Here is a 998,630-nt window from a genome sequence, read left to right as displayed (position 1 = left end):
CACCCAGTGCTCATCCCATCAAGTGCCCCCCTCAGTGCCTGTCACCCAGTCACCCCCACCCCCCGCCCACCTCCCTTTTCACCACCCCTTGTTCATTTCCCAGAGTTAGGAGTCTCTCATGTTCTGTCTCCCTCTCTGATATTTCCCACTCATTTTTTTCTCCTTTCCTCTTTATTCCCTTTCACTATTTTTTATATTCCCCATACGTTTTTTATTTTTTAAAAAATATTTTATTTATTTATTCATGAGAGTCACAGAGAGAAAGAGAGAGGCAGAGACACAGGCAGAGGGAGAAGCAGGCTCCATGAAGGGAGCCTGATGTGGGACTCGATCCCGGGTCTCCAGGATCAGGCCCTGGGCTGAAGGCAGCACTGAACTGCTGAGCCACCCGGGGTGCCCTGTTTTATTTTTTAAAGATTTATTTATTTATTTTAGAGGGAGTGTGTGTATGCGTGAATGGGAGTGGGAGGGGCAGTGCCAAGCTAAGAGCCTAAGGCAGACTCAATCCCAGAACCCTGAGATTATAACCTAAGTGGAAATCAAGAGTTGGCAGCTTAACCGACTGAGACACCTAGTACCCCTGTTTTGTTTTAGAGCTTTTAAGCACCATTTTTCTAGCTATTTTGCACAACTCTCAAGGTTTTTACTTAAAAATTTTTTTAAATTAAAAACAGTTTTAAGGTGATCTCTACACCCGACATGAGGCTTGAACCCACAACCCCAAGATCAAGAGTTGTTCACTCTACTGACTGAGCCAGACAGGTGCCCTCCAGGATTTTTGCTTTCAAAAATTGAACATTGATTATCAGACTTATTTAGCCATGTTTAAACTTTCCCCAATTACATATTTTTTTTATAGTTAAGTAGCTCTGATAAACTTCATCACAAAAAAATAAAATATCAACACAAGTCAAGAACTAGCCCATTTTGTTGGTTTTTCTTGAGAAGACCGTAGAGATTTATTTTTTCAATTCATTGAAATTGTTTTTTGGTTACGAAAGAAACATGTGCTTTTTATAAAAGTTGCAGACAATGCTGAAATTATGGAGTCAAAAGTGAGGGTGCCTCTTCAAATTTCCATTCTACTTGTAGCATTGACATTACCTGGGAACTTGTTAGAAACACTGATTTGGGGGGCCCCACTCAATCCTACTGAATTAGAATTTCTGGGGATAGGATCCAGCAATCTGTGTTTTAACAAGCCCTCCAAATGATTCTTGTGCATGCTGAATTTTCACATCTATAGTATAGCTTCCTAACTGGTGTGCTTCAATATATGGTTGACCTTTGAACAACATGGGCTTGAACTGTCCAGGTCCACTTACATGTGAATTTTTTTTCAATAAATATGGTAAATACTGTACGTGTATTTCTATGCCTTATGATTTTTAAAAAAGGTTTTATTTATTTATTAATGAGAGAGAGAGAGAGAGAGAGAGAGAGGCAGAGACACAGACAGGGATAAGCAGGCTCCATGCTGGGAGCTTGATGTGGGACTCGATTCCGGAACTCCAGGAACACACCCTGGTCCGAAGGCAGGCGCTAAACCACTGAGCCACGCAGGGATCCCCTGCCTTATGATTTTTAAAAATAATATTTTCTTTTCTCTAGCTTACTTTGTTATAAGAATACAGTATGTAATACATATCACATACAAAATGTGTGAATCGACTCTATGTTATCAGTGAGGTTTGGCAACAGTAGGCTATTGGTAGTTAAGTTTTTGGAGAGTTATACTTGGATTTTCAACTGCATAGAGGTCAGTGCCCCAAACCCTCTGTTGTTCAAAGGGTCAGCTTCAGCCTTTGGGCAGCCCACATGGGACCTGGAATGGTGTGAGGCCCAGGCTGTTTGCCCCTCATGTAAACAACCTCATCATTTTAATCCAATGTTGCATAATAACTCGGAGATTTAGAGATGAATTATATATATGATTCTTACACACAGAAATCATATTTTATTCTTAGTTTCAATCTTCTCTATATACCGACTATCGCAACATATAAAATAGCCACTCAGTAATTGTTCGAGTGACAATAAATATCTGTTTCAGGATTCCAGAGAAAGGGAGGTGGATGCTCTGGCTGGGATAGCAGGGGAAGGTATTATTGAGCATCTAAGTTGAACCTTGAGGGCTGGGTTGAGTTTTGCTGGGAAGAGTTGAGAGGGGGGAATTTGTGGTGGAGGTGCCACAGAGTACAAATGAGAAAGCAAAAAAGAACATGTGGTTTTTGAAGAACTGTGAAAATAGAGTATGTATTATGTAATTGACCTAGACATAACAATCTATTGTCTGCTCCAAGACCTCAGAGGCCTTCTATGAGTGACCAGATGCTTGGTCAGAAAGGAACATTTCAGTGTGCATCCCCCATTTCTGCTCAGCTGCCATTGTCATGACCCAAAGCCTTGATGAGGACACACCTGGTCCTCTGCTGTCCATCCTGTTCCAGTGGTTTATGCTCTCCATTTCATTCTATTGAGCTAACAACTTGGCCAGCCAGAGAAACCAATGAGACCACACATACTCCTCTTGGGTCTAGCACAGTTTCAACCCAACAACTTTTTGAGATTTTCACCAAGGCTCTAAAACAAAACCTCTACGGAGAAGTCAAAAGTTGTGTTTGCCATCACTCTGTTGTATATTCCAGGGCTCAGTGGGCTGGTGTTAACTCAGAGCTGCTGCATTCAACAGAATATAGTGAAGTGGATGAGAGCAACAGGAGAGATCATAAATGGGCCAAAATATAGGCCAGAACCCTGAGCATCTGTGTTTGCCTCTTTCACTTCCCCAAATTCCATAGAAATGACAGGAAAAATATGAAAACAAAAATAAATTTGTAGTATCAGAGGGAATCAGAAAAGATGGCATCAGCTGACTATAAGATGAGAAATTTCTGTTCTGTGTACAGGACATGGGTCAGCTTGATGGCAAAATAAGGAGGCTGAAAAACCTGTTTCCTCATGTAGATGAAGGAGATCATTGAAAAAATATTTTCTCAGCAGCACACAAAGATCAGAGTCAGTGGTGTTGAGAAAAGAAGCTATGACCTTGTCAGTCCCCATTTCAGGGAAGGTGATTATGGGGTTTGCCCCAGGATAAAGCAACAAGCACAGTTCTCTAAGTAAAGAAGGATATTTGGTGTGGGAGTCCTCCACAGGGGATGATGGACCCAAGAGAGGGCTGGACAGTGCCCAGGACAACTTCTGGTCAAAGACAAGAAAGAAGTCCCACCTCACACCCTAGAAACAAAGTTTTCTGACAATCTCAGTGAAAGCCTGACTAGTCCCACCCCTTCTTCCTCCTCACTCACTAGAATCAGGGCCCCTATCATCAGAATCTGTATTCATAACCAGGGAATTAGGGATATCCACTTCTGCTGAGAAAAAAGAGAGGCACCCCAAAAGGAGTGAAATTTACCAAGGTACAGGTCCATCAGTTAGCCTGCCTACCTTTTTTACCTGCCCTCCTAAAATGGTTATCTCTAAGTGAGGTCCTTCCTAAGACCACTTGCATAAGAATCACCTGGAGTGCTTGACTAAACTGTGTACATCTATGCCCTACCCAGTCCCAAATGATGGAGTGAAAGAATCTTTTCTATACTGCAAACCTCCAAAGATTAGTTTTAGTAGAGAGAATGAGACATAGTGTGAATGTATATTTAATCCCTTTAGAGTTATAATGATTCCCTGCTATAATCATGGTCTTAGGTTTCTTCTACTAGTGTTTATTAGTATGAAGGATATTTGGTTACCAATCAGTTTTCCCCCTATAACTCCTTATGGCAAATTACCCAAAAAGTAAGCATAGGTTTTAAACTTTTTTTAAAAAAAGATTTTATATATTCATGAGAGAGAGACACACACACACAGAGGCAGAGACATAGGCAGAGGGAGAAGCAGGCTCCATGCAGGGGAGCCCAGTGTGGGCTTGATCCCGGGACTCCAGGATCACGCCTTGAGCTGAAGGCAGATGCTTAACCACTGAGCCACCCAGGCATTTCTAAACTTTTTTGAATTAAGAAATATTTTGTTTAGAATTCAGTACTTTCTTAAGAATTTTGAGACAGTTTGACTGTCAATTGTAAATTGACTACAATTTACTAATTATAAATGCAAATATGCTTGAATAGATATAAATGTAAAATTGATAATCACTCCAACTTTATTTTAAATATTTATTTATTTGAGAGAGAGAGAATGAAAGAAAGAGAGCACATGCACGTACTCAGTAGGGGAAGGGGAGGGGGAGAGGGAGAAACTTAAGCACACTCCCCGCTGAGCATGGAGCCGCATGCAGGGCTCAATCTCACCACCCATATTCAGTCCAACTTTAAATGTTTTTCTTAAAACCCTTTAACTTTAATAAGAGGAAGTTATATCTGTTGAGAGAAAACATCCAAAATGTAGAAATAAGGCAGAAGGATGATTATAGGGAGATCCTCTGGTATTATTTGGAAGATTGTCCAAAATGCCCACCCCAGGGTTCCTGGGAATGTCCTCTTCAGTGGTGTTCTACTTACTACTGAGGGGCCCCTGACTTTGTGAAATTATGTTAACTTGCAAATTTTTATCTGACATAGATATAAATGATTTTTGTCCAGTAGAAAAGATAATCCTCAGAGCCCCAGTGTGGCTCAGTTGATCAAGCGTTTAACTATTGATTTCAACTCAGGTCAGGATCTCAGGGTCATGAAACAGCCTTATGTCAGGCTCTGCACTGGGCCTGAAGTCTGCTTAAGATTCTCTCCCTCTCCCTCTGCCCTTCCCACCAAAAAAAGAAAAAAATAAGAAAAAAATAAGAAAAAAAAAGATAATCCCCAGAATTACAGTTTTATTTCCTATAGGATACTAATCTATTTTTTTCTGATTTAACATTTCAGAATGCCATCCTCAATTAACTATGTAAATCTCTGTTCCTCAGGTGATCTTTGACTCAGTTTTATGGTTCCCTTGTTAAATGGGTTAAGTACATTTCAGTCTATGTTTGAATGAGTTTGAATGTTTTTAGCTTTTAAAAAATTCAGTTTCACTTAGAAAAAAACCCCACAGAATCCAAATTTCAGCAATACGTATAGTGTCTTTTTCCTTTTAAAGTTTAAGGAAAGTTATATCAGATACTCTTTATTAATGCATTGCTTTTATAACCAGAACAGAAAGAACAGTAATTGTTACTTTTTGAAAGATAATTCAGGCCAAGAAAATCTCAGGAGGTAGTTGAGACAAGAGAAGTGGAGGTGGGGTGACTGACACCTAGTATCTCATCTCTTCAAGCAAGGCTTCTTTTCCTGACATCAGCAGGGACCTCATGCAGTTCTGAACTTCCAAATCATAGGGGTTAGCACAGACAAGCCGCCCCTTCTTGGTACGGAAGCTGGGGAGCAAGACAGAGAAAGATTACAAAGGAGTGTTCAGCAAGTGGGGATGGAAAGCCCCATCCTCCCTAGCCCTGGGATCTCTCACTTGGACCAGACTGTTCTTTTTTGTCTCTGCTGCAGGGGATTAGGGCACTTCTTCTCTGAGACCCTGCCTCAGCCACTGATGGGCATTTCCTTGGGCAGCCTTTCTTCTGCTCTCTTCATCTATTCCCCACTTCCCTTTTCACTGGGAGAATCTCCTATCTGATGCCCTGCAGGATCCTACTAAGGACACAAGCCTCCCATGACCTGGCAGGATCTAGAGGGTAGGACTTTTCTAAACATCCGTCCATCAGGTCTTCCCTCCCAAGCCCATGGTTGGTGAGCTTGGCACTTACATGATACCTGGCCGGGAGCACCCACTGCTTGTTTTGAAAAAATCTTGCATGTTTTCACATCGGATTTTTCGTGGGGTGAGATTGGGGCAGCAGTCAGCGGGACGGTGAATGCCTGCTGCAGGGGGAAAGAGCCATTTCAGGACTGGGAAGGAAGACTAGATCCTTTTCCTCCAAAGTCCTGGGGAGGGCGAGCTCTACGTCTGAGGACACCCCGGCAAGGCCGTAACAGGACTATGACTGTTTCTGATAGAAGAGGAAGCATCTGATGCCTGCAGGAGGCATCAGTGAGCACCTCTGCCCCCAGTGAGCCAACTCTAGAGACAGCTGGGTGGAATAGAGGTCCCCTCTAACAGCCCATCCCGATCTCCTTTGGGACATTTACCACCTTCAGGACCCTCTCCACCTTCCCCCTACCCCTGCCCTATAAATGAGGTGTTTTGAAGCCTTTCAGCAGATCTGTGCAGCTGCTGCTTTTAAACATAGTCTATAATATAGCATATACGTTTACCTTCCAGCTGTATTAAGGGTTCATGCTGTTGTTTCGCCACCATGGATTCTATTTGGAAGAAACAGACGAGGGGAGAGAAATCACTGAGGCAGCATTGACTCAGTGTCTCTACCAGTCTCATGCCTCAGTCCCATTCCCTGCTAGGGAGGTGATGATGCTGGACCATTGGACACCTGTCTGGGTTCTAGGTCTGCCTCCAGGCCTGTTTTCTTTCTTAGGGCCCTGATATGTTTCAGGGAACTCTTGAAACTGTTTGAGATATGAAACCATCCTATTGGGTTTGAAATACAAAAAGCAAACTATAAATCTGATATGAATAAATCAGTTGAATAGGTACATAATGTGATACATCCTACAGTACTTCCTATACATTTCTGGAATCCACAGGACTCAGGAAACAGAAGAATTTTTTGTTAACTGATTTGGTCGTACAATGTTACCCAAAGTGAAATGAGGCTCTTCACAATCTTTATGTATCCCAGGAGTATGATTATTTGTGTTTGCTGCAGGAATACTACTGCAGCAAACACAAATGTATGATTGACGTACACTTCTTAGACTCTGCCAGCAATAGCAGGTATGTGTTATCTTTTAAAAAATGTCATTTATTTTATTGAAAAGGTAAAATATACACAACAATCACAATTTTAAGCATTTTTAAAGGTGTACAGTTCAGTAGCATTAAGCGTGTTCACATATTGCGCAACCACCACCACAATCCATCCACAGAACGTTTTTCATCTTGCAAAACTGAAACTCTGTACCCATTAAGCAATAACTCCCATTTTGCCCTCCCCCAACCCCTGGGCCACCACCATTCTTCTTTCTGTCGCTGAATTTGATTACTTTAAATGCTTCATATTCAGTATTTGTCCTTTTCTACTGGTTTCTCTCAACTAATATAATGTCTTCAACATTCATCATTTTCATAGCATATGTCAGAATTCCTTCCTTTTTAAGGCTGAACAATATATGTATATATCCCACTTAAAAAATCTTTTGGGGCACCTGGGTGCTCAGTTGGTTAAGTGTCTGCCTTCAGCTCAGGTCATGATCCTGGGGTCCTGGGATCGAGGCCTGCATTGGGCTCCTTGCTCAGTGGGGAGTCGGCTTTTCCCTCTGCCTGCTGCTCCCCTGGCTTGTGCTCTCTCTCTCTCTATCTGACAAATAAAGTCTTTGAAAATATTTTTAAAGTAACCTATTCATTTTTTTTTTTTAAAGATTTTTAATTTATTTATTCATGAGAGAGAGAGAGAGAGAGGCAGAGACACAGGCAGAGGGAGAAGCAGGCTCCATGCACCGGGAGCCTGACGTGGGATTCGATCCCGGGTCTCCAGGATCGCGCCCTGGGCCAAAGGCAGGCGCTAAACCGCTGCGCCACCCAGGGATCCCTAAAGTAACCTATTCATATGTTGATGGATACTTGGGTTGTTCTCACCTTTTGGCTATTATGAATAATGCTGTGGTTAGCATGGGTATACACATATCTCTTCATGTATCTGCTTTCCCTTCTTTTGGGTATATATCCTCAGTGGGACTGCTGGATCATATTATATTACCTTTAAAAAAAACCTGAATGCTTCTGCATTCCAAAACATATCCAGCCTCAAAGTTTTGGATAAGGGAGTGTGGATCTGCATTATGCTAATTAGGAAAACACAACTTTTAGCTCATTTATTATATAGTTACACATGAATTCTATTTAAGGAGGCATGTGTGTATACTTGATATGCGTGCTATGTTGTGTGCAAGGCTTGCAAAATAAAATCTTAAGTGGCCTTGCCTTTCCATAGCAGCTTCCTAACCATCTCGAACCCTCATTCCATCACTTAATAGCTGTATAATCTCAAGCAAGTTGTCTAAGGCTTACTTATTTATAAAGTGAGAATAATAATATAACATGCAGAACTATACAAGTTGTTGATAGTCTACCCCACAGGGTTGTTGGGAGGATCTAATGTATTAAGTCCATAAAACACTTAGAACAGTGCCTGTTTGGCCATAGGAAATACTAGGTATTTATCTGTTAAATAAATAGAACAGTTAAATGGACTTGGGTGAGGCACTTTCCTGGCTTATTCCATTTCCTCTCTAAAGTGATAATTTTATACCAAAATTGTAAAATTCTATGCTTCTTTCTGCAAGTTTACAATTGTACTATAGTTCTTTTGATTTAGCACTTAACAGTTCTATGTCAGCTGCAGGAAGGTTGGTCAAATAATTCTGGTCATGAAAAGGGAGAGAGTTACTTCCCCAAGGAGGACCAGGCATTTGTACACAGTTTTCCCCAGGGACCAAAGCCTGTAGAGAGAGGTCTATATCCTATTACTGCTTCTTTTCAAACAAGTGCCCAATTCACATTCATGTCTGGGACAGGGAACAATCTCAGGAGGACAAAGGTGTCCTTCTGCATCTCCTCTCCAGAGTTACCACGGACCTTGCCACCAGTGGGAAGGCTTGCTGAACTTACCATGAAGGTCCTGGATCTGGGACCCAAGGGCAGTAGCAAGAAGGAAGAAGGAGAGGGCAGCTATGAAGATCTTCATCTTCCCCGTAGAAGGCAGAGCTGGTCTGAGGAGTCCTGGCTCTCAGCTCGCTGACTCTCTGGGATCCCAGTTCTGCCCTTGTATTTATAAGAGAGGAGGATCAGGAAGTTACAGGGCAGAGGTTCAGAATGCTGTCCTTTGGCTATACAATAGACAACATGCTATTTCTGAAAAAGGGAACAAGGCTGGGAATGCAACAGGAAGTAGAGGGCAAAGGAGACTTCATGCTTTCCCAACTGCCCAATGGATATAGGCAGAGAGAGAGAGAGAGAGAGAGAGAGAGAGAGAGAGAGAGTTTCATGAAGAACCCTTCCTCTAGGAGGTTAATTTCATCCTCTAAGTCAGAGTGTTTTCCTCCAGAGCTAAGCACCTTCAAATGCAGGGATAGCCTGTAAACCAGTCATATGATTCCTTACACAGACTTCTGATTCTTGACTCTTCTCTTTGTTTCACACCCCACATCCAATCCATTAATAAATACTGTTGTCTCTACTTGCAAAAACATATCTAGAATCTCATTATTCCTCAGCTCCTCCCCACTGGGAGTTTTTTTGAAGAGCCTTATGAATATATCTCAGAATATTTTGCTTGAGGGAAGAGACGGGAAGCATTTATCTCCTGGCTTTTATTCCCCGGGAGACTTTTAAAATACGGCAACAGATTTTTACACACTCCTCTCACCCAGGGTGTGTGTGTATGGGGTCTCTGTTCTCTGCCCTTGAAATGGAGAGGGGCTTGTGGCTGGTTCAATCAATAGCATATGCCATGTGAGCTCTGAGACTAGGTTGTAAAGAGCCATGAACTTCAACCCTGGTCACTGGAACACTCACTCTTGGAGTTGTGAGTCACCAAGTAAGAAGACTGACTAGTTTGAGGCACCTGTGCTTTGAGGAATGCCAAACCACAGGCAGCATTCTGATAGATAACCCCAAATGAGCATAGCCCTCAGTCATCCCAGCCTAGGTGCCAGACATAGGCATGAGAATGCCTCCAGATCTACACTGTTCAATGTAGCAGTTACTAGCCACATGTGGCTACTGAGCACTTTAAATGAGGCTACTCCAAATTGAGATGTTCTGAAAGTATAAACTATGTACCAGGTTTTAAAGAGTTAATTATGTACACCCCTCCCCATGTAAAATAGATGCATAAGTTTTTAGGTTGATTATATGTTGACATGAAAATATTTTGGCTATATTATGTTAAAGAAAATATATTAATTTCATCTGTTGCCTTTTGCTTTTTTTTAAACATGGCAACTAAAAAATTTAAGATTATGTACGTGACTCAGATGGTATTTCTATTGGATAGCACTGTTTTAGGATTCCCTAGCCATTTGAGTCCTTCCTTGCTTTTTGTGTCTCCTCGGCTGAGGCCTCGGACATCATGGAGCAGAGACAAACCATCCCTGCTCTGCCCTCTCTGAATTTCTGACCCATAGAATTTGTGAGTAGAACAAAATAGTTGTCATTTTATACCATTAAACTTTGAGTGGTTTGTGACACAGCAATAGATGATGGGGACACCCTTCATCGGCCACCAGTGGATCACAGATGTTTCCTCACAGTCCTTGTTAGCTCTTGCATTGTGTGTTATGTTCTTGCAGAGGCTCCACACCTCAGGATCAGGGAAGCCCCTGGTCAGGAAGCTAGAGTTCTAGAATGCAGGCTGAGGTAAGACACCTGCAGGAAGCTTATCTAAATCTAAGAATAGTGAGGACTGAACAGTGGCTGAGATAAGCAGTGGGATAAAAGGACACGAAGTAGTATGTGATACAGTCCACCCTGTGCTTCCCTCCAATGTGTTTGTCTCTTTATTATGTTGAATCTGTCACAAAGCCTTCAAGATGGTTGTATTAGTTCTTTCAGGATCAGTGGAATCCATCCTATCTACACGTACTAATGCATCTCCTCTGCCTCCATCTATCCCAGGGTTCCTGTGAAGCCGAATCCAATCTAATCCAGCAGAGCTTGATGTTGCAGGGTGGAAACCACAAATAAACCACCAATCACTATGAATCATGAGGAGAGGGGCTAATCCTACAACAACCCCTTGGTTTCTGTCTGTTCTAGGTGTTAGGGACATAGCATCATCTATCGGCCTTTGGTTCAGTGGATATACTGCATTCTGGAGAGTCTCAACCCTGAATTTGTTGTCTCCTTAGCAAAATTATTAACTCCTCACCATTCTCTTGGTCTGGCTTCTTCTGCATGATTAAATATATGCTACTGCCTGTGGATCTTCTATGCCCACTGACTCACATTACTTGCTACAAAATGGGTTCCCTTGGCCTGAGACAATGTTGTATAAATACCATCTCATCAGGCATTCTGTAAGTCTTTGGATGTCTAAGGCAGGTTGGGTTTGAGGACCCAGAGAGGACCTGCAAGATCAGCAAGAACATCCTTGGCTTTGCATAGGATAGAAACCAAATGCAAGCCAAGAGGAAGTGAGAGCAGAGTTTATTGAAGACATAGAGAGAGCAGTTACAGACAGAGTGTCTGGGAGATTCAGAAAGGAAAGATGAATAGTTTCATTCATCTTGGTGTCTGGGGTTTTTACTCAGTATGGGTGGTCTGGTGTACGTGTCCTCTCAGGCATTCAGGAATTGGTCAACACAAGGAAGAGTGCACAGGTATCCCCATAAGTCCTTAACTCCTTATACCTTGGAGCCAGGGGTCTTGGTGTCAAGGTATCTGGAGTCTTGGAAAACACACATGATGACCTTTCCCAGTAATTCTTAGATGTTATCTATCATGCGGAGAGACTCCAAAAAAATCATTAACTCCTTGACCTTTACAAGGACAACATATATTATTTGAACTATAAGGCATGTGTAAAGGGTGGGGGTGTACATCCTAGCAAAAACAGAAGCAGGAAAGGAGCAAAAAAAGCAGTCATTTATGGGGTTCCTTGTTTCCCTGTCTCAATTGTGCTGGCAAAAGCATTACTGGTACAGAAAGAAAATCCCTATGTGAAATGAGTGACAGTTCTGCTAAGGGTGGATTGTCCTGTCTTGCAGGATGGCAAGGGTCCAAGATAATCAATAGGTTACCAAATGGCTCTATTTTCTCTTTGAGGGTAGGTGCTGTGTTGAAACTTGGTATCTAGATGTCAGCAGGATGGTCATGCTGGTCGTGAGGGACTGGTACTCACTGTTGAAGCTCTTCTTGCTCTGTCCTTTGTCCATGTGAGTAAAGCATTGTTCCATCTGGTGCTGTGTAAATAGTGTTTTTCATGGCAACCCTGACATCTACAAACCATGTAGTACACATTCTGAAATTACTGCTCCTTGTGGTAAGACGGCAGGTATCACTTGCTAAACACATCCCAGCTTTCAAAGCTCCAAGAGAGGCACTACTTTTTAAGACCCAGGCAGGAGGGGACTCTGCCCTAGATCCCATGCTTTTGAGGACTCCTCATTCACAGATGCACACATAAAACAAATTTGTCAGAGAACACAAAGTTCTCTGTCTCTTGAGAGGTGGTGCTTAGGGCTGGCTCAACAGGAGCTGCAACTCTCAACATCCATTCTTGTGACACACACACACACACACACACACACACGCACACACTTCATGCCTTAAGGTTAAATGATCCTCTACCTCTCTTTTCCTATGTCCTTTAAATGGGACACACCCAAGTTTCAAGGCTATGAAGGCTTGTGGGTGGTGCCACTGCCAGCAAGGACGTAGACATTCCTTTAGATCATGGGAAGATTTGAACTGTAGGAGCTGTAAGGTCAGAAGAAAGATAAACCAATTCGCTTGTCAAAATCTTTCCTCTCAGAAGCAATGCCATATTCTTGCATTCCTGGGTGGCTTCCATATAATACTTGGTGTTCGTTTTCTTGCATCTTTTTGTGTTCCAATCTGGCAGATAAACTACCAGATTAGGGCTGTACCTGTAATAATTTCACAAGGTTGCAATATTAAGCAGTTCTTTTTACTTTTAAATTTGTTAGCTCATTTATAATATTTAATATTGGCATAGCTGATGTGGGGACCTCCTTATGGATTCTTGCCGTGGGCCCTACAAATGTTAGGGGCAGTCCTGACCCACAGGGGCATGGTGGCTGGTGAGAACACTCTCTGGGCTACCCACCTTCCTCACATCTTTACTATAAATTTCTGCAATTGGAAAGAATCTCTGGATGCCTCTTCCTTGTGTACAGTCTTAAACATTCTCACTATTGCATCGGAAAATCTTTCTCCTTAAGTAATAAGGAGAATAACTGATCTTACCAACTTATTTTCTTTCTCCTTTGTTTGTAAGTCTGAACCCAGGTTCTCCTTAGGGAAATAAAAATTTAAACAATATTCCCTTAAAGAACATAGCGAAAGTCTATTCTATGTTGAAAAATTGAAACTGCTCCATCATCATTATTAAGTGGTTTGGTGTCTCTGAGATAGGTATCTTCTGACTGTTTCCTATATGCCTTGGTGATATCAAGTCAAGTAAAGAGATTTCAATTGGGGACCAAGCACTTCTATGAACTCTAGCTCAGAGATTAGGTCTTGGTTTAAAAATTTGACTTATTCTTTCTTTAGTAGATTATTTATAAAAATGGCTGTAATAATTCCTCCCACCCAATATGCTTGCACTTGGAGAGTTTCTTCCTATACTGACTCTGATCTTGGCTATGTGACTCATTTTGATAAATGGAATAATAGAAAATGTGATGCAGAGACTTGAAAAGAAGCCAGTCTGAAAAGACCAGTTTCCTTTCTGAGGGATTGCCCCTTCTCTAAGACCCTAGACAGTGTCTTCCTTAGTGATTCACGTGTCCCTCAGCCAGCTCCCGTCTTCATCTTTTCCCTCCTGGACTCAGGCCTCTCTACTCTCTACTGACACCTTCTGACAGGTGTTCAGAAGTCTACACTTCCCCTGGAAAGTACCTACTCGAGTCTCCCCTTACCAGAACTTGCTGGCTTCTTACCCCACCACTGGAGGGTAACTGCTTCAGGGAAGAAAGGACAGGTCGTTTTTTTCTTTTTCAAAGTTTTTATTTATTTATTCATGAGAGACACACAGAGAGAGGCAGAAACATAGGCAGAAGGAGAAGCAGGCTTCCTGCGGGAGCCTGATGCAGGACTTGATCCCAGGACCCCAGGATCACGCCGTGAGCTGAAGGCAGATGCTTAACCACTGAGCCACACAGGTGTCCCAAGAAAGGACAGATCTTAAAAGAACTTGTCACAAACCATGTGGGATTTTCTAAGAGACAGAAGAGAGACCATATGGTCTCCGTTTATTAATTCCTTACTATGGGCTGGGCTGGAACTAGGGTATGGTGAGTGAAGCATAGGTTTGGGGCACAAAATTTAAGAGGGCACCAAAATTTGATAAGTTGAGATAAATCATATTTTAATAAAATATTTTGAAAATCAAAATTAATCCTGGGGCACCTGCATGGCATAATCAGTTGGGTTTCCAACTCTTGGTTTCAGCTCAGGTTGTGAGATCTGGGGTCATGAGATCGAGCTCTGTGTTGGGCTCCATGCTCAGTGCAGTCTGCTTGAGACTCTTTCCCTATTCTTTTGGCCCCCTTCCCTCCTTGTTCTCTTTCTCTCTCTCTGATAAATAAATAAATCTAAAAAAAAAAAAAAGAAAAATTAATGCCAAAAAATCTACAGTGAATAAAAAAATAAAAATTTTAAATAAAGACAGGATTAGCAACAATACTATGCTACACCATATTGGAACCTGAGGCAAAAAGAAAAATTAGTGGGAGCTTCCTGTTATTCACCCACTCATTGATCGATCGATCCATCCACTCATCCATCTGTTCATCTTTATAATACATATTAACTAAGTGCCTACAATGTGTCCAGCCTTCTGCTTGGCACCAAGAATACCATGGAGAGCCAAAAGATCATGTCCCTGCTCTGGAGACCAACATTAAATAATCACACAAATAAATGTATACTTACACATTGTAATAAGCGACACATTGGAAAGGGATATATTGTTTCTCTGAGAAGAGAACATCTGAACTGAGAACTATAAAATGAGCAATGTTAACTAGGTTGAAAAGCAAGGAAAAGAGAAATACAGGTAAGAAAAATAGCTTATGCAAAAATCCTGAGGCACAAAATCCTAGCACATGTCAGGAACTGAATTGGCTGGAGTCCTGAGAGCAGGAGAAAGGAGTACTTCATAGGGCTGGAGAAGGATACAGGAGTTAGATTACACAGGGCACACACAGGCCATCTTGTGGATATGAGGTTTAATCTGAGGCCAGTAGGAAGGCTTTGGTGTGTTTTAGGCAGGGAAAGCATCATTGATTTTACACTTTGGTGAGATCACTCTGATGGTCTGTGAAGAATGGATTCAGGGAGCCCAGGGTAAAGAAACCAGTGACAAGACCACCACTGTTCCAGTCCTCCAGTTGGAAATGATCAGGGCTGGGCTCAGTTGCATCCATGAGAATAAAGAGGAGACATTCTCCTAAAGATGGGGGGAGAATTGCTGGGACCCCCGCTCATTTGCCAAAGTGGGGTGGGGGTTGGGGACCAGAGGCTTCTCATGCAGTGAGGGGCCCTGGAGGAGGAGCAATTCTACATTCCCAGAGAGGCAAGACCCATGTCTCAGTTCCTTCAGAGCTTATCATGCAGATACCAGATGGGAACAGCCACACCCAGCTGTGGCTTTGTGCTAAATCAGGCAGCCCATCCTCTTAGAGCATGTCCAATAAGTCCCATGACTTCAGTGACAGCCTCACTGAGTCTGGATGTCCCCATCCATAAGTGGGATTGGTAAACCTTCACCACAGGATTGTGGAGGGCATCAAATGAGATGTCTGAAGACTACCTTGTACAATTCCTAGCACATAGTAGGTACTCCACAAATCTATGTGCCTTTTATCCCTCCTGTGATCACCCTGTCCCTCCTCCCTGGTGAGCTAGGTGGCAATGGGCTATCAGTGGGATTACAAGTCTCAGGTTTCTGTTAGCACCCTTGAATGTCTGCCTCCCTTTTCAAGCCATATTACCTGTTTAGCCCTGCAACATCACACCTTTACTGTGCCCCATTCTCTCCTGTCCTCCCTTCCATCCTTCCTGGAAGGTGTGAGTGACCCCAAATCTTGGAAGCCACCAGCTGTTCCCTACCTCATGTCTGATTCCTGATTTCTGGTTTTGGCCTTTCAAAACCTGTTAAAGCCTTGGTTAGTCATTCACACTTTAGTATGAAAAGAGACTTAGCTGATTTGAGGATGGCACCCGAGGAGTATATAATTGAGGACACTGAGAAACTAAGGACTGGGGCTGTAGGGATGCCCTAAAGAGGCCTAAATAGGGAAGCTGAGGGACATGGAGATAGATTCTACTGATTTCCTAATTTTGCCCTTTACCAGATTGGCAACTGCCCTCCTCTTCCAAAAGACATGAAAAAAGGTGGTAAATACCACTCATCTGGGCATGATGCCGCCTTGATGCAGATTCACAAACAAGGTTCACTGTAATTTTTAACCTTTGAACCCACATTGAAAGTATCAAAGGTAGGAGGGAGTGGGAGATTAGGGAAGAAGGTTTCAGAGAAGCTGTAGTAATGCTGAAAATTTTACTTCTCATAGGGAAGGCTGGAGATTTTTTTTTTAATTGGAGTTCAATTTGCCAACATATAGCATAACACCCAGTGTGTTTTTTTCTCTCTATCTAATGTTGGAAAGAGGGGCTTCAACCAGATGACTCGGGAGTTTGGGGGATGCAGTGGACAGCTGTCTGACTCCAGTCCAGAAAATCTGTAGGAAGGGAGATGGTCTAGCCGGCTGCTTTGAAGGTAGCACAAGGGAGAGTTGTTGCATTGGATGGCTTGTTTGGGGCAAAGAGTATGTGTTTCCCTTGGGCCAGGCATAAGCCTTCAGCCAGAGGAAGTGCCAGTGTCAGAGGATCACCTGGAAGGAAGAATAGGCCTCTGCAAAGTGAAGGGGTTAACATGATATTTTCAGGGCCGAGAAGGAAAAAGCATCCAGCACAGACAAAGAAGCACTTGACTGGACAAGGGAGCGGCAGGTGACAGGTCCCAGAGGGAGGTAGGTGGATGGTGGGCATTGTCAGAGAAAGGGTCTGCTTCAAATTCCTGTCAAGTCCAGTGCATCAGGGCTAGAGGTCCAGGGGAGACCAGTCAAATAGGAACTTCCTAGTTCCTCTCACCTTTTATTTCTATAGAAATAAAATTCACATACCCTAAAATTCATCCTTTTAAATCTAGTGGGTTTTTTTTGTTGTTGTTGTTGTTTTTGTTTTGTTTTGTTTTGTTTTGTATATTCACAGGATTGTACAACCATTGCCATTATCTAGTTCTTGGACATTTCATTCACCCCTGTTGGGAGTAAAATATTTTCCTCTACCAATTTATGTCGGTGATCAGGAGCCTGTGAATTAATTGACAAAAGGCAGATTAACAGGAAAAATTTATTATGCCTAGGGGAGTACTTTATATATAGAGAAGCTCCCCCACATAGCTAGGGGTAAAAGTTTATATACCAGCTTAAGGGGTGGGGAGAGGCTAGAGATTCAAGGGATGGAAAGATCTAAAGAGGGTCATTTACACAGGTTGTTTTGTTTTGTTTGTTTTGCTTTTTAATGTGCCTCTGGAGGTGGGATTTGTGGCAGCTGATGCTGATAAAGCTCTGCTTTAGTCAGAAACAGACTTTCAGATAAGATTTCTTTCTGCATCTGTTGTAGCTCAGATGTTTTCATTTTGAAATAATCTTTTTTTCAGGAGAGATCACTACCAATACCAAGGAAATACAAACGATTTAAAAAACCTATTATGAGCAGCTATATGCCAATAAATTAGGCAATCTAGAAGAAATGGACACATTTCTGGAAAACCACAAACTACCAAAACTGGAACAAGAAGAAATAGAAAAACTGAACCAGGGAGGAAATTGAAGCAGTCATCAAAAACCTCCCAAGACACAAAAGTCCAGGGCCAGATGGCTTCCCAGGGGAATTCTATCAAACGTTTAAAGAAGAAACCATACCTATTCTACTAAAGCTGTTCGGAAAGATAGAAAGAGATGGAATACTTCCAAACTCGTTCTATGAGGCCAGCATCACCTTAATTCCAAAACCAAAGATCCCACCTAAAAAGAGAATTATAGACCAATATCCCTGATGAACACAGATGCAAAAATTCTCAACAAGATACTAGCCAATAGGATCCAACAATACATTAAGAAGATTATTCACCATGACTAAGTGGAATTTATCCCCGGGATGCAAGGCTGGTTCAACACTCATAATGTTGATCTATCAATGTGATAGATCATATCAACCAGAGAAAACACAAGAACCATAGGATCCTCTCAATAGATGTAGAGAAAGCATTTGACAAAATACAGCATCCATTCCTGATCAAAACTCTTCAGAGTATAGGGATAGAGCATTTTAAAAGCCATCTATGAAAAGCCCACAGCAAATATCATTCTCAGTGGGGAAACCCTGGGAGCCTTTCCCCTAAGATCAGCAACACGACAGGGATGTCCACTCTCACCATTGCTATTCAAATAGTACTAGAAGTCCTAGCCTCAGCAATCAGGCAACAAAAGGAAATAAAGGCATTCAAATTTGCAAAGAAGAAGTAAAACTCTCCCTCTTTGCAGATGACGTGATACTGTACATAGAAAACCCAAAAGACTCCACCCCAAGATCGCTAGAACTCATACAGCAATTCGGCAGTGTGGCAGGATACAAAATCAATGCCCAGAAATCAGTGGCATGTCGATACACTAACAATGAGACTGAAGAAAGAGAAATTAAGGAGTGAAATCCATTTACAATTGTACCCAAAAGCATAAGATACTTAGGAATAAACCTAACCAAAGAAGTAAAGAATCTATACCCTAAACACTACAGAACATTTCTGAAAGAAATTGGGGAAGACACAAAGAGATGGAAAAATATTTCATGCTCATGGATTGGAAGAATTAATACTGTGAAAATGTCAATGCTACCCAGGGCAATTTACACATTTAACGCAATCCCTATCAAAATACTATGGACTTTCTTCAGAGAGTTGGAACAAATCAACTTAAGATTTGTGTGGAATCAGAAAAGACCCCAAATAGCCAGGGGAATATTAAAAAAGAAAACCATAGCTGGGAGCATCACAATGCCAGATTTCAGGTTGTGCTACAAAGCTGTGGTCATCAAGACAATGTGGTACTGGCACAAAAACAGACACATAGATCACTGGAACAGAATAGAGAATCTGGACCCTCAACTTTATGGTCAACTAATGTTCGACAAAGCAGGAAAAACTACCCACTGGAAAAAAGACAGGCTCTTCAATAAATGGTGCTGGGAAAATTGGACAGCCACATGCAGAAGAATGAAACTAGACCACTCTCTTACACCATACACAAAGATAAACTCAAAATGGATGAAAGATCTAAATGTGAGACAAGAATCCATCAGAATCCTAGAGGAGAACACAGGCAACACCCTTTTTGAACTTAGCCACAGCAACTTCTGGCAAGATACATCCATGAAGGCAAGAGAAACAAAAGCAAAAATGAATTATTGGGACTTCATCAAGATAAGAAGCTTCTGCACAGCAAAAGAAACAGTCAACAAAACTAAAAGACAACCTGCGGAATGGGAGAAGATATTTGCAAATGACCTATCAGATAAAGGGCTAGTATCCATGATCTATAAAGAACTTATTAAACTCAATAGCAAAGAAACAAACAATCCAATCATGAAATGGGCAAAAGACATGAACAGAAATCTCACAGAGGAAGACCTAGACATGGCCAACACGCACATGAGAAAATGCTCTGCATCACTGGCCATCAGGGAAATACAAATCAAAACCACAATGAGATACCACCTCACACCAGGGAGAATGGTGAAAATTAACAAGACAGGAAACAACAAATGTTGGAGAGGATGTAGAGAAAGGGGAACCCTCTTGCACTGTTGGTGGCAATGTGAACTGGTGCAGCCACTCTGGAAAACTGTGTGGAGGTTCCTCAAAGTCTTAAAAATAGAACTGCCCTACGACCCAGCAATTGCACTGCTGGGGACTTACCCCAAGGACACAGATGCAGTGAAACACTGGAACACCTGCACCCCAATGTTTCTAGCAGCAATGTCCACAATAGCCAAACTGTGGAAGGAGCCTCGGTGTCCACTGACAGATGAATGGATAAAGAAGATGTGGTCTATGTATACAATGGAATATTACTCAGCCATTAGAAACGACAAATACCCACCATTTGCTTCGACGTGGATGGAACTGGAGGGTATTATGCTGAGTGAAATAAGTCAATCGGAGAAGGACAAACATTATATGGTCTCATTCATTTGGGGTATATAAAAATTAGTAAAAGGGAATAAAGGGAAAGGAGAGAAAATGAGTGAAAATATCAGTGAGGGTGGCAAATCATGATAGACACCTAACTCTGGGAAATGAACAAGGTGTAGGGGAAGGGGAGGTGTGCGGGGGTGTGGGGGTGACTGGGTGACGGGCACTGAGGGGGGCACTTGGCGGGATGAGCACTGGGTGTTATATTATACTTTGACATACGAACTCCAATAAAAAATAAATTAGAAAAAGAATCTTTTTTCTTTAAAGATTGATTTTATTTATTTATTTAGGAAACAGTTAAGCAAAACTTAGCAGAAATCCCCTGTGATCCCACAATCAGATTTTTAAAAAAAGATTTTATTTACTTATTTGTGAGAGACACACAGAGAGAGGCAGAGACACAGGCAGAGGGAGAAGCGGGCTCCCTGTGGGGAGCAGGATGTGAGACTCGATCCTACGACCCTGGGATCACGACCTGAACCGAAGGCAGACATTCAACCACTGAGCCACCCAGGCTCACATTTTTTTAAAAAGCTGTATTTATTTAGTTTTAGAGAGAGAGAGAGAGAGAGAGAGCACATGCATGAGCCAGGGCAGGGGCAAAGAGAGAGGGAGAGGGAAAAGCCCAAGAAGACTCCCCACTGAGTGCAGATCCCCTTACAGGACTCGATCCAGGACCCCAAGATCATAACTGGAGCCAAAATTAAAAGTCAGACGCCCAACTGACTGAGCCACCCAGATGCCCCTACAGTAATCTTTCTTGAAAGAATCAGAAATGCAAGGACAGGGGACGTCTAAGGACTGGGTGGGAAAGCCCTTTGTCCCTGACTACAAGCTTTCCACCTGCAAGGGGCGGAAGGGTGTTATTAAGGCAAGATGGAAGTGAAACTTTCTAAATTGTAGTCATTTATTTGTTACTATGTTTCGGGACTTAAGTGACTGAAGAATGGTTTGTATTATTTGAGAGGAACTAGGAAAATCATGGAGACTGTCATTTTATCCAGGAGCAGAGGACAAACCGGCCCCTAGAGTTCAAGACTGAGCAGGAGACTGCTGGGTGATTTGCTCCCCAAAGATGTCCCCATTCAAGGTATCCATGACACACAGGGGCTCTGATCTGTGGGTATCCTGGGAGTGCTCAGCAGGTGCCTCCTCGAAGGCTGCTCCTGGGCATGTGCTGGACACAGAAGCCCCTTTAAAGTTCCCTGAGACCCTTTCTTGGGGCTTACAGAGCCTCAGGCAGACCTGTTCTCCTCCTACCAAACTTTTCCTAACTGCTCCCTCCCTTCCCCCAACATTTGCCACAGTGCTTCCTGTCTTTGGACCTCTGGAGGCTCAAGGAGGAACAGAGCCAAGTCCCTGACTCATCCAGCTTCATCCCTGCCCAGGAACTGGGTTTTCTCTGACCTTTTGATAATCATGCCCTTTCAGCTAAAAGTAACCAACTTCTTGACACATAGTTGGATTATTGCTTCTGCTTTTTTGCAAAGCTGTAGAGTAAAACAGGGTGTAGAGAGGAGGCATGAAGCTGGATTTTATGATCTGGGCCTTTTCCCTTGGCAGCCAAGCAGGATTCAGGGAGAAGGACCCTGCTCTATAATAGCCGCCCTACCTGCAGCTGGAAGGAGTATGGTGACTGGACACATAGAGAAGAGTACTGCACAGTTCCTGTGGCTGGTTTAATGTTAGTTGGGGCTGGAGTTTACAAAATGTCCTCAAGTCTCTGCCGTATCAGCAGGGAGGGACAGAGGACATCATTACAACCCTTTGAGTTAGGTACGGTCACATTTTAAATTTTTATTTATTTATGATAGTCACAGAGAGAGAGAGAGAGAGAGGCAGAGACACAGGCAGAGGGAGAAGCAGGCTCCATGCATCGGGAGCCCGATGTGGGACTCGATCCCGGGTCTCCAGGATCGCGCCCTGGGCCAAAGGCAGGTGCCAAACCGCTGCGCCACCCAGGGATCCCCGTACGGTCACATTTTATAGGGAAGAAGACTTCAACGTTGGGAGATTAACTTGTTCTTGATCCAAAAAGGAAAAAAAAAAAGAGTAAGTGGCATAGTTAAAACAAGCCAGGATGTCTGGCTCCTCAGCTGGTTATTTGAATTTCTTCATTGACATTACTAGCTGGGTGGCATCAGGCAAGTCACTTAACCTCTCCGAATCTCAGTTTCCATGCTTATAAGTGGGATGATGATTCCTGTTTTGGCAAATTGTTGAGATGATCAAAGTAAAGTAGCTTGCGCAGTGTCTTAATATGGTACATATTCACTGGAGGCTTTCTTAATACCATTACCTGGTGCATTCTCCTAAGGGCCCCACTGTGTGGTTTCCAGCAGATAGAGGAGCCTGATGTCATGGTCTCTTCTCTGGCTTTTCCCCAGTCCTTCTTGAGTGTATTCCTTTTCTCCTTGGCATAGACTCAGGGCACCATCCTTCATTCCCTATTTATCATTCCGCTCTATGTGACAGCACGAAACATTCCTGGCCAAATCACTTGACCCCTCACCAGCTTGCCCCTCTGCAGCCCTCCCTGGACCCCTGGGCTGGGAGGAATGTGAAGACTAGTACCCGAGGAGCTTTTTCCTTAGAAGTTACTAGAGGCAGGCCGGCAGGTGCTCTCCTACCACCACTGCTTTGGAGACATTAAAGCAGCTGAGGTCAGAGCACTAATAAGAAAAGTAGATACTCACTTTCTCACTTTCTCCCTCCTACCCTCCCTCCCTTCTTCTTTTCCCTCCTTGCCTCTGTTAACATCAGACGTTAACCCGGGGGACACCTGGGTGGCTCAGCGGTTGAGCGTCTGCCTTTGGCTCAGGTCATGATCCTGGGGTCCTCGGATCAAGTTCTGCATCAGGCTCCCTGCATGGAGCCTGCTTCTCCCTCTGCCCGTGTCTCTGCCCCCCTCTCTCTCTCTCTGTCTCTCATGAATAAATAAATAAAATCTTAAAAAAAAAGGTTAATGTGGAATTAATCCTGCCCCTCAGTTCATGACCCCTCACCAGCATCAGCTGATCCAGGTGACTATAGAATTTTATTTCTTTTCTTCTTTTATCTGATAAGTCTGTGTCTACTCCCCTTCCCCTATGTGATCTCACACTGATGTACTCAACATGTACCTTTGTTTAGATGTGTATTCTTGGGATCCCTGGGTGGCTCAGCGGTTTGGCGCCTGCCTTTGGCCCAGGGCGCGATCCTGGAGTCCCGGGATCGAGTCCTGCGTCAGGCTCCTGGCATGGAGCCTGCTTCTTCCTCTACCTGTGTCTTTGCCCCTCTCTCTGTCTCTCATGAATAAATAAATAAAATCTTAAAAAGAAGATGTGTATTCTTGAACACTAAATAATAATGCTTTGTGTGTGTGATTTTACTGTACATAGATGATGAAGTGTGGTAAATTGCAATCCCTGTGTCCCCTTTTAAACAACTCAGCAGCAGCTAGATTGAAATTCAGTGCATTGATTTTTACTGCTGCCCACTTTCCTTTGGATGCGTACATTCTTCTGTTCTCCTGTGTTGTTTCTAATTTCTTACCACCTCAAATTGCATTTGATGGCCATCCTGTTACAAGTGTGCCATGGGACCTTTGGAAGAGTTTCTCAGAGGTTTAGATACAGAAATGGTCCTCTGGCCCATCTAAATCTATTAAGTGCCAATATAATTTCCAAAGTTTTCTTTTGTCCACTTTGATATTTTGTTTCAAAACTTCTCTATAGGCTGATAAAATTTCAATAAAAATATGGGAAAAATCAGCTCCCCTTTCTTACTTAATATTAAGATATCAAAAAAGTCAAGGAAAATATACCAAGCATTGCTTTATCCATGTAATTCAAGTGGATCTATTTCTAGAGGCCAAGAACATTAGTGTAAGGTCCAAACAGAAATCCCATTTGTTCAGATGATTGTCTCTGGTGATATTGTACTGGGGATGATGAGGCATCATCCACTGACCGATTTATTGAATCACTGATTTGTGTACTCTTAGCCATTCAGACCTTTAACAGGTAGGTACTGTGAGCCTATGATGCTGTTGATACAGTGCCCAGCAATGTGGGCTGGGGGCAGGAAAGTTGGGGTTGTTTGAAATATGTAAAAATCTTCTCCTAGATGCTTGCCTGTTTCAATACCCAAAAAGGGCCTGGTAGGACCAAGTCTCAAGGACCTGGAATTCATTCTTTTGACATGTGATCATCAAGGAAGACAACACAGTCTCTGTGGGACAATAGGAACCTAACTTTAATAGGTGCCAATTAGCCAACACAGATGGCCTAATCACAGAAAAGCACCTTTACAAATTCAGGAATAATTTGATGTGCTGGTCACATCCCAAAAAGCTACCTCCCTCTGAGATCCTTTAAGATTTTTCTTAGCTCATCCCAGCCCTTAAGAATCTTCCTGCCTTTTGTTTCAGTGGGGGGTGGGGGAGAGTTAAGCTCATTCTCTCTTCCCTACTGCAACAGTCTTGAATAAAATCTTGCCTGCTTGTTTGATTTTGTCTAGGGCCAATTTTTGCTTTGACACTGCAAATCCCAGTGATGGGGGTGGGTAGGACAAAGGCATCTGCTGATAGTTGCTTGCTGATGCATCTTCAGAACTCCCACCCATATCTCACTCCTGCTTTCCCCACCTGTCACTAAGAGCCTCCACTGCTGCTTCCTCCTGGGTGTGTCCTGGGTTCTGGCTTCTTCTGCTGTTTTATCTGTTTATAGCACTCGGTTCATTTTCCATCTTCCAGAAATTCAATGAAAACTCTAGACTATTAGTCTTTCTGCCATGAACTCCTCTTTGTTTCCTTCAAAATTATTATTTCAGTGGGGTTTGGACAGGAGGAATTCTAAAGTTAGGAGTTTTATCTGCCACTTTGAGCTAAACATGCCATTAATTTCCATCCTGGCTCCAAGTGTTCTTTCTCTTTGTAAAGAGATCTTTGAGTCCAAATTCCTACCCAGCTAACAAGAACCTATCAAAAACATCAGAAAAAGCAAACAATTACCTATCTCTCCAAGTAATGAGATAAACTAATAGCAAAAGAAAATGACAATGTGAAATTCAGTTTGCAATGCTCTTCTCAAAAAAAAAAAAAATCCAATGTATTAACCTCCATAAAGCAAAAAGTAGTCCAAACCCTCAATGTGATCCCAATTTGTCCTCATTTGATGAGTCACTGGTGAAGTACTAGAGCCACCTGCAGGTCATTTACCCACTTACTCATTTCTTCCTTCCTTAGTAGTTGTTGAGTAAGAGGGTGGGAAGACATTGTATAGCAAGAGACTTATGGAGGAAAAACTTATAGCAGTCCCCTAAACCCTCCTTGTCCCATGGAGAAGCATTATTGGACCAGTCACCATTGGGTGCAACATGGGGAGGGCTCCTGGAGAGATATTCTGTTGAGTTGTTTCACCTAATATAGGGAAGTTAGAAGGGGGCAGAAAGAACCAACTGGTCATGCATAGTGGGAGCCTGAACTGGTTTTGCAGGAGAGAAGAACATCTGGAGCTTAGATGCCAGTTGTTCAGGGACATTTGCATACTGGCATAGGTATTTTATCCCAGAAAATAAATATTTATCCTAGAAAGTAAATATTTTGAATGTTGTGGGCCACACAAAGCCTCTGTCACATCTGTCCGGCTCTGTACTTGTACAGCAAAAGCAGCCATGAACAATATGTAAATATATGGGCATGACTGTGTTCCAATAGAACTTCATTTGCAAAAACAGATGGCAGGCTGGATTTGGCTCCTAACCCGTAACCTAGAATTCTGGTATAATCTAGCTAATTCTTTAGAGTAAAGGTGAGGGTGGAGAGATGCTTCCTAGGCCATCAGCAAAGGGTTTGCCACTCCTAATTCACCTATCCAATACTACTTGGTCTCATGGAACCAACAGTCTTGTGATGGAGAGAAACATTAAGGAAATAATCATGTATAATAAATATATAATTAAAAAGTATGATAAGAGGGACGCCTGGGTGGCTCAACGATTGAGCAACTGCCGTTGACTTAGGGCTTGATCCTGGGGTCCAGGATTGAGTCCCATATTGGGTTCCTGCAGAGAGCCTGCATCTCTGCCTCTTTCTCTCTCTCTCATGAATGAATAAATAAAATCTTTTAAAAAAGAATATGATAAGAGCTGTGAAGGATTAGTTATAGGGTTTTATGAAACAGTATCATTGGAGACCAAACTTATACTCCAGGTTAATGCAAGTCCACTCTAAGGAAAGATTGGTTAACTGAGACCTAAAGGATGAGTAGGAGCTGGCCAGCTAAGGGTGGATGGAATGAAAACCTTAGGAGAGGGAATGAATAACATATGCAAAATCCCTGGGACAAAAATGAGGATAGAGCATTTGAGGTAACAAAAGAAAATCAGTGTAGCTGGAGCACTGAGACAAGGTAGAAAGTGGCTTAGGGGCAGCCCAGGTGGCTCAGCGGTTTAGCGCCGCCTTCAGCCCAGGGCCTGATCTTGGAGACCCGGGATTGAGTCCCACATTAGGCTCCCTGCATGGAGCCTGCTTCTCCCTCTGCCTGCGTCTCTGCTTCTCATTCTCTCTCTCTCTGTCTCTCATGAATAAATAAATAAAATATTTTTTAAAAAAAGATAGTGGCTCTTAAAAAAAAAAAAAGATAGTGGCTCAGGATGGGTCTCAGGAGAAAGGCAGGGGCCCTATTATGGGGACACCTGGCAGGACATGTAAGTATATTGGATTTTTTTTTTTCTGTTTTTTGTTTTTTTTTAGTATATTGGATTTTATTCTAGTTATAATGGTAAGTTCTTAGAGGGTTTTCAGGTGGCTGCAGTGGAGAATGGAGAGGATGGGGGAAGAATGGAAGTGGGGAGTCCAAGGGGAGCATATTGTGTTCATCAGGGCAAGAGATAAGATGACTTCTGTTGGTGTGAGTTGGTTCATGTCTGCAGGTGGAGTTCTGTGTTGGAAGCTGTTTGAGGTTCCTTTGATATTTATGTGTTTATTTTTAAGTTTATTTTAGAGCATGCATGATTGTGAGTGGGGCAAGGGGCAGGGGGAGTGAGAGAAGGAGAGAATCTCTAGTAGACTTCATGCTGAGCTCAGAACCTCACCCAGGGCTTGATCCCGCAATCTTGATATCATGACCTGAGCCAAAATCAAGAGTCAGAGTCACCAACTGAGCTTCTTAGGAGCCCCTCCTTTGATTTTTAAATAGATATTAGTTCAGTAGAACAACAAATTAAAAAATTAGTTTCCCATCAGCCATTTGCTTCACTCATCCTACTTATAAAGTTAGCAAAATTTAAGAGGCCCTTGCATAATGCTTAATGAAGTGGAATAGACTGCCCTTAAACAATCGATCTCATTTATCAACTTTGTTGATGAAATATTTGTAGACAATTTAAGCTGCTCTTAATATATTGAACTTTTTAAAGTACTCTACATGCCTGATCTAACACTCAGAACCTTCTGAAGTACTTCACTCCTGTAAAAATAACAAATTAAGCCTATAGATAAGGAAAATAAAGTGTGTTAAACATTCCAATATTCTCCACTAACTTAGGCAAATTCTCTTTTATCTCTCAACTCAGAATCACAAGTACAAAATAAGTGATTCAATTACACACTTTATTTTGCAGTCACAAGGATAATCTGTCATGGACTCTAATTCACTCTATTAAAAATATAAACACTTGAATTTCCATATAATATAGGTGATTCCAATGATTACAAACACATTCTTAATCTTTGTAGTATTGAGTTTACAGCTTCCTATCTATGTTTGATTTTAACCATTCTGTGGCTTACCCACTAGGGTACAGTGTTATTATCTTAAACATATTGAGATTAATAGATCAGTTTTTTATGGTATTCACCAAATCACCATCCCAGCAGCAGGGAGTTTGCTTATTGGCCAAAAAAGACTTGAGACCTGGGCCTGCACACTATAAGGATGATTCCACTCCACCATGACTGGGTATGTAGAACTCTATACAATAGGAGGGTTGGAGTCCACTTTATTTTTTTTTAAACTATTTATTTATTTATTTGAGAGAGAAAGGGCACAGAAGGAGAGGGAGAAAAAGACTCCCTGCCGAGCAGAGAGACCAATGCAGGACTCCATTCCAGGACCCTGACATCAAAAACTGAGCCAAAGGCAGATGCTTCACGACTCAGCCATTCAGGTTCCCCTGAGATTTAGACATTCTTGAATATATGAAGGATAAGTATACTTGAGGAGGATCCATAAATCACTGCTCAAATGTGAATGGTGAAAATTTTCTTGCTAGCTTCCCCCAAAGTGTCCTGAGGCCTCTTGAAAGAGTAACTTTGCTTTGGGGAAAGGGAAATATTCATATGCAGGAACACTACTGAACTGAATTATTCAGTTGATTCAATGCAATCAAGATTTGTCTCTCAAAAAGTCCACTTCCTTTAAAATGGATTGGTGGCTTCTAGGTTCTAATTTTATCCTCAAATGATTCTTTTGCGTTACTTGTGTAGACAGAAGCCAGCACCTTTACTGAGAGTATAGCAAACATTCCTCATGGCCAAGCTAGATTTTGTAATTTCTTTCATTCGTTAGGACATTTATGACCATCCTCTCTGCCTCTGAAGATGCTTCAAAACCTGTGATCTGTGTGGATAGAATTTTGTATCCTTGTATCCCCTGCTAAGGTTATGGCTGACTTTCTTCAGCAACTTTATAGTTGAATTCTGAATTTTCTTTCTTTCTTTTTTTAATTCTGAATTTTCATGATCATCCTGACCGGGCACCATTCTCAGATGCGTGATTGGATTCTATATACCTGCCAAATCCTCATCTGCTTCTGAGACACATCATGAGGTCTTGTGGATAAGGGCTTGGATTAGGGTGGTGGTGGAGGAGCTAAAGTAGATGGATTTGAGAGGGATTTTGGCAGAATGAAGGAATTTATTAATGGATTGGATGGGGGCAGGTATGAGGGTGAGTTGTTTTAAGGATGACTTCCTGTTTTCAGCTTAAGTAGTTTGGAGAATGGAGATTCTATTTCCTGAGGAGGGAAGCTTGAAGAAGAAGCACATCCCATGGCAGTTATAGTTCCAATTCACAGGACACTCAGTATCCATCTCAGCTCCCTGCAGGGGCAAGCATCCCAGATAACTAAGGAGAATGGCATCTGAATGGCAGAATGAATTGCCATTGTTCTCTACTTTCTGGAACCTCTTCTGTGAAGGTCATCAGTGGTTATCCTCCAGCTGGGAAGAAGTGCTTTTCAAGATGGGGGAGTTCCAAAAATTCCCTCCTGGAGGCCATATCCTCTTTAGGCTTGTTTATGAGCCTAAATGACCCCATCCATCCATCCATCCATCCACCCACCCATCATTCCATCCATTCAACAGTGCCTACGCTTACCAGGTCCTCTCTAGGCACTGAGAGTAGAGCAGTGAATAAATATTTTAAAAATTCTGCCTTCATGAAGCTTACGTTCTAATTATAAGAAAACAGATAAACAACAACAAAAAACCCAAACAAAATAAACAAACAAAAGTATATAGTATAATGCAAGCTGGTAAGTACTATGGAAGTAGTGACAAGTGGGGAAGGAGGATAAGGAATTGTGTGTGTGTGTAGAAATATTATAGGATGTTCAAGGAAGGCTTTCCTGATAAGGTGGTATTTGAGCATGACTTAAAGGAAGCTTACCAGATGGAGGAGAAGGATGCTAGCAGAGGAAAAGGCATTAAACCCTGGAGCTGGATCCTGCCTGTTGTGTTTGGGGAACCACATGAAAGGTGTTGAAGCGGAGTGGAGGAAGCTAGGAAAAAGTAGGAGCTGAGGTCAGGTGGTGTGGGGGCTGGTGGGCAAATCATGCAGGATCTTTTAGGTATTGTAAAGACTTTGACTCTGGAGTGGGAAACCATGGGGGGTGGTTTGAGCAGGAGAATGGAGTGATCTGACATATGTTTGAAAGGATCATTGAGTGTTCTGTTGAGATTACAAGCATGGAGACTCTTAAGAGGCTACTCTGGTCATCTTGGTGAAAGACAGTGAGTGGTGGAGTAACAGCAGAGATGGCAGCAAGTGCTCAGGTTTTGGATGTATGAAGAACAAGATACATGAGGTAGGAAAGAAAGAGCAGAATCACAGATGACCATTGGATTTTGTTAAGAACCATTGGAAGGATCTTGCTACCATTTACTGAGGATGGGGATGGAAAGACAAAGAAGGAGCAAATTTGGGGACATTCAGGAGTTCAGTTTGGAGGACCTAATTTTGAGAAGCTATTAGACTCCTAAGTGGAGATGCTTGGGCTAGAGGAGTATAAATTTGGAACCTGTCAGCATATAGGGGAGTATGGAAGTTATAAGTCTGGCTGAGATCACCTAAAGAGAGGGATGGATCAAGAAGAATTAGGAAGACTGTGCTCGAAATGGACTTTATAGTAAAACAGGAGTAATGAGCTTGACACCACAGGGAAGTGGGGATGGTTAAATGATGTTGTGTATGTAGAGCACTTTGTACAGTTCTTGACACATAGTAGGTGCTTCTCTAAGCTCCTTCCTTCCCTCCTGTAGGCATACAGGAGGTTCATTTTGGTTCATTTTGCTGGGGGTCAGATGGCTGTGCTTACCTATAGGGCTATGAGTCCCATACCTTTGCATCTCCGCTGCTCAACCTCCATCTGCAGCCTATTTGACTGATGTGGTCCTCCAACATCAGGGCATCACTGGCCCTCTACCCCTGCACTCCTTCCCAACCTTCCCAACCTTCCCAAAGACCCCAGGTCCTCTGTACCTCCTCACCGATTTTTGTCCCTTTGACTTTGAGATTTGAACTCCCTCAAAGTTTTGACCACATTTTAGTGTGAATGGAGGTGTGAAGAACTGTTTTCCAGATGGGATTTGAGTGAGAGTAAGCCCAGGCACATTAGGGCTCTAGGGATTGGAATTTGGAAGAGCGAGGAGTAGTAAAGTGAGGAAATGGGACTTGATGGGGGAATGTGAAGACACATAAGATAGACTGTTGATTTCCTAACTTCGCCCCTGACAGTAGATGGCCCTCCATACCCTACCACCAAACCCACAGATGTAGAGAGATCGCTGACCTATGGTGTCAAGTAGGATCCTTCTTTCACAGGAGTTTAGGATTGAGGCAGCAAGCTGTAGTATGTCTTCCCCAAAACTTGAGTTTTGGGGCATGGGTTGAACAACATCAGTGTCCCTGAGCCCCTTCTCTGGTTGGTGTCTGGTGAAGCATGGCCAGATTGGCATCACCCTCAGCATCCCCCAGAGCAGAGCTGAGTACCTCCCACCCTACCTCCTGTTTCCTCCTTGTGCCCCACGGAGGACTGGCTCTGTCTTTAACTGGGGTGGTGGTGGGGGCATGCTCAAATGTCCAAAGTCACTTCCACACCAGGCATCAGGGATGAGGGTCAAGGGAACACTGAAGAGACTGCAGGACCTCAGGGTTTGGGCTGAGTGAGTTTGAGTACAGAGAACAGGTGTTACTTAAACTAGGTATTGAGGGGATAGAGAAGTAAATGTTTAGATGACAGAGGTTTGGAGAAGAGCTTTCAAGGAAGGATGAACTGCATCTTTCCCAGCCTGGGTGATGGGAATGATGAGGTGTGTTATGTGTGCACCTCAACTCTGTACTTTACAAGCAAACAAACTGTTTGTCTATATTTTTATGTATGTAAGGCCCCGAACTAGGGATCACTTGTCATCAGTACTCCTGATTCTAACTCTGCTCCCATCATCCCATTATTTAAATTATTTTGTTCATATGGAAGAGTCTAGAACAGCACCTGATACATAGTAAATATTGTAGAAGTGTCTGTAAAATAAAAGAAATAACCAGCTGTCTGCGAGAGAACCAATTCAAACCACCAGGTTTCCTTTCTGTGGCATGGCTTTATTTCAACAACTGGCTGCCTGCAAAGGGAAGACAGATGCTGTCTGGGGGCCACAGACACCTGAGTGTCCTCAGGTCCCAGAGGGAAGTGTCAAAGCAAAGCTTCAGGAAAGGGCAAAATTCGTCAGAGAATGGGAGCACAGAAAACATGAAAGAGCTTCAGGTTGGGGCAGGATAACTCCCAGAGACATTCTGGGGCTGAGAGAGTTGGGGAGGAAAGGGGCTCTGTGGCCTCTTCTCAAGCTCCCTCAGCCATGCTGGCCCCACTGCTTCCAGATCACTTTGGCAGAGAGTCTAGGTGTCTGATGTACTCCTGCACCCAGGCAACATTGGGGTTGGCACAGATCTGTCTGCCCTTATGGGTAAGGAAACTGTGGATCAAGAAGGAGAAAGGAGAAACTGAGTCAGCAGGCAGAGAGGAGCCCATTCTCCACCCAGCTTGAGCTTTCCCACCTCCCTCTCTGCTGGATGTTGGCCACTCACAGAAAGAAGGACACTCCCACTCTCTGTTGCCGCCCCCCCCCCAGCCTCCCAGCCCAGAGACTCAGTGAAGACCCCACTACCAGCTCTCATGTCCCCCCTGGCGGCCAGGCTCATGCTGGATAGTCCCCAGGCTGCGGCTCAGCTGTTTCTTCCTCTGTTCCTCCCACTTCTTACATACTCCCATCCCTATTTCTCTCCCTATTTCTCTCTCCCAGGCCCTACTGGTTCTCACATTTGCACCCCCTTCCACCGTCAGTGTGGCCCAACTTACATGATCCCTGGGGTGAGGCAATGGTCACCGGTTCTCTGATAACCTTCCACAAACCGGAGTGAGACTCTCCGTGAGATGAAGGTCAAACAGCATGGACTGATTGTTAATTCATTAACTAGTTCTGCAAGGAAGAGGGCCATGTGATGCTGAAAGCTTCTCCACAAGGAAGCATAGACCTGTATCTCTATCAGCCAGAGTATCAGAGGAGGAAACCAGAGAACCTTGGAAGGAGTAAGGCCTGGCCTCTCCCTGGCAGCAATTCCTCCTCCCCCTTTTAAATTCTCCTCCTCTAGGGGTGCCTGGCTGGCTTGGTCAGTAGGGCATGTGACTCTTGATCTCAGGGTAGTGAATTAGGGCCCCATGTTGGGTGTAGAGATTACTTAAAAAAAAAATAAAACCTCTCTTCCTTCCTCACTGCTGGCTCTTCCTGACTTCTCTCTGACCTTTCCCCCAGGGTGGGATGTGACTCTGGTTGAAGTGTTTCAAATTTCTGACAGTCTTCAGGATTTGGGAATAAGAAATCAGAATTCCTGGCAATTCTTAACTCATAAATTATTCAAGTTTTCTTTCTTTTAAAATCGAGATATAATTGACAATATAATATTGTATTTGTTTTAGGTGTACTGTTTATTTTCTATAACGTTTTCATGTTTCTAAATAATAATGCATGACCATATTCTAAGCAATGAATCACTTTTCTGTGATATGGTTCTACTGAAAGTTTTATAGATTTTCTGTAAAAAAAAAAAAAGGTAATGAATGGTGTCTCTAAGGGTTATGACAAGATTATATGTTCAGAGACGCCTGGGTGGCTCAGTGGTTGAGCATCTGCCTTTGGCTCAGGGTATGATCCCAGGATTCCGGGATCCAGGATGGAGTCCCACTTCAGCCTCCTTCTGCGGAGCCTATTTCTCCCTCTACCTAGGTCTCTGGCTCTCTCTCTCTGTCTCTCACGAATAAATATGTAAAATCTTTAAAAAAGATTATATATTCAATAACATGTGGAATGTTCTCTGGCAGATACAGCCAATAACAGAAAATATGGCAAAAGGGAAATGACACAAAATAAATGGCCAAGAAAAAAATTATTTAAAAACTGAAAAAATACTATAGATGTTTAATATTTAAGATATTTAAAAGTGATCAAAAATGAATTTTTAAAAAACAGAAAGCATTAATTACCCATTTGTAGTCTTTGTTATTGTGTTATAACAAATATTGCAAATGTAGAAACACTTTTTTCCATTTTGCATTCTGTTGGTCAAATTGTTCAAAATATGTCCAAGTTCATCTTTAAGTTGGGTGTTAGAGTCTATAATCCTTCATACAAGCTCATTTTCTTTTTTAACAATGGGCATATCTTGTCTTCTTGTACTGACTTGGTTTTTTTTTATTCAAGTTAATATTGCTTTTGCCAATTTAGATTTTATGTACGAATTAGCAAATGTTTCTGGTTCCACATCCCAGCAGCCAATGACATGTACATGTCTGACATTTACATGTTCTTCTGCCAAAGCATTTATAAGGAACTAGAACCTATAACAATTATTCAAACATTGGGTAATGTCAATGAGTATTATTGTTCAAATAACAGAATATTCACATCTCCTAGCAGGAATCACAGTTAAAATTGCCCATTTAAGGATGTATTTTGCTTTTAAAACTTGTTTCTTGAACTACCGCTCATATGATTTGTGTTAAGTGTACTTGCAACATGGCTATAACTCTGAGCTGTCAGGTTGTCTCCGAGCATGTCTCCCCACATGCTTCTGTCCTGGTTTTCCAAAATACTGATCTTACCTTTAAATTCCAACTGTCCTGTGTTTCCTGCTTTTGCTCTATGTGTCAGTGGATTCCTTTATTTATTTTTTGAAGATTTTATTTATTCATGAGAGACAGAGAGAGAGAGAGAAAGAAAGAGAGAGACAGAGACAGAAGCAGGCTCCATGCAGAGTGCCCGATGTGGGACTCTATCCCGGGACTCCAGGATCGTGCCCTGGGCTGAAGGCAGACGCTAAACCACTGAGCCACCTAGGGATCCCCAATGTGGATTCCTTTAAATCAGTAACACCTTCATAGTGATTGTTAAGCTTTAATTCTTGCAAGAGAATTCTACTTTTCCACATTTTCCCAATTTTTCAAATGAGTTTTCTTAGGGCTTGGGCTTTGGAAAAATATAATTTCATGCTTCTCAGACATGCTGAGAAGGAGTTGCCATGTGGAATTGCCAATGGATGCCCAGGATGGGCTACAGGAGGGCAGGACTGGTCCACTCCATAGGAGAGGGTCCTCCTTCAAGGTCTTGTGATGCTATAAGGAACAGAGCCTTGACTATATTCAGGAAAGCTACATTTGTCCTTGTTTCTGTTCCTGAAAGCTATGTGACTACAGATAGGACACCCACCCTTTCTGAACCTGTGTCCTTAAAACAGCAAATATCAAGGGGGCAAGTACTGTGTATTGATTTATACATTGATGATTGTTAAAATCAGGGCCTCATTACCCATGCGTAACAGATAAAGAGCCTGAGGTTCAGGAGGTCTGAAAGAGACAAGGAAGGTTCACAAACTGCCTGGTGTTATAGAGCTTCTAGACTGAGGCTCCCTGGGAGCAGAGACAGTATCTGTAGTCCAGCACATTTACAGAAAGGGTGGCAAGAGTAGGCTTTTAGAATATTTTTGTTGAATGAATGAATGAACGAATGAATTCAACTTAGATCTACATCTCCTTGATTGTAAAGCCAGCTATTTCTCCATTTTGTGTCGCTGCTCTCTGAAGAATTAAAAAGAAGCGCTATTCACTGAGTCTTGGCCATAGGCCTGATGTGTGGCGTAGTTTCAGATGTGGCTTATCTTCATTCCTCACAACAACCTTTTTGAGAAAGTATCACTCATCCCATCTGTAGATGAGAAGGCCTACGATGATAACGGGAATTATAGGAAAGCATTACGGAGCTCTAGAGCTAGCTGTTGTCAAAATTCCTGAAAAACTGGCCATCATTTCTAGGGCTATCAGGGATGCAAATCAGAGTCCTAAGACTGAGTGTATCTCTGTCTTTGAGTTTGGTTGAACTTAATCTCCAGAGAGCAGTTTCCTGGGGAATCTCCCCCCAGAGTCCCGCTGTTCCATCTTCTCCCCTGCAGAGAGGCAACCATGTCTGTTTAGGGTGGAAAGCGCAGTGAGCTGGACACCTGGAGTCTAGCTGTGCCTTTTTCAATCACTTGATGCTACTGCTCAGAGTATCGCACAAATATTTATTAAGAGCTTACTATATGCCAGGAGCAGCTCTATGCCATAGACACACTAGACAAATTTTAAAGGAAGAGGGGGAAGGCTGATATGGGAGTCTCAGGCTCAACCCCAAAGGCCAGGCAGACAGCAGGTGCACATGGTGCTGTCAGTGGGGGCTTCTAAGACCTGGAAGTGCACCCCCGTCTAAAGGGATGGCACCCACCACATCAGTCCCAGTGAAAGCTTGTGGAAACTCAGGCTCATGTCTGCTTGGTCTTCCATATTTGCAAAAGAAACAAATACAGATTTTTAAATGTTGGTGACCAATCAGCATGTTGTAAAACCCTATCTAAGCCATGAAGACAGTTTGATCCTTTTCAGGTTCCTCTGTCCCAGCCTACGCTTATGCGTGGGCTCCCGTGTATCTGCAATAGGGAGCTTCTGCTTATGCGTGGGCTCCCGTGTATCTGCAATAGGGCGCTTCTTTCTGCTGAATCCCCAGGGCCAGGGGGGCTGTATTCAGAGGTAGGTTTTCCTTTCCCCAGAGGAGGCAGAAACGAGTCCCAACAGGAATGGGGAGAGACCCTTGGTAAAGATACTGTTTTGCAGGGACCCGCAGGTAGCCTATTCTGGACCACCCCTATCTCCTTCCCATAGCCTCCTGCCTCCAGTCACTGTGCTATCTCTATTCAGAGGAATAAGAGTAACAGGTCTCACCTTCATTGGCCTCAGAGTGGAGGGCAGCAAGAATGAGGAGGAAGATCAGGGCAATGAGGCTGACCTTCATCCTTCTGGGGGCTGACCGGCTGTAGGAGCAAGATGGGGCTGAAGACTCCTGGGTTCTCTGACTCTTTGAAATCTGGGCTCTGACCCCTTCTTTATAAGAGATTGCTGGTGAGGAAGTCACGAGATAGAACAACCCAAGATTGCATGACAGTTTTGTTTCTTTGGAATTGTGACTGATGATATATCTAAAATATGAGAGCTGAGTCAATGTATTCAAAGAGAATTAGAAAGTAGTGAATAATCCCAGAATTCACATTTGGCTTGCATTTTAAGGGTAGTGGTGGGGGAGGCCCAGAGGCAAAGGGATTTGGGGTAGAAACTGCCCTCCTTTTCTGCTCCTTTGCAGGGAGCCTAGTGAAGCCTCCTTGATGGTGAGCCCTGTGGACCATGAGTTCAGGGGCCCAGGTGACTGTCAGGGATCCCTGAGGCTTAGGGATTCCAGGACCTATCAAGATAAAGGTGTGGGGGCCCTGTGGTGTGTCCATCTCCAGCACCAGGCTTGGACTCACGTCTGATGGGGACAGAAAGTGGGGAGCTGAATTTGGAGGGGACCCTGAGGTGGCTGGGCCTCACTAGCCAGGGTTAGACTGGAATCCCTCACTTAGGGTGAGCTGGGGGCCCTGTCCTCTGCCCAGCACAGTGAGCTTGAGTCAATCCTTAGCAACCAAGGAAGGTGTACATGGCTTTCTGCTCAGCCAGGGCTGCCTCCAGGACTGAGGCTGAGGGATATGTTCCTTCTGGGTCAAACTGGGGGAGCCAGGGGCAGGGCAATGTATTCCACATTATACAATCATATCTTGTTACCCTTGAGTTTGTGCTGCATGGTCCTTGCACAGGGGCATCACAGTGGTTTGTCTGGTATTGGGAAGTAGGGTGGCCAACCATCCCGGTTTGCCTGGGACTAAGGGTGTTCCTGGGATGTGCTAACCCAGGGATGAGCTGGTCACTCTACTGGGAGGTCAGGAAAATGTGGCTCTCCCCTACCTCCACTCCTACCAAAATCAGATTAAGCATCTGTGGATTTTTTTTTCAATTTTTTTTATTATGGTAAAACGTATATAACATAATATTTGCCATTGTGAACACTTTTAAGTATGTTGTTCATAGTAGTAAGTACACTCATATATTGTGCAATAATTACCACCATCCAACCACAGAACTTTTTTTTTTATCTTGCAAAACTGAAGCTCTACACCCATCAAACAATAACTCCCCTCTCCTTCTCCCCAGCCACTGGCAATCGCCATTTTACTCTCTGTCTCCATGATTTTGACTACTCTAGGTACCTCATGTATTAGTGGAATCATACAGTATTTCTTTTTGATGACTGGCTTATTTCACCTAGCATAATGTCCTCAAGGATTATCCATTTTGTTGCACATGCTATAATTTCCTTTCTAAGGCTGAATAACCTTCCATTGTGTGGATATACCACATTTTGCTTTTCCATTCATCTATTGATGGACATTTGGGCTGCTTCCACCTTTTAGCTATTGTGAATAATGTTGCTGTGAAACAGTGTGTACACATGTCTCTTTGAGACCCTGTTTTCAATTCTTTGGGGCATATACCCAGAAGTGGAATTGCTGGATCATATAGTAAATCTATTTTTAATGTTTTGAGGAAATCCATTCTATTTTCCACAGCCTTTGTACCATTTTATATTCTTATCATCAACACACAAGACTTCCAATTTCTCTATATCTTTGCCAACATTTGTTATTTCTCTCTCTCTCTCTCTGTGTGTGTGTGCATGTGTGTTTTATGGTAGCCATACTAATGGATGTGGGGTGGTATCTCACTGTGGTTTTGATTTAAGCATCTGTGTTTTTTTTTTATCAGTTTTATACAAGGGGGTTTCAGGTAAGTGCTTGCAAAGAAAATGTTCCCCTTCTAAAAAGAAAAATTTAAATCCTTGTTCCAATGCAAAGAATAGGAGATTTTGATCTAATGAGAAATATTGTTTTTAGTTTCTGGAGTTTACCACTTTCAAGTTAGGAAACTTTCAAGTAATTTTCTTTAGCTTTTAAGGCTTCACATAGCTACTGAAAGGAATATGTAACATGGATAATCTAAGTGAGTGAGATCTTCCTTATGTGTCCATATTGAGACCTTTCTCAGGGCCAATGATCATTTATTTAGTAGATGTTTTTTTTTTTATTTATTTTTTTATTTATTTATGATAGTCACACAGAGAGAGAGAGAGAGGCAGAGACACAGGCAGAAGGAGAAGCAGGCTCCATGCACCGGGAGCCCGACGTGGGATTCGATCCCGGGTCTCCAGGATCGCGCCCTGGGCCAAAGGCAGGCGCCAAACCGCTGCGCCACCCAGGGATCCCTATTTAGTAGATGTTAATTGAACTTTCATTTTGTGCCAGGCACTTTCTAGGCTTATGGGATATGAGGCAAACAAGAAAGGCAAGTCCCTTGCTCTTCAGGTCCTCAAATGCTGGGATGGAGGGGGGGCAGTCAGACAAAGTAGTAGGAGATGGAGGAAAATAGCAAAGAAAGTAAAGCAGAGTGAGGTGATGGAGCATGAGGGTTGGGTGCTGGTAGTTTGGTAAGCAGGCTGGGAACCTGGTATTCAGAGGCTATGTCATTTCAGCTGGGACCTGCTTGTTGAGAAGGAGCCAGACTTGCACAGATCAGGAGCAAGAACATCCTGGGGAGAGGGAACAGCAAGGGCCAAAGCCCTGAGATGGGAATGGGCTTGATGCATTGGGAAGACAGGCAGAAGAGCAGGTGACAAGGATGAAGGAGTGAGGGTGAGTGATGGAGATGAAGTCCATTGTCCAGGTCCTTTGGGTCCTGTGTCTTGGCAGTTTGCATCCTATTTCACTTCTGTCCCATCCATGTGGGCACTGCAGGTAATGAGAGATCAAGCCAGCATGGCTCATATTCCCACGAGCCTTTGGTCGCTATATCCTGAAGAGCACATGAGTGTGTTCAACACGAACACGTGAAGACTTTAGTCTCTCTCCTTTAGGTGGGTGCAAAGGGTCCCAGCTGCCTGCTTTCTCCCAACAAATCAAGAGCATTAGTAGGGAGCAGTAATCTCCTTATTTCTTGTAAGTTCAGAGAGGGGAGGCATCCAGATGGATACCTCCGATGGCTGTCTCTACTGTGCTCTACTGCATGTGCATAGGAGAGGGGCAGGTGACAGGCAGTGGCCCTTGGTTAGCACATCAGATGGTGACGGTGAGGGGATGTAGGGGATACACATGGGCAGGGGGATGGAAGAAGCTGACTCATACAATTTCTTGGATCTCTATCCCAATTCTTGGCCTTCTGAAACTAAGTTACTGGTGACACTGAGTCATCCGCCTCCTCTGCTTTGGTAAGCAATGTACACCCTTCTCCTGCTTGACTGACTGCTTCCCCTATTCAAAGGATCAGGGCTAGATTAGGGGAGAGGGACTTGGGGAGGATTAAGGCTCCAAGGTTTTTCTCTTTTTGATAAAGTTGTTTTTGTTTTACACATTGGAACGTACAACAATGGTGTAACTCGCGATAGACTGTACATAAGTTTCCTGAATTTTACCGTTTTCCCAGCTATTCCCAGGGCACTTTTGTCAAATGCTGAAAATCAGAGCCTTTTTCCTACAGCTCTTTTCAGTCACACTTTTCTGAGATGTTCATTGCTACCAGGGAAGGAAGTGAGGCAGGTCCAGCTGGACTTGCCCTAGCTACACCCATGCTGACTTGCAGTGAGCATTTCCTTTTTAAAGTGCCAACAAAGGGTTTTTTTTTTCCCTTTTTCCAAGAACTGCATAGGGATAGAATCTTGCCCAGAACAGAAATGGTTGATCACTCTTAACTACATCCATCTTCCCCTCCCCCCCTTTTGGGAAAGTCGGCTGTTGTTTGTTTGCTTGTCTTCAATATTCTACAAGCTCTCTGCCTCCTAAGATTCCACAACATCTACTGTATGTTCTCAGCTGCTAGAAAGGACTTCATGCAAGCCAAGGATGAAACTTCATACAATCTACCTACCCATCTTGGGCTTTGACATTTTCTTATTTATGGAAATTATGCCCTTTCTAGACTGTAATGGGAAGAGAAGGGACAAATAAAAACCAGAGACCAAGAGTTCTGCTTTATCTCTTCCACCTGTTCAGTTAACACTCTTTGTTCATTTATTAATTCGTGTACTCATTCATGTATTCTGTAAATAATTCTTGAATGCATACTATGAGCTGAGCACTCTCCAGGAACTAGAGATTTAGCCATGAACAAGTCACACAGAGTCTTCTGCAAATGTAAGCAAGCAATAGGCCATTGGCACTTTTTTCCTTAAAACAAAGCAAAATAGGGGAACCTGGGTGGCTCACTGGTTGAGGGTCCAACTCTTGATTTTAGCTCAGGGTCATGAGATTGAGCCCCCTGTCAGGCTCTATGCTCAGCATAGTGCCTGCTTTAAGATTGTCTCTGTCTCTCCCTCGGCCTCTCCACCTGCTCCTTTGCTCTCTCTCTCAAATAAATAAATAAACAAACAAACAAATAAATAAATAAATAAATAAATTTTTAAAAACAAAAGTTTTCATCATGATTCATCATTAAAAAAACAATATAGGGATTCCCCGTATAATCTGATTTTTAAAGTTTTATAATTATTTTTACTTATTGAGTAGTATAAAATATGGAGCGAGAATAAAGAGACACAATACAGGGACACCTGGGTGGCTCAGTCAGTTAAGTGTCTGCCTTCAGCTCAGGTCATGATCACAGGGTCCTGGGATCGAGACCCTCAGTTGAGCAGCCTGCTTATCCCTCTCCCTTTGCCCCTCTCCCTGCTCATGTTTGCGTGTGTGCTCTCTCTCTCTCTTTCAAATAAACTCTTTAAAAAAGAGAGAGACACACAATACAACAAACATCACTGCACCTGGCATCCTGAGGGCCCCTCTGCAATTCCATCCTCTGCCTTTCTTCCTCTGAGTGATCTCTCTTCCAAATATTGTTTATACTGCACTCTGGCTTTTCTTATTGTTTCACCATGCATATTTGAATCTTAAACAATGTATTTTTAGTTTTGTCTGTTTTTGAACTTTATGTGAATAGGATCATTATATGCATTCTTGCACAGTTTTTTTTCTCTCCACAGGATGCTTCTGACATTCCCATGCTGCTCTGGGGAGGTGTCATACATTTACTTTCACTCCGGGGACATTTCAGTGAATGAGTATACACAGTGTTAATATGTTTTCATGTGGCTCCTTTTATGTTTGCTAATGCCACCAGGGCTGCCACCTTTCCTGGCATACTTGTACAAGGGTATTTGTGGAAGGTATCCAGGAGTGGGGTGTTGAGTCTTTGGCTATGTACACTTTTACTGTATGAGATGACAACAGTACTTTTCAAAATAATAAGACCAGTTCACAGCAGTGTTCCAAATAGCCTCCCCAAAATTGATACTTCTAAAATTTAATGTTTATTTTTTTAAGATTTTATTTATTTACTCATGAGAGACACAGAGAGAGAGAGGGAGAGACATAGGCAGAAGGAGAAGCAGGCTCCCTGTGGGGAATCCAATGCAGGACTTGATTCCAAGACCTGGGACTCGATCATAACCTAAGCCAAAGGCAGATGCTCAATCACTGAACCACCCAGGTGCCCCTGGGCATTTTCTATATATCTTATTGCTGTAGGTTTCTAATTAAATTCCACTATGCTCAGAGAATATATTTCCACTTCTGTAAGCAAATTTCAGGGCTTTTCTTTTTTTTTTTTAATTGGTTTCAGGGGTAGAATTTAGTGATTCATTGGTTGCATATAACACCCAGTGCTCATTCCGTCAAGTGCCTCCTTAGGGCCCATCACCCAGTTAACCCTTCTCCCCACCTACCTCCCCTCCTACAACCTTCAGTTTGTTTCCTAGAGTTCTGCGTCTCTTATGGTTTGCCTGCCTCTCTATTTTCGTCTTATTTTATTTTTCCTTCCCTTCCCCTACGTTCATCTGTTTTGTTTCTGAAATTCCACATATGAGTGAAACTGCATAGTATTTGTCTTTGACTAACTTATTTCGCTTAGCATAGTACCCTCTGGTTCCACCCATGTCATTGCAAATGGCAATATTTCATTCTTTTTGATGGCTGAGTAGTATTCCACTGCATATATATATACCATATCTTCTTTATCCATTTATTTGTTGATGGACATTTGGGCTTTTCCATAGTTCAGCTATTGTGGACATTGCTGCTATACACTATGGGGTGCATGTGTCCCTTTGAATCACTATGTGTATATCCTTTGGGTAAATGCCCAGTAAGCAATTGCTAGGTCATAGGACAGCTCTAATATTAAATTTTGAGGATCCTCCATACTGTTTTCCAGAGTGGCTGTACCAGCTTGCATTCCCAACAGTGTGAAAGGGTTCCTCTTTCTCCTCACTCTTGCCAACATCTGTTGTTTGCTGATTTGCTAATTTTAGCCATTCTGATAGGTGTGACGTAATATCTCCTTGTGGCTTTGATTTGTATTTCCCTGATTCAGGCCTTCTTCAAAGTAAAGTGCCATATGTATTGTATTTATATTAACTAATGTGTATCAAACTGTGGTAACATTTAGTACATTCTTATTTCCTTTTTGTGTGTCACGGATAAGGTATTTCAGTATTGTGCCTCAACTCCATCTTCCCCAAGCCCTGTGGTTTTTATTGCATGATTTTGCAGAGTGCAGTGGTTTTTGAGAATGCATACATCATGGTCTTGCAGAACTGACTGTACCACAATTTGTTCATCCACTCACCATTTGATGGACATTTGTGTTATATTTTGAATAAAGTTTGAGAGGATATATATATTTTTAAGTTGGCTCCATGGTCAACATGGGGCTTGAACTCAGAACCCTGGGATCAAGAATCACATGTTCTATCAACTAAGCCATCCAGGTGTCCCTGTTTGGGGATATTTTAAATAAAACTGTTATAAAGATTTGTGTACAAGTCTTTGGATATAGATATGAATACTGTGAAAAACCAGAGGGAGCAAATGTAAAGATCCTGAATCTTGTGGATAAAGCCTTGACCATGCCTTCATATAGGAGAAGTTGGTGAGAAGCTCACTCTTCATTTGCACTCCAAGTTCCCCTGGCTCCCTATTGTATTCAGTGCCACCAGGACCCCCTCTGGATGGACATTTATATTTAATTCTAATATAATTGTCAGGAAGGATAATGGAGGAAAAAGAAAACTTTAATTTCTTTTAGAAGCAAAATTATAGAGTTCAATACACTTAGGTATGTAATATGTCTGCTATTTTCTTACACTTTTTTCTTTATATATGAAGAATATTAATCCTTATATAAATTGTGTGTATCTTTTCTAAAATTGAAGAAACAGAGGCGCTTGGGTGGCTCAGTTGGTTAAGTGTCCGACTCTTGATTTCAGCTCAGGTCATGATCTCAAGGTCATGAGATTGAGCCCTGTGTCAGGCTCTGCACTCAGCTGAGAGTCTGCTGGAAGATCCTCTCCCTATCCCTCCACCCTTTACCCTGCTTGCATGAGGGCACTCTTTTGCTCCCTAAAATAAATAAATCTTTAAAAGATAAATAGATAAAATTGAAGAAGTAGTTATGGATTCCCTATGTAAGTTGTAGACTTCTGGTGTAATCCTATGAGTAATGATCCTCCTTTATTTTTCCAGCATTAGGCGGTGTCACTGCTCTGTGTTGTCTTGGAATTTTCTGTGTCATTTAACAAGGTGTCAACTGCGATTTATCCTGCTGCAAAGTTGTTGTCTCATTCAAAAAAGACCATGCCATAGGCTCCCTCCAGCCAAGATAACTCCTGATTATGGTAGGACTAGCCCTCTACCTCTCCCCTCTCCCCATCACTCTGTTCTATTGAGGCAGGAGATTGGAGAGAAGGGACAGGAGAGATCATTGCCCAAAGCAGGGAGTATTATAATTTTACTACTCCCCTAAAAGTGGATGAGAAGATTCCAAAGGAAATACTTGTAGAAATTGGGGATGCCATCAAGGAAAGAGAGAGTCTTCTCACTATTTAGTTAGAGTCTACCTAGATAGTATATTTGTGGCTGTGCTCTGAGTATATCTGAGTAGGGAAAGGGAGACAGGTGGCAAGCAGAGAGACTGCCTGTACTCTGACTTTTGGCTTGATAAGCATTAAGCAAAGTGAAGGTGCAGTAACAGGGAGAGGGACTTGAATCATCTTGCTTTTGCACACTCACGATGATGATCTCCTGGTTAGCTGGACCCAGAGTGCCCATATCACAGAACAGGGAATTCTGGGTTAGGTCTGTTCCAGGCACAATAACCTGGAGAGACAGGGGTCTGATGGTTAAGAACACGGGACATGAATATCTCAACACAGCTAACTGATGGCCATGGAGGAGTTAACCTAACCTCCCTGAACTTCTGTTTTCGTATCTATCAATTGACACAATAACAGAATAGGAATCACAGTAGTATTCTGAGGACAAATGAGCCAATGCATGGAAGTTCTTAACTAATATTAAATTCAATAAATGTAAGTTATTCTTAAGAAACCTCGATTTATTTAAAAAATGCAGAGATGCACATAAAAGAATGTCCTCTTCTTTTGTTTATGTCAAGCCCTGATTTTATTTCAGAGAATATATTTCTGATTTTGTTTTTAGAGAATGTAGTTTATAGTTTAATCTAAACATATATTTCAGCTCTGACTTTTCTGATTGATAATCTCTGTTGTAAGGTGAGGTGTCCTTACAGATTAAGTGGCATGTTTTCTTTTTCCGTCTTTTCTCACTTCTTCAATTTTCTTAAACTTCCCCTTTCATCTCTCCCAATTGATATTATGGATGTTCTAGAAAACAAACAACATGATGGTTAGAAGGTGTAGGCTTTCTTTTAAACAAATGAAATCATCTTTGATATTCACAAGGTTAAAAAGATGCAAAGACCAAATATTTGTTGAGAAATGAGGATATAGGGGTGCCTGGGTGGCTCTGTCAGTTAAGCATGTGCCTTCAGCTCAGGCCATGATCTCTCCATCATGGGACTGAGCCCATAAGCTCCTTGCTTAGTGGGGAGTATGCTCCTGCCTCTGTCCCTCCCCTCCCCTCCCCTCTGCTTGTGCTCTCTCTGTCTCTCTCTCAAATAAATAAATAAATATCTTTTAAAAATGAGTATTTAAAAATTCTTATTTGTTGATGGATTTGGTCAAATATCTAAAGACAAAATTTAGTACAATCATGTAACATCACCTTGAACGACCATGAACTATGTGATTTCTTAGAATACTCAATAGAAAACACAATTCAAAATAAAAATCAAGAAGAAATAATTAAAATAAATTAAAATTTAAGTATGGAAAGCTCTAGAGTTTGGTTAGTGGAAGGTGGTGTTTAGACCCATAAAAGGAATAGCTCCTGGGGTCCTAAGTGCTGTTCTTCTGGCTTAGTCCCTGCTCCTCAACCTACTGATTGATTTGGCTCTTTCTTTTTAGAACCCTCAGATTTAGCTCCAAGTTCATGATGGACCCAGGCATCACTGGAGTTGGCATAGACTGGTTGTTCTCTTTTAGTTTAGAAGCTAAATGGATAGAGAAGACAGAAGGATTAAGGAGGACATAGCCAGCAGGAAAACTTCTGGGAGCCGAGTGGCCTTTCCATTCCTCTTTCTGACTTGACATCTTAGGGTCTGTCACTTTCTTTCTTTCTTTCTTTTTTTTTTTTAAGATTTTATTTATTTATTCTTGAGAGACACACAGAGAGAGGCAGAGACACAGGCAGAGGGAGAAGCAGGCTCCATGCAGGGAGCCCAACGTGGGACTCGATCCCAGGACCCCAGGACCACGCCCTGAGCCAAGGGTAGATGCTCAGAGGGTCTGTCACTTTCTCAGCAATCAACTCTCATACTTGAGGACACCCATTTTCCTTGACTATCTCATGGGGATCTCCCTCTATAGCTTCCCTCCTGCTGTCACTTCTTCCCCTCTCTTCTGCACTTGGCCAACTTCACCTGGCTCCTTGCTGGCCACTGATTGGTTCAGAAAACAGCTGAGGGTCTCTTTTGTACTTATGATGGGCCAGAGATCTGGGTATTCTCAGGATGGTGCCCAGTCTACCACCCTATACCAACGGAGGCTGCTCTTTCCCCCAGGGCCTCCCCAGTTTCTCATCAGGAGTGAGCAGGATTGCCCTTACTTGTCACTGGGCTCAGAACACCAGCTGTCAGTTTCCTAAGAGTCAGAGGTAAAATCTTGAGGGATCCTCTAATGGGTGTAAGAGAAGCAGCAGGAGGCTGGGGAGTTGACATCAGCTGTAGGAGAAGGCACAGCAAGAGACTGATTCATTTAAAAGCCAAAGAAGATAAACTTCCCCAAAATAAGTCAAAAAGAACTAGAAAGTTATAGCATTTCTAATGTTGAGGAACTCAAATGAACTGGGACATTGTGCTTTTTTCCTAGAAATCTCTGTCTCTCTCTTTCTCAATTTTTGTTTTTATTCTATAAGGAACTTAAAATGTCTTATCTGGCCTTCTGCCTTTTTAAAAAATATTTTGTTTATTTAGTCACAAGAAACACAGAGAGAGGCAGAGACACAGGCAGAGGGAGAAGCAGGCTCCCTGAAGGGAGCCTGAGTCAGGACTCGATTCCAGGACCCCAGGATCACAACCTGAGCTAAAGGCAGATGCTCAACCACTGAGCCACCTAGGTGCCCCTGGCCTCCTGCCTTTTTTAGAAGGGGAATTCATCTAGCCTGGCTTGTCACAATAGAACAGAGATCAAACTGGGATATCTTTTATGTCACCAAAACAACTGTGCTTTTGAGAATAGCTGACATGAATCTAGACTTATCTGCACCAATGGGAAGTAAATAGACCTGGAGCATGACTCTTGCTAACTTATTCAGTGAATTTGGCCTCAATTAGTTTATCTATAAAGTAGAACTTACCTCATTTGCACTCTCTCTCTCTCTCTCTGAACTACTTGGTAGAATATGATAGACTGGACCCTTTTCAAAGAGAGACTAGAGTCATTCAAATCCCCATGTTGAGTGCTCTAGTTTCACTTGAGTGATCTTTGTCATCAGGACATTTTTGATGTAGTCTCACTTGGGACCGGAGAGGGTAACATCTGGAAAAGGCAGAAGGGATGATTGACATGGTATTGAGAAGATCTGGGAACAAAGGGTCATGGTGAGTCTTCAATGCCTCCATGATGCTGGGGAGGCAGGAGATTCTGAGATCAAGCACCAGCAGAGCTAAGACAAGACTTAGGTACTTGCAGCTGTCACCGGGTTCAACCCATTACCCCTTCTCTTTAGAGAAATCCCCATGTTATTGCAAGATGGAAACAAGGGAGTGATGGGAGAGGAAAATTTTCATGAGAGTGTTGGTGTTGTGCTGTGAGTTGCACAACTCAGGGTTTGCAATGACCTTTATTTAATACAGGGGTTCATCTCTTCAAAGGTAGCTCAATTTCTCTATCAGGAAACTGTTTGCTAGTTCATTGAAATTGTTCTGAAAAAATTATTTCTATAGTTAGTGGGTGGCCAGGAGTTGGTATTATCACGGGCCTGCTTGCAAAGACAGATGTATCTGTAAACTGTGGGCTGTTTCTCTCCCAGAGAGCAAAAGGTGCTCATGCTATTTCACAACTGCTCTGACCACACAGATGTGGTATGTTATGATGCCACAAGCAGTCGTAATAATCTAGCCCTAATCACCTCTGTGCTGGAAGGTCCATTTCTAGGATGACTACCTCAGTCACATGTCTGGCACCTGGGCTGATTGAAAGATAGGGTCAGCTTGGACAGGGGCTGTCTATATGTGGCCCTTCCAGGACGGCAGTTCCAAGATGACTTCCTGGTGAACAAGGTGGAAGCTGCATGGCCCTCTACAACCTAGCCACAGAAGAAGTTATATTACATCTTCTACACTGTAATGGAAGCAATCACAAGTCTGTCCAGACTCAACAAGAAAGGACTTAGATCCCACCTCTCATGAGAGGAATGTCAGAGAAGTTGTGGCTACATTTAAAAACCTCTATGATATCATTTTATCTGTAAATATTTGTATTAGCTTCTTATTGCTGCTATTATAAATTACCACAAACTCATTTAAAACAACACATTTGGGATCCCTGGGTGGCGCAGCGGTTTGGCGCCTGCCTTTGGCCCAGGGCGCGATCCTGGAGACCCAGGATCGAATCCCACGTCGGGCTCCCGGTGCGTGGAGCCTGCTTCTCCCTCTGCCTGTGTCTCTGCCTCTCTCTCTCTCTCTGATGACTATCATAAAATAAATAAAATTTAAAAAAAAACACATTTATTTTTGTATAGTTCCAGAGGTCAGAGTCCCGAAATGGGTCCCAAGATGTATGTAGGGCTGTATTCCTTTTTGGGGGCTCTATGGGAGAATCCATTTTCTTGTCTTTTTTTGGCTTCTAGAAGCTGCCCACATTCCTTGAATGTAGCCAGCAATGGCTGCTCAAGTCTTTCTCATGTTGTGTCACTCTGACACTGACCTTCTTGCCCCCCCTTATAAGAATCCCTGGAGTTATATAATCAGATAATCTAGGGTAATCTCCCCATCTCAGAGTTAGTGGATAGAAATCTTGATTCCTCCAGGCTGTATATCATAACATGTTCACAGCTTTCAGGGACTAAGATGTGGACATCTTTGTGGGCGTGGGGGAAGGATGATACTATTTTACCTACTTCACTATTTTAGTCTAAATCTTTAAAAATAAGGATTAAAAACCCCCACAGTCAACAATACCATGGTCCATTTGTTGTCTGTATATTCTCTTCACTGAAATGTTCTTTATGCTTTTCACTCATTTTTAAATTGGATTGTTTGTTTATTTACTGTTGAGTTTTGAGAGTTCTTTACATATTCCAAATACAAGTCCTTTGCCAAATCCCTGCTTTACAGATATTTTCTCTCATTCTGTAAATGTCTTTCACCTTGTTGACAGGGTCTTTGGAACAGCAAAACTATAAAATTTAGAGGAAGTCCAATTTATCAAAATTTCCTTTTATGTGTTATAATTTTGGTGTAAAATCTAAAAACTCTTTGCCTAGTCTTAGGTCCTGAAGATTTTCTCCTATGTTTTTTTCCTAAAAGATTTATAGGTTTATGTTTTATGTTTAGGTCCATGATCCATTTTGAGTTAATTTTTGTGTAAGGTGTTAGGTTGAGGTCAAGGTCATGTTTTTTGGTCTATGGATGTTCAGTTGCTCCAGTACCACTTGTTAAAAGGCTATACTTCCTCCGTTATTTCTTCCATAAATGTTTGACAGAACTTGCTTATGGAACCAGCAAGGTATGAAGATTTTTTTCCCCAAAGGATTTTAATTACTGATTTAATTCATTAATAAAAATAGGACCATTCATATTTTTCATATCTTCTTGTTACATAGTCTTCTTGTATCAATAAATTATATTTCTGAGAAGAGATAAAAGGGATTATATTCCAAAGGAATAGCAAAATTTAGCAAGCATGCCCCAGCCTGACCTAAGGAAGTGCCTTGGGTTTGGATTTTGAGAGTTCTTTTGAGGGAGCTGGAACACAAGACTGGATAAGAAGAGCTTATTGATTTGGGAGTATTCTTTCTGGGTACAGGTTGTAACTACCTGGCAAGGATCCCAGGGGTTGGTAAAAATTTGCTGCCAGGAAAGCTCCAGAAGCCTGGAAAAAGCAATGGATCTTTCTGAGTGAAGTTAAAATATCTGACTTGCCATGACAGATGGAGGAGAAAGGGATGAAGAGGTTCATGGAAGTGAGCATGCTGGAATGGATATATTATGTGAGGCTGGAAGACACACCAGATTATGTTCCATGGGAAATCCCAGAGAACACACTATTTACCAAAGCCATCAGGATTCACTGGTGAGAGGAGCACCAACATCTCTAAAAAGATCAGTGGTATCTCTTCTCTGTAGGCTAGGGCTGATGGTAGGAGTGGCTGACATTAAACTTGGCCCATTGATAGCATAAGGGTGATGTCTTCCCTCTTTGAATCTTCAAAATCATACCTTTCATCAGTTTTGTAAAAATTTTGGCCATTTATAACTTCAGATATATCTCCTGTCTTTTCTCCTTTCTCTCACTTTGGGATTCCAGAAAACCAGACAGCAGACACCTTTTCATATTCTCTTTTGTGTTTTCTATGCTTCTATTTTTCCTTGCTTCATTTTGATATGTTTTAACTTTACCAACATTTCTTCTGTTGTGTGTAATCTACTCTGAATTTTTATTTCAGTTATTGCATTTTTCAGTTCTGGAATTTATTTTTGACTTTTACAAATTTGCAGTGATACTCATTACAGTTTTTAGTGCCTTGCTAAAAAGTTCAAGCTTTGTTTGTCAAGCATTTGTCGCATAACAACTGGGATTTTTATTTATTTGTTTGTTTATTTATTTATTTATTTATTTATTTATTTATTTATTTATTTATGATAGTCACACAGAGAGAGAGAGAGAGAGAGGCAGAGACACAGGCAGAGGGAGCCCGTCGTGGGAGCCATGCACCGGGAGCCCGTCGTGGGATTCGATCCCGGGTCTCCAAGATCGCGCCCCAGGCCAAAGGCAGGCGCCAAACCGCTGCGCCACCCAGGGATCCCTTTTTTTTTTTATTATTTATTTCAGAGTTTGAGATTTTCTAGGCCATTGCAGGTGTCCGAAGCTGACCCCCTGTCTGTTGAGGAACTGGATCACTTCTAATTTACTCTTACTTCTAAGGCATCAGCCCAGACAGAGGATGGTATCCTAAGTTCCTTTCCCTGGGACAGCTCTGGATTCTCCGTTTTTCTCTACCCCATCCAGGCCGTGAAATGTTCAGATTACCTCCCCAGCAACTTCTTCCGAATTGCAAACATCTTTAGTCTAGAAGAGGTCTCTAATGTCAGGCTCACATCTATGAATTTCTGTCTTTTCTGGGATCTTAGACCAACAATTCCTTACTTCTTGTTTGCCTAGTATAGGATGCTCTCGTATCAGGGAATTGTGCATTCCTGGTAAATCTTTTTCAGGGAGAACATGGCACATTGAGAGACTATTTCCTAGAGGCTAATTAAGAGTGTGGGACTTGCTCTGGTCTGCAGGTTTGATTGTAACATTACTAGCTGTGTGACCTTGGGCAAGTTTCTTAACTGTACCAAGACTCTGTTTCCTCATATGTCAAAGAGAGATAAGCAGTATATGCAACACAATGATATTTTGAAGACTAGACAATGTATGTAAATTCCTTGGTACAGACTGTGGTTCGTAGTGAATCCTCAAAAACTGTTAGTCTTTATTCTTAAGAAAGGTGAACTTATGAAAATGCATAAATGTGCATGATAGAATGTCTTGCTTTGTTGTTCATTTAAGTGGTGGATTTCCCTGATGCATATAAATTTGCATTTCTTTTGAATGCTTTGCTTATTCTTCAGCCCTATAAGGGTTGTACCACCAGCATAAAGCGTGGCATCATTAGAATGACATTCATTCTTCCCTTCCTACTCATATGCTCCTAATCATTCCCTTCCATTCTTTCCAACCAATGAAACTGATTTGTCAGAGAAACCAAACCAAATCAAAGAATAGACAAAACTCCAAGATTCACTTAAGAGAACAAAAAGAGTCTTTATTATTCTGATATATGTAACAGAATGAAGAGCTCATAAAAACTCAATATGCATCTATTGATGAATTTGGCCCAGTTTCTACTCAGAGACAGGAACATGGTCATTCATTATCACCCCGAATATGGCAATCACTGTATGATTGACTGGGAAGGGGCTAGAGGATAAGAGGGTGTCATATGATTGCTCAGAGAAAAACACCAAATAATAAAGCAATTCATAATATTTAAATAGCTTTACTAAAGTTTCTAGAATGTGGTTAGAAGAAGAGAAAGGGAATTTCTGGGGTTTTAGAGACAGTTCTCTGGTTCAGGTCCCTGCTGCTCAATGTACCCATACCTCTAATGGGACCACTTGGATTCTCCTCCAGGTCCCTGATATATTCCTGGACTCAGGCACTGCTGGGGTTGACATAGAAATACCGGCCCTGTTTAGTGACAAAGCTGTGGAGAAGGCAGAAGTACTGTATGGAGAATGAGTAAGGATATTCTTGACCACCTGTGCCTTTTCATCTTCATCCCTGTGGGCAGCTTAGGGCTGGTCCACCTTATCAAGGCATCATTTCCCAAGCCTCCGGGACTGCTGGTTCTTCCCTGAGTGATTTATTGAGGTAACCTCAGGCTGCTTCCTTTTGCTGTCTCTTTCTTACTTCTCTTCCCTCTACTTCTGGGCCTTCATCCTCCCTGGCTCCCTGCAGGCCCCGTCCCATGTCAGGAAACAGCTCAGTGCTCTCTCTCTGCATACACAAAAGGCCCCTAGAGAGCCAGGCCTTCTCAGGACAACTCCTTATCTACCAGCTGGAGCATCCCTGATCTGATTCCTGCGGACACTCCCAACTCCCAAGTCCTGTGTCTCCCTAGGGGTAGGCAGGAGGAATGACACTTACATGACACCATATTTGGGGCACTAGCTGCTGCTTAAAATAGGCAACCACAAAGTTGTGGGGGATCTGCTGAGACATGTAGGCAGAGCAGCAGGGGGAATATGGTGTGAACCCTATTATTGAGGGAACAAAAGCAGCAGAAGTTGCTCAGCAGCACAGGCAAACCCGAAAGAACGTGGAAGAAGTGGAGAGAGAGAGAGCATGGCTCAAGAGTTCAGGCTTGAGAGGAAAAGAAACCGGAAATAATTTGACTTTTTTGTTTGTTTGTTTCTCATTAATTTCCCTCATCTTGTCTCTGGTTTTGTCTATTTTGGGCTCCATCTTACTCTACTGGGAACCAGCCTATAGAGAGTCTACTCCCTCCTCCTAACTTCCTTTGAGGAAAATATTTTTTTGAATCCATTAAATTATACAGAGACAGAGTGAAAGTAGGAACAGTTTTTTATAACTCTTGGGAATCGCTGAAGTGATTCTAAAACTTAACCAGCAGTAATAGGATCTAAATAGACCTAGCTTCTACTGCATGTTAATAACCCAATAAACTAAGCTTTAGTGATCTCATCTGAAAAATGAGGTCCTCACTCCCACTCTGCAGCCCAGAACAATAAACCCCTTTTGAATCTTCTTGAAAAAAAACAACCATGTCATTCTGAAAGCCCACTTGAGGCTAATTTCACATTGGGGTTCTCAGGCCACAGTGCTAGGAAGATGGGTACTGACTTCTGGCCAGAGAGTAGGGAACATCTGTTGAAGGCAAGTGGACAACAGAGTCACCTTGTGCATAGGAGCAGAGGGCCATGGTGCAGAAGAGGGCAAAGATGGTAGCCACAAGAACCCTTAGGATGCTGGACAGGTGGACAAGTGTGGGTAGAGCTGAGATGGGACTTGGGAACTCAATATTGCTGGATTCCTTCTGGGATCTGAACTGTCTCTCTTCCTTTCTCTATGGAGCCCTGGGCCATGGGAACATAGAGATTAGAGGTGCCTGAGCAAGAAATTTAAGTATGGTGTCATCATAGGAGTTGTACAACCCAGGGTTGCCTGTACTTGTAAGAGAAGTTTAGGGTGCACATTAGAATGTTTGAATTGCTGATTTGATTGGGGTGCTTGAGAGGAAGTCATTTCTCCAGATGGATGACTAGCCTCCTTCCATAAAGCAGAGTGTTCTGATGGACTTCCACAGTAATTCTGACTGTATAAAGGTGACAGGGATAAGAATGACATTCAGTCTCAAGCAGTATAAGCCAACCTTGGCTTATACTATGTATATACACATGCATTTTTATGCCTATACATATATTGTATATATACATATGCATATATACAATTACATCCTAAGAAAAGAACAGAATTGGAAAGCTTAGAGGCACAAGATGGTAAAAATAAGGATTAGCTTTCCAGTAATTGGTCTATTTATCAAATATTCATCATAGACCTACAGTGAAGTCCGGATTTAATACTGGATGAAGGTCAGCAGCCTTACAAATGTTCATACTCTTTCTTTTTTTTTTTTTAAATTTTTGTTTATTTATGATAGTCACACAGAGAGAGAGAAGGAGAGGCAGAGACACAGGCAGAAGGAGAAGCAGGCTCCATGCACCGGGAGCCCGACGTGGGATTCGATCCTGGGTCTCCAGGATCACGCCCTGGGCCAAAGGCAGGCACTAAACCGCTGCGCCACCCAGGGATCCCTGTTCATACTCTTTCAACCAGAAGTGACTTCTCAGAATCTATCCTATGGAACTGAACTGACAAATGGGAAAATTTTTAGGGACAATGTTATTTGGTGTCGCTTCTCTATAATCAAATAATTGATGCCAAATGACATACTCTACAGTGTTAGAATAATAAAGTTAATCCACTGATGGATTAACATAGAATGACATGAAAAGGGATCCCTGGGTGGCGCAGCGGTTTGGCGCCTGCCTTTGGCCCAGGGCACAATCCTGGAGACCTGGGATCGAATCCCACGTCGGGCTCCCGGTGCATGGAGCCTGCTTCTCCCTCTGCCTGTGTCTCTGCCTCTCTCTCTCTCTCTCTCTCTCTCTCTGTGACTATCATAAATAAATAAAAATTTAAAAAAATGACATGAAAATACTTGATTTTTACTATTAAATATTAAAAGGACAGATGCAAAATGTCATATGTAATTTTATTCCAAACATCCTGGGAAGAAAAAAAAAAAAAACTAGAAAGAAAGAAAACCCTCTGCCTCTGTCTGTCTGCCCCTCAGTCCATGTCCCATGGGTTGTCTCTCTTCCTCATGACCTGCTTCTCTCTGGGAAGGAGGAATGATTATTTTTTTTTATTGGAGTTCAATTTGCCAACATATAGCATATCACCCAGTGCTCATCCTGTCAAGTGCCCCCCTCAGTGCCCGTCACCCAGGCACCCCAACCCTCCGCCCACCTCCCTTTCCACCACCCCTTGTTCATTTCCCAGAGTTAGGAGTCTCTCATATTCTATCACCCTCACTGATATTTTCACTCATTTTCTCTCCTTTCCCCTTTATTCCCTTTCACTATTTTTTATATTCCCCAAATGAATGAGACCATATGTTTGTCTTTCTCTGATTGACTTCTTTCACTCAGTGTAATACAGAAGGAATGACTCTGACATTACACGGGGAGGGGAATGCTGGTGGTCAGTGTCATCATGATTATCAACAAACCTGGGACAGATCTGGAGGGAAAGAAGAGAAAAAGCAGTTAACAATGTGGTGTCTAATCTCAGCATGAGGGAGCAGCAATCAAGTGTCTGAGAAAAGCCAGGTCAACTTCTTCCACCTCTGAGGGGCCCACTGGGAGGTTGATGGATGTGTCATTGCTCAGAGCTTCAGAATAAGGCACAAAAGGAATGAAGGGAACTATTTCTCATTTATCTCAAATTTTTGTTTTGAATCTCTGTCTTATTCTCAGTCTCTAGCTCCCTCTTGAGGAAGTATCACTGTGGATCCTGAGTGGGTTGTATGTTCTAAAGGAGGAGGACTATTCCCTGAGACGGGATCCTTGTCTCTGCAGGAGGAACAGTGACCTTGCTTCTGACCGGTCTTTACTGTGTATGTGTGTGTGGAGGGGGGCTGTTTTTTTTTTCAAGATTTATTTATTCATCTATTCATGAGAGACACACAGAGAGAAGCAGAGACACAGGCAGAGGGAGAAGCAGGCTCCCTGTAAGGACCCCGAGGCGGGACTCTATCCTAGGATCCCGGGATCACACCCTGAGCTAAAGGCAGATCCTCAACCGCTGAGCCACCCAGGAACCCCTTTACTGTGTGTTTTAAAATGATAATAACACACAAAACTTTTGACCTGTAACTTAAAGATGATAAATGTTAGGCAATAATATTTTCTCTGTAAGCTTTTAAAATTATTTTTGCAGATCATAGCTTGTTTTATTTTGCTATAAACTTAACAGTATCTTTTAAAAATATTTTATTTATTTATTTGGGTTATGTATAGAGAGAGCACAAGCAGGAGTGGGGGGAGTGGGAAAAGGAGAAGCAGACTCTCTGATGAGCACGGAACCTGAGGCAGAGCTTGATCCCAGAATCCTGGGATCATGACCCGAGCTGAAGGCAGATGCTTAACCAACTGAGCCACCCGGGATCTCCTAAAATTAACAATATTAAATGATTTATATTCTTAGGGGGGGAAAAGGAAGTATGGTTATTGGACCCATGGGCCCTTGTTTCACCTCTTTTGGGGAAATTTCATCTGGTCTACAGAGTTTTTTTCCTGAAGACCTCATCTTCTGTAAGTCACCCAAAGAGTGGAGCTCCTTGGGAGAATGGAGGGAAACCTGCCATTTGGCTCATCCTAGGAACCAAATAGACCTGGATCTGCATCTTGTTAAAGACAGAGTCAGGCCTCAATTTTCCCAGCTACAAGTGGGTGTTACCTAGCCTTCCTCTGCCTCTCAGATCCAGAGATTAGGACAGATAAAACTTCTTGGGAGACAACCTAGAACATTCTGAAACCTTCTGTGAAGTTCTTTGCTTTCATTTAGAGACTCTCTAGCTATTGGACAGAGGTGATATAGTTTAGGCATCTGTCCAGAGCATAGTTTAAGCATCTGTCCAGAGCATTGAGACACATCTCTAACAAGATGTGGAATAAGAAAGGATAAGTGTTGAGAGTCTTGTGGTATGGACAAGACCATGAACTGAGGGACATGTGAGGAGATGGTTGACAAGGGCAGCTGTAGAGACCTTAATAATGTTGGGTGTGGAGGAGTGTGGGCAAAGCCAAGGTAGGACTGGGCATTCACTGCTGTCTATATCCTTCTGGGGTCCGAACCACTCCTTGTCCCTTTATAGGCAACTCTGGAGCATGGGGAGCCAGAGGCTAGGATGGCCAGAGGAGAAGCTGTTGCATGGTGTCATGTTATGAGTCACATATGACACCTATCAGTCTCATATGCTGGGGTGCCTTGGGTTACACATGAAGGTTCGGTGTACACAAGAATAGCTCATTTGCTTACTTGTTGGGACAGATTGTGTGGGAACGTTTTGGACAGTGGCAGGAGGTGAGATGATGTTTCTGTTGGAGCTCTAAGTGCATGGAGAAATCTGAAGATTAATGAATCCTCCCACAGAGCAGATCTGATGCTCTGCTACAGCTCTTCTAACCACATAGGCTGACACCTGTGGTGATGCTTTAGCATCCTGGGCACACGAGTCACACTTAAACCACACCCTGGGTGAAAAGGACCATGAGATCATGTTGATCAGAATGCTTCTAAGGAAATGATTAACTAGTGAGGGGGAAACCAGGAGTTGTTACCAGGGGACCAGACATAGCTGGTTCCTTCTACCAAAACAGATCTGACTATGAACTACACCATTCTCTTTCCCATCCACAAAGCAGACACATCGAATGTTTTTCACTGGTGTTTTTACTGTACAGATGTGATGTACATAATGATGCCACCAAGTCCTGAGTAGCCCAATCTATATCTGATCTGGACCCAGGTGGACGGAATGGAATTGGGGAACGTACAGCAAGAGTGACAAAATCTGCTTTTTAGTCACTGTTTCATTCACCAAATCTTCACATGTCTCTATCACATGCCACCACTGAGTTTCACAATAGGGAATAAAAATGAACACATATTGGGTATGGGGTATCTATATAGATTGGGAGCCTTAAGTATCCTTACTTTTGGGCCCTGAAAGCCAATAGCTGGGAAAATATCCTATAGAAATAATCTCACTTATGAAAGTTTTATGGATGTAGATGTTTGGTACAGTTTATTTATAAAATAATTGAAAACTAAATTAAAACTAGAACTGGTCCAAATGTGCTATAATAGTACATGATCATGTTGATGGACCAGGACCATGGTTGGATAAATTAGTCAGCTCTTAAAAATACTGGAACTATCTGGAAAGTCTTCCAATGGTAAGTGTAAATAATAGAAATACGAAATTACATTCATATCCTGTTTACAGTAATGCCCCTCCACCCCCAGACATACAGTAAAAAGAAGTAAGAAAGCAAGTAAGGAAATAGAACTATCATAAGACTAGAAAAAGATGCGCTTGAAAGAAATAAACCAAAATGTTAATAGTGGTTAGGTTTTTGGGTAGCAACATTTTTCCTACCTTCCAGGAAAGAAATTTTACTCAAATTATGCTTCAGAATTCACATATGCCACAATGAGACAGGAAGAATGTAGAAGCAAACCACTCACATCCTTACTGGCATTTCTCCTGCTGCTTACCTAGTTTTCAGAAATAAAGTAAGTTTTAATCTTTTCTATTTTATGTATTTTTAAAATTAGCTTTTGCAGGGGTGCCTGGCTGGCTCAGGTGGAAGAGCATGCAACTCTTGATCTCGGGGGTGTGAGTTTGAACTCCACATTGGGTGTAGAGATTACTTAAATAAAAGTAGCTTTTGGGCACCTGGGTGGCTCAGTGGCTGAGCATCTGCCTTTGGCTCAGGTCCTGATCCTGGGGTCCTGGAATGGAGTTCTACATCGGGCTCCTCGAAGGGAGCCTGCATCTCCCTCTGCGTCTCTCATGAATGAATCGATAAAATCTTTAAAAACAAATAAAAATAAAACAAAAGTAGCTTTTGCTACTTTTGGGGGGTAATCTATAGTTCACATTACAAGTCAAATTAAAAAAACCAATTTGAATTGAAAACACTAGTAATGTTGCTTTTTCTCTATTATGAGACTCTCTTCTGTGCCTGTGGAGAAGACTTTGTAAAGACTTGATGCCTGAGCAGCAGCAGCCATTTTGTAACCATGAAGTGACAAATCCCCTAAAGAAAAGCCAACAAAATGTTGGGGGATGGGGAAACAGTTTAAGAAGAGTCCTTGATGATGTCATTGAGTTACCAGTCAAACCCTGGAAATGCCATCTTGACTTTGTAATAAGGGAACAGGAAATGTTCTAGGATTTGAGGAACAAGGACTTCCTTTGAAAATTTCTTCACCTTCTCAGTTTTTAAGGGCTAATTATTGTTACAAGAGGTAAATATACCATAATTGATTTAATTGTATTAATTTTAATAAATTTTACTTTTGTTTTTTCACTTTTTAAAAAAATTACTCATTTCTTTTGTAGGTCTTTTTTTTTTTTTTTTTTTTTTTTTAAGTAGGCTCCATGCCCAGCATGAGGCCCAACATAGGGCTGGAACTCATGACCCTGAGATCAGGACCTGAGCTGAGATCAAGTCCAATGCTCAACCGACCAAGCCACCCAGGTATCCCGTAGGTCCTTTTAAAATTGTTACAAGTAAGCTGTGACAAACACCATCATGCATACAACTTTTTTCATCTTTCTCATTCTACCCATAGGATAGACCCCTGGCAGAGTACTTTGTTGGTCAAAGGGTAACAACCGTTTAAAGGTCATCATTGACATTAGCCTCCAGTTAGCCCGACTAACCCAGGAACCAGCTGTTTTGTGTGGGTCTCAGCCCTTTGATAGTGATTCTGTGAAACGCCCAGGGTAGGCACTGCTTGTGGTAAGCCCCCCAGACATTTCCCGGACTGGAGCCAATGTTGTGACCCCACTGGCCTTTGTGGTTCTTATTATGATTGTGAGGCTTGCACCTCAGCAGCAACTGTCAGGGAAATTTTAAAATACAAGGGGTACATGGCATGCCTGAGAGAGCCATCCAGTGAGGTCACCGGTAGTGAGAGAGGGAGAGCATAGACCTGGCATTCTGCCTTTACTGGGGTGAAGTGTAGGGTGCCTGGGGCTTTGTGAGTTTACTGTTGGTAAATGTTAAACATATGAACAGAAATTAGAACGCAGAAAGGAAAAGCAGAGTCGCTCAAGCAGCCAGTTGTAGAGGTTACTCAGGCCTTTCTCAAAGGGGAAATTTATGGGTGAGGCAGCCTGGCTCTTTATCTAGCAGTATCGCTGGCGATACGTCTTTGAAATGGATGCCTCAGCAATCAAAAGCTGACATGACCATCAAAAGAGCTCATTGCCAGGCATGGACACCGCACAGCATACAGCAGGGATTCGTGTTTGATGATGGAGCCGAAGTCTGAAAAGCCCGTCTCAGTCTCGCCCCTTGAGTAGCTGGGGTGCTTCCCCAATTCTGCTTTCTGCACTCGGGGTGTGTGTCAGCTTGGGGTATGCTCCTCAAGACTCCATGGCATTATCATCTGTGTCGCCTCGATGCCATTTGAACAGCTGGGGAGCATATCAGAAGGCTCTGCGGCAGAAATGCTTGGTCTCAGACCTGCTCTTGTGAGAAGGCACCAGCTAACCGGGTCACACCAGCATCTCACCTCCTCTCACTGTAGAAACCAGTTCCCCCTCAAATAGGCAACTGAGCCATTGTTGCAAATAGCCTGAACTTTTGCGGCGACCCCAATCTCGCCTGCCTTATGCAACTCACAGCATGACACTAACACCAGTGATTTTAAATATCCCTCCTTGGTTTCCTCAACTTTCTATCTTCTATTGCCCTGAGGCTGCCTGTAAAGAGAGGACATGGCTTAGACCCCAGAAGGAGGTAGCAGCCTCACGTCCCCAGTTCTAGCCCCACTTGGGCCACCTCTTGAGCTCACTTCTGTTGCCCAGCACCATGGAGGTCTCCACGGCTGCCCTGGCTGTCCTGCTTCTCATCGCTGCGCTCTGTTCCCAGACCTGCTCTTCCACTTGTGAGTCTGTTCTCCCTTCTTTCTTTTGCCTTGTGTTCTCCTCTCTGGCCATGGCTTGGACCACAATGCCAAAGTCTTGTGCCTGAGCCCCTCCAAGTAGAGAACTTCAGAGAGATTTCAGAGACTATTTCCTGAGGACGGTTTTCTCTCCCATGGTGTTTAGCCATTCTGTCGTTCAGCTCTGGGAGAGAGTGGGAGGAAGGCCCATTGTAAGGATGGAAAAATGGATGCCCAACTGGGATTTTGAAAAGAGGTAGAATCTGTGTCCAACTGGCTCCCAGGAGCGTGGCCTTTGCTCCCCTCATGAATTCCAGATGGAACTGCCCAGTGGGAGGGAGTAGTTACTCCAGAAAGGGAATAGTTCATCCAGAAAGCTAAATTCCCAGTGGGGAGACATGGAGACCCCTCCAAACCAAGACAGACAGAAAAGGACAAACTCTGAAAGAGAGACACAGAAATAAAAACGTCGAGGAAAAGAAGAAATGCCAGCTTCCTTCAGGATTGCTGTGTCTCCACATCCCCACCTCTGTGCAGGGCTCTCTCCTCCCAGTTCTTCCTGACCCTCAGGGAGTGGCTGGCTTGCCCTTTCTTCTGAATAGTGACTTAGGATCTTTCTGTCCTGTTTCCCTCAGTTGGTGCTGACACTCCGACCTCCTGCTGCTTCTCCTATATCTCCCGGCAGATTCCTCGAAAATTTGTGGTGGACTATTATGAGACCAGCAGCCAGTGCTCCAAGCCCGGTGTCATGTAAGGCCCAATCTTCCTGGGGAAGGAGATGGGAGGGCTGGGGTGAGGCATCTCCTTTGGAGGACTCAGCCTTCTGAGACCCATCCGAGCACAGGATACCAGGCGAGGGCACTGTCATGTTCTTTGACCTGCTCTGATGCCTGTGGGGAGTCCATCCTGGAGGAACTGCTTCTGCTGTGGAGGGGACAGCAGGAAGTTGGCTTTCTGAGTGGAGCCTCATATGAGACACAGAGAAGGTTATGAACCCCAACATTGAAGGTACATCTTATGAACATGTGGACATACCCTGAGAGGTCTGAGGCAGAGAAAGATGGAGGGGTCACAGTGGGCCCAGGATTCCCCTGCCGGATTCCTCAGTGTGTGACCCTTCCACGCCTCTCCACAGCTTCCAAACCAAAAGAGGCCAGCAGATCTGTGCTGACCCCGGGAAGGCCTGGGTCCAGAAGTATATCACCAACTTGGAGCTGAATGCCTGAGCGACCTGGAAGCTACGAGGAAGGCGTTACATCCATGTACAGCTGGGGAGCAGGCACCTGAGCCAGCGTGATGACCTTGGAAGTCCAGAGGGCACCTCTTCTATGGGTCCCACCTCCACCCTCATCCCAGCCATACTTCGCAGCCCTCTTTAGCTTTCATTTTTGTTTATGTATCTTATTTAACTTTTGTAATTTATTTCCGTTGTTGAATTGTGTGATGTAATAAATACTTTCTCTGGCTTCTCATAGCATCCTCTTCACCTGCCCCTCCTTTAGGTCTCCTCACACTCAATATGTGGGTCTATCAGCAGGATTAGCTCTCTCTTCCAACAGTTATCATGTATATCAAATAACAAGTGCTCATGGAACGGTTTTTGCCCATCACTACCTTTAAAAATACTGAAGGCACTTAGATTTAGATGGAAGGTCAACCAGCCTTTTCCTTGTGATGACTCCACTGATTTTGTTTTGCCAATTAATCAGAACCATAGGCTGAGAGAATCCTGGGAGAAGAGTAGAGACATCTGAAGAGGATCAGAAAGCACAAGAAAGGGACAGAGAGCTATCACAGTGGTGCTAGACACTTGCTGGAGATCCTTTCCTGGAAAGTTGCAACTGACACACTTTTATTTTATCAGCAAGTCACAATTCATACGATCTAGGAAATTTTTCTACTTAAATGAATGCAGATGATGCATACTGTGATGCAAATTTATACACACAAGTTCATTTTCATAAGTGAAGCTTTCCTCAGAATGATGGCTAACATTTTTTGAGGGTTTAGCAAACTCTGAATGCTTGGATGCTTATGTTAGTGACAGTCTAGCAAACCTGCCTGCAGTCTGGCAAGGACCCCATGTCTGCCACTTGGCTGAGAGCCCCGGACAGCTTCTCAGGTATTCTGTGTGCTGCTTTCTGGGAGAATATTCTCCATAACTATATCTGAGGTGAGGCTTGGAGCTACAGAGTTAGCAAATAAAGATACAGAATAAGTGATTTTTTAGTATAAGTATGTCCCATGCAATATTTGGGATATACTTATAAAAATCCTTTGTTGTGTGTCTGAAATTCAAATTTAACTGGGAATCCTGTATTTTATTTGAGAATCCCACTGAGGGTGAATACTTTTATAGAGGCTGGCTATTTCTTGTTGGAGGTGGGTGCCTAAGGATTGGCTTAAGGGCAGAGCAGTGCTTTTCAACCTTGAATTCACATTAGATCATTTGGGAAAGTCTTAAACACTCCAGTGCCAGGACATCACCTCCAAAGTTATGATTTTCAGTTCAGGTTTAGTTAGGTGGGGACTGGGCATCAGTAATTTTGAAACCCCCAAAGTGATGTAATGCACAGTCAGTTTGAGAATCACTGTTGGGTTTAGTCATAGGCTGTTTTGGCCAGCCTTAAGATGTCAGAGGCAATACAGCTGCTTTCTAATTTTCAAGGCTTCTGATCCAGTTTTGGTCACTTCTATTGAATGGTTAATTAGAAGCAGAAAATCTGTCAGCTAATGTCACTTCTAGAAGCTGGTTCGGAAGGCCTGTCTCATAGCACAGTGATGCTTCGCTGGTCACGGTCACACTGGGCACCCGTTTAACGGCCACGCCCCCTCTCCCAGGCCACTGACTGCTGTCCCCACAGTGCCCTCTGTTGCTGAAATGATGCCATGGACACAGGGGTCACTGTAATCAGCTCCCTGCCTCTGGCTGCATCCCAGCTGTGTCTTCTCCAAGAACTTGATTGCTCATTTTGTCCACAAGATAACTATTTAAAGGGGGGGGAGGTCTGCAGAGAGGGTGGATCCAGCTGTTTCTGGACCCTACTTTTACATTCCTCCTAGTCTTCCTTCTTAGCATTTCTGCTCATGCTAACATTACCTTGCCGTGGAGAATTCTGCTTTTCCAGTTTGCAGGCTCCAGGTCATTGGTGTGCAAATCAGCTTGGAATGCAGGCAGCAAGCAAAAAAGGGCTTTTCTTAAGAAAACTATTTTTTCCCCCTCACTATCAGACAAGCCAATTTCAAAGTGAGCTCATCTCTTTCTTAGTGGGCCTTACTGATTTATGCAAGAATTAGTCTTCAACATCCTGAATTTTCCTTTTTGATGCAACCTTGCTAGGCAGATGGCCTTACTAAGAATACATAACAGGCCATGGAGGTAACCAGCTGTTAGACTAGGTGGAGGTGTCCTCACTGGCTTTGCCCTCAGCCAATTACACTTTGTGGGGTGTGCTATTTACAACACTGTAGTCTGTATCAGTTAGGGATACTTTGAGTTATTGTACCAGGAAAAACTGATTCAAGCTGACTTAAGGGATAAAGGAAACATGATAGCTCATGTAACTGAAGCTTCAAGAAGTAGATTAGCTTCAAGCAAAGCTTGACCCAAAGTTTTGGAGGTTTGGTCCTCAAGTATGATGATAAACCATGTTTCTTTCTGAATTTCTGATATCCCTTCAATCTGAGAGCTTCATCCTAGGACATCCCACTGTAAAATGAGTCACTTTGCTTGTAGGCACTACAGGCTTTATGAGTTACCCCCTTGAGACTCCTTCATTTTACAAGTTACCCCTCAAGACCCCTTCACTGGGCTTCAAGAGGATGAGAGATAATGACTTTACCTCCACAAAGGTGGAGCCCACTAGGCTGGCCTCTCTCTTTCCTCTCTCTCTCTCTTTCTCTTTCACTACCCCCTGAGAATTAGCAAATAATATGGTTCATCAGGGAACTATGTAGACAGAGGACCTGAGAGAGGCAGACAGTGAAAAAGACAGAGAGATGCTCTGAGAGAGAGAGAGAGAGAGAAAGAAAGAGAGAAAGAGAGAGGGAGAGGGAGAAGAAGAGGAAGAGAGGAGTGATGGAGCTGTGTTCCCACTACAATGGACTGAGTTTTCCATTGGATTCCTAGAAATAAGACAGCTGGACTGAAGAATATGTACTTTAAAAAATTTGATAGGAACTATGTTATTTCTCTTTAAAAACCCAATCAAAATTCCACTTTTTGATACTAAAAAAATAGTTTAAAACAAAATGAAGTAAGTACACCTTATCAAAAAATTAATATACATTTGCATTTCTATAAGTATGTTGAATTCCTCCCTCTTGAATTTTACAACAGACACCCTGGCTTAGTCTACCTTTCTTAAAAACATGACCTAGGGCGGAAGTCAGCAAATTTTTCTATAAAAGGTCAGAGAGTGAATGTTTTTGACTTTGTAGGCATACAGTCTCAGTTGAAACTATCAATTCTGCCACAGTGGTGGGAAAGCAGCCACAGACACTATGTAATAGAAAGAAACTTTATTTACAGAACCTGGCATCATAGTGGATTTGTTTTGAGGACTATAGCTTTCTAACCCTGATCTAGGCAATTAGTCTGATAAATAATTTGGCATTCAAGATAGAAGTATTGTTGAATATATTGGCTGATTGTTTTTCCCCTCTCTAATGTCAGCCACTGCTTTTGTGGAGCATAGATTCTAGAAAATGGATATCTAGGTAACATGTCTATTGATACATGCAGCTTACTAAGAAATGAGTGGTAAATCCTTATTGACGAATTCACTGGTTTTTGTCTTCTGTCTGCATGTAAATCACTTGAGGATTTGGTAAAAGTCTGGGTCTCCAGATCTAAACTCAAGAAATTCTATTGTCAGCATTTTAAACAACCATCCCTGGTGGTTCCAGGGTGCTCTGAGAAATGCTATCACAGGTTTTATTTATTAGATGGTTGACCATGGGCGAGTTGTTTTAACTCTCTGAGCCAAAATTCCCTCTTCTGTCAAATGGAAACCTTGGTGAAATTGTTAGGATTTAAAGGACAATGCATAATTCTTTTTTTTTTTTTTTTTAGATTTTATTTATTTACTCATGAGAGACACACACACACAGAGACAGAGACACAGGCAGAGGGAGAAGCAGGCTCCATGCAGGCAGCCTGATGTGGGACTTGATCCTGGGTCTCCAGGATCATGACCTGGGCCAAAGGCAGACGCTCAACCGCTGAGCCACTGAGATGTCCCAACAATGCATAATTCTTAAGAAAGCTTGATGCATTAAAAAAAAACTTAAATGCTTAGTGTATATGAAGAATGAATATGCCTAGTACATATACATTATATGCTAGGTACATAATATTTTATAATCATTGCTTTCTAAAATGTTTTATTTTTAACTTTCAAGAATATGTAGATACAAATATTACTGTCATTTCCTTTCTGCTGACTTCACCTCTTCAGATCCTCTTACTCTCTGCCCCTAATCATTTTTCTAACCAGAACTTTGTCACAAAACAAAACCAATTGAATCACCCCAAGGACTGGTTTGCTTTTAAGAAATTCCATTATTTCATGCAGCTGAACATAGAAGTGGTAAATAGCATTCTATAAATATTTGTTGGTTGATGGTTTTGAAACAATTTCCCCTGGAAAAAACTAAACATAAGCATTCATCTACACACTTAAGTATGTGTCAACCGCTGAGTGATTGGAGGGGCGCTGGGGCGTGGTGAAGAGAGTTGCAGGATCTGTCCCTGCAGTCAGTCAAGAATGCATGGAAATATATTACAAACATGAGTATAAATAAATTTAAATTTACATCAAGGAGAAGCCCAGAGTGTAACTGCTTGACAATCAGCACATAGCACAGATAGCTTCAGGAGTGGAAGAAGTATTCCCTGGGCTCAGGTCCCTGCTCCCTAATCTGCCCACAGATGTAATTGGTTTCTTGTTGCTTCTAGGTCACTTAGCGATTCAGCCCCATGGTCAGTAATGGGCTTGGCCCCAGGACTCTGTGGAGCTGGCACAGACCTCCTGTCCTGTTTGGTGGGAAGCTGTGAAGAGGGATGGAATTATAAAAGCTGAGGAGTCAGCAGGAGAATTCCTGGTGCCACATTGCTTCTGCTGACCTCTCTGCCTTGGGAAGCTCAGAGTCTGGCTACTTCCTTGGGACTATTTCCCCACCTCAGATTCCTAGACTTTTCCTCAATGACTGAGGGAGTCTCTTCAGGAAGTCTCTGCCTGGGGCAGTTTTCCCCTGGCTCCCAAATCCTAGGCCAGGTTATAGAACACCCCCATGGCTTCTCCTCATGTCCTGCCACTGAATAGGACCTTGAGGCTCTGGATTTCCTAGAATGGCTCTCATCCACCTGCTGATGCCTTTGAACCCAAAGTCCTACTGGCTCCATTCTGGCATGTCCTGCCTCTCCTGGACAAGAGGACCAGCCATTATGTGGCTCTGGCTACTGGTCTTCTAATAGACATCTACCATTTTGCTAGGGATCTGCTGGGGGACATAGAAAAAGCAGCAGATCCTTGGGGGCCTTTGTCTACTCTAAGGAAAGGAGCTGCCTGAGCCTGAATCATTTTTCATCAGAATAAGTGAGCCAGCTCCTTCTGCCCAATGATAAAGTCAGAAGAAAGAAGATGGAGATAGCATTGTTCAGTAGTAGGAAGCTTCTATCTCTTATTTTTTTCTGAGTTTTTATCTTGTCCTTTAATTTGAGTTGTGTTCCTCTGTCTCCTCACTTTGCTGGACTCTGTGTTTCTGCATATCAGATGAAGCAGCTACCTCTTGAGGGAGTGGCATGTAGGAGATGAAACTTAGAGTTCAACTTCACCCCAGTTCTTGGTATCTCTTGAACCATTGTGATTGCTCAAGCAACCTGTTTTATTTTTGATAGCTCCCAGTTGTTGGAGGTGTGCCAAGACCTGTCAGCATCCCAGCATCTGCACCAGCCTCAAGCTTCAGGCTGATGGGAAGCCAGGGCGAGGAACCAGGTTCTTCACAGAGAGAGAGGATATGTGTCAGTTGCTGTTTGTGCAATGCCCTGGGGTGGTAGCCTGCTATCCCTGATTGGTAGTTTCTGATGTTACAGTCCCATGGGACCCAGAAATGCACCATAAAAACTGAGGCACCAGATGTGTATGAAAGTTCCCCTCCCAAACATACTGCTGCTGTGGAGTGAGGCAGAGGGAGAGCACAAAAATAGTACCTCAATCTGGGAGAGAATCTCCACAGGCCCTGCAGTCTGGGTGCTTCACCAGATTCCTTAATTTACTCAGAACTTTGGGTCTCGAGTCCCATTAGTTTTCAAAGCCAGATGTTTGGGGGCTCGTCTCTCAGGTGAAGTTCTTAACAGTTGGGGTGCCTGATGTGGGGTAGGGTCCCTTGGCTCCTCAGGGAGATGCTCCTGACTGAGCATCACAGTATGGGGGTAAGAGGGGGAGGAGGGAGGGTTATTGTGAGAGCACCGCTCTGTCTTTCCAACCCACCTCCATGGGGTTCTTTTTTCATTTGCTCATGTAAAGTGGCTGCTCAGCTAGTTTTCTGGTATTTTTCAGAGGAAATTGTCCCCATGTAGCTGTAGACTCAGTGTATCTGTGGGAGGAGATGAGTTCACGATTCTTCTATGGCACCATCTTGGATGGACCACCTCCTCTATCTCAAGCTTTTTGTCTAGTCTTAAGTTTGGTCTCTACCTCCCTCTGCAGGGAATGCAGGTAATGGAACAGTCTGGTGCTCGTTCCAGTGTTACTGGGGAAAATAAGAAATTTTTCCAGCAAGAGACTGCCTCTGCAAATACCACCTATAAGGTGGTACTGGGGTCGGTTTGTTACTCAGTTGATCCCTGGGAAGCCATTGAAACTGGATTCTGCCTCTTGTTGAACACCTACTCAGTTTTACCCTTCTCAAAATAAGACAAGTCCCCATCATGCCCTCCAGATACATAGACTAGAATGCTATAACTCCTTTGGAAAGAATAGCCATCTGAACAGATAATGCATGGCATTTTGAAAACCTCTTGTGAAGCTCTCTATTTCACTTGGGTATCATAGGACTTTGGCGTTGTGGTCTGACCCCAGCAGAGAATGGACAACAATAGGAAATGGCAGGAGACTCCTGAAAGGTAGCCTCAGAACAGAGGGCCGTGGTGAGGAGGATAGTGGAGGCCCAAGAGGGTGGGCCAGAATGAGACTCAACTTTCTTTTGGGGTCCCCTATTCTTTCAACATGTAAGCTCTGGACCTTGGGGAGATGGAAACTTAGGGTGATGAGAGAGGAAGTTTTTAAGCACAGTGTTGTCTTGTTGCCTTGTACATACAAGAGGGGTCTTGGGTAACCACAAGGCTCAGGGTATTTGCAAGAAGGGTTCAAGTGTTCAATTGACAAGGGCTGTTTATGGGGAAGTGGTTTCCACAGTAAGAGGAGGTGAGATGTTGGTGTCATCCCAGGACCACATTTAGCTGGGTCCTTTTCATTAGAGCTCTGTAGTCATAGTTTCCCCCAGCAAGGCAGAAACTTCTGTGTGATTCCATAGCTGTTCTTACTGATAGGCGTGACATGCAACAATGCCATGAATATTGACCAGCACACCCGGGCAGAAAGAGCTGTATTAGCAAAGCCTGGGCTTCAGAAGCAATTGAACATGCAGGCAGTCTTTCAGACACTGCTCATTCTAGAGAGATTCATCGAGGGCCCAAAATGTACAAGGCAAACAGCATAAGGACATGTTGGACATGGGCACTGAGGCACATAAAGAACCTTAAAATGACCTTTGCCTTTGACCTTGATAATCTATGGCTCAGAATGAATTATCCTATGTAGACGATCCTTCCTATGTAGATGAATTCAAATATGGAAAGAATATTTATACATTAGAACATTTGGTCTCTCAAAACCACAATGAGTTACCACCTCACACCAGTGAGAATGGTGAAAATTAACAAGGCAGGAAACAACAAATGTTGGAGAGGATGTGGAGAAAGGGGAACCCCCTTGCACTGTTGGTGGCAATGTGAACTGGTACAGCCACTCTGGAAAACTGTGTGGAGGCTCCTTAAAAAGTTAAAAATAGATCTGCCCTACGACCCAGCAATTGCACTGCTGGGGATTTACCCCAAAAATACAGAAGCAGTGAAACGCCGGGACACCTGCACCCCGATATTTATAGCAGCAATGTCCACAATAGCCAAACTGTGGAAGGAGCCTCGGTGTCCATCGAAAGATGAATGGATAAAGAAGATGTGGTCTATGTATACAATGGAATATTACTCAGCCATTAGAGATGACAAATACCCACCATTTGCTTCGACGTGGATGGAACTGGAGGGTATTATGCTGAGTGAAATAAGTCAATCGGAAAAGGACAAACATTATATGGTCACTTTCATTTGGGGAATATAAAAATTAGTGAAAGGGAATAAAGGGAAAGGAGAGAAAATGAGTGGAAATATCAGTGAGGATGACAAAACATGAGAGACACCTGACTCTGGGAAATGAACAAGGGATAGTGGAAGGGGAGGTGAGGGGGGGTTGGGGTGACTGGATGATGGGCACTGAGGGGGGCACTTGGCGGGATGAGCACTGGGTGTTATGCTATATGTTGGCAAATTGAACTCCAATAAAAATTTTTTTAAAAATTAACTTCAGCGGAAAAAAAAAGAACATTTGGTCTCCACCATATTGATAGCAATTTAAATTTGGACCCAATTTAAATCACCTACAGTATGGAAATAATAAGAAAAGTCATGGTATCTTCACTTGATTTGTTGTTAGGGAGGCTTTACAAACCATGCAATGTCATGGGAAATGCTTATGTTATGATAAGTTAAAACAAAACAAAACAAAATGTAAGTTGCCTTATTTTAATCAGGACCCACTCGGTATGTGGGGATGTGGTCAACTCCATGTGATATTTTTTGCAATTGCTGTTCCCAGAAAGGAAGGAGAATAGAAGAAAGGAGTAAGTATGAGGTATCTCCCGTCATCTGTGCTTTTGTCCATCTAATATTAAAGTACTCTCTTCTCTTCCTCACTACAGGCAAGCTCAGTAATGTTAGCTCATTTTTCAGGGAGTTTGCTCATTTCCCTGTCCTCAGGCTTCTGTTTCTATGAAGCAGGGTTGGTGGTGCCTGTGGTAGGGCCAGTTCTACCCCACTTAGTATGTCCTAGAGTGGACATAGAGCCTTAGTTTTTGGTGGTTGTTTTGGCATCGTGAAGAGCTTAATGTCTCTTTAGCCTCAGATTTGAGCAATAGCCAATTACAAGGCAACAGGAAGTACACAAGTCAACATGCTTTTACAAATAAAGTCATTCAAGAAGATGGAAGACTAACGGTTTCTAACCCAGAGACCAAAGGAGATGAAGCATTTATCACCTACAAAGAGTTAGTGCCTTTTAGATAATAGGAAAAAAGTCCACTGGAAAAGGACATATTACAGTGAACATGTGTTTTTGCTGACCAGCATCCCTCCTGATACCAGAAACCTACGTTTCCTCTGGGAAGCCACACTTAAGCCTAATTCTCAGACTTTAAGATTATGTGACACTCATGCACTTCACAGATCCAGGAATGCGTTGATTGGCTTAAACAAATCAATGGAACACAACCCTAGAGCCACAGTGATTGATTACAAATTGGGTTTCTGACTTAAGGATGGGTCAAATGGGAAAGAACCTAGTGATTTTCTTCAATGGGAACACAGACAATGAGCAAGGATTCATGTAATGCTGGGAGGTACAAGCAGCCATCCTGGGATCCGACATGGATGGGAGGTCAGGGAAGAAAATAGGACCTGAGGGATACCGTAGGGCTGCCACATGCAGCCTTGCCTGGAGCCAGTGCCCTTTAGTCTTGGGGTCACAAAGCTCATTTATTCAAGCCTCTTTGAATTAGATTAGTTTGCTCGCTTACTCCCTTCAAACTATCGGCATCCTGAGAAATGCAGAGACCTATGTCTGTGCAGAGATTGAGAGTCTTTTAACAGTCACAGCCCCTAACTGAAGTGTGGGATCGACTGAACTGAACAAGTAGGAGGATATTTGCCAAGGATCTCATTAAATGGAAGTGGCATTTAAATTTTGTGTGCATTGTGAAAATGCCTTGTGAAAATAGATTGCTGGGCTCCACCCTCTAAAGGGAGGAGAAGGGGCTGCTTAGGACTTGTATTTTTAATATGTTCCCAGGTGATATTCATGCTGTTTTCTGAGCACCACCTTTTGAGAACCACCCCTACGTGGTATTGCTACTGGTTGAACTGAGCCCTATCGTCTCTTGGTGCTAAGACTGTGTGCCAAATACTAAGTCTGCAACAGTGAGGAGTTTGATAGGAAAGCATCTTAAGTATCGGAATATAATAGCTACTTCTTGCATCCATCAGTGAGCTACTTTAGGAAAGAGTTTAGACAATTTTGATATGGCCTTATCTGAAATCAGAAAAGGAGAACAATTCAACTTTGTTATGAAAGGCTTTTTCAACCTGCCAACTGAGAGCCAGTCATCTGGAGTTTCTACTTAAAGCTAAAGTTAGTGCAAGCAGAGGCAGGGAGGTAAGAAACTTCACAGGAGAGAAATCTGGGGTCTAACTGCACCCCTCAACCCCCTCCCCACCTTCTCTTATGAAATTTTTATCTCCCTCACTTAACGAGGACAGTCAGCTTTGTGTGAAGGTGCAGGGAGGCCAGGGTTTGGGGCGAGATATCAGATATTCGTCACTTCCCTACGTTGCCCCACCTCTGCAGGGGCGATGTGGAGGCAGAGGTCTGTCCCCAACAAGCTGGGAGTCAGAGGTATAGGGGTGGGACTCAGGACTGAAGCCTGTGCTAGGAAGCTCACATTCTCACCCCCAAGTTAACATGCAAAATGTATGACTGGACAAACTCTCTGCTCTGCTCTTAGACAATCCATGGAATTGATCAGAAGCAGAGAGATTCAAAACCTCCAATCGTTAGAAGGGTGTTACCTTGCCAAAGAAACCACAAGACCAGCCAGAAATGGCTGTTGATTGCTCAATGCCCAAAGCAAAGGCCAAGCCCCTAGCTCATGCAGACAGGAGAAGGCTGCCCCCAGTGAAGGGTTCCTCCCCAGTGCATATCTCAGACAAATCCAGGGAGGACCTTCCCTAGGGCGGCCAACCAGAGAGGCTGACCAAGGAGCTCAGTCACATCTTACTGCTCTGCGATGCACCATATGCTAATTAGCAATGCTATTCCTGTTCTCCACTTTCCAGCACAGGGGTCCTTGTACTATTTATGCTGTTCACAATGTTTGTGTTTAGGGAAAGTTGGACATGGTTAAGCTTCTTATTTGGGTTTGGGTCACTGGACCTTGAGAAATCACTCAGTGTAAATAAGCAGATTTTGTTTGTCTCAAGACTCTGGACACCAATAGAGAAAAGTGACAGTTTCTCTGCTTCTTTGGAGACAAGGGCTGTTCCTCCCATTCTCCTGATAGTATCTACACTCTTACCATGGCTGTGGCTGGTAATGGTGTTAAGGGAATGGGGCGACTTGTAATAGAAGGGGACTGTAAAATGTTGCCTGAGAGGAGTTGTGTGTGTGTGTGTGTGTGTGTGTGTGTGTGATATGAAAGTCCCAGGGAAATGACTTGTCACATTGCCCTCATTATATAAAAGCCATGATGGCATTCAAGCTGTTATGACTGGCAACGATGAGCTCTGTCTTATGTGCCAGTTCAGAGTCACCAGAAAGTTATTCCAATGGATGGAGTATCATCACCCATCAGTGGGTAGGGTCAAATGAGAGAGGCAAAGTAAGCAATGCATCCTCATTGAAAAAGAAACAAAAGAGAAGTGCAGAAAATAAAAAGGAGAAGTGTCCATGACAAAATTAAATAATAGTCTTCTTTTCCTCTAAGAAACCACAGTTAGCTACTTGACATATATATTTCCAAATATTTGCTCTTGTAAATATACATGTGTATACGGCTTTAAAGAATGAAACAGGAGTAATATTATTCTAACATACAGTTCTGTAGCATGCATGTAGAGTATATATGCCTATACTTCATGTAAACACAGACACTTTTTGCACCTAACATGACGCATACTTTCCATAGATATGGATGTGTGTTACTCTTTTTACTGATTGCAGAGGTTTCCATTGACCGGCATCTCAATCCTCTATTGACTTAATCCTCTGCTGATGGTTGTTTCCATTAGTTTGCTATTTGCAAACTGTGCTGCAAAGAATATTCTTCTGCCTACGTATTCCTGTTCTTAGTAGTGTTGCTACAAAATACATTCCTAGAAATGGAATCCTGGCAAATGGCAGCTAGATCAAATACTACGTGCATTTTAATGTTTGCTTCATAGTAGCATTTAATTGTACTCTAAAGAATTTGATCACTGTAATTCTAAACCAGTTTTGGATCAAAAATTAGATTATTCTAAACAAAATGAAAAATCATGGCTCACAGAATTAACACATGCTTGGTTTTGGCACAGCCTTTTGAATTTCCCTTCTGCGGAAGGGGATCTGGCTCAGTATACATTTCTTATAGTTATAACTATGACTGAATAACCCATCTATTAAATAGCTCAGCTTTCACAGTGAACTTAGAAACTGGCATATAGTATAAATCTATAGCCCCACATATGGGCTGGTTGTCTTTTCCTCCTCTAACATTAGCCATTTACTCTGTAGGGCATGGAATCTACAGAAATAATGTATGCTATCCCTGTAACTGTATGCAGATATACACTGCATTTGGAAAAAAGCAGTGAATCATACTGACTATTGCCGTGGTCCTCAGCTGTTAAACATGCATGTTGAACACCTGATGAGGTTGTAGAACTATCAATTCCCAGGCCCACACCTAAAGATTCTGATATGAATGTCCTAACCAATCATGGCGTGTGATTTGAGGACAAGTGGATGATATTTGGGGACATAACTTTGCTAGTGTTTAAGGGTCTGTAGTTACATCAAAGTCTAGTTTTAGAACTCAGTTGTACCATTTACTTGCTGTGTGCTCTCAACCAAGTTACTTACCCTCTCTGAGCCTGGCTGAAGTTTACTCTTGAATCACATGAGGATATTAATAAGTATTTAAACTGTACTGTTTCATTGTGAAGATCAAATGGACCCTACTTAAAAAACACGCAGCCTGAAGTAGGTCTCAATATGTTAGTAATTGTTATTAAGAAAGCTTGATTTATTATAAATAAATCTATTTATTATTATTTACTATTATTTATTATAAATAAATAAATGACACTCTTCTTACTAATATCCATAGTAAACTTTCCTGAAGCATGTATATTATGATTTGATTTATGAAATATTGATAATTTCAATGATCCAGAAAAGTGGCTCCATTATAAAGCAGAGTATCTCTGGGCTAGCTACTCTTTTATCTTTCCCAATTCCCTCCTTTTCACACCTGCCTATTTTTTGCCTATTATTCCTTCTGACCAGCGATTCTGACTTTGCAGACAAAACCAAACTCAATACCAGTTTTCAAAGGACTACCTTTATTATTTCTCTAGGCTGAACACAGCATTGAACAGAAACATCTTAATACACACGTCAGTCTGGTGGCTTGCATGCCACTTCTGCCTAGAATAAACCAGGACAGTCACTCAATTGACACCAATCCACAGTGCAAATGAAGGGACCAGGGGAGGACAGTGAAGAAGGTATCTTGGGGTCTCTCGGAGCAAATGGTCCCAGTATGACATTGAAAATAAATAACAAAAATTAAATAGTATAAATAAGTTGAAATTTAAGTTAGAAAGAGTCCCTGAGTGTGGCTGTTTGGCAACAACCAACCCACAGGAGAGGTAGCTGTGGAGGTTAGAGGGGTGTTTCCAAGGCTCGGACTTCTGCTCCCCAGTCAGCCCACTGAGGTCACTGGGTTCTCCAAGCTTCCAGGCCACTCAGGCTTTCAGCTTCAGATCGGCCACATATTCCTGGACCCAGGCCTCACTGGGGTTGGCACAGGCCTGGCGGCCTTTTCTGGTTTCGAAGCTATGGAGAGAAGTGGAAGGATTATATACCAAGGAATCCAGCAAGAGGATGCTGAGTCCACTGTGGCCCCTCGCCCCACTCTCTGTCCTGGTCAGCTGGGGGCATACCTACTTTCTCAGAGACTCTCTGCCCACCTCAGTCTAGAGAGCAGCTCTCACTGACTTGGGGTGGTGGGGGTGCATCCAGGGGACCCTGCTGTCAACTCCTTTATTTCTCTCTTCCTTCTGGGCTGGATCAACCCTCTCTGACTTTGCAAGCCCCTGGCAGGTCAGGTCACACCTCAGAGACTGGGGTCCTACATACCTCATAGGCCCCAGAGGGCTGTGCCATTCCAGGATGGCACCCCAGGCCAGTCTTTGCCCTTGGGTGCTGCTCCCATTGTAGACCCTCCCTGCCTCCCCAGAGCTGGGCAGGAAGACTGGCACTTACATAATACCGGGCTTGGAGCATTGGCTGCTGGTCTCAAAGCAGTCGACTATGAACTTGCGTGGAATCTGCTTGGAGACGTAGGAGAAGCAGCAGGCTATTGGGGTGTCAGCACCAACTGTGGAGGAAGAGAGAGAAGGAGCCTGAGTCACAGTTTGGAAGGAAAAATGAGATTGGATCCCTGAGAAGGTGAGAAAGACTTGGAGGAAAACTTCGCTCGGAGTGCAGGCTGGGGGACAGGATCACTGGAGGGCACTGGGCATCTTTGCCTAGAAATATGCCTGTCTCTGTCCTGGTTTCTGTCTGTGTCTTCTTTCTCCTTGACTTTTTGTCATGGGCTGTCTTTCTTGATGTGATCCAAACATCTAAGCAGACTGCTCTTGTCTCATCTCGCCCCTGGAAATTTTGCCTGGTTCAAGAAGTCCTGTCTTGCAAACAAAAAACCTTGGACATCTCTCTTATGACATCCAGGGGACAGTGCTCTGGGGAGGTCTAGGGTGAGTGAGGGGAAGAATGACCCCACCGGGAGGTCACTAGGCTTGGATTGAGCCTCTTGCAGACTCATTTGTTTAGGGTCCCTATTTTTCCATCTGTAAAATGGGACTGTAACTCCCCTACCTCACCCTGGCTCTCAGATCTGGGGCCTGGGAAAGCTAAGATCCCTTTATGAAGATGAAAATAAAAGTCTTGAAGAGAAAGGCCACGATGTTTTCTAGCCCTCTGAGAAGCTCCCTATTTTCTCCTGGGGGCTCCCAACGCCATGAGACAGAAATGGATGTGGTCCGGCTGTGGGGACAGAGCATGGGGACATGTGCAGCAACAACAGAGACTCACATGGTGCAGAGAAGACCTGGCTGCAGAGGGACATGGTGCAGAGGAGGACGGCGAGGGCAGCCCCGGGGACCTTCATGACGCTGAGCTGTGGATGGAGCAAGGGCTTGCTTGTCTGCAGAGGTGGGCCTGGGCGCTTGCTGCTGCCTGTGTCCTTCTGGAGAGTGAACAGATCTCCCCTGCTCTTTATAGGCAGCCCTGGTGGAAGGGGAAATGGAATCTGGGGGTGTGGAGGGAAATTTTTAAGCACAGTGGTGTTGTCACGCTGAGTGTTGCACAACTCAGGGTCCCAGGGTACCACAGGAGTTCAGGATATCCAAGAATAGCTTCTCTGAGTTATAAGTTTCAGCCTGAGACCCATGACTTGTTCTGGTTTCTTGTGAGGAAATGGTTTCCCCCGTGAGCAGGAGGAGAGAGCTATGTGTTGACCCAAGGCTATTCTTAGCCGGTCCCTTCCCATAAGACCTGATCTATACACAAACTCACCAGCCCTGTCCTTTCCACAGAGCTGACACTTCTGTGCTTCCTCAGCTATTCTAACCACACAGATGGGGTAGATGTGGTGATGCAGAGGATGGCACATACCTGCCTTAGATGCAAGGAACTGAACCAAGGGATCCTCACTAGGGGACTTGGAGGCATGAGATCACATCTCCATTGTTCATCCTGTCATCAGACAGTGACCGAGTGACTCGAAGCTCTGGATTAACACCAGATGAGGATCAGAAAGACACATTAGATGTGGGTGTTCACATGTCAGGAGCCTAAAAAATATTTATACCTTATAACCTAGGAGATGCATTTTTGGAAAGAGTTCTGAAGAAACAAACCCAAATACAGAGGCATTGTTAAACATAAAGATATCAGACTCAGCATCATTTAGGATTCTAAAATAAGAAAACCTAAATTCTCCTTTATTAGGGAATTATAAAGTAAACGCCTGATTGTTTATTATTAAGCCCTTAAATGGAATGAAGTGAAATCGTGTAAATGTATCATAACAACAGTTATAAAAAAAAGTAAGATGAAAAATTGTACAAGATGAAGAATTATATATATATATATATATATATATATATATGCATCCACACATGAATGGCAAATATTGTAACTATATATATATATATATATATATATACACATATATATACATATATATGTAAACACTAGGCATGGAAAAAATAAAAAGCATTGGGAATAAATGTCTCAAAGAACCAATAGTAGCTATATTTGTTTCTATGGTCTACAGGTGATTAATTTTTTTGTGATTAATTTTTTTGTTTTCCCCTTTTTCTAGATTAAAAAAAAATTTTTTTTTTAAATGAGAATGTTGGGATCCCTGGGTGGCTCAGCGTTAAGCACCTGCCTTTGGTCGGGCACCCTGCGTGGAGCCTGCTTCTCTTTCTGCCTGTGTCTCTGCCTCTCTGTCTCTCTTTCTCTCTGTCTCTCATAAATAGATAAATAAAATCTTTAAAAAAAATGAGAATGTTTTACCTTCCTGATTAGCTTACCAATTTATGAACATGTTTTATTTATTTATTTTTAAAGATTTTATTTATTTATTCATGAGAGACACAGAGAGAGAGAGAGAGAGAGAGACATTTCCCCACATTTTGTTTTAAAACATTCACAACATTACCATTTGGAAAGTAGGTTGCTATCAATTGTCTAATTTGAAAGAAATTTTTGATATATGAAAGTTTCTGTTCAATGGTGTTTGCTAAAATGAAGTCTTGATTTCCATTTCTCTGAACTATTTTAAGGAACCTGTGTGATACTTACATAAATAATAGCAAATTCAAAGCAGTTTTCTTATTCTTTTTTAAAAAAGACTTTAAACATTTATTTATTCCTGAGAGACAGAGAGAGAGAGAGAGAGAGAGAGAGAGGCAGAGACACAGGCAGAGGGAGAAGCAGGCTCCTTGTGGGAAGCCTGAGATGGGACTTGATCCCAGGACTCCAGGATCATGCCCTGAGCCGAAGGCAGACGCTCAACTGCTGAGCCACCCAGGTGACCCTCTCTCTTATGCTTTTTAATTCATAATTTCAGTGATGTGAAAGGCTCTCCTTTTCAGCCAGATCTACATATTTTTCTTTTCTATCTTTTATGATCTTATTATTAGTGTTTAATAAACATAATTCACAAATTCACATTTGGACTCTAGATACTCTCAGTCTGATAGGAATGGGTAGAGCATATAAACAGGTAACCACAGCACTTAGCAGAAAGTGCTAAGATTCCTAGGAGGGAGAAATGACCTCCTTCAAGAGAATTTGGGGAAGGCTTCACAGACGAGATGGAGCTTTGCTTGCGTGTTAAAAGGTACACAGGTTTCAAACTCATATAAATGGAGGGTGGGGTTGGCAGGAGAGGTCAAGCCAGCGTAGTCAAAGGTGTGGACTTGCCAGTTCAGAGGGAGGAGTGAGTAGGTCAGTGTAGCTGCATAGTGGTGGGACAAACAGGGATGAGGAAGCTAAATTGGGGGTCAAACAAGGAGATCTTTGAAGTCCCCTCAAAAGGGGCTAGCACAGTGGTGGAAATAAGATATAAGCAAAGTGAGATCATATCTTAGGAATCCTGCCCTTCTTGGGTCTGTAGGGTTCCTGCTCTTAAAACGCATGGGCTCTCTTCTCATCCCATTCCTAGGATTGCTAATGCTGGTTCTGAGAGAGGCAAAGGCAGGATCAAGGACAATGGCAGGTTACCCTGGGGCTTCAGCATCCAAGTGTCTTCCTTTGTTCCTGTCAATTCCATAAAAGGAGTCTATCACTAGTTTCAGTGGAAACTCTAGATCACAGACCGTGCCTCCTCCTCAGCCCGCCCCCTTTGCCTTAGCTCTCAGCTGACACCCTGAACTGCACTCCCTCAGTTCACTTCTTGGGGAACCCCCTTCACATTTGTGATTCAGTTTCTGAGAGTTGGATGCTATGAGTTGGGAGGGCCAGAAAAAGGAACTGGAAACTGCTGAATCAACCCCTTGGCTAATAATGGACCTTATTATATCCTCTTCTATAATTACAGAACCTGCCACACTGCATTGTAATTAGTTACTTATGCAATTTTTCTCTCCAGAAATTTAGACCATGTCCTGTTAATTTTAAACCAAATTCATATCATGGCTTGTTGGTTAATTTAAACCAAATGCTAGCCCGTGATGATTATAGCAGGATGAATTGTCTGCCATTATAGCTATTCCTTATATTTTTGTTCTTTTTAATAAAGGTGCTTTACTGAATATAAAATTTTATCTTAGTGTTTATATATTTGTAAGCCTCTCCATATCAACCCTCAAATCAGAAAATAGCCCTTTGTTGTATGTGCTTTTATTGGATTGGAAAATAATATACTTGTGTGCAAAGTATGTCTTAATATGTATATGTTGAATGACTAATATAAGGGGATCTTCAGGTGGCTTTGTTGGTTGGGTGGGCCTTAGAAATTTCTTTTTTTTTTTTTTTTTTTGCCTTAGAAATTTCTTAGGTGGGGGCACCTAGGTGGCTCAATGGTTGAGTGTCTGCCTTTGGCTCAGGTTGTAATCTTGGAGTCCCGGGATCGAGTTCCGCTTCTCCCTCTGCCTGTATCTCTGCCTCTCTCTGTGTGTCTCTCACAAATAAATAAATGAAATCTTTTCTATTTTTATTTTTTTAAGATTTTATTTATTTATTCATGACAGAAAGAGAGAGGGAGAAGCAGAGACACAGGCAGAGGCAGAAGCAGGCTCCACGTGAAGAGCCTAATGTGGGACTCGATTCCAGGACTCCGGGATCATTCTGAGTTGAAGGCAGAAGCTCAACAGCTGAGCCACCCAGGGATCCCTGAAATCTTGTTGAAAGAAAGAAAGAAAGAAAGAAAGAAAGAAAGAAAGAAAGAAAGAAAGAAAAGAAAAAGAAAGAAAGAAAGAAAGAAAGAGAAAGAAAGAAAGAAAGAAAGAAGAAAGAAAGAAAGAAAGAAAGAAAGAAAGAAAGAAAGAAAGAAAGAAAGAAAGAAAGAAAGGAAGAAAGGAGAAATTTCCCAGGTGGTAAATTGGTGTTCTCAGGTGACTTTCCCGGGATCACACAGATGATATTGGTCAGTTTTATGATTCACTGTCTGTTAATTGGCAGGTTATCTCCAGTGATAACCACAATGCCTGACATATAGTAGAGCTTAATACGTATTTGGTGAATGAATGAATACAGTGCTAATTTGACTAACAGTGTGTGTTATGCCCAAAGTCCCAATGTGGAGTTGAAAGACTAACAGGAAGGAAAAAATCAGAAAGGTCCTGATGTCGAAGTCTTTATCTTTGGTAGTAGAGCACCCAAAATCTCTTAGTGATGACAGAAAGTAGCTAGCAGTCAGCATGGTGGATCTTGCAGTTTGGAGGGGGCTTACATTGTGTCCTAGCTTCCCTGGCTCATTCTAGCCTCTTTGAGGTCCCACCCCTGTCCACCAGAGTATCCTAGCCATGAGTACAAGGTATTTGGGCAGAACAATTCATGTTCTGCAACATCACTGGCTGTCCTGCTCTGCTCACATCCTCACTGCTTCCCATGCCCTGGACCTGCTGGATTGGTTTTCCTCCAGTTTCCAGCTCTGTGGCTCCGCTTCCTTGGGCATCAGTTCCAGCTCAAGGGAAATGATGGGCTGGCTGGCAATGATAACTTATTTGACCCAGCCTTGGCTCCCTTTTTTTCAGGCGTGGCCCTACCTTTCAGGTAGGCGGAAACTATGTCCTGGAGGCCCCTTTATAGCATTCTAGAGACACAATGTCTCGTTGATGCAGCCCCTTCTTTCTGCAGCCTGGCCCTTTGCAATCTTGAGTTCTTCATGTCATTCTCCTCTGGCCATTTGTATGTGCAATAGATCAGGGCATACCTCTTGGTATTGGATTAGATTCATCCTTGTGCCCCTGCTCCCCCTTCTATGTTCTTGACTCAGTAAAAACCATCCTCACCTATGAAGCTTCCATGCTAGAAACCTGGGAATCACCCTGACTCCTCCCTCCCCCTCATCTGCATCTATTGCATATTTGAAATGAAGTAGATCTCCTTCTCACTGTTCCTACTGCCACTGCCTGGGGTCCAACCCTCATCATTTCTTGCCATGACAGCTGTAAGAGTGTCCTGTCAACTGTGTTTCCTTCTAGTTTTGCCTCTCTTTGATCTGTCCCATCACATGGCACCCGAAGTGATTTTGCTAAAGTTCAAATCATTGTCTATCTCTGTCTGTTGAAAATGTTTCAAATACTCTGCATGGTTTCCAGCATGGAATGGAAGCTTTCCCTCTGTGAACTGACCCCTGCCTCCCTCTTTGGTCTGTCTCTTGCCACCTTCAGACTTCCTGGAAATTTAGTCAGCCCTCTGAACGACATGTAATTCTTTAAAAGTTCAGGCCTCTTTTCTGCTTTCTATGAATAAGGTGTCAGCTCATCCTGGGAGATCACAGGGCGGAGTGAAACCCTAGAAGCATGGGTATGTCCCATGACAGCAGTGGAGATTAACATTTAGAACAAATAAGGAAAGTCATTATTTAATTAATTCCCTTACTTTTCTAAGGAAAAGAGAAATCCATGGACTCCACTGTTCAAAGACATGCAGAATGCAAAACTGAGAGACATTCTATATCGCAATAACAACTCTGGTTTGTAAGCTTCTAACATAAATTTATAATAAGCCCATTTCCCTTTTATGATTTACTTATGCTTTGGAACCAGACTTCCTTGGCGTCATTTCCAAATCTAACATGTGTTAGCTGTGTATTCTTCTGTAGGCTACTTACCTCTCTGTGTTTCAGTTTCCTTGTGTGTGAAAGGGGATAATAGTACGTACCTCAGAGGACTCCTAGGAGGGTAAAATACATTAGCATCTATGAAAGGCTGTGAATAGCTTTTTCCTGTAAGCACTATGTTAGTGTTAGTTACTATTATCATTTTTACTGAAATATACCAGTCAATCTATTTTATGTATTAAAAAAAGCACAGGTCTCGGGCAGCCTGGGTGGCTCAGCAGTTTAGCGCCGCCTTCAGTCCAGGGCCTGATCCTGGAGACCTGGGATGGAGTCCCACATCCGCTTCCTGTAAGGAGCCTGCTTCCTCCTCTACCTGTGTCTCTGCCTCTCTTTCTCTTTCTGTGTCTCTCATAAATAAATAAAATCTTAAAAAAAAATTTAAAAAGCACAGGTCTCTTGTTCTTTGCCTAGTTAACCCTGGCCCTATACTCTTTGCCTGGCTAATCTTTCTTCAGATCTCAGCTAAATTTATAATAGAGAAAAGTTAGAACAACCTGAATGGGCTGACCTAAGTAACAGAATGGTTAATTATACATTTAAAAATAAAATTTTGGTATATTCACGGAATGAAATATCACACATGCCAATTTTGAATAACTTTAGTGTTTTTAATGACATAGAAGAATATAAAGTAACAAAAATAAGATATACTAATATACTAGTTCAAGAAAGAGTAGTAAGTGACAATAGTAAAATATAAAAACATGTACAGAATGTTGAGTCATTTTTATTTTCTTATTTATGCTTTCCTATATTTTCTAATTTTTGTACAGTGACTATGTATATTTTCTATGAAAAAAAACAAAACAAAACAAAACTCAGGCATTATCTTTTTTGACATTTCACCACCACCTTCCAAAACATGTATCCCAATGCTTGAAATAGTGCCCAGAATATAGTAGACCCTCAGTAAAGTTTTATTGAATTATTTTTCTCTCTTGTTGGATATTCTCTGTGACCAAACTGGAAAGAGCTTGAAACAGATATAAAGGGGCACCTGGGTGGCTCAGTGGTTGAGTATGTGCCTTCAGGTCAGGTCCTGGGGTTCCGGGATCAAGTCCTGTATCAGGCTCCCCATGAGGAGCCTGCTTCTCCCTCTGCCTATGTCTCTGGCTTTCTGACTGTGTCTTGCATGAGGAAGAAAGGAAAGAAAGAAAGAAAGAAAGAAAGAAAGAAAGAAAGAAAGAAAGAAAGAAAGAAAGAAAGAAAGAAAGAAAGAAAGAAGAAGAAGAAAGGAAGGAAGGAAGGAAGGAAGGAAGGAAGGAAGGAAGGAAGGAAGGAATAAAAGCACTGTTTGAAGGAAGAGTGATGCTTCCTAAAGAATACTGGAAGTTTTCCAAACACTGATGAGCCTTTAACCTTCTCTCAGGAATTTAACAACTGTAAATTCACTGACCTCCATCCTTGACAGCAAAGAGCAGGCAGTGGTGGGTGAAGAAGACTCATTTCCTCTTTAAGAAGAATGAGGCTGCTGGCTTGAGGGGTGGAGTGTGATTGTCTCTGATGAACTGCTTCAATTAGCAACATGTCCTATGGACTCCATCCTGAACCCCGTGCTTTGGACAATTTTGTACTTGTTTCTTCAATCTACAATCCAGTTTCTGCTCTCATTTCCCCCAAGTGACTTGGTTATAACATTGGCAAGACCAAATAATTTATCCTAATTGGTTTATTATGCTGGCAAAGTGACCATCCAGCTCATTTTGGCTTTCCAGTCTCAACACTTGCTCACAAGAAATTCTCTAGTTTTGGGCATTACACATGCTAGTGGCTAGCACTCTTGGCCCTGACACTCAATGGTCTCCCCAATGCTCATGCACCTCTGCACTTTCCTTCTAGGAGGGCACAAAATGTCAGGATTTGACCACTTCTGTTTCCTGCTCCTCAGAAGTTTTGTAATCTCTTTGGAGAGTTTGGTATCTTCTGAGACTTCCTGTATTTGCAATATCAGAGGTCATACCTGTAGAGGAAGTCTGGTTATCTCTGAACCAGGACTTGGAAGACTTGAGTCTTGACATACATCCTGTGTGACCTTGATTAATAAGTCTTTGAACTTCTCTGAATTTGTATTCCTAATCTGTACAATGCCAAAACATATAGAGATCAAATAAAACCATGGAGGTGGATATGCTGGGGGAAATCAGAAGTACTAGGACCTTTGAATGTTCATATTACTGCTGTGGCTAGTGGTCCTGTTTGCAGCCTGGGGAGTCTGGGAGAACAAAAATGAGGAGAAAACAGATGTGAAAGTGACCAAAATGGAATAATGAGCACAGTGCCAGTCAAGGGTATAGAAGGGGAAACCTTAATGTTACCACGAGTAAGGGGAAGTGAAGGGCTTTCCTGCTCAAGAGTGAGGAGATGACCACAGAATGTGTATGGAGCTCCTGGGACCATGGTTGACTCTTGCTACCACTTCTCACAACCTTAAGCTGGAAAGAATTGAGTCTAGAATAGTATCCTTGATGATAAAACTACTGGGTCTATGGGTTGAGGGCAGAAGAAGGAAGAAAATTATCCCATTAAAGCTGGGGAGTCACACTTTGGATAGAATTTTTCAAAATAATCAGTTTATTCTTACTTCATTTAACTAAATGGAATTCATATCCTGAGTCCATGTTATCTGTCACAACCCCTCCCATTAAAACCTCTGGGCATATATTAAGCAAATGTTTATTGAACACCTACTGTTTTCACAGAGATAAGCATGACATGGTTTCTATATCAAGGTGCTCCTTTTTAGTGAGGGAGACAAACAAATAGATATGTTATAGGTGATAAGATGGAGGGAGCTCTGGAGGCTTCCTCTAGGAGCATGGAGAGAGATTCAGAGTTTAGTTGGAAGAGGGGTCAGGGAGGGTTATCTAAAGACAATGAGCACTTTTTTTGTAGTGTATTTGGGAGGGATTTGTTCTTATTCTCTATTGACTATCACTTAGAAATAGCTTCAATGTATGAATCTCAGAGGCCATTGATTCAGCTTAACATGTTGACAGAAGCCTTGGTACTTTTGGTGTGGAATTTCACTGGTGTGAACACAGCATTATTGGTGAGACCTTCACAAACAAAACATTTTATCTCTATGAACCAAAGATCAAACCAAGGCTAAGAAGCCAAAGTCAACAGTCAAACTCATTGTGTGGCTCAATGCAGATTAATTATCCATTTTTATATATCATCATTCTCCTATTGTTCCAGAGCAGACACCTTCATAATCCCTCCACAGGTTGAAGATCAGCACACCCCACTCATTTAGACAGAGGACTCCATGTCAAGTGCTCCTTCTTAGTGCATGGTGGGGTTTAGATTTGACTGGGAACCATTCATTGACAGTCAAGGAATGGCCTTCTCTGACATTTTGTTTCTACCTCTGATGTGATACTTACTTTATTCCATCTCATGGCATTGTTATTTCTGTCACTGTCAATACCATCACTAGCCTAAGAACTCTTTGAGGGTATATTTGGGGTTTCACTCAGTTTTGTCTGCCCTGACAAACAGCAGATGACTACTCAACTGAGTTGGATGGAAATGCCATGAAAACAAAGTCTATAGATTGAGGGGAACATAAGACACATCCTTCCTCCCTTAAAGCAAGGTGCTTAATGCATGAACATGAAACTCCATCAACCAGGAGAGGCCATGAGAGATACTAGCATAGGTGATACAGGGATCACAGAAACTTAGAGCTGGGGATGGAGGTCTTGGTAAATATTGGAACATTTGGAGCAAGACTTACACAAAGAAAAGGGTAAGGACAGGAGAGAGGAGAGAAGTACAGTTTGTGTGTGTAGGTGGAATATGGGTGGGGGGAGTGATAAGGTAGGATGACATTGAACTTTATTTGTAGCCTGAAGCACTCCAAAATGCTCCTCTCATCTCTCCTAGCCCACATTTCTACAGCACCCAGGAGGCCTGGCTCTCTCCTTTCCCTCTTCACTCTTCTTTCTCAAGGCAGAGGCAGATAGCCACGTGAGGCTGGGGGTGAGAAAATGGGTCAGTGTGGATGAGCTAATGGTGGATAGAGATCTTGACCAACCACTCTAATTGCCCCCACGTGTCCCACCCCACGCACTACTGTATTCCTGGTTGACTTTATTCTAGGTCAACAGCAGTGCCCAACCAGGTAGGGCTTTCCATGAATGTAAGGAATACCCTATGGATGGCTGGGGAACACCCACGTGCTTATACTACACATTTTATCCATAACATGGTTAAGCCCATTGCTAGGTATATCCAATCCCAATTTTACACTAGAGGAACATTTTTTATTTGAGTCTTCCAAACTTGATTCTTCCTTTTTCTCTTTTTCTATTATCAGTCCAAGTAAACATACCAACTTCTTTATTTCTTTTCTGTTCCCTTCTTGTTCTAGAACAGACTGACCCAAACTCCTTTCCTGATTTCAGCCCTAATAAGATGGGTCTTTGTGTGTGGCATAGGCCCTAGTGGTCAACATTTTCTCTCTTTGTGGTCATATTCTATATTTGTACTGAGGCAACCAGGTAGAAAGAAAATGGATTTTAGAATCAGATGACTCTTAGTTCAAATCTTGGCACTGCCCCTTAACCAACCACGTGTCCTGGAGATAATGAATTCTCCTGTGTGGTCCTCATTGCCCCAAGGGAATAATCATAGTCCTGCTCATGGGTATGGTAGGGTTAGATGTCATGTGTATGTGGAAGCTTGCCCAGTGCCTGGTCCTTAGTAAATCTCCAATAAGTAGAAGTTATAGATGTTCCTCAGGTGCCCTGCTGGGTCTTTCTGCACATTCAATGCTGGACTCTCTCTTTACACCTAAGGAAATGTACAGGGCACTAAGGTCACTCAGCTCAGTAGAAGAAGGCCCAAGAATGGGACATGGATTCCTGGCTACCCCTTCCTTCTTAAGGCCAGGCTTGCAGCAGCTTTGGAAAAACATGAAGCCTCAAGTTTCTGGAGGTGCCAACCACTGAGAACAGTACGCTTCTCATCTACAAGCCTCTTTTGGCAGATGTGAAGATTTCATCCTTCCTCTCTATAGTCTTGATCACTGTCTTTGGTGTACCACTTCCCTCTATGACGCAGCCCACTTCTTCTCCACTACCCCCCTTTCCTCCCGTGATGACATCGCCCTGGGGAAGAGAAGCTGTGAAGGGCTGCTCTCTGTCAGCTAGCTTCAGTTTCCTTATTGGCACCATGACATCATCTCTACCTTGGAAATTCCATTTGCCCTCCTGTGCCTCCATATCTGTTTGAGGCCTCAGAGTTCCTATAAAGAGGAGTTCCCAAGTCAGTTTCAGCACAGAACACAGTTGGGCTCTGAAGCTTCACTGTTCTTCAGTCTCAGCTCCTGAAAAGCCTCTCCTCTGCCGAGACCATGAAGCTCTGTGTGACCGTCCTTTCTCTCCTTGTGCTAGTGGCTGCCTTCTGCTCCCCGGCGCTCTCAGCACCAAGTAAGTGGCCACTCTTCCAGCTGCTACTTCTAGAGTCATGGTGTAGATAGTGCTGGCTTTTCTAGCTGGGTCTGATCTAACGGTGGCATCTAGGGACAAAAGGGAGATGGGAAGATTTCCAAATAGCCTGCTGTTAAATGTAGAATCTAATAGACATTCAGTAGGAGTCAAGTTCCTATTTTCTTAAGAAATAGCAACCAGTAGACTCATTTAAGCAAGTTCCTGCCTCTTTCTGTGCCTTGGTTTCCCCATCTATAAAATGAAGGGAGTTAGACACAAGCCCTGAGACTCAGTCCAGTTCCAATCTTCCAAAATTCTTTTGTGACTTTCTCTTATGATCTTCTATTCAGAATAATACTCCTACTTAGGGTGAGTGGGATTGGAAAAAAAAGACCATATTTTGGGATCCAGTAGTCCTACAGAGATGGCCACTGAATATCTATTGATTAGAAACCAAAATTAACAAGTCATAGAGCTTCTATCTCACCCCTGCCTTTCTTTCCAGTGGGTTCAGATCCTCCTACTGCCTGCTGCTTCTCTTACACCCTGCGGAAGATTCCTCGCAACTTTGTGGCAGATTACTTTGAGACCAGCAGCCTCTGCTCCCAGCCAGCTGTGGTGTGAGTATCAACCCTGGGTCTGTTCTAGGAGGCAGGGGTGAGGGCAGGATTAGAAAATGGGGCCTACTGGCAGAAGATGGAAGCAAACAGTAGGGAGACAGGTCTCAGGGCTGAAGCCCTTCCAGAAATCAGTGAGGATCAAGCCATGAAATTACCTGTTGAGTCTGGAGGAGGTTGGGTGGGGGCCAAGGGAAGGCAAGGGGACTTTTGGGGGAGGAATTTAGCCAGAGGCCAGGAAACCAGGGAAACTAAAAAAGATGACAGGAGATGTGCTTAGAAACTGTGCTTAGAAAAACATGCAGAAAAGTCATTGCTAGGGGCAATAGAGACTGAGTAGGGTGATGTATTCATTTTGATTGCAAAACTCATTTGTTCCTAATCTGAGCAACCCAAGAGGTGGAGCTAAATCCAGAGTAGAAGTTGCAAGGAGTCCAGTTTTAGCACCACCCCAGGAAGTTTTCCCATCTATTAGAGCTATCCAACATATACCATGGTCAAGCAGAGGAAGATACCTACCACAGGCAAGGTCCCATGGGATTCTAATCTGTCTATTCCTTGTTCCACAGATTCCAAACCAGAAGGGGCAGACAAGTCTGTGCTAATCCCAGCGAGCCCTGGGTCCAGGAATACATGGATGATCTGGAACTGAACTGAGCTGCTCCAGGTCAAGGTGCAGGAGGTCTCCAGGGAAGGTCACCTGAGCCCAATGCTTCTCATGAGACGCACCTTCTCCACACTCATGACTCTTCTCAGTAGACTGTTCCTTTTCTTAATTTAATCGTATTATGTGTTGTGTTATTGTATTTGAACTTATTTCTATTATTTGTTTTGCCAAAGGACACTTACTTGTCCCCCATGGGGATAGTCTACCATCATTGTTTCTCTGCTATTGTAGATATATGAATAATGCAACTGATTCCATATGTTTTCAAAATAAAATTTCTAAAAAATTATAGACAATTTCTTTGCATTTTAATTTGACTTGAGGTGAAGGGAATTGCCTCATATTATGACTGGGACAAACTACAGTTTCCAAACACAATAAGGACAAGCAATTACTGAGTACTTAATATGGGCTAATATGGGGCAGCCCGGGTGGCTCAGTGGTTTAGCGTCACCTTCGGCCCAGGGTGTAGTTCTGGAGACCCAGGATCGAGTCCCACATCGGGCTCCCTGCATGGAGCCTGCTTCTTCCACTGCCCGTGTCTCTGCCTCTCTCTTTCTCTGTGTCTCTCATGAATAAATAAATTTTAAAAAAAGAAGGATGGAGTCCCATCCTTCTAAAAAAATATATGGGCTAATATGTCTAAAGATATGATATCACTCAACAATTTCAATGGGATTTTAAAACCCTTATGAAGTAGGAACTGGTTATCTCCAATTTTACAGATGAGGAAACAGAGGCACAGAGATTATGTGACTTGCTAAACCTTATGGATCTGCTGGGGTAGTAGCATCATGGAAGGACGATCCAAAAGGATAGCTATATGCTAAGAGGTAACATATCAATATTCTGTAGGAAAGTTGTGAATAGCAGTAGCAGCAGCACAATGTAGAAGGCGGAAGTGGTTCAGAGTCAGAAAAGTGGGCCTGCATGACTTATTATTGGCATACCATTAGGAAAGTCATCTTGCCTTACTGGACCTCGATTTTCACACCTAGACAGTGAGAGTTTCAAAGGGCTATTGTAAGGTGACATGTACATTACCCATTGTGGGGGCCTGACATTTGGAAGATTCTTTCCTTCTCTGAGCCTCAGCATTCTCACTTAAAATGGGCATGGTGCCCATCCTCCTAGGGTCATCATGTAGATTAGCTTAGTTAGTGAATAAGCTCTCTAAAGGCCAACACAAATATGAAATGTTATCATGAGAACAGAAGAGTGAATATCAGATCTAGTTCTGGATGGTGGCAGGAGTAACCTAGAGCCACAGCTTATTTCCTTAATTCATCCTCAGAACTTCTTCTTACAGGGGTGCCTGGGTGGCTCAGTCGGTTGGGCATCTGACTTTTGATCTCAGAGTTTTGTCTCTTCCTCTCTCTCTCTCTGTCTCTTATGAATAAATAAAATCTTTTAAAAAAATTCTCGTACATGGGTCAGAGAGAACATGGGTCTGGAATAGAATTACATGTATGATCAAGTCTTGATTCATGGGACTTAGAATTTTAGTCTATTAAAAGTTCAGGGACCCTCTCAGACCATCTGGTCCAACTCATTTTTTTGGAAACCGAGAGCCAGGGACTGAGAAGTGACTTACTAGAGGCAATTCAGCAAGTGTGTCACAGATGACTTTAGCTAATTCCAAATCCCAGGTAAATCCCTTTTCCATACTCCTGGTGACATTCCTTTGTGCCCCCCCCCCCCAACACACACAAAGGAATGATCCATTGTGTAAGTAGGGTGAAGAGGGGCTGACCTTGAAAATCGCTTGAGTGTTCTTGGCCCAATGCAAAAGCAGAACTGAGACAATGTACCTTTCCGGAGCCAACAAAAAATTCCCTTCCTTGTTCTGCACTTAGCCACCCTCATCATCCCAGAGCCTGATGGGGCTTGGCTTTTGCTTTTCATCTTCCCACATCTGAAGTGTCCAGTGTATTAGCCACTAGCCACAAGTGGCTCAGTAATTGCTCATCCTTATTGTGTTTGGAAACTGTAGTTTGTCCCAGTCATAAACAGGAAATAACATTTAAAATTCATTTCCTCAGTAGCACTAGTCACAATCCATGTGCTCATTAGCTACATATGCTTCATGGCTGCCATGTTGGACAGTGAAGATATAAAGCATTTCCACCATCACAGAAAGTTCCATTGAATGGCACTGTCCTAAAGACACAGAACCTAAAATAGTGAAGGGACGGGGTGTTGGAAGTAGGCTGGAAAGCAGGGTGTGGACTTTGGTGAAAGATACATATACTCTGTTCTGAGGAAAGTGGTTGGGAGAGAAAATGGATAATCCCCGGGCCTAAGACAAGGTATAGATCACCATAGTAGGCTGAATAATGGCCATGAAGATGTCCACATCCTAATCCCCAGAACCTGTGAGGATTGCCTTATACAGCAAAAAGGACTTTGCAGATATGATCAAGTAAAGGATCTTGAGGTGGAGAGATTTTCCTGGATTATCTGGCTGGACCCTAAAGTGTAGTTATAAATATCCTTATAAGAAGAGATAGAGGGAGATTTGATTACAGAGAGAAGAAGGCAATATGACGACCAATGCTATGCCATCGACTTCGATAATGGAGGAAGAGTGCAGGAGCCAAGGAATGCGAGACTGCCATTCTAGAAGCTGGAAAAAACAATGAAATGTCTTTTCTCCTAGAGCCTCTAGATGGAGTGCAGCCCTGTTGATAACCCTGATTTCAGCTTAGTGAAAGAGATTTGATTTCTGAACTCCAGAACTTTAAGAGAATAAATGTGTGTTGTTTTAGGGCACCAAGTTTGTATTAATTTGTTATAGAAGAAATAGAAAACAAATACAATCACCAACTGATTGGTTGGTCACCCCTTCCTCAGTGTGGAAGGAAATGGAACATTCTAGAAAGTGAGACAAACTTCCCTACAGGAGAAACCCAAGGTGAAGTGGGCACATTCCAAGGGAATGGACTATAATGAAGTGAGGCATCTCAAGAGGAGGGTCTGCTCCTAAGCAGGAGGGTCTGCAGCTAAGTACAAAGCTGAGGCTTCACCAAGGGTACAAACCCATGAGTCAAGCTAAGAGGAAGCCTGACTCTTCTTGGGGGCCTTTAAGGGGGTGGGGGTCGGTGATCTTGGATTCTTCTCAGAAGGAGTCCATCCTCTCCTTTGTCTAATGAAGCGTGGAGGAGAGCCACAGCTTGTCTCTGGTTTCACCATTAGAGAGGGCTGGGGTAGAGCTAGAATCTGGGTCTCCTTGCTCACATGAAGCCCTTTGCCCCACATGTCCCTGGCTCTGAGCAAATTGGAAGGGAGGAATTCAGCATCTCAGAGACCAGAGTGCCAGGGAAGCCTGCAGGAGACCTGAATACCCTCGCGAAGAAATCCTTCAGTCAGGAATTCCCGACGACAGAGTGGAATCCTTGTGGTGGGGCAATGTGGAACTTCACCTGTTGCACAACAAGACACTTGTTCTTCCTTTTTCCTTTTCTTTATGAAACTTCCTTTTTTAGATTGAGGCCAGGATGTTGGTATCTGATTTTCCACGTACTTCTCCAGGTTTCTGGGTGGAGACTAGAACCTGAACAGATGAAGCAGGATAGGAAATGAGAGCTACAGTTTGTGGAGCAACTTCTGGAAAAAACATAGCCCTGTGTTTTTCTATTCTCTTTCAATATTTGCATCCCCCATCTCCCTCCCCAGTTGGGGGGAGAGGGGCTCTGTTTCTTCATGTTCTGATTCATGAAATTCTACATTCTCACCCCCATCTCACTCCAACCCAGAGCCTTCCACCATGTTCCCATGACATAGGCATTTTCCTCCTAGGAGACCAGGAGCTGACCCAGCAGAAACAGTGACCTAGGATATAAGTTGAGCCACAAATAGTGGAAGAAACCACAGTTTTTCCTGGCGGCTGAGCCCAGCGGCCACATGATTGTTCTGAGCTGCTTTCCACACACACCCTTCACAGACCTGAGGGACGTGTCCTCTCTCCCTTTTCCACCTGCCCCCCCATCTAAACACATCTCTTCTTGGGCTCCCATTGAGTCCAGGCAGACGGGAAAATGTTAAAAGATGTAGGAATTAAGAGAAAAAATTGTGAATGCATTTTTCTACATTTTAAAGTTTCATTTTTAGAATATGAAAATTGTATGAAATACAGACATTCAGAAGAAAAGAGAAAATCACCTTTTTTTTTTTTTTTTTTTTGCAGGGGAGGACAGGCTTGATCCCAACAGGATGGTCTGGGGACTCCCTTCTTCTTCTTCTTCTTCTTCTTCTTCTTCTTCTTCTTCTTCTTCTTCTTCTCCTTCTCCTTCTCCTTCTCCTTCTCCTTCTTCTTCTTCTTCTTCTTCTTCTTCTTCTTCTTCTTCTGATTTTATTTATTTATTTTAGAGCAAGAGAGAGCAGGGGGAGGGGCAGAAGGAGAGGGAGAGAGAGAATCCCAAGCAGACTCCACGCTGAGCACAGAGGCTGACATGGGGCTCGATCTCAGGACCCTGAGATCATGACCTGAGCCAAACTCAAGAGTTTGATGCTTAACCGACTGAGCCAATCAAGTGCCCCTACATACCTGGTTTATAAAGTTCTTGTCAGCTGTACAACTTTAATCGCAGCATAAAACACTTCCTTGAGCTTTGAATATGCTACCTTCTCTTTCCTTTACTCAATTCCCTATACAAAGGGTTGCTAGAAACATCCTTGGTAAATTTCTTTTTTTTTTTTTTTATTGGAGTTCAATTTGCCAACATATAGCATAACACCCAGTGCTCATCCCATCAAGTGCCCCCCTCAGTGCCTTGGTAAACTTCATAAGCCTCCTTACAGCCGGGGATACTTGTAAATGTCAAAGTCTCAGGCTTTGAGGTACAAAAAAATGTTACCTTTTTTTCCCCATAATTGAACCCAACCCTCCAGTGCCCCTTCCTTTTAGTGGTAGAAAATGTAATCTGACTACAAGGTACACATTATTACTTCCTGATGTTTTTTCCTCCAGTTGAGAATCCTTCCTGAGGCATACTTCTTCCTATTCTCTCCTCCCCTTCTTCCCAGGGTCCATCTTCATTCTGAAGGGCTACCGTGTGATCAGGCTCACCACACAGGAAGGCGCAGGAATCTTGCTTCTTGTTGTCCGTTGGCCTCTGCTGGCATCTAGAGAAGTGCATCTCAGCCTTCTGGTCATTGGGCATCTGGCCCTCTGTCATGTCACTTGTCCTGCCATGGCCTCCAGGGTCAGTCCTTATAACTCTGTCCTTTCTGTCTCACTCTAAGCTTCTCTGAGCCCACAGGGCTTGGGACTTCTCGGAAAGGCTGTCAACCTTCTTGGACTGTGCCTCTTTCTTGCTCCTCTACCCCTAGTCCAGCCACTTCCTGGGAAGCACTGGGAAGGTCATTCTCAGATGGCTAATTTTAGGCTCATGCTTTTCACTATATTCTGCTAATAGTGCCTATCTTGTTTTCTCTCCCAGTGTATGGAAAACTAGCTCTTAAATCATGAACTTAAGAAATACATCTATTATTTATGATATTAACCCTATTCCCAGTTTCCTTTGGGCCTTGCCTTGCAAACACCTTCCCCCCCAACACAAACCTTTTTCTCTCAGAAAGCCCAGATCTTGAAATGGAAAGTCCGTGCTTTCAGAACTATTATGTCAATTAGAGTTTTAAGAAAAACCCACCAAGGAACTTAATGAACTTGTCTCTAAACTGTGTCCACTCTCCCTGGAAGGCACTGAGTCTAGGTTATAATCCACTGTGTGTCCCACAAGGAAATAGGAGTGAGTATAAGGAAATGGGGGAGAGGGAAGATACCTTGTTAATTCCTCAAAATATGGTACTTAAAGTACCACGGACAGACATACAGGCCTGCCTGTATTAAGGGGATTGTAAGGGGATTTCCTTGGCCAGATCTGTATTGGATCCATGCCATCTGACTTTAAATGTCATCATCTCTGACCTAGCCAAGTCTCGTGCTTTATAACAAAATGTCCTGGTGTTCACCCTTGGCTTGTCATGCCATAGGACAAAGCTGCAATATGAGCAAGATCTGGGACTGGTGGGCTGAGCATGCAGTTAGGTGTTTGAAGGATCTGGCAGGGATGAGAAATGACTCTTTGGGACATGGAATTCCAGGAAAAATGGACTTCCAGCCAACTTAGGATTCTAGATATAGATGCTGTACCCCAAGGTCTCACATGCCATCCTGAAAAGAAAAAAACACACCAAGGAATAAAACCCTGATGGCTATAGGTGTAAAGGATAGTTTTTGCAGACTGAAGAAATCTGAGAATTCCCAATATCTAGACTCAGTTTTCTCCTTTAATTTCTTATGTATGTCTGACAGCTTCTGCAGACACCTGGCCCTTTCAAGTGGTAATAATATGTCACAAGGACTTGCCAAATACCCAGATTTCTGATCATCACTAGAGTAGTAGAAAGAAGCTTTACATATGGACATTGTTTTTTTTTTTTTTTCCACAAAGAAATAAGGTTTTATCAGGTAAGTGATGTGTTCCTCACTTCACGTGCATGAAAGACACCTGGGAAGCTTTTCTGGACCCCACCATTGGAGATTCCACAGCAGTGGGTCTGAGGTGGGCTTGGATATTTGCAAGGCATGGACTTTGAGTCTCAGACTCTTCATTCGTGACATGGGGATGCCAATGGAAGTAACCTCACAAGCTTGTGAGGCTTTGGTGAGAGGATGGGTGTGAAGAACAAGCACAGGGCCGGACATACTGTGCTTAAGTATGACATACTGTCATACTTAAAAAAGGTCAAGTACTCCCATTATTATGGAAGAGGCTCTCCTTAGCAACCTCACAGCTGCCAACATTGACATGTGTGCTTGTGCAGAACTGTCACAGGTAATCATTATCCTTTGCTTCTTTCTGGAAACTTGGAATAGTAAACACCAGATTATATTGTCTTATGCAATTTCTGTTAATTAAATTTCTTTACATAACTGTGGTGAGACTTACCTCCTCTACATTCCCAATTGGGCTGCATACAATGGGGAGTATGGGAATACACAGCTTGAACTAGTCCATTAGAATCTAAACTTGAGGAGGAACCTGGGTGGCTCAGTTGGTTAAGTTTCCAACTCTTGATTTTAGCTCAGGTCATGATCTCAGGGTCATGAGATCGAGCCCTGAATCAGCTCTGTGCTCAGCATAGAGTCTGTTTGGGATTTTCTCTCTCTCTCTCCTTCTGCCCCTCCCCTTGCTCATGCTCTGTCTGTCAAATATAAAAGCAAGTAAAATTTTTTTACAAATTTAACTTGAGGAAGTAAGATTAAAAATGTATTGGGTCACTTTGGGAGGAATTGTCTCTTTCACTGTAGGAGAAAGTGTAAGTCTTACAGTCTTTTTGAAGGACAATGTGACAATATCTTCCAATGCTAGAGTGGATGCATCCTTTTATTTCCATGTTAAGGCATCTCTTCTGGGGGAAATACTGACATGCATAAACAAAGAAATATATACAAAGTACATGATGCATGTACACAGCAATTTGTTTATAATAATAATAATAAAACCCCACCAAAACCCATCTAAATGTTCAACAATTGAATCTTGGTTAAATAAATTATGAACTATTCATTAATGGAATTTTAGATAATAGTTATTTTAGAAAAGGAAAAAAAAGATATCTGGATAGCTCTCTAAGACATCATGTTAAGTTGAAGAAAGCAAAATAACACATATATGTACATACATATAATACATATTTCTATAAAGAAAATGATATGTTTGTATATACACATATATGTGTATGTAAAAGCATAGAAAAAGACCTTAGAAAAATAAACAACAGGGCAGCCCGGGTGGCTCAGCGGTTTAGCGCCGCCTTCCGCCCAGGGTGGGATCCTGGAGACCCGGGATCAAGTCCCACGTCTGGCTCCCTGCATGGAGCCTGCTTCTCCCTCTGCCTGTGTCTCTGCCTCTCTCTCTCATTCTGTCCCTCACGGATAAATAAATAAAACCTTTAAAAAAAAAAAAAAAGAAAAATAAACAACAAACTGCTAACATTTGTGTATCTCCTGGAAGGTTACTATTCTGGATATATCTGTATTTTTGAATTATTGATCATAAGAATTAGTGCATGTGTTTGTTGCATAAAAATGAACTTTTAAAGATTATGTTGGTAGATGATGAGTCACGTCCAGGTCTCACTTTTAGAGGAGACACTTTAGAGAGTGTCCTCCCCTTGCCAACAGCGTACTGGAGGCTTCCACTGCAAGTTCCTTGGGGCTGTCTGGCCTGGCTCCACTCACTCATCCAGGCCATGCTACTCAGCAGCCTGGAATCTGGCCAGCCTCATTTGGTTTGGATTTGGGCTTGCCCTGCCTGTGCTCTGCACTACCTGGGTGCACTGCCTGGGTGCCATGTACTGAGCTGCCCTGCCTTCTCCAGGTTCCCTTATCCCTCCTTCATACCTTAGAGTCATTGCTGGTGTTGGTGCCCATTTTTGTATCCAAAGATTCTGAGATGCTGGGTGTGAGCTAACTACCTGGGTTATTCAGAGCCCTCCTCTTCTGGGTTTGCTTACTATTTCTCTGCTCATAGGGTAGCTTGTCCAGGCCTCCCCAGAGGCGGTCATGAGGTGGTTGTCCCAGCTCTGACCACCAAGGACAAAGCAGGCTTTGTCTTTGCTCCCATGGTCATTGGGGTTTTAACCCTGCACTCCATTCTCTGAGATTCTGTAACTGAAGAGGAAAGAGGGTGGGCCTCTTACTCAGGCTCCTATGAACACTTAGTACTCTCCTCTTATAGTTCAGCTCAGCCTGCTCACCTGCAAGCCCTGTTTCTGGGAACCTCTGCTTACAGAGCAGGGGAGGTCAAAGATCATCAGTCATCAGGATGGATCTTGTCTCTCAACCCCCAAGGGCTTGGCCAGCTGTGATTTTTGAACATTGATTTTTCCTTGCAAGAGTGACTTCACTACCACCTGTTGCTACCTTTGTGGTTAAGGGGTGGCCCACATTTCATACCTGCTCAGGGATCTCAGCCCCTAGAGGAGGCTCCAAAGCATACATTTAACCATCTCCCCCACAAAGAGCATGTATCCATATCTGGATCCCTGGATGCCCCAGATGGGCCCTGACAAACAATACTTCATGCTCTCATAGTTCAAGGTCTCACTCTGAAATCTAAATTTCACAATCGTTTTCTTTGGCCACAGTTCCTAAGAGCACCAGGAAAACCAGTGCCAAGTTGCAATAGAACAATGAGCAAAGGGCTAAGAGGTGTCCCTAAACTTTCCTGTTTGTCACTTGCATCTTTAAGAAACCACCCCGTAAAAAAAAAAAAAAAAACCACCCCGTAACTGGAGGGAAATCAGCTATGAAACAGAACGAAGGAACTAAAGCTTCTGAGGGTGTTCCCTAGAGAGCTTTCTTTTTCTGCAGACCAGTCTTGCTCTACTGCCTCCCGCCCCACTCTCCTTTCTGCTGACACTGACCGTATAAACTAGGACCAGGCTCTGTGTGTGCATCACATCGAAGGCGACATGATGAAGGGTGCAGTCTTTGTTCTGGTGGCTTTCATCACTGTGGGGATGGAGTTGGCCTGTGCTTGGAAACCTTTGAGAAGTGAAGATGCTGAGGGGATCCTACTTAAGAACAGAGAAGACTCAGAGCCCAGCTTCCAACCCAGGAATGATTTGGCACAGAAGCAGGCGGTGTGTCTGCTATAGAATGGAGATTTGGCATTCATCAGATCTGTTTCCTTTGACCTACAGGAACAATCACCCTGCATTTCTCATTTTTCTTATCAGATTGGGATGGGTCTGATTAGAAGTTGGGCTTCTCTCTAGTTAGGAGATGTATCCTGGATGGGGACTCCAATGAGGAGTAGCTCTGGATGAACACAGGGTATGTGTGAGGTAGGGAGATGGCTGTCTGTGATCATAGATTTTCTAATCAGGTGGAAAAAGAGGGTTATGTCAGTACAGCACAGGTTTCTTGCCTGCTGGGACTCTGAAGGCTTTGGAGCAGGGAAAACATTCTCCCTAGGACCAGGCTGTAAAATGCGGGCCTAAGAGTGAGCATGTACATTGAAGGAGACGTCAGGAACATGAAGGAAGAACTGGAAGAGGTGGGAGTCCCACCAGGCATGAGGGCTTCAGACCTCCAGCATCAGTTCTCTGTCTTAGGAACCATTACAGACCCCACAGAAACCATTGTATGTTGCAGAGCAAGAAAGACCCAGCATCTGTCCAGAGGTGCCTAAAGAATTCTCTGGAATTTGTGCTGAATTGTGCTTGGGAGGTCTATCGTGTCGTAAGGGCATGAAATGCTGCAGCAATGGATGTGGTCATGTCTACAAGTATCTTGTCCCCCAATTAAGTATAAATCAGTCAAGAGCTGTCCAAGGGGATGGACAACTCCCCAGTGGACTTTGCTGGGGTAGACAGATGCTCACATGTCCATCGCACACAGATGTCTGGATAACTCCAAGAGAAAGAGGCTGAGTACCTATTCCAGAACAGCCCCGAGGGGCTCAAGTGGGACAAGTCATCCTGAGTCTACAACCACAGGTCATTATTAACCAAGGGTTCCTCACCCTTCTTCCCCTCCCCTGGCAAAGAGGCTTAACTATTCCCAGAAAATGGGTGATCTTGGGAGGAGGAGGGAAAGGACAGGGAATCACAATTTATTGAGTATCTCCTGTGTCAAGCAAGCATTGTGCTAAAGTTGAGATAAAAAGGTAAACACAACCAGGTCAGGGAGACAAACCCATATAAAGTATTATAATCCAGAAGTACTTGTGCTTTGTACAGATTTCTACTAAGTTCCACGGCAGCAAAGGAAGGAGTTAGTGTCTTTGCCTGGGGAGTTGGACAATTTGTCAGAGAGTGAAGAATATCTACAGGAGAGCTTTAAGGATGCATAAAGTTTGCCAGAGGAAGGATGTTCAGATGATGGGAAAAGTGTGGGTTCTCTGTTGGGGATGGGAAAGTGATATGGTAGGTAGAAGTTGCAGCATCTCAGGGGGATAGTAGAGGGTCATCTGAGCCAGTGTCTAAAGAGGAATGAGCAGCCTGCTGAAGAGTTTGGAAAACTGGTAGTGGTTGCTCAGCAGAGGAAATGTCATGATCAAATTTGTATTTTAGAAGAGTGGCTCCGGTGTCCATATGAAAGATAGACAGGATGTTTATTAAGCATGTCTGGATACCAGCCCCAGAAGATTTCTCATGGATCCATGAATCCGATGCTTGGCAGAACAAGACTCTCCCACAATCCATTCCTGGCTATTACCTATCCCTGGAATTACAGCCCTAGAAGAAGAATATCTAAAGTACTAGAGCGACTGCTTTCTAAAGAGCTTGTGTCCAAAATAAACTGTAACTGTGGCATTATTCAGGGTGTGTTATCCTTCCTTTTTGGGCATCATGGTGGACTCCCTGTAGGTTAGGAGGTCCCTAAGTGTGTACTGGCAGTGAGCTCGTAACTAAGAGGCACTCAGAATACCAATAGATCAGGGGCAAGGTCCTCCCAGATAGTTCCTTTCCTTCTTCTGTGTCTATGACTCCAGACCGAGCAAGTGGCATGAGAATATTTTCTCCAGCATCCGATGAGTACAAATTTGGCCAGGCAAAAAAAATTAATGACCAGGTAGCAGCACATCACAACCCTATTGGAGCGGCCTTCATTAGGGCAAGACTCACAAGGGGCATGGCCAGGGGCAAGTGTGGAAATATTATTCCATTCTAAGGCAACACACTAATATCTAGCAGGACTAGGTGCCTAAACCCAGGAGAGTGACCCCGACTCTTGAGATGTGGGGCTTTGAGTGATGTGAGTCAGGAAGTGCCATCTCTTGCCTGGAGTGATGAAGGGTAAGGATACAGTTAGGAGGTAGGCTTTGCGGGTAGAGCCTTTGATTCAGGTTACCTGAAGCAGAGGATAAACCTAGATCTCCCAAAAAAGCCCTGACATAAATGATGTTCTAAGTTGAAAAGTATAAAGTTCTCTGATTTTGTTAATATTTATAATTTAAATTGTCTTCATTTTTCTTTATTTTTGTCTGTATTATCCCTCAATTTCTGAGAGAAAAATGATAAAATTTCCAACTAAAATTGTTCATTCATGTATTTCTTATACTTCTCTATCAGTTGTCTCTTTGTATATATTTCAGGTAAAATGTTTAGAAGCATATATGTCCATGATCATAATTATCTTCTTAATCCATTATTCCTTTTAATACTAAATAATATATTTTCCCTCATATATTCAACAGTAAAAGCTATTCACCAAATATCAAGATTGATAATTCAGCATTCCTTTAGTTCATATTTGCCCAGTAAAATTTTCCTATCTCCTTATTTTACTATTTAAATTTTTTCATATGTTTCTTAAAGCAATATATTGATTGATTATTCTCATTTTTATCCAGTTGGAGTGGTCTTTTGATCACTAAGTTTAACCAATTTATATTTATGACCCTCACTGTTAAATTAAGACCTGTTTCTGTCACTATCTTTCATATTTCCTATTTACTATATTTTCTTATTGTTTTTGTTTTTCTTTACCATTTCTATTAGCTGGACTAGATTCCCATATGCCAAATGGAAGCCATACTTCTATTTTTATTCTTCTGGAATTTACCCTTGAAGATTTTAAAAACTTATTACTATTTTCACCTTTTTAAGAACAAGGCAATTACCATAATGTGCCCTCATTTCTCTTTGGACTTGTGTTCTCAACCCCATTCCTCTGAGTAACCAAGCAGATATCACATAGAATTTTAGTTCTGGATTCTATGCTTGTACTTTAAGAAATTGTCATTTCTTTTGATACTAGCCAAATTTAGTAGGTCCTGATCTTTCCCCCTCTTTTCTTGCTAAAATATTTCCTTTAGTGTGTTTTCAAAAAGGGTCTTTTTGAAAGGTCTTTTTGGAAGGGTACAGCTCATCTGGCTGCTAGGGGTATTAACGTGTAAGGAGCCTTTCCTACTTGGTGAGGAATGTGTCTAGAGAAAGAACAGAAGAACCAGTAGTGAGAACTTTGGGGCCCTGTGAGATCAAAGACGTTAAGGCATCTCTTGAAATTACAGGCCTTACCATACAAATGGACCAAATGTTTTTTGCCTGGCTTCTTTCTGCTGGGACCCACTTCTACCCTATTGTTAGAATCTCTTGGTTCATAGGGGAAAAAAACTCACAGCGAATTTTCATGACCAATAATGTCCACAGTATGCACTGAAGCCTGATTTGCTTCTAAACAATAAGCTGATGTTCAACTAACACGGGCGTGAGGGGACATGCCTGAGTGTAGGGAGGATTCCTACGTGGAAGAACTGGTGGTTTAGGTGGTAGAGGACGATGTTACAGTGTAAATAGGACCTGAACAGCATCCAGTCTCATCTCTTTTGAAGTAGGTGCCTGACCAGAACTGCCCATAGGAACCTATGGCATCTGTGTTAACATGCACCCAGAAGATGAATCTTGTCCCATGGGACAGAAATGCTGTGGCCATGGCTGTGGCCATGTGTACAGTGTTGTCCCTAAAGTGAGTACAAGCCAGTTTCAGAGATGTCCCCAGGCGAAAATGCTGCCCTGGTCTTCCTTAGGATAACTGTGGGAGAAGCAGAATTGTCCTACTTACTCTAGGATTTCAGGCTACCTTATCTGAACTCTTCTGTTGTCCTGACTTCCCTGAAGAAAACCATGCTGAGCAGTTGAGTTCAGAAGAGGCAGCTTGATCCTGGGTACACAGAGGGTGAATTTTTCTTAGGGCTTAGCCCAGATGTCAGTACAGCTTCCCAACTCCTGCGCACTTTCAGCTTATCTCAGGCTGGCAATAGGGCAAGTGTTTGGGAGATATGGGGAGAGAAAAGGGACCAGCATTCGTTGAATAGCTGTCTTGTGTTACATTCCTGAATGCAAAGCTAAATCTGGCAATGTCACTCTTTTCAAATGCTTTCAGTCCAGTCAGGGAGGTAGAACCACAAAACAAATGAAAAACTATGGAACAAGGGAACAAAGTTCTGAGGAAGCCAGGAAGGAGTCAGCATCTTTATCAAGAGGCGTCAACAGCATCTTCAGAAAATAGGTAATAGTCTGAACTAGATTTTGATAGAGAGCAGGATTTAACAGAAAGAAAAGGAGGACAAGGTATGCAGAGGGAGCAGTGAGACTTGGCCTCAGATGTTCCAAAATGATGGAGGTTTAGAGCACAGGAGTGGAGACTTGCTATGGGTAGTGGCAGGGAGAAATCTACAAAAGGAGGATCAAGACAGATTCTGGAACATCTTAAACATATCTTAAACACTTAAGCCCCTGCACAGAGTGTGAATGGGGCTCTAGGATAGGTTTTTAAGCAGAGGAAGAGTCCTGACAAATCTGTGTTTTCTGTCAGTAGCAATGATGATCATGTTGAGGGAAGGAAACACCTTGACAAAAGGTTCTGGCCACCTCCCTGGAAGATTCCTCACATATCTTCCAAGCCATAGAAGTGCAGGCTCTTCCACAAGGCTTTCATGATTGTTCTTCATCTTTGGAACTACAACCCTGAGAGAAATGCTATATTTTAATTGTTCAAGCTTTGAAGTTTCCAGGGGTAAAGCTTTATACAGAAAATCCTTATCTGAAAATCCCTAATCCAGAACAAGGATACTATTATGCTGGCATTATCCAATCTGAATTTTTCACTATTTAAAGTTTCTAAGGGGTCCCTTCTGGACTAGTGGCATCATAAGTAGCATAAAATACTAAGATGCTTGCATGTGGAGCCCTGAAAATAATTCTGGGGTTTCTAAGAGGACAAGGTGAAATGTCTCTCTCAGGTTCCTTCCTCTGTCTTTTATGACTACTGGTATTACTCTAGAGTCTCTAAGTGTGAGTGGTTCTACAAGTGTTTGTTCTGGGGACCAGTAGAACTCTTAGCCCAGTCTCCTCAGGGAAGGAGGTAGATATAGGGTAGACTTAATGAGCACCAAGTCTGAGCTCAGGGACTGACTGAAGAGAATGAGCAAAGTCAAACCTTCCTAAATCAAATTTGGGCCTTCCAGAAAAGGCAAAGACAAGAGTTTGAGTTGACAACACAATGGCTCTAGAACCTGGATGTGATCCCCCTGTTTACTCCTGACAAGGATTCTGACTGGCCCTGCGGGAACTTGGGGTCTCTTCCTGTGGCCCTCCTTGCTGACTCTGGCTTTTGCCACTTAGACTGGATTTTCTTTCTTTCTTTCTTTCTTTCTTTCTTTCTTTCTTTCTTTCTTTCTTTCAAGATTTTATTTATTCATGAGAGAGAGAGAGAGAGAGAGAACGAGAGAGAGAGAGAGGCAGAGAGGCAGAGACACAGGCAGAGGGAGAAGCAGGCTCCATGCAGGGAGCCCGATGTGGGACTTGATCCCGGGTCTCCAGGATCGGGCCCTGGGCTGAAGGCGGGTGTTAAACCTCTGAGCCACCCAGGCTGCCCTAGACTGGATTTTCACATTCTGTCCAGCCTTCCAGGGCATCTGACCCTGAACAGCTCTTGGTTTGCACTTTGCCACACCTGACTGAGCAGCCTGAAGGGATTCAGCAGGGGCCAAGGCCATGGGAAAGTGTCAGTAAGGAGGAAAGGTAGACAAATGAAATAATATCTGAAAGCAAGTTTGGAGTTTTTTCTCTGAAAACACATTTTCAAACTCTTTCTTCAAATATATTTATTTTTAAACTACCCCAAAATTGAGAGGTAATGACAACTTTGATTTTATTTGTTTTTAGATAGTCTAGATCAGGGACTAGCCACCTAAAGCCCATAGGCCATCGGGTTCTGTAGATAGCCCATGAGCTATGACTGGTCTTTACACTTTACATGAATTATACCTAGTGATATGTAAAATTATATGGAATTCAAATTTTAGTATCTGTGAAGTTTTATTTGAATACTTACATTTATACATTGTCTCTGGCTGTTCTTGCCTGGTGGCATCAGAATTCAGTAGTTGTGACAGAAAAAATGACCTGCAAAGCCTAAAGTACTTACTATCTGCCCTTTACAGAAGATATTTGTTGACCTTTGGTCTAGATCCAAAAAATGAAGAAAGACATTATTTCAGAAAACTATGGTTTACAATATAACACAAATGAATTCACAGATTCACAGATTTTCTAGCTCTGGTAGCATGTTTTAATCCTTCCCTTCCCCTTGCAAAAAGATTTAAACAAAAATATAAAAAAAAGCAATTATGTCTGAATAATAGTCCAGTGTGTGTGTGTGTGACCTTTTCTTTATTCATTCATCTGTAGACAGACATTTGACTATTATGAGTAACGCCACAGTGAACATAGATGAGCAGATAGCTCTTAGAGATACTTTTTCCCTTTCTTTTGAGTATATATTCAGAATTAGGATCGCTGGAATATGGTAGCTCTATTTTAATTTTTTGAGGAACCTCCATACTGTTTTCCATAGTGGCCATACCAATTTACATTCCCACCAGCAGTGCTCAAGGATTTCTTTTTTCCACATCCTCTCTCACACTTGTTGTCTTTTTCTGTTTATTTCTTTTTTGATAATAGACCTTCTAATGGGTGTGAGGCAATATCTAATTGTGGTTTTGGTCTGTATTTCCCTGATGACTAGTCATACTGGGCCCTTTTAAAGTACCTGTTGGCCATTTGTATGTCTACCTTTGAAAAATGTCTATTCAGGTCAGATGATTATCATTTTCCTCCTTATACACTTCCAAAATTTTCAAAATTTATACAATGATTATTTGTAAAATTAAAAAAGTGTTTAAAAGGTTATGTTTATATTATCTCATATTTTTTATTTCATTCTAGTTAACACCGACAAAATAAAGAGATCTGCTGTACAAAAGACGTCTCTTCCATGAATATGAAACAAATCTAAAACAACACCAGAGAGCTCTTGACATAATTGTATCCCCGTAGACTGAATACTAATGTCCACAGCACTAAGGAAATGGAAATCAGATGACACAAATATTACATTACTTGCACCAACCAATGTTACAATGTTATAAGCTGATGGGAAATAAATGCCCAGAGTAAACACAGAGGGAGAAATTTCAAATGCAAGTACAATATAGCAATCCATCTACTATTTCTGCAGGACTAAGGTATGAATCATTCCAACTCTGCAGAGAGAATGCAAAAATCCACAATTCTTGCTTTCTCCCTGCCAAACTGTGTTCTACCAACGTGTATCAGAGGAAGGACATGCGGGTGCCTGTGACTGAGGGTAAATTCCTGATGAATAGACATTCATGGAACTATGTGTACCCTTCAGAAAAAGACTTCTGGAGTGCCTTGCTGGCTCAGTTGGTGGAGCGTGGGACTCTTGATCTCTGGGTCGTGACTTCAAGCCCCACATCGGGTGTGGAGCCTACTTTAAAAAAAAAAAGACTCCTGATTTTAGGAAATGCAAGCTTTTAATTGCCCATCTCTGCAATTAATATAAGATTATATGACATATGGTAAAACAAGGAACAGAAATAAAGAGGATAGAAAAAAAGTTGTATAATCAGGAGATCAAAAAACAGCTCAGGTATGTATCTTGAAATTAACCATATATGTATCAGTCCAAATATACATTCCAAATGATCTTGACATTAATTCAAGCATTAACTTAAAATATTTTCAAAATATTCTTGTCTACACAGGGAGAAAGAAGCAGAGATTGAGAGAGAGAGAGAGAGAGAGAGAGAGAGAGAGAGAGACAGACTATCTCTAGAGGGAAACCCAAGAAATTACAATAGTGGTCCCTCTGGAGAGAGAACAGGGTGGAAGTGCCTGAAAGTCAGGGATGGAGAGAGAAATTATTCTTCATTGTAAATCTTTATGTTTAAATTCATGCATTTACATTCTTCCTTAAACTACAAATATAACCTACAGAGGTCCAACTCCACTTACACCAGAAAGGAGATTATCAAGACAGAATGTGTACTCTGACCCTCCTTTTTCTCCCTGAGAGCAGGAGATAAAACTGCCATATGAAAGGTACCCTCCTTATACGTAAGAAGGAAGACATTCTCATCATCAGAGAGTAGAAAATGTGGGAAATCTGTACAAAACTCGTGAACTAACCCTTGTCGTCCTAGTCACCTTCTTGCCATTTCTAACCTCAGCTTAAACCCCTTTGTCATGTCAATTCTTGACAAATTTATTGTTTCTATGGTATAAGAGCTTCCTGCTCTGGTCACTTCGGGTCTTCATCCTCTTGTGAAGGCTCCCATTTACATGTAAAGATTTTAGGAAAGTTTGTATGCTTTTTCCCATGAATCTGTCATATGTCAGTTTAGTTCTTAGGTCCAGCCAGAGGCCCAAAAGGATGGGGAGAATATTTCCTCCCCTGCACATCCTATATCCAGCCTCCCCTCTCTTCAGCATGGTCGGGCTCGACGTGACCTAAGCTGCACGGCCATACATTCCACAAAGTCAGCCTCCCAAGATATGAGTATTCCCACCAGCAGCTATGCAGGAGACAGCGCAAGTCCATAGGCAAGAGCTGAGTGAACAAGGTAAAGTCATCAAGATCATAATGTAATTGTGAAATATGGACTTTTAATTCATTTTATGGATGTTTTATAAAAGCTGGTGACAGGGGAAGAAAATCATCCTATCTAGGCATGGCTCCCCTTGCCCCCCTATAAATAACAACAAGAGACTGATTCACAAGAAAGAAGTGTTGACCAGCGGTCTCTCAGGTGGTATAGCCAAGTGAAAAACTTCAGTGAATGAGTGGAGTTAAGGAATTTGGGAGGCAGTGGTAGAGAATGTCAGCTCCTCCTTACCCTGGCCCCCTGCAACATGACGGGTTCACCTGAGTCCTGCTGGGGATGAGCAGTAGACAAAAGGGCAAGGCAGGTGATATGGAGGAAAGAGCACGACCTGAGAATTTGGAAAGAACTAGTTTATCTCCTATCCACCCCTGCAACTAAATTCCTCAGTAATTCTGAACACAGTGAGCTATGTCTGAGTCCTGATCTGTGGATGGGAGGTGCTCTATATGATACCCACGCTACTCTGTGTTCTTTCATTTGCTCACGTGGCAGCCCTTAATCTTTAGTGGTTTTGTCTGTTGAATGGGGAATTCTATTACTGTTGGTGCAAAGAGCTTGTTAGAGAAGGCGGCACACACAGGTGTGTGTTATCCTGGGCCAGTTGCCTGAGGGATTCAGTTTCCAGAGACACACTCTGGCCAAGCTCCGTGGGCATGAAGGAGGTCAGTCTCCTTCAGCTCTGCTTCACCTTCACAGAACCAAGGCTTTAAACAACAGCATGGACTGGATATCTTCTCTAGGCATGGAACTAGAGTTTCCCTGAGGCCCAAGAGATCACAGGTAACAGCTGCCTGCTAATCTCAGGAGGATAGAAATGAAAACAGAGAAACCTGGGGCTTTCGGATTCTGTGGTCACCCAGATTTGGAGAACCATATACATTAAGGGAAGATAGTTAACACTCACCATACATAGGCCGGTGCACACGTATCATCTCACTTTATTCTCACTACCAACTTTAGAATATCTTTATAAACTTTACAGTATCTTTATAAATCTTACTATCATGATTTTACAGATGAATAGGCAAAGAGGCCAAGAAGTTAGATGTCTTGCCCAATGCTACACTCCTAGTGAGTGGAGTTGCCCAATGCTACACTCCTAGTGAGTGGAGTGGCCAATCTTCCCATCCAGAAGAAATCTTGGCTTTTAGGTAAATGCTCCCTGTCTTTTCTGCTCTGATACTCTGTCCCAACGAGAGAAGATGTTCATTTCACTGGCAGCCTTCTTGTGGGCAGGTGTTAAAGTCTCAATAGAAAGGCATGTATGGGTTGCGTATGTATGTTTTGTATTTAATGCAAGGACACAAGAGAAGGTAGAGGGGCATTGCCTGAATCTTTGCTCTTTCCACACTGTCATTAGCAATGGGCTATATAAGCTTAAAAAACAAAGTTTGCTCGGAGTCCTTTGTGATGCCCACCTGTTCACCCACATTTATAATTTCAAAAAGGATTTATTTTGTAGTTATTAACTTTTTAAAAAATTTTAAGTATAATTAACATACAGTATTATGTTAGTTTCAGGTATACAGTATAATGGTTCAACAATACTACACATCATTCAGTGCTCATCATAAGTGTACTCTTAATCCCCTTCATTATTTCACCCATCCCCCTGCCCACCTCTGTCCTGGCAGCCACCAGTTTGTTCTCTGTATTTAAGAGTGTTTTTTGTCTGTTTGTCTCTTTATTTTGTTCACTTGTTTTGTTTCTTAAATTCCACATAGGAATGAATTCATATGGTATTTGTCTTTCTCTGACTTATTTCACTTAGCATTATGCCTTCTAGATCCATCCATGTTGTTGCAAATGTTAAGAGTTTGTTTCTTTTTGTGGCTGTGTGTGTGTGTGTATCACGTCTGTTTTATCCATTCATTTATCTATGGACACTTGGGTTGCTTCCTTATCTTGGGTATTGTAAATAATTTGCAATAAGCATAGGGGTGCATATATCTTTTCCAATCACTTATTTATTTGTTTGTTTGTTTATTTATTTATTTATTTTCTGTTTTCGTTTTCTTTGGGTAAATAGTCAGTAGTGGAATTACTGGATCCTATGGTAATTTTAATTTTTTCTGAGCAACTTCCATACTGTTTTCCATAGTGGCTATACTAGTTTGCATTTTCACCAACAGTGTCAGAAGGTCCTTTTTTCTCTGCATTCTCACCAACACTTGTGTAGGATGGCTGACAACACTGACTCCATCTTTGGCCTGCTATCTTATTCATGCCAGCACAATGACCTCCCTCAGGGCTATGTGTTCTAAGCCCATTGGAGGTTAATGTATGCCATGAATGGAATGAAGGAAGGCTTGACTGATCTTCCCTGAAATGGTGCATAGAAGGCACCACTTTAGATAACTAGTAGAGCGCTCTGACACATAGATGGTCACTATAGATAACGACCCTGTGACCTTACCACCATCCCCTTGTTCTATAATTGCTGTGGCATAAGGTCCAGACTGGGCAGAGGAAAGCTGCATGGCACCTGCATTGTTGCCCACCTGACTACCCACCTCTCTCCACCCTTTACCCTGCCCTGGTCAATAAGTTACCCTGAGTAAAACTTTGTGTAAATTTTATGGAGTGGCTTGCTTTGTTTTTTTTTGTCTCAAAGTGTCCTCTCAGTTTGGAGGATACTTCATTGTCCCTCCTCCACCTTCTAACAACTTATTTCTTGTGTTTTTGATTTTAGCCATTCTGACAGGTGTGAAGTAACAATCTCATTGTAGGGTTAATTTGCATTTCCCTGATGATGAGTGAGGAGTGTCTTTACATGTGTCTGCTAGCCAAATCTGTATGTTTTCTTTGGAAAACTGTCTATTCAGGTCCTCTGCCTATTTTTTAATTGGATAATTTGGGGTTTTGGTGTGTGTGTTTAAGTTTTATAAGTTCTTTATATATTTTGGTTATTAATCCCATATTATATATATCATTTGCAAATATCTTCTACCATTCAGTAGGTTGCCTTTTTATTTTATTGATGGTTTCCTTCAGTGTGCAGAAGCTTTTTATTTTGGTATAGTTCCAATAGTTTAATTTTGCTTTCCCCCCCCCTCACCAGATGAGACATATCTAGAAAAATGTTTCTATTTAAATGTCAAAGGAGTTACTACCTATGTTTTCTTCTAGGAATTTTATGGTTTCAGGTCTCACATTCAAGTCTTTAACCCATTTTGAATTTATTTTTGTGTATGGTATAAGAAAATGGTCTGGTTTCATTCTTTTAAATATAGCTGACCAGATTTCCCAACACCATTTATTGAAGAGATTGTCTTTTTTCCATTGTATATTCTTGCCTTTTTTTTTTAAAGATTTTATTTATTTATTTATTCATGATAATCACAGAGAGAGAGAGAGAGAGGCAGCAACACAGGCAGAGGGAGAAGCAGGCTCCATGCACCGGGAGCCCGACGTGGGATTCGATCCCGGGTCTCCAGGATCACGCCCTGGGCCAAAGGCAGGCGCCAAACCGCTGCGCCACCCAGGGATCCCTATTCTTGCCTTTTTTGTCATAGATTAATTGACCATAAAACCATGAGTTTATTTCTGGTCTCTATTCTATTCCATTGATCTATGTGTATATTTTTGTGCCAGTTCCATACAGTTTTGATTACTAGACCTTTGTAAGTATATCTTGAAATCTGGGACTGTGATACCTCCAGCACTTTCTAATTGGCCAAAGCTTTACACCATCTTTGGAGTCTCTGCCACTCCCCACAGCCTATACATGTCATCTCCTGACCACCCATCACTCCTCAATCCTGTGTATGAAGTATGGTTGACTCCACCTGACAAAGCAGAAATGTGTGTGTTACAGGTTCACAGGATTCTGAGGCTCTGATTCCAGTCTGGCTGGGTAGCTGTGAGTCTCTCCCTTCATATTTTGTCCGTACATCCTTTAGAAATGAAAGCCATCTAAGAAACCCATGCTGGAAAAGATTTTTTTCAAGTACTCCTTACCGTGTGATTATTTGATTTGCCTCTTTGGAATGCCAAGTTTCTGAGTATGTCAAAGCAGAACATTTCATATCACAGGCACAAGTTGTAGGAAAGGGTAGCTTTGGGCTTCCTTGGGCTGCTCCCCTTGCTCTGGTTTTGACTATTGGAAAGTCTGTGAACATGTTGTAGGAAGGTATCATCTGGGAGGCAGCATCTTTCAAATTTGTTTCTTTAATTCCAAATGAACTCTTGACTTTGAGGGGAAAAAAAATCACAGATCCTGAAAGGGCCTTAATCTCAGTGGAATGAACCCAAAGCCTTATTCTCTTAGAAGCTATAACCACTCACTGCAAAGTGATTGAGAAAATGGAAAACAATTGCCCATAGAACCAATAAACCCATAAAAACCAGTCTAACACTGCACTTAATAGCTCCCTGCAGTTTACACAGAAGATTGGCTTATTTTCAGCTTCTTGCCCCTACTCCCAAATAATCATTTCACCAAACCTTCATGTGTAAGGCATATGTACAGTATAAGCTGTTTGGAGAGGCTGTGGAGATTGTTAGTGGCCCCAGTTGGGAGCGCTGGATACAGACTTGGAAAACATATTTCATTTCAAAACAACTTTCTCGGTGAGGTAGATACTCTGAGCACAGACCCTACAGGACATGTGAGAAAGTCCACATTTTCTGTTTTAATCTGAGATTGTTTACTTAAGCTCTGTTTGTAAGGACAAATGGGACTTCTAATTAATGAGCTCTTTAGGTTTGGTTAGCTTCTACTGAAAAAATACCCTTCAAATGTGCAAAGATAGGCTAAGAACCAAGACTATATCCCTAATTATGTAAGTATACTTATTATGGCAAGGGGAATGGTGGGTGGATGAGCCATTCTGGGAACTTGAAATGGAAAATCCCAGTGTGGTGTGTTTTATTTATCAAATGTGAAACAGGCTTTAATGTTACATAGCTTAGACTTTTACTTTTGACACTTATGAGAAACTCCTTGAACATAATTCTCAAAGGCGCCAGGAAATTTTGTGTCAGATAACCAGACACTGATGAGGAAATTGGCTGACAACTTTTCTAGCTATACATTGATTTGTGTTTTTATCTCTCCAAAGAGGCATCTGAACTAGGCAGAAAATTCTCCCTCCATAATGAAACAGAATAAAGGAGCCAGATTACTATGTGGGTATCAGAAGTTACTCAGTACCATTCATATACCCAGCACAGCTCAGCCACATTCCCTCATGATGGAAGGTGATAAACTGGGTTGGATTCTGTGTGTGTGCATCACTCTGCCTGCCAGCATGAGGCTAAGCATCACCTTTATCCCGGGGGCTTTCTTTTTGGGGAGGGTAAAGGTGCCTGGGCTCACAGACTTGGTACAGCAGGTCAGTCTGCTGAGGGCTTTCCAGCAGCCAGCCTTGGGGAAGATTAAGAAAGGTAACAGAGGGGCACCTGGGTGGATCAGTGGTTGAGCATCTGCCTTTGGCTCAGGTCGTGATCCTGGGGTCCTGGGATCAAGTCCCACATCAGACTTCCCCAAGAGGAGCCTGCTTCTTCCTCTGCCTATGTCTCTCCCTCTCTCTGTCTCTCATGAATAAATAAATAAACAGAATCTTAAAAAATAAGAGGTAACCCAACCTTAACCTGAGACTGGTTTTCCTATGTGAAGCTCACAGAATGAGGTACTATCTCTACAGCAGTAGTAAAAACTTCTCAGTTATGAGTTTTTGTTCATTGTATCCATATGGATGTTCTCTTTCTGAGCTTCTTTGTAGGTTGAGTAAATTTTATTGCAGTTGTCGTCATTGGGGACAGAATAGGGATCTCTTCCTGTGAGGAGGTATGGGTTTCTTTTGAGCCTTGACTCTAGAACGATGATAATGTATTACAGGGACACCACGATCTGAAAGGATAAGAAATGCTACATTAAATGTGTGTACTGGTTTACAGGGTTGCTGGCTGAGAAATGAGTGGAAGGACACTGGTGATCTGCTTGTGGGTGAACGATAGGCCCCCAGTCCTCATCTCAAGCAAAAAGAACACCCACCCACTCTACACGCAGAAGTCTTCGGAAGTCCTGGGGAAGAGCTGTTGGTTGCAAATGGCAGGAGAGCTGGAATTGTCCTACCTAACACAGGACATGGGAAGGAATAAAGAACCCTCCTCATAGGGAGGGATGCAGCTGCTTCCAACTGCTTGACTAGAGACATAGGACCACACTCTTGGATTCCCAAGGCACTGATTAAAAATCCTAGACATGAGACCCTTCTGGCAGGTTGGGGTAAAGGATGGAGAATAAAAATTAGAGTAAGGAAGCATTTATTGATTGCTGGTAGCCACCAAGACACCATGCTTGGTGTTGGAATAAGAACACATACAAGGCAAGTTCAGCAAGATAGACCCATGTAAGCCATTATAATATAACCTGCCTGATGCTATGGCAGAGATTTGTGCAAAGTTCTACAGGAGCAGAAAGGGAAATTATTAGCTCTTGCCCAGGAAGTTGGGAAAATGTTTAGGTGGTGCCAAGTACATGAGCTGGAAGCTGAGGGGTGAGGTTGAGGTCACCAGGTGGTGGGGGAGCCAGGTGAATCATCCAGGCAGCAGGACCAGCATGCAATAGCCTTGGAGGTAGGGAGGGCTGGGGTTGGAGCACTGGGGGAAGTAGGATACCAGTATAGGGGGATTGGAGGAGGCTTTAACAGGAGCTCCAGGCCAATTCTAGAGGGACTTCATTGCCATGCCAAGCAAGGTGGATAGGAATCCACTGGGCGTAGTCAAGTCAGCAAAGTGCCATGACCAAATTTGTATTTTTTAAATTTATTTTATTTATTTTTTCACTACAGCAATATATTTCATAGTCTTTATCCTGAAAATACTGTTGACATTTTGGAGAAGATAAAAAGCCCTGCATTAAACGTGTTCACATATATTTATGACACTCTAAGCAAAACAAGAAACTCTATATTGCCCAGAAATCATTTTAAGCCTCATTTCAAAGCATCTAATGAGAACACATTCAACAACCATCACAGGATCACTCATGGTGATGCTTTTTTTTTTCTGGTTGTTTTTTTTTTTTTTTTTTTTTTTTTAGTTAATGCTTTGAGGCTGGATATGATATTTCTACAGATTTCTACAAATATACCACAGCAGTTTTCCAGGTTATGTTGCATCAGGCTTTCTGGATTAGTCAGCATCTTAAAGAATAAGTGCAAGTTCCCCTCCCCAAACCACCCCCCAAGCTAAAGCATGTTATAGTGCTGTATTTTAGATTCAAACAATGCAACATTTAAAAAAAAATCAATTATACACCTCTGGAACCATTTGACAACCAAACTGTAACACTCTAAAGATTATCACAACTTTGAACTGAAATGGCACCATCCATATCATCAACCGCTCTCCCTTCTTTTGTCTTTTTTAACTATTTAAAATATAGTGTGACATATATAAAAATTAAACTTTTGTTTATTCACTCAAGCTACTATTACTATATATACTGTCTTATAAATTAATTTTGGATTAAAAACCAGTTAAAATATCGTGAATTAAAATATTTTTCAGTGGTGGGGAAATGAACATGAAAACGATACCACCTGATGTGCAAGAACTTTTTTATTAATAATAAACAGCTTTTCTTCTTACACAAATTTTATTCCTTTCAAATTAAATTAGTAACCTATTTAGTGATGGAAAAAAAATACCCTTGGTGCTTACTAACTAGATTTTCTTAACTGATTGGGATTAAAAGCAAAAAAACATATGCCACATCAGAAACATGTTGACATAATCAAAGGAAACAGTGTTTACAAAAAAGGAGTCACTATAAATAAGTGAATGGTATTTGTGAATGTAAAGCTATATTTTGTTGCTTACAGCTAGTATCATTTTAGACATATTGGGACTTACAGAAAGTGAAACTCAAACCTTAGTATATCTGTTAAAGACCAAAAACAAAACAAAACAAAACAAAACAAAAAACCCAGTTATGTCCACATTGGGGAAGAATAAATAGCAAACTCACAGGGCAGGGTTTTGTATCTAGCTCTACTGTGAAAGATAATCACTCTTTAGCTTAAAAAGGCTCCCCTGCTGTCTTGATTATAAATCGAGACACAGGAAAGTTTACTTGAGCCTGAGTCCCTACTATGAATTAATTGTAAAGATGTGTGAAATCAAAACATATATTCATTTACTGATAGATATTGTCTTAACTGAAAGCTGGCAATCTTGAAACAAAGAAATGCTTATTTCCGACAAGTGTAAACACAAATCTTAATGAAAAGATTTTCTAATTTTTCCTCTTAACTCATACATTAACCAGCAATAGATCTCTGTAGTACCACAAGAACTATTCAAAATTAACATGCATATATCCAAAAAACCTGTTCTAAAGCCCAAAGCAAAGCAAAAAAAAAAAAAAAAAGATAAATCAATAGGAAGATTGTCTACTTATATCTCACTCATTAATCTTCTATTCATGTGACTACCTCCAAATCTTAGAAATAAACTTTCATAATTACCAAAATCAACAAAAATAATTAAATGATCTGTAGGTATTGTTTTTTTTTTTTTTAAATAACCGCACACTAGTATTACACTGGTGCTTTGAACGTGGATAACGCTTAAGGGTAGCTCCAAATATCATTAAAATATATCCGGACCAGTTGCAATCCATGAAACAAGAGCGAATACAACATTAACATAAACCTTAACGAAAATATTCAGGACTCTACAGAACAAATTTGCAGAATAATGGATAATTACCTTGTGTGAGCTGGCCAGGGGAGCTCAGATGGTTGCCTCCATATAAAAACTTCTCAGAAGGCTTTATGTTCTCGAGTCCCTCCCTCACTTGCAGACAGCAAGTTAGCCACCTGTGCATATCCCGGGTTGGGTGCCGAGCTTCCTCAGTGGCCTGGAGGAAGGCCCCTCCGTCAGAGAACGATCTAGAAAGAAAGTGCCCTGGCGTTTGTGCTCACGCGTACTGGTACTGGCATGTTAGGGTGTGTGTGTGTGTGAGGACCTATACGTGTGTAGGCCCCTGAAATGTTGCAAAGGCCTGGTTTCCTGGTTTCTAATTGGTGCACCATCCCTTCTGGCCTGGTCACCATCAGGAGCAGTGCACAATTCTATTCCATCGGAAGAGAAGGCCGATGGATGCCTTCATTTCGGGGCATCTTCAAGAGGCGGCAATTAGAAGATCAACATACTAGGGCCCACGGTTTTTGGTTTTACAGTAAATAAAAAACTTTTTTTTCTTTAGAGAAACAAGCCTTTGAGTTTAAAAACCAAAGGGTCTGTGGCTTTCAAAAATCTTTAATTTTTTTTTAAATTTTTATTTATTTATGATAGTCACAGAGAGAGAGAGAGAGAGGCAGAGACATAGGCAGAGGGAGAAACAGGCTCCATGCACTGGGAGCCCGATGTGGGATTCGATCCCGGGTCTCCAGGATCACGCCCTGGGCCAAAGGCAGGCGCTAAACCGCTGCGCCACCCAGGGATCCCAAATCTTTAATTTTTAAGGAAAAAACAAAAAAACAAAAAACAAAAAACCACCCCACCCCAGTTCACCTGCGAACAAACAGCAATTGCGCTTATGCTATGCGTTATGCGAACAAGACACACATATACACTGGGGTACACCCGTAGACGTGGAACAGGGAAAATCTTTCCAAGGGCTCGGCCCCCCGAGATCTCCCCCCTCCCCCAGCAGGAGCGTTAGGAGGAGGCTGCAGACATGTTGGGGGTCCAGCCCATCTGATAGGCCCTCTCCAAGGTCCTCTTGCAGTCCTGCAGCACGGTGCTGAAGGTGATGTGGGGGTACTGCTGCACCAGCTGCTCCACCGTCACTTCGTTGACTTTATTGCATCTCATCAGCCCCAGATATCTCAGAGATTTGCTGCTCTGTGCAATCAGGGTGGCTCCTTGGTCTGTAATTTCTTTACACCATCCGACATCCACAGTCTCTATCGTCATGCTGTACCGGCCGATGGCAATCAGTGCATAATCTGTGATTTTACAGGACACCAAATACAGCTCTTTCAGGTTTTGTCCTTCCTTTGCAATGACCTCCACACACCTGTCATTTATGATCCAGTTCAGACAGAGATTGAGAGAGCTAAGATTTTTGCACCTCTTGACAATTTCCATCACAGTTTCATTATCCAGTTCAGTGACAGGACGTAGGTCCAAGCTGGAAAGATTTCGTAGCTTGGTTAGGTGAATGACTCCTTTCGAAGTAACTGAACAACCCATGAAGCCAACATACTGAAGTTCAGGACAGTGGTCAGCGAATGCTTTCACCGACTGATCTGTTACTAATTTGTTTTCCTGCATGTATATTCTTTGTAATTTCAGACAGCCCTTAGCTATGACGATCATGCCTTCATCTGAGATCTTGTAACACTGGCCGAAATGAATATCTTTGAGTTCTCTGCACTTTGATCCCAGCTGTTTGAGTCCTTCATCAGTAAGTTTGTCCTGGTTGCCTACATGAACTTTCTGAAGTAAAGGCCGGTGAGAGGCAACCGCAATAATAGAAGTGTCAGAAAGCTGTTTACACCTGTAGGCTGTATACCTAAGAAGTCCAGGACACTTAAATGCTAGAACACATACGCCAGTATCAGACATACTGCGACAATCAGAAATGTTGATTTCAATTATATCCTGACTTCTTGATGCAATTTTTTCCAATGATTCATCAGTGACCTTGAGCAGGATGGACGGTGGCAGCTGGTTGATGTCCGAGGTTTCGGGGGGCGGATCCCTGTGACAATCGCAGGGGTTGGGGGGGGCTCCCGGCGGTTGGCGTCGCAGCAGTCGTGCTGCTGCTGCTGCTGGGCGGCCGAGGGGGCGCGGGGGCGCTGGGGTCCCCCGGGGGCGCGGGGGCCTCGGGGGGCGCGGGGGCCGCGGGGCAGCAGGCGGCGTCGGGGGGCCGCGGCGGCTAGGCGCCCCCCCCCCGCCGCGGGCCCTCCGTGCGCCCCTCCGTGCCCGCCGCGCCCGCCGTGCCCGCCGCCGTGGCCCCCGCAGCGGGGCTGCTTGCAGGGCGTGCAGGCCGGGAGCCCGGGAGCCCGGCGCCCTTGCGCTTGCACACGGTGTCGGCAGCCGGCGGCGGGCACGGCGGGGGAGGAGGGCCCAGCCAGGAGGAGGCCCCGGCCGCGGCACTCCCAGGCGGCGGCCAGCCCCAGCTCGCGGCCTATTTTATTTTTTAAAAAGATTTATTTATTTGAGAGAGAGAGGGAGCGTGAGCATGCATGATTGAGGAGAAGGGGAGAGGGAGAGAGGGAGGGAGAGGAGAAAATCTTAAGTAGGCTCCCCCCTAAGCACTGAGCCCTATACCTGGCTCTATCTCATAATCTTGAAATCATTACCTGAGCTGAAATCAAGAGTCGGATGTTTAACTGACTGAGCCACCCTGGTGCCCACCAAATTCGTATTTTAGAACAGCATCTCTGGTGGTAGTGAGTGATTGATGAGACCCTGTCTCCCTTGTGCAGTAACTCATCCCAGAAAACTCTTCTGGAAGACTCCAGAATAAGGGGAGTGTGTGCCCAGAATAAGGGGAGGCTCAGCCACAGTCCTTTACTAACTGCTCCTTTCTCTACATCTGCACCATTGCACTGGATGGAAATATACAATAAATGTTTGATTTCTGAAGGTTTCAGGTTGCATTCCTGGTAGTTCCTTTTATAGAACATTTATTCTGAATACACTCTTGCTTGATGCTATCCATCCTGGGTCATGTGACTAATTAAGGTGTGTATGGGAGTTCCTATAATCAGCAGCATCTCAGTGAAGATATACTGAGTTCCATGCGGGCAGAGTTCTTCCTTCAGGTGATGGAGATGCCAACAGGGCAAAGAAGACATCCTGCCTTCCAGTCCCTTCTTGTTGACATCTTCTAAGCCAGGCTACTTGCACTCATTTGGGTCTACTTTCCTGGCCAAAGGCAAAGAGAATCCTTCTCTCTGCACAGGTATTATCAGTGTAGCTCCTTCTAGGCTGTGACTGTAGACTGTGTCCTTATACGAGTCATCTGGCCAAGTAAATCAGCAGACTTTGAATAAAGCCGATGTAACAATGTAGGTGGGCCTTATCAGTTGAAGGCTATAAAAGAAAAAAATCCCCCCCAAAACAAGGAATTCTGCCTTCAGACTGCCTTTGGACTCAAGATGCAACATCAATTCTTCTTTATGCCAGATTCTTTCCTCTTGAGCCCAAGAAGAAAGAGCCTCTTAACTCCAATATGGGCGATGTTGAGATCTACAGATCAGTAGGCCATATAATTAGTTGAAATTCTAGAAGGTGAATGCTCTGGGGATAAAGGAAGTCAATAGGTCATGGCAGAGATAGTTAAGAATACTTTAACTGAGAATACAATTTCATTTTGAGTGTAAAGGAAACAACATCCCCCTAGCCAGGCACTCATACCATTAAGTGCCTTAGCTAAGACTTGAAATCGATCTCTCTACTACTCCACCTTGGCTATAGCACCCCACTACAAAACAAATAATTGACTCTAATTCAGTGCTTGAAGGGCAGTTCTGGTCACTGCTCTTCCACCAGGGAAACCCCAAGAAGGCGAGAGGCTTAGGGACTGACACCTAAACTGTAGGTCCTGAGTTCTCCCTTGTTCTGGGGTTGGGTGTTTTATAAGGACATGTCGAGAAAACCAGGTAGTGAATGACTGTCCTGCATTAGCTCACTGACTGTGAGCTACAGTTTGATACTTTCTGAAAACCTGGAACTTTAAGCAAGTTCTATAAGAATTTGGTTCTTGTGGCCTTGCAGATGCTGGTTTTGGAGTGGCTGGGATATCTCAGAAGTATGAGCCACACAGAGCCCCTGGGGTAGAGGTTTTCTCCAGCTAGTGATTGGAACAGGGCTGATTGGTGGTTTGTGAAGCTGTGCAAGGTCACTTAAGTACATGCTGCTTCCCTTCTTTCCCCTGGATTTGGCAGTCTTAGTGTGGAGCCTGGTGCCCTCAGATCTTGGATTTGTTCTCCTTTACTTTTCTAGCACAATGGTTAGAACAGATGTACAACTTCATGTCTCAGGCCCCACAGCCTGGGTGGGGAGATGAAGTCACATTCGCATGTATGCTCATGTTTTCAGGGCTGCTGTGATGCCTAACTCCAGGGTCAGCCAGGACATTGTAGTCCATGGGAATAGCGCCCCCTGGTGCTGTGTCCTGTGCCAGCTCCACAGCCCCGCATGGGTCCACGCTTTGCTTACTGATCAACCTTCTGCTGGTTCCTTTATGCCTCCTCTGCCTCCTCTGCCTCCCTAGCTTCCCCGATATTTCCAGGGATGTCTCTCCTTTGAACACGGATAAGCCTCTAATGTTCTACTGTTCTGACTTCTCAGTCCTGATCTGACCCTTTGCAAGGCCATGTGAATGTGGAACTCACCAGCCACTCCTGGCCCCAGGGCTCCATCTCCTGATTGCAATATTTTTCCTCAAAACCTACAATCCTGGGGCACCTGAGTGGCTCAGATCATGATCCCGGGGCTCTGGGATCAAGTCCCACATCAGGCTTACCATAGAGAGCCTGCCTCTCCTCTCTGTGTCTCTCATGAAGAAATAAATGTAAAATCTAGAAGAGAAAACAAACCTATAATCCTAGTCCGATCATGAGGAAAACGTCGGACAAATACATATTGGCAGATGTTCTACAAAATATCAAGCCAGAGTAGATTAGGGTGATGTCACATACCAGAGTAAGGAATAGTAACAAATAAATGCCACATGGTACCCAGGACTGGATCCTGGACCTTAAAAACGACATTAGTGGGAAAATTGTGAAAGTCAAATAAATTCTGTACTTTGGTTAATAGCACTTTTGTAATAGCAATTCTGTACTCTTGGCTAATAGCAATATTGATTCTTTTAGGGTTTTTTTTTTTTTTTAAGATTTCGTTTACCTATTTGTGAGAGACATGGAGAGAGAGAGAGAGGCAGAGACATAGGCAGAGGGAGAAGGAGGCTCCTCGAGGGGAGCCTGATGTGGGACTCGATCCCAGGACCCCGGGATCACACTCTGAGCTGAAGGCAGACGCTCAATCACTGAGCCACCCAGGCATCCCTGAATTTTTAGTTTTGACAAAACTACCGTGGTTATATATGAATTAATAATAGAAGACCAGGTGAGAGGTATACAGGAATTCTCTGTACTATCTCTGTTGTACAGTTGACAACTTCAATGAAATGGCCAAATTCCTTGAAAGACACAAATTGTCTGTGCCAGTTATTGATTTATTGCCTCTTGGCTCCAAATTCACCCTTTTAGGCTATTCCGTGGAAATGGATCTGGGCCCTTTAAACAGTTTTTCCTTTGCCAGTCAGCACTGAAGCTTCACCAGCAGATGGCACTAGCGAGATATGTCAGGAGGGAGAGTTTTGCTTCCTGTAGCATCTGGAGCTTTTGCAGCACTCAGCTTCTGCTGTGCTGGCAGCTTCTCAAGCTTTCAGCTCCTGCTGTGCACAGAGACAGCAGCACCCAATAGCCAGCAGCTTCTGCACCCACACCATGGTTATGTAGCCAAGGACCTCCAAACCCCGTAATGCAGGTGGTTCCCCCAGGGCTCTGCTCTTGCAGTGCTCAGCAGCCAGTAGCACCCAGCAGCCAGACTCTTCCCTTGATACTATTTCTTGGGCAGCATGGGAGCCAAGAGCCTCTGCTGATACATCTCCGGTGAAGAGCTTTCCTGAAGTGCCTCCTCAGTATCAAAAATGCACTATGACGCTCAGGCTGAGGTCCCAATGCAGAGACAAAGCATTATAGAAAAAAAGTCGTGAAATATGAAGCCAAAAATATCTGAGTTTGAATCCTGCTTAGGAGCTCTGTATCTATCCTTGAACAAACTAATCTTGTTGCACCTCAGGTGTGGTGCTTAATAAATAAAATACCTTGCACACACTTGTTTTTGAGTAACTGCTCCTCCTCCCTATCTGTATCATTTTCTCTCCCCTTCCCTCCTCCTCTCTCTCTGGTAGATGTCTTTATTATCCTGAGAAGATAGTCCCCTTGTCTCAAAGAACTTGTCTGGAAAACACACGTGGTCTGTGTTGTTTTGTTGAGTCTTTTTTCCACCAAAGTCAGCTACTTTGCAAGCCTGAGGTTCAAGGTTCCGAGATGCCGATGATGGCCTTGAATTCTGGCCTGGCTCACTGTCCAGGAGGGTGTAAATCTCAGCTCCTTTGACATTGCTGCATTATCACCAAATGATGTCTTCAACTAGCTACCTGAAGTTCGGTGTCCTCCTCCCTGGCAGTCCTCCCTGCCTTCAGCACAGAGCTCCAGAGAGTCAGTAAGTCCAGGCAAAGACCAGCCCCCCACCCATCTCAGAACAAGAGTCACAAAGTGAGAAATCCAGGGCTGGGTATGTGCAGTATAAAAGAGGGGACAGAAATGAAGATGGATAAACATGGAGAACAGTCCAGATCAGGAGATACTGGGGCACATTTAACTGTCACCACCCATCATCGTGCTGGTATCTCTGTGCCTCCCTACCTTCCTCCACTCTTTCTGCCACAGCCAGCCGCTCCAACTGCACTCTCTAGGCCTTTACCTCCTGCTCTGACCCCGCTCCATCAGTTACTGCATCTCTCCACTAGCTTCTACCTACAAACAGATATATCTTCTTGTTCTTTTTTTTTTTTTTTAGATTTTATTTAAATTCAAGTTAGTTAACATATAGTGTATTATTGGCCTCAGGGGTAGAATGCAGTGATTCATCCGTTGCATAGAACACCTAATGCTCATTCCATCAAAGTGCCCTCCTTGATGCCCGTCACCTGATACATCTTCTCATTTCTGAGAAATCATTTTTCTGATTTGAAGCCTGCCTCTGTCTTCTGTGTCTTTCTTCCTCACCACCAATCACTCCTGAGCCCTTACAGGGTAACTTCAGCCCACCTCCAGCATCATTACAATCACCACCAATTACCTCCCCCCACCATACACACACTGCTTCCAATGGCACCTATAACTTCCTGGTGGACTATCTAATAATTTTCCGGAACTGTCAACTTCCTTGATATCTCTGCAGTATCTGACATTGTTCAGGATCCTTTCATTCCTGAAACTCTCCTGTGATCTAACTCTCTGTGCTTTTTCTCTTCTCTGTCTTCTGCTTTCTCTTCTTCCTCTTTGTACTGTCTGAAACTTATGGGCTCACAGCCAAAGATGATTTCTCTGGCTGCCTTAGCACACCCCACCTCTACGGTGCAATCAGTTACCAGACCTTGTCAACATTTATTCTTTGAACATTTCCTTTACATCCTTTCTATATCCACTGCTACCACCCTGATTACCTACCCAGACCATCGCAATCCTCCCCTTTTTCTCTGTCCCATAAAATATGTGTTGTGTATTGAATTCCAGCCAGTTCTATACATAAATGAGAGATTGTGCTTCCTACAGTGCAGCTCCAATCAGGCTACTGTTTTCCTAAAAATGCAAATGTCTCATCTGACAACTTCCCTCCCCACTTTCTGCCTCCAACCCTTGAAAATCTCATTTACATGGTTATTTCCAGGACAAATGTAATTGGCCTACTCAGTTGTCCTGACTAGAGCAGTATTTCTCGAACTTTTATATGACAAGGATCACCTGAATTTCAGCTGAGTCTTTTTTGATCATGAAAGTATTTGTGTGGAGCAGTGCTCCCAAGACCAGGACTATGGTGGATCAGGAGGACAGGCATCGGCAACGGGAGTGGCCATGTGTGCTCACCAGCCCTGGAAAGAGGTGAGGGTAAGAGCCCTGCCTGATTTCCTCAGTCCAGTGGGATCATGTGCTTGGTCCTCAATCTTTCCAGAAATGTGTTAAATAGTAATGAACTCTTTTTTTAAAAATATTTTATTTATTTATTCATGAGAGACACAGAGAGAGAGAGAGGGGCAGAGACACAGGCAGAGGGAGAAGCAGGCTCCACGCAGGGAGCCTGATGCGGGACTCGATCCTGGGATTCCAGGATCATGCTCTGGGCTGAAGGCAGGCACTAAACTGCTGAGCCACCCAGGGATCCCAGTAATGAACTCTTGAGTATGGATTTGAAAGTTTCTATCACAGAATGTAAGTAAAACCAGGTTCTTTGGACCCCTCTGCCACAATTCCCATGGCATTCAGCCACTCTCAATTTTTTTCAGGATGGGACTTGTTTTTTTATGAATGACTTTCAGGCACCGGGTGGCTCAGTCAGTTAAGTCCTCAACTCTTGATTTTGGCTCAGGACGTGATGGTGAGATCCAGCAAGGGCTGCTCAGCATGGAGTCTGCCTAAGACCTCCCTCTCCCTCTGCCTCCCCCCTGCTTGCGTGCACTCTCTCTCTCTCTCTCTGTAAATAAATAAATAAAATCTTTTTCTTAAAATTAACTTCCATCGCTCCCAAATACATATTTATGGTTGAAAAACAAGACTCTATAGCCTAAACTGTGTAAACAAATATACAAACAGCACCCACAATATAATTCCAGCCCAGAGAAACATTATTGTTCATCTTGTAATGTATATCTTTCCACAGTTAGTTTGTGAGTACAAACACTTCGTTTGCTCATTAAAATATTTTGAACATCCCTCAACATATTTTATTTTTAAACTTTTTATTATGGTAAATATTAAACACAAAACAGACAGAAGAGTTTTTGTTCCCTAGTTTTGGGATAGTTTTACTTTCCCTAGTTTTAGGATAGACCCTGTAGCCCTTACCCAGCTTCAACCATTATCAATGTGTGATCATTCTCTCATCTCTAATCCTGCTTGCTTCTCCTCATCCCATGTTATTCTGAAGCAAATTTGAGACATTATTTCTTTACATATTATTTCTGTATGTATCTCTAAAAGATGGGAACTCCTTTTAATTGAATGGTTTATCCTTTTTGTTATTATTTACTGGTATAGTTTTATACTCTATTTGTTTATATGGCCTTTTACTAGTTTATTTCACTCATTTATATAATCTCTCCCTCTATCTCTTTTTCTCTCTTTTACTGTATGTCTTGTATTCAAAAAGGTTTATATTTTTGTTGTAATAGTTACCTTATAGCAAGACTTTTAAATATTACCCTTGGTCCCTACACTTTTTGGATTATTATCCATAGGTGTCCTACTATGAATATTAGTAATAACAAACTTTCCTTTTCTCCTTCTTCCTCACTCCCCAACCCCCTGCAGCTGATTTGAAGTAATATTTTTTTCATTCTCATTTAATCATTCTAAGATACTCATCACATTTACTCTACTTTTTATATGTTCTTTCCATCCTCCCCAATTTTTGATAGGTATATTATGTTTACATTGTCAAAGTGTATAGCTAGTTCACAGACTTTCTCCACAGATCATTATTCAGTATAATTCTGTAAATACATATTCTATGGTTTTAATAGTCCCCATTTTGATATCTCTCCAGTTACTTTGGTCCGTTGAAGATTAATCTCTGGTAGATTCCTCAGAAAGTCAGAGGGGAGCAGTATCCCCCACACACCTCGTTGCTTCCTGTGGATTTCTGCACAGATACAGACACCTTACTGGTCTGATAAATGGTAGTGGTTTGTTCCCATTTGTCCACTCATGTTTTGAAGTTTGAGGGGATACCTTGTTTCCTAGTTTTGTTGTCTCTGTGTTTTGAATTTTGCTTTGTGTGTGTGTGTGTGTGTGTGTGTGTGTGTGTGTTGTGGGAAGATTTTAGAAGATTCAGAAATTATGTCAACCAATTAAAACCACCTTCCCAGAATTTGACATTATTTTTTAACAACTTACAACTTTTTCTTTTGTGAAGTGTGTGTGTTGTGTTCAGTCTTTTTGCCCATTTTTCTATTGATTTGTAAGGGATTCTGGATACAATCATTTTGGTTATTTTTCTATTGCTTTGTAAGGGATTCTGGACACAAGCTGTAATACAAACGTGTTAGCATTTTTTTCCAATGTGACTTTGCTTTTCACTCTCTTAATGGTGTCATTCAATGAAGAAAAGTGCTTAATTTTAATGAAATCCCATTTATCTATCTATTTATATGGTCAGTAATGTTTTTATAATAGTTAGGAAATTAAGAAATATTTGCTTCTCCCAAGACCATGAAGCTATTTACTATAGTGTCTTCAACAAGCTTTATTGCTTTACTTTTCACTTAGGTCCCTGATCCAACTGAAACAGATTTTTGTCTGGTGTGAGGTAGGAGACAGGACCTGTTCTTTCATATGAATAATCCACTTAATCTAGCCATATTTGCTGAAAATACTTTTTCCTGCTGTATTACAGTGGCTCCTTTGCCATAAGTCAGGAGACTTGTACATATAGCTTCACACTGGTCTGTCTGTCTTACACCAATACCACACTGTCTCATTTACTGCCGCCTATAATAGTAAATCTTGATAAATAATGGCCAAGTCTTGCAGCTCTGTTTAGGATTGTCTTGATTATTCTTGATTTTTTTGGAGCTTTCATATAAGTTTTAGAATCAATTTATTATGAATCAGCTTTCCATGCATTTTTATGAAAAATCTTTTTAAGATTTTGACTGGGATTGCATTATATTTCAGTTTGAGGGAAACTGACATCTTTATCATTGTAAGCCTTCTAACCCATAAACATGGCATATCCCTCCATTTATTTACACATTTTCCATTTTTCCCCTTAGTAATATGTATTTTCCTGCACATGTTAGATTTATTCCTAGGTAATTGACAGTTTTTGAATAATATTGTAAAGGCACTTAAAATCATTATTTTGGAATTGTAAGACTCCAAAGCTTTGAACTGAGCTTTTCCTCTTATCAGGCATCTGTGAGCACCAGTGCAGAGAAGTCAGGGGCTGTGAGAAGGGAAAATAGTGCATCAGGAGGATCATGATCACATCTGCTCCCCACCGTCAAATAGGTAAGTCCTGACTTCCTCCACCCTGCCTGTTCCAGGAGAATGAGAAGTTTGGTGCTATCTGAACTTTCACAGTTGTGTGGTCACCCAGAAATGTGGGAGAAATACAACTGAATGCTGAAGCCTCCCTGCGTTCTTGCCCTTTGGAGGTAATGGTTGGTCCTGAGGCCCTTCATCCCAACATTTTCAAGTATGAGAATCCTGAAAATTTTTTCGTCTTTCTCAAGGAATATATACCAGAAAGTATAGAACAAATTGATGGCAAAAAAATGTGCCTATAATCTCATTACCAGGAAATAAATGTGTGTGTGTGTGTATATGTGTATATATTTTCAAGGGGTATGGTACCCAAAGATCATGGCATCACACTCCAAAAACACTTTTAAGCTTTCTTTTTTTGTTGTTTCTACACTTAATACATAGTGAACAGTTTTTCATGTCCATGGAAGTATTTCCACAACTCTTTCCCCACGGGCTTCAAACTGTTTTCATTGTGAATATAGCACATTTTGCTTACTAATTCTGGCTAATGCACTTATAGGCTTATATTTGCTATCAGAGGATTCTCCTGGAACTAAATCTGTCTGTGTATATGTGGTTATTTCCTTAGGAAATGTTCCTTAAGTATTATTGCTGACTCCAAGGTCATACATTTTTTTTAAGCCAAAGATACATTGCCAATTTGATTTTGTAAGGATGCATTGTCTTTTTCAAAAAATTCAATAAACTTCAAAATGCTGGATGTATTTTAAATTTTCTCTACTTGACAATAATCCTTTCATGAGAATTTATTATTTTAAACCAGATGCAGTTTTAAAAGTTTCAATTATGTTTATGAAATATTTTTTTAGGGAGTGTTTCAATAATCCTTTGCCATTAGTTGGTATCCCTAGAGTGGGAAAAGAGTGAAAAAATGCATACTTGACAACTTCTCCATGGAAAGTCTTTTCAATACACTGTTTTGTTTCATCTTGAGAGCTTTAGGTATAAGAGATGTAAGTATTCATCTCACATCCATTTTACAGATGAGGAAACTGAGGAATGAACCAAATCCTTTTTCCTTTTGCTCACCTTGCCATGATTTCTCTCTACCCTCTTTTAAGTCACTTGGATCACGTTGCAAACAGTGACATGGGAGTCAATCATACCTCACCGTGTCCCTATTCGTGCTAATTATTGGTATCCTTCTACCTCTCCATGCAGGGCAAAGCCTGAGTACCTGGCTCAGGAGCAAAACCTGGGATGACATTAGTCTCTATTGTGCCATCTGTCAGCTATCACTGTCCAGCACACGACCTACCCAATCATACATGGCAGTACCGGCTGGAGCTGATGAAGTGGAAATATCCATATATCTCACACTTTTGCATTTGATCTTTATAACACCTTCCCAAAGTAAATCTTATTACCTGTATTTCAAGTGCTGAAACTGGATCTCAGATTATGTGCTTATCTTGTATCAGGAAGTTCATACATGACAAAGCCGGTCTCTTCACATCCAAAGCACATGATGCTACCTCCTGAATGAAGTAATAATGAGGGGACACTAGCCACATGGTTCCGCATTTTCCTCCAAACCAGTGAAACCATAAGAAAAAATACCCAGCATCTTTGCATAGAGTGGCCACAAGTGTGTGTTCTGGTGTTGAGGTGGCTGGCCACACTCTGACTCATTCTCATGGCCAAGCTCCCCACTTAGGACTGCTCCTTCCTGCTCAGACCCATCTTTTCCTCTTCTCTGTGAAGCCCAACCAGACAAAGCAGTCTCTGTCCTGTGGGATTTCCCATTTCTGCCTAGTAGACTGGGCTTCCCCCCTACTTCTCTCCCTTTCCCTAGGCAAGACCCATACAGCCCCATCATGAGGAGATGAGACAGGCCAGGGGGGCTGCTGACTGGAGGCAGCTAATCTTGGGGCTGTCATCATTGTTCTGGTTCATGGGAGAGCATAGCTACTAGCTCCACAGAACCTTGGCAGCAGTGTAGTGTACTGAGGTTTGAAGTCATGCAGACCCCATTCTGACCCAGGCCCCTCGTCTTCCTAGCTCTGAAGTTTCGTACAAGTTACCTACCCTAAAATAGGAATAATAGTTCATGCCCCACAGAGTTGTTCTAAGGATTAAACAAGATTGTGCTACTAAAGGGCCCAGTGCCTGGCATATACAAGTGCTTAATAAAAATAATAGCCAAGAAACAGGTGAGGGGTTGGTGCTAAATATGCACCTTGCTTGAGGTTCTCTTGGTCAATAGGGAACATTAACATCATGTGAAGATAAAGATCCAGAAGTCCGGAGTCAGACAGACATTGTTTGGCTTTAGGCTTTGCCACTTATTGGCTGTGGGACCACATGGTGACCTTGCCTCTCCTCTCTGTGGACCCATAGACAAGTCTTTATTAAAGACAATGTCTTTAGGTATATATTTCCAAATTGTACATAAAGACCCTTTGAAAATACCAGAAACACTAAGACACTCATAAGATTGCTAAACTTTTAATATCCAACACACCTAAGAACATCATGACTAATGGATTCAGTAAAGCCACTGAATGGAAACTTGTGTTATTATTTACAGCAGTCCATACTTATATTTGAACAGAATAACATATTTACTCATTTTATGGACAAAATATGGGTGACATAAGGGCTTACTAAGCCCATGCATACCCCTGTTGCCTGATTCTGCATGACATGCAAGGCTTAGGAAACTGGCCCCCCAAGAGCTCAGGCTGTACCTCTCTCCCTGGCTCTGGGTCCCAACTCTGGCTTTCCTGGGTGCTTGTGATGGAACTGAAGTTTGACGGTCAGCCTAGGTCTTGGACCTTCTCAAATCCTGTTATACTTTGAAATCTCATTGGCAGCCAGGGACTTAGAAAAGATGAAAACCTCAAAGGTCTCTCCCTTAAGTGGATAAACCAAAGGCTTTTTTTTTTCCCTTTCCCTTGTCCTTGCCAGGGTTTATGCCCATCCTATTCCCAGAATAAACAGAGTCTCATTAGGTTTTCATGCCTACAATTGTCACCTAGTTTGTACAAAGGGACAGCTTGGTTCCAGACAGGAAATCCATAGCCTCAAATCTATAGAGGGTGAGAAATTCACATGGGAACAGCCTGTGTTGGAGTTCAGAAAGTCATGACAGTCTGGATGGAGACCACAACTAGGTCAAATGACACTTCTGTAAGAATCCGGAAAAGGCTCCTTCCAGCAGAGTCCAATGGGTGCTTAGTTTGGTAAACAGACAACACCTTTATCCTACTATGGAAAAAGTACACCTCCTCTAGATGGAGGCTGTGTCTGGGTGTTGGACTTCAGGAATGAAGTCAGGGAATGAAGTCCCATTTATCCTGTCACCAGACATAATTGTGCAGTGCACCACCTATAAAACCATACATGGCAGCCCTGGTTAGAGTGGATGAGATGGAAGTATGGGTGCCTTCATTCCTCATTACATCTTTTTGAAGTCATAGTGTCATGCTCATTTCAGAGACATGGGAATCAGGGCTCAGGAAGGTAATTTGATCTGTTAATAAACGGCAAAGCTGGTCTCTTTAACTGGAAAAGCCAGATCGCTTTCTATCACACTATACAGCCTCTTTGCATAAAACCTTTTAAGAGCCACCATTTCCCCACTTCTGTATCTTTCTTCATTCATTTCATCAAGGCACAGGAACTTCAAGAACAGACAACCCAGCATCTTTGCATATAGTGTGTTCTGTTCTTTTTTCTGAAAGACCCAGCTAGAGTAAGCAAGCCCTGAACCAGTGGTATTTCCTCTCTGACTGGCTGGCTGGCTGGCTGGACTTCCTCCACAACTCCCCTCCCTTCCTTTGTCGGGGAGGCCAGCTATTCCTGGGGCTACCTACATTGCTCTGGCTCATGGGGGGAACAGGATTGCTAGCTCCATGGAGACTTGGCAGCCATAGTGAAGAGGCTTCTTTGCAAATCTTTCTTTGGGAAACCGACTTAGTTCAGATTCTAAGTCTGACTTTTCCTAGCTCTGTGGTCTCATATCCATTGCTCAAAGCTCCCAGAGCTTTAGTTTATGTAAATTGGGATTAAGAATACCTACTTCCCAGGAATCTTGTGACAAACAAATGAGACCATGGCACAATGACAAGTATGAAATGGTAGAAAAAATTCCCTGGGAGCTTAGGAGCCAAATATGCCCCATTTCTGAAGACACCTTTTATCAAGAGGAAACATCACTCCATGAGATGGTGAGAAACCAGAATGTCTGGAGTCCCACAAATCTCAAATTGCATCCCTGTCTAGCCACAGCCCTTTCTTCTTATTACCTTGGTCTCTGGGTCTGCAGACCCATTGACAAGCCTCCATTCAAACCCAGGGCCTGTGCACCTATAAGTGTTTAGATTTGTATTTTCAAATTGGCCCAGGAAGACTGTTACATGCAAAAAAATGAGAGGCAATCCACAGGGTAGTAGTAGAACCCCTTTGACTCAATGATGCTATTAAACAGCTTTGTATTTTATTAGTTACAACAGATTCCACATGTGTTTGACAAATAGTAGCATGTCCTTAACTTGACAATATTTGATCCCTAGGAAGATTTACCAACCTCATGCAATAACTACTTCCCCAAAAGACACAGTCACTGTGGGAAGAAACACCAAGTTCTGAGCTCCTGCTATTTGCCAGGCAGATTCTGAGATTATTGATTTTAAATCTCAGTTACCCTGCAGAGCAGTTGATAATATCACTGTTACACAAATGGAGAAACTGAGGCTCACTGCAGTTAAATGACTCAGCCATGGCCACGTAGATAGGGTCTACATAGGGTCTGTGAAAAAATGAAATTAGCACAGGCCCTCTGGTAGGGGCCTTCATTTGTATGCATTAACATATACCAATTCTCTCTACAAAGTATCCCATTTTTTTAATTTAAAAATTTCTTTTGGTTTTATTTATTTATTCATGAGAGATTGAGAGAGAGAGAGCGAGAGAGAGGCAGAGGGAGAAGCAGGCTCCATACAGGGAGCCCGACGTGGGACTCAATCCCAGGTCTCCAGGATCACGCCCTGGGCTGAAGGCGGCGCTAAACCGGCGCTAAACCACTGAGCCAGCCGGGCTGCCCTCCACATCATTCTTTTTCGGTTATATGATTACTAATGAGTGACTTTTTTTTTTTTAAAGATTTTATTTATTTATTCATGAGAGACACAGAGAGAGAGGCAGAGACATAGGCAGAGGGAGAAGCAGGCTCCATGCAGGGAGCCCGACCTGGAACTCAATCCCCGGATCTGGGATCACGCCCTGAGCCAAAGGCAGACAGATGCTCAACCGCTGAGCCACCCAGGCGTCCTAATGAGTGACTTTCTTATAATTCATTTACCTAATGCCCTTTTGACAGTCATTTCATTTACTTTACATTTTCTGCTATTGTGTAGATCGCTGTAATGAATGTGATTTTATATTTTTGTGCACCTGTGGAAATGGTTCCTTGAGAATAAATTCCTAGGAGAGAAATTATAAGGTCAAAAGTTATGAATATTTGTTTTCATAAATTCCCTCTTCCTTCCTACCATCTTCTTCCTTCCTTTTTCCCCTACTCCTTCATCCTCATTAACTGAAAGAAAAACTTTCCCCTTTGCTATGGGATGAGAATGCATACCATGTCCTGCACATTCTCTGTACTCAGATCTCTGAACCCTGCTCTTATGTGTGAAGGGACACATCTGAAATTTTGAAAACCTTCCTTAGAAAGAAAGAAAGAAAGCAAGCAAACCTTCCTTCTTGGTCAGAGTCCACTGTTGTCTCATTTGAAACTCATTGCTGAGTCCTGGCCTAGTATTCCAGGTGGCTGTGTCCTCCCCATGAAGTGGAGGCTGCCTTTGACTCAATGAGTGTGTGGGGCAGCCAGAAACTGGGAAGAATCAGAAAAAAAGAGATACATCCTTCTGCATGTGGCTGTCCAATTTTCCCAGCACCATTTATTGAAGAGACTGTCTTTCTTCCAGTGGATAGTCTTTCCTCCTTTATCAAATATTAGTTGACCATAAAGTTCAGGGTCTACTTCAGGGTTCTCTATTCTGTTCCATTGATCTATGTGTCTGTTTTTGTGCCAGTACCACACTGTCTTGATGACCACAACTTTGTAGTACAACCTGAAATCTGGCATTGTGATGCCCCCAGCTATGGTTTTCTTTTTTAAAATTCCCCTGGCTATTTGGGGTCTTTTCTGATTCCACACAAATCTTAAAATAATTTGTTCTAACTCTCTGAAGAAAGTCCATAGTATTTTGATAGGGATTGCATTAAACATATAAATTGCCCTGGGTAACATTGACATTTTCACAATATTAATTCTTCCAATCCATGAGCACGGAATATTTTTCCATCTCTTTGTGTCTTCCTCAATTTCTTTCAGAAGTGTTCTATAGTTTTTAGGGTATAGGTCCTTTACCTCTTTGGTGTATAGAAATGCCATTGATTTCTGGGCATTGATTTTGTATCCTGCCACGCTGCCAAATTGCTGTATGAGTTCTAGCAATCTTGGGGTAGAGGCTTTTGGGTTTTCTATGTAGAGTATCATGTCATCGGTGAAGAGGGAGAGTTTGACTTCTTCTTTGCCAATTTGAATGCCTTTAATGTCTACAATAGCCAAACTGTGGAAGGAGCCTCAGTGTCCATCAAAAGACAAATGGATAAAGAAGATGTGGTCTATATATACAATGGAATATTACTCAGCCATTAGAAACGACAAATACCCAGCATTTGCTTCAACGTGGAGGGACCTGGAGGGAATTATGCTGAGTGAAGTGAGTCAGGCAGAAGGACAAACATTATATGATCTCATTCATTCGGGGAATATAAAAAATAGTGAAAGGGAATAAAGGGGAAAGGAGAGAAAATGAGTGGGAAATATCAGAGAGGGTGACAAACCATGAGAGACACCTAACTCTGGGAAACAAAAAAGGGGTGGTGGAAAGGGAGGTGGGTGGGGGGTGGGGGTGACTGGGTGATGGGCACTGAGGGGGACACTTGATGGGATGAGCACTGGGTGATATGCTATATGTTGGCAAGTTGAACTCCAGTAAAAAATATGTTAAAAAATTATTAAATTGAATACATTTCTTCATTTAGTTGACTTACTTTATTCTATGCCACCAAATGGAATACACCATGTCGCCTCAATAGATCACCTTCTAGTGGACATTCCAGGAGGGGGGTGTTGCTTTGTTGTTCTGTTTATTGCTGCTATTCTAAGCGATGCCTCAGTGATAATTCTTGCTAAATCTTTTTTTTTTAAGATTCTATTTATTTATTCATGAGAGACACACACACACACAGAGAGAGAGAGAGAGGCAGAGACACAGGCAGAGGGAAAAACAGGCTCCATGCAGGAAGCATGATGTGGGACTCGATCCCAGGACTCCAGGATCACCATTCTTGCTAAATCTTGTGACCCTCCTTATTATGTCCACGTGAAGAAACTGCAGCTCCTCAGATTTAAGCGGTCTACAAATCACACTGGTGGCTGGGAACACAGACAATGAATGAGTTAGGATGTATTCCAGGTCTGTGCTTGGCCGAGTGGGAAGCACGGGGCTCTGGAACCTTCCCATCCCACCTTCACCACTCACCCATGTGGGGCTCAGGTCAAGTTACTTCATCTTGGATTCTTTGTCTGCAAAATGGGGTGAAGCCTATCTCTGAGGGGTGTGGTGAGGACCACAGGAGCTAAGGTAATAATGTATTTGGCCCCAACCCTCGCCCATAATTTGTAAGGAAAATGACCTGTAGGGAAAAGAAGGAGGTAACAGAAAACATTGTAACATCACATGGGATTTTGACTTGATTTCAAAATGTTGTCCTGACACTTAGGAAGTGCATTTAATTTATATAATCCTTCATTTTCTTATCTCTGAGCCCCAGAAAATTATATCTCAGTGACTGCATTTCATGAGGATTAAATGAAACCTGTGAGTATATGTGGAATAAGCATCCAGCGAAGCATAAGTACTCAGGAAACAAGTGACTGCCAGGGTGTGGGCTGCTCTGTAGCAGAACTCAGGGGAGCTAGGGTGAGCAGAATGAGTCTAAGGGTCCTCTCCTCCCTGCCACTTCCCCCCTAAATAAGGAAATTTAATTCATGTCGCCCAGGAGAAGGAAATGAAACAAAAATTGGGAAAGGAGCAGATGTGACTCTCAGGTGACACAGTGTTTATTTGATATGGCTCAGCCTCAACTGTCAAATTACTGTATTTGATTTGTGTAAGAAACTCCCCATTCCAAACCAGAAAACTATCCTGGAGAAGAAACAGACTCTTCAGGAAGCCAGTGTTTGTCCACTGGCTCAGCTGACAGGATGGTGACAGAGATGATCTCTTTCCTTCTGGAAATCATACAGGAGATGAGCTCATTCACCGAATGTTCTTGCAGACCAGAGAATAAATCATGTAAGTTATACCATCCTGTAGACAGGAACCCGGAGCAGGCAGTCTAGGGCCTGAACTCCCCTCCTGTCAGGCCTGATCCTGGCCTGAGGCCTTACAGCCAGGCTCACTGAAGCAAAGCTTGCCCCCACATTAGCCTGGTTTCCCAAAGCCACGGATACCGGTGTCTCAGCTGGTGGACAGAGTCAAGGATGTTGCCTCCCCCTACAGGTGGCCGGGGTTTGGCGCAGCTTCCCTTTCTCATGTTTTTCTACTGGAGCACAAAGCAGAGTTGGCCCCACTCCGAATCCCCTTGGAAGGCTTTGGTTGCATATTCTCTTTAGTTTGTCTTGCTCTTTGATGGGCACCCTATTCCCATCTCCCTGGCCACCTTTCTGCACAATTCTCTACATAGTGCATCAGAACATTTTGAGAAGTCCTTTGGCAAGCTGCACCCCACGGCCCCCAGTTTACCCTCAACCAGTGCCCCAGACCAAACCTTTGGTCCCTCTGAATGATTTTCTTTCTTGTTCAATATGATTTCTTAATCTGTGAGCCATTAATAATTAAGGTCTTGATCCTGATATGATATATGACTCTAAAGCACAAGTTGCAAACTCGGCCAAGCCACTTAGATGGGAGGAGATACTGCTTTGAACCTAAAGGATGCTGGTTACAATGGCCACTCAGGCCCCTCAAGCATGCCATTGGCCTCGCTGCCAGAGAAGGGACTAGGCTGTGCTTCTGCTGTGGCCAGGATGACGGAGGGATCTCGTCCTAGATCTGGTGACTTTAATACCTTCGTCACAGTCCTTGATTTTACAGCTTCAATGATACAAGGTGGCTTTTGCTCAAATTAGCCTTTGATCAAGTACTCCTCTGCCATTCTAAGTATGTGGTGCATTTTCTCACTGACCCCAAGAAAGGGAAGAGAAGGCAATGAAGTTTGCCATGTGTCAGACTTCAGACACTGGAAAGACCTGGTGTTGGCTCCTGCCACTACATCTGGAATGGTGTCACAAACAGCAAGAGATCTCAGGAGGCACCAGGGCTCAGGGGGCTGAGCAGCAGCACTGTCTCCTTGGTGACAGAGGCCCTAACTGGGAACCACACTGGGTATCATGCCACCCTACGACACCCAGGAGGGAAGAAGCCACCTTTGTAGATGCAAAGGTGGGAGTCATGAAGGCATCAGATGCCTGGGAGGTCAGGGATGATATGATTCCTCAACTGTTTATGAGTTTCTGCCTTGAAGGCTCACTGGTCACCTCCCTGCAAAAAAGCCCAGTTGTTATGCCTCCCAAAAGACACTCAGATGTATATGGTCCCAGCAGAACCAATCCGAGCTGAATCCATATGGGTGTGTGTCGTGTGTCTTCTCCTTCTGTTTTCCTGCTGATCAACGCATTGGCCAAAAAGCTGAAGCTTATTTCTCTGAATTTTCCTCATTTTTAAATTTTTGTGTTTTTTTCTTTATTAAAGTTACACTTTTCTTGCAAGAGCTAAACCAAAAGGGATAACTCTGCCTACACTCTTACCCTCTTGAAATAATCGCCATTAGTAGCTGGGTGAACATTATTTCAATTTCTTCTATAAGTATGCCGATTTAGACTTATTTTCACATTATGTCCTATTTCACATCATATTACATTATGTACTATATACTGTTTATAAGCAGGCCTGCTTCCAGATATCTGCGTCTGAGTTGCCTTTGTATTCACTGGGTCTTTTCTGATGTCAGGAGCCTACGTGGCTCTCTGCCAAGGCAACCAGGAGTGTGAGGGCTGGAGAACAGTCTATCAGGAGGGGATATGGTCCAATCTACTTCTCAGCTCTGCCCGGATCCCCAAGCCCCACGTAACCCAGGGAGACTTGCTTAGCTCTGCCCACACTTCTCTTTCTTGGGTGGTTAATCCCCATGGTCTCTGCTTTCAGGCTTGTCATTTCTGAGGGATTAGCATGACATGGCACTGTGTGTCTCTACTTTCTGAGCACAGAAACCTCTTCTTTTACTTCATTATACAAGTAATGCATGCCCATATAGAAATACTACTAATAAAAAAGAAATTATCCATCATCCTACCACCTGGACAACCATGTTAACATTTATTTTTTTTTAATTTTTATTTATTTATGATAGTCACAGAGAGAGAGAGAGAGGCAGAGACACAGGCAGAGGGAGAAGCAGGCTCCATGCACCAGGAGCCCGATGTGGGATTCGATCCTAAGTCTCCAGGATCGCGCCCTAGGCCAAAGGCAGGCGCCAAACCGCTGCGCCACCTAGGGATCCCCCATGTTAACATTTAAATAAAAGTTTCCATAATTCACAAATGTGTACACACACACACACTTTTGCAGATTTCACAATGCATAGAGGTTTATTTGTGGTTACTGTGCTAAGCACTGGAAGGATAATTAAGGAGAGGTCTGTGTCCTTAAAGATCTTATAGTAATAGAAACATATAAACAAGCCAACAAAAATCTAGGAAATGAACATGTATTTATGATTTTCACAAATGTGATGTCATCCCTAATCAATAAATCATCCCTAATCAATAAATACAGTTCTACCATATGTTTTAAATGGCTTTATTGTGTTAGTATATAGGTATGCCTTATTTTCCACACCTTGTCCTGCTACACTTAGAAATTCTGTCATTTGAGGCTAAAGTTCTGTAACAAGTACAAGACAAATGTCCTTGAGTGAAATAATATTTCTTTTTTTTAAAAGATTTTATTTATTCATGAGAGACACAGAGAGAAAGGCAGAGACACAGGCAGAGGGAGAAACAGGCTCCCTGCAAGGAGCCTGATGCAGGACTCCATTCCAGGACCCCGGGATCACGCCCGGAGCCAAAGGCAGACACTTTACTGCTGAGCCACCCAGGTGTCCTGAAATCATATTTCTTTAGGAGAAATTCCTAAAAGTGGCATTGCCAAACGTCCAATTGAAAGTTTTGATGTATGTTGTAAATGCCTTCGTTAGGCATTTACACCCCACATATTTGTAACTTAGTAGACAAATGTCTGCTAACATTTTATGTGTGTATTTAGGTATATTATTGATGTTTTTCTGTTTATATTTGTAAAAACACGGAGAAAATTCTGGAAGGAGTAGAATCAGAAACAGTGGATACCTCCTGGGAAGTGGACTTGGTGGGTTCGGGAAAGGGAGACTGACTTTTTACTTTATATAGTTGAGTGTTTTTTGTCTTTTAAAAATGAAAATATATTATGAATATTGGCCCACCAGTAACTTTCCACAGCACTGACCCCAGTGCACTGGTAGGAAGCAGCTGCTTCCCTGGGCAGCATCATGTGCCATTTAGACCTCAGCAACATTGCAAGCCACCGTCAGGTGAGATGGTACTACTGTTAAAACCCAACCCTACAGGTCCCCTCTTAATCTCTCAAAGTTAATATGAATAAATATTATATATTATAATAGTGCAAACTATGCAGATATCTATATATTTTGAATTGAACAAAAGTTTAAACAAATAACAGCCCCCCCCTGCTCTCCTGCCAGGCTTGACAGTTCTCATTTTCTGGTGGTAGGTCTCTGTGTGGAATAGTGCCAAGGACACTGGGACTGTGGGGTTGACTGGCCATGTGTCAGTAGCCGATGCAGCCACGTCTGTGTGCCAGCCCAAGACAATGGTAAGAGCAACACATCCTGTTTGCATACCTTAGACTGACTGGAGGCCTAGTCCTGCCCAGACAATGGCTTCAGGCCCAACATGTGCGTGCACACAATAACACACACACACACACACACACACACACACACACAAGTTGGCTGCAAGGGGGCCAGTGTTACCTCTGTGAAAATTAGAAACGATGTCCCTTCTCCCAGGTCTAGAAGACTATGAAGACAGATAAATAAAATCTTGCTTAGAAGTATTTGTAAACCTTGAAAAACCTGGAAGTAGTCTTAAAACAAAAATGAAAAATCAGTAAGTTACCAAATTATTCCTCAGCAAGGGCCAGAAGGAACATGGGTATGAACAAGTTAGCCTATATCTCACACCCAAACAGAGGTCTGTTCAATCACTCCACCAATCTTCATACCTGCCCAGGCTGATTCTTGCCTGCTGTGGCTGGAAGTTGCTATTTTACCAGAGACACATGTAGCTTGAACATCACCTCATGCTGGAGTCCTCCGAGCAGGGCACTAGGAACCGAAAGCCAGCACACCCCACAGTGAATGATCTCAGGAGCCAGTAGGATGGATGGTCCAGTGACTAGTCTGGAGAATAATGCCCAAGGCAGTGATAACTGAATTGCTCTTCTAGTCACCATTCCTGTGCTCCACAGAGATTGTAAAGAATAGCCTCTTAGCTTTGGGGGTTTAACACCCAACTGGGGATAAGACATGCATTTAGAAAAGGAAAATATTTTATATAATATATCAGGTGTTAGATTTTTTTCTCTAAGTTATTTCCTTATCCTTACAAATAGCCCCAGGAGTGAATAATCTGAGCCTCTAATCCTTGAAGAAACCTGCTGAGACTAATTGCCAAGGATGTAGTAGATTATTATTAGGATGTAGTAGAGCCTGCTTTTAGATCCAGATCCTGGTGGCTCCAAAACACCCTCTTTTTTTCCTATACTTCCTCCAGAAATTATAATTAGGATGTGTATTATCTGGCAACCAACCAATTTGAAAGCATGTATACTCCTTACTCTCCCGTGAAGGGAAGCACTGATAGTATCGGGGCCTTAGGAATAGAACTGGAGGGTTTCTTAACATGGTTAGTGACTTGTTATGGGATCTTGATTAACATTTGGGAGACCGAGAGTTTGAAAGACCTGGACCGATTATGCAGTCTCTCTGTACCAAGTTAATTAAATAGTTCCTAAAATAGAGGCTATGGGTCTTGGGTCCTCCTAAAACTTTGAGAGATTAAGAGGGGACCTGTAGGGTTGGGTTTTAACAGTAGTACCATCTCACCTGACGGTGGCTTACAATGTTGCTGAGGTCTAAATGGCACATGATGCTGCCCAGGGAAGCAGCTGCTTCCTACCAGTGCACTGGGGTCGGTGCTGTGGAAAGTTACTGGCGGGCCAGAAATCTGTGCATATTTCAAATAGGTCCAAATCTAAAATATGTATCATCCTACCCCTTTTCTCTTTTTCATTGAGCTTCACTTTCTCAGTTTCATGAAATCCCAGGGCTCACAAATATTCCCTCTACTATGCCAATACAATGCATGATAGTATAGCCCCAAAGTCCTCGAGCCCCACCCCCATCCCACCACAGCCTGTAGGAAGAAATAAAGTTACATCTAAATGACAACATGGGCTGATACTCCTTAAATGCAGTAAGAATGTAGTATTTCATAACAGCTGTACCACCACCATTATTCACAAAATATCAATAGTGACTTCAAGAAATTAGAAATCTCAAAAAGTGGCCAGCCTCTCTGTTTAGCAGTGCAGTGTGGATGGGGAGAGAGGAGCTGGGGGCAGGAAAGGCTGGACAGGAGAAAGAGATCAAACTGGTTTGTCAAAAGGGATGTGACTGATTAGAATTCACATTACATTAATTAGTTATTACAACAAATAAACTCCCAAGACTTATGGGCTTACTTCAACTGAGGTTTACTCCCTTATGGTGTGAAATCTAAAATGTGTATTCTTGAACAACAGACAGCTTTTTTCTGAGTGGTAATTTGGGGACCAAGCACCTTCCATCTTGATTCACCAATCTCAATACTTGGCTTCCAAGATCATTTGTCTATGTGCTCAGGCTAGCAAGTGGAAGAAAGGAATGCAGGGTTGCGCATGGTAGGAAGGGAGGGGAAGTTGGGCGCCTCACCCTAGAGGTAGTGCATATCACTTCTGTTCACATTCTGTTGCCTAGAACTCAATCACATGGCCATAGCTAACTGTGGGGGAAGGTGGGAACTGTAATGTACTGTTCTCAAGAAGAAGACATGAGTCTACCTGCTGCTCCTGTGGAGGTTGGCCTTCCTGACTGTGGCCAAGGCTGCATAGTACTTAGACATTCCACAGAGCCATCCTTATAAGAAGAATGTTCTTCCAAACAGTTTTTCAAAAGGAAAAACAAAAATGTCTACATAAAAGCTGGATCAACATTTCTGAGAAGCTGTAATAAAAGAAGGCTTGAGGATTCTATGTAAGGTGGAAGGAGGGAAAAAGTTGTTATACTCAGATATGGGGTTTTTCCTGCACCTGAACATGGTAGGAGGCGTTTTTACCTAAGGGAATCTCTACTTGTTAGCATTTCAGATAGCATGACCAGATGAGGAATTCTAAATAATTCTATGAAGACTGGGGGAGAAGTAGAGAGGTTCCCTGTTCATAGACCAGGCTCTGAGCCCTGCAATATTAATTTTTGGATCTAACATCTGGTGAATAGCTATGTGTAAGGAAAAGGCATAACTGTGTGTGGAGGAGAGAGCTTAGGATTTAGATCAGGAGGACCTGAGTAATTAGGAAGTTACTGGAGAGGGCCTTCTCTTCATATGTAATGGCAATAATTGTGGAGAGTACTTTTATTTTTTATTTAATTATTTTTATTTTTTTTTACTTTTTGTTTTTAAGGGGGAGATAGAATGCATATATATAGTAGTTTAAAGATAAATTTATATATACTATTTAAAATAGATATCTATAATATCCAATTTGTATATGTGTATGTTTGTAAAATCTGGCATACAGAGGTGCTCAGTAAGTACCTATTCCCTTTCAGTCCACTCTCTTTCCTTCTGCCATTCACAGTGGCCTCTCTTCTAGGGCACCTGGCTGGCTCTTGTGGAAGAGTTTGCCACCCTTGATCTTAGGGTCATGTGTTCAAGTACCACGTGGGGTGTAGAGATTACTTAAACAAATAAAACTTAGAATAAAAGTGGCCTCTGTTCTTTAACAGTCTTGATTATTAGGTGGAAACTATTTTACTTGGGCTCAGAGAGCTTGTTTGAAGATACACCATTACTCAATATTAAACATGGATCTGTATAATCCTGAAAGGTCAGCTGCCCACATCAGGGCTTAAGCTTCCAAATACCTGTATCTTGACTCAGGTTCCACACCCTGGCCCATCTCAGTGGGAGGAAGGGTAAGGACATCAGCCTCTCTCTGCCCATCTGCATTGTCATCAAAGGAGACTCCACATAGCAATATGGCATGAGGGTGTCCTCTTCCTTGCAGCCCTCCCCACTCTCAGCATAGAGCTTCAGGGTCTGCCCTCCAAACTTGCAAGGTGATTGGCAAATCCAATCAGCCACTGCTTGCCAATGCGAGAACAAGGAAATGGATAGAAGGATGCGGGTACAAAGATGAGCAGGAGGGGAAGGGAGTGGGGAAGGCAGGGGCACAAGGCATTGTATGGGAAGAGGAAGCCCAGGGTGGCATCTCAAGTGCCACCTCCATCTCTACTCACATGCTGTCCTCTTTTCCAGAGCTCCTTTGCAAGGGGCCTCTTCTGCTCCTGCATTCACTGGTATTCACCCCGGCATCTTGCTGCCCACATAGCAATGCTCAAGAGCACTGGTAATATAGAATTCACTTCATTTAAAGAAGCATACACCTGTGTCTGTGTAAAGGAGAAGTGCTCACGTCCAAGGGGTTTCAAAAGGGGGTTGGGAGGTACTTGTGAGCTTCCTGCTCTAGCAACAGCTCTTAGCAATGAGGAGCCTTTCATCCCACAAAGATGGAATGACTTAACCAAGGTCACACAATCTGAGGTGTAAACCTAAGTACATTTAGTTATAAGCAAGAATTCCTTTTTAGAAGTGCCTGGGTGGCTCCATTGGTTAAGGGGCTATCTTCAGCTCAGGTCAGGATCTCAAGGTCCTGGAATGGAGCCTCCTGTCCAGCTCACTGCTCAGCAGGAAGTCTGCTTCTCCCTCTCCTGTTGCCCCTCCCCCACCACTTGTGTGGTCACACTCTCTTTCTTAAATAAATAGATAAAATCTTAAAAATAAAAGAACTTCTTTTTAAATAACACTGACACTGATTCTGAAAATAGCTATAATTATAAGGTGCTTGCTGTCTTCCAGATATGGTGCTGAATTATAAACATAATTCTCATTGAATTCTCATCCCAACACTGTGGGGCAGGTAGTATTCTTATGCTCGCTTTACAGGGGAGGAAACAGAGCCTCCCAAGGGTTCAGTAACTTGTCCCTGGTCACATAGCTACTGAGTGGGAATCAGGGTATAACCCCTGAGCTCAGACTCTTGCCTGCTACATGATCTAGATTTGACACAGCACAAAGAGGACACATGTTTAGCATTCTTCTGAGGATCAGATGTTATCCTCTCCAGGTCACCTCCACCTTGGTCTCACGCTCTAATTGAATAGCTCAGGGAGCAGCAGAGCTGGTATTTGGAGCAGGTGAATGTTCACTAGGCATTGCTGATAATGAGCTCCTTGTCCTGCAAAGGCTCTTATCTGGAGCAAGGACTCTTTGGATGGGGACAGTACCTTCTAAGGTACTATGCTCTTTACCACTTTGAGGAGAAATGATATAAGATTATGACTTAATTGACCCTCATTAGGCAAAACTTGGTCACATGCTACGTTTCCTGACCTTCAGATGGGAATCATGAGCCCACATACAGTTGTTGAATGGATAGTAATATCAGTTAAGTCTTGCAGTCTCTTCATGGTTCAGCATAAAATATGGACAGGTTCTGATTCCCCTTTCTTTTGTGATATTTCCTTAATGAGCTGGTACATTTTTGCATGGGCTGTCTATAAGTGCCCTGCTATTGGGAATAGAAAGCCGTACATTCCTTTTCTTTCTTTCTTCCTTTCTCTTTCTTTCTTTCTTTCTTTCTTTCTTTCTTTCTTTCTTTCTTTCTTTCTTTCTTTCTTTCTTTCTATGCTGTCTATTCATGAGAGACAGAGAGACAAAGACATAGGCAGAGGGAGAAAAAGGATCCTTGTGGGGAGCCTGATGCAGGACTCAGTCCTAGGACCCTGGGATCACAACCCAAGCAGAAGCCACCCAGGCACCCCCATGCATTCCCCTTCATAGAAATTAATTATAATGGTAGCTGCCAGTTTTGAGGACTGTGCCAGAAGTAGATATATGTACATATATGTTTATTTAATTTGCCCACCAAGCCAATGAGGTAGGAATTATAGTGCCTGCTTTACAGATGAGGAAGTGAGGCTCAGAAAGGGAAATTAATTTTCCCAAGGTGTTATAGCTACCAAGTAGTGGAGCCAGAGGCAAACTGGATCTGTTGCACCCTGGAGTCCTCACATTTATGCATTGGGCTATACTCGTATCAGCCTTAGTGAACAGCCAGAAATAAGGATCATATTGCTGTTCCTCAACTCTCTTAAAATCAAAGTTACAGTTTTAGGTGGATGAGTCCTACCTTTAACCTGACTGGGCATCAGAATCCACTGTAGCAAAGCAGTTGTGCTCTGCTAATGAAACCTTAGCACCAGGCCTATTGCCATGTCTTCAAAACCCATTTACCTGTGTCCCACAAAGAAGTCAAAGTTATTTTCTAGGAACTTGGACCTGGCCTGACAGTAATGTGTACCGGTTAAGAGCAGTCTTTGGCGTTTGATCTTAGTTCTGCTGTATTATTTTGGGTATGTTACTAAACCTCTGTGATTTCATTTTCTCACCTGTAAAAGGGAAGTAATAGTGCTCGTCTGTATTGGAAACTATATGGGGTATCTTCCTAATTACAATGGCTCCCTCAATTGTCCCCCCTGAACACACACACATAGGGCCCTCAGGAACTTTGTTTGTATCATCAACAATCTGACCATCAAATTCTCTCCTGCAGCATTCTAAATGTGGGATTGAAAATATCTAGTACTTTTTGGATTGACTTTAAACTTAGGGTTCCAAAGTGGTCACATTTCCTCCAATATATGGCTTGAGAAGCAGGAAGAATCATGGGTGGGGAACCCTTTGAAGGTTGCTGATTTTTTTTTGGGGGGGTGGCAGATTGGGAGCACAATCAAGTTTAAATGCAAACGTCACTCCCCTTGATAGGCCTGGGGGACATTTGCTCAAAATTTGCTTATATAAACAGATTATTTTCTTCGTTTCATACTAGCATGTGTGCTGTTGAATGTTTACCTCTCCCTTTGTAAGAGTAAGTCCACCTTGTTCATACCACATCTCCAGCATTTATACAGGGTGTGATACAGAGTAAGAGATCAATAAGGCTTTTTCCAAAAAAACGTTAAAGCAATTTTTTCATTCACTAATATTAATATTTGCCCACGAACACACCCAGGAAATGACCACATGGAAGGATTCAAATGAAAGTTTATCAAGCTGCAATACCATGTCTGTCCTGCTATTAGTGCCTTTATGGGGCTTCCATTCGGGCAATGAAAAGGTGCACAATGGGTGCTATTCAGACCCATTCTCAACCCCATGCACCAAAACCCCTTCCACTCTCCCACTCTTCTCTCTCCCAACCTTTAGTAAAAACTCCCATTCATTTCTCATTGTCTCTACTATGTGTTCATTTAATGATCATTGAGCAAAGTAAATGCTTATCACTGAGCACAGAAGACAAAATATACATAGGATGACTCCCTCATCCTAGCCATCAGGATATTCACAGAAGAGATATGTAAAAATAATAATAATTAATTGTAATGTAGTGTGCTAAGTGCTATGATCAGACAAGTATAAAGTTACCCCTCCCAGGGTTGAGGAGGGTTTTAGCAGTGATGTTTGCGCTAAGCCTGGCAAGACGTGGCAGGAAAAGAAAGGGAAAAGGTGTTCCAAGTTCAAAGAACAGAGTATGATGTACTGGCAAGGGGCAGCAACCAGAGCAGCCCAGAGTGCCAGGGTGAAGAGGAAGGAAGGAGGCAGGGAAGCCAGCTAGGGCTGCATTGCCAAGGCCCTATTCAGCTCTGAGTAACCCAAAGGACAAACAAAGCATGTGCTTAGGGCACTGGCAAAACAAGGCACCCAAAGTAAAATCAGGGAAAAAAGGACATCTAAAAGGAAACAGGCTTAATTTCAACATACTTTTGAGTTTCATTGAAATTTCAAAATTATTTCAAAATATTTTTTTATTTCAAAGTTAAGCATTTTTTAAAAATTGGAATTGCACATGGAGAACATCATTATAGTTTTTTCAGTGTTTAGGACCTCTTAAATGTTTCTCTCTGGCTCTGACTCTGTTATAGAAATTGGACACCAACCAACTTCAGCTTTGGGATAGGCAGGATTGAGTTGAGGCAGTTGGCAAAATTGCTTTGTGAATAACCTGTAACTGTATTTCTTAACCTACATGGGGTTACTAGCAGTTTATGATGTCAGTTCTTTGCCCAAAGGACCTCTCACTGGTGTCATTTCAGGAACTGTGACAGAGGAAGCATGATAGGGAGGGTCTCTTTCTGTAGCCCTAGAATTAAAAACCAGGGCCCCAGGTAAAATGTCAAGGACTCTACTTGAAGTGATGGGGATTGAAAAGAAGTCAACCCTCTCCCTAGAGCTATAAGAATCTGCAAACTAATCCTGCCATTCCCAAGCAGCCAGTCATCCTTATACGACATCAAATAAGACATCTTATGGGACACAATATTCATGGTCAGAAGTTACATGTGCCTCTGCCCCTACTGCCACTGGGGAGGAAGGAGGGCGTATTCCTCCAAATAAACCAAGGGGAGTATAGGTTTCAGAAAATCACTTATGTAGCTTAAGAACACTTACAAGAAGGGGGAAATGAAATCTCACTCCCAGATGGTTGGTTGCTGTAGCTACCCTGCCCTTCCTCCCTTCTACCCGAGTGCTGCCTGATGAGAGACATCTTGTATGTTGAGAGTTAGGGTTCTCATAAAAGAAGGTGAACAAGATAAAATGAAATCCTATGTCAAGAAAAGGACATATATAGGCAAAGACAACCACAGCTGCCTAAATCAGACCAACCCAGAAAACTAACGGGGCCTCATTCCCACTAGCCGGTGACCTAGGAGCATCCCTGCCGGTTCTCCTCACTCTCTGTCCTCAATACCAGAGACTCTAGGTCCCAGAGCCGGCGGGGGGGGGGGGGGGGGGGGGGGAGAAGTGAAATAGGGGGCTGCACCCTTGCCAATATCCAGTTCTTAATTGTAAATTCTATAAGGGTGTATTCCGTGCCTAGCATGTGCCTGGCCCAGAGGAGACATTTACTTGTGTTGAAAAAGGAATGAGTGGATAAAGTACATGATAAGAGTCAGTGGTCACCCTCACCCACTGCACCCCTTTCTCTGTCACTCACAGCTTTCCTGCTTTAGGAGACTCTTACTCATCTGCCAGAGAAGGGTGTTCCTTTGGCTCAGAGACTATCTTGGGCAACAATGAGGCCTTACTCAGGAGACCTACTGGTGTGAGTTCTTCAGAAGTAGTTTCTGGGCAGGGCTTAGGTTCTCATCCCTAGTCCCACCCCTGGCCTTGTGTTCCGGCTCAGTGGGTGGAGGAGCATAAATTTCAGCTGTTCTCAGTCTTGCTGCCTTTTTACCGAAGACTTCCGACAGCAACATGAAGTTGGGGGGCTTCCTCCTTCTGGTGATGCTTCTCACCCTCAGCTCAGAGGTACAGGAGCTCCAGGCTGCGGTAAGACCATTGAGACTTCTAGGTGAGTCTGGGCAGAAGGCAAGATACTTGAGTCCAGGAGCCACCTTGACTGCTGTACCTCTCTCCTTCTGTCTCCATTATTCCCCCTCCTTTTCTTGGCTGGTTCCTGTGGCTGGACTCGCCACTCTTCCCTTTTGCTCCCCCATCAGCCACCTGCCATCTTCCCCAGTGTCTCTTTCCCCCCTGGATTTCTTGGTCTCTTGCTACAAATAGATCAGATCACTAAAGAACACATTTTCTTAATCATGTTAAATGTGAATCATCTCATTCTACACTTTTCCCTTTACTACCAACATTCTCAAGGGAGCAGTCTTAACTCTCTGCCCTTACTACTCCACAACTCATTCCTTTACCCCTTGAAGACTGAGTGTCACCATTCCTGTCCCCAGCAATCTCCAGGAATTTCACTCCCAAGATCTGCTGGCAAATCTGCAAATCTCTTGGCTCTCCTCAGCAGTGAAAATCTGTAACTCCCTCAATCCTTAAACTTTCTTCTCTCCTGGATTATCTTCACTGTAGCCCCCTTCTTCTCCCTAAAGATTCTTGGATTCAACTCTTAACTCCTCTCTCTCCCTTGCTGTCCTCCCCCCACTTTAAACCAGTTGCCAAATACCATCCGTTCTTTGAAATTGTTTCTTGCGTGTGCTCCTTCCTCTCCATTCCCCTTTGCCACACAGCAAGTCCGGCCCTGACTACCCCATGCTTGGGCCAACACAGTAGTTTCCTGATAGCACTTCCTGGTCCTTGATTGCTTCTCAGGTTTGCTTGCTCACTGAATCCTGGTCCATTCTGTGTCCTCACACCAGAATAGTCTTCTTAAGTGAACTGCAGGCATATCCCTCCCTTGGCCTACCAAATGAAACCCAAACTCCTCAGGTCCTCAAAATCTGGCCCTGGTAACTTTATGTCCTGCCTCCTTTTCCTGCCTGACTTCCAACTGCCCCCTTATCCTTATCCCACCTTGCATTTATTTGCCAGTCCTCCTGTATTCCTTGTATTTTAGACAGAGGAATGAGGAGATGAGGCACCAGGGTGCCATATTTAAGGAGGTGGTCACTCTCAGGGTTGTACAAATGCTTCCTTAAACTAGGTGCCTTGCACACATCTTCCCACTCCAGGCCCTGTTACATTTCCCCTTGTGAACTTTTTCTAGTAATTCTTTTCTCTTCTACAAGACTCTACCACCACTACCCGCCTCAATTCTGCCTTAAAAAGATTCCTATACTTCAAGACTCACCTTTTCTGGTTTATCTAATTGGAAGTAATGTCCTCTCTCTTCTGAGCCCCTTTTCCTTTGCATGAAACCTCTCAGGACACTTGTCACATACTGCCTTGTTTTTAATATTTTGAATACAAGTCTTCTCTCCATTGTTAGATTCTAAGCTGCTCTACTTTATATCTTTATATTTTCTGAATAACTTAGCTCTATGCTGTGTGCATAGTAAGAAATGAACAGATTTAATGAATGACCAAACTATTATGAGTGAGGACAAAATCTGCAATCTTTTCACCAATACATAACAACAGAGAATAAAAGCATGGAGGTGTTGTATTGACTTTCTCTGAGGTCTGCAAGTATATTGTAGACATTCCACCAGGCCCCCTTCTTACAGTCTTACACTGCTGGTCATCACAGCATTCTTTTCCTTCTGAGCCTGGACAAGGTATCCCAGCCTTCTCAACGTAGCATCGGATAGTCATCTCTACTGATCAGAGTTGACACTGGAGAATGAATTTCATTTTCCCTGCTGGATCCAAGAGCTCCATTTTACAAATGAGGAAACAAAAACCCAGAGAAGTCCAGACACAAAATCAGGTAGAGAAACTCCTGATATTGGTTGAGTAGAAGCAAAAGCACAAGCACAACAGAAGCACAGCATACGTTTGTCCAGAGCTCTGCATACATTTAACTAGAAGTTCTTGTGGAGTCTTAACCAGCTTCTTGGACCTACTTCACTGGTTCTTAAAGACTATCTTTGAGGCTCTGGGAACCTGGGGGGCTTCCACTCAGGTCAGGAATGACTCCTTGAAATTGGGAGATGTGCTCTTCATGTTAGGGTCTATTTCATCATGTGGGACAGCAGAGGGAACTTGGCCTCGGGCCAGGCAGGTCACGATTTAATTCCACTTCTGTAACTACTAATAGGGGGGATTCACCTCGGTGCACCCCAGCTGCCACAACTGTAAGTCAGATTCATCCTGCAGGGTGACTGCAGGGCACCCTTGACGACATTTGGTGAATATGTTTCCTGTCTTCTGTCCCTTTTCCTGCAGAGGAGTGAAGTAAGGACATATGAATGGGCTTCTTTACACTTCTCTTCTGCAAACACAGTTATTCTCTTCTTTAAAATAGGCCTTCCTTTATTGTGAGAATGTGAATGCATTGTTTTTACCTAAAATATAGAAGATGTTAATGAGTATTGTTCTGTGAGTAATCATTTACAAATTCCCTTATTTACTGAACTAAAAGACAAAAGTGGAACTGGTTCTTTCAATCAGTCCTCTCTGATAACTGTGCTTAAAGCAGGGTCATTTTCAGCTGGTCTGTTCTGACATAGGAACCTGCGTTGAGCTCTGCACAAATGACGAGGATTGTGATCTAGGAGAGCACTGTGTCAGCAATGGGTGTGGCCACATCTGTGCTCCAGCCTAAGGACAGGTAAAAACATCAGGCCCTTCCCTTCTTCCTCAAACCTCATCCAAGCTAGATAGGTTGGCTGTGATGGGACTTTCCAGAAGTGGGTGGGACAGAAGCCTGTCTCTGTGCCCTCTCCCTCTTATACCTTTCCCAAGAAAAGGAAGTATCTGTCACTGGATGGTGGCTTCCAAACCTTTAAAATAATTTCATTACCCAGTATATCCAGGACAGAACTCAGACTATTTATTTGAACAAAAAGAATATAAAAATCAGTCACATTATCCCCTACTCCCAAATGATGTCTGCTTAATACTTTGGTGCATATTTTATTTTTTAATTTTTTAAAAGATTTTATTTATTTATTTTATTTATTTATTTTATTTATTTATTCATGAGAGACACAGAGAAAGGCAGAGACACAGGCAGAGGGAGAAGCAAGCTCCCTGCAGGGAGCCTGATGTGGGACTCGATCCCAGGATTCCAGGATCATGCCCTGGGAGGAAGGCTCAACAGCTGAGCCAACCCAGGCGTTCCTGGTGCATATTTTAAACACACATGCAAATATATAATACATAAATTGAAATGAGATAATCTTGTGTCTATTTTGATTTCTTAATTATTTCACTTAGAAATAGTTGGTGAACGATCTTTAACACCAATCTTCTATACCATCACCTTTAACAGCCTTATAGAATTCCATCATATATGCTCATATACTTAGTAATCTCCACTAATACACATTTAATATGTTTATTGTTTATGTTATTAACATGGTTATAATGAATACTAAATTGATGTACATGCCCTTAGTAATTTCCTTGGGATAAATTCCAAGAATTATAATTTATGACCAAAGACTATGTTCATTTTAAGCCTCTGATGCACACTGCCAGATGGACCTAGGAGAATCCCTCTTCTGTAGAAATATTTCAGGATTTTCACATGATAGTTTCTTTATTTTCAGTAGCCATCCAATGAAAAAAAATGCACAATGAAAAGTTATCATGATTCAGTCTTGATTATAAATTAAATTGTATTTATTAACTAATGTAATATTAACACAAGAGAATCAACATAAACTTTAAGTTACCCATTTGTGTTTAGAAGGTACTATCTATCCAATCCATCCACAACATTTGGGATGCTTTTGGCCTTGCTGGCTCTTTGTAGGTGCTTATTGATTCCAAGAACTGGGAACTGTCACCTCAATTGCCTTCTGTAATTTCAGGTCCCCAAAACAGCAGGTCTCATGTATAATTTTTTGGTCCATTTTTCAGATGAAGATTTATCTTAAGGCTCATCCTTCTCTAATAATTTCTCATCGCTTCCTATCTTCAAAGATATGACCAGAACTCCTTGACCAGGAAGACAGTTGAAAATGGGGGCGTGTGTGTGGAGATTACAAGAGATGTGTTGGGGAAAGGAAAAAGAGTCATTTCTTTTAATAAATCATCATTGTTAAAAGCACCCACACTGCTTGCATTGTTATTTGATTAAGGGTGATGATAAAGTAGAGGACAGAGTGGGAGACAGATGACATTTATCAAACACTTGGTATGCAACTGTGTTATATTCTCCACAAGCATCAACTAATTTATCCTTACAACTACCTTGTGACTATGCTTTTCATCAATGCCATTTTACATATAAGGATGCTGGGGCTTGGAGAGATTAAATAATTTGTTCAAAGTTATATGGTAGATAAGTTTCAGGGCCTTACCTCTAATCCTGTGTCAAACTCCAGGGCCTATGCATTATAGCGTCGTAGTTAGGAGCTCTGGCTCTGAATTTCAAACTCAGATCCACTACACAATTGTGTGACTTTCAGCAAGTGTCCTAACCTTTCTGTGCTTCAGTTTTCTGATCTGTATAACAATATATACCTCATAGAACTACAAGGACAAAAGAAGTTAGTTCATGTAAAGTACTTGGCATAGTGCCTGATACAGAAAACATTCAATAATGTTAACTACAATTGTTATGGTTATTATCACATAGTTGGGCTGATGGCCTTAGTGCTAATTTTATAGGACTCTAGAACAGAAGTCTAGGAAAATCCTCCTTCCTAGCCTATCCTAGTTCAGCTGGATCCTGAAAGCCAGCCCCTCTCTTCTGGTTTTCCCCATTATAAAACATGGGTGGTAAAGATAGAGATGCAGTAAAACAATGGGGCACCTGCACCCCAATGTTTATAGCAGCAATGTCCACAATAGCCAAACTGTGGAAGGAACTTCGGTATCCATTGAAAGATGAATGGATAAAGAAGATGTTATATATATATATATATATATATATATATATATATATATGTAATGATGTTATTGTGTTATATATATAACATTTATTTTTTTATATATAACATTTATATGTTATACATATTATGTTATATATGTAACTATATATATATATATATATATATATATATACACACACACACACAATGGAATATTACTCAGCCATTAGAAACGACAAATACCCATCATTTGCTTCGACGTGGATGGAACTGGAGGGTATTATGCTGAGTGAAGTAAGTCAATTGGAGAAGGACAAACATTATATGATCTCATTCATTTGGGGAATATAAAAAATAGTGAAAGGGAATAAAGGGGAAAGGAGAGAAAATGAGTGGGAAATATCAGTGAGGGTGACAGAACATGAGAGACACCTAACTCTGGGAAATGAACAAGGGATAGTGGAAAGGGAGGTGGGCGGGGAGGTGGGGCGACTGGGTGACGGGCACTGAAGGGGGAACTTGACAGGATGAGCACTGGGTGTTATGCTATATGTTGGCAAATTGAACTCCAATAAAAAAATATACAAAAAAAAAAAACCCATGGGAGGTAAAAATAGACTTACAATTTCTTGTCTATGTTCTTCACAATCACAACTGGCCTGGGTTGTAGTCTGAATTTGGCCAATTTACTGCCTGTGTGGCCCTTGACAAACCATATTTTCTTTCTTTAAGACATCTAAACTTTTCTTATCTGTAAAAAGGGGGAAATAACAGTATCTATCTGATTTGGAAGCTAAGATTTATAGAACCCAATAGTTTACAAAGTATTTTCACAAAGATCCCATTTGATTTCCACATCAACCAACAGATGAGAAATAGGAGGCTCTGAATAAATGGTGAATTTATTCAGTCTTCTTGCAAGTATTGGGAGGTGTCTACCATGACTCAAGTGCTGTGCTAGCATTGGGGATACAATAGGAACCAGATAGACAATTTGTATGCCTTCACAAATTTCACACTCTAGAGGAAGAAACAGATAATATAATAATAAAGAAGATAACTATACATTATGGTAAATTTTCTCAAGGAAATAAACAAAGATGAGAATTAGAAGGGGAAGGAGGTAAAGCCTACTTCAGTTAAAATAATCCCGACTCTAATGAGGTGATTAAAATAGTCTTGACAGAGTTCCAAAACATGAAAGAGGTGATATTCCAGAATAAGGCTCCAAATCACCTTATGTGCAGAATTTATAAAAGGAAATTGGCCGTGAACATGCTTAACATCTTTAAAGCCCCAAGGTCACTGTAGGATTAAAAAATATTGAGAATGAGGAGGAGTCAGCAAAAACAAGAGGGCAGTCCATCGTCTTTGTACTGCTTGCGAACGTGCTAAGCACGTACACTTTCTTCCAGCACCCAGGCCAGTATTGAGATTGGTTCTCTGTATGAAGGAAACAACTTCTTTACCTCAATTACTCGTGCCCAGTTTGAAGAATTAAATGCTGACCTATTCCATGGCACCCTGGACCCTGTAGAGAAAGCTCTTCAGGATGCCAAGCTGGACAAGTCTCAGATCCATGATATTTTCCTGGTGGGTGATTCTACCCATATCCCCAAGATTCAGAAACTTCTGCAAGATTTCTTCAATGGAAAGGAACTGAATAAGAGTATCAACCCTGATGAGGCTGTTGCTTATGGTGCAGCTGTCCAGGCAGCCATTCTTTCTGGTGACAAATCTGAAAATGTTCAAGACTTGCTGCTATTGGATGTCACCCCACTTTCTCTTGGCATTGAAACTGCTGGAGGAGTCATGATTGTGCTCATCAAGCACAATATTACCATTCCTACCAAACAGACACAAACCTTTACTACCTACTCTGACAACCAGCCTGGTGTGCTTATTCAGGTCTATGAAAGTGAGCATGCTATGACCAAGGATAATAACCTACTTGGCAAGTTTGAATTCACAGGCATACCTCCTGCCCCTGTGGCATTCCTCAGATTGAAGTCACTTTTGATATTGATGCTAATGGTATCCTCAATGTGTCTGCTGTGCATAAGAGCACAGGAAAAGAGAACAAGATTACCATCACTAATGACAAGGGCCACTTGAGCAAGGAGGACATTGAGCGCATGGTCCAGGAAGCTGAGAAGTACAAAGCTGAAGATGAGAAGCAGTGAGACGAGGTGTCTTTCAAGAATTCACTTGAGTCTTATGCATTCAACATGAAAGCAACTATTGAAGATGAAAAACTTCAGGGCAAAATCAATGACGAAGATAAACAGAAGATTCTTGACAAGTGCAAAGAAATCATCAACTGGCTTGATAAGAACCAGACTGCAGAGAAGGAAGAATTTGAACATCAGCAGAAAGAGCTGGAGAAAGTCTGCAACCCCATCATTACGAAGCTATATCAGAGTGCAGGAGGCATGCCGGAAGGAATGCCTGGAGGCTTTCCTGGTGGTGGAGCTCCTTTCTCTGGTGGTGCCTCCTCTGGGCCTACTACCATTGAAGAAGTTGAATAAGTCAACCTGATGACCGGTCTAGCATTGTTCCACACATTTGAAGGACCCAAATTTGTAGCAAATTCCATGGCAGTTTTAAAGTCAAGCTTCTATAGTAAATATACTGGGCATTCTTGATATGTGAATATGGAATATGTGCACAGAGAAAGGAAATAAACATTGCACTTTATAAGCACTGTATTGTTAAGTGGAAAATGCAATGTCTAAATAAAACTGCATTTAAAATTGGCACCAAAAGAGAGAGAGAGAGAGAGAAAATGAGGAGGAGTTAGGATGTGTGAGGAGATTTTTTTGGAAGAACTTTCGCCAAGGTTTAAGTTCCACAGTTTAGGAGTGGCTATCATTTAAATATGAGCCAATGAAGAGGGGCTCTCAGGGCTTCCCCCTAGAGCTTGATAAATGTTTTCTTCAGTTGGTGTCACTAAAGGGTAGGAATGTTCATTTCTTTGTCTGCCATCTGCAAGGGTATATTCCATCAGAACTCAACAGAATGGTATCGTTATACTTACAATATCTGGGTCATTTAGTCCTGAGTAACAGTATATGTGGGCTATCCACGTTACAAACTAAGATAAGCCACACTGAACCCAGATCTTTCCACAGTCTACGTCACATCACCTCCACTGTGGTAATGACACAGGTCTCACATCCTTCTAACACAATGTGTTGGAAATATCTTGTGCACTGCTTCAAATACTCTTGGCCTTACACTCTCATTTTAATCAATCCCTACAGCAACCAGTTTCTGTCAGGCATCTACTAGTTTAGCACAAGGTAACTTGTCAGAGACTTGCCTTGGACTTGTACCCTATACCTCTCACTTTTGCCTCAGGGCTTCTTCGTGCAACAAGAAACTCCTGCAGGAACCACCACCCCCAATGCATGCTCAAATAAGAAGCACTGGAGAACTGATGCTTGGTGGGGTAATGCTTGACAACAGAATTCGAAGAATTCAAAGACTAACAGTTATATGCTTCTATCTCCATTCCTCAGGAGGGGACTTCTTAGAAAACGGCCAATTCAATAGTACATATAGGTACCGATTCCCCTTTCTTCCCTGTTCATTCCTGAATAAATCACTCATACATCAACATCATCTAAGGTTCAGCTTTGGGAGAAATCAAACTAACACATCGTGATTAGGTTTCAGCTCCTGATCTTCTCTGAGCAAATGTTTGAATATCACAAATACACACGTTCCCAAGAATATGCAATAATATACAAGCACAATGGAATCTAAATCCAAACAAAAAATTAATATCTCTCCCCAAAGAAGTCTAAAGTCTTCAGACAACAAGCTCTTCTATAGCCTGCCACCAACTGTGACTGCCAAACAAAGTGTTTTAGTCTCAGGATAAAACATGCACATTCAGGTGACTTCAAGGTTTTCCCTAAGAACCATTGATAAGAATCTGCTTTATATTTGCATAATTCAAAGGCCCAAGAGATGACCAAGTGTAAATTTTATGCCTTCACCTCTTGGGTGACTAAAAACCGTTAACAGCTTTTATTTTATTTTTAAAATATTTTATTTATTTATTCATGAGAGACACAGAGAGAGAGAGAGAGACAAAGACAGAGACACAGGCAGAGGGAGAGGGAGAAGCAGGCTCCATGCAGGGAGCCCGATGTGGTACTTGCTACTCAGGACTCAATCCCGGGATCCCGCCCTGGGCCAAAGGCAAGCGCTAAACCACTGAGCCACCCAGGGATCCCCTTTTACAGCTTTTAAAATGGCTATTTCTTTTCCAGTTTTTTGCTTTTAAGAATACAGGAAATCTCGGGGTGTCCAATCTCAACCAGGTCAAACCTTTGCAGGTTATATTTTTACATGACTTGGTTTGAACTTCAAATGACTTGTGTGGTGAAGCGCAAGATCTAAAGGAGGATGCACAGCCAGCTGCAATGAATACTGGGAAATGTACCCCTTATTCGGGGTGCTTTTGTGCCCAAGAATCAAGGGCTCTCACAAGATATGAGAAGAGGCCAAGGATGTCGTAGAACTAGCACTTTCTGCTATTGCCACCAACAGCAGCCCTTCTCCAACTCCAACCCGCCTGAAACGCTAGTACTACTAAATAGGCCTGTCAGCCCTTCCCAGGAACACACTTCCTAGGAGGACAGGGCTCCACTTTTCAGTCGGGGCTCAAAAACAAGTGGGAGATGAAAAAGCCTCCCAGCTAATTCCGCACAACCATTTGCAAAGCATCCCGGAGAGAATCCCGGGTCTTTCAATAGGAGCCTGGCCTAAAGAAGTAGTTCCGGAGCCGGCGCGCGGAGGCGGGGATGCCCCGGAAGTAGTTCTCTGTTGTCCTACGTAGGCAAGATGGCGGCGGTACAAGTGGCCGGCTCCCTCCCGGGTGAGCCGACGCGGGAGGTGCCCCGAGAGCCACCACCGCCGGAGCAGAGCAGTGGGTTCCGCTGCTTGTCGGCCAGGCTCTGCGCCCTGCGCCCGGATGACAGCAGCTCCGCCCGGACCGAGATCCACCTGCTCTTCGACCAGCTCATCTCTGAGAACTACAGCGAGGGCGGCGGCGTGACCCCCGAGGTAGGCGCTGTGCCGGGTGGGGCGGCCTCGTCCCGCCTGCCGCTCCCGTCCCGCCCGTCCCGTCCGTCCCGCGCCTGCTGCTCGTCCCGCCTGCCGCTCCCGGCTTTTCCCAGCCGCGCTTCGCGTTACTTAGTTCTAGGCTCGTTTGTTCCCCACCCCGGACCGTGGCAGCCTCTGCCCTCCTGTCTCTGGAAGATCCTGCAGTGCTTGGCAAACTCGCATCCTGCAAAACCCCGCTTGATGACTTCTCTGATAACACCGCAGGTGTCATCCCTAGTCCCACCTTCCGGTCCCCCAGCTCCACTCTTTGCGTACAAAATACTTTGTATATAGGGACGCATGGTGGCTTAGTGGTTGAGCATCTGCCTTCCGTCCAGGGTGTGATCCCGGGATCGAGTCCCGCCTGGGGCTCCCTGCGGGGATCCTGCTTCTCCCTCTGCCTGTGTCTCCGCCTCTCTCTTGCTCTGTCTCTCTGAATAAATAAATAAGGTCTTTAAGAAAAACAAAACCCCAAATACTTCTACCATATATAAAGGGACCATATATATAAGTATATAAGTCAGTATATAAGTATATAATAAGTATTATATCATATATATAAGTATATAAAATCCACTTCTACCATTTCGTGTACTGTCCCGTGTACGATTCTGGGAATCTTACAGTGTGGGTATTATTAGATCTACTTTACTGATAAAAATACTGAGGCACATAAAGATCCAATGTCATACTGCTGGCAAAAAGGCAGAGGTAAAATTGGAGCCTAAGGCCGTCACATGGTCCCTACCATTTTCTGTTCCTTCGTGCTAGCTCTTCCCTCTCAACCTCGTCTTTAGAAGTACTCTGACTCTGCGTAAAAGTAATAGTCACACACATCAGGCCTTGGATACTACTTACTGAACTCCCAGAACTCTTGATTCAGTCATACCACTGCCTCTGGTGCTCACAGGCACCTCAAACCTGACAGTTCCTAAAAATGAGTTACACTGTCTTGTAGGCACATTGTATCCATAACCCATCCCATCCCCCAACGGAAACCTGCGGAGTTCGCCAAGTCACAGTGGCACAAACACTGGTGCTTGCCCTTTGTCCCTCCCAGATCTATCCAAGTCGAGTTTTTCAGATTCTATCTCATAAATATTTCTCATCCCCTTTTCTGTGTTCCCATTGTCAGGGCCTTAAGCCTTCAGACAAGAGGACTCTTTCCTGAACCTTTCCACTGATCTCCTCAAACTTCTCTTCTGGTTCCTCCTGTCTAGCCCTCCTCCAAACCATTCTTTGCTCTGCTGCTTAGAGTGATCTTTTCTTTCGTGGGGTGGGGGGGGGAATTCTGATTAGAAAGGCAAAATTCAGATTTGGGAAGATCTTCAGTACATATTGGTAGATGGTCAGAGCAAGGTCCAGAATGGTTCATTGCAGCATGACACCAATATAGGGTAAGGAGCACGTTGAACAGAATATGTACGGTTATCGATGTAAAGGGTTCAAAACAATGAATGGAAGAGTTTACAACAAAATGATAGTGTGTGTCACTAGGTGGTGGAGTGGAATTAAAGGGGTACTTGGGAACTTTTGCTTTATTGGTATAATTTGATATTTTTATATCAAAAAATATGTGCATTTCCAGTATCCTGTCACTTCTTTTGTGCCCTGTGTGCAGTCATTTTAAACCTGCTATTCCTCAAGCATCTACTAGTGTTTCACACCTACTGGTATTCTAGGTCTTTGCACACCATTCCCTTTGCTTGCAGTGTCTTTTATTGCTTTGTCTGGCAGATTTTAATCATCCTTCAGATCATTCGAGATTATGCTTTAAAATCACTTCTGTGGGCTCCTGGGTGACACAGTGGGCTAAATATCTGACTCTTAGTTTTGGCTTAGGTCATGATCTCAGGGTCCTGGGATTGAGCCCCACATCGGGCTCTGTGCTCAGTGCAGTCTGCTTGGGATTCTCTCTCCCTCTCTCTCTCTCTGCTGTCTCTCCTCTCTCTCTCTAAAATAAATAAATGCTTGTGCTGTCTCTCTGTCTCTCTCTAAAATAAATAAATCTTTTTTAAAAAGCACCTCTGTAAGACCTCTCTAATTACCATTTCCCCACAGAGTTTGCACTTAATTCCTTCAGCATTTAATTCACTTTAATTATTTGTGAGTATTTCTGTCTCCCTCATTATGAGCTCTTTAAGATTCAGGAATATGCTTGTTCACCTTTGGAGCCCAAAGATCTAGCATGCTACCTAACACATAGTAGGTGCTCCAAACCGTTTAGTTCAATAAATATCAGTGGACGAATGAATAGTGTGATTTACAAATAGGTGGCCCCCCCTTTTTTAGAATTACCTAGTTTTACAATAAATTTATACAAGTGTCATTTCTGATTTTTCCCACTACCATTGAAAATATGGTTTACTTACTTTTTCTTTTTTAAGATAGAATGAATGAGTTCTATTTTTTTAATTAAAATTTTTTTAAAATTCCCATATAGTTAACATAGTATTATATTAATTTTGGGTGTACAATACAGTGATTCAACAATTCCATACATCACCTGGTACTCTTCACAAGTGCACTCCTTAATCCCTATCACATATTTCACCCATCCCCCTATCCATCTCCCCTCTAGTAACCATTAGTTTATTTCTATAATTAAGAGTCTGTTTCATGGTTTGTCTCTCTTTTTTTCCCTTTGCTTGTTTTGTTTCTTCAATTCACAGATGAGTGAAATCATACGGTGTTTGCTTTTCTCTGACTGACTTATTCTGCTTAGCATAATACTGTCTAGCCCCATCCACAACATTGCAAATGGCAAGATTTCATTCTTTTTTATGGCTGAATAATAGTCCTTTTTTTTTTTTAAGATTTTATTTATTTATTCATGACAAACATAGAAAGAGAGAGGCAGAGACACAGGCAGAGGGAGAAGCAGGCCCCACGTAGGGAGCCTGATGTGGGACTCGATCCCAGGTCCCCAGGATCACACCCCTGGCGGAAGGCGGCGCTAAACCGCTGGGCCACCGGGGCTGCTCTCCATTGTGTATATAAACCACATCTTTATCCATTTATGGACATTTGGGCTGCTTCCATACTTTGGCTATTCTAAATAATGCTGCTATAAACAGGGATGCATGTATCCTTTTGAATTAGTGTTTTTTTTTTATCCTTTGGGTAAATAGCCAGTAGTGCAATTGCTGGATCTTAGGGTGGTTCTATTTTTAATTTTTTGAGGAGCTTCTGTACTGTTTTCCAAGTGTCTGTGCCAGTTTGCATCCCCATCTACAGTGCATGAGGGCTCCTTTTTCTCCACATCCTCACTAACACTTGTTGTTTCTTGTGTTTTTTATTTTAGCCATTCTGACATGGCTAAAATGTGTGCAGTGTGCAGTGATGTGTGCAGTGATGTCTCATTGTAGTTTTGATTTGCATTTCCCTAATAATGAGTGATGTTCAGCATCTTTTCATGCATTTATTTGCTACCTTTTGGTATTTTTAACTTCAATGTGTGCTTTTACATTCTAGAACCCTTTCTTTGGTTATTTAATTGCACTCTCTACATATGTAGAGGCTGGAGTCTTTAGCCTGATAACCATATTGAGTCTTTTACTTTTTTAGCACATCCTATTTCTGTGGTATCATTTAATTTTTTTTCCTACTTTCTGCTGCAGATTTCATCTTTCCTCATTTTGAATGTGAACGTTCACTTTCATTTTTCCATTTGGCCATGTTGGGTGGGGGGGTGGGGGGGCTGGTTCTTCAATTGATTGATAGGCATATTGCCTTTTCATTGTCTTTTTTTTTTTTTTTTTGGTAGGATGTCAGTACTCTTCTTGTCCAAGCTTGCCGACTGGTGCCTCTTAATCAGAATCATCTTGTTAGCAAAGTGTCTCAACTTATCCACCATTTACTTAACAGATTACAGGTAATCATTGTATGACTTTAGAATTCATCATGAATTAACCCTTCGAAATACTACATCTGTATTAGATATGATAGGCTAATCTTTTGAGAAACTAAAAAAAAACAATTCCTTACTAAGAATGATACTAAATAAAATTCTGACCCAAAAAATATGCTGTACAATTCTAGAAGTTTGTCCATTAGAGGTGTCTCTTTCTGTTTGTTTCAGGAAACCAATATCACTGAGGCCCCCAGGTTTTAGGATTTTTTATGGAAGATGTATCTGACCAAGACATATCTAAGAATAATTTGAAACAATCCCCTACTCCTTTCCTTCTGATATTTATTCCCCTTTCCCAAAGGTACCATTTTTGTGGTCTACTTTTGCTTATCATAAAACATAAGAAGTAGCTTGAGAACAAGAGGACACTAGATAAAAGACCCTTGTTATTTATATCAAGATCTGTACTGTAATTCCCCTTTCTCCAAAACCTTTTTAAATAAATCCTAAATAAATCTCATCAGAAATTACAGCTGTTATCCTACCATAAGATACCCCATGAGTATGTGAATATAGTTAGCACAAAACTTACAGTTAGCATGATGCAATCTAGAATTCTTTTGGCTGCAAGAAACAGAAAAGCCAATCTAGAATACCTTAAAAAAATTTTTTTTTAATTCTCTCATCTCATAACCCCCAAAAGAGGCACTCTAAGGGGGAACTGAGTAATGAGAAACTTCCTGATATTTTCCATTTGCTATCAGTGTCTGGGTCATCCTCAGCTAGCATCTCTCATAGTCAGGATGGCTGCCTCAGTTCCTGGAATCCCATGTGAAATAAATAACACCCCACAGAAGCAAAAGAACAATTTATTTTGTGTCCCTTTGATTTAAGAACGAGGCACCTTGTCCTCCACACTATCCATCAGACCTCCCCTGATATCTGGCTGGGGAGACCTAGGTCATATGAGAACCCCTCTATACCCGCCTGTTCAGGGGAATGATATTACCATGAGTGGCTTAAACCAGGGGTCAACTTGTCTGCACATTGGAATCACCTGAGGGCTTAAGTTCCCTAGATGATTACAATGTGCAGCTCAACTCTTATATCAGGGTTTCTTAATCTCAGCATCATTAATATTTTGGATCAGATGATTCTTAGTTGTGGGGGGCTTAGTTGTGCATTGTAGGTTTTTAGCAGCATCCCTGACTTCTCAGTAGGCTTCTAATTTTAGAAGCCAGTAGCATGCCTCCAATTGTGACAGTCAAAAATGTCTACAGTCATGGCCAAATGGGCAAAAAAATCTTATTTCCCTCAGAAATAACATCGCCCCTGTTAGAGAATCATTGTCTTAGCTAATTGGAATTTACCGTCAGGTCTCATGTGTGAGAGATGAGCATTCAAATAAAATCAGTACTCTGCCAGCAAGAGAGAGCAGATGTAGGTAAACAATGTCTGCTATGTCTCCTAAATGAGATGAGGCTATTTTCAAGTTTAGAATTTTTCACACTGATATGGTGGCTTCTGAATGTTTATTATTCTCAGGTATATTAGTACTTTGTAATACTGGCAGTTGGAAAAATTCCTGATCACATATACCTACAGCCCTTAACCAACTTTCTAGCTTTTGATGACATTTTATCTCAATTATTCATGAATTGATACTTTGATTAGCTGACATTGCCCCAAAAGGATTATAAATTCCTTGAGGACAAGGATATGCCATCTCTTCCTGCTGTATTTCCCATATCATAGTGAGACATAGTAGCTATTTAGCAGACATAGCATTTACATGTAGAAGACAATTTCATTGGCTTGAGTCTTATATGTATGGATTTATAGCTGCCAGTGTCCGGTTAGCTCAAGGAAAATTTACAAGGACTTTGCTAGATTCTACTTTGAGTGGAAGGAGTAAAGGGGAGGAAATGAGCAAGGCCCTGGGCCAAGGAGAAGGCCTTGTCTTGATCAAACTTTCAAGGCCTTTAGAGTTGATCTTTTTGACCTCAAAAAGATGGACACATGTGCTCTCTTTCATAGCCTGATTTAGATGAGCATACGTGTCTGAAAGAATTAAAATATTTTTTTACAAGTTAGATTATGCATATTTTTTCCTCTCCTGATAGGTGATTGTGGATGAACAGAACCTGGATTTCCTGCTGGCATATGCTATTTCTGCTCTTCAGCAGTGTAGTTCCTGGACACACATGGAAATTCTTCAAGCCCTGGCAGCTCTGGTTTACTGCAATGGCTCAAAATGTCAAAAGGTAGTTTAAACTGTGTTCTTTCTTTCCTTCAAAAGTTAGGAACACAGGCTCTGAACCTGTGCTGAGGTTTCTATCCTGTCATTCAAGAAATATGTGACCTTGAGCAACCTTTACTCAACCACTGTGAGCCTCATTTCTTCATCTATACAGTAGTTCCTCTGAGGATGAAGTAAGACAATCCTTGCAAAGTGCTTGGCATTCGGTAAATATTATTACCATTATTATTAAATCGTGTTATTATCATTACCCTTCAGCTATGCGCCTACAACTAAAGAGCTTCAGCAATTACCTGGGCTGGGAGTGGTGATCCCCACTGGTGTTTTGGGGGCACATCTTTGCATGCCCATCTGGAAGATTTACCTGGCAGCTAGTCTTTTGGTACTTAACTGCCCTTTAGTTTAAAAAATGGCATGTCTAAAGAGTAATATTTTTCTAGAAGTTTTCTTTGACCAACATTAGCTATTATTTTGTTTTAGTATCTCCCAGACTTGCTAGGCAAGAGCGGGATTTTGATGAAGTTGAGTGACTTGGCTCAGCCCGACCCTGAAGTTAGGAGAGCTGCAGTGCACTGTATGGCAAACTTATGTCTCAGGTATGTGGATCCAGTCACATCACCCAGCTGTAATAAGGTAGAGCCTCTCATGGATCCTTTATAGGTAGTTCAATCTGTCTGAAGCCAAAGCCAACTTAGAAAAATTACCTACTTTGTGTTTCCTGTGTTCCTTGCTAATAATATCATCATATATTGTTTATTTTTTAATTTTAATATTGCTGATAAAAAAGATAAAGGAAAAACAGACTAGGACTTTATCCCTAAAATAGGGTAAAAGTAGTCCATGTGCAATATGTCAAGGTTTTGTTTTCTTCTGATATAACTTTTAACCATATTAAGTCTTTTAGAATATAGTTGTATAAAGTTAAGCTTTGGTGAGGCCTCTGTCAAGGTCAGTTTCTTCTAAGAAATTGGAGCTAATCCCAGCCACCAAGTTGTAGATTCATGCCATGAAAAATCTTGTCCTAGGCTCAGGCCGGCCTAGGACAGCCGGCTCAGCTGAGTGACTCTAGCTTGACAGGACCTGTCTGCATTATTTCCCTTTAAGCACTGAAAAAAACTAAAAAAGATTTCTTTCTCTATAATTCTTCCACTATAGACCTGTAACTTTTCCCTTTGGATACATACTGCTCTTCCTCCTTCTTATTTATTCCATCCTTGTTCTGTCCCATAGCCATAGTTAATCACCCAAAGTGAATAGTCTTCCTTAATACAGTTTCATACAAGGGTGTATTCCAGCTCCATTGGTTGGTATTACTGCTGTTTTTAATTCTTACTCTTTGCAAGCCCCATTAAAGGAGACTATGTTTGAGTCACTTTTTCTATGTGTGTTTTAGTGTGCCAGGACAGCCATACTTGGAGGAGCCCTACCCAAATATCTGCTTCCAGGCTTTCTTGACCACTTTACAGTCTCCAAAATCATCTGATATGGATGATATCACGTTTTGCATGGTAGGTGGGGCTACTACTGATCCTTGTGAATGTTACAGAGATGTCTAGAAGCAGCAGTAGAACAGAAGCTGTTACTAAAAAGTATAATTTGGTTGCTGAATTAGTTTTGTCTAGAGATAATAGGCATACATGGAATATTTAAAACTTCCAAAGATGGACATCGTATCTTTCAAAGTTAAGTTATAAGACAGTTTCTGTTTGGCAGCCTTGGTGGCTCAGCGGTTTGGCGCCGCCTTCAGCCCAGGGCATGATCTTGGAGACCCAGGATTGAGTCCCACATCGGGCTCCCTGCATGGAGCCTGCTTTTCCCTCTGCCTGTGTCTCTGGCTCTCTCTCTCTCTCTCTCTCTCTCTATGTCTCTCATGCATAAATAAAATCTTAAAAAAAAAAAAAAAAGTTTATTTTGTTTTGCAGTTCTGGATTCTTAAAAGTATTTTTTTCTCCTGACTATAAAAGCAATATAATTTTAGACTAGTAACTTTTTTTTTATTTGTTTATTTTTTTAGAGAGAGAGAAAGAGAGAATACAACAGGGCGCAGAGGGCAGAAGGAGAGGGAGTGAGAGAATCCCAAGCAGGCTCCACACACCCAGTGTGTAGCTTGATGTGGGGCTCAATCTCAACCCCGAGATTAGGACCTGAGCTAAAATCAAGAGTCTAATGCTTAACTGACTGAGCACTCAGGCACCTCTAGTAACTATCTATCCTTTTGATGGTAGGGAAAGGAGTAGATTTCAACAGTATCTGCAATAGTATTTCTTTTTAAAAGTTTTGATGCAAATATGACAATGTATTACCATGTTTTAAGTTCAGGGTGACACATAGCAGAAATTACAGATCTTTGACACTGAAAGTTCCTCATAGCTCCATGCTCAGATATAACCACCTGGAACAACAATTTGTTCTGCAAGTCCCCAAATATTTTTTTTCTCTATGTAAATGAGCATATTTTATAATTTTCAGGTGGGGTCATATTAAATATGCTGTTTTACAACTCTCCTTTTTAAAGTTAATATTTCTTGGGCATCTTTTCCATACATGTTGATGTACCTCATGCTTTCTAACTGCTGTCGCTGGGAGACCTTGGGCAAGTTACTGAACTTCTTGAGCCTCCATCCCTTCTCTCTGAAATGGGACAAATGATGCAATTTCCTTGTGGGGTCCTATGAGCAGTATATGAAACACAGCATTTAAAGTGCTTGGCAGATGCTTGCTGATACTGTGGTTGAATTTCCCATGTAGAGAGGAGGGTCAGCTTCTTACACCATCATTGTTGTAACCGATGGAAATGGAATTTCTTCAGTGTTTCTACTATTTCAGAAAAAAGGCTATGGTTCACATCCTCTCCATGGGGGGAGTATTTCTTAAGGATGGTATTTCTCAATGAGAATGCTGAGTCAGAAGGTCAGTCTGGATCAGAATTGCCCTCTAGAAATCTTCTCCCACATACATGCCTTTGCCTTTAAGATCTAATGAGGTTCCTGCATCAGAGAGCTTCCCCGCTTCCCATCTCCACTGCCACTTTCTCATCCCTGTCACCGTCTTCCCACTACACACCTGTTTTTTTTTTTCTTGCTCACCATTTGTACATGCTAGCTTAAGAACATGTACGATAAGACCACTCTTCTTTGGTGAAAGCACTCTATATTTCTAGAAAATAATTAGTAGTAGCTCATCAGATCTCTCTCCTCTGGATCTTCATTCTTTTTTCCTCCTTTTGAATGTGTTTTTTTTTTTTTTTTTTTTTTGTCATCTAGAGACTTTCTCCTCTAGCCTCAGTGATGGTAGAAAGTTGATCCCTAGATAACCACATTTCCTTTACCTTTAAACTCATCCTCTTCTTTCCCCTAGTTGTTACAAAATGCATTAAAAGGCATACAGTCTCTTCTAAATGGGGGTAAGATGAAACTGACACAGACTGAGGAACTTGGAGCTCTTCTGGCTGTGCTAAAGGTAAGGCATTGCCCTTTAAACCCAAGTCCTCATTATGGCAAGTGTCTATCCTACTTTATACCCTGGCTGTAAAGACCACTTTATATCATCACTCCAGTATTTTAGGAAAGATCATTCAAATGTTATATTTTAGGAGAGATCATTCAAATGTTCATATACAAGCATACTTAAAATTAAGAACTGAAAAACAGTTTTAACTAAATGTTTCAAAATTCTAAAACTTTACTTATGAATCTTAACTTAGGAAAAGAATAGGTTATGTAGATAATTTAATTTCAGATCGTCTCAAACCTGTTTGTACTTGAAAGAAGAAACCAGGGCTTCCCTTTGGCTCTTGCCCCATGCAGTAGGCAAACCAGTCAAGTTGGCGTCAGTAGGCTGCATGCTTTGGCTTCTGAGCCTGCCGGTCAGTGGGAAGGTCAGATCAGCCTCTTTGGGGACCCACGTTTCAGTTCAGTCAGGAAGCGGCCTCGGGTCAAAGCCATCCATGTATGATAACCTAGCTTGATCGTGACTAAAACTTCAAATCTTTACCTGTCCAATCTCCCAGATAGACAGACAGCTAGGTCTAGACACAGATAAGTGAAATAATGATAGATTGGTTAAAAATTATAGATAGACCACAAAGAATTGGATAAAACAGGTTGGATAAATTTAAAAATTAATAATTAACCCATCCTCTCCATGGGGGGAGTATTTCTTAAGGATGGTATTTCTCAATGAGAATGCTGAGTCATTTTCTTCTTTCCTCATGTTGGGGACATACTCAGTAGTAAACTATAAGTAAATAAACTAAAATCAAACTTCACCTAATCTAGACAGACCAGATCCATCCAGATGAGACTAAACTTTTCTATAAGCCCTGAACCTCCAAAGTATCAATTTTCTATCCATTTTAGTTTCCTAAATATGCTTCTACACATTAATCTGTTCATTGATGTGATGTAGAACATGGTGAATCATTCTATTTTATGATTAGTTTTATGTGTGTGTTTTCTTAATCATCATTATTAGAAGTCTATGTTTCATGGACTCCCGGGACTAAACATAGAGCTGCCCACGGTCTTATACCCCACTCCACTTCCTCAGTATGATGGGCGACCACCTGTCAGACCACAACAATCTGAATCTAGCGCTTCCGGACCAACTGCGGTATGCTTCTGTCTGCTTAGATTTAAATTGTAGATTGTCTTTAATTGCTTGTTATATGTGTTTTCTGTGATTTGTAACACGACTTGTGCCAAAGGCTCCCTTTGAATTTGGCTTCAGTTTAGAGTTTTTAGCATAGTAAATTTAAATTCATCAGACTGCTGAAAATACCAGTTAGAGCGTATTATACTTCTAAGATGCCTAAACAGTGTAGCAGCCATAACAGTGGACATTCACTTTATACCCAAAGCTGCATATCCTTCGTTCCCCAAATGCTTAAGACTATAGGCAAACCAACGTTTTCTCTAAAAGGCTAATTGGTGGGATCCCTGGGTGGCGCAGCGGTTTGGCGCCTGCCTTTGGCCCAGGGCGGGATCCTGGAGACCCGGGATCGAATCCCACGTCGGGCTCCCGGTGCATGGAGCCTGCTTCTCCCTCTGCCTGTGTCTCTGCCTCTCTCTCTCTCTGTGTGACTATCATAAATAAATAAAAATTTATTAAATAAAATAAAATAAAATAAAAGGCTAATTGGTAAATATTGTAGGTCTCTGTTACAAATGCCAAACTGCCCAGCCTGTCCATATAGCTGCCATCTCCCTCATGTTCCCACTGGAGAACCTAGAGCATAAAGAGATAATACTGGCCATGGGATTACATCTAGAAATGTATCAGGTATTACCTATAAAATGCCTGTAATTAGAAATTCTTTCATTCATTGACTTAGGCAACATTAACTGAACATCGCATTAAGGATATAGACTCTGCTTTTTGGAGTTTGGGAAAGAAGAAGTGGATAAATAAACAATGCAGTATTGTGATTTCTTTCATCAGAATATTCACAGGGTACTCTGGGATCACATTCAGGGCACCCAATCCAAATAGAGGCTTAAGAGGGGGCTTTTTAAGTTTGGCAGGCAGACTGAGACTTAAGAATGAATAGACTAAATAAATAAAATCTTAAAAAAAAAAAAAAAAAAAAAGAATGAATAGACTACAAAAAGGAGTCAGGCTTCCTGCATGGAGCCTGTTTCTTCTGTCTCTGCCTCTCTCTCTCTCTCTCTCTCTCTCTCTCTCTGTGTGTGTGTGTGTGTGTGTGTGTCTCATGAATAAATAAATAAAATCTTAAAAAAAAATACAAAAAGGAAGGAGAGTATTTTATTTGGAGGGAACAGAAGGTACGTAAGCATAAAGATCAACACAGCCCATTTGTTAACCAGTAGGCTAGAGTGTCAGGTGCGTGCATGGAAGGCTGGGACACGTGGTAGCAGAGGCCATATCATAAGGGTCTTACACAGTACGCTAAGGAGTTTTTATCTTACACATGGTGGAAACAAAGACTCTTGTATAGGGGAGTGAGGTGATCAGATACACATCTTAGAAAAATCACTACAGTAACAAGTAAAAGGGTTTGAGTCTAGAGCCATGTTAATAATCCAGAAGAGAAGGGATGAGGACCTTCCTTACTCAAAGTCAGGGACCTTGAGAATTCAGAGGGTAGCACAAAGATACATGGAAAGGAAATAGGAGAAAGGGAAAAAACCCTGGCTTTTACTTAGTATCTATAAAGCCCCAGTGCCCTAACACATGCATTGTATATGGTGGATAAGCATCTCTCTACTACATCTAGTGTGGCGCTTGCTATGTATCTTATCTGGGAGAACTGAGAAAATTGTCACTCAGGTCGTTTTCTATTCTTTAATTCTCTTGTGGCTGAATGCTTCCACAACTATGCAGGAAAGGTGCCCTTAACCTCATACTTACAGATGAGGAAGGTTAGGCTGAATGGAAGGCTAAGTGATTTGCACAGAGTGACAGGGAGAATATAAACTCGGGCCGCATGCATGGCCCTGGTGCGTGTACTTTATGCCTTGTTTCCTATGGCCCAGTAGGGTGTGTGCATAAGCGCTTTACTACAGGAATTAAGTGCCACTTTTTTCTCTTCTCCTCTTTTCTTCTTTCCTCATATTGGGGACATACTCAGTAATTATCAAGTGGGAAAGGTACCAGTAGCTGTCATATATATTTTTTCATTTGCTCCTAAAATCAGAATAAAAAGAAAAAATCAAAAGTAAAATCGAAGAAAATCCAGCAAGGAGAAGAGGAAGAGGAAGAATCCAGCGGTGAAAAAGAAGTAGCCCGTGTTCCTAGCTCGGGCAGAGAGCACGTGCATGAAGGGAAGGCTCCCTGTTCCTCCCCCCTTGGAGGCCAGAGTTTGCCGGTGGAGGGAAGCGCTGCAGGAAAAGACCGAGTCTCCCCGCCGTTCCGTTCTGCCAGTTGGAAAAGGGTCAGCAGTAGTGAGTCTGACTATTCTGATGCTGAAGGAGGCATGCAGAGTAAAATGAGGTAGTAGTATTTGGTTATGTTGTTATGCTTTATAATCTGTGTTGCTTCTAAGTTTATAACTTTGTTTAAAAACCTGGCCGGGGGATCCCTGGGTGGCGTAGCGGTTTGGCACCTGCCTTTGGCCCAGGGCGCGATCCTGGAGACCCGGGATCGAATCCCATGTCGGGCTCCCGGTGCATGGAGCCTGCTTCTCCCTCTGCCTATGTCTCTGCCTATCTCTCTCTCGCTGTGTGTGACTATCATAAATAAAAATTAAAAACAAAAAAAAAAAAAAAAACCTGACCGGTAGGGATTCCTGGATGGCTCAGTGGTTTGGTGCCTGCCTTTGGCCCAGGGCACGATCCTGGAGTCCCGGGATCGAGTCCCTCGTTGGGCTTCCGGCATGGAGCCTGCTTCTCCCTCTGCCTGTGTCTCTGCCTCTCTCTCTCTCTCTCTCTCTCTCTGTCTATCATGAATAAATAAATAATAAATCTTTAAAAAAACAAAAAACAAAAACCTGATCGGTATGTGGGATTTAACTTGAAGATTCGTTTATATGGGGCTTTGCCTTACTCTGCGTTTTGCTGTGTATCCTTCATCCGCTTTGTGCATGTGGTTCCTCTGCCTGGAATTTCCTTTCACTCTGTGTGCCTTCTTGCCATGTTAACCACTACTCCTCTTCAGTGTGAGCTCAGCAGTCACATCCTCTGAGAAGTCTTTTTGGACAGTCTCCCGTGTTCCTAGCCCTCCCGTGTTCCTCCCTACCCCCTGCCCAATTCCGGCTTATTTTTTTGACCCTTTGACTTATCCCTGCCTTAGTGTTAATCACAGTGTGCTGCAGTTATCTCTTTAACTGTCTTGTTTCTCCCACTCATGAGCTTATCAGGGGCAGGGGTGGCTTTATGTCTGCTGGCCTCAGCCCAATGCCTGGCACATCCTTAAGTACTCCAGGCATGTTTGCTGGATGACTAGATGCTCTGCAGTGTTTTATATCTAGCAGTAGTTTCCTGATGTCAAACTGTTGCCCTTTTTCTATTCTTGACTTTATTAACTTGTTATATAAACTGTTTTAACATGTTTTGATTAGGTATTTTGAAAAAATCATTTTTTTATTACCATTGCTGGCATCTATACCTTAGGGTTTATTCAGAATGTTGAGTTTTCAATGTATCATTTGAGTTGGCTGGAATAAATAGCCTTTCATGTCTATATTTTTTAAACTTAATATTAAAAGACTTTTTTCTTCCTTCTCTTGGGCAGGTCTTACCAAGCCAAAGTTCGCCAGGGAGCATTAGCTTGTTTTCTTTCTACTATAAAATCAATAGAAAAAAAAGTTCTCTATGGCTACTGGTCAGCCTTTGTACCTGATACACCTGAGCTTGGCAGCCCTCAGTCCGTGTCCTTGATGACTCTTACATTAAAAGATCCTTCTCCGAAGGTAAGAGCATTTAAATTCTCAGTATGATACTAGGAAGAAGAACTTTACACATCTTTTTTATTTTCTCTGCCTTACCTGGTCTCATCTGAATATAGCTGTCTTTAATACCAACCCAAGTCCTGTGTGGAGAATCAGTGGACAGGGAGGAGGATGGGAAGTGGGCCCATGTGAATAACAGGTTGAGAAAGATCATAGTGAGATGGCCTCCTGCCCAGGGCTTGCTTAAAGCCTTAGCACACTGAGTTAGAACTTCAGTGTCCAAAAAAAAAGAAAAAGAAAAAAAGAAAAGAACTTCAGTGTCCCTTTTGAGCTACACTGAAGCAGCTGTGTGCATCCTTCCCTTTGATGAAAATGTTGATTGCCATGGTATTTGTACTAGGAAAGAATAAAAAGCAACTTAAGTATTTAGTGGAATATCTTGGTCTGTAGTGGTTATGAAGGATATGGAAAGCTTAGAAAAATGTTTATGATGGGAAACATAAGAAAACTTTTAGATGACCCTTCAAATGCTCTTAAAGGGTGAAGAAAAAATAAATGGGCTTCAGTTGTACACAAAAAAATTTGCAAATACCCAATATCCTGAGTAGTTAAAAGCAGCAGAAATTTTTCCGATTGACTGAATCAATAGCAAATGAGGACCTGGGAGGAAAAAGGGAAATGAATCGGTGGCAAATAAGTCAGTAATGAAGCCATTCTAGTAATTGAAAGGAAAACTACCATAAAAGTTAAAAGTACATATATTTGAAGAGCCTTCAGCTGAGGGGAGCTGCTGGCAGTAGCCGAGGAGATGGTGCTGTGGAGCAAGTAGCAGGCCAACTAAACCACCAGCTAAGGGTGCAGCTCCCCAGCTAAGGGGATGTGAGACATGTGAATATGGGGTATGAGTACAGAGAGTTTATGGAGTCAGATCTCATGAAAGTGGATTAAAATCAGTTTCATGATGTTTATATATCTTTATTTATTTATTTTTTTAATTTTTATTTATGATAGTCACAGAGAGAGAGAGAGGCAGAGACACAGGCAGAGGGAGAAGCAGGCTCCATGCACCGGGAGCCTGATGTGGGATTCGATCCCGGGTCTTCAGGATCACGCCCTGGGCCAAAGGCAGGCGCCAAACCGCTGCGCCACCCAGGGATCCCTGTTTATATATCTTTATAGTTCTAAATGTTTACATTTGACTTAGAGTGTCATTAGAAATTTTACATACTGCAAAATACTCCTTGATTTGAGTATCTTTCAGATATGTTCTTGCTTTTTAGCTTTGGTGAATGCAAGGAATGTGGTAAGAAGAAAAGTTATAGAACTATAAAACTTCCTCCTAAAGATGTCCTAGATCCAGTACAAAAGCCACATGAAGGCCCTAGAGAAATGGAAAAGAGTCATCATCCTTAAAAAGTATTAAAGAAGGTTGAAGTAATGATTAGAGTTTGTGGGTTGGTTCAGTGTAATGGCAAGTGAAATGATTGTAATCAGCAACTTTGTAGCAGATTTTAGGTTACAAAGGTGTAAATAAGTGTGACAGTCATGGTCCACAGTGAGGCTTAGCTTCTGCATATTTCTGTAGACTGTCCATGTGCACCAAGACATATACTAGAAGAAAGTATATACTAGAGAGGCTTTTTACAAAGACTCCTAGAAAGCTATGTGCAAAAATAAAAAGATGTAAATGGAATGGAGCAGCATTCTGCATTGATCAGAGCTAGATTAAAAGGTACAGCCTTGTGTAAAGGCTGAATGGTCATCTGCTCAAAGGCTCATTGTAAGTGTAGAGTTGGGTGCCTGAAGTTTCTCTTAGCCAAGATGAAATGTGACAAAACAATAGCACATCTTGTTGAAGTGCAGTAATGATACGACCAAGGGTAGATTCACTTGAAAGCACAGTTTTCACTGGTAACACCGAGAAACTTTCCAGAGAGAAATGGACAGAAGAAGAGGGGACTGGACTCTTCCATTCAAAACACTGACAATAGATTATTTTCAGGAAGTTGCAGTATGAGATGCTACAGTGATTAATTGCAAAGGAGAAAACTTACGTATTTCTTTTAGGCTTTGGCAGCAGGGCAGTACTTGGGAAATGGTCACATTTTTATATGTTGGAAATGTGTTTCAGAAAGCACATCCTGTATGCCAGACAGCACGGAGCAAATTATCAGTAAAAATGCCATGATTAATTTATAGATTTCTTCTATGTAAATCCCTGAGGTGTTACAAAAAAGATTATGTATATCAAGATTTGATCTAAGGAACAAACTGTGGGACATACTTTCCTCTTGGTACCTTGAGAATTACCCTGATTTTCAAATACCATGATGATTATTTTTCTTTCTTTTTTTTTTTTTTTTTAAAGATTTTATTTATTTATTCATGATAGTCACAGAGAGAGAGAGAGAGAGACAGAGAGAGAAGCAGAGCGAGAAGCAGGCTCCATGCACCGGGAGTCCGATGTGGGATTCGATCCCAGGTCTCCAGGATCGCGCCCTGGGCCAAAGGCAGGCGCCAAACCGCTGCGCCACCCAGGGATCCCGATGATTATTTTTCTTTTGGAGAGCTATGAAATGTGGAAACAAAATCTAGAGTAATAGCATAACTATGAAAGGGAATAAAGCAAGTTTTTAAATATCATGAACTAGTAGGTAATCAGGTTTTCTCTCATAAGGCCAACCAAGAACAGATGACCTTGGCTTGGATATCTCCAGATCTAGAGACACTGATGTAGTGTTCAAATGCCTCCACCCTAAAGGCAACCAACTTTGGGAATACACTCCAATAAAATTAACCTTGAATATGGGTGCAGAATAAGCAATCCTGGGATGAAACCAAACAAGGGAATAGCCAGGTGTATCAAAACCTCACTGCTATCCACTCCCAGAAAGATTGAGACCAAACATAAAAAAAGGAAAACATAAGGATTGACTGAGCTACCTTAGCAAATATTTCTGCCTTACACATTAGTAGCAAAAAGAGGGAAAGTGCTTTCCTGTTTCATTACCTTTGAACAAGACTGCCTGTCCAAAGAAGTGAAACTACCCACTGGTGAAACAGAGCACACTGACATTTATCACATTGAAAAGACCTCAACCATCATTGTTAATATTCTGACAATAAAAACTTAACAAAATGAACTCTCTGGAGAGCTGCACCTCTTATGGTTTGTTTGCACATCAGTAGTTTCTGCTGAAAGTGCTGATCAGAACTGATAAATAGTATATTAAATATTGATATAAGACCCAGTGAAGCAGAACTTGATTCAGTGTCATAAATAGCATTTTTTTTTAGCAAGAAAGATATATTAAACAAGGTTTAAAGGAAATTAGAACTAAGAGAAGTAGAATTTGATATAAGATCACATTTTTTTACATAGATTTCATACCTCAGTGATATATTTCAGTGACATTACTTTTGTTTTCATTTTTGAGCATTAATTCATCTCTCTCCACAACTTGGTTTTTAATTGTAATTGATTTGTGAGCTGTTTGGGGAATCATGGTTTTTATTTTTATTTTTTTTTTTTTTTATTTTTTTTTATTTTTTAATTTTTTTTGGAATCATGGTTTTTAATTGCCATCTAAAGAAATGGAAGTTTAGCATAACATCTATCTTTTTCAGTTCAGATCAGCCATCCAATCAGGTGTTGGGAAACTATGTTTTTGTAAGACCCATGAGCTAAGAATAGTTTTATGCTTTTAAATGGTTTTTAGGGACGCCTGGGTGGCTTAGTGGTTGAGTGTCTGCCTTCAGCTCAGATCGTGATTCTGGGGTCCTGGGATCAAGTCCCGCATCATAAAAATTATATGAAATTCAGATTTCATTGTCCATAGTAAAACTTTATTAGAACATAGTCCGATTTATTCTTCATTTAATGTCTCTGCTACTATGGCTGGGTGGTTGCAACAGAGACTTTTAGGCTTACAAGGTCTAAAATGTCTAAAATATAAAGTATGTGCTGCTGGTCCTTTGCAGAAAATGTTTGCCAGCCCTGATCTAAGTAATTTTTGAGTCAGCTGACTTGTGACTTGTGCATGAGTTCTTTCTCGCTGTCTCTCTCTGTCTCACACACACACACACACACACACACACACAGAGGCACACAATTTCTTAATACATTGTCAACTTCCTAACTTCAGCAATGATGCTTAATTCTGGAGACTCATATTGCTATACTATAAATTTATTCTCAAAGCAGTCAATTTTCAGTTTTTTGTTTGTAAGTCCACTCTACAAAAGGCATGCAAAAGTGACTTATTTCTTGTTACTTGGAGGTGATATAGTTGATGTTTTTCTGGAAAACCTTTTTACACCAAAGTTAGATATGCTTCATGACGAGCACATACTTAGATTCGAATTATAATGTTGATTCTTCATTTTAAAAATATCTGACAGTGTTTAATTGGCATTTTGGGGGTACAGTATTACATTATTAGCCCTGCATTTATCACCTACGTTACATTTTGGTTAAATTGGCTTTCTTTTTATTTCATTTTTTTCTTTCATGCTTTTTAAGACCACAGAATCATCGAGTACAAATTGAAAGTCATCTTTTAACATTATAAACACAGTCTTAACTCCAGTGAGCCTTTTCCTGACAAGCACAGCAGACCATTGACAAAGGGGCACATACTTTCCTCTCTATCCCTCAGGTTATAGTTAATGATTTTCCTTTATTTGCTTATCAAAGACTCTCACTGCAGGCAGCGTTTGTTTTGATTCCTATGAATGTTTCTGAAAAGTTGGATCACTAATGATGCCCACTAAGATGAATGTACATAAAGTTCCTGATACTCTCTTTAATTAACTTTTTTAATTGTAAAAAATGGATGCATCAGGAAAGCAGAGAAAGCAGCGTGTTTAATGTAAAACAGACTCCATACTCATGTATTTTTTTTTCTACCCCATGAGTATTTCACTGTCTCTTTTCACTTGGCCTTATGCTTGAATGAAGTAGCCTCTAATCTTTAAGTTATTCGTACATTCATGATTTCAGGTTTTCATACTGTGGTGTAGCTTAGACTTATTCCTTACCATAAGAAAACCTAACAGCAATGTAATGGAAGTGCAAGTGGCCTAGTTCATGGCTACTGTTAGGACCTGCTAGATAACCCTACTGCCTCTGTTTTCCTACATGATTGGAAATACTTTGAAAATTAAAAACAAAAATAGGAAGAAGGGGATTTGACTCGTGATCAGTAACTGATTGGGATCATCCTGAAATTTCAGACACGTGCATGTGCTCTGCAAGTTTTATCTGCTATCTTGGAAGGCTCAAAGCAATTTCTTTCTGTTGCTGAAGATACCAGTGATCACAGAAGGGCTTTCACGCCCTTCTCCGTAATGATTGCATCCAGCATTAGAGAATTGCACAGATGTCTTTTGTTAGCTCTGGTGGCCGAATCATCCTCACAGACCCTTACTCAAATAATTAAGGTAAGCGTGCCAAGTTACCCATAGGTTCTGGAGGGTTTTCTCTGCTCAGTTTTGCATAATGTTTTATACTTTCCAAAAGTAATTTGACTTAAGAATGTAACTAAGTAGTAATTTTACTTAAAAGATATCCTATTTGGAAGTCTAACTGGTGATTTTATTTAAAGCTACCCTATTTATTTAAAGCTATCCTGTTGTGCCTACTTATTTGATCTTACCCATAATTTCTATATGTCCAAATAAATGATTTACTAAAATACTCCTATTTTTAGTATTAAGTTGTACCAATGAGAACATAAGTACTATTCCCCTAAAAAAAAGGACAAAAAAGAGAAAAACTGATTTTCAAATGAATATGAAGACTTTGCTTTTTAAATTAAATGCTATAAAGTTTTGTGTCTCTGCTCTGGCTTAATCAGACCTATTGATAGGCTATTCTTTATTTTGCAGTGCCTTGCAAATTTAGTGTCAAATTCACCTTATAACCGTCTGAAACTCAGCCTGTTGACCAAAGTCTGGAACCAGATAAAGCCTTATATCCGCCACAAAGGTTGGTGGTAGTTTAAAATCAATTGCTTTTTTATATCCATCAAATGTAGATTGTTAGTTTAAAAAATATTTAAGGCATTTTTATAGCTCTAAGATATCTCTACTTGTTCTCATGTTTTGGGGAAATCAGCTATTGCTAGAAACCCACTTTTGACCACTGAGCCCCAGTGGACACCACTGGAAGGAAAAGAGAGAATTAACTGTAAGGATTACTAGTTCTTTACTACTTCGGTACAGTGACTTTAGAATTAGGGGTGAGGCAAGTGTGGGGTGTGGGAGCAGGCTCTGATATATAATGCACAGTTCATGTCCTTCAGGCAAAAGTAAGGATGGATAGGGGTGACCAGTTGGTTAAGCATCCAACTCTTGATTTTGACTCAGGTCAGGATCTCAGGGTCACTATGCTGGGGCGGGGGGGGGGGGGGCGGCTGGGGGAGTGCAGTCTGCACTCAGTGGGGAGTCTTCTTGGAATTCTCTCTCCCTCTGCCTCTCCCCCCACTTGTGCGTATGTGCTCTCTCTCTAAAATAAATATTTAGAAAAAAAAGGATGGATAGTCACATAGACATCATCTTTTTAGAAAAAAAAAAAAACTGGAATATAAAACCTAACTTCTTTAACATTGTCTCCTCTGAATTTCAGATAAAATTCTAGAACCTCAAATCCCCACTGACACAATCTTATTTCTTATTATTTCCTGGCTTACTCCCACACATAATATATATATGCTATAATACTTGCATGGAGAACATTTGTTTTTCTTTTGGTTGCAAGCTTTAGGATCAGACCATATTCCAGTAAGTTAAGTTTTTCGGTGAGAATTCTGGTACTTGAAGGAGGTGGTAATGTTTCTGTGACATCATGGAAGAGCTAGTGGACCTGGAGTCAGGCTGAGGGTCTGCAGCCCATATCTGTTTTGCCATCTCATAATTGCAGCTATCAGAACCCTTGTTTCCTCCTAAGAGGAAGAAGTAGACCCACCTCATATAAGATATTTATAAGGCTTAAATGAGTTAATGATGTGTAAACTAAGTCCAATTCACTTGTTTCCCCAATGTGTAAAAGGGGACCCAGAAAGGTAAGTCTTGCCTTGGGGTCTCTTATCATGTCAGTGGCAGAAGTAAGATGGAAACAATCCACGTCTTTGGGCTTAGTCCCTTGCTCTTTCACTGCACCAGCTTTTCTCTATCTGTAAACTGAGAGCAGTAGGTCATGTCTCAAAAGTCCTTTCCAGCTTTGCGTAGTGGCAGTATCATAGCCAATGAGGTTTATCCGAGGCGCAATTATTGCTAATCAAAAGTCCCTTCCAAGTATCTGGCTTGATCTTCCAATATTTTTATTTTTAAAATAGTCAAACCCCCAGAAATCTGAAAGAATAGTATAGTGAACATCAGCCTACATCTACCTAGATTTCACAGTTAACATTTGTTATGTTGGCTTTGCCTCCATCCACATATATGCATCTGTGTATGTGTATGCATATACGTGTATAAATATCTATATTTTTGAACCATTTGAAAGTCAGTTACAGACACGATATTTCATCCTAAATATCTCAGCATGAACCTTTTTTTTTTAAGAATAAAGACAATCTCCAAAAAAACACACCACTATTCTCGCACCTAAGAAAATTACATTGGTTCCATGCACCTAAGAAAATTATACTGGTTCCATAATACTGTCTGGTATCTACTCCACGTTCAGATTTCCCCATGTCTCAAAAAGTCTTTTCCTCGACTTTTTTCTTTCTTTTTTTTTTAAAGATTTTATTTATTCATGAGAGACACAGAGAGAGGCAGAAACATAGGCAGAGGGAGAAGCACACTCCCTATAGGGAGCCTGTTGTGGGACTCGATCCCAGAACCCCAGAACCCCAGGATCATGACCTGAGCCAAAGGCAGATACTCAATTACTAAGCCACCCAGGTGCCCCGTTTCCTCATTTTTTGTAAGCACTTGAGTTCATTCTGGGTGTATGCATTACATATCATTATCATGTCACTCTAGTCTCTTCTAACCTAGAACAGTCTCGTCACCCCTTTCTTTCTTTCGCCACGTTGATTTACGGATGAGTCCCAGACAGTTGTCTTCCAGCACGTTTCACATGCTCAGTTTCTTTACAGTGTTGTTGAACTTCTGTTTGTGTCCCATGTATTTCTCTAAGCTGGAAGTTAGGGCTAGGGATTTAATTAGATATAGGTTAACCAAGGATGTCCTAGTTCTCCATTGCCTGCGGTGGTAATTACAATCTCTATGATAGCTGTTTCCACAGTGATAGTGATTCCCACTAACTTTGACAGATGTGAATGTTCGAGTGTCAAGCTTCACTCTTTTGGGAGCCATAGTCTCCACTCACGCACCTTTACCTGAAGTCCAGCTGCTTTTACAGCAACCCTGTTCTTCCGGACTCAACAATAGCAATTCAGCGACTCCCCACCTCAGCACTCCTGACTGGTGGAAGAAGGCCCCCTCAGGACCCTTTCTGGAAGAAGCATCAGTTAGCTCCCCAAAGGGGACTTCAGAGCCCTGCTGGCTCATCCGACTCTGCATTTCCACTGTTGTATTGCCCAAGGAGGATTCCTGTTCAGGTAGCGATGCTGGCTGTGCGGCAGGAAGCACCTATGAACCATCCCCTATGCGGCTGGAGGCCTTACAGGTAGGAGGTTTCAGCTCCTCATTTCTGAAATGGAAGAAATAATTCTGCCTTCAAAGGATGCTGGATTGTGAGAAGTGAGTCCATGAAAATAATGTAAAATGGAGCCACAGGGCAGAGGTGTTAGGGGAAGTTGTATTTTAGGTGTGAGTGCTCTATTATTTTGTTTTGGGTGGAGGTTGGGAGAAGACTTGGTTGTAAATATCAGATGCATTCCTTTTTGTTGTAAGCCATTTTAATCACCTCTGTTTTTATGTGACAGGTGGGTATGCTAGATGATACAGTAATTTTTTTTTTAAGATTTTATTTATTTATTCATGAGACAGAGAGAGAGATTGGCAGAGACATAGGCAGAGGGAGAAGCGGTCTCCATGCAGGGAGCTCGATGTAGAACTTGTTCTCAGTACTCCGGGCTCACGCCCCAAGCCAAAGGCAGATGCTCAACTGCTGAGCCACCCAGGCGTCCCATGTTGATACAGTAATTCTGAAAGAAATTGTACAGTTCATCTTTGATTTCTGCAGCTTTAAGTAAATCTGTAACTCTCCATAATTTCTCTTTCATCTTTTGTCTGCTTAGAGACTACAAAATAAATGCTCCTTCAAAGGAAGAGAACAATCTTAGGTTAATGTACTCGCTTCTTCTGTACTCAGCTGTGATCTAAGACACGGGTTTGGTTCTGCACTCTCCTGCTAATTGTTGGATTGATATTAAACATGCCCTTTAGCCTTTAACTTTTGCAGCCTTAGCTCCTTCAATTGAAGTATTCAGTTAGCCCTTGCCTCAGAATTGTTCCCAGCTTCATTAATATCGACAATCTTAATGAAACACATTTCATAAATTATAAAGCATCATGGAATTATATGATATAGTGAATTGATTTTAGTTGTAAAGATTCTGGTGGTTCATTTCATTTAACATTAGATCACTGCCCCTGGTTAAGTGTGAGTGATTTCTGAAACCTTAAAGCACTTTTCTGGATATTGTGGCCCCACATTGCATTCAGGTCTTGGCGTGTATTCTCTTTGCAGGTGTTAGCTCATCTGGCTAGGGGCTACTTTTCAATGGCTCAAGTGTACTTAATGGAGCTTGGAGAGGTGATTTGCAAGTGCATGGGGGAAGCAGATCCATCCATTCAGCTTCATGGAGCAAAGGTAACTTTTGTGAAAAGTCTCCTTTTTTCTTCTCTTCCTTTATGTTGTTCCCTCTGCTACATGTCTCTGTATTCTGAGGTTTTTATAGAGGTTTCAGGTAGGGAAAGTCATACATTCCTTTATTTTCAGCTCTAATATAAACCCAAAGAATTCATTTGACAATATACTAACAATATATATCTGGTGATTTTTTTCCTGAAAGAAAGCCTCTGACATAGGAATTGCTAAGATAAGAAAGAAAATTCAGTTGGAAATTAATTTCCCCTTGATTTGAGGTCATCTCCAAACAAGTGAGGTTTCCTACCTCCATGCTTCTAATACTGGGCTTTGATAATCTATTTCCTTTACCTCGGCAGCTTCTGGAAGAACTGGGTACAGGCTTAATACAACAGTATAAACCAGACTCTTCCATAGCATCTGATCAGAGAGTGCCAGTCAGCTTGGTAAGTACATGTCAGTTCACAGTTTTCTCCTTTCTTAGTACTTCAGTCAGATTTGAGGCTTAGTGATAAAGTGAAGGAAACAGTATAGTTTCTTCCACTGTCAAAAACTAGTTTATAATCTGTGATGACATGATACTAGCATAAATAGGATTTATTTGGGCTTCGGTTTATTTGCATTTCAGTGTGTGGTCAGATTATGTGTAATAGAGAGCCAGCAATTGAAACATCAATATTTCTTCTGCATAAAACCTAATTTGGTTGTTCATCCTGCCCAAGAGGCAGACTGAAATAATGGGAAGAGCCAAGGATTTGGAATCAGAAGGCATGAGATCAAATGTAGGGAGCACCATTAATGGATGTATGAGCATAGTTTCCTCATAAAGAGGAATAATAATCTTTAACTCCTGGGGCTGTTGGAAGATTGAAATGTAAAGATGCTGGCACATAGTAGGTGCTTGATAGATTTCCATTCCCTTAACTCCCTCACCACTGCACCCCCCTAGTTCCTATTAAAGTCCTGTGATCTGAGGTTGTTTCTGCTGCCCCCACACTGGCAGGCCTTTAGAAGAGGAATATGTGGACCTCTTAAAAGTGATGGCTTTTCCTCCTGTCCTCCTCGTCCTGCCTGTTCTCTTCCCTTTGCAATTTCCATCATCCTTGCAAGGAATTAGGGATACCTAGCCCTAGTCCTTTCATGAGACTGCCATAAAACTGAAATGTCACCATTCACAGGAGGTGAGTTGAACTTTGCTCAGACAGACCTGAGTTTGCATCCAGATGTCCCCCTCCTGCTCGTCAAGTGACTTTAGGCGAGACTCATCTGTTCACACTTGGGTATCGTTTCATCCATTAAAAAAAGATACAGAGACCCCAGGTTGAGCGTCTGCCTTTGGCTCAGGGTGTGATCCTGGGGTCTGGCATCAAGTGCCACGTCAGGCTCCCTGCATGGAGCCTGCTTCTCCCTCTGCCTGTGTCTCTGCCTCTCTGTCTCTCTCATGAAAGAATAAATGAAATCTTAAAAAAAAAAAAAAGAAAAGATACACTTTCTATATTACTTGTCAATTGCTGAGTAGTAGATTATACAAAACATTTAGCAGCTTAAAACAATATATATCCTCTTACATGGTTTCTGTGACACAGGAATTGGGAGTAGCTTAACTCAGGTCTCTCTGAGGTTGCCGTCAGGATCCCAGGAGGGGCTGCAGTTACCTGAACTTGACAGAGGTTCGAGGATCTTCACCATGGCTCACTTATTTATACCTAGCAAATTAGTGCTGCCTTTTGGTGGTGGGCCTCACTTCCTCCTCCCCATGAGGACCTCTCCAGAGGACTGCATGAGTGTCTTCTTGATACAGTGGCTGGCTTTCCCTGCCAGAGAAACAAGAGAATCAAGAGCAAGACAGAAGCTACAGTGTTTTTATGACCGTGCTTTGGATATTTCATTGTCATTTCCATAGCACCCTACTGGATACACAGGTCAGCCCTAGCCACTGTGCAGGCAAAGGGCCACCTCCTTAACATAGGAGGTGAGAATCACTGTGAGCCATCATACCTGTCCAAAGTCTTCTGGTTTGGGGTGAGAAAGGCCCAAATTGGATTTTTAGGAGCTGGGATTTAGGGGAGAACAGAACTGTGCTGTGGGATACATGGTAAAACTCAGGACTAAATCCATGGGGCAGAAAGTAGAGATACCAAACCACAGATAGGTTTGCAAATGCACGTGAATCCCCAGGTTTTTAGAACGCATGGGAAAGAAAGTGTTCTAGGTATCTTTGGAGGCCTCTTGAGAGCCTTAGAGTGGAGCTCATTCCTCAAAGTGCTCACAACAGAGCCCCCTGTTCAGTTAAAGAGTTGCCATTATGCATCAGGCCCCAGGTGAGGAACTTCACACACAGCATTACATTTTACTCTCACCTAGACTCTGCCAAGTAGACAGCTTCACCCTGTTCTACTGAAGAGGAACTGACAATGAGACAGGTTCAGTGACTTGTCCAAGGTTGCAGAGATGGGATGTAGCCACTGAAGGATCCAGCCCCAGCTCTGCCTCTGGATCCTGCGTTCTTTGGGCTCTGGTACCAGCCTCTGGGCTCTGTGGGACCCTGATGCCATCCCTTCACACCTCAGTTTCCTTGTGTGAAAGTAGAGATAATGACTCTACTTCATTTAATTGTGCTGAGGACTGCGGTGGATAGATGTGTGTGAGACACTGAGGGCAGCGCCTGGCATATGAGATGCTCTCTGGAAAACTTGAGGGGCCATGGCTGCTGCTGTTACCGCCATCCTTTACCCCCTTTGTCATGATTGTCTTCTCTGGCCGCCTGACAGTAGCAGACCATTTTCTGGTCATTAAAGTAGAAGGAGGCAGTCATTGTTTTCTGAAGTTCCTTCCATTGCTGTAGAAGAAGGACTAGCAGAAGCACTTAAAAGAAGCCACTACTTTATAGAAGGATATTTCATTACTACAGCCCCCTGTGGCAGTCTGCATTGAGTTGGTTCCATTGTTGGTTCATGGTGGCGGTTTTAACTGTGGCCCTGTTCCAGGTGGTGATGTTCTGGACTATGATGCTGAACGGCCCTCTGCCTAGAGCCCTGCAGAATTCCGAGCACCCAACTCTGCAAGCGAGCGCCTGTGACGCTCTGTCTTCTATCCTGCCCGAGGCCTTCAGCAGCCTGCCGGTAAACTGAGGAGTGCTTGCTCAGCCCTGAGTGCCCACCCTCCCCCCACCCTGCCCCAGCATCAGAGCTTCTGTTTGATTCAGATTCTTTTTCATTATGAGTCAGTATTGAACAGGCTCTCTGAGAAAGGGGGGCTCAGTCTACTTGAGTCTGGGGTGAGGGCAGTGGTACAACTTAAAGTCTTAATGTCCTGGGAAGAGCCTTTCCTCCCTGTGCTTAGAGGGTGGGTGGTAGAAGGCAGGCGAGAGGCTTGGAAGTCAGAGACATTTCAGAAAAGCTTTCAAAGCCAAAAGTTAAGACCTGGATATAAATCTGTACTCTTATTCTCTGCCTCTCTGATGATCTTAACTTCTGTAAAACTGAGTTTTATCATCTGTAAAGTGGGCACAATGTGAGGAATGACATGAAGTGTGTGACCATACTTGGCTGGTGCCCACTGTACAGGGTATGCAGGCTGCTCCCCTTCTTTAGTCCCTGGTGGCATTTGTGTCTGTTCTAGCTTATGAAGGAGGAGAATGCACTGACCGTTCACATAGTGGTAAAGGTTACTGGTCACAGATGCTGTGTGTGCCCAGCACCAAGCAGGCATTCACCTCATGCCTGGGTCCAAAATGAATCTCTGTACTCTGCCAAGGTCATTTCAAGATCTCAGTTGTGTTCAGCTCCTGAATACAAACTCAGACACAGACGTGTCACATTCACCTGTTGAGGACAGTGGCTCATAGTTCTTCTGGTTTCACTTTTCCTTTGCCAATCTTTCTCACTGCAGAGTGACAGGCAGATTCTGTGCATCACCATGCTGCTTGGGCTGAACGACAGCAAGAACCGATTAGTGAAAGCTGCGACCTCGCGGGCCCTTGGAGTCTACGTGCTTTTCCCTTGCCTCAGACAGGTCAGAGGGAGCCTGTACCACCCTCTGTGCCTCTCATGGGCCAGAGTCATACTGGTTTGGGTGGATAGAGAGCTCTTGAGTGAGACAGTAAACTATGTTACATTGCTTTTGATCTGGTTTCTTTAATCGCTACTAAAACATGGTAGTGCCTGTAGTTCATTTATTTCCAATTACTTAGCACATTACCCCAGACTAAGAGAGAAGGGAAAAAGAGAAATGGGACATTACCTTGTGATAGTAATAATTTAGAAAGCCGATAAAGTTTTTACTAAGAAAGAAAGAAATTTCTCTTTCACTCTGTGACATTTATCTCTCTGAGAAGTGTGTAATAAATAGGGTGTATTTTAGAAATATATTTCATTGTCAGCATCATTTCCCAAGGTAGAAATCAGTGTAAGCCCAGAATTCACAGATAACGGTCACAGACCAGGTTGTAAGATGTTCCACAAGAGCAAAATCCATAGGCTCCTTGAATGTTCGTGGCATATCCTGAAATCATGGAAGACCCTCCCTTGGGGTTTTTAGTAGATGTCCAAATTGTAACATAGTAGAAGAGTAAATTGAGTAAATAAATTTTGATTTTCAAATAGAGATTTGTGGTAAAGGCTTATATCTTTCTCTGAAAATGAATTTCAGAATTTTCAAGGCAGCATTGTGAGCTCATAAAGTAACTACAGTGTTTTATCTTCTAGGATGTCATATTTGTTGCAGACACAGCAAATGCAATATTGATGTCACTTCAAGACAAATCTCTGAATGTCCGGGCCAAAGCAGCCTGGTCCTTGGGCAACCTGACAGACACTCTGATTGTCAACATGTAGGTGACTCAGCTCACTTCTCCCTCAGTGACCTCTGAGGCTTAGGTCCCTAGGAGGATATCTTACCTCTACTATAAAAGAACTAACAGTAATTCTCCCATGTTGTATATCAGTCTTCCTGCTTTGTTTTATATTTCTTCAAGTAATAAGATTAGGAAGTTATCCTTTATGTATGTTTGTGTATGTATATATATTTAATACTGTATGCTAAAATAAGTAATATATCCACATTATAAAAATGTGGAAAATATAAAAGTAGAAATTCAAAACCATAGTATGGCTGCATTTTAAGTGTCAAATTTATAATTTTTTAAAGTAATGTATTCACAGGTTAAAAAAAAATTGAAACAGTACAAAGGGGGTATTCATTATGAAGCCTTTCTCCTAACTCACTCCCCTCCCTAGAGGCAACTGTTGTTCCTCATATACTAGCATCCTGCTGTTCATTGCTTAGCTCTCACATATGATGTGTATAAGCATTCTCCTGACTCTTTTTTTTCTCCTCTTTATAAATGTTAATTACTATTACACAGCCATTACTGCACAGTGATTATTTAACCGTTTCCTTGTTATCGAACTATTTGCATTATTTTAGGGTTTGATATGCAGTGAACATTTTTGTGCACAATATCTTTATTTTGAGATACACCTTTTGGTCACATTCCTAGATGTGGACCTACTAGGTCAAAAGGTATAAACTAAGTTCTTGGTGTAATCTAAACAGATTTTTTGAGCTGTCTTCCCAAATTTTTTATAGTTATACTAAGTGAATGTATGTGTATATGTGTATACTTAACTGGGTTTTACCATTTAACATGTTTTGCCTGCTTTGGATGGAACAGGGAGACACCAGACCCAAGTTTCCAGGAAGAGTTCTCTGGTCTCCTGCTCTTGAAGATGTTGCGATCAGCTATAGAAGCATCCAGGGATAAAGACAAGGTAGATTCACAGCAAAACCTAGTGCTTCTCAGGTGGATACGTACTATATTATAGTTTTATCCCACCAAGTTTATCCCTGTTCAGAGGAGATTGAGAGAGTACTTGGTATGATGTGGCCTACTCTACCTTGCATAGTATCTTTTGTTTCCTGTCTCCTGAAAAATATCAGTGCTTTTGTAATACTACTCTGTGATCTCTCCATGTTTGTTTTAATATGATCTATTTTTGTTTTGTTTTGTTTTTTTCCAAAAAGTCTTTAAGTGTCAGGTTAGAAAGATGAGCAGCCCTTGGCTTTAATAAGTTGAAAGTATAAAAATGGGCTTTAGGGCGAGTCAGACATGGTTCAAAATCTGGCTTGCCCTGTAATGGCTGGGTGATGTTTGGTGTATTATTTAACTTCTGTGAAGGTCAGTTTCCTTATCTTGAACATGGAAGTCATGACCTCTACCTCGGTGGCCCCAGAGATGCCTTGTGTCAAAGCACCTAGCATAGGTGCTGACCCATACTGAGTGCTTAATTTAGCACAGTGATTCTGAAACTGGGAAGCCCTGTGTGGGACTAATTTGTTCAGAATTTCTGAGATTAGGGCCTGGGAATTAGTTTTTGAAAAAGAAAGCTCCCCAGATGATTCTAGTAGGCCGCAAAGGTTGAGACTTGGGAAAATTACCAGACAAGAATTTTGAAGCCTGGCCTCTCCTCACCTTGCTGCAAGCTAGATTTGTCCTCTTGCCCCTGGGCTTTCCATGCCATCTCTGCAAAATTAGGACAGACCTCTCTAAAGTCTAATCTAAAGATACCAGTGAGGACCTATGGAGAACTTCACCTTTCTGATGGTATAGGCTGTTCACCATGCAAGTCATTTCAAGAAGCTACAGCTTTATAGGCTGCTTGTCTCGTTGCTTTAAGATGTCCAAGACTTCCTGGGTTTTTTAAAGCTGAAATTATACTTTCTGTAACATCTCTTTGGCAAAGCAGATTTCTAATGCTTTTTTTTTTTTTTTTTTTTTTTTACATTTTATTGTAGGTAAAAAGCAATGCAGTCCGGGCCCTTGGAAATTTGCTTCATTTTTTACAACCATCTCATATAGAAAAGCCCAGGTTTGCTGAAATCATTGAGGAGTCTATCCAGGCCCTGATTTCTACTGTTCTAATTGAGGCTGCCATGAAAGTCCGATGGAATGCCTGTTATGCAATGGGGAATGTCTTTAAAAATCCTGCTCTTCCATTAGGTAAGAAAGTCTCAAACGAACTTCAAAAGGGGAGGGGGAAGTGGGTGGGGGGTGGAGGTGACTGGGTGATGGGCACTGAGGTGGGCACTTGACAGGATGAGCACTGGGTGTTATTCTATATGTTGGCAAATTGAACACCAATAAAAAATAAATTTATAAAAAAATAAAAAAAATAAGTAACCATTTAAAAAAAAAAAGAAAGTCTCCCTTTTCTCTCTGGTGGAGAACCCTAGGACAACACACACCAGCCTACATTGTTATTAAAGATATTCCTTAATATGTTACTTATAACAGTATTAGAAAACAATGGAAATGTTCTGAACACCTAAGTTTAGGGGAATGGTTGAGGTAAATCATAGTGTATATATTCAAAGGAATCTCTTAGAATTATGATTACAAAAAGTTTTTGATAATCTTGGAAAGTACTTCTGATGTTAAGCAAATTAAAACAGGATGTGAAATTGTTTCTACAGCTTGATCTCAATAAATGGGTAGAAAAAAGACTGAAAGAAAATTAGCGTAATTATTAACAGCAATTGCCTCTGGAGGGGACAATGAGTAGGATTTTTTTCTGCTTTCACTTACAAGAGTGTATGTTGTTTTAACAACAGGGGGTAAAAATGAAGGAGAAAAAGTGGCAAAGTATAAAGGGTGGAATTTGGAAATCCCGTGTGAGCCCTTGGAACTGAAGTGGGCTGCTGCATTGTAGGAAGCCATCTAAGTAATGACTTGCTATGTGTCGTGATAGACCATCAGTGGCTAATAGCTGCTTAGGCAGATGGGTTGTGGCTTCTAAATCCCTTCACTTTCCTTACCAGCATTTGCCTTATATGTTTGTCTCAGATAAGGTTTAAAACAAGGTAAGTTCCTGGAGAAGTTAAATCCATCCTGGGCCAGTAGAGCATGCATCAGGTTAGGGAAATCTGGCCCTCCTCCCCTTTACTGCCAAGAGCTCACAGCCAGGGAGCACCTGGCTGGCTCAGTCAGAAAAGCATGTGACTCTTGACTCTTGATCTTGAAATTGTGAGTTCAAGCCCCACATTGGGTGTAGAGATTACATACATAAACAAATAAACTTAATTAAAAAAAAGAAGAGAGAGAGCTAGCTTTCAACCTAGCACTAATGGAGAAGTAGCTTCTTAGCTTTTCCATGGAGGAAATAGCCTAACATGAAATAGCCTTTGGAGTTGGAGCTCATTAAGGTAGGTGTCTGCTTGCATGTCTTTAAAGGCAACAAAGAAAGGGGGAGGAGGTGCTAAGAGAGTTAAGGAAGCTGAAATCTATTCTTTTGCCCATCTTGAGGAATAAGAATACCCCCCAAAATGGAGTGATAGCTCTGATGGAGGAAGAAAGCAGGCTAATCTGAGACCACCAAGAAGGGAGAGACGACAGAAATCTGGGCATCATGTTCTCAGAATTAAGACAGTTGCAGGTTTTGTTAATGTGAGTTCTCTGTTCCCCAGTCACTTCCTAAATAGTATTTTCTTTTTTTTTTTTTTTTAAAGATTTATTTATTTATTTATTTATGATAGACATAAAGAGAAAGAGAGGCAGAGATACAGGAGGAGGGAGAAGGAGGCTCCATGCCGGGAGCCAGACGCGGGACTCGATCCCGGGACTCCAGGATCGCGCCCTGGGCCAAAGGCAGGCGCCAAACCGCTGAGCCACCCAGGGATCCCTTTCTCTTTTTCAATAAAATGCATGACTTGCTATGTTCAGAGCAGTGTCTGGATGCTAATCTGGGTAATGAAATGCTCTTTTGTCAGCATGAACAAGGCTGGCGTAACAGTTGTGCAGTGTACACAGTGCTGAGAAGCATCCGACTGAGAGAACAGGTGGGGCTACAATTCAGTCTATGCTCCTCCCATCAAGCCTTATGCCCTCAGGACAGCCTCTTCCCACAGAAGAAGCCTTTTTCACAGTTGCCAAACTCCCCATTTAGAGTAACAGAGGCCCCGAGCATGCAGCAGGGTTGTTTAGGGAAATGAGAAGTTTGGGAATCAGTACTTGGCCCCTTTGTCAGAATCCCATAGTCAGCACTGATCACCCTAATCTATAAGGTTAGTGTGAGAATTAAGTGAAAACAGTGATTAGCTTGAGCACTAGTGTGTGTGCTTCCTCTGCCCCTCTCTTTCTCCCCTGTTTATTTTTAAGCCTTCATTTGTTTCAATGCCAGTGGATTCTTTCTAGGAACAGCCCCGTGGACCTCCCAGGCCTATAACGCCCTGACGTCAGTTGTGACATCATGCAAGAACTTCAAAGTACGCATCAGATCTGCCACTGCCCTTTCCATCCCAAGCAAGAGAGAGCACTATGGGTCTGTTGACCAATACGTTCAGATCTGGAATGCATTGGTCACTGCCTTACAAAAGAGTGAAGACACCACAGACTTTTTGGAATTCAAGTACTGTGCCAGCCTACGGACCCAAATCTGCCAGGCACTGATTCACCTGTTGAGCTTGGCCAGTGCCTCAGACCTGCCCTGCATCAGAGAAACCCTTGAATTGAATGGGGACATGGTGCAGTCCTTTATCCTACAGTTTTTAAAATCAGGAACAGAGGGAGAGGACACTGGAGCACCCCACAACTTGCATGAAAGAGACCAGCTGGTCAGAACAGCCTTGGAGCACATAAGCAGTATCCAGGCACTGGCTGGCAACACAGCCAAGAGGGCCATCATGGGCTTTTTAGAAGATATCCTCACCATTTACTGTGACTTGTCTGGATCACAAGTAGCGCTCCCAGGATTAACAACAGATCGGTGAATAGTCCACCATACTTCCAAGTGTCAAGTGGTAATAGAAAGACCCAAGCTTGAGTATCAGATATGTAGGATTTAAGTTTAGGGATAGAAACAACCCACTTGCTTTTATTTAGAATAGGCCTAAATTTTTCTTGAATGGCTCAACCACTTTAGAGAGTGGTTCCATGGCACTGGCCACAGTCCAGATTGTTGGAGCCTCTGACCTGTGCCGCCGGAGCCAGAAGACAGAGTTGAGTGTGGGCCAAGCAGACTGGGCGGTTATGAAGCGCATTTAGCCTCAGAAAATAGAGACAAAAAGCAAAAGAATTTAGGAATGAGAATGTTGTGTGTTGTGTCTCTGTGAATTGTTTTTCTTTTATAATAAACTAATGAAAAATAGTGTGCTTAATCTCCTCTGTTTTCAGATCAAGTTGCATTTATAGAAAGCTTCCCGCAGAGCTGATGTTCAGCCAGTTTGCATTGGTGTAGCTGCTTCAGTCGCTAAAATACTGCAAAGTTCCTTACAGGTTGGTAACAGCTACTGCACTGAGCTCCCCAGGACCAACCCCAGAAGCCCCCCCCGCCCCTGCCTCCCTGCAATCCACTTAACAGAAGAGGATCCTGGCTTGCAGAGGCTGCCAGCACAGGCCCCTGTCTGTTGCATCCTGGCTGTAACGCTGACCTCTCTCCATTGCCTGACATCCCTGAGGAGACTGTGGTCCCCGGTACTAACTTTATGGTGGTTCTGCCACCTCTGAATGTTTGCCTTAAAAAAGAATTATTTAATTTAGATGATTAGAAAGAGAGGTTTTTAAATTGTATTTTGATAATGTCTAAGCAGTTATAAAAGTCACTTCTCAGTGAAGAATTATTTACATTTGAATTTACATTCATTTCTTAGCCTCCAACAGTATGTTAGAATTGATTTCAGATAGGAATTTAGATAATATAACGGAACCAGTCAAAATGATTCCATACTTATATCTGACCTGGGATACATAAGAATCAAGATGCATAGAACAGGTTTTGGCAATACATTATTTAACTATTGTTATTTAGCTTAAAATACTATATTTTAGGGCATACATATGTCCTTAGCATTTCTCCTTTGCCCCTAGAGAGTTGCTGTCTTCCCTCTGCTGTGTTCTTGGTTGCTCAGGAAATACTCCGGCAGTTTGGGAAAAAGAGTAGTCCAGAAACTGAAGGCCCGCTTTTCCATTGGTAGAGTACCAACCGGTTTCCAAAGAATTAGAACACAGGTACAGTAGAAACACCCCTATAGCACATTCTTTAAATGTGCTTTTCTTTGGAGATGACTCTAGACACGAATTGTTACAGAGACTGGAGACTGAGTTGAACCTGTACTAATCTTAGGATGAATCTTGGAACTCGTTTACTTATCACTTCCATAAAAGCAAAAATGTAGCATAGCCACTATTTGGGGGTAGGGGAGCTCTCACTGGTGAATTTCTTGATAAAATATTTGTGAAAAGACTTTGAATGGTTTGATTTGATGATTTGCTTTTTGTTTATCTTAAATCTCATTTTTTTTTAAAAAAACCTTTCACTTCAGAAAAGGTTTCCAGATCTCTGAAAACATATGTTAGGATGTCTGTATGGAGGGAAAGACCAAGGGTAAGCTGCTAGAAATCCAGGTGTCTGGGGTACAGCTCCTCTCTGGACGGGATGCTGATTCTCACTGTAGCAATATGGGAGGACCCCAGAGGCCAGAACTTCCTCAATGCCCTGGACTGGGGCCTCAGAAAAGCCGCCATTGTGAAGGGAAGCCACACAGCCAATGAAGAGTTAGAACTGAGTCTGAGGCAGAAAAATAGGAGGTCCAGCTCCAATTCCGAATTCTAATTCAGAATGCCAAATTCTGAACTTTCTTTTGATATTTAAAAGAAAAAAAAATTGGAGAAGGGGTCATTAGGTACAGATGGCTAGAGCCTTTGTTTAATAAACTGACCGCATTAGGACACCTCACTTACTTTTGAACCTTTTCTGTGATCACTGAAAGAAACTCCCTAATTTCTATCCACTTTTAGAACTTGAGGAAGGTACATGTTATAACCTCTCCTGTGGTGTTAGTTAACAGGAAAGCAGTGATTATAGGGCAGCAGAAACCTCCCATGGAATACCAGGGCAAGGGCTTCTTTGAGTCTGACATTTGTGCATGAATACAGACCCTGAGCAGACTCACTGTCTTTCCAATATAAGAGCTCTGTGAGTTATAGCTACTCTAGTTCATTTGGCCTTCACTTCATTAATACAGTGTAGTGGTTAAAAGCTTAGGCTTAGATCCTGGCTCTGCTGCTTTCTATCTGTGACCATCTTGTACCTTAGTTTTCTCATCTGTAAAATAGGGATAATAGTGCCTACCTCATAAGGATGTTCTAATGATTAAGTGAGTTAATACACAGAAAGTTCTTAGAATAGCTTCTGGTACTCAATAAACGTCAGATATTTATTTTCCTTGAATTTTCAGAGCACTAGACAGAAATACTGTCAACACACCATGAACCTCTCGTGATGACAAATAGCTGGATTCTCCTGACTGCTCCTTCAGGTGAGGTGTTACCTGGGATGCCTTGGGAAGCTGAACCTAGCAGTATGAAGAGGTACTCTACCCCAGGACCTGGGTAGCCTGCCAGACACAGCCCTGCATCTTGCCCCTACAGGTCGCCTTGGACAAGGGAAAGGACGAGATGTGTGGGAGGCCACATACCTAACAGAACCTTCCCGAGTTCTGCCTCTTGACCCATCGCTGCGGGCCAGTCAGAAATTATAGACCCAGTTTCCAAAAGCTTTGGAATTATACCTGGGTTTTAAAGAACAACTGCAACTTAATAACCACATCTGTGGGCAAGTTATTTGACCTCTCATCTGTAAACTGGGGATAGCAGTACCTCAGAGTTTAAGGAGTATGTCACATGGTACATGGAAAGCATCCAGCTTGGAGTTGGCACAGAGCAGGTGTTCAATAAAAAATGGTGCCCTCCTGGGTGTTATGCTATATGTTGGCAAATCAGACTCCAATAAAAAAATATAAAAAAAGAGAGAGAGAGAGAGAGAGAGAGAAAGAAAGAAAGAAAGAAAGAAAGAAAGAAAGAAAGAAAGAAAGAAAGAAAGAAAGAAAGAAGGAAAGAAAGAAGAAGAAAAAAGAAAGAAAGAAATGGTGCCCTCATTACACTTTTCTTTGACATCTTTCCTGGGCTTGAATGTCTGTCTCATTAGAGAAAGATCATTGGAGTGGGATCTTGAAGAAGCATATGTCTACTACTAAAAGTACAAACTTTGAGTCTTCAGGTCAAAACTAAAGAGATCTTCAGCTCCAGTGGACAAGGAAATTATCTTAGTGTTGGGGCCAGTGTCTCAGATACTTAACATTCATTTGCCTTTCCTGTACAGCACACCCAAGGACCACAGCATGGCCACTAGAAACAGCAGCACAAATGCAGTTGGGGGTGGTGGTGGTAGTGGTGGTGGTGGTGGTAGTACAACCCCTCTATAGTTAGGATTCAAAGCAGCAGCAGCTTGGATCATTTGCAGAAGCCTTTCCTTGTGAATTACTGCTTTGCAATTGATTCCATGACCAACTAGGATTTACTGTAGGAATGCAGACATTTTTTCAATGAGCAGTTCAATTAATAAAGTGTTATCACATTAACATGTCAAGTAAGAAAAAACCCCAATAGCCATTTTTATGGATTGTGAAAGCATTTGATAAAGTTTAATTTCCTTTTCTGATCAAAATTCTTTTTAAAGGGACACCTAGGTGGTTCAGTGGTTGAGCATCTATCTGCCTTTGGCTCTGGACGTGATCCTGGGGTCCTGGGATCAAGTCCTGCATCAGGCTCCCCACAGGGAGCCTGCTTCTCCCTCTGCCTGTGTCTGCCTCTCTCTGTGTGTCTCTCATGAGTAAATGAATAAAATATTTTTTTAAAATTCTTTTTAAAAAATTAAGATAATTGTTAACATCATAAAATATACTTCTCTTTTCAGTGTCTTTCCTTAAAAAGTCAGCAATGACAAGCAAGCCTGTCATCACAACTATTACCTAATGCTATACAAGATTCAATGGCCAAGGAGGGGATTAAACCAACAATAGAGTTTTCCAAAAAAAATTTTCAAAGAGAGTTTCTGAATTATCATTATTTATAGAACAGTCTGAGACCCTGAATTCACAAATCACTATTTGCAGAAAGTCAAGATAATCAGCTCAGAAAATAATAGAACTAATAAAAGTTCTTAAATCCTTAAGGTAGCTGTTTACAATTTGCCCAAATCAATGGTTCTTCCGTATGTCAGGCCATAATTGGATGCAATTTTTTATGTCAGAAAATATTCCATTCACACTAGTAACTAAAAGTAATATGTATCTAGGAATAAATTTAAACAAAGCCAATGCAAAGATTTTGTGAAAAAATAAAAAATGTTCAAAGGTCACAAAAGCAGACATTAAAAAGAGAAGGTATACCATGTTCTAGATTAAAGGATTCAATATTATAAAAGACCATTTCTCTTCAAACCTATAAATTTAAATTTCCATCAAAATCAAAATAAGATTGTTTTTGAATGACGAAACCATTCTCAATCTCATCTAGAAAAGTGAATGCAAAAATCCAAACCTAGGAATCAGGCTTTTAGCCACCAGGCTGTGGGAGAAAAGAATTTCTCCCTAAATTAGTGTGCCTCATGGAAACACCCCAGCCTTTGTAAACCCACGCCCCTGTTTGTGAAATAAAAATTCAACTCTCATTCGAGGCCTTCTCCGTCCTGTCCCTCCCACTGGATGCAGCTGTAGAGTGCGGACTAAATGCGTGGAACAGCTATCCCAAGGGGAAGGAGTAAATAGGGAACATCTGGGGGCGGGGACAGGCAAACTCCGAGCACCAGCAGACTGGCACTAAGTTTGCCATTTCCCCCTATGGTCTCCCCTGGCTTAGACCCCAAGCACACAGAAACCTGGACTTGCAGACCAGATGCAGATCACAAGAGAGAAGGTCTCTGTTTCCTCCTCTAGGAAAGGCAAAGAAGGCCGCATTGGTCATGGTCATCAGTCAGAGCGAGTGGGGAAACCCTGTTTGATGTTGCTTCTTACACCAGCCCCTTGACAAGCCCGCTCAGCAGGGGTTCTTGCAGCTAGGCTGTTGCCTAAAACTCCTGGGAGGGAACTCTTCTCTGTCCAGAGGAAGTGCAGCCCTAGCCTCAAGGGAGTGATGGCCATTGCTTTCTCTCTCCCTCTAGGTTTTCTTATCTGACCTCTTAATATGATAATATTTTGTTAATAGAACTTTGACACCAAAGGGAAATTTGAAACTTTGGGAATGAAAGAAGAACAACAGAAATGGAAACCATGTGGGTAAATATAATCAACTAGTTCCCTCGGGGACACCTAGGTGGCTCAATGGTTAAGCCTCTGCCTTGTAGGGCATGATCCTGGGGTCCAGGATCAAGTCCCACATCGGGCTGTTTGCAGGGAGCCTGCTTCTCCCTCTGCCTATGTCTCTGCCTCTCCCTCTCATGAATAAATAAATCTTTTTTAAAAAATCAACTATTTCCCTCATCTCGAGCCTTTTATAACATATTTTCAATGAAAGTGAAACAATGTCTGTTGGAGTTTTCGTAAATGTAGGAATAGTACGTATGAAAATTTTAAGAGGTAGGGTATTGGGATCTGTATAGTAGTAATAAGATTTCTACACTTCACTCGAAGCGATAAAATATTAATCCTAAATAGATTATGAAAAGTTAAGTGTTTTTGCAATCCCTAAGGACACCATATTTAAAAATTACACAAAAAGATAGTAAAAAAACTAGATTACTTGAAATACAAAAAAAAAATTCAGTTAAGACAGGAAAAGAGAAAACAGGAATGAAAAACATAGGGAACAAATAGAAAACAACAAAATGGAGTAGCCCTATATCTAAATATGTCAACAATTGAATTCAAAAGGTCTAAATTATACCAGTTAAAAGAGATTGTCAGGATGTTTAAAAAAAAAAAAAAAAGGCCCTTAATACCTAACTATTCACTTTATAAGAGGTCCATTTTTTTAAAGATTTTATTTATTTATTTATAAAAATTCTATTTATTTTTTCATGAGAGACACACAGAGAGAGGCAGAGACAAAGGCAGAGGGAGAAGCAGGCTCCCTGCAGGGAGCCCAATGTGGGACTCCATCCCAGGATCCTGGGATCATGCCCGAAGGCTCAACCACTGAGCCACCCAGGCATCCCAGAAACCCATTTTTAGTAAATAGTGTAGGTTAAAAATAAAAGAACAACAAAAAAAGAAACTATACCATGCATATATTAATCAAGGGAAAGCTGGAGTAGCTATGTTAATATCAGACAAAATTGACTTCAGAGCAAGGGTATTTACCGGTGATAAAGAAGGACACTATAGAATGACAAGGTCAACAAAGAAGACACAATAATCCTAAATGGCTGTATACCTAACAATAAACGTTCAAACTACATAAAGCAAAAACTGGTAGCATTGCAAAGAGAGATGGTGAATCAGCCTACAATTATAGTTGGAGACTTCAATACTTCTTTCTCAGTAACCAATATAAATAGACTATATTCTGGATCGTAAAATGAATCTCAAGAAATTTCAAAGAATTAAAATTATATACACAATGTGATCTCTGCCCACAAAAGGAATTAAACCAGAAATCAATAACTGGGGGGAAAAAAACAATCTATAAGCACTTGGACATGAACATACTTCTAAGTAATCCCTGAGTCAAAGGGGGAAGTCTCAGAGGGTATTAGAAGATTAGAAAAATAGTTTAAAAGTGAACAAGAAAATACAACATGTCAAAATGTACAGATACAGCTAAAGCAGGGCTTTGATGGAAATTTGCAGCATTAGGAAAGAAATTAGGGTGGAAGAAAGGTCTCAAATCAATAATCTCAATTTCAAACTTAAGCTATAGAAAAAGAAAAACCTAAAGCAAGCAGAAGAAAGAATATTATGCTGAGTAAAGGAAGCCACTTTCACAATGCTACATACTGCATGATGCTGTTTACATGGCACTATGAAAAAGGCAAAACCAGACTCAGGAAAAACAAATCAGTGTTTGCTAAGGTTTGGGAGAGACAAAACATTCAATGGCAGGGAAGCATGAAGGAGTGTTCTGGGGTTGATGGAACTGTTTGGAATCCTTACTGTGGTGGTGGTTACATAAGTCTATATGGAAATTCATGGAACATATACTCCCTCAAAAGTCTATAATAATGATAATTTTTAAAAATCTCCCTTTCTCGATGTCTTTCTCAATGTACAGACTGTGTCTGTTTACACTAGGTACCCATAGCCAACAAGGTGCCAGATATAATAGCACTCAGTATATTTTTTAAATGAATAAGAAGCATTCCTTCAGAAATGACTCCGTGTACTCAAAAGATGGGGTCCAACATGCCTAACTGATAATGGTAATAGCTAATGTTTATTGGCTGCTTTTAATTTCAAGTACAGAAAAGATCCTAGATGTGTTATCCTATTGCATTTATAACGTAGACCATCTTATAATATACAAGAATACATCCTGTAGGCATTTTTATTACTTAAAAATTCAATTCTTGGGGCACCTGCGTGGCTCAGTGGTTGAGCCTTCAGCTCAGGTCATGATCCTGGGGTCCTGAGATTGAGGTCCTGCTTCGGGCTCCTGGCGAGAAGCCTGCTTTTCCGTCTCTCTATGTCTCTGCCTCTCTCTGCCTCTGTATCTCATGAATAAATAAATAAAATCTTTTTTAAAAAAACTTTATTTTTGGTTCTTTGATTCTCTTGGCAAATGTTCTTAAAAATACAAACAGCAGTGCCTCTTTGCAGGTAAATTATGGCAAGGCAGGAGAATGGCCAGCAGATGGAGACAGAGAACACAAAGTTATTAGACTCTGGGCTCACTTCTCAGGCTCAGGAGCCATAGCACCTGGATTCCAGGTAGCTCTCAGCAGAACAGTGAATCGCAAACCTGGCTGCATTGGAATCATCTCAGGGACTTTAAAGTTCATAGGATCTGGGTTTAGCGGTCTTGGGTGCCCTCTTGCCAATTAGCGGGTTTTTTTTTTTTCCAATTAGCAGGTTTAAAATCTGCACAAGTGTTTCTAACTACAGCAAAGTTCGAGAGCCACTACCCAAGCACGAGCAGTAACAGTGTGTCTCCAGCTGGCGAGTTTCAGACTCATCTGGAGAACTTGTGAAAAACAGAGACTCTGGTTGGGCTGTTGTAGTCTTCACTCTTTTGAGAAGCAGTGCGTACTGAAATGATGACATATTAAACTAATGGAGTTAAATATACAACCAGGGCTAAATCTGATATCATCTCATACTAAATTCTAATGTATCAGTACCTTTAGGCATCGAATGTTTAAGAAAAATCTTATAGGGGATAAATTTGTTATTGAAAAAAAATCCCCGCTAACCATGAACTTCATTTTTCGTCTGAGTTGGCTGGGACTATCTTCAGGACACAGGCAGAGATCTCCTCTCCAGAGAAGCACAAGTTTCCGTCAGGTCCTAGGAGCATGAGTAGTCATATCTGGTCATTTCGTGGTGGGGCATTAGGAAAAAGTTGAGCTCCTTGGGCAACTGGACTTTCAGTCCTCATGAGGTATGCTCCTCAGGTTTGTTTTCACTTTCTTTCACCAAGTGTTTAAATTATTTTAATATCGGAGCCAGCATAGATTAATTTTCTAAGTAACATCTATCTCTTTTCCATATTATAAAAGCAATGAATCTTTATGGTAGAACTGTTTTAAAGATTTCATTTATTCATTTGAAGGAAAGAGTGAGAGAAAGCTAGAACTGGTGGGGGGGAAGGGAAAAGGGAGAGAGAAAAGCAGACTCTCTGATGAGCGGGGAGCCCTACGTGGGGCTCAATCCCAGGATCCTGGAATCATAACCTGAGCCAAAGGCAGACACTTTACCAACTGAGCTACTCAGGTGCCCTTCACTGTAGAATTTTTGCAAAAAAACCCAATAAGTTATGTAAGTAAAAATGACTGGTGATGATTACTATTATCATTTTGGTATATTTCATGTTAGACCTATAATGATACATGCATGTGGGAGTATGAGTATGTGCCATCCACATGGACTCACATGAGCACTCTTCCATATGTATGTGGGAAATCAGTCTACAAAACTCTGATCATAACCTGTGTAGCTTTTGGTAGCCTGCTATCTTACCTCTCATGAGCATTAAATGCTCTCCTAAAACATGATTTTAATGACTCAATAGGCGTCCACAGTATACCAATACATCACATTTTAACCATTTCTTGCTGGATATTGTTTTCCAATTGTTTGTTGGTTTACATGTAACTCTTTACCAGATGTTAGATTTTATTTGGATGTGTGATTTGAGGCAGAGATGTAACTTTATGTCTTTCCAATCATCTCTCTATTGCTGCTTTAATAATCAAACCATCCGTCCCCTGGGTATGATGTACCTCCTTGCGCAGATCCTACCTGCTTATGTCCCTGCAGGGCTGTGGTATGCTTCCCAGTCCATTGCCTGCTCTGCCCCTTTCTCTGAGTGCTAGTCAGTGTATTGACAGACAAGGTGACCAGTGGGGTGGTGGTCACTTTGGGAATGAGACTGATGCTAGAATGGGGACGACCTGTAGGGCTCTACCATTCCAGGAGGCTGCCTGAATATTGGATATCATTAGCTTCAATCACTGTCTACCCATATAACCATCAGTCCCCTCTGACCACGAGTCCCTAAGCCCAGGCCCTTAGGGACTATAACGACAGCCTCCAAAGAGGGTGCTCCCACCACTAGCAGGTTCTGTAGGTCTCCCCCCCTTTCTCTTTCTCGCTGCTCAGCTCATTCTCCACACTGCTGCTCACTGAGCTCTTCACATGGCATGGTTGCCTCCCAACGCCAGCGTGTGCACCAGCCACATGGGCTCCATGCATGTGCAGTCCTTTGGTCCCCAAGCTCCCTCCCAACTCTTCAGGCTCTGCCTGCCAAACCCCCCTACCTACTTCAGGTCCCAACAGACACACCCTTTCCTCCGGGCCATCTTCCCTGAGCACCTGTGACATGGGGTGTTGGCTATGCTCAGCTCAGAGGGTTGTTACAGGACGAAATGAAGTGATCTAGCCCCTAGCAGAGAGCCAAGCACTAACAAGACATAAATGAATGCTAGCTAATATCACAGGGTTTTTTTTTGTTTTTTTTTTTTTTTTTTTACGATTTTAATTTATTTACTTGAGAAAGAGCATGAGCAGGGGAGGGAGGGGCAGAGGGAGAAGCAGACTCCCTGCTGAGCAGGGAGCCCCATGTGGGACTCCATTCCAGGACCCCAGGATCATGACCCAAGCCCAAGGCAGACACTTAACTGAGCCATGCAGGTGCCCTATCCCCTAGCCACGCAGGTGTTTATTATGATCCTTATCATGTCACTCGCCACACTGTATTACAATTGCCCTCTTACTTGGCCGTCTTCCCACCAGACTGAGCAACTTGAGAGTTAGCATTATGTCTTATCCACCTTTTTATCTCTCCCACCAAGCCCTGGGCCAGACACAGAGCAGGCACTCGGCAAGTGCCTGTGTGAAGGAAGTGTGAAAAATCCGTTTCACAGATGAGCAAACTGAGTCCCACAGGGGGCAGAATGACTTGCCTCAAATGATGCTGCCAGTACGGGGCAGAGCAGGAATTGAATTCAGGATTTGGAGACTCTCTGTCCAGTGCCATTCCCTAAGTAGCTGCTGTTACCTTGAGGTCAGATATAGAAGAAATGAAAATACAGAGAGGAGTCATTTTCCAGCTTGTGACTTTTTTGCTGTGTTTGATTCTGACCTTCCCGACAATGGTTTTCCTGATAATTTGGGCACTCAAGGAAAGACCTTCATACAGCCTTGCTGTCAGGAGGGTGAGCTGTGACATTGGAGCTGACAGCAGCCCTTCTGGATCATCCAGTCTACCCTCACCTCTTCACCCCAAGGTAAACCAAGACCCTGAGAAGGAAGTCAGTCACCCACAGTCGCACAGCAGAGCTGGACTCCCTTTGCAGTGCTCCTCTTATCCATGGGAAGTAAAGTGTCATCAGCTTGGCTGAGCAGCGGAAAGGAGCTCAGTTATTTACAGGGCAAATGCTCCTTGGAAGCCTCCAGCACAAGCAGTGGATCCCTGCAGCCTGCAGCCTTCAGCAGGCCTTCCTGAGGTGGCACAGCCCAGGCCAACAGAGGAGAGAGAGGAAAGCTCAGTGGGCAGAGGGCACACAGTCTGGACCCCACCCAGAGGGATGGTTATAATCTCTACCCTGCCAACTGTTGATGGGCCATGCTCTTTATAGCTTCTTCAAGAGGAGAAAACGATTACCTTCTCCAGCCCGAAGATTTATGGCTAAAGAAGGGACAAGGGACATTCCACTCCATTCGGGCCCTTTGAAAGTAGATTTATATGATTTATCTCTAGGTGGGGGCATTATGCCTTTAGCTGCAGAAGGACTGTCACTCCCAGTCCCCCCTTTCCTGTCAACACCTCCTGGCACCAGGCCCACAGCTAGAAGAATGGAGCACGTTAGGGCCAGGTGGAGAAATGTGGAGGGACGTGGCCACAGTGTGGAAGCACACGTGCAACTCACTGGTCTAGGGAGGTGTAGTGGGCAGGGCCCACTGGCTGCCCCAGGATTAATGTTGAGACTTGGAAGAGGACGGTCAGGCAACTGGTAGGATTGCCTACCTGGCTCTCGTCCCTCCAGAGACCAGTAGGCATCCTCTCCCTCACTCATCACCCTTCCCCACCCACCAAACAAACCCACCTGCTGTGTGTCAGGCAGCTGCAGCTTGAGGATACAAAGATGGATGATATACTGGCTCTGGCCCAGAGGAGCTCACAAACAGGCCAATAAGCACAATGTTACAGTCAATATGGGAGAGAGGGCCCAGACAATACCCCAGGGAGAGCAGAGACTAGCCAGTGAAGGGGGACCCGTCAGTCCAAAGGCAAGGAGGTGTGGCAAGGGGCCACCAGAGTCAGAGAGGGGAAGAAGACAGGACAGGGTGGTAGGTGGAATGAGGTCACAGAAATGCATCCTGGGGAGCTGGGATTTTGCTGAGGGCCACAGGGAGCCATAAGGGGGGTTTCAAGAAGAGTGCAGGTGACACATCAGATTTGCACTAAGGTGGCAGCATGAAGCATGGGTTAGAGGTGCTGTGGCTATCACATTTGGCGGTGCCTATAATCACCTGGGAGCTGTAAAGGGGCTCATACCTGGGTCCCCCACCCCCATTGAGGCTGCTGTAATGAGTCTGGGGTGTGGCTTGGGCATTGGGGTGTTGAAACTCCTCCCTGTGAATCTGACGTACAGCTGAGGGTGACCTACTGGAGAGAAATCCCAGGTAGGAGGCATTGTAGTCATCCAGGTTAGAAGTGGTCAGGCACTTTCTAGAGATGCAGGAGAACACATGTTCAAGAGGGAGAACCATAGCCTATGGTGGTTGTTGATGTGGCTTCTTAGAGGAAAGGGAGAGTCTGGCAGTTCTTCAAAAGACTGAACATCGAGTTACCATATGTCCTAGCAACTTAGATCTATACTCAAGAGAAACGAAAACATACATTCACACAAAAACTTGATCCAAATGTCCATCGACTAATGAATGGATAAGATGAAATGCATGCAATGAAGTGTTATCCAATACGGAGGAATAAAGTACGAATACTACAACATGAATGAACCTCAAAAACATTAATGCTAACTGAAGAAAGTCACAAAAAAACACATATGATCCCATGTATGGGACAGGTTCAGAAGAGGTGCATGTAGAATAATCTACATTAAAATCTACAATCTGCAGAAGACAGATTATTGGCTGCATAGGGCTGGGGTGCTGGGGAGACTAGGAGCTAATGGCTAGGGGCTATGGGGTTTTGGGGGAGAGGTAAGGAAAATGTTCTGAAATTAATGATGGTCACATGATGGGTACCCACCTGATTAGGAAAGCTATCGAATTGTACACTTCCAAGTGGATGAATTATATGGTATGCAGATTATACCTCAATAAAGCTATCAGAGGGAGAAAGAGAAGGTACCCGGCCTGGCTAACTCTTTGCAGAAGAAAGTATGGGTTTGCAGACAAAGCATGGGCTTTCCAGTGTACTGGGGCTCTTCCATCCACTGGCTGTGCGACCTAGGAAAAATTACTTGGCTTCTCTGAGCCTCACTTTACTCATCTATGAATTGAAAAGGGAAAAATACATATGGCATACATATAAATGTGCAATACCTGGCACCTACTAGAGGTACAACAAGTGTCGTATCCCTTTCCTGCTCAAAGGATGGTGTAGGGAATAAAAAGCCCCTTCTCAGTAAGGCCTTCCCTGGCCATCCATATCCAAAATGTGAGCCCCCACTGTGCCATCCCCACCTTGCTCATGTCCCCTTTTCTTCCTTATTGCTTATCATTATCTTACATTTTTCTTATCTGGTTTATTGTCTCTCTCCCTCACTAGAACGACTATGCCTCCAGGTAGGGGGTTTGTGTCTAGATGGTTTCCTAATACATGCCTGAAGCCTAGAACAATGCCAGCAAGTGAATTTTTGTTGAATGCATGGAAGTGCTCTGGCTATTGTGTTACCAGGTTTTGTCTCTTCCACACCTCTGAGGCCAGGGTAGTGCACGCATGGTAAGCCTGCAGCTGTTAGAGAGCCCCAGCAGGAAACAGTCTGAGCAGAGGCCATGGGGCAGGGTGGACAAGGGAAAAGACTGTAGTGGGAGGCATGGAGCAGCTAACACAGTCAAGAGCTGCTGGGTAATAATGCGAGAGTCTTCTGGGTTCTTCCACACAACACAGTAAAGGAACACAACGGAGTAATGCTCCTGTCTCGTTCTCCACCTTACCCCTGGCACAGAGGTGAATTCTCCTCCCTCATAAACCAGCTGAGTCCATAAGAAAGAAATCCACGAAGTGTTAATAGTAGGGCCCTCAGAATCCATTCCCTGTCTTACAATGCTCTATCTCTGTGTTCCCCACTTCCTTGGTTTTGTGGTTGTTGTTTTTTTTAATATTTTATTTATGAGAGACACAGAGAGACAGGCAGAGGGAGAAGCAGGCTCCATGCAGGGAGCCTGATGTGGGACTCGATCCCAGGTCTCCAGGATCATGCCCTGGGCTGAAGGAGGCACTAAACCACTAAGTCACCCGGGCCACCCACTTCCTTGGTTTCTTAAGACTGTATTGGTTTCCACCGGCTCGAGCTCCATGACCAATGCACTCACATGGCATCCTCTTCCCAAGCTCTGAGCTTGATTTCATATTCACCCTCTAGTTTTATGCACCCAACTCTTGACTAAGAGGCACCCTGCACCCTGATCCCAATCCCCTGCCGGGGACAGTGGAACAGAACACAGGCCTGGGGTCAGGTGGCCTTGGGTTCAAATCCTGAGTCCACACATCACTAGCTGTGCCACCTTGGTCAATTTATCTGAGCCTCGGTTTCTCATTTGTGCGTTACAAGGGTAAACATTATCTTGCACAGTTGCTGTCAGCTGTGATTCTTAAAGCGTGTTCTTTGGAACATCCATCAGATGAGATGTGTGAGAAAGAGTTCTGATGTCAGGGGAGTCTGGCAAATGCTGACTCTCATCACATCCCCACCTGGAGGATTCTTGAATAACATTAGATCAACCAAGCTCCGAGAAAGCTGTGAAAGAATCTGTTTAACTTTGATCAACACAGGCTCTTCCAAGCAACAGAAAAGTATGTGTTTTGCAAGGAACACATACTAGCCTCCTGCCGAGCCAGGGTTCTCTGTAATGTACTTTGGGGAAAGCTGTTTTGGAGGATTCAGTGAGATGCTATACACATGGCTCCCAGCACAGCTGTGGCACATGCACAGAGGACACCAAGCAAGAATGAGCAGGGTCCTCTACACGTTTCTCCCTAAAGTCAGCAGTGTTTATTCCAACTTTTCCCAGCTCAGCGACAAAAGAGCATTTTAAACTGTTGCAACAAGTCATTTTCCAGAAAACTGTGTTGTTGATCCCTTTACACAAAAGGAGAATCACATTAGTTAATGACGTACTTTTGAAACTAAAATATGGGCACTCACAAGCCTAGATTTGAAGAACACTCGCTCTCAGATTCCTGGGGAGTGACTGGTCATACCTGTACCTGTAGGAGGTGGTGAAGTTGGGTAACTTAACCAAAGTGGCAGAGGCTGAGGCTCTTTCCAGTAACGACCCCACCTTGCACATGCAAACCAGAGTGCGTCCCACTGAATGTGGGTTCAGATCTAAGTACCTTCAGGCCCCATCTTTTTGGAAAAAGTCTGGCAATATATATGCCCCAAAGCCTTAAAAATCTTCCCACCTAGGAATGCCACTTCTGGAATTACAGTAAGGAAATCATCCAAAATGCAGCCGAAGTGATATGCATAGAGATACTCATCACAACATTTGAATGGTCAAAAGTGGAAACAATCCAAGTGCCCAACAGTTGGGGAATGGTTAAATCCACTGTGGGGCTTTTCTGTGTTAAATACCTGACAGCCATTTAAAAGAATGTGTATAGGGATCCCTGGGTGGCTCAGCGGTTTAGCGCCTGCTTTCAGCCCAGAATGTGATCCTGGAGTCCCGGGATTGAGTCCTGCATCGGGTTCCCTGCATGGAGCCTGCTTCTCCCGCTCTCTCTCTCTCTCTCATGAATAAATAAAATATTAATAAGTAATGTATAAAGTTTAGAAGGATATTGGGACACACATGTACTGTAACACTAGGGAAATACAATTGGCTACAGAAATAAAATACATACATGGTAGTAACAGCTGCATTGGTGCACCAAGGAAGAAAAACTTACCAGTGCATTAGGAGTGGTGACTTGAGAGACAATGCATGGATTTTCATTCTGTATGTTTTTCTATATTTTCTCCTTTTGTTCCACATGTTTTTCTATATTTCCAAGTTTTATACAGTAGTGATCAGGAAAAGGTAATCATTTATTTATTTTTATTTATTTATTTTTATTTATTTATTTAAAAAAAGAGGAGCTCCTGGCTGGCTCAGTGGGTTAAGCATCCGACTCGATCTCAGTTCGGTCTTGATCTCAGGGTTGTAAGTTCAAGCCCTGCGTTGGGCTCCATGCTGGGTATGGTGCCTACTTTAAAAAGAGAGATAGAGAGACCTGAAGCTGAGTTACCTACTAAATCTAAATGAAGCACTATTGTGAAGTTCAGAGGAACCCCCCCCTCATCTTACATTGGGGAATGCCTCCCTCCAGTGTTTCTAAACTCCAGGAAGCATCTGCTCTATGTTGTCATAAAGGGCATTACCTTATACATTATTACTTAATATTTTTATAGAAATTAACTGGTTTAACCTAAATGCATGTATTTTAAATTTTTCACTGCTCTAAATAGGAACATAATATCCCTTTCCATTAATTATCCACAAAAAAAATGCAATTTAGCAAAATACCATTACCAAATTCTAGACTGGCAAAGTTTTCTGAGCCTCAGCCATTTTGAATCTGTTTAATAAAAAGTGGGGGTCAGAAGAGAATGTTGCCAGGGAGGAAGGGTTAGCAAAGATTTGAATATTAAGATGTCTTAACCCAACAATACACCCCTTAAAGGAATCAGAAAGATCAAAAGATAATTGAACATGATTTTCACACTAGAGGTTTTGATTCATGTTTAATGATTTGTGCATGTATCACCCAAACTGCCTACTCTGCCCCACTCTGGGAGGACAGGCTGTACATTACTCTAGAACTTGGGGCTGAGGGAGCGGGTGTTTCCTGAGTCTGTGGTCACTCACCCAGCTGGCTTTCCACTCAAAGGCAGGTGTTCCTACCATCAATGTAGGAACCTTTCCTCCTACCATTCCAAAGTCCTGCTCTTATTCAAGACCTTGGTGTTACCATCATAAACTTGCTGCAGCTGTGCCAGTTCTGATCTGAAACAGGCCAGGCAAATTTAAAAGGGGCAAAAAGACACCACCAGTGTTGGAAAGTGGTGGAGGCCAGAGAAAAGCTTAGTGAACTTAAATTCACTCATTATACAGATCAGGAAACAGAGGCCCGACAGAAGGAAGGGGCTGATGATCAGTGACCGAATTGGGATAAAATCCAGGCACCTGAACCCCAGTCCAATGTCACCTCTCCTCTATACTCCACCTTAAATTTGCTCAGAACCAAAATCACTGTTGACTTTTAGCATGAGAGGTTTGCCTACTTTGGAATCTCTTTCTGGCTGCAGGATCAGACACTATAATCAGACCAAAAAGAAGAGAAAAAGTCTTCCTGCAGGTGTTTCTCTTCAGGTCCCTTAAATGCCAATGACCCCACTCCTCTTCTGACTAATACCCAGCTGTGGGCTTGCTTGGCTCAAGGAAGAATTATGGATCTCTGAGCTTCACCAGGAGGTAGGGACCCTATAGCACTCCTTTGACCTACATCTAAAGAGACTTTCCATTTGCTAGTGTTCTTGGTCCAACCACCTCATTTTTTTTAGAAAAGGCTGAGTCCCTGGGAGGAAAAATAACTCGCTTTAGATCACCCAGCTAGTAAGCAGCAGTGCTAAGACTGGAATAGGAGTCCCAAGGCCAGTGTTCATTTTAAAAATAAATTTTTTAAAATAAAATTCACTTGTAAACTTGGGCAAGCAGAACTATTATGCCAATAGGACCCTAAACAAAATTCATTTATTCAATCCATTCATTCAACAGATACTGATTGAATAGGAGAGGCCAATATATATTGACCAGGGATACATAGCATAACTGCCTGGCAGTACTAAGGAGCCTCTTGGGGTTTGAGGTTGTGAATTTAGTGTGTGAGCCACCAGCACGATTGCATGTTTGTCTCCAACCTGGTTCAGCTACATGGGGTTAGGCGTGAAGTGAGCTGAGTCAGATCTAACCAAGATTGTGGCTTTGCCAAAGGACCGTGATGAGGTGAAGGGCTCAGAGAGAGAGTTGAAGGTACACAAGGAAGGGGTTAAGGTAATAGAGGATTTAAAAGTGAATTTTATTTTAAAAACCTTTTATTTTTTTTAACTTTGCAAAAATGAATTTTGAAGCCAGGCTGTGATGCTGGTTCAGGCTGAAGTGGAGAGAGTATCATCTTGCCCAGAAGCTGTCTTGAGGCGGGTTTTACCTGGGCTCATTCAGCTTGTTGGGGGAGGTTCTACTTGACTTAAATTGTTGTTTGACCAGTGCTCAACCTGCGAGCTTCAGGACCTTCCTTCCTCTGGAAGGAGCCTTTTGAGACCAATCCCGGGGTCAGTCCAAAGCTCAGGAGCAGCAACTCAACTTATAAAGCCCTTTTATAGCATTACCTTGCATAAGTAAAGAGTTGACTTCCTATTTCTGGAAAGGACATACTTGTTCTCAAGGCTGCCTATGTCCTGGGTGGAAAACACAACCGTTCCTCTCCCGATGCTGTTTGGAAACAGCAGGGCAGTTTGCATCCTTCAACCACAAAAGCCAACCGTGTGCCAAAGCTGCAATACAAGCCACGCTCGGTTTTGTATCCCGTCTGTCCCCTACCTCATCACAGTACTTACCGAGAGCCTGGCCTCCTTTCCACTCATTGTAGGTACCCATGCAGGTTTTCATTGATGTCAGCAGTGGTAATGATTAAGTGGAAACACCCCACCCCATTCAAACGTCTCCCTTTCCCGGCCGCTCCCCATTCTGAGTGAAAGTGCAGGTGCCATCCGGCATTTCTCCTAGAACTGCAGCTAGAGAGTGCAAATGAGGTGAACCTGTAGAAAATAAGTCCTTTTGACTCGAATCATGCCACCACCCTTTCAGCGCCCCCGACGTTGGCCTCTGCCCCACTCAGAAGCGGCAGGCCGTGGAAGAGCCCAGAACAGATCTTGCAACCACCAAGTGGTACTACAATTCTAGATCACGTTCTAACTGACATAGGATTTAGGGGAAGGGGCAAGCAAGGATGATGCCCTCACCCACTTTAAGGTCCCAATGTTCTGGGTTACATTTGACAAGAGGACATCCACACAGGGAAGAACAGGTGCCAACTGCTTAAAAAACAAACAAACAAACAAACAATAAAAGGTCAGTAAGGCACCCCACCCCCTACTCTCACATTCTTAGTCCCTACAAGAGATTTTAAAAAGAAAAGCCCAGGAAATTCCAAGCACGAATACCTCCCCAGATAAGACAGAAATGGAAGAACACAAAACTTTTTAAAGTAAGCATTTTGATCTTCATGCAAACATGGAGTTAATCTTGGGGCAGCTGAGCACAATTACACAGATGAATTCATTGTGTGAAATGGTCATTGAGCGTCGAGAATGTTAGCGCCGGTTCAGAGTCCAAGCTCTGTAGGGGTCATACCTGAATCTGCTGAGCTGAGCACACGAAAACCTCAGTGTGCATTCAGGCTTGACCACTCTTTTTAATTTATTTCAGAGTCGCTCACAGGGTGGCTTCAGGAAATGCAAATCTTGAACGTCCATAGTGGTGTCTGAGGACATGCAGGGTTTTTATGTGTGTTAAGCTGCAAATATAAATAAAAAAATCTTTGGGCCTGTATTTACATATATTATTATCTTGAGATAATAGTATGATTTTTATAATCTTTATACTCTTCAAGTCGGCTCTTATTTGTACAGAGAGGATACAAGCTGGCTCCAGGTCCATCTCAAATTCTCCAGGAGTCCTGGGGTACTTCCCTCCTAGACCCTGGGCCTCCATACACCTATAAACTGAGGAGTTTGGACCACATGGTCTGGCTCTTAGTTCTGAGGCTACAATTCAGTGGAATTTGGAAATACCACTTTATCTCTAGGATTTTATTTTTTGCAAGCTGAATATACTTTTATAAGGTAAAATGCATATGACTCTATAGCGTGATTGGCCTCCCAAGCCCACAGACTTAGGGCCACGGTTGGAAAGAACTCAAATCTTTGTTTTTAACACCTGTCCCTGTTCCATCCAAAAAAAAAAAAAAAAATTCTAAATTCATCAGGTATCACTGGCCACAGCGAATGTGCAAAATTCAGCACTACAAAGGAAGTACATTTCTGAGCGTTTCCTTCTATATCTATTACAGCGAAATATGTGTGCTGAAAGAGGCCTTAGCAAGCATGGAGGCCCAGAGAGGTTAATCAACTTGCCCAGGATCACACAGCAGGAAGGGAAAGAGGAGCAAAACTTAAGTCTCTTCTCCCGGCCTGGTCAGGACTCCTACAGAAATGCTCAGGGGGTCAGAAATGCTCACCTTTTTGATTTCTCTCTCCATGTTTACCCACATCCTTCACAGGGCACGGAAATGTTGAATTTTGTTTTTTAGAGTTAGAGCTTGGTGAAACTCACTAGAGAAGTGGATACTGATGAAAAACTCACAGTTGCCTAATCAGTAGGAGAGTTTCACAAAAGAAATGAAAAGCCCACAAAACAAGGGCTTTGTTTGGAGCTGCCCCTTCCTTATCCCCAGAAGCGCAGTAACTAGGAGACAAGAGAAGGAAAGGCAGCCCGGACCCCTCAGGAGCCAAGCAGGAGCAGCCTCAGCTGGAGATGTCTGTGCCCACCTCCTAAGTTTGAATCAGAACAGGGCCCTGGCGTGCCAGTGGAGCCTGGGCCTTCGGAAAACAAGTTGGGGTAAAACCAAGCCTGGGTATGTCCCACAATGTCTCCTGATCTTTCATCTTTGGAAAAGGGACCCCCATTTCCAGCATTCTCAAATGCTTGAGCTGCCAACACATTTGTCTGCCAAAGTCAGGGCTCGTGCACAAAGCACCATGCCCCTACTCAAACACACTTGAATTTGGGGATCGTGTCTGCTCCGTGTCCTCTGGGAAGGGAAGGCAGGGCCGGGAGGCAAGGAAAGGAACTGTCAGCTGGAGCTGCGGAACTTCTGTTGAGTCTCGGAGAAGCCGGCATGGCTTGGAGGATAGCACACCACCAGAAGAGCCCAGCTTCGTGGCTGCCAACCTGTCTGACCCTGGGCAGGAAACGTCTCCTGTTTCCTCATCTGTGAGTTGGGGAGGATCACACCTCATGAAAGCATTGCTGTGGGGATAAAAGGAGAAGGTTCTTTTCCTTCACCCCTTTTCTTAGCAGGCTCTCTATTGAGAGATGCTGTCATTTATTTGCTGAGCACTCATTAGCTCATCTTATCCTCACAACTGAAAGCGTTTCACCAAGAACGACCTAGAAAGATACAGTATCCAAAGTAGGATGCCCCTTTGACACCCAACCCTCCCGTACCCCAAACCGATTACCTCCATCACTTATGAAGCAGCCATGTGGCATGTGGTTCACTGTGCATTCTATGGTGTCTGTCAGATGGGCTTCCATCCTCCCTTACTTCCATTCCCAGTGTCCTCTCCTGTGCATGATGCTTATCTCTAACCCTCGTAAATAGGAAGAACAGCTTCCCATATCTGAAAGAGGAGGAGCCATGCTGGCCTCGGCCAGATTCCGTGTTTTAACCCTACACACCCACTTCTTGCCTTCCCCATACACACAGCCACCCAGTTTGCTTATACCATCTTCATACTGGACACGGTTAGCCACCAGCAAGGTTTGGGCGCAGAAGAAAGTACCTGTCAGGTGTCAACCTGGCTCCGCCACTCACTGCCAGTCCACCTTCTCTAAGCCTCAGTTTCCCCATTGGCAAAAGTGCTTCTCAAGGGCCACTCCAGCTCAAATCCTCTGTCTCTAGCGTGTGATGAGAGTTTTCTTCCACCTGAAAATGCTGCTTTTCCTAGCTCCCAAAGGTAACAAGGACCCTTCCACCCATTCTAGGTAGTTCGGACTTGCTTTAAAAAGATCTTTTTTTCCCAGGTTTCTGAGGCCCCCTGCCACTCAGAAGCCAAAATTAGCCCAATGTCAGCAGCTAAAAGCAAATCAGATCAAAAAGCATCCCTGTGTCTCATCTGAACACAATTTCTGCTTTGAACCTTATGCCAAGTCTAGGGCTTATCAGCCAGAGTGTGCATGATTACCATATGAAAGAACTCTCTTGGATCATATTTAAAAGAATCCTCTTTTCAATTTAGATAAGAAAAACACCCAGCCCTCCAGAAAATACATATAAATTCCTCTCTAAATGTCCAAACAGATTTATGCCCATAGAAGATGTAATTATCTCCTTCTAGGATAAAGGAATCTTCCAGCTATAAGGGAGAGCCAAGAAGTCAGAACGTTCTGCTTGAGATTGCAGCAGGGCCACCACAGAAGGTTGTCCAAGTTGTTCACTGCACAAGAGTGCTCCACTGATGAGGGGGAGGGAAAGTGACTTAAGTCCAGCCTGTACATCACCAGTCGAGCCTGGTGCCCAGTGCAAAATTATGTCAAAGTGAGGCGCATGTACGTTTATAATTCAGCAAGGGCACTGTACATGCTAGTAGGCAGCCCCCAGTATAAAGAAACAGGTCTTTCTTCTACTTATAAATACATGATCTCCCAAAGGCTCATAGCAAGAGTGGATAGCAGAAAAGTAGAAGTGAAAGCTGGGTCGTGGGGTAGGGGTAAGGAGAAGTTCCTATTGGAGACTATGTTGGTGTCTGGAGGGGCTTATTCCCTCAATGCCTCTCAGCTGGCGTCCAAAAGAGCATGGTTCTAAGACAATCCAGTAAGAGACTATTCCCTGCTTCTCTGTGTCCTTTAAACTCATTTAAAGTCCAGTCTGGCCTTCTCTGGCCTCCCAGCCTATGCCAGAGTGCCTGTTGCAGGGTTTCTGAGCAGCTTCACTTTTCCTTTCTAACATTCACATTGCACTTTGCAATAACACGTGTGTGGGTGATGTGATTTGCCTCTGCCTCCCAACTAGTCTGTAAGCGGTGTGAGGGTAGACCGTGGTCGGTTTTGTCTTATATCCCTAAGACCGTGTCTGGGACACAAGGCAGGAGCTATGAGTGGATGGAAACAGTATGAACTAAAGGGCATGGGTCTTGCACTTCTGCATCCTTTTCTGCCTAGGGGGGGTTTGGGCACAGTGACATGGGTCTCCATGACCTAACCCCTATGCCCAGGCCCAGGGGACACAGACTAAACAAGAGATACACAATCCTGGCCTGGCATCCAAAACACATGTGAAGGCTAATAAAACACATCTTCTCAAGCCCTGCTCCAAGAGATTCGGGCATCTAGGATTTGTATTTTTGACAAGGTCCTCCAGGCAATGCTGAATTGCCTATCAGGATTGGGAACCCATAGACATTGCTGCGATATATATATAAGGAACCTAAACACCAGAGAGAAGGAGCCCAGGGTCTAACCTGAGGGTTCATGGGAGGTTTTCTGTTGGAAGTGATGCCTCAGCCAGCAAATATGAGCTATGTGAAGAAAGGAGAGAAGGGCATTCTGGGTTGAAGGAACCACATGAACAAAAACAGAAATGGGATACTGCAAGGGCTGTACTTCTCAGGGAAGGGCAGGGAGATTGAGTCAAAATGACAAGGACTGGGCTCCTGGTGGGCAATCACACATAAATCACCCACATTTCAGCTGGACTCCCAGAACACTTTGGGTGGGAAGTCCGCATTTCAGCATCCCCACTTTTAATCTGGCCTCTTTCTTATTTTTGGTTCCATTTACCGTCTTGCTTTTTCTTATCTTCTTTCTCTAGTAAGACTATATATAGCCTCATGAAATAGCCTTCTGAACCCTGTGCCATCAAGGCCGTATTGCCAGGGGTTTCCTTGATAAATAGACTTGACTTCAGAATTCCAAACTGTCCTGGCTAGAAATACAAGCCTCCTAAAGCTGGCAAAACAGCAGCATCTGCAGATAACATCTATAGCTGTGCGCGTCCCATGTTGCAAGAAAGTGTCCTTATACTTGATACAAAAGCAATGTCTGGAGTATGACGTTCGGGACCCAGGAATTCATTTCTATCTTTTTTTTTAAAGATTTTATTTATTTATTCATGAGAGACACACACAGAGAGAGGCAGAGACACAGGCAGGGAGCCCGACATGGGACTCCATCCCGGGTCTCCAGGATCACACCCTGGGCTGAAGGTGGCGCTAAACCGCTGAGCCACCAGGGCTGCCCTCATTTCTATCTTTTTGGGGCCCAGAATGGGATGGTCATGTTGGGAGTGACAGAGGGGATGCATGTGGGATGGGAGGGTAGATCCTCAAAGACCTGCCTTCACTTTAAGTGGAGTGGGAGCAGTCAATGAGCTAGGTGTTTCAGGCTGTAGGAACCATCTCTTACCACACAGCCCACTCCAGACTCCCAGCTCTCCTTCCACATCTTTCCATTGCCTCCTGTCTCCTTACTTGTCCCCTCCTGCCCTCCCCTCCCATACAGTTTAGCCAACGGGGCTGGGCTGCATTGGCAGGCTAATATTCCCTTCTAACTGGACTTTTCCAATAAGCTCAAATGTGTCTGGACAGGATTTCTAAGACCAGTGAGTATGCTACAGAGAGGAGAGTCCTTGGCACAGTTTCCCTCTCTTTTTTTGTCCAGGCAGCCTCTAGGAACTGGTGTGGATCTGAGGTTCTCAGCCTCTGCACCAAGGTGCAGACCAGGCGTCTTCTGAGCAATGCCCCATGCCACAGTTCAGTGCCACCCCACCGAAGCCTGAACTATCTTGTCTGCTATCCAGTTATAAATTAATCTCCTGTTATCAGTGATTAACTTATTCAAGCCATAGGAGCTGCTGAACCAAAACAGCCCCTTGGGGTGAAAGAGTCTCTAACATCGTGTGGCGTGTGGATCTGCCTGTGACCCTCATCACTCTGGCCCTTGTGCTGTGTCAGCAGGGGAGCAGGGACAGCCAGGACAGGGGTCCTGCTCCGGGCACTGCCGTTCTGGAGTGCTCACCGGATTCCTCCGAGTGGAGATCCTCATAGCAAACTTCTAGGTTTTGTTTTCTTTGTGTGTTTGTCTGCAGAGAAGGCTTTAAAAATGGGGTTGGGCGGGCATATTCTCTGGGGGGTAGGGAACATATGTCGTGTGAATCCAACCACCTGAGACTAATATGGAAGAAAAGGGAGCCAAACTCTGGAATGTGCTGGATGTTGTAGAGACTAAGGATCATCTCTTAGAACATAACTTGTTGTAGCAGGAAGAAACCTTGGAGGTGGGATCCCTGGGTGGCGCAGCGGTTTGGTGCCTGCCTTTGGCCCAGGGCGCGATCCTGGAGACCCGGGATCGAATCCCACGTCGGGCTCCCGGTGCATGGAGCCTGCTTCTCCCTCTGCCTATGTCTCTGCCTCTCTCTCTCTCTCTGTATGACTATCATAAAAAAAAAAAAAAAATTAAAAAAAAAAAGAAACCTTGGAGGTGACTGGTTCCAACTTCCTATTCTATGGCACCAAGAGAGAGGGCTTGAATCACCCAAGATCACACCATAGAGCCAGGGGGAGAGAAAGAACAAATGTCAAGTTGTGTTTACATGTCAGATAAAGGCTTTCTTCACCACTCTGGGGATAGGGGACATACAACTCTCTTTGGGTAAAAGGCCAGGCGATCCTTCCATATACCACTTTTAGCACTTGAAAGTCTCAAAAGTAAAGTCTCTCTGTGGTGGTGTTTTGTTTTGTTTTGTTTTTTTCCTGAGTAATCCAGGCAGACTTGGTTTCACTTCTTAGTCTTAGGGCTTCTCACAGCAGTTTAAAAACGATGTCTTTACTTATCGCTGTGGCCATCCCCCTGTAACCCATAGCCCCAGTTTAACCAAAAGAAACACAAAAACAGACAAACTCCAACTGAGGGACATTCTGCAAAGAACCTGACCAGTACCCCTCAAAAAAAAAAAATGATCCTTGCTATGGGGCCTGTAGACCTTGGTAATATGATGCTACGTAAAAGAAGCCAGACACAAAGACCACATAGCCAGACACAAAATTAGAGACAGAGAAGCTCCTGTGCATTTGTACCTTCTCTGTAAAACAAATCAGGCCTCTGCGGATATACTGAGGATGAGAGATCCCATCCTTAAAATATCCCAAGCTTTAAAATGAAATCTGATTTCAAAGTCCATCTCTTACTAAGTCTTCAGCACTGTAAATGTACTACTTAAAAGTAATGCCATGGGATACATAACACAAGATTCAATAGAACGAGAAGGAGAAAAAGAGAAGGAGGAAGGGGAAAGGGGGCACGAGAAAGGGGTAAGGCACAGGCATTGGTATTTTTAAAAACACCCCGAGTGATTCCAGCGTGCAGCCAGTGGCTCATTGGATGGTACCGGTTCCCTTTGGCACCTAACCCCATACCCCTGGTAAACAGTAAACAGGAAATACTTGTTTCTCTGTGTCTCCGTATGGGCCCAGTTGGGTTTAGTAAAATTGCACCAGCCTGACTTATGTCTTACTAGATATTGCTGGCAGCCACGTGCTTATTGTAAAACAATTACTAGGAGCGCTGGAAGCCCCAATAGATCAAGGACAAGGCTGCACGTTCTCATTTATGTGTTAATGGGGGAGCCCAAGGCCTCAGGTGGGTGAGTGTTGCCCTTTAAACACTGGATGACTTACAAGGAATTTCAGATATTTGCTGGACACTTTAAGCTGTTGATTTGGTCACAGGCACTACATCGAAAGAAAGAAAGGAAGAAAGGAAGGAAAAAGAAAGGAAGAAAGGAAAAAGAAAGAAAAATTTCAAGAATCTTACAAATGAAAGCAGAGTTGTTTCTTTACGGTGTTCTCGCATAGCTGTTTTCAAGTGATTTCCTGGTTTTTTTCCCCCCGTTGGTGTGGCCACTAGATGGCACACAGTACAAAACATTAGCCCTGATGGGGCTGCATTTATTCTCTCTGCAAAGGGAATCCCAGGGAGGGGTGCCAGACGAAGCAAATAAAAATGGAAGACTCCCAATTAAACTTAATTTCAGACAAACATGTATTTCATGGGACACCACATTTACACTGAAAAATAACTTGCCGTTTATCTGAAATTCAAATTTAAACAGGTGTTCTGTATTTTATCTGGCAATCTCAATCAGAGGGGACTTTAGGGAATAAGTAGATAATCCAGTGGCTCTCAGCATCTCCAGATACTAGAATTTTTGGTGGCATGCTTGAAGGAATCAAAGATTCAGAGCAACAAGAAACAAGCCAGCAATTATTATAACACAATCACAATTATAGGGTAACAGAGTTTTCTGTCCAAACCCCCTGACAGTTAACCCTTTACTCCTTGGTTTACCTAAGCCATTGTGTGAGTCCAGCTATCCCTGCCCTGATCACATCTCAAGTAATCAAAGCAAGTCCTGGAATACTCCAGCAATCACTCTTGCTTTCTCAGCAATGGCTTGAGTGTGACTTTGCCCAATGCCTCCTTGCTCTTAAAGTAAGCTGGACCTACATTACTTTGAGAAATAGGATCAATGTTCAGTTTGACAGAGAATGGCATAAATAACCATGTGTAAGAAAAGCAAATGTTACATGTTGAACAAAATTTGGTGGCATACATGTAAAGGTTGGTGCTGTGCCTCCTGTTAAGCTGACATCCCTCATGGAGATGACCCTCATTGGCCAGCCTCACGTTCAATCCCTCATGGAGAAGAAAAAGCAGAAACACCAGCATCCTGAGCTCTTTCTTGATGCGAATTGGCGAATCTCCCTACTTGACCACGAGCTTTCTCCAGGAAAGGACTATACTTATAGCTTCCTGCACAGAGAAACCTGAAAGCTAACCTCAATCTCAGGGCTCTGTACCTCAGATCAGTGTTGTACTCAACACACTTTTTAGACAGATTGGTTGCCCCAGTTTTGTGGTCCAAGTTCTGTCTACCTGTGGGACAACTGGGTCCTGAGAAGGAGAAAAAGGCAGAAAGAAGGGAAAGAGAAAAGCAAAAGTTAGCAATAGTTTAAAAAGTTAACCTGAAAGATGACCCAGCTAGAACCCACTGTGATAACTGACTTCTTTCTACTGAGTGGGGAGAGGAAGGCCTGGTGGTCAGAAATCCTAACCCACTGTTAGGATCTTGATTCTTTCTCCTGCAGAATGAATGCTTATAGTAGGAGATATGTGAGAGAACACAATCCAGTCTCTTTTTTCTCCCCACCCCAACTTCCCCTAGATCTATTTCTTTCTAACACCTTTATTGAGCTCTGATTCACACATCTCAAGTGTAAAATCAATGGGTTTTGATATATTCACAGAGTTGTGCAACCAACAGTACAATCAATTTTACAATGTTTTCATCATCCCAAAAAGAAACCCTACACCCATTAGTGGCCACTCTGCATTACTCCCCAGCCACCACCCCCAGCCCTAAGCAACCACTAACCTGCTTTGATCCCTATAAATTGGCCTACTCTGGACATTTCATATACGTGGAATCATATAGTATGTGGTCTTTTGTGTCTGGCTTTTATCACTGAGTGTAATGTCAAGATTCATCCAGGTTGTAGCATGTGTCAGTACTTCATTCTTTTTTCTGCTAATTAATATTTCCATTGTAAGGATATACCATATTCTATGTAACCATTTATCAGTTGATGGACATTTGGGTTGTTTTTGCTTTTTGGCTATTATGAATAAGGCTGCTGTGAACCTTCGTGTACCAGTTCACAATCCATTCTGTGACTCTGCTCCAGGTCTTGTAAACACATTGAGAAGGATCAACTCTCTTGCTTCTAGAAACTCAGTTACAGTAGAGCAGCCCCATGGGGATGCTGCCTCCACCATAAGAACAAAAAAAGAATATTCGTTTAACTGGGGGAGAGGAAACACCTGTTGGGGCTGCTGAAGACCTCTTTTGGGCAGACTTTTGACAAGTTATGTGAGTTCTTGGGCTCAGAGGAGTTTAGAGAAGATTACAAGGTTTTCCATCTGCAGAATGGGTACATGATCCCTTTGCCTCCTCCAGACAGTCTATAACTACCACATCTACACCTAAGAAAATTTGGGTCATAAAGTAACATCATGGTTAGATAGTTTTGTAAGAATGATCAGACAATGATATGTTTGGGAAATTCTTACCTTCTGAGATATCCTGAATGCCTTAGGTGAACACATGGATAAGCATGAAAAAGAAAAGAGCCTGCATTTTTCAGATTTTCCCCCACCACCCTCAAGGCATAACGGTCCTTGAGAGGAAGCCGAGCACTCCTTCTTGGGAGGGGAGGGGAGGAATCAATCATGAAGTGAGTCATCCTTACTCCCCTGCTGAGAGGCTCTTACCCTGGGAACTGTGCACATCTGCATGGATTCATTCCACACAACTTACGGAGCACTTTCTGTGTGCCAAGTGCTGCAGATAAAAATACCTCATCACTTTGCAAGTGAGGAAATTGAGACTCAGAGTTCCCAAGATAACATAGTAAATGATGTAGCTGAGATTTTACCCAAGTCTGACCACAGAGAAGCCATCATAGAAACTTCAACAACTTCAATCAGTTCCAGGGCACCTGAGTGACTCAGCTGGTGAAGTGTCTGACTCTTGATCTCAGCTCAGGTCTTGCTGTCAGCATCATGAGTTCAAGCCCTGCATTGGGCTCCATGCTGGGTATGAAACCTACATTTAAAAAAGTGGGGAATCCCTGGGTGGCTCAGCGGTTTAGCACTTGCCTTCAGCCCAGGGCGTGACCCTGGAGTCCTGGGATCAAGTCCCACATCAGGCTCCTTGCATGGAGCCTGCTTCTCCCTCTGCCTGTGTCTCTGCCTCTCTCTCTCTCTGTCTCTTTCTCTCTCTCTGTCTCTGTCTTTCATGAATAAATAACAAATCTTTTTTTTTTTAAAGTGCATTCCCTACCCTCAAGATTAGAATCTAGGAGGAGAACAGATAAATAAGAAAATGCAAGGAGACAGAGTGATACTAGAGGTGAGAAGCATAAGAAATCATGGGGTAAAACCAAGGGCACTGAAGCCAATGATGGATAGGAGAGCATGAGTTTTCCCCCAAGAAGATGAAGTTTGCAAGACAAGGAAGAAATCTTCCAGAGAAAGGCAGGGAAAAGGGGCTTGCTTCTAGAGAGAGAGAGAGAGAGAGCAGCAGCAGCAGCTACAAAGGCTTCATGGTGGCAGGGAGCTTTAAGAAGTCTGTTAAAAGATCAGTGATTGGAGGAGAGGGTATGAGTGGCCATCCAGAGTGGTGACAGATGGTCAGAGGTCACTAACAAAGGGCCTTTTATATCACACTGAAAGTTGGATTTTATTCTGAAACTTACAGGGAGCCATTTAAGGCTTTTAAACTGAGAAGGGAGGTAATCTAAAATTTTACTGAGGGGCACCTGGCTGGCTCAGTGGTTGAGTGTTTGCCTTTGGCTCAGGGCATAGTCCCAGGGTCCTGGGATTGAGCCCCAACTCCAGCCCCTCCACGAGCCTGCTTCTCCCTCTGCCTGTGTCTCTGCCTTTCTCTGTGTGTCTCTCATGAATAAATAAACAAGGTCTTTGAAAAAAATAAAATAAAATTTTACCAAGTTTACTTGTGGAAAATGGATTAGAAGGAGCACAGGTAAAAGCTAAAAATACTCAAAACCTCTTCCAAACCTGCTCCATGCCGAGCCACCTGTTGTCCAGGAGAGATGCCCTGCTCTCACAGGGGCACTGGCTTCACTATCCTCCTGGTTAGGCTCCTACCTCTTCTTGCCCTCACCCCACTGGAGTAGACCACCATGTAAAAACCCTAAGGAGAGTTGCTTCGTAGATAAGGTTTCTGGATTCTTGTAAGTCTGAAATGTCTTCATTCTGCCCTCACTCTTAATGGAAAGAATTCCAGGTTGAAAAACAGTTCCCTTCCAAACTTTGCATGGCTTTGTCATCTTGTGGTGACACCAGTCCGGTTGTCCTTCCTTTAATTTCCCATTTGAAAGAATCATCTGTGCTTCACATCCTCTTAGACATCATCCTTTGGTTGTACTGGCCTTCTTGTAGTTTCTTTGACTATCAAGCTCGCATATTCTTGCTCCTTTCCTCTTCCTGAAATTTCCTTCCCCAACTCTGCTCACGGCTGGTGTCATTTCATTCAGGTCCGAGTTCAAGTGTCTGCTCTCAGAGAGGCGTCCCTTTAGCAACCTAGCGAGACTAGTAAACACTAGATGTGCCAAAAATATTTATCGCATTAATTTAAAATAGTTATTTATAATTAGGATTCTTTGGGAATATTTCAGAAGGTAGGTAGTATTTGGACTAGACCAAATTCACAATCGAATTCATTTTTGGCTATTTGTATGGAAAAAAGGTGAATTTCAAATCCCTACTTCATATAATACATAGAAATGTATTCAGATTTATTTATTCAGATTCCTTATAAATCTGAGTGTAAAAGAAAAACTAGTAAATAGAATAAAACAAAAAGTCGTCATCACCTTAGAGGATGGCAGATTCTTGAATAGGACACTAAAATAAAACAGTAAATTGGGTCACCTGGGTAGCACAGTTGGTTAAGCATCCAAATCTTGGTTTCAGCCCAGGTCATGATCTCAGGGTTGTAAGATTGAGCCCTGCTTTGCACGGGCTCCACGCTCAGCAGGGAATCTGCTTAAAACTTTCTCTCCCTTTCCCTCTGCCCCTCCTCCCAGTTCTCTTGCTCTTGCAAATAAATAAATCAATATTTAAAAATAAAACCCAGTAAACTCGACTAGATTAAAATTTTAAAACTTCTATTCATCAAAAGACATCATTAAGACAGTGAAAAGGCAAGTGAGAAAAGATATTTACAATATACAGTACTCAGACTCATTTTCAGAATAAAGAACTTTCACAATTAATAAGAAAAAAGGAAGACAACACAATGGAAGAATGAGCAAAATATTTAAACAGACATTGCCCAAAAGAAGATATCCAAGCAGCCAATAAATGTATGAAAATAGTGCACAATTTCACTGTTCCCCAAAGATGCAAATTAAAGGCACAATGCAATACCACTACACCTTCACTGCCTCAGTCTATATGTGCTGCTATAACAAAACACCGTAGACAGAGTGGCTTATAGACAGCAGACAATCATTTCTCATAGTTCTGGAGGCTGGGAAGTCCCACAAGGTGGGCGTGTATGGTGAGGACGCACTTTCTGTTTCATAGATTGTGCTTTCTAGCTGTAACATTGACAAAGGATCTCTCTGGGGCCTTTTATAAGGGCACCAATCCATCATCATCTCCTAAAGCCCTCATCATCTATATACATCAAATTCGGGATTAGGTTTCAACATCTGAATTTGATGGGATGTATTCAAACCATATTCACCAAACATAGCTGAAATGAAAAAGAGAAACAGTGCCAAATGTGGGCAAGTGGTGGTATCTCCTAGGGCTCTCATATTCTGTGGTGGGTGTATATTTATCAACCCCTTTGGAAGTAGCACTTGAAGCTAAATATATACATACTTATGGCTTAGCAATCCTACTCCTGGGTAAATACCAATAGAATTGTGTGCATATATCCATCAAATGATCTTTAACAAAAGTATGCTCACAGCAGAACTATTAGTAATAGCTGAAAGCGGGAAACTGCCAAAATCTCCCTCAACAGTGGAATGGATAAATAAATTGTGATATAGTCATAAAATGGAGTACTATTTAGCAATGCTAATAAATAAACTATTATTACATGTGAAAACATGAATGAACCTCATAAACATATATTTAGTAAAAGAAGCGATACACAAAAGATTTTATATTTTTTTATTCCATTTATATAAAATTCAAAAAACAGGCAAAACTAATCTATGAGTTTAAAGTCAAGGTATTAGTTATCATTGCTTTCTACTGGGTGTTGGTGGGGAATGAGGGACTGGATAGCAGTGGGAGAGGGCACCCAGGGGATTTCTGGAGTGCTGATGTTTTAGCTTTTTATCTAGATGCTGGTCAGGTAGGTGTATTCAGTTTGTGAAAATGCATCAATGTGTACACTTAGGATTTGTGCACTTAACTGTATGCATGTTATATTTAAATTAAATGTCAAAAAATTGTTGTGGTGATTAACTAAGTTAATAAATTACTAAGTTCAGTGACTATTATGTGGCAAACACCCACTATATGTTGACTTAAATTTCATAGCATAGTGACCAGTGACCATATAAGTCAAAGTGAGATACTCATTTAGCAGCACAAAAAGTAGATTTAAAAAACTGGGTCATGGGGGTGCCTGGGTAGCTCAGTCGGTTAAATGTCTGACTCTTGGTTTCAACTTGGATCATGATCTCAGGCTCATGCTGAGTGTGGAGTCTGCTAAAGATTCTCTCTCTCTGGGGATCCCTGGTGGCTCAGTGGTTTAGCGCCTGCCTTCGGCCCAGGGCATGATCCTGGAGTCCCAGGATCAAGTCCCATGTCAGGTTCCCTACATGGAGCCTGCTTCTCCCTCTGTCTGTGTCTCTGCATCTCTCTCTCTCTCTCTCTGTCTCTCTGTCTCTCATGAATAAATAAATAAAATCTTTAAAAAAAAAAAAGATTCTCTCTCTCCTTTTCTCTCTCCCCCTCACCTCCTCTCTTAAAAAAAAATGACTAGGTCACGCCCAGTAGGATGGCTATCATCAAAAACAAAAACAAACCAAAAAACTAGAAAATAAGTGTTGGCAAGGACGTGGAGAAATTGGAAATCTTGTACAATGCTGATGGTAATGTAAAATGGTGCGGCCATTGTGGAAAGTGGATGGCAGATTCTCAAAAATTTTTAATGGAATTAGCAAATGGCCCAGCAATTTCACTTCTGAGTATATACTTGAAAGAACTGAAAACAGGAACTTGAACAGAAATTTGTACACCAAAATGCAAAGCATCATGGTTCACAGTCACCAAAAGCTAGAAATAACACCACCAGTGGATGTCCCCCAGTGGATGAATGGATAAACAAAATGTGGTACATACAGACAATGGAATAGTATTCAGCCTTAAAAATGAATGAAATGTTGACACCTACTACAGCATGGATGAATCTTGAAGATGCTGTGCTAAGTGAGATAAGCAAGACACAAAAGGATAAATATTATTACCAAAAAAAAGCCCTTTCTGCACTGCTGTGCAATATTGTCTTTGTCATAAATTAGTATGTTAAGTGACCTATATATGTCAGTCTATTTTCACACTCTTCCTTTACCTATTTGTCTATCCTTGCGTCAAAAACCACACTGTTTTAAGGGCTGTAGCCTTATAATATATCATGTTATATGGTAGTGTGACCCTTCTAGCTCTGTTCTTTGACATTATCTTGGCCTTTTATATTTCCTATATATTTTAGGTTCATTCTGCTTATCAACTTCCATTTTTAAAAAATATTTATTAGAGAGAGAAGGAGTGGGGGAGGGGCAGAGAGGGAGAAGCAGACTCCCCTGCTGAGCAGAAAGCCCGACTTAAGGCTTGAGGCTTGTGGCTGGATCCCAGGACCCCAGGATCACTACCTGAGCTGAAAGCAGACACTTAACCAACTGAGCCCCCAGGTGCCCCTCAATTTCCAGTTTTAAAAAAAATGCTGGGAGTTTGATTGGAGTTACGTGAAATCTATTCATCGATTTAAGGAGAAGAGCCAGCCTTTCAAGGAGGAACTATTATTACCTCCATTATTGAAATGAGAAAACTAAGATTTGGAGAGAGTCCGTTACTGGCCCAAGGTCACACAGCCAGGGTTCAAATCCAGCGCTGCACTTTTGTACCTCTGATTTCAGAGCTTTTGCATCAAACTGTTCCTTCCAAGTAGACTGAAGTATTTCTACAACTTCTGTCACGACTCGGACATTAAGCCTCGAGGATGGAGATGAGGCCACCCATGTTTGTATCTCCTCAGCTCCTAATCCGTGCCCAGGACCAGAGTGCTCAGTAAATATCCATTACGTGGTTTGTTAAATCAGTGAATGAGTAAGGGGATGAATCGCTAGCTTCTGAGAACACAACTGAATGCTGACAGCTAAATGTATTTGTATTTACCCCTTAGATACAAACACCTGAAACAAACAAGCAAAGAAAGCTAACACCAACCAAACAAAATTTTGTTTTGTTACATTTTAACTCCCAAGTGCCTAAGTCTTACCACAGTAAATTAGACCCAATGTGGAATTCTATCCCTGAAGGTGACATCCAAGGGCATGTGTTGGCTGGGAAGGTCCTTCATCCCTAACATCCACCTAACTGCTGGAGATTTCCTCCAGACCTCCATCCAGCGTGTTATCACTCTGATCCAGCTGCCAGGACCCAGTTGTCACAGCTACAGAGGCCATGTGATCAGTGTTGCTGGGTGGAAGGGGAGTTTGTAGGATATGGACTGCTCTGCATCCACTTCTCCTCCTGAACAGCAGTCTTGTTTCCTTTATTGGAATGATCTCTTCTGCACCAAGCATAGTCTTGTGGGGCCTACCTATCCCCAGGTGGGCAAGTGACCCACGCCTGACCAGTCTGATGTTCATTGCCTGGGAATAGGATCTTGAGCAGAGAGCAAACAAGCAGGGACTGGCTGCAGCAGTGCCCAGGCAGCTCCTCCAAGGGGATCACTGTTGACATTCCTCAACCATAATCCCCGGGCTCCAGTCAGTTCTCTGAGCCCCCAGTGGCCTTCCAATACATTTCTCTTCTTCTTAAGTTAGGTTGAGTCACAACCAAAAGAATCCTAACTGATACAGAATCTAATACTAGAAGTGGGCTGATACAAGGCTAAACTGAGATGTTTGGATGAAGGAGAGAATTTTTTTTTAAGATTTTATTCATCTATTCATGAGAGACACAGAGAGAAGCAGAGACATAGGCAGAGGGAGAAGCAGGCTCCCTGTAGGGAGCCCGATAAGGGACTTGATCCTAGGACCTAAGGATCACGACCTGAGCCAAAGGCAGACGCTCAACCACGGAACCACCCAGATGTCCCAGAAAGAATTGATGCAAGAATTTAGCGGTCCTTTTTTATGTTCTATAACCCTGTTACCTGTTAAGCCTTGAGACTCATACTATGTGCTTCCTGAGTCTTTAACAATAAAAGATATTGTAAGAAAATTTCAAATTTTGGAGTGTGCTAGTAACTTTTTCAGCAAGGTCTTCCAAGAATGATTAAACTGAACCTGATCCATCTAAAAGTAAGAGAGGGGAAAAAAATACAGATTCACTAAGAGTTGCCTTTTTGCCAATGGTTTGTAGTTACAATTGTCTGCGAGTCTGAGAAAATCTCAATTCTCTACCCTCAAATCAAAGTTAGCAGAAGAAAGTTATTTAGAAGAAGAAGTGAGAAGAAGTTCTGTAGTTGGACCAGAGACATAAAGCAGAAAGTAAGATTAAGGCCTGGGAGAGACCCCTTCCCAGGTACCTCCTGTGATGCCTGGAACAAAGAAGTCAATGCACCCTTTGGGGAGGTGCAACAGGAGGTAGCCAGGGAGCAGCAAAGAAGAGCAGTTAGTCTCCACTAGGACTGTGGAACCAGCCTGCCTGTGTGTGCGTCGCTGCTCCACCACTTGGGAACAGATTCTTTACTGCCCCATGACCCTTGTTTGCAAAGGGGGGGGACAGCTCCTGTCTCATACGGTTGCTGTGAGGCTTAAGTCTACATAAAGCCTTTAGAACAGTGCCCACCCCATAGTAAGCAATCAGTAAAGGTTGCTCCTATTATTTTTGTTGTTATTGTGAGGAAAGGGGTACTTCTATGAGTCATTCCCACCTAGCTTGTTGTTTTAGATGATTCTCAAGTAGAGGCCAAGATAGAAATTAAAGCCTAGCCAGAGCATCTGGGCCTATTGCCAGGCCATGGCTGTCCTAGACAGGTCTAGTTCAAAGACTAAGACATGATAAGATGCCAGACTCTCGTTACTATCCATGGCATTAGCAAATAGTAGCAAATAAACCAAGATCCCATTTGATTTTTAAGGGCATCATTTTGCCAGAGAAACCTCAGACCTGGTCCACATGGTCTACGATAATGATTTCTACTCCTGAGCTCATAGCAGTAGGAAGAGAGCTGTTAAAACAGTGTAGCCCCCAAAAAGGCCATCCTCCTCCATGGACTTGTCATATGTCCATGAAAGACAACAAAGAAGGGATTTTCCCAAAGAGACGGGCAGGGGCCACAGAGGGCAAAGGGCAAAGGGAAGCCTTCTGGAGGACAGCACTGGGGAGGATAGATGCTTGGTGCTAAGGAAGGATGTCCATGTGATTTCTGGCAGGGAATGACGTGGTGACTGCCGAGAGTTGTATCCTCTCCTTTCCTTTTCCAAATGAGAACTTTTAATGCAATTACCCTGTTCTCCCTCCATTACTGCTTATTGACTGTATCAGTGGGGATTCAATTTACCATTTAGCCTCACTGGACTGTAGAGGACCATAGCAGCTCCCCACACGAGGACCACAAATCACCCAGAGAACCAGACCACACGAAGTCCTGGCTTGTCTCTTTGGGAAAAAGAGGTTGACTGTGTTTGTTTAGAGAGTGGAGTTTTTGAAGATATATTTATAGGGATACAGGCAAGTGTGGGTATTGGTCATTTCAAGGGCATGGGCTGTACTGGTTGGATGTTTGTGCAACTCAGCATTTACTCACTCTTCTTCTGATAAAGTGACCCCTCCAAATGTGGTTTGGTTAGCATCATGATCCTGCCTCCAGATCTAGGGATGGTCTGTGATTCTCTTCAGCCAGTCAGCATATCTGATCCCGTGGCTATGTGAAGAGAACCAATGAAATTGGACACATATGCTAAGTCTGGAAAAAGAAGAGTCCTTCCCATCTCTCCCTTCATCTCTTTAATGGAAGTTGGAGGAGAGGACCTACCTTCTTCTGGATGCTGTCTTGTCAAGATGTGAGACGGGTGATCACTGTGGGTGATGGGAAAAGGATGGGATCCATCCTTTTCAGTTACGTAACTCAGTTGTGGTTTAAGGCAGTTTGAATTAGGTTTTTTTGTCACTTACAGCATAAGGAGTTCTAACAAGTGCACTAGCAGAGTTAGTGCTTTTATCTTTTAATAAGAAGAACTGTTATTTATCCAGAGCTGTATGGTTTACAAAGCATTTGCACAGACAATTCTCTTGATTTTGTCATCTCCTCTGCGGGGTAGGCAGACTGTGCATTATCATCTTTCTCGTACTACATGAGGAGACTGGGGTGGAGGGATCCTACTTTGCCCAAAGACACCCAGCCAGTAATTGGAGGAGCTGGGGCTCGATCCCAGGTGTGACTCCAGGAAAAAGTCTCCTGTTGCAACAGGGTTGCACAGAAGCCATCACAAAACACAGCAAGTCAGAAGAGATATAGACACACATCCAACCCACCTGATTTCTAACTTAGCCTCAGATTCTCAATCTCAGTGCCTGGGTTTCAAATCCTGAGCCCCAGTACAGCTGCTTCTGCGGGAGGGGAAGTGACTCCATTTGAGATATCTCTGGTGCAGTCAAGCGAGAGGTCATTTTCCCTTGTGGTTTCATTGATTTTTATGAGGAGGGAGTCTGTGATCTTAGTTGGAAATATTTATGCTTTAAGGAGAGAAATTTAGGGGGCTCAGTGATATCTGTAGGCCAGTCACTCCCAAGGACCTTCTTAATTTGGTGATTCCTCCCCGTGGGCCCCCTCCCTCTGTCTGTGTTCCAGGGCGGGATTGAGCAGCCAACGTATTTATGAGACTGGCACTCCAGAGCCCACGTGGAGGAGTAAATCACAAGTGAATGCACCGCCGGGATGGGGCAGCCTCCCTTGTCCTGGCGGCACTTCAAAGCTTCCTGAGCCATCCCTAAGAACAGCCCGTCTCAGGAGAGCTCCGTGCAACCCTCTGATGACTCTGGCCCCATATTCTCCAAGATGTGCAGGCTCTCCGTCCTTTATGTCTACACCCCTCTCCGGCGGTTAGCCATGCCTGTTGGCAGAAGGAGACACTGGGGCACAGGGAGGCTGAGGTTGGAAACTTAACAGGAGCTGGGCCCATCCTCCAGATGTCGGTCTGGGGTTTCATCTACCTGTGCTACAGACCTGAAGGGCCAGGACTTGTCTTGTCCCTCTGGGTAATCCCCATCTCTAGCACATATCCAGTAATAGCTAGCATTCGGTACCTTTTTGCAGGAGAGAGTGGACAATTTTGCTGTCCCAGTGTTTATGCCAAATTTTATTAAAGCCCAGTTTGAATTTCCAATTCATTTAGACCACAGAGAACAAAGAATTTAAGATTCTCATCAACACTGCATATGTCCAAACTGATTCCTTAGTGATTTCTTAGGCACCAAATAAAAACATTTGATGTTAGTATAATTGCTTTGTTGTTAATAGACAGCAACCCATGACACTGGCCTAGCTATGCCCATCTCAGAGATGAAGAAACTGATACACGGAGAGGCTGGGTAATTTACCAAAGTCCCGCAGTTAAGTGACAAAGACAGGACTAAAACCCGGGTCTTTTCATTCAGAGTCCAGTATTCTTCTCACCCAAGGGTGTGTTTTTGTCCTGGCCTTCTGAGGGGCGCTGGAGAGGCTTCTGTGGAAGAAGATGGAACGAAGGAGGAGAAATCTCTGACTTTGAGGAAATGAAGCAGGAAAATGAGGGTTGCCTATGCTTATCCCATTTCCTGAGCACCTGCTGCACACCAGCCTCATGCTTCCAGGGGAAGACTGCCAAGGGAGTGGAAGCTTCCAGAGCCTCCCTAATGCAGATCTTCCCAAGAGCTTAGGGTAATGGGTGCCATCAGTTCACTACATGGAAGTATTTGAAACTCTAAGCTCATATATTAAGTATCTGATGGAGGTTTTCCAAATTTGACAACAACCCTGAAAAGGTGCCTGACATGTTGAATAATGAGTTGTAAAACTGAATAATACACTTTCAATAATCAAAATCAAATTTTGATCAGCCATGCTAAGAAAAGACCAAATTATCTCTCTCCTCTGGCTGGAAGATATATTTTTTTTAGGATTTTGTTCTTAAGTAATCTCTAGACCCAACGTGGGGCTTGAACTCATGACCCCAATATCAAGAGTTGCATGCTCTACCAACTCAGCCAGCCAGGCGCCCCTGACTATGGAAAATATTGCAAAATCTTTGTCATGTTGACAAGTGATCAAAAAGTATGCAGTTAAAATGTAGGAAAGAATGTATTTTAAAGAGGTATGGTTAGGTGACTTTTTTAATTGTCATTTTTCTGAATTTTGTGATATTTGTGGTATTTACCAGCTTTTAAAATGTTTGGGGTTTTTGACATTTCTAATTCTAAATAAATGTTCATTTTGTGCCTAATTTATCCTTGTAATTTTGCATTCTCCTTTCATAAAGAGGGCCCTGTCAAGTTGTGAAGGTGTCAGGCCCTATGCAATTTGAGTCTGTCCCTGCTTGGGTCATCTCATTTAAATTATAATAACTCTTTGGAAGAATTATTATTGTTATTTTCATTTTACAGATGAAGAAACTAAGGTTTAGAGATGATCATTTTGCCCCAGATCCCAGAAAATGGAAGAGATCAAAGCCTGGTTTCAAACTCAGATTTGTCTCAAAGCCCTTGCTCTTCCTCCTACGTTCCTATCTGAACCAACTCATTTGTGGAAACTCCTTGCCAATCCAGCCACTTTAATGCTTTGGGAATCCATGGTTTTAAAGTGTGTACACAAACCCTTTGATTCTTTTCCCTCCCTAACTCCCCTCCCCTAGAGGGCAGGGTGGACTTTCTTCTAACAAATAGAATATGGAAGAAACAATGGTGCCTGGTGGGGTCTTAAACTGCGCTGTGGCTTCCTTCTTGCTTTCTCTCTCTTGGATCGCTTACCACAGGGGGAAGCTAACTATTGTGTCAGGAAGACACTCAAGAAGCCCTACAGAGAGGTCCTCAGGTGAGAAATAGGCCTCCAGTCAACAGATATGTGATGAGCTATCTTGGAAGCAAACGCTCCAAGCCCCAGGCAAGCCTTCAGATTACTGTGGTCCAGCCAACATCTTTACCACAGTCTCATGGGAGACCCTGATCCATGAAAGGAGGAATCCAGCCTGAAAGCCAAATGCCCACAGCCCTGATGGGCCCTCGTGTTCACCTACTAGGTGTGGAGACAGCTGCACTGTATCCTCTGTGACCAGAAACTCGATCTGCATGTGGTGGGCCAATCCCATGAGGTCTGTGGACACCCCAAGAACAAAAAACACCTGGTCTGAGGAAAGGGGACAACTGCAGAGGCTTTGAGTGGCCACTCCACGTGTCCCAGAGGAACTCTCGTGCCTAGGCTACTCCCTTGTGTGGGGACACCCACAGGGCTCTGTGGATGCAGATTTGACAGTGACGTGGGGATGCAGGAACTACCCTGTGGGGTCTTTTGGGGGATCCAATCCTGACCCAAAGTGAGGGACATTATAGGAAGGATGCCAACACATGCATTTTCTGGCTTGTCCGGTGGCCCCTATCTGAAAGTCTTCTCTGTGCCCTCCCATTTCCTTCTTGTCAGATCAGGGGTTCCCAGCTGGGTACACCTCTCCCTGCAGGGTCTTCAGGTCCTCACTTGCTAATAGTGAGCAAAGGGGGAATCAAGTCTCCTTGATTTGTCATTGGCATTCCCAGGATATGGGGTTTTTGATGCCAAAATGGGGACAATCCTGGGCAAATGGGAGAGTTGGTCACCTGCTGTCTTTTAAATAAGCAGGAAGCCTGATAAACCCGGATGGTTGTTTTAAATAAAAAATTAATGATAATATTTATTATTCACCTTCAAGAGAGCTTATCTTAACAATAAATAAAGCCTTTTTGTACTGCATTTCTTCAGGAAAGTCCATACCTCTTTCAGTAGGAGGAAATGGAAGGGAAAAAGAAAACAGAGTTCTGTTTCCTAGACTTGTCCTCTCTTTCTTAAAGTTCAGTTCTTCTTCTTTTAGAAGTGCTTTCTTTAGAAGCACTTGCAAATGATAACTCACCTGAAAAACTGTGCTTTTCTATAAAAACAAGTAAGGTGAGAGGTTAAGTTGTCCTGGGAATAAACATGCATACAAGCAAGAAAGCTATTTAATTTAAAATGCTAGCTATTTAATTTAAAATGTCTTCACAGGACATCTAATTTTTACAGGCTTGCCCTCTTCTTGACTATTCAGTATCAGCCTACAAAATCCATCGGGCAAGAAAAGTAATTTTTTTTTTTTAAGTGCTTAGCGTAATTTCTATCAGGAGTCTCCACTGTATCATGGTGGTGGGAATTCCATCCTAGCCAATTCTGGAGTCCTCAACTTTTCTTCAAGGTTGCATCTGAATTCAGGTTTGGGAGACCTAACATATCGCTGAGGTACAGGGCAAGGATCAGGGCAACTGCTCATACTATGAGCAAATTCTTACTGAGCACCTGTGCTACGTCAGACACTAAGTGCTTTATGCATTCTCTCTTTTGATCTCAGATCAGTATTGATCTGCACCATTTTAATGCCCATTTTACACATGAGGCACAGAGAAAAGACTTACCCAGGTAGTAAGAGGCAGAGCTGAGATTTGAAACGTAACAGCCTGGTTCTAGAGGCAACCCACCTAAGGTCATTCATTTAACAAATATTGATCAATCACCTATTACCTGACCCAGACCCACAGGCTGGAGCAGTGAATTAAATCGAACAGACACCACCCCCTCCACCCCCCCATCAAGGAGTTCCCATCCTGGTCTCTATGCCCCGCTGCCTCTTTGCAGCAGCCGTGAGACATCCACATCCCAATGCTGATCCCCTAGGCAGCCTTTCTCCTTGTTCCCATTCTAGAGGACCCTTCAGACCTAGGGACCCTCTTTTTACTTCCATACCCCTCCTAGGGAGATGAGCATTCATTGTGCTGTGTGCACCGTGCTGGCCAGAGGGGGACTTTGCAGGGCTAAGACCTCTTCTATGTGCAACTGCTTTCAAACCCAGGGCATTGGGCTCTCTCACCATGTTAATGCCCAGGGAACAAGTCAACAAGTCCAGGGCCATGTCAGGCACCTCTGACCTGCACACCTGCTATCTGATCGCACAACTTGCCAGACATCTAGCTCAAAGGAGGAACAAGGTCCGGTGCTCCATTTCTCAGGGGGTCTAGCACACCTCTTTCCTCCCCCTATCTCCTTTCCTAGAGGCAGGAAAACTGGCTCTAACTCACCTGGTTTGCTCTACATGCTGAGTTTCTTCACAGCCACAGATTTTTGAGTTTCAAAACCCTAAAGCCTTCTTTGCTCTCTACAGAAAATGCCTCCAACTGGCTGTGTGTGACTGATTCCAAGTGGCAGAGGGGTCAAACAGGGAATAACAGAAATATCAAGGGGAATGAAACCACCAGTCAATGTTGCATGACATTTCTGCCTATCATAATTTCTGCATATCAGGCCCTGTAAATAAATACTTTTCATGCATTATTAATGTTCACAATAGCTCTGACACACACCTCTTTGTGCCTCAGTTTACTCACTTGTAAAGTAGGAATAAAAATAGTACCCACTTCATAGGTGGCTGAGAAGAATGAGCAAAAAAGTTTCCAAGTGCCCTGAATGATTTCTGGCAAAGAGAAAGTGCCGCATAAAATGTTAGTCATTAATATTATTGTAATAATTTCTTGTCATGTTCATTTTGCCCTTTACACACATTATAGGGCGAGGACGTATTTTAAAAGCGTGTGTCTCTATCCTTCGCACGTGCCAGGGTCTGGCACATATTCAGTATATGCTGAATTTTAATTGAATGAACAAAATGTTGTGCTTTGTGTTCTGTCTCTTAAAAAAATCAGATTTGCTGTGGTTAAGTCACTTGACTTCCCCCTGCCTTCCACCCTCCACCATCCCTTGTAGGAGATTGTATTTCTTAGAGTTGTCAGAGCTGGAAAAGACCTGGGAGATCCTGTGGTCTAACCTCAGTTTACAGAGAAGGGTTTTGAGCCCCAGGAAGGGAAAGGGAAGTGCCTGTGGTCACTCGGTTAGTACCAAAGGAAGGAGTTATAATCCAGCAGACTGGAGAAGTCTAACCACATCTTGTTCATGGCCATTCTCTGACAAATAGAGCTCATCCCTTCCTTGTACTCATTACTCACTGACAACACTTCATGGACACCCACCCTATTACATGCCTCAGGGGGGCCTGGATGACTCAGTTGGTAGAGCATGCAACCCTTGATCTTGGAGTCAGGAGTTCGAGGCCCATGTTGGGTGTGGAACCCACCTCTTAAAAAAATAAATAAAATATTTTTTAAAAAAATGGATAGAGGCCTCAGTGCTACCTAGGTCAGGGTTTAAATCCCAGGTGCATCATTTCGAGGTGCACCTTAATTTACCTTTTAGATAAACTAAGCCTTCATTTTGTTGGTTTCTAATGGGGGTAATAATAGTGTGTAGGAGCTCTGTGAGGGTGAGATGAGCTAATGTGTTAATGTCTCTAGCACATCATAGAAATGCTTGTTTCCTCCCTGTCTTCCCCACCCCCTGTTCTGATAGCAAACCAGAGAAATGGAAGACAGGACCCTTCTTCCAGGAGGCTATCATCAAAGATATCACCGTATATCTTTCCAAGAATGAAGAAGCTGGAGCAGAGTTGAGCTGAAGGGAACATCAGTGCAGGTGGAAAGTTAATAGGGGATGTCTTACAGAAGAGGCAATCCTATAGTTCCAAAAGAGAGAAATAAGGTGGATGGCCAGAGGGCAGCATAAAGTTTATCCAGTGTGCTTTCCTGAGAGACCATCTGTATAAAGTAGCCTTCCCTCACTCTCTCCTGCATACCCTATCTTTTTTTATCCACGGCACTTACATTGCTGGCTCACGCATTCATGTTTCTGGAGTGGTCTGCATTCCCAACTAGAATGTATGCTCCGTGAGAACAGAGACTTCTGTCTTATGTTCAGCGCTCCAGATCCTAGAACAACATCTAACGTATAATAGCTGTTCAGAAAATATTTGTTGAATGAGTAAGGAGTGACAAGTTACAAAGGTGGGAACTGAACTATCTTGGGAGGAAAGGAAAGAGTCTATGTTTAAACTATTGAGAAATACCGTGGATGGTGGTAAGGTACTCAGTGCTGAGACGTGATCACTTCCTATGGCAAAGGGTGACCTGTGCTGTGGAGCTGGTGGAGTAGCTTCGCTCTCTAGAAGGCCCACATTCCTGACCTTTGGCCAGCTCCTCTCACTCTCCTACCAGCTGGTGAGCCTAGAGAGATAACCTCCCCCCTGCCCAAGACTCCAGGTGCCTTCAGGTTAGCCCTTTACGCAGGGGTCATCTGTAGTCACTGCATTTGACTTGGCTGAGTGTTGGCCCAGTGAGAGCAAAGCGTTGGAAAGACCAGATCCTCAGAACCCACAAAGAACATAACCGAATCACCAAGCATCTTGTTTGTGTTGGGGGGTGAGGTAAACTCTAGGAGCCTTCACCCATAAAACTGTCTGCAGTATTGAAAACATGCTTCATAAAAACTCCCTGGTGACCAGGAATGTACCCTTCTCACGTGGGATGGAAACTAAAAACATCTCGAAAACCTGAATTACGGCGGCTCGCCTAGTTTTGCTGGTGTACAGCAGGGGGCGCGGTTGCTACAAATGTTAGTAGTTAAACATTGACTCCCTTATAACCTGATTACCAGCTCACCGTGTTTACAGCTTTGCACAGACACTTGGCCCTGGTTCTTAACACTGAATAGTTAACAGGTGTGCCAGGAGAAGAACCTGGCTTACTCAAACCGTTTGAAGGATAACACTCTCCTGGTTGGCATCCTCTTGACCATAACTAGTTCTCTTTTTACAAAAATGTTTTCATCTGTATCCGTTCTCACCAGGTAAGATAAGCTTTCCTCCCAAAGAGCTTATTTATCCCAAGGATTAATGTTTGGTGCCCTGAGAATCCCTGGGTTAGAAGAATGCCCTGCTGCCCGAAATGAGGAGGCCTAAGTCCCGCCCACTGGCTCGAAGAAAATCTGGACAATACTTCTGGATCAAGCCCAGTCCTCCCAAGAACTGACCTTATTAGGGCTGCAAGGGAAGTTGTCTGGGGAAACTGCTCCTTGGCTTCCCTTGGAAGTGATACACAGTCATTGGAAGAAGAAGGCTGTCCCCTGGAGATCCCAAAATCTCATGGGTGCATGAGAGCTTCTGAAGGCCAGCTGTGGCAGGGATGGTCACCTGTTTAGGGACCGGACCACAGATTTGCATTTCTAAGAGTGCAGAGCTTACAGAATAAGGAGTGAACAAAGGGTGCCCTCCTTACCTCCAACCCTTCACCCTCTCCTAAAGCAACAAGCAAGCCCCCAAGGCTGGCTCAGCTTCACCAGATCCTGCTTGGATGGCCTTGGGATGCTTAAGTCGCCACATGAGTCAGGAGAGTACCAAGACTGGGGACATGCAGATACTTTGCTCTTTTCTGGAGTCTTGGACCTTCACTGTTTCCAACAAGCTTGCGCCTAGTTCTTCTAGCAAAGGAGGGCAGTGAGCTCCCAAGAAGTTCTAGTGCTCCTCATGGCTCAAGGACATGGAGACCCCACATCCAGGCCGACTCGGGATCTTAGGACCAAGCAAAGGGAGCAGCCAGGAGGTCCCTTCTGGCCCCTCACCTCCCTCTCCCTTCTTCCACACGACTCCAGAGGATGGAGGTGCCAGAGAGAGAGAGGCTGGGAAACAAAGGTGGCTTTCACCCAGAGCCAGCTGAAAAGGGACAACTGTGGCAGGATCTGCAGCCCTGAAGCAGGGTGCCGTCCTGTGACTCTGAGCTCAAAAATGTGTGAAATTTCTTTTTGCTGGGTATTGTACATCAAGCGGAACCTGTTCTCAGAGAAACATTCCATTTCACAGACCCTAATGGCTTTCCTCTGTGCTGATGCATTAATGAGGCTCCGGCTCGTTCTAATCAGAAGGAAGCCATGCAGATAATTGCCTGAATTTTTAATTCAGGGTTATGATAGGGGAATCAAAGTCACACTGCAGTTGCTGAGGCTGCCTCTAGTTCCGGGCCATTGACTTTTGCAATTTTCTTTGATTTCCCCCCCTCCGTCTCTTTTTCCCCGCCCCCACTGAGTCTCTCTCTCTCTCTCTTTCTCTCTCTCTCTCTCTCTCTCTCTCTCAGGCTTGGTAGAGACTGACAGTTTCGGGGTGGGGCAGGGTGGAGGAATAGGGACAGCCCTTGGGGTCTCCTGTACAGTCTCTCTTCCTCCTCCTTCACTTTTTAAATCCCCACCCCCACCCCATGAAAGAGTGGATGCGGCCTGCACCTGTCACCCCAGGGCTGGTTCTGGGAGAGTGCTCTGCAACTAGCCCCCCCACTCAGGGTCTCCATGCCCGTAAGCAAAGACAGGAAATTTGCCCCAGGAGAGGATCTCCCTTGGCAATTTACTTCTCATTTCATTTCAGTTCTTTGGGGGCAGGGGAGAGAAATGGAAAAGCAACAGGGGAAGAAACCAGGTGACCGGAGCAGCTAGCTCAGTGTCTTCCAGTTCCCTGCACAGGTGATTGCTCTAGGTTGGTGCTGGGACCAAGGGCAGATGAGAAGCTGGCGGGATCCACATGCGGGGTTTTTCCTAAATTACCTATCCCCCGACCTAGCAATCACTGAGAGCTAGAATTTCAAAGAATTTGCAGAACTCTGAGAACTTACAGGTGGTGGAAAGAGGTGAATTCAAACTGGTTGTAATGATACGCCACCAACCAGCACATAAACAAGAAACCAGACGCTGGTACCGAAAGAGGCCCGCTGATGTTGGCCACTTTTTCCAGTCTCCTGGACCTTGGAGTGACAGAGAATTTGCCAGGGCGAGAGTCAGCCTTTCTGGCTCAACTCCAACCAGGCAAGCTGGCTTTTCCAGGAGAGCGACTGTTCCTCCAAGGGAAAGCTCTTCCAGCACCTCTTGGGCTGTCGATAGCAACACTTAGAAGTACACGTTTATACTTCAAGCCAGTAGTAGTAGTAGAGTGGGTCTTCCCCTTCCAGACTGGGCAGCTGAAGCGCTGGGCACCAGTCATGTGCCTCTAAGAGCAGAATCTATTTCCACATCTCTGATTCTTTGTAGGTTCCGGATTCCTCCATTTGGGAGAAAGATAAGGCACTTGGGCTGTGACTGAGCATCTTCTAGCCAACAAAAGACTTGATGCCATCTTGTTCCACTTAATCCTGCCAAGTGCCTTGTGAAGGAGAGGTGACTGCCTCGACTTTACAGATCAGGAAAATCAGGTTCACTGGAGAGAAACAGAAATGGTACCCCCATCTGTACCTCACCTTCCAGTGGAAGCTTTCTTCTGTAGAATCCTGAAGTGTCTTTAAAGATGCGTTCTCGGGGCTTGGGTGATGCTATTGCTAACACAGTCTTTCCAACTGCTGGCTGCAGCCTTCCGAAATTATAAGGAGCAGTTGCCTTTAATATGCTGGTGGAATTTGCCCTCCATGAGGTTTTTGTTTCCTCAATAAAATCTCACCTCATGCTTGAATAGCACCTCTCTCCCAAGAATGCCAAAGCAACTGTAAATATGCTCTGCAGTCATCCAAACACTAAGTGATAAAGGGGAGAAGACTGAACTCCTTAAGAACATTCCATCTCTGTCCAGCTTGTGATATTTTAAGATGCTACAGAGTGTCTCAAAGGATGTTTGTGAACTTCTGTTGAACTAATGCGAAGTCACTGTCTATTTCTTTTAATCAAATGAGCACACAAACAGAAAAGACTTGTGCTTTGGGACACCTGTAGGCAGAGTTAGGGTCTCACTTATTCATCCAGTCAGCAAACTGGTGGGATATGCGTACCTATTATTTGCCAGGCACTGAGGTCACTGAGATGAAAGATGGAGTCCTGCCCTCCTGGAGGCCACAATTTATGGGGTAGATGGAAGAGTAAAAAATTTCCGTGCCGTGTAGGGGTTATGGCAGAGGGAATTAACAATATCCTATGAGCACTAAAAGGAAATCCTGAATTCAAGCTAATAAGATGATGGTGAAACTACAACAAAATTGAGAGAAACAGCATAATCCCTTTTTCCTGATCCCATTCTAAACTTTGGTCTCTTCCCATCTCAAGAACCATCTTTCTCTTAGTGCCTGGGAGACGCAGGCCACCCCCTAGGTCCTGTGCATTCCAGCTTCAGTCCTGTGAACTTGAGAGTTAATGATTAAACTGGGCATTGGTGCCATGGCTTCCTTGGGGTAAACTGGGCTGCTCAGTCCTGGAAACTACCAAGTTCCTGGCTCTGCCCCAGCCCAGGATAGGCTAGAGACAGATCCAGTCCCTATACCCACATGCAGCTCATTTTCAAAGCTGGCTGTGGTCTCAACGTGCAGTCACGAAGCCTCCTGTTAGAAGGATGGAGTGCTGTGGTATAGTAGAAAGGGAGGTGGAAAAGAAGAGAGGGGTCTTGGGTACAAATCCTGGTTGTGTTGACTAATCAGCTGAGTGACCTTCAGACAGTCTCCTTACCTTTCCTGGGTTTCACGTTCCCCCTCCATAACAGAAGGTTGGACCAGCATGTGCCTCACTCTCTCCCATCTGCCTGCCTTTGCACATGTTGTTACCTTTGCCTGGTACACCCTTCCTGGCACTCTTGCCTTCCTACTCATCCTTCAGCTTACTCACCCTTACTCAGCCTTCAGCCTTCCTCAGGAAGCCTTCCTCTCCCTGCAGGCCAAGCTGGGTGTCCCTCTCTTAATTCCCTTTGTCATGACACTCAGCCTTATTATTGCTTTGTTTTCTCCCTTCCCCTCCCCCAAGGAGACCATGAACTTCCTGAAGACAGAAGCTGTAGTTTATCTATTTTTGTATCCCCGACACATTGCACAGTGCCTGGTATCAAGTGTATGTTCAGAAATGTCAGCTTTCATCCAATTAGAGTCACTGTGATTTGTGAACTTGTTTCTGCCATTTTGCTTCGTGTTTTCCTTTTTTTATCTTTACTTTTTATTTTCTCTCTCTCTCTCTCTTTTTTTTTTTTTTTTTTGGTTCTATGAAATTGACTGTATTTTCCTTATTTGTTTGGAGGCTTCACATTGTTTTCCTTATTTTAGTGGGAAACTTTAAATTTTAACATAAAGTCCTGTATTAATAACTATAAAGTTAATAATACCTCTGATCTCTTTTCCCTAAATACAAAAACTTTATAACACTTTAACTTGTCGTTCCCCATCCCTATTGTGTCTTAGTACTTTAATTTTATTTTATTTTTAGACCCATCAAAATTACTTTTTAAAAAAGATTTTATTTATTCATGAGAGACACACAGAGAGAGGCAGAGACACAGACAGAGGGAGAAGCAGGCTCCTTAAGGGAAGCCTGATGCAGGACCCGATCCCCAGACCCCAGGATCATGACCTGAGCCAAAGGCAGATGCTCAACCACTGAGCCCACCAAGATGCCCTCAAAATTACTTTAAAAAAGTTTATAGCCAGTGGTTATTAAGATATAACAGTATATATAACAATTTAAATATTTAATTTATCTTGTCTTGCTTCTTGCAACATTACTCCTTCCACCTGGGCTCGGTTCTCTTCTTGAAGCACATCCTTTAGTAACCCTCTTACAAAGGGTTTGTGTCAGTCTGTCTTTGCCTGAAAATACTATTAAATACTATTTTGAATGCTAAATACTAACTAGTATTTTAGCTGGGTCAAATAGAAATTTCCATCAATGCTTAATCTTCCTGTGCATTTTGAAGACTATTTCCACTGTGTTCTGGTGTCTTTGGTTGCTGATGAAAGATCTTGTTCAGTCTGCCATTCTTGATTAGGAAGTGTTTGTATTTATCTCTGGTAGCTTCTAATGTTTTTGTGGGGTTTTTTGTGTTTTGTTCTGTATTATTTCTGCAGCTTTATTATGCTGATGTATCTGAGTATATAGTAATTTGGTTTATCTTGCATGGGACTCCTAAGGACTCATATCTCTTTTCAAATTTGGAAGCTGGGATCTCCTTAAATACTGCCATTTTTACATTTGCTCCAGACACTCTTTAAAATCTCTACTAAAAGTATGCCGGAACTTTCCATTCTATATTTTATATCTCCTAGTCTCCTTCCATGATGTGTCTATTTATCCAGGTTTCATTTCAGATGACTTCCTTAGATCTGTATTTTGTATCCCCAATTCTCTATTTGTAGCTATCTTATCATCCAGCTGACCCATTAAGTTTTAGGTTTCAATTATTGTATTTTTCATTTTTCAAAATTCCACTTTTTCAGATTATTCATTTTTAGTATGCCATTCTTGACCTTTTACCTCTATAAGTATTTTAAACACATATTTTATGATCTCTTTCAGAATGTCCTATTATCTACACTTTTGTGGGTACTAAGGTTCCTTCTTGTTTCTGTTAACTCTCCTTCATGGCACTTCCTAGCATAGTTTGTAACTTTCCTTCATGGCACTTCCTAGCATAGTTTGTAACTTTCATCATGGGCTCATCTTCAGAAAGGATTATGTTTTGTGCAGTTTTATACATGCCTCTCCTAGGGTTCTGGTGATTTGACTGGTTTAAACTGGTTCTTACACTTTCTCACCTGGATATTGTAAATCCAGACTCCATAATGACCTATGACACAAGCTTTGGCTTACAATTTTTCACAGGTGCCTCTTTTCCCACCTACAGTCCCAGGAGGGTATTAAGGCTCCTTGTAAATTCCCTGGGTGGGGAGCAGCTTTCTCATCCCATTCATGAACAGGGGAACCCTTAGAATCCACCCCACTTGCTCATGTCTCCCTGTCTTCAGAGTTTCTGTTCCGTGCCCATTTAGTATTGAAATGTAACCTTGGGCACTTAGCACCTGTCTCTGAATCTGAGACCCCTAACAGTCATCAGGGTCTGAGCGCTTACTGAGCACTCCAGCTTTGAATCCTCTTCTTTCTTACAAACTCAACAATGTATTTGGAAAAATAATTTTTTGTTCTACTTAATCCAGATTGTCTATGAATTTTTAGAGAAACAAATCCATGCCAGCCTGTCTCATTAACCAGAAGTCTCCAGAAACTTCTTTATGATGAATGAATGAATGAATGAATAATATCCAAAGTTTCTTCATGTCAAAAGTTTGTCATTTGAAGTGTACTCAGAGGAGAAGCTTAACATCAGAAATAGAAACCCAAGTACCCTGTGCATCTTTCCATATCTCTCTGTGGAAATGGACAAAGAGTCTGACTCCAGTTGATGCATGTTTTAGCACATAAACTAAGATTTGCTCCCAGTTACCTTTGGTGATAACAGACAGAAAATTTGCCTAGCTTTTTTGTTCTTTAAAATGGAAGTGATTCTATTCACCCAATTTGTGGAGTATTAAAAGACCATCTTAAAGAGCTTTACAAATAAAATTCTATGTATTCTAATTTATTCCCAACAAGGCTAACAGTCATGTGTCTAGGAACTTCCCTGAAAAGTTCTTCCTCATGGGATTGGAAATACTCAAGTCTTGGGGCACCTGGTGAACCCCTTCAGTGGAGCAGCTGACTCTTGATCTCAGAGTCATGAGTTTGAGCCCCATGTTGGGTGTAGAGCTTACTTTTAAAAAAAATACAGAAATGCCCAGGTCTTACTGGAGGGAGACTAAGACATGGTCCTCAGGAAATTCCCACTCATGCCTGAGCAACTGAAGGAAATACTTTCTAGTATCTGCCTATCTAGGATGAAGACAAGATAATAATTTGCTACATCATAGGATTTTGTGTATTCTGCCTTGAAACTGCCAAGAGAAGGCTATGTTTCTCCTCCCCAGGGTATGCTTGTCTTGCCCATGAAAATCATCACTGTTTGGTTCAATGCTACAAACGTTTATTGAGCTCTTGGTCTGGACCCCACAGCAGGCCACATCATGAGAGCACAGAGATGAACAGGATGAGTCCCCTGCCCTTCTAATCCTAACAGTCTGGATAATACTGAGCATGGATGGGAAATAAGAGTTTTTCCGTGATTTTTAAAATTCATTTTCCTTTATTTTATTTTAATTTCATTTATTCACCTACCTAGAATCTTTGACCTGGATCCAGTCTACAGGCAGTTGAGGCCCAAGGCTCTTAAACTGCTTGCTAACAATTGCTCACTGAAATAATGGCAAAAGAAATGATAGTAGCACTGGTAGGACCCATGTCTCTTGATTCTCCCTGCCATCCACTCGGCAAATATCTCTTCTCCTATTCAGGGCTTTGCTGACTTTAATGTGCCATGATCCACCAGGCAGCTTTTTAAAATGCAGATCTTGCCTGGGGAGACATGGGCTGGGGCCTGAGGTTCTGCCTTTCTAACAGGGTCCCTGGTGGTGATGCCAGGAGAGCTGACATAGACCACACTCTGACCAGCGAGGGTCTAATACAAGCCAAATACTGTGCTGATGTACACAGGCCATGGGAGGTGAGGGGTTGGAAAAGACCAAAAAGTTTAAGAAAGAAAGACCTAGCTTCTCAAAGCTCAGAGCTCAGAAGCTATTGGGAACTACAGACAAGAAATACCGGGTGGTTGTGAGGATCTGTCTGTGCACACAGCACCTTAGATGTATAGGGAAAAGGAGGAGCCAATAATTTCCCTGGGTTAACCACAGAGAAAGAACTCTAATATATTTACTTGCAGGGCAGTCACTTCCATCTCTGGTGACTAATGCCAAGGATATTTTTTTCCCAAAGTCTTCAAGCAACACTCTCAAGGCAGCCTCCCTCAGCCATGCTCACTCAGGAGCCCAGGGACCCCCTCCTCTCTCATACCCCAGATGCCACTGCAGCTTTTGTGCCATAACCAGAACAGATCATTCAGTCCAATGTCATTGGTGCAGATGTCAGCCCCTCTGGCTCCTCTGAGCCCACCTACTTTATAGAAACTGTCCTAGACAGGCTGTGGATGGCTGAATTCTTCGGATGGTGTTTGGAAGAGGGAGGAAATGTGGTAAGGGCTGACCATCTATTTGGTTGTTTGTATTTACACCTTTAGCTGGTGGCATTCTAGAGCAAGAGCCTCTCCACTCTGCTACTCTGACTCCACAAAACTATTGGGACTTTTTTCTTAAGGGGGGAGGGGAATGGGGAGAAAAAAACTTGTTCCAGTAATCATCTCATCTATATTTAATTACATGGCCCTGGGCATTTTTCTCTCACTGGCAATGAAAGTGGCCCATAAACAATGTCTAGGGCCCCCAGGCCATAGTCACTTCCTACAAGAGAAACTCAGAGGGGCTCCCCTGAGCCAGCCCATGACTGCCTGGGGACTCAGAGTCTGCACTGTTCCCCACTGCGATGGGCACGCCACCTCTGGCAGTGAGTTCCCCAAGTGGCTCTTCAAGGAGGGCCAGGAAAGATACAAACATGAGGGAGGAAGGAAATTCCTTGAAGGGGCCCCTCCATTTTGTTGCCAAGAAAGATGCAAAGGGCCCAGCTCTCCAGCCCTGTATATTGAATGCTTTCTTTCTTAAAGATTAACAGGGGAAAAGCAGCTAAACTGAGCGGAGTGCCACAAAGTCCACAGGCCTTGAGTGCATGGTCAGAGGCAGAGCACAAAGGTGCTGCGTCAACCTTCACCATGCATGTGGGGGGTCGGGGCCCACTTCCAGAGACAAGGACCTGAGCAGTTGCCAAAATCAACCCCCTCATTTACAAATGGTGAGACTAAGGCCCAGCTAAAGGAAAGGATGCCCCAAAGTCACTGTCCAAATACCCCTAGGGTATTTTTTTAATTTTTTTTTTAAGATTTATTTATTTATTTATTCATGAGAAACAGAGAGAGAGAGAGAGAGAGGCAGAGACACAGGCAGAGGGAGAAGCAGGCTCCATGCAAGGAGCCCGACGTGGGACTCGATCCCAGGTCTCCAGGATCTCACCCTGGGCTGCAGGCGGCGCTAAACCGCTGCGCCACCGGGGCTGCTCTCCTAGGGTATTTTAAATGCACTTATTAAAATATACAGATACAAAAAAATAAAAAATAAAAAATAAATAAAATAAAATATACAGATACATTCTTTTATTAAAATCCCTTGGCACTTTGTTGTGGCTCCTGCATGGCTCAGTTGGTTGAGCCTCCAACTCTTGATTTCAGCTCAGGTCATGATTTCAGGATCATGGGATCGAATCCCACCTTGGTCTCACCGCTCAGTGGTAGTCTGCTTCTCTCTCCCTCTGCTCCTCCCTCCCCACTTGTTCTCTCACTCTCTCAAATGAATTTAAGATTTTATTTATTTATTCATGAGAGACAGAGACATAGAGGAAGAAGCAGGCTCCCTGCAGGGGAGCCTGATGGGGAACTAGATCTCAGGAACCCAGGATCACCACCTGAGCCAAAGGCAGATGCTCCTCCTCACTGAAAGATAATATTGAGGTGCCCCTCAAATAAATAAATTTTATTTATTAAAAAATATTTATTTGAGTGGGAGGGAGCATGTGGAAAGAGGCGCAGAAGGAGAGAGAGAATCTCAAGCAGACTCCCCGCTGAGAGCGGAGCCCAGAGCCCCATGTGGGTTTATAATCTCATGACCCTGAGATTATGATCTGAACTGAAATCAAGACTCCACCCACTTAACTGACTGAACAATCCAGGTGCCCTAAATAAATATATCTTTAAAAAAATAGTAATCCTGGGACTCCTGGGTGGCACAGTGGTTGGGCTTCTGCCTTCAGCTCAGGGTGTGATCCCAGGCCCGGAGACCAAGTCCCGCATTAGGCTCCCTGCATGGAGCCTGCTTCTCCCTCTGTCTGTCTCTGCCTCTCTCTGTGTTCCCTCATGAAAAAATAGAATCTTTAAAGAAAAAAAAAAAATCTCTCGGCACATTGTCATCCAGAACTTCAGAGCAGTTTATGAAAGCTCAAAAGCTGTATAAAGGAAAGTCAACTTTAACTTTCTCTGATACTATTAGGACACCCTGAATTCGTCTGAGGGAAAAAAGTACCAAATTCATGAAAAATGCATAAAACCATGTAAGTCAGGGATAGGCAAACTACAGCCTGGTCTTTCATATATCCTGTAAGTTGAGAGTGGTCTGTACATTTTTTTGAATGCCTGAAAAAAAAAGGAAGGAAAAATAACATTTCATGACATGTGAAAAATCACATGAAATTCAAATTTCAGTGTCCATAAGTAAAATGTTATTGGTATATAGCCACATTCATTCGTTTACATATTAACCATGGCTGCTTTTGCACTACACCGGCAGGGTCCAGTAGTCAGACAGACAATAGAGCGCTCAAAGCCAAAAATATTTACCATCTTGCTTTTTACAGAGAGAGCTTGCAGGCCCTTTAAGTAGAGAAGAAAGATTTGGAGCAGGATTTTGGAAGTGATCCCAGGTTGTGCCATGTAAAGCTGAAAACTTGCAAGGGGGAATATATTACTCATGAAGAAAACTCCCTGGCAACTCAGAGGACTATGTGTTGAGAGGGCAAAAAATATCCCCCTGTGTATAGAAAATTGGGGTCATGTCTCTGTGAGTTCTCTCTTCTGCACCTTCCCCACGATCAACAAGCTGTATTAGCCCCAAAGGTCCCCATTAGAGCCTTCTGCTGGTTCCCCTGACATGTCCCTTTAAGACCATTGCACTTCCTGTGTAGGTGTCACAGATATTCCTCCAACCTGAGACCCTTTGCAGTAGGGTGTTAAGAATCGACAATCAGAAACGAAGATGTCCAGATCAGGGATTTGTGTTTTGATCTGTTATTAATGGTAATAGAAGAGAAATGAAAGTTATCCTTAAAGCCTTTAGAATGTCCTCTGGGGTGCTGCCCCTGACTCCCTTGGGAAGACTTAACGACAGCTACCTCTGAGTGCCTTTGGACCTTGAGCTACGCTTAGCTTGCATTGCAGGTACCATATTGCATTGTAAGTGGTTATTTGGATTATCTGTCTCCAGGGAGACAGGGACCTGATCTTTTCATCTCTGGATCCCCTTGGACCTGGGACCATACCTGGACCATATCGTAGATATATTAGTGTGCTAGGGCTTCTTCTATAATGAAATATCACAGACTGAGTAGCTTAAGGGACAGAAGTTAATTTTCTCACAGTTCTGGAGACTAGAAGCTGGATATCAGTGTGTCAGCAGGTTTGGTTTCTCCCGAGGCCTCTTCTTGGCTTTAGACAGCTGCCTCCTGCCTGTGTCTTCACGTGGCCCATTCTCTGTGTGCACATGTTCCATGTTCCAGGTGACACTTCCTCTTCTTTTAAGGGAACCTTCCCTATTGGATTAAGATCCCATTCTTAGGACCTCATTTAACCGTAATTACCTCTTTAAAAGCCCTAACTCCAAATATAGTCATCTTGGGAGTTAGAGCCTCAATATGTGAATTGGGAGGGAGCATGATTTAATCCATAACATTGGGTGCCTAATAAATAATTTTTTGGAAAGAAGGAAGGAAGGATGGATCCTGAGCACCAAAACATTGACAAACGGTAGGGCATGATACAAACGTAATTAGAATGTCATGCAGGAGAAAAAAACATCCTCTCTTTAACTTCCTCTCTCCTCCTGAAACTGACTCACAAGCCACCAGACACCAATTTTGTTGAGTTTCATGTGCTGAACAAGAGAGAAGACCCTTTGCTATTCTGGTCTCCCCATGACTCTTGACCTTGAAGCAACAGACAGACTCTATAGACTCTACAGTCATCTCAGGTTCTTAGGCCACTAAGAAATATGTTTTACATCATAACCTGTTATGTATGTTTCACAAAACAATGACATTACTTTGCATTACAATCTGGCATTTTTAATTATATTCTTTTAAAAAATTTCTCTTCATGAGCCAATAAATTGATTTTATGACCCACTAAGGGCTCAGGAGCCAGTTTGAAACATATGCTATTTTCCTTATAAAAGAAAGCAGAGAAGGGCTCCTTTTTCCCCTCAGTTATCCACCTTCCATGGAACACTTAACATTTTACAGAAGAGTTCTACAGATGTCTTCTCATTAGACCTTACAACAATCCTGAGAGGTACATTTTATAACATGAAAAAAATGAAGGTTAGAAAGTCTTTTTTTTTTTAAGGTCTATTTATTTAGAGAGAGAGAGAGACAGAGACACAGAGGGAGAAGCAGGCTCCATGCAGGGAGCCCGACATGGGACTCGATCCTGGGTCTCCAGGATCACACCCCGGGCTGCAGGCAGTGCTAAACCGCTGGGCCACCCGGGCTGCCCTGAATGTTAGAAATTCTAATGGGATTTGAACCCATGTTCTCTGACTCCTGTTCAAAACTCACGTATCATCCTGTTCCATTTTGTCAAAAAGGGAAATATTTGCCCATTTTTTCTATATACTGATTTGACTATTGACTATTCTTACATTACTTTCTTACATTACTTTCTAATATAAGAAAGTTTTATTTATTTTTTTAAAGATTTTATTTATTCATAGACACACAGAGAGAGGCAGAGACACAGGGAGAGGGAGAAGCAGGCTCCATGCAGGGAACTTGACATGGGACTCGATCCTGGGGCTCCAGCATCACGCCCTGGGCTGAAGGAAGCGCCAAACCGCTATAAGAAAGTTTTAAATGTGGGGGTCATTTGATTCCTAGTTAGATTAGAGCGGTTTTCAATTTTTTTTATAAAGTTGCAACATTTTTATAAAACCTGAGTAAAAATATTTTTTCAGATTATAAAAAAAAAGAAATAAATTACATAAAATTTGAAAAAATACAGAGAAGTTGAAAAAAAGAAAATCACCCAAAATCTGAATACCTAGAGAAAAGCATGTCATTTCAGTATTTCCTTCTAGTTTTTTTTTCTCTATACACAGCTATATTTTCATTACTTAATTGATATCGTGCTTGATTTTATCACTGAACATTATCCCAGAAGTCTTTTCCACATTATTTCAAATTCTCATATTTTTAATGGCCACAAAAACACTTTGTGATGTGAATGTGCCACGATTTACTTCACCATCCCCTTCCTGTCTGACAACTGTTGGACAGTCGGTTTGTTTCCAGTTATCATCTTTGTAAATCAAAGTTAAGAAATATTCACCTAAGTACTTTTCAGTGCCCAAGTGTTTCTCCTGGATCAATTCCAACATTCACTAAATCTTTTCTGGAAATAAGAGGTAGATGTGGATTTCTGCAGGGGTTACATGACCGTACAGCTAGATGATGGACAGAGCAGAGTCATGCCCTCCAACTGGGAAACCAGAGAATCTTAACACTTCAAAATGAAAAATAAGAAGACCCTGGGCCAAGGGCTATATTCTCATCATCAAGGAGTCTCCAAGGACGAAGGCCTCAGGGTTTGGAGAAGGGAAAGTGATTTGCCTCAAATGACACAGTGAGATGATGAGAGAACCAAGCCCTGGATCAAGCAATTCTCCACTTTGTGTGCTCCTCACCCCCCAGGAGAGGTGTGGTACGAATCATAAAGTATAAATGAGAATATCACAGCACTGAATGTCACGCCCTCCAAATGGGAAAATAGTACTCGAGCACTCCAGTTTACTGTTTGGCTAAGTGGGATATAAAAACCAGCAAAGCAACAGCTTCGACATATCATACAAATCAAGAAGACATGAGTGGAGCAATTTGTTTTTAACAGTTTAATAAACTCTCTAAGATAAGAACTCTCGGTGTTAACCATAAATGCAAGACTTAGGCAGAAGTTTTGTTTTAGGCTTTAAACTAGAAATAAATTTGGGAAGAGTCACATTTTAATATCAAATACTTTGAGCTTTCCCAAAGCACAAGCTTTAAGGAACACCCAGATGGCAACTCTCTGCCTTTGATTAGTCTGTAACTATGCCCAGCCTGATTCCCATCACCTCCATCCCATCTTGCAAAGTCCTGACTTCCATCATCCACTTACTGCAGCATCTTGGTTGCTTAGAGAACCTGCCTATTGCTGAGCTGCATGACTAACATTATTCATCCCCACACCTCCTTTGGCTGCTGCTTTAAGACAAATACAGGTTACGTTGCCAACAACCATGTGAATTGGTGTCAGCTTTCTTAGAAGGCAAATTGGCATCACATATCAAAAGCCACAAAAACTCTTGGGCAAACTAATCCCACTCCTGGGACTCTTCCCCAAAAGAGAAGTTAAAAAGGAGAAGGACATTTGTCACAAATGTCCCTCGTAGTGTTAGAACTATCCAACAATAAGGTAAACAACAGCACATCTCTGTTGACAGCTGCCTTTTACTGAAGAAATTCTCTGACAGGTCTCGACATGTTTCTAAAACCTCACAGCAGCTGTACCAAGGATGTGGTGACCGAGGCACAGAGCACAAGGTGGTCACTGAATCCAGGTCACATGGCTGGCAAATGGCAGAACCAAAGCTTGAACCAAAGACTCTGGGACTGTTCCACTCATCCCTAGGATTGCTTAGGACCAAGACCCTGGAGCAGCCAGTCTCAGGAAGGAGCCACGATGCAGCAGCCCCCATGATAAGCATGAAGACACTGCAGCAGGGTAGAAAAGGCCTTCCTGAAATAACAGTAAGGGGAAAAGAGGAGCACTCCAAATTAACCCCTGCGGTGTGATTATAATTTTCATTAAAAATGTGGGTAAAAACGGAAAGCAGTCACATAGAAAAATAGTTGAGCTAGCATTCAGGGGGAAACATGGCTGGGTGCTTTATTCTATTTATAGTTCCTTGAATGTTACAGCAATGTCTAAGCAGCAGGCCTCAGAAATTTAAAAAAAAAAATTTTTTTTAAAACACAAAACACAAGACCTGCCTCGACCACTGATTTGGGGTTAAACGAGTGCACAGGGATGTTTTTCTCTGTCCCCTACCTTTGAGTAACTCCTCCACCCTGCCAGCTCTCTCTCTCGGTTTCATGATGCCTGCTCCATGCTGAAACCACAACTTCCCCCCTGGGGATTGCTGAGCACCCAGCAGGGAATCACAAGTAGGTCTTTTTTCAGCAGAGGTGAGAGAGTATTGGAATATGACATCATTATTCAAATGGTAAAGAAGAGAGGGAGAGCACCAAACAAATTCACATGCCAAGGAGAAAACCAGTGGGCTTTTATGGCTCTGTTTATGGGAAGTGCCTTGCCTACTGAAAGATCAGGAGCTGACGTGTCTGGTGGCACTGGAGCATTGCATGAAATTGCAAAAATAGAATCCTATAAAAATTCATAAGCTCATGAAACACCCACTTGACTTACAGGTTAGGGGTATAGTGGCCAGGATTTCGGCAGGTCTTGGGGAAAAAGGAAGCATGATAGCTGCATCTGAAGCACCAGCACGTCCCTGCACGTCGCTGCCCTAGGCCCTTCTTAATAACTAATATGCAGGGGGGCACCAGGGTGGCTCAACCCGTTAAAGCCTCTGTCTTCAGCTCGGGTCATAATCTCGGTCTCCTGGGGTTGAATCTTGTGTGGGGCTCCCTGTTCAACGGGAGCTTCTCCCTCTCCTCCCCATTGGTGTTCTCTGTCGCTGTTTCTGTCTGTCTGTCTCTCTCTCAAATAAAATCTTAAAAAAAAAAAAAAAAACCTAATATGCATGAGGGCTTCCCAAATATATGCATTGGGTGGAACACCTCTTGTTTTAACTGATTGAATCCTACAGTAGATACTACTGGTTTATCTTTGCAGAGGAGGAAACAGATTTTTAAGAACTTAGAAAAACTTGCCCAGCTGAGATTCAAGGCCAATGCCACTGGACACCTAGCCCTGGCCTGTGCGGCCTCTCAGTTTGCCACCCTGTCCAAAGGCTCTTGATCCATTCTTATCAATGGCCCTGTATGGCACCGACTACTGCATCCTTTATGTGGAGGACACTGCCTTTCCTTTGGGGCACAGGAAGCACTGCACCAGACAGAGGCCCCCTCCCCTGGGTGAAAGTTCAGATTCGAATGATCTGAAAGTTCACTGGGCTTCCTGCCTTTTCAGGAAGAGAAAGAAACAACGTGTCCTGTGATCAAGAGTGTGCCCTTTGGAACAAAATGGATCCAGGTTTGTATCCTGGCTTCCACATTTAGTAACTCGAATGAGTCACGGAGTGCCAGCGAGCCTCAATTCTCTCACCTGTGAATAGGGGCCCATTTGCAGATAACAAAGAGTGTGGTCCAGCACAGTGCTGGGCATGTGGTGGAAGGATTTTCCCCCTGGTTCATAATCTGTCCCTTAATGATCCTAGAGGAACTTTGAATGTCCCCTTCTTCAGTGAAACTGCTGTGAAAGAATTGGTCAGTGCCCTCGATGACAAGGCACCAATGACCTGCAGTGCCCCTCGGCTGCTACCTGTGGCCATTGTGTTTCCCTTTGTACTGATGCTACCGAGCTCTGTCTTATTGGCCCACTGATGGGATTTCTCTTTCTCTGATAGGAGTCCTCTCCTTTCCGACTCTCCATTCTCTGATCTCTAAGACATTAATCTTTGTTGTACCTAGTTGTTGGTGTCCTTGTTTTGCTTTTCTTTCCAAGTTCACTAGATGCTACATGTCTTTCTTGTCCACACTGTATTTGGCACACCCAATAGTCTGCACACTTTGCAAGGGCTCTCTCGCCCTTTTATCCCCCGGGGTCCAAGCACTATACCTGGCATATAGCTGGTGCTCAATGATTGTGTGATAAATGAATGAACAAACAAATGATTAGCAGGGACTTAACGTGGCCTGAGAATGGGTCATCCTACAAATGTATACAGAACACCTGCTGTTGGCTATAGGAGGAGAGTCACAAGACGGAAGATCTGCTAGGCTCCCTGGGAGTCAGGTGAACTATGACAGCTTCTCTGTTACGTATTTTATATATTCATTTAATCCTAAAGAAATCCTACACATGTGAGTGGACACTCCACTTTATTTTATTTTTTTTTAAAGATTTTATTTATTTATTGATGAGAGACACAGAGAGAGACAGAGGCAGAGACACAGGCAGAGGGAGAAGCAGGCCCCATGCAGGGAGTCCCGACATGGGACTCGATCCTGGGACTCCGGGATCATGCCCTGGACTGAAGGTGGACTAAACTGCTGAGCCACCCGGGCTGCCTGACACTCCATTTTATAGATAAGACTAACTCACCTGGCTACCCGGCTCTCCCTGACTCCAAAGCCAATATCACCTCCTGATGCTGGAAGACCATTTAGCATAGTGGTCAAGTGCATGGGCTCTGGCGTCAGGCAATCTGGACTCATTTCCTGACTTGCCTCTTACTAGCAGTGGGAATTCTGACAAATCATGGACCCCGCCAAGGCTTAGTCTGTCAAGTAGGGATAACAATAGTTTCTACTTCAAGGGTTGTTGTGAGAATTAAATGAGACAATTTAAGTGATTTCCCATGAGCAAAGCACACAGCAAATCTTTGACAGCAGCAGTAGCAGCAACAGCGATATTAGTAGTGGTGCGGGTGGTGACAGCGGTGGTATGAACAGTGGTAGTAGTGGTGAGAGCAGTAGCAATGGTAGTGGTAGTGGTGTTAATAGAGGTTGTAGCTGCAGTGTTGGTGGTGGTAGTAGTATCAGGGTAATCTTAATTTTAATGTACCCAGAAGTCAAGGTCGTAATTTAAGGAGGTCAAAAGGGCTTGTCAACCTGATGTGCCTCCACACAAAACTAGAAGACTAAGTCAAGTGCAGAAGTAGAAGAATCGATTTGAAATCCAGCACCTATATGCTCAGGGCTAGTTGTCCTCATGCCCTAGATAGCAGAACAGGGGAGCTGCAGTTCCCAGGAATAACCACAAGGTGGAGCAGCGATTTGCGCCCAATGTCTGAACCCCACTTAGGACAAAATAACTGGGTGAGGACCTGGGAGTATGAGTTGGCTCCCCAAGCTTTAGAGGTGATTTTTGTCCCTGTCATTTAAGACAGACCTCAGGAAGGCACAGTTAAACACAGGAAAGCAGGAAGGGCAGGGACAAAGTGGGAACAGAGCAAAAGGGCTGACCATGAACAGTGGTTCTCTATCCACCTGACTGATAATGTTGTGACAAGGTTTGCTTGTGCCTCTCCCTCCCAGCTGGGGTGGAAGCATACAGGCCACAGGTTACAAGCAGTTCCCCTTTCTTTCTCACTCATCTAGACTCTATTAGGTGAGTTGGAGAACTGCTGGTCTGGGCCATCCTTGGTGGCAGGAGGATGAGGGGAGTTTAAAAGGTCTTGAAGGCATAATTAAGGAAACTCCTTACACCTGGAGGCCTAGAGTGGGGCAGAAGGCTAAGTGTGGGCAAGATGGGCCAGGGTTCAAATTCTGCCTCTACACTATAGCTATGTGACCTTGGGCAAGGGAATATTAGTACCAACCTGGTGGAGTCGTTGTGCAGATTAAATGAGACAATACCTGTCAAGTGCTTGGCATGTGCCCGGTAGTAAGCACAGTAACTGCCCAAAGAAGGGCAGCTATTATTTTACTATTACTATTATGTTGGTATGATGATGGAAAAGATTGCTATGACGTCCACTCCCACAATCCTATCGAGGTCATACAGTCTCACATGCCAATGGCATCGTATTTTACTCAGTTTGTATCGCATGTGATAGAACTGACTTCCCAATGAGAGCCCAAGGCCCCTGAGGGTAGGACTCAAAAACACCGATGTCTCTTGACCATTCCACAGGGTAGTTGAGTGATCAAGAATCTTGTCCATTGGTCAGTTGTGAAACTGATAACCTACAGGTTTTCCAGCATGGCACCTAAGGAGGCAATCCGACAACCGTTTGCTAAGCACCTGCTGTATGCCAAGAACACTAGGATTGTCTGCTTTGAGGAGAATGTCCTGAGCATTCCTTTTCTCTCATTGCCAAACTGTGGCTCTGGGGGAGTCCATGTACCTCTTCCCCCTGGACAGAAACACTGGCATGGAACAGAAGGAACAGTACAAAAAACTAACTTAGTTCAGTGCATTTAGGCCTTTGTTTTTCAAGGTCATAAGGCCACTTCCTCAGGGACTAGATGAAGCTGATGTGTAAGTTACTGTGACATTGAAGGAAAGGAAGGCAGAGCTGAAAGTCCTACTTACATAAACTCAAGAGAATCTGAAGGGGCAAAGGTTCATTCTAAATATCTTCTCTGGCCTCCTAAGTTCTCCTCGGCCTCATTGCTCTTTCTGCCTTACTGGTCTCTGTTTCCTCAACTGGAAAATGAGAGTATGTGACCAGCAGGTCACAAGGTCATTTGAGGACCCTGGACGTAGCCCCGGGTAGAAGCTCAAGGTGGGAGAGCTCTGGCCCCTTTCCAGTCACCAACTCTCCATGTGACCAGGGGTCATTCTCTGCTTTGCACCTCAGCTTCTCAGTGTGCAAATGACCTCTGAAGTCTCTCTAGATGACCTCTGGGGACCACTCTAGCTGGGTGTCTGATGCTACTTCTAAGGTTATTCCCAGATTTGCCTGCTCTGTTCTCACCCCTGATTCAACAGTGTTGGGGGCTTGAGTAGTAGGTGAGTTTCACTTCTTCCTCTCAATGGCGAGTAACTTTCATGATGACATATGTCTCCAGAGACAGTCTCGGGACTCTTCAGGTAGGTGGAGGCAAACATGACTGTCCCTTGACATGAGGGGTAGGGTTGATTGGGTTGCTGTTGTTCTTGGAGAACCATGACCCTCCTTGTGTGGCTGTTTCCTCATTCTTAAAATGGGAGCATATGCTTTGTTTTTAATCAGCAACATTATCCCTAAAGAAATTTTGAATGGCAATTCTATCATTAAATATCTCAAACCTTGATAAGTGACTTCTTTCTTTGCAAGTTATAAAATGAACAGTCTTGCCTCTCCTCCTTTGCTCCTGTCCTCTCTTCAATCCAGAAATCCAGAGGCTATTTTGAGGGTGTTCACTTGCCCCTGTAGAGAGGGGGGAAAGCCAGGCATCATTATGGGCTTTCTCCCTTGCCCTGATTCATCCTCATCTTGTTACTGGCTGCACATTTTCCCATATGACCAGGCACCTCACAATAATTAATATTCAATAAGCTGAATGATTTGACTTTCACCAGCTGGGTGACTCCTAAAAATGAGAATGTTGTACATGAACGCACTATCTTCTGGAGGAGTTCAGGATGGCACTGGAGTAAGTGTCTCTCGTTAAATTCACAGAATGTGGGGTTAGGTCAGAAGCCACCATGACTGCAGCACATCTCCCAAACAAGCCTCTTTGGAGAACTTCTTAGGTAGAAGCTGGGTTCAGGTGAAGAGGCTGAGATAAATGAACCATACCTCAGAAGAATGGCCAGGAGATTGTGGTAAAAATGCTGTGTTCCGCAGATCACAAAAAGATGAGGCCCAGCAGGGCTGAAATTCAAATACTGTCAGGGACCAGAGAAGTTTCATTCATTCATTCATTAAAAAAAAAAAAAAAAAAAAAAAAAAAACATCATTGAGACCTACTAAGTGCTAAGCATTGCTCTAGATGCTGGAGAAGATGAGAAGTCAGTAGAGACTTGAGGGAGATGAAGGGTAAGCTGTAAAGGTATCTGGGGAAAGAGTGTCCCAGGGCAGGGAAACAACAAGTGCAAAGGTCCTTAGGCAGGAATGTGCAAGGTGTGTTCCATGAACGGTGAGGAGGCTCAAGTACCTCGTGCAGGGCTTTTGCTCTGAATGAGAAAGGATGCCATTGAGTTCTTGTTTGGGGCACGAGCTTTGTGGAAAGATGGAGTCGCCATTCATGGAATTGGGAGAGATTGCAGAAAAGGCAAGGTTGGGGAAGGAAGTAGGAAGCTGTGTATAAACAATAAAGGGAGCGACCTGTGGCTTGCCCCTCCCTTGCCTCATCTTGGGGAAGTTGGTATCCAAAAATTTTACAAAACAAGTCCACCACAGAGTGCCGCACAAGCGATATTGTGCAGTGGGGAAAGCCCTGGTTTTTTTGAGTCAGCGCACCTGGTTTCCAGCCCCACATTTGCCACCCTCTAGCCAAGGGATTCGGGGCTCATCACTTAAGCACTCTGTGCTCCGACCTACTTATCTTCATAATCTGGCTGTAGAGATGTGCTTTATAAAATGCAAAACATCACCCCCAGAGGTGGAGGTACAGTTCCGGGACAATGGGCTCTGAAACTGAGGGGAGCTGGATTTGGAGCCTCTTGCTATAAATATGATGTGTGTAAAAGGGGGATAACACTGCCCACCTTACAAGATTGCAATGAGGATTCCTAAGTCAAAGTTTTTAAAACATCTCACAGAGAGCCTGGCCCTCTGCCAGCCTGGCCCAGTGACTGCAACTAAGACGTTCTCTCAACAGACAGGACTGAAGACAAGGACCTTCGAGATCATTTTGCTCAATCTCCTCATCTCAAAACTAATACCAGAGCTCAGAGAGGGCTAGTGATCTCCCGAAGTGATCCAGCAAGAGAGTAGCAGAGCTAGGGCTGGTAGCCAGTGTTCCCAACTGGTAGGTTGGTTTTCCAGGGTACCTCTCCTGGATGAATGAAAGCAGTGGTGAAATCAGAATCTTTTTCTCGGCTTGGACCCTTTCTGGTCTCCTCAGTGGGCTGGCTCATCCAGCCTGACAAAGTTTCCGAGGGCTTCCTGGGAGTGACAACAGGACAGAGCAGGGGTTCTTGAATGGTCCTTTTGAGCCTCTTGGATTTCTCTGGGGCCCACAGTGTTTGCACTGGTCTAGACATTTTCCACCAAACCTCCCGGCAAATATTTGAGGGCCTCGATACAATGCCACACAAATAACCATATCTAAAGCTCTCCCTCAGGTAAACAGCCTGAAGTCCTTACTCAGCCAGCAGTGATCAGAGGAAAAAAAACAAAACCAAAACTTGGCAGCTCCTCAAAACAGTTTTTAGAAAGTAAACCTCAGAGACCACCTAAAAGGTGACACATTTTTGTTGTGGCTAAAGTCCCAATTGTTTTGTATACCATTCATTGAAAACACTGTGTGTGTGTGTGTGTGTGTGTGTGTGTGTGTGTGTGTTTAAACAGCTTTTCCTTGATACGGAAAAAATTCCCTGTGGTAGCAAATGCTGTTTTAAAAAATAACTTCTGACCTTCAAAAACCAGTGTATATGCCTCTTGTTTGGTCCCAAGTATCAAGTGTAGAACATTTAATAATCTCTTTATCTGACAATGGTAGGAAAAGGCTTTAGAATCAGAGTAAATGGACAAACTTCTTTGCTCTGGAATGATGAGATGGATCCCATAATAAGTTTCCTGTCATTGGCAGAGGGGGGAGAAAAAGGTACTATTCCTCACACATTAGCCAATCTAGCAGTAACCCTCAAGCATCTTTGGACAGGGAGATGCGGAGAAAGTCACGTGAAATCTCAGGAATCATGGTTAAAGTTTAGACCAGAGAAGCCACAGTGGGTCCACTACCCCCGACCTTCGAAGTGTCTTCATACAATCATCCTTTCTTCTGCTCTACATTCACACCTGGTAAATTGAGACTCCTAGTATCTAAAACCATCTACGTTATTTATCTCAGCTCATCATGGGTTAATCAGATCAACTACCCATTGGTAATCAGTAAGCAAGTTCTTTGCAGATGCAAGGAATGAAATTACTTATTTAATGTATTCTTACGATAATAGCAACTAATGTGACATTGCTGTGCATTATCTAATTTAATCTTCACTAAAACCATGAATTTACACTATATTAACCTCATTTTACCCATGTAGAACCTAGGTCCTAACTAGAACCCTATTCTAGTTTAAATACGAAAGCCTCTTTAGAAATAATGGATAGAATTTCAGAATTATAAAAGCCCTAAAAGATCATATGATCTTAATGTAGTGTCTTGTATGTTTATTATCATCACTGATACTTGACTAATAGAACTTTATAAGCTATAAATAGGATCACACTATAAAAATGTTTGAAACCTTTTTTTCACTTCATGTATTGAGATATCTTTAAATCAATAAATAAGGATGAAGAAGTATCAACAGCACTGAGTTTAACGAAACTGATGTTTTCTCATTTTGCTTTAATTTCTGTAATAATTAGGGATCCCTGGGTGGCGCAGCGGTTTGGCGCCTGCCTTTGGCCCAGGGCGCGATCCTGGAGACCCGGGATCGAATCCCACATCGGGCTCCCGGTGCATGGAGCCTGCTTCTCCCTCTGCCTGTGTCTCTGCCTCTCTCTCTCTCTGTGACTATCATGAATAAATAAATAAAATCTTAAAAAAAAAAATTTCTGTAATAATTATATATTATGAGGAACAAAAAAAGCAAGTTATTTCCATTCCCAAAAAAACAAAATAAGATTCCAGTACTGTATCAGCCTGTGTGGCAGGACATTGGCACAAATCCGTTGATACAAAAAAATCAGTAACAATCATTTGCACCTGTTTAGAGCTTTACGGTTTGCAAAGCACGTTTACAAACCTTAAATCCTCATGCTAATCTTGTAAGATTTACCTTAATCCTCATACTAATCTCACATGATATGCAATATAATGCCAACTTTCTGGACAAGGAAACTGAGGCTCAAAGAGTTTTTTTTTTTTTTTTTTTTTTTTTTTTTATTTATTTATGATAGTTACAGAGAGAGAGAGAGGCAGAGACACAGGCAGAGGGAGAAGCAGGCTCCATGCACCGGGAGCCCGATGTGGGATTCGATCCCGGGTCTCCAGAATCGCGCCCTGGGCCAAAGGCAGGCGCCAAACCGCTGCGCCACCCAGGGATCCCTCAAAGAGTTTATAATATGCATGACTCAAGGTTACACAAAACCATAAGGTAGACGTTGGACTCAGGTCTCTTGATGCCAAGTGGAGCACATATTCCACTCCCCCAGTATCTTTCTTTTTTATTTTTTTTCCCTAAAGACTTTATTTATTTACTTGAGGGAGGAGAGAGAGACAGAGAGAGAGAGAGAGGCAATGAGCAGGGGGAGGGGAAGAGGGAGAAGCAGTCTCCCTGCTGAGCAGGGAGCCCAACACAGGGCTCAGTTCCAGGACCCTGGGATTATGACCTGAGCTGAAAACAGACACTTAACCCACTGAGCGACCCGAGCACCCCCTATGGTTACCTATCCATGTAACCTGGGTCCTAAGTATTTTCTGGATTCTGCTCTGTCACCTGTTCTTAAAAGTTCACATTATGAGTTTTCACTCTGAGGATCTATTGTTTTGAAAAGGACATCTATATATTAAAGCTTCTCTTGACTGCTGAAAAGATAAAGGTAGTGCCTTCTTAATCACTTGTTCTTAGCCAGCCCCTCTGTGGAAAGATGTACTCACATTGCAAGTACAACCATATCACCTCCCAGGGGGTGCTACCTCCCTCCCTTGCTGTGGACTTCCTTGAGCCCTGACTGTTCGCAGAGCCCAGGTCATAGAGGAAGCTACCAGAGAACAACCACAGTCAGCCTTTATTGTATGTTTTCCATGTGCTAAGCATCTGCCACACTTCTTCTTAAGTCCTGACAATAATAGCATACCCATTTTCATGCCAAGAAACCAAGATTCGGGAAGGTAAAGTCACTAGCCCATGGTCATAGACAGTAAAGGGTGGAATGGAAATTCATACCCAGCCATGTGTTCCCCACTGCCCATGTGCTTCCTCTTGGTGGAGGAGTGAGTACACAGTGGAAAAGAAGGAATCAGAAATCCTATTTTGGTTTTTAAAAGTATACAACTTGATCATTTGTAAATGTACAGTTCAGCAGTATTAACTATATTCACACTCTTGTGCAACCATCACCACTGTCCATCTCTAGAATTTTTTTCACCTTGCAAAACTGAAACGCTACACCCATTAAACACTAACTCCCCATCCCTCCCACCCCTGCAAACATCATTCTACTTTGTCTCTATGAATTTGACTATAGTCAGTATCTCATACAAGTGGAGTAATACAGCATTTGTCTTCTGTGACTCACTTATGTCACTCAGCATAATGTCCTCAAGGTTCATCTATGTTATAGCATGTGTCCGTATTTCCTTCCTTTGTAAGGCTGAATAATATTCCATGGTATGTACATAGCACATTTTGCCTATCCATCTATCCATTGATGGACACTTGGGTTGCTTCCCCCTTTTGGCTGTTGGGGATAATGCTGCTGTGAAGATGGATGTACAAATGTCTCGTTGAGACCCTGATTTTGATTCTTTGGGGTATAAATCTAGAAGTGGAATTGTTGGATCATACGGTTATGTTTGTAAGTTTTATAATTTAAAAAATAAGTGTCTTTTTTTAAGTGAACACTCACATAGATTAAAAAATGTTTAATAATGAGGCATGAATGACAATAGTGAATAAAGATGATGGGCTTAGGGGTCCCTGAGGTCATCACGGACTCTAGGAGACCTTTTGGGTTGTATGATTCCTGAGGGCAGAGGCCAGTTTTGCAGCTTCATGCTTCACCCCACCTCATGCCCAGCACCATGCCTGTCTTCTCATGGATGCATAATATAAATGGACTAAAGGAATGACTTGCCCAGAGCATCTAGGCAAGTGGCAGATTTTCCCAAATGTAACAAAAAGACTGCATGGGGGCACCTAGGTGGTTCAGTGGTTGAGTGTCTGCCTTTGGCTCAGGGTGTGATCCCTAGGTCCTGGGTTTGAGTTCCACATCAGGCTCCCTGTAGGGAGCATGCTTCTCCTCTGCCTGTGTCTCTGCCTCTCTCTCTCTGTGTCTCTCATGAATAAATAAAATCTTTAAAAAAAAAGGACTGCCTGGAAGCAGTGACCTTGTGACAATGGAGGACAGGACTCTGTCACCTGCTTACTCTGTGCATGGACCTTGGGCACTCAACTCCTTGGGCCTTCGTTACCTTGTATCATCACAGGATTATTGTGAAAATTTGCCATTCATTTATTCAACAAATATTGCATGCCTCCTGGCCCAGGGCTAGATCAAATTTGAAATAAGCTTTTGATGAGCATTGCTTGAGTTTTCATTTTGTGTAAGTTTGTATGGTGGTTTTGTATTCTTTGATTAGTTCTACACTCAAGTACCTTGTCTAGTTCCATTGTCTTCAAAGCAAGACTCTAAAAAGAAAGTGCTCAGAGCTCTCTGGGAGCTTCCAACATGACTTTCTTCCATTAGCTCTATAAACCAGAAGATTGTCCACCCTGTCCTGCAGGAGCCAACCCTAGATCAGGAGCTTCTGGGAAACTGTGCATTCTTCTGCTCTCTGAAGAACCCATCAGCTTGCCCAATGCATAACAAGCACCTCCAGCTACAAGGAGAAGTTAAGGAGGTGTGCGGGACAGTGATGGGAAAAGTCAACCTCTCCATCACTCCTGACACCACTGCTAAGTGAAGGCCACAGAAGGGAACTGACCATAGGGTAAGCGAGAAGGACCAGAAAATAACACCCACTTCATTAGCTGGTGATTCTGAATGTGGGCAAAAGGGCCAAGGTCCAGCCTATGAACTGTGACAGGATGTTCTTACAACGCTATGAGGTCTGGGCAAAGGCCGGCCTGAGAACATCCATGCCGTCTCTATCCAGTGGCATCTTGGGGACATTTTGCCTTTACCCTTTACCTGTCCGCCTCCCCCACACCTACCTTCCTTCCTTTCTCTTTTCCTTCTTTCCTTCCTTCCTCTTTCCTTCTTTCCCTCCCTTTTATCTTTCCTCCTTTCCCTTTAAAATTGTATCAGTCTTCTCTCTTTTTCTCACTATCCTCCTCTTCTTCCTTTGAATCTTTCTCTCATCCTATGCCTCCAATCAATTTCCCCTTTTTTTTCCAAATCTTAAAAAATTCCTGAGAGGCAGACATCTGGTGATCTCTAGCCAGGCTTTCCCTATTTTAAAATAAAATTTAAAAATAAAATTAAAAAAATAAAATAAAATAATAGAATAATAGAATAGAATAGAATAGAATAGAATAGAATAGAATGTAGCACTCTAATGCATTGGAACAGGGGTCCCAGAGCAGAGCATGCAGGGTAGTACATTGCAGGGATGGGATGAAAACATGAAGTCTTGCTTTCATGTTTGTGTTAACTCCTGCGGTCTTTTTAATGTTCCTATTTGCTTTGTAATGAGCATGAAGTATTAGTAGAGTAGTGCATGTAGTGAGCATATGAATTGCTTAATACCAATAATAGGATTGAGGTGCTTGAATTTTTTTAGTTTAATTGAGAGGAATAATCGGGAGAACCATGTACAGATGACTGCTTTAAAGAAATTCCTCTTGAGGTACCTGGGGGGCTCAGTGGTTGAGCATCTGCCTTTGGATCAGGTCATGGTCCCGGGGTCCTGGGAGGAGTCCCGCATCAGGCTCCCTGCAGGGATCCTGCTTCTGCCTCTGCCTATGTCTCTGCCTCTCTCTGTGTGTCTCTGATGAATAATTAAATAAAATCTTAAAAAAAAAAACATCTTAACAACTAACACTTTATTCAACTCATTCCTATTAACAGTCACTGCCTCTGACTGCACTCAGAGGGCATTTCTGGGCAGCCAGGGCCTGAGCTGAGAGGGTGCTGCCAAAGCTGAGAAACTACACGGAGCCCGATTTTTAGCTCTATGCCACTTACTTGAAAAGTCTTCCCTGGGAAGACCTCTCATTACCAAGTGTCTCCCGCATACCCTTTCACTTTGCTGCCCTTTGATCTTTCTCCATTGGGGCCCTCCCGAGACCTGTGTTGCACCTGCTCATTGTTGGTTGTGCTGTCAGTCTCCCGCCCCCGCAGGAGAAATGTGCCCCCACACAGACAGGTACCAGCAGGCAAACAAAGTGCCACCAATGCCGGTGAGACCCAACACAGCTTGAGGGCATTCCCTGAGAAACAGGGTCATGGATCGGCTCTCTTTTCTGTTGTATCATTATCAGTCTTCTGAAGGCTAATTTCACAGAAACTGTGCTGTGTAATGACACTGAGTTAGAAGATTCTCTGACTCCCTGGCCGGTCTGAACGCCTTAAGGGTAGGAGCTATGCCTTTGACATCTTTTAACTCCCAGCAGTTCACGTAGAGTAAGCTCTTGATAGACGCTTGCTGAATGAATAAGTGAATGTGGTCCGGGCCTTGGACAGGCAGAGAGGTGGAATCGGTTAGTAAGCAAGCGCTTTCCGGAGGGCCAGTCGCATACTGGGCTCATTCTCAACGCCACTGAGCAGCCCGCAAGGGTTAGAAAGTTCTTGTTTTTGTTTTTTTCTTTTTTTCAATTTTATAAATATTTTTAAAAATACATAAAAATACAACATCCAATGTCTGAATAAATATATTTAACAAGTTGCAAGATAATACCTTATTTTACACAAAATTTTCAGCTTTAGAAATCTTGTTAAATAACTTCATTGTTGTTATATATTTCATTTTTGTCTTTTTGTAACAAAATAAAAACTCTGAAATTACATAGAAAAAAGACAAAATAAAAAAAAAAGAAAAAAAAAAAGAAAAAAAAAAAAAAGAAAAAAGACAAAATATTTTTGTCAAGGGATAAGATAGTCCACTGAAAACTTATTCACAATTCCACTGTTCCATTAATAAACATTAAAATATTTGCATAGTTGTGTGCTCAAAAATCCTATAAAAAGTGGAAGACTTATTACAACTGTAGTTTTCAGTCAACTACACTTCCTTTCACAATTTATTTTGTCCCATTTACACCTTTAAGCCTGGGCACACTGCTGAACATACACTTTGGCAGTTCTAAATAGCAAGTGCTTCCACAAAATTAAAAAACAACAATAAAAAAAAAAAACACAACATAAACCCCCTACACACCAAGTGTTCAAATACATCTTAGTGAAAGTGCAGCAGACACTATTCAGCTGGATAATATTTTGATGTTTTTCATGTACACTTGCTTATCTATGATTTCTATAACAGTTGAAAGCTTTATTATACAAATTCAGATTTGCTAAGTGCCCTTTTTCTATCTTCACAAAAAAATGAAAAAATATTTAAGAGGAAAAATTATGACAAACATGGCAGGCTGCCTAACCTTCAATTATTAATCAGCTTACTTTTTGCAACAGAAAAAAGAAAAGAGGGGGGAATAGATACAGTCCAGCCTGGAAAGGTATACAGGATATATTTAGCAATGTCAAACCAGTTGAGTGCTTTCTGTGGTTGTATTTCAGGGTTTTGGGATTTATGTCCATGGCAGCAAACTGCTGGGAAGGCAGAGAAACTTTCTAACCCCAGAAAGTCCTGTAGTTTTAGATACTTGCGATCCACTTAGAGGAGATGAAGCAGAATCACTTAGTGCCTCTGAAGAGCTAAAAGTGCCTTCATGCTTCCAACAAACGCATAAATGGCAGGTTAAATGAGAGAAGGTAAGACTCCGATGGTCAGCCCAGTTCATGAGTGCTGACAACCTAGTAAGTGCTGACATGGCCTTAGGACCTGGCAACACAAAGATAAATAAAAATGCAACCCTCCCTCTGAGGAGCCCCTGCTGCCCCATCTAGACAGCTGCTGAGGTCATTTCAACCACATGGACAAAGAGCTGAGAGGCACAGAGGATACCAGAAGCAGAAAGAACCAACAAATAGCCCAGGGTTCCAAATCTTGGCACTGTTGACTTTGGGGGTCAGATAATTCTTTGTTGAAGAGGCTGTCCTGTGCATTACAGGGTGTTTGGCAGCATCCTGGTCTCTACCCTCCAGATGCTATAGCAGCCTCTAGCTGTGACAATACAAAACCTCTTTAGACTACTGACATGGTGGGGCTTGGTGCAAAATGAAAACGGGGGAAGTTTCGTTCAAAAAAGCAGGGGGAAGAAGTGTTATTAAAGATACTAAAATAGGGCACCTGGGTGGCTCAGTGGTTGAGCATCTACCTTTGGTTCAGGTGATCCTAGAGTCCTGGGATCAAGTCCCACATTGGGCTCCCCAATGTCCCATTGAGCCTGCTTCCCCCTCTTTGGCCTGTGTCTCTGCCACTCTCTGTGTGTCTCTCATGAATAAATAAATAAAATCTTTTTTTAAAAAATAAAAATACTAAAATATAAAGATTTTCAATTCTTCAGTGATCTATTCTCTTTCCTCCCCTCCCCATTTTTATTTGCTACTTCACATCACATTTCCTGGGGAACAGAGGTGCTAGTAGGGACTGCTCTGTGACTTAGTGTGCACACATGTACTCAGCCCACCAGCTGTCAGTTTCCCTCTGAGCAGCCACCGGCCCAGAGCACTGTGCCCCAGCTCAGAGCATGGAAATCAAGCCACCCATGTGCCCTTCCCCCTGCTGCTGCTCCAGGTCATCGCAGATGGGCAACTCCCAGAGGTGCCACAACGATGTGGGTTGGTGAAGGCCTGTCCTAGGCGTCTGCCTAATACTCCATGGCACTGCCAGCTTGTGTCAGGGGTGGCCACTGTGTCATGCCCCGCCCCCAGACACCATAGAGCTGCAGCAGCCTATTCCAACCTCCTCGTGCCCATAGGTCCCCAAAAGGCACAGAGGGCAGCAACAGCTGCCTGGTGGGACTGGGGGAGAGAGGCCTGGTGGGCCGGGACATCGGGTTGTACAGGAGCTAGAGTGAAAATTCCATCTCAGAAAGTCAGGGAGGCGACAGGATCTGGTGAGCTGAGGCTCCAAGCCCTGGGAGGCAGGCAAGCTCCAGGTCCAGCAGTCCTCACTTACAAATAGAAATTTTTAAGATTACTAAGAATTTTAGGACAGTGACTAGAGAGCATTAAACCCGAAGCACATTCCATCCACGAAGCCAGCCCTGCCAGACAATGACAGATCTCCCCTAGGCGTCCAGACCAGCCTCAATTGGGAACCACTGAATTCATTCCCAGGTTAGTGGGGTTTCCTAAGGGAGTGAGCCCTCGGCTGGTCCCAGAAGGTTGGGGGCGGGGAGCGGGAATCGCTGGAAGGGATAGGACAAATCAGGAAAGCTTCCTGTGGCTCAGGAATTTTAAAACAAGTTTGCAGGGAAGTTGCAAAATCTGGTTTGGGCTTTAAGCCTTTGCTCAGCACTTCTTTCTGCCTGAAATGTTCTCTGACTTCTTGTTGTCGAAATCCTACTTGTCCTTCCAGGGTTTTGAGCCCCCATAGAACTTTGTCGGTTCCCCTAAATTCCCCCAAATTATCAGCCCTCGCTTCTGTTAATTAATTGTGCCAGACGGTTTACATATATTCTCTTTCCTGCTAAATCCTACCCTGTTTCCTTTTTTATAGAAGAGGAAACTGAGGTCAGAGTGGCACCTTACCCAAGGTCACACCTAGGAAGTGGCAGAGACAGATTTCGAACCCAGATCAGCCTGACTGTAAGCCCATGCGGATTCCCCTGCGGCGTCTGCCTGCCCCTTGGCGAGTACCCGTGCTGGAAGCCAGACAGTGCTGCTTTGATTTTCAGCTTGGTAGGGGCAACAACAGGCTCTCTGCAGCTCAACCTCTGGGAGCATCAGCTGAGAACACTGGAAGTAGGAATGATAATACTGTCTCCCGGGGCTGTTACAAAGCGCAAAGGAGAAGTTTTCTGTAAAGCAGTCAGCACAGTGTCTATTAGTAAGCCTGCTCCGTACTAACTGGAAATGGGAGGGTTTCCACATCTCTATTTCCCACTATATAAACAACTCCTTTAGAGCAGGTACTGAATCTTGCTCCTCTCAGCGGCAGGACACCCACTGCAGAGCCTGGCATGTAGTGAGTGCCCAGTAAATGTTTGCCAAATTGACTCAGCAACCCTGCAGCGCTCTTTACCCCCAGGCCTACGAGCAGGGACAATGTCTAGTCACCAGAGCATTAAAGGGTACCATCCCTTAGCGTGGGGCCCCAGTGATCACTCTCATGCCCAAGGTGCATTGCATGGATGGCACTCCTGCCCTAACACAGCAGGCAAAGCAAGCACGGGGCCCACCACGGGAGCAGAGGAGACGAGGCGGTGGGGGTGCAGGGAGGCACAGGGTAAGACCAAGTGGGTAGCAAGACCAGCCTGATGCCTTTCCCGGCACCTTTTCAGCTTTTCCATCCCTCAAGCATGACATCAGGAGTGGAAATGGGAGTCTCCAGTCGGGTCTTACTCCTGGGTTTTGTACCCGCTCCCGGGCTGCACTCCATGCTCATCTTGTCGTTATACAAACACGGTGTTGTGGAGGAAACACTGGCATCCGGATTCAGAAGACCTGGGTCAAGAGATTGTGCTTCTGGCATCTTCGGGCCTCATTTTTCCTTTCTGAGCCTCAGCTTCCTCATCTGTGAAATGCAAAGAGTAATGCCTGCCTTGCCTGCTTTATGGGACTATTGTTTGGATCAAATGAAAGGAGAGAGCTCTTTGCACACCATAAAACCCTGTTCAAATATTAAAGTTCTTCACGTGGCAGAGATCTCCTTGGACAGGAAAGACTGACCTGTGTCTCTCACACACACAATCACAAGATCTCTCTCTGTGCCGAGACTGGTCGGGGTGCTTCTGTGTGTTCCCTCCCCTGTCTGGGTGGCTAGGGGGCTTGGAAGCTGCCAGAAAGAGCCAGGATGGAGGCACCTAACATAGGATTAGGCAGTCTGCCATTCAAGTCCCACGTTCCGTTCCTTAACTATTTGTGGGTCACTGGGCCAATCCTTCCCTCCCAGAGTGTCCATTTGTTCATCATTAAAGTGGGGATGATGCTGCCTGTCTCATAGGTTTGTGAGAAGCGAAGAGGACAATATAGCAAAGCACTTCACTAACACTTACTTGAATATTAATCTGAAAACAGATTCCAAGAAATTTTAGTAAAGATTATTACGCTTTTTTATTTTTTCCCTTTCTAAATACCATATCCTAGCCCACATCGTTTATCCAACAAATATTTATGGAGTACCTGCTGGGTGCTGGGCTCACTGCCAATCACTTTTCATGGCTGTGGGAGGAGGAGGAATAGATTATTACTCTGGGGTGAAGGCTCTCCATGCTTAGGTGTAGTATTTATTAGTTTAATATCGTACTAGGTTGCTAGTTTTTAATTTAATCTTTTACAAGGTACTGGGAACACCCTATTTCTAAAAATGACCCTGTAAAAGGGTGTGTGTTGTTGAATTGAAATGAGAGAAATCTCCTCTACCCTTAGGAGTTTCCCTGACGAAGATCATCTGATAGCATGTTTGGGAAATAAAAGCACAGAGCTGAAAGGGATTTCTAGAAAGAAAGCTGAGGGCTGGTAGGATATGAGATCTTCCCATATCCATTTGTTATTAGCTCACAGCTCTCCCCAGATGACTTCACACGTAGCAAACACTTGGTAGGATTTGTCAAGGAACTCAAACCAGAAGCTGCGCATATTTGGGGTGGGGGGGGGGGCAGGGAAAGAGAGGCAGGAAGGCCATGAGTCATGTCCTCTGACTGAGGAAGTACTTGTCTTGTTGGTAAGTCCTGCTTGTGCCAGCTCCCATATGAGGTGTTCTCCTGTGTCATCTAATTTAATTCTTCCATTAGCCCTATAAGGTATAAATTCCATTATTATCACCATCTATATACAGTGATAATATAAAGGCTCAAAGAAATTAAGTAACTTGCCCAAAGCCATACCCCTACCCCTACTCCCTCACCCCACCCCAGAGAGCAGCTGGTCTGTTTGGCTCCAATGCTATGATTTCTTCTGTGCAATGTGCTGTATCTCTTGGGAAAGTCATTTCCTCTTCCTGAATCTGCTTCCCCAACCTGAAAATATGACACGGGATGACTACAAGATCTCTTCAGATCTTTGGATTTCTACTTGCAGAAGTGCTTTATCCAAGGGTTGACAAACTGTGGCCCGCAGGCCAAATCCAACCAGCCAGTTTGTGGGGTTTTTTTAAAAAGTATTTTATTTATTTATACACGAGAGAACAAAGGCACAGACACAGGCAGAGGGAGAAGCAGGCTCCCTGTGGGGAGTCCAATGCAGGACTTGATCCCAGGGCCCGGGGATCACGCCCTGAACCAAAGGTAAATGCTCATCCACTGAGCCACCCAGGTGCTCCCAACCAGTTGTTTTTATAAATAGTTTCATCAGAACACAGCCACTCATAGTAATTTATGTCTCATCTGTAACAGCAGATCTGAGTAGTTGTGACAGAGACCATAAGGCCACAAAGCCTAAAGTATTTACTGTCTGGCCCTTTATAGAAAAAGTTTGCCAGCCCCTGGAAGATACCTATCTGTAGATTTTAACAGTGAGAAACTGTACATGGTGAATGGAAAAGAATCCCTAGGGCCACACAAGAATTGTAAAGAGTTGGGGAGCAGTGAGACTTCCATTGTTTATTTGTTACACTCTGCAATCATTTATTTTACTTTTCACTAGGTTATAACTTACAACAACATGCACAAGTCCTAGATGTGTGGCCTGATGCTGTGACCACCATTCCCATGTCAAGATAGAGAACTTTCCTAGCACACCAGAAAGCCCCCTCATTGCCTATCCCTGTGAATGCATTCCCCAGAGCAACCTCAGTGTTACCCTCTATGACCATAGATTGCTTCTTCTGTTTAATTTCATGTAAATGGAATCACACAGTGCTTATACCCTTTTGTGTCTGGGAATGGCATTTAGTTTTATTTATTTTTATTTAAAATTTTATTTATTGGGGATCCCTGGGTGGCTCAGTGGTTTGGTGCCTGCCTTTGGCCCAGGAGTCCCGGGATCGAGTCCTGACGTCAGGCTCCCAGATTTAATATATCTTTAAAAAAAATAAAACAAAATTTTATTTATTTATTCATGAGAGACACACAGAGAGAGAGAGGCAGAGACACAGGCAGAGGGAGAAGCAGACTCCATGCAGGGAGCCCAAAGCGGGACTCGATCCCAGGTCTCCAGGACCACACCCTGAGCTGAAGGCGACACTAAACAGCTGAGCCACCCGGGCTGTCCTGGTATTTAGTTTTAAACTACAACTTCATTGCTGACAATTTGGAAAATTGAGCAGTACACATAAGGAAACAAAGATCTTCCTTCTTGGTGTCATCCAGAGATGATCACTTGTTCATTTATTCAATTGGTATTTTATTGAACAGATGCTTTGTATCAGGCATTTCTCCTGGCATTGAGGAGGAAGACATGAGATAGTCCCTGTCCTCAAGGAAACTCCTGTCTGTGGTGCAGTTTTTCAAGGGCTGCTCAAAAGTCCCATAGCTTAGCATTGAACAGAGGTCTAGACCGAGCTCTTAAGCCAGCTGCCCAAAGGCCTGGAAATGGACACCCTGGTAGTATGGAACCATTAAAAATGTCAAGTCAAAGAGCTAGGGAATTCAAATGGTCATATGTACTAACTGGTCTTTTTTTTCTCTTAAGAAATGCTTTTATGAATAAGAGAATTCATGAGATTATTGAAGAGAAATCTTCTCATTTTGCGGAGGCATTTTATTTTCTTTGAATTAATAAGTAGCATCTCAATGTCCATTTTTTAGCATAAAATTTATTGGGGTCCAGTGGGAAATGTGCTATTTCCTCCTGGTTGGGTGCAGTGAAGCCCACATGGAATAGTCTGATAATCTTCTCATTCCACTATCGCAGAGCATCGTAAGAACTTAGAATTTAGACATGATTCCAAGATTAGACTTTCATTGAACTTTTTGAGACCTTAGAAAAAAAATTATTATGGGAAATTTGAAACATACAAATAGAAGAGTACAATACCCCATATATGTCATCATTTAGTGTCAGAGATTATAAACAGTTAGCCAGTTGTGTTTCATGTATTCCCTCACATTTTATGGGGTGAGGGTGCTAACTGGCCATTTCTCAAAGGCAGAATCATAAGCCCAGAGAAGGGTGCTCACTAAAGCCGTTAGGAAGGTGAAGAGCCCTCCAGAAAGGAGTATTGTATCCAGAACTAGGATCTTAGGCTCTAATCCTACAGTCTAGAATGTTCTCTAGGCTGTGACAGTGCTAACAGTAAGGCCCCCACACTCCTTAAGACCAGGATAGAACAGTACTTATGTTTTACTCTAGATGTGATTTCATTTTAAGGCCTTCTAGAGACTGCCAGTTCAATGGGTGAGCCTTAGAGAGTGGAATGGCACAGGGTGGAGAGGACCAGGCTCTCGCTGCTATAAGCAAAGCAGCATGTGGGAAGTGGGGGGAAGATGGTGTGCCCAAGAGCGGGAAAAGAATATCACTTATGCTATGAAGTTACAGGAGAGTTGAGTCCACTGGAACCACGTTTGCCATTCTGTGGAATTTCCAAGATAGTGCTCAGAAGGTCTTCATAGAGTAATAAGTCAACTGAATTTTAAATGATCTTACACCAGGGCCTGCACTTCGCCCAGCAAATCTTGGGATTTGACCTGCAGGTGCATCATTTGAGTAGAAGAACTTAATATAACCTCTTTAAAATCAGTAACTCTTTAAAAAAAAAGCTGGGAATGAAAGATCCCAAAGAGATCAGCTGCCTGACTTCTTTGCCTGTTTTCATGGTGTGCTGCTTCTTTCTAAACATGAGCGAGCTGGTCATCCTCGGAAACCTGCAGTTACTTACTCATTTAATCCTCATACAAAACCCAGCAGGGTGTATTGTTATCATTTTTCACATAAGAAAACTGAGGGTCAGAATGATTATGTAAAGTGCCCAAATCCCAGTGCTGGTTCAGCAGATCTGAGACTCACATTTAGATCTGTTTGATTTCAGCATCTACCATCTATTTCTCTTCTGTGCATCCTTCGCTTCTGCCTCCTAGAAGCCCAGATTTCAGCTTCCCATCTCCCAAACAGTAAAAGTTGGAGACTTCCCTTCCATCCTAAAGCCCTGCTCACAAGTCCTGAGCCTCACCCCAGCCCCTCACTTATTCCAGGAGCTGTGAACCACTGCCTCAAAGGGCCCTTTTTTTTTTTTTTTAATTTATTCATGAGAGACAGAGAGAGAGGCAGAGACATAGGCAGAGGGAGAAGCAGGCTCCCTGTGGGGAGCCTGATGTAGGACTAGATCCCAGGACCCCGGGATCATGGCCTGAGCCAAAGGCAGACGCTCAAAGACTGAGCTACCCAGGTGTCCCCTCAAAGTGTCCTCTGTTTTATTTTCCGACCTTTAAAGGGAGGCGACTATATCAGTTCATCACCATTTTATCCCGGGGGGGGGGGGGGGAGCATAAACCCAGAGTATTTCAACTGTACTCGTTTCCCTATTTGGGAGAAATTTAACCAAAGGGTTTGAGGAGAGGAGAGAATTCATTTAATTAGCATTTATGACCCACATCCTGAATGACTGTCTGCTGAGATACTTTTCTTTTTAAACGTCCATATGGGGAGGTAGGTATTGGATCTGCTCTCAGACCTATAGTTGCCGTTACTTAGTGAGCACCCATATTATACCAGGCAGCACATTCAAGGTAGGTCTGAGCAGGAGCATTATAGGACGTTGCTGGATATAGTCAGATAAACTGAAATATGTACCTGGACACTCATGGAACGGTTTCCCTATTAAAGTAAAACTTCTTATAGGTTCACATTGTTGGATTGGGGTAGAGGGGAAAGCATAGGCTTGCTAACACCTGAATTTTGAGAGATAAGGAAGCTTGAGTCAGACTTGGCACTCAGTAGCTGGAACTACAAATCAAAGCTTTGCTGTTGCAAGGGAAGTGATTGCTGGTTTTTTAATGGGTTTTCCCAGCTAAACACAGAAACTGATCTTCATCACACTTGACTGCTTCTATCTTGAGAGCAAGTAAGAGACAGAGAAAAAGAGATTGTTCTCCAGGGGTATTTACTCTGAACACTTCATTATCCTGGTTGAGGGGAGCTTGGTAGGCAGAGAATGTTCTCCCATTGGACAGAATTGTGAGGGACAAGGATCTGCCTTATGTCACAACAAACTAAACGACAATAGGATGAAACGAAGGGCCCTCATTTCCATGAACTTATTTCCTCTTTTTCAAGGAAAGAGCCTGAGATAACGTAAACCTCCCTCAAGGCTCCCTGCACACAATCAACCCCTTCCTTCTGGCTCCCAGCACATATCCCAGGAAAGCACAGCAGACCCAGCCTTTAAAAGAGGCAGCCTCAGGATGCCTGGGTGGCTCAGTGGTTAAGCATCTGCCTTTGGCTCAGGTCAAGATTCTGTGGTGCTGGGATAGTCCTGCATCAGGATCCCCGCGGCGAGCCTGCTTCTCCCTCTGCCTATGTCTCTGCCTCTGTGTGTCTCACGAATAAATAAAATCTCAAAAAATAAAGTAGAAATAAAAGAGGCAGCCTCACTCCTTAGCAGCCAAACTTGGATCAGACACACCTGGAGCTTCAGCTCACACACACCTAGATTTGATCCAGAACCAAGTGCATGAGAACTGCTGACCTTTCCTCCCTCTCGCTGAAATTCCTCTTTTCCCAGAACTAGCCCCAACTTCCTCCTAATTGTCTTTTAAAGGTGGGAATGGTAGAATTTGATTAGAAGCTCCTTTGCAAATTCCTGCTGATTCTGAATTTTTGTCCCTAATCTCCCAGTCCCTCCAAGCCCAGCTCTGGATCCGGGATTCTGAGAAGCCGAGCCCCAGGGGGTGGGGGTGGGTAGATTTTCCCCCTGGGAACTGGCTTCCTCCCCTTCCTAGACTGAAAAGCATGAACACCAATTATTAAACCAAGGGTTTCACAGGTGGTCTCGATGGATGTATACAACGTCCCTCCCCCCTGCACTGTTGGCATCAGTATTTCACGGATGAGAAAACTGAGGCTTAGAGAGGGTCGGGGGGTCCTCTGCTCCAGGACCTATGGGTCTGTGAAAGGTGGATACTGAAAAGTCCCTTGCCCTGTTCTTCTGCGGGTCAGGGCCAGCCTGTAGGTCCAGGGGCTCCGGAGGCCTCCTCTTCCCCCACTGCGCCCCGAGGAGATGCAGGTGAAACTCCCAGGGAGCTGAAAGGTTCTGACTTCCTTCCTGACTCGGGCCAAGGTGGCAAAAAAAACAAAAACAAAAACAAAAAACAAAAACAAAAACAAAAAACAACCACCTCCGTTCCCTCAGCGGCTTCGTGGGCGCCCGCTCCCTCCCGCCACTGCTGCGGTGACCTCGCGTCGCTGAGCGCCGTCCTTGGCCCCGGGAGCCGCGGCGTCCTGGAGCTGCGAATAAGCCAGAAGGCAGCGGGCCGGGGACACGCGGCTCCAGCCAGCCAGCCAGCTGCAGGCCGCGCTCCGCTTTCACTTGTTCGCAGGGAGGCCCGGCAATTGTAGTTCTGCCGGGAAAGCGGAGGCGCTTTGATATTCTGGGTTTAAACAGGAGAGCGCGGCCCAGGCGGCCAGCTCCCCCGCGGCCCGGCCGGCCAGGTGCCAGTGCAGCCCCGGCTGCTGGGGGAGCTCAGCTTTGGCTACTCCCCTGACCATAAATTAGTGGACGCCTCCTCCCAAAGGTTCTCCAGGCCTTTTCTCGCTCGCCTACGCTCTAGGGGCCAGCAGTTCTGCAAATCCAAACCTCCAGATTCGTCTGGTGAGGGCCTGGGGTCTGCAGAACAGTAGCCCGGATCGAACTAAATGGGGTCGCAGCGATCCACACTCACCCCGCCTGACACCCCCGCTCCCCCTGAGTCTCCGCGCCCATTCCCCAGGGGTCAGCTTCTCCTCGCCTGGCTGGCTCTCCCTGCCCACCACCTGCGTCGGCTGGGATGCGTCAGAAAGCCTCTACTCTTCTTATCCTCCTCTATCTCCTTCTTCCCGGGGCACCCCAACGTCCTCCAGCTCTCACCTGCACCCCCGAAGTGCAGTTTCTTCTCTACAGACTAAAAGTGGACTCGCGGCGGGTGGAAAAGCCCCGGAGCCTCCCGCACTAGGCTGCGAGCTACTTGCTTACCAAGTCCAAAGGTCAGCTAAAGTTTGGCTGATAAAGAGAATCAGTACAAGAAGATCTTCAGCCCCCCAGCGTGAGTACCATGGACCCTGGCAAGCCCCGCTCCCGGCCCGGGTCTCCAGCTCTCCACGTCTGCCCCTCACGCTCTCCCTCTCTCGCTTTTCCCCCCTCCCCACGACCATTTGCATCTTGCCGAAAGCCGGGCCCTCCCCACTAATTTGCATATCTTATATGGCCTAATGGTGGCGATCATGGCAAGTTAGAAGTTTTCTGACTCCTCTCGGAGGAGACTCCGGGACCCCGGGGAGTAACAGGTGTCTGGAGGCTGAAGGGTGGAGGGGTTCCTGGACTTGGGGTTCGCTCGTGCAACTCCCCTCCACCCTCCTCTCTCGCACTCACCCACCCCCTCACCCCCTTTTTCTTCTGTCCTTGGAAAATGGTGTCCAAGCTCACGTCGCTCCAGCAAGAACTCCTGAGCGCCCTGCTGAGCTCCGGGGTCACCAAAGAGGTGTTGGTCCAGGCCTTAGAGGAGTTGCTGCCATCCCCGAGTTTCGGGGTGAAGCTGGAGACGCTGCCCCTGTCCCCCGGGAACGGGGCCGACCCCGACACCAAGCCAGTCTTCCATACTCTCACCAACGGCCACGCCAAGGGCCGCTTGTCTGGGGACGAGGGTTCCGAGGACGGAGACGACTATGACACCCCTCCCATCCTCAAGGAGCTGCAGGCGCTCAACACCGAGGAGGCGGCGGAGCAGCGGGCGGAGGTGGACCGGATGCTCAGGTAGGTGCGGACCAGGCTGGGGAGCGCGCGCCCCAGGCCCTGGAACCGGCGCTGTGCCTTAGCTCGGCGGCGGCCGGCCCTGTTTCCCACCGGGAGAGTCCCCCGGCGGGCGCGCCGCTTCTCTCCCAACACCTGGACCCTCCCAGTATCGCAGTCGGAGGGCCCTGAATCCCGAAGCTCCATCTACCCCTGCCCAGGCCAGCGCCCGGGACCCGAAGGGCCCTCCGGGCCTGGGAGAACCCGAGCGGCGGAGCCCTTGGCGGAAGGTGTGCGCGCGCGAGAAGGTGGAGTGGGTGCGGTGACCCCCAGGCGGCGGCCCGGGATTCGGGGCCCGGACCGTGCACGGCCCAGGAGGAGCGCTTCTCCCGCGCGCCGCCTCTCGCGTCCCGGGAAACGCGGGCCGGCCTTGGGCGCAGCGTCCTGCAGTTCTCTGCGGACCGACTGGAGGGTTCTGGGGCCCGGGTCCCGGGTCCCGGGGGCGGGGGCGGGGGCGGGGGGCGAGCCCTCTTGGCGGGCACTCGGGTCTGCAGCGCCCCTGCAAGGCCCCAGGACTATCCGGAATCCCCAGAGCGGGTTTAGGTTTGCAAAAGAAAATGTTTGAGTGTTGCAGGGCCGCGGTGGACCCGCACGGGGCAAACGGATCGCGTATCCGAGCAAGCCGGGGGCAAATTCGGCTAAGACCGCCTTCGCAGCGGATTTGGTCGCGGTCTGAGAAAGGAGGGCGTTTCCAGATGTGGCGGCCGACGACCCGGCGTCCTCGGGGGAATGCTGGCCGGCGGGCGGCTCCGGGATCCTTTGCTGGGCCTCACCGACCGGCCTAGGGCTTTGACAGCTGGTTACTGATTATCCAGGGAGCCGAGCGGTTTCCTTAGACCACACGTCGCTCCCGGTCACTTTGGGACCGAGTCCCTCGCGAGGCCTCGGACACCTGAGCGCCGAGGTTTCAGGGCAGGGGCTGGGAACCTCCAGGGGCGCCCCGACTCCGGCCGCCCCGGTCGTACGGCCGCAGCAGCAGTGCGGGGCGGGATGTGACCTTGCATTTGAATTTGCCATCTGGGGACCCAGAGGCTTACTCTCTAGCAAAGACAATCGGGGATTTCTAGATTATCCTACCCCCACCCCCACCCCCGCCCCTAAGTATTTTGCTATTCGTAGCTTTGAGGTTCTTCTCTCGCCTTCCCCGCGCGGCGGCGGCCTCTCCCCCGCCGGGGTGCGGGCGCAGGAAGGCGAGGGGTCGGCCGCGGGGCGCCCGGGGCTCCAGGGCGGCCTGGAGGCTGAGCAGGGCCGGGCGGTCCAACCGAGCCCCCGCCGCCTGCCACGGGAAGCCCGCGGGGCCAGGCCCATCCACCTGGCCGCCGGCGCCCGCCTTCCAGCGCGGGTTCTGGGAGGTTCCGCGCCGCGCGAGGCAGGACCCAGGGCCCCCTCCGCGCTGCGCGCCCCGCGCCGGGCCGGACGCAGCAGAGATGTAACATAAACGGCAGCACGTGGAGTTAGGGTGTTATTAATTTATTTCTATAAATCATCAACAGAAAGATACACAAAGAGTCGTGATTAGGTTGAAAAGAGAGGCAGGTTATTCATTGGTGAAGTTGTAAACGCAGCTTAGAGGGGGAAGGAAGTCCAAAAGCCGACGTGGGTCTGCTCGCCGCTGCCCTCGCGCGCGCCGGGTGCTGCGGGGCCCCGGGGCGCTCCCCGCCAGACCCCCTGGCGCCTAGCCCGAGCTGCCCGGGCCGCCCCGGGGCCGTGCACACCTGCAGGCCCCGCCTGAGCCTCGGGCCTCGGGCCCGTGCCCTCCGCCCAGCACCTGGCTCCAGTGGGGCCGGGAGGGAGGCCAGGGGCCGAGCCCCTCACCCCGGTGGAGCGGAGCGGTAGAGACGCGGGCCGGACCCAGGGTTTTCCCCCCTCTTTGCCGGGCGGATGCCGCCTTCCCTCCCCCACCTCCCCACTTCGGGAGTGCTCAGACTTTATTAAAAGTAATTTTTCAAGAAATTGCTAGCGGTGCCCAGGTCACTGCACGGTCGGCCCCATGAGCGCGTACTCCTGAGCACTCCCCTTTCTGGCCCACCTCATTCCCCTAAAGCGGAAAGAAAAGAACAGAAGTGTCTTTTCGGGCTGCCTGGACACTAGTCTACGTCCTAGAAGGGAAGGTCGGTCGGGGACTGCGAGCTGCCCGGTGGCCCGGGGCTGCGAGGCGGGTGCGCCCGGGCGTCTGCAAAGGAAGGAAGCCCGAGTTGAGGTGCTGGAAGGAAGGCTGGGCCAGCTGTGCGGGGGTCCGGGGCTCTCCTGCTCCAGGGCGGCGAAGTCCCTGAAAAGGAGCGCGCTGGGCCCACTCCTGGCACCGGGGTCGGGCGTTTGACACCTGCGCTCGGAGGGCGCTGGCCGCTCGCATTCCTCGGGATCCGTGTGATTTGTCCGGGTTTGCAGCCTCTCAATATAATCTGTATTTTCAAATGAACAAACGGAACCAGCTCTCTGGGGTCTTCCGGGTGCATACAGGTGAATTCTGTGGTCAGAGAGCCGTAAAGGTGTAGCTACGCCATCTTACCCGACTCTTGTCATTAAATGCGGGCTGAAAGGCTTGCGAGAGTTTGTAGGGTTTCCCTGGGTGTTTCCCCCACCCCCTTTACCTTCCCAGTTGTGAAGCTAATTATTCTTTCCACAGAACCATCTACTCTTAGAACAGTATACTATTTTGTTAGGTTTCTTAGACACACGAAATGAACACACTAAAGAAATTTAAACAAGAGAAAAAGTCAAAGAATTTGTTAAACCGGTATTAACTTTGAAAATCCAAACACTTTTTTTTTTTTTAACTTTCGAAGCTATTGTTTGTATCCGTTGAAAGTATTTTTCCACCCTAAAAATATCTATGGAAATATTCACCAGAAGTAAGCTTTAAAACCATCGCTGACGTTCCTACAGATGTGTGCACTACGTGGATATTTTCCATGTGTGAAACTGGATTGCGTTTTCTCATTTTTTATCTTCGTTAGTTCATTATGTTTCATTACTTGGATGTATCTTTATACATATTTCAGAAATGTATTCACATATATATAATTAATCTTAAAAGTTTGTCTTTCCCGAAAACATCTCTACCAAAGCCTGTGATCTCACGAATTTATTATCAAAGGCTTGTTAAAATAACCACAGTTATTCAAATGCCTATAAAATGTTTACTGAATTTTTAAATTCATTAAACAAAAATCAATTTTATTTGCCATATGACAGATACTATTTAGAAATGACAATTTCATTTGCAACAGTATATCTGTTTTGTCCTTTCCTTTACACATTCTTTATTGTTCCATATGAAACTAATTTTTCCCTTTATTTTTTTTCATGTTCTATCATCAGGCTGTTATATACATTAGCATATAGTAAAGAGGTGCTGGGTCTTTTTTAAAAGTTAAATATATAGCTGTATTAAACAATTATAATATGTGGTTGTATTGTATTAATGCTTTTGTTCTATGCTATGCCTCATTTTTAAAAATTTCTCATTTTAAGTTACATCTCTCACTTTTAAATCACCTATTTAATAAGCAAGAAAAGATATTGGCAAACTTGAAAACATTTTAAATAAAATTCAAAGGCCTTAGTACATTGCTGTAAAGAAGCTTTTTGCATACCTGTGTTTCTGAGAAATATAAAGTGTAAGCAAGTTCCTACCCCACACTTGAAATTTATGAGAAACATTGTCTTCCACATACATTTCTTCCCTGGTATGGTAAGGTCAGAATATAGGAAACCATGGCATTTGGGATGGTTAATATATCTTATTCAGAAATTGAAATTACTCATTTCCATTATGTTTTATCTGGGAGGTGGGGCTGTGGAGGCTTTTTTACCTTGTTTTTTTAACTTGCCTCACCTCACTGGAGCAACTCTTCACTCCGGGAGGAACATCATTGTATTCCTTAAAACTTTTCTGAAACTCTAAAAACTGTTTAACATTTGGCTGAGAAATCCTCCTTGCTTCTCAGGAGATGGACACAAATGTTTCACTCCAATTTTATAAGACAAGAAACCAAGACACCCACTCAAAAGGGGACTAATGTGGAAGAGAGTAGGATTCAGAACTGATGCTGCCCTCTGTCATTGTAGGATCAGCTAGCCCAGCCCCAAGCTAATGGCATCTCTACTTTCCAGAAGGCCTCTTGCCTTCAAGTCCCTCACTTTCCAGAAAAATGAAGGAAAGTAAAATAAAACAGGAGCTTTCCTTCTTAATGAGAGTGTTGGTAGTGCTTTCCCATCCCTGAAGATGGGAAGTCATCATCATCTTTACCCTCCTGATCTCAGATGAGAAGGACAGAGCCTACTGTATAGGAGCTTTCATCTCCCTTTTATTTAGGTTCTGTTTTGGCCTCACCTCTCTCCCAAGGATGTAGCTTGGACAGCTGGAGAAATAGGTGAAGATCAGAGTTTTGCACAAAGTTTAGGTAAAAGCCCTAAAAAGAGAATATTTCTCCCCAAGCCTCTTCCACCAGAATCCTAACCATCTGCTTATCTGTCTAGTGAGGACCCCTGGAGGGCTGCCAAAATGATCAAGGGCTACATGCAGCAACACAACATCCCCCAGAGGGAAGTGGTCGATGTCACAGGTCTCAACCAGTCCCACCTCTCTCAGCATCTCAACAAGGGCACCCCCATGAAGACCCAGAAGCGTGCAGCCCTCTACACCTGGTACGTCCGAAAGCAACGAGAGATTCTCCGACGTAAGTGCTTTAATCCCCCTTTGACCTCAACCCAGAGTGACCTTTGCCCTAACTCTGCAACCTGTGGGACGCCTCAGTTTCCTCTTCATCAAGAAGGCCTGCGTAGCACTTGGCAAATATAAGGAAGCTGGCAGGTGGATTTGGTTATCATAGTTATTGTACAATGGGCTGACGTCTATCATTTTCTTCTCCCATGGTCCCTTACTACCCATCCAGCTGCCTCGACAAGTCCTTTAGAGTCTGCGGTGTATCTTGAATTTTCTGGTGTCTGCTTCTAATATCCTTCTCTTTGAAGCCAAGTGGGGAACAGTGGAATATTGTCCCCAAAGTAAGCCAAGCAGCTCCCCTTGATATGACTGCAGATCGGAGTTTCCAAGGAAGACATTTTGTAGCAATCGATACCCATTGATCACTCTTACTGTTCTTTTCCTCCCCTCTGCAGAGTGTACAAAATAGAAGATATTTGTATATGGAGATATATTGAGAACTCAACCCTGTTACTGGGGTGGAGGGTGTACTTGCATCCTGAAGCAATTTAAAGTGATTGCTCACATTGATCAAAATCAGTAGTTTTGAGACTTCAGCCAATGATCCTGATGATGAAGCTGCTCTGGCTAAGGCAGGACCCAGTAGAAGAGTCTGCATTTGCAATTCTGACCAATTAATAATTGTCATTCCCACTTCCATCCCCAAATTTCCATTTTGTCCCAAAATTTCTTCCACTCAGTAATAGCAAGAGATTTTTGTGTTGAAGTGTAGGGAAGTTTCAGCTGCATTTGAGTGATGTGTTGGTTTTATTTTAGGAAATTATACTTCAACATTATCCTGTAATTCTTTTGATCTGACCCTTCTCCCAGGAAAATTTTGCATGAGCTTCCACTCATCTCATATACTATCCCCTGGGTCGTGGGATCCTCTTGTCTTTGTCAAGATATTAATTTCCACCACTTTCTGGGTTGGATTTTTTTCCCTCTCACTGGAGGGCTGCTTTAAAAAATCATTCCTGTTTTCTGCCATACACTGCTCTGAAGTGATTGTTTGAGTATTTATTGTCTCAGTGTCCGTGGGCCAGAAAGGCCTTGGAAAGGAAAGTGGAAGGAAAGTTTTTGGACATCCTTCTCATGTGGTGGCTGTTCGTTAGTGCATTAAATGAATCTACAGATTAGAAGCAAAGCCTCAGCTCTTTGCTGCATAGGAGAAGAGGCCCCCTTTAAACTCTGGGTTGATTCACCATCCAAGGTGGCCACATTCTTAAGAATTTGTGTTTCTGACATGAAGCAACTCTCTGTAATTCCTGGAAGGTCTGAGAACATTCTCAGAAGCCACAGTCTCCAAAAGCCAGAGAACATGGGCCTGCTCTCACTCCAATCCAAGCCTCGTGTGGCATCTCCAGTTTGAACTGCTTCCCTGTGTTCAGTGGAAATTCTCTCAGAAAGGAGAGGAATACAGGAAAGGCCAGCTAGAAGCCATAGAAAAAGATACACGTCCCAGAAAGTTTCTCAAGATGCTTGAGAAGAGATAGTTTACAAAAATATATGACAGTCCCTGCAAGAGATTTTTAAAATTACCATTATTATCATTTTAAAGCCATACAAGACATAAACCTTAAGAAATATTCCTTCATTCTGTAAATATTATTTGAACACCTATTAGGTGCCAAACACTATTCTGGGCTGTGAGATGCACAGGCTTTTTCTACAAGTACTTACCACCTAATGGGGGAGATGACATGTTTGAGTAAATAATGACAGCTGCTTTCTAAGAGCTGTTATAAAGATGTACACAAGAGGCAGCAGAGGAATTGCTAAATGGCCTGAAGAGATCACAGAGGGCTTCTTAGAGGAGGGAACGTTGGAACCAATTCTTGAAGGATGAATACAAGACACTCAAGCATGGGATAAAAATTAGCAAGTGAGATGGAATGTGTAGGAGAAAGGGGGGAGAATTTTAAAAGAGGACATAAATTTTCTCGAAAAACTAAAAATGGTAATATCAGTGATAATATTTGTGGGCCCATCTATACATAGAGAATCTGCTTGTCCAAGCTGGCTCCCGAGCCTATAAAGAGGTTGCTGAAACCAGCTTCTCCAAGTTAATTTTTGTAGGCAGCAAATGTTTTCTGTCTCCCTGCTTCCCTCTGTTAATCTAGAAGGTGAGGAGAGGTGGTGGTGGCTGGAGGATGAGACGAATTCTAGTTCTTTAAAACTTGAGGGGCTAGGACCCTGAGGTGGGCAGAACCTGGATATTTCCAGGCACCTACAGTCAAGTCATCCTGGCCTATCCTGGTATATGCTGGGTCCTGAACATCATGCAGGCTGCCTCGTCGGAGGGCGGCCAGCAGACAGAGGCAGCCTTACACTCCAGGCAGCCATGAGTGAGCCTCACACCCACCACAGACAGAACCTGAGTCAGTTTTTTGTTTGTTTGTTTGTTTGTTTGTTTTTAGTCAGTTTTATTACCTTCACCCAAGTCAGACTTTTAAGGTTTTGTGGATGTATTGTTTGGCTTTGGTTTTTAGCAAGAAGTGATGCATAGGCTGCTGATAAGTAGCCCCAGTGTCTGTAGGCTGGGCCCATGTCTGGCCTGTGCCCCACATCCATGTGACTTTGGGCAAGTCACATAACCAGTGTGAACCTCAATCAGCTATAAGATGGAGAAGACAATACTTCTTGCATGGAGAGGGTGTGAGAATTAGATGGAAGGATATGGTCAGGGGACCTTGTATGATACCTCCCCTCGGTATAGGTTCATTGTCATTACAGAGCCTCATGTGGGTCCTGGGTCCTTGGGATTATCCATAAAGCTTTGGCTCTTACTCAGGGTGATGCCACAGGGAGGAGGGAAGACCCTGAGACAGACCTCCTCTGAGCAGGGAGCTTCTTTCTCTCCCTCTTACTGTCCCTAAGATAACTGTAGGAGCTGGTGGCCATGGAGACCAAATGACATAAGACGTGTGAAAGCACTTTGAAAAACATGGCCTCCCTAGGAATTTGGGTCCCCATCATCATCCTGACTAAAAGTAGATGTTCTGAAAGACTACTGAATGAGTACTAGGTTTTCATCCGGTCCCATCCCACAGGCAGGGAAGCTGCAAGAGGGAGCAGTTAGGTGACACGGCTGGGGTCCTCCATTAGTCAACTGAAGCAGTGGCTTCCTGCCAATAGATCTAGAAGAGACTGTCTCAGGATATCTAAAAGAGTTGTTGGGAATCAGTGAACACAGAGCCGTAAGTGGCCTGAGAATCATCCAAATCGAAGGCCCCAGTGACATAGTCCATCCGTCAAGGAGACTGCTTAGAATTTGGCCCATCAGCAACCAGTTCACACAAAGCCCAGCACCGCCTGTAACTGAGTCCTCAGTCCAGGCTGGTTAGAGGCCCACTGTTTGAGGATGGACCAAAGTGGAAATGGATCTTAAGATTGGTAGTAAGTTCCCCATCACTGGAGGTCCCTGTGGTAGGGTGTCATAGAGGGGATTCCAGCATTAAATAGTGGCCCAACTATGAACCTTGGAGAATTTTGGATCAAGTTGCCTCTGAGACCTGTAGGAGTAACTCCAAGAACCAAGAAAGAAAAACATCAAGGTCCAGAAGATAGGAACCAGGAGTTAGGAAATGAAGTTGCTATGTGTCCTTGCTCAGCAAGGTGGTTGGCCTCTATGCTTATTCATCTGTAAAATGGAACTAATGACTCTAAACCCTGCTTTGTGTAGATACAAGGAAGACAATAACAAAGTTCTCTTATCCCACAAGTAAATATCAGATCTCATTTAAACCATATGAGCTAGGGTATCCCCACAGGGTGAACTGCCACCTTTCTTCCATTCGTTCAACAAAAAATATATTGAGGGTCACTATATACCTGGATCCTGGGAATTGGAAGGACAGGGAGCAGCACTTCATCTACATTTACTTTTGTCCAACTCATGAAATGCCATTGCTAGAAAGGTCCTGTGTTTGCAGTCTTCTGCATTTGCCATCTTTCAGAAGTGTAGGCAAATCTGTTAAGACCTTTCCCTCACCAGCTGTTCCCCTCATAAATGAACCCCCTGGATACACATACACACACACACACACACACACACACACACACACACACACACCATTGCCTTTGAAGTTATCTGAAACCAGAGAGCTTCTTTTCTTTCTATTATAAAACTTCACTTATATTTATTTCAAAGTAATAGTGAACAGGTTTTGGGTCTTGGGTGTTTCTAAGAACATAACATCATAATGTAGATACCTAGGATACATGAGGAGAGAGGGGAAGTGGGGAGAGCCTATTTTAGTCTCTAAATATTTTGTCTAAGTGAAAATTTACCTTTGAGCCTTTACCTCTAGACCCAAGACATGGTTGAGCTCATCCTCTTGGACACCAAAATGCAAGAGTTCAGGATTCCAGAGGGTTGCTTCATGTCTGAGGGCCAGTGAGCCAACGAAAACACGTTGCCACTAAAACAATGGTTGGCCACATTTGAGCTCCTTCAAACAGAGAAAAGGGTTGGCTTTGGTGGAGCAAACTGAGGTGGGCAGTGAGGGGACCTGTGGTGGGCTTTCCCCCTCTGTACTCGCACACACATACAACAACTGCCGATGGCAAAACTTAGGGGAGGGGAATAGCGGTGTTTTTGTCTGTCTGTCTGTCTGTCTGTCTGCCAAGTGAAGGCTACAGACCCTATCAAATCTACTCCTTTCTCTTTTCAGAATTCAACCAGACAGTCCAGAGTTCTGGAAATATGACAGACAAAAGCAGTCAGGATCAGCTGCTGTTTCTCTTTCCAGAGTTCAGTCAACAGAGCCAGGGGCCTGGGCAGTCCGATGACGCCTGCTCTGAGCCCGCCAACAAGAAGATGCGTCGCAACCGGTTCAAATGGGGGCCCGCATCCCAGCAAATCTTGTACCAGGCCTACGACCGGCAAAAGAACCCCAGCAAGGAAGAGAGGGAGGCCTTAGTGGAGGAGTGCAACAGGTAACACCACCAGAAGCTCACTTGAGCAGGTGGGCAAGCACATGGACCTGAAATCCATCCCTTCAATCCAGGGATACTGACGTACTGGTTATCCAGCTAAGTGTGGCTACAGCAGGGTTTCCCAAAGTGTGTTCTATGGCACCCTGACATCAAGTTATTTTTTTTTTAAAGATTTTATTTATTTATTCATGAGAGACATACACAGAGAGAGAGGCAGAGACACAGGCAGAGGGAGAAACAGGCTTCATGCAGGGAGCCCGACACGGAACTCGATCCCGGGTGTCCAGGATCAGGCCCTGGGCTGAAGGCGGCGCTAAACCGCTGAGCCACCTGGGCTGCCCCTGACTTCAAATTATTAACAAATAAGTTTGAGAAATACCAGGTGCATGCTTCCTCTTGGAGAGTCATGACGTATATTAGCATATTAAAGACTCTGAGGAGACCTAGAGTCTAGAAACTTTCTTAGCTTTATTGATTGTTAGGCATGGAATCTTTTTTTCTGGGGGGATACTTATACTATGAACTGTTATTGAAGGCAAGATACTTTGGAGAAGCCTGATTTAAAATATGATGCCAGTGGAAATAGCATCATATGTTTGACTTCCGTGTAGACCAGGAAGAAACCGTCCCTTGGTCATAGACTGGCTCTGGCTTTGACCAATCATTGTACAACCATTGATCCAAAAGGAAACTTGACAGAAAAGAACTGGTCAGATCTATCCAATCCATTCTGCTCACACTGCTTATTGTTCTTTTAGTATCTGAACAACTATATGTAATTTTAAAGAAAAGTATTAGAAATCCTTCAGATATCTTTTTTTCCCCTCTTCATTCCTGCCGTCTTCCCTGGCTCCAGCATTGTCTTTGACTTGTTGCAAAGCCTGATCTTAAAAAAAAATAAAGCAAAGGAGGTGCCTGGGGGTGCTCAGGGAGTTAAGCGTCCACCTCTTAATTTTGGCTCAGGGTCATGAGATCGAGACCCATGTCAGGCTCCTTGCTGGGTGTGGAGCCTGCTTGAGGTTCTCACTCTCCCACTCCTCTGCCCCTCCTGCTTTGCTTGTGGGAAGGCTTGTACACATGCATGTGCCGCCCCTCACCCTCAGAAAATAAATAAACAAAAAAATAAAAAGTCTCTGGCCAAGACCTATGGGCTATCTGTCCATCTCTGGGCTAGATTGGCTCTGACAACAGAAGGATATTGGAGATGATACATAGATAGATAGATAGATAGATAGATAGATAGATAGATAGATAGATAGATGTTGGCTAGGGAGGTGAGGCCAGGAAAGGACATGTCACAGAGTCCCCAAGCTGTGCTCTGTCCCATTGCTAATGAGAAGCCCCCCAGCTCCCAGTGGTGTCTGAGTCCCTCTCACACCTGACACTGGGGTTTTACCAGCAATGAAGATACCTCTGTGTATCTTCCTTTCACCTCACCCAGCCTGTCCTCTGAAGAGGATTCCTGTGGCACAGATAAGGAATGTGGTTTCCCTGGCACCCTTTTGGGGGGTATCCAAACCCCAAACAACCAGAAGTCCCTCTGAAGGGATTCAGACAGAGCTAGTGAAGAACTTCACCTTTTGTAGGTTGAGAAGAGATTAATAGCAACATAAGGTGTCAAGAAGCCCAGTCTGGACCTTCTCTCTGCATTACCTGCCTCTTGACTGCTCTCTTCTTGTCAGGAGCCACACCAGAGGCCTCAGCCCCTCACTACTGGGGCCATAGAGCCCGTGTGGCCCTTGTGTTTGGCCCCTCACTCCAGCCATGTCATCAGGGAACTACTAGGCGAGACTTCTCTCAGGACAGGCTTTTCCCCAGGCCCCAACTCTGTCCTTGGCCTCTTTGCCCTCCTGAGCAACACCACTGAGATTGTGTGTCTGGGGCCAAACACCAGCAAGCCTCCCCCTGGCCACCCTCACTCACCCTCTCCCCCCTGTCCATCCTCAGGGCAGAGTGTTTGCAGCGAGGTGTCTCCCCTTCCAAAGCCCACGGCCTGGGCTCCAACCTGGTCACTGAGGTCCGTGTCTACAACTGGTTTGCAAACCGCAGGAAGGAGGAGGCATTCCGGCAGAAGCTGGCCATGGATGCCTACAGCTCCAACCAGACGCACAATCTGAACCCCCTGCTCTCCCATGGCTCTCCCCACCACCAGCCCAGCACCTCTCCTCCAAATAAACTGTCAGGTAAGCCCGGCCCAGGCCCCACTGCCTCGGCAACCCGACCATCCTGTTTCTCCCCACAGGGCTCATCTGGGTCAGGATTTTTCAGAGGGGGAAATGGTGGGATGGTGCTAGGGATGGCCCCCTCCTATTGCCAGAATGTTCTGGTGAAAATAGTGTGTGGTCGTGGTCACATTTCCTCTGAGTCCTTGCTCAGCTTTCAGGGAGCCTCTCTCCCCAGGCTTCTCTAGTTGCCTCTCTTCTCCCTGTGTGGCTGCTGACTCAGCAAGTCAGTGCAATTGTCAGTTTAGACGGAGAGGTTGCCTTATTAACATGCCAGGTCCAAACTGCAGGCAGAGGGGTCACCTCCACCCCACCCACAACCCACCCCACGGCTCTGTCCAACCTCAGCAGGAAGAGCCCAGAGGTCTCTGGGGAAGGGCCACTCTATTGACAGTCTTTGCTTGTTGGCTTCAGTGCTCTTCCAGAGTTAGAAGTCAGTCACTTAAAATCTTTGCGGTGATGAGCTGGCCAAAACTGATCGAGTACCTATGGTGTGCTACTGTGTGCTGGGCCCCAGCCTGGATTAGGTGTCTCTGCTGTGGGGTGTGGGCTTGTCAGGATGGAAGCCTACATCTTCACTGTGGGAAAACACCCCTAGATGCTGAGTAGTGCATCGGGCATAGTCTGAGGGTGAGCACTTCTCCCCCCAGGGCTTTGCCCTTTCTGGAAAGCTGGCTTCCCAGAATGGGTATGCTTGTTGAGGCTGGCTTGGTGCCCGTGTAGGAGTATGGCATGGTCTCCCACCTGCTCTGGGGAAGGACTCGCAAAAGGAGAACCAAGTCCCATTTGCAACTCAGGGTTCCGAAGCCTGTTGCCCTCCTTGCCTGCTGGTTGCTCTTCTGCCGGGAGAGGCCTGAGGTCGGAAGCTGGCCTAATTATTGGGGGACCCAGGCTGAGCATTTGTTCCACACTGTGTTCCCACAGCGTGACTGCTTTCAGGGTCTCTGGGAGTCTGAAACTGTCCAGCATGAAGCATGGGTCAGGGCTGGATCCCACTCCCACAGAAGGGAAGGGCTCAGCCACATGGGGAGAAAGTTCAGGTTATTCTTGAGAGGCAGAGAAGCCCCCAACAATCACTAGCCTGTTGGCAGAATAACTCCGTTTCTTCTTGGAAATTCAAAACAGGGTTCTGAAGGCAGTGGTGAACGGTTCAGAGCAGGACTGGGGCACTTGCCGCCCGCGGTGATCCACGGAGCTGGATCTGGAGCTGCGGGGGGGCGTGGCTGGGGCAAGGGGCATTATTGAGAAGACAATGGCTATTGTGCTGGGACCTGTGATCTCCACACCAAAGTCAGGGAGCCTGTAAGCCAAACAAAGACCAGGCAGCTTTCTGACAAGCTGGGGTTGTGGTGAGGTCACCACGGGGTCGTTAGCACAGGCCTTCTGTATACCGACAGGAGACCCACAGAGGGGCTGGAGGAGCAGAGGCAGGTAGTGGAAACTGAGCGAGTGGGTGCAAAATACAGCTTGAGAGCCATCTGATCGGAGTCTGGGAAGGCATGGCCCCCTTGAAGTGAGTTTTCAGGGGTCCATTCCATGATTTTAAAACTCATGGAATGCTAGAACTGGGAGGAGCTTCAAAGAAGGAAACTGAGGCCCAAAAGAAGCAATGACTTGCCAAAGGTAACAGTGATGGTGGCTGATGTGGCTAGAACTCAGGCCTGCTGACCCCCGCTCAGTGCAGCATGGATGCTTTTGTGTCCGAGCCCACAGGAGCTTCTTGTCTCCTTGGGAAGACATCGTGCTGGCACGGAGGGCCCAGGACCATCTAGGGCCCAAGGCTGTCTTCTGGGGCTTCATGGGTCTTTGTAGAGACTCGAATTTATGGAGCAATAATTATGGGACACTGCATATGTTCAGTGGCTGCCTTCCCCTCTGCCTGAATTTCTACTCGGGGCTCATCAAGATAGTCCTTGTCCCCATCCGGAGAGTGGATTCTCCAGACTCGGCTTTGAATCCTGCACCTAGCCAGCCAGGTTGATCGCTGTAACTACAGCATGACCCAGTCACAACGCTTCTCCCGGTCTGGCTTTCCCGTCTGTAAAACAAAGCAACAGGACCTACCTCATCAGGCCCACGTGAGGATTAAATGAGAGAATGTGTAAACACCATCTTTCCCAATAAGCTGTGACGACTATTATTATTGCTCTCGTTATTACGAGCAGCAGCAGAAAGAAAGGCAGCAGAAATCTATTTCCTTCTAACTTTCACACCCTGGGGCATTATCCCCAAGAGGTGATGACATATTCCCCGGGCCCAGGACTGGCCTGGGCCCTGGGGTGCAGGGTGCTGGGAGGAGTGACTGTTGTCCCCTCTCAGGCCCCCAGGTGGGCTCCTAGGGAATGCACCCAGGGCTAGGCAGACAGCAGGCTGGAGCCCCACACTGGGATGGTGCACTTCTATCATGGGTCCTGCGACCAAGATACGGTCTCTAGCCAAGCCCAAGATGTACCTGGATGCAGAAAACAAAAAGAGCTCTGTGATGGCCAAGGAGAGTGCAACACCCAGAGTCAGCATTGGCACCAGCACCCTCTAAGGCTAAGTCGGGGAAACGAGTACCCAGGCCCGTTCCCTCACACTCCCTCCGCTCCGCACACAGCCTCTGAGCCTGGAGGACCAGAGTCACCTTAGAGACAAATCTTTCCCTTGAACCTTCTTCCTGGAGAGGAGAGCATCCCGTCTCTAACGAGCCCCTTCTCTCCCAGCCACTCTCGGGGCGTTGTGGCCCACTCGCCCACAGTGACCACAGTGTGACCCTGGCGCTGGAATGTCCGGCACAATAGGAGTGGCAGGAGGAACACTTTGCCTCTGTCAGCGGCTGATTGGTTACAAGGCGTCCTACAAACACACCGTCAGCAGAATCAGCTGTTTTCAGCGCTGCCCCTCCCGGCTTTACAATCACACACCAGCATGCAGCCCGGGGTTGTCATGGCTTTGTCTCCCTTATGCATGCTTAATTGACAATTAAGTTGGGGCTTTGAACCAGCCTGGCTGCCGCTGATGGGCCTTCATCTTTCCAGTGAGTGTCACAGGGGCACCCTTTGTTTGCTCTTCTTGGGGGCCTGAAGTTACTGTAGCAGGCTGCAGGCAGCCATTTATCTTCAGCCTGGAAGGCCTTTATCTGCGCCACCCCCCCATTCCAGCTCTGGCCAGCAGGAGCTGTCCCTGGTTATAGGCCCCATGACAGCCCATTCTCAGGCCATTGAGTCCACCCGGAGTGATGGCCCCTACCTCCATTCTGGAGCGGAATCAAGAGAAAGGCCCCCAAAAGGTCAGAGAGCAGGGCTATGGCGAGGAAGGAGACTGGTTGGAGACAGGTGCTTGTATTGATTGGCCCAGGGAGGAGAAGAAGGAAGTTGGCGTGGAATGGAAGTGGGGGTAGCCTTGGCCCAAGCCTCGGGATCCAGCCGCGTGAGCCACGCGGCCTTGCTCACCCTACCCTTTACTCCGGTCTGCCGCAAACTCACCTAGCCACCCTGTGCCAGCCAGGGAGGGGCAGCAGGTCTTCATCAGCCTTCACCCACCCCACACATAGTGTCCTCACTCTCGTATCATCTTTTGAGGAAGAGATTGAGGCTCATTGTTCCGGAAAGAATGAGAGGCATAGAGGTGAGAGGAAGCCCTTCCAGAAGAATCTTTGGCTACCCTGACCTACAGCCTCCTTAAGTGGGGACATTTATTTCTATGGCTGCTTACTTCTGCTTCTCTTCAAACTCTATTCCCCCCTCTCCAAGCCCAGTGGATTTGATTGCCCTGACAGACCAGAGCTTGAAACCCAGAGAATCCTGCCGCCCATGTCCCCCTTGGCCCCTTTCACATGTCCTTCCAAGTCACCCACAAGAATCTAAGCCAGGGTTATAGACAAACCAAACTCTGGGCCAGGATATCTGTGTGGTTCCTGCTGTTTTCCCTGATGCTGAAATCTGGAGGACCCCCAGGATGTCTCCAAGGTGCCCCATGGAAGCGTCAGAGCTACGCATGAATAACTATAACGTCCAGTGTTGATTCAGTATTTCCCAAGTCCCAGGCCCTGGGCTGAGCAACCCACATACATCATCTTATTTAATCCTCATGGCAACTTTGTAAGGGTAGAAACCTGTGTCCCTGTACCCCCACTCTACGATCAAGGAAGGGGAGAGATTTAGAATGCACATGATTTGCCCAAGTTCATGTAGTTAGTAGGTGGCAGAGACAGGTTTTGAACTGTCACATGCTGACCATCTCTCTGCTTTAGGCAGATGCTAAGAACATTGCAGGCATGGAAACCAACACAGACACACAATACCCCCACAATCCCTTCTTCTGCCACATTCTTATTGCTCCCCTCTGAATGACAAAAAGGCCAAGGATGGGGGTCTCAAAGTCTGGCTAGTTTACTGCTTCCCCTCCCCCCTTCCCCCCCACCAACTGTTGCCCCTGACCAAGGAAGCTTCTGCACCCTGCCCAGGAGAGAAATTCAAGCCTCCTCTTTCACGACCCCATCCCCATCTGGGCAGGGATTTGAACTGCCCTTGCAGTCGGCACTGTCTGGGGCACTAAATGCCTTAACAACTTAATGGGGCTTCAGAGACAGCAAAGGCACCTCAGCTCACCTCTGGAGCTCCGCCCCCTCCCTGGGCCGCAGACGAGGGGCGGGGGTTTATGAGGGCGGCTGTAAAAATATTCATCTCCACGGCAAAGGTCCCCATAGTAAATAAACCCTATTGTCCCTAAGTAGCAGATTATTTCAGTTTAGAAAAGAAACAAGTCCTGCCTTGAAACATCTGGTATTTTCGGAAATGCTTTTGTACTGGCTTGGAGTTCAGCCTTATACCGGGCTCCAGTGTTCCCCTTCCTAAGGACTTTATCTGACAGCCATTTATTTTATCTGCTAAATTTGAAGGTCATTTTATCTTATGGTACCACCCTATCGGCTGCCACTAGATTGAGGAAGACAATCAGGATATTAATGAGATTAAGAGGCCCAGCCTTCAGAGGATTCTGCTGGCAACCTCCTCCTGATAGTGGACCAACCCTGGTCTGCATACAAAGAAACCTGGCTGGTGGGGCTCAGAGGCTCTGCACAAAAGGGCCAGGAGATACTGGAGTGCTATCGCTCTAGGCAGCCCCGTTGGCCATGCCTAATCCCCCTGAAGGACCCTTAGATGATTCAAGGACTCCTTGTTGCCTCCAGTCAGCTCTGAGGAGGAAGGAAGCTGCCTGCAAGCACAGAGCCCCAGCCAGCAGGTTCCTGAAGAAGTGCCCTTGGAATCTGTTTGTTGAAGGTTTTTTTTTTTTTTTTTTTAAGATTTTATTTATTTGAATGAGAGAGAGCACAAGCAGGAGGAGCAGCAGGCAGAGGGAGAGGGAGAAGCAGACTCCCTGCTGAGCAGGGAGCCCTATGTGAGGCTGAGGCTCGAGGCTTGACCCCAAGACTCAGATCATGAGCTGAGCCAAAGGCAGATGCTTAACCAGCTGGGCCACCCAGGTGCCCCTGTTTGTTGCAGGTTTGATGGGAACTGACAGGAACTTGGAGGGAATTAAGTACCAAAGGTGAGGAGAGCGCCCAAAATCTGTGCAAGGGTTTTCGAAGTGAACTTCTTGATGGGAAGGCACAAGATCTGGCATTTTGCCTCTACCCACTTTTCAAGGAGAAGTACAAGCACAAATGGGGAAGATATATCTATATGAATGAAACAGCCCCAAAATAACATCAAATGAAGCATTGCGGTTGTGGTTATCATCCTAGTGGTCATGGAAACTGTTGTTATTGGGGTTAGCAAACTTCTGTAAAGAGCCAGGTAGTAAATATCTTAGGCTTTTTAGGCCATAGAGTCTTCTTTTTCCTACTTGACTCTGCCTTTGTAGAATAAAAGCAGCCATGGACCATATGTAAATGAGTGAATGTCGCTGTCTTCCGGTAAAACCTTATTTATGGGACTGAAATTTGAATTTCCAATAATTTTCAAACATCACAAAATAGTCTTTTTTCCCCCAAGCATTAAAAAATGTAAAAACCAAGCTGAGCTAATGGGTCCTACAAAAACAGGCTGCTTTGGCCTGTGGGCCACAGTTTGCTGACCCCTCACTTCTAAGATAACGGTTCCCAAACCTTGGCACACTTTAGAATCAACTAGGGAGCTTCTAAGAATCCCAATGCCCAGGCTGTTCCATAGACGCCTGACCATCAATAACCATGACATGTAAGACACACTGAAGATCATCTGGGGAAATGCTTTCATGAATCCAGTGGGCATAGCAACAAAATCATAGCTGTGCAGGCAGACCACTATTCCAGCCTCAACTGGCCACTCACTAGCTGTGTGACCCTGGGCAAATCTCTGGGATCACTAAGCCCCAGTTTCTCAATTTGTAAAATGGGGACACCAACTCATGCAGGTGCTACAAGGATTAAATGAGATAATGTATGTAAAGCGCCCTGGATATAGCAGGTGCTCACAGATGATAGCTATTACCATTCCTTACAGAGCCTTATTTGGGGGGCTTTCCCTCCCCCCTTTCCCCTCCATTCCTCTTGGAGCTTTCTTTCAATGCTGACTTTTAGAGAATTTGAGCGTTTCCAATGGATACTCATCTTGGTGTTTGCAGCAGACTAAGGCTGGCTTCTGGTAGCATATTGAGTGTAAGGCCCTTTGTCATTCTTCCAGTGAGGCCTGCCCTGTGACATGCATAACACATTTCCAGTGCCATATCCAGTACTCTAGGCATTTAGTGCAAATGCACTAAATGGTGAGAGCGGGGAAGTGCCAAGAATTGTGGGGAGGGGTGGGGGCTCATGACCATGTAGCAGGAGGTCAGGTTCATAAGATGACCCTGAATTTCCTGGAGGGCATTTTTCACCTTTAATTTAAGGAGGCGTGAGCACCCTGCTTGTTAGTAATTAGCCCTGGGAACCTGCCAATTAGAGGGGGGTGTGGCCCATTCTTGGTGTAAGCCCAATCTGAGAGGCTTAATGGCCTTTGTTCTTAGGAGGGAAGCTCCCCCAAACCTCAAGCAAAAAGAGCAGTAGGAAGGGGAGGGTGAGCACAACCCCTGCGATGAATGTGGGAAAACCTCAGAAGCTCCAAGGGCTGATTTCCTGGAAGCTACTTCCCTCAACCTGTGAGCCTCCGTCCGCCTTACACCTCTTCCTGTTGCCCTCTGCTCTGGCTGCAGCAGCCCCACAAAGGCACAACCGTATGGGTTTAGCCATGTAGGTGTCAACCAACCATCTCTACTGCTTTCAGGAAGTCAAGAACCAACTTTCTTAGGACCCATAGTCGTGTCCTTCCCAGGTTGGAGGAACACCATGCAGATATCTTTTAGGGTTTAATGACTCTCCAGAGGGAAGTCTGCATCTCCTGAGGCAAGCTGGTTATAAGTAACCCCGTACCTGGACCATGCTCAGAAGGGTGTATCTGGGGGGTAGCACCCCAGACAGGCTAGGGCTTAATCTGTGGTTCTTTTACCATCCGGTGGTTAGTCTCTTTGAACCTCAATGTCTTCATCTATGAAATAGGGATCATAATACCTATCTCCTGAGGGCTGTCAAGAGGCTGAAGTATGGTCACTGGCCCAATGCCAAAGCACAGTGCCTGACAAGGAAGGTCTTGAGGCATTGGCTCAGGAGCCCTCAGAGCCTTGAGAGGGAGGAAGGGCTTTGGGTTTCCCTGGGTTCTTAACGGGGGTGTGGCTTGCAGTTTCACCCTGGAAGTTTCCCTTTATAGGAATTCTGCTTCTCATTTGAGACATCAGAAACCATGAAATCCAAGAATTGGCAAGACCTGTGTTTCTCACCTCTCCTTCTTAGGCCACATAAAAGGCATCTAGGGAACGCATTAAAAACACCTGTGTCTCCCCTACCCACACTTTTTTAGAATCAAAACCTGGCATGGGGGGGTGGGGTCAGGCCCAGGAACTTACAACAAGTCCCTAAGAGATTTGGAGGTACGGCCAGGGCTAGCTACCACTAGGCTAGATGGAACAGGAGGGTCCTACAGGGGTTGATGATTATCCCGATGGCCCTCTGCTGAACCAGGAGAGGTAAGGCAGCTGAGGGAAGGGCTCTGGACTCAGCTTCAGGAAATCAGAGCCGGGAACGAGCAGAGGTGACCTTGGGCCAATCACTTAACTTCTCAGGGATTCTGGCAAATGAGGGCATTGGACCTTTCAGCTCTGGCAGGTTATTATTTGGAGATTGTGTGTAGTAGCAAGTCTTGGGGCCTGGGACTCTGCTGCTTGAAGTAGCAGAGGGAGGTTGGCCATTGTGATATCTTATTGTTAAGTTCATCATCTGTCTCTCTCATCGCTCCTTCCCCACTTCAGGAACTGTGTGCTGTTACAATCCTTCCACCTTTATTAGGGACCATTAGAGCTTTACAGCACCAGCAGATTGGGTGGGGCCAGTCACAATAAACAGATTTATAATGGGTGTAAATGAGACACCTATCGCTGCTAGAGGTTAACACTTTCAGGGCCTTTGAGTGGCAGCTTGCATGCCCAGGCCTTCTGGCCCTGACCACTGCAGGGAGCCTCTTCCTGGTCAGCACCTATTGGACCAGGTTGGTGATAAAGCCCAGTAAGTTCTTGCTCAGTAAACCTCTGAATGACATCTCCCATTCGTGTAACGTCGATTTGCACAGTGGGCACAAAATAGCTGCTTAATTTATCTCAAGATGGTTTACAAATGGAAACAGAACAAGCCACCGCCCCCTTCTGGAGAATCCTACTGCCAAGTGAAGTCTAGGGTTTGCATCCCTAAGTGGCAAAGAAAGAGAAACCAAGTAAGTCGGTTCTCTCTGTGAGGAAAGTAGTTCCTCAAGTCTCTAGAACTGTGTATGCATTCTGAATGGTGGAATTCCAGGCTGTACCAATATCTAAGCCCAAACGCTTTCTTCACCACACTGTCTCCAGTCGCACAGCTGGCGCCTGGCACATGGTAGACGTCCCATGGATCTGAGCACTGATGAGATCTATTATAGACGGCTTCTTGTCCAAAAGCTTAATGCACAAATCTGCTGTTTTATAATCTGCCATTCAGTTTTAGAGTTAAACTGAGCAGGGAATTTGTTTCATTTTACATAACATAGTATATGTTATTATTTAAAGCATATGTTCCCTTTTCTGGACATACTATCATCCTGCTCTGCCTTCATTGAGGCTGCTTAACCAAAATAACACGGCAGTGCACATACACACAACCTCCAATGTTAAACGCTACCAGGAAGTTTTCAAAGAGCGTAATATTATCCATTCTCCCTTAATGTTCTGGTTTAGTTTCTAGTAGTTTCGTTTACTAGCTTCATCTAGTCTACTGGTTTTTTTTTTTTTTAATTTTTATTTATTTATGATAGTCACACACACACACACACAGAGAGGCAGAGACACAGGCAGAGGGAGAAGCAGGCTCCATGCACCGGGAGCCTGATGTGGGATTCGATCCCGGGTCTCCAGGATCGCGCCCTAGGCCAAAGACAGGCGCCAAACTGCTGCGCCACCCAGGGATCCCCTAGTCTACTGGTTTAATTTAGTTCTACTAGTTAGCTGAATGTTCTACAAGATTAGTTCTTATAATCTCCTGCCAGCATCCCTTGGGCAAGAAAAGAGTGAGAATGGCTCTTCCTGAGTTTCTGTTGAGTCACCTGAGGTCTAGAAAAGGACTTTTTGCAGATCGGAGTCATTTGGTGAGATGGCTCTAAGCAGCCACTGTCCTCTGGTAGTGCTCCCTGAGCACTTTGCTAGTGCAGCTGTTCAGTGGAAGCCAGGAACCATCCAACCTCCAAAGCCTCAGTGCCTGGCACCTGGTGCTGCCTGGGACCAGCATCCATGAGCTGATGACCCATGGCTATCTGTCATGATGATGGGGATAGTGATGAGGCTGCTGCCAGAGCTGCCCCAGCGACAGCGATGAAGAGGCTGGGGTCTGGCCAGGCAAACGCCCATAACAAGGCAGCTCTGATGCTTGCCAGGCCTCAAAGGATCTTCTCCCTGGGTGTCACTTCCCAGCAGGGCCCTGCTTATGAATAGGTCGCAGTGGAAAACCTCTCCTTTCTAAGGCAATTTTATGAGCCCTTCAGTCACAATACAGATGTCTGTGTTTAGAACCTTACTTTTGTGTGGACACCCAGTGGCTCAGTCTGCTGATGGCTTTATAGCCTTCCCCCGTTGCCCAGACCCACTAGAAGCATCATCATTCTCCTTGCCAGCCAAGCCCAGGGGCCTTTGTTGCAGCCACATTACCCCACCTCGCAAAGGCTGCCTCTGAGAAAAGAGACCCCAGGAGCCAGACCGTGGCCGGGCTCCGTCTGTCCCTAAAGCCTTTAGGCCTAACGATGCCCGCCATTAACCCTTCTTGGGTTTCCTTCAACTTCCTTTAGGGAAAAAGGCATTTAAGTGACTCATGTTGCCATGGTAAATTCCCATTAATTAATCCTTCCCCAAAGTCGACCCGATGAGCCCCAAACTGGGATCCAACAGGGTGAGTCTAAATTTGGGGCTCCCACCCACAGCCCCAAACCTTTAGAATTGGTCAGCCTGTGCTCGTGGAAGCACCCATTCCTATCCCCCTTAAAGCACCTTTGGAAATGGGTGTTCTGCTTAGGCTTCAGAAGTCAGGAAGGCATAGGCTCCCCACAGGGACCCATTTTACACCAGGTAAAGTGCTGCCCAAGACCCCTGCTGCTTCATCTGTAATACCCTGCCCTGCACCCACCTCGGGCCTGCAAACACCAAGTCGCCCAAAGTGTCAGTGCTATTTCTACCTTGATAACGTTTTACTCTTTCTCCTTCTCCCTTCCTTAAGAGGCTGGCCTCCCACTAACCTCAGCAAAGCCAGGAGACCTAGAGGAGACATGTATACACCACTGCCACTTCTCCACCGCTCTGCTCAACAGACTGATAGTGTGGAGTCCAGTCAGAGTTGAAAGTGTAGGTCATTTGTTCATCAGCTGCTCATCCCATCGGTATTTACGGAGTGCCTACATGAGCTAGGTTCAGGGTACCTGGGGGGCTCAGTCAGTTAAGCGTCTGCCTTGGGCTCAGGTCATGATTGTAAGGTCCTGGGATTGAGCCCTGTGTCAGGCTCCCTGCTCAGTGGGGAGCCTACTTTTCCCTCTCCCTCTGCCCCTCCCCACCATTCTCTCTCTCTCTCTCTCTCAAATAAAAATAAATCTTTATTTTTTTAATTAGTTTTTCTTTTTAAAGATTTTATTTATTTATTCATGAGAGTCAGAGAAAGAGGCAGAGACATAGGCAGAGGGAGAAGCAGGCTCTCTGCAGGAGCCTGATGTGGCACTTGATCCCGGACCCTGGGATCACACCCTATGTCAAAGGCAGATGCACCACTGCTGAGCCACCCAGGCATCCCAAAAATAAAATAGATAAATAAATAAAAATAAATGGGTGAGGCTCTGTGGGAGGCGCTGAGGACACAGTGGAGAAGGCAGGAGAGGTCCTGGCCTCATTGGGATTATAGTCCAGTGAGACACAGAGCCAAGCAACAAGTAAAATCATTTCAAACCATCAGTGGGTCACAATGGAGGTTCAACATACCTGGAATCGGTTTGGGGCTTCTGGGGAAGAGAAAGAAGGATCAGCTTTGGAATACTACTGGCTTGTAGGAGACCCTTAGCAAGAGGTAGTAAGAATAACCTCTTCCTCTTCGAACCTCAGTTTTCCATTCTGTCAAATGGGCTTTCCATGACACACAGAGAGCAAATCGTGTAAAGCACTCGCAGAGGTGAGGACTTCTCAAGTTCTCAAGTGCCAGCCTGGGTTCTTTCACATGTAGCCGCGGCCTCCCTGGCTGAAGTGCTCATTGCAAATCATCTGATGTTTGCCTGTAGAGACTGGCTCTCGGGTAAGGACCAGGCGTGGTGGCTGGGGCGGACCTTGTAGGGAGGAAAGGCAGAGTTTCTCTTGCCCTTCTACCTCCACACATGTGTGATTTTCTCAGGCACCTTGTGCATGTTAGCTTCTGTTTCCCAGCCAAGATGCTTTTGATGGAAGATGACTTTTTTTTCCCTCTTCTTCTCTTGGCTACATTTGCTTTGATTTTTATAAGAAAACCAGTTTGTGGGCTTCCCTTAAGTATCACTCAACTTTTACTCCTTGAGCTCAAGAATGTTTACCGTCCCCACAGGCCTGTCTGTGTTTCTCCTCTTATGAACTGGCCTTCTCACTAAGTCACCTCAGGTAGAAAGCAATGTGGAATTGAAACCGGCCCAGTGTTTAAACTGCTTTCATCTTGCATCAGCTTTTTCCTCTCAGGCTTTCAGATTTTTAATCTCCTAAACTCTTTGCAAACATTAATCTTTATCCCCAGAGAGGAGGCAATCTAAGGCCTGGCAGTGGTCCCGTGTCACCGATGAGGATGCTGAGGTAGCAGTGCCATCTCCTTCATTTAAAGCTTTTGGTTCTGGGTTCCCAGTTGCAAGCCAGGGAAGGGTACACATTCTTTTATCCCAGATGAGTGTCTTAGAAGTTTCCTAGACTGAATCATTTGTATCTCTGCCTCTTTCCTCAAGAAAGCGACTCCTGGGGATCCCTGGGTGGCTCAGCGGGTTAGCACCTGCCTTCAGCCTGGGGCATGATCCTGGAGATCCGGGATCGAGTCCTGTGTCGGGCTCCCTGCATGGAGCCTGCTTCTCCCTCTGCCTGTGTCTCTGCCTCTGTGTGTGTGTGTGTGTGTGTGTGTGTGTGTGTGTGTCTTTCATGAATGAATAAATAAAAATCTGTTTTAAAAATAAAAAAAAAAAAAGAAAGAAAGTGACTCCTCTATGGGAAAAGGGGCAGTGGGTTTCAGAGAATGCATTACGATAGGGTCCATCAGGACTGACCTAATTCCTCCTGGTCCCCTCCCTGGCCCTGTGTTTTGGCATCGTCGGAAAGACAGGTCTGTCTGCCCATAATTGATGGACAGAGTTGTTTCCTTTTCTCCTTCACACGCTCCCTCATGCCTGGGCTTAAATTCCCAGTTTCTAGACCCAACAGGGTTGGGCTGTGCTCTGCATGAGGTTAGAAACACAGGGGAAGAATGTGTGTGCCAGAGCTCTGGCTAGTTGAGTAATGTTTACTCTGTTGGTGGCTGGGACGCTCATTCGTGCTGGCAGAGGTCCATCAGCCGGAGGAACATTCCTGCATTATCAGGGATGGGAGATTGGCTTTGAAATGTCAAGGGTGAAAGGCATCCCACCAGATTCTGGGTGCAACTCACAGACCCCAGTAAAAAGGACCCCCTGGCTTCAGAGCCTAAGGCCACATGGGGCCAAGCTGAGCCTCATGCTGCCGAGGAGGCAACACCTCCCTCTTCCCACTTACTATATAAAAAGAGTGACTCTGGTCATGCTCTCCTGGCTGACATTGCTCTACTATTTGCCTAGCTTTTTCTCTTCCTGGAAAACCCGGTGCTTCTCTAACCTTATTCGTTCATCATTCTGGCTTCCAAGGAAGGAAGATCCATATGCCCATCTTGTAGATAAAAATACCAAGACCCAGGGCAGCCCAGGTGGCTCAGCAGTTTAGTGCCACCTTCAGCCCAGGGCATGGTCCTGGAGACCCAGGATCGAGTCCCATGTCGGGCTCCCTGCATGGAGCCTGCTTCTCCCTCTGCCTGTGTCTCTGCCTCTCTCTCTCTCTGTGTTGCTCATGAATAGATAAATAAATAAATCTTAAAAAAAAAAAAAAAAAAAAAAACAAGACCCAGAAGTTGACTGGCCCAGAATCATCAAGACAGAGAGACAGAAAGAGAAAGAGAGAGAATATTAGTTTCAAATGTCCAGATGCTGATTGACTTCTGGAATTGTGGAATTCTGGCTGTTTTTAGAAGTGCTAAGAGAGTTGTAGTTCTCAGCCCCAGAAGAACAAGTTTCTGAAAAATCCCTGTGGTTAGCAGGTCCTCTCCTGGGTCCTCCTGCATGGCAGTTGTGTCTGTCTTTTGAACACAGGTGCACAGTCAGTTCTATAGAACCTGACATTTACATCATAAAAACCACCATGCTCTGTAAAGTCACGCAATAAAAACCATGGGGTTTATGGGGGAAAAATGGGGTTAAAGGCACCCTACTCAAAACTTCTTCAGTGACACCCTTTAAAAAGATAAGAATCTAATAAAAACATTAGCAGAGTTATATACCTGTTAAATAGTTAGGAAATGCATAAATGCCATACAATAATAAATACGGCATTTTACCTTGAACAAGTCCTGAAGTTTGCCTGCGGAAGCAGATGTCCAAAGGGCTACAGCTTGTGAGTTAACATGAAGTAGGGCGGAGGACTGTTGGAAATTGGAGGGAAAGCTATAACTCCAGATGTGGATGGACATGGCATATAGCACATGCAGGGAACTGATGGTAGCTGATAGCTGGTAGATGCTTGAAGAGTATGTGTACGTGTGCACACGTGCATGCACACTAGTGTGTTTAATGTTTTCCTGTGTGACTCTGCTCAGCTGGGTGCAAGTTTATGAATTCCTCAAATGTGAAGTTCATGGTATGCTCAGATTATTCCATAATGTATCAATAGATTTAGAACAGATCTACACTTAATACCAGTTGCTGCAGGGCTGGCTGTATTTTCTCCTTCTTCCAGAAGGGATGATCCGTTGCTCTAGAGCTTGGATGCTCAAAGCAGCTGCAGGCTCATTCCTTCTTTCAGTAAATATTCACAGTCCCAGGCTCTGTGTTAGCCTCTGAGGATGCAACAATGAGTAAAAAGCCATCCCTTCCTTTAAGAGGGAAAGAAAAGTATCCTATCATAGGAACATTATAGGGCTGAGTGACCAACTCCTGTTGTAAGGGTCTCAACTGCATGTAAAATACAAAAGGGCAAAGCAGATAACTACCAGATGAATCAAGGAAAGCTTCGTAGAGGAGGTGACATTTAGCCCTCTTAAAAAGATGTAGAAGGGAAGAACTTTCCAGGCAGAGGGAACAGCAGAAGGGTCTCAGCTGCATGTAAAATACAAAAGGGCAAAGTAGATGACTATAAGGATGAATCAAGGAGAGCTTCACAGAAGAGGTAAAACTTAGCCCTCTTAAAAAGATGGAGAAGAAGAGAAGAGCTTTCCAGGCAGAGGGGACAGCAGAAGCCAAGGCACTGAGGCAGGAGATGGCAGGTGCCCTGACACGGCTGTATGGGATGTCATGTGAAATGATGCAAATAAGGGGCTGCAGTCACAGAAGCCTAATCCTGCTGATCTTTGCTAGTGGGGCTTTTCCAGAAGGCAGTGAGGGGCCATGATAGGTTTCCAAACAGGGCAGGGACATGGTGCAAGTTTGTTTTAGAAAGAAATCCCAAGCTGCAGCAGTGTGAAGAGTGCCCTGGAGAGGTGGATGCTGGTGCAGGAAGCAGAATGTGGAGATGCTGGCTTCTGGAACCATGAGCTTTGTTCATGTTTTGATACTTCTGACCAGTCATATTGGATAGAAATTGGATGAGTTGTCTCTGTCCCACATGCCATCAGGAATTCAGAAAGAGCCCCAAAATACAAAGGCGTAGGAACAGGTGAAATAGGTCAGCGCCTCACAAGGATCTCAGGAATGTCTCTAGATTCTAGCTGGGATGACTTTTGCTACTGGACACACTTGCTATGGTTCCTGAGACCAGTGATGGGGACATGGCCAATGAATACCTTGAGCGAAGAAGTGAGTGCAAGGTACAAGGTCACCTTCTGGATTATCATATCTCCTATGGGGCCCTCTGAGGCTGTTATTAACCTGGCATCTTTGGTTGGTCAGTATTAAACCAGAGCCCTTGTGGTATATTTGTGTTCAAAGCTTATAGGGGTGAAAGAAGAAAGGAAGAGGTCATTCCACCTTCCTAGTACAGTACCTGGCATGTAATAGATGCTCAATAAAGTTTTGTGAACTCAGCCTTCCTGAAATGTCTTTAAGACAAAGACAATACCAAAGTAGAAGGAAGTGAGGTATCTTGAACAACTGTTCTATGCCAAGCATGTTCTGGCATAGACTTTCACATCCCTTAAATCATTCATCTTCTTCCCAGTGACCTGAGGGACAGAGATTGCTAACTGCAAAGAAACCGAAGCTCGGGGAGGTTGAGTAGCTTCCCCAAGGTCACACAACTAATATGTGGTAGAGCCAGGATTTAAACCCAGGTTGCCTGACTTCCAGAGCCTCCTCCACTTTCCTTCTCTGAAGCGCTCTTCTGAGTTTGTGAAATACACAAGGACCTGGCCTCTCTTTCCTCTAATGAGAACACCTATTCTTGGTGGATTGCCAGCAGATATCTTGTGATACACCTTCCACCTCCACACCCCCTTTAAGGTGGCTGCCTGGGTCCAGAGTGATTGCCAAACTCCTGGTGAGAGGAGCACTGGTGGGCAAGGTTACAGGCGAATCTGGAGCTGGTGAGCAGCCCCCTGCCTCGCTCCCACCACACTCAACAGTGATAACAGCTCCCTCCTAAAGCGGGCAGTCCTCTGGCTCAGTGATGAGGAAGTTGGAGTTCACCCAGTACACTGATGGCAAAGCTGAGATCACACAGGGATCTCCTAGCCCCCAGCCCGATGCTCTCCCTTAGCCAGAGGTCTAGGCTCATCAGTCCTTAAACAGAGCAGCCCCACCCTTACATTTCTCGTAGAATGAAGTTCTGCTGGGGTAGAAAACAAGGTTTGAAAACCACAGCAGCCGTGGGCTACACTGCCTGGGTTCTAACAAATGGCTCCTGCCCCTCATCTGCCAGGCTCCCTCCTAAAAAAGGCTTTTGTTTCCTGCGGATATCCTTGGTTAATTATTTTTAAATAAATAATTATGTAGCCTGCAGTAGGGGAGAAGCCTTCCCGTGACCCATATTTGATCATCAGAGGACTGGCCGTCTCCCTCCGGCCAAATTAAATAGGCTAAAACCAGAGTCTGTTTGACTTGAGGCTGAATCGATGGTGGAGACAGGCTGGGAGGTGAACACACACCTAACTCCCAGCGTTATCACCGCTCTCTCAGGAGCAGAGCATCTTGGGGAGGTAAATAGCTGGCCAGGGAGTCAGAGAAAGCAGGAGAAAACAGGGTGAAGTCCAGTCCCTTCAAAAGGAAAGAATGAGTGGGGCAGGGGCCAGGCCTGCCTCCCAAGTTGCTTCCAAGGCAAAACATCAGTGCTTCCACAAGGTAGGATTCTTTGGGAACTATTCTTCACGAACGGGTCACTCCATTCAGTACTTAGAGTCTGCCCTAAGTTGTCTAGAATCCTAGAGTCTTAGGGCAAATACCCTGGGGTCCATCTCCATACTAACTCCCTCTCTACCTAGCATTACCATTTATTTAGCATTATGCTAGGGAATTTATAGATATTTTCTCTTACCTCAAAATAGCCCTGTTAAGGAAGCATTCCCTCCATCGCATGAGATATAGCTATGGCACAAGATCACACATCTCCTAAGGGCAAAGTCAGGATTCGAGCCTGAGTTTGGCTAGCTTCTGAGCCAAACTCAGCTCCTGAGCAGTCTCCTCTTTGTGCCCCCTTGTCAGAAAATCCTTCCTGTTACTGACTAAATCTGCCTCCCTCTTTTCCTTTGGATCTGTTCTGCCTCCCAAGCTCATAAGGCACACATCTTTCTTCTTCTCCATAACAACACTGTGAGCTAGCTGTTGGACACCTCCTGCCAGGAGCTCAGTGGGAAATGTGACTGAAAAAAAAAAAAAAAAAAAGAATCTCAGGTGATCCATCGAGATGAAGTAGAAGGGGGTAAATTGGAGACCTTGGGGCCGCAGATAACATGTGGAGAAACATGGGCAGGGCTGCTCAGGGGGTGTTGGTTTGGAGGCAGGGAAGCCTTTCCTCCTTTTAGCTTCATAGTTCCCGTTCCTCCCAAAATGCAGTGCCCTAGACCAAGAGCTACTATATATGCCAATGCTGTCCCACTGCCACTACCACCCCCACCAGCAGCCCCTAGACTCAGGATGAGCCAACCACAGATAGAAGAAGGCATAAAGCCACTCTGAGTCAAGCAGATTGCTCTCAAGGGTTAGAGCTTTGCCTTGGCACTTGTCTGTTTCCTTCCCGGCCCTCTGAAGCTCTTGGTCCTATCAGCTTTGGGTGACGTCCTTTGGGCCATGCCAAGAAAACTGGCTTGGTCTGCTCTTGGCAAGCTTCATCTTAGTGATTTGGAAGTTGCCGGTTATGGTGGCTTGTGTGGCCCCTGGGGAGGAGTGGGGGTGTTGTAGCTTCATCTGGCGGGCAGGGCTCCAGGGGGAGCAGGAAGCAGAGCAGCAGGAAACAGACCAATAGAATCAGGATACTTCATACAACGAGGGTGAATGTGAGGAAAGCTGGCAAATGGAAAAGTGCAGCTGGCCCATCTCTCCAAACAATTGCATGCCTAGAGCATTTGGTCTCATCCCTTTGCAGGAAGAAACAAGGTCCCTTAAACCCTTGTATCGAATCCCAAGTGAAAAGCAAGAGCATGGTCTTTGCAGGCTTTGAGCTTAGGGTGAGATGTCCCAGTGATCCCCAGCTCTGTCTTTGGCTGTTTCAGGGGGCACATTCAGCGGGACTTTGACTCTAAGCGAAGGAGACAGGCTCTTTGCACCTCCCCCCCCTTGGCTTCCTTCAATAGGCTACTTTTTGCTTAGCATTTGCCCTTTCCTGAGTGCAGACCTCTGTTTTGGTTCCTGAGCGAGAAGGAGGGTCAGAGCCTTGAGGCCATAAACATGTGTGGTTCTCCCCTCCCTTGCAGACCAAACTGCAGTGGTTTACTAAAGCATCCACACCCGGCCTGCATGTGCTGCCTGCCCTACCCTGGCACACGCGCCTTCCCCTGGGCCCTGGAAGTCAGCCAAATGGGACCCCATCAGAGGAATGTGAGTTGCAGAGCCAAAGACTCCCAGCTGCAGCCCCATCCCTGTCCTGCTCTGCCCTTGTCCCCTCAGGGCCTCTCAGGCTCAGCCAAAACCATGGTGCACAGAGACTTGATGCCTTTTGCTATCGCTCTTGCAGGGGACCTTGGGCAAGGGTAGATATGGGTCTTTGTAGAATGGGTCTACTCACACTTTGCAGCCCCACATTGCCAAGAGATGCCAGGGAAACATTTCTAGAAGGCATTTCAAAGAATAAAAGAAATACTCTAGCCAGGAAGAGAGGGCCAATCTCAGCCCCTAAAACCTGAAAGAACCATGCTAAAGCAACAACAATCAGAATCCTTTCATTTGTTCTCCTTCTTCCCTCCCTTCCTTCCTTCCTTCTCTCCCTCCCTCCCTCCTTCCTTCCCTTGACAGATATATTTTGAGGAGTAACCAAGTGCCAAGGTACTAGGGCTTTAGTAACAGACAAAACAAAACAGATAAAAACGTCCTGCCCTCGTGGAGCTTACATTCTGGAATCAAAGTGGAGGCCAGGCCACCTTTACCCTAGAGAAAGATGGCCAGTGTTTCTTGTAGGTAGACAGGGGAGGAAGAAGGCAACTTGGTATTCTCATTATCCGCCCTCACAAACAAGGGGAGCGAGCCAGAGTTCCAAGTCCCCGGGGGCACTCATGTCTGCTGTTGGGTCTGGGTTGTTTTGCAGGAGTGCGCTACAGCCAGCAGGGAAGCAATGAGGTCACTTCCTCCTCAACAATCAGCCACCATGGCAACAGCGCCATGGTGACCAGCCAGTCTGTTTTACAGCAAGTCTCCCCAGCCAGTCTGGACCCTGGCCACAATCTCCTCTCACCTGATGGTAAAATGGTGAGTACACCTGGGCCATTGTAGCTGTGGAGCTGATAAGATAAGAGGCAAAACAAACACAACTTCTCACAAGGCCTGCCTCAAACAATGAGCCATTGTAGCCCCATAGGGGAAGATGGGGGCTGTCCAGAGTTGGAACGGAAAGGTAGAACCAGTGACCCAGCCTTTGGAGGGTGGAAGAGGTGTTCAGTTTGAACCTAGCCAATAAATCTGACAGAGTTCTGCTCTCGTTTTATTGATTGAATGCCTCATAAAGGAGCAAGCCGGGTGGGACACTGTTTGTTTTGGGGGTGCCAATGACATTTGTGTTGATAAAATGTTCATTCATACCCCCACCACTAAGGCCTCCAAAGCCAGTTTTTTCACCTTAGAGAACACTTCACTTTGAAACAAGCCCCCTCTTTCTTTTTACCACCCCCTGGTCCTAGCAAGGAGAGAAATCAAGTCAGGACTTAGGAGGTGGCAGGAGGTGGAGAGAGGCTTCTTGAACTGGACATCCAATGGCAAGTCAGTGAAGAGCACAGCACAGAATGGCAGGTGGGGTGGGGCAATGCTTGCAGGGTGAGCGAGAAACACCGACTTTGAAGTGCCAGTGAACAGGGTTCAAATCCTAGCTCAGGCACTTAATAGCTGTGTAGCCTTGGGCAGGTTACGGAACTACTCTAGGTCTCTCTTTCTCAACTATAAAATGGGCGTAGTAACAATACAGTTGTTGGGGGAACAAATGGGCTAACGAGGGGAAAAACTTGGCACGGTGTTAAATATTCAAGAAATGATAGCGGTGGTGGTGTTATGTTACTGTCAGTGTTACTCTCTTTAAATGAAGTTTTCTGTGGTCACCACAGCCTACGCCCAGATGTAAATTTAGCACACTCGATGAGGAATAGACTCTTTGAACATTCAAGGCTCTAATTCCCTAGGCACACAAGTGCAGGGGAGCGCAGCGGGTGAGAGAGACAGGCATTACGACACTAGGGAGGGCAGGAAATGGAAAACTTTATTCTTTGGGTCATGCTCTGTGTTTCAGTGGGGGAGGAGCTGCAGGTTCCTGGCTTTCACACTCAAGGTGGAGCTGCACACATTCCCTCAAGTTGTCTGACCCAGAGGCAGGTGGGGGCCAGAGCAGGGGGGTGGGGGGGGAAGGGGAACAGGGAGCAGATGCCATTTCAGCTCTTGACGTGTGTGCTATGTAGGCAACATAGGAATGGTAAGTCACAGGTGATTGAGTTCCCATATCCCTGGAGGGAAAACAAAGTGTAGTTTCCAAGGGGAGCGCTAGCCCAGGTAGTAGTCTGTGCAAATGAGCTACTCTCCCCCTTGCCCCTTCATAGGGGTGTGTGCAAACGAAAAGGTGCTCCTGGGGAGGCCTGTTGTAGTCTCCTTGCCCTTCCCATCATCCCCTATGCTTCTTCTTCATGAAGAACAGTCTGTGTGGCTACCTTGAAAGAGGCACAGGCAAATCTTCATGAGTCACTTTGAGACCCCAACAGGTTAGGGCTAAGGATTGCCCAACGGGATCCCCATAAGAGGGGAATCTTATGGAAGAGGTCTTGACTTAGTCTTGCCAAGTCTCCACTCCTCTTGCTGGAAGGTCCTTCGGGTTTCCCTTTGGATCCTGCTGCTCTTTCTCCTAAGAGGCGAGTGGCCTCACCCCAAGCCAGAGCTGCTCCAAAAGCAGCTCACAGACATGCTTTTCACTTCCTGTTCTGCTCAGCAGTGCCCTAATGGGCAGTAGATTATTGGATTGATGATTGACCAAGAGAGCACACCTCAACGTTAGCAAACACCTGGGAGCTTGTTTGCAGGGACTGGCTTTTTACTAGGCTCCAACACCCTGGCTCATATGTGATGTCACTGTTACTGGATGCCCCAATGCAAGAATATGTTCTCTGTTAATATATAACAGGCCCATCACAGATTGCGGTCCACCAAGGCAAGAGCAGAATATGGTTAAAAATAATGCAAGCAAGAGAACCAGTATGTCCACGTCTTGGGCTCTGCTGTTTATCAGCGATAGGATGGATGTGGCTTAACTTCAGCTTCCTCATCTATAAAATGGGGAATAATAATGCCTGCATCATGGGGTTGGTGTGAGGATGGCTTGTAGCACTGCTGTTCTTTGAGTAAGCCTTACAGAGTGCAAGGAGTAACAGTCTCTTGTGTATTGACTTTTGGTAGGATGTGAATTCAAAATCTTCCCCAGGGATTAGTTTTGGAAATATTGCTGATCCATTGAGTTTCCTTTGCACTGTCTATTCCCTCTTCCATACCCAACTGCATAGACAAAAAGCTGGATAGATTTAGGGTTGCAGTTTGTGTGTGTTGAACATTGCGGGTTTTTTTTAAAGCACATACTAGGGGGCACCTGGAGGGGCGCAGTCAGTTAAACATCAGATTCTTGGTTTCAGCTCAGGTCACAATCTTGGAGTTGTGGGATTGAGCCCCACATCGGGCTCTGTGCTCAGCGCATAGAGTTTGCTTATCCCTCTCCTTCTGCTTCTCCCCCCTGCTCACACACTCTGTCTCTCTCACTCTCAAGTAAATAAATACAATCTTAAAGCACAGACTAAGGTGCCTGGCTGGCTCAGTAGGTAGAGCATATGGCTCTTGGTCTCAGGGTAGTGAGTTCGAGCCCCACATTAGGCATAGAGTTTACTTGATAAAAAATAATAATAAATATTAAAAAGCACATACTGGATACTTTCACAGTTTCAAAGCAGTATAGCCTACCAGTGAAGAGCTCAGGCCTTGGAGGCAGATGGCCTGCTTTTAAGACCAATACTACTTTTTTTTTTTTTTTTTTTAAGATTTTATTTACTTATTCATGAGAGGCACAGAGAGAGAGAGAGGCAGAGACACAGGCAGAGGGAGAAGCAGGCTCCACGCAGTGAGTCTGATGTGGGACTTGATCCCAGGTCTCCAGGATCAGGCCCTGGGCTGAAGGCAGCACTTAACCACTGAGCCACCCGGGCTGCCCCACCAATACTATTTCTTGAGCACATTTCTTAACTTCCCCCAACTTCAGTTTCCATGTCCACAATGTAGGGATAATAAAACCAACCTCATAGCTTGTAGGCAGTAAAGCACTGGGCATAGGCAACAGTACCGCAAATGGCAGCATTCATATAATTCAAACTCAGCAAATTACCATGTTAGAATCACAACTGGTGTCCTTGGCAGCCCCTGGCTTCCTTCAGTCCTGGAGGCAAATAGAAAATACTGGTTGTGTTTTAGAGTGGGAAGGAACCTGACCAAGGTTATCCAAAAATGGTAAGTGGAAGAGGTTTGAATTCCAGCAAAACTTGGTTTGAATTCTGGCTCCCTCACTCACTAGTCAATTGACATAGAGCTGGTCTCTCAACTCTTTGGAGGATCAGTCTCTTAGTTGGTAATGTAGGAGCAGTGGTGATAATGCCCTTCCTACTTGGGTCATTATCTAGTGAGGACAATCAGTAGAAGTAGAAGCACTTTAATGCCATTGCACATTGAAGTTGTTTTTATAATTGGCATCTGCGTTTCTCTTTCACCATTAAAATCAAACATTGATACGTTAGAGATTACCGTCACTTCATTGACTTTCTCCAAAGGACTACATTACCCAAGGGAAGTCTGGAGGCAGGTTACTGAATTTTTTTTTTTTTTTAATGACTCTGACATTTTAAAAAACAAGTCTAGCAAACAGGCTGGTTCTCTCTTGTTTGATGTGGTCAGAATTCCTTCTTGGTCATGTGACACATCCCCCAACAGATTTCTGATACCCGTTTTAAAAACACAAACAAACCTGTTTCGTTTTTTTTTTTTTCCTTCCTTTCTTTTTCAAATTAACCTTGGAAGCTGTGGGGTTGACCAGAAGGTCAGAGTGGGAGATAATGTCTTACCTGGGTGCTGGTGTGAGACTTATTAATTTGACAAGCTCTGGGAGGAGGGCAAATGGACTACTCAGACATGAATGTATGTATCCTAACCCTAAAGTCCCTCCCAGTGGTCCTGATACCATCAAGAATGTCTGGAGTAGTTCAGAACGACAGGAGATATCTCTCTTCCTTCCTCCCCACCTCTCCCTTCTCTCTGTCTCTCTCTTTAAGATTATATTTTTGAGTAATCTCTATACCCAACATGGTGCTCGAACCCACAACCCCAAGATCAAGAGTCACATGCTCCACTGACTTAGCCACCCAGGTGCCCTGAGACATCCTTTCTTAAAAATAATTTTTAAACTATAATAGTAAGTAAACTACTTTGTCACCAAAAGAGTGTGTGTGTGTGTGTGTGTGTGTGTGTGTGTGTGTGTGCATATGTGTGTGTGTAAAACTGATAGCTCCTTATAATTAATGGGGAACCTTTGGAAGCATTTCTGAAAACAACAATCAAAGTAAGCACATCTATGACAGCTGTTATTGTTTAATACCATTTAGAAAGTTCTGACCAATGCAATAAGACCTGTACATATATTAGTACTAGCAAGGAAGAGACCTTATCAGTATGTGTGCTTGTGATGCCATTATACACTTGGAAACGTGGAGAAAATCAAAAAGGAAAAGACACTATTAGGAATAAATAAAAGGATTTGATCACTAATAAAAGAATTCAGGGAATCCCTGGGTGGCTCAGCAGTTTGGTGCCTGCCTTCGGCCCAGGGCGTAATCCTGGAGACCCGGGATCAAGTCCCATATCAGGTTCCCTGCATGGAGCCTGCTTCTCCCTCTGCCTGTGTCTCTGCTTCTCTCTCTCTCTGTGTCTTTCATGAATAAATAAATAAAATCTTAAAAATAAATAAATAAATAAGTTAATTAATTAAATAAAATAAAAGGATTCAAAGTGGCTATGTGTGATGTAAACACATTAAAATTTGTAGCTTTCTCTTACTAATCTGTCATTAAAATATAATGGTGCAACAGAATGCGGGCACCTGGAGCCCAGGGCTTATTTTTAATAGCTTTGTCTTTACAATATCAGCACCTTGATAAAAAGAAAAAAGTTTTTTAATGGTTAGTGGAGATTTGGAAAAGACAGAGAAGCCCAGTGATGGCTGATCTCCCCCAACCCACAGTAATAATTGCCTGGGTATGGAAAGGCCCTCTATAAAAGCCAAGAACTTGACTTCTAGAGTCAGACCTCAGTTAGATATACCACTTGCTGAGTTATTGGATCTTAGGCAATATCTGTATCTTCTCTGAGCCTTGGCTTTTCTATCAGTGAAATGGTGATATATCTACCTGATACCATATCTACCTGATGCAGATCTACTGTGAAGTGTCTGCCTCATGGAAGTACAGTGAGGTTTGTCAGGTAATGTCTGAGAGGCTAAGTACTTAATGGAGCCTGTAGTCAGAGAGCTTTCCTGTGCTTCTTCCCTAGTCCCTTATCTGCTCTCACTAGCGCAGACTTCAGGCATTATTTTTAGCAAACACATGTCTTTTTTTATATATAAATTTATTTTTTATTGGTGTTCAATTTTCTAACATATAGAATAACACCCAGTGCTCATCCCGTCAAGTGCCCACCTCAGTGCCCGTCACTCAGTCACCCCCACCCCCCGCCCACCTCCCCTTCCACCACCCCTAGTTCATTTCCCAGAGTTAGGAGTCTTTCATGTTCTGTCTCCCTTTCTGATATTTCCCACTTATTTTTTCTCCTTTCCTCTTTATTCCCTTTCACTACTTTTTATATTCCCCAAATGAATGAGACCATATAATGTTTGTCCTTCTCCGATTGACTTATTTCACTCAGCATAATACCCTCCAGTTCCATCCACGTCGAAGCAAATGGTGGGTATATGTCGTTTCTAATGGCTGAGTAATATTCCATTGTATACATAGACCACATCTTCTTTATCCATTCATCTTTTGATGGACACTGAGGGTCCTTCCACAGTTTGGCTATTGTGGCCATTGCTGCTATAAACATCGGGGTGCAGGTGTCCTGGCGTTTCATTGCATCTGTATCTTTGGGGTAAATCCCCAGCAGTGCAATTGCTGGGTCGTAGGGCAGCTCTATTTTTAACTCTTTGAGGAACCTCCACACAGTTTTCCAGAGTGGCTGCACCAGTTCACATTCCCACCAACAGTGCAGGAGGGTTCCCCTTTCTCCACATGCTCTCCAACATTTGTGGTTTCCCGCCTTGTTAATTTTCCCCATTCTCACTGGTGTGAGGTGGTATCTCATTGTGGTTTTGATTTGTATTTCCCTGATGGCAAGTGATGCGGAGCATTTTCTCATGTGCGTGTTGGCCATGTCTATGTCTTCCTCTGTGAGATTTCTGTTCATGTCTTTTGCCCATTTCATGATTGGATTGAGCAAACACATGTCTTGAGCACCAATAATACAGAAGGCATACAGCAGAATGGAGGATACTTCCAAATTGAGCAAGTGACAGTCCTACGATACCCAGAAACCCAAGAAGTCCTAAGCGCAGGCACATAACTCAAAGATAGTCAATAAATGGAAGTACCATAAGGGGAGGGATTATTGTGTATTTTACTTCTCTGTCTTCAGCGCCTAGAACTGTGCCTGAGCCTCAGTGAATTATTGTTTAATGAATCAATGAGTGGGTGGCTGGGTGAATTAGCTGTGCCAAGAAATTGCTGAGCCACATCGTTTTGAATGCTGTTCTTTGCAGTCCAGAGTCCACTCATGTTCCACTTGTTTTTCTCTCTCCAGCAGATCTCCGTCTCAGGAGGTGGTCTGCCACCTGTCAGCACCTTGACGAATATACACAGCCTGTCCCATCATAACCCTCAGCAATCTCAAAACCTCATCATGACCCCCCTGTCTGGAGTCATGGCCATTGCACAAAGTAAGCTCCATTGTTGGTCAGAAAACCTGGGGGGCAGGGGGGGGGGGGAAGTGTGGGAAGGGAGCCAGCCTTATTCTTAAAAAGGTTGATAGAAGACCCCCTTCAAACTCACCTGCCACTCGTAGACTTGATTTCACTTGTTTTTGTTCCTTATCTCTCTTCTCAACAATATTTCGACTGCTCAGCCTAAAGAAAGAGAAAATGATGGAGTCACATTGAGTCTTGGTCACGGCTCACCAGCTGGGCATTCGGGGGCAAATCATTAAGCTTACTGGGGTTCAGTTTCCTCATCTGTAAAATGGGTTGCTGAGGTGATCAAATAACAGGGCATAAGGACATGCTTATGAATCTATGTAAAGCATGAGTATGTGTAATATCAGAGCTTATACCTTTGTCTTGTGTTCATTTTTACCTCTAAGGATGTGATAGATTTTCTAGGAAGTTGTGCTGATGTTTATATTGGTTGGAGATGGAGCCATGATAGGCTTCCTTCTAAAGAGGTCACAGGATGCCTCTTTGGTCAGTGGTGACAGTACAGCGAGAGGGAACTCCGAGGCAAACTGTTGTAGCATCTCAGTCTTTAAGGAGAAACACACCTGAAGACTAGGGATGGATCGGGTCCTTCCAACCCTAGGAGGCTCTCGTTCCACAGCAAGCCTGTAGCTCTCACAGACGGGCCAGGTCAGGGCACAGGAAGGCGGAGGGAGCTACGCCTGGGGGTGCCTCTCTCAGAGTTCTTTTTTTTTTTTAAGATTTTATTTATTTATTCATGGGAGACACAGAGAGAAAGGTCGAGACACAAGCAGAGGGAGAAGGAGGCAGATGCTCAACAATCAGCCGCCCAGGTGCCCCTGCCTCTCTCAGAATACTCTAATGTCCATGAGTATTCAGTATGTTTTCGGCTTCATCTTGACAGCTCAGGCCAAGTCATCAACGTGACCCTGGGAAGTATTCCCCAGAAGTCTCAGGAGAGATCTGAGGGTGGCACGTTGCCATCTTTCTTTCAATCTGATATCATCCTCTTGTCCTTGGGACCTCCCTGTATCGAGTGCCTGTATACTGACCTTCTCTTTATTTTGTTCCTGCATTTTCCTATTTCATTCTCTCTCCCTAAATCAGCTCTAGCTGAGGTAGCAACTCAGATCACTTCTGAGGAGGATGGCGTATGTGCTCTTGGAGTGCAAAACAGGGCTAGGCCCTTGGAGGCATGCAGCTTTACTGAGCATGTGTAGTTCTCACTGTATTCTCAATTGCTCAGAAGTAGGTGCACTCTGCACCTTTTTTTTTTTTTCAAAGAGATATGGGAATAGAGAAGCTTTTAGAGGACTCACAAAATAAAAAACTATTTTAAACTTACTGCCTTTTCACAGGAATATGGTAACCATACTAACACCAGGGTTTGAGAATGAGATAGGATACGTAAAACCAGCTTGCTTGCCTTCTAGAAGATTTGGTTAAAAGACACATGGGTAAGATATGGCACCTCTTTATTTCCACAACCAAAAAGATACACAAACCATTCCACTTACCTTCTTTCTTCCCACATCAAACTTTAGCTGATACACACACACACACACACACACACACACACACACACTCCTTATCTTTTTCTTAGGCACTAGCTGAACTAAATAGCTTTCCCAGGAGCTATTCCATATTTTTCAATGTTGTTCCTCGTAATTTCTTCCAACCCATACTCCTCTACCTTCTTGCTGTATTCTTAATCTCCTATTGCAAATGGGCAGCACCAGAGTGGCCATTGCCCTTGGAAGGGTGTGTGTGTGATGCATGCATGTGTGTGTGTGTGTGTGTGCATGTGTGTGTGCTTGGAGTTGGGGGGAGCATGAAGAATGGTGAGGATCAGAAAACTTGGCTGAGACATGTGGTCCTGCCCTGTGGAGTGGCAAGCTAAAGAATTGCTTGCAGGCATCCTCTATGGCCAGTCTTGTCTCATTGAGTCTGAGGGTCCTGCTCGGGCCCATGGAGGCCCACAGAGAATATGATAACAAAGTCCTTGGCACTGCTGACTCCTCCTCATTCTCTATTCACCTACTGGACTGGACAATAAGCTTCTCAGGCAGGAATCTGTGCCTAGTGCCCAGAAAACAGGTGAAAAGGCCAAGAGTCACACTCCGTGGGAGCTAGAATGACATCAGTGGCTCTCGATCCTGGAATTGAGGCACGGCAGCATCATAGACTGTGTTGAAAATAAGATTCCTGGGCCTCACCTCCAAAGGTTCTGACTCATTAAGTCTTGGGTGAGGCGGAGGAATGTATATTTCTTAAAGAGTTCCCCCAGATGATTCTACAGCACAGGCAGGTTTCAGAACTGTGCCCTCAAATGTCATCCACTCTTGACAGGGTAATTTGCTTTTCTGGGCAGAGATTTCCCAAAAGAGCAGCAGTAGTGGGCTCCTGGGGAAGCAGCAAGTCCGTGGGGCCTCTCAAGGAGACTGAGACCACAGCAGAAGGTAGGGGAGGGAAACAGGATATTAGGGTATCAGGTGAGACTCGAGCTTGGGGACCTGAGCCCCTGGGGAGTGGGAGATAGTGCTGGTCTGAGGGGGATCAGAGGACCCGGCCCCAGCACCCCACCAAGAAAGCCAGGAGGGGGCTTATTCTCCTTTCACTTCTGCTCAGGGGTCTCACCTTTGAGGTTTCTGATAACAGTATCAGCTACAGCCCTGAGTAAGCAATGGCTGAGGTCTTTGTGCTATCTCTAGAGGACTTCCCTCAAACCCACTTCTGGAACCTTCTCCATTTCAGGAAAGGCTCTCTAGGTATCTCACACACCCTTGTCCGAAAGAGACCTTTTTCTGGATTTTCTTCATCATTCCATCCTGCCCCCCGTTTCACAGAAGCAAGGTCAAGGGAACATTGGCAGCTCTGGGGAAAAGGTTGGAGTGTCTTGCCCCTGATGCTCTCATCCCCACTCCCACCCTGGCTTGGCTGTCTCCCCCAGATTCCTGCCCAGGGAGCACATGGAGTGGGGGATTGGGGGACCAGGGACCTAGTCTCTGCAATGCAGGCCCTGTTCTGAAGAGGCCTTGGGATGTAGAAACAGAACAGTACCACAGAGGCCTCACATCTCCAGAATAGAAAGATGCCAAGAGTTGCTGTCAACTGCCAACCTTCAACTTACATCTTCCTCCTCCCAGCACCTGGACCTTTGAATGCCACAAACCCTGTGCCGCCAGAAAAAGACATGTCTGCTCCACAGACTGGCCTAGGTCTGGTATTTTTCCCCCTCTCTGCTCTAGTCAAGAGGATGAGCACCTGACCTCTGCCAAGGTCTTTGCACAAGTCTACTAAATGAGGGGCTTCTGACTTCATACTCCTCAGACTGTGCAGGTGGTTTGGGGTTTTTGTTTTGTTTTGGTTTGGTTTTTAATGACAATGTGAGTTCCTGAACACTGCTGCCCTCTGCTGGACAGACAGGTCTGAGCAATAATCTGTGCCTGAGAGGGGCTGCCTTTAACTGCCCCTGGGGCACCCAGGCAGGCCTCTCTCTGCCAGTCAGGCCTGGAGGGAGTGGATGAGTTAGAGGCAGGTTTCCCAGGGCCCCAGCCACCTAAAGGGAGCCAAGTTTGGGAGGAACCACTCAGATCTGTGTAAGCCCATTTCCATTCACATCTTACTGTGGAACATAAGCAAGTCCATCTTTCCGAGCCTCTGTTTCTTTGTAGAATGGATCTATAAAATCATTTCCCATGCAGTCTCTCACGGGAGGCCCAGCCATGCCTGGCACACAGCAGGGCTCAGTCAGTGACCATATCCGGCCTCTCACTTCTCCCTATCCCCAAAGCCACCTCTGATCTTTCCTTTTTGCTCCCACAGGCCTCAACACCTCCCAAGCACAGAGCGTCCCCGTCATCAACAGTGTGGCCGGCAGCCTGGCAGCCCTTCAGCCTGTCCAGTTCTCCCAGCAGCTGCACAGCCCTCACCAGCAGCCCCTCATGCAGCAGAGTCCCGGCAGCCACATGACCCAGCAGCCCTTCATGGCAGCCGTGACTCAGCTGCAGAACTCCCACAGTAAGGAGGCGGGTGTGGGGTACGGAGAGTGGGGGTGGGCATCACCAAGGGCCCTAAGCAGCCCACCTCTGCCCTCTCTGGATCTGTACTTGCTCAGAAGTGTACTGATTTGATCACTTTGTTATCAACCCACACAGTTTCTCAACATGACTTTGTGTGGCTGTGCCTTTCCTAGACCTACCCTCTACCTCCAACATTCCTGGGAGAGGTTGAAAGAGGACAGTTGAGGCCTATGTGTAAAGGGGAGTTGGAGATAGCAGGGGTAGCCCATGTGTGGAACACATGCCATCCCACTCTGGCACCCATGGATGGGCTCACCAGTCAACCACAGCACCTTTTCCCCATAAGCCTTAACTTGGCCTTTTCAATCTAAAATCCCAAGCAGCCATTACCAAATGACAAGAGTAGGCATGCAATTTGCATTCCCTGAAATTGAAGAGTCTTCTAGATTCCCCATGCTGTCCAATTTACATACCCCAAATATCTCTAATGGAAAAACATGGATATAGGTGGAAAGTACCATGTGCACGCCATCTTGGATAAGGAATATTAGTGCTTCTGCACTCCCTACCCCACCTGGCCCCCAGGCTAGTTCTCATATCCTATTTCTACAACTACTCCCAAGTCCTATCTTTCAACCAGTTTCCCACCCACCCCCAGCCTCCATCCTGAGCCCCAGGTCAGGATCCAGCCCCTGGCCTACAAGTCTGGGGAAAAATCACAGCAGGCACAATCCCACAGGAACACAAAGGAGTCTCTGGAATAGAGCGATCATCTTGGAGTCAGACACACCTAGATTTAAATCCTGGCTCGGAAGCTTACCACCTGTGTAGCCATTGGTAAAGTTACTTAGTCACTCAATTGCCTCATCCATAAAATGGAATGTAGAGTGATTATGGAGATGAAATAAATAACATAGAGTGATTATGGGGATGAAATAAGAATGGGTATGAACCGTGTTTGGTAAACCTAAGAGTTAGAGAAATGCAAGTGATGATTTATTAAGGGACTTTTTAATAGGACGAGGCAGGAATGGGGAAGAGGATTTTTGTTTCTCCCCTGGCTGCCTTAGAGCTGTGAGTCTGAGGCAGAGCAGCCAAGTTCAGCCTTCTTCTATCCTCAGGGCTCTCTCCCCGCCTCAGGCCTGAGGAGCTGGTTTCTAAACATCATCTCGCATTCCAATCACATATTTTGTGGCTTCTGAAAAAATCTGCCATAACCTGTAGCAGCGTCTGGGACCACGTGTACCTACTTTCCTTTCTCTCAGGGCCCCTACTTGTTCCTGCCCCCTCACCTGGGCAGGATTCCTCAGGGGCCAGGCCCAGGTGAGACTGTCAGAGAGAGGTCCCCAGGGACTTTGGACCACCGAGGCCCAGCTGGGGGCCCCAGGACCAGGCAATAACCAGCCTCCCTCCACAGAAAGGACAAGATAGGGTAACAGGGCATGACCTTTACCCCATTCCCTACTAGAGGATGCTATGGTAGAAGAGGCTGGTCTCTCCCTCAGGGCCAAGCATCCACATGCTTCTGTTAGTTGGTCTTGTGACTTGGAATTTATATGAATCTAATGGATAAATCATGAGTCCAAAGATTCTAGACTTGGTAAAGAATACTGGAAAAACTAAAAAATGGATCACATGCTCCTGGAGGTTTTATTTGAATCTAGTCTCCGTTTATCTACCATCCTTCCTAGTGATGTCATAAAATGACATACGATGTCATTTTAGTGCAAACTGGAACAACCCAGAATTATTCAATTATACCCGTGTCTAATTATAATGATTAATTTATAATTGCTTGCATAAGACCTGGTGCTTGAATCACGGCAGATATGATAAGCTTATGCTGACCAGCTCGTTTATGTTCGCTAGCTACTTAGAACTTTTTTTTTAATTATTTATTTATTTATTCATGAGACACACACAGAGAGAGAGGTAGAGACACAGGCAGAGGGAGAAGCAGGCTCCATGCAGGGAGCCCGATGTGGGACTCGATCCCGGGAGTCCAGGATCACGCCCTGGGCCGAAGGCAGACTCTTTAACCGCTGAGCCACCCAGGCATCCCATACTTAGAACTTTTTTTGACTTAAAATCTCCAATGCACCACTTGTGCCTAATGGCCACTTGTTGATGCCCAGGCATCTAACATTGACTTGAAAGTCAGGAGAACAGAAGCACCATCTACTACTATATTTTTTTTTTAATTTTTATTTATTTATTTATGATAGTCACACAGAGAGAGAGAGAGAGAGGCAGAGACACAGGCAGAGGGAGAAGCAGGCTCCATGCACCGGGAGCCCAACGTGGGATTCGATCCCAGGTCTCCAGGATCGCGCCCTGGGCCAAAGGCAGGCACTAAACCGCTGCGCCACCCGGGGATCCCCATCCACTACTATATACAAGACACTATGCAAAGCTGTTTATGTATTTGGTACAAAGTACTTTACACATGATGTTTTCTAATCCTACAATAGGTATCATTCCCAATTTACAGATAAGGAAATTGAGGTTAAGCAACTTAATTGAGGAGCCAGGATTTAAACACATGGCTATTCTTTTTACCGCATCCTGCTGCCTTCCAAAACCACCAGCGCCACATCCCCTTTTACCTGCCTGGGGACACAGGAGCTATGGTGTGGGATGGGGGGTCTATAGCTGTGTATACACCTGTGTGATCTACACCTTGTCTTTGCCTTCACTCTGTCTCTCCAGTGTATACACACAAGCAGGAACCCCCCCAGTATTCCCATACCTCCCGGTTTCCATCTGCGATGGTGGTCACGGATACCAGCAGCATCAGTACGCTTACCAACATGTCTTCCAGTAAACAGGTAATGCCAGTGGGATGGGGAGGGGGCAATGTCTGAGGCTATTGATGTGCAGAGAGAGTGTGGAGCCTGGCCCTTCCCAGGTGCCTCATTACTTGCTAAAGGAATCCCTGGGGTCAGAGGGCAAAGATGGTGGGCCACCGGCTAAAGGGACTTACTGCTCACCCCAACTTCCCCCAACAAGACCACTAAATAACCAGAGCTTAATAAATCACTGGAGACTGGATTACACAGAGCCTTGAGGTATTGAGACTGAATCGTCCCCCATGGACTGATCGGTGATCCATGGAAAAGATGTTTCCAAGGGCAACTTGGGAAAGCCACACCCTCTGTAGGGTTTCATGCTTTGCAAGAGGGATCTCTGAGGGCTTTCTACAAGTTAGTCAGTGGAAAGGACGAGTAGGGAGTCAGGGTCCTGAGGACAACTCCCCCCTCCAGGACCATGCTGGACCCAGAATGCTCTAAGTTCCAGAGAATGACCCAATTCTACCAAACCATGGAGATTCCCCAGTAGGCAGCCTGGCCTTCCAGGGGCCTGCGTTGACCTGGTGTTTTATTAAAAAAATTTAGAATTGACTTCCTGGTGCACTAAAAGTGGGAAATCCAGAGGCTCAGTCACCCTTCCGGCAGATGGCTAGTTCCCACCTCCATGAAGAGCTGATGGAGTAGTAAAGACAGTCAAAGACAAGGCTCGTCCCTGCAGCTTGGACAGCTGGACTGTCATGGGACACCATGAATTAGGAAACAGGGTGAGACATCTGAACACGCCTGGCGATTCCAGAATAATACAATGGGACCTTTTAGGAGCTGGGGTCTACGCAGTGTGAGAACCATGTGGCCTCTATATTGATTACTAGATAAGTAGGTGACAACCTTGAACTTCATATCAGAGCCTCTCACAGGATTTGGTCTTGTCAATGGTCTTTTTTCCATCTGAGTCCTGTGAACCATACATTCTCCACCACCACGTGCTGCTAGCAGGTTCTTTCATGGGCTCAGGTTCTCTCTTCTTCCCTTTGCCCACATCTCCTCCTGGTTTCTCAGCATTGTAGAGCAGGTAGGTTCTGTGCCTGGTTTTGCCACTTGTTTGGTGATCTTGATCTCTCTGAGCCCTCATTTCTTCACTTTTAAAATGACAGTCATAACATCTACTTGTTCTGAGGATTTGATGAGGTCGTGCAGATTAAGTGCCTGGCATGTCTTGGGTTTGTGCATGTGCACTCATGAACACACACACACACACACACACACACACACACACACACGGCCTGGGCAGCTGGGCTTTGGAGTAGAGGGGAGAGGGAGAGGTGTGTGGGACCTGCTTTGCCACTCTTCTCTCATCCAATGGAAGATGAAAGGACACCTCCCCCCATGACTCTGCCCTTCGACTCCTGTGCGATTTCCCACTCTTTGTAGTGAGCAGGGAAAACATTTATCTATGCTCACAAATCTCAGTCAGGGGGGCATTCAGGCGCAGCAGCCCTGCTTGGGAATACCTTCCCCTTTGAAAGGTTTATCAATCCATCTGCCGCTTGGTCAGCCCTAGACAGGGTTCTGATTAATTATTCCTGTCTTTCCCAAGTTGACTTTGATGCTTGCTTGTTGAAACAAGCCCTCTGAATTCAGGAAATGGTTTCTTAATCGAAATACTTCAAGATGCTCTCTGAGACTCGGCCCTGGCCCCCAGATGGCTTCTCCCCTCCACTGGACAGAGTGGCCAGCCGACCTTGAAGCTTCATGAACAGCCCTCCGGAACCACCATGAAGTTGTCCCTATGTCCCTGGGCGGTTCAGGAGTCTAGCAGTAGACTCATTTCTGGGATGAAGAGAAGGGTGATTACACTTAGGATAAAACTATTCACGGGACACTTTATGTTTAAATTATTTTCTTTTTATTGCCACTTCCTTCATACAGAGGGAGAAACTGAGGCTCAGAGAGGGAGAGTGACCTGCCTAAGATCTCACAGGTGGTCAGTTCTAGAGCTGGACCTTCAGATCCTGGGCTTTGGCTCTAAATCCTGGGCTCCTTCCACTTAAACAATACTTACCTTCCACCCTCCATCTCTAACATACCCACCACATTTACCACTCTTGTGGTCCTAATGCTCAGGAACAAGAGTAATATTCAGCCCTACAGAAGTGTTCCAGTCAGGAAACTTTCTTCCTCCAAACTGAAGGAGGAGAGGAATGGGAGAGCAGAATGAAGTCAAGTGAGATTAAAGTGGCTGCCTCCCAACCCAAAGAACTGAGGTGAAGAAATTCGTGCTAACCCTGTCCCTATGGCAAAGGGTCAGAAAGGAGTTCTGAAAGAGACCTGGTAGCAAGTCTGCTTTCTCTTTGTTTTAAAGTATTATCTTCCAAAAGGAGTTTCAAGACTTTTGCTGGGAATCCAGGGGCACATGGTGTGAGAAGAGGAGGATTCCTTGGTCATCTGTGTTGGAGGAACAGCTGGGTTAAATGGCTGGGTTAAACAGTTACACACCATAAGGCGAGGCTTCTCTGAATCTTTCCTATGCTAATGTGCACGGCAAATGGGGCCATGACTGTGCACAGATGCTCCATGCCAAGGGACACATCCTCCTGGATGATGCTTCTTGAGAGGCATCACAGAGTGCTAGGAAAAGCCGGCGGCCTTGGCCTTGCATTAATCCCTGTTCCTTCCCCAAACCCTCATGTGACCTTGGGCAGTTAATTCACCCTGTGAGACCACCTCTGCATCTCTCATGGGGAAAATCCAACCCCCACCTCATAGGATGTTAACAGTGCCTGAGAGAGGGGCTGGTACATGGTCAAGTGCTGCCTCCCTCCCTCTTTCTCCTTTCCATCTGTGATCCCTTAGGAGTTACCTTCTATTGACTCCTTCAGAATTTTAACTCCTTGCTTGGTCTACATGGGGCCAGAGGGGATTCCATCAATAAAATTTCTCCAGATCAGAACCATCTCTGAAACACATCCATCCCACTTCTTCAGCCTAGGCTCCAGATGCCTGCTTCCTATTTTTATGCTGATTCACAGATGTGCTCTCACCCACTCCCAGGAAAAAAAGCAAATAGTGCAGGGACTTCTCAGAGCACCAGAGACCTCTGTGCTTAGCCAAATGCCTGGGCTATAGTAGACATTCAGTAAATATGAATGAATGAATGAAGAATGAATGAATGAATGAATTATTCAGAACTAGCATTTTTTGAGTGCCTCCCATTTGCAAAGCAACACTCCAGGTGCTTCGGCATTCTTACCTTTCCTGGCTACCCTTCCCACCCATTCTCCATTCTGCAAGGTAGATATTTTTTATGCCGACCTTCCTGAGCAAAACACTGAGGTTCAGAGGTGGGGAGGCATCTGGCCAAATTCACACAGATGATAAATCTGGAGCTGGACTTACAGACTAGTCTTCTCACTCCAAATCCAGTCAACAACGCTCACCTTCTAATATCCATTTTTCAGCATTCAGAAAAATGACCCAGGGTAATGCAGGCATAAGGCTAAATAAAGCCAGGATTTGAACTTGTATCTGATCCCAGTGTTTCCATTGTCAGGACAGACATATGACCCAGGGCCTTGTGGATCACATTTCAGGAACCTCAGGCTGGAACTTTGTCACCTGCAGCTCCTGCCTCTGTCCTTTCCAGAACTGCTGCCTCCCCCTCCTCTTCAACCTTGGGTGCCGGCAAGTTACCATCTGAGTGGGTCTGTGCCTGAGCTCCTATAAGACAATGCCCCGCCAGTCTGGAAAAAAAAAACACAGCAAGCACTGACATGGGTTAGAGCAAGTGTGGGCAGGCTGCGTGCCGAATCCTGTTTCCACAACCTCTGCACCCACTTCCTAGTTTAGAGAGAGGTCAGGAGAGGCTCCCCCCCCAGCCAGCAGTCACTCATCAGGGGTGCTGACAAGAAGGAGGCAGACAGCCTCTTAGAAATCCCCAGCAGCTTCCCCCTATTCCAGCCTTCTCCACTGCTGGTCAGGCAGGACAGTGTGATGTTTAATAAGAGCACCAACTGGGCAGTTATGCAGACCCAGGCCTACTATCCTACCACTTTTTCCTGTGTGACCTCAGGGGAAAGTCCTAGCCTCTCTGAGCTTCAGGTTCCTCACTTGTAATACGAGAATAATGATTCCTCTTCTGTGGAGGTCACTGAAAGGAACAAATGCGGTAAGTCTTGTGAGTTCCCAGGTTGGTGCTTGGCTTGAAACACATAGCCCCACATGGCAGCTGGGGCAAACATGGCTTCCCCTGCTGGCCACACTGAGTGTGTCTCAAGCTCAGGAAGGAAGATTGTAAATGGGAAAGGGCATTTATTTCCCCGTGGTCACACGTGGAAGGTAGAAAGGACTAAAGGAAGTAAAACTTCCTTGTGTTTAGGAGCACAGACTTTTCTCCTGTGAGACTCTGGGCAAGTTGCTTACAATCTGTCTAGGCCTCAGTTCCCTCATCTGTAAAACTAGAAGGATAACTATTACACTTTATTTATGTGTTTGTTTATTATTTTATTTGAGAGGAAGAGAAAGATGAGGGAAGAGTAGAGGGAGAGGGAGAGGGAGAAGCTTCAGCAGGCTCCACACCCAGTGTAGAGCCCAACATGGGGCTTGATCTCACAACCCTGAGATCATGACCTGAGCCAAAATCAAGAGTTGGATGCTTAACCGACGAGCCACCCAGGCACCCCATCATTATTTTTAATTAACAGAGCCATATTAATCTTTTAAGATTTTATTTATTTATTCATGAGAGACACAGAGAGAAAGAGAGAGGCAGAGTCACAGGCAGAGGGAGAAGCAGGCTCCATGCAGGGAGCCCAATGTGGGACTCGATCCCTGGTCTCCAGGACCAGGCCCTGGGCCAAAGGTGGCGCTAAACCACTGAGCCACCCCGGCTGCCCCAGCCATATTAATCTTAATAATAATAGCGTGAGTTATCTGTAATGTCTCTACTTCCCCAGCCCCAATTCTGTCTTGAGGCTATTCCTGATAGGAGCATTTGTCCTCACATGGCATTGAAACCTCTCCTGTCCTGCTCACTAGTACCATTATGTTGCCAAACCCAGTGGGTACTTTCCGATCTCTGCCCCTGACATAGCTAATCATTCCCTCCTTTTTGCACTTGGATTTGGGGGCAGTACCCTTTTCTGGTTCTCCCCACTGTGGCACTCCTCATTACCATAGCTGGCAGCTTGTCTTCCCAACGTTTAGTTATTGGAAGGTCCTATAGCTCATTCTCTGTTGTGTTCACTCCTGGGTGATCTCCTCCAATCCCATGGCTTTGAATCAAGTGTACATACTGATGGATCCAGTAGTTCTTTTTTTTTTTTTTTTAGGTTTTATTTATTTATTCATGAAAGAAACAGGCAGAGGGAGAACTAGCCTCCCTGCAGGGAGTCCGATGCCAGGACCCCAGGATCATGACCTGAGCCAAAGGCAGATAGTCAACCAATGAGCCACCCAGATGCCCCGATCCGGTAGTTCTGTCTCCAGTATAGACCCCTCCCTTGAGTGCCCATTCACAAATCTAGTGCATCTTTGGCACGGACGTGTACATGCCTAATATATTCGACAAGCTCCGCTAAAGTAGGAACTCTTCATTTTGCCCCTATTTCTCCCTACTCAAACTGCTTCTCTATTTCCAAAAATGATACTAGTTGTTCAGAGGAGATACCTTAGAGTCTCCTTGATTCTTCTCTGCACACCCCACAACCAGTCTGCGGATAAATTCCACTAGGGATCCTGCAAAATGCATCCCATATCTGAGCACTTTTCACCACCCCATCAGTCTAGCCCCTTCCCTCACTCCCTACAGTGGTCACAACTTCCCACTCTCACTCTCACTCCGGCCCCATGATGGCAGTTATGGTCTGCTTGCTACACAGTAGCCAGAATTATCTCTTAAAAGAGGAAACCAAAAATACACACACACCCTGCATCAAAACTCTCCAGTAGCTAACCATTCCAACAAAGCCAAAACAGCAGCTTCCAAGGCCCAGTGTGATCAGCCTCCTGCCAACCCTGCGCTTCTCACCTCCCTCCTCTTCTCCGTCTTCCAGTCCGCTTCAGTGGAACTGCATTTGTGGTCTTTTTTAGCCCGGAACACCCCGTAATGCATATCTTTGCCTGGTTGCTCCCACATCTCATTTAGCTCAAATGTTACCACCTCAAGGAAGCCCCTCCTGATTGCCCTCTGTAAATCATTCCCTTTTCCTTCAAATCAGCCTAACCTGTTATCATGCTTATTTTTCTACAGAGCATTCATCTCCATCTGAAATTTTATTTTATAGACATATGTACATATATATATACATATATATGCTCACACATGTGTATACAAACATATATATTCATTTACATACTATTCAAAAACTCTGCGAGGATAGGGACAGGATCTTAGTCATGGCTGCAACTTCAGTGCCTGAAACAGTGCTAAGCGTATAGAAAGCATTCAAAAATGTGTTCAATAAAGGAATGATCATTACCTGCTTCAAAGGGTTGGTGTGCGAATCCAATACAAGGATGTGTGTAAAGCCCTTTCTTGGCATGGTGCCTGGCACACCGTCGGACCTCCATGAATGTTGGCCCTAAACATATATAATAAGCCCTCTTGAACCAAGGACGTCCTTACTACCACCCCTTTCAGAGGGAAGGTGGGCAGGATTCCCGTGGAGCTGGGTATGCTGGGCCTTGGTTCCGAGGGACCACAGCGCACCCCTTATCAACTGTTTGTGTTTAGACTCTGAAGGGGACAAATAATTCGAGTTCCTTTGACAACATTTAGAGCTCTGCCACCATTTTATTATGTGAGCAAACATTTGATAGCTGGGAAGCCCATCCCTAATGACAGGTCATAGAATCTCGCTGGCGTCTCCTTATCTGCCCTTCTTGTTTGCGCTTCTATTGAAACCTGCAAGGTCACAAGCCATTTCTCTCTCCTCACCTGAAATCTGAAAATTGGAAAAAGGCTGATAGTGGGAAGTCAAGAGACTCAAAAGTGGGGGTGGGTGGCGGGAGGAAGAGGAGGCAAAGGGTATCAGAGGACCCTGACCGGGGCCTCAAGAATTTCAAAGGGTCAGAGCCTGTCCCCTCTAATGAATGTGCAGCTCAATCATGCTCTGAAGAGGGTTCATAGACCAGACCCTGTATAGCCCGGTGCTAATTCTGAGCACTTCTCGTGTGTCGGCTCACCTGACCCCTCAACAACCTCCATTTTATGGGTGAGAACACTGAGGCACAGAGAGGGTGCCTTGACTAAGAACACAAAGCTAATGGAAGACTGTTCACCTCAGAACATGTTAGAAAGAACACGTGCCAGAGGGCACCCAGAACCAGTTTGAATCTGTCTCTATGCTGCCTGAGTTCTGCAAACCTTGGACAATTCACTCTCTTTGAGCTGGTCTTCCTAATCTGTAAAATGGGCATGATGGCAGCCTCATACAGGATTATGGGTGGGAGCACTGATTCACGAGATAAGCATGGGATAATAGGCCTTTAGTAGTAATGATAGGCGTGTGTGTGTGCAAATGTGCGCACGCGCACCACACACATGACCATGCATGTGGGCTTCTGAGTGTTTCAGGAAGAGTCTTCGGAGAGAGAGCCATTAAAGCCAAAAAGCAGAACTTTCTCCTTAAATGCCAAAACAGGTGAAAGGGAAGGAAGAAGCTAGGAAAGCAGAAAGGGCCTCTCTGGAGGGAAAAGGCTAGGAATAATGTTCCATGACAGCTGAAATGAATGAGGCCCAGGGCTCTGGCAGGAGAGGCTGCCCCAGGACGGAGGGTGTGGCTCCTCTGGGAGGGTTTCTCCATCCATCCTGGAGACTCCTGACCCCCACCCCCAGCTCCCCGGGGAAGCCTGGCATCAGAGGCCTTCAGCCTAGATTTTTTGCCTTACTTGGAGCAAGCCTATAGAAAACATTTGCAATTTCCCACACTTCTTCCCCAATATGTTGTGTGAGCAAGCGATGATTTTCTCAGGTGCTTCATAGCCTGTTGCTCAGGTAGTTCAGTAGCACTGGTACAATCTGGGAGCTGATTAGAAACACAGGTGCCAAGGCCCACCTCAAGCCCACTTGGTCGGAATCCACATGTTTCACAGGCTGTTGGGGACCCATAGATCCATTAAAGTCTGGGGATCGGTGGCCCGGGGGGACCCCTGTCCTTAGATGTGTTAAGAAAAGGACGCTTACTTCCACGAGAGGCAAGAGCTCCCTCCCTTACAAGTTGCAACCCCATGGAGCACACGGTAAGCCCCACGATCGCAGAAAGAGGAGCTTGACTTGAGGATAAAGCTCAGTGAGCTGTGACTCTTTCAAGGGCTGCAGCAGTTCACCTCTGTGTCCTGAAGTGGCCGGGAAACCTGGCTCGTGAGTTCTCCTACGGGGAGCATGCTTCAGGACCACCATGGGACACCGGCGGGCCCTTGGCTGGCCGAGTGGGGCCTCAGCTCCCCCAGAGAAGCCAAACGAGTGGCATCATCCCTGCTCTCTGCACAGCTGAGCTCTCTCTCCTCTCTCTACAGTGCCCCCTCCAAGCCTGGTGATGCCCACTCACTGCTCACTTTGTGCACGGCAACAAGGACCCCATTTTCCGCGCCGTCACCCTCCGGGCCGCTGTCACAGAAAAGCCCTGGGGCCTGACAGGCACCTCTGAGAGGTCCCTGCCTACCTGACATCCCGCTGGCGCCTCAGACAAGGACAATGCGCTCGGAGGCACAGCCCAGAGGGCAGCTTCCCTTCCCTTCTATGCAGTATTGTCGCCACACCTCTCCGAGATGTCAGGTACTGCCACTCGGCCTCCGGGTAGCAGACAAGAAGCCACGGAGGCGGAAGAGAGAAAGCTGTCGTGTCTACACTGTACTCCTTCATCGAACAAACTGATGCGAAAAACTTGAATCTGTTACTGAAATGAGGAGGACACATGCTATTGAACTGAGCCACACATTCTGTAAATATCAGCAGCCTCCTGTCCCCCCCCCCAGCCCCCCCCAGCTGATTGTGAGATTTCTTTTGAAGAAGTAAAATTTCTCCAATGGGTGTAAACTATAACCTACCGTATGTAATTAAGTGCAATTGCCCCTCCATTCCCCTTCCCCCCTACCCTGTATATACCACTAAAGTGTCTATTAGTTCTCTTTGTAAAGACCAGAGTTGGATTTTCAAAGTGATTATTCCCCCTCACCCTTTTCCCCCCATGGAGAAATATCCCGGGTTGGAAGTGAAGCCTCCTGTCCCTTTCCCTTGGGCCTGGACACACACAGGACGGTCTGGGGCTGACTGCCAGCTCACTCCAATCTCCTGTCATTCAGACACATCTCTGGATCCAGGAGGGGCTGAACCTAGGGCCAGAGTAATATCCTAGCTTCCGGTGGGGGCCCGGGGTTCAGCCCCAACGCAGGAAAACCGGCTGCTGGATAGCGCAAGGAAAGAGGACCCTTTCAGAGCGCCCTCCATTAAAACAGTTTATTTTATCACTGCCCAGAGTCTCCTATTTCTGTCTCTGATGTTTCCTCTTCCACGATTCCTCCAAGAAACCCTGGCCCTGTTTCCCCGTGGACTTTTCCATTTCTTCCACTGGGCTCGTGGCTGTCTCAGTGTCTTGGTGCCGGCTGTACTGCTAAGGTAAGGAGAGTTGCTTCCCCCAGCCACACTCCACAAGGCCCTCCGAGGAGCTCTGACCAGAGCAGGAGGCAACACCTTTGTCTTCCCCATCACTCACAGGAATGGAGGAATAAAACCAGCTCTTGGTAATAGGTAAAAAGCAGGAAAAATAGAAACCCTGTGGGTGTGTAACTTTATTGGCCTCATTTGAAGTGTTAACCTCAACCTTTCCTTCCTTCTACAGAGCTGTTAGTCACTAGGAGAATGGGCTCCTATGAGTGTTGCCTCCTGCCAGGGTCTCCCCCTCAGCAAGGGTGCTAATGAACACAAAGAGTCCAAAAGGTGAAAGGCCAAAGGCCTGGACTCTCCACCAGCAGGGGCTTTACCACAAATAATCCAGTGTGGACTTTGGGAAGGAGGATGTACCTGTCAGCTTTGCCGTCTCCTCTTGAACAGCATAGACCTATCAGCAGCATGTGGTTTCTTGCTTCTAGTCTGAGCATTTCCCAGGCAAGGTGTGAGCAAGGGAATTATGCTGAGCAAACCCCAAGAAACAGGTTTTTCAAAATCCTAATGTAGTAGAAGATGCACCTCACAATGAGCTGTGCAGACTTATGGAGTACTGACTCTACTATGTGCCCAGGACCGGGGTGGCTAGATAGGAAATGCTGACTTCCTTTGGTTCCTGGCTCCCCTGGATAATGTAAGTGGAGCTGAAGTGGTCAAAAGAAAATTCATGATTGGGTTGAGAGGAGTGGAGGCCAAGACCAAGCACCCCATGTCAGGAGAGGCCAAGTTTCCCTGTCTCTAGCTGAGATGTCCTATTGGATTGATTTGTGTGAGCTCTAGGAAGAGAAGGGAATATAGGCCTCAAGCCCTAGCTTTCACTGGAACCCTCTATCTGGACTCACACTGTTGCTGGGCCAGCAAGTATCTGCCTTTGATAGATTTTAGTTTTGCATTGTTGCAATAACCCTGAGAACCCAGAAGGTCTTATTCATCCAAGAGGCAGAGCTGGAGGCTAAAGGGACCAAGGATGGATGGGTTGGAAGTCTTCAGGGACTTTTCCTAACCAAACCCTATATAAACCAAGACACTTAGGAGACAACCCTGGCAAGGTTAGCACTTCTGCTCTGAATCAAGCAGGGACATCCTAGACTGGCTCTACTAGGGGAAGGGGGTCACCATGTAGGGGTCATTTGGAATTACCCACTCTGCAGATTCACTTGCAACTAAAAATCCCCATTCTTCTCCAGAACCCTATGGATTGACATTTCCAGGGTCTCTCTTTTCACCTGGAGCCCAGACTAACAACACACAGATGGACCTGTTTTTCCCATGACCTGCTGTCATTTTCCAGGGCAAGCTCTGAGGAAGCAGATTGCATTGTAACACCCATGGATAAGGAATGAAATCACGAAGACCTGCCTTACAGCCTATTAACCTTTTCCATGCCACATGGTGGAAGATTCCCCAGCAGAGGCAGAGATAACTGGAGTGTTAGCTGCTAGATTCCAGCGGATAAGCACACAATGCAGACACCCAGGGAATCTGAGCTCTTGGCCCACAGCTGGGTGGCAAGTCTTTGATATTCCTTTTGAAGCCACAATACCTTGAATAGAATCTCCAACTCCAGCACTTAACCCCATCTTCATTGTCCTCCTACCTAAAATTGAGTGATGATAACAGTACCTGCTGTATAAGGTTGTTTGAGGAGTAAATGATTTAATAGGTGTGAACCTATTAATAGAAGTGAACCTGCTGCATTGCGAGAATTCTATCAACCCACAGTGACTTCTCACGCAGTCGTCTGGGCTTTGTTGCGATTTCTGGATAACCTCATCACAAATATGATGCTTGGTAAAGAAAACGGCCAAACTACTGGTAAACTGGTGTTCATATCTATGATATATGGCAAATCCAGCAGGGCACCAAGGATGAGTCAGGGAGGGAGGTCTGAGGAGAGGTGAGAATCTTGGCTGAGGTGAGTCTTTGTCTCCCAGGGGAAATAAGAAGGTAAAATGCAGTGACCTTGCAGAAAGTGTGAGAGCCAGGAGACCCAGACCAGAGCTGGAAGTGCCCCTGCAGGCGAGTGGGAGCCATGGAGGAGGAGTGCCCAGAGCAAGGAATGGGGTGGATCTGGAGGAAGCAAGAGCAAACTTCTTCCCAAGGAAAATCAGGACTGATGTGTCCCCTTTGAATTAGGAATTAATTCAAACACCATCAAAATCTGCGCCGGGTTATGATTGCCAATGCGGTGACATATGACATATCCACATTTTAATACTTCAGACACACCCCAATAGCGACAAACAGGCTGAATATTCATGAGAAGCTGCAATCCGCTCAACCCAAATGCCTATAAAGCCTACCCCTCCCTCTCCATCCCTCCCTCCCTTCCCCATTGCCTCCCCCTCCTCTCCCCTCCCTCTCTTCCCCCCTCTCTCTGCCCCCAATTCTGGTACAGAGGTCATCTTGGCTAGGCAAATACTAGATTGTCAGCCAAGATTTATAACATGATCCTACTTTTTAAATGAATCTTTGGGGTATGCAGGACTTCACACACGCTTGAGTGACCATATTTTCCTGGATGTATGTACAGTGCTGTGCGCATGTATAGAGAGGAAACACGTTCTGAGGGAGAGCAGAGCAAAGCAAACAAGTGTCGGGGGGGTAACATCAAAAGCAGGAATCATCAAAGTGGTTTCACACAGTCCTCATATGTATGTTTATGCCAACAGGTCACACGACACAAACACATGATATTTCTTTGTAGTCTCCACATATTTAATTTTCTTACCTACTGTTACATTCCCAAAAGGCAGGTTCCTTTTCTATGTCCTATTGTCCAGGCAACCTTAATAAGCCAATTATATTGAATTATTCTCAATTAGGAAAGAGATAAAGAGAGAGGGCTAATTTTTTTTTTAAAGACAAAAAAATAAATCCCCATATAAGGAAAGTGTGCCTGATTTCTTGAGCGATTGTAAGAACTTCTGCGTATCCCCTTTGCTTTTGGAAACACCATCTAGTCCAAAATAATGCTTCGCATTTATTTATTCAAGAAATATTTACTGACACCTATAATGTGCCAGGCACCATTGCTCTAGACGCTGAAGGTACATCAGTGAACCAAATAAATAAAAATTCTTCCCCTTCTTGGGGCATCTGGCTGGCTCAGTTGGTGGAGCACGTGACTTGATCTCAGCATCGTGAGTTTGAGCCCCACTTTGGGTGTAGAGATTAATTAAAAAAAAAAAAAAAAAAAAAAGAGGCAGGCGCACCGAGTGAACCGAGATGGCAGCTCCCGTGGATCTGGAGTTGAAGAAGGCCTTCACAGAACTTCACGCCAAAGTTACTGACACTCAACAGAAGGTGAAGCTTGCAGACATACACATTGAACAGCTAAACAGAACGAAAAAGCACACACATCTTACAGATACAGAGATTATGACTTTGGTAGATGAGACTAACATGTATGAAGGTGTAGGAAGAATGTTTATTCTCAGTCCAAGGAGGTAATTCACAATCAACTGTTAGAGAAACAGAAAATAGCAGAAGAAAAAATTAAAGAACTAGAACAGAAAAAAATCCTACCTGGAGCGGAGTGTGAAGGAAGCTGAGGACAACATCCGGGAGATGCTGATGGCATGAAGGGCACAGTAGGAAATCTCCAGCGAAGCTTCCAGCCCCCTCCCATTCCTGGCAAGGGCAGGTGGGGGGCCCATGTGGAGAAACTTCTCTTCTGCCCTGGTGGACTTTTTATTTGGATGATCTCATAACCCTGTGTTTTCTACTTCACCATGATACCCTTTCAGACCCCAGTTCTGTATTTTTTATCCTGGCTCTGTCTGCTACCCCTGTCCAGAACACTCTTCTCCCCTGGGGGTGAGTCACAAACTCCCAGGAGAAGGAGATGGGAGCCATACAGATAGGGGAGCTCTGCCCAAGCCTAACTAGTTATGCTCCTTAGACCAATAAAAGGCATGTGTCCCCCCCCCCAAAAAAAAAGACAAACAGGGGAGACAAGCACTAACTGTGAATGTATGTGTGATGACAAAACTATCTATGAAAAATCCAACAGGGAGGCTAGAGTTGCTGGAGCTGAGAGACACGGAGAACAGTGGGTCAGGAGGAGAGCAGGCTGTGGGACAAGACGGAAAATGACAGAAGGACCAAGGGACTTGTCACCATCTGAAGGGACTGCTGAGCTGCCGTGAGGACCTGGTTTTTACTCCAAGGGAGCTGGGAGCCTGCAGAGAGTTATGTACAGAGCAGGGACAAGATTTAACTTATGTTTTCCAGGGGGGGGGGTGTCCCTCTGGCAGCTGAGTTGTGGGGAGGGACCAAGAGTGATAGCAGAAAACCATCAGAAGACATGGCTGTCATCGGCCTGAGACCACGGGCGGCGGTGGAGGTGAAGAGAGGCAGTCTGATTGCGGGTGTCCTCTAAAGAGAGAGGATTTGGAGGCACCTAATTTCCCAGTGGTTTTCATGCAGAGAGTGAGAAAGAAAGACGTTGCAAGTTTGGGGGCCTGAACAAAGTAGGAAATAGAAATTGATGTTGTAGAAAGTGAAAAACAGAGTTGCTAGAGCACGGACTCTATGTCAGATATTCTTTAAAGTGGCACTTTAGGAAGCAACTTGGTAGGAGCTCATGCCATCATCCTGCTATTAGCGTAGCCCTGATGTGATGTCGGAGCTCTCTGAGGGAGGGCGACAATACCATGACATCCAATCATTCAGCCAACAGCATGTTTATTGAGTAATTACTATGTACTACATAGTCTTCTAGACATAGGGAGAAAAGCCATTTCAAAAGGCCACTTTGGGGACACCTGGGTGGCTCATTCGGTTGGGTGTTCAACTCTTAATTTTGGTTCAGGTCATGATCTCAGGGTTGTGAGATCAAGCCCCACATTGGGCTCCCTGTCAGCGGGGGTTCTGCTTCTCCCCTCCCTCTGCCCCTCCTACCTACCCTTGCTCTCTCTCAAATAAACAAAATTTTTTAAAAATTCATGATTATTTCACAATATATATAAATCAAATTACATGCTGCATGCCTTAAACTTACACACTTTTTTATGCCAATTATTTATTGACAAAACTGGCAGGGAAAAAATCATTATATTTGTAAAACACATTGCCTTGCCCAGGAAACATGAATGGTAAGGAGAAAGGTGATAGTTTCTTAATCTTTAGGACATCTACTTTCAAGAGGAGCCATACTTTGGAGAAGTTTGAATTAATAAGTAAATGAAAAACTTAAACGTGTTGCTCACGTTTGTATTAAGGAAGCAGAACAACAGGCTACCACTGTAGTTAGGGTTAACCATTCATCCACTTCTTTGTTCATCTAGTAAATATTTGCTGCTACTGTATAAAGTTGTGGTTAAGAGCTCAGGCTGGAGAGCAATACAAATCTAAGTTCAAATCCTGGCTTTGCCATTTACTAGATGTGTGATCTTGGGAAGTCTACTTAGCCTCTCTGTCTCTATATCTGAAAATAATGTTGTCATAATGATGAAAGAAGATGCAAGGTACATGAAGCCCTTTGCCTGGTGTATTAAGACCCGATTACTGTTAATTATTGGCATCCAGTCCTTCCGGGACTACCACTTGAGAAAACATGATGGGCCCCAACTCCACTGTCACTGACTGTCTTCCCCCTGTTCTAGGAGAACAGGGACTTGGTTTTTGTTCACTATTTGGGCCCCATCGTTTGGTACCTGGCATATATGAGGTACTCAGTAAATATTTTTTGAATGAATGAGTGTGTGTACGTATGTCATGGAGTTTACTAGTCAAATATCTGGAAAATGACCCACAGAATACCTACCACCACCACTATCTCAAACTCCTCAGACTTCAAAGGAAGGAGCAAGTCATTGTTATTACTATTTTTTTCTAAGATTTTATTTATTTAAGAGAGAGCACATGCATGGTGGGGAGGGGCAGAGGGAGAGGGAAAGAGAGAATCTCCAGCAGACTCCCTGCTGAATGTGGAGCCTGATGCGGGGCTCAATCCCATGACCCTGAGATCATGACCTGAGCTGAAACCAAAAGTCAGATGCCCAACCGACTAAGCCACCCAGGTGCCCCCTCGTTGTTATTACTTTTATAAATGGGGATATGAAGAGAAGAAATAGATAAAAGTGGAGGTCCTAGGTAATGTCTTATGGCTAGTATAGTTCTAGGGCTAATTAGACCATCTTGGAACCCATTCTGCCTCCTGAGCAGAAGGAAACCAACAACAGATCACTTCTAACTACCCATGGACTCAATCTCTATACCCCATCTGCAAATATTCCTATCATCCACAGGAAGATGTCCAGATTGCAATCTTCTCAAGGAGAGAACCCCTAGGCTATACCTATCTTCACCAGCCCAACCCAGGTCTTCATTCCCTTAAATGTGTTCTCTGTGTTTTCATTATGCAAAACATCTAAGTATGGTAGAGAGGCATGTAATAGATTCCCATTCACTCATTCATTCAACAAACCTCTTTTGCACATTGACTTTGAGCCAGTTTAGTGTGGTGGGTACTAGGGGTTCCAAGATGCCCTGAGGGAGTTCCCAGCTTGGCTGGGGAGACAGACAAATTAGCAGGTGATTGCAATGCAGTGTGTAGGTGTTAGAGTGGTAGGACAATGGAAGCAATTCTGTTTAGATAGAAATCAAAGAAGGTTCTTTGAAAGACACTTGAACTACGTCATAAAGAATGAGTGACAGTTCACCAGGCAGAGGGGGAGTGGGGAAGACTTTCCACGTCGAGGGACCACAACGAGCCAAATGAATGTACAAATCAATGAGCTTCCATTGTTGTTTCAGCCCAAACCTTCTTCTGTGTTCTGCATGCCGGGGACCCCTGCCTGAACTTCTCTTGCCCTGCTTCTATAAATCATGATCAGACACAGTGAAATATGTTCTCCAGGCTGCAGGGTCCTCGGGTCAAGGTAATGGGTCACTAGTCAGCTGGTGCCTCCAAGGAGTAGACCAGAGTCTGAGAATCAAGTATGTGGGCCCCACATCTCAGATGAGTGGAGGGAAGACATGGGGTAAGGCATGTGATGTTTACGTTCAGAAACTGCAAAGCCACTAGCTTGCAAAGTGTCATTACGTCTGCAGGTGGAGGGTAATTTTCTTGTTACTCAAGGACTCTTGATCGGGCTCAGAATGGTCTCTGGGGAATTGCTTTATGACCCAGAGCCAGGCAGCGATAGATAGGAGATGTGGTTTGCTGGGCAGAAGTTTACAAGGCAGGAAATTGCTTCACTGGGCACAACCATTCATAAGAAACACCTCTGGGAAAAGGAGACTAGGCTCTTGGCAGGTCTGCCCATGGCCATTTGTTTACATCAGCAACAGCCCATGTTCCTGGTTACACAATGTGGCAGCGTCACTTTGAGTGGGGGATCTTTGCCCCATGAAAGAATAAACACATTCCTCACTCGCAATGGAATTAGCAGACCTCACAGACTTTTCAGGGACTCTCCTGGAGGCCTTAATGTCATAGCAAGGTGACTCTAAACAAACTTAGCCCAAATTTGGTTGAATTCCCCTATAAATGGCAGTGCAGGTTCAGATGAAGATACTCCAAAGGTGAAGGGTAGAAAAATGTGACAGTCTTTTGTCAGGCAGTTGCCAAAGCCACTCTGGGTTTCTCAGGAACAATCCAGTCGCTGGTGTAGGGGTCATTGGTCAGTCTTTGGGGGAGGAGGAGATGGAACTATGTGTTGTTTGGACGCATTCCAAAGCCCATGTTTCCATTGTCCCACCAGCTCAGAGCTGAGTCTCGGAGTCCAGAGCTGTTCTGCACTAGAGACATCAGATCCACACATGTCATGGGGAGGAAAGATAAGGGGCAGTGGCCAGTGTCTCCAGAACCATGGGGGTCTGTCTGGCAAGTCCTGGAGGCCTCCAACCCAGCACTGCTCATTAGAATTAAGAGTCACACCCTTGGCCCTACTCCTTCCTGCCCCATTGGTAGCCACATCTCGGTCTCGTGCTGGCCAGGTGAGCTTCAAGGGGCTGCTTCGCTTCTCTGAGGCCTCAGGTTCTGTCTCTGTGAAATGGGGAACTTAACATGTCACTTAGATTCACAGCTCTAAAGTGAGGATCCAGTGAGACTCTGAATTTTGTCACAAACGTGTTCGCACACCTAGGGTTTAGTGTACCGTCCTGGGGCAGTTTGGCAAGTCGGCGAACTTGGAGAGGAATTTTGTTTTATGTTTTTTACCTTCATATGAGAAGTTGCAGATGGTGAGGTGAATCCACCGTTACTTCTGAGTTAGTACAGAACCTGTTGTTTGTGTATTTACGCTTCTGGACAGAACATTCCAGGGCAGGAGCAGCCGGCAGCAGAAGGCCCTGGGCCTGCTCTGCCTGAGTTTCTTTCACTTCCCTGGAGAATATTTGTTTAATTCTGTCTGCCATTGGTAAGTTCTTTTTTTGTAGTTTCATGGTTTTACCAACACAAATACGACATGCACATAAGCTGTCTCTTCATTTTCTTCACTGTGCAGCCTGGCATTGGGATTGGTGACTGACGGCCAGCTCGGCTGCTCTTTCCACAGTGGCCTTGCGGTTCTTGGAGGAGACTTTGTAAGCAATCTCTGCACAGTAAGATTTGTTGTACATCAGCAACACTTCAAGCTCTTTGACACTGTGGACTGGGAACTTCAGAAGCCACTGGGCAGCATGTGCCTTGTTTTCTTGTCGCTTCTGAAAGCATTGCTGGGCATCAAGATCTGGCCCTTGAGTCTTCTGTGCACCCTACTGTCAGTGCCTCTGGTTTCCACCAGTTGGGCTTACTTTTAACTTATCAGTCTGACTGGTGCCAGATGAACTTCTTGGTCCTCTTTTTAACAATCTTGGGCTTCTCCAGAGGCCTGAGGGCAGCCATGATGCCAAGTAGCAGATGACTGTCACCTCTGCAGGCAGCGCCGAGGAAGAGAACAGAAGGTGGCACGTAAGGGGTTTCCATTTGCAAGTTCTAAAGGGGCCCAGGCCATGTCCCTCTTGGTCATCATTCTAGTTTCAGTATCTCATATGAATGAGTAAACACATGTGTGAATGCATGAATGAATAAATAAATGGGTTGCATTTTCTAAAATCTGAAAACCAGGGGCACCTGAGTGGCTCAGGGTTAAGCATCTGCCTTTGGTTCAGGTTGTGATCCCAGAGTCCTGGGATTGAATCCCACATCGGGCTCCCTGCATGGAGCCTACTTCTCCCTCTGCCTATGTCTCTGCCTCTCTCTCTCTGTGTCTCTCATGAATAAATAAATAAAATCTTTAAAAATAAACAAAATAAAATCTGAAAACCATTGATATACTGAAACCATAACAAACCCACAGTGGATTACCCAGCTTCTACCTCAACAGATAAGCAGCAACCCTGATTCCCAGTTTCCTTGTACAGATGGAACAGCTGTGTCAGGGAAAGAAAGGTGGGGTACAGTGGTAAAGCCCACTAGGGCAGCCACAAGGACAACTCCTACCCCTTTAGGTGATTAGTTCCTGAAGTATCCACTTTAGTAGTTGTCTTCAAGCCCCTCAGGATCTTGTGCTTCTGTTGGCCTGCCCTGCCCATTCTGTGTGAAGGAGACTGAAAAAAGGGTTAGAGCCACTGTCCCTAGACATTTGGGGAATAGTGTTACAGACCACCTGACCTCCAAACCCTGCCAGAGGAACTAGGATAAGCCTAGAGGGGAAGGGATGATCCTGTGGGTCACCCTGGAGGAATGTGTGGCCAGGGCAGCAAGGGACAGACTTAGAGGAGCACTTAGGTATCAAGGCATGGCCATGCAAGTATGTTAGAGACCTGCTTCAGGATGGTTCTTGTGCCAGTGTATGGATCTGATGTTCTAAAAGTCATGCTTCTCAAACTGCGGCATAGGGCAGTGAGCCAGGGGGTCCAAGAGGCCACAAGAAAAATAGCTCATCTTCCTGGAACATCAGTTTTCTTCAGAAACAAGTCATGTTAACTGCATTTTTATATAAAAGCAAATGCATGAGCATGATGCAAAATTTGCACATATTTTTAAGATAAAATATGAGGCGGGGGATCCCTGGGTGGCTCAGCAGTTTAGCGCCTGCCTTCAGCCCAGGACGTGATCCTGGAGTCCTGGGATCGAGTCCCACGTCGGGCTCCCTGCGTGGAGCCTGCTTCTCCCTCTGCCTAAGTCTCTGCCTCTCTCTCTGTGTGTCTCATGAATAAATAAATAAAATCTTTTTTAAAAAGATAAAATATGAGGCTTCAAATAAATCTCCTGTTTTTTTTTTTTTTTAATTTATTCATGAGAGACACACAGAGAGAGGCAGAGACACAGCCAGAGGGAGAAGCAGGGTCCCTGCAGGGAGTCTGATGTGGGTATCCCAAAGAAGTCTCCTGTTTGCAGTGACCTAAAACCCCGGCCCCTTGAGAAGCACGAATTCACTCTTCTCTGCCATTAATGATACTTTAGTTTCCGAGGCACTGGCCTGAAAGAGCCGTGCAGAAAACACCACCGTGACAATACTCTTACCACCTGTGCGTGATGCCAGACCCCCACTCCATGCAGAGAAGGTGCTCTTGATGAGACAATGGCATTGGTACAACAACGGCCTCTCACATCATCTGGGCTGACCGTCGGATTCAAGAGATCAGCCAGCTGTCCTTCTCCCAGGTTCCTGGAGACATAAATCCCCTGTCTGAGAAGAGGTGTTACACTCCTATTATCATTTGCTGTTTTTCTGGTGGCCTGCATAGCGCTCAGCACAGATGAGCCACTCGGTTAAAAACTGAACTCCAGACAGACACCTGCACCTCCTCCTTCCTTCCCCCTGGGGGCGGTGGCAGCTCTGGCCTCAGATCCCCTGGGCGCCCAAACCAAACAGCAAGGCCATGGCTGACAAGTGCAGCTCCAGTCACCATGAGGCCAAGGCAAGTTTTACTTCCTCTGTTCCCAGGCTAACGGCTTAAGAAATTCATTCCAAATAGAGACACAACATTTTTACTTCTATTCACATCTTTAAAAAGATTTTATTTATTCATGAGAGACACAGAGAGATAGGCAGAGATATAGGCAGAGAGAGAAGTAGGCTTCCTGCAGAGAGCCCGAGGCAGGACTCGATCCCAGAACTCCGGGATCATAACTTGAGCCCAAGGGAGACGCTCAACCACTGAGCCACCCAGGTGCTGTTTTATTCACATTTTTTAAGGTGACACAGGGAAAAGCGGGACAGGGAGATAGCCAGTGAGTTAACAGCTCTACTCTGAATATGCAGAGATCCACAGTGAACGGGATCTGGGTCCGAGGTTATCTGCTGTAAGTTTATTCTGTCAAATTTGGTTGCCAAAGCAGACTCCCTGGGGCCTCCAGCTCCAGCTCCCTCCTGTGACCGCCTGGCAAGTGAAGCTCCTCTGGGTCTCTCTGACTCCAGCATAAGCCCCTGAAATTGGGAATGATGTCTAACTAATCTTCGTGCCCCCTACCGCTTAGTTGGGTCTTTGCACATAAAACACCTCGGTAAGTATTTCCTGGTGATGACTATGACAGCAATTTACCACATAGGAGTTGTTTACCGATGAGTTGTATTCTGTGCAGTCTGCTGGGCATGGGATTAAATGACTAATAAGAAACCCTCTCTTCCCTCAAGGGGCTTGTGGCTTAGCAGGAAGTCACCCTCCCAGACAGTACAAGTGCTGCATGCTCTCTAGCCTGCAGACCCAGAGGCTAATGTGGTGACTTTCCCTGCTAAGCCACAAGTGGGGGCTTGGCCTCCCCCAGCTGAAATCATGGGGGAATCAAAGGGAGGGTGGCATCAAAAGGGTCCTTCCACAATCAGGAATGCCCAGAGTGGGTGGGCCGGAGGATGACCTCCCCATCACCCTGTAGGAAAGTAAGGCCGGGCTAACACCTGTTAAGACAGGTCACTCCCATTTGCCCATTGTCCCGTGTTTGCAGAGGAGGAGCAGAGAACTCCGGGAAGGAAGGGGATGGGTCACGACCAGGTGAGCCTCCTTTCTGTGGCACCACAAGCATGGCACGGAGATAGGGCGGCCGTCCTAGAAGGATTTACAACTCCAGATTTCCAGGTCTTATCGCAAAGAAGCTCTTTCTCAATCGTGACATTGAAGGGAGGGCAGGGGGCGGTAGGTAGGGACAGGGGACAGGTCAGGGCAGCATGGGGAGGGGGGAATCTAGAAGTGTGTGCATCTGGTTGTGCCAGATAGAGGAGTTCAGGAGGGACAGAGAGCAGGAGCCAGGAGAGAGGTGAGGGGTGGGGTAAGCTGTTCATGGCTGACATTATATGGGGTATTGAACTGGTTATGCTTGGGGGAGGGAGCAGGTGGCCAGTGTCTCTGGTCGTACCTATAGCTCCTGAGGCAGAGCTTGTCCCTGGGGACAAGGTAAACTGCCCACCTGTGCTGCTTTGGTGATAGAGGGGAGAGGACTCTGTGATGAATGGCTGGCCCCATAGCTGCTAAAGGCACCAGTGCTGCCTTTAGATGCCTTTCTCCCTTCCATCTTCCCCTGCCATCCACTTTCACCTGATGCCACCTGAATAAAAACATCACCCAAGGGAAGCAGCACCCTCTGCAATTTGCCCTGAACCACACTCCAGTAGGGCACCTCGGAGGGAGAAGACTCGGTGTTTCCTTCCATGGCAGGCCTCCTCTGGACTCAGGCCCCAGTCTGCATTCTGTCCTAGGTGGGACCCAGGAGGACTTAAAGGATGTAAAAATATCCTTCTGAGGACCCCCAGAGCATGCCTCTCTCCTCCCGCTTCCTCCAAGACATCAAATGCGTCAGACCTAGCTGGGAGGGTGGAGTTCACAAACACAGCTTGGAGGAGGCTTGTGGGCCTCTCCTTCACCCTCCCCACTCCAGCCTGAGCAAATTCCCTGGGACTTCAAAGCCAGCTGCTTGTTTGTCTGGCCACGGAGCAGCAACAATGCTTTCCCTTTTGACCTAAGAAAGCATCCCTCCATCATTGCAAGAGGACTGCTGGCCAGGGGGGGCAGCTGAGAGCACAGATCACTACCCGTAGGGGGCTGTGAAGTGGGCATGCCTGCCAGCCTGCCCTGCCAGTCCCAGACCAGGGGATGCATTGAGAAGGCCCGATGGGAACTGTGTCCCCAGGCTGCTGAATACACCTCTGGAAAGACTGCCCCAGCCAGGACTCAGTTCAGAGAGGGCAGGCTCCACCCCACCACAGGATGGTGTGACTGGGCATACCAATGTACTGGGAATGGAGACCACAAGCCCATGCACTGCTCCCCTGAAGGCTACCCTTGGTTCCAGGAACTGCTCACCATGAACATGGTGGTGTAGCACGTGTGCTTGTCTGTGCCAGGTATATATGTGTCCATACACACATGTGTGCACAGGAGTGGGCATAGCCCAGTGATCCCAGACACCAGCATATGGATATGGTTCTCTAAGAACTCTGCTCACAACTCTCGTTCTGAAAACAAATTTTTATGCTTGATCTGAATGTAAGAGCAGAGAATAGTATATGAGAAGCAGTAAATTAATCCAGCCAATTAGTTCAAGGAATGGAGAAACCTATCTTAGGACTTACTGAAGGCCTTACCTACCTTTCGACTTACTTTTCTGCCCGGTCAATGATGAAACACTCGTATTTTCAGGGATCCTCAAAAAGGCATGAAAAATCTTCCCAGATTGTAGCATCCCAGAGAGTAGCATCTTTAAGATTTTTTGGTAATAATGATGATGATGATGACTTTTTCCTGAAGAATCTCCCCTCCGCATTTGCCATCCCACATAGAAGAGGATAGTGAGAGCGTCTAGGCTCTTTCTGAAAAGATGGCCCCAGAGTAGATGCACTCTAGTGTAGGGGAAGGTGTGTGGACCCTAACGTCACCCAGAGCTGGGTTCACATCCTAATTCTGTCACTTATTCCCTGCATGACCCCAAGGACATTATTTAATACTCTGATCTTACATTTCTTCATCTGAAGCCTCCTGGAAGATTCTACACTCAAGAAAGGAATGTTGCTCGTGATTATAACAAGAGGAAATTATTTGGTGAAAAACTGCTTTGCAGCAGGAACCCAGGTCTGGGGCTGCAGGTTCAACATGTGAAGTATCCATGGCAGCTTCCTTCACAGTTTAGAGATGCAGCGCCCATGGTGGTTTAGAGCCCAGACACCACATCAGGGCTGCCATGGTCCAATCCTACACACCACTTTCAGTTGCCACCACTTAGGCATGCACTTAATCTCTGTGCCTCACTTTCCTTCCCTGTAAAGCAATGATAATAGTAGTCTCTACCACAAAGGATGATTTCCAAAACAAAATGAGTTAATGCATACAAAGTACTTGATAAAGAGGTGGCACAACGTAAGTGCCATATCATGCTTGCAATTTTTATTATTGTATTGTCAACACTGGAGTCACACCACACTGTTCTTGTAAATACTGTCCAGGCAAAATTACAAATATTTGGTGGAAATGAGGAACATGTGTTGGGGTAGGAGTAGGGGAAGGTTTATTGATTTGTAAGTATGGATTGGCCAGCAGGACAGGAGCAAGGCAGCTGGGATTTTGATCTCAAAGGCATACCCTGAAATTCATTTGTGTTAGAAGAATGATAACCTCACTAAACCAGACGGTACAAAGCTGAGCAGAGAACTCTGACTCTTGCTGTCCCTTCCCTTCCTGGGGTTCTTCTATCATCTCTTAAAAAAGTTTTAAAAATCATGAGATTTTTGGTTTCCTGTAAGAAATTTATTTTTCTTAAAGATTTTTTTTATTTATTTGAGAGAGTGTGTGTGTGAGAGAGAAAGTGAGTGAGAGAGAGCATAAGCGGGGAGGAGGAAGAGGGAGAAGCAGACTTCCCACTGAGCAGGGAGCCTGATGCAGGACTCCATCCCAGGACCCTGGAATCATGACCTGAACCAAAGGCAGATGCTTAACTGACTGAACCACCTGAACCACCTAGGTTCCCTCATGTAAGTAATTTAAACTCTATAGAAATTTCAAAGCTCTGAAATTTGAGTTTTATCCTGTCTCAGGACAGCAGCCCCAAATGCCCCTCCCTGGCTAATGAGGTGTTTCCTGGTAACCTGTTGGCAGCCTCCAAGCTGCAGATACTTCCCCTTTTGTCCCTATAACAGAGTAGATTTCTGTCCTAGTTGCCTCCCCACAGACCTCACCCTGACCTAGAGAGCTCCGAAGTGCTGCAGAAAGGGGAGAGGGGATAGAATGGGGGAAAAGCCAAATAAGCCACCATAGCTCCTAGCCTGAATTATTAGGCAATGCAGAACAACCTCTCCTTGCATTCCCAAGTCCAGATCTCACTAATACACAGAAGGCATGCTTTATCACATTTATAGATGGCTGGTTATGAAGTAGGAATACAAATGACCAAATTTAATGGGATTCATATAATATAAATTTAATATTATATATAAATGTAAATTTATATTAAAATATAAATTATATATGTATATATATTTTTTCCTGTATTCCTGCTTTGGGAGCTTTTTCTTCTCTTTTGAACAAATAACAGATTTTCAGTGATGTAGTTCAAATGAAAAATATATGGGTTTAGTTAACCCTAAACTTAAGTCAGCAATGTACCATAGTACTGAGAAGACAAAATCAAGAGTGCATCAATCGAAGTCACTGTGTCCAGATCATGTGACATAAGAGCCCCACTTGTTTGCAATCAGACTCCACCTTAAAGTCTGGGCATCACTTTTCAAGAGGGACATTGACCAACTGGAAACCACTGAGAAGAGAATAATAAGAAGAATGAAAAATCTGGAAATTATCTCATTCAGACAATAGCAAACATCCGGGAGATGCGTAGTCTCACAGGGAAGATCTAAGGAGAACAAATAGTTGAAGAGGTGTGATGTAGATGAGAAAACACATTGCTCTCTGAACCACAGGGCAGATCATAGACTACAGGAGAATTATTCAACTGTTTGCCAATGAAGTGAATCCACCCTAGCAGTAGGTAAAGGTTTGGAGGATCATCTTTCAGAGATGTAGGATAGGGATAACTATATTAAATAGGAGGTTGGAAAAGAAAAGAAACCATTCAACTCTGAAAGTCTGAGTTTATTTTAAAAAAATTATAAATGGGCCAAATCTTCTGTTTAGGCAAAACAATATCTGCCTAACACTCCCACTATTAGAGTCACCTAGCTGGGCAAAAACCATTGTTTGTTCTGAATTATTTCTTTTAAAATGCAATGTGTTAGCTGAGAAATGTGACACATTAGCACAGATAGCTAGCTAGGAGGAAGTTTGGAATCATGGAAATAGCTTTCGACTATGAATCAGAAGATTCTGGTTTGAATCTTCCACTTATTATCTATGTGGTCCTATTTACCTTTTTGAGTTTCTGTTTCTTCATCTATTAAATGAGAATAAAAATGTCTATTCTCAAATACCAAAGGCATATACATTTTGCTGGTACAGACCTATCAGGCACAGCATAGCTCCAGAGCCAATAGTTCTGGTAATGTATCATAGTTAAGGTGACATTCTCCTTTAACGAACAGTTATCAACTTTTACCACTTTCACTCATATTTTAGTGGCTATCCCAGGCAATGCCAAAAGGCAAGGAAAGAAATAAAAGGTACAATGATTGGAAAGGAAAAAATAAAATTACTGCTATTTGTTTACAATGTGAATGTCTTTGTAGAGAATCCAAGAGAATTTAGAGACCAATTATTGTAACTATTATAAGAATTGTACAAAGTTGCTGAATTCAGATGCAGCTTATCAAAAAATCAGAAGCATTCTTATATACCTGCAAAAACTAAGTAGGAAGTGTAATCTTTAAGAGTTTCTGTCACCATATCCACAAAAACTAAAAGGCATGTAGGTATTAGCAATGGATCTAATAAAAGAAGTGTTGATTCAAGTGGAGAAACTATAAACTTTATTGACAGAAGATCTAAATAAATAGGCCATGTTCATGGATGGAATATATTATTTTTTAAATCCCAAATTACTCCACAAATTCAATATAGTTCCAAATAAAAATCTCAACTTGGCCATATCTGTATATAGGAAAATTCCAAGCTAATCGTAAAATATGATAGAAAAGAGCCAAAAATAGTAAAGACAATTTTGAGGAAGAAGGAAAAGAAGGCATTTGCTTTACCACAAGTGAAAAATTTTAATAAGGCTATTGTAATTAAAATAGTGTGATTCTGACACATAGAGAAAAAACTAAATCCAATGAAATGAAATAGCTCAGAAATAGACCCAGGCTTTTAAGAGTTTGATATATTACAGCAATGGCATCACAGATCACTGGGAAAATGATGGACAATCAATAAATGGTGCTAGAAAAAATGATTATCAATATGGAAAAATAAAAATAAAATTATCTTCCTATCTCACACTGTGTATAAAGAGTAACTTAAAGGCTTTGATGTGAAAAAGCAAAATTTTTAAATTCTTAGAATTTTACAGCACAATACTGTAAAGAATAAATTTGACTATGTTAAAATGGAGTTTTTTTTAAATGGAGATTTAATATATTAAATATGCTTAATATGTTAATTATACATATATTTTTAGAGTTTTTATTTATTTATTTGAGAGAGAGAGACAGAGAGCATGAGCCTGTACAAGCTGAGGGGAGAAGCAAAGGGAGACAGAGAAACAGATTCCCCACTGAGCAGGGAGCCTGACTTGGGGCTTGATCCCAGGGCCCTTAGATCATGGCCTGAACCAAAGGCAGACACTTTACCAAGTGAGCCACCCAGGCACCCTATATTAATTATATTGAAATAGAAAAAAATATTACAAATTGAAAAGTCAAGCTCCAAAGGGGGAGAAAATGCTTACAATGAATGCTACTAACAAAGGGTAAATTTCCAGATTATATAAGAAAGTCTGACAAATTAATTTTTATATACTTTTTAAATTATACATACAATTTTTATAAATTATATACTATATATTATATACAATTTTTAATAAGGACCTAAGAGAAAAATATGCAAAGAATTTGAATAAGCAAGTTACAGAAAAGGAAACACAATGGACAAAAAAACAAAGGTACTTGCAAAAAGCAAAGGTACTTGACCTCATCAGTATTTTGAGAAATGCAACTTAAAATCCCAATAAGAATGACTTCCAGGGCAGCCCAGGTGGCTCAGCGGTTTAGCGCCGCCTTCAGCCCAGGGCGAAGCCTGGAGACCCGGAATCGAGTCCCACATTGGGCTCCTTGCATGGAGCCTGCTTCTCCCTCTGCCTGTGCCTCTGTCTCTCTCTCTCTGTGTTTCTCATGAATAAATAAATAAAATCTTAAAAAAAAAAAAAAAAAGTGACTTCCAGGTAAAGATGGCAGATTGAGCATACTGTCATTTTTCCCCAAAACCTCACTAAGATAACAGCAGATTCTTTTTATAAAAGGCGTAAACTCACAAGGATAAAGAGAATGGGAGAGGAGACTATGGCAATAAAAGTTTGGAAGCTAGAAAGCAAACAATTGAGAGATAACTGGTTCAAAAAACTGAAGAAAGCTGAATCTCAATCTAGATAAGTGGAGAAAGCTGGGAAGTTGGTCTACCAAATACCTGAGGCAATGAAGATGAAGATGGAGTGAAAAATAATCAAGATTGGATGGAAATATTTAGAAAGCTAATGGGGGGGTGCGTGGGTGCTCAGTCGGTTAAGCAGCTGCCTTCAGCAAAAGTCATGATTTAGTAGTCCTGGGATGGAGCCGAGATCCTCCAGATCAAGCCTGGAGTCCCCAGATGGAGCCTGGAGTAGGGCTTCCTGCTCAGCAGGGAGCCTGCTTCTTCCTCTCCCTCTGCCCCTCCCCCTGCTCATGCTAGCTCTCTCTCTGTCAAATAAATAAATAAAATATATTTTAAAAAAATTTTAAAGGAACATTCAAGGAATAAAAAAAGTTAGGAATTCAAATTTTATTTTATTTTTTTTATTTATATATATTTTTAAAATAAATGTTTATTTCAAGTATGAAAAGTAATGTCTAAACATTATCCAAAAATTATGTCCAGCTTAACAAGTACAAGACTTCTGACAAAGTTTACAATTAGTTTACAACTAGCAATTATACAATTAGGTATACTTAAAATAAATGTTTATTTCAAGTATGAAAAGTAATGTCTAAACATTATCCAAAAATTATGTCCAGCTTAACAAGTACAAAACAAGACTTCTGACAAAGTTTACAATTAGTTTACAACTAGCAATTATACAATTAGGTATACTTAAGAATATACTTTGACATTCACAGTGAGGGTTTTTAAAAAATAAGTTTTGCTAATAAGCTTTAGAAATAAACATATTTACAGTCCCTGCTAAAATAAGCAAGTACTTAACTGAGAACAGCCCTCCCTCAGGATGGATAGTTAGCATTTCAAAATAAACTGGTAAATATTGTTCAATAATGTCAAAATTCAATACCTTATGGTTTCCCTGACAAATACCGTCTATTTCTTATATCTGGTATGCACAGGTAAGATACCCAAGCCCTATTAAATAACTTCAATGATTTACATAACTAAGTGGTAACTAAACTCTCTTGAGATTTTATCATGGCAATCCCAAGCATTTCCAGCAATATATTCTGAACAGAAACGGCAGAAATTTTCTGGTGTCAATTATAGAACCATCAAAAAAATTAGCCTCAAAATTATTTTAAAGGACTGCTGTCAAGGCTTCTGCTTCTCTTTTCCATATACATCTTTTTGTAGGTTTGAAACATTGCCTTTGAATCTTTTACTGGATTTTGTAGTGTCTCAAATCCATCTGCACCGAAGCTTCTCTTCGAGAGTCTTGAATTAGCCAAAACATTATTATCTATTTCCTGTTTGGCTTCTGGCATCCTTTTCTCCTCAGTTGTACCTCTTAACCAGTCTTCTTTTGTACTTTTTATTCCTGAAACTGACAAATCCCAAGTATGGCTGAACTTAAGAATCTCCTTCTCTGCACAGGAGTAGCTGAAGTTTTTTGTTAAGTATAATCTTACTCTTTTACCATTGTGTACGTTCCCATTTCCCTCCAAACACGTGCTCCCCCTTCACACAGTGTTTTTACTTCTTTGGTCCGACGGGCCCAGAGCCCAGCGCGGGCCAGCAGGGAGGACGCCAGGAATTCAAATTTTAAAAAGAAATTTAAAATATATATGATAACATCAATGGAAAACTTAATAAATAGACTGGGAAAAAAATTTGAGAAAATTCCCAGAAATTTGAATAAAAGACAAGGAGGAGAAAAATAGGAGAAAAAATAAAGTAAGACCAATGGAGGAGATCCAACATCTGAATTACAGGAGTTCCAGAGAGAGCAGAGAAAACAGAAGAGAAGAAATTCTCAGATAAATAATCCAAGAAAAATGTCCCAGAAGACATGGCCTTCTGGATGGAAAAGGCCCACCAAGTGTCCACCATATTAGATGAAAACAGATCCATCCATACATATTCTTTTTTTTATTGATTTATTTATTCATAGAGACACAGAGAGACAAGAGGCAGAGGGAGAAGCAGGCCCCCCGACATGGGACTCGATCCCGGGTCTCCAGGATCACACCCCGGGCTGCAGGCAGCGCTAAACCGCTGCGCCATCGGGCTGCTCCATACATACATATTCTTAAATACATAAAACCACAGAATAATTTCAAACCAACTTCAGAAAAGTAGACTCTGCTGAAGCATGAGAGGACAATAGGAGTGGAGAGGGATACAAAAGGGAGTTTCAACTAAATCTATAAACTTTCTTCAAAAAAGAACTGATATGGCAAAATGTTAACTTTTATTAAATACAAGCAGTAAACATGAGTATCTAGAATATCCTCTGAACTGTTCTGTATATATTTCATAATTAAAATATAAATGCAAGAGGCTCAGGAAAATATGTAAGAATAATCATAGCAGCCAAAAACTGGAAATAAATTAATGTCCATCCTAGGAAAATAGATAAGTTGTGGTATACTCCTATAATGGAGTATTATTCAATAAAAAGGAATGAACAACTAATACATGAACAATGTGAATGAATATCAGAAATAGGCTTCAGAAAAGGAGCGGGGCACCTAGGTAGCTCAGTGGTTGAGCGTCTGCCTTCAGCTCAGGTCATGATCTGGGGGTCCTGGGATTAAATCCCACATCAGGCTCCCCAGAAGAAGCCTGCTTCTCCCTCTGCCTATGTCTCTGCCTCTGTCTCTCTCTCTCTGTGTGTCTCTGTGTCTCTCATGAATAAATAAAATCTTTTAAAAAAAGAATGAGGGATCCCTGGGTGGCGCAGGGGTTTAGCGCCTGCCTTTGGCCCAGGGCGCGATCCTGGAGACCCGGGATCGAGTCCCACATCGGGCTCCCGGTGCATGGAGCCTGCTTCTCCCTCTGCCTATGTCTCTGCCTCTCTCTCTCTCTCTGTGACTATCATAAATAAATAAAAAATTTAAAAAAAAATTAAAAAAGAATGAAAAAAAAGGAGCCAGATACAAAAAATGTGTGGAATCCAATAATAGGCAAAACGAATCTAGGGTGTCAGAAATGCCTAGAGAGGAGAGAAGGATTAAGGGTAGACCGGAAAGGACAAAGGGAACTTTCTAGGAAGATAGAACTGTTCTCTATACTTTGCTTTGGGTGGAAGTTATATGAGTGTATGTAATTATCAAAATTCACTGAACTGAACCACTTAAGATCTGTCATTTTATTATCTGTAAATTATACTCCAATGATGAATGAATGAATGAAATGGGAGAAACAAGTGACAAAAGGGATCTTCAAAATTATATTTTGGGTTGAAGCTCATGGTCTCCACTCTATGACTAATGTAAAGTCCCAGGTGGGGCTGGAGAGCCCATGTTTATAGATGGTCTATGTCTCTTCTGTATTTTCATCTTTTTACCTGTTCCAGAATCCACCTGTAACTGTGTAATGGTGCCAGAGTGATGGTCTGCTTCAGAACTCTGGGAAGAGGTAGGCAAAAAAGCTACCAAAAAAAAGCCTCACAAAGCTCAGACCTCATCTTGGCCAACCCTCCTTTCCCTTCCTGACAATGTTCCTGACCAGAGTAAAGCCAGTCTTAGGCTTGAACCTCTTGGATGACAAAGAGCTCCCTCCTCCCAGGTAACAATGCTAGTGACAACAACTAGCAAACTTAAGTGAGTGCTATCCATGTGCCTGGCACTGTTCTCAGCCCTTTGCATGTATTGACTCACCGCAAGTCAGCTTGTTTTAAATTGGGACAGCTCTGTCTGCAGAAAGTTCAGACAGGACTCCCCATTTTCCCTCTGATCCTCTTGAGGTCTCTTAATGGAGGGGAAATGAGGATTTTCACGTGGGACAAAATGGGTTGCCCACAGAGACAACAGGGGAAGACAGGGTTAGTGTGCATTGTGCTACATGCTTGTCATTGCTAGTCCAGTCTATCCCAGGCTCCAAAGTCGTAGCAGTAGTAATAAGTAATAGTTAACATTTATTGAAGCACATGCTCACTTTACATGCATTTGCCTCATTTAATTCACATAACAACCCTATTTTTCTACAGATGAGCAGATTGACGCTTTGAAAGGTGAGGTAACTATCTTAAAGTTCCAGAGCTGGTTGCCAGCATTCCAGCCCAGGCTGTCTGGCCAGAGGCTGAGTGAGCTGTTAGCCATACCAGTCTGTACAAGTTTTCAAAATTAATGTGTTTCTGAGAAGAGTGTAATAGAAAAATCGTTGAACAGAGTGAGAAGGCTGGGGCTCTGCTCCCCCTTCTGCTACCTCTCTGAGTTTGAGCAAACTGCTCTCCCCATTTCCTTAAGTGTAAAGCAAGAGAGCTGTATCAGATGATGTCTAAAGCCTGGGCCTCCCTCTGATAATCTGTGTTCTAAGCTATAGGTGTCTATAATCCTTTCCCATCTGAAATGTGTCCTAGGGTATCTAGTTAACATATGGAGAGGGATACATGAATGAATGAAGAGTGATCAAATAAAGTGAAATCTAGCATTTTCCTTTGCAGAAGGCTATTCCTAGTCAACTGATCCTGAAGAAAATAGAGTCCTGGTCTCACTTTTCAGTTTTAGTTGCTTTTCTCCGGTTGGCTTCAAATCTTTGAGCAAAAATAAAGCCAGCATCAACCCCAGGGCTTTCTCTCAAGGCCCAGCTGTAAGGCTAGAAGCAGAAAGTGAATATGCACACAGAGTGGCCAATTAGTTCACTGACTGCCCTCATGACCTCTGACCCCTGCTGGGCCACCCCATCCATTAGCTGTCCTCTTCCCCTCCACCCTCCTCTCTCTCAGTTTGAGCTAGTGTCAGGCCATTCTCTTTCAGCAAAGAAACATGCTCAGGCATTCAGCCAGCCGCTTCCACTTGCTGTTCTTTTGTCTCCTCCCTCTGTTGCCCTTGTTGCTAACCTGGTCACCACTCCTTGACCCTAGGCTGGGCTCTCGCCCCTCCTGGGAGTGGAGAGGGGCAGTATTCCAAGGCAGAGCTTGCTGGGAAGAAGAAGGCAAGCTCTTGCTTTTCCTTTTCACTTGGATTTCATTCCACAAACTCGAGTTTTAATCCTATTCCTTACTGCAAGAGAGTCCCTGTAATGCTTTCCCTGGGATGATGATTTCTTTAAAAGGCAAGTGTTTTGAAGATTTCAGTGTTGGGAAGTCAGCAGTACTATTCTATGAGATGTTGGCTATTCCTCTGTGATGTTGGGGGGGAAACTATATATTTATATGTATATAATTTCTGTGTGTGTGTATATATATATACACACACATACATATATATAGTTGATTAAGAGAGAAAAGGCTAGGGATGCCTGGGTGGCTCAGTGATTGAGCATCTGCCTTCAGCTCAGGACATGATCTCAGGTCCTCGGATCGAGTCCCACATCGGGCTCCCTGCAAGGAGCCTGCTTCTCCCTTTGTCTATGTCTCTGACTCTTACTCCCCGTGTCTCTCATGAATAAATAAAATAAAAATATTTAAAGAGAGAGAGAGAGAGAGAGAGAGAGAGAGAGAGAGAGGGCAGCCCGGGTGGCTCAGCAATTTAGTGCCGCTTTCAACCGAGGGCGTGATCCTGGAGACCCGGGATCGAGTCCCACGTCGGGCTCCCTGCATGGAGCCTGCTTCTCCCTCTACCTATGTCTCTGCCTGTCTTTCTCTCTGTGTGTCTCATGAATAAATAAATAAATAATCTTTGAAAAGAGAGAGAGAGAGAATGGAAAGGCTAGTTCAAGATTATGGGTGTGTGAATACCTATTTGTGAAACAAGGTAAAGCAGTCATCAAAAGGGGAAAATGAATGAATTTTATTGCACTTGAGAAAAGTCTTCTAAATGTTAGTTGCATCTGCTAATTTTTTAGAATTCTAGCTCAGAGAGCAAAGGAGCTAGTAGTGACTTTATTACAAAAGGCTAAGTTTTGGGGAGTCAGACCCATTGCATTTAAATTCAGGTCCTGCCATTTATCTACTGAGTGACTTTTGGTAAAAATAGTGGCTTCCAATTTTCTGAGTGCACCTTGTATGCCAATCACTTCACATCTACCATCTCCTTCAATCCTCATTAATATAAGCAGTGAGGCAGGTGTTATAAGCCACGATCTTCATTGTACAAAGAAGAAGAAAGAAATGAAGCCTAAGAGAAATGAAAATTTTTTGTTCAAGGTTGTATAAATCGTAAATGGCAGGGAAGGAATGTGACCCCAGAGTCCTTAAATACAGTGCCATACTTTCTCCCAGTTGTAACATACCTAAGTTATTTAAGCTTTATGAGCTTTGGTTTCCTCACCAAATAATAATGACCTAATAGTAATAGTAAGCACCTAATGGTAATGACTAATGACTGCTGAATGCTTCTTATTATTTTCTAGGCACTTTTTAAAATACTGACATACCGCATCTCATTTCATCACAAAGATCTAAACATAGGAACTATTTTTATTCCCATTTTACAGAGGAAGAAATTGAGGCTTAGAGAGATTGAGAAACTAATCCAGATTGCACATGGCTAATGAGTAGCCAAGCTGGGATTCTATTTTGGGCCTGTTTGGCTCCAGGCCCAGGCTCTTTCTACTTTCTGCTCTAGGATGGTTGTCTCAAAAAGGCCTGATGACGAAGATATGGTATGTACACAAAGAGAGGACAACAGGAATGTAAGGAAGGAGGAAACTAATTCCAACCAAGAGCAACATGTACAGCTTTATGGAGAACATAGAGGAGAATTGCTGGATGGAAATTCACTTTAATGCCAGTAAGGCTCAGAAATCCACCTGTTGGGCAGCCCCAGTGGCCTAGCGGTTTAGTGCCACCTTCGGCCGGGGCGTGATCCTGGAGACTCGGGATTAAGTCCCACATCAGGCTCCCTGCGTGGAGCCTGCTTCTCCCTCTGCCTGTGTCTCTGCATCTCTCTCTCTCTCTCTCTCTCTCTCTCTCTGTCTCTCATGAAAAAATAAATAAAATCTTTAAAAAAATCCACCTGTTTCACAATGCAAGGCACACTTGCATTATGTACCGATGTTTATGCTGATGGGGTGGATAGAGTCCTTGCCATAAACACGTCTAATAAATACTATGGCAGGGACCATAGTTTATTCATCACTGTCCTCCTTCTCCCCTTCCTTCCACCTCCCATCCCAGTAGCATCTAGCATGCTGCCTTGCACTATAGTCCACACTCACTAGATAGAGATTTCCCTGTTCCTCTCATTCAGTTCCTAAATGAATAAATGAATAACCTCAAGAAGGATTTGGGCAGGGGTAAGTGGCTTTCCTGGTTTGGGGGATGCTGCAGCCCTGCAGCTGGAAGACCCTAACCCTCTCCTCTTTCTCCCTGCGGCTCCTCTGACAAGAAGCCCACAGGCTGAATGGTAGGGGGCCCACTGCACCAGAGATGATTTATGGTTCTTTGTTATACAAACTCTTTCACATTCCTCCCCATCCTCTTTTTGCAACCAATTCATCATGACATTTAAATGAAAATTTGGATAGGGAACTCTGGCTCACAGTCCTGAAGACAATTGTTCAGGACACCTAAACAACAATAGATCTAGCATTCGAATCTATAAAAGATCACTTCTCCATCGGGATTATTTTAGATTTCCCTGCTTTTCCCAGGACCCAGGGAAATGCCTTCATTTCTATCTTAAGGAATCTCAGGTATTCAGCCTGAACAGTGAAAAGAAAAGGGCAACATACAGCTAACTGGCTATGGAAGGCAATGCTCTGTAATTTCCCCATAATTCAAACAACAGAGGCCCCCAAGGAAGATTTCTGTCTGGACTGCAGAACAACTTTGCAAAGATGCTTCGGAGTTGTTCTACTCAATGCTCTGGGAACCCCAGGTTTGTTGGGTCAATCTGCCATCAAAATGATGATGGCAAAGTGAAGTGAAACTTTCTTGGTTCTTCATGCTATTTTTCTTTTTTAAGATTTTATTTATTCATTCACGACAGAGAGAGAGAGAGAGAGAGGCAGAGGTAGAAGCAGACTCCATGCAGGGAGCCCAATATGGGACTCCATCCCTGGTCTCCAGGATCACACCCTGGGCTGAAGGTGGTACTAAATCGCTGGGCCACCGGGGCTGCCCGGTTCTTCATGCTATTGATACATACTGACGTCACACTAATCAAAGTGAATCCTTTATCAGGGTCATAGGAGTAAACTAGCAGTGAGCATCTCCTCCGGCTGTCATTAAGATTATGTCAGTCACATCACTCACGGGATACCATATTCTGGCATTATTTTGACTACATCAGCACGGTCAGTAGAATCAAGAGCTAAATTCTTGAGCAAAAACCATATACATTAAGTTTAATACAAAATCATTGGGAAAATTGACGTTTTTAATTTTATTGATTGTTGTATATCATTGCCTTATTGTGAAAAGAACTATCATGTTTAGAACCTAACATGCCACGTATGATTTTTTTACATGATTTTTAAAAAGATTTTATTTATTTATTCATGAGAGACACACAGGGAGAAGCAGAGACATAAGCAAAGAGAAGCAGAGACATAAGACAAGGGACATGATCCCAGGACCCCGGGATCACAACCCGAGCCAAAGGCAGATGCTCAACCCCTGAGCCACCCAGGCATCCCTTGCATGATTTTTTATAACCCAGGTGATTAGATGATGCCTTCTAATTTCTTACTATGTGATGCTCAACTCACTTCACTCTGTGCCTCACTTTCCCTTTGTACACAGAAGATGAATGTTTTGCTTCCTATCTTCCTAAAAACAAAATGCAAAATGAGATGTAAAAAAGGTATTTTCTATCATAATGCGTTCACAAAAGTTAGGAATAGTCTTAAGTTTAGGGAACCACATCATACTTTACATGCATCAGGCAATCTCAGGATTCCTGGGTGGCTCAGTCGGTTAAGTGTCGGAGTCTTTGTTTTGGCTCAGGTCATGATCTCAGGGTCTTGAGATCAAGCCACTTGTTGGCTTAAGATTCTCTCTCCCTCCCTCTCTGCCCTTCTTCCTCTCCCTCCCTTAAAAAAAAATGCACTAGGGAGTCTCAAATAATATTTTTTGTAAAACAAACAAGCCCCTTGTATACTGGTTTAGAATATTCAAATTTTCAATAATAAATTTTCTTAAAAGAGGGCTCCCCCAGTGGTGCAGCGGTTTGGCACCGCCTGCAGCCTGGGGTGTGATCCTGGAGACCCGGGATCGAGTCCCACCCAGGCTGCCCCCGATTACTACAGCTTTGTAATATGATTTGAATTGGACATATCATAATTGTAATATGATCTGGAATTGTAATACATCTAGCTTTGCTTTTTCAAAATTGCTTTGGCTTATTTAGGGTCTTTTGTGGTTCCATACAAATTTTAGGATTGTTTGTTCTAGTTCTGTGAAGAATTCTGTTAGTATTTTGATAGGGATTATATTAAATCAATAGATTGCTTTGGGTAGTATAGACATTTGAATATTTATTCTTCCATTCCAATCCAATGAGCTCATCCAGTGAGCATGGAATATCTTTCCATTTCTCTGTGTCATCTCCAGTTTTTTTCACCAATGTTTTATAGTTTTCAGAGTGTAAGTCTTTTACCTTTTGGTTAAGTTTATTCCTAGGGGGGATCCCTGGGTGGCGCGGCGGTTTGGCGCCTGCCTTTGGCCCAGGGCCCGATCCTGGAGACCCGGAATCGAGTCCCACGTCGGGATCCCAGTGCATGGAGCCTGCTTCTCCCTCTGCCTGTGTCTCTGCCTCTCTCTCTCTTTCTCTGTGTGTGACTATCATAAATAAAAATTTTTAAAAAAAGTTTATTCCTAGGTATCTTGTTATTTTGGGTGCAAATGTAAATAGGATTGTTTTCTTAATTTCTCTTTCTGCTGCTTCATTATTAGTCTATAGTAATGCAACAGATTTCTATACATTTACTTTATATTCTGTGACTTTACTGAATTCATTTATTAGTTCTGGTATCTTTTTGGTGGAGTCTTTCAGGTTTTCTATGTATAGTATCATGTCATCTACAAATAATGAAAATTTTACTTCTTTCTTACCAGTATCAATGCCTTTTATTTATATTTATTACGTGACTGCTGTGGGTAGGACTTCTAGTACACTGTTGAATAATAGTGGTGAGAGTGGACATCCTTGTCTTGTTCCTGATCTTAGAGGGAAAGGTCTCGGTTTTTCCCCATTGAGTGTGATATTTACTGTGGGTTTTTCACACATGGCCTTTATTAGAGATGTAGAATATTTAAAAATTTTAAGGGCAATACAGTGATAACATTTGTTAGAAATTATGTGAACTTTTGGGGCACTTGGGTGGCACACTTGATTGGATGTCCAATTCTTGGTTTCAGCTCAGGTCATGATCCATTGGTTGTGAGATTGAGCCCCATGTCAGACTCCACGCTCAGCCCGGAGTCTGCTTAATACTCTCTATCCCTCTTCCTCTGCACCACCCTGCCCCCACCCACTCATTCTTGCTAAAATAAATAATGTTTTTTCAAAAAAAAAAAAAAAAGGAATTATGTGAACTTCTTAAAAAAAAGAAAAAAAAAGTAGCCCCCAGCTGGCTCAGTCAGTAGAACATGCATCTGTTGATCTCAGGGTTGTAAGTTGAAGCCCCATGTTGGGTATAGAGATTACTTAAAAATAAAATCTTTAAGAAAAAAAAAGAAATTATGTGACTTCCAGTATGAGGCAGATCATAGTTTTGAGGATGTCATATCTTTGCAAAGCTGGGTTTTCTGTGGTTGCTCTGATGAAAAGCAAGTACTGCATGAATATCAGTGTGGAGCATAAATGAGTGTGTCAGTGTTTAATCGAAGCTCTGAAGTTGTACAGCACCCAACAAGATCACATAAACCATTAGCAAGTAAGTTGACTAAAAATGAAGTAAGAATACTATTTGCTCTTTTAGTTCTTTGTAATTTTAATGGCTACTAAATTGTGAAATCATAAATATATGTTATTTGGATATAACAGGGCAGGGCACCTGGGTGGCTCAGTTGGCTGAGTATCCAACTCTTGATTTTGGCTCAGGTCATGATCTCAGGGTCCTGAGACTGAGTCTCCATGACAAGCGTGGAACCTCTTAAGATTCTCTCTCGCCTTCTGCCCCTCTCCCTACTCACATGCATGTGTGCTCTCTCTCTAAAACACACACACACACACACACACACACCCCAAAAAGATAGTTGGATTTACCAACCTAATGAATGGATTTATTAGGTATTTCTTTTGGTGTGAGTTACCACGAAAAAATTACTGAGACTCTAAGACCATAGTTAATCAAGAAAATTTGAGAACCTTGGTTTTCTCAATTGTAAACTGAGTCAAATAGTGTTTAGTACTCAGTGTTGCAGTGAGATTAAATGGATTAATATATGAACAAGGGCAGCCAGGGTGGCCCAGCAGTTTAGCACTGCCTTCGGCTCAGGGCTGATCCTGGAGACTCGGGATCAAGTCCTGCGTCAGGCTCCCTGCATGAAGCCTGCTTCTTCCTCTGCCTATGTCTCTGCCTCTCTCTCTCTCTCTCTGTGTGTGTGTGTGTGTCTTTCATGAATAAATAAAAATCTCTAATATATATATATATATATATATATATATATGAACAATATTTAGAATAGAACCTTGCAGGGGTGCCTGGCTGGCTTAGTTGGTAAAGTATGTGACTCTTGATCTCGGGGTTGTGAGTTCAAAACCCCACTTTGGGTGAGAAGATTACTTAAAAAAATATTTTTAAAAAAGAAGAATAGTACCTGGCAAATAATCACAGAAGTGGTATTATCATCTCATTACCAGGACAGGTCCTTTATTTTTTAATTTAATTTATTATGTTTTAGTGTACATCTTTTCATTTACTGTCAGCCCTTAAAAACAAGGAGGCTTCTGGAGGGTATTATGCTGAGTGAAGTAAGTCAGTCGGAGAAGGACAAACATTATATGTTCTCATTCATTTGGGGAATATAAATAATAGTGAAAGGGAATATAAGGGAAGGGAGAAGAAATGTGTGGGAAATATCAGAAAGGGAGACAGAACGTAAAGACTGCTAACTCTGGGAAACGAACTAGGGGTGGTAGAAGGGGAGGAGGGCGGGGGGTGGGAGTGAATGGGTGACGGGCACTGGGTGTTATTCTGTATGTTAGTAAATTGAACACCAATAAAAAATAAATTAAAAAAAAAAAACAAGGAGGCTTAAAACAAAAAAACAAAAAACAAGGAGGCTTAATAAAAATAGGTGGAGAAATTGTGCTCCTTCTGTTTTCTCTGAAACACACAAAACATAACAAATAAGGTCCAAATGTATCCCTCATCCCAACAATCTAGGATCACTCAAGCAGGTAGCCCTACACAAAGCATAATGATGAAGGGTATAACCAGAAACCACAAGTATATTTTGCTCTCACGTTTTCTTAGGTTATCGATGCATTTCAAGAATTTCTTGATTTCTTTGCAATGATTCAAAAATCTCTAGGAGACAAACGGCCATTTGCAGGAAGAATATGCTCCGCAGGCCAAGTTTCCACACCATGTCACTTTTTTTTCAGCCTCAGAGCTTACCAATGCAAGAACCTTGTTTCCAGAGCCAAGGTCTATAGAGACTTCCTCAAACTGGCTGAGTAGAGCACCTGCATTTGCTGACAAGAAGCCCTCCTCATCTGCAGTCAGCTTCTCTCCAAGTGTCCTGAGAACTGTTAGCATCTCCCTTTTCTGTTGAATGTAGAGGCCTTTCCAGGTTTCCCACTGTGAGATCTCTGTCCATCTCTGCTAAACTTATCTGAAGCTGACCTGGTTGTTTCCTTGCAAAGCATCTGATGACCTAAGGGGTTTGAAAGACCTGGCTGATAGTTGCCTGGATATCCAGTTTCATTCAACCTAACTCATCTACCAAAGTCATTTCCAGGCAGGATTTTCTTCAGCAAATCATTAAATTCACTTAGTTGCTCCAGAGCTTTCCTTTTGGTTTCTTCATCTGTATCAAGGTCCTTTATGCATTCCTCAAATCTTGTAATTGCTACATTAGTCTATCCAACAATTTCTCTAAATTCTGCTTTAATTTGCTTGTCTCTGTCTTTTTTCTGGAAGCCATTTTGATCTCATGTCTCTTAGTACTTTGAACTCTGCACAGTGTTGACTAGTCCCAAAGTGCATAAACCTCCAACTGTTGAAGTTCCAAGTGTCATAAACCTGAGGAAAGTGAAATTGTTCATCAGGACCATAAGAAGCTCAAAGTTCAAACCACTTGGAGGTGCGGTTGGCTCCTCAGGCCCTTGGGGTCCTCTCTCCCCAGGACAGTTCTTTTCAACGATCTTATACTTATTTCTACATAATAGGGAAAAAAAAACGTTTTGGAGCATGTCTATGCACCAGTCACATTAAGACTTTATAACTGCCATAATAATCATTAATTTCTATTTAAATTTACTCTCTGGGAGGAGAACAGAAGTGATTCTATTTCTTTATTGTTTGATTTCTTTGATTTTTAGGTCTCCTGGGGTTGAAATCTTCATCCAATTCTTCTTTTAACAATTAGAAACAGAATTTGTCCCTTGTACATAACAGGGAGTTTTAAAAATTGCTATCAAAAACTCTTCCAATAGGAACGCATGAGTGGCTCAGTGGTTGAGCATTGGCTTTTGTTTCAGGGCATGGTCTCAGAGTCCTGGGATTGAGTTCTCTGGCGGGAGCCTATTTCCCCCTCTGCCTATGTCTCTGCCTCTCTCTGTATCTCTCATGAATAAATAAATAAAATCTTAAAAAAAAAAAACTCTTCCAACAGATTTACATCTTTTCAAAGACAAAATATTTTTAGGGGCGCCTGCCTGGCTCAGTCAGTAGAGCATGCAACTCTTGATCTCAGTGCTGTAAATTTGAGCCCTATATTGTGTGTAGGTTAGAGGCTACTTCAAAAAAATATTTTAAAAATTATTTTTAAAAAATGTTGTTCAAGGAAATATCTAATAAGGATTTTGACCTCCCACCACTCCCTTCTCCCCAAATGATGGTTTTCCATAAGCTGCTCTGCTAAGGAGGCAGGCAGAATCAACTTGCTATATACACTGATGACAGCTTTTGTCTAACTGTAACTTAGCATACTCCTTGGAAGTACCTTAATTACCATTTCTTTTTAATTTGTAATTTTTATATAATTTCAAACTTAAAGAAAAGTTGTAAAAATAGCACAAAAATTCCTGTATACCTCTCACCAAGATTTCCTGTTCATACTTTACCACTATAAATTTATTACTTTTCTCTTTGTAATTAACAAATATCATGTAAGAACATACTTTGTGACTATGTAAATATCCTGTTTTTCATCCAAATTTCACCCACTAGCTTTATTGTCCATTAGTGATTCAATTATTACTATGATGGTTGCCAAATAGTGATTTTCTAATCCCATCATTCCTTCTACATTTATTAGCTGACATCCTATTGTAAAAACTCACGTTCCCTTTTCCCACATCTATTTACTTACTCTCTTATTTATTTATATGTTTACATATTTTTATTTTATCCCATGGGTTATAATACATTACTATCATTTTTTATTTTTATGTTTAATTGTCCCAGACTTGGCTGGTAGGAGAACTTTCAATATGACTTTTTATCATTTGGACATGTCCTACCATTCTTTGAGCACTTTCTAACTTAGTAGCTTAATATGAGGCATCATATGAGGTTCACCTTATTCTTTCCCAGCTCTAATTCTGGAATCAGCCAGTTCTCCAAGGAACCCTGGTTCCTTTCAGTAGCAAATGGAATTTAGAAACTATGTTCTGGGTGCAGATGTGCTTATTGCTCCTGGAGTGTCATTCCTTCTGAGCTTTCTCAGTGGACAGAACTAAAAAATTAAATACATATATACATATCTATCTATATTAAAAATCATACTGTCGGGATCCCTGGGTGGCGCAGCGGTTTGGCGCCTGCCTTTGGCCCGGGGCGTGATCCTGGAGACCCAGAATCGAGTCCCACATCAGGCTCCCTGCATGGAGCCTGCTTCTCCCTCTGCCTAGGTCTCTGCCTCTCTCTCTCTCTCTCTCTGTGACTATCATAAATAAATAAAAATTAAAAAAAAATAAAAATAAAAAATAAAAATCATACTGTCTTGTCCAACTCTAATCCAGTACTATAGGATATATTTTACTCTTCTCTCTTTCCCTATTTGTAACTCTTTTCTCTTGGCGAGAAATTTGAATCCCATTGTCCATAATATTTTTACTTATTTACCCAATCCCAGAATACACAGAAAATAGTTTTAGAATTACTCCCAAAAACAAACAAGGGTGCGTGAATGGCTCAGTTGGTTAAGCGTATGCCTTCAGCTCAGGTCATGATCCCAGGTTCCTGGGATTGAGCCCCACATCAGGGTCCCTGCTCCTTGTGGAGCCTGCTTATCCCCCTACCCCCCACCATTCCCCCTGCTTGTGCTCGCTCTCTCTCAAATAAATAAAATCTTTAAAAGAATAAAATAAAACAAAATAAACACAAAAACTAACCATTGCTAGTTTTATAGTTCATTTTTTCTTTAGTCTGATGGTATATAATTTTTTTTAATATATTCTCAATTTACTTGGCTTGAGCTAGTTCCCCTTCCCTCTCACCACACCTGCATTTCAGTGTGATTATATTATTATATTATTCATTTGAAACCTAGGCTGATTTGTTCATATTCCATTATTAGGATTTTCCTCTATCTGTGTGTAATGTGTTTCTTTTTTAAATATATGAATCATTAATAGGACTCTAACAAATAGAACCATACAAAAAGTAATACTCAGGAGAAACCTCATTTCCCATCTTCTGCTCTGCACCTACCCTCTCCTCACCCTTTCAACCACATTCTCACTCACCTCCTATAAATAATCTTGTTAGTCTGTGGTTTATCTTTCCTGTTTTACTTTTTGGTTAAAAAGCAGGCACATGCCTATTTTCTCACTCCCCTTTTTTCCTTCCTTTTTTTTTCTTACACAAAATATAGCATACTGTACTCTTTTGTTCTTTGCTTTTTTCATTAAGCAATACATCCCTAGAAATCATTCCATATCAGTTGGCAGACATCTACCTCATTCTTTCTTACAGAGATACAGTTGCTCTATGATGGGCTTGCACCATAGTTTATTCAACCACTCTCTTCTGCATGGGTATTTAGACGGTCTCCAATACAAACCATGCAGCAATAATTGATCTTGTACACATATATTTTCATATTGTTGGAAGTGTATATTTAGGGTGAATTCTTAGGAGTAGGATTACTAAGTCAAAAGTAAACACTATCGAAGTTTTTAGATACCTAATAAGTTTTCAATGTAGAGATTTAAAGTCATTTTTGTGATAATGTTCATTATATTTATCCATATAGGTATTTTTCTTTTAGATTCTGGGCTATAGACTTTGTCTTTTAAGCAGCATGATCATGTTTTGGTGATTATAAGCAATTGAACGACAAAATTCTTCTTAAGTAGCATTAGATTTTGTACGTGTGTATTTAATTAGGTTTTAGCACCAAGGGTAGTGTCAAAAATAATGAAGGAAAAATCCCTTAGATCTGAAAAATAATAGGTATATAAGGATAGATCACACTCTGTCTATGGGGATGATTAAGGAAATAATATTTTTACATCACTAAGGAGGAGGGATTTCCTCCCAGCACAGTTGATGATCTGAAGTCACTGGAAACATGATGAATAGTGAGGGGAGCCAGTTTGCTCTTGCTACAAGGCTGGTTAATTATACTGTAAATCATGCAAACAGCAATATTTTTTTTAATTTCTTAATTTATTTATGATAGTCACACACACAGAGAGAGAGAGAGAGAGAGAGAGAGAGAGGCAGAGACATAGGCAGAGGGAGAAGCAGCCTCCCTGCAGGGAGGGAGTCTGATGTGGGGCTTGATCCCAGGATCCCAGGATCACCACCTGAGCCAAAAGCAGATGTTCAACCATTGAGCCACCCAGGCACCTGGCTTGAGACTCTTGATTAAACATTGTAGAAGTAAGGAGAACCAACTCCCACCTCTATGTCTATGGTCACTATAATAACATTATTCTGAAGTTTTATTATTTATGTCTTTTTTTGGGAGTCTTCCTTTATATAGAGTCTAGGATATATAGAGTCCCCAATAATTCTCTATCCCCTTAGAAAGGTAAATGTTTCATTTGGAAGCCTTTGTGGGATTTGAGCTTTCACAGATGAAGATCAAAGATAGAAATTATTCCTCTGCTCCATTGCTGACTGATGTCAACAAATCCTCCCTGGTCACCCCCTTTTTTTTCACTGTAAAAGAATTTCTCTATGGCACAGATATTGGTATTTTACTACATTTGCTTTATCATTTATACTTTAATGATTTTGTTAACATAGTGTCAGCAAGGATTCTCCACTGTAAATTTACTGTCTTTCTCTTTGTAATTAGTAAGTACTTTTGGGGACATACAAATGACTAAATATCCTCATATGCTTCTCATATGCATGGAAAAGTTTATGAAGAGGCTTCAAATTCACAACTGGGGTCCTCATTAGATCTTCTTAAGTACAGAATTATTGAAATCACCTCATGCCAAATATCCATACCCAAAGAAAACCACATTTCATATTACTGTTCTCATCTTGGCATCAGTAAGATGAAGCAATGCAGCCTTATTTTGGAATTACACAGATTGGGTTCAAAATGCAGTATGGCGGGCAGCCCTGGTGGCACAGTGGTTTAGTGCTGCCTGCATCCCAGGGTGTGATCCTGGGGACCCGGGATCGAGTCCCACGTCGGGCTCCCTGCATGGGGCCTGCTTCTCCCTCTGCCTGTGTCTCTGCCTCTCTCTCACTCTCTGTGTCTATCATGAATAAATTAAAAAATAAATAAATAAAATCTTTAAAAATGCAGTATGGCTACAAACTACCTATGTAATGTCAGATGCAAGCTACTAAATGTCTTTGAGCCTCAGTTTCTTTTTCAGAAAAACAAGAGTAATCATTAATCTCATTGGGTTGTTGTGAGGCTTCAATGAGCTCTTCTAATATGAAAAGTACCCAGAACTGTGTGTAGCCTACAATAGGCACCAATAAATGGTAGCTATTAAAAACTAATAATGAGGGAGTGCCTGGGTGGCTCGGTCAGTTAAGTGTCTGCATCCAGCTCAGTTCATGATCTCAGGGTCCTGGGATCGAGCCCCGCATTGGGCTCCCTGCTCAGTGGGGAGTCTGCTTCTCCCTCCCTCTGCTCTCTCTCTCTCAAACAAACAGCAAACAAGCAAATACTAATAATGAGGGTATTATTTTGGTTAGTTTTAAGCCCTGGTGGAATTTCTGTTTTCAGTGGAGACATTCTGCTATATTATACTCCTATATTGTTGATTCAGCCTCAGATCAGAACTGATTTAAACCCAGAAAAGCAGGGGTGCCTGGGTGGCTCAGTCTGTTGTATTGGCCCTTGGCTCAGGTCATGATCTCAGGATCCTGGGTTGGGCTCCCTGCTCAGTAGGGAGTCTGCTTTTCCCTCTGCCCTTCCTCCCCTCTCATTCTCTCTCTCTCTCTCTCTCTCACTCTCTCTCAAGTAAATAAATAAAATCTTACGACCAGAAAAGCATATCCTCCCTGTAAATTCTCCCTGGAAAGTTTCACTGTGGGGTCTATGGACCTAGAGTTTATGCCAACTCTTTACTTCAATGTAAAGAATTGAAGTTACTAACCATCCACTTAGAGGTTAGTAACGTGATTCCAGAGCCCTTTATTCCAACAAGACTGGAGTGCCACCATGAGGTCAGCTTTGGTCCTGGTGATATTTACTTGAATTCTGTCCTGATTACAAGAATATTTGAGTGGTTATATTTACATTGCATTTTACTTACATTAAAACCTGAAAAGTACACTCTGTTGACTCTTGATAGCAAGGAAAAATACATAAAAAGTATAAAAATTTGGATTTCTTATAGTACTTGATTTTAATTTCTTCCTTTCTTTTTTTTTTTCCGAAGCTTTTATTTATTGATTCATGAGAGACACACAGAGAGTGGCAGAGACATAGGCAGAGGGAGAAGCAGATTCCCTGCGAGGAGCCTGATGCAGGGACTCGATCTGAGGACCCCGGGATCATGACCTGGGCCGGAGGCAGACATTCAACCACTGAGCCACCCAGGTGCCCCTTTTTTTCTTTCTTTCTTTTTTAACTAGGCTTCAGGCCCAGCATGAGGCTTGAACTCACAACCCTGAGACCAAGAGGTGCATGCTCTACTGACTGAGCCAGCCAGGTGCCCCCTTGATTTGGATCTCTAACCTACATATATAGTATTGGTGAATCTTGAGAATTTGAAATTGAAAACTTAGTTCCAGGGAAAGTGAGCTTTTCGTCTAAGTGTGAATGGCTGCTGATTTGTTATCTTTGGCTAATCACGCTCTCCTCAACTTTTATTTTAGTTTATTATTTTTTCTCCCCCTCCCTAATTTATATTTTAATTAAGACCCTGAAGCTGTGATCTAGAATCTTTAAGCTCCCTTTACAAAGAAATAATTCCTATTACCAAATAACCATTAGAAACTCCACTCAAGTGTCCCACAGAAATCTCAAACAGCCTACTCAAAATTAAACTGACTATATTGTCCTCACACAAACCTATCCCTCCATCTCCACAAATGGAGCCATCCTCACCTAGTCACGTAAGTTTGAAATGTGGGAGTTATCTTAGGTTCTCCCTCTCCCCGTCTTCCTATATCCAATCACCAAGGGAGTCCTATCGATGTTACCACTCCATTGTCCCTTAGCTCTGCTCCTTTAACCTCTTCCTTTTGCTACTGCCTTATCCTCTCACTAGACTACTACTGCAATAGTCCTCTGGTCTCTCTGACTTCAGACTTGCCTCCCTTCCTGTTGCTGCTAGAGTGATCTTGTAAAATTAAAAACTGCTTATATCACTTGCTTAGCTTCCTTTAATGGCCCAGTGCAGTGCCTACAAGATTAAGTCAAAACTCATTGGTATCCTATAAGGGGTATGGAGCCTAGTCCTTATCCACCATCCAGCTCCATCTCTTGCTGCATTATCTGCTTCCACCTTTTTAAAAAAATTCATACAAATGCATGCAATGTATTCATATTAACTCCTTCATTATTAGAATTTATAACCTCATGTCAGTAAGCAACATGTCATATTATCTTTCCTTTCTGAAATAGGGCAATTTAATATATTTTATATTAATGGCAAAAAGATTTGTTGTTTGTTTTATTTTGGCCCCAACTATGAAATATCTGTGAAGAATAGAAGGAATGAAAGAACTCCTAGGATAGCCCTACACTGAGGTTCATGGGATGAGGAATATTAGAATTAAGTGAGAGGCTGGTCACTTACTTCTGTTTGGCAAACCATTAGATCTCTACACTAAGCCTATTTTCTTATGCCACTGTAATTCACATACAGTTTTATGTTAAGATCAGGTGTACAATATAATGATTCAACAACTTTGTTACTCAGTGCTTATCATTATAGTGTAGTCTTCACCCCCTTCACCTATTCACCCATTCCCCCCACCCAAGTCCCCTCTGGCAGCAACAGTTTTGTTCTCTAGAGTTAAGAGTCTGTTTTTATCTGCTTCCAGCTTTGTTGAACCACTAGTAGATCCCCAAACATAACAGGCTTTTTTGATACCTCTTTACATTTGTTACTACTGTTCCTTTTATTTAAAATAGCTCTACCTGTCTTGTCTAATTTGTTGACATCTTATTTTTTAAGGGTATGCAAACTTTGTCTCTCCTATAAACCTTTCCTAACTTTCCACAAAGCCCATCCCATTCTGCCACCACATAGTGACTACTCCCTTACCTGCTATATCATACACTACTATACCTATATACGTATTTTTTTTTTGCTTTGATTGAAAAGAGCTCTCTATCCTTAGCAGACTTGAAGCTACTTGAGAGCAAGGACTGTGTCTAATCTGTCTGTGTATCCCCAGGCCCTAGTCTATGCCAAGCACACAGAAAACAACAACCACAAAGTTTGGGGAATAATAAATGGGGAGTGGAGAAGAAAAATATCTTCAAAAACATCATCTTAAGGCATGGAATGATCACTCTGTTCATAAAAACAAGATATCCCAATTAGCTCCCACTACAGTGTTATCCAGACTTTGTGTTCTTACTTGTTACAGTTGAGAAACCATGTGTGTCTACCAGTCAGACCATACTGGTTTTTGGAGAAATTCCAGTTATACAAAACATGATTCAATTTCCTTGCCACTTTTATTGACGATGGTTCTAAATTGCTTTGTTTTGTTTTTTCTCCCAAGAGGAAATGGTCCCTTAATGAGTCACCTGGACATTGTCAAGATCAGAATTGATATAAGTTTTACAGTTTCCATTTGACTTTATTTATTCAGCCCAAATTTATTACAAAGCACAAAGCAAAAGACATAAGTCCTCTCTTAAATCCACAAGGTTGGCAGTTTCAGGGATCTTTGTCTATTTTACTTCACCTCATTAACTCAATAAGATTTATTGACCACTTACTATGAAACAGGCTCTGTGCTAGGCAAACATAATATGAGAATAAGTGAGATACAGGCCCAATCCCACAAAAAGCTTAAAGTCTGGTGTGGGACAGATGTGGAAGCATAATTACAATGCAACAGGAAAAGAGCTAAAATAGAGGTATTTATGAGTGGCATGAGAATTCATGGAAAGAAGATAGACTACGTCAAGGAGGGGGCATTCAGGGTAAGCTTCACAGAGAAAAGGAGATATAAAACTGAGTTTTGAATAATGTAAGGAGTTTGCCAGGGAGGAAAGGAGAGAGGACATTCCAAAAAGAAAGAAAAATATGTACAAAAGTTCTGAGTTAGAAGAAGTAATGCCAGAATGAGACGATAAAATTAAAGTTTAGAGAGGATAACTTGCTTAAGGTCACACAGCTGGTAATAGGGCTGGGGGTAGGGAGAGTTGAACCCAAGCTGAAATTATTAATGGGAGTGTGTCATATTTCTTTAGAGTATGGAAAATCATTGCTCAGCGCCTGGCATACAAGTTACAGGAGCTCAGACTACATTCAGTAGACAATGGGGAATTAGAAGAGGATTTTTTTAAAGATTTTTTTTTATTTGTTTATTCATGAGAGAGACAGAGAGAGAGAGAGGCAGTGACACAGGCAGAGGGAGAAGCAGGCTCCATGCAGGGAGGCCAGCGTGGGACTGGATATTCCGGGCCTCTAAGATCCCGCCCTGGGCTGAAGGCTGCGCTAAAACGCTGAGCTACCAAGGTTGCCTGGGAGGATTTTAAGCAGAGAAACAACATGGTCCCATTTGGGCTTCAGAAAGAGAATTCCAGCAGTGATTTTTTTCAAATATTAAAACTAAATTTATTTATTAATTTTTTGAGCAGTGCTATTATGAACATGTATGTACATGTATATATTTGAGTACTTGTTTGAGTACCTGTTTTCAGTTATCTTAGGTATATATCCAAGGGGTTGAATTTCTGGGTCATAAGTAATTCTATGTTTAATGTTTGGAGAAACCAACAAAGTTTTTTTCACAGTGGCTGAATCATTCTTACATTTTTAATACAAATACAAATATTCTTTTTTTTAAAGATTTTATGTATTCATGAGAGACACAGAGAGAGAAGCAGAGACATAGGCAGAGGATGAAGCAAAGCTCCCTGTGGGGAACCCAGCGTGGGACTCCATCCCAGGACTCCAGGATCATGACCTGAGCTGAAGGCAGAGACACTCAACCACTGAACCACCCAGGTGCCCCACAAATACAAATACTTTTAACACAGTGTATGGGAGTCCCTATTTCTCCATGTTCACTAATTTGGTAAATACACACTGATTACTTTAAATGTTCAAAATACAGTGTGGGTGGGGTAGCTGGGTGACGGGCACTAAGGAGGGCCCTTGATGAGATGAGCACTGGGTATTATACTATATGTTGGCAAATTGAATTTAAATAAAATATTTTTTAAAATACAGTGTGGGGCTATAAAGAGGAAAGAAAGAAAAAAATAAAAAAATAAAGAGGAAAGAAATGGAACTGATATTTTAAGACATAATGAGGCCAGGTGTCATCTAGCTGATTAAATTACAATTGTATAATCTAATTCATCAAATTCTTCACAACTCAAGATTTTAAAAATTTTCTTGAAAATAGTTGACACACAATGTTACATTAGTTTCACGTATAAAACATAGTGATTGCCACACGTTTATATGATGTGCTATGCTCAACACAAGTGTATCTGCCATCTATCACCATACAATACTATTACAAGATCATTGACTATATTCCCTATGTTGTGCCTTTTATTCCCATGACTTATGCATTCCATAAATGGAAGCCTATCTCCCACCCCCTCTTCAACCATTTTGCCCATCTCCCCACCCCAGCAGTGATTCTTAACACTGACTGCAATTAGAATCACTTGAGAAGCTTTCAGAAATTACAGGCTGGCTACTCTAGAACAATTAAATCAGAATGTCTGGAATGGGACCCAGTTTTCTTTTGCCTTGTTTTTCTTCCCTTTTTTTTTAAGTAGGCCCCAAGACCAGTGTGGAGTCCAATGTGGGGCCTGAACCCACAACCATGAGATCAAGACCTGAGCTGAGATCAAGAGTCAGACACTCAACTGACTGAGGCACCCAGATGCTCCATCTTTTGTTTTGTTTTTTAAGTTCCTCAGAGGATTCTAATGTGTAGTGAGGGTCAAGAATCACTCAACTAGGAGAATGAGCTAAAAAATGGAAAAATACTAATACTAAGCACCTACTATAATGAGATTTTGTTCCAAATGCTTTATACAATACAATGCTTTATACAATATAATGAGATTTTGTTCCAAAAGCTTTATACAAATAAGAAATGCTTTATATATATATATATGGTATCCTGATGTACTTCAACCATTTTGAGCTCTGTATGGTTAACAATTATATTATTCCTAGCCTTCAAGGTAGATATTATAATCCTATAACCCCTATTTTACCGATGAGGAAATTGAGGCACCGACGGGTGAAATAACTTGTCTAAGATTATTACATTAGTAGATACAACTGGATTCACCCATAAGTCTCTCTGATACCCCAAACCCGTGTCCTTTCCACTATACATCATGCTTATGAACCTAGCTTAATTCTCTCAAAAATCCTGAAGTATCATGATCCTCATCTTACAAATGAGGAAATGAGTCCTAGACAACTTAATTTGAATAGGTCACAGGTGGAAAAGCTGGGAGGGATTTAAACTCAGACTTATTTAACACCAACTACATGCTTATGAAACTAAAGTATATAGCACGTATAGAACATTCAGTGCAGTTCGTTCCTCTGAAAGAATGAAGGCATGGTGGATTATTAATATGATCCAGAGTATTATTATTTTTTAAAATTTATTTATTTAATTTATTTGAGAGAGAGCAAGAGTGCACGAGCATTGGGGGGGAGGGGCAGAGGGAGAGGGAGAGAAGGTCTTAAGCAGCTTCCATTGAGTACAGAGCCTAACACAGGGCTTGATCTCATGACCCTGAGATCACAACTTGAGCAGAAACCAAGTCAGAGGCTTAATCAACTGTGCCACCCAGGTGTCCCCAGAGTATCATTCTTAATAAGGAGAGCCATCCCTAGTGATTCCTCCTTCCATCTTGGGTCTCAGGAAGCTAAAGCTCTGTTGAACTACCAATTCCAGGACGCTCCTTTGAGGGGAAAAGGGCACAATGAATTCTGCCATAACCCTCTATCGTATTTACCTAAAAAAAACTTTAACCTCGGACTAAATTCAACACTACAGTGTCTTCACATCTTTATCTAAGCTGCTGAATCATGCTGGTTGGTTTCTTTTCTTTTTAATTTACTGTCTCCAACTCAAATGGGCATTCATTGCTCAGCAATGTTAATGCATTTTCCCACTAAGTTCATTTTCCCACTCTAGAGGACATTTTTTTTGGTATCATTTCTTCCATCCTCAACCTTCCAACGTTCCCCGACAAAATCTCATCCCACTCTCATTCCACTAGTCTCCATTCTCTGTTGCATTTGATGATTTCTCTTGTCCATAGATCATTCCTTATGATTTACAAACATCTCTAGCACCTACCTTTAAAAACATCAAAAGCAAAAATCAAAAGCCTTCTTTAAACACACATTTGCTTCTAATTATCAGCCTACTTCCCTGTTTCCCTTCTCAGCTAGACCTTTGCAAAGAATCGGGTTCATCACAGTCTTCTTTCCATCTTTATCAAGTCAATCATCTCCATCCATCATGCCACTGAAACTGCTGTTATCAAGATCACTAGTGACCTCCATTGTCCAATGTAAGGATCTTTCTTCTTGTTTCTTAGCCTCTCAACAGCCTTTGAAACAGCTTCACTACCTTCTTCCTGAAAGGTTCTTCTGGCTTTGGTGACACCATATATTCCTTGTCTTCCTAACTCACTGGTTGCTTCTTCTCAAACTTTTGTTTTATAGGCATATCCTCCTCTACCTCATCTCTAAATGTTGGAGTACTCTAAGGGTTAGTCCCCTTCACTTCCCTGTTCACACAATCTAAGTGACTGCCTTCATAAGCATGCTTTTATTTTCTCATCATGACAACTGTACTCTTTAATCCCTACCTCCTATTTTCCCCATCCCCCCATCCACCTCCCCTCTGGTAATCATCAGTTTGTTCTCTATGGTTAAGAATCTAGGGACACCTGGGTAGCTCAGTGGCTGAGCGTCTGCCTTTGGCTCAGGGCGTGATCCCAGGATCCAGGATCGAGTCTCACATTGGGCTCCCTGCTAGGACCTGCTTCTCCCTCTGCCCCCCCCCCCCCCGCCCCGGCCTCTCATGAATAAATAAATAAATCTTTTTTTTTTTTTTTTAAAGAGTCTACTGTGGGGATCCCCGGGTGGCGCAGCGGTTTAGGGCCTGCCTTTGGCCCAGGGCGTGATCCTGGAGACCTGGGATCGAATTCCACGTCAGGCTCCCGGTGCATGGAGCCTGCTTCTCCCTCTGCCTATGTCTCTGCCTCTCTCGCTCTCTGTGTGTGACTATCATAAATAAATAATAAATAAATAAATAAATAAAATAAAGAGTCTACTGTGGTGCCTGACTGGCACAGTTGGTAGAGCATGAGATCTCTGCTGTAAGCTCAAGGCCCCCCAAAAATTTAATTTTTTTTAAATTTTAAAAATAAAATATACCCAGAAATTCAAAAAAAACATATTTAAAAAACAGAATCTGCTTCTTGGCTTATCTCTCTGGTTTTTTATTTCCTTTGCTCATATATTTTTATTTCCTTTGCTTTTTAAATTCGACATAGGAGTTAGAGCATACAGTATTTGTCTTTCTCTGACTTATTTTGCTCAGCATTATACTCTCTAGCTCCATCTATGTTGTTGTAGATGGCAAGATTTTATCCTTTTTCATAGCTGAATAATATTCCACTTTACATAAAGATATTATATATCACATCTTCTTTATCCCATCTTTTGATGGGCACTTGGGCTGCTTCCACACTTTGGCTATTCTAAATAATGCTGCTTTAAACATAAAGATGCATGTATCCCTTGAATTAGTGTTTTTGTATTTTTGGGGTACATACCCAGTAGTGTGATTCCTGGATCATAGGGTAGTTCCATTTTTAATTTTTTGAGGAAACTCCTTACAATTTTCCAAATGGCTGCACCAATTTGCATTTCCACAGTGTAAGAGGGTTCCTTTTTCTCCATATCCTTGCCAACATATATTATTTGTGTTTTTTATTTTAGCCATTCTGACAGGTATGAGGTGGTATCTCATTGTAGTTTTGATTTGCATTTCCCTGATGGTGAGTGATATTGAACATCTTTCCATGTGTCTATTGGCTACATGATCATGCTTTTACATACGGGTTTGTCACCACTTAAATAGGGATTGGGTTCTGAAGTTAGCTTATAAAGAGAAGATAACTCATGAAGTTGCATTATTCTTAAAAATTCCTTAAATTAAAAAAAAATTTCTTAAATTGCCTTTTAGGTATGGTAGTTCTGGTTTCATACATGTTGATTTTATACATGGTTGTGGCCATTTTTATGTGCTGAACTGAAGGCCAACACTCCATTTCCTAATAAGCTCTAAGTTAATTCTTTTCCTCCTAAGTTGTTTTTATGAAGTAACAGATGAGGTACTTGGGGCTTTGACTTAGGGGCTATGCTTCATGAAAAATATGTATTTTGGGGGCAGGTGGGTGGTTCTGATGGTTAAGCATCTGCCTTCAGCTCAGGTCATAATCTTGGGGTCCTGGGATCCAGCCCTATGTTGGGCTCCTGGCTCAATGAGTCTGCTTCTCTCTCTGCCTCTCCCTCTGCTCATGCTTGCTTGCTCTCTCTCTCTCTCTGTCTCAAATGAACAAATAAAATATTTTTTAAAAATACATATTTTTAAAGAATGAATGCAACTGGAGCAGCAAGGTTCTCCCATTATGGGAGGGGATCAGGGACTGAATCCATCTGAGAACATAGCAGATTTACATCCCCTATCTTGCGCTTACTCCACACTTGCTTTCCTTGAATGTAAAGGAATTACGTACACTTTTTAAAGTATTTCTTACCCTCTTTGGTTGAATATGTATCTCAATTTTAACAAGCAAAATGCTTTTTTAGATAGTTATTTCATTGTACCATTTGTGTTTTGATGGCTTCCAAATTTATTTCTCCAGCCTTAACGTTTTTCTCTGAGATTCAGAGTTAGGGAACCAACTCAGCATCTTCACATGTCCAAAACATAGCAATGAACTCCTCACCACTACCACTCCCGTTCCTCATCCTCACCAAAAAGCTGTTCTTCCCTGTGGTTCCTAGCTCAGTAAACAGCATATCATCTAACCCAGGATTTCAAGCAGAACACCAAGGAGTGGTCTGTGTGATTCCTTCCTTTCCCTCATTTCACATGAAATCATTTTGGTGCATTTAACTCTACCTCCAAAATATATCCCAAATTCTATCCATTTATCTCCATCGGCACAGAGACCCCACCCTAAACCTAGCCACCACCATCATTTCTACTTTGACTAGCCTCACTTTTTCCACTCTTAGCTTTTTGACGGTTCATTCTCCAAATAGCCAGAGTAGTCTTCTGTAAGACATTCACTCATTCAGTCATCAAACACTTACTGAAGAGTACACAGAAACTGAGAATACAGCACTGAAGCAAATTAGATCCCCATGCTCACGGACTTTCATTCTAAAACGGGGAGAGGCAATGCAAAAGTGAATAATTTTGTACAGTACACATGCAACGAAGAAAATAAAGTGATACGCTGCGCAGCCCCGGTGGCTCAGCGGTTTGGCGCCGCCTGCAGCCCAGGGCGTGATCCTGGAGACCCGGGATCGAGTCCCACGTCGGGCTCCCTGCGTGGAGCCTGCTTCTCCCTCTGCCTGTGCCTGTGCCTCTCTCCCGCTCTCTCTGTGGATAAATAAAATCTTTAAAAAAAAAAAAAGGCGTTGTTTGCCATAAAAGTCTAGAACGCTGGCTGGCCTTAAGAGGATCTTGACAAATGTTTTTTGAAAGAACAAATAAATAAGTAATGACGGGCTATACGAGTTAACTCGAGGTAGTCTCCCCACCGCCGCCAGGCCCCGCCCCCTAGAACCACTTCCGCCCACAGCCCGGCCCCAGACCTTCCGGGAGAAGAGATCCTCTGAGCATGCGCCGTGGGACCGCGGGGCTCTCTGGGTAAAAATGGATGCTCACGATCTCTTTCGCCGGCTGGGCGTGGGAGCCAAATTCGATGTGAGACGTTTCTCCGCGGATGCAGCGCGATTCCAGGTATTGTGCGGAGGGAAACAGAAGCCGGAGTAACTGAGAGGCGCAGGAACCCGAGAATGATCTGGCTGGTAGGAGGGCGGGGTGGGAGCCCGTGGCCTGGTGGCGGGGCATGTTCCCTCTTTTTGCGTCGGGCTCGTGCTCAGACCTCCTAGTCAAGTTCTGCCTTCGGAGTGAACTCTTAACATTCTTTGTAGACCACGGTGAGCTTAGCACAGAAACTCTTCCCCTTCTCTGCTCTTTAGCTTATTCAAAGCACAGAATCCTTTTGAGACCTTAGGCAAGTTATTTGACCTCCTAATGCCTTAATTTTTTTTCATCTGTAGTATCTCTATTTACGCCTTAGCGTTGAAGGATGAAGTAATTTAATATATATAAGCATGCTTAGAAATCTGCCTGACAGCATATAGGTGTTAGGCTGATAAGCATATAGATGTTAATTGCTATTATTATTATTACTACTGTTCAGAGGTCAGGAAAGTTGTCATCTTATATTCCATTTGCCATACACAGCTGTCAGCTCAACAAATACTTGGTGAAAAGGAAAAAAAAAAGATGGGGAATTATTAGACCCACGTCCTTAATGCCAGTACTGCTTGGGTGAAAGCAATGTCAGTCTGTCAGTAGATTGCATTTTAAATTTTTTGGATTTTAGGTAGGAAAAAGAAAATATGACTTTGATTCTTCAGAGGTGCTGCAGGGACTCGACTTCTTTGGAAACAAGAAGTCTGTCCCAGGTGAGCGCGGAGCATCAAGAACTCATCAGGAGCTTCAAGATGAAGAGAAAAAAGAAGAGAGCCTAACTGAAAGGAAGAGGGAGCAGAACAAGAAAAAGAGGAAGATGATATCAGGTTAGTTCTTGGTTCTTTTTTTTTTTTCTCTTTATTACTTTTTTTTTCAGTTACAAAAATAATAACAGGCTTAAGGTTATAAATCCGACGGTATACCTGTCATTCATTAGCTAATGGCTTTCAGGTTGTTTCCAGGTATTTGCCATTATAAATATTGTATTTGCATATGTACTTGTATATATATCTTTTTGTACAGGTCCTGTTCTGTAATTCACATCCCAAAAGTAGAATCACTGGCTGAAAGGGTAGGCACATTTCTTCCTTTGAACAGATAATTAAAAATTACTTCCCACACCTCTGTCAATGGTAGATACTATTGATCTTAAAATTCTTTGTCAACCTAATGAATGAAACCATTTTTTTTTTTTAATTCTCCTGATAACTGGTTGAGCATGTTTTCATATGTTCCAGTGGACATTTACATCTTAGCATTTGCAAATTGTCTGTTCTGACTCTTTGACTATTTTTTACAGGGTTTTTCTCCTGTACTTTACTGTAGGGATAAAGTAAATATTTACACCTGGTTTTTAAAAGTTTTACAATGGTAAAAAAAATTTTCTTCCCACTATTTCTAGTCTCTTGTTTCTCCAGGGGCAACTGCTATTAATCATTTTCCTATGAATTTTTAGAAAGATTTGATCTATTCACTATATTTATACCTCCCTTAGAAAACCTGAATAATAGGATACTGTATATATTATTCTATTCTGTACCTTCCCACCTCCTCCACTTTAATTAAAAAATACTATGTATATATATCTTGGAGACTATTTGGAATCAGTAGGAAGTACACTGCCTTTTTCATTTTATTTTATTTTATTTTTTTAATTTTTATTTATTTATGATAGTCACACAGAGAGAGAGAGAGAGAGAGAGAGAGGCAGAGACATAGCCAGAGGGAGAAGCAGGCTCCATGCACCGGGAGCCCGACGTGGGATTCGATCCTGGGTCTCCAGGATCATGCCCTGGGCCAAAGGCAGGTGCTAAACCACTGCGCCATCCAGGGATCCCGGCCTTTTCATTTTAATACAAAATATATCCCACTGTATATTCCAAAATCAATTTTAACAAGTTCCTTTGTCAAGGACATTTAGTTTGTTTTCTCACTTTTGCTATTATAATGTTGCGATAAATGCCATTGTGCTTATCTTTGTGTGTATGGAGAGTATATCTGATAAATTCTCAGAAATGGAATTTCAGAACTAACAAATAGGTTTATTCTAAATTTAGGTATTTTGGACTTGTCCACCAGAAACATTGTATCAGTAGGAAGTCCACTGCTTTGTCCATTGAATCATAGTAGAGTGCGCCGTTACACATTGTAGGGATGTTCTATAATTGACTTGATAAATCCATGTATTATGGATATTGTCTTCTGCTCCACACTTTTCCTGTTACAGTGTTACACATTTTATTTCCCTGACAGCAAGGAAGTTTGATACAACCTACCAAGATTAGTTTAAAAAAAAAAAAGACCTGCTGCAGACTTGGGAAAAGAGTCAACTGTTGGGCAACCAAAAACACACAGATAGGTACTATAATGTAGCATATATGTGGCATAGTACAGAGAGATGTGGCATACCATGTTTTGATTGGTCAACTAAATATTTTCTCCCTAGGGTGATCTACAGAATCAATGTGAAACAAACTCAGGTTAAAATTTCAGTAGCCAGGGACACCTGGGTGGCTCAGAGGTTGAGTGTCTGCCTTCAGCTCAGGTCTTGTTCCTGGGATCCTGGGATTAAGTCCCACGTCGGGCTCCCTGCATGGAGCCTGCTTCTCCTTCTGCCTATGTCTCGCCTCTCTCTCTCTCTCTCTCTGTGTCTCTCTTAAATAATTAAATAAAATCTTAAAACAAAACAAAAAATTCCAGTAGCCTTTTAGGGTAGAAATTGACTTTTTTTAAAAAGTTAGACATATGCCTATCATATGAGCTACCTATTCCACTCAAAGAATTTACCTGAAAGAAAGGAAAACCTGTGTCGTCGCAAAGACTTCTACACAGGTGTTCATAGCAGCTTTATTTTCAGTAGCCAAAAACTGGAAATGACACAAATGTCCTTCAGGTGAAGGATAAACAATTTATATATCCATACAGTGGAATACTACCTATAAATAAAAAGTTAACTATTGATATGTTCCTACGGGATGAATCTCAAAATAACTATTCTGAGTGAAAGAAGTCAGACTAATTTATTTAGTACATACTACATGATTCCAGTTACATAAAATTCCAGAGAAAGCAAATTGATCTACAGTGACAGAAAGCAGATAGGTGGTTACAAGGGGTCACAAGGGAAATTTTGTGTCGTGATGGAAATAAACTTGAATGTGGTGATGTTTTAAGAGATGTATACTATGTCAGAACTCCTCAAATTGTATACTTGAAATAAATGCAATTGGTTGTATGTCAGTGGTACTTCAGTTTGTAAGTCAGTGAAAGAAAATTGAAAAGAAATACCAGAAGTGGTCTTGCTTATTGCTCTTTTTAGAATTTTTAAGGTTATTCTTACATATTTAATTTGCCACATGAACTTTAAAGTTAGCTAGTCTGGTTTCCAAAACAATCTTGTCGTGACTTTTCATTTAACTAATTTTAGTTATAAATTAGTGAGAATTCCTATCTTTGTATTAGTGACTAGTCCTTAAATACTGTGCATATTCATTGGTATTATAAGTGAGAGCTAAAAAAAAAAAAAATAAGTGAGAGCTATTCTTTAGTCATATTTATTTTCTAACTGGTTGAATCTAGAAAAGCTGGCTGCCTCATCGAAATATCTCGTTTATAAGTATTTTCAATTTAATCTGTTTGCAAGTATATACTCATCTACATATCACCCAGCTAAAAGAACTAATAAAAGGAAGAGAATAAGCTTCAGAGCTCTGATTTTACCAACAGAGAACTTGCCTCTCCTTTTCTAATTTTTATACCTCCTATTAGTTTCTTTTTTTTAATTGTATTAGATAGTACTTTACTTTTATTCAGTGTGAAACTGGCCTGTTGGCTACACTCAAGAATGTTAGATTTAAAAATCTTTTTATTTTTTAATATGTATTTTAGAAATTATTTCTCAAGAAGAAGGTTCTACTATACAGTGGACATCGTCTGTGGAAGCAAAGATTGAAGATAAAAAAATTAAAAGAGAAAATAAACTAACTTCAGGAAAGTTGGAGAATCTCAGAAAAGAAAAGGTTAGAAATATGTCTTAGCCCCAGTTGCTTTTCTGACCTAGTAAATTTTTCCTAGTCCTTGGGTTATTCTGTTGGTGAAAGTGAATACAGGGCAGCCTAGGTGGCTCAGCGGTTTAGTGCTGCCTTCAGCTCAGGTCGTGATCCTGGGGTCCCAGAATCAAATTCCATGTCGGGCTCCCTGCATGGAGCCTGCTTCTCCCTATGCCTGTGTCTCTGCCTCTCTCTCTCTCTTTCTCTGTCTCATGAATAAAAACATAAAAAAGAAAAAAAAATGAATACAGTTTTGTTGAAGATAAAAGATTAATTATGTTAGTTTAGATTTTACTTTAATGAAAACTTAGTTATTTGTGCTATGGCTGGAAATTTTAAAATTTAAAATTCTTGAAAGTATCTTGAAGCTTGAACAGGTCAAGAGGTGTGTGTGTGTGTGTGTGTGTGTGTGTGTGTATACACACACATACCTACAATTCTCATGTACTGTATACTATGTAATTTTTTCCTGTCCAGATTTTAAGATTGATAATGTATTTGGAATGAAGTTTTTAAAATTTCATATCCCCTTTGATAAACATAAAATTTACCCCCTTTCTCCTCTTTATTAAGCTCACTGGTTTATTTTTTTATTTTTATTTTTTTTTAATTTTTATTTATTTATGATAGTCACAGAGAGAGAGAGAGGCAGAGACACAGGCAGAGGGAGAAGCAGGCTCCATGCACCGGGAGCCCGACGTGGGATTCGATCCCGGGTCTCCAGGATCGCGCCCTGGGCCAAAGGCAGGCGCCAAACCGCTGCGCCACCCAGGGATCCCAAGCTGAGAATTAGAATTCTTTTCTTTATTTATTTTTGTGAGAAAGAAAGCGAGCACAAGCAGAGTGGAGGGGCAGAGGGAGAGGGAGAAGCAGACTCCTTGCTGCACAGGGAGCCCGCCCAATGCGGGTATGTCCCAGGATCCCGAGATCATGACCTGAACCAAAGGCGGATGCTTAACTAACCAACTGAGCCACCCAAGTGCACCAAGAGTTAGAATTCTTAAGAAACCTATTTTATACCTTGGGATTAGGAGGAGTAGAATACAGAAGAAACAACAAATCATTGTCATGTCTGCTGCACACCTGCTGTATTGCAGGTAGTGTTGTTCAGCTCATTTCAACAACACTGAATCCAGAATTTCACTCACTGTATCACAGAATGGGAAAACAAACCGAATCAACACTACTTGACTCTGCTTTTGGCCCTCAGTTTTAATAAGTAGAGTTTAGAGTAAATCATAAAAAAATATTGGCATTTGTATGCTAAGTACCATATAAATAAAATACTAGATGGATTCAGTGTCTTCCTTCTATAAGGTTATATAAATTACAAGTTATGATTATCTTGGTAGCACATTAATATGAATAACACATTACTCATGATACACATTAATATGAAGAAAGTGGATAGATAAGTTTTATGAAGACCTTATGAAGGTCTTCTGTCTATAGAAGGACATAAAGTATATCGAATATCTGTATCCTTTAGGGCTTATAATTTAACCAAAAAATTTCATGTGTTACTAACCCTTGTCCTAGAAACTGTTACTGCTGTTTTATAACATCTGGCAATATACATGACCATAACTATGGTAACCCCTTTAATTTCACTTTTCAGATAAACTTCTTCCGGAATAAACACAAAATTCATGTCCAAGGAACTGATCTTCCTGACCCTATTGCTACATTTCAGCAACTTGACCAGGAATATAAAATCAATTCTCGACTGCTTCAGAACATTCTAGATGCAGGCTTCCAAACTCCTACACCAATCCAAATGCAAGCCATTCCAGTTATGCTTCATGTGAGTATGAAGGTCTAGAATGCCTCTAACATTCCTTCCTCTGTGTGTTAGCTCATTCTCTTCCATGTTTTTGAAGTCTTCCTTCCACCTTATCTTCCCCTGTTGAAGTCCTCCCTTTGCTTTGAAGGTCCATCTGAAATGCCTGTGCCTCCATATCACAATTAGATGTGATCTTTTCCTTTTGCCAACATTCTTTCCTCTACCATCAGTTCTCCAAGGTAGTTAGTGCATTCTTTTTCTTGCATTTATCTTACACTTTACCCTACTGTATATTGTGTTTACCTTTTACACTTTACTAGAATATAAACCCTCTAAGGATAGGGACTCTGTTCTGTTTATTCATCCATGATTTAGTTTATTATTCCCAGGAACTATTTCAGAAATATAGAATTATTGTACATAGCCTGACCTTTTTTTTCCCTCAGTTATTTTTATATACAATAAAATGCATAGTTTTAAGTTCACAGTTCAGTGAATTTCAATAATGTATGCCCTCTATAACCATCCCCCCAACAGAGATGTGTAACGTTTCTGTCAGACCCAGAAAGGTCTGTTGTGCCATTCAGTCCTCACCTCACCCCTGCCCAGAGGGAATTGCTGTTCTGATTTCTTTTGCCATGTATTAGTTTTGCCTCTTCTAGAATGTCATAATGGTATCATCTATTATTTATTTCTCAATTTCCGGTTTTTTTCACTCTGCATATTGCTTTTGAGATCCATGTTGCATTTATCAGTAGAGTTTGTCAATGAGTAGTATTCTCGTTTGAAAATAACCACAGTTTGTTTATCTACTGCCGATAGAGTCATGGGTTAACTTAGAGTTTGAGAAATTAAATTTTTCTGAGTGTGTGTGTGTGTGTGTGCGCGCGCGCGCACACTCGCACCAATGAGAGCTGACTTTTCTCCCCTTGTAGCCAAGATGACCTTTGGTTCTGGTAGCCAAAGGATAGGAGTTACTTTTTCATCCATACTAGTCATTTTTGTTTTCTTTGGGAAATGAAGTGAGAATATATTTGAATGATGTTGCTTCCTCACATTATAGTAGATTTGCTTACAACTTCAGCTTAAAGCTCTAAAAATCATAGTGACTTTTTGAAGACTGTCTCCTGTAAATTACTGTCACTTTGGTTATTGCTACTTTTTATTTCTTATCTTCAGCCATTGTGTTACTTATTAAAACTAGCCCTAGGGATTGAGCAGTGCAAATTTTGAGGGAAAAGTTGGTTTTATAATTTTCCTTTGATAAAAGAGTTTGGTGGGAAAGAAAAATTGGAATATTGGAATTACCTGAAGTGTTGAATTATCTTTGGATTTTAGTTATCCATATTCTTTACCCAGGTCAAATGGTGTTTGGTGGCAATGCTCAGAAACTCACTGGGGCACTGGTGGCAGGGGTAGATGATATTAGAAAGGCAAATATGGAAAAAGTTAGACAGGCAGTGGGAATATGAATGATTGCATTCATTATGATTATTTTATATGTTATTTCTATGGCTGGTTATATTACTTGACCAGGATCTCAAAAGTGTATGTACTTACCTTATACTTTATACCTTGTTTTTAGGGTCGAGAACTTCTGGCTTCTGCTCCTACTGGATCTGGAAAGACTTTGGCTTTTAGTATTCCCATTTTGATGCAACTAAAACAACCCACAAATAAAGGCTTCAGAGCTCTGATTATATCACCAACACGAGAACTTGCGAACCAGGTGTGACTTGTAGCTTTAAAAGGGATGTATTTGGTGTTTGCTTCAGTCATTTCTTTTTTGAAAGTAATACAAAGGTCTCAAAAAGAGTAAGGCCCATGTCTTTTAGCATGCGCAAATATTCGGTACAGTGCTGCACCCTGTGCTCTGTCTTAGTGCATGTGGGCAAATTTTTTGAGAACTTTTATAATTTTCTAAAACAATGGTTTACATATTAATGATGTTTCCTTGGTAAATGCTCTGAGATCTTTTAAGTTGAGGCTACTAGAATATATAGTCCTTCTCTAAAATGTGTTTTTCTCACCTAGAAAAATGAAACCTCATCTCAGTTTTGAGAAAGAAAAACTATATTAGATTTAACTTTTATTTTATATTAGATTTATATTAGATTTAACTTTTAAATCTTCCAATGTACTTAATAAAAAATACATACCAAGCATGAGATAGTTTATAATAGCACTGTGTTCCATAAACAGTATGTAGCAGGTAGCAAAGTGCTGAGATTCCTGGTTAATGCACATATTATTATGAGTTTAATTTCAGTTGTTCATGAGTTGGTAATGGGCTTATTTTAATAGTGTAAACAGGACTATACATCATATCTAAGTATCTTAGCAGCTAATATTTTTGTCATTTTCCATTTTAGATTCACAGAGAGTTAGTAAAAATCTCTGAGGGAACAGGATTCAGGATACACATGATCCACAAAGCGGCAGTGGCAGCCAAGAAATTTGGACCTAAATCATCAAAGAAGTTTGGTAAGGGATTCATGCTTAAGCTATAGAGCATGTATGGGATTTGCAAATTACATATATCATTAACTGCCACCTAAGAGTTCTTTAAAGTGTAGTCATATATGCTGTTAGTTTGGTTTTTAGAGAAACTAAAGAGATGTGTTCACTCCTATTCGATACTTATATAAATATATACCAGTGATTCTCATCCATAGGCAGTTTTGCCCCCTCCCCTGTCCCCCACCTTCTACTCCAGGGACATTTGGCAATATCTGGAAACATTTTAAGTTGTCAAAACTGGGGTGCTACTAACTTATGGTAGGTAGAGGCCAGGGATGCATTAAGCATCCTATTAATGCACAAGACCGTCCCCTACAATAAAATGTTATCTGGACCAAAATGGCAGTAGTGCTAAGGCTGAGAAACCTTGCTTTATATACTATTAACTTTTAAATCTGCGATGGAAATACTCTGCAGATAAGAATGGCTTACATTGCTACCCTTATTTATATCAGTCAAAAAATCAGCTTTTACCTGTCTTTCATCTTGAGCTTCTGAGTAAAATTTCACTTAAAGAAAGGATTTTCCTGAAAAATAAAACTAAATATTTGAAAATAGCACTTTCGGATTATAGCGTTCTTGCCTCTTAGAAGTTGAGAAGGCAGAGCAAACATAATAAATGAAGAGTAAGCATATAGTAGTTTGTGCTATGGTGGATTAAAAAATATATATTAGCTTACTAATAAGAAAGAATTTTTGTGGGGTGGTATAGTAGGATAGCAAATATAACCTCCCTCTCCTCCCTGCCTTCAGGTTTTCACTGAAATTCAGGAGGTTTAATTCCCTAGTTTAAGAGAGATGAATTTTGCTTTTGCAATTTGTACCATTTGTTTTTCCTATAGATATTCTTGTGACTACTCCAAATCGACTAATCTATTTATTAAAGCAGGATCCTCCAGGAATAGATTTAACAAGGTACAGATAATACTTTAATCTCTTTTATGTGTGTTTTCGTTTAGTTGATTCTATTTTGTTCTTGACTACTTGTATTATAGCTCTCTGCCAACTTTCAGTGAGTGTTGGTGCTGAAAATAATGATTTTCATTAAACTCATCGGAAAGTAACCATCTGGTCTGGAAGAAAGTTACAAATTCTGATAAGCAGTTAGTATGGAACTTTGCTAGATGTTTTCACTTCTTTCAGCAATGGTGATGGAGTTTTTAAGGTTGATGTGAAGCTCTATTACTAATGGAAACTCATCTCTTTGAGGCTGAAGGAATAGAACATTATGTTTGTCTTGTTTTTACCTTTTTCTGGCTGATTTTTCTTTTACCTTTTTCTAGTCTGTGTGGATCTGAGAAGTAGCATAATGGTTTGACTTCTTCATGTGTCCACACAGTTTAATGAAGTGTCTTGGATCTTCCAGTTCAATACCCACAAATTGTTTTGTTCTTTCTTAGTGTTGAGTGGCTGGTAGTAGATGAATCAGACAAACTGTTTGAAGATGGCAAAACTGGGTTCAGAGACCAGCTGGCTTCCATTTTCCTGGCCTGCACATCCCATAAGGTCAGAAGAGCTATGTTCAGTGCAACTTTTGCATATGATGTTGAGCAGTGGTGCAAACTCAACCTGGACAATGTCATTACTGTATCCATTGGAGCAAGGTAATTGGTCTTCTCTTTATCCCACTGATTTTTTTAAAATACAAGTCTTTGGAGGTAGGTTGTTTGGCTTTAGATTAATCACAGGGAAAGTTTTACTGAATGATACGTATTCTTTAAAGCCAAGATTGATTAAGGATTTTCTTTTTTTTTTTTTTTCTTTAAGATTTTATTTATTTATTCATGAGAGACACAGAGAGAGGCAGAGACTAGGGAGAGAGAGAAGCAGGCTCCATGCAGGGAGCCCAATGCAGGACACGATCCTGGGACTCTGGGATCATGCCCCGAGCTGAAGGCAGATGCTCAACCGCCGAGCAACCCAGGAGTCCCAAGGATTTTCTATTTTATTTTGTTTTATTTTTTTAGAGACGGAGAGAGAGAAAGGTGATGGGGAGGGGCGAGAGAGAGGGAGAGAGAGAGTCATAAGCAGGCTCCACACTCACCACAGTGCCTGACATGGGCATCGATCTTACAACCCTAAGATCATGACTTGAGCCAAAATTGAGAGTTGGACACTTAACTAAGTCTCCCAGGTGCCCCAAGGATTTTCTGTTTTAGAATAATCTAAAGGGAAGGATGCCTGGGTGGCTCAGCAGTTGGGCGCCTGCCTTTGACTCAGGTCGTGATCCCGGGATCCAGGATCAAGTCCTGCATCGGGCTTCCTGCAAAGAGCCTGCTTCTCCCTCTGCCTGTGTCTCTGCCTCTCTCTCTCAGTCTGTGTCTCTCATTAATAAATAAATTTTTAAAATAATAATAATAATAATAAAAGAATAATCCAAAGGGAAATTGTCATATTAGTATTTCTGTCATCATATTTTCACTTGATTTCTTTTCCCATCCATCTGCAAAGTATGACATGAGCTCTATAGCCACCCAGAGGATTTAGTTTCTTTGATGGCTTAAGTAGGACCATAGAGGAAGAAGCTAATGTTACTGAGCCACTTGATTTATAATTCCTTTTAAAAAGTATTCGGGGGAGCATTTTATACTAAATGAATGCACTAGTAGGAAAATGTTTTAAGAAATTATAGCCATGGAATAGAATACTATGCAACCCACGAAATGATAAGTATATGATAAGTATATGTATATGATAAGTATGATATGTATAAGTATGATAAATATATGATAAGCTATTTGAAAAAGTGCTTAGAATACCATACTAAAGGGATCCCTGGGTGGCTCAGCAGTTTGGCACCTGCCTTTGGCTCAGGGCGTGATCCTGGGGTCCCGGGTTTGAGTTCTGCTTTGGGCTCCCTGCATGGAACCTGTTTCTCCCTCTGCCTGTGTCTCTGCCTCTCTCTCTCTCTCTCTCTCTCTCTCTCTCTCTCTCTGTTTTTCATGGATAAATAAATAAAATCTTTAAAAAAAAATACCATACTAAGTAAAAAAGAAGCCAAATGGAACAATAAAGAACACTCTGCCTACTTTAAACTTAAAACTTCTATATATTAAAAAAAAGAACAAATACACCGTAAATCTAATTTTAAAGGCAGACAACAGAAAGGAAAAAGTATTTATGATGCAGTGTAATGTACTACAGCATCTTATTAGTGTTTATAAAGCCTTAACCCCCAGCTATCTATAAGAAACTTGGTAATCATTAAGAAAAAAGCTCAGACTTATAATAACCTTAAAAATGTTCTCATTTTATCCAGTAATTTTATTTTTAGAAATTTTTTGTAAGTAAATACGTGAAAATTTATGATTAGACTACAATAAAATGTCATAATTTATTCTAAAATGGTAGAATTGTGGGCAATTTTGTTTTACTATTTACAGTTTTCTATATTTTTCAGAATTTTTAGATGACATTTTTATAATTAGAATAAAATATGTAAAAATAACTTTGAGGGGCATCTGGTTCTTGGTTTCAGCTTGAGTCGCAGTCTCAGTGTTGTGGATTTGAGCCCCAAGTCAGTCTCCACACAGATCTGCTTGTCCCTTTCCCTTTGCTCCCCCCACCCCCATGCTCACACATGTGCATACTCTCTCTCTGTCTCTCTGTCAAATAAATGAAATTTAAATAAATAAATAATAAAAATAGCTTTGGGGTATTTGGCTGGATCAGTTGGAAGAGTATGCAACTTGATCTCAGGATCATGAGTTCGAGCCCCACATTGGGTGTAGAGATTACTTAAATAAAACAAAACTTTAAAATAGAGCAGCCCGGGTGGCTCAGTGGTTTAGCGCTGCCTTCAGCCCAGGGTATGGTCCTGGGGACCCAGGATCGAGTCCTGTGTCATGCTCCCTGCATGGAATGGAGCCTGCTTCTCCCTCTGCCTGTGTCTGCCTCTCTCTCTGTGTCTCATGAATAAAATCTTTAAACTTTAAAAAAAAAAAAAAAAAATCTTTAAACTTTAAAATAAATAACTTTGTCTTCAAATTAAAGTATAAATAGTTAAATGCTTATGTTGACAGTGGAAAAATTGATTCTGTTAGGGTTATGTGTAAATTTTTTCATTTATTTGGAATTTGGAGGGGAAAGCAAAATTTGGCTTTTATAATCTGCAAAGTATGTTTTCTTTTCAGGAATTCTGCAGTAGAGACCGTAGAACAAGAGCTTCTCTTTGTTGGGTCTGAGACTGGGAAACTTCTGGCCATGAGAGAACTTGTTAAAAAGGTATATTTGGACTGTCTTCTTGAACTGTGGTAAAGTTCATCAGAATCTTATATGACTGATAGGAGACTGAGCACTATTCCTATCTCATATTTAGTAATCCAGTAGTAACTTCTTAAGCACATTGAGTCAACTGTTGTCACAGGCAGGGAGGCTCACCATTCAGAATACAAGTTTTCTGTTCCCAGCTCAGGGTGGGCTAAGAAAAGACCTACCTGATGTCCTAAAAGCCTCCTTTTTTCACATCTACATCTGTAGTGCTCCCTTTATTTCCCCCACATTCCTCTGCTGGTTTCTTACAGAACTCTAGGAGCATTGTAGAATAAGTGGGACACTGGATGTAGCTTTCTGTTTTTTATTCCTTCAGTAAATATTGAGTAGAAGCCATAATTAAAAAGTTAACTATAGGGATCCCTGGGTGGTGCAGCGGTTTGGCGCCTGCCTTTGGCCCAGGGCGCGATCCTGGAGACCTGGGATCGAATCCCACGTTGGGCTCCCAGTGCATGGAGCCTGCTTCTCCCTCTGCCTGTGTCTCTGCCTCTCTCTCTCTCTCTCTGTGTGTGTGTGTGTGACTATCATAAATAAATAAAAATTAAAAAAAAAAAAGTTAACTATAAGGTCTTAGGGCAGGGGAAAATAAAACAAATAGACATCCTAAGCCATGTCCCTAGAATTTATCTTTTTTAAAAGATTTTATTTATTTATTCATGAGAGACACAGAGAGAGAGGCAAAGACATAGGCAAAGGGAGAAGCAGCCTCCCTGTGGGGACCCTGATGTGGACTTGATCCCAGGACCCTGGGATCACGACCTGAGCCAAAGGCAGACGCTCAACCAGCGAGCCACTCAGGTACTCTGAATTTAGTCTTTTTTAGGGGATAAAAGAAATAGACTTGTGTAAGATAGTTTGCAGTAAAGTGTCATAAAAGGCTATAGAGTGTTTTTCTTAAGCATCCATATAGTCATATTGGGGCTAACAGGGAGACTTGAATTGATTGGGGAAAGCCTTATGGAGGAAATGCTACTAATATGGGTCTTGGAAGAACCTGTGAGATAAAAGGGCAAGGGTAGTTGATGGTTGGAGGAGCAGTTGGAGTAAAGTCTAAGCAGTGGAGGTGAACACAGTGGGTTTGGAGACTCATAAAGGAGTTATCTATCTAAGGCAAAGAGTTTATGGTGAAAATTAAAGATCAGGTTGGACAGGAAAATTGGGGTCACATTAAGAGAAAGCACTGGACATTTTGAAGAATTTTATTATTTATTTTTTAAAGAGTTTATTTATTCATTCATGAGAGACACACAGAGAGAGGCAGAGACACAGGCAGAGGGAGAAGCAGGCAAATTGGGCAGCCCCGGTGGCTCAGCGGTTTAGCACTGCCTGCAGCCTGGGGTGTGATCGATCCTGGAGACCTGGGATCGAGTCCCAGGTTGGGCTCCCTGCATGGAGCCTGCTTCTCCCTCTGCCTGTGTCTCTGCCTCTGTGTGTGTGTGTGTGTGTGTGTGTGTGTCTCATAAATAAATAAATAAAATCTTTAAAGAAAAAAAAGAATGAGGAGGAAATAAATGAGGGTGATGGTCTCAGTGGTGGAACATTAAGAGTAGTTGGAGGGTGAAAGTTTGCAACCTAATGACTACAGAGGTGGTTAAGAGCTTGAACTTTGGAGCTAGACTACCTGGATTGGAATTAGCTTTAGGCAAAATAACCTTGCAGCCTCCTCATCTGTAAAATAGAAATAATATTATCTTTCTCAGAATATTATCTCTCTCCATTGTAGTACTTGGAATAGTGCTTGGCTCATGATGCCATGTATATTCATTTCATTAATATTCTTAAAGGTATCATTTGGCACTAGGAAATTTAAGGTTTTCGCATGGATACACACATAGAGATTATACATCACGGATTTCTAGCCATGTATGAGTTTTAGGAGGTTTGTGAACACTGAAGTTTTATGTTAGATTTTGTGTGAATGCGTAGTTGCCTATTAAAAAGCTTCATGGCTTCATTAAATTCTGAAAGGGGAGTTTGCGAAACAAAATAAAAAGGTTAAGCCCTAATAGAGCAATTGAAAATAAAGTTAGTTTGAGAGATAGGTGGGGTTTGATGCTTGAAATGTAAAAATCATCTTAGGGCAGGTAATAACTGAGATTATATTTAACATAATAAAATAATGACTAGGGACACCAGGGTGGCTCAGTGGTTGAGAGTCTGCCTTTGGCTTAGAGTGTGATCCCAGTTTGGGGATCAAGTCCCACATCAGGCTCCCTGTGGGGAACCTGCTTTTCCCTCTGCCTTTGTCTCTGCCTCTCTCTCTCTCTCTGTCTCTCATGAGTAAATAAAATCTTAAAAAAAAAAAAAAAAAAAAGATAATGACTATATTGAGAGAACTGAGAACCAAAGACTAAGCTTTGGAGGAATACCCACAATTTAAAAAACAGTTACTAAAAAAATAAAAAATAAAAATAAAAATAAAAAACAGTTACTACATTTTAGCAGAATTTAAAAATCTCTGAGGCACAGAAGCCAAGAGATGATTGTTCTAAGGAGTAGGCATCTATTATTGTAGAAAGGTAAAGGGGATTAATTAGATATGAGTGTTGGAATTAGCAAGATGGAAATTAGAGTTCAAGTTGAGTAGAGAATGGATGGTGAAGAAGATGGAGGCAGATCTAGACCACTGATCTGAGAAATTTGGCAATAAAAAGTACATTTAATTGAACTGGGTTCTTTTATGAACTAAAATCATATGAAGTACTATGATTGTATTCATGATTATGTGTGCTGATTTTTACCTTCTTTTTTTTTTTTAACCTTTTTTCTTTTAGGGTTTCAATCCCCCTGTTCTTGTTTTTGTTCAGTCCATTGAAAGGGCTAAAGAACTTTTTCATGAGCTCATATATGAAGGTATTAATGTAGATGTTATTCATGCAGACAGAACACAGCAACAGGTAAAGTCAAGTGTATATTTTCAAAATAATAAACTACTAAATTTTATTATTTTTTAAATTTTACTTAAGTTCAGTTAGCCAACATAAAATACATCATTGGTTTCAGATGTAGTATTCAATAATTTATCAGTTGCATAGAACTACTAAACTTTAAAATATTGGCATAAAATTTATGAAGTACTTGTTTTCTGTTCCTAGAGTAGTACTAAAACATTTAACATGTGTTTTATTAACCAGAGAGATAACACAGTCCACAGCTTCCGAGCTGGAAAAATCTGGGTTCTTATTTGTACAGCCTTGCTAGCCAGAGGGATTGATTTTAAAGGTGTGAACTTGGTGATCAACTATGACTTTCCAACCAGCTCAGTGGAATATATCCACAGGATAGGTGAGTTTTCTTTCCTGCTTCTACCCTTCTGTCCCCACCACCCCCGGGCACGACTCCTCTGTTTTGTGCCTACTCTTCCCTTCAAACATGCTCATTTTATAGTGCTCATTTTAATGAAAAACCAGTGACTTGTATATGAATCTTGAAGTTAGTTCCCTTTCCCCAGAAAAGTGTGTTTTTTTAATGGGGTTTTTTGTTTGTTTGTTTGTTTTTAGGTCGAACTGGAAGAGCAGGGCATAAAGGAAAAGCTGTTACATTTTTCACTGAAGATGATAAACCATTATTAAGAAGGTAAGTTAGGAAAAATAACTTAGTTTTTTTTTTTTTTTTAAATAACTTAGTATTAAGATAGTAAGACCACTTCATTATTCTTGTGTGCACACACAATTAACAGGTAATTGCAAAATGGCCAGGGCCCAATTACTGTTAGGGCATTATTCAACCAGATTTTAGCCAAGACCAAAGGAAAAATTATCAAAGGGCCTTGTTTTGCCCTTCTATTATTAGAATTTGGAAATATTCATAATGGAATATTCATTGTTAAATTTCAGACTCTCAGGATTCTCCCCATAGCCATCAGTTGATATTACTCACTATGTATTAGTGAAGTTTTTGGATTAGTGAATAAAGCAAACCCCCGAGTCATGTCAGCCCAGTCAGAATTATTTCTTACCATGGTGCATCCTTCCCTTTACTCTTAGAGGCAGATGGAATTTTATATTTAGTCTAGGAAAAACTATTTCAGTAACACTTCAAGATTATTCAGTTGTAGCTCTTTGAAGCCTGGGTAACACATGACACACTTGTAGAATCTTGCGTCTTAACTTAGTCCATCATCATAGGAAAGCTGAGTTTCCTTTATTTTGTCTGCCTACGGTAATTTTAGACTGATGATAATTGATAGCACTTAACATTTCTAATGAATGAAATTAAGTTATGGCCAAAGGCAGCTTGTATTTTAATCTGTTTATCAGTTTTGGTAAAGATTCTGATTTGTGCCTTCTGAACCTTAGCTTTGTCAGCCTCGAATACACTTTGAGCAGACTCTTACATGTTCATGTATAGGGGAATCTATTTCAATAGCCTAGATTCATCTACATCTCGGTAACTCCAGGCATGTGAATCTGGTGACCTCCATGTCAACATAACTGTGCCTCTCAGTTTTCCGTCCGGGCAAGGGGGTAATGATAGTATCTCATTGGTAAAGGGTGGTTGTGTGCATTGAAAAAACCACATGAAAAGCCTAAGACAATGCCAAGTGCATAGTAAGCAGTATTATCTCATAAATTCCAGTCAGTACATTATGGTTAGTAGCTTTTTAGGGCTTGACCAATGTTGAGGAGAAATAGCTGCTAGCTAAAATTACTCATCAGTGCATCGATTTTAGTCCACCAAACAGGTCTCTTCAGCAATCCAGTGTACTTATATCCGGTGATAATTTATATCAGAAAACTATACTGGATTACTTTCATATGTGTGCAGTTTTCACTCCTCTTGAACTGTACAGAGGGCTTAAGTACATAAACATCCATTTGAACAAATACAAATTTAAGTTTATGGGTTCCTTTTCAGCGTTGCCAATGTTATACAGCAGGCTGGATGTCCTGTGCCAGAATACATAAAAGGTTTCCAAAAACTACTAAGGTACAATCTTGAATTTACCTAGATCTCCTCTCTTTGTCTGTCTCTTTCTCTCCCCCTCCCCCCCCATTTCCCTTTCCTCCCTCCCTCCTTCTCTCCTTCCCTCTCCCTGTCCCCCACAATATGCATTCTTGCTTTCACAATCTTATAATTACAGTTGCAATACTACTACTTTTAGAAATCCTAAAATTTTCCTTTTTAAATATCTATGAATATGTTCTTTCCTTGTCAGTTTTTTCATTCTTCAAATGTTAAGTATTCAGATTTTTTAAGTTATTAAATGTAAGTAAAATATTCTTAGAATTGATTTTAGTTCATAAAACTGATAAAACAGTTAATTGCTCCAAATCAAATTTTAATGCTTATTGGCAGAGGATGTAAATGTGACACAGGACCTATTTTAATCAGCATCAGTGCCTTTTTCAAAATTGATTAAATTTATCATCCTTTTGAGTTATCTTTCTAAATGCTATTAGGTAGGTGATTTAGCATTTTAAAGTGGATATAGTGGGACGCCTGGGTAGCTCAGTGGTTGAGCGTCTCTGCCTTTGGCTCTGGGCATGATCCCGGGGTCCAGGGATTGAGTCCCGCATCGGGCTCCCTGTAGAGAGCCTGCTTCTCCCTCTGCCGGTGTCTCTGCTCTCTCTCTGTGTTTCTCATGAATAAATAAATAAAATCTGTAAAATAAAGTGGATATAGTGTCACCACAAACCGTAAGTGATTTAAAAAGTGAATTTTGTTAAAAAAAAAAAAAGTGAATTTTGTGATCAAGAATCAAAACTGGCTTTATTTAGCTTTAGCTCTTTCAGTTCTACTGAATTTCATTCTTTTCTCTATAACTTTCAGCAAACAAAAGAAAAAGATGATTAAGAAGCCATTGGAAAGGGAGAGCATTAGTACAACTCCAAAATATTTCTTAGAAAAAGCTAAGAATAAACGGTAAGCATATGATGAGAAAAGTGACTGTTCAACTCTGTCTTATAGTAGGCATTGTTTCTACTTAGGATAAGCTTTTTTGAGGTAGAATTGATAGGTTCAGTCTGTTATAGAATGTAATAAAAGTAATATATTTCAGGTTGCCTGTGATTTGGGAACTTGGATGATTCAGTCTGGGAATTTTTCTGTATCTGTATATTATTGATCTGGGTTTTTCCATCTTTGAAAGAATGATTTCAGTTCACTTTGAATTAGAATTGCACTGCCCACCACTTCTACATAGCCTACATCAAGACATACTGCTGTAGCAGTGAGGGTTGTTGACTCCCATTGATGGAATCTTCCCTGAAGCTCCCTTCCACAAAGCAGGATTTCAGTGTAATCTTAGACTTATGCTGAAGCACATTGTAATACCTCTAACAGGAATGACTTGAGTAAATTTGTAGTAGTTCAGCTGAGTTTTATGAGGATGTTACAGCATTGATTTTTTAGCATACACATAGGACTACCTTTTGATAGGGGTAATTAAAACTATGCTAACCAGTACTGCTTGTTATGCTATTTAAGGAAAATGACACTTTTCAAATTCTACCATATGGTACTAGTTCACATATAATATGTATAAAATGTAGGCATTTACCAAGTACCTTTTCACCTGCCAGGTGCTCGGTGTGTGAATGAATCTAAAATGAGACCCTATCCTAGAGTTGTGGAAAGGAGATTAGTACACATGAAAAAACATTAGAGAATAATTTTTAAATAAAATAGAAGTGTAGAGACAAAATAGTATGAATTGGTATAGTTACAAAAAGCTTCAAGGAGGTAGAACTATCTTTAAGGACAGGTAAAATTTAGGCATATGGAAGGGACAAGGTGAACAAAGACATGAAAACTGGCATGAGCTTTCCTTCTAAGTTGGAACAAGAGTCTTACTTGACATTTTGTATTGACTGAGAAGTAATGTTTAGTTCAAGTATACAACATGTACACAGTGTCCCAAAGTTTAAGTTGTAATAGCTTGGAAAGAATAAATGCTACAAACTTACAAAAGTATCATTTGAAAGCTTAAATCATTTTAATTGCACCTGTACATACTCATTTTTGTTTGTTCTTAATACATTTTTTTATTTTGATTTTTTGTGGTAACAGTTCCTGGCTGACACTTAAGCCAGTGGATCGGAGAGATGATCACCCTACTTGACTACCTTTGTCACCTGATCTTTCTCACTACACTTTTTCTTCTAATGGGTTGTATCAGAACTGTTGTGTATGCATCAGAACCTTATTCTTTGGATGATCTTAAAGCTAGAATTAGGAGTGCCTGGGTAACTCAGTTAGTTAAGTATCTGCCTTCTGCATAGGTCATGATCCCAGGGTCCTACTCTGCAGGGAGCCTGCTTCTACCTTTCCCTGTCCGTGTTTAGTCCCCCGTTCCCCCCACACACACACTTTCTCTCTCTCTCTCTCTCAAATAAATAAATAAGTAAATAGTTAAAAAATTTATTTTTAAAGAAAGCTAGAACTAGAAATGTATTCTCAGGATGCCTGGGTGGCTCAGTGTTTGAGCGTCTGCCTTTGGCTCAGGTTGTGATTCCAGGGTCCTGGGATTGAGTCCTGCTTTGGGCTTCCCAAAGGGAGCCTGCTTCTCCTGCCTATGTCTCTGCCTCTCTCTCTGTGTCGCTCATGAATAAATAAATAAAATCTTAAAAAAAAAAAAAGTAATCTCTAGGCACTGAGCAGCAGCTGATGAAAGTTTTAACAAAAAGAAATAAACTATAGTATCAAAATGGTGGTTATGTTGAATTTTAATAAGTTACTTTAATATTTTAAAGAATTATGCTTTGTTGTTTTTACAAGTTTGTAGCATTTATACTTGTGTTTATACTTCAAGCTGCACTGAGACGATGGGGACTCTTGGTATAAATCTTGTCCCTTCATCTCACTGCTTACGGTGCTGTGGTTGTCTCCATTGTCTTCATATCTAAAAGCCATCCTTCTCAATAGAGAATGTAAACACCTGATCTGACTCCAGCTTGCCTTTTACTGTATATGTTCCTTTCAATGATTCTACCCACAACTTGCTGAGAACTCTGAAGTCCGTATCTCCAGGCCCAGTTTTCCATATAAACCTGAACCCTGTTGCCTAGTGGACTTCATTTCAGGCATTATAAACTCAGCCTGGTAGAGTGGTGGGAAAAATTAGACTTGAAGTCAGAAGAATTGGCTCTAATACCACTTTTTCCTGTGTGACTTTGGACAAGTCACATCCCCCTTTGTATGATGGAAAGAAGTATGTAAATCACGGCCACTCTGCTATTCAAGGTTGGTTGAGGATTAAATAAATTAGTACACATCCAGGAACTTTGCATTACTAACCTATAGAATGCAAACATTGATTATTTTCTCCCAATATTTTTCCTTTTCCTCTGTTAACTTAATTGATGGCATTCACCAGACTCTGAAATCAGACTGTCAGGTTTTGTGTCTAACATTTATTATCAGGGCAGCCCCAGTGGCTTAGCGGTTTAGCGCCGCCTACAGCCCAGGGCGTGATCCTGGAGACCCAGGATCAAGTCCTACATCAGGCTCCCTGCATGGAGCCTGCTTCTCCCTCTGCCTGTGTCTCTGCCTCTCTCTCTGTCTCTCCTCTCTGTGTATTCTCATGAATAAATAAAATCTTAAAAAAAAAAAAAACATTTATTATCAGCGTATGATGATCAGCGAGTTATTCAGCCACTCTGCCTCATTTTCCTCATCTGTAAAATGAGGGTAATAATAGAATCTTCTTTGTTCATAACTTAGGAAGATTATCTGATTACAGGATCTAGCACTTAATCAATGTGAACTCTTATTATTAGTAATGTCAGAGTCGGTCTCCATCGTTGATATTACGTTATAGTGTCCTTTACTGGTATGTTTCTGTCTCACTCAAGTAATTCTGATTTCCTAAAGGGCAGAGACCAGGTCGAATGCCTACCTATGTTCTTAGTGCCTCATATACTTGGTTATATGGTAGGTTTCAGGAAAATGCTCATTAATCTGGCAGAGTTTTAGAAAGGTCATATATCTAGAATTTTGGATTCAACTTTCTTTAATTTTCTTGTCACAGGAAAAAGGTCACTGCTCAGAACAGCAAGAAGAAAGTAACTCTTGAAGACAAAAGTTAAAAACAGACTTTTTAAAAGACTATCGGAAATGGAGTTTTATGATCCCCAGCAAGAATGTAGTTTTCATGAAATACTTTAAATCCTGTAATCACCTGTAACATTTGAAAATAACTACAAGAATGTGGGACTGATGAAAAAGAACCCTAAACTATGAATGCATCATGTCATATTTCGATTTGTAGGTGACTTTTAAATGATCAGTGGAAATCACAATGGAAATAACATTCATTGACATTTCTGTGGTGTGAATCCAGAGAGATACTTCTTATAGAAGAACACAAGCTTATGCTAAAATTAACAACACCCAAATGTGGTGAACTCTTAAGGATTTTTCCCTTCAGTGTGAAGGAAGGTGTGATGTATGCTGTGGAGAGGCATCTGGAACCAAATTTCAAAATAAAGCCTTGAGATTGCATGCCCCTTTTCACCACCACCACCCATCATCGCACCACCCTCACCTTTTTTTTTCTTTTTTTTTTTTAGATGAACAAGAAGCAGCACAGGCTGTCTACCAAGAAGAGATCTATTGTTCTCTTTACTATTTCTTAATTTGTTGGTGACCTTTTGTGGTATGAGCCACAACAAAAAGCCTCCTCTGTGGCTGGTTATTCAGGTTCCCTAGGATTTTAAATTATTTGGTCTATATTAAATATCCTTATACTCCACTGGACAGCTCGTACCTTACCTGTCATAATGTTGCAATTACAAGATTATGGTCAGCCTCTCCCTTTCTTACTTCCATTTTCCATCATCTAATCATGCTCTTTCCTGTCTCTTTCCATTCAAAATGACTTTGCTAGAAAACTGATAAACACTTTATCCTGATAAGGAAGAATGTTCCTGTTACTTGATAGACCTGTGGCTGCATTCTCTTACAGCTTGTCTTTCCAAAGACTTTAGGGCCCTGCATCCATTTATTAAACAGGTCTCTGCCAGATGTAAAGAATTAAGATTATACAGTGATGGAGTCTATTCACTATTAGCAGATTTTTCTTAGTTGCTAGTTTTATACAGTTGGAATAAAAAATTGACTTCATACATGTAAGGATTAATTAAACTTATTAATTTCCTTTATTCTCAGCTGTTTATTCTAATGTCAGGACAGATAGACTCCAACTTGAATATTTTAAATGAGATAAATTGTTCATCTTCAGAATTTATGTAAATGGAGACCATTTGCTATAAGGTACACAAAATATGGGATGCCTGGGTGGCTCAGCGGTTGAGCATCTGCCTTTGGCCCGGGGCATGGTCCTGGAGTCCCGGGATCGAGTTCCACATCGGGCTTCCTGCATGGAGCCTGCTTCTCCCTCTGCCTCTCTCTCTGTGTCTTTCATGAATAAATAAATTCTTTAAAAAAAAAAAAGGTACACAAAATATGTATAAACGTGATTTTTCTTTGTCCTTGCAAACAGATTCTTGAGTCTATATCCAGGAGGTAGTTGTGATGGTGCCACCGATTGCCACCTGTATGACTTTGAATAGGTTCTTTAATTTCTCAGAGCTTCTCTTTTTTTGTGTTTGAAATTGGGGGTAATATTAACTTTGTCTCAATTTTGGAAATGCCTAGCTCTGTGCCTGACATGTTCTAAATTACTGCTGAATATTCCTTAAACAAACATGATATATTTGGTTAGAAATATAAGGCTTAATAACAGTTTGTGCCCTTAGAGTGTATTGGTGGGTGTAAAGGAACAAATAGTGGCAAATGCGTTGTGAGACATAAGGCCAAAGTGCTGAAGCATCAGCGGATGGCATCTAACGTCATGGAAGGCTGACCTCCTGTGCTGAGGCTGGCAGATGAAGGCATCCACAGGCAAAGGAGAACAAAGTATCCTGGCAGAAACAAGAGATCATACCTTCTATGCTTGACATACTCTTCATTTGACTTTATTTCCCCTTTTTAGTGTTTTCTCCTGTGTAAACTACTCATCCTTAAATAATAGTAGCTATATAAATCAGTATTCACTGTCCATGGATCAATACCAAATTTAGCACCTTTCTATTAGTTGAGACTATATGCTACACAAATTTCAGTTTCACCTAAAGAAGAGGAAAAATGAAATTAATAGACTATTAGGAAAAGAATACGTGATAATGAATAGCCACACTAGTGAAATGAGCAAGACTTTTATGTGAAACCCCTGAGTTTGAATCCTGGTCCTGCTGCTTTGCAGCTGTATGACCTGGATAAGTTACAACTTCCTTTTTTTTTTTTTAATTTATTTATGATAGTCACACAGAGAGAGAGAGAGGCAGAGACACAGGCAGAGGGAAAAAGCAGGCTCCATGCACCGGGAGCCCGACGTGGGATTCAATCCTGGATCCCCAGGATCGCGCCCTGGACCAAAGGCAGGCGCCAAACCGCTGCGCCACCCAGGGATCCCAAGTTACAACTTCTTTTAAACTTGCTTTTCTCATCTGCAAAATGCCAATAGTAATAGTTACACAGACACTGAGGATTTGAAAAAATTCAGTAAGGTTCCTGACTAATGATGTGTGCCCAGTAAAGGATAACTTACTACAAATGGTTTCCCTGTAAAAGCCCTGGGGCAATAATGAAAGAAAGCTGATTATAATTAACCCATTACTTGCTAATCAAACTTTGCTTGAAGGCTTGAAAAAGTTTACGCTGGATTTTTGTATTTTACTTACAGTTCGAATAAGGGAAAAAATAAAAAGGCCCACATTATATATATATAATATATATAATTATTATATATTATATATATATAATTTATACATGTATATCCAGATAGGTTCAGAGTGATGAACACCGTTTTGCCCCTGCTTGCAAGTATAGGAAAAGCAGGGATAACTGGATGGCATGTTGGTAGAACCAAACACAAGAATGGTACACGTTGAAGGTTTTATATATGGGCTGGGTTTATTTGCTCCAGGCTGCTTTTACTAAATTAAATTTTAAAAACCTTCCATCTGCTGGGGTGCGTACCAAAAGGAAGCTCCCGCTTTCTTGGGAAAAAGTGGAGACTGGTGATCACTCGTCAGCGCTGTTAAGCTATCAAAGGACCGTTCAGGATCCACCTAGTCTTTATGTGTAAAAAGAATAGAAGAATACCGGTGCACCCATCATTCGGTTTAAAAAGCAAGGTTCAATCTCTCCACTAACCAACATGACGGTTTTTCAAAGGGAGGGACAACGATTTGCCGCTTGGCGGCCGGCCGGGCTCTCCGGAGGGCCCCGCCAGGGAATGAATCAGCTCCCCGGGGCCGCCCAGGCAACCCCAGAACTAGCGCCGCACTCGGGAGGACCCCAGGCGGAGGTCGGCTCACGTGACAAGGGCGCGCCGCACCCCCCGGGGCGTGGGGGTCACGTGGGCGCAAGGCCCCGCCCCGTCACCCAGGCCGCGGCGTGGAGGGGCGGGCGTCTGCCCCGGAAGTGGCTGTCTCCAGCTGACAGCTGCTCGTAAGGTGGCGGCGGCGGGCCCGGAGCAAGATGGCGCTGCGGCCGGGAGCCGGGGCTGGCGGCGGCGCGGCCGCGGGAGCCGGCGCGGGGGCCGCCGGGGGAGGCAGGTGGGTGTGAAGAGCCGAGCCGGACTCCGGGGCCGGCCCCGCCGGGGCGAGGGCTGCTTGGCGGTTATGGCGGTTTTCGCCCGCTTCGACCCCTTTTCCTGTGACACTGGGTTACGGGAGGAGGGGGTCCTCCGGGGCACCTAGGCCGGGCGGGTCGGGGGGAGCCCGGCGCCTGACTCCCGCCTCCCAGGCTCCGCGGCGTCGGTGCCGGGGCCGAGCAGCGAGCGAGAGCGTCCCAGTGCGGGGAGGAGAGGAGGAGCAGGAGCAGGAGCAGGAGCAGGAGCAGGAGGTGAGGGTCCGCTCGGTTGGGCTGGCGCCCGGCCGGGGCCGGGAGGGCACAGGAACCCCGACGCCTCGCTTCCAGCCCTGGCTGGCCCGCAGCGACCAGACTTCCCTCTCGCGGGGCGCTCCGGGCTCGACCAGGGAGAGCGAACTGAGGAGCGGTCCCCGACGCGCGCGCGTCTGTGTGTCTGTCTGTGTACTGTTTGTCTTCCCCCGTTTAGAATGCCCTGTCCTTTTTATCACCTTAGCGACACGGGAGAAACAGCAGGAAAAAGCTGAAGACCTTCGAATTAGTAAAGAGCCCTTGTAGACGTGACTCGTAAGACTCGTCTCCTTATTAAAATCGAATCACTATTAAACAGCAGTTACGCAGTTAGCAGAACAAAGCTTTCCAGACTTTGGCTTGGTCCTGAAACAAACCTGCCCTCTCCTCCGTCAAATAGGAATTGCCTCTGGTTCTCCTATCCAGAGTGATGAATAAAGGAGAAGAACGTTTGCAACTTGACAACTTCATCATTTAAGGAAATCTTTTATTCCGGGAAGTTTCCACCCCACTTCTATGATGACCTAGTCGGAGTTGGTTTTGTTAGGCAACCCCATAGGGCATACACAGTTGAAGATAAAATTAGCTTTTTATCTTCATCCTAAATTATTTTTGGAAAGCAAAATGTTAGTGTTTCGATAAGCAGTGTTTTTTTTTGTTTGTTTGTTTTTTAATTTTGGAGTCACGAACACTAAAGTGTAAAGTCTTTAAAGTTATCACCCCCTGCAGATGCTTATGTATATGCTGGGGGAAAAAGGACAGTGGCTGTTGTACAGCTCCACTTTCCATTTCCTCTACACATCTTTCACTTTACATGTAAAACTGTTTTTTTTTTTTTCTTATATTGTTTCTTGATTCTTACATTGTTATTTGACATAAGTCAGTTTTTGGCTGCAGAAGACAAATATGTAATGATTTATTTTCTATATGTGATGCCAGTTTTTCAAATGGCTTGAGTGGCATTGATTTGATCAATCATGGCACTAAGTTCTGAGAAAATACAAACTTAAAAGAATCTGGTATTTTAGGCCTACAGAGTAAGTCGTGTTTGTCAGTAATGTTCCCTCAAAACCTTGGTCGTCTTTTGGTGGTTTGGCTTCTGTTTTTTGTGCGTGCTTGAGGACCTCAGGTGCAAAAAGTTGAGTGGATCATACCTCTTAGTTTGTAGTATTTTAATGTCACTAGTCCATGAACACTCATTTTTTTAAAGATTTTATTTATTCATTCATTCATTCATTCATTAGAGACAGAAAGAGAGAGGCGGAGACGCAGGAAGAGGGAGAAGCAGGCTCCATGCAGGGAGCCTGATGTGGGACTCAATCCCGGGACTCCAGGGTCACGCCCTGGGCCAAGGGCAGGCGCTAAACCACTGAGCCACTCAGGGATCCCCCATGAACGCTCGTTTTAAAAAATCAGTATGGCTTGAAATTATAATGGAAGTTAGAATGATTGATTTTAAAGTTTCTTTCATGTGTAAAAGTTGGTTGGAGGGTAGCCTGGGTGGCTCGGCGGTTTAGTGCCGCCTTCGGCCCACGGCATGATCCTGGAGACCTGGGACCCAGTCCCAGGTCGGGCTCCCTGCATGGAGCCTGCTTCTCCCTCTGCCTGTGTCTCTGCCTCTCTTTCTCTCTCTTTCTCATGAATAAATAAATAAAATCTTAAAAAAAAAAAAAAGTTGGAGTAACATTGCATTCTAAAACTATAGAGGATATGGGACGCCTGGGTGGGTCAGCGGTTGAGTGTCTGCCTTCAGCTCAAGGCCTGGTCCCAGGATCCGGGATCGAGTCCCACATCGGGCTCCCTGTGAGGCACCTGCTTCTCCCTCTGTCGATGTCTCTGCCTCTCTTTCTCTGTGTCTCTCATGAATAAATAAATAAAAATCTTTTTTAAAGAAATAAAACTGTAGAGGATATATGGGAGAGAAAAGTGGTTAAAATGATCCTTACCTTGCAAAATATATGGTAAATATTACACTTATTGGAAACTTTCTGAGGCTGAAAGAATATTCTGATTTTTAGAGAGCAGTGGTGAAGGCTGAGGTTTTTGTGTAAGGAAGTTAACATTATGATAGCCTAAATATATTTTAAGGGAAAAGCAAAAGAGCCAGCCAACCTTTCTCAGCTTTTAATAGAGAAAATCCAGGAACTTTAAGGTACCATATTTCTTAGATTCTTGTTTCTGTTCTAAGAGACTAAACAAAAAGCAATGGCATTTTCCAACCTCATTAATATTAGCCTACTTTTGACTAATATCCTGGTTGAGCCACTTTAGAATAAATGCTAGAGTTATATAAAGGACAAAATTTACCCAAGAGATGAGAAGTATAATTTTTTTTTTTTTTTTAATTTTAAAGACAAGTACGGCAGAGAGAAAAGCTGAAAGATCTTGATTAGTCTGTATCCTTCTGGGATATTAGCATTTGTGAGCTTGTGTTTTTCCTGCTCTTTTATAAGCTCTTTAAGGGCTTCCTCATCTTTTCATCTTCCACTGCTTCTAGCACATTGTAACATAAAAAATACTCTGTAGGGACGCTTGGGTGGCTCAGCGGTTTGGCACCTGTTCAGCCGAGGTCCTGGAGACTCGGGATCGAGTCCCGCGTCGGGCTCCCTGCGTGGAGCCTGCTTCTTCCTCTGCCTGTGTCTCTGACTCTCTCTGTGTCTCTCATTAATAAATAAATAAATACAATCTTTTAAAAAAAGAAAATATTCTGTAGATATTTGCGGATTCAGGCTACATTGAGGCAAAGGAGGTGTTTCAGCTGGGCGTCATTTGGAGGAAGAGGAAGGGGGTCAAGGGCTTATCATAAGAAATTTGAAGGCCTACTGAACACTAAGGGAACAGCAAGTAGGCTGGATGGATTGTGGCACTAAGGGGGAGATGAGTTTTGTGAGATAAAGCTGAAAAAAATTGTGCTAAAACTAGAGGGGGCCTGGGATATAAACTAAAGGAAATTCATTACAGAGTAGCCTTATCAATGGTCCTTGAGGAAGATGCCCCTCACCTGTGTTCTGTGAGCTGTACTAAAGTCCTAGAGTTTGGAGGCAGAGAGATGCTTTAAGACGTTTTGTTAGAGTCCATGCTTGAGAACAGATGGTTAGTAGCAAAGATAACCAAAAGGGAAGGATGAATGGGATAGGCCTGTGACAAGTAGACCTTACAGTTCTGCTTTCACGCTTGGGTATTGGTCATAAATAGTGGTTTTGCCTTTGAAATTAAATTGTTAGTCATCTTGCTGCCCAGTTTTGGGGAGCAGTGGGTGTTGGGTCTTTTTGCCAACCTTTTGCTGTCTTATCAGTAGCTTAGCTGCTTGTCTAAACAGTCTTGAAGCATGTTGAAGTTAGTCGTCTAAGCATTCCAGAGAACCTCATGAGTGGTACATAGGTCACTAAGGAGTTTGGATTGCTAAAAATTCCTGGAGTAAGTCATGTTTGTCGGTAATGTTCTAAATTTAATTTTTGTTTGTTTTCAAGGTAACCTTTATATGTCTATACATTTATTCTTGTTTATTTGGTTGTCTTAGTCGGGACCTTGGCAAACCTGCAGTTCTGTGCCTTCATTTGACAGAGGGGAAACAGGACAGGGTGATGAAGGGGTTGGTATAGAGCTTTACAGTTAATTTATGGCTGATCTGGAAAAAATATATATAACTTGAGTTTCTAGTTTTTATTTAGCCACCAAGCCATGTTGGTAATTTTAATCCTTAAGACTGATTTGGAAAAGTCTTGACGAGTTGATTACTTAAATGCATTGCTCCTAAGTTTATATGTCTTAGTATGTGTGAGTAGCTTTTTTAAAAAGTGATACTACCAAATGTCAACTTGGAATTTAAACATCTTGTCTACTTAACACATTACTTAGCTAATACATCTTCTGTGCCATTCAGAAAAGCTGTTCAATATTCAGGCCTCTCTCTGGGTGCCAGACTGCTTGTCAGCAGTAGAATTTGTTAAAAGTTCAGATCCCCTACAAAGCTATAAATAACATATAACCAGATAGATGTCCAACTAGAACTTTGTAAAACTCTTTACAAAATTTTTTTTAATTAAAAATATTTTAGAACTGAAAGACTCTAAAATTTGGATTTTAGCCATTTTCCTGGGAAAGGAAGAAAAGTGCAAGAACACATAAATTTGGCACATAATTCCTAGATTTTGCTAGACTCTTTAAAGATTACCCAAAACACCCCCTCCAGACCCTTGCCTCCCAGATTATGTCTTTCCCACTTAGACTTTTTCTTCATTGAATTGTCTCATTTTCTTTCCTTCCAGTCTTATAGAAGGAAGTCCCTCTTCCGTTTCAAAGCAGATCTCTTTTGCTACCTTTCTATCTTAATCTCATTCCCTCAAATACTTTATCAATTACTAAATATATCTTTTATATCCCAACTTTCTCTATACAGGTCCAAGAGTTTCTCTTCTTTGCACTGTTTACTCAGAGATTAGCATTTTTGGAAGCAGTGAGCTTTTTTGTTAATCCCCATTCTGTTCAGCTTTTCTACAACATTAAATACTGGTAATTTATTCCTTTTTCCCAAAAATGTGGTCCTTCCTTAGTTATCACTCAATTATAACCAACTCTGTTGGCTCTCAGTGACCATTTCCTACTCAGTTTTCACCATAAGAATTCTCCAAGTTGTGCTTTTTCTTCCCCCTATATATGGATGTTCTCTTAGCTTAGTTTCATTCAGAACCAGAGCTTAATTTTATTTTTTTTTAACCTTTATTTTCAAAGAGCCTAGCTACATTGATCGAGAGCCTTCTCCTGTGCTTGAGTTACTTTTCTGATTGCCTACTAGATCACTCCTCAGAGAGGCACTCCTACATCCTCCCTCCCCAAACCTAGTCAAGGGTTTCTTCTTTTAGGAAACAGTATCATCATCCATACTGTTCCTCAGGCTCAAAATCTCAGCATCATCTTCAGCTCTTTCTGCTTCTTCACTGCTTTTCCCCCATCTTGGCAATTGCCAAGTCCTCTTGATTCTTCTTTTCAAAAAGCTTTCATTCACCTCTTCTAGTCCTACCACGCTGGTTCTGGCCCTCTTCATCTGTTATTAAGATTATTGTGGTAGTTTCTTAGCTGGTTCTTTTTGCTTCAAATCATCTCTGCTTTACCCCATTCCTAGAAAAACCCAAACCACATTTCTGATCATTTCACTCTCCTACTTAGAACCTGTGACATCAGGGGAATGCAGATCCAAATCACAATGAGATAATACTTCATACCCTTTAGCATAACTATTATAAAAAACAACAACAACAACAACACAAAATAACAAATGTTAGTGAGGATGTGGAGAAATTGAAGCTCTATGCGTTGCTAGTGAGAATACAAAATGGGGCAGCTGTGGTGGAAATCAGTTTGGCAGTTTCTCAGAATAAACAGAATTACTATATGACCCAGCAATTCCACTCCTAAATATATATCCAAAAGACTTGACTCAAACGGGGGGGGGGGGGGGGGGACTCAAACAGATACTTGTATACTAACTTCATAGGAGCATTATTCACAACAGTCAAAAGGTAGAAACAACCCAAGTGTCCATCAATAGATGAATGTATTAACAAAATGTGTTATGACCATATAATGGAGTACTTATTATTCAGCCATAAAAAAAGAATGAAATGCTGATACCTGCTACAAAATGGATGAACCTAAAAAATAGTATGTTAAGTGAAATAAGTCATATAAAAAGGACAAGCGTCGTATGATTCCATTTGATATGAGGTAACTAGAATAGGCAAATTCAAAGAAACAAAAAGTAGTGGCTACTGGGGGTTGGTGGAGGGAGTGATGGGGAGTTATTGTTTCATGAGTATAGAGTCTTTATTGGGGATGATGAAAAAGTTCTGGAAATGGATCATGGTTATAGTTGTACAACATCATGAATGAACTTAATGCTACAAACTATATACTTAAAAAAGGTTAAAATGGGGGACTTCTGGGTGGCTCAGTCAGTTAAGCATCTTCCTGCTCAGGTCATGATCCTCAGGGTCCTGGGATCAAGCCTCATGTCAATGCTCCCCACTCTGCAGGGAGTCTGCTTCTCCCTCCCCCTGCTCATGCTCTCTCTTGCTCTCTCACTGTCTCAAATAAATAATTTTTTTAAATGATTAAAATGATAAAATTTTGTCATGTGTGTTTTACCACAATTAATAATCTCTGCCTTCATATAATATTCAAAGGAAAATCAAAGGTCCTCTACAACCTGCTTTACTTCTCTAATCCTGTATCTTATAATCAACGTTAAATTATTTCTCTAAACACAGCTCTGGCCTCAGAGCTCTCACTCAAACAATATAGTGTGACTCTCTTTGAGGTTCAGCTTTAAAAGATACCTTCACAAAAAAAAAAAAGATACCTTCACAAAACTCCCTGAGATATAACCCATCAAATTAATCTTTTTCTTTTCATCTCGGTTGGTATTTTGGACCTCTTCCAGCACTTAGCACATTCTGTCCAGTATTAGTTAGTTGCCTGCATACATGTCTTCGCCCAGACTGTGAGCTGAGTCAGTTCCTCCATGTAGTTAAGTACTCAATACATGTTCACTGAATTGAATCTAATCCAACCTGCTTGTTTTATGGATGGAGAAATTGGAGTCCGGGGAAGTCACCCATTGACAGGACCAGGACTAGTTTTCTATTTCAAAAATTTCCTCCCTACGCTAACACAATCTCATGCGTCCTGTGAATGTTCAATCTGTACTGAAATTCAGTATTGTACTACAGAAAAAAATGATAGGACTCTATCTACAGTTCTTTGGTTTATGTAAAACAGAATCGTTTTATTTGAAATACTTGTATATATTAAGGTCTTGATCTAGTTTTCTTCTGTTTTCAGCTTCATGTTCCCAGTTGCAGGTGGAATGAGACCCCCTCAAGGTATGTGAAAGCTGAAATTTTAAACTTTTCACTTTTATTTTTATGTGGGAATTAAGTGGATAAAAAAAGTCCTGATTCTGCCAAATAGAGTAAAGTTTTCCTATAGTCTTGAACCTATCTACCAGTTAATTCTTAACATTTCTCAAAAATTGCCTAATTCTAGATTGTTAGCTCCATAGGGCAGAAGCTATGTCTGCCTTATGCTTCTCAGTGTCTGCAGCACCCAGCATGCTGATAGAAAATTAGAGGGTCTCTGTGGATGTTTGTTGAATGAGTAAATGAACCTCTTTAAGTATCCTTTATTGTCATGTTTTCTCTATATGAATTTGGTCTTATAAGAGATAACATACTCTGATTCAATATAAATAATTTTTTAAGTGTCAGTTTTATTTTCAATTTCTTTACTGGGTATATCCTTTCTGTTTAAGATGAGGGCCTACCAATATTAATTCTAGCTGTATCTTCAGGGCAACTGTAGTGAAGGGATATAATCTTGACTCCTCCTGCTGTGGCATTGGGACACAGCATTGAAGAAAGAATATGTCTGCCTTTCTCTTCTTTCTGGTCACACGCTCTTAATTGTACCCCTGACACATACCAATCTGCTTCTGAAAACTGGCCCTTCTCACAAAGCCAGTGTTGATTGCTTATGCTAGAATTTCTAGAAACAGAGACTCCCAGGTCACCAATAGAGATGAAAGATAAAGAGTAGCTCAGTAGCAGGTGGTCAGTGGCTCATACTGACTTTGTCTCCATTTGTAATCAGTGATGGAGGTTGAGTTTCAGGTAAATTTTTCCAAGGGTCAGTTGTATTATTTCCATTGTGCTAACATTTATGCATTATTTAAGCTATCTATACTTAGATGTGTCTCAGATTTAGATAGAATGGTTTGAGATCTTTTGTTCTTTAGGAAGGCATTGCAGAGTTATTATTCATTATCATGGCTCAAGATTTTGCATATTTGTAAACTTTCAAGTAAAAAATCTACATATAGAGCAAAAAGAGAGCCTAAAAGTTTGCCTGATATTTTTTCTTATGGAATTTGGAATTTTTTTGAGATTTTTTTTAATATACAAAGTATGTTAGAGAGGACTTTCTGATCATTAGAAGGCTTTAAATTATGCATGGATTATTTCTGAAAGCATACACAAGAAGCTGACAGCAGGAGTAGCCACAAGATCATGATAGGTGAACAGAAGACAAGAGAGATGAGAGTTTTCACTGTGCATAGTTTCATGCCTTTAAATGTTGTACCAAGTATCTGAGTTACCCATTCAAGAATTAAATAAAACTAAATCAAATGAACAAAACTTTAGGTCCAAAGGGGCGAGAGGGAAAACATGTAATTCCATGAGGACAAGGACTTGGTATTGTTTACTACTGTGTCCCTAGAATGGTGCCTAACAAGGAGTAGGCCCTCAAATGTTTGAATAAATGATTGAATGAATAAGTGAATGCCACTACTGATGTTCCTTATAAATATGGATGTTCATGCTTCTGAAATTAAATGGTGTGTAAATAACCTTTAAGGTACATAGAACTCACAAGGTAAATGTGGCATACTTTACCAGACCTTTAATTTTTAAAATCAAAATTTGACCAAAAGCTCCTTATAGTAGGACCAACATAGGTGTAATAGAAGAACAAAATTTGGTTGAATTTGTGTTCAGGCCATGTAGGGATTTTGTTTTATTCATGGTTGTGTACCAATTCTCTAACACTGTGCCTAAAATATGGTAGGCACTTAGTGTTGGTTTTTTTTTTTTAAGATTTTATTTATTCATGAGAGACACAGAGAGAGAGGCAGAGACACAGGCAGAGGGAGAAGCAGGCTCCATGCAGGGAGCCCGATGCGGGACTCGATCTGGGGTCTCCAGGATCACGCCCTGGGCCAAAGGCGGCGCTAAACCACTGAGCCACCTGGGCTGCCCAGGCACTTAGTATTTATTAAATTCCCGAAGGGATGTATTTTCAGTCTCCTCCACTCTTGAGGATACTTCATTGGAAAAGTTTGGGTGATACTATACTATAAACATAGTTTCATGATACTGTTAATTTTTTTAATATGCTTAAATATTCTGTAGAAAAGTTATTATCTTCACTTTACAGATAAAGTTTTGTAACTTGCCCAAGATCACATAGCTAAGTAACTGATGGAATGGAATTCATACTCAGGTCTGTCTCACTCCACAGCCTGTGCTTTTTACACTAAAGTGCGCTGCCTCCCAAGTAACAAGTCCTTCATACTTATGGTTTTAAGAAAATAACCTTTGGAGGCACCTCGGTGGCTCAGTGGTTGAATGTCTGCCTTCAGCTGGGGCATGATCCCTGGGTCCTGGGATCAAGTCCCACATCGGGTTCCCTGTGGGGAGCCTGCTTCTCCCCCTGCTTGTCTCTGCCTCTCTCTCTGTGTCTCTCACGAATAAATAAATAAAATCTTAAAAAAAAAAAAAAAAAAAGAAACATTAAAATACATTGACTTTAGGGGCACCTGGGTGACTCAGTCGGTTAAGTGGCTGACTCTTGATTTTGACTCAGGTCATGATCTTGGAGTCATCAGATTGAGCCCAGCATCGGGCTCTGTGCTGGATGTGGAGTCTACTTGGGATTGTCTTTCTCTGTCTGCCCCTCCCAAGCTTGCTCAAATGTGCATACTTGCTCACTTGTTCGCTCACTCTCTCTCTCTGTATCAAAAAAAATTTTTTTACATTGACTTTAATGACATCTTTGTTTTTCAGCTGGACTGATCCCGATGCAGCAGCAAGGATTTCCTATGGTCTCTGTCATGCAGCCTAATATGCAAGGCATGATAGGAATGAATTATAGCTCTCAGATGTCCCAAGGACCTATTGCCATGCAGGTACTTGCCTCTTTAACCAGTTGTTTACAAAGTTATTGTTTGTTGTTACATGTTGCATACTAAGAGCTACATACTAGGAGCATTATATTTGGAAATAAGTGCATCTTAGATCGCTTCCTTTAAACTAAAATAAAGATATGTTCATAAGAGTGGGGGGTGGAAACAAAGATAAATCATTTAAGGAAAATCTGGTGACTACTATGTTAGATTACTGGTTTAGAATGACATCTTGGGAAGCTCAGGGATCTGATGCCACAAAGTAGCATTGTTAGAACTAACATTGTTCTCATGAAAGGAGCAGTGTCATTGTTTGGAAGACTTAGAGCCTTCTTTACATGGAGTTATGTAATCCCCATAACAACTTTTTAAAGAGGTAGTGTCTCCATTTTTCTGAGGAGAAATCTGCAGCTTTGTGAGGATGTTCACAGAGCATAGGAAGCCAGAATTTGAACTTAAGTCTTGAATAAATTGGTTTTATCTAAATAATACATTGAAATCTCTCTCAAGAGCATTAGGAAGCCATTGAATAGTTTAAAGCAGTGGAATGACACAATCAGATTTGTATTTCAGAAAGATCATCCTGACTGCTGACTAGAGAATGATTGGAGAGAGGAGGGCAAAAGTAGATAGAAGCAGAATCATTAAAAGAATGATGTAATGAAAGCAGGTGAGATGTTGATTGATTAAAGCAAATAATGTTGCGTTTTAATTTTAGAATTGGTGAATGAAATTGATAGTCTCAGGATTTAGTAAGCACTGCTGAAGATGAAATGGGCTTCTTCCATTTTGGATCTCCATGTCTTTGTAAATTATCTTCTCTAGCTATGATATCCATTTAAACCATGTAATCAAATAAACTGAATCCAGAAGTCAGGTTTTTGAATGGCTGAATCCAAAGTGTTATGATGCTTTTTTTTTTTTTTTTTTTTTAATAAACGTATTGGGGGCACCTGGGGGGCACAGTCAGTTAGGCATCCAACTCTTGGTTTCTGCTCTGGTTGTGAACTCAGAGTTGTTGGATTCAGCCCTGCATTGGGCTCCACGCTCAACTCAGAGTCATCTTGAGTGTCTCTCTTTCTCTCTTTTCTCTCTCTCTTTCTTTCTGCCCCTCCCTCTGCCCTTCCGCCTGCACTCTCTCTCTAAAATGAATAAATAAATCTTTAAAATGTATTAATTCACAAATAAGCCAGAGCAAAAAGAATTCCCATACTATAAATAAATATTATGCCATATATTTTGTTTTTACTTAATTATTTAAGATTTTCTAAAAAAGAGGCACTGGATGGCTCAGTTGGTTAAGCATCTATCTGCCTTTGGCTCAGGTCATGATCTTGGGGGTCCTGGGGTCAAGCCCTTCCATCAGGCTCCCTGCTCAGTGGGGAGTCTGCTTCTCCCTCTCTCTCTGCCCCTCCCCTCCAGCTCATGCTGTCTCTCACTTTCTCCAAATAAATAAATTTTTTAAGGAATAAAATTTTCGGGGATCCCTGGGTGGAGCAGCGGTTTGGCGCCTGCCTTTGGCCCAGGGTGCGATCCTGGAGACCCGGGATTGAATCCCACGTCGGGCTCCCGGTGCATGGAGCCTGCTTCTTCCTCTGCCTATGTCTCTGCCTCTCTCTCTCACTGTGTGACTATCATAAATAAATAAAAATTAAAAAAAAAAGAAAATTTTCTAAAATAAAATATTCTATGTGTGTTTTGTGTGTACAATATACTAGTACAGTAACATGCATACAATTTATAAATAATATTCAGCCTTTACAATCAGAATTTAAGTTGAAACTATTGTCATGTTGAAGTCATATAAACAAAGCTTTTGTTTTGTATGTAAAGATTTGGGAGAACTTTTTTTTTTTTTTTTTAAGATTTTATTTATTTATTCATAGAGACACAGAGAGAGAAGGCAGAGACACAGGCAGAGGGAGAAGCAGGCTCCACGCAGGGAGCCCGACATGGGACTCGATCCCAGGTCTTCAGGATCACACCCCGGGCTGCAGGCGGCACTAAACCGCTGCACTACCGGGGCTGCCCAAGAACTTCTAGAATCATATTTTATTCATCTCTGGCAGAAAGAAATGAGACTAAATTGAACTTTGTAGGTTTTAAATCCACGTTACTCAGTTTTTGCCAGGTTGTGTTACAGAAACACCAATCCCAAAGTCTATTACAAAGACAAAGATTTATTTTCTCATTTGTGATGCATGCCTTTGTGGATTGGCTGTGACTCCAATTCTTGTTCTCTTTATCCTGAGACCCTTACCTAGGACATCCCAGACTCTTGGCATAGGGAAAAGAGATGGCCAAACCCTGTTATAACTTTTAAAGCTTCCTGTCAGAGGTAGCATTTATTAGTCACTTCTGTTCACCGAAGTAATGTGGCCAAAGTGAATCCGTAGGGGAAGAAAATACCAGGAAGAGTGCACATCACATAGGAATGTGTAATCTTAGAGTAAAGACAGCGAATAGCTGGAAACAATCTACCATAGAACACGGTCTTGGGCAGCCCGGGTGGCTCAGTGGTTTAGTGCTGCCTTCAGCCCAGGGTGTGATCCTGGAGACCGGGGATCAAGTCCCACATCAGGCTCCCTACATGGAGCCTGCTTCTCCCTCTGTCATGTCTCTGCATCTCTCTCTCTCTGTCTCTCGTGGATAAATGAAATCTTAAAAAAAAAAAAAAAAAAAAAAAAAACACGGTCTTGCTGCTTATTGAAGTATAGTTAATATACAGTGTTATATTAGTCACAGGTGTACAATGTAATGATTAACCAATACTATACATTATTCAGTGCTTATCTAGATAAGTGTATTCTTGATCTCCTTTTTTCACCCCTTCCATCCACCTCCATCTGGCAAACACTCATACTCTTGAGTCTGTTTTTTTTGGTTTGTCTCTCTCTCTCTCCCCTTTTTTCCAGTTGTTGTTTTGTTTTGTTTCTTAAATTGCACATATGGGTGAAATCATATTTTTCTTTCTCTGAGTCACTTATTTAGCATTACACTCTCTAGGGTCCATCTGTGTTACTGCAAATGGCAAGATCTCATTCTTTTTTTACAGCTGAGTCATATTCCATTTTATTTATATGTATGTATATATATGTCTGTGTATGCAGTACATCTTCTTTGTCCATTCATCTTTGGATAGACACACTCGGTTTGCTTCTGTATCTTGGCTATTGTAAATAACATGGCAGTAAACATAAGAGTGCATAGTGTTTTCATTTTCTTTGGGTAAATACCCAGTAGTGGAATTTCTGCATCATCTGGTAATTCTATTTTTAATTTTTTGAAGAAAAAAAATTACTCCATACTGTTTTCCAACAGTGAGCGTAGCAATTTGCATTCCCACCAAAGGTGCACAAGGGCTCCTTTTTCTCCACATCTTTGCCAACACTTGTTTCTTGTGTTATTGATTTTAGCCATTCTGACTAGTGTGAGGTAATGATCTCATTGTAGTTTTGATTAGCATTTCCCTGGTGATGAGTGATGTCAGGCATCTTTCCCTGTGTATTTTGACAATCTGATGAATTCCTTGGAAAAAATGTCTGTTTTTAATCACCTTGTTTGTGTTTTTGGTGTTAAATATGTCTGTATATCTATATGTTATATCAAACTTTTGGATATTAACTCCTTATCAGATATATTATTTGCAAACATCTTCTCCCATTCAGTAGGTTGCCTTTACGTTTTGTTGACGATTTCCTTTGCTATGTATAAGCTTTTTATTTTGGTGTAGTCCCAATAATTTACTTTTGCTTTTGTTTCCCTTGTCTTTGGAGACATACCTAGAAAAATATATCTATGGCCAATGTCAAAGAAATTACTGCCTGTGTTTTCTTCTAGGAGTTTTATAGTTTCAGGTCTCACATTTAGGTCTTTAATCCATTTTGAGTTTATTTTTCTGTATGGTGTAAAAAAGTGGCCCCGTTTCATTATTTTGCATGTAGCTGTTCAAATTTCCTAGCACCATTAGTTGAAGAGGCTGTTTTTTCCTCATGGTATGTTCTTGCCTCTTTAATTGTAGATTAATTGACCATATAAGCATGGGTGTATTTCTAGGCTCTCTATTCTGTTCCATTGATCTGTGTGTCTGTTTTTGTGCCAGTACCATATTGTTTTCATTACTACAGATGTGTAGTATATCCTGAAATCTAGGATTGTGATACCTCCGGTTTTCTCAAGATTACTTTGGCTATTTGAGCTCTTTTGTGGCTCCATACAAATTTTCGTATTATTTGTTCTAGTTCTGTGAAAAATGTTGTTGGTATTTTGATAAGGATTGCATTGAATCTGTAGGGTGCTTTGGGTTGTATGAATATTTTAACAATGTTAATTCTTCCAATCCATGAGCATGGACTATCTTTCCATTTGTGTCCTTTTTTTCATCAATATCTTATACTTTTCAGAGTATAGGTCTTTTGCCTCCTTGGTTCATTCCTAGGTATTTTATGACTTTTAGTGTAATTACAAAGGGGACTGTTTTCTTACTTTCTCTTTCTGCTACTTCCATTATTTGTGTAGAGAAATGCAACAGATTTTTGTATATTTTGCATCCTGAAGCTTTACTGAATTCATTTGTCAGTTCTAATAGTTTTTTGGTGGAGTCTTTAGGGTTTCCTACTTTAGTAGCATGTCATTTGCAAATAGTGACAGTTTATTACTTATCATTTAGGATGCCTCTTATTTCTTTTTCTTGTCTGATTCCTGTGGCTAAGACTTCCAGTACTATGTTGAATTAAAGTGGTGAGAATGGATATCCTTGTCTTGTTCCTAATGCTAGAGGATAAGCTCTCGGTTTTCACTATTGACTATAATGTTAGCTGTGAGGTTTTTATATATGGCCTTCATTTTGTGAAGTTTTTAATCATGAATAGATGTATTTTTGTCAAATGCTTTGTCTGCTGAAATCATCACAGTTTTTATCCTTTCTCTTGTTAATGTGAGATATCAATGCTAGCTGCAAATATTGAACCACCTACCCTTGAATCCCTGGTGTAATCCCACTTGATCGTGGTGAATGATTTTTTTAATGTATTGGTGGATTTGGTTTGCTAATATTTTGTTGAGGTTTTTTATATTTATGTTTCTCAGAGGTACTGACCTACCCTATCTCTGTTTTTTTTTTTTTTATAGTATCTTTATTTGATTCTGGTATTAGGATAATGCTGGCCTCATAGGATGAATTTGGAAGCTTCATCCCTGTTCTATTTTTTGGAAGTTTGAGAAGATTAGGCATTAACTTTTCTTTATTTTTATTTTTATTTTTTTTAAATTAACTTTTCTTTAAATGTTTGTTCTTTAAATGAGTTCGCCTGTGGATCCTCTGGTCCTGGACTTTTGTTTTTTGGGAGTTTTTTGATTACTGATTTGATTTCATTACTAATAATAAGTGTGTTCAAATGTTCCTTTTTCTTCCTTTTTCGGTTTTGGAATGTTACATATTCCTAGGGATTTATCCATTTCTTCTAGGTTGTCCAATTTGTTGGTATATAATTTTTACTATATTCTCTTAAAATCCTTTGTATTTCTTTATTTGTTATTTCTCTTTCTTCATTTCTGGTTTTACTTGAGTTCTTTCTTTTTTTCTTGATGAGTCTGCTAAAGGTTTATCAATTTTGTTTTTCTTTATAAAGAACCAACTCCTGGTGTCATTGATCTGTTCTATTATTTATTTAGTTTTTATTTCATTTATTTCTGCTGTAGTCTTTATTACTTCCTTCCTTCTACTGGCTTTGGGCTTTATTTCCTAGTTCCTTCAGGTGTTCCTTGGGTTCTTTATTTGAAATTTTTCTGATAGGACTGTATTGCTATAATCTTCCCTCCTAGAACAGCTTTTGCTGCATCTCAAAGATTTTAGACCATTGTGTTTTCATTTTCATTTGTCTCCATGTATTTTGAAATTTCCTCTTTGATTTCTTGGTTGACCTATTCATTGTTTAGTAGCATGTTATTTAGCCTCCACATATTTATATCCTTTCCAGATGTTTTCTTGTGGTTGATTGTTGATTTCTAGTTTCATACTGTTATGGTTGGCAAAAAAAATGCATAATATGATTTCAGTTGTTTTTTTCTTTTTAGTTTATTGAGACTTGTGGACTAAGATGTCATCTATCCTGGGGGGAATGTTCCATGTGCACTTGAAAAGAATGTTTTGGGGTGGAATGTTCTGAATATATCTGTTAGGTCCATCTGATCTAATTTGTCATTCAAAGCCACGGTTTCCTTGTTGATTTTCTGTTTGGATAATCTCTCCATTGGTGTAAGTGGAGTGTTAAAGTCTCTTACTCTTAGTATATTACTGTCAATTTTTTTCTTTAGGTCTGTTAATATTTGCTTTATGTATTTAGGTACTCATATGTTGGGTGTATCGTTATTGATAATTGTTATATCTTTTTGTCCTTTTGTCTCTTGTTATAGTCTGTTTTCAAGTCTGTCTGATGTCAGTATTGCTACCCTAGCTTTCTTTTCACTTCCATTTGCATAGTAAATGTTTTTATATATATCCCTTATTGCTTTCTATCTGCAGGTGTCTTTATCTCTGAAGTGAGTCTTTTTTAGGCAGCATGTAGATGGGTCTTGTTTTTTATCCAGTCACCATGTGTCCTTTTGATTTGAACATTTAGTCCATTTATATTTAAAGTAATTTTTGAGCACCTGGCTGACTGAGTCAGTAAAGCTTGCAGCTCTTGATCTCCGGTCATGAGTTCAAGCCCTGCTTTGGGGATAGAGCTTACTTAAAAATTAAAAAAAAAATTTTTTTTAAATAATTATTTTTTTAAAAGATTTTATTTATTTATTCATTCACGATAGACACAGAGAGAGAGGCAGAGACAGAAGCAGACTCCATGCAGGGAGCCCGATGTGGGACTTGATCCCGGGACTCCAGGATCACGCCCGGACCAAAGGCAGGCGCCAAACTGCTGAGCCACCCAGGGATCCCCCTAAAAAAATAATTATTGATGGTCATATACTTATTGCTATTTTGTGATTTCTTTTATGCTTGCTTTTGTCATTCTTTTTTGTTTCTTTTTGTCTTGCTCTCTTCCTTGTGGTTTGATGGCTTTTTTGTGTTATGTTTGAATTCCTCTCTCTCTCTCTCTCTCTCTCTCTCTCTATATATATATATATATATATATATATATATTTTTTTTTTTTTTTTTATCTATTACAGGTTTTTGATTTGTGGTTACCATTAGGTTCATATATAACATTGTATGTGGGTAGCAGTCTATTAATTTGATGGTCACTTAAGTTTAAACTCATTCTGGCACAAAAACAGACACAGATCAGTGGAACAGAATAGAGAAACCAGAAATGGACCCTCAACTCTTTGGTCAACTAATCTTCAATAAAGTGGAAAAGAATATCCAATGGAAAAAAGAGAGTCTCGGGCAGCCCAGGTGGCTCAGCAGTTTAGTGCCGCCTTCAGCCCATGACCTGATTCTGGAGACCCGGGATCAAGTCCCATGTCAGGCTACCTGCATGGAGCCTGCTTCCCCCTCTGCCTGTGTCTGTGCCTCTCTCTCTCTCTGTGTGTCTCTCATGAATAAGTAAATAAAATCTTAAAAAAAAAAAAAAAAGAAAGAAAAAAGAGTCTCTTCAACAAATGGTTTTGGGAAAATTGGACAGACACATGCGAAAGAATGAAATGGGACCATTTCCTTACACCATACATAAAAATAGACTCAAAATGGGTAAAAGACCTAAATATGAGACAGGAATCCATCAAAATCCTAGAGGAGAACACAGGCAGCAACCTCTGTGATCTCAGCCGTAGCAACTTCTTGCTAGACACATCTCCAAAGGCAAGAGAAACAAAAGCAAAGATGAACTATTGGAACTTCATCGATATAAAAAGCCTTTGCACAGCAAAGGAAACAGTTGATAAAACCAAAAGACAACCCACAGAATCAGAGAAGATATCTGCAAATGTCTTATCAGATAAAGGGTTAGTATCCAAAACCTATAAAGAAGTTATCAAACTCAACACATATCCAATAATAATCCAATCAAGAAATGGGCAGAAGATGTAAATAGATGTTTCCAAAGAAGACATACAAATGGCCAAAAGACTCATGAAACAATGCTCAATATCACTCGGCATGAGGGAAATACAAATCAAAACCATGAGATACCACCTCACACTGATCAGAATAGCTAAAATTAACAAATCAGGAAACAACAGATGTTGGCAAGGATGTGGAGACAGAGAAACCCTCTTACACTGTTAGTGGGAATGCAAGCTGGTGCAGCCACTCTGGAAAACAGTATAGAGATTCCTCAAAAAGTTGAAAATAAAGCTACTCTACGACCCAGCAATTGCACTACTAGGTATTTATCCCAAATATACAAATATAGTGATCTAAAGGGGCACCTGCACCCCAGTGTTTATAGCAGCAATGTCCACAATAGCCAAACTATGGAAAGAGCTTAGATGTCCATCAACAGATGAATGGATAAAGAAGATGTGATATATATATAAACATACACACAATGGAATGCTACTCAGCCATCAAAAATTGAAATCTTGCCATTTGCAATGATGTGGATGGAACTAGAGGGTATTGTGCTAAGCAAACTAAGTCAATCAGAGGAATACAATTAGCATATGATCTCACTCATATGTAGAATTTAGGAAAGAAAAGATCATAGAAGAGAGGAAAAAATAAAACAAGATGAAATCAGAGAGGGAGACAAACCATCAGAGACTCCTAATCATAGGAAAGAAACCGAGCATTGCTGGAGGGGAGTGGAATGGGGTAACTGGGTGATGGACATTAAGGAGCCCTGGGTATTATATAAGACTGATGAATCATTGACCTCTACCTCTGAAACTAATAATATATGTTAATTAATTGAATTTAAATTTTTTTAAAGTTTGAACTCATTTAATAGCAATAAAGTTTTACTCCCCACCCCTGTATTTTATGTATATGATGCCATACTTTACATCCTTTATTTTGCAAATCACTCAACTGATTTTAATAGATGTAATTGGCATTACTGCTTTTGTGCTTTAACCTCCATGCTGATTTTATAAGTGATTAATCTACTACTTTTATTATATGTTTGCATTTATCTGTGAAATTTTTCCCTTTCATCATTTTCTTACTCCTGATTATGGCCTTCTCTTTCCAAAGAATACTCTTAAACATTTTTTGTAAGGCTGGTTTAGTGATGAACTCCTTTAACTTTTGTATCTTTGAGAAACTCTTTATTTCTTCTATTTTGAATGATTACAGGTAGAGTATTCTTGTTTGCTGAATTTTTTTTCTTTCAGCACTTTGAATATATCATGCCACTGCCCTCTGGCCTGCAAAGTCTGCTGAAAAATCTGCTGATAGCTCAGTGGGTTTCCCTTGTGTATAACTGTTTTCTTTTCTCTTGCTGCTTTTAAAATTCTCTCCTTATCACTACTTTTTAATTATTGTGTATCTTGGTGTGGACATCCCTGGGTTTATTTTGCCGGGGGCTCTCCGATTTCTGGATCTGAATGTCTGTTTCCTTACCCAGATTAGGGAAGTTTTTAGCTATTATTTCTTCAAATAAATGTTCTGCCCCCTTCTCTCTATCTTCTCCTTCAGGGATCCCTATAAAGTGAATGTTATTATGCTTGATGATGTTGCAGAGTTTCCATAGCCTTTTCTCATTTTTTATTACTCTTTGTTGTTGTTACTGTTCAGCTTGTTACATTTCATTAAGCTATCTTCCAGATCACTGATCCATTCTTCTGTGCTTCCTCTAATCTGCTGTTGCTTTCTTCTAGTGTATTTTTTAATTTCAGCTACTGAATTCTTTAGCCCTGACTGTTTTTTTTTAATATTTTCTATGTCTTTGTTGATGTTCTCACTGAGATCCTCCACTGTTTTCTCAAGTCCAGTGAGTATCTTGGTGACCATTACTTTGAATTCTTTATCAGGCATATTGCTTATCTCCATTCCATTTAGCTCCCCTCCCACCCTTTTTGATGTGCCCTTCTCTCTATAATTAGCTGTAAAAGGTCCGTTCTGCCAGTCTTCAGGTTGTTTTCAGAGTTAGTCATATAGATGTAGGGTGTCTCAATGTGTCCATGGAATGAGGTGAGCTCAGGATCCTCCTACTCTGCCATCTTCCCCAAACTTCCCCCATTCTGTTTTACGGTTTTTGTTTTGTTTTGTTTTTGTTTGTAAGTAGGCTCTACACCCAACATGGGACTTGAACTCATGATCCTGAGATCAGGAGTTGCATGCTCTACCAACTGAGCTAGCCAGGTGCCCCCTGTTTTTTTGATAGTAGCTGTTTTAATGGATGTGAGATAGTATCTCTTTGTAGTTTTGATTTGTATTTCTTTAATAAATGATGTTGAGTATCTTTTCATGTGCTTATTGGCTATTTGTGTAACTTCTTTGGAAAACTGTTTAAGTCTTTTGTCCCATTTTTGAGTTGGGTTTTTTGTTGTTGAATTGTAAGAGTTTTTTTTTTTTTTTTTTTTTTTTACAGTAAGAGTTCTTTATATATTTTAGATGTTAATCCCTTATCAGATGTATGCAAATACTTTCTCCCATTCTTTGGGCTGCCCTTTTGCTCTGTGGATAGTGTCTCTTGATGTACAATTTTTCTTTAAGTTTTCATGGAGGCCAAGTTGTTTATTTTTTCTTTAAACATTTGGTAGAATTCACCAGCAAAGCCATCAGACTTTCCTTATTGGGAGATTTTGATTACCAACTAAATCTCTGTAGCTATGTGACAAGTCCTCCCATATTATTCCTCTTTTCAAAATTATTGTAACTATTCTAGTTTTTCTATCTTTCCATATACATTTTGGAATAATGTTGTCTATATCTATAAAAAGTCTTATTGGAATTTTGATAGGAATTATGGTAAACCTTTTTATCAATTTGGGGGAAATTGACATCTTAATATGGATTCTTGCAATATATGAGCATGATGTGTCTATTTAGGTCTTTGATTTCTGTCATCAGCATTGTGCAGTTTTCAGCATACAAGTTCTTTTTTTAAAATATTTTATTTATTCATGAGAGACACAGAGAGAGAAGCAGAGACACAGGCAGAGGGAGAAGCAGTCTCCATGCAGGAGCTGGACGCAGGACTTGATCCCAGGATCCTGGGCTGAAGGCAGGTGCCAAACTGCTGAGCCACCCAGGCGTCCCAGCATACAAGTTCTTTAAATGTTTTGTTAGATTTACATCTAATCATTTTATTCTTTTGAGTAATTGTAAATGGCATTGTAATTTTTATTTCAGTGTCTGTTGCTAGTATGTAGAAATGATTGATTTGGGTGTGTTTGTTTTGTAACCTGCAACCTTGGTGAACTCACTTCTCTAGGAATTTTTTGCAGTTTCCTCAGAATTTTCTATGAAGATAATCATATCCTTTTACCAGATTTTAGCATGCCATATTTGCTTCACATTTTCAAAAGAATTTAACAAAACAGCTATAATTCCATTCTTCTGCCTCCCCAGAGATAGTTTTCACTATCATGAGTTCAGTGCTTGTTGTTTTCATATGTATTCTTACACTTCTGTTTTACATGTTTGAAGATTCATGAATCTTATGTATTTTCTAGGTTTTATAGGTTTACATGAGTGTGTACCCTTCTGTATTTGAGTGGGGTTTTTTTTTTTTTTTTAAGATTTTATTTATTTATTCATGAGAGACACCGAAAGAGAGGCAGAGACATAGGCAGAGGGAGAAGCAGGCTCCATGCAAGGAGCCCGATGCGGGACTCCATCCCGGGACTCCAGGACACGCCCTGGGCTGAAGACAGGTGCCAAACCACTGAGCCACCTAGTCCTTGAATTTGAGTTTTTTATTTGACAATGTTTCTCCTCAAGGTTTATCCCTGTTATAGAGTGATACAACTTTGTTCTTATAGCTCCTGTGTAGTATTCCAGTGCATGGGTATATATTCTTCTGTTGATGGACATTTGAGTTGTTTCCAATTTTTTGCTTTTGTTCTGGTTTTATTGATTTCTAAGAGTTCATTGTATATTCTGGATTCTTGCCTTTGTGGTTATTTGTGTTGCCAATATTTACTCCTGTTCTTTGTCTTTTAATTTTGTTGGTGTGGTGATGTCCTGTATTATAGTTAATAAGTAAGATAGATAAATCATTTCTTTCATGGTTTGAGTTATGTGTCTCATTAGACATAGTCTTACCCTGAGATCATAATATCATTCTCCTGTATTTTCTTATTAAACTTATCTGGAGTTCTTTGGTTATCAGTGTGAGTCTACACTGATAATGGAATTATTTTCCATTTGAGTAGACAGTTGTCTCCAAATCACTTATCAATATCCCGTTCTTTATACTCATTGATTTCTGTTATTCCTGTACTATCCAATTTATTTTTATGCTTTGGATTAGTTTCTGAGCTGTCCTATTTATCCCATTGCTATTTCTGTCTATCCCTGCCTCAATAACTATCTTAGTCTTCTAAGTATTCTAGCCTAAGATCAACCTTGATACTGCTAATGTGGATCTTCTTTGTTCTTTTCAAGAATTGTAGCTATTCATGGTTCTTTCCTCTTTAGTATAAATTTTAAGATCAGCTTGTCAAATTCCACATAAAATTTGTTGGGATTTTGATTGAAATTGGTATTTTTACTTTTTTAGTCTGCCCTATCTCTCCAGTTATTCAGATCTTCAGTAGCCTTCAATATTCTTCATCTGGGAAGTAAACTATTTTATCTTTAGTGTTTTTAACAGTTTATTGCATATATCTCAGATTTCTGGGTTATTTTTTTGTCATGTCTTTACCCAGTGTATAACTAAAGATTCGTATCTCGTGACTTTTTGGTTTATCTAGATTTCAAAAGAATGTATAAAGAGACTACATGAATGTATAAACTAACTTTTCAATAGTAGGAGAAAAACAAAATATCATTTAGCAAGTTTGAATCTTCTCGAAGATTTAGTTTTATAATTAAATAGATTTAAATATAATTAATGTTTAATATTAATAATTAATATTTTATTAATAATTAAATATTAATATACTGTTTAATAATTTAATGTGTTAAATTTTATAAACAGGAAGGCGGTGTGCATAATAATGCCTTTTCTTTCTTCATTCTTTATTATTTTTGTGGAATATCAGTCTTTTGGCCTATATGAGTTGAATGGTTTCCCATCCAAGTACTAACCAAGCCCGACCCTGCTTAGCTTCTGAGATTAGATGAAATCTGGTACATTCACAGTGGTATGGCTGTAAATGAGTTGAGAGGTTTCTTTTGCATTTTATGTGCCTTGAATAAATGAAGTCAATTTAAAAAGGAACTTAATCCCTCACCACAAAAAAATAGTGACTATGTGACATGATGGAGGTATTAGTTAATGCTGTGGTGGTAATCATTTTGCAGTATGTAAGTGTATCACATCAACAGGTTGCATACCTTAAAATTACAGTGTTATGTTAATTGTACCTCAGTAAAACTGGAAAAATGGTAGAAAATTATTTTCTTTAAATAGAGGTACAAAAAAAAAAAGAAAAAGAAAAAAGAAAGAAATGTAATCCTAGGAGCACAGTGCTCATTTTTAGCAGCAAGAGAACCACACTATGACTGAAAGGAAGTGTGCATTGCCACCCCACCCGGGATTTAGAATAGAGAGTGTTAGTAATTAAGCAATAGGAGTTACTTATAACTTCCCTTGTAAGGTCCTAAAACCAGTTTTAAGCCTTTTGAGCTGCTACTATGTTTTAAGCAGGTAGATGCCTGAGCATATGAATAGACACACAAAAAAACACATTAAAATTGTTTTTAAGTCAGAATTTGTGGTAGTTGTTGGTAATTGGAGAGACAGTATAGCATAATGCTAGAGATCATGGACTTTTTTTTTTTTTTTTTTTTAAATTTTTTATTTATTTATGATAGTCACAGAGAGAGAGAGAGCGCGGCAGAGACACAGGCAGAGGGAGGAACAGGCTCCATGCACCGGGAGCCCGATGTGGGATTCGATCCCGGGTCTCCAGGATCGCGCCCTGGGCCAAAGGCAGGCGCCAAACCGCTGCGCCACCCAGGGATCCCGATCATGGACTTTGGAACCAGAAGCTGTCTGGTTCTAATACTGGTTCTGCCACTTACCATCAATAAATAAATAAGTTAGATAACAATTTTGCATTTCCATTTCCTCACCTGTACAATGAGAATAATAGTAGTACCTACGGCATAGGTTTGTTATAAGGATTAAGTCTATGAATATATAGAGAGCCCTTAGAAAAGTCCTTGGGACATATGAAGGGCTTTATAAGCGTTATTATTCAGGTATTCTTGTTGATCATAATCAGAAATATCTCTAAACCTAAGGATCTTACATATATTGAGAATAATGTATATAAACGCCTAGTTCTATAGCCGCTGGCATGTGGCATGAACACAATAAAATGGTACCTTATTTTCATAGTATAACTATGAAATGTTCATTTTTTCTTATCTAGCTGCTTTAATTCTGTATTTGCCTACAGAATCTGCTGTGTTCCAGAAAAAAAAAAAAGAGATCACCATTGTTTTTGAGAGTGTATTATTTTGTTGTCAGTATTATTTTTAATAATTATAATAACTGCTATATATTCATATGTGCTACACGGTGTTCTACATGCTTTACCCATATTATATTATTTCTAGGCCTTAAAACAAGCCTCTACTGTTTCAATGAGGTGCACTTTTCTCAAGGTTCAGAATGAGGGGATATTTTTGATAATTTCTAAAAGGAATGCTTTATTTGGAGGAAACACTAACATGATTTCTTCAACAAACATTGTTAGATTAAAATCAAGATCTTAAAAAAAAAATCAAGATCTTAGTCTTGTTAAAAAAAAAAAAAAAAAACTTAATTAAAAATGAATTGCTGAGGGTGCCCAGCTGGCTTAGTTGGTGGAGCATGTGACTCTTGATCTCAAGGTTGTGAGTTCCAGTCCCACACTGGATATAGCAATTACTTAAAAATAAAAAATGTTTTTTAAAAAATGAAGTGATGAAAATCTGTATTAATTTCCATAGCATGAATATAATCTTTACTTTAATTTAAATTCTGGTGGTTTACATTAATCAAATTTGTATAAATGGAGTTAAGCTTTATTACAAACACATCCTTCATCTGCTATAACTAAAAGTAGCCATCCTGGAATAAGGGACTAGATAATTTGATGACTAAAGTAGCTGGATGCATATATTCAGATTTTTGATGGGAGAGAGAGGATAAAAGGTTTAGAAGAAGTGAGGAGGAATATTCCCTTTATTTACAGGAAATGTGGAGGAGAAGCAGCAGTCTCCAGATGAGAGGCTTCTGGGGACAGCCAGGTTTCAGTTAGAGAACAGAAGAGAAGCCTTTCAGGGAGAAGGCTGAGGAGTAGAAGAATTTCCACTCAGTATAAATTAGCCATTATTATCATCATCAGTGTTATCGTCGTCATTACTAATATTAGATTTGTAATTAGTTGTTGTACAATACTATTCTTCTGGACGTGTGAGTAAACTTTACACTGTGGTTATTGCAATATCACTCTTGCTGATTAAATATATTTTCTGTACAAGTTTGGATATCAAGCCTGTGATAATAACCATCACAATATTGATTATCCTATCATACATATTGGAAAATCATGTTTAATCTCATTTTTGGAATAACTACCATATGTGAGACTCTTATCTACTGGATATACAAGGCCATGTAAGATATGATACCTCTTCTCAAAGAGTATGGGTTAGTGAGCTCACCAGAGATACCTTGTGTGTACACATGTGCTTCCATGTGCACACACACCCTACATGTTAGCAGTGGTCCCCTCTAAGACAAGGAAATGAAAGGGGTGAGAATAAGGGAAGCTTTCCATTTTTAAGCCTGTGATTTTTTACTACTAAAAAAATCATATGGTTCATTAATAAAAAATATTAAAGAATTTATGGAAGTAATAGTTTTCCTTTGTAATAATTAAAAGGAGGAATTGTGTTTTTTAAGCCTTTGTTTCTTTCAGGCAGGGATACCAATGGGACCAATGCCAGCAGCAGGTATGCCGTACCTGGGACAAACACCTTTCCTGGGAATGCGTCCTCCAGGCCCACAGTACACTCCAGACATGCAGAAGCAATTTGCTGAAGAGCAGCAGTAAGAGACCTCAAGAATCAAACAAAAAGACGCGTGATAGCTGTTATTTTAAGAATGGTCAAATGTTCTTTAATGCAGATTTGAAGCCAAGACAGTCATGTCACTTTTAAGATTCATGCAGTACTTTATGATATATAAGTTTTAGGGGCACCTGGATGGCTGAGTTGGTTAAGCAGCTTCCTTTCCTTCAGGTCATGATCCCCGGGGTCCTGGAATTAAGCCCTGCATTGGGGCTCCCTGCTCAGCAGGGAGCCTGCTTTTCCCTCTCGCAAACCCTGCTATGTTCTCTCTCACAAATAAATAAATATAATCTTTTTTAAAATTTTTATTTATTCATTTGAGACACAAAGAACATGAGCAGGGAGGAGGGAGGGGCAGAGGAAAAGAGAGAGAAGCAGGGTCCCTGCTGAGCAGGGAGTCTGATGGGGTGGGGGGTGGGCAGAGGGCAGATCCCAGTACCCCCGGATCGTGACATGACCTGAGCTGAAGGCAAGACACTTAACTAACCATTTGGGCCACCCAGGTGCCCCAATAAATACAATCTTTTAAGAAAAAAAATTTTAAGCAAGAATGGACCTTAGAGATCCTCTATTTTAATCCTGTAACTTGACATTCAGGGAATAGTTCGGTTCAGAGGATGAAGTGACCTGTCAGTCCAGGTTACACAGTTACTAGCAAAGCTTGGACCCAAATGTAGGCCTCCTGATGTTCCAGGCATTGCTCTTCTTCCTATATGATGTTGCCTTCCCAAGTCAGAGTTTCTTTTTTGTTTACCTCTCTGTTTTTTCAGATTACTTTTGTATGTATAAGAGTATCTCTTCCTCTTGCAAATTAGACAAGAAATAAATTCATGTCTATAATTTAAGTAAATCTTTTTTTTTTAGATTCACCTCATATTTCAAAATTAATATAATGGGGAAATAGTATTTTCATAAGAAAATTAGATATAATTAGCAGTGAGGTTTTTAGTTCTAGAAATATGAGGTGATATTACTGAAACTTTTAGAAGTATATTCATACTTCTAAAAGTTGATAATCCCTGAAGCTACTTCTTTACTAGATTGTTTTTCCTTCAGAAAACGATTTGAGCAGCAGCAGAAGCTCTTAGAAGAAGAAAGAAAAAGACGCCAATTTGAAGAGCAGAAGCAAAAGCTCAGACTTCTGAGTAGTGTGAAGCCTAAGGTAATATATTCCGCCACCACAGCACACATACACCCTGCGTGTGCCTCTCACTCATTCAGTGGATTCTGTCGCTTGGGCACAAGCCCAAGCTTAGGCTGTGGTTGATTCATTTGGGCTTATCTGAGTCTAAAAGTGAGGAATTCTTTTCCTGTAAGACACTGTATTGTTGAACAGAATGAGCTATCAACCGTCACCTTCTCAGCTCTTTTTTTATTACCATTGGTAAGTTTGTGATCTTTTCTTGGGAAAATTAATAATTGATCTTAATATTAATCCAGGATACTTAATATCAGTTGTATCCTGAAATATTTATAAAAGAACCTTTTAATACTTTTGTGTTTTATAGAGTGTCATTTTATGCCTTTGGTATACTTATACACTTAGCAGTGTTGGGAGAACTGACTTGGAGAATTCCCTATCAGAAGTATGTGGTGAAAATACTGAAAACAACTAATATCTGTACTTTCTTTTTTTTTTTTTAAAGTACTTTTTTTTTTAATTTATTTATGATAGAGAGAGAGAGGCAGAGACATAGGCAGAGGGAGAAGCAGGCTCCATGCACCGGGAGCCCGACATGGGATTCGATCCTGGATCTCCAGGATCACGCCCTGGGCCAAAGCCAGGCGCTAAACCGCTGCGCCACCCAGGATCTCTGTACTTTCAATTTAAGACGATCTAGGATGAAGTGAGACATAAGGGAAGTGAAGATTTATCCATATATCTCTTGTCTCTTAGACAGGAGAGAAGAGTAGAGATGATGCTTTGGAAGCCATAAAAGGAAACTTAGATGGGTTTTCCAGAGATGCTAAGATGCACCCTACACCAGCATCACACCCTAAGAAACCAGGTAATTTTAATTTCTAATTTTTCTTTCATTGGAAGGTGATTTCCTGTGTGATTAATTGACCATTGTGTGTGTGTGGAGTCAGTGCTCTTCATCCTTCAAGCTAAGAAAGATTTGGATATTTTAAAATTGACAGGGAGGGATCCCTGGTTGGCGCAGCGGTTTGGCGCCTGCCTTTGGCCCAGGGCACGATCCTGGAGACCCGGGATCGAATCCCACGTCGGGCTCCCGGTGCATGGAGCCTGCTTCTCCCTCTGCCTGTGTCTCTGCCTCTCTCTCTCTCTCTCTCTCTCTGTGACTATCATAAATAAATAAAAATTAAAAAAAATAAAAATTAAAAAAAAAATAAAATTGACAGGGAGTTAGAATAACATATCATTGATAGACGAAGAGTTGTCAAGTCATTCAGCCAGCCAAGTATTCTTCTGCTGGTATATATTACCTTGATAAATTTTATCTTAGACCCTTGTCTTGTACCTTTTACAGGTGGTATCTGTAGGAAATAATCTAATATTGGCACAGTGAACCCGTTCTTGACTTTCTGGTTCTTGAACCAGTTCTTGACTGGCGCAGTATTGGCACAGTAACCAGTTCTTGACTCTCTGGGACTGTAACCCTGTCCTGTTAATTTGCTTGTTAGATTATTTACTCAGATTCTCATTCCAAATGTGACTCAAAGTAAAATATATAGCAGTCTTGAAAAGAGAATGGATATTAGCAATCAGATTGAGTTCAGAAAGGAAAAACTGAGAGCTACTATGAAAATTTATTCACTTTCATAAATAAAAATGAAAATTATAAGCGGAATAACTAGTCAAGAAGTAATTGAAAAAAAGATACTGGAATGCTGAAACTGGACCCCGTGTGGAACTTAGAAGGCAGAACTGAATGGTTATTGTTAGGACAAACACGGTTCCAGCATGCTTTTTTTGGACAACTAGGTATAGTTTAACAACCTTATTGTTAAATAGTTGATGTTTTGATGTTTAAATAGTCTCATGAGTTCAGTCAACATGGCATGCAGTTAGCTGTTTCTAGTTAACTGCTTCATGATCAGCCAAAAAAAGATTTTTCTGAAGCATGCCCAAGAAATTCCCAGAGCTTCTCCAGTTAGGGACTTACACGTAAGCCTAAAGGGTATACAAAGAGTTTTCAGCCTTTTACCTACCAAAAGCATCTTCTTTTTTTTTTTTTTTTTTTTTTTTTTAATTTTTATTTATTTATGATAGCCACAGAGAGAGAGAGAGAGAGAGAGGGGCAGAGACACAGACAGAGGGAGAAGCAGGCTCCATGCACCGGGGGCCCAACGTGGGACTTGATCCCGGGTCTCCAGGATTGCGCCCTGGGCCGAAGGCAGGCGCCAAACCGCTGCGCCACCCAGGGATCCCCCAAAAGCATCTTCTAACCCTGCTGCCCCCACTGACTGTTTTCCTTAAAATATTGAATATACAAGCTATCACCTAATTTTATACTTCTTATTAATCATATATATAGCTGTGAGAGTTTATTTTTTTGCTGTGAGAGTTTATAAACCAAAATATATGCCACATAGATTGACATAATTCCAGTCAATACAAAGAAACATTGGTTTAGAGTTTGCAGCCTTATTGCTAGTAAATAAGGCCCATTTAAAAAGTACTCATAGTAGCTCTCAGTTTTTTATTATTTTTTCTATCACTGCTGGTCTGAGAAGCCAAATTGAGAACTTAATCTACATTCTTGCGACCATTTTGGGGAGGGGTTAGAATTTATTGGGTCATGGCTTTTTTTTTTTTTTCACAAAATTAATTAAAATGATAATTTTAATTCATTTTGCATCTTTCATAAAACCTGGAAGCACTGAAGGTTCTGTCTCATGGATCTAAAGGAGAAATGTCCAAAAGAAAAGCATGTGGTGTCCCCATTTTTCAGAAGAGAACCTTTAAAAAAAAAAAAAAAAAGACTGCTTCTGAAGCATTAGACTTCAGTAAATATTAAAGTAATTTAAAGTAGTTAAAAATGTGGGACACCTGGGTGGCTCAGTGGTTGAATGTCTGCCTTTGGCTCAGGGCATGATCCTGGGGTCCCAGGATCAAGTCCCACATTGTGCTGCCTTGAGGAGCCTGCTTCTCCCTCTGCCTATGTCTCTGCCTCTCTGAGTTTCTCATGAACAAATAAATAAAAATATTTAAAAAAATAAAATAAAGTAGTTAAAAATGTGAAGAAACTTTACATATAGAAAACCCTAAAGACCACCAAGAAAACGTTAGAACTAGTAAATGAATTCAGTGAAGTTATAGAATACAAAGTCAATATGCAAAAGTCTATTGCACTTCTATACACTCTATAACTGAGAGCCCAGAAATCTATCACACTTCTTATACACAAACTATCAAAAAGAGGAATTAAGAAAATAATTTCATTTACACCTGCATCAACTAGAACAGAAAACCTGGGAATAAATTTAATAGAGAAGTTGAAAGACCTGTACACTGAAAACTTTAAGACATTGATGGAAGAAATTGAAAAGGTTACACACAAAAAAAGGAAAGATACCTTTTTATGCTCATGGATTAGAAGAATTAATATTTTTAAAATATCCCTGTTATACCCAAAGCAATCTACAGATTCAGTGCAATTCCTATGAAAATTCCAATGGCATTTTTCACAGAAATAGAACAACCCTAAAGTTTGTATGAAACCACAAAAGACCTCAAATAACCAAAGTGGTCTTAAGAAGTACAAAGCTGAAGACATGACATACCCTAATTTCAAAGTATATCACAAAACTGTAGTAATCAAAACAATATGATATTGGCATAGAAACAAAAACATAGATCAGTGAAACAGAACAGAGAGCCCAGAAATAAATCCAGGCATATTTATGGTCAACGATTTATGACAAAGAAAGCAAGAATACACAATGGGGAAAGGACAGTCTATTCAATAAGTGGTTTGGGGGAAGCTGAACAGCCAAATGCAAAGCATGAAACTAGATTACTGTCTTACACCGTACACAAAAATTAACTCAAAATGGATTAAAGACTTGAATGTAAGAACTGAAACCACAAAACCCTTAGAAGAAAACATAAGTGGTAAGCTCTTTGACATTGGTTTTGGCAATATTTTTTTTTGAGATCAGATTCCAAAATCAAAGGCAACAAAAGCAAAAATAAACAAGTGGGACTACATCAAACTGAAGGCTTTCTGCATAGCAAAGGAATCCATTGACAAAAGGGCAATCAGCTGAATGGGAGAAAATATTTGCAAATTGTATATCCATAAGGGCTGATACCCAAAATATAGAAAGAACTCTTACAACTTGGGGCACCTGGGTGGCTTAGTGGTTGAGCATATACCTTTGGCTTACATCGTGATCTTGGAGTCCTAAGATCAAGTCCTGCATCAGGCTCCCCATAGAGAACCTGCTTCTCCCTCTGCCTGTGTCTCTACCTCCCTCAGTGTGTCTCTCATGAATAAATACATCTTAAAAAAAAAAAAAAAAAAAACCCTCATACAAGTCAATAGCAAAAAAAAAAAACCAAAAAACAAAAAACTTGACGGAAAAAAATGGGCAGAGGAAAAAAAAATGGGCAGAGGACCTGAGTAGACATTTTGTCAAAGAAGCCATATAAATGGTCAATCGACACATGAAAAGATGCTCAACATGACTAATCGTGTGTTAGGGAAATGAAAATCACATCATGCCTGTTAGAATGACTGTCATTAAAAGACAAGAAACAAGTATTGGGCAAGGATGTGGAGAAAAGGGAACCCTCATGCATTGTTGGTGGGAATGTAGGTCAGTACAGCCACTGTGGAAAGCTGTGGAGGTTCCTCAAAAAATTAAAAATAGAACTACCATATAATCCAACAATTCTACTACTGGTTATTTATCCAAAGGAAATGAGAACACTAACTTGAAAAAAATCTACGCACCCCATGTTCATTGCAGCATTATTTACAATGGCCAAGGAATAGAAACACATACATTGATGGATGAATTGGTAAGAAGATGTGGTATATATATACAACAGAATACTACTCAGTATTCTGAGAATACTACTCAGCCCTAAAAAAGAATGGAATCTTGCCATTGGCAACAACATGGATGGACCTTGAGGGTACTAGGCTAAGTGAAATAAGCCAGAGAAAGGCAAATACCATATGATTTCACTTGTATGTGGAATCTTTTTTTTTTTTTAAGATTTATTTATTTATTTATTTATTTATTTATTTATGATAAAGAGAGACACAGGAGGAGGGAGAAGCAGGCTCCATGCTGGGAGCCCGACGCGGGACTCAATCCCGAGATTCCAGGATCACGCCCTGGGCCAAAGGCAGGCACCAAACCACTGAGCCACCCAGGGATCCCCTGTATGTGGAATCTGAAAAAGAAAACAAAGGCAGGAAAACAGAATGTAGTTGACAGAGGAAGTGGAGGGTGGGATGGGAGATGAGTGAAATAGGTGAAAGTAGTCAAAAGGATCAGACTTACAGTTATAAAATAAATAATCAATGGGGCTCTAATGTACAGCATGAGGACTGTAATCAGTAATTTTGTATTGCATATTTGAAAGTTGGCTTAAAGTCCTCATTATGAGGGAAAAAAGTTTTTTGTAACCTTGTATGGTGACAAATGGTTATTACACTTATTGTGGTGATAATCTCACAGTATATACCATTATCCAATTACTGGGTCGTATACTTGAAACTATATAATGTTATGTGTTAGCCATTCCTCAACAACAACAAAAAAGGCAGATTGAGAGGTATGTAGTCCAGTTTGAAGCTGGCTGCAGATGGTGGAGGGGCAGAGATGAAGATAGTCAGGGATGATGTTGCCTTTATCTGCCTCTCTGTGTGTGACTCTAGTTTTTAAAAGTTGACTTATTTAAAATAAATTTTGTGGATCTTGAAAAAATGTGAAGAAGCAAAAATAATATTAAATGAAGTCCCTGTGGAGAAGATTTATTATATAAGTAAGTCTCATATTTAACAGTAAAAAGCTGCAATGATGTTTCTAGACTTTAGAGCCAAAGATCTTTTAAACATAGTCCTCAGTCTGGGTTTACTTTCTTAAATTGACTGTTGAGTTATTTGACTCAGCATTTTATGGTGTCCCAATTTTTTTTATTTTAAAGATTTTTATTTATTCATGAGAGAGAGAGAGGCACAGAGACACTGGCAGAGAGAGAAGCGGGTTCCATGCAGGGAGCCCGACGCGGGACTCGATCCCTGGACCCCAGATCACACCCCGGGCCAAAGGCAGGCGCCAAACTGCTGAGCCACCCAGGGATCCCCTGATGTCCCACTTTTGATGCTTTTTACAGTACCATCTTGGTATTGTGTTTAATGTTCTTTTCTTTTGTAATTTTCATTCCTCGAGTGGTAACTTTACTGATGTGAACTACGAATGCAAAGTACGGACTATGTGTGATACATCAAAAATGTCAAGAATATATTATGCATTGTTTCTAACTGGCATAATGAAATTTCATCATCAAAGTATGTATCTGTCCAAAACGTATTCAACAGCATAGAGATAAAAAAAAATTTTTTTTAATAAAATTTTTAAAAAAACAGCATAGAGATAGGTTTGCTAATATGTGGTACATACTGGTCTGAGAGGATATTATCCAGCAAATCACTCAGATGTCAAAAGTAATCATCACTATGATGTAAATTATTAGTGGTCTCAGCAGGAAAAAGTGGTATGAACTTAATTAAGGAAGGAAATTTTGAGTTTTACTTTTTTCTGTTTTTGAACAAAATGTAAAATACCTTTAAAACTGCTTTTTGAAAAGAAAAAAATGTATGTAAATAGATATCAAAGTGTTTTTCATTCATTTAATAATTCTACTTGACTCTCATTTCATGTTATTTCTTGTTCACCTCTGCTATTCATGTTTTAGTATATTCTTTTGGAATTGTACTACATCTTAATTTCTTTTTTCCTTGTTGATTTTCATTTCCATGTGTTTCATTGCCATTTTCCATTTTGCAGATTACCCCACATCATCTCATTCTACTAAAACTGTCTCCCCATCATCTGCCTTTCTTGATGAAGAAGAGTTCAGTGACTTTATGCAGGGGCCTGTTGAAGTGCCCACATGTGTTCCTTCCACTTCCCAGCCTTTTCAGTCTTTCCATCCCACCACCCCACTTGGCCAGTTACATACACAGAAGGCTGGAACACAGCCTCTCCCTCCAGGTCAGATTCCAGTGTCTTTGGCCTTACATGGTGGCCCCGGGCAAATTCCTTCTTTCTCTACTGCTGCAGCCTCATACAATGTACAGAAAGCAGGTAACTCCTAGAATACTAATGAAAGCATTCTTAAGATAATCTTGGGTAATTTACTTTTCTTATATAAGTAGAATAATACACTGATGTTGCTAAAGAAACATGTACCTGAATATATGAGTACTATTGAAATTCAAAATAAGAATCTAGATTTTTTTTTTCCCCCTGGGGGCCTCACCTTCCAGCAAAATGATTTAAAACTTTTGCTCCTCAATTAGGAGCTATGTAAACCACCTTCGAACTTTAAAAACCAAACTGATTTCTAAAGATTACTCTGGTTTGGGAAAATTACCAGTATTTTGTTCAGAATAATGAGCCAAGAAAAGCTGCATCAGAAAGTCTCTGGTTCAGTGGTAGAGCATTTGGGGTTCAGAAGCCTGGGTTCTCCATTTATTGTCAGTGTGTTCTTGGACAAAACTTTAAACTGTACCTTAGTTTTATTCACTTGTGAACTGATGGGAGGGAGGCAGTTACTAATTCTTGAGACATAGATCCTAGCAGACATGTACTTAGTCCAAACTTCCTCAGTCAGCTGAAGTAGAAACACACCCAAAAATGATTGGATTATTTCAAAAATTACATTATGTGTGGCAGGGCCTACCCCTTAGAATCTGGGGGTGGAAGTGGATGATTGAAAAAAACAGAAATTTGCAATTAATATACAAATAACCCTTCATGCTGTTTGTTTAGGCCCTACCTTGGAGGAGAAGCTCCTAGTATCTTGTGATGTAAGTGCGTCGGGGCAGGAACAAATTAAATTAAATACCTCTGAAGTTGGGCACAAAGCCCTAGGCCCAGGTTCCAGTAAGAACCATCCCAGTTTAACGGCCAAAAACGGGGGTGCTGTAGATGGACGTGTAAGTGGTACCACCACTGCAGAGGCAGAAAAAACTTCAGACCAAAACCTGTCCATTGAAGAGAGTGGTGAGCTCATGAAATATTCAGCAAAAAGTTTATTTAACCAAATGTCGCTCAAATGCTAACACCTTAAGCATTAATCTTAAAATGAAAGCTGCTTGATTTTGCTAATCAGTGTTTTGCTTAAAATATTTTTAATGCATTTCTTTCTCCAATTAACCTCTATGATTTTGCTCTGAATTCTTTCAGCATAGTTACTCCTTTTAAAAATTTTGTGATAACCAGTTTTTTAAATCAGAATCATTCCTGATTTTAAGTTTTTTTTTTTTTTATTATTTTAAAAAACTCTTCTTCCCCTCTTATACTTTCTGATCTTCTATAAGGGTTGAAATTTAAAATTTAATGGGAAAAGTCACCAATGAGAATATATATAGTTTTGCTTCTCTGAAATAAATCCTACACACTGCTGCCTAAAAGATCCAAGTTTTTATCAACTCAGCCTGCAGAGATAAATTAGAATTTGCGCAGCCTAGGAGGCAACTTTTGGAGGATTTTTTTCTGAATTAAATAAAAATAAAAAATCTTATACATCTGGCAGCAGTGTCATATTTAGGTAAAAAAAAAAAAATATATATATATATATATATATATATATATATATGTAAGACTTTGCAAAGAAATGCCATTAAAAGCTGCAAGGAAAACTTGAGCAATTACATTTTTTTTACATGTGTAATTTGTAAACTACCAGCTGTCATATTTTCTCCTTTAATTCATAACATTTGGGAAATGGTGCAAGCCGCGTCTGGTTCTACCAAATATTGATTTGGTAGATCTTAGTTTTTTTCACTTACTCTTTAGGAAATAGCTAATGTAAAAGAGTTGTTTAGAAATCAAATCTTCTCATTGTATTGGTGGCTTTTTTTTAGTATCTTCAGCCAATGCTCTTCTTATAAAAAAAGGGTAACTCAGTACAATTCCCCAGTCTTCTCCCTGGACTGTTATGTGCATTAAATATTGTTTCTTATCTTCTAGGTGTGGGAGTATTTCCCTCACAGGATCCTGTTCAGCCCAGAATGCCTCCTTGGATTTACAATGAAAGTTTGGTTCCAGGTAAAAAAAAAAAAAAAAAGCTGCTTTGTCCAAGGTTGCTATTTGGATATTTTGATTTAAATGTTGAAAACATAGTTGCGAATTTTTACTGCTGGGTTACAAAATATGCAGGAGAAATTTTAACTTTTTTCTTGTTTATTTTTTTTCTGAAAGAGTACAGAAATTAAAAAATCTGGTAAAAAAAAAAAAAAGATCTGGTATTTCTTGGGGTGCCTGGGTAGCTCAATCGCTTAAGCATCTGCCTTCAGCTCAGGTCACAATCCTGGGGTCCTGGGATCAAGGCCCACATTGAGCTACCTGTTCAGCCAAGAGTCTGCTTCTCCCGCCCCTTCTCCCTCTTGTGCTCATTCCCTCTTTCTCAAATAAATAAAATCTTAAAAAAAAAAAAAAAAAAAAAAAAAAGATCTGGTGTTTCTTAGGAAGCCTTATATATGAGGCTTATAGCTATACAAATGAGGGAGGAATATTTTGCTTTATTTTTTTTTTTTTAAAGATTTTATTTATTTATTCATGATAGTCACAGAGAGAGAGAGGCAGAGACACAGGCAGAGGGAGAAGCAGGCTCCATGCAGGGAGCCCGACGTGGGATTCGATCCCGGGTCTCCAGGATCGTGCCCTGGGCCAAAGGCAGGCGCCAAACCGCTGCGCCACCCAGGGATCCCAGCTTTAATATTTTATTGACCATTATAGACTTCTATTCTAAAAGCATTGCTTGGATTTATCGTGCTTTTAAAAATTTCATAGATTATTAATAACTTATCAAGGGTAGTACTAATATGTTTAATGTAATCTTCTGAACTCTTGGTGATTAATTTTATATTTTAAAATATATTTGTCGGGGATCCCTGGGTGGCTCAGCGGTTTAGAGGTCATGATCCTGGAGACCTGGGATCGAGTCCCACGTCAGGCTCCTTGCATGGAGCCTGCTTCTCCCTCTGCCTGTGTCTCTGCCTCTGTCTCTGTCTCTCGTGAATAAATAAATTTAAAAAATAAAATAAATAAAATATATTTGTCTTATGAGTTGTCATGTAATATGTGAAGTAAAAGACCAAGTGGCACCTTTTTCAACATTGGAAAGTGGTGTTTATTTTTTTCTTTAATATTACTGCTGAGCTAAAAAAAAATCACTAAGGTGTGTATTTTGTGGTAGTATTCACTTTATACCAGGAAATAGTCTATTGAGCCACAGTTGATGTGCCTACAGTAACGACTATTATAGCAGCATATGTTAATCAGTCTTAATATATTGTAATGTGTTCGATTTGCTCTACTTTGCCAACCCCTGGAAAACTGTAGCTGAACTTCTTTTAGGAAAACACCAGTAATGTCTACTTTACATCATAATCATATACTCACCAATTGAAAGGCTGATTGTCTCAAATCCTATGGGACTTCAATTGTACATAAAAATAATAGGTTTTCTTCCAAGTGCCAGTTAGACAGTTTGCATCTTCTTCCTCTGTGTCTTCAAGGCAAACAAACATAACCCAGATCTAGTATATATTAGAATTCCTTCCATTTTCTGCCAGTTTGTATTTCTTTCTCCCTGCTTCCAAACATGTATGCACACATAATTTCCCAGCCAAAATATATATTCTTATGGCCTGCCTACTAATCTCTAATCCATATTTAAATCCTAGATGTAAAATTTTGCTTTAAACATTTTTATTCTGTCTGCCTTAGCTCTACCCAGTTTCATCCCCCAAAACTACTCTAACTAGGGTTAGCAGATTTAGAAAACAAGCATAACATAACATCCATTTAAATTTGAATTTCAGATAAATAATAAATAATTGTTTAGTATAAAAATATGTCCCATGTGATATTAGTATCCTGTTTTATATGGCAGCCTCATCTCTTAACACCTTTCCCACTTTGTCCTTTGGAAACCCCATTTGATTGTGGAAAAACTCCTCAGCAGTCCCTTCCTTTTATTTCAAACACATGCTCTACTTTCTCACCTTGACTGAAAGTGTGGCTTTTTCTGAAAGCTGTATTCCCATAGCATCTTACCTCCTCTAATCACTGGAGGAGACAGGTGGTATTGGTATAGTTCTTGCCTCCCCACTGCTATTTTCAAATTCTTCCCACAATCATTACGACTTCTCTTTTATAGTGCAAAGCATCTGTTTATACTGCCTCCATCTTAGTGTTGTTACTATGTTCTCCTGAATTATAAGATTTGTCTGACTTTTAGCCTCAAATCTTCATCTTTAGGACCAAACTCCAGTCTGTCTTCTAAGCTGCAGACCCTCATTGTGTGTTGCATATTTCCTTTTGAATAATCTTTACAGCAGTTTAAACCTTGACATGACTTCAGTTTTATTAAAGCAATTTGATTTAAGATTATTCATGTGTAAGCAACAATGACAACAAAAAAGAGCAATCACGTATAATATATTTACATTTGTAATCTGGTCTTTCCTTTGATAGATGCCTATAAGAAAATTTTAGAAATCACAATGACTCCAACTGGAATAGATACTGCTAAACTTTATCCCATTCTGATGTCATCTGGACTTCCCAGGGAAACCCTTGGACAGATTTGGGCCTTAGCTAATCGAACTACACCTGGCAAACTTACTAAGGAGGAACTTTATACTGTTCTCGCCATGATAGCAGTAACACAGGTAGACACTGTTTATTAAGTTAGAGTAAATAAGTTTTTAATGTACATCCTTTTGACTATAACATTATAGAACTCCTTGTACATTAAAATTTAGATTATTCTTAGGATACAGTACTTCAAAAATGTATGGTTTATATGATGCCCACACCAGCAAAATATTCTTTTGCTTAAAGGCTATTTAATATATATTAACATTCTTTGACCTAACTATATCCTTTCTGAACTTGAAAGTTATTCCGTAGTAGATGAAATTATTCTTTCTGTTTTTGAAGTCCTTGTTTAAAATTCTGTAGATGTAAAGTATTCTTGGCTTGGTAGCAATTTTTCTCATGTACAATGATTTGATTATGAGTTAACCAAACTCATCAGAGAGTACAGTGTCACAATTGAGATATGCTGACCATTTTTTTGCTTGATATTAGGTTTACATTAACCTTGTAAGTTATTTTCTTGTATCAAATTCATGAATTGTGGGAGTCAGTGGAAACATACCAGGACTACAGAGTTTACGTTTACATCTCACTTTGCTGGATTTAGATTGTATGTGGTTTGCAATCTCATAAAATGTTTCCATTTTCCTTCTATTCTGTATAGAGGGGTGTTCCTGCCATGAGTCCTGATGCTTTAAATCAATTTCCAGCCGCTCCTGTTCCAACTTTAAGTGGCTTTCCTATGACTTTGCCTACTGCGGTGAGTCAGCCAACTGGGATGTCTTCAGGCCCTGCAGGCTCCCTACCCCTCAACCTTGGACAGCCAGTCATGGGCATTAACCTTGTTGGACCAGTTGGGGGAGCTGCAGCCCAGCCTTCCAGTGGCTTCATGCCAACTTACCCTGCAAATCAGGTAATTGGAGATGCCGTGCATATTCCAAATAATCCCTGAAAGTGAATCTGGGTGGCTTTTTTTCTGAGGACCCAGAGAAGATTGCTGTATTATGGATGGACACTGGAGGTGAAAATTAAACAGTAGTAAAACAATACGAAATTATTATTTTTAAAAAATGAAGAAATTTCCTAAGCCTTAAGTGATATGAATTTTAGCTAAAAGTTAATAGTACTCTATAGTATATACATTTTTAAAGGATTTATTTATTTATTTATTTATTCATTCATTCATTCATTCATTCATTCATGAGAGACAGTGAGAGGGACAGAGACTAGGCTGAGGGAGAAGCAGGCTCCCTGCAAGCCCAATGTGGGACTCGATCCCAGACCCCAGGATCATGCCCAGAGCCGAAGGCAGATGCCCAACCACTGAGCCACCCAGGCATCCCAGGATATACATTTTATTTTATTTTATTTTATTTTATTTTATTTATTTTATTTTTTTTTTAGGATATACATTTTAAACATCAAGCTTAATAAAGTTAACTAAACTCCTAGACTGTGTCTTTGGGAAAGCTACTAAACCTGAAATTCAAATGCTTCCATTTATTTTTCACTTCTCAGATTAGCAAAAAGTTTAGAAAACCTGATAGTGTCAGTGAAAATGTAGGGGAAATGGTTTGCTGGTACAGTCTCTTTGGAGGGCATGTTTGGCAATAGCTACCCAAATTCTAAATGTCCGTGTCTTCTGACCTAAGCAGTCACACTATTGGGAATCTATCCCACAGAAATAGTAACTGAGTTAGCAAGAATATGCAAGGATATTTGTTATAGCATTGTTTGTTAGAGTATAAGGTTAGAAATAGCTAAATGTCCCTCAGAAGAAGGAAGGTTAAATAAATTTTGCTGGGACGACTAGGTGGCTCAGCAGTTGAGCATCTGCCTTCGGCTCATAGGATTCAGGATCGAGTCCTGCATCCGGCTCCCTGCGGGAAGCCCGCTTCTCCTTCTGCCTATGTTTCTGCCTCTCTGTCTCTCATGAATAAATAAATCTTTAAAAATAAATCTTGCTTCATCCATATAGTGGTAAACTATTTGACCATTAAAATGAATGAACTACATGTATAACATGGAAAAGATGTCCACGTTATGTTTTTTTTTTTCACGTTATATTTTTAATTACATCTTTTTTAAAAGTGCAGAACGGTGTAGTATAAGCTCATTCTTCTGGAGCATGTGATTAAGAATCAGTATTCATTGTTGACTTTATACATATACTAATGGATTATAACAAGCTTGTATCACTTATAATTTACATCACGTATAAAATATTTTTGAAAGATGGCAGGTTCTTAGTAATCCATTAAACGTGATTCAGCTGTTTTAAAATTGTGTAGATTAAAAAAAATAAATAAATAAAATAAAATTGTGTAGATTAGTTCTTTAAAACCAGTCTTTTACCATTTGTACAAGAAACTATCTAAAAATATAAGACAGGCGCCCCCCGGGTGGCTCAGGCCACTAAGCTTCTGACTCTTGGTTTTGGCTCAGGTCATGATTTCAGGGTTGTGAGATTGAGCCACGTGTCAGGTTTTGCACTGGGGGTGGAGTGGAGTCTGCTTAAGATTCTCTCTCTCTGACCCTCCCAACCTCCTCCAAAATAAAAAGGAAGAAATTAAAAATTTTTTTAAATGCAAGACAGATTCTTGCTTTGATACTTGAGTTGGTGTTATATCTAAAGTGTGTTCTAAAATTAGATAGTCATGCCTACCTAATTTAGGTACCTAAATAGGGAGATTTGAAAGGTAGTTTTTTAGTTTAACGGTTGTTATTTACTATTTTATCAATTCAATCTTTCTATTTAAATATTCTCTATAAACGTAGGTGGTAAAACCAGAAGAAGACGACTTCCAGGATTTTCAAGATGCTTCTAAGTCAGGCTCCCTTGATGATTCATTCAGTGATTTCCAAGAGTTGCCTGCTTCTTCAAAAACAAGTAATTCCCAGCATGGAAACAGGTGAAAAGGGTTAAATATAGTTAACATTGTACTTAATAATTGAGAAAGAGACATCCATAGTGAGAAGCCTAAGTAAGAAGATTAAGACTTCTTACTCTCATACTTCCATTGATTATTCCCTCTTCATTCATACTTTTAGTCTTGAAAGTTTTCTTCCCATTGTCCACATAAAATTTCAGCCCTACTATTTCCTCTCAGTACACACCTGCTTGCATATATATATATTTGTGCTAAACCTGATTATAGCCAAGTGTACTTGTATGGTGATGACTTCACGTTCTCATGTGAGATGCAAGTCTTTGGGTATTGAAAAGCTTTTTAGACAGGGGCACAAAATTTGATATTTTTGCAGCATAACATACTGTTGATTTTCCACAGAAATAATAATTCAGAAATCTAAATATTATTATTTATTCATGTCTCCCTTATGTTTAAGTTGAGATCAGTGACTTTTAGGCCTTGAAATTTCTGTTTATTTGCATATACAATTGCCTAAATATTTCTCTAATGTTTTATGTACTGGCTTCATTTTTAGGTACAGTAGCTGACTTAGTATGTTGCCAAGACCTTTCCATCATTTTTTTTTTTTTTTTTCCTTTCCATCATTTTTAAAAAGTTTTTAGATACTACTTCTTCCACAGAGTGGAACATACAAGACTTTGAGCAAGCAATAGGAATTTCTTTGGTCATTTTTGGAACTTGTTTTTGTCAGAATACATACACCATTTCTCTTGTGTTCCTATTTGTGCGATATCACTCATCTTTCCCATTTTAACCAATTGATTATCTCTTAATGCTTCCTGTATATACACTGTAACAAGAACTAAGGGATAGGCATTGTAGGCAATTACAAATTAGGAAATGAATTATTCTCCTGATTTTAAGAATATGTCAAACAAATGTAAATGACACATAGGAGAAACATTTGAGAAGCCGGACTATAAAGTACAGGGATTTCCAAGCCCGCTACACTGGCACACACGTTAACCTGATAGATACATAATAATATTTCTTTCTCAGAGCTCTTCCTTCAAACAAAATATACATTCTGCTATGTAGAACATATCTGAATGACCCAGAGCATCTCAAATTACCTGCAAAAAAATTAGATTCATTGTTTTCCTACTCAGAGCTAGATAAAAATTTGTTAAATCACTGTTCCCTTCCTTGGTGAGTCATGTCACCATATTCAGTCACCAAATCAGAAACATGTTATTTATTTTTGGCTCCCACTCTTTCCTTTACCACCATCAGCTCTGTCAACTCTGCTTGGCGTGGGAGAAGGCTCCTGCTTATTCTCTCCACTGTTGCCCTTTACCCACAGCTCTTGCCAGAATGACTCCAAACGGATCCTGCTCTTTCTGGCTTCTGACCTTTCACCTCTTACAATTGGGAATTCTCTCATAGTTAATTGTAGTTCTATTTCAAAAATCAGTTTAACATAGGAAGCTTTTAATAACTCCTCTGCATTAAGCCTCACCTCAGAGATGAGGGCCCTTCCCTCTTTACTGCTCTGGTGCCTTAACAAATATCTGTGCCCTGATTACTGGTTCACCTATTTTCCTTACCAGGCCGTTGTACCTGAAGACAGTCTTTCAATGCTATGTATGCAGTAGTTAGCCATATTATGTAATTAATAAAGGTTTATTGGATGAATGTGTTGCATTATGAATGTTACAAACCAGATTCATCAAATTAGTGGCTTACTCCTCTGGAAAAAATACTCTCAGTAGGTGAAATTGAAATTTGGGTGTAGAAAGTTCTAAGATGGTGGCCAGATCTGAGACATATGGGATATTGGCAATCTTGCATGGCATGATCTCCATGTAATAGTTTACTTTCATACACAGTCATACTTTGTAGACTCTTTTCAGTTCTGACTTGATTACCTCCATGCTTACATGAAAACATTTTGCTCATGTCTAAGAATCCACATTCATTATTTACTCATTGAGAAACATTTGCTTACCATCTGCTATATGCCAAACATTGGGGTAGGTTCTAGAACTACAAATGCAGAAAACATAGTTCCTGTGATAAGCTTAGTTTTATCTGGGTATTTATATTGTCTGGTAAAATTCTCTTAGCAGTGGTCCTTCAGTCTTTGTATGTGTATATGTATAGTGAATTCCCTAGTTTATGATCTCTATTCTATATTATGAGTTTATTTTAAAGGGATATTTGTTAAATGATATAAATAGCTAAGCCTAGGTGAGACTGCTTTGGGCAGCATTTTCTTTTTTTCCAAATTTTATTTAAGTAGGGGCTTGAACTCATGATCCTGAGATCAAGACCCTGAGCTGAGACCAAGCGTCAGACTGTTTAATCAACTGAACTACCCAGGAGACCCTTGGGCAGCATTTTTTTAAACAACAATGGGCATTGTTTGTCCGAGAAGATGAAAAGGCAAGTAAGGTGTTAGAAGTAGGCTGGAGTGGAGAGTATTGTGAAAAGAATCCATTAGTTAAGAGCAGCACCAGTGTGGGATGGCTTATGATTTGTGGTGTAATCTGTAAAACGTTTTAGAGATAAGAAGTGGCCTGAGGAAAGTGATCCTGCTACTGTGTGGGGTAAATTTAGCTGCCATAGGAATACTGTGGTGAGATGATGAGGGGTCCTCTGGGTTTAGACTCAGCCACTGAAAAGTCTGTGTCTTAGTAATTGGTGTCGAACTGGATGTCAGAGGAGAAATAGCGCTTGAGTCAGCACGAAAGGGGATCTGGAAGTCCGCACTGTCATTCATTTATCCATTCACAAGATACTTAACTATGTGCTGGGCACTGGGGAGCCTGGAATAATAAACATCACAGACATGGGGTACTGATAATAAAATAATCCAAAAAGGATTAAGGTATAGGGGCTTTGAGTTGGTTAGTTTTACTTTACTTTTTAAGTGGCTGTATTTTTTTTAAGATTTTATTTATTTATTCATGAGAGAAAGAGAGAGAGAGAGGCAGAGACACAGGCAGAGGGAGAAGCAGGCTCCATGCAGGGAGCCTAATGGGGGACTCAACCCCAGGACTCGACCCTGGGACTCCAGGATCATGCCTGGGCCAAAGGCAGGCGCTAAACCACTGAGTCACCCAGGGATCCCTCTAAATGGCTGTATTTAGTGTAGCATCTATAGGATCAGATGGGGGTCCCCAGATATGGGGCAATGACGGGTGGAAGCCGATGGCGGGCACTGGCTGTCAAAGAATTCACCTAAGGCAGAAAAAGTAGAAGTTTATTGGAATACACAGTAAGGGAGCAGCAGGCAGAACAGCACAGGAGAGACCCTCTGCCACTAGGCAGTGCCTGGGGGCCGTTTTTAAAGGGGGAAGATGGGGAGGCATGGCCACGAATGGAATTTCCCGGTTTTTGCTAACTGTGCCAAGTAGCCCATTGGTCCATTAGGGCCTGTGGATATTTTGAGGTGGGTTAACTGATGGGTCCACCTGGATTTAGCCAGGTGGTTGCTGTGGGCCCTTTTGTCTTGGTTAGGTGTCCATTGCTCAAACCTGTTGTCTAAAATGTGTCTACATTAGCAGGGTAAGCAACTAAGTAAAATCATCTGTGGCAGCCAAATGGAGTGATTGTAAAACAAATGAATTCCCTGGAGAAAAAACAACACACTTTTTTTTGGTGGCCAAATTCTCTAAAGTCATTCAACAGAATGCAAGTTCTTAAATTTTAAAACAATATACCTGTCAGGTTTGATCCAATTGGTAGTGAAATGAAATAGGCCAGGCAAAGGTGGGTCAAGGCAAGCTTTTAATGGAAGCACTCTCAGCAAGGTTCTGCGGCCCGCGAAGTTGCAGGGCCTGGGAAGTCGTGCCCAAAGGGAGTACATGTGAGCTTTTTAAGGGGAGGGGTAAGGGGTTGTGTCTGTATGGGGTGATAGGTATTAGTGCATATTACTGATGGAATCGGTATGGGACTATAACTGCTTATATACTTAAATGGGGGTTTGGGTAAGGTGCGGTTCCTGTTTCCTGCATAGGTCCTGTTTTCCCCATGAGAACCTGTCCTCGGGAGGTCCGCTAGTGGCAGGAAAGTCCGGAGGCGAGGTAACAAGATGGAGGGTCCGCCGCCATTTTGTTGGTGCCTCCCGATCCCACTTGATCCCGCTGGCCCAACAATGCCCCTCTCAGTACCTTTCACTGGTATTAAAAATAGTAGAAATAACAGTTTTCACATTTGGAATAGATAACTACTTTATATAACTGGGCTAAACATTGTCATGGTGATAACAGGTTTTTTTTTTTAATTTCAGAACAAGAACGAATTATTCATTTATAATATGCATAAAATTATAGTCTGAGTCAGCTTTTTTTTTTTTTGAGTGGAATTTCATATTGTTGACTTCAGTCAGTATTTCATTACCTTGAAAGTGGTCCTCTATTTTTTTCCAATCTTGAAAATAATTTTAAAATTAATAATTAAATGTGATAGTAGATTTTACCAGTGGGCTTTACAAGACCATAACTCAAGTTGGCAGTTCGTGAAAAACAGATTGTTCAACTTTTTTTCCCCCTTGAAACATTACTTTTATTTACATGTAACATTCTGTTCAGTGAGTTGTAGTTTAATTACTTGCAGAACTTAAAAAAAAATCCACCTATAATGTACAGATGATGACCTGTTTGTCAAGATCAAATATGTAGCAGCGTTTTGTAGTGATGTGAAATTATATTTTTGATAGCACGAACTCCTAAAGCACCGTGGACCTCCATTAGCATGCATGTGCAAGAGCTGGGTTTTTTACTTGCTTGTAGGCCGCTGATAAGATGATTTAAATGACTGTGGAAAGATTTTTGCTTCAGGGCAAAGAACTCAATAGAAATCCATTTATATAACTTGTGTGTGTGGTATTGAATGACACAAACTAGTGGTGGAATGTAGTCATTCATATGTAAAGTAGTTCTTCCTGGGAGCTGCCTGGGTGTGATAAGAAAAAAAAAAAAAAAGTGCTTCTATAGTATGTGTTTAAGCCATCCAAGAATTACCCACACAGATACTACTCATTACACTATTTTTCCATCCAGCGAGAAATATGTCCACAGGCAAAAGTATCTTTATCTAATTTTGAAGTAATTGTTGTTTTGCTACAGAGATAGCTTCTGGAACCGCTGATCCTTGTAAAAATGTAAATTGTATTAACTCTAATGCTGCTTATCAGATGTGTGAACTGCCAGTAAGCAATGTAGTAAGATCAAATAAGAACAATTTACATCTTTGCTTGAACAACATTTCATAAATAGATGCTTATCTTAACCTATCTCTGCATTCTGAACCCATTTTAAAGAATATATTAAAGTTAACATAATTTAAAGTAGTGGGTACACATATTTAGAACAGTTCACTTTTGCAATTTTATGGACTGAAGTTAAAATTCCAGGAGGGCATCATCATTCTATGAGAATCTATTTCCAGTGCCATTCCAACTGTGTTTGTGGCTTACTAAAGAGATGATTAGATGGTCAGTGTGGGTCTGACCCCTCTTCAGATAATCAGGCAAAGAATTATCATATGGGTGGTATTTTAGTAAATTTTTGCAATGTTTTTGAACCTCTGTAGTGAATACCTATAGTTTCTAACTTTAAAAGCAGGGAGCCATGAATTTTAAGCTGTACCTGTTTGCCATTTTAATTCTAAGCTTCTACTTGATGAAGAATTCAGTGTTCTAGTTATTAAGAAATATTTCATTTTCCCTTTTAGTGCCCCTTCTTTGTTAATGCCACTTCCTGGAACTAAAGCATCAGCATCGATGGATAAATATGCTGTGTTTAAAGGAATTGCAGTTGACAAGTCCTCTGAAAATACTGTTCCATTTGGAGGTAAAAACACGTCAATTCATAAACCTACAAATGTAAACCTTTTTAGTGGTGGCCTTTTGTGAGAAATGTATAAAATGCTTACAATACATGTCATGTATGTATGGTTAACCGGGTCTGCCTTCCTTCCTTCCTTGAGTTTTCATCTCAAGGTTCCTAAACTTAAATTTAATGGACTTTCTGTCTTTTCATCATAGAGCCTGGTGATAAATACAGTGCTTTCAGAGAACTCGAACAGACATCAGAGAGTAAATCTTCAGGTAAGTTTTTGATTCCTTAAATGGACAAATTACTTCAATTCTTAAAAAATTTTTGTTTATTTTAAGTAATCTCTACACCCAGTATGGGGCTCGAACTCATCACCCCAATATTGAGTCGCATGTTCCTCTGACTGAGCCAGCCAGGCACCACTCACTTTTTACTAAAAGATATTTTTGATGGTTCTTTCAGTGACACTCCTGAACATGTCTTTATTATTGTGTGTCAGGTTTTTTTGGCTTTGTGTCTCTGGAAATTACAAGGAAACAAAATATGTAGTTCAGTTATTGGACATTATTTTCAAAAATTTAGGGCAAACTCCAAATTGAGGCAATTTCTTCTGAAGCTAGTGTGTTCCCTTTCACTGGAAGCCTTCAACCAGGTTAGACTTCTGTATCAAATGAAGGGCTGTGACAGCTCTCAGTTATTTAAATGCTTAACAAGAATTTGAACTGTTTGTTGGCAGCGCGGCAGTCCGTGGACTATGCAAAAGGTAGCAACGAGTCTTTTCAAGATTTTCAAACGTGGCTATAATTTAATAAGATGAAGTAAGAAGGATTTATAGAAGGGCTTAAAGAAAGTGGAAGGGAATATAGAATGAAAGTTTGAGAGCCATATGTGTAAAGACTGGAAATTATGTTTGTAGTTAAATCCTAACCTGCTGTGTAGGGTTTAGGTAATCCATAGGTCAAATTATGTCCTTCAAAGCTGAATGCACTTGCTGTGATACGTGTATACTCTTGTGAGGATTTCTTCCTGAATATAGTGCCATATTCTACCTTTGCATGCTGAATGTTCAAAATTGGAACATTTGATAATCATTTGTTCTCACCCTTCTGTCCAAGGGTAGAAGTCAGGGTGGGTGTTGGTGAGGGGCGGGGAGGTGAGAGGGGATTATAAGAATGGTAATGTGTGAAAGTCTAAGGAAAAAGTGTGTTACTTAAATATCTCTAAAAAGGAAAATCCACCAATTCTAAATATATTCTATCCCTTATAGCTGTTAGGTTCTAGAACTGTTTCCTTGTTTCATTCAAGCCTTTAGGTTGTCATAACTTTTCCCCTCACTGCCTGTGTTAGGCATTAGGAGTACAGAGATAAACCTTAGAGGATTTTGGGGTGCCTGGGTGGTTCAGTTGGTTGGGGGCCAACCCGGATTTCAGCTCAGGTCATGATCCCAGGGTACTGGGGTCACACTCAGCAGGGAGTTTGCCTCAGGATTCTCTCTCTCTGCCCCTCCCCCTGCTCACTCACTCATGCTTGTTCTCTTTCTCTCCCTAAAATAATAAATAAATCTTTAAAAAAAAAAAACCCTAGATGAACTTTTGGCTTGGTAGTTGGATTTGACTCCCAGCAGTGCTTTCATCACCTCTTGGGACAAAGCAAGTTTGGAGTAAAGAGCATGGTTTAATATCAGAGTTCTTTGTGTAGTGTGGTAATTATGATCATATCATAGGCATGTTATTCCTGGGAAAGACTGGTGCTATCAAAATGTAAGCAGTACCTACTGCTGCTTTTATAGTACTTTAGTAACAGAACCCTGGATTGTTGCTGCCATTTTTGTTGGCTTGCTTTCATTCCTGCTTTAACTTTAAGTTAAAGAGTTCCAGGGCAGCCCATGTGGCTCAGCGATTTAGTGCCGCCTTCAGCCCAGGGTGTGATCTTGGAGACCCAGGATCAAGTCCCACGTCAGGCTCCCTGCATGGAGCCTGCTTCTCCTTCTGCCTGTGTCTCTGCCTCTCTCTCTCTCTCTCTCTCTGTGTCTCTAATGAATAAATAAAATCTTTTAAAAAATAAAAAAATAAAGAGTTCCAGGTAGAGGTGCCACTTCTTTGTTCATTTTAGGAGAATATATTTTATTCTGTTCTCATTAAAAATACATTATCCTTAGTGGATCAGGTATGTTAGTGTCTTAGAATTTATGAAAAATCATGTAGTATATTGTTTAGAACTGTGGATTATTAAGTGACAGAGATTAATGATATTTCCTTTTTTCTATTCCTATCATAAATTTTAAGCCATATATTTAAGGAGTTGAGGAAAATACTCTATATGGAGAAGTGACCCACCCTTCTTACTGAAGTTTTAGCAAAAAGTGACTTCTTTTGAAATGTTTTTAGGACCTAAAAAGTGTCAAGTAGAGAGGGGAATTTATGAGGATTCAGAGAATTAATGTACCCTCTGAAATGCAAGCTTCCATCTGCAACTAATTTACTTGTCCCAAAATTGCCTTTGTTTTGAACTGGTAAATGCACCCATTTTTATTTCTTTTTGACCCTTTCACCTAGCTTACATTTCTGATGGAAACATTTACAATTCATCAGTAAGTTTAGTTTGCGGTGGTGATTTCTTTTTAAAAATAACAAAGCAAAACTTATCAATTTCACAGATATTTCAAAGCAGCACATCAAAAATTTAAACTGTGACAAAATTGGCTGCTTATTACATTTTCATTTACAGAAGTGATACAAATATTATCAGTGATGTACTTAACCAAAATTGTAGCGTGATTTTTTTTTTAAGTTTCACATGTGCTTCTCTGTCAATTTGTGAAATTGACTTGAGTTTTTTTAGTGGTATGTCGTAAAATATAAAATATAGAAATTTTGAATGCTGTTCCTCTCTTTCTTAAATTTCCCTAGTAATATTAAATGCATTTCTCTGTGTTGATGGATTATCCTGGTGAATTAAGTATCCCAGATTAGGAAAACTCAGCTTCCATTGTTTTCTATGCTTTTTTCTTATGATACATCAAAGTATATATCATGTTAGAAGTGCAGTATATTTAAAGCCTGTTTTATTTTAATGACAGTTTTAAGAATTAGATTTTGGCTTGAAATATACTTTTTTAGCTCATATGTTTCTGTATCTCATTTTTAGGGACAAATAGAATTTTAAAACTGGACAGAGAAATTAAAGCCTAGACTTTAGTTTATAATTCTCCAGAACCAGCACTCATATTTTCAAATAAGTGATGTTGGTATAGCTATATTTATATTTGGTTTATTTCTGATTTTCATTACTTGGTAAAACCTAGTGGATTTTATGGAAGACTTTCAGATACCGTTAGAAAAACTGAGATCACCTGTATCCTAACCTCAAATTTATGAATGATAAGGCTACTCTGATAGTAAAAGGAACTTTTCTTAGAATCATAGGTCTATATTTTTATCAGCATCTTAATTGAGTCTATTTAATTATTTATTGGAAATACATTGTACCTATTTTCTCTAAAAATTAGCAAAAAAAAAAATTTTTTTTTCAGTAACTCTTTCCTCAGAGTAACACAATATAAACTAAAGTTTAAATCCTGGGCAGCCCGGGTGGCTCAGCGGTTTGGCACCGCCTTCAGCCCAGGGTGTGATCGTGGAGACCTGGGATCGAGTCCCACGTCAGCCTTCCCTGCATGGAGCCTGCTTCTCCCTCTGCCTGTGTCTGTGCCCCCCTCTCTCTCTCTCTTTCTCTCTCTGTATCTCTCATGAATAAATAAAATCTTAAAAAAAAATAAAAATTAAAAAATTAAGTTTAAATCCTACACCTTGGGACGCCTGGGTGGCTTAGCAGTTTAGCGCTTGCCTTTGGCCCAGGGCATGATCCCAGAGTCCTGAGATCGAGTCCCATGTCGGGCTCCCTGCATGGAGCCTGCTTCTCCCTCTGCCTGTGTCTGCCTCTCTCTCTCTCTCTGTGTGTCTCTCATAAATAAATAAATAAAATCTTTAAAAAAAAATCCTACTCCTTGAAATTTTTAATAATACAGTTGGCATTTATTCAAATCCTTCTCAATTTTTAGAAATAAGAATAAGTGCTCAAAAAAAAAAAAAAAAAAGAATAAGTGCTCATTGGTACATTTGGGATGGCTGATTTCAGGAACAACCCAAGTACTCAGATTTTTGTCTCACAAGATTCAGCTTATTTGTTGCAGGATATAGAAAAACCAGTTTAAAATGTGTCCTTGGCAGGACAGATAGAGGGAGCGCCTGGGTGGCACAGTCAATTAAATGTGCGACTTTTAGTTTTGGCTTGAGTCTGATCTCAGGATGTGAGATCAAGATTCGCATCAGGATCCCTGCTTGGGGCAGAGTCTGCTTGAGATTCTCTGTCCCTCCCACTCATGTTCCCTCTTTCTCTCTCTATTAAATAAATAAATCTTAAAAAAAAAAAAAAAGGTGACCTTAGCCAGAATGCTTTGCAAATAAGTAAATACCTTTTCAAGAATTTTATCTAAATTCCCTTCAAGTTAATGCCGTCATATACTGGCGCAAGACCACATAATATCTAACAATGTGCTTAAAGTGCCTAGTTGAGCAAAGTGTTAAACATCCTAAATACTAGATTCAAGATTTTTCATAATACTTCATCGATACCTGTGATTTTTTTTTTTTCCTGATTGATCACCGTGTAAACATTTTATCATTAAAGAATCATTATTTCAGCATGTGTCTCCTCAGGAACCTCTAGCACTTATTATTTTTTTTCTAGCACTTATTATTATTATTATCATTAGCATTTCTTATTCTCTTGTGTGCTTGGCTGGCTAGCTGTGGGAGGAAAAAGTCCTAAGAGCAGCACTTTTGGCCAACTGAAGGATCTGCTGGCACTAGGAGACATAGCACACTTAGATGAGCAAATGAAACTGATACTGTTACATGTTCTTGGTTTGATTTTTATTTATTTCGGTATCACTAGCCTTCAATGGGGAAACAGATCGGTAGCTTCCAAAGAGATGTTTTGGTGGGGTTTACAGTGTGGTTAAATAATGTCAAGCCAGTGAGGGAAAAGTCTCTAAAAGTAATCTTATAATTTAATATGCTGCCCATCATGTGGTTTTCAGCTCAGCATTCTTACTTATTTGGCTGTGATTTTTTTTTCTTTCAGGAGAAAACTTTGCAGAATTCAGATCTGCAGGCACTGATGATGGTTTCACCGATTTTAAAACCGCCGATAGTCTATCACCACTAGAGCCACCAACAAAAGACCAAACTTTTCCAGCAGCCTTCACCTCAGGAGCTATACAACAGAAACAACCAACACAAGTGAAAAATCCTCTGAACTTAGCAGACCTAGATATGTTTTCCTCAGTTAACTGCAGCAGCGAGAAACCATTGTCTTTTTCAGCTGCATTTAGTGCATCCAAATCTGTTTCCACACGACCACAGCCAACAGGATCTGCTGCAGCCACGACAGCATTGGCATCAACTAAGATGTCTAGTTTGGCTGATGATTTTGGAGAATTCAACCTTTTTGGTGAATATTCTAGTCCAGCATCTGTTGGGGAGCAGGATGACTTTGCAGATTTTATGGCTTTCAGTAATAGCTCTATTTCATCTGAGCAAAAGGCAGATGACAAATATGATACCCTTAAAGAGGAAGCTAGTCCTGTTCCTCTAACCGGCAGCTCGAGCAGCGCAGTGAAGAGTGGACAGAACTCAGCTGCCTCATCTACCAAATACGATGTCTTCAGACAACTTTCTCTGGAAGGATCTGGACTAGGTGTTGAAGAATTGAAAGATAACACTCCTTCAGGAAAAAGTGATGATGATTTTGCTGACTTCCACACCAGTAAATTTTCCTCCATGAACTCAGACAAAGCCCTGAGCGAGAAATCAGTGGCTTTCAGACACACCAAAGAAGACTCTGCTTCGGTGAAGTCCCTGGATCTCCCTTCCATTGGTGGCAGCAGTGTTGGCAAAGAGGACTCTGAAGATGCACTCTCTGTTCAGTTTGACATGAAACTGGCTGATGTGGGAGGAGATCTTAAGCATGTCATGTCTGATAGCTCTTTGGATTTACCAACAGTTAGTGGCCAGCATCCTCCTGCTGCAGGTGAGGAATTGGTGAGATTACTCTGGTGATGGTGATGTAGATTTCAAAGATTCGGTGGGTGTTGATTTTCAGTAGAGAAGGCTCTGGCTCTTAACCTTTATGGATTTCTAATAACCTCTTCATTGCCAATCCCATTAAAGCAGTGTTAAATATGATTCTATGGATACTTTGATATATGGATCCCATGAATGCTATGGAATGTAGATTGGATACCTAAAATATTTTTATTTTTGAAGCCAAACACCAGCTTGGTGTTCAAGGCACATAAAAATCCACTGCTGAATGAATGCTACATCACCAGGAATTTCATAAAGACTTTTGCAGTGTCAGTAACGTTCCTCTATTTCTCTGAGTGAGGTCAGTGTTTCCCTCTCCTTTTCTCTTCTCTTGGGTCTGTTTGGCAGCTGCGAATATAGTATCCTGTTTGGTTAACAAAAACAGATTCTTGTTAGGCCAAGAAAGTAAAAATGTCTAGCCAGTTGTACTGCAGTTTGCCATGTTCCCACAAGAGAGGAGGGAGAGAACTTGTATGTGGATGTCCTGTGTGCCAGACTCTGGCAAGGAGAAGGGCATGAGTTGTTAGTGGAATTCAGGTATGGTTTTCGAGGTGAACTCTATCACTGGAAGTATTAAATTGTAACAAATCTGTAGATGGTAGGATAGGATAACTACTAACTTTCTCATAAAGTATTTGAAAACATCTTACAAGGGAGCCCTCTCTAAATTCTGTGTGGATTGACATGTAAACAGTTTATTCTCTAGTTCAGCTTCCTGTCCTGAAAACTAGATTCCCAAGTGTCCTCGTTTTTATTTTGTTCTTTTATTTGGTATGTTATATAGAAAGATAAACCCATTTTGTGGCCTTTAATAATGAGAACTATCTCAGTATTACTGTATTATTCTAGAAAATATGCGTATGAAGGGTTTGTTGTTTTTTAACCAGAGAGGGATACACAAGACACTTCCAAGTTTACATATTCCGGCAGAAATGTCCAAGTATTACAGCTTTTGCGTATATCAAACTGCTAAGTCAGAAAACAAAATTGCATCCATCCTTTGGCTCCTGAAGTGTTGCAGGTATCTTTAAACAGCATGCTGAATTGGGAGCAGGTTTTCAGAGACAGTACGTGTTTCACACAGTGGCTTGCTAAGGCATTGTCCAAGGGCAGTGGACTGACTGTCTGCAGAGCTTCTTGTGCCCGACTATCTACTTCATTTTTTTTTGTATTTTTCCTCATGTGTTTTCCTATTTTTTTGCTGCTCTTTGTTCGACAGAGTGATTTTGTTTCTCTTTTTTTGTATGAGCTACTTGAGCCATAGTGGTCAGTTGCAAAGTGCTCTGTTGTTTGGAAAATATTTGATTTTTATTTGAAAATCTCATGACATGTATACTAGCCTTTTGGACTCTGAAGTTATTAATTAGAAGCTATTTTTCTGAAAGTGAATCTATATTCTTTCATAGTGCCAAGCTAGATGTCTTTCTGAGATGAGTCTAAAATCAGATTTGGGATGTCTTTTTCTTTTTCCTTCTTTTTAAATTTTTTCATTTTATTTGGGGAGGGGAGGTTTTTTGACTGAGCTTGTTCTGACCTGTTAAAATAATCTTCTGTGCTCATGTTCTTTTATGTATGTTTTATGAACACTCCCAGCTTTGAACCTGTAATGTTCAAGCCAAGTCTCTTCAGTTTGAGGATATTCTTAAAAGCAGATTGTTTCATCTTTTTGATCTGTAAACCTCCTGTCAGAAAGGAGCAGTATCCCTTTAGAGCGGTTGTTAAAAGGGGTTGATGTCTGACCAATGAGTTATATTGTTGTTGAGCAAAACTGCTGCATACATGAACTGTAGAAGCTAAATGGCAGGGACTTCTTCAGTGCAGTTGGTTTTAACTTTAACCTTATGTTGACTACAGTATCTCTTGCTCTCTTAGTTTGAGGGTTAAAGGTACTTCTTGTTGGAGAAATAAAAAATGGGCTGAAGAAAAGAGAATAAAACCTAGTATATTGCTATCTCTGGACCTTAATCTTGTTTAGAAACCCTAACTTAACTCTGAAGGGGATACTGTCTCTTTTAACTCTCGCTATAATTCTTTGTATGGAAGAATAATAACATTGCCTGATTTTTCTGCATATTATTACATTTAACCCTTTGAGCCCTTGCTGCATATAATTTCAACTAGGCTGCTTTTGTCCCCACCACTAAATTTAATCTTTCTGGCACGAAAGCATCTTGATGTGCAATCATTACAATCATCTAGTTTTGTTGGCAGCAAGAGCTTACCCTCATTGTGACATTCTCAAAGGTTAGCAGGACTTCTATAGCTAGCTACCTACCTACCTGTAAAGTAGCTCTTCTTTGACATTGAAAATCATTGTATTTTAATCAGCGCCTTATTATTAGTATTTTTTTTTTTTGGCTGCTTTTCAGATGTCTTTTTTTCAATTTAGACATTTTCTGTGTGAATGTGCCTTTTCGAACTTGCTTTGGTATATTCCTCTGCAAATACTGATCTGCATGCTTATTCTGATGACTTCTTTTCCAGCTCTTCTGTACCACTCTCTTTTGTGATCTGTAAGTCCTATGTTAATAAATAATTCTTTGGCATATTTTGAAAGTGTGGGGATGTGTGTAATTTGTACTTTTTCAGGGTTAGACCAGAGCAATACCTGGTCCATATCAAGTGTAAAGCAATAATAGTACCTCCTGTGATTAGAGGGTCTTTCCCTTTTGTTTGTTTTTTTCAAATACCTTTCTCCTAAGAAAATATTGGTTTAGCCTTTTCCCCTTATAATTCCACTGATAGAAATTTTTAACATTGCACTGGATTAAAACGTAACTTTAACCCTACGCTATGTAATAGGGAATATTTACTCCTTTCTTGTAGTAGAAAAAAGGAATAGATGTTATTGCTTAGTAAACATCACAGAGCCTATCTCCACTAGGAGTTACAGTGTGAAGAGAGGAAGCAGCTCAGGGAACAGATCTAAGAGTTGAGTGTTGGGGACAAGGGGATATGATATATCTGTGAATAACTAGATATCTGTAAATTTAGCTTAAATCATGAAATGATATAGAAATGGACTTCTGAACACAGTACATGCAAACTGAATTTAACTTGCCAGTCTCTGTATTGGAAAGTGTTCAGGTGTTACTACCAGGAAGTCTTCAGGACTGAATTCAGTGTGAGTCTGAAATGGGCACTTGTCCTCTAATTGTAGAGCCCATTATCTTTCTTAACTTCAGAATGTATCAGGAAGCCACCCCGAGTCTTTTTTTATTCATAGTCCATAAACCAAGTTCTTTTTTTTTTCATAAATTTATTTTTTATTGGTGTTCAATTTGCCAACATATAGAATAACACCCAGTGCTCATCCCATCAAGTGCCCCCCTCAGTGCCCTTCACCCAGTCACCCCCACCTCCCGCCCACCTCCCCTTCCACCACCTCTAGATCGTTTCCCAGAGTTAGGAGTCTCTCATGTTCTGTCTCCCCTTCTGATATTTCCCACTCATTTTTTCTCCTTTCCCCTTTATTCCTTTTCACTATTTTTTATATTCCCCAAATGAATGAGACCATATAATGTTTGTCCTTCTCCGATTGACTTATTTCACTCAGCATAATACCCTCCAGTTCCATCCACGTCGAAGCAAACAGTGGGTATTTGTCGTTTCTAATGGCTGAGTAATATTCCATCATAAACCAGGTTCTTTTTTTTTTTTTTTTTTTTTTTTTTTTTTTTTTTTTTTTTTTTAAGATTTTATTTATTTATTTATTCATGAAAGACTGAGAGACAGAGAGAGAGAGAGCGCCAGAGACAAAGGCAGAGGGAGAAGCAGGCTCCATGCACCGGGAGCCCGATGTGGGATTCGATCCCGGGTCCCCAGGATCGCGCCCTGGGCCAAAGGCAGGCGCTAAACCGCTGCGCCACCCAGGGATCCCCATAAACCAGGTTCTTAAACAATTTTAGGGGATGACCTCAAAGTAAGCTTTAAATTATGTTCATTTTGAAGAAAATTCTAGAAAGACACATGAAAGTTAGCAGTAAGAGAATGCCAAGTTTGGAAAGTATTTTTTTCCATTTTAGAGTATGTTAAAGCAAAAAAACTTGGGAATGATAATGTTTTTTAGATCATAAACCCAAGGCGTATAAAATCCTTGGGAAAAAGGATTGCTTCCATGGTTTACGTTTTTTTTTCTTATTTTGTGAGATTTTAGTTCTTTGTTCTTTTTTAAAAATCTGAGGCAGAAAGGAAATTAAACAATTAAAGATGAGGGTTTTGAATAGGAGTCCATAGAGATCGCTTACAGTATTTGAAATAGGCCATTTGAGAAAGAAAAAAGTTACATGTTGGGGTTTAGATTAACTGAAAGCAAAGCTGAGTCTGTCATTCAAACTACTGTTTTTTCCAGAAATTAATGCTTTAGAAAGTTGGATAATACTTGGTTTCAGAAACCTTGTATAAATATATTAAGTCTTAATTACAGTGTGTGCTGCTAACTAATTTGGAAGAAAGAGATCTTGGTATAGCCTCCAGCTAGTGATGATACCAACTGCCCTTTATTTAGGATTTTTTGGTGCCATATATAAGACTAGTCTTGTGGTGGCTTTGGAATTATCTAATGCTAGATTGGTCCACCTGGGACTGCTTTATTTTATCCTTTCTGCGTTTATCTGAGCAGGCTGCAGAAAATGGCTGAATATAACTGTGCGTAAAACATAATCCCGTTCATAAACTGAGCAGTTACTATTTCCAGAGTAACATTGCTTTTTAGAGGGGACGTTTTAATAATAATATAAACTTGAAATAAAGACTTGAAGAACTCTAAGCTATAGATTCCAACAAACAAAAAAATACTATTCTGTGTACTCCAGTGCCAAGTAAAGCAATACAGTTAGTGCTTGACATCAAACATCAGTGCCTGAGAAATTATACAACTGTATTCATATTTTACAGTTACTCTGTTGTTCATGTTAAAATCTCTGCTGATCTTTTCAAAGTAGCAAACGAACATGAAGGGGACACTGGCATATCAAAGCTGGGCTAAATCCTAGAATAACTTGAATCAAATTATTTTCTTTTTAAAAAGCTGCTCCTAGCTTTGTTTTTCCAATCAGTTGAATTCTTTTGATACGTTGTTTTGGAAAATGTTGGCCCAATGGCTTTGAGAGCACGATAAAGTCACATGCATAGAAGGGTCTTCTGAGTGCTGCCCTCTCCCTTGCGTGGCCAAAAGGCCCTACCTATAATTGCCATCTTCTGTGCTCATTTGATGGGTTTTTGTAATGAGATTTCTCATGATAACCATAACCAGTCCCACTGTATGGTTGACCCTTGGACAAGATGGGGGTTGGGAACACTGACCCCCACAGTGCTATCCAAAATCCCCATACAACTTTTGACTAATAGCCTACAGTTGACCAGAAGCCTTACTGATAATATAAAGTTAACACATATTTTGTATGTTATATGTCACAAGGAAGAGAAAATTTATAGTACTAAACTGTATTTATTTATTTTTAAATCCATGTGTAAGTGGACCTGTGTGGTTCAAACCATGTCATTCAAGAGTCAACTGTATATCCTGACACCTTCTTTGACCTTCCAGCCCCTTCTGATTTAAAATATCCACAAAATAGCTGCTTTTCTCTATTGAACTTTAGAGCACTGGCACAGAAACCTGCAGGTGCTTACAGATAGTGTGGGTATCATTTAAACCATAGATTTATGTGAGTCAGTACAAAGGAAGAATGGGAGGTTTCTATGCAGATTAGAGGACACTACAAGGCAATTATACTGCAGCATTTTGTAGCCTGTCATAATGTACACTGTGATCACTTTCATTCCTCTTCTCTTGAACAACTTTCAGAGTGTTTGAGACTTATAGGACACAGCCCAGATTTTATAGTTAATAGAGCATGTGAAGGTAGACATAGGGCCAGGAGTGGAAAGAAGTTGAGATGTGTAAATATTTCATGGTTTGCCTTGGTAAACCATGATTAAACTAGTATTGGAAATTAAAAGGTATTTCTTCCTTAGTCCAATGAACATTTTTATTGCTTTGTAAAACACTGGAGACTAGTGGACTTTGCACATGTATCCTTTCTTCTTTTTCTAAACCCCCTTCTCAGAAGCCAGGAACTTAATCACCTGGGCATATGCTTACTGCTTTAGAAAACTTCCATGGAAATCAGTATGACCTTTACATCTCGTAGTGGCAGCTCACATTCTTTGTTCCAAGAAATAACCTTGTTTTTGTCTTCAACATCTGTTCGGAAGGGATTTGGATAGACGTTATGGAAGAGACTGCTAAGGTTACTTGCCAGCATAAGCAAGAAATCCATATCTTGATTTGAGATCCATGATGGAAAGGAGCTGGCCTTGTTGATTCCTTTGGCCTTTGTAATAGGACATTCCTGGTTGCCAACAAATACCTATATTACAGCACACAATTTGGCCTATTTGTGTGCAATTGCTGTTCAACCTAGCACAGCCTCAGAGCTCTCCAGGAGAACTGGAAATACAGTAGTGATTCTTCTTTCATTTTATTGCATCCATCTCTGTTTTCTTTTTCCTGTTTCTCTCGCAATTTTCAGAATTCAACTATCAAATGGAAAACCCATCTATAGAAACTTCGGTGATTACAAAATATGGGTTATTCCACATCATTTTACCAGACAGGGCTTCCATCACTTATGTTGTGTAGGTCTTATAGCATCTTTAATATTTTGAAAACCATCATACAATAATACATGTAGTTTGCTTAGAAAATGTAAAATTGTTAACATGGGCAATGAGAAATTTTCTTAGTTTAACTTACCCTCAGTGAACTGATTTACCACATTTCTCTTAAAAATGATTTACTAATATTCACCATTCCAGGAATACTACTCAGTTTTTATATTATTTATAAATGCTAAGATTTAGGAAGACAGTGTTCTCATATTCCTTATGTAATTCAGCTTAGTTTTTCCCTGTGTGTTCAAATGAATTGCACTTCAGTACATTATTTTTACACTCTAGTGGCCAATGAATAAGCAAAAGTGAAAAATTTTAAATCAACATAGGCTAGATTTTGGTCTATTTTGTATATTTGCTCTCCTTTTTTTTTATATATATAATTTTTTTAACCTTTCAGCTGGTCATTTCTAAGAGTTGCTCCAAAAGGCAAAATGTTATACATCTCTCATTTTTAATAAAAATTAAACTTGCTGAAGATCTGTAGTATTGTAAAATTATAAAAATATTTAAAAGCTCTTCAGCTAAGGTAATAATACCTTATTGTTTTTATAATGCATTTTACCTGATAATATTATAATCGTTTCTGTTTTTGTTTTTTTTTTTAAACCCTTGTTATTTTCTTATTGCATAATTGCACAAATGGGTAATTTTATTACCATAGCAACTGGGTTGTGGTTTTTGAACTAGAGCTTAACTTTTCATTAAAATTACCTTTGGTCTTCGAGAAAATTGCTACCCGTTAGATGAGATTCTTGGAGCAGTTCATAATACAGCTTCCTCAAAAAGCTTTCTGGTACAGCCTAATAATAAAAATACCCGGATTAAAAAAAAACCCGGATTGTGAGACGTTTTTCTGAATGCACCCCTTGAAGACGACCCTCACGTTTAACTGCATCTGCCTCCTGATTGCAGTTCACCTCGTTTGAGTCAGGGCACCTGCTGATCTCTTCAGATATTGGGGCAAAGTGAGGGGATAGACAAAACACTGCAGCCAGAGACCAAGAAAGCATTTTGCCTGGAGCCTTGTTTTATTCATTCTAAAGTGTACATTTCTCACCTGAACCTTTCTTTCCCCTCCTATTTAATAAGCAAGATTTGAAGGGTACCATTTACACCACAGAGGTTTAAAATATACCAGTCTGTGCAAGTGATCTGCTTTTCTGTAATCCAGTTTTTCACTTTTATTATTAATTGAGTACTCTTTTCCTAATTCTGTTTGAAGAGAAAGAGAGGTTTGGAGCATACTCTTGGAAGAGCTATGGAAATGTCAGGAATCACTTACTGCTTAGCAGAAGAAAGACAGAAATGACCTAGTGTGGTTCACCTGCTGCCTTAGTCAGGAATGCCTGGGTCACAGAACTTTTGAGGCTTTTGAGCACTTGCCTCATGAGCCGTGTCTGGTTGTCTGAGAGCGGGAGTCTTGCCCCTAGCCCTCTGGCCTCGTGCTCAGTGAATGGGGGAAGCGACCCAGCAGCCATACTGGGTGGACAGCACACTGGAGTGGGCAACTTTCAGCCTGGCTGGCTTCATTTTTTGAAAATGGCAAAAAAACTTCCCCTAGTAAGACCATTAAGATGATGAGTTGATATTCCATTTTTACTCTGAAATGATTCCATTTTAGGCCCTACAGCAGCAACTGTCAGATGGAGGCCAGCGGTAACTATGCTGTGCAAATAGTGCTCTTACCTATTGCTCACCCGGGACTGAGCTGGCCCTTTACGTGTGGTCCCGGTTCAGCATCACAGCACAGCCCTTCCAAGGCCCTGGTCTTCTCTTCAATTTACAGAGAAGCAAACTCCGGTTAAGACACGTTAAATAACTTGCGTAGTGTCACACAAGCAGCAGGTGGCACCATTAGGAGTTGAACTGTGATTTGTCTAAATAAAAAACCTACACTCTTGGGGCTCCTGGGGGCCTCGATTGGCTAAACATCCCGACTCTTGATCTCAGCTGAGGTCCCTATCTCCGGGTTATGAGTTTAAGCCCCGGGTTGGCTCCATGTGTAGCCCTACTTAAAAAAACAAAACAAAAAAACCCCTGTGTTTTCTCTACTGTTCTATGCTGCCTCTTAATTTTTTTTTTAAACAGATATTAAGAACGCTTTGTAAAATGAGTGTTCTGCCTCAGCATTTCTTTCTTTCTTTCTTTTTTTTTTTTTTAAATGAGGGGCTGATACCTAGTTGAAGGAGAAACAGGAGCCCACCAGCACCCAGACCTTTGATCCTATTTTTTAGAGGCTAGCGTAGATTAGATTGATTTTTCTTTCCTCATACTCCATCACAGCAGTGTGACCTCCATATTGACCAAAATAACAACTAGGTAAGTAATTACTTAATTAAAATCTTATATTTGACCTTGCCTGAGACAGAGACTGCTAAGTTAGAATCGGTTAAATGTTAGGTAATATTATTTTCACTTTACTTTGGGGAAATTGTCAGTTTTTAAATTAGTTTGTCACGTGTATTTCATACATCCATGTGTTAAAGGAACATTTTCCAACCAAGTCAAGACGAAAGGGTCCAGTTTTAGGCAGGGATATTGTTAAATACATTCTAAAGTTCAGAAGTGAACAGTTTATTAAATGATCCTACTCATGTCATACACTGGTAGATAACAGTCCTGTCTTTTTATAGTAATCTTTACATGCAAATAAAATGGCTCTTTGTAACTAAATGTAAATTCCAATGCAAAGCTAATGTGAGTTTTTAAAGATCAGATTTTACAGCCCAATTCCTTTAATTTTAGTACAAGCTCTAAATTTAGTTAATTCCAACATAGCATAAAACTAATCAAATATGCTAGACATTTTGCTTCTGCAGAGTTTAGGGCATTTTGCCTAAATCATGAGCTTGCCTCTAATTGTGGGGTCTTATTTCCCTTTCAGATATAGAGGACTTAAAATATGCTGCTTTTGGAACCTACAGTAGCAATTTTGCAGTGAGCACACTTACGAGCTATGACTGGTCAGACAGGGATGATGCATCTCAGGGCAGAAAACTCTCTCCATTTGTCCTCTCAGCAGGAAGTGGATCCTCCTCAGCTGCCTCAGTTCTTCCAAAGAAAGAGACTTCATTTGGCAGTTCTGAAAACCTCACCATGACCTCTCTCCCCAAAGTAACAACCTTCACAAATGAAGATGCTCTTCCAGAGACCACCTTCCCAGCTTTTGCCAATTTTAAAGATGTGATTCCTCAGACCAGTGAGCAAAAGGAATATGAAAGCGAGGACTATAAAGATTTCACAAGACAGGGCTTACCTACAGCCGAACAGAGCCAAGAGGCCACGTGTCCGAGCCCAGCTTCCAGCAGCACTTCTCACGACACCCCCAAAGAGTGTTTGGATGACTTTGGAGAGTTTCAAAGTGAAAAACCCAAAATCAGCAAATTTGACTTCTTGGTGGCCAATTCACAGAGCAAAATGAAATCTAGTGAAGAAATGATCAAAAGTGAGCTGGAGACCTTTGACCTTTCTGTTCAAGGTGAGTAGCTTGCCGTGTAGATTATTGTACTCTGGTGGTCTCTTCCACTGAGGTGTTAGACGTTCTTTTGTATGAATAAAAAGTTGGTCAAAACAAAAATAAAAGTTGGTCTCTGGTTTAGTGAGAAATAGATTTTGCAGCCTCTGAAGTCAGGGTCTATTATAGATAGCTATAAAAAAGGTTTGCAACTGAACTAAAGTCAAGTGTAACCCTCAGATATTTGCTTTCGAGGCTGAAAACAAGCATAGTGCATAGTCTGTTATTCATTAGCTTGTTGGCTAGAGGGGTACTATGTTAAAAGAGCCAGAGAAATGGATTTGAACCATTTGTGGGCAAGTTACCTCTGCTCTTATACCTGGCTGTGGACTGTATTTTTTTAATGCAGAGGCTACAACGTGGTTGCTGTGGATCTGGATCCAATCTGCAGACTTGTTTTGACTGATCCACACAGAAGGTTTTTTATGTGTGGAACAGTTGCCAGTAGATAAGAATCATGAGATTTCACAATCTGGATTTCTAGCTTTTCTTGAAAAGTTGTAATATCTGGCAATCCTAGGCCTATATCTCTCCCTTTTGCCAGTTAACTTGGAGCTGAGTAACACTGCCCCCTCCAACAGATGGGACGTGCTTTCCCGGTGTCACATTCCCACCACTTCTTGTCTACAGCTGACCTACTTCAGTCACTTCCTTGACCTGCCTGCTCTCCAAAAGCATTTGAGTTTGCCCCTTTTGCTTTAAGCCCCATCCTGACAGAAGGCACTATTGATTTCTGTTGGATGGAGGGTATGTGGGAGCTCAGTGCAAATCCATGACTAATGACTGGAAAAACAGCACAGCTCTTACGCACTGATATTTACAATGCTATTTACCGCACACTTCATAGACTACAGGATAGGGTAAACATAACTGTTACATGCACTGGGAAACCAAAAAAATTCATCTGGCTCACTTTTTTGCAATACTCACTTTATTGATGTGGTCTGGAGCCAAAACACACTATCTCTGAGATATGCCTGGATAGCTTGCCAAAGAAGAATGAACAAGGATTGTGTCTTTCTGAATGCTTCGTGACATGATGTAAGCATCTAAAGAAGAGGGTCATGTTAGCAAAGAAAAGCCTCGGCTTGAATTAAGCCGAGTAATGAGAACTTTGACTGTGCCATCCACTTCTCTAGGATCACACAAAAGGAGTTTGAGCCTTGGTGATAAAGAAATAAGCCGTTCTTCTCCTTCCCCGGCTTTGGAGCAGCCTTTCAGAGACCGGTCCAACACTCTGAGTGAGAAGCCAGCTCTGCCTGTCATTCGTGACAAGTACAAAGATCTGACCGGAGAGGTGGAGGTGAGTAAGCAAGTTATTTACAGGGCAGGGGTTCGGTAAAAGATGAACAGGGCACTGAGAGCCTCCAGAAAAAAATGCTTATGGGGAAGCGAGAGCAGAAAGTCACAAGGAACCAAACATAAAATATTTAATTAAAAGGAGAGAATGGCAACATTAGCCCTGGATGAAAACACTTCTCAGATGGGACATCTGCTGAAAGTTGTCAGTGACCCTAAAATTGAAAGTATTCATGAGACCTCACAAGAAGGGAAGTGTTTGAAGGAATTTTTCATAGAGCACTTAGACTTTATAGCTTTAGACTTAGCGAGTGTTAAAACATCAAAATAGGGTTCTGGGTGGGGAGTGTGTTCTGGATCTTTATTTGCTGCATCTTAGTCCCATGCTCCCTACAGCCAGTGCCTGAATGCTTCTCCTTGCCCCTCCTTGTCATTCATAAGCACGCAGTGTCCTGGCGGTGGGAAGGGGGAAGCCGGTGGCTTAGTGTTAGCTCTTATACCAAACATCTGCGTGGTGAGTTCCTTTGAAGAAGTTTACACTATTACTAGAACAAACAAGGCAACATTTACAAAGGGAAGCTGCTTCCAAACGTTTCCCCCTCAGATTCACAAACCCTGTGCTCACAAGTTACACATATTAGTAATTTTCAGTAGTCATTAGTGGTTTCAAAAGATAACCCACGATTGAAGTAGAGTGGTTTGAATAAAAAGGAACGTCTTCCAATGCTCTTTAAATTGCCAGAAATCATTGAGGATTCCAGCCTTCCTTGTTCAACCCAGTTCTTGTTTTAAATTTCACAGGAGAATGAGAGATATGCATATGAATGGCAGAGGTGCCTGGGGAGTGCTCTAGATGTAAGTATGTTACTTTTGTGGTACTCACATGTATGTAAGTGCTGTCTTGTGCCATTTTGCCTTCTTTTTGGTTCATTCGAATGGACAGAGGAAACTGAGGAGAGCCCTCCCTCGATGGCCTCATGCAAAGGGAAGCTCTATGGAAAGTCCTACATCTTAAGGGAGGCTTCTTTCACATTTATGATAGCAAACACTAGCTCATTGGTCACTTGTGCCCTCACTTGTCACTGTGTTGAAAAAATAAGATGATATCATTAACGTTGCCTAAATTAAAATAACATTTAAACTAAAGAACCTCTATCTTATCCAAAGAAGTGGAGGATTGTTTCTTCAAAGTTAAAATTAAGTTCACAGATTCATGTCAGCATAGTCGTCTATGTATATCAGTCTGTCATGCTCTTTCACACCCCCTGGCTTCTCCCTTGGGTTTTCTACAAGTAGGAAATTGATTTGCAAGGACTTTTCTCGATTGTATAAGGTGATTTGATTTCATTTCTCTTAGGTCATTAAGAAGGCAAATGATACGTTAAACGGAATCAGTAGTAGTTCTGTGTGCACAGAAGTAATTCAGTCAGCTCAAGGCATGGAATATTTATTGGGTATGTTCTTTGGTGTTTTACTTATTCAAAATCGTGACACTTCATAGTATTTTTAGTTTTCCCTTATGTTGAGTATTTTAATCTAGATCTTTCAAGCTATGTATGACTTCACTAAGTAGCATCTGCATTTATAGGTAAGATGCCTAAGTCACAGACAGAAACAGCTATTTGACCTAAGGTATCTGTGGTAGAGTTTCTCCATCCTTCTATGCATACTAGCAACAATGTAAAATTGTGTCTGTGTTACTGGTCTATCAAAGAACCTGAACTAGATGAGGCATTAGAATGAAATCCTTGTGGGGCACCTGGGTTGCTCAGTGGTTGAGAGTCTGCATTCCGCTCAGGTCGTGATCCCAGAGTCCTGGGATGGAGTCCTGCATCGGGCTCCCCCAGGGAGCCGCCTTCTCCCTCTGCTTATGTCTCTGCCTCTCTCTGTGTCTCTCATGAATAAATAAATAAGATATTTAAAAAAAAATGAAATCCTGGTGGGGGCATCAGGGTGGCTCAGTTGTTTACACATCTGACTCTTGATCTCAGCGAAATTCTTGGGTCTCCAGTTAATGCCTTACCTTGTTCATGCTCTGTCGATTCTTCGTCTTTACCGCTTAATCACATCATAAATTCCTTACCTTCCTGACCATCTTCAGCTGTTAAACGTCCCAGTCTCCATACAATCCAGTGCTCCTCTCCTCCAGAAGTTTACACGTGGCCCGTGGCCAGAGCCCCATGCACTGGGCCCTAATCATCTTCAGATCTCTGCTCAGGTGTCATCTGCTGAGTGAGATCTTCTTGGCCTCCTTTTCCCAAAACTGTGTCCCCTCACCCCACCCGGGCACTCCCTGTCCCTTTCCCTGCTTGAGCTATCCTTTGCTCTGTCACCTTCAATAACTTGTGTATTTTACCTATTCTTGCTTATGATCTGCTTCCCTCCCCTGGAATGAACCTCCAAGAAGGGAGTGATTTGGTCTTTTTTGTTCTCCGCTATGTCTCTACCACCCAGACTAGTGCCTGGCACATGAAAGTCACTCAGACATTCACCTGATGAGTGGATAGTGAAGGAATGCGGTCTCTCCTTCATTTCTGTCACCTCTCTAGCTCCTCTCTCCTGCTCAGACAGGCACAGTCCTACTGCTCAAACAGACCAGCTAGGAGGGCGCCTGTCTGTCCTTCTCTAGATTTCTTCCTATATTTGAAAGACTGTCTTAGAGCCCCCTCACTTGGCTCAGGGTAGACAGTAATTCCTGGCCTCCCTCTGGGGACAGAAGAGGAAAAGCCTGGTGTTGTTTCCCAGCTGGTGATGTCCCATGCTGAAGACCCCTGGAATTCCTCCAGTCTTCTCCTCTAGAGGCTCAGGGGAAGGTTGGGGATGTGTCTGGTGGCTGTCCTTAGAAAGTGAAGATACTGGGCAGCCCGGGTGGCTCAGCAGTTTAGCGCCACCTCCGACCCAGGGCATGGTCCTGGAGACCCAGGATCGAGTCCTACATTGGGCTCCCTGAATGGAGCCTGCTTCTCCCTCTGCCTATGTCTCTGCCTCTGTGTGTGTGTGTGTTTCTCATGAATAAATAAATAAAATCTTAAAAAAAAAAAAAAGAAAGTGAAGATACTTGGCACCTCTCATCCTGGCTTGAAGAATTCAGCCACAATTCAGAAACCACAGGAGAAGAACCATCCTGTGTTCTGTTAAGTATATATAAAAGATGCATGAAGCCACAGAGTTTGTAAATCATTGTGCATTAGAAAACTGAGATACTTCTTAGTTACTTTGTGATGATATTGACATTCAGATTCTTTTAGGCTTTTGATGTTCCCATTTTCACCCAGTTTGATGGGATTTCCCAAACTTAAACAGATGGATTTAAAAAGAAACGGGGGGGGGGTGGGGAGAAGCCAGGGGGATCCCTGGGTGGCTCAGTGGTTTGGCGCCTGCCTTTGGCCCAGGACGCGATCCTGGAGTCCCGGGATCGAGTCTCACGTCGGGCTCCCGGTATAGAGCCTGCTTCTCCCTCCTCCTGTGTCTCTGCCTCTCTCTCTCTCTATGTCTATCATAAATAAATAAATAAATATAAAAATATATATATATATATATATATATATATAAATAAAAAGAAGCCAGGACGGAGATCCCTGGGTGGCTCAGTGGTTTGGTGCCTGCCTTCGGCCGGGGGCATAATCCTTGGGTCCCAGGATCGAGTCCCACATCAGACTCCCTGCATGGAGCCTGCTTCTCCTTCTGCCTGTGTCTCTGCCTCTCTCTCTCTTTCTCTCTCTCTCTGTGTCTCTCATGAATAAATAAATCTTTAAAAAATAATTTTAAAAAATTTAAAAAGCCAGGAAAAAAAATTAGTTAATATTTACATGGTGTCTTTTGTTCTTTGGGCACTGTTCTAAGCCTTTTACAGTCTTAACCCATTTAATCCTCTTTGGCAAGGTGCCTTTATTACCCCCATTTTACAGATAAAGAAAGTGAGGTCCAGAGAAGTTATGTCCAGGGTTACACAGCTAGTAAGTGGCAGAGCTGAGATTTGAACCCAGGTAGTATAGCTGTGGTCTGTGCTCTTATCAGTAAGCTATATTGCAGCACCGTGTAGATGGGTCCCAAGGAGTAATGTTTAGTTTGTGCAGACACAGTCCATGTTTCCAGCTAAGATACCAGCAAACAATAGTCCTGCCCTATGCTGCCCATCTCTCTCTGCATTTCCATCCCTCACTCTACTCTCTCACCCTGTAGGTGTTGTTGAGGTGTACAGGGTGACCAAGCGTGTGGAGCTGGGGATAAAAGCCACTGCAGTGTGCAGCGAGAAACTCCAGCAGCTGCTGAAGGACATTGATAAAGTATGGAATAACCTCATTGGCTTCATGTCCCTGGCCACGCTCACGGTAAGCCCATTAGATATTCACTTGGTTTTCCTCCCAGGATCCTCAGAGGTAAAGCGAAGTGTACGTTCCTGTGGTGGCGCTTACTGAAGATTGAAGGTGAGGTGCCCACTGGATTGTGTTACGTTGAAGGAAGGAGATAATTGTACAATTAGCTGAATAGCACCAGCTTGGCTTCTCCATTAGCCCGCAGGCCTGTGGTGCCCACATAAACTAAGAGTATGGGGAAAGTATCTACTCTGTCAACATCTTTCTTCTTTTTAAAAAATTTTATTGATTTAAGTCATCTCCACACCCAACTTGGGGCTCAGACTCACAGCCCTGAGATCAGGTATCGCATGCTCTTCCGCCAGAGCCAGCCAGGCGCCCGCCCTGTCTGCATCCTTCTTAAGTCACATACATATACACACATTTTGCAGAGCATCAGTGTGAGCTCCTCTGTTTGCTCTTCCAGTTCCTTCTGGTCCCATGTGTGTCCTTTTAGTATATGTGCTGCCAAAGCGAGCACCATGTGTGTCCTCATTCATTCATTCATTCATTCATTTGTGTGTGTGTCCTTTTATTTTTATTTTATTTTATTTTATTTATTTTATTTTATTTATTTTATTTTTGTGTGTGTGTTCTTTTAAAAAGCTGTGCAACATCTCGCTGCTGTCCTGTGGTTCATTTAGTCTTTTTACTTTTCTAGGTGCTTGAATTATTTCCATTTCTTCCTGTTATGAGTAGTTCTACTCTGAATATCATTAAACAAATGACTGTTTGTCCTCTCAGGGCTATAGTTCATCCAAGTGGAATAAAAAGTCAAAACGTGTGTTTGCACATGTACGTGCATGTGTTCATATATAGCTATTGTTACTTTTAGTATATGGCTTTCCAGAGAGCCTGGGCCAGTTGGCAGTGCTTCCAACAATATGTAAGTGTACTTTTTTTACACTGTGTTCTAGCTTTCTTTGTCCGCTTCTTCATTTTGCAAGTGTGTAGGGAGTCCCTTAAAGTGTTCAAGAATCACGTACTCTATGGACTGAGCCAGCCAGGCTCCCTGCTCAAGGTGTTTTTATATTTCATTCATTTTGTAGAGGCTATGCAGTATTCCAAATGATAATTTACTCTATTTCCTTTATGTGTAAATTGATTATCTGTTTTGACCATTTGACCATCTATTCAATGAAATATGGTTATTGACCTTACATATTTCATATTTGTAATAGATTTATATATATACACAAACAAACATAGACTGGTAAGCTTATATCTGTTCTTTTCTTCATCTTCTTTTCCCTTCGTTTTCCATTTCATTGAGCAAAACTATTTTATATATTCATACCTATTCAGTTTGTCTCTGATAATATCCTTTATTTCACAATAGTCAGAAATCTATCTTCCTTCCACAGCTGGAATAAATATGCCATTCCATTTTCTTTCTTTCTTTTTTCCCTCGCATATAACTGTGTGACCCATCTGAGTGGGACCACAGCCAGGTTGTAGGAAGCAGTTCTTACTGCGCAGTGCTGGTAGCCAGACAGATGCCGCCTCTCCCAACAACATGCCTTAAACAGCACATCTTCCCACCATTGTTATGTTGCTTCTGGTTTGTAATATTAAGTTCTTAAAGAGTTTAAATCATTTCCAAAAATCTCTATTTTGTTCCCTTGGACTATTTTTCAATTTATAACCTAAAATCATATGGTTTGGGTAATTATTTTTAAAAAACACAGTTCTGGCCAGTACAATAAGAAATGAAGTATAAATATTTGAAAAGAAGAGATAAAATTATACTTATTTGGTGATATGAAATACATAAATCTGAATTCAAGAGGTTAAATTTATTGAGTTCGGCAAAAATTCATAGCGTTCTTACATATTAACAGTAGCTAGAAAGTATAATAAAAATGAGAACCTCATTTTTTTAATGTTATTAAATCAGTCAGGTCCTTATCACTTCTGACCTCATAGCTAGAGTTGCTGGTTCGTTTCGTTATCCCCTATCAATCTGCTCTGCATGCCCTACCAGCCTGTTCTTTCTGAAATGTAAGTCTGGTCATGTTATTTGAATCACATTTAAAATCCTGCAGTGGGCTCTCTAGAGTCTTCAGGATCAAGTTTCAACTCCTTAGCTCAGTACATAAGGCCTTTTCCATCCATTGGGCTGCCTGCCTTTGCCTCTCTTTCTCTGTTAGGCTGCTTTTTCCTCTGGACTCTGCATCACTTCCCCCAGAAGACATTCCAGTAAGCCCTTCAGTGTGAATTCAGTGCCCTTCCTGTGTGTGTCCACGGCACATCAGCACATTTCTCTGTCTTAGCACTTACCACACTTGTTGACAATCGTGTGTTTACTTGTTTCCTGCCCACTAGGTTGTCTGCTCCTTAACAGCCAGACTGTGTCCTAACACAGTGTTTGATGGGACTTTGTACTTTTTGTGTTATATACCTTGAACCTTCCAGTTTTTTTCAAAATAGATATGCATTTTTTTATACCTCATAATGTTAATAACTGGCTTAAATGTTTTAAATGATAAGAAAAATGAAACAGAGTTAAAAGAAGGGAGATAAGATAAAGCCAGGAATGAAGTTAAATATACAAAAGTATGTGCTTTTGAAGTGCTTCCTTTTGCTAGTGTTGAGCTGTACAGTTAGTTGACTTTACTCTTTCTAGGAATTGATATAAACAAGACATGATGAATTCCTCAATTCACTGTGTTCATAACATAAAATAAACCCACTACTCAGGAGATGCATAATTTTATTCCTGATACTGATACCGGAAGGAATTTCTTTTATGGGCTTTATAAAGAGGAAACTAATGTAACCTACGTTATCTTCAACATTCTTTCAGCAAATAAAACAATAGGTTTCACTGAGCAAAATATTTCATTTTTTACTTAATAATAAACCCAGTTTTTGTTTGGCTTGCTTATTGGAATCCTAATGGTATTGATGTGGTAAAATGGGGACTATATTTATTAAGAAGTATAAAATGGTATCACCCTAAAAAGGGTATTTAGCAATATACTTTTCCCCGTCTGTGAACTCCTTAAGGACAAGGACCAAGACCACATTTTATTCATTTTTTTGTTCTCTATTTTCTGTACATTTTTCCCCTGTTTGTATCCCAGGACTAGAGGGCAGCTTAAGAACCTCCCCCTTTCCGTTTAGATTGTAAAATTTTTTGTTTTGGTGGCAGTTTCTCATGTAATTAATGCTTTGAAAACTAGATTTCTATACAAATCTTCAAATCAGGGGCACCTCGGTGGCCCAGTCATTTGAGGGTCGACTCGGTTTCAGCTCTGGTCATGATCTCTGGATCATGAGATCAAGCCCTGTGTTGGGCTCTGTGCTGGGCATGGAGCCTGCTTAAGATTCTCTCTCTCCATTCCCCCCTCTAGCTTGCAGGTATGCTCTCTAAATAAATAATTAAAATCTTTAAAGAAAAACAACCTTCAAATCACCTACCCATCTCTTCTCTTCTGGTGCTGGTAGAAAAAGATGGCTGCAATAGCAAAGCATCTTTCTTTGTCATGAGCTCTTTGAAGGAAAGTTATCATGAAAGACCAGGTGTATTAACCAAGCTCCTATGTGTTAATCCTTTTCAATTTGGGGCAAAGGATAATTGAGGAGAATCCTGGCTTGGATAGCTATCAAGTATTTACTTTTTTTTTTTTTAATTTTTAAAAATTTATGTATGATAGTCACAGAGAGAGAGAGAGAGGTAGAGACACAGGCAGAGGGAGAAGCAGGCTCCATGCACCGGGAGCCCAATGTGGGACTCGATCCCGGGTCTCCAGGATCGTGCCCTGGGCCAAAGGCAGGCGCCAAACCTCTGCACCACCCAGGGATCCCAAGTATTTACTTCTTAAGGTAGCTACTGTCACTGGGTGAGGTTGAAGCCATTTTCATCCTTGTATATCATCTCAGACTTCCAAGCTCCCCCAGTTGCTCATGAGACAGGCTTGCCTTCTAGACTGCCCCTCCTTCCTCTAGAAAAATACAAAAATCTGTTATACCATTCAGTAAATTGTGTTACTTAAACCATTGAACAAGCTTTGACAAATTCACACCCCAAATAACCAATGCCCATATAAAGATACAGGATATCCCATCATTCGAGAAGGTTTCCTTATGCTAATTCTTTGTCATCATCCCACTCAGAGGTTATAATCCCTATTCTGATTTTTTTTTTTTATACCCAGGATTAATTTTGTTCAGACCTTTTTAAAGAAGCAATAGCAGGTGCCTCTCTGGTTCAGTTGGTAGAGCATGCAACTCTTTTTGTTTGTTTTTGTTTTAAGATTTATTTATTTATTTTAGAGAGCACACACATGTGCAAGTTGAGGGAGGGAGGGGCAGAGGGACAGAATCTTCAAGCAGGGATCCCTGGGTGGCGCAGCGGTTTGGCGCCTGCCTTTGGCCCAGGGCATGATCCTGGAGACCCGGGATCGAATCCCACGTCAGGCTCCCGGTACATGGAGCCTGCTTCTCCCTCTGCCTGTGTCTCTGCCTCTCTCTCTCTCTGTGTAACTATCATAAATAAATAAAAATAAAAATATAAAAATATAAACTGCTGAGTCACCCGGGCTGCCCTAGAATTTGCTTTTGTGGGGCCCCTGGGTGGCTCAGCAGTTGAGTGTCTGTGTCTCTCATGAATAAATAAATAAAATATTTTTAAAAAATTTGCTTTTGTGATATCAAAGAAAGCCTGTTGGGTCTGGTTACCCCCCTAACCTGGAAGTGTTGCCCTGTTCACATATGGTGATTCTAAGCCCTTCAGTGTGGCAGCAAGTGAGATGAAATGGAAGAGTTGCCAGACATTCATACCTTCTCCTTCAAGCTCCAGTGAAGAACTTTCACATCTAGTATCTGTGTCTAATGAGTGATGTTACCTGACAATTTTTTTTAGACACGGGATAAACAGTATAGAAATCAATTAGTCTGCAACTAGACAATGCAGAAATGCATGCAGATTGTACGTGAGCACTGCTGAGTACCCATTCCTGTGATTATCCATGCATTTCCAGCTGTAAGTGCCTTTTTCACCAAGTAAGCTGTAGACAGAAAAATAATCCTCCTCTGCTTGGTTATTATTCCTGATTATACCATGTCATTTCCTTTTGATAACTTGTAGGTCTTTGGTCTATAAAACTTAACTTGAATTGCCCACTGCATGAAGAGTAGTACATATTCTCCAAGGGAAGTATAAGATAGGACTTGTCACAGAGAAACTTTTACTCTAAAAAAAAAAAAAAAAAAAAAAATGTGAATGTTAATAACCCAAACCAACATCTATGTAGTTCCGTTAGAACAGAACTCTGCAAACTCCAGGGACTCTGGATGGGAGGCTCAGTGCAAAGAAATCATTACAGGACCGAGGTTGTATAGGAGACTTTTGACTCTATACCATTGCTTCATTTTAGGTAGAATTGAAAGTTCCTTAATGAACCAAATAGCCATAGTCAGGCTCTTTGATTCCAATTATAGAGTAGTTTATTTTACACCTAGCATTGTGTAAAATAAAACCTGTCAAGCATTGTGCTGTATGCTTTACATTTATTCTCATTTAACCCTGGTAACAGTCCTCAAGGTCAGTAAAATAATCCTATTTTTACAGCTGAAGAAATTAAGGCTCAGAGATGAACCTTGCCTGAAACTGACAAATCAGGGATTTAAATGCACATCATAGTTTTGTCTTGTTTTGTTTTTAAGATTTGTTTATGGGGGCCTGCGTGGGGCAGTGGATTAAGCATCTGACTCTTGGTTTCTACTCAGGTCATGATCTCAGGGTTGTGAGTGCAGAGAGTCTGCTCGATATTCTTTCTCCCTCCTCCACTGTGTGCATGTGCTTTCACTCTCTCATAAATAAAATCTTTTCAAAAATTAGAAAAATTTATTTTATACAGCAAGTATGAGAGCATGAGTGTGGGAGGGGGACAAAAGGAGAGGGAGGAGTCGGAAGCAGACTCTGCCTTGAGTGTGGAACCCCACAGGGGGCTCAATCTCCCAGCCTTGAGATCATGAGTTTGAAAAGTCCACTGTGTGGTCCCAGCTTCCAGGATGCTAAAATAAAGACTTGTTTCTTCCATGAAGATATCACGAAACTATTCCCATCAAAAAGCAGCTGCATTGCCTTTCTTCAGTGAAAAAGTCCTGGAATGTTAGTGCTGTATCTCACACAGCAGTGGTGCGTGGGGTAAGGAAAGCAAAGTACACAACCCTGAACTCCAGCTGTGGCTCCCTGATGCTTAGTGAAGCTGAAGTTCTACTGCAGTTTCAGCCTGCCCTTCATGCATGGGCTACAGCCCCCTCTTGTGGTAGAAGCATATGCTCCTCTGGGCACAAACTGAAGGAACTGGTTATTTCTCAAGAGGTAAAAATCATCTATTTTAATGATATGAGTGAATTGTTACCTAAGAGTTGAAGCTCAATGAATGTTTGGAACAAAGACAGACTCAGCCCTGGAAAACAAAGAAGATCCGTTCCTGCTGTATAAAATCTACAAAAAGAGATATAGGACTGTTAGTCTCAACCTCTAGGCGGTTGAAAATCACACGGGCTTGGATTCTACTGTTTATCCTAAGAATAGTACAAATTCTTTTGTACTTCCTTTCAATGGGAAATAAGCAGTGAATTTCAGACTACTTACTTCCTATTGCTGTGGTATATCAGATCAGTTTATTTTTAATAACGATAGCATTTTTGTGCAAGTACGCACATTGTTTTAGAGAAGATTTTTTATTTATTCATGAAAGACATGGAGAGGCAGAGAGAGAAGCAGGCTCCCTGTGGGGAGCCCAGTGTAGGACTTGACCCCAGGATCACAACCTGAGCCAAAGGCAGACACTCAACCACTGAGCCACCCAGGTGCCCTGAGAATCTTCATTATGTTTCTGCATGGCTAGCCTCAGTTGACAAGATGATAGGGTAGATAGATGGAATGAGCCACCCCCACCTCCACAAAGATGACCATACCCTAATCCCTGGAACCTGTGAATTTGTTACCTTATGTGATAGGAGGGACTTTACAGAGGTTAAGTGAAGGATCTTTAAATGGGAAATTTGCCCTGGATTATCAGGCATAAGAGTGAGTGTGAGAAAAAGCCATATAACAATGAGACCAAAGAGAAAGATTGGCAGATTCTCTGCTATTGGCTTTGAAGATAAAAGCTGGGATGAGGGCAGCCCTGGTGGCTCAGCGGTTTAGCGCTACCTTAAGCCCAGGGCGTTCCTGGAGACCCAGGATCGAGTCCCACGTCGGGCTCCCTGCATGGAGCCTGCTTCTCCTGTGTCTGTGTCTCTGCCTCTCTTTCTCTCTGTCTCTCTCTATCTCTCATGAATAAATAAAAGCTTAAAAAAAAAAAAACTAGGATGATTCAAGGAATATACAGGTGATCTCTAGAAAGTAGACAAGGTAAAGGAACAGATTCTCCCCTAAAATTTCCAGAAAGACTGCTGTGTTGTCAGTGTGGACTTTAGAATTCTGACCTCAAGAGCTGTAGGAGAATAAATTTATGTTGTTTTAAACAACTAAATTGTTGCTATTTTGTTATGGCAGCAATAGGAAAAATTAGATGAAACATTGCAACCAAGAATCAAGATGGTTACATCGTGGGATGCCTGGGTGGCTCAGTGGTTTAGCTCCTGCCTTCAGCCCAGGGTGTGATCCTGGAGTCCCGGGATCATGTCCACATCAGGCTCCCTGCATGGAGCCTGCTTCTCCCTCTACCTGTGTCTCTGCCTCTGTGTGTGTGTGGAAAGAAAGAAAAAGAAAGAAAGAGAGAGAGAGAGAGAGGGAGGGAGGGAAGGAGGAAGGAGAGAGAAGAGAGAGAAAGAAAAGAAAGGAAGAAGAAAGAAGGAAGGAAGGAAAGGGAGGAAGGAAGGAAGAAAGAAAAAGAAAGAAAAGACAAGAAAGAAAGAAGAAAAGAAAGAGAAAAAGAAAGAAAGAAAGAAAGATGGTTACATTGTAACTCAAACCCAAGGTCTAGAATTGCTTGTGGAACTTTGTCTAGATCATTTTTTGTATTAGTCTAGGCTAACTAGCTGGGTTTATGCTGTGCAAATAACTCCCCCCAGCGTCTTACTGATGATGTAAAACAACAGAGCTGCAGGTTCATCTCAAGTTGGAGGATCCCTGGGAACAGGTCCTCATCACTCAGGGATCTAGGTTGGCAAAGCCTCCACCACTTGGAGAATGGCTGATCACCATGGAAGGGTCAAGGGAACGTGTCTAACGGCACATGGAGCTTGAGGCTTCCTCCCAGAAGTAACACATGTGACTCATGATCACAGTCTGTTGATGGTGCATGTTACATGACTGTGCATAATTTAAGGGAATAGGAAATGCCCATCTTACCATTTGTCCGGAAGAATTATAATGAGGATGTTTGTAAAGAACACTGATTACTACCAAAGTTTTCTTCCTTAGTACTGATTTTCTTGGATACCATTTGAGCTATTTATTGTTAGCTATAAGACTCAGGATAATATGTCCCAGTCTGACTTTGGGACTCACTGTATGTAGGTCATTTGTACCTATAACTACTTTTTAAAATCTTTACTAAATGCATGAAACATTGGCCAATTAATGTAGATGATGTTCCATTTAAAATGGCCTGTAGAGGGCATAACTTCTTACAGAATTAGGGCCATGGACTATTACACTGTTGCCATGTACTACAACACCCCTGCTCATAGTTGTCTATTTATAAAGGTTAATTTTATCATGTGAAAGATGAATTTGACCACAAGATAATTTATGAAAAGCTTTACGATTTTCACAGGAGATTACAATATGACCTTTTCATTTGCTTTCCTTAGGCCTTTGATAAAGGTCTTTGATATTAAAGAGCTTTTCTTAATTGGATTGATTTCAAAGTTGGGTTTTCCCAGATTCTAATTATTCCTCAAAATAGTCCTTGTTCAGTAACATAATAAATATCTATAACATAGATGTTAGTAGTGCTACTATTTTTTAACTTCTTTGAAAAGCTTGTTAGATTTTGTCAAAGTAAATAATTTTAATCATTTAGATCAATTCAGCAAACTTTTTAAAGACTATTTATTCATGAGAGACACAGAGTAGAGGCAGAGAGAGAAGCAGGCTCCTCACAGGGAGCCCGATGTGGGACTCGATCCCAGGGCCTCCAGGATCACACCCTGAGCCAGAGGCAGAAGCTCAACTGCTGAGCCACCCAGGCGTCCCATTTTCAGCAGACTTTTTATATATCTCTCAGGGTCCCAGCAGCAACTGAGGAAGGTATATAGGACAAATGAAATTGTTAACCATTTTATAGATGACAGACTTGGGCAGCAAACAAATTGTAGTACAACCTGCTTCTAGATTTGACCAGAGTTGGCCATGGTTGCACTAGAAAAGAAAAATTATTGTCTGGCTTGGTTAAAGCTGTGTAGGTTCACTTCATGGTCAGAGTCCTCATGCACATTTGAAACATCTGCCTCCCCTTTTCTTTGTTTGAGAACTGATGCTTAGTGTGATCTGAATGGATCACACTTCCCTCAGTGTGATCTGAATGGATTCAGCTCAGATTAGTTTAAGAAAGGTTTGTGGAACTAATACACAATTTATGATTTCAGATTAGAAAGGGGTGAAGAAGGGTGCCTGGGTGGCCCAGTTGGTTGGGTGTCTGCCTTTGGCTCAGGTCATGATCCTGGGGTCCTGGGATCGACTACTACATTTGGCTCCCTGCTCACCAAAAAGTCTGCTTCTCCCTCTCCCTCTGCCCTTCCTCTTTCATGCACACACACATTCTCTCTCAATTAAATCTTTTTTTTTTAAGTTTTATTTATTAATCATGAGAGACAGAGAGAGAGAGGCAGAGACATAGGCAGAGGGAGAAGCAGGCTCCATGCAGGGAGCCAAATGTGGAACTCCATCCTGGGTCTCCAGGATCATGCCCTGGGCTAAAGGCGGCACTAAACCGCTGAGCCACCCGGGCTGCCCGTATATCTTATTATTTATAAATTATATCAACAAAAATTTATAATAAGCTCATGTACATATGTGTTTGTATGTGTATAAATACTTGTACATATGTTTGCATTTTTTTCCTTTGGCAAATCCATTCTTAATGGTGGAGTGGGGGGTGATTTTGCCCCCAAATTGGCCAAAGATTCTGTTTAACTTCCTCCAATGCAGAGGGCAGGCCCCACAACATAGAATTACCCAACTTAAAATGCCAGTGGTGCCAAATTTGAGAAATCTCTGCTCTAGGGCACATAAAAGCAAAATTAATTGGTTTACGTATATCTAAAACTTCTTCGTATTAAGAATATAATTCTTCTGGGGTTCTTGGCTGGCTCAGTCAGTAGAGTGTGCCACTATTGATCTCAGGGTTGTAAGTTCAAGCCTCACATTGGATTTGGATGTAGAAATTACTTAAAAATAAAATCTTAAAAAAGAACACAACTCTTCTGAAATCTTTTTTATTTATTTCTGTATTTATTTATTTATGATAGTCACAGAGAGAGAGAGAGAGAGAGAGGCAGAGACACAGGCAGAGGGAGAAGCAGGCTCCATGCACCGGGAGCCCGATGTGGGATTCGATCCCGGGTCTCCAGGATCGTTCCCTGGGCCAAAGGCAGGCGCCAAACCGCTGCGCCACCCAGGGATCCCTTTTTTTTTTTTTTTTCTCATTTTGTTTTGGCTTTATACTTACAGATAGTGAAATGCACAGATCTTGAATATATAATTGAATCAGTTTTGACAAATCCCTTTAGCCTTGTAAGCCCACACCCCATCAATATGTGGAGTGTTTTCATCACTTCTTAAAGTTCCCTTTTTGCCATGGTCTGATTCCAGAAATAAGCACTGATCTATTTTCCATAGACTTTTATCACCACAGAGATGGTTGTTCTAGAACTTTATATAAAATTATATAGTATATATAGGTTCTTGTGTCTGGCTTCTTAGCATGTTTTAAAATTTTATCTGCATTGTTGTGTGTATCAATTTGATCCCTTTTATCAGTGAGTACTGTTCCATTGTATTGATATACTGTGAATTTTTATTTATAGACACATGCTATTTCCAGCTTGGCTAATGTGAATAGTTACTATGAACACTTTTTGTACAAAACTTTTGATAACATGTTTTCATTTCTCTTGGATAAATATCAAGGTGTAGAAATGCATATAAGATCATATAGTAGATACATATTTTAACTTTTAAGAAATGAAGAATTTTCAGGGTACCTGGTTGGCTCCATCAGTCAAGAGACTGACTCTTGATTTCAGCTCAGATCTTGGTCTCAGGGTTGTGAGTTCAAGCCCCACTGGGCAGCGTAGAGCTGACTTAAAAAAAGAAGAAAAAGAAGTAGTGAAGAGCTTTCCAGGGGCACCTGGCTGACTTAGTCAGTAGAGCATGTGACTCTTGATTTTGGGGTCATGAATTCGTGCTCCATGTTGGGTGTAAATATTACAATGAATGAATGAATGAATGAATGGATTTTTTTATTAAAAAAAAAAAGAAATTAACAGCTTTCCAAAGTTGGGACCTGTCCTGTTAATCATTGGACTACACTCCATATTTCACAGATTTGTTGTTAGGAAGAAATTAGATAATACATGTGAAGAGCTTAGTGTGGTGCCTAGCAAGTAAGGGCTTGACTGATAAATAGCTGTATTGAGATTTATTCTCTCTAGTTGATAACTTCTGAATCTCACAGTCTTGAGCACTAGGCTATGTATCCATCTTCCTGCATATATAACATCAGAACTTGGCCATCCCACAGGTAGCTTCGACTCTACATATATCAAACTGAGCTCTCATCCCCAGCCCTAAACATGGGTCTCCTGTCCTATGCCTTATTATGGCGAATCCTGTTGGCTAGACAGGCCTCTCCCCTTCTTGCACATCTCACACATCACCCAAGCTTTTTCAGGCAACCGTTTCTCTCTGTCCCCCACTGTTGCTTCCCTAGAACTTTCTTCACTCTGTCTCCTGGATCACTTAGGTCGTAACTGAGGCCCATACCTGGAGATTGCCATCTGCAGCTCTTTGCCTACACTGCCATCAGAGGGAACTGTCCGAATACAGACTTGCTCCTGTCGTCCCGTTAGAACCCTCAGTGGCTTCCCAAGATAAGGTCTCTTCTATTCCTTCAAGGCCTTCATGCTACAATTCCATCTTCTACCTCCTTTCATAAGCTTGGCTCCCACCCCTTAGATTTCTTCCCATAGCCGATTTGCTTAGAGGCCTCTGCCTGTGCTGCTTGATCTTCAAAGAACAAATACCATACCCTCTCTTACCTCACCTTTCCCTTCCCCTTCACTTCGCATATCCCTATGGAAACCTCAGCCAAGCTGTTTCTGAGTGCCAGGAAACCTCCTCTGCCATCAGGCTCTTTTTCCCTTGGGTTGGAGTAAGTGCCTCTGACCCCATGTGCCCTAGGATGGCTTTTGTGGCACTGTGCTGCTTGATGCCCACCTGGCCCCCACCCTAGACTGTGCATTCTCCAGGACAGGGACCTTTTTTGCTCATGCGACCATCCCTAACACCTAGAACACAGTGGGGACTCAGTAAATGGGAAATTGAATAATTGTATTGATGGTATCAGAGTTTACTTAATTTCTGCTAGACCTATTGGAGATGAGTGATAGGGAAATGCAGACAGCAGCATTTGGAATTGCTGAGGCCTTACCCATTTGTCTTGTCCTCATAGCCCGATGAAAATTCACTGGATTTTTCCTCCTGTATGCTACGGCCTGGGATTAAAAATGCTCAGGAACTGGCCTGTGGGGTGTGCCTTTTAAACGTGGACTCCAGAAGCCGGGTAAGTGATACGCCTTCCCTTCCCCCTGCAGATGGCAAGGTGCTTTCCTCACATGACCTCTGGGAACAACCGTTTCTAGCCCACTTCACTGGAAGGTCTGCGACCACAGCGGGGATTTTTATGAAGCCCTGGAATCTGACCACAAAAGCACTTAGATTCTTATGAAAGGGCAGTGGGGGGAGTCATTGGGTGAATGGGGGCAGTTCTTCCCTTCCCGACAGAATGCTGTGTGCGCTGTGCCCACAGCGCCCTGTGCACACTGGGGTGGTAAAGAGAGGAGGTCAAACCTCTAAGGCTTTGTTTGGAGGCATGAGGCCCTGTTGTGGGAATTTTGTTGACCTTATGGTTTCAACGTTATTTCAGAAAGAAGAGAAGCCTGCAGAAGAACATCCTAAAAAAGTATGAACCAGTTACACATTATCTTAGCATCTCCATCTCAGTTTTGAGTGTGGAAAGCAAATCCACTGCCATCCTGAAGTGTTCTGATCGTGAATCCTTTACTGAGTCATGTCTGTTCCCATAATGTTTGATTTAACCAACTAGTGCGTCTGTGTGGGTCTGCTTGTGTCTTGTTTGCACGCTTGTAGCTCATAATTGGCTTCTGGTGTTGCAGGCATTTTTCTCTGTGATGAACAAGGTAACATATTGAGCAACTTCTGGAAGACTGGAAGTTGTGACAGAGAATGATATCAAAGAGCATCACAATTCGGCAGTTATCAGACAAAAACAAATATTAGAGTTTTGTTTGTTTACTTGTAGTGCTTTAGAACATCCCCCAAGGACTTGAGGTTAGGACCGGCTGTGTGGGACATACCTATAAGCATGAGTCGTCTGGAAATCATTCTTCTGTGCCTAATAGCTTTATTTTTATAAACCCTGTACCTATTTGGATTTTTAAATTATGTTGATTCAGTTATTAGGTCCCAGTGGCATTAGTCCCCGAGAGTTTTTAATGTTTTGTTTTTTTCCATGAGAGGAATGTAAGCAGTCACAGCAATGTAAGGGATTGCACGTGTAGTTAAATGCCAGCCTTAGGGGAGGGCTTCCTCCGGCACAGTGAGGGTTAAAAATCATCCAGGGCCCTTGGCTATTTTAGTTCCCCGTGTGATGAACACCCCCCAGCCAACCTTCTCTCCCCCACCCAGCCCCACCCCCACCCAGCTTCTGTCAGCCCTTTTTTTTTTTTTTTTTCTGCCTTTTCTATGAAAGATTTGGCCTTCTTTTGCGAAACTGGGTTTAATGGTAAGGATTTTTTTTTATACCTTTAATTAGCATCAAAAGACCTTCTCCCTTGAATTCTTGTAGCTACCTGTTCAGCTTCTGTGTGTGCGCCAGTGTGGCCTCAGCCTCTGTGACCCGGAGAGTTGCACGTGCCGGTTGCTGACCAGCTCTGTGGTGCAGAAGCAGACTGATGTGTCCCACATATCTGCTTATTTCTGGCAGGCATTCAACTCTGAAACAGACAGCTTCAAGCTGGCCTATGGGGGACACCAGTATCACGCCAGCTGTGCCAACTTCTGGATCAACTGTGTTGAACCCAAACCTCCCGGCCTCATCCTGCCTGACCTGCTCTGAGAAGTTCCTCTATGAAGTACCCACTGGGTTGTGGTTTTTCCCATCACACCCCGTGAGCTGACAGGGACCAGTAGACAGAATGCAGGGACTGCCCTGTTTACCTCCGTGAAGCTTCACGAAGATTCCCCAAGCCCAGAGCAGGGAGAGAGCCACTGCTGAGTCCCCAGCCATCCCTACAGACGACCTTTGTCCCCGGGGTCCTGCTGCCAGTCTCGGGGGTTGGAGGTGAAGTTGCCTTGCCCAGAATGCATGCGGCACCAGAAGTTTGCTAACTTATCTCTTAGTTCTCTTAAGATGTTTGAAAATACGGATCTCGATTTTATCTGAGGAATGACTTGCTGCTGCAGTAGTGAAACTGTGAAGAGTCGATGCTGGAAGAAAAATAAAGTGCTGTTGTAGGACTGGAATCGGCAAGCATGCTGTGAGCCAGTGCTTACTTGTTTCTAGAACACTGTTGTCCTGTGAAGTAGAGGGCACTTACCCACATTTATTGTGTCGATGTCAGAAATGAATAAAAATAGGAAATTGTGATTAACTGGACATTCTTTTTATAGGGAAACTTCTACTCCTCTCCATGGGACAAGGGCAGGTAGGTGAGGATAGATTTACCAACTGGAGCTGCACAACTGAATCAATTCACCCTTGGTTCATTTCTAATACTATCCACTTCAGAAGGCTTTTTCCTCAAAACATGCCTGGGCCCTTTGCAGTGGATGGAGTGTTCATCTTGACAGAGGCCCAAACCCTTGTGTGTCAGGATGAACAGCCTTCCCCTTAGGAGCCTCCATGGAAAACTGGGAACATGGTACTTTTGTTCAGACAAGATTTGGAAAGGCAGCCGATTGAAACCGCTTGGCAGTGGCCTTTGTCCAGATCTCCAAGAATGATGGTGGAGGGGCCAGTGCTGCCCGAGTCCACGGTATCTGATGCAAGAGACCTGAAAGTTCAGGTTAGAAGCTGGAGTTTCCGGCCTCCTTAGGCACATAGTGAGATGGACATTTACAGTAGAGGTACGTGGCTTAGAAGCAGTGGCAGAAAACTGCTCTAAAATAGATGGAATTCTAGAAGGAAAAGGTTCATGCTCACTATCTGGTATAGGGAATTTTCTTTGCCACTTAAACTGAATGAATAAAACCAGGAGGAAAAACAAAAGCCAAGGTTAAGGACCATGAAGTCCTGGGAAGAATCAGGCAACCTGGGGCCTACATTTCTCTGAATTGTAAATCCTGTGCTTTATGAAGATTTTGAGTCTTGTGTTTCATGTGGTAGGACTTAGGCTCTCTGACCTAGAGTTTGTTTTTATTTATAAACTGAACAAATTAGTTTTGTCTATAAAATTGCTGCTTTACATAACTAATTATTTTCCCTTCTCAGGACAAAACTTGAAGGGATTCTATTCTGTTCCATCTTACACCTTTTAGCCTCCATCTTCTCCAAGAAAGGAATAGAATGTTTTCACTAAACAGCTCTTGATGAGGCTCTGCTTTACCTTGCTGTGCCCCGAGTGCAGAGAAGTGAGATGAATCTGCCTCTTTTGCTCCCGATTCATCTGCAGCCAACACCAATGTCTGCATGATTACCCTTTGTCGTCGTCGTCGTCGTCGTCGTCGTCCCCCCCCCCCCCCCCCCCCCCCCCCCCCCCCCCCCCCCGGCTCTGGGCTCACAGGGTGTTAGTAACAACACAAGCAGGGCCACTTGCTCAGGCTTCCCTGAGCCCTCTGTGCCGCTGCCGCCTGAGCAGCACCTGGTGCATCGTGGCACCAGGATTCCAGCAGGCTCCCCATCCATCTTGTAAATTCCCCAAGAGACCAAGGTAACAGGAGCTACCTTTGCTTGCAGTGAGGTCTCCTGGTTTGAATTTACAATGTGGAGGCAGTTTTTGGAAATGCCGTATGAACTATTGTTCTGTCGCACTGGCGTGGGTCAGTGACATTTTAAAAAGTATGCTCACCTGCTAACTATAGAATGGTTCCATTCCCAGATTCCAGAATGTAAGTCTAACTGCTGCTGGCCTTCCCAAGTACAAGTATGAGAGGCTTAGTCACTCCATGGGAGGTGCAGAATACAGCAGACGTCAACAGAAAGCCCTGGCTATGAAAAATATCCCCTCCTTTTAATATCTGTTGAGTAGTGGCAGTGTTCACTCACATACCACCAAGAGTGTGGGAATAATACTGCGTTTTCTTGATGTATGCAAGTTTATTCGAATAGCTTGATGTTGCATTCAGCTTCACCTCGGCTCTTATTAGCCAAGAGTCCGGTGTCCTTGGAAACAGTAACCAAGGTTACTTATTTCCTGTCAATTGTGCAGGCGGCTTCGACCTCACTGCCTGAGTGGTGATTAGTAAGCACTTTTCTCTTTCGGTATTGTATTTTGCTTTTAAACATTCGATGGCTGTGAGTAATTTTTGTCTGGACGCGCTTGAGGTAGAAGAGGCACAGAGTGTGCTACTCTCCATGCTTTATTTCCCCCTGTGGCTACGAGGTAGTACACTATATAGGTTGCATATTTTAAATTGACTGTTTTGTACACATGTACATGTTTTTTCTTTAAAGAAGCCTTCTATTTTTACTTAATGACACGTAATCTCAAGCTTTGGAAAGATTATAGGACCTTTACAGAAATCTGCAATGCTTACTCTGCCCTGGGGATCACTACAGAAATTCCCCTAACACTTTCTAGGTCACACACCTTCCTTTGTGACCAGCTAATAAACTCTGGCATTTAGATTAGAAAGGTGTTAGGCTTCTTAAGTACTAAGAATGCTTACTTATATCCCAGTAGTGGTGTCAGCCAAGATTTCTGCAGGAAGTTTTTTTTACCAAGAACATCTGTCATGAAGTTTCTCTTACTGTAGTACAGTGGTTATTTCTGGACTCTTATCCAAAGACTACAAGACTTGCAGTTTGCCTTTCATACTGGAGAAGCCGTAGCCTCCACCATCATGTATTGTTTTGTTCTTTTGATTGATTTTTGATCATCATGTGCTCCTGTAGCATTTATGGGTGCCTCTGAGTTCCCATAGAAACTATTAACTTCAAAAAAAAAAAAAAAACTATTAACTTCATTTTAATGTTCCTATTTAAATGGTGCATGTTTATAAAAGTAAATGGTATGAAACAAGGTAGAATTTGGATGGAGACCGTTGCCACAGACCAGGTAAGATCCAGAAAATATAATTTATATAAACATGTTGTAGCCACTGGCATTATATTTATGGCTTCTTGCCAAAATAGGCCAAAAATCTAGAAAATTATTCCATGAATAAGCAAGCTGCAACCTTCCTGGCAACTGAAGTAAAAAAAATAAAGCAGCATCGTGACAAAGCAAGGGCAACCTGATGACTCCCAGCAGTTTGTAAGGAGTGTGGAATAGGGAAGCGCTAACTTGAGTTGTCATATTTAGTAGGAGCAGTGAACCGGGAGACACTTTCAAATTTCAACAAAGGAAGCCATTGTTATTTGCTTATTATGTATTGAGGTTTGGTTTAGGGAATTTTGTGTGTGAAAGAGTCAAGCAAAGGCATGGCTTTTATTAAAACCAATTTCTTTAATGGAGCACTGCCTGCTTTTGGTGCATTCTGGTTACTAAGAGCCACCTGAAAACACTACCTTTGATCAGGGCATCCGTTCTCTGCTGGGTCCCACTGTCCCAGCATCGGGAAGGATATTAACAGCTGCCCATCTGCAAGGATGTGAAACGTTGACATCACTCAGCTGGGATGTCTATTTTAAGTAGCATTTATAGTTGTCCCAGGAACCATATTTGAACAGTTACTGGAAAGCCTCTTTCTTCCAGCATCCACACACACATACACACACCCTGACATTCTTAGTAAAAATTCTAATACGTTATGCAGATATATTTATTAAAAATAATGCTAATATAGTCCTGGGGCACAATGATTCCAAGAGGGTATTTGCAGCAGATTTCATTATAATTACTTAACAACTAGATAATAAAGGTTTTTTTTTTTAACTTACAGAGTCACTAAATAATAGGAAAGGAAAGAGTAGGGCTAATCCAGTAGAGACTGAAGCTGGTATCAATCTTCCCTAAGCGTTTGGTCGGCAGCCTTGGGCAAAGCTGGTCTCTAAAGGGTTCATCAGGACCCAAAGTGATTTTTGCACTGAGCTCCTCCCGCACCTGCCATGATGCCTAAAGGCCTGGGATTCAGAATACAGCAGAACCAAACAGTTTATTAAACTGTTCAAATTGTTAAAAATGATTAAAAGCCAGTTAAAGATTTTCATAAACACTATTCCAAAATGTTAGTTTTAAAAATGTTACTAGCAATGTATGCATTCCCCTTATATTCTTCCCCTCCCTCCCTATCTTTTAAAATAAACTTGAACACCCAGTGTAAAAAACACTTCAGGGAGAACCAACAGTCCACCATTTGAAAAGGAAGGTGAAGAGGGGAATAGACGGTGTGTAGCAGATGCTGGTACTGCTCAAGGGGCTGCTGATGCAGGCTGTGGTGGCATTACAGCCCCCAGTAAGGCATCAGGTGTCGGGATTCTTTCTCATAAACGTCTGGAACTATGCCATAAGGTGTCTGTACCATTTTAACCGTCGACTTCCCAAAGAGCTGGCGCTCGTAGTCTATCAGCTGCCTCCAGAAGCCGACGTTGGGCCTGATGACAGGCCTGCGGGCCTTCACCCAGTTGTAGGCTTCCAGCAGGCACACACTGTGGCATTTCATCAGGTAAGCAATGCAGAGGGTGGCTGAGCGGCTCACCCCCGCGGCACAGTGCACCAAGGTGGCCCCATGCTTCCTGCTCACACTGTGGATCTTGTCAGCCACCGTGTCAAAGTACAGTCCGATGGGGGCATGAGGCATGTCAGCCAGAGGCACTTTAACATATTCAAACTGGGGCCAGTTGAAATTGGGGATCTCAATGGTAGCATTAACAATGCAGGTGATGCCACGAGCCTGAAGGAGGTGCCGGTTAGAGGCCACGCTGCCTCTGCCCAAGAAGAGAGAGGAGGTGATTTGAGCGATGCCTCCTATGTCTCCCTCAGAAATCATCCGAGGGGCCATGAGAGTCCGTGGAAGCGTGCTGTGACCTCTGGAGCTCATGAAGATGCCAGCAATCACACTTGCATCATTGGAAGCAAGACCAGAGGGTTTTGTTTTCCTCCACCAAGGAATCCAAAATCACCGTCTCCTTCCTGAAACACACAGGCATCTGTCAGTACTTTTGATGCTATCGATTATTGATTCACCACAGCCTTCTGTAGTTTTGTGGAATGGGAAGGTGAAAGGATTAGAAATGGTTCTTTTCTATAATAGATTACGTTCTGGGCAGCCCCGGTGGCGCAGCGGTTTAGTGCCGCCTGCAGCCCAGGGCCTGATCCTGGAGTCCCGGGATTGAATCCTACGTCGGGCTCCCTGAATGGAGCCCGCTTCTCCCTCTGCCTGTGTGTCTGCTTCTCTCTCTCTGTCTCTATGAATAAATAAAATATTAAAAAAAAAATAGAATACGTTCTTTCAAGGATGGAGACAAATAATTTTCTGTTAAAAAAGTAACCTAAGACAACATACAAAATCAATGTTAAAACTCAGCTCTCCGGTGATTCAATTAAAAAAAGGGTGCGGGGGATCCCTGGGTGGCGCAGCGGTTTAGTGCCTGCCTTTGGCCCAGGGCATGATCCTGGAGACCCAGGATCGAGTCCCGCGTCAGGCTCCCGGTGCATGGAGCCTGCATCTCCCTCTGCCTGTGTCTCTGCCTCTCTCTCTCTCTCTCTCTCTGTGTGACTATCATAAATAAATAAAATTAAAAAAAAAAAAAAAGGGTGCGGGGCAGGGGGTAGTAAATGGAAACAGTCATCCTATTTTAGAAATAATTCTAAACTCAAACGTGCCCAACTGGTTCCTGAACAACAATCTTGCAGGGCCTTGCTCTTATTGAACAGGGAGTGGTTCTCCTCGGTAATTACGAAGAAATCAGAAATCCTGATCACTCCTAGAGCCTTCTTTCAGACACGTTTTCCCTATTCACACAACTATGACACTATATTTGCCTAAACTTGTTACAGAAAAACCAGGATATATGGTCACCTTAGCCCTTTGTTATTTCAAAAAAATAGCTAAAGGACGCCTGGGTGGCTCAGTCAGTTAAGCATCTAATGCTTGATTCTGGCTCAGGTCGTGATCTCAGGATTGTGAAATTGAGCTCTGCTTTGGACTCTGCTGGGTGTGGAGCCTCCTTAAGATTTTCCCTCTACCCCTCCCCCTATACGTACTCTTAGGACTCTAAAATAACTCACTAAATAGTAAGATGCTGTGGCATTTCTATGGGAATAATCAGGCACATTGAAGGCCATGATCTCAAAAATAGTCTACTGGGTGCCTAGCTGGCTCAGTCAGTAGTGCACATGACTCTTTTTTTTTTTTTTTTTTTTATTTATGATAGTCACAGAGAGAGAGAGAGAGAGGCAGAGACACAGGCAGAGGGAGAAGCAGGCTCCATGCACTGGGAGCCCGATGTGGGATTCGATCCCGGGTCTCCAGGATCACGCCCTGGGCCAAAGGCAGGCACCAAACCGCTGCGCCACCCAGGGATCCCAGTGCACATGACTCTTGATCTCAGGGCCATGAGTTCGAGCCCCACATTTGGTGCAGAGATTAATTAAAAATATATATACATTAGGGGCACCTGGGTGGCTCAGTCAGCTAAGCATCTGTCTTTGGCTTAGGTCATGATCCCTGGATTGAACCCCACATGGGGGGGGGGCCTCCCTGCTCAGCAAGAGCCTCCTTTTCCCCTGCCCCTCCCCTCCAACCATGCTCCCTCCTTCTCTCTCTCAAATAAAATTTAAAAATACATTAGTGTAAGTTCATGAACATTTTAACTGACCCAACCCAACCTGGGTACGATTAAATTCTCAGCCAATTCTCAGTTTCAAGATGAATCCCACTGGGGGATTTAAATATTCGAAGATCTACATTCTCTCATTAGTACAGTAATAATATATAATAATATCTATATTAGTACACCAGTAACAAAAGAAATAGGGACGTCTGGGTGGCTCAGCAGTTTAGTGTCTGCCTTTGGCTCAAGGTGTGATCCTGGGATCTGGGATCAAGTCTCACATTGGGCTCCTTGCAGGAGGCCTGCTTCTCTCTGCCTGTGTCTCTGCCTCTCTCTCTCTCTCTCTCTCTCAAATAAATAAAAAAATTTTTAAACAAAAGAAATAGAAAATACTCCTTTCCTGAGATTTTGGACACATCACTTCATCATACTGCTTCATAATGTGGGCCTGCTGGCAAGTATGCTCATCTCCACCCAAGATACCATAGGGGGCACCTGAAATGATTTCAGTTGGACAAGACATCCTCAGTTCCACAGACAAAGGAGGTGCTGGAACCAACTCACTTGTGAGGAATCTGGTCACTCTGCAGTCCTGGTCAGGATCTGGAAAGTCCTAGTTGAGAGTGCTGATCACAGTGGATACAAATCAGATCTGCAGAAAGACAAGGAGGCAACAATGTGGCCAATCAGGAAGTTCAAAAGAATTCCTCCTTGGTTTTATTGCTAAATTGGGTTTGACCGGAATAAATCTAGAAGTGAAAATCATGCTAATTAAAGAATGTGCCAGTGAGAAATACCAACCTGAGTCCAGCTTCTGTTAATGACATGTATGTAATGCATGGTATAACAAATATAAGTACGGTTTTGACCACAACAAAGACAAATGTTTGAAAGGAAATGTAATATGGCAATGCTCACTGGGCCTGGGAAAGCTGCAGAACAAGCTAGGGTGAAGGCCATGATCTCAAACACAGTCTACTGGGCGCCTGGCTGGCTCAGTCAGTACTGCATGTGACTCCTGATCTCAGGGCCATGAGTTCGAGCCCCATGTTTGGTGCAGAGATTAACTAAAAAAATAATAATAATACATTTACACCTCAGTCAGGCCAGTGGTGTGGGGGACTGTGGCCACATAACAGACACCACAGCAGGTACAGCAACTAAGCCAGACGCAGGGCGACAGCTTCACAAATGCCAACTGCAGGAGGTGCTGCTGCCCTGGACAGCAGCCATCTCAAATTGTATTTTTTCTTCCCCACTGGACCTCTTATTGTTTCATTTATGTAACAATAGGATGAGCACTGATAAGCCTTGTTAAAATGTGTTCCTCCCCTACCTGTCTCACGACTTCTCCCAAGTAACCATCACACTTAAATATTTTTTAAAGCCCTGTTGAGGGATGACTGACAGATACACAACTTGACCAAGTGTACAACTTGATGAGTTTTGAATGCTATGCATACACTCAACATACCATGTCCCCACATGATAAATCTATCCATCACCCCCTCCAGATTTCCTCATGCTCCTTTAATTCATCTCTCCTTCACCCTTGAGCCCCATTACCAAGCAAACATTTATGTTTTCTGTCATTTTTACATTTCTTAGACTTTTATATAATAGAATCATAAGTTTTTTTTGTTTGTTGGGCCTAGCTTTCATGCAGCATAATTACTTTGACATTCACCTATATTGATGCATATATCAACAGTTCATTTCTTTTCATTCCTGAGTAGTATTCCATGATATAGATACATCATGGTTTATTCACTTACTGATGGAAACTGGGTTGTTTGTAGTTTGAGGCTAGTACAAGTAAAGCTGATGTGTAACATGACATAAACATTCATAGGTAGCTGTGTGGACATAGGCCTTTCTCTTAAATACCTAGGAGTGGAAGGGCTGGATCACGTGACATGTTCATATTTAACATTTAAAAAAAGTTTTAAAAATAGTTATAGCATGCAGCCTGAGGGGCAGGCTTCTAATTAAACACATACGGATGTAAGCATCCACTGTAATCCTCTCCAGAATGTCAGTACTTCCCAGAGGAGCTTCTACACGTGTCTGTGCCCTGGTTTTGGGGGCTGCCACCCAGGAGACACCCACTGACTGCCAGCTCTTGTGGTCAGCAAGGCTTGCCTTTCTTCCGCGGTCCCTTTAGACTATAACAAATAAAAAGATCATTCTCGGGATGCCTGGGTGGCTCAGCAGTTGAGTGTCTGCCTTCAGCTCAGGGCATGATCCTGCAGTTGAGCATCTGCCTTCAGCTCAGGGCATGATCCTGGAGTCCCGGGATCAAGTCCCACATCTGGCTCCCTGCATGGAGCCTGCTTCTCCCTCTGCCTATGTATCTCTCTTTCTCTCTGTCTCTCATGAATAAATAAAATCTTTTAAAAAAAATTAAAAATAAAAGTAAAACATATAAAATAAAAGGATGTAAAATGTGTCATCAAAGGGGCACCTAGGTGGCTCAGTTGGTTAAGAGTCTGCCTTTGGGTCAGATCATGATCTCAGGATCCTGGGATCAAGTTCCACATTAGGCTCTCTGCTCTGTGGGGAGCCTGCTTCTCCCTCTGCCTGTGTCTCTGCCTCTCTGTCTGTGTCTCTCATGAATAAATAAATAAAATCCATAAATAAATAAATAAATAAATAAATAAATAAATAATAAAATCTTAAAAAAAATTTTTTTAAGAAGATTGAAATGATGTCTTACATCTTTTCTAACCATAGTGGTATGAAACCAGAAATCAATTACAAGAAGAAAACTGGAAAATTAACAAATATGTGGAGATTAAACAACATGCTACAGAACAATGAGTCATAAAAGAAACCAAAAACAACCTTGAGACAAATGAAAATGGAAAAATAGCATACCAAAACTTAAGGGATGCAGGAAAAGCAGTTCTGAGAATGAAGTTCATAGTGATAAATGCCTACATCAAGAATCAAGAAAGCTCCCAAAAGATCTAACTTTACACCTCAAGGAACTAGAAAAAGAAAAACATCTGAAGCCCAAAGTTAGAAGGACGGAAATAAAGGTCAAAGTAAAAACAAATGAAATTAGGGATGCCTGGGTAGATCAGTGGTTGAGCATCTGCCTTTGGCTCAGGGCACAGCCCTGAGTCCCAGGTTCAGGATCGAGTCCTCCATTGGGCTCCCGCTCCCCTTGAGGAGCTTGCTTCTCCCTCTGCCTATGTCTCTGCCTCTCTGTCTCTCTCATGAATAAATAAAATCTTAAAAAAAAATGCAAGAAGAGAAGTTATGACCAATACCACAGAAATACCAAGGATCATAAGAAACTACTATAAACAATAATATACCAACAAATTTGACAACTTAAAAGAAATGAACAAACACCTAGAAACATACAACCTGCCAAGAATGAATCATGAAGATATAGAAAATAGGAACAGACCAACAACTAGTAAGGTGATTGAATCAGAAATCAAAAACCTTCTAACAAAAAAAAAGTCCAGGACCACTCAGCTTCATTGCTGAATTCTACCAAACAGTTAAAGAAGTAATACCACCTTTCACCAACTCTTCCAAAACATACAAAAGGAGGGAACACTTCTAAATTCATTTTACAAGGGCAGTATTATGTTGATACCAAAACCAGGCAAGGACATCACAAGAAAATTACAAGCAAAAATCCTCAACAAAATAACAGCAAGCTGAATTCGACAATACGTTAAAAGAATCCTACATCACAATCAAGTGGGATTTGTTCCAGGGATGCAAGAATGGTTCAACATCTGTAAATCAATGTCATACACCACAATGAGATATCACTTTACAACTGTTACAGTGGCTGTTACAAAAAGACAAGAAATAAATGTTGGCAAGAATGTGGAGAAAAAGGAACCCTTGTGCACTGTTAGGGGGAATGGAAACTGGTGCAGCCACCATGAAAAATACTATGGAGCTCCCTCAAGAAATGAATACTAGAACTACTAGGGGCACCTGGCTCAGATGGTAGAGCATGTGACTTTTGATCTCAGGGTCATGAGTTCAAGCCCCATGTTGAAGGTCGAGATTACTTAAAAAAACAACCAAACAAAAAAAACCTACCATATGATCCAGCAGTCCACTTCTGGGTACTTATCTGAAGAAAAGGAAAACACTTACTTGAAAAAATACATGCACCCTCATGTTCATTGCCAAGGGACAGAAACCACCTAAGGGTCCACTGACGGATGGAACAGATAAAGAAAATGTTGTACAAAAACAAAATGGATATTCAGCCATAAAGAAAACCTTATGTTTGAGATAACATGAATAGATCTTGAAGGCATTTTGCTATGTGAAAATAAGTCAGAGAGAGAAAGACAAATATTGTATCAGTTATATGTGGAATCTAAAAAGAAAAGGAAATTGAGGGACGCCCCGGGTGTCTCAGCAGTTTAGTGCCTGCCTTTGGCCCAGGGCATGATCCTGGAGTCCTGGGATCAAGTCTCACATGGGGCTCCCTGCGTGGAGCCTGATTCTCTCTCTGCCTCTCTGTGTCTCTCATGAATAAACAAATAAAGTCTTAAAAAAAGAAAAAAGGAAAGAAAGAAAAGAAAATGAAATCGAGCTCACAGATACAGAGAACTGACTGGTAGCTGCCAAAGATGCCAGTCATGGGGATGTAATGTACCAGTTAATTTTACTATATTGCATATGTGAAAGTTGCTAAGAATAAATCTTAAAAGTTCTCATTACAAAAACAATTTTAACTGTATAGTGATAGATATTATTAGATTTACTGTGATGATCGTTTTGTGCTAATGTAAATATCAAATCATTATGTTATATACCTGAAACATGTTATATGTCAATTACACCTTAATAAAAAAATAAACGAAAGTTATAGCTTCATAATGAAGTGGTTCTTAAACTTTAGCATGCATCAGAATCTTGTTAAAACAGATTTCTGAATCATACCCCAAGAGTTTCTGATTCAGTAGTTCCAGAGCAGGGCTCAAGAACTGGCATTTCCTAGTTGATGCTGCCAGTCAGAGGACACATCTTGAGAGCCACTGTAGAAGTCGATACTGCAGTGAGCCTCTGGTTCCCCGCTTCTGGACTGAGGCACTCAGAGTGCTGGTAATGATAAATCACAAGTCCCTCCCCAGATTCTGCCCTTGTGTGAAGGGTGCTGCCTCACTCAAGGTTACAACCTTCTCTGGGGACCCACATTGGATACTGGCCATACATGAAGCATATATGTGAAATCATATCATGAAAAAGAATAGGAAGTAGTCACATAAGGAAATGTGTGCACATGTATGTGTAAGATGGAAATGGGCAGAAGTTTTCTTTAAGATTATTTGACAGAGAGAGAGCACAAGCAGTGGGAGTAGCAGAGGGAGAAGCAGGATCTCTGCTGAGGAGGGAGCCCAATGCGGGGCTTGATCCCCGGACCCTGGGATCATGACCTGAGCCGAAAGTGGACGCTTGACCAACTAAGCCACTAGGGCATCCCAGAAATGGGCAGAATTTTTATATGAGAACATCCTGTCCTACCACAGAACACAGCCTCATGCCACATCCAAGTCTTTCCCTGGCACAATCCTAGTGATTTAAAAAGCAAAATCACTGTAGTAATAAACGCAAAATTAGGCTCTCAAACGGCCGTGTTAACTCCCTCCTGAATGTGGAAAATCTGGAAGAGGCCAATCAAATTTGCAACCAGGTTATTTAGTTCCTGTCTAATTAAAAGAAACTTAGTCTGTGGTCTCCCAAATCCTCATGCTGTTTGGGAAGCCACTTGTCTTCCCGAGGCAAGGGTCCCAGACTCACTTGTCTTTGTAGAAGGGTCTTCATCAAGGGTAAATAACGGATGGCCTGGAAGCCTAACTTACTCTGCTAACTCTCCTTTGTTTGGGCAGTGATAAGGTACTTGGTACTGCAGAGAAAACAGATTGTGAGTCCTCAGGGCAGAATCCAAGTGAGACAGACATGATGCTCCCTCCCTGCTGCTGCTAGTCAGTCTCATGCCAACAAACCTGCATAAAATTGCCAAAGCTGGGTCCAAGGTTTAGAAAAACAACTTCTGCCAGACAGCACAAAGAGGGCACATATATTACCGATGCTCTTCTGACAAATACTCCTGACCCCTTTCACAAATCAGAATATATAAGGTTCAGAAAAGGGGAGAGGATTCCCACTTAGAGAAGATATGTGACAGAATCAGGAAAGGACCCAAGGTGTCTGGGCTCCGAGCTCAAGCCCACACACTGCCTTTCTGTGTGAATGTGGGGAGTGGCTGTGTTCTCGTTACCTGCCTTACGGAACTCCACCACCACCAGCCAGCACCTTCAGAGTGTGAAAGGGGTCTTGGATTTGCAAAGAACAATGTGTTTAAATGCCACTTACAGAAAAGCCCAGATGGGCTGAGCAACTCCAGTTTCTTCTGTTGCCCAGAGCAGGGAAATACTGCCACAGACTGGTGTACCATTCAGGACACAGAAAGCTCCCCTGATAGCAGAGGTACCTCAGCAAGAGGCAGTTCCACAGCAGGCGCAACAAGAAGCCCTAGTGTGCTTCAGTGCCAAGATCAGGAGATTCTGATCATAAAGAATGAAAGAATACATGTGTATTACATCACAGGTTTGTCCAAATCATCTTAGTGAGCGTGTACTGGAGAACAGAAGAAGGGTATCTATATCTATCAGCGGAGTAAAAGGTTGAGGCATGGTTTGAGGGATCAAAGATAGTAAGGTACTCTCTGAGTGAACATGCCACTCCCACTGCAGCACATCTGTCTGAGATGACAAGGGGAGAAGCCAGGAAAGTTAATGTCGCTGTCCATGGTGGTCAACTCAGTCCTTCCAAGTTGCTCTGGCAGCTGCATTTACTTCTTAGAGGGGAAAAAAAGCTTTCCTGGCCAGGAGAATGGGGGTGGGGGAGTGTCAGACAAAAAGGAGAAGCTGGGCAGCCCCGGCAGCCCAGCGGTTTAGCGCTGCCTTCAGCCCGAAGTGTGATCCTGGAGACCTGGGATCGAGTCTCACGTCGGGCTCCCTGCACGGAGCCTGCTTCTCCCTCTGCCTCTCTCTCTCTCAATCTCTCTTCTCTGTCATGAATAAATAAATAAAATCTTAAAAAAAAAAAAAAAAAAAAAAGCCGCCCTAAACCAACCCCAGAGAGGTACTTTTTATTTATTTATTTTTTTTAACAATTATAATAAACATCTTGCTGGTCTGTCTGAATAATAAACATCAAAGCACTCAAATGCTAAGCAAAAATGCAGATTAGTGTCTTTCTAGGTGGCCTGTAATCTTAATGCACAAGCTAGTAACAACGGACTGTTCCTGCAATGCAGAACTCCTAGGGCACAGGCTCAAGGCTTGAGTTAGTGTTGGATCCACACATGGGCCGGCCTCAGAATTGCTATCCAGTGTCAGCATCCATCCCAGTGCCACGGAGGCTAGTTTTCTTTTCTTCTTCTTCTTTTTTTTAATCATAGCAAATAACCACTAGAATAAGCAGTTAGAAACTGAAATTCTATCTACTACTTTCTCTCTTCTCACATTGAATAAGCAGAAAATGGCCATAAAGTGCTAGAGATGACTGTGTAAAATGATCTGACTAAATTATTTTCAGCTTTAGAAATTTCAGAAGGACCCAGTGCATACTGGAGGCCCACACTGTTATTTTTTATACCTGAAAGCCTACTATATAATCACATTTTCTCCTTACATTAAATATTTAAGGTTTTTAAGAACTAGATAGTTACCCTTTTTAAAATAGAAGCATGTTGGCCTACATTGCCATAAATAAATAAATGCTATTTTTCTCATTAATTTTCATTATTAAATCACCAATGTGGAGACGTCTGAGTGACTCAGTGGTTGAGTGTCTGCCTTCGGCCCAGGGTGTGATCTCGGGGTTCTGGGATCAAGTCCCATGTCGGGCTCCCTATGGGGAGCCTGCTTCTCCCTCTGCCTGTGTCTCTGCCTCTCTCTCTCTCTATGTCTCTCATGAATAAATACATAAAATTTAAAAATCAATCAATCAGAAATGTGTTCTATTGGGAAAAAAATACTCTTACAAATAAATAATCATAGTGTGGAAATCTTTCGTTTAAGGAAAACTCTGATAGAACATTAAGAATAAAATCAAGACCCGGGATCGAGTCCCATTTCGGGATCCCCGTGTGGAGCCTGCTTCTCCCTCTACCTTTGTCTCTGCCTCTCTGTGTCTCTCGTAAATAAATAAAATATTAAAAAAAAAAAAAGACTAAAATCAAGGACACGTGGGTGGCTCAGTGGTTGAGATCCTGCCTTTGGCTCAGGTTATGATCCCGGGGTCCTGAGATCGAGTCCCACATCGGGTTCCCACAGGGAGCCTGCTCCCTCCTATGTCTCTGCTTCTCTTTCTGTGTCTCTCATGAATATATAAAATCTTTCAAAAAATTTTTTAATAAATTCAAACAAATGTTGAGTTATATTTGTATTAAAAGATACAAACTGTTCTTGCTCATCTGGAAAGCTTTAGTAATTTGGCTAAACACCTCAACATCTTACTTTTGGAAGAGGGGTTGTTTTTGCATTTCCTACCACATAAACTGATATGAAGATGTCCTGGGGATCCCTGGGTGGCTCAGTGGTTTAGCACCTGCCTTTGGCCCAGGGCATGATCCTGGGGTCCCGGGATCAAGTCCCACATCAGGCTCCCTGCATGGAGCCTGCTTCTCCCTCTGCCTGTGTCTCTGCCTGTGTCTTTGCCTGTGTCTTTCATGAATAAATAAAATCTTTAAAAAAATCCATAATCTTCTTTAAAAAAAAAAAAGATGATGTCCTGGGATGAGGATAAATATACATAATACACATAAAGCTAATGACAGTCACCATTCTCATTTGGCCACAGATACTCCCCAAGTGTGACACGCAGAGCACACAGAATGTGCTGTACAGCAACTGCCTGAGTAGCTGTGATCTGACTGATCGTCTCAACGTCCTCATGTGGACCACCATCCCATGAACTGAACCCAACAAAGGATAATCATTTAAAACTCTAACTACCACAGTCCAAAGAATGACACGGGCAGTCCACTTGATTAGAGCAGGGAAAAAGTATGACAATACAGTGACACATATAGATGCACAGAACTACAAGTTTAGTTTCATGTGATAAGTTCAGAGATTCCCATGTTGGAAATAGAATGAGTAGAGTACTGAGAAGAGACTGTTAAGTAAAAGCATATATTTATTTGGGGATCATGAGGTAATCTGCTCGTATCTGGACCTCAATTTTTGAATTTGGTCCTCAACCAGCTAGGTGTTTAAATTACTTGTCACTCATTCACACAACAGTATTTCCTGAGTTTGTGCCATGTGTTCAACACTATTCTAAGCAATGCGAGGACTGTGGAAAATATCTTTGTCACAGATGACCACAATATCTCCCATCCCACTTGACCTTCTTACAATGTGATCAACTCAACTGACAGAGCAGAGCAGAAATAATATTTCTGAAGCTAGATGATAAACATTTCACACACTTCTACCTTGCTGTCATGGGACTTGCTCTTAGAACCCAGCTGCTATGCTATGAGGAAGCTCAGCAGTTACCATGCAGAGAGATCATACACAGAGGTTCCAGAGAGCAGCCCAGCTGAGGTCCCAGCTTATAGCCAGGATCAACTATGAATATGTGAGTAAAGATAAATCAATGTTTCTAGTTCCCAGTCGTTGAGTCCCCTGTAGTCTTTGACTATCTCATCACAGGTCCCAGACATTGTGGAGCAAAGACAAGTTGTCCCCACTACACGAGGTCCAAATTCCTGACCTACAGGAATCTGTGCACAAAATAAAAATGGTTGTTTTTATACCACCGAGTTTCAGAATGGTGTGCTATGCAGCAACAGCTAGAACAGGGTATAAAGGTAACATAAACCATCACCGTGTGCTAGGATTTTTATCATCCTAAAGATATGACACTGGTTACACTACAAAACAGTTGAGTAACAACTAGAGATCAACTACCTGTACATGACTCAAATGAGTGGTGAACAGAGGGGTGCCTTGGCAATTCAGAGAAGGCACGGGCTCAAAGCCAAGCAGAACATTCAATGGGGCTAAAAAGATTTGTCTGTTTCTTGGAGAGGTATCTCATTGATTCCATCATGCTGCTTCTCCAGTTCATTTAAAACACATTGCGATTCTTGCTATTCAAGAGCCTTCTGACCTTTCCGATTCCAAATGGAAAACATAAGCCCTTTTCTATTAACCTTCCACTACTCCAAGGGTGATCCAAGACCCAGCAGTGTCAACTTGGGAGTTTTACAGAAATGCATCATCTCAGGCCCCATCCCAGACTGATGGAATGGGAATCCACAGTGATCTAGACCCCAGGGGATCTACAGATACAGTAAAGTGTGAGAAGCATCGCTCTCAATCTGCCTCAGTATGTCCCATTGGACTTGCCAAAGGAAAAAACAACAACAAAAAAAACTCGAGTGCCTGTTTTGTCGAAGTTACATGAACATGTTCAGCCTCATGTGGATCAGTATTGTTCTGCTGTCATGGTTCCCAGCTGAGGAATCAGAAGTATATGGAGGTTAAGAGGCTTTCCCAGACTCTACATAGAAAGTAGTGGCCCCCCTGAAACCAAAACCCCCTTTCCGTGAGTTGTCCACTTGTTGATAAATCATACAATCTGATCACGACAGGTCAACTGATCTAAAGACTACCAAAATGTCCCCAAAAACTGCAAAGAAAAGAAATTAAGGAATAGAAGGTCAGTCTGATTATGCTGTATCGTGCCCGCTTCAGCAGCACATATACTAAAAATGATTATTATGCTGTATCTACAATGTGGATATGAATCTAAAAAAATCCTATACTGCTATGTGGTATGAGATGAGATGGTCTTAAGGTATGAAAAATTTGATAAATCTAAACCAAGAAATGCTTGCAAAATCCCACAATCACATTTAAATTTGTTCGGTGATAACTAGAAACCAATTTGTGCCAGAGCCTATATAAATACTTTAAATATTTCAAGGAGTAAATGGTAAAAATTAAAGAAGAATCATAGATCTTGCTAAAGCAATGAACTTTGATTTACATAGGTCAGAACATTTAGATGCAGGGTACTTACACACACACACACACACACACACACACACTAAATCCAAAATAAATAAAAAGGTACCTCAAAACTATCAAAGTCACTACCACCCTTTGAGAGAAGCAAGACTATGAAATCTCAGAAAGTGCAGATTTTTTTCAGATTTTTTTTTTTTAATAAATAAGATCTCAGTCCTTACAAATTCATTATTACTTTAAGGAAGACACAAAGGAATTTATAAATTAAAATAAAGTTCACAGGACTCAGAGCTCAACAGTGACTAGCTGACAACCTTTGATCATTTTACTCTAATGTCTTTCGGGATGTATCAACATCCTTAAAACCCAAGCAGTGAGCCTCAACTTTCTCCCTATGAGCATTTCTTTATCATACTCATGGCCCATTCCACATTTTTGTGATTTTTTTTTTTTACGATTTTTATCTACTTATTCACGAGAGACACACAGAGAGAGGCAGACATAGGCAGAGGGAAATGCAGGCTCCCTGTGGGGAGCCCGATGTGGGACTCAATCCCAGGACCCCGGGATCACACCTGAGCCAAAGGCAGACACTCAACCACTGAGCACCCAGGCACCCCTTTTTGGTGATTTCAGAGCAAATTAACTTCATTTATAAAGTATTGATAAATTAATATCCCATTTTTCTCTATAAATCAAAGGCATCTAATTATCCACCAGAGTTTCTGAGCAGAGTAAGATAATCAGGTAAGTCTCTCAGAATCTGATGATGCTCTGCACCCTCTCCCTGCTGAGGGGCAGCAGCTCTTCTGCACTGGGAGGGGGCAACTGGGTGTGTGTGGGCCTCCCCACAACAAAGGGAGGAATCAAGTTTTTAACTAAATTGAAGTCCAAAGGCAGAGGATCCTGAAGTTATTCCCTTGTCTTTGCCAAACAATAATCTAATACAATAAGACAATATACATAATTCTTTATATTATTACAATTCTTTCTATATTACTATATTAGCATAATCTATACAAATATTACTGTTATTCACATGCTATGAGAGAATGCAAACCTCATTCTACTCTTGTTCAAATCAGGGGTTAGCAAACCATGGCAGGCAGACCATGTCTAGCCTGCCACACATTTCTGTATGGCCCATGAGCTCAGAATGGCTAAAAATTAAATCACGACTTAATCTCATGGTATATAAAAACACTATGAAATTTCAATGATAGTGTTCATGAATGAAGTGTTAGTGTAACACATTTGTATTCATTTGTTATATATTCACAATGGCTGCTTTCTTGCTGTTAAGTAGTTGCTGCAGAAAGTGTATGGCCCGGAAGCCTAAAATATTTACTATCTGGACCTTTCAACATCTTGGTTGAAATTATGTTCTGAAGCCATCCATCCTATGGCACGAACTCACAACTCTGAGATTAAGACCTGAGCTGAAATCAGGAGTTGGTCACTTACCTGACTGAGCCACCCTTAATATTATTTTAAATTCTTTTTTGCAGATACTTGCTAGAAATATAAATTATCAGGCTTTTACCCCCAAAAATTCTGATTATTAGGACTGAGGTAGGGCCTAGGAATATGCATTCTAACCAGCAGCTCATGTGATTCTGAGGCAGGAGTCCTTAGGATTCCTTTGAAAATATTCCTTTGCCATAGGATGATGGCTTCAGAACATCTATATGATTACAATTTCTTTCCTTTATTCATTTATTATTATTTTTTAGAGATAGGATGAGCAGGAGGAGAGAAGGAGGGAGAGGGACAGAGAATCTCAAGCAGGCTCCACACTCAGCACGGAGCCCAACAAAGGTCTCAATCTCCCAACCTGGAGATCACGACCTGAGCTGAAATCCAGATTTGGACACATTAACTAAGACACCCAGGTGCCCTAGTATATGATTGCAATTTCTAAAAATAAAAAACATTTGGAATAGAAGAAAATTAACTACAACAAATGGCTGTCAACACAAACCCCCCCTCCAGGCTCTGGCCTGCACCTGCTCTTCACATGGGAGCCAGGCTAACAGTTGATCTGGTAAGAGAACTTGGCAGGGACACCAGTGGCACAATAGCTAAATTAGTGAAATTCTTAATTATAAATTTTTATGTCAAATTTGTATGTAACTTGTATGCCGACAGTACTCTCCTGGATTTTATTTCTACCAGTACTTCCTCAAAACTTCAAGCAAGTTCACCTTAGTCTCCACCAGCTCAGGAAGGCTGGTGTCTCACATGTTCTATCCACCACATAAATGTTTACTAGTTCAACAGAAGCAACACGCACTTTCTGAAGAGTGTTCTCCTGTGTACCCACAAACTCAAAGACCTAAGGAATCAAGAAGACCTGCCTTCCGCAGGCCTTTGATGCTGAAACTATTCTGCAACAAAGGCAGAAGTTAAGACCAACAGTGGCATGTGAATTTCAAAAGGGACCTTTTGTCCTCTGAGACTTTGAGAAGGCAAGGGAAAAAGCTGGCCCAACTGTCAGTGCCATAGTGGAGGTAGTTAAAACTGGGTCAGTGCTAAGAGCAAGAATGGCAAGTGGCAAGGTGAGCCAGGAGGGCTGTGGGTGTACGTGACATCATGTGGACCGTATGGCCATGACCTCAGTACCCACACTCTGCCCCCTTCCCTGCAACAAGTGGAATATGGGGCTCTTCCATAAACTACTGCCTGCCTGGAGGGATACCAAAGAATACAAATAGGATTTCTACCCACCTATTGGGGGAGTAAAGGAAGAATAGCCCCACCCATCCCCTCCCCCGTCACTCAGACTGGGTCTTTGACACTCCTTTTTATCCTTTCTTTAAAACTTTTAATTTGGGGATCCCTGGGTGGCTCAGCCTGCCTTTGGCACAGGGCGTAATCCTGGAGTCCCTGGATGAAGTCCCATGATCAAGTCCCGCAACGGGCTCCCGGCATGGAGCCTGCTTCTCCCTCTGCCTGTGTCTCTGCCTCTTTCTCTCTGTGTCTCTCATGAATAAATAAAATCTTAAAAAAAAAAAAAAAAAAAAAAACCTTTTAATTTATATTTTTTTAAATTATGACTATTTTAGAGAATCTGAAAAAAACTTTAATATGTAAGTAAAAAAGTACTCATTATCTATGTAAAGCCAAAAAATAGAGCGTACCCATTTTCTAAGATGACTTACAGAATAAATAAAAAAAGAATCTCACATTCTTTCGGCTATTCTTCCTTTACTCCCCCAACTAAGAAAAAGGATAGCACTGAAGTATTTTCTAAACGTACACAATTGGGGATCCCTGGGTGGCTCAACGGTTTAGCGCCTGCCATGGGCTCAGGGCATGATCCTGGAGTCCCAGGATCAAGTCCCGCATCAGGCTCCCTGCCTGGAGCCTGCTTCTCCCTCTGCCTGTGTCTCTGTCTGCCTCTCTCTCTCTGTCTCTCATGAATAAATAAAATCTTAAAAAAATAAATAAATGAACCTACATAATTGTGGAAGCAAACTGTTAGAAAATACTACATACTGTAGATATTCAACAAATACCTGTCTTGACATAACATCCACATCTCTCCCTAATCTTTCTCTTCCCTCTCTCCCCTCCCCCACCTGTCTCTCTAAGAGGCACACACTCCACACACACCCAGATTTAAATCCAGCTAGTAACACCAAACATAAGCGATTAAAGTCAACCTGGCAACTATGTACTCAAAAGCAGAAATTCTGTTTCAAATCCAGTTTTAACTACCTCTACATGGTATACTAATGAAGATTTGGAAAAAAGTACATTTTGAAGATTGTAAAAGAGTACTTTATTCCCATAGCAGAGAAGCTCTGGTTCCTTTGGAAATGCCAAAGAAGGACGGGGCTTTGTCGGTGCTTTAAGAAGTCTGTGCTCAGTACACAGTTAAAGGATATGCACATGTACACAAGCATTCTCGGAGGCTCCTCAGAGGTTCTTTAACAAGGGTTGGCCTGGGTTCCTGCACACATCACACACTAAAGCCAGCACTGCTAGACTATACATTCAGGGTTGGGCATAAGACAGGCATTCACCAGCATAACCCAAGTCACCAAGTCAAGACATCTGATAGCTCAAGAGGTAGGATTCTCCCAAAACCATTAAAAGACTTTTAGGCAAGGGGCACCTGGCTCGCTCAGTCGGAAGAGCATTCAGCTCTTGACGTTGGGGTTGTGAGTTCATCATGCCCAATGGTGGATGTAAAGATTACTTAAAAAAAAAAAAAAAATCTTTTAAAAATCCTAAAAAATAATAAGACTTGCAGGTAACTAGACACTTTTATTATTCACTTGCATAAATTTTCTTATAACTAACACATTTATTTAAAAATTTTAAAAGGGAAGGATTTTATTGGGTATTTGTCAAATACAGTGGAAAAACCAACTCTGGCCTTTGGGTGGTATGTTGGTCCAAACCATACAATTAAGCTTATAAATATATATAAATACACTGGTACACAAAGGACTGGGCATCAGACTACCTAGGTGACATTCATTCATTCACGCTGTGGTCATCCAAACATACTGTGATACCCAAACATATTATGGTTCAACAACAAATACAGTGGATTATAAATTCAAGGCTGACACCACTAGAGGAATGTAAATTGGTACCAACCACTTTGGAAATTAGGCATCAGCTAGTAAACCTGCAGATAAACACACCTGTAACCCCCCTATTCATAACTGCCCCAGACCAGAAACAACCCAGATGTCCATCAATAGATGATGAATAACTTGTGGTATGTTCATACAAAAGTGGACTAATTACAGTCACAGATAACAACAGGAATGAATCTTTAAAAAATACCACACTGGGAACCTGGGTGGCACAGTGGTTGAGTGTGTCTGCCTTTGGCTCAGGTTCTAGTCCTGGAATCCAGTCTTGCATTGGGCTCCCTGCAGGGAGCCTGCCTTCTCCCTCTGCCTGTCTCTCTCATGAATAAATAAATCTTTTTTAAAAATTAAATAAGGGATCCCTAGGTGGCGCAGCGGTTTGGCGCCTGCCTTTGGCCCAGGGCGTGATCCTGAAGACCCGGGATCGAATCCCACGTCAGGCTCCAGGTGCATGGAGCCTGCTTCTCCCTCTGCCTGTGTCTCTGCCTCTCTCTCTCTCTGTGTGACTATTATAAATAAATAAAAATTAAAAAAAATTAAATAAAAAATACCATACTGCAAGAAATTTTAAAAAGTGTATGTATATACCTATATACACACGTATATATACAAACACATGTATATGATGTTGACTCCCACAAAAAAGTATCTATTAAAATATCTATTTTGATTCTATTTGCATAAAGATGAAAATAGAAAAAAAAGAAACGTGAAACTTGTTTAGATATTAATATTTAGGGGATAAAAATTAGCAACAAGAAAGGAAGTGATTCCCACAAAAATGAAGCTAGGTTACCTCTGGCATGAGGAGAGAGGCTGTCATTGGGAAAGTATGGGACGAAGGTGCTTCTTAACCTTCTTGACGGTTATAGCTGTGTGTTCTTAAAAACATACACACATTAATTATCAGTTTTATATTTTGTGTGTGTGTGTGTTATAACTCACAATAAAAAGGTTAAGTAAATAAAATGTTGATGTCCAGAAATTCAGAACCATTACAATTCTGGCCAATGCGGGGTAAGAACACTTCCTCTCTAAATGTCACCATTAGTTTATCAGTTTCATTAGTTTTCAGGGACCTTATTTGCCTTCTACTCCAATATTCAGCACTGGACCTTTAGCATGGCAAAAGTCCTCTAACTCAAACTCTTGATGTGAATTCTGTTTGAACTCATGTGTCCCCTGAATCTACTGATTTGAACTGTGCCCACATTATCACTTCCTTTTGTCTCTCAGTGAACCTTAAATGTTCACTTAAATGAACCTTTAGCAACTCTCCCAGCCTTCCACTCCCATTTATACTTGCTTGTAAGAAAAGATGAATACATTAGCAGCCCTAGATATTTTTTTTTAATGGAAAAGTTTTCATTTGCAACTGTGAGTAACGCCTAGGATCTTAATGATTTAAGTGCTTTGAGGCTGTTTAAGAAGGGTCAGAAGCAAAAAAAAATAAAATTAAATTAAAAAAAAAAAAAAAGAAGGGTCAGAAGGCTGTTAAGAAGATGTCATTTGCCCATCATCCTGAGAAATACTACCATGCTATAGAGGTAATAAGCCTTTACAACCATCTGCACTTTAAACCGTGCTACCACAGTCTAGACAGAAAGCAAATGTCTACATACAGGACTGGATAATTTTATAATTCATTTCAACTAAAAAATCACTTTGCATAAACAGACACATAAAAATGCTTAGAAAGTCTAAGACGATACACACAAACCAATAAAAATACACACAGCAATTACTTTTGGGAAAGATACAAAAAAAAAAAAAGCTTTATCTGTAAAGTTCTAAGTTTTACACAGAGAATGATTCATGAATTTCTGGTGACAGTGAGAAAAAGTATTTCTAAACTACCTTGCCTTAAAATCCCAAATGCAAAGGAATTCACCAAATACACATGCCTCCCAAAAGACCATCATTTAAAAATGGTAAGGTTTTCATGCTAAAGTTTTAAAGGATTTCCTGGATTTATACACCTGACTAGTATTTTTTATATGAATACACATTTATGCTATTCTATTAGGGAATATTATAGAAGTCATACCTTCACTCTACCAATATAAAAGATTTCAGATGAGAACTCAGCATAGACACGTTTGACACTGACGTTAAAAGCACTTGGAATGAAGGAAACCGTCTCCTGTTTTATGGGGGAAAGCCAAAAATATCAAGCAACTACCTCTCCTCCCCCAAGCGTCAGAAGATGAGTCAGAGCTGGAGGCAGGAATAGGGCCCATGTGTCAAGCTGCCTGTGCAGGGCGCCTTCCTACCTCCACCCAACAAACCTCTCCCCCACGCTGCCCAGGTCAGGGTCCCTGCCTCAGCCTCTCCCTGACGTGAATCCTCAGGTGTCCCTAGTGAAGAAGAGGCAGTTATTCATTCTGGGGGTGCCTCGTTCCCTGCATTTCTAAAGGGAGCCCAAGAATGGGAGCCTTTATGAGTCCACAACAACTAACAATCACCAAACGCAGCTCAAGGGAGTGGAGCTTCCAGACACACTCACACAACTTAGCAAAGAATACAGCACCTTTGTTCCCTTCATTTTAAACAATAGGAAACATGCTGGGAGCAGCTGTGACTTGTCCAGCATCACTTAACTTTGTGACAGAGCTGAGTCTCAAGCAGGAAGCTGCTGACACCTGGCCGCAGCCTCTTTGACTTTTAACTCATTTGTACAATCTCAGGGAAGATGTTCCAACATTCCATTTTACCTCTGTGTGGCCTTATGCACTAGGAATTCCTGGAATTCCAGGAAACTCAGGGTTACATTTCTTGGTCCATATTCCTTTAAGATTAGTAAAGAATCGGAGGACTTGGTTGTTTGCCTCCGTTTTTACATCTGTGAAACAGGACGGTGATGCTCTCTCTGTACCTCTCCTATAAAACTACAACGAACAGCTAGTTAACACTTGCCAAATGCCTCGAGGTCCTTCTGGATGAAAAGTACAAGGTAGTTGTGGTTTTTGTTTTGTTTTTTTTTTAACTGCAAGAGTAAGTCACTCCTCCTTCCCTTGCCTCTGGGATGCCCAGTTACCATAACACTAGCTGGTACCAATAGCAACATCCACCTAAATAAAATATAGTTATACAATCTACTTAAGGCAGCTCTGGCAGGCGACTCCTCTCACAAACAACCCAACTTCGCTTGGAAGCGAAGGTACTCGGGAGAAATAAAAAGACACGTTAGCACTGTGCACCCCAATCTACCACCGCAGGGAAACACTCAAGTTGAATAGTTGGCATTGCTGAAAGTCAAGTTGCTTCCATCAACGCACCGGAAACCTACGGAAGATGCAAAGGGCCGCCGACAGCTCGAGTGGCTCGGAGCGGCTGGACGCTGACGGCGGGGGAGGAGGTGGAGAGGCCACGGCGCGGCTGGAGCGCAGAGGGTCGGGGGGGGGGGGAGGGGAGCGGAGGGGAGGGGGACGGAGGGGGGCGGCGGGGAGCCCACAGGGTGCTGCTGCCCGAGGGCGGGTCCGCGGGGCTGGGGCGTCGGCCGCAGCCGGGGGGCGCGCGCCCAGGGGCGGCGAGGAGGGGGCGCCGCGGAGGACCCCGGGCCTCGCCCCTCCGGGCAGCCCAGAGGATGCGAGAACCGCCCGGAGCAGGTGTGGGGGCCGCTACAAAGTTTCCAGTAGACGAGGGTCCCGCCGGCTCCCCGGGGCCGCGTCAGCGCCAAGCCCGCCCGCCCGCCCGCCCCCCGGCCCCCGGCCCCCGACCCCGCCAGGGCCCGCGGCCCCCTACCGGCTCGGCCCCGCGGCGGCTGGCGCTCCGTCCTCCTGCGCGGCTCCTGCCTTCTGCGGGCTGCCCGCCGCGCGCGCCCCGCCTTCTCCCCTCCGCCCGCGCCCGGGGCGGGCCGCGCGCAGGCTCCCTGCGCCCCTCCGCCCCTCCGCCCCTCCGCCCCTCCGCCCCTCCGCCCTCTCCCGCGGGGGGTGGGGCCCGCCGGGGCGGGGGCGGGGCCTGGGCGCAGAGGCGCGCGGCGGGGGGAAGCCGGCGGGGGACGCGCGGGGCGGCGGGCGGCGGGTGGCGCGCGTGCGCACTGCGTCGTCGGCCGCCGAGCGGGGCTGCGGGGCTGCGGGGCGCGTCCCCCCGCCTCGCGCTCGCCCGGATGCCGCTCGGGTCGGGCGTCGCCTGGGGCCTCCTCCTGGGTTTCGCACCGTGCGACCCCGCTCGTCGCCACTTCGGCGTCTACCTGCACACCGGGGCTGGGGCGGGGGTGCAGGGGTGGTGCACTGGGGTACTTTCTGGATGCGACAGGGTTAAAGGCAAGGAAACCATACAAACCTAAAAGTGTGAAGACTGCAGTAAGTGACTAATCACCGCCTCTCACCCCACCCCCACCTTGTATCCAGCACCAGAGAGCCCAGGAGTTGGGAGCGGGACCGGAGAGTGAAGGGAAAATAAATCTCGTGGCAACTGTCGGATGAATTGTGCTTGGGCAGGTACAGGCAGTTTCTAATAACTCTGGGAGGCGGTTTTTGTCCGAGACTCAAAAGTTGCTACAGATACGGCCACCTTCTGCCGGGTCCCGAGACCGCCAACCCACCACCACACACCGCAGGTGCCCCCGGAGTCTCAAAACCCCAGATCCACAAACCGTGCCTGCAGGTAGAGCTGTAGCGCGGCCGAAGCCCAGGCTGAACTCATGGGCTCGTCCAGGGCTTATTTGCTGTGTCACTGTGAGGGTCTTTTTGAATTGAGGTTGGCTCAATCTGTAACATGAGCAGATGCAAACGGACTTTTTCAGCAGCACCTGCCCCGGCAGGTGAGGGAAGGTGTGAAGGAGCTCCTCCAGGCCCGATCCGCAGCGAGTCCCACACCTCGGAGTCCTGACCACGCCCAGCCCCGTACTCACCAGACCCAGCTCCTCACCGTTGTAAATCGTTGGTATCGGAACTGCTGAACAGTCAAACGGGGAGTCCTAGGTTTGGGGGGAGGGGTTCAGGAGCGGAGTGAAAAAGACGTGCTTTGGGTTTACTTCTCCCCGGCATCTTCGACCAAAAGGCTTTGAGGCTTTTTCATGCTTTTCCTGATCTGACGGGATTCAGAGTCATCCCGTGGGTGCAGGAATGTCTAAAAGTTCTGTTTTCCCAGACAAAAATATAACATGGACGCATTTTAGTGGTAATCTTTGGAGAGCTAAAAAGGCGTGGACTGGAGAGATTTATTTTTGCCTTCATAAAAAAAGAGTTGAAGCTTTAAAATTCGGCAAAATTAATCTTTCTCCAAAAGAACAAAACGGAATTTGATTTAAAAAAAAAAAAAACACTAGGAGTTTAAATCTTGCCTGGGAAAGGCATCTCTCCGGCACTAAATTGCTCCACCATCAATTCATCTAGTGACTTATTTTGACATGCGAACACCAAAATAGCAAAATCTCTAATAGAAACGATTGTATGCCGTTTCGTTTCTCCCCCCACAGACCTTGCTTCAGTCCATTCAATGACTCAGCAACACAAATAGATACATCCCTCTTCAGATTCAAGCTTGTTTGTTACACAGAAGGCAGATTTCCAGTATAGCTCTAGTTAACAAGGAGCTGGGCATTTTCATGGATTATAGGAACTAAATCTACCATAAAGAATCATATAATCAGTGTAAAGGAAGGTGGAGAGCTAAAACAAAGTTTGTGTTGAGTGTGATGTATGTGTAAAAATCTAGAGATTAAGGAAAGTAGAAAGAAGTGCTAAAGTCAGTAAAACCATTTGGTGACTACAAATATACCTGTGGGCAGGGAGGTGCTTTACACCTTACCTGGGGCTGACCTATGCCTCTGCAAAAATGCAACTTGAAGGTTATTATCTTCTAGATGAGCACTATCCAATAGAACTTGGTGTGATGGTGTGAAATGTTCTGTATCTTCACTTTCCCACACAGTAGCCATTAGCCTCATGTGCTGTTTGAGCATTTGAAATGTGGCTCTAGGGGTAGCCTGGGTGGCTCAGCGGTTTAGCGCCGCCTTCGGGCCTGATCCTGGAGACCCGGGATTGAGTCCCGCCTCAGGCTCCCTGCATGGAGCCTGCTTCTCCCTCTGTTGCTCTCACTCTCTCTGTGTGTCTCTCATTAATAAATAAATGAAATCTTAATCTTAAAAAAAATGAAATGTAGCTCTACTGTACCTGAGACACCAAATTTTTTATTTTAATTAATTTTAATAAAAATTTTTAAGATTATTTATTTATTCGTGAAAGATAGACACAGAGAGAGGCAGAGACACAGGCAGAGGGAGAAGCAGGCTCCCTGCAGGAGCCCAATGTGGGACTAGATCACGGACCTGGGATCACGCCCTGAGTCAAAGGCAGCGCTCAACCTCTGAGCCAGCTAGGCTGCTATTTAATTAATTTTAATAAATTTAAATAGCCACATGAGGCTAGTGACTACTTACTAGACAGCACATTACTAGACTGTGCATAGATATTTTTATAACAACTATTTTAGATGTAGATACATCTTAGAGGCCATCTGCTACAAAAGTACAACTTGTCTATGCCCAGGGAAGGGGTGGTTGATCCCAACTACATCTAAATCAGCAGTGCTTTATAGAGCAGTGCAGCTTCTGTGCAGAATGAGAGCAGTAAGTAGAGGGTGGAAACTTCTAATCTGCTTGGCTTCTGAAGTCTGCTTTTCCAAAAATATTCTCCTTAATTGCTTGGGCAATGACTTAGATGAGACTAATCAGACCTTTATGAGTCCCTTAGAAAGAACAGTTGCATCTTCCATTCCTGTCATTGCCTCTGGTTAACAAATTGGCAACAGCTTTGATGTATCTGTCAGTATTGGGAACAGCTGTGATCAGGACTCCCCCGATCTACAGAAGTCTGATTTCAGGGTGCCATCAGGTCTCACGCTCACAGATGTTTTGAACACCTGCTTGTTAATGATCCTAATTTCATAGTATATGCCATTGATAGCTGTAAAGATGCAAATCCCCTAAAGAAGTAAATCTTTATTGTCCTTTGACATGTTGGAGAAGAATAGGGGACACCAGGTATCTGAGTGGAAACTCTATAAATATGGAAAAGATAAAAGAACTAGAAGGACAGAAGTCCCAAAACACATTTTATCTACTACAGAAATTTGGCTAAGGCTTCTGCTATTTTATAAGATGTAAGATAGCATCTTATATGGCTATGATAAAGATTGATTTTATCATATTTTATTTATTATATTTTATACATAGTCTAAACAATTTTCAGTTTTCATAATTCTCATAAAATATTACTTTTCCATTTTTAAATTTTTTTATTTATTTATGATAGTCACACAGAGAGAGAGAGAGAGAGAGGCAGAGACACAGGCAGAGGGAGAAGTAGGCTCCATGCACCGGGAGCCCGACATGGGACTCGATCCCGGGTCTCCAAGATCACACCCTGGGCCAAAGGCAGGCGCCAAACCACTGCACCACCCAGGGATCCCTTTCTTTTTCTTTTTCTTTTTTTTTTTTAACTTTTCCATTAATAAGGATGTCACATTACTGAGAGAAAGCATCACCCATAATTTTTTCTTAAAGATTTTATTTATTTATTCATGAGAGAGAGAGAAAGAGAGAGAGAGGCAGAGACACAGGCAGAGGGAGAAGTAGGCTCCATGCAGGGAGCCCAATGTGGGACTTGATCCCTGGGCCAAAGGAAGGCAGGCACTAAACCGCTGAGCCACCCAGGGATCCCCAATCACCCATAATTTAACTGCTTTACCAAAATAACAATTAGCAATTTTTTTTCTCATCCTTTTTTTGTTTTTAAGATTTTATTCATTTATTTGAAAGAGAAAGGCCACAAGTGGGATTTGGAGAGAAGAGAAAAGGGAAAAGGAAAAGCAGACTCCCCGTTGAGCAGGAAACCCAATATGGGCTCAATCCCAGATCATGACCTGAGCTGACTAAGCCACTCAGGAGTCCCTCCTGTCTTTTTTTCTATGCATGATTTTTTTAGTTTTATTCACACGGTTATAGTTCTAGTGTATACAGTTTTATAACCTGACTTCAAGCTTCTTGAGCTAGGCATTATAAAAGGGAATATTACAACATACCTATGATAACTAGGTCAGTTAATATCTGTCTCTGAAAGTTTCTGCCCTTATTTCAACCCTGGGGCTGTGACGACAATGATGCACTATAAGAATTCCAAAGAACATCCTTGAAAAATGCACCTCTACCTGTTTTAACATTTGCTCTGTGTCTTTGAGATCTAACTGTCCCTTTGTGAGACTTCAGCATGGTATGAATTGTGTGGTACAAGAAAATCAAGCACTGTTCAGACCTGGCTGGCATTAAACAAAAATAGCAAAGGTTCAATGGGAAGGAAAAGGAAAGGAGGTGCCAGGTGTGTTATTCCATTTCATTTTTATCACACCCAGTCAGGTAGGTATTATCAACCACACTTCAGACATGAGGGATTGAGAAACTTGCCCAAGATTGCATTATTATTAAGTAGCAAAACAAGGCAATGACTTAGATGAGACTAATCAGACCTTTATGAGTCCCTTAGAAAGAACAGTTGCGTCTTCCATTCACACTCAGGTCTTTCTAATACACTGGGGCTGGTAATAAAAAAGCATATAAACATCATTAAAAAAAGGAAAACAGAGGGATTTTTAAAACTTTTAAAAAATATTTGAGAGAGAGCATGCACGCATGAGCAGGAGAGGGACAGAGGGAGCTGGAGGAGAGAGCATCTCCAGCAGACTCCCTGCTGGGCATGGAGCTTGACACAGGTCTTGTGGGGTTCCATCTTATAACCCTAAGATCATGACCTGAACTGAAATCAAGAGTCAGATGCTGGGATGCCTGGGCAGCTCAGCAGTTGAGCATCTGCCTTCAGCCGAGGGTGTGATCCTGGGGTCCCGGGATCGAGTTCCACATCGGGCTCCCTGCAGGGAGCCTGCTTCTCCCTCTGCCTGTGTCTCTGTGTCTCTCGTGAATAAATAAATAAAATTTTTTTTAAAAAAGAGAGATGTTTGACTGAGCCACCCAGGTGCCCCAAGGGATTTAAAAAAATTTTTTTACAAGAATATATTCATGTATTTCTTGGGGAAAAATGTTTTTTATTTTTTATTTAAAGATTTTGTTTATTCATAGAAACAGAGACAGAGCGGCAGAGACACAGGCAGAAGGAGAAGCAGGCTCCATACAGGAAGCCTGACGTGGGACTCGATCCAGGGTCTCAATCCAGGGTCTCCAGGATCACACTTCAGGCTGCAGGCGGTGCTAAACCGCTGCGCCACCGGGGCTGCCTGAAAAATGTTTTTTTTTTTTTTTTTTTAAATTTTTATTTATTTATGATAGTCACAGAGAGAGAGAGAGAGGCAGAGACACAGGCAGAGGGAGAAGCAGGCTCCATGCAGGGAGCCCGACGTGGAACTCGATCCCGGGTCTCCAGGATCGCGCCCTGGGCCAAAGGCAGGCGCCAGATGGCTGTGCCACCCAGGGATCCCTGAAAAATGTTTTTTAAAGAAACTTTTAGGGGTGCTAAGGTGGCTCAGTCGGTTTAGCATCTGCCTTCCGCTCAGGTCATGATCCCAGAGTTCTGGGATCAACCTCTGCATTGCTGCTCCTCTTGCTCTCTCTCTCTCTCTAATAAATAAAACCTTAAAAAAATAAACCTTTAAGGAAGGGTAAATGAAGAAATATGATATTCCTCCTCCCCCAAGAGTGAGTTAATCACCGTTCGTAATAATACCAGAATTTGTAAGAGATACACTTTTAAGGATGTCCTGGGTAATTAACAATATTTTGTACAGGGCAGCCCGGGTGGCTCAGCGATTTAGTGCCGCCTTCAGCCCAGGATTACCTGGAGACCTGGGTTCGAGTCCAACGCGGGGCTCCCTGCATGGAGCCTGCTTCTCCCTCTGCCTGTGTCTCTGCCTCTTCTCTCTGTCTCTCATGAATAAATAAAATCTTAAAAAAATACTTTGCACAATCTACTACATCAAAGATAAAAAACCTAAACTTACTCAAGGGGAGTAAATGTCCCTGTCAATTCAAGAGCCTGAAGACTTCCCCTCTAGTTATAAATTGCTACTTAGGTCCAGTCAAGCCTCTGACTTTGTAAATGAATGGGGGAAGGGGATAGCAGAAGTTCCCAAATTGGTTAAAAGGCAACATCAAACCTACTGTGTTGCTCACCAGCTCTCTGCTGTCAGATAGTAGCCAATCTGTTACAGGAAGTTGGATGCCTCAAATAATTCACCAGACCTAAGATGTACGCATTGTTGTTGTAAACATATCTTGACTGCGAAGTGTGTCCCTAAAACCCTGGAGCAATGTGTGGTTACATCCTGGGTGCTAATGAGGGGTATCCCCTTTCACCAGAGAGAGCCCCTAAGCTCCAGCGCCTATATCCACCCCGTCTTGCCACATCTGCTGGAAATCCATGGCTTGCTTTTTTATTCCTCTCTTAGTTTCCATGGAGACCCAACAGTTTACTTTTTTCCCCCAACTCTAAGCCATGGTTATTTTTAACTGTAAAACTCTGAGCCAGGTCACAGCTGGGATCTGGAAGATGCAATGACGTCTATAGCCACCCTTCTCTCCCACAGACGCCTTCTTTTCTGCAGTTGCTGGGGGCGGAGGCACTCCTGGGAGATTTTGCTCTCAAAAGCATTTTGCTTTGCATCATGAAGTTAAACCTATGCCGACTTAGATCTGACAGGTGTCCCAAATCTGAAACCATGCATGCCCAAAACAAGGCAAAGATTTTCGTGGGGTGGAGGGAGGAGGGCTGCCAGGTAAGCCTGACGTTGCTGTCACGAATCTGTAGCTAGAACTTAGGTAAATACCCTTTGGTAAAAATACATCAAAGTGGAGATGCCTGAGTGGCTCAGCAGTTGAGTGCCTGCGCTCATTCCCAGGGCGTGATCCTGGGGTCCAGGGATCAAGTCCCGCATCGGGCTCCCTGCATGAAGTCTGCTTCTCCCTCTGCCCGTGTCTCTGCCGCTCTCCCTCTGTGTCTCTTGTGAATGAATGAATACATAAAATCTTTATATATAATATATATCAAATATATATATGTATAGATATATATATCAAAGTGCTATCCCCCTAGGGGAAAAAATAAAGGCTCTGGCGCCTGCCCCCCAGTGGAGTGGCTTTTTCTGCTGCGGCTTGCCCTTGGTTAAAAAGGGGCTCCTAGGGGCACCTATGTGGCACAGTTAAGTGTCTGCCTTCAGCTCAGGTCATAGTCTCAGGGTCCTGGGATCAAACCTCACATTGGGCTCCCTGCTCAGTGGGGACTCTGCTTCTCTCTCTCCTTCTGCTCCTCTCCCCCACCACCCGTTCATGTTCCTTCTCTCTCAAATAAATAATCAAAAATAAATATCTTAAAAAAAGAGGTTCCTATACAAGATATTGTATGGAAAAGATGTTCTACCTCTCCAAAGAGACAGCATATTCCCATGGGGCCAGGATTGGTACCGTGCTGCCCCCTCCTCCTCTACAGAGAATTCTAATCAGTCCACTCATCGCTAAGGCCCCTGGTACCTGGGAGCTAGGGTCTTTATGGCATTTCTGAGTTTTTCACTCCTTTTCAATATTTTTTTTTGGGAAAAAGCTATTGAATAACCCTGGAAATTGCCCTCTACATCTTAGACAACATCCTAAGATTGAAAATGGAAATAAAACCTAAGACACTTAGCCCCAGTTTGATCTGTCTTCTCATAGGGAACACTGATTGGGAACATTAAATTTAAGCTCCACAGTGCAGGTTCCATTAATTTTTATTTTCTTAATAAATTTTTCTGTTTTTAAGGAATTCCCTAAATGAAGGGTGGTAATAGGGAAAAATCCAAATCAGGAGTTATCTATTGTTTAATGGGAGAAAAGAGGTTAGGACACTGTAAATAATTTCAGAAACAGAGTATATATACTTGGCAGACAGCTCTCCAAGGAGAAGAGAAATGCATTAGAAGTGTCATGAGTTGGCACTTCGCTGTCAGTTCACCGAAGAAGGGTGATGACAGCGTTTCAGCATTTTTACTTTGATTAACAAAGTGCTGGTTTCTTAAAACAACTATGAGGTCTTCTCCCTTCCACACTTCCTAAGATGCTACTTCTGTTCAACATAACGCTGGACCAAGGCAGGATTATTAGCAAGCCACCTGGAAGCTTTCTGCCACAGGAGACCTCAGGGGAAACCAGCACAAGCTGAAAAAAAAGTGTTGCTTGGTTAAGAATGAGAGATTAATTCAACCAAATAATTAGTGTGGTGCCACAGAAGTCTACCTCCTGTGCTCCAAAGTAGAAAACAAGTGCATCAGACTTAATTATCCAGCACTGAAAGACATATAACAGGTCTGGGCTGGCAAAGGTTAACCATAGGGCTTGCAAAGACAAAGGGAGGTACATCTATTAAATCAATTTTTTTGTAGGTCTCAAACCTCAAACCTCAGTTTGGGGTTTTAAACCTTTTAATGGTCACTTTCTAGATTCTTGTCTCAATTTCCTCATTATTCCTACTCCTTACTGGGAAGAGGATCCAGTACACAATAAAAAAAAAAGAAACTCATCCTGACAAAGGAATTTTAATGTCAGATTTAAGATATTCACCCTTTCCTTAAATAACTTTTTAAAGATTTTATTTATTCATGAGAGAGAGAGAGAGAAAGAGAGAGAGAGAGAGAGGCAGAGAGAGAAGCAGGCTCCATGCAGGGAGCCTGACATGGGACTCGATCCCAGGTCTCCAGGATCAGGTCCTGGGCTGAAGGCAGCACTAAACTGCTGAGCCACCTGGGCTGCCCTGTTTCTTGACTTGGAGGCCTGGTCAGTCAAATCAAAGAGCAGTTGATACTCTTATCATGGCACATCTCAACTGACAGAAGCCAATGCAGTAGGCAAAACTCAACAGAAAAAGAACTCCTCTCCATTAGATTTAGAAATTGGCCTTCCAGGGACGCCTGGGTGGCTCAGCAGTTAAACGTCTGCCTTTGGCTCAGGTCATGATCCTGGAGTCCCAGAATCGAGTCCCACATCGGGCTCCCTGCATGGAGCCTGCTTCTCCCTCTGTCTCTCTGTGTGTCTCATGAATAAATAAAAGATTTTAAGATTTTAAAGATTTTATTTATTTATGAGAGACACAGAGACAGAGGTAGAGACACAGGCAGAAGCAGGCTCCATGCAGGGAGCCTGATGTGGGACTCGATTCTGGGACTCCAGGATCATGACCTGAGCCAAAGGCAGACGCTTAACCGCTGAGCCACCCAGGCACCCCAAATCTTCAAAAAAAAAAAAAGAAAAAAAAAAGAAGAAGAAGAAGAAAGAAAAGAAACTGGGCTTCCAGACTTCAGACTTCTCAAATTATTCACCTGTCCCCACTTCCCAGCCCCCAACCCCTCAAAAGCAGCAAACTAAGTTCTGGTACATACTTCATGGATAGGCTACCTAGATTCCAAAATACTAAATGCTCACTTACTGTTCTTGCAAGATAAGTGCCTAAGTCAGCATGCCCATTACTATCCTATCCAGGCTGCTCTGACCCTGATTACAATTAAAGATCCTCCTCAATTCTCACTTACACTGCACTCAGAAGAGCTGGTTATTGTGCCTGATTGAAAAGAAATTCTTAGTTTCTACACGAGGCTACAGCCATGGCAGTGTCCCGCTGTACCACAGATGGTCCTTCCTGGTGGATCATATGGAAGTTAACCACATCTGGCTAAGCAAACTGGAAAGGAAAGCAAAACTTCCAGATCAGTCAGTGCTTCCTGAACCAAACTTGAATTTTTAGAAATTCAAACAAGTGAAAACAAACAGGTCCGTGTAAGTTGTGGGAACTTTTTTTCTTTTCTTTTAAAAGATTATTTATTTGACAGAGAGAAAGCACAAGCAGGGGGAGCAGCAGGCAGAGGCAGGGGGAGAAGCAGGCCCCCTGCTGAGCAGGGAGCTCAATGCAGGGCTCGATCCCAAGACCCTGGGATCATGACCCGAGCAGGAGGCAGACTAAGCCACCCAGGTGCCCCGGTGGGAAGGCTTTTTGTGTTAACAATAATACAGTTCATATCTAAGAGGTACCCACAAGGACATCCTTGATAGTGCTACTTAGAACACATTACCATTCTCCTGCCCAGAGATAAGTGGAAGAGTGTTACAAACCAGTTTTGTCAAGCTTCTTTACAATTTGGGGTTCTTTTTTAGTTTGAGAGTGAGCGAGAGAAAGTATGAGCCGGGGGAGAGGCAGATGAAGAGGGAAAAGCAGACTTCCTGCTGAGCAGGGAGCCCATTGTAGGGCTTGATCCCAGGACCCTGAAATCATGACTTGAGCCGAAGGCAGATGCTTAACCAACTGAGCCATCCAGGCACCCTTGGGTCTGATTCTTTACACTGGAAATTTTAGTTCTCTTTATTACCTATCTACATATTTCCTAAAGCTAGAGTGACTTATCAACTGGAATTTTCTTGTTGTTGATGAATGTCATTGGTCTTCTCCCCTTTCTGGCTAACCACAAGCTGGTTTCATGATTCAAAATTGGGAAGCTTGTTCTTATCTCACAGCAAGGACTGGTTAGTTAGCTGATTTCAGATTTAAATGGGCAGGGAGGGGAGGAGTTGGGGACCTGTAAACAAGGATGAAAACTGGAACCCAAAAAGGAGATAAACCATGGGGTTAGTTGGTCTCAAGAGAGACAGTCTAGGGGCACCTGGGTGGTTCAGTTGGTTAAGTGACTCTTGATTTCGGCTCAGGTCATGATCTCAGGGTCCTGGGATTGAGCCCCACCTCAGGCTCTATGCTCAGCGTGGAGTCAGCCTTGTCCATCTCCCTCTGCTCCTCCCCCCCCCACCCACTCCAATGCTTCCTCTCTAAAATAAAATCTTAAAAACAAAACAAAACAGTCTAGATCTTTGAGCATGCAAAGGGTCAGGACATGGAAAGAAATTTGATCTCTAGGGATGCCTGGGTGCCTCAGCAGTTGAGCATCTGCCTTTGGCTCAGGGCCAAAGGCAGTGATCCCAGAGTCCCAGGATCGAGTCCCGCATCAAGCTCTTTGCATGGAGCCTGCTTCTCCTCCCTCTTCCTATGTCTCTGCCTGTGTCTCTCATGAATAGAAAAAATCTTCAAAAAAAAAAAATAAATAAATAAATTTGATCTCTATTTTCTACTACTGGCAGAGAAGGACATGCCTAAAATTCCAGAAGAAACCTTGAAATTTAAATTACAATAAAAATTTCTAACAGTAAAGTCTTTATTAATATCACTCAGTTTGAATAAGTGCTCCCTCTTTGGAATGATATGGACTAAGAGAGACCTTGATTAGTGTAGTTGGTTTATAGCCAACTTTGTCTAGCAGCAAAGGGGAAGAAGGATGGAATATGCTTTTAAGGCCCTGCCAGCCCTGAATTTTTAGTAAAAAGAAAGGCCTTCCTTTGTGATATGAACAGGGAAGGAAATAATGTATTTAAGTCAGCCACATCAAATATCAGCAAGTGCTTTTCTATTATAAGCACAAAAAGATGGCAAATCAGTGACTGGTGAGTAGCCCTTACCCAAAATATGGCCTGACCTACCAGGGATTCTAGGTCATAAATTTTATACAGTTGGGTTTACCACAGTCATAATCCTACTCTCTAAACTATAGTCATTTGAAATGACAGGCTTATTTCTCAATCAGTATTTTCAACCAGGCCATTTTCCTCATCTAATCTAGATCCTCACCCCCTACTCCCATCAGTTTTTTCAGAGTTTGACTGGTTCCAAGGTTTCTATCACACTGTCTTCCTATCCTCCTACTCCTAGCTACCCCAGCTGCCCCTTGTGTCCTTGCCAACTGAACCTCTTGGCATCATTTTCCTCGCTCCCACTGCTACCTCCACATCATCCTCCACCTACTACGTCTGCAATAGTCTACTTCCATCTGCCACTTTCTCTCTCTCTCAATCCTATTGCCTCAAGAGCTCACCTCTCCCAGGGAGCCTTCCTTCATCAAGACTAAGGCCTCTACAACAGACACCACCTAACCCTGATGTCTAATCTATCCCCAATTTTTTTTTTAAGATTTTATTTATTCATAGAGTAAGGGAGAGAGAGAGAGAGAGAGAGAGAGAGAGAGAGAGAACAGGGCAGAGGGAAAAGCAAGCTCCATGCAGGGAGCCCGATGTGGAACTCAATCCTGGGACTCCAGGATCACACCCTTGGCTGAAGGCAGGTACTAAACCGCTAAGTCACCCAGGGATCCCCTATCCCAAGTTTTTAGAACAGGAACTACCTTTCAGGAACAAGAGGCAATCCCTTTATAATCAAGTAGGGGTGATGGTGGTGGCAGAGCACAATTTCAAAGAGATACGATAATGCAAAGAAAAGATGGCATTTCCACAAGCCACCCTTTTTCAAGATTGAAGTCTTCTAATTCCCTCAGATCCTAAGAGTTTCCTTTTCATTTGCAACCCCAGATAAGCCTGCTTGCTTTTTATTTAAGATTTTATTTATTTATTCATGAGAGACACACAGAGAGACAGAGGCAGACATAGGCAGAGGGAGAAGCAGGCTCCATGCAGGAAGCTGGATGTGGGACCTGATCCCTGAACCCCAGGATCACTCCCTGAGCCAAAGGCAGACACTCAACCACTGAGCCACCCAGGCACCCCTAAGCATGCATATTTAAATGAGGCAAAAAGTTTGAACAAATACTTCCAACAAAGCCTATAATATTTTAATTAGATATGTTGAATGTTGAAAGAATTAAAGAATCACTCAGCTCCTGGAGGCAATTTATACAATTTTGAAGTTATTTCTATATACAGTTTTGTTTCTAACAGAAACGGGATAACCATGACTTTGCATTTAGTTTAATTGTGGAATGGTTTGAGGATCAAGTTTCAGACATGGTGGGGTTACTCACCCTCATATCTAGTGAGTCCCATATATGAAACTGCTTTACTTTTGTTTTAAAAGTAGCTTTTATTCCAGGCTAACCTGTTACCATTAAGAGATTATGGTTCAGGTCTTAATCCAAGCAAAGCCGAGGTTAGTTGTGTCATCTCCATCCTCAGGGGCCTGGTATTCTGGGAAACCCAGGGTAAGGACAGGGTGACTCCAGGACACACGTTAGCAGAGACAGCGCAGCATGATGAGGCGGGCATTCGACACCCTAAGTGTGCTTTAGTTACCAGAATACTTGACACACCCACAAATTAAGTAGCAAAACATTTTAATCCATTAATTCTAAAAATAACAGAGACATTTTATATCCGGTGCCACCTCCTCAAAAATCTACTGCAGATTCGACAGTCAGACTGCAAAGTACAAAGCCAGACATTAAAGGGAAAGACATAATTTGGGATGAGACCATCAGGGAGAGATTTTCCTCCCATTTGCTCATAAACGTAAGCTGTCAGTTTAAAAAAATCCCCAGAAGGAGAGAGAAAGCTTTCTCATGCTCTATAACCCTTTTCTTTATTTTAGATCTTTCCGTAACGTTTGAAGGCAAAACATATAATGAGAAAACCAGCCTCCCAAGTACAAAGATGTGAGCCGGACTCCCAGGACTAAAGATTGGTTCAAGTTCTATTTCTACCAACACTCTGATGTGAGGTACTATGGTTCTTGTTTTAGTTACAAGAGGTGTTGAGAATAAAGGCCCACTCACATTTAATAATAGCTTATCTAGCACATAACTGCTGCACAACACCAACAACAGAAGTGTTTTAAAGTGGGGTGGAGAAGAAAGTAGATGTTAATACAACTTAGGGTTCCCTTTGTCCTTCCTCTTTTTACAACAAGAATTCAGCTCAGAAATGAAATTCTCCAGAATGCCCATGCTGTTGTTTGGCCCAGCACATTCCAAACTTGTGATTTCTGATCCCAAGCCCTCAGAGCCTTAGGCTTTAGTGATGTATCCTTCTCGGATGAGGAAATCATAGATTTTCCGGGTTTTGTTCACATCTATCTTGATGAGTGCTCTCGCCTGTGCCAGTCTTAAGCCTCCTTGCTTGTTACATTCGTTCAACAGAGCAGATTTGTATTCTAAATAGGCTCCTGGGACCAACCTCACCATCTGACAGAGCTGCAAGACACGGCAAATTTAATAAACATTAACATCTGTCATTCTCATAATTTAATCCAGTAGGTATAGCCAAAATAAAATTTAAAAAGTGACATCAACCTCCAACTATTTATAGGAGCTGCTGGGTGGCTGGACCACATTCCATTTAGTCTCTTCCTTGGAGAGAATATTCCCTGACAACAGACACTTAGGAAGAGAAAACCAGAGTCTGATGCTGGGAGGGACTTTAGCACGTGTCAGCTGGCTCACCTGGGTTTGTCAAGGAGCACAAGTATGTGTCCTGAGCAGCAGCCTGGGTCCACAGAGCTCTCAGCCCAGCACATTCCAACATAGCCAGTCACGGAAGAGCCACAGGGCATAGTAGGGGCGGGGGTGCAGATACTCAGATTCCCAAGTGTGAATCACATTTTTTAGTATCAGCATAAAGTAGCTGTCACTGCTTTTGTGATTACATTTCCTACTTTGAAGGAGAAGGAGATACAGAGACCTCATGAAGAGGCTACTTCAGCTGCTAAAAATCTACAAAGCTGGCTCAATCCCAGTCCACCTGCCATGGCACCCCACAGCAATAAGCAGCGTGAGGTCACTGTTTGTGGGTAAGGATAAATACTGCTTGAAACTCTGGGCCACTTAATACTTGACTCAGAAAGGCCCGTGACCTTCATCAGCAATAGTAGTTCCCCAACTGTTTCCTGGGGGAATAGTAAATAAAAGACTAAAACAGCCCCTACTCCATGACTCCCCTTACTATCTGACCTACTAATGATATGGAGTGGCAGATGGGAAGATTGATCTTGGGAATCGTAAAAGGAGCACATGAAGAACAGAAGAGGGTTGCTCTTTTGGAATGGACTTCAGAGCTATGCACATTTTTTTTTTTTTTTAATGCTTGAGGATGACCCTTTTGAGGCAGCCAAAAGTAGTATGAAGATAAGTCTGATGATTTTAGTGGAAAAGAAAAGTAGGTCATGGCATTTTTAATCAACATTAGTATATGACTATATGTGATGATAAAGTCCTTTCTTCATGACTTACATGTATGCTATGGAGACAATTCTAAAAATCTTTTAAGTCATGGTTATATTGTTGGAATAATGTAGAGCTTATCAAAGTGACCATTCTAACAGGAAATGACCATTTTCATATATGAGATACTGTAGGTTTATAAATTTACAATTTCATTCACATGAAGCACTTAGTACTAAGTATCTGGTACATGGTAATGCTCAATAAATGATAGCTGCCATTATTTAGATTTATATATACTAATCATTCTAATCTCTCTCCTCTAGATCCCCGCCCCCCCCCCCCTTTTTTTTTTTACCTCCTTTTCTTTTTCATTCAGCTTCTCTGTGCCAGGAAGGCCAGTGAGGTTCAAGGGTGGTGCACTTCGTCTACCTACAGACACAGAAAAAGGTACGTATTTCATAGGAGTGACAATTGTGAAGTAACAGTCTACTGCAGCCAGGCTAGTTACATGGTCACCACGCCCAGCTGTAAGAAATCTCTACCCATCACCCCAGGCCTCAGTCCAGTTGGCAACATGGGGACCCCAATGTTCACCTGAAATTACTAGTGGTAATTCATGTGCCCTTTGCTCTGCTAAAATACACAATCACATATACCTTAGCAACCCAGTTGCTACTCTTTCCGACCCAGTAAGATTCTAAATTCTAAAGCCCAGATGTCACCTAGTGAAGAAAGGTCATATGCTACCAATCCTGACAGCTGATGAATGGAAATAACAAGTCCACAGGAGAGACACTTCCCAGCCCTCACCACTCTGCCAGGAGCAGGAGGCAAACACCGTAATTAACCACATACCATTTGCCTTCAGATCAAAGGCAGACTGTTAGGCCAGCAAAAGGCCCTTCTTATTTATTATGTGAGGGAATATCTGTTCCTTCCAAAGTAGCCTGTTTACCTGAAAGATCCACTCAGAGGAACAATGAGCCATTATATGGCAAACCAGAAGCTGAGGTGTACTCACATACTGAGAAAGAAACCTAAGCATGAGGTCACTGCCCAGGATGGGAAGTTTGATGCACAAAATTTTTTGCTTTGGTTTTGAATGTATATTTGGAGTTAGTGTTTAGTTGGGAGATAGGTGGGCTGAGTTAGGCAAAAGAAGATGTAGAATCATTTTTAACAAGTTTCATGGGGGTTGCCTTTCAGGGGGTGGAGAGAAATAGGGAGGGACTGTTACAGGCTGCTCTGCTAGAAAACAGCTTCTCTGTGGAATCAATAAAGGGATAAGGGCTTTTCCATAGCCAATAGGCCTGGCCTTCCTCTAAATGCTCAAAAAGGGAGACTAAAATCATTTGGTATCTCACCAAAGTTACCAGAGGCTAGGTTGTAACAAATGATCCAGGATTGCTACTTTGCACTGCCTGAGGAGTAGCTGAGAACAGGAGGAGAAGGAAGGGGTCTCCTCAACCTAAATACAGGGGATGAGAAAGGCTAACACCTGCTGAGGAAGCCACAAAGAATAAATGAGTAGAGATGGTTCAGAAAACACAAGTACCATTATTAGTTATCACTGTTACTATATTTGTTATTCTATTTCTGTATTTAGACTCGGGGTGCAGAGTTAGAAGTAAGTAACTCGTAAAATAAAGTTTGGATTTAGCTGTCCTGACCACTCTCTAAAAGACTTTTTCTCTTTTAAGTATTAAGAAATAACCACCTGAAACAAAGGAATCATTTTTAAAAAAAGAAGTAGCCTTCTCTGAGCCCTGTCTAGATGCTGAATCTGAGAGATTTTGAATGGGATCACAAAGTTTATTGTTTCAAGTTTCCAAAGAATGGTAAAACTGCAAGTGGGTCACCTTTTTCACTAGGCCAGTCTCTACAGGGGAGTGGTCTGTATGTTCTGATATGGGAAAGTGGCTAATCTAGCATATGGAGCAGGGATGAATAATAACTGGCAAAGAAACACAACAATTTTGGATCAGAGCTCTATAACTCACACCACCTCAAATTACCATTCATCGATTATCAAGCATCAAGGATTGCCAGATAACATATGACTTCAGCTGGCTCTGAAAACTAACTTCAAAATAAGGGCATACCCAAACAGGTAATAATAACAGAAATACCTCAAGTCTCTAACTTATAAAGAAATCCTTGTCTTTCTGCTTAGGATACAAAGGCTTTAATTTATCCTGTGAGACAAATCTCAAAATCTGTGGTAAATACAACCACAATAAACTGCTCATTGGTAAAAAAGAAAACACCTCTCTGGAGCTCTTTCTTCCCTGTCTCTGAACTCAAACCCTGATGATAATCCCTATCTGGCCATGATGATTCTGAAAACTTGCTGAGGTTTACATACTGGGATACACTTACTTACTTACCTGCTCTGCCTAAGCACTCTGCTCCCACAAGGGGAAGGAACTACTGAAAATGTGATAATCAAGACTTGCTCTAGCCTGAAAAATAATTACCTGAATTCGAAGCCATCGGAACAGAAGGGCTCAGGCCAGAATCACTAAAACAAAGAAGAGGAATTTAAAACTTATGTCACACCAAAGAAGGCCATTTCCAAAAGCCCATGTGGGACTGGGTGTCATTTATCCAGTTGGTTACTTTAAAGGGATGCAGAGATAGATGGCACTGTTTTATAGGATACCCCGCTATACTAACCAGGAAGTGTCATCTGTAATATGGCGTGTAAGAAATCACTTGGATTTGTTAAGAGCTCTTAATCTGGAACATCCATGGAGACTAAGGACAGGGACATGATTTGCCAATTGAAATAGTTCTAATAGATAATGGCGGGGAGAGAGGAAACATGGGGGAGGAGTTTACTAATTTTTTTTTTAAAGATTTTCTTTATTTATTTGAAAGAGAGAGAGAGCACAAGCAGCAAAGAAGAGCAGGGGGAGAGGAGAAGCAAACTCCCTGTTAAGCAGGGAGCCCAACCCAGGGCTCAATCCCAGGACCCAGAGATCATGATCTGAGCCAAAGGCAGATGGTCAACTTGAGGCACCCTGCAATTTACTAATTTTTTTTAAAATTTTTATTTATTTATGATAGTCACACACACACACAGAGAGAGAGAGAGAGAGAGAGGCAGAGACATAGGCAGAGGGAGAAGCAGGCTCCATGCACCAGGAGCCCGACATGGGATTCGATCCCGGGTCTCCAGGATTGCGCCCTGGGCCAAAGGCAGGCGCCAAACCGCTGCGCCACCCAGGGATCCCTCAATTTACTAATTTTTAAAAAGAGGATCAAAGTTAGCAAAGAAGGCCAGCTATGTTTCTCAAAACTGTCAGTACCACAGTGTTTCTGAGATAAGACTACTAAAATTAGAATTTGGAGTTTTTCTAGTTATCCAATCATTACTACTCTGCCATGTGGGTAGGGTACCCATGGAAATGTCTGAAACTACATGGAAAAGCCAAAGCATCTAAGAAGATGCTCATCCTCCCTGTACTAATTACTCACAGGTCAGCTTGCCGGCGGAGCCACTGCTGGCAAGCACTGCTGTCCTGGATGTACTGGAGAACTTCAGAGAGCATGGTGCGTTTAAGGCGCTCCTCCTCTCGAGTCTTCTTGAGGTGGTCATAGGTTCTGGCACCTGAGTGTAGATAACAGCATGACTGCCAATGACAACACAGCAGAGCTAACTGAAGGGCTTTCTAACTGACCAGCAATTCGCCTTTTTGGGGTTTCCTTTGTAAAACTGCTTCCCTGGCACCTGGGTGGCACAGTCAGGTAATCTTGGTTTTGGCTCAAGTTAAGATCACAGGGTCACAGGATTGAGCCCCATGTGGGACTCTGCACTCGATGGGGAGTCTGCTTGAGATTCTCTCTCTCTCCCTCGATTGCTCTCACTCTCTCTAAAATAAATCCTTAAAAAGATAAAACACAATGGAATTGGGATGCCTGGGTGGCTCATAGCCGTTGAGCACCTGCCTTCCGCCCAGGGATTGAGTCTCACATCGGGCTCCTTACATGAAGCCTGCTTCTCTCTCTGCCTATCTCTCTTTCTCTGTGGGTTTCTCATGAATAAATAAATAAAATCTTAAAAAAAAAAAAAAAAAAAAACCACACACAATGGAATTGACAATTCTTCTTCTCTTTCAACCACTGGGTACAGCTGTGCAATGTGGCTACAGATACTTGCACTAACTCTCCAGGTCACTCATGTGGGTATAGGTGATTTTCTGGTTTTTTAAAAGATTTTATTTATTTATTCATGAGAGACAGAGAGGCAGAGACATAGGCAGAGGAAGGAGCAGGCTCCCTGCAGGGAGCCTGATGTAGGACTCGATCCCAGGATTCCAGGGTCACGACCTGAGCCAAAGGCAGAACCACCGAACCACCCAGGCGCCCAAAAAGATTTTTTTTTTTTTTTAATTTTTTTTTTTTTTTTTAATTTTTATTTATTTATGATAGTCACAGAGAGAGAGAGAGGCAGAGACACAGGCAGAGGGAGAAGCAGGCTCCATGCACCGGGAGCCTGATGTGGGATTCGATCCCGGGTCTCCAGGATCGTGCCCTGGGCCAAAGGCAGGCGCCAAACCACTGCGCCACCCAGGGATCCCCCAAAAAGATTTTATTTATTTTTTTAAAGGTTTATTTATTGAGAGACAGCGAGAGAGAGAGCATGAACAGGGGGAGGGGCAGTGTAAGAGAATCTCAAGCAGGCTCCACACTGAGCATAGAGCCCCATGCCAGGCTTGATCCCATAACCATGAGATCATGACCTGAGCTGAAATCAAGGGTCTGATGCTTAACTGACTGAGCCACCCAGGTGCCCCCATTTATTTATTTAAGAGAGAGAGAAAGAAAGATTGAGGATAGGGGGAGGACCAGAGAGGGAGGGAGAAAGAAACTCAAGCAGACCCTGCACTGAGGGAGGAAGGTAGACAGAGGGCTCTATCTCAAGACCCTGAGATCACAACCCTAGCTGAAACCAAGAGTTGTATATTCAACCAACTGAGCCAACCAGGTGCCCCCCATAATTATTTTTTTAAGAGCAACATGATTTCCCCTAGTTTGAAATCCCTTTTTTGACAAGAAATTATTATTATTATTATTATTTTTTAATTTATTTATGATAGTCACAGAGAGAGAGAGAGGCAGAGACACAGGCAGAGGGAGAAGCAGGCTCCATGCACCGGGAGCCCGATGTGGGATTCGATCCCGGGTCTCCAGGATCGCGCCCTGGGCGAAAGGCAGGCGCCAAACCGCTGCGCCACCCAGGGATCCCTGATTATTATTTTTATTCTCTTTCTAGCTTTAAGAAATTTGGGAGCAAAAGCGCCAAAACAGAAAAGTACCAAAAAAGTTAAGAGTCACTCATGATTCTACCCCCAAAAAGTAACTAACTCTTAATACTGTCATATTTGCTTCCTGTCTATTTTTTTGTTTTTCAAAAGTTACACAAGTGCTATCTATATACATATATCCTTTTCTTTAAAAAAACAATTAAAATTACAAATAAAAACAAGTTCTAAAATAAATAAACAAATAAAAAATAAATAAATAAATAAATAAAAATAAAAACAAGTTCTCATTGACTAGCACTATTCCTTTCCCCTCTTTCCTAGACACAACCAGTATCAGGTAATCAAAACCTGGTATGAGTGTCTTGTTAAACAAAGGTTGCATGGTATCTTCACGTTAACAAAGGTGTACAAATTCCAAAGTACCACACCAATGAGTTTCAAACCATGGTACATAAAGTCCTAAGATACAATGAAAATACCTCAGGGGTTACTGTGAAGAACAAAGGCACCACCATGTACTGATGGTTCTGCGTTCTATGTATGACCTGAACCATCAAACTTCAAAGTAGTTCCACTTTCATCTTACTTATAGATTAGGGCTCTATGTAAAATTTCATTTTGAAATGGTTTCATTAAAAATAAAGAATCATTACATTAGATTGATTTACACCCAACAAGGCTACTCCCCATGGGTAGTAGGTGATAGCTTTCAACCAACAGGAAGGAGGGAATGCTAAATATCTTTCCAATAAAACAAGAGAAACCACCACTTATTGAGCATTTACCCATTGCCAGGGACTATGCTGTTTTTATGCATTATCTCTAACTTAATCGTTTTACTAACTCTAAGAGACTTGGAAAATTGCAACTTGAACAGAATTACAAATCTGGTAAATAGGAGAGTCAGAATTCAAACCCAACCTGCCCAAGTCTAGACCTCAAGCTCTTAACTACTCTAATACACTGCTGTCTTTTATGACCTGGCTCTATTACAAGTATCTCTTTAGCCATTTCAAGCCTTAATTTCTTCATTACACAGAAATAACAATGCCTATCTCAAGTTTGTTATGAGAATCAAATGATAACATTCAGGGGAAATGCTAAGTGTTGGGCCTGGTGTATGATAAATTGCTATCTAGATGTTAGCTGCTATTAATATAATAATTATTACTACCTCAAGTAACTGGGATGCAAGCACATAGAGCCATTTGAAGCTTGGTTAATACAAATGATCAGGGCAGCCCCGGTGGCACAGCGGTTTACCACCGCCTGCAGCCTGGGGTGTGATTCTGGAGACCTGGGATTGAGTCCCACATCGGGTTTCCTGCATGGAGCCTGCTTCTCCCTCTGCCTGTGTCTCTGCCTCTCTCTCTCTCTCTGAATAAAAAAATAAATAAATCTTAAAAAAAAAATACAAATGATCAGACCATGCATCACAAAATTTTAAAAGACTGAGACTAAAAATTAGAACACAAAATCCTTTTTTTGGGGGGGGCACAGCAGATTCTCAAATCTAAAGGAGCACCTCTCTTTTGTCATCACTCTTATTTTACCTGAGATGATCCATATAATGGAATTTATAAGAATTAAACAGATGAGTCTTTACCGGAAAGACCACTCATTCCCAAAAGGGAAAGCTTGTTTTAAAAAAACCCACATCACTTCAAACAGAGACTTCCTCTTTGTGTTTAGAAGAGACTTGCCCCCCAAACAATGTGTAGCTTAATAAGCACACTTACTACAAAAATTGGTGATGCCTGCTGTCCTGTATTCCTGGAGCCTCTTGATTTCCCTTCGGAGTTCAAATTCCACTGTTTATCCCAAAAAGAATGAAGGAGAAAAATTGGAAAAACAAAATCATCATCAGTAAGCACTGGTGCTGTTGAGTATTTTCAGTAATACTGCCTTATACAAAAGACAGGGCAATTCCATGTGAGGAATCCTATTATGTTAGTGACATCTCATTAGAAATTTTACTCAAGAACTGAGAAAAATCTACTCTAGCCATCTTTTCGCTGCCATCTCCAACTGGAAAAAGCAGCTGGAATTGTCTCCCAGAAAACATACAGTAAACTGGCTGAGTTCATTTAGCTACAGAAGTAACAAATATAATTTTCTTAAACAACTAAGTTTCCCTGCTCTATTTATCCTCTAATAACAGTTTTATCCACGTAACCAAATTCTTTTATAAAACCTGTCTCTGCTATTACTTGATGTGGTCCTTTTGCAAGCAAAAGACAAAAGCTCTGTGCTCAAGTCCTAGATAGTTTCTTGACAGCTTTTCTCCTATAGGAACAAAAGAGCATTGTTTTCCATAGACCAAAGATTTCTTCCTCTGAGTGCACAGATCAGGTTGCAACTACTTGGGTTATTATGTGATAGAACATTCAAATTTGAGTGCTTTGAAACAGAGGATGAAGGAAGAGCCTGGACAATCCATTGGGTGTAGTTCTTTAGAGTGACACATAAACCAGGGATGGCACAAACTGGGGCAGGAAGTAAAAGATCAGTCACCTAGTACAAATCACAAAAAGAATGCCAACCAAACAGGGTGTTTGATGAGGACAACCGACCTGGCTCAGATAAATGCCTACAATGCCATGCAAGAAATATTTGCATGATGAGAACAGGACAAGAGCCCTGGTAAAGCATTTTCCCCAGGACTAAATTTGAGGGTCAAATACACAAATCTTGTGATGAAAAGGTATAGACTAAGCCACTTAGTCCAAATTATTTTAAAATGTAAGCCTTATGGCCTTAACAAACTTTAATTTTTTATAGTGAAAAATCAAATGAATTCTCTCAGACAGGCAAAAAAAAAAATGGCAGAAGCACTGGGGTGCCTGGCTGGCTGAGTCAGTTGAGCATGGACTCTTGATTTCAAGCCCCAAAGCCTGGGATTTGCTTCAAAATAATCCAGTTGAGGGTGAGAGAAGAGGGGGTGATAAAAATGAAAGTGGATTGGTCATGTATTAATTGCGGAGCTGGGTGATAGTTACATGGGGGTTCATTACACTATTATCTCTACCTTTGTATATATTTGAAAACTTCCATAATAAAAAGTGAGGGGAGAAACTACTAAACTACTGCTTAGCTGAGAAAAAGGAAAGCTACTGGGCTTTTTAACTCCTTCTCTTCCACCCCTGAAGTCCCAAATTTAGTTCAAGGTAATAAAGGGGAAGAGAAGACAAAAATATCCATTTATTTATTTATACAACTTCACCTAAAACATACCATTTTGTCTATTTATATCAACACACACAAACACAAATATTTGCACAAGGGTTAAAAAGCACCTACGTGCATGGCTTTCAATGAACTTGTCGTGCTCCACTGGCCCCACTATCCTTGCAAATCGCCTCATTGTTTCGTAAAGGTCTTGGACTTCCTTGGGATACCGTCGTTCCATTACTACAGAAAAAATAAAACACGACCATGCCATAGAAAAAATAAAAATCTCTACATTCTCATTAAATGGAAGGACAGACACTATTCCTAACCTGACTAATTTACCCATGACAGGAAGCAAACAGGAAAGCCAACAATGCAAAACACTAATCATAAAGATAACAGCATCACAGTGACTATCACATAGGGATATTGTTATTCCTGGAGAACTGAAGATCATCTGCATTACTGAACAGCCTGTGACCTCCACACCTCAGTCTCTTAATTTGTACAGGGGCAGGGACTGCTGGTAGTAATGGGAAAGACAAAGGTAGATCATGCATTTTTAGGAACAATGTTGGGCAAAATTTCTGGTATTAACCTCTGCAGGAAAACAAGGGAAATGCAGACACAATAATCCATCTAGAAGAGGCAGACTAGCCTATAAAAAATGTGTGATCTCTTCCATATCTACTAGAAATCTCCTTACCAACACATCCTCAAGTGAGACATTTATTTCTTCACTCTCTATAAGGGTCGTTTTGCCTTCCTCTAAGTACCACAACTTAATTTACTACTAATGAAATTATATTTTCATAACTATCATCCAAGTAAATGGTCATATATACAGGGTAGCCACAGTCAGTAACTCTGAGGATCACTAATGACCACATCCCCCCACCCCACTTTTTTTTAAGATTTTATTTGTTTATTCATAAGAGAGAGAGAGAGGCAGGCAGACGGAGAAGCAGGCTCCATGCAGGGAGCCCAATGTGGGACTTGATCCTGGGTCTCCAGGATTAGGCCCTGGACTGAAGGTGGCGCTAAACTGCTGAGCCACCTGGGCTGCCCTAATGACCACATTCCTAATAAAAAGTACTATCAGCAAAGAAGATGGGGAGTAAAACCTACCAACAATAAGTGGTAGGTTGGAGTAGCCAGGAACTGCTACTTGGTCATTTCATTCAGATGAACTAAGCTGAAACTTATTAGGTGAGTTAATCAGTAACTAAGCTAGTTCTGCTCACTTCTAGAGTATAGATACATGCTTTCCATTATGATAGTTATTTAAATTAAGTCCTCTTGGGCAGCCCAGGTGGCTCAAGTAGTTTAGCACTGCCTTTGGCCCAGGGCCTGATCCTGGAGACCCAGAATCGAGTCCCATGTCAGGCTCCTTGCATGGTGCCTGCTTCTTCCTCTGCCTGTGTCTCTGCTTCTCTCTCTCCTCTCTGTGTATTCTCAGAAATAAATAAAAACAATCTTTAATAAATAAATAAATAAATAAAGTCCTTTTTTCAGCTGAATCTCTTCCCTTGAAAGAGAGATTCTTATCCACAAAGTTCAGGTGCTGATTTCATGGGCAGCCACTGATTATTTTCACTACCAAAAAACCCCCCACAACCAAAAGCAAAAAAACACCCTACAAGGATAGTACAGAAGAATTAGGAGTAATAATTTTAAATTTGATGGAAAAAAAATCCTCTGCCTACAATATTAAGGTCACATACACTCACTATAATGGCAATTGAAACCTCTGAAACCACACTGCGAAGCAACAGAGCCTCCTCTCAGCTCTATACGTACAAAATACAGTTAATAATCAGGCTAAACTGGGAAGCCTGGGTGCCTCAGCAGTTTAGCACCACCTTCAGCCCAGGGCGTGATCCTGGAGACTCGGGATCGAGTCCCATGTCAGGCTCCCTGCATGGAGCCTACTTCTCCCTCTGCCTGTGTCTCTGCCTCTGTGTCTCTCATGAATAAATAAAATCTTAAAAGAAAAAAATCAGGCTAAACTGATCTCTCTTTACCAGCTGAGAATAGAACTTATGTGAAAATCAAGGTCTACAATGAGTAAAGGTCAAAACCCTATTGATCTTTGATTGAAAGCCCAGGCATTCAGACACAGGAACCCACTACTGTAGCTACCAGAATATGACCAATGATTGTCTATAGAAAGAGCAATGAAATCTGATCCTCAGTTATTTTTGCAAGCCAACAGTTCTCAATGAGGATGAAGTTAAACAGGCAAGGAAATGCTAGAAGGAATATAAATTGATAGAACCATCTTTTGGAAACCAATCTGGTAGCATATGTCAAATGTTTTTAATGATCACCTTCTTTGAACTATTAACTCCACTTTTAAGAATCTACCTTAAAAAATATTCTAAATATATATAAAGCTTCATTCACAAATTCATCATAGGATTATTTATAAAGATTCAAAAAACTAAAAATATACTAAATATCTAGTAATATAAGTTTAGCAAATTATATACTTACATATATATAAATATACAATATATTTATATATTAACTATTAAGAGTGACATCTTCAAACCACTATCACTTGAAAAAGTATAAATGGAAAGTGAAAAAAAAGTAACATACTTATTTTTTTATCACAACTATATTAAAAAAACACTTAACCCATGACTGGCTGACCTGAACCCTATAATGGCACAGGGTGCCAAACTCTATTGGATTCTATCAACTAGGATACGAAGGACAATAATCATTAGGTACTTTTACAAAAAAAGAGTATTACGACTTAGAAATATTATAAACATTTATATAAATATTGTAATTATTATAAGATCATCATTCTTACTTGCTAAACAAACTCTAGAGTGTAGAAGAAGAAAAAGTACAGGGATACTTTCTGCTCAGCCCTAGGTATCTTCAATACTTAAAACAGTAAGGTCAAACAAAGTGTGCATTCACTTAGAAGTCATTATAGTTTTACTATCACCATCAGACAATGCTAGATGTCTTATAATTGTTTGTCCACTACTATGCAAAATAGAGGTTGCCTTTTCAATAAAAATGTTTTAACAACCTGATGATCAAGGTTATGTTATGTTTAACATATAGTTCCTACCCAGTTCCAGAAAATGATCCATTAATATTTATGCTGTAATTAAATTATACTTTTTTAAATGTTTTTTTTTTTTTAATTTTTACTTATTTATGATAGTCACAGAGAGAGAGAGAGAGAGAGAGAGAGAGAGAGGCAGAGATACAGGCAGAGGGAGAAGCAGGCTCCATGCACCGGGAGCTTGACGTGGGATTCGATCCCGGGTCTCCAGGATCGCGTCCTGGGCCAAAGGTAGGCGCTAAACCGCTGCGCCACCCAGGGATCCCTATACTACTTTTTTTTTTTTTTTTTCCTATACTACTTTTTAAGAAAGGAATTATCATACAAGTGTTGATCATATGTTAATGGTTTTGAGCTCTCACTATGTAACATAATTGCCTTGAAGATTTCTTAAAAATAAAGATATTCAGCCCCGGGTGGCTCAGCAGTTTAGCGCCGCCTTCAGCCTGGGGTGTGATCCTGGAGACCCAGGATTGAGTCCCATGTCAGGCTCCCTGCATGGAGCTTGCTTCTCTGTCTGCTTGTGTCTCTGCCCACCCCCCGCCTGTGTCTCTCATGAATAAATAAGTAAAATCTTTAAAATAAAATAAAATAAAGATATTCTAGGACTAACCCTCAGAGATTCTGACCTAATTAGTCTTGGGTGATACCTAGGCATCAGAATTTATTTATTTATTTATTTATTTATTTATTTATTTATTTATTTACTTACTTACTTACTTACTTACTTACTTACTTATTTATTTATTTATTTATTTATTTATTTATTTATTTATTTATTTATTCCAGAATTTTTAAAAGTTTCCTGTATGATACGCTGGAGCACCTCACTGGCTCAGTCAGTAGAGCACATGACTCCTGATCTTGGGGTACTGAGTCGAGCCCCACCTTGGGTATGGCGATTACTTAAAAAAAAAAAAACAAACTATATACAAGATGCTAATATGCAACTTGGATTAAGAACTACTGATACAGGGTGGCTCAGGGGTTGAATGTCTGCCTTTGGCTCGGGTTGTGATTCCGAGGTCCTGGCTTCGGGTCCTGCATCGGGCTCCCCACAGGAAGCCTGCTTCTCCCTCTGCCTCTGTCTCTGCCTCTGTCTCTGTCTCTGTGTCTCTCATGAATAAATAAATAAAACCTTAAAAAAAAAAAAAAGAACTACTGCCACAAATGATTTGTTCAAAACTGTTCAATAATGTTGGAAGAAATTTTAAAATAAAGCAGCTAATACTTACACTGAAACTTTCTAAGGTTGATTAATCCATGGTCTCTTATAATTCTAGGATGAAAACAACAATAATGTTTATTATAATTAGTTTCACAACTAATAATGTCTTCCACATGCAGCTTTTACTAGACATCTGAAACACTATGAAGTGGAATACTCAGGTTCAAAGTTATCACTCCCCACAGAGTTCTGAAGGGTGGTAAGTCTGCTAACACAGGGATCCCTGGGTGGCTCAACAGTTTAGTGCCTGCCTTCAGCCCACGCCTAGGATCAAGTTCCACGTGAGGCTCCCTGCATGGAGCCTGCTTCTCCCTCTGCCTCACTCTGTGTCTCTCATGAATAAATAAATAAAATATTAAAAAAAAAAAGTCTGCTAACACAATTTTAGGCTTTCAAGCAGCATATATTTTTCCTTTCCTTGGACATGGTAGATTCCCAGTAACTGTGCTGGATGGGTAAGTGAGCACTCAAAAAAATTGAAAAACGGGGGGGGGGGGGGTGCCTGGGTGCTCAGTCGGTTAAGCCTCTGTTTTCAGTTTGGGTCATGATCCCAAGGTCCTGGGATCAAGCTCCACATCAGGCTCCCAGCTCAGCGGAGAGTCTGCTTCTCCCTCTCCCTCTCTCCCTGCTCATGCTCTCTCTCAAGTAAGTAAATAAAATAAATTTTTTAAAAATTGAAAAACAAAGGGATCCCTGGGTGGCTCAGCAGTTTAGCACCTGCCTTTGGCCCAGGGCATGATCCTGGGGTCCCGAGATCAAGTCCCGTATCGGGTTCCCTGCCTGGAGCCTGCTTCTCCCTCTGCCTGTGTCTCTGCCTCTCTCTCTCTCTCTGTGTCTCTCATGAATAAATAAATAAAATCTTTTTAAAAAATTGAAAAACATGTCTATAACTTGGAATGACACAGAAGGGAATCAGTGTCCGTGTCATAAGAATTAATCTATTCGATTTAGGGAATTGAGAACAGTCATTTAAGAGAAATGGCTAAACCATAAAAGGGCACTGTGATCACATCCAACATTTACAAGTATACATGTTTACATTCACATAATGCTTTGAAGTTATTTGAAGTAAGTACTGTGCTGGTTTAATGGGAGGGCCCCAACATAAGATCTAACAGCAACCTCAACCACTGAGTTCCAAGATACTGTCTAGCTCAAAGTATGTTTTAAGCAAAACAGAATTTAAGTAAACCAGGCAGAGCTGTGGCTGGAACCTATGATTTGGATACCACAGGTATTCATGACTAGTAATGAAGCTTCTCACAGGGGCAGCTGGGTAATCTTTTCCAACACTTGTCAGAAGCTAACTTTCAGCATGCTTTACTTTAGGTCACATTTTGGTCTCTCGAGAGTGCCTCCCAAGTCCTATTCCACTTTTTTTGTTGTGATGTCAGTGTTTCCAGTAACACCCTGAGAACACACACACACACACACACACACACACACTCTCTCTCTCTCTCTCTCTCTCTCTCATACCCCCAGCATACCCTTCCCTGAACTGTTAATAGTCTCTATAATAATTAGGCTCCGCTCTAACAGGGGTCTGGGATCCATAATTTCTCAGGCTGAATGTATGTTTTTTGTTCTGCTGCAAAGAGGAGTAACTGAGAGTGTCTGAAACTTGTGTAAAATTTCTTTGAAATCCTTCTAGACAAGACTTCTCATAAAAGTGAGTAATTAGGGGATCCCTGGGTGGCGCAGCGGTTTAGCGCCTGTCTTTGGCCCAGGGCGCGATCCTGGAGACCCGGGATCGAATCCCACGTCGGACTCCCGGTGCATGGAGCCTGCTTCTCCCTCTGCCTATGTCTCTGCCTCTCTCTCTCTCTCTCTCTCTCTCTCTGTGTGACTATCACAAATAAATAAAAATTAAAAAAAAAGTGAGTAATTAGAATGAGAGCATTAAAAAAAGCGTAACAATTTGATAACACCTTGAATTTATCTTACTCCTTTTTTCCTTAGTGTACCCATATTATTTAATGATCATCATAACATAAGAAAGGGTAATAAGAAAGGGATCCCTGGGTGGTGCAGCGGTTTAGCACCTGCCTTTGGCCCAGGGTGCGATCCTGGAGACCTGGGATCGAATCCCATGTCGGGCTCCCGGTGCATGGAGCCTGCTTCTCCCTCTGCCTATGTCTCTGCCTCTCTCTCTCTCTCTGTGTGTGTGTGTGTGACTATCATAAACAAATAAAAATAAAAATAAAAATAAAAATAAAAATAAAAATAAAAATAAAAAAGAAAGGGTAAGAAAGGCAACTCCGGTGGTGCAGTGGTTTGGCACCGCCTGCAGCCTGGGGTATGATCCTGGAGACCTGGGATCGGGTCCTGCATTGGGCTCTCTGCATGGAGCCTGCTTCTCCCTCTCCCTCTGCCTGTGTCTCTGCCTCTCTTTTTTTTTTTTAATTAATTAATTAATTAATTTATTTATTTTTTGTCTCTGCCTCTCTCTCTGTGTCTATGAATAAATGAATAAAAAAATCTTAAAAAAAAGGGTAAGAAAAACCCAAAAAAAGGAAATTTTTTTTTAAAAGATTTTATTTATTTATTCATGAGAGACACAGAGAGAGAGAGAGAGAGAGGCAGAGACACAGGCAGAGGGAGAAGCAGGCTCCATGCAGGAAGCCTGATGTGGGACTCGATCCTGGGACTCCAGGATCACGCCCTGGGCTGAAGGCAGGCACTAAACCGCTGAGCCACCCAGGCATCCCAAGGGAAAGTATTATTATCCCCATTTGACAGGGATAAATTAAGGACCAAGGAAGATAAGTGTCTTTCTTGAGGTCACAAGACAAGCTACAAGTAGAATGTTCTTATGGGTTATATGTGGTCAGTAATCCATAGCTGAAAGAAGGCAGGATGGTTTTCTATACTTACTTTTTTCGCCTTTGTCTCTCCTTTAATCTGGAATGATAGATATCTACTACAGCCATCTTCAGAGCTAAAAACGAACACACACACACACACATAGATATAAAGCCAAGACAAAAATAAATCTTTTACCCAAACTGTCCTAAACTTTGACCTCATATTGCTAACTATTCCACACTCACTGGCTTAGGCAATTTGTCTCTTAGAAACAAAATATCTTATGATATCAAACTTCTTTGTCAGTAAATTACAGTGAAGTTCTTTTTTTCTAGGTATGTATTTATATGGCATTACCCTATAGACAATAATTCTGCTTTCTACCGAACACCTCTTTTGGCCATGCCTTGTTATGTATATTACTAGGTTTCGTATAACAGGAATCTGAACTTTGGTCATACAGGGTTAGAAATTGCATCTATTAGAGTAGTTATAAAAATAAATATTGACTGGGGTTATAACCTCACAGGAGTTAGGTTCAGGAGACAATAACAAAAGAAGATTGATGTGAATAAGGTACAGCAGCACTTTTCAGTTGGGGAGCAACAACTACTTAGGGGATAGTTTTGCATTCAGTAGTGAAAAGTTCTACTAAATGGCCTAACAACCCCAAAGCTATGCTCTGTTTTGTTGCCCACATCCCAGTCCTTTCCTGGCTTTAGTCTCCTATTAAAGACACAGGGAATTAGGAGAAAAGAGTCAGTAGACAGCAAAAGGTTTCATCAATACAATAGTTGTGGTTCTCTTTCTTTCCCTGGCCAATTTTTCCAGCTTCAGAGTTCCTCAGGGTTCTGTGCTCATCTTTCTTATCACCCTTCACTTTATTCCTAGAAACTTATCCACTTCTATGGTTCCACGTACCATCGAAATATAATCTCAAATTCAGATATTTATTTGAAGCTCCAGACCCTATCTGGACATCTCTACTCACATGATCTTCAATTACAAACTTGTACTCTACCTCTTTTCCAAAACTCTGCTAAGACAAATCAGCCTGCCTGTCCCTCCCCTCCCTCCATATCCAGTCAGTCAGTGAATCTTACCTATATTGAATGCTTTAGTCTGTCTCAAATTCATCTCTTTGTCCCTAATCCTATTCCTTAGCTCAGGTATCTTGTCTCACTGAGATTACGGCATGTACTCATTTAATAACTCCATTCCTACCTTATTCCAATTCAACCATTCAAATGGTACCAGGGTAATGTTTTTAAGCATAATCTGATGGTGTATTTCCTCTGCTGACAATTTTTCAGTGGCTTCCTATCCATTTACGGGAGTTCAAACCCTCACATGTTATATAAAATCCCTGATGTCTTGAATCTCCCTATCTTCCTAGGCTTGTTTCCTACCATTCTTTCATACACCCTATACACCATGTGTGTAAAACAATATGCCCTAGGTTGCAAAGCTGCTGAGTACAGAGCAGGGATCCAAACCCAGACAGTCTGGTTCTAGAGCCTTAGAGTAGGAAAGACACTGAAATTGCCCAACATGTTTACTTTCTCTGTGATAGTCCTATATGCTAAATCTGGCTTAACTAAAAATGATATGTGTGTTTAAAAAAAAAAAAAACTCAAAAAAAAAAAAAAAACCTCAGAAGTAAACAACTCCCACAGGCTTTTTATACTCTGAAGACCCTCTAAAATTAGGAAATATAGACTAGCCACTAATAGCTCTAGAAGAAAATATGAGTACTACTTGATTTGGCACTGTGCTACATAAACCATTCTTCTTAACTATAATCAATGGATTCTGAAGGAATCTTAAAATTTAGTGATTTTAGTAGATTCTGGAACTATCTTAATAACTTGTTATCCCCTTAGGCTTTGTGTAAGTTGAGAGTTTGATGGGTTTTAATTACTAAATTTATTCACAGAAGAAAGAGGCTCTAGAGCACAACAGAATAACCTGACATGCATCCTTTGAAAAACTAAAATATACTATTCAGATGTTAGGTAATAAAACTTAACACAACAGCCATGCAGCAAAGAATTTAGTTGTGACAATCACTTCTTCCACGATAGTGAGCTTCATTGAACCAAAATAGAGCCTAGAGCCTCTGTAATACTGATAAACAAAAAAAAGCAATACAATCTCACTGCTCACCAGAAGGATGTAAGATACAAATTCAAGTGTAGCCCATAGGGGCAATGAGTCAACACAGATTTGCATGATCTCCTAGAGTAACTTTTAAACATTATTTTCAAATATGTTCTTATTTGAAATGCAAAAGTTAGATCAGCTTTAGCTGAACTACTCTCCCTATTCTACCTCCAGCTACCCTTGCCAGTAGTGGTCCCTGAGGGTACTTCCATGAACAGTTTGAAACTCACACTTTTGCTTCCTGAAACTAGATTTTAAGGTAGGAAAAAATGCAACCAACCAGGTAAGAGAATAGTATACAGTGGTTCATTACAGTCACCAATTTCTTTCACTATATAAAAGCAACAAAAGTTGATTAATGTACAGTTCTGAGGTGCTGTCAATATGGTATCCCTGACAAGATAATAGAAATAAATTCTGGATACTCCACCCTGATTCATTACTGTGCATCTCACTGCTACCTGCCCTCAGGATAGTCTCAGATTAGAAGGAAAAGATATCAAAATCTAACGTGGGGCTCTGAGCAGATGCACTGTATATGTATGTAACTTCAATCACTGGGAAATGACCAGGAATACTTTATCTACGCCATTCTACCTTGAGTCTGAGATAAAAATAACACAAATTCTAGCTGGATGATCTGAAGAGGAGAGTGGATGCATTATTTTTTTTAAGTATAAAGAAAAAAGTATTAGCTACTATGGATTTTTTTTGTTTCTAACAAGCTCAAAAATTTAAACATCATTGCTTTATTTTTCCTCACAACTGCCCACAACTAAAAATAATTCAATAATATCAGATTAAAGATTTAAGGCAACGGTTTTCAAACTTTTTTTATTTTTTAGGTAGAACTCTTTCTATAAGTGAACTCTTTCTCGATTTATAGGGTTGTTCCATATAAAAGCCCAGGTATTTTGAAATAGTCCCGTACCTGGCTACTGTTTTCTAACACACGGCTATAGAATGATATGCTCTAGACTGCTGTGCTGGTGGAGATGCAGTTTATTTGCCTGTGGTGGAACAGGCAGGTGAGAATAGGGAGGAGAGGATGCATCTCTAACCAAACACAAGTTTTATAATGGACTCTGTTGTTGTTGTTTTTTTTTTAATGGACCTTTTTTTGTATGAGAAACAGAATTAGGTAGTCAACAGTTCAAGGCAGAAAGAAAAAAAAAAAGCTACGTAAACAGCTAACACACACTGAGTACTTATGATGTTCCAAGCTCTTTATGGGTCTTATCTTATTTACCTACCCAATAACAAGAGGAATTCAACGGGGGAAAAATGTCTTGAGGAACCAGTGGAAATTATTGCTAATTCTGAAAACACATTTCTGTAATTCTTCTAAGACATTAACTTATCAGGTTGTTTGCGGAGATTTGTGTGGGAATGACTTAACACAGAAAAAAAACCTGAAGAGACTACAAAAAAAAAAATCTATAAATACTGACAACTAGTTTCACTGCTTGATCATTTCAGTAGTGAACTGTGCAACTGGCTTTAGAGAACAAAGGGAAGGAAAGGCACACACAGAAACAAATGGGAGAACTGGCATTCTCCCAGAGGAAAATGCATATTTGAAACCGTCTCTTTTCTTTATAAAGCACTCAGATTGCAGTAACTGATTATAAAATCTTAACTGCATGAATAACCCAGGGAGGACCACAGCAGGCAGAACAGAAATGAGAAGGCAGACACTGAAAGAATGAGAATCACTGGTTCACATTTTACTTAAAGTGACTGGAAGTTCCAGTAAAACGGGCAAACAAAGAACCAGAGATCATTAAAGACAAACCAAAACCACCCATAACCTATTCACTCTTGAAATCCCAGCTTTAAGGGAAGAATTGTCTCCCTGTGATTACACTGGGGACTGATAACAAAGTTTCTAAACGACTGGCCTTAAAATATTTCAAGAAGTGGGCAGAAGTCAGAGGCAGTTCCTTCCCACTGCAGTGTATTTCTAACATTGTTCAAAATAGCTGGCAACATGTCTCTGTTTTCCTAACAGAAGGCACTTACTGCTTGCTTGGCAAGAGAACCAACTCAGAGGCTTTAACTGCAGGGAAGCCAATCAAAATCTCTATTGCAACCACATAAGCACAAACCTGTGACTCAGGTATTCCCCAGAAGCAAAGCTTTTTAAAAGTCATTTTCCCCCAAAAGCTTTTGATCAAGATGTACACAATTAATTCTGTGAAGGAAGGAAGACTATGTGACCTAATGGTTAAAGTCAGCAAGTAGGAAGCCATAGTTACTTAAGTCCTTCGTGCACTTTCCTGAATGTAAAATGGGAAAATGTGGTTAAGCTATGGAAGATAACAAATATGACATCTCACAAACACACACACACACACACACACAAAAACAGCAATAAAAACGCAAGGTTGTAAAGATGATAAATATTGTTGATAAATATTAAGAACATAGACTCTGGAGATGGCTGTCACTAGCAGGTTATATGACCTTAGGCAAGCTACTTGATATTTCCATTCTTCAGTTTCCTCATCTATAAAATGGGAGATTAGGATGATGATGGTAATAATAATGCTGAATTTACAGAGTTCTATGCAGATTAAATGACATTAACTCACATGTGTGAAGGGCACAGAATGGTACCTGGCAAACATTAAAGGGCTATATGTAACAGCTATTATTACTAAATAGCATTTATGTCTAAAATGTCTTACGTATAACACCCTACATGCCTTTAAAGGGAAGGGCAAAAAAAAAAAATAAAAAATAAAAAATAAAGGGAAGGGCATTGCCAATAGGTAGCTAGGTATACATAGTGACAAGGCTGGACCTCTAATCTACTAACCATTAAATTATCTAAAGGCTGATAATATAAGCCAAAGAAGTTAAAAAAAAGAAAAGAACTAAGAGGGTGGGGGAGTATCCATGCCTGGCCAAGAAATTTTGCTGAAATTAGCTTTCCAAATAAAGGGAGAGTAAACGGCCCCAATGGGCAACTCTATGAAGTGTTGAAAACACTGACCCAACATGTAGGAAGGAGCTCATAATGCCTGTCGCTTGCCTAGGTAATAGGACAGCAATGATTAGAAGATGTTGTACTCAGGGTTTTAGAACCTGTGAAACTCTGGGAAAAGGGATTCTACAAATCTAGATGTGTTTTTCCCAAATGAAAGCACCCTAGGGAGAGATGGCCCACAGGAAAAAGGAACAACACTGTGCATCTACATCGAAGTCCCAAACATACCAGGACCCAAGAGAATGCCAAGTTGAGTCTTCTGCATCATTCTTTCTGAACCAATAATTTCTGCTTATTTCAATAAAATACATGGTGGTGTCATCTAGGGATCCCAGAACTTCCTTATTTTCTTCCTCAGGCATTGCTTCACTGGCAGTATCCTTTCCTGGCCCATTCTGAAAGCTTCTAGTATGGTTGGAATGCAATTAATTATCCCTCCATTGTGTCCCAGGTCTCTATAATGGACCATTCAAACCCATCATACTAGACAAATTCCATGAATCATAGCAAAAGTCTTTGGGTGAGGAAAAGGGGTTGATGACATCAGCCCTGGGACAGAACCTAGCCAGTTTGTTTCCTTGCAGAAGTTATATAAGTGAGGGAACATAAAAGGAATGTTATCAACTCCCAGTAATATTAAGAGTATAATGGAATGGTAATAACAGCAATCTCAACTATGTATCATCTTTCATTGGAGACATTACTGGCAGTGGACACAAAAAAACAGCAAGCAAGATTGCAGGGACTTGCCCAAGATCACCCAATGACTCAGAAGCAGGGCTAAAGTACAATCAGTGTCCCAATTTGCACAAAATATGTGCCCCTCTCTCTGTGCTAGGTGTGCTTAGAAAGGTCTTTCTCATTTCTTCCTATCTGTGGGCTCCCAGTCTCTCCCCTTCACTGAGTATCTGGGAGAATGTGCTCAGCTCAGGGGCCATACATGCACCACACTGGACAGTGGGTCAGCCACATTGGGCAGTGGGTCAGGCTGCTAGAGGAGCTAAATAAGTACTTTAGACCATAAACAAAGCATCCTCTTGTGGCGCCAGCAAGTCATCCCTTTGATCTCAAGCACTGCTAAACCGCTTTCAAATGTTAACATCTTTTAAAAAGTACCCATCTGAACATATAGTTTGCCAGTAAGACAGGGAGGAAAAAGGGAGTCAGGGCTTATTATTTATATTCTGTTAAAGCTGCATATTAGAACAGTCCGTAACTGATGCTTCGATTCTAGTTCAAAATAACTGGAATCAAGTGACTTACAAGGTGGAGAAATCGTAGGAAGAATACAAACTAAAGTATGTTACAGATTTGAAATGCTAACGGAAACAAAAATCTTTAATCAGTAGCTTCTTTCTTTTTCTTATTGCTCCTACTTACAGAAAGGACTACAAACATACCAGAAGAAACTGTAAACCTTGCTTCTATAAAGAATGAAGAGTGAAATTAAATACCAACCATTACCACAGTTTTCTCCATAATGCTGAGGCTAAAGAATAAAGATCTTGGAGAAGAAGTGATTCAGCAAAGTTTGACATAGTTGAGCCCTTATCGACATGAAAAATTCTGACTTTCAAAAGTTCGCACTTTTGAACAGTATCTAAAAGGGGGATATATATATATATATATATATATATGTACAGCTACTTTTTTTGCGTTCTGAATAAGAAAGATACGAGTCAGGAAACAATACCATTTAAAAAAAAAAAAAAAACCATTTTAATCAAAGCTGGTGTGTATGACAAATACTGAATGGCAATCCATCCGTACACTGCAGTCAAGGAACCACCTCCAGAGAGGAGAAAGGCCATCACGTGGGTTACTGGGCTTGAAAAGAAGAGACTGATGTGGAAGACTGAACAAACACAGTGTGTCTAGTGAATGCTCAAGCAGTTTGCTGTCAAGCTTTCCTCTTTTAGTTCCATCTGCGTCACTTCCACTTTCCTTAAAGTTGTGTGGGAGAAAATGGGAGGAATGAAATTTTGCAAAGAAAATGGCTCAAGAAATATGTAGATAGAAAATCCTGAAGGTAAAATTTTTATGAGAACTCTTTCTTGGTCCCAGATCTGGTGTTAACAAATACCTAAATAGCTCTTCTGTGGAAAAGAAGAATCAAGTTCCCTTTCTAGTGACAGTGAACCAGTTAATGCAATATGAAAACTTGATTTACAGTTCAACAAGGACTCTACTTGCCTTTCCCACCTCGGATATAGATTTAAGATAAACAATGAAGATACTGTTTGGGAAATACAGAATCCAAGGAGGCATTATTCACCCATTGTATCACATTCAATTCTGGACTAAAATGGAAGAATATTGGGGATTATTTTAAATATGTAGTTCAATGTAAGTAGAAAGAGGAGGAAAAAAGAGATTTAATTAAAGTCTCTTTCTTTAAGAGCCCTGTTGGCATTAACTACTTACATTATAACACTAGAATGGACATAAATCTTAGATAAAAATTCAAAAGTGCTAAAAATCCAATAGTTCTGAGAAAAAAAGGAATTCCCAATCTTGGTCTAAAAACCCTTGAAGAACTTCCATTCTTTTTTTCTGCTATGGGAAATTTGGAGTAACAGATTATAGTGAATATCTAGTATCTTTTTTTTTTTTTAAGATTTTATTTATTTATTCACCAGAGACGCAGAGAGAGAGAGAGGCAGAGACACAGGCAGAGAGAGGAGAAGCAGGTTCCATGCAGGGAGCCTGATGTGGCACTCAATCACGGGACTTGAGGCTCATGCCCCGAGCCAAAGGCAGACATTCAACCACTGAGCTACACAGGCATCCCAGAGAACATCTAGTATCATCAGTTGGTACTGAAGTCCCAAGGTGTTTACACTGATTCCCTTCTTTCTACAGAAGCAGTGAAGGTCATTCAATGAACTACCTCAGTGTAGTTCAAAAGAAAGATCACATAGTCCAAGACCAGCATACCAACTACCATTACATGATCCACATTCTCATCCTCATCACAAATGATCTTTTTCAGGGCACCTGGGTGGCTTAGTCAGTTAAGCATCTGACTTCAGCTCAGGTCATGATCTCAGGGTCCTGGGATAGAGTCCCACATTGGTTTCCCTGCTCCTCGGGAAGCCTGCCTCTCCCTCTGCCTCCTCCCCCCCGCCCCTTATTCTCTCTCGGATAAATAAAAAATCTTAAAAAAAAAAAAAAAAAAAAAAAACAAAACATAAAACAACAAATGATCTTTTTCACTGTGGTCAAAACACAACAGGGTAAATTCAGCAACTTACCTACCAGGTTTTGAGTCCCATAGGAGCAGGGAACATGTTTTATTCATTCTTATATTCCTAATACTCAACAGTGTCACCACATACTTTGTAAACAATAAAAACGTGCTGAAATAAAATGTTACCATGTAAAATGTCCGAGTCATCTTCAACAAAATCGATGTCTCTCAAGTCCCATTCTGCATAATTGTCAAACTCCTGTTTGGGGAAAAAAATTCCCACCCCAAACTCATCAGCTTTGAGTAATGCCTTCACAGTAGTCATGCTTTAGAAGTAAAGAGAAAACACACAAACATTTGTTAAAAAGTACTGAATGGAGTACATGGTCAGTATACTACTACAAGAAATAAGAAGCCATGGGAAAAATCTCGAGAGGCTTTCAGGCAGTAGAGACAGCAAAAATATGAGAAAGTTATGAGTCCAGAAATAAAGCCAAACCTAGTGTTCTAACAATTAAAAGTAATCTGTTCATAAAATCCAAACTGAAAAATCTAACTCTGACTAGGCCACTGAGTATTTAGATAAGAACATTGTCTACATTAACTCGTTTACCTTTTTACTACCTTTTGAGGGCTCTATTTATTTGATATTTATTTGATTTTGCTTATATAGATCAATGAGTAGATTTGTTCATATTCTACTCAATGAGTATAATTTGTAGAGCTGCTGTAGAAGCAGCTCTATGATATCAGCTGCCATGAACAAAATGCTGACGTCCCCGTGGCTAACAAAATTATTTGTAGTTTGCTAAACTTTCAAATTGCCTCCAAGAAAGTTGTAATTATGGATCAGATGATAAATTAAGAGACTTGTAATTACTTTCACATGGCTTTTAATTCCATGGATGAAAAAGGAACATACAGTTTTCATATAGATTCATCATTCTTTATATACTTGTGAATACAGAACAGGGGCCAGCAAACTGTAGCCTATGGACCAAATTCAGCCTACTGCCTGTTTTTGTAAATAAGGTTTTATTGGAGCACAGGCATGTTCATTTGCTTACATATTATTTATGCTGCTTTTGCAAAATAATGGCAAAGTTTAGGTGCAACAGAGAATTTATGGTCTACAAAAAATATTTTCTATCTGGTCCTTAAAGGAAAAAAGTTTGCCAATCCCCGATACTGTACAACTTTGAAACCCCCTAAAGGTGGAATGAGAACCAGACTATAAAAACCCCATATCTATTGAAGTGAGAGCCAACATCTCTGCAACTCAAGAAATAGGTTCTTGGTCTGAAGAACTTTTACATTTTATATACAAAAATGTTATGAATGAGAAAAGGTACTCAAATGGAAGAAAATGTGGCTGCCTAAGGCCCTACAAATTACAGTGCTTCGAAAGTCTCTTTTTCGTGGTATAAAACCTATAGGTAAGAAATATAAGCCTCATGTGAAACAAAAGGAAGTTTCTCCTACCTCAATGAAATCTGCTCGAGCTGGCATGTATCCTGCCATGTCCCGAGAAAGCAAGGAGTCAAAGGTAGGTCGGGGAGGATCATCTGTAGCTGGAAGAAGTTAGGTTCTTATTACTTAATAAAATATTGGCATGAAAAAGTGACAGAGTAATAGTCCTCCTCATTTACATACTGAAAATTTTTTTTGGAAAAAAACAGGGTCTGAGAGAATAAGTAAAATTTAAAAACGTTTTATAAAGGGAAGAGTGAAAAAGATAAGGTATTATGGAAACAGATTGACTTCTTAAAAAGGAAACTAAGACTTAGGGAATTCTCTAAATAAAATGGGGAAATTCCTCCTGATTTGTGCTTTCTTAACATAAGAGAAAACCAAGGATCTTTTCTTCAATATTACAGAACATAAGTATTTACCCTATCTGCTTCAGCTCCCTTACCCCTTAGGAGCAATTTCAATTTACAAATCTCACCCAACTGAAAAGCAAAAAAACCCCCAGAGGATTTGGAAGTTAGCTGGAATTGGGTCCCAGCTCTAATAGCGTCTAGTCCCATGAGGCACAAATTATTTAACCTTTCTGAGTCTGTTTCCTCACATATAAAGCACTTGCTCTGCCTATCTCACTGGGTTGCTCTGAGGAACAAATGATCTAATAGATTTGAAAACAAAATGTTAACATCCAACGTGTTTTCCAAATAGGTATCATCAGGCTTTGAGTTAGTCAGCTATGAAACTTCTACAGAGTCTGATGAAAGGGGTGGGAGGGGAAGGTGGTGGTGGTGAGGAAAACATTCATATTTCATTATTTGTGCTCTGGGAGTCATTCAGCAAAGATGCCCATTTATAATTCATCATGGTTTTAGTTACGTTTTGTTAGAAGACCCATTTAGTCACATGAGATTAAAAAAAAAAGTTCGCTATTACTAACACAACTAAGTGAACTACAATAACAAATTGCTTCTTGGACTTAACACTGGAATGATTGATAATAACGAATCAAGGGAAGCCTGGATGGCTCAGTGGCTGAGCTCTGCTTTCAGCTCAGAGCCTGATCGTGGGGTTTGGGGATCAAGTCCCACATCGGGCTCCCTAAGGGGAGCCTGCTTCTCTCTCTGCCTATGTCTCTCCCTCTCTGTCTCTGATGAATAAATAAAATCTTAAAAAAAAAAAAATTAATCAAATACCGGACTCTCTTAGGGAACTAATATCTATAGTCGTAAACCATCCAAAGCATGGAAGGTTGATTCATTTTGGACATCTTATTTGCAGAAGCATTAAAGTCAACTGATATGTTCATAAGCCTCAGAGTGGGTGGGACTACACACCATTTCTGGAAACTGGGATTTCTGGCATAGAACTCTGACCCCTCCTACTCCCATTACAGCCCTGACTCTCAGTAACTGCCAGGCCAACTCCTCCCATCTTCCATAAGCTCTTTAGCTGCCAAACTGCTGTTTATCTGCTACTGCAACAGGGACCAAGGATGAGCTAAGTATCTCTTACCAACAGACGGAGGTACTTACACTGAAATGGAATGGCTGTGTCAGCAGTTTTTGCCTCCTCTGCTTGCTTCAGGTTCAGCAGGGTAGATGCAAACAGAGGGTTATTGATGAAATGCTTCATATAGTGCTTCTCACACTCTTCCTTGGTCTTGGTGCACATCTGATTGGCTACATCCTGCCTAGAGGATTGTGAAGAAAAGAGAGCTTTCACTATTTATATACAATGCTCAAAGCATGGTTTGTTCTTTCCGTATTTTGAGTCCCACCTATATAAATGTTTGGAATTTGATACCTCTAAAGCAGCTGGAGATATCAGCTGAACAATGAGAGAAATATAAGCCTGATATTGGTGTAATCTGATGTGCCAAATTCTGCTCTTCCAATATATAGAAACAATATCTGAAAAGTGCGTTCCTTCCCACCAAAAGAAAAGAAGACTAGAAAATTTGTAAATTTCTGTGTAAGCTAAGCCTCAGGAAAGGAATTGCTATAATAAGCCACTTCAGAACACTCAAAATCTACATAAGTACAGTTTTATATTTGCAAAGCATTTTATAGTTTACAAAACATTTCACATCAACAAACATTTCTTTACTAGAGTGCCTTTGATAGGCCAAGCAGTAAGCAACACTCACAACATATTTTAAGTTAATCCTAGTATTATCCATGTAGTGTTGAGTACTTACTACCTCAACTCCACAGATGAAAAAAAACGACCCAAAGAAATTAAGAAACTTGCTTAAGAAAATAAAACACGTAAGTTTGCAAAAAGCCAGAATTTGTACCTCAGACCTCGGACTCCTAAACCTAGATAACAGAGAAGTAGAGGTAAAAGTTCTCCAAGTTCCCTCTTGACCTGTCTCTTTAGTACTTAATCTTTTCCTTCTAGACTAAAAGCTTCTCAAGTGCAAGATACATGTCATAATTTTTAGCTCTACCACCCTCACCATCAAGTTTAGTGCCTTACCCTCAGCTGAGACAGACAAGTCTTTTTTTGTGGTTTTTACCAGGGCAAGAGGGGAACAGGGAGGATTAGTCTATTGTAGAACATTAGAATGGCAAGCAAAAAATGAAAAACTATGCCTAAAATGATTAGCAAGCTCATGAGTGATCATTTTTTCTATCTTCTTTGGTATTCCCCATAGTACACAATATTTTATGATGCTTACTAAATGCTGAATAAATATAAGCAAAATGTGAACTGAACTCAAATTTCCTTCTTCAGGGCCCTTCACAATGGAGGCAGCACAGTATATTCTATTATTATTAGGACAGATTACTTATACTAGGAAGGTCAGGATAGGGAGGATCTAGTTAGGAATCCTTTACTAATAAGCTATAGGATCATGAGAAATTATCTTAACTCCCTAAGCTTCAGATTCTTCATGAGCAAAATACTATTTAAAAATGCCCCTGACCCTGCTATTATACAAAATGAAATCATCAGTGTGAAAGTATTCCCAAAAGGTAAAAGTGAAAGTGATACTATTATTAAATAGCATTGCTTCCTAGGGCAACAGCAATAAGTGCTGTTCAGTTCTGCCAGGCTTGGATTTATCTGCAAGCTAAAAACAGGGAATGTGCATAAGAGGTCTCCTAAACTCCAGCCTTTTTTTTTTAAAGACTTTATTTATTTATTCATAGAGACACAGAGTGAGAGAAAGAAAGAGAGAGAGGCAGAGACACAGGCAGAGAGAGAGGCAGGCACCATGCAAAGAACCTGACAGGGGACTCGATCCCGGGTCTCCAGGATCACGCCCTGGGCTGCAGGCGGCGCTAAACCGCTGCGCCACCGGGGCTGCCCCCAAACTCCAGTCTTAAGTAAGCTATGACCATCTACCTAAAGTTTGACTCACTTAAATGATGAGGGTATCTACAGTCAAGAAAAATTCCTAAAATCAGAAAGAAGCAATAACTAATAAGTCTGAACTCCCCCAGTCTTCAAAAAGAAATAACCAACCTTCCCTGTGTTGATATATCCAAAGCAGCCTTTTAGAGCTGCCCAGTCATGGACAGCTAAACATACCACATTCTGTGAAGCATTTCAGTCATGAAAAGTAACATGCGGCATGGAAGAGGAGTTATCACTAAGTCATGGGACAACAGAAAAGTAACATATGGCTCCCAAATTCCTCTTTCAGAGGCTCCTTTCAGCAGCACCTTCTTCTCTGAGCCTACTAGGGCAGGACTACCCTTAACGCCAAGCTCTTACCAATTTCCAAAGCCACAGTCCATCACAGCTTCTAACAGGGCCATTTCTTCTTGAGCAGTCCAGCTTGGGTCAAGAACAGGAAAATCTGAGGTCTAAGGAGGAAACAGTTTTGCCTAAGAACAGATACAGAAATGGAACCCAGCAACCTGAGATGTAATGCTAATTCACACTCAAATGACTGTCACTCTCATGGTTTTGACCGGTTATCTAAAGTACATTCTAATAAGAATTGTCCATTTCTCCCACCTCTATTTCCATCATTAACTATAAGTCTCCAGTAAACTTTATCACTCATAAATGCCATGTAACTCATGTAGAGACATATATTTTTATTTTAAATAGTAAGTATGTATGTATGTATGTATTTAGAGTAAGCAGAGGGAATGGCAGAGGGAGAGGAAGAGAGAGAATCTCAGGCAGACTCCATGCCCAGCATGGAGCCCAACATGGGGCTTGATCTCACGACCCTGAGATAATGACTTAACCTGAAATTTAAGAGTCGGATGCTTAACTGATTGAGCCACCGAGGCACCACAATATTTTTAAACTTAGCACAAAGATAAATATAAATATTATGCTATGTTCCCACTTAGATAAGAAAGAAGTCAATACAAACAAGTGTATGTTTATATTTTTTTAAATGGAAGAACAAACCATATATTTAAAAAAAAGGTTACCTATGGGAAGGAGAGGGAGAAAACAGAGTGGAAAGGACAGAGATAGAAGCTAAACCTCTCTGAATATTCCTTGTTTTGTAGATCTGACTTTTTCTTTTTCTTTTTTTTAAATATTTTATTTATTTATTTATGAGAGACACACAGACATAGGCAGAGGAAGAAGCAGGCTCCTTCCAGGGAGCCTGATGCGGGACTTGATCCCCGGACTCCGGGATCACACTCTGAGGCGAAGGCAGATGCTTAACTGCTGAGCCATCCAGGCATCCCTGTAGATCTGACTTTAAGTACAAATATTGTATATTAACTACTAAATTTAAAATCCTAAGAATCAAAAGCAAAATGTAATAAATCTATGGATTAATTTTAAGGCATAATCATAGAAATCATAAGTATTCCACATACTTTAAAACACAGAGATTTTATTATATATCTCTAGTAGGATACACCTTAGAACTAAAAAGAACTACCAAAAAAAAAATCTTACACTATTTTCAGGAGTGCTGATATAGTTACTCTGAGGTTACTATATGCAGATATGTTATGAAATAAAGCAAGTAATTGTGCAGGAATCACTGGGCAGTAGGATTTCTGGCTTGGGGTTTAGAAAGACATAGATATAAGATCTATGACTATGTAAAAACTTTGTATAGTCTTATATTTGAGTTGAAAGTTTTAGTATGAATTTATGATGTATTTTGTCTCAAAAGAATAATTTCCTAACACTGTTTGATGAAAAAAATCTGGAAACAATGACCAACCCAGTAACAATGAACACTTCTAATTCTCAGTATGCAGCCACTAAATACTATTTCCCACAAAAGAAAACAGGGCTCTTTGAAGAAAGACATGATTCTAAGTTTGAGTCAGAAAATGTACCAGATGAAACTAAAACATTTTCTCATAATGGAAAGCAGAGGCTCTCAAAGCCCTTAAGGGTCATGTCAAAAGGATTTAGAAGCCAAATTGTAGAGGCTTCCATGAACCAAAGATGGAACATTTTAAGCATTAACAAGGATAATAACTGCAAAGGACTGAAATACATAAAATCTTCTAAATATCTACAGGATGCCTGAGAATCAACTCATATTTTCAAAACTGGTAAATAAAGGGAAATAATCAGGTGTATATCCTGCCTTTCCTGTATAAACTTTACCTCAGGTGATCACGGTGATATTTCTTTTTATAGAATTCTTTTAATTCATATAAAACGAGTGCTGGGAGGGGCGGGAACCTGGGCGACTCAATTGGTTAAGTGTCTGTCTTCAGCTCAGGTCCTGATATCAGGGTCCTGCTCATCAGGGAGCCTGCTTTTCCCTCTCCCTCTGCTTGTGTGCTCTCTGTCAAATAAAAAAATAAAATCTTAAAAAAAAAAAAAAAGAAATAAAAGAAAGAATGAGGAAATGGGGAGAGGGAGAGGAGAACACCCACAGAACACACATAAAAAGCAACCAACTGAAATGTATGGACCTCATTTGTATCCCAACTAAAACATATTGTAAAAGTTAAAAAAATTATGATACCATTACACACTCGGAAAACCCACTAGAACAGCTATAATGAAGAAATCAACAATATCAAAAGTTTGCAAGCATGTGGAACAACTGGAACTTTCATTCATTGCTGGCAGAGATTTAAAATACTATAACCACTTATGAAACTTTTTGACAGTTTCTTAGAAGTTAAATATGTATAATCATTTATTCTATAACCTAGCAATTCCACTCCTAAATATTTATCCAAGGAGGACAAAAAAGTATATCCACAGAAAGCCTTATAAAGGAATGTTCTTAACAGCTTTATTCATAATAGCCAAAAACTAGGCAAAGCCCTAGTGTCCATCAACAGGATAATGTGTCTTATTCATACCACAGAGTATTATTCAGTAACAAAAAGGAATTAACTATTATACATAACATGAATAAATCTCAAAAATATGCTGAAAGAAACCAGAAACAAGAGTACATACACTATGAATCCACTTATATGCAATTCTAAAATACACAAAACTGATCTATGGTGATAAAAATCAGAACAGTAATTATTTTCAGAGGTATAGAAGGGAGTAGAGATATTTTTAAAGAGCTTTTATGACATGACTGGAGAATAATGAAAAGTGACTTGAATTACTTTTAAATTTTAGAGAGATCTAGTAAAACATTTATAGATGAAATGATTGATATAATGTCTGGGGGATTTGCTTCAAAATAATCTGGAGAAGTGGGGATTTAAACAAGATAGGCTATGAGTTGATAATTTTAAGAACTAGTAACAAGTAGGGGATCCTGGGTGGCTCAGCGGTTTAGCACCGCCTTCAACCCAGGGTGTGATCCTGGAGATCCAGGATCGAGTCCCACATCATGCTCCTGCATGGAGCCTGCTTCTCCTTCTGCCTGTGTCTCTACCTTTCTCTCTCTGTCTCTCTCATGAATAAAGAAATAAAATATTTATTTTTTTAATATAAATTTTATTCATTTATTCATTAGAGACACAGAGACATAGGCAGAGGGAGAAGCAGGCTCCATGCAAGGAGCCCGATGTAAGACTCAATCCCCACCCAGGCACCAAACCGCTGAGCCACCCAGTGATCCCCAAGAAATAAAATCTTAAAACAACAACAACAACAACAACAAAGAACTAGTAACAAGTATATGGGAATTTATTACACTGTAAAATACGTGATACATGATAGCCCCCCCCCCGCCCCATTAACTTCTAGAATTCACATCTGGTATAGTCCCTTCCCATTTAATATGGACTGGACCCGTGACTTGAGTAAGGCCTGGCAGCTTCCATTTTTGTGATTTGGGGAACTCGCCCAATGTGGTACAACTGCTTCCTTGGGTATTATGCTGAGTGAAGTAAGTCAATCGGAGAAGGACATGCATTATATGGTCTCATTCATTTGGGGAATATAAAAAATAGTGAAAGGGAATAAAGGGGAAAGGAGAGAAAATGAGTGGGAAATATCAGTGAGGGTGACAGAACATGAGAGACAATAAAGGGGAAAGGAGAGAAAATGAGTGGGAAATATCAGTGAGGGTGATAGAACAAGAAGACACCTAACTCTGGGAAATGAACAAGGGGTGGTAGAAAGGGAGGTGGGCGGGGTTAGGGTGACTGGGTGCCGGGCACTTGATGGGATGAGCACTGGGTGTTATGCTATATGTTGCCATATAGAACTCCAATAAAAAAATATATAAAAAGAAAGAAGAAAGGAAGGAAGGAAGGAAGGAAGGAAGGAAGGAAGGAAGGAAGGAAGGAAGGAAGGAAGGAAAAAGAAAAGAAAAGAAAGAAAAGAAAAGAAAAGAAGAAAAGAAAAGAAAAGAAAGAAAAAGAAAAGAAACACCCTCCTTGCTTCCAGACCATGTGGACAGCCTTACGGAGATGGAGGGGCCCTAAGGCTACCTGGAGAAGAACCAGACAGTTAAAATGTTCCAGCTGGGGGTGCCTGGGTGGCTAAGTTGTTTAAGTGGCCAATTCCTGGTTTTAGCTCAGGTCACCATCTCAGGGTCATTAGATTAAGTCTCACATTGGGCTCGGAGCTCAGCTCAGAATCTGCTTTAGATACTCTCTCCCTCTGCCTCCAGCTCTCAGACTATCTCTCAAATAAATAAAATCTTAAAAGAAAAAAAAAGTTAGGGATCCCTGGGTGGCTCAGTGGTTTAGAGCCTGCCTTTGGCCCAGGGCGTGATCCTGGGGTCCTGGGATCAAGTCCCGCATCAGGCTCCCTGCATAGAGCCTGCTTCTCCCTCTGTCTGTATCTCTGCCTCTCTCTCTCTCTCATGAATAAATAAAAATCTTTAAATAAATAAATAAATAAATAAATAAATAAATAAAGAAAGAAAGAAAGAAAGAAAGAAAGAAAGAAAGAAAGAAAGAAAGAAAGAAAGAAAGTTCCAGCTGTTGGGATCCCTAGGTGGCGCAGCGGTTTGGCGCCTGCCTTCGGCCTAGGGCGCGATCCTGGAGACCCGAGATCGAATCCCACATCGGGCTCCCAGTGCATGGAGCCTGCTTCTCCCTCTGCCTGTGTCTCTGCCTCTCTCTCTCTCTCTGTGACTATCATAAATAAAAAAAAAAAAAAAAAAAAAAAAAAAAGTAAAAGCAATCTACTTTCCTTTAAAAAAAAAAAAAAAAAAAAAGTTCCAGCTGTCTCCCAACCAATTCAAACCATTCTGAGATACCAGAAGTGTGTGAAAAAAAGCACTGTGGACTTCTAGCCTTAGCACATCATGTGGAACTGAAAAATCACCCTCACTGCAGCCAATCTGAATTCCTGACCTGCAAAACTATGGGAGACAATAAAATAGTTATTTTAAGCCACAAAATTTTGAAGTAGCTATTAGGTAGCAACAGGTAACTGAAACATCATTCTATTTTAGTGTATACACAAAATTTTGTTTTTTGAAATGTTCTAGAAGTTATTTTTAAAAGGTGACATGAAAGGTCCTCAAATTACAAAGGTATTGCATTTAGAAATTGTTATACCTTTTGTGATGACAAAAAAAACTCCATGATTTATGAAATTACAATGCTAATAAGCAACATATTTTTATCTGAGCACATAGTATGAACATGCCCAGCACATGAGGTACCATGAAATCCAAAAAAAAAAAAGTCTATATCATATATTCAGTCTATGTCTATATTCGTACTAATAAATCTGGCAAATAACATAAATACATATAAATATGAAAACTCATAGTTGAAGAGCCCATGTTATTTCTAGAACTGTACTTTAGGAAATTAGTCTTCATCAACTTTATTGTGAGGTAAGACTTTCTACATCAAAAAATAAATGGGCACAAGGGAGTTTCCCTTAAAGTTCTATCAGTGTTATTCAATTCCTGTACCCAATCTCAGCCTTACTAACCAAAACCTCTAAGAGTAGGGCCTAGGAAATCTATAATTTTAAGAAGCTCCCAGATGATTCTTCGGCACTAGAGTTTAAGATCACTGGTATAAAGGGTGTGGCAGAAAGAGGTGCTTTGACTTGTTCAAGGTTCTAAGAATTATAAGACAAAAATAGGCATAGAACTCAGAAATCTTGATTAATGCACCACCCACCACAGCATGAGTAACTTCCAAAAATACAGCACTGTGAGATGACAAAAGTACTAAAAACCATTTAAAGTTTTCCGTGGCTTCATATGCAAAAAAGAAAAAAAAAAAAAAAAGAAAAAAAACCCCCCAAAACCACCAAAAAAACCCCAAAACAAAAAAACTAAAGTTTTTAGTGGCTTCATTGTGTAGAAGGCAAAATTTGGTCATCATTCCTACAGAAGGAAAGAGACTTCTTTTCCTTATCTGGGAATAGAAAAGATTGGCAGGAAAAAAAGGACTATTAGTAACCTCCAAAAACTCCCCAAAGTAAAGGACAGATTTCTGAAATGTGTTTGTATGGGTGTTGAATATGTGAGAAAAGGATGATGTAATCAGAAGACTTAATTGGCCTTGGAGTGAAACTTAGTGCCTTCAGCATTATGTGGAAGGCACGATGCCCAGAAAAGCTAGAGAGTGCGTGCTCAGTTTTCCTACAGTGGATGACCATCAATCTACCCAGCCTATACTGGATTATCCTGTAAGGAACTGTGAAAGCAATTCAAATGAAAAAGTTTGTGTTCTGGTTCTAGGCCTTTTTGTGTGAATTTGGGAAGAAAAAACCAGTTTTCTCAAGATCTGATACACTGGTGAAATGAACTCAAAGTCATAGATACTTTGACCACATCTTCCCAACTGTTCCTTCATCTTGCAATTGACAAAAGAGAAATAAGAATTATTCATACGAAAAGATGTTTCACATCATATCTTATCAAAAAATGTTAATTAAAACAGAGTTGCCACTATATCCCTATTAGAATGGCCAAAATGAAAAATACTGGTATCGAATGCTGGTGAAGGTGTAGAGCAATAGGAACTCTCACTTGTTGCTAATGGGAATGCAAAATGGTACAGCCACTTTGGAAGACAAATTTGGCAGTTTCTTGCAGACCTAACAACTCCTACCTTGTGATCCAGCAGTTGCACTCCTTGTTATTTACCCAAAAGAGCTGAAAACTTATGTCCACACAAAAACCTGTACATGGAAGTTTATAAGTTTTTTAAAATTTTATTTTATTTTTAAAATTTATTTCAGAGAGAGAGAGAGAGAGAGAGAGCGCGCACCAGAGCAGGAGGAGGGAAAAGCAGACTCCCTGCTAAGCAATGAGCCTGATGAACGGCTAGATCCCAGGACCTGGAGATCATGACCTGAGCCAAAAGTAGACACTTAACCGACTGAGCCACCCAGGTACTCCAACAGCATTTTTTTTTAAAGATTTTATTTCAGGGATCCCTGGGTGGCGCAGCGGTTTGGCGCCTGCCTTTGGCCTAGGGCGTGATCCTGGAGACCCAGGATCGAATCCCACGTTGGGCTCCTGGTGCATGGAGCCTGCTTCTCCCTCTGCCTGTGTCTCTGCCTCTCTCTCTCTCTCTCTCTCTCTCTCTCTGTGACTATCATAAATAAATAAAAAATTAAAAAAAAAAAAAAAAAAGATTTTATTTCAGAGAGTGAGCGAGCGAGCGAGCAAAAGGAGCAGGGGGAATGGCAGAGGGAGAAGTAGATTCCCCAATGAGCAAGAAGCCCAATGTGGTACAACACCAAGAGTGAACTCTGATGTAAATGTGGACTCTGGAGCAACGCCTGGGTGGCTCAGTGGTTGAGCATCTGCCTTTGGCTCAGGTCGTGATCCTGGGGTCCTGGGTTCAAGTCCTGTACTGGGCTCCCTAATGGGAGCCTGCTTCTCCCTCTGCCTGTTTCTGTCTCTCTGTGTGTCTCTCATGAATAAACAAATAAAATCTTGAAGAAAAAAAAAGTGGACTCTGGATGATAATGACATGTCAATGTAGGTTTATCAGTTATAACAAATGTACCACTCTCATGGGAGATATTGTTAATGGGAGAGATTATACACGCTTTGGGGCAGAAGATATATGGGAAATCTCCATAATTTCTATTCAATTTTGCTGCAAACATATAATTACTCTACAAAACAAAGTCTAGCCCTGCGGGCCGGGGGCCCCCCCGCCCCTCCCACCCCACCCCCGCCCCGCTCAAAAAAAAAAACAAAACAAAAAAAACAAAGTCTAATATAAAAAATATTGTTTTAGATTTGAGAAAGAGAGTGAGCATGAGCAGGGAACAGGGGCAGAGGCAGAGGGAGAAGCAGACTCCCTGCTGAGCAAGGAGCTTGACGAGGGACTCGATCCTAGGGCCCTGGGTCATGACCTGAGCTGAAGGAAGATGCCTAACCAACTAAGCCACCCAGGCACCCCCTAAAAAAATTTTATTCCAAATCTTATAATTAGCGGAGAAACTATTTAGAAGACTGAAGGTGTCTAGAAAGAAGAAGGAGAAGGCTAGTCAGTTGGCTGCCAAGAACTCTTATTAAATGAGCATTTTTATGGACCAGGATCTGACTCTCAGCATTAGAGGCTCAGGACCTCATCTTTTTCTTTTTTTAAAAAAAAGAGTTCTTTGGGCAGCCCCAGTGGCACAGCGGTTTGGCACCGCCTGCAGCCTGGGGTGTGATCCTGGAGACCCAGGATTGAGTCCCACATCGGGCTCCCTGCATGAAGCCTGCGTCTCCCTCTCCCTCTGCCTGTGTCTCTGCCTCTCTCTCTGTGTCTATGAATAAATAAATAAAATCTTAAAAAAAAAGAGTTCTTTTATTTATTTGACAGTGAGATAAAAAGAGCCAGAGCGCACATGTGGGGGGAATGGCAGAGGAAGAGGGAGAAGCAGGCTCCCCACTGAGCAGGGAGCCTGATGTGGGGCTCAATCCCAAGACCCCGAGGTCATGACCTGAGCCGAAGGCAGATGCTTAACCAACTGAGCCACCCAAGCGCCCCTCAGAAACCCATCTTAAATAGGACCCCACAAATAATCAGACTCAGAGATGCTAATTTACCCTTTCTAAACTTTTCAGAGACTGACGTAGATACATTATGGCATTGTGATAGGCAGAATTTCAAAGATGTGCCCCTCTCCCCCAAGATTCCTGTCCCCTCATTATTCTATCAAATAGTAAATAGATATTGCTCTGAGGGAACTCTGCTGAAGGGATTAAGGCACTAATCAGCTGACCTTAGCCTAGATAATTTGGGTAGGCCCAATGTAATGACCCAAGCCTTTAAAAGTAGAAGAGGGTGCAGCCCTGGTGGCGCAGCGGTTTAGTGCCGCCTGCAGCCTGGGGTGTGATCTTGGAGACCCGGGATTGAGTCCCACATCGGGCTTCCTGCATGGAGCCTGCTTCTCCCTCTGCCTGTGTCTCTGCCTCTCTCTCGCTCTGACTGAATAAATAAATAAATCTTAAAAATAAATAAACAAATAAATAAAAGTAGAAGAGGGAGGCAGGAAAGAGATGCCTGCCTAGCTCAGTTGGAAAAACATGTAACTCTTGATCCTGGGGTGATGAGTTCAAGCCCCATATTGGATGTAGAGATTAAATAAATAAATAAGATGTCCTTTAAAAAAGGAGGAGGGAGGCAGGAGAGTTAGAGAGATTCAGCACAGAGGAAGCAGGAGAGATCAGAGAGGCTCCAGGCATTTTTCATCAATCACCCTCAAGAACTCCTGGCCATTGCTACCTTCAAATATGGAAAAAGGGAGCTCTCTAGTGGCTCAAAACAAGCCCTGGCCAACAGCCAATAAGGGAAGAGTAGCATCAGTCCTACAACCTCAAGGCAGTGAATTTTGCCAACTGGAATGCAGATGGAAGCAAACTGGAAGCAAACTCTCCCAGGGCCTCTAGATAACAGCCTAGGCTAGCAAACACCTTCATTTTGACCTTATGGGACCTGCAGCAAACTGGGTGAGCCTACTGGTCTTCTGACCTACATAATTGTGAGACGATAAATTTGTGTTCTTAGGCCACTTAATTTTTTAATTAAAAAAATTTTTTTTCCTTAGGCCATTTAATAATTTGTTATGGAAGCAATAGAAAACTACTACAAGTATAAATGGATTGATCTACAACGTAAAATTATTACTGCTAAGATGCCCAGCCAGTATTCCTTCCTGTGAGAAAAACTGAATGGGAGGCCAAATATAACTGTTATTTTCTGATAACTGACAAAACTATCTTGACAAAGATATATACATCTGCCAAGCAGACCAGATATTCATTTTGGCTTATTAAAGTACCCATTCCTCTGGCTAGAGCTTGGAAGGGATACCACAAACATCTGCCTCTCATTCTTTCTTTTTTTTTTTTTTTTTTTTTTCATTCTTTCTTTAGAGGTGGCAGTACAATCAATCAAGTTCTAGTCAAGTCCTCTTCTGGCCTATAAGCCAATCTGTCTCTTCAAAGTGAGTTTATATATCATTCACTTTATAGATCATTCACATTATATATCGTTCACATTTTTAATCTTTTTATTTTTTTTTTATTTTATTTTTTATTTTTTTTTTTATTTTTAATCTTTTTAAAGATTTTACTTATTTATTTGAGAGAGAGGGAGAGAGAGAGCGCGCACACGCACAAGTAGAGGGGAGAGGCAGAGGGAGAAGCAGACTCCCCACTGAGCAGGGACCCTGATGCAGAGCTCAATCCCAGGACACTGAGATCATGACCTGAGCCAAAGGCAGCTGTTCAACTGACCGAGCCACTCAGGCACGCCTCAATGTTCATTGTATAACTTAACTCAGAGGGTAACTAATTTCCCCAAGGCAGGAGGAGAGAGTAAAGTTCACCACTGCCCACATAATATCATTAACCAAAACAGCAACATTTACTATGCGTTTATCAGTGAACCAGTAATGTAGTGTACCTCTTATCCTTATTTCAGTAAATCTCAATAAGCACTTTTTTTAATCTCTCAATTTTTTAAAAGTAAACTACCCTCAGAACTGGGCTTAAATTCACAACACTGAGCTCGAGTCATATGCTCTACTGACTGAGCCAGCCAAGCGCCCCTCAATAAGTACTTTCAAATTCCTTCCAAGTTTGAAACAAAAATCTAAGTATATAAAATGATTTTTGAACTTAATTGTCTTCATAGATCCATAAAACCCTAAAACACTTACTAAGAAATGATTACCTAATTCAGAAGAGAAGGAAAGAAAAGGGAAGAAGATACTTGGAGGTGAAGAAAAATAGATATTCCCAGTACAATACATGACAAAGGAACAGAAATTCCCTGCAACTTCACCATTACCATTATCTCATAAGTATGATCACTTTGATGTTTCTTATACTCAAATCCTCGAGTGAAACACTGCAAAAGAAAGGAAAAGTAAGTTACCAAAAAGCTACTTTTTGAAATGCTTTCTTATAGGATAAAAGATGGTTTGGGGGTGCTCTACTCTTATGATGAGTTTTTAAGAATTCATTTAATCTTGTCTGCAGCCACAAGAGGATGGTTATATTCCTGATCACAGATCTTCAGTGGCCCTCACAGAGGAGAAAACAATCTGAAAAAAAGGCTTCTTCCTAGGACACCTCCTCTTTTGATGAGAGCATAAGCCCTCGAATCAGACTCAGTAAATTTGAATCATAGCTCTATACTTAAGTATTTAGGCAATTCTAAGACATGTAGTTTTTCATATTTTAAAACTCTAAAATGAGGATTCATCTTGTAATAAGAAGCCATTTTATTTTTTCTAAAATAAAAATAGCCATTTATCCTTTCTAAAATTGGGATGCTTCTTATAATCAACAGCATCTTGGATCCAATAAAATATGGTATTTGCTGAGTGACCTTGAGCAAACTACTTAAACTCTCTTTGCCCGAGTTTCCTTTATAAAATGGGGATGCTAATCATACCTACTTCATAGGGTTATAGTGATGAACTAAAGACTAATTCACATAAATTACTCAAAAGAGTGCCTGACAACAAAGTAAGCACTTGTAATTAGTATTATTACTACCATCATCCACAGAATGATTTGTTCCCTTGTTTGTCACCTGCCCAAAGATCACTCTTCAATAATAGTATCATAGGTGCTATAGAAACGAATAATCCTTCAATTCTGTTTCCTGTAGGCCCAATACTTGAAATCTACTGGCAGAAACAGTGTTGAGCATTAGGTTGATATAGAGATGTAGAATATTCAACAGTCTGTCATCCATCTGCTCTGTTCTCCAACTTTTCACTGATAAAATGTGTAATGGAAGACAAAGTAGGAGAAATACATTTAATAAGATATGGTCCTTTTGAGTATTTGACAGTCATCTCTGAATTTACTATATCCATAAAACTAGGCCAGGATTGGCAAACCTCTCCTTAATGAGTTACCTGTAAGCAGAGGAAAAAAGGAGGTGGCCCACATTCAGCACACTTGATATAAGGCTCCATGAGGTAGGAGGAGCAGCCTCGGCAAGGTGGCTTATCAGAGGGATCATCTAGAACAAAAAGAAAAATGTATCAGCTTCAAAACATGTTATGATTACCTAAAATTCAAGGTGAAAATCAGCAACTACACAGGTGGTGAGCTGTGCAGAAGACTAAGCTTGTCTTGGAAATAAGATGAGCTCATTCTAAATAAGAAAATACAAAAATTACATTCTTTTTTTTTTTCAGGGCAGCTTTATTCCTTCCTATAGTAATATCTACTACTATAAATATCATTTAAATAGATATAACCCTTGCAGAGAGATTTACAAATATAAGCTTTCCTTTCTAGTTATTTTTCCAGGAGAGAAAATGTCACATACTTACACAACACATATATATTTTTAGATAAAGCAAATCTGACAAAATGTTAATGACTGTTAAATGTAGGTAGTGGCCAACTGTACTGTTCTTTCAACTTTTCTGGAAGTCTACAAATTTTTATAATAAAAAGTTGGGGGAAAAAACTCCTTTAAATATACATCTTACGATCTACCACTTTATATCTGAGTTGAGATTTAAACCCTGGAAAGCTCTCTTCCTTTCTCTCACAGTAAGCAGAGAGCATAGCATACCTTCTTCCAGTTCCAATGATGGTACTATTACTGAAATATTAAGGCAAGAAGTAAAATCCAGGGGTGCCAGGGTGGTTCAGTCGGTTAAGTGTCTACCCTCAGCTCAGGTCATGATCCCAGGGTGTTGGGATGGAGCCCCACATAGGGTTCCCTGCTCAGCAAGGAGCCTGCCACTCCCCCACCCCTCTCACTTATGCTCTCTCAAATAAATAAATAAAAATCTTAAAAATGAAAAAAGAAAAAGTACAATCCAAACTCTCTAAAGTGGTATAAAAGCCGATATGTGTGTCCCTGGTTGCCCCAAACTCTGCCTCTTTAAAGTCAGGGCAACCTAGCAGAGTTGTTCTCTGTGAGGAACAGCAGGAGTCTAAGAAAACACAGGCTTTGAAGGTAGATGAAAGAATTTAATCTGCTTAGCCTGGGGCAGGATTTCTCACATTCTGTAATAGCATTTTCCTTTCTAAAGCCCAAGAAACACTCTTCAAGGCACTTTCCCTCCTCCAAGTGATGATTATTGTTCTTTGTATTTGTTTCTAAATGAAGACCTGGAGGAAAATAATGGGAGAGAAACATAATCCTTTTGGCAGTAGCCTCAAAATAAAAACATAGAACAGCAACTAACCCACTTCTCCCATTTTAAATTTTGACATGGAAGAACAAAATTATTTTATATTAAGTGCCAGATGATAATTTTTACCAGATTACCTTCTTTCTCACATCCTTTTATTTTTTTAATTAATTAATTTTTAAAGATTTTATTGATTTATTCATGAGAGACACAGAGAGGGAGAGGCAGAGACACAGGCAGAGGGTGAAGCAGGCTCCATGCAGGGAGCCTGATGTGGGACTCGATCCTGGGCCTCCAGGATCACACCTTGGGCCAAAGCCAGGCACTAAACCACTGAGCCACACGGGGATACCCATTCACATCCTTTTAATGATATAAGCTTATTTATTTTTCTTTCCTCAGGGGAAAAAAAAAATCAGTCACTGGCCAAAGAGTTTTTAAACCTTCACATCGAGAAGTAATTATTTCATAAAACTGACCCAATTTATAGTTTTAAAATTTTTATGTAAGAAAAGCAAAGTCATTCTCTAATAACATTTTGATTTCCAGCCTTTCTTCCGTGTATGGGTGTGTATATATTTTAATAAAAGTGATACTATAGGGGCGCCTGGGTGGCTCAGGGCTTGAATGTCTACCTTTGGCTCAGGGCATGATCCTGGGGTCCTGGGATTGGGACCTGCATTGGGCTCCCCACAGGGAGCCTGCTTCTCCCTCTGCCTATGTCTCTGCCTGTGTCTCTCGTGAATAAATAAATAAAATCCTAAAAAAAAAAAGGGGGGGGGATACTATACGCGATGTTTTGTAGCCTTTTTCCCACTTAACAATATACCGTCAACATCTTTCATGACAGTACATACATCTTCCTTGTTCTCTTTAATAGATGAATACTATTCCACTGTAACAATCATCTAACCTAATAGTTTTGAACTGCCCAACTAGGAAGGCATTTTGGAAATCTGAGGAAATGCTTCCTTTGTTGTCACAATGACTAGAGAGCACTATTTAACAGGTGAGGAGCAGGGATGCTAGATATTCTACAAGGCTCAAGACATTCCTACACAACAAAGAAGTGGCCTGTGCCCTATACAACTTTGAAATGTCCTATCAGACATTCAAGATGATGAAAAACCTGTTCATAATTATATGACCTAGAACTTAATTCCATGTTACATATAATACAAAATGTTTTTGACAGCCTTAATATGTACTTAATTTTCCAGGAAGGCAACTGCATGTACTTCTACAGGAGATTATATCTTGTTTTGTTCGGAACTTTACCAAGAGTTATTCAGGCTTGTGGGATTTCTGAGTCACCAATACAACACACATGAATCACTGTGCTTCTGTAGTTGTAAGAGGCACAGTGATTCAACATATGGGTGCAAGCATCTGACTACTTAAGTCATTATGTCTTCTACTGAAATCATGTCTAAACATATTGAGGTACATATTATTTTAAAATAAATTATGTTAGTTCATTATTTTCTTTTGTTTATTCTTTGTATTATGGTTAAGCCATTATTATTTCTGTTTCTTTGACATCATGGATGTAGATGTGTTATGTTACCTATGTTATTTCATTTCCAAAGAGTAAATGAGCTCTAAAAATATTATAAAAAGAAAACATGGGGCCTCCTAAGGTTGAAAACAACTTATCTAATCAGTTCTCTACTGGTGAGCACTTATATTGTTTCCAATTTTTCACTATTATGAAGAATGCTATTGTGTTCTTCAGAATATATATTTTTCTAGAACTAGAACTGTTGAGCACAGAGGGTTTTTGATAGTCAAACTATCCTTCACAAAGATATTCTAGAACTTTTCTATAACCTAAGAGTAAGGAAAGGCTTTTTTACCATCATTCAAAATCCAAAGGCAATAAAATTAATAAACTTGACTACATAAACAATACAAACAAAAAAATTTATTGGCAAAAAACACCATAAGCAAGATAAAAAGGCAAATAAGCTAAAAAAAATTGAAAACATATTACAGACAAAGAGCTAAAGTCCCCATTATATAAAAACTTTTAAAAGCTGAGGGGAAAAAAGAACAAAAATCCTATTGTAAAACAAAGATAATTAGAAGAAAAAGAGATAGACCAAAAAATGGCCCTTTTAAACATATGAAAAGACACTCAATTTCACTCATAACAGAAATCTATACTGAGAACTTCTCACCCATCAGACTAGCAAAAGTTCAAAAGCCTGATAATACTTTCTTAGAATGTGGAAAAATAGGCATTCTCATATATTGCTGATGGGAATGCATTAGAACATTATTTGGAATTACAAACTACTACCTCGATATCCAAGCACTGAAGAATAGTAGTTTAACAAACAATGGAGTACCTAAACAATGGAGTCCTATGCAACTATAAAAAAAAGAGAAAGAACTATCTTTATAAACTAAAATAGTATATCCAGAAGATTCTATTAAATGAAAAAAAACAAACAAACTGTAAGAATGTACACATTTGTTTGGGAAAAACCCCAAACAAACATGTCTGTTTATTTTCACAAAAAGAAATAAAAGACAGCTAAACCAGGAAACAATGAAGTTGGATACCTACAAAGAGCTGGCAGAGGGGGAATGGAATGGAAGAAACATAGGAAGGAGTAATCATTCTCCAAATATATATTTTATTGTTTTGACTTTTGGAAGTATACTTATATTCTACAAATTTATTTTAAAAAAATCGCATTAATATAAAAAGGGAAAACTAAAAACAGTATGAACAGATGAACCTGATAGTATCTTTTATGATTTTTAATTTTTATAAGATTTTACTTATTTATTCATGAGAGACACAGAGAGAGAGAGAGGCAGAGACACAGGCAGAGAAAGAAGCAGGCTCCTCACCAGGAGCCTGATGTGGGACTTGATCCCAGGACCCTGGGATCACGACCTGAGCCAAAGGCAGACGCTCAACCGCTGAGCTACCTAGGTGCCCTGAACCTGATAGTATTTCAGAATACTATAACCACACTGAAAAAGGAAAAACAAAATCTAAACTTATGAACATTTAACAATATACCTTCAGTTTTGGGTGATGCAATCAAATCTTGAACTTGTGGAAGGAGGTCTGTTTTATGTAGTGGTAGGTAAAAAGCAACTCTGACATAATTCTGGAGGTATTAAAAGACTGAGCAAATGAGTAAACGTGCTGATGTTGGCTGCCAAGGTTCTCACAGAGGAAAGGACACACAAATAAAGAATGGGGGAAAACAAGGAAAAAGCCTCTGAAGATGAACTTGAGGTATCAATGTGAACTCATGATTTCTTAAAAGTGTATGTATTGGTATATATGCATATGGCATATATGCACATATATTTCATAGCTCTGTGGGCCAAGGATCCAAGATGCAAAGATATGCTAGTAGTAATGAGCAATGACCAGATCTTGATCTCTAATGTCACTCCTCTCTAAAAGGAACCAGGGTTCCTCAGAGAAGTGGTTGATTCCAGGGCTGGGGCAGAGAAGATGCAAGATGCACCTGGAACATGTAGCCAAAAGGTAAGGAGACGCTCAAAAAAGTGGTGGGTGTGATTAAGGATGTAGGAGCCAGATTGAAGGAACTCACAGAGGTCAAACTGGAACAATCTGAAAGCCAAAATAATTAAGTATGATAATGAAATATAAACTTTGATAAAATAGTAATTTGTGTGTCCACACTTATAATAAATAAACACATCAATTAAATAATGGACACAGGGCTCTTGATTATATAATCAAGAAATTATATAATATTATTATATACATATTACACGTAACAATATAATTGTATAATAATATATACATAACATAAGTGCTAACTAGCAGATGCGGAGAGTGCTGGAACTGGGGGAAAAACATGATTTTGCAGGATGGTAGAGATTGGATCAGGCAAAAATCATAATGTATGTTAAATCTAGGGAGAAATTTTGGTGAGTGGGATATCTTATGGCCTGAAAGTGTCTCCCTATGGGTTATTTATTACATGCAAGGGAAAAATACAAATTATACAACGGAGAACTCAGACACCATGACTGGGTTTTCAAAACCATTATCACCAGTGAGGTATAGAGCAAGACCAAACAAATCCAATACGAGAAACCTCTGTTTTAAAAATGAGAGGGCGAAAGGGCCTGTCTTCTTCAAAAGTGTCAATGTCACTAAAGACAAAGGCTGTGGTAATGTTTCAGTTTATTTATTTTATTTTTTTAAAATTTTTATTTATTTATGATAGTCACAGAGAGAGAGAGAGGGGGGCAGAGACATAGGCAGAGGGAGAAGCAGGCTTCATGCAGGGAGCCTGATGTGGGACTCGATCCTGGGTCTCCAGGATCACGCCCCGGGCCAAAGGCAGGCGCCAAACTGCTGCGCCACCCAGGGATCCCTGTTTCAGTTTAAAGGAGGCTAAAGATACATAGCAACTTAATATAAGACTTGACCCCTAAAAAAAAAAAAAGACTTGACCCCTGTGTTCTGTATTAGAAGAAAAAAAAAACACCATAAAGGACATTGTTCAACTTACAAAACTGAATGAACTATAGATGATAGATTGGATAAAAATATCTAATTGATGTTAAATTTACTAGTTGAGGGATCCCTGGGTGGCGCAGCGGTTTGGCGCCTGCCTTTGGCCCAGGGCGCGATCCTGGAGACCTGGGATCGAATCCCACGTCGGGCTCCCAGTGCATGGAGCCTGCTTCTCCCTCTGCCTGTGTCTCTGCGCCTCTCTCTCTCTCTCTCTGTGACTATCATAAATAAATAAAAATTAAAAAAAAAATTAAGATTATAAAAAAAAATAAATTTACTAGTTGATAACTCTACTGAAATTATATAATAAAATATCCCGGGCAGCCCTGGTGGCGCAGCGGTTTAGCGCCGCCTGCAGCCCAGGGTGTGATCCTGGAGACCCAGGATCGAGTCCCACATCGGGCTCCTTGCATGGAGCCTGCTTCTCCCTCTGCCTGTGTCTCTGCCTCTCTCTCTCTGTATCTCTCATGAATAAGTAAAAAAAAAAAAAAAAATTAATAAATAAAATATCCCTATTCTTAGGAAATAAACACTAAAGTGTGTAGGGTAAAGGGCCAGGATATATGTCCCTTACCCTTAAATGATTCTGAAAAAAAATGCAGTGTCTATGTCTGCCTGTACATATTATATATATATATCATATGGAGGTACTTATACGTATATTTATAGATAAACAGAGAATACACACAAATAGAGTAAGAGATTAACGGTATATAGGGATCCCTTGGTTCTTACTCTTATTCTTTTAATTTTCTTGTAAGTTTGAAATTATCTCCAAATAAAAACCTTAAAAATTATTTTAAAAAGCGAACAAGAATGATTTCAGTTTACACTTTCAGCATCAGGAAAATTCATTTAGGTTTTCTCCATGTGTAAAACGAGAGATTTGAACTGGATGTGTTTGAAGACTTCATTCCGTCCTAAATTTATATAGATAGGGAGTGTGATAAGAGAGCAAATAAGAGGTCCTTTAAGAAATTGCTGAAAAGGAAACAATACCCCAGAGTGCCTTTCTGTTTCTTCTCATTGGGGCACTACTAACATCTAACAATAGAATTTCTATTTCTGCCAAATCTCTTCTCATCATAAACAAAGAAGAGGCAGTATATTTTTTCTCCATAGCAATGGCTGCCTGAATTTATTTCATACACATACAATTTCCTGCATTATTATTATACTGTGGTTCACTCTTAGAACACAAGTTCCACCTAAAAGGAAAGGGGGAGAGAAGCATGTCTTTTATTCCACACTGACATTATTTCTTATCAAGGCATCTAAAATATGTTATTGGTTCTAAAGAGAAATTCAACTGCTTTCTTAAGTCTAACTGCAGGTTAATCATACTATGTTTGAGCATAGTTTTCTTACAAGACCTAGGATGATATGTCTGTGTCATGTGTTTAGTGAGCAATCAATAAGTATTGGTTAATTTTATTTTGATTTGATACTGTTATTCCTTTAGGATCAGATTTGCAGGGCTTTAACTTCCAAGTGCTTATTTTTCTTCTTTGATCAACTTCCACTTGAGTTTGCTGCTAATATTCACCTGGGGCTTGTTCCCACTATACTTACTGCTAAAGGAACCCAAACGGTCCATTCCCTAATTTGCAAACAGTCTTGTTTGATCTTCCTCAATGCAGCGCTCCCTTAAGGAGATGTCAGAACTGGCCAACACATACATCAAAGCTTGATGATCCCCTATGAACAAACATAAACAGCACATAGATCAGGAAATAATTCAAAGGAGGGCAGCCCCGGTGGCGCAGTCATTTAGCACCGCCTGCAGCCTGGGGTTTGATCCTGGGGACCCTGGATCAAGTCCCACATCAGGCTCCCTGCATGGAGCCTGCTTCTCCCTCTGCCTGTGCCTCTGCCTCTCTCTCTCTGTGTCTCTATGAATAAATAAATAAAATCTTTAAAAAAAAAATTCAAAGGAACAAGATATAGAGAAGAAAATGCAACATACTCAATTCTACCACATTCTAGCTTTGCAATGCTAAGCAAATTATTTTGTTAAATTTTAAGGGTTTTTAAAAAAGATTTATTTTAGAAAGAGAGTACATGGAGGGGCAGAGGGAGAGAGAGAAAAATCTCAAGCAGATTCCCCACTAATCTCAGAGCCTGATGCAGGGCTCAATCCCATGACCCCAAGATCATGACCTGAACCAAAATCAAGAGTCAGACACTTAACCGACTTAGTCACTCAGGCGCCCCTATTTTGAGTTTTATTTAAGTAATCTCTGCATTCAATGTGGGGCTCAAACCCATGACCCCGAGAAATCAAGAGTCACACGCTCCTCTGACTGAGCCAGTAAGGTTCCCCAATTATTTTGTCTTTATAAGCCTGTATTCCCTCTGTAAAGCGGGTATGAGAAATAGTATCTACCTCCTAGAGTTACTGTGAGGATTAAATATCAAAATCCATATAAAAATGTACCGTGGTACCTGGCCCCTAGTAAGCCCTGCATAATGGCTACATATCTCTAATAAACAATTACTGTTTTTCTCTATCTAGTATCACTTCTCTCCTTAACCCTTCTTTCCTTTGGGAAACTGACTCACCCGCATTTCATATGGTCCTGGTGGGATTACCAATCACAATTCTGTATACCGCACCCCCACAGCTAAAGCAACCAGATCTCTTATGAAAATCCCAGTCTTGAGTAAGACGTACAAGGGCAGAAGGCAGTTGGATCCCAGTTATTCACTAATCAAAGAATTTGGTCCATGAGCTCTGGCTATTGAGATCCCCACCCCCAAGGGTGGCCCAACTGTTTAGAGTTTTTTCATTTACCCTTTTTTTTCTTTTTAAAGATTTTATTTATTTATTCATGAGAGATAGAGACATAGGTAGAGAGAGAAGCAAAGCAGGCACCATGCAGGGAGCCCAATGCCGGAGATGAACCCGAGTCTCCAGGATCAGGCCCTGGGCTGAAGGTGGTGCTAAACTGCTGAACCACCCAGGCTGCCCTGAACAAATATTTAATGTTTGTACAATATACAAAGTATTTTCTTAAAGGCAGAAATGAAATCCTACTTCACCCTAACTCAAGAAAACATCTCTCCTTCTTCTATAGTCCCACAGCTTCTCTTTTCTGGCATCACAGTCTACTTTGTGAAGATTACTTCTGAATGCATATTTTTTTCCCCATTTCTAGACTAAATGAAAGCAGGGACTACTGTCCAGCACATATCCATATGTATCAAAATGCCAGAGAAAGAACTCAAGAAATAAAATGTAATGGACAAATGTTAATTTTACAAAAGGTTAATTCATCTTTAATTCTCCTGGAATGACTTCTTTCATCTGGCGTGCTGAGCTGGGAGTATAATTCACCATTAAGTCTATATGCCATTCAGATAACATTGCTGTCAATGAACTTGTCTTTTTAAGTGGGCTGGGATAGGATGCCGTCCTCTAGTCCTAGGAAAAGTTAGTCTTTGAAGAAAAATGGGTTTAGCAAGGGGTATTATGCACTCGTTAATAAAATAATGGCCAAGGGCAGCCCCGGTGGCTCAGCGGTTTAGCGCCGCCTTCTGCCCAGGGCCTGACCCTGGAGACCCTGGATCGAGTCCCATGTCGGGCTCCCTGCGTGGAGCCTGCCCCCCCTCTCTGTGTGTGTGTGTCTCTCATCAATCAATAAATAAAATCTTAAAAAAAAAAAAAAAAGGCCAAGTGAACTTTACTCATGTGCCAGGTACTGTGGAACCACTCACTGTATGCGGATTATCTCTCTAAATCCTCACAACCAAAAAATAATAATTAATAAATAAATAAATCCTCACAACCTTCCGACATGCTGCTTTTTTTTTTTTTTTTGCTTTTTCAAATAAGGAAATGAAGCTCTGAAAGACAGGTACTTGCACAATGTCTTAAAGGTAGTAAACAGCAGCGACACTTCAACAGAGGTTAATACTAACGGTCAAGTAATGGATGTATAAATCCTTCATGTCATAAGCACAATATTGCAATAAGCAGAACTTTTTTTCCTCTCCTTTCTCACAAGAGACATTTCTGACACTAATATCCATGAAAGGATGGGTGGTAGCTCCAAATTAACATCTGCCAAATTCAAAGTCACTAGGAGGAGGAAGGGAGGCACCGCGAAGAACCGCCTTCGCTGTGGTGCAGGGGACAGACAGGTGCAAGGTCCGTAGTTTTGCAGACGAGGCTGAGCTCCTCACTTCGTTCCTTAAGCTGTATGATCTTGGGCAAGTCATTTTTCCTGAGCCTCAGTCGGCCTCAGCTCCAAAATGGAGCTGAACTACCCAGTGTTGCAAGGCCTACTTGAAAACTCGAAAAAGTAAACGTCGGTCAGGTGCAAGACACAGGGCGGCTGTTCCCGGCGTAATTAGGCGCGCCCCTGCAGACACAGCAATCCCGAGGCCGGGGCAGCGCAGGGCCGCCCAGGGGGCGGGGCGAGCCGGGGACGCCGAGGGGCGGGCCCCACGGGTCAGGCCGGGCCCGCGCCCCCCTCCCCCAGGCGTGGCGTGGCCCGGCGCCGCAAGCCCGTCCGCGGGCCCGCAGGCCGCGTTTCCCCTGGGGCCGCGAGGGCCCGCAGCCCGCCCCCTCCCCTCCCCCTCCGCCCCTTCGCCGTGCCCACCCCGCCCTCGGCCGCGAGAGGGGCTCGCGCACCGCCGCCACCCGGCCCGCAACGCCTCGTGCCTCACCTCACCGCGTCCCCTCCTCCGCGCCGAGGAGCCGCCACCCGCGCGCGCGCCCCCGGGGTGCGTGCTCGCTCCCGAGCGGCACAGGCGCGAGCGCGTCGCCGCCGCCCCTCCCCGGCCCTCGCGGCGCCGCCGCCGCCGCCGCCGCCGCCCCCTCGGCCCGCGCCCCGGCCTCGCCGCGCGCCAGCCGCGGTCCTGTGGCAGAGGCCCGGGGGTGCTGGGGCGGAGTGAGCCGCCTGCCTGACTGAGTCCGGGCGGCAGTCAGTTTTGCGTGAGGCGCGTTGGCGGTCGCCAGAGGCTTGCCGGTGCGTGGCGCCGTTCGATCCGCTTCAGAGTGCGGTGAGGTGGAGCGGGCCGGGCCGGTTCTGTCCTGCTTTTGTGTTTCTAACTTTCCCACCCCCAACCCTCTCTGCCGCCCCTGTTGCAGCGAAGGCAGCTGAGGCCACGCGGGTCTTGCCAGTGCTGCTCGTGGATTAACCAGACTGACTGACTGGTGTAAGGGTAAACAGGGTACGTTTTACTCAGATGCTTCTGGAACGTCGAAATTCTCCTCTTTGGAAAGAACCATCATCCCCTCTTTGGGCTTCAGGGGCCCAGATTGAGGCGCGATGATGACAGGATGTGGTGGTCCACTCTGATGTCAATCTTGAGGGTTAGGTACGTCCCAACGTCTCTTATTACTACTACTAACTATTATAATAGCTGCCATTTGTCGAGTATTTATTTCTTGCATGCCAGAAATTGTACAAAGGAGGTCACATCCTTGGTGTCATGTAATCTTCAAAAACGACCTTATGAGGCAGGCACTATTATTACCCCCATTTTCCAGGTGAAGACATTTAGACTGGCTTATAAGTAACTTGGGAACACACGGCTAGAAAGTGTTGGGGAAAAAAGAAAAAAAAAAAACGAAAGTGTTGGGGAGGGGATTCAAGCCGTGATAATCTTCACCATTATGCTGTTACACCTGTTTAGAAGTCTTTCATAAATGTGCCCAACCTCGCTTTGAATTCATTTGCATTTTCTGCTGGTATGGCCTCTTTATTCATCTTTCAGTATACGAATGCTACAGATTTGTGCTAAAAAATAATCAGAACATTCACACAAGTGAAAATAACGTGAAAGCCAGCTCTCACCGTTTTAAATAAACAGTTAACACTTTGGTATACTCTTCCAGACATTTTCCTGTGTATCATGTCAGTAGATACAATATAGTGTAGTTTTACATTCGATGTATCCTGAAAATCTATTTAGTCATTTAGCCAACAAATATTTAACGAGCGGACACTTTTCCAGGTGTTGAGAACTCAGCGGTGAACAAAACAGTCTCTGCCTCATATAATAGTGGGGGGAGATTGATAAGAAACAACATACATATTACTAAATAATAGATCATGCCCAGTAATGTGGCAAGTTTTATGGAAAAAAATAAATCAGAATAAAGGGATGAGTGATGTGGGCATGGTCCACTGCATGCCAGCCGGGGTCCTGTGGCAGAGGCCCCAGGAGTTATAGGGCGGACTGAGCAGCCTGCCTGACTTGAGTAGATGAGGTAGACAGGGAAGGCTTACTTAATTGAAAGAGCACATAAGCAGAAACCTAATCATTAAATAAGAGTGGCAGCACATGGATTTCCAGAGGGAAACTAGGAGAAGCAGCAATTGCAATGGCCCTGAGATGGGGACTTGCTTGGCCTGTTGAAAAAGCAAGGAGACCCCTGTGGCTACAGCATAGCAAATTAGAGAAATAAGTTGGGAAACAGGCAAAAACCAGATCGTGCATCAAGTCATAAGCCATGGTTGGACTTTAGATTTGGGAGGGAATGTGGTAGAGTACCACAGAAGAGTTGGAAGCAAAGGAGTAATCAGATTTTTTATTTTTTGACAGAAGGAGACTTCTATTTAGGGTTTAACAATTTGGAAAACATTTTGCCAAGGAGTGTGGATTCGTATTATAGGTATTTTATTTTACTTTATTTTTATTTTATTTATGTATTTATTTATAAATTGGAGTTCAATTTGCCAACATAGAGCATATTACCCAGTGCTCATCCCGTCAAATGCCACCCTCAGTGCCTGTCACCCAGTCACCCCAACTCCCCACCCACCTCCCTTTCCACTACCCCAGAGTTGTTTGTTTCCCAGAGTTAGGAGTCTCTCATGCTTTGTCACCCTCACTGATAATTTTCACTCATTTTCTCTCCTTTCCCCCTTTATTCCCTTTCGCTATTTTTTATATTCCCCAAATGGATGAGACCGTATGATGTTTGTCCTTCTCCGATTGACTTATTTCACTCAGCATAATACCCTCCAGTTCCATCCATGTCGAAGCAAATGATGGGTATATGTCGTTTCTAATGGCTGAATAATATTCCATTGTATACATAGACCACATCTTCTTTATCCATTCATCTTTTGATGGACACTGAGGCTCCTTCCACAGTTTGGCTATTGTGGACATTGCTGCTATAAACATTGGGGTGCAGGTGTTCCAGTGTTTCACTGCATTTGTGTCTTTGGGGTAAATCCCCAGCAGTGCAATTGCTAGATCGTAGGGCAGTTCTATTTTTAACTCTCTGAGGAACCTCCACACAGTTTTCCAGAGTGGCTGCACCAGTTCACATTGCCACCAACAGTGCAAGAGTGTTCCCCTTTCTCCACATCCTCTCCAACAGTTGTTTCCTGTCTTGTTAATTTTCACCATTCTCACTGGTGTGAGGTGGTATCTCATTGTGGTTTTGATTTGTATTTCCCTGATGGCCAGTGATGCAGAGCATTTTCTCATGTGCTTGTTGGCCATGTGTATGTCTTCTTTGGTGAAATTTCTGTTCATGTGTTTTGCCCATTTCATGATTGGATTGTTTGTTTCTTTGCTGTTGAGTTTAATAAGTTCTTTATAGATCTTGGATACTAGCCCTTTATCTGATATATCATTTGCAAATATCTTCTCCCATTCTGTAGGTTGTCTTTTAGTTTTGTTGAGTATTATAGGTATTTTAGAGCAGTTTCTTCGCAGAAATGGCTCATAAGACTCCACGGTGTGTGGTGGGGAACGTAATCAGATTTATTTTAAAAGGATCACACTGGCAGCTGTGTGGAGAGTAAGATGGTAGAAACATTAAAGTTATTCTTTAAAGCATTAATTGTCCTTTTACACAGCCATCGTACAACAGTTTATCAGCATTGGTGTTTCACCTACATCTTTACACCTTTGCCATCACCTCTACAAAGAAGAGATAGGGTCAGACACATGAGGACTTACCATCATGTCTTTTTCACCTTCACTGAAGTTTTTTTTTTTTTTTAATTTTTTTATTTTTATGATAGTCACAGAGAGAGAGAGAGAGAGAGAGAGAGAGAGGCAGAGACACAGGCAGAGGGAGAAGCAAGCTCCACGCACCGGGAGCCCGACGTGGGATTCGATCCTGGGTCTCCAGGATCGCGCCCTGGGCCAAAGGCAGGCGCTAAACGGCTGCGCCACCCAGGGATCCTTCACTGAAGTTTTTTGAGACTGGCTAGGGCACATATCCAGATCTGGTTGTCATGATTGTCAACAAATTTAATATGAGTCATTAATGTTGTACTATTGTGGAAGAAAACAATTCCTTAATACTGGGATCTATTCATTTAAAAACACAGCATTCAAGAGCCTCAAGCATACTTCTGCTTCAGTTGATGTTAGGCCCTCATTAGAATTCTAAGCCCCAATTTAGTCATTGTGCTTAAGAAAGATGTGGAGAAATTAAAACGCACAGTGAGAGGAAAGATAACACTGATGAAGGCAGTGCTTTTCTGGGTGTTTGCCTTCAACAATATAGTGGATAGTGGCATCATTTGTAAGATCAGCTGTAGGAAGAACAGATTTGGAGGAGAAATTAAAAGTTCTATTTTGGATTTGTCTTTTGCAGTCTGAGTGGAAATGATATCTATGAATTTAGAGCTCAGAGGAAAGGCCAGGACTAAAGTTGTATAACTGTATTAAAATTTTTTCTTTGGATGTATGTCATGTTTAGACAAAGCTTGAGGACAGACACTGTGTGTTTGTTTGTTTTAGATTTTATTTGTTTATTCATGATAGACACAGTGAGAAAGAAGCAGAGATACAGACAGAGGGAGAAGCAGGCTCCTAGCAAGGAGCCCAATGCAGGACCCACCCCAAGTCCAGGATCACGCCCTGAGCCAAAGGCAGACACTCAACGGCTGAGCCACCCAGGAGCCCCAGACACTATGTTTTTTCTTTGTAACTTCTGTGCCCCTAAGCACATCCTGGACAAATATTTGTGAGATGGACAAGTAAAGCAAGTATAGATGAAGTCACTAAGGCAAAATATACAAAGAAAAATGAGAAGAGATCTATGCTTTCACAGAGGTGCAGGCACCTGAACATGACTTATGAGTAGGGTGATAAGTCCCAATTTGCTCAGGACAATCTGGTTTACTCCTGTTGTCCCTTATAATTAGTAATATGGTCTCATTTCATTCTCAGAAATGTCTCAGTTTGGCTCAGTTGGTTAAGCATCTGACTCTTGATTTCAGCCCAGGTCACAATCTCAGGATTGTGAGATCAAGCCCCGAGTCGGGCTCCATGCTCGATGTGCAACCTGCTTAAGGTTCTAGCTCTCCCTCTGCCCCTCTCCCCTACCTCTCTCTTCCTCTCTAAAAACAAAAAGAAAAGAAAAATATCTCAGTTTGTACAATAAATTATATGGTCAGCCTTTGTAGAAGGCCCTTCAGGGCCTTGTGTCTTCATATTTCTCTGTCAGCCCCACACCAGCTTATTCTTCATTCCCCAGCCAGCCAGAAATACCTCTATTTCCTTCTCGCACTGTTACTTCCAGGCTTCCTTTACCAGGGCACTTCCACTTCAACCTAGACATCACTTCCTTAGGAACATCTTTCCTGACCCTGCCAAACTCAGGGTTAAGTAACTCTTCAATATGCTTTCAGAGCACTTTGTATTTCACTTGAGATGACTGAGCGCCTTCTTTCTCCCCTCACTGAACATGTCTATAACCTGAGACCATAACCATATTAAGAGTGGGGTGCCTAACTGACTGAACCATCCAGGTACCCCAAGCCCTTCCATCCTGAGACCATAACCATATTAAGAGTGGGGTGCCTAACTGACTGAACCATCCAGGTACCCCAAGCCCTTCCATCCTTAATGGAGGAGGTTGGCCTTTGAACTTGAAACCCGAAGGGAAAATTGTATCCTAATGCCAGGGTCTGTAATGCAGTTGCCATTGACTGAGTGAAGAATATTCCAACAGCTTCTCTTCAACTGTTAAGCTGCTGTGATTTTTTGTTTTTTGAAGATTTTGTTTATTTGAGAGGGGTAGAGAGTGAGCAACAGTGAGAGCGTGCACAAGCAGGGGAAGGTTCAGAGAGGGAGAAGTAGATTCCCCTCTAAAAAGAGAGCCCTAGTGGGGCTCAGTCTCTGGGCTCCAAGATCATGACTTGAGCTGAAAGCAGAAGCTTAACCTACAAGTCACCTAGGCATCCCAAGCTGCTGTGTTTAGAATCAAAAGTGTAATTTCTGAGCTTCTCTCTATGGAAATAATTCTCGGGCAGCTCTGGTGGCTCAGCGGTTTAGTGCCGCCTTTGGCCCAGGGCGTGATCCTGGAGACCCAGGGTTGAGTCCTACATCAGGCTCCCTGCATGGACCCTGCCCCTCTCTCTGCCTGTGTCTCTGTGCCTCTCTCTCTCTCTGTCTCTCATGAATAGATAAATAAAATCTTAAAAAAAAAAAATCATTCTCTATCATTTCTTTTTTTAAAAAATATTTATTTATTCATGAGAGACACAGAGAGAGGCAGAGACATAGGCAGAGGGAGAAGCAGGCTCCCCACGGGGAGTGCTATGTGGAACTTGATCCTGGGACTTTGGGATCATGCTCAACCACTGAGCCACCCAGGTGTCCCATTCTTTATCATTTCTAGTTACTTGTCCTGAGTGCTGAAAGTCTTTATAAACTTTATCTCATCTAATACTCATTTTTCTTCTGAGGTGGTTCTTTGTAGTTTGGTATACAAATAGATAAAAACAAAGTCTAAAAATCTATGCTTTCTTGTGGGGTTCCACTTCTCTCCTTTAAGCTCTGAGGTATACCTAATAAAGTTATCGAGAGATGTAGGTCCTGGAGCAGAGCTCTTCGCCAATTACAAGGGCTCTACAAGGCAAAGAATCTTCCTGTGACATGCTCAGTAGAGAGGGTTTCACCCCACAATAGGCATGAGCCTCAAGAACTACAGCTCTTAGTTCTCAGCTCTTTGATTTCACATCTACCAAGTTGCTTTCACAGAAGCGCAGTCTCCCCAGTAGCCCACTTCAGGTCTGGTTCCAGCCTCCTCAGGCTCTGCTGCTGCCTCTTAACATTCAGGAGCATTGCCTCCCTCTTCCTGCCTCCTTATCTTTCTCTCTTTGTGGCCACCCTAGTCAAAGGAGTTAAGGAATCAATCTTTTTTTTCCCAGAAGTTTCCTAGACTATTTAACTTGATCCACCCCAACTATGACGAGTCCGCAGAGAAAAGGTTGAAGCACTCCTGCTAATTTATTTACAGAAATGTAAGGTCTTTGTAGCCATTTCTTCACATGGTGCCATATCTGAGTTGCTCTAAGAGGGCCCTCAAGATCTCAGAGGTGAACAAGAGGGGAAAAAACATTTTTGCTAAAGGCCCTGCTTTACAGATAAGGAAAAATAAGACTCAGAAAGGTAAATCCACTTGGCTAAAGTCATTTAGGTACTAGATAGCACAGCCAGAATGAAAACCAGATCTGGCCAAATGTAACTAATAACTTGCCTCTGACTATTTAAAACTGAAGAGTTAGCAGATATCAGGATTTTAATAATGCCACCCATCTCTTCTGCCTCTTGCTCACCATCTTGACTTTTTTTTTTTTTTAATCTATGAAAAGTGCAGAATATCTGTCTCATGAGTCATCAGGCTTTGGGTAGAATCCAAAAAGGTAGGTGAACTAGGTATGTATTGTTGAGTGACTTCTGTTTATCAGAAAAATTTAACTACAAAATTTAACTACTGCCTTTTACTACCATCAAGTATTTAGGCAAGTTATTATCTTTCTGTGCCTTTTTTCTCTTCTTGCAAAAAATGAGAATTATAATACCTAATTCATAAGAGTTTTGTAAGGATATGACTATATATATAAAATACCTAGTTCATGGTAGGAGTCAAATAAATTCTAATTCTAATTCTAGAAGTGCTCCATAGGGTGACCCTGGGCTTGTTTAGAAGTTGTATAAGGCTGAGTTGGCCAACGCTCAACATTAGAATTTTTTTGTTTTTTGAATCATATCTACCTACTAGAAACCGGTAGGTTTCCAGAACACTGAGCAATTAAATGGAATTTCTTTTGCTACTTGCTTCTTTAGCAACTTACTATACATAATTAAAGGGAATGTACTTTATTTATCTCACAGGTCACAGAACAGATGCATAGTTGCAATCAAGAATGGATAATTCATGGGGCAGCCCAGGTGGCTCAGTGGTTTAGCACCACCTTCAGCCCGGGGTGTGATCCTGGAGACCTGGGATCAAGTCCCAGGTCGGGCTCCCTGCATGGAGCCTGCTTCTCCCTCTGCCTGTGTCTCTGCCTCTCTCTCTGTGTGTCCCTCATGAATCAATAAAATCTTAAAATAAAAAAAAAAAAATGGATAATCCAGCTTTACCTCTGGATTGTGCAGATGAATTTAGGAGCTATGTCCCATTTACTTAATGTAAATAGTGAACAGACTTATACATTGTGAGCAATTAACTATAAGACTGTTCCTTAGAGTACAGAATGAGTACTTTACTATTACAGTCAAATAAAACTTACAAGGTTAATCTGATGCATATTTAATGATATATGTAATTGTTATTGTGCTGCATGATAATTAGGTCTTAAATGTTAAGTACCGTTTCCATAAATGACTGTAATTGGTTATCTTTACATAGCAAAACACATTTTTCAGTATTTGTCCGCTCACTTTATTAATTTTCTAGAATCTTTATGCCAAGGACAACCATTTTCCCTCTTTACTGTTTAATCATGCACACACACACAAGCATACTTTCAAAATAACACAGCAGGGTTCTCATCCCAATTTTGGTACTAAAAATAGCTATTGCTTAAGGCTTTCTATATATATTTTCTCATTTTAGTCCTTAAAAACCCATTAAGGGAGGTGTTGTTACTGCCATTTTACTGATGCAGAAACAAATGCTCAGTGTAAACAAGCAGCATAGTAGAGATTCAAACTTTTATCTACAGCTTGTAATCACTATTTTATACAACCTCAGAAAGTAATGGATCCCAACGAAGATATGTAAAGATTTTTTAGGAAGTGTATTGGCTCCTGAGAAATGCCAAATATGTAATCCAAAGGGAGAATGAGTCATCTGAAGGAGGGAGGCTTTAGTTAGTAATGGAAGAGTTAAAGTCTATGGAAGCTTTCTGAGTGCCCATTCAAGGAAAGGAGCCTTGGCCAATGACTTTCATGTGTAATTGCCCTGTTATAGGCTATGATATTGTAGAGACACCATGTCAGCCTAATGCCATCAAATATTTGAATTTTAGAATTAACTCTTTTAATTCTGATTTTTTAAAAGTTTTTATTTATTTATTCATGAGAGACAGAGAGAGAGAGAGAGAGAGAGAGAGAGAGGCAGAGACACAGGCAGAGGGAGAAGCAGGCTCCATGCAGGGAGCCCAATGCGGGACTCCATCCCGGGACTCCAGGATCACACCCTGGGCCGAAGGCAGGTGCTAAACCGCTGAGCCACCTAGAGAAGTCTGGGAGTTAAACTAGTGTTTTTCAAGCTTTTTATCATTACTGTCATCCCTGAAGAGGCTTTTAGACATTTTTTTTTTCTAATTGCTTCCCCTCGTGAAGTTTTAATACTACAGATATGCTAGATAGATATCTGTTTACATATTATGTATCTACCTGTACTTTAGTTTTTAAAAATATTTTATTTATTCATGAGAGAGAGAGAGAGAGAGAGAGAGAGAGGCAGGCAGAGACACAGGCAGAGGGAGAAGCAGGCTCCATCCCGAGACTCCAAGATCACACTCTGGTCCAAAGGCAGGCACTAAACCACTGAGCCACCCAGGGATCCCCCTAATTCTGATTCTTTAAGAAAGAATCAGTCTGGGAGTTAAACTGATCATGACCCCGGGATCATGCCCTGAGCCAAAGGCAGATGCTCAACCGCTGAGCCGCCCAGGCATCCCTACCTGCACTTTATATATAAAGAGAGTAAGATCTTTTTTGCCCCTCAAGAATACAATTTTATTTTCTTCCATTAAGAGTGCAAACAATTATGCATGAATAATGCAGCTCTCCATACAGGCTTACCCTTCAGGTTCAGGATATGCTAGTTAAACAGAGAACAGTATTTTTGTATATATGACAATTACTAGTTGTAATTAATAAATTGATAAATTTACAGATAAGCTTGGTTAGTGTGAATATGCTCCTAAATAATGGGAACATTATCTATGTGTCGAAAATTTGGGTTTCTAAGCCTGTAAAACAGCCTGAGAAGCCTTCTGACAGACAACCTACTAGTCTTCTATAAATCAAGCTATAGACATATCTTTTTGTTTGAAACTTCTAGAACATTCTTATGTGTTCATTCCTTTACTCTGTAAATATTATTTAGCCTTGCTTTAGGCCAAGGACTGTGCAAAGTACTAGAGGTTCAAAGATTAATAAAATAGTCTCTGCTCTCAAAAAGATGCTCACTGTCCAGTTGGGGAGACAAATAGGCACGAAAATAATCACAATACAAGACATATGTGTTATAACAGAGATGTGCTAGGTACACTAAGGGCTCCAAGAATAATTAAGATCTAAGTCTCGGGCAGCCCCGGTGGCGCAGCGGTTTAGCGCCGCCTGCAGCCCAGGGCGTGATCCTGGAGACCCGGGATCGAGTCCCATGTCAGGCTCTCTGTGGTGCCTGCTTCTCCCTCTGCCTGTGTCTCTGCCCCTCTCTCTGTCTCTATGAATAAATAAAATAAAATCTTAAAAAAAAAAAAAAGATCTAAGTCTCTAGGAAGTGATGAGTTAAGTCTTGGAGAAGAGTGGAAAGGAAATTCCAAGCAGAAGGAACAAATTATTCAAATTTGTGCCCAATTTGGTCTATATGAGTGGAGTACAGAGAACAAGAAAGGGGGGTTGCTGTACATGATGCTATATGGGTAGATAGAGGTCAGACCATAGCAGGTTTTACATTTTACTCAGAGACCATGGAGAGCCTGGGAAGCATTTTGAGTTGGGGAGCAGTGTTATCACTTGTCTGGATTTTAGACCTAAATCTCTCTGGCACTGATAGGGACTGAAAAGTAGCAAAATGAAGGGTCAGGGGTTTTAGCAATTCAAGTGAGAAATGAGAGCTTGAACTAGAACCATTGGAATGGGGATGAGGAAGAAGAAATGGATTTAAGGTGTTTAAGAAGCAATTAATTAGGGGGATAAAAGTGATAAGTGGTAGAATTAAAGATGATTTTCAGATGTACAGTGTGGTTGACTAGATGGATTATAGCACTGCTCACCAAGAGAGGGACCATCAGGCAAAGGGCAGACCTGAAGGGAAAGGGGCAGGTTTGGTTCTGGATATGTTGAGTTTGAAGTGTCTATAGGATGTACAGGTAACCTTCACTAGGCAGATTCAAAAACTAAAGGGGAGAGGTCTAGATCAGATACACAGATTAGGGAGTTAGCACAAACTGGTGGAGATTTTGAAGCCCTGGGCTGGCTGACTCAGTAGAGCATGTGATTCTTTTTCTTTTTCTTTTTTTTTTTTTTTTGAGCATGTGATTCTTTTTTATTTTATTTTTTTTAATTTTTATTTATTTATGATAGTCACACAGAGAGAGAGAGAAAGAGGCAGAGACACAGGCAGAGGGAGAAGCAGGCTCCATGCACCGGGAGCCCGACATGGGATTCGATCCTGGGTCTCCAGGATCGCGCCCTGGGCCAAAGGCAGGCGCCAAACCGCTGCGCCACCCAGGGATCCCTGAGCATGTGATTCTTGATCTCAGGGTCATAAGTTGGAGCCCCACATTGGGCGTAGAGTTTATTTAAAAAAATTTTTTTTAGGGGTGCTTGGATGGCTCAGTTGGTTAAGATTCCGACTCTTGGTTTCAGCTCAGATCATGATCTCTGAGTCGTGGGATTGAGCCTTGTGTGGGGCTCCACTCTGAGCATGGAGTCTGCTTGTCCCTCTTCCTCCTGCTCTATTCCTCCTCCCTCTCTCTCTCTCAAATAAATGAGTAAAATCTAAAAAAAATTTTTTTAATTTTTAAGATAAAAATATTACAAGCTATAAAGGATGTGTAAGAGCAAAGTTCTTATTTTTCCTATGCAATTATATCTTCTTCATTATTATTTTGCTGCCCCTGATTTGCTAGTTCCCTGAGTACATGTTTATTTACCATTCAACAGCAAGATAGCACTGAAAGTACATCCAAGAAAATGAATTAATCAACAGTGCCAAATACTACAGAGAAAACAGTGCCAAATACTACAGAGAAGTCAAAGATAAAGGTTAAAAAAAGTATAGAAGTAAACCAGAATATATATAGGAACTTAGTCTATAGTAAAGGTGAGCTACTCAATAAATGGTGTGGACAACTGGATAACAATTTGAGAAAAAAATGTCAATCTGTACCTCACACCAGGATAAACTCCAAATGGATGAAATGTTTAAATAAAAATATAAAAACTGGAAACAGAAAATATGAGGAAATTCCTTTAGAATCTTGGCACAGGGAAGGAAAAAAAAATTTAAGATTTTATTATTTGACATAGAGCGAGCACAAGCAGGCTGAGTGGTAGGCAGAGGGAGAGGAAGAAGCAGAATCTTCACTGAGCAAGGAGCCTGATATGGGGCTTGATCCCAGGACCCCAGGATCATGACCTAAGCCTGCCAAACAAAATAACACCTTAAGCAATGTCAAACATAAATGACAAAATAGAAAAATGTTTGTAACTCATATCAAAAAGGGCTAATCCTCCTAATAAAAACAAGTAGATAAGGAACACTTAGTCAAGAGAAATATCAATGGAAGATATATTGGCAGGGCTTATATGTAGTGGTGAAGAGTGCAGAGATTTTGAGGTCATTTTGCATTGGAATCCTAGCTCTGTTCCTTACTAGCTCTGGGACCTTAGGCAAATGTCTGATCCTCCGTTTTCTCTAGTAATTGTAGTTCCTTCAGAGGGTTAAGTGAGATGGGGGCCAGGCTGGTGACTCATGGTAAAAGAAGGGAGGACACAGAGAAGATGGTTTATAAATTTCCAAGATCTTGGAACCTTGAAGGAAAGAGAGTCTGGGAAGGGAACCAACTCAGCCCCCATTTGTCTCATCATTCATTAAGGGCAGTTATTTACACAGTCCCTACACATGTCAGACACAGCTCTAGAACTAGGGACACAATGTAAGTAAAATAGGCATGGTCCCTGTTCTCCGTGTAGCTCACATCTATGAGAGAGGCATCTATCAAATGCTGCAGGAGAACAATTGCAAACAGTTGAATTCCATGGAGGAAAGTAAAACAAAAAAAATTTTTTTAAGATTTTATTTTATTTTATTTTATTTTTTTATTTCTTTATATTTTTTTATTTTTATTTTTTTAAAGATTTTATTTATTTATTTTACAGAGAGAGAGAACAAGCAGGAGGAGCAGCAAGCAGAAGGAGAGGGAGAAGGAGCCTCCCCACTGAGCAGGGAGCTCAACATGGGGCTCTATCCCAGGACCCTGGGGTTGTAACCCAAGCCAAAGGTGGTTGCTTAACCGCTTAACCGACAGCCCCAGGTGCCCCAGCATGGAGGAAATTTACACGGTAAACCTGGTGGAGTTTTGGGAGGTCAGGGAGGACTCTGCGAAAGAGGTGGCTGTTGAGCCAGGATCTGAAGTATGAGTTAAATAGGCAAAGAGTGGTAAAGGAACGGGAAGGAGGAGTAAGGGAATGGAAATGGCATTGGAGGCATGGAGAACAGCATAGGCTCTGAGGCAAGAAAGAAGGAAGCTGGTCCACTGAGGCTGAAGCAGCACAGTGAAGGGAGATGAGACTGGTGAAGGAGACAGGCTAGACTATTCAGGGCCTTAGCAGTCTTGTTAAGGATTTAGGGCTTTATCCTGACACAGTGGGAAGTCACTGAATGGTTTTCAGCAGAAGAGTAACAGGATCAAATTTGCATGTTGAAAACTCATTCTTGGCTACAGTGTGGAGAACTGTGTGCAGACTAAAGAGAGACAAAAGAGCAACTATGGGGAGATAGAGGCTCTTGTGGTAGTTTAGACCAGTGATATGCTCCTTAACCTGTTTTCCTAATGTTACTTTAGCAGAAGACAAAGCTTTTGTTCTTACATAATAGATGTGCATGAAATGTTACATATTATTTCTATCTACAGTTAGAGGACAAAGGTTTAAACCTAATACACAGGAAGAGTGAGTAGGTAGAAGTGAAAAGATTTCATTGAAAGTGTAGGTATGGGAATCAGATTATTTCCTAGCTCCATATGGAGGAGGGAGCTGAAAGGGTAAACAGTGACATCACAGCAGAGAGAAAAGGAGGCCACACTCCCCTGTTGCGATGTTGCTCTGGCACATGAACTGTCTGTTCTGCCAGAGTTCATCTTCTCTGTGCTTAGATAAATAAAAATGTTGGGCAAAGGTACTTTGTGGCTTACCCTGCAAGAGTTCTGTGCTTTTTAGTGGAAAATAGGCCTAGGAGTTTAGCTATCCCTGCATGTTGCAAATCTTTTCAACACTGTGGAGTCATTATAAATGCCTAGGGAAAAAATATCTAAGTAAATCATTCAAATTGAACCTGTGCATTACTTAGCTGGTTTAATTTCAGAATACGACAATGACAGATTTTAGTAGCTTTATGAGACCTGCTTTTTTTCCTTTTCCTGCCATAAAGAATTGAATAGGGTTGGAACAATCTGATGACCCAACTCTTACCTTGTCATGTATGTGTTGGCAAAGCAGAGTCCTTCAAGATGGCAGTCCTTGAAATCCTTCTAAGAAATATGTTCAGTTTTGTGGCAGTTTTAGATGTGTCAAACAGCTTTTTATTTATTTTTTAAAAGATTTTATTTATTTGTGAGAGACAGAGAGAGAGGCAGAGACACAGGCAGAGGGAGAAACAAGCTACATGCAAGGAGCCTGACATGGGACTCGATCCCAGGTCTCCAGGATCAGGCCGTGGGCTGAAGGTAGCACTAAACTGCTGAACCACCCGGGCTGCCCTCAAACAGCTTTTTAAATGCAGCTATAGAAGGCAAAGTCAAAACCAATTCTTGGAGCTAAATAGGATTCCTGGAGCTTCAGAGCCTGATGATTTTTTTTTTTTAATGTATAAAACTGCACGTTGGGGAATAATATCTTAGAAATACACTTTTGATTGTAACATGTTTCACAGACAAAGGATTAGTGTCCAAGAATATAGTCAAGAATACAGACTTCTGTAACTGTAAAAGAAGACTAATGGGGGCTCCTGGCTGGCTTAGTCAGTAGAGCATGGAACTCTTGATCTTGAGGTTGTGAGTTTGAGCCCCATGTTGGGAGTAGATTACTTAAAAATAAAATCTTAGAAAAAAAAAATAACAACCCAAAAGGGGGAAGGTGGGACACCTGGGTGGCTCAGTGGTTGAGTGTCTGCCCTTGGTTCGGAGTGTGATCCTGGGGTCCCAGGATTGAGTCCCACATCGGGCTCCCTGCATGGAACCTGTTTCTCCCTCTGCCTATGTCTCTGCCCCTTTCTCTCTCTCTGTCTCTCATGAGTAAATAAATTAAAAATCTTTTAAAAAGGAGGGGGGGGAGGATATAAGCAAGCAAGAGAAAACCTGAGTGCAAATATATGGAAGGATACTCAATCTCACTATGAAGCAGGAAAATATACAGAAGGACAACAATGACACACTACTTCATAGCAGTAAGATTGGCAAAAATTTTAAAGTCTGAGATTTTTAAGTTAGGGAGATAGTGGAATAGTACTTTACTGCTGGTGGGAACGTATTTGGTACAGCCACTTTAGAGAACCATATGCGATCTAGCAAAGTTGAAGATATATGTATCCTACAACCCATGAATTCTATTCCTTGTCACATGTCCTAGACATAGACATGTCTTTAAAAAATTCATTTTAATATTTTTTTTAACTAGTCTCCATGCTCAGTGTGGACCCCAATGCAAGGCTTGAACTTAGAACCCTGAGATCAAGACCTGAGCTGAGGGTGCCTGGGTGGCTCAGTTGGTTAAGCATCTGCCTTTGGCTCAGGTCATGATCTTGGGGTTCTAGGATCAATTCCTGCATCGGGCTCTCTGCTCTGTGAGGAGTCTGCTTCTCTCCCTCTGTGCTCTCTGCCCCCTTCTCTCAAATAAATAAATAAATAAAATCTTTAAAAAACAAACCTGAGCTGAGATCAAGAGTTGTATGCTTACCTGACCGAGCCACCCAGGCACCTGCTAAGAAAATTCTTTGTTAAAGAAATAAACTGCTTTCTGGTATTATTATATGTATAGTTTATAAGGCTTCAGATTGAGAAGTATTTCTTCTATTGAATATTTATTTCTTCTAGAGGGCAATAAGGATTTTATAGTATAGTCTGCACTGTTTATTCTTCTTTTCCAGTACGTTAGAGAGCAGTAGTGACCTGAATAAATCCTTGGAGAGTCTTTGGGATATCATCTTATTCTGTGGAGACCGTGACACTGACACTATACCTCTGAACATATCCTTCTCTATCCTACTTTAAATCTTAGAAAAGAGACTTAAAGTAGGCCATAATTTTGTGGTTATGAATTTTTTCCCTTTGGAGCAATAATACATATGGACCTCACATTTGTTTACATTTGCTTATTTTACTTTTTTTGTGCCCACTTTTTTCAGAGGATGAAGTTAGTGACTTTGGCCACTGGGTGGCGCAAATTCACAAGATTCTGGTAAACGTATATTTCAGCCCAAGATCTACCTGTTGCTACACTCTACCAGATGAGTGGAGGTTAGTTAGAAAAAAGGCTTTGGGGACCTGAAATCTAACTATTGACATGGATCCAAGTTCTCTAGGAATTCCAGTTAAGGGAAATTTCTGTTATTAGATGACTTGTAAGTCACGTCACTGAATATGTAAAAGGAAAAGAAGGAAAAAGGAAAGTGTTAGAATAAGGAACAGGAAGAGAAAGATGAAAGGATAAAGAAATATGACAAAAAAATATAAGTCCAGAGAGATGAATTCAAGTATTAGCAACAATTCCAGGATGGTCTCTCTTTGGTTTGCATTTACCTGGTAACCAATAGCAGCTTTAATTTAAAATAAAGATTACTTCATTTTCTTCTAGGAAGTCAGTTATGCTACCCTCAGCTATCCATTTAGTGGAGTGACATTATCAACATATCTTTTGAGTATTTGCTATGCATATGGTGCTTTGATTCAGAGTAATACAGATAAATTCAAATTAACACAGCAACTACAGGCTTCAAGCATAAGAACTAGGTAGTATACAGTAAAAGATAAATAGCAACATGGAGCAGCATGGGTGAACTCCAGAAATAGAATCCTTTCTGAGAGTGGAGGGGAAGTGTAGATACAGAAATGGAGGATCTGAGAGTGAGGGGAGGAGGGGCTGTAAGACTGTAAACTGGTCCAAGGTAAAGAAAAAAGAAGGGTTCCTAGCTTCTACTCATAAGTACATATAACAACTCTCCTTTGGAAAAGGACTATTTCTGGGTGTAAACATAGGAAAAGTGCTTTGGGTCAGAATCTGTTGAACACTGCTCAAAGATACAATAAAATAAGAAGGATGGGGGTAGAGAATGATTAGGATAGAACCATCCGTAAGTCTCTCTCTGATTAGTAACCCAGAAAAGGAGAGAGGCTAATCGCCTGCTTAGGCCTTTCAGAGGTTCAGAGGTCACTTTGATTTTTGAGATCACAGGTGTGTAAATGAATCACGGGTTAAAAATGAAGAAATGGCAACATAAAGATATAAAATTGTTGTATATTTTAAGTCTTTATATTGAAGAAAGTTATGCTTTTAACACAATTGCAATTATTAATGTGATTCAGCAATATCTTTAAAAGTTTAAATTAGACGTTTCTGGGAATGTGCCTTTTCTGTCCTAAGCAATTACCCACCTTAATCTTTGGGCCTATCAGAAAGTTTTGGGATGACTCAAGTCCTTCAAAAGGTAGAGTGACTTCCAGTCTTCTCAACTGTAAGACTTGAAAAAAAACACAACTTAGGGATCCCTGGGTGGCGCAGTGGTTTGGCGCCTGCCTTTGGCCCAGGGCGCGATCCTGGAGACCCGGGATCAAATCCCACGTCGGGCTTCCGGTGCATGGAGCCTGCTTCTCCCTCTGCCTGTGTCTCTGCCTCATTCTCTCTCTCTCTCTGTGACGATTACAAATAAATAAAAATTAAAAAAAAAAAAAAAAAGAAAAAAACACAACTTAATACTTGTGCCAAGTAAGGTGCCTGGCTGGCTCAGTCATTAGAACATGTGACTCTTGATCTTGGGATCATGAATTTGAGCCCTATGTTGGGTGTAGAGGTTACTTTTTTTTTTTTTTTTTAAAGTTTTATTTATGGGACGCCTGGGTGGCTCAGTGATTGAGTGTGTACCTTTGGCTCAGGGCATGATCCTGGGGTCCAGGGATCAAGTCCCTCATTAGGCTCCCTGCATGGAGCCTGCTTCTCCCTCTGCCTAGCTCTCTGCCTCTCTGTGTGTCTCTCATGAGTAAATAAATAAATATTAAAATAAATAAATATTAAAATAAATATTAAAATAAATAAATAAAAGATTTTATTTATTCAATGGTTATCTCTGGGAGGGAGGATTAGGTATAATTTCTTTCTTGTGTTTTCACTTACTCTTTGTACCTTCCAGCATTTCCTAAAAATTGTTATAGTGAGAATATACTTTAATAATCAAAGACATAAAGTATGGTAACTTAATGAGAATGGATTTGCAATAAAAATCTCGCTGGCTTGTCATTTCCCAGAAGAATAATTGGCACTCCTTAGAAACAGTATTTTATCAAGTTGAGACTATAACTGAGTGACAGGGAGAATTGTGCCTTGCTGTGAAGGGATCTGCAGACTTAAGTTCACATCCCAAAGTCCACGTGAGAGTTCTCCCTTCTCTTCTGCTATCTCTCATCTCTCAGTTTTCAAAGATCCCTACTGGTATGAGAATATGGAATTCAAAACTGTTAACTAATTAGGGAGTCAGAAAATTCTCAGAGGAGCCTTGCTTTGTCAGAGGAAACAAGTCCACGAAACAAAATAAACAATTCTGATTCCGTCAGTGAATTTTTATAGTCAGTACAAATGTTACCCAAATTACACTCTTGCAGAAGATTTAAGAAATGTAAACTTTGCCACAGCTTTGGTCTCCTGGGGAACCTCATGTTTCTGGATTAAAGAACATGCTGTGGTGGGTGAGGCGGGGAAGGGTGGGGATGAATGTGAGCATCAGTCCTAGATTAAGAACTCCTAACTATAGAATATTTTTAATCATCCTCCCTAGTGGTCTTGGGAAGAAGCAAGCTTCTCCCCGCCCTCCCGTCTTGTGGTTAGACTGAGTCACAGATGGCAGGATAAACTGGAGGTGATGTTGTGAATCAGTGTGGGGTGCAAATAATAATCGTTTATCCAAATGGCAGCCCCAGTGGTCTGTCCTCTCCACCTACTGTATTTTCAAAACTATCTCTTCCATGCTTTGTTATCTGTTCCATCTCTTCCAGGATCAGCTTGAATAATAAATCAGGGCTTGAGGTGAGATATTTTCCTCTGTTGGTATAGTTTTGAGAATCACTTTTTTGGACAGTGCCTGAAGTGAAAGAGAAGGATACAATTTGTATGTGGTTTTTACCAGAGAAGAAAGAAAATAGAATTACTTAGTAACAGGTACATTTTGCCAAAATGAAATGGAAGGATTTCAAGATTCTTATAATAGAAGCAGGACAGCAGTTGTATCCCTCCTGCCATTCCCTTTTTTTAGCCTTTTCCCTTTAACATCAGCTATTTCTGCTTCCTCACCAGACTTACTGGTCAGGTCAGACTTGATTGAAAGCTGTGCCTTTGTAAGAAAGATCATAATCATTTTTCTCTGGAATCCTTGTTCAAAATGTACACAGCTCAGCATTATGGTTTAGGATATAGTGTCAGGCCCACATGAAAAGTTGTGGATTATCAGGAAACCTCATGTGTGTCCTATTTGTATGCAGTCCCTAAGCCCCTTGGGGATGACTTAGAAGAAGACTTCTGGAATGCTTAGGGTCACGTTCCCCTCACCAGTGTGTAGCTAGCTCCATATACAGCAGAGGCTAAATTATAAAACCCTATGAACATCAGCCTGGGAAAACAGAAACCCCCCCCCTAAACCAGTTGACCCAGTGAGCATGCAATGAGCTGTGAGGATAATAGAGGAGTTGGTAAACTGTGCCATACTAGTGGCTACTTTGCCACTTGGAGGCCATGTTTAAAACTTCTGTCAAAGAGAGCCATAGGTCCATTGTGCTCAGAGGGAATACTTTTTGTTCTCATTTGATGGGATGAAAAGATACCCTTTTTTTGTGGATGTACGAAATGAATCTCAGAGACTTGTGGTTAAGACAGTAGTAATGGTATGAGGGTAAATCTGACTGCTAAGCCCAGGCTCTTCCTTTGTTGACCTGGCATTACAATTTGATTGTAATGTCTCTGCTGAAGATATGAGTGAATTTGCAAGAACTTGCCAGTATTGGTTAATAATAGGGAGAAGACAGTGCAGTAACTTCATTCAATGTGTGAAGCAGAAAAGAGCTTTTCAGAAGTATGTGTCGTGGATGATAGTGATCCCTGCAGCTTTTTTTGGGTTTGATGAGTTGGGAGCATCTTGTCCAATCTAGGGATTGAAAAGAAATGAGCGATAAAGGATGCAAATGGGCGTTCCTTCATGTACCAACAAAGAGATGGTTTAGTATAAGACCGCATTTAATTCCAAGTACACATCATTTTGCCTCTTTGTTACCCAGTAATTCTAGGAAAAGTTATTGTATTTACACTGAGAAAGTATCAGCAAGGTGCAGTTATTTATGCATGAGAACCTACAATTGGTTGGAGCCTATAACCCATTATAGGGGCCCATCCACCCCTTGCTTGACCTGTTTGCCCTGAGTGGAAGAGGCTCTGGGTATGCAGCTACTTTGGATCCCAGATGCACAGGGATTCTACTTCATTTTCTCGAGTCAGACCCACACAATCTCGCTGTTTGAAAAGAGAGATCTGAGTCTCTGTGGTCCAAATATTTTTTACTAATCCCATTCTCCTCTCAGTATAACGGATTCCATGTCCCCCATCTGATTTTCTGTGTTCACTATTGTGAACATAGACTGTGACCCTCTTTTTTTTTTTTTTTTTTAAGACTGTGACCCTCTTAAAGGTAGTGAATTTGGTGCATATAAGGCTTTCAGTAAAATTTCAGCGTAAGAATAAGAGACTTGGATTTCGATTCTATTTCTACCAGCTGTATGTCACACAACCTCTCTGAGCTTTAGTTTAAGTATCAATAACATGTGGATACCTGCTCTAGCTACCTCCCACAGTTTTTGTGAGGCTCAGATGAGATAATGTCTATAAAATTGCTTTTTTTTTTTTTCCTTGTTAATACCTTTACCATTTAATAGCTTATTTTGTTGATGGGAGGAGTGCAATCAGTGTTGGTACTATATGGTTACCTCTAACTCTGGACTATTTATTCCCCTTCAGGCCTACTTCTAGTGTTCAGTAGAAATGATAATGCAGATTGGAGTAAATAACTAAACATACATCCTATTATTAAATAGTGCTACTTTACATGAGCTCATATCCAATATTAGCAGAAACTGGATTATAGAAAATACTAACCTAAACCAGAGATGACAACTAAGTTGGCATTGGGTACCTGAAGCACTGTGATAAGAAATGCTCTGGTGCCATGGCTGGATAGAAAGCTGTGTTTCAGCTTTAAAGATTAAGATATAATTACGTATAACATTGTGTAAGTTTGAGTATGTTACTGCATATATATGTTTTTTAAGTTTTATTTGAGAGAGTGAGAGAGCATGAGTGGCGGGCAGGCAGAGGGATAAGTGGACTCCCTACTGAGCAGGGAGCCTGATGCAGGTTCTCCATCCCAGGACCCTGAGATATGATCTGAGCCAAAGGCAGACACTTAACCAACTGAGCCACCCAGATGCCCAACTGCATACGTTTAAATATTGTAATATGATTACCACCCTAACATGTCTTGTCATAATAATTATCAGTTCTTTTTATGGCAAGAATATTTAAGATCTAGTCTCTTAACACTTTTGAAGTATATAATACAGTATTGTTGACTATAATCGCTATGCTGTGTTAGATGTCCAAAACTTTTTCAGCTTCTAGTGCACTGTGCTTGATTATTGATATGTGCAGCCAACATAGAGTAGTGACATGTATACCATTCTAGACTAGATAATCTTTGAGACCCATTCTCAATGCTATAATTCTACAAAAGTGGATTCCTTTTTAATTTTATTTTTATTTTGGGATGCCTGGGTGGCTCAGCAGTTGAGCGCCTGCCTTTGGCCCAGAGCATGATCCTGGAGTTCCGGGATCGAGTCCCACAAGAGGCTTCCTGCATGGGGTCTGCTTCTCTGTCTGCCTGTGTCTCTGCATCTCTCTCTCTCTGTGTCTCTCATGAATAAATAAATAAAATCTTTAAAAAAAAAAAAAAGGCTGAGTCCAGTTCTGATGGGGAAACTGGATTTATTTATTTATTTATTTTATTTTTTTATTTTTTAAATTTTTTCTTTATTTATGATGGTCACACAGAGAGAGAGAGAGAGGCAGAGACACAGGCAGAGGGAGAAGCAGGCTCCATGCACTGGGAGCCCGATATGGGATTCGATCCCGGGTCTCCAGGATCGCGCCCTGGGCCAAAGGCAGGCGCCAAACCGCTGCGCCACCCAGGGATCCCGGGAAACTGGATTTAAAACAGCCATGCTGAAATAGTTTTAGACACCAAAAGACAGTATGAGCTTTATGATGCTGTCAGGAAGCCCAAGCCAGGAGGAAAGAAGCTACTTTGCCATGTATTCGAACTTTTCAGTGCAGGGATTCCTAAACTTTGTTGAATATAAGAGTTACCTAGAGGCAGGAATGGATACATATACTGTGGGTTCTGAACTCTTAAATTTGGTGGTATCCTTTTTTTAGAAAAAGAACACAAATTTTAAAAATACAAAATTAGATACAAGCTTTATACAAGTCCCATGGATCTTGAAGTTTAAGCTTCATTAATTTCACAGTAAATCCACCTCTACTTAGGGAATTTGTTAAAAATCTTAAGAATAAGATTCCAAGGGGATCCCTGGGTGGCTCAGCAGTTTAGTGCCTGCCTTCGGCCCAGGGCATGATCTTGGAGTCCCGGGATCAAGTCCCGCATCGGGCTCCCTGTATGGAGCCTGCTTCTCCCTCTGCATGTGCTCTGCCTTTCTCTGTTACTCTCATGAATACATAAATAAAATCTTAAAAAAAAAAATTCCTGGCCTCACTCTAGACATTCTGATTGATTGTATCTGGGTCTTAGAAATAATATATTTTCAATAGATAGCGTATTATGTTATGGCTGGGCTGATGTTAGGAAAATACAACAGTACTACAAATACCTACCTATTTCCTGACACATAAAAGAAACACCAACATTTACTTTACAACTGAAGCAACTCCCTGTCTCCCAGCACTTCTATATTAACCTCATTTTCTCCAAGCAAATGACATAAACCATACAGAGACCACTTGCCTTCTTGGGCTGAGACTCAAGCTGGGATTCAGCAGCCCCAGGTTGCTGGCCTTCCTTCCTTTGCCTTCTCCACAACTGCTGGCATTGGCATAGCACTCTGGCTCCCCGGCATTAGCTCTGAACAGAAAAAGTGACTGGTATTAATTTCAGGTGGCTGGTATGCATTTGGTTTCCTTCCAAACCTCCTGTCAGGCCATTTAAAGAAAATCATCTTTTTTAAAGAAAACCATCTCTCATTGGATCTATCCTCCCTAGAAAATGCCCAAGTACAGCAGAAGGAAGGAGCTTGCATTTAGCAAGCACCTCCTATGTGCCGGGTGCTTTTCACACAGGATCTTAATTAACTTTCCTAAACACCATGAGAGGTAAATATCATTAGTCCCATTTTACAGATGAGCCAACTGATGTTGGAGAAGTGAAGCAACTTTCTCAAGGCTACTCAGCTTGTGAGAGGCAGTTCTAACCAAACTCCAAAGTCTATGCTTTTTTTATAATGTGAGCCTGCCTCTGGAACAGAAGAAAGTGTTTACAAACATTTGGGGGAGCCAACATCTGCCTTTGGCTCAGGTCCTGGGTCCTGGGATCAAGCCTCACATCAGGCTTCCTGCTCGGCGAGGAGGCCACTTCTCCCTCTCCCTCTGTCCCAGCCCCCTACCCCATTCATACTCTCTCTCATGCTCTTTCTCTGTCTCAAATAAAATCTTTTTAAAAAATCTCTGTCAAACATTTTATTAAAGTAGGCTCCATACCCAACATGGAGCCTAATGTGGGGTTTGAACTCATGACCCTGAGATCAAGACCTAAGCTGAGATCAAGAGTCAGATGCTGGGATCCCTGGGTGGCGCAGCGGTTTAGCGCCTGCCTTTGGCCCAGGGCGTGATCCTGGAGACCCGGGATCGAATCCCACGTCAGGCTCCCGGTGCATGGAGCCTGCTTCTCCCTCTGCCTATGTCTCTGCCTCTCTCTCTCACTGTGTGCCTATCATAAATAAATAAAATAAATTAAAAAAAAAAAAAAAAAAAGAGTCAGATGCTTAACCGACTGAGCCACTGAGGCCCCACCAGGAGAAAGTCTTTATAGATCAAGTCCAGGGACCCAGTACACCAACCAACTTACAAGGCATGGGACTTCAAAAATGACAAACACTATGATGGTGACTCCACTGAGCAACAGGGTGACAGCAATCAGAAATTTGACCACAATGCTCCATTTCTGCCTCTTCTTTAGGTTCTCATCTGTGTCTAAAAGGAGAGGAGTAGAAGAGGGAAAAGAGAGAACTTGAGAGAGGAAGAGATTGATCCTCTAACCTGAAGTTCTTTTAGCTTCCCAGACTAATAGGGGCACAGTCTGATGCAGAGGCAATAGGCTGAATTTCCAATTCAGACTGAGTCAGGAGTGGGATGGCCATCATGGGCTCTGCTCTAACTTCCTTTGTAGCCTCTTCTTAATGCATCACCTTCCCTGGGATTTGGGATTTGCCATGATCAAACAGGAATGATTCTTGCTTTGCTTTCAGGAAGCAGGGGTTACGTGAGGAGTTCTGAACTTTTCTTTCACCAGCAGCCTCTCAAGATGTCTCCTTTTGTGCTCAGACACACTGTATGGGATCAGAAAATCACCTTCGCTAGTGGGGAGTAGGAGGAACAACAGTGAACTAGCATTTCTTTTGGGTCAAAAGGCAAAACTGGGGACAAATGGCTCATATGCTTCTTGTTATTACTAATCTTATAGTTGCTTCTCCCATTGGAACTGAGATGTGACCTAAACTGGAATATTACAGAATTTGAGTCCTGGCCAATTTAGGGAGAGCCATTTCCTTAAAACAGTGCAGATGAAAACACGCACTTAGTAGTTGTCTTCAGTGTAATGATGCTTAGTGTTTAAATGTTGTCCACCTGTGCATGCAATGGCTGGCCCCAAAACTGGCTACAAGTTCCCTTGTGTGGAGATAAAATAGTATTAACAGTGTCAAACTACAAAATTCTGGGCCCTTCTCTAGAGAAGCTGTTTTTTTTTTTTTTCCCCATAAGAAATGGAGTGATTCTCTGATGTAAAATTCATGTAATTTCTCAACCTCCCAGAAAATCCTAGAAAACCCAAACTAATGGTTGGGCTAAAAGTGTTTCTTTTTCTTGCTGTTTTTGTCTCACTCCTACTTCTTTTGTACCTTGTTTCTAAGTGCTAGAAAAATCATCAGTACTTGTAGTTTTCTCACCTCCTTTTTCCCCAGGAGTTATGGAGGTGGTGGTGGTGGGAAAAGTCTCTGATGCAGCCTTCCTCACTGCATAGACCTTACATTGGGAGATCCCTGGTAAAAAAGCTAAAAAACAAGAAAGAAACAATGAAAAAAACTGTGAAAACTTCATCCTGCCTTTATTTTACCTGACAAAACCCTTATTTCTATGCAGTCAATTATCTAGTTAGAAGGGGGTAAGTGCTACTAAAAAAACCAAAACAAAACAAAACTAAAAGCAGAGCAAGGGTAGAGAACAGAGTCTGGGGGTGTAAATGGGCAGTGGCTGGGCAACCTGCAATACAAGCTGGTGTCCTTGAGAAAACGAGAAGTGAGCCAAGGCTTGAAGGAGGTGAGGGAATTAGTTAAGCACACACCTGGGAAAGCAGTGATCTAGGCAGAAGGGGCAGTGAGAGTAAATGCCCTGAGGCAGAGTGAATGTGTCTGACATGTTATTGTTTTAAAGGAAAAGCAAGGAGGCCAGTGAGACTGGAATGGAGTGAGCACAGGGTAGTAGGAGATGAGGAAAGTTCTAAAAAAAAAAAAAAAAAAAGGGCCTATATTAGGAGCCTTGTAGGCTAGTGTAAGGACTTTGGCTTTTTTGTTCTGATTGAAATGGGGATTCAATCCAAGGTTTTGAGCAGAGGAGTGATGGATGGCTTTGTTTTGAAAGGATCACTGGATTGCTGTATTAGAAATAGACTGCAGGGAGGGCAAGGGTCAAAATAGAGAAACATGTTAGGAAGCTATTGCAGAAATCCTAATGAAAGATGATGGTGACTCAAACCAGCTATGGAAGTGTTGAGATACAATTGGATTCAGGCTAACTAACTAACTTCACTTGGCTCCAGAATTGACCTAATCCAATTCGGACACTGGTTCCTATTTTGTTTCTAATGGTCTCTTATCATTGCTTATTAAATTAAGTAAGGTCTGTAAGTCTTATTTGACTTTTCTAAATTACTTTCCCAAGTCTTTATTAAGTCCATGTGAAAATGATCTTGACTTCAGAGGCCAATGGCCACAGGACCAGGCACTGCATAAAATTACAGAGGAAGGAAAAGTCCCTGCTTTCAGTTTAATCAGGAAGACGGTTTTGGCAAAGACAGGCAGAGACAGAGAGCCAGAAGGTTCAAGAGGAAAAACAAGGGTATTATATGAAATATTTCCAGGATGGTGCCAATCAGTTCTCTGAAGTGATAACGTATGTGTTTCTGAGACAGATGAGACGGAAGATAAACATCTCTCACTTTGGAGAAGTCACATAGGTTCTGTGTTTTGGTTTCCTTACCTGTAAGATGATTCTAACAAAGTAATTCTTGGTCTACCTATTTCACGGGGGTAATGGAAAGATCAGAAACAAATAAAAATGAGGAAGCAGGTATGAAAACACTGCACACCAAGTGATATTATGATTGAAAGAGAAGGAAGAACCTCATCATCCTCTAGTAGAACTGTGCCCTCTAGCCACGGGGATAATGGTATTTCAATGTGGCATGTCTTCCCACCTCCTGGGAGCCACTGTTTCAAAGTTTCCTTAATAGGCTTCATCTGTCAGTGTATTTTCAGTTCTGCCTAAGCTTTGAAATTAATGTCCATCTATGTTGTCAGCTTGTTTAGGTCTCATCTGCTAGGTAACTGAGCATTAAGGTGGAGCACATCTGTAAATACAAGCACTCCATTCCCAGTGATGATGGAATCGCAATATTATTTTTTCTTTGGCTAAAGATATTTGAGCAAGAATAACCCCCCTTTCAGGAGATATACAAACTCCAAATCTATGAAATGGATAACTTAGCAGATGATGCTTTGCTTTATTACGAAATAATTTATTTCAAATAAAGAACATTGAGTACATTATATTTAAATGGAAATCTCCCTTGTCGATTATTCTGTAATAATACTAGCAGGTCAAAAGAGCTTATTTGAGAGGCCTTACATATTGCTGTTGAGTTTGTGCTTTAGATCTAAACCTCCTTTTACATATCTGGAATGAAATTATCTAGTCAAATCTCATTTGTAGCTGTAGGAACTGAGCATTAGAGAAATTAGGTAACTTGTCAGAGATGATAAATATTAGAATAAACACTTGTTTGATGTTATCCCTTCTATACTCCAGTTTCACCTGGGGTAAACAGTCCTTAGGAATCAGTTCACACTAATCAAATTCCAAGGAACCTTATCTATATGCTAAAATGACATTTTAAAAAACCTATATAGGAGCATGTATCTGTCAAATGGATCAGGTAGGATTTTTCTCTTCTAGGTACCCAGTTTTTTTTTTTTTTTTAATTTTTATTTATTTATGATAGTCACAGAGAGAGAGAGAGAGAGAGAGAGAGGCGGAGACATAGGCAGAGGGAGAAGCAGGCTCCATGCACCGGGAGCCCGACGTGGGATTCGATCCCGGGTCTCCAGGATCGCGCCCTGGGCCAAAGGCAGGCGCCAAACCGCCGTGCCACCCAGGGATCCCTAGGTACCCAGTTCTAAACATATAAGTTCTTTTGGGATGCCTGAGTGGCTCAGTGGTTGAACATCCCTTGGGCTCAGGGCATGATCCCAGAGTCCCAGGATCGAGTCCCACATCAGGCTCCCCACAGGGAGCCTGCTTCTCCCTCTGCCTCTCTCTCTCTCTGTGTCTCTTGTGAATAAATAAATAAAATATTTAAAATAAATAAATATATAGGTTCTTTTGAAATCTAATTAGAAATTCTAGATTAATATAGAATATGAGCAATAGGAATTGGATGGTGTAAATGATACCAGAAGTGAAAAAGACCTAATGAGTTATCATTGTCCACCAGAAAGAAATTTCAGGATATTTATAGTAGAAGATCTTTTCATTGGCCCAATTCCATAAACAGTAACAAATAGTCTCCATCTGACATTTTTCTACATTCCATGATGACCCACATCTTCTGATGACTGTGTTGTAGTACATTATCTTTCTTCCAGTTTCAAATTCCTACTTAGCTCTGGGAACATTTTCATAAACTCTCTTCTGATTGTTTCTGGGACATCCTTTTGTGCAGACTGATGTCAACTGTAGGGTGGTAATTTCAGAGGGCATCTCTTTTTTTAAAAGATTTTATTTTTTTATGCGTAAGAGAGAGAGAGAGAGAGGTAGAGACATAGGCAGAGGGAGAATCAGGCTTCTTGTGCAGAGCCTAATGCAGGACTCGATCTCAGGACTCCAGGATCATGCCCTAAGCCAAAAGCAGACGCTCAACCACTGAGCCACCCAGGCATCCCAGAGGGCGTCTCTTTTATGACTTTGTACATTTGACCATTTATTTAATTTTTATTTCTACCTTAGTGTTTCTCACATCCTGGTATTCAATGTAAGTTTAAATTCAGAATGCTCAGTTTCAAACTTATAAATGGGGTGGTATTTCAAAAGTCCATGCATAAGTTGGTTGTTTGGAATTCATCATTATTCCATAGAAATGTATCATGAATGTTGATTAGGTCTGCAAACTAGCCCACAAACATCCGTTTAAGCTCTTTGCACAACTCAAGTAGTACTGGGTATTAGCTTAAATTCTGCATTTAGGAACCAACTGCCATGTCATGAAGGAAGGAGGAAGAAACATGCCCAGGGCAAATTTTTGAATTAGGTTGATTTCTGGCATGCCTGTGCCCTCTTAATCTCCTAGTTTTCCTTGTCCCAAATTTCTAAGAACTAGTGTCCGTCCCTAATATCCCAGAATCCTACAATGCACTCTATCCAAGAAAAATCCACCCTGCACAGAGTGCTCTAGACTCCAGAATGACTCAGTCCACTATTATTGACACTTGCCATTGGTGCTTCAAAGGGGATGATTCAAGGCGAGTGTGTGTGTCACATGTTAGGAGGAAAACAATCTGGTTGAATTACTTTACATTAATACTCAATATTACCAAAAACATCCAAATGCTATCAAAATTTTTTCAGATTTTAGTAAGAGGTTTTTTTTTTCCCCACACAAATTTTTACCATATGAACTTTAGAAAGTACAATAAAAGGAGTGAAAACATTCATATCATGAAAGGATGTATACTTACGTAGGCCATATCCCAATAATCTATCCACTTATTTCCCAATCTCTAGTCCTCTAAATAGACTGTAGTTTTTAAAGTTTTTTTCTCATTATTCTGATTGGGAACCCTCAGTTTCTCAAAGTGTCAAGTTTTATATTTCCAGTAGTGCAGCAGTAGCATCTAAGGGATTGCCTGTATGTAAAGAGAAACTGCCAAAATAAAAAACTCCTTGACAGAAAGAATGGGTAGAGGAAGGAAAGGAGGGCAAAGCAGACAAAGTTAAGGCTGATGTCAAGAACCATTGCCCAACAGCTTAGGGGGAACAGGCATCTCACAGTGTGGGTGGAAGTGCAAAATGGAATCACTGGGATGGAGGTAATGTAGCAGTAGCTATCAAACTTTTGATGCAGCAAACCTGCAAGATGCTTCTTGGAATTTATCAGATTGATAAATTGCAGGTACACAGAGAGGAATGTACAGGGTCATTGCTTGCAATATTGTTTGTGTTTACAAAAGATTAGAAACAAAAATATCCATCAATAGGGAACTAGTGGAATAAATTATAATATGGGTATCTTGCTGGCTCAGGGGGTAGAGCATATGACTCTTGATCTTGAGGTTGTGAGCTCGAACCCCATGTAGGACTTAGAGATTATTTCAGGAAATAAAATTATAGTACAGCCATATGAAGGAATACTGTACAATTTTTGAACAAGACAACTTTATATATATTGATATGCAACAACCTAAAATATACATTGTTAAATGGGGGAAAAAAGCAGCAAGGTACAAAACAGTATTTATGGCATCTCCGGGTGCCTGAGTGGCTCAGTTGGTTAAGCATCTTCCTTTGTTTAGGTCATGATCCCAGGGTTCTGGAATCAAGCCCCACATAGGGGAGCCTGCTTCTCCCTCTCCCTCTGCCTGCTCCTCCCCTTGCTTGTGTGTGCGCTGTCTCTCTCACACACACATAACTAAAATCTGGAAAAAAATTAAGCTCTACACATCCATATAAGCTTAGAGTAGGAAGAAAATGCAATAAGTTGGTAATAGTGGTTCCCTAGAGAACTCTGGAGGACTGAGAGATTGGAGTAGGAGGGAGACTGACTTTTCACTCTAAATCTGTGCTGTTTAAATATTTTACTGTCTGCATTCAAAATAAGTAAAATTCAAATAAAAGAAGACCCATCAGAAATGGAAATTACATGAAAATCACAGCATGTCAGGGTTAGAGGGGCCCATAGAAACTAAAAAAATGATTTCCAGAGAAGACACAGATCTGCCCAAGGAGAGAATAATCCATTTCCTTGAGGCTTTAGCTATTACTAAGCTCCCTCTGGCTTCAAGGATATCAACTAAAAGTCAGTGCCTACCTCCATCTCATTTTCCAGTCTTACCTTTGCCTGTTAGAAGGAATCCAGTCTGAAACTTGGATGTGGGGGTTAAGTGACAATTTGGGGAGTCAGTGCTGTTTCTGGAGGGAGCAGCAGTGATTCTCAGGTTCTTCAGAGTATGCTTGGTCTTTGACCTTTTCTCTGAATACACAAGGTTCACTTTGACTTTACTCCTAGAGCCAAGGCACTGCAGGGTAGCCACAGTCTGGTTTTGAATGAATGTGGACCTTTTGGCTTCTGCCTGAGCCTCTGAAAGGAAAAAAGCCAGACAGAACAATGAAGCTGGTTCTTAATCTGAATTAAGATTACCATATACAACTAAACAACTTCCATCATGACCCCTGTTAGAACTCCTTCTCTGTACTTTCTTCCTCTTTTTTGTTTATTAAAGATTTAATTTATCTATTCATGAGAGACACAGAGAGAGAGGCAGAGACACAGACAGAGGGAGAAGCAGGCTCCATGCAAGGAGCCCGACGTGGGACTCAATCCTGGGACTCCAGGATCATGCCCTGAGCTGAAGGCAGACGCTGAACCGCTGAGCCACCCAGGCGTCCCATTTTCTTCTCTTTTTTATTTCACTTCTTCCTCAACATGTGTTTATGGTCCTAAATATACAAGCCCTGCCTTTCCTTCTTCCTGCTGTGGGTCTCATGAAGATCAGTGACTGCAGTAATTTCAGCCCAGAGAAATGCTCATAGATTGTTTTCTCCATTTCAGAGAGGGTTGAGCACTGCTTCCTATTTCTTCACCCTCAGCAGTTTGATTTATATAGAAATGCCTTAGGTAATAACTGTTAATTTAAAAATTGGTTTCCAGAAAGCCCCTTGAGGGGATACATATCTTTAAAATAGGATATTTGAGATCTGTGCTAGGAATGGGGGAGATAGGCATCTTTTAAAGGTAAAGATTTTCTAGAATGGTAAGGTGATTTTTCAAGAAGGGCTCATTCCGTACCTTGCATGAGCACATCCCTGATTCTTCTCACATCCTTTGGGAAGAGCCTGGGCAGCTGTTCCACATGGCAGTTGCTATCTCTGAGTTCTGGAAACAAAAGGAGAAAAAAGGTCAAGATTTACAATTTATTGGGTACTGTTTAGAATTCCAGGTATTGGAAAGGGGAATACAAAAGAATGCAGTGCCTTCTCATATAGCTGGCAATTGGAGAGATCAAACAATGTCAAGAAAATATTTTTTTAGAAGATTTTATTTATTTATTCATGAGACACACAGAGAGAGGCAGAGACGTAGGCAGAGGGAGAAGCAGGCTCCTCACAGGGAGCCCAATGTGGGACTCGACACCCAGACCGGTATCATACCCTGAGCTGAAGGCAGACTCTCAACCGCTGAGCCACCCAGGCATCTTTTTTTTTTTTTTAATTTTTTAATTTTTATTTATTTATGATAGTCACAGAGAGAGAGAGAGGCAGAGACACAGGCAGAGGGAGAAGCAGGCTCCATGCACCGGGAGCCTGATGTGGGACTCGATCCCGGGTCTCCAGGATCGCGCCCTGGGCCAAAGGCAGGCGCCAAACCGCTGCGCCACCCAGGGATCCCCCACCCAGGCATCTTTAAAAAGATTTTAAAATGGGAGTTAACCTAGCATGAAGAAAACTGAGTACCAATCCATTACACTTAGGGGAAAAAAGGTGAAATAGAGTTAAGTGAAATTAATAAGTTAATGAAAAGACTAACCAGTCCATTCTTTCAAACGCTGCTTATTATCCCTTCTTATTTTATCTGACTTGTTATATTAAAACTTTTGAAAATTTATTAAATGTAACCCTGAACAAGATATCTCTTCAAGTTTCCATGGAACCACAGCTCATAGTTTATTTATGCTTTTTGGCACATAACTCACAAGGTGTTGTACTCATCTGTTAAATGTCTTACTGCTGCCCCTTGAGCTCTTTGGCCTTAACTTTAATTAGCTAATTTTAGAGATGAAATGTTTGGACACTTTGAAAAACTGTGTTTTAAAAAACAATTATCAGAGAGCAGCAAATGGTGCCATTCCAGCCCACCTTAAAAATAGAAGACAATGTCTCATGAGGGTTATGAATTTGGGAGTCTTAGATGTTGATAATAATGAAACCATGTAGTGAAGAAAGTCATCTAATAATGAGAGTACTTTCAATGTTATTTACGTGAACAAGACAGAAGAATACATCGCATTCTCTAAAGACTTCTCATCATGGAATAGCTGAGTTGAAATAAGTTACAGTCCTGCCTAGAAGCAAGAGAATACGTGGGATGACTGTAAAACATCACTTACTGAGTACTGATTGGCTTTATCTCAATCTGGTGGAATAGATCCCCAAACACATTCTAAGTCTCTCTTTGGGTTTTCTAGGATATTAGACTACAGAAGTTCTTACCTTTCTTGCTGACATCATAGGACATAATGATTAGGCTGAAAACCAAGATGGTGTCCATGTTAGCTGAAGCACATGCTGTTAATCTGTCACAGCCCCTTAGTCTTTTTGCTAGGTGCTTTCACTGCTCTGGAACCAAGTTTGACCCTGGGAGACTCTGCTACTACCCTAACTATTTTGCCCCATTTCCTGAAGACCCAGGAATAGAGCTGATTGGAGAGAGGACCAAATGTGCTGGTTAATGATTGACTCAAAAAGTCTTTTTCCGACTTCATAGCTCGTGCCGACACAAGGAACTGTAATTACCTAGAAGTTTCCCTAGAAGAAGGGACAAAACACCTAGTGATAAGCCTTACAAATACTTGCAGATGGACACGTAGACATTCACATGCATGCTTACTGACGCAGGCATATAGATTTATACACTGACATAAAGAGATGTAGAGATTTCTATTTGGAAAGTGATTTCAAGAATAGAGCAGGAAACGAGTACTGAATGAGTTGACTACACTGAAGAGAGTGCTGGACTAGGAATTGATAGACTTGAATTTAGGATAAGTCCTATTATTAACTCTGTCGCCTTGAGAAAATTGCTTGGCTTCTCTGAATCTCCATTTTCTCTTCTCTAACTGGAGAATTCCTACCAAATAATCTCTAGAATTCATTCACAGTTGTACACATAAACTCACAGCACAGACAAATCTATCTAGTTTTGCACATTTTCACACCCCTGAATAGGTAGACCACATTGCCATGACTATTGCACTAGATCAGTGGTACTGTCTGTAGTTTGGGAAGATTTTCCTAGACAGATACATGTTGTTGAAGATTTTCTAAAATTGTATCTTTTAGCAAAGAGTTTACATCTAGTGTAATACTCTGTAGAGTTTGTGATAGCATAGCTAGGCTAGATCATACAGCAGAAATAAAGATCTCCACACATCTGCTGAAGTACAGAGCCTCTGCAGTGTTTCTGTTTACTGTAAATTTATTTCATTGGAGCCAACATAGATTTGGCTATGCATAAGAAGGTCTTGGGGCCTGACACTACTAATGATGTGAAAGGAGCTCGAGTCAAGGGATTTTCCATGAGGGAGCTGATGAGATCCGAGTCAAATCATAATTTAGATAATACCCTGTTTCCTGGCATTTTAATTCAGGTTGAAATCTGGCTAAATTGAATTCAAGGAAAATCTTTTTTTCTGTTTTTTAAGATTTTATTTATTTATTCATCAAAGACACACAGAGGCAGAGACCTAGGCAGAGGGAGAAGCAGGCTCCTCGTAAGGAGCCCGATAGGGAACTTGATCCCGATCCCTGATCCCAGGATCATGTCCTGAGCCAAAGGCAGACGCTCAACCGCTGAGCCACCCAAGCGTCCCTCAAGGAAAATCTTAATGGGGAAACGGAATGGAACAGTGTGTTGCCTGAAATGTGGAAGAAGTGCTGAGAATTCAGCCACAGTGCCATTTACACTTTCATTCAATAGTAATGTAGGCCTACTGTGTCAGTGAGCCAGATCAAGTCTTTGTTCACATAAAATGATGGGAAGCAGACAATTAATACAGTTGAAAATAAAATAGTGCAGAGGGGTAATGATAATACACGAATGCAAATACAAGATAATTGAGGCTATGATAGTTGTGAAGCAGCAAGCAGGTGATGAGGTGAAGGGCTACTGGCAGAGGTTACATTCATGTGGTAGGGACAGGCTTCTCTGAGGTGGTGACATCAGAGTTAAAAAAAAAAAAACAGGAGAGGGGATGGCATAGAAGCCAATAAAGAGTCTTTCAATGAAGGAATCAGTTGGTCAAATGTGGAGAAGTTGTGTATAATAAAGACAGTATCCGTGGATTTTGTGAGCAGTTCCAGCAGAGTGGTGGAAGCAAGAAATGTCTGAGAGGGAATTGGAGGTGAAAAAGTGTATATAACTTTTTCAAGATGTTTTGCTATGGAAAGAAACAGAGAAGCAAGGCCACTGAGTGGAGGGAACACAAGTGCCTCAGATCTTTATTGACCCAGAGCAACACTGTCTTATCCTCTTTTTCCCTGCTGCAATTGCCTGATTCTCTTAGCTGGGTAGGTGGGTAGGGCAGAATTAAGGGCTCCGTTACTTTCCCTGAGTGTCATGAGTTTTGCTTACTATTTTCTTAACATGATTAATCAGTTTTTTTTTTAAGATTTATTTATTTATTTATGATAGAGAGAGAGAGAGAGAGGCAGAGACACAGGAGGAGGGAGAAACAGGCTCCATGCTGGGAGCCCGACGCGGGACTCGATCCCGGGACTCCAGGATTCCGCCCCGGGCCAAAGGCAGGTGCTAAACCGCTGAGCCACCCAGGGATCCCCTTTCTTAACATGATTACATGATTCTCTGCTCCCTTAGGATATCAGACAAACCCTCCCACCCCCACTCCCAATCTATTTGAAATATTCTGTAGATTAGTTCCTTCCTGGATGCTGATGCTACCTTACAGTGCTGCCCCCTTGGGGCAGGGGTAGGAAAGGATCTAGGGCTCACTATTGTCATTCTATGTCACAAGGTGGCAGAACTCACTCTTCCTAAATGCTTCAACAAAGATAAATTGGAAGAGTTTTATCAATTTTCAGGCCCTTCCCTTTTCCTTTGTGTCTCAAAACCCCCAAAATCACCCTGCATATTTGTGTAGCTACGTTGTGGGATACAGAGAAGCAAGAGAGCTGCATTAACAAGGCAAAATATCTGGGTCTCTTTCTGTACTACTAGATATTTTGACTGTTTTTGTTTGTTTGTTTGGGGTATTTATTTATTAATTTTTTAAATTATTAAATTATTAATTAATTAATTAATGACTGGTTTTTGAAGTGTTTGGAGTACTTGTAGAGGAAAGGATTATTTCTCTTGATCTCCTTTTTTTTCCTCCTGATCTCCTTTACCCGCAGCAAAGGTTTCTAATTTAGGAGGAAAAAAAAAAACTATAACATAGGTGAATTTTCTGATGTGTGCAGATGAAAAATGTGACTCTGGAAGATAATTGGAGACTAGGACTGGATGGATCAATCAAGGTGGGTCTGTGGGAGGAGCACTTGACAAGAAGCGAGGAGGTTTACCTAGGTTCTAGATTAGGCTCTGTAATTGACTGAATCACCTTGAGTAAATCACTGAAGTTCTCTGGCCTCTATTTCAGTTTCTTGAAATGGTTAGACAAGATCATTTTGAAGGCCTCTTACAGTTCTAAAATTATCTTAATGCCATGCTTTGCTCTCCTTTCTTTTAAAGGTACATGCTTGTTGGTTGGTTTCATTTAAATTCTTTTTTTTTAAACATTTTATTTTATTATTTATTCATGATAGAGAGAGAGAGAGAGAGGCAGAGACACAGGCAGAGGGAGAAGCAGGCTCCATGCAGGGAGCCCGACGTGGGACTCAATCCTGGGTCTCCAGGATCACGCCCTGGGCCGAAGGCAGGCGCCAAACCGCTGAGCCACCCAGGGATCCACTCATTTAAATTCTTTTATTGTGGAATGTATCATGCATATAGAAGAGTATATAGAATATAAGTACAGTTTTAATAATAATAATAGTAATAATAATGCGCACACTATGTAGTCATCACCCTAATGAAGAAATTGGACATCACCATTGTCACAGAAGCTGTTTATCTTCTGATCACACTTCTTTCCCTCCTCCCAATCATTATTTACCCATGCTTTCTAAAAATAGTGAATTATCTGTATATGTATCATTTAAAATAGACTTTTTAAATTTTGCCTACTGGCAAAATAAATAGAATCACTTTTTTTGTATTTCAAAGTAAACTGTTTGTTATATATAACAGAAAATGGATATACCTCTCTCTCTGACCCCTCCCAGTCACTACCTACCATCAGGAGTAACCATTATCCAAACTTGTACTGCCATAGATGAGTTTTGCCTATTTTTTTGAACTTTATGTAACAGGAAACATACCTTTTGTCTGGATTTTTTTTTGCTCAACAATTTATTTGTAAAACTCATCTGTATTTCATGTAGCAATATTTTTTTTCATTCTCATTGTTTTCTAATACTCCATTGTACGAATGTCTCATAATTTTTTTCTTTATTTAAATCCAATTTGCCAACATACAGTAGAACACCCAGTGCTCATCACATCATGTGCTCTCCTTAATGCCCATCACTCAGTTACTCCACCCCTCCACCCACCTCCCCTTCAGCATGCCTCACAATTATGTATCCATTCTACTGCTGAGACACATAGGACTGTTTACAGTTTGGGGCCATAATGAACATATGGCACATATGAAAGTTTCTCCAGAGTATAAATTCAGAAATGGAAATTGGATTATAGGGTAGACAGAGCTTTACTAACTAATGCCAAACTCTTTTCTAAGAGGATGTCCCCATTTACACTTCCATCTGCAGTATATGAAAGTTCCTGTTGTCCTATATCCTTGCCAAAGAGGCCAAAGAGCCTTTTCAGTGTGGTACGAGCATGGGGCTGAACAGGGCTCAGAGCACCAACCCTTCAGCTTTTTTTAGAAGCCTGGGTCACAGTCACTTCGCCTGTTTACTTGCTCCATCTAAATAAGGGTAAAGGATTCAAATTCTCTCTAGGTCTCTAATCATATGCTCAGTTATCCTGGGACTATTGGTCTCCGGTGAGTGGGGTGGTGAATTGAATAACATAATCATTTTGGCACCTGGGTGGCTCAGTGGTTGAGAATCTGCCTTTGGCTCAGGTTATGATCTTGGGGTCCTGGGATCGAGTATCACATCAGGCTCTCGTCGGGAGCCTGCTTCTCCTTCTGCCTGTGTCTCTGCCTCTCTGTGTCTCTCATGAATAAATAAATAAAATCTTAAAAAAAAAATCATTCCTCAATGAAATGAGCATCCATAGGATATTTTGTTCTTGTACTGAGCACTGTAGGAGATAGAAGGGGGCACAGAAGGGAGAGGGGAAGTGGTATTTTCAGTGTGCTTGTTATAGTCCAAGCTCTGTGTTAGAAACTTCACATTTTGTTTATAATATTTCATCCAAAACACAACATTATAAGGTAGCTATTATACCTCAGTTTTATAGACAAGGAAACTGAGGCTCAGTAAAGGGGGTCTATTTGTTCAAGGTCACAGAACTAATTAGTGACAGTCAAGATTTAAAACCTGATCTAGGGCAGCCCTGGTGGCGCAGCAGTTTGGCGCCGCCTGCAGCCCGGGGTGTGATCCTGGAGACCCGGGGTCAAGTCCCATGTCGGGCTTCCTGCATGGAGCCTGCTTGCTTCTCCCTCTGCCTGTGTCTTTGCCTCTCTCTTTGCTCTCTCTGAATGAATAAATAAAAAATCTTTAAAAAAAAATAAATAAAACCTGATCTATCTGATAAAGAGCTCAGGCTCTTTACAATATAGAACAAATCCCTGCTGCTCTTGAGGTATTTTTGGCTTAGATTACCAGTTCTAAGAATCAGTTCTTCTCACTCTTGCTTGCCTATATTGACCCCCAAAACTATGCTCTTCAATTTATTATAGCCATCTCATTGATTGATTGCTTGATTTTTTTTTTAAATTTATTTCTTTATTTTAGAGGGTGGGCAGGGGCAGAGGGAGAGGGAGAATCCCAAGTTGACTCTCCACCAATGGGGCTCCATATCAGAACTCTGAAATCATGACCTGAGCAAGAAATTAAGAGTCAGCTACTCAACCGAGTCCCAAGATGCCCCCCATTCATTGATTTAAACTACATTTTAGGGGTGCCTGGGTGGCTCAGTTGGTTAAGTGTCTGCCTTTAGCTCAGGTCATGATCCCAGGGTCCTGGAATCAAGCCCCACATTGGGCTCCCTGCTCAACAGGGAGCCTGCTTCTCCTTTTATCCCCTGCTCATGCTCTTTCTCACTACGTCTCTCTCTCTTTCTCTCTCAAATAAATAAATAAAATCTTAAAAAAAAAACTACATTTTATTTTCATTCATTTTTGGTTTCCCTTATCCTTCTCTCTTCTTTTCCATTTTAATTAAAAAAATTTGGCACATTGGAAGACAGCAGGTCCACTGATGAACAAGGCTTGTGTTGGGGACTTGGCTTTCTACCTGTTGGTCTGATGTGTTGACCAGAGGTCAGAGTAAAAAGGACAGGAATATTGTGAGGTCTTCTGTCCAAGTTATGATATAGTAAAAGTTTAAGACTGAAGGAAGGAAGGAACAAAAGGAAGTTGAGTGATGGCTCATTTTCCCTTGAAACTGGAGGCTTGATAAAAGTTACTAGTGTTGTATTTTTTTATTTATTGTGTTGCATCTAGAATAATACAATGGAGAGTAAGGGTATTTAGAGTAGATAGGTGGAGACTTAAACATGTAGCAGGAAAACACTGAGTCTGATATGTGAGGAGTAATGGAGACACTGGAAAAGTCTGAAGAGAAGGTGAGGACAGGAGTAGAAAGTAAATTCATGGGAAGCATTTTCATTGGTTTGCAGGAGAGAGATGAGAAAAATAAAGCTGATCAATACAAAATGTCAAAATCCCAGCATTGAGCAAGACCTAAATGAGTCATCTTGTCCATTTTCCTGCCTTTAGCTTAAAAGGACCCTTTAAACTTTCTCTAGCTGTATAGTTCTGAGGGATGTGAAAAAAAAGATATGGAGGTATTGTGGAAGAAGTGGCTAAGATTAGGTAACTACCAAATATGGATGGGGACTAGGTGTTCAGGATTGAATAACAAGGAGGGAGGAAGAACTGAAATGCCTTGTGAAAACCCAAGTATCCATGTGAAAACATCATGGTAAGTCTCCACTATGAACTATGTCCTTCATTGTGTAATCCTACCTTTCATCATCAGGAACAGACTTATGAAGTGCCCTCCCTGAGGACATTTTCTGACCTTATGGTGTGAAGTTCCCTCAGGCACTTAACTCTGGACAAACCTGAATGGCTGACCAGAGCAAAGAAGCATAGTGTTCAGATAAGGCCTTTATGTCTTTTTCCCTTATCTCACGACTGGAGCCACAAAATTCTGGTCAAGGCACTGACTTTCTTGATGAAGTCTGTCCATCTATAAAGCAGCCAAGTATCCTACTGGCGTCTTTGCCTCTCAGAGGTGACATGAAGACGGATAAGCAGACATCAGGAACAGAGTGGCCTCTCAGGTACAGAGCTAATCTTCATTTCAGTCAGTGAAACACTTACTAATATCTATACCTAAGCCTACTATAAGAGCTACAGAGGGGAGTACCAAACTGTAAGAAAATGCTCTCTGCCTTTAAGATTATTAAAATTCATTTGGAGAGCTAAAACCTACATACACAAAAAAAATTATAGCCCGATAAATGCTGAACAATGTAGTGGTGACCAGACTGGTGCAAGAATTCAGAGGAGAGAGAAATCAGTGGGAGCTGGAGAAGTAAAAGAGATCTTCGTAGAGAAAATAGGACTTCCAAGGACTAGAAAGATTCAGAAAATAAAAGGGAAGAAGGATGAGTTTGCTAGCATCAGCAAAGGTCAGAATAGGCATGGCAAGAGCTAGAAGGCAGGTTAGAGTATATGTTATCTGCTGGAGGCCAGTGGGAAATAACATCCCAGGGGTTCCTCTGTCTTCTATTGTAAAGGTTGATCACTGACCTTGCTACTTAAGGAGTTTGGAACCATGGCCAACCACCAGGACAGGGGGTGTTCACCATTCTGTTCCCTATTAAGGTACTTTCTTTCCTCCCTTGGTTTAACTCTGGTCTGACCTGAGATTTTCATGTCTTAGAAGTGGAAGTATTTGAGGCATTGCTGTTTAACTGAGAGGGAACAATAATGATCAGCCCTAAATTACCGTTCTCAAGCTTTAGGGTGAATAATTACTACTTTAGAAAGTCTGCAGTAGGGCTGGGAATCTGAATTTTTGACAAGCACCTAGTGATTCTTTTTTTATTTTTTTAATATTTATTTATTCATGAGAGATACAGAGAGAGGCAGAGACACAGGCAGAGGGAGGAGAAGCAGCCTCCATGCAGGGAGCCCAATGTGGGACTCGATCCTGGGACTCCCGGAACATATTCTGAGCCGAAGGCAGACGCTCAACTGCTGAGCCACCCAGGTGTCCCAAGCACCTAGTGATTCTGTTTCAGGTGGTGAGTGGACATTGAGAAACACTATCCTACACTAAAATAGAACTGACAATAAAGTGCCAAAATGGCTTGGACGTTGACACACATGCTGTTTATGTATTTCAAGGCTTACTCATTTTTTTAAAATTTTTATTTTATTTTTTTTTAAGATTTTATTTATTTATGAGAGACAGAGAGACAGACAGACATAGGCAGAGGGAAAAGCAGGCTCCCCACCAGGAGCCTGATGTGGGACTCGATTCCAGGACCCCAGGTTCACAACCTGAGCTGGAGGCAGACACAACCATTGAGCCACCCAGGTGCCCCAGGGCTTACACATTTTTGAGAATGTATCCTCTCCTATATATGGCTTTTGTAAAATCCACATGGCTATCATCAGGAGCAAGACATAGACACTGTATTGGTGTTTAGTTTTGTCTTCCTAACTAGATTGTAATCACCTTACAGAGACTGCTTGGAGTCTTCTTAACTTTCCTCACAGTAGGGTGAGAAACCATTTTTAAGGCTGGAAAGTAGCTGGAATGCTCAGGATAAATCCCTGATACCTTCATTTTAACCTTCCTGAAAAACCCGGAAGCCATTTGATATTTGGTAACTTGTATTCATTTTCTAGGGCTGCCATAATAAAGTACCACAAACTGCATGGCTTAAACAACAGATATTTATTTCTTCACAGTTCTGGAGGCTCTAAGTCCGAGATCAAGGTGTCTGCAGGGTTGGTCTCTTCTGAGGCTTCTCTCTTTGGCTTGTAAATGGCCATCTTCTCCAGCATAAGAGCCACAATCCTGGTAAGTGCTTCATCAATTGTGATTCACAGATGGTCTTCCCTCTTTGTGTCCTAATCTCCTCTTCTTATAAGGATGCAAGTCATTTGGAATTAGGGCCTGTATTAATCACCCCACTTAAAATTTTAATTTCTGGGGATCCCTGGGTGGCTCAGCAGTTTAGTGCCTGGCTTCAGCCCAGGGCATGATCCTGGAGTCCCGGGATCATGTCCCATGTCAGGCTCCCTGCATGGAGCCTGCTTCTCCTCTGCCTGTATCTCTGCCTCTCTCTCAACCCCTCTCTCTCTCTGTCTCTCATGAAAAAATAAATAAAATCTTAAAAAAATAAAATTTTAATTTCCTCCTCAAATACCCTCACATTTTGAGGCAGTGGGGGTTAGCATTTCAACATATGAATTTTGGAACACAATTTAGCCCCTTCTAGCCATCTAGTTTCAGCTTCTAGAAGTGTGCCACTCCATTCACTCTCTTCTCTTCCACCTGTTAGTCTTGTATAGTAAGTTTTCTCCACCCTTTGGCTCTCTTCCTCCGCTGCTACAGATCTATTGGCTTGTGTAGCAAGAACTCAGGGAAGAGCTCTGAAGAGTTTATACTAGAGATGGGCAGGTTGTGGCATGCACCAAATAGCACAACACCGAGGAGCTGTTGAAATTGTAGATGTACTGTTTTAAAGACATAGTTGTCTACCCATTCATCTTAACGTTTGATAATAACTGGACCTTATGTAAGTGGTCTTGGGATATTCAAACTCATCCTTTGTTTTCTTCCACTGTAGTTCTTTCATCAGGCCTTTCCTTGTCTGGTTCTCCTCGGAGCTCAATTACCTCAAATATTCAGTGAGGACAAAAGCAGGATAAGGGCTTGCTAAAGTTTCACATAAGGACAGTTCCTGATAGTAACCTCCTGGTTTTGCAGTGTTCCTAAGGCTGATAAACAGCAACATCACTAAGAATCTTGGGGGCCAAGTTCCTATTACCTAATAAGAAATAGGAAACATTTATGAAAAGTAAGAGGCAGCCTCAAGATTTGTAGTTCTTTCCAAAGTCATTTCCTTCATGCCAGCATAAAAGCACTATTAGGAAGAGGCAAAGCTTCCCTTTAACTGGAGCTCTCCCCCACCCCCCAGTCAGCCAAGTCAAACATTTTGTTAAACCAGGAAGTTATGCTCAATTATCTTTAAAAAATTTTTATTAAAATTTTTTTTTGTATCAAGTTTTTGTTTAAACTCTAGTTAATATATAGTGTAATATAGGAATCAGGAGTAGAATTTACTAATTCATCACTGTTAAGTAGCACCCAGTGCTCATCACACTAAGTGCCCTCCTTAATACCCATCACCCATTAGCCTATTCTCCACCCACTGGAGCACCATTTAGCCCATCCTCCACCCACTGGAGCACCCACCTTCCCCTCCAGCAATATGCCCAATTATCTTTAAAGTTCTAACTTTTCCTATTTCTGTTCATTGACAGACGCATCCAATGACACAGTTATTCCAAATTTCTGTTTCCAGTCCCTACTTAAGTAGGTTGGTAAACTCTTGGAGAAGCCACCACCTAGTGGTATTATGAGGAGTCCTAGGTGAATATTGTTCTTGTTGACCAGTCTTCCTATCTTTCTGCCTTAGCTTCTGCCCAAGAACTTCTGACCTCAGGTGTGTATTTCTACCATTTTTGCCTTCTGACATAGAACTTCTTCCCACCAAATCATTTACCATACCTCTCCGGACCTTTAGAACAAGACAGTGCAAAGATCAGGAAATTATTCTGGGTGTTTCATTAAATTCTTGTAAGGGGTTAAACTCACCCCATATTTCTGAAGTGCATTTTTCTCCAATTTTCTTTCTTTTCCAGCCGATAATTGTATTATATACTGGGACTCTTTCGTGTTAATATTACTTTTCAACAGCCACCGTGAATGTCTTGCTGTGAAGTAACTGGCAAAGCTAGAGAAATTGGTTGGCTTCTGTTCATTGACGTGGTGTAACCACAATGGAGTTTGGGAGGCATGTGTCAATCCGAGAAATCAGGAAAGGACTGCCATCTATTTTCTCTGCTTAAGGTAGAAAGGACTGTTGTCCATCCCTTCTTACTGATTTTCCTTTATTGAGGCTTTCCCTCAATGCTCCAGGATCCTGCACCTCAGAACCCTTTGGGGTAGGGTGCTTTGCGGCTGCTGAGCAAGCCAAGGGGCTGGTTGTGTTGTTCCGGAGCAGGAGTTAGTTAGCCTGTACTAACTTGGAAACCAGCCTGTGTGATTCTTGGCGTTTAAGGATGCAATATCTATCTCTTCAGGGGGATAGGAATAAAAACGATAGGGTCCTTCGAGGCCTACACGGGTCAGTCCTCTTTGGTTCTGGACTCCCTTCCTGTGCTGCAAGCCCGCCGGCCCCTCACTTTCTGCAGCCCGGGCGCCTCTCTCTCTCCTGGGAGGTGCATGTGGGGCCATTTCCCTCATCTCCCTCTCCGCGAGGTGGGGGAAAAGGCCGGCTGGCTCCGTCCCCGCCCCCGGCAGAGGGGGCGGCGAAGGCCGAGCCGGGGGCGCCGCGACCGCCCGGGTCCCGCCCGCCCTCTCGCCGCTGGGCCCCGAATGGCAGAGCGGCGCTCGGACCATCCGCATCGCCTCACGTCGCCCCGCCCCGTGCCGCCCTCTCATTGGCTGTCGGCCGGCCCCGGGGCCCGCGCCTCTCCTCGAGGCCGGCCAGACTGCGCCGCAGCCGCGAGCGGGGTCGGAGGTGAACGTCCCGGAGTAACCCCGACGTAGTCACCTCATGGAGCTCGCTCGCTGAGGTGGGAGGCAGGGGCGGGGCGGGGCGGGGGCGGGGCCGGGGCCGCCTCCCGTGAGGCCCCGCCCCTCCCCCGTGTGCCCGGCCGGCCTGGTGCTGCGCGCCTGTCAGCCATCGCCGGAGCTGCCGGCGTCTCCTCCCGCCTAGAACCGCCTCTGCTCGGGGGCTTCCCGGCGCCGCCGGACCCCGGACGCCTCCGCCCTGAGGTGAGGTGAGGGCCGCCCCAGAGCCTGTGATCCGGGATCTGGAGAGGCTGGGGCCCGGGGAGGGCAGCGGCAGCGGGGTGGGGGGGCGCCTCCCATCTTCCGCCCGCACGCGGCCCGGGCTCACTCCCGTCCGGACCCGTGCGGGGCAGCCCAGTCCGCTCTGCAGTCCTGGGCCCTTGAGTTCCCCCTCCTGGGATAGCGGAGGGGACTGGGGTCTCGGGGTGGGAGCTGGGAGTTCAGACCCCGGAACTGGGAGTCGTACAGCCCAGGGCCTCCAAGGAGGGGCTGGGGTGTCTGCCTGGAGCTCGCCACCATCCCTCTCCCTAGCCTCGGCTTGGGCTGATTCCTTCCAGACCTCTCTCCGGTCCGACCCGGCGCCCGGGAGAGGGAGAAGACCCACGTGGGCGAGGGATGTTGAGGATTAGGTCCAGCTGCATTGAAAGTCGTCTTCCCCTCGCGGAGTGAGGTGTGGGGTGCAAGCGCCCTGGCTTCTGTTGCTCTTGCTGTGTCTTTGTGTTGTGGGAGCCAGGGCCAGGCGAGTTGTCCCTTGCCAGTTCCTGCCTCTGGATTTTATTATATTTTCTGTGAGGGACGTAGTAAATGTACATGTCTGTTTTTACTCTCCTTGCCGTTTGCTATACTGATCAAGGGAAGCTATTGGAGATAGAACGTAGGAAAGTGGATGTGAAGCTAGTGATTTCAAGGGGAAATGTGCGTAAAGGTTCTGCCTGGGTCAATGCCAGCATTATTTTGGGTTTGAAGACGGAGAAGTAAACACTAGTGGACACTTGGAATCAGCTGTCATTATCGGGGACTTCTGTAGGCCTTGTGGGTTTTATAGAAGCATATAAAAATATAACTACTCAGGTTGGGGAAATACTTTAACTTCAGATGTTTTTTGTTTGAAGTTTAAGATGGAAATCAAAAGACCTGAGGACACCCTGATTTTATCTATTTAAGCAGTGTTTCTGTAATTTCCCAGTGTGTGGAATAAACCTAATGACTTGGTCTTCAGTCTCAAATGTTTGTCCCCTTGAATCTCTTTTCATTCATTTTTTTTTTTTTTTTCAACCCAAAGTGCAGAGTGCAGATTGAGAAGCATGCTTGCTTCTATTATATATCTGTGCTGACAGGCACTTTTAAGGAAAGTATTGTTAAAAAAAAAAAAAAAAAGTATTGTAGACCAATAGAGTAGGACAGCATCTGCAGTGTTTAGGTGGGTGCCTACTTGCTACAAAGTAGCAAGTCTCTTCCAACTTCTTGTCTCAGTTTCCTCTTTTCTAATTACAGGAGGACTATTGTGAATCCAAGAGTAATTAACAAACATAGTGAAGCATCCTATGAAAGTTATCAAAGGCATAGTATTAATTTACAAATTTGCCTCTGTTTACTTGTGTTGCAGAAGTTTTGTTTTTAAATGTTTTTTTTTCAGTAATCTCTACATCCACTGTGGAATTTGAACCCACAACCTGGAGACCAAGAGTCACATGTTCCACGGCCGGAGCCATCCAGGCATCCCAAAAGTTTTGTTTTGAATTACCAGTGCAGACATAGCAGAAATACATCAAACATAAGATTTAGTTGTTTTAAAATCGTAGGGAAAGTGGGGAAATGGTGACATTTGTATTAATGAATTTACAGTTCAGATAATTGACTAAGTTATGTCAAAGAACTGGCATTGTGAAAGCCAGCTGCAGAACTCTGTGATCTGATACCTCTCTTAAATGCTGTGAACAGGTTCAGGTGTAGATCACTATGTAACATTCTTTTTCCTTTTCAATCAATGACTAGGAAAATTTTTTTAACCTGTCACACAGACTGGTTTAACAGGTCTGGGGCTAGTGTTTTTCTTTCTTGAAAAAAATTTTTCTTTGATAGCTAATATTCTTTTTTTTTTTTAAGATTTTACTTATTTATTCATAAGAGACACAGTGATATAGGCAGAGGGAGAAGCAAGCTCCATGCAGGGAACCCGATGTGGGACTTGATCCTGGGACTCTGGGATCATGCCCTGAGCCAAGGGCAGATGCTCAACCGCTGAGCCACCCAGGCATCCCTGATAGTTAATATTCTAATAGTCTTCATTGAAGAAAGAAGTAAAATAAAAATTATTAGAATTAGACATTGATTATTTTTAAAAATATTTTATTTATTTATTTGAGTGAGAGAGAAAAAAACACATGCATGGAGGTGGGGGTGTGGGGTCAGAGGAAGAGGGAGAATCCCAAACAGATTCCCTACTGAGTGTGGACCGCAACATGGGGCTTGAACTCATGACTCTGAGATCCAGACCTGAGGTGAGATCAAGAGTCTGACGCTTAATGGACTGAGCCACCCAGGCGCCCCTGGAATTTAGTATTTCTAATTGGAAGAGTCTTTTTAACAATTTATTTTTTTTTATTTTTTTTTTATTTTTTATTTTTTTATTTTTTTTTTTTTTTCTTTTTAACAATTTAGAAAAAAAATCTAACACAATCTTAAAGGTTAAGAATGATAGTAACTATGCATCAAGTACCTTTACAAACTCTTAAAAAAAATTTCTATACTGGGGCACCTGAGTGGCTCAGGTTAAGTATCTGACTCTTGATTTCAGCTCAGGTCATGATCTCAGGGTTCTGGGATTAAGCCCTATTTCAGGCTCCATGTTCAGTGGGGACTCCCCGCTTGAGGATTTTCTCTGCTCCTTCCCTCGTTCCTGCCCTTGTGTGTGCGTGCTCTCTCTCTCTTTCTCTTTCTCTCTTAAATAAATTTTTTTTAAATGCAAATATATTTTTATTTTTTAGATTTTATTTATTTATTTGACAGTAAGGGAGTGAGAGTGTAAGCAGGGGGAATGGCATCCAGAGGGAAGGGGAGAAGCCCACTTCCTGCTGAGCAGAGATCCCCATAATAGGGCTCCATCCTAGGACCCTGGGATTATGACTTAAGCTAAAGGCAGATGCTTGCGGCTGAACCACCCAGGCGCCCAAATAAATAAATCTTTAAAAAAATTTCTGTACCTATTGAGGTGACTAACATTTTTAAAGGAAGTCTACATTGATCTTACACTTTAACAGATTATTGCTTAACTAGTTTTTTGTTCCATTAATTCTATAATTTAGTATTCACTACTTCAATTTAATAGACTATATGAAAATGATATTGAATAGGTAAGAAACTATGACAAATAGTTTCATAAGGACATTGCCTGAACACAAGGGATATGGATCTGACTGATAGTACATAAGTTCTTATGAGTTCAACCAATCAGTCTTAGATTATATATACTCTGAGGATACAGTTCTCTTATCAATTTGTTATTAAAGCTACCATAAAGCCATCTAATCTCCGGATGTTTAAGGAAGAAAGGGAAAGGTGCCTTCAGCAACAAGATGTTAAGTGCCTCACCCAAAGGTTTGTGGTCCCAGTTGATTTTGCCTCCCAATGATATTATTTGGGACTTAGGATCATTCCATCCTTTCAGCCTGCCAATCTCACCCTTCTTTATAGAAGGAACCAAAGTAGTGTTTACCACCATATGACATTAGGAATTGAAATTGCCTGGCAGTACTGGTTATAAATTACATCCCAGACAGAATAACTTGTATACATAATTTTCACCTTTTATTTTATTTATTTATTTATTTATTTTTAAAGATTTGTTTATTTATTTATGATAGACATAGAGAAAGAGGCAGAGACACAGGCAGAGGGAGAAGCAGGCTCCATGCTGGGAGTCCGACATGGGACTCGATCCCGGGACTCCAGCATCGCACCCTGGGCCAAAGGCAGGCGCTAAACCGCTGAGCCACCCAGGGATCCCCAATTTTCACCTTTAAATGATAATATGTAAGTTTGAAAATTCTGAGTGAATTCATGAAGTTAAATTTGAAAAGCAGACTTAGTTTTGGAGAACTGTTTTCAGGAAAATACAAGGTTTCATTTACAAATATTTGATTATCTCCTATGATAGAAATAGAGTGTACACTTGCTAATGAAGTTCCTAAAAATTACTTTCTGTTTTTGTAGACAGCTTTCAAATCTGTCCTTAGTCATGTAAATTGACACTGAGTTGTTTATATTTTGTGCTTTTAGTGATACTTGTGGCCCTGACAAAATAAACCATATAATTTCCCTTTGATTCCATCTCATAAAGTCTAAGAACTTAATAGAGTGTATAACTGTTAGGATGTACCTTAGATTTTTTTTTTTTTTTAAAGTATGCTTCAGGGATGCCTGGGTGGGTCAGCGGTTTAGTGCCTGCCTTTGGCTCAGGCCTGATCCTAGAGTCCCAGGATCAAGTCTCATGTCGGGCTCCCTGTATGGAGCCTGCTTCTCCCTCTGCCTCTCTCTCACGCTTTCTCTCTGTCTCTCATGAATAAATAAATAAAAATATTTAAAATTAAGTATGCTCCATGCCCCGTATGGAGGCCAACATGGGGATTGAACTCATTACCCTGAGACTTGAGCTGAGATCAAGAGTTAGATGCTTAACCAACCGAGCCATCCAGGCGCACCTACCTTAGGAATTTTCTAGTCCAGTTTTCCACTCATTATGACAATATTTTATCTGATACTCCTGTTGAAAACTCCCCAATTATAGGCAGTTCATCATCTGACCTAATAAATCACAGGGCAACTAATTTTTCAGAGTTATTCATTTTTTTCAACTTAAAACTATTTCCCTAAAACCAAATAAGATGCTGTAATTCCTGGGTGCCTGGATGGCCCCTTCAGTTAAGTGTCTGCCTTCGGCTCAGTCATGATCTCATAGTTTTGGGATGTAGCCCTGTGTTGGACTCCCTGCTCAGCAAGGGGTCTGCTGTTCCCTCTCCCTCTGCTGCTCTCCACTATGCTTGTGCATGTTCTCTCTCTCTCTCTCTCTCAGATAAATAAATAAATAAATAAATAAATAAATAAATAAATAAATAAATAAATTGGAGAAAAAGAAGATGATGTAATCCCAAAAGAATTAGAAATCTGTTTTAACCTGTAAATTTCTCCGTCTTTGCCAGGTAACGTAAAGTGCCATGCCTTAATACATCCAGGAGGCTTGGGGGAGAGGGGGGCAAAAATAAAGCACCCTAGCAATATTTCTTCAAGAAAGAAATTGTTCTTTGAGACTCTGGAAGGCTGCTGACATACTTCAATTATGGCTCCCCCTTTTTCTGAATGCTGTTCTGTGAAATAAGATTATGAGGATAAATTGATTCATAACCCCAGAGCTTTTTGAATTCACAAAATTACTTTTTACCTGGAGGCCTCCAAATGTCTAGGGTATAATATTTGAAATAAACATGTGGCTGTGTCTCCTAGTTTTGTAACTCCCAATGTTCATTTGAATTCCTACAGAACACTCAGCCTGCAAAGGCCTAGTGTTTACACAGCATTGTGCAGTATTGGGTGTGTATTGGAGGTGGTAGATCTAAAACAATCAGAAGAAATAATAACTTTTCTCAGCTTCTTTGAGGAGGTAACTCATAGTTAACTATACAGTAACACATACTAATAAATAAGTGAATGACATATCTCTTGTCTACTTAAATGCTCAGGCAGTTATGAAATAAGATATCAGAGTGGTATAGACTTTAGTAAAGTTTTATCTTATTTTTTTTTTTAAAGATTTTTATTTATTTATTAATGAGGGACACAGAAAGAGGCAGAGACACAGGCAGAGGGAGAAGCAGGCTCTGTGCAGAGAGCCCGACGTGGGACTTGATACCGGGTCTCCAGGATCACGCCCTGGGCCAAAGGCAGGCGCCAAACTGCTGAGCCACCCAGGCTGCCCTAAAGTATTGTATTAAACTTATTTAAAATCCTTAGTTGCTGATACATTCACATAGTTCAAAATTTTAAACACAAAGACAGTCTCCTTCCAACCTTGTCTTGTAGCCACTCAGTTGTCACCAGAGGCAAGTGTTCTTAATTTCTTAATCATTATCTGACATACTGATTTAAATATAAAGTTGTTAATTTCTTAGTAATTATCAGATATTTTATTCATGTACAAACATGCTCATCTCTTCTGTCTCCCCTCTGCTGATTATTTAATATAAATTATGCATACTTTACACACCATTCTTCACCTTTCCTGTCTCTTTTTTTTTTTTTTTTAAAGATTTTATTTATTTATTCATAGAGACACACACACACACACACACAGAGGCAGAAATACAGGCAGAGGGAGAAGCAGACTCCACGCAGAGAGCCTGACATGGGACTCGATCCAGGGTCTCCAGGATCATGCCCTGGGCTGCAGGCGGCACTAAACCACTGCGCCACCGGGGCTGCCCCACCTTTCCTGTCTTAACATAGGATGAACTTTTTACTTTTTTATTTTCATCAAAGTTATACATGCACATAGTTTAAAAAGTCCTATTGTTTTACAAAGTGTATTACAATAAAACAGCATTCCGTCACTCCTTCCCCCTTTCATTAATTTTAGCTGACATATTACTATATCCTTTTGTCTCTACATAACATTATCTTACTACCTCTCGATTATTCATTTTTAGGCATTTGTTATTGATGTCTTACTATAGAAGATGAGTGTTTGACTGTTTTTTTTTTTAATATTTTATTTATTTATTCATGAGAGATAGAGAGAGGCAGAGACACAGGCAGAGGGAGAAGCAGGCTCCATGCGGGGAGCCCCATGTGGGACTCAATCCTGGGACTCCCAAGATCACATCCTGGGCCGAAGGCAGGAGCTAAACCGCTGAGCCACCCAGGGATCCCTTGACTCTGTTTTTTAACTGCATCACGTCAGGGGGCAACTAATGTTAGTTTGTCCTAGTAATGGTGATATTTAAACACTTAAGGTGATCACCATTGTAAGTATCCCCCTTTAATATAGTAGTATATAAGTATCCCCTTTTATAGTAATTAATATGTAATCTGTGAGGTATTTTTTTTTCCATTTTTCTTGTGGTAAAATACATATAAAATATACCATCTTGACCATTTAAAGGCATACAGTTCAATATTAAGTACATTTATAACCATGCATACCCATTAGTACCACCCATCCCCAAAACTTTTTTCATCTTGTGAAACTGAACTTCTATACCTACTAAACAATGGTTCTCCATTCTCAGCTCCCCATAACCCCTGCCAAACACCATTGTACTTCTGGTTTATATGATTTGACTAAGTACCTCATGTAAGTAGAATCATATAGCATTTGTCTTTTTTGTCACTGACTTATTTCACGTAGCATAATGTCCTCAAGGTTCATTCATATTGGAGCATATTGCAGAATTTCCTTCCTTTTTTAAGGCTGAATAACATTTAGCTGTATGCGTATGCCACATTTTGCTTATCCATTCATCCGTCATCCCACTGAGCTTTTCCCATGTATAAGCTATTGTGAATAATGCTGCTAAGAACATGGATGTAAAAATATATCTTTGAGAGCCTGTATTCATTTTTTTTGGGTATATATCCAAAAGTGGAATCGTTGGATTATATGGTAATTCTATTTTTAATTTTTTAAGGAACCACCATTACTCTTTTCTTCAGGGGCTATACCAGGTTACATTCCCACTGATAGTGCCCAAGGGTTCCAGTTTCTCCACATCCATGCCAACGCTTGTTTTCTGTTTTGTTTTTGTTTTCTGTTTTTGTTTTTGTTTTTGTTTTGATGTAGCCATCCTGGTTGGTATGGGTTGGTATCTTATTATTTTGATTTGCATCTCCCTAATGATTAGTGATGTTGAGTATATTGATCTGCTTATTAGCCACTCATACATCTTCTTTGGAGAAATTTTTTTGGGGGATGGGGCAGAGACATAGGCAGAGGGAGAAGCAGGCTCCATGCAGGAAGCCCGAAGTGGGACTCGATCCCAGGACTCTGGGATCATGCCCTGATCCAAAGGCAGATGCTCAATCACTAAGCCACCCAGGTGTCCCGGAGAAATTTCATTTTAAGTCCTTTGCCCATTTTTTTTTTAAAGATTTTTGTTTATTTATTAATGAGAGACACAGAAAGAGGCAGAGACACAGGCAGAGGGAGAAGCAGGCTCTGTGCAGAGAGCCCGACGTGGGACTTGATCCTGGGACTCCAGGATCAGGTCCTGGGCCAAAGGCAGACGCTTCACTGCTGAACCACCCAGGCGTCCCATCCTTGCCCATTTTTGAATTGGGTTGGTTCTTATTGAGTTTTAACAGTTTTTTATGTATTCTGGATATTAATCTCTTTTTTTTTTTTTTTAAAGATTTATTTATTTATTCATTCAGAGAGAGTGTGAGAGAGGCAGAGACACAGGCAGAGGGAGAAGCAGGCTCCATGCAGGAAGCCCGATGTGGGACTCGATCCTGGGTCTCCAGGATCACACCCAGGGCTGCAGGCGGCGCTAAACCGCTGCGCCACCAGGGCTGCCCTGGATATTAATCTCTTAACAGATACATGATTTGCAAGTATTTTCTCCCATTCTTTGGGTTGCATTTTTACTCTATTGATAGGGTCTTTTGAAGTGCAGTTTTCTTAATTTTCAAGAAGTCCAATTTGTCTATTTTTTCTATTGTTAAGGTAGCTCTTGGTGTCATATCCAAGAAAAAATTTTCCAAATCCAATGTTACAAACCTTTTGTCCTATGTTTCTTCTAAGAGTTTTATTAGTTTAGGTTTTATACTTAAAGACTTGACGCATTTTTAGTTAACTTTTTAATGTGGTGTTAGGGAAGAGTCCAACTTTGTATGTGGAGATCCCGTTTTCCTAGCACCATTTTTTGAAAAAGCTGTCCTTTCTTCATTAAGTGGTCTTAGCACCCTTGTCAAATATCATTTGACCATATACAAGAGGGTTTATTTCTGGGCTCTGTTTTTTTAATTGAAGTATAATTAACATAAAATGTTATATTAGTTTAGGTATATAATTCAATTCTAAGCATTACTTAGTGCTCATCACAAGTGTACTCTTAATCCCCTTCAACCTACTTCATTCTTACACCCTCCCACCTCCCCTCTGACAACCACCAGCTTGTTGTCTGTGGTTGAGAATCTGTTTTATTATTTGTCTCTTATTAAAAAAAGATTTATTCATTTATTTTTAGAGTTATGAACAAGCAAGCATGAGTGGGGGGAAGAGTAGAGGGAGAGAATCATCGAGAGGACTCTGTGCCAAGCCCAGAGCCTTATGTGGGCTTGATTTCAGGACCTGAGCTGAAACTAAGAGTCAGATGCTCAACTGACTGAGCTATCCAGGAGCCCCTATTTGTCTCTTTTTAAAATTCATTTGCTATGTTTCTTAAATTCTGCATATGAATGGAATCATATGGTATTTGTCTTTCTCTGACTTTATTTTACTTAGTGTTATACCCTCGAGGTTCATCCTGTTATTGCAAATGGCAAGATCCCATTCTTTTTGGGCTCTCTGTTCTGTTTCCCTGTTCTGTATATCTGTCTTTATACCAATACTGCAGCTTTGTGGTAAGTTTTAAAATCAGGAAGCATGAGTCTTCCAGTTATGTTCTTTTCAAGATTTCTCTGGCTATCTGGGGGTCCTTGGGATTCCATATGAATTTTAGGACAGGCTTTTCTGTTTCTGCAAAAAACATTTCTACATATAAAGTCATGTCACCTGCCCTACCACCCCCCGATTTTTAACATTTTCTGTTTCCATGTAATCTCTTTATCTAGTTGCATTTTTTCCCTTTCTTTCATGTTGGAGGTTTTACTCAGACATCTAGTAACTTTTAATTGTCTCCTTAATTTTAACAGGGGGCAATTGAAAAGCTAATTCAAGGTTATGAGAATATGAATGAGGCTGGTTGACCTACAAAGAAGTTAGGGTGATCTGGTGGGGCATCTTAGTTAGCAAACTCCAGTGTTACCATTTGAAGTTTTTTCCCTTGGTCTAGTTAGATTCTGCAAAGAAGGATCTTCTAATTTCTCTCCTGGTTGGTGAAAATTGGGGAAAGAAGGCTGGGAGCTATTACTCAATATGCTTACTTAATTTTTCCATTTTCAACATGGTATTATCCTCTTTACTGTTTCTGGTATCCCCCAGTCTAGAAACCTCATGTTTAACCCTCTCCAGAGAATAAATCTCCAGTCTTTTATCAGGACATTAGAGCAGCAGGCACCTGGGTTAACTAGTTGGGAAGAAAATCAAGGATCTGAAGCCTCTGAAATAGAATTTCAACCAGATCGTCTTTATCTCCATCATTCACTTCCATGTTCTGAACATTTTGAAGATTCTTTGGTATAAAGTATATTGATTCTGAGTTTACCACAGATGGCTTATGATTCGGTTTCCCAGATTTGGGTAGTCGTTTATCATGTTTCTACCTGCTTTCTAAGAAAATTACCTTGCTGTTGTCTCCCCTGACTTTCTTTTGTGGGGGTGGGGGAGATGAGGGTCTTTTGTGGGTTATATCTTTAAAAAAAATTCCTTTACTTTTGTTTTTTCAGTAGGATTTTAGGCAGAAGCAAAATGGATACGTGTTCAGAGCACCTGGGTGGCTCAGTGGTTGAGCGCCTGCCTTTGGCTCAGGTCGGGATCCCGAGGTCCTGGGATCAAGTCCCGCGTGAGGCTTCCTGCAGGGAGCCTGCTTCTCCCTCTGCCTATGTCTCTGCCTCTCTCTCTCTGTTTCTCATGAATAAATATATAAATTTTTTTAAAAAGATTTTATTTATTTATTTATTCATTCATTCACTCATTCATTCATGAGACACCAGAAAGGCAGGCGCTCAACCACTGGGCCACCCAGGCATCCCAATAGATAAAATCAATATTTATTTATTTTATTTATTAGATTTTGTTTATTTATTCATGAGACACACACACACACACACACACACACACACACACACAGGCAGAGACACGGGCAGAGGGAGAAGCAGGCTCCTCACAGGGAGCCCGATGCGGGACTCGATCCCGGGACTCCAGGATCACGCCCTGGGCCGAAGGCAGGCGCCAAACTGCTGAGCCACTCAGGAATCCCCTAAATAAAATCTTTTAATAAAAAAATAGATATGTGTTCAACCCATTGTCTTTATCCAGAAGTTTGGCAAGGCTTCTTTATTTATATTTTTAAAGATTTTATTTATTGATTGATGAGAGACACAGAGAGAGAGGCAGAGACACAGGCAGAGGGAGAAGCAGACTCCATGCAGGGAGCCCGATGTGGGGCTCGATCCCTGAACTCCAGGATCACGCCGTGAGCCAAAGGTAGACACCTAACCACCGAGCCACCCAGGTGTCCCTGGCAAGGCTTCTTTAAATATTTCTTGGAAGATGCAGAAGCTTTCACCAGCTTTATCCTTGAAAAATATTCTATATCCCTGGACTGAGAAATGAGGAATAGAATAGACAATTACGCAATGTTATGTTTTCTGACTACTGTACCCTAAAGAAGTATAGTCTTGTTTTACAAAACAAAAACAAAAACAACATAACAAGTCTCCAGCTGGGTCTTGAAGGAAATTACCTCAAACTCTTGAAGCCATTCAGGTCTCATATTTCTCATAAATCATTGTATTCTATAGCCTGAGTGTTTACTCTGTGGCTTCTTCTACATGGAATGCTTCTTGCTCTTGGTCCTTGTTTATATACTGGTTTTTCATTGTTAATGTCTTCTCACTCCGGGAACTCCTTGATCCCTTTCCTCACCAGTACTACCTCCAAGTCTGGATAAAGTACTTTTCTTTTTTGTGTTTCTACATCTAGCAATTATTATACTACTATAAATTTATGTTTCTTTATGTATCTATAGCATCTTAGCCAGGGACCAAATCATTTTTATTCCATCTCACTATTTGGGACACAAGTACTTGTTTTTTAAAAAATTAAAAAACAACAACAAAAAAAAACCTAACTCTCTCATGGATACTAAATTAATACTAAAATCCATTTAAAAGTTCGTCAGTAAAATGACAAAAATGAAAAAGTCATAATTGATGATTTCTTTTGAAGAAATTTAAATGAAGTTACTATCACTTAAAAGGCAACGATGTGTGGTTACTTTTATCAGTGACTAAGAAAACGAATTGCTGCTTCTTCATTAGAATCACTTGGGAAATACTGTCACTTGAGTTCAAGGGAAACATCCTAAGTAAGTTTGGTAAAATCTGTTCTGTTTTAGAGAAATATCCCTGGGTGAAATGCAGACTGACTTTTATTTTTTTATTTTTTATTTTTTAAAAGATTTTGTTTATTCATGACAGACACAGAGAGAGAGAGGGAGAGGCAGAGACACAGGCAGAGGGAGAAGCAGGCTCCATGCAGGGAGCCTGACGTGGGACTTGATCCTGGGTCTCCAGGATCATGTCTCAGGCGAAGGCGGCGCTAAACCGCTAGGCCACCAGGGCTGCCCAAGGCTGACTTTTAAATAAGTGAATTAGCTATAACTAGCTTTATCCCATTTTCAGGCACATAGAGTATAGTTTGGGAGCCTTCTGCAAATATTTTGAAGGGTTTCCAAATAAAAGTTCAAGAACATTTTAACACTTTTTTTTAATAGGAGAGAATTTGACAATGCCAACAATTTGGTCTAATGAAGAAATATTTTTAAAGATTTTATTTATTTATTCATATTTATTTATTCATGAGAAACATGCACACAGAGAGGCAGAGACAAGAGACAGAGGGAGAAGCAGGCTCTATGCAGGGAGCCCGATGGGGTATTCAATCCCGGGACCATGGGATCCCTCCCTGAGCCAAAGGCAGATGCTCAACCGCTGAGCCACCCAGGCGTCCAGAAGAAGATTTTTCTTTGGATAAACAATATACTACCACTCTATCTGGGGGGAGGCCTTCTTTTGGAGTTGGTAAGAGAGCAACAATATGAGCCTTCCTCAGAAGTCACTTGCATTGTTTTTTTTCTTTTTAGAGAAGAGGATCTTAACCTGATTCCTGGCAAGGCTTTGGGAGTCCTAAACTTGTATGTGAGCAGAATTTTGGGTGAAGGTGAATTTTTGTCAAGAAAGTCCATAGCTTTTATAAGATTCCTTTTTTCTTTTTAAAGATTTTATTTACTTATTCATGAGAGACACACAGATCGAGAGAGGCAGAGACACAGGCAGAGGGAGAAGCAGGCTCCACGCAGGGAGCCTGACGTGGGACTCAATCCCAGGTCTCCAGGATCAGGCCCTGGGCTGAAGGCGGCATAAACCGTTGAGCCATCCGGGCTGCCCCTTTATCAGATTCCTAATAGTGTCTTGACCTAAGGAAGTTTAAGAACCGTTGGTTTATATATTAAATTACTGTGTTGCTCTCTAGTGAGAGTATAAAGTGGAGGAGGCAAGACAGGATTAATTGTGACTCAAGACTTTTTTGAAGTATGTTTAACTGGTACAAAAATTCACAGAACAGTATTCATTCTCATGAAGTGTGGTATACTCTTAACATTTTCTGTTCTATTTCATTTTTAATGACTTTTTTTTTTTTTTTTTAATAAGCTATGCTCAAGGTGGGGCTTAAACTCATGACCCCAACATCAAGAGTGGAATGCTCTACTGACTGTACCAGCCAGGCACCACTTCATTTTTATTTTATTTTATTTTATTTTATTTTATTTTATTTTATTTTATTTTATTTTATTTTAATTAATTAATTTATTTATTGTTTTTGTTTTTAAAGATTTTATTTATTTATTCATGAGAGACACAGAGAGAGAGAGAGAGAGGCAGAGACACAGGCAGAGGGAGAAGCAGGCTCCATGCAGGGAGCCTGACGTGGGACTCGATCCCAGGTCTCCAGGATCATGCCCTGGGCTGAAGGTGGCGCAAAACCGCTGAGCCACCTGGGCTGCCCGCCCCTTCATTTTTAAATTGTTGGTTGTAACTCTCTAAATTTATTTCGTAGTATTCTTCATGGTGGTAACCCATAAACAGTGGTCTAGTATATAGCTTACAGAATACTTTTCATTTGTTGTCAGTCTTCACAGCAATCCCCCGAGGTAATATATGACCCTTTTATTTTTGCAGATGACGAGGCTCAGAGATGTTAAGTGACTTGTTCATGTTTGCACTGCCAATATTTGGCAGAGTCAGAATTTGATCTTGAGTCCTAGGTTTTGACTCCACCTCCACGGCACCTTTGGTTGCAACTGATTCAAACCACTTCCCTTTTCTTCCTCTTCTCACAGCCTCTTCCCTACCACAATTGTAGGGAATAATGCTAGTTTAGACTACATAATTGGGTAAATCCAGCTTCCGCAGCACTGCCCCAATCCTGTCATTTGTTATTTGAGGTCTTCTCTTAGAAGTTCTGGATTTTTTCTCCACCCTGGATATTTGTCAGTGTCAGCCAACAGTGAAACTTGATATTCAGATCTCTGGGTCTCCAGCTGTGATTCTGATTCAGTAGATCTGGGGATTTAGACATACATGTTTTAAAAAATGACAATAGGGGGCATCCTGGGTGGCTCAGCGGTTTAGCGCTGCCTTCGGCCCAGGGCGTGATCCCTGCATTTGATCATAGGCCTCAGGCTTGGCAGTCTGTGTTCTCCCTCCAGAAAGGCCTGTGCTACTTGCATCCCATTTGGTCTCCTCCACTGGCTATTCCTCACATAGCTTAAGGAAATGCCAGGGGTGGCTGGCCTCCACTTTGAGCCACCCTATTGCCATTTTTTTTTTTTTTTAAGATTTTATTTATATTCATGAGAGACAGAAAGAGACAGAGGCAGAGGGAGAAGCAGGCTCCATGTAGGGAGCCTGAAGTGGGACTTGATCCCGGGTCAAACCATTACAAACACAAGTACCCTCACCTCAGAGACATGAGCCTTACTGGCCTGTCTATAGCTACTTTGGAAGAGTTTAAGGAAATGAATAAAGGCTTGTGGAAGAAACTGCAGCAGGAATTTGCCCCCAGGGGATACCTGGGTGGCTCAGCGGTTGGGCATCTGCCTTTGGCTCAGGGTGTGATCCCAGAATCCCAGGATTGAGTCCTACATTGGGCTTCCTATGGAGCCTGCTTCTCCCTCTGCCTGTGTCTCTGCCTCTCTCTCTCTCTGTGTCTTTCGTGAATAGATAAATAAAATCTTAAAAAAAAAAAAAAAAAAAGGAATTTGCCCCCCAGGAATTACGAGGAGAAGCAGAAGGCATGGGCTCAGTCCTTATCTCGCCCATGCTCCTGAGTGGAGTCTTCTAGTTGCCATCATAAATAAAAACTGCCTGATTCCCACCCACCCGACCCCCTAAAAAAGCTCCATAGTCCTGAAACTAATAATAATATTGTGTGTCAGGTATACTAAAATTTTTTTTTAATTTAAATAAATAAATAGCTCCATAGGTGATTGTGGGTTTTTTTTTTTTTTTTTTTTTTTTTTTTTAAGATTTTATTTATTCATGAGAGACACAGAGAGAGAGGCAGAGACACAGGCAGAGGGAGAAGCAGGCTCCCTGCAAGGACATGGGACTTGATCCCGGGACTCCAGGATCATGCCCCGGGGCAAAGGCAGGAGCTAAACCGCTGAGCCACCCAGGGATCCCTCTCCATAGGTGATTGTTATACATAATCAAAGTTGAGAATTTTTACCCTACATACATATAAATTGTTGAGCATGGAAGGAAACCTAGGATTTGGAAAACAATGAGAGACTCCTTGATCCCTTAGAGTTTTAGGGACTTAATTTAATGCAAAATCTGTCCCCTTCCTGGCTTCCAGCCTTGTGTGTGGGTATAACCATTTGGAGATATAATCGGAGTCTAACTGAATTGTAGGGGTTCTAGTGGTTCTCTTCTCCCCACTGCTTTTTTGATGAAATGCTGGATATCATAGGGTTGGAATATGTTCACTGAAGTATAAAGTTGGAAAAGGCACCTTGTGAAATGGTAAGCTTGGATTATTTAATACTCTGATGAGAAATAAAATCTTTGAATGTGTAATGCTTTTGATTTATAGATTAGAACAAATAATAAACAGCTGAACCTTATGCTTCAAGTTAAATAATAAATTTGATAAGAAAATTGATACTTTTGAAAAAAAGAAAATTGATACTTTGAGTATTATAATTTCGTATTTTGCTGAGCAAAACAGAAATTGCTAAAATTGGATTTCGTAAAAAAAATGCTTCAAATCTCTCTTTCTCTCTTTAGTTCTTTTTGGAGGTGGATATCTGCTCAGACAGTGAGAATTATAAGAGGTCAGTTACAAATAATGTTCTTTTATGTTTACAGTATGATGAAAATTTTATGTTCATGTGCTAAAATATTAAACCATAGACTTTTATGGTAAAAGTTGCCTTTTACAAAAGAACACAGGCAGATATAGGGGATAACCTGAAGTGGATGGTCTGACAATGATAGTATTCCAGCCCCTACCCCCTCCTTCTCTTTAATACAGGACTAGAATCAATGGAAATGGGACAGGCTGAAAAGTAGCTTCTAGAATTTCTGGACAGCTACTCAGTGATTTTCCATACATGACCTCTCTTTTCTGGTGGTTTGTGGGCTTGTGCCTGGGGATGCCATTCAGTAGAATTGCTGGTTGGTAGATAGGCTCTTTAACTGCTGACAACTGAGCTGCTTCCAATCTTTGCAACACTTCAGGGGAGGCTGCCTTCATGTTCTTCTTAGCCAGGAAAGAAGAATTTGAAGTTGACCTTAAGAAGCCTCTCATTTATTGATCCATTTCTTTTCCTTCTCCCATGGAATCAGAGAAGGGCTCTTTTCTCATGAATTTTATTTTTTTGTGTAGTCATTTAATTTTGGTCAGACTATAAACTAGAACATGCCCCCAAGTGCCTTATTTATTTCTCCTGTGAAGAAGGCAGCCTGTGTTTTCTGTGTTGAGATGGAATTTGGAATTTTGCAGGGGGAGAGGGTCTCATTATTTTTTAAAACTTGATTATTTACTGCTCTAAAATATGAAGTAGTCTTTTTTGTTGCTGTATCTTTTGATGTTCTTCAAAGGGGTCAATCTGTTAGAACTTTCCTTCCTTCCCTTACTTTCTCCTTTTCTCACTTTTTCCTTTCTTCCTTTTTTTCTTTCTTTTTTTTAAATTTCTTTTTTAAGGATTTTATTTATTTATTCATGAGAGACACACAGAGAGAGGAAGAGACACAGGCAGAGGGAGAAGCAGGCTCCATGCAGGGAGCCCAATGTGGGACTTGCATCGGGACTTCAGGATCACACCCTGGGCCGAAGGCAGGTGCTAGACCACTGGGCCACTCAGGGATCCCTGCTTTTTTTCTTTTTAAATGATTTGGTTTTCTTTTAGATTTCTGGAAGTAACTATCTTAATAAAATTTGGAGACATTTAAAAATCATTTTAAAGAAATCTAATATTCCAAGGGAGACGTGTATAGTAAATTTAGATGTCAGTTTTTTCCTGTTGCATGCTATTTATATGATTCTAGTTTTTTTTTTTTTCCTTAAAGATTTTATTTATTTATTTGAGAGCGAGCGAGAGAGAGAGAGAGCTAGAGAGTACAAGCAGGGGGGAGCACTAAGCAGGTAGCCCAATGCGGATCTTTATCTGAGGACACTGGGATCATGACCTTAGCCAAAGACAGACACTTAACCAACTGAGCCATCTAGGTATCTCCTGATTCTAGTTTTTTTTTTTTTTTTTTTAAATTTTTATTTATTTATGATAGAGAGAGAGAGAGAGAGAGAGGCAGAGACACAGGCAGAGGGAGAAGCAGGCTCCATGCACCGGGAGCCTGACGTGGGATTCGATCCCGGGTCTCCAGGATCGCGCCCTGGGTCAAAGGCAGGCGCCAAACCGCTGCGCCACCCAGGGATCCCCTGATTCTAGTTTTTAAAATAAGTTAACTTAAGTAATCTCTAACTCACTCTTAGGAAATATCTACAAGTAACTTTTTTTTTTTTAGCATTCCTGGCAATTTGTTAGTTTTATTCTTCTAGCAGAATGGTTTTCAAATTTTAGGACTTGTTAAAATATACATTACTGGGCCCCAACCTGTAGATTCTGATACAGTTAATTGCTCTGTGGTAGGGCCCAAGAATCTTTTAAAAGGTACCCCAGTGCTGCTGCTGCTGCTGCTGCTGCTGCTGCTGCTGCTGCTCTGAAACTACACTTTTTGAGAACCACTGATATATCGTTTACAAATACTATTTTATTTTGTCTTTGTAAATGAGTAAGCTCTGATTCACAAATCACACAAGAATAATGGTGCACATGTCATTTTAACATGTTTAATGATGATTTCCAAACATTTTAAAATCTTGATGTTTTGTTATCTTATGCCAAAGAATATTGCTCTCTACCTACTCTTACACTTCAAAGTAGTCTACAACATAATTTATCAATAAATTTTTTTTACCTATTGATATACCATCTCTTAGAGCACCTCAAAATCAAGATTGGGAATATTCCTTTCCAAATTAAAATTGTTAGGCTGCAAGCAGTTCAATTCTGAGTTGATATGTAGTTCTGAAAGTTTTTTTATAGGATTTTTTTGAATGACAGAATAAATATTGTTTCTTTTAGCCTTGGTTTTTATTGTTATTGTGGGCTTTGAACTATGTTCTGGTCTTTGTTAATTAGTTTGATAGTAGTTGGAAATATTTAATTCTGACTAATAAGGCCCTATACCTACAGAACTTACACTTAATTGAGATGACCTCTCCCTTATTTTTTTTTTAATTTTTATTTATTTATGATAGTCACAGAGAGAGAGAGAGAGGCAGAGACATAGGCAGAGGGAGAAGCAGGCTCCATGCACCGGGAGCCCGACGTGGGACTTGATCCCGGGTCTCCAGGATCGCGCCCTGGGCCAAAGGCAGGCGCCAAACCGCTGCGCCACCCAGGGATCCCCCTCTCCCTTATTTTAATTATAGATTTTGAATTTGATAGATTCATTTTCTCCCTATCAATGTCAGCACATTAGAGCCAAAAGTAGACATTTTGGGGTGAATTTTTTAACAATTGTAATTGAAAAAACTCATGAGGACAAGTAAAGATTTCTTTTTCTAATTAAAAAATACCCATCTGGGGCAGCCTGGATGGCTCAGTGGTTTAGCGTCGCCTTCAGCCCAGGGCATGATCCTGGAGACCTGGGATCAAGACCCACATCAGGCTCCCTGCATAGAGCCTGCTTCTCCCGCTGCCTGTGTCTCTGCCTCTCTCTGTCTCTCTCAAGAATAAATAAATAGAATCTTAAAAAAAAATACCCATCTGGAGTTTACTTTAAAGCAGACTGTGTGTGTGTGTGTGTGTGTGTATTAAGGTATCACAGTCCATATATTTTATGTGTATATACTTATACAAAAATAACTTATGTAAAATTCAGAGCCTCTCACAGTATAGTGTTGGAAGGAGGTGATAGTTATGCACTTTACTCTAAATACCTTGTTTGAAATGACCACAATGCTCCCCAAATCTTTTCTCTCATTCTCCTCAGTACTGACAACTGAAGTAACAATATTATGAGCAGCTTTCACCTACTGCAAAGATTTCTCCATTATTCATAATTATCTCCTGGACGTTATCAAATTGATAGAGATTGGGAATGGCTTATAGTTTTTTGAAGGAGATTTCTTTGAGGAAGAGGGAGCTAATTTAATTTTTTAGGCATAGTTATCATGATCTAGATTTTCTTCCCTTGTAGAAAACGGAGGCCCTGAAATAGAATAATCAAAGAAACTAGTTGTCAAACTATGTTGCTTCCACATGCCAGCTGTAGTATATTAGGTGTAATCTGTGACTATCTTCTGATACAGATTATTATCCATAATCTGGTTTTCTCACTATTTTCTTCATAGCTTTGAGAGCTCATTTTGAAAGAATAATGGATGAACCATCCCCCTTGGCCAAACCTCTGGAGCTGAACCAGCACTCCCGATTCATAATTGGTTCTGTGTCTGAAGATAACTCAGAGGATGAAATTAGCAACCTGGTGAAGCTGGATCTCCTGGAGGAGAAGGAGGGCTCTCTATCACCAGCTTCTGTTGGCTCAGATACACTTTCTGACTTGGGGATCTCCAGCCTACAGGACGGCTTGGCCTTACACATGAGGTAAGACAGAAATTTAATGTTTTACTTATTTAACATGACCTATTGGTTTCATTGATTTTGTTCTGGAAAGAGCAAAAATAATTTTAGCCAAGATTGTTCCACTTTGGGCAGCCCCAGTGGCACAGCGGTTTAGCGCCGCCTGCAGCCCAGGGTGTGATCCTGGAGACCCTGGATCCAGTCCCACATCAGGCTCCCTGCATGGAGCCTGCTTCTCCCTCTGCCTGTGTCTCTGCCTCTCTCTCTCTCTCTCTCTCTCTCTCTCTCTCTCTCTCTGTCTCTCATGAATAAATAAATAAAATCTTAAAAAAAAAAAAAAAAGATTGTTCCACTTTTTCCTGCATCACTGGACTTGAAACTTTGGTGAATAAATGAGAAATGATATATTTGGCATGAAGTGTAGTTTTCAAAGTATCTTTTCCTAAATATTCCTCTCAACTTTGTCCTGTTCTTTCTACATACTAGGTCTCTTAGTGACATCTAGTCAGTGAGAATTAGGTTGAGGAATTTTGTTTTCTGTATTACTTTCATGTTGTAACTATCTTAATGATTGATAAGACTTTTGCAGGGTTGCGCAAATTTATAGTAATCTTTCTTTGAACTGCTTTACTATGTCAGAAAGGTATAATCTATTTCTGGCAGTGTCAGTCCTCAATAACAACCTGTGGCAGGAATAAAAGGTTGTTATAGACCTCTCCTTTTTCTCTAGAAATAGAATTCTTTATATGTAATCTAGAATGTCAGTAAATAGCAACACTAGATTATTCTTATTTATTGATGTTTGATTATACGACTAGTATGTGATATACTAACCTTTGGTCATTTGCTCCGCATTTCTTGGATTACAGGGTGTGGATTAGTGGTTTTTGGTTTTCACTGTACATCAGAATCACTTGATGGAGCCTTAAGAAATGAGACTCATCTTCAGAGATTCTGATTCATTTGATAATTGGCTTGGTTTGGAGCTGGGGCATTTTTCTTTTAAACTATCCGTGTGATTCTAATGTACAGCCAGGTTTGAGATGATAGGTCTAGCAGAGATAAACATTAGTTAGAGTGGCTATTGCTGTTATTATCTTGGTACTTCTATTATTAATGGATCATTAATTAAGCTCCTTTTTATATACTCAAGATATAGACTGTATAGTAAAATCCCATTCTGCGTCTGGCTAAATGTGACTCTCCTGGGACTTTGGGGTTCTTGCTTCTGAAACATAGGGTAGTAAGTGTTGATGGTCACCCCCATTTAGCTATGTAGAGGTCAAAAGAAAAGAGTTAAGCCAGTTAATTATGTTTTATGTCACAAATTCCTAGACCTGCAGTGAACCAGAGAGATAATGTAGTCTAATGCCTTTTATTTAAGTAGATGAGAGAACTGAAGCCTAAAGAGGGGAAATAACTTGCCTAAGGGTGAATAGCTGGAAGACTGGAATTCAGAATCAAGTGCCCTGATTCCATTTCAGTAACTTTCCTACTCTACTTCCCTGACAATAAGTGTCTTAATTATATAGCTAGTTCAGACAAAGTTGGTTTTCAGAAATCAATGAACAAAGGATTTTATCTAATCTCTGGGCTTTTAAAAAGAGGAATAGAGGGCAGTATTTTGTGGCAGATAAAAGGGGTCAAGTCTTTATATAAACATTTTTTAGAACTTTATAGCTCACTTAATGGTTGACCTGAAGGCTAATACTGGTGGTGATATCTTAACCCTTCAAGGTCATTTGTAAATGTGTGGGGGTGGTGACTGGTGGGACTAGAGGGGATATATTCCAGGACCCTCAGTGGATGCCTGAAACTGCAGATAGTACCGAACCTCTATATACTATGTTTTTTCCTATACATACATAACCTATGTTAAAGTTTAATTTATAGGGATGCCATGGTGGCTCAGCAGTTAAGCATTTGCCTTCGGCTCACAGCGTGATCGCAGGATTCCAGGATCAAATCCCGCATCAGTCTCCTGGAAGGGAGCCTGCTTCTCTCTCTGTCTATGTCTCTGCCTCTCTCTCTGTGTCTTTCATAAATAAATAAAATCTTAAAATTTTTTTTAAATTTATAAATTAGGCATGGTAAAGTATTAACAGTAATAACTAATAATAAAATAGAATAGTTATAATAATATGTTATAATAAAAGTTATGTGAATGTAGTTTTCTCTCTCAAAAATCATATACTAAACTCACCCTTGTGATGATGTGAGGATAAAATGCCTACATGATGAGATGAAGTGAGGTGAATGATGTAGGCATTGTGACATAGCTTTAGGCTACTATTGACCTTCTCATGATGTGTTAGGAGAAGGATCATCTGCTTCCAGATGGCTGTTGACTGTGGGTAATGGAAACCTTGGAACATGAGACCACAGATAAGGGAGGACTACTACTGTACACTTGCATTTAAGGGACAGAGGACCAATGATTCTAAACCTTCTTCAATGTACTAGATAATCTCACATAGCCAAGAATTGTCCTCAAACTGTTGTAATGCTCCTGTTGGGAAAGACCGGGTTAAATCTAAATTCTTAAAGCCACACAGCAGCACCTTGAGAAATTTGTCCAATTTGAGACTGTGTGAAACAGACTGTCCATTTGTTGGATTAGGAAATTGCAAGTTTAGCAATGATGATATAAACACCATTATAGGAAACTAGCCAGTGATTTGCAAGGCAGCTTGTAGTTGCCAAGTTATTCCCAAAATCGATGGCTCTTATTGCAGACTGTGTGGTCAGTGGTATGAGTGCCTGAGAATATTTTTGCAAGCGCTTCTGTTGGAAAACTCATGCCCATAGCTTGTGGAAGAGCCATGGATTGAAGTGTGATCAGCAGTCTGAGGAGTTCCCACTTGCTTCTTAGCTATTTAATGTTTCAAAATAGAACACATGTTTTCCATTGATCCATTTCTAAGTCTTTTGTGGATATGGTATCCTTGGGGTTAATTTAAATTGAGTCAAATTTGCTTGATATTAGAGAGAACTTTGTTCTTGCACCTGCCACCAATTAGATAATGTGACCACAGAGAATTCATAAAAATTACCTCTTTGAACTCATTTTCTTCATCTATGAAAATGAAGATAGTGGTTCAGAAACCCTTTTTTCACTCTTTGAGCCCAGAGTTAGAGACTAGGTGAATTTAGGATTAGCTTCCTGAATGAACGATCTAATCTTTTATAGGCAATATAGATTAAAGGGGCAGCTGCATTTCTAAGAGGTGATTACTAAAGGTCATCTAAAACCAAGTAATGTGACTGCCATGGTATAGAATGAGAGTGGGCCTCTCAAGTTTAGGGCTTGGTTTTTTTATACTAAATGAAAAGCCTAATGGTCATGATGGGTAGGCAGGAATAGAAAATAGACTGTTCCAGAGATGGAGATGACTTGTATCACAAATTTTCTAGAGCATCACTGAAGGAGCATCGCTTTATGTCCGAGGGGTATCTGCCTGGCTCAGTCAGTGGAGCATGCAACTCTTGAGCTTGGAGTTGTGAGTTCAAGCCCCATGTTGGGTGTAGAGATAACTTAAAAATAAAATCAATCTAAGCTTTACAACCCAAACATTTGAAAATAATATCCTAAAAAAAGTATTGTGGAACTATATAAGCCTCATTGTAGACACCTGTGCTTTGGCTTGCTATTAATTAATTTAAGGATTTTATTTATTTATTCATGAGAGACACACAGAGAGAGAGGCAGAGACACAAGCAGAAGGAGAAGCAGGCTACCTCGGTGAGCCTGATGCAGAGCTTGATCCCAGAATCTCGGGATCATGACCTAAGCCAAAGGCAGACGCTCAACCACTGAGCCACCCAGGTGCCCATTTACTTTTTACTTTTAGATAAGATCAGCAAGGGATTGATATGTCAGCTAGGCTGATAGATTTCTGAACCTCATTATTAATATTTAATTGAATATTTGAGAAGAAAGACCATTGAAGACTATAGGCATCTTCATTTTGAGAACTTAAGCATGATTTTGTAGGATATAATAGAGCTATCTGGTTGCATGAATAATGACATCTGTTCCTTGTGGGATGCCACTTGAAGTCAGATTGTTCTGAATATTTACAATGCAGGGTAAATCCAGATCACTCCATAATCATGCTATCAACCAAACAAAGACTGTAATCAGTTTTGTCAACTAGTATACTGAATTCTGTTTGAAATCCAGTTGGAAACAGGTGAGCCTCATAGTTGGGTCTCTCTTAGGGTAGTGTGATATCTTTAAACCTTCTTTATCCTATAATTCATGTTATAGTATTTGAAACCCTATCTCAGTTTTCCCTTAAGCTTCTTAAAATAAATGGCTAAAGTATCAAATAGCCAACATTTTATACTTAGCAAGGATGTTAATGATGATTTCATTTGAGAACAATCTGTAATTCCTGTTATTTTTGTATACATAAATCCATCATATGATGCTCTATAGATGGGTTAAAGATAGCAGTTGCTTCTTTGGTAGGAGGAAGAGATTAAGTTCACTCAGGAAAGGCTCCTTGAGGTGAGTTACATTACTATCTTTTTTCTGGTCTAGAAAGAAAAGTACTGTATCAACATTTCAGAAAATTTACAATCCATATATGCGATTGCCTATGAAGTGTTATTGACTTCAGAAAAATCTAAGTATTGAGTTTTAAAGCTATTTTGTAATTAGAAATAATCTGAAAAAAAAAAAAAGAAATAATCTGTAAAGTTTGTCCAATGATACCAGTTATGAAATACGGGTAATATACTGAGTTGGGGATCATCTCCTAGATGATCCTAGAAGTAGGCTTCATGTTCAACATGGACTTATGACCTCGAGATCAAGACCTGAGCTGAGATCAACAGTTGGATGCTTAACTATCTGAGCCTAGCCAGGCACCCCCTGGTCATATACTTTAAAAAAAACACAAAGAAGGAGATGGATGGGGGGATTGATGAAATAGGTGAAGGGAATTAAGAGAAGAGTACACTTAACTGTGACGAGCACTGCATAATTAATAGAGTTATTGAATCACTGTATTGTATACCTGAAACTGAATAGAACACTACTCATTTAATTATACTGGCACTTAAAATACATATCATAGAGCTGTACGGACCTTCATCTAGGAGAAATAGCAATGAGGTGAAGTTCTGAGAGGATCTGTGAGTGGCTTTCAGCTTTTGTTCCCATTGGGTCAAGAGGGAATTTTGGAAATTTAGGGGACAAAGATAGTGAGGTAAAGCTGATCTATTGCTACTACATCCTATCTTATTTTCCTTTTTTTTTTTTTTTAAGATTTTATTTATTTATTTGAGAGAGAGAAAAAAACGTAAGCAGGGGGGAGAGGCAGAAGCAGGATCCCTGCTGAGCAGGAAACCAGACTCCGGGTTCAATCCCAGGACCCTGGGATCATGACCTGAGCTGAAAGCAGATGTTTAACCGACTGAGCCACCCATGTCGGGTTCTCTGCATGGAGCCTGCTTCTCCCTCTCCCTGTGTCTCTGCCCCTCTCTCTCTGTGTCTCTGATGAATTAAAAAAAAAGAAAAGAAAAAGAAAGAAAGAAAGTGGGAATACTTGACAAAAAAACACAGATTATGAAACCATGTATACAGGATGATCTCAGTTCAGTGGAAAGAAATGCATGTGTATATATACACACACACACACACACACACACACACACACACACACATAGATAAGGATCCAGAAGACTATACAGTGGTATTAACAGGAGTAATCTCTGGTTGGGGGATATACAAGGCTTTATTTTTGCCTTCTTATATTTTGTTTTCAGGGTTTTCTTTTTTAAAGATTATTTATTTATTTATTCATGAGAGAGACAGAGAGAGAGAGAGAGAGAGAGGTAAAGCCACAGACAGAGGGAGAAGCAAGCTCCATGCAGGGAGCCTGACATGTGGGACTCGATTTAGGGTCTCCAGGATCACACCCTGGGCTGAAGGCGGCGCTAAACCGCTGAGCCACCAGGCTGCCCTGTTTTCAGGGTTTTTTTTAACGCTTCTTTAATAAAGCATTAGAGGGCAGCCCAGGTGGCTCAGCGGTTTAGCACCGCCTTCAGCCCAGGGCACGATCCTGTGTATGTTTTTATTTGACCTGGAAAAAAACTCTCTTTTTAGTCTGTCACTTTAAACTCCTGAGTATGAAGTGATTTTGTTTAAATCTAATAATGAGGGCAGCCCCGGTGGCGCAGTGGTTTGGCTCCACCTGCAGCCCCGGGTATGATCCCGGGGACCCGGGATCAAGTCCCATGTCAGGCTTCCTGCATGGAGCCTGCTTCTCTCTCTGCCTGTGTCTCTGCCTCTCTCTCTCTCTGTGTGTGTGTCTCTATGAAAAAATAAATAAATAAAATCTTTTAAAAAAATTTAAAATCTAATGGAGGTGAAGTTAAATACTTACCTGCAAAAGCTTTTGGCACAGTAAAATGTGCCATACTATGTAACATGATATTATTTATTATGGAGGAGTTCTCTTGGGAAGTAAAATTTTTTGACTGGAAAAACCTTTTTAAGTCTTTTGCATATTAGGATTTAAAACTTGCAACTTTAGATTTGAAAGGATTTTATTTTTTAAAAGATTATATTTATTTATTTGACAAAAAGCACACAAGCAGGAGGAGCAGCAGGCAGAGGCAGAGGGAGAGGGAGAAGCAGAAGCAGGCTCTCCATTGATCAGGGAGCCCAACCGGGGACTGTATCCCAGGACCCTGGGATCATGACTTGAGCGAGCAGAAGGCAGACACTTAACTGAGGCACCCTGAAAGGCTTTAATTACAGTACACATATACTATCAATATTATAATTCGGATGTTGAGAATAACCATTATTGAGGGGGCTGGAAATTTCTCATCTGTCTCCAAGCTTTAACATGGGAAATAAGGAAACTGGCTCTAGTTTTGGGTTTATATTATGGCTTTGCTTGTAGATGGGCCTGTGAGAATGTTCTTATGTTTTGGCTTTCTTCACATTTCTCATTCAGCTTCCCTGAGCTTTCTCCCTTCCCCCAGCAGCTTTCCAAACCCTTTACTCTCAATGCTCCTTCCTTGATATTCTGAGGTTCCCGGTTGCCATGGTGCCTCAGAAGTGAGTAGACAGAGAAGGTCATTATGAGATTGGTAACTTGGTACTCTCTGAAGGCAGTAGTTCGCTCTATTTCCCACCCACTCTTTCCATTCAGAAAATAGGAGCAGTCTGTGTATTATAATCTCCAGAGTTTTTCTATAAACTTAGCTAATTATAGAAATGAAATTATGAATATGGTAAGTAGGGCTTAGGACAGCCATTTGACAATGTTTATTATTTTTATTCCTCTAGTGCAATGCATACATTTTCCTCCTCCTTTCTTCCTGTGAACATAAAGTTGCAAATGAAGTTTACATTTACTACTTAAAACTTAAAATTATTAGATATATGCTTATTCTAGAAAAGTTTGAAATACAAAAAGCACGAAGAAATAGAAACAATTCAGAATATGATTGTCTAGCAATAATTGCTATTAATATTTGATGTTTTGAGGCACCCGGGTGGCTCATGGTTGAGCGTCTGCCTTTGGCTCAGATCGTGATCCCGGGGTCCTGGAATCTAGTTCTGCATCAGTCTCCCAGCAGGGAATCTGCTTCTCCCTCTGCCTATGTCTCTGCCTCTCTCTGTGTGTCTCTCATGAATAAATAAAATCTTTTAAAAAAAATTCTGATGTTTCTTTTTGGTGATTTTTACCCCATAAGGATACATTTCATTAAAAAACACATACATAAAAGGATTCCTGCATGGCTCAGCGGTGAAGCGCCTGCCTTTAGCCCAGGGCGTGATCCTGGAGTCCCGGATTGAGTCCCACATTGGGCTCCCTGCATGGAGCCTGCTTCTCCCTCTGCCCGTGTCTCTGCCTCTCTCGATCTGTGTGTCTCTCATGAATAAATAAATAAAATCTTACAAAAATAAAATAATTGGGATAGACACACAAGAAGCTCTTAGGAGTAGTAATTTGGGTGATTTCTAAGAAAAACATAATAAGCGATATCCTAATGAATAGACAGCTCTGTTATATGCTTTTTTTCATATAACAGCTTTTTCTCACGTCATTAACAATCTTTATAAGCATCTTTTTTAGCTTTTTATTTTGAAATCATTTTAAATTTACAGAAGAGTTAAAAAGACAGTACAGAGTTCCTGTGTATCCTTCACTCACCTTCCCCTATTAATATTTTCCATAACCATAGTACATTTATCTGGAGTTGTCAGATATAGCAAATAAAAAGTTAATTTTGATTGCCCAGTTAATTTTGAATTTCAGATAAACAACAAATAATTATTTGTATAAAAAATTAAATACTACAAATACTGCATTAGACCTACTTCCATAAAAAATTGTTTCCCTGAAATGCAAAAATTAAATGAGCATCCCGTATTTTATCTAGCAAACCTGTATTTATTAAAATGAAGTAGTTAACATGGATATAATACTTTTAGGTAAACTACAGATTTTATTTGGTTTTCAGCTGTGTCTCCACCCTTTCTAAGAGAGATCTACTGGACGATTTTAATTCCTGAGTTTGTCCATAGTGTTAGAATGGAATCATGCTTGTTTCTTTCCTTTTTTTTTTTTACGATTTTGTTTACTTATTTATTCAGAGAGAGAGAGAGGCGGAGACACAGGCAGAGGGAGAAGCAGGCTCCACGCAGGGTGCCCAATGTGGAACTCGATCCTTGGTCTCCAGGATTACACCCCAGGCAGAAGGCGGCGCTAAACCACTGAGCCACCTGGGCTGCCCACATGCTTGTTTCTAAGTGGCTTTCCCTACAATAGGCTCTTTGGTCTCTGAGGCAGTTACTTCTTGACCATCCATTTTCTGTTTTCTGTAATTTTTTTTTTATTATTATTTTTTTTAATTTTAATTTTTTTTGTTTTCTGTAATTTTTTGACAAGTGTTACCTGTTAGGGACTTCTCTTTGATTTTCTTTGTTCTTACATCTTTATGCCTCTTTTTTTTATTGTCATTTTTGTGTGATATTTGGCAGAGAACAGTAATACATGAATGCTCAGTCTGCTACTGTCACCTGGTAGTTCCATTTCCTTCTTACCCTATTGTGGTTGTCTTCTGCTTCTACCACTTCTTTGAAACTACACATAGAAAACTCACCAGTGACCTCCTCATGGGCAGAATTTGACAGTGTTGACATTTCACTCATTCTTGAAACTACTCATGTTTTATTAAGTGTCTCTCAATTCTCCCTCTGACCCTTCCTTCTCAGGTGCTTGAATAGGCTTGGCTTTTTTCAGATGCCCCTTAATTGTTGATTTTCTGCAAAGCTTCCAGGGCTGTAGCCCTCTTCTCTTAGGCTGCATCCTGTCTTGTGATCTACCTTAATTAATAGTACTGCCTTAATTAATTTCTCTGGTCTCCCAAGTCAGAAATCTGGTTATTATGTGAGATTCCCCTTTCCTCCACCCCTCACACCTAATTAGGTATGCTTTTTTTTTTTTTTAAGATTTTATTTATTTGAGAGTGGGAAAGAACAAGTAGGAAGGAGGGGCAGAGGCAGAGGGAGAGGGAGAAGCAAACTCCCGCCAAGCAGGGAGCCCAATATGGGGTTTGATCCCAGGACTTTGGGATCGTGACCTGAGCCAAAGGTAGATGCTTAACCGATTGAACCACCCAGGTTCCCCTACCCCAGTAATTCTTGAATCCATTCCCTTCTTTGCATTGCCACTGCCATTGTTCTTGCTTTTATTACGTTTGGGTTATGGCAAGAGTATTTTAGTTCTACTCCAATCTCTTTTCCCTGTGAGTATAGCTCCATATGGCCATTGGAATCTTTCTGAAAGGTAAACTCATCATCTCAGCATTATTTCAATGGGTCCTTTTTACCAATAGGATATAATATTGTCTAGCCAAATATTATGTCAGGTTCTTAACATTCCCAATACAAGAGCTTTCATCATTATTATGGTGGGCTTGTTGAGATCTATAACGGTTAATAGTGTCTCAGATTTGTTTGAACTGAGTTTCAAAGGAATGAACAGAAAACGGGCAAGCAACAGAGATAAATATATTTATAGCAGGAACACTAGTGATGGTAGGGTTGACAACCTATGCAAAGGTACCAAACTGAGACAACTAGCATGTTTGGGCAATTATGAGTCATGGAGTATTACTGGAATGTAAGGGAGACAGGGTATTTAGTATCATGGAAGAAGAGGCGGGTAAGATAGAGTTGAGATCATTAAGCATCTTGCCTGTCATACTAAGACATACATAAAGTGGAAAACAGTATTTAGATATGGCTGTGCGACAGAATCATCTGTGGAGCTTTAAAATACAGCGTTTGTAAGCCCTGTGCCAGACTGCTTAACTTACAGTCATGGAGCTCAGCAGTCTACATGCTAATACTCTCCAGGTGAATCTGATAATGAAACCTGATCTGAGAACAACTTTCTCAGAGTTTAGAATAGTGTCTGGCATATAGCATATGCTTAATAAAAGTTTGTTGCATTGAAATTAAAGTTGTGCAAGTACATTATATCACTGTGAAGGGGACTATAAACATAGAAGGGAAAATCTTACGGATAAATCTACCTTTAAATGGAAGGAGGGGAGAAAAGGAGACAGGAAATGATCAATGAGATCGAAGGAGCACCCAAGAAAACCAAGGAAAACATAATTTTAAGGGGGAAGATGCATCATACAGTGTTGAATAGAACTGTAATAGAGAAAAAAAAACTGAGAAAAAGCACTAGAGTTAATACATAGAAGGATCTTGGGGTGAACAGCTTTAGTAAATTGGCAAGAGATTAAGTTAGGGAATAAATGGTGGAGGAGTAGTAGTGTTGACATTATGTACCCTTTTAAGAAGTTGACGGCAAGGAAGGAAATAGGGCAGCTACTTGAGGGGATAGGAGGATTTTTCTCTTGTCGTTCTCTGCTGTTTTCTTATTAGAATGCCCTTCCCCTGACTATTGAAATTCCACTCATCCTTTTAGGTCATCACTTTTAAGGATCCTTCTCGAATATAGTCTGTGTGCTGTGAAGCTTTTCTTATTCTTTCCTCTATTTTGTTTTTCTCTTCTGGTTATTTGGCCATGCATTTTTCACAACAGCAATTGCATTCTTTCTTCATTGTCCTTAAGCTGTAGGACGCCCTTAAGTGTTTTCTAGACACACTTTGAGTTTGTAACTTTGCGTCATATTTCATTGAGAAAATAGAAACTATCACACCAGAAATTCTTCCTTCCAACACCTAATTTCAAATTTACTTGTATCTGTATTATTCTTATTTTTCCTTCATGTAACAAGGACTTCTTCCTTTGGTCATCCTCCTCCTCTTTATATTTTATTTTATTTTATTTATTTTTATTTTTATTTTTATTTTTATTTTTATTCTTATTCTTATTCTTATTCTTATTCTTATTCTTATTCTTATTCTTATTCTTATTTTATTTATTTTTTTCCAATGCAAACACACGAGGGTTTATTTACAAGCTCGAGCTTGGGTCCAAGTGTACCCGACACAGCAGAGCAGGGACTTGGACCCTCTTTATATTTTAAAATCCCTTTTTCTACTAAGTCATTCCCATTGGCATTCAGGCATGCTCTAATGACTCCTGTTTTTATAAAATCTTTCTTTGATAGCCACACTCCTTTTGGATTACTACCCTAATTGTCTGCCCCATGTCATGGTCAAGATTTTCAGAAGAGCTCCTACTTGGTCGTCTCCCATTCCTTTTTCAAGCTGCACTATTGTGTACTCTGCTCTTGAAACTGCTTACATGAAAAATCACCAGTGACTATTGTATTACTGAATTCAGTGGGTGCTTCTTAGCTCTCATCCTTTCAGGCCTCTTGGTAGCTCTGTACAGGTGATTACTTTTTCCTTGAAGCACACCCTTCTCTTTTCTCCTGAAAATCATGCTTTTTAAAAATCTTTCCTCCTGGGACACCTGGGTGGCTCAGCGGTTGAGCGTCTGCCTTCAGCTTAGGGCATGAACCATGGAGTTCCAGAATCAAGTCCCACATTGGGCTCCCTGCGAGAAGCCTGCTTCTCCCTGCCTATGTTTCTGCCTTCTCTTTGTGTCTCTCATGAATAAATAAAATCTTAAAAAATATATATCTTTCCTCCTATGTCCCTGGTACTCTCTAATCTTTGCAAGCTCTTCCTTTTTCATGTTATTTCCAACAATTAGTCCTGCTTGGCCTTGGACCTTCTTTTTCTTTTACTTGGTATACATTGTCTTCCTATAATAATCTCATCCCTTTGCTATTGTGTATATGCCAGTGACTGCCATTGTTTGTGATATCCATCCCATATCTGTCATCTGAGCTGAATTGTTACATTCAGCTATTTATGTGAAGTCTTCACTTGAATGTGAATAGATCTAAACTGTTTTCTTTTAAAGGAAGCTATACACCCAATGTAGGGCTTGAACTCATGACGCTGAGATCAAGAATTGTATGCTCTACTGACTGAGCCAGCCAGGCGCGTCCCTGGACCTGAACTCTAGATATCTCTCTTATCTTCAATAAATTCGATCATTCTATAATCTTCTACATCTTACTTAAAAATATTGCCTTGGGTCACTCTGCTTAAGTCATAAGCCTGGGGAATTGTGCTTCAGTTCTATTGATTTCTGTCTCCAATATTTCAATACATTCAGTTGCCATCACCTTAGTTAAGTTTTAGCCTATCAACTCTTGTTTGGGCTACTACTAGAATGGTCACTTTATTCTCTGTCTCCTGATTTTCTGTTGTGGCACTTAGCATAAGATACTAAATTCTTTTTTTTTTTTTTTTTTTAATTTTTATTTATTTATGATAGTCACACACAGATAGAGAGAGAGAGGCAGAGACACAGGCAGAGGGAGAAGCAGGCTCCATGCACCGGGAGCCCGACGTGGGATTCGATCCCGGGTCTCCAGGATCGCGCCCTGGGCCAAAGGCAGGCGCCAAACCGCTGCGCCACCCAGGGATCCCCAAGATACTAAATTCTTAACTGGATTATGGGGGTCCTGAATGAACTGACTTCTGTCAGCTTCCATGTGTTGACAGTGCTTCAGTCATCTGGCCTTTCAATTCCTGTAGTGTGCTTGTCTTTCCTCCCTGAGGACCACACATGCTTGTCCTTCTGCCTGGATTCTCGTTTACTCTCTCAGTAAGTACTTGAGGCCTTTTTTTTTTTTTTAAAGGTTTCAGATTAAATCTCACTTCCTCAGAGAGGCCTGCTATTATTATTCATAATCTTTTTGTTTTTCTTTCAAAGGACTTACTGCAATTTTAATATTTTCTTTAGCATATTTATTTGATTGCTTGTATCTATTACACTGTAACCAATGTGAGGGCAGAGATCATACATGTTTTGTTTGCAGTTGCATACCCAGCACTTTCTATAGCACATAGTAGGCACTCAATAGATACTTGTTGAATACATGGGAGAAATATAAAGATTGGCTAGGGGCAGTCACAAAAAGTAATAGTATCTTAAATTATGCATATATATTCAATCTTTTTAGTAGATTTAGGATTATTTGGATTTTCTGTTTCTTGTTGGGTGGAATAGAAAATTATTTTTCAAAGGATTTATCATTTGAATCAATTTTCAAATTTATTGACGTAAACTTTATAATAACATACTCATTTCTTTTTAACGTTTTAGGATTTGTAGTGAGTTTCCTCTTCATCATTGCTGATACTGGGTTACTGTTTTCTCTCTTTTTTTTCTCCATTCCCCACTTCCGTCGCCTCCGGATTCATTCTGATTTATTGCCTCTTTTTTGTTTCTTGATTCTTTTCTATGGTTGGTTGGTTTTTTTGTTTTTTTTTTTCTTTTGCTGTTTTTTTTTTTTCTTTTCTTGTTTTTCTTTTTCTTTTTCTTTTTCTTTTTCCTTCCTTCCTTCCTTCCTTCCTTCCTTCCTTCCTTCCTTCCTTCCTTCCTTCCTTCCTTTATAATTTTACTCACTTGAGAGAGAGAGAAAGCACAAGCTGGAAGAGTGCCAGGGGGAGAGGGAGAAGCAGGCTTCCCCTGAGCAAAGAGTGTGACTCAGAGCTCAATCCCAGGACCCTGAATCATGACCTGAGCCAAAGGCAAATGCTTAACTGACTTGAGCCACCCAGGCACCCCATGATGTGATGATTTTTTTTTTTTTTTTTTTAAGATTTTATTTATTTAGGGCAGCCTGGGTGGCTCAGCGGTTTAATGCTACCTTTGGTCCAGGGCGTGATCCCAGAGTCCCGGGATCAAATGGGTATGGTCAAATTTTTTTAAAAATCAATTTCTGTTGTATTTATTTATATTTGTTTTTAAGTAAGCTCTATGCTCAACATGAGGCTTGAATTCATGACTCTCTGTCACATGCTACACTGACTGAACCAGCTATATGGTCAGTTTTAATAAAGTTTCATAGCATTTGCAAAGGATGTGTGTTTTGCAGTTATTGGTTACAGAATTCTATATACGTAGGTTGAGTTTTTCAGTTGTGTTGTTCCTCAGTATCTTTGACCTTTCTTCCCCCTACTTGTTCTGTCATTTGGTAAGAAAGGAATAAAATATCTTGCTACCAGAATCTTATAAATCAATAAGAAAAAGATATTTCAGTGTCTTCTTTTTAATGGAAATACAGTTGGCATACAATATTATATTAGTTTCACATGTGCAACATAGTGATTCAGTGTTTATATACATGATCACAAGTCTAGTTACCATCTATCATCATACAAAGTAATTATAGATTATTGACTATATTCCCAATACATCCATGTGACTTATTTATTTTGTAACTGTAAGTTTGTACTTCTTAATCCCCTTGCACTTATTTTGCCCTTTCCCCCCACTCTCTTCGCCTCTGGCAACCACCAGTTTGTTTTCTGCATTTATGAGTTTGTTTCTGTTTTGTTTGTTTTGTTTCTTAGATTCCACATATAGTGAAATCATAAGATATTTGTGGTTTCTCTTATTTTACTTACCATGATACCTGCTAGGTCTGTCCATGTCATTGCAATTGGCAAGATTTCATTCTGTTTTTTAGCTGAGTAATATCCATTGTCTATGTATGCCACATCTTCTTTACATTCATGTATTGATGGATACTTAAGGTTTCCTTATCTTACTGTAAATAATGCTGCAATGAACATAGGAGTGTGTATGTCTTACCAAATTAGTGTTTTTGTTTTCTTGAGGGAAATACCGGAGGTGGAATTGCTGATGGTATGGTAGATCTATTTTTAATTAAAAATTTTTTTAAAATCTATTTTTAGTATTTTGAGAAGCCTCCATATTTTTTTTCCATTTTCCATACCTCCCAATAGTGCACAAGGGCTCCCTTTTCTCTGCATCCTTGTCAACATTTATTATTTCTTGTCTTTTTAATAAAAGCCATTCTAACAGATGTCAGGTGATAATCTCATTGTGGTTTTTTGATTTGCATTTCCTGGATGATTAGTGATGTTGAGAGTCTTTTCATTTGTCTGTTGGCCATCTGGATGTCTTTGGAAAAATGTCTATTCACATCCTCTTCCCATTTTTTAATTGGATCTTGGGGTTTTTTGGTATTGAGTTGTATTTTTTTTTTTTAAGAGATTTTATTTATTTATTCATGAGAGACACAGAGAAAGAGAGACAGAGACACAGGCCGAGGGAGAAGCAGACTCCCTGCAAGGAGCCCGATGTGGGACTCGATCCTGGACCCCGGGATCATGCCCTGGGCCAGCTGCTCAACTGCTGAGCCACCCAGGCATCCCTTGTATGGGTTCTTAATATATTGTGGCTATTAACCCTCACCAAATACATCATTTGCAATATCTTCTCCCATTCAGTAGGTTGCTTTTTTGTCTTGTTGTTAGTTTCCTTGATGTTTCAGTGTCTTATAAAGACATTTCAACCCATTAGAAATATGGGGAAAAGACTTGAACTTTACAAAAGAAGATATCCAAATATAAAGTAAACTTATTAACAGTGTTCAATATTCTTGGTCATCGGGGATTTGTGACTTAAAATTCCAATGAATTAAATACCACTCCAATTAAAAAGCTTATTATTAAAGGACTCACAGGGATCCCTGGGTGGCGCAGCGGTTTGGCGCCTGCCTTTGGCCCAGGGCGCGATCCTGGAGACCCAGGATCGAATCCCACGTCAGGCTCCCGGTGCATGGAGCCTGCTTCTCCCTCTGCCTATGTCTCTGCCTCTCTCTCTCTCTCTCTGTATGACTATCATAAATAAAAAAAAAAAAAAAAAGAAAAAAGAAAAAATTAAGGACTCACAGTATTAAGCATTCACAAGGATGTGGGGTTCATGGAACTCCTACATTGCTGGTGGGAGTGTAAATTGGCCCAACTACTTTAGAAGACTATCTGGTAGTATCTTTTAAAGTTAAACATACACATACTCTGTCAACAAGCAAGTCTACTCCTGGGTATTTACTCAAAAGAAATGAAAGCATTTGTTCACCAAAAACCAAATACAAGGATGAATGTGGTCAAGAGTCACAAACAACTCAAATATCCATCAGTAGATGATTTATGAAATAGTCACACAATGTAGTGATGAAATACATTCAGAATGGCATTATATTTATGAAGTTCAAGAATAGGTAAAACTGATTTGTAGTAATGAATTAAGAATAGTGTTTACTGGGCAGCCCGGATGGCTCAGTGGTTTAGAGCTGCTTTCAGCCCAGGGCCTGATCCTGGAGACCCAGGATTGAGTCCGATGTCGGGCTCCCTGCATGGAGCCTGCTTCTCCCTCTGCCTGTGTCTCTGCCCCTCTCTCTCTCTCTTTCTGTCTCTGTGTCTCTCATGAATAAATAAAAATCTTAAAAAAAAAAAGAAAAAGAATAGTGTTGACTGGAAAAGGAATGCAAGGGAGCCTTCAGAGACTCTGGAAATATTCTGTGTCTTAATGGAGTGGTTGGTTATGTGGTTATATACATATGTAAGATTGAGTGTATGCTTAATATTTTTGCTCTTTATTATATGAAGTTATATCTCAAAAAGTAAGTAAAACAGGATTTCCAACTATAGCTGAGTAAGGGTCAATAAATTCATAACCCAAAAAGCAACAGTAAGTCTTGACAAAACCATTTCAGCACCCTTGAAATCAACCAAAAGGCATACAGCAATCTGAGAAAAGATTGTTTAAAAAACTGCTAAATTTCAGTAAGAACAGTAGGAGTTTGTGGTGTTCTTCCCTAGGCCTGTTCCCATTCCCTCCCCTCAGCCTGGGTTGGTGTGGAGATTTTGCCAATGGAGGTAAACCATCCATCAGATTGCCAGTTTTGATGCTGAGGTTGAAGGGAGCTTACTCACTTTGGGTAGTAGATGACACCCACGACCATTGCTCTTGTCAGTGGAAATTATTATCTTGGCATTGGCTTGGTCGGTGGGCCAATGGTTCTACTAGATTGAGGTGTGTTTGTAGTTGGAACAGCATATTGCTGGCTGAGGTTGCGTGCATGCAGAGTAGACATGACAAGGCCTGATAGGAAGTAAATCCAGAGCAGACTTGAAATGTCCCGAACTGTGAATGTGCCATCCTACCCCACACACAGACACATGAACAGAGTATAGAAGCCATACTGGCTTCAGGTATTTAAACATAACCCCTGCTTAATCACTGGGAGACATCTAAGCTAAACCCTAGAAGACAGGTTTCAACATAAAAACAAGCAATAAAAAGAAAATTAACTGAGACATCGTGGCTTAACACTTAGGGGTAGACAGATTTCACAAATTTAGCCCAGGCAAACTATTAAAGCCAAGGAAGTAAGGGACATAGAGAGGAAATAATAGTAACAAAACAACCTTCATAGGTGAAAGAAAGCTGAATCTTGACATGACATGCTACAATAAATTATTTAATACATTGAGTCTTCAACAAAATCATGAGACATGAAAAGAGGTAACGTAATGTGACCCATATTTAGGAAAATAAGTCCATAGAAACTGTCTCCAAGTTTCCCTAGATGCTGGATTTAGCAGACAAAATCTTAAAAACAGCTATTGTGAATGTGTTAAAGAACCAAAGGAGGGACACCTGGGTGGCTCAGCAGGTGAGCGTCTGTCTGCCTTTGGCTCGGCATGATCCCGGGGTCCCAGGGTCCTGGGGTTGAGTCCTGTATCGGGCTTCCTGTAGGGAGCCTGCTTCTCCCTCTGCCTGTCTCTGCCTCTCTCTCTGTGTCTCTCATGAATAAATAAATAAAATCCTAAAAAAAAAAAAAAAAAACAAAACCTAACAAACAAAGGAAAACATGTTTAAAGAATTTTTTTTAAAGTATGACAACAGGGAATCAATAAAGTCCTTAGTAAGGAGAAAGAAATTACAAAGAGACAAATGTCATCAAAGAGGATATACAGATAGCAAATAAGAACATGAAAAGATGTTTAATGTCATTAGCTCTTAGAAAAGTGCAAATTAAATAACAATGAGATATTAATTATTACACACCTATCAGGTTGGTTAAAATAAAAAATAGTTGACGACGTCAAATGTTTGCAAGAGTATGGAGAAATGGGATCATTTGTACATAGTTGGTGGAAATGTAAAATGAAACAACCGCTCTGGAATATAATTTGGAAAAAAATTTTTTTTAAAGATTTTTTTTTTTAAAGTAATCTCTACACCCAACTTGGGACTTGAACTTAATAACCCTGAGATTGCAAGTTACATGCTCTATTATCAGCTGAACCAGCCAGGCACCCCTGGAAATTTCTTATAAAACTAAGTATTTACCGTATGATCCTGCAACTCCCCATGAAAGCACATGTGCATGGATGTCCTCAGCAATATTATTCTTAATGCCACAAAGTGGAAGCAATCCGGTATCCATCAACTGATCAATGGATAAACAGAATGTGATATATCCATACAATGGAAAATTAATTGTCCATCAAAAGAAATTAAGTACGAATACTTGCTACAGCACTAAAAGCATTATGCTAAGTGAAAAAAGCCAGTCACAAAAGACCATGTATTATATCATTCCATTTGTGTGAAATAATCAGAATCTCTAAGGACAGAAAGTAGATTAGTCAGCCTAGAATAGTGAGGGGTTGGGGGAAATATGGAGTGACTGTTACTTGCTTGCTTTGAGGTTTCTTTTTGGGAGAATGAAATGTTCTATTTTATTTTGTGATAACGGTTCATAACTGAAAATATTAAAAACCGTTGAATTACTACTTTAAATGGTTGAAATATATGCTGTGTGAATTATATCTCAATAAAGTTGTTAAATTTCAAAATGAGTTTAGCAAGATCACAGGCTATATACAAAAACTGAATTATATCAATAAAGTTGTTAAATTTCAAAATGAGTTTAGCAAGATCACAGGCTATATACAAAAATCAATTGTATTTGTATAAACTAGTTAGCAATAAATGAGCAAAAAACAAAATTAAAATAATTTCATTCATAATGGCATCAAAAAGAATAAAATACTTAGGAATGCATTTAACAAAATAAGTGTAAAAATTGAGTATTAAAAATTATAAAACAGGAGCACTTGGGTGGCTCAGTCAGTTAAGTGTCTGACTCTTGATTTTGGCTTGGGTCATGATCTCAGGGGTTGTAAGATAGAGCCCCACATCAGGCTCGGTGCTCAGCATGGAGTCTACTTGAGAGCCTCTCTTCTCCCTCTGCCCCTCCTGCTCATGCTCTCTCTCTCTCTTTCAAATAAATAAATAAATAAATAATATAAAACATTGCTGAGAGAAACTAAAGACAAAAATAAATGGAGAGACAGTCCATGTTCAGGGATTGGAAAAGTCAGTATTGTCAAGACGGCTCTTTTTCCTAAATTGATCTGTAAACTCATAATCCATATCAAAGTCCCAGTAGGGTTGTTGGTTTTTTTTTTCCTTTCTAGAGTTTGACAAGGTGATCCTAAAATTTATATGAGAACCCAGAGGACCTAATAGAGCAAAGTTGGAAGACTTGTACTACCTGATTTCCAAACTTACTCTAAAGCCAAAGTTTTCAAGGCACTGTGGCATGTTGCAAGGATAGGCATATAGATCAGAAGAACAGAATTTAGAGTCCATAACTAAACCTTTTTATATACGGCAAGTTGATTTTCAAAAGAGGACTATCATTGATCCAAGATTTCTCTGCTTGGGAAAGCCCGAATGTAAAACGGTCTCTCGCGGTGTGTTCTGCAGTATCACTCAGACTGTGCTGCAATCCAGCCAGCTCATGCATCACTGTCTTCTGGATAAACTGCTACGTCATCCTTGGTGCTTGGCATGTTACAATGCTGGGATCACTGTGGGCTTCTAGTTGGATTTTGTGCCAGGTACGTGTCTACTTTGGACACTCTATTCATGGTAGATTAAAATGAGGATGCTTAATTTGGAGGAATGAATGTGGCTTTTTATTTCTTGTGTTCTAATATTACAGAAGGATTGTGAGCAGCATCCATAAAAGATTAGAAATTCAAGCTTTGTTTTTAGATCTGGGTGTGCTGTGTTAGTGTTTGGTTGTTTTAGGAAGATCCTCCTGGTGAAAGGAAGCACAAACTCGATTATTCAGTGTACCTTTTTAATGTTTTTCTGATACAATCAAATGTAAAATAGCCTGCTTTATTCTATGCTCAGGCTTTAAATGGTTTTTGGATGTTGACCTTATATAACAAAGGCAGAGAGTGATTCTCTTTTGGAAACTGCCTACATCTGGAGACACTTAGAGATGCCTGTAAAATCAAACTGGTTATACATCTGTGGTCACTGTAATTGTTTTGAACAAAGACCTCAGTGCTCTATTTTTGAGACGTATTATTCTGAAGAGTCGTAAAGATAAGGACGGCTCCTCTGCATCAGCTTGTTTCTTCAAAGGAAAAAGTAAACTAGACTGACTTTATCGGACATTGGCATAGCATGTAAGGAATGATGTGAAGTGGTACAGACCAGAAAACAGCCCAGGACGTATATTTTCTTTTATGGTGGTCATGTTGAGTGGCCTGATTGAATCTTTTCAGGTTGAGTTGTTTGAATTTCCCTAGTATCAGGGCTTCTTTGCCTTAACCATGTCTTTTCTTTCTTTCTCTCTCTCTCTTTTTTAAAGATTTTATTTATTTATTTGAGAGAGAGATAGCAAGAGAGAGCATGAGTAGGGAGGAGAGGGAGAAGCAGGCTCTCTGTCAGCAGGGAGCCCTACGTGGGGCTTGATCCCAGGAGATCCTGCGATCATGACCTGAGCTGAAGGCAGACACTTAACCAACTGAGCCACCCAGGTGCCCCAATCATCTCTTCTATGTGATCATTTATTTCTATCTCTGCTCCAGCTTATTTGTATACTTCTGTTTTGGGAGGGTTTTTCTGGAAGATTAATAGGTTCTTAGCATAGTTGGTATCAAATTATTAACTATTTCTATCTAGCATTTTGGTGGGAAAGAATTTTTCTGTGGTGCGTGAATCAGGTTACCAAGTGACTTTAGAGAATTATATTCTTCTGAGGGCTTATCATAGGAAGTTGTGATTCTGTGTTGGAGTTTTTCCCATTACAAGGGAGCAATAGCATTAACATCAATTTTATTAAAAGCTAAAGTGGGACTTTGACTCAGCTACTGTTAATTTAAGAGATCTGTCTGTCGCTGGCAGATTTGCTTTTGTAGCAATATACATGTCCCACTAGCCTTTCTAGGCGGAGTTTTTCCTTTCCTGCTTAATCTAGGTTAGACCTCTTATGTCTAAAATGTTTGGGCCCCCCTTTTCCTTTCATGTATTTTATCCACGTCTTTTCTATATCCTGTTTGTCCCAGCTCCATTCTTACTCTCAAATTTGGGAGAATAAAATCTCAGATATTGTTGCTTTAAAAAAGGTTTTTGCATTCATGTATCACTACTTTGGCTTGAAAATTAGAACTGTGGCTCCCACTTTATTAAAAGTTCCTTAGTAGTGGCATGTCCTGTCCTTTCTACTTGCTTTCTTTACCACTTGACCTGCTTTTTTCTCTTCTCGCAGGCTGATAATCAGTATTATTTGTTTTGATTGGATCTCAGAAATTACCTGCTTAGGCTGTGTGCTTTCCTTACCCTCTGGATTTCATGACCCCATTATTCTCTTGACTTAGTTGTCCTTATAAAGTTGTCTTCTTTTTGCCTGAGGCCCTCCCTGTCATGTGCTCCTGGCAGCCAGGAGAGACTATGGAGCTTTTCTCTGGTGACTGTCAGAAGAAAGTGACTGTTGTTGAAACACGTTTGCTGCGGGTAATGCAGAGCTAAGATCGGTCTTCTAGTTATACAAGCTTTTATATTTCTCCCCCTCACCTCTTAGTCCTCTGGGGAAATCAGCCAGTTCTGTTTGTGAACCCAATTGAGGGAGAAAATACAAAAAGGAAGAAAGGTGGGATAATAGGGAAATGGGGGACGGAGTAGACAAAAAGACTGTAGTTTGAAGCCATCAGGAATACTCCAGTCTGACTGAAGCAGGGCCAAGAAGTAGGCAGAAGGCACGGTATCTCTTGTCCTCCTGGGTTTTAAGCACCTGCAACAGGGGGACAGACTGCAGCTTGTGTTTAGAAGACTGAAGCCAGAAGAAAAAAGATCTTCCATTCCTTTGCCATCTTGGTATGGAGGGTTCTGCAGAGGAAGTTAAGGAGATGAGATATTACATGCTTCAAAGGTAAGTTTTAGTATGCCATCTTTGGGCAATATATACCTTTAAAAAACAGTAAGGTATTGACAGCTAAGCCCTGGAACTTAGGAGGAATTTGATTCGATGATTTTTTTTTTTTTTTTTTTTTTTTTTTGTATCTTTAAGAAACTTATTTTGAAGGAAAGGAATAAAAACTCTCATAATTGCTCCTGGATTTCTAAACCTTTCTTTTACAATCAGAATTTGAATCAAAGATACCCAAGCACATAGTTGATGTTGTAGCTATCTTGAAAATTAACACCCCTGCACAGACCTTGCTGTCCTGTTCTCACGTTCAGGGATCTCACTCAGTCTACGTCAGACTTGCTCACTGACTGGGGCTGATTTTTCGAGTGAAGTCTCTTCACCTACTGCAAAGGAAGATATCAATTCTGTGTAGTATGAAAAGAATTGATACCTCCCTGTGGAAGGCAGTTTGGAGAAAACTTTTTTAAAATGTGTCTCTGGGGCCAGGGAAGGTACCTGCCACCATTGCCCTTGAATGTCATAGTGGGCAGCCTGACTGGGGTTGTTGAGGGGGCCAGACTCTCTCACCCTGGGATCTTCTTCCTGCCTGTAGAACTTGAGGCTGAGGAGGAAGTGAGTCAGGCCTTCTTGGCGTTCTTCAAGCCTCCTGCAGGTCTGTGCCTCACCATCAGAGGATTATCATGAAAGAGCTGAATGATGGCCTCAATAGCAGTCAGCAAGGCCTCCATTTTCTTTTTTTATTTCCTTGTTTTTGCAATCTAGAATTTTTATTCCAAACAATATTACCTGAAAATTAAACTGGACCTTTGTGGAAATAGAAAATAAGCAATAAACACCGAGTTGACAAAATTTGTTTTTAGAACAATTATCCTTTCCTTTTCATTTGACCTCTTCTACTCTGGGGGAAAATCATGCAGAACTTCCATTAAGTGTCGAATAAGTAAAGAGCATTTGATATATATATATATATAAACATACATATATAACATTGTTTTACTTTATATATCTATATAACATACATATACATACACACACATTTATCAGCAAAACATACGTATACATATTACACCGAGTTTTGGTTTTCTGTGGGTGAATATAAGGTGATCTGTCTACTGTTTCCATGGGGACATCCTTCCTGAAGCAGTTCATTCTCTGATTTAAACTGTCATAGGGAATCCCCTTCTCTTTTCTTTAATGGCTCTTCTGTTTCTTACATCTCTTCTTTTCCTTTGTCTTGTTTTACTTCATCCTTTTGGAGGATAACATTCTCTAATAGCTTCTTGAGAAAAGATAGATGAGAGGTAAAGATACTGAGATCTATTCTATCTTTATACTTGATCCCCTTGTTTTCAGCATGGTACCTTACTGCAGAATATGATATGTGAAGGATATCATCATTAAAAGTAAGATAGATTTTTCTCCCTGCTTTGATTATAAATGATCCTCAGAACACTCTAAACCATTGATTAGATCTTATGGCCAATCCCTTTTCCACTTTAATTTCATCATTAAAGACTCTGCTTCCTTTCTTGTCTTATATCTGGTAGTTCCTTATTGATTCTTTTTTTTAATGATTTTTATAGATTTATTTATGTATTTTAGAGGAGTGAGGGGCACAGGGAAAGAGAGAATCTCAAGCAGACTCCCTGCGGAGCACAGAGCCTGATGTAGAGCTCAATCTCAGGACCTGAGCTGAAATCAAGAGTTGATTGCTCAACCAACTGAGCCACTCAGGTGCCCCAAGCTCCTTATTGATTCTAAGTTATAACTTACTATCCCTTCATTCCCTCTCTAAATAACTGACAGCTGATTTCTTTTTTCTTTCCTTTCCTTTCCCTTTCCCTTTCCTTTTCCCTTTTTCCCTTTTTCCCTTTTTCTTTTCTTTCCTTTCCTTTCCTTGACAGCTGATTTCTGAGGAGGAGTGTGTTTGTGTTTAAATTTAGATATATAGGGCAGCCCGGGTGGCTCAGTGGTTTAGCACCACCTTCAGCCTAGAGTGTGATCCCGGAGACCTGGGATCGAGTTCCATGTCGGGCTCCCTGCATGGAGCCTGCTTCTGCCTGTGTCTTTGCCTCTCTCTCTCTCTGTCTCTAATAAATAAATAAAATATTTTAAAAAATAATAAATTTAGATGTATAGAATCATCTAACATAATCCTTCCTGGCACACTCATTGGTCCATTTGTGGCCTACTATTATTTATTTATTTGGTTAGTTATTGTATTATTTTAAAAAATAATGTATAAAAAGAATTTGAAAACCCACCACCGAAAACAAAGATTGGTCCCTGGCCATCACCTGGATTTAACCATGTGTTCTCTTGTTCTCAGCCCTTCTCCCACCCAGATAATTATTTTCCTTTATCACTTTTTCATCATATTCTTTTATCTTTCTGTTTATGTAGTTTTATTTTATCTATATGTGTCTCCCAAAAATGTATATAATTTTAGTTGTTTTAACTTTATATGTTTTTAAATTTATAATCTGTACATAGTTTTCTTTATATTGATATTTGTGGACTTCTTGTATATTAATTCTGGGTACTTGATTGAGGTCTCCTATTATTTCTAATAATGCAGAATCTTTTGTGTTTTCTATGTAAACAATTATATCACTCACAAATTATGACAGTTTAACTTCCTCCTTTGTAATCCTAATGCCTCTAACTTACTATTTTTTTTTTTTTCATTTTATTGCACTAGCTGAGAAGTCTAACAGAGTTTTACATTGTGGGTTTTTTTTTTTTTTTAAGATTTTATTTATTCATGAGAGAGACACAGAGAGAGAGGCAGAGACACAGGCAGAGGGAGAAGAAGGCTCCATGCAGGGAGACTGATGTGGGACTCCATCCCTGGGCTCCAGGATCACACCCTGAGTCAAAGGCAGACACTCAACCAATGAGCCACCCAGGTGTCCCACATTATGTATTTTTATTTATTAGAGAGAGAGAGAGAGAGAACATGAGCAGGGGTGGGGGCAGAGGAGAGGGAGAAGCAGACTCCCCACTGATCAGGGAGCCTGATGTTGGGCTCAATCTCAGACCCTGAAATCATGACCTGAGCCAAGGGCAGACGCTTAAGTGACTGAGCCACCCAGGTGCCCCATTTATGGGTTTTCTAATAAACCATCCTTGCATACCTAGGACAAATTCACCTTGGTCATGGAATAACTTTTTTTTTCCTTAATATTTTGCCCATCCTGGCACCAATACCCTACTATTTAGAATATTTTATTTAAGAGTTTTGCATTAGTAGTCACAAAGAAAGCGGACCTAGATTTTCCCTATTGTGTGACATATTTGTCTGCCTTTTTTTTTTTTTTTTTTTTTTTTTTTTTAGATTTTATTTATTCATGAGAGTCAAAGGGAGAGGGAGAGGCAGAGACACAGGCAGAGGGAGAAGCAGGCTCCATGTAGAGAGCCTGACATGGGACTCGATTCCAGGTCTCCAGGATCATGCCCTGGGCCAAAGGCAGTGCTAAACCACTGAGCCGCCTGGGCTGCCCTATTTGTCTGGTTTTGGTATCAGTGTTACTCTAGCTGAGGAGTTTTACTTCTTTTCTTTAAGATTTTATTTATTGATTCATGAGAGACACACAGAGGCAGAGACATAGGCAGAGGAAGAAGCAGGCTCCCTGCGGGAAGCCTGATATGGGACTCGATCTCAGGGCCCCAGGATCATGACTTGAACCAAAGGCAGACATTTAGCCAACTGAGCCACCTAGGTACCCCAATTTCAAATATTTTTTAAAGTTTTTTTTTTTTTAAAGGAGGAACATCTTATAATTGATGAAATATGACATATTATGCCGCCTTGTAAAGTTTTTGGTTTTGGAGTTATTGATTTTGAAATGCCTATGAAATACACAAATAAAATGCTTAGTAGGCAGTTAAAACTGTCATTTCATAAGAAAAAATGGAGGCCAGAGATACAAAGGTGAAGGTCATCCATGTGCCAGAATCATGATCCAGTAACAGCCTTGCTATTTGCTTAGCATTCCCAGTCTCTGTTATCTTGGCCATCTCATTTCCTCCAGTCCTTTGCCTATCTCTTTGTGATGGCATCTGTTGGTAAGCCTTAATATTATCTTTTATTCAAGAACACTTAGTATTTTTTCTTAAATTTCCACAAGCAAAGATCTTTTTTTTTTCCCCTTCTTTTATTCAAAAAGTATGTGATTTGTCAGCATGCAGTCTTCACGAGGGTGCAGTTGGAAGGGCTGTTGTAAGGGTGGTAGAGAAGAGCAGATCTCCAGGGTAGATAGATGTTGTGAGAAATTCCTACCTATAGGCTTTCATGATTTCTCTATTTTTACAGGTCCAGCATGTCTGGCTTGCATCTAGTGAAGCAAGGTCGAGACCGAAAGAAAATAGACTCTCAGCGAGATTTCACTGTAGCTTCTCCAGCAGAATTTGTTACTCGTTTTGGGGGAAATAAAGTGATTGAGAAGGTAAGTTATAACTTGCTGAATTTTTTTTTTCAGAAGCTCATGAGATTTGATGCCTAGACTTGTTGTCTAGATTTGCTCACAACTTACATTTAGATTTTCAGAGACTGCCTCTTCCTGCAGAATTCACCTCTCTTCCTTCATAGTGTCCTGTGAATGTCACCATTTTCTATGTATTTACCACTGATAATTTAGGCCGAGTTAATTAAAAAGATGAAGTGGTGGTCAAAAAGTTCTTTTTAAAAGGTCCTGTGGTTTATGGCATTAGGTTGCACCAATCTAAGAGGGTGTAGGTTGATCAGTTTGTGAGATAGTGGTGAGGAGATATGTCACTGCCTTGGATCGAGAGCTAAGGGAGTGGAGGGAGTTGCAGAGCAGAAGGCTTGTAGTTTGATACACTGCTATTTAATGGCTTCCAGCATGTATTGAAGATGCTTAGAGGGAATACACCATATGAAATACCTAAAGAGATTACAAATATTTTGAAATGTTAGAGTAATTCTGTGCCCCCCCCCTTTTTTTTTAATTTTTTTAAATTTTTATTTATTTATGATAGTCACAGAGAGAGAGAGAGAGAGAGGCAGAGACATAGGCAGAGGGAGAAGCAGGCTCCATGCACCGGGAGCCCGATGTGGGATTCGATCCCGGGTCTCCAGGATCGCGCCCTGGGCCAAAGGCAGGCTCCAAACCGCTGCGCCACCCAGGGATCCCTGTGCCCCTTTTATATAAACCATGTCAGAGCCGAAAGGACAACTTGGCTGGAAGAGTTCACAATGATTCAAAGAATAAAGCATGGGGACCTATATTCCTACTCCTAAGAGTATTGCTCCAGGGGTGTCCTTCTGTTAATCCTCCAATAAAGACATATTGTATATCTCCTAGCCTCTGTTATCCTGGGACCATGACTGCAAGACAGGTCAAGAGAGGTTTGTTTACAGAGATGTCTCAGGATCCTAGATTCTTCTACTCTTTTTTTGTGACCATTCTTTGTAGGGCAGCTTCTACAATTCTAAGGCATTTAGGGTTCAGCATTTTGAGAGAGATAGTGGTTGGTGCCAGCATTCTTACACATGTTCAGGACTCTGCCTTGTTTTACTACAGCAGAGAATAGTGTTTGACATTACACTGTTTAGTTGTCCCCATTCCTTAATAATACATCATCCCTCTGAAGTTAGTCTTCTGTTCCCCTAGTAACAGGTATGGTAGAATAATTCACAAATTCACAAGATTTGAAAAATTGTGATTTTTTTTCCTCTTTCAGAAATTAAGTTAAAAGCAGTAAGTTTTAGTTGGCACATATTGAAGTATTTGCTTAGCTAATATTTTAAAATATCCCTTGATCCTGTGGAAGCCTAGACTAGCAATGCAAATTTCTAATTGAAAATCTGGCTTTTCAGAGAAAGATGGATCTACAGAAATGATCTCATTTCTTTTCCTTTGTCATTGCCTGCCTTTTCTACTTTTCTCTCCAATTCCCATCCCACCATTCTCCCAGGTTCTTATTGCCAACAATGGCATTGCAGCAGTGAAATGCATGCGGTCTATCCGTCGATGGTCTTATGAGATGTTTCGAAATGAACGTGCAATCCGATTTGTTGTTATGGTAACACCTGAAGACCTGAAAGCCAATGCAGGTGAGTGATTAACACTAAAAACATCACTCATAAGCATAAAGCATTGTGATAGCAAAGTCTCTAAGTAGGAGAATGTTAACTTAGGGGGATTCCCAAACCCAAGGGTTTCTCTTTAAAATAGTGTCAGTAATAGACTTATACAAGTGATTGTACTATATATATTTTTTTTTTTTTTAAAAGATTTTATTTATTTATTCATGAGAGACAACAGAAAGAGAGAGGCAGAGACACAGGCAGAGGGAGAAGCAGGCTCCACGCAGGGAGCCCGATGTGGGACTTGATCCCAGGACTCCAGGAACACGCCCTGGGCCGAAGGCAGGCGCCAAACCACTGAGCCACCCGGAGATCCCCCGTGATTGTACTATATTTAACCTCAACACAGTCTCCTGTGTTGTAAGTAAAAATAAGTAGAAATTTAACCATTATTGATTGAGGTTTCCAGGTGTATGCCTTTCCAGTATTTGCTAAGCCACATACTTTAATGTGTAAATGGAAAGATTTGGAAGGAAATGCGGTTTCCCTTACAAGCTAAGCTACATGGCCCTCCATCTGAGAGTTGTAGATAAAAACTATTAGTATAGCTGAGAGAATATGGTTAGTCCTTTCTCTCCATACTTTTTATCACTAAAGTATAATCTTTAAGGTAGTGTACCCACAGATTACATTAGCTCTTTAAAGAGCTCTTTTTAAACCTATTTTAGTCTGTATATATTTTCTCTCTGTTGAAACAGTGATGTTAAAAACTATTCCTAAGGAGTACGGATTATTATGTTATTTGAAACAGATAAGGTACCATTTTATTGGAAAGTGTATGTTATTATGTGAAATCATTTAGTTTGACCCTTTAACATCTCTGAGCCACAATTTTTGTATCGGTAAAAGGAAGATCATAGTATCTAATTCCCTGGATAGTTATGAAGATGAAATTTTCTGTAATAAATATAAACTACCTTGCATGACTTTTTTTTCCCCATCTATTTCCACCTGGTACTCCTATTAATTTATTTATTCAGTGAAGATGGAGAACCATAATTGAATAAAATAGGATCTTGCTCTAGGAAACAAATAATTTCAATACAATGAGGTAAGGGTAAGGGCTATAATAGGAATATGCACAGGATATTGTGAGAACAGAGCTGAGGCATCTTACCTCTTGGTAGCAGGGTTGAAAGAATGCTCTCTGAAAGAAGCTATGCCTAGTCAAGAATGAGCAGGTCTTAATTAGCAGGATGTTCCAAGCAGAAAGAACAGTATTTGCAAATGTATGAAGGCATGTAGTAATAGTTTGCTGGAAACTATAGGTGTACTTGTCAAAGTACAGGATGTGATCTAATATTTCTCAAGGAAGGCCTTGATTTTCATTCTCAGGAGCATAGACTTTAGTTTATTAGGGATGTGTATGTGTCTAAGTGTTGGTCATTAAATAATTGGCATTTTAAATGGATTATTTGTTGTTTTTAACAATTCAAAAGTAGAAGAGGATAATGAATCTCTTCCCATTTACCTGTCATCCAGCATCAACAATTATCAACTCATGGCCAATCTTATTTCATCTATACTTTCACCTCCTCCCCCTTCCACACATAATTTCTGAAGCAGATCCTAGCTATATTATTTCATCTGTAAATATTCAGTGTATATCTCTTAAAGGTACTTTTTTTTCTTTTTTGAAACAAGCAGATGGACAATTCAAATAGCATCTGGAAGATCTATTTGTGGAAGGCAATACTACAGAACATGAAACTGAGAAGAGAGAAGAAAGGGATGTTTTAGGTGTTTAGGAGATAAAATTGGCAAGATTTGGTGATAGAAAGAAGAGTTAATGATTATTATTAGGTTTCTAATTTAGTTGACTAGGCAGATGCCAGTATCATCAACAAGGGCAAAATAATAATGTAGCCAGAAGAGTGAGGTTTTTTGGGGGGAGATAGATTAGATTTGGAGTACTTCTGGTATAAGCAGATATTATGTGCTTGCTTCGGCAGCACATATACTAAGCAGATATTATAAGTCCTGTAAAAAGTTGGATATATCCTTCCAGAGCTTGGAAATAATGAGAGCCAGAGAAAAAAGAGTCTACATTATCAGCAAACATATAGTAATTTGTTTTTGCTTATTTTTTAAAGATTTTATTTATTCATTCATGAGAGACACAGAGAAAGAGGCAGAGACACAGGCAGAGGGAGAAGCAGGCTCCATGCAGGGAGCCTGACATGGGACTCGATCCTGGGACTCCAGGATCACGGCCTGGGCTGCAGGCAGCGCTAAACCGCTGAGCCACCCGGGCTGCCCCAACATATAGTAATTAACACTACCTCCCCAAAAGAACAAAGAATGAAAAGAAGAGGGCTAAGGATGAAATTTTATAAAAGTAAAATTTTAGGGATAGACTTAGGAGGATAGGTCCTTAAACAGTGCTGTGAAGAGATGACTAGAGAGAGAAAAAAACAGAAGAGAGAAAAAAGAGAATTTCAATCAGGAAGGGTCAAATGTGTTAGCAGTCCAATAAAGTAGGGATAGAACCTATGCAGTAATTAGGAAATCATTGGTAGTATTTCCAAGAATAGTTTCAGTGAAACAATTTGAGAATGGAGGCTGATAGAGAATGTTAAGGAATGAATGGAAAGTGACATGGGGATCGTCAATGTAGATGAGTTTTTTATTTTATTTTTAAAGATTTTATTTATTCATGAGAGACACAAAGAGAGGCAGAGACATAGGCAGAGAGAGAGAAGCAGGAGAAGGAGGCTCTTCACAGGGAACCCAATGGGGGACTGATGATCACCTGAGCCAAAGGCAGATGCTCAACCACTGAGCCATCCAGGCATCCCATAGACACGTTTTTTTTAAAGAATTTTGAATGAGAAGGGAAGAAGGAAAGGTAGTAACTGAAGAGGAATTCAGGGTCAGGGAGGATTTTTATTTTTCAGAGTGAAAGAGACTTGGGAATGTTTATAGTTTGAGAGGAAGGAGCCAAGAGGGAAAGGGTGGAAGTGCACAAGGACTCGAAGGAAGTGGAAGGGGATGCAGGCCTGAGTACAAGTGGACAAAAATAAGTATTTCCTGGTATTTATTCTGAGGAAAAAAAATTAGTAATGGGGCAAATGTATTCATGCAAGGATATATATTTATTGCAGCATTATTTAAAATAATGAGAAACTGGGAGTAACTTAAATGTCCAACAGAAGCGGATTGGTTAAGTAAAATGTGCAACACCAATTCTGTGAAATACCATGCAGACATTAAAAAATATTTTGTGGAATAACATTTATTGGTCTGAAATGAATTCTAATAAATTACTACATTCTTTCTTTCTTTTTGTGTAACAATATTACCATAAACTTGGCAGCTTAAAACAACAGACATTAGCTCACAATTTCTGTAGGTCCTCTGGCTTAGCTGGGCCTTCTGCTTCAGGTTATCACAAGACTGCAGTCACTTGTCGGCTGGGTCTGCAGTCTCATCTGAGGCTTGACTTGGGATGGACCTACTTTCCAACTCAGGTGGTTGTTGGCAGCTTTCAGTTTTCTATGAACTGTCAGACTGAGGGCCTGAATGTTTAGCTAGTTTTTTTTTTGTTTTGTTTTTTTTTTTTTTTTGAATGTTTAGCTAGTTATTGGCTGAAGACTATTCTTGACTCCTTGTCATGTGGGCCATCCCAGAATGACTGTCTGCTACCTCAAAGCCAGCAAAGGAAAGTTTTCTAGTAAGATCAGTTATTTTCTTTGTAATGTTATCATGAAAGTGACAGCTCCTGATCCTTGACATATTTTTTTGGCTAGAAGCAAGTCATAGATCCTGTTTACACCCAGGGAGAGGGGAGTTCCTTAAGGGATGAATACCTAGAAACTGGGATCATGGGAATAGATGATGTGTCTGTCTGTCACTATTTCAAAGAAAAAAGTTAGGTACAAGGAAGTTATTATGGTGATAGAATAATAGGGAAAAAATACATTGCATATAGTCAGAAAAAACAAAGGTGTAATGACATATGCCAACAGCAATAGTAGTTATCTTTGGGGGTGATATTTTGGGGTGTTTCTTTTTTTGCTTTTTCCAACTTTTTTACAAAGAGTTATGCAATTTTCCAATTTCTTTAAAAGTTATTTGAAAAATAGAACTCTAGAAAGGATTATAATACTAGTGGTATTGAATTAAAGAATTAGTATTTTGGATGATTTTTTCCTTTTTCCTACCTTTCTATTATGTTAATTATTTTAGGACCTTTACTGAATATAATTTACGTGCCATAAAAAGTACCCAGTTCTATGAGTTTTAGTCAACTTGTGCCATTGTACAGTCATCACAGGAATCCAGGGAAAAACACAAATTACTTTTGCAATTTAAAAGGTTATGAAAAGAAAAAAAATAAAAAAATTAAAAACAAAAACAAAAAAAAAAGGTTATGAAGAAGGAGCTTTAGAAGGAAGAATTGGTTATTAACATGAGGAGAAGAGGGCTTCATCCTCTGAGACCTGGAGAAGAGAAGGCAAACATGACAGGTTAATTGAAAGTGGTAATAATCAACCCAGTTGCATATTTTTATGTTATGGTCATTATTGGGAAAGTTGGAAAAGTGGATGATTAGTGCAATCCATGGTAAAGAACCAAGGGTTCTTTTTTGAGGGGAGTTTTGTTCATCTGTCAGCATTCTCTAAAATAGCATCTCTGGTGATAATTATGGAATCTATGGGAACCAGGAGACGATGGAGAAATCCAAGCTGTGTGAATAAGTTATGCTTTCTTCTTCTACTGACCAGGGTTTCTCTTTATTATCTACGTAATAGAAGACTGATTGGCATAGAACTCTGAAATGTTGTTGGTTAGTGACAGCAGTATCTTTGTACGTGTATGATATAGGTCAGCAATTAAGGTACCTTTTCTTTACCCAGGGCTACAGAAATTCAGAAAAGACTAAAAACCATGGCAGAAAAGTTAGATGGATTTGACTACATAAAAATTTTTGTATAGCACTTAAAAAAAGAAAGAAAAGTTAAAGACAAAACATCTGAAAAAACATTCACAGCAAATAGTGTCTACCTATAATGGAGAAAATGATACCCTTCCATAGAAAATGAACAAAGAACATGAATTAGGTAGTTAATAATAGAATGAAACAAGAACAATCAACATATGAGAAGAAATTTGATACTAATGGCAATCAAATGCAAACCAAAATAATAGTCGATTGGGATTTTTTAGTTTAGAAGACTGGTAAAATTTAAAAGAATGATATATCTTGGGCAGCCCCTGTGGCTTAGTGGTTTAGCGCCGCCTTCAGCCCGGGGTGTGATCCTGGAGACCCAGGATCGAGTCCCACATCGGGCTCCCTGCACAGAGCCTGCTTCTCCCTCTGCCTGTGTCTCTGCCTCTCTCTCTGTCTCCGTGTCTCTCATGAATGAATAAATAAAATCTTAAAAAAAAAAAGATATATCTTATATAGGTGAGAGTACAATTTGTCACCCATGTTGCTAAGGAGAGTCTAATGTGGATACCTTTTGACCTAGTAGTTTTACTTCTAGGAATATATCCTGTAGGTATAACTAGACAGTGGTATAAGGATATTCATCACATTATTTTAATATTTTCCAAATTATTAATGACCTATATGTCCATCAGAGAGTTGGTGGTTAAATGAATTATGGACAGTTGTGACATTATGGAATAGTAGACATCCATTGAAATATGAAGTGTATTAAATATATGTTAAATATATCTCTTTGTCATATATGGGAAGATCCCACAGTATATTGTTAGATTGGCTAACAATTTATGTTTTCTAGTATATCAAAGCACGAACTGATTATCTTTGAGTAGTGAGACATTGAGTGATTTCAGCTGTTAAGAAAATAGTATTATTACATCCTGATATAGTACCTAATTTTTATTATTATTATTATTAATATGGTTTCCCTTTTATTGTCAAAGAGAACAATAAACCTATTTTTCTTTTGAACAAACTATAGGCCTTTGTATCTTACTTTGGAATTTTTTTTAGAAGAACATGAAACCTTTAAAAATTAAGAACAAGATAGAAGAAACATTATTAATAAATACGGTGGAGATGGACCTTGAGCAAGTTATTTGACTGCTCCAAGCTGATTTCTTGTAAACTAGGTACCATTAATACCTATTACATATAGGATTTTTGAGTATTAAATAACATATATAAACTACTTAGTATAGTTAACTGCACTTTGTAGCTGCTGCTCTACTACAGTTGCTGCCAGAATAGGAAGAGAGAGACATCAGGGAATACTGAGCAAAAAAAATGTAAGGAGGGAAAGAAGTTATCTTTTAAAAGTGCCTTTCAAATGCCTACTATCTCCAACATTCCAGATAAGCTCTTTACAATCACTTGGTAGATGCCTGTAACTAACCTTTCCTGTTCAGCCAGTCTGCAAACCCTTCAGGCTCTACCTCTTTTCCAGGTTTGTCCCAGCTCTACACCAGGAAAAGGCCTTCCTTAGAGTACAGTACAAGTTAAAGATAAAGGGTGTCAGGACTAAAACTTCTTATTGAATAGAATGATTATACAGGGGTCTCTAAGTGATAGGTCATCCTTGATATAGAGATCTTAAAGACACTTCTAACCGGTTACGTAGTGAAATGTTTGAGAACTGTTGTTTTGGTATAAGAACTTCCTAAATATGAGATTAGCACATGTTAGTGCCTGTGATTTAACAGTCAGAGCTTCTAACTAAATGGTCCTAGAAGTTACCCTAGAAGTTAATGCAATTTGTCCTGTCATTACCTGTGATATCTTACCTTTACAAAGTTTTGCTCTGCTGTTATATTTCTGAAAATAAAGCCGGTGTTCTCTACTAATTTGCTTACATTTTCAGAATACATTAAGATGGCGGATCACTATGTGCCAGTGCCAGGAGGACCAAATAACAACAACTATGCGAACGTGGAATTAATTCTTGATATTGCTAAAAGGATTCCCGTACAAGTAAGAGATGCCAATGTGTCCTTTCAAACCAAATTTAGGCATTTGACTGTTAGATGCAAGGGGCTATCCAGAGAAGAACTTTATTTTTTTTTCAGAGAAGAACTTTAAATTTTATATAAATCATCTTTGTTGAAAGTTGATAAAAGCTTTTCTTAGGTGGTATATAACAGATGGGAAGAAGAAAGATGGAAAAAAAATGAATGAGTCAAAAGTAAACATAATATAAGCAAGATTTGTAAGGATCTTAAGAGATTATTTATGCTATCCATTTCACCTTCAAACTGTCTCAAGTAATTAAAAACTCCTTTTTCTGGTGGAGTATTCTTGGCTCAGAATATGGTAGTGAAGAAGTAGATTATTTCTTCCCTATTATTGTGTTAGGAAATTTAGGATAAATGTACTTAAGCCCAGAGAGAAAAAAAAACTAGAGATTTATATGGCAGTATAACTACTAGATATAAATATGGAAGTGAGTGGCCAAAGTAATTGGATCTGTGAAAGAAAACCAATATTTCTGGAAAGAGCTCTATAGAGTCTAGTGGAACAGTTATGAATTAAATTTCCTAAATAGCAGCAAGACTAGCTAGATCTTAATATCAACTTCAACTTGGTTTTGAACTCTTCAAAAGTTTTGCCACAATGGACTGCTTATTCTTATTCTGTAAAAAGTTTGCCAAGAATCAAGCATAGAACTTGGATTAAATATTAGGTTCCTGTGGAGCTATTATACCTCATGGAGTACAGTTTTGGTAGAGAGTAATATAGTTTATCATGGTTTTTTTAGTATGAATTTTAAGAACAAATCATATTATCTTTCCTTATAGGCAGTGTGGGCTGGCTGGGGTCATGCTTCTGAGAATCCCAAGCTCCCAGAACTTCTTTTGAAAAATGGCATCGCCTTCATGGGTAAGCCTTTCTGACATACTCTTCCTGTCATTCTGGTTCTGTCAGTTTTGCCTGTATTCCATTCTATATGCTTTTCTTTTTTTGACATGCACTGGGCTCTTATTTTTCATCAATTAGCAACTCTCAGAGTAGCCCTCTTCATATCTCTTCTTTTTTCTCTTCCTCATTTCTTACATCTCTAATTATCTTTCTTCATCTTGATTGTATTTTCTGTCCCATGAGATATGGAGAAGGCTCTGATTTCTAAAACACTGGCCTTTTAAAACTTTGCCATTAATCTTAAGAAAATATGTGGAGAAAGGACCTCTTATTATATAGCAGAGATAATTGAGTATTAGGATACCCTAGCACTGTGCCCTTAAATATGAATCAGCACCTTCATGTTTAAGCATATGGGTTGTGAGAGCTGTTTCTTCTGACTTTTCTGCTCTCTTAAAGAAATCAAGAGTATATGGCTCCACGTGTTTCTATCTCAGAGCCCTTCCACAATGATGATTTTATTTTGTAAACCCTATTAAAGATAAATCTTCCTTTTGGATTCCCCTAAGACCAAGGAGGGCAGTATTTCAGACCTGAACCCCTAACTTCTTAGTCCTTATTTTAGGATTGGTTAAAAAAAAAAAAGATTTTGATAATCTGGTCAAGTTGGATCATAAACGACGATAAAATTAGATTTGTCAGGAATTTAATTTCGTATACATACTGAATTCTCACTGTGTGCTAAAAGCTCACTACATTAGGTTCTCTCATGGGTACAAAGATGAGTCATAATGTAATAATCTCCCTAATCAAGTTCATGATCTCCATGATATGTGATGTACGGGAGACAAGACAAATACAAAAATAATTATATAGGGCAGCCCCGGTGGCTCAGGGGTTTAGCGCCGCCTGCAGCCCAGGGCATGATCCTGGAGACCCTGGATCGAGTCCCACGTCAGGCTCTCTGCATGGAGCCTGCTTCTCCCTCTGCCTGTGTCTCTGCCTCTCTCTCAGTCTCTCTCTTTGTGTCTCTATGAATAAAAAAAAATAAAAATAATAATAATTATATAGAAGACAAAAATTTGCTTGACAGAAATGAGGCCACGATGTTACAGTCATGGTTCTTTTCTTGTTTTTAGGCCCTCCAAGCCAGGCCATGTGGGCTTTGGGGGATAAGATTGCATCTTCTATAGTGGCTCAAACTGCAGGTATCCCAACTCTTCCCTGGAGTGGCAGTGGTAAGAAAGTATTTCCTGTTTGTATTTTGAAGTACAGAAAAGCTCAGTAGGATATTTGGGATTGTGGCTGAGGTCTTCAGGTTATTTAAAATGTAGACAGATATGTGATAAGAAATAGAATTGAGGTTGATTTATGGTATTACCTAGCTTAATTAATACACCTGTGATTTTTATCATGTCTTAGAATATAAAATATAGCACTTGTACCAGGTGCACAGGTGCTAAACTGTAATTTAAGTGATCTAGGGACTTAATTTGATTTTGGAGAAATTCCAAGAAAACTCATATGGTTCTACAGATTGGGATCTGCTCTGGGTAGACTAGAATCTCCATCAGATATGGACTTAGGCAGAATTAGGCCTGTGAACCAACCTGCCTGGCAGGTGACCTGGGTCACTAAGTAAAATCTAAAACCCACTTATTCAAATGTTTGCCTGCGTATTTTCTTAATGTCAGTCCACCATCTATTGATGATATGCTTTGTCTCTTTAGTATTATTCCACCTCTCATTTGCCCTTGATGCAGAAAAGGAGGGCAATAATCAACCTTTCTTACAGGCATACAGAAGAATAAAATTTTTCTTAAAATGATTTATACTTGACAAATCCCTTAAAGAGTGCCATGTAAATCACTGTAGCTGATAACAATATGAACTTGCCTTTTTTAATACTCCAGCACAGGGAGCAGACATACTCTAAAACCTCTTTTAAGTGGGAACGACCATTGTCTTAAGGCTGAACAGATTTGAACTCTTGTTACTCTGGCTCTCCAGGGGAATTGCCATATCCTCTCCAGACCTGCTGGGTCAAACAGTTTAAAATAAAAGGTTGAATTTGTTCTTGTTTGAATGGAGAGGCTATAGCATTCCCCTTGTGGCTGAGTACAGGGACATTCAGGGAGCATGGAATCATGACTCTGCTGAGGCCAATAAAACCGCCATTTCCATTTCCAAGGGCTCGTAAAGATTGAATTATTTCCCAGACCTCTGGCCCTGGAGCAGGCCTGAACACACAGATCGAAGGTATTTTGCCTGCTGAGTTGCTGTGAAAAGTCTGACCTGCTTTTTTTTTTTTTTTTTGTCTTGTATGTCCTTGCATTTTTGTAAGTTTGCTCCCTATTAGCTCTCCTGGCTTCTTCCAGGGTCAGAACCCGAGTTGCCAGGTCCCGGCTAGAGCTAAATACCATTAACCCCAAGGACTGATGAGGCTTTTATGGCATCCTTCTTTCTCATATCTACCTTAGTTTTAGATAAATATGAGAGCATTTTAAAGAAGGAATAACAGAAAATTGACAGCAGAAGCCTTTATAGCAGCTTTTAAGTCACTGTTATCTATTGCAGGTCTTCGGGTGGACTGGCATGAAAATGATTTTTCCAAACGTATCTTAAATGTTCCCCAGGAATTATACGAAAAAGGTTATGTGAAGGATGTGGATGATGGGCTAAAGGTAGGTTACTAACTCTAGGGAGCGATGTCTTTCAACTGGCCAATTAGAGTCACAAAGTAATTTGAAGGCTGCTTGATGATATACACCCATGATGGCATTGGGATTGTAAGAGCAGGAGAAATAGTTTATTTATTTATTTACTTTTAAAAAAAATTTATTTATTTATGAGAGACACAGAGAGAGAGAGAGAGAGAATGGCAGAGACAGAGAACAGAGAGGGAGAAGCAGGCTCCATGCAGGGAGCCTGACATGGGACTCGATCCCGGGTTTCCAGGATCAGGCCCTGGGCTGAAGATGGCGCTAAACCGCTGAGCCACCTGGGCTACCCAGGGATACAGTTTATAGAGTAAGGAAGTGACCTAGATTTAACAAAAATAACTTAAATTTGTTTTGAAGCAAGCTCTTCACCTGGACAGAACATTTTTTAGGTGGCTAAATCAGAGCTTTAAGGAAGTATTTATTGATTCTCCTTTCTACCACTTGTTAGTGTGTGTGTGTGTGTGTGTGTGTGTGTGTGTGTGTCTATGTGTGTGGTGATTGGGGTGGAGGACAGAGCAACAAACAACACACATTTTCCCAGGCTTGAATTCAGAACCAAGAAGCCAGGCAGATAGATAAATGTCAGCTTTCTTATGAATAGAGATGTTGGTGAAAATGGCTTCAGTGTGTAGCAACAATCAGATTTGTAAACTGAAAGACCAAGTTAAACATGCTTACTCATTGGGTACTGGTGGTGCTGCATAACCACACTTTCCTCCACAAAGACAGAGCTTTTACCATTCAACTTCTTGTACTGCTGAGAGCTGACAAACAGCATATGTTCTGTGCAGTGGGCTGATCCCAAAGGGGAAGACGCTGAGCTATGCATGCTCAGTTCCTCCTTCCAAACTGACCAATCACACAATTCATTCTTTTTCCCTTGAGGAAGGGGTGAGGGAGGGAGCCAAGAGAGGCCAAAAGTGTCTAATTACTGTCCTTCCTTGTAGAAACAGAAACCCAAGCAAAAGGAGATCTTTCTCCAACATTGCCTCTTCTTTCTTATAGTTCTCTCCAGTTTGTTCTCTTTCACTTTTTAAATAGTTAGAAGTATCAATTATACTTCCAAGTAGATGGTGAAAGAGACTATTTTAGGAAAACACACTACTCATGTTTGACTTTATATGTTATAAATTCAAGAGGAACAGTGAAAGCTCAACTAATTTTGCTCTTTTGTTTGCGTTTCAAGTTAAACTCTCCTAATCTCCTTAATAAGAATTATTAATATTTCTAATGGAACTGTGTATGCTATACTCGCTGTAATTTGCAAAAGAGTAGAAGTCCTTTGTGTAAGGAACTAGCTATTTTGCTTATCAACTGAAATTCCTTTTTTTCCTGGTCGCAATTTTATTTTATTTTTTTATTATTTTTTTAAATATTTTATTTATTTATTCATGAAAGACACACACACAAAGAGAGGCAGAGACACAGGCAGAGGGAGAAGCAGGCTCCATGCAGGGAGCCTGACGTGGAACTCAATCCCAGGTCTCCAGGATCAGGTTCTGGGCTGAAGGTGGCGCTAAACTGCTGAGCTACCCGGGCTGCCCCCTGGTCATAATTTTAAACATAAAAGTTTCTGGTAAAAAATTTGGAGGCCAGAAAAGAGATGATAATAAATCCACCCATAAACCCACCATCCAGAGATAGATACATACTCATAACAAATTTGTACATCTTCTTTTAGCTTCTTTTGATTCATAGGACATATTACTATAGTAGTGATCATCTTTATTAATAGATTCCCATATTTATAGTTATTATTCTTATAATTTTTAATTATTTATAAGTATAAAATTAGGTTTTTATGATATATATAGTTTAGTAATCCCCATTTCTTTTCCTAGTATTATGTATAAGCATTTTTCTCATGACATTAAAATTCTTCTAAAATATTCTAAATGGATGACCTATGCCTACAGCCTTCATATCTTTTTAAAAGTGCTACCTTCTTACTGACATCATGTAGGCTACCATATATATATATATATTTTAGTCTTTTTCACATTGTGGCTGATTCTTTGATACTTATCATGCAGTGATAACACTTTCTTTGATAACACTATTTCATCAAGCTAACTCTGTGTACAGGCATAGATATGAGTAGAGATGGAACTGTGCTGAATCGACTAATTCAATATTTGAAATGCTCTTCTTTCTGTTGGTACATTTTTAGATATTGTTATAAGGGAAACCATAAGTCACTGGAATGTTTTGACAAAGGAATGACTTAGTTCTAAATTTTGGTTAACTTTTCCCCACTTTATTTTTTGCCAGAACAATACAATCTGGACATCTTCTGTATCATTACATGTAAAAGCCACCTCATTCCTTTTAATAATTGCATAATATTTTAATAGAGGGACATATCCTGATTTAACTAGCTCCCTACTTAACAAATATATAATTAATTTTCAGAAAATTTTAGGATTGTTACTTGATTATTATCAAATACCATAAATAGAAAAACCACGTATGTGCTGAACATTAGTTTCCTGAGTATTTTATTAATATTTTGATATCTTGTTATTTTTATCTTTTACAAAGCTTTGAGTGAGAAAATAATTTCTGGATACATTAGAGTTCTGATTTGTTGAAACTTATATATATTGTCAGAAGCTGTACTGGGACCATCAACATTTTATTAAGTGAACTACTTATACCTTTTTTAAAAATAAAAATTAGAGGTAATACATGAATACCTATATGCTATAAGAAATTTTAATTATACAGGAATAAATGGAAATTATTCTACCTATCTTCCTTTTATAAATCACCACTGGTATATATTCTAGACATTTTTTTACACCCTCATATGTGGGTGTATGAATGCATACATAATCATATATAAAGGATTTTTTAAAGTATTTTATTTATTTGAGAGACAGACAGTGAATACAAGTGAGGGGAGGAGTAGAGGGAGAGGGACAAGCAGATCCCACACTCAGCTCAGAGCCTGACATGGGGGCTAGATCCCATGACCCTAAGATCATGACCTGAGCTGAAATTGAGAGTCGGATGCTTAACTGACTGAGCCACCCAGGTGCCCCATAAACATATAGTTTTATTTTGTTTTTGACCTATATAGGATTGTCTTATATTGAACCATATGAAAATGCCAATATTCAACAATTTTTTTTTAAACCTACAAAAAAAGGCACTTTCTTTTGGTTCAACCTAATGCTACAGATAGTTACTACTTTTTTTTCCCCCACCTAATAGTATGTCTTTAAGACCTTTCTATTTTACTACTTTTGGACCTACCAATGACAGTATTTGGAGAGAGATATTGAGAATGCAAGCAGGAGGAGGGACGGAAGAAGAGGAAGAGAGAGAATCCCAGGCAGACTCTGTGCTAAGCACGGAGCCCAACACAGAGCTCCAGATCATGACCTGAGCTGAAATCAAGAGTATGTCACTTAACTGACTGAGCCACCCAGGTGCCCTCAATGACAGCATTCTTGAAGAAGATGCCAGTTTTCTCCTTCCCTGTAAATACTACTCTTATTTCCATTTTTCTCTTTGTTATTGAAGGCAGCGGAGGAAGTTGGATATCCAGTAATGATCAAGGCCTCAGAAGGAGGAGGAGGGAAAGGAATCAGAAAAGTCAACAATGCAGATGATTTCCCTAACCTCTTCAGACAGGTAGAATACAACTTGTTTTTGTTTGTTTGAATTTACATGTATATCAGAGATACATGATTTAACTCACACTATATATACAAACTATTATGTTGTATACCAAAAACTAATATGATGTTGTATGTCAATTATACCATGGTAGAATAAAAGATAATAATAATGAATTATAATTTGGATGCTCAGAAAATATTTAATTTTTAATTTTGTCTGTAAGCACTCTGGTGTTTCTCTCTACTTCCTATCTGCTTATTAGAAATGTCTAGTTCAGTTTAAGGTTTTATTTGATAAGGTAACTCAAACAATATTCTCTTGTATATAAAAGTGCTCATTTTCTCAGAGAGCTCTTCCCTATATGGTACATGTGGTTCATAGGACTTTATAGTGATAGGGAAGAGTCAAAATGCCCTTCTAATTTTTGTGTTCTTCTTCTGCTGGCACTGTAATAAAGGATGTGGTTACCTCCTGATTTGGATGGTCTTGGCTTGGCCAGACTTGGGCTCTTTGATTGACTTTACCTCACTTTAAGTTCTTATTGGCTGCGGGCTCCTGAGTTTCTGCTATGTGTACCATCTACTTGGTCAACTCAGCAGTTTATACACTGGTCTGTGCTGCATGGCCACCACACCCTGCCTGGCATGGGAACCCTATGGCAGATCTACATTCTATAACTGAGGGTGGCTTGGAAAGCTAAAACTCAAATCCCTCTCTAAGCCTCTGATTTAAAGCTGAGTGGTATGGCCATATTGCAAGTTAGTTGTGGAGGCCAAAAAAAATACTGTCTTTGAGAGACAAAAGGTTCTTCTTCCCTGCCCTAGAGCTACCCTCACAGACTTGACTCACTTTTTTTCTCCTACGAGAAAAAGAGGAATCAGAAAAAAGGAAAATTGGGACATATTCTGGCCTTTCACTTTCCTAGTTTTCCACTGTTTTAATTTTTTCCAGCATTTTTTACTTTGTACTGTCTTTTACTGGTATCTCTAGCCAACTTCTGTTTACCCTCTTTTTTTTTTTTTTAAAGATTTTATTCATTTATTCATGAGAGACAGAGAGAGAGAGGCAGAGACAGAGGCAGAGGGAGAAGCAGGCTCTATGCACGGAGCCCAATGTGGGACTCGATCCTGGGACTCCAGGATCACGCCCTGGGCCAAAGGCAGATGCTCAAACCACTGAGCCATCCAGGCATCCCTACCCTCTTTTTTTAACCATTAACGGCAAACTGAAAAAGGTGATAAAGGTATTGTTTTGCTGCATTATCCTATTTTGAATGTTAGAATTCAAATATTAACCTTCTTTTTCTTTGCATTCCTTTTGTAGTTTACCTAATTTCATAGGTAAATCAATGCCTCATGGGGTCAAAGAAAAGCTCCTTTGCTTTTAGAAGCAAAAGAAAAAGCTTGTTAAATTTTTAAAAATGTAATTCCTTTAGGTATTTCAAGACTACTTATACTGTGACTCAAATAGTTGAAGAATCTAGATCACTAAGATTAGGAAGTTTTCTGTGAAAGTCCTCAAGTTCCAATAATGATTAACTAAATAACAAACCAATCCTCCCTTTGAGAACAAGCTAGAAAATCTGGGAAAGTTTTTTTTTTTTTTTTTTAATTTAAAAAAATTTTTAAACTATTTTAAGGCATTAGAGACCTTTCAAGACAGTAAAGAATTATAATGGCGCTAAGGTATAGGAGAAGAAGGAAACCCAAAGAAGTGGCATTTGAGGCCACTTTTTCCATAGAGATATCTTCTGATTTGAAAAGGAGCAGTTGGGCAGCCCCCGTGGCGTAGCAGTTTAGCACCACCTTCGGCCCAGGGCATGATCCTGGAGACCCGGGATCGAGTCCCACGTCAGGCTTCCTGCGTGGAGCCTGATTCTCCCTCTGCCTGTGTCTCTGCCTCTCTCTCTCTCTGTGCCTCTAATAAATAAATAAAATCTTAAAAAAAAAAAAAAAGAAAGAAAAGGAGCAGTTGAAAAGCTGATTAGTTTTCAACAGTCTTATAAGACTAAAAGGCTAAACTTAACCTTTAAGATTTGGTAAGGAGGGAAGTTCCTAAAACTTCCCACATTTTAGATTGGGATCTTGAAGGAACTACACCTAAGAGTAAAAAACTAGAAACAGACCAACTCTCACAGGGACTAAATCTCAGCTTCAAAATAATCAACCTTTGATTCAGGGAAAGGGCTCAAGTATTGCTGGTGTTGCTAGCCACTAGAAAGAAATGCAAATATAATAATATCTAGAACCTCAAATTACTTCTATTTATTTTTCAAATGCAGTATCAAATAGCGATTTCAAAGTAAACGGGTATACCAAATTACGTGACTGAAAATCAAGAAAAATAGAAGTCAGTTTTAAACAGATCTGCAGAGTTTAGATAATGGATCTATCAGACAAGGATTTTAAAGTAACTACTTAATGTATTCAAGGAAATTAAAGACAAAATTGAGAATTTTGTCAGGAAACTGGAACCTGTGAAGAAGAAACAAATTCTAGAACTGAAAATACAAATAAAACTAAGAAGTCAATGGAGTTTAATAGCATATTAGATACAGTTGAAGAGAGAATTAGTGACTGGAACATAGCTCAAAAGAAAATTCAGACTGAAGTGTGAAGAGACAAAAGGATGAAAAATACAGAAAAGAGCATGTAAGAGGTTATTTGCAAAGATGACCATGATAACTTCTCCCATCTTTCTATACAGACCCCTATGATTTTTGCCTCTCTTCTCATCAAGAAAGACTGTCTTTTTTCCCATTCTTTGAATTTTGGCTAGCCTTGTGACTTTGTTTTAAACAAGAGAATGTAGCAGAAATGGTGTGTAAGTTCAAGTCTAAACCCCAAGTGGTCTTGTAATTTCTGCCCTTGCCCAACTGACAAGTAAAGAAACCAGTCTAGCCTTTTGGAGAAAGAGAGGCCACATGAAGTAGAGATGAGTTGTCCTAGCTGAGACTTCCTAGACCTACATGTTGACAGCACCACATTTGAGATGTGCAAATGAGACCCTACTAGACCATCCAACCCCAGTCAAACTGGCAGATGACTACAACTGCATGAGTAGCTCCTGGGCAAGATCAGAAGAACTACCCAACTGTGCCCTGCTCAAATTGCTGTAAGCGAATAAAATAAAATAGTCGGTGTCCTAAGTAAATAAATTTTTGGTGGATTGTTAGGCATCAATGGGTAACTGCCACAGAAATTGATACCCAAAGGTATGATGCTGTTATAACAAAAAAGTAAAATATGTGACATGGCTTTAAGACTAGCTTATAGGTGGAGGCTGAAAAAAAATGATGAGATTGTTAATGAAGGCTGGAGGAATGTTGAATAAATTGTTAGTGGAGGCTGGATAGGCAATGAGGGAATTGTTAGTAGTCTGAATAAAAGATCAATATGTGTTCTGTAATGATGGAACAATTGCCTGAGTTAACTTTGAAGATAGAGAATGTATTTAAAGAAGTCATGGGCCTAGTTAAGGAAATGTCTAGACAAAGTATTGAAAGCATCTGTTAAATCCTTCTGGTTACTTATGCTAGGGAACTGTAAGAGAGAGGTGAGCTAATCAAGGTGTCTCAAACTTGTTAAGTTTGAAAATATAACTTTTTCTCATTCCCAGTCTCTACCTAGCAGAAAGATCCTCAAAGTAAAAATTGACCTCAGGGTAACAGCTAAGTCAAGAATACCTATGAGAGCCTTTAAGGTCTCAGAAATATTTAAGACACTATACCTGGTAGATTACCCTCTCGGTTAATAGGAAAGAGCTTCAGAGAACACTTAAAGGTGTTGTCCCACCAGCAGCCTGATGTACCCAAAGTATAGATACATCTGTGCAGAAAAGTTACAGATGTTTCTTTTGGGACAAGGATTAAATCCCCCAGTGTGATTCATAGGAAACCTACAATATTTTCAAGAAACTTATACTTAGGACTACACCAAAGGGTCCAGAAGGAACAGAGGTAGTTCAAACTTCAAAGAGGCTCCTGCGTCTTCAACTTTCTATAAACAGGAAGCAGACTGAGAAAGCTATTCAGCTATAAACATCAGTCATTTCTAATAGAAAGAACAGAGCCAAGAGCCCAGATCTCAGAGCTTAATGCAGAGGAGAGTCATGGATTAGGAAAATCACTCCCCAGGAGCTGAACAAGACCCTAAAAAAATTTCCCTGCCGCTAGAGTCATGGTATCTGAGATTCACCCATCTGGATTTCAGAATTGCTATGGAGCAGTGACTGCTGTGTACTTCCCATCCTCTCTTCTTTGAACAGGATTATCTTTTACAGTCATCCTTTCCCCTTTTCATCATTAAATGTTGGGGGTGTTGGGGCACATAACATGTCTTTTTAGTTCCCAGATTGTTGGATCAAGAAAAACTGCACCTGAGGAGCTGCACCCAAGGTGTCTCATTTGCATCTGGACACGATTCATGAGAAAATGGACGTCAAGCCTGATGCCTTGACTGGATGACTTTGGGGGTCTTGGGAGGGGGTGAGTCTATTTTGCATGTGGGAGGTATATGAATTATTGTGGCCAGAGGGTGGACCATAGTAAATTGTTTGCAGAGATGGCCGCAATAACTCCTCCCATCCTTGTATGTATATCCTTTTGTAGTGTGATTGCCTTTCCTCTGATCAAGAGGTGGCATCTCTTTTCCCAACCCGAGTCTTAGCTGGCCCTGTGGATTGCTTAAACCATTAGAATGTGGCAAAAGTGGTGTCGTGTAAATTCTAGAGCTTGTGAAGTCTTGCAGCTTCTGCCTTCACCCTCTTGGAGCACTGCATTGAAGAAACCTGATCTAGCCCATTGGAGGATGAGAGTCCACAAGCTATAGAGATGAACTGTTTGAGTCAGGGCTCCCTGGACCTACAAGCCAAAAGTCAACACAAATCACCAGACATTTGATGAGACCATTTAGCCCCAGTTGAACTACCAGATGATGATATGCACACAAGTGACCCCAGGCAAGACCAGAGGAAGAACTGCCCAAATGAGGATAGTTCATGAGGAATTAAGATTGTAGATGTCCTGAGCAACCCACCGAGTCTTGGGGAGATTGCTACCTACCAGCAGAAAAGACCTATGGGATACAGTGAAATTATCTAACATCATGCACTTTTGAATCTCAGAGGAGAGAGAGAATGGAACAGAAGCAATATTTGAAGAAATCATGGAGCATAAACAGTATTTGAAGAGATAATGGTTAAGAATTATCCTGGACTTACAAAAGATAGAAACACAGATTTAAAAAAATACTATGAGCCCCATAGGACAAATACAGAGAAAACTACATCTAAGATTATCAGAATAACTGCTACCTCACCCCCCTAAAAAAAGAAAGAAAATCTCAAAGTGGCTGTAAAAAGACTACTTTCAAAGGAGTAACAATATGATAGCTGACATCTCAGTAGAAGCAGTGGAAGCCAGAAAACATTGGATTACTTTTAAAAGTGCTGTAAGAAAATAACTGCCAGTGTAAAACTCTATCTCCAGTGGTAGTGTGCCTCAAAACTGAAGATCCACATCCTTTGACTACAACACCATCCATGATGCAGTGTGAACCAGGAAAGCAGCTAGTCTGGAGCAAGTTGTACATTTGGCTATCTGCAGTTGATGGCAGTATTTTACCCTTTTGTGGGATTTGTTTGTGTGTGTCTTTTCAAACTATTTTGTTTTTCACTTTTGTAATACTGGAAGTCACTAAGTAATATTGGTTATATAACTAAGAATGTAGTATCTTAAAAATAGATGAGGGCATGAGCTATCTTTTATTCATTTCTGTATTGCTACTAATTCACATGGTCCCTGACACTTCTAGGCATCTGCCTGTTGAAATCGAAGCAACTTAACAGGTTAGAGAAAATGCTTACCACTTAAGAATTTGTTTTATTTCCTTTTAATATAGGTTCAAGCTGAAGTCCCTGGATCTCCTATATTTGTGATGAGACTAGCCAAACAATCTCGTCATCTGGAGGTACAGATCTTAGCAGATCAATATGGCAATGCTATCTCTCTCTTTGGTCGTGACTGCTCTGTACAGCGCAGGCATCAGAAGATTATTGAGGAAGCACCTGCTGCTATTGCTACTCCAGCAGTATTTGAACATATGGAACAGGTGTGTATATGAAAAGCTATAATATTTGTTTTCTTACACAGGACTACTACTCATTCAATTCATCTGCCAGTTTGAGAATAGCAGAATTTCAGGCAGTGGTTCTAGATAATTGATAAGATTATATCCCTTTCCTAAAGGAAAAATAATTCTACTGTTCTCCCTCTACGCATTTCAGGCTCTCAATTAGTTAATGCTTTTTTTTTTTTAAATATTTTATTTGACAGTGAGTGAGTGAGAACACAAAAGCAGAGGGAGCAGCAGACAGTAGGAGAAGTAGCCTCCCAGCAGGAGCAGGGAGTCCAATGTGGGTCTTGTTCCCAGGACCCCAGGATCATGACCTGAGTGGAAGGCAGATGCTTAACCAACTGAGCCACCCAGGCGCCCCTAGTTAACACTTTTGAAAAAAATTAGTGTACTATTTTGACTAGGGCTAAAGAAAAGAAATGTTTGGGGATTTTTAATCTTACTGTTTAATTTTTTTTAGATTTCATTTATTAGAGTGTGCACATGCACAAGTGTGGGGACAGGCAGAGGGAGAGAATCTTAAGCAGACTTAGCGCAGAGCACAGATCCCAATATGGGGCTTTATCCCATGACCGTGAGATCATGACCTGAGCTGAAACCAGGATTGTATGCTTTTTTTTTTTTTTTAAAGATTTTATTTATTTATTCATGAGAGACAGAAAGAGAGAGAGAGGCAGAGACACAGGCAGAGGGAGAAGCAGGCTCCATGCAGGGAGCCCCACGTGGGACTCGATCCTAGGTCTCCAGGATCATGCCCTGGGCTGAAGGTGGCGCTAAACCGCTGAGCCACCAGGGCTGCCCAGGAGTTGTATGCTTAACCAACTGAGCCATCCAGGTGCCCCTGATTTTTTTTTTTTTTTTTTTTTTTTGAAACAAGCTCATAATAAGCAGGTAGTTCCATTTTCTAGTTGATTATCTTTGAGTCTTCAAATGTATTTATTCAAATCCATTCTCTTAAAAGGTCCACTAAGCATCTTTCAAGTTTATATGTTCTATATTTTTGTGTAGAAATGGATCTTTAACAGTCATGCAGGGTCCTGTGGAAACAGTTGTAGTTTAGGGGTCTCAACATGGTCTTTTCTGGAATAGTGACTGAGTCTTCATCTTAATGGAAATCTATTTCCCATCTCTTCTGAATTTCAAACAAGCTAAATACATGATCATCTGTGTTGGAAGTTTAATTCCTACATTGCGTGAATTTATTAAGAATCATTCTTTAACTTTTATAATAAAGAGGCCTCCAAAATACAGTGGCTTAAATAAGGTATAAGTTCTCTTTCTCATTCTCACAGTCATTGAGAGATGAACTGGTACCAGAGACCCAGGCTTATTGCTGTGCCATTCACTAGGAAAGAAGTCAGCCAACTACAGCTTGTTAGCCAAATCCAACCTATTAACTTTCTTTGTAAATAAAAAGTTATTGGGTCACAGCCATGCTAATTTATTTATGTTTGATTTGGCTGCTTAATCACTGCAATAATGTTGTTGCATGTTGTGGCAAAACTATATAGGCCACAGAGCTGAAAATAATTACTATCTGGTCCTTTAATGAAAATGTTTTCCAACCCTTGCCCTAGGGTGTTATTATCTCATGATTAAAGCTTTCTCATAAGATTAGGTTCATATTGTAGCCTGTGGGAGGGGGAGAGAAAGGACTAGGAGGGCAAGCATATAAAAATGTGATCCAGAAGTTACCCACATTACTTCTGTTCATGTTCTGTTGGGCAGAATTTAGTTACACAATCACACCTAGTTATAAGGGATGTTAGGAATTATAGTCACTAACTGGGTGGCCATATACTCAGCTGAAATTCAGGAAATGCTATTACTAGATGAATGACACACAGAAAAATCATTGGAGGGCATTTAATAATCTGCCTCAATCTGCTCCTCTAGCTACCCATAATCCTTTCATACCCTTTTTCTTACTCTTACTTTTTCACTAATATACTTAGTCTTTCCCCAAAGGAGACAGCCCAAAGTCCCATCCAATTACTACAGTCAGCTCAGACTCCAGGATCTTTAGATAACATACAGTTCTTTGCATTAAATGTTCATGTGGCTTTCCATGAGCCAGTGGCCTAAAATACAAGGTATCTACCCCTGGTCAATCCTCCCTCCATCATATACCCAATATACAGTGGTGGAATACGAACACGATAACTCCCATTTGGAAAAAAAGAAGAATGAAAAAATAAGTGATGATAATTGGTCTGTAGCAGTTACCAGATCCTTCTAGGCAGGAAGTGTGATCATTTCAGTTTGCCCTCTGACTGCCTCTGATTCTGCTCTCTGGCAGTAATCCCTTAATCCCTTGCCCACCATCCCTGAAGTACCTGGCTTTGTTCCCTGTGAAGTTCTTCCTCATTGAATTTTCTTTGTGATTGGGCCTTAGGAGACTATGTCTTCTTTGGCAGAGCTGGTGCAAGAATGGGACCACAAATATTACTCTAGTTATCAATCACAGGCTTTTCAAAGGCCAGGTTTGTGGTATATTTAGAAATACAATTCCTTCAAAACTTAATTAAGCTTCTAGACTGTTTGCTTCTAGTCTGCTTCAGGTAGGAGTAATCATACTCCAAGATTTCTAAATACAATAGGCTTTCTTCTATTCGTGGATCTTTGATACTGAGTTGCTTCAGAGTAAGAATCTAATCTGGTTTTGGGGTATAAAAGCAGTTTTTTTTTCACGTTCTTACTTTTTCTAACTTTTTCTTAGGGCTTACTTGGTGTATCATCTGCCTTCCAAGTTATTGTGGAAGACAGTTTACCAAATATGTGTGTGTGTGTGTGTGTGTGTGTGTGTGTGTGTTTTAACGATTTTATTTATTTATTTGAGAGAGAGAGAAGATGAGTGAGGGAGAGAGAGAGAGCATGAGCAGGGGGAGGGGCAGAGGGAGAAGGAGAAGCAAACTCCCCACTGAGTAGGAAGCCCGATGAGGGGCTTGATCTCAGGACTCTGGGATCATGACATGAGCCAAAGGCAGACACTTAACCAACTAAGCCACCCAGGTGCCCCTAAATGATTTGTTATGCCAAACAATGAGGTTACAACCTTTTCAGTTTGAAGTATTTGTTTCCTTGCTACTCACTACACTGTTGCTAAGCTAGCATCCCATTTTTAAGTTTTTAAAATAATAGCATCCTACTTGAATTTTATAATTTCTGTATTAATGAATATACAGGGTAAGCGGTTTAATAAAGCGATCCAAAAAATAAAATGACCTCAGATGAGATAGAAGTTTATCTTTCCTTCCCATGATAATCTGAGGTTAGCTCTCCAGGGTTGATAGGACAGTTCTGCTTTTTGAGGCCATCTGGCAATTCAGGTTCTTTCTGTTTTGTTCTACCATTCTAGTATGTTCTCATCTGCATGGTAGAAACTGGTTTGAACTATTGTGACTGTGTTGCAGGGCACAGAAGGGGAAAATCTAGGAATAGAGGATAAGTAGTTTCCTTTCCAAAACCTGATTCAGGGCTTATGCATATTATTCAGTAATGCTGACATTACATATGTCAAAACTGAGTCACTAGCTATATGAGAGGTTAGAAAATCTAGTCTATAGTTGGATAGCCATGTTTCTATGAAGATTACTAGGAATACTAAAACTGGGGCATGCTGAGTAGTCTGCCACAGCGTGTTTTTTTGCCTGCATACACTTATACCTGAGAGGGTAAGGTTGCTTGTGATCCCAAGTGAGAAACAGTTTTCCCCTAGATCTGGATTGAGTTGGCTGTCCATGTCTTAGGGGCCTTGTGTAATAATCAGGGAAGGTGAAATTTACTCTCAGGTGTCTAAAAGCCTTCAGTGGCTCTTATAAATGGTGGATACTTGTGTTGGGAGAGAGGGAGAAACTATAGTGGTCCATCAGCTGGTCAGGGTGGGATACTTATGTTGATTTATCTTTCTTCGAGTGTGCTGTGAAACTTGCCAAAATGGTTGGTTATGTGAGTGCTGGGACTGTGGAATACCTCTACAGCCAGGATGGAAGCTTCTACTTTCTGGAACTGAACCCTCGGCTACAGGTGGAACACCCTTGTACAGAGATGGTGGCTGATGTCAACCTCCCTGCAGCACAACTCCAGGTGAGTTACCCTGATCTTGGCTAAGAGAGTTGCCTGCAGAAGTTCCAAATGTCCTGAGATGCCTGAGAAACGGGTTTAACCAGTATCTGATAAGAGAAAACTCCTCCTCCTATCTGAGTCTCATCTAATGTTCATCTCGTGCTGTATGGGTCATGATGTGTAGGTTGCTTTTCCTGATGTGGTACAAATCTAGTAATACTATCATATTTTTTTAACCAGACACGTATGATAGCAACTATCATATCTTAGAAAGAAAATTTTAAAATAATACACGTTATTCAACTAATTCAATTGTAGGGACGCCTGGGTAGCTCAGTGGTTGAGCATCTGCCTTTGGCTCCAGGCATGATCCCAGGTCCAGGGATCAAGGCCCACATTAAGCTCCCTGCGAGGAGCCTGCTTCTTCCTCTGTCTATGTCTCTGCCTTTCTCTCTGTGTCTTTCATGAATAAATCTTTAAAAAAACAATAATTCATTTGTAAAATACCTCACAACTTTGTAACTGTCGTCTACTCCTTTTTACTTGTGTCCTGAATTGAAGCAATTCCACATCAGAATGGTGGTCAAAGTTTTTCCTGGCAAGACTGTGGCAGCACATGTTTATTGTTGTAATGTTTAAAGTGCTAGTTATCAATCTTATTTTCTCCATTTCACCCAGGAAACAAATGTTATGGGAGGCAGTGATGGCTAATAATGAGGTTTGATATTATTTGTATCTAACATGTTCTTTGCCCACATTGGGAGCTCTTTCTGGGTTCCATTGAATACAAAAAATTTATTTACTTTCTTCATGGTTTGTGGGAATAATTATGAAATAATAGAGGTTCCTCTCTCTAATTAAGTCATAGGACTTTTTAGCTGTCTGGACTTCTTCTTGAATAGCCATTTACACTGACTCCTCCCTTATATATTTTAATTCTGCTCCCTTAATGGAGAAATGTCAATAGAACTATAACTTAGGGTTACTTACTCAATTATTGTAGAATATAGGCTATAGTAGAAATAGAATGTTTTAGGTGGTGCTACTAAAATGAAAAGTCTTGTAGGTAATTTGATAGCCTCCACATTTTAAGGAAGGTACCCATGAAAAATAAGTGATGTTTTTCCTTTTAGATTGCCATGGGGATCCCTCTGTACAGAATCAAGGATATTCGTATGATGTATGGGGTATCTCCCTGGGGTGATGCTCCCATTGATTTTGAAAATTCTGCTCACGTTCCTTGCCCAAGGGGCCATGTTATTGCCGCTCGGATCACTAGTGAAAATCCAGATGAGGTAACCCATCACAAAAGGTTTACACTTTTTTTTTTCTTGTGAACTTTAATATTAACATGGTATCTGAAGGCCTACTTCTGAAATATCTTGGGACTTCTTCTGGAGAGGGAAATTTATAGAAGTCTCCTCAGAGCAGACAAAAAGTGATCATTGCTCTGTTGGCCATTTAATTCAACTTTAGTCATTATAGAGTCCTCATTGAATCTGTAGCACTGAATGTTGGCTCTTGAGCCTTTCTGATTTTTGTGCATCATTTCTGCTTTCATATGTGATAAATACACAGCCTAAACAATGGATATATAAATGTTCTCTTCCTAGGAAATATAATTATGGTTTCTCATATTCTTTATTCTCTAACAGGTTTTTTTCTTTTTTTTTTCTTTCCCAACAGGGTTTTAAGCCCAGCTCAGGAACAGTTCAGGAACTGAATTTCCGTAGCAATAAGAATGTTTGGGGTTATTTCAGTGTTGCTGCTGCAGGGGGCCTTCATGAATTTGCTGATTCTCAGTTTGGTCATTGCTTCTCCTGGGGAGAAAACAGAGAGGAAGCAATTTCGTGAGTATAATAACATTTGATTGCATTAAAAAAATTTTGTGTTACTCTTCAGTGAAAGCATGAGCTTGAGAATGGGAATCATTTCTCTGCTACAAAAGTACTGATAGGGACAATGTTTTGGAAGAAATATATCTTCAATTGTACTTGCATTCATGTTGTGTTAAATTATGCAGTGTTTGGCAGATGATTTTTTGTTTGTTCTGAATCTTTTCAAGTATTTTTACTTCCAAGTATTTTTGATAAATGTATAAAATGGATTGCTTTAAAGAAATCACATTTTTCCATAGAAACAGTACTGTTTTGGGGAGGAGATAGATTCTTTTTTTTTTTTTTTTTTTTTTTGCAGTTTTATATCCTTTATTTGACAATCAGTGGCTAGTTCTTATCCACATTAATTGTAGATTTTTGAAAGTTGTGACAAATACATAGGTTAAAATATATGGAGCTCATTTGGTGAATCTTCATCCAATGTCTTTTGGACAACCACACACAGATATGGTATGGAACATTCCTTATTCCTTTGGGCCAATCAGCTTTGTTGAGCCTACTGTCAATGTGCACTTGAGTTCCCATCGAGGAGATAGATTCTTGATGAAGAGCTGGGCACCATATAAAATCATACATAAGATCTGCTATTTGTCATCAGAATAAAGGTTTGGCTGTAAATGTCCTACAGCCATTTAAAATAATAAAGTTAAACTGATTGTTACATGAAAAAACATGACATAAGGGAACTGTCCACATTGTTTACATAAGAACTGTCCACATTGTTTACATAAGAGTCTTCAATGTGCTATGAAATATACACACAGCTTGTACACATATAACTGCTGTATCATGTCTTAATATTCTATTAAACATAAGCATTGATCATTAATTTTTATTTTATTATTTATCTTATTAATTAAATATAAAATATTAAAAGCAGTTTCGTTTGCCCGAAAAGTAAGGCTCTAGGAGGTAATTTTATTTATTTTTTTTTATTTTTTTTATTTTTTATTTATTTACTTATGATAGTCACAGAGAGAGAGAGAGGCAGAGACACAGGCAGAGGGAGAAGCAGGCTCCATGCACCGGGAGCCTGATATGGGATTCGATCCCGGGTCTCCAGGATCGTGCCCTGGGCCAAAGGCAGGCGCCAAACCGCTGCGCCACCCAGGGATCCCGGTAATTTTACACTAAAGATATTTTAGAATATTTATCAAAAATTGAATTAGTAAAAAAAAAAAAATTGAACTAGTACTTCCTACTTTTTAATTGTTTATTTTCTCTTATCAGGCATTTATAACCATTTCTTTGACCTTTGAACTGTACACAGAGCCTGTGTTTTCAACAGCTATTTATTTATAATGTTGGTTTTTTAATAATGTATTTAGTAGTATGGAACTCCTAATTTTTCTCTATTTTGTCCTCTACTATTCTTCCCATTTATTCAAAACTATAAGTAAAGTTTTTCAGAATTAAAGCAATGCTACCAGAAAAACTATCTGCTATAAAGTTGCCCTTTTCTTTTGCAGCCATATCCTGCTTTGCCAAAGCAAAGGAAGAGAAAGTTTACATTAGAGCATGCAAATCTGTGGCTTTCCAGCTAGTCACAGCCAAGATGTGTTTTGATTGTCTTGCAGAGTGTTAATTTTTTAAAAATTGGGAGACTGAAATAGATATATGGATTTCTGCTTTCCTTAAAAGTGGAATGATAATGACAATATACTGGTTTTGTATTCTACTTGGCAAAAGTTAACTGAAGCTTTGTGTGGCTGCTGCTTTTAGAGGAAACATGAACTCTCTCATTCATCCAGTCCCCACTCATTCTGCCTCACTCATTTACATTCCCAGAGGGGCCTCTGTTGGTATTTAGGTGTCCAGTCCTGACTAGGGAGACCACTGAGTATTTTCTATAGGCCATGTCCTATAATCTGGTTCAGAAGCCTTGTTCCTTACGTCCTTACCTGATCTGTACGTTCCTCTATAGTGTAAAGCTAACTAGGCTAACTTTTAGGATATTAAAAATATGGTCTCGGGCTCCTGGGTGGCTTAGTTGGTTGAATGTCCGACTTGGTTTCTGCTCAGGTCATGATCTCAGGGTAGTGAAATCGAGTCCCATATCAGGCACTGCACTCAGTGGGGAGTCTGCTTAAGATTCTTTCCCCTTCACTCTCTCTCTCCCTCTGATCTTCCCTGCCCCTCATGCTTGCACACAGGTGAGTGTGCATTCTCTCTCTCATGAATAAAAATCTTTAAAAAAAATACATGGTCTCCATAATAAGCTTACTTTTTTTTTTTAAGATTTTATTTATTTATTCATGAGATACACAGAGAGAGAGGCAGAGACACAGGCAGAGGGAGAAGCAGGAATGTGGGAGCCTGATGTAGGACTTGATTCCAGGACCCTGGGATCACGACCTGAGCTGAAGGCATGCACTCAACTGCTGAGCCACCCAGGTGTCTCAATAAGCTTGCTTCTTGACAGCATGCCAGAAATTCATTCTTCAACTCAGTTTGTTTTTTCTTTCTGTATAACATTAGATCTATGTTCTTTAGCTTGGTGTCCACATTCTTGTCCTCCAGAATAACCTCAATCCCCATTTTCAACATTATTTCCCATAGATGATAATCCAGATATAATACAAGAACAGGAGCATGTCTGCCTTGTTGCTGCTGTATTCCCCCAACATAGTATGTGCTTAGTCAATATTTGTTCATAAATGGCTCTGCCACTGGTTCCTGTCCTCATATCCTCTGCTTCAATCATAATGTCCCTGAACACAACCCATGGTTTTGTCCGTCTTTCCCTTTGTCCTCACTGTTTCCTCTATCTATTCTTTCTTTTGCTACACTCATCAGATTTTTTTAAATATCTGTTGGTAATGGCAATATAATGAGGACCAAATAGAGTCTGTCTTAATGGACTATAAGTGAAGAAAATCCATATAGCAAGTGCTGTCTGTGATAGTGGGGTTATATAAATGTGTTACAGGAACTCATAGCTGAGTCTGCTGACTCAGTCTAGAGAGGCTCAGGGAAGGTTTCCCATGAGAAAGTGACATCTAGACTAGCAGCTGAGAAGCATATATGAATAAGCCAGGCCAGGAGGGTATGGAAAGGGGAGTGGAGGTGGGAAACAGAATAATGCTCTAGGCTGAGGGAATGCCTGTGTCATTAGAATGATATTCCTGTCACGGTCATAATCCTACCTAGACTTTATCCCATGTCAGATTCCACATTCTTCATGAACCCATCGGGAGGTGGATTTCCTACCTTCCTAAAACTACTCCAGCACTTTGCTTCTATCACTACTCACATTTATGATATTCTGCTGTGTATTTTGAAAGTGGTTATTATATCTCTGTTATGTCTCCCTTATGAGTCTAGTATGTGTCTTAAGTCTGTGAGGTGTCTAATTAAATATTTGTGGAAGTAAGGACCTGCCCTGTGCAAGATAGACACTGGGCAGAAATACACAGGAAAAAAATTATAGTATTTGAAATTTTGTTAATATTAGATTTTACACTTAATTGGGAAATAATAAAAATAATGAGCAGTTCCTTCCAAAGATGTCTAAAATGCATCTTAAAAAAAATACTCTCACGTGTAGGGTACCTGACTGTACCAAGCCAGTTGCTTCATTGAATGGGAGCCTAATTAAGGCATTAACACTTGTCACAATGTATCAAACAGTATACTTAAATATATTTTATTACTTGTAAAATATGCTTTAATAAAATAAAGTGTAAGGAGGGGAAAATTACGTCCTAATCCTAGTTAGCCAGGAATGATGGAAACCTGGTATGTGAAAACTGGGAGTGGTTCGCGCATAATTTGTCCCGGACTCCACATAACGAAATATCTGTGACTTGCTGATGCTCGTATATGGTACTATCAGTAAGAGCTCCTAAGTATACTGACCTCCAGATTCTCTTGTCTGGAGCGCACATGGATGAGCACACCTGTGTGTGCACCATCACTTGTTTGGAGAGCTGGCTCTTCCTTCAGTCCTAAGACTCCAAAGGATTAAAACAGTTTTTAAAATGATTGAAAAACATGAGACTGTTCACTGCTGAAACAGATCTGCTTCTCTTCCTCTCCCAGAAACATGGTGGTGGCTTTGAAGGAGCTGTCTATTCGGGGTGACTTTCGAACCACAGTTGAATACCTCATCAAATTGTTGGAGACTGAAAGCTTTCAGTTGAATAGAATTGACACCGGCTGGCTGGACAGACTGATAGCAGAGAAAGTACAGGTGCATATCTCCCCACTTGCAAACAGCTTTGGGATTGGGTTTTTATGGGCTTGTGGTGTGACCAGTCCATGTCACTAGACAAAATGTATTTGATTCTACTGTAACTGATGCTTGATCTACTGGGAAAAACCTAGGAGTCTGTGTAATTTTAGTACCATAGAGTTCTTGTGCCCGTGTTTACCTGGTCATTTTATGGGTTCTAGTATTACTTTCTGGAGTGTATTTGAAGAGAGGCATCTAGGGATTGAAATACTTTTGTCCCCATTCGATGTTAAGTCAGCTTCAGAGTTACCAACTCTGTCTACCAGGTGCTGATGAGAGGGGTCTCATTTATTAATTTCATCTTTTGTTTTATTTTAAAAGATTTTATTTATTTATTCATGAGAGACACACACACACAGAGGCAGAGATATGGGCAGAGGGAGAAGCAGGCTTCATGTAAGAAGCCCGATGCGGGACTTGATCCGGAATGTTGGTATCCCGCCCTGAGCTGAAGGCAGATGCTCAACCGCTGAGCCACCCAGGCGTCCCGAGAGGGGTCTCATTTAAATCAGTAGTTCCCCCTTATTCCTGAATCACTGGGCTTTTCTTAAAAGATTTTGTATAAAAATCATCAGATTCATCTAAATTATCCAGAGGTCCAAAGTTTGATTATATACCATTTTTCTTTGAGATTATCAGTAGATAATTTCTTACAACAAAATCTTGTTTTTGAGTTCCTCTTTGATTGTTTCAGTGGAAATCTTAGGGAGAATAGAGAGAAAGGTATCTTTCATCTCTATTCAGATTCTTTTTTTTTTCTTTTAAACATTTATTCATTCATTGGAGAGAGAGAGAACACAAGTGGGAGAGGCAGAGAGAGGGAGAGAGAATCTCAAGCAGACTCTACGCTGAGCACGGAGCCCAGTGTAGGGCTTGATCTTGTGACCCTGAGATCACAACCTGAGCTGAAACTGAGATTTGGACACTTTAACCAATTGCACCACCCAGGCACCCTTACCTCTATTCAAATTCTAAAAGTAAATGTGTTTTTATCTATGAGCTGAGCAGTAAGGATGGAGGTTCTCAGTGCTAGCTGTTTCTTCAGAGGAAATTTGGACCTGATTTAAATTGAGGAGCCATGGTGCCAAGTGACCATGCTTTTGATCTGTCCTCTTTTTCTTTCAGGCAGAGCGACCTGACACCATGTTGGGAGTTGTTTGTGGGGCTCTCCATGTGGCAGATGTGAGCCTACGGAATAGCATCTCTAACTTCCTTCATTCTTTAGAAAGGTAAGCTTTGTTTCTTTAGGCAAGCTAACCAGTAGTACTGGTTCAAAGATCCATTTATTTTTCTCTCTATTCCTGGCAGCTTGTGAGTGCTACTTGTTATTCAGTCACTGTGGAGGCAGGGGAGAGAAAAGATAATGGGAGGTTTTTTGTTTTTGTTTTTGTTTTTAAGATTTACTTATTTATTTTAGAGAGAGAAATAGCAAGCAGGGGGAACAGAGAGAGAGGGAGAGAATCTTAAGCAGACTCCCCGCTGAGCACAGCCAGCCCACTATGGAGCTCGATCTCATGACCCTGAGATCATGACCTGAGCCAAAACCAAGAGTTGGATGTTCAACTGACTGAGCCACCCAGGTGCCCCAGAAAGGGTTGTTTTTTAAAAACAGTTGCAGCTAAAGTAAGCATTCTCTCCTGTACAAGCATAAAATCTCTCTAAACCCACCCTGGTGATGAATATCTGGTGTTTCTCTCTAGCATCAAACCCTGGATATTTCATATATTACCTGCAACACCTTTCAGAAATTCATAATTGAGGCTGATATTCAAGATGACCTCATGAGTCTTGCAAGTAGAGGATCAGACTTTATGGGGCTAAACTAATTTCTAACTCTGGTTCAGGAGACTAAGCCTTGCCTTTGAGTCCCTGGAGGAACGGTCCAAGGGGCTAATCATTTTAAAGCACTTTAATCACAGGCACTTTATTTCCTTCTGTGCTGTTAGACTTATATCAGCTTTCTTTTAAGGTGTCTGAAAGGAAGAAACAAAATTTAAAAAATTGAACTGAGATTACAGTTGTTCAAGATAAATATCTTTCATTGTGTTGCTTTCCTGCACTAAAACCATCAGCAGCTCACATTACCCTTGTGTGTTAAGTCTTAATCACCCAGAGTGACTTTCAACTCCCTGTATACTTTGGCCCCTTTTTACCAGTCCAGTTTTATTTACATCTGTCCCTCAACATGCAGTCTCTAACCTAATTAAATGACTTCCCTAGTAGTGTACAACTGTGTCATGCGTAATCTCCTATGCAAGCTTCCCCTCCATCTTTTAAATGTTAGTTATTTTTAAATTTATTCATAAAATTTATATTTGGAAATAATTTGATTTAAAGAAGAGTGACGGGATCCCTGGGTGGCTCAGCGGTTTGGTGCCTGCCTTCGGCCCAGGGCATGATCCTGGAGTCCCAAGATCGAGTTCCACCTCGGGCTCCCTGCGTGGAGCCTGCTTCTCCCTCTGCCTGTGTCTCTGCCTCTCTCTCTGTGTCTATCATGAATAAATAAATAAAATCTTAAAAAATAAATAAAGAAAGAAGAGTGGCATGAATAGTACAAACAACTTCTATTTATTCTATGCCCAGATTCACCAGTTTTTAACATCTTGCCTCACTTGCCTCATCATTCCCTCTTTCTCTTGTCAAAAGTCTGTCTTGATATTGTTTCCGTCCTTGGCAATGTCCTTCCTTTTCACCTGAATTCAGCCATGGCCTAGTGTCTTTTTTTTTTCTTTGACTACCCCAAATGAAGTCCCAGCTGATAGCAGTATTTGAGGGTTGATTTTACAGGGGCATTTCTCTCTTTTTTTTTTGGTTTTAATTTAATTAACTAATTAATTTTTAAAGGTTTTATTTATTTATTCATGAGAGACACGCAGAGAGGCAGAAACATAGGCAGAGGGAGAAGCAGGCTCCCCACAGGGAGCCTGATGCTAGACTCAATCCCAGGACCCCAGGATCACGACCTGAGCCAAAGGCAGACACACAACCACTGAGCCACCCAGGTATTCAAGTTTTAATTTTATCTATTTCTAATAACAAGTAATATATTCACATGGTTCAAAGTTCACAAGGCCCAGAACAGTAGTGAAAAATTTCCTTTTACCTCTATTTTTTGACCACCTAATTTTTTTTTCCTATAGTCAACCCATGTTGCCAGTTTCTTCAGTACCCATCAAGACATATTGTAAGTTTATATAAGCATGTACACATAATATTTATTTCTTCCCACTCCTTAGTTTTTAAAAAACACAGTTGCTAGCATACTCTGAAACTGTTTACAATTTTGCTTGCTTTTTTCACTTAACAGTACATTTTGGAGAGTAGTTCATATTAGTACATAAAAGCCTTCATCTTTCAGGGTGACTGGCTGGCCCAGTTGGTAGAGCATGCAACTCTTGATCTTGCGTTTGTGACTTCAAGCGTCATGTTGGGTATAAAGATTATCAATAAGTAAAAAACACATACATAAAAATCTTCGCCTTTCTTTTTAATGACTGTATAATATTTCATTCTGGGGCTTTTTCATAATTCATGTATCAGTTCTTTACTGATGATCCTTTAGGTTATTTCCAGTCTTGATATTCCAGGAAGCACTATATATATATATATATATATACATATGGCTATATAAAGCTATATAAAACCTTTGAGATTTCCTTATAAACTTCTGGAACTTTCTAGAAGTTAATGTGACTCACATTGTTGTTCTTTCAGGGGTCAAGTCCTTCCTGCTCATACACTTCTGAATACAGTAGATGTTGAACTTATCTATGGGGGAGTCAAATATGTACTTAAGGTATGCCGAACCCACTGAAGACTACACCTTACTTTTTTGTCTTTCTTTGTTAGCATGCTTTCTTCAGGTCAAGAGATGAAGGAAATGTTTGTTTTACTACAGGGCAGGGTATTAGTGAAATTAATATTGCCTGAAGCAGTATTTGACGATTCTGTGAAAATGTTTTAGTGTTCTTCTATGTCACATTGAAGAATAACCAGACTAGGGAGAAGATTTAAAGTCACTCTGTTAGCTTGCAGTAGGACTGAGCCATGCCCACAAGACATTGATGCGAAGAGCACCTTCTTTGAGAGATCTTTCTTACCTATATCTTTGAGGTACTGAAACTTTTTCTAGGGCTGCACCTGGAAGGGACACACTGACTTGTCCCTTCTGGTTTTCATTCTCTGCAGGTGACTCGGCAGTCCCCCAACTCCTATGTGGTGATCATGAATGGTTCATGCGTAGAAGTAGATGTGCATCGGCTCAGTGATGGAGGGTTACTCCTGTCCTATGATGGCAGCAGTTACACCACATACATGAAGGAAGAAGTGGATAGGTAAGGGAGCTTTGTGAGGTCCACTTGCTGGTCATTGTGTCCATCTTTCATCAGTCGCTAGTTCTTGGGCTGTTTTAAGGTCATAAAATACCCTAAAAGGGTATTTTTTAAGTAATAAGAATAGTACATGTACTTAAAAATCTCAAGAGCACAAATGTTTACAGTTAAAAACATTGTCTCTCTGCCACAATGAAAAATAAGTTCCCTCTTTTTAAGCAACCACTCTTAACAGTTTGTTTTTACAGAAGTTTTATATATAAATACTATTTATAGATATGTACATACTGTGTTTTTCTTGTGAATACATTCACAAATAAAAACCTTTAGATACTGTTCTGTACTTTTTCTTTAACATAGATCATGCCATTCAGTGTTATTGTGACAGTGAAACTAATTAACACGTATAAAGTGCTTAGAACATTGCTTGGGACATAGTAAGGGTTCAGGTAATGTTAGGTATTATATCATCATCATTTTCATGTTTGTTTTTTTAAGTAGAGATGTCTATTCTTTTTTAATGATCATACAGTATTCCACTGTATAGATGTACTATAATTTATTTAATCCGACTCTTACTGAAGGAAGTCTTGGTTATTTGCATTGTCAACAAAGGTGGAGTGAGTGTTCTGTGTGTTTGTGTGTATATAGAACAAAGTTTCCAGTTTTGACAAGGGGAGTGTGTGTTGTGTTTTTGTTTTGTTTATGATTGACATCATTTTACCATTCTATTTTACAACCCAAGGTACTTTATTGGCTTACATATTCCTACTTCTCTCCTAGATATCGTATCACAATTGGCAATAAGACCTGTGTGTTTGAGAAGGAAAATGACCCTTCAGTGTTACGCTCACCTTCTGCTGGGAAGTTAATCCAGTACATTGTGGAGGATGGAGGCCATGTGTTTGCTGGCCAGTGCTATGCTGAAATTGAGGTCAGGGTGGTGACGGGGCTCTTGGGGCATGGGAGGGAAAGTAGGAAAAGTGTCTGCTGAGATGGAATAGGACTGAAGAGTAATAGAAAAGAAATAGAAGGTAGAAAGTGAAGAGCATTAGCATTAATTGCTTTTATTGGTTTATGAGTACAGTTTTAAAAACAAAAAGCTTAAAGTTTTTCTTTGACAGGTGAGTAACTCTTCCTCCAAAGACAGATACTGGCAACAGCGCTTACTGCATGCCAGGAATCATGCTAAGTTCTTTACTGATGGTCCTTTAGGAAACAAATAGGATAGGTGGACAAGTGATGAAATATGACTCCTGAGAGAGCTAAGTGCAGAGTGCAGGGGGCCACCTAACTCAGATTGGAGTGCAGCTGGTGGATGTGGACAGTAGGGTAGGGCTCTTGAGAGAGAGAGGACTTTGATCTTACTTTTGGAAGATAGATAGTAATATACCTGGGGGAAGAAGGGCAGGGTGAATGTTTAAAGAGAAGAACAGCGTGTACAAAGGCACAGAAGAAGGAGAGTATAGTATATTTCAGGAGCTGCAAGCACATATTCGTATTGTTTGAGAACAGACTAAGAGTTAATGGGAATTGGCCAACAAAGATGCTAAATAAGTAATCAGAACCTCAGATCATGAAGCACCTCACAAGACGTACTAAGATACTGAAACTGTCCTGGAGGCAGTGAGGAGTCACTGAAGGATTTTGTACAGAAGAGTGATACAATGAGATTTGGGCTCTAGAATGATTGTATTTAGTGACCTCATTGGCAATGTAGAGCGTGTAGGGAATTCTTTTGGAGGTGTTTCAAGACCCTAGGCCAGATATGATGAGGGCCTAAATGAAAGAGATGACAAGAGAGGAAGATTTCTGAAAGAGGTTTAGAAGAGCTACTTGGCTGGGCTTGGTAATTGGTGGATAAAGGAGAAAGAGGAGTAAAAACTGACCCTCAGGTTTTGGTGTGGGAATCTTAGGTGCCTAGGCCGAGCACCTAGATCTGCAGGCTAAATTGTTCGTCAGTTCTAAGCATTAAAAAGTAAAACACAAACTATGGAAAAATTAGTTTAAACATTAGAAACAGGAAATGTCAGTGGCTGTCATCCCTAAAGCTGGATCCTGAGAGATTTTCTAATTGCCTTCCTTGTACTTTCTTGGAGGTTTTAGGTTTTACATCTTTCTGGATTGAATTAGAGATAGTGTGACTTAGATGTTGAGGGGAAAAAAACTAGCCTTTTAAAATCATTCATCCGTGTAAAGAAAAGGTAAACTCTAATTTGATTTTTCATTATAGGTGATGAAGATGGTAATGACCTTAACAGCTGCAGAGTCTGGCTGTATCCATTATGTCAAACGGCCTGGAGCAGCTCTTGACCCTGGCTGTGTAATAGCCAAAATGCAGTTGGACAACCCCAGCAAGGTCCAACAGGTGAGTAGGAAGGTACTTTTAAATATTGCTCTCCAAGAGCTGATTACATGGCAGGAGCAGTCTGGAGGGTCAGATGATTCCAATGGTTAGTTTGCCGTTTTTTTCTTAAGTTTCTTCCCCTTGATCTCATTCCTTGTATTTGTGCCTATAGTGTTCTGGAACTAGACTTGGTAAGAATTACTATGATAGTAAGATTCTGTGATTTCCTCATGATGCTTCCTCCACTGACTTCTCTCCTTGTAGCTGGGAATGAAAGAGATGTCTTGGTTTTGAATGATGAATCTAAGTTGCAGTGGTGTGTGTGTCACCTGAATAGAAGGTAGTGGATGACTTGATCTCTCATTGGGGTTGACAGGCTGAGCTTCACACAGGTAGTCTGCCACGGATCCAGAGCACTGCACTCAGAGGCGAGAAGCTCCATCGAGTGTTCCACTATGTCCTGGATAATCTGGTCAACGTAATGAATGGATACTGCCTTCCAGATCCTTTTTTTAGCAGCAGGGTATGAATCTCTTCTCTTGGGGAAAGGATGTACAGATAGGGTGGGTACCTGTTCTCCAAGATAGTTTATTTTATTTATTTCTTTTAAAGATTTCATTTATTCATGAGAGACAGACAGAGATAGAGAGAGAGGGGCAGAGACACAGGCAGAGGGAGAAGCAGGCTCCATGCAGGGAGCCTGATGTGTGGGACTCGATCCCAGGTCTCCAGGATCATGCCCTGGGCTGAAGGCAGCGCTAAACCACTGAGCCACCCGGGCTGCCCTCCAAGATAGTTTAAAAGTCACATAAGGATTTCTTTAGAGGGAGGGAAAGAAAGCTGTTTGGCCCGAAACTCCCCTTTATTTATGGGATTTGAAGTCTTTAAATCCGTGGTTCTTACCTGTGTTACTGACTCACATTTAAGTGGGATTTACAACTAGAGAATAAGGGCAGTATTAGATGCCTATATTACAGTATCACAGTAAATACTGTATGGTACTGAATTCAGATATATCACTTCATTTGGGGGATTGTGTTAATTTTGTCTGGATCTTATTTTATTTTCTCAGGTAAAAGACTGGGTAGAGCGGTTGATGAAGACCCTCAGAGACCCCTCGTTACCTCTCCTAGAATTACAAGATATCATGACCAGTGTCTCTGGCCGTATTCCCCCCAATGTTGAGAAGTCTATCAAGAAGGAAATGGCCCAGTATGCCAGCAATATCACATCAGTCCTCTGTCAGTTTCCCAGCCAGCAGGTATTTATAGAGCGACACTGGCATTCTCGACTAGCTACCAATTCTGAAGTTTATGTTGTAGGATTCCTTCCTGTTTGGATCTTCTATCTGGATGTTGTGCTTTCACAGTCTTGAGCATTGTACCCTTTATAAGTGTCTCAGAATATAAGCCCCAAAACAGAAGTAATACTATATGTGAAATGTAAAGTTTTTGTAGTTATGAGGAAAACCTATTGGCCATGTACCTCATAGAGGTTTATTCTTGGGCCTGTGCCCTAATTAGAGGAATTTTGTGAATTTAAAGTAGGGGGATATTTGCAGTTTTATTAGCAACGACTTCTTTACTACCCCAGGAGCATGCTTACCCTTTGCCTGTGAAGCTAATTTACATGTAGGGAGTTGAGCTAGGCAGGTAGAGAGTAAAGTTTGGACCTTGACCATAAGCATATCCTGCTTGTCAAGGGTCCCTGGTAGGATGGTAGCTTTTGTGATACATTCATGAGTTCATTTGGGAAAGGGTGAAAAGAAATAAAAGTTGCTTACTTGTTTAACACAAGCCTCTAAACTATGCACAGTAACTTCCAACTGCTTCCAACATGTTAAAGATGAAAGTTACCATGTTATAAGTATACTAGAATACTAGTGGTGCAGCACAGGGTAATACTTTTGGGTCTCATTTTTTTCTTTCTTCTTCTTTAGATTGCCAACATCCTAGATAGCCATGCAGCTACGTTGAACCGGAAATCTGAGCGGGAAGTCTTTTTCATGAACACTCAGAGCATTGTCCAGCTGGTACAGAGGTAGTTATGTGTAACTTTGGAAGAAAGATTCTTTTCTTCTAAGTAGTCACCAAGAGATTTACCTCAGGTTTGACCAGAGGAATTAGAAAACACTTGTATCTTAGAAAATACCTTATATCTTCTAAATATCTTAGAATTGTAAGCTAAAATATTTTTGATGACTTCTTTCTATTCTACATCTTTCTGTCGATTATTAAGGCACAGAAATTTCATTGCTTTCTTTTTCCTTACAATTTTGATGAAACTCCTAATTTTTCTTCTGGCACAGGCCTGAGTATGGCATTCATTCTTCTTAACATAAGGAGCCAACTATTGGACTGAAGGAACATTCACAGAACATTTTCAACTTTGAGATGCACATAAATTTTTCAGATATCCCTTAGCCATTTCAGGAGTATAGTGATCATTTCTATTTGGCAGTGGGAACTGAACCAGGGTACTGTTAGGTAGGACTATCAAGTGGTTTTGGGTTTGTTTTGTCCTCCTTTTTTCCTCTCTCTTTTAATTTAAAAAAAAAAAAAATCTTGTCTGTAGGCAGATTCCTTAAGCTTATAATTTAAGTTGATCCAGTTAGTTGGTTTTAGGCTGGCCCCTGCCCTGCCCTAAAATTCTGAGGGAAAGCAGTTCAGTAGAAAATCTAGAAAGTAAAGTTGGGCTCTGGGCTTATTATTTAAATAGACTGTTACTTAATAGTGTTAGCCTGTCCGGTTTCTCAGTAGAGACTTTTTCTGCTTGCCTAGATACCGAAGTGGCATCCGAGGCCACATGAAGGCTGTGGTGATGGATCTGCTGCGGCAGTACCTGCGAGTAGAGACACAGTTCCAGAATGGTAAGCCTCTTCCTGAGGATTCTGTTTCTGAGAAAGGTTCCCTGTAGGACTGTGTAGTACCTGAGTCAGTTCTTCTTCTCACTAACTCCTGCCATGAACAAACTCTCCCTTCTCTCACCAGTTCCTTTAAAACTAAACCTCTATATCCTACTAATGCTAAAGAAAGAACAACAAAACACAGCTTGATGAGATGGTGAATCCAGTGTGCTTCTGGGACAGAAGTGAGATAATTTTTCTAGCATGGTATTCCCTGTTGATATCTTCTTGACCTTGGTTTTAGTGAGAGTTGGTTGAGTCATGACCAGGCTGAAATTGAAAGACTATCTGAAGAGCTTGCCTCTTGGCAGCTAATCCACGGATTGAACCACAGCCATCTGAAAAAGGCTCAGATTTTCCAGTACTTTTCGGTGTATCATTTAGGTGGAATTTATCCCTGGCTTTCTCTGAAGAGCTTCATTAAATGATGTATGAAGTCTCTAAATGTGTAACACCTCTAGCTAGGATTTTAAAAGCTACATACTGCTGATATTGCTTCTTGCCACAAGGTGGCAGTGAAACATCAAAGAATTTGAAATACTACTTCATATTTTCTTACATGTTTTGCTTTCTTTTGCATCTTTTAAAGGATGGCAGCCACTCATAACCAGCAAAAATACTGAAGTAAAAATTATCAAACAATTCAGCAATGTATAAAATAATACATCACAGCCAAATTGTCTTTATCCCACTAATGCAAATTTGATTAATAGTGGAAAAACCAACTAAGGTAATTTATCATCTAGATTCAAAGAGGAAGAACCATGGTCATCTAAAGATATGGGGGAAAAACATTTGACAAAATTTAATATTCATTCATGATAAATAAACTCTTGGTAAATGAAGAATACAGTGGAACTTCTTTAAACATGTAAAGATCTCCCACAAAAAAAAATCTATAGGAAAAAAAATCTATAGGATACTTCATGCATAATGGTAAAATTGAAAGCATTGTTAAGAGCATTCCCTTTAAGGTAGGAATAAGACAAGGGCACCTGCTCTCATTGCTTCTATTTAGCATCATACTGGATGTCTTAGCTGGTGCAGTAAGATAAAAAAGAATTAAAAGGTATGAGGACTGGAAAGGAATAAGGAAATAAATATGCCACTGTTAGATATGATGTGTACCTGGAAAACCTAAAAAAATCTCTATGTTTGTTATTAGAATTAAAGTCTAACACGGTTGTTGAATGCAAAAGCCATTATACAGAATCCAATATATGTTTGAATTCTGTTTATCTTTATAGTACAATAATTGTTTAGAAAAGCAGTTTAGAAAAATAGGCCATTGAAAATAGCAACCCAAAATATGGAATACTAAGGAATAAGTCTTAACAAAAAATATGCAAGCCTCTTTTGAAGAAAATTAAAAAGTAAATAAAGTTCTAAATATCGTAGTCTTAGATTGGAGTATATACTTGCAAAGTATTGATTCTTCCTGGATTCATCTATAGAGTCATTCATGTCCCAGTAAAAATCCTGCTAGGAAATATCCATGGAATTTGTAAAGCTAATTCTAAAATTTACATGAAAAAAAAGTCTGACAATAACCAGGATATTTGGGCAGCCCCGGTGGCACAGCGGTTTGGCGCCGCCTGCAGCCTGGGGTGTGATCCTGGAGACCTGGGATTGAGTCCCACGTCGGGCTCCCTGCATGGAGCCTGCTTCTCCCTCTCCCTCTGCCTGTGTCTCTGCCTTTCTCTGTGTGTCTATGAATAAATAAATAAAATCTTAAAAAAAAAATAACCAGGATACTTTTAAAGAAATACAAGGTGGAGGGATTTGTTCAATCAAATATCAAGGTTCAATATAAAGCCGTATTAATGAAGAGATTGTGATATTAGTGTAAGGACAGATTAATAGACTAATGGAACATAGCCTAGAAACTGATCCCATGTATAAATTAAAATTTACATTGTAACACAGCAGGCATTATAGATCATGAGGAAAGGATAGACTTCAGTAAATGATACTACTACAATGGCTTTTATTTATTTGCAAAGCCAAAGAAAGAAATTGGATCCCTACCTTAAACCATATAAACAGAGATCAATTCCTAGTGAATTAAAGACTTAAACATGTTTTAAAAAGGCAAAACTACTAAATTTGTAGGAGAATAGCTTTATGACCTCAAGGTAGGGAAGATTTTGTCATAGAAGACAAAGTACAAGCTATACAGGAAAAGCTTGATTAAGTTGATCCCACTTAAGAGCTTCTATTCATGAAAAGAAGAAAAGAGACTGAAAATATAAGCCATAAAGTAGGAGAAGGTACTTATAAAGCCTGCACCTAACAAAGGATATTAGTAAATAAGTAAAAGACAGCCTCATAGAAAAATTGGCAAAAGATAATTCACAAAAGGGAAAATACAAATGATCCACACATTTGTGAAAAGATATTCAAGCTCATTAGTAATTAGAAAAATGTGAGGAGCATAAATGAGTTTGGCAAAATTAAAAAGTCAGATCATCTAACACTGCTTTTGTAAGTGACAGTGCAAGTTTCCAAAGTGCAAACCACTTTGGAAACGTTTGTCAGACCTAATAAACTTTTTATTTTTATTTATTTATTTTTTTTTTATTTTTATTTATTTATGATAGTCACAGAGAGAGAGAGAGAGAGAGAGGCAGAGACACAGGCAGAGGGAGAAGCAGGCTCCATGCACTGGGAGCCCGATGTGGGATTCGATCCCGGGTCTCCAGGATCGCGCCCTAGGCTGAAGGCAGGCGCCAAACCGCTGCGCCACCTAGGGATCCCGACCTAATAAACTTTTTAAATACTCTTCAACCTAGCAATTTTATTCTTAGATAATAGACTCTAGAGAAACTATTACATATAAGGAGACGTACACAGGCCTATTCATGATAGCATTGTTCATAATAGCAAAAAAGACCAGAAACAATTCGAATATACACAAGTGGAATAGATAATTGAATTCTAGTATATTCCTAAAATGAATTACTATACAACAGTGAAAGTAGATGAACCAAGTTGTATATATGAACTAAAAGATGAATTTTGTTAAGAGATAAATGGGATAAATGTAAAGAAAAGCAAAAGAACAAGTAACATAAATTTCAGCTTAGTAGCTGTTTTTAAGGGAAGCACAGAGGATCCCTCAAAGATAATTATTATTATTCTTCTGTATGTATATTTCACAATAAAGTTTTTAAAAAGAGAACAGTTGGTATCATTGCTTTCTTTCTGCTTATTGTCTCTGCTGTTTCTGGATAAATAGTCTTTTTATTTCTCCTGGTTCTCGATGTATTTCTATTGTATCTTCAAAGCTAAGTCTTGGTTGGAAAAGTATGAATTTTTATAAACAACCACTTTCCAGACACCTTCTGTTTTGTTCTAAATGGGTCTTGTATGAAATTGTCAGCTCTTAAATATTGTAGCCCACTGTTATTCAAATGTATTTAGTTTCATTTTGAAAAAAAAAAAAAAATCTTATGTCAATCTCCAATATTTAAAACAGAGCTGAGTTACCCTGATTGAATGTACTCAGTAGTCTAGGTATCCATGGTAATCCAGTCAAACTGTTCTAGTTTGTAATTTAATATAGAATCTGAACTGAGGTGATAATCCTTTAATATTTTCATGATTTCATAAAATTCTGACTTTGAGACTATTCAAACACTAATTCTCCTTTCCTTGGAAATTTAATTCTCTGGTAAGCTGTTTTCTAAAGAACTGAATATTATATCCCATGGTAGATATGAGTACAGTAAACCTGTAGCTTATGCTTCTGTCGCAAAGCATAGCTTTCCTTGCCAGAACTAACCTGCCCCTGGTGGCCTTATGAAGGGTCAGTGAAAATATGCATAACTGTACTTTTCCTACAGATATTTTGACTTAATGCAAGGATCTCCTTGATCTGTGCCTTAGTTTGGATTTGGAAGCCTAGGCATTGCTTAGCTGTTTCATGGATCTATAGGGCAAAATGTTGATTTCAGAGATAGTAGCCTCTTGTAGATATTGATAAGTTTGTATGGTTTTATTTTTGAGTTAAAACTGTTCTCAGAGTTAGGGTGAAACATTTTCAGTGAGTCAGACATGAAACAGAATCTCAAGCTGGGACAGACTTTAAAGATCATCGAGTTTAATGGTATTGACATTTCTTTTATTTTATTTATTTATTTATTTATTTATTTATTTATTTATTTATTTATTTATTTATTTATTATTTATTTATTGGCATTTCTTTTTAAGCAACAGAACCCTCTCTGCTAAGGAAATCATTCCAGGAAGCTAAATGAGAGAGTTTAGAGTAAGAGTGAGAGGTTGGAATTATCACCAACCTCCCAGTCTCTAAGACATACTTTCCCTCCACCCTTTTTTGGGGGAGGGATGAAAATGAGGCTCAGAGAGGTAAAACAATTTGCCAAGAAGCCCATAGGAAATTGGTAACAGAGCTAGGCTTTGAGCCCAGGCCTTAGACCAGATTGCTTGACTCTTAGTCTAGCGTTTCTTTTACTAAACCTCACTGCCAATTCTGTACAAAACCATCCAAGAAAATTCTTAAGATGTTTCCTCTCACTGCTTATCAGGTGAATCATAGACATTAAAAAGAACAAGCAAATAGCATGCAACTGAACGTTTGTCCGTGGATGAAGACCAGTTCATTTTGCTGCTTGCAGGTCACTATGACAAATGTGTGTTTGCCCTTCGAGAAGAGAACAAGAGTGATATGAACACTGTACTGAACTATATCTTCTCTCATGCTCAAGTCACCAAGAAGAATCTTCTGGTCACAATGCTTATTGTGAGTATAATTTTCCAGAACTTGTAAGGATGGTTGATGATAAGAAGGAAGCATTTCTCCTTCTGAGGTTCTGGTCAGAGGAAAAGTTCCTTGTCTTTTGTAATTTGGGGGTGAGTGGTGCTTGGGTTATAGGTGACCAGTTTCTGACATCTACCTCTGTCCTTGACCTGAAGGAACTTGCTCCAGTCAGGAAAGGATTATTCTGGCTATTGTGTGTGCAGCCATGCACAGGAACTCAGACCCCTTGACTCTGCTTAGAGATGCCTTGTGCTTCCCCAGTCCTGCTGTCACTCATGACAGTAGTTTTAAAATTTAGTCTTATCTAGCCAGTGTACTTTGTCATAATAACTCTTGTTTATTCCATGAATATCAGCAATGGCATGTCCCAAAACTTAAGAACAAAAAGCAACGTGAGAAAAGTACTGCCCTTTCCACCAAAGAAATTTAATTTTTTAAAAAAGATTTTATTTATTTATTCATGAGAGACACAGAGAGAGAGAGAGAGAGAGAGAGAGGGCAAAGACACAGGCAGAGGGAGAAGCAGGCTCCATGCAGGGGGCCCGATGTGGAACTCGGTCCTGGGTCCCCAGGATCACACCCTGGGCAAAGGCGGGTGCTAAACCACTGAGCCACCCAGGGATCCCCTTATTTATTTATTCATGAGAGACAGAGAGAGAGAGAGAGAGACAGGCAGAGGGAGAAGCAGGCTCCATGCAGGGAGCCCGATGCGGGACTCGATCTCGGGACTCCAGGACCACGCCCTAGGTTGAAGGCAGGTGCTAAACTGCTGAGCCACCCAGGGATGATCTCCACCAAAGAAATTTAAATTTATTCTGCATCTTCTTTGGTCTCTTTCTCTTTTACTTATGTGGAAACTCTCAGCTCAAATTCTTGTACTGGTAGTGGATACATGCTTTTGTCCCCATAACCTCATAATATGAGAATTAGACAGTGGGAAATAGAGGTGAGACTAGTAAATGTGATTAGAATTAATTCACATTTGACTGTGGGTAGAAGTTCTGTGGACTTACAGATTTTTAAAGATGATTTTAAGTCCTTCATCCCTAGATTCTTCCGGTTGAGTTAGTTCTAGGAATTGGAGAACAATAGAATTATTCTTAGAGTCCCCCACCCCGTGAATAGCTGACTGGCTGTGGCCTGTTGGTCTTTTTTGGGGACTGAGGTATCTTTTTACTCCTAGATTCTTCTCTTGTCCCTTTGTGGAATTGGCACTCTTGGTACCTTAATTCCATCATTTCTTCTTGGAGGGGAAAAAAAACATAAATCATCACTGCTGTTTTTTATTTCATAGTTCAGAATAAAGGGAAACTATCTAGCTCATGCTTCTGGTTAATAGCAGCGCCACAGCTTTGTATCTGTGTAGCTGGTTAACTCTCAAGGATATGACATTTGTTTAGAATAACCACTTTTAAAAATATGTAATTACAGGAAGAGTTCATTTACCTTTGCTACCCTAGATGGGGAAATCAGAAGATGCATTTGAAAGGAAAAAAATATATATCAGCAGTATATAATATTTCAACTTCCGCAAGTGACAGGTTTTGGCAAAGAAGTGCTATTATCTATGGCAATTTGCTGATATTTTTTTTCCTCAGTCAAGAAAAACAAGAAATCTGACCAGTTGTGTTTTTTGTTTTTTTGTTTTTAATTTCAATACAAGGATTGCCAATTCTCATTTGGATAGGACTTTTTGGCAGAAAAGGGTAATGAGGGAGCGGAAGAATCTCAGTTTGGACCTAAAATGGGGTGTATTTGCCTTTTTAGGGAGGTAATGATGGTGAGTTTTCATTTTATTATGATTACCTTTTTAAGGACTTAACAGTTTTCTGCACTAAAAATAGACCAAAGCCCAGAATCCTTGGAGCAGCAGAAGAGTAATGATCGTCCAAGACTGTCGCTGGGTTTCTTAAATTCTAATTTGTAAGATATAGGGGCTCGGCTCGCTCCTTTTGCGGAGTGATTGTAAGTAACGCTTGCCTTAAGAATCTCATTATTGGAACACGGAGCCATATTTCCTCTGAGAATTCTGGAGTAGCTTTGAGCCGGGGCTGTTCATTTCTCAAGTAATCACGCTGGTGTGATGGAGAGAGAAAATGGCAGCTGTTCGGAGCTCAGGCCTTCAATTTTCTTCAGAGTCCAGTCACTCAAGTGTGTAATTACACGGGGGGTGCTGCAGAGGCGTTGGGCCCTGTCAGAGAACTGGTTTGAGGCTTTGCTTTCTGCTTTTGCCAGTCAGGACAGGCAGAAGCCAATGGGACTCTGACTTGCTGCTGTTCTTTTTTCCCCACCTTGTCATCCTGATTACTTCTTACCTGCATGGATAGTGCCCAAACTTTCTTTCCAACAGGCTGAGCTCTTTGGAGAAAAGAGCTGTTGTTAGTGTTTGGGTTTGGATGAATAGGGTGGATGGGGAGGAGAGAGGGAAGGGGAGGAGGAAGAGGAAGAAGAAAAGGTTGAAGATGTGAACCAGAAAGATGGATTTGGCCTTTATTTTGGCATTTCACATTTTCCTTAAAAACAAAACAAAACAAAACACCTCAGTAAACAAAGTAGGATTTGTAGGCTTTCATATCATTGAATTTCTTTTGAAATATCAGCTGCATTTACCTAATCCTAGAGATTTGGAAATCAAGAAGTTAATTGATATGCTTGAGCTGAGGACCAGCTAGCCATGTCCTATGCAGCAGGGATGAGAGCTCAAGAGGTGCTCCCTACTGATCTGATATTACTGAATACCAGATGTGGGTTTCCTCTTTCCTTCTGTTAATGGTTAGGTTTCACCACCATTACCCCACCCCACATTTGCATTAATGTTGGTGGCTAGTAAAAGCCATTTTACTGGTTTGAATCACTCTTTCCATAGGTCTGATGGTCTTTTACAGATATCACCTGGACAGGTCTGATGGTCTTTTACAGATATCACCTGGACATGGTAGTATTTGAATTCTCCAACTTCTGTGTTCTTTCCCACTTCCCCTTTCTTTGCTTACCTTGGCTTCCTGATTGATGGTTATGTGCCTGGCATTTCAGTCTTTGCTTTCTAGAAGTAGGATTGTTGATGATGTGCTTTGCTGAGCTAGATGATGATTTCTGGGGCTTTTGAACTTAGAAGGAGGGATCAAGACAATCAGGCTTCTATGAATCAGTGTTACAAGATGTGGGCTGCTCCAAGGAAGCCCTCATCCCCTCCACATATCAGCCTAACTTGCCTCATAATAACTTGCCGTATGGACTCTTGAGAAAATATGTTCTAATCTTTCACCCTATCTGGAAAGCAGAATATTAAATAAAACGTGAAAGTCCTATCAGGTTTCCTCCATTTGGAGGAACATGGTACCTCGATTGAAACCAAAGTCTGGAAGACCAAATTTACTTTTTGAAAGTTCTTTTTATTTCTTAAATTTAATTTCATAGGAAAAAGCTAGAACATTGTATATGTTTACTTAGAGATACTTAGGAGATTCCTTTCTTCTTCTTAAGAGAAAGAGCATGAGCGGGGCTTGATGTCACAACCCTGAGATCATTACCTGAGCTGAAAATCAAAAATTGGACGCTTAACCAACTGAACCGCTCAGGCTCCCTTATTTAAGGAATTGTTTAGGGCAACCCGGGTGGCTCAGCGGTTTGGCGCCTGCCTTCGGCCCAGGGTGTGATCCTGGAAAGCCAGGATCGAGTCCCACATCGGGCTCCCTGCATGGAGCCTGCTTCTCCCTCTGCCTGTGTCTGTGCCTCTCTCTCTCTCACTCTGTGTCTCTTTCATGAATAAATAAAGAAAATCTTAAAAAAAAAAAAAAGGAATTGTTTAGCCAAATTAAGCAGTTTGGCACCAATAAAAATTATCAGCATCCTTGTAACTATCTAGATCACAAGTTATTGTATCTAGTAGAGCTACCTTTGTGCTGAGTAGTCTTCCTGCCACTTACATGTTATTTCTGGTATCATCCACATGAACATGATATAAAGCATATTCCTTAGGAATAATGTCATGCCCATGAGCCTCTGATTTGATTTAGATGGGGAGCCTTTCCTTCTTCCACTTAACATGACTACAAATAATTTTGTCCAATGTATAAATAAAGGAGTCATCTTTCTCAGTGAACCCAACTTTACTGAATAAGGGTGATATTAATAATGTCTTACTAACCTGTCCCATGACGTCCTTGGAATATCAAAAAGTCCAGCTGTGATTGCAAGAAGCTACCAGTCCATTGCTGATTTGGGGATTAGTGTCTCATCCAGCTGAACAGTAGTTAATGTCTTGAGAGCATTACACATTAGTCACATTCTGTTTTGAATTGCCTTCAAATCTTAGGATGCCAAGATCAAGTTGGATTATACTGGGCTCTTCTGGCAGTCATCTGCATAACTTTGGCTATGGTTTTGACACTTAAGCATGTTTGTTATATTTCTGCAAATCTGAAATATTCCCTGCAGTTAGCCACCATCCAGGTTAAGAATAAATATCATAAATAAGTGTGTGATACCAACCTTAACCATTACTGAATAATTATGTTTACTTTGGCCTACAAATTTATGCAGGTAACCTGTAATCCCACATTCAGCAGGTAGGCTCATTAAAAGAACCTCTTTATATTAAGGAAACACATCTGACATAGTCACCATTTAATGTCGTTGTTACAAAATGTTGACCAGAATTAGAAGGTAATGTTGGACTTCCCAAAGGAAGCTTGTCTGTAGGCTAGAGGGCCATAAACTTCCTTCTGGATGTTTGTATCTTCACATAGTTGGTTCTGGTGAATAGAATGGTCATTTGTCCTTGGTGGTTTATTTTGGTTTATTTTAGGACCTGAACATTGTTCAAGTCAAGATCAAGAGAGGGTTGAGAAGGTTACTCTATATGTGATTTTCTATTGCCAATCTTTTTCTTTTTCTTTTTCTTTTCTTTTCTTTTCTTTTTTTTTTTAAGATTTTATTTATTTGTTCATGAAAGACACACACAGAGAGAGAGGCAGAGACACAGGCAGAGGGAGAAGCCGGCTCCTCGTAGGGAGCCCGACATGGGACGATCCGAGATCTCCAGGATCACACTCCGGGCTGAAGGTGGCGCTAAACCGCTGAGCCACCTGGGCTGCCCGCCAATCTTTTTCTAAGTACTTATAATGATGATGGAGAAAATAATATTTGAATGAAAAATCCAAATCAGGATAGACTAATGGAGGTAGTGGTTTATTGATAACTGTATTTGATGCTTCACATTCCAGAAAGCTCTGGTTTCTGTACTTTATCACAAGGAGCCCTGGAAGACTGTCAGTTGTTGATTGTGAGCGAATAATTACTTCCCAGTTATTATTTTTTTTTAATCTCCATAGTTCACTTTTCTTTCAGATACTGTTTCTTTTTCCCTACCCCTCGTTTTCCTTTTCTCTTATAGTGGAAAGACAAAACAAAAAAAAAAAGTTTTTTTTTTAAATGGTTTTGTGTGTTATTAGAATGTCATCTATAGGCAAGAGAATAGCTCTATTTTTTTATGTATGTATTTTAGTTTAATATCAAAAGGTAAACCTGGATTTCCTTTCAAGGGAAAACATTCCTTAACAAGGCTGTTTTGTCTGATACAAGTAGGTAGCCAGTGCTTTTGTTTTGTTGTGTTGGCTTTTGTTGTTAGATCTTGAGACTTGGGTCTGGCTGTTTGTAGAGTAGCTGAATTTTATTATTTAGGACACCGTTAGGTTTTTAAATCTTTCAGAGGATCAGTCTGATGAATAGAGTAAGTACCTCGGAAAGGAATATTTTTCTCTATTAGGAACATTGGGAAAAGAGGGATTTGGTAGGAAAAACTTGTCTTGGTTTCCCTATCCACTGTTACTTGTCTGTTCTTCTGTCTTCCAGTGGTTTTGTCTATGGTAATTTTATATGTTCCTTTGAAATTCTCTTTTGCTCCTTATTAGCTCTCCATAACAGATGCAACTTAGTTGCATTTTCTCTCTCCTTTTTTTTTCATGCCCTAGGAGAGGTGAAGAGGCCCTCTGGTCTATGACTCCATGCTCAATGAACCCTGGATATATAGTCAACCTATCAGCTGCTTCTCTCCTCCCCTCTCAGATAATTGAATTCCCTGCACTAAACAGGTGAATTTTCCCACTCAGATCAGAGAATTTCCTGTGTTCAACAGGTGAAAATAATACTTGCACTTCCTTAGCTATAAATCCCATTATGTGTTTTATGACTCTGGACATTTGGAGCAGACCTCTGATTGGTGAATTGGGAACCAGAAAGTATTTCCTGCTTTAAAATGTTTGAGAAGGGGCACCTGGGTGGCCCAATCGGTTGAGCGTCCAACTCTTGGTTTTGGCTCAGTTTATGATCTCATCACTCATTGCTCACTGGGGAGTCTGCTTGAGATTCTCCCTTGCCTTCCCTCTTGCTTCTGCTATTGCTGGGCGTGTGTGAGAGCTTGTACACACTCTCTCTCTCTCAAATAAATAAATCAAATCTTTTAAAGAGAAGAAAAATGTTTGAGAAACCTTCTTCTCAGCATGGTGGTGCAGAGTACTCCAAAACTCCAAAGTTTATTCTTTGATGTGGAAGGTAGTAGGGTTTGTAGAAAAGGTGTTTTGGGACATGCATGTCTACCCTAAAAGCTGAAAGCCTCAAGCTTCTATTTATACTGTTGTGATAAGACTATAAAGAACATCCCTGAGATAAGGAAGGTAAGTATGGAATGGAGATCCTTTCTTTAGGAAAAAGGCTGATAATTAAGGTAGGAAGAAAATTAAAAGGCAACAACAACAGGAAGCCTTGGGGGATCTGGTCATCTTTCATATCCTATTGGTAGTAGAGGGAGAATAAAAATTTGCTACAATAAAAAGGCAATTATTTCAAACTGCAAGCAGAGGAAACTATGCCTATGCCGTGTATATTTTATGTGGTATGGTATTAAGAACTTCTATAAATAACTGTAAATTTCAAAAAAGAACAGATATTTATAAAAACTACACCTGCAGTTTTTTCAGCCTAGATGAAAATTACATGGATAATCTATTAATTTAGGGACTAAACTAATATTCCACTGAGAAGAAACATTTTTCTCAAAATATGATATAGGTTTTTTTCTTAACAAATTGTAACTTTTAGGAGAGGAAGGACCCAATTGAATAAGCCCATGGGCTGGATAATAGGAGCTTGGTTTTTCTCTCTAATCCATTTTAGGATTCACCATGTTTAGTTACTGTGGAATGATTCCTGGTGCAGCAAGAGGATAAATGATTTCGGGTATAGAATTGTCAGCATATGAGATGGTGTGTTTGTTTAGTGTGTGTTTTTAAATGAATAATTTGTTCTTATGTTTCTGTTTTGTACCCTCCTGGGATGCTGAACATTTGGCATGTGGAATGAAAACCACCAGGAGTGGTTCCTTTTGCCTTATTCTGCCTTCTTTCCAAAAGTGGGAGAGGGAACAGGAAAGCTTTTAGTCCTCATATTATTTAACGCCTCTTAAAATTCTTAGGCCTAATCTGTGATTTTTTTTACCCTGACCCTTTTAATGGTCTCAGATGATTTCTTCTGCGTGTTAAAAGTGTAATGTTGATCTGTAAAGAAATTCACTAGGAATTTTGAATACGAATGACTGAGGGATTTGGGTTTCTCCTTAGGAATGGTTTTCTCTGGGATTTTCTATACCGCATTGTTTGGGATTAAAAAAAATAAGTTTGCATTCTCTCATTGTATCCAGCTATGTTTACTTTGGTAAACATATTTCAAAGTTCTAGCTACAGTTCTTTTTAACGTGGATGTGTATATGTTTTTTCACCCTAACAATTAGGATCAGTTGTGCGGTAGGGACCCTACTCTCACTGATGAGCTGCTGAATATTCTCACAGAGCTAACTCAACTCAGTAAGACCACCAATGCCAAAGTAGCACTTCGAGCACGCCAGGTAAGGACATGTGTTGGTTGTCTTGAGGCGAGAAATGGTTTTCATAGATTCAGTGGTCTTTAGAAACAGTGAACTTTTACTTGATTGCCTGACAAAAAGATCGTGCGATTTTCTATGTATGTCTTCTCATTGCCCTCAGAACAGATGTTTTCATTGATGTGTTTTTTTTAAGATTTTATTTATTTATTCATGAGAGAGAGAGAGGCAGAGACACAGGCAGAGGGAGAAGCAGGCTCCATGCAGGGAGCCCAATGTGGGACTCGATCCAGGGACCCCAGGATCACATCCTGGACTGAAGGCAGGCACCGCTGAGCCACCCAGGGAGCTCCTCATGTGGTGTTTTTTTTTTTTTTTTTTTTTTTTATGTGGTGTGTTTTTTAAAGAGAAAGGAAAACATTAATGTTGAGTATCTTTAAAATAATAGAAGTCTTTTCCTCCCTTAAAATTCTGTTACCATTCCCTACAATTCCAAGTAGCCTTGTGATAGTAAACTAGAGTCATATGGAGGAAAGGAAGCTAAGGGATGGCAATAAACTCAATATTTTTCACTTCCCAAAGGGAACCTTAGAAGTAGGTGTAAACTTAAGTGTGCAGGAAAAAAATCAAGTGGGGAAAGCAGAAAGATAATGCAGTGAATCCGAGGTGCTAGCAATCAGAACATCCCTAGAGAAGTCCGGGTTAGTTTCACCCTGTAGTCTTCATTTCCATTCCAAAAGGTTTCAGCAGGGAAGCCAAGAAGTGGTGCTCCCTTTGTGTTTCAGTGCAGGGGCATTGACAAGGAAGCAGCATTTGAAGCTGTTCAGTGACCTTCTGCTTTCTCCACAATTGTATCCATGTCACTGAACTACTCAAAATTATTGAACCTCTCAGTGACCTGCTGAGACTATTCAGGTCCCACCGTGTCCCTGTGTGTTTGTGACATGGCTCCTCACGTGCATTGGCGTTATATTCCGACACCTTCTCCATGATACCAAATACCTGGGGCTGTCAGAGCAGCTTTTCCTGGTCCTTTCTACTTCAGAGTTGCGCAAAAGCCTTGGCTCTATTGCCTCCACCTTCCCCACAGCTGCTGCCTGCCAGACTTGATTCCCAATTAACAGCTAGTCATGCAGTCCCCAGGACCAGCAGCTTTGCAATGGTAAATCACATGCACTGAGGGAACTTGATTGAAGCTGTTTTCTCTCCTTCCCCCCCCACCCCCCATGGGAAATTGCCCACAACGCAAATCATGGTGAGAGTCAACTGAGATGCAGTATTTGGTGGCATTGGCTTTATGTTACAGGACCTAGAAGTTGTTTTACTTGGTCTCTGTTTTATCTTTGATGCCTGCACTTACAGATTTATATTTATTGCTTTTGTATCAGAGCTGCCTAATAGGAGGCTAGAATAATCACTCCCTCAGGAACTTATGCCTCTTATTTTGCTCTCACTCTAGGTTCTTATTGCCTCCCATTTGCCATCATATGAGCTTCGCCATAACCAAGTAGAGTCTATCTTCCTTTCAGCTATTGACATGTATGGACATCAGTTTTGCATTGAGAACCTGCAGGTATACATATAGTTCTTTTCTACCACTCTGCACTCTTGTCTCCTTTATTCCCAAGCATGATTTAATCAATCTATTTTAATTTTCTCTGTAGTGAAGTTTCATGCCTTGATTTTATAAAATGATTTATACTTATAATATTTTTCTCATAAAAATGCTGTTAGAATTGTGGTTGAGCTTAAAAATTGAATAGGCCTGCCTTGATAGAAGTGTCCTGTTGAAGTCTTTACCTCTTGTGCTTTTTGTCTAGAAAGTGTTCTAGGCTAGAATTAAGTGGTTGCACTGGTTGAATAGAATCAGATGTGTAAATAGGTAGTTGTTAGTCTTCTAGAGACAAAACTACTAAAGTCACTTAAGTTTCATTTTATTATGATATTTAGTATTAAGCTTTATACAGAGCCAATTTTATAGAAGAATATTGGCTAATTTTACTATTAATTGGAAAGACATTGTTATTACTGTTTTGACAACGTCATTTTTTCAGGAATGACATTCTGTTTTTCCACCTGTAAATGAGAGTAATATTGTTCTGTCTAGCCAAGGGAATCTCTAGGCTTTCTGTCATATTTCCTTGTGGGGAACCTAGAGAAGGGGAAAAGATGTTTTTGTTTATTTGGTTCATAGTTGAAATAGAGGATTTCAACTGGCGTCCAAATCTGTGGTTTTACCATAGTGGAGGATTGAGACAATATTTGAGAGGTTGAGTATAGATGCATGTCAGGAAGGATATTAATTATGGTCATTAGCACTTAATATTAGCATATAATACATTGTTACTGCATTATTTTTAAGAACTTACATATATTAATTCTTCCTAATGTTCACAACAGACCCATGAAGCTAGGTATGAGTATCTTCATCATTTTGTAGTTAAGGAAGTTGGGCACAAAGAAGGTTAAGTTCATATAGGTCATTTGTAGACAGAATTCTTGGGTTATTTTTTTTTTGGGGGGGGGTTATTTTAAGAGCTTCATAATGCTGCATATTATCCACTGAAATGGTTCTATTTTGGATATAATGGTTTAAGCTTGTCTCTCTACCTTTCAGAAACTCATCTTGTCTGAAACATCTATTTTTGATGTCCTACCAAACTTCTTCTATCACAGCAACCAGGTAGTGAGGATGGCAGCTCTGGAGGTAAGTTTCCATAGTTACATGATGTGACCTTTTTTCTTGTTTTCTAGCTGATTTCTTTTGTCCATTTGCTTATTGTATCAGACCTTTTTCTTTGGCCTTAAGTCCTTTTCTTTGGTGCTTTAGAGTCTTCCTCTGAAACAAACACTTGCTTTACTCAAGTATTTCAGCTGAACTAATCACCACTTCTGGGCTCCAATCACAGGAAAATAGCTGCCAGCATTTTTCAATAGTCTCTACTTTCCAGGTATTTGAATACTCTCATTTCATAATAAATTAGGATTCCTATAAAATAATAAGTGAAAAAATATATGGCTGACCAGAACATGTACCATTTTGTGACTTGGGCCAAATAAAATGGATTTTAGTTATATTCTGAATTTTCAAGCAGCTCTTATGAAATATTTTGTCATGAGAAAGAAAGTAATAACATTTAATGAACTGTGTTTTAGGTGCATTACTCTTTTTCTCATTTAACCCTACCATTACTTGATGAAGTGAAAAGAAAGTGAGACTCAGTTTGTGGCTTATCCACATTTACGTAGATAATAAGCAGAAGAGTTTGCATTTGAACCCAAGTCAATCTGACTCAAAGACTTTTCTGTTTCCACCACAGCACTCTACCTCATTAAGCACAAAAATTGCAGGCCCTGAATACTGCTGTAAAATTGCTGACTAGATGTTTTTTGAAGATGGAGAAAAGGGAAAGGAATGTTTTTAGATGATTTTGTGTAACACGCCATCACTACAATCTGTGGCAAGCTCCTTTGGCTTACTTTTTATTTGTATTCTGTGGATAGAGTGTAATGTATCCTACTCAGTAAATACCAAATTTTAAAAATAGTCTAAATGTCTTAGAGTGCTTTCATGTCATTTAATGAGAAATCTCCTTGTATACCTCACATGATGGTAGAATCCCGTGTAGCATTTTATGTGCATGGCAAATTGGCTGTGAAGTGCACAAGGCCAAACTGATGGTTTTTGCTGAGATGGAGCCTGTTGCTGTTTCTTTTAACTCCTGAGTCAAGCTAGTTTGTGTGAGATGTCAAATTATGCCTTACTGCTCTTGCCTAGGTTTGGGGGATATAAATCTAAAATAATTTGGGAAAACAAAGGTACAAGATAATAAAAGAGTTGAGCTGTACAACAATTATTTCTGTTGTTTGCCTTCACTCAGGTGGCTCACAATCAGTACCTCTCATTTTCCTCACTGCTTGCTTTTATCTGCTGTTGAAATTATCGCGCACAATGAGTTAATAGTTGCTTTTATCCTTGCTTTTACTAATGATCAAACATTCTTCTGAGTATGGGTTAGTGTGAAAGGTTTATGGCCCAGCCAGAGGCAGGATAGTTTTATTTCCATTTATAGTCATGGGCCTTGTTTTAAGATTGCAACTTTATTAATTAAAGCAACTTATTATTTATGTTCAGAATCTTCTTCCATATTGCATACCTCTTCTCAGCACTCTTTCCTGGGCTAAGCATGTCTTTGTTTCTGTTCTTGAAGTGTATTTACTGAGGATTACTTTTTAACCAGGTTTATGTTCGAAGGGCTTATATTGCCTATGAACTTAACAGCGTACAACATCGCCAACTTAAGGACAACACCTGTGTGGTGGAATTCCAATTCATGCTACCCACATCTCATCCAAATAGGTGAGTTTGAGCTGGGGCATGCATCTGAGTTGGCTAGGGATGTATCAGGAGAGCTAAGGGGTGTAATGTATGACAGTTACATGCATTTTTGGTTTTGGCTAGAAACATAGAGCAGAAAATGAACAAATTTAAATCATGAGAGTAGAGCCTTTTGGTACCCACCTTTTTTTTTAGTCTTTGACCTGGAGAAATGAAGTATAGTCTAATTAAGATAGAAATTTGAGGGGCGTCTAGGTGACTCAGTTGAGCAGATGCCTTTGGCTCAGGTCATGATCCTGGGGTTCTGGGATCGAGTCCTGGGTCAGGGTCTCTGCTTAGTGGAGAACCTACTTCTCCTTCTCCCTCTGTCTGCCTCTCTGCCTACTTGTGCGCTCGCTCACTCTCTTTCCCTGTCAAATAAAAAACAAAATCTTAAAAAAAAATTTTTGAGGATTACTCCAGCATTTTCATGTTTGCTTATATTATGTCATTGAGGAAACATAGTTCTTTTCTTTAAGTCAGAATTTACTGGCATTTTATTTGCCGAGACTTTGCCAGAAAATCACTTTTTTAGCCAGTGTAAGTCAAACAGTTGGAACACGAAAATATCTTGGTGGGGGTGGGGTACCTGGCTAGCTTGTTCAGTTAAGCATCTGACTCTTGATTTTGGGGTTGTGAGTTCAAGCCCCACATTGCAGCCTACCTAAAAAAGAAGAGAACTTGGATGGAATGCTTTTCTATATATTTGCTATAGATTAGTTGAAACTTAAATCGGTTTTTAAAAAATCACACCTCAGAAGCAAACTGAAATTCACCTAAACTATATAATTAAGCCATGCTAATACCATTATTTTTCCCATCCCAGGCCCTTTAAGAAATAAAATATATATACAGCAGTTTGTTTTAGTATTGCTTTGGTTTTAAGATGAAAATACTTTATCTTGAATACTGATTTATTTTTTAAAGTATTCTGAGGCAGTGAAAACAGGAATCCCACACACATATATTCCTCACCTCCTGTATTTTCATTCTTTTTAGTAATACCATAGGAAATATAAATACCATAGCCAATCTTAAGCTGCCCCCCACCTCCATTTCTTCTTTATGGCCTTTGGTTCTTCACTTCGTATTACAAAGTACTGTGTCTTTGGGGATCCTTAGTTATAGACAACAGAAATGGTTTTGTTCTGAATTGCTACTTCACCCAAAGCAATAGAAATCTTTCCTAGAGACAAAGAAGTCTGTGCTGAGACTTTTGGCCACTGGATGCCACTGTTGATCCAGCAGAGGTCAGCAGATGAGCAGAGGCATCTTCAGAAGAAGTACTTCTCTTCTTTGTCTCAGAAGATCCTTTCACATCTCTACCTCAAAAATACCTTATGGCTGGCAGAGAAAAGCATATATCCTTGATTTAGCAAGCATCTCTCGGTACATTTTTGCCTCCACGGATTTCAGAATCTCATTTTCAAGAAACGAATGGTTGTCCTTCAGCGAGCGGCGAAGTACTCACGGCACACATGGGCTCAGCACTCGGTCTTCTTTCTTTTCCTGCATTCCTTGAATAATTGTAGAGAACTACATGCTATACTTAATGCTCTTTGTGATTCTCAGGACATTCTCCTTTTCTTCCTGCTTTCTACTACCTCTTCCCTGTGGGCAGTGATTTGTAGTCAGGCTGCAGAGCTGCTTCTGATTTCCTTCCCTCCTCATCGTTCCCCTTGTCTTTCTGAATTGCTTTCCCTGTCCTACTTTTTTATTTGAGGATACATATCCAGTTTGGTGAAGGAAAGCCGACTGAAAAATGAGAGAAACGGTTCTTAACTGTTTGTTGAGAAATCTTATTCTCCTTTCCATCTCAAGGATGTGAATCTTGGTTATTCCTGATACGGCTTCGAAATTTGGCTACTTGTCCCTCCCAACAGCTGAGGTATACACATCCCTAGGGATAAAGACAAGATTTGAACAGAACTATGATCCTATTTTCTCTCTCCAGTCTTCCGTGGTTGTGTGTATATAAAATATAAACTGCTAGATTATTGTTAGTAATGGTAGCAGTGGTACTAGTAGTAGAGATGCAAGGATGAGATAAGGACAAGTAAAGGAGGAAAGGTAAAACAGCCTTTGTAAAAACCAGAAAAATGTTAAAATTGCTTTAATGCCTTTTTAGATCTAAAGTCTTTTTGTTAGTTTAGGAATGTAAAATGTGTTATCAGATTTAATCACCAAATGAAATATTCCATTATAGAGTATAAGTTTTTTGCTAAATTATAGATTTGCTACTTCAATTTAGTTTTATAAAATTTTATATTTTCTTACAAATGTTCTTGTTACAATTTGAAGTTATGACCTTATTCTGACACCAACTGGTATACTGTGATTCAATTCTGACAGTAACCACCTTGAGTTAGATAACACAAATTAAGGGCTCAGTTCTTCAAAAACCTGTCCCGATTTCAGGTAGACCCACGAGTGGGGTTCCCAGGTCACCTGCACTTCTGACCAACTGGCTAAAAATTTGGGGGTTCCTATGACCTCATCCAGTTTAGTAATTCACTAGAACAACTTACAAAAATCAGAAAACACTATACCTATGAACACAGTTTATTATAAAGGGCACATATCAGAACTAGCCAAATGAAGAGACACACGGAGTAAAGTCTGGGTAGGTCCAGAACACAGAGCTTTCCTGTTATTTCCTTTGGAATCAGGTACTCCTCCTTGTAGCTATCAGTATGTTCACCAGCTACAAAGTTCTATTTAGCTTCAGTGTCCAGAGTTTTTATCATGGTTTCATTACAGTGGGACGATCGAATCACAAATTACATTCAACTCAATCTCTGATCCCTCTCCCCTCCCCAGAGGTCCAGCTGGCTCAGAGCCACCAACCCTCTAATCACATGGTTGGTCTTCCTAGAGAGCAACCCTTGTCCTGAGTTATCTCATCTCTTAGCATAAACTCGGATATAATCAAGGGGCTCATGAATAATGAAGATACTTCTGTTTCTTTTGAGAAATTGTAGGGATTTAGAATCTCTCTCCAAGGAACCAGGGACAAAGGCCTGTCAAATTCTTTACAGTAGGTCTATTTACCTTATAAAAGAATTCTAAGGTCTCTAAATTTTATAGATTTTATTTATTTTTATTTTAGAGGAAGAGTGTGCACAAGCTGGGGGGAGGGGCAGAGTGATAGAGGATCTCAAGCAAGACCCCGCATTCAGTGTAGACCCCGATGTGGGACTTGATCCCACAACCCTGAGATCATGACCTCAGCCAAAACCAAAAGGCAGATGCTCAACCAATTGAGCCACTTAGGCACCCGAGGGTCTCTTAATTTTAGCTAGTTTTGAGGCAAGTTCCAACTTTTTCTTACCTCTAGTAGTAGTATTCTTTCCTATTACTGTTTTGAAGAAGTAGGCAATGAACATATTGGTTTTTATTCTACAGAAGTAAGTCACAGGAGATGATCTGTCTGTTCCATTCCCAATCTCACAAGGCTCAAGGACACAATTATGTCCACTAACCTCTAGATTAATTATTTTCAGAATTATTTAGGAAATATTTTTAAACTACCGAATACCAGGATTCTGATTTATTTTGAATCAAACTCCAGAGGATCGCTTTTTGAAAATTCTGATGAGCACCTGAATAGTAAAGATCACTACCGCTAGACCGGAGCTGTCCAATAGAAATACAACACATGCCACATATGTTAAATTCTAGTTTTTGTTGGCCACGTTTAAAAGGATAATAAGAAACAGATAAAATTACGTTTAACACCATTTTCTTTAACCCATCATATCCAAAATATCATTTCAATATGTAATAAAATAAATTATTAATGATATTTTTTCATTTTTCATACTCAGTCTTTGAAATTTAGAGTGTATTTTTACTTATAATATGTCTCAATACAGATTAGTCATATTTCAAGCACTTCCCAGCCACACAGACATTTCAACTCTAGACCAAAAATTAATTAGGACAATCACATTGAGCCCTCTTTATTTTATGTTAATGGTAGTGCCCCTGGGATGGATTTAAAAAAACAAAACAAAACAAAAAACCTCTTATGTTTCTTAGTAGCTACAGGAATTCTCCACACCTGAAACTATAGGTATTCTACTACCAAATTTAATCATTAAAAATTACTCAGAACAGAGGGCAAGCATATGAATATACATATTTTACTTATCAATGTAAAACAAAATTTTACAGTATTTTTCCCAGTTGGGGTTAACAAACCAAAAATACTTGGGGGAGAAAGCAGATACATTCTTTTTTTTTTTTTTTTTTTAAATTTTTATTTATTTATGATAGTCACAGAGAGAGAGAGAGGCGCAGAGACACAGGCAGAGTGAGAAGCAGGCTCCATGCACCGGGAGCCCGATGTGGGATTCAATCCCGGGTCTCCAGGATCGCGCCCTGGGCCAAAGGCAGGCACCAAACCGCTGCGCCACCCAGGGATCCCCAGATACATTCTTAAACCAATTTTTTGCATTTTCTTTCCTGTTGCTTGGTTTTCACATTCCTAGCTAGGCATTTGTTTGAAGTAGACTAACTTTGTCCAGCAATCCTTAGAAGTGAGTATCTTTCTAAGTGTTACCAAAGCAAGACTACAGTCTCTTATTGTGTATGGAATCACCTGGTGGAATTCCATTCCTCCAGTTTATTTTTGACTAGTAATTTAGCTCTTGTGGGTTGGGACGAACATGGCTCTCTGCAAACTGACGACAGCAGAGTATTTTTTCTGAAAAATGCCTTAGATACGTGTCCCATTGGGATGGGTTTTGATTTTTAGAGAAGTAAGCAAAACACAAGCCAATTCCATTGTAAATAAGTAGAGAGCAGCCTCTAAGAAGGGAGAAGACACCATTTTGGGGGGCACACTTGGGCAGTTAATGTGTGGCCAACATGTTTGATGCCTTTTTATTTTTGTTTAAATTTATCATGGGATTTTGTATTGCTTGACATATTTGAAAATATGACGTATTTTCCGATACTTTCAATACTTATTTATCATAGAGGGGTGCCTGGGTAGTTCAGTCGGTTTGCTGACTGCCTTTGGCTCAGGTCATGATTCTGGGCTCCTGGGATTGAGCCCTATATCTGGCTTCCTGTTCAGCGGAGAATCTGCTCCTCCCTCTCCTGCTCCTCTGACTTGTGGTCTCTCTTGCTCATTGTCTCTCAAAAAAATAAATACTTTTAAAAAAATTGTTAAAAAAAACTTATTGTGGAAAGAACACTTAACATGAGATCTACCCTCTTAACAAATGTTTAAGTGTCACAGTATGTTATTGTTGACTTTAGGTTTAATGTTGTATGATAGCTCTCTAGGGCTTACTCATTTTGCTTGACTGAAACTTTTAAACATTTACTTACTGTATGTTTCAATATAATTGGGCAGTGGGGTTTTTTCTGATACTCCTCTCAATATTTAAAACAAAAAAAAGATGACTGAACAGTTTCTTTCTATAATCCCTATGACTTTTTGTATCATTCTTTCTGCTAGGTAGACTTCAGTCAGGGCAAGTTATGTTATCTTCTTGATCTTGTACCTAAGACTTGGAAATTTTTTCTGGAAGCTGTAGTTACAACTTATTTGACATCTCCAGGTCTTCAGAGGATCCAGTTATTAGAGCTTCACTTAGGGAAGCTCCTGGTGTAGATATACCCTTTTCTTCTTAAATTCCCTTCACTTGAACAGAACTGCAGAAAAATTTCTGACTTAAGCATAATAGGAAACCTATATATGTGTTGCATGTATGTGTGTGTTTGTGTTTCTTCTGAGGTTTAAAGACTATTTCCTATTGCATGAGAATTTTGACAGGAGAGGATTTTTTTGTTGTTTAAAGATTTTAAGTAATCTCTACACCTAACATGGGGCTCGAACTCATGACCCTGAAATTGAGAATTGCATGCTCAGGGTACCCCGGGTGGCTCAGTAGTTGAGCATCTGCCTTTGGCTTAGGTCATGATCACAGGGTCCTGGGATAGAGTGCCACATCGGGCTTCCCTCAGGGAGCCTGTTTCTCCCTCTGCCTGTGTCTCTGCCTCTCTCTCTGTGTTCCTCATGAATAAATAAAGTTAAAAAAAAAGTTGCATGCTTCACTGAGTCAGCCAGGTGCCCCTTATATGTTTTGTTTTTTTTTAAAGGTGCCTTGTAATCAGTTAGCAATTGTTTTTCAAGTAGCGAGTGAGTTTTAGTTTTTTAAGTCATTTTCTTAGTGTAGGACTAGTTAGAACAGCTGGTATGCACTGAAAGAACATTTTCTTATTATTCAGACTTTCAGGATTTACTTCTTTGTCTAAGATTCCATCAGCCCAGGTCTTTAGTGAATTCAACCAGTATTTTGCATGGATTGATCCTTGAGCCCAGACTCTATCATTTAGCATTCCTTTTTCTCTTCTTTCAGCCAGTGAGGCTCAGGGTTTAGAGCCCTAGGGGTATGTGTGTTTGTCTTTTTTCTCATTCCAAACTATAGTTGATCACTCTTTGGTGTTGGTAATGGAAAATCTTGTTACACTAAAGCTTTGTTCTGAATGCCTTTATTTTGACAACTCATGGAATCATTTGACATGTAGGATATCACTCTGCTTTGGGCACATTAAGTAACTCAGAATAATCTGAAAGCAAGTAAGTTCTTTAGTCAGTTTATGTATCTGATCTTTTAAATATAGCTATATTCATAGAATGTAAAGTATTATCCCATGAACTCTGTGACTATGTATCTTAGAGTAATCTGGGAGTGTGAAATTTAAAACTGCAAATGATTTTCATAAGTAATACACATTAGTGAACATAGTTTTTTTAATTTTTTAATCTGTGATTCAAATTAGAAGCATCACAATTGATGCAGGAGGTAGAAGTACACTTTGTTGTATGTTTCTATACATATATAATGGGTGAGGACCTATTGGTGTTTATTTCCACCTATTTCTTAGATGGAAATCCATGCTTCAGTTAAGTCAAGTTGTGTTACATCTTCCCTGCTGTTAGCTCCATGTGACCTTGGCCTTCTGTGTTAAAATGTTTTGATTCAGGCACTTTCTGTTGCACATGTCTCACATCCAGAAGAGGTTGGCTGTGTTCTCCCCTGATAGCACATATTTTGGTCATGACTGCGTTTAGGCTGCTTGGCACCTTCAATGTTTAGCTGCCAGTAAGTGGCCTCTGGACCTTCTTATGAAGAAGGTTTTGAGGAAGTTGAGAAATCAGAAAACCTCCATGTGACTAATGAGCATCCTGCAGCCATTCTTGAGAATTCTTTTTTTGTTTGTTTGTTTGTTTTTATTTATTTATGATAGTCACAGAGAGAGAGAGAGAGAGAGGCAGAGACATAGGCAGAGGAAGAAGCAGGCTCCATGCACCAGGAGCCTGACGTGGGATTCGATCCCGGGTCTCCAGGATCGCGCCCTGGGCCAAAGGCAGGTGCCAAACCGCTGCGCCACCCAGGGATCCCGAGAATTCTGATAATCTGATACCCAGAGATTAGAGCCTTCTTTGGATACTACTGAGATACTCAAAAGTCATCCAACTTGTAGCATTTTTTAGCAGTGGGAGCATTTGGCTGTAGTTAGCAGGCCATAAAGAGTTATAAATAAATAAAATCCTACAGTGCTTGCTTCCTTCATTCAGGGTAGTCTGTTGATCAGATGCAAGCATCTGGCAGAAGAGAAGATTCTCAGCAGGTTTAAGTGCTTACCAAAGTGCTTTCTTGTATCCATGGCTCAGCTTCTAGTCTCTGCTGTGTTATTTTGGCACTCTAGACTTGTAAGATTGGAGAGCCGGGTTTAAAACTCTCAATATATCATTAGGGTAGCCCAAGGTCCCTTCTTGTCAAAGAAGACTAGCTGATTCCAGGGGAAAGGAAAAGCAGAATCCAGGGCACCTGTAAATCCCTGTAGTTTTGTGCTGTGGGTTTGTAGCTAATTATACAGCAGGCAACAGTAATATGCTGTAGCTCTGTTGGCATACTTGTTTCAAAAAGAGCAAAACCTTCCAGCAGAGCAAAGAAGGGGCTTTGAAGGAGCAGCAAATGAATGAAGCAATGATCATTTTATTGTAAATGAAAGCTCTATAGTGGAATCAGGGCATCTGAACTGCAAGGAGGTGGTGGGGGAGATGCCAATAGAAATACATGGTTCACATGTATTTTACAGCTCTTGATTTGGATTCTCCTGCAGAAATATAGTCACACAAGGAGACCACCACTGGTCACAGCCAGCCAAATTGCTCTTTCTCTTACGGCAGTGCTGTTAGCGACTGCTAGTAGGTTATTCAGCCGACCTCTTCTGATTCTGCTTTGCTGTCTTATTTCAAAAGATTTGCCCTATACTGCCTTTCAGTCACAGCTTGATGTAACCACTGCTTGTTTGCATGCATCCCCATCATTTTCATATAGGGTCTTTTTTTTTTTTTTTAAGTTAGAAGGCGAAAGAATCGGGAGCGTTTTTATGATAAAAGATTTATGTAGGGCCAGCTAGAATCGAGCAAAATGAAATTCAGCTGGAAGGGATGGTAAAAGGCTGAGAGAACTTGTGACTGCCAGAGAAGTCAGTGTTCCTTAAATAAAGAGGGTTCAGCTAGCAGGCAGCAACTCTGACTTTGCATTCATATTGAAGCAGGCTCTCCAGCCATTCTGTGCAGGCAGATCAATAAAATCAGAGGTGACTTAATGCCAAGAACCTCAGAGTTCAAAGGATTTCTCTTGTCCTTCTTTAAATTTAGTCTATATTGATGTGGAATGCTAGCCTCAGGAACAGAGATGAGAAAATGCTAAGTCTAGAATCTGGCTTATGACACTGTGTTGAGCAGCATCCTTGGAAAATTTTATTCCCTTTATTTTCTCAGTTATCATATCTGCAAAATGGAGCAAATGTGCTGGGAGGAAAATGATTCCAGTATTTATCAAAACCCCGTGAATAAAGATTCATTATGATAAGTGCTTCCAGTAGTTTTAATGACAAATGTCTACCGAAAAGTGAATTTATATCCCACTTATGTATTCAAAAATGCAGTTGACTGCCTTTTCAGAGATGGAGAGTTTGACTATTTTTGCATGATGAGTATGTAGTGAAATGTAGTAGATTGTATTTTATTAAAAGCTCTATAAATGGCATATATGGCTCCTTACAATCTCTTCCTTGGTTGTTCATCTTTGTGCAGACCATGGATCTAGGCCTCTAGTGTGTCACAGTAGTGTGCAGTATCCCACACTGGTCATATTCTTAAATTGATCAACCCTGTGTAGGGCAACAGAATATACAAATGATCATTATGGACATTGTTAAGTATTTACCTGGTGATAGAGTTGATCCTTCTTTCCCTGCTCATCTCCTGTGCAGCCACACAGATTCTTATTCTGCCCAAGAGGATAAGCCGCATCTAAACTTAAATCTTCTATGAATGATTTGGGGCCATTCTGTTGAACACTGGAGATGTTGGGAGTTACTCTTCTTACCCCGTTCTGTGTAGATGGTGCAGGTTCCTATAATACAGCAGCAGGGGGCTCCCTAGGAGAGGTTTGACAATTGCTAATGAGGAAGGGCCAGCTTTTTGTTGGGGACATTCTTCTCAATCCAGGCCCTTTCTGCTGCAAACTTGGCCCTCATCCTGTGAAGACTCCCGAAGGATTATAGTGCAGCTACAGAACAGTGGTACCACTTTACTAGTTTAAAAAACTGGTTAGCAGTTTGAGAGATTATACTGGTTTCCAAATTCCAGAAACCTGTGAATGGTTGGAGCCTGAGACTGCTGTGATTGTAGGATTCTTCTCTCTGAACTGAGGTTCATGGTAGACTGTGCAGTTGTCTTCTTTCTTTTTTTTTTTTTTTTTTTTTTTTTTTTTTTTTTTTTAGTTGTCTTCTTTCTTTAGAATCCTTGATATCTCAAAAGAAGACTTTCCTATAGTCTCATTAGCGTTTCCTGTTAGTTTTCTGCTTAGTTACAACTGCTTCTGCCCTAGAACCTGTGCATACCTTTTGTTTGTTGAGGATGGCCACCGTGCATTATAGCTAAGGAGCTCTTATAAAATGAAACCCATTTCCCTGAATGAGAGGCTCAAAGAATCCAAACAGCAAAAGTGCAGGTTTTTGCACTCAGGTTGTTCTTGCTGCCTTATGAATTTGCTCTGTGATACAGGTTTGATGCAAAGAGCATTGCTACTCACAAATCACACAAGGTATACAGTTTGTGTGCAGTGATATGTCACAGCTTTTTATTTATATGGCCAGCTCAGTCTATTCTGCTCCTTTCACTGCCATGAAAAGTGCATCATTTTCCTCCCTCTCTCCTCCTTCCCACATATCATCAGCACCACCCACTATGTTCTGCCCATTAAGTCCTGTGTGTGCCAGAAAACCCCAACAATGATTAAATGCTGATAAAAGAGTGTTAGAAGGTTAAGATATCAACCAATCAATGCCCTTAGATTGCTCCTAAATTGTGAGTGGTAAGTATAACTTTGCCCTTTTAACATTGAAAATAAGAATTTTTTTTTTCAGTTGAGAAAATGACTTACGCCAAATTAAGGAGGGGAAAAAAAGCATTGGTGGCAAAGACCAAAGAGAATGCAGGAGACTTGCCTTGCAGTTTCCATTCTTGCCTAATCTTTCTTTCATGATTTTGGCACATTTTTGGTCAGGAAATCCTAAGACTAGCCAAATTTAGGTATGATTTTAGTTATGAGAGACCTAGAGTTTTTGAGTTTACAACAACCTTAAAAAGTCATTATGACTCTAAGATCATTTAATTTAAAATGTATAAATTGCTTATTTTAACAGTCACTCTAGTTGTAGAATCATTTATCATTACATTCCTACATTATTTTCAGGTGTGTTTTTGGTTTGTTTTTTTTAAGCTCCCATAGTGTGGAGTACCCTCGTTTCCAACACCACCACCATCTCTCACTATCTCCCTGGTCTGTGGGAGGAAGAGCCTGGTTAAAAAGCTTAGAAGAGATAGCTAGGAATCTAGATTCTGGGCTACTTTTGAGACTGTGAGTTCACCTCATATCCTAGAAAAGCAGTTAAGGTAGGAGGGGCTATGGAATCAACTTCTCTGGAATTCCTTACTAAATTTTCAGTAAAATAGGAACAAGAAAGAAAATTCTGTAAGAATCTTGTCAAGAATGACATTTCATGTTGAAGCTTAAGATAATACAACATATCCATATAACTTAAATTAATTTTCATGAGCCTGTGTTTTATCACTATTCTGCATTATTTTTTGTAATAGAAGTATTTTTTTAAAATCCATGGTAAATACATTTCAGCCCTTTCTGTCAACAGTTGCTGTGGTGAGGTAGGTCAGGAGGTTGCCTCTTTGGAGGCACCCTGGGGGTTGAAGGGTAATGAGCACTTAATTATGTCTGCTGAATGCCAGAGCTGCCAGACTGGAGCACCTCATGACCAGTCTGTATCTGCTCTGACAATTCTTTTATTATGGCTTTCACTAACCTACCAGTAACTAACTGTGGTTGTTTAATTACAGAGGGAACATCCCCACGCTAAACAGGTACCGTATGTTTAGTTTCTTTTCCAATTAAAAGCACCTTTTTTGTATCTTAGAATAATGAAATCGGGGAAAAAATAACACTACCTTTGAAAAGTAATATGCTGTCTTTTGCTAGGGAGTCCTGAGCTCCCCTTTGGACATACTAAATTATTCTTTCTTTGAAAAACATGTCTTCAGCTTTTCTTCAGCTTTTCAAAAAGCAACACTTGAAAAGCCTCAGCATGGAGAAGCTCCCCTCATCTAGCTGTATACATTAGGGAAGTTGTCCGCCTGATGTTCACCTTTGCTGTAAACATCTTCTTTCACTACATTCTCTGTCTAGTTTGGGGCTTCTGGTGGGGGTGGGGTGGAGGGCTGAAGCCTTTAAGGTTACTCCTACCCTGGCAAATTATTCACAATTGTTTTCAATTTTTAGTTTCTCAAGTTTGCTTCTCCTTTTAGAAGAATGCAAACACAGGAATAGCTGATCTCATGTTTTATCAGTTTGTTAGCTACTTCTCTAAAGCGTTACAAAGATGTGAAAGTCAAATTTTATTTCAGACTCATAAGATTAACATTAGAAAATTATATCTAAGTTTTGATGTGTGTAGCCCTGTGAAGAAGTTTCCAGGCCAATATAACACGTGATATTTTGGTATTTTGAGTTCCTTCTGCTTCTGAGCCAAGCAAGGCAACACAATGCAAGTTTGAGAGGATAGCCGTTCTGATTGGAATTGAATCTACAAAATGCCAAAGTAGTAATGTTGGTGGCAAGCTCTTTGTAGATGATCAATTATACACTGAAATATTTATGGGCTTAGGTTTATTTTGTTCCTCCCCCTTTCAATATTAAGGAATCAAAACCTATTGTAGCTTTTAGAGTCCAATTTGGATGGGGAGAGAAGAAGGAAGTGCTTTGGTTTGGTCTTTGTGTCTACCCTTAGAGAGTGGGCTTGATTCATTCCTGCCTGCCAGGGCAGCTACCTCCTGGCTCTTGAGCATAGGAGAGGGGGAAACTGAATAGTGGCCCTTTCCCTGGGGTTCAGTTGAGTGAAAAAAATACTTAACCCTATGCCTGCCACAAATAGCATATTCAGAGGGAGTTCCCTTTAAGTCTGGAACCCTTGTATCTTTCCTGTCTAATGTCAGGCAGGTAGAAAAGATATAATGCCTCACAAACTTGCTCCTTTAATACATATATTTGGTGATCCTAGAAAAGAGGATGATAGCATTTCTGAGTTCATATAACTCTGAATCCCAGTTTCTAGTGAGCACCATGTGTAAGACTTGCTTGATGTGTGTTTCATTTGTTTGTTTCATTCATGGTATCAATGGTTTCCTCTCCCACTCTTCCTTTCTATTCTCTACTACTGTCAGAAGATGAAGTGCCTTTTTCATAGTCCTCATTTGCCAGAGGAATAAAAATTTGGAGTGCCAGTCTCTATAGTCTGTGTGAGCAGCACTCCCATCCCCTAAAAAATTCCATTGCCTTTTATAATTACACTTTGAATAGAGTGCAGTCTGTACCCAGGTCAGAGATCTGCATTGCTGCCTCTCTTCCCCCTTGCAGCACTGCAGGTGGTGCACTTCAGGGAGATTTTGAGCAGCTCCCCCAAAGTTCAGGTGCCACTGCTTTGCTCTGAACTTGCTTCAGATCAGTATGCTGGTAACCTGTCAGGCAAGTCCTGAAGGTGTCCTTTACTTGGTCCTTCCTAACAGGCTGTCCTGATGGACTGGGCATTTGGAAATACTTCCCAGTATGGCTTAGTAGTACATACTGCTGAGGTGCATCAAGGAATGTACAGACTCCTTATATCTCAGTTCTCTTCGAGCATCTCCATTTAGCACCTGTTTGTCATGCTTACACATACTTTGAGACCCATGCTCTGCCCTTTTGCATCTTGCTGGGATTTATTAAGAGCGTTCAGTGAAGATATGTTTCCTTTGATATAGAAGTATTTAAATATAAAAAAGGAAATTTTGCAATTTTGAGTTGAAAAATGTCTCTTTTGCAAAAAGGGAGGAGCTATATTCCTTATAACTGCCCTGTCAAGGAAGGAATAAATACCTCAATAAAGTTCCTTTTCTAGACTGTGACTTGTTTCTGTATGATAAATAAGGTTTTCTATGATGACTTACTAAGCCATTCCAAATAACTTAGTTGTTGTACACACATATATCTGTGAATACTTAAGGCATTTTTCTCTAGGAATTATAATAGATTAAGTGTTGCTTAGTTACAACCCATTTGACTTGCTTCCTTCCTTTTATAAGAGGGAATGTTTTAGGGAAGGTGAAGAGCAGGATGGTTTTTAACCCCTATGTGCTATCCATTCATTAGACATGTATTTAAACAGCCACATAGTTCTTGACTATCCTTAGATTTTATTTGGAGAAATTTGGGGGTGCTAAAAATAGTTGGTGTGGGGCAAATTCAGATGAAAGGGTTAATATAAATCCATCAAGACAGTTTTATCCATGCTGGGTAAAAAAACCAAATCTGCTCTGCAACCTGACCCTACTTCAGAGTTTTCTCCTGTTTCTTTCCTCTATTGTTACTCTCCTAGTCCTGTTCCTACCTTCCTTGTCTAATGCACTTGATTGAATTACAATTTAGAATGTCCTTCTCCTCCAACCTCAACCACTATGGCATGACTCATGTAGCTAGTGTCAGCGATGTGCTTTTGGACAACTCATTCACTCCACCATGTCAACGGATGGGCGGAATGGTCTCTTTTCGGACTTTCGAAGATTTTGTCAGGTAAGATACTGTGGAACTGTGTCTGTGTGAGGGGAGTCACAGGCATCTCTGTTTTGGGGTCTCTGATTTCTGCCAAATGAGTAAAGGCCCCCGGATAGCCATGAGCCAGCTAAGGAGATCCAGCCTTTGCTGTATATGTCCTTGGAGAAGTATATGTTCTTTCTTTCCTACCTCTGATTCAGACTCTAGGAGCCTCTACTTGTTATAGGAGCCTGGCCAGAAAAAAGAAACAAACAAAAAACATCTTTTCCTTAGGAGCTAACAGAAGAAGCGTCTGCTCTGTGATGAGTGAAATGTCAGGAGAAATTAAACACAACACCAGAGTGAGCCCCACCAGAGACAATACATCTTTTGATTAAATGCATTCAGCATCTATCTCTTGATGTATACTGATGTGTTACCCTAGGGGGAGGGGTAATTACATTGGTCTGTCACTGCTCTAGTCCCAGGCTCTTTCTGTTACTTTAAGACTGATGATGACATCAGTGCTCATAGCTTACATACGAAAAAAAAAAAAAAACAAAACTGTAGATCATTCTTTTTTACAAAGAAAAAATATATATGGTTTATTAAAGTTTAAACAATCCATCCTCCTAATTTCTGCCACTTGGTGAAATTTTGCATGTCACCTCTAGCCACTGGTGATTCTCTTCAGTTGACTATTGAACACAGCAGGATAGATTCTTCTTGGGCTGGCAAGAAGTCCATTGGGACTGGGCTGGCAATGGCAGCGTTAGTTTCCTGCCACTCAGGTTTTCTGCCACTTGGATTTTCATGGTGGGTGTTTCTCTGGTATTTTTCAGGATCTTTGATGAAGTGATGGGCTGCTTCTGTGATTCTCCACCGCAAAGCCCTACATTCCCTGAGGCAGGTCACACATCTCTATACGATGAAGACAAGGTATAGTGTCTCCTTTGAGAAACTGCTTTGTTATTTAGACACAGGATTTGTAGTGTATGCTCTCTCTCTGACTTTGGAACATTATAGAGAAAAACTCATCTTTTTATCCTACTTTATATTATTTAGTTTTATAAGCCTCATCAAAATATTTTTGGGAGCAGATGGAATATAAATTCTAACCTAAAAAAACTGTATTAATCTTGGAATCCATAGTGAGAATACCAAATGGGCTCAGCTACACCCATTGCAGCTGCCTCTGAGTCTCTGAATGTTGTGTTTGTTTGTTTTTTAAGATTCTATTTATTTGATATAGAGAGAGCAGAGAGCACAAGCAGGGGAAGCAGTAGAAGGAGAGGGAGAAGCAAGCGTTCTGCTGAGCAGGGAACCCAATGACCCTGGGGTTGCGACCTGATATAAAGGCAGATGCTTAACCAACTGAGCCACCCAGATGACCCTGAATGTTGTTTTAAAGACTTGAGCTGTGGTTGCTGTAATTCTTAGTGATGGCTTGTACATTTGCAGAATGCTATTATAATATTCAGGGAATTGTGAACTTTAGATAGCGGGAAAAAATAGGCCTTTTGTTTAAAACTTTTCTTTTTCTTTTCTTTTCTTTTTTTTTAAAAGATTTTATTTATTCACGATAGACATAGAGAGGCAGAGACACACAGGCAGAGGGAGAAGCAGGCTCTATGCAGGGAGCTAAAACTTTTCTTCTATTAAATACCTTCTTTTCATTTCTCAGTAACAGATGATTCTGTTTTTTCCCTATGAGGTTATTTCCCATGGTTTGATATTCCATCGTATGGTAAATGGTTAGGAAATATATTATGTGGGGATATGTTCAGGTGGCTTCTTTCACTCATTTTGCTTCCCATTCCGTGAGGAAATGTGGCAAATGTTTTCATTCCCATTTTATTGGTGAAATACTTGAGGATACAGTGGTCTTGTAGTTCATGTCAAGTAAAGATTTGAAGCCACCTCTAGCTAATGCCTTTACTGCCTTATCTGTGAAAAGTTAGGTGTTTTACTTAATTTAATCTCTTATGGATGCTGGGCAGTGGTTTCAATTTAGTGTAAATATACTAGTGGTGAACCAGAATATCCTGTGGGGTGTATCTCTTTTTCAGGTATTCTACCAAGTACTGTAACTTCTCTCTGCCTCTGTATTAGCCAGCCTCCTAAATTTGTTTGTCATATGTTCTTGAGTTACAGGTCCCCAGGGATGAACCAATTCACATTCTGAATGTGGCTATCAAGACTGACTGTGATATTGAGGATGACAGACTGGCAGCTATGTTCAGAGAGTTTACCCAACAAAATGTAAGTCCTCTGTTGGGTGGAAACAGGTGGTATAGCCTATCCACCTTTTCATTAGTTGCTGCTTATAAGGCCGATAATGGCTATGTGCTTTATGTAATTGTGCCTGTACATAATGAATGTCTTATATCAGGAAATATAGACCTCAAATACTCAAAATGTTTTAAGGAAAGTAAGTTGTGTTCCTAAATCTTTCCCAGAGTTCTGTCTTGAACTTCCATTCACCTGCTGAGTATTAGCTTTTGGTGACTTTACTCCACATGTCTAGACCCAGATTCCCCCAAGTTTCCTTCTATGTCCTTCCCCTGGTGCCCCACTCCCTTGAAAATATCATTTATACTTCCATCCTCCTTTCCATTTTTGTGTTCTTTGGATATCTTGTGTTGACATCAAATGTCATAGTTTAAACCTAAATTTCCATCTTTTTCCTTCACTTCTATATGACTCCCCTCACAAATAACCAAATCTCTCCCCCAAAACAAATAACCAAACCCTTTACCCTTGGTCATTCAGCAACCATTGACTTCTTCCTTTCCTGGCAGTTCCATTAATCTGCCTCTCTTCCTACAATCTATACTTGTTTATTTCTATTTGGTCAGTCACCAGTGTCTGTGAGGTTTTTCTTTGCAGTGTCTATTTCTTTTTCTTAGTTTTTAATTCTGGACTGCAGTCTTTCTAGTGTAAACTCTTGCTTCTCATGCGAGGCACAGCAACAGGTTTACTTGTGATCCACCTATATTCCCCTTGCTCTCCCCTCAACCCCCAGGTTTTGTTCTGCTCACCTCCACAAAGTTAAATGTCCAAAATGCCCCCTCACCAAATTATTCTGCTCAGCAATGGTTCTCTCAGCTTCAAGATATGTCTGTAACTTGATATTTAATATTATCCCTTTTTTAAAAAAAAAGATTTTATTTATTTATTCATGAGAGACAGAGAGAGAGAGAGAGGCAGAGGGAGAAGCAGGCTCCATGCCGAGAGCCCGATGCGGGACTCAGTCCCGGATCTCCAGGATCATACCCTGGGCTGAAGGCAGGCGCTAAACTGCTGAGCCACCCAGGGATTCCCTAATATTATCCCATTAACAAAGGCTCACAGTCCAGCCTTTGCTGCTCCTAAGTCTTTGTCTCATTTTCCTTTGTTTATTTCATCTCTTCTGTGGACTTACCTGGAAGGTTTTCTACATACTCACTCATCCTAACTTCTATCCAATTTCTCTCTCTCTCTCTCTCTTTTCCTTCCTCCCTTCTTCCTTCCTCTTTCCTCCTGCTTGTTTTAAGAGCTCTCTCAAATTTTATCTCTTTCATGAGGACTTCTTTGAGTAGACCTCAGTAAAATGTATTTTTCTTCCTTGCATTTTTGATTGGTCAGCATACATTTTTAGCAGTGATAACACTATTTATAAAGAACTCCTATGTAAATTCATTTATACTTATCACAATCCCATGGGACTGGATTAATCAGGAATTACTCTGTTGTACACATGGGGAAAAGTTCAAGTTCAGCTAGATTAAGGCCCCTTGCTCACCCATAGTAGATGATATAACAAAAACTGGAATTTAAGGCTTGTAATGCCAGCCCTAGGGGGCATAAACCTAGGTGCTTTAGTAAATAATTGGGGCCGCATTCTTGGCCCTGAAGATGCTTATAGTATAGTTGGAAGGAATGGGTAGGCATGCTCAAATAATAATCTGCAGTTCTATTTTATCGTGACATGATAGAAGCCAAAGCACCTCTTTTCAGCTGCCCTTAATGACAGGACCCAAGTGTTTTCTTTGAGTGGAAAACACCTAGCTCATAGTGCTTGTTATGAAGAAAGCACGCAGTAGATGTTTTTAAATTTTTTATTTTTTTTTAATTTTTATTTATTTATGATAGTCAGAGAGAGAGAGAGAGAGAGAGAGAGGCAGAGAGCATAGGCAGAGGGAGAAGCAGGCTCCATGCACCGGGAGCCCAACGTGGGATTCGATCCTGGGTGTCCAGGATCGCGCCCTGAGCCAAAGGCAGGCGCTAAACCGCTGCGCCACCCAGGGATCCCAAAAATTTTATTTCACAGTATAAATAATTAGTGCGATAAGCATTCACATTATGCTAATGGTAGGTTTTCAGGAAAAGATGGTCACTTTGTGCTTTACGTGAGTCTTCACATTTAATCTATTATACTCTCACATCACATAAACTGACTGTGAGATCATAGTGGCCAACATGAGGAAAAGGTACTTCCAAAGAAGTGAAGGTATGGAACATGTCTGAGAATTTTTCTTTAAAAGAGAAATTTACCTTTCTTCTTGCCTTGAACTAGTGACCGCCTAAAATTAACCTGAGACCAGCGACCAAGGTAACCTCAGTTGGAAGAGACCTAGTGTTGTGTGTGGCTGCTGACTTGCTGCTTGATGAAATAATCTATGACCATTTCTTCTCAAGTTTTGAGGCGCTAATTGTCTATATTTGATTTTTCTGACCTCAACTTTAGCCTTTTTATTACCTTCAGATCCAAGTCTTCTATATCATCACACATAGATTTAAAGAAGCAGTTTCTTTATTTTCACTACATGTATTTGTAACATTAACTGGCAATAGGAAATTGCCTTTTTCTTTACTGAACTTATAAACTGAGGCACAGAGAAATCCAGCATCTTTGCCTGTGACTTTTTGGAAGGCTAAGGGTACACTGTGCTGACATTCTAAGCCTAGAGAAGCCATTAACTGCATCAGGTACTGTGCTTATCTAGGAATATTTGGCATTTTCACCTCCTTGTTTTGAAAACAAGACAAAACAAAACATGAAAAGGAAGGAAAAGCAATTAAAAAAAAACTTAAAGTCAAAACTAGTTTTGTTTTTCATTTCGTGATCATGCTTCTAGCAGTTTAGAAAAAGTTTTTTTTTTTAAGCACACATTAAACTATCAAATAGGTTGATCCAAATTGTCCAAATAATCTTCTAGTCCCAGCATGTCTTTTTTTCTCTCATAGAAATTAGGATCATATATTTGTAAATGACTTGTGGAGGAGATTGAAGCAGTCAGTGTAAATGGAGTTTCTCCAGGTGCTGACGCCTAATCGCTGGGTAATAGCTGTGGACTTGCTGTGAGACCCGCATTATTACAATGTAATCAGAATCCTGTTGCTCTGCTGTTATTGTCAGCCACTTGTGGAATTTTAAAAGCAATAACAATTTTGATTTTAAATCATGGCATTATTAAAGTTATTTTCTTCCCTTGCCAGAACACAGCTATTGATGCTTGTCTTTGAAGGACTTGCCTGTAGTGGAATTCTTTGTCAGTGTTGGGGGAAAAAAACATTTCTGTTTCTTGGCATGCTGAAAGACTGATAACCACCGCAACCCCCACTCCACTCTGTTCTTTTAAAATAGTTTTTTCTTATTGAGTATCAATACTTGGTTATTTACACTAATGGTTATGATTCAGTACAGATCATTTTTAAATGTTATTAAGCCAAAATTTATTCATGTTTGGCCTAGGGATTTATTACTCGAAAATTAATTTTTCCAGTTATCTTTTGTTTATGCTGTTAATTTTATTGCTAAGCAGGGCCATAGTAGAAATGGAGAAGTAGGAGGAAAATGGCTGGGGAATGTTCTTGTTTGTAGGGAGAAGCTAATTTGGATTTAAAAAATGTATAGTATCATGAAACTTAAGAATTGACTTATGAACCTAGCTCTTGGTTCAAGTTATAACAAGGAATGTGATCAAACTAAAGTGAATGTAGGTTGTGAAAGCATACATATTTTTTTCTATCTGTGTTCGTATATTCTCTCAGGCAATTCAAATGGTGGAATTGCCTTTCTGTTTGTTGCTACGTAGCCTTTGCTATTACTCTTTGTTAGGAACGTTTAAAAGCATGTCTCTTACTTAATTTATTAACCTGCTTCTTTGTCTCTACTTCCGAGATAAGTGAGCAGTATAGTATAGAGGAAGGCTTAGATCCGAAGGCCCAAGACTCCTGTCAGGGTCTGTCTTGAAACTGATGGTTTCTGTTGACTTGTGATATACTGCTTGCCTGTACCAAGTGGAGATGTAAATAACCACTAAGTTTAAAAGCCTGTTAAACATTGCTTTTACCAATTTTTAAAGAGAATCTTTTTTAAAAATGCTTTCAAGTAAATTGGAGGGGTGGGGAATGTTTTAGAAGAACTGAAAAAAAGATCAGGACTTACTATGTTGAATTCTAGGAATGCAGTATCCGATGATAGGTAATATCTGTAAATAACAGTGTAGGACTTGAATTTTTGGTTTTATGGAAATTTCTTCTTTTCCCTCTATCTGATGACATTTAGCTTCTATATCAGTATTGTATTTCACAGTTGTATACAGGCCAGCCATTGTGATTTTTTTTTTATATATATATATAAGCAGAAGTTGTGTCCACCTTGAGAGAATTTAGGTGACCTTATGTGATCCTTCTCCACAAAGTTCTCCTTCAGTTTTGTCCAGATCAATCTATGAAACCTATTCCATCGGAGCCAGGTTGAGTCTTATTTGCAAGTTGAAGGTACTCAAGCAAGATGTAGATATCTAGAATGGGTGCTTGCCTTAGTCAGAGCTTTAGGAAGACCAAATGGGGCAAAATTTAGGATGAATGGAGATCTCACCTATCTTCTGTTTTACATGTTTATTCATAGAAAGCTACCCTGGTTGAGCATGGGATACGGCGCCTTACTTTCCTGGTTGCACAAAAGGTACTGGCATGTGAATGATACCTCTCCATTGTGTCTTACATTGCTCCTAGAACTTTAAAAAATAAAATATGAAATTATAATCATATTCTTATAGAATCTGTGCAGATGAAGAACTTTTTCTATAAATTTAATCAAGAAAAAAGCCCATTAATTTAATTGATTGCCTTTTACTTAATTCGTTTTAAATTTTATTACTGATTGCCAGCTTCTGTTTTTCCTTCTTTTTTGTCCTTCATTTAAAAGGATTTCAGGAAACAGGTCAACTATGAGGTGGATCAGAGATTTCATGTAAGTAAAAGGAATCACAATGAAAAATTACTTATTGTTTTATCTGTTTGCCACTGATTATTTAAATATATAGAATATATGTGAGTTATTTGAAAAGGCTGAATTGATAATTGTTTCTTCTTCTTTTAGAAAGTGTTAGAATCCACTTTTATAAGTGTTCAAGGTGGTGGTGGTATTCTTTAACCCTGTAATGAAATCTCAGTATCACTCTGAGAAGTAGTTATGAATGCATTTATCCAAATGACTAAGGATGAAGCAGGAACTAACTAGTAATTTCTTCTGTGTACATAGTGAATATAGGGACTCAGTAATTAAGAACTGCTGGTTGATGGTCACCTGGGTGGTGTAGTTGATTGAGTATCCGACTTGGTTTGGGCACAGGTGATGATCTCAGAGTCATGAGATGATCGAGGCCCCTGTCAAGCTCCGCATTCAGCACAGAGTCTGTCTGGGTTTCTGTCTCCCTCTGTCCCTCCCCTCTGTGCTTGCACACTCTCTCCCCCGCCCCAAATAAGTAATTCTTTAAAAAAAAAAAAAAAAAAGCACACACAGAAAACTGCCAGATTGTACTTTGGGGTCTTGGCTTCTACCAAAGTTGGATTCAAATTCTATTATGGAGAATTCTCAATTCTGAAAAATCATTTATTATTAAAATATTTTAACAGAACCCAAGTTGATGTTTCTGTTTTATGTTAATTCTAGGAACAGGAAATAAGTAAAATTAAGCTTTAAGTTGCTTGTTCTCCCATTTAAGTGAACTAACTGTTAATATTTATGAGATTAAAATTAAGCTTTAAGTTGGTTGTTCTCCCATTTAAGTGAATTAACTGTTAATATTTATGAAAAGAGAACTAAGTTAATAGCCTGACATCTAAACTATGGTATATTCATGATCATACCTACTAGGAGGGTAGCCATAAGGTCAAAAATCCAGTTTGCAATCTGTCATTTTCTTTTTCTTTTTTAAGATTTTATTTATTTATGTGAGAGAAAGCACAGAGGGAGAGAGAAAAGCAGACTCCCACTGAGCAGAAAGCCCCATTGGGGGCTCAATTCCAGGACCTGAAAATCATGACCTGAGCCAAAGGCAGACGCTTAACCAACTAAGCCACTCAGGTGTCCCAGGATATCATTTTCTAAAATGACTGATTATAATCAACATATTTCTTTAAAAATTGATCTTAATGTAAGTAAGATTCCAGAAGATATTAGTTTGGAAGTCTTAATTTTCCTGATAAGAATTTTGTTTTGTTTTGCTTTGCTTTAACAATTAAGATAATTAAGTTAGTTTTCAAATACTGCTCATTCGCAATAATGAAGGTGGCATTTGGGATTTTGGAAAGGACTTTCTAAATTCAAGGACCTATGTGTGATTGCTTTTATCCCTCTTTGTTTCACATTTTGTTTTCCTTCTCACAGTTGACCTTGTTGGTCTAGTCTATAGAGAAACAAGACAGACTACCCTGCAAACTAAAGAGCTAAGGTTTTCTGAAATGTTTTAGGAAATGTGGACTACACAACTCCCCTGTGTTATTGATGTCAGGAAATCTAGCGGAGTGCAGATATACATCAATCAATAACTTTATTTTTATTTATTTTTTTAAAAATTTTTTTATAAATTTATTTTTTATTGGTGTTCAATTTGCCAACATAGAGAATAATAATACCCAGTGCTCATCCCGTCAAGTGCCCACTGCAGTGCCCGTCACACAGTCTCCCCCACCCCCCTTCCACCTCACCTCCCCTTCCACCACCCCTAGTTTGTTTCCCAGAGTTAGGAGTCTTTCATGTTCTGTCTCCCTTTCTGATATTTCCCACTCATTTTTTCTCCTTCAGTCAATAACTTTAGATAGGAATCTGGAAGCAGTGAAGTATAAGGAGCTTAAAGAGAACCCTGGAGCTTTAGGAGGAAAAATCAGGAGCTTAGAATATGAAGTTGATACTTGGAATAGAATATGGGAGCCCATGAATAAATAGTATGGCTGGTAAATGCTGATCAGAACTAAGGTAGATATGCCTGAGCCCAGACCTGGGTCTGGGAAGAGTATTGGGCTAGGTTCTTAAGTCTTAATGTGATATTTCATTTCTCACTAACTGTGGAGTAATATTCTGGGAAATAATAGTGAAATTATAAAATTATTTTCCTTTTCCCTAATAGTTCAGATTGAGTCTTCATGTCTATAGCAGAGTAACTGGTTTCCTATAATAAGTATTCTGTGATAAATTAAAACCCTTCACTAAAACTTTTTTTTTCACTAAAACTTTTAAAGAGCCAAAGCAGTTAAATCTCATGGGTGTTATTTTTCTTTCATACATTCTTACTTTCGAATATATGTCATGTCCTAGCATGTATCTACAGCCTTAAAGCATTCTTTTTTTCTTTTTCTTTGCTATCCAATAGGTTAAATAGGGACATGCATAGGCAAAATCTGCTAGGAAATGAGCCCAGCAGCTGAGCTTCCCCAGAATCATTGTCCGGTTCCTATTTATAATGGCATCGAATGGGAAATCAGTTAAATTACCAAGTGATCTGTCATTAATGTAGGATAGGTTGCTTTAGGACAGAGAGAACATTTAAGGTTTAGGTGTGGACTGGAGTTTTTCCAAAGAATTGAATGGCAGAGGAGTTGGGGTGTTTTTATGTTAGGCTCCTTAGAAATGATTAGTGGTTATGTAGGGGGTAAGGGCAACTATTACTGAGCTCCATTCAGGATCTACAATAGCCAGCAAGCCTTGGCAGGAGTTGTACAAATCCAGGGCTCACTCACATGGTACTGCTGTGAGTTCCTCTGCTGGTGGTAGCTTGCCATTCATGAAGGATGCTTAGCCTCTGTCATGTCATCTGATGTGTGCTTGCCCCATAGTTAGTGTAGTGTGAAAAAGAGGAAGCTTTCTGGGAGTGTTAGAGATGAATCCCTTGATCTCTCTGGCTTCTTGGTAATCCACTGTGATGTATGCAGCCTGCCCTGTTCTACACGGTGAAATCCCTATATTATTGAATAGAGGAGAGACTGAGCATATGAGGGGGCAAGGAGAGGAGGAAGGTTACCAAGTCTGTTCAAGAACAACATTGGCTGGTATGGAATGAGGCTGCTGTGCTGTTCATGGTCCTCTGGCTGCTTCCAAACCAAAACCAGGCACATGAGGTCCAGACAAGAAAGATTCCTAGAGAGTGTCTGTATTGTTAGGTGCTTATTCAGATGCCAGTGAAGGCTGTAAGCATTTCTAAAACTTCCTCGTCTCTAATTACCACAGTCCCCAGAGAGCTGAGCACTGGAATGTCTGCTGCTGCCTTAGTCTCTTAAGAGACTCTCTTAAAATACGGAGCCTGTTCTTTTGCACTGGCTGGTGGTATTCACCAGGAGTAAGGAGGCTTGGTCTCTAGGCTGTTTCCATGGCCATCTAATTAAATCAGGTGCCCCAGACAGGACTTGAATAACTGCTTAACATTGATATTTAAACAAAGTTTGAGGAGAAACAAACCCATCCTTGTAAATATCTCCTTCATATGAAAAAAAAATTGAAGCTTTGAAAGCAAAAGAACAAGTTTTTCGAGTTTCTGCATCTGAATAAGCTCTCCAGTCTTATGTAGTACTTAAGTCTCTTTGTAAGTATTACTCACATTTCAGATCTAGAATTCCAGAAAGTACAGCAGAAGATGCTGTTTGATTGGGATGTAAGTATCATGCTTTTTGAAGCTTTCCATGTTTTTTTCAGTGAAGTTTTGTTAAAGATACTAAAATGCGAATTTTCAGGATTTCTTCTGATCCTTTGCAACCTAAACAAAAGCATTAGGTCCAAGCACGGTGACAGGATTCTAAAATCAGTTTTGCATCTAAGTTTCCTTTTGCTTCTTGCTTGTAAGATTTTATGAGATCTTAAAATTTTTGCTATAAATCACCTGGGAGATAGTTGTTGTTTTACCAGTTTTATAGGAGCGATTCCCACTTTAAAATGTTTTGGATTATTTGCGCTTGAAGGAAGAACCCACTATCAAAAATAGTTATCATGGTTAGTAGTTCATTTCTTTAAATAAAATTGGTATGTCAGTTATATCTCAGTAAAGCTGGAAAAAATTGGTAGTTTTGTTTGCTAGTGGATCAACTCTTAGTTTTTCAAAAGGTTTGGTTTGGGTTTTGTTTTAATTACAGTCTATATAATTAGTTCTCAGCATGTTGAGGTAAAAGAGAATTGCACCAGCAAGTTTCCAATTTCTTCATCTCATTAGGTTTTTAACACGATTATTAGTATCATAATCAGCTATGATGTTTTCTGTTGCAGGTTTTCACATTCTCTGATTTGCAGGGTGTCTTGATTGGCTAATTTAGGCAAATTATTTTGATTGTCTTGATGATGGTTGGCTGATTAGAACACAGCAGGGGTATAATTTCTTCCTGAGAAATGTTGCATTCTTTTGGTTTTTGGTACCAGAACACTAAGAGGGTTTTTCTTTGTGTACATTCAATTATGATATTTGCCCATAACACTGGTAGAATGCCTGGAAAGCAATTACATTAGTGATAGAATAAGCATGAACGCTGTTAGTGGAAAAATTGCAAGTCTCAGGATGAGGTAGGGTGAAGGAGTTTCCTACAACTGTAGGACCAGACTTCTGTGTTTCTTCTCTGTATGTCCTGTGTTTCTGTGATTGTTTTAAGCACAGAAAGAGGTGACTTGCTACAAAAGTCTTCAGAACTTATATAGCTTTCCAAGAATCGCTCAGTAATCCTGGTTTTCTCATCCTACAGAACTTCTGGTCATCTCTTGTTCTGAATGCTTCACATTCAGGAGGACCTCACCATGGAACAAAAAAATTTGCTCAAAACTTAAAAAAAAAAAAAGTTTGCTTATATCATAAGACTTTTCCTTAAACTTAATGAAAGCAGTCATTTGATTTTGGTCATCTTTGCCCATCTCTGCCAAGAATTAGTCAGTCTCTTTCATTATTTGTCAAAGCTAATTCCATTCAGATTGTTTGCTTCCCATGTCTTTCAGTTACTACAAATTTTCTTAATTGGCTGAGTGGTAAAGACAGCATTTTTTTTTGGTTATTATTGTAATGTTTTTGAAGAAAAAACATGGTTTTGATTTTGTGTATTTTCACACTTGAATAAATGGTATACTGCATAAATATTTTAATTAATAGTTCTGGCAGAATAAGCTGTTTGCTTAAAAGACTTTATCACTTTCTTTGACACTTCTTTCAGAAAATTTCATGGAAGGATTTTATTACCTTTCCTTTTTGACCTGTGTTGCTTTTTTAGCTAATGCTCTGAAAGCCATACCTCTCAAGAATAAACCAAAACTAGGCTATATAAAGCCATGAGCATGAAATCTAACTGACAACTCGCTGAACATCTTCCTGCTTAACCTTGAAGTCATCCTCAAGTTCTTCACTATGATTCAGGGGAATTATTTAGAACAAAACATCATCAGTAAAAGATCAGTGCTGTATAAAACCCACTTTCAGAGGGCTTTTAAAGACCCAAGCTAGACAGGGGATTTCCTGGGCTTGCTAAACAAGCTCCAAGAAGCCTGTTAAATGCAGTTTTACAGTTAAAATGCCAAGGAAATGTAAAAAGATTTATTAACTGTGTAAGCTTTAGTTAAGGAATGAAGTGTAAATACCTGTGGAAAGTATTCAAGAAGTTCTCAGGAAATTCAAGAACAAGTTTTCAGCATGAATTTTGCTTTATTTGTTTTTTTTTCCTTTAAAGCCTTAATTTCTGTTTTTTTACCTCATCAAAGAGAAGCCATCTAAATAGGGAATTTGGGTTATGATAAGAGTAGAAAGGTAGTGCCCTACATTTGACAGAGAGTGGTAGAAATGAAAAGGTGTGGGCTCTGGCATCAGAAAGACTCACGTTCACGTTCTGGTTCTATTATCCTGGGCGTATCACTTGGCCCCAGATATGCCCAGGATATCCTCAGCTGTAAAATGGGTCATCATATGTTTCTATGAAGTTGTTCAGAGCATTTGATGGGACAGCACATGAGAGAATCTGCCACCTAGAAGGCTTTCAGTTTATGTTTCCTTCATGCTTCCTAAAGCTCATTGAAGGATATTTAGGCAGCTAGCTAGTCCTGGTCTCTCTGCCTTGTACCAATAAGTGTTTGATTATATTGCACTCATAATGAAGAAGATACCTAATGAAACCTCCTATAGAGGCAAATAGTAATGACTTGATTCCAACACTGCCAGTGGAGCCTCCCATCCGAGAAACAGAGGTATTTGGTGTTAATAAGTTAAATTTCAGAAACTAATGGACTCTGCTAATTGAATTCATCTTTGTTAATTAATAAGGTTCTAGGAAATTGGTTGCTTTGTTTTATAATGCCCTGCAAAAGAGCAGTAAGACCTAATGACTTCAAGTTCACTAGTTCCATCCCATTCTCTCCCTATACATAGAGTGGTGGTGACCAAAGTAACATCTTACACTTTGTCTTGAAATGTTATTGTTTAAACTCTTGGAATTATTGACTTGAGAGTGAATGTGGAAAAAACATGGATTGGGGATCCTGTGCTATCTGGCTAGTTTACATTTTAAGAGTTTCTTAAGGAGAAACTTGGGAAATCAGTCCAGTAACTACTGTTGCAATGCTGCAGCATAAGGGTGTATTGGTTTTGTTTGCCAGGTTGAGCCAAAAGCAACACCTAGGAAGTTGTTTTTTTTTTTTTTTTTTTTTTCACTTGAGAGATGAAAAAATACTAATTTTTCTCCCTAGGAGAGGGTGCTGTTGAAGTTAGGGTTAAATAGTGTGGTGATTTCAAATTTGGAAGTGGAGTCAAAGTGGTAGTTAACCCCGAGGATCATTCATATTCCCTAAGCTAAGCTTAGGTAAGGAGCATGTTTTCTAGGAACTGCCTTCTACATGTGTGACTGTTTCTATACTCACTATATGTTTATCCCCAAAGAGCCATATCTATGAAAGACTGACACATTTCCCCGTTCTTTAATACAGAGAGAATTTCCTAAATTTTTCACCTTCCGAGCAAGGGATAAGGTAAGTACTGATTGTGTCCCACTCTTTTTTTTTTTTTTTAAATCTTCATTTTTTTCTTTAAAACCCAAGAGTAGCTTATCTTTGCCAGGTACCCTCTTTCAGTTCTTCTTTCTCTACCTAAACTTGTGCCTTTTTTGTTTTTTTTGTTTGTTTGTTTGTTTTTGCCTTATATGTGTCTTGAAACTAAAGAAGATTCCTTTCTGAAAGAGTTTGGTTTCAGAAACCAGGAAATGTGTTTAGCTGTAATGGCTTTTACAATCCTCCCTATGCTTTAGGATGGCCCTAATGATCTGATATTAAAGAACTACTATACTTAGTAGTAGTATTCCTGTCATCCACAGATATTTACACCTAAGTCTTGTTGATGTGCATTTGCTTTTCAATTTTAAAATACAGAATTTCAGACCATGTTGGTTACTTCCTGTTACCAGCTTTGCCTTTCCCTCTTCATTCACTCAATTAACATGTACTCCAAAGAAACAATTTTATTTCAGCAAAATATGCAATAAATGTAAATACAGCTTTAAAAAAGATAATAATTCTATATCTGTGGAGATATAGAATATTCCAAAGTGAAATATTTTTATTTAAAAAAAATTATATGATGTTAACATGTTGAGTATTTTACTATGTCATTTGAATTGTGCCAGAAATAAGAGTATAAAACCAGGCCCTGCCTGTAAACATTTTAGTTGGATAAACCCAAAACACTGGTATGTGAAATAGATATTAATATGAAGCAGTGTGTAGTTAATTATCAAAAATGAATTGTATAGACAGTAATGCAGTGGGAGTTCTGAGGGAATTGGTGTTTTTGTTTGCTTGTTTTTAATGGAGAGCATCTCCACTTGTAAAAACATAAATGATGAAAGCTTGGGAAATAAATAGGTATGTTAGTCCATAATCTTATGTAAGCTCTAGCATTATCCTTGTATGTAGCTCATTTTTGTTGATTATTTGCACATCATCACTTATATTTCTATTTTTAAGCATCTCTTTTACATATAAGTTCATAATACAATTTTATAACTACTTCTCATTCTCTACTTTTGTGCTTAGTTTGAGGAGGATCGTATCTATCGTCACCTGGAACCTGCCCTCGCTTTCCAGTTAGAGCTGAACCGGATGAGAAATTTTGACCTTACTGCCATTCCATGTGCTAATCATAAAATGCATCTGTATCTTGGGGCAGCCAAGGTGGAGGTGGGCACAGAAGTGACAGACTACAGGTTCTTTGTTCGTGCAATCATCAGACATTCTGATCTGGTCACCAAGGTGGGTACTATACTTTGGTGGGAAGTTATCCCTGAGGGAAGGGACAGAGAAACAGACACTGCTCAAAATCAGGTTTTCATTTTTTGAATCAGTGCTCTTATTTTCATTCATTCTGTTCTCTAGTAACCAACAGAAGTCCAAGAGTCCTTTCTCTCACTGAAATAAATATTCCAGGGGCACCTGGTGGCTCAGTCAGTTAAGCGTCTGCCTTCAGTTGAGGTCATGATCCCAGAGTCCTGGAATTGAGCCCTGAGTCAGGCTCCCTGCTCAGCAGGGAGTCTGCTTCTCCCTCTCTCTCTGTTCCTTCTCTTTCTCAGTTGCTCACTTTTTCTTTCAAATAAATAAATAAATAAGTAAAATTTCTAAAAATAAATAATACTCCATATTGTAAAGAGCTTTAAAAAAATTTTTTTTTCTTGGTGGTGGAAGCATGAAAGCACTCACTTGGGAAAAGGAAAAGCATCTTAACAGAAAAATCACAGGGAGTGTTAGGTGACAATAGAAGACAAAGAGAAAAGTTAGAGATGGCCTTATAAGCCCATCTAGAGGTAGGGTAGTTTCTGTGTATAGCAAGGCACTTCCTGGTGTGTTATCTACTGCATCCCACAGCTATACCCTTTCTATAACTTTTACTCCTAAACAGATTTACTTTCTAAATTGCTCTGTTTGCCATATGTGAAATGTAATCCTGTTGGAGATAATAGCTCCAGGGATGCCCATCATCTCCACCTATTGGAAGGAAATGGCTTGCTCTAGGAGGCAGGAGGAAGGCTGGGAGGTCTTTATTTGACCCTTGCCCCTGCCAGCTATTGTCATTGAGCTGACCCAAGGGAGAAAGCTAACATCAGCAGGTGCCTTACAATTCTTGACATATTACTATTAAAGTTATTATAATAGCCAGTTCTTCACTGACTCCTCTAAAACACACTAATGTTGATGATGATTTTCTTCTTACATAGGAAGCTTCTTTTGAATACCTACAAAATGAAGGGGAGAGGCTGCTTCTAGAAGCCATGGATGAGTTGGAAGTTGCTTTTAACAATACAAACGTTCGCACTGACTGTAACCACATCTTCCTCAACTTTGTGCCCACGGTCATCATGGACCCATCAAAGGTATTTCCTCTTTAGTGTCTCTTCCAGCATTACCACACAGAAGCAAAGAGATTCATCCATATTTATTTATTCTTACTTGGACCTGGAGACCGGTACTCTCAGCCAGCTAGTTGAGCCCTTGATGTTTGAAGTTTACAGAATGCTTGTGAGACACAGTTTCCAGGAGGGTGTCAGAAATATGATATAGCCATTGAGAGCAGACATCAAAACAAAGGCGGTATGATATTATCTTGTTGGTACAAAAACATAAAATTTCTTTCTGTTATTTCATCAGTACCTGCTCAATGATATTTGTAATCATAGTGGTCCTGTTTTTTATAATTCCCTAGAAGTTCTCATCCGGAAAAACTTGCTCTTCTTGGGCATTTGTGTAAAATTGCTGCTGCTTTGCTCTAAATGTCGCTAAGGAGACTATGCACCTTCCCAAAGTGTCTAACCTGTTTCTCTTCATTATTTTTCCACAGGGAGAGTATTTGTTTGATAAGGAATTTTCACATGTGTTATGTATGTTTTCTATCCTGAGGCTTTATTCTAAAAATGCATTCCATATAATTGAAGGAAGGAAAACAGGGTGCTTCTATACTTGACCTTTTATCCCAGGTATAATAAAGACAGGCTACTCTGTTTGTATTCCCTCTAACCTTTTTTATTTTTTAATATTTATTTTTTCATGAGAGACAGAGAGAAAGGTAGAGACACAGGCAGAGGGAGAAACAGGTTCCATGCTGGGAGCCCGATGTGGGACTTGATCCTGAGACTCTGGGATCATACCCTGAGCCAAAGGCAGATGCTCAACCACTGAGCCACCCAGGTGTCCCTCCCTCTAACCCTTCTCTGCCATGTTATTGTGGAATTTCCTGAGGAGAACCAGTATTCCCCTTTCCCAAGATCAGTTATAGGCATGGACTTTGGACTTTTGCTTTTTTGAACTTAATTTCTAAGACCTGAAAAATCATTTTCTACTTTTTTTCTTCAAGACTCCAAAACTACTGCTAGGTTTCTTTAGTCTGTCAGGAAAACCAAGGACAACTCACTGAGTATCAAGTCTCATCATCTAGTTTAATTAAAGTTTCCCCTAAGCATCCTGGGACTGATTAGTCTGGAAGACTGAAAACCTGGCCAGGACACAATATAACCGTGTATGTTTTTAGATTTGACATCATTTCTCTGAGTTTGTTTAATATCTGCCTGTCTGTTTCCATTCTAAATACTCATACACCCCCACTATGTCTTTCCAGTCTAGAGAGCTGTCAGTTTTCTGTATGTAGAGATTGTTGACTTTTATTCCTCTGAGAAAAAGATAGATAGATACCTCTTAGTTAACAAGCAAGTGTGGGACTACAGAAGTCAACTCCTTGAAATCCATCCTAATCCAAGATTCTGTGGTATGAAAATAGACTACAAGGGTCACACATACTTCTGAAGAACCATAAGAGAAGGGTGGTAGATACTTTTGATATTTTCTAAGTTGAGAACGCATTTTAGAAAGCTAATTCATTTAAGAAAACATTAAATTTTTATTTATTTATATTTACTTATTTATTTTAGGAAAGCAGTGATTTTAATCTTTTTTTTTAAATTTTTATTTATTTATGATAGTCACAGAGAGAGAGAGAGAGAGAGAGGCAGAGACAGGCAGAGGGAGAAGCAGGCTCCATGCACCGCGAGCCCGATGTGGGATTCGATCCCGTGTCTCCAGGATCGCACCCTGGGCCAAAGGCAGGCGCCAAACCGCTGCGCCACCCAGGGATCCCAGTGATTTTAATCTTGACCACACTCTGGGAAGGTTTTGTAAAAATGGGAACATTAAAGATACTAAAAATATCATTTCACAAGAAAGCTTTAAGGAATTAGATAATTTCTACATCTTATAAAAAAAAACATTAATTTTGAGTAGTTATGTCCTAGCTGCCTACTGCCATACTGAGAAAACAAAATTTCACTTTAGAATCTGAATAAGGAGAAATCCCATCTAAGGCTATCTGGTTAAAATAACTTGCTTAAACCAAAAACTAGGAGCACTAATCTGCCCTGGTATAAGCCTGAGAGAAGCTAAGGAACATCCACCCCATGTACTTAAATCCCAGTTGGACTTGGCAATGACCAAGCTTCAGAGCTCTGTTTAGAGAGAACATCCTAGCACTACCTACAGATTGCCTCTCTTTAATTTGTGCGATTTACCAAGAGGCATATATTATAAAGTTTAATAAAATTGTATAGGAAAAAGCTCATGGTGGTAATTGCTATGATGATTTAAGGTCCTGTAAGTGCAATGAAACATAGTTACCATGCATATAAATGCTTCTTAATAGCTATTTAACTAGAGATTTTATTCTTATTTGGGGCTTTCTCTTAAATCCCATGGCTTGTAATTTTAGATACTGCAGATCTTTGATATAGAATATGAATATAATTGGGAAAGGAATAGGGAGTCGCATAGATTTGGGTGTTGTGAGGCAGAGAATCCCACTCCAATGCCATGCTGGCATGAAATTGTCTCTGACTTGTCCTAAGCAAGAGTAGGGTGGGAGAGAAATTATCTTACTTTTTATAAGGAATACATGTAGCACATCTCCAGAAACCAACACCTTTTTCCATTCCATCTTTCCCAAAGATGAGCAGACCTGAAACAGGTTCTAGTTACAAGGTGTTTTAAGTTTTGTGCTTGGTGATGTGTCTGTGACAGATTGAGGAATCTGTGCGGAGCATGGTAATGCGCTATGGAAGTCGGCTGTGGAAATTACGTGTCCTCCAGGCAGAACTGAAAATCAACATTCGCCTGACACCAACTGGAAAAGCAATTCCCATCCGCCTCTTCCTGACAAACGAGTCTGGCTATTACTTGGACATCAGCTTGTATAAGGAAGTGACTGACTCCAGGACAGCACAGGTACAGTAGTCAAGCAGGCTCTTCAGCATTTTGATTTGGTCCTAAAGATGAGCTACTTGTCCTTGTTATGGAAGACCCAAACTCACAAGTCCCATTGAGTTATCCTCGATCAGCTTAAATGGTCACATGAATTTGAAAAACTTCATTTGCCTTGTAAGATGTGTCTGTGTTCTTAATTGCGAATGTTATGAAACCCTCAATATTTTGTGGCATGCTGATGAACCCTGAGAGATGCCAAGTGAACCTGACTCCAGAGGTAACTCTGCAATTTAGAGTTCTTTTTTGGAGGGCTCTTGAACTACCTGAACTATCTGATCTGGTCTTACCTGTACTCCTTCCTGTTTTCAGCTAGACAGTCTACTCATTGGCAAGTAAAGAAAAGAGAATTTTGAAGTATCACCAACTTTGATCTTAAAGAAGGAAAATTTCAGTGTAATTTGATAGGTTTAGCTATGTCAAGCAGTGACTGTCATATTTACCCCTATGTTATTGCATTTACACACATTATTTTTCCTTCAAAGAGCTCAGAGTATTATATGTCTATAAAAGAGCAAAGTAGTAAACTTGAATCCCCTTTTCAGGTAGAAAAATCAAGAATGTGAAAAGGGAAGATGAGTCATTCAGTAGATTGATTCTATCCTAACAGAGAATTCCTTTTAATCTGTATTACCACCTTCATTTCTAAATATTTATGCCATTTGCTGTGATACTGGATTTAGGTTCGTTTGCTATGGCTCACATATTCTTAAGAACCAGGATATTATTTTAGGTTTTTGGCCTCAAGTTGGGAAGTGCATTTCTTCTGGTTAAAAGATGACCTTGCTCCAGTATGTGTACTCAAAGGTTTTAGTTTCTTCTATGCATGGGGTACCAGAAAGAGATTATATGTCTCTTGTTTTTGTCTATGTCCTTTTAAATCCAGAAACAGAGGCAAGAGAAGACATTTTTGTGTATTTTAAACATGAATTATAAAAACCTGAGTTTGGATAGTTGTCAGAGTGACCTTTCATTTTGTGCTTTGATTCCCAGTTAGATGGCCAGAGAAATCTATCCAATGAGAAGTGACCAGTTAAAACAGAGAGAGTGAGTGAGCACAAGAGTACAAAGGGGTGAGCAAGGGAAAGAGTATATAATAATATTTGCTGCATTTGATGTTTTTCAGGACAACCTTAAAGACATTTTCAGTCAAAGCTTTCCAATGGGCAGGGATATTTTTAATTAACTTCTACAATGGCTTCAAGGCAGGTCTATTCTTGTGAAAAATAAGATGGCCACTTGAGATTTTAATGTTTTTGATAAATATGTTTGTTCTTCATAACACTTTTTTCCCCTTTCATTTATTAGAAAGCTCTTAGATTTCTCTCATTCTGGCTAGTGCTGACACAGGGGCATGAAAGGCTCAGATGCCTTCAGTCAGGATTTAGTACTATGCCTGGCACAAAATAAGCACTCAATAAGGATCTGAAAGAATGAATGAGTTACCTTTTGCCTAAGGGAAAAACCCTGTTACCTTGGGTCCTGCATATTTAGGAAGCCTGGAAGGAAGAGGTCTCCCTCAGGCTCTTCAGTTGAGAGAGTTCAGCAGCTACTGCTGAATGTAAACCCAGGAGCCCGCGAGAACCAGCAAAAGGAACAGACCTTCAACTCTGCTCTGGTGCTCTTAATGTCTCCGTGATGCTTACTGCCAATTTATTTTTTCCCTGTCTTTGTTCTAGTGAATCATTATGTAAATTTAAAATAATGGAGAACCCTGTGTATCAGTCATTCATTTATTCGTTGATGTAACATGATTGACCACCTAGAGTGTGTCAGGGACTTTGGATTCCAAGATAAAAAGTAATCTCTATTCTTGAGAAATTTACATCGAGGGGGGGAAGACAATGGATAATTAGTTTCTCTATAGTATGATTATTATTTGTGCTATCATAAAATAGGTACAAGGTTCTAATGGAACAGACTATATAGGATCAAAGTTTGTTTTCTGAGAGAAGCCCTTTTGATGGCCCCTGGTAAAAGGTGTATGATATATAAAATATATACATGTTTTCATGAATTTGTAAAAAATAAATTTTACAAAATTTTTAAAGACTTTATTTATTTGAGAGGGAGAGAGAATCTGAAGCTGACTCCACACTGAGCATAGAACCCATTGTGGGGGTCATTCCCACAACTGTGAGATCATGACCTGAGCCAAAACCAAGAGTCAGACACTTAACCTATTAAGCCACCCAGGCGCCCCTGGATGTACCAAAATTTTTATATTCATTCACCTATTGATGGACATTTGAAGTTTTATTTTCCAGTTTGGGTTATTATAAATAAAGCTACCATATGAACATTCATTTACAAGTTTTTATGTAAATATGTTTTCATTTCTCTTGGGTAAATTAATTACTGGGTAATAGTAAGTGTATGTTTAACTTTATAAGAAACTTCTAAACTGTTTGCCAAAGCAGTCATACCATTTTAAATTCCCAGAAGCAGTGAGACTATCTAGAGGGCTTTCTCCAATCTTTCTTAGTCCACATAGTTACATTGCTTAACTAATGACCAGCCTGCCTGCCTTCCACCATGGCAAAAGTGAGTTGTAAACTCTGTACCCACAACTCTTGTCTTTCCTAATAGACAAGAAATGTAGTCCCAAGAATCTGCTTTTTCTTGTTTTGATTCAGTTTATCTCCTCTGAGTCCAGTTTTCCCATTCTAACACCCAGACCTCATTTAACACTTTGAATCTTTTAAAACATTACCATTTCTACCTAAGACATTGCTAATTCTACCTCCTACCCAGTGACTTTCACCATTAATCATGTGGACTAGAAACTCCATTCTGTGGGGTTTTAAGCAGCCCAAGACAATTTTTGCCCAGTATAGGATTTGACGGGACAAAAGTCAGAACATACTTGTTCCTCTGATGTAGGGGGCTAAGGATTTACTTAGCTAAATGGTGTCCAGGGTTTGGAAAAGCACTTAATTCTGTTGTTAGGCCTATATATCAGATTCACAAATCTAATCCTTAGTGGTAGACCTAAGCTTATCTATTTCAGACCAGAATAGATAAGTGGGTATTCACACATACCCTTATTTCCCACATTTGTATTCACTGTGTTGGGAATCTATATTTTATGTATTCATGCATAAGGTGCCTAGTTTAGTGTCATACAGCCTCTGGGCACTCAATAAATATTAACTGAATTGAAGTAATGGCGTCCCTTATAAATATTCATAAGCAAATAAAACTCTCTATATGGAGTATGAGGTACTCTTCTAGAAATATTTGAGTTAAAGTGATTAAAAACTGGTGTGGTGATTTCATTATGTGACAGTATAGGTATTTTAGGACCTATTTACTAGTTGTAACATACTGGAGGAGATAAACATATGTATCTACAGTATATAAATATATATAATAACACATTGATTTTACTATGGGCTATGTCTTACGAGCTAACAAGAACTGATTAGCTAGATGGAAGGATGAAATCCACTTCTGGCAAAAATCTTTGAAGCCTTTGTGTGGCTAATAACACTTATGGAGCACCTTCTAATCAGTTAGACTGAAGTGCAGAACCTTGACCTGGCTGGCTGTTGTTGGCGAAAGAGCAGAATTCTCCTTAGTGCATAGCTGTTCCTCAACTTAAATGTGAGGACTGCTCAGATTTGTTAGTTGACCTACTTCATTTCGAGAATATGGAATTCAAGTCACTTCAGAAGGCAAGCATTGTTAGTGTGTCTCTGAGATGTGAAATTTATACTGTACTTTCTTGTTAATTTTGACTAATCCAAAAGTGAGAGCAGCCCGTGGTGTGTCATTGGTCACATACCATTTTTTGGAGTTCGTTAATCTGTAGAGAGGTGAGAACACTACCCAGTGTGTAAAGGCATGTCTTAGCTACCCAACCCACCAAAAATATGTTTCAAGAAATAGCACTCATGAAAAAAGCCCCTCTAGGCAGCTGATTTTATATTCTCTTTCTCTCTTTTTTAAAAGATTTTATTTATTTATTCATGAGAAACAGAGAGAGAGAGAGAGAGAGAGGCAGAGACATAGGCAGAAGGAGAAGCAGGCTTCCTGCAGGGAGCCCGATGTGGGACTTGATCCCGGAACACATCCTGAGCCAAAGGCAGACGCTCAACCACTGAACCACCCAGGGGTCCCTATTCTCTATCTCTTAACTCCCCATACCTTTCTCTTTCTCCTGCAGATCATGTTTCAGGCATATGGAGACAAACAGGGACCATTGCATGGAATGTTAATCAACACTCCATACGTCACCAAAGACCTGCTTCAATCAAAGAGATTCCAGGCACAATCCTTGGGGACAACATACATATATGATATACCAGAGATGTTTCGGCAGGTAAAGGTGGCTAACTGGAGGGCTCTGATATGTTCCAAAGAGACAGGGTTTTTCCTGAATTTCCAGAGGCAATTTAGCCTGGAGTGGGGGCACTCGCAAAGGGCAGGAAATATCTTAACACTCCTCTCATTTCTCTCTCATTCGGGATTTGGACTGCCAACTCCAATATTGGGTAGTTCTTTATGAATTAACAGGAGGAATGGTGAGGATAGAAGCCTCTATTGACTAGAAAGTAAACTGAGACAGCATGCCTGTGATGGTAGTTTATAATGACCTGTGTGAGGAGTTATGTATCTCCTAAACCTATAATCAAATTTTGGCTGTTAAAAAAGACATTTGAAACTCTAGTTCTTTTTTTCCTATTTTCCAAGATAACCCAGGTCTTGAGCTGATAGCCTAGGTTACTATGGATAGAATCAATACCAATCAATCCAATACTATGGATAGAATCAATACCAATCAATCCAATACTAGGATAGAATCAATACCAATCAATACCAACCAATGGATGAACTCTAGTTCATGACGCAGTTTAAAGTATCAGTTCTTTTGTGGGAGATATATAATGGCTGAATAAAAACTAGTGTGAAAAAATACGACATTATGATTCTCGTTCTTTATATGAAATAAATTCCTTTGATCTGTATGGTGAATCATCTCTATGCTGCAGATTTTTCTTCCATCAGTGGAAGGTAAGAAAAGTACATCTGCAACAGAAAATGCAACAGATAAAGTATCAAAAGAATACTGAATTTGTCCTTTCAAAAAAAATCTATGAATATAGGATTTTTCCAAGTCTCCTAGTCAGTACTACCATTATTACCACATTTGAATTTTAATAAAATAATATATGTATGTGGCCTTGGTAAATAGTTCATCTGTAATTCCTGTATTATTTATAAATTCAAGAGATTTCCTTTAGGTAGTCATTTGTTTACAAGTTCTGTCTCTAAAAACATAATTATCTTCATTTAGTGTTACCAGCATTGTTAACCTTACAAGTCGAGTATTGGTTCTGTTCCCCAATGCCAGAACTATAAATAGAAATGTCATTCTATTTAATTTTCCCTAAAGAATAGATATAAACAAACAAACAAAAAAGAATAGATGAAAACATTGTGATTGGAATGCATCATATTACCTTTAAATGTTGCTTGAGACAAGCAAAGAAACAACTAGTTCCCACTTCATGAGGCATTTGTTTTGATCATACGGAGTTGGAAGTGGAGATCATGGTGGTTTTTAAGTGGATTGGCATGTCTGTCTGTCTTCTCAAATTTGAGCAGAATTGATCTGGCATATTTACAAATAGTCCTACACCCCTCATGAGCTAATTCCTGAATGGGGACCTATAGATCTGAAAAGGCATTAGAAAGAGGATGATGCTTCCCCTGAACCTCTAGTAGAAACTATACTTGCCTTTGTGGATTTTCTTTGTATTAGTTGAGTGTCATATCATTTTTCTTGATTATTTTTCTATTCTTCTACGATTTTTCTTCCTTTTTTTAAAGAAGGATTAATCTACTTATTTAATATTTTATCTTAATTTTCCTGGGGTCTGGTCAGGTCTGTTTGTTAGGTGTGTTGTGTTTGTTAATGCTCTAGGGCTGATTCAGAATCAGTAGTGACTTTGTTGGAAAAGTGCCTGCTTTTGACATGTGAAAAACATTATGTGAAAAATAATTACAAATCTATTTTAACTGAGAATGAGAGCTGTAGGATTTGGCCTGATGCTTTTGATGTTCAGCAGAGCACTTGGAAAGATCAAAAACAGATGGACTGAAACTTAATATTTATTTTTGTGTATGTTGAATTCTCTGATTGTCACTGATGAGTCAAACTTCTCTCCTCCGCTAGTCTCTGATCAAACTCTGGGAGTCTATGTCCACTCAAGCATTTCTTCCATCACCCCCCCTGCCTTCCGACATGCTGACATATACGGAGCTCGTGTTGGATGATCAAGGTCAGCTGGTCCACATGAACAGGCTTCCAGGAGGAAATGAGGCAAGTAGCTGAGTCCCCTTCCCCCTCTTATCTCTGACTACTAGTAGCAGCTTTCCATGGAAGTGGTCATTAAAAAGCATTAATTTCGATGCTACATAGGCAGCATAGTAGTCTTGCTGGTAGAGGTCTTTAAGGAGAGAACATGGACTAGATATCAAGAAACTATTAATTTTTTGGTATGATAATGACATTCTACTTTTTGAAATGGTATTACAGTTTTGCTTTCTAAAAAGGAATGATTTTTACTTTTGGACATATCTCTTTAAAATAGTTACAGGTGAAATGATCCAGTGTCTAGGATTTGCTTCAGAGTTATGGAGGGGTGAGTGTGGGACTATAGATAAAACAAGATTCGCCATGGGTTGTTATTTAAAGTTAAATGATTTATCTATTGGAAAAGACCATTTTCTCTATTCTTGTATATGCTTGAAATTTTGAGATTTTTCTATATAAAAAGTTAAAATGTTGTTTTGCTTTCTTTTTTTTTATCTTATTTGGATATTTACATACCAGTATACCTTTTTTGGCATGTTTTCTGTGCTCAGGTAATTTGATCTGGTGTTGTTATTATCATGGTAAAATATATTCTTAAGGGACTCAATCAGAACCAGGGATTTAAACATAAAAGAAAGTAGCAGTAGCCCATTTCTGATAATCTAAGGATGCATTTTCTGGTATTGGAATCCTCTCTCATAATGATATAAAGTCATATTCTGCCCCATACCCTGAGTCCTTCTCTTCCTGATTTTAACTGCTTTCAATGTACAGTTAAAAACAAAATAAAAATAATAAAAAGATTTTTATTTCAACCCTAGATAAATCTCATTCTTTAGAAAGAGTAATCTTTATCTAGGTATTCTCCATAAATGGGCTGGGTAGACCTTTGGAGATAATATGTGGTATCTTTCATTTCGTGCAATGTCTTTTCAAAAAATGTTACTATGTATACAAGGTGTGTGCTGTTTCAGTAAGTACACCAGTGGATGCCAAAAGTAGATGAATTGGTATTAAGATGGATGCAAGCATTGGACCAGATGGGGAGTGTCAGACTGTAGGAGTTCTTCTAACGCCTCAACAAATAGCAAAGGCAAGAGGTGAAGGAGGAAAGATGTATAGAATTTTGACAAGAATAGATATATACTTGTTAACACACCAAGTTGAAGCATAGGTTTGTGCCGCTGTGTAGCATCTACATAATGAGCCCCCCAATAGCAAAGAAAAGCTTCATTGTGCTAGACTTAAATTCTGACTCATTCAACAGTGTAGTCCTTAGGAATGGAAGGCACCCCTGTGAACATGGAGAAAAACAGTTTTAACTAATGTAATTAAAACAAAAAACTGAGATATTTGGCCACGTGAAAGCTAGCAGCATTGCTGTGTGAAACCTCTTGCCATGATCTTTCTCTTCTGCTTTCTCTCTGCTCTCATTCTGTGTTTGAGCGAACAGAGACTGGGGGAATAGTGAAATCCCAGAGGGACAGAGCTCTGTTCTTGCTGAAATTACAAGCACAGAGCTGCCTGGGCATGAACATGTAGTGTTTACTCTGCCAGTATGAATACAAATAGTCTTATTATACGGGACTCTGTACCCAAAGACCACACACACACACATACACACACACACACACACAAAAGAATAAAAAAAAAAATTAAAGGTTTTTTTTAACCCTTTTAAGACCCAGCAGACCTGGGTAGAAAAGGGATATATCTTTAACAGCCGTGGAGAGTACTACAATTTTGAGCAATAGAGTCAGTATAAGGACCATATGTTTCCTTTTGCCCAGTACTTTAATAATCTTGAAATCGAGAAATCTAATTGTATGTATGTATGCATTTATTTATTTATTTTTGCTTTTTGTCAGTTTTCACTTTCTTCTGAATGTTCTACTCTTTTCCCTCAGTTGCCTATTTTCTTTGTTCTATTTTCCTTTTCTTCAAATGATTGACTAGGATTGAGGCTGAGTTGTTAGCTTGCTATTTCTGAATCTTGGAGCTCGGGAGGAGTGAGACTGATGTTCTTTTGTGAGCAGTTAGTGACTAATGCCTGGGATAGCTGGTAAAGTCAGTCTGTGGCTGTAGCTAGATTATAGGGCATTGCACAACAGGAATGAGGTTGGGGTATTAGTATCAAACTCCGTTACCAATAACTTGAGCATACAATGGTGCATGTCCACTGAGAAACTGACCAATATAAAGATGGGGTTTCAGCAGTCAGAACTCTGAGGGACAGCTGTGCCTAAGAGATGACAAGGTGTCAGTGGGATGTATTTCCTCATGCTGAGCCTAGTTTTATCAGAGCAAGTTGACTTTCAGCTGTTGCAGTTTAATTTTCTTTGGCCAAAGAGACAAGTTTGTCATGAGCCTGGCACTCTACGTATTTACCCCAAGAGTGATGTGAAGGGAAAGAAAAGAGCTCATGCTGATGAGATTTGGAGCAAATCTGTCCTGTCCCAAAGAGAATGGGCATCTGAACAGAGCCTTGAGACATAGTTTTATTAAAAAAAGGAGTAAAAAATTGACCTGTTAATATTCTGAGAGTCAAGGCTCAATGTAAATGCACTGATGCTACATGGACGTTATATCATCATAATGTGGTGTTCTCCAAAGGTGACGGCTCTACTAGGTCATCATTGTGGGTGATACTGCATTACCTTGAAGGATTATAGTTTCAGGGTTTAAAAGTTAGCACATGGATATAAGGACTAAAGGTAAAACAAGAGCTTCCTGTAGAGTTTCCCCATGAATCGAGATGCTTTCCCCCATAATCAAAGGCAGAAAACCTGTACTTATCAGACCATCGGCTGTATGAGTGGCCAAGCTTTCTTCCCTGTTTTTTTTTTTTTTTTTTCCAGGACAGTAAATAGGTAAAATGGTGATGGGACCAGGACTTAGAACAATTCAGTTCCATTTAGTTTTAGATAACTTGTTTGCCATTTGAGAAAGAATATTGGCTGTTTCAGCCAAGATGTGACCTGCATTTTGAATATTGTACCCGTGTTAAAAGCAGGAGAGAGATTTTCTAATGTGGTGTTAGCCACTTTCTCCTCTCTGTTTTCCAAGTTGTCCCTTCCCCATCAAGAAAGATGTAACTGAAGAAATGCCACCTTATTCATGATGGAAGTATAGAACACATTTTTCTCATTGTCAGGTTTGAATGGCATTGCATTTAGTATGAATTTAGAGTAGGAATAAAAGAGATGTAGATCAAATCTGTGAACTATGTTACTTGCAAATTGCTCCAAAGATGAGTTGTCTAGGGTTTTTTTTTTTAATAGTTTCAAGTAAAGATGAAAATTGTGGAAAATGTGATTGCAACATAGACTAAACTTGTTTCAATTCTAGCTGCTATGATGCTACAGTGATGGGCACCGTATGTAAATACATAGCTAGATGAATGTGTGCCGTTGAGCCTGTATACAAAGGAAATGCAGCTAACCAACACTTCTACTTTTACTGCTTCTCAATTTTGGAGGAATTGTTTTCATTTTCCTGCCCGTTTGCTAACCTGTTTTGATCATTTGGTGGAAGCTGTAATTGCAGGTGGGAACATCTTGAGTAACAGTTCACAATCCACTGCAGCTGCTTTTCACGCTAAATCCTGTTATTAAAAGGCTCAGGCTAAGATCAAGCCAAGGGTGGTTACGGACTTGACAGAGAACAGCTTAACTTTCCTGGTGTAGGACAAAGAAAACACTAGCCTTCTTGAGATCACTTTTTTTTTTATTGTTGTTCTGAAATGTTATTCGCATTCTTTATTATATTTCCTTTAACTGCTCTGTGAACTAGGTCATAAATCTCTAAATTGGGCAGTGATGAAAGCTATGATAGGCAATTTTTATAGCACTTTTGGTGTGGAAAGTAGGACCCTATTTTCCTTACTATTTCAGCACGTGGGCTTTTTAACAACACAGATCCTTCCCCTCATCTCTCCCGTCATAATGAGAAACTGAAATGAGATTTCTCCGATTAGAAGCAGCTATAATTATTAGATATAGGGTATATAATTCCAAAAAGGATCAATATGAAGGACTGGAATTCTTACGTGGTATTACATTTTTTTCCTTCAAGTTTTTCTGGGAGATAAGCATATTCCAAATTCAATGCAATGTGATGATCACCTTGACACACACTATCACGCTTAAGAATTGTAATCACTGCAAGGCTTCATTTCTTCAGATGGGCACTAGGTGTCATGGTTTTTCCTTCTCAACACCTTGGCATTTAGACAAGCTTCTGGAATTGCCCTGTTTGGTGAGGCAGATCCAGTTGTATCCTAACCCCTTTTTTTCAGGTGGCATGGTAGGCTTTGCCTTGTGTTCCTCCAGTATGCAGTTGCACTTTTAACTCTAGGTGGAGATCTGGTGAACCTTACTATATCATTGCTCTACACATTTTTACAGGAAACATTTTTTTAGGAAAGGGATGACTGAGGAGGAAAAAAGAGTGGATTAAAATTTAAAGACTGGTTGCCATCGTTACTGGTATTTTTTATGCACCTGGGGTGAAAAGGTAGGGATGGTGGGAATTAGGAATTCAGTTCTAGAACTGCTCAGCCTTGCCCATAGTTAATTGTTGGCAATGTGTTGATGTTCAATTTCACCAAGGTGTATGTGTCTGTAATTTTCTTACTATAAAATATTTCAAACTTACAGAAAAATATGGAGAGTGATATGACAAATACCCCTGCATCTACTGGCTAGCTTAAATAGATCTTATCATTTTGACACTGATCCTCACTTTTACGTTTTTATAATTCTTTGAAATCTTAAATTTTGAGTATAACACCAAAAAAAAAAAAATTGTAGGAGTTAGTAGGAAAAGGAGGTTGGTAAGCTTATAGAAGCCTAAAAGATTGGAAGAAATTAATTAGTAGATCATTTTGACAGTTCTTAGACTGGACCTCTTAACCTAAAGGACCTCTTACTTTAGAAAAAAAAACACCATAACCTTCTGTCTGAATTCACTTGGTTGACATTTTCCTGGCTCTCAAAGGAATTGTTTGGGTTACCCTGGAAAATTCTAGAGGAACCTATTATGCTTTGAAACTCAGACTGGAGAAGAGTGTATATGTTTGTGGGCTTGAGTCCATTTCTCATGCATATGGAACCCAGATATTTTTCTAGTTTAACATTAGACTTTTGTATATTGTTTTACTCAATTTAACCTCAGAATAGCTCCATCAATGTGAAGCTAATTTGGATGTATTTTACCGTGTTTTTGTTTTATTATTTTGAAATCAGTTTATCTTTTCATGCTGGGTGTAGAAATTGAGTCTGTGTCAATCTTTTAGATATGTGTTGGAAAAGAGGCATATTTGTATTGCAGTATGCTAAAGGTGAGCTTTGAAATAGATCTGAAGAAGGCAGATCTGAAAAACAGGACCATGGTCTGTGCACTGATTGTCCAAGTTATAAAAAGAGACTAATGGTCCTTGCCACCAATCTATCCCTGAAGATGGGGAAATGTTTATAAGTGCTTTGAGATCTTCAGCAGAAAAGTATCACACACCACTGATTACATATAAACATTCATAATTTGTGCTTGTATTATTTTTCATCAAGGGCTTCCCCCCAAAAAAACCCCAGTCTTGAATCCTTTTAGGCTTTATAAGATAGGAATTTCAAGTATAGAAAAAGACAGGTTATGAAATATGTGGTTAAGATAGTTTTATCTAAAATTACCATTTTATCCTCTAAGTGCACATGTTTGGTTACAGGTCTGTCTAAAATGATCCTTACAACCAGAGTTGAGCCCCTCGTTAGAAAAATTTTGAGGCTAATTTTGAAAGATAGGTCTTCCTGCCATGGAATTACTTCTAATGAATTTCTAACACTGTTCTTTTGGGATGCGTATACTTTGCTTTTTTTTTTTCTTCATATTTTTATTTAAATTCCAGTTAATATAGAGTGTAATATTTTCAGGTGTAGAATTCAGTGTTCATCACTTATATCACTCAGTGCTCGCTACAAGTGTCCTCCTTAATCCCCGTCACCTATTTACTTTGCATATACTTTTCTCAGAATTCCTTCTGAGTGGGTACTGTTGGTACTGGAGATTTTTCAACAGATGGATTAGTTCATTGGATTCGTTTCATTATTAGCAAACAGAGGCCCAGTGAGCTTGATGGACTGAAAATCCTAAAGCATCCATTGGCTGACTAAACCAGAGCTTGTGGAATGCTCCTTAGTCCACCTCAAAAGTTAGTCCTACAGATAGCCTTTAAACAAAAGAATGTACTTGCCAGCATTTTTATACACCTTAAGTTTTAAGATTTTACTGAAAAAAGATGTGATATAGTACCCTGTGTCAAGAAACTTTACAGCTCCAACTAAAGGCAATAATGAACATCAGGACAGCAACAGATGACACTAGAGGATGAGGTGTAGCGTTCAGAGTTCAACATTCGTTTGTATGATTAATGGGCAAGGTTTCTTGAACTGTAGTAGGCCAACTTGGTTAATTTCCATATCATCCAGTTACTCCTGTGCCCCATCTCTCAAATACCCCTGGCTTGTATGTGCTCTGTTGCATGTTTTTTTTTTTTTAAATTGGCATGTTTACTAAAAGCATTTGTGTGCGTATGCATAAGATTACTGTGGTTTCACGTTTATAAATATTGCGGGGAGAGATCATTTCCCTGTTCAAAATTATTATTTCTAATCTTCAGTAACATTTTGAAGAAATTACCTCTAGGATGAAAATTTTTTGCTCTAAAAATGTTGTGTTTCTTACCCTTTTATCGCTTTTTGGAAAGGTTGAGGTAAGTTTGTTCAGCCATTTTTGAATTATCCAAGCATGAAAAAGAGAGTTTTTCAGCTGTTAAGAAAATTGTTTTCAGCTCTTTTATGTGATCATACAACACTAGGCAGTGGAATATGATATCCAGCAGATAATACAATATGGAAAGGCATTGACATTTTTTTCAGCATGGTTTTTCTGAATGGCACAAATTATTTCAAATATCATATTGCCTTGTGGTTTAAAAAGGCACATTTTAACACCTATATAGTATTTTCTATTCTGTCAAGTGTGTTTTTTTCATGAGAGTCTAACATGAGTTAATATTGTAATTATTTTTTTATAATATCTAACTACAAGTGAAGACTTCTATTACATAAAGATACAAAAGGCAGACAGAGGTTGGGATGCCGGCATGGCACAGTCAGTTAAGTGTCTGACTCTTGGTTTCAGCTCAGTTTACAATCTCAGGATCGTGTGATCGAGCCCCACGTCGAGCTCTTGTGTTCAGCACAGAATCTGCTTGGGATTCTCTTTCCTCTGCCTCTGCCCCTCCCGCTTGGTCTATCTCTCTCTCAAATAAATAAATCTTTAAAAACAAAAGGGGGGAAGTAACACTTTATTATGTATCTAAAGGAACTCAAGTTCAGATTCCTTCTCACTAAGTCTTGATTTTCTTATCTTCATGATGCAGATAATGCTGAAGTCCATTTCAGCTCTAATGCTCTAGAATTCTTTGTATTGCTGCTCCAGGGCCTTGCAAGATGGTCTTCTTCCTGGCATTAGCAGTAGAAAAACAATAGCTATGGGAGGCTTTGCCAGAAAATTTCAACTTTTAGCATGGAAAATAAAGCTTTACCATAGCAGCCACAGTCTAACCTATATTTAAGTACATATAGAAAAATATTACAGCCAAACTCAAAGTGAGGAGATATAAGAAAGGCAACCATGGCAAAGATATTTTTTAACTGCTTCCCACAGCATTGCCACAGTTGATGGATGCTTCTTACATTCTTAAAAACATAATCCTGTCCTGTTTTGCCCCTTAGCTTTCCCTTCAAATTTATTGGTTGAGCTTAATATTAGTATTTTATTTTGTAGTAACAGCAGCTTTGGAAAGTGTGCATGTGTGTGCACATGTGTGTATCTGTGCAGTTGCACATTCATTTCACATTGATAGTACAATTAATTTTGATGTCAATTTTGGTGTTAATTTTGGGTCATGATTAGTGTTGACACTTTGTGTCAGGCTAATGGCATTTATGGGCACTATCAGTATAAATGTTAATATTGTCATGTTTTTAGTATCTGTTATAGTAACATTAAACCAAGGTCCTCCCAGGAGAAAAAAATACATGTATGGATAGATAGATAATGCCTTTCTGTGTCGGTGGTGTTACTCAGCGAGAAAATGACATCTCAGGGCAGAATCCTAATCACTGTTTGGAGCATCAGAAATAATGATCACCTCTGATCGGGGGTTGTGAATAATTCATTCGGTTTGATTTTCACATCCTGTCCAGTGATACTTTTCAAACCAAATGTGTTTCTACAGGAAAATAATGGTCCCACTTCTTATGGAAATACTGTGGCACAAATCATTTTACCCACATAAAAACAGTTAAATAAGACTGTTCTCTTCTGCTTGGTTTCTCCTCCTCCTTCCCTCCTCCCTCACTTGCGTATGTTTATTCCAGAATCAGACTGTGGCCAAAGAAATATTTTCTTCCTTAGAACTTACATAAGGCATATATTTATTTCTACCCATCCTTTGCTTATTCACACTAACTCTGTTGATCCTCTTCCCTTTTTTCATTTTAATTAGTTAAGGTTGATAACCATAAACCTAAGAAACCTGCTAATCAGAACATCCTATTATCAAAAATCATCTGCAATTACATATTTTTAAATAATTTATGGCTGTATTAACAAAAACAAAATTGGCAGGAAGTGGCCAGAACCACCTGCTAAGTTAGTGGTCAGGAAAGAAGCTTGTGCAGTGCCAGGGCCACAGAGCCTGACTCTGAACCTCCTTAGGCCGTAAAGCCAGCCACTCGGGTAGACCCTCTCAGGCTGTTGCCCTCAGTCCTGGAGTGTCATTTTCACTAGGCTTCAACTGCATCAAAGCAATGGAGGTAGAGAGAAGCTGGAACAAGGGGATTTAGTGACAGAATTTCCTTTGGTTATTATTTATGTACTAGGCAATTTGGACTTAGGTGAAATCAGGAATGTCACATTCCTAACCACATTGTCATAATTTGTGTATGCTTTTATAGGATTGCAGAATTTTCAATATAACGTCTCCATTGTATGTATAATATAGATAGACCCATCTATATAAAGTAATTTGAAAAATTTACAGTGTCCTAATTAAATGGGGGGAAAATATGACTGTCTTCTGAAGTAATGACCCAATCCTCTGAGACAAAGCTATTCTTAGATAGCATATTTTGAACCATCTCTCCTGAATGTTGTGACCCTTCCCCACCTCCCCAAATCTAACAAGGGCAGGGGAAAGCATTTTTCAACCTACTTCTCATCATCAGACAGAAAGTATTTTGCATTCAGAAACCATTTCCAGTATCAAATTCAATTTTGTCAAGTGATTAGTTGAGTTTGGTAGAGAATAATTTAAAAACACAAAGCTGGAAATGGCCGTGGTACTTCTGCAGGGGAAGAGAGCAGTTGCTATTCTGAAGTTGCAAGCCCTCTTCCAATGACTGTGCATCACAAGGTGGATTATTGTGTTACATGTCTTTGCAGCTGTTACAGACCTGCATCTGTTGACACCATGTGTTCCTATCTGGGGCTGCTGGAAGAAATAGGGAAGTGGGTGAATTGATACCTTGCTTGCCTATCAGTGGGAACGTCCTTTTATGTACATATGTTTGTAAAGCTCTTTAGCCCCCTTCAAGATGAAAGGCTCTGTATAAATATAAGCTTTCGATTTTAGTACATGTTTGTAATACATGTGGTATGGTCCTAAATATGTATTTAGCTGATAGGCACTGTTCTTGTCTATTGTACAAATATTGACTTTAAAAGTATAAATATGTATTTAACCATCAGACCAGAAAAACACTGAAGCAGTTACTTCTCAGGTGGAGATATTAATATTGTATAAACCTATATATATATATGTTTACATTCTACTACATCATTGCAGAACATTTCTTTTTTAAAAATGAAATGATAGCCCCAACCAACTAAGGCAGTTCTTGATATTCTTCCCCCTTCAAGATGAGTCTTGATTTTTAATTTTCATGTGTTTCTCTCTCTCCTAACTTTATGTAAATATGATCTGTTGCAGTAGGACTAAAATGTAGATTCAGCTTTTGTAAAGTAGGAGAAATCCTTAGGTTCATGAGATACTTTTCTCTTAAAAAAATTTTTTTCCCCAAAGATTCCATCCATTTATTCATGAGAGATACAGAGAGAGAGGCAGAGACATAGGCAGAGGGAGAAGCAGGCTGCCTGTGTGGAGCCCAGTGCGGGGCTTGATCCTGGACCGGGAGACGCCCTGAGCCGAAGGCAGATGCTCAACCACTGAGGCATCCGGGCAGCCCAAAAAAAATTTTTAAGCATAGAAATGCTCAAATGTATGCTTAAGTAGAGACAATAATATAAGCTTTCACATACTTGTCACTCAGTGAAGAGCAATTTGTAGTCTTTTCTTAGTTCCTTTTTTTTTTTTTAATTTTTTTAAATTTATTTATAATAGTCACACAGAGAGAGAGAGAGAGAGGCAGAGACACAGGCAGAGGGAGAAGCAGGCTCCATGCACCGGGAGCCTGACGTGGGATTCGATCCCAGGTCTCCAGGATCGCGCCCTGGGCCAAAGGCAGGCTCCAAACCGCTGCGCCACCCAGGGCTCCCTCTTAGTTCCTTTTTAAGCTTATATTGTGTTGATAATTTTATAAACACATTAAGGAAATTTTAGAAAATAGAAATCTCATCATTCTAAAAATATCTCATATTCCTATTTTTTAAATTATGTCTCTCTCACACACACAACACACCTATAAATACAGTGTTGTAACACCTACTGTGTACTTATTACATGCCAGGTACTATTCTAAGGCTCACCATGGATTTAATCCTCAAAACAAACTTTATAGAAGAGGTTATTACCTATTTTACTGATGAGGAAGGAGAGACACATAGAGGTCAGTAACTTACTTACGTGGCTAGAAAACTGACTGAATCTCTATTCTGTCGGAGTCAGATTCTATTAGATTCACATTCTCCAAGCTGGCTTCTGAGTCTCTGTCCTTAACAACCACACTATTTTGCTTCTCATAGTTATTACGGTAAATAGACAAGTTTGTTATACCACTTCAAGACTATATTTTCAGGGATCACTTCTATAGTTTGTTATACCACTTCTCAAACTTAGTATTACATCATAGGTATTTTAATATGCTATTAATAGTTTTCATAACCGTCATTTTATAAGGCTGTACAGAACACTAATGATGACCTTATTAGCCAATTTACTTCTCTCCAAAAGAGGAAAAGTTTTTATCATGACATTTATATTTTAACTGTTTATCTTAAAGTATTTTAGATTTACAGAAAAGTTACAAAGATAGTACAGAGTTCCCATGTACCTAATGTTAACTTCTTAAATTATTCTTGTTGCTCAAATAATCTTGTCTACCGAAAGAGGTGTGTTGAAATATATCTAAATGAACCCTTTGATTTTTCTAATGTTGACATCTTGTATAACTATGGTATAATTATCAAAACTTAGAACTAACATTGGTATGATACTAATAAGTAAAATACATACTTTGTTTTGGATTTTGCCAGTTTTTCTACAAATGTCCTTCCAAAATACCACATTGCATTTAGATGTCAATGACATTTATGTTTGTGTTATAATTGATGTTCATCTTTCCATGTTGTTTCCACTAACTGAAGTGGCACTAGTCTGGAATATGCTTCCTTAATGTCTCTAATAAGGGAAATTATGTGAACCGTATTTTAAAAAATAAACCTATTAACTTATATAAGGACAAGTTACTTAATTCTTCTATACCTTAGTTTTTTCGTGCCAATAATAACAGCTGCTTCTTTTTTTTTTTTTTTAATTTTTATTTACTTATGATAGGCACACAGTGAGAGAGAGAGAGGCAGAGACACAGGCAGAGGGAGAAGCAGGCTCCATGCACCGGGAGCCTGATGTGGGATTCGATCCCGAATCTTCAGGATCGCGCCCTGGGCCAAAGGCAGGCGCTAAACCGCTGCGCCACCCAGGGATCCCATAACAGCTGCTTCTAAGTCAATAATAATTTGAAAACTTTTTATAATTGGAAAAACTGAGACTATATGAAGTTAAGTAATTGGTCCAAGATTATACAGTTAGAATAAAGCTGAGATTTGGACCGAGGTAGGCTGATACTCCCCAGACTAATCTCTTAACTACTATCAGTATTTGTTCATATTTAATATTGTACAGCATGTGATAGATTTTCAATTAATGATAGTTATTATTCTTGTTATTTTTTTGTTATTTTTTTGTTTTTGTTTTTGTTTTTTATTCTTGTTATTTTTTAAAAAATAAAATAGTTGAGCACTTGGATATAGCTCAGTTGGTTAAGTGTCTGCCTTTGGCTCAGGTCCTGACCCTGATCCCTGCTCTCCGAAGAATCTGCTTATCCCTCTCCCTCTGCCCCTCAGAGCTTGTGCTCTCTCTCACTCTCTCAAATAAATAAGATCTTTAAAAATAAAATGAAATAGTTGAATGATGTTTAGGACTATTATTCTGTGATCCCTAGAGATAAGTCATAGGGTTCTAAGCCCTTGGTATTGACTATTTTCCAAGAATCATTGAAAAAATGAAATGACTATGGAACCAGCAAATATTTATTACTCCCATATTATGTGGAGGGATCCTGCTAGGCACTGGAGGAGATGATATAATGGCTCAGGCCGGCAAGCTAAAAACAGTCCTAGGCAATAAATGATTAATTATCAGATGAATTCTCTACATGAAGGTCTTCATAGGAGATCAGAGAAGAAAGAGGTCACTTTAGGCAAAGCTTTACTGAGGAAATGGAATTTGAATGAAACTTTTTGGAATGGGTAGGATTTGAATAGATTGAGATGAGAGAAAGGGGCAAATGTTGTATATTAAAGTTAATATAATAGTATCAAATAGTTGATTCATCAAACCAATAGATGTTGTTAGTTTTGTATGTGGGGACACTGAAGCTCACTAAAGTTATTTTTCCAAGGTCACGTAGTAAGTGATAGAGCTTAGGTATGGATCCAAGTTAGTTTGACTCCAAATCCCATCTTCTCCATTATGTGACCTATTGTTTAGTTAGCAATAAAATCTAAATTTTGGTATAAGTTGAGCAATAGATGCTTTCTTGGATGTTTATCCATTATGCTTACTCAAAATTTAATCTCATCTTGTAGGGAATCTCACTATACAAAGACTGGGATAGCACTCTCCATTCTGAAATGGTACTTTTTAAAGGAGGAGGGAGATGGTCGATGAGGAACACACTTTGGAAAGACATTGATAAAGAGTAGTGTGTTCTTGGTGCTCCTGTCTTGACACCTAATTAGAAGTCAATATTGCAAGCATAATGACCTAGCCAATTGCTAAACTGACTGCCCAAGTGACACAGTTAGAGTCCCCAGGTAATAACAAAAGATAAGAGTATTATTTGCCTGCCCAGTGCCACACAGACACAATGTTTGCATTAGCATGCAAATGCTGAAGTAGATTCTTCAAGGCTTGTTTCTAAGCTACTTCTAGCCTAGGTGGCTAAGGTTAATATATCATAAAATTTGGTGTAAAACCCAATCTTCCTAACTACAAATGCATTTAGAGGAAATAGCTTTTCCTTCCTGAAAAACAAAAGAGATGTTAGGTTAGAGGGCCACATGAGAAGGCAGGTGTAAAATATTTCTTCCCACACAGGCATTATATTAGCCAGCTTCTTAAAAACCATGACCAAAGTTATCTCGATATTTGCAGTTTCTCTGTGCTATATTTTGAATGATTTGTTTCTCCTTCCTTTCTGTATCTTTAATGAGCAGATAGAGTAATACCTTATCTCAGAAGGTGATTGGATTTTTTTCTGTATATTATATCTATTTTGATTTGTATTTGGCCAATGATATGATATATTAAATAGCTTATATTTATCTGTGGGTGTTTCATATATATATATTTCTTAATGCTGAGAATCACAAATAGCTGTGTGGAAAGCTTCAACCAGCCTGATTACAGTGGATGTGCAATTGGATTGAGGAATGTGTACTCAGAGCTTATGATCACTGGCCCGGTTGAGTCTGGGTGATGCATGTGGCTTTCCAGGGATGCTGCTATTTACATCTGTTAATGGCCCTTCTTGATGGCCGGCTCCCCAATGAGGTGATATGCAGCAGCCTGGGGATGAGGGACCAAGGCTGCAGATGTGTCTGGGCTCCATTAGGCAGGACCAGGAATGCTCATCTGGTAGGCTTTGTGTTTGGGAGCAAGTAGAGAGGGGGTAGGAATGTGTAGGGGGAGACAGAAAGAAATGGGAAAAAAAAAAAAAAAAGAATGGAAAACATTACTTATCTGGATATAGGGAAACAGACAGGCAGGCATGAAAAACTGCAGCTGTAACTGAGGTGTGAGTGAATAGAAAAGAAATGGAACTAGCAAATAAACAAGTAGAAGGATTGACTAGATGCTCATATAGAAAGGGATTAAAAGAAGAGAGAGCTGGGAGGGTTTGGGAAGAAACATGTCACCCCTGCCTTTCAAGTCAATATCATTTATTTGTGTGGCTGATCAGATGGTACTGAACAGAGAGAGTAGTAGAGATTTACATATATTGTTCCTTGTGTACTTTGGTTTTCTGGTGCTGGGGGAAAGTGGCAGGAGATGCTCACAAAGATGCAATGTTGAGCTCTAGTGAATCCTCGCAGAAATGGAAGATACCTAAAGCAAGCTGGTAATGAATGCTGCTCTTATTTCTGTCAAATGCTAGAAAACAGTAAAAGGACCCAGGATCACAAAAGTGGTGTATAGTTCCTGAGAGGTGATTCTCTTTCTGTTCTCCTCACAAGTGTAAGAAGTTTCTCAGAAAAAATCTCACAGAAGATGGACCTAGTGTCTTAGTAGATAGGCTAGTAAGTTAGGAAGTTTTGAATTTAATTCCCTGCACCATGACATTCTTCCACATGTCTCTTAAGTGCATTTAGACTTTGGTTTCTCCATCTTCTTTATGTAGATCCAAAGAAGGAATTGAAATAACTGTGAAATACATAGTAAACTAGCTGTTCTCACCATAACTTAGAGAAGTATGCTAGAATGTTCTAGTTTTCCACAGGAAACTTGGATCTTCAACGGTACATACCTTTATATGAAGGATGTGTTTATGATATAGCCTGATACCTTCAAGGAACCTGAAAAAAATTTTGCATGTAAGAAGCTTCTATTTGTTTCTCTATGCCTTTGCAGATTGGCATGGTAGCGTGGAAAATGACCCTTAAAAGTCCTGAATACCCAGAAGGCCGAGATATCATTGTTATTGGCAATGACATCACATACCGAATTGGGTCCTTTGGGCCCCAGGAGGATTTGCTGTTTCTCAGAGCTTCTGAGCTTGCCAGGGCAGAGGGTATCCCACGCATCTTTGTAGCAGCCAACAGTGGAGCAAGAATTGGACTGGCAGAGGAAATTCGTCATATGTTTCATGTAGCCTGGGTAGATCCTGAGGATCCTTACAAGGTACAGACTAAGCAGATAAAACTTCAAGACAGTATATGGTTGTGTGTGTGTGTGTGTGTGTGTGTGTGTGTGTGTACGTGTATGTGTTTACACATACAAAGAGGTGGGGGAGAGGTAGAGGTTTCAGTTCAAAAGTCAGCACTTACAGTGAGCTGTAATCACATTGGAGACAAATGGTCTCTCAATATATTCACCTGGTTTTTCCTTCCAGCTTTGAAATAGACTGCTGTTTTTTGGTTTGAACACTAGAGGAAATAGATATGCATTCAGCATGAGACATGCTAAGCCAGAAATCTCTCTTTTTAAATTATTCCACTATGGCTTCCAGGACTTAGTCAGTCATTTGCAAAAGCCCTCCTATCCTCAGCTTCTTCTCTGATTGTTCTTTATTTGAAATCTTCCTGTCCTCTAAAGACATGGCTTTCACTGTAGCCCTCTTAAAGAGTGACTGATCTCCCTCTTCTCTCTTTTCCTTGTCCCACTGAACCTGGAGAGTGTCTTCTTTGTCTCTCATTACTACTTCCAGATCCCCCCCTGCCCCTTCTCTCTGAAAATGCCCATCTTAGAATCTCATATCATCAGACTACCACACCACCACTTGTTATAGTGGTTCCTAACTCTTTGGTCAGTCCTTCTCATTCTTTGTGTGTTTTAGTTGCTGGCACATGGTCACTCTCTCCGTTACAACTAGTTCTATTATAATTCCCGGTGACTTCTATATCTACATAGATGATCCATTGCATAATCCAGCCTCTTAGATCCATGACTTCTGTCTTCTACCCCAGCTCAGCCTCTTCTTCCCCATGATCTTAATTTCAGCAATCCTTTTCTTTGCCACCCCTCCATCCTATCTTTACAGCTCATTCTCCGTAGTGTACACTAAGTCCAACAATCCTTTAAACCCACCAGAGCCTGCAACTATTGGTGCTACCACCTTTCTTCTGTCCCCTCCTTCCTTATAACTTCAGCTTATATTCTGTGGTCAATCATAGGTTAATCATTATAATCATATTATAATTACCACCTTTCCTACACCTTCAACTCTTTTGCTTCTCTTCTCATTCTGCTTACTCTGTCTCTTTACAGAAACCTTGTTTAAATCCAGTGTTCTCCATCTATCTACTCACATATGTGAACCTGTATACCTGAACACTGGTAAGAGAAAAATATCCAGTGTGATTGAGTGGTCTTACTTTAAATTCATTTATGAACCTCCTGAATGACCATTTCACATCTTCTCCTCTCTCCTTAAACTTCTAAAACCCTCTTGCCCCATCCTCCCTCTAAGCTGATGACATTGATCCCAATTCACTGAGGAAATGGAAGGAACAAGAAGAAAACATCCATAAGCTCCCACATATCTACATCTGTGCCTTTATTCTCTGCCATCTCCCTGTTCTTTGGATGAACAGTTTCTGCTCCAGTCTAAGGCTAATCACTCTCCTCTTACATACTTCACCCTATCCTTCTTGAATCGTTTTTTCCCTCTACCAGATCTACCCTGCTAGCTCACAAATACTTAGCCCTCCAATCACTACTCTTACTGATAGCAAAGCTTCTTAGAAGCATTGTCTCTTCTTGCTATATCCATATACTCTCCTCCCATTCCTCTGGAACCCACTTCAGTTAGGTTTGCATCCTCACCAGCACATTGTACCTGCTTTTGTCAGAGTCACCATGGGTTCCATCCTATGAAATTCTGTTGTGAATTTCAGCCTTCATCTGAGTTATTTGATGTCTCAGCAGCATCTGATACAGTTGGTCATTCCTTCATCCTTGAAATACTTCTTCTCTTGGCTTCTAGGGCCTCAGAGTCTCCTTTTTATCTTCCTAACTGCCCCTTCTCAGTTTCCTTCGCTGAGACATCTTTTAAGTGTAAGAGTGCTTCAAAGGATGATGGAAATATTCCATATTTTGATTTTGATGGTAGTTTCACAAGTATCTACATTCATCAGAACTCACCACACTATGGTACTTAAAAGAATGGATTTTATTGCATGTAAATGATACTTCAATAGGATTCATATTAAAAGTGTATGGAAATTGTTAGTAACTGTGTTTCTTTTTGAGGTGATGGAAATGCCCTTGAATAAGAGAGTGGTGATGGTTGCACATCAGAATATACTAAAAACTACTAAATCATTCGTTTTATTTATTTTTTTTTAAGATTTTATTTATTTATTCATAGAGATGCAGAGACAGAAGCAGGCACCATGCAGAGAGCCTGACGTGGGACCTGATCCAGGGTCTCCAGGATCACGCCCTGGGCTGCAGGCGGCACTAAACCGCTGCCATTTTAAAATGGCTAGTTTTGAGGCATCTGGCTGGCTCAGTCAGTGGAGCATGCGACTCTTGATCGCGGGGTCGTGTGTTCAAGCCCCACATTAGGTATAATAGAGCTTACTTTAAAAAATATGGACAGTTTTATGTTCATGAATTTTAACCCAAGGCCCTACATAGCTTGGCCTTCCAATACTACCCTGCCTTCATTTCTTGCTGCAGACAGTCTCACTCCATGCTGGCTCCATTGGCCTGCTTACTCTTTCTGGAACTTCGTGAGGCTCACTCATGCCTCCACACTTCTGCACCTACAATTCCTTCTGCCTATAATGCCTTGCCCCAATGTCCTCATGTTTTGTTTCCTCTGTTCTTCAAGGCCTCACTCAAATGCCACTTTCAGTGAGCCTTCCCTGGGCTTTTCTTTCTACAAGTTCAGCTTTTGCAATCCTCTGTCTCCTTTCTCAATTCTTTTTTTTTCCCCATAAACATCATTCTCATTAATATTGTATGTTTTACTTATTTGTATATTTTTCTGTCACTCTCACAAGAACATAAGTTCCATAAGGCCAGGAAGTTTTGTCCATTTTGTTCATTCCTGGTTTTTCAGTGCCTAAAACAGTATCTTGCACATAGAGGCACTCAGTAGATAGGTGGTGACTGACATACTAATGACCCTCAGTGCCACAAGGTTCTTGTCATAAGTCACACAAACTCAGTGGCAGATTCATATCTCTTCCATGTTGTGCTCACTGTGGGCCAAATCGATTGAGTTAAGCACTGGCATAATTTTTCCCAGTACTTAAAACGTCTTCCTCTGCTTACTTTTTTTTTTTTTTTTTTTTTTTTTTTGGCTGTGTGACTAATTCACTTTAGTTAAACACATGTATCCTACCTATAACCCTGTTTTGTGAGTGTGTGTATGTATGTGTAAAAATAAATAATTACAAAAATGTATAGTTTTTAAAATGTAAATAGGAAATACAAGTTGTTTATTGAAAACAGCAAAAGGCATAAATTCAATGTTCACTGATGATTATCACTGCATAGACTTCTGATTTTAATATTGCCAGTTTCATGATCTTCTCAATTATCTCTTCCCCATTTATATTGTGATGGTACTAAGGATTTGAGAAAGTAAAGAATAGTAATCTACAGTTCTTAAATTTTGTGTTGATATCTTTAATAGAGGTGTCACAAAAGATCAGAAAATGACCCGTTAACCTCGATGAAAATGAAATAGATGGAATATACTTGCAGTTGTAGCTACAAGATACCTTGTTTCAAGGACAGTCAGTGACTGGAGAAATAAGCGCTTCCATCTTTCAAAGAATTGTCTATGCTGGTATTCTGTGAGACAGTAACTCTCAGAAGTGATGTGGCAATTTAAAGCTAGCTGTACAACAAGCTGTGTTATGCATGTCCTGCTGTGTCTTCTGTCTATGTGGTGATGGCAAATAATGAGTTAAAAACTATTTGTGCTTCACAGGGATACAAATATTTATATCTGACCCCTCAGGATTATAAGAGAGTCAGTGCTCTCAACTCTGTCCATTGTGAACATGTAGAGGACGAAGGAGAATCCAGGTAGGTATGTAAGTAGCAGAATAATTTGGCCATGAATTAAAGGAGAATATGATCATTTCTCCCTCAACTGTCTTGCTGAAATGACCTTGAAGAGCAATGAAGATTGCTTGTTACATAATCTGGAAATCTAAAGTTTTGTATTATAGCCCTACACTAATTAACTGTAAGACCTTATTTTTTGATTGAGGTTTTTAAATTATGTTTATAATATTTATTCACTTTAGAAAAGTTGGAATATGTAAATAATTATGAAGAAGAAATAAAAATCAGCTACAATCCTGTGAAGAGATAACTATTTTTTCAGATTTATTTGTTTATTGTTTTAGAAAAAGAGTGTGCAAGAGGAAGAGAGGGAGGGGCAGAAGGAGAGGGAGAGAGAGAATCTCCAGCAGATTCCCTGCTGAGTGCAGAGCCCCAAATGGGGCTCGATCTCACAACACTGAGATCATAACCTGAGCCAAAATCAAGAGTCAGACTCTTAACCAACTGAGCCACCCCAGTGCCCCGAGAGATTACAATTATTGATGTGTATATTATATTCATGCTTTTTCTGTATATGTATACCTTCTTTCTACATAATCAGAATGTACAGGAAAACTCTTCTGTAATTTATTCTTTTCACTAAAAACTATTTTGGGGGGATTTTTGTATATCCTTAAAATATCATTTGAGAATATGATATTTAATGGCTTCATAGTATTTTATCATAATAAATGTATCTTTTGTGAACATTCAGACAATTCCCACTATTTACTGCTATATCCCTGGTCTAGATGTTTTGTTTTGGGTTTTTTTTTTGTTTTAAAGATTTTATTTATTTATTTATTTATTCATAAATAAACGCAGAGAGAGAGAAGCAGAGTCACAGGCAGAGGGAAAAGCAGGCTCCATGCAGGGAGCCTGATGTGTGGGACTGGATCCTTGGTCTCCAGGATCATACCCCTGGGCTAAAGGTGGTGTTAAACTGCTGGGCCACTGGGGCTGCCCTAATTTTTTTTTTTTTTAAGATTTATTTATTTATTCATTCAGAGAGAGAGAGAGAGACAGGCAGAGACACAGGCAGAGGGAGAAGCAGGCTCCATGCAGGAAGCCCGACGTGGGACTCAATCTGGGGTCTCCAGGATCATGCCCTGGGCTGCAAGCGGCGCTAAACCACTGTGCCACCGGGGCTGCCCCCCAAAATGTTTTCTTATAAAAACTTCTAGAAATATCTCTCTCTTCCCTTTGGGCTAATTTCTAAAAGTGGAATTACTAGCCAAAAATATGTCTATTTTAAATATATTTTTGATAGTTTCAAATTGTCCTACCAAGATCTGTACTCCCACCAGCAATATATGATAGTATGTTCTTCCCCTTTAATTTTTCTCTACCCTTGCCAATATTGATTGTCAATTAATAAAATAAGATAAAAACAGCAATTATTTTAACTGGTACTTTTGAGTACTAGTAAGGTTGAACATTTTTATAGTCTGTCTGCAAGTATTTTCTAGAATGTTAATCAACTATTCCAATACCATTTATTAAATAATACATACTTTCCTCACTTTTATAATAATTTCAACTCCATTACTAGGCTTTGTATTGTTTTTTTGTGCTGTCTGTTCTTGAGCTAATGCCACATTATTTTAACTATTCTAATGGGGCAAATTTCCCCACATTCTTAATTTTTTTCCTCATGTTTTATTAGCTACTTTTATCTTTTTATGTTAGACTCATTTTTTTTAATTGCCAAAACTTTCTGTAATGATTTTGATTCAAATTACATTAAGTTTATAAATTAATTTAGGAAGAGCTCATATCTTCATAATATTAACTCTTCCCAACAAAAAACATGTAATATTTTTTTCCATTTATCCAAGTGTATCTTTCAAAGTTTTGTAGTTTTCCTCATATAGCTTATGCCAGAAGTTCCCAGTCTTCCGTGGTTCATAACACCCTTGCTGTCTCAGTAATGTTTTCACAGCACCTTTGGGCTAAAAGATATACCCAATATTTCTGTTTATTAAATAGTCAGACTTCTACAACTTCATAGGTATTTATATTCTAGCAATAATTATTTGGGAAGTATAATACATATAAATAGAAAGGCTTTTTTCATTTTTAAATAATTACAATTAGTTACTAATGAGACATCTGCATCTATACAAGATCTCAAGACTTAGATTCAGCTTGGATATAGCCACCCTTGTTTCTTGTTCTGCATTGACTTTTGTGCAGAACTTGGTTTTTTTCTACAGCAACTGAAAACCCAGCTTTGCAAAGATATAAGACATTGTCAAAAGGAATGTAGCATTATTTAATGTTTAATTATGAACTACCTAAACCTAGTAGTTTACATGGACTCCAACAGATTTTACATATCATAGTGTTTCTCTCAAATATTTAAAATATCCTGCAGTGCCCCTGGCAGTTCACTGTGACACTCAAGACACTATGGTGCACAATGCGGGTATAATGGGATTTTGCCATTTTTTAAATGTTTTTTGCTAAATATTTTGTACCTTATCTTGCTATTCTGAATGAGATTTCCCTTCCCCATTATGTTTTTTAACTCTTTATTACTGAAATGTTAAGCCATTGATTCTGCATACTGCTTTTGTTAAAGCAAGTCATTTTTCTTCTCTCGGTTATAGTTTCCTTGTCTATAAGATGAATATCAGGAAAATTAATATATGTAAAGCCCTTAGCATAGCACTGAGTACATAGTAAGCAGTCAAAAATCCTGACCACTATTATCTGTAATAATGGAGAGGACATTACCTATCACACTGGATTGTTGTGAGGGCCAAAAATTATATTTATTTATGAATGTGTTTTGTTAATTGTATTACAGTATACAAAGATTTTTATTGCAAATAACATTAAAATTTAGTACTACTTTAAAGAATGATAGTTTTAATGGTAGAAGACTCAGATCATAGAGCAGAAAATGAGAAATTTGTATTCTTTTTCATGTAACACAAAGAGAGAAGATGCCACTTACCAAGTAATGAATACCTGTGAAGCAATATGTAATCCTTAGGAGGGAAAAGATCTGCTTTGCAGGGAGGGCTGACTGGACTCATGAGTGTTTGTGACTATATGGCTTGTGAGCCTTCCAGAAGGGATACATTAACACCCCCCTCCTACTATTGTTGCTCATTAACCCTTTAAGGGAGGTTAGCTTTACCTGCAACATAACTCTAGAATTTAGAGCCTAAATACAGAGTAAAAGGAAGAATTGGAGAATTCCTGGGAGACGCTAAAAATAGAAAGGCCAGGGAATCTGGGAAGCAAAGATGCAAAGCCAGAGACCAAGGCCAAGGGCAAAAGGAAGGAATTGGTGGAAGGTTAGAAGTAAGGAAAGAAGGGAACAGAGAAATATGAGGGCAAAAAGTAGTTTAAGAGCCACTATGGGATATTTATTTATTATTTCAATTTATAAAACTATGCCCAGCGCCAAGCTTTTTGGGTACACACAGAACAGTAAATAATATATGCCCATCTCTACTTCCAACTTTGTATTTTTCCTTTCTTTTACTAGTTGCATTCCCCATCTCCCACTTCCCATTATCAGCTATCACTCTTAATCCCTTGCCAAGAAGACAGATGAGTGGCTCCCACTGGATCTGCAGGATGCTTTCTGGACAACTTGGCCCGCATTTCACTTCCACACACATTCCACCTACCTTTCCAGAAGACTAGAGCCAGGACCCCTCCATGTATGCACTTGATATTTACAAAAGAGCAGGAATGGGAGTACACTGTTTTGATTATGTCCTTCATCCCTGTCTTGGAAAGAGAAAGGATTTTTTGACTTGAGAAATTGGGCTGAGCATTCTCACTCTGCCTCTGAATTTTTCTTTTCCTTTGTAACATTTATCTAAAATTGTTGATTTAATGGCTATTACTGATTATAGAGAGATCTACAATGACCCTGCCTTTAAGAAACTTGCTCTGGAAAGTAAGAGAGGGCATCTAAAATCGGAGCACCAGCTATGTGTCAAGCCCTCTCTTTGTTACTTTAACTCTCATGTCAACCCTTAGAGGTAGACATTGTCTCCATTTTATAAAAGTTACTATTATCTCCAGAGTTGCATGGCTACATGTGTCAGAGCAGGGATTTAAACTTGTCTACTTAATTTTAGATTTTGCTCTTTCTGCTATACTGTATTGCTTCCAGAAAATATAGGCACCAAGCTAAGGAGGAAAGATATATGAATGAAAAGTATAAGAATAGTATAGAGCCCTGGCTTTAAATAAGCTTTCAGGAGGCTTTTAGCAGCCTTTTAATGGTGATTATTATTTTAATGGATTGTTATTCTTGTGTTTAACCTTTATAATTGGGCATGGCTGTATCCAATAGGTACAAGATAACTGATATTATTGGGAAGGAAGAGGGACTTGGAGCAGAGAACCTTCGAGGCTCTGGAATGATCGCTGGAGAATCCTCATTGGCCTATGATGAGATCATCACCATCAGCCTGGTAAATATTAAGAGAATATGACATTTTTGAAGAACTGACTTTGTGATTAGGAGTTGTGTCTGTCGCATCTCTGCTATTCAGTCACAAATAAGAACATTACTTAAAGATTATATATGTACAATTTGACTTTAACTGTGCATGATAATGTAAATAATTGAATTTCCCAGATACATCTAGCACCTTTTTGCCTTTAGTTTTTTATTTCTCTAAACATTCTAACAGAGTTGTAACAGCTTCAATTTATTTTTTTTACTACTTTCCTTATTCTTATCTGTAGTGTAGATAGATGCCGAGCATCTGTGAAACAAGCAAAAGTTTGAGATGTAAAGACCCTATGAACCTTTAAGTGTTTAATACTTTAATCATTCAGCGAATTCTGTACCTGCTTTTCTTTGACCAGGGAATTGTGGGGCTTAATGTTATTAATCAAGCAAACTTCATAAAAAGTAGTACTTTTTTCTGTTAATGTGGATTCTGTATATCTCTGCCTTAGTTCTGACAGCTTGGGTGGGACATAACTATGTGGCATGTAGAATTTACTCTTTTCTCTCTGTCTCTGTCTCTCTCTCATTGTCTTTGAAGGTTACATGCCGGGCCATTGGGATTGGAGCTTACCTTGTCCGGCTGGGACAGAGAACCATCCAGGTTGAAAATTCTCATTTAATTTTGACTGGAGCTGGAGCCCTCAACAAAGTAAGTTTCTAGGGTCTGGGAGAAGTGAGTGAAGCTGTTTGAAGATGACTGAATTCTCAATTCAAGATCCTGATTGAGAAGAAGCCATTCAGGCCATGCTTCCCTCAGTCTGTCAATTTCCCTCTCCCTCCATCTTTCCTACCCACTGCCTTACTTACCTATTCTATTCATTCATTTATCATAGTCAACAAATATTTTGAGTATCTACTATGTGCCAGGCACTACTCCAGGCCCTACAGATAAGTTCACAAACAAACCATATAGAACTCTTGCTCCAAAGAGTTTACATTCTGCATCTTGCTAGAAAAAGAATTGAATGCTTTTTTTCTGCCCTCCCTCCCTTTCTTGCATCCATGAGTAAGTGAAGAGATCTATTCCCAGATGCGGAGCTATCTCTGAAACATATTCTTGAACGTGTTGACAAAATGAAGCTTTAATGTTCTGAGAAATTTGTGAATGCACCCCTTAAAAAGGACACTTAACAGTGGTCCCTTGTACATAGAGGAAGTAATTGGTAAATATTGAGTAGAGAGGTAGATGGATAGATTGCTGGGCAAGAGTATGACAAATTTGTCATCCCTTCAAAAGAAATTCTTGTGTGAGACATCTGGGTGGCTCAGTCTATTGGATGTTTGACTCTTAATTTCCGCTCAGGTCATGATCTCAGGGTCATAGGATCAGGCCCTGCATAGAGCTTTGCACTCAGCGGGGAGTCTGCTTGAGGATTCTGTCTCCCTCTCCCCCTCCCCGCCATGCTTACCCCCCTTTCTCTCAAATAAATAAATCTTTAAAGAAAGAAAGAGGGAGGGAGAGAGGAAGGAAGAAGGAAGAAAGGAACAAGTGAAAGAAAAGAAAGAAACAAAGAAAGAAAGAAGGAAAGAAGAAAAGAAAAGAAAAGAAAAGAAAAGAAAAGAAAAGAAAAGAAAGAAAAGAAAAGAAAAGAAGAGAAAAAAGAAGAAAAGAAAGAAATTCTTGTGCCTTTTCAATCCAAGCTCATAGGGGCTTTTCCAAAGGGGAAAAAAAATGATTGCTGAGGTCACTGCTTGTAAGAGTGAAAACTATCTAAGAATACCTGGATATACAAGACAATGTTGTTCTGACTTCTCTGCAGACATAAGAAAATTATTTTCTCTCCAGAGCCAAGAATATGTAATAATTTGGAACTGGCTGGCAGACCTTGTGCAACTCATGTAACCGCTCAGCTACTCCGCTTTCTTTGTCTGTCAAAGGGGAATATAATAATTCACATGCTTAAATGATATGGTGGAGATCAAATGAGAAAACATAAGTGAAAATACCTAGCATCTGGCACAAAGTGTTGGTCATCATTACAGCTCTAGTTTCCTTTTCTTCTCCCGTACATGACTTGGTGATTTGAGTTATATGCATGCTGAATTGTATTGGATACTGGGTTTGCTAGACTTGCACAAACTTTAACAAGCCTTGACTTTCCAGTGGAAGGATAGGAATTAAGTATCCTATTATCTTATGTTTTAAAAGTTGATACATCCATTGGTCCAGTTAGCTTTTGGAGATATCAGAAATGAGGAGAATCCTTTGATATGATCAGTTTGCTCTCTACATTCATATAGGGTCTGTCTCCTTCTCTGGGTTTGCTCTTCCCTCCAAGAAAAGGCAGAGCAGGGGATCCCTGGGTGGCGCAGCGGTTTGGCGCCTGCCTTTGGCCCAGGGTGCGATCCTGGAGATCCGGGATCGAATCCCACGTCGGGCTCCCGGTGCATGGAGCCTGCTTCTCCCTCTGCCTGTGTCTCTGCCTCTCTCTCTCTCTCTCACTGTGTGCCTATCATGAATAAGAAAAAAAAAAAAAGATTAAAAAAAAAAAAAAAGAAAAGGCAGAGCAATGTTAACAATGGCAAACTTGGGTACCCCACTCCCCTTTTGGAAAGTAAGCTAGGAAAAAAAAAAGGAAAGTAACCTAGAAATCAACGTTGTGAACTGCCACTATTGCAGGAGACTACTGCAGTAGGGGAAACTGCTGAGTCTTTTTCTTTTTTTTTTTAAGTTGCTCTTTTGGATACCTTCTTAAGACGAGATACTCACAAATGTTGAAAAGAATCGTAGATACGATGATCTATAAGGGTGGAATTTAAAGAAGACGCCTGTATTCCCATATACCCATACCTGGACAAAGAGCTAATTTCTGAAATTTATTTCATCACATTTTTTTTTTTGTCCCTAATAATATGTTATACACAGAGAAAAATACAAAAAGCAAAGATGCTGCTGCTGCTGCTAGGGGGTTTTGTTTGGTTGGTTTTTGTCATTTGCCTAAAAACTTCCTAGTTGAATTTAATTTGTGCCATAAAGAAAGCATTAGGGATTTTTTTCTGAAAATCTGGTTGAATTGTTCTGATCAGATTTATTATGTTCCCCCTCTTCCTAGCCTACAGGGCTGTTCGTTGAAGGAAAAGTGTAGTTGGAGCGGAAAAGGCTAGGGAAGCTGCAGCTGTAACTTACCGAACAATGCTCATTTCCAAACGGACGTGATCATTTGTAGCTGAAGGGAGTGATCAAGTTATAGAGGTTACCTAATCTGGCTCAGCCTGCTTCACTATCTTCATGTCAGTGCCTCTTAAGTATACAGACATGTTCTTGGAAGACACCTGATTTCATGCAAATTCATTCAGAATGTCCTGTCTGCCCCTTTGCCTATCCAGTATGAAAAAAGACATTACATATACGGAAGCTGCATGTTTATATCACTTCCTCCGACTCATTCCTTTTGCATGTTCTGTCTTTGTGTATATTGGTGTCTTTCAACATCTGTTTGCCTTTCTGTAGAAATCTCTGTCTCTTATGGGTGTGTGCAAGTCACTTTGAGTGTGTGTCTCTTCCTGTGTGAGTCCTGGTCTGTCTCTTTGTGTCTGTATCTTGCTTCTAGATAGATCCCTCTCTTTCTTTCTCTGTGCTTCCCTGAGTATCCATGTGTGAGGAAGTCTTTGTGTGTCTGAAAACACTGTAGAGCCTCCTTAAGCCTTGACCATTTTGCTCGAGTATGTGTGTACCTGTACAAAGTGGAAATGTATGTGGTATATGTAAGCTTTTAGACTGTAAACATTTGACCCCCACCTTTTTGAGTCTTCATCCTTTATGTTAAACATTGGGGTGAAGAATAGGAAGGGAGGGGATGTGCAGAGGTTGTAGGAAAAAAGAAATCTGTGTGTGCAAGTGCCGATCCCGTTGACCCTTTTGAAAATTGAAATAATGATAATGCGCGTCTCCTGACTGCATCAAAGTATCAGCACATCAAAAGCCAGGAGGCATGAAATGCAAATGATAAAGTGAAAGCAGATGGATTGTGCATGATCGCCTGATGCCCAATGAATTTTAAAAGGTGCCGGTTTGCAGGGTGGGGAGGAGGGGGTTGGGGGTGGGGGTACTGAAATAAACACGTTATCCCTGCAATTTTTTTTTTGTTCTTGACGCTCACTCCTGACAATATTTTTTCACACTTGAGTGAACATCCACTCCATCTCTCTCTCCCTTTCTCCCTCTCTCTTTCTCTTTCCTCTCCAACTCTCCCCCCACCCCCCCACCTCTTACACGTCTCAGGTCATGTCGCTGCAGCTCCGGTGGAAATAATAAGATATAAACCACGAGGTTGTTATTTGCATAGAAATAGCATGGAGCCCCAGGCAGCAAGGGAGAAGGACACAGGGATCATTTGTCTAAAATTTTAATGAAAACTTTTGCTGAGGCAGAGATTTTTTTGAAACTTTCTTTCTCCCTGCTTTTCTCCTCCCCTCCCTTCCCCCCCCAAACCCCATCACTGATTTGACTTAACATGGTTCAATTTGAGGAGAAAGGGTTGACACACCACATATCACACTCCTATAATACAGCAACATGTAAATTGTTTGTTCCTTTAATAGATATGAAGCTGGAGAGACACACATTCTCAACTTAATGCATTGCATGTATGCGTCAGGCTTTTATGGCCCTACTCTGTCTCAGTGCACCAGTGATGTTGCCTGTCATTAGCTGACCTGTTTTTAATTAGTTTAGACCTTCCTACCTTTTGCTTCTGAACATTCTTTACTTTTTAAAGGATTTCTTTTTGTAGCCAACAGTAGTAGCCTGCAAATAAAATATAAATATTCTGGTGGTTTCCTGTTTTTTACTTTCAGTGGTTCTACTGTACTTTTACCATTTTATTCATGGACACCGTCCTTTGCTTACTGTGTCTTTTGTTCCAAAATCAGAAAGTGCTTCCTGCATTTGTTTTTTTATCCCTTTGCCCTTGTTATCTCAGTATTTGTATAATTTCTTTTCTTGTCTATCTTGCTCTCTGTTGCCTGTAGTTATTTGTAAAACATTCAGAATATTACCAAGTTGAGGAGAAATACAGTATCTGGTTTTCCTAAATGCTGCAGAAGCACGTTTGCCATTTGAGCTAAAGGCAGTGGGATGGTGATTATAGAAGCAATCTAGAGGACTTTATTTGAAACTTAAAATCAAGCACATCGGTGCAGCTCCTTGCTACCCTCTGGGGTGAGCTAGTGGCATCAGGGCTAGTTTACAGATGGGAAGATTAAAGCTGAGGTAAAGTGACTTGGTTCCATTGACAGAGATTAAATCAGCGTGAGAATGTGAATTTCCATGTCCCCAAGTTTCTTTTGAGATGGTCTTAGTGTCCATAAGGCCTGAGAAGAGAAGTGGTCATTTTCCTTTTTGTGCAAATGTCACCTATGATGACATAAATAAGAGAAGCTTCCAAGGGTCTGCTATTTCATGTCATCCAAGGTAGAAGAACATAGGTTCTTAGCTCTACAAACCATAGGCTCCTGATGGCAGATGGCTCAGAATACCTCACTGAGTAGAGTAGTAAGGCAGACTTGATGGATGTGACAAACTACCCTGCTTGATGGGTGTCATGCTAGCCTGGCAAAGACAGCAACCTGTGTGCTTGGGGAACTGGTAAAATGGGCCCTTTTAGGAGGCTGGGATAGTTTGTACAGATCTCAACTAAGTCAGGGTGCTACTGAATATGTCCAGGAATTTTCAGATTTACTTTCACTACACCACCATTCCTCTGTTTCTACATAGTATCCTTCACATGTTGTAAGGTGGTGGGTAGGCTCAAAGGACCTAAGGGAACACTGATGTAAACTAGAGCTGCTAGTTCTCAGTCTATACCCTAGACCTGGTGATATGTGACATTTTAAAGCTTCTGCTTTGGGATGCCTGGGTGGTTCAGCGGTTGAGCGTGCCTGCCTTTGGCCCAGGGTGTGATTCTGGAGCCCCAGGATCGAGTCCCACATCTGGCTCCCTGAGTGGAGTCTGCTTCTTTCTCTGCCCATGTCTCTGCCTCTGTGTGTCTAATTAATCAATTAATTAATTAATTAAAATAAAATATTTTTAAAAAGAAAAAAAAATAAAGCTTTTGCTTTAAGGGGAAAAAAAGAATCCCATAATCTCATCTCCTTTACCGAGATCAGGCCCCTGTTTCTACCAAATCTGCCAGGGAAAAAGAGATTATATGATGGTGTGGCCAAGGCTATATATGTTAGGCCTGTAGGGCCCTTAATTCTAATCTTGCTTTTGAGACTTGATACAAGTCCTTCCCTGAATCTCAGTTTCCAAACATCTTTTTCTGAATCTGTACAATATGAAATGTGAAGTTGTTGCTCCCTTTGTTATATACAGTATCAGAGTTCCTCCCACCAGCTTATAGGACCAGGGACCTCTACTATTCATTCTCTATATTCACCCATGACTCTGTGACACAATGTGAGAGTCATGGAGGCTCAAGAAAGGAAGGAGAGAGGGGTGCCTGGCTGGCTCAGTCAGTAGAGCATTTGACTGTTGGTCTTGGGGTCATGAGTTCAAGCCCAACATTGGGTGTAGAGATTACATAAAACAATGATAAATGAAATTTTTTTTATAAAAGGGAGGGATTATTTCGTTCTCACTGTGAGTCAGCATTGTAACTTTCACAAAACTTAAAGAGCTGGAATGGTGAAAAGCATATATGCTAGAGCCGAACTACCTGGGTTTAATTCCTGGCTCTACCATCTACTAGTTGTGTGATCTTGGGCAATTTTCTTAACTTTTCTGGGTCACAGCTGTATTAACTGTTAAATGAGGATAATAATAGTACCTATTTACCAGGTCTTGTTAGGATTAAATGAGTTAATATAGGTAAATCACTGACATTGTTGTAGTGTTCCCCAACATGAACATAGGGTCCTGTTCTCATTGCAACTCATAATCCAGGCCCTGGAAGGGAAATACACATACAACATTCTCTATATTTTCTGATCCTTCGAAGGCAAAAATTCCTTTAAGAAAATGTTAGATGTCAGTCCTTGCCACGGCAGTACATTCACGTATTGACTTTCCCAATAGATGTTATCTAAAAACAATCACTGCACTTTGGAAAGCCATTAACGTCAGAGGCGCCATGTTCAGTCCTGATAGGGTAGTATACGTGTCAGTCATCTGTCTACAGGAGTCCCCAAGGACTTGTTGATACAATAGCCCATAATCACTCTAAGGATCAGACCAGCAATTTGCATTTTTAAAAGTCCCTAACTACCTATTTTCACAATAGACAGTCCCTGTCTCCGAAGCTCCAGATGGGATCACTCTCCTTTTAAAGAGGGTATTTGAGCTTCCTTTCTGAGTAAGCCTCACTTTAGCATTATGAATGAGTTTTCTCAGAAAGGATTGCAATGGGCACATCTCCTTGGTTTTTGAGCCCTATTACCCCATACCTCTACAACACACACACACAAAATGTGGGCAAACCTGACCCCGTTTTGGGGTGGTTTTGAATTTCGTTTAATGTTTCTTAGGTTTGGTAGAAAACTGTACCAGGTATGTTTGACTCCCAATTAGTGAGTCATTGTGATCTGCCCTCAGCCTGATCCCCAGCTCTCTGGTTTGGAGATCTTGCAGGTCGAATTTCCCTTCAGAGCTCCATGAGAGACATTGCCTTTGACTATGAGAGCCCTGTTGTGGGTATGGTGGCTGAGAGACTAGTGACTTGGGAGAACTTCAAATAAGTATCAATACTGAACTTCTAGTTGAAGTGAAAGCTTTGAGGCCCTGCCTGGGGCATTATATATAGACTCAGGAATTAACCATGTTCGACAGCCTCTTAAAATTTATTCAAACTTCTTGAAGTTACAAAACCTTGAGATTTAAAAAACAAACAAAAACTTTTGATTATTCCCCTCCCTGCCATTTACTAGATAAGTAACTTTGGGCCTTCATCTATTTGGGCCTCAGTTTCCTCTTTATGAAATACATTTCCCACCTTAAGGTGAAGACCAGAAGATCTCTTAATCTTAAATTTACTTTAATTTCTAGTACTCTGTTATACTGTATAGATGTATATTAATTTGTAGCTAGGGAACCATGTTAGGCTGGAGCAGGGAGAGGATAGATTGGCAATGAGGGTGGGTAGGATCCAAAGTAGTTGCTACATATTAGGGTGTTATCTACTAGAGAAATTACATATTAGTGATATGTAAAATTATTACACAACAAGATTAGGAATGGGAGTTGTAAAGCATACTTATTGAAAAATTTGTTCATCACATTTCTTATCCATATTACAGAAAAGTAAATGCCATGCGGTAGTGGCAGTGGTAATGGTGTTACTATTGATGACAGCAAGCGGCCATAGAATTATAATGATTGGGAGCAGAAGATCTCAAAAGTCCAACCACCCAACTATTGTTTGAATTTCCCCTATAACACTACTGCCAAATATTTATTCAGTTATGCTTGAAAAATCCAACTAACAGGGAACTCAGTACTTTATGAGCCGATCCCTTTCATTTACATGAAGTTTTTTCTTACATTTAGCTACAGTCTGTTCCTTTGCACACACAGACCAATTCCTCTTTTAAAGTGTTCATAATTAACAAAGCAACTCCCAGTGTTATGGTGTAACCTATGTGGAATTGAATGGAACCAAAATCTTCCCCATGTACTTTGCTTTCAGAGTCTGGCCTTGTCTTAAGAACAAAAGTAGTAAAAAAAAAAAAAAACAAAAGTAGTAAAGATGGAAATGCTATCCAAAGATAGGAAGGAAACTGGATTCCTAAATGCCATCCTTGCCAGCCGAAACTATGAAAAGTAGAAATTACAAGAGAAATAGCTAAAATTTACACCACTTGGATGTATTCTGTAGAAGGTTGGGGGGTCTGCTGCATAGTATCATGCAAGGCTTTAAGGGCCTGATTATCTCCTGCTTCCCCCACCCCAACTTTGTTGACCCTATACACGGTTGGAGGATGTTTTCTTGGGTGCTGTGTATTTAGATAACAGTTAAAACTCATTGCCAAAGTTAGGTAGTACGTACTTCAGGAATCAGTAAAGGTGATATAGACTGAGGTACTCTAAAACTCGTAAGGGCACACAACTAATCTAAAGTGCTAGAATTTATTTCCCTCTCATCTCAGTGAGCAGTCTCTGGCTCACTTGGAATATGTGTACCTATGTCCTCTCTGTCCTATTTCCGGAATGTCTATTTCAGCCTCTAGGATTGTGCTGCTTCCTGAGCACTGGAGTGAAGAAATGCCTCTATCTCACATGGCATGCAGGGTCTCTGTACTTTTGCCTCTAACAAAATATTGTCCCTGGTCTCAAACTAAGTGTCCTCTTAGGGCTCTGAGCATGATCCCTTAGGCAGAACAGTTCAGCTTCTTCATTTTCCAGTCACATGTTACACCTTCTTATGCTGGATTTTCTTTATCCACCTATCCATCCTTCCTTCCTTCCTTCCTTCCTTCCTTCCTTCCTTCCTTCCTTCCTTCCTTCCTTCCTTCCTTCCTTCCTTCCTTCCTTCCTTCCTCTCTCTCTAAATGTTCATAGCTCTGTCTTTGCAAATTAGTGTTCACTGGAAGCTTTGCTATTCCACTTACCCTTCTCCCCTTAACCTTTCTTCTCCCCAGCCCCAGCCTGAAACCCAAGTAAATTAGCTTCTCACCCCTGCCCCCCAGTTAAAAAAAAAAAAAAAAAAGCCATACTCTTCCAACAGTGTCGGTTCTTGGATTTGCAGTCAGCAGCCATCTCCAATAACCATCAGGCTGTCAGCTTTGCAGCTCCCTACTACCTCCCACCTCCCCCATCACTCACCAGAGGAAAAAGAGAGCCAGAGCAAGAGCTTGAAATATATCATGCAATAGTGTATCATGAATTTGTTGTGAATCACAGCGGTGAAGCAGGTTTATTTATTTCTGAGACCTTAAATCAATACAAAGTAGGTCTCTTAGTTCTGAAGCTGGGATGGAGTGTGAAAAAATGAGCCCATTGTACTCTTAAAACTTTGGGGAAAGGAGATGACAGCTATATAATTCCATTTACCAGGCACTAGGGGCTTTAATGTGAAGGTGACAGGGAGCTCTTTGTGCATTTAGAGCACCATATCTTCTAAATAAAAGATCTGTAGACTTGATAGTGGAGCATAGCTCCAAGTTTAATAATCTCCAAGCATTAGACCGAGCCAATATGTTCCCAAGTCAGAGAGTTCCCCCCCCAAACACTCATAAATTAAAAGTGCAAGAACTGCACACGTTGGTAGATTAGGAATGCAAGGACTCCAGTCTTTCCTAGCAGAAAGACAGACCTGGGCTCTGGCTGTGCACAGACTGCTCTGTGAATATGATAAAGACGCAGGAAACGAGGCTATTTAGAAACTGGCTCCTTGGCTGTTCATCATTCTAGGGGATGTCCCCTATGCTGGATCTAAATCTAGCTATGTCCCCTCTTAGAGTGGCCATCTTCACACATCTAATCAGCTAATGTACACAGGAGTGTTGAATTATGAAAGGAGAAGCTTTAAGAGCTGTTTAGATTGAACTACAGATTACCATGCCCAAGCTTCAAGTTTTTCTGGCTGATTCTGGTTCTTAATTTTAATAACGTGTCAGTGTCTGGAAGTGAAGTCTTTCAAAATAACGTGCACATAAAAGAAATTGAGACATCAGTGTAATTAAGGAAAAGAACCCACCCAAATTTCACTAACAGCATAAGATGCGAATATGAGAAGTGAAGACCATTGGAACATATAATCAAGTTTTGAGTTTCTTCATTTTCTATCTGACCCATTGATAAAATATGCCTTTTCTCAACAGATAAAGCAGGTTTATGCAGCTCAGTAGAGCAACCCTAATATAATATGACTTTATATTAGGTAGAGTTACTAGCTTAATTCAGGCTCAGGTAAAGAATTTTGAAAGAAAAACCCAGTGTCTGCACTGGGGAATACTAAAAAGGATGGGAAAATTGAATCACTCATTTTGTTTGAGAAAGCTGCTACACATTATAACACTAATATGGAAGATTTTTTGCTTATAGTATTTCAACTTGCTAAAAATATAAATCAAAGCTGAGTTTTTACAGAGCACTAAGAATTATGGCAGTTCACATGCATTTGTTGCATGCCAGTTATGTGTAAAGTTCCATTCTTATGCTGTGGGTATACAAGGCTGATTTCTGCTTTCATGGAGCTTCAAATTTAGACTTGAAAGACAGTAACAGTCTTGTCATGTGTTCTAAAGATAAAAATAAACTCGCTGCCCACCAGATGTAAATAAGAAAACACAACCAAGGGGATCCCTGGGTGGCTTAGCGGTTTAGCTCCTGCCTTTAGCCCAGGGCACGATCCTGGAGTCTCGGGATCAAGTCCCACGTCGGGCTCCCAGCATGGAGCCTGCTTCTTCCTCCTCCTGTGTCTCTGCCCCCCTCTCTCTCTCTCTCTCTCTCTCTGTCTATCATGAATGAATGAATGAATGAATGAATGAATAAATAAATAAATAAATAAATAAATAAGTAAATCTTTAAAAAAAAAAAGAAAAGAAAAGAAAACACAACCAAAAAGGCTGCCGAGATGAACAGTTGGTGCTACTCCACAAGAAGCCAGGCCCCCAGCAAGCACTGAACTCTTTGCCTAACCACTGGTGGGCTGAGGCAGTCACACAACCCTCTGCCTTTCCACCAACCTCATGCCTCAGATCCTCATCAGAAAACCACCAAAAACTTTTCCATCTTTTGAAAACATCTGAAGAATTCTCACAATTCAATTATAGGAAAACAACACAGTCATTTAAAAAATGGGTTTAATTTGGGGAATCTGGGTGGCTCAGGCAGTCAAGCATCCTATTCTTGATTTGGACTCAGGTCATGATCTCAGGGTCCTGGGTTGAGCCCCAGTTGGGCTCCACGCTCAGTGGGGAGTCTGCTTGAGAATCTCTCTCTCCCTCTGCCCCTCCCTCCACTACAGTCACTCTTTCTCTCTTTCAAATAAATAAATCTTTTTTAAAAATTAAAAAATGGGTTTAATTTTCTTAAGAAATTTGAATAGACATTTCAGCAGAAAAGATATGAAGATGATAATCAAGCACATGAAAGGATGCTTAATGCAAATTTAAAACCACAATTAGGCACCACTAAAATAAAAATTTAATAAGGAAAATTTTTATCTGACAATACTAAGTATTGGTGAGAATGCAGAACAACTGGAACTCTTGTATATACTGGTGGGAATGTGAAATGGTACAGCCATTTTGAAAAAGTTTACTCCAGCCATAAACAAGAATGAGATCTTGCCATTTGCTACAACATGGATGGACCTAGAAGGTATAATGCTAAGTGAATAAGCCAGTCAGAGAAAGAAAAATATCACATGATTTCACTCATGTGGAATTTTTAAAAAAGCAAATGAGCAAAGGAAAAACAAAAACCAGACTCTGAATACCGAGAACAAAATAGTGGTTTGCCAAAGGAAGATAGAGGGGGGTGTTGGGTGAAATTAAGTGAAGAAGATTTAAAAGTACACTTATCTAGATGAGCACTAAGTTATATATAAAATTGCTGAACCCCTATATTGTATATTTGAAGCTAGTATAACATTGTATGTTAATTGTACTTCAATTTTAAAAAAAACCTTTTTTAAAAAAATAAACACTTACCATACAACCTAGTAATCCTATTCCTGGGAGAAATGAAATATACTTCCACACAAAAACGTGTCCACAAATGTCTATATCAGTTTTATTCATAATTTCCCCAAGCTGGAAACTACCCAATTACCCAAAAGTCTACCAAGAAGCAAACAGAAGAACAAATTGTGATACTTCCATAAAATGGAATACTACACTGCAGTGAAAAGGAATATATGACACCTACAGTGGCATAAATGAATCTCAGGTGCACTAACAAAGAAACGACTCCCAAGCACTATGTAGTATATGACTCCATTTATATAATGTCCTAAGAAAGGCAAAATTGTTATTTTTTTAATTCAGGTGTAGTTGGCATACAATATTATGGTGGCTTCAGGTATACAATGTAAGTACTTCAACAGTTGGGTACATTATGGAGTGATCATCACCATACAACTAGCTACCATCAGTATTATACAAAGTTGTTAGGGTATTGTTAACTATATTCCCTCTATTGTACCTTCCGTTCCCATGACTTATTTTGTAACTAGAAGTTTGTACCTTTTAATCTCCTTCCCCTATTTTGTCCAACCCCTCCCCACACACACTCCCTCTGGCAGCCATCATTCTGTTTTCTGAGTCTGTTTTGTTTGTTCATTTGTTTTTTTAGATTCTACATATAAATAAAGCCATACAGTGTTTGTCTTTCTCTGATTTATTTTAGTTAGCATACCGTCTAGGTCCTTCCATCATGTCCTTGTTATCACAAATGGCAAGATTTTTTTTATGGCTAAGGAATATTCCATTATATGCATACACACAAACACACCCCTCACACATCTTCATTATCCATCTTTTTTTTTTTTTTTAAGATTTTTTAATTGATTTATCAGAGAGTGAGCATGAGTGCCAAAGAGGGACAGAGGGAGAGGGAGAAGCAGGCTCCCTACTGAGCGGGGAGCCCAATGCAGGGCTCTTTCCCAGGACCCCCGGATCATGACCTCAGCCGAAGGCAGATGCTTAACTGACTGAGCCACCAGGTGCCCCTATCTATTCATCTATTGGTGGAAATGTAGGTTGCTTCCATCTGTGGCTATTGTAAATAATGCTGCAATGAACATAAAAGTGCATGTATCTTTTTGAATTAGTATTTTCATTTTGTTTGTTAAATACCCAGAAATGGAATTGCTGGGTCATATGTTAATTCTATTTTTAATTTTTTGAGGAACCTCCATACTGTTTTCCACAGTGGCTGCTCCCATTTTGCATTCCCACTATCAGTGCATGAAGGTTCCCTTTTCTCCTCATCCTTGTGCAACACTTGTTATTTCTTGGTGTGTTTTTTCGTTGTTTTTTTTTTTTTTTTTTTATGCTAACCATTCTGACAGATGTGAGGTTATATCTTATTGTGGATTTAGTTTACATTTCCCTGATGATTAGTGATGTTAAGAATGTTAAGAATCTTTTCATTTGCCTCTTGGCCATCTGTATGTCATCTTTGGAGAACTGTCTATTCAGGTCCTGTGTCTTTTTTTTAATTTGGTTCATTTTCTTTGATACTGAGTTGTGTGCATTCTTTATATATTTTGGATATTAACCCCTTATTGGATATATCATTTGCAAATGTCTCCCATTTATTGGGTTGCCTTTTCACGTTGATGGTTTGCTTCACTTTGCAAAACCTTTTTAGTTTGATGAAGTCCAATTGGTTTATTTTTGCTTTTATTGCCCTTGCCTGAGAAGACCAACTCAAAAAAATATTGTTAAGACTGATGTCATGGGATCCCTGGGTGGCGCAGCGGTTTGGCGCCTGCCTTTGGCCCAGGGCGCGATCCTGGAGATCCGGGATCGAATCCCACATCGGGCTCCCGGTGCATGGAGCCTGCTTCTCCCTCTGCCTGTGTCTCTGCGCCTCTCTCTCTCTCTGTGACTATCATAAATAAATAAAAATTAAAAAAAAAAAAAAGACTGATGTCAAAAAACTTACTGCCCGTATTTTTTTCTAGGGGTTCTATGCTTTCTAGTCTTACATTTAAGTCTATAAGCCACTTTGAGTATACTTTTGTATGTGGTGTAAGAAAATAGTCTAGCTTTATTTTTTTGCATGTAGTTTTCCATTTTTTCCAAAACTATTTTTTAAAACTATCATTTCCTTATTGTACATTTTTGCCTCCTTTGTTGAAAATTAATTGGTCATATTAAGCATGGATTATTTCTGAATGCTGTATTCTATTCCATTGATTTATGTGTCTAATTCTGTGCCAACACCATAACCTTTTGATTACATACAGCTTTGTAATATAGTTTGAAATCAGGGAGCATAATACCCCTAGCTTTGATCTTCTTTCTCAAGATTGCTTTGACTATTTGGGTGTTTGTGGCTTCATAGAAATTTTAGGATTATGTGTTCTAGTTCTGTGAAAAAATCCCATTTTGATAGAGTACTTTGATGGGTATTGCATTGACTCTAGATTTCTTTAGGTAATATGGACATTTTAACAATATTAATTCTTGCAATCCATGATGGAATGTTATTTATTATGAGTATGAGATATCTGCCTATTTATTTGTGTATCCAGTTTCTTTTGTCAGTGTTTACAGTTTTCAGAGTACAGGTCTTTCACCTCCTTGGTTAAATTTAATTCTAGGCATTTTATTCTTTTTGTTGTTGCAATTATAAATGGGAGTGTTTTCTTAATTCCTTTTTCTGCTAGTTCATTATTAGTATATAGAAATAAAACAGATTTACGTATATTAATTTTGTATCCTGGAACTTTACTGAATTCATTTATTCTAATAGGTTTTTTTTTTTTTGAAGATTTTATTTATTTATTTGAGAGAGAGAAAGCAAGAGCGCGAGAAGGAGTTGGAGGAGGGCAGACGTACAGGGAGAATCACACCGCTCAATGAGCAGGGAGCACAATGTGGGCTTGATCCTGGGACTTTGGGATCACTTAACCAACTGAGTCACCCAGGGCACCTGTTCTAATAGTTTTTTGGTGGAGTCTGGGGTTTTCTATATATAGTATCATGTTATCTGCAAATTATGACAGTAAGTAGGTATTTACTTCTTTCCTAGTTTGGATCCCTTTTCTTTTCTTTTCTTTTCTTTTCTTTTCTTTTCTTTTCTTTTCTTTTCTTTTCTTTTCTTTTCTTTTCTTTTCTTTTTTTTCTTTTCTTTTCTTTTTTTCTTTTCTTTTCTTTTCTTTTTTTTGTCTGATTGCTGTGGCTAGGACTTCCAATACTATGTTGAGTAAAAGTGGTGACAGTGAGCAACTTTATTTTCTTCCTGATCTTGGAAGAAAAACTTTCAGCTTTTATGATGTTAGCTGTGGTTTTGTCTATGCCTTTTATTATGTTGAAGTATGTTCTCTCTATACCCATTTTGTTGAGTTTTTCAAATAAATAGACATTGACTTTTATTAAATGCTTTTCTGCATTTATTGGGATGATCATATGATTTTTATACTTCTCCTTGTTAATGTGGAGTATCCCATTGATTCATTTGCAGATATTAAACCATCCCTGCATCATTGGAATAAATCCCACATGATCATGGTGTATTACCCTTTTAATTTATTGTTGAATTCAGTTTGCTAATCTTTTTCTTGAGGATTTTTGCATTTTTTGTTCATCAGGGATATTGGCTTGTTTTTTTGTTTTGTTTTTGTGGTTTCGTTGTCAGGGTAATGCTGACCTCATAGAATGAGTTCAGAAGCATTCCTTTCAATTTTTTTGGAATAGTTCGAGGATAGGTATTAACTTTTTTGAAATGTTTAGTAGAATTCACCTGTAAAACCATCTGGTCTTGGACTTCTGTTGTGAGTTTTTTTGTTTACTGATTCAATTTCATTAATAGTATTTGGTCTGTTCAGATTTTCTATTTCTTCCTGATTCAGTTTTGAAGGATTGTATGTTTTAGGAATTTATGCATTTTTGTCTAGGCTGTCCCATTTTTTAGCATATAATTGTTCATAGTAGTCTGTTATGATCCTTTATATTTCTATGGTATTGGTTGTAACTTCGCTTTCATTTCTGATTTTATTTGGGCCCTCTCCCTTCTTTTCTTGATGAGTCTGGCTAAAGGTTTATGAATTTTATTTATCTTTTCTAAGAATCAGCTCTTAGTTTCATTGATCGTTTCTATTGTCTTTTTAGTCTGTTTCATTTTATTTCCACTCTAATCTTTACTATTTCCTTCTTTCCACTAACCTTGGACTTTGTTTGCCTTTTTTCTAGTTCTATTAGGTTTAAGATTAGGTTGTTTATGTGATTTTTTGTTGTTGTTGTTTACTGAAGTAGGCCTGTATTGCTATGAACATCCCACCTTAGAACTACTTTTGCTGTATGTCTTGTAGATTTTTTTTTTTTTAAGATTTTATTTATTTATTCATGAGATACACAGAGAGAGAGAGGCAGAAACACAGGCAGAGGGAGAAGCAGACTCCATACAGGGAGCCCGACGTGGGACTCGATCCTGGGTCTCCAGGATCATGCTCTGGGCTGAAGGCGGCGCTAAACTACTGAGCCACCCAGGCTGCCCTGTCTTGTAGATTTTTGAATGTTAGATTTTCATTTCTATTTTCAGTTGTCTCAAAGTATTTTTTTATTTCCTCTTTGATTTCTTTAGTGATCCATTGGTTGTTTAGTAATGAGCATGTTCATCTTCCACATGTTTGTGTTTTTTCCAGTTTTTCTTGTAATTGATTTCTAGTTTGTACCATTGTAGTCAGAAAAGATACCTGATGTGATTTCAGTCTTCTTAAATTTATTGAGACTTGTTTTGTGGCCTAACATATGATCTGTCATGGAAGATGTTCCATGTGCATTTGAATGAATGTGTATTCTGTTTTTGGATGGAATGTTATTTATACATACACACACATACACACACATATACACACACATCTATTAGGTCCATCTGGTGTAATATGTCATTCAAAGCCACTGTTTCTTTTTTTTTTTTTTTTAAGATTTTATTTATTTATTCATAGAGACACAGAGGGAGAGAGAGAGAGGGAGGCAGAGACACAGGCAGAGGGAGAAGCAGGCTCCACGCAGGGAGCCTGACGTGGGACTCGATCTGGGGTCTCCAGGATCACACCCCGGGCTGAAGGCGGTGCTAAACTGCTGCGCCACGGGGGCTGCCCACAGCCACTGTTTCTTTGTTGATTTTTTGTCTGGGTTATCTGCCCATTGATATAAGTGGAGTATTGAAGTCCCCTGCTATTATTGTATTATTATATTACTGTCATTTTCTCCCTTTATATTGGTTACTATTTATTTTACGTATTTAGGTGCCCCGATGTTGAGTGTGTAGATATTTGATACCACTATATTCTCTTGTTGGATTGATCTCTTTATCATTATATAATGCCTTGTGTCGTGTTACAGTCTTTGTTTTAAAGTTTTTCTTGCTACCCCAGATTTCTTTTATTTCCATTTGCATGTAATATCTTTTTTCCATCTCTTCACTTTCAGTCTGTATATCTTTAGACCTGAAGAGAGTCTCTTTTAAGCAGCATATAGGTAGTCTTGTCTTTATCCATTCATCCAGCCTATGTCTTTTGATTGGAGCATTTAGTCCATTTATGTTTAAAGTAATTATTGATAGATATGTACTTACTGCCATTTTGTGGATTGTTTTCTGGATGTTTTGTAGTTCTTCTCTGTTACTTTCTTCTCTTACTCTCTTCCTTTGTTATTTGGTAACTTTCTTTAGTGTTATATTTGTATCCTTTCCTCTTTATTTTCTGTGTATCTATTATAGGCGTTCGGGGGCAGCCCAGGTGGCTCAGCGGTTTAGCGCCTGCCTTCAACCCAGGACCTGATGATCGAGTCCCGGGATTGAGTCCCGCGTCGGGCTCCCTGCATGGAGCCTGCTTCTCCCTCTGCCTGTGTCTCTGCCTCTCGCTGTGTCTCTCATGAATAAATAAATAAATAATCTTAAAAAAAAAAAAGAAAAGAAAGTCTATAATAGGTATTCGGTTTGTGGTCACTATGAGGTTCATATATGACATCCTGTGTATAAAGAGCCTATTTTAAGTTGATGTTTGCTTAAGTTCAAGCAGGTTCTAAAAGCGTTACATTTTTACTGCACTACCTACATTTTATATTTTTTGTGTCATATATATTTTTAAGATTTTATTTATCTATTCATGAGAGACACAGAGAGAGAGAGAGAGAGAGAGAGAGAGGCAGAGACACAGGGAGAGGGAGAAGCAGACTCCACGCAGGGAGCCCAATGCGGGACTCAATCCCAGGACTCCAGGATCACTCCAGATCACGCTCACGCCCTGGGCCGAAGGCAGGCGCCAAACCACTGAGCCACCCAGAGATTCCCCAATTCATGTCATATTTTACATCTTACTATTTTGTGTATCTTTTGATAATTATTATAGATCTAGATGATTTTTACTACTTTTGTCTTTTAACCTTCATACTATGTATCCACCACCTTTACTATATGTTTACCCTTACCAGTTAGATTTTTTTCTTTCATAATTTTCTTATTTCTAGTTATGCCCTTTTCTTTTTCATTTAAAGAAGTCCCTTTAATATTTCTTATTAAGGCCTGCTTGGTGATGATGAACTCCTTTAGCTTTTGCTTGTCTGAGAAACCCCTTATCTCTCCTATTCTGAGTGATAACCTTGCTAGGTGGACTATTCTTAGTTTTAAGGTCTTGACTTTCAGCACTTTGAATATATCATGCCATTCACTTCTGACCTGTAAAGTTTATGCTAAAAAATCAGCTCATAGTCTTATGAGGGTTCCCTGGTACATAATAAGTTTTTCTCTTGCTTTCCTTAAGATTCCCTCTTTATTGACACTGTGATCATAAAATATCTTGGTGTGGGTCTCTTTGGGTTCATCTTATTTAGGAATGTTTGTGTTTCCTGGACTTGGATGTCTGCTTCCTTCCCCAGCTTAGGGAAGTTTTCAGCCATTATTTCTTCAAATAGGTTTTCTGTTCCTTTCCTTTTCTCCTCTCCTTCTGTGACTGCTATAATGCAAATGTTGGTATACTTGACATGGTCCCAGAAGTCCCTTTAACTATCCTTATTTTTTCATTCTTTTTTTCTTTTTGCTGTTCTCGTTGTATGGGTTCCATTACTCTTATCTTCCACATTGCTGATCCATTCTTCTGCATTATCTAATCTGCTATTGATTCTCTCTGGTGTATTTTTCATTTCAGTTTTTATATTCTTCTGATTTGTTCTTTTTTATGTTCTCTCTTAATGTTCTTATTGTGTTCTTCCATTCTTTTCATGAGTTTAGTGAGCTTCTTTATGATCATTATTTTGCACTCTTTATTAGTAGATTGCTTATTTCCTTTTCATTTCATTCTTTTCCTCAGATTTTTGTCTTATTCTTTCATTTGTTTCACTTAATCTCTTCTCTCCTCATTTTACTTAACTCTCTGTGTTTATTTTTGTGTATTAGGTAGATGACTTCTATTTCCTGGTCTTAAAGAAATGTCTTTATAGAGAGAGTGTCCTGTGGGGTCAGTAGCACAAAACCACCTGTTCATTCAATCTAAGTACCCCTCTGGGGTATCCTCATATATGGATGCATGGGCTACACGCACCTTCCTGTTGAGGCTGGGCCACAGTTAGTGTGTGCAGCTGGCCCCTCAAGGCAAGGAGCATTGGAAGAGAGGAGCACTGTTGTTGGCAGAGGCTACCCCCTGGGTGTGGGGATTAAAGGGGACACTGGGAATGTGGTAAGTAGTGCTAGCACAGGAGATGGAGAGTGTCAAAACTGTCTCTTACACCACCAGGCCAACTAGGTAGGGGTAGGAGGTAGAGAAAATGATGCCTGCTGACACTTTCTTCCCTGGAGAATGTTCCAACAGATCTCTGTCCCTCTAGCACATGTCCTAAAATTACTCAGTGAATCTCCTTCATGTGTAACCCCATACTTTTCAAACTACTGCTTTTGTACTGGGATTTGGAGGGAGTAAAATTGTATGTACCCTTTAAGTACAGTCTCATTTTCCTGCTGCCCTTCTGGACATCAGCCCTACTTGTTTTCAAAGCCAGATGTTGGGGATCCCTGGGTGGCTCAGCGGTTAAGTGCCTGCCTTCTGCCCAGGGCATGATTCTGAAGTCCTGGGATTGAGTCCCGTATCAGGCTCCCTGCATGGAGCCTGCTTCTCCCTCTCCCTGTGTCTCTGCCTCTCTCTCTCTCTCTCTGTGTGTGTCTCTCATGAGTAAATAAATAAAATCTTTAAAAAAAAATCAAAGCCAGGTGTTATGGGGGCTCTACTTCCTGGTGCAGGTTGCCTGAGCTAGGGAGCCCAGTGTAGGGTCTGGACCCCTCATTCCTTAAGGAGAGCCTCTACAGTTATGATAATCCTCCCACTCGTGGGTCACCATGCCAGGGGTATGGGTCCTGACTAGACCACATCTTGCCTTGCATACCCATCTTGATGTGGCTTTTTCTTCATGTTCTGAGTTGTGTAAAATATTTTCTGCTAGTCTTTAGTTCATTTTCAGAGATAGTTTTTCTATATGTAGTTGTGGTTCTGGTTTGTTCATGGGAAGTGAGCTCAGGATCTTCCTGCTCCACCATCCTGATTCTCCCTCCTAGAGAGAAACCTTCGGGGTGATTTGGATGATGGTTTTATGACTTATATATATTTGTCACAATTCATAGAATTCTGAACCTAAAAATGAATGATTTGCTATATGTAAATTATACCTCAGTAAACTAGATTTTTTTTTTAATTTCCATATTTGGAAGCAATTCATTGTCAGTACATTCAAATCTGTAGCTAAATGAGCAGTTGTCGGATCCCTGAGGTAAGTGATTCCTTTTTGGCAGTTTTCACTCTGGAAGCTTATGCCTTTTCTCAGACATTTGACAAGTAAACTGTCCTGTGGCTCTTCTCTACCCCCATTGCATTAGAAATGCGTTTCTGTCCCTTGCCCGGTCCACCCTCAAATCCTTGTCATCAGTCTGCCATCTAACTCATTCCTCTGTTTGCCCCACCCCTTAGTAAGCAGATGTCTTGCAGTATTTTTGTGCCTTGTATCTGAGTCTCTCCTTGGTTAAGTATCTTCTCCCAATGCTGGATGCCCAATCCCTGTGCTCCCAATTTACCCATCAACAGACCTGATCATTTTCTAATACTGTGGTGTGGAGAGAGGTTTTGGGGCTTGCAGTGGATGGTCTTGAATCTAAGTGTGGCTCAGGTCAGAAACTTTCCCGTCCTGTGTCAGCAGTAGGTCACTGTGTCCTTTCTCTACCCCTAATCCTAGACTACCAGCTACCAACCAGCATTCCAGTTTGCCAGTGACAAGTGGCAATGAAGAGGCGAGGGGAAGTTGTAAACCTGAGTCTGTGTATCAAGAGGCTATGTTTTGGGAACCTCCAAATATTCTTGGTTGCATAGGCACCAGTTCTGTCTCCCTAGAGATTTAATTCCATTCACCCTTGGATATATTCCTGGAGAAACATTTACACAGTAATATGTGCTGCACCACTTAAAATTGTTAATTGGAGATTGAATTACTTGTCAGGTTTTAAAAATGTAGTCCTCTCAGGTCAGGGAGGAGGGTGTTAGCAGCCTGAGTAGATGAGCTATTGCATTTTTTTTCCCTTCCTCTTTTCTCCCCCACTCCCTTTTCCTCCCTCTCATTCTTCATTTCTTTTGTCCCTATCTTACTGCCTTTTTCCTTCCCTCACTTAATTTTTTTTCATGTCTGTCTCTTTCTGCCTTAGCCAAACCTTTATCAATAACCTAACAGATCCAGAGTGACTTTAATCTAGAATCATGAACGACGTCCACTAATGATGATTGCTTGGGAAATGTACAAAACCTCTCTTCAAATCCTCTTGAGAATGGAAATATCCTAATGAGAGGGAGGATGGCAGGAGGGACTCCGTTCATGTAGCCTAAATTCTTAGACGCAAGAGGAATTTTATACTTCCAGCTTCTTTAAATAGAAAATTACCCTGACTCAAGAATTGTTTAGGGGGAAAGATTGGCTAAAGGGGGGGAAAGCAGCAGTAGATTTCATTTTTTATTCCATCGATATGCATCATTATTTTTCACATCTTCAGCACATGATTGCAAATATTTGCCTATAAGTCTAAAGACCCCCGACATAATGTGTATACTCAGGACAAAGGCAGTTTTTTAAAAAATTGAGCTAAGTTGCATCTATGAAACTCAGAAATCTCAATGCCTATGCTGACAAATATCCTGACAAGTAAATACTATACTCATTTGGTATTACATAGTGATTTCATTTGCACAAAACCTCACAATGCTCTGCCACTTCAAACGTCTGGAGCACTGGGGAAAGGAAGAACGTGTTTATCTTGATCTCCAAAAAGGGATTTAAGGGAGAGAGCAGGCGGTATATTAGACTGTTTTCATTGCCTGTCAGCTGCGGTAAACCTGAGCTGTCTGCGGTGTCTCTAGATAAGCCACAACAGCAGCAGAGGCCTTAGCATGTATGTATGACTACATTCATTTGTACTTTATGTATCTCAAAATTTCTAAAGGCTGTGTAGCATCTTCAGTGGAGCCTTTAACAATTGTGTGTCTGCTAATCACTGGCTTTTATGTGGTACCCTTCCTGCTTTGGTCTGCCAGCTGCAATGAATGAAGTGCTGGATGAGGCTTAAGTTTATATTAAGTGGATGAAGATCCTCCTTCCTGGCAGAGACAGCCCTTGTTCAGTTCTGTGGTGTGGGCACTCTTCAGCAGAGGACCCTGAGGTGGTGTCTGTTCGTAATATCTTATAGTACTGCTTTTCCACCTAAGCCTGCGGGGCCTCAGGAGCTACCTCTGTTTGAATGGCCTCTGTGTTTAAATATGGTTATTGATGCTTGTTGGGAAGCTAAATTAAATGTTTGCATCACACAGTAGACCATGTGAGAAAAGTAATTTGGGAACATGGAAAATGGCTAGGAACTCAACTGGCACCAAAATGCGTATGTTGGAGTTGAAAAAACATGAATAAAGCTCACCTACTTTATGAAAATACTATGTTAGTGAAGGTTGTTTACCCCAAATTTTTCTGTGAAAAGTTGGTAGGGCAACACGAAAGAATAAAGCAGTGGTACTGTCTAGGTGGGCTTTTTTCTTTGCCTTTCTAGATGCTGATCATTTCAGCATGATCATTTCAGAGTTAGGCAGAATGGATTTCGTCCTAGCTCAGATTCTGCTTCTTTGGTTGCAGCTTTTGTTGTGAAGTATTCTAAAATCATTAAAACCACTTGAGTCAGCAACGACCCCTATAAATCAGGAGCTGTTGTGTGCGCCCTCATTCTACTGGTGCATGCTCCAAACATACGGTCATTGAAGATGAACTGGAGGGTACTGCTCTCTCTTCACCGATTGTAAAGTAGCTATGATTGTTAGCATTTGTTTGTGATTAGTGAAGCAGGTTTTATTTCTGTGTGTCCTTTCCTCCCCACACCCACCCCCTAAGGCCAGTCACAGCCATTTGGATACCCTGTTAGTCTAGCCTATAATTTTTCCTTTAATTCCCAAAGCAAATGAATTTTCTCACATGACAAACATTTCTTTAGTCTGATAGTGTCCTTGGTTGCAGTAAGCCCTGGTTAGGTTTCTTTCTGAATCCAGTGTACAAATACTGCCTTTTCAGAACAATGCCAAAGTGTCAAAAGCTGAGTTTTGCTTATAAAGGGATGACATGCTAGGTGATTAAACTCTTGCTCCAAGTTTGTCTCCCATTAATTTATAGGAATATGGGGTGGAATGGGCAAGTGGCAGAGCCTCTGAGAGTAGTCCCAGTCCTGGATTCCCTTCCCTTTTTTTTTTTAAAGATTATTTATTTATTCATGAGAGACAGAGATTGAGAGAGAGAGGCAGAGACACAGGCAGAGGAAGAAGCAGGTTCCACGCAGGGGGCCCGACGTGGAACTCGATCCCGGATCTCCAGGATCGTACCCTGGGCTGAAAGCAGTGCTAAACCGCTGAGCCACCTGGGCTGCCCTCTCTTCCCTTTTGAAATGAGGGACAAGGATGTGTCAGGAAGATGTGTGTGGACAGCTGAGCAGTTCTTGGTCTGCTTTGTTCCCTTTTGCCAAGATTGGTCCTTCTTCAGTCCGCTACTAATTTTGGAGGGGCGTGAGGTTCTAAGCAGGTGGACATTATCAAGTACTAGAAATAGTGTTTCATAGGAAAGAAAGCTGTCTTTCTGAGTAGGAAATGGTGCCAGCTCTCTTCTAGGCAGCAAGAGTTCTTGGCTCCTGACATAGATTGTGAATATCAGATATTCAGGGTCAGTGCAGTGTCTCCTTTTTATTTCATTTCCCCCTTTCCAATTTTATTTTAATAATTAAAAATACTGCTGATCATACTGAATGACTTCTGGCAGAGAGGCGGTCTGTCCCAGAAGGACCAGTTGTGGGCCATCGGGTTTATGACGTCCATAAAACCAGAGCCAGATCGGAGCATGGCCTCCCTGAGTGACAGGATTTTTGCTTCCACCAGGGTCCCCCATCAACTGACTGCTTTGGATATTTGTTTTGGGTTGGTTTTTTGTTCTGTTTTGTTTCCTGATGCATGTGTGACTCTACATGTGTGCACACATTTAAAGATATAAATGAAACAGGTATGTAATGCCCTCTGCCTGTTAGAAAGACTAAAGCCATCAAGATAACAAACGGCATGTATTTGCTAGAATGTCAAAGTTATGAGTTTATTTTGTAATGATGTGCTCCTGCCTTCATGAGGTAAACTGGCCGTGGCGGAGGTGTTATTAGTAATATGGACTCAGTGGAGCAGAAAGCTGAGTGACCGAGAGATCAGTGTATCAGTCAGAGAGAGGGCAAATGGAAAGAGACAGCAGGAGAATGAGAAAGGAGCCACAGTGCCTGGGCTGAGATTAAAGACACACTGTGAGAGGAGGAGGGGGAGCCCAGTGGTCACATACAGTCTCCCCTCTTCCTGGGGCTCCTTCAGAGGAGTTGCCAGCATGTCTCTCAGCTCAGGGCTGTCTGCAAAGACTGGTTCTCTGGACTTCCTTACCAAGGGAAGCAGTTTTTCTTTCCATATCCTTTTCAGAAGAGTCTCTTCGTCCCTTCCAGCTGAAGTTAAGTGGAATGGAGGCCAGTTGGGTCATACGGAGGTGATTACTTTGGTCACCAATGTCCTCATCCTTTGCAGGGACCTGATGTGGGGGGGCTGGCCCAGCATGGAGAGCTCCTAACAAGAAGGAGCAAAATGGGAACATGCAAGAAGAATTTGCTGGCTTTCTATTTATTAGATTCATCCCAGAGACTGAAAATGAATAAAAGTTACTAAGGAAGAAAATTTGTGTTGTGATTATTTTCTGGAGGAGGAGGGGAGAGGGAAAAGAAAAGGTAAAACACAATAAGTGCTCTACAACTGTTTAGAGCTCTCCAGGGCTACCCTAGATGACGGGCAATTACTACACACTCAGCAGTGTGCAGTAGTCAGTGATCAGGCTGCCTGGCTTCCATTGCTGGGTCAGAAAATGTCCCTCCCTGAAAGAAATTATTAACCGGTCTTCTAGGGAAAAAGAAACCCTACAATTTCCAAGCCCACGAATATTCTTTCTTCCTATTTTTTCTTCTTCTTTAAAGGAAACTGTGGTTTCCAAACACAGGTGCTTTTCAACCTCACATGGGTTAAACTCCTCCAGGGACACACCAGGGATAGAGGTGCTCTGTATTCTCTGGAACCTTGGCAGAGAAGGACAGAGGAGAGACAGGCTTGGGTATAAATCACTGCCCTCCACTCCGCACACAAAGACGACTTTAGGCTCAAGGGTTCATGTATGTATCATGAGTTGCTTCAGGATTTTGCCAGCCTTAGGGCTTGTGTGTGGGGCTTTAAAAATCAATTGTAAGGGGAAAAGTAATCCTTTAAAAAAATTCAGGGACCCAAACCTCACAGCTTTTCTTTAAGTGAGACTTGTCATTAAAGATTGTCAGAAGACCGGCATGTTACCTCTTTGTGTATCTATGCAGTAACCCTGCTGGCCTGCAGACGCTGGGGTTGCCTGTACTTCCGGGTCTCAACCTCACCCTCGCACCCCCACCATAGTTCTAGCAGAGTTGAAGTATGCTAACACCTGTCTGTGGCAGCTAGGAGAGAGAGGGAGAGGCTTGCTGGTTTTTATTTTTTTTTTTTTTTTTTTTTTTTTTTTTTTTTTTTTTTTTTTTTTTTTTGCTTGCTGGTTTTTAAATTGTAACGGTATCTATGATTGTTCAAAAGCCTCTTTGATTTTCTAAGCTTTCTTTTGAAGACAGAGGTCCAGAGAGTCCTTCAGAACAACTCAGAGGCTGGAATCTGTGTCTTGTGGAGAAAAGAACCCATTTTAGTGAGAATCACAAAATAGATGTTGCCTTTATTTCCATCCAGATGAATGTCTTCTCTTGCTTGTTTCTCTAGGTCCTTGGGCGGGAAGTATACACCTCCAATAACCAGCTCGGGGGCATCCAGATCATGCACAACAATGGGGTGACCCACAGCATTGTTTGTGATGACTTTGAAGGGGTTTTCACTGTCCTGCACTGGCTATCCTACATGCCTAAGGTGAGCCTTTCCCACCCAGCAGACACAGCCCACAGAACCTGGCCTTCCCACAACTCACACAGCCTCTGTGTTTGAGATCTCCTCTTTATGGTGGAGAAACTATTTTATGAAATATTCCACTGAAAGGTAGTGGTTTCTCTTTCCTACAGCCATCTACAGGAAAGGCTTCTACCTTTAAAATGCCTTTGGATATCATTTGTTAGACCCCTTTCTGATGTTTTCCCAAACACAGAAGCCTTCATGGCTTATCTGGGCTCAGATCACTCTGGGTTTTCTCCTTTGTAATAGCAATCCACCTCTTCCACTCCCCTTAACCCCCTGGGAAGCTTCCCATAAAGCATGGGTACACTGAAATCAGGAGTCAGAATGTACCACTTTTTGCCAGGCTCCTACGTGAGACTTGAGACCTGTTCTCAGGGCTTGGCATATAGTTGTGATGCCTGTAGCTGATGACTGGGACAGATGGATATGATTCTGTATTTGGTCCCTGTTGTCTTTGTAATGATCGTGGCTGAGTTGGGACTCTGGTCCTGCTGTTCTCTGATTGCTGTGCTTTCTTCCCGTATACCTTTCAGAATGTGCGCAGTTTAGTTCCTCTCCTGAACTCCAAGGATCCTATAGATAGAATCATCGAGTTTGTTCCCACGAAGGCCCCATACGATCCTCGATGGATGCTAGCAGGCCGCCCTCACCCAAGTAGGTATATATTTGAGGGTCCTTTGGTACCCTGGCCCTCAGGCTGTCAGTCTTCCTTTTAATCACTAACCAAGGGGATCCCTGGGTGGCACAGCAGTTGAGCGCCTGCCTTTGGCCCAGGGCGCGATCCTGGAGACCCGGGATCGAATCCCACGTCGGGCTCCCGGTGCATGGAGCCTGCTTCTCCCTCTGCCTATGTCTCTGCGTCTCTCTCTCTCTCTCTCACTGTGTGCCTATCATAAATAAATAAAATTAAAAAAAATTAAATCACTAACCAATTCTTGCACAACAGTATATGACAAAACAGAGCTACTAAAGTAGCTCTTGAAATGAGACAAATTTTTAAAACAGCTCTCTGAAGATCAAGGTGGAAATTCCTTCAAGAACAGATGAGAACCAAATGAAATTAGGTGTACAAGTCAGTCACTGAGGCACAAGCAGGGCAGTCACTAATACATTTCTTCTGTTAATTGTTTTTAAAGCCCTTGTTACTTAATTGGCTCAAAGACTTTAAAATGGGTAAATCTAAGCAATAAAATCATAGAACCTTTGACTGTCTAGTCTCTCTGTAAACAGAGACTAATCAGATCAGCTTTAGAAAAATTATTTGACCCTTCAGCATAGAACATTACTACACTCTTCTTGGCAAGCTATTTCCGAGCATCTACTCTCCATATACCCTTCTTTTCTTACGATATTGACAAAAGTACTGGTACTTGCTCTAGTTATTAACATAAGATTACTTTGTAAAGTCATTATTCACATAGAGATTGTCCAGAACTGTTAATTTTATAAAGATTATACAATGAGAACACACCCTCTCCCTCCATGCTTATCTAATATATCGCTCTGTCTTATGGCTGATTTTATCTATCTTTTAAACAAAAACAAAACAAAAAAAAAGTGATGGCTCCAGGTAAGATGAATGTAAATGTATATTTTTGCTTGTCGGTACATTAGACTGTTTTAACAAACCTTACTTATCAGGTAGTTCTTTTGTGAAGCCCCAAATCCCCCTGCTCCATTTTTTTTTCCCCTGCTCCATTTTGAATCCGTTTTTTTTTTTCAGGTTGAGAAAGTGTTTGTTCTTTTTTGCATGTTTATTGCAACTATTTCAGAGAAAGCTGTATCTAAAAGAAGAATAGACTGCAGAAGATAATTCATTAAATTTAAGAGTTACTGTGATTTTGTTGAAAGAAAAAAGAGGTCTGCATAAGGAAGACTTAAACATTCATAGGTACCCACTCTGAGCTAGGTGGGACTGCATAGCACTTCCATATACATTATCTTATTTGGGCTACTACTTCTCAGAGATAAAAAGAGATTACCACTTTACAAGCTCAGAGAAGTTAAGTGATTTGTGCAAGGTCACACAGCTATTACTTAGGAATTGGGGCTTAATCTGCAGACCAAGTATAGATAATATAGAAAAATCACCAGAGGAATTTTAATTTAAAATTTTACCTGTTGTCTTCAATGCCTTTTCTTGTTGCTCTTAATAAAACTAGTTTTTCTTACATAGCCAGAAAAATCACCATAGTAATCTCCCTACCTCTCATTTGTATGCCATGATTTTGATAAGAACTGTGAACCTAAGATACCTGTCAGCCTTAAAATCTAGGACTTTTCTGGGAGAATTCAGAACAAGACTCCATGAGTCTTCTCCTGGGAATCATGTAGGGGAGGGTGGGGTGGGGGAGCGGTGTGTGCATCTTAGCTGATTTCTGAGTCCTACATCTAAACTGAATACAATCTGCTTTCTGGGGGGTAGGAGGGTGAAGTTCACCTACACCAGCCTTAGCCTACCGATGAGCCCCTTGCCCCTGATCAACATACAAGGCAGTATTTAAAGAAGAAAATCTTTACATTTTGATGAACTTTGTTGTTCCAAACCATTGTTATTGAAGTAAGAATCCTAAAATGATCCTCGCGTATGAAGTTAAAATTTCAGTATCCTGAAGCACTTAGAAGTTTGATTTAGAACCTTCATCAAAATTTGAACTCTCTTTCATGGGATGAACAGATGTGTGTGTATGTAGGTGGGCATTATCCTGGCCATTATTAATGAGATCCACAGAATAAAATGAAATTTGTGATAAACTAAGTTTTCTGTTTTTTGGGTAATATTTTTTCATCGACTCCCTAGTAATTCATCCTGCTGTCTATGTGCAGCTAACACTCGCTCCCAAATCGAGTGACTTCAGATTTTAATTTAGTGGAAGCGTTAAAGAAAGCAGATGATTCCCTGTGATAAGTTAAAGCAGATATCTTCTAGGTGAAAAGTTAAAGTCATTTATTAGAGGAGATAGTGCTGTGATATTCTTCAAACTGACGCCCAACACGAGACCAGAATCTAAACGATCGGCTTTGGGCTCACGATAGAGAGATAATTTTGAAATGGATGATCACATTTTACACTGGGGCCATAGAGGCAAGGAATGTAGAACACAGTAATTACAAATTTAGTCTTGATAAAACACTCTCCATCCTCTTTAAGTCAGCAGAGGTTAGCTTGCTCGGATCTCTACTTTTAATTGGTTTTGGACTTGGGTTTTTAGGGGGCGGAGGGCCATGTTCAAATTAGAAGGATCACTGAGAAACTGCGAGCTGAGGGGCAAGCTAGGAAACAGTTATTTGCAGAAGCTTTTATGGGGCCTTGGTCAAACACGGATACCTGTGGAACAAAAGTTTTTTTCTTAACCTAAGATGTCGAAAGTTACATGTCTTGCCAGTGAAGGAAATTCTGTGTGCAGGGGAGGTTAATGACATTAAGTATGTGCATCTTAACCATTATATTTTTGCTATGTGTTGAGTATATGGGTATAGCCCTTTCTTGTAGAAAGATTATACTTCTTCAGCTCTAAGTGAAGTGGATGTATCTTGTTGCTTTTCTAGCAGAGAAGCCAAGTCCCTTTTCTTTTCCCCAAATTTGGGTCCTCATCTGATCATTAATACTTATCATTGGCTGTCTTCAGCTTTCCATTAAAAAAAAGTCAGTGGAATCAAACAAAATTGTAAGCTAAGTTTTAAAATAGAAATAGACATTTTGAAAACACTTTAATGAGTTGGCTGCCTTTTGACAAATGTTTGTAGTGTTTTGAAAAAAGCCAAGTTATTTATTTAAAAGCATGCAAACTCTCTGCTAGCTGAACCCCATCGTTTAACAATAAATGATGCTTTTGTTGATAAATGGTTCTTTTTATGCAGACTAGCAAATGAAATAGGAGATGATGTCTGAAGGCATATGAGCATTCAGTTTCCTAATGCGTGCATCTATTATAATACGGTTAAAAACAACAACAAACTCCCCAAAACAGTCCCCCAAATCCAACCTTAAATTTGCCAGTTCCAGTGCATTTTCAGTGTATTGATGGTCTTTATTCTCTTTTTGTTCTCTTCCTTTCCCTTCTATAGCTCAGAAAGGTCAGTGGCTGAGTGGATTTTTTGACTATGGCTCTTTCTCAGAGATCATGCAACCCTGGGCACAAACTGTGGTGGTTGGCAGAGCCAGGTAAGAGCTCTTTTGTCTTGGAAGCTCTTCTTCCTCCAACTAAAAACAAGAAAGGAAAGGGCCATGGCTGTAGAGGTTTTTACCAATAATACTCCCTGTCTAAACTTTCTAAGAGTATTGGATTATAGTCATGCCCAAGGCAGCATAACTGGAGCCCTGGTTCCCAGTAGTCATTTACTGTGTCACTCCAACGATACGTTTAATCTGAAGTCTGGTTTTGACATTTCCTTTATACAATACTGAAAGAAAAGCTCTTTGAGGGCTGAAAAGCCCGAATACAATAGCCATATCCCACCAGTGACTTTTCCCTTCTCCAAAGACCGACTTCTTTCTGAAGTAGGTGACAAATGAATCAGACTCATCTACCTTGCCATGTAACCCAAAAGATCTATGTAACTTAGAAGAAGTTCCTTCCTAGCATCAAGATTATTTAAGTATAACAAATGCACGATATTGGCTTATCATCAGATTTGAATTGCAAAGAAAAAAGTTTACCTGAAACAGGAATGAGTAAAATAAACTGGAATAGATTTGCAGGGCTACCTATATTTTTCAAATAGGAAATTGAAGTTTCTATTAAATTTTAATACCCACTCTAAGAAGTGCTTCACTCAACAGCAAGCTCTGCACGAAATAATCTGTAGCGCTTTGTATAACGAGCACCTGCCAAGGCTGATCTTAATCTTGTTCCACACTGCAGAGACATGCTGCCCTAGGGACCCACATCTGGAGCTCACCTTCCTCTTGGGGGCAATCAGTTTTCCTTATCTTGGTGAAAAGTGGCACCTGCTCAAGATTCTCAAACATGCCACATTGGGTTGAGATTTAGATTCTAGCTTTGAAAATAATTCTAGGCTTTGTGGTTCTCTCGGTACAGCAGGTCAGCACGTCTCATGCTGCCAATGACAAGGAGCCATCAGATGGCAAATCCAACAGACAGGATCTTCCACTGTGACTCTGAATATGAGTCACGCCTGGAGTCAGCTGAGACTGAAACTCACAGGGGCTAGCTCCCGTTTTCTCTTGCATCTCAGGTCTTCTGCCTCACCACAGACTTCTGGGTCCCAGTGAGAACTATTCTTTGTGCCTACTGGGGAGGGGAATGTGGGAGATGCACTAGAGAGAGAGAGCCCTCCTACCCAGGATTATCAGTTTGTTATTGAGGGTCCTCACATCATACTCAGACCAACTTTTTTGAAAATATGTCTGTTACCAACTCTGCTTCAGTTTTCCTGTCTGTAAAAAACATGACAGATTTTAAGCCCAGGAAAGCGAAACCTTTGTTAAGGTCTTTAAGATCCTCCCACAGGAAACAAAATAATGCTTTACACTTATGATTGGAAGAAAAGGGATTATTCTGTGAGCAAAATCAGTCAAGCTTGGCTTTAGTTAGCTCTGCCATTGTTTATTGCAACACTCACTCTACTTCTTCCTTTCTTTCCATCTGATGAGTTCTGGGCTTCTTACTCCAAACACATACACACGCTCACAAGTATATAAAACACAAATGGAGCTAGCTTCTTTCAAAAGCAATGGCATTTCAAGAAATAAATATAAATGTATTCTTCTGGGATTGTTACTGTAAGTGCTGCCAAAACTCATCTTTGGTATGTATGTTTGGAATATGTGTGCTATTGGCTGTAAATTGTCTTTTATTATTCCATGGCACCTTGTCCAGGGACACACTATAAAACAAGATGTAGCATCTTCATGTGCTAGCCTGATAAAATTTATATGAAGTATAATAGAAAACAGAAGTTGTTCTGAGCTGTTTTCAAGTTCAATAAATAACTGTAATACTCGGATAAAGATGTTCTTTATTAGGTCACATGGGCCCTAATATATAAGTTATAAGTTACCGATTTAGGGTGGCTTTTGCAATTACAAGTTTCCAGTTGGATTGTTAATCATTGTGAACAGAAATATTTCTAAACCCTCCTGTGTACCTCCTGCTCATTGTCTGGTTATCTAGAGGGCTTTTGATTCTGATTCAGTGCAGGCAAGTGACAAGGGGGTGGGTGGTCCCCACTCAGGCCCCTGTCAGGCCTCTTGTGATGACAAGAATCCATTTCCAGTAGCCAGTGTAACAACCAAAGACCATCCTTCATGGAAAAGTTTGTTATGGAGATGCTGTGGGGAACAAGAGACTATAACCCATCTCAGCCTTGGCCCCAAGGAATGCAACTGAGAAAGTGAAGACTGAATTACATTTTCCAGAGTAAGGACTCACCCTGTACCTGCAGCCACTGCCACTACCCTCCTTTCCCTCACTCTCTCTTTCTTCCTGATTTTTACAAGGAAATCTTTCTGAAGACCAAGTTGGGAGAGTATTATGCAGCACAGATACAAAGGCTTTGAGCTCCTGAAGAGTTTTTTAACTTAACATATATTGGAGATTAAATGCATGCTTTCCATATAGATCACCTATTTCACCAAGAGTAACTACTGCAAGTTATCCCTGTACCCACTGCTATTTTCCAGTGAAAGAGAAAGTTAAGGGCTTGCTTAACCACCTCAGAATCCTTGGCACATATTTTTCATCATCTCCTTAACACAGCTGCATATTCCCCATTCACATGCCCAGTGTAATTTCAGGCACCTCCTACCCTTCAGACCTTCCTGTCTTCACCAAAGAGATGCTCTAGATTAAGCTGAGAAATTTCATTTGGCATCCACAGAGAAATGTGTGTGCATGCATGCAAATGTGCGCACACACACACATCTAGACTATTGAGTCTAACTACTGAGGCTCCCCAAGTACAACCCTTGGTTTGCATTTATCATGTGGTGGAGAACAGGAATGATTCTAAGGGTAGTCTCCCCCTGTGTTTACAAAAATTTATCAACTCCAGAGTTTCCTATTCTACCTCTATAAGAGTCAGATTTCCAACCCTGTTCTCTGTATTTGCAATTTCCAATTCGCACCCCTCCCCTCAATCTTTTGATATGAGGCTAGAAAAGAAATAACTAGCTATACTGTTTTCATACATTGAGTTCTTATTTGGCTCATTTTTTATCAGGCTAGGAGGAATACCTGTGGGAGTAGTTGCTGTAGAAACCCGAACAGTGGAACTAAGTATCCCAGCCGATCCTGCAAACCTGGATTCTGAAGCCAAGGTAGGTAAACCTCGAGTACCCTGAGCTCCTGTGCTTGGAGCTGGGTTTCCCTTCTGCAGAGCCTATAGATACATTGGGAACATTACAAACCACCAATTTTGGAGGGAATGGTAGTCAGCAACATTGAATAATTTCAGACTGTCATGTGCTCACTTTTAAGATGATTGTAAATGGACTACAAGCTAAATTCTACCTGAAAAATTACATAGGCCTTTACATTGGTCTTGTTGATGTTAGAAAACAGTCTGTATTCATTGGGGAGATGGTCTTACAGAAAGGCAGCTGTCCCAGATTCTCTGAACACACACATGAATGAGCTATTACTAGATTTAAGAAGGCTGCAAATGGCAAATGTGAACACCACCACTCATCTTTTCTTTTTCAAGGGTGGGTTATATTTTCACATCCTGACAAGATTCAGAAAATGAGTGTGGGAGAGGCCAGAAGAGGGTACTCAGCCGTGTCACATGTCTATTGACCAACCATGGTACAGAGAAAGCTTGTACAAAGCACAAAGATGAGAGGACTGGAGACTACAGTTGGCTTGTTTTGAGGACTAGTGTAGTTGAGCGACTTAAAGTTGCCTTGAGGAAGCCTAGAATGAGGATTCCCAAGACTGCATTCTGCTTCTAAAGCAGTTAAGAGGGATCCCTGGGTGGCACAGCGGTTTGGCGCCTGCCTTTGGCCCAGGGCGCGATCCTGGAGACCCGGGATCGAATCCCACATCGGGCTCCCAGTGCATGGAGCCTGCTTCTCCCTCTGCCTGTGTCTCTGCCTCTCTCTCTCTCTCTCTGTGACTATCATAAATAAATAAAAATTTTTTAAAAATTAAAGCAGTTAAGATATCCCCCTTCTGACTGAGGAGTGGTGATATAGTCAGGACTTAAATCTTTTTAAGGAGTATTTAACAGAGTCAAAGATCCAGGGCCCTTTCTTCTTTTTTACTTCAAAGATGATCCTCTTGATGAACAACAGTTTTTGTTTGTTTGGTTTGGTTGAATTTTTAAAATAGACAAATAAGACCTTGTTCACCTTACAGAAATTCCCCTTCAAACTCTGTTGTTCATTGTGTCTTCCTTTTTGACTTTCCCCAATAGATAATCCAGCAGGCTGGCCAGGTTTGGTTCCCAGACTCTGCGTTTAAGACCTATCAGGCTATCAAGGACTTCAACCGTGAAGGACTGCCTCTGATGGTCTTTGCCAACTGGAGAGGCTTCTCTGGTGGGATGAAAGGTGATTGGCCGGGCTCTGGGCTGGAGGGGCATAACTGATTCCCCGGAACTTTACAGCACAGGGAGGGAGGGTTTATACTGGGCAGAGCCAATGGGTGTCCTGACAGCCCATCAACCCTAGGCTTCTTGGGGATTATATTTCCTCTGAAATATATCTTCTTAGTTGCAGCTTGAGTGGGAAAATATTCTGTGTTTTAAAATTCTGTATAAAATTACAGGTCAGTCTACTAGTGTGATCTAGATGGGCTGTTTTTGTGGATTTAGCTTTCACAGGTGAATGATAGACTGTTCTGATGATCGTGGGGAAATGTGATTGTGCTAGGCTCTGTAATACTGTTCTGGGCATATTCTTTATTGATGCTGTGCTCTAACGCTCTGTCACAACCAAGGTAGATACTGAAATTAGCCTTCACCAGAAGAAAACGAACAAATTCTATACCAGAAGCTGTTCTTTGTGGTAATAAAATTATTAATTTTATTAATATCCAACAATAGCCCTGGGCCTGTGGCTTCAGCATATCAGACCCATTATTACACAGGCTCTGTTCTGTGCTATGGGAATCACTTAGTGATGTAGGCAGCTAGTATCACCATCTACTGAGAATCCTCCCTATGTGGAGCCACCCAGGAGAGCCAAAGGAAACTTGTCCTACCTCTTATAGCAGCAAGGTTCTCTCTCCAATGGCCAGAGAGATTCATGGCCATGCTGAGGCCAGAGACTACTTACCAGGAGGGTGGGTATGCTGGTGAACGTCAGTTTCATTCAGTGGGGGAGAACTCCGGATTCTGAAGTAGTAGAATGAGTTAGGGGAATGGAAGGAGAAAGGAGTTAGCAATGCTAGAGGAGAGGAGTTGGCAATGCTGGAGGAGAGTTGGCAATGCTGGAGGAGAGTGATAGGGACATATAAAATGTGAAAGAATAAACCCACAAATGGCTTCGGGCATGAGCATCTCTCAATCTAAAGGAAGAAAAGGCTGAGAAAGTTACCCTTTTATAGATTATCAGCTATGTGCAAAGAGAGATTAGAGCCTTGTGCCAACAACTGTCCCTTAACCTGGCTAGGAAAAGCCCTGAACAGCCAGGCTTCTCTGGCAAAATATAGAAGACCAGAGTGGTTTTTCTTTTATTTTTTTTTAAAGTTGTGAAGTTTCCTTTTGCCCATATTTGCTGGAGAACTCCATATTTTGCACTTTTCTTGAGGGAGACTTGGACTATACATGCAAATTAATGTTTGTATACTTTTATAGACTCTCAGGTGAATTATTTTATGACAAAGAGAATAAATCAGTGGAAATGCTGTGAGATGTTCAAAGTATAGGTTGAGTCAATCCTGCACACTTTTATTGAGTTCCTACGTTCAAGGAACTCTGCTAGCTACTTCCAAGAAAACAAAACTGAGTCAGAAACAGACATTGCCTCAAGGAGTCAAGAAGAATGTCTTGGACAGAATGATAAAGCCATAAGGTATAAAGTACGAACAAAATACTATGGTGTTCAAAAGATTAGATACTGTACTGAAGTGTTTTTTTCCAGAGGAGGAGCCTGAAAGCCCTTTCATTCATATATATAAGGTTTATTTAGCATCCAATCTCTCTTGATCCCAGATTTCTTGGCCGTAAGAGTTACATTAAGACTTAGAAAATGCAATGCCAGTACTCTTTAGTTACCTCTTCCCAGAGGCCATTGAGAATTCACTCTTGCTGACATTACTTAGGAGTAAGTCAGCCTGGCTCTTTTGTCCTGAGGAGTTGAGAGTTCAGAAATTTGCTACTTGTAGGAAAAGCTTCAACTCTGCTGTATGTTCTGGCTCAGGCCCAGATTGGCTTCTAGCCATGTAACAATAAGAACAACAACAATTAAGATTTGTTGAGCTCCTTTCACCAGAAACCATGCTAACCACTTTACATGCATTATCTTACATAATCATCATAACAAGCACTTCTGAGGGGTAGGCTATATTATTTATCGGCGTTTTATATAAATTGAGACTTCAGTTAAGTAAATTTCCCAAGATCATTTAGCTTAAAAATGACAGAACTGGGAGAGGAGCGCAGATCTGCCTGACTTCCTGTAGCTCAGTTGCCTGAGTTTATAGAGCCTAGGACCAAGCAGCTCCACTAGAACATCCCTAGAATAGACTATAGATTCCTAAGAAAGTTATTAGCCACCTGCCTGCCCTCTGCTTTGAAGTTGTCCTTGGTTATTGTGACAAGAATCTTCAAGAGCTCAGAAAGGAGTTATATATATATTTTTTTTATTGCAGCAAAATATACATAACCTAATATTTATCATTTTAACCATCTGTAAGTGTGTAATTCAGTGGCATTAAATATAGTCACAGTGTTATGTAACCATCAGCACTAAATATACCCCAAACCTTTTCATCATCCCTGACATAAAATCTGTACCCATTAAACAATAATTTCCCTCATCCCCCTTCTTCCCTGCCCCTGGTCAAAAATGAGTTACTGGCTTGAAAGAGACCAGGGCCAGTTCTGCCTTCTAAATTTTGGTGCTGCTGCATTGCATTCACACATCACTTAAGATAAATAAGCTTTGGGGAAGATAGAGATCAGTGTGAACATCGGAGGGGGAAGAACATCGCCTTTCATATTTACATACAGGTCAGGATGTTTTCTACATATTATCTCATGTAAAGGGACCTAAGCTGAGAGTCATTCCATATCCCTTGGGGAGATGTTTGCAGTTTTGGTATCAATACTGGCTGGGGATTATGCAGGGAGGGAAAATAAACAATTATGCCATCCCTCAGTGCACACAAACACACAGCCAGGAGCCGACTGCACTGTGGGTAAAATGACTCCAAAATTGTGTGTAATGAGTAGGAAAAGATTAGAGACAGCTCTTGCTATGCTGAAAATTGACATTAGTGGAGAGAAAAAAAAAAAAACTCTTTACTAGTCAGCCTAGGAGGTCTAATTCGAGCAGTAAAAAATATAAATAAATAAATAAATAAATAAATAAAAGTATGTCAAGATGGTATTGGTGCTTTTTTTCCAATGAGTTCTATCTGGCCGGAAGGCTATTCAGCATAATGCAAAATTAAATTATAAAAACTGGCTGAATATTTAGATGGAAGAGCCATTTGGAAGCAGTTTATTTAGACGAACCGGCAATGACCCACAACAGGGAGACATCAAGCGTGAAATTTACTAGAAATTAGCACCAGGGTCCCAGCCTCAGCATGAATAGCTTGATAGGATGCAAATCCCAGTGATATTAAGCTGCCTCACTGCTGGTGCTACAGGGTCACTCTCAGTTGGCTTTTCATGTTATACTTATTATTTTTTCCTGGGACAGGTTATAAATAACAATAAAAAAACATTTATTGAAAACTTTAACTGGAATGAAAGTCTATATTAAAGTCTCTGAGTACTTGGATGTCGAAATATTGTCAGCCAGCCATAATGAACTGATGAGAGACATTATGTATATGCAGCTTGTGTATGTCTGATGTTTACCTTCAGCCTCTAACAGATAATCTCAGCCCAAGCCAGTAAGATCTGTCCCAGTTTCAAGAGAATGGGGCACTGTGGAAGCACTCTACTACTCTGCCCCCTTGTTTGGTACATGTGGCTGCCACGGTTTATCTATATTGTGTAACAATGAAGGCCCTAGGCAGGGTTGGTGCCTGGATGCTGAGAACACGCTGGAAAGGCCGTATAAGCATATGTAGATGTGCTTTGCTCAGAGTGCTTAGAAAGTGCCAGGCCCCCGCCTCTCCACTGAAGAACCTATCAGTATTTTCCATTCTCGGTTGCTTTTCTCATGGCCTGAGAATTGACAGTCAGCATATGCATAGCTTTAAAAAGTCCTAGACTGATTTCTAGCCTTAAACCCTTGGGAATATACTCTTCCCTGCTACTCTTGGCCGTGCTTTTGTTCTGTCTCAAATATGAAGGAATTTCAGACAAATTTTTGTCAGACCGTTGCCAAGTGCTTCAACCTGCCTTTCAGAATGTGTGGTTTGGGGCTGCTGTGATACAGCCATGAGCATGTTGTTTATGTAGTTTTTTTGTGTGTGTCCCTTTATATTTTAATAGCTTTCGTTGCCTTTTTCAGTGTTTTGATGGTTGGATTGTGGGTCTGTTGGTGTTCCAGGTTAGATGGATGCATTGTTGTGAGTCCCAAGCTTGTCAGCTTTAATGAAGCCTGATACCCCTTTGCTACTCCCAGTCATGGGGCCTGAAGATAACTGCGTGGCAGCCAGGTCCAAGTCCTTCACATAGCTGGTAGTGTGTCATCAGTGCAATTTCTGATTTTTCTGAACATACCCAGGCAAAATTTACAAATATTCAGTCATTTATTCCAGTCTCTTTTCTGGTTTTTATTTTACTCAGCCATTGTATCAGATGCTAGAAAGCAGGTTTCTTCGGCTTCATGCTCTTTTCTCCCAGTAAGAACGATGTCACAGAAAGTGGACTTCAGAGCCCAGAAGATCTGGATTCACATTTTACCTCTGCCATTTATTCACATATTTAACTAAACCTCAGTTTACTCCCCTACAACTTAGATGTAAGAACATGGTTTTCTGATGATTTAAATGATTCATATGTGTGTGTATGTGAGATCATGCTCCCTGGTACACAGTAAAGTAGCCTGTGACGAAAGAGAGAGCTTAAAGTTCATTTCACAAAAGCAAAAAATTACTCAAACATTCAGCCTCATTGCAAACAAACTGCATATACTACAAACTTGAGTTTCTAAAACTTAAATAAGTGGGCATACATCTTAAATAAGGTCCTTCCTTTCTTCCTAGGGGCTGGGTCTGTTACTAAAAAGGGGGTACAGACAGATTTTGATATAGATATAAAATAACAAACAAGTGAGGGAAGAATCTGGAAAACTGTCTTCATTTACCTCTAACTTATTTTTTTTACTCTTTCACATAGGATGACTTTGTGTGCTATTCTCTGTTGTTTTGCTCTTTCCTTTAATCCACCTTCCATTTCTTCTCTCCAGATGATACTGAGGGCCACTCCTTTTCATGACTTGTTCTGAGACTGAAACTGTACTCTTGGCAGCACTGAAAAATGTACTGCTAATTACACAATTATTTTATTATGTAGCACTAGTTGAAATATCCACTAAAGAATTAATTTAGTTAAAATAATTTGAACTGAGCAATTATTTTCATAACTACAGAATTAGCGTAAAGCGCTTAAAGTCCTTTATTCCCTGCTCTTCATACAGCAGTTGTGTAATTAGCAGTAAATTTTTTTTGTCTTTGCTTTCCTCCCAAAGGAATAAATGTCTTTGCTCTGATCATATATGCAGAATATGTGACCATACACATTCCTCATAGAATAGAGAGTTTTTCCAGGAGCAACTTCTGAATTTTTGGAGTTTTTGAAGTTGTCACAGAGCAGTGAGGTCCAGCAATGGAGAGAGGCATATACTTTGCAGTGAACTGTGCTCACTGATGGTGTGTATAGAGAGAGCCATTTTTACTTTGGAGAAGGTGGCAGTTTAATTTGCCAGTAACTACAATGAAAGCAATTTCTATTTGGGTTTGCTCTTAACTTTCTGAAAAATGTTTCTTTGCCTTGGATTTCCAGAATTGATTTATTCCAAATTGAGATCATTGCTTTGATAGGAAAGTTTGAACTCAGTTGAACCTGTTATTTGGTGTTTAGAAAGGATCCATTGTGGTTCCACTGAAGTGCTCATTAAACATCTGGAATCATAAACCTAAAACTTTACCCATGTGTAGACTTCAGGAAGCTAGGAAATGGGAAGAAGTCCATAAGTTGTTGGGAAATAAATAATAACTGATCCTACTTTCCAAGGATTGGCTTTATTTATGCACCAGGGTCCCTTTTCTTCAGCATGCTCCTGGCCTTGGGGGGATTACAAAGTGTGCTCTTCAGCAAAATGAAGAGGTAGCTCTTCTGTTTATATGGCTGTGTGATATTTCCAATAAATACATATGCATTTTAAGTTTTTTCTCTCATGGATGCCCTGATAAAAATGCAACTGTTAATTTGTTTTTCTTTCTTGTGATGTTCTTTCCAAAGTGTGTATGTTCTCATCCACTCATCAGCAGACGTTTATTGAGCACTAACTATGTTCGAGGCACTGGACAAGATGCTGGGGCTACAAGGAGGAAAGACACAGTTTTTGAAGGCTCCATTTCCATTAGCTGCCCATTTTGAGAGTTTATCATATTCTAAGTATCATGAGAAGACTTGAAAAGAGCTTGAATAGTTTCTTCCTTCAGAAAACTTAATGTTGGGACACCTGGGTGGCTCAGCGGTTAAGCGTCTGCCTTCAGCTCAGGGCATGATCCTGGAGTCCTGGGATCAAGTCCCACATGGGGCTCCCTGCGTCGAGCCTGCTTCCCCCTCTGCTTGTGTCTCTGCCCCTCTATCTCTCTGTGTCTCTCATGAATAAATAAAATATTAAAAAAAAAACTTAATGTAGTGAGAGAGAACACATATTGACATGAAAAACACTTGTATTTGTAGAGCATTTGTAGAGCAAATATGAATTAATATGATGAAACCCAAATCCAGCAATTCAGAAAGGCTGTAAAATGGATAGGCAATCCATAGGGCTTGCACACTGTGTCTTGTGAAAGAGAGTGCACTTCTGTTGTGCTTCTGAGGTTCCTCTGGAGTCTTGAATAGAATACAGGTAGAAATACCCATCCTTTCCGTCTTCAGGGTAGCTAAACTGGACTCAGAGTGGCTGCACCCCCAGGTCTGTCACCTCTGGTATGAGCTGCCTCCTCATGGAGGCCCAGTTTGCCATATCAGTATTACTTTCTGTGTATGTGTGAGCCATGATGCGAACAATATTTGGAAGCTCTGTTTCATGGTTTCTAATTTCTCATTCTCCACAGATATGTATGACCAAGTGCTGAAGTTTGGTGCCTATATTGTGGATAGCTTACGGGAGTGCTCCCAGCCTGTGCTGGTATACATTCCTCCTCAGGCTGAGCTCCGGGGTGGCTCCTGGGTTGTGATTGACCCCACCATCAACCCCCGGCATATGGAGATGTACGCTGACCGAGAAAGCAGGTAGGATTCCTTCTTTATTTCCCTTTGCTGTCTCTAGGGATCCTCTAGCTATTGTTGGTTTCCTCCTGGAGAACATTATAACCAAGAGAACTTTATTGGCATCCGTCTATTCCCAGAGGGCTCCAAGGTCAGAAAAAGAAATTTTCTAAATAGTGTCAGTCTGGATGAGAAGGAAAGCAGTCAGGAGTCAGGCTTTCCCAGTCTGATCCCCCACCCCAGATTCTTTTACCAAGAAGTCCCCTATTCCAGGCACCAGGAGAGACTTGGAGAGATTCTCTCCTGTTTGTTGTGTACAGAGGCCTGTTCAGTGTCTCTTTGTTAGATATGTGACAGAGGGAGCTCAAGGCGAGTTGGAGTGAAAGGACTAAATTCTTGGTCTGGAGTTCTGGCTCAGCTCTGCCACTGACTGACGAGGAACCTGTAGCCATTGTACTCTCCCTGTGGAGCCAGCTGTTCATCACTCAGGGGCACCACGGCACCCAAACCAAAGCTGCTCACTCTAGCATTCTAGGAGGTTTGGGGAACACAGTGCTTATAGCACCCAGAGAACTGCAAGAGAAAGTCCCAGGCTTTTGTTAAGAGGTGGTCCTTGAAAATACTTAAATAAAACAGACCACATCCAGCTTCCTTTCATGATCTGTTTTCAACCCTTTCCAAAATAGGTAAATTTCACGTTGTATTTCCTTGACATTTTCCCTGCCAGTCCCTGCCTCAGATCATTTTATTAGAGTATCTGTTTTTCTCTCTCCCCAAAATGTTAGACTCCTACTTCAGCAGCTACTTGGAGAGAGTCCAGTAGTTTTAGTGCAAAATCACTAGGCTAGTAGTCTATCCTGAGGGACTTACTATTTTTAAATCCAAATCTAGCCCTCAATCTGATACTAGTTCACAGACAATTCCTCTGCAGACTATGGAACAAGACCATTTGGTTTCAGATGCACCTTTGTCACTTGTTAGGCTTGGACAAGTCTCTTAATGCCCTGGACCTTAGTTTCCTCATCTGTAAGATGGGGGAATCATAGTTCCTTCCCTTATAGGGAAAGGAGAATGGGTATAGGGTTGCTATGAAGCTTTATATGTAAATACTTAGGACAGAGCCATGTATATAGTAAGTATAAGCTATAATTTTTTTTTAATGTAAAAGGTGGTTTTTTAAGTTTTCTAGGATAAAGTTCCTGATAATAGAACATCATTAGTATGTACTAGAAACTTGAAAAAACCCTGAGACCTCTCCATAGCAATAGGCAGCATGTTTTCTCTCCTGCTTGGCCTGGCCTAGTGTGTCAGAGTCCTACCAGCAGATTGACAGCTATGTGTGGGACCAATCAGCATTGACTCCTCATTGTACAGCTTAAGTGCTGGAGGTTGTCCCCTGCTCCAGTGCCTACATCATCTTTTTTCTTCCTGGAAAAAAATGATTACACCCTTATTGGCCCTAGATAGTGGAATCTGTATTCCTCTTTTGAGGTGGAAGTAGACTGGTGTGGTAATGAGAATTATTTTAATTACTTTTTGCCCTTCTTTTCTCACACCCCACTTAGACACTTTCTGAGGCCTGCTTCCCTTCCTGGGGTTACTTCTGTGAGCCATGGGTGGCCAGAATCATAATGAAGCTATTTCCTGGTCTGTAAATTGTAACTGGCCTTATTCTGTTGTCTCCTTCCTTTAAAGTGCCTCTTATTTCTCTTTTGTTTCTCTCTGATCCAGGGGATCAGTTCTGGAGCCAGAAGGGACAGTAGAAATCAAATTCCGCAGAAAGGATCTGGTGAAAACCATGCGTCGGGTGGACCCAGTCTACATTCGCTTGGCTGAGCGATTGGGTATGTCTGCTTGTCCTCCTGGCAAATCAATGAGCCATTCAGCTGATTTGTAATGAGTGCATTCATAGGCCAGGGGAGGAGGCACTGAAGCATTTGATCAAATTCATGATAATCTTTATTTACTGTCCTCTCTATGGTAAGAGCCCTGGTAGAAAGAAATAGTTTCTACAATAGGAGGGAAAGTGGGACCTAAAGAAGGCAAAAGTCACCCAAGTTTTCTTCTGGCATTTTCTTCTAATTCACATAGCCCATCTTTCTGGGCTCATGGATATCCTTGTAAAGAATGATTAGTTAGAAGTTGCTGTTGGGGGGCAGGCTAACCAGGCAGAGAATATTCTAGGCTTAAATGTCCTGTTTCTGTCTCTCTTTGGACAAGCCTGCCTCGTTTCTGAGAGATATGGGAGTGTCAAGGAACAGAGAAGCAGGAGACCTACTCAGGTGGTGTTCTGGGGCCATCCTGAGCTAGAGAAACAGAAGTAAAGATTGTGCACTGTGTGCTTCCACACAGAGGCCGTGGCAGCAGTAGCTCTGGGAACATTTGCATATGATGCTTTCAGCCACTACTCTGTTGCTTATTTGTTTTTGGAGCTTTTGGAAGGCGTTTACACATAGAACTTAAACATGGGAGCCCTGTGTTGAGTCCAGAGACTGAATGAGTTTCAGATTCTTTTAAAACACTGTTTTTTTCTGCCCATATCTCCCATTGAGCCCCTTGCTATGTTAAGTGAAGATAATTGCTTGAGGTTCTTTTTATTTGTTGGTTTGGTTTGGTTTGGTTTTCTAAAGGAACAGAGTGATTGTCTTTAAAGGTAGTGAAACTCAGTGAATGGAAGCCATAAAAAGAGATGCCTCTCTCTCTATGTCTATCATAAATAAATAAAAATTTAAAAAAAAAAGGGATCCCCGGGTGGCTCAGCGGTTTGGCGCCTGCCTTTGACCCGGGGTGCGATCCTGGGGTCCCGGGATCGAGTCCCACGTCGGGTTCCCAGCATGGAGCCTGCTTCTCCCTCTGCCTGTGTCTCTGCCTCTCTCTCTCTCTCTCTCTCTCTCTCTTTCTGTCTATCATAAATAAATAAAAATTAAAAAAAAGAGATGCTAGTTCATTTATGTTTCAAATCATAACTTAATAAAGTACCATTTGTGGATTCTTTATATGCTCACCATCTAGAGATGCAAAAACTGGGCAGCCCAGGTGGCTCAGCGGTTTAGCACCGCCTTTGGCCCAGGGCCTGGTTCTGGGGACCAGGATCAAGGCCCACGTCGGGCTCCCTGCATGGAGCCTGCCTCTCCCTCTGCCTGTGTCTCTGCCTCTCTCTTTCCCTCTTTCTCTCTCTCTCTCTGTCTCTCATGAGTAAATTAAAAAAAAAAAACATATCTTAGAGACACAAAAACTTCTGAGCGTGCCTGCACTCTGGGGACTGCACATCCTGGCAGTTTGGAGCCCTGGGCCAGGTGGCTTGCCAAACATAGTGACTGGGGTTCTAATAAACCCTGTATGCGTCTCATTGTTTGCCATTAGGTAACAACCACCAATAACTCTAACCCATCTCGGCCTGATCCTTTTATGGGAAGTGCACACATACAACAAGAATTGGCAAAGCTGTTTCTAAAATCTATTGCCACCCAGAATTGTTGAGATGGTGTTTTTCTCTTTCTTTTCCAAACAGGATAATTACTTTTGACCAACCCTATACACTTTAATTAAAGTAACTGCAGCTCAAGAGCAAGTTACTCACAACTGTATAGAGAGAGAGCTCTAAAAGCTTCAGCCACTGATAAGCATCTCACTTAGATGGCTCATAATTGTTCCCAGCATCAGGCAACCGTCGCTGTTTTTACCACTAATTCTGTACAAAGGCAGCAGTGCCGCAATTGCAGGATACAGTGAATTGCATAATTTTCTCTCTTTTTTTTTTTTTCATTTTTTCTTTCTTTTTTTTTTTTTTCCTCTTTTTTGCTGGTTTTCTTTCTGGCCAATTTAAAATTTGTCAAAGTCGGTCTTCTTCTGGATCACTGCCCTTTGATATTTCGCGCACTCCATTTGCCACAAACAAGCCGCAGGGCCGCAGTTCATGCTGACTCTAGCAGAAGCAGAGAGAGCTCCATTTATCTTACACTGCCTGCTGAATTCCTACTCATTAACTGGGGGTTCACTGCCTCTTTTTAACCCCCCAATGGCTGTTATCATCCCTTCAGAGTAACTGGGTGGTAGAAAGAGGGATCCTCTCTGACAACTGTTTGCAGAACAACTGGATGGTGAGGGGTGTGGGGCCAAAGCTACTTTCTCTTGAAGGAAAGTGATATCGCTCCCACCTTCACCCAGCACCTTTTAACTTTTGAAATACAGGAAGGAGAGAGGGAGGAGATTCTCAAGTGATGGCCATTTAATCATTTGTTACAAATCATCTCATTATCCATTTCCTCTCCTGCATTGAAGAAAACCATATTTATTTAACCTTGACCAAAATGGCACTAGAGAAAGAATCCTTTGTCTGCTAAATGTGAAGCAGGCTCTGGCCCAGAGCAGGTCAGGAACATGAGAGTGGATCTAGAATAAAAATAATCATGTACAACTTTCAGTTAGGTTGTGTACAGGTAAATTGTTTAACTCCTCCAAACATTAGCTTCTTCATCTAGAAAGTGGGGATGATGCCCCCACAGAGCCACTATGAAGATCAGATGAATTTGTATTCACTTTGAATCTACAAAATTTTGTTCAAACATGTGGATTGGCGTTATTTCCTTTCCACATTAATCATTAGAAGAAGCAGCCAGCCACATTTAGTATCTCTCTGGCATACTTTTGGAACAAGCGATGTAGGAAAAGAAATACAAAAGAAACAGAAGAAGCCGTCTTGTCCTTCCGGCAATTGTGGTTTTTCAGGGATATCATACATACCAGATGTATTTGTGTGGTCACAGGCCAGCAGGGGTGTAACAGGACATGCTATGAACTCAGCTCTTTTTGGATTTGCTTTGGCTTTTGGTTCCTTTCTCAGTCATTGCGTAGAACCAAAGACTGCCAAAATGCTTTTTCACAAAGTGGGTAAAAATGACCTCATTTTCCAGATTGAGAGATTAAGGCCACAAGAAGACTTAAATCATCCAAGACACAAAATAGTGTACATCAGAGACCAGAATGGAATTGTAGTTCCCTCTGTTCTACTTCTTTCAGGATTTCCCCAGATTTTACCTCAGTTCAATACTGAGCCTGATCAAAATTAAACATGAATTCTTTCCCTTTGTTATCTAAAGCCAATTCCACTGAGAAAAATACGATTTAAGAGAAAGTCTGTAGGAGCGGATGTTATCTTATATTCCCAGTCTTTTCCCAGATTGGCCTCTGCACTAGGGAGCATGCTGTCACATCACTTAGACAAACCAATGCACAACTGACTGGCTGTGTTCAAAAACATAATTACTATTTATTCTCTTAGGATATTTAGTAATATTTAATTTCTGAACAGATAGCATCATCTCAGAGTTCTTATTTTTAAGAAACAGCTTTTGTCATTTTATATAGTTTTGGAAGAAGGTGAATTACTAGTTCTGTGATTATCATAAAGCATGAAAATAGTACATACATTGATTCCTGATAGAGGTAAAGAGAGAGAGAAATGTGATATAAGCCCAAATACCATAGTCTTACACTGCTGGGATTCTCAGGAAAGCTTGGTAGTGTGCGTGTAGGACAGGTAACATCCTACCAGGCTAGTTGCCTTAGGAGTTAAATTTCTCCTCTGGAAGTAGAGCCCCAGCCCTCCATGGCCTCTTCATATATCCCTGACATCCTTCTACCTCCTCAGAGAGCCAGGAGCAGGGAGTGGCTGTGGGGTAGGATGGCCTTCCTAGCCTGGTTTCTTGACGCCGGACCCTGAGATTTTTCTCCTGGATCTTTACCCTTCTCTTGTGCTCAGAGGGAAATGACAAATCAATTGAGAGAGAGAGAGAGAGAGCTGTCCAGTCCAAGTGTGAAACAATCATAAGTTCCCTTCCATCCCTCTCCCTTAACACAAATAGCCTTTAGGCAGAGGAGCCACTTAGTGAAACTTTATCCTGCTCCAGACACATGTTCTGAACGTGGCCCCATTCCCAGACAACTGGGCAGCCTGCCATGCAGCATCTCAGTTGTGCCCACGTGGAGCATATCCTGAGAATGATTGTCTGACACCAGCAGAGGCAGCCCTGGCTGAGCAGTGCAACGAGCCCAGGCCTGGCCCTTCCACCCAGCACACCCTCTGTCCGGGGCATCCCAGGTACAGAGGGAGTATTGTGGCTTCAGATGAGGATAAATGGGTCTGTAAGCATCTTCGGGAATGCCTTCCTCCCAAGCCTTCTCTTTAGCAGCCAGATGACAGGAAAAGGATACTTTCTTGGGTCAAGGAGATTCAGGGGTTAAACTGGTTTTCTGGCAGAAGTGATCAGAGTATCTGAGTTGTGTTTGCTTTTCCAACACTTGTGTCCATCTTCAGGATCTTGTAAGTTGAAAAGAGCTAGAGTTGCTTGAGTCAGAAAGCTTGCATCCTTACCTGGGAAGTCGAAAGGGAAAGAAGTTCTGATACTAATGCATGGGAAGTGGCCTCTTGCTCTGTCACCTCTTATACACATGAAGTGTCCTCACTTGGCACTATGGCCATCCAAGCACTGGACTCTGAGGAGAGATTATGAAATGGTGTCTCTTGCCTGAATTAGCAGCAGCTTATAACCCACCTCATCACACGGATTCAGAAATTCTTTGGTTTGATGCACTTTGGTGCAGTAGTGACAGCATTTTCTGGGAAGAAGGGGTTGTTTTGGTCTGTTCCATTAATTTGATTGTATTTATAAAAGCACCTGGGCTTGCCTCATCCCAGAAAGCAGTGATTCACAGTTCTGTCAGACAGAGTCGTGGCTGGCATTTGGCATTTAGGCGGCTAAACTTCTGCCGCCTGTGGGCTGTCATCAGAATATGTCTGAGAGATCCTGCTCCCCACCTGGTCCCAGCTGACCCCATCCCTCTACCCACTAGACTCAGGGGAGCAACTAAGAAAAATAAAATAGTAAAGACTTTGAGACCTAACTGCCATGAGAATTAAGAGAATTGTGTGCAACTTCCTGACTCTCTCGTGTGGACGTTTGCGTGGGGGCACAGGGCTGTGGGGAGAGTAGCAGATTCTTTTATTCCTATTTGGAAACCTCTGGGAGGTGTGGCCCCCTTTGAAGAAAAGCAGATATATGAAAATAGGATTTTAAAAAAACTAGATACATTGGGAGAAATTATTCCCATTACAAAAGGATTATTGGCTTTACCAAAGGATTCACTGCAGGGTTCCTTCTAAATAGCTCCCTTAAGGCATTTAAAACAGGATCTGATTTACACAGTTTTTCCAGAATGCTTTTGTGTAAAGAAAGGCACACCTGTGATGGATACAGAAATCATTTTGCAAGGGTTTTTTTTCACCCTATCTTACTATCTTTAGAGAGAAATTTCTTTCAACATCGAAAATGTGATTACACAGATCTTTAAACAGCTACTTATGTTTATACTTCTGAATCTTAATAAGATTCCAGTCTTTTTAATGCTGATTTTTCAGTCTCAAGGTTGAAGTACGGCTGTGTGTTCTTATATCTGAGATTTTTCTGGAGCTGAGTGAGGAGGGTGGTCTTGTCCTTTTCCTTAGCTTCATAAGTATTTAACCAATCAAAGCAAATTGCTTTCTTAAGAGAAGGAAGAAGGGCCCATAAAAGTTGAAATTGGGTTTAAATTTACATAGGCTCCTTAGTATAACTAAAAAAATAGAAAACCCTTTAATATCACATTCCTTTATAAAACATTTTTCCTCTTTGCTAGCTTAGGATTGTTGTTACATAAACGAGAAACTGAGCACAGAAAAGAGATTTCTGCAAAGTCACCTAGTACCTTTGACTAAGCAGAGAATTTTCAACCTACCAGTCTGATTTTTATTCTAAGCTTTGAAGGTCCCCCCCTCCCCCCAAATCCTACACCATAGGATGTGATCTGTTTGGCCATAGGGTGAGGCTTCCCTCCTCCTGCCCTCCTTCAGTGTCATGGCTGGGTAAAAAACACCTCCTGCTGCAGAAATCAGCTCTCTCCTTGGAAGCTTCTCTCTAGTTTTGACCCCATGGAGGAGAGATGTGGCTTTTTATTATGTCCTGGCCCTAGGAACACCTGACAGACTGCTGCCCTGTGGACACTTGTGGGTCAATTTAACTTGTTTCATTTAAAGGGCATTGGCCCTGTATTGCTTCTCAGCTTCTTGGCTAAGATCAAGTATACATCTGTTCTTATCAGTTTAATATCTGATATGTCCTCTATCCGAGGACAGTATGTTAAATGGATTTTGGGAATTAGGAGATGGATAGGATAGGAGCTTGCCCCATCCACTGCACTCATTGGCAGTACTTCCAGGAACCATGCAACCCTTCTGGGGGAAATTTTATAAATAAAAAGAAGAAGAATTTAAGAAGAATATGGGCTCTGAAACCAGACTATCTGAGCCCAAACCCCAACTCCATGGTTTCCTAGCTTTGCGGCCTTAGGTAAGTTACTTCACTTTTTTTGTGCCTCAGTGTCTTCATCTGTGAGGTAGCCATCTTTTAGGATGTTCGTAAGGACTAGAGGAGATGGAAAGTACTTCAACAATTCTAGCCTATAACAGCATCACAGTAACGTTACCTCTTCTTACTTGATCAGAATGGTAGTACTGCCTCTTCTGGATTTAGCTCTTTACATTAAAATATTTTTTTAACTATAAGGTTGGATTTTTAGAAACTCATAAGGACTTTTTATTTTGGGAAGGAAAAGATAGGAGTAATCTACCTTTCTTCTCCTTTTCAGCCTTTTCCTAAAGTAGAATTCTAGAAAGAATGACTTTCCTCCCTGTAGCATATTCTTAAACACACTCACACACACACACACACACAACGACTTGCTTTCCTAAAAACCCTGAGGCCCTGCAATCTGGCTAGAAAAGAAAGAAAACCATTCCAAGATATTTAATTGTACAGGGAGCTTACAGGATTGATCGAGAGCTTAGCTTTTTACAATAGTCCAGTGAATAAGAAATGCTCCTGACAAACGATCAATGATAGGATAATCACTCTTTATCCCCCTCCTCATTCTTACCTTCTTTCTTTCAGGAGAACAGGGTTCAGAAGTCAAAAATCTTTATAGACGCCGCTTTTAAATTAAGCAGAAAATAGACATTGACATATTTGTTAATCTCCCCTAAATCATTACCAGGGCTGGCTGCTTTGCTCTACAAGGAGAGAGGGGCCCTCGGTGTGCTACACAAGGGTCTAACTAGCTTAAGAGCAGCCTTTTTTTTTTTTTTTTTCGAAAATAAAATTTAGCAAACCTTTTCTCCCCTCACTTAAAGCACACAAATCCTTGACTTTCTCATGTGCATTTTAAAATACACACATCCTCTGCTTGTGTATTTTCCTTGCTTTGATACTTTTAGAGGTAGGTTTTGAACTGTGATCAGAAGCATGAAGAAAGGAATCAAGCAAGGCAACCTTTGGGTTCTGTGATCTTCCTAGTCTCAGGAGGGCTAGAGCATTACAGGTGTTTATTTTTTGGTTACTCTTTTAAAGCTCTAGAATAGCTTGATTGGGTAGGAAAGACCTCTGTTAGTCCAGGAGCCAGCTTTCTCTGCCTCTCCAACTTGGTAAAGCTAAGACCCTGTTTCCAGGACGCTGTACTCCTAAGCCCAGAGGTCCTCCTCTGCACCCAGTGCTGAGCTCTGTTCTTCACTGCTTTCCTAACGCAATGAACTAAACTCTCCAGCCGACCGACCTGCTGTGGCCACTGCCAGGATACCTGCTTGGCCACTGTTTGTGCCATTTTGTGTGGAAGAACACAGGCTTTGGAGATAGCCAGACCCAAGTGTAAATCCTGACTTTGCTACTTCACAGCTGGATGCCAGTGGGCAAGTAACTTTACATTTCAGCACCTTGGTTTTCTCATTTGTAAAATAGATGCCCTGTCTGTAAGGTTGGGTTGTTAGAAGGATTAGAGATGACATATGTGAAGCAACTCGGAAAGCTCTCAGTCACACAAAGGTCTGTAGTATTAACAGCTGACCAAACCTAGGTCTGAATTGTGCATGGTGATTTTACAAGCTCTGCGATCCTGAAAGCATTAAGTATAGTTCCTGGCACATAGTAAGTGCTCAGTAAATGGTTTGTGTTGTATATGGTACAGGTATGCACATGTGTGTAACACATACAGTTATATACAAGCACAGTGTTGGTTGTTTACCCAGAGGAATGATGTTCTAAAGGTCTGGAACTTCCTATTCATCCATATCCATGGTCCTGCCATCCCCTGTCCCTGGCAGGGCTGTGATTTTTACCTGCTATTGTGTTAGTTCTTGATCTTACAATAACACAAGAAGCTACCCTTAAGTCTGAAGCCTGCCCAGCTGGTTTCAGGGACCCTGGGATTGGAGCATGAGTGGCCAAGTTCCAGCAGTGGAAAGCAGATGCTCAGGGTGCTCAGGACTATACTTGCCGGCGAGTACAGGAGTAATGTAAGACTGTAGTCCCATTGTACAACCAGTCTCCGGCCTGAACATTGCTGTGCCTGAATGTGGCTCTGAACTTACAGTCCCAGCCTATTTCTACAACACAAAAAAGTGAACAATGTGCTCTCTCAAGCTCAGACTTACTGTTTAAGGAGAAAACATACAGTCAAATGACTCATGGAAGATACCAAGAACTCTGCCCTTAGTGAGAAGTGTGCATAATTTATAAGTCATGGGCAGCCTTAGACTGAAGAAGGGAAAATAGGGAAGGCGGACAAGTGATGTGGAGATATAGGTTCAGTGCCTTTCAGGTCCCATGTCCCAGAAGCCATCTACATGAACTTTTTTTTTAAGTTTTTTTTTATTCATTTATGAGAGACGTACACAGAGAGAGAGAGAGAGAGGCAGAGACACAGGCAGAGGGAAAAGCAGGCTCCATGCAGGGAGCCTGACGTGGGACTCGATCCCGAGTCTCCAGGATCACACCCTGGGCTGAAGGCAGTGCTAAATGCCTGAGCCACCAGGCTACCCTATATGAACTTTTAAACACTCCTCAACAGTATCAAAAGGACAAGTTCTTAGATCCCTATAATGAATGAGTCTAGAGTTACTGCTTGCTTGGATGGTGTAGAGATGACTGCCCACTCACGGAGTGAAGTAAACATTTTTGTTTCACCTTGGCAACCATGGATCCATGTCTGGGCTCATATAAAAACTTCACTTTGAGGGCAGCCCAGGTGGCTCAGCGGTTTAGCCTTCAGCCCAGGGTGTGGTCCTGGAGTCTTGGGATCGAGTCCCACATCAGGCTCCCTGCTTCTCCCTCTGCCTGTGTCTCTGCCTCTCTCTCTCTGTGTCTCTTATGAATAAATAAATAAAACTTAAAAAAAAAAAAAACTTCACTTTGGGTATTCTGAAACAGTGCAACCAAATCCACGTGACACTGTGTTCTAATCAATGTAAAGGCGGGGTGAGTGGACTGTAAAGAAAGTTGGAGGATGAATATTTAGTGAGTAATGCTCTGGGCCACACTCTGTATTAGGGATTTGGGATATAAAGAAACCATTGGGGATCTCTGGGTGGCGCAGCAGTTTAGCGCCTGCCTTTGGCCCAGGGCGTGATCCTGGAGACCCGGGATCGAATCCCACGTCGGCTCCCAGTGCATGGAGCCTGCTTCTCCCTCTGCCTGTGTCTCTGCCTCTCTCTCTCTCTCTCACTGTGTGCCTATCATAAATAAAAAATAAAAAAATAAAAAAAAATAAAAAGAAACCATTGAACAAACATGCCTGATTCAGGAGATAATCTCAACAGATACTTTAAATGTAATTGTAAATATGATGATCTGTGTTCACAAAAATATTAGGACAAAGTTTTAAAAATAAAAATCTTAGTCATGCCTAGAAAACCGTGGCTGACCTACAGAGCAGGAATTATTGGAGACATTGTCTTGGTTATGGAATGAGACTGGTTGTCTCATTATGGAATGAGACTAAGATGGAACTTCAGTTCTATCAGCCCGGAGCCTGCCATTGTCAGTTAGCCTTTTCTAAAATGTACGAGATTCTGCTACTGAAGCACTTATTTGTCCTCTGCCCCAAGTAAGCAAGAAGAACCAAGATAATAGAGTACCCCAATCTTAGAAGGCCATGCTGCTGTACCTGAAATTTGGCTCTGCCCCTCCCTTGTTTTATGACCTTGATGAATTACATAAATTCTCAGTGCCTCAGTTTGCTTATCTGTAAGATGAGGATAGTAAGAATACCAACTTCAAGGTTGTAAGGATTGAGTTCATAGAAAGCACTTAGAATAGCTCCCTGCACCCCATAAATATTAACTTTGACTTCTGATTTTAGGCTTCAGGGAGCCAGGAAAAACATTTTTTTTAGCTTGGCTTATTTTTTAACTTTCTATTTGATTTGATTTCACAGAACAGTTTCTAGAATAGTACAAAGGACATCTGACGCCTTTTTCTCAGATTTACCCATTGCTAACATCTTGTCTCATTTGCTTTATCATTTCTGTATGCTCATGTACATGCACATGCTCACCCACTTTCTAAACACACACATATTTTGTGAACCATCCAACAGTAATTTATAGACATTATGCTCCTTTATCCATAATATTTAGTGTGTGTTTCTAAGAACACACACTTTCTCTTATATAATCCAAGACATTTATCTATATCAGGAACTATAACATTGACACAATACTACTATCTGATTCATGATTCATATCAAGAGTTTACCAATTGTCCCAATAATGTTCTTTACAGACTTTTTTGTTGTTGTTCAGATCTGAAACTTAACCCTAGACCACAGACTGCAGTCTATTTTCAGTTATTTAGTCTATCATCATCTTGAGGTTTTCTTTTGAAGAATACAGGCCACTTTTTTGGTGAGGGAGGGGGCTAAGCTTTTTAAGTACTCTCCACACCCAGCATGGGGCTCAAACTCAAGAGTCACATGGTCCACCAATTGAGCCAGCCAGGTGCCACAGGCCCCTTTTTGTAGCATGGTCCTCAATCTGGGTTTGGTTTATATTTCCCCATGGTTAAATTCAGATAACACATTTTTGGCAAGGATATTGCTAAAGTGTTGTTTATGATCAGGAATCAACAGGCACATGTCAGTTTGCCCTATTCTTGGTGACAGTAATTTTGATTACTTATTTAAGGTTTTGTTTGCTGATAATTGTGAGGAGATACTTTGAGACAATATAAATATTCTGTTCCTCCTCAAACTCTCACCTACTAGTTTAGTACCCATTGATAATTCTTGACAGAATCAATTGCTGTGACGGTGGTAAAATGATGATTTTCTAATCCCACTGTTCCTTCTATGTCTATTAATTATTCTACTGGAAGAGAGAATTTTCCCTACCCCCTTCCCCCATTTAATTATTTATATTAGAGTGGACCACAGGTTATTTCATTCCATAAATATTCTGGTAATTAATATCACCATCCTATTTTTGATCAGTTTGATGCTCAGACTGTCCCAGATGTGGCCAGTGGGAGCATATTCAAGCTGGCTCCTGTGGCCTTTTAATATGTCTCAGTCACTTGAGTGCTTTCTTGCTTTTTGTGACACTATGTTCCAGGCTCATCTTGTTTATTCCTTGCCCCAGCCCTGGAGCCAACTGTTTCTCTAAGGAGTCTTGGTTCCTCTTTACTAGAAAAGGAAAAATGTTTGCTTTCCTGTCCAGGGGTTACAATTGAGACAGTCTCATCTCACAAGAAACTGGTTGGCTCTCCTCCCATCAATTCTTTGGGCAGATCCACCCCAGAATGGATGGGCCTTCATAGTCCTACTCTCTGTCTAGTGTGGAAAGAAGGCTGCTGAGGTGTTGGGCCCCAGTGTGATAGGTCGGTGATTGCCCTCTGTGTGAGAGCCCAAGAAGAGAAAGCTGTCAGCTCTCTTCCTCACAGTTTTCAAGTAGTGATAGGCTTTAAAAAAAAGAGGTGGGGGTGGGCATCTAAAAAACCCCATAAAAATGAAACTGGGTACTATGGCTACGTCCCTGTTCTATTAACATGTGTTTATCTATAATACTTACAGCCCACTCTGCAGCCCAAGGCTGTTTATGGCATATGATTCATAAGTGGCATAAAAAGCAAGGCCTGTTCCCAGACAGACATGCTTGAAATAGACCTTTCTCTTCTGCAACCCATCACCCGTGGTCATGTATTTATTTGTCAGCTTTGGTGACAAAGCACTTCAGGTTGTCCCCAACACCAGGGGCTGTCACCTATTGCTCCTTCAGCTAGACTCACTCCTCTTTACTAGGCAGGCAGCTAAATTTTCAGTATTGATTACAAGTCCCACTCTGAGAGTAATTAGGAAGAAAAGCACAACATAGCAGCACTTCTACTGGGACAGCACTGATTGAAAGGTGGGTGTGTGTGTGGGGGGGTCTTCCCTGTTAGAAGGAATTCCAGATTCCTTACAGGAATCTGTTGGGTGAGGGTGCTGTGTGCTTATAGGGTCAGTGATCCAAATGGGATTTGTGGATTGCCTTTCTCTTTTCCCCTCTTCTTTCACTTTGTCACCCTGGTCAGGGGTTGGTTCTGGCAGTAGCAGCCCACGTGTAGACTAGGAAGCTGGCTAACCCAATCTGCTGAGGTGGCATGAGACACACAGATCTGGCTCTAATTAGAGTGTATTCTACTAATTTCAGGTTAAGAGTTTTCAAACCTGAGATTAGACACCGTGGAGTATAACGGCTTGCAGCCCTAGGAGTCCTTGGGCATGTGATTTATGTGGACATGGGAGAAGAAGGGGCTGCTGGTGCAGGCCTGGAGGCTTAGGGTCCACTCCCCTACCATGTCCCACACGCAGAATAGTTCAGCTGCTCTAATGTTGGTCAGCCAGGCACAGGCATGGTGTCCCTCAGGAAGGGGCCTGGCTGTCAGGGAGGCGATGAGAGACACAGGCCCCCGGGTGGTGGTTTGTTCCCACTCAGAGAAAGACTTGGGCAGAGGGACTCCCATAGCTGCTATTACCGCTGTGACCTCCACGGGGAAAGGAGGACATGTGGGCTCCCCGTGGCCAGATAAGGGCCAGTCTGGCATCTTCCAGAGTTTTGTTACTCAGCAAAGAGGTGGTGAAGACAATGGAAAGCCAGGACACGGAGGGTGGTGTTTTTGAGCTTTCATAATTGTAGCTGCTTCTGTGCAGAGAGATTCCTGGTCACCACAGAGTGTGACGGGCAGGTTTATTTAATTGCAGGCACCCCAGAGCTCAGCGCAGCTGAGCGGAAGGAGCTGGAGAACAAGTTGAAGGAGCGGGAGGAATTCCTAATTCCCATTTACCATCAGGTAGCCGTGCAGTTTGCTGACTTGCACGACACACCAGGCCGGATGCAGGAGAAGGGTGTTATTAATGTAAGTACAGTGGTTGCCACTTCTCCTGACTTGTCAGAGACCTGCAAGCGAGCAAGCAAGTGTATGTCTCATGCACAGAGGCTCACGAGCAGGAAGTTGTTAAGGTTGGATTAAAACAGCATGTGCAGATCAAACTGTTTTCAATTTTTTTGGAGAGACTTATCCCTTTTTTGTGTATCCATTATCACCAAAGCAGTTTATGGTTTATATTATCATGGACCCCTCTGAAGGCTTTCTCCATTTTACTGGTGGGAAACTGAGTCTGGTGCACCTCCCCTGGGGACAGCTGCCTAGGTGGTCCTCAGGCTGTGGATTACTCCAGTGTCAAGTTCCATCAGCAGCCAGTTCACATAGAGTCTGCATGCAGGTTGTTAGAGCCATTCTGCTCCAAAGCAATTCCACACAGACTCCTCCACAGAACACTGCAGCCACACATGGACTTAACATTCACAAGGCCCATTGCTATGCCCGGTGCTCTGGACAGGGGGCCACAGCTCCAAAATGGGGAGACAGTGGCAAGTGCTAGAGTCACGGCCAGTCTCTGAGGGGCTTGTGAGAGAGTACGTTTTTGTGCCGTGGAGTTCTCTCTGCACTGGGCTCTGAGCAGGGATCGGGCTGAGATGACTGAGCCTATTCTTGTCTATATGTAGGACATCCTGGATTGGAAAACATCCCGTACCTTTTTCTATTGGCGGCTGAGGCGTCTCCTGCTGGAGGACCTGGTCAAAAAGAAAATCCACAATGCCAACCCAGAGCTGACCGATGGCCAGATCCAGGCCATGCTACGGCGCTGGTTTGTAGAAGTGGAAGGAACTGTGAAGGTAGGTGGATGCCCCCAGAAGAACCTTCATACTCTGCCCCTCACCCCCACCTAAGAATCCCCAGGTCTTGGGATCCCTGGGTGGCACAGCAGTTTGGCGCCTGCCTTTGGCCCAGGGCGCGATCCTGGAAACCCCGGATCGAGTCCCACGTCAGGCTCCCGGTGCATGGAGCCTGCTTCTCCCTCTGCCTATGTCTCTGCCTCTCTCTCTCTCTCTCTCTCTCTATGTGACTATCATAAATAAATAAAATTAAAAAAAAAAAAAAAAAAAAAAAGAATCCCCAGGTCTCTAAAGGCAGAAGTGGAAGGGAAGCATACAGGCCTATGCCTTGTCCCCTTCCCACACAGGAACACGTCTCAATGGCTTGTTAGAAGAGGTCGTAGGACATTTTTTTGCTGCTCGTTCTATCATTCAGTAGACCTTTTTGAAGACTTACTGTATACCAGATACTGCATTAAGCCCCAAAAGTGAAAGAGGCAGATGCTATTCCTATCCACACAGAGCCCACCATCTCAAGGGGGAGATAGATTGGCTGTGAGGTCACGTACAGCAGTATGGCTGATACTAAACATAGCAAACCCAGGACATCATGGAGCATAGAGAAGGACACCTGAGCCACTCTGTGGGAAGGAGGAGGAGAGTCAAGGACTTCTAGCAATGGTATCTCAGCAGACCTGAAAACAAAGTAGGAATAAACCAGAAGAAAAGATTGGGATGGGGGTGAAGGTGGCCAGAAGATAGGAGGAATGTTCCAGAAAGAAGGAATGGCATGTTTCAAGGCCTGATAGCAACAGTATCATTCATCCAAAGCACTGGAGATATTTCAGGATGGCTCAGAGATTGGGATCATGTCAGGCCATAGCATATGTGTTGAGGGTTTGGACTGATGTCTGTGGGAAGCCATTGAGGTATTCAAAGCAGCAGAATGACATGTTCTGATTTGTGTTGTCGGAAAATCGCTCAGAAGACTGGGTGGGGGATAGAACTGCAGGGGTCAGGAGCAAGAAGCCTAATTGGGGGTGATGGTTATGTAGGCAAGAGATGCTAAGGCTTCAATTAAAGGTCTTCTGATTTCAAATCTGAGCTGAAAAGAAATGTGTACCCTGCCTGCGGGGAACTATGAATCCCACATCTTCTTGGGCTGATCTCATGGAGAGGACACAGGGCTTGGACTAGTGCCTCCCTGCTACTCTTGCCCCAGGGCTGGGAAGGGATAGGTCTGAGCCCAAGTTGACCAGATACCAGCACTTGGTCCTGAAATTGTGGGCTGCACAAGACAGTCCATGAGAGGGTGAGAAGAAAGAGTTGGAACTTTTATTTCTCTATTTACTTTTACTAAGAAAAATAATTGACCCTTATTGGTGGTTCTTACATGGGTTAAAAGTAAATCATATATATCATATATACATTTTATCAGAATATTGGTAGTATATGCTGAAAGTGTCTTTTCCTGATATTTTGATCAGAATATTTGGTGCCTACTGGGTTAGCATACTCTTGAGGGAGCGCAGGCCCTTCAGCTTCTTCCTGCAAAGTGTTGCTTGACGTCTCTGCTGACTGTTCTCAGGAAGGAACTCCGAGGATTCACCATCATTGTTAAAGCCAGTGAATCTGGGTGCTTCTAAGATTCACCTTTATGTGTTAAGCCTACCCATTTCTTTACGACTGAAAAGCTTCTTTAGATAAATATTTCAGATGTGCAGTGGGCGAGCGCAGCCTTATGCGACATCTGGTTCAGGTTAAGGTCAGTCTGTGGCATCATAATTGAGTGAGACAATTTTGTCAGTGGCTACTGGCAGCTTCTAGTGGAAGTTGGCATTGAAAGTCACGCAAGTGTAAAATAAGAGGTTGTTCTCCAGTTAAGAGTTGCTGGCTAGGTAAATGGAGTGTGTGTGTGTGTGTGTGTGTGTGGCCAGGAGAGGCCTGCACCCCCTGCCTACCACATTAGTCAGTAATGGACGTGCACGGCCTCCGTAAGCACAGGGGTGAGAAGGAATCGCTTCCTTCCAAGCATGAAGTGAGGTGGTGGGGGGAGGGCCCTTCAGTTGTCCCTTAGCATCCTATATCCAGGGGATGGTGCATCTAGAGAGCAGGTCCTGGCCATCTCGTAGAGATGTAGGTACACAGAGTCCAGCTGTAAATCAAGTGCAGGAGACAACCGCAGCCCCAGGAGGTCAGGAGGCTGCCTGAGGCACTGGGCCCAACTGTACCTAATAACTAAGGCTACCCCCTCCCTCCTGTTTACAAAAGACCACATTTTCTTGAGCTCTTTAGTCCAGGAGGACAGCTGAGGAGACAAAGGAAGGGCAGTGATGCTATGATGTGGTTTTGAAGCCTCCTTCCATATTCTGTAGGCTCAGTAGGACCTAGTTTAGTGTGGGGTGGGTGATAAAATCTGTAGCGCCCTTGAGAGAAAAGTGTTGCACTGTGCAAAAGCCATCTGTGCTGCCTCTGAAGGGCTGACATAGAATCAGCTCCATGTTTGGGAATGGCTTAAAACCTTAAAAATGTCGGCTGCCCCCCATTTTTGGTTCTTCAAACAGTGATAGATAATGTGCACTGTGTCTCAAGTGTAGACACCGACCAAGTCCAGACCTTGGCTTTGCACCAGGAGGAGACCCTCTGATCCTCACGGTGGCTACTGGCAGGGAAAGGGCTTTAGTGATAGGCATCAGCCATGCTGTGTGTTCTTTTGTCCCAGCGAATTTGTTTTTTTAATCATAATCCTGAAGAAAGAGATTTGGGGGCAGAAAATTTGAAGACACTGTGATGTTATGTAACTTAGCAGGGCAAATTCTTTTGTTTCCCAGAGAGGAACCTGTTCCCAGGAGTCACAGGACTCTGTTGGAACCCACTGGGACAGTCCTATTGTAGGAAGTAGTAAGGTTTATGGTTCAGGGCTTCACTGCAAGAGAAGAAAAGCATTACTGCAGCTCCCTGAAAATAATACCAAGAACTTAGGTTTAAATTGGGTCATAGGAATATGGTGTGCGGCTGTTGTGCGGGTAGGTTCTCTCTCTCAATTCTTAGATCCATAGTCTGAGGTATGTGGTTTTTCAAAGACTGATCCTCTCCACCCCCCACCTCCCCCAACCCCCCAAGCTCCAGTAGTAGAAACTGAGATTAGAACCCGTGAGCAGAACGTGGTCTTTGGAATCTCATAAATTTTTGGCATCTCAACCTTGCTGAGTTGGACATGATATTTATTTAAGCCTCTGCCCCTTCCTGTGTAAAACAGAGATGATGTTTCTTTTACAGGGTTCAATGAGTTTCAAATGACATGAGAAATAAGGTATGGAGCACAGTGCTTGGCACTCCATAGACACACAAAAGAGGCCCGTTTTGCTCCTTTTCTCTCAGCACAACCTGTGTCAGAGGGTAAAACAATAACATAAACTAAGAGCTACAGATGTGTAACTTCATGATCGTAGCAGAAGCCATGAGCACAGTAGCTTCTCAGTACTGTCTTTTCATTAGGCCTGCTCTAACTTATCCACAATCTAGGGTGCCGTAACGCATTCTTATTATCCTGATCATTCACTACCCAGTCACTCTTACTCTGGATTTCTAAATGTGATGGTTGATCAGTGGAGGCCCTTGTGAGGATGACAGAGGACAAAGTGCCACTCGTAGGGTCAAGTTCCCCTGTCCCCAGAGCCTGGCCTCAAACTACCCCTGGACAAGTCTCATGCACCAAACTTCTGATTTGCAGCCAGGGAAGGCAGAACCTGGAAAATATTTTTTGGCCCTGGGTCAGCCTGGGGCTGAGACTGGAGTAGCTGTGAGGAGATGGGGTCCACAGGCCACCCCAGCCCACATGGCTGTTTGCTGTTTTACTCCTAAGCTTCAGAAAAAATCACATTGCTAGAGGTGTCTCCAGATAGCTCACAAGGTAGGCTATCTATAGGGCATGGAAATCAGGACGCACATCCATCAGACTGTGCCCTGGTCACTCTCTGGTCCTCCTGTACAGTGAATAAGGAGGACTTAACAGCTATCCAATACTTAGAAAGGAAACTTTCTAAACAGGTCATTTAGATTTTGTGCGATAGACTAATTAGTACATACAATTAGCGAGACTGCATAGTGCCTGAGATACTTATCCACTGATGCAGAGAAAGATAAAGTATCTGCTGAACATTTATTTTAAGGCCAGTGTTGTGATGTTTAATTATTAATACTTTATTGGTATTAGAATGTTCTGATTGTCATGAGTGTGAGGCAGGTGACTTATGAGCCCAGGCCTGTCAAGAAATGAGCAGCCCAGCATTTCACACTTGCTTCTAAAATCCACACTTGGAACACTAGGAATAATTAGCCACATTTTCATAATTTTAAGGGAGGAAATGATAATGGCTTTCTTTCTATGAATAGGGTTGGCCCATCTTTCTGGATGCCTGGAATGATGAGTCCTCCATCTCTGTTCTAGGAGGGCAAACAAGGAGTAGCCTCCCTCCCTCCATACAAGGGAGCCTTGCTCTTCCTAGTTAAAAGCAGTTAGGCCACAACAGTACATCAAACCCTCCCAGACCCATTTGGAAAAACCTGTGGCACTGTGGATGCTTACATTTGTTTATTCTTGCTACAAATGCTATTGACTGGGATTTGCAACCCCTTCGCCTTTGTATACTCTGCCGTGATGAAAACTTTACTAAGGTTTGGTGGTTGTCATCCAGTTGTCATATTTTGAGCGAACAGCAAATCTTCCATACATGGGGCCCATGTTTTCAAAGAGGAGACTTTAGAGCAACAACTCCAAAACTTGGAATGCGTTGCTTTAATCCTATCTAGGAACTTTTTTAATGTTTAATTTAAACACCTAGCATATTCTATGGCTGTGGGAGGGGAAGACAGAAGAGTTTCCTCTAGAGGGTAGCTGGCTTTCCAGCATACTGTCTGAGCATCGTTAGAAGCAGGCATCTCGTTAGCTAATACATTACACCAATCAAGGAGAGTTATCTTAAGCCACAATTAATCTGCTCCCTGGCATATGTTGATAGGAAAGCATCATGCTGTTTCTTAATTAAAAGCAAACGGATTAAAAATGATTAATAAGAGTATTAAATATTCTCCTAAACTAAAGGCTTTGTGATTCTTGGATAAATCTAGTTGTGTTGTTTTTTTTTTTTTTTTTCCATTCTGAAACCCAAGAAGCATTCACCGTTTTATTTTTTCCAGCCCCCAAAATCTGCATAAGTAGGGGCATGTGCATAAGTTCTCAAGCCTTAGAGAAGTCTAAATTGCCAATGATAGAGATGGAAATGTCTGAGTTCAGGTGGCAGCGGGTAAGAATCCCAGTATATCCAGTCCATATGCAGGGTACACTGGTGCTAGGATGCTGGAGTGAAGACCACTGCATTGTAGGGGCAACATCACCATCCCTCCTCTTTGTCAGTAGAGATTGACGAGGCACTGAGAGGTGGGAAGTCTTGCTTGGGCCTACGCCAGCTTGGCCATCCCACCCTGGCCAGGAGAGCTGATCTTTGTGTCTATTATTCCAAACAGAGCAGGCATGTTGGGGGCCAGAGAAAGAACTAGAAAGGGCACACTGCTGACCCTTAATCCTGGGCTCCTTAATCCTTTAACTGTGAAGGACTCCTTAAGAACTTTTAGAAATGTGGAAGTCAGTCACGTGATGTAATAAATAACCAGTCATAGCTAACTCACCAGCTAAGTTAGAGATGAAGCAAGAGTCTGTGAAAAACCATTCTTTATGAAGGCATGAAATAGAAAGTTAGAAAACCACACAGTGCTTAGTTTCTGACTGAGTGCTGCCCTTGAAGGGTGTGAAGAAGACCTTCCCTCTGTGCCTTGTGGGTCCTGAAGTTAAAATTGTGGCACTGACGCCTTGCTGGTATGCAGGATTCCTGAGCCACAGCTCAAGCCTCAAAGCTTCTGAGAGTCCCTAATGCACCCACCTATTAAATTACAGCTCCAAACTCATTGTCATTCTGACTTTGACTTCGTTAGTGATAACAGAGAAGGATAGCGCACCTTTAAATGACGAGCTTTGTGTTTAATTACCCAAACAAAATGACATAAATATGAATGAGCCCTAATGGTGGTACTTGGTTTTCCGGAAACCATTAACAAAACGATTCCTAAATGATTTGTAAAGAAAATGAGAGGAGAAGAGAGCAAGGAGAAGGCTATTAGGTTCTAACACACTCCTGAATTATTATGTAGTCAACTACCTAGGAAATACTCGGCTAAATGATCTCGAAAAAAAGGCACAAGGTGGTTTGTCGAGACTTTCAGGGTTACAGACGCCTTACACCTTTAGAATATTCTCAGAAGGTAAAATGGGGGGTCGATTTCTGACCTGTTGGCTCTCCCCTAGCAGCAAGACTTCCCACACATCAGTCCCCCCAGGCCTCATTGAAAGAGACTTCCACAACCAGGCAACTCATCTGCCAGCCTGGCGGGGGCTAGAGACTTACATTTTTAAAATTGTGTCTCACTTCCTCAGAAAAAACACATTTCATTTTTTTATTTATTTATTTTTTAAGAGATTTTATTTATTTTTCATGAGAGACACAGAGAGAGGCAGAGACACAGGCAGAGGGAGAAGCAGGCTCCATGCAGGGAGCCTGATGTGGGACTTGATCCCGGGACTCCAAGATGACGCCCTGGGCCAGAGGCAGGTGCTAAACTGCTGAGCCACCCAGGGATCCCCCCCTCCCTTTTTTTTAAAGATTTTATGTACGTATTTAGAGAGTGAGAGAGCATATGCACAAGTTGGGAAGAGGAAGAGGGAGAGAGAATCTCAAGCAGGCTCTGTACTGAGCATGGAACTGGACACAGGGCTCGATCTCACAACCCTGAGATCATGACCTGAGCCAAAATCAAGAGTCGGATGCTCAAATGACTGAGCCACCCAGGCGCCCCTTCATTTTTATTTTTTTTTAAATACATGTTAATTTTTATTTTTTAAGTAAAGTCTATACCCACGTGGGGCTCGAACTCAAAACTGCAAGATTAAGAGTCACTCTACTGACTGAACCAGGCAGGCTCCCCACAATCAGAACTTGATTAAACAATTTGGGCTTTTAACTCTCTCAGGTCCATCAGGTGATTACATTCTCTCAGCCTTAGTGGAATAGGTAAAAACCTAGAATGAGAGGACTTGAGTCAGGTGTGAGCCCTGATGCCTCCAGGGGCCCAAGCGAATGCTTCAAAGATGCATCTTGTACCAAAAGAAGAAAAGAGAGAATGAGGACAGCTCCTGTCCTGAGGCCTCTTTCCTCTTTACAATGCCAACAATAGTGGAAAAACTTGAACAACTCTTTTTTACTGAGCCAGCTGTTGGAGTGAATTTTCCAGAAAGTGAACAGAGTGTCCAGCCTAGCCCCGGTGTTTGACCAGGAGTTGTTGTTTACAGGCCTACGTTTGGGACAATAACAAGGACCTGGTGGAGTGGCTGGAGAAACAGCTGACCGAGGAAGATGGTGTTCGCTCAGTAATCGAGGAAAACATCAAATATATCAGCAGAGACTATGTCCTCAAGCAGATCCGCAGGTGAGACCCGCATTGGGGAACTTGCGTAGGAGAAATTGGGCTCACTTCTTTGGAAGGAGCTAAGATTTAAGAACAAATCGTGAGATGATGCCTTACAGTCTTTGTGGGTTTTTTCTGTTGGAGACTGCTGTAATGAACCCTCCAGTAAAAATAGAGCCCTGAAACACAATTCTTTCTCAGTTGCTGGGCTCTAGGGCACTTAGTAATCTCCACTAGATGAAGGCTTAGTTCATTGTGCCCAACTATTAGCTACAAGTGCAGATCTTCAGACTGTGAGAAAAGCTGATTCCATGGCAGCTACATTCTCCACTGGAATATTACATACATGAAGTAGCCTTCACAGGGTACCACATCTGGAGACCTGTCCTTTGCTCCTACTGATGTTAGAATAACCTGGCCAAGATGTTACTCGATTTCTCCACTGTATGATTACTGATTTTCCCCATTGCACCTAATAGGCAATCTGTGGGGAGACACTTTAAGGCCATGGAGATGTCCTGTTCCTCATCAGGATTTTCAGGCATTCCTGGCTGACCCGTGTCTGATCCAGTTTTTATGGCAAGGTTGCAAAAAGGAGAACTTCCCAACTCTCTGTCCTCCACAGTCCTCACTCCAGTCTCCGTGAGCAGTCTTCTCTCTCCCCCCATTCATGTACATGTTCATTAGCCTACGCCAATAATGAATTTATATTTTTTAAAATAATTTGCAATTCATTATTACACTTAACTTTAATGCCCAAAATGTCCCAGATTTAGCCAGTGGAAGCACCTTTGTGCTGGTTCCACTCTCTGACATGTCCCTATTGGTTTGGGGGGGTTTTTTGGTTCAGGTTTTTGGTTTTTTAGGGTTTTTTAAGTAATTCCTTACCTTTTGACGTAGCAAAAACGTGTCAGGTCCTTTTTGTACCTGCCTTGCTGCTGGGGACTTTTTTCATATAGGAAAACAAATTAGGTGAGGTGGTGCCTGATATATCTGCAGTGGATTCTATTAGCATGTTATCAGGTAGTTCTTAACTTCCTCGCTCCCCATCTAGACACTTCTGCTTCTCTCTTCTTCACCATCCCCAATCTTCCTCTCCAGCTTGGTACAGGCCAATCCCGAGGTTGCCATGGACTCCATCGTCCATATGACTCAGCATATCTCACCCACTCAGCGAGCAGAAGTCGTACGGATCCTCTCCACGATGGACTCCCCTTCAACGTAGAAAGAGCTTCCTGCCCATCCCTGCCTCTGGAGAAAAGGGCTAGAGCTGCCTCTTACAGCTGAAACCACTCTAATGAGAAGGCACAGAAGACCCAGCACTGGCATCCAAATGGCATTTTGCTTCCCCCTCGAACGTTTTCAGTTATGCATGACATAATGGGATATAGGGTCACAAAGCCCCTACTGGTCACACCCATCCTGTTCAGTATTTATTATTTTGTCTGTGACTACAGCCCTCCTTTCCTGCAATGACTCACGAAGGCAATGAAGGGTACAAGCCTGTACCGTGAGGTCTCACTACATAAAAGCAGGGCTGCTGCTCCTGTCCTGACAGCTCCTTGGTCCCAGCCCAGGGAAATGTGAAGTGTTGTCGGGCAGTCAGAAGCCCTCCCTTAGCCCCGGCTCCATGAGCCTGCAGCCAGAGGCAGCAGAGGAGGGCTGGGGCAGGGAAAAAGCCTCAAGTCCATTGTCTTTTTTACCTCCATGTTCAGCCCGGTATGCACTAGGTACGAGAGAGGACTAGTTCCTGGTTTAATCACACCAAGGTACTTGTTTCTTCATGGAGTATGAAATCTGCAAGCTACATGAGAACTCAAAGATGAGGGCAAAACTGTGACTTAAGAAGCAAAGAAAGAAGATAGACCAAGTCACATTGTTGATTTAGGGGCCTTGACTGTGGGCTTGATTCTCTTAGAACAAATGGAAAGATGGTTGAACTATCACTACCTTGCATATCACTGCTCAACCAGCTGTTGCACTTGCTGGTAGCCACATAGGCAGTGCAGTAGCCCAAGCTAGGGCAGAAGAGGAGTGGGGGTGGGGGGCCTGGCCCTTTGTGTCACTGATGGGAAGTAATAACTCATGCCATAGGGAAAGTGGGCCAGATAATCTCTCTTTTTTAGAACTTGGAAAGTTATTACTTACTATTAAGCCTGGAGCTTTGATAGTTCTAAAAGGTTACTAGTGCCTCCAGAGTCACTCAGCTCTATTTCCAGAGCAACTCTCCTAGCAGTGGACATCCCTCTTCCCTCCAGGTCTTGTCTCTTCCTGGAATGTCCACAAGCAGCAGATACAGCTGGTCTCCCCACAGCTGCTGAAAGGAACCCTGGTGTGACCTCTCAGCACAGAAACTGGTCTTCCCCGATGTGAGCAGGCTTCCGGGGAACACAGAATCCACATGACCTTAAGATTATCTACAACTCCATCGTGGTGCTGTTGTCTTCCAGGCTCACTGGTCCCTCCTCGGCCAGCGGCTGGGGCCTCCTCACCAGTGGTGGAGAGAGTTTCTTTTCAACAACCTGTTTATTCAAGGAAAGAGTTTCTGGACTCCCCCCATTGGTGTTCCTCAAGCAGGAGTGGCAGGTGATCAGGGCTGGTGTAGCATCCGGTTTTCACAGTGCAGCTAATTGCATTTGTCTCTGATGACCAAGGAAGAAATCAATCACTAAGACATTTTAGTAGAGTGGTATGAATACTTTTGTACAAGCTACAGTTTTGAGCCTTAACGCTATAGTACACGCACAAGAACAAGCTCTACCCCCTTCTTTGGGACTGGCTCATGCAAATGGGCACTGTGTGGCTGGAGATTCCACTGCCTGCCTGCTGGAGCTTGGAGCTGAGGGCAGGAAAAGGTGGGGAACAATGTTCAGTCCAGAGAGAAGCATCCACTACTGCTGGTATCAGCTTAAGTAAATATTGGATTAGTCTTGGACCAGATTATTCTTTTCTGTAATTAGCAAAATTCCACATACCTGTAGGTGGCACAAACCCCTGTGCTCACCCTGGCATTTCTTCAGAGGCAGGGTGGGTCACACTTGTTTTACTTTTTCCCTCTTCACCAAACTATGACACATTAAGTGAATACGGTTCCTCTCTGGAAGTCTGTCATGCCTACCTACCACCCTGCCTCCCAACCCCCATCCCCAGAGCACCTCAGTGTAGGTCTGCCCCCAGACAGGGGGTTTTCATACAGAGAAGCCAGGAAGAGCCATAGAAATTGAGCAATCTAATATTCCCCCAGCCCATTACATATGCAAGGTTACTGAGCTAGGAGGAGTATAAATGATGTATTGACCAAGACTTGCTTGAGCTGAGATTGCCATATTCACTTCGTTCACAAAGCAGCCTTCACTTGTCTCTTTGAGAATTCGATGGACACATACCCTGATGAGCAAGGAGCATCAGTCAAATGTATTCGTTTCACATTTTGTTGAAATAAACCTCCACATTTGTAGAAGAGTCACTGTTTGTCATTTCAACCCATGCCCGGCCACATTTGTGTTCCACTTTGAGCAGGGGCGCTTTCAGCAATGGTAGGGTGAGCCCCTGTCCCGCTGCTGAAAGCTGAACATTATAGTAACAGAACAGCATGCATGCATTGCTTCTGCAAAGTGTAATCTTTGAGAGACTTGGATGCTTTTCAGATACACATAACCTTGATGGTCTGGGCAATTTCAGGGGTGTTCTTAATAGGAAGTGAAGATTTGAACCTCTTAGTTTGCATGAGTTTGTGGGATTTTCTGGGTCGAGTGAATAGTGAACCATTTTCAGAGCTTACCTCAGGCCAGTTTTATGGAAAGGTTGTGTATTCTCAATAATATAGCTGCTTAATAGATTTTTGAATGCTAATTTTGGGCACAAAAAGGCAATAAGGGCAGGAAGCTCATGCTTGTGTGCCTGCAACCCTCTGCCTCAGTTTCTCTCTGTAAATCCCTGTGGTTGAAGCAAGAACAAACACCAGTCCCTAAACATTTGCAAAGAAAGGTAGAAACCACAAGACAGCAGGGAAGGGAAGCACTAGCCTTTGACGATATTTAAACTTGGTATGTTGGTTCTGTCTTTCTGGGATGTTTAGCAAAGAGTGTTTTTTTCTAAAATGTTTTATTTTAGCTTTGCGCAGTGGCAGTATCGTATCCAATGAGGTTTATCTGAGGTGCAATTATTGCTAATTAAAATGTTTTATTTTAAATATATTTTATATGTACATATGATATATTGTAAATATATGTCCATTTGAATCACCCAAAGGTAGATGTTCTTAGAGTGATAAGGTGGCAGATCCAGGGGAAAAATTATTCTTTGCTGCCAGCTACCACACTCCATGGGTAGGGAGTCCTGGTGGCAGAGAGGCCTTAGGCTTTCCCTCCTCCCTAAGCAGGCAAAGGAGAAGCAGACCCCAAGATGCAAATTTTAAGCAGCCCCTGCCCTCAGCCCACACCTGTTGGTGGTCCTGGGATGGGAAAAATATTCTGCTCCTGCCCCACCCCCCCACCCCCAGGAACTTTCTGAGACATACAGTCCTTTCTTATGTTGGGGAGTGATATTTCTTTCATTGGCCTTTGTAATAAAAGAAAATTTAAAACCTCCACTGGGATAATAAGAAAAGCTAGAACAGCAGGGATTCCCAGGCCTACCTACATTTCCCCAACTGAAAAACAAGGATGCAGTGATAAATACAAGTGCTTAATTACCATCACAGGGAGGACCCTTCCTGTGCTCCTTCAGCATGCCAGGCATGGTGAAAGCCTAGAGAGGAACTGAGCTGGGAGATTAACTCAGTGCTGGCTCCTTGGCTGAGCACTGGAAGGCCAAAAGCTGAGCCCATACAGTGAGGCAGAAAGTGGTAAGGGCTGCATGAGTGGTACAGACAATTAAGGGCCAAAGTCTTCTGGCAGAGAGTGGTTTCCAGATGGGAAAGGAAGGCAAGGTGTCTCAAGTCCGGGCACCAACACTTGCAAAGTTCTCAGGGACACTAGGAACATCACAGAGAAACACAGCAGTGCTTTGGGGGAGGATCGACGATGATAATCTGAAAAATGCAGGCAGGTTATGACAGATCATGGATCCCTGTAAGTACTAGGCCAACAAAGTAGATCTGTTCTGGAGAGTGGGAAACTCTTGGTGGTTTGGGGATATGGGAAGACTGGGTGCAAAAGTTTAGAAAGCAACCTGAGTGAAAAGACCACCATGTTGGGTGCCGAGAAGTCTAGCTTCAAGCCCAGCTCCATGTGTATGTCAGTGAGCTGGAGGGTACCTAGGATAGTGAGCCCAGGCCATTCCAGGAGGCATAGAAAGAATAAGCCACTGTCAGCTATTTTCAGTACTCCAGAAATCCCACATGTGTCTCAGGCAGGCAGCTAAGGGTCACCATGCCATTGTCTTTCTGATGAGTTTTGCCAACCCAGATAATATGGCTGGCCAGAAGTTCCAGTGGGCAGTTCATGATAATAAATAATGGGAACAGGATATCTTCATAAATGCAATGTTTGAGGGGGCAAAGTCTTCAAAAATAAGATTCTCTGAGGTTGCAGGGTGACAGGATGGGGTGGGAGATGATAGTGGTGTCTCAGCTCTGAGGATCTGAAACCACCCAGTGGGCTTGGCCCATTGGGTACCATAATGAGAGGAAGTAAATTGGAACTCAGAGATGGCTGAATAATGGGCCTAACCGCAAACATTCTGATCTATGACTGGTCTGGAGTGAGCAGGAAGGATTGGGGGTGAGAGGAGACAGAAAGGATTAAGACATCCAGGCCCTGACCTAGGAAAAAGCTAAGCAAGCATTCTTGTCCATGCTAACACAGGTGGGTATTTTTATAGTCACCGAAAAGAGCAGACTTTGGAATAAGCCCAGCTGGGTTCAAATATCTGGTCCCTCATCCCTGTTCTTTGGAAAAGTTCCTGCCTCCTCAATCTGTGGCATATGGATAAATAACAACTCAAGAGTGTTTGTTTGTTTTGTTTGTTTTAATTACTGTAAGTTAGTTAACACAAAGCGATGGACATTAGTAGCAAATTATCAATATATGTTAGGGTTCTCCATGCTCTGCCCCTTCCTCATGCTCACAAGATATGGGACCTGTCCTCACTCTAGAGTATCTTCCTCTTAAAAGCATTCAGAGAACTATCCCCCTTAACGGAGCAGAGATCTAGGGATTGTCTCCAGACACTGAGTTACATGGACACAATGCAAAAGTGTCACTGAGGACTGCTATGGTCTGAATGTCCCCCAAAATTGATGTGTTGAAATCCTAGCCTCCACCAGTGATATATTAGAAGATGGGACCTTTGGGTGGTGCTGAAGTCATAAGGATGAAGCCTTCATGAGTAGGATTAGTGTCTTATAAGAGGATCCAGATAGATCCCTTCCCTTTTCCATCATGTGAGGATACAACATGAAGTCATAGACCCCAGGAGAGAGCCCTCACCTGACCATGCTGGCATTCTAATCTCAGACTTCCATCTTGTTGTGGCAGTCCAAATGGACTAAGACAAAAAAAATGGACCATGATGGTGCTGCTATAACAAACCTAAAAATGTGGAAGCAGCTGGATATACAGGGAATGTGCCTCAACATAATAAAGGATTTCTATGACAAGCCCACCGCGAACGCCAGACTCAATAGTGTAAACCTAAAAGCTTTTCTTCTAAGATCAGAAAAAAGATAAGGTGCCCTTTCTTGCCACTTCTATTCAACTTAGTACTGGAAGTCCTAGCCAGAGCAATGAGGCAAAAAAGAAAATGCATCTAAATTGGAAAGGAAGAAGTAAAACTTTATTTGCAAGATGATATGAGACAGATATAGAAAACCCTAAAGACTCAAAAAAATTGTTAGAATAATAAGTTCAGTAAAGTTGTAGGATACAAAATCAATATACAAAAATCAGTTGCATTTCTACATACTACTAACAAACTTCTAGAGAAATTAAGAAAATCCCATTTGTGAGTGAATCAAAAGAATTATCTAGGAATAAATTTTACCAAGGAGATGAAAGATCTATACACTGAAAACTCATTGATGAAAGAAATTGAAGAAGATACAAATGGAAAGACATTCCATGATTATGGACTGGAAGAATTATTACCCAAAGCAATCTACAGATTCAGTGCAATTCCTATCAAAATATTTTACCAAAATGGCATTCTACAACGAACTAGAACAAATAATTCTAAAATTTGAATGGAACCACAAAAGACCCCAGATAGCCAGTGTAATATTGAAAAAGAAGAACAAAGCTAGAAGCATCACACCTCTTGATTACAAAACTATAGTCATCAAAACATTTTGGTACTGGCATAAAAACAGACATAGATCAATAGAACAGAATAGAGAGTTCAGAAATAACCCCATGCATATAAGGTCAATTAGTTTACAACAAAGAAGCCCAGAATATACACGGGGGAAACGATAGCCCTCTCCAATAATTGGTGTTGGGAAAACTGGACAGCCACACATGCAAAAAAAAGAATGAAACCAGACCCTTCTCTTATACCATACAAAAAAAAAAAATCAATTCAAAATAGTTTAGAAATGAGTGCAAAACCTGAAGCCATAAACTCCCAGAAGAAAACATAGGGGCTAAACCCCTTAACATCAGTCTTAGACAATGATTTTTTTAAATTTTACACCAAAAGCAAAGGCAACAAAAGCAAGTGGGACTACATCAAATTTAAAAACTTCACAGCAAAGAAAACCATCAACAGAATAAATGAAAAGGCAACCTATGGGAGAAAATTTGCAAATCATTTATCTGATAAAGGGTTAATATCCTAAATATATAAAGAACTCATAGCAACTCACTAGCAAAATAATCTGATTTTAAAAAGACAGGAACTGAGTAGGTATTTTTCCAAAGATGACCAACAAATGGCCAACAAGTACATGAAAAGGTGTTCCTCATTCATCATCAGGGAAATGCAAATCAAAACCACAACAAGATATCACCTCATACCAGTCAGAATGGCTAATATCAAAGATAAGAGATAAGTGTTGGAGAGAACGTGAAAAAAGGGACACTTTGATACTGTTGGTGTAAATGTAAATTGGTACAGGCTCTATGGAAAAGACTATGCAGGTTCCTGAAAAATTTTTAAATAGAACTACCATGTGATTCAGCAGTCTCACTTCTAGGTATATGTCAAAGGGAAATGAAAACAGAATATTGATATCTGTGCTCCCACATTTCTCACAGAATTATTGACAATAGCCACCATATGGAAAACAAGCTAAGTGTCTATTAGCAGATGAATGGATAATGAAGATGTGAGACACAGATAAACACACACACACACACACACACACACACACACACAGTGGAATATTATTCAGCCCTGAGAAAGAAGGGAACCCTGCCATTTGTGACAATATGATGGACTTTAAGGACATTATACTATGTGAGATAAGCCAAACAGACAAACACCATATGGTATCACTTGTATGTGGAATTAAAACAAAACCTCAAACTCATACAAATAGAGACAAAAAATGACTGCCAGTGGCTTGGGGTGGGGAGTGGGGTGTAGGGAGCAGTAGGGAAAAGTTCAGCTATAAGATGAATAAGATCTGAGGATCTAGTGTACAACATGGTAAATACAGGTGATAATGCTACATTGTATAATTAAGATGTGTTAAGATGGTAGAACTTGGGTTCTCAACACACACAAAATAGTGAGGTGATGGATGTGTTAATCAACTAAATGAAGGGAACCCTTTCACAATGTACCTATGTAGCAAATCACCACAATATACACTTTAAATATCTTACAATTTTGGATGTCAATTATGCCTCAATAAAGCTGAATTTTTAAAATAATAATAATAATACCAGGAGTGAGGAGCTGTAACAAACCTAAAAATGTCGAAGTGACTTTGGAAGAGTTTGGAGATCTGTGCAAGAAAAAGCCTACATTGCCATGAACAGATCTTGAAATGTGATTTGGGTGAGGGCTCAGAAGAGGAAGAGAGCTGTAGAGGAAGCCTCCATCTTCTTAGAGAACCCGTAAGTGATGGCAAACTGAATGTTGATAGAAATATGGATGCTAAAGGGTCATTCTGATGTGGTTTCCAACAGAAATGAGGAACGTGTTATCGGAAACTCAAAGAAAAGGTGATCCTTGTTAAAAAGTGGAAAAGAACTTGGCTGAATTGTGTTCATGTTCCAGTGCTTTGTGGGAGGTAGAACTTGTGAGCAGTAGAACTGGATATTTGGTCGAAGCTGTTTTGTTTTTTTTTAAGATTTTATTTATTTATTCATGAGAATGTACAGAGAGGAGAGAGAGAGGGAGAGACACAGGCAGAGGGAAAAGCAGGCTCCATGCAGGGAACCCAACATGGGACTAGATCCTGGGCCTCCAGGATCATGCTCTGGGCAGAAGGTGGTGCTAAACCGCTGAGCCACCCAGGTTGCCCCTCGAAGCTGTTTCTAAGCAAAGTATTGAAGGTGCAGCTTATCTACTTCTGAATTTTATAGTAAAATGGGAGAAGAGAGATGACTTAAGGACAGAATTGTTAAAAGGGAAGTAGAAATGTAAAGTTTGAAAAATTCTCCATCTATCCATATTGCAAAAAAAATGTGGAAGCATGTTTTGAAGAAAACACAAGGGTACAGCCAAGTGACCCTCTGATATGGAGATTAGCATAGTATGTGGACTTCAGGGGAAGGACATTAGAATGAAAGAAGGAAGGTTGTTGGACTTGTTAGACTTTACAAGATGATCATAGAACTATTCAGCTGCTTTTTTTTTTAAGATTTTACTTATTTATTTTAAAGACTTATTTATTCATGAGAAACACAGAGAGGCAGAGACATAGGCAGAGGGAAAAGCAGGCTCCTCGTGGGGAGCCCTATGTGGGACTCAATCCTCAGACCTGGGATTACATGCTGAGCCAAAGGCAGACGCTCAACCACTGAGCCATCCTGGTTCAACAACTGAGCCATCCCAGCATCTCAAACTAATAAGCTTCTAATATGCTCTTTTCTTTAAGACAAGGGAGAAGGTTGGGGCACCTGCCTGGCTCAGTTGGTAGAGCATGTGACTCTTGATCTAGGGGTCATGAGTTCAAGCCCTACACTGAGCATAGAGCCTACTTAAAAAAAAAAAAAAAGGCACCCCAAAGGCAATTCAGAGATCATGAGAGCTTCTTCAGTTTCAAGAGGCAGGTGTGGGGGAGAGACCACATTGCCTGGGTTTTAATAGGCCAGATATGAAGACCCACCTAAAGCTGTGGATGCCAGATCCTTGCCCAGCAGAGCCATGGGGGTGGGCCCCCCAAACACTCCATGGTAGTGCTGCTAACATTTTATTCCAGCCCAGGAGAGCTGCTATGTGGACTGCATCCAGCAAAGCCATGGGGGCTGGCATACCCCAGGGGGTCCAGTGTGACTAAAAGACAAGACCCCCATTAAATGTATCTAGAAGGTGGCAGAGCGTCAAGTTAAAGAGGATTCTCAGCCGTAAGATTTAATGTTTGCCTTGTTGGGTTTTGGACTAGCTTGGGGCCCATCGTCCCATTTCTTTTGGAATAGAAATGTCTATCCTGTGCCTTCCCACCCTGTATTTTGGAAGTACATAAATTGTTTGATTTAACAGGTTCATAGCTGGACCGGAATTTACCTCAGGATGAATATCTTGAGTCTCACATATATCTGACTTAGATGCTATTTAGATGAGACTGATTTTTAGACTTTTAAATTGATGCTGGAATGAGTCGAAGCTTTTGGGGCTGTTGGGATGGAAAGACTGTATTTTAAATGTAATAAGGATGTGAATTTGGGGAGCTAGAAACAGAATGCTATGGTATGAATGTTTATATCCTCCCCCAAATTTATGTTGAAATCCTAACCCACCACAGGTGATGGTATTAGTATCTGGGGCCTTTGGAAGGTGTTTAAGTCATGAGAACAGAGTCCTCATGAATATAAAAGAGGATCCAGAGAGATCCATTCTGCCTTCTGCCGTGTGAGGATATAACAAGAAGCCTATGATCTAGAAAAGAGCCTTCATCTAACCCTAATCTTGGGCTTCCAGCCTCCAGAACTGTTAGAAACAAATCTCTGTTGGAGTGCCTGTGTGGCTCAGTCAGTTGAGCGACCAACTCTTGATTTTGGTCATGATTTCAGGTTCGTGGGATTGAGCCCAGAGTTGGGCTCCACATCAGCAGAGAGTCTGCTTGTCCCACTTCCTCTGCTCCTGCCCCTGCTTGCTCTTGCTCTCTCAAATATTTAAAATAAAAATAAAATAGATTTATTTTGTTTATAAGCTAACCAGTTTGTGGTATTTTGTTATAGCAGCCTAAATGGACTAAGACAGAGAGGCTGAGCTCTAAGTCTGGCTGTGCTTACAGTGGGGCCTTGAGCAGCTCAAGGGGCTTCTGGAGTCTTGGTTTCCCTAGAGTGCATAAGGAAAGGCTGAATGTGAAAATTCCTAAGATCTCTTCTAGAAAGATTCTAATATAGGATCATGGATGAAGCTAAAGTCTGGGTGAAAATATTCCATATCCAGTGTCCAGTGGTATTTTCAGTAACAGCATTAATCTCAGTGGGAAACAACAATCCAGCAGCCCAGACAAAAATTTAACAGACATTAGAAATAAGACAGCAATAGGAGGCCTTATAAGCTTTTCATGAAGGAAAGACCAGAGAAGGTCCACTCTATCCACACATCGCTAATTGGCTGTGAGCTTACACACAGGTGTAGGAGAGATGCAAGAGGGTCCATCAGAAAGGAAAAGCCAGAGCAGACTAAAAATCTGTCAAAATTTTTAATATGCTTACGCACACACATACACACATGCGTGCACACGCAATCAATAGAAGGTGAAGCCTTAGCAGCACAAGGTCTTTGAGTACAACATCTGCCCAAACCTTTGGTTGACCATTAGTCACAAGAGTGATACCTATGAAGCTAGGGTTAAAAGTAAGAACAAGTAGGGCACTTGACCAGCTCAGTCAGTCAGAGGAGCTTGTAACTTTTGATCTCAGGGTCATGAGTTTGAGCCCCACATGGGGTATATAAAGCTTACTTAAAAATAAATTTAAAAAAATAACACCTGGGTGGCTCAATGGTTGAGCATCTGCCTTCAGCTCAGTACATGATCCTGGGGTCCTGGGAACAATTGCCCCAGTGGGCTCTCTCTGCCTATGCCTCTGCATCTCTGTCTCTCACAAATAAACAAAATATTAAAAAAAATAAAAACAAGAATTTTTCAGACTTTAAGAGACAAAAACAAGCAGGGGGAGTGATAGAGGGAGAACAAGCAGACTCCCCACTGAGCAGGGGGTGCACTGTGGGGCTCCATCCCAGGACACTGAGATCATGACCTGAGCCAAAGTCAGACACTTAACCAACTGAATCATTCAGGTGCCCCCAAAATAAGAATTTTTAAAAAGAAAAACTGAACAGAGACATCAGCATCTTCATACCACATAGGAAACAGAATGCACAGATTTAGTCAAGTTATTAAAGCCAAAAAAAAAAAAAAAGCCTTTGGGGAGAAAAATCAGAATCCGTAGTTGCTATATTATAAAAAATGTATAATTTTCAAGAAAAAACTACGAGACATTCAAATAGGAAAGCATAATCTATCTTCAGTTCAGAAGAAACAAAAAATAGACAATAGAAACTGTTTCTGTGTAAGTCCGGATGTTGAACCTAGCAGAAAAAAGACTTTAAATTGGCTATTATAGAAATTGTTAAAGTAAATTTTGGTGTTTTTTTTTTTGTTAAAGTAAATTTTGAGTAAAATTCTGATATATGCTATAATAGAAATAAAACCTTGAAGACATTTATGCTAAATGACACATTATTCCAAACACAAAACATGAAATATTGTATAATTCCACTTATATAAAATAACTAGAATTATCAAATTCACAGAGACAAAGTAGAATAGTGCTTACCAGAGGCTGAAAGGAGGAGAAAATGGGGAGTTATCCTTTTATGGGTACAGGGTTTCAGTTTGGGATAACAAAAAATTCTGGAGATGGATAGCGGGGCTGGTTGCATAACAATGTGAATATACTTAATGCCACTAAACTGTACACTTAAAAACTGTTAAAATGGTAAAGTTTATGTTACGTATATTTACCACAATTTTTAAAAATCTAAAGTTGAAAATTACAGCAACAAAAGGAGAATTAGCTAGTGGGACTAAACAGTAGATTCAAGAAGGCAGAAGGAAGACTCTGTAAATTTGAAGATAGGGGTCGCCTGGGTAGCTCAGCGGTTTAGCACCCACCTTTGGCGCAGGACGTGATCCTGGAATACCAGGATCGAGTCCCAGATTGGGCTGCCTCCATGGAGCCTGCTTCTCCCTCTGCCTGTGTCTCTACTTCTCTGTGTGTGTGTCTCTAATGAATAAATAAATAAAATCTTTAAAAATAAATAAATTTGAAGATAGGGCAATAGAAATCATCCAATGTGAAAGACAGAGCCTCAGAGACCCAGGAGACATCAGGTAATTTACGTGTGGTGAGAATGCCAGAAGCAGAGAAGAGAGAAAAGGGGGCAGAAAAAAACATTTGAAGATATAATGGCTAAAAATTTCCCAAATATGATGGACAACAATCTGTAGATCCAAGAAGCTCAATAATTCCCAAGGAGAATAAACACAAAGAGAGCTATATGTAGATCTATTATAGCCAACCCATTGAAATATAAAGAGAAAATCTTGAAAGGATCTAAAACTCATCACATATAGAGGAACAACAAAACAAAAGCCAAATGACAACAGCGACGAAAGCCAGAAGGCAGTGGGCTGATATATTCAAAGTAGTAGAAGAAAAAAAAAAAGGAACTGTCAAGCAAGAATCCTATATCCAGCAAAACCATCCTTAAAACAAAGATGAGGGGCACCTGGTTGGCTCAGCTGATGGAACATGTGACTCTTCATCTCAGGGTTGTGAGTTTAAGCTCACACTGGGTGTAGAGATTACATAAAAAATAAAGTCTTGTGAGAGAATGTCAGTTCTTCAACAGAAGCTAACAGTGCATTGAGGAAGGGAATTTAGAAATGATGTTATTTCAGCAATAAAATTTTATGAATCTTGCATATAACCAAATGATAAGCTGGCTTTTCATTTACACAATGGAAATGAATATTAAAGTATTCATAAAGACCAGTAGAGAAATATAAAGTTATTCTGATGAAGTTTTAAATGCAAAGAATTGAATATATTTTATAGACCTAGCATGTAACAGAATTTGATGAATACAATGTAGACCATAGGTATAGAATTCATTTATGTAGAATCTTAGGACAAAGCTTATTTAGAATTTTGAAATACATTTACCTCACGTTTAATAAAATCCCTAATGGAGATCCCTGGGTGGCTTAGCGGTTTAGCACCTGCCTTTGGCCCAGGGCGTGATCCTAGAGTCCCAGGATTGAGTCCCATATCGGGCTCCTTGCATGGAGCCTGCTTCTCCCTCTGCCTGTGTCTGCCTCTCTCTCTCTCTCTCTCTCTCTCTCTCTCTCTCTCTGTGTGTGTGTGTCTCATGAATAAATAAATAAAATCTCTAAAAAAAAAAAAAGATAAGATGCTCAACATCACTAATGATTAGAGAAATACAAAGCAAACCACAATGAGATATCACCTCACAATCATTAGGATAGCTTCTATCAAAACAAAAAACAGGGATCCCTGGGTGGCGCAGCGGTTTAGTGCCTGCCTTTGGCCCAGGGCGCGATCCTGGAGACCCGGGATCGAGCCCCACATCGGGCTCCCGGTGCATGGAGCCTGCTTCTCCCTCTGCCTGTGTCTCTACCTCTCTCTCTCTCTGTCTGTGTGTGACTATCATAAATAAATTTAAAAAAAAATTAAAAACAAAAAACAGACAAACAAAATAGAAAGCAATATTGGTGAGGATGTGGAGAAATTAGAATCCTTGTACACTGTTGGCGAAATTGTAAAAGGTGCAGCCACTATGGAAAACAGTATGGCAGTCCCTCAAAAAAATTAAAAATAGAATTACCATATGATCCAACAATTTCAAATCTAGGTATATATTCAAAAGAATTAAAAGTCTTGAAGAGGGATGCCTAAATGGCTCACCAGTTGAGCGTCTGCCTTTGGCTCAGGGCATGATGCCAGAGTCTTGGGATCGAGTCCCACATCGGGCTCCCTGCATGGAGGCTGCTTCTTTCTCTGCCTATGTGTCTGCCTCTCTCTGTGTCTTTCATAAATAAATAAAATCTTTAAATAAAATAAATAAATCTTATTTATAAATAAATTAAATAAATAAATAAATAAAAGTCTTGAAGAGGGACACCTGGGTGGCTCAGTAGTTGAGCGTCTACCTTCGGCTCAGGTCATGATCCCAGATCCCAGGGTCCTGAGATCTAGTCCCACATTAGGCTCCCTGCATGGAGCCTGCTTCTCCCTCTGCCTGTGTCTCAGCCTCTCTCTCTCTCTCTGTGTGTCTCTCATGAATAAACGCCCTGGGCTGAAGGCGGCGCTAAACTGCTGGGCCACAGGGGCTGCCCTAAATAAAATCTTTTAAAAAAGATTTTAAAAATTAAAAGTCTTTAAGAGATATTGCACATTTATATTCATAGCAGCATTATTCACATTGGTCAATATATGGAATCAACCCAAATGTCCACTGACTGATGAATGGATAAACAAAATGCAATACATACATACAATGGAGTATTATACAGAAAACCTATTACGTGGATCTTGATGCATGCTACAACATGGATGAACCTTGCTGATGAAAAAGTTTTGGTGATCTGTTGCACAACAGTGGGACTATTCCTCTTTTTTTAAGTTAGCCGAATGTTGGTCTTGAACTCATGACCCCAAGATCAAAAGTTGCATGCACTCCTGACTGAGCAGCCAGGCAATCCAGGATATTCTTAACACTACTGAAATGCACATTTTAAAATAGTTAAGATATAAATTTTATGTAACTTTACCATAATTTTTTAAAAAGAATACATGGTAAAAACAGTAACAATGGAATTAAAATGGCTTCCTAACACAAAAGAAGGCAGTAAACAAGGAACAAACGGACAAAATCCTTACCTTTAATTACTTGGATTTGGAAGGACTAACTCATCAAAAGGCAGAGACTGCCAGACTAGATAAAAAACAAAATCCAATTCTGTATGGTCTATAAGAAACAAACTTTAGATTCAAACACATAAATTGAGGCACCTGGGTGGCTCACTCAGGCATCCAACTCTTAATTTCAGCTTAGATTGTAATCTCAGGGTCATGAGATCAAGCCTCATGTCCAGCTCTGCACTCAGAGGGGAGTCTATTTGAGATTCTCCCTCTCCCTCTGCCTCTCCCCCACTCTCTCTCTCTTCCCCCCAAATAAATAATTATTAATGTATACACACTTAAAAACAGCAACCAAGGGATCCCTGGGTGGCGCCAGCGGTTTGGCGCCTGCCTTTGGCCCAGGGCGCGATCCTGGAGACCCGGGATCGAATCCCACGTAGGGCTCCCGGTGCATGGAGCCTGCCTCTCCCTCTGCCTGTGTCTCTGCCTCTCTCTCTCTCTCTCTCTCTCTGTGTGTGACTATCATAAATAATAAATTAAAAAAATTAAAAAAAAAAAACAGCAAGCGAATATGTAAAGCAAAATTTGACAGAAGTGGGGGGGTGGGTGGAGGGGTGGGTAAAATGGGTGAAAAGGATTAAGAGGTACAAACTTCCATTTAAAAAATAAGTCGTGAGGATAAAGAGCATAATAGCATAGGGAATATAGACAATAATGTTGTAATACACTTATTATGGTAAGCATTTAATAATGTATATAATTACTGAATCACTGTGTGTACACCTGAAACTAATTTAATATATGTCCACTCTACTCCAATTAAAATTTTAAAAAAATTTTTAAGCCATGGAAATGTCCTGGTCAAACCAGGAGGGTTGCAGCACCTAGAGGCCAGCATCCTGGACATAATGAACATTACAGAGAATGAACTTAGAGGAGAAATCAGGAGATATACACTGTGAGGCCACAATAAATACTTATAAATTTGAATAAAGAATCATGATTATTTATCTTAAAAAGTGACAGAAGTAAATGAAAGAAAAAATAGGTAAGTCAATAGTAACAGGTTTTAATCAATAACTTAAACTTTCATCCTAAAAAACTAGGGGAATAAAGGACAAACTAAACCCAAAGCAAGCAGATTGGAGTAAAAAATAAAGATGAGACTGGTAACTAATGAAACAGAAAATTAAAAAGCAATAAATAAAAATTAATAAAACCAAAAGTCAGTTATTTGAAAATATCAACAAAATTGACAAACAAGGAGAAGACACAAATTTCCAAAATCAAGAATGAAAGAGATTTTGCTAGGAACCTTTCTGAAATTAAAATAATTATAAAGGAATATTATAAACAACTTTATACCAGCAAGACAACTTAAATAAAATTAATAAATGCCTAGAAAGACATCATTTACAAAAACTGACTGGAGAAGAAATAGAAAATCTTAATAGACCTATAACAAGTGAAGAAATCAGGTTAATAAATAAAAAATAAAAATCTTCCCACAAGGAAAAGCCCAGTCCTGGAAGGCTTCACTGATGAATTTTATTATCAAATATCTAATTTTTTTAAAAGATTTTATTTATTCATTCATGAGAGACACACAGAGAGAGAGAGAAACAGAGAGAGAGAGAGGCAGGGCAGGCTCCGTGCAGGGAACCTGACGTGGGACTCGATCCCGGGTCTCCAGGATCAGGCCCTGGACCCAAGGCGGCACTAAACCGCTGAGCCACCCGGGCTGCCCTATTATCAAATATCTAAAAGAAGAAATAACAATCTTACACAAACTCTTTCAGAAAACAGAAAACATTTTCTAATTCTCTGAAGCCAGTATTATTCTGACACCAAAGCAAACAAAGACATCACAAGAAAGGAAAACTGTGCACCAATATCCCTCATGAACATGGATGCAAAAATCCTTAGCAAATATTGGCACACCAAATCCAGCATCATAGTACAAAAAAAATTATACATCATAGCCAAGTGGGATTTGTCCCAGGAGTGCCAAGTTAGTTTAACATCCAAATCAATTAATGGAACATACCCTAATAGAATAAAGAACAAAAGCCACCTGGTCGTCTCAATAGGTGCAGAAAAACATTTTTAAAATTCAACAGCCATTCTAAATAAAAATTCTCAACAAATTATGAAAAGAAAGGAATTTCCTCAACCTGATAAAGGGCATCTATAAAAAAAAATCCAAACTAACATCATACTTAATGGTGAAAGATTGACTACTTTTCCCTCCTAAAATAAAAAACAAAGCAAGAATGTTGACTCGCCATTCTATTGAGCATCATACTGGAGGTTCTAGCCAGTGCAATAATTGCTAAATAAATAAATATTATAGGCTTGTAGATTGAAAAGAAAGAATTAAAACTTTTTAAAAAAGATTTTTCATTTATTCATGAGAGACACAGAAAGAGGGAGGCAGAGACATAGGCAGAGGGAGAAGCAGGCTCCCTGCAGGAAGCCCAACGCAGGACTTGATCCTAGGACCCCAGGACCATGCCCTGAGCCAAAGGCAGATGCTCAACCACTGAGCCACCCAAGTGTCCCAGAATTAAAATTATGTATTCACAGACAGTATGATCCTATGTGAAGAATGGGTTTTTAGAAACTAGAATAAACGTATTCAGTAAAGTCACAGGGTACAAGATCAATACACACACACACGCACACACAAACCAACTGTCTTTCTGTATACCAGCAAGAAGAGATCCAAAAATGAAACTATAGAAATATGCATTGACAATAGCATCAATAATGGTAGAATACTAATGAAGAAATTTAACAAAAGAAGTACAGGATTTGTACACTGAAAATTATAAAACACTGCTAAGAGAAATTGAAAATAAATAAATGAAGAGACATTCCATGTTCACGGATTGGAAGACTCAATGTTATTAAGATCGCAATTCTCCCTAACTTGATCTATGGAGTCAACGTAATCCCTATCAAAATCCCATTAAGCATTTTTATAGACACTAACAAATTTATACTGAAATTTATATGGAATTGTAAAGGACCGAGAATAGCCAAAACAATTTTGATTTGGCAGACTTAAACCATCCATTTTCAAAACTTCCACCTGTATTAAAACAGGCAAATAGAATGGAACAAAATCAAGAGTCTAGAAATAAATCCTCTCATTTGTGGTCCAATGATTTTTGACAAAGGAATCAAGGCAATTCAATGGGGGAGAAATAGTCTTGTTCAACCAATGGTACTGGGACAAGTGGAAATGCATTCACAAAATTGTATTTTTAGGCCCTCACACCATAGGCAAAAACTAACTCAGGGTGGATTATAGACCTAAATGTCTATATAAAACTTCTGAAAGAGAACAGAGAAAATTTTTGTGACCTTGGGTTGGGCAAAGATTTCATAGATATGACCCCAAAAATACAACCCATAAGAGAAAAAAATTGATAAATTACACCATCAAAATTAAAAACATTTGTGACTCAAAAGACAGCATTAAGAAATAAAAACACTAGCAAAATGATTCTGGGAGAAAATATTTTGCAAGTCTTTTATCTGATAAAGGATTTGTATTTAGAATATATAAAGAATTCTTATACTACAATAAGACAAGCAACTCAATTAAAAATGAGCAAAAGAGGAGCACCTGGGTGGCTCAGTTGCTTAAACACCTGACTCTTGATTTCAGCTCAGGTCATGATCTCAGGGTTGTGAGATTGAGCCTTGCCGTCAGGAGTCTGCTTGTCCCTCTACCCCCCTTCCCGCCCCCTCCCCTGTTCCCACACTCTCTTTCTAAAATATATGTCTTCAGGGGCAGCCCTGGTGGCTCAGCGGGTTTAGCACCACCTCCAGCCCAGGGCGTGATCCCGGAGACTGGGGATCGAGTCCCACGTCAGGCTCCCTGCATGGAGCCTGCTTCTCCCTCTGCCTGTGTCTTTGTCTCTCTCTCTGTGTGTCTCTATGAATAAATAAATAAATAATTTAAAAATAAAATAAAATATATGTCTTCAAAAAACAATAAAAATGAGCAAAAGATTTGAATAGACATTTCACCAAGGAAGGTAGATCTATGAGTGGCTAATAAACACATGATAGCTGTCCCACATCATTAGTCAGTCATTAGGGAAATATAAATTAAAGCCACAAGAGTCCATTGCTTTCTAGAATGGCTAGAATCCTCAGACAGACAATAGCAAGTATTAGCAGGGATGAGGAGCAATGGATCCTCCCAGACACCCCAGGTTGTGTTCATCTGTAGTCATGGCATTGCGGGACCGAGTGCCGGCTTCCTGCCTGTCCTCCCACAGGACCCAGCTCCTCCATATCTTGTGACCAGAGAAGCGAGACCACCTGTGTCTGGAGCACCTTCTGCAGGCCCCGTGAGCTCCCACAGACGAATCTTGAAGTCTAAGCTTCTATTTGGCAGCTCAGCACAGAAATTGGCCCTAGCACTTTTCTAAGTTAATTGAGTCACAAAACGATCCTTTTAGGATCCAAGTCCTTATACCTGATGCTTCTATGACCCATTCCTCAAAATCTACTCTGGAATGCCACCGTCTGGTCTAGGCCAACCAAACCCTAGCCTGTGCCCAAGAAAGCCCGCCGCCAGGGGTGAGCTTTGCCGCCGGCTAGCAACCTTGACCGTAACTATGTCCGGTACTTGCCCACACATTTCACAGTAACGGGGCACGGTTTGGGGGTCCTGCAGGGTTTTTGCGGCCTCGGGTCCCCGCGGAGCCCTATGTGTTCTTGCCAACAAGCCACAGCCCTGCTCCAGGCCCGGACCGCAGTGACTTACTCGGCAGGCCCGTGGGCAGTATGACGCCACAGAGGCTGCCTCGCTCCCTCGGGTCAGGGTCAGGCGCTGGCTGAGTGGTGGGAGGACCCTGACGAAGCAGGATGCGGCCTGGCCAGCAAGGAGCTGCACCTGGACTGGAGCACTGGGCAAGTGCCGCCTGGCTGGGGATCCTGCCCAGCTTCCTCACCACGCGGCTCCGCAGCGGGCTTCTGCCCGGAGCTGGGGCGGCTCTGCCCTGTTTGCTGCAGGCACCACCTCTACTACTTTCCTCACTACTCAAAAGTCACACACCCAAACCGCGGCTGGGCACACGCACGTGCGACGTGCGGCTACGGGAGGCGGAAAGTCCTCAACTCCAGCAAAGCATCTAAAACTCTACCCTAAAATATCTGCATATTAAACTACCAAGGACAGTTAAGCTTTCAAAGGGAGAAGATCAAAGTGCTGTCATCTTTTAATTTAATCCTTTTGTTGCATCAATGGTCTTAAGAGGGATGAGAGAGATCAAAATAAAAATGGAAACAAACTATATCTTTGTGGCTGTTGTGTTTTAGTCTTTTTTTTTTCTCAATTTGGGCCACAAAATAGGTCAGCTCCATTACTGATCAGCCTTCCCACAAATATTTAAAACAAATTGAATTGCACACCCAATACCCATCACAATTACACCAGGCACAATAACTAAATTAGCAATTCAACAAAATAATTGGAAATGCGATTCTCTCTATTCCACTAGTCTCCCTCGAGGGTTTAGCCGATCTATGGGGGAAAACTCAGCTTTCCTAATTCTGCAGCTAATTAGAGACACACTTGTAAATGAAGTTGTTTGTCTTAAAGTTGAAATTCTCATCTGGGGGTGGTGGGGGGGGGGGAGTAGGGAAGGAGAAATGAGAAAGTCCTTCCACTCTGGAGCAAGTGTATAAACAGGTAGAGAGAGCACACGCCTGGGTTCTAATTAGCAGCCATATCTGCAATTAATAAAACATCACTATTTACCATCACTGATCTGGAAACGAACGACTTGGGAAGAGCCGGCCTGGCTGGAGAGAGGCGCGCACTGGCGACGGCCCCGAGCTGTGTCGCGGCGGGACCCTGTGCCACTGACACCGGGAGCGGCAGACCCACCAGGAGGGGCCAGCTCCGTCGGCGTGGGCTCCCCGGGGCCTCTCCTAACGGGAAACCAAGGGGAGGCTCCCAGGCCAAACAGACCATCCCCCCTGGTGGGGGCAGGCAGGGGGCACCGGGACCCGCTGGCCAGGGCGCCCTGCCAGCCAGAGGGGGTGAGCGAGCCGCTCCAGGAGAAGCAATCCAGAGGTTTCAATTAGGCTGTCCTTGGCCTCTTTTTGCTCCTTCAGGAAGGAAAATCTCCATTTAATTATATAATGGAGAACTAGGGCTGCCTTTTGGCCCCTCTTTCCCTCCTTCAGGAAGAGCAGGATGTGACTTTAAAATGCACCCCCTCCACAGGGCTCCAAAGGCTTGAGGCGCTGGTCAGGGTCACAGCCTGGTCCCCAGGGGGCAGCCAGGAGCTCCCCTCCCACCAACCCACACACACCTGGGCCACGGCCACCCCCCCACCCCCCTACCCCCGCCAGGAACAAAGGCCTGACCTCACCAGCGGGGTCAGCACAGGACACGGTGGCTGGAGCCGCAGGAAGCCTTCCTTCCCCAGATCCTCCGAGAACATCACAGTGCCCGGGCGGGGGGAGGCCGGCCAGGAGCCTGCTAAAGCGCTGATAAGTAAATTCAAAAGCACCTGCTCCTTCCTGCTTATCTCCTCAAACAATGTGAACTCGGAGTTATCACATTTAAAGTGATCCGTAGTCGCCTTGCATTCAGCTCTTAAAACCAAGTGCGGTGCGCCCCGCCGTTAAGGGCACAAGAGTCAAACCCGAGACTAAGTCGAAGGCGGCGGGGGGTCTGTTGGAGCCTGACCCCTCTGGAGGAGGGGCGCCCCTCGGCCACCCTGGGCACCCAGGCAGGAAGCCACCCGTCCTTCGTAGCCCAGGTTGCAGCGCCGCCAGCCCGAAGTCTCAGGCAGGCCCTTCTGCTCACATACCTGCCGGGCGGGCCAACGGTTGGGAGACGCTCGTCTAGGCCTGAGCTTTCCCGTACAGAAGCATTAGCCGCACTGCGAGCGCACGAGCCACACGCGGCTAGTGACTAGGGCGTGCAAATAGCACACATAGCCCCATCGTCCCAGAAAGTTCTATTGGACAGCACTGGTCTAGATGTTCTGGACACACCTGGGGTTGGAAGAGGCTTCTCCGGGGCCGGGCCCTGCAGACTCCCCGCGGGAGAGCAGAAGCCCCGAGCCGAGCCGAGCCGAGCCGGGCGAGGGCTCACTGCTGTGGGAGCCGCCGCCGCCGCCCCTGCCCACGAGGCCCACGAGGCCCACGAGGCCCACGAAGCCGGGCAGGGGGAGGCGGAGGACGCGCCGCCAACCACGGCCGCTGCCCTCCTGCCAGGCCGAGCGCTCACCGGGCGCCAACGGGGCCTTGGGGAGTAGCGCCCAGCCTGGAAAGGAGCTCGGAGCCGGGCTCCTGGGGGTGCCTGCGGCCTTCACACACGCAGGTCTGGAGGACGGGGACGTAGGGGGTTCGGTTGGACCCAAGCTGGAGCGTGTGCAACTCTCCAGAGCAGGGGCGCAGCCAGGCACCCAGCCCGGGGCACCTGCCCCAACAGCCCCTGGCTCAGCCCCCACGGTGCCTGGCTGAGGGGGGCCCACATCATCTGTGTTAGGGGACCTGAGCGGCGTCCCTGGGCCTGTGCTAAACCCGGGTCTACGCAGCTGCTGTTCCGGAGATGCAGCTGCCCTGCAAGTGCTTGGCTGAGCCTCATCTGACTAAGTAGGAGCCCGAGGCCCGGCGTCTAACCAGCGTCCTCAAGGTCAAACCCCAGCACGTCTCCAGGCCAGGATTCTTTCGTTCCCATCAGAAGGCCGCCCAGACCCACTCCTGGACTAAGCTGTGTCCCCCAGTCTCGGCCCGCGGCGAGCCCAGAAGCCCCCCTTGGGGAAGGACAGCTCACGCACAAACAGGAAGGTGGGCGGGAGGAGGGCTGGCGGGGACCTCTGTGTCACTGTCCCATGCCTACTGGGGCCTTGTATTCTTTTCCTACCCTGTCAATGATGCGGGATTATTGGTAGCTGGTTGGTTGTTTTTTGTTCTGTTTTACACTCTTGAATTTTCTTTCCTAAGAACTCAGTTGTCCTTGACCTTGACAAATGAACTAGAACCCTGAAGGGGCGGGGGGTGGGGGGTGGGAATAAAAGCAGCAAACTTCTCAGGAATATAAATGCTGCTGCAGCAGGACCCTAGAGGCAGACCTGCGGCGAGGGCGAGAGGGAACCCCGAGTCAGGTGAGGGGCCACTGGGACACTGGTCAGGACAGCTGTGGACAAACCGGCTACATACAAATCAGCAGGGTGACACGGGGACCCCGGACTTGAGAGAGAATTAGTTAATGAACTTGCCAAATTGCTGGCAATTATTTTTGAGGGGTTACGCAAAAAGAGAAAGCGAAGATATAAAAATTGGGTAGATGAGCTTTAAAAAAAATGACTAAGCCAAGCTTAATTCCTCCACAACTGCCCCGCTACACTAGCACGTACATAAATTTAAAAAGTAAAAAGACTCAGATGTAAAAAAAGGGGTTCATTTGCTTGAGACGAGGCTCACTGCTTGTATCTATTTGCCTTTATTAAGCAGAACACAGGGCAGCAGTGTTGGGGCGTCTGCCCCCTGCTGGGAAGCCCCCCACCATTTCTGCACCCGCAGCCTCAGGCTTCCCGGCCTCCTGGCCTCCTTTACCTCGGCTTGTCTGCCAAGTTTTGCTGAGACACGTGGCTCCCTCGCTCGTGAGTCCAGCCCAGGGAGCCTTGGATCTTGGCATCACCGCATCCCAGGTGTACAGTGACCGCTGCGTCCGGGGGAGCATGTGCAAGGCTTATGACAAATGTCACATTTGGATTCATTCTGTGCCTCGAACTCAGGTCCGTCTGGATGAAATGGGAAGAGGTAAAGTCGAAGTAAGAGAAGTCTTGGCAAAGTGCACGGGACCCAGAGAACCAACCTCTAAAAGGAAGCTGTGTTTCTAAGCTGGAGAAGCAGAGTGGGCTGAACTGCTCGGAGCCAACTTTCCACCGTGTTCTAGGGGTTCTGGGGGTTCCCAGGGTTTCCGGATGATGTTCCTGGATGCTGACACCCAGAGAGAATGGCTATGCACCAAAGACCGGATGGCACAGCAGGGAGGAATGCACACCCACACCAGAGGTACCCGCAGGATGTAGGCATGGAAGACAGCAAGAGCCTGAAAACCAGAGGGGAGAGTGGAGAGCAAATGATATGCAAGCCAGCAGCCAGGAAAAGGATATGCACCAGCCCAGGAGGGAGATGACGTGTCACTCTTTTTTTTTTTTTTTTGAAGATTTTATTTATTTATTCATGAGAGATGCAGAGACACAGGCAGAGGGAGAAGCAGGCTCCCTGAGGGGAGCCCAATGTGGGACTCATCCCAGGACCCTGGCATCACACCCTGAGCCAAAGGCAAAAGCTCAACTGCTGAGCCACCCAGGCATCGCGACGTGACGGGCGTCACTTTCTATTTATCTGCCATCTTTCATGGGAGCATCTCCAAACACATTATAGGCGGCAGCTCTTTAATCCTCCCAGAGGAGGATCTGATTTGCAGGGTTCCCTCGGGGGCAAGAAATAAAACCCCAGGATCAGGCTCCTGGGCCAGCCTCCTTTGTGCCACTGCACACCTTTTGTGGTGGAATGGCCCGGCCTAAGGGGGGTGAGGAGTGAATAGGAAGCTAAATAAGCCTCCATAATATGAATCAAGGGCCATCAAAAGAGTTGGACTCTTCCTTGGATCACTTAACTCCTCAAAATATATGCCAAGAAAAAAAGTTATTTGAAAAGACAAAAAACAAGCTTTATGCAGAAGTATTAGACTGTAACATTATTCAGAATAGCAAATAATTGTCTAACAATTAAATGTTCAACTATGGGGAATTTGGCTAAGTGCTGAAGATACATGCCCCAAATGGAATAATTAGCAATTAAATGACTTAGATGGCATCTGTAAAAACATGGAAGTCATCTTTTACTATACTATTTTTTAAAGATTTTAATTTAAAAAAAAAGACTGGGAATCCCTGGGTGGCTCAGCGCTTTAACACCTGCCTTCAGCCCAGGGCATGATCCTGGAGACCCGGGATCAAGTCCCACATCAGGCTCCCTTCACGGAGCCTGTTTCTTCCTCTGCCTATGTCTCTGCCTCTGTCTCTCTGTGTCTTTCATGAATAAATAAATAAAATCTTTAAAATAAAATAAAATAAAAATTTAAAAAAAAGTATGTATTTTAGAAAGAGAGCACAAGTGAGAGGAGAGCAGTGGGAGAGAATCTCAAGCAATCCCTGCTAAGTGCGGGGTGGACACGGGGCTGGAGTCCAAGACCCCGAGATCACGGCCTGAGCTGAAATCAAGAGTAGGATGCTTAACCCACTGCCCACCCAGGCGCCCCTAAAGATCTTAAGTAATCTCTACACCCAACGTGAGGCTCAAACTCACAACCCCGAGATCAAGAGTCGCACGCCCCCCTGACTGAGCCAGCCAGGCGCCCCTCCTTTACTGCACTATTAATATGAAAATGCAAAACACTGTGTACGTACCAGTGGTTCCCAACGGGTGGTGTGTGGGTGTCCTGTGGAGGGGGAGGTGTGGCTGCACAGATGTTTTGTTTTCATTGTTTTTAAAAGGGTGAGTAGAAAATTTCAAATAGTCTGAAGTAAAAACCAAGTCCCCCCACCCCCAAGAAGACGCGGGGCTACTCCAGCTCGTGGCGCCCGCACAGGAATACCAAACGGCGAATAATGAGAAGTGGGTATTTCTGGGTGGTAGGGGATCAGTGGAGACTTATTTTTATTTGTTCCTTATACTTCTCTGTAGTTGTTAGTGTGAAATAACCTAAAGCAAGAAAGCAGCCTCTGTCCTCTGTCTTGAGGGGAGGGCAGCGCCACTGAGCCGAGCCTTCAAGCTTCCTCGCTGTTCTGGTGGCTTAGGAGTGTCTGTGTGCAGTAGTCAGCTGGGCAAAAAGAAAATAAGCAAACTCCACACAAAAGGGAGGAATGCTTCAGTCAACACTGAAAAAGGGCCCTGGATGGAAACCCGTGATAACAGTTCTCACCTCATTTGAAAATCAGCATTAGCTACCAAAATGTAAAGTATTAGTTTTATTAAAATGCAAATCAATCAACTAATCTGTCTTTCTAGTAAGAGTTGAATTGCAGTATCCGTGTCAATTAAAATAGTTTCCAATTTATTCTTGGCTGGAAGGAGGGTGGTCTTCTGAATTTTAAAATGTAAGGCTCTCTTTCTGAAAATTCTCTGTTCTTTCTCCTCTCTCCTGACTTTAATTTGTTTTAATTAAACACATTGGACTCCAAATATCTTGAAGTACCTGTTTAAATCTTTTTCTTCATCAGGTCAGGAGTGACAAAGATTTGATCTCTTTAGGAAACAGAGGTTAGTGTCAGGCTCACCACAAGTTCAGTATTAATTACTTATTGCTATTTGAAGGAGCATGATTTGCACTCCTCCAGCTAGGTGGACAGGATTGGATGTTCTCTATATTTTAAAAAGTGATCATTTTGAAGGGAGTAAATTTGGGGGAAACTCTGTCCCCGTTGATTGATTTTTTGGGTAGCTGGGACATGCTGAAAATGAAACATTTCCCCAACAGTCAAGCCCAAGAGGTAAGTACTGAGACAAGAGAAACAAATCACCACGTGCCAAGGTCCAATTAATGTGAGCTGGAAAAACCCTCCTCCCCCACCACTGTCTGCCCCATCCTGAGCTCAGAAGACACTCTGATGTTCACACTAAACTGTGACGTGGATTATGTGCAGGACTCACTTCATCTGGAGCCCAGCCGGTAGGCACCGTGCAGGGTGCCCAGACACCGACACTGCACGATACGTGGGATTCCCGGGCACCGAAATCTGTCACTTGGTTTTGACATTTCCAAACAGTATCAGAACCTGACGTTAACAAAAGCGACGAGTTATGCACCACAAGTACACACAGTTCCTAGAATGTGCATTTCTTCTCTAATTCCACAGTTCTACATAAAGATGTGGGTAAAGGAGCTGTGGGGTGGTCAGTAGAGAATGCCGGTTCGCACACATTACTTATGCAAGATAATCTTCATTGCATATTGACCACAGCAGGCCAATAAATCCCCCTTATGGGGATTTAATTTCCAGCTTTTGACCTCTGGATGGAAAACAAGTGAATCATTTCCTCCTGCTAGATTTACACCAGAGCTAATCTCAATAAAGTGATTTGGGAATGGTGAGACTGGAAAAGGACTCTGGAAGAATCTATGGGGAAGAGGAAACAAACCAAAAAAAGGTCAGGGATCTATTTGCGACAAATCAGCAAATGCCTCCAAGTTACAAAGTCTCCTGGGCAGAGTTCGTAGGTTTTTGTGGATTCCCTGCTCCTCGGAGCCGTGACCCATCACCAAATGTAATCCAGCCAGCATCCTGGCTTCCGTGAACTTTTGTATTGTAGGAGGAGGCCGTTTGACTAGAAAGAAAGTGAAAGCTCTCCCAACAAACCTGTCACCCCACCAGAGCTCTAAAGCTGCCTTAGTCCATGCTGCTTAAGACATCACACGCAGTGGCAGTGGCTGTACCAACAACACCCTTTATTTGGGACAGTGAATGAACATGGGGTGCGGGTCCCTGGCAGGCTGCAGCATGGTGGACATGCACACTTGTTTCCAGGCTTCCTGGGATGTATTAGGCACATACTCTGAACCCCACACCTTTCTAGGACTTCCCAACTAGTCCAACGCTGTGGGCTGACACCTTCCTACATTTGGGGCTGGGCAAGGGGCCATGTGGCGTGTCCATGTGTCTACGTGTATCCGTGTGTCCGGAGGCCCCGCCTCAAGCCTGTAGCCAGAGCAGCAGGCGCGGTCAGTCCCTTGGGCCTTGATCAGGAGGGTGGAGCTGCCCAAAAAGAGATCGATACAACTCTGTCCTAGAAGACAAAGAAAACAAACTGGTAAACACACTAGTTACCTTTTCAAGGTTCAACAAGAACTGAGAAGACAGGAAATGTCCCATTCGGTTCAATGGCCAACACAGCCGTGTAATTAAAAATGCACCCCACCCCCTTACTCACAAATACAAAGAAAGAACTGAGAAGCAGTCAATCAAATAGTAAAATATGTAAATAGTCCGGTGTGGCTGGATACCTGTCTTCCGGGAATGAGTTTTCTATAAGTTTGCCCTTTACAGACAGGCTCTTCAAGTAAGAAAACAAGATTGAATATTTTAATAGGATGTATGAGACCGCTGCACGACGAGGAGGATTCAATCAGACATGGGATGTAGGGGGATATGATTTAGTTTTCATACATTTTCTTGGACTCGGCAGTACTTGAAAAACAATGAAAATGACCCAGCAACAAGATTCCAATTACTATCACACATGCAGCTGTTTGGTGGGAGAACCAAGGTTCCTCCCCACTCTCCTGGCCCCTTTTATCTATTTTCAATCTAATAAATAATTTGATTGGCTAATTTATTTCTAGAGCTGGGCTTCGAAATTTAGAAAATGATAGTATGCCAGGGTCTTGGGTCCCTGAAAATAAAGTATCCCTTCCAACCTCGGTTTTTGCTGTCAAATGTGACACACACACAAGCACCTGGCCAAAGTCCTCTATCAAGGCCTGGAAATCTAAGGGGTGGAGCAGGGTCCCTCCTGCCACTGGGGCTCCCAAACACTTTCCCCTGTGCACAGAGAGCAGGTTCTCCTTGCAGCGATCAGAGGAGCAGTGAACTTCTGAGGAAACATGGCCGGCCAAGGCAGGTGATCCATGGCTGCACTCGGTGTCAAGGTTGGGCCACCAACCCTCCCGGAGGGAGGCCAGGCACACAGGGCTATGGACATGTGCCAGCCAGGGAATGACCCCAGAAGAAAGCTGTGCCTGCTCTGTTTTATACTTTCAAGATCTAACCATAAAAGACAGCCTGCCACCCTGGCAAAGAAAATAGGCTTTTAAAAGTGTCATCGTCAGCAGGCCTGACTTTCCAAATAAAACACCAAACCACCCCCCCTTAAACAGTTATTTCGGTTTAACAAGACTAAATACAAAACCTTATTAGTCTGTTTCTGAAGTCATCCTGCTATGGTTGTGGACAGGAACAGAGGTACTACCATTAGAAATTCCAGCAATGGGGCAGCCCTGGTGGCGCAGCAGTTTGGCGCTGCCTGCAGCCTGGGGTGTGATCCTGGAGACCCGGGATCGAGTCCCGCATCGGGCTCCCTGCATGGAGCCTGCTTCTCCCTCTGCCTATGTCTCTGCCTCTCTCTGTGTCTATGAATAAATAAATAAAATCTTAAAAAAAAAAAAAGAAATGCCAGCAATAAAAATAGTGTATTAAAACTTCCAAAAAAAGGAAAACTCCCAGGGATGCCTGGGTGGCTCAGTGGTTGAGTGTCTGCCTTTGGCTCAGGGCATGATCCTGGAGTCCTGGGATCAAGTCTCGCATCGGGCTCCCTGTATGGAGCCTGCTTCTCCCTCTGCCTGTGTCCCTGCCTCTCTGTGTCTTGAATGAATGAATGAATGAATGAATAAAATCTTTTTTTTTTTAAAGATTTTATTCACTCATTCATGAGAGAACACAGAGAGAGAGAGAGCGAGGCAGAGGCACAGGCAGAGGGAGAAGCAGGCTCCATGCAGGGAGCCCGATGCGGGACTCGATCCCGGGTCTCCAGGATCAGGCCCTGGACCCAAGGCGGCGCTAAACAGCTGAGCCACCGGGGCTGCCCAAAATCTTTTTTTTTTTTTTAAAAGGAAAATTCCTAAAGAAGAAATTGTAGTAGCCCAAAATGCAGGCTGACTCTATCATGCAGGGGACCACAGGGCAGGCAGAGGGATTTTACCAAAGAATCTGCCAGCAGCCGCACTCTGGGTGATAGGGGATCAGTGGAGACTTACTGCTGTTTGAAGGCACGTGGTTTGGACTCGCCTGAGTCCGACCAGCTCTGAGGCCTACAGACAGGGGCCACTGGGAGCTCTGCTCTGTCTTTTGTTTCTCAGCTTTGCACAGCTGCACACCCGCCCACCTGCCCGCCCGGGCTGGCCTTCGAGCACAGGCTGGATGGAAGGCGCTTCTGACCAGATGTGAATGAGAGGCAGCGGCTTCCAGATCACCAGCTCCATCACATAAAGGACAGAAGTGCCCAGCGCAGGCTCCCAGGGACCACACCGTGGCCTATTTGCCACATAGTACCAGAATCTTTAGTCATTTCAACACACAAACTGAAACAGCCTGGAGGGAAGAGCAGCCACGGCAGAAAGGACAGGATGGATTTAGGGCAGTGCGGGCTGATGAGTGGCCCAGCCATCCCACTGGCCCTGTCCCCGGCCCGCGCAGACCCCATCACTGCCGCCCCAGCAACCCCAGGAAGCGCGGGGCCCAGGCAGCAGTTACTTGGCCGCAGCAGGGTTCACGTGTCAGCAGCGCAGAGTGAAATGTTGAAACCCATGTTTTCACAGAACATCATTTCACACTCAGGTGGACAAAGCTGACAAACATATGCAGCTGTTCGTGGCAGAGCAACCTGGAAGGCTGAGGGGTCTGGGATCTTCAAACAGTTTGAGAGACAGAGACTAAGAGTGAGAGATTATTCCAATCGAAAACCTCCTGTGTGATTGCAGCTCCGTGTCTCCCTCAGCCGCTGCCAGCATCCAGTGGCCACCTCTACCCTCCCAGCATCTCAACTTCCCCTGCTCCTCGAGGCCCCACCACCTGTTCCACTCTTACCATTGCTAACCACGAATCAGGTGGTGGCCTCAAACTGACTTCCTATTCCCTGCTCTACCCAGCTGTTTCAGACCCTGCCCCGCCCGTAACATAATGAAGCACCCCCTGCCCCCCTTCAACCCCCCCACTGAGGTTCTGTGCAGCAGGACATGACCCCCCGGGCTGGGGAACACCCTGGCCACTTGGGGTGTGTGTGGGCCAGGACCGGGCCCCGAGTCTGTCTGAACATCTCCTGCGAGAGTTTTACAGAGCCATGCACCCCCTTACATACAGAATTTTTCTCAATAAATAGTTACAAAGGACATAATTACCAGAATATTGTGAATACTAACTTTTGGAATAAAACTCTTACATTTCTTTTGTAATGCACCCAATGGAATGTATGTGCCATATTGTCTTGATACCCATCATCATTCATTTAAATAACACATAAACATACTCTTTAACTTGGAAATTTCACAGCATTCTCTCCTTTTTAAATTTGTATTTCCATTTGATTTTTCCCTACAGATTTCTGTCCTAATTGTTTTATGCTTCAAAGTCTTTTATTGATCACCCTATTATACTTCTTGGCCACAAAAAGTATGTAAATTGACACTTTTTGAAATTTCAGAAGTTGAAACAAAAATGTTTTAATTTCTTGACACCATCAGGCCCTAAGTAATTAAAAAAGTACTTCCAGATTATGTTATTATTACACATTTACTATTCTATAAAAACAATATATAGGACAACAGTACAAAACTGTGTAAAATGGTCCTAGAACTGCATGTCTTCATGATATGGATGGGGCGTGTCATGGACCCGTGGTGAATGGTATTTATCGCCAGAATGCAAGAGCACTCAGTATCCAGTGTATTCCTGTCTATTGGTTTTTGCAGACACAAGTGCAGAGAAACATTGTCACATGAACAAGTAGATGGGGACAGGGGAGTTTTGTTACAGCAACATCACCTGATTCTTTTGATTCCTTCTGAATTATATGCCCCTTGCCCCAAATCATATAATGACCTACCACCAAAAACTGATTTTAATGATCTGCCAGCTGACAGTTCAATTGGGTTCTCCTGCAATTTTGTTGAAAATAAAGACCTGGAACCCTTTGACTCACAGGGACTTATTACCCTCCATCCTCAATCCCTGCATCAGTACTGTGAGCTACGTTCTTGCTTGGTGCCCGGGGCTGGGAAACCTCCACGTCGGAGAGAGGAGGGGCTTGGGTGGGCCGAGTAGCAGATGGGAGGACAACGGTGACAGGTGAGACCAGAGACCTGGTGCATTCTCCAGCCCAGGTGCATTCTCCAACAGTCCCACTTGGGGAAAGAGTACACATCTGGAAATTGATGCTCCCAAAATGTGTATCTGCTTCCCCCTTGGGGAGTCTTGGCACACACACCCCAGCGTGAGGGCTCTGGGATGGGGAACACTGCGTCATCCCCAGACCCACACAGGCATGTGGTGTGGGGCCAGTGCTGAGGGAAAGGTAAGAGCATCTTCCAAGAAAAGGCACATGTCCACATCCCTTTCCCCATCCCAAGGAAAACAAAACTAAAAATAAAACTCAGTAATAAAGAGGCACCACGGGACGGCGGGTCAGACTGCCTTCTGCCGCACGGAACATTTTCCCTGCAGCCTCTTTCCTAACCGGGATTTAGCCATGCAGAGAAGCTCAACTATCAATCCTTCAGGTTAACCTTGTCTCCATCTGATTCTCTAGGGTAAGTGTATAGTTTAATACTTGAGGTCCCCTTAAGGCTATGCATAATGAACTTGGTTTAAAAAAAACCCATAATTCCTGCTCCCCATCACTTCAAGAATCAAGATTTGAACTGCTGAGTTGAAACGCCTTCCCCCACACTCCCAGCCTCAATGGCCAGTGGGAATGTCCACTGTGGAAAATGTATTAATGTCCATATCATGCAGGAGAATAACCTACGGAGTAATTAACAAGACATGGACCTAAGGTAGAAGGTCGATAGCAGGGGCCCTTCCTTGAATTAAAATTTAACTTACCCTTTATTGCAACCTACAAAAGCAAGTAATGAGCACTAACATTTTTATTTCTTTTAAACTGTCATTTAGGCTGTAGAGGGGATAATTACCTATCTCTAGTGTAGTAAGGTTTTATAACCCTTAGTGAGGCATTTTCTAATTTAATATTTTTACTATATTATCATAAAACCTGTTTCTAGAAAAAAAATGATTATGGATTAGCGGCCATTTTCCATAAAGACAATGTGTGTGTGCACGTGTGTGTGTGTGTTAGGATTTGGCTTATTTATGACACGACTCTTCTGAGGAGACGCAAAGTACCGCAGCTGAGGAGTGGTAAAGTGTGATCACCTGAGTGGTGGGTGAGGTGTGAGGTGGGGGCAGCATGCGTGTAAGACCGAGGCCCCAGGTGTGTGCAGCCCAGGGCTTTTCCTTCAGTCTTCCATGTGGACTTCCCGCTGACCGCAACATACTCCAGGGTCTTCTATGCCGTGTGGGCAGTTGGCACAAAGGGGCACGGGAGACCCGCACATGATCTGCGTGGGGCACAGTTTGCTCAATTTGCTAGGTCAGTAGCCTGCAGCATTGGGCTCCGGGAGGAGCTGTGCTGGCTGTGCTCCAGAACGCTGCATCCCTCTGACTTGGGGCTGGAAACCCCAAGCTCTACCTATCTGGCCCTGTGGCCAGAGGCAGGCACAGGGAGGAAAGAAAGCAGCATGCCACTGCTCCCTGAAGAAACCTGCACAACTCCCCAAGCACGCTGTGTTCTCTGAGTGAGTCTGACATGCAGGAGTCCTGAGCCAGTCTTCCCAATGTGCCAGCGGAGACAATACTGCTGCTTTCCTGATTAAAATTATACACATAATTTGCCCTTGATTAATTTGAAATTGTTCATTTGTTGCCTCATGGTGTGTGTGTGTGTGTGTGGGGGGGTGCTCTTTCCAAAATACACAAGCCACATCCCAGAACATGTCATGACCCTTCCTTCGTTCCACCCTCTCCCTGTCCACACGCACCCCAAGGACCCCTGGGTGCACACAGAAGTGGCGCAGCATCTGCTTCCGCTTCGTTCAAACCCTTGTGTGGCCATTTAAGGGTAAAAGATGAGGAAGCACACAAAGGGAACAAGAGACAGAGGGTTCCAACCAGCACAATCCTGATCGAATCCGAATCCTGAGGGGTTGGTATAGGAGCAGCCGAACAGAAATTCACACTGACCGGCAGGGTGATGGGTGACAGACATGTGCTCAGGAAAATCACTGGTGATGTTTCAGATGTCTGCCTTTTTCCACATTTGTGTTCTGAGAACAACATAATCACTAGAGCTGTGGAAGCTTATAAACACGATCAGATGTGGTCCCTGCCTCAAAATATAACACAGATGCATGATACATGCCCAACACCTGTCTGAATACCCATGTGAACTTCGATAGGCTTTGTGGAGGGCTGCCAGGATGTGCATGACAATAGCAGATGCAGGGTCGGGAAGGTGAACCAACCCAATACATGTGTCCAGGACAATCGGCCCACTCCATCAGGGGAGACATGGGAAGGTTCCTCCTAAGGCTGAACCCAACCATGCCATTGTGTGACTGCCGCCCACGGGCCCCTGACCCGCCAGAGCTGAGAGAGTGACAAAACCGATCGCTCTTCCCTACCTCAGCATTTTGACTATCTGAGGTTTTCTCCTAACTAAACTTGTTCTTTGCTAGGGGAAAAGAAACAGTTCCTCCATGCCGTGACGAGGCCTGGGGCTCTCCCGACGACGGTAAGGCCCTCCTGCCCTCCAGGCCAATCCTGACACGCCTGGTACAGACTGGTTGGTCCCAAGCGGGCAGGACAGGGCTTTACTCCCTCCTCCGTTCTCAGCCCGCACTTCCCCTGCCTTCACGGAGCTTCAGCTCTCTTCCCAATAGTGATCGAACAAGGTATCTTGTCAATGATTACTTGACACATACCAATGACACCAAATAAAGGGATCCTCCAGACCCTGACCCTCTAAATGCTTTGTGCTCAGCTCCCTAAAACATGAGACACAAAATGGTACCTTCCTTTCATCTTTTATTACTCCTGCTTCCTCCAACCCAAATCCATTCTATTCTGTATCAATGACTTTACAGGTGAGAGAAATGTGTTGGAGACATGCTTCTGTGACCTAACAGGGGAAATATATTGATCCAAATGGCAAGCAACTGCTCCAGGCTCTTCAGGGGCTGTGGTGGAGGGTAAACCCTAGCACGTCACAGCAATAGTATCAGAGGCTGAGGTTCGTGTTGGAACCTGTCTCTCTGAGACTGGACTGTTGAGGACGCAAGCCAACGAAGACACACATGCAGCTCGTAGAAGGAGACAGGACAACATACAGAAATTACGACAGTAGAAAACTTAGGATTCCTCAATGTAGCCAGAAGGTCAGCACTTAACTCACCCTCACTCTCCTCCCAACATCCCCCAGCAATGAAAAGTGAATCACAGGCTCCCTTCTTGAAATCTCATCACGGTTCCATAGCAAAACCCGACACCCCCCGCCTCCAAGAGATGAGATAAAAAGAAAAGGAAGCAACCTCGTTTCTTGACAGAATCAAGTAGCAAAGTAGCAGGCAGGACTCCGAGGATGCCCACATCCATCACTAATTACCTGAATCTGGAGACAAGGCAGGTCTCCCAGCAGCCGCCCGAGTAGGCCACGAGGTGGCAGTGCACGACGTGGTTGTAAGGACTCGGTCAGTGGCATGGCTCCCAGCAAACTGCGCCCATAAATTACCTAGTGTGTCTGTTCTCATCGCCATCCTCCCCGTGCTTGAAGGAGACTCTAGAAGGTCTGTTCCAAGTCGCTCTTTTGGTCGGGTCAGAACTAGGTCCTTCAAACCTCTGCCGATGCTTTTAGCCCTGCAGCTTTAAATTACAGACGGTGACATGTGGCCTCTGGCCTGTCTCCTAAAGATCAGACAGATTTATAAATGTTCAGAGGAGCAGGTTGAGGGCCCAAACAAAGGAACTGAGAGGCTTGGAAAAGGAAGGAGAGGGCAGAGGGCCAGGGAGGCACAGAGCAAGGGTCAAAGCTGCACTGGGCTCCTCACTTGGGCTCCTTCCTGGGTTCCCAAGTCAGCTATGTTCACTTCACTTGAACAAAGGGAGAAAAAGACTCGAAACTTCTGTCATCCCTAGTAGTAGGCTTTGAGTCTTTCAAATTCTTTTAAAGAAAAATAATTTACCTTGTTGGACTATCAAAAAAAAAAAAAAAAAAGAATAGTGTGTGTGGGGGAACCCTGGCACTCTAGACAAAAGGGATGTTGCCTCCTTTTCTGTGCATTAATATTCCATATTCCTGGGATGATTTCCACTTTCACAGTTTGACTGTTTTATAACAGATTTGATGCGAGAGAAGACAAATGGCCTCGCTAAGGAAAGACGACAAATCATCTCACCGCTTTTAGCAGGGTTTTCTCTTTATTTTTATTTATTTTTATTCTGTGGCTGGGCTGCAGAGCTCTCCGCCTTGCTGGAGATGTTTAATATTAACGTCAAGCCACCACGATCCTGGCAATAGAGTTGGCCGGTGTTGTGTTTACGGTTTTGTGACTGCTGGCTTCAGGAAGATGAAGCCCCTTGTTCAAACAGCAGCCCCTCTAACAGCTCCTGTTAAAAGCCTGGGGATGCTTCACTGCTTAGACGTGAATCACTTCCTCCGACCTCACTGAAGGGGAGGCTGACACACGAGTTACATTTGTGTCCCTATCAAGGCTGCTGCTGTGACCCAGGGCTGGGGGTGGGAGGGCGGGGGCATGTGCTGCATCTCTCAGCCCCAGGTTAACTCCTTCTTTTGGGGTTCAAAGTGCATGGAAATTAGTGAAGGTGTTTACTGGCAACCCACAGAGTTTCAGCAAGGCTTTCTAGGGCTTCTGGTAATCAGCCCAGGATCATACTTAACTAGAAAGCCCAGTACCGCTCCAAACAAAGCAGCGACCACTGAGCTGGCAAACACGAGGCACCAGCCCTGCCCTGCTCCTACCGAGGGTGGGGAGGGTGGGGTGTAAGGTACCAGAGTGTCCTGGGGCAAGGTGCCTGGTGGCTGACCCCTAAGTCCTGACACTCCCCGCCCTGGGGTACAAGGATCTTGCCTCTCCTTTGCTCCTCCTCCCTCTTTGTCTTTTTCATATTCCTCCAGCCGACAGGGACTGTAGACCTTCTCCTAGCTTAGACCTTCTCTTAGCTTCGGTTCTTGGCCCTCCTCTCTTCCCTCTCTCACCCACCCCCAGCAATCACATCCATGCCTCCAGCTCTAGGCTCTAACAATCTCCAGGGCTCTGACCCCCTCACCTAGGCACTGCACCCTCTGGCCCTGCAAGGCTAAGCTCGCTGTCACCTAAACTACCATCTATTAACAATGGCAGCGAATTCTTGGTCATTCATGTCCCACACCTAACTGCTTAATGGCAGGAAGCTGCAGAGTTATAGGTATCCATACCACATTTTCTGATTCAAAGATAAAACACACCCCGAGACAGAGCTCTGGCTTGGACAGTTTACTTTTATTAATTGACAGAATGAAAATTGATGCTCTCCATCTGTCAGTCTTCCTTGTTTTTTAATAGTATCCTTCAAAGAACTTCTTCCTCTTCTCTATAAATTGGAAATTGAGAAAAAAAGGTTTGTCCCAGACATTTGCCATGTAAACTTTCCCCCAGGAGTAGTGACCGGGACCCAGTAGCCTCTTGGGTCCCCCAACCTGGTTCACCAACCAGTCACTGAAGCCAGCAGTCTGATGACCTTGGCCAGCTAGAAGACTGGTTTTAAAAAGCCTCACTGCTAAGTACAAAAGGAGTAGTTTGCATCTCTGCCCCTGGAAGCTGGTGGAATCTGTTCTGTTGCATAGCTGCGCCTCCCCTGTAAGGCTGGGAGGCAGGCGAGGAGGCGGGAGTGCTGCCCAGTGCGTGTAGGAGAAAATGTGTGTAGGAGAAAATGTGTATCGATTTCTTCTTTCTCATAAAGAAGCACAAAGCACTGAAGAACAATCGCGCATCTCTGCGGCATTTCACATTCCACGTGAGACAAAGGCCCAACCCCCACCGGCCTGCGGAGCAGAAAGGGGAACCACACAGAGTGGCGGGCTCCCAGGCATCAGCGGCCACCATGCCGTCCAGGGCCACTGCGGGGACTCCAAGCACCTCAGGCCACCCGCGCCTCCCCTGCCTCTGATCAAGTAATTTTCCTCACTGGGCTGATGCTGCCTCATCTATATTGGAGAAGAAAGAGCCTTCAGTCTTATTTACCTTTTAAGTGGAGGTGCCCAGAGGGTAAAAGAGTTAATGTTTATAAAGTGTTCTGCTCCCCAGAGGGAGACAATGGATAAAACACAAGGTGTGGTTATGGCTCATTCAAGACCTCATTTCCAGGGTAGTTAGTAATAGCTTCCCATTACAAATGCAGTGCTTCCCGGCACCCTGGACTCAAGGTACCAAGAGGCGATGCCCTTTATCTAAATATCCTTTTTTTTTTTGGTTTGACACTTACTACCAACACTAAAAATAACAAAAGGTAACCAGGGACTATTATGCCTCGCTAATGCACACACAGAATCCATTCCACACTGTTTTCTTCTTAAACCACACAAATCCTGAAAGCAGTCCAAAACCCTGACTGGGAGCTGTAACTGGTCATCACAGAGCACTGTCTCTATATTCTCTGTGTTTCCACAGTAACTAATAACTTGTAGGACGGCCACCAGAAACCAGACTCAGGGTAGATCTCACAGCCAAGATGGACAGGAGGAAACCTCCTACAGAACACAAAGTTTATGATAGGTACTTTTGGAAGTGATAGAAAAAACAAAAGTGTTTTTGAAAGATCTTTGCCCAAGGTTCATCCTCCATAAAAATGACCTCACAAACTGTAAGTAAAGGGTTGGGACTGAGAAGTCACAGAGCTGGACTTTCATTTCTGGGGATCTTCCAACATGGCCAAGAGCTAAGAACAAAATACAGTGCTGGAGCTCAAGCAGGGCCATGTTTGGACTAGGAGACAACCCACAGCTAATTAGGGCATGACCTGGGAGGCAATGCACGTTGTGGCCTAGATGGGTACAAAGTGCTAGGGGAGCAAGAGAAAGGATATTAAAAGAGTTAGATAACTTGGAGACTGGAGTAAAAGAGGCAAAAACTTGTTCATCTGTCTTATAGGTCTGTGTGCAAAAATAGTCTTACCAGCAAATTGTAAATAGACTTATAAGCTGAAAGTCTTTAAAGGCATTTCAGACAGGAGACCCACAGCCAACTGTTTTCAGGTTTGCACCAAAACGACTATGTTTTTGCTGCAGGCAAAGGAACAATGACACAATATTTACCTAAATGCAAACATACATTTTCTTTATTTAGATCACTATACAGATTACATTTAAAACAGTCCTTCTCAGGGACACCTGGGTGGCTCAGTGGTTGAGCACCTGCCTTCAGCTCAGGGCATAGTCCCAGAGTCCTGGGATCGAGTCCCACATTGGGCTCCTTGCATGGAGCCTGCTTCTCCCTCTGCCTATGTCCCTGCCTCTCCCTCTCTGTGTCTCTCATGAATAAATAAATATTTTTTTAAAAATAAAATAGTCCTTCTCAGAAACAAAAAACTTAAAAGAAATTTCATTCTCAAGACTCTCATGAGCAAGAAGGACTATCTTCGCTTTATAAAGAAGAAGACTAAGCCACAGAGGGAAGCCTCCTCTGGGGTCGCACTGCATGAGTGCCAGGGCAAAACATGTGCTCAAACATCCTCCTGCTTAAGAGAGGCTGACATCAACTGGGAAAAGACATTGTATTGTTTTGCAAATAATACTTCTGATACAAAAATATATACAATAAGGCAAGATAAAACTGGAATCAAAATTAATGTATGAGGGACGCCTGGGTGGCTCAGCGGTTGAGGGTGCCTTTGGCTCAGGGTGTGATCCCAGTCCCGAGATCAAGTCCCACATTGGGCTTTGCATGGAGCCTGCTTCTCCCTCTGCCTCTCTCTCTGTGTGTCTCTCATGAATAAATAAATTAAAAAAATAAATAAATGTATGAGCATAAAACTTTGATACAAAAACAAATGAGACTATAGTAAACATACGCACACTGCTTTGACTTATAATTTAAGCATTCTTAACCCCGATTAAGTGCTCTTGTGAGCTGTAATAAATACCACTGAAGAACAAAGTAGGGGTTCAAGGAAGAGCAAACCCCCCAGCTCAGTGTGGAATGGGGAATCATAAGTCTCCCTGGAAAGGTTGGTGTTGGTCAAGGACTATGAACCTCACAACAGGAGACACCCCGAGTTAAGTGAGCAGAATTAAGAGACAGGAGTGCAAGGAGTGGTTGTGAGGGGTGTTGTGGGGATAGCACAAAAGGTATACAACTGAAATGTGTAACAAGGGAAGGAGGGAGCAAGGTCTTGAGGGGCAGGGTTAAGAGTACAGGTTCAATTCTATAGGCAAGGAGGAGTATCATCCTCTAAGTGGTATTCTAGAAAGATTTCATCTGGCAATGACATACAGACCCGATTAGATCAGACTGGGTGGTTAAGAGACTATAAAATACATACACAAAAAAAATTCTGCAAGAAAACACATAAAAGTATTCATGTTCAACTCTCAATAGCACCTAACAGATGAATTTTTCTTTGTCCTTTCTGTATTTTCCAAATTTTCTTCCATAGGCATGTATTGTTTTTATTACAGGAGGAAAAAAAAAAAGATATTTTCTTTAAGGAAAGTAGATGACAGTGCATATGACAGGCATCTGCATATGGCAGATGTAGAACTATAAAAGCAAGCTTACTGAATACTCTAAATCAGGTTTCAAAGCAGATTATAAGGTTTAGGGTCTTTGTATCAGAAGAATTGCGTAACCATAAGAGCAGGTCTAGAAATTCAGTGATTCATACTAAGATGTGAATGACTTGTTAAGTACCCCTGCCCCCATAAAAAAGCATCTCGATTTTAAAAGAAAAAAGGAGGGCAGCCCTGGTGGCTTAGCGATTTAGCACCGCCATCAGCCCGGGGTGTGCTCCTGGAGTTCCGGGATCGAGTCTCCCGTCCGGCTCCCTGCGGGGAGCCTGCTTCTCCCTCTGCCTGTGTCTCTGCCTCTCTCTCTCTCTCTCTGTGTGTGTTTCTCTCATGAATAAATAAATAAAATCTTTAAAAAAAAATAAATAAAAGAAAAAAGGAAAGGAAAAAAACCATTTTAATCCAAACGAATCTCCCCCCCTACTCACCCCAAACAAGTTTTTGATTGAGAGAAAGGTTCTTGGGCAGCCCGGGTGGCTTAGCGGTTTAGCACCTGCCTTCAGCCCAGGGCCTGATGCTGGAGACCCAGGATCGAGTCCTACATCTGGCTCCCCACATGAAGCCTGCTTCTCCCTCTGCCTGTGTCTCTGCCTCTCTCTCCTCTCTGTGTATTCTCATGAATAAATAAATAAAATCTTTAAAAAAAAAAAAAAGGAGAGAGAGAAAGGTTCTTATATGTATATTGAGGATGCAGAGAAGCAGCTTCCCTTTGGGGCCTCACTCCCAGACATTTCTAAAAGCTTGCTGATGCCTTGGAAACAGCAGCAGGTTTGAATTCACATTCCTAAATGCACATATCAGCTCCACCACTTACTTGCTATTTAACTTGAGCAGGTTACTAAATTGCTCTATGCCTCAGTATTCCCTTTTTCTTTTTAAAGTAGGTTCCAAAAAAAATTTAAAAAAATAAAAGCATTAAAAAATAAAGTAGGTTCCCCCCCCAACAGGAGTTCGAACTCATAACTCCAAGATCGAGTCGCATGCTCTACTGGCTGAGCCAGCCAGGCACCCGTATGCCTCAATATTCTTTTTTTTTTTTTAAGATATTTATTTATTTATTCATAGACACACACACAGAGAGAGAGGCAGAGACATAGGCAGAGGGAGAAGCAGGCTCCATGCAGGGAGCCCGACGTGGGACTCCATCCCGGGCCTCCAAGATCACACCCCAGGCCGCAGGCGGCGCTAAACCGCTGTGCCACAGGGGCTGCCCATGCCTCAATATTCTTATCATAAAAGGCAGAGAATGTCAATCACTTCAGTGGTTTCTTTTAAGAACTGAATGAAAAGGTATATGAAGGGCTTAATGCAGTGTCTGGTACATAGTAAATACTCAACAAGTGGAATATGATGTTATTATTCTGTGTTGTCTCATTGCCAATCAGAAATCGGGAAGCTGACTTAGGGTGGATAACTCAGAGTAAAGGATGAATGCACTTAGAAATGGTCTATATATCTTAGCAAACTAACGTTGGCTCAGTGATCATTGTGGGAAATGTAGGACTTAATCTAAATTAAGGGGAAAAACATTTAGCTATTGCCTACCCACTTACAGGATACTTAGCTGTGATTAATATGATATTTTAAGATATTATATTTTAAAAGATAGTAATAATAAAATGCCATAACTTAAAAAACAGTAAGTCCTTAAGAGAAACATTTCCATCCACTTTAAAGCATGTGAAAGATCCCTATGGGGGAAAAAAAGGATTCACAATCCTTTGAAGAAATGATAGGAATTTAACCGAAATGAAAACTATAGTCAAGAAACCCATTTTGAGGAAAAATTTATCTGTTCAACATCTACAATCTCTTTCTAGAAGATGTACTTTTATCACTCTACATCCTGCTTGGAACCAAGGCTTCAATTTGAGAATGCAAATTCACTAGAATTATATAAGACCGAGCAGCAGCAAATCAGGAAAAACTGAAGAAACAATCACAGTTTTCAATCCAGTTTTAAAACTCTGGCCCATGTCTCATCTTTGAACTTGAGAATGTTTCCTTTGTCCTTTCTGACATTACCAGAGGAGGAAGGCCCCATGCCTCCTATCTCTGTGCTGGACGCCATCTTTAATGATGATATATGGGGGTCCTTTCCCCTCAGCACTGCTGGGGGGTCAAACATGTGATGCTGCCCGTCTGAGTATCAACAAGCGAATTATAAACTGTGTCAATCCGAGTTAATGCAAAGCTGTAATCCTCTTTAACAAGAGATCAAATCACTGCTGTGAGTTATGTTCATTCTGTAATCTGATAAGGAAGAGAGGGAACCTCTAATAAAAGAGTAATGGGAGCCTTTAATGATGCTGGTAAAAGGCAGCACCAGTGAAAATATTGCTCTCGTTCCTGCTGATTAGATCAATGTTGCATATTTGCCTGGACTTGTTTCACCTGTCAGAATAACCTGTGTCTTTTTTAGGAGATAAGAAACCTCAGAGAAAGCAGCTGTATGTATCTTAACCATTCTTGCTTACAAGTTTTTAACTAACGAGAAATGCTCCACGGAGGGTACTTCTGGGGTTATTAGCTGATGTGCTCTCAATGCCGAGCAAACTACACCAGAATACTTGACCATGATGCAGTGCATATTTCTATTAAATAAAGGGGTAAAAAGTAGGCAAATGGAGTAAAAAATGGCCCACATAACCTCTGGGTTACCAACTGTGGGGGAAAAATATTATCAGGAGAGTGGGAGAATGTGCCCATGTCTAGGGTGCAGACCCACACACAAAAATGGCAAGCCGAAGATAAATTGCCTGTACGAATTCTATTATACCAAGGCACCTCAAGAACAACGTGGCAGTGATATTGACAAAGCACTTTACAAGGCTGGATTACCTTTGTACATTTCCTTTCTAAAACTCCAGATGTAAAACAATTATGTATTTGGTGCTTAGTGGTTATCATTAAAAGATCTTTTCCTGGTTCTTTTTTAATGCCAGCAGCTTCATAGAAGGAGTGGGAAAAATGGTTCTTTATTGTGGGGGAGGAAACTGGGGGCTAATATGGAAATTCTTACTGTTTCTATTGAGAATTTCTTTTAAGTTCTTTGCAAGGAACAGGGCATCCATAAAGTGTTAATACTGCTATCATTTTTGTAGTAAGAAACAAAGCTTCTCAGGAAATATAGTCAGCTAGCCTTAGTATGGGTGGTACCAGAACTGGGTTTGCGTCAGAAGCATTGTCCAAAGCAGCAGTGCCAGCAAGGTGAGCACCAAGTTTCTATGATGCACATGCAGCTGCTAGTTGCCGCTGAGACCCTTACCGTGCTGACAGCCAAAATGCTCCATGGAGGGGCACACGTGGATTCCCTTCCCAAATCTGAGGCGGCAGCCAGCTCAGAATCTGCTTCTATTTGTCACATCAGATTTTACATCTGACCTCCGTCAATACAAATGAAGAAGTAACTTCTTTAAAAAAGTCTTGCCTCAGAGGGTCTTTGTTTTCTTCCATTCATTCATTTATTTATGATAGTCACACACACAGAGAGAGAGAGAGAGACAGAGAGAGAGAGGCAGAGACACAGGCAGAGGGAGAAGCAGGCTACATGCAGGGAGCCCGACGTGGGATTCGATCCCAGGTCTCCAGGAGCACGCCCTGGGCCAAAGGCAGGCGCTAAACCGCTGCGCCACCCAGGGATCCCCTCAGAGGGTCTTTGAAAAACACAGGCAAATTTCTACCACCTCCAAATTCTTCATTTTGTTAGAACCATAGTAAGAGATCATCTGAATTTTCATGTCAGACACTCTGGTCTCAAAGCACCCCAGGGGATTCACACCACATAAAGTAAGCTCTATTTCTAAAATACTGATAAGTTTAGAATAACTTCAGTCGTCAGAGAAATGAACAGCAATCCTGTAAACCATGCAAGTATCACACTGACCTGTTCTTGGTGGTAACAATGGGCTTAGAGGGATTCTCTCCCAAAGAGACACCACATGTTTTTTCTCCCTTAGCCCACTGATAACCCTGTCTCTACAGTATCACATTATACTTTACCCTCTTAGCAAAAATGACCCTAAGGGGCAAACAGCAGCTGCTCTGGAGTTGAGCTGCCCTGCATCAAAACTATCAAGGGCTTGGCAAAGTCAACGATCATTTTTAGGCTCAGAGTAACACATGGGCAAAGAGTGATTTCTTTTGTTTTCTCTAGATACTGGGTATGTTCATCAAGCCTGCAATAGAAACCACCCGCCTACCTCCTAATGGAGTAAAGACCTACTGGACATATGAAGTATCAAGGGTTACATGAGACTTTCAGTAACATGGGAGACCTGAAAGCACATAAAAGGCATTTAAATTAGTATCCAAAGTTTATCTACAAAGAAATGCCCCCAAAGGGAAATCTGGTAACAAGGGGACACAAACTGGCTACTTTGCATTTAAAAGGTTTTAAAAAAAAAATAGATCGCTTGAAGAGAAAAATTCCTAGCATGAGAAAAGAATATGTATCAGCAGAAATTAACTAAATAGATAAAACTACACAGACCACATCACAGGAGAAACAAAATGAAGATGCCATTGCCTTCTTTTAAAGATCCTTTTAAAGATAGCACTTCTCTCTCCACTAAGGGTATTTTAATACCCTGTGTTAAAGATCTCTTCTATCCTCTCCCTTAATGAGAACTATGTTCCAGTTTCAATTCAATTTGACCAAGTGCAAAATTTTTTTTAGCTCAAATAGGATGATTTTAGCTCAAACTGGGAATTCAAGAAAGAGTAAAACAGCCCTCAGATTGTCTCCCTCTTCCCATCCAAAAACCGCAAGCACTGGGGCTCTAGGCATGTGTGGAACAATGAACTGAGAACAAGGAACAAAGAGAAGGGGTTCTCTCTTCAGACCCGGCTAAGGTAGGAATCATAGGTGGAACTGTCTCTGGGAATAAGAAATCAAAGTGCTAGAAAATGTATGCTTATTTTACCATAATTTAAAAGGGGAGGGGCAGCCCCTGTGGCCCAGCGGTTTAGCGCCACCTTCAGCCCAGGGCGTGATCCTGGAGACCCAGGATCGAGTCCCACATCGGGCTCCTTGCATGAAGCTTGCTTCTCCCTCTGCCTGTGTTTCTGCCTCTCTCTCTCTCTCTCAAATAAAATAAAATAATAAAATAAAATAAAATAAAATAAAATAAAATAAAATAAAATAAAATAAAATAAAATAAAATAAAATAAAATAAAATAAAATAAAATAAAATAAAATAAAAATAAAATAAAATAAAATAAAATAAAAATAAAATAAAAAGGGGGCAGAGGGTAACGGGAAGAGACACCAGTATTTAAAATGTATTAAAAAGCCAGTTTTATCCATATGGTCCATAAGGCAGAAACCATAAGGAAGAGATCTTTCATTCATGTACTTCAATAGAGAAATAATCAGGACTTTCCCATTTCCTCTATGTATTATATATATAATCTGCAAACTGAAAATGTCCTTTTTTGTTGTTGATACAAAGCAGTATAAGGTTACAGCAGAAAAATTTCAAACACTGGAAATACAGAGACTAGAAAGTAAAGTGTGTTTTCTACTCCTCTCTACCCAAGCAACAAGTATGTGGAGTCTGATATCCATTATTTCAGAGCTTTTTTACTTTTTTATATAACTTCTATGAATGTATTCTCATGGTAAATAAGTGGACCAAAATAAAAGGATAAAGAACAAAACACTTGAGTTTCCCTCCCCCGTCCCTCATGCCATTCCTTCTCCACAGGTAAATGTCAATACTGTGATGTGTGGTCTTCCCACACATTTCTCTCACCACTGTAACATATACACAGATATGTATACTTAGGCCTGTTTAATCTTTATTTTCAAAACATAAGTGGATCATCACATTACAAGCACTGTTTCTTTTTCTAGTTAATAACCTGGAAATCTGACAGTATAATTGATTTTTTTAAAGGTTATCACTTTTTTTCTATCATACATACCTATTCACTCAAAATGTGGATTATATAATATTGTATTTTTTTTTTTAGATTTTATTTATTTATTCATGAGAGACACAGAGAGAGAGGCAGAGACACAGGCAGAGGGAGAAGCAGGCTCCATGCAGGGAGCCCGACGCGGGACTCGATCCCGGGTCTCCAGGATCAGGACCTGGACCGAAGGTGGCGCTAAACTGCTGAGCCACCTGGGCTGTCCCTAATATAGTATTTTGTACTTGGAGATTATGTCATGGCAATACCTTTAGTGCCACTTCATCATTGAACAGCTGTTTATAATTTCATTAAAAGATTTTACTGTGATTTATTTATTCAGTAAGCAACTACTTAAGGTAAGCAACTAGTTATTTTCCCCCATTATAAACCATGTTGCAATAGAGATTCTTGTTTTGTTCTGTATTTCCCATTTACTTATTTATTTTTAAATAGTTTTTTAAAGATTTATTTATTTCGGGGGGGGGGCAGAGGGAGAGAATCCCTCAAGCAGACTCCCTGCTGAGTGTGGAGCCTGATGCGGAGCTCAATCTCACAATCAATTAAATCATATTTATTGATTTATTCTTTACCAAAGTACAGCTGACACACAATATAAAGATTCTTAATACAAATATGTTTGCCAACTTATTTCCTTAGATCAATTTCTAGAAGTAGCTTTTTCTGGGTCAACAGATAAGTATATATTTAAAATTCTGCCAAATAAATAAATAAATAAATAAATAAATAAATAAATAAAAAAAAAAAAAAAAAAAAAAAAAAACTCTGCCGCCCATTGCCAAATAGCCCTCGAAAATCATTTTGCCAATTACATTCCCAACAGTGGTATATAAAAGTGTCTGTTTCCCCACACCATCAACACAGGAGATTACCAATCTTTTCATGTTTTATAATTTAATAGGAAAAATGAAATCTCATTTTAATCTGCATTTCTTTGATTAATGAGGTTGACAGTCTTAGTTTTTTAGCTATTTGAGATTTTTTTTATGACTTCTAGGTTGGTTTGTTGACCTGCTTTTTGCCCATGATTTTTACTGGGATTCTTAGAAACTTGTAAAAACTCTTTTACATATTATTTTACATAGTAAAGAAAAATGCTACGCTACATATCAAACCTTTTCTTGCCAGTTTGTCATTTGCTTATCACTTTGTTTTCCGATGTCTTTTTTTTTTTTTTAAGATTTTTTTTTTATTTATTCATGAAAGACACAGTGAGAGGCAGAGACACAGGCAGAGGGAGAAGCAAGCTCCCTGTGAGGAGCCCAATGCAGGACTCAATCCCAGGACCCCAGGATCACACCCTGAGCCGAAGACAGACACTCAACCACTGAGCCACCCAGATACCCCTCAATGTCTTTTTCAATATGGACTTTCAGAAAGTCAGATCTATTAATATTTTTCCCTATGGCTTCTGACCTTGTTGTCATCTTAGAAAGTTCTTCTCTATCTCAAAATCATAAAAAATTCTCCATTCATACATGTACACCAAAAATGACGTACCTGTAACTTAGCAAAACCAAAATTATTCATTTGAGGAAAAGTACAATGCACTGATATTGATGTTTTAACACCTATGAAAGTTTCCAATTCCTCAGTGATATTTTGTGGCGTACAAACTAGGAGACAAAACAGTACAGTAGCAGACTGTCACCAGTTATGGAATTACCTAAAGGGAAACAAAATAGGCCAAGCTATGACTGCCTCCTTCTGCCCTGAGAGTTTGGATACTAGAAGCTGAGAGAGCTAATGCCCACTTACTCTACCCATAGTTAATCTGGCTTATTCAGACTATGGAGCATGAGCTGTAATGTAGATGAATGCTTCTTCTCCTTAGGAAACACAATGGAATAGGAGTATGCTGTGGTGAAAACACATGCTTCATTCTCCAGCTATAAGACTTCTATTAAATTCCTTGTTAAGTGGGCTAAACAAGCTGGAGAGGGCAGCCTGGGTGGCCCAGCAGTTTAGCGCCGCCTTTGGCCTAGGGTGTGATCCTGGAGACCCAGGATCAAGTCCCTTGTCAGGCTCCCTGCATAGAGCCTGCTTTCTCCCTCTGCCTGTGTCTGTGCCTCTCTCTCTCTCTTTCTCTGTGTGTGTGTCTCATGAATAAATAAAAACTTAAAAAAAAAAAAAGCTGGAGAACAATGCTGATAATAAGCAATCAGTCCACAAGGGACAGCCTTTTCTCCTCCACAAATACTGAATGCCAGAAGGACTATTACCCAACAAACATACCCAACCCCTTCTCCCTTGCCTGTACCGGAAATAGCAAGATAGCACAGTTTTAACCAATGATATATAAGAAGTTTGGAGGGGATTCTGGGGAAGCTTTTACTTTTCTGATCAAAGAAAGCAGGTAAATCTGACACTTCTTCCTTCTCTTCCTGCCCTGAACACCATTTGATGGCTAAAACTGCAGCCGCCATCTTGGGTCCAGAAGGGAAAGACCAAGGGATGCTGGCCCTTCTATCACTGAGAAGGGAAAACCACTACCAGTAATTACATGCTACCCCTAAAACTCTCCTGTCAAAAAAAATAAACTCTCATTTGCTTATGCTTCTGTATGCAAGTTTTAAGATTTTCACAGATCAAATCTAACATAATCCTAAATAATACAGTTATTTTCAAATAATCTTTGGATAGCATTTGTTAGCAATCCTCAGAAATTATAAGGAATAAATAAGATTCAGGAAAACTAAGTGCCTCTGGGATATTAGGTGGTTTAAGAAAAATCCCAACTAAGAAGGACAACAAGTTGTTTCTAAATGATCTAGTGGTAATACTGTACTCAAGAGATGCCACTAATACTTACACTGAGCTTCACTTTATGCCTGGGGTAATCATGTTTCCTTAATGGGTTTGTTTTAGTTTTTGAGCATCTACTTTTCCTTTTCTATTGATATAATTTTCCATGTTGTCCTGACAGGGATTTTAAGTTGTACTCAATTTACTCTGTAATTTCAAAAACACAAACTAGATCCAGAAATAAGTGGAAACAAACAAAAAACCTCAGCCAGACAAAAGCATTCACTTGTAAAGCACAGGAGAGCTAAGTCACAAAGTTCAGGGACCCCTGGGTGGCTCAGTGGTTGAGCATCTGCCTTTGGCTCAGGTCATGATCCCAGAGTCCTGGGATCGAGTCTCACATCAGGTTCCCCGCAGGGAGCCTGCTTCTCCCTCTGCCTATGTCTCTGCCTCTTTCTGTATGTCTCTCATGAATAAATAAATAAAACCTTAAAAAAAAAAGTCACAAAGTTCTGAGTATAAATGTACTCAGAACCCTGCATAAGCTCTTTTGTACTCAAAGTACTGAACAAATGCAAACAAAAAATAAGTAATCATTGTATTCACCTAAACCTGCAGATCTACTACGTTTTAGGGCAGGAGAGAAAATCTGATGGGATTTAGTAGCAAACAAAATAATCTCAATTAAAAAGATTAAATGTATTTTGATATATAAAGCTGGCAAAACCCTTATGTGCTTAAACCAATACTTTCACTTGATAAAGATTTATGTTTATATATGTCTACCAATAGGGCGCGCCTCGGGGGCTCAGGCAGTTAAACATCTGCCTTTGGCTCAGGTCATGATCCCAGGGTCCTGGGATTGAGTCCTGCATTGGGCTCCCTGCTCAGCAGAGAGTCTGCTTCTTTGCCCTTCCCACTGCTCATGCTCCCTCTCTCTCAGATAAATAAAAATCTTAAAAAACGGGACCCCTGAGTGGCTCAGCAGTTGAGCATCTGCCTTTGGCTCAGGGAATTTTCGTGGGACCCAGGATTCAGTTCCATATCGGGCTCCTTGCAGGGAGCCTACTTCTCCCTCTGCCTGTGTCTCTGCCTCTCTTGCTCTGTGCCTCATTAATAAATAAAATCTTTTAAAAAGATTCTTAAAAAACAACAACAAAACCCACAATGTCTACCACAACATTATTTACAATAATCAAAAATCATTTAAATTCAACAATTAGTGAATGGCTAAATAAGTAGTATAAAAATATTACACAGTCATTTACAATTTTTGAACAATGTTACTGACACAAAAATGCTCACAGTATATAAAGAACTAAAGAAAGAATTCACAATAGAACTTTAATTATGTTCTATAGGAACATTCTCAAATGGAACTCATAAAGACTGAAAGGAGGGGCACCTGGCTAGCTCAGTCAGCACAGCATTTGACCCTTGATCTCAGGGTCATAAGTTCGAGCCCCATGTTGAGTGTAGAGACTACTTTTAAAGAAATAAAAAGACTGAAATATTCAGAGATGCTACAAGTGGCTCTCTCCTGCATGTGTGTATATATTTACACACACATTTCCTAGCTCCCTACACTGAGACAGCCTAGGAACAGTGAAACCCGGTGATAATGAACACCCTTAGCACACAGATCTTGGTTTCTAAATACCACAATCCCCCCAAAAAAATCAGAGCTCCCTGGAAAAAGACTGATTCCAGGGCTAGAACAGGGAAAGTATAAGACAAACCTAGAACACCTTGCTGTGCCACAAAATAAGAACATACTCAAGGAATGGGGACATTTCAAAAGGACACAAACCAGCTTCCATTAACATGGAACCATTTCAAAAAAAAATAATGACAGTAATAGATAATAACTTATTGAATAAAATAGGAAAGCATGAGTTCACCCTGATATAAATGAATAAATGAACGGCAAATAAATGAAAGAGAAGGGATATGGCTAAATAAGTAATATAAAAATATTACATTGTAATAGAATGACAACTAATAAATACAGAAAGAATCAGTCTTTTACAAATCAGTCTTTTACAAATCAGTCTTTTACAAATATTAATTGTAATATTATGAGGATACATTTTTTGCATATATTTCTATTTTGTTTTATTTTATTTTATTTATTTTTTTAAAAGATTTTATTTATTTATTTATTCATAGAGACAGAGAGAGAGAGAGAGAGAGGCAGAGACACAGGTAGAGGGAGAAGCAGGCTCCATGCAGGGAGCCCGACACGGGACTGGATCCCAGGTCTCCAGGATCACACCCTGGGCTGCAGGCAGTGGCAAACCACTGTGCCACCGGGGCTGCCCTCTATTTTGTTTTGGTTTATAAAATGAGCATGTACTTCTTTTGTGAAATATATATATATATATATAGCCTTACCAAACACAACATAATGCCCATCTCTAGAGCAGTCTCCTTTTAATAAGGCAAGCATATGCACAAAAGCCCCAACCACATAAAGCAAGTGTCCTGACCCACGTTTTTGTCCTAGAGAAAAGCCTTGATGTCCTAGGCAGATAGCTAACGTTAAAAGCAAAACAGCAAAGACAAAAAAACACTACCAGAGGCAACATTGATATTTACAGAAATTTTGTTTTGGTTCTACAGTAATTATGGGGTGAAGAGATGTGACAAGGACCCTTACTATGATGAGAATGACAAATGGTTAACTGATAAGAAGAAATGGAGAGGGTGACAGGCTGTAGAACAGGTCAATATCAGGCTGTCATGGAGCCATTTGAGACACATAATTAATCTATTACTCACCTGGCATCATCATTCATTGTAGTATGGTCAATAGGTGCCATGAAGCTCAGTAGCTTGCTAAGGACATGAAACCTAAAAAAAGCAGGAAATAAACAGGCAGCAACATTAGTAACTATTAACCTAGAAAAGGACACACGAGCTAACATACTCCAGAACTGATTACAGGAACATTTGGCTCTGGAGTAGAAAAGAGAATAATTCATAGGCACACACTGATCATAACCGTTATTTCCCTGTTTTTCCTTAATGTTACAGGAGAGATGTGTGATAACAGCACATTGTACATGACAGTTCAACACATCCATTTACATCATAGTCCCAAAAAAGAGTTAACACACTTGTGGCCCTCAGCAATATATTAACCCTTAAACACTATTCCAGACAGAAGAGAAGGACTTTGAGTATCTATCCCATTTTCCTCCTCTAATTACATCTAAGCATTTTTCTTTTTGTTTTTGTATTTTTTAAAATTTAAATTCAATTAATTAACATATAATGTATTATTGGTTTCAGAAGTAAAGGTCAGTGACTCATCAGTCTTACATAATACCCAGTGCTCATTACATCACCTGCCCTCCTTAATGCCTGTCATCCAGTTACCGTGTCTCCCTACCCCCCTCACCTCCAGCGACCCTCAGTTTGTTTCCTATGATTAAGAATTTCTTATGGTTTGTCTCCTTCTGTGATTTCATCTTATTTTATTTTTCCTTCTTTGTTTTGTTTCTTAAATTCCACAAGTGAGGTCATATAATGGTAATTATATGACAGAAAAAGATGTTCTCTAATTGACCTATTTCACTTCGCATAATACCCTCAAGTTCCATTCACATCATTGCAAATAGCAAGATTTCACTTTTTTGATGGCTGAGTAGTATTCCAACATCTTAATCATTTTTTAGTATCGTTACTAGTAGTAAGTATAGTTGTGTGACAATACCCAAATGCAATGCCTCATACCACCATCACTCATTAGCACTGGTTCCCTAAGTCAGAAAAGGCTTTTTAGTTTTTGGGGTTTTTTTAAAGATTTTATTTATTTATTCATGAGAGACACACAGAGAGAGGGGCAAAGACACAGGCAGAAGGAGAAACAGGCTCCATGCAGGGAGCCTGACGTGGGACTCGATCCCGGGTCTCCAGGATCACACCCTGGGCTAAAGGCGGCGCTAAACCACTAAGCCACTCAGGCTGCCCCAGAAAAGGCTTTTGGAATTCCATATCATCTCTATTCACTAGATGCAGTATTCCATTTCCCCTATCTTTAAATGAAGGCGTACATCTGAATATACAATAAGTTCAACCCTTAGATCTTCAAGTCATGGTGTTACAGAAATTTAAATTATATCATTTCCATTTTCCACTAACAAAAAAAAAAGGCATTTTTGTATGAAGTGCTTTGAGATCATCTGATGAAAGAAGCTGAACAGGGACTCCTGGGTGGCTCAGTTATTGAGTGTCTGCCTTCGGCTCAGGGCGTGATCCCAGACTCCCAGGATCAAGTCCCACATTGGGCTCCCTGCAGAAAGCCTGCTTCTCTGCCTCTCTCTCTCTCTCTGTCTCTCATAAATAAATAAATAAAATCTTAAAAAAAAAAAAAAAAAAGCTGAACAACTATATGACCTATTTGGACCATATTATACCAAAGAGATTCAAATGAGGTAGCCCTTTCTACTCATTATATAGACGAGGCTATATGACAATATACATATTATAAAATTCTAACCATAAAAACTCTACTTGGAGGGCACCTGGTTGGCTTAGTTGGTAGATCATGTGACTCTTGATCTCTGGGTTATAAGTTGGAACCCCACACTGAATGTAGAGATTACTTAAAAAATAAGTAAAATCTTTAAAAATACCCACAAAATTCTGCTGTGCAAAATACTATCCCCAAACCAAAATATGATAAATATTTTCATGTACATAATATTAGCTTTACAGTATTAAAAACATTTTTACACTTATCAAGTAATTTGATTCTCTATAGTACCACCCACAGCTAAGCCTCCCAAATTTCATTCTTTTTTAACAAATAAATTTTATAAGAATAATAGTGATGAGATTTTCCCCATTACAAGAGTAATAGAAAAAGTATAAATTCATTATAGAAAATATGGGAAAAAACCAACGAAGCACACACACAATATGCATAGTTCTTCCACCTACAGAGAGCTGTTAACATTTTGATTAGTTGTCTGTTTTTTATAGTGATCCTGTTATTTACACACACTCACAGAATTTTGTATCCTCTTTTTCTCACTTTGCATTGTAAGCATTGTCCCATAACAGTATCTGGATAGCTGTATACAATTCCAGGAGTGGAAATACTATAATACATTTTTGAACATTTGTATTGCTTCTGATTCTTCATGTTTCATAAGATGCAAAAACAAAATCTCTGCATACTTTCTTTATGTCTGCTATCTCCTAATTATAGAAAATAATATATAATTCTTATAAAGATGACTCAAATATAAAAATGTATAGAAGACTTACAGGCATCCTGCAGTCTTATCCCCCAGAAATAATCACTGTTAACTACAATGTTAAATGTGGCATTTTCCATATATAAGACAAATATAAACCTAACACATTTTTCATGTAAAAGGGAAACTGTAATATACTTAATATTCTGCATGTTTCTTCCCACTAAACCATGTCATATTCTATTCCTTCTCATAGTTGCAGAATATTCCCTTGTGTAAATATATTATAATTTATTTAATCTCCTATTGATGGGCATTTATATAGACTGACCCTCTTTCAAAACCATATTAAACAGTGTTAAAGATTCTTTTTTTTTTAAAGATTTATTTATTTGTGATAGACATAGAGAGAGAGAGAGAGAGAGAGAGAGAGGCAGAGACACAGGAGGAGGGAGAAACAGGCTCCATGCCAGGAGCCCGACGCGGGACTCGATCCCTGGACTCCAGGATCGCGCCCTGGGCCAAAGGCAGGCGCTAAACTGCTGAGCCACCCAGGGATCCCCTAAAATAAAGATTCTTATACATAAACTATTGCATATTTGTTCACATACTTCTTCAGGATAAATTCTGAAACATGAAATTGCTAGTGAATCAAAAGGAACACATTGAAAACTGAAAACCAGGAGTCAAAATATTTCTCATAAATTCACATAAACTTTTAAGCATAAAGCGTAAGTACTATTAATAAATGCATTTTAATGTCTATAGGTTTCACCAAACTTTGGTGTCCATCTAAAAAAAGGAATACTATTCTTGGATATATCTAAAGAGAGGTTTAATCCACTCACTGGACAAAGATTATGAGCTCTACTCCACAGGTAAGTATTGTCCAATCCTGTAGTGACTGGCCACATGCGGTTGCTTAAGCCCTTGAAACGTGGCTGGTCTGCATGCCATATGTGCCAAATGAGAAATGCATCAGATTTTGAAGACTCAAGATTAAAAAAGAATGTAAAATATGCCATTAATAATTTTAAAATAATAAATTGTTGAAATACTGAGTAATAATATTTTTGATATATTGGGTTAAGTGAAATATATTCTTAAAATTAAGTCCACCTAATTCCTTTTACTTTTGAAATATGGCCACTAGAACATTTAACATTACATATGTAATACATGTTTTTATTGGATAGTGCTGCTCTGATGCAATATATTTTTTTTGATGCAATATATTCTATATTAACAGCATGACAAAAGACAGACTGTAAGAAGTAATTACACTAAAAACTATTTAGTAACATGTACTTAATGCAACAGACTTCATCTAATCTCACTGCTGCTGAGGATGGATGCATGTTTTAGTATTAAAACACCTTTTAACAACCATACTAAGAAGAGATAAATGTAATTTTGTGGCAGAAGAACGGACAAACATAGTAAGACATCCTGTTATTAAAAGCCTGAGTGTACGGCAGCCTGGGTGGCTCAGCGGTTTGGCGCCACCTTCAGCCCAGGGTGTGATCCTGGAGTCCTGGGATCGAGTCCCACATGGGCTCCCTGCATGGAGCCTGCTTCTCCCTCTGCCTGTGTCTCTCTCTCTCTCTCATGAATAAATAAATTAAATCTTAAAAAAATAAAAAATAAAAAAAAAAGCCTGGGACACCTGGGTGGCTCAGCAGTTGAGCGTCTGCCTTTGGCTCGGGGCATGATCTCGGAGTCTCGGGATCGAGTCCCATGTCGGGCTTCCTGCACTGAGCCTGCTTCTCCCTCTGCCTGTGTCTCTGCCTCTCTCTGTGTGTGTCTCTCATGAATAAATAAATAAATAAAATCTTAAAAAAAAAAAAAGACTGAGTGTAATTCACTTACATTATGAATTTTTTTTAATTTAATTTATTTATTTGACACAGAGAGAGAGAGAACATAAGCAGGGGGAGAGGTAGGCAGAGGGAGAGGGAGAAGCAGGCTCCCCGCTGAGTAAAGAGCTCAACATGGGGCTCGATCCCAGGACTCTGAAATCATGACCTGAGCCGAAGGCACCACCCAGGCGCCCCTATGAATTCTCATTAAATCATGATCAAATCCACTTAAATATAAAGCTGTGAAAAAATGCTGATAATCAACAGTTATAATTATTTCCCCAAATCCAAATATCCTTTTTTAAAAAAATAAATTATTTCCTACCATCCACCTACAAGTTGCCATCCCCAGTCTGACCAGGCTGATGCCCTTAACCTGCTATCATTTAAACTAATGTTTCCACAAAGTAATATTCATTTCTGCTATGACATTTCTGAAAAATCTTCTCTCTCCAGCTCTATCACTAAGAGCAAAACTTGCTTGCAGGTGGAACTTAGTATCAGTGATGACAGCTGGCACACCTACCAGCTCTCCTTGAGGTCTCATTTAAGGAAGTTATTTATAATATTTTCACCTAGCCTGGCCACTTATATAATCCTTTGGAGCAGAATGCTAATGTTTCCAATATGTCATTCTAGTGCCTACAGGGGCCAGTGAGTCCTGCCCAGAGAAACAAAACAAGCCACAGGTTAGAAACATGGGCTCTTGCTATCAGACCAATTAGCTCAAATCCTAATTTGCTACTTCACAGCTCCGGATGGGCTGTGTGAGTTACTTCTCTTCTCAAAGCACTTTACAGACATTAGCTCATCTAATCTGGTATCAACCCTCCAAGATATGAATTAATACATGCATTTCACAATGAGGAAAGTGAAGCACAGATGTAAACTAACTTGCCCAAGGTCTCCAGGTGGGTAAGTAGAAGAGTCCAGTTTCAAACCTGGACAGTTTAGCTCCAGAGTCTGCATTTGTTGTTCTCTCTGCATGTAAATTGCTTAGTAGTGCCTGACACTGAGAGTTTTATAAATGTTATCACTGTTGCTATTCATAAAGATCACTCTCTGATTCTGACCACATCCCTCACATTCATGGTCACAGGAAAGCCAAGTGAATGTGGATGACAAAACCACAAAACATGTGATCTTTTTTTAAAACTTTTTTTTAAACTAGGCTCTAAGGCCAGAGTGGAGCCCCAAACATTTTAGGGAGGGAGAAGGAGACAGAGAGAATCCCAGGCAGGCTCCCTGTCCAGCACACAGCCAATGTAGGGCTCACTCTCACGACCCTGAAATCATGACCTGAGCCAAAACCAAGAGTCAGACGCTCAACTGACTAAGCCACCCAGATGCCCCAGACCCAAATTTTTTAATTCAATAACTAACTTGTAGTAATTTTAGATTTGTAGAATGACTGCATAAATAGTAGAGAGTTCATGCATACCCTTGCCCAGCTTCCTCTAGAGTTAACAATTTATACAAACATAGTGCAATTAACAAAATGAGGAAATTAACACTGGTACAATACCACTACCCAAATTAAGAGCCTTCAAATTTCATCCATTTTTACCCTAGTGTCCTTTTCCTTTCCAGGATCCAATCTGGGACCCTAAATTGTACCTACTTGCGCTGTCTCCTTCACTCTATGATAGTTCCTCAGTCTTCCTTTGTTTTTCAAACACTCACTACAGTCTACAGAATAAAGTCCAAATTCTTAGCACAGCCATGATCCAGCACTTATCTACTCATACAGCCTCATCTCCTGCCATTCCCCCATATTCCATTTAAGTTTCTGCCAAAATAAATTAAATCACGGTTCCCAAAATGGTCCTGTACACTCTCAAGCCTGTGTTTTTCCAAACCTTATTCTCTCTGCCCTTTCACTGGGCTGACTCTCATAGTCTGCTCAGTGTGCAGTGTGGATGGCGTCTTAGATGACGTCTTTCTGGGCAGCGTGCATTCCCCCAAGGGCAATCAGGTGACCCATACACCAAGAAGACCTCTGTCACAGCACTTCCCACACAGCATCATTGTCTGCTTATTGCTTGCTACCCTCTCCCTCTCTTTTTTTTTTTTTTTTTTTTAAGATAAAGAGAGTACACACAGGCAAGTGGGGGGGGGGGGTTGCAGAGGGAAAGGGAGAGAGAATCTTAAGCAAGAACCATGCTCAGATGGAGCACAATGTGGAGCCCAATGTGGGGGTCTGATCTCACGACCCTGTGATCATGACCTGAGCCAAAACCAAGAGTCAGACATAACCAAATGAGCCACCCAAGTGCCCCAGTGTCATCCTCTCCTGAGGACATACTCCTCGAGGGCAGAATGGATCTTACCTGGCACCTAATACGGTTCCTAGAACTTTAGAAGGAATCTTTTTTTTTTTTTTTTTTTTTTAAGATTTTTTACTTATTTGAGAGAGAGACAGAACAAGTAGGGAGGAAAGGCAGAAAGGGAGAATCCCAAGCATACTTCCCTCTGACCAGGGAGCCCGACCAGAGGCCCAATCCCACAACCCACAAGATCATGACCCCAGTGGAAATCAAGAGTTGGAAGCTCAACTGACTAAGCCACTGAAGGGCCCCTCCTTTTTGGATTTTAATTAACCATGTCTTACATTTTAATGTTTAGCCCCATTTAAACAGAATGTCTGTCTCTCACTTACCTGTTGCCAGGATAAGATTTTAAATGTTTCTGGATTTATGGGCATGTATGAATCTAAATCACTATGAAAGTACCACAAAACCAGATGTATGTACTTGCAGTGACCATACCTCTAATGAATAGTTTAAGGAGGTTAGCTTAGTAAATTAATATAAGAAAAACACTTGCTATTAAAACAAAATCCTGGTTTGTTTTCTTTCAACTTAATAACTGTGATAAGTATATTTTGATTTGGGAAACAACAAACTTGTGCTGTTTTCCTAAGTTATTTGTCGTGTTAGCAAAGTACTCACTTTTCTAACACTCACCCAGACTTCTTACTCTGGTTTATGTTTAAGGTTAGAGCCATTTCGCCTTACCTGTGAGCATGGTAATTTTAATGACATAGCCATCCAAAAACATCTTCTGGCTGACTAACGCCTACAAGGAATTACGTAGATAATAAGTAAGGTAGGAATTGTCTTAAAGAATTAGAGGAGCACAATTCTTACCCTCAAGGGGCACACACACATAACTACTTGCCCCAATATAAAATCTGTAACAACAATGTAGAAAAGAGATTTTCTCCTCTCTCAATTCCTTTGAAGACAGTATATTTGCAACAGTGATACCAACAGACAAACACAAGAGAATCCAAAGAAATTAACATTTTTAAATGCTTACTATGTACTGGAACATTTACACATCATTTTAATCCTCAAACCAAATTTATAAAGTAGGGATTATTATTGCTACTTAGTAAATGAGCGAAGTGAGTTCCAAAGAATAAAAAACCACCAAAATCACAGAGCCAGCCAGAGCCAGAATTTGAACCTAAGCCTCCCAGGATTCCACGCTCCTCCCTCTGGAGAACAATGTTTATAGTCTCATAAAGCTACAATTTTAAAAAGCACAGCACTGGAGGAAAAATCTGATCTCCATATTAAAAAGTAAGTTTGGCTCTCAAGTCTATGCTTAACCATCCCACTAAAAACAAACTTGGAGAAGTGTAAAGACTTCAAAATTGTAACATGAAAAACGTTAAACAAATTATAACAATTTAACCTGAGATTTAAGAAAGTGACTTTGAATAAAAATATAGTAACAAGCTGCTTTGCTCTTCTGCAAAGTTAGAGAAATACATATTTTCTGGAGAATAGGTTAAAAACAAAAACAGATTAATTAAAGTAGTTGTGAAATCTGCTTCTCTGAAGTTATATGAGACAGATCCACATTTGTTTAAAGGGAATTCAATGACAGGCAGGTTCTAATAAGGATATAGAATTAACTATCCATCTAAATTGTCCTAACACAATGGGTTTAAGATTTTTCCCCATATGCCCTCCAATTATAAGTAGTTTCTTTGACATGGAGACTTTGTGCAAATATTACATAAAAGACATACAATAAACTATTATCTTTCTGTATACTATACATACAAACATACAGGATTGAGAGTTTTCCTATAGTCAGAAGTCTGAAAACATCAGAAGTCTGTTTTCTCATAAAAATTATATTTCTCTGGGTGTCTGGCTGGCTCAGTTGATGGTGTGTGAGACTCTTGATCTTGAGGTTAAGTTTGAGCCCCACACTGGGTTTGCTTAAAACTTGTATTTCTCATCCCATTTAAGCACATTGTTAACATTTTCTGGAATCCTTCATTTATATCTCCTTAGCACAGCATGTACGTGTATGGCATCATGAAAATGGACCCATATAATCTTATTCTAAATAAGCATCCAAAGAAAAATTGTTATATTGTTCTGTAGAAATCACTTTTTAAAATTAAAACAATTTTAGGGTGCTGGGGTGGCTCAGTCGGTTGGGCATCCAACTCTTGATTTCAATTCAGGTTGTGGTCTCAGGGTCATGAGATAGAGCCCTGTGTCTGGCTCCAGGCTGGGCCTGGAGTCTGCTTAGGATTCTCTCTCTCTCCCCCAACCCCAACTTTCCCTTGCTCTAAAAGCAAAACAAAACGAAAAACTAAGACAATTTCAACTAACTTGTCTTGTTTTCTTATTTCTCTTTCGGGAAAATGCAGGTATTATACTTAACCTATCCTCTTACAACAGCAGAACAAAATATAACTGAAACTATAGTATTTCCATTTTAGAGTAAGAAAAACTGAGTCCCAAAAAAGCCACAAATATTGTTTTAGCTATTTTTCTGATCCTTAAAAACAGAATCATCAGAAGAAATAGAGAACTGACATAACAGCCAAAATGTAAGAGCTGTAACATGTTAAAATCTTTCTAAAAAGTAACTCACCGAAGTTTCCTTCCTTTGCTGGCTTTCCTATCTACTTTCTTGTGGATTTTGCTTCGTAACTTCTGGATCGCAAGCCACTGCCTGGGAAATTCACAAGCAATGTTATACATCATCACTAATAGAAATAGTTATACCTATTGACAAATTGGAATTTTTCTTACTAACAACCCTGCAGAAAGAAATCATCAACCCACATCAAGTTCCTCAAGATAGTCTGGGGCCAGAGCAGCTAATCAATTGAAGAGGATTTGTGCAATGATAAAAAAACAAATGGCAGCTGGGAAATTCCACAGCAAATTTGGTTAACAATACTCCTTAGTATCTAGAGTTGCTGTGACAGGTACTAAATCTAGCAGTCTGCAGGAAAAGCCAGCAAACTGAGTAGAGCTGCTTGCATTTGCTTTCAATGTTTTAGCTGTGCAAGATGTTCTATTACTAATATTGCACTGTTGTTTGGTCTGCATACAGGAATTCTTCAATTTTCCCTTTGTTAATACACAAGTGCTTTTTCCAGCACTTTCCAATTTTTGCTAATGTTTTATAATTATCCACTACTGACACAAGTTTTGCAGCCATTTTGTTTATTTAATTTTCATTTCATCCGTAGCATTTAAGAATGTGCTGCTGAAAGGTAAGGGTTCTTTCCCCCCAATATAGTCTCAATATGATGTCATGCTACAAAGAAATTACCAGTAATTCTTTACTATCAAATATTGAGTCAGTCTTCAAATTTCCTGGATCATCTCACTTTTACAATTCGTTTGTCTGAATCAGGATCCAAACAAGATTCACATGTTCTGCAGTCATTTTAGATTAAAAGAAATTAATTTTCAAATAAAGGACACTGGCTAAGAAAAATCTTCCTAAATTCCTCATATGAACAAATGTGAAAAAAAGAAGAAACAGCAGCAGCTAGTCATCTTACCTGATTTATACAACGAAAACTCAACATCAGAAAAAAATAATCTAGGGAAATCCAATTACTGTAATCTTAATATAATCTTAATTACCATAATCTATTTTATTGTAAAGTCAGATAAATGTACAATATAATCATCACTTAAATGCAATTTGCTGTATCACATTAAATTTATAGTGAACAGCTCTCTATAGCATTCCAGAGATACACAAAATAACAACAATATCCTATCCTAAAACCCAAATAATGTTTTACTCAAATAAAATTATTTCATCAACACAAATTTTTCATTGCTTTCTCAAAATGTCGCTGTGCCCAGAATCCCATTCTGGCACTTGCAGCTTTTGTTTCCTTTCATGCTTTTGCAAATTATGGCTCATGGCTATTTAAATGTACACTATTCATTAGGTAGCACTCTAAATGCCCTTTTTATTTTCCAACCACAGGATGAAGCATACACACAAGAGCCTTCCTTCACTACTTTACATTCTACCCTGACATCTGGGTAATGCTGCCACGTTCCATTTCTAATTGTGCCGAGGCTTTTACTGAAGGGGTGGAGGTCTAAATTAGGGCAGACTCAAACAAAGCAGATTCAACTATGAGCAAGGAACCTGTTGTGCACAATGCCACATTCTGACAGCTGAGAGCACACATTTGGGCGGTTGCTTTTTATCCACTGGTCAGAGACTGATACAGATACAATCACTGTCCAAATCAGAGAGCAAAGAGCATAAGAAGGACTTTGAAAAACAAACCCTAAAACAAATACATAGCTGTTTTATAATTTCCTATTCAACTGCCCTTAAGGCAAGGTAGGGTAAAACAGGATTTCCATCACCCTATCTTTCCTAACTTTAACTTCTTATTGTCTGGCTTAACTTTTTTTTTTTTTTTTTAATGTTGCTTAACTTTTATAATTACAGGGCCAATCACTGCCTTTGAGGCAGAATTAAGGGGACTCAAAGGGAGAAACTATTATGTAGGTTGCTTTGCATGACTAGAAAGCCATATCTGAATTACCTTCCCATGGCCACCTGATCATTGGGATCCAAGGAGCTGGTCTTCCGTTCTATGAGTTCTCGAAGAAGCTAGGGGAAAAAGGAAAGCAACTGATTTATTTATCATCTCCCAGCACCACGTGACTTTCAAGGGCATGGCAGGAATTCTGAATGGCATAGTGACAGCTCTAAAACTACAATCAATAAGGGACAACCCAGTGGCAAGAATATGACTGAATTCCCATTAACCCTTTCATATTTATATATCTTTAAAAAGGTGGCTATAGTAATAGCTGTGAACAGAAGTCCATTTAGAGGACTTATTGTACTGCAGTTCATTTCAAATGGATCAATGAGTGTGCAACATTCCCTTCATTGTTTTTATGATTAGTTTGGTCCACCTCATCGATACCAATGGAGAATCTTTAAAAGGTCAGGTGGGAAAGGCTGTATGGCCAAAAGGAAAATGCATCAGCTTCTCACCAACAGGATAATGGTACATGGTTAACTTCTGACCTGTAACCTCTAATATTCAGGAAGGTCTTCCTCAGGCAAAAGCCTTTATTACATATAATTAAAAGTGTGAACTTCATTCTCTTGCTTTCCATGGCTGGTACTCCACCATGCTTACTATGAAGAGATTTAACCACGTATGACACCAATACATTCACAGCCACAACAATTCCAAAAGGTAACCTAAGGGGCACCTGGGTGGCTCAGCAGTTGAGAGTCTGCCTTCAGCTCAGGGCATGATCCTGGGATCGAGTCCCACATGGGGGTCTCCGCGGGGAGCCTGCTTCTCCCTCTGCCTATGTCTTTGCCTCTCTCTCTCTCTCTCTGTATCTCTCATGAATAAATAAAATCTTTATTTATTTTTTTAAATATTTTATTTATTTATTCATGAGAGACAGAAAGAGAGAGAGGGAGAGGGAGAGGGAGAGAGAGAGAGAGAGAGAGAGGTGCAAAGACATAGGTAGAAGGAGAAGCAGGCTCCATGCAAGGAGCTCGATGTGGGACTCAATCCTGGGACTCCAGGATCATGCCCTGAGCTGAAGGCAGGTGCTAAACTACTGAGCCACCCAGGCATCCCATAAATAAAATCTTAAAAAAAAAAAAAAAAAAAAAGAGAACCCAATGGAAGTTGTATGTGTGACTGAAAATACAACAGAGAGAACTGTTTATCCCATACAACGAACTCCATGAGAACTCTAAAATTACTCTCCTACTCTCCTCTTACTTCTGAGCAGCCCATTGCACACAACTAGAGTGTAAATCTATACCTTTCACACAGACTAAAGAATATGCATTGGATCTTAAAGTCATTAGGTGAAAAGGAGTAATGTTTAAAAATTAAACATTAGGGGTGCCTGACTGGCGCAGTCGCTAGAGCTTGTGATTCTTGATCTCCAGGTCATGAGTTTGTGTCCCAAGTTGGACATGGAGCCTGCTTAAAAATAAAGAAACGTTAAGCATTAAAGGAGGAGAGTTTTAAATTACAATAATAATACTAGATATCATCTCCCCTATGCAAGTGCTATGTGCAGGGCAATCGTAACAGAGATTAAAGTCCCAAAAGTCTTCTAAGAGAAATCTAAGGGAAGACACTAAAATAATCCTGCTAATCATCTGTCAATATGGGTTTGACTTTGAAACTTGTTTCCTCACCAAAAAAGGTAATGATTTTGTAGGTGAGGCATGGTAGCAATACAGATATTTCACCAAGTCAAACAGCTGAAGTCTGGGGGAGGATAGAGAAGGAGGAATAAATTCCTACGAAAGTAGTCCACTCTCTAATTTTCATTTGTTTATGTAAGTAGGCACTGGAAGAAGTAAAACAAATTTATAGAAATGTTCATTTCCATATAAGATGAATCTTTATTGCAAAAGGGAAAAAGGATATCTCAATCGCAATTAAAAACCCTCCTGTGATGTTTTTTCATTTGCTTATTTTGGACATTATTACTACAGCAATTACGTTTAAAAATGCGGGGACCAGAGGCCACTGGTTTATTATCACTAGAAAACAGCAAGCTATTTCTCTACCCTGTTTATCTGATTGATTCCCAACATCTTTCTGGCAGCCAATCTATCAGTTTATCTCTCCTACTTCATCACAGTCACTTCTGGCAGCTAAATACAAGATCCAAATCCAGTGTTACACAGACATACGACACAGTAAACCTGTGTAGCGCTGCTACTCTGTAAACAGCTGCCCTGAAGGCTGAGCAAAAATGGGCTTCTGGTTTCTAGTCAATATTCTGTCAGAAGCATGGCTGGGGGACAGGGGTAGAAGGGGGAGAGGTTGATAAGAAGAACAGAAGAAAGAAAAAAAGAAAATGAAGAGAAAGAAAATACTAAAAGGGCCGGGAAATAATGGAGTGGCTGCATCTCATTGCCCTTACCTCGGTTCAAGCCACAGAAGAGACTGTAACAAGGGTTCCTAGTTTCCCTAATCATCTCTGATTCTGAGACTGGGGCTGTCGTGGCCAGTGAGAGCAAGTGCTCACAGAAGGCTGCCCCAGCACAACAGGGTGATCCTCTGCAAGAAAGTCCCATATGCCCTTCCTGAAGGCTGGAGATTGGAGCCGCACAACTACAGTGGGTCTGGTACATTTGCAGTCGCCCCCACAATTCACCAAGTTGGTGCATCATTTACTTTCAAGCACTCTACGTCCCATATTCTGAGCTGCAAATTCACTACTCAAGGGCCCTGCACAGCTACTCTTCGTCACCTGTGACAAGGAAGATGGTTTTACTGGTCAATCTGGCCAAGTCTACTTTTTTCAGTCCAGTGTTTCTGAAGATCCTGTTGTGTGCAAGGCAGGAATGAGAAAGTAGCAAGAAAATACAAATAAACAAACTTATTCCCATGGCTACTTCTCTCTCCCACAGTTAACCCAATCACTGGGCTTTAATTTAATTAGGAAAACTGCTTTCAAAAAAGTTACTGAAAAATTAAGCTTTAGGGATATTGCTGAAGAATTAATTTTGCTGCTCAATTCAATTTTTATAGCTTAACTTTATGAATAAACTTTTCCACTAAAACATAGGTTTTTATTACAGTTATTTAAGCTTTTTATTTTTCGACAATAATACCACCGTATTGGTCATTTTCTTTGTGACTTGGAAAAAGGAGACATATGTGAAATATTTTTGTTCTAGTCTGTTTTAATTCCAGGGTCAGCTCACAAAAGCTTGACTGTTTTTCTCTAGTTCTAGGGGAAAATCATAGATATTAGGTTTCCAGGTCAGCCCACAGAAACCCATTTAACACATAACAACATACATGAGGAACAGCCCTGATGGTACTGTGCAGCATCTAATCAGCATTTATAATACATTGTCTAGAAAAATGCATGCCAGAATCAGTTAAAAATGGCAGACTGAACACATTAGTTTATCTCTTCTCCCTTCTCAACCCCTCCAAAAGACAGGAGAGGAATAAAACAAATGTATTAACTCATGAGAAGGAAGAGAAGGGGAGTTAATGAGAGCAGATTTTCATAAATTTTTCAAAGACAGGAGATGGAAGAATAAAAGGCAGTTATCATCCAAGTGCCCAGAGGGAATAAAGGTGAGGGTGGAACTAATTAGGCCCACAGAATCCCTGTGAGGAGGAGCTCTGGCAATTGCAGCTACTGCAGAAGAGGGAGAGGTGGGAGGGGACAGCGCCACTGGACCTTCTCCAATATCCCACAAGTGACTATCTCCTCTACCACCACCTCTCACTAAGGAGACTGTTCTGTGGGAAAACTGGGCCCTAAAGAGCTACAGAGAGCTATGAGGCACAGCAGGCCGGGAGGAGGCAGAAGGGAAAGGTACTATGCCCATCTCTGGGAACCTCCGCCTCCTTCCCTCACCCTACACACAGAACGCCAGCACCCAGAAACAAAATCTCCGAGGCAGGAGAGCAGAGGAGCCTCTCTTGGAGAAACTGTACTACCCAGAAAATATCTCCAAGTTCTGGAGAGTGTTTGAAGAGTATTCCATTTGAAGAGTATTCCAAACAGGAGGTTAGTTCACAGCATGATTATAGTTAAAGCAGAGCTTTCCGTTCAGGTTTCAGAGATACTCTTATGTCTTAACTACAAAATATGAAGAGACTTAAGGATCACCAGGAAGGCTCAGACATAGATCAAAGCAGATAGGAAAAAAGGGGACACCGGAAAGCAATGAGGAAAACAAAGAAACCTAAGGAAAGAAAGAAAGAAGAATGGACACTCTTAGAAAAGTGAAGATATACTCCCATAGAACATGATGCTGTGAGAAAAGAGTAAAACAAGAAATTAGACACAAAACAGAAAAATTAAAATTCAATACAAGAACTGGAAAATAAATGCACAAAAATCTTTCAGCTATAAAACAAAAAAGCAAAAAGATAACATCCCCTTGCTTATTTGTAAGAGGAAAAAAAAAGCTAGAGGACAATGTCAGAATTGTCCAGAATGTCAAACACCCAACTAACAAAGGCTAGGAGAACATAATTAGAGAAACAGTAATGAAAATTTTCCAAATCGAAGGACAGGAATGAGCCAGCAAAAATCTAGTACAATGAATGAAAAAGGACCTTTCCCAAGACACATCAGCATGAAATGTGGAACACCGAAAGTACAGAGGAGATCCTAAATGCTTACAGAAAAAAATAGGTCATGTATAAAGAGGGTGACCGTATGTCCCAGATTACCCCAGAGAGTCCTGGTTTACGCCTGTTGTCCTAGTATTCTTTCAGGCTAGCACCTCAAATGTCCCAGTTTTGGCAAGAAATTATATAGTCACCCTACATATTCAGGAATGATAACTAAGTGGGACCAGATATTTCAATAGCAACAGCAAGTAGTGGAGGACCGCAGGGCCATGCCTTCAAAATTCTGAGGAAACGGACTTTCAACCTCAACTTCCATATCTAAAGTATTAATCCAGTATGAGAGTTGTTACATGGAGACACCTTCACACGTGTAAAGACTCAACAATTTACTTTGTCCATGCTCCTTCACAAGACAATGTGTCTCAGTGAGATGTGCACATACAGCAAGAAGGAGATAGGCCTGAGGTGTCAGAAAGCAGGTCTAACTCAGGAAAGCAGCAAAGGCAAGTCCTGAGACTCCTGATGGCAGAGGCCCAGAGAGCAATCGTTCCAGAGAGCCCTAGAAATAAGGTCTCCAGGGAAAAACGGCAGGGGGAGGAGGGGGAGGAGGGAAATGACAGTTTATGTACTTAAGGCATTCGGTGTGTGGAGAGAAAAAATAGGCAGAGATACACAGAATACTACACATATCCTTTAAATACAGGCATTATTAGCTTTAGGAAAAAACAAGTGTGTAAGGAAATATTATCATCATATATGTGAACATTTACTTAGTCATAATATTGTAAACACTGACTTTTCACAAAACTGACAATAAGTACACCAGGAGAATGGAGAATGGGGTTGTGGAGGCAGAAAGTGCAGAAGGGCTAGGACCTCACTGCCGTTAAGAGAAGTCAAGAGATGATTTGATACATAACTGAAATTGGTAAGTCGACAGTAGTATAAACATACTATTTAAAACATGCAAGTAATAAGAAAACCTAAAGAAAGCCTTGGAAGTTTTTTCCCCTCCAAAACTTCTCAGCACCATAATATTTTACCGTTTCTTAGATAATGCATGACCCAAAGAGAATTGGTCAGGATTTACTTGGCAATGTCCAGAGGAAAGAGTATACAGTAGTCCCCTGCCTCTTCCTTGATTTTAGTCACCCACCGCCAGCTGCGATGTGGAAGCAGATGACTCTCCTACGGACCATCAGAAGGTCCACAGGAGCCTGACGATATGTCATGTGCCTGTGCCATTCCCCTCACTTTGTCTCATCACGTAGACGTCTATCATTTCACACCATCACAAGAAGGGTGAGTACAGTATAGTAATATAGAGACAACATTCACATTTTTATCACAGTATATCATTATAATTGTTCTATTTCATTATTAGCTATCGTTATTCTCTTTTGTGCCTAATTTATAAGTTGAACTTTATCATAGGTATGTATGTGCAGGAAAAAAACAGTATATTTAGGGCTTGGTACTATCCATTGTTTCAGGAATCCACTGGGAGTCTTGGATCATATCCCGTGTGGATAAGGGAGGCCCACGGTAGGTGTTCTGTAAAATCTTTCCAATCTACAAACTCACACTGAGAAATTTTAGAATTCCCACAGGGGAAAAGATAGGAAGGATCAAGGATATATTGATTAAAGTCCTTATGAGTATCTTTCTGCACCCTAAAATAAAACATGGCAACAGGATGCCTGGATGGCTAAGTGGTTGAGTGTCTGCCTTTGGCTCAGGGTGTGATCCCAGGATCCAGGATCAAGTCCCACATCAGGCTCCTCGCAGAGAGCCTGCTTCTCCCTCTGCCTTTGTCTATGCCTCTCTCTGTGTCTCTCATGAATAAATAAATAAAATCTTAAAAATATAATAAAACATGGCAACACACTAGAAATAATACCAATAACATTTATTTTTCATTTGCTAACAATGCCAATTATTAACAACTTACTATTGAGATATGATTCACTTACTATATAATTAACCCATGCAAAATGTATGTAATTCAGTGTATTTTGGTAAATTCACAGAGTTGTGCAATCACCACCACATTTAATCTTAGAACATTTTCATCCCACCTAAAAGAAACCCCAAACCTATTAGCTATCATCCCCGGTAAGCCCCATCCATGTACTCCCATAGCCCTAGGTAATCACTCATCTTTCTCTCTTTATGATATGTCCATTCTGGACATTTTATATAAATGCAATCATATAATTTATAGTCTTTTATAACTAGCTTATTTCACTTAACATGTGTTCCAAGGTTTATCTATGTTATATATACCAAGTATCAATACTTTCTTCTTTGTTATGACTGAAGGATATTCCATTGCATAGATATACCATATTTTATCTATTCATTAGTTGAGGGATATTTGAGTTGTTTCCACCTCACTGTTATTATAAATAATGCTGCTATGGATATTCATGACAAGTTTTTGTGTGGATATGTCTTCCATTTCTCTTGGGTATATACTTACAAGTAGAACTGCTAGGTCACATAGTAACTCTGTTTAGCATTTTGAGGAACTGCCAGTTGTTTTCCAAAGTAGTTGCACCACTTTAAATTCCCACCAGCAGTGTCAGGTCCAATTTTTCTACATCCTTGTCAGCACTTGTTATTATCTGACTGTTTGATTATAGCCATCCTAGTGGGTGTAAAGTATTACTTTATTGTGGTTTTGATTTGTATTTCCCTGATGGCTAATGAGGTTGAGCATTATCTTGTGCTTACTGATCATTTGTATGTCTTCTTTGGAGAAATGTCTATTCAGATGCCTTGGTCATCCTTTAATTAGACAGTCTTTTTATTACTGAGCTGTAAGAGTTCTTTATATATTCTAGACACCAGTCCTTTATCAACTCCCATTCTGTGGGTTGTCTTTTCACCTTCTTGAGTATCATTTGCAGTAGAAAAGTTTTTAATTTTGGTGTAGTCCAATTTTCCCTGGGTCATTTGTGCTTTTGGGGTTGTATCTAAGAAACTATTCATGATTCAAGGTCATGAATATTTAATTCTATATTTTCTTTTAAGAGTTTTATCATTTTGGGACGCCTGGGTAGCTCATCAGTTGAGTGTCTGCCTTCGGCTCAGGATGTGATCCGAGTTCCGGGATCGATTCCCGCATGGGGCTCCTCCATGGAGCCTGCTTCTCCTCCCTTTGCCTGTGTCTCTGCCTCTCTCTGTGTGTGTCTCTCATGAATAAATAAATAAAATCTTAAAAAAAAAAGTTTTATAATTTTAGCTCTTGTATGTAGATCTATGATCTATTTTGAGTTAACTTTTATGTATGGCGTGAAGTAAGAGTCCAACTTCATTCTCTTGCATGTGGATATCCACTTGCACCATTTGCTGAAAGACCATTCTTTCTCCCATTGAACTGTTTCTGGTACTCTTGCCAAAAAGTCAAGTAATTTTTAAAGCATTTGGTTTTATGGCCACATATTTCCTGGTTTCCTGAATTTGTGACCTATAGTTATCAATTCCTAACCCCTCAGGCTTCCATGGTTCATAGCCACAGATGTTTGAGATGGGAAAAAGCTTGGGGCAACCCTCTATTCAACTTAGACTAACTGAGTCAGGATTTTTCACCTCCCCCCCCCCCCCAAAAAAAAACCATAGACTGCACTTGGGAAACAAGTGCAGTCAACTTCTCCTACATGTGTTTCAGTCCCTCTCTCATGGAGATATGAAAAACAGACTCACAAGTCTTGGTTTATTCTTCCTTCAGCTTCCTCTCTAGCTCCCGCAAGAAATCTTAGTGAAATATATCTGTTTCTGCTCTGCCTCCTGCTTTACCACATTTTTTTTTGTTCTTAGCTCTCCAGTCTTCCAAATTAACCCCTAAATGAACCACTTTCAATTTTTTATTTTTTAAATTCTTTTTTTAAAGATTTAATTTATTTATTCATGAGAGACATACAGAGAGAGGAGCAGAGACATAGGCAGAGGGAGAAACAGGCTTTCCACAAGGAGCCAAATTCAGGACTCGATCCCAATCCCACCCCGGGATCATGACCTGAGCCAAAGGCAGATGCTCAATCACTGAGCCACCCAGGTGTCCCACTTTCAATTTTTATATACTATAAAGTATATTTAAAAATCTACATACACTATAATTTCAAATAGCTGGGAATTTCAAATGTCTATAGCATAAAATTGCCATAAAGTAACCCACTCCCCATAGGTAACTTTTTCTGTTTTCTTTCTACATTGCCCATTCCTCAACCAACTCGATATAACACCTAAAATTTCTGTCTCCGTTTTTCTACTGAAACAACTTTTGCTGAGATCTCAGGATCTCCATGTCTAATGGACACGTGTCATGACTCATCCTACTGGTTTTTGTTTTTTAAAGATTTTATTTATTTATTCATGAAAGACAGAAAGAGGCAGAGGAGAAGCAGGCCCCCTGTGGGAAGCCCGATGTGGGACTCAATCTCTAGACCAGGATCACGTCCTGAGCCAAAGGCAGATGCTCAACTGCTAAGCCACCCAGGCGTCCCTCCTATTAGATTTCTTGAAGCAGCAAGTGACACTAGACATTCTCACCTTCCCAAAACACTATTTCTTGGCATCTTCAAGATATCTCCTTGGTTTAATTCCATATTAAGTCACCTCCTCTGCCTGAACATTACATGCTAACACTCCTCAAGCTCAGTTCCAAGTTGCCTTTTCTTCTCACTCCATATGCTTTCTCTAAGAGTTTCATTCTATTCTCAATGACCTAAGAGTTACCCCTGAAATTTCTTTTCCTTTATATTCAGTATCTAATCTGTCTCCAAGTCCTGTGTATGTGATCCACTCATTCATGAAACTAACCATTTCTATCTACCTCCACTGCCTATATTCTACTATAGGCTATTATCATCTTCATTCATTCCATAAAAGTACGCTTGAGTACACTGGGTAAGAATGAAAAATAAAAGAGACATGGATTCGCCTGAGTTAGTATAATGATGTCCCTCTATTTACTCTTCCCCCTCCTCCATTTTGCTCTAATTATAGTCAGAGTAAAAAAAATTTTTTTTTTTTTTTTAAGAGAGACAGTATATGCACATGCAAGTCGAGGGAAGGGGCAGAGGGAGAGAGAAAATCTTAAGCAGGCTCTACGCCCAGCACGGAGCTCAATTTCATGATCCTGAGATCATAACCTGAGTCAAAACCGAGAGTCAGGTGCTTAACTGACTGAGGTGCCCCAATCAGAGTAATATTTTTAAAATGCAGATATGCCAGAGAATAAAATCCTTACTGCATCTTCAAGGCTCAACACAGTCTGGTCCCTTATCTATCCTCTTGAGCCTAACCTTCCATCTCCATGCTCTGGTCTCAACAGTCTTCTTTCGTACTTGAAATGCTCCCAGGTCCACTCCCACCACAGAGCCCTTCGTGCATAGGCACTGCTGGGGGCATGCTTCCTGAGCCATCTACCTGCTTGTGTTCCACCTCCTTCTCTACTCAGTTAATCTGTTTAATCATCTCCTCCTTAGGGAAACTTTTCTTAATGTATCCTACACACACACACACACACACACACACACACACACACACAAAATGGTTTTTGTTGTACTTAATTTACCTGTTGGTAGTAGATTACTTGATTAATGCCTATCTCCTCCTCTAATCCAGAGGACCACTATCTATGTAAGCAACCGATGTCATTACCATTATCAGCAAATCTCCCCAAACAATACTCTCCTTCTTATATGTCTTACATAGGGCCCAGAGAAGTGGGTGAGAAGTACCCTTTTTTTTCTTCTTTCATTTAATATATTATTCTTGACTTCTTCATTGATTCATTAATAATACAATCAATATGCATGAATTAGGAAAATAAAACCAAGATCCTTAAAGATATATGTCCATGAAAGTTTATTTCCTACAGAGCCTACAGAACTAGTTTTTTTTTGTGCAATGCACCTCAACACTGCAAGTATGAATTGAACCATGTCCTTGCATCATTTCAAGAATTATCCTTTTTGAGGGCCTGGGTAGCTTAGTTGGTTAAACATCTGCCTTCGGCTCAGGTCATGATCCTGGGGTCTTGACCTGCTCACCAGGGAGCCTGCTTCTCCCTCTCCCTCTGCCCCTCCACCCAGCTTGTGTGCATGCTCTCTCTTTCTCATTCTCTCAAATAAATAAAATCCTTAAAAAACAATAATAAAAAAAGAATTGCCCTTTTTTAAAACCATCCCAATACTACTTGAATTAAAAAAACAGAAACAGGGGTGCCTGGGTGGCTCCATTGGTTGAATGTCTGATTCTTGATTTTGGCTCCAGTCATGATCTCAAGGTCATGGGATTGAGTCCTGAGTCAGGTGCCATGCTCAGCAGGGAGTGTGCTTGAGATTCTTTCCGCCCCCCAACCCCAACCCTCTCTCCCTTCCCTTGACTCGTGCTCCCCTCTCCTCTCTAAAATCAATCAATCAAACAAAAACAAAAATTCATCTAAATGAATTAAAAGATCTTAAGTCACTTCTCTTTCTTTTAATGTTAAAATGATGTAGATCTATCCTCCTTCTTGGATTTAATTTTTCAAGGGAAATATTTGGTTCTTCTCAGGAAAAGAAGAGGGAACTGATCTTTTATGCTTCCTCTAATATATCCATACCCTCTTTCTGTAGTCTCTTTGAGATGGTCCTTTTATTTCAAGAAAGGTGTCTTAACATCTTTATAATAAAAATCTGAACTAATTTTAATATAGTGTTTTTTATTTAAAAAGCTTTTATTTATAAATACATTTTTCAAATTCCAAATCTCAGGTTTCCATCTTCCATTTTCTAAGATCTAACGATTCTACATATGAGCTTTCGTTATGTGAATGTGTGTGCTGCATAATTCAATACAACTGTAAATATCTGCCCTGAGTCAGTATAACACCATGGCTTTGGAGTCTGACAGATCTGGGTTCTGAATCCCAGCTATGCCCCTTACTAGTTGTGTAATCTGGAAAAAAGCTCTTTTGACCTCTCCAGGGATTCAGTTTCTTCAATAATAAAGAAGTAATAATTTTATCTCATAAAGATGATTTGGTATTTCAGGTGATAAAAACAAAATTTAAGTATTCAATAAATAGAGATATTGTCAATATCACATAACAATAATAATCCCCAAACCCCATTTGGGGCAAAAAAACCCAAACCTTCTATAGCTAAATCACCACCACTATAGATGCTAACAATGAACAAGTACAATAATTCAGTTTTCCTTTCTACTGATTTTTGTCAGATTAGATACAAAATCAAAGAAAAACAGAATGAAGAAAATGTAAAGGCAGAGAAGATTAACAGAAACAGTAAGTCAATACCTGCAAAGTTATAGGGCTTTTCTAAACTGGACCATGATAAATTAGAGCAAAAGTGACCCTCACCTTTATCATTCATTCCATTTGAACAACTAACTACTATTCCATTTCTATAACTGCAACTCTGGTCACTATCCTCTGATCACACTATCCCTACCACCTCATACCCCCAACTCCACCCCCACCCAGTCTCACTCTATTAATGTTCTACCATTAATGTTCTTTTTTTTTTTAATAATAAATTTATTTTTATTGGTGTTCAATTTGCCAACATACAGAATAACACCCAGTGCTCATCCTGTCAAGTGCCCCCCTCAGTGCCCGTCACCCATTCACCCCTACCCCCCGCCCTCCTCCCCTTCCACCACCCCTAGTTCATTTCCCCTAGTTCAGGAGTCTTTATGTTCTGTCTCCCTTTCTGATATTTCTCACACATTTCTTCTCCCTTCCCTACCATTAATGTTCTATCCTTTGAAGGCCCAGATCAAATGTCATCTCCTGCTCCCTGTAGCCTTCTCAAACTCTCCCAAACTGGTATTAATTTCTCTCTCTTCTGAATTATTTCACCTCTCACCAAGCATGCTGGTTGTTTATATTTCTGTTCTCTCCTCTGCCTGGCTGTATGCTTCCTGAAGGCAAGGGTATAGTCTGACTCAAATGCTCACCTCCCACAGAACTCTGCACACTGCCTTGCACATAGTGATTATTCAATGTGATTTCTAAAATGACAGAGTTAGGGCAGCCGGGTGGCTCAGCAGTTTAACGCCGCCTTCAGCCCAGGGTGTGATCCTGGAGACCCAGGATCGAGTCCCACATCAGGCTCCTTGCATGGAGCCTGCTTCTCCCTCTGCCTGTGTCTCTGCCTCTCTCTCTCTCTCATGAATAAATAAAATCTTAAAATAAAATAAAATAAAATAAAATAAAACAAAATAAAAAACAGACTTACATAGAAAGCATTCTTTTTTTTTTTTTTTAAGATTTTATTTATTTATTCATGAGAGACACACAGAGAGAGGCAGAGACATGCAGGGAAGCCCTATGCGGGACTCAATCCCAGGACCCAGGGATCACACCCTGAGCCAAAGGCAGACAGACGCTCAATTACTGAGCCACCCAGGAGTCCCCATAGCAAGCATTCTTCCAGACCTTGTGGTCAGGGATGAACAGCCTCTGGCTTCTCAACGGCAAGTACAATATTTATAGGAAGAGTAGTACAGAGAAGAATGGAGAGAAATCAGGATGTGTGAATAAAATCCAAGAAGCATCTTAATGCTGATGTTAGAAATAACCCACCTGTGGTTACCAAAAATAAGAAAGTGTAGAGCTAGAGGCTACCATTGAAAGTCAGCCTGACTCTGCCTCGCTGCCGTTGGTCTTTAAGGATTTGATTAGTTTTTCCACTTTCTGATTCAGTGCTGCATCATGCCTCTACTCCAGAGCTAGAGCCAAGTAAGGCCTATGATTTGGAAGGGATGATAAATTCGTTCACTGAAAAAAGTAACACTGTTTTCTCAGCACAAGTTCTAAAATATTTCAAAGGCCATAATATTTCACTAAGGCTTGGCCATTTGGGTTAAAATTTATTAGTCAAAATAGAAAACTTTCTCATCAGATCCCATATATTCCATTAGGCGTGATATATAATGTCTCTCAATGTCTAATTATTAACTGGGAGTGTAAGTAAATCACTATCAATATTGGGCCCTGATGTATGCAGAAAGGTAAGAATTAACCAATTCAAATGCTAAAGAATTTCTTTTTTTTTGCCAATTTGCTTTTCCTTTCTTTTTCTTACATATAAAAACAATTTTCTGGGACACCTGGGTAGCTCAGAGGTTGAGTGTCTGCCTTTGGCTCAGGGTGTGATTCCGGAGTCCTGGGATCGAGTCCCACATCGGGCTCCCTGCATGGAGCCTGCTTCTCCCTCTGCCTATGTCTCTGCCTCTCTCTGTGTCTCTCATAAATAAATAAATAAAATCTTAAAAAAAAAACAACAACAATTTTCTAAGAATCAAATGACTGCATTTAGCCATTCTTCCTAATCCCTACCAAAAGTAACAATGTACAGAGAATTTTATTGTTCAGAATTGCCAACAGTTCCCATTTCCAGTATTCTGCCCTTTGGTAACCAGATAGATGTCCTGGTGTAGCTCTTTTTTTTTCTTCTATCTTTAATAAAGGTGGGAAGAAGGGTCATATATATATCCTTTGAGACCTCAGCTCAGTCACTGCCTATTCTAGGCATTCCTGGGCAATGTTTCCTTTAATGGCATCAAACAATGTACCTTTTGTATTGGAAGAATAAGGAGGAAGTCACTCAGAACTAGAGAAAATTTTACTAAAAACGTTTACAAGAAGAAACCAGAAGGGTAGTACTAACTTGTGCTCTGTCATGATGTCCTTTAGGGATGAAAAGCCCAGCTGAAACAAACCTCTCCCTGTCTTTCCAGCATTCTCCTTCTAGCATGTAGGCTCCAACAATTCTTCAGCACTATCAGGATCAATAACCCATTGATCCTGACAGCTTTTCAGCACCCTGCCTCTTCTTCTCACGTGCTCACTGCCCTCCTTCCTCAGGTAGAAGTGAGTCCACAGTCCATCAGGATAATCACTCCTAGTATACACTCCAAACTCCTCTGCATGATAGGATATCCCTTTGTCAAACAGATTCATGATCCCTTGGGGACTGATGGGTCTTGGAATTCAGAATCTTTAGGATTTTAGGAGATAAGACAGTGTATTAAACACAAATGACCCAGCAGAGTCTGGGACACCACCCTAAAGTCAAACACATGAATATTTCTTCAGCAAAATATATGAATCATCCCCACTAGGTGGAATAAATAAAGCCTTATATATTTATAATAGCTTTGTGACCTTTCAGATCAGCTGCCACCACAAAAGCTTGCCAAAGTTACCAAAACAAAACAAAAACTGAGTTTTCAGAACTTCTTCAACTTCGGAATTACAGGAAAGGGATTATGTACCTATAGTCCCTCAGCAAACCCCCAACCACGTTAAGTCTCAGTAGGTGCATCCATCAGCTGAACTGGCTGGGAAAAAAAACAAGATCATGTGAACTGAACTTCAGTGCTACCTGACAATTCCCCAGGGGCTCTCCCCTTCACTCATTCTCCCACTCTGTCAGGGGACTCTCCCATACCTCTGCTTTTCTCCAACCTCCAGCCCCTGCCACATCTTCTCACTCACAGCTTCTTGGTTCAAAAAGTAAAATAAAACATGACAAAAGCACCTAGATGAAAATTTCCACATGCTTCCACCATATCTACTTGCAAATGTACCCAATATACTCTGCCTTCCCTCTAATACATATGGGATGAAGTGTCCGTCAGACCAACCCCTCCTGACCTGAATACTTCCCAGCAATTCTCACCTCTCTTTTGAAACATCCATTTTCCTCACTGAATCACTTCCATCAGCATACAAAGTACATCGCCTAACTTAAAACACTCTCCCAAACCTCCACTTCCCCTTTCAGCTGCTCTATTTCTCTATTCTCTTTACAGCAAATCCCCTGGACAGCTGTCCACACACAGCATCTCCAATTTTTCTCCTTCCATTCTTTCTTGAACCCCCTCCATCATTCTACCAAAGCAGTTCTTGTCAAGGTCACCATGACTACCACTTGCTGACACCAGTGGTCAATTCTCTATCTCACTTGATCTGCAGCACCTGACCTAGGTCACTCACTTCTTTTAAAAAAAAGTTTTAGGGCACCCTGGGTGGCTCAGCGATTGAATGTCTGCCTTCGGCTCAGGGCATGATCCTGGGATCTGGAATCAAGTCCCACATCGGGCTCCCTGTGAGGAGCCTGCTTCTCCTTCTGCCTATGTCTCTGCTTCTCTGTGTCTCTCATGAATAAATAAATCTTTAAAAACATAAAAAATAAATAAATAAAAATTGTAAAAAGTTTTACTCATATATAATTCACAAACCAACAATTCACCAACTTAAACTGTATGATTCAATGGTTTTGTATATTCACAGAGTTGTGCAACCAACACAACAGTCAATTTTAGAACATTTTCATCACTCCCAAAAGAAACCCATTACCCACTCCTTGTCACTTCCCATTTCCCTCCTAGGACCCCCAACCTTAGGCAACCATTAATCCACTTTCTCTACATACATGTGCCTATCCTGGATATCTCATATATACGGAATCATAAAATATGCTGTCTTTAGTGACTGGCATCTTTCACTTAGCATTACGTTTTTCAAGGTTTACTCCAATTGTAGCATTTATCAATACTTCGTTCTTTTTCACAGCTGGATAATACTCTATCGCATGGATATACCACATTTTGTTTATCCACTTATCAGTTGAGGGACATTCGGACTGTTTCTTTTGTGGCTATTACGATAACACTGTGAATATTCATGTATGAGTCTTGGTGTGGGCATACACTGTTTCTCCTGGATATACACTTAAGAGTGAAATTGCCAAGTCATATGGTAACTTGAAGCTTAATGTATTGAGGAGATGCCAAACTTTTCCACAGAGACTGCACCAATTTATATTCCTACCAGCAATGTGTGAGGGTTCCAAATTTTCCATATCCTTGCCAACACTTGTTATATCATCTTTTTTATTACAGCCATCTTAGTAGTGTAAGGTGGCATTCACTGTGCTTTTGATTTGTATTTTCCTTAAAGACTAATCATGTTGAGCACCTTTTCCTATGCTTCCTGATCATTTAAATATCTTCTCTGGAGGACCACATGGGTGGCTCAGTCAGCTAAGGGTCTGCTTTCAGCTCCAGTCATGGTCCTGGGGCTGGGGAGCAAGCCCTATGTCAGGCTCCCTGCTTAGTGGGGAGTCTGTTTCTCCCTCTCTCTCTGCCCCTACCCTCCCTCTCATGCTTTCTCTCAAATAAATAAATAAAATCTTGGAAAAACTCTTCTTTGGAGAAATGTCTATTCAGATCCTTTGCCATTTTAAAAAAAAGAGTAATTTTTTTGTTTTGTTTTTTTTTTTTTTTTTAGAAAGAAAGAGCAGGGAGGGGGGCAGAGAGAGAGAATCTCAAGCAGACTTCCCACTGAGCGTGGAGTGGGAAACCCAAGATCATGACCTGAGCTGAAATCAGGAGTTGGACGCTTAACCAACTGAGCCACTCAGGTGCCCCTGCCATTTTTTATTGGGTTATCTTTTATTATTACACTATAAGAGTGCTTTATATATTCTAGATAACAGTCTCTTATCAAATATATGATTTGCAAATATCTTCTCCCACAAATATTCTTTTTCATTTTCCTGAAGGTACCTTTTGCAGCACCAAAGTTTTTTATTTCAATAAAGTCCAATTTATCTATTTTTATTTTTGAAGTCCTATCTAAGAACCCATTTCCTAACCAAAGCTCATGGAGATTTACTACTATGTGTTCTTCTAGAAGTTTTACAGTTTTATTTTTACATTAGGTATGTGATTCATTTTGAATTATTTTTTATGTAGGTGTGAGGAAGGGCACCAACTTCATTCTTTTGCATGTGGATATCCATTTCTCCCAGCACTATTTGTTGAAAAGACAGTTCATTCCCCATTGCATTGTCTTGGCACCCTTGTTGAAGAACAATTGACCATAAATGTAAAGTCTTATTTCTGGATTCTCAATTGTATTCCATTGATCTACACCAGTACTACAACATCTTGATTATTGTGGCTTTCTAGTAAGTTTTGAAATTAGGAAGTATGAATCTTTCAATTTCCTCTTTCAAGATGGTTTTGGCTATTCTGAGTCCCTTGCATTTCCATATGAATTTTAGGATCAGTTCAATTTCTATAAAAAGGCAGTTGGGATTTTGATAGGGATTGTATTGAATCTAAAAATCAATTTGGATAATGCTGCCACCTTAACAATATTAACTCCTCTACTCCACAAACACGGGATGACTTTCCATTTATTCTGGTCTTTTAAAATTTCTTTCAATGATCTTTTTTTTTTAATTTTTATTTATTTATGATAGTCACAGAGAGAGAGAGAGGCAGAGACATAGGCAGAGGGAGAAGCAGGCTCCATGCACTGGGAGCCAGATGTGGGATTCGATCCTGGGTCTCCAGGATCGTGCCCTGGGCCAAAGGCAGGCGCCAAACCGCTGCGCCAGGGATCCCTCTTTCAATGATCTTTATAGTTTTCAGTGTACAAATCTTTCACCTCCTTGGTTAAATTTATTACCAGATATTTTATTCTTTTCGATACTATTGTAAATGGAATTGTTCTCCTTTTCAGATTGCTCATAGCTGGTGTATAGAAACACAACTGATTTTTTTTGTGTATATCTTGCATCCTACAATTCTGCTGAATTTGTTAATTAGCTGATAGTTTTTTGGTGACTTCTTTGGGATTTTCTATATATAGTGTATATATATATAGGATCATGCCACCTGCACATGACAGGTAGTTATACTTCTTCCTTTCTAATCTGGATGCCTTTATTTCTTTTTCTTGCCTAACTGTCCTACCTAGGGCCTCCAGTACAATGCTGAGTGTTACTGGCAAGAGCAGACATATTTGTCAGGTTCCTAATCTTAGAGGAAAGCATTTAGTCTTTCATCATTGAGTAGATGAAAGTGGGTTTTCATAGATATTCCTTATCAAGTAAAAAAGTTCCTTCCATTCCCAGTTTGCTGTGTGTAGTGGTGGTGTTTTCTGTTTCAGTTTTTGTTTGCTATGTGTTTTTTTTTAAGATTTTATTTATTTATTCATGAGAGACACACAGAGAGAGAGAGCGAGAGAGAGAGAGAGAGAGAGAGAGAGAGAGAGGCAGAGACATAGGCAGAGGGAGAAGCAGGCTCCATGCAGGAAGCGCGATGGAGTGCTTCCCAAGACTCCAGGATCAAGCCCTGAGCCAAAGGCAGACGCTCAACTGCTAAGCCACCAGGCATCCCTGTTTGCTATGTGTTTTTACCATGAAAGGACTGAAAGCTTTTTTCTGCATCTATCCACATGAGGTGATCATGTGGATTTTGTCCTTTTTCTATTGATATGGTGTATTACATAATTGATTTTTTATATTAAACCAACCTTGTGTTCCTCAGTTAAATCCCACTTGGTTATGGTACAAAATCTTTTTTACATATTGCTGGATTGAGTCTGCTAGTACTCTGTGGATTCTTGCATCTATATTCATAAGAGATATTGGTCTGTAATTTTCTTTCCTTATGCTGCTTTTGTCTGGTTTTGGTATCAGGGTGATACTATATTTCCCCCTTCTTGAAACACTTTTACATGGAACCTGGGAAATTACTCTTCCTTACTCTCTTAGCTTACCAATTGCTCTTTCACAATGATCTTTGCTGGTTGCCCTTCATCTCTCCACCTCTAAATGTTTGAATGTCCCAGGACTCAGGGTTTGAATTCTTTTTTTCTTTTGCTCCATTCTCTAGGTAATATCTCATTTAGTCTCATGGTATTAAATACAATCTATATGCTGATGGCTCTCAAATTTATACCTTCAAGTCCAGATCTTCCTATGAACTCCAAAATTATAGATGTAACTATATGAATGAACAACTCCATATGAATGTTTCAGGGGTAACCTAAACTTGATATAACTGATAATCAAAATAATTAAAGCCAAAACACATCCACAGAGGGGGGAAAAAAAGCTTAATAAAACCAAAACAAAGTTCCAGATTTCTTCTCCAAATTAGCTTCTCTCATTTTTCCCCCCATCTCAGTAAATAGCAATTTTGTTCTTCCAGTTGCTTAGGCCAAAAACCTTAAAGTCATCCAGGACACCTCTCTCTTTCCATACCCCATATGAAATCCAACAGCAAATTCTGTCAGTTCAACTTGAACATAAATTCAGAATCCAACCACCTAACACTCCTTAAAAAACCACTCTAGTCCCAGCTACCACCATCTCTTGCCTGGATTAGCACTAGATCCTCATAACTGGCTTCCTGTTTGCCACAGTTTCTTCTCAACATGAGCTAGCAGAGGTATTCTTTCAAAATATTAGCCTAATCATGCAACTCCTCTCTTCAAAACTCTTTAGTGGTTTCCCATTTCAGTCACAAAAAAAGCTGTAGTGCTGCAGTGGCTTACAAAGTCCTACAGTACCTGGTCCTCTATTACCTCTCTTTCCTCCTCTCCTACCACTGTTTCTTGCCTACTCCACCCCAGTAACACTGGCCTCCTTGAATTTCCTAGAATATGCTAGCCTCCACTATGCCTCAGAGCCTTTGCACTTGTCATTCCTTTTGTCCCCAACACTATTCCTCCAGATATCTGTATGGCTGTTATTTATTTCCTTCAAGTCTCTGCTAAAATATAGCCTTATCCCCTGAACCTTCTACATAAGAATAGTAACCATCCTATCCATACCCCAGTATTCCCTTCACCCATACCTGGTTTTAGAATTTTCTACTGTACAGTCACAACATATTTCACATTCATTCTAGCTTGAAGCTAGAACATTATGTTCACAAGGACAGAACTTTGCTTTGTTGCAGCCCCTAACAGAACTGCAAGAGAACTTTCTCTGATGAGGAAATGTTCTGTATTTGCACTGCCCAGAACCGTAGCCACTAGCACATGTAGCCACATAGCACTTGAAATGTGGCTAGTATGACTGAGGAAGTCAGTTTTTAACTTTAATCTGTTTTAATTAATGTAAATTTAAATAGCTACATACATGTACTATTAAATATTAAATAGCTATATATACATGTAGCTACTGCATTAGACGGCACAGCAAAGCCTAAAAATAGCAGTTACTTAAAAATACATAGCAGGTATGCAAATATTTATTGAATGAATGATGGAAGAAAGAAATCTGAAGGCTTTTTTCTCATTATAGAAAATTTCAGAAATACACAAAAGTAGGCTATAGCTAAATGAACCTTCCAATACCTATCACCAATATGAAGGCTCTTCCAACCTGAAATAAGTTTCAGTGGATACCAGCATCTCAATCCAGCTTGTAACAACTACTACATTCCTAGAAAATAGGGATTTTATATCATCCAGAGCTTTTATCAAATAGCATCTCCTAGGATCCTTTATTTTATTTAATTATATATATATATATATATATATTTTTTTTTTTTTTTTAAGATTTTATTTATTCATGAGAGACACACACACACACACACAGAGGCAGAGACACAGGCAGAGGGAGAAGCAGGCTCCATGCAGGGAGCCCAACATGGGACTCAATCCCGGGTCTCCAGGACCAGGCCCTGGGCTGAAGGCAGCGCTAAACTGCTGAGCCACCCGGGCTGCCCTATTTAATTATATTTTTAAAAGATTTATTTATTTAGGGGCGCCTGGGTGGCTCAGTCAGTTAAGCGTCTGTCTTTGGCTCAGATCGTGATCTCAGGGTCCTGGGATCGTGCCCTGCATCAGGTCCCTGCTCCATGCGGAATCTGCTTCTCCCACTCCCTGTTCTCTCTCACTCTCTCTTAAATAAATAAATGAATAAAAAAATATTTTAAAAATGGCTTCAAGAAAAGATATATTTATTTGAGAGAGAACGCACCCACATGCACCTGCCTGCAGGAGCCAGGGCAGGGGGACAGAAAAAGGGGGAGTCAAGCAGACTCCCCCCGGAGTGTGGAGCCCCACGAGGGGCCCAATCCCAGGATGCCAAAATCATGACCTGAGCCAAAACTAAGAGTCAGATGCTCAACTGACTGAGCCACCCAGGCTCTTTTAGAGGTTATAAGAAATGACTTGAGGAATCAGATCAGGTATATGTTGGGGGGAAAAACTGGTAGGCAAATCAGTGCTCGAGACAGACACTAGAGAGCTACATGTATGTTTTTGTATCAAGGACTCGATTACTCTCACCATTTACTTTCTCCACACGAATTTTAATGAAGTCACACTCTTAAGGAGAAGCTATGTGACCATACAAATTAAGAGAGAATCTCACTCTTGTTGGATGACACAAATTCCTTGGGCAGGGGTTCTGTCTTCTTAATCCTTATAAATTTAGCATCTGGTATAATAAATGTTAATTGAATGAAGCTCATAATTGCATAAAAGTGATACATATAAATTGTCAGAGTGCAAAGAGACACACTGGACCTCCAATTTCCTAAACAGATATATTCTGAAAAGGAAATTTTCAAACATGACAGATCAAAAGGCAGCTTAACATGCTAGAAAGAAAATCATACCAGGAGCAAGAATTCCTGGATTTCAATGTCGTAACTCACTAAGTAGGGTGATCCTAATACTAGTCATGTATTTGCTTTAGGCTCCAGTTTGTAAAAAGACAGTTTAGCCTTGATGTTCTTCAAAGATGTTATCTGACTTTAAAGCAATTATGTTCTATTCTAGATCCACAATACAGAGAAATTTTTAAAGTGCTTATTAACTTCCCCTTTCTATGCCAAATCATTTTTCCTGTGACTTACTTTAAAGGAGGTATACGTTGAGTGTGATTTAATAAGAAGACGTTGTCTTTACTTTAGGGACAGGTAGTATTCCCCATTTCCTGAGAAGTACCAAATTCTTCATTTGGGGCCACTAAAATACTGCTGGAGTCCTATTCTTGATTTATACTCAGCTGGTTGGCATTGTGCTTATTAGTATAGAAAAGGCAATTCTGACCACATATTTGCCTAGTAAACTCCCAAGGTACCATTTGTGTTTGAAAAAGTTTCTTCAACAGTTCTAAGCCAATCCTTATCTCTTTCCTAGCTGGCTCCATAAAACGTACTGTTTCAGGCTTTGTTCTCAGATTTTACCCTTGTTAAACAAGGTGGTAGTACTGAAGGCATGCTCTGATGTTTTTTAAAGCAGGAAAACTGAAAGAAATGAGGGCCAGCCACATGTACTTTCCCTTGGCACTATTGTTGGATGGAATTTCTGGACCTTGCATTTAAAATGTGGCTTTGGGCCTCCTATCACATGCAGCTTCCACAACAGCAAGCCCATGCTAGGAATCAAATGCCAATACTCATGCTGAATTTGGGTCTGAACATTGATAGATCAACGATGGCAGCACAGCAGCTAGAATGTATCTCAAATAAAATTCTTACACATGGCACACAAAATAATCTTGTAATTATTAAAACTGGAGTTTAATTGGACATTGGTATTTGGTTTGCGTTTTGTTGTTTGGTTGTTTTTTTTTCTTAAAGATTTATTTATTTATTTGAGAGAGAGAATGCATGCGGGGGTGGGGGGGGAGGGACAGAGGAAGAGGGAGAATCCCAAGCAGATTCCCTACCTAAGCGCAAAGCCTGATGTGGGGCTTGATCTCATGAGCCAAAATCAAGAGAGAGACACTCAACTGTCTGAGACACCAGGTGCCCTGGGTTGTGTGGTTTTTCTTCCACCTATACTATGCCTCATAAAACCTAATTGATTAGTTCTCTGCTGTATTTTTAGCCAAAATTTCAATTTTCAAGTTTATGTACTTCATATCTTCTCTAAAATCATCATACACAGGGCAGCCCCAGTGGCTCAGCGGTTTAGCACCACCTTCAGCCCAAGGCCTGATCCTGGAGACCCGGGATCGAGTCCCACATCGGACTCCCTGAATGGAGCCTGCTTCTCCCTCTGCCTGTGTCTCTGCCTCTCTCTCTCTCTCTGTGCGTCTCTCATGAATAAATAAAATCTTAAAAAAATAAATAAATAAAATAATCATACAGGTCTATGTGTAATGAGTTTAATCAAATTTTTAAGAAACAACCCACATCTCAAGTAACAGTAACATTTAAAAGTAAAACTAAAAATGACTAAAACTACTCTGAACCAGAGGGTATCTGTTTTTATCTGTTTTTTGACAACTAATTAAAAGGAACAAGTTCAAATCAAACTTAAAAATATATTATTAACCATCAACTGAACCACTGGAAAGATATATGCCAACAGTAAGAAACTGGTACTGCCATTAACCATAAGAATGGCTTGAGACTCTTATTCACACTAAATGTATACAATTAAAGCCACCACATCAACTGTCCTTATTAATCACTCACCAATTAGGGTAAACCATCTTGTCAGAAAGCTTGCCTCTTTCCTATTTCTTAACATTATTGACTCTTAATAGTTCACCAAAATAGTAATTACTTGTTTATGGCATTATCAAATGTCTAAGCCCAGCATGTGGCAAGGTCAGTTATAGACATGCCCTGATGGCATGTGAGAGGAGAAATTTAACCCACCAAAGTGGTCATCGAAAGAGCAAAACCTATTATCCATTTCTCTAGACACTCCTGGTTAAATTTAAAGTGACAGGACAAACTAGATCAAAACTAAACAGAGCTAGAAGCAACATACAAAATCCTAATGAACCCTTAGAAATCTAGGTATCGATTTGTCAATATCTAAGCTCAATTAGTCCTTTCAGAACAAAATACCTCATGAAGCAACAAGAAACTAGTTTGAGATCTGGGATATGAAAAGAATAAAAGCAGTCACTTTACATTGCTAAGTGCAGTCATATCTCAACCTGGAGATCTTGTGGGGATTAAATAAAGATGTATGTCAAGCACCTATCTACTAAGCCAAGGAGCTGGCACAGAACTAGGGTTCAGTAAATGTTAGTCCTTCCTCAAATCTTTAAGAATGCAGGCTTATCAAGTCAAAGATCCACTGGCAGTGTAAAAAAGCAAATTGAAACAAAAGAAAATCCTTACATGCTGATATGGACAACAGATCTTATAGAACTCAGCAAACAGGATAATGAAAATGAAAAATAGATCCTGAAAACATTTCTCAATGGCTCATCCTTTGTGGTCATTTACAATGTTCCTGTTTTGTGAAATTGTCTTTAGGGATGAGCTTTGACAAGAAATAGGCCAAATGCAAGCTAATTCTACTTGAGAGGGAAACTCAGAAATGCCTCCAGCAGGTAAACAGTTTCTCTCATAAAATCTTTCCACTGGGTATACTTCAAGCTTTCAATAATTCCAGTTTCCAAACAAACTAGTAGCACAACCATAAAGCTAATTTTTTCTTTTCTTTTTTTAATATTTTGTTTATTTTTTCATGAGAGACACAGAGAGAGAGAGAGAGAGAGAGAGAGAGGCAGAGACACAGGCAGAGGGAGAAGCAGGCTCCATGCAGGGAGCGTGATGTGGGGCTCGATCCCAGGACTCCAGGATCACAACCTGGCCGAAGGCAGGCGCTAAACCGCTGAGCCACCCCAGCGCCCAAGCTAATTTTTTCATTAGAATTGTTAAGTAACAGGAGCTCAATAAATAATTTGCCTTCTAAGGAAAAAAAATGACTTTCTAACACAAATAATATTTCTTCCAGTTCTAAGAAAAGGAAGGCTATTTACAAATTGAAAGGTATATACCACAGTCAAGTCTTTTTACGGCTCAAGAATGAAATATTTAAGAAATAAAGGTACGGAAAGAACAGGACTTGGTCTAAAGCGTCTTGAGATGCCATTTACTATTTGGCTTCCAGGAAGTTACTAAACTTCTCAGGGACTCAGTTTCCTGTAAGGTTCTTTTCAGCTCAAAAATGATATGATTACTTATGATATCTGATACTCTTTAGTGCCTCTCTATGTATACATATATATGCACACATGTACATACACATACATATGTGCCTTTATTAAATAATACAGATACATTTTCAAAGTTGTAGTAATTATGAAACAAATGGAAAAGAGAGAGACGGAGAATGTGTGTGTGTATGTTCAGTATTCTGACCCTGAACATCATTCTCAGTAGTTAGGGCATTTACACAGCCTGAATTAACCAAGTAAGCCTTTAAACCCTTACAATGAAACATTAAAATTCAATGTGGCTATAATCTCTTCCTTACAAAACATGGACCCAAAGAGTCTGGCTTCAAGTACAGTTTAAAAAAAAAAAGGCAAAGTGTATTATATTCACCACTCAGCTTTTCCATATGACCACATTAAAAAAAAAAAAAAAAAAAAACCACACACACAAATGAAAACTCACAGGCCCATTGTAATACATTGTACCGCTTCTGAATGCAACACTTAGCTCAGGCTTACTACCCTGACAAATAAAGAAAAGCACTTTATGAAGCCAATTTAATTGGGAGGTGACAGAAAACATACTGCCATTTTCTTTAGCCTTATCATTGAATTGGCTTCAGCTCCAATCTCGGGCAAATCCCACTCAACAGAAGAAATTAACCAGGTCAGCAGAACAGGTGCTGTGCTGTGTCTGTCAAGGGCCTGGCATCACCACAATTACTTGCACACAATGAAGCAGTAATCTTTACAGATCATCTCTCCCAAGAAGTATATAGGGGAGGGAGAGGAAAACTGAAGGGAGGCGGGGGGAAAGTGGGAAGAAGAAGAGGAATAGGAGGCCAAGAGAAAAGGCAAGGAAAGAAAATGAATGTGCAGCTGCCTCGCGGCTCAGCAGATGTCGGGATGTGATGTACGAGGCTAGGATAAGCTGTCGTAGCCCGCTGCCAGAGTGGTAAGTGATTAAAGCCTGCACAGTTCTAAGCACCATATTTAGAATCTGCGGGGTTTCAAGACTTGCACCCATTCCTTGCTGTGCTGCCAGATGTTGGCAACTGGTCCAGTTCCTACTGACTGTGTGTGGATGGCAGCAGTTGGTACAGCAGCAAAGCAATCTGGAATGCTTCCGGAGATGCTGTACATTAACAAGTGTCACCCATCATTCACCTTTACAGAAGGCTGAAACAACTCCAATTTGCTGCCACTTCCCTCTTGGGAAACAGCCAAGATAAAGTTGCGCCTGGCAGCCCCATTTGTTTCACTCAGGTGTTTCAGCTGCCTTGCTGACCTCTATTAGTTTAAGTTTTAATTTAGATTAACCCCAGCACCCCAATTAACCAGCAAGGGGAAAAGCTAAGATGTGACTAGTCATAACTCTGAAATCAGAATTTATCGAAGGTAAAATTATTAATTGGGATGAAGGGCCAATCAAGTAATGCTATTTCTTTTTAAACAGACCTCCAGGCAAAAAAATAAAATAAAATAATAGAAATCTTTCAGACTAAGGATAGCCAGTGGAAGTAACTTCTCAGTAATTTCAGTGTATTTTATTAAGCCTATTTAATTTATGATGCACTTTCTATCGAACAATGTACACTTCAATAAATGAAGACTGGAGCATTTTTGATTGTCTCCCATGATCTCACACAATTATACAGCATTAATATCCCATATCAGGTACTTCCTTAGACACTCTAGAACAAAATAGAGTTCCCTACTCTTCTGACAAATGGATATAATAAGAGAAGAAAAGGAAAAAAGAATCAGGACCTCTGACTAGGAACACCTGAAGACACACCAATCCTCTTTCCTATACCCTCTTATCATTACTTTTAAGGCTCACTTATGGCAATAATTTCATTGAACATTCCAGAGTGAACAGAAAGATTATTAGTCTCTTTCTCGGGGCAGACTCAGCTATCCCTTATAAACAGAATCACCTGTTCTACTGGCCTCATAGTGTGATTTTCCCATGTTCCTTCCTTCATATTCCAAATACATAATACAGTCCTCATGGCTAAACCTTCAATAAGCAGTTGCAAATTCCTTGGTAAAAGTTAATACACTAAAAATTCAGCAGAGAAAAGAGTATCTCGATAAATAATGGCTCAACAAAAGCTGTTGTGTCACTGCTGAACAGCACCCTTGATTCTCCAGAGCTAGAAAGGGTACATCCTAAAGCACATTTCATTAAGTATGACTTATCAGGAGACCTAGGATTACAGGAAATTATTTTAGTTCTTTAGAACAGCCCAAATGTTTAGTCTATTTTTACAGTCACTAGCATCATTAAAAAGAGCAGCATGCCAACAGATAATTACATCAGAGAAAGAATTGGGGGACATTTGGGAAGAGATACTAAGAACTGGGCCATATTTCAACTGTTACCAATTCTTTCTGTCTTCAAAACACTACACTATTATTATAATCAACAGCAGGAGACAATCTCAATACATACTTAACTGATTTGAACAGGCATGTGCGTACACACACACACACACACACACACACACACACATCAAAGACAAGGGACTTAATAGGCAATAGAACCAGAAGTGCAATTCAAGGACTCAGGGATCCCAGCCCTTTAGCTCCATATCCTAATCTAATAGCAATGGTACAAGAAACCAAATAACTAACAAAAAGTCCTCTATTAACATTATCAAAAATGGCTGAGAAAGAATAAACCACCTGACTCGAAGAAGTTGCAGCTGTTTTACAAATCCTTTACACCCTGCGGCAACTAACAAAGTAGTTGTAGTCATTTTCACTTCAAAAGGAAAAACACAAGATAGAAGCAGAACAGGGGTGCCTGGCTGGCTCTGTCTGTGGAGCATAATGAGACTCTTGAGCTTCTAGGCTGTGAATTTGAGCCCCACACAGGGTATAGAGATTTCTTTTAAAAAGTAAACTCTTAAAAAGAAAAAAGAACAACAAACTTAGAACTACACAGTAAGTCAATTCAAAAGACAGCAGTTCTAACTCCCCGACTCTATCTTCCTTCCAAAGTAAAGCCACCTTTTGGTCAGAGAATTCCATGAGTTATTTTAAAATGCTAAAACATGATCTGTAATAAAAGAAAAGAGTGTAAAAATCACACCTGGTGATAAAAGTCATCATCATCAAAGATTTCACCATCCAAGTCCTTCAGGTGGGCATTGGCAGGGGCCTGAGGAAGCATTTCCTATTTTAAAGAGAAAAAAGAAAGGAGTGAATCCAAAGGAATTATCAAAGTAATGTAGCTACTACAAATAATGTGTGTAACAGTCAAAGCAGTTTTCCTTAAGATATAAAATTAAAGAACAAAAACATTCCAATAAAAGCAGACAAAAACATTAACCAGGCACTTACCTGGAAAAGAACCACAAATCGTCAATAATCATATAAAATGTTTAATTTCATTCTAATTAAATATATGAAAATTAAAATGAGAAGACACCATTTTTCACCTCTAAAACTGACAACACTCAGTACGAGAAAACACAGCTGGTGAAAATGGAAATTAATGAAACTTTTTGGAGGCAATCCGTAACATCCATCAGGATTTAAAATGTGTATTATCTTTGTGTGTGTTTTTTAAAGATTGTATTTATTTATTCATGAGAGATACAGAGAGAGAGACAGAGAGAAGCAGAGACACAGGTAGAGCTCCATGCAGGCAGCCCAATGTGGGACTCAATACCGGGACTCCAGGATCACACCCTGAGCCGAAGGCAGACGCCTAACTGCTGAGCCACCCAGGCATCCCTATTCTCTTTGATTTGACATTTCTACTTTGAGAAATCTACCTGTATGTTCACACAAATACACATATTACAAATACTCATGTTTCCTATAGCACTGTTTCTAAAGCTAAAGACAACATAAATATCCACTGTTTGAATAAATTATAGTACACACCCACATAATGGAATACCCTGCAGCCTAATATTAGGAAGAATGAGATAAATCTCTATGTAATGATTTGGAAGTGTCTAGGAAAAATTAAATTTAAAACATTGTCAGGGGCAGCCCTGGTGGCGCAGCGGTTTGGCGCCGCTTGCAGCCCAGGGCATGATCCTGGAGACCTGGGATCGAGTCCCGCATCGGGCTCCCTGCGTGGTGCCTGCTTCTCCCTCTGCCTGTATCTCTGCCTCTCTCTCTCTCTAGCTGTGTCTCTATGAATAAATAAATAAAATCTTAAAAAAAAAAAAAAAAAAAAAACATTGTCAGATTTTATATAGAGTTGATAAAATTTTATATATTTATAAATACACATATCCATCCCATTTAGTTAAAATAGAATCATGTTTTTATATGTATATGTGTTATATGTATATACAGTTACATGAATAGAAAATACCTTTTTACAATTATGAACATTGGTTCAATCGGAAAAGCAAAATTTTACTTTTCATTTTAAATTCTTCTGAACTTTGAAAAAAATTAAGTGCATATTTCCACAAATAAAAGTTTCCTTGAAACAAAAGAACTTGTTTCAATTATGGATCATTTTCTGTAGTATCTAAATGTCCAACATAAAACCTAAAGTACACACTTCCTTCCATACCAACATTTCTAGAGAAACATCTTTAAAATTGAATTTTAAAAATTGGATTATGAATGCTTCCATTATCAGATACAAAGCAAACTCAAAAATAAGAAACTCCATACAAGTTAATAATAGCTCCATTTTAAAAGAACACTTTCTCCCATAAACTCTTAGTTTCTCAACAATCTAGTAAAGTAGTGCCTTTTCTCTTTCTTTCACTGACTTCTTAGACCAAGAATAATATCTACAAGCAGGTGATCAGATCTTTCAGCAAATGAGCCTCACAGAAACTGCTCCTTGTAATCACCTAGCATCACAGAGCTCTTACCGGTTGTCCTGGCAAACTCTCCGGGAGAGGCTGCATTGCTGGTTCAGGTTTGCCAAGAACTCGGTAGACAGAGCGCTTGGTCTGCGTCCTTCGAAGTAATCTTTCTTTGTCCATCAGAATATGATCGATCTGAGTCAAGATTGAGCGTTCAAAGGCACCAAAACCCTGCAACAACATTAACCAGTGTCAGATAATGCAGAGCGTCCGTGCTAAAGGCAGCTACATTGGTTTCTCTATCTTTCTGTGTCAGCAGAGAGACAGACAATCCTCCTTTCAGAAGGGACTTCGTGTTGCAGATGGAGTTTGTGAATGGCTATAAATGTTCTCGGGGGAAAAAAAAATCAGTCTTAAGCAGGTCGTATTACTTTCCTATATCCGGAGATTAACTTCCACACCTTTCGTAACAATTGAAAAATCCATTTCTTTAAGTATTTTGTATTTCCAAACATTTGAACACTTACAAGGCCACAATTTCTAGAACAAAATATCTTTTTTAAAAAAAGATTTTGTTTATTTATATATTTGAGAGAGTGCGCACATGCATGTGTGAACAGGGGGAGGCGCAGAAGGTGAGAGAGCAAATCCCAAGCAGATTCTGTGCTGAGCATGGAGCCTGACATGGGGCTCAATCTCACCACCCTGAGATCATAACCTGAGCTGAAATCAAGAGTTGGAGGCTTACCCAACCGAGCCACTCAAGTGCCCCCAAAATATTCTAATAAAATTAAAATCCCAGGTCTGAATGGAGTTCAGTAAAGTTTTCTGTAGAAATGACTACTATTATATCATAACATTATCCGTTATCAATGAGCTGTAGTTCTAATTTCTTAAAACTGCTTCAGGTGGCGACAACTCTGTTACACACATGTAGAGACATACACACACACTTGCCTTTCCCAGTTTTCCAGAGGCCAGCTTGGTTCTATCATGCCACTTCTGAAGTATACGGTTCCTGTAGACTGTAAAATCAGCAAAACGCTTTGCCATGAAGCTAGGATAGTCCTCCATTTCCAGCTTCCTCTTTGGTGGGGCCCTTCTCTGCTGCTTCTTCTCTCCTACTAGCTCTTCATCTTCACTGGAAATTTCCTCCTCACTAAAGTTCAGTAAGGATATTAAGTTCAATATAAACAAACATTACCCAAATAAAAAGCTAGGCTCACATAAAGTTGAGAGTATTTAGGCCTTCCCTATTCTATCTACATTTTTATAAAACACCATAAATGTGAGGGGGGCTTTTTTTGTTTGAAAGGAATGTTCATGAGGTCAATCAAAAAGTCATGTAACTTTTCAAATAAATATAAAAACTACTGGCTTAGAAATATTTTTTTAAAAGGTAAGCAAACCATAAAAATAAACGAGGTTGTAAAAACATTATTAGAAATGCATATGAACCAGGCCTATCCTGTTACAAGAGATGGTCTTTAAAAATTAAACACATAATCATACTTTTATGACCTTAATCCCCAAATCAATAAGGGAAATGGTTCTCCCTGTAACCGATTGTTCAGGAAAGCTGAATAATATTAGCTGAATCAAAGGAAGAGAGCTAAAAGTGAAGAAAACTCAAAAAGGTGGGCAACGAAATGGGAACTACATTGCAATAAATGCAACTACCTGGAGAGAGTAAGTAATACAACCTCTAACTATCAAGCCACTTGCACACCCTGGACTACCGACCCCAACACATTATAGGTGCTCAATAAACATGAGCTTACTTGTCCCTCCAACTAATTCAGCAGAAAAGAAATGGAGCAAAGGATAAGCTCAAAGGAAAAAAAGCAAGCAGGTACCATATACATACAGCAGGTTTAAACAATAGGTGGTGGTATGGTGGGTGTGGAAATCCTTCATCAAATGTGACAATTTCAGAAAAGAAAACAGGTTTATTTTGTGCTTTTCTAAAAATTTTCCACCTGTAAAATAAGTGCTTCTTCCCTTACTGAAAAGGAGATGCCTGTGACCAGCAATTCCATGGTATTGGCAGGAAGTGCTTCATAAACATTAATCAAGAATTAAAATAAAAAATGTCCTTTCATTGCCTAATTTCTTTTTTAAAAAGACTGATTGATTAACTGAGGCAAGGAGGAGGGACAGAGGCAGGGAGGGAGAGAGAGGGAGGGAGAGGGAGAGAAAGAGAGAGAGAGAGAGAGAGAGAGAGAGACTCAAGCCAATTCTACACTGAGTGCAGAGCCCATCACGGGGTTCGATCTTACCACCCTGAGATCACGACCTGAGCTAAAACCAGGAGTCGGACACTCAAAAGACTACCGCCACCCAGGCGCCCTTCATCTCCTCATTTCAACAGGTCTAAAGAGAAGGCAAGCCTTTTCCGAAGTCCACAAAGGAAAGCACAAGTAAATATAAAAATGGAAAACCTAATTCCTAATTTCTGTGCGATCTCAGCCACCAGTTAAGTGCAAGAGGGTCTTTCTGTTTTATTAATAGTAAGTCTATTATCTTCTTGCAGAGGATTTGGCTTTCTTTTTCAAAAATGATAGTAAACCGCTCAGATTAAAATAAGCAACCCCAGAGTTCCATTCCTTCCTTACCTTTTTGCTTTGGGCTTTGTCCCATCTACTAAGTATCTAGTATCTGGGTACTGGAAAAGTAACTCTTCCTGAAGATCTGCCAATGACCTCAACAATGATTTCAGAGCCTTGTGACCTGGGAAATAAAGCACAGAGAAGGAACAATTAATTATCTACAGTTCTCCAAAGTAGGCAATGCCTATAACTCATGACTCCTGAGCAGTTCTGGCCGGGGTGGGGGGGAAGGCAAAGGGTACCCAGGGACTAAGAACTCTCTGAAACACAGAATTCCTGAAAGGAAGTAATAACAGTGCCTACTTCACAGGCTTATTGTGAGGAACAAGTGAGGTAACATATGTATGGTGTGTAGGAAATGATCTACAATAAACGTGAGTTCTTAAATTTAGTAAGATTGACAAACTCCTTCCCTGCTTGTCATCATAACTAATCATTTTTCCCTATTGTGTTAGTTTCTACAGGTAACCCACAGACCTCCTGGATTATCCCTCTATCAATCAACTCCTTAAGCAATTCCTCCTCTTCTAAAGAGCACAACTTTGTCCTGGGATCCCTACTACTGCCACCGCCACTGCCACCACCACCCTCCCTCAGGAGATCTCATTTGCTCTGGTTTGAGCTGCCACCTCACACATCCAATCTCTCTGCACATATTCCTATGAAAAGTTCTTGTTTACGTATGGAAACTCAAGTTAATGACTTCCTGTTTGCAGTACTGCATGTTGTATTAAAATTTTGCACATCGAAACATGTTATTAACCTGGTTCTCCTCACAGCCAACAGGATGCATTTGTAATAAAGCTGGTCAGGATTAAGTATACAGTCCACGGCTAAGAACTTTCAGGATAAAAATTGGCCCTCTGAGAACTGAACTCTTACCTTCTTTATCAGCCTAATCCTACTAAAGGGGCTAACTAGACACTGATAATCACTATTTATGTGTTGATAGCACTCAGACTTCTCTCCTTTTATTGAGCTTCCACATTTCCAGCAACTGCAGGAAAATCTTCACATGGATGCTCCATCACCCTTCCAAATATACATCAGAAACAGAACTTTGTTCTTCCTACCTAATATTACTCTCTTGTCTGATTTTCTCTGCTTAATGTGTTTTCATAGGCAATCACTGACATTTTGGTGCCCTTATTGTATATATTTAATCCACTGCTAAATCGTGTGATATTCCATTCTATTGTCAGTAATAGCTGTCCATTCATCTCTGGCCAGGCTTCTCTCACACCTTCCCTCTTTCCCTTAAATACTGTAACCCTCTCACAAGTGCCCCTAATTTCATTTAGCAATCCCTGCATTCATTGTTACTTTATATTCCATAGGGACTTCAGCCCACACAAAGTTAACCATGGTTTTTAATGCCTTTTCTACAAAAGGTTACACCTTAAGAGACAGAGCCTATGTTTTCCAAAGTGAAACTACAAACCAATTTTGCTTTTGCAAAGTGGTTTTCAAAATTCCCAAGACCTAACCTTGAAAATCTTATGCTAAGTGAAATAAGCCAGTTGCAAAAGCACAAGTACTATGTGATTCCACTTAGACGAGGCCTAGAACAGTCAAACTCATAGAAGCAGAAAGAAAGCAGAATGGTGGCAGCCAGGAGTGCAGGGGAAAGGGAAACAGACACTTATTCCTATTCAATGGATACAGAGTTTCAGATTGAGATGATGAAAAAGTTCTGGAGATGGATGGTGGGGATGTTGGATAGCCATGCAAATGTACTTAATGATACTGAACTATATATGCTTATAAATGGTTAAGCTAGTAAATCTTATGTCATGTATATTTTAGCACAATTGAAAAGAGAAAAAACCTTAAGTGTTCCCAAGACCAGAACATAATAAATAATTCTTCCATCCTAGTGCATCTCTGTACAGAAAAAAAATCATCTATAATCCTTCAATCTTGAGCCTAGTTAAAAAGAACAGGGAAAAAACAATGGAATATTATTCAGCCTTTAAAAAGAAAGAGGGAACCCTGGGTGGCGCAGCAGTTTAGCGCCTGCCTTTGGCCCAGGGCGCGATACTGGAGACCTGGGATTGAGTCCCACATCGGGCTCCCGGTGCATGGAGCCTGCTTCTCCCTCTGCTTATGTCTCTGCCTCTCTCTCTCTCTGTGACTATCATAAATAAATAAAAATTTAAAAAAAAAAGAATTTAAAAAAAAAAAAAAGAAAGAAAGAAATTGGGACGCCTGGGTGGCTCAGCAGTTTAGCGCCTGCCTTTGGCCCAGAATGTGATCCTGGAGACCTGGGATTGAGTCCCACATCGGGCTCCCTGCATGGAGCCTGCTTTTCCCTCTGCCTGTGTCCCTCTCTCTCTCTCTCTGTGTCTCTCATGAATAAATAAAAATCTTAAAAATAAATAAAATAAAATAAAATAAAAATAAAATAAAATAAAATAAAATGAAATGAAAGAAATTCTGACATGTGCTACAACACACAGATGAACCCTGAGGACATTATGTTAAGTGCAATAAACCAGCTGTAAAAAGACAGGGACTTATAAGAAGTACCTAGAGTAGTCAAATTCATGGAGGCAGAAAGTAGGATGGAGGTTGCCAGAGGTTGGGGGAGAGGGGAATGGAGACTTGTTTCACAGGTATAAAGTTTTAATTTTACAAGATGGAAAAGTTCTGGAGATTGGTAACACAACAATGTGAATCTACTTAATACTACTGAACTGTACACTTAGAAATGGTTAGGATAAATTGCTAAATCCCTATATTATACACCTGAAACTAATATAACACTGTATGTTAACTATACAGGAATGAAAATTAAAAATAAATTTAAAACTGAAAAAACAAACGGTTAGGATAAATTTTATGATACATAAATTTTAGGTTATGTGTTTTTTGCCACAATAAAAAATTACGAAGAACAAGAAAAGCAGGTGCCTGTCCCTTCCTGCCTGTAGGTACCATGTGTCCATGATGTAAAACAGAAAATCAGGAACCTCAGCAGGGGGAAGCTGCAGAGTAGTCTGTAATGTTCATAGCTGCTTGCCCCCAACAAGCGAGTCATAATGTGATTCTCACATGCAGCATAACCAAGAACTGTGAAAACACCCAACGAAAAGACTACTACTTTTAAGGGCCACTTTCAAGTAGCTATACAAGCCTTTTTATTTTGTTCAAGTCAGTTTTAAAAAATCCATTGCAGATATATTAGACAGCATATCAATCCAACAAGAAAGCAGAGAGCCAATATCAGTAAATCAAAGTGTGCCTTTCTGTTAATACTCTCTCATATGTTCTCATTTTATACACCCCTTCACCCAGTCAGAAAGTAGCCCTGAAGTATTTAAGCTCCATTCAGGGATAGCACCACCATGCATCAAAGTGTCAAGAGACCTACCAGAGATGAAATCTGCAATTCTGTGCTTCTAACCACAAAAAAAAAAAAAAAAAAAAAGAAGAAGAAGAAGAAGAAGAAATAAAGAAAAATGTTTATCAAAGGAGAGTCACTAGTGACCAACACATAGACAGCTTCCTGTAAAGAGATATAGAAGAAAGAACTGAATTCTCATTTCTTTGCAATATTAGGGCCACATTTCCCTTCCACTAAGATTTTGTGTCAAATCTAAAGAAACTGGACAATCCTTTGGCCTCCTCAAAGCCACAGCTGACAAGAGTGAGGAAACTCTCCTGAGGACTCAAATCTAACAGTATATTCGTCCCAGTCAAAATATGAAACAAAACCCAACCCAACCCTCTTTTCATCATTCAAATAGGACCAAATTCTATTTGTTCAACTCTATGAAAAATGAAGAGAATGGAACCAATGGTTTCTAACTCATCTTTTATTTTTCTCCTAATTACTGTCAGAGTTACAAGCTAAAAAAGCAGCAGAGAGGCATATACTTTCTTCTCTCTCCCTCTTGGCACATGGCCACAAAACAAATGGAGACTGTCAAGGATATATATGTTTATTTTGCCCTACATGGTCCATTTCCAGAGGCCTTTCCCTTAAGAAGAGATTAAGAAGGACATATGCCTCACCATATTATCAAGATACAACCTCAGCATCTGGGCACCAGCTTTAGGAATAATTTTCCAAGTACAGAATCAATGGAAAGAATGCTTTACTAAGGGTCATAAGCCCTGTATTCTGACATTATTACTAACTAGTCATTTTATACTGAGCAGACCAATTTAATCTTTGAGTTGTAATTTTCTCATCTGTAAAATGTAGATAATCCTTTGCTTGTTTATCTCACAGAATTTAGGTAAAAATAATAAATTTGTCTATATTAAGGCATTTCATAAATTTTTAAATGCTGTGGATACAGAAAGTATATCAGTATCAAAAAACCATCATCTTTCACATGGTGAAAGCCTCAAGTTCTGCTTGTACTGATCAACAGTTCTAGGACTGAACTAGTATTCATAGATTCCTGTATTAAGTATTCATTTACATGCTACCCATATGCAAGCATTCTATATATAAAATGTCACCAATCTAAAAACCATTTTCACCTAACAGCTTTATTTTTCTCCCTGATTCATTTTGGCTGTTCAACATAAACAAAATTGTAGGCAGAGAATAAGTTTGGACATAGACACACAGTTCATTAATTAGATTATAAGCCAATAAGTACAACTTCTGGCAAGGGGATTGGGGGATTGGAGGGGGAATGCAGACGGTGAATTTGTAACTAAAATACAGCTTACCTTATCAGTTTTTTTTTTAATTTTTATTTATTTATGATAGTCACAGAGAGAGAAAGAGAGAGAGGCAGAGACATAGGCAGAGGGAGAAGCAGGCTCCATGCACTGGGAGCCCGATGTGGGATTCGATCCCGGGTCTCCAGGATCGCGCCCTGGGCCAAAGGCAGGCGCCAAACCGCTGCGCCACCCAGGGATCCCACCTTATCAGTTTTTAAATATCTATACAGTTATTTTTAAAATAACCATGAAAATATACAGTAATTTATGTACAAGTATACATAAATTCCCACATTCCTATTATGCCAGATAAATACAATGAACTAGAATGTATAGATTACAAGAGCATTTTTTTTCTCCTTCAAAAGTAACTCTAGAACCAGAGCTAAACTATAGGTCAAAATGACACACGATATATTGGCCTGAGAACAATACTTTTCATTCAAATCCACACAAGCCTGCCACTTGCACTAGTCATCCCCGGCAATTAATCCCCCAAGAAAGACGTTTGATTAAATCTTTTCAAGCAAATCCTTTGCTTTGCTTTTGTTAGTTCACTTCTTGTCAACATCTATTAAAATATGCCTTTAATTCTCCCACAATCTTAAAAAACACCGATTCCACTGTCTTCAACTTTAATCAACTGTATGGCCGGCATTTTTCATTTCATAATAATGTGCTGCTTGGAATTCAAGAGGCAGGCTCAGCATCAATCATCTGGTAAGAATTTTTCCACTGCAATAAATATGCAAATGAGGAGAGCCAGTCAGTCGTATTTCAGGCCCGACTTGCTAGTGTTTTAAAAAAGACACAAATTTATTAATTGCCGGTGGCCAGAGGAATCCTATTACTTTGGGCATTGATTACAAAGCTGTGTGAGTGATTATTGTGCAACTCGCGGGCTACCCAGGCATGAGGAAAAATTATTAAAGCAAGGCAGAGATTATCAACTCAGAATAACAATAAGCCTTAACATTTAGGCCCTAACTTCTTCAACAAAGAATTACGTGAAGGCTCCACTGTATCATAATTCCGAATTCTGTCAGTATTACTGTTTGGGCTTGTTCTATATTCCCCAAGCAGAATGGCATTACCAGTAGAAAGAGTACTTCAGGTTACAAATTCCTGAACACCAACCATATGGATGAGTTGCTATCATCTCCAATGTGTGTCCAACTAGAATTTTTATATAGCCACGTACGTATATGCATATATAGGTGTGTGCACATGTGTATTCCCAGATTTGGATAAGTGGATGTGTTATTATGAGGACTGTGGTTTTAACTGGAACAGTTTAAGGAGTTCCATCTCTGTGTGTTGGCTACTTGGTTCTGTGGACCGAAAACAGTATTTTTTAATGGAACAAAATAACCACCAGGATAACTTTTCAAAGCAGAGCACAGGGACTGATATTCTAAAATCACGATGGCTAAGCCAAAAGCAACCTTGGGTTTCCATACTTCAGGGGGCACCACAGTGGAAGGCGTGTAGTCTGTGTAGGAGTCTATGGAGGAAACGGTTTGATAGGCTAATTCTGAATGCAAAGTGTTTTTGTGAGAAACATTCAACCCAAGACATATTAAATCAAGAAAGAAAGAGGACTCAGTGGACAAAACTTATTTTTTTCTCTTAAGAGAATGATGTGGGGAATTGGGGGAGTAAGTGGAAGCTCAAATAGGGAGAGACGAAGAGACATATGATAAAATATGTTGAGTGAGCCCCCTCACAGAAAGAAGCAAAAAGCAAAAAGCAAAAAAAAAAAAAAAAAAAAAAAAAAAAAAAAATCCTTAACATTTTACATTACTGCCACACTAAGTAACATGATAGATAGTGTGCATTTGAGTTCTGTGGAGGGACATCCCACTCAAGCTGTAATTTCTGACTTGGCATGAATTTATAAGGAAGGGAAAAGAACTGCAGAACTTCTTAGGTTTCCCTGAATACTCCCTCAAATACCTTGATGAAGTGTGTCAATAAATCCTTAAAAAGCCCTATAGGACACAGCAATCTAACTGATCAATGTACTTCCCGAAACCCACTACAGTTCCCTTCCACTTCACAGGTCCCAGACAGCTTTCATTGCTCCGTAGTATTTTCCTACAAAAGGAAATGTATTTTTTACCCTTTGAACAGAAAAAAATACATGCTCAGAATATGAGGTACTTAAAACCCAAACTTATTTACAAGTAATTGTTTAAACTGTCTAATGAGAGCTACCCAGGGAAAAAAGAGATACTTTCATTTTTATTTGATATACTTTTTAACTATCTGAATATTTTATAAGCATACATTACTTTTATAATTTAAAATACTACTAAAATTTAAAGCAAACTTTAAATAATAAAACTTACTCAAAATAAATTAAGGCAGCCTCGGTGGCCCATCAGTTTAGCGCTGCCTGCAGCCCAGGACGTGATCCTGAAAACCCGTGATCGAGTCCCACATCAGGCTCCCTGCATGGAACCTGCTTCTCCCTCTGCCTGTGTCTCTGCCTCTTTCTCTGTGTGTGTGTGTCTCTCATGAATATATAAATAAAATCTTTAAAAAAAAATTAAATTAAATTAAAACCACAATCCAAGTAACCCTGTTTATATAAAACAGTCTGATCCTTTCTTATTCAAAAGCCTTCAAACAAACAGCGTCTTAGGCAATGAAACTACTCCTAACCTAAATGCCCTAATTCTCTCTATAGCATGGGTCTGAAAATGCGGATTCCCAGGCAGAATTGATCACTCCTTTCTCAATATCATTCACATCACTGCTACAGCCCTTGTCATATTATACTGAGTCTGATTTCGTTACACTGTAAGCTACTTGAGAGCACAGACCTCATCCTGTCACTCTAGCATCCAACACATCACCTGAGCCATAAAAGGTATTCTACAAATATATGTTCGTTCCAGAGAAATTATGCCTAAGCCCCATAGCAGAACATCTAATTACACTACCATTTCCAAATCTAAATGCTGACAAGCAAACAAAATGGGAACTATATATTTGCTAACTTCAACAAGTATGTACCCTCAACAAACTGACTTTTTTTAACAAAAGCAAAGTAATCAAACTTAACTTCTTCCTATAACATATTCAGGCTACTCCTAAGAGTCTCAAAACCATCTTACCAATTTTAAGAACTTACAAATAGTGTAATGCATTCATATTAAGACATAGTAATCATCACCATTTAGATGGCTAAAATGAGGCTCAGAAAATAAGACTGTTTCTGTGTTTCTTTTAATATTAGCAAGACTAAGCATTATTTGTTTGCCAATCCAAAATGAAAACACTTTGAGAGGTTGCTTTCATTTAAGTGAAAACACTTAAATATTTATATTTTAGAAGTGGTTTATCTATCTCTACACCCTACTATGAGCTCCCTGAGGTAGGGATTGTGAATAATTTGCCTTGGTATGCATGGTGTTGGCAAATGGCAGGTTGTTGAATGAATAACTGAACAAAAATGGCATCCTAATAATTTTCTTGGCATGCTTTTATATGTGCATTCCAAGTTTTCAAAGAAGTAACTGCCAGTATAGTATTAGTATTTATTTATATAACCCTTTTAAGAAGGGGGAAACAAATACTGTGGCCACAGAGCTACAGCCTAAGAAAAGACCATACTATCATTATTAACAGATAACATCACGAAGAACCCACAAAGTGGCAGGCCCTAGCCTAGGCACTTTATATGTATTACATAACTCAATTAAACCCTTCCAATAACCCTTGGAGGTGGGTACTATTATACTGCCATCATACTAATGAAGAAAATTAAATACTACTAAAGCTTTAAAAAGAACTACATATTTTTCATTTTCTACATCAACGTATCCTTAAATGGTCATGTATCAAAACAATCTGGAAAGCAAAGTATAATGAAATTTTCAATTATAAGAAATGACAAAACTGGGATCCCTGGGTGGCGCAGCGGTTTGGCGCCTGCCTTTGGCCCAGGGCGTGATCCTGGAGACCCGGGATCGAATCCCACGTCGGGCTCCCGGTGCATGGAGCCTGCTTCTCCCTCTGCCTGTGTCTCTGCCTCTCTCTCTCTGTGTGACTATCATGAATAAATAAATAAAATCTTTAAAAAAAAAAAAAAAGAAATGACAAAACTGCCCTCTCTCTAATATCACTACATGATAAACAAAAACAAAAACAAAAGACAATGCAAGTGAGGCTCTGTTAAAATGCTACATCCAAATTTGGTTCCCACACCAGGAAAAATAACGTGGAGAAAATAAAGGAAGCCCAAATCTATACGGAAAGAAGGCAGGTCTGGTAAGGCAAAATAAAGGGGTATTTGCCTAACATGAAAAAAGAGAATGGTAAGAAATGGATTAATAGTCTCCAAAATTCAAATAGCCAAACACATCAGAAAAGATGTTTAGACTCACTTAAGGGAGAAAAAAAAAAAAGAAAGAAAGAAACCTAAAACAATGTAATATTTTTCTGATACTACTTGATGTTGGCAAGAATGTTTGGAAAGGGGCACTATCCATACACAACTGATAAGAGTTTAATTAGAACGACATATCCAGGAAGCAATCTGGCAAAATGTATCAAAGGTTTGCACATGCATACCACCTGACCCTACTTTTCCATTTCCAGAAATTAATCCTAACAAAATAATCAGATAAGAAAGCGAAGAAGCAGGTACAAAAAAAAATTATTTTTAGCATTGTTTATAACTGGTAAAAACTGCAAACATCTTAAGTGCCCATTTATAGGGGATTGATTAAATTAATTTAGTTTAACCAGATAACTTTCTGTGCAGCTGTTTAAAAAAATAATTATAAACAGAACTTGTTCTGAATAAACTAAACTATAAAATACTTTTTGAAATAACTGAAGTACTCTGAATATGGAGTAGACATTTCATTAGGATTAGTAGGAAGTATTAATTTGGTTAGGTGAGATGACAGTGTTATAGAAGAAACATTTTCATTTTTTAAGAGCCATTTACAGAAGTATTTTTTTAAAGATTTTATTTATTTATTTATGAAACACAGAGAGAAAGAGAGAGAGGCAGAGACATAGAGGGAGAAGCAGGCTCCTCACAGAGAGCCCAATGTAGGACTCAATCCTAGACCCCAGGATCTCGACCTGAGCCAAAAGCAGATGCTCAACCACTGAGCCACCCAGGCATCCCTACAGAAGTATTTAAAGGCAAACTGGTATGATGATTGTAATTAACTTTAAAATACTTCAGGAAAAAGAAAAAGAAAACAAAAATAGCCAACGATTTTTTTTTTCTTTTTTTTTTAAAGATTTTATTTATTTATTCGAGAAACAGAGAGAGAGGCAGAGACACAAGGAGAGGGAGAAGCAGGCTCCATGCAGGGAGCCTGACGCGGGACTCAATCCTGGGTCTCCAGGATCATGCCCTGGGCCGAAGGTGGCACTAAACTGCTGAGCCACCCGGGCTGCCCAATTTTTTTTTTTTCTTAAAGAAAGAAAAGATAGATTTATATTCATTAACATGCAGAGATGTAAATGTCATGTATGGCTTTAAAAAAGTTTAAATTGACAAAGGATCTGGAAGGATATCTACCACACTGCTATAAATGGTTACCTCTGAAGAGTGCTATTTACAGTAGGGAGAAAAGAAGACATTCACAATCCATGTTACATTTCAGTACTATTGGGGAGGAGGAGGAACAACACTATTTGAAAAAAAAAAATTTTTTTTTAATTTTTTTACTACAAACACATTTTACTTTTATGACTACTAAAAAAAGAAAAAAATTAAACTTAAAAAGTAAGAAAGATTAAATATATATAATAATACAAAGGTCTTCTGAGGTAGAAGTAATTCTGCCTGTCAACAGAAAACCAAACAAGGAGAAATAGATTAAAATAAAGGCAGGAGAAATTACAGGTAGTCGTAAGTTTGATTGATAAAGAGATCTTCTATCCCTAAACTCGTCTAAAATTCCCCTGTGTGATTCACAAAAGAAATGCCAAGGACCAATAAATGTAAGGGAAAAAATGTTTACCCTCATTAAACACTGAAAAGTGTAAATTTTAAAAAATGTAAACTAGGGACTCCTGGGTGGCTCAACAGTTGCATGTCTGCCTTTGGCTCAGGGCATGATCCTGGAGTCCAGGGATCAAGTCCCATATTGGGCTCCTGCATGGATCCTGCTTCTCTCTGCCTGTGTCTCTGCCTCTCTCCCTCTCCCTAATGAGTAAATAAATACAATCTTTTTTTAAAAATGTAAACTAAAATAAGCAGAAACCATTTTCCACTTATCAAAGTGACAAAGATGAAACAAAATTATAAAGTCCAGTGTTGACAAGGATAAAGGAAACTGACACTCCTATAAAGAAGGTCAGAATGTAAAGCGATACAACCTTTCTGGAGAGTGACTTGGTGATACAGATCAAAAGCCTTAAAATTTCACATATCCTTAGAACACATACTAATTCCACATCTAGAAATTTGTTTTCCACAACAAAGTAATCGTGGATATAAGATTTACTAACAATGATGTTTATTACATTATTTACAAAAACAAAAACATGGAAACAATCCAAATGTTCAACAATAAAGAACTGATTAAACTATCCATATGATGCGAAGTCTATGCTGCCATTAAAAATGATGCCATAGAATCATATTTAATGGCACAGAAAAATATTCATAATCTTTGTTAAATAGAAAAAAAAGCCAGATTGCAAAACAGAATATAGAAAATGGTTCCACTTTAGTTCTAACTATATGCCCACAGTGAGGAAAAAATTGGAAAAGATATATGCCACACAACAAAGTATTATAAGTACTGAACTCAAGCTGCTGGGATTGGGGAAGATTACTTCCTTACTTTTATTTTGGCCATTTACTAGATTTTATTTAAGGAATATGTATCATAGTAAGAAACAAGTCTATTGATACATTTCTCTACCATTTAAAAAACAGCTTATCTGCCTACAGGAGAAAGAGTAGATCAGCTGAGTCCCAGGGCCCTTCTAGTTCTCTAACTGAAAGGCAGTATGTAGAAAAGACCTTAGAAAACCCAAAGGATACAATTACTACTCACTGTAGTGAGTAGCCACCTGTTTTACTACAAATTCATCTCCACATTGCTCCTGCCTTCACTTCTTCAAGTTCCAGCATTTATTCCATTTCTTTATTTCCCCATACTTTCTTTAAAAAGGAAAAAAAAAAAAGCAAGACACCTAGGTGAACTCAGTCAGTTGAGCATCCAACCCCTGACTCTGGCTCAGTATATGGATCTCAAAGTCCTCAGATCAAGGCTCCATGCTCAGCAAGGAGTCTGCTTAGGATTCACTCTCCCTCTCCCTCTGCCCCTCCCAATGGATGCTCTCAAATAAATAAATAAATAAATAAATCTTAAAATAAAACAAAAGAGTTAAACCGCACACACAGTGATTGGGTGGCGTGGCCAAGAGCAGAGATCAAACCCCTGTTTCCACCCTAACTTTGCCTCTAACTGTATGACCTTAAGCAAGTTACTTGACCCTCTCCAAGACTTCACTTCTTCATATGTATGGCACATTTATTAGCACCTATTTTACAGGCTGCTGTGAGGACTAAATGAGACATTTGTAAAGAACTTAATATAGTGCCCGGGCAGTAATGCATAAGTACCAAACTGAAGCTATTTTTATTATTTGTAAGTATAAGGTCATCTGACATTGTACTTGCACAATGAAAATACCAAGACAGAAGTAAATTGATCATCCTGGTTCTCAAATTGTCGCATTTGATTTCTTTTCACTCGTGTTCACCTTATGAGTCTACTGAGGTCACCAGAAATGCTTTCTAATTAGAACCTGACTTTAAAAAAAAACAAAAACAAAAACGGGGGAGGCACCTGGATGGCACATCAGACTCCCTGCTCAGCGGGGAGCCTGCTTCTCCCTCTCCCCCTGCTTATGCACTCTCTGTCAAAATAAATAAATAAAATCTAAAAAAAAAAAAAAAAAGAACTTGAGTTAGAATGTCTGTCTCTGCCCTTCCCCCTATCGCTTCTCAGCCTTGAGGCTTAAGATCAAGTGTAGTATCTGTCCTTCCCCCTAACCCTCACCACATAACATTCATGTACCATCTTTAAAATGTAAGAATCTTTTTTTTTAAAGATTTTATTTATTTATTCATGAGAGACACAGAGAGGCAGAGACATAGGCAGAGGGACAAGCAGGCTCCCTGTAGGAAGCCTGATGAGGGTCTCTCAATCCCAGGACTCTGGGATCAAGACCTGAGCCAAAGACAGATGCTCAACCACTGAGCCATCCAGGCACTCCAGAATGTAAGAATCTTTAAGACTGTCTAAACAGCTTGTCTACGCTTAAAAATTTTCCTTGTATGGGGGCACCTGACTGGCTCAGTCGGTAGTGTGCAACTCTTGATCTTGGGGTCAGGAGTTTGAGCCCCATACTAGGCACAGAAATTACTTAAAAAAATAATAAATAAATAAATAAAAATTCCTTGTATGAAATAGTATGAATAGCTAGTAAGAATTCTTCTCAAAATAGTAGAATTTGGGGTTTTATCTGGAGGCAAATTTATCCAAATGCCTCAAGAATGTGATAGATCTAAAACTAAACACCAAGCAAAACAATATTATATGAAAGTTAATTAAAAATTACCAAAGAGGGCAGCCCGGGTGGCTCAGTGGTTTAGCGCCGCCTTCAGCCCAGGGTGTGATCCTGGAGACCCAGAATCAAGTCCCACATCGGGCTCCCAGCATGGAGCCTGCTTCTCCCTCTGCCTGTGTCTCTGCCTCTCTCTCTCTCTCTCTGTGTCTCTCATGAATAAATAAATAAAATCTTAAAAAAAAAATTACCAAAGAATTAAAGTCAAGTACAGTTCAAGTACAACAAACTTCCAAAGCTAATCATACGGACAAACTTATTTGGGGTCAGGTTGTAAATATAATTATAATAATCAACAGAAATGTGTCTTAAAGGTATCATGATATTCAGATTTTCTCTAAGATAATTCTTAAGCAATTCTATAGCCTTTTTTCCCCTTCAAACTGGCCTCCTCAACCTCTCCCCTCATCAAACTTCCACTAATACTTAACAGAAGAAAATATGTACATGTTAAAATATCTGGGATAATACACCCCACATTGTTTTTTTGAGAAGGTGGTACAGGGATTTGGGAAAGTGGGAAAGCGTTTAGTTTTTCCTTTACATACTTCGATACTGTATGTGTATATTCCAGTGAATATTATATATACACACTTACATAAAAAAATATACATATAAAGATTTTATGTATGTCTATATCTACATAGTAGCAAAAGGACATAAACATAAATTAAGTCCCACAAAATCCCTAGCAAGTTTCATAAATATCAGAGAAAAAAATATCTCCACTCGTGAAAATGCTTTGCAGCTTCTCATAATATTTTTAAGGACTAGCTACTATTAGGAAAATGCATTAGGAATAGATAAGCATTAGCCATGGCAGAGACCAGAAAGGAGGAACCTGCTGAACCAGTGATCTGATTTCATGTTTCCAACTGCTTTTTACACCCTCTTACACAACCTCTGGTTTAGATTAGGCTTCCAAAAGAAATGGTTAACAGAACCCAAACACCCTGAAAAGTGATTTCATGAAAAAGCAACTAAAAATAGGAATATTATGTAACAGCTTACTTGACATAGCATAGGGTTATGTTAGTCTAAATCTCTGGGGTCATTTGGGCTCTGAAAGGCAATTTCATTTATCAGTATAGCTACTATTACAGAGAGGAAAAAAATCTGCAAAATCAGAGTAAAGAGAAGTACAACTCAACAGTATTATGCCTCCTACATTCAGCCAACTCCAACAACCAACAAAAACCAAACACATAAATTCTCTATGTCTTCCAGGGGGATTTTCCCCTTTTAAACAAAGGATTTACTTTCTACTCTTCCACTGTGGCCCCATCGTTTGGATCACTTGTTCCTATTTAGGTCCAATGTATCCCTTAGGAGTTTCAATGAGTTGTGAATTAATTGTTATTCACAAGCAAAAAAGAAAAAAAGAAGACGAAAGAAAGAGAAAAAGCAGGATTAACTGCAGTTGCCACTACAACTGCGAAGCGTGCATCTTGCACTTTCACCGTGTAAATAATGCACAGATCCTGCGGGAACATGCCAAACACCAGGATCCTTAATTAATGGAGCTCTTTAATGTGCAAATCAGGAACAAATTGCAAGTTCTGACTTGCATTGATTATGAAAACATTAATTGAATGAGCAAGACCCTAAAAAAAAAAAAAAAAAAAAAAAAAAAAAAAACAGAATCCTAAGTCTTCGAAGAAACCAAAAGAATACAAAGCTCTGGAAAGCAGACAAGTCTGACTGATGTCTAAAATGCAAACCTACAACTGAGTGCTGCTCACTAGCACACAATGAATTTGAAAACAAGAAACAGAAAACCAACAGTTTGATCAGAAAGCAATCAGTATAAAAGCGTCTAGTCCACCAACATCTTGCATTAAGCAGAAAAATGAAGGCTCACTCTGGAAGCTTGCAGACACTGCTTTAAGAGAAAAAAATCACCTTATATATATACACACTTATATGTATATAGGTATAACAAAACAATGCTGTCTCTTTAAAAAGAAATTCATCCTATATAAATTATAGCCATAAACTTTTCCTGCAGTGCAGCCTAATTAATTCTTGTTCTATACACAAAGGGAAATGCTGGGTGACAAATGGGTGTGAAGCCAGAAAGCTGCCAGGTCTGCAAAACATTTTCTACTTCAATTTATAAGCAATTTTGCAGTAAATCATCAACCAGAACCTGGAATCTCAGGAATCTCTGAGTGTCCAAACCACATTATATCACTTATCAAAGAGAGAAGGAAAAAGAGTCTAAAGACATCTCATTTTTCAGTTCTAACCCACATCAAAATCTAGAAGCTCTGTGCAATCTATTATTCTCTTCTGGGTAAGGTTTTAGTATCAAAGATATATTTTTCAAGCAAAAAATGACACTATAGGTTGATGTAACCCATTCCTCCATCCCTGGAAGTACTGTATCATGTATCCATTACCATAAGAAATATTCCTAGACTTATCTGGGAATAAGCACACGAGTATTTCCCCCCTTCCCTCAATCCAAACAAAATGTTCACAATCAAGACAAGCTGAAGGGTTCAGTGGTGAGCCATTGTGAAAAAACAGGTGGGAAACACTCCAAGGAAATAGGCTACTGAGGAAAATAGAAACTTCCAGGAACAAAGAGAGCAGGGCTGCTCCTCTGCAGGCAGACCCTTCATTTACCCCTAACCTCTGCCAGACCCTGATCTGTTCTCCAAATCTGTAGTTTTACCTTTTCCAGTATGGCATATAAATGGAACTGTAAAGTATATAATCTTTTGAGACTGGCATCTTTCACTTAGCATAAGACCTTTGACATTCATCCATGTTTTTGCATTTATCAGTAGCTTGTTCCTGTTTTATTGCTGAATGATGTACCACAATTTATTTTTTTATTTATCTATTGAAGAACATTTGGGCTGTTGCCATTTTTTGATGATTATGAATAAAGCTGCTTAAAACATGCATGTGCAAGCCTTTGTGTGGATATATGCTTCTCTATGGTAAACATCTAAGATGTTCTGCTGGATATCTGGTAAGTATATGTTTAACTTAATTAAAAAAAAAAACAAAACACTCAACTCTTACCCCAAGCGGCATTCTCACCAATAATGCATGAAAGTTTGAGTTGCTGTGCACCCCTGGTGTCACTTGGTGTTGTCAGGTGCTCGTTTTGAGACATTCTAATAGGTGTGTGTAGTGGCATTTCATTGCAGTTTTAATCTGTATTTCCCTCAACACTAATGCTTACATGAAACATTTTTTCATGCACATCTTTGCCATCATATATACCTCTCTTGGGTAAGTTCCTGTTCAAATGCTTTATCCCCCTTTTTTATTGTTCAGTTTTGAGAGTTCTTCATGTATCCTGGACGTAAGTCCTTTGTCAGATGTTTCCAATTTGCAAATATTTTCTCTAGGTCTGGAACCTGTCTTTTCATTCTGTGAACAACACATCTTTCACAGAGCAAAAAATTTTAATTCTGAGTTAGCCCAACCATCAATTTGTTCTTTTATGGATTATGCTTTTCATGTCATATCTAAAAACTCTTTGCCTAACCCAAGGTCATGAAGATTTTTCTCCCACGTTTTCTTCAAAACACCTTATAGTTCTGCTTCACTTTTAAGTTACTGATCTATTTTATGTTAATTTTTGTATAACATGTGGGCTACAGGTTGGAGTTCATTCTTTTGCAAATAAATGTGCTATTGCTATAGCACCATTTGTTGAAAAGACTATCCTTTCTCCACTGAACTGACTTTGCACCTTTGTAAAAAGTCAATTGTCCATATTTGTGTGAATCTATTTCTGAACTGTATTCTATTCCACTGATTAAGTAACCTTTAAAAGAATAACCCACAAAGAAAGGACAAAGTATGAGAGAGATGATAGCAACTCAGTTTCTTAAGCTGAAAAGTCAATGAACTACATAGTTATTAAAATGCCTAGGGACACCTGGGTGGCTCAGTTGGTTGAGTATCTGACTCTTGGTTTTAGCTCAGGTCATGGTCTTGGGGTCAGGGATAGAGCCCTGAGTCCAGCTCCATGCTCAGCATGGAGTCTGCCTGAGTTCTCTCTCTTCCTCTCCCTCCCTGTCTGTCCCTCCTCCTCTTGCTTGTGCTCTCTTACACAACCTCACTCTCTCTCAGGTAAACAAATAAATTCTTAGGCGGGGGGGAGGGGGGGAGAATCCCTAAAATTAAAAAGACTGACCACACCAAGCATTTATGAGGACGTGGAGTGACTGGAACTCTTATACACTGCTGGCAGGATTATGAAATTGTATGACCACTTTGGAAAAGAGCTTAGCATTTCTTTAAAAGTTCAACATATACTGGGGCCCTGGCTGGCTCAGTTGGTAGAGCATGTAACTCTCGATGTCAAGGCTGCGAAGACTGAGCACCACACCGGGTATATAGAGATTACCTAAAGTATAAAAAGAATTTTTCAAAAAAGTTCTATATGCTAATAACCATGAGACTCAGCCATTCCATTCTTAGTTATCCAGGAGAAAGGAAAGTACACATCCATATAAAAACGTGTACACGAATGTTCATGGCAATTTTCTTTGTAACAACCAGTAACTGGAGCCAAAACAAACTGTGTCTGTGCCTCTAATGAAACATCCCTCAGCAGTAACAGGCAATGAGCTACTGACATATGCAAAACCATGGATGAACCTCAAAATAATTAAACTGAGTGAAAGCTCAAAAAAAAAAAAAAAAAAAAGATACAAACTGTAGCATTCCATTTATATAAAATTCTAGAAAACAAACTATAGTGACAGGAAACAGATTAGTGGTTGCTTAGGGACAGGAAGAGGCAGGAAGAAAAGCTAATAAAGAAGCTCAAGAAACTTCTGGGGATGAGGAATATGTTTATTGTCTTCATTGCGGTGGTGGTTTCATAGATGTCTACACATCAAATTGTACAAATGCTGACAGGTTAAGTAAGCTGAAAATTGAGGACTGACCATTTCATTTAGTAATGTGGGGTCATCTGTGACCTTGGTGAGTAGTTTGGGTAGAATGGTAGAGATACAGGCTTGACTGGAATGGGTTCATGAGAGAATAGGAAAAAGGTATCTGTAATAATGAATACAGACTCTTTCTAGGGATGTGGCTTTAAAGGGGAACAGAGAGATGGGATGCATATACAGTTTACTGTATGTCAATTACACCTCAATAAACCAGGTTTTAAAAAGCAAATAAATTAATAACCAACATAACAAACCTGAGCAGGTTGACTCTAGTGCTAACAGTGAAGAAGAATGAGAAGAAGTCCCCTTATGGTCTGTGAATAAAACCCCAGAAGATTCAGGAACTGGCAGTGCTGGGCACCTCTAGAAGAGAAGAGCAAGACAGGGCTAAAAGCAGTCAGTATAGGAGATCCTTTCCCAAAGGCAGAAGCAGAGAACTTTATCTTCTGAGAGTTCAACATAGCATCTCTAGACAGGAGGACACCAGACATGATAGAGGACAAAGGCATGGTATTAAAAACAGAGGAAATAAATTTAAGTTCAGAGATTAAATGCTCAGACCCCAGCTTGCCCACCTGATCTAAAGATATTGACACTGGGGTTCCCCAAATATGGTCCATATAGATCACTTCACAATGGAAAACAGGGGCAGCCCTGGGTGGCTCAGCGGTTTGGCACCGCCTCCAGCCCGGGGTATGATCCTGGAGTCCCGGGATCGAGTCCCATATTGGGCTCCCTGCATGGAGCCTGCTTCTCCCTCTGCCTGTGTCTCTGCCGCCCTCTCTCTGTCTCTCTCTCATGAATAAATAAACAAAATTTAAAAAACAAACAAACAAACAAACAAAAAAACAATGGAAAACAGAAAAGAGCCCCACTAAACATACAAAACTTTGAATCAACTTTTTGGTACCCTCCTCTTTTTGTTTTTTTCTTTTTAAATCTTATTTATTTAAATAATCTCTACACCTAAATGAGTGGCTCAAACTTATGATTCTGAGATCAAGAATTACATGCTCTTCCAACTAGCCAGCCAGGCGCCCCAGTACCCTACTTTTAAAATCAACAGAGAGGAAAAGATTACCAAACGTCTAAGAAAAACATCTATCATGTTATACAGGGGTTAAAACAAAAGAAAAAAAAAGCATGGAGGGAACAAACTATGTAGGAAGCACACTTAAGAAAATATGTATCATGTATATCCTCAGAGAAATAACATCGAAATGATAGAAGAAATAAAAATACTGGATGGAAGGGTTTGAAAATAAAGCCGAGGAAGTATCTTAGAAAGTAAAACCAGGAGTGCCTGACTGGCTCCATCAGTGCAATGTGTGACTCCTGATTTTGGGGGTTGAGAGTTTGAGCCCCAAGGTGGGTATAGAGATTACTTAAAAATAAAATCTTAAAAAAAGAAAAAAAGTAGAACCATAATAGAAAAGAGAGAGAAGAGATCATGGAAAACTGAAGAGGAAAAAAGAAGGAAATCAGAGGGACAGACTAACATCAAATGATAGGTCCGATAGGTCCTCCCAAAAACAGAGGAGAGAAAATCACAAACAAAATAACTTCAAGGAAACTTCCAGGACTAAAAATTAGTATCCAGGTAGAAAAGGCCTGCGAGTACTCCATATAATGGATAAAACAGATCTACACCAAGTGGAGCATCATGAAATTTCAGAATTCTGCAGTCAAAGAGAAGTCCCTAGCTTCCAGAAGAAAAGGAAAAAACAGTAAGATCAGGAATCAGAAGGGGATTTTGACTTATCAAGAGCAACTTTAGGGATCCCTGGGTGGCGCAGCGGTTTGGCGCCTGTCTTTGGCCCAGGGCGTGATCCTGGAGACCCGGGATCGAATCCCACGTCGGGCTCCTGGTGCATGGAGCCTGCTTCTCCCTCTGCCTGTCTCTCTGCCTGTCTCTCTCTCTCTGTGTGACGATCATAGATAATAAAACAAAAATTAAAAAAAAAAAAAAAAAAGAGCAACTTTAGAGAGTAGAAGGCAATGGAATATTTTATAGAATTCCATACACAATCAAGTGTGATGACAGAATAAAGATATTTTCAGACAATCAAGGTCTAAATAATTTACCTCTCCAGCACCATTTCTCAGCAAACTACTAGAGGATATACTTCACCAAAATAAAGAGTAAGCCAAGAAAGATCCTGGAATAGGAGATGCACAGAGGTGAGAAGCTAAGGTAATCCCCAGAATGAGAGGGGAGATGTCAGCATGATAGCTGGGCATCAGAGGTGAACAGTCCAGATTAGAGCAGGTCAAAAGGCTCTGGAAGAGACTTCTTCAGGAAGATAAATTGGCAGAATATCTGATGCAACTGAGTATCTTGAGGGGAGATTTAAACAACTACAGAAAAGTTTGGGCTTAAATAACTGTACAGAAAATAATACAAACAGAAACGTAACAATTATTAACTCTAGAAAACAAAATGATGTGTGGGAAAGGACAAATAATCATAGTATATATATATTACATGGCTCACCTGTGAATGGTGTTTACACAGACATAATAATGTAAATACTGACTATTGATCTAACCAAATTACAATATACAACCACAAAGCGATAGAAACTGTGTATGAGTGTAGTAAGAACAAGAGCTAAATCCTCATTTTCATAATGAAGTACCAATAGATAATGCCTAAACTGAAAAATCAAGTAGAAACAAAACATGTTAATTAGAGATATGGGCAGAAATCCATGGATTCAAAAACAAAACAAAACAAAACAAAACAAAACAAAATAATTAAAAATATAATTGTTGCTTTAGAGGTACCTGGGTGGCACAACTGGTTGAGAATCTAACTCTTGGTTTCAGCTCAGGTCATGATCTCAGGGTCATAAGATCGAGCCCCAAGTCAGACTCCACATTCTGCGCAGAGTCTGCTTGAGACTCCCTCTTTTTCTCCCTCTCCCACCCACACACTCACATGATCTCTCTCTCTCTCAAATAAATAAATAAATCTTAAAAAAAAAAAAAAAATATATATATATATATAGGGACACCTGGGTGGCTCAGTGGTCAAGTATCTGCCTTCTGCTTAGGTTGTGATCCCGGGCTCCTGGGATCAAGTCCCACATCGGGCTCCCCACAGGTAGGCTACTTCTCCCTCTGCCTATGTCTCTGCCTCTCTCTCATGAAAAAATAAATAAAATCTTAATATATATATAAAATATATATAAAATATATAAAATTGTTGCTTTGGGACAGTAGGTTCTGGCAAGGGAGTGGTGTACACAGGCAGTAGATATTGGTTTTCCTATAATGCTTTATAAAATTATTTGACTCTTTATATAAAAATTTGGGTAAAAACTTAAAAGAGGAAAGGGGGGGGCAGCCCGGGTGGCTCAGCGGTTTAGTGCTGCCTTCGGCCCAGGGCCTGATCCTGGAGACCCGGGATCAAGTCCCACATCGGGCTCCCTGCATGGAGCCTGCTTCTCCCTCTGCCTGTGTCTCTGACTCTCTCTCTCTGTGTCTCTCATGAATAAATAAATATATAAATCTAAAAAAAAAAAAAAAAAAAGAGGAAAGGGGATGGCTCAGTTGGTAAAGCATGTGACTCTTGATCTCAGAGTCTGAGTTCAAGTTCCATGCTGGGTATAGGATTACTTAAAAAAAATAACAAAATAAATACATAGAACATTTTTTAAAAATTAAAAGAAGAAAAAGTCCAAGGTAAACAGAACAGCTGGTGGAAACAGAACAATTCTAGGAACTAAAGTAAATTTAAAACAAAACTGAGTATTTGTAAGTGTACATAGTTTATATAGAAAAGGAACATTAATTATATAGAAAAGGAACAATTAGAAAACAAAGGGCCTCTTACAAATTAAAAAATGATTACAAAAAAAATAAAAATAAAACCTGGAAATCAGACAGACATGGAAAATCTTTTAGATACTAAAGCCAGGTTCAGCATCAAAAAGAGAGCAGAGAAAACGGAGGGAAAGAAATTAACAAAGAAATCTCAGAAGAGAATTTCCCCAAACTGAAGGAACCTAGTGTTAAGGCTAACAGGGCCCAGGCAGTACTCAGCACAACGAATGAAGAAGGACCCATACCCAGACATCTCTTCTGGCAATTTCAAATAACCAAAAGTAAAGAGCTCAAATATTTCCAGAAAGCAACACAAGCCACCCACAAAAGAATGAAATTCAGAGCAGCAACCACCTCCTCATTAACAACATTCAGATAGGGCAGCCCCGGTGGCGCCTAGCGCCTAGCGGTTTAACGCCGCCTTCAGCCCTGGGGTGTGATCAGGATTGAGTCTCACGTCAGGATCCCTGCATGGAACCTGCTTCTCCCTCTGCCTGTGTCTCTGCTTCTCTCTCTCTGTGTCTCTCATGAATAAATGAATAAAATCTTAAAAAAAAAAAAAAATCAGATAACAAAACAATACTGGTAGGTTGAGCAGCTCCCCCTCAAAGAGGTTCACATTCCAACCCCCAGAGTCTGTACATATGTTAGAGTATGCTAACCCCAGAGTCTGTACATATGTCAGAGTATGTTAAGAGTCTGGGATGGGATGAGTATCCTGAATCAGCCAGGTGGCCCCAATGTAGCCACAAGGTCCTGATAAGGGGAAGGTAGTAGGGTCAGAGTCAGAGAGAGAGAGAGAAAGAGAGAGAGAGAGACACATTGGAGGAATAACACTGGTTTTGAAGCTGGAGCACAGCCATGAGCCAAAGAATGTGGTCAGGTTATAGAAGTTGGAAATGCCAAGGAAACCTTCTCCCCTGGAGCCTTCAAAAGAAGCAAAGCCCTGCTGGCAGTCTAGCTTTAAGAGTTCTCACCTCCAGAACTGTAAAATAATAAATATATAAATAAATAATCATGTGCTGTTTGAAGCCATCAAGCTTGCAGTGATTTGTTGCTGCGCATAGAAAACTAATATGGAGCAGTACTGTTGAATTCTGAGGTAAAGTCATTTGCAATCTAGAAATTTATACCCGATGAATTAAGACTATATCAATGAAGAATGGAAGTACAGTATTTTTAAATCTACAAGAATGCAAATAATTTACTCCCCACACATTTTTGAGGAACAAACTGACAAAGTAAACTGAGATAAAGGAAGACAAGAGCCCAAAAATAGCTTCAAGAGCAATGAAAAAAAAAAAAAAAAGAAAATCCTAAGGGAATGACTGTGCACTAGTCCCAAGGAAACAACCAGTTCAAACTGGGAAAATACAATAGAAAAGATGGTATGATTTAAAGTTTGGGGAAAAAAAAGATTGAGCTAAAACTGAGCCTCAGGGTGGGGGTGGGGGCGTAGGGATTAGAGACCTAAGGGGAAAATGATGTAATAGATTAATAGTCTGAATGTGAAGCAAACAAAAATACAGCACGGTTTTAAGCATCTGGTGCAGGGTTTTTGTTTTTTAAAGATTTATTTGAGAGAGAAAGAATGCGTGCACACATGAGCAGAGGGATGGGCAGAGGGAAAGGGAGAGAATCTCAGACTCCATGCTGAGTGCAGAGGAGGCAGGGCTACATCCCAGGACCCTAAGATCATGACCCAAGACAAAACCAAGAGATGCTCAACCAACTGTACCACCCAACCGCCCCCAATACAGGGTTATTAATAAAAGATCTACTGGAACCAGGAACTAGAAACTTGAACTACACTAAGAACATTCTCCTTTAAGTGGCCCAGGAACCATGACTCTGAAAACAAAGGAAAAAAAGTTTAAGTCTCCAGTTCTTCCCCGCCCTGCTATTATACTTTATTTACATGGTAATAACACTGTAAATGCGGTTTGCAGGTTTTCAACTCCTGGGGTCAATGCATGGATAAAGCACTGGGTTCTTGGTTGTAGCGGCAGGGCAGACTGTAAAACTGGAGCAGAAAGAAGATGGGATGGACTATCTCATATGCTTTCCTCAAAATTTCTGCTGTCTCATCCTCTATTCCTCATTCACAATTTATGACCTTGGTTTCTCTTTTGACGAAAACAACAATCAAAAGAGAATTTTCACAGACTCCTACCTATCGGTGCCTATTTATATACTCCCTTCCCAGCTGTCATGACAGTTAAATTGTCCACACTGCTATCGAAGGACACCCTTCTTGTGCATAGTCCCATCTCCACTTACCTACTCAAGGACATTGCTACAGCAGATGGAGCATTCTCCTCAACATACAAACATGCAGCTTACTTCTTGCTTCTCAAAATAATCAAAACACTTCTCTGACTCCACATCCTTCTCCACCCAATGTCCCATCTCTCTGCTCCCCTTTAAAGTCACATCCCTACAAAGAATTGTCTAAACTCACCATCTCAAATCCCTTTTTCCCATCCTCAGCAAACCCATTCCCGTCAAGCCCATATCCCACTCCACGAACAGTGCTCACCAAGGTCATGGCTGACCACCATGTTGCTAAATTAAATGTTAATTCTCAGCTTGTTTAACCGGTCAGGAGCATCTCATCTTTCATACCAGAGAATAAATGAATCAAGAAATAGATATAGGGATGTCTGGGTGGCTCAGCGGCTGAGCATCTGCCTTTGACTCAGGTCATGATCCTGGAGTTCCCGGATCGAGTCCCACATTGGGATCCTGCTTATCCCTCTGCTTATGTCTCTGCCTCTCTGTGTCTCTCATGAATAAATAATAAATTCTTAAAAAAAAAAAAGAAACAGATATAAACAAGCTACCTAAAATTATAGAAAATGAATAAAATGAGACTAAATGTAAGGCAAAGGGTTCCTGCTGTCTTCCTGAATGCTTCTGTACTGCTTATTCTGCTCCTGTATGATATTAATAAAATTATTTAAGCATAGGTTTTGAGACACATATAACAATAATAAAGGAGAATAGCATCTCATGCAGCAGTTAGGTTCTCAAGCCTGAACACAAAGCAAATATCAAAGTTCTGACAAAATGACTTGAAAACCCCTAAAACTGCCTATAGGGTTCAGCATTGTACTGTCTCCACAAGCTCAACCTAAGCAGCTCCTCCCCTCAAACTCTAGGACCACAGCTAGTTCAACAGTTAAACACTGCTGTAAATGATTACATTTAGGGACCCTGCTGTACAAAGACTGTGTGCTAGAAGTCTAAACCCCAGATTCAGTCTGTCTGATGAGATGCTCACAGAAGGGCAACTACAGATCCCACCCTCCATCTCTGACGGGCTTCCTTTGTGGGGCCTATGGGAGGCACCACTGGCTCACTGAATACAATGGCAGGCCGAACTTCTGCACTACTCAAGCTGTTTCTCTCTCCCTCTTCTTTTTTTGGCCAGGCACCTATAGTTAAAAGTGGATTAATTAAATGTCCATATAATGAGGCTCCAGCACATAATGATGAGTATAGCTTCCCGGTGAATATAGCAGGTTGAGTAACCCTATTAGCAAACTGCTACTATTACCAGCTACTACAGGGTTGCTTCTTGCTTCTGTGGCCAAAGACAACCCTAATTCCTAAGGAACCCAAACCAGTAAAACAAATTTTCTGACTAGATTGGTTTCAGCTGTTTACACAGTTCCACAGCCCTAGGGCTCAACTCTTCAGGGTAGGTAGACTCACTGCAGAAGACTCTGACCCTCTCTTCCTGGTCCTACCACTTAGTTACTTTGGAAAAGCACTTGCTCTGCGATCCAATTTTACTCTTTGTATAATATAAATGCCTAATTAACCAGGTTGGACAAATTAAGTAAGTAGCTCAATAGGGACCAAAAGTCTTCCTACACAAAACTCATTCTCTAATAAACAGACAAAACACAGCATATGTTTAAATGCTAAATCAAGAGGTATTGTGTAAATATCAAACAAAAAGTTATCAAGAGATGATTGTCTTCATTTCCCACCTACAGTTTAGGAAAAATAAGAGATCAATAATGCTCTGAGGTAGCAGGAAAGGAGGAAAACAACAGTCACAGAAGAGAATTTCAATTGTTATAAATCTTCTAAGGCCAACAAATTCCAAAAACCTTAAGAAATAAAAAGGCACAACCCCTTGGTCCCAGCAATTGCAGAGAATATAGATCTATGCTGTCCAATACAGTATCCACTAGCCATATGTAGCTACTGAGCAGTCAAAATGTGGCTAGTCCAAATTGAGATGAGTTGTAAAAGTAGGATATACTCTGGACTTCAAAGATTTAACATGAAAAAAAAGATATATAATATACCTTCTTATTTGTTGACTACATGTTAAAATATTTTTGATACATGGAGTTAAATATCAAATATATTACAAGTTAATTTTACGTGTTTTCCTAGACTTTTTCTTAACGTAGTTAATACAAAATTTTAAATTACATATGTGGCTTACATTATATTTCTATTGGAAGGGCTACTTTCAAACAAATTGCACAAATATGTATGTACAAAGATGTTTATCAAAGCATGCTTTATAAAAGTGAAAAGCTGGAATAAACCTAAGCATCCATCAATACAGATTGGTTAAATAAATTGCAGTAAATCTATAAAATGGAATATTCTGTAGCTACTGAAAATGCTGATGTACATCTAAATATACTGACATGAAATGATATATCAAGTAAAAAAAATAAGCTTACAAAATAGTACATATTTATAAGATTCCTTTCTTTTTTCAAAAGGAGCATGTGTATGTGTATGTATGTGTATGTGTATAAGCACAGAAAAGGTCTGAAAGGTTATTCATCAAAATGAAAACTGTGGTTACCTCTGGGCAGTAGGATTGCAGGTAATCCTTCTTTTCTTCCTTATGCTTTTATGTATTTTTGAATTTCTGAAGTAAGCATGACATAATTTTACAATAAAACAGTAAAGATATCTTTAAAAATGAGACATCAGCTAAAAGAAAAAGATCAATCTTTTATTACTTTTGCTAGATGAAGTCTACAGTGACAAGGGTCCTTAATCCGACACAGTGCTACACTAGGAGAAGCTTGCAGATACCTCTGTCCCAAGCTACACTTAAACTTACCCTATAATTAAGAATGTTTCAGGGTTCTACATATCATTTGTGAAAACTCTGCCATGAACCCATAAGGTATTAACAGAGAGAACACAGAAACGCACATTTGTCACCTAAGGCAGCCAAGTAATTTAAAAAGGGAGGGCTGGGACGCCTGGGTGACTCAGCAGTTTAGTGCCTCCCTTAGGCCCAGGGCATGATCCTGGTGTCCCAGGATGGAGTTCCACATCGGATTCCCTGCATGGAGTCCACTTCTCCCTTTGCCTGTGTCTTTGCCTCTCTTTCTCTCTGTGTCTGTCATGAATAAATAAATAAAACCTTTAAAAAATAAAAAAATAAATATTTGGTATCTTTTGAATTTTGAGCCCTGTGAATCTACGCCTACTTTAAAAATAAAATCTAAAAAACAAAACAGAAACATTATCTATAAAAACTCCATGATTGCCCATGACTTACTCAAAATTTAAAAAGTTATTCCTAAGGGGCACCTGGGTGGCTCAGTCAATTTAGTGTCTGACTCTTGATTTCCTCGCAGGTCATGATCTCAGGGTGGAGAGATCGAGCTCCAAGTCAGGCTCCAAGCTCAGTGTGGAGTCTGCTTGAGATTCTCTCTCCGTCTGCCCCTCCTCCAGCTCACACACACTCTCTCTCTCTCAATAAATAATCCAAAAAAAAAAAAAAAAATTTATTCTTAAGGTGTCTACTGGTGCTGAGATCAAATTAGCATTAAAAATTGTAGTCTATTCAATTCAAAATAGTTGAAGGGCTGGGGTAAAGGCCAGAGATTGTGGAGAAGGTGAATATGAACGAGAAGTGGGAAGATGCAGGGGAGCAAAGACAATGTAATTTATTAACAGTGGAATTTGTTCTTATACTCGTACGCAAGTAAAGAACCTCAACACTTCCTCTCTATATATTACATTATACTGTGTTCCTGGGTTCTTTTGCTTATGGGAAATAGCAAAATGTCAACCATTGTTTCTATTAAAGGTCTTTAATGATATTGCATTTTAGACCTGTAATGAAACATGGTGCTCACTGCAGTTTGTAATGCATCTCATTAAATACATTAATAACATGCATTTCACTAAAAGGTCAACTTATTATGGCTGAAGTTTGGCTTTCCTTTAATCACTTCATTTAAAGCTACAGAGCCAACTCTGAAAAAGATAGTAGAGAGTGTCTGTTACAGAAATCCTCTCAATTCTCCCATCCATTAAAATTAGTTACACTTACTAAGAAATCACTGTTAATGTTCTTATATGGAGTAACAGTATTGTGATTTTTCTTTTTTAAAGATTTATCTATTTATTTTAGAGAGAGAGAGGTAAATCTATAAGTAGACTTTAGAGCAGGGGGAGGGGCAGAGGGAGAGGAAGAGGAGGGAGCCCGAGACACTGAGATCATGACTTGAACCAAAATTAAAAGTCAGACACTTAACCGACTGAGCTACCCAGGCACCTCAGTATTATGGTTTTTTAAAAAGTGCTTTTAAAGATACATGCTGATTTACTGAAAAAAATGATAAAGCATCTACTATTTGCTTCATACAAATCCAGAAGTAGAGGGAGAGTTAGTATAAATATAAATAAATAAGATTGGCCAGGAGTTGATGACTGCTTAGCTGGCAAAGGCATGTGGGTTCATTGTACAAGTCTCCATGCTTTTATGTAAGCTTGATATATTCCATAATGACAATTTTTAAATAACTCATGCTCAGGTTTCTTTCTTCCTTATGTTGCTGCCACCAACATAAAAGACCTGCCTCCTAATCCTGTAGGACTTTTAAAGAAGAAAAACAGAGAGGAAAAAGTAACCTCTTTAGAGAAAAATGCTTTTGCCACAGGAAAACCCTTAATTTTGCTAAAGCTACTTTATGACTTATCACTTCTACAACTACTTCAAGAGTTATAATCACCAACATGTAACACCAAGGTGATTGCAGACTAAGTGCATGTGTATTGGGGAAAGGAGATACTGATCTATTTTCTGAAAAATAGAGTGGAGGGTGCTGACATTAGAACAGCATGCTGCTCATCAGTTTAACTATGGTTAAAATCTCCTGCTTTAGAGGCTATTTTAGGACTATGAGAGTAAACAGCAATGCTAAAGACAGAATATATCAATCCTGAGAACAGGATCCCAGGTGTAATGAAACTGACGTTGAGAGGATAAGAGGGGTCTGAAAGGAGAAAAAATTAGAAAGGCAGGAGAACCCAAACAGCATTCACAGTGTCACCAAAGTCAAAGGCAAATATGTCAAGGAAAGGTTGAATGCTTCAAAGAGGCAGTAGCTGGCTTTGGTGGCAAGGAAATCTCTGATCATCTTTTCATAGTTATGAGACAAAAGCTGAATTGTGAGCATTAAAGGAGAATGTAACACTACACTTTCCAGAAGGAATGCTTAATTTAAATTATATAGGAAATTTGAGTACTAATAAAAAGTCAAAAAACACTGAAGACAATGAGGATGATGGTTATTATACTGATGACCATCATTCACATGACTGATCATTACCAAATGCTTCTTTTGGCAGAAAAATACCCATGCCTAACATGTGTGCCAGACACTATGCTAATGCTTTATACTGATCATGTCCTGCAATCCTCACAATCATACTATTGCCCTCTCTCTGTGAAGTAACCTGCCCAAGGTCACATAGGTAATCCATTGCCAATATGGATTCTAAAGCCAGGCGGGTCTAACTTTAACTCCTATAAGACAGTGCACTGACAAGAGATTTATTAAAGACAGTAAGTTCCAGTGCCTGTTCTGGGGTCAGTACATATTCAGCCTTGGTTCTACACTAGCCATATAGCACAGTATAAATGGTGCACCCAGAGTAATACAGCCCAGAAGTTTTTCTTAAACCGTTTACCAAAAAAAAAAAAAAAAAAAAAAAAAAACGTTTACCAATATAGGGAGGTATTACATTTTTATGGCTGTCATAAGATTGAAAACAAACAAAAATTAGCCACCCTGGGGCATCTGGCTGGTTCAGTCGGTAAAGAATGTAACTCTTGATCTTGGGGTCATAGTTTTGAGCCCCTCTCTGGGTACAGAGAGGATTTAAAAATAAAATCTTAAGGTGCCTGGATGGCACAATCGGTTGAGTATCCGACTTAGTTTCAGCTCAGGTCATGATCTCAGTGTCAGAGTCTGCATGGGACCCTCTCTCCTTCTCCTTCTGCCCCTCCACCCCATGCTCTCTCTCTTTCTCTCCCTCTCAAATAAATAAATATTTAAAAACAAATCTTAAAAAAAAATTAGTCACCCATCAGATGTGCAGAAATGTTACTTACTAGATACTATTGAAGAAACTATCATTCAGGTTAGAATGAATGATAGAATATGTGACACTAAACAAACATGCCTTTCTTCTCCCTCCTCCACTGCAATCCACCCTCTCAGATTGTCACAGACATCTGTCACATTTATTGCAATGCACCAATGAGACAAAGAGGGAATTGGTTAAGTACAAAAAAAGATTAAAAAGATCAGAACAGTTGCAAAATAAAAGTAAATGATACTAAAGTAGCTAAAGAAACTAAGTTACACTCAAGAATAAGAATGTGTCCACCTTGGGATCCCTGGGTGGTGCAGCAGTTTGGCGCCTGCCTTTGGCCCAGGGCACAATCCTGGAGACCCGGGATCGAATCCCACGTCGGGCTCCCTGCATGGAGCCTGCTTCTCCCTCTGCCTGTGTCTCTGCCTCTCTCTCTCTCTCTCTGTGACTATCATAAATAAATACAATCTTAAAAAAAAAAAAAATGTGTCCACCTGACAGGGACTAACTCTTAAAATAGCAATATTTTAAGATGAATTTTTTTTTTTAAAGGCACAGGCTCAAGTAAAAAGAGTAATAATTAACAAAATGGAAAAAGTCTCCACATGTAACACTCCAGACATTTAACCTAGAGCAGTCTGGGCCTCCCTCCAAAGCAGACCAGGAATTAGGGTACCAGGGCATTAAAAATAGAGAGATGGGGCACCTACCTGGCTCAGTCAGTAGAGCATACTACTTTTGATCTTGGTGTTGTGAGTTTGAGCCCCATGTTGGGCACAGAGTTTACTTAAAGAAAGAGCGGGAGGAGGGAGGGAGGGAGGGAGGGAAGGTAGGTAGGTAAATAGCAGGTAAGTGCTCCAAAAATCTCAAAAATTTTGAAAATTGCCAATTTATCATTTATTTAAGAAGGGGAGAAAAACTAAGGGAGGGATAGAAAAGATCCACCCTCACTGTATCCGTGGGGTTCCTGACTTCAGGTACCCCTGATGGACCTGATGGCTGGACCCTAGGAATCAATTCCTAATTACAGCACGTATTCCGGGGCACCTGGCTGGCTGAGTCGGTAGACTGACTCTTGATCTCAGGGTTGTGAGTTTGAGCCCATGTGTGGCACAGAGTTCACGTTTAAAAAAAAAAAAAAAAAAAAAGGCAGGTATTTTCCCACAAGAGAGGTTTGCAGGATCCCCTACCATAGAAATCCTAAATATTTACTTTCAACTTTGAGGTGATTCTATCTAGAGGCAGATGTCCTCCCCGGGTCCCTTCCAACTCTAACTCCATGGTACCATAAAAACAAGTTTTAAAGAGCAAATGAAAACACTTAAGTCTCAGCATGCAAATATGGAACAGCAATTCCAACCACAGTACACTAAGCCCAAATCTCCCTCTGCCCCATTCTTTGGTGCCCTTGGGCACAGAGCACAGTCCACAGGAGGCAAGGCATGTAACACTTCAGACATTTAGGCGGTGCAGAAGACTTTTAAATAGTAAGGTAGGAAAGCTGGAGTTGGCTCTGCTATGCATGAACAAGCTCTATAACTTTGGGCAACCCATTGTCTCTGGGCTCTAGTTTTCTTATCTGTAAAATGAGGGGACTGCAAACCAAGTAATTTCTAAATTCATCAGGACACCTGGGTGGCTCAGTGGTTGAGTATCTGTCTTCAGCTCAGGGTGTGATCCCACTCTCAGAATCAAGTCCCACACCAGGCTCCCTGTGGGAGCCTGCTTCTCCCTCTGCCTATGTCTCTGGCTTTCTCTGTGTGTCTCTCATGAATCAATAAATAAGATCGTTTAAAAAAAAAAAAAGTAAAAACTATTCTGTACCATATGATCACTGAAACTAAATCTCTTCAACTGTGTGGTGTTGCAAATACAATCCAAGTATATCCCAACATATACTCCAGTGGTTCTAAGTATCCCCATATGACATAAGTATTCTTACTATTTTTTAGGGCGCTGGCAAATTCCAGGCCCCCTTTGTCCTTGAAAATAGGGAAAACATCTGGTTGAGGAAGTTGATTGGTAGTCAACAGAGCTTTTTGTAGCTTGATCCTTCCTTCCAAGAGCTGGTCCCACAGTGCTGAAAAAGAAAAAAGATTTCATTCCTCAGTTACAAAATCTTCCTGGGTTGGCGGGGGTAGAGAGGGGGTAGGACAGGAAATCACATCAGTCTCTACAAAGCATGGCTTTATCACAGCTTCCTAGCACAAAAATACTTGCTATTATAGGAAATAAATTCAGTACCTTGGAAGCAAGTATTTGCTATACCAGAGAAGGAATGATGAAGCCCCAAGAGAGGAGAAAACTGTTTCCTCTTCAATATTCCACAGTTGGAATGCCTGTGTGGCTCAGCAGTTGGGTGTCTGCCTTCCACTCAGGGCATGGTCCCAGCATCCCAGCATCAGACCCATGTCCAGCTCCCTAAGGGGAGCCTACTTCTCCCTCTGCCTACATTTCTGCCTCTCTCTGTGTGTCCCTAATCAATCAATCAATCAATCAATCTTTAAAAAAATATTCCACAGTTGTTGGAAGCCTGGGTGGCTCAGTGGTTGAGCATCTGCCTTCAGCTCAGGTTGTGGTCCTAGGGTCCTGGGATTGAGAACCACATAGAGCTCCCCGCAGGGAGCCTGCTTCTCCCTCTGCCTATGTCTCTGCCCCTCTCTCTGCATCTCTCATGAATAAATAAATAAAATCTTAAAAAAATATATTCCACAGCTGTCAAAGCACTAGAACAGAACCAGCTGAGCAGCTCAGTGTAGAAATGATGGGCTAAGCACAGAATAATGGGGCTTCAGGCCTCTAGATAGGGGAGGCAGGTCACAAACTAACTGGAATGACATAGGAGTGCAGGAACAGCCAAAACAAACAGGAGATCAAATGTAGACACTTAGAAAAATAAGCCAACAGCAAACCGTGTACAAACCTATCTGGTTCTTCACAGCTCTTCCTTTCTCCACTTCCTCGGAAACTCTGACACCGGAGAAGGTCATCACTACACCATCATCTTCACTATTTTTGTCTGCAGCCCTGTCTTCATCACTCTCACCCGCGGAGTCTTCATCTCCATCCCCTTCTTCCAGGCCACTCTCCTCCTCTCCATCTTCCTCCTCCTCACTGCTACCGAGGTCATCCATTCCTTCCGTGAATCTTTCAAAGTCACTGATGCTCTGGACACTAAAACCTGGTGTTTTCTCAGGGCGGCTTCGGCTCCTCTTCTTCCAGGCCAAACTGCTGTCCCTGTCATTATCATACTCCTCTTCCTCAGCAGCACTCATGGCATCCTCATCAGATCCCTCCAGACCCAGCCCCTCTGAATCTCCATCTCCAGACTCTTCCTCATCAGATACCTCCTTGTCTAAACAAGAGAAGAAAGAAGGAAAACAAGATGGATGTTACTTTGAGACAAACACTAGGCTGCATCTTTGATTTCAAATAAAGGACTGCATGCAGCATCCATCAAAAATAATAATAATAATAATAATAATAATACATATTATTATTATACTCAATTCAATTCAAATCTTTATTGTACATCTACCTCGATAATGCTACAGGGAAAAGCAAAGGTGAACAAAAAACATGGATCTCATTCTAACAAAAGGTTCTAGTGGAAAAAATAGACCCTTCGAAACTTAACATAGGGCTTGAAAACCCAGAGAAGGGGGAAATTTTAAGTGTAGGGCAAGTGGATTTAAACAAGGCTTTTAAGAAAGAGGCTAGTAGCCTTTGATCTGGACCTTGAAGAATGGTAAGATTTCAAGTAAGGAAATTAACAGTTTTCCCAAATCTACATCTGAAAAAATTTAATTCATCATTAAATGTACAATCTATATCACTACAGTGTACCCTGTTTATTACGTACTTATTAGGTACCTATTATGAGCCAGGTGTAGATAAAAGCCAGGAAATAACAACTAGAATGTAACACCTATGGGGAAGGAAGGGTTCATAGCTTGGTGGAAGTGGTAGATATGCATGGTAACATTCATATTATTACCATTATAATGTCATTAGTACACAGCATATGGAAAAGGATCCATCTAACTCTCCTGGAAAGATGAGGAATTGGCTTCATGTGAAGGAGACATTATAATTTTACTGATTAAGCGTAAGTAACAACTTAATATGATAGTCTTCTGTACTTCTTTAAAGAACTATTTAAACTCAAGATATGGAGAGGGCTGTCAAAATATAAATACAAAACTAAGAATAAAAATAGCAGAGATTAATGATTAAGTTGTTTTTATGTGTGCCATTTCTCATATTAAGGAATATTCATAGAGTAGTAATTAAGAGTATAAATCTTGGAGTCAGACTGCCTTATTTGAATCCTGACTCTTCTGCTTACTAGGTATATGACCCTGAGCAAGTTATATAAACCACTCTGTCCCTCAATTTCCTTATCTGTAAAATGGGGATAAATACTACCAGCTCCATAAACTATTGGGAGTATCAAACAAAATGATACATGTAATGTTAACAGTAACAGCATCTTTGGAAGACTTACCGTGTTCCAATCTCCTAGCACTTAAAGAGTTTACCACAATGCCTGATAAATGGTGAAAGCCCAATAAATATAACATTTGTCTCACAATTGGTCCCTTTATCACTCTCTAGGCAAAGAATGTGAAATGAGCTTATCAGGAGCCCCCCAGAACTATACCAAGGGCCAAATCATGGATATCATAACCTGAATGATAGTTTCTTCTATAGTATCTGTGGATTCTCACCAAGGCACCTCTCTAAAGGAAAAAGAAGATGGCATCCACTCAGTAATCATCATATCCAGCCTCTCCCTTTTTTCCACTGAGAAACTTAGGGTGTTTTAAAACTCTAAGCTGGTGTCCTCACAGTCTTCTAAGGCTCTTACAGGGAAGAGGGAAAGATTTTGCTATTTTTACAGTGGCAAAAAATGAGCTTCACAAATTATTCTTATACAGTGACCCAATCAATGCAAGACTTGAAAAACTAAAGGAAGGAAGAGGGTCAGAATCCATGAGTAGCATGTTCATCAGATGCAATTCTTTTTCAACCCATAGCCTTCTCCAATACCCAACACATATTGCCTTTTCTTTCCATTTTAGGGTGAGGCATTAGGCTAAACATAAGGATTATAGAAACTTAATGGCTCTGAGCTTTAGACTTGCTTATGAAGCGAAATAAAGTAGCTCTTAAGATTCTTTCTAATGCCAAAATCATGGTTTCTCCTAAGACAGTACGTGGACACACACACACACACACACACGAGACTTGCAGAGATCCAAAAAAGAATAATAATAATAATAATAATAACCCCAAACAAAACCACACACACAAAAAAAAAAAAAAAACCCACAACTTTAAACAAGTAGGGAAGAAAGAGAAAGTATACCAAGCAAACATCTACTCACCAGATGAACCTGGCAGGGTCTGCTCCCAGTGGTCCTCCTTCCAAGCTTTTCTAGAGGTAGCCTTGCCAGAATACCTTTTGTCTGTGTCCAAGAGGGAGGCTGATGCCAGTTTTCTGATGCTACCCACAGCCAGGAAATCACCTTCCCCATCTTCCCCTTCATCAAACCTGTCAATCACTCTGGCAGCAGTGGCTGTAGGGGAGGGGTGGGGGCGGGGGAAGTCTCCAGGTTAGAGGGAACTTGAACGGTAATCCCGTCCAATCCTTTTAACGCATCCTCTACAAAATCCCAACTAACTTCCAGGAAAAAGAAACGCATGACTTCTCAAGGTAAGACCACTACCGTATTGCCGTCCCTGAACAGAAAGTTGACCTCTGCATCTACTAGCAGGGCCTATCTCTACGCCTTGGATCATAAAAGCTAGCCTAATCCTTCTTCCACTTGTGACAGTGGCTCAAATATTGTTAAGTCAGCCATCTATCCTCCCTCCCTCCATCCCATCCCTAAGGGAGCTTGCTTCTCCTGGCTCACCCCCACCCCCATCCCCCTTTTGGCTGATATTTCCTAAGACACGGTCCAGCACTCACATTTATCCTTCCTTATTCTTCCTTCCTCACACTTCTCTGATTCAAGTCTAAAGCAGGATTACTCCCAACCAGACCTTGGACACCAGCTTACAGAACAGCAGTCGCATTCGTCAGCCCCTGAGCAAGTGTCTCGAGGCCTAAGGAGGCTTAAGCAGCACCACGGAATCCCACTTCTTCCTTCAATCTCCAAGTAAGTTCTTAGGGGCAGGCCGCCTTAAAAAACAAAACGGCTAAGACTGCCTTCTCACTTCTAACTCAACACCAGTAAGGGCATCCTGAAAGATACCTAGTCCCACCAGCGACCAGACCCTAGCTCCCTGCAACAGCCCTGGAAGCCTGAGGCCCCGGGATGCTCCGCCCACCCGAGCACCCAGTCCAGCGTGCGGGTCCGAAAGGAGCCGAAGCCCTAGTGCTCCCGGGAGGCGGTTTCCCTCTGCGCGGGGGAAAGCCGAGTGGGCCAGGCGGCGAGGCCCGGTGGCCGGCCGCTGTCGCGCTGCCCGGCGCTGCCCTGGGCCGGCCCCACCGCTCCCCACGTGGCCTTTCCCCAGTCGGGCCTCACCCTCCTCCGGGTCGGCCTCGGGATCCGCCTCACGCGGGCGCGGGTTCAACAACTGCTCCAGCTGCAGCGCCAGCGGCCCCGCCATCGTCACCAGGTCTCGCTCCGCGCCGCTGCTCGTCAGCGGGCAGCCCAGCCTCAGCCCCGGCCCGGGCCCGGACGGCTCTCTCCCCGCCGGGGCCCTGCCGCCCGGGAGACTGCTCGCCGGAACAGCCCGGGACCGCGCACAACCCCGCTCCAGCTCTGGGCCGGCCACTTCCGGGAGGCGCGCGGGAGGGGGCGGGGCCCGCGTGTCACTACGGGCGTTGCTAGGAATCAGGCGGAAGCGCGCGGGAGGCTGTAGGGAGGGTCGCCGTCCCCGCGGGCGTGCGCGTGCGCGTGCGCGTGCGCGTGCGCGGAGGGGGTTGGTGGGGGGGGGCGGTCCGGGAGCGCGCGAGGGCACGTGGCCGCCGTTGGCGCTGAACAGACGCTGCGATGTGCCGCGGCCCTTGTCGCCTTTAAGATTTGCCCGAGAGCTCCCGGTGCATGGAGCCTGCTTCTCCCTCTGCCTGTGTCTCTGCCTCTCTCTCTCTCTCTCTCTCTCTCTCTGTGTGACTATCATAAATAAATAAAAATTAAAAAAAAAAAAAAAAGGTTTGCCCGAGATTCGCTTAGAAATAAAGTGTAGTGTGGCCGTGGCCTATGATGGCTGATTTGAAAAAGACGAGGGAGTAAAGGGTGAGCATCTCCAGCCTCAGGTGCGCTTTCAGGGACGCACAGACTGAACCAAGATGGGTTTGGCATTTAACAAGTTGGAGGAGGCTGGGGCCGGGCACATGCCTGTGACCCTGTGGTGGGCAGGCTTGAAGAATCCCACATCAGGGATGTGCATGTGTGTGTGCCGGACTGTTGGCGTCGTTATTAACGGGAATAATTAGAAATAGCTCCGGCGGGCAGCC

At 41.3% G+C, this 998,630-nt stretch overlaps 15 protein-coding genes, 5 long non-coding RNA genes, 3 other non-coding genes and 4 pseudogenes across 68 annotated transcripts; 14 read left to right on the top strand and 13 right to left on the bottom strand.

The window, feature by feature from the left end:
* Positions 1–5,057: 5,057 nt before the first annotated feature.
* CCL23 (chemokine (C-C motif) ligand 23) lies at positions 5,058–8,950 on the bottom strand. Of its 2 annotated transcripts, none has more exons than XM_038548078.1 (4): positions 8,731–8,950; positions 6,261–6,308; positions 5,753–5,864; positions 5,058–5,371 (listed from the first exon to the last, which is right to left on the bottom strand). In XM_038548078.1, the coding sequence occupies exons 1-4, from the start codon at positions 8,804–8,806 to the stop codon at positions 5,251–5,253; spliced, it is 357 nt and encodes a 118-aa protein (XP_038404006.1). In that variant the 5' UTR covers positions 8,807–8,950; the 3' UTR covers positions 5,058–5,250. The 2 variants fall into 2 exon arrangements, with proteins under 2 accessions (XP_038404006.1, XP_038404005.1); XM_038548077.1 differs by having other exon boundaries at positions 5,753–5,867; positions 8,731–8,941.
* Positions 8,951–31,971: 23,021 nt separating this feature from the next.
* Positions 31,972–36,853, bottom strand: LOC480601 (regakine-1-like). Its single transcript, XM_038546151.1, has 3 exons — positions 36,695–36,853; positions 32,747–32,867; positions 31,972–32,363 (listed from the first exon to the last, which is right to left on the bottom strand). The coding sequence occupies exons 1-3, from the start codon at positions 36,762–36,764 to the stop codon at positions 32,270–32,272; spliced, it is 285 nt and encodes a 94-aa protein (XP_038402079.1). The 5' UTR covers positions 36,765–36,853; the 3' UTR covers positions 31,972–32,269.
* A 24,315-nt stretch (positions 36,854–61,168) lies between these two features.
* On the top strand, positions 61,169–62,817 carry LOC480600 (chemokine (C-C motif) ligand 3). The gene is given in 3 exon segments (NM_001253735.1): positions 61,169–61,343; positions 61,976–62,090; positions 62,476–62,817. Coding segments are annotated over 3 exon segments (282 nt in total). The 5' UTR covers positions 61,169–61,267; the 3' UTR covers positions 62,567–62,817.
* A 13,422-nt stretch (positions 62,818–76,239) lies between these two features.
* On the bottom strand, positions 76,240–77,666 carry CCL3 (chemokine (C-C motif) ligand 3). Its single transcript, NM_001005251.2, has 3 exons — positions 77,591–77,666; positions 76,760–76,874; positions 76,240–76,330 (listed from the first exon to the last, which is right to left on the bottom strand). The coding sequence occupies exons 1-3, from the start codon at positions 77,664–77,666 to the stop codon at positions 76,240–76,242; spliced, it is 282 nt and encodes a 93-aa protein (NP_001005251.2).
* An 11,050-nt stretch (positions 77,667–88,716) lies between these two features.
* On the top strand, positions 88,717–90,066 carry CCL4 (chemokine (C-C motif) ligand 4). The gene is made up of 3 exons (NM_001005250.1): positions 88,717–88,792; positions 89,298–89,412; positions 89,979–90,066. The coding sequence occupies exons 1-3, from the start codon at positions 88,717–88,719 to the stop codon at positions 90,064–90,066; spliced, it is 279 nt and encodes a 92-aa protein (NP_001005250.1).
* A 28,031-nt stretch (positions 90,067–118,097) lies between these two features.
* LOC491134 (F-box/LRR-repeat protein 17-like) lies at positions 118,098–129,955 on the bottom strand. Its single transcript, XM_038546039.1, is given in 7 exon segments — positions 118,098–119,312; positions 119,315–119,380; positions 119,383–119,485; positions 119,487–119,594; positions 119,597–119,651; positions 119,653–119,719; positions 129,874–129,955. Coding segments are annotated over 7 exon segments (1,551 nt in total). The 3' UTR covers positions 118,098–118,242.
* A 19,257-nt stretch (positions 129,956–149,212) lies between these two features.
* On the top strand, positions 149,213–153,475 carry LOC102151893. The gene is made up of 3 exons (XR_005364650.1): positions 149,213–149,371; positions 151,929–152,029; positions 153,286–153,475. It is a non-coding gene; the product is annotated as an uncharacterized LOC102151893 (long non-coding RNA).
* Positions 153,476–154,841: 1,366 nt separating this feature from the next.
* On the top strand, positions 154,842–156,769 carry LOC480599 (annotated as a pseudogene).
* A 2,298-nt stretch (positions 156,770–159,067) lies between these two features.
* Positions 159,068–199,372, top strand: HEATR6 (HEAT repeat containing 6). 10 transcript variants are annotated; one of them, XM_038548067.1, is made up of 24 exons: positions 159,068–159,317; positions 163,123–163,230; positions 165,333–165,473; positions 165,950–166,065; positions 166,863–166,977; positions 168,827–168,928; positions 169,943–170,080; positions 172,125–172,420; positions 173,660–173,837; positions 179,052–179,258; positions 179,706–179,805; positions 182,102–182,457; positions 183,484–183,606; positions 183,963–184,049; positions 186,591–186,725; positions 187,495–187,617; positions 188,310–188,434; positions 189,278–189,374; positions 190,399–190,603; positions 192,794–193,364; positions 193,772–193,873; positions 194,465–194,605; positions 195,835–195,915; positions 196,028–199,372. In XM_038548067.1, exons 1-21 carry the CDS (start codon positions 159,096–159,098, stop codon positions 193,833–193,835), a joined length of 3,609 nt encoding a protein of 1,202 aa, XP_038403995.1. In that variant the 5' UTR covers positions 159,068–159,095; the 3' UTR covers positions 193,836–193,873; positions 194,465–194,605; positions 195,835–195,915; positions 196,028–199,372. The 10 variants fall into 10 exon arrangements, with proteins under 10 accessions (XP_038403995.1, XP_038404002.1, XP_038404003.1 ...); XM_038548069.1 differs by having other exon boundaries at positions 159,096–159,317; positions 193,747–193,873; XM_038548071.1 differs by having other exon boundaries at positions 159,096–159,317; positions 192,794–193,398.
* Positions 180,320–186,768, bottom strand: LOC111097420. The gene is made up of 3 exons (XR_005364649.1): positions 185,964–186,768; positions 185,172–185,417; positions 180,320–182,938 (listed from the first exon to the last, which is right to left on the bottom strand). It is a non-coding gene; the product is annotated as an uncharacterized LOC111097420 (long non-coding RNA).
* LOC119873533 lies at positions 181,035–181,179 on the top strand. Its single transcript, XR_005365120.1, has one exon. It is a non-coding gene; the product is annotated as a U4 spliceosomal RNA (small nuclear RNA).
* A 10,009-nt stretch (positions 199,373–209,381) lies between the features above and the next one.
* LOC106559307 lies at positions 209,382–241,764 on the bottom strand. Of its 4 annotated transcripts, XR_005364646.1 has the most exons (5): positions 240,676–241,764; positions 239,051–239,210; positions 212,677–212,839; positions 212,286–212,357; positions 209,382–212,081 (listed from the first exon to the last, which is right to left on the bottom strand). It is a non-coding gene; the product is annotated as an uncharacterized LOC106559307 (long non-coding RNA). The 4 variants fall into 4 exon arrangements; XR_005364645.1 differs by having other exon boundaries at positions 212,286–212,839; XR_005364647.1 differs by lacking the exons at positions 209,382–212,081; positions 212,286–212,357; positions 212,677–212,839 and adding an exon at positions 231,183–237,963.
* A 36,787-nt stretch (positions 241,765–278,551) lies between these two features.
* HNF1B (HNF1 homeobox B) lies at positions 278,552–333,920 on the top strand. 6 transcript variants are annotated; one of them, XM_038548062.1, is made up of 9 exons: positions 278,907–279,250; positions 283,769–283,968; positions 288,671–288,935; positions 290,883–291,118; positions 310,652–310,812; positions 317,473–317,608; positions 321,446–321,640; positions 324,352–324,470; positions 332,967–333,920. In XM_038548062.1, exons 1-9 carry the CDS (start codon positions 278,907–278,909, stop codon positions 332,985–332,987), a joined length of 1,677 nt encoding a protein of 558 aa, XP_038403990.1. In that variant the 3' UTR covers positions 332,988–333,920. The 6 variants fall into 6 exon arrangements, 5 of the variants coding, with proteins under 5 accessions (XP_038403994.1, XP_038403990.1, XP_038403993.1 ...); XM_038548065.1 differs by having other exon boundaries at positions 288,749–288,935; positions 317,476–317,608; positions 332,967–333,327; XM_038548063.1 differs by having other exon boundaries at positions 317,476–317,608; positions 332,967–333,327.
* Positions 333,921–337,341: 3,421 nt separating this feature from the next.
* Positions 337,342–337,710, top strand: LOC100684802 (annotated as a pseudogene).
* A 4,848-nt stretch (positions 337,711–342,558) lies between these two features.
* LOC100686368 lies at positions 342,559–365,655 on the bottom strand (annotated as a pseudogene).
* A 15,411-nt stretch (positions 365,656–381,066) lies between these two features.
* DDX52 (DExD-box helicase 52) lies at positions 381,067–403,967 on the top strand. Of its 4 annotated transcripts, none has more exons than XM_038548058.1 (15): positions 381,067–381,219; positions 381,872–382,067; positions 385,129–385,259; positions 386,908–387,093; positions 388,658–388,801; positions 389,445–389,556; positions 390,435–390,507; positions 390,993–391,196; positions 393,726–393,816; positions 396,639–396,761; positions 396,999–397,149; positions 397,365–397,440; positions 398,722–398,793; positions 399,637–399,729; positions 402,836–403,967. In XM_038548058.1, exons 1-15 carry the CDS (start codon positions 381,133–381,135, stop codon positions 402,891–402,893), a joined length of 1,797 nt encoding a protein of 598 aa, XP_038403986.1. In that variant the 5' UTR covers positions 381,067–381,132; the 3' UTR covers positions 402,894–403,967. The 4 variants fall into 4 exon arrangements, with proteins under 4 accessions (XP_038403986.1, XP_038403989.1, XP_038403988.1 ...); XM_038548061.1 differs by having other exon boundaries at positions 381,113–381,219; positions 381,906–382,067; XM_038548060.1 differs by having other exon boundaries at positions 381,164–381,287.
* Positions 403,968–406,371: 2,404 nt separating this feature from the next.
* SYNRG (synergin gamma) lies at positions 406,372–491,004 on the top strand. 2 transcript variants are annotated; one of them, XM_038548056.1, is made up of 22 exons: positions 406,372–406,427; positions 413,593–413,633; positions 416,373–416,494; positions 432,462–432,592; positions 433,669–433,774; positions 434,510–434,621; positions 441,592–441,825; positions 442,795–442,872; positions 445,306–445,502; positions 446,096–446,344; positions 448,210–448,343; positions 454,044–454,162; positions 454,357–454,419; positions 459,290–460,237; positions 469,859–470,452; positions 471,628–471,791; positions 472,589–472,642; positions 473,145–473,241; positions 475,970–476,118; positions 488,784–488,894; positions 489,258–489,293; positions 490,338–491,004. In XM_038548056.1, the coding sequence occupies exons 2-22, from the start codon at positions 413,597–413,599 to the stop codon at positions 490,467–490,469; spliced, it is 3,867 nt and encodes a 1,288-aa protein (XP_038403984.1). In that variant the 5' UTR covers positions 406,372–406,427; positions 413,593–413,596; the 3' UTR covers positions 490,470–491,004. The 2 variants fall into 2 exon arrangements, with proteins under 2 accessions (XP_038403984.1, XP_038403985.1); XM_038548057.1 differs by lacking the exon at positions 441,592–441,825.
* LOC119873315 lies at positions 486,931–490,465 on the bottom strand. Its single transcript, XR_005364643.1, has 3 exons — positions 490,204–490,465; positions 488,763–489,029; positions 486,931–487,413 (listed from the first exon to the last, which is right to left on the bottom strand). It is a non-coding gene; the product is annotated as an uncharacterized LOC119873315 (long non-coding RNA).
* A 3,307-nt stretch (positions 491,005–494,311) lies between the features above and the next one.
* Positions 494,312–518,284, bottom strand: DUSP14 (dual specificity phosphatase 14). Of its 6 annotated transcripts, none has more exons than XM_038548053.1 (4): positions 517,793–518,284; positions 517,535–517,649; positions 497,853–497,940; positions 494,312–495,645 (listed from the first exon to the last, which is right to left on the bottom strand). In XM_038548053.1, exon 4 carries the CDS (start codon positions 495,551–495,553, stop codon positions 494,957–494,959), a length of 597 nt encoding a protein of 198 aa, XP_038403981.1. In that variant the 5' UTR covers positions 495,554–495,645; positions 497,853–497,940; positions 517,535–517,649; positions 517,793–518,284; the 3' UTR covers positions 494,312–494,956. The 6 variants fall into 6 exon arrangements, with proteins under 6 accessions (XP_038403981.1, XP_038403982.1, XP_038403979.1 ...); XM_038548054.1 differs by having other exon boundaries at positions 517,810–518,284; XM_038548051.1 differs by lacking the exon at positions 517,535–517,649.
* An 11,769-nt stretch (positions 518,285–530,053) lies between these two features.
* TADA2A (transcriptional adaptor 2A) lies at positions 530,054–583,463 on the bottom strand. Of its 5 annotated transcripts, XM_038548045.1 has the most exons (16): positions 583,379–583,463; positions 580,280–580,405; positions 572,947–573,053; positions 571,866–571,925; positions 560,995–561,086; positions 558,804–558,961; positions 557,287–557,375; positions 555,991–556,063; positions 547,529–547,592; positions 544,662–544,705; positions 540,465–540,575; positions 538,904–538,975; positions 535,375–535,507; positions 534,372–534,415; positions 532,250–532,323; positions 530,054–530,925 (listed from the first exon to the last, which is right to left on the bottom strand). In XM_038548045.1, exons 2-16 carry the CDS (start codon positions 580,302–580,304, stop codon positions 530,740–530,742), a joined length of 1,332 nt encoding a protein of 443 aa, XP_038403973.1. In that variant the 5' UTR covers positions 580,305–580,405; positions 583,379–583,463; the 3' UTR covers positions 530,054–530,739. The 5 variants fall into 5 exon arrangements, with proteins under 5 accessions (XP_038403973.1, XP_038403974.1, XP_038403976.1 ...); XM_038548046.1 differs by lacking the exon at positions 580,280–580,405 and having other exon boundaries at positions 583,379–583,432; XM_038548048.1 differs by lacking the exons at positions 538,904–538,975; positions 540,465–540,575.
* A 64-nt stretch (positions 583,464–583,527) lies between these two features.
* Positions 583,528–867,418, top strand: ACACA (acetyl-CoA carboxylase alpha). Of its 8 annotated transcripts, none has more exons than XM_038548036.1 (57): positions 583,528–583,680; positions 583,803–584,032; positions 644,099–644,145; positions 647,733–647,985; positions 674,870–675,002; positions 676,495–676,633; positions 683,479–683,588; positions 684,413–684,494; positions 685,613–685,711; positions 687,051–687,157; positions 690,725–690,835; positions 696,724–696,933; positions 700,873–701,043; positions 702,156–702,317; positions 702,709–702,872; positions 706,962–707,112; positions 708,280–708,383; positions 710,869–710,950; positions 711,343–711,488; positions 712,269–712,419; positions 713,719–713,853; positions 714,209–714,355; positions 714,905–715,093; positions 715,772–715,872; positions 716,613–716,701; positions 721,378–721,502; positions 729,307–729,420; positions 730,856–730,969; positions 732,014–732,103; positions 733,638–733,756; positions 745,227–745,250; positions 747,847–747,990; positions 748,794–748,890; positions 750,106–750,213; positions 754,850–754,906; positions 755,150–755,194; positions 762,158–762,199; positions 763,259–763,474; positions 764,434–764,589; positions 767,276–767,479; positions 771,684–771,839; positions 773,697–773,843; positions 789,052–789,321; positions 793,088–793,185; positions 797,531–797,651; positions 798,234–798,344; positions 824,665–824,808; positions 825,384–825,504; positions 828,919–829,015; positions 832,036–832,132; positions 833,230–833,365; positions 840,231–840,408; positions 842,116–842,228; positions 855,484–855,638; positions 856,289–856,459; positions 863,841–863,977; positions 865,058–867,418. In XM_038548036.1, exons 2-57 carry the CDS (start codon positions 583,995–583,997, stop codon positions 865,179–865,181), a joined length of 7,152 nt encoding a protein of 2,383 aa, XP_038403964.1. In that variant the 5' UTR covers positions 583,528–583,680; positions 583,803–583,994; the 3' UTR covers positions 865,182–867,418. The 8 variants fall into 8 exon arrangements, with proteins under 8 accessions (XP_038403964.1, XP_038403965.1, XP_038403966.1 ...); XM_038548039.1 differs by lacking the exons at positions 583,528–583,680; positions 583,803–584,032 and adding exons at positions 623,082–623,336; positions 624,979–625,090; XM_038548041.1 differs by lacking the exons at positions 583,528–583,680; positions 583,803–584,032; positions 644,099–644,145 and adding exons at positions 623,082–623,336; positions 624,979–625,090.
* C9H17orf78 (chromosome 9 C17orf78 homolog) lies at positions 601,239–650,302 on the bottom strand. The gene is given in 8 exon segments (XM_038548044.1): positions 601,239–602,225; positions 603,133–603,281; positions 606,204–606,320; positions 607,320–607,444; positions 608,419–608,523; positions 613,854–614,099; positions 614,808–614,894; positions 650,165–650,302. Coding segments are annotated over 7 exon segments (882 nt in total). The 5' UTR covers positions 650,289–650,302; the 3' UTR covers positions 601,239–602,225; positions 603,133–603,203.
* LOC111097419 lies at positions 824,898–833,407 on the bottom strand. The gene is made up of 3 exons (XR_005364642.1): positions 833,165–833,407; positions 828,837–829,054; positions 824,898–825,737 (listed from the first exon to the last, which is right to left on the bottom strand). It is a non-coding gene; the product is annotated as an uncharacterized LOC111097419 (long non-coding RNA).
* Positions 848,470–848,653, top strand: LOC119873505. The gene has a single exon (XR_005365110.1). It is a non-coding gene; the product is annotated as a U2 spliceosomal RNA (small nuclear RNA).
* A 649-nt stretch (positions 867,419–868,067) lies between the features above and the next one.
* On the top strand, positions 868,068–868,206 carry LOC119873525. The gene has a single exon (XR_005365117.1). It is a non-coding gene; the product is annotated as a U4 spliceosomal RNA (small nuclear RNA).
* Positions 868,207–888,431: 20,225 nt separating this feature from the next.
* Positions 888,432–997,937, bottom strand: AATF (apoptosis antagonizing transcription factor). 8 transcript variants are annotated; one of them, XM_038548028.1, is made up of 13 exons: positions 997,696–997,937; positions 996,550–996,741; positions 994,083–994,514; positions 993,102–993,239; positions 960,726–960,840; positions 959,068–959,269; positions 958,177–958,341; positions 956,418–956,501; positions 928,005–928,072; positions 926,063–926,143; positions 916,873–916,944; positions 900,361–900,491; positions 892,451–892,809 (listed from the first exon to the last, which is right to left on the bottom strand). In XM_038548028.1, exons 1-13 carry the CDS (start codon positions 997,778–997,780, stop codon positions 892,610–892,612), a joined length of 1,965 nt encoding a protein of 654 aa, XP_038403956.1. In that variant the 5' UTR covers positions 997,781–997,937; the 3' UTR covers positions 892,451–892,609. The 8 variants fall into 8 exon arrangements, with proteins under 8 accessions (XP_038403962.1, XP_038403956.1, XP_038403957.1 ...); XM_038548029.1 differs by having other exon boundaries at positions 900,361–900,485; XM_038548034.1 differs by lacking the exons at positions 892,451–892,809; positions 900,361–900,491 and adding an exon at positions 888,432–888,755 and having other exon boundaries at positions 997,696–997,936.
* On the top strand, positions 973,391–973,550 carry LOC119873513 (annotated as a pseudogene).
* Positions 997,938–998,630: the final 693 nt, after the last annotated feature.

The sequence above is a fragment of the Canis lupus genome, chromosome 9 (genome assembly GCF_011100685.1).
Source record: "Canis lupus familiaris isolate Mischka breed German Shepherd chromosome 9, alternate assembly UU_Cfam_GSD_1.0, whole genome shotgun sequence".
NCBI classification, from domain to species: domain Eukaryota; kingdom Metazoa; phylum Chordata; class Mammalia; order Carnivora; family Canidae; genus Canis; species Canis lupus.
The sequence above is the reverse complement of the archived record's forward strand: the minus strand, read 5'-3'. Positions and strand labels throughout refer to the sequence as shown.

Excerpts from the sequence above, each read along its gene's own strand:
- ACACA (XM_038548036.1), top strand. The coding sequence starts at position 583,995 with ATGTGGTGGTCCACTCTGATGTCAATCTTGAGGGTTAG. Across the intron at positions 690,836-696,723 it reads TCCCTAACCTCTTCAGACAG|GTTCAAGCTGAAGTCCCTGG; the intron begins GTAGAATACAAC and ends CTTTTAATATAG. Across the intron at positions 747,991-748,793 it reads ACTTTCGAAGATTTTGTCAG|GATCTTTGATGAAGTGATGG; the intron begins GTAAGATACTGT and ends GGTATTTTTCAG.
- LOC480601 (XM_038546151.1), bottom strand. The coding sequence starts at position 36,764 with ATGAAGGTCAGCCTCATTGCCCTGATCTTCCTCCTCATTCTTGCTGCC. Across the intron at positions 32,868-36,694 it reads CCACTCTGAGGCCAATGAAG|AACTAGTTAATGAATTAACA; the intron begins GTGAGACCTGTT and ends TCTTCCTTGCAG. Across the intron at positions 32,364-32,746 it reads TGCCTCACCCCAGGGATCAT|TTTCCTTACCCATAAGGGCA; the intron begins GTAAGTTGGGCC and ends CTTGATCCACAG.
- AATF (XM_038548028.1), bottom strand. The coding sequence starts at position 997,780 with ATGGCGGGGCCGCTGGCGCTGCAGCTGGAGCAGTTGTTGAACCCGCGC. Across the intron at positions 956,502-958,176 it reads AGAGTTTGCCAGGACAACCG|GAAATGCTTCCTCAGGCCCC; the intron begins GTAAGAGCTCTG and ends TCTTTAAAATAG. Across the intron at positions 892,810-900,360 it reads GATGAGAACAGACACACTAG|GACAGAGTTGTATCGATCTC; the intron begins GTAATTTATGGG and ends TTTGTCTTCTAG.
- TADA2A (XM_038548045.1), bottom strand. The coding sequence starts at position 580,304 with ATGGACCGTTTGGGTTCCTTTAGCA. Across the intron at positions 556,064-557,286 it reads CTCGAGCAGATTTCATTGAG|GAGTTTGACAATTATGCAGA; the intron begins GTAGGAGAAACT and ends TTCCCCAAACAG. Across the intron at positions 532,324-534,371 it reads TCCGATGGCTTCGAATTCAG|GTAGACGAAGTGCACCACCC; the intron begins GTAATTATTTTT and ends CTGTGTCTGTAG.
- DDX52 (XM_038548058.1), top strand. The coding sequence starts at position 381,133 with ATGGATGCTCACGATCTCTTTCGCCGGCTGGGCGTGGGAGCCAAATTC. Across the intron at positions 396,762-396,998 it reads CAGACAGAACACAGCAACAG|AGAGATAACACAGTCCACAG; the intron begins GTAAAGTCAAGT and ends TTTATTAACCAG. Across the intron at positions 399,730-402,835 it reads GAAAAAGCTAAGAATAAACG|GAAAAAGGTCACTGCTCAGA; the intron begins GTAAGCATATGA and ends TTCTTGTCACAG.
- CCL3 (NM_001005251.2), bottom strand. The coding sequence starts at position 77,666 with ATGAAGGTCCCCGGGGCTGCCCTCGCCGTCCTCCTCTGCACCATGTCC. Across the intron at positions 76,875-77,590 it reads CCAGGTCTTCTCTGCACCAT|TTGGTGCTGACACCCCAATA; the intron begins GTGAGTCTCTGT and ends CTTCCTCCACAG. Across the intron at positions 76,331-76,759 it reads TGCTCCAAGCCCGGTATTAT|CTTCGAAACCAGAAAAGGCC; the intron begins GTAAGTGCCAGT and ends TTCTCTCCATAG.
- DUSP14 (XM_038548053.1), bottom strand. The coding sequence starts at position 495,553 with ATGAGCTCCAGAGGTCACAGCACGCTTCCACGGACTCTCATGGCCCCT.
- HNF1B (XM_038548062.1), top strand. The coding sequence starts at position 278,907 with ATGGTGTCCAAGCTCACGTCGCTCCAGCAAGAACTCCTGAGCGCCCTG. Across the intron at positions 279,251-283,768 it reads GAGGTGGACCGGATGCTCAG|TGAGGACCCCTGGAGGGCTG; the intron begins GTAGGTGCGGAC and ends TTATCTGTCTAG. Across the intron at positions 321,641-324,351 it reads TCAGCTGCAGAACTCCCACA|TGTATACACACAAGCAGGAA; the intron begins GTAAGGAGGCGG and ends CTGTCTCTCCAG.
- CCL4 (NM_001005250.1), top strand. The coding sequence starts at position 88,717 with ATGAAGCTCTGTGTGACCGTCCTTTCTCTCCTTGTGCTAGTGGCTGCC. Across the intron at positions 88,793-89,297 it reads CCCGGCGCTCTCAGCACCAA|TGGGTTCAGATCCTCCTACT; the intron begins GTAAGTGGCCAC and ends CTTTCTTTCCAG. Across the intron at positions 89,413-89,978 it reads TGCTCCCAGCCAGCTGTGGT|ATTCCAAACCAGAAGGGGCA; the intron begins GTGAGTATCAAC and ends CTTGTTCCACAG.
- SYNRG (XM_038548056.1), top strand. The coding sequence starts at position 413,597 with ATGTTCCCAGTTGCAGGTGGAATGAGACCCCCTCAAG. Across the intron at positions 445,503-446,095 it reads CCATGATAGCAGTAACACAG|AGGGGTGTTCCTGCCATGAG; the intron begins GTAGACACTGTT and ends TATTCTGTATAG. Across the intron at positions 448,344-454,043 it reads AATTCCCAGCATGGAAACAG|TGCCCCTTCTTTGTTAATGC; the intron begins GTGAAAAGGGTT and ends TTTCCCTTTTAG.
- CCL23 (XM_038548077.1), bottom strand. The coding sequence starts at position 8,806 with ATGAAGATCTTCATAGCTGCCCTCTCCTTCTTCCTTCTTGCTACTGCC. Across the intron at positions 6,309-8,730 it reads CCAGATCCAGGACCTTCATG|AATCCATGGTGGCGAAACAA; the intron begins GTAAGTTCAGCA and ends TCTTCCAAATAG. Across the intron at positions 5,372-5,752 it reads TGCTCCCGGCCAGGTATCAT|CTTCCGTACCAAGAAGGGGC; the intron begins GTAAGTGCCAAG and ends CTTGCTCCCCAG.
- HEATR6 (XM_038548067.1), top strand. The coding sequence starts at position 159,096 with ATGGCGGCGGTACAAGTGGCCGGCTCCCTCCCGGGTGAGCCGACGCGG. Across the intron at positions 166,978-168,826 it reads ATGATATCACGTTTTGCATG|TTGTTACAAAATGCATTAAA; the intron begins GTAGGTGGGGCT and ends TCTTTCCCCTAG. Across the intron at positions 179,259-179,705 it reads CCCTTACTCAAATAATTAAG|TGCCTTGCAAATTTAGTGTC; the intron begins GTAAGCGTGCCA and ends TTTATTTTGCAG.